At 38.0% G+C, this 843,212-nt stretch overlaps 4 protein-coding genes, 2 long non-coding RNA genes and 1 pseudogene across 31 annotated transcripts; 3 read left to right on the top strand and 4 right to left on the bottom strand.

The window, feature by feature from the left end:
* Nucleotides 1-2,148: 2,148 nt before the first annotated feature.
* Nucleotides 2,149-49,582, top strand: SLC45A1 (solute carrier family 45 member 1). 7 transcript variants are annotated; one of them, XM_056795849.1, is made up of 10 exons: nucleotides 2,182-2,755; nucleotides 9,824-10,058; nucleotides 13,302-13,729; nucleotides 19,461-19,553; nucleotides 20,039-20,263; nucleotides 33,268-34,007; nucleotides 39,607-39,760; nucleotides 43,457-43,633; nucleotides 45,527-45,732; nucleotides 49,112-49,582. In XM_056795849.1, the coding sequence occupies exons 3-10, from the start codon at nucleotides 13,330-13,332 to the stop codon at nucleotides 49,376-49,378; spliced, it is 2,262 nt and encodes a 753-aa protein (XP_056651827.1). In that variant the 5' UTR covers nucleotides 2,182-2,755; nucleotides 9,824-10,058; nucleotides 13,302-13,329; the 3' UTR covers nucleotides 49,379-49,582. The 7 variants fall into 7 exon arrangements, with proteins under 7 accessions (XP_056651828.1, XP_056651827.1, XP_056651830.1 ...); XM_056795850.1 differs by lacking the exon at nucleotides 9,824-10,058 and having other exon boundaries at nucleotides 2,149-2,755; XM_056795852.1 differs by lacking the exon at nucleotides 45,527-45,732 and having other exon boundaries at nucleotides 2,435-2,755.
* Nucleotides 49,583-60,481: 10,899 nt separating this feature from the next.
* On the bottom strand, nucleotides 60,482-634,829 carry RERE (arginine-glutamic acid dipeptide repeats). Of its 16 annotated transcripts, XM_056795834.1 has the most exons (25): nucleotides 613,374-615,435; nucleotides 525,706-525,766; nucleotides 471,733-471,831; nucleotides 416,638-417,106; nucleotides 360,994-361,064; nucleotides 341,579-341,704; nucleotides 286,983-287,088; nucleotides 283,459-283,555; nucleotides 271,021-271,125; nucleotides 240,425-240,473; nucleotides 236,665-236,789; nucleotides 233,723-233,822; nucleotides 203,971-204,069; nucleotides 134,561-134,641; nucleotides 77,930-78,092; nucleotides 76,948-77,040; nucleotides 76,059-76,258; nucleotides 74,188-74,349; nucleotides 72,954-73,076; nucleotides 71,010-72,361; nucleotides 70,443-70,665; nucleotides 68,858-69,581; nucleotides 65,704-65,850; nucleotides 64,202-64,382; nucleotides 60,482-63,453 (listed from the first exon to the last, which is right to left on the bottom strand). In XM_056795834.1, exons 4-25 carry the CDS (start codon nucleotides 416,960-416,962, stop codon nucleotides 63,420-63,422), a joined length of 4,686 nt encoding a protein of 1,561 aa, XP_056651812.1. In that variant the 5' UTR covers nucleotides 416,963-417,106; nucleotides 471,733-471,831; nucleotides 525,706-525,766; nucleotides 613,374-615,435; the 3' UTR covers nucleotides 60,482-63,419. The 16 variants fall into 16 exon arrangements, with proteins under 16 accessions (XP_056651812.1, XP_056651815.1, XP_007493100.1 ...); XM_056795837.1 differs by lacking the exons at nucleotides 525,706-525,766; nucleotides 613,374-615,435 and adding an exon at nucleotides 633,961-634,743; XM_007493038.3 differs by lacking the exon at nucleotides 471,733-471,831.
* LOC130453908 (uncharacterized) lies at nucleotides 80,253-95,203 on the bottom strand. Its single transcript, XR_008911574.1, has 2 exons — nucleotides 91,743-95,203; nucleotides 80,253-91,526 (listed from the first exon to the last, which is right to left on the bottom strand). It is a non-coding gene; the product is annotated as an uncharacterized LOC130453908 (long non-coding RNA).
* Nucleotides 95,303-112,396, top strand: LOC103099265 (uncharacterized). The gene is made up of 3 exons (XR_466875.3): nucleotides 95,303-95,435; nucleotides 96,548-96,826; nucleotides 110,963-112,396. It is a non-coding gene; the product is annotated as an uncharacterized LOC103099265 (long non-coding RNA).
* LOC130453907 (COMM domain-containing protein 6-like) lies at nucleotides 242,663-242,839 on the top strand (annotated as a pseudogene).
* A 78,042-nt stretch (nucleotides 634,830-712,871) lies between the features above and the next one.
* Nucleotides 712,872-731,058, bottom strand: LOC100010100 (alpha-enolase). 2 transcript variants are annotated; one of them, XM_007493035.3, is made up of 13 exons: nucleotides 730,948-731,058; nucleotides 730,223-730,401; nucleotides 726,441-726,534; nucleotides 723,880-723,975; nucleotides 721,878-721,936; nucleotides 719,430-719,499; nucleotides 717,113-717,246; nucleotides 716,495-716,717; nucleotides 715,318-715,515; nucleotides 715,018-715,219; nucleotides 714,277-714,385; nucleotides 714,083-714,141; nucleotides 712,872-713,231 (listed from the first exon to the last, which is right to left on the bottom strand). In XM_007493035.3, the coding sequence occupies exons 3-13, from the start codon at nucleotides 726,523-726,525 to the stop codon at nucleotides 713,162-713,164; spliced, it is 1,305 nt and encodes a 434-aa protein (XP_007493097.1). In that variant the 5' UTR covers nucleotides 726,526-726,534; nucleotides 730,223-730,401; nucleotides 730,948-731,058; the 3' UTR covers nucleotides 712,872-713,161. The 2 variants fall into 2 exon arrangements, with proteins under 2 accessions (XP_007493097.1, XP_001362200.1); XM_001362163.5 differs by lacking the exons at nucleotides 721,878-721,936; nucleotides 730,948-731,058 and adding an exon at nucleotides 721,501-721,559.
* A 41,125-nt stretch (nucleotides 731,059-772,183) lies between these two features.
* LOC100010766 (alpha-enolase-like) lies at nucleotides 772,184-810,406 on the bottom strand. Of its 4 annotated transcripts, none has more exons than XM_001364130.3 (13): nucleotides 810,288-810,406; nucleotides 809,893-809,933; nucleotides 801,278-801,371; nucleotides 795,165-795,260; nucleotides 788,861-788,919; nucleotides 783,793-783,862; nucleotides 780,897-781,030; nucleotides 780,390-780,612; nucleotides 779,309-779,506; nucleotides 777,428-777,629; nucleotides 776,196-776,304; nucleotides 775,811-775,869; nucleotides 772,184-772,400 (listed from the first exon to the last, which is right to left on the bottom strand). In XM_001364130.3, exons 3-13 carry the CDS (start codon nucleotides 801,360-801,362, stop codon nucleotides 772,262-772,264), a joined length of 1,374 nt encoding a protein of 457 aa, XP_001364167.1. In that variant the 5' UTR covers nucleotides 801,363-801,371; nucleotides 809,893-809,933; nucleotides 810,288-810,406; the 3' UTR covers nucleotides 772,184-772,261. The 4 variants fall into 4 exon arrangements, with proteins under 4 accessions (XP_001364167.1, XP_056651809.1, XP_007493096.1 ...); XM_056795831.1 differs by having other exon boundaries at nucleotides 810,272-810,403; XM_007493034.3 differs by lacking the exons at nucleotides 801,278-801,371; nucleotides 809,893-809,933; nucleotides 810,288-810,406 and adding an exon at nucleotides 800,933-801,203.
* Between the last annotated feature and the right edge of the window lie 32,806 nt (nucleotides 810,407-843,212).

The raw sequence follows: 843,212 nt of genomic DNA, 5'->3' as shown, positions 1-843,212 counted from the left end.
TCATTGGGAGGTAACAGAGAAAGGTTTCAAATTAAAGTCAATGTTTGCTTGTTTATTGGTCTTTAAATCCTTGGGCTGCTACACTCATACAGAGGGCAGTTTTTTGATAGTCAAATAAGAAAGTATGGGTGACTAACGTTGTTTTTGAAGCCTAGTTTATCCAGCTGTTGAAAAATATTGTAAGAGCAATCATATTGCATTTAATGCATTGCTGATTTGAGATAACGCCCCCAGGTCATTCAACTACACTTGGGTCATTGTGTAAGAATGTGAACACATAAATTGTATATTATAAAATGTATATTATAAAATTTTTTTTAAGAAAATTCAGTTTAGTCTATGCTGCTAAAATATTTTAAAGACAAAACAATGTTTTCATCGTATCATAAATGTAGGCTTCTCTTTAGGATGATATTTATTCTTTTTCAAGTAATTTCTTTGTTTTTCTTTCTTTTAAAATAAAGTGCTTTATTTTAAAATATTTTTATATTTTTTCTTTACTTGTATTTTAATAGCTACTCTATTATTTTATAATAAATCAGATATACATTTTCAAATATTTGCTATTTTATTAAATTAATAAATTGTTTTAAATTTTTCATTGCATATTTCCATTAGGCTGGAACAAATCATCATATTTTACATCTAGTTATGAATAGTACTACTGCTTCATGGAATTTATTATTTGCACTAATCAGGATCTAGCCATAAAATTAAAAATTTTTAATAAAAGGAAACTGGAAAAATATTTAGCTAGTAATTCATATACCAATATGAAGCCTCATAGTTAATATTTATGGATCTTATCCCACCCTTCCACTTTCTGATTTACAGAAAAACTACATTTTTTATCATTTTCTCCCTTAAGATAATCATTCTGTTTTTTTATACATTAATAGTTTGTAAGCTTTCTGACTCTCATTTGATCCAATTGCTGTTTTTATTCTGTTGGATTTCTTGGGATCATATTAAGGCACCTCATCCCATTCCCATATGATCTGATCTTAACCATATCACAGGCTTTGGCCAGAGCAAAAATCACATTTGATAAATTGAACAAATGCAGTCACAGTGGCAACCTTGTTATTTGTCTGGGAATTAATGTCTATTCCAGAAATATTTCTGTAAGAACATAATAAACACTTTGAAAATATTTTATTATCATTTATTTTATTATTATATTACTTATTATTTTATTAATATAATTTAATAACAAATGCTTTTCCATTAATTTTTAAAAAACTTAACTTCTTTCTTAGACTCAATACTGAGTGTCAGTTCTAAGGCAGAAGAGTAGTAAGGACTAGGCAATTGGGTTAAGTGAATTGCTCAGGATCACACAGTTAGGAAGTATCTGATTTGAACCTATGACTTCCTGTCCCTAGTCCTAGCTCACTGAGCCATGGAGCTGCCACTCCTTCATTCATTTTTAACCTATTGTGTGCTCTGAAGATATCCATAGCAGAATTCTTTACCATTTTAGTGTGTCCTAAACCCTTGGGCATTCTGGAAAAGGCATGACCCATTCTCAGAAAAAATAAAATAAAAAGCCCAAACAAACAACTTTTAAAATAAATACATGGGATTACAAAAAGAACCAACTATATTGAAATGGTTATCATTATCTCTCCATATATCCATATATAATCTATATTTATCCATTCATCCTTTTAGCTAGTCATCCCTCTCTATCCATCCATCCATTTATCCATCCATCCATCTAACTATCCATCTATCTATTTATCCATCTATCTACCCATCCATCCATCCATCTATCTATCTATCTATCTATCTATCTATCTATCTATCTATCTATCTACTATCCATCCACTCAGCCAGCCAGCCAGCCAGTCATTTATCCATCCATCCATCCATCCATCCATCTATCTATTCATTCATCTATCTATCTATCCACTATCTATCCATTTATCTGTCTATGTCTATCCATCTATCCATCCCTCTATCCATCCATCCATCTATATCTATCTATCCATCTATCCATCTATCTATCTTTCTTTCTTTCTTTCTGTCCTTTTGTCCGTCCATCTGTCTGTCCATTCGTCTACCTGTCTGTCTGGCCATCCATCTAGCCATCTGTCAGTCTCACAAAACCAGGGTCATAGACCCCCGGTTCAGCACTCTTGGCCTGTCTTTGCCCTCTTTCTCTTCTTGGAATTAGGAACATGAATCCCCCATAGGGACCTTAAGAGGATGAACCCTGTTTTTCATTGGTATTGGATGGGTTTTTATTGGGATCCAGTTCGCGGTCTGTCATGGTGACTCTTCTGCTCTCCAAACTCTGCCAAGGCTGGTGTTGCTGGGGCGTTAACTGCCTTAACTGCCTTTCTTCCCCGCAGTGAGCTTTGATTTCTGGCCGCCAGTCTCTCATCAAACACCCAGCCCCAGCTCTCCCCTCCCTTGCTGGCATCAGTATTGCCGAGGCTGTTGCCGCTGTGGCTGCCCCCAGCATAGCCAGGTTCCGTAGCTCCCTTGCCTTGCAGTTGCCCCTTTAAGGAACCAGGCCCAGACCTGCTGATGCTTCTGCAGAAGCTCCCCTGGGCCGATAAGCAGGAGGACCGGAGCAGTGATGTCATCGGCAGCCTCCCCAGCCACAACGCAGGCTCCTTGAGCCGGAGAGATGCTGCTGCTGCTGCTGCTGCTGCAGGAGAGACAGCAGCCAGAGCCTGGGCCTAGGAAGCACAGCTTGTTCTCAAGCAGTTCTTGAGAAGGGATGCTGCCCCCTGCTTCATCACAGGTACCACCATTTCCTACTGCACCCTTCGCTGCATCCCCACCCCCACCCCAAGCTCCGGGGATGCCGGGCAGAGGGGGGTGGCGATGTTGCTTCCTAGTTAGGCCCCTGAGCAGGGAAAAGCTACCCCAAAAAGGGGGGGACTCGAGGTTTGGCAGGGGGAGACCTTTGTTCTTTGTTGATTTCTACTGAATTTCATTGTCACTGGAGAGATCTCCCAGCAGCCCTCTGGGAAGAGCAGTCTTCAGCTGGGAGAGACAAGGATGCTGGGGCCGGCTAATTCTGACATCAGGAAATGAAAACCAGGGCGGAATGGAAAGGTGGTGGAGGAAGGAGCTGGGAGAGTGCAGCTTGGCCCCATTGATGGACCAAGAAGATTTCCCCCACCTCCCAGCCAGGATGTGCTGGTTTTTGAACTTTGCAACCCCAAGTCCACCCAGGATCCTCTGAGAGAAAGGCAGGCAGGCAGGCAAACCTCCCCTAGTCCCCTCCTTTTGCCGGTATCTCAGAGCTGAGCTTAGAAAATGCAAAGCAGTGTGGGTGATTCCTGGACTTACGAAGAGCAAAAGGGTTGGATTTGGGCCCAGAAAAAGAGGACGTGTGCTGGGGGTGTGGGCTGTGTGCCTCGCTGCGATTCCACGGCCACAAGGGTCTCCAAATTCAGCTTCATTTCTCTCCAGGTAGGAAGAGTATCTTGCAAATATTGGCCATTGCCAGGGCTATCTTTGTCTTCCTGTTGACCTCATTACTCAGCATTTACTGGGGAGGGAGAGGAAAAGGGTGCAAAGCGATGTTCAGGACAGAAGGAAAGAGCTCTGAACAGGAGACTCCCCAAATGGAAGCTCTGGAAGCCCTGGGGCAAGGGAGAGGGATGTCTCCAGAGGAGGGATGAGCCACTTCCCATGAGCTGGACAGCTCCGACTTCTGGAAAGCTCCCCAGCATCTGCTTTTAGGGACCAGGACAGGTCTAGGAAAGATTTCTTAGAAGAAGGAACTTTTCAGTGAGGGAGGAGACTCATGCTTCAGGGGGAAATAATTCCCTGTGGTGGAGCAGGGGGGAGCACAGGGCAGATCCCCATTGGAGAAGACAATGGAGGAAGAAATGGAGAAATGGAGGCAACATTTCCTTTCAGGGCAATCTTAAGCCCAAAAAAGAAAACTAGCACAGATGTGGCCCACTTCCATGAGTATGATTTGAGATGCTGACTTCCTCCCATTAGTCTGAAAGCATTTCCTAAGCTCAGTGGCTTCCTTACACTGGAAAAGTGTTCTCACCAAAGTCTTTGACTTCTTCGAGGCCAGAGACCTCAGTGCCTTTCCTGTTGATTGTGGAAAGGGTTGCAGAAAATTAACCAGCATTTATGGGTTTGCAAAGGGTTTGATATATGTTGACTCAGTTGATCTTTGTAAAAATCCTGTGAGATTGGGGCTGTTATTAACCCCATTTTTCAGATTGGGAAAGTGAGGTTCAAAGTTGAAATGATTTACCCAGAATCAAATTGCTAAGAGATATCCAGAGACAGCATTTGAACTCAGATCTTCCTGATGCTAATGCCTGGATTCTGGGGGTAACTTAATAAAGATGATCTGGGGGCAGTTGAGTGGCACAGTGGACAGAGCACCAGGCTTGGAGTTCAGAGGACCTGAGATCAAATCTTGCCCCAGACACTAATTACTGACTAGCTGTGTGACCCTGGGCAAGTCACTTAAACAGCACTGTCTAATCCTTAGTCCTCTTCTTCCCTAGGATCAATACATAGTATTTATTCTAAGATGGAAGGTAAAAATTTAAAAACAGACAAAAAGGTTAGCATAGCCTAGTTTTAATCTGATTCGATTTCTGGTCAGTTTCTCCTCCTACTCCAATGATCATTAACTTAGATTCAAATGTGAACAATTACAAGATTTGTACTTTTGCTTAAAGTAAACTTTCTCAAGTAAAGCTTTAGTCTGGTGAGTCACAGGATATTAGATTCATCCTATCATAATGAGTCAACTGGGTGGTACAGTGGACCTGGAGTCAGGAAGACCTGGGTTCAAATCCAGTCTCGGGCATTTATTAAGAAAGTCACTTGACCTCAGTCTCTTCATCTGTAAAATGGGGATAATAATAGCCCCTCCCTCCCAAAGTTGTTGTGAGGATGAGATAACATCATAATTGTCAAGTAGTTAGCTTGGTGCTAGTAAGAGCTATATAAATGTTAGCTAGTGTTATTAATCCCCAAGTAAGAAAAGTCACCCATAATAAAAACCTCCCCTCCCCAGAGGGTCCTAAACCCAGAGCTGGCTGGTCTGAGATCCATCCTAATTTCCTGCATTTGACAGAGGAGAAAATATGGGAGGGAGGGAGGACTCCCTGGTTCCCAACCAACCCATTCCACTTTCAATCAACATTCACTGTTAGAAAGTTCTTCCTTCTACTGAAGCAGAAACTGGCAACTCTGCCACTTCCACCCCTCTCTCCAGGCTGCAGCCCACTGTTTGGTCCTGGCTGTCTTCTAGCTCTTCAAATACTCAATTAGAATAGCTCACATTCATAATGCATTTGAAGGATTCTGAAGCACTTTGGAGAGATTATTTTCTTTGTTACTTCCAATGGCACTTACTAACATGCCCATTTTGCAGATGGGGAGATTGAGATTCCCAAAGGTTAAATGATCCGTGCAAGGTCACACAGGTGGCTAGATCCAAGCCCAAGGCTCCCTGAATACAAATTCATCCTCCCTTCTCATGTTTTCGTTTTTAAATTTGAAAGTGGCTATCATTGTCAGTGGCAAGATCTCCCAGCAGTCCTCTGTGAACCAAAATCAACAGCTAGCTCTGTGTTACACCAGGAAATCAAAGCCACGGGGTGAAAACTTTAAGATTATCTGCATTGGCCCTGGAAAGTTCTTACATTTAGATCTCCAAGTACCATTAAATATTTGGCAGGTGCTTTAAAGTTTAAAATAACTTCATAAAGAAGCAGCTAGATAGCTCAATGGATAGAGCACTGGGTTTGGGGTCGGGAGGATCTGGGTTCAAATCTGGACTCAGATCCTTCCTAGCTGTATGACTCTGGAAAAGTCACTTAATCCCAAGTTCCTACTGTTCCTCTCCCTTGGAACCACTACTGCGTATCAGTTCTAAGACAGATTGTAAGAGTGTTTGTTAGTTTTTCAAACACTACATAAATGTGATTTATTTTTATTGTCAATTTTAATTGAATGTGATGGGCATGTGCCATCTTTGTGGGAGAACTCCCAGAGAAGAAACCACCTCCACCAAAGCAGATCACCCCCTCGACTATAGTCTCACAGTTGTATGATGGCACCTAAAAGTTAAGGCAGCTAGGTGGCATCAGAGTGCGTAGAGTGCCCAGCCTGGAGGCAGGAAGACTCTGTTTTCCTAAGTTCAAATCTGGCCTCAGACACTGACTAGCTATGTGGCTTTGGGCAAGGCACTTTGCTCTATTTGCCTCAGTTTCCTCATCTGTCAAATGAGCTGGAGAAGGAAATGGCAAACCAGCATAGAATCTCTGCCAAGAAAATCCAGATGGAGGTAACAAAGATTCCAACACAAGTCACTTCATCTATTTGCCTCAGTTTCCTTATGTGTCAAATGAGCTGGAGAAGGAAATAGCAAACCACTGCAGTGTTTTTGCCAAGAAAACCCTAAATGGGGTCATGGAAGTCAGACACAACTGAAACTACTCAATAATAACTTAAAGGTTAAGGGACTTGCCTAGGGTCAAACAGCCGGTATTTATCAAGAGAGGGGACCAGGTCATCTCAAGGAAGGTCTATTTATTTATACTATACCACTTCTGTTATATAATACCATTGCCTCCCATTATGATTAACATTATAAGAATACAGTCAATATTATATTATTAATGCCAATACGATTATAATGAGATGCTTTACATGATTATATTATTGGGAGAGTGACTAAAATATTATTATATTATTAATATGATTATAATAATTGTTATTCAGGCTAATGTTGGGGTTCTTAGAAATCTGTTAGATTTGATAGTGCCAATCCTTTTTTCTTTCTTTTTTTTTTTAGGAAAAAAGGGGTAGTTATGTGGCTCAGTGGTTCTGGGTTCAAATCTGACCGCAAACACTTGATAGCTGTGTGACTCTGGACAAGTCACCAGTTGCCTTGCCCTAACCACTCTTCTGACTTGGCACCAATATTTAGTGTTATTTCCATGAAGAAAAAAAAAAAGGATTTTTAAAAATTTAATAACCAAAAAGGAAGAAGCCTTTTAAATTCACCAACTGAAAATCTGACTTAAAAATCTAAATATTGTTTGAAGAAACTAATTTCCAAATCATCTAAAGGTCCAAAAGGCTCCAAAGTCTGCCCTTTGTCCAACAAATTGGGGAAGATGAGAGAAGGAAAGAACAGGGAGCAGTTGGGATCTCAAACAGAGAGAGATGGGAACAGGGGAATGGAGAAAAGGTGGAGTCAAACTTTGCCTCCGGAGAAAGGAGAGTAGAGGCAGCTCACCCAGCTCTCCCTGCCTCTCTCCTACAAAAGCCCTTCTGTCCATTGACATGGTTTCTGAAAGGGTTCAGCAATTTGATTCCTTGGTGGTTGTTTTTCTGGCATTTGGAATTTTCTTGAAAAAGATATGAAAGTGCTTTGCCATTTTCTTCTCCAGCTCATTTTACAGAAAGGAAACTGAAACAAACAAGGTAAAATGACTTGCCCAGGGACACACAGCTAGTAAGTGTCTGAGGTCAGATTTGAATTCCAGTTTTCTGACTCCATGACCAGCACTCCATCCACTGAGCCATCCAGCTGCCCATTTTTTATTCCTCACTCACTGCCTCATTAATTCATCTGAATCAGACAAATCTCCCAGATGGTTCTGAGAATCGCTGGTGTCCGAGAATGAAACTGTCCAATGCAGAAAAAACTTTTTTGAGCATCTGTTATAGGATGCAAAGAAACCAAAGACACACCTCCTGCTCGTCAAGTTGAGAAAGGAAGGGCCATTTTGGAGGGAGAGTGGGTGCTCTTCAATCATCAGCCACCAGTTTGGGGTCAGAAGATTCAGGCTCTTTCACTTACTGTGTGGGCAAATCTCCTAACCTCCCTTAGCATCAATTTCCTCATCTTCCCCTTATAAAAGGGGTGAAAGAAACCAGTAAGTAAAACTCAAATAGAAATGGGGCCACTGAATCCTATATACCCTGCTGCTTACTGACATTGAAAACCATATACCAGGGGCAGCTAGTAACACAGTGGAAAATGTGCCTAGGTCTGGAGTCCGGACGACCTGGGTTCAAATCTGGCCTCAGATACTTCCTGGCTGTGTGACCCTGGGCAAGTCACATAATCCCATTTGCCTAGCCATTACTGCTCTTCTGCCTTAGAATTGATACTAAGACAAAAAGTAAGGGTTTAAAAAACACACACACATATTAACACTATGTTCCATTACATTTTTATTTTTGAAAATAATTCCTAATTACATTTTAATCTGGTTCAGGCTACACCAGGGGAATGTTGCTAGTGCTTTTGATACTTTTGGAATAAATAAAAATCTATGATTCAATATAACTTATCAAGCCTCCTTCCCTTAGGTCTAGTTCCATCCTTATTTTGCAAAGGGAAGGGGTTAAATGACTTATCTAAGGTGTCCAAACCCATCAGTTATAAAGCTGAGATGAGACTCTATAAGATAGCTCCTGGAGCCTTCCCTAGTTCTAATAATTTTTCTAAGTAACCTCTTTCTCTTTTTAAAAAAAGCCTTTATCTTCTATATATATCTATATCTATATCTATATCTATATAATATCAGTATTAATTCTAAGGCAGAAGAGCAGTAAAGGCTAGACAATTGGGGGTAAGTGACTTTCTCAGGGTCACGCAGCTAGGAAGTGTCTGAGACCAGATTTGAACCCAGGGCCATCCTGACTCCAGGTCTGGTGCTTTATCCACTGAGCCACCTCATCCAGACTTTAAAAGAAAAATTGTTTTAAGTCCAGTAGATGTATTAACTGTGTCAGATAATCCCTGCATGACATCTTTCTCTAAAGGGGTAGAAGAGAGAGTTTAAAGGATGACACTCTGAATAGACACAGTTTAGGTCAAAAGTGGGATTTGAACCCAGGACCTCCTTTCGGGATGTGAGGATGACAGGTAGCATTCTGATAGTACTATGTCACTTGCAAAATGTTCTGCATATACTATCTTATTTGACCTGTCCCTCCTCCTGAAGTCTTCCTGAGCTCAGTCTTAGTAGAGTTCGCATTTCTGAAGTCCTTGCTCTTCCAGTGAAATTTAAATATTGATTAAAGAGACAAGACCTTGACACCGGATGCCAGTGTGGTTGTTAGAGGAACAAGCAAATATCTCCTCATTTTCCCAGGGCTCATGATGTCTAAGGATCAGAGCACTGGGGAGCACCATCTCAGCCATTGTAGCAGTCCTTCTATATTTACCTGGCTCATTGTAATAACTTGGGGCTGCCAGCCTGGGTATGCTGGGAAATGTTTAACCACCAGCTTTGTGGATAGTTGTGCTAGTATATAGAAGACGCACTTAAGTTTACTCTTCATTATTAATATTTCTCCATCAGTGAAGTCTAGACAACTGACCAAACAATAAGGCAAACCCTGATTTGCAGCATTTGTTGATTTCAGAGGTATAAATATACACACTGAAAATTTAACAACTGGCTCACCACTCTCTATAAGTAGGTTTTCAGCAGGGAGTCAGACTGGACAATAAATGCTTCTTTACTACATGGCATTTTAATTCACATGAGGGAAGGCTTAGGATCTCAAGGGGCCGAGTGAGGATAGACCAGGACAAAGGAAATTGAATTTGGGGCAAAGAATATCATCAGGGTTCAGCTTCTGGAGTGGAGGGCTGGGGATGTGGATGAGCAGCATCATAGACTGAGAGCCCGATCATCTGGTTAAACCCCTTCCTTTTACAGTTGAAGAAACTGAGACCCAGACTCAATATCCCAAGTCTCCCAAGTCATGAGTAGCAGGGCTGGAATTTGAACACAGATCAGTTGACTCCACTTTCATTGCTCTTTTGATTACACCATTCCCTCCTCTTCAGGGAAGTCAAGACTTCTAGAATCATAGATTTAAGCGTTTATCATGGCTCTGGGAAGACGTGCCTTCCAATGTGGGACATTCAGCTTCCAACAAGCTCTCATTGCTCTTCTTGGCTGATGAATGGAGAGCTGGGATGCTCCGATCCTCCTTTACGGCCACACCTGAGCAGTTCTTCAGACTCAGGGCATGAGACTTTAAGACTTGGGTTTAAGAGGAAGGAAAGAGTTCTCATACAGGTATGTCTGATTGGTTTCACTTCTGTGATGTCACAGTCAGGGGGGCCTCGGGGATTGGTCAGTGATTATCGGGTGTCAAGTTTAGAAGTTTCCAGGTATGGAAGATTCCAGAAAAGGGCAGGAGGAAGGGGTGGGGGGGGGAGATTAGGCAGGAGAAGGGGCGTGTCTATAACCGAGAGTGCCCCCTCGCCAACAAGCCTTATGGATTTCAGAGAGGCCCAAAGAGTCAGAGAGGTTGTTTTGGAATATCCCACACAATTTTTTTTCTTAGTAGGGTCAACAGGAAATATTGCTCAAGGATCATTGGGGGTAAGTCCAACCTGTGGACCCCTTCCCATCCTGTTCCTGAGCCCCTTCCAATCCTCATTGCTCCCTCCCAGACCCCCACTTTATTCTACACTGTCACCATATTGCTCCAGAATCTCCAGATTTCTTTGTGGTGTGGGAACACATATCTTAGGGAGATGTTTAAAAGATACCACTAAGGAATTGCTTTATCAACTCCAGGAGGGGGGGCGGGAAGAGGGGAGGGGAGGGAGCCAACATGATTCATGTAACTTTGGGGAAATTATGTGTAAATGTGTTACTGCAATAAAATAAAGATTTCAAAAAAAGACACCACTAAGAGTCATGGTGGTCCCAGTTAGATTCTAATGAAATGAGCAAAGAACTTGGAATTACAGGACCTAAGGTTAATATTGGCTCGGCCTCGGTGACCTTGGGCAAATCTTTCCCTTCTCTGGGTATCTGTTTCCATCAGATGAGGGGCCTCAGCTGGATAATCTCTAAAGTGGTCCCTAGAGCTATGATCCCATAGAACTCATTTAAACACTGAAAACTTTTGTGATTTTTAACATTGAAGTGATTACTAGTTCAACATGGTTCTTCTCCTAAGATAAATGATTCAAGAAAGATTCATCACTTTGGGAAACTCTCAGTATAAGAATTCCCTCCATCAACTGGACCACAATCCATCTGTGACTTAACTCAGTCCATAGCACACAGTAGGCGCTTAATAAATGTTGATTAGTAACAGGCACACAAATAATGAAACAACCCCTGTGCCAAACTATCTCTTGGAGTTCATGCAGTTGGAAGAAGGGAGAAATGAATGTGAAATGGAATCAGCTGGAGAGATGATCTCATTGACCCTTTTGACTTGCCAGTCTTGGGTAGATACAGCGTCATCAGTAACTTTTGAAACTTCTTCTTTTTCTGGGTTCTTCTATATGCATATTCTACAGAACCATCAGTCAGGGAGAAATGAATAGATGGAAAGGACTCCAAATCAACAGAGAGTAGTGGGCCAACAAGTTCAACGTGAATCCGGGGAGACCTGGCCTCAGATCTCCTTCTGATAACTTACTAGCTGTGTAGATGTGGAGAAATCATTCCAATTCCCTGGGCCTCAGTTTCCTTACTGGGAAAATAAAGGCTTTGAGTCAGATGACCTCTGAGGTTCCTCCCAGCTTCAGGTCCAAGATCTTCTACCAGCCATCTTGCCTTCTCTGAGGCCCTCTTCCTTCCAACTCTAAATGGACAATCTCTGAATCTAACCCCTTCAAGTGTCTGAAGACTTTGTCTTTTGACATTTTTGCTGATGGGCAGTTTCAGTGGACGAAGGATGACAAAGGCCTGATTTCCTGGGAGTCACACAAAATTATAGACCCTCAGAGCAGAAAGGGATGCTGGTCCATTCAGTGTAAGCCTTAGCTGAAAGAATCCCCAAACCATCTGCTCAGTGACAATCAGATTGTACTCAAAAACATCCCAGGAGGTTTGGTTCAACATGATGCTACTCCTGATCCCTCCCAGCTGGTTTGTGATTTTGCCTTTCCTCTTTAATGTGAACAAATGAAAGGGTTTTTTTTTTCCTTTGGATGAGGGAATGAGCACTACATGGAATATTGGAAATAGAAGACAAGTTAAATTTAAAGATAAAAACAGAAGATGTTACTGCTGACATGAAGATTTTCTTAATCAAGCCACTAACAAGTATTATGTATTTGTACATAATAATAAGCAGGACACTCTCCTAGATTAATCTATGGTCGTGTTGGCAAACCTATGGCACACTGAGGGAGCATAATGGAGGGGGCTGTTCCCCTCCCCCTCTCCACATGCACCTGAAAACATTTCTCTCATCACCTAACCCTCTGCCCAATAGCCCAATGGTAGCACTTCCTCCCTCCCCTGTCTAGAGTAAGGTAGGGAGGGGTTGGGGCTCACATGCAGTGTGAGGGTTGCAGTTTGAGCACTTGGTCTCTAAAAGGTTCACCATCACTGGTCCATGGAGATGCCAACATAAAGGTAGCTAGATAGCTCAGGCCTAGAGTCAGGAAGATTCATCTTCCTGTATTCAAATCTGGTCATTTAATTCTGTTTGCCTCAATTTCCTCATCTGTAAAATGATCTGGAGAAGGAAATGGAAAACCACTCTAGTATCTTTGCCAAGAAAACCCCAAATGGGGTCACCAAGAGTCAGACATGACTGAAATGACTGAACAAAATAATAATATACAAACAGGAAAGTGAAACAAGGGAGGGAGCAACACCTTCACAGAAAAGTGAATGCAGGATTTATATAAAATAACTGCATAATGATACCATATGGGAGAATCAGGAAAGGCCTTTTGTGGGAAGCATAGGTAAGGAGGGGAAGCATTCCAGGCATGAAGGAATGAGGGATGGATGAGTAAAGGGATGAATGTGGGAAATAAGAATACTGGGTTCAGAAAGTGATCTTCCAGCCTTCGGTGTTCTCCCCCACCCCCCACCAAATTTCCTTGGGTTTACTCTGTATATATTTCGGACTGTTGATCAAGAGATGGGGGAGGAGGGAGCCTCAGAGGCTCTCTAGTTCTACCCCCTTCATTTTGTAGATGAAAATGCTGGAGCCAAGAGAGGTGAAGTTTCTTGTCTATTATCACCCAGACTGTGCCAGAGATGGATGTACCAGTTGTTCCCCACAATGGAACATGAACTCCTAGAGAGAAGGGATGACTTCACTTTTGTCTTTGTCTCCTCCACACCTAGCATAGTTTCTGGCACCAGTAGGCATTTAATAAATACTTGTGGACTGATTGAATAATGAATGGATGGATGGGTGGATGGTGAAGGCAGAGAGGAATGGATGGAGAGTGGATGGATGGATGGAGCCAGGGAGAAATGGAGGGAGGGTAGATGGATGGATGCATGGATGAATGGATGCCAACGCACACATCTGATTTCTCTTTCCCACAGGAACGTCCACTGACCTTCCTTTCCTAGGATGATCCCTCCTACGACTGGGACCCCTCCTCCAAGTGAGGTTCTCTTCCCTCCGTTGGCTTCTCAGGAATTCTGGAGGTCACAGGTCTCCGGGTACTCGGGAACTGTGACTCGGCACATCAGCCATCGAGCCAACAACTTTAAGAGACACCCTAAGAGGAGGAAACACATCCGCCCCTCTCCACCTCCACCTCCAAATACACCCTGTCCTATAGACCTGATTGACTTTGGGGACTTGCACCCTCAGAGGTCCTTCCGGGAGCTGCTGTTTAACGGCTGCATCCTCTTTGGAATTGAGTTCAGCTACGCCATGGAGACAGCATATGTGACCCCTGTACTGCTCCAGATGGGATTACCTGATGAGCTCTACAGCATGGTCTGGTTCATCAGTCCAATTCTAGGTAATCATTAATTTCCAATATTCTTCTGGCGTCTTCTGGTTTTGTACTATAATAATAGTAGTTCATAGATTTATATAGCACTTTGAAAAATAAAATTGCAAAATTCTTTGTGTAAAATAATTAATAAATCAATAAACTAATGTTTATTACATAGTGCCTACTATGTGCCAGGCACTTTGCTAAGCACTGGCAATACAAAAAGGAAAAAGAAGGGGGCAGCTGGGTAGCTCAATGGATTGAGAGTCAGACTTAGAAAAGGGAGGTCCTGGGTTCAAATCTGGCCTCAAACATTTCCCAGTTGTATGACCCTGGGCAAGTCACTTGACTCCCATTGCCTAGCCCTTACCACTCTTCTGCCTTGGAACCAATACCCAGTATTGATTCCAACATGGAAGGTAGGGGTTTTTTAAAAAGAAAAAAAAAGGAAAAAGAGAGTCCCTACCCCCAATGGGATTATAATCTAATGGGGGAGATAACATGCATATATGTCTATACATATATGTAAAGATATACAACACAGTGAGCTATATACAAGATAATTAAGAGAAGAAAGACTATAGAATTAAGAGAGGTTGAGGAAGGCTTCCAGTAAAAGATGAGATTATTATTGGCACTTGAAGGATGCTTGGGAAAATCAGTCCATGGAATAGAAGATGGAGAGTATTCCAGGCATGGGGGCTGGGGACAGCCAGAGAAAATGCCTGGAGCTGAGAGATAGAATATCTTGTAGCCAAGAGGACTGGATTGAAGAGTATGTATGTGGGAGTAAGGTTTAAGAAGACTGGAAAGGTCAGAGGGTGTGAAGGGCTTTGAATGCCAAATAGATTGGATTTTGATTCTGGAGGCAATAGGGAGCACAAGAGTTTATTGAGTACAGGAGTGACCTGAGCTTTAGGAAAATCCCTTTAGTGATTGAACAGAGAATAGATTGAAATGAGGAGAGAATTGAGGCAGGCAGACTCATTAGCATTTATTGCAATAGTCCAGGTGTGAAGCACCAACGTGGTGGCAGTGTCAGAGGAGAGAAAAGGACATACTGGAGAGATTCTGCAAAGATTAAAACAGGGGGTCTTGGCCACAGCTTGGATACTAGGACAAGGGTGGGGGAGGAGTGAGAGAGAGCAAGGAGACCAGAATGACTCCTAGGTTGTAAGCCTGGATGACCTCTTTGATTTTAACAACAACCCAGTGAAGTAGGTGCTGCTATGATCTCCATTTGATAGAAGTCAATTGAGACTGAGAGGAAATCAAGTGACTTGTCCCAAATCACATAATAAGTGTGTGACAGGATTTGAACTCATGACTTCCTCACTGCAAGGCCAATACTCTTCCCACTGGGCCACCTACCTCCATCGATATTGCGCATTGTATATATGCACATGTACACAAATAAACCTATTTTCATACATATTGATTATTGATGACCCAATGGGAAAAGGACCAGTCTTGGATGCAGAGGATATGGGTTCAAATCTCAACTCTGCTTCTTGGTATCTTGGAGACTTGAACAAGTCCCTTCCCCTCTTTGGACCTCAATTTCTTCATCTGTAAAGTGAGCAAGTTGGATCAATTGACCTTTAAAATCCTTTTAATGCCAAGTTTATTGAAGAACAAAATGGCAAACCACGCCTGCATCTCTGCCAAGGAAACTCCAAATGGGGTCACCAAGAGTTGGACATGACTGAACCCTAAGTTTTTGATGCCTAACACAAATTAATCTGGTGGTTCCAGTATCAAAGATGGAACTAGGCATGACCTTTGAGGTCATATAGTCAAGCCATCTCACTTTACAGATGAGGAAATTGAGCTCCAGAGTGATGAAGAGACGTGGCCCAGGTGACACAATGGATAGAGTGCTGGCTCTGAAGTGAGGAAGACTATGGGCAAGTAACTTTCTGCCTCAGTTTCCTCAACTATAAAATAGAAATAAAAATAACACCTGCCTCCCAGTTGTTGCGAGGACTAAATTAGATAGTGTTCCTAAAGCATGTTACAAACTTTACAATGCTATATAAATTCTAGCTATTGTCATTATTATTAGCCAAAGTCACAATGGTGCCATTTATAGGAGGCCTTAAGGTATGCCAAGCAACGTATATTGCATGATGTCATCCATATTACATACATGCATATACCATTGAAGTTATTTCCTAGCCTCTTAATAGCCCTTTGACTAGGTATTACATACATTATTATCTCCATTTTGTTGTTGTTCACTTGTGTTTGACTCTTCATGGCCCCATTTGGGATTTTCTTGGCAAAGATCCTGGAGTGGCTTGCCATTTCTTCTCTAGTTCATTAAACTAAGGCAAATAGGATCAGGTGACTTACCCAGGGTCACTCTGCTAGTAAGTGGCTGAGGCCAGATTTGAACTCAAGGAGATGAGTCTTCTTGATTCCAGAACCAGCACTCTATCCATTGTACTACCTGGGCTCAGAGATTTGAAACCACTTGTCTAGGGTCACACAGCTGGTGTCAGAGGCAGGATTTGAATCCAAGTCTTCCTGAAAAGTCTAGTATTCTTAAGCAACCTCTGAGATCTCTTCCAACTCTTTGTTCTGATTCTAGCTTTATCATCTTGAGCAGACTGGCATGTGTATGACTCTCGGTTTCCTTCCCCCTCTATAAAATGATGGGATTGGGCTAAGCATTTATTGAGGATCTACCATGTACTAGGCACTGTGCTAAGTGCTAGGAATATAAAGGGGGGAAAGAACAGTACCTGCCCCTTTGGCTTCAGACAAGTGGGAAGGGCAAGGGGGAATTCGCAGCCCTAACCTCAAGGAGCTTCCAATCTAATGAAATAGATAACCTGAAAGCAGCTTTTTTTTTCAAACCAGCTCCAGAAAGGATAAGCTTGAGCTAATCACAGAGGGAAGGAAATCCAGGGAAGTCTTCTTATAGGAGGTGGGCTTTTAGTTGGGACTAGAAGGAAACCAGAGAAGCCAGAAAGTGGAGATTTCAGTCTTTGGGAAAAGTCACTGAAAATGGCCAGCATCTGGAGATGCGGGTTCTGTGAGAGGAACAGCAAAGGATCACAGAATACACTATGGAGTGCAGAGCGGTATAACGAGCCTGGAAAGGTAGGAGGGGGAAAGGTCAAGAAGGACTTTAAAAGCCACCCAGGAGATTTTAGCCTGGATCCTGGAGGTAGTAAGGAACCATGGAGTGTGGTCAGACTTGTACTGTAGATTCCTTTGATAACTAGATGAGGGATGGACTAGAGTGGGGAGGAACTTGAGAAAGGGAAGCCAGGCATCAGCAATGAAGTCCTGCTCCCGGGTTTGATGGCAGCACCAGAGGAGAAGAGGAAGGGTGGGCAAGAACCCTTATTCCTAATATCTAGACATCTTTAGACTTGGTACCAGATCCTACATGGGTAGAGTGAGGGAGGAATCAGGGGTGACGTCTGGATTGCCAGCTGGATTGCCAGACTCGGGCAATGGAGGTCTTCTAGGGAAGCTTGGAAGAGGGGAGGGATTGGAGGAAAGGTCTGAGGTGTCCAGGGGCCATCCAAGATGGCCAAAGAGAGATGGATTGTGATTGTGAGACTGGAGATCAGGAGGGTTAGGGCTGGAGAACTAGACCTGAGAATCATCAGCACAAAAAAGTTCCTTCTGCCTAAGATTCCTTCTAGCACTGCTGTCACAGGAAACTATTGGGTGGTTTGGCTGAAGATGTAGAATCATTGGATTTGTGGATGAAAAGGACCTGATTCACCAACTAGCCTTACTATCTCATTTGCCTAAGGAGGCAACTGAGGCCCCCAGAGATCTAATGATTTGCTCAAGGTCTCATAGTAGGAGACGACCCTGAAAAAATAAAAAAGGAAAGCAACAAAGGATAGTGGAAAGAACATTAGTTTTGGCATCACAGAATCTGGGTTCAAATCCAGACTCTGCTATTCACTACCTATATGACCCAAGTTTCTCCCCTTTCAAATGAGATGATTGGTTGAGAAGGTCTCTTGCAGCCCTGTGTTTTGAGTCTCTTTTCAACTTTAAATTTATCTTGTTCTAATTAAATTTTGTTTTGTCCAGACTCGACAAGACAACTGCTATGCAACAGTCTTTTTATTTTCTTAAACCCTCACCTTCCATCTTAGAAGCAATACTGCATATTGCTTCCAAAGCAGAAGAGTGATAAGGGCTAGGTGATGGAAATTCAGTGACTTGCCCAGGGTCACACAGCTAGGAAGTGTCTGATTTGAATCCAGGACCTCCGGTCTCTAGGCCTGGCTCTCAACCCACTGAGTCACCTAGATGCCCCCAACATAGTCTTTTTGTAAAAGCACTTTAAAATTCTCAATTTAAACAAAGAAAAATGAACATTTTCGCAAAGTAGAATAGGGAAAGAAGATTGTACATAAAATTGTGAATTTATTAGGTACAGATTTCTATTTTATATAATAAGGTAACTATATTTATATAACATTTAATTATAGCATATATATAGCAAATATATAACAAATTATAGCACAATATATAATCATAGAAATCATATTAGTATATCATAAGTATTTTATAATATTATATAATTAGACATAATTTATATGATTTAATCTTATATATAATGTATTTATATATAATATTGACTTCATATGATTATATATAAATATGTATTTATATGATAAATCATATACCTTATTATATAATCAGTAATAAATTCAACATGTCACTACTAAGCTGTTCTGCTTATCTAGATTTCCTTCTGTTCTATCCTGTGTCTAAGTAGAAACTGTAAAGGAATTCTGAGCTAATCCTTCTCTTTATTCTCCTAGTTTCTCCACTGATTGACATCCTGGGCTTTTCTTTCATCCATCCTCCTAAAATGATTATAAAAATAAATAGTGCATAGGAATCAAGGCTTGCAAAGCACTTTGCAAGTAAAATTTTATTCTCACAACAATCCTGGGAGACTGGTATTATTGTTACCCTCCTCATTTTCAGATAGGGAAACTGAGGTAGATTAAGTGACTTGTCTAGGATCACACAGCTAGGAATTATCTGCGGCAGAATTATGAAATCAATTCTTTCTAACTGATGGTCCAGTGCTCTACCCACTGTACTACTTAATTGCTTAGAATTCATATGACTCTTCAAAGCATAACGCAGGTGTGACTTCTTACCCAATTCTATCCTACTCCCATTCCCCCTCCTACTGTTACTACAATCCACTTACAATTACAGTTTACTCATCTGGGTATGAATTGTTTCTCCCAGTAATGTATTTCAGAGAAGATTCTAAAATGTTTTGTTTTTTTCCCATCTCCATCTGTATCTGTCTTTCTGACTCTTTCTCTCTCTGTCTGTTAATGTCTCTTTCCCTTTCTCCCTCTCTGTCTCTGTCTCTGCCTCTCTGTTTCTCCCTGTCAGTCTGTCTCTGTCTGTCTGCATATCTTTGTGTCTTTGCCTCTGTCTCTCTGTCTGTATCTGTCTGTCTCTCTATATCTCTGTCTGGGTCTGGGTGTCTGTCTATCTGTCTCTGTCCCTGTCTCTGTCCCTGTTTTGCCTCTCTGTTTGTCTCTGATGCTCCATCTTTCTGTGTGTGTGTCTTTCTGTCAGTCTGTCTCTACCTGTCTGCATGTCTTTGTGTCTGTGCCTCTTTCTGTCTGTATCTGTCTGTCTGTCTCTATCTCTGTCTGAGTCTGTTTCTCTGTCTGTCTGTCTCTATCTCTATCATTCTCACTGGTTCTTCTGGGCGATAACCACCAAACCCTTTCCGTTGCAGGATTCCTACTGCAGCCTTTGCTGGGTGCTTGGAGCGACCGGTGCACTTCAAGGTTTGGAAGGAGACGGCCTTTCATTCTGGTGCTGGCTATAGGTTTGCAGTTTTGCTCTTTTACACCATCCTACTCCCTCAGCTTAAAGATCAGGTCCTTCATTTCAGAAAAGTCTGGACTGATGAAGAAAGCAGCTGTTCAAAGGATTCCCATCTAACTGCCTCACTTAGGGAGCAGCTCATTTGCCTTTTGTATTTTCACCTTCAGACCTTTTCTGAGCTGAGAAGGATTCCTCTTCCTCATTTATCTCATGAAAGTAGCTTTTCTCAGGGTCTCCTGCTTGACTTTGGGAAGAATTTTCTGTGACTTGGCCTCTTAGAGGCCCACGTCTCCCTCTGTAGATGGCAATTCTCACAGGAAGGAATATGGTAAATCACAGCACACTTCCAAATAGCTGACCTGGGATTCCCCAAGGGGACCCTGCTGGGCCAACAGCGGTCTGGTACTTGGGTTTTAGGACAAAGTGGCCGGTTAAGGTCTTCCCCTGGTTGACTCACTAGGGTCTTTGTTTTTCCCTGTGTCCTAGGTGCACTCCTGGGCCTTTCACTTTTACTGAATGGGAGAGACATTGGCCTAGCTCTGGCAGACACTGTCAGTAATCACAAATGGGGCATCATTCTCACTGTGTGTGGGGTGGTCCTCATGGATTTCAGTGCTGACTCAGCAGACAACCCGAGCCATGCCTACATGATGGATGTCTGCAGTCCTGTGGATCAGGACAGAGGACTCAACATCCATGCCCTCTTAGCAGGTACTGTATTATTTTTAAATGCCTAAACACGGAGATATGCAGCATGGTGCTATGGTCCTTGAAAGGGCCAGAATGTAAGGGTGCACCAATCATTGGTTTTGTTCTCTTTCCTTTTTATCCACAAATTATTGTAATTTATAAGTTCATTATGTTTATAAGATCCCTTGGGGAGACTAGTCTTCCAAAGGATCTCAGGGAGATTTGTGAAATTAGAATCTGTTCCCCTCAAAACTATATCCTTATACATCAATGGAGTCAGTTGCTGAATTTGAATTTGAATGAATGAATGAATTTGAATTATTTTCTCTTCCTAACTGTGTGATCCTGGGCAAGTCACTTAACCCATTGCCTAGCCCTTGCCTCTCTTCTGGCTTAGAATAGATGCTAAGACAAAAGGTAAGGGTTAAAAAAAAGAATTAACTTCTTATATAACAAAATCTTCTTAACCAGGAAAAGTGTCTCAAACTTGAAGGAGCAGCCTTAGGAGGTAACAAATTTCTTCTTTCCTGGAGGAGGAGGAGGGTCTTAAGCAAAGGTTAGGTTATCATTTGTTTGGGGAATGACAAAGAGCAGCCTATTTCATGTGCCTGATGGACTGACTGGCCTCTGAGTTCTTCTCTGAGATCCTGTGATTCTGCTTCAGTTGGGGATGAAAAAACAATTCTATGTAGTCTGGTGACAAGGGGTGGTGATTTGTACAAATGGAAGGAGTTGTCCTATTGTGAATCTTAAAATTTCTCAGACTTGTGAATGTTAAAAATTCTCAGACTCTACCTTAGAACACTTGGTTAAGACCATTCCCCATTTTAAACAATGAAGGTACTTGATCAGGAATGTGAGAACTCTAACATTACTCTACCCATACTTAAGCATACTTTAGGGGAAGATAAAGTTATAAACTCTTTACTGAACAATGAAAAAGCACTTAACTCGTACTTATAGTGAGGCAAAAGCCTTAAGCTAAGTCTATTTTTAGACCTAATACAAAAGGGTGCTAAGTACCTATGAAGGTCAAATTAATCACTAAAAGGTCAGGCAACTTGCAAACTTGCAAGGGACAAGCTTAACAAAAGAGGGGTGAAGTTTTAGTCTACTCAGGTGTGAACTTACTCAGAAGGTTTAGTCTACCCAGAGAAGTTGAGAACTAAAGAAGATGTAAATTAAGAATAGTCAGTCCTGTGAAAATGTCTACTGTGACTGGTAGATGTGAGAACTTAGGGGAGGTGAAATAGGAGAAAATTCTCTTTAAAAGGAGGTCAGAAAGACCTCTAAAAAGGTTCAGCTTGCCAAGGCTGAATTGGAGGGCTTGGTGGCTGAACTTAGTGGAGCTAAGGAACTAAACTGAAGGGTGTCTCTGAACACTAGAATCTTGCTGGGGACAAATCTTGTGGTGAGTGGATTACAGACTGACTGATCTCTCTCTTAAGGCTTAAGCCTAGGTTGGCCTAAGCTGGCCTTGCCCTTTTCTCATTATTTCCTCTTACTCTCTCTCTCCCTTTCATTAATTCCTTAATTTGTATTAATTAAAATCTCTATAAAACCCAGCTGACTTGGGTATATTTAATATTTGGGAATTTTCCCATGGCGACCACTATATTTTTGATTTGAAACCATATTTTCACAGTCACAGTTTAAGGCAACACTCTTTAGACAGTAATACTATGGATGAGAAAAAATGTGAATCAAATTGGGGAAACAAAGTTCTTATAGCTATTGAGTTCCACAGAATGCCCAGAACAGTGAGACCATTTGTACATCCTTAGGTTATGAGATCATGGATTTAGAGTTGGAAGAGATCTTAGATGGCGGCTAGGCCAACTGTCTCAAGAAACTGAGGGTCCAAGAGTTGTGTGACTTGCCCAAGGTCAAATGGGCAGAACCAGGATTTCAATCCAACCCTCTGACTCCAAATAGAGCATTCTTTCTTCTATGTGATATAGTGAGAAGTGCTAAAAGAGAATTAGCTACCTGGCATATTTTTTATTTTTTTTTAAACCTTTATCTTCTCTTTTAGAATCAATACTGTCTTTCCCAAGACAGAAGAACAATAAGGTCTAGGCAATTAGGGTTAAGTGACTTGCCCAAGATCACACAAGAGGTATTTGAAGTCAGATATGAACCTAGGATGTCCTGTCTCTAGGCCTGACTCTCTATCCACTGAGTCACCTTGCTGCCCTTATCTGGCATATTTTAACATCTGTAGATGTTTAATGTAGCAGAAGCGGCAGTAGGACACAGCTGATAGGGCCTCAAAGTTAGGAAGAGCTGGGCTCAGGTCCCGCCTCTCACATAGACTGCGTAGGTGACACTGGATAAGCCCTTCAATTCTAGATGTCTCCAGCCAAGTCTCTACATCTGCCAGTCACAAAGCAGGTGTCATTGTGTTTGAGGGAGGAAGTTTCCACGCAAGGAGGAAATATCAATGAAATAAAAGGTCTACATTTCCCCAAAGAGGGCCAGGTCCCAATGCCTTGTTAAAATCTTTGAAGTGAGAGAAAAAGAGGTGGGTAGCAGACTCACTTTGCATTCAGGAGGGTCTGAGTTCAAGATCTGTCTCTGATACATATAGATCAGTGAGCTTTTCAACATTGCCAGGTCCTGATAGATCTGGACCAAAAGAAAACTACTTTAAGGTGAAGAGTATCAGAAATAAAACCAAAAAAAGGAGCTAGTATGTGCAAAATAAAATCAAGGGAGTCTGGAGAAGAGGGAAGACCTCGGAAACACCCAATGGGGAAAGTGGTGCTTGAACCATACTTTGAAGGATATTCTGGATTTCCAGAGACATACAATAAGAGTGGTGATCCAGGAAGTGGGGAATTTCTGGGGAGGTTTTGTTATGGGAACAGTGAGGGAAGTGATGGAGCAATCAATGTCCTTGCCCTATCTAGAGAAACGGTCGTATTGATTTAAGGGTTGTTTTCAGAGCAAGAGATGAAAAGAGGGTACTCATAAGGCAAGGAGATGTACTCCCATGGCATTATGGGTGGTGATGTGTCCCAAGATGTCCAAGATGGCTGGCTGGAGATGAATCATGATCTAGGGCAATATATATAAATATATAATGTGTTATATACTTATTATATAACATACATTATATAATAGAACATATATGAACATAGAAATAAAATGTATATGTACAAAAGACACATATGTATATATCTTTTAGGCAAGTTGGCACAAAGAGTCAGACACAAGTGAAAATGACCAAATAGGAGCAGCAATCCCTCAGTAGCTAATCCACCTCAGCCAGAGCGGAGGTCTGAGCTAAACAGATTCCCTCACGCAGGGAATGGAAGCATGGCCTCCGGACCATATAGTAGGGGAGGGCGGCCAGTGGAAAGAGAGCATAATGCCCCCAAACATCCAGGATGCATGAATGATTATGGTAAATAAGTCTATTAAAAGCTTACATGGAAAATACTAGCAGATCCCAGAAGTTTGGGGTTGAAAGGACCCAGGAGGCCATGCTGTCTGCCTCACATCTGAAGATTTCCTTCTACTACGTACCTGACCAGTGTTAAAAGAAACGTTCAGGCCCTCGTCCGTATGCCAGGTACAACTCTGCTGCTACAACTTTCAGGTTATTCTACGTCCAAGTCATTTCTAGCTTAGAGAGAAGAATGTCCAAATTCCCCACCTCCTTCTTCTACGCCCTCCAACGTGTGTCTACCCCAAGATTACTTGAGGTAACATTTATTCCTTCCTAGGAAAAGCTATCATAATGTATTAAAGTGTACTCTGGAGTTACCATTCCAGAATAATAGTCACTACTCAGTTTCTTCGTGGACCACTGCCCCATCACAGATCAAAAGGAAAGTCCCTTTTCTGTGATCACTATCCCAATGCCTTCTGAATCACAGGGGAAGACTCTGCCCTTGAGTCAAAGAGCAGAGGGCAGTTGCTTCCAGGGATGGGCAAGGCAAGAATCTAAACAAGACAAGAGATAGGTTTGACGATGGTCCTTACTCTGTTTGAGAGGTGGTAGAGGGAATGGAATCCGCATCTATTTAGCACCAACTTTGTGACTGAGAACTTTAGAAATAGTATCTCATCTGATTCTCCCAACAACCCTGAAAGGTGGGTGCTGTTATTCTCCCCATTTTACAGTTGAAGGAACCAAGGCAAATAGCTTAAGTGACTTGCCCAGAGTTACACGACATGTCTGAGGCCAAATTTGAACTTGGATCTTCCTGACTCCATGCTCAGTGCTTTAACCGTTGTATCCCCAGGGCTCCCTTACTCTAAAGGAAAAAGTCTGGAATGGATTTTAGGCCAGAGAAAATATGATTTTTAATTACAATGCTCTCCCTTTTGTGCTTTTCAGCACAATGAGTTGAAGCACTATCTCTATTAATCGGTGGATTCTAATGAAACGAGTAGTAAGAGACCTTATTTTATTTGGTCCAAAATATGGAATTCTCTGTGTGTTGCTTTAATACATTAAATGCAGCAAAACAATGAGATGACAAGAAAATTCTAGATGCAAGGATGATTAGGGTGGGCTATTGCCCTGAATTGGGGGCAGAAATAACAGTGTCAATGGAGATAAATGCTACTTTTCAAACATACTTGAGTCCTCAGCTGATCACTAACTGGAAAGCTATGTGGCCCAATAAAGCTTCCTAACATTGTGGTGGGCCAGTTTTAACTTGGAACTTAATTCTGCTGATCAGCTGGCCAGTAGATGGTCTGATTCCCTTGGTAATAACTATTATAGAATAAATCTATCTCCTGAGTCTTCTACTATAGCTATACTTCTCCCCCAAAGAGCATCTTTACTAATAGTCAATCTAACAAAGCTTAACAAGAATTATAACTGCTTCCTCATCCCCAATTTTGTGCACCCTCTTCTTGGATGGTTGTAAAAGTCAGAAAGCTCATCAGTTCTCTGTATTATATCAAATAACTGGCATTATTCCAGGAGAACTTACTATCAATGAATTGGGCTTCTCTGGGGATCCCATCAAACACACATCACAATGGATTCCTCAGTCCCACACAAATCCTTCTCAGCATCCCTGAGTTGTTGTACATGCCCTTCCTGGAGCCATCACCATGTGAATACTTGCACTGCCTACCTGAGAACCTCCAGCAAATTCTTATAGCCATAGGTAAAAAGAGATTCTTGGGGGCAGCTGGGTAGCTCAGTGGATTAAGAGTCAGGTCTAGAGATGGGAGGTCCTAAGTTCAAATCTGGCCTCAGACACTTCCCAGCTGTGTGACCCTGGGCAAGTCACTTGACCCCCATTGCCTACCCTTACCATTCTTCTGCCTTGGAGCCAATACACAGTATTGACTCCAAGATGTAAGGTAAGGGTTTAAAAAAAAAAAAAGAGATTCTTGATTCCTTGACCTGCCCCACCAACATTGATGTATCAGATCACCACGTATGGCTCTCAGCTAGTCATTCAAGAAATTCTGGATGGGATTGCTCTGTCCACCTGGAATGTTTCGGCCTATTAAGCAATATTACTAGTGAGGACTGTAAATCTTAAAATTTCTTAGACTTGTGAATGTTGGAAATTTCACCATTGGAATGTGAACCCCATTGGCAAGGGAGGTTCCTCCTCCTCCCTTCTTAAGATTACTTTAGGACAGAAACCTTTTGCTGAACAATGGAAAGGGCTGCAGCATAGATCAAAATTTAATTATTCCAATCTCCACCCTACTCAGGGTAACAGGATTTAGGAAGGGCTGTAGCAAAGGATCAAGATTTAATTATTTGAGAATATGACCTTCAACAGACATGTGCAAAGCCACAGACCTCTGGGTGGTCCTGGGTTAAGCTAGAGCCACCATTGGCACAGGGAAGACATGGACAGTGATTGGTAGATGTGAGAACTGAGGGGAGGGAACTTGGATGGTTTCCTGAAAGATAGCAGGGTCTAAGGACTAAGGGGTGGTTGGAGAGGTTTTGCTCTGAGAGGTTGTGCTCTGAGAAGCTTGCTCTGAAGAAAGCTGGAGGTGGAGGCCCCTGAGACTGTTTCTCCATTTTGGTCATGTGAGTGATAGGGACTGATCTCTTTTCTTTGCCTCAGCTATCTAAGGGCTTGGGCCTTTTGGCCCAGCCTAAACAGAAGGGGTATTTAAGCCCGATTCCCTTCTCTCCCCTTTCTCTCTCTCTCTCTCTCTCTCTCTCTCTCTCTCTCTCTCTCTCTCTCTCATACCTTTCTTCCTCCTGTTTGTAATTAAACTCCATAAAAGGTTGACTGCTGACTTGAGTTTTCATTAAGGAATTACATAGCTGAATTCCTTGGCGACCTTAAATTAATATATATCAGTCTTTAAGTGATTTCCTTGTCACAAGACAGAGAGGTTCTCATATACACATGTCCCTTCTACATCACAACTGTCCCCATTGTGGTTTTGATATATCACAGGTTGGCTTGAGAAATTAAATGGGAATTTGGGGGGGGGGTTGCAAAAGCCACAGATGTCACATAAAAGCCAGTAGATGACACAGAAAAAGTTTAGAACCACAGAAAATGCACAAAATATATGTATAATGTTGTATAATATAATATAGTTTATCTTTTAATGCCATAAATGTATACAATTTCTTTAAGTTAAAATAAATATAAAGTTAAAAGTTTGAGAAAAATGTGAAAACCCAAACATTTTATGTAGATTCTCCAGATAGCAGAGGCACCATGCCCCTAAACCCCTGGATATGGAAGGGATACCTGTATTTTCCTTCACCTTCTGTTTAAGGGTCAGTTCTAAAACAGAAAAGAAGCAAGGGCTAGGCAATTGAAGTAAAGTGACTTTCCCAGGGTCACATAGCTAAGAAGTGTCTGAGGCCAGTTTGAACCCAGGTCCTCCTGAGTCCAGGCCTAACACTCTATCCACTATGCCACCTTGCTACCACCCATGTATTCTCCTAGTTCTGAAAAGGTTCTGAACCCTCCCAAATCCACTTTGAAACTGATACAATCAGGAGCCTGTCAAAAAGATAGTGGTTGTTCTAATTGTATCAACTAATGGTCTCTAGGTCTTTATGTGAATTCCAAACTGAAACTGCAATGTTAACTTTATTCCAATTAAATATCACTTATTGCTTCTAGTCAAGAAGACTTCTCAGTAATTAGTCTCACTGCATTCATTAGAGAGCTGTAGGTGAGACAAGAATAATGGCCAGGAATGGCTTGTTCAAGAAAGGGTCGTTGTTACAACCTCTAGAGTAACTTTTGCAACCTTTTACCTCTTTCCCAATTTTAGATTCTGCAATAAGATAACAATATGGTTCTGCTCTCACTCAGATCATGAGTACCAGGAACCATGTTTATGATTTGCATCTATAACAATGTAACAGAGATATCAATGGTAATACTTTATACAATGATCCCTGCAGACATTTTTTACATCAGTGGGCACCCTGTACAAATACCTTCATGAAGAATACATTTGTGGCCACTGAGATAGGGAGGGGCAGATGAAGATACATGCATCCCATTGTTTCCTACATCTCTCATTCCCAACGAAACCTTTTACTGTTTCTTCTAGTAGTTAACAGCATCTTTTGTCCTGGAGATAACAGATATTCTACCTTGAGGCACAGTTTCTTTACTCTGTAGTAAAGCATCCTCTTCTTTGGACAGGAGGTAAATTAGCCTGCCCTTCTGCCTCAGATGCCATAGGAACAAAAGTTCATTTGTAGGGGAATACATAAATCAAGTATTTTTTTTAATGTTTAATTGTCAATTCCAAATTCTTTCCCTCCCTCTACATTCTAGTGGAAGAAATATAATACTCTTTATACAGGTAAAGCCATACAAAACTCAGGGTTGAAGAGTGTGGTTTCCAGTGGTTGTTGGGTTACTTTTTTTAAACCCTTACCTTCCATTCTTGAGGTCAATACTGTGTATTGGCTCCAAGGCAGAAGGGTGGTCAGGACTAGGCAATGGGGGGTCAAGTGACTTGCCCAGGGTCACACTGCTGGATGTTGGGTTTCTGACACTGATGTGATCACAACAGAAGGACCTGAATTCAAGGTTGGTCTCAGATACTCCCTAGCTGTGTGACCCTGGGTAAGTCACTTAACCCTCATTGCTTAGCCCTGACCACTCTTCTGTCTTGGAACTGATAGGTATCAATTTTAAAACATAAAGTTAGGGTTTTTTAACCCTAATTTAATTTTCTTTGTGCATCTACCTTAGCTGTAGGGCTAAGTTCATTTCATCCTAAAACAAAACTAAATAAAAGCAACAACCAAATATTCCATAACAAGAACTTATTTGTTATTAGAGCATTTGAATAAACCAATTTCCATGATAATAAAAGAAAAAGACCCATCGTGGACACTGCTCTCTTTGTCTAAATAGCACTTTACAGGGGGTGGTTGGGTGGCTCAGTGGATTGAGAGCCAGGCCTAGAGACAGGAGGTCCTGGGTTCAAATCTGACCTCGGATACTTTCCATCTGTGTGATCCTGGGCAAGTCACTTCACACCCATTGCCTAGCCCTTACCACTCCTCTGCCTTGGAACCAATACACAGTATTGACTCCAAGAGGGAAGGGAAGGGTTTATAAATAAATAAATGAATAAATAAATCTATAAACAATTCAATAAATAAACAAAGATAAATAAAATAAAAATATTTAATTTGATTTAATTTATTAATTAATTAAAAATGGGCCCCTCAAAATAATTTTATCCTTACAACAACCCTGGAAAGTAGGTGCTTTATATTATTCACATTTTATAGCTGAGGAAACTGAAGCAAACATAGACCAAGCAGCTTGCTCAAGATCACACAGCTAAGTGGCTCAGTAGATTGCCTAGTCTTTACCACTCTTCTGCCTAAGAACTAATATACAATAGTGATTCTAAGACAGCAAGTGAGGGGTAAAAAAAAAAATCACATAGCTAATAAGTATCTGAGACTGGAACTGGATTTGAACTCAGCTCTTTCTGATTCCAATCCCATGACTTGCTCTACTAGGCCACCTCATATCTCATTTTTAAAAAAAACAAGAGTGTTTCTATAAAATGATTCAAAATGAGCAACTAATAAACATAGCAATAACATAAAACTCTATCGTGGGCTTGAAAAATAAACACAAAACTAATTGCCAGTCCAATAACATTAATTTAGTAGAATGCCCTCCAAATCATCTTCTTTGACTTTGGCTTTGGTTTGGGTTTTCTGTACTAGTTATATTCAGAAGCCAATTTAGGATGGTTAACACTTTTTTGCTCTCACAACTACAGAGATATGGCACTGGTAGTTATTCAGAGAATACATCAATTATGTCACAAACAATAATTGTCTCCAATAAAATAATCAAACCATTATAAATTCAAATGTCTAAAATAAGCAAATGTAATGGTTGCACCTGGCTCTAGTTACTTTTCCAAAACTGCAAGAATACCAGTATTTGTGAAGTTAAGCTTAGAAGTCACTATAAATGTCAAATTTAACTCCCAATGTCCTCCAGGAAAAAACAAGCAGTCCTCCAAGTTGAATGCATAGGCAGAGCAATCTTGATATCTCAGTTTTCTTGTCTTAAGGAGGTTAAAAAACTTCTTTAAACTTATTTAATCATTTTCTGAAAACCTTCCTTCCTTTCTTTTTTCTTTCTCCTCTCTTCCTTCCTTCCTTTCTTTCCTTCTTTCCTTTCCTTTCTCTTCTTTCTCTTCATCTCTTCCTCTTTCCTTCCTTCCTTCCATTCTTTCTTCCTTCTTCCTTCCTCCCTCCCTTCCTCCCTCCCTCCCTCCCTCCTTTCCTCCCTCCCTCCCTCCCTCCCTCCCTCCCTCCCTCCCTCCCTCCCTCCCTCCCTTCCTTCCTTCCTTCCTTCCTTCCTTCCTTCCTTCCTTCCTTCCTTCCTTTCTTTCTTTCTTTCTTTCTTTCTTTCTTTCTTTCTTTCTTTCTTTCTTTCTTTCTTTCTTTCTTTCTTTCTTTCTTTCTTTCTTTCTTTCTTTCTTTCTTTCTTTCTTTCTTTCTTTCTTTCTTTCTTTCTTTCTTTCTTCCTCCCCCTCTCTCTTCTTTCTCTTTCTCCCTTCCTTCCTTCTTTCCTTTCTTTCACTGTTAAGAAATTAGAACCTCAAATCGTTTATCTGGGTTCTAGATGAGTGGAGTTTGAAATTATATACTTTTGAGAGTATTTTAATACATTTCTTACTGTCTTTCCATTGAACATCAAATCTATATTTTGTCCATCTAAACTATCTCCAATTTCTTTTTTCCTCCATTACTGACTCTGATAGATTCAGAATGATGTTTGCAAATAACAGAACTGAATTTATATTGATTCAATCCTTTACATTCTTTCTAAAACTGTCGAATTCTTCATTCTACACCTTTGCTCTCAAATTCTGTTTCAAATTCTGTTTTCAGATCTAGTTTCCTTTTTCTCCATAGGATCTCTTTTTAGTACATTAGCACATTTTCTTCATGTATGTCAAATTCATTGCAAAACCTTGATTTCATAGGATTGGAATGGAAAATTCCAGGTTGCAGACAATTTCTCATTTTGCTACATAAAACATTTCCAGTGTAGTTCCTTAAGAACTTAGAAACAGGGGGCAGCTAGGTGGCTCAGTGGATTGAGAGCCAGGCCCAGAGATGGGAGGTCCTGGGTTCAAATATGGTTTAGACACTTCCCAGCTGTGTGACCCTGGGCAAGTCACTTGACCCCCATTGCTCTTCTGCCTTGGAACCAATACCCAGTATTAATTCTAAGACAGAAGGTAAGGGTTAATTTTTAAAAAATAATAATTTTTAAAAAAGAACTCAGAAACACAAAGTTTAGATTGCTTCTTTGGGGGCAACTTTGCTTCTAGTTTATTAGATAATTAAATTGAATCTTTCATAAATTCACAGTGGACAGATAATCTAAGGTCTCGAAACTAAAATTTAGCTCCCTTTTTTCCCGCAAAAGAATTTTGCTCAATTTTTCAGAGGTTATTCCTCTCCTTAAGATGCTTCCCACAAGCTTCCTCTTTTCCAAGTTGAAGAGAAGAGGTTAGAGACCCATTCCTCCAGGGCATAATTCTGAAGGGTCAGAAGAGTCTGGGTGGATAGAAACTCTGCCCTGCCTTTTATGGACTTTTTCTTTCTCATTGTTTTTGCTTTTAAAAAATAAAATAGGGGGCAGCTGGGTAGCTCAGTGGATTGAGAACCAGTCCTAGAAATGGGAGGTCCTAGATTCAAATTTGGCCTCAGACACTTCCCAGCTGTGTGACCCTGGGCAAGTCACTTGACCCCCATTGCCTAGCCCTTACTGCTCTTCTGCCTTGGAGCCAATACACAGTATTGACTCCAAGACAGAAGGTAAGAGTTTAAAAAAAAGGGGGGGGGGGGGAATAAATAAAATAAAAAAGCTTACTGGAGGGAACTTTAAAACTAACTTCGGTATGACTGAGGCCTGCCACTTTTTATTGGACAGATTGCAGAGGTTCCATAAAGAGCAAACATAAACATTCTGTTGGTCATCCATTAGCTAAAACCCATCCGGGACTTGCTCCAGCAGGATTTGATCTGGTGCGTTTTCTGGAGATGTTTGGAGGGGTTTTTGTAGGGCACTCACATTTGTGAGTGATGGTGAGACCAAGCATGTGATCTCATTACATACATAAAAATAAGATCCAAATTTCTGATGTCAACTGAGAATGAGAGTAAAAGATAGCCAAGAGGCATTTATGAAGTACCTACCATGTTCCAAACCAAAACGAAAGTGTCTTCCCTCAAGAAGCTTCCGGTCTGTTGGGGGATGTAATACTGTACATATTTGTATTTGCACCAATACAACCTCATTTAAAAAGAATTCTTTGGTGGGGGATTGCATTAACCTTTTAAGGCAGGATCAGGAAGAACCTTTGGCAGAAGGGAACATCTGATACAGGAAGGTGAGTGAAGGGAGAACCTGATAGGGGATGGTCCAGGGTCCTGCCCCCTAGGAGACTGGTCTAAAAGATAGAGCCTCTGAGCACAGGGCTTCTGCCTCTGGGTATCCTTTCTGGTTAGATATACAGTGAAAGAATGGGGAACAAATCCTGTCATGCCAGACTAACATAGCTTTTTGAAAAGAAAAAGAAAAAATGAGAATTGGACTTCAATAATTTTTCAAAAGTTAAACTGCCATTTTAATGAAAATAATGCTGTTGTTTTTTAAAATTAAAATCTTACCTTCTGTCTTAGAATTGATACTAAGTTTCAGTTCCAAGTCAGGAGACCAGTAAGAGCTAGATAATTGGGGTTAAGTGACTTGCTCAGGGTCACCCAGCTAGGATCTATCTGAGGCCAGATTGGAAACCAGGGCCTCCCATCTCTGGGCCTGACTCTCTAACCCTAACCCTAACCCTATCCACTGAGCCACCCAGCTTCCTCCAAACTAATGTTTTTTGTAGATCACTGTCACTTTCCAGTAACTTCCCTTGCCCCTATTATTATAATGCATAACTAAGTCAACAGCTACATCTACCCAACAATGCCTGCACCCATAGGCCACCACCTCTGCCAACAGTTGGAGGTAAGACAATTTGCCATCAGTCCTTTGGCATTAGGCTTGGTTACTGCATCAGTCAGAGTTCTGATGTCAAATGAGATCATATTTGTAAAGTGCTTAGCACAATGCTTGGCATATGGTGGGCTCTGAGTAAATGCCTATTCCCTTTCTCTCTCCCTCCCTCCTTCCCCCCTTACTCCCTCCCTCCCTCCCTCCCTCTCTCCCCCTTTCCCCCTCCCCCCCTCCCTCTCCTCTCCCTCCCTCTCTCCTTCCCTCCCTCCCTCCCTCCTTGGTGCCTTTCAAGGTTGTTTTCCTTTACAATATGTTGGCCAATGTCCAGGTCCCTCCGCCTTTGACTTCCTGGGGAATGTAAACTCCACTCTCCCCCTCTCTGCTCCTCCCCTCTCTTCTCTCCCTATCTCTCCGCTCTTCCCCGCCCCCTCCTCTTCATCCGTCCCCTTCTCCCTTCCTCCTCCCTCCCCTCCCCTCCCCTCTCCTCCTCACTGCCCCCTCCCTTGACAAGGAAAGGGATTAAAACCTTGTTTCTCCCGTCAGGCCTCGGAGGCGGCTTCGGCTACGTTGTTGGAGGAATAAATTGGGACGAGACCAGTTTCGGCCGAGCAGTGGGTGGGCAGCTGCGAGTCATTTATGTCTTTACTTCTGTCACCTTGAGTATCACCACCGTGCTGACGCTCATCAGCATTCCCGAGAGGCCCCTACAGCCCTTTAGCAAGAAGAAAACTGTGATGAAGAGCCCGAGCCTCCCTCTCCCTCCCTCTCCCCCTGTCTTATTTGAGGAAGGCACCACAGACAACCTGGGCTCTCAGAACGCAACTCACTTCTATGCAAGCTTGACCAGCCCCATTTCTCCTCTGAGCCCTCTCACCCCCAAATATGGCAGCTTCATCAGCCGGGACAACTCGTTGACTGGGATTAATGAGTTTGCGTCCTCCTTTGGGACTTCCAATATCGACAGTGTCCTCATCGACTGCTTTACGGCAGGGCACGACAACTACCTGGCCCTCCCTGCTAGCTTACCCAGGCAGACCATCAGCGTCAGTTTCCCAAGGGCACCTGATGGCTTCTACTGTCAAGAAAATGGGATTCTGGAGAGAGGGGCGGTCTCAATGACTCACGGGCCGGAAGGAGATGCCTTAAGGGTGGGCTCTTTGGATGCACCAAAGCCTCGGTCATCTGGGATTCTGAAAAGGCCTCAGACATTGGCCATCCCAGACTCCGTGTTAGGAAGTTGTCCAGAAAGTAGCAGGAGAAGGAATGTGACCTTCAGTCAACAGGTAAGAAAAAATGAGGAGAGGGGAAGATTGGACAGCAGGTATGGGTGAATACGATGTCCTCACCACCGTTATTGGGGTGTGACTGCAGAAGAAGCATGGGTAGAATTTGAAAAGAGACAAGTTGAAAGTTGATGGCAGCAAAAAAAGTCCCCAAGAATTAGAGCTGTCCCAAAGTGGAAGGGGCTGCCCTAAGAAGTCCTGGGTTCTCCTTCACTGTGTAAAGAATTACATTTTGTGGTTGGACTAAATATATGAGATTTTTAAGATATGGTCATGGATTTAAAAATATAGCTCAAGTCAAGTTGACTTTCAATAGTTTTATTTACAGAGAGGTGGAAAAAAGTGAATGTACAGGAACGGAAAAGAGGATAGAGAAAATGTCTAGCTTATCACCCTAATGTTGCTGGGTCCTCACTTAACCCAGGGTAAGGCTCATTAACCCCTCAGCTAGAGGACTTGGTGGTAAATTAAACAAGGGTTTAACCCACATGGCCTCCTCCAAGAAGGGGAGGCCTCTCTGGAACGAATCTCTCCAGAAGCCAGGAAAGGAGGATCAACTTTTTACTCACCCAAGCCAAAGATCCAAAGGGAAAAGATCCAGGAGCAGTCTTACCAGAAGTAGTTCAAGATATAGAGTCTCAGGTCCAAGTCATAGCTCCAATCCACAGTCCCAGTCCAAGATCCTCCAACCCAAAAATTCAGGAAGAAGACCTCTTGGACAAGGAAGTTCATCACCTTATATAGTTCTTTTTTAAATGTCCCTTCCTGTCCCTTCCTCCACTTTACAGGGACCAATTGCAGTCTTTAAATTTGCTTAGCACTGCCTAGGTGGTGGTCAGTCATTTCTGAGTTATCACCCACTTTAGCAAGTGGCTTGTGAATCTCCCCTACTTAGTGTTAAGGGATGTCTATGCTTTTGGTTGATTAAATTTAAAAGTAGGCAAGGAGAGAATCAATCCAATCTTCATTATCCCCCTGTGATCCTTTGAGAGACTAGTCTCCCCAATGGATCATTTAAACAAGACTATCTTATATCTCTAAAAATCTTCTAACTAAAGGTGCATATAATATTGCACTTTCTAAGAGGAAACTACAATAGCTAGAGATAAGAGGGAAATAGAAGAGAGAGAGAGAGGGAGAAAAACCAATGTTTCCTAGGCACATTGACAAAAATCCAATTAGGGGGCAGTCCCCTTTGGCATGAGTTTACATTCAAAATAAATGTTTCAACCCCCCCACAGTTCAATCACTTACATCCCAAAGTTCATTCTGGATCTTCTGATGCAGTGGAGGTTTCTTTATGGCATTTTCTCCAAACAGTCCATTTTCTAGATTTGAGGAGTTAGCAAGCTTTTTTTCCTGAAATTTTTCCAAAAAAATTTTTTTAATCTTGGATTTTATGAAAATTATACAATTGGAGGCCTCCAGCATCAGGCACATTCTAGAGGAAATTCATTTCTCAGGTCTCTTCTAGCTCCACCATTCCATGGTTCTGTGAGAATGGCAAGGACTGCCTCAGGAGGTAGTGAGGTTCTTGTTCACTGCCAGTCCTTGAGAGAAGAAAGTTCGGCTCCTTATCTGTTCGTTGGGTATATTGGAGAGGGCAGAGCCCAAACTAGGTAAGAGTGATGGGAGAGCGCTGAAATAGGGGGAGTGGGTGAATGAAAATTGCTTTTCTTCTTCAGCAACCAAGAATAATGGAATTTAAAGCACCTAGTTATTTTTAAATTAAACATTTTTTCAATTAACAATCAACCTTCTCTCCCTCCTATCCTCTACCCACTGGAAAATCCAAACCAAACCCTGAAAACAAATCTACACTCAAAGACAACAAATTCTTGGATTGGCCCTGTACAAAAAATGCACAATGTCCCCAAAGTCTTGTCTACATCCCTATCTACACTCTTAATTGGTGAGCCCCTCGTTAGCAAGAATAGTTGGTAAAGGAAGAAACTAGTCTTTAATTCCTGATTGTGGCTCAACTGAATTTGTCTTAATACTTGTTGCATTATTTCACACTGCTTGTCCCGACACAAAAATGGCTATCATTGGCTCTGGGAGAGGGAGTTGTTGTTCCAAGGTGGTTGCACAGAAAGACCTTTGAATTCTCATCCACTTCCCAGACTCTGTGTTAGCTGCCTAATTGTAAGTAGATATTAAGTTGGTGTTCAGTCATGTCTGACTCTTCTTGATGCCATGGATAATACTGTCCATGAGCAGGGGCAGCTAGGTAGCCCAGTGGATTGAGAGCCAGACCCAGAGATGGGAGGTCTGGGTTCAAATCTAACCTCAGATCCTTCTTAGCTGTGTGATCCTGGGCAAGTCACTTAATCCTACTTGCTTCCATTTCATTATCTGTCAAATGAGCTGGAGAAGGAAATGGCAAACCATCCAGTGTCTTTGTAGAGGAAACCCCAAATGGGGTCACAAAGAGTTGGATGTGACTGAACAAAAATAACAAAGTCATGTGAGACTCCAGTAGAAGATTAGCTCTTCAAGGGTGGAGACATGAAGGCCAGGAAGTATAGTATATATATTTTTAAACCCTCCCCTTTCATCTTAGAATCAATATTGTTCATTGCTTCCAAGGCAAAAGAGAGGTAAAGACTAGGTAATGGAGGGTTAAGTGACTTGCCCAGGGTCACACAGCTAGGAAGTGTCTGAGGCCAGATTTGAACCTAGGACTTCCCATTTCTAGGACTGGTTCTCAATCTATTGAGCCACTCAGCTGCCCAGAGGTAGAGTATTTAAAGCACCAGAATGGGTTCAAATTCTGACTCTGCCACTTCCTACCTATTGTTGCTAGGGCAAGTCACTTGCCATTTTGGGGCCTCAGTTTCCTCATCAGAAAATTATATGGGTTGGATTTCAACATCTTTGAGGCTGGATGGATCTTCCTGATTCTAAGTCCAGTGTTCTGTCCACTGAGCCAGCTTGCATGGTGAAGTAAATACAAAGTAATTTTAGGGAAAATAGAGGAAGAACACTAATTATTTATGGAATCCAAGACCCCATGAAAGAGGTGGGGCTTGAAGTGAGCCTTGGAAAGGGAATATAGCTAGGTATTACAGAGGATAGAGAGCCAAGCCTGGAGTCAGGAGAACCTGGGTTCAAATGTGACTTCAGATATTTCCCAGCTGGGTAGCCCAGGGCAAGTCACTTAACTCTATTTGTCTAGCTTTTGCCATTTTTCTGTCTTAGAATTGATACTAAGACAGAAGGGTAAGGGCTTAAAAAAAAGACTTGGATTTTCGAGAGGAATGGAATGCCTGGGAGACGTCCTGAGCAAAGGCCCCGAGGTGGGAGATAGAATATTAGTATTAGGAAGAGCAGGGAGGCCCATTGTGAGATGGGGAAGAGATTGGGTGAGACAGTGGTTTCCATCTGAATTTTGATCTTCAGAGCCCTAAGTAATAAAACAAAAGTTCATGGCTCGGTATTCAATAACCCTATCATAACTGCTAAGCTCTCCCACACCAAGTAAAACAGGGTGGGGGAGGGGGCTCAAAAAGAGCCATTTAAATGGACTAAATTTGGTGTCTGGGTGCCAGTTGGAAACGTAGGCACTGCACATCCCAGTGTGGATAAAATCATTGTCCTTATGGCCAGAGGACCTGGGTTTGAAAAATTATCTCTTCCCCTAACTACAAGTAGAACCCTGAATGACCCTTCATCTCTCTGGCATTAAACAAGAGATTCTCAGTTTTCTTCTAGATCTAAATTGGATTTCATCACATCTGCTGAGATGTTATCTCTTAAGTAGCATGAGGATGTCCTGAATTCAAATCCTGCCACAGACACAAGCAAGACACTCCAATTTTGCCTTGGTTTCATCATCTGTAAAATGGGCATCATAAAAGCATCTACTCCCAGGGTTGTTTTAAAGATGAAATTAGATAGTATTTACTCAGTGATGTGTCTGGTGCATATTTGTTACGTGCCGTGTAAATGTTAGCTATCACGATCATTGTCGTCATCATCATCTCACAGTCACAAAGTTCAGATTTGGAAGGTACCTCAGTGGACCTCCTTCCCTGAAAAAGGAACCTCTCTGCCACTTTCCCAACGAGAAGTCATCCGGCTTGAGCTTGGAGCTCTCCAGTGAGGGGAAGTCACTATTTCCCAAGGCAACTCATTCCACTTTTGTTGTTGAGTCGTCTTCAGTCGTGGCTGATGTTTTATGAACCCATTTGGGGGTTTTCTTGGCAGGGACACTGGAATGTTTTGCCATTTCCTTCTCTGGCTCCTTTTACAGATGAGGAAACTGAGGCAAACAAGTTCTGCTGATGTTTTGTGAACCCATTTGGGGTTTTCTTGGCAGAGACACTGGAATGTTTTGCCATTTCCTTCTCTGGCTCCTTTTACAGATGAGGAAACTGAGGCAAACAAGTTGTGCTGACGTTTTATGAACCCATTTGGGGTTTTCTTGGCAGAGACACTGGAATGTTTTGCCATTTCCTTCTCTGGCTCCTTTTACAGATGAGGAAACTGAGGCAAACAAGTTGTGCTGACGTTTTATGAACCCATTTGGGGTTTTCTTGGCAGAGACACTGGAGTGTTTTGCCATTTCCTTCTCCGGCTCCTTTTACAAATGAGGAAACTGAGGCAAAAAGCATTAAGTGACTTACTCAAGGTCACCCAGTTAGGAAGGATCTGAGGAAGATGAGTCTTCCTGACTCCGGGAAGGCTTGGCACTTTGGCACCACCCAGCTGCGTCATTCCACTTTTAGGTAGTTCTAATTGGTAGCCAGTTTTTCTTTATATCAAAACCCTAATTTTGTTCTTTACAATTTCCCCCCAATTCTGCCTCCTAATTCTATCTTCAGAATCCAAAAAGAACATGCCTAATTCCTCTTCCCCGTCATTAATGAGAGTTGTGCTTGTCCTCCCTCACCTCCCTCCACTTCTTTCAACTGGTTATCATATGGCGCGGATACCAGTCTCTTCCCTATTATGATTACTTAAATGTCTCTCTACCCTTTGATTCTCAGGGTCACTTACCCTGAGGACCTGGGTTCAAATTTGGACTTATTTACAAGCTGTATGATCTTGAATAATTAACTCCACCACTCTAAGCCTGTTGCCTCATCTGTAAAATGAGGAGGTTGCACTGGCTGGATGGTGGAGTCCCTTCCAACTCGGAATCCTGTGATCCTAAATCTCTGTAGTCATCCAACCAGCAATGGAATACTGGGCTGGCAGCAAGAGGGCACTCCCTATGGGTCCTGAGCCATCGCTCGGCCTCCATCCCCTCATCTCCTGTCCCTTCTAGCTCTGGAACGGTAAATGGATGAACTGTCTTCATTCTGGAGATGAGTTCACAGGGCTGGAGTCTCCTGTTGACTTCTCACTCACGGGGTATGGAGGATTTGACCTGCTCTCTACTTGGGCTGGTTCATCTGGCCTTGGGTAGCCCATGGCTCTCCCCATCCTACGCTTGTCCTCCTGCAGCTCCCAAACTTGAGTGTCCAACCGACCTTCCGATTCTGGCGTGTCCTCTAGTCTTCCCCCCACTTCCTTCAAACGCACCAATCCTTTCACTGCAGTGACCGACCCTCTTGCCACCAGCTTGATTTTGTTCTTTTATCCTTCTTTACAGGTCGCTAATATTTTACTCAACGGTGTAAAATATGAGAGTGAACTGAATGGCTCTGGAGAGGTCTCCGAGCAGTCACTTTCCATCCGGCGCCTTTGTTCTACCATCTGCCATATGCCCAAAGCTCTTAGAAATCTCTGCATCAACCACTTCCTGGGTGAGTGCTTCCTGACACCATGTCTGAGGAAGAAGGGGAAGTCCTGAAAACAGAAATGGCATTCAAGGCTTCTCCCAAATCTCTGCCATGGAAAATCCTACCAATAAGGTTACTTCTTTGAGTTCATAGGATTGGGAGAGGCTTCAGGGGTCCTGCGTTCCTAGATCGAGGGCTGGAAAGGACTCAATCTCCTTTGATGGGTGGGGAATGGGAGAGTCTGAGAAATCAGTGACTTGCTCAAATGGCAAAGGGTGGAGATTTGAATTCAAGTCCTCTGATTTTGAATACAGCACTCTTTAGGCATTGCCTCTAGGTCGCCTTTCATTCATTTTAGGGAGCTAGATGGCACAGGGTGTACTGGACTTGAAAGACCTGAGAAAGATCAGAAAGACCTGAATTCCAAACCTGCCTCAGTCGCTAAACTAGCTGTGTGACTCTAGACAACTTCCACCTCTGTTTACCTCATCTATAAAATATATAAATATTATATATGCATTTATATTATATATTACATGTTTATAAATTGATATAAAATATATTAACACATGATATATAACAATAAAATTATATATTCTATATAATAATAAAATTATGTATTTTATATAATATAACAGTAAAAGTATATATTCTATATAATAATATATAACAGTGAAAGTATATATTCTATATAATAATATATAACAGTAAAAGTATATATTCTAGGGAGCAGCTGGGTAGCTCAGTGGATTGAGAGCCAGGCCTAGAGATGGGAGATCCTAGGTTCAAATCTGGCCTCAGACACTTCCCAGCTGTGTGACCCTGGGCAAGTCACTTGACCCCCATTGCCTAGCTCTTATCACTCTTCTGCCTTGGAGCCAATACACAGTATTGACTCCAAGATGGAAGGTAAGGGTTTTAAAAAAAAAAAAGTATATATTCTATATAATAAAAATATTTTTAAAACCTCATCGGTTTCCTCATCTATAAAAGCATAATAATACCTAGCTCCCAGTGTTGCTATGAAGAACAAATGATATGTATGATCAACAATAGATGTAAATCACTTCCCAAACTTAAAGACTCATGTAAATGCTAGTGGCTGCTATTATTATTATTATTATTAATTTGTCATAGGAGTTAGCTGAAACTTTGGTGTAGGGTCATGGCTGAGCAGGAGGAAGGTGAGTATGAAACAATAGAATTCTTTTTCCCACCTGCCTCTGCTCCCTCTAATTCCTTAAGAGGAAAGCGCCTCTTCTGAAGCTGATGCGTAAAAGAAGTAGGAGTCAATGCTAAATCCTTCGTTTTCACCTTTGCTTTGGGCCACCTCATCATTAAACAATTATAGCTAGGTAAGGGCACTTTCCATATGTTATCTCATTTGGATCTCACAGCAACCAGATGAGGTAGGAGCAATTATCCCCCATTTTTTAAAATGACTGTTAAGGAAACTGAGGCAGACTGGAGCAAAGTGATTTTTCCAGTGACGCAGCTAGTAAATGTCTGCGTTTGGATTTGAACTCGGGTCTTCTTAACTCCAGTCACCAGTTAACTAGATTGGAAAATTAAGAGTCCTAGCATCTCAGGGTTGGGAGGGTGTATCAAAGGCTCTCTTATCTAATCCATGGGACCCCTTCTAAATCAGCCAGGAGAAGTGGGCATGCAGACCTTGCTCAACAATTTCCCATGAGATGGACCTGTCTACCTCTTCAGACCATCCATTCCTTTTTCTGATTGCCCTCATTATTTTGAAGTTTGTTTGCTTGCTTGTTTTCTCTTGCCACCAAGCCCAAACATTTACCCCTTGTTTTGTCCACCCATTTTTCCTGTGGGGCTAATCAGAATAAACCTGAGTCCTCCTTACACATGCCTAGGAAGGAAAGGGAATGAGCATTTCTCCAGAGCCTCCTATATGCCAGGCACTGGGATAAGTGTTTTTTTGCAAGTATTATTTCATTTGACTACTCTTTATGGGCTTAAAGACAATTATCATGTTTCCTCCACCTAAACCCCTACTTTGGGCAAGTCACATGACCTCCCTGCACCTCAGTTTCCTCATGTGCAAAATAATTTCATGGACTTGATGACCTCTAAGATCCCTTCAAATTCTAAGTTTGTGTTTTCTTCATTTCTTTAGTGGTCGCCATATTTTCTCTTCTCCAGGGTAAATATTTCCAGTTGGGAAAAACAAATAAATAAATATGCAAATTGATCAATGAATAAACAACAAAATATATGTATATATACAGAAATATGTGTATGTCTATGCAAAATGCATGAAATTCAGAAGAACATATCTATTGTCTATATTTTATTACTGAAGAAATCTCTCCCACCAAGTTCATGATGTGGTTTACTGTTACCCAACAAACTATCACACTACAGAAATTATATAGGAAAAAACCTGGCTTTTAATATGTTTAAGCTCAGGTTCAGGGGCTCAAAAGATAACCCTGAATCAAGGTTAGGATTCCAGCAAGACTTTGTATAGGCAAAAATTACATTGGAGGGAGAGATCATTTTTGACATATATATACAGCTATTCCATACGCCTTCTTAGATCATAAAAGTGGAACAGAATGATAGTCTCGTCTATCTCCTAAGGAAACAGAGACCTTCTTAAAGAGACCGCAGGTAAGCTAAGTCAGGCTACAGAAAAAAATATATCAAGGGTTCACAATTGGATGATTAAAAGGAGGAGACTGGTATGTCTCAAAGATAATCAAAGGAGAATCCTACCCACAAATAGTTCTAGAAATCACTTTAGGAAGCTCAAACTCTTTTTTGGCTTCATATCGCAGGAATGTCAGAAAGTCTTCCCTTAGACAATCGTGAAAGACTGATGATGGGGAATGCTATCCTCCTCCAGAGAAAGGACCTTGGGAGTGGGATGCAGGTCAAAGCATGCTATCTCTCACATCAGTGCAGTTACAGTTTTATTTGGGGGTTTTGCTTTTGTATGACAGGATCCAAAAAAGGTCTTTCCTTACCATTATCATTCCATGAGTCTGGCTCTTAGCCAGGCAGTGTTAATATTAATAGGAGACAGGTTTCAGTTAGCCAAATGATCTCAGAGAAATGACATAATAATAAAATGGAAATGGAAATAAAGAAATTCTCCTAACAATATCTTTTGTGAAGTGCTTATACATTTGTCGAATCTCTCTTCCATGGGCCTTTCAAGTACCTGGGCCAGTGGTTTCTCTCCTCTTCTTCTTTTTTTCTTTTGGATAAACTTTCCTACTTCCTGCAGAGATTCTCATGGCCTTTCGCCACTTGCGTGTTCAGAAATGAAAATTTTGAATGAATTGGCGGTAAGGTAAGGGATATTTCCCTACAATTTTAATCCACAGATAAACATAGAAGCTCTTTGTGACAGGTAGAGGGGAAGGGAAGGGGAAAATCATTTATAAAGGACCTTCTATATGCCAAGTACTGTGCTAAGCACTTCACAAATGTTATCTCATTTGGTCCTTAGAACTACCCTGGGGGAAATAGTTTGCTATTATTATGTCCCCACCTTATAATTGAGGAAACTGAGGCAGATGGGGGTTAAAGTGACTTGCCCAAGGTCGCAGAGTAAGCATCTGAGGCCAGATTTGAACTCAGGTCTTCCTGGTTCTTGGCCCAGAGCTCTATCCACTGAGCCACCTAGTTGTAGGGTAAGAGCAGGATTCCATTACGAGAAGTTTTCTCTCCTTGTGTTTTTTCCTCTAGGGTGGCTCTCATTTGAAGGCATGCTGCTTTTCTACACTGACTTTATGGGAGAGGTGGTCTTCCAAGGGAACCCCAAAGCCCCTCACACTTCAGAAGACTATCAGAAATACAATGCCGGAGTCACCATGGGGTGCTGGGGGATGTGCATCTATGCATTCAGCGCAGCATTTTATTCAGGTATTCAATTCAATCAGTGTCTGGGGTTCCTGCTATGGGCCAGCTACTGTGCTGGGTGCTAGAGAGACCCAAGACAAGAGTAAATGAGACCCTGCCCTCAGGGAGCTTGCATTCTCTCAGGGGGGAAGCACATACACAGAGAAGTCAATAAGCAAATAGATAAAAGTGATTGGCGGGCTGAGGCAGGACCCTAATAACTGGGGGTGATGGAGGGGATCAGGAAATAACCTTTTACAGGAGGCAGCATTTGAATTGAGCCTGAAAGAGAGCAGGGAAGTCCCAAGAAGTAGAGTTGAGAAGGGGGAGTATTCCAAATAAGGGAGCCAGACTAGGTGAAGGCAGGGAGATGCTAGATGGAGAGTCAACTGAAGGATGTAAAGAGTAGCCAGTATCCCAGGTTGGAAGAAATTCCAAGTTGGAGGACAAGCATTCAGTCTAGAAACCTAAGTAAGAGCTATATTCCAAAAGGCTTTAAAATGCCAAACAGGGGCAAAATAAGGATGCTATGTCAATAGATAGAGAGATAGGTAGACAGACATCTGTTCAGAAAGAAGTAATAATAATAATGATAGCTAGCATTTAAGGTTTGCAAAGTGCTTTACAAATATTATCTCATTTGATTCTCACAACCCTGGGACTTAAGTGCTATTATTATCCCTTCTTTACAGATGGGGAAACTGAGGCAGACAGGTTAAGTGACTTGTCCAAGGGCACACAGCCAGGAATAACTGGGGCTGGATTTGAATTCAGGTCTTTTTGACTCCAGGGCTGGTGTTCTATCTACTACCCCCACTTAGCTACTTCCAAAAGTGTTGGGCTCCAGATAGCTTTGAAATTTTGCATCACGTTTAGCTGGGCACTGGGATGCTTTCATTGTCGGTATATTTTGTGCCTTTTATTAAATGTTCCAGACCACTTGGAAAAGATACAACTTCTGAAAATTCTCTTGTTAGGTAACACAATCAAACCCTGATAACATAGATGGAGGGGGAACGTCTTCTCCAAAGTTTCTTTGTAGGCGGAGAAAATGTCTAAATATAGATATGAAATCTAGCATTTGCACCCTGCATGCAAAACTGCTGGCTAGGATTCTCACCAAGGAAAGAGGAAAAGGGAACTTAACACAGGATGTTCCCATACCCTAAAATGGGCGACCCCATTGCTCCCTCACTTTCCCAAACAAAGAAGGCACAGGAGCCTTGGGCGGCACGGTCCTTTCCACATCAAGACCCCAATGGCCCATTGGGGCTGCCATTTCTGCCCTGTCAACACCCCGTGAGTGGAAGGCCAAGCTCAGTCTGAGCTGGTTTCTTTCTGAGTCTCAGCACAAAGCCTGGGGCAGCTTCAGTAGGAAGCTTGGCCCAGTAGTCGCGGCTTGCTTGGAGAAAGCTTTTCACAAGACTGCTGTCCCACTGGGCAAAGTGGGCCGCCATTGAACACCTTCACTGGGCTTCAATCTAACAAGCATTTAGTCACAATTACTTACAGGGTGTGTTCTGGTGCCAGGGAGGCAAAGGGAAAAAAGCAGACGGCTCCTGGCCTCCAGGATCTTCCCTTCTACTTGGGGGGGGAGAACTAGCGAATATATAATATAGAAGGTCATTTCAGGAGCGGGGTGGACACTAAGAACCTCGTGTAGGAAGGAGAACCTGCAAGGAAATGAGGACTGAACGAGGCAGACAGGCACGGGAGACCAGCTACACAAAAGGGTAGAAATAAGCCGTGATGTCATGTCCAGGGAATGAGTAGCAGCCAGCGTAACGGAGTCAAAATGAAATAGTCTAGGAAAGGGAAGTGGGAGCCAGGCTGTGGAGGGCTTTACATTCCAGGCTGCGAGTTCATATTCTGTTTTGTGATCTCTGTGGTGGCTCACTATCTTTCTCTGTTTTGTAGCAATGCTAGAAAAGCTAGAAGAATACTTCAGCATTCGCACCCTGTATTTCATTGCCTATCTTGCCTTTGGATTGGGGACAGGTCTTGCCACACTCTCCAGGAATATCTATGTGGTTTTATCACTATGCATAACATATGGGATATTATTTTCTACCCTCTGCACCCTCCCCTATTCTCTGTTGTGTGATTACTACCAGAGTAAAAAGGTAGGTGGTACCCCACCCCACCCCCTTCCTATTCCTGAAAATCGTAACATGGAAACTGTTTTACTTAGGCCAGTTCACTTGTTCCGACCCTTTAGGATCAACCAATAAATACAATTGAGTCCCATCTGAGGCAGACTGAGACCTGTCTGTGGCATAGTCATAGGAAGGCTGCCTGGGACTCAGAGGGGCAAACCCACTTGTCCTTAGCTGTATGGAGATTGTCCCAGCCTCTTTTCTTTCCTGATTCCAAGCCTAGCACTTTACCCATTACACCAAATGAAATAACATGCATAAAGCACTTTGTGTACTTTAAAGAGCTTTGTAAACGGTAGCTATTATTATTATTGCACCATACAACCTTTCTAGGAAAGATGCCATATTGGTTTCTCCTTTTCCTTTCCTGCTCTAGCCATTATTCCAGTTCCCTTACCAGACCCAGTGTGGTAACTTCTATATTAGAATAAAAGATTGGGTTGAGTGGGATTAGAAGAAATGTAAATCCCTCTCTCCCTTCCTTCATTCTTTCCTTCTCTCCCTCCCTCCTTCATTCCTTCCTTCCCTCCCTCCCTCCTTTGTTCCTTCCTTCCTTCCCTCCTTCCTTCCCTTCCTTCATTCCTCCCTCCCTCTCTTCCTTCATTTTTTCTTTCCTTCCCTCCCTCCCTCCTTCATTCCTTTCTTCCCTCCCTTCCTTCATTCCTTCCTTCCTTCCTTCCCTCCCTCTCTCCTTCCTTCTTTCCTTCCTTCCCTGCTTCCTTCCCTCCCCCTTCCTTCCTTCTCTTCCTTCATTCCTCCCTACCTTCCTTCATTTCTTTTTTCCTTCCTTCCCTCCCTCCCTCCTTCCTTCCCTCCCTTCATTTTTCTTTCCTTCCCTCCCCTCCTTCATTTCTTCATTCCTCCCTTCCTTCATTCCTTCCTTTCTTCCTTCCCCTCCTTCCTTCCTTCTTCCCTCCCTTCATTTTCCCTTCCATCCTTTCTTCTTTCCTTCCCTCCCTCCTTCATTCATTTGTTCCTTCCTTCCTTCCTTCATTCCTTCCTTCCCTGCTTCCTTCCCTCCCTCCCTTCCTTCGCTGCTTCCTTCCCTCCCTCTCTTCCTTCTCTGCTTCCTTCCCTCCTTCCCTTCCTTCCTTCCCTGCTTCCTTCCCTCCCTCCCCCTTCCTTCCTTCCTTCCTTCCTTCCTTCCTTCCTTCCTTCCTTCCTTCTTTCCTTCCTTCTTTCCTTCCTGTCTTCCTTCCTTTCTTCCTCCCTCCCTCCTTCCCTCCCTTCATTTTTCTTTCCTTCCCTCCTTCATTTCTTCATTCCGCCCTTCCCTCCCTTCCTTCATTCCTTCCTTCCTTTCTTCCTTCCCTCCTTCCTTCCTTCTTCCCTCCCTTCATTTTCCCTTCCATCCTTTCTTCTTTCCTTCTCTCCCTCCTTCATTCGTTTGTTCCTTCCTTCCTTCCTTCGTTCCTTCCTTCATTCCTTCCTTCCCTGCTTCCTTCCCTCCCTCTCTTCTTTCCCTGCTTCCTTCCCTCCTTCCTTTCTTCCTCTCTCCCTCCTTCCTTTTCCCTCAGGATTGTTGCCTACCTGTATTACCTATGTTCAAAGTCCTGAAGTATCCTTTTCTATGGAGCAATTTGTTATTGCCAACTGCATCAATCTGGACTGGAGCTGAGATTCCCTTGCTTAGGAAATCCTAGGTCACTCTATGCTATCAGTTAGCAGGGTTCAGTGCCAAGTGGGCAGGTTCCATTCTAACAGGCCACATGACTTCCATTAAAATGGAGACCTTTCCAAGCATTGTAGTCATCCCTCTATTGAGAAAGAATCCAAGAGCTACCCTCCTGGGCCTACCAACCTACATCATAGATGCCACCGAGGGTCCTCCGTGTCTCCCTTTTATTCACTCTGGCAGTCCTGGGTGGAGAGTAGACAAGTTAGGGTCGCCGCAGCAGAAGCGGCCACGATCTTTTCTTAGCAGGCTACTAGAATGCGTAAGTGAACCCATTCTAATCACCCTGCTCTTCTGACTTGATTTCTTCAGTGAGGCCACAATCCCATGTTGGCAACATCCAAGCACTTTCTTCCCGTTGTAATGAGCAAATTGTGCCCCGACGACAAGAGAGAGCCGGGTCATGCGAGAGGCGCTGCCCTCCTCCTGAGCATTGCCCCTAGCCCAGGTGACACTGCAGCCCCCCTCCTGTTACAGGAACCCGGCTGTCTTCGAGAGCCTCCGGCACACAGAGTAGTTGTGACTCTCCCTTGTAGTTTTAATTAATGTGAGTACCCAGAAGTCCTCTTCGCCTTATCCGTTGGAATTAGGTGGATGTGCCCAACCCTTAGCAGACCAAAAAATGTGATGGACCCCTACTAGAGTGGTAGCACCATTCTCCTGGGTTCTAGGTCCTGGGCCAGAGGGCCAATTGGTTAAAAAAAAAGGACTTTTCTAGTCAGAGTGAGGGAGATTTGGGGACTTGTTTTAAAAAATGTTGTGTGATGATTTCAAGAAAATTGGTTTTCTTTGTAATCCTACACATTTCCCTTGATGCCCATGATTCTGAGAAGGGTTCATCAGACCGATTGCCCAAGGGATCCAAGACACATCAGAAGGTTAAGAACCCAGAATCAGTGGGGAAAGAGGTTGAGTTTGCCTAGGACGTCCTCCTATATCCCAGGGTCCCGTTTACCCCAGGTTAGCCTCCCACTACTATCATCACTATCTTCCTCCCTCATTCCCCCCACAACTCTTATGCTAAAAAAAAAAATCCCCTTCCCTCCCCTCTCTATCCACAGCCTCAGTTTCTCCCTGTCACAGATCCTTGGAAGGCATCGGGAAAAACGAGCCGACTGAATTAAGTCATACCACACATATGCATGATCCTTTCCAAAAAGAGGATGCTCGGCTTGTTCTACGCTAATTCTCACTATGGAGAATGTCTCGCACAGATATTTTTCCAACAGATAGCTTCCACTTTTTTTATCTCAGTGAGGGGCAAACAAGATCCCCAAGCTCCTTTCCCCCCTTTTTTCTTTTTGGCTAGTGCTTCCATGAATGCCCACCTTTTAGACCCCGAGTCTCATCGTTTGGAAGGAGACGAGCAACCCGTGCTTCCCCGCTCTCCTTCCTCTCTCTGGCTTTTGAACCAGAGCCTTTGGGGTGTTGTCATCACTCCGAAGACAAACATTTTAGAACTCTTGGCCCGTTTTCCTGCTTGAGGCTGGTGGTAGAATATGTGAAAATGGCTTCTAGGGGCTTCCCGGTGGCCCTACCATTTGTGGTAGGAGGTGAATCAGATGTTCTTCTGTTGCTGTTGCAGGAAGGATTTTAAGCTTAAGCGTTGGTGCGATGGATGATGTACGCTAGGTTTAAGGCTTGCTTTTCTTACTCTTCCTTTTCTCTCAGTTTTCAGGGTCAACCGTGGATGGCACCAAGCGCGGAATGGGGGTGGACATCTCCCTCCTGAGCTGTCAGTACTTTCTGGCTCAGATTCTTGTGTCCATCATCATGGGACCATTGACCTCAGTGGTTGGCAGTGCCAATGGGGTAATGTACTTCTCCAGCCTTGTGTCTTTCATCGGCTGCTTGTACTCCTCCCTTTTTGTCATTTATGAAATTCCTCCGAGTGAGGAGTTAGAAGAGGAGCACCAGCCGCTTCTGCTGAACATCTAACGCCCGGAGAACCTCTGTTTTGGGACTCACACTTGTAACGCGGGCATTTGGAAAAAGGGCTAGTTAAGAGTTGACCAACAGAATGACCGGATTGCCTTGGCCAGCCTCCTCAACCGTTGTACAAGTGGAAAGATTTCCTATTGGAATGTAAATATGTGAGAAGACAATAAATGATAGCAAAAAAAAAAGCAGACAAAAATAAAACTCCTCAAGCCTATTCCTTCTAATGGTGCGCGCTCATGCTGGTAGGATTGAAAGGGGATGGAAAACCTCTATCCAGCTTGAGGTGGAGCAAGCCCCTGTATGGACTGCAGGGAAGAAAGTGGGCTGCGTGTTTCTCCTGGGATTTCATAATGCAAGAGGCATTATGGGTTCTAGCATTCAGCATTCAATATAGAAGGGATTCTTATATTGTGGAAGGCATGGGATCCCATTTCATTTTAGAGAGCTAAGGAGAGGTTAGCTAATTTCCCTTGAGATATATATTTCCTATTAAGAAAGCCTTGTTTTATTTGTAAAATTCTCATAAATATGGGGTTGAATTGGAATCCTGAACTGGAAGAGGCCAAAGAGACCACACTACTGAACCCTTCCAGTTTTTTTGTTTTTTTTTTAAACTCTTACCTTCTATCTTGGAGTCAATACTGTGTATTGGTTCCAAGGCAGAAGACCAGTAAGGGCTAGGCAATGGGGGTCAAGTGACTTGCCCAGGGTCACACAGCTGGGAAGTATCTGAGGCTAGATTTTAACCCAGAACCTCCCAATCTCTAGGCCTGGCTCTCAATCCACTGGGTTACCCAGCTGTCCCCTCAACCCTTCCATTTTATAAAAGAGGAGATTCAAGTAAGGACCAAGGCTAGAGCTGTGACCAGAACACCTTCCCAACCCTTCAGTCCAGTGTGTTCACTTTGCTTTCTAATGTCATTTTTGTAAATCATCAAAGAAATCCACATTTAGAGAGGGAAGGTGAGAGACAACTGATCAAAACTTGCATTTCCTCATCAAGTTACATGATGCAAATCAAAGGAGATGGAGGGTCAGAGGAGTCCAGGAAGAACAGTAAAGGGTCCTTTCAGTGTAGTGTAGGAGCTACATTTAAGCTCCTTCTGACTTAGGGTAAATCAAATCGCCTAATCCTGGAGATAAGAATAGGTTGTTGTTTTGTAAAAATTAATCTTTTGCTATTTTCCCATGGTTCCATGATTCACGTTCTCTTTCTCCCCTCTTCCCTCCCGCCCCCTCCTTCCCAGGGCTGAGAAGTCATTCCACTGGGTTATATGATGCTCACTTGATACCTAAGAATAGGTATTTGGGGTTTAAATATTAAAGGGTATCCTCTTCCAGGCAAGGATGAAAGCATCCAGAGATGGGGGTTTCTTCCTGGTATCCCCATCTTTTTAAATAGCCTCGAGGTTTTTAGCCAAGTCTAGAATTTCATGATACTCCCATCCCAGTTCTACCGCTGTGAGAATTAAAATTAATATACAATAACTCAAGTATTATATTTATAAGATTTATTAAAATAAAATAAAAAAACGAGTTAAAGGGAGCTAACTCACTTAAGCCCCAAGAAAAAGAGGGAGGAGTTAGAGCAAACATATCCAATCACATAACCACACAAATGAGAGGAAGCAGAGAAAGGGATGCTGGGAGCTGCAAAAGGAATTCTGGGGATCGTAGTTCAAAGGTTCAAGATTTTCCAACTATACACAGCCCAAGGTGAATCCAAGAAATGACTGAATCATTGCGATGGTGGTGACAACAGGACCTAAAGCCCTATTGGGGCTGCCAAGCAATAGCCCTCCAAAATGTCCTTCCATAATCTACAGCACCACACATCATGGATCTACATGAGTGGCTAAATCACATGCCCTGTCTGGGATGAGTGCAATAGAGTATCTCTCTCCAGAACATAGCTGCTGGTCTGCTTCTCCCTATGCCCGATCCATTTCTGAGAAAATCCTATCTTCATTGGGACAGCACTTAGCATAGTGCTTGGTGTAAAGGATAATTTTAGTGTTGTGACTTTAAATCTAAAATTTAATTGGTTGCCAGGGAAAATTCCAAATAATAAAACCCAAGTCAGCTGGAAATTTATGGTGATTTAATTAATATAGTGGAGGAGATTAAGAAGAAGGAAGAAGGAAAAAGAGTAGGATTTCTCCTGCCTGGCTAGTACCGGGCTGGAAGATTAGGAGATCTAGAAAGTAAGGTTTTGGAGTGTGAAGGAGGAAGGAATCAACCTGAACTCCAAAGGGGCTCAGCCAAGATGCCCGAACCTGAATCAGCTCAAGGGCAAACTCACTGCCAAACCCAAATAACTGCCACCACTCCAAGATGTCAGAATGCCTAGCTACGCTGCCAGCCAGAGTCATCTCTCCAGGGAAAGAGAGAGAGAGAGGAAGTGATGTGCCTTATATAGACGGTTTTACATCACTTTCCTGCGTCTCATCTGTGCCAATGATAGCTTAGCTTGACTTAGGACAGCCCAGGGGTCTGTCCAATTTTTCTGCACATGTCTGTTGAAGGCCATTTCCTCAGATAATTAAATCTTTGAGTTTGGTGCAGGCATTCTGACCTTGTTAAACTGAGTAGGGTGGAGAAATGTAGAGTTCTCAAGACTTGATTCTATTAACCCAAGTATCTCCATTGTTACTAATCAGGAAATAGCTACATCAGATCTTCTAAAGTATGGCCTGAGTAGGGTGGAATAGTTTTAAAATTCACACTGGCACATAGTAGGTCTTTGTTAACAGAGATAAATAGAATCTAAGAAGTTCCCTTGGAGAATTTTTAATAAATAGAAACAGTCAGTTCACTTATTCAGCATAGAAATGGCCAAAGGTACGTAGGAGTAAAAATGAATAAATACTCCTAGAATTTAAAAATATATAGGATTTTTAATAATAAAAATATAGGTTTTTTATAAATAAATAAAATAATAATAAATTTAATAATAAATAAAATTTAAAATAAATAATAATAAAAAGGAGAAAAGAAAAAAGGTTCTTTCACTCAAGTGAGCCAAGCAAAGAGAACTAGAGACTCCCACCTGCAGTACTTTACCAAAAGTACAAGCTCTGAAAATAAGAGCCCTGAAGCAGCATGGGTCTCTGCCAAATTTATCTCCCAAGCATCCTTATGTAAAATGAGGATGTAACTTAAAAGGATGCTGGTAATGTAGCACAGATGTGGCAAATTTTCCATCTGCACAGTTATTAAGCTGATTTGGTGTGGTTTTACAGAGCGCAGAGACTGGAGGCAGAAAGATCTGACCTCAGGCACTTCCTAGCAGAGTGATCCTGGGCAGGTCACTTAACCCTGTTTGTCTCCGTTTCCTCATCTGTAAAATGAGTTAGACAAGAAAATGGTGATTCACTCCAGTATTTTTGCCCAAAAAAACAAAAATTCCAAATGGGATGGAGTTGGATATGCCTCAAGAAAGACTGAAGGATGCTCAGGCGGAATTGGGAAAACTTCTCAAGGTATCTGTGGACTATTCCCTCTCAAGTGCTCAGTTTTATAAAATTAGGGGGTTAGACTAGACAACCAGCTCCTTTTCTGGTCCTAAATTCATGATACTATTCTAAGACTTGCTCTAACTTTAGCGAGATAGATTAGGGTTAAAGTATTTCTCACTAATCTCTAGCCAAGACCTTTCCAAATATGGTTGGTTTAATGGGAAGAATGTTTGGTTTGGAGTCCAGGGACTTGGGTTCAAATTCTGCCCTGCTTCTTACCTGTGTGATCTTGAGCAAATCTCTGGACCTCAGTTGTTTGTTTGTTTTTTAAAATCTTACCTTCTGGCTTGGAGTCAATACTGTGAATTGGTTCCAAGGCAGAAGAGTGGTAAGGGCTAGGCAATGGGGGTTAAGTGACTTGCCCAGGGTGACTCAGCTAGGAAGTGTCTGAGGCCAGAATTAAATCCAGGACTTCCCATCTCCAGGCCTGGCTCTCAATCCACTGAGTCACCCAGCTGCCCCCTGGACCCCAGTTTTGCAACCTGTAGAACTGATCTCACTCCAGTCCCTTAGTCCCCACCCGGTGGCCCTGGTTTTCCAACTTTGAGTCTAGCAGTAGATGTCACAGTAATATTCACTGAATGAGGGAAGAGAGGAAGATCCTGGCTGCCAGACTCACGCGAGTCATCTTTCAGTGGCCCAGGCGGGTCTCTAAATCAGTGCTCCTTCGTGGGGAATCCCTTCCCCAGTGAAATCACAGATCTGGTTAAGGGGCTCGGAGCCCAGCTGTTCCAGCGTAACAGACGAAGGAGGCTTTTCCTCTTGTGGTGCTGCCACCCCGTGGGATAGACGGGGATGTGCTGACTCTTGGATTCTCCTCGGCTGGAGGAGGGAGCCGAGATGGGGATCTCTGCCTCGAGGAAAGGCTCGGCGAGCAGCCCGGCTCCTCGGAGGAGGGAAGTGACAGTGCCTCCGCGTCCAGAAGGAGGCCGGCGTTTGTTTGGCTCGGGCCACTTGGTGTGTGAACAAAGCCACTTTCAAATCGGTTTGGGTTTTTTTAAAAATCGAATTGGCTCTGAAATAGCACCTGGCAGCCCTTGCCAGGCAGTTCCGAGCTGGCCGTCAGCCGGCGCCGCTGCTTCATTCAGCCTTTCGGAAGCCCTTCGGTATAAGGCTAAATCCTGGGAATATAAGGAAATGTTCTTCAGGATCTCGCGATGTCTTAGCACAGGAAACAGGAAACGAGCTCTGAGATGGAAATCATAGAGAAAGGGCGTTCCACAAAGGAGGCTTCTAGAAGGTGGGCGGTGGATATGACAGTGGGGGACAGCCAGTAAAAATTACTGGAATGAAGAGGTGGAGGTTTGGTTTGGAGGAAAAGCCAGGAGACCCATTAGGCTAGAAAAGCAGAGTGAATGGGGATGGGAGGGGCAGCGAGAGTAAGAAGTCTGGAAAGGCTGGAGGGGAAGATGTGAAGAGCTTTGAATGCCAAAGAATTTTGTATTTGATGCTGAAGGTAATAGGGAGCCATGGATGACTAGGGCAGAACTGTACTTTAGGAGGATTAATTTGAAAGCTGAGTGAGTGATGGATTGCAGAGGAAAGAGGAAAAGGGACCAAGCAGAAGACTTCTAATAGTCCATGAATGAGGTGAAGAGAGATGATGGATGGACGTGTCAGAGAAAAGAAGGAAGGAAGGCAGTGGGTGCATGAGAGAATTGACAGGCTTTGGTAATAGATTGAGCCTGCAGGTGAGAAAGTGTAGAGTAGAAGGTGATGTGTTTAAGTGGCAAACTTAGAGGTGTAGGAAGATGGTGGTACCCTTGGCAGTAATGGGAAAATTTGGATAAGAGTGTACAGGGAAAGCTAACTAGTTCAGTTCAAGATGTCTAAGGGCATGCTTTTAGAGGTATCTAATAGGCAGTTGGAGATTTGAATACAGAGATCAGAAAGAGGTTAGGGCTGGATCTGTGAATTTGAGCCAGGTACATAGAGATGATGATGAGATCCATGAGAGCTAATGAGATCCCCAAGTGAAGGAATATAGAGGGAGAAGAGAAGGGGACCAGGACATCTCATTATGTGACCTGGATGAAGTTCTGGCAAAGAAGAAATAGTCAGAACCAAGTTAGAGGAGTGTCACAGAAACCTAGAAGGAGGTGGTTATCAGGGAGAAGATAGTGACTGAGAGTGGCAAAAGCTGTAGAGGGGTCAAAGTAGGAGGAAGATTGAAAAAAAGATTTGGCAGTTAAGATGTTCATTAGTGTAGGGAGCAGTTTGAGTGAGTGGTGAGGTCAGAAAATAGACTGTATACAGAGTTAAGAGTGAGAAGAGGGGCAGTGAGGTGGTTCAGTGGATAGAGAGCCAGGCAGGAAAATGTAAGGTCTTGGGTTCAAATCAACTATTTCCAAGCTGTGTGACCCTGGGCAAATCACTTAACCCCAAATGCCTAGCTCTTGCCATTCTTCTGCCTTAAAACTGAAAATCAGTATCAATTCTGAGATAAAAGGTGAGGTTTTTGTTTTTTTTTAAGTGAAAGGAAAGGAAATAAAGGCATCAATTATAGACCACCTTCTCCAGGAGTTTAGCTACCAAAAAAAGAGAAGAGATATGGGACAACATGGGGATGGATGGGTCAGATGAGGGTTTTTTGAGGATGGGGAGATGGAGTCATGTTTGCAGGATAAATAAAGGAGTGGCCAATTGATAAGGAGAGAATGGAGAGACATGAGAGTGAGGATAATAGCACTCTGCTGAAGAAGATGAGATGGAATAGGAAATCTTGTTCATGAAAAGAGGTTTTCCTGGGTGAGAAGGATCAGCTCTTCATGTGAGACAGAGATGAAAGATAATGGGAGAAGGCATATAGATGATGTGAAATGAGAAGAGGGGAGAAGGGGCTCCTGGAGACCTCAATTTCTTCATTGAAATGACCCCAGGCTCTCAGCTTGGGGTGGGGGTGGAGAACCATGGGAGATTTGAAAAGTAATGAAGAGATTTGGAAGAATCACTATGGAGAATGGGATAATGGGTTAATTAGGAAGGTGTAAATGAGCTGCCTTGCAGCAGTGAGGGCCCAGTTTGAAGTTGTTTTTGGTGGGTCCAATTAGCAGAGTTTCATGATTTTCTGTGGTTTCATTTAGCCATATAGGAGTAGTGAAAATAGTGGATGGGGGAAGTGATCCTTGGCCAAGGCTTGGCAGGATGATTGGTGAGAGAGGAGCTCAAGAAGACAGTGTAGAGTAGAACTGATTCACTAAGGGGTCAAGATGGGGGAAAGAGCTAATGCCGGAGTGATTCATTTTGGCTACACACAAATGAGTATATGTACTCTGGCTCCTATCACTCCCTCCATGTTCAAGAATTCCAAAATCTTAACTGGCCTATCCCTCCCTCTGCCTTTCCGCTCATCTGCACTGTGAACTCCAAACCCTTGACCTTTCAGTTCTCTCCCAGGCATCATCATGTTCCTCCCATATTAACCTCTTGGTCAACTAATTCAATTCTATCCTCTTCTTGAGTCTCTGGCTCCCTTATTATTTCTCTGGTCCACGCCTCGTGGTGGAGAAAATCATAAAGCCATTCTGACTGTACTCAATAGAACTTGTTACACAACTTCACCTGGGACCTCACCGCTGCTAGGGATTCTACTCTGCCTCCCTTACCCCCCATTTCTATCCCACTCTTCATAGCAGCTCTCCCAGTTTTTGTTTTTTGATCTCTCCCCAATTCTTTCATGGCTTTCTCTTTCCCTGCCCTCTCAAATGAGAATCATGCTTCATATTTTATAGAAAAAATTAAGGGTATTGGCTGTGAGTTAAATTCTCTTTCCCCTTCTTCCTCCTGCACCACTCAGATGTCACTATCTACTCTACACAAATAGGTGACCTTCCTCCTTACTCCTCCGTCTGCCCCAATTCCACCCCATCTCTTAACAGCTTGCCTTCCCTGTCACCCTGGTCTTTTACATCTTCAGTTGCTGTCTACTGGATCCTTCCCTCCTGTCTATAAACATGCCCATTTTTCTCCATCCTGAAAAAAGCATAACTTGTTCCTTCCATGCCTGAAAATATATCGCCCTTTGTAGCACGTTCTCTCCTCTCTTCCTAACCCTTTACAACCCAGCTTCCAACCTCAACGTTCTACTGAAATGGCTCTCCAAAGCTGCACATCTCTTAGTTGCCCAATTCAGTGGGCTTTTCTCTACCGTCATTTCTCCTGACCTCTGTAGCTGACTATTCATCGAGCTCTCCTCCTTGATACTCTCTTCTCTCTGGGTTTTCAGGACGCCCCTCTCATTGGTACCTTCTCTGTGGCTCACCAGTTTCCTCCAAACCATATCCACTCCCACAGGAGCCTTGCTCTGGTTCTGGGGCTCTCTTCTCTTCTCCTTCTAAACCACTTGGTGATTTCCTCCTTTCTCATGGACTTAATTGCCATCGCTATTGATTCTCAAATCTATCCTACACTTAACTTCTCTGCTGAGCTCCAATCTTGCATCTAGACATCTTAAACTCAATGCGTCTGAAACTGAACTCCTTCCCCCCTAAGTCCTCCCTCCATTCTTCTTTTACAGTAGAGGGCAAACGCCTCTTAATCCTCAGTTTCCCAGCCATTCCTGTTGCCTGTTGCTTGTTGCCAATGCCTATTTCCTTTGTGCTCTGCAAAATAAATAAAAATAATTAATAAAATTTAAAAATAATTTAATATGGGGGCATCTGGGTAGCTCAGTGGATTGAGAGCCAGGCCCAGAGATGGGAGGTCCTGGGTTCAAATCTGACCTCAGACACTTCCCAGCTGTGTGACCCTGGGCAAGTCACTTGACCCCCATTGCCCAGCCCTTACCACTCTTCTGCCTTGGAGCCAATACACAGTATTGCCTCCAAGTCGGAAGGGTTTAAAAAAAATTTTTAATAAAAAAAATTTTAAATGTTTGGAGTTCAAAGCCCTTCACAACCCAGTCCCCACCTTTCCATTCTTTTCAAATTTCCCCTCTCAGTCTTACTTGACTCTTCTAATGACCCCGGCCTTCCGAGCTCCCCACCCCCATCCTACTCAGCCCTGGGCATTTTCTCTGGCCCTTCCCCTTGCCTGGAATGTTCTCTCCTCCTCTTCTTTTCCTCCTGGACTTCTTGACTTCTAAAATCTCATTTTTGACAGGAAGCTTTCTCACACCTCTCTTAATTCTAGCACAAGTTGATATGGCCTGTTCCTATTCAAGGGAGAACTGTTATTTGTGTTGGGAGAAAGCAACAGTGACTTGAGAAAAGTGCCAACCAAGCCTTGGCATGTGAAATTCCTTCCTTGATGACAGTATAAGAGACTTGCTTGAAGGCCTTGGGACACAAGGGCAATTGATATCAGCATTAGTCCGAGGTGGCATGGTGTGCTGGCTCAAGACTGGGTCCAAATCCCAACTGGAGCACTAGCCTGGCGATTCTGGGCAGAGCGCAGTATCTTTGTCCTCAAGGCACTTTTAGAAGACGTCTTGTCCAAGCCCCACATTTTACAGATGAGCCTATGGAAAGTCACAGACAATGCTGAGACTAGAAGGCAGGCCCACTCTCATTGCGAGTTCTGCTCAATCTGCCAAGTCAAAGTCATCTCTGGAGGCAGTTCCCATTGCTTTTTGGGTATATCTATATTCAGGAAGTCCTTTGTCCTTGGCATCCCTACATCTGAGCAAAGGGGCTTTTCTGTAATAAAAGGGGGGTGAAGGGGCACAGACTGCATTTGGTGGATGATCAAGTTCATGCCGAATCCTGAAATAGCCATTTGAGCGACGAAGTCATAGGGGAAAAAACCACACAGAAATGAAGTTAGAAACAGGCACCTTTTCAACATTCAAATGACAAGGAGTAGACACAGGCAGGCTGTACCATATTGCTTTTGTACAAAAACACTGTAAAAACAAAACAGTTGGGTTCAAGGACTTAGAGCTGGTTAGTGCAAGATCTTCTGAGATGTCTGTCACTTTTTTTTCTGGATGTACAAAATTCACATGTCCAGAGTAGGAAAACCAAGTGAATACTTTGGGGTTCTTGGCTATGATTCAGAAAATATTTTATCAAACGATGCTACTTGTTTTAAAAAACCAAACCAAACCACAGTGATCTATGAAGACAAGTGCCATCAGGTTTGGGTATCTAGTGTGCCCACTGAGGAATGGAGGGGATGTTTAGTGTGGGAAGAGGCGAGAGGGATCCGTCCGGTTCTGTCAGGGGAGTGGAGTGGGACAAAATCAGGTTCAATATGAAGAAATCCATTCTAACAGTCACCCCCATTCAAAACTAATCTGGTGCGATGTCTCGGGAGTCAAGTGAATTTCCCCTCACTTGATGCCTTGAAGTAGCGGCCAAGCTGGTCATGATGGTTCATGCTTGTCATCTGAGTTACCTGGAATCTGGAATTCTAAGAGGCCTCGGGCCAAGCTTACTGGGTGCCTGTGCGATGTATGGCATCAACAGTAGGTCCCCGGGAATAGAGACTGATGGGTTGCCAAAAGAAGGGTGAACCCGAGCAGATACCAGCTCCCTTGCCTATCAGCAGTGTGACGGACCTGGGAGGACCCACTGTAATTCCAGCCTTGGTAAAATGGCTTGAAACGACAACAATGATCACTTGTGGGAGGGCAAGGCAGGGGGTGCATCACACGGGGCAGGTGTCCCCTGCTGCCCTCCTGTGGTTGTTTTCACGTTTTTACTGGGCGACCTACTATCATTTGTATTTAGAAGGCTTCACTGGGTACAAAAAGCTGACTATGGCCCCCCTCCTCAATCCCAGGCCAAAGCTAAGGGGAAAATGCCCGTGAAAGTTAGGGAGTGGTCTGAAAGGCAGGCAGAGGAGGAGGAAAGGAGAAGAGAAAAAACAAATTTAAAAGTTGGGAGTCACAGGCTGGAATTAGTCGTGGCTTGTAAGCCTACACGATAAAGGGTAGTTTGGTGAAGTCAGGAGTCACAGTATATCTACATTTCTGGCAGAGAACCAAGTTACAGGGTCCTGAAGGGGAAAGTAGGGGCACAGCCCTGCTCTTTGCTTTATAGATCCTCAAAGTAAATCCCTCCCTGGCTCAAAGGCCCTCGAAAAACTCCCTACATCAGGCGTTCTTCACCTTCTGGGTGGTGAAACTGCCTCTTTCGGCAGCCATGGGAATTCTGGTCTCCTCAGAATAATGTTTTTAAGTGCATAAAATAACCGAGTGCTACAAGGCAAGCAATTATGCTGAAAGCTGTGAAAATATTTTTAAAAATTCTGCTCTACAGGTAAACAAGTACATGTAGATATAGTCATCAGGCGAATGTATTGGGGATAGAAATCAAGAGCTTGTTTTAAGAGAGCGGACTCTCTTTTTTTGACCAGGGACTAAAAACAGAATATGGTCCCAACCCCAAAGCTCTCCCTTCTCTCGAAGCTTTGGCTCCTGGGGTGCCTGCCGCTCTTTCCCCCCTCTCCTAAAGGAGATGGCCCCTTTCCCAAACTGAGCAGATGGAAAGCGAGCAGGTTAAAAGCAGGAATAGCAGCAGGGTGATGAGAACCACTCTGCGGAGGCAGCTTGTTTTCCCATCTCACAGCCTCCCCGACCTTTGCACAGCTCCCCACCCACCCCCAGTAAAGAGACACATTCCACTGGCCAATGCCTGGATTCTGTAGTGTAGCTTGGTTTTATTTGTCCACAAATATTTCAAAAAAATTACAAAATACTCAAATGGAGAGAACACAGAAGTCACGATTTCTGGGTTTCTACTCTGTTTACACTGTGTTATCTCATGGCAAACTACTCATATGTACATTAAGCTTCCAGATATATATAAATGTAGCAAATCAGAGTGGACACTGCATGTGAGGTCGCAAAACAAGAAGCTCGACCTTGACGACATTGAACAAGATACGTTTGAAACACAAAACAAAAACGAAACAAAAAACAAACTTCAACTGAAAAGAGGGCGAATGAATCCCAAAGGAAAGCATGTGTCTGGGTCACTGCAAAAGGGCGTCCAACACACCAAGATGGTTCCTGGAAGCCATCATCAAGAAACCATAGTTAATGAGCTGATTTATTAGAATAAATCTCAATGCTTCACCTTGGGATGCTGAGGACACAGGTTCCGACACAATTAATAAAATGCTGAATTGCAAAAGGAAAACTCATGACATCTATTAAAAAAAAAAAGATTAAAAACCACTGAACTCTCTTTTCTTTGGGAGATTGGGAAAGAGTGGATGGGGGTGGGGGTGAGGGAGCAGAATTAATTTAACAGTCACCATCTTAGATCCCAAAGGAAAAAAAGACACGTGAAATGAGGGATGGAAGAGGCGGCAGTCCAGTGTTCTTCATTCCCCCTACATTTTGAGGTGGACTTGCTCGTGCACAGCAGGACAAGACATTGTGATATCACCATCAGATTAGCTTTCAAAGGCCCTGTCCCTAACTGGCCACTTCTGAATGTGAATGAGTTAGCCAAGGAACCTCTACCATTAAGCAGCTGGGGGTTAAGGCAGGCATGGAATGAGAGAAAAGAAAAGCAAAAAACTTGTTGAACAGAAACAACCTATTAAGCCCAATTGAAATGCAGGCTTTAAACATCTGGATATAAAGAAACTGGAATTGCCCCTGATGCAGGTTTTAATCCAGAACTGAAGTGGAGGTAATAACTCTACCCAATAGCGCTACTGGTTTCTGCAACAGAACACTGGTTTCTTTTCCTGCTGGGCACAGTGGCCTAAGCACTGGGCATGTCGTGTATTCCTAAAAAGCCTGAATGATTAACTCCAAGTTCATCTACCATGGTCCAAGAGAGTCTTATGACATGACCACCACATAGAACAGTTTAAACGGCAGAGATATAGCCCTCAAGAGTTTGAGAGAAAAAGAACGGAACAAGTTTTGCACCAATGGAAAACATGGCCAACAGAAGCAAACATCCCCTGAACTTGCCCAACCCTTGACTTCAGTCAAAGTGCATTGTGTGAGCAAAATAACACAAATGGAGGGAGGTGATCCTAGATAGCTTTACTTCAGACAACTGGATCCCCTGAACATTCGATGGCCCAGTGATAAAAGATGAGCCACAAATGGCTCTCCAAGTCTGATCTGGGTAGCTGCTCTTTGAGTCAAAAATACAATGTTGCCCCCATCTATTTATCTTATTAAATCCAAGGTCCTGATCCACCCAAATGTCGTCCACACCTATGGCAATAATATTCCCAAGGAATGTGGGAGTGGCAATTTAGGTCTATCCTTTAAAATCCCAATGTCTTAGCATTTTAATTATGTACTCTTTCTTAAAAAACAAACAAATAACAAAACAAAAAACCCAGAATCAAATGCACAGCCTATCTTTCAAATATTAAGTTGTCTGAATAATACGTGTGTGTGTATATATAAAGACACACACACATATATATTTGGATTATATATGTACACACACACACACACACACACACATAGCATACACATACAAATTTTTTTTGGTACCAAATCCCACATTGTCTGAAATTTTAAGGGAAAGTCCTAGAAAAATTAGTTCATTTACCATAACAATCAAAATGTGTGCTAAGTTTTTGTACCCATATATCTTATCCCTCAAAGAAAGACAAATAACCATTAACATCAAGGCAAACAAAGTAGATTTGATTCCTGCATTTCTGTTGCAAAGGGAAGAGGTTCATTCAGTGGATGTCTGCATCATTGGCCAAGCACACTTCCAAAACAAAACAAAACAAAAACAAAATGACAATCAAGGAAAAACATGGAGAAACAGCTTGTAACGTTATCCCTGCAAACCCTGTGATGCTCACTGCTGCCATCAAATCAAATTCCAAGCTTTTTCCCTTTTTAAATTAGTAACACCCATCTCTTCCCTTTAATTAAAGGGATAATTTTATATATATATATTTTTTTTATTAAAAAATCAACTCTTGTTAATAGCTGGTAGGAATTCACGATTAGTGACGTGGCTGGAAAAAAATATATCAGAATAGTAGTTTGTGGAAGAAAAAAACGGTTGTTTCTGTTTTAAAATTATTATATTTACAGACTTAAAAAGCCATGCTGCAGAACTGAGCTCTCTGTCAAATTATGAAGATTTCCTACAATGTATTAAAATAAAAGTAGATTTTTATTATAGTTCTTGGGTTCCAAACTCATATGCTACCACCTATCTGCAATCCTGGTGTTTTCTATTTGTTTTTTGTTTTTAAAGAATATGTCTTAACTGTCTCCGCACGCACAGTGATGGGTGTGAGCTGGATCTAGCACCTACTGTGAAGTTAAGGAAGAAAAAGAAAACATGAAACCAAACGCCAAGATTGCAGGCAAGTTTTCTGAACGTTCCGCCTAGTCCAGGCCTCACTAAGCTCCCGAGGAGGCTGTCATGCAGGGAGACCTGAATCAGCCCGGAGGCATCCTCTCTACCAATGAACATTAGTATGCTGAAAAGTCTTCAGTTGCGGGTTTTTTTAAATAGATAAAGAAATCTTCAGAAGATATTCTCTTTGCTTTTGCAGCTCCTATTGTATGTAAAAAATCCCATCTCTTCCCCCATCACCTGGGGTTTCCGCTGTTACAAATAAATAACTTCTTATAACTGCTTGTCACCTTCTTTCTTCAGCCGACTAAAAGGGAAAGAGGAGAATATCTTAGCCTTTGGCCTAGGCAGGCTACATGACAACCTTACAAGAGAATGGACTTGGCCTGGAGGTGAGAGTCCCCGACTTCTTCAGCACAGAAAACCCCAGACCAGTGATGGTGAACCTTTTAGGCAGCAGAGTGCCAGACCCCACCCCACATGGGGAAGGGAGGAAGTGCTCCCATTGGCTGTTGGGCAGAGGGGGGTGGGTGAAGTGAGGAATGTCCTCAGGTACATGGAGAGGGGAGGGGAGCAGCTCCACCTAAGTCCCTCTGCCTTGGGGGGCGGAGGGGGCCCCACAGCGAGCACTCTGCATGCGTGCCAGCTTTGGCACCTGTGCCATAGGCTCACCATCACTACCCCAGACCTTTCTTGGGTGAACCTTGAAGCACTTGGCAGTGCCCATTTAACACAAGCGTAAGGTCAGGCAGACACAATCTCCCATCGGGTCAATAAGCAGCATTAATACCATGCAAGTCAATACAGTGCAGCAGGGAATGAGGGGATCCATGAATCATTTAGAAACAGAAGATCCCTTTTTAATTAAGACAACAGGAACCGAATACAGCTTAGTATAGGGCTTGGGTAGGGGAAATCCTGGGTGCTGTTCAAAGCCAGGAAAGGCGCTGGCAGCAGCATTTGGCTGGGCCAGCTCTAGGACATAGGACTGCGGGAAGCAGCCGCTTTGACATTACGGAGGTCTGTACTCCCGAGGGCCCAGTTACCTTCCTCACCTGTAATAATCTTCCTGACTTGGCAAATGCCCGCCATGCATGTGGGGGTGCCCATGCAGCCACTGCTGCTCCATCGCCAATCTCTGCAGCTCGGCAGACTGAGCGTGCATGGCCTGTAGCTGGTGGGCTGCTGACATTGGAGGCGGGATGGCACCAGGCAGGTCTCGGGGATATGGGGTACCTGCCACAGAAGGACAGTGAGTTACTTCTCTAAAAAAGAAAATCTTCCTCATTCTACATTTTTGTGCCAGCACGGTGTGTGGCTCAGTTAACAAATGCCTGTTGACTATTATCTGAGAGGTGAAATGGTCAGTGGAAATTAAACCACTGTTGCTTTAACAGTTAAGACTATTAAGGTTTTCATAACACTTACTATGTGCCAGGCATTATGCCAAGTGCTGGGGATTTTAAAAAAGGGAGGGGGATGGGAAGAGGGGGACAGACAGCAAAAAATGTCCCTGTTCTCAAAGAGCCGCAATCTAACGAGGGAGACAATAAAAACAAGTCTATACAAGAGAAATAGGAGGCAAGTACAGAGGGAAGGTATTCGCATGAAAAGGACAGCAAAGACTTATTCCAGAAGGTGGGATCTGAGCGGAGATGAGGAGGAAGCCACAGAAGACAGAAGATGTTGATAAAGAGGATGAGAATTCCAGGCACGGCTCCGGGTCACAGAGTACATGGGAAGAAGGTGTGGGAGGACTGGAAAACAAGGAAGGCAGGCGCCAGATCACGAAGGGATTTAAAACCCAAAGAGGATTTAGATTTAATATTTAATCCTAGAGGCAAAAGGGAGCCAGGGAAATGGAACAAAGAGGGCTGTGACGCGGTTAGACCTGCACTCGACACCCGTCCATTTGGAGAAGGGTTTAAGGCAAGGAGGCCCACAGTGAGACCATCCCTGAGGCGGGGAAGGTCTGTACCAGAGCGGTAGAAAGGAGGCCTAACAAGGGAGGTTAGGATGGTAGAGATGCAGGAGGAGTGAGAGAAAGTGAGGACGGGGTCAGTGACATGAAGGGGATAATTCTGGGTGGCTGGGAAGATGGTGGCCTCCTCATAACCGGGAAGTTCGGAGGAAAGGAAGGCTTGGATTGAAAGAGAATGAATTCAGGGAGAGTCAAGATCCTGACTAGTCCAAAAGGCCTGGGGGCCGGAGTAATCCGAGAATGATCTGCAGAGATGATGGGTTCCGCAGAACCGATGAGATCACGAAACGAAATGGGAGGAGCCAGGAGAGGATTTTCAAGGCTTCTTGGGAAGAGGCCAGACCACCTTCTTCAGGCCCTGCAGAAAGGCCTCGTCCAAGACCATCCCACCTCCTTACTAAGGCTGGAGGAGGGCCTTCTGGGCCCCTGCGAGATGGGGGAAGGGAGGAGCCCCAGATCAGTCCCGAGGCAGAGCGCGGGCCTCAGGTTCATCGAACGGCCCCACGTGTGCCCGGCCTATCAGGAGGGCGATCTCTGAAAGGCCCACTGCCAACGCGCACACATGAGAATTCTCACCGAAAACTGGATGGCGAAGCATCTCATGCTCATGGGGTGGCTGTCCAAGCAGAGGGTTGGGGAGGGTGCCAGGGGGATAAGGGAACCGGGCCAGATGAGGGCCAGCTGCCAGGGGATCTACCAGTGGGTGCACGGGACCTGCTGAACCTGGAAAATGGAGAAAAACCAGAAGGAAATAGGTCTTATTAGCACTGAAACTTCGCCAGCATTGGTTACAGTTACTCTTAGGAGACATGGTAACGAGAGCATCGCACCACCTAGCCTTCTGTTCCAAGCTCCAGGTAGGCCCCTCTAAAACCACTCCTGGTCCCCCCAGTTTGAAGTGACACGCTCCGCCCAACAGTCTTAACTGTTAAAGTAACAATCCCTAAGCTTTAAGTTCATTCGGAGAAGAGAATTACGTAGGAGGGCTGTGGGAGCTGCAGGAAGGCAAACAGGTTCCCCCGGGGTCCAGGCCCGTCCCGTCCTACGGAAGGGTCAAGCCCATGAGAAGCGGCCTCCAAGCGGTCAGCCCGCGCCAGCTCCCTCCCTGCTCAGGTGCTGCCTAGCCCCGGCCGGCCTCTGCCTGGCACCGCACCAGAAGGCCCCGTGGCCTCTCGTGTGAATCTCGTCTGGCTGCGCTCTTCTTCCCAGGGTACTCTACTGATGGGGACTCTGCGGCACGTGCCAGGGCCAGAATGTTCGACTTCCCAGGCCCTGACCAGCACTGACCCTGCTGCCTCTCCCCCTTTCCAGCGAACCCCGTAAAGACACACCGGAGCTCGGCAAACAGCACGGCCCCCTGCCCTGTGCCCCGCAGAGTTGCTCCTTTCGGTCCTGCGAGTCCCGGTGGGCTGGCTCTCCTGTCCCTCTTCTTCCCACCACTGTGCACTGCTCTAAGCTAAGCGCCAACGTCCTGGCACGCATTTCTAGGGGACTGTTTGGCTGAAGTTTCCCGGAGCTCAATTATCATCTACACATCCCACCTGGATCTCTGACTACTGACTCCTCCACGATACCCGACCTTGCCCTTACAGCTCCCAGTGCCATCTCCAACAGCTCCGAGCGGGGCCCAAGGGAGGCACCGGAGTCAGAGCGGGGCGACAGCCCCCTCCCAGGAACGTGGCCGCCAAGGGGACGCCGGCAGGCGGGGTCACAGGTAGCTCTGCCGGGCCTGCCAACATCTGGCTGCCACGCGGAGCTAAGAACATCTCCCTCACTGGGGCCGAGGGGTTGGAAACCCTGCAAGGCCAGGTCAGGGCACCCCCGGAGGCAGGGACAGCAGCCCAAATTTCACACTCCTCCCCATTCAGCATGAGGCCAGTTTGTGCTTGCAATCCTCTCAAACCTTCCAAATGGTCACAAGGCTCAAAGGACTATATATTCTACGGGATTCCTGGCACCAGTACTGTTGGACTGCATGGGATGATGTCTTCATTTAGATTTTCACTAAAGAAGAAGTTACGATCTGAAGGATCCCAAACTAGTCTAGCTTTTGTTCATCAGCACACGCCCTTTAATACTTCCAGCGGGGCCTCTGTTTTTCTAGAAGTTTCTTAAATTGGGGTTTTTGAACTTTAAAAAGTTGGAAGGGATTTTAGAGACATCTAATCCAGATTCATTTCACAGATAAGGAATTTCAGGATCACAAAGGTAACTCATTCAATGAGGCTGAGTGGGGGAATGCCTTAGTGCAGAGTCCTGGGCCAAAAGTCAGAAAGACCTGAGTTCAAATTTGTTCTCAAACACTTCTTAGCTATATGACTTTGGGTAAGTCATTCACCCTGTCTGCTTCAGTCTCTGGCACTTATCTCACAGTCATTTGAAGGATCTGATGACAATTTTAAAAGACTTAGCACAGTGCCTGGCACATGATAGGTGCTCTATACATGTTTATTAAATATACATGAAATTTTAAATATAAATGTTGATGCAAGTGAAGTGGTGCAAGGACCCAAAATAACCAGATTCTGAGTTTTGAGACTCTTACTCAAGACTGTCTGGTTGCAAAGGGAGCAGCAACAACAGATTTTTCCTTAAGATCAACAAGGGAGTCAAGAGGCAAAGCCCTTTTTTATATCTCTTTTTCTGTCTCAAAGGCCAAAGATTAGGAATTGGGGATAGAGAAGACTCTGCAATGACAAATTTAAGAGCACTGTAATTTAGAAAATTATATGTATGCATTCCAATCACCTATTCAGACATAATTTGTCTCCCCAAAAGACACCCCCTGAGGCTGGAGAACATGGAACCCTGGGGCTCTGTAAGTCTGTGTATTAAATAAAAAATATAGTCTTTAAAGTAAAGGTAAAAATTGGGCAATAATGCAAAACTACTAAGAAAAACGGGCAGCTAGGTAGCACAGTGGACAGAGTGCCAGGCCTAGAGTTAGGAGGACCTGGGTTCAAATTTGGCCTCATACACTTCCTACCTGTGTAACCGTGGACAAGTCACTTAACCCCCTTTGCTTAGAGTTGTTACTTAGACAGAAAGTGTTTAAATAAAAATTAGAAAAGCAGATGTCAGTGTTAAGAAAGCCTCTGCTCGTTAATATGGGCCTGTTCTCTTCAGTGTACTCCATCAAAAAAAAGGAGCTATTTCAGTGGGAAAACATCAATCCTGGCTTCACATGAGTGACCCTGGTAGGCTCTCTATCCAGCGCTTAAAGGCTCTCAGTTGAGAGGAGCTCCACAAGTCATCTTTTCTCATCAACAGCTAAAAAAGAATCCCCGTTATGTGGCTGCCACAAGTTGGCCGTCCAGCTCGTGGCCACACTGCTGGGGCAGCTTCTTCCCCTTTGGCATCACTCTTATCTTTCCCAAGGGTGGCTCTTAGACAGAGCCCCAGGGGGCTTCTTGACCACTCGCAGCCAGTGCTCCTCATTCTATTCCAAGTCTAATTTTTCTTCCATTTAACAATCCTGGAAGTGAATTCTAATATAGGTCTGTCTCCTTCTCCCTCCTCCAAGGCTTCCCTTCTGCAGGTGAAGCATCCCCAGGCCCCTAGGGGAGAGGGCGAGGGCAAAGGCCTTCAGAGCACTGGCTGCTTTCTCCTTCTAGCCCCCAGCTTCCCTGGGGAGGATGCACTGTTCCAGCAGGCCCGGCGAGGGTGAGCGCCCAAAGGCACTCTGGAGACGTGGAAGGCTTTCCCCACCCTGTGTGCCCCAGAGGCTCACCCTGATGTAAAGGATCCTGCTGATGGAGATGAAGATGTGAGTGTATGTGTGAGTGCTGGTGGTGATGGGGCGTCACATTAAACATCTGCAGCCGGGCCAGGGGATCGTTAGTCAGGGAGGCCATTCGCTCAGCATGGATTCTCTCGGCCGCCAGTCTATCAGGATAGCTCATTTCAGGCCGCAGTTGGGGACCAGCCAGGGCGAGTCTCTCCCTCTCCAGGGGGTTCAGCCCCGGGTGGAAGGAAGCAAAAGGGTGAGGTCCTGCAGTAGGAGGTATCGTGAGGGCACCGTGCCGAGCAAAGTGCTCCATAGGGTTGGTGGCTGGGTGCAGGGCATCCAGCTCGGGGGGCTTCACCTCAAAGCCCGGCTTCATCCTCTCCCGGAGCTCCCGCTCCCGGATCTCCCGCTCCCGGATCTCCCGCTCTCGGAGCTCCCGCTCCCGGATGGTGGGATCCACGTTGTAGAGGCCGGGCATGTGATAGGCCAGGAGGGGATCCGTGGGGTTGAGGGGAACAAAGAAAGGGTGGTTGCGGTTGGTGGGTGACATCACGTGGGGTCGAGCGTATTCACTAAGAGTCCGAAGTGCAGGTGTGTCGGGCCCAATGTACGGTGGGACAGCAGCAATGGTGGTCGGAGGGGGCTCAAAGGAGGGCCGCATATGGGCCGGGCCACTGAGCTGAGAGTCACTGAGCCGGCTTTCATGCGAGGAGCTGGATGCCTTCTGCTACAGGAAAAGAGAGGAAGTGAATTGACACAAAAAGGGAACGCGCACTCCATAAGGGCAACCAGGGAGCACAACGTGGCCCTCAAACCGGTGACCTCCCCTCCCTGGTGTGGGAGCTTCTCGGCAAGCCTCACAGACAGTGGGCAAGACATTTCCCAGGGGCCAGGGCAGAGCAGGGAGAACCCAAGCCTGGACCTCTGAGCCTGTCCCACTGGTGGAAAGGAGCAGGAGCGCCCCCACCCTCCCAGCCCTGGTCTTCAGAGGGCCCAGCCGGAAGCAGACGAGCAGCTCTGACCCAGGCTACTGTGCTCCTGCCACCGCCCCCAGCACCACGCTACCAACTACGGCAGAAGCCATCTGAAAGTAGCCTGGAAGCAGGTGGGACAGATGACTTCTGGGTCCTCCCCCAACAGTCCTCGGGTCTGAGAAGCACTGTCATTGAGGCACGTGGCTTAGCTGATCCCATCGAAGCTTCCCGGTACTCCTGGGTCAGAGGTGCTCCCACCTGCGATTTTCACTTAAATGGCTCGTGTCCATCACCACCTACCCAGAAGGCATCGGAAGCGGAGCTCCCTGACTGTCAGGGAATTCTGGGCACTGAGCTACCCGGGTCTGGAAGGTGGGCAGCCTCTGGGACGTGAGCCAGCCACGCTAGTAGTTATCGAACCGCAGGGAAAGAGGGGACGCCCGCCCTACGTCGAGCCCCTGGATCGGAGCTTTGGCAGCGGTGGAATCGTTCTGGTGCTGGTGGACCCGTTTCAGCTAGTGTGTGTGAAGTCAAAAGCTTCTCACGTCCGGCTGCCTGTGACGGGCCAGCCGGGGACATCTCGGCTAACGCTTCTCTGGCGGACAAAGACTTACCGAGGCTCGCTCGGCTTCTCGTTCGCGCTCCCGTTCGCGCTCTCTCTCCTTTTCTTTCTCCTTTTCTCGTTCTCTCTCTTCTCGTGCCTTCTGCTCTGCCTCTCGTTTGGCCTTTTCAATCGCCTCCTCCCTCTTCTTGGCAAGTTTGGACCCCGAGAGGGGCATGAAGTAAAGGTCAGTTCGTGCACATGAGTTGTAGCCCCGGTCCAAGTGTTTGTAGAATCTGAAAGGGACCACAGACTCCTTACTGAGAATTACAGAATCCTCTGGGAAGAGGGACCAGCTAAAAGCCCTTTCCTGGATTCGGGGCAGGATCAGATCTCATTAAGAAAGCTAATCTGCCCTCCTGGTCTCAGGCCATCTAAGGAGCCATGACATCCGTCCCTGCGGAGCGGAGCTCTGGCCGGCTCCCCGGTACCCGTCCCCTCCCAGACTGGGCTTGAGCTCAGGACGCCTACCTGGTGAGAAGAGCTGAGGTCAAAGTGATTTAAGCAAGGCTTTCCCAGTGCTGACCTTGACCTGGTCAAAAAGGCCAACAGAACCCTCCCTCCTGGCAGGCGCCCTTACCTTGCAGACTGGCTGGCGTGGCTTGGAGTATCCACTACAGTGGGTTCAGGGGAAGGGCTTCGGGGTGGGGGAGGGGGGCTTTCAGGCTCCTCAGTTTCATCGGGCGCCTCCTCCTTGATCTGGATGGGTGGGATGGCGCAGGAGGTCACTACGGGGACATTTCCACTAGAGGTCCCAGGCGTGGAACAGGAGGGCTGGGATGGAGCACTTGGCCCAGATGGCGGGGTGGAAGTGGAAGGGCAGGACGGGGGAGTGATGGGAGGAGGGCCTCCAGGCACAAAGGGGTGCTGAGGAAATGGAGGCTGGGGGGGGACCTGGTGAAGACCTGACGGGGCGTGGCTGGCCACTGGCGGGAGGCTCTGACTTTGAGTCAGAACTGGGGGCTGAGCTGGAGACGACTGCAGTGGCTGACTCTGGGGCATCAGCTGTAGAGGAGGAGGGTGGGCTGAGGGGGGGTGATGTGTGGACAGTGAACTCAGGGGTTTCAAAGCAGGAGGTGGTGGCAAATTGGAGTTCATGGAGAAAGGAGAAGGTCCTGAGAGATGAGGTGGGTGCTTGTGGGATTGGGGGGTGGGCAGCTGTGGGATAGGAGTGGTGGGAGGGGGTTTGATGTGAGGCATTGCCATGGGGGCAGGAGGAAGAGGCTGTTCTCTTGGAGGCTGAGGAGGCTGTAGGGATGGCTGAGAGGCTTGGACCTGTAAGGAGCCATGAGGATGGGCAGGAGCCTGGGTTGCTGGGAGTGGAACCTGAGACTGAGAAGACTGAGGGGCAAGAGGGAAAGGTTGTGGCGGTCCTGGATGTGGCAAGAGAGGCTGTGCCTGCAGGCTGTGAGGTCCGGGAGGTACCTGGCCATGGAGGGGGGGCTGTGGATGGGACTGGGAGGAGGCAGGAGCTTGGGGCTGGTTCTGTGCTACACTCAAGGGTTGCAAAGGTGGGTGTGGGGAGGGAAGTCTTTGTGGATGCAGAGCTGGGGCCTGCTGGATATGGGAGTGGGCTGGAGATGGAACAGGAGCCTGAGGCTGGCCAGGTGGCTGAGATACTGATGGTGAAACCTGAGGGGGTGCGGATGGAGCACTAGCTGCTGTGGGCCCTGGAGTTGGGAGCTGGGCTGCCCCTGGAGGGGTGGAGGGGGCGGTCTGGGCAGGACCGCTGGGAGCCTGCACCACTTGCTGTTGGGCAGAGGAATCTGAGTCACTCTCATTGTCCTGAGGACTGGGGATGCTGGGGGATGTGCTGCGATTGTCTTGGTCAATGTCCTTGGGGTCGCTGCTGCCTTCATCGTTAACACTGCGACTGTCTGAACTCTCTCCTTCTCCCTCACCCTCCGATGGGGAATTGGGCCGGCTGATCTCCTAGGGGGCAGAGAGACAAGGGAGAGGTGAGTGGGCTGTGCAGCTGGGTGGGAGGGAAGCAGCGATGCTCCCCATGCTGTCATGAGCTATCCAGGATCCACACGCCAAACTCTTGACCTGGCCACACATTTCCTAATCTGGCTGTCTTCTGAGGAGCATGGGCTCTTTGGCCAGTTGCAAGGCTGTTCAGCTAGAATGCTCTTCTTGAGGGTCACCCATCTTGGAGGCAATCTCCCAACCACTGATCTGCAATCCATTTTTTACCAATTAGGAAACTTTTTACTACCAAAAAAATTCCTCACTATTAACTTTGAAATGACTCTTCTTTCTCTTCCTCTACCTCGAATCCTAGTCTTTTCACTCCTTGCTCCCAGACACCTAGACCCTGAGCTGACATGCTGAGGCTGGAGACAGCAGAACTGACCAGCCGTATCCTCTGGACTAGAAAACACTGCTCCTAAATGAAAGGAAGAGATGACGTGGGGAATTTTCTGGAGGTTTCTACCAGCGAGACTCGGCTCCCAGCCTGGCTGCTCCTGCGGCAGGATTTGGGGCGAGCCAGTGCTCGCAGTTAAGGGAGAGTGGGCCTCACCTGAGGGCTGTGAGTTTTGGACTTCTTGGCATTGGTCCTCTCAGGCTCCTCGGAATCCGATGCTGCTTTTTCGCGCTGACGCTTGGTGCTCTTGAGAGGTGAAGATGCTTCCTCCTTTATCTTCTATAATAAGAACCAGGCAACAGAGGCATGTTATCAGAGTTTGAGTGACCTTCTATGCTATCATTTTTATTAATAAGTGAGAAAGTAAACCCAGAGACTGGGAGGAAGGGGGGGCTAAGGGCGAGAGTACAATGAGGTACATGTAGACCAGACAGGAGAAAGCTCTCTGAGCTCCTTCAGACACTATGGGTGGCCATAAGGAGCAGCCCATTCTCTATCTACTATCTATCTACCTACCCCCCCCCCAACTTCTAATCAAAGGCTGAAGGGCTGCTTTGGGGGTATGTTGTTGAGAGAATGACTTCAACCTTGGTTCAAACCCCCGGGGACCCTTCCTGTTCCTGTGACCCTCCTGGGGAAATCCCAGGCATGAAGACAGCCTGAGATGGGCTATACAGAGGAGGTAGAAGAAACATTCATTTTGGAGAATAGCTCATAGGCCAGGTTTAGTTGGAAATGAAGAGCAGTAATATCAAATAAGGCACAATAATCATATTAACACAAATGAAGATAGCAGCAGAGCAGAATGGCCAACAATACTGCACTGAGTCAAAAGTTAAATCTATTTAACTTAAACTTTACCACTTAAAAACTTAAGCCTGGATGGGTCAACTGAATCTCTGGGTCTTAAATTCCTCATTTCCAAAACAAAGGTATTGGACTAGATGGCTTCCAATTCCCTTCCAGTTTTTAATTTCTAATCCTATGCTCCCCCAAAAAAGGATTCTCCATGAGGATCGTTCTATTTTTTTACAGGGGATCTTAAAGGGAAGGCTGGGGAGTGCTGAATTAATCCTAGAGGCAATTCTAGAGCCACTGAAAGGTTTCTGAGTAGAGTTAGACTGGTGCATCATTTGACAGTTAGGTGGGAGCATTATGCTAGTTGTTTTTTAGCCACTGTGTGAAGACTATATTGGAGAGAAGAGAGAATGAACATACAACTGAAATAGGCCAGTTATTTCTAGTGATGGGGCCCAAAGAGGGTTAAGGGAGCGAGGCATCCGAACACAGTCAGCTTGGCAGCTTCCACTCACCACCCAAGGATCATCATCTAGAAAGAGCAAACAGGAGGGTTTGGGATTCCTGGCAGCACTCCTCGACCTACACTCACCTTGGTGGATTTCTTCACAGAATCTGTTTTACTGTCATTGCTTGAGGTACTGGCAGCACTAGGAGAGTTACGGCCACTAGAGCGGATGTCTTCATTGATAGGTGAGGCTCTACCATCCGGGCTAGCAGGTTGCTTCTTACGGCCACTACGTAGTGTAGACATCTACCATTCCCCAAAATAAACACCAAAGAAACAATTAAGTTAGAATACCCTTGCAGGCCCTGTTAGACTCATTTTATTAAACCAATCATGAAAGTCTCAGGGATTAGTCCACACAGGCAGCATTTGTTAACAGAGCAGATTACTACCTCTTTCTTCCTGGGAAATCCCTATCATCCTTGGGGAAGGAGAGAATGGTTATACCATACAGAGGCATTTTACAGATAGGAAAATATGCAGTGAGAGGCAAGTACCTAAGGGATACTTCACATAAAAATAAGAAATATAGTGCTGCCCCTTGTCTTCCTCTCCCTTTGTCTCCTTATCTTGAAATAACATTCTCCTAAGCTCATCTAAATTAAAGTTTAAAAAAATTAAAAACTAGGGGGCAATGAGTCTGTTCTGGGAGGAATGGTCATCCTGAGCTGTGATCAAAGGCATTAGGCCCCATGGATTTTACTCAGTGGAATCATGGAATTTTACTCAGTTGAAAAGGAGAATGTCAGGAAGACAATAAGCTTGCCTCCAGCTTAGAGCCACGCAAACAGCCTCATGAAGACAATGAGACATCGATCATCTAAGTGCTCCTGTCTTTTTGCTTTCAATTGTTATAGAGAAATAATAAGTCAAGTTCCTTGTGCTTTTTTCTAATTTAGTGGCTGCATAGATGTCCGGTAGTCAGGAAAGCCATGAACCCTGTTGAAGCTAGAAGGGAAACCTGACAGAGCAGCATTGACCACACCAAGACAAGGGAATGGGGAAGGGTCACGTGGAGGTGGAAGTACTCTACCTTAAAGGCAGAGGCTTTGAGGAAGGTCAAAATGAAATGATATGACAGGAAAGAAGGACCTACTATTCTCTTCCACAATCTGGACAGAGAGAGAGAGAGAGAGAGAGAGAGAGAGAGAGAGAGAGAGACAGACAGACAGACAGACAGACAGACAGACAGACAGACAGAGTGTATGTGTGCAAAAAAAAAAAAGGTGGGGGTTGGCAATTTGTCAACGTAACTAGGGAAAGAAATAGGTTTTTGGAGGTAAGGCCAGAGAAAGTACAAAGCCAGAACAACTCCAGAAAGTAGAGTGATCTGGAGAAACAGCCTGATATAGGAAGCTATGGCCAAAGCTCTTAGCTCTCTATCATTAGATATAAAATGGTCTATTCCAAGACTAGCTTCAAAGAAAGGCTGTGAGAATGCCACTCCTTCCTTTCTACAGATGTGGAAGGTGATGGGATGGAACTTGGGGATATGCTGGTGAGTTTTGTTAAACCATTTTCTTCCTCCTTCCTCCTTTATCATTGTTATAAAATGGAATTCTCTGGAAAGGGCACATTTGGAAATGAAGGACAGAGAAAAGCAAGTGTCCCTCTTACATGGATTCTGGGATTATTCCTTAGTGGTTTTTTTTGTTTGTTTTTTAAGACTTTGAGTGTCTTGACAGCATTGAAAAAGGGTAAGAAAAATGCTTAGTAAACCTTAAAGCACTCTATTAAGATGCACTCAGGAGAGAGAATGATGCATGACAAAATGGCATGTTCATATTATTGTAAATGGACAATTACCACTCCAGGGAACATGTTGCAGAGTGACAGAAGTCAAAAAGGACACATGCTTTCTAAGAGCTTTCCTGTCCAGACAGAGCCCAGGAGGAGGCCAAGGTGCTAGAGAAAGTGGGGCAGGGGCATCATAGAGCCACAATCTCAGGGCTTACCGAGCCACGACTGCGTCGGGTCCTCATGCTATGCTTTCCACTGAGTCCATCCTCTTCCTCTTTGACAGGTTTGAACATAAAGGGGGGAGGGTCCACAGGCTTCTCAATGGGAGGAAGTTCACCGTACTTCTTGAAGTGGATTCGACAGTCAGTGCACAACAAGATGTTTTCTCGGCCACCGTGGTGCCAGTCTTTGGAGGCTTCACAAAGGTTAGGAGAAAAGAATAGAACAGAAACCAGCTTACCGAAAGGGATGGCCATTGGGAAGAGTCTGCCTTGATAGCTAGTCAACCAGAACCCCCAAGTGCTGCACCTCCTGGGGCTGCAGTCTCTCACTGGGACACAATCAAACCTTCCAGGCTCTAAACTGGCCTATTTCTGGGTTTAGAAGAGACATAAGTTGTCACCAGAGCCCTTTGCCTCTTCCAGGTGTCTGACCCCCTTCAAACATATGTTGCACAAGCCTCCTTCCCTGCTCATCTCCTCCAGACCACCCCCCCCCCCCAGCCTCCATTTGCTCATGAATAAGGCAATATGATCTCAGGAACAGCCTTAGTGCTTTACCCAAAGATTGTGGGCAGTTCTCTGCCCTTGCATCTGGCATTCAGAGATCCATATTGATCTGCTAAGCAGAAAGTGATAATCATAAAGGATGTAATATAGACATGGAGTGTTTGCTGCATTCATCTTTTAACTTTCTCACTTATGCTGGAATTCATTCAGAATAAATTACTGCCCCAGCAGGCTTCAACTGTTAGATATCACATATTTCAATTCATCAAATAGTAAAATCGTAACCGCACCTGAGACCAGCCTGGGCTAGTAAACCTGGCCCACTATAGCCCAGAACAAAGCAGGGCACACACAACATCTACCACACGGCACGTACTAGTGGTGAAGCAGTGACGACAAGCGTAACCCTTCAGCTCCTGTTCACTGTCCTCGCTGTCAAAATCATCTTCACTGGCAGAACTCAAGTCCACTGAAAAAAAGCAAGCCGGGGTGGGGGAGATGACAGCACAGTTTAGGTTAGAATTTCCCCACTAGCAAAAACTAAGCAGGTTCCACTGAGACCTGAATCCTAGCTCTGCCCAGTGAGCTGAGCTCCTTTGGTTAGGACGAATGGGCTCAGTTCAGGCAGAAGCCCCACCATGAGGAAGGATATTACATGAGGTACAACCAGGAACTACTTCTCCAATGGCAGGCAGTCTTTGGAGTTCAATAGTGCCTAATTGCTGAATGTAGGGAGGGGTTAAAGGTCCCAAGATACACATGTCAACAGTGGGAAGGCTTGCCTAAGGGCTAAAGAGAGGGTCAATGGACAAAATGGCCTCTTGTCTCTCTGTGTCCCTTATAGCATCACCTGGACAAGAAGGAAGAGTGAGAAGATAGCCAGGCAGCAGCAGGCTGTGTTGGAGGGATTTAAATAGGTACTTTGCTCATGTGGGTAAAATGTCATGGCCTAGAACACAAATGTCAAGTGTGGGGGGTGTATCACACTATTGAAATGCCTCCTGGACTGTGGTCAGTCACTTCTTCTGTGGAATCAGAACAAGTTAATCAAATGATCTCACCCTAGTGTTAGCAAAAGAAGAGTGTCCTAATAAAGTGGTGAGAACTGGAAAACTGACAACAGTGGGCCCTGCAAATGCTCTTCTGACAGCTAAATTCTCCTGGACTCGGAGAACGTTGGTGCTGGAAGGGCCAATGTTATGCCCAAATGACATTCTAAACCCAATACTCCTCACATGCACTCCCCTTGTCACGGAAATGACGGAGAGGGACCCTTAACTTTGTGGGTGAGTCCAACTCTACAGCAGGACACCGCCCCCGCACCCAGCCATTGGCCAGGGACTCTAGCTTTTCCTTACAGAATTCACTGGAGGGGGGCCTTGAGGGAGTGTTGACCGGAGTAGAAGCTGTTCGAGTTTTGATCCTCCGAAACACAGCCTGTCTGCGGTGTCTGCGATGGGCCCGGGAGCTGGCAGCTTCAGGGGTTTTCTTCCAATAGTAATAAAAGGTGATTAACTCTCCCTGCAAAACACAAAAGTGATGGCCAGTTAGGACAATGGTAGAGAAAAGCCTCTGAATAGTTTCCTCTTTTTGCTAGGAGTGGAAAGTAAGGTTTAATCATGAATCTATGTCATGGCAACTGCTATCCTTATGGCAGGGATGAGCCCTAGGAGTGAGGGCTTTCTGGTCTCTAATAAAGTCTCTTAAACATCGCAGCTACACAAAAAATGTCTGATAAATACACATATGAAGGTGTGTTTCTGGAGTTTTGAGAAAAAGCCAGCCCTGTTCACCCAGGCAGCTAACAAACAAACCCTGAGGCCCAGCTACAAGTTTGCCCCCTGAGGCAGTCCTCAGGGGAATCAAAGGAAATCCAGAAGCATCCAGAAATACTTGGGGGAAAAAAAGTATGAGCTATAGGGATAAGTGGGGAGACTAGGCTGGCACTTGAACCTTAGTTTCCAAATGAATTGGTCAAATAAGAGATATATACACACTTATGAACAGGTCAGTCAGTTAATAGCATTTATGAAGAAGCTCACAGTCTAATGGGGGAGACAACAAGTAAACAAATGTGTACAGACAAGCTATATGCTGGGTAATTCAAGGGAAGATCAGAGGCTTCTGCTGGATAATGCAAGGAAAGACCAGCGGCTTCCTGTAGAAGTCAGGATGCTAGCTGGGACTTGTAGGAGTTGAGGACACAGAGAATCCCAGGCATGGGGGGGAAACCAAAGGAAACATTCAGAGCTGAGCAATGGTCTTGTTTGTGTGGGAAAGCCCAGTGTCCCTAGATCAAAGAATCAAAAATGAAACAGAGGATTTTGCATTTGATTCTGGAGGCAAGAGGAAGCCGCCAGAGTTTACTGAGTTAGGTAAGTGAAATCAACAAGTAAAGAAAAAGTGAAATCAACATACACTAGCAAAGGATTTTTTCTAGGGGGAGGGGGGAGGGGGGAAGGTGAGGAGAACACTCAGGCTAGGGACCTGAGGGACTGGAGTTGCCCTCCAAAATAACAGGGAGGTGGGGTAGGTTTAAGGGAAAAGAGAATGAGTTCAGGGTTGGACATGTTGAGTTTAAAATGTCTATTGGTCATCTAGTTTGAGATGTTTGAAATGCAGCTAAACATGCAAGACTGGAAGTCAGTAGAGGTAAGTTTGAGAATCAGCAGGGAGATGATAAAGTTTTTAAATCGGTGAGCAGATGAGATCACTAAGTTAAGTCATACAGAAGGAATGCCCAGGAGAACTCTGTGGGATGCCTATGATTATAGAGGGCATGATGTGAGGAGCCAGCCAAGAAAGTGAGAAGTCTTAGGAACCTAGAGAAGAGGGTGTTAGTGATCAACAGTGTCGAAGGCTTGCAGAGGTCAAGAAAAACTAGGACCGAGAAAAGCCTATTGGGCTTCTGTTTTGTCTAATCATTCCAGAGAATGATTCAGAACTAGGCACAAAGGGTGATACAACTGTGCATACCCATACAACTGGGTATCCCAAGAGATCAAAGAAAAATGGAAAGGGCCTATATGTATAAAAATATTTATAGCAACTCTTTTTGTGGAGGCAAAGAAAGGGAAACAGAGGGAATAACCATCAACTAGGGAATAGCTGAACAAGTTATTACACACACACACACACACACACACACACACACACACACACACACACAAGTGATGAAGTACTCTTGTGCTTAAAGAAATGACAATCAGGACGGTTTCAGAAAAACCTGGGAAGATTTGCATGAACTGATGCAAAGTGAAGTAATCAGAACCAGGAGATTATATACAGCAATATTAGCTACTCTGACCAAGACCATGATCCAAGACAGTTCCAAATGACTCAATGAAAAAAAAATGTTATCCACTTGCAAAAAGAAAATTGACAGATTGAAACATATTTTAAAAAATTTGTTTCCAGATTTTTATTTTTGAAACATGACTCATATGGAAATGTTCCATATGCCTTCACATCTACAACTAATATAGTTTTGCCTTCTCACTAGATGGTGGAAGGAGGGAGAGAATTTGGAGTTCTTTTTTTTTTTAAACAAAGGTTAAAAATAAATACAAAATTAAAATAAAATAAAATGGTTTGTAACACACATATACATGCATGTGCAAAAAGGCCATTGGATTTTACTAGATTAGTGCCAGGGAATTATGAAACATGCTACCCACCACCTTCTGACAAAGAGGTAAAGAATTCAACAGTGCATAATGAATCATGTTTTTTTTTTTTGGAAATGGAATTTGTTTTGCTTGACAATACATGTTTATAACAGGGCTTTTATTTTTCTTTTGTTTTCAATGGGGTGGAAGGAGTTGGAATAGGAAGAAGAAAAACCAAGATTTTACTGATGGAAAAAAATAAAATAAAGAAAAAGTAACACCAAAATTATATTCTTTCCATGCGTTCCTAATGAAACCAAACATTTGTGGAGTTTTGGGTTTTGCTGACAGAACATGCCTCTAGATCTTGGCTCAAACAAAGTATGAGGCAACTCAAAGCATGAAAATCTCCTAGAAGATATCTGGCTAATTTGACTTAATCTTTCAACTAAATACTTTATAGAAACAAATCACTAGGATAAGGAATATGGAGGAAATACATTAGGGCCATAAATACTGTCATTAATAAAGCGAGGAAAGTAGATCTATTAGGAAGAGGCAAATAGTTGGACTTAATGAAGAACAGTACCAGGCAATCTAACACATTTAAATTTTTCATTTTAATCAGAAAGCCAATATAAGTCAAATAGTTAAGACTTAATCTAAAAGATGACATAGGCTTGATGATCTAAAAGACAAATAAGAATCCTAGGAAATTGTGAAGAGGTGAAGACACAGAATTCTGATCCATCCTTTTTTTTTTTAAACAGTTTTCAATCTTTTTTTAATCATTCCTTTTATGTTACTCTAGAAAGGGGGACAAACCAGGCCCTTTGGATAAAACAAAAAAGAATGCAAATACATAGTTACCACAAAAAGGCAGGAATCATTTTGCAGACTGAGTAACGAGCTGGTATGTGTCTCCAGAAACAAATGGATTCACTGAAAACCAACTCACTGTGGGCTGTTTTAAATGAGAAATAGTAAATGGACTTCAGATTTTACTGGCATAGGAAGCCCAAGGTGAGGCCAATCCTATACCAATGCAGGGGAGCACCTTCTTTGCAACTTAGAATCCAAGAAAGCTGTACAGAAATAACCTGAAGCCTGGTTAAGTAATTTATGCCATAAATCTTAGATCATCAAGCCAATGTCATCTTTTAGACCAAATCTTAACTAATTTATGCCACAATCAGTATATGATAGAAGTGGAACATTTTCTTAGCTCTAAATCTAGATCTCTAAGAGATAGCTTTATTCATATGTGTGTGTGTGTATGTATATATATATGTGAAACATCTGTTTATATAAGCATCTAGAAAGATATAAACTTCAGCATAAATACACACACACAATTCAAGTACATAGATTTTTCTTTGATTTAAAAAGATGTAACTACAAACATAGTGAGAAAGGATTCCAGGGAATGTCAAAGGCAAAGGCACAGAGGAAAAAAAAAGCAGAGTATACAGGAAAAGGTGCCATGACTTGAACTAGAGCTCAAAGAATCTCTTAGAAGATTTACTTACTGATGACAATCCTAAATTAAATAAGTAAAACTATTTTATGAAGCTTCACATTAGGAGTACTAATGAATGTTTTTGTTTCAAGTTAAAAGAAGTTATCAAAATAGGAGTTTTTCTTTTTTAATAATTTTATTTTAATAACAAATTTCAATATGAGTTTTAAGAAGTTGTTCGATCCAAATTGTTTCCCTCCCTTTTTCCTTCCCTGATCCTTGAGCTTGCAAGCAATTCAATTTGGGTTATACATGTATTTTTAAGCAAAACATATCTCCATATTATTCATTTTTGTAAGTGAATAATCTCATAAAACCAAAACCCCCAAAACATATACCCAAATAAATAAATGATAAATCATATGCTTCCATCAGCATTCTTATTCCAACAGTTCTGGGAGTGGATAGCATTCTTTTCCATAAGTCCCACAGAATTGTTCAGGGTCTTGAATTGCTGGTAGTAGCATTGTTGTGATCATTTCACAATATTGCTGTTACTGTATACAGGGTTTTAAAACTTGATCTTTTCTGTACACTCTAGAATTTCAACATGAATGTGGAGGAGTTGGACTCAAAAAATGCTTCACATTTTGGTTTAAAATATGAAAAATTTTAATATTTGACAGCCTCAGGACTTCAAGTCAAGCTCATATGATAATGAAAATGTCTTACAAATTTAAGATTTTGAGATAAAAGATACTACAAAATGGTATAATATCTCATCTAGTCTTTCACTATGGGACCTTCAGCATTAGTATAGACTTAGTTACCTCACTCCCTTTTTTATATCTGAGCCTATAGGTTAACAAATAAACCAAAAAAGTACAATCCATTCCTTTATGGTCAACTAGAAAACTTTCAAATATTGGTAATGCCACAGCAAGAAAATGGCAGTGCCACCCCCCACAAGACATACTGTTGTGAATTGGTTCAACCTATCTGAAAAGCAATTTGAAAATATGCCTAGAAAATTATACATGTCTTTTATTCACTGATATCATTATAAGGGATATACCCAAAAGAGATCAAAGAAAGGAAAATGCTTTGTAGTGGGGAAAGGATTTTAATTTAAGGGAGGTACTGACTGAGGAACTACTGAAAAATTATGGTATATGAATATAATGGAATGTTATTGTCTAATAAAAAATGAGAATAAAAGACACATGAAGAGAAATCTCGTAAGACATTAAAAATGAAACAGAATGAAGTAAACAGAAGAGAACAATTTATCATATTGTAACAATAATAAAAAAATAAACAATTGAAAAATACTTTAAAAGTCTGATCAAGGCAATAATTCCAGAGGAATTGATGGTGAAGGATACTCTATACCTTTGAACAGCTAGATCATGAACTAATAAGAACAACAAAACCAATTTCTGGACATGGCTGACAATGTGGGAATTTATTTTGCTTAATTATATGTGTTTATCACAAGGACTTTGTTTTTCATAAAATTTGCTTTTTAAAGGTATCTTTAAAATATCTGGTAGCCTGCCCCCAGAACAGAATGATCTACCAGGATTCCTTTGACCCCAGTGTACTGGAAGTCCCAACCTTAGAGAAAAGTTGAAGGCAAAATCTACAATCTCATCCTACTTTTTAGTAGCCCTCTCTCTGCCCCTTGGGTAATCTCTCCATTTTATTGACATCATTACCTATCCTATCTCTGTTTCACGCTTATCTATTCACTATCTTCCTCAATGCCTTCTACTTTCATTAAATTAATATGATTTTCTAAGCGATTTGCATATATTATCACATTTGAACCTCACAACAATCCTAAGAAGTAGAAGCTACTTATTGACCCCATTTTTCCAGATGAGGAAAATAAGGCTGAGATTTGCCAGGAGGCCATAATCAGTTAGTGTCTGAGGCAAAATTTGAACTCAGGTCTTCCTAACCCCAAAGTGAATGTTCTGTGCATGGTGGTACCTCTTTCTATTCTACTTAGAGTATGATTTATCACTTAATCTTCCTAATAATATTCATGCGCGCGCACACTATTCTGACGCCTCATCAAGGCACACTGATGAGCCTGGGTTCTCAAAGGCTGTGACAGGAGAACAAAAACTCGTGAAGGTCATAGCAAGTAAGCAAGATGTCAAATACAAGCCAGGACACAGACATTATGCCTGTCATCCATGGATAGGCCTCGCCAATTCTAGACAGGTTCATCATGATACGCTGCAAGATGATGGATTTTTGGACCATAACAACTTTTAAAGGCAATCTACTTGATTATGTGGTTTGATGGGGATATGAATGGGGTTTTGATGTTAAAAGATCACTCTATTGCAAATATGCATAACATGGAAATAGGTTTTGAACAATGATACAGGTATGATCCAGTGGAGTTGCTTGTCAGCTCTGGGAGTGGGGAGGGAAAAATCATGAATCATGTAACCATGGAAAAATATTCTAAATAAATAAATTTTTAAAAAGATAAAGAAAAATAAAGACAATCTACTAAGGTGGGACAGGGGAGCTGAGCTGCATGGTGGAAGGAAGAGAGTAACGGCCTCAATGAAATCCCAGGGGGAAAGAAGTACTGAATACACAGATGGGGCAGCTGGGTGGTTCAGTGGACTGAGAGCCAGGTCCTGGATTCAAATGTGGCTTCAGACACTTCCTAGCTATGTGACTCTGGGCAAGTCACTTAACTTCACTGCCTAGCTTTTACCAACCACTCTTCTGCCCTGGATCCCAAACACGTATTGATTATAAGACAAAAAATAAGGAGTTAAAAAAAAGAGTATATAAACAGAGAGGACTACTAGTTGGTGGAGGCTGCTGTTGAGCCTATTTTCACTTTCTAGCTGTCTGCATGGGGCCTTCTAACGTGTTCTTTCACCCTATCTCCCACTGCTCAGCTGAGACATGAAACTTTGTCACAGAAGACTTTATCCTTCAAATTCTTGTATAACTTTGAATGGTTAAAAATTGCTAAAGTGAGGTGTATGTGTGTCAGGCATATATGCATATGTGCGTACATGCAGCTAGGCTTGGGTCCACAAGCCAGCTCTTTCTTCATTCCCCTTTCACCAAATGCTATTGTCACTGTCACAATTCTATTCATCCTACTAAAATGTTTAAGTTGCTTCAGGGCAGGCCTAAATGGATATTTCTAACATGTCACTGGCTACTCATGAGGAACAACTATAGACTGAAGCACCAAAGAACCTGAACATAGTAGGTACAAATAGGAAACATCTAGTTCATGATTTCCAGATTCAGAAATCAAGTGAGGAGGTGAGACAGAACAATAACTACAAAGTAACAATTTTAGGCCTTGTGAGCGATGTGTCCAAGGAGCAACACCCAGGGAGACCTCAATCCAGGCTCAATCCTGACATGTTCCTTACTCAGAGGCAGTATCAGACCAAAGAAATAGGCTGCGTTCAGCTCTGTATTGCTGTGAGCAGGAAATGTCACCTTCCTTTCGTTCGCAAGGGGGAGGCTGACTCTTCTCCGGCCTATCCCTGGCCTCAGCTCTCTGCTTTACAATCCCATGACTTGCTTTGGTGGCTCTGAGAAGTCATTTTGCCCCTCTAGGGTTCACTTCTGTTTCTTCATCTTCAAAATTCTGGGGAATGACGTGGGGCCTATTCTGCGGTCTACAATGAAGATGTGAAACATACTTTCCAAAGAGATGAAAATGGAAGGGTAAAACCTAATCTTTAGTCCCTGAAAGCAAACCTGTCTCTTCCTGGCTATTACATGTTTAGGGACATAGACATCCATATACACACACATACATGCACACTCTAAGTGCTGTGAGAGGGGATGGGTGGTCTATCAAAGGATCTCACAGTGCTGACTGCAGAACCTCTGCATCTCCTTCCTAGCACTTCCCTCCTTACCTTGGAAACTGAGGAAATGAATTAAGAGATGAAAATGTCTTTGAAGACAAATGGTAAGGAGAAATCACTCATCTCCTCTTCTATCAGAAATCACGGACCGAATGTCCTTCAGACCAGGCTACCCTCTTGAACAACCCCAATGCCTCCAAAAGAAACTGTGTCTTTCACTTACCTCAACTTCAAAAATAAACAAGTTAAAAAAAAACCCCGGAAGTACTCACTCCACTGACCACTCATCTGTGCCAGCAAAGCAAAACTTGAGTTCTTAATCCTATATTTTGAATTCTGTTCCATTAGAGAGAATAAAAAGAGCTGGCCTTCCTTTTGCTCCCTCCAACTAGAACTGCTGTCATTGGGGAAGAACTGGATTAAGCGTACAGTGCTGGGATGGAGGAGCTGAAAATCAGGTAAAGGGGTGGGCACAGCAGGGAAGAAAAATAATCACTTATATAGCACCTACTATGTGTCAGGCACTGTGCTTAGGTCCCTTTTACAGACATTATCCCATTGGATTGAAAAGGAAGGGGCATTAACTCTGGATCTGATCCTCCTTAGGTCTGTGGTGCCTGCCTATCACCTCTGTGGGCCTCCATTTCCTCCCTGCGTGGTCTTTGAAACTCCCTGGAGCACAAGACTGAGGATCCCATAAAAACAAAGAAAAAATACCACCAAGTGACTATAGGCCACAGCAAAGCAAATTGACTGTGAAGTGAGAGTCAATTACTCAAGTCACTCAATTAAAGCAGATTTTGCAGAGTTCTCTAAGGGTTTTACAACACAAATTGTATCTATAGATTATGTAAGAGAAATGCTGATGTTCAAAGACAGTTAGATAATTCATCCAAGATGATACTCTAATTTAATGGAAAAGTTCTAAGAATGAAGAAGTCCAAATCCTAAACTGCAAATGTGCCTTCTGTCCATTCAAAAAAGAACCCAAAGGAATGAAATGAGCTTACCAGCAGACAAAGGTCAATGTCATCAACATCACAGGCATAGTTTTAAAAATAGCTAACAAAGCATTCTTAGCAGATTTCACAATCTGAATACCACTGATCTTAAACTGATAAATACAGACTTTGGAAAGACCCTTCTAGGTCAAGTTTAGAATGAAAGTTGATGAGAAAGAATAACAATATAAATAAAAATTCCAGGCCAGGTTTTATTAGCTGTCTGACTTTAAATGTTGTAATGTCTACCTAAGAGATTAAACATTGGAATGGAGTGAATCTGGGAGGATTAGAAAGAGCATATTGGTGACTACATGGGTGGCAGGTCTTGAACACAAACAAAAGAACATGTTGGGAAAGCTTTGGTTCTACAAATAGGGAGCGAAAGAGCTCCTGGCCTCTCCGGGAGTAAAGTCAATTCAACTTTCATCAAACATGCATAGTGTGTGCTGCAGAGACCCATTGCACATAAATTCAGGGAACAAAAGCTGCTGCAGAAATCAATAGCCTACTGAAACATTAACACAGGCAATCATTGATCAAAAGCTCGCTTTACAAAGGCAACCTTGCAAATTAGCTTCTGCTTTTGCTCACAACTAAACACAGAGGCATAAATGCTGTCAACATGAATGGCCTGTAATGATCATTTTGTTCCTGGTGATCTCACCTCATCTCACAACAAGGTCTTCCAGTCAACACATCTTATATCTCTGGGCTATAATTGCTAACAGCATGAAGAACCAGACTGGTTTAGTGCCCAGGAAGGGGGTAGGGGGGTGGAGAGAGAAAAAGGAGGTCATTTGGAATCCCCAGTATTCTGGGGAGCAGTTCCTGTCAAGAGAAGTACTCCTTCCCAGTCTATCTTTAGCAAATATTTAAGAACACACACAAATACACATGTAGACACAGGCATACACAATGCTCAACAGTGTCAGGGTTGGATTTTTTCATCATTTTGTCCACTAAAAGTCATCAAGCAAATGAAGATATTCTGCTCATATACTGACTTATCAGTTGTCAATTCTGTAACTCTTCCCTTCACCCAACATAATCTACGCACCAAGCAATCACAATTGTAGAAATAACACAATTGCACTTTTCTGATGTTCCTTAAAAAAAAGGAAAGAAAGAAAGATGGGGGAGGGGGGAAGATAGGTGATAAAACCAAAAATACCATAAACAAAAGAGACCCACTGGGGGGAGGGCGGGGTGTCTCTCAGCTCAGCTCTCTCCCCGGTGAGAGGGGAGATGGTAGTAGTGAAGTACAGTGAAATTCAGTTAACAATAGGCTCCAGACACTGGGAGAAGTTCCAATTTCAGTTAGTTTCTGCAATCCGACATCACTGCTAACAGGCCGTATGGGATCACAGGCTGGGGGGAGTGTGCGTGGGAAGAAGGGAAGCGTTTCCTTGGCACAAGGCACCAGCTCTCCTCTGGCCCCATTTTCATTTCTCTGCCCCTCTATGTTATGCTGCAGCTCAACCAAGACTGCTAACGCCATAAAATGCCGGGTCTAGGGCAAGACATATAAACCACTCAATTCCCTGCACAACCTAGGGGAAGCAGGAGCGCTCCCGGTGTCTCTCTCACCTCCACTCCCACTGTTCATCAGTGTGGCCGTGCCTGGTTCTCTCATCTCTTTTAGCTGTTTTTCAAACATATGATACAAAAGTACATGCTGGGCCAGTGTGTGTAGCCCCTCGTTTGTCTTGCCTTGAGTAAATAAACTATCAACAGTAAGTGCCCATGTGTGTCTTGATCTGAGAGCTTCTGACAGTCCTGGTAGAAAAAGCTATATATTATTCCTGGGATGGCTATCATTCATGCTTATCAACTTACCTTAAAAGTACTGGTTAGGGTAAAACAAACATCAAAATTGCTGTTTAATTTCTCCTCAACAGTACTTCATTAGGGGAGAAGCAGTAACCTGCTCTTCCCAATGTGGGGGGGAAAATTAAGTAAAGTAAGCCACATGTCCTCCTTTTCCCTAGGCGTGCTAGGGGGAACAGAGTACATAGCATAGATTCCTTGAGAGAAATAAAGGTGGTCTTATCAAGAATGCCAGGAAGAAAAAAGCCTGGGTTAGTCTCGTAAGTCTTTCTGTGGAAGTATGTTTCCAGAATTTACCTTGTTGACCATAGCAAAAAGATTCTCTTGCTTTGGTTTCTTTATTCTAAGACCAATTTTAAGATGAATGAAATTTAGTTCAGGGAAGAGAAGGCACTAGAATCAGCTGCTTTCATGCTGGCTCACGCAGAGATCATGCATTACAATTTCCATATTAGTTCTTATTTATAACATTCTATTTTCATTATCATCCAAACAAACCATAGCACCCACAGGAAAAAGGGGGTGGGGTGGGAAGGGAAACAATGCTCCAGAATTCCCAGTGACCTAACTCTTAACATACAGGAGAGCCTCTGCAAAGAGGGGCAGCTGCTATTCAGGAATCAAGGACCCCAATCCTATGGGAATCAGCTCGCACCCCCCATCAGGAAGGATAAAGAGTAACATCTTGAAATTCTAGTGAGTTAGCAAGTTTTCTGAGGAACTAAGGACTTAATTGGAATTGTTATTTCTATTTTTACTCTCAGAAAACCTCCAGAATAGAAAGCAAAAATAAGGATAGTCTAAAGTTAAGAAAACCAGAGAACTGACAGACCCCAAACACCCAACAACATACAGCAAAACTATCTAAGTAATACAGTCCTGATTCTAGTAACTCAACCACATTCTAGAGATCTTTGTACTGAAATTCCAAGATTCCTTCTTGAAGGTATTTTTCATATTTTCATTACATACTGACAATAGCGAGGTTTAAATGAGAGAAAACAAATTCCCTGTAACGGTATTTAATAATGCCCAGATAAATTCTACACTACTATTAAGAAAATGTTCTGCAGATGGAGGGGAGGGAGGGAAATAATGTGATTATTGTAACCAAGGAATAATGTTCTAAATTGACTAAATAAACTAATTCAAATGGGGGGAAAAAAAGAAAGTGTTAATGGGCTTAATCTGACAGATTTCCTTGACCTGAATTAGACAGGGAAAGAAGAGAAGCAAGCAGTCTGTACCAACAGTTTGGTACATATTCAGCTTTTGCCTTTTTACACATTACTAGCTGCTTTTAATTTTAGCTATTTTATCCTTGTGATCCCCAAACTATACACTATTGTCAATTCTGATAAATAGGCTTATCTATGTTCTAATTAAGCAACAGGATAGGGCATACCATGTAGCAGTACTGATTAATGAGCAACACAATTTATCTACTGGTGTTCCCAAGCCACTTATCTTGGAAACCAAAGCATTTGGGGGAAATTTTGCTATTTACTTCAAAAAAAGTATCACTTGTTCCTGTGCAACAGAGCATTCTTCCAAGAATTTGTAGGTACAGACTAATTTAACAGTCAATCAATGAGCATTCATGAAATGCCTACCATGTGTAAAGCACTGTGCCAAGCTCTGAGATGAAAAGAAAAGTAACAACATGTGGAGATGCTTGGTCTCCAGAAGTTCAAATTCTAATGGCAAACAATTGTGTGTACAAGAAGGTAATATTAGGGGAGCATATCAAGCATTCGCAGGGTGGAAAGGAAACTGGGAGTGGAGAAACACCAAGAAAATTCTCCTGTAGAGAAGAAATTTTCCTGGATCAGTGCCTTGCTTGTATAGTGCTTATAGCCTCTAGGACTGCTAGGTGCATAGGAAAGGGCCAGGTTGTGAAGATCTTTAAAAGTCCCAAAGGGGGTAGATAGGTGGTTCAGTAGATACAGCATCAGGCCTGAAGTCAGGAGGACCTGGTTTCAAATCTGGCCTAAGACATTTCCTAGCTATGTGGCCTTGGGCAAGTCATCTAACCCCATTTGGCTAGCCCTTGTCTAAAACTGATACTAAGAAGGTAAGGGCTTTTGTTGTTGTTGTTGTAAGTCCAAAAGAAGATTTTCTATTTCATCCAGGAGGTGGTAGAGAGCCACTGTAGTTTACCGAGTGATGTGGGTCGGATATGGTACACGGTCAGATCCATGTTTTAAGCAGATTATTTTGGAAGCCGAGTGTGGAGGGTGGACTGGAGTGGGCAGAGACTTGAGGCAGGGAGGCCTGTTAGAAGATTAACTGACCAGGTGTGATGAAATGAGTGCCTTCACCAGAGAGGAAACTATATGAATGAGTGGAGAGGTGACATACACAAGAAAGCTTGTGAAAAGTATAAACAAGTTGTGCTAAGGAGAAACTGGCAACTGGTAGTGCCATAGGGAAGTTAGGAAGTGGTGAACTGCAAGGATGACAGGGCTGTGTAAGATAATGACTTTTATTTAGAGTACCCCGAGTCTGAAATACAGTTCCTGCGTTCAAGAAGCTTACATTCAACTAAGGACACAAAATATACAAAGATAAGTAATATTCAAAAATGTCATATTCAGAAATCTTTAGTAATTGTAATACTGTTCCTTTTTTATAAATATTCTCACTTGTAACCCCACCCCAACCTATAGAGGTTCCTCATTTGGATGCCTTTGGGAAAGTCAGTGCAGGGTAGAATGTCTTTTAACCTTGAGTTTTTCCCAGGCTAAATCCAGAAGTATGGCACTGGTTGGGTCTGTGTGCCCCACAATCTTCCTCTGCTGCTCCTCTCCACTACTCTAGGTTCCAGAGGTCTCAGCACCAGTCCCAAGAGCAGAGCTGCTAAGCTAAGCTCTCTAGTTTATTTCTAAATCTGGCAGAGTTATGCCATGGAATCATGGATATAGACTCACCTGGGCTTCCCTTGCCCCAGTCTACAGGATAGGGAGAAATATTTCCATAGGAAAGCTATCTACTCATCTAGACAAAGCAGAATCCTTAAAAGGCCAGGGACTGGGCTCAGTAGCGGAAAAGACTTCATATACTTGTAGCAGGGAGTCACTGAGTCATTTTGATGTCATCTAGACCATCCTGTACCCATAACAAGGGCACAGACGAAGCAATGAGAACTGCTTAAAATTTTGCTAGAACAAAACAAAATAAAAAACCTACCCTGGGGGGCAGCTGGGTAGCTCAGTGGATTAAGAGCCAGTCCTAGAGACGGGAGGTCCTAGGTTCAAATCTGGCCTCAGCCACTTCCTAGCTGTGTGACCCTGGGCAAGTCACTTGACCCCCATTGCCTAGCCCTTACCACTCTTCTGCCTTGGAGCCAATACACAGTATTGACTCCAAGACGGAAGGTAAGGGTTTAAAAAAAAAAAAACCTACCCTGACTAGAAGAATATCATTAATCCTAAATAATTAATTAATTAAAAATCTCACAAATATCTCTATTGGTCAGATCTTGGCCCACAACATCTGGGTTGCCCAAGCCAAGCATTATATAGTGATAAAGGCATCCCTTAGTATCGGCGCTCAGAAAACAAAGAAGCCTTTAAAAAAAAAAAGATAATTCAAACCTTGGGTTTTTTGTTTCCAATTTTTGCCATGAAGCTAAGCATACTCCTCAAGTGTTTCTATTCCCCCCTCCCCCCATCTATTGAAATCACTTTTCTTCTCCATAAGCTGAGGATTTCATTATTTCTTGAATTCATTTCATTGGAGTTCAGGAACAGGGCAAGTGGGATTTCACTATTATAAGCTTCTATCACCGTCATCATACTTTTTTTCACTGTTTTCTAGTTACTGTAACTAACCTACAATTTCACCAGTAAAGGAGAAGAGAGAAGGAAAAGAAAGAGCCATAAAGCTGTTAAAACCACCATTCTCCATCTCGTAAACATTTTTCTATTTATCTGCCCTTCATTACATGCACAATCTTATTATCTCTGCTCAGCATCAAAGTGACATCCGTCAGGGTCACCCTATAAAATATACATTGGCAATGTTACATTTAATGACAGGAGCAGGAAGAAAGATGAAGGATGGGAGAGCGCAGAATACTGCAGGACATTTTAAAGGGATCATCAGTTATATCTGTGCATTTCCCGAGGTGATAATTGAATGACAGGGGCTAGAGGGAAATCCATTTCTGAGCTCAGGAAAGAATTGTTTGGAGAAAAAGGTTTTTGTATTGGAGGCGTGTAATGGCTGCCAGGCTTCTCTTGTCAGACTGCTCCAGATACTTTATGGCTTTTATATACACATAGCAAATTATCACCATAATCAGCTCCTGAGAGTCAAATGTAAAAAGCAAGGGCAGACTCACTCATGACCAAGAATGGACTGAAAAAGCATTTAATATTGCTGCTTGCATCCCCTTCAGCTAATCCAGTACAAGATAAATGGTCATCATGGCATAAGAACACAGGCATGGCAGTACTCCAACTCAAGAGTCAGTCCGTCTTTCTGGCTATGAAATAATCTCCCTCCCCACCATTTTGACATGAAATCAATACAACTTAACTTCACAAAAGCCTGAGAGTACTGTAGGTAAAGCATTTGGGTTAACTTCTCCTGAAGGTAAAGGGGTGGGGTGGGGTGGTGGAAATGGAAGGGAGATGGAGACAAAATGTCCATAGGGCCTAGGTTAAGAATTTCTACAATAGCTTACACACAAACGGCACACTGATTTTCCTAATCTTGTGAAAAAGTGGGAAACCAGGTATTACAACTTTTAATAGACGAACTGCTGGAATGAACTATAGAGCATCTAAATGGGTCTTGCTACCAACAAATGGGGATGGAATTTTTCTAAATCCCAGTCATACACATCCCTCCAATGGAGATTGTGTATAATTAGTTCACACCCCTTTCTGGATTGATTTGAGAAAAATAAGCTAAGGAGGCGTAACACTACACATCGATTACTACCAGATAACAGGAAAAACACATAAAAAGAAGAAAGCTATAAAATGGCAGAAAAGGGTACAGTAAAAGGAAAAGAGTAGAATAACCAGCTTCCCAATAGCTTTTATATGCATTTGAGCAGTACCAAAATCTCTTGGTTCCCAAACCTTCCATGTGCTATTTAGAGGACATGTTGCAGTCTTTCTACTCCAGTTTCAAAGTTACTATTTTCAATTAATTCAAGGGAAGTGTATTTCAGTCAAATGGAGGCACTCACATGAATGAGACACACTATAGAGGTAACAGGTGACTAGTTCTGCTTCTCAGAAGATACAAAAATAATTGTTTGACTTCCTTAGGGACATAAAGATGCTTGTAGGAAGGAAGAAATGATCATAAGATAGAGAGGTAGCATCTCTACGTTATTTGGCACAAAAGGTACAACCCCTCTGGGGCTCCCTAGGAGACAACTTTTATACTTTTCTGATTTCTTCTCAAATGAACAAATAAAATGGGACAATCTGCATAAGCTTCCACACTCCAGTCTAATGCATGTATAAATGGTTTTTTAGTAAGAGTCTCGAGAGAACTTAAAAATCAAGTGGTTTAAAATCCAAGGGCCTGTGAATTGTTCTAGGTCAAGCTTGTGTGGGGACTGCCAATCTCAATGTAATTATTGGGCTAATTTAATTAGATTGTTTTGTGGAGTGAGAAAGAGCAGAAATCTCAAGCACTCAATCTCAAGGTATAGGCTCCATCAAGTGTTAAATGTCAAAAGCAAATTTATACTACCTGATAAGACCTACAAGCCTACATTTGGTATCAGGCCACCGACTTGACTGTGCAATATACAACTTCAAAAGCCAGGGCAGGTGTATGTGGCCTTCCAATGGGGACTAGGAGTAGGGGAGGGGAGGGGCAGGTCACTTGTTCTTCAGTGAGTTCATCCTGAAAGAAACCCCAAGATATTTCAGCGAAGTGGCAGCATCTTCAATTGTTTCTGGCTCCCATCCATCTTTGACAGAGGTCAGTCCCATTAAAAAGAGAATCCATCTAAGTAAGTCTATATGACATCTATGAGGCCCTTTTGCAATGAATTTTTTGGCATTTTCCCCAGCAGTATGGGACACACTTTGAAAAGAGCTGGGTAGGACGGAGTCTTCTCAGAAAGGGTAACAAAAGCAAGGATAATGTATATGTATCTGGTGGGGAGGGATCTCCAAGGGCTGCTGACTGTCTTTGGTTTTGGCTTCTTCCTTACCTGCTTCACCTTCTCAGTTTGCTAAAAGTCATAACCACATTTTTCTACTGGTCATAATGATTTTTCCATCATTATCAGTAATGTAACCTTAAACAAGCACAGAAACAGACTAATGATCATATAGTCCAACTTGTGTCAAAAAGGAAGCCCCACTATGCCTTACTTGATGAGCACTCACCCAGCCTCAAATTGAACCCTAATGAAAACACACATTCTTTATAGCAGCCCATTTTGCTTTAGGACATATACAATTGCTAGCCACTCCTACTCTACCTTTTCTTTCCTTGCCAGAAGAACTTGGTTGAATGTGTACTATTAGGAAAAGTTATGTTAAAAAAAAAAAAGGTAGCTGGAAACAGTTAATTTCTCCCCTCTGTCTTCTTTCCTTGTGACAATTCTGGTGCATATATGTATACCAACATATTTAAGATCTTTCCTCACCTCTTTTTTTTTTTTTAAACAAAATAGTTTATCCTATAGCCATATACCGCAATTAAAATGTTGCAGGATATACTGAGCTATGGTTCTCTCCAAAAGTACTATGTTTGGACACATTAATGAATTCTGCATTCTCACTGCAATTAAAAAAAAATCAGGGAAGAGGAGAGGTAAGACCTCTGGAAAAAGCCCATCAAATATAGTCTGTGTTACTGTAAAAGGACAAAAGCTCAAGAAAGTCTTAAAATCTCTTCTGCATTCAGATCTGCTATACATCAGAACTATCAGTTCTGTCAGATAATTCTGACCCTAGAATTAAGAATGCTCTCAATGTGAAGTCCAAGACAACCTATCATAAAGTGAAAGAATATGGTAAGGAGCAGTCACTACCCATCAAGGAAATCTCAACATTTTCTGCCTTTCTCACCCCAGAGATGTTTCTTCACTTAAAAGCTCCCTTCTCCAATTGGTGAGTTCTTGCCTAGACTCTTCATGTGAAGAAATGCCATCATACTCACTTCTTTGCTGGCTCAGTTATTGACTGCCCAAACTTTTACATCTTACTCTACCTCACCCTTTCTTTCAGTTCCCTTGTAAGAGTATTGGCTTTCATGATTTTTTTAAAGTCCCTACCTTCTGTCTTAATAACAACTCGAAGGCAGAAGGGCAAGGGCTAGGCAAATGGAATTAAGCAACTCATCCATGGACACAAAACTAGGAAAGATCTGGGTCAAATTTGAATCCAGGTCCTTCTAATTCAAGGCCTGGTTCTCTATCCACTGAGCTTTCCTCCATCTTCTGATACATTTTTGAGTGAAGTTATCACTCCCACTCAGAAAATCTCTAAGTTACAGAAATCATTAATGTACTGAGCAATGGTATATTTCAGCTCTGAAGAGTTTGGAGCACTCATTTGTGATGGTTTTCAAATATGGGATATACAATGGCAATCCAAAGATTAACTACTAGCACTTCAAAACTCTTTAGGATTAATAATTATTTCTGTAGGTCTTTATCTATTTATTTATGCATTAAAATAAAATTCAGGCCCCTTATTCCCACTAATCCATTTAATTAGCTCAAGTGGTTCTAAAAAGAAAATTACTTTCCCATCTCAAGAAAAGCTAGTATAAAATCAAAGCAGGAATTTCCTTGGAGGTGTTCATGTATTCATCTGCTGCTGTGTACTCTGACTTTCAGTAGACCAAATGTTTTTGTTTTCTTTAAATATCTTTGATGACCCACACAAGCTTTGGCTTGACATCATACCAGAGGCTTGGTCTTAACTTGAATCCATAAAGCTCTGAGAGATTTCCCTCAACTCAAATAGCACATACTTCTTTAGAAGCTATTTTAACCACTTCTATTTCTATAGGTAGGTGTTTCTTCATATATCATAGGAGCTCTCTGGACCAGTAACAAGTATATACAAAGTAGGATGAAAAGACAAGCCTTAAAAACCAAGAAAAAAAATCACAATAGTTTTTGGGATTAAGTGAGTGTGTGTATTGGAATTTATTTCAAAAGACTGTGAGTATGTAAAAACAGGTACCAGATTCCCACTACTTATTTCTTCTGCAGGTATTCATATGTGTGAAGATGGGATTAACTGAAGAAGCAATAAGAAGCAACTGACTGCTCCCTGGGCAGTGCTAAGAAAATTTATAGACTAAAGGAATGCACAGGAAGTGATGCAAAGAAGCATCTTTAAAAGGAGTTACAATTTCCTATGAGAGTCAGTTCTTTGTTCTTCAGAGTTCCAAGTCTGAGTTGGATGCTGGTGAAGAATCTGCTTTATGGACCTGAAACCCTGAACTTGGGGAGAATGTTCTTAAATCTCTCTCTTTGAATAACACATGGGTAAGTGAAAAGGCTGACTTCTTCCCTGATTTTCTGGAGAGGTCCCCCTCTTGGGAGAGGCTTCGTGGCTAAAACCCTTGTTTAATTTTCCTCTGGGCTCCCTTTGCTGGGGCCTCTGAAGCCCTACTTGGTTTGAGTAATAATTCCTGGCAACCACACTCTTATAAATTTAGTCCAAACCTTTTATTTTTACTCCTTACATATGCTACCAAACAGAATATGAGCAAATCATATAATCATGTTAAATGGGTCCACGATAAATTGATATTATCTAATTTCAATTGGATCTATACTCCAGTCAAGAAAATGTATTTACTCTTTCCTAGTTGATTGTTTAATTCTACTAACGACAGCTGCTGTTCTAAATCAACTCATCTTCTGAACTTCCATGTTTCTATTCAGGGCACAACATACTTTCAGTTACCTAGGTCCACAGCCACAGTGTCATAATCACCTCTTCAATGTCATTCATCCTGTAAGTCCATCAGTCAGTTGCCAAATCTTGTGGTTTCTACCTCCACGACAATTATTATACACAACATGTACAACACAATTACTGATTGGTTTCTCTAGTCTTTTGCTACTCAAATCAATACACACAAACAGTAAACATTTATAAAACGCCATGTGCCAAGTACAAGTTCTATATGCTTACTCTGTGATAAGTACAAGGGGTATGAAAATAAAGCAAAAGTGGTTTTTTTCTATACTACAGATAGTCACTATTCCTTACTCAATAAAGTACTGAGAATCTCTAGTTTTTCTAGGACCAAATATAAACTCCTCTTCCTAGAATTTAAAGCTCTTCACAACTTGGCTTCATCCTACCTTTCCAGCTTTACGAAATCATCATATACTGTGAGGTTTTTGCCAAACTCGATTTCTTCCTCTTCTTTATGTAAAATAATCTATTTCCCATTTCTATGCTTTTGCAATGACTGTGTGAATTTTAGATTTACTCCACCCTACTTAATCTTTAGAATTCTTACAACCAGGAATGTATACACCCCCACTTAAGGATTAACTGTAGGGGAGGATGGCGTATGACCGGCATGTGCTAGCAAGTGGCAACTGACTGACCACCTGGGCTGTCCCAAGTCAAGCTTAAGCCTCCATTGGTACATGTGAGACACAGGAAGTGATGTAAAGAACTCCCAATATATTTCACGTCATTTCCTTTGAGAAGCTCTCTGTCAGCAGCGTTGGGAGCTTTTGGCAGCATTTGGCATGCTGGCAGCTTTGGCGGTGGAGTTTACTGGGAGGAACTGTAGTGTGGTTTAGGTGAGGCGGTTTCCCTGAAGGACTATGGTGAGTGAGAAGGCTGACTTCTCTTTTCCTTGACTCTCTGAAGGCACTATCCTCCAAGGAGGCCCCTCATCTTGGAGGAGGCCATGTGGCTGGAAGCCAAGCTAGATTAATCTTCTGAGAAGGCCCCTTGGCTGAGGCCTCTGAACTCCCCCTGGCTTAGGCCAGGCCAGAACAGATCTTCTACCCTTTCCCTCTTCTCCTTCTTAATTCCTTCCTTCTGTTATAAATAAACCACCATAAAATCCCACACTGACTTGAGTATTTCATTGGGATTTAATTTGAATCCCTGATGACCACTAATATAATATATTCAGTCATAACCCCTAATTTTACCCCTAACAACTGTCTCCAAAGCCTAAAATGCCTTCCTTTCTTACCTCTGCTTCTCAAGAGTCTTTGGTTTGACTAAGAGACTCAGTTCAAACACAATCATTTGCTTAGTCCCTTTCTTGGCCTCAACACCTCTTACCTTGTGTCATGCATTTTGTGTTTACATGTGGACCTGTGTGTATGTGTGTGTGTGTTGTGTCTATTTTAGAATGTAAGTGCTAAGAGGGCAGATGATATTTCTCTTTGTCTTTCAAGTTCCAGCAACTAACAAAATACCAGGTATGTACTAACCATGTAATAAATATCTTTTGAATGATTTAATTGATTAATCATAAAAATTTGATTCTCCTCATATAGCCTTTCCAAAAAATAGCTCCTAAAAGTTTTCCCTAGTCCTTTCTCTCGTTTGATACAGCACCCCCTAATTAAACAGAAAAAAAATGCAAAGTCCAAACATAATCCAAATTTTTCTGCAGCATATATTGTGATGGGGAGACAATAATTAGTGTTAATTAAAGCTTATCTTCAAGATACTTTGTTTTAGACACATGACCAATTTTTAAATCTTTATCCTGAAGAATCATTATATTGAGATATACTAGTTACTGATTTTATAACCCTTTGAGCTTCACAAATCCCTTGCTAAAGATTATTTAATACGGCTTAAAATTCACCATTTTTTCTACAAGGAAACAGAAACAGAGAGGATTCATGCAATTTGTTCCATTCTCTGACTAGTCAGAGGTGGAAGTCAAGCCCAGGACTCTTTTAACTTAAGTCCAGCTTTCTTTGTATCTCAGATAATTTAGGCAAGAAATTCCAAGAGATGTTTGATTTCATCAGTACAAGGTGCTTTTTCTCTAGACACCAATCACAATCAGACTGTGCTTCTATCAATGTCTGGCATTTTAATATTAGCAGAATATGGTTATGTTCACGAGCTATTGTGCTAACCAGTGATGAGTCTTCTGAAAACTGACATTGGTCTTTAGATTGACTGCCATACCCATTCATGTTTATAAAGTCAAAATTCATGTTGCTTCATCTCCCCTCCCATGCATTAAAACATCTATAAAACCAAAATATGTTTTTCCTAAAAACAAAACGCATCCTCTATTTTACATTTCCAAATTTCCCAATATATTTCTTTCTCCATTTTCCTGAGAGAGAAATCCCTTCAACACAAACAACTAAATGTTCCAATACCCTACACCTCTGCAAAAGAGATAAAGAGGTACCTTCTCATATTGGGTTGGGGGCAGGGGGGCACTGCACACTGGAGAGCTGGGGAGAATGTTATAATGTTGGAGTATTCAATTTGCCTATTTCAAAATTGTTCTTTCCATTTATAATGTTGTACTCATTGTGAATATAGTTTTTCTAATTCTGCTTATTTTATTCCATATCAGTTCATGTCTTCCCACGAATCTTTAAATTATATTTATTATATATATATATATATATATATATATATATATATATATATATATATAATATGTATGCAATTTATTTACCTTTTTCTCCAAATGAGGCTGCCTTGTCATGTGTCATGGGGGTCATTTAGAGCTTTGCTGTTTACTGAAATGGCTGTTGGGCTAATTTCCTCTTATTTAGAGAACCCTGGGTTTCTTTGATTTGTTTTTGAAATGGACAAAATGGCAGCATCTGTGGGCCAGCTGCTACTATTGTTGTTATTCTTGCTACACACACATCAATAGCCTGGGCATGCTTCTCCTCTCCATCCACAAGTGTGTTCCTCTGGTATACCTGGACTTGCTGAAAAAAGAATGTTTCCAGGAAAAGAAGCCAGCAAAAAAGGAGGGTTGTTTTTGAAAGGGATTACTAAGAAATAGGATTTGGAGCTAGAAGGTGCCTTAGAGAACATGTAAGCTCATTCCTTTAAAATTCAAATTCTTTATAATCTAATTGATTTGACTAATCCTTTCAACAATGCAGACAGATATATTGCCATTTGTTCTATGCAACTTTTATATACATCCTACCAGAAATTCACAACAATGTTGAGTCCACCTAACATCCTAGGAAACTTCCCTCATTTCTACTGATATCTTATAAACACCAATGAAGCAAAGAGATTGTCAATTATTTTTTGCTCTATCCAAGTGAAAAGGCTACCTTTTTTTTTAATTGAAATGTTTCTATAGTGATAACATCACACCAGTTCTCCATAATTCTTTGTTTTTACTGCATTACAGTCTGCTCACAACTATTATATGGCTCTTCACTGCCCTTTGTGTGATCCTCAGTGTAAAGTATTGAGACACTACAGTGTCCCAGGTCAGCAAGAATATTGGATTAAAAAAAATGAACTCATTTCCGGGGAAAACCAGAGATCCTCACAAGAATTTTGCAGTGTCCCAAAGAATTCTCTCCTCCTGTCCAATTCTGAATCTAACTGGCTACTGATAGTGACTATCCAAGAGAAAGAGGCAGTCATATCATACTCTCAAAATTGTTACAGATAAGGAAACAGAGGCCTAGAGAGGTAACAATATGTCTGCTGTTTGTTTTAAGATTGTCTCTGATTAAATTATAAGCTCAAGGAGGCAAGGATGTGAAGCCAAGTGTTCTTACTCTAAAACCAGTATGCTTCCTATATCAACATTCTGAAGTGATGGGAATGACAATTTTCCCCCTTCTAGTTTTAAGTTTGCCTTTAGTGAGCTTTGCTAAAGTATAAAATTTCTCCACTTACTCTCTGTTCTAAGTTGGCTATGGGAATTACTGCAGTGCTAAGCCTAAAGCAAGTAAGGCAGATTGGAAAGTAGGATAGGACCAGGCTGTGAAGAGCTTTACATGCTGGGGAAAATTCGTTTACATTTGATCTTGTACTAGGAAGCCCCAGCCCCAGAAAGTACGAGGGAGTAAGAAGAAGTGATGAGGTTAGACTTGTATTCTAAGAAAAACTATTTTGCTTTCTTTTTGTATCCCTCAGTTGGTACTTAATAAATGTTTGATAGTTATGTGGAAGATGGATCAGCGCAAGAAGAGTTCTGTTTCACTAGTCTAAACAAGAGGTTGTGTACAAGAGATGCTATGGAGACAGAAATGACAAGGTCTGGCAGTTGAATGGTAGATGTACAGTGATTGAGAGTGAGGAGTTGGGGATAACACTGTGGTTTGGGACCTAGGTGACTAGCATGATGATGTCCACTGAACACACAAAAGTTGAAAAGATGAGTTAATTTTTATTTAAGGAAGATAATGAATTCTGTTTGAAACATATTGAATTAGAGATACACTGGGTCTGGATATAGAGATCTGTGGTCATGAGCTCCCATGAAACCCACTGTAGTTAAATGAGGTCACTGACTAAGAAGTATAGAGAAAAAAGACAAGAGGGACCAGATGGAGTATATATGGATATAATAAATGCATGGCCTGACATTATGAGCTAATATTGTGACATTAATTTAAAACATGTCCGACAAGCTGACTGATTTCCTTCATTTTACCCAAAATGTTTAACAATCTTTAAAAATATTAGGGTTAGAAAATTTTACAAAGATCTGTATCCTATAACAAATATTCAAACACTGGGAAATGTCAGGAAACATTATTGGGAAGTATCTCAATAATGTAATATTTAGATCTCCTATGAAGATTAAAAGTACAACAAAGAATCAGGAATAAAAATTTCCCCTTTAAGAACTTATTTTGTTTCTGAAATTTGTTATTTTCTGAAAGACCACTCAGAGGATGTGAGTATGTATACTATTCATGTACTTATTAATATTATTTTATTTTCAAGAATAAATATAGTTAGCACCAGACATGGCCAAAACATGGCAACAGTTACAACAAGCCTGACTGATTAGACAATGACCTCCTCCCCCATATCTTTAACACCTTACTTCTCTTGATACATTCTACAAACTGGGGACTTTGGCCTTCTAGCATTCCTCAAAATCTTTTCCCTCCTTATCTCTACTGCCTGGTTTCCCTGGTTTCCTTTGGGCTCAGCTTAAAGTCCTACATTCTGCAATGAATCTTTACTAGTGTTCCTTAATCTTAGTGCCTTCCCTCTAGACTACCCCATTTATTCAGTCTATCTTGTTTGGACATAGCTGTTTGTTTATTGTCTCCCCCACTAAACTGTGAACTCCTTGAGGGCAAAGACAGACTTGCTTTTTTGCATTCCCATATCTTAATCCTGTACCTGGTGCACAGTAGGTGTTTAATAAATGCTAATTGACTTAAGTAGTGACATGGAAAACCATGGAATCATTAGCTCCTTTACATGATTTGTGCTTCATAAGGGTCTGGTTCTATTCAGCAGGAAAGATGCTTTATTCTCTTTGTAATAAAATTAAAAATCTGTATTTATGTGCTCATTTCAGCAGCACATATACTAAAAATTTGTATTCATAATCCTTTTTTAGAGCAAAAGTAGATTTTTAAAAAACCAAATCCGGAGACAGGAAGACACGAGTCCAAATTCTGCACCATAAACTTACTGGTTGTGTGAATCTGGGCAAGCCAGTCAATAAGCATTTATTAAGCCCCTATTACAATGATGGTGAACTTTTTTGAGAACACATACCATGCCCCCACCCCACACTGTGTGCCATGCCCCGTCCCGCTAGAGACCAAGTGCTCCCCCTCCCCCCAGATGGGGAAGGAGAAAGGAAGAGGCATTGGCCTGATCCTCCACTCAAAGGAGGAAGTAAGTGCAGAAGAGTGGGTGGGTGGGTGGGTGCGGTGGAGAAGGGGAAGGGAGCAGCTACTCTGGAGTCCCTCTGCTTTTTTAGTAATTAACTCTGCTGGGGGCAGCTCCTATCTACCTCTGGCACACGTGCCATAGATTATTATTTTACCAGACACTGTTAAGCACTAGGGTACATAAAGAGATAAAAGACAGTGCCTACCCTCAAGGGGTTCACAATCTAATGGGGGAGACAACAAATAAGACAGGATAAATAGGAAATAATTGAGAGTAGGAAATCTAGAATAAAGAGAATTAATTAACTAGAATTAAGAGGGATCAGAAAAAGCCCTTTGTAGAATATAGAATTTTAGTTGGAACTGCAAAGAAACCAGGAAGTATATAGTGCTAGGCATGAAAAATAGTCAGAGAAATTCCCCAAACTGGGAGATGGAGAATCTAGTTTGTGAAACCATCAGGAGGCCAGTTGATTGAGATTAATTTGTAACACATATTAAGTTCTGGGTGATTTCTAATCCCCATTATTGCTCAACAGATTAAAAAACTGCTTAATCATCAGTAAAGAGAAATATAAAATGACAAGAGTAAGGAGTGAATAGACATTGAAGCACTTGTTACAATTCTAAGGGCAGTTCAGATATAGGATAACTTAATTAATTAAGGAAAGAAAATCATTTCAGAATACCTTAAACCCACACAAGAAATAAATAATCCTAAAGTGTCTCTCACTTCACACCACCTACACAGTTAGTCTTTTTATTAATACTTTTTAAATATGCCCTTCTGTCTTCTGAAGAGAACATTCAATTACAATTCAATGAGGTGATTCTATACATTGTGTAGATCAAGTAAAACCTGCAATGTCAAAGGCAATTCTTGATAGGAATACAGGAGGCATTTCATCACTACATTAGAAGAATTCGTTTCTTCAAAGTCATTTTCAAAAAACAGTATGTGTGTCCATCCAATCAGAGGACTAAAGAGAAGGGCATCAACTAAATAACACTAAGCTGGTGGAACCCTAATATCTGTAAATGGAGATATAAGTGCCATGGAACACTACAAAAATAACCACTGCTCTTGCTATGATTACTCAGTCATTTCTGGACCATCCTCACTGATTCAGAGGGGAAAATCAGGCCCAAAACACTGCTCTTGACCAATCCATTCCTCCAGAGGAATCCTCACTATAACATGGTTATCCAGCCTCTGCCTTATGATCTCTCCAAGGAGAAAGGAAACCTGAAAAGCAGAGGTTCTTAACCTGAAGTTGATGAATGTTAAGAAAACAAAACAAAAAACCCTTGATTACTATTTCAACATATTTGTGGTTTCCTTTGTAATCTTATATATTTCATTTTATGCATTTAAAAATATGATTCTGAGAATGAAGTTCACAAGCTTCACCAAAGAGCATGAGAGTCCAGGACAGAAACAGAAAGAGGCTGTCATTCCAGAGGTGGGCCGTTCTACTGTGGCATAACACATGGTTAAAATGACATCCAAGTTAAGTGAATCTTTCATTTTCTACTCATTGTTTCCAGCTTTATCCTTAGGGGTCAAATAGTACAAGACCGATCTCTCTTCCATATCAAAGTCCTTCAAAAAATCTCCTTAGGCTTCTTTTCCAAACTAAATAGTCACATTTCTTTCAACTGATCATCATATGAGTTAGTCAGTGAAGAAACATTTATTAAATGCTCACCATATGCCAGAGATGCAAAAAGAGGCAAAATATATTTCCTGCCTCTAGGGAGTTCACAGTCTAATGGGAGAGACAACAAGCAAATAAATAAATAAATAAACAAATAAATTATATATGTATAATTTATTTGTACACACACACACACACACACACACACACACACACACACACACACACACCCCACAAGTTATATTAAAGACAAATCATCAATATTAACTGAAAGAAGGCACCAGAAATAAGAGGGCATGTGCTCAAGGCCCTTCATTGACCTGGTTGCTCTCCTACTGAATGACCTCTAACTACAGAATGAAAGAAAAGTTGTAGAGATTTTGATTGAACTTGAGCAAGGAGCATTCCATATGTATACAACAAACAAGCAAAGATGGACATTAATTTGTGAAATATCCCTACATGTCCTGGAAGATGTACCACAATCCTCAAATACCTTTTGTCTACCATTAATCAATCATTTAAAAGTTCTAATTATAAACTGAAATGAAAAATTCTCTTCTGTATTCATTGTAAAAAACAACAAAATGAGTGGTTTCAGAAATACTTAACAAGACTTACTCAAATGATGCAGAATGAACAGAACCAGAAAAATTCATATTCAAGAAAAAAAAACCTGCTTGAAATGACTGCACATAATTCCAAAAGACAATGACAAAGTCTGTACCCATCTCTGTATAAAGAAGTGCAAAATGAAAAATATTGTTGCACATGGTCAATGTGGAAGCTTATTTTGCTGCTATATACATATCTTTAACAGGGGTGCAACTTTTCTTTTTTTTCTCCAATATGAGTAAGGGATGGTGTAATGGACAGAGGGTAAGATAATGTAATGTTTGTTAAATTAGGAATAAACAAGTTATTTAAAAAAAAAACAACTTTCCCCTCCAGTGGTCAGGTAGCAAAACCTACCATTACTGAATTGACACTGAAATTCCCAGTAAAAAGGAGATGAGGAGGAAGAGAAGGGAGCTGCAAAGTACTTTCAATGAATCTTACAAGTTTCTATGAAAGAAGCCTCGTCATTTCTGCATACAATATTCAATAAACTAAGGCTGCTTTCAATTTTGTGTGCAGTTCTCCATTAATTAGGCACAAAACTCAGCAGTGACAGCCAGATCCACTATCTCAAAATGCATGATCTCAAATTATTCAAGTGCAAAAGAGTCCCTGACTCCCAACAGTTCTGCTTAACCAGTCTCATAGTGGGCCCACCTGAATCCAAAGCTGCTAGCAGAATATATCCATAGCACTGCACAACTGAATTTGTCAGAACTACTACACACCAGAAGCCAGGAATGAAGGTGATGATCCCCTTTCCTTTTCTGGTGGATGTAGGGATGGTCAAGGAGAGAAGAACAAATGCCACCCAAGCAAGTCAAACCAACAAGCATTTAAAGGCTTGCTATGTGCAAGGCACTGTTCAAGAAATTGGGAATACAGAAAAGAGCAAAATACATGGTTTCTGCTCGCAGGGAGCCTACAGTTTACTGAGGGGGCATCATGCAAACAGGCTCAGGAAAGGTTGGGTTATAGATATGGCAAACTGGGAAGGCACTAAGATAAGAGGATTACAGAAAGTGGGACTTTCAGCTGAAAACAATAAGGAATTCAGGGCAATAAAGAGCTGTAGATAAGGAAGCAAAGCATTAAGAGGAGTTAGGGAGTGGGGAGTTGGGTGTTAATTCGTGACACATGGATAAGCTATTCCATCTGCTTTAATATCTGGGTGTTCATATGAGTGGTATGAATCAACTACTGGAGAAAATTTCCATTCCCTTTCTATCACTTAACCATGGATGTCAGTTGCTGTAATAATGAGGGTAAGTTCATTTTTGAACTTCAGAACTAGCACCACACTCTATCACACTTCTATCATTTTCTGAAGTTTTGAAACATATTTTAAATCCAGATAGAATCAGTATTATAGTGTTTCTCATCCATTTCTTTTTAAATGGGCAATAAATGTACTTGACAAACCAAGCAGTTTGAATCTGGCTTTTGGTAGCTATATCTGCCTGGCAGATTTCAGATTTTAGCCTCTCTGCTGTCACAAGGACAGCATTCAGTTTCATAGGAAAGGTAAAAGAATATTTTCTCTTCTATACCCACAATACACCCTCCTAACCAAATTCTTTAAAGTTTATTCCAGTCGGAAAGGGGGAGAAATGTTTAAAATATAGCATTGAAAAATGTCTTTTCCTTCTTTCCTTAAGTCCAAACAGAATATATTGCTTTTGTACAGACCTCAGTTTTATGTGCTCATTACAGAGTAACTTTCACCCCTTCAAAAAATTTATAGGAGACAAAGTTGTTCCTTTGAGTTATTCCATTCACTTCTGATTTGAAGCATTATCTCATGCCACTTCTATATTCCAGGTGTTTTTTTGGGGGGAAGAGTTAGGCAACAAGATATGGTGCTGAAAAGAAAGATTAAAGGGAGCAACTCATCCTTTCAAAGCCTGGATTCACTTTAGGAAAACTTGTTTCATTAGGAAAGCAAGAATTGAAGGTGATTTCCCAATTAGTTATATAGCCTTAGTAGTTAAAGAGAACCTTCCATTCTTATGAAAGACTTATAACAGTGTTCATATTTAACAATCCAAGGATCTATCTACAAGTTATGCTAAAAGATTTTAAATTATCTTAAAATTTTATCTATACATAGACAAGGAAATCTGTGACTTGAGAAATAGATTTGCTACTTCAATAACATTCTAATTTAGAATGTTGAAGCCTTGCATAACTTTCATCATGTGGTTAGATTTTTACTTTAATTAGACATTTGATATTTCACTTGTACAAATAGTACACAGAACTGAAATCTCATGTCCAATAAGATTTTTATTAGTCACTGGAAAACAAATTTTTCAATAACTTGTAAGAAAGAAAAAATGAACTTTCTTCTTAATACAAATGAACTCATCATAAGCACCCTAGCAATAGTGAAGGCCTTTTCCCCCTCAATGTAGCATTCTTGCTTGTTCAATAGTATCTATGAACTTTATAAGAAAAAAAACCACACCATATTATATTGTGAACTGGCATTAAAATTTCTTTAGGGTTTTGGATTATTAAAAAAAAAAAGGAAAAAGGTGCAGAATGTCTTATGTAAGGAACAATAAAGCCAGTATTCACTTGTCTTGAGTGTATGGAGGGGAATAAGGTCTAAAAAAATTGAGGGGGGGAGGAGAAAGCTTGGGGGGGGGGAGGGGTGGCACAAGCACAGCAATAGAGTGCCAGGTCTGGAGACAGGAAGTTCTGGGCTCAAATCTCATCTCATATACTTCCTACCTGAGTGACCCTGGACAAGTCACTTAATCCCAGTTGCCTAGCCCTTATCACTCTTCTGTCCTAGAACTGATACTTAGTATTAATTCTAACAGAAGACATGAGCTGAAAAAAAAAAAAGACTAGGAGGGTGGGATGGTCTACATTATGCAAGGCTTTAAAAGCCAAAGAGAGGATTTTATACTTCATCCTGGGGGTGATAGGGAACCCCTAAAGCTGACCGAATAGGGAGTTGATAAAGAGACGTGCTTTGGGAAAATCAATTTACTACCCGAGTGGAGATACGCTTGAGGAAGAGAGACCCACCAGAAAATTATGGTACTAGTCAAACAAGAAGGAATGAGGGTCTATGCCAGAGGAGAGAGGGCAGCATACACAGCAGGTGTTACAAAGGTAGAAATGATGAGTATTATGTACTGAGTAGCTACAGAGGGTGAAAAGGAGGAGGTGAGGATGACACCCAGGTGGCAGACCCTGAGGACTGGGAAGATGGCAGTATCCTGGACTGTAATAGTTAGTTAGGAGGACAGGGTTTAGGGGTAAAGATGATGAGTTCAGTTTTGGTCATATTGAGTTTAAGATGCCTGGATACCCCTATTGGAGTCGTCTTTCACATCACATTTGTGGTTTTATTTGGGGATTCTAGTTACCTATGAGTGTGCTCTTACAACAATGACCAATATGGTGCTTTGCATGAAAATAAAAATAAGATTTAAAAAAAAAAGATGTCTGGATACCCAGTTTGGGATGAACAGACTATGGGAAGTTAGGAGAAAGGTGAGGGCTGGACAAATAGATATGAGTCATGTATATGGTCAGGTACTCAAACCATGAAAGCTGATGACATCAAATGAAATGGTAGAGAGGAAGAGAGCAGAACAGAGCTTTGGGGAAACATTCCCAGTTAGTGGGTTGACTTGGATAAAAATTCAGCAAAGGTTCCCCAAATTAGGAACTAGAAGTATAGACCTCAATGGCAGGAGGGAAGGTTTGCCACTTTGCCACAACCACTTACCATCATTTCAGACTTTTAGTGTGGACAATGACAAGGCCTCTGCCTTAGGAATAATAACAATGATTTAAAAAAAAAGGAATCAAGATGAAGGTATGTGGAAGGTTATCCCAGGGAATTCCCAGCTTAGGAATAATAGCAATGATTAAAAAAAAAAAAGGAATCAAGATGAAGAAATGAGAAAGGCTGACCCAGGGAATTCCCAGCTCATTTTGGTTTTGTTTTTCCAATTTGTCATCACCTTAAAATAACACCAATGATGACATTGCCTGTCCAATAGTATATAAGATTTGAAACTTAATTCTTTGGGAATATTTGCCTTTATAGCCAGATTGCTCCACTTCAGGCTTTCCTTCTGCAAAATTAAAGAACAATAGGGATGATACAACAGGAAAGGAATTTCTTTTCTAAAGAATTTCCCTTTTCTTAACTCTAGTTGCTGTTGTCCTACATAAGGTTACCAACCAGAAGGATTCTCCAGTCTCTAAAAATAATTAAATGTACCGCTTCTGGTTCACTTATAAGCAATTAGGAAACATGACAATGCTGAAGGATGTAGCTTGTGTTTTTTGAACAACAAAAAACTACATGGGGAGTGGGTTGCTCCTGTTCTCCCTTCCCCTTCCTTTTTAGTATCTATCAGGAATATCTCTTGAATTGTATCTTGAAATGGAGTAGATAGGTGCCTAATACATGCTTGCTGACTGATTAGTTAGTAAGAGAAACAACTTCTTCATTAACATTTCTAAGAAATAGAAATGCAAGCAGATGAGAGAACAAAAATATACAAAAAAATTGTAAGAATAATTTCTCTTGGGGGCAGCTGGGTAGCTCATTGGATTGAGAGCCAGGCCTAGAGACGGGAGGTCCTAGGTTCAAATCTGGCCTCAGACACTTCCCAGCTGTGTGACCCTGGGCAAGTCACTTGACCCCCATTGCCTAGCCCTTACCACTCTTCTGCCTTGGAGCCAATACACAGTATTGACTCCAAGACAGAAGGTAAGGGTTAAAAAAAAAAAAGAAGAAGAAGAAGAAGAAGAATTTCTCTTCAAAATGCAACATATCAGGATTTAATTTCTATGGGAATAAACTATAACCTTTAAAAACTGGGGCATGAAAAATGTGTTTAGAAATCAATGTTAGTATAAGTAATAACTATTACTGAACAAATAAAATCTTCTTTAATCTGAGATGGGGGCAAAGTGGAGGACAAACACAGAAGGTTTCTGGGAAGGTATAGGGTTAGAACCCTAGATTACAGATTATAAATTACAAATAGGTGATGTTGTTAATCCTGTGGACAAAAAAAAGCCAAGCAACCCAAACCCATACACATAAAAAACTCCACACCAATACACAACACCGGTGGTTTCTGATTGAAAAGTATTTGGAAGTAAAACAGCTCCTGAGTTTGTATTTACAGCATTGCTTAGGGAAATGGGAGGAAGGAACAAGGTGGTCCTAGGCAAGCATATAAGATACAAGGCAAATGACTCATCAAAATCCTTAAATGTTACCATTTCTTCTTCAATGATCTAATACAGACAAGTGAGACTGAACTATTTAGGTGCCCCACAAGGAACAGTTATTAAAATGTGTGCGCGCGTGTGCGCACGTGCCTAAGGGTGTTAGCTCCAATTTGATTATTCTAAAAGCTCTATTTACAGATAAACAAATTTTTTTTTTTCCTGTCTGATAAAATTTTATTAGATGAAAACATCCAAATGTAAGTTAATGTTGATACTATTGCCTCTTTTCTCCCCTAACCCGATGGCTGTTTTCTTGGCTTTACAGAAACTGCCATGATGAAATAATTGATCTTCTCTGTCAACACAGGACAGCTGCTATGACTATACACAGTCTACCCCCACCCCCACCCTTCCTTTTAGTAGCTTTAATTACTGCCTGAAACAAAATATTTATAAATCTCACTAGCCATTGCATCCATTTAAAAGGGATGAGGAGGCAGTAATGAATTATGTCCAACATTTGTTAAGCCAGCACCAGGGCAAACATCTGCTACAAGGCTGTGGTGAAAAACATTTCTATCAACTCGGCCATCTTGTCTGGAAAATTACAAACCCTGGAGGGATGTTTGCTATTAAAGTTTCAGCCATTCGGAGACCAGCTCTCTTCCTGATGCAAGTGGCATACAGAGAATGACACTGCAGCAATGAATATTCTGTGCTACTTTAGGATGTATCTATCTTCAAGGATTTCTTTACCTTACAAAGCAATAAGACAATTTCAATCTTCAGTTTATAGACAAAAATGAAGTTATGATTCACCAAGGACAGGTGTTGTACCTAAAAGGAACAAGAAGCTACTAGGAAGAATATTAATGTGCTACTCCATTCAACTACAGTCTAGAAGGCTTCTTTTGATACAGGGTTGCAGAGAGAAGGTAATAGTAAATCAAAGAATTTTAGAGCTAGCAAAAACCTTAAGAGATAATCTAATCAATATCATAACTTTACAGGTAAGGAAAATGAGGCCCTGGGAGGTAAAGTCCCCTGGACAGAGCCCAGGTCTTGAGACTACAAGACAGTCGGTGTATTGTTCTTTCCACCCCTTCAACCCAAAGAAGTTCCTGACATCCTTGTCCTTATTTTCAATAGTGCTCATTTCCTGGATTTTGAAAGCTGTCACCTTTAAGGAGTACAATTTAGAGAGTATATTTTCCTTTACTTGAAAAATTTCTATTTTAACCTTAATTTAGATTTTGGGGCAATTATAACACTTTCTGTCCTTATCTCATCTCTGTGAAGTTCAGAAATATCTTCAGCAAAACTCTAAAGAACCTCCTTTCTTCCATCCCATTAAAATGAGCAAGTGTTATCCTTCTTCCCAAAAGAGTTAAGAAGAGGTCTTCCATACTTAACTGGTTTTGTACCTAGTGACCCAAGATTGGCCCATGATGTTGCACACCTGAGATTCATCAGAAAGATCCTGGCTGGAAAGGTTCTGGCTTCTATATTGGCTAAGGCATTGCATCCCTCTTGATGCCCAAATTCTTCTATTTGTAAAACAGAGCTGGTGTCTACCCTAGGAGGTCTCAGGATGTCCCGACTAGATTATTAGAAGTGCAGTAAAGGAGAGACTTAACTAAATAAAAAACATATTTAGTGGTACTTTTAGCCCTCAATTTTCCATGAAATTAGAAGCCAAATCACCAAAATGGAGACTTAATTATACAATTATGACAAATTAAAGGTTCATATGATAACAGTGAATGTGTCTCAGTGTTACAAAGAAAATCATATTAGTACAAATTATAGTCTTCTCTCTTTATTTTTAACTCACTCTTACCATTTTCCTGGTATCACTGGAAGGAAGAGTATAGGAGATGGGAAGGATATTAGAATATAAAAAGATTAGAAAGCGGGAGTTAAGAAGGGCTTTGAATGCCAAAAGATTTTGCATTTGACCCTGGAGGTTATAGGGAGCCCCTGGACTTTACTGAGTATGGAGATAATATGGTAAAATTGGTATTTTAGGAGAATCACTTTGGCAGTAAAATGGAGAATGGACTAGAATGAGAATGGGAGATGGACTTGTGGCAAGCAGATCAACCATTTGGCTATTGCAATGGTCCAGGTGTGAGGAAATACTCTTGTCTGCACTAGTGGGTAGTAGTATCAGGAGAGAAAGGAGCATATTGGAGAAATGTTGCAAAGATGAAACTGAGAGGTCTTTGAAAAGACTATATATATATATGGGATAAGAAAGTGAGGGATGGAGGATGTCACCTAAACTGAGAGACCAGAGGACTGGAAGGTTGTTGGTGCCCTTAACAGTGCTAAAGATGTTTGGAAGAGGGGGAGGGGTTTGGGGGCGAAAGATAATGATTTAGTTTGAACGTGTTGCGTTTAAAACATAATTCAACATAATGGAATTGTTTTAATCAAAAGGCATTTCTCACCATCTCCTAGCTTTACATTCTAATTCTACTAATTCTGATGCCCTACCATCTGCAAAGGTATGTGAAGTCAGTTCAGGGAAGTAACTTCAGACAGCATTGATGATATTCCATCAACACCCAATTTCCTTATTAAGCTTAGAAAAAATATTTTCAACCAGCAGACCAAATGCATTACATAGAATTCCTAATAATGTTATTTAGTAATATCAGGCTGTACTTATAATGATGCAATGTTGCTGCTAAGGTCTTCTCAGTTAAGACACTTCATAGACTTTGAAAAAAAAATGAGTCACTGAGTCTCACTTTAGGAAAGACAAATACTGCCAACCAAGCCTAGGCCCCTGTAGAACAATGACTTGAACACATCATATAAAAAAAGGCAATATATTTTAATATATATATTTAAGGCCTCTGAAATAGCCACAAAAAGCCCTGAACACAAGGAGCTAACATCAGGTCCACTTGCCCTAAAGTCCATCCCTGACTTCAGATAAGCATCTTTGATTTGATATACAAGAAAGAGGAAATCTAGGACCTCCTAGGAGGAGTTAGTGTTAAGGAACTAAAATGAAAAATAACCCAAAGAATGGGTGATTTCCTCCTTGGTCTTTGACCACATTACTGCTTGGGGAAGTCACCTTATTTCCTACACAGCTGAATAGGCATCTGAGGCCATAGGAAGTATGTGTTAGTGAGAAAAGGGGGTTGAGGAAGAAAAAGATGACAGATGGGAGGGGAGAGGACTAGTGATTCAGCAAAAGCAATATTTTTTACTTAAAACTTCAAAAAGGATGTTGTCAGAATAAATAACAGATTCTTTTTGTGGATGACATTGTAAAAATTCTCTTAATATAAAGAGCTAAATCAATTGTACAAAAAATCAAGCCATTCTCCAATTGATAAATGGGCAAGGGACATGAATAGGCAATTTTCAGTCAAAGAAATCAAAACCATTAATAAGCACATGAAAAAGTGCTCTAAATCTCTTATAATCAGAGAGATGCAAATCAAAACAACTCTGAGGTATCACCTCACACCTAGCAGATTGGCTAACATGACAGCAAAGGAAAGTAATGAATGCTGGAGGGGATATGGCAAAGTAGGGACATTAATGCATTGCTGGTGGAGTTGTGAATTGATCCAACCATTCTGGAGGGCAATTTGGAACTATGCCCAAAGGGCACTAAAAGACTGTCTGCCCTTTGACCCAGCCATAGCACTGCTGGGTTTGTACCCCAAAGAGATAATAAGGAAAAAGACCTGTACAAGAATATTCATAGCTGAGCTCTTTGTGGTGCCAAAAAATTGGAAAATGAGTGAATGCCCTTCAATTGGGGAATGGCTGAACAAATTGTGGTATCTGTTGGTGATGGAATACTATTGTGCTCAAAGGTATAATAAAGTGGAGGAACTCCATGGGAACTGGAACAACCTCCAGGAATTGATGCAGAGTGGGAGGAGCAGAACCAGGAAAACATTGTAACTGTGGTACAATCTAATGTAATGGACTTCTCCATTAGTGGCAACGCAGTGACCCTGAACAACCCAGAGGGATCTATGAGAAAGAACACTATCCACATTCAGAGGAAACACTATGGGAGTAAAAACACAGAAGAAAAACAACTGCTTGAATACATGGGCCGAGGGGGATATGATTGAGGATGTAGACTAAATGAACATCTTGGTGCAAACACCAACAACATGGAAATAGGTTTTGATCAAGGACACATGTAAATTGAAATTTCAGTCAGCTATGGGAAGGGTGGGGGGAGGGAAGGGAGAGAAAGAATATGAATCTTGTAACCAAGGAATAATGTTCTAAATTGCCTAAATAAATAACTTATCAAAAAGGCAAAACAAAACAAAAAAAAAACAACCAAAGAACAGATAACAACAACAAATAAATAAATAAATGAAAAATTCTCTTAAGTGGAAAATTTTTGGGTTTCCAACTTTTAGGGAAATTTAAAATAAGAGAATATAACACAATTCTTTGGGGCCAGGTCAGATTCCTAAGATTTACTGAATATATAAAAAGGCATTTTATGGAGAATTGCAAAGTTCAAGGAAATGGGAACATAAAGCATTAAAAATTTCTTAAGAAGAACAGTTAGTTAATCTAATTGGCAGACTAATTTCTAATTTGATAAGATTTATAGTTACTATTACTAATATAAACATACTTATTTCTATATGAGCCTGGACTTATATATACTTTTGAACCACATGTTATTGTGAACTGTTCACTTGATTTAGAAGTCAGAAGCACAAACAAGATGTGCCAAAGAAATTTAGTAGTCAAATGCCTTCAAGTAATGTTCACATTAATAAATTAACAAGTAGGAAAACACCTAAGTAGACACAATCTTCTGGTAGCAAGTAACTTTTCGCCTGTTGTCCTTCATGATCATTTCAATAAAACAAAAGAGAAATTCTGGCAGACACAGTTCTATTGCCAACTAGAAAGAGGGATGAGGAAACTGCCTCAAGAAAAGGCTACAGGACTAGAGAGCCCCTTATAAAAGGGCTTTTGGGTAGTTCTTGGTTCTTTCCAAAGTAGAATTTGGTAATGCTAATCACTATTGGAGTTAATCATAAATTATAAACTTAAAAAAAAAACACCCTTGCTTTCTGTCTTAGAAATGATACTAAGTATGAGTTTCAAGATGATTGGCAAGGGCTAGCTAAGCAACTGGGGTTAAGTGACTTGCCCAGGGTCACACAGTTAAGAAATGTCAGTAGCCAAATTTGAACCTAGACCTCCCATCTCCAGGTTTGGTTCTCAATCCACTAAGCTATCTACCTGCCCCAATGTATCCTTTTTATAAGCCAGGTAAGTACCTGAACTGTTTGTTTGTAGCTGTCACAAGACTAGACATCAACAATGTGTTGTCAAAAAACACAAATGTCCAAACTAATTTTATTTTATGGGGCAACATACATGGCTCTGACTTAGGGGATATTTTAAAAACACCACGAGAAAGGAGAGTAAATCTTAGAAGATCCCAAATGGAAATAGCACTACATCCTTTTTCTAGCCTTCCTAGTCTGACCTAGAACAATTCAGGGAGAATACAAGGAAAGAAACAACATCAAAAGACCTCTGCTTCCTTTCAGGTTTCGGAAGCATTGTAGAGATAGAGCAACATAATGAATGGATTCAGTTTAATTTTAACACTATGAAGCATCTCCCTTCTTATTTTTTTCAGTAAGAATACCTGGAAAAGTCAAAACTAAACTCAAATGACCTCAAAACAAAGCTGATAATATCCAGAATTGATACAGTATGCTTTCTGGTACATGTGGCAGTTTATTCCTGTCTTACAGATAAGGAAACATTCAAAAGACAGAGTAAGAGTAAAACTAGCACGACTACTCGGGAATGCTAAATATTAAAATCTATGATTAAATTTCCTAAGCAGACAGTACAAGGGAGTTCTATGTCCTGTACTTGAGGATATGAAAAGTTAATAAGCCATTCCCTATTACTTCATTCCTCACCATCTTCCCAGGATCCACTCCCTGGAATGTTCTCTACCTTGCCACCAAAAGCCCTTCACCCCTAGGTGCTACACCTTCCTGAGAGGTGGTGTAGAGCCGAGTCCTCTTGTGAACCTGGAGGGTCAGCAGTAGTAGGGAAGGAAATGCTGGGTGTGCACACTGGGGTCTACTGATCGCCTTTTGTGTTATCTTGTTCAAGTTCTTGAGTGTCCTAGACCATGGAGATAAAGGAAAATGATTTATCTGTTGTACATAATTCCTTATTTGTAGAGGTTTAAGAAGTCCTGAGGATCAGAGAAAATGTCTACTCTTCCAACCTGTCTGTCACGTGACCAAGGAGGAATCCTTTACTGCCTGGGTTCTTTCTGCTACTGCATTGATTAAGTATTTAAATATCCTTATTTCTCCTCCAAAGTCCTCTCCAGATGCCTCACCACGTGACCACCCTGGGTTTACGAAGGCTAAGCCTATATAGCACAAGTTCCAACAGGTCCTATAAAGTTATGAAACCTATGGGCTAGGTTGATGGGGTTTCAAGCCTGCTGAGTATGAAGAGGCTCACTGCAAGGTTAAAAACAGAGTGATGAATTTTTTGGCTATAGTATTTCTCCAAGATCATCTAAGAAAAAGTAGGACTCCAATCTTATATCAACTGATCTAATCAATATCATCAACTGGGGAGGAATGACAAAGCCTGAAAAAGAGGTGATGACTTAAGGTACAGAATGAGACATGCATTTCTGGATGTGGACAATGTGGGATTTTACTTTACTTGACTGCCTATATTGTGTATGGTTTTAAAAAAAAAATTTCCCCCATAGGGGAGGGTTTATAAGAAAAGAAAGAAAAATAACAGGTTAATTAAAGTTAAAATGTACAGAAAAGAAAAAAATTCAAAAGGAAACACAAAGCTTTTACAAGTTCCATGTTGAATTTATTATATACTTAAAAAAAAGAAAATCAAGTTGTATATAATAGATTCACAACCTCATTTAAAATTCTTTTTTTCATTCCATTTTGAATATGGAAATGCTCATTTTATTTAGTGTTTAAGAAAGATTGAACCTTACAAAAAAAAAATTAAAATCAGATACCTGAAGCCTTCAAGTTTAGTTTTTTATTATACATCTTTGGGATGTCTCCTCCTAATACGTATTAAGTTTTTCACAGGCAAGCAGATGCTTCTTTGTATCACCCATAGTATCTTGGGTATAATAGCTATTTAATGATTATTTGTACAGATAAGACTCCACTCAGAAGACCATTTTACAACAATATCATGAGTATGCACAAATCAGAGCCACTTCAAGGTTGCTCTGGGCACTGCTTCCCTGTTAACATTGGGCCTATGGAACTCAATACATATTTTAAGTGTGGTTTTCCTAGAAATAATTAGTGGTGTTATATTGGATTTGCCTGTAGTCTTCTATTTGAGATGTCCATAAAATCAATACCAAAAAAATCAATACAAACTTTCTGGTATGAGATTTTACTTACCCAATAAGTGGTACATACTGTTATATATTTTACTTATACAGTAATATAATTTGTGTGCATTCAAACTTTTACACAAAGAATGTTAAACTGTGAAAGAAAACTGAGCAGTGATTCAAGACAATTCTGAAGGACCCATAGTGAAAAATGCTCTCCGTCTACAGAGAGAAGTGAACATGTATCATTTTCCCATTTATTAAAGGCATTGGGGCAATTGACCACCAAAACACACAATTAATCTGTATCAGAACAAAGAGGGATGGCCTTGGCAACAACGATCAAAGGCCACAGATTTTTAATTGTGGTAATTATGGGTCTGGATGAACCATTCAGCCTTGTGATGAATCAGGGAATCGAGGAATAAATGTGCACACTAATGACCTAACCTTAAAATTTTATATGTGTGTGTATATATGTACACACACACACACACACACACACACACACACACACACACACACAGAGATAAAGAGAGAGAGAGAAGGTTGCTACTATTTATCAACAATTGGGGAATAATTTCTGGTCTATTAATATAAAAGAATAAAACATTTTACTTAGCAAATTGTATTATAAACATTTCATCAAAGAAACTCTAATTGAGGAGAAAAATTTGTATTTATAGAAATCAAGTGTTTTATAACTATTACTATTATCTCTACAGATTTAAAAACTGAGTAGGGATATACCATATCAGATAGTCAGGAATTATAAGTATCAGAATTGTTAAATCAACAAAAATGAGGTGGAATATAGAAGATGGAAAAGCTTTAGATGTTAGGAGTCTCTCCTCATGTCATCAAAAAGATGGCATAAGTGAAGTAAACCACGATGTACAGATGCCCATAAGCCGTTGGGATAGCCAGCTGGCATCTGATGACACAATCAACATCTGTGGAAGGTTAGCTTTTCAGAAAGTCCAAAACCCAGCATGCATGTGAGAAGACGTAGAACTTTTATGTAGTTACAGTAGTCCTTAAAATGACTATTGTTCTATTCTTAAGTCTCAGAGCTTCACAGTTCATTAAAAGAAAAGCAGAGTTGAGAAAGTAAATCAAAAGTTCCTCTGGGATATGCTTACTTGGAACATGATTTGGGGTACAAACAAGTCTTCATATTAAAAAAGGGAAGAACTTTTCAAAATAAAAGAGGAAAACAATTTTTCATTTTATTGAGTCAAGAATTTTCTTCCGGGTTTAGAGGTTAGACACAGCATATATGATGATTACATTCCGGCTATGAACTGCGGAAAAAAAGAACTCCAAGTGAGCACAAAATAAAACAAAAAAGTTGTTTGGAAACAGAAGCTAAAGGGGCAATGATATAGTTTGTGACATATTTTTCCATTACTTCAATTTAACAAACATTTACTAATTGATTACTATGGTGGATAATTGTGCCTGGTGTTGGGGGAAGACATAAATGTTGAGATAAAGCATGATGCCTGCCCTACTGGAGCACATTCTGGCTGCATACTTAATAACTGAAAATGATATTCCAGCACCAAGGGGCATCACAATTACATCTGCACTGGGACATAAGGAAAGCTAGGGAAATAGTGACTTGAATGCAAAACAGTACACATTTCTGAAGAGTAATTCAACTGTTACAGTACCAAAAGAGGGGATGTTTAGATTAGAAAATTGGAACAACACAAGCCAGCTGTGTCCAGAGCACCAGTCACAAATTGGGGGATCTAGATAACCTTCTGACCCTGCTCCTGTTTGATTCTAAAGTAAATTCTGGTCTAACACCCAAATCAATTCATCAATTACTATCCCTGGTAGGAGCTATTGATATAGAAAGTAGAGACTACAGACCTAATACGGTAACTTTCTATTAATGGGTTGTGTTTTTAAACCTTTACTTTCTGTTTTAGAATTTATACAAAGTATCGGTTCCAAGGCAGAAGAGCTGTAAGGGTTAGGCAATGGAGATTAAGTGACTTGCTGAGGGTCACACAGCTAGGAAGTGTCTGAACCCACATTTGAACCAACCTACTACCTCTAGGCGTGGTTCTATTCACTGAATTGTCGAGCTGCCCCATTAATGGTTATTTTTGAAGAGTGTTTTGAGGAATGGAATTTAAAGTAGACAGACACTGGAAATTTACACATCCCACTTTTATTCATCTCATGTTGAAATTCACTGATCCCTCCTCTAACTGCTACATATTTCCTGAGTCTGTTTAAAAGAAAAACAAAATTGCTTTAAACTACTGGTTAGAAGCCAAAGCCTCAAGCACAAATGAACACATCTGCATGCTGAATTATCTTTATTTTAATCTCAACTATAGTTATAGAAACATGTAGAAATGAATTGGGCACCAATTAGGTGCCAAGAGAATATGGATATTATTCCTGGGAAGAGTTTGGGTTAGGAGGTAGCAATTAAAGTCAACAGTGTGTTCCACAAAGAAAGAACATTTTATTTTGTTCAAGGTTATATCCCAAGCAAAAAAAGGAAAAAGTCTGGCCAGTAGCAATCTCTGCTCACTTCCACTTTGGTTGCTTGGATCTGGCTGCTGCTCCAGTTATCCTATCTGCTAAATCTTAAAATGCTACATGCTTAAACTGAGTACGTGGATCCAAAGAAGCACAAATAACTAGAACTAATTTCCACAGTGTTTGACCTAATAACATTTTATTGTCTTATATGAATGTGTTGAATGTATATGAATGAAATTAATTTTTATTAATATGCATACGGTTTTATCTCCTAACTAGATTGCCAAGTTCCTTGAGGATAGAGACCCCATTTCATTCACTTTTTAATCTCCTTCAGTGACTAGCATAGTGCTCAATAAAGGAACAAAATGAGATTCCACAAATCCAGCATAGACAAATATGTGCCACTTGCATTATTCTTTTTAAGAAAGGCCTTATATGTTTTTAAAGATAAGGATCATGAGCATAGTTTCTGATGTCTCTCATATTGCTGTCATATTATTTATGTATAGATGATGATGATCATTATTAACATATTAAAGGCAAGCTACCATAATGGATGGGCAGCAAGATGATGAATGAAGCCCAGGGCCTATGGAAGATTCATCATCTGGCTTCAGGCACTTACTAGCCATGTGACCACAGGCAAGTCACTTAATCCTGCTGGCCTCAGTTTCCTCTTTTTTCAAATGAGCTGGAAAGGGAAATGGCAAACCATTGCCAAGAAAGGCCTCTACTCGGTCATGGAGAATCAGACAAGACTGAAAACTACTGAACAACAATAATAACAATGCATAATGGAGAGGGGAGTTGCCTCATAAGCAGGAAGTCACCAGTTCAACAAGCACTCGGAGCTACCTATGCGCCAGATCTATTATGACTAGACAATATGTGCCAGGCCCTGTGCGAAGATGCTGGAAATACGGAGGGCACAGAAAGATCAATAGTATCTTAGCTACCTTAATACAGATGACCCTGACTTGTGATGATGATCAATGACTGTAGTCTTGACCTTCCTAGTGATGCTCCTGCTTCATTGTGTGAAATCATGAATCTCATGGACAGTTTACTTTTGTAAAAAGTATAACAAATTCCACATGTTACTTTCAAAGCTGTCTTGCTTCTTTGGTATACTTTTAAAAGTTTAATTTAAAAATCTTTAACAAATGAAAATTTATTATCGCTTTACTATCATACCCTCTAATAAAAAAAAAATCCTTGTAACTAATATGCATAGTCAATCAAAACAAATTTCTGAACCGATCATGTCCAAAAGTAGGAAAGCTATTTCAACTATGATTCCAGAAACATATATTTTTGCTTCCTATATCTTTGGTCATATTGTCTCTCTAGTCCAGGGGTTTGTGAACTTTTACAATGCTCAGTTCCATCAAAATTCTGACCATCTTTTAAAAAGTAGTTCAAATTTCACTTTCTCCAAGAAATTCAGCCTTCACTGATTTCTAGCTCCTGTGATTTTCTATATCATACAGGAGATTAGCACTTACTTTTTTTTCTTGCATATTTTACAATAGTTTCATTTCTTTACTGAAAATAGACTGGGTTCCTTGAGTGCAGGAAGTGTAAGCCATTCAGTTATGAAGGAAATATGGTCCACTGGATTCCTTTCATAGTCATGTGCTGGTCAGTTCAATATGAACAATCCAAGTCAACCAAAAGAACCAGAAGAAGCTGAAAAGTTCATTATGTACAAAGCTGGCGCCAAATGAATGCTTATTGGTCTTAAGAGAGAAAACCCATGTAATTTTATTGCTTAGGTGCCTTGGTAGCACTTTACCATATTTTGTTACTAGAATCTGGCATGTTGTTGAGCACAGATGGCTTAATAACAATGTGGTTTGATACCTGAGAATGAATTTCAATTAGTTCCACCTACAACACAACTAGACAAGCTTAGGCACAGAATGATTTCTAGGGCATGGACAAAAAGTGCATATACTCTACATATGTAGTCCATACTATACTAGTAAAACATAATAACTAAGAACCTAAGGATGCTGTCAAAGAATTATGTGGACTTTAATAGAGTTCATATTTCTAATGCTTCAGAATTTAATTCCAAATAACAGGGACATAATCCACTGGGCATGGATCTTCCTCCCAATAACCATTCAGGCAGAAAGTACAGACCAGTCATAGTAGTATGAATCCTCTCCATTTTACATGAGAAAAATGAGGCTCAGAGAACTTAAATGATTTGCTCGTAATCACTCAGTTAATATTGGAGTAAGGACTAGAGAAATAGACTAGCTTCCTGTACTCCTTCCATTAAATCATGCTACCACTTTAAGTTAAGGATCAAAAATAAATGCCAACTGGATTTTTGATCATCTTTTTTAAAAGAGAAATCAAATGCACAGAATCATCATCTGTCTGTGGAATTCAGAGCACTTATTATCTTGTTTGTGCCATGTGCTCCCTCTGTGCCACCATCTCATTATCAAGGAGAACAAGCCTGGCATAGGAAAGAGAAGGGAAACTGCTTTCATGGGTCAGCAGGCAGGTTTACTATTTATTCTTCCAAAGAAGAGGAAAACTGAAGTTTGATTTGTCACATTCATTAAAATCCAATCTGGAAAATTCAGGCAGATGTTAACTTTTACAACTTGATTTGCGATATTATTTATTTATACCACTTTATTCAAATCTCTGATTCACTTTGTATTTGCTATGTACAGAGTTCTGACTAATTTCAAAGCTTTTGGTCCTTTGTGGATGAATTATTTCTCTTCCAAATTCCAAAATATTATTCAAAACTATAATAGTCTCCTAAATTATGAGATCATCCAAACTCTGAAATCAATCAATCAATCAATCAGAGCCTTCTAAGTAGAAGAATTCAGAAAAGGTCATGAAGATGACAGCAATCTCACCCAGTGGAGAAAGCTCATCTGATCTTTGCCAAAGGAAGAAAGTATCAAAGTCGGTGATCAACAAGCCTCCAAAGAAAGGGCAGGAGCTTATCCTCCATACCTGCAAAATCACCTCACACTGAGAAATACAAAATCCTCAAGAAACAACAGATTTATGCAACAGTAAAGCAAAAGGCAACTTGTTATTGCTCACTGAGTTTCTTCCAAATGTCATACTGGGGGAATTAGGATGGGCCTTTGTTCAAAATAAAAGCATCCCCAGGATGTTTCCTTCTGAGGCCCAAGATTTCTCCATTGGAACTTCATTCTAACTACCCAAACAATTCCAGAAAATGCATTATCAAGATAATAAAATGGCATAGGAGGGTGAAAAGCTAACAGATGGAAAAGGAAGGAAATACTGCAGAGCCACTGAGAGGATTAAAGAGGTACCTTCTAAGACTGAATTCCGTTACATAAGTCCCCTCATATCTCCAGTGGATATTTTCTACTCTAAACATTTACTTCACTGGTTATTCTGAAGACAAGTTGCATTTGGATCCCCATTGTTGATGACAATTTTATCCTCAGGTAGATTACTAAACCTGCTGAGAACAATAAACAATGGGTCTCAATCTTCTAAGTAACCTAGAAGACAGAACGGTAGCACAAATAATGTAGCTCATTTACTACAATAAAGAGTACAGGGAAGTCTAGAGTTGGCACTGTGCACCCAGACCCTACTTCTTTCTATGGACAGTGCTGCTAACACAATTTTTCACTCCATTACTCAAGCAAGCAGGCCATCAAAGCTTCAAATCTTAAAAAAAAAAAAAAATAGCAGCTTAGCAAACTAAGTCACAGAAAAAAGACTAAACCCACAGAAAACAATAAACCAGGAGAGATTGAAGTTATATGAACCCATTCTCAGGGCTCCTAATTACACACACTATACCATCCCTCTCTCACCAGTTATTTTTATCTATCAATTTACAGAATGTTTTTATGGACATTATCACTTCATATTGACACAATTCTAGGTTAGACTTCACATTCATTTTTAGGGATGAGGCATCAGTCCTATGATGATTAAGTATCTTATTTAACCAGGGTCTCTGTTAGAGTATAGTCACTGTCAAAGTCTAGAATACAAGGTACTATTGGAAATTCAAAGACATATAAGACAGAGTCCCCTGTGTTTACCAGGACATAGATTAAAAGGGAAAGGATCTGAACCCAAAGAATTCAACTAAAGTTGAGCTCTTAAAGGACAACTATCACACAAATAAACTGAAATGGACTGGCTCAAGTCATGGCAAATTAATCTTCAAGAAAATAATACCTTTGTATCTCTTATAGAAGCATAGAATATAAAGGACAAGACCTTTAAGGTCTGAAAGTATAAAATAAACAAGTGGTCTGCAGTTCCTTTCAGTGGTAACCAGAGCTTTGGAGAACACAAAGTCAAAACTCTGACCTTAGAGTAGTGACATGTCAGATCAACTATGGAAGTCTTCCATTGGCAACATATTTCCAAAGCAGAGAAAAATAATAAGAATCTCCAGGGAAAAAGAAAGCTGGGAAGAGAAATAAACTAGGCATGACAGGGCTGCTCACTGTTCTAACCCTAGGAAAATTAGACCTCCTCTTTGGCTACTTGCAAGAGACATGGGGTTCTTCTCTTGAGGTCACAGAAATCAAGGCATGGTGACTTAGAAAAGAGGGTCAGAGAAGACCTTTTTAAAAAAAACTTCCTAAGCCACAGTAATCGGTGGCTTTCTCAACAAAATGAGTAAAATTATAATTTCAGATAAAACAATAATTGTTCAAGGATTATTATACAAGCAAGACTCATTTTAACTTTGTCTCTTCCTCAGCATTTACATGTACATGAAATTTTGTTTGAAGAATTTCAGGCAAAAAAATTTTTTAAAGCATAAGCTTCTTAAAATATATGCACATACACGTATATACCCCTTAAAAGTAACATTTTAGTCACATGTGTTTATTTTTAAAGAACTTAAAATTCGCACTTAAAATTAGAAACAGTTCTACATAGTTGAAAAAGTTGAAAATCACTTTTTTATGATATAAAATGTTGACTGAGCACTGAATGGATAAATATACTGAATAGAATGTAAGTAATCAAAAGTCTTTTTAAAGACTCTTCCATTTGTTTTACTACCCTATAAACAGGCAGTCTGCATAGGCCTAACAGCCATAAATATCTCTATCTACAAGTAATATGGGTACCCACAATTCAGTCAAATCATTATGAATGCAAGTTATTGAAGACCAACAGTAAATGAGTATCTCCTCCTTATAAACAGCTTTATGCTCAGTACTTCTTTAAAAGTCCATGGTGTTCTTCATTTGAATATCGTTTCTTTCTTTTTTTTAAGCCCTCACCTTCCATCTTGGAGTCGATACTGTGTATTGGTTCCAGGGCAGAAGAGTGGTAAGGGCTAGGCAATGGGGGTCAAGTGACTTGCCCAGGGCCACACAGCTGGGAAGTGTCTGAGGGCAGATTTGAACCTAGGACTTCCCATCTCCAGGCCTAGCTCTCAATCCACCCAGCTGCTCCCTTGAGTATTGTTTCTATAGGTGAGCGCATTTCACAAGAATAAATTACTTTCCTGCTTCACCATATCTGACACACAAAGGAAGTCTGTGAAGTTCAGAGTGAGATTTAAGGTTGTTAAGAGATCAGATATGGAGGCCCAGTCAACTAAATAAGCTATACAGTTGTAAATAAAAACCAGACTCCTCCCTCCCCCAGGTGCAGCCTCTCCCAACACCCACACTAAGTATTTCTGTTATGAAAATTGTCCACTTGGGCTGAATGTGCAAAAGAAAAAACAAACTTCTCCTCAGGTGTTTCTGCCAGTAGGCCAGTAAGTGGTCCTTTAAGATAACCAAGAATGGGTTTTAGATCATCAGATTAACAGATTTAAGTCTATCTACCATGTTGAACAGGAATAAGCCATCTATATCGTAAAGGATATAGGAGAGCTGTCCTTGCTGCCAAGAGGTTGTGCCTATTTATGTTGGCAGCTATTTGTACTTCTAATGGAAAATTTCAGCTCTGTCTGTGTCAATGTTGGACCAAATTATTAAGAAAAAAAGAAGGTATAAATACAACCTCTTAAAGTGCTCATACTGTTTCTCCAAATAATGCCAAAGAAGGAAACTAGAGCCAAGGAACTCCAGGCCAACACAAGACTGCAAGTAACAGGACAAATCAGATTTAGAGGTGAAATAGTCCAAAAATGTTCTAATACAACCCTCTTACTTTACAGGCAAAGAAATAAAGGGTCAGGAAAGGAAGTGGGGAAAGCACGGCACAATGGAAAGTCCCCTAGATCTAGAATTGGAAAGACTTGGTTGAAATCCCAATTCTGCCATGCATCACCTCAGGTCAGTTACAAACAACCCCTGGACTCCAGGTTCATCATCTGCACAATTAGGGAATTAAACCCTATGACCTCTAAGATCTATTAAAGAATTCAATCTATTTCCTGGGCTCCAGAAGACATGTAACCAAGGACTTCTGGTTTTAAATCATCTCTGATACTTATTAGTTATGTGACTGCAGCAAGTCATTTGTCATATCTGAGTATCAGTCCTCACTGTCTTTAGCACCTACCTTACAGGGTTGTTATGAGTGACCACAAGGCATAGTGGCTAATAAAGTGATGAACCTAGAGGTAGAAGATCTGGGTTCAAATCTCACCCATGACCCTGACCACCAATTATGGATGTGGGAGACACTAAACCTCAGTTTCCAAATTCATGTGTAAAATGAAGGGGTTGGACCAGAAGGTCTGAGGTCCCCTTTACCTCGAAATCTATGATCCTATAGAATCAAATACATATAAAACATGTTGCACAATGTAAAATGCTATAAAAATGTCAGTTATCACTATTGCTATGGCCACACCATCACCTTACTAGAGAAAGACCATCACTCTAAATAAATTTTTCTTTATATAAAAGAAGACAGTATTTAGCCTGGTATTAAGTCACATTATCAAGCCACCAAGTTAGAGTTCAAGATGAGGATGGTGATTTTAATGTGGAATGAAAACACTAGGGGCCAAGGAAGAGAAGAAATTGTGTCAAGAAACTCCATTGCTGACCAAGACAATTTATCTCACCAGAGTAAAGGGGAAAAAAGAATCTATTGGACTTTGCTTCTCAATGTGCTGGACTGCTTAGCAGAGCCGCAGACAGTTTTGGCAGAAGAACTGAGTCTTAAGTCCAATGACCTTCTCCAGTGCTATGGCACTGGTGTAAGACATCAGCTCTCCAAATCACCCACCTGTTCAGGAATCCCATAATGTAGATTAGGTAACATGGTATTAAGCATTACTGAAGCCAGAATTAAGACTGTTTATCTAAGACCACAACCCAAAGTTAAATAAAACTATTTGCTTGCAACCTTACACTGGAGTCAGCTTGCCTCTCAATATTAACAGAACTTGGCCGAGTTAGTCATTGGGCTCTTTCCCAATAGAATTCATTTCGTACTGAGAGAATTTGCTGCCTAAAAAAACTATTTTGCCTAAAGAAAAGAACAATGCATATTCAGTAGTTAGGTATATATTTCAGAGACTACATCCCCAGAAATGTGACTAAAACACAGGTGGCTGATTTTCATGTTCTTTCCTGAATTGAAATTTTAAATCTCAGATCTCTGGCAGTCCTTTAACCTTGATTAAAAAAAAAACACTAAAAACAGCTATCATTTCACTCAAATGCTAATAAGTAAAGCCATTTTTCTTACATTTTTAAAATAAAATTTTATTGATTTATTTTATATCTGCATCACTTCCCAATTTCTCTTATTTCTCTATTCTGCCTTCCAAATAGCCATCCCTTTTAACAAAACAAAACAAACAAAAAAACACCATTAAAATGGGGGGAAAAAACAGTTCAGACAAACTAACCAGAACGTCAACCAAGTTCTATATTATCTTTGGTGTTCCAGACTTAGTCTCCCAACACCTACAAAGAAAGAAGATGGATAGACACATTTTCATGGGGGAAAAAACAGTATGAAAGTGAGATTTATGACTTTAAAACTTATTAATTTGACCTTTCTGAAAGATTACATTCTGACTGTAGAATCTCTAACTTTGAAAACAGAAGGAATTTCTAATAGAGTTCATCTTAGGCCACAGATAACCCCATTCAAAGTACTGCTGTGCTAGGTACTACACAAATGAGAGCAAAGAGAGCAGGAGAGGTTCAAGGGCATGTCTGCTTTCTCCTCCTGAATTCTCCATAGACTTAAGAGTATCAATTTCATGACATTTCCTTACTCTAAATAAGCCAAAAGGCAGAGATATTTTGTCTTCTTTCTAAGCCTTGTTTGTTTCCAAGGCAAGGATGTGATGCCAATCCACAGAGTAAGTATTCACTGTCTAAGGTCTATTCAATCTGATCAACTAAGAATTTAACTTGCACATAAACCAGTATTTATTCTCTTTTATTTTTTAAATCCAAATGTCAGATACTGAAAACCTTAGTTTCCATAGGCATTTTTTGGAGATGAATGAATGTCATTGCCAGCTGATGGGATATATTTCATCATTTTTTGACAAACTGTAGAGCACTTCAAAGCCAAATGAAAAATGATTTTGGGATTATCTGTTCTTTTGGGTTATTCATGTAATGCTCCATTATAAAAATCCAAAAATGACAGCAGTAATAGTTCTATTTTTGTAGGAAAATAAACTAACCAATTTTAGTTGTATAAATCATATAAAGTTCAAATGTGAATCCATGGCAGAGCTTGAAACAAAACCCAAGGGATATGGTCTCTGCTCAGAAGCCCAGATCACAGGATATTTATTTTGATTTATACACATGCACTTAACATTATGGCCTCTGATGTGGTTTGGGTGTCTAGAGAGAGGGCCAGTAACTAAAGTAAACCTGGAACACTCTGCCAAGATTTCTATCATTCAACAACAACAAATTAAATGCCTTTGTCTACCTTATATAAGTATTGAGAGAGAACAAGTGAAGGAGTTTGAGAGAGAGTGAAAGAGCAAAAGAGTAAGAGACAGAAGTCAAGAGAAAGACTGAAGAAAAGGATAAGGAAAAAGACAAAAGACTGAACACCTAGGCTACATACACAACTGCAATGCTAAGGGACTATCTAAGGGGCCTACATAAAGTACTCTATGATGAAGTTAACACAATACCAACTCCACTAAAAGCTCCAGAACCATGTTGGTTTTCCTTAGTCAAGGTCAACATTCCCATTTCAGAGAGGGCATGCTAAGAACCAGGTTTAGTTCCTTTGAAACAAATACAGAAACCTAAAAAGAATAAGACAACCGGGCATGCATGTACTCCCCAGGAACCACTCAGATATCCTTGCATCAAAATGAGCTGGTAACAGTGAAGGCCACCTCACCAGAGCTTCAAGGCATCCTAACAACTTAGCATTACTCTCCAAGATATTTTTTTAAAAAAACTAAAGAGATTTTTACAAAGCAAAATGGAACCCTCAATGAAGTACCAAATTTTGAGACATGCATAGTACGTTGTGGGTGGGGAAGAGAATGAATTCAGTCCTTTTTGTAGAATGAGTTTTTATTTGTGGAGAGGTATTGTAACCTTGGAAGACCACCGAGCCCTTGTGCACACCTAGGGCCAAAGAGCTCCTGGCTCTTAGAGGAAAGCACTGTTTCCTATATTTCACATCCTGAGGACAACAACAAATGCCAGAAAAGGCACTTTGGGGAACGAAACAGTTTCTTAGCTTTTGCCAGGATCTGATCAGTCATAGACAAGGGCCTGAAGTCCATAAAGATGTCATAAAATCCTATGGTTCTCTATAAGGATAAGAATAGCACACAGGTCTGCTGACCCTAAAAGTGAAAAGGCAGGTTCTTTGGTTGTCTGTTTACATGCTTTCTATTATTTAAATCATTGGGAATAGTGATCCTAATGGAGAGGAAGAAAAGGTAGAAAGTGCAGAAAAGCCTAAAGATTTAATGCTAAAAAGGTATATGCCTTTAATAAGTAACCTTCTCAAAGAAATTTACTCATAAGCAAGTTCTTAAACAAGCAAAGCTGGCTGCCTACAAATTTCCTTCATCTTCTGTACTAGGAGAGAAATAACCTTTGTCCTCCCTCTTGTGGGCTGTGAATGATTAGCTGGGGTGTATAGACAAATAAAGAGAAAGAAAGATGGTGCCCTGAGGCCAGGATGCTTATGATTTACCACACTGCTCATCAAATCAAAGCAGAAATCCTTCAGAGGCCTACAAGAAGGGTTTTTTTGAGACCAGAGCTATGATTTCATTGACAGAGGGAACCCCTCAGAAGATATTCCCTCCAAGGAGGCACAGCAACAATGAGTTGGCTACTTAAAGACAAAGAGAGTTGCCTGGGGGTACTAAAAGGTTAAATGGCCTGACAGTCATGGGTCATGCAGGCAGTAGGTGCCAAAGCAGGACTCCAAGGTCAACCTTCTCTCTATGTTATGCTGCTTCTATGTAACATGGAACAGGAATATCTGTAAGGGACTGACAAATGTTATACAACAGCAACTCTCAAAATCTTAAGTATATTTAAAGCTATTAGAAACTGAAGACTGCAACAAGGCCCTTGTGATGCCAGGTATACACATCTCTCTCTCGTTCTCCCCTCTTCCTAATTTGTTTCTCTCTGTTTCTTTCACATGGACTTCCCCACCCTCACCCTGCTGGCCAACAACGCTTTCCTGGAAATAGTTCTTCCAAATTTATCATGTTTCTCCTTTTTCAACAACCATACCCTGGTGAAGAGATTGGAAATAGAAAGGTTGATTACTGCTGTGAGGAAAATTGAGGTAATTCTTGGGACAGTCAAAAGATGCAAGTAATAGAGAGGTTTGAAAAATTAAAAATTATCAAATTCTTGGTAAAGGAGGATGTTGAGAAGAGCTAAGAAGACAAGTTTCAGTAATGAGTTTTGTCGTCATGCATTTAGTCACTAGCAGTCTAAATGAAAATTGGAGAAAGAAAAAGACAACTTATTAAGTCACTCATCAGCCAAGAGTAGGGAATTGACAAAGCCAAAAGATTAAGTGTGGCCCAGTGGGAAAACTCCTGGATTTAGAGTCAGAGGACTGGGTTTAAAATCTAGTCCTGCTTCTTAATACCTGGTGTGACCCAAGATAAATCAGTTGCCCAGTCTGGATATCTCATAGTTTCCCTTCTGTAAAATGAGAAAGTTGCACTGTATGACCTCTAAGGCCTCTTTCCAGATCTAAATCTATGATCCTAAATAAAATTAAGCAATTTTTTCTATGTCAAAGATTATCCCATTTACACCAAAGTAGATAAAACCAGTTCCAATAACTATAATAACAGCTCTTAAAATTTTTATTAACTCAATATTAAAAACATAGTTAATACTATATATCCTGTATTGGACTGCATTGTATTTTTTTCTCAACATTTTGTAGTACCCCAGATTCCAATTCAGAAGAGTTTACCTATATGGAGTACATACTATGTGTGTGATCTCATCTACTGTGTACAGTAGAGACACAAGGACTCGGGGGCACAGGAGATCTTGGAGATCACTTAGTACCACCCCATCAATTTCACCAAGTAAGCAAATGCAAGTCCATATTGATCTCATCTTGCACATGGAAGAAGCTGAGAAACTGTTCACCTCAGTTAGGTGATATGCTCAGTCATTAGGACAGAACAAGGATTTGGACCAGGTGTTCAGATTCCTAATACAAAGCTCTCTCCAGAAGATCAAAGACCTCAATGAATGAGACCATGATGAACTTCCACTGGTGCTTCACTGTTATACTATCACTAATCATAAATATGCAGACTTCAATTCATCAATTATAACTTGTTTCAAAGTTCAAATAGCTAGAACTACCAGAAGAGACAAGTTTTGTGTTCTTTTACATATTAACTGTTGCCACTGTCCAGTAGTTCTCTTAAGATGCTAAGAATAAATCAATGGCATTGCCCCATGTAGTGGTATGATTCTAAATGAACTTTTAAACAATTCACATTTATAGATTATTTCATTTGCAAAGTACTTTACATATATTATCCCACCACTAAATTCCTGTCACAAGTTTTAAGGTAGGAAGAGCAGGTACTATTATCTCATTTTACAAATAAGGAAACTGAGGTACAAAGTTAAATAACTTGCTCCAAAACTAGAAGTAGCACTAGACTTAAGAGCTAGGGCCACACACAGACCTTGATTCTGAACCTAGTCTTTTGGGCTTGAAGTTAAGAAGTCTTTAGTTCAAATTTGACCTCCAACCAAATTGGGTGACTCTGAGCAAGTCACTTGTGTGTCTGTTTCCTGAAATGAAAAATGAAGATAATAATGGACCCTACTATGAAGGATTAAATGATCAAAAGAGAGAATATTTGTAAAAAGTACTTAGCACAAGGCCTAGAACCCAACAGGTACCACAAAAATACTTATTCCCTTCTTCCCTCAGAACATTCTACACACACACACACACACACACACACACACACACACACACACACACACACACACACACACCCCTTCAGTTTAGCAGGAGGAAGTGAGTCCTGGATAGGGAATCAGGAGCCCTGAGTTCTGATTCTGACTCACTAATTCTGTTCTGTAATTTTGGGTGTCATTAAGCTCTCTGGGTTTTAGTAGGCTCATCTGTGAAATAGTCTTTCAGATGATCCCATTGGTCTCTTAATGCTAAAATTCCATGATTTTATAATTTATCTCATGATCAATATCAAATGCCACAATGGACAACTTTAGGCTCTAAACCTCAATAAAGCATCCCTGTTCTTTTGATTATATTGTGCTGAGGTGGAGGGAACCCTTGCTCTGCTGCTTATTACCTGGATAAACTGGACAAATCATCTTTCTGGGCCCGTTTCCTAATCTATAAAATGAAGAGGTTGAACTAGATAATTCCTAAAGTCCCTTTAGTCTCTAGAGAGTCTATTTATGTTCAAAGGGGGTTCATTATATGTGGCAGGATGGAGGAGAAATGAAATGAAATGAAACAAAGTAAAATCTATGTAAAATAAAATAAAGAGTAGTCAGTAATCATATGGGTGAATTCTCATATGGAACAGATTCCTACCCCCTTCATCCCCCCACCCTGGACAACATAGGCACTAATAATTTTTAAATCGACAATGTAGAGAAAATGAGAATGGGGGAAAGATTCTGGAGGCTCAATCTTAACAAGCCCCATTCTTGTACACACACATACCCCTCAATTCCTAGGACCCTAGGACTCATAGGAAGGTCTTCCCCCCATAATGAAATACCACCTGCACAAGCTCTGAGGGAGGGCAGGCAATGATGTGTAAAACAATGCTTCATTTCTCCTGGCATTTCCTTTATGTAACTTCACTTTAAAGAAGTACAAAACATTTTTATTCCCTAACAAGACCAACTCACTGTTTGGCAAGAATGGGAAGTAAACTGGTCCTTAGCTTTGTGAAATTCTAGGGAAAAATCTGATGGGAAAAAAAATCTAAAGAGTTAAAAAAAAAACAACTCCAAACCAGGGCAGTATTTCATAGAAAAACCAGCAGGAATCAGCAGAATTCAACTTGTACTTATAATTTTATATATATAGCAAAGAGCCTCCTTTTGATTCCATTTTGCCTAGTTTTGTTTTAGGCTTTGGCCAATTACTAAATTTAAACAGTGATATAAGTGAATTATCCTACCTCATCGACTTTATTTAAAATTAGATCTGACCCTCACTAACCCTCTCCTTCCCAAAAGCCTCTTATGATTATGAAATAACTTTTATTTTCTTCTAGGATCAGAGTATTGATTTCTTTTATTAAACCACTTGCTGCCTAGGCTTATGCTATAAAATCAAAAGTTGATTTTTAAAAGGAGAATCATTATGTTCTCAAGAGCTCTCGCTTCCCAGTGGTCTGCTCTAAACCAGGCCAGGGTTAAAGTAAACCATTCCTTAGTATGCTGATTCAAGGGTAAGAGGCACAGCCACAACCCGCTTTGCTCCCCTGGCCCCCTCCCCGAATGCTGAGCAATTCCCCCAGGTCCCTGGCAGCCCCCCAGCCCCCCAGGCCATCCCTCCAACACAGTGAGCTCCCTGCCCCAAGCCCCCCTGGCACACAGGGCCGTGGCGCTCACTCACCGTTTCCTTATTGGGAAGCAGCTCCTTTCGGATCCTGAAGAAGTTCTTGCCGTACTGTCTGAGCCCCTTAATGAAGCGTTTCTGTGTTGAAAGAAACAAATGAAATGTAAAAAATAAAATAAAAATAAATAAATAAAAACAGTTTGCCGGCAAGGCAAGAATCCTTTTACTCAGCGCACAAAAAAGGCAGCAAGGTTTCAGCTAGCAAAGGCAGCTCCGTCACGGCGGGGCCGAGACGGGCAGCACCGAAAGCAGCTCAGGAAAGCCTTTCGCCAACACTAGCGATAGCACACCAACGACACCGGCCCTGGCGTAGAGGGAAGAAACTTGGAGCATTTGCAGCTCCCTACAGGCTGGCCCGTCCGGGCGGCCGGGCCGGCCACTATCTGCAGGTTCGCCTCCGTTTCTCTGCCCTAGGCGGCGGCGGCAGCGGCGGCGGCATTTCATCAAAGCAAAGCGGAAGCGAGAGGCTTCCCACGAAGAGGGGGTCCTCTACTAGGGAGAGGGAGCAGGCGGAGGTCCGGGCACATCGGCCTAGGGACTTTCCAGAGCTCAAGAGGGGCTCAGTCCAGGGCAGCTTCCCCGGGCAGCTCCTGGGCCGCCCCGAGGAGGGGCTCGGAGCTGCCCCTGGGCACCCCCTCCCAGAGCTGCCAGCTCTCGGAGGGCCCAGGCAGGGTGGGCAGGGGCTACACCTCTCCGGAGCGCTTCCCATCTTTTGCAGGCAGCAATGGGAAAGAGGGAGGGAGGACGGAAGAGAGGGAGGGATGGAAGGAGAGGGAGGAAGGAAGGCCCCACACCCCTCCCTCTGCGCCCCCCCCCCAGCCCCAGCCACAGGTAAGCCCTAGCCAGGTGCCCTACACGAGGTCTCTGGAGGTGGAGAGCAGCAGCCGCCGCCGCCGCCGTCACTGCGGTGGTAAACCAAAGCCGCTTGTCACTGGGGGCTCTGACACTACAAAGGGGAGGGAGGAAGAGGAGGAAAGGGGAGGGGGGAGAAGGAGGAGGAGGAGGCTCGGAGGTGGCGGCAGTGGCTGCTTAGCATGTGATCCCGGCTGGGCAGGGCTGGGCAGGGCTGGGCTGGGCAGGGCTGCTCCAAGACAGTCAACCAGCTCCTTGCAAAAGGTGGCCTGGATCCCCCAAGCCCCAGCCTAAGGGGAAAACTAAGCAGAGAGGTAGCTTCCCTGGGGGGAATCCTGAGAAGAAACAGAAGACATGGGAAGACTACAGTCCAGTGGCCACCAAGGAATGTGGCACTAGGAAGAGGGTCGGCCCTCCCCCTAACTCAGCCTCTTCGGTCTCCGCTTCCCCTTATGGGTGCGGGTGGGGGTGGGGAGGCCCCATCCTTCCACAGGTGCTTGCGAGTAGGATCTCTCGGTAGTGAGTGGTGGGCCTTGGGCTTTAAGTGTGGAGGTTTCCTCGCTAAAAGGAGGCGAGGGGGCTAAGAGATTCCCTCCAGCTTGGCTCCATTTGCAAGTATTCCCCAGGAGAAAAACTGTACTACTAGGACGCCCCAAGAAAACCCGGCAAGAAAACCACCTCAAAGCAACTCGAACCATGGTGTCCCATGTCTCCCAATCCCCTCCCGTGGCCGACATTGTTCAACTGAAATAACTTTGCATGTACTTTCTATTTACTTATCATGTGCATGTTTTATATTTCTCCAAAGAGATGTAAGCTTTTTGAAAGCAAAGACCTTTTCCTTTTCGGGGGGAGGGGGGGTGGCTGGGCTCCCCCAATACATACTGTCATTCCAAGGTCACCCCCCCCTTTTCCTCACGCTGGCCATTCATTCCCTTTTTACAGCTCATGTACTGAAAACTATAATCAGATAGCTGGATGTGCTGGTGAACCTACCAACCAATCCTAACCCACTATTTGCCACCCCCACCCCCACTTTCCAAGTCAGAACCCCTATCCCTAAACACCTCTTCCCAACTCCAGGTCTCCCCTTAGAACCTAAGAACTTTGAAGGCAGGAAATGTTATTTGTAGGGTGCAAGACATATAGCAAGCACTTAATGTTTTCTAACTAACTCCATTCAAGAACCCACAATTCCAAATTAGGCAAGTCTAGAGCTAAGAAAGTAGGTTGTAAAACTGATTCAACCCAGAATACAATGATCCAAAACTTTAATTTCCAGGTTGCTCCCAATTGAATTAGACTTCCACGTTCAACATAATTCAGATTTTGTGAGGAAGAGGGGTGGGGAGGGAAGGTAGGGCACTTAGCTAAGCAAGAACACAATAAAGCTGTAGAAAAAATATGAAGAAAAATTACGAAAGGGAGCAAAATCTAAAAGGACACTAACTCCCAACATTAAGACTGACTTCTAAAATCAGCAAGATTAAATTGAAAACCAATTGTATTTTTAGCCTTGTTTGGGATATAAATAAAAGATTTTCAAAGAGCTCTGCACAAACACAACTGTAGTCTTAATAGTAGTATAATTCTGAGAAACCTAGGCTCAAATTCACCTTATCTGTGATGCTGTCCTGTTCATCCACTATTCACTTTTCCAAACTGAATCAGTCACAAAGTCCTATCTATTTTTCTTTCAAAATGTCTCTGCAAACCATACTTTGCTTTTCTTTCCAACAATCAGAACCTCAATTCAGGTTCTTCCACAAGAATTCTAACAGGCTTTCTCATCTTGAGTCAGTTCTACACTGCTAACAAAGAGTATATTTTTTTAAAAGGAGACTATTTTTATTTTGTAAAACTAAAGGCATTTCCACAAATAAAATTGCAGCTAAAAAAAAAAAAGGTGTACATTTAGGGGGGAAATTTTGTACCGAATACCCATAAAGTTAGCAAAGATGGTAAAATTCAATGATGGAGGGGCTGTGAGAAAGCAGGCATGCTAACTCATTGCTAGCTGAGCTTTAATCCGTCCTAGAAAAAAATCTGGAATTATGCAAGAATAATTATTAAACTGTTCATGCCCTCTGATTCCACTATTTGGATTATTCTCTAAAGCACTTAATAATAGCAACTTCATAGAACCAGTTTTAAAGCTGGAAAGGACAAGAACATTGTCTTCATTTTATGGGGCAGCTAGTTGGCTCAGTTAATGTGTTCTGGAGATGGGAGGTCCTAGGTTCAAATCTGGCCTCAGACACTTCCTTTTTTTTTTTAATCCTTTCCTTCCTTCTTAGAATCAATACTGTGTATTGGTTCCAAGGCAGAAGAGTGGTGAGGACTAGGCAATGGGGGTTAAGTGACTTACCCAGGGTCACACAGCTGGGAAATGTCTGAGGACAGATTTGAACCCAGGACCTCCCATCTCTAGACCTGGCTCTCAATCCAGAGATACCCAGCTGCTCTCTCAGATACTTCCTAATTATGTGTCACGCCCTTACTGGTCCTCTGCCCTAGAACTGATATTTATGGATTCTAAACACAAGGTAAAGATTCTTAAAACTAACTGTGTGTGTGTGTGTGTGTGTGTCTCTCTCTCTGTGTCGTCCCCCCCCCTCTCTGTCTCTCCCTCTCCCTCTCCCTCTCCCTCTCCCTCCCTCTCTCTCTCCCTCTCCCTCCTCTCTCTCTCTCTCTCTCTCTCTCTCTCTCTCTCTCTCTCTCTCTCTCTGTCTCTGTCTCTCTCTCTCTCTCTCTCTCTCTCTCTCTCTCTCTCAAAAAAAAGTCAAGAGAGGAAGCAAAGTATGTGTCTGTTTATGCTTATATATGTATATGCATACCCAGGGGTATATATGTGTAAATGATGGGTAGCAATAGCCAGTATAGAAGGTAACACAGGTAGCAGGTGATAGGCCTAAATCTAAGTTCTCTGATTAGAACTTTATACTTTCTCCTGAAAGGAATCACAAAGAGGAAAATATTCATATTGTGATAGATATAGATATAGATGTGAAATATAGAGTATTCATTATAAAAGAGAGAAACCCAATGTGCCCAACAAGAATGGCTGAACAAACTAGCATGTGAATATAATGAAATATTAGTCACTGACAAAGAATTATGATTCTGAAGATCAGAGGTTTGAAGGAGCCTTATTTGAAAAAATACTGAATAAAACAAAATCATAAGAATATCCACAAAGTCTACAGTAAGATAATTAAAGACAACACCTAAAAAAAAACAAGAAAACATACAGCATCAGTGATAAACTTTCAAAATTAAAAGCAAATATCCTTTCTCTTAATAGTTGGTAAGATAAGGAGGAAAAAATTTTGCTAATTAATTTCAGAGGAATGAACTGGGAGGGAATATTCTGGTTGTTTCTTGAGAAATATCTTACATCAAAAAAGAAAGTATATTTAAAACACCAATTTCATCAAGTTAAATTCTCTCCAACACCCTGGCAACACAAAACTCCATAAAAATATTTATGATTGGTCCCTAGTAACTATAGAATAAAGTTCAATCTACTTTGTCATTTGAACCTATATTCTGCCCCATTCAACATAATAACAAAAACAACAGCTAATATTTACATAGGTAGACCTTTATAGTTGATAAAGCACTTTCCATGCATAATCTCATTTAATCTTCATATAGATATGTGAGGTAGATATTAATGATAAGGAAACTAAGGTACAGGAAGGTTAAATTTTCTAAGATCATGCAGTCAAAAGCTTGATGAAACATTTATTAAACTAGGCACTGTACTGAGTGCTGTGGATACAAGAAGAGATCAGAAATAGCCCTTGGCTTCAAAGGGATCACCATCATTAAAGGGATAGATAAATAGGAATTCTCACTTTCTTCATTTTGTGTAAAAAACGAGGTAGGACTTGCAATGAGGTCAACTGAGTGGAAATGCATCAAGAATGGAAATTCAGCCCTTGGCTTCATCACTCAGCCAATTAATCAATGTCAGGGCTAAGGAATAAAATGCAGCTCTCTGAACCCAGATCCAATGCTTTCCCCTATCCCTACTATAGCTGCCTTTTGACCCTATTATTCCCAATTGATCCCAGGAGCCCCACCTCACACTTCCCTTCTCCCCGGGCTGCACTACTTTGGAGCTTCTCTGATTGACTTTTCTCCAAGCCCCAGGATTCCTATTTTTAGGATAACTTCATCATCCTATAAGATCCCATCACCCTGGGGATTCCTCATCACAACCCTTGCCCAGCCTCTCAGGTGGGATCAGGAGCTTGAAATCTCCAGTTAAGGAGAAAGTTCAGCTCAGACAATGTCTCATTTCTCTCCTGGTTGAAAAATTTTTTTCAATTATCTGATTGATTTCTACATCATGCCTACAGTCTAGAACCACCTTCTCACTCTCGGTTTCCTTTGGTGTTCTGTCATCCCCCATTAGATGGTAAGCTTCTTGAGGGTAGGGACTGTCTCTTTTATCTGAATCCACAACACTTAGCACAATGCTTGGCACATAGTAGGCATTTAATAAATGCTTTCTATTGATTGATTGACATTATTCAGATGGAAGCATTTAGCCTGGAGTCAGGAAGACCAGAGTTCAAATTTGGCTTCGGGCATTTATTAGTTATGTGACCATGGACAAGTCACTTAACCTCTGTTTTTCCTCAGTCCACTAGAGAAGAAAATGGAAACGACTCTAGTATCTATCTTTGCCAAGAAAATGCCATGTATGGCCAGTGTTTGCATGGGTAGGGTCCATGAAGAGTCAGATATGACTAAACAACCGATCAACAACACCCAGAAGCTTTCTGCAACTCTTTTTTCCTCTACACCTGTCTCATATGAAGAGGTGGTCTTTGTTCTTGCCAAGGCATACTGCTCTATGTGCACAAGTGATCCCATTCTAGCCTACCTTCTCCAGATGAGTGCCCTCTCTATCATTTCTGCTTTATCATTAATATTTAATTGTTCTACTGGCTGCTTGCCTAATGCCTACAAACATGCCCATGTGACTACCACCTTCAAAAAAACTCTCACTTGATTTTTCCATCTCTACTAGCAAAGTGTTTCCAATTCCTTTTCTTTCTCTCTCAACTCTTTGCAGTTTGGCTTCTAACCTCATCATTCAAGAAAACCAATCCCATCAAAGTTACTAGCAATCTCTTTATTGCCAAAACCAGTGACCTTTTCTCAGTCTTCTCCCTTGATCTTTTTACTGCATTTGACACTGGATCCCACTCTCTTTCTGGATATACTCTTCTCTTGAGGCTTTTGAGTGTCTGTCTATTCCAACCTGGTTCTCTTCCTATCTGTCTCTTCCTTCTTCATTCACCTTTATTGGACATTCATCTACTTGACAACCTCTAATAATAGAAGATTCCCAATGCTCTGTCCTTGACCTTTCAAACTATTTCATTTGGAGATCACACCGGTTTTAGATTGACTGATTGATTGATTTGTTTTTTTCTCTAATTTTTAATTTATTTATTTATTTATTAATCTTATGCCCATGACTCAGATTTACTTGTTCAAGGCCTAATTTCTCCTTTACCTTCTATCCTCACATATCCAAATGGCCATTTGACATTTCAAAGTGAAATCTGGACTCCACTTTTTACCAAAACCCTTATACCTTCATAATTTAGGTGTCATCCTTGACACGTTATTCTTTAACTTCCACCTCCCCACTCCTGCCATATACAATTAATGGTCAACTACTTTCATTTCAATCTTTAAAACATCTTTCAGATATACCCCCTTCTTTCTTCTATTTCTACCACATTGGTACAGGTTCTGAGCACCTTAGACCTGGACTATGGCAATAGCCAGCTGGTTGTTTTCCTTGCTTCTAAAGTCTTCCTCATTTCAATTCATCCTCCATTAAATTGTCAAATGGATCTTCTTAAAGCATGTCTGACCAAATTATTGTCATATTGAGTAAACTCTAGGGGATCTCTATCACCTCTGTGATTAAATAGAAAATCCTCTGTTTGGATCTTAGGCTTTTATAACCATCCCCTACTTACTTTTCTCTCCACATACTCTGTGATCCAATGACACGTTGGTTCTTGCTGGTCTTCACTGACTCTCCCAGTACCTAGAATTCTCCTTCTTCATCTTTACCTCCTGGTTTCCCTGCCTTTCTTCAAATCTTGATTAAAGTTTCTTTTTTTTTTTAAGAAGAATGCTCAAGTCCTTCTCCCACTTTTTAAACCCTTACCTTCAATCTTAGAATCAACACTGTGTATTGGTTCCAGGGTACAAGAGCCACAGGGGATAGGCAATGAAGGCCTAGTGAAGTGTTTGGGGTCACACAGCTAGGAAGTGTCTGAGGCCTATTTTGAACCCAGGGCCTTCCATCTCTAGGTCATGAGCTACCTGGCTACTCCAAAAGTCCTTCTTAATCTTGGTGCCTTCTGATATTATCTTTAATTTATCCTGTATATAACTAGTTTTGAACCAGTTGTTTACATACTGTCTCCCTCATTAGACTGGGAGTTCTTTAAAGATGGGAACTATTGTTTAAAGACCATCCCCCCCCCCCCAGCATTCAGCAAAATACCTCATACATAGTAGGTAATTAATAATTGTTAGCTGACTGACTGACATTAAACCAAATTGAACAATGTTATTTCACGTCCACATTTTTTGCCTTTGCTTTGACTACAACATGGTCCTTCTGAAAACACTAAGAAAAACTCTGAAAAATTCTACATTCTTTATTGGTAAGAGAGAGTTGAAGGAGTAAAATAATGGTTTCATTAGTATAGGAAATGTTTGCCTTTTCCCAATGCAGATCTTGCAGTTGAGAAAGTTGCCTTGGACCAGTCAGGTGACTGGCCAAGGGTGACAAATCAAGCATACATAAAAAGCTAGACTTGAATTTAGGCTGTCTCTCCACTGTGCTATAAGACCCTTTTGGTCAATACATGGTTCAAGCCTTTATTTATTAATTTATTCAGGTGAAACTAATCTAGTCTGACCATATCACCAGCCCACCTTCCCCTTCAAGAACCTCCTACCACACCCCCTTTGTTTGGCCTTCAAAGTAATTCCTGACCTAGCCCCTACCCACACCTCTAGCCTTCTTTTAGGCAGCAGCTTTCCACCAACTCAGAGATCCAATGACAGGCCTCCTGGCTGTGGTGGATAGCAAACACTCCATATTCACACTCCAGGCATTTTTACTATCTGCCCCCAGGCCAAGAATGCTCTCTCACATCTCTGCTTTCTAGCTAAAGTTCCATATTGTGCAAGAAGCATTTCCAACTCTTTTTCTTAATGCCCTCCTTCCAACATCTTATCTCCAATTATGCAGGACATATTTTGTTTGTATGAAAAATGAATCAGGTCTGTATACTTTGTGTCTAGTTGCCTCTTCACTCTACCGTAAACTGAAAAGTTCTATATATTAGCCATCTTTTATACAGAGAGCTCACTACCTTCTGGATAACTCCATTCTACATCAACAGCTCTGCTTGGTTTGATCCCACAGAACAACTCCTCTCCCACTCCCCCCCAAGGAATACCGGCTGGCTCTTCCTTCCCCTCCCCCAAGATGTATAGCTACCTTTAATTTGTGGGGTCCTCCCCCAAGATTATAAACTCCTTGAGGGCAGAGACTCTCATTTTCTTATTGTTATCCCAAACACAGCCCAGGCTTGGCTAGAAGTAGGCTCTAAAACAAAGTTTATTGAATTGAAAGTTGGATTGTTTTTATTTGTTTGTAGTTTCCCACAAAAGGTAAAAGTCTTGAGGGCAGAGACTTACATTTCCCTTTCCTAGAATCTCTGGTACCTAAAATAGTGCCTGGCACATACTAGGCACTCAGTAAATGCTAGCTGCCTTAATATTTATTTATTTTACAAACTTCAGTAATTTATTCAGAAAATAACTTATCAAGTGAGGTTTATTTAATTTAGAGTATTTTCCCATAGTTACACAATTCATGTTCTTTCTCTCTGAACTGATGAGCAATTTCACTGGATTTTATGTGTATCATTGTTCAAAACCTATTTCCATATTATTAATATTTGTAATAGAGTGATCTTTTAAAGTCAAAATCCCCAATCGTATACCCATCGAACCACATGATCAATGATATTTTTCTTCTGCATTTCTAGTAGTTCTCTCTCTAGATGTGGAGAGCATTCTTTCTCATGCTGACGTAATATTTAAAAACAAGATTTCTCTTTTATTTGCTTCTGAAGTTTGTCTGATGATTTTCTTGGGTTTTTATTTTTAGGATGTTGTAGTACTTAGAGGATTTGGGGATGGGGGAGGGCACTAACTCTCTGGGGTTTCCCAATAATTTAAGTTCTTTTCAACAATGTTATAAGTCTTTAGTTTTGTATTGTTCTTTTCTTGTCTTACACCTAGTATTTCTAAAATTATGTCAAATAACAGGGAGGAGAGGGGGCATATTTTACTCCTCTGTTCACCTGAAAAGCTTATACCATGTTTCCACATTATGTTAGGCTTCAGCTTTAGACATACTTTATTATTAAAAATAGTCATTCTCTGTCTATAATTTGTAGCAGTTTTAGTATGAATGAGTGTTCATACATTCTTTTTTTTTGTTTTGGCACCAGAAAGAGCACAGCTATGAATATTCTTGTTCATTTATTTTTCTTATTATCTCTTTGGGGTACAAACCCTGCAGTGCTATGGCTGGATCAAAGTCTTTTTAAAGACTTTTAAAGACAGTCTTTTATCACCCTTTGGGCATAGTTCCAAATTGCCCTCCAGAATGGTTGGATCAATTCACAACTCCACCAGCAATGCATTAATGTCCCCACTTTGCCACATCCCCTCCAGCATTCATTACTTTCCTTTGCAGTCATATTAGCCAATCTAGGTGTGAGGTGATACCTCAGTTGTTTTGATTTGCATCTCTCTGATTATAAGAGATTTAGTGTACTTTTTCATGTGCTTATTAATAATTTTGATTTCTTTGACTGAAAATTGCCTGTTCATGTCCCTTGCCCATTTATCAATTGGAGAATGATTTGATTTTTTGTACAATTGATTTAGCTCTTTGTAAATTTGAATAATTAAATCTTTGTCAGAGGTTTTTCTTATGAAGATTATTTCCCAATTTGTTGCTTCCCTTCTAATTTTGAATGCATTGGTTTTGTTTGTACAAAGACTTTTTAATTTGATGTAACAAAAATTATTGATTTTACATTTTGTGACTTTTTCCTAAGTGTTGCTTAGTTTTAAAATCTTTCCTTTCCCAAAGTCTGACATGTATACTATTCTGTGTTCACCTAATTTACTTATAGTTTCCTTCTTTATGTTCAAGTCATTCACCCATACTGACTTTATCTTGGTGAAGGGTATGAGATGTTGATCCAAACCTAATCTCTCCCATACTATCATCCAATTTTCCCAGCAGTTTTTATCAAATAGTGGATTATGGTCCCAAAAGCTGGGGTCTTTGGATTTATCATAGACTGTCTTGCTGAGGTCATTTACCAAGTCTATTCCACTGATCCTCCTTTCTGTCTCTTAGCCAGTACCAAATCGTTTTGATAACCACTGTTTTATAGTATAGTTTGAGATCTGGGACTGGAAGTCCTCCTTTCCTTTGCATTTTTTTTTTCATGACTAACTACATTTATCAGTGTGTTTGATGTTGTTTTATGGATGTGGTTTGTGGCACCACAAAACAATTATAACAGTAACATTAAAGATCACTAATCATGGATTATTATCATAGATATAATAATAATGAAAAAATTTGAAATATTGCAAGAATTACCAAAATGTGACACAAGAATACAATGTGAGACATGCTGTTGAAAAAATGGTACTGGTAGGCTTGCTCCATGCCAGGCTGCCACAGACCTTCAGTTTATAAAAAATGTTATGTTTGTGAGGCACAATATAATGTATAGCTGTAAACATTTATTGAGTGGCTACTATTTGCTAGGCATTGTGCCAAGCTCCTAAAGCAAATGCGTTTTAAAGGCAGCTATGTGGCATATTGGAAAGAACACTGGACTTTCAGTCAGGAAGACCTGAGTTCAAATGTGGCCTTTTCATAGATCTTTTCAAAACTATGAGTCCCTGGGTCATTTTCTTCACCTAAAAATGGTGTTAATAATCCCACCTGACTCACATGGTTATTTTGAGAATCAGATGAGATAATATTTATAAAACACTTTGTAAACTTTAAATTGTAAATTTATAATTATTGATTTTAAAAAACCAATAAATAGACACAATGAGATTATATTCTTGAAATTTTTTGAGGGAGTTGTGTTTGAATAGAACTCTGTAAAGTTAGACTCTGTTTTGAAGAATAGTCCAAAAATCTGTTGTTTTTGTAGATATTTTCTATAAATAAGAAAGACACATAGGTTAATAGATACCAATGTCTTTCAGTCCCCTTTTTTTGGGTGGTTGTTGATAAGGAATGAAAATCTTTCATTCTCTTGGAATTTTACTGTATATAAGAGAGCTGTCAGTGCTAGAGTTACTCTAAGTTTCTCTCATGTCCAAAATGGGCACAAGTACACACACACACACACGTGTGTGTGTGTGCACATATATATCCAAACCTCTGTGTAAAGATGGGGAGGGGCAGGGCAGGTGAAGTGCACCTTTTCGCATTTTAATCTTCAGTTCTATTGCTAGATCTTCACATATTCTCAACTGAGAGTAAAAGTTGTGGGAGGAGGCGAGCTGATCTCAGTTTGAAAATGAATCAAAAAATTAGATTTTAATTTGAAAAATTAAATGAGGGTGGACTCACACAAACAAAAATATATAGCCTATGGGTGTGAGAAATGTCTGATCTGATTCTCTTTGATTTTTTAATATCCCATGTTCTTTAAGATTAAGTTTGCCTATCCATTTAAAATGTATTGTGGAATAAGTTGTATGTAGCATGTTAGGCCAAGTTTAATTTCTACCAGGTTGCTTTATGTTTTATCCAAATAAGGAATTCTTTCCTAAGTACTTGATATTTCCTGCTTTATTGAACACAAGATTATTGAGTTTCATTGTTTCTCAGTCTTCCCTTGTGTAGTCTATTCCAATGCGCACCTTCTCTATTTTTTTAATCCATACCAGGTTGTTTCAATGACTACTGGTTTTTAACATAGTTTGAACTCTGGAAATAGTATTCCTCTTTTGTCCCTACCTTCCTTTATCACTTCCTTTCACTATTCTAGATCTTTTGCTTTTCCAAATTTATTTTGTTATCATTTTATCTAATTCTATAAATTATTCCCTTGGTAATTTTATTGGTATAGTATTAAACATGTAAATTAATTTTGGTAACATCATTTTTTTTTATATTGGCATAGTCTAGCATTGAGCACTGAATATTCCTCCATTTATTTAAATGGTCCTTTATTTCTTTAAAGAGCATTTTGTAAATGAATTTGTATAAGTCTTTAGACTTATGCATCAAAGATAAATCACTTTCAGTCAAGGCCTAACTCAAACACATTCAGCAACCTCTAATCTACTACCCACCTCCAGGCTACACGAGCCAGTTATAGAAGGTAAGGGAAAGGGAATAAACATTTATATAGTGTTTACAATGTGTCAAGCACTTTACAAATAATTCATTTCCTCCCTTTAGAAATCCCAGTTTTGAGATGCTTTACTAGTTTTTATTTTATAATTTAGGAAAGTAAGGCAGATAGAATTTAAGTAAACTTGCCCAAAATTGCATAGCTAGTGAGAGTCTGGAGGTGGATCTGAAATCAGATCTTCCTTCTTCTGGGCCCAGCACTTTATCCACTGTACCACAAAGCTACCTCATCCAGACTCGTGGGCATGCAAAATTGTTTAACTTCATACTCTGACAGCCTGTCCGTCTTTGTGGTCCATGGAGAGCCAGACCCCAAACTGCAGACATTTTACTGTGACCAGGATAGCCATAGCAATAGTCTGTGCTACAACAGAGTCTAGAAGGAAAGCAAAGAAACAGAGTGAACAGGACAACATATAGAGCTGGGCTTGTAGTAGAACTCAACTCCTCACATCACCATTGCCTCAGAGAGCCAAACTCCAAATGACAGAAACTTTGCAGGCTGCAATCATAGTAGCAGCATGGCAGCAATTTGTACCACTGGGTCAGAGAATTGTGGAACAGACAGAAAAGAGCAGCATACCCTGTTGGAGCAAAGTGCATAACCCCTTGGTTACATGGTGGTGTACTATGCAAGGACCTAGAGTCTGGTGATCCATGAATTAACTAGGATGGCAAGAGACTGAGAGGCTTTGACATCTAGGCCTATAGAAACCATCATTAGTGGAGAGAGTGAGAAAATGAGTAAGAGGAAAAAATAACTCTGAAATTACCCAAAATCTCAGTATTTCCTTTGCCTGAAATCCATTCCCTCCTCACATCTAGCTTCTAAAATCCCTTCTTTTCCTTCAAGACATAGCTCAAGTACTACTTTCTATCTGATCCTCTCCAGGGCTGGTGTCCCCTGTCTTAAATGATCTGTGTTTATTCAGTCAATATTTATTGAGGTCTTAGTGCAAATATCTCAAATACCTCAGTGCATTTTAAGTTTGTATATATGTATGTGTGAACTAAGGCATGGATCCACAAATTATAGGTTTGTCTGTCTGTCTGTCTGTCTGTCTGTATCTTTGTTGTCTTTCACATTGAAATGTCAGCTTTCAGTGAATAAGGATTCCTTCACTCACTGTTTTGGTGTGCCTGTAACCCAGGACTATGTCTGTCACATTGTGTGTACTTTGTAAATACTTACTAATTTTACAAATTTTACAAGGAACAGTAGCTACAGGAGAAAAAACATCTTCCAAAACTAGTTTATTTAAAAGTGAAAGCAATGGTTCTTAATTAGTGGTCTACATATTTCAAAGGGGAGTGTGGATTCATTTCAGGATGGCCATGAACTTGGATGAGAAAAAACTGTCAAAGCATGATTTCTATTAAAAGAGTCTTTGGGGGCAACTGGATAGCTCAGTAGATTGAGAGCCTGGCCTAGAGATGGGAGGTTCTTGGTTCAAATCTAGCCTCAGACATTTCCTAGCTGTATGACCCTTGGCAAGTCACTTAACCCCAATTGCCTCTCTTCTGTCTTGGAACTTACACAGAGTATTGATTCCAGGGCAGAAGGTCAGGGTTTTAAAAAAAAAAAGTCTTTTGAGTCTTTGAGAGTCTCTAACCTGTTACTGAAATTTAGCATTTCTTTCACTTATTTACAACATGAATTCTTGGAAGGGATCCATAGGCTTTACCAGACTGCCTTCATGAGGGATCTAGGAAATTAGAAATTAGGTTAAGAACACCTGCTCTACTGCATCAAATAATTTTTACAATCAACAAAATGTAAGATTGATATTAATGATATTTTTTATTCTTTATAACTTCCAGTCAATTGTGTGATGGTAAAGCTGGGATCATCTGTTCTGGAATAATACTTGTAAAAGCCTACCCAGCCCATCCTCTTCAGAATGCCCTCACTGTACACTTTTATTGCCTTAAAATATTTATATGTTTAAAGGATGGAATTTCCCTCTCCACTCCATTTGATGTGATTCTAGAAGACAGTGTAATCACTTAGTGTAAAAATGAATTAAGTAATTTTCCTACAACCCCACAACAATGTATGAATGAGTATAAGAACATTATAGAGCTTTGGTCATTGAATGCAAAATCAACACTACAAAGGAAGCATCATATGATTGGCTTGGAAACTCAGTCTTACTCCTTGAGCTTGCATATAAAAGAAACAAGTTATTAAGAGGTTGAAAAATCCAGTCTCAGTTTTTTGTGAGGGAGGCTTTATGGAATTCCTCTGCAATAAATCCCTGCAATAAATGCTTGGATGTAATTATTTTCAAGCTGGTCTTTTTACAAATATGTTCACTAATTAGTCATGCATTTATTAAATGCTTACTTTGACAGGCATTGTGTTAGAAGCTGTCTGTACCAATACAAAGTAAGACAATCTGCTCTAAAGGAGCTTAATACAACATCTTCACAAATAGGTAATTTATTTGGGGGTGGAGGTGGGGGATGGCACCAACAACAGGATGAATCAAAAAGGAAGTTAGGTCAGGGAGCTATTAGAAGATAATTATAGAAGATAGAGGTTGGAGGGTGGCTGAAAATAAAGAATCCAGGCTGTTACCTGGGCTGTGAACTTTGTGTCAGAAATAGTGAGGTCTCGGGGGCAGCCAGGCCTAGAGATGGGGGGGGGTCCTTGGTTCAAATCTGGCCTCAGACACTTCCCAGCTGTGTGACCCTGGACAAGTCACTTAACCCCCATTGCCTAGCCCTTACCACTCTTCTGCCTTGGAACCAATGCACAGTATTGACTCCAAGACAGAAGGTAAGGGTTAAAAAAAGAAAGAAAGAAAGAAATAGTGAGGTCTCCTTCCCCATTACAGAAAGAGCACTGAGGAAAAAAATGGTTAAAATGTCTCATTTTTAAATTCCAACTCCACCAAGTGGTTCAAGGAGTACCAATGAGCGAGCCACACTTGCATTTAGCTACATGTTTCTTATGGTTTTATTTATGACTGAACATCACAGCAGATACAATTCCTTCTCATCAGTTTCTGTTTAAAGATCTCATTTAGCTAAATGAATATTTATAGATTGTATAAGAAATGTGATGGGAATGAAGGGAGAGATGAAGGAAGAAAGGAAAGAAGGAAGGGAATTATAGCACTTACTGTTGGCAGGCACTATGCTAAGCACTTCACGAATATCTCATTGAATCGTCACAACAATTTGATGAGGTAGATGCTATTATAATACTAATTTTTTCGGTTGAAAAATCCAAGGCAAACAGAAGTTAAATGGCACCCAGGTCACATAGCTACTAAGTTTCTGAAACTGAATTTGAACTTGGCTCTTCCTGATGCACATCCAGCACACTATTTACTATAGCCAATATAGCAGCCCTCTAATCTTTTTTTCACAGCTTTGTCACTGCAGCAGTAGAAAGCATTTCATAAGACTGAATGCTAATTTTACATTTTGACATTTTTTAAATGGGTTTCAATGGCCAAAGATTCTAGTGTTTAAATTAGTATTAGAATTTTAATGTAAAGACATTTTTATTATAGAGAGCTAAAACAAACATGTCTACTCACAGTGACTGTGTAGTTGGATTAACTGTCATTTGATAAAGCATCAAAATATTCTTCAGGACAAATTGAGCTATGAGGGCTCTTCACAAATCAGAGGTCACATTCAACAGACATTTATGAAGCATCTTCTTCATTTATTAAACATGTTACTAGAGATTAAAAGTCAAAAACCATACACACGTTGTCCTCTAGGATCTTATCTTCTACTGGTAGAAAAGGGGAGGGGAGGGAAGAGTATTGATTAACCTAATTAAGCATCATCATCATTATCAAAATCTAACTATCAAATTGCTCTTAATTTTTTTATGTTGGTGTTCTGACTTATGGTTCGGTATTAAAAAGTCATGAGGCTTAAAATTTTGGCATAGAAGAAAATAGTAATGACTCAAAATGCTCCTAATCAATCTTTCTACTTTAAAGATAGTTTTCAAGGTGGCATAGCCAAAATGCAGGAAATAGTACAGTGAGCTCCCCCTTCCTGCACCCCCACTACTCTTAATTCTTCCAAACAGATCTAGAAAACATACCAGATTTAATCCTGATATAAGAAAATCTAAGGAAAGCCACAGCTACTTTTTTAGCCTATGTTGGCAGTCAGAGAAACTACCTGGACAGGTCTGCGGACAGAAGTCTGACCAGAAGCAGCCCACAGAGCAGGCCAGTACAGGGAAAGGCTCCTGCAATGACCCATATTGGGGCACTGGGAAAACAACATAATGCTATCTTGATAGCTTTGCTGTCCAGAATCAATACACATTTATTAGGCACTCATTATGTACCAGGCACTATACGATGCTCATTGATAAAAAGAAAGGCAAAAGACAATCCCTGATATTGTGGAACTCACAGTCTAATAGAGGTGACAACAAGCAAACAGATATGTGCAAACAAGCGATATGTAGGATTAACGGGTAGTGTTTAACAAAGAGAAGACAGAATTAAGAGGAATTAGGAAAGGCTTCCTGTAGAAGGTGGGATTTTAGCTGCTACCTGGAGGAAGCTAGGCAAATGAGATAGAGGTGAAAGAGAGCGTTCCGAGCACAGGGTACGGCCAGAGAAACTACCTGGGGTTGGGAGAGAGAGTATCCCCTCCCCCCCCCCCAGATGGCTAATATAAGTGAATTGCATCATATTTGGTGAGGGAATATGAGTAGGGCTGTGGTGACGGTGGTGGTGTTTGGAAACAGGGTAGCATAATGTAGAAGAAGACTAGCAAACTAGACAGCAGGTGGGAAGGACTTTGACTGCCTAACCAGGATTTTGTATCTGATCATGGAGGTGACATGGGCAGACCAGCACTTACGGAAAGTCACTTCAGGACCTGAATGGAGGAGAGAGGTTTGGGGCATCACTTGGGCCATAGACTCAGAAGGGGAGCTAGAATCAAGGATGGCATTTTCAAGCAAGGAGCGATAGTGGGTCCTACACTATATATCAGAAGTGAACTGTAGAAATGTGCCTCAGACCTCAGAAGCACAATGGCATCCCAGTTTCTATTTATAGCCTGGTTTGAAGCCTTCAGAGGAATAACAAGGGATACGGTCCAAGATTGAAGGGGAGAATGAAGTTCTACTACTCCGATTCAGCTCAGATTCTCATAGGACGGCTGGTAGCTAAATCCAACAGTTATCTGCTATTGCTTTAACTATATAAAACCCAGGTCAAGAACGGGTAGAATTGAGGTATGTGGGGGGGGGGGCTATGTATTGTATGAACTTCAACCTGGATTAGACCCTGGGCTTGCAAGTCCCTCACCTGAGTTGTCCCTATGATAATGGAATAATACACTATTTAGTACCCCCTAGGAAGCTACAGTAGGACTAGTCCAAACCTTTCTTCCAGAAATGTGCAGAACCTGGCCTTAATATCAAGTTTGAAAGGCAAAAGAATGAACAAACAAAAAGACTCAAAATTATAAGAAGTTATTATGTTACCAAGAAACTCAAGGCATAAACTCAAAGCAAAATCTACAAGCCACAAAGAAAAACATATATTGGGCACAAATTCAAGTAAAATTCCTAGAAGAGGTGAACAAAAGGTTTTTGAGAAGAGTTTGAAATATCTTTGCAAATGAAATTAGAGTTTAAAGGGGCAAAAGTTTTGGAAAAGAAATGTGAGATGCGGCAGAAAAAAAAATTTTAAAATAAGCAACAAACTCTCTAAAAATCAGAATGAACTAACTGAAGCCAGTGACTCTAAGAGATGACAAACAATATTTATGTCAAAAAGATGAAAAAAAAAAGAAAATACTAGAGATTTTATAGCAAAAATAGCCCTTTTAAAAAGATGGAGAAGATAAAATGGTCAATTTTGATTATATAAAATTAAATTTTTGCACAAAGTAATGTGAATAGAATCAGAAGACCATTGTACATAGTAATAACATTATTGTAAAAATGATCAGACGAGAATTAACTATTCTTATCAATACCATAATCAGCAGCAATTTCAAAGCCTCATGATGAAAAATGCTATACATTTTCAGAGAGAACTGATGAATTTTCAGAGCAGAATGAAGCTATTTAAACTTTCTTAATTTTTTTTAAACATGGCTAGTATGGAGGTATATTTTGATGATTCCACATGTATAATGGAAGTTATTTTGATTCTTTTCTCAATGGATGGCAGAGCCTAGAAGAACTTTCAGAACTCAAAAGGATGTATAAATTTTTTAATTAAAAAATTCTTTTTGCATAAATAGATCAATTAAACTAAAATAGAAAAGAAACATATTACTGGAGGGAAATATCTTTGAAGCAAGTTTTGCTGATAAATATTTCCTATCCAAGATGTATAAGGAATTGATTCAAATTTATAAGAATAAATGCTATTACCTAAGTGTAAAAAGTATATAAATAGGCACTATCATTTAGAAGGAAATTCAAACTCTCAAATTCCACATGAAAAAATTCTCTAAATTATTACTATAGAAATAGTATGTATGTAGTATATGAAAGTTTGTAAAGCACAGTACATATGTTATCTCATTTAATCCTAATAGATTTATTTATTTATTATTTATTTTATTTTAATTTATTTATTATTTATTCATTTTGATTATATTTGACTCTGTTACCCCATTTGGAGTTTTCTTGGCAAAGATACTAAAGTGGTTCATCAGTTCCTTCTCCTGTTAATTTTATAGATGAGGAAACTGAGTAAAACAGGGTTTAGTGCCTAGCTCTGGGTCACTCAGCTAGTAAGTGTGTAAGGCTGGATTTGAACTCAGGTCTTCCTGACTGTATCCATGTGCTCTCTAGCTGCCCTCCTTGGGCAGTAGAGCTATTACTATCATCTCCATTTTAAAGAGAAAATGAGGCAGGAACAGATTGAGTTACCTGTCTGAGGTCCCATAGTAAATCTTTAGGGTGGATTTTGAACTCAGATACTTCAGATCCCAGGTCAAGTGCTCTATTCATATCACCCCTTTTCCTCTAGAAATGCATATTGAAGCAACTCTGAGGTTCCACCTCACACCAATCAGAAAGGCAAAGTTAATGAAAAAGAAAAATGTTGGACTTCAGAGAGACTATGGAAAAATAGGCACACTTTTGCACTGTGGGTACAGCTGGGAATTAGTCTAGTTGTTTTTGAAAGCTATTTGTACCTATGTTGAAAAAGTCTTTAACTGTTGATATTCTTTGATTCAGCAGTGTCTTTACTTTTAAAAGAAAATGCACAGAAGAGAATAAAAGTATGTTCAAAAAGAAACATAGATGAGCACAGTTTTGAAAGTAACATGGTGAACTTATTACATGCCTTCAGATAAAAATAAGCTAAAAGTAATAAAGATTCCCAGATGCATAAATAGCTTTTTTTCTGGTCTAATTTATATATTGAAAATGCTGCTTTTTTCCTTTTGTTTTTTAAGTAACAAATAATTTTCTAAAAAAAGTCATTGGAAACAGCATGAGAAAGAAATTTAAAAATGACTGAATTGAGTTGGCAAAAATTGGCATCTTTGACAAGAAACAAATCGGGAGGATTTGGGGGGAGTTGTACTGATGAAGATTAAGGAATAATTTTGGAACAACCAGGTGCTATGGGCAAATTTAAGACTAGAATTTAAATGAGAGATCAGGAAAAGCAGGGAAAATGTGAGTCATGCATTTTAGTAGCAGATTCACACTTTTGGGGGGGGGTGTACATTTTTAGTAGGATTGTTTAGAAACTACAAAATACATTTGTAATCGATTGAAGTGTAATAGTAGTAGTAGTACATGTCTTTGGGGCTTCTTCTTGTTGTTTTTTATGTGTGGTAGTGTCTACCATGTTTTACCTAGGGAAAGCATTGCTAAAGAAACCCAACCTTCTATTTGTTTACAGGTGAAAAGTACTGAGGCCCAAAGGAGTGAGGGTGTTTTGTTTTTGTTTTTGTTTTAAACAGAACCAGATTACTGTCTGACTGTAGGCTCAACAGTATTTCTACCATACCACACCGACATTCTTCACTTACATCAAGTTGCTTCTTTTCTCAAGGAGGCTAAATTCTCATTGGGGTATTCTTCAGCTATAGAGAAGTAGTGACTAAGGAATGGAGTTCTTTTCTAGGAAGTCACAAAGATGGCAATGGAACAAGTGAACATGTCACTGACATGCCCTATACAGAGAAATGGTGGCATTAATTTGATTAAATTTCTCAGAGCAAGGAGTGTAACTGGGAGGAAGAGGAGCTGAAGGATACAAGTACAGTGTTAGGATAAAGATGCACCAGATAGAAGATGGCAGCAGTAAAGACGAGGCTTCATGGTCCCAGAGAGCACTGAGCCAAATAGCTGTCCTCCTCCGAGTCAGTATTCTGGTGCCATAATTGTATACTATGAACATGACAGGGAAATTCATTGTTGATTTTCTAACTGTGCCTGTCCAATTAAAAATATTTTGGAGTGCATTTAATTAATTCCTCTCCTTTCCTGGTTCTTTTTTTCTCCTTAACATTCAGGGCACAGTGGAAAGGGGAGGGAGGAGGGAAAATGCATGCACAGATATTATGTGCCAGGCATTGTGCTAACTGCTGGCACTTAGTTATTTTATTTTTAAACCCTTACCCTCTGTCTTAAGATTGATACTAAGTATCAATTCCAAGGCAGAATGATTCGGGCTAGTTAGCTGAGGTTAAGTGAATTGCTCAGGGTCATACAGCTAGAGAGCTAATAGCATAGTTACTTGATTAGTATTTCATTTGATCCTCGAAACAACACCAGGTGTTTGATGCTATTATTATCTTCATGTTTGAGGAAATGGAAACAAAAATGTAGTGACTTAACCAGTCACATAAAGATAAGGTTTAAGGCTAGATTTGAACTCACTTCCTCACTCTAGACCTAGCATTCTATCTACTAAATCACCTCACTGTGGATTTCCTTATCTTCAAAATGGAGATAATATCTCTAGGGACGTAACTCCTGAATGTTGTCAGGTTCCAATGAAATGTGTATAAAGTATCCTAATAGTTGTTAATTTTGTAATAAACAGCACCTTGGATTGAAAGACAAGTCATGCTTCAGGTATTCACACAGTGGTTCCCTGGAAGGAAATAATGGTTTAAAATGAGAGGATTCTAATATGTGCTCCAGTTATATAGCTAAAATCATAGTGTATTTCATCCTTTATACCAAAATCGCTGACACATCTAATGTTTCATTTAAATCTTCTTAAGGTTTTTTCACTCTGCCATTTCCCCCCTCTTCCTATTTACTCCATTTCAGAATGACTGTTAACTAACCCTCACCTAAAATGGGGGGAAATTTCACCAAGTGTTTTCTTAGCCCCTCATCCTGTGTACAGAATACAGTCTTGGTTTGTAATTGTTGAATTGTTTTCCTCTACCACTGAGATGTATATGGGTGGGATATCATCTGTTCACAACTCTCTGGGTCATTTATGAGAAGTACTTTAGTCTTTTTCTCAATAAGTCTATAATATAGTTGAAACTTTAGGAACCATGAGCAATCAAAAAGAAAAGATTTTTAAATAGTTATTGGCCATACATTTTATCTGAATTCAGAGTAAATGAGAGATCATTGAGAGTAGTTTGTTTTTTTACTGCATCCTCTTTTCTTTTTTGCCTTCATCATTCATTTTACTGTTCTCGTTTTTTATATCTGTCAAAGACATAAAACTAAAATAAAGAATGCATAATTTATGAAACCTTATTTTTCAGTATTGGAAATAGAATTTTGGCATAACAATCTGTATGTTAAATAACAAACTGTAGTGAATATAATTATTATTTAAAAGCTGACCATACTTTCATTTCTGAATTGATGGTACTAAATTAGAATTTTTAAATCTTGTCTTTATTTGTGGAGAGTAATTTGTAGAGTAAGGTGAAATAAAAAATACTTTTCATATTTCTGCTTGTTCTACTTCTTGATTACCATATGAATGGTCTATTTGTGGTTCTAATTTGTTTTTTTAAAACATCTCTATTTTTGGTAAATCACCAGATTACACATGGTTATTGTTTTGGCTAGTCTATATGTAGGTGGCAAATCTTTATTTAGAAACATCTCAAGTTGCATAAATTTTGCCACATTTGTGAGAGTTTAACACAGTTATGTATCTCTTTTAGCAATTATACATGTATATTTATTACATGATAAGTACTCAGTACATATTTGCTTTAATCTGCTCTATCTTGGTTTGATATTGAGGAAGTTGAAACCTGGGAATTGTCCTCCTTACTTTTATTTGTGTAAATGTGATGGGAGCAAGTTGCTGGTTGGATAGAAGTTGTATCAATATAATATTTATAATATTTGGGATATAGCCCTTTTTTCTCCTCAAATGCATGGTTTGAATACCTTAACTTTACCATGATCTTAAATATTAAGCTTGAAATTAAAAAAAAAATATTGAGTTGGGATTAATGTCTTCCACATTTTATCCTCACTTTTCTAGTAGGCTCCATTAACAAACTTTTCAATTTATCCTAATGGTACCATAGTTTTCCCTGACTTGAGCTATTAGCCAATACATCAATGGAATGAAGATCTTGGTTCCAGAAAACAGGAAGATTTTGTTGTGACTTGGGTAGACAGTGCTATGTTTAAGTTACTGCAGTGGCTATAAATTATTATTGTCTATGCTGAAAATAGAGCCTTACTTTGCTCCTAGAAAAGGAGATAGAGGTCCTCATTGAATACCTTTCTAATTTTTACTATGGGGGAGTAAAATATTCCCTTAGAATCCTTCTTAGTTTTTTAAATGTAAAAACAAAAGAATAGTCCGCGTATGACATTTCAATGATGGAAAACTGTAACAGAGCAAAAATGAAATGGAGACCAATGAAGACTTTGGAGCCATAAAACACACATAATCTTCTCAGTGAGAAGAGTTCTAGATTCTTTGAGGAAGAAAGAGCTACTTATCTTCAAAGGAATTATGAAGTAGATCCATAAAACTATACAGGTAGAGATCAGAGAAATAAAAACAAGTAATTATTGGCTCCATACTAAGGACATACTAAAGTGGCTATCAACTGAATTACTATCATAGAAATTTATACTATTGTTGTGAGGCATGCTATTACTTAGAATATGAAAGACAATTTTTTGAGACTTGACAATCCTGATGACTACTAGATATTCTTAGTGAGTCACATGGGTACAAATTATATTGACTCAAGAACCTAGAAAATTATTGAAGATTGTGAAGTCTTGGGCACTGAACACCATACAAAGTTTAAGCCATTTTTTCTTCACTGCTTCCACTGAATGGAAAGAGACACAATAATTGGGGTATGATTTGGGAATTAAGCAACTGGTGGAGAGGATATGAGAGAATTGTGGTTTCTGAATCTGAATCATGTCTTTAAATATATATCAGAATGGCATTCTCCTGGCCAAAGATGGAATATACCTAACAAGAGCTAAACAAGAATATATTTGCCATTAACAGGGAAAAAATTCTTTATTGTAAACCTCAAAATTTTTTAGACTTATAAATGTTGGAAATTTCACCATTGGGAAATTTCATACTTGAAAAATTTCCTATTGATAGTGGGTCTTGGCTATTGGAATGTGAACCCCATTGGCATGAGAGTTTCCCCCTCCTCCCTTCTTAAGATTACTTTAGGACAGAAACCTTTTGCTGAACAATGGAAAGGACTTTGACCTATGCTTAAGCATAGAACAGGAATTTCTTTGAGTCATGATTGATTTTGGAATTGATACAATGGAGATATTTCGAATCAATCTCCACCCTACTCAGTCCTAACAGGATTGAGGAAGGGCTGCAGCATAGATCAAAATTTAATTATTTGAAAATATGACCTTCAACAGACATGTGCAAAGCCAGAGACCTCTGGGCGGTCCTGGGTTAAGCTAGAGCCTCCATTGGCACAGGGAAAATGATGGACAGTGATTGGTAGATGTGAGAACTGAGGGGAGGGAACTTGGATGGTTTCCTTAAAGAGAGAGGGGTCTGAAGACTTAGGGTGGGTGGTTTTAGAGGTTTGTCGGAGTGGTTGCAGTGTGCTCTGAGAAGCTTGCTCTGAAGGAAGCTGAAGGTGGGGGCTCTGAGACTGTTTCTCCATTTTGGTCACGTGAGTAATAGGGACTGATCTCCTTTCTTTGCCCCAGCTATCTAAGGGCTTGGGCCTTTTGGCCCAGCCTAAACAGAGGGGGTATTTAAGCCCTATTCCCTTCTCTCCCCTTTCTCTCTACCTCTATCTCTCTATCTCTAATTCCTTTCTTCCTCCTGTTTGTAATTAAAACTCCATAAAAGGTTGATGGCTGACTTGAGTTTTCATTTAGGAATTACATAGCTGAATTCCTTGGCGACCTTAAATTAATATATATCAGTCTTTTAAAAGTTAATTCCTTGTCACATTATTTCGCAAGAATTGTTGTGAAAACTAGAAAGCAGTTCAGTAGAAATTAGTTACGTACATATATCTTACACCAATACCACCATACCTTCAAATGAATATATGGTCTAGGTATTAAAAATCATATACTCTGAGCAATACAAAGATCCAGGACAATTCTGAGGGACTTAGGAGAAAGAATGCCATCCATCTCCAGATAAAGAAATATTGGGAGTCAGAATGCAGATGAAAGCATATGATTTTTCAATTGTGTTTTGGGATTTTGGTTTTACAAGGATACTCACAGATATGAAGAAAAATGGAAATAATAAATAAAATAAAGAGAAAAAAATCACAGCATTAATTTAAAAAAATAAGTAGAAAACTTGATAAGGTACTTTCACATATAGGAGTAGGGGATGAATTTTTAGCCAAACCAGGAATGAAGGAATCACAACTTCAGTTATATGAAGTGTTAAAAAGCTTATACACAATCAAAATCTGTATAGCTTAGATGAAAGAAGGAGGTGTCCATTGGGGTGGGGGTATGAGGTGGGGGAACTTTGTATCAGCCATCTCTGATATCGGTCATTTATCCAAGATATAGAGGGATTTTTAAAATAAGTATCTAAGACTCCAATAGGTCAAAAGTGTATAAGTAAACAGTATTTTTAAAAAATCTTTTTTTAAAAACTGTATGAAGGGGATAGCTGGGTGGCTCAGTGGATTGAGAGCCAGGCCTAGAGATGGGAGGTCCTAGGTTCAAATTTGACCTCAGACACTTCCCAGCTGTGTGACCCTGGGCAAGTCACTTGACCCCCATTGCCTAGCCCTGACCACTCTTCTGCCTTAGAACCAGTACTCAGTATTGATTCCAAGACGGAAGGTAAGAGTTTAAAAAACAAAACAAAACACAACTGTATGAAGGATTGTCCTAGGAAGCAGCTAGGTGACTCAGTGGGCTGAGATCCAGACCCAAAGTCCAGAAGTCCTGGGTTCAAATCCAGCCTCACACCCTTCCTATCTGTGTAAACCCCCATTGCCTTTTCCTTGCCTCTCTTCTGGAATCAATGCACAGTATTTATTCTAGGACAGAAAGTAAGGGATGTATGTGTGTATGTATGTTTTTTGTTGTTTTTTTCTAAGATTGTCCCAGATCACTAAGAAATGAGAAAAATTCCAATCAAAATAACCATAATGTTTAACTCAAAATTAATAATGAACTATTAATAATGGAATGGTTGTGGAAGAACTGTCCCATTAATACTTTATTAGTGGATCTTTGAAGGGACTCAACTATCTAGAAGAAAAATTCGTTAAGAAAAGGATTCTAGGAATATATTTGTCTAGAGACTTTCAAATCCAATTGAAAGGACTTTTAATAGAAGTGGTCAGGAAAGAAAACAATGTCGCTCTTTTTTATATTCATCAAAGTACTATAGATAGCAGCTACATAATAAAAAGAAAAGTAATAGTAGACTAACAAATTCACAGGACACAAAATCCAAGAAAGATGCTACACATGGTATCATATGTCTGTAAGGAAACATAAATGGGTATAGTCTCTAGAGATTGCAACACGAAAAGTCACTCAGTCTTGTTGATATAGAATCTAGGGTCGTGATATGGCTCTGAAAGGGTACTGTTACCCCAAATTCAAAAGGGATAGGGTTGGCAAAGGGGATCATTGGATGACAGAGGGTACTTGTAGAGTTGTACTATTAAGAATACATGCAGAAACTGAAGGAGGGAAGGGAGGTGAAAGCATATTAGGGTTCTGTTGACCATCAGAGGGGACAGAAGCAAGTGATATCATCATCAGAGTATATATATATATATATATATATATATATATATATATATATATATATATATATATATATATATATATATATATATATATATATATATATATATATATATATATATATATATATACTTTAGGCCTGTGTTGGCAAACCTATTGTACTCATGCTGGAGGAAACTGCTCCCCTCCCCCTCACCATGTTTGCCTGAGGACATTTCTCACATATGGTGTGAGGGTGCAATTTGGGAACTTGGTCTCTAAGGTCTTTAAGGTTTTTAAAAGGTTCACCATCACTGCTTAGGTAATTTGCACAGAAAGAGTTCAGAAAATAGATCTTAAGTCTGACCTTAGAAGCATGATGGTAGATTTTCTTTATTTATTTATTTACTAAAACTTCCTCCTTGCAACAAAAAAAAAAAGAGCAGCTAACATTTTCTTGATTTGCCCTAGTAATAATTTAGTCCTTCAGAAAGTAGAAGAAGCCAATGAGGGGGAACGTTTATTCTTGACCTATTTAGCAATAACTTTGCTGTTATTGTTAGGAAATGGGGAAAGGTGATTCTTCTATTAAAGAATTTGTGATGAAGGGGAGAAAAGGGCATATTCCCAACATGTGGTTTAGATTTTGGAAAAGTAGATTTCAAATGGTTTAGAGAAAAAAAATCATTAAGATCTGAAAGCCTAAAATTCTAAAGAGGAAGTTAGCCTAGAAGAGATGTGAAAGTCTCAAGAAAAAAAATGGAAAAATTTCTTATGAGAAAGAAAAAAGGGAGTTTTCCAAACAGACAAATGTGAACCATATGAAACTCATCCAACTGTTTAAAGACATGTCTAAAAGAATGGAAGAACAATTAATGGAGAATGAACACAAAAGAGTAACATGACCCTAATTAAAATAATGCCATAAATGCTAAACTTGGGTAGGAGCTCAGCCTGGAGAACAGAACTCAGGACAAAAGAGATTTGTTATGCTATCTTGGGAAGAAAAAAAAAAGATTTAGAGAATAAACAAGGTTTCTTGATGAGGAACCAAAAGTGATAATGGACACCAGAGAGAAGGTGCAGTGATTCCACTTTCGTCAAGAAGGATGTTCTTTGTGCCCTATTTGGTAAGCCTTAGAGGTGAGTTCTGATCCCAGTGTATCACACTCATTCCACCATGCCACTTTGCAGAGCCCAATAGTCTTAAATTACATTAATATCCATGATTTGTTTATCTATTCCCTAAATGACAGACACCCCTTAGATTCTTTTTCTTTTTAAACCCTTACCTTCCAGCTTAGAATCAATATTATGTATTTCTGTTCTAAGGCAGAAGAGTAGTAAGGACTGACAACAAAACTACCAAAATGTTACTCTTTAAGTACAGGAGTTCCTAACATATCATAGGCCTACTTTCACAGTCTGTTGAAACCTACAGACTCCTCAGAATTTTTTTAAATTCAGAACATCAAATAATAAAATTACAAAGGAAACTTATTCTATTGAAATAGCCATTAAAAAATTTTATGTTTGTAGATACCAGGTTAAGAAATCTTTCTATGAAACTAAGAAAACAAAACAAAACAACATACAGGGTAGCTAGGCTACCTCAGTGGATAGAGCACCTGGTCTGGAATCAGGAGACCTGAGTTCAAATCCAGCCTCAGATGCTTACTAGCTAGGTGACTTTGGGCAAGTTACATAACCCTGTTTACCTCAGTTTCTACAATTGTAAAATGGGACGGATAAGGAATTGGTAAACCACTTCAGTATCTTTGCCAAGAAAATTAATGGGGTTATGAAGAGTCAGACAAACACTTCATAGCCTATATAACAAGATAAGCACCGAATGGATACATAATGTAAACATTGAAAGTTACATTACAAAATAAACTAGTAAGAAGGTATTGCGCTTTTTTTTTCACCCTTACCTTCCATCTTAGAATCAATACTGTGTATTGGTTCTAGGGCGGAAGAGTGGTAAGGGCTAGGCAATGGGGGTTAAGGGACTTGCCCAGGGTCACAGAGCTAGGAAGTATCTGGAGCCATATTTGAACCCTCTGGGCCTGGCTCTCAATCCACTGAGCCACCTAGCTGCCCCCTGGAATTGCTTTTTATAACTATAGGTAGAAAAAAGTTCAATACCAAACAAGAGGATCACAGAAGATAAAGTGGACAATTTTGATGATAAAACTTAAAAAGTTTTTGCATGAACAATATCAATAAAATAAGGATGGAATTATTTTCCAATTAACAATTGTCAACGAATATGAATAAGTCATTTTTTGAGGGAAAAAGGCTAGGCTTGCAATAGCTATAATCTTTCTTTAACATCACTGTCTTTTACAATGAGTCTAATATTCTCATTATGTGGCCAAAGTATTTAAACTTCAGATTCAGTATTTAATCTTTCAAAGACTCTGAATTAATTTAAGTATCAACTGATTTGATGATCTTGTTATTCATAGCATTCTCAAGAATCATCTCAAGCACTATAGAGTCAACTCTATAGAATTCACTTTTCCTTATGTTCTAACTCTCAAAGCCTTATATTACTAATGGAAAAACCATAGCTTTGACTATATAGGACTTTGTTGGTAAGCTTTTAGTATGCTGTTTAGATTTCATATAGCTTTCCTTCCAAGGATCAAACATCTTTTAAACTCATGGCTACAGTTACCCAATACAGTGATCTCTGAGCCCCAAAATATAAAATTTGACACTGTTTCAATTTCTTCTGCCTCTCTTTGATAGGACCAGTGGGCATGGTCTTAGTTTTTATTTTTTAAATATTAAGCCTCCCCCCCCAAAAAAGCCTGCTTTTACACTCTCCTCTCAACCTCATCAAGAGACTTCTTAATTTTTCTTCATTTTGCCATCAGAATGGCATCATCTGCATATCTGAGATTATTTATATTTCACCTAGCATCCTTAATTTTGGCTTTTGATTCATTCAGCCTGATTATACTTGCTGTACTCTGCAGAAAAATTAAATAAACGAGATGACAATATACAGCCATGTCATACTTTTTTCCCAATCTTAAATCAATCAGTTGTTCTACGTTTGGTTATAAGTGTTGCTTCTTGTTCTGCTTACAGGTTCCTAAGGAGACAACCAAGATGATATGATACTCCCATCTCTTTGCCACATTTTGTTGTGATCCACACAGTCAAAGACATCAGTAGAGCCAGGAAACATAAGTGGGTGTTTTTTTCTGGAACACCCTTGCTTTCCTCAAATTCAGCTAATGTTGGCAATTGGCTCTCTAGTTTCTTTGCCTTTCTGAAAACTAGCCTGAACTTCTGAGATTTCTCAATTCACATAATACTGAAGCATAGTTTATAAAAACTTAAGAAATAATCTTGGTTTGCTTGATAATTCTTTGTACAAAGGAGGACTTGTATTTGACAATAGTAGGGGTAGCAATAAGTCGGTAATAATAGTAATGAAGAGGGGAGGAAAGAGAATAATGAAGGAAGGGGAAAAGGAAGGGAAAACAGAGAAGAGAAAGGAAGTGGAAAGAAGAGAATTGAAGATAAGAGAGGAGATGAGGGTAGAGGGGGAAGGGAGGAGAGGAGAAAGGGTTAATGAAATGATGAAAAATGAAAAGGAAATTCAGAAGGGAATACATTAAGCGTGGTAATTTTGTTACTATGGTGTTAAGCTGAATATATACTACAATTTAGCAATCTCATATATGTGCATTTCTGATTTTCTATCCTTTATATAATGAAATATTAAAGTTTGTTCTTGCATGTCAAGTTGATAATAAAAAAGAAAATTTAATTCAAGAAATGAGAAGGATCAAAGAAGCATCTGCTTCCTTTGGTCGAAAAGGTGGGGTACAATGAACACAAAATGCTGCATACACTGCCACCACGCTCAATAACCCTACTCATAAAATCCAGTGGCTTTCTACTGCTTTGTAAATCAAATATAAGCTCTTCTGCTCGACTTTCAAAGACCTCTCTGGGGAAGTTAGGTGGCTCCATGAACATAGATCCAGGCCTGATGTTAAGAGGGCCTGGCATCAAATTAGACCTCAGATACTTCCTAGCTGTGTGACCCTGAGTAAGTCTGCCTTACCCCAAGTGCCTAGCCATTACTGTTTCTCTGCTTTGGAACGGATACTATATCAATTCTAAGATAAAGGTACAGGTTTAAAAAACAAATGGGGGGGGGGTGTGATAAATTAAATATTTTACTGGAGTATTTTTTAAAAAACTGAATAGGAATTCAATAGATAATGAGGAGGGGGTATATTAGGCCTAAGGGACAAGATGTACCAAGATGCCTAGGCAGAAAGTCCCATATGGGGTTTGGGGAACAAAGACCAGTGGGGCTAAAGCACTGGGTGCACAGAAGAAATAGAAAGAAGTACCAGACCAGGGGGAGGGGGGAGGGATCTTTTAAAGAACCAGATAGCAACAGCTTAAATTAGCAGTACACAGAGATGTGACTGAGAGTCCAGACATTAGGGAAGAGGAAATAAACGTGAAGTATGTTGTGGAGGTAGAATATGACTTGGCAAATGATTGACTATACAAAGTGAAGGAAAAGAAAGCATTAAAGACTGTACTAGTGAAGTCATTTGGAGAAGTCAATTTAGGCAAAAAGAATGACTACAAGTTTGGTATGCCAAGTTTGAGGTGCCTCTGGAATGTACAGGTAGAGATTTTTGCGAGCAATTTTCGCAATAGAAGGGAAGGTTGACTCTGGCAATTACTGTGCTGGAGATCAGCCTAGAAGTAAGTGAGAAAATACACTGAAGGGACAGCTAGTAAAATCTCTTACTCCAAGCAGGCAGCACAGAAATAGGAACAGACAGCAGATGACTAGCTGTACATCTCCAAAGGAGACACGGAACTAGAATTAGTCTTAGGAGATTATATAGGTCCAAACAGGCTAATCAATCCCAGGAACAAGAACTATTTCAGTGGTCAGAATTAAAAGAGTGATGTTAGATTAAAACTAGTATCTCCAAGTTCTTATTTTCTATAAAGTTAATTAATAATCACTTGAAATAGAAAAGGGAGATCAACATAGAATTAAAGTCTCTTTCTTACTCTAAGTCTGACCACAAATAGCTCATCCTGCAGAATTCTCCATCCGTCCCATCTGCCTGCTTAGGAAAGTAGAGACCCAGGTGGAGTCCACTCACACTCTATATCTACATTCATGGACACAGCACTGGCATATAAAAAATGGGATGAATTGGGTCAGCAATCCAGAAGGGGGAGGGGATGACATTCCCCAACACAATTCGCCCTGTGATCCTTTGGGAGACTAGTCTCCCTAATGGATCATTTAAACATAACTATCTTATATGCCTAAAGATCTTCTAGCTAAATGTACATGCATTATTGCACTTTCTAAGAGGAAGCTACAATAGTTAGAGATAAGAGATAAATAAAAGAAAATAAAAAATGATTGATAGACACATTGACAAAATGCCAATTAGGAGGCAGTCCCCTTTGGCATAAGAGTTTACATTCAGAGTAAGTATGTTCAACCCCCTTCAGTTCAGTTCTTTATATCCCAAAGTTCATTCTGGACCTTTTGATGCAGTGTATGGTTTCTACGGGCATCCTTAAGGCACCTTCTCCAAAAAGATATGCTTTCTTGATTCGGGACATTGGAAAGTTTCTTTTCCTGAAATTTCTCCAAAAGATTTTACATCTTGGATTTTAGGGAAATTACACAGTGAACAGGTATTACTCAAGTGCAGCATTCTATACAATGCATAACATAGTTGCCTTAAGCAGTAATGTTTCAATAACAAATGTAAGCAAGTCAAACACAGTTTCCCTAACTGTAAAATGCAGGGACTGGACTATTTTTTTCATCTATAATTTCATCTGTAATCTTATAATCCTAAAATGCATGAGAGAAAGGCAAGGCCCTGGACAAAAAGGGTTTAACCCATAAGTAGAGGAAGAGAGATTAGGATCAGAAAGAAAGAAGAGAAAATGACTGACAAAGAAGAGCTGGTGAATGAGTAAAGAGCAGAGAGAATTCATTCTGAGAGGAGAGATCTTTTGAAATAGTTTTGAAATAGTTACTATGGGAAATAAGACAAAGCTGGCTTCAAATCTTAGGGATCCTAAATCTAGAGCTAGAAGGGACCACAGGAGTCTTCTCATCCAACTCCATTTTAGAAGAAGAAATCGAGATTCAAGCAGGGAATAAGAGTCTACCTGAGCTTAAATACTCAGACCTTGCCCCTAGGATCCTGGTTTTAAGGGATGTTTTTAGCTTATCTTGCCTGGAATGGGTCACCATAGCACTAATTGACCATTTCCTTACAATGTCACCAGGTGGGTAACCAAATCCATCACCCTGTCTAGAACGCCTTTATTATGTCATGTTACCCTATTAGTACATGGATTGGAGGAAGGGACAGTCTTGTCGGCTTTTATTCTCAGAGCTTAGCACAGTTTCTGAAACTTAGTAAATGCTAAATGAACACTTCTTAAAAAATTCATTCAGGGACAGCTGGGTAGCTCAGTGGATTGAGAGCCAGGCCTACAGATGCTTCCCAGCTGTGTGACCCTGGGCAAGTCACATTGCCTAACCCGTACCACTCTTCTGCCTTGGAACCAATACACAGTATTGATTCCATGACGGAAGGTAAGGGTTTTAGGGGGGAAAAATCATTCACACGCCATGTATAAAGAGTAAAATTAAATGTATTTCTTGTTTTTTCCTGGTTATAACAAAAATCTTGCTTAGAATATAAATGGAAAAGTCAGATGGTAGCAATAACCTAGGAATGAAGTTTCCCAGGTCATTCTAGAGTAGTAGCTGATATTCTACCAGAGTGAAAATGTGTTTATTCAAAGAAACAGGGGTAAGGGGTATGGGTTGGGGAGTGGAGGTTGGAGATGGGAAGTAATGGGAGCGAGGAGAGAAAGAAAAAACACAGAGAGAATTAACAAGTGGGGAAATACAAAAGGTCTTGGTATCTTGAAGGAAGTTAATGATTCTAAGGAAAAAGTACATTCTAGAAGTATGAACTAAACTGTGCAAAGTCATTAAAGTAGCAGACCATGAGATAATAATGAGAATGAACTAAGTGAAGGAAAAGAGAGAAAGAGAAAATGGAGAAGAAATGAATTATCAAAGGAATGGCATTAGTGCTAAAAGAGAAAAATGGAGAAGGATGAGTAGAAAGCTGTAGTGAGATGTGAGAACTTTTGAAAATCCAGTGAGTGCCTTTTAAATATTTCAAATGTAAAGCCTTGAAATTTGTAAGGATAAGCCAAAGTTGGGAGAAACCATTTGAACATTTGGAAGAAGCTATATGATGATGAAGGTGAAGAGAATTTCAAATATAACTAGATTCTTTCAGAGCCTTAAGGTCTTCAAAGGGCATTGAAGGTAAGAAAAACTTAACTCCTAAATATCCACTGATTCTGTTCTAAGCATCATAAGGAAAAAAGAAGGTGGAATATGCCAGTGTGGGAAGGAGAAAGAAGGGGATATTTAATGCAAATGAAAATAACTGTGAGATACCACTTCACATCTATCAAATTGGCCAATATGACAGAAAAGAAAAGTAATAAATATTGGAGGGGGTATGGCAAAATTGGGAGACTAATAATGCATTATAGGTGGAGTTGTGAACTGATCCAACCATTCTGGAGATCAATCTGCAACTATGCTAAAAATGCCATAAAATTGTGCATACCTTTTGATCCTATATCTCTAATGGGTCTGTATCCTAAAGAGATCATAAAAGAGCAAAAAGGACCTACTTGTACAAAAATATTGATAGTAACTTTTTTGGTGATGGCAAAGAATTGGAAATTGAGGGGATGTCCAGCAATTGACAAACAGCTGAACAAATTGTGGTATATATTAGTGATTGAATATTATTGTGCTACCAAAAATAATAAGCAGGATAATTTCAGTAAAAGCTGGAAAGATCTCCATGAACTAATGCAGAGTGAAATAAGGAAAATCAGGAGAACAGTATTGTAAGATAATCAACTGAGAAAGACTTAGCTACTCTCAGCAATGATCTGGGACAATTTTGAAGGACTTATGACAGAACATGCTATCCACCTCCAGAGAAAGAACTACTGGAATTGGATGGATGAGGATCAAAGCACACTATCTTTCACATCAGTTTATTTACAGTTTTATTTTGCTTTTGTATGAGTGTGCTTGTACAAAAATGGCCAACATGGAAGTATGTAGTGCATGACAATATATGTATGGCCCACCTCAAATTACTTACCATCTCTAAGTTTGAGTTAGAGGAGGAAGGGAGACAGTTTGGATCTCAGAATTTTGGAAAACATGTTGAAAATTATTAATAAATGTCAATAGGAAAATAACATACCTTTGAATAAAAAAAGAAGAGAATATTTCTAACAATTGAAGTAGGTCTGAAGAAGACACAGACCTAGAGAAAAGGATGGAGGGAATGAATATCAGATGACCCTTGCTCTTGTTAAGACATACACAAAAATAGTGTAGAAATAGATAAAATTCTTTTCTTTTTTAAAAAACCCTTACTTCTATCTTAGAATTGATGCTGTGTATTGGTTCCAAGACAGAAGAGCAATAAGGCATTGGGGGGGGGGGGGGGGGCGGCGCTGAAGTGATTTGCCTATTATCACATAGATAGAAAGTATCTGAGGCCAGATTTAAACCTTGGACCTCCCCATCCCTAGGCTGAGCTCTCAATCCACTGGGCCACTCAGCTGCCCCACAAATATATCAAATTAAACAGGAAAACAGGCAGGGATGGGTGGAAGTTAAGAGATAAAAGATAAGAGATAAAAAGATAAAACATAATACTAGGTAGGGAAGAGCCACAAGCAAAACAACATTGCAGCTCCAAGAAGGAGGATTAAAAAGGATCAGGAAAGAGAGGGAAGAGAACTGGAATCTAAAATCATATTGCCTATAAGATCCTTTGAGGAATGATAGAACAAATTATGGTATATATAAAATATAAGAGAATATGACTGTACTGTAAAAAATGACAGAATTTCAAATAGTCAGGTAGCATGAATTGATAAAAACTAAAGTGAGTAATATCAAACAATTTATATGAGGATGGCAACACTGTAGAGAAAAACAACTATGAATGCTTAAGAATTGTGATCAATGCCATGCCCATTTCTTTGGAAGATAAGTGATAAGATGTTACCTAACTCTTGACAGAGGTGATGGACGAAAGGTAAAAAAATATGCATTTCTGGATATAGTCAATGTGTGGATTCATATTCCTTGAACCCCACCCCAAACCCAATTTTCCTCTGGATTAGTGAGAAGGTTGGAAGAAAGAGAAACACAACACTTTTTAAAAAGGAGAAAAGGAAGTTCAGAATAAGATCAGACAAGTGGTATAGTTTTTAAAGAAACATGTAGAATTTTATATTATATATACATATATTTAAAAAACAAGTAGCATGAAATAAATGTTCATAGTTTCACTTAGAATACTCTTTTTTATGCTCTGCTGTGTATATGAAAATATTCTTTTTGGTGTTTAAAATCAATATAAAATATAAAAACAGCAAAATAATGTTCTTAGAAAAGCAAAATAACAAATTTTAAGTTAAAGGCTTAATATTAAATGAAGCTAGTTTCCCAAATAATTTAACAATGCTTTCACATGACCACATATCACATTTTCAAAGCAGGAAAATAAGGTCATCCATGCTCATTGTTCTAGTCTGACCACTGGAGAGACCTGCAAACAACTGCTCATTTTTAATCCTTTGCTCTACCACCAAAACCAATATTAATGAGAAAAATCCCATTGAGGTAGAGGGAATGCAACCATAAAAATGCCCTTTATTACTTTCCATTGCTAACTTCAAACCACATGAAATATTCAAACACAAACAGCAGTAAATGGGAATTCTTCTCTCTGATAGTAAACCTGTTCCATATAGCAGTGTACTCACATGTCAAAAGAAATTCCCTCAAGGGAGTATCACGAAATCATAGGATGTTAATAAGTCTCTCCATGGAACTTCTCTATTATTTTTTATTTCCAATAATAGTGGTCCCAAGATACCTCATCTCTAATAAAACATTGATATTAAACAAGTATGAGCATAGCTATGTTTAAATTATATATCTAGCCATTATATTTATATATTTATACAGAATACAAATACTAATAGCATATTTACATATAAAGTTAAGTAATCTAAGTCAGTATGCAAAGAGAGTTAGGGATTCAATATATTTATTTGTAATTTTTCTATAAAAGAAATATTTATCTAATGTTTTAAAGATTAATCTGTATGGCTTCCCTTCTTGTTTTGACTCTTTAAAACCACATGCAGATTATTTTCAGAGATATCCTCTCATTTGTAATCCAATGGAAGTTCAATTTATTCTGGGACATATAGCTTTTTAGGGTCTTGGTTTTGAAGAGAAAATCCAAATAGTAATTTCACTAATAAAAGGTTTTTTAGTTTGTTTGTTTGAATTAAAGGAAAAAGAAGGCAGTTCAGGCAGAAGAAACAGTAGGAAGAAATCTGTTGAAACAGAATTAAACTACAAAAATGACAGCTTCCTCCTTTCCTTCCACATTAATCTATATGCTTATTCAAGAACGTTTTATTTAAACTTATTTAAAATAGAGCAGAATATTTCAGGTAAGTTGATTCTCTCCCAAAGACTGGTTTTTTAAAAAGAGGGGAAAGCAAGAAATGTTCCATTTATTAAAGTCTTAGGACTCTGACCCTGCTCTTCTTACCTTATATTTTAAAGCCAGCTATCAGCATTTTATAATAGCTTATGCAAAATTAGTATTGGAGTAAGGAGTAGGGAAAAAGTGGGATCTATTATTGCCTTTACCATTCCATTTAACAATGTGACCTTGGGCAAATTCCTTAACTTTTCCAGCCTTCCAGGGAAGGGAAGGGAAGGGAAGGGAAGGGAAGGGAAGGGGAGGGGAGGGGAGGGGAGGGGAGGGGAGGGGAGGGGAGGGGAGGGGAGGGGAGGGGAGGGGAGGAGAAAGTCCATTTCTGCTGCTTGGGCTTGCCATGCTTATAGTCTCACCAATAAATCATCTACCAATCTGGGCTTGGAAAAGCACTGGCCACGGTTTGATTGCTCCAACTCCAGGTTGCCAAGCAACCAACACAAGAGGGAAGTCTGAGAAGTGCTGACAGAGAGCCAAGCTGCTGAAACAACAGACTTCTCTCTGTCAAAAAACGTGTTACAGAGAGCCACTTTGCCGCCTCTGCTCTCTGCTCAACACTACATGATTGTAAAATCAAAATCAAAAGGCTATTGTAATAAACATACACTTCCTGCTCAATTACTAATTGTTAAAAAGCTTTGGGGAGGCTGAGATCACACATTGTATGGCAACAGAAATGTGATCCTTTAAATGAGATAAAGTCAATTGCAGGCTAGAAATCTGATCTAAAAGCAGCTTGGTAGCTTCAAAGACAGGGATCAGGGAACAGTCTAAACTGGTCCTCATAAGAAAGTAAAAATATAAAATGTTATTATCAAAGGTTAAAAAAAAGCACCCAGCCCAAACTGCTAGAGAAGCCCTGCCCCCAACTTTTCTGTCATAATCCATGGATTATGTTTCTGCATGTGAGTTAAAGCAAAGGAAAAGGAAAGGTGTGGGTTTCCCCTTGAGGAAGCAGAAAAATGGCAAAAAGGGAGAAAAGGGAGGGCAGGCAACGCTTTCTGGAATACTGTCTCACCCCTCTCAGGATCCTCCCAGTAGAACTATAGGACTTCACACTGGTTCAAATTAGGTAGAAGTCACCAAAGTAGGGAGAAATACATAATAGACCCTTTAACAGAGCCCATACCTGCTAGATTGGAATTGTTATTTTCATTAAAAAATACTTATCATATGACTTTTACCACAGCCCAGTCCCCAACTGCTTTTCCAACCTTCCAATCATAAGGCCAGTTTTACTGAAGAATAGAATAGGCAAAGGAAAGGTTTAGGTTATGAAGCTAGTGTAGTCAGTATATCTCTTCTTGAGGCCTAAATTATCCCAGAACTTGGCCATTGATTAGCAAAGAATGAATTCCAAGTAGAAAGCATGGAAAATATTTTAAAGGCCTTTAGGTCCAAGATTAGAACACCTCCGCCTATAAAGAACAATCTTGTTCATACCCTTGACCTATTTTCACATGTAATTAAAAATTGTAGATGTTTTTATGCAATACGTTTATAAATACATTTCAAATAAGAAACTTTAATTATTATTATTTTTTATGTCCCAGGGCTTTTAAAAGGAGAGTTTAGCTGTGAGGATAAGGGAGTTAAACGCTGGATTGTATATTTGCCACCCACACAGGTCATGTTAAATCCCCTTGTAGAAATGAAGAAATGACATTAGAAGAAACCCTTCTTTTATATTATTACTCTTGTCATTATTCAGGGCTCATTATTCCATTACCAGTGATCTGCTGTGGAAGGAGTTGAGAAGAGTGGAAAAAAGTCAGAAAGAGAATGTTTTCAAGTAAGAAATAGACTAAACTCCCATCAACAACAAAACAGAAATCAACCCACAGAGATAAGTAAAAATAAAGAATGGTTAACAGAAATCATAACTGGGATACACTATATTTCCTTTGACTAACTCGTTAAATTCTGAACCAGCTGACTGACTTGAGCAGTTAATAGCCCTCAGATAGGAAACTCAGTCAGAAGTTTTGTACTGTAAACCTGCAACAAATAACAACACACAGGCAAGGTCCTGCTCTGCAGGCACAGAGTTTCTTCAACTCTGCATTAATTCACATATGTGATGAAATGCATGGAGTACTAGATCTGGAGTCAGTAAGAACTGAGTTCAAATCTGGCCTCAAGACACTCACAGTGTGCTGCTCAAGTCACTTTACTTCTATCTGCTTTGATTTACTCATGCTTATTATCATTATTTTTTAAACCCTCACCTTCCATCTTAGAATTAATACTGTGTATTGGTTCCAAGGCAGAAGAGCAATAAGGGTTGGGCAATGGGGATTAAGTGACTTGCCCAGGGTCACACAGCTGGGAAGTATCTGAGGTCATATTTGAACCCAGGACCTCCCATCTCTAGGTCTGGCTCCCCATCCACGGAGTCATCCAGCTGTCCTTTCCTCATTTTTAAAATGGGAATAATAATAAGAATCTACCTTCCAGTATTGTTGGAAGGATAAAATTAAATAACATGTAAAATGCTTTGCAAACCTTAAAGTACTATATAAATCTTAGATGTTATTATCAGTTATTAATTAACATTAAGCATCAGCTGTGTGCAGAGCACTGTTTTAGGCTGGGGACCAGGTTAGTACTTCAAATAAAAGACAATCAATGCCGTCAAGAAATTTATACTTGCTATTGTGCATAATAGTTAATAAGTAAACTCCCTCAGGGCAAGAACTGTTTTTACCCTTTTTTTTTCTTTTTTAAAATTCCTGGCTTTGCACAATGTCCTGTATAATAGGAAGTATTGATTAATTCAGATGGTAATGTGGGTTAACAAAAATAATCAACATCTGAAATAACAGAATTTGACCCAGAAAGGGCTCAAGAAATATAAGTTAATAAGTGAAAAATCCTATCATTACATTCAAAAATCCAGGTGTGGAAATCCAGGATGGAGGTTAGGACAGGGACTGGGGGGTGGGGAAAGTCATCAAAACAAACAGGAACTGTCACACTTCAGTGGTTCCATTGACAAAATAATCTTGTTATCAGAGTTTAACACCAAAAGAAAACTATACTGGGTCTATTGACAGACATCACATGTTTTAACACACAAATGGAATTCTCCCCCTAACAACTGTGATATTGAGGTTCAAGTTTAAAGAAAAAACTTCCCCCTTAATTCTTTTCATGTACAATAAAATCACAAAAACATTTTGAGATGATGTTCTTCATGTCTTTTATATTTAAAAATACTTAGTCATTAATTCCTTTTCTAAAAACTTTTAACTTTAATTTTTAAGGAAATCCTCTGAATTTCAGAGAGTATGTGAAATAATTCTAGTCCTATGGCAAAGTTCACTTCTCTCCATTCAGTCAAATTGTGTCTTATTCTAAGCTGTTAATGGATCTAGGTCCATTTGTTAGGCTTTGACTAGTTAGACCAAATACTTGACTAAGAAATGTCACCTTATGACACTTTAATTGGTTTAATTACAATTGGTTTAAAATTGTAATTACTGGGAAGATGTAGAGAAGAAAAAGCGTTATTCTCATAGAAATAACAGTGACATTATTTGCCTGGCTTTTCTTAATAAGGGTGGAGGCAGAACAACTAGGTGGCTCTGTGGATAGAGAGCCAAGATTTGGAGGGGGGATGTCCTGGGTTCAAATTTTGCCTCAGATACTTCCCAGCTGTGTGACCCTGAACCAGTCACCTAACCCTCGTTGCCTAGCCCTTACTGCTTTTCTGCCCTGGAACAAATACAGCATTGATTCTAAGATAGAAGGTAAGGGTTTTTAAAAAAAGAGTAGGAGGACCTGTTGGGAACTATATCCCCTAAGCTTTTACAAGAATGTACATGTTGAGCATAGGCTGCATCTATCCCCTCAAAAATGTTTCTGCCAGGTAATATCAAACCCAATCCTCCCTCTTCAGGGTATAATGACAGTTCCCAACTAATTGGCAAAAACATTTGAGCACCACAACATAATAGAACATCCCAAGTCAACCAACATCCAACTGTAGAAGGTATTGCTGGCTCACCAAGAAAGCTTGATTGCCCAAGTATAGAAGTCTTGGATTGCAACTTTCCTCATGCATAAATGTCTCAGAATACTTTACACATTCATATTCTTCACAAATGTGTTCAATATAAAAAGGTCAATTGAATAAAAATGAAAAAGAAATGAATGATGATGGAAAACAAGACCTCAACTAGTAAGGGAACTATTATAATGAATAAGCAAATAAAAGCAGGTTCCAAGGGTTCTAAGAGCATGCTGTGTGTGTGTGTGTGGGTGTGGGTGGGTGTGTGTGTGGGTGTGTGTGTGTGTGTCTGTGTGTGTGTCTATTTAGACAAATATACATTGAGAGATTTCCTTTCTCTGCACCCCTCCTATACCACAGGCTTCTAAAGCTGTCTGACTAGGCAGAGAAAAGACTGCTCAATTCCACACCTGAGAAATTTCATTTATAAAGCAGGTGAGGCAAAATATGCCTTACCCACCTCCACCAATTCATAACAAATGGAATGCTTGATGTGAGTGCTTGAAATTATTCCAGCTCAGTGGAGGGTAATACGATAAGATGCTTATTGACTTCTCTAACTGCATGATTCATTCCCAATGTAGCCTAAAAGCTATATAAATCCAACAGGATACTTCCAATTTTGGCAAGAGTAGACAGAGATGAAAACCAAGTGTGAACTGAACTCTAAGGCAGAGAGCTGGCAAAGGAAGGCTTGAATTATAGGGGAAGAAGTAACAAGGGACAATAACATGGCAAGTTTAGACACGGGCCCTGGATGGCCCAAAGGAACTGGATTAAAATGTTTCATAATATGACAAAATAAGACAAAAAGAACATTTCATTGACATGATTTCCACTGGAATGGAGGGTACCAAATGATCACTCAGGTTACCAAAATGTTTTTATTAGAGCAGCATATTCCTTCATGGAATGATTTTCCAAAGTGATTAGCAATCAAGGTACATAAAAATGTTCACAGTAATATGGGTCCAAAATGACCCACTAATAGTGGCATTCATTTTCAAGGCTAACAGGGAGATGGATTAATAGTCTGGGTGACCAACCAGTTCCTCCAGGCCATATTGTGAATGTTTTTCTTGAACTAAGGTTTTCTTTTTCAAATGTAAAATCTAAAACTTTTTGGCTTTACATTCTCCTAATTAATTAGAAGCCCTACATGGGCAAAACAAATGATTAATATATAGATTCTATGTATCTGAAACAGAAAAATGCTTATTAACAAATGAGTGACACTCCACATACTTAAATTAAAAATGGCTCCCAAAGAGAATTCAGAACTGCTTACAGAGTGGCAAGAAACATAAAGAGGTGCAACTAACTGTTGATGGATCAGTTTTTTCACTCATGTTGTTATAGCTTGTAATGGACAAATGATTATTTTGTTAATTTTTTTAGCAAAATATTTTGCTAACTGAATATTATTGCTCTAGTTATACACAAAGGAAGATAAAGTGATATAATTTGCTTCATTAAAATGCATTTTCATGTCCTCCAGAAGGCATTAAAAAAATTTCCTAGTACTTATGGGAAAAACTGAAAAATAAAATTGATCATTCAAAACTAGTCTAGAAGTTAATGAGTGAAACTTGGGGCCTTCATTAAGTAGGGGAAAAGTGGGAAGAACTTGTACATATTTGACAAAAATAAAGATTATATAATTATTTCATGTTTATTCTTTCTAGAACAAAATTTTTGGCTAACTTTTTACTTTTCTAAGCAGGATTGTAGAGAAGAGATGAATTATCAAAAGAACATTTATTTTAAAAATCTTGCTTAGATGCTTTCAGAAAAACCTGGAAAGACATATGGTACAAAGTGAAGTGAGCAGAATGAGGAGAAAGAACACTGTACACAACAGCAACAACAACACTACTGTTCGATGATCAACTGTGAAGGATTTATTAGCAATACAAAGATATAAGATTTTTTCAAAGGACTCATGATGAAAAATACCATCTGCCTCTAGGGAAATAACTAATTGAAATCTGAATGCAGATTGAAGCATCTTATTTTTTACTTTTTCTTTGTTTTGGGGAGGGGGTGTCTGGTTTTTTGTTGTTTTTTTTTTTATCCACACTACCAATATAGAAATGTTGTGCATGACTTTACATGTATAACCTATATCAAATTACCCACTGTCTTAGGATGGCCAGGGGGAGGGAGAGGGAAGTAGAACAGACACACAAGATGATGACTTTTTAAAAACTCAATCTTTTATAAATATTAAAAATTGTTTTAACATGCAATTGGAAAAATACTAAAAACACAAAAATATCTTGATCATTCAACTCAGTTACTATTAGTGAATATCTTGAATGGTGGGAAGTGCAATAAAACTGGCAGAGACCAAAAATTCAACTAACAACAAAGTCAAAGTACAGGCAAGCTTCTCACTTCCTGAATTAGAAAATTACCTCAGGGAACTCACTAATGTATTTCCCATGAGAATGTTTCAAAAGTTTTCATTCTGTGAGTAATGGCAAGTTCAAATAAAATTCAAAGATATGGAAGGCCCTAAATATGCCCTTTCTATGCAGGGGTCCTAAATGCTGTCCAACCTGTGGATAAGATGTCTTTCACTAAATCCTGCCAAAGATCTATGGTAACACTCAAAGGTTCAAAAGCTTTAATACATGAATGCATCTGTAATGTAGAAATCTTATTCTGGGGTTCAAAAAAATAAACTTTACAAGTGCAAACTGAGGGGGGACATCATGAGACAGTAGGGCTTTTTGTGGTCTGTAAGCTCAATATGTGTCAGGAGTATAGTTATAATAGGCAGCATTTTGAAAGCCTTTTCTGTATGTGGTCTCTGTGGGTTCTCCATCCCCTTGGGAAGTGAGGGATTACTGTTATTCCTATTGTATAAATAAGGAGACTGAAGCTGAGAGAAGGGCAGTGATTGATGCATCCTGACCTTCTGTGCCCAAGATCACAGAGTCATTCAAAGGTCTCATGCCCGACTCTAAATTCAGACCCCAAAGCCCTCCCCACTGTATCCATGGTTTCCATCATCTCTCGACTCAACTTCTCAGTATCACTTCTGTAAAGATTAAAAATTTTGGGGAAACGGAGGCAGATAGAAAGTAGTTTCCCTCTGCAAGGAGTATTATATTTTTAGAGGTTTATTGAAAATTAAAATAGAAAGAAAATACAAGTGAGAAAGGGACGTGCTAGGTGGGCCAAGAGGCCCAATTCAATTTCACTCACATCATGAGGGACGTCTGCTTGCCAGCGGAGACAGGAAGAGAAGAGAGGTCCAGAAGCCTTTCCAATCAGGTTAAATACCCCATCTTGATCTCGGCCAAGGTGAGAATTCAGTGATATTACAAAGCATTCTGGGGAAGTGGAGCAAGGACTTCTGGGGATTGAAGTCCTGGATTCAAGTCTCCATTTTTACACTTCCCTTGCATTGGTCTCCATTACCACCCCCTAGGTATACTTGCTCCAGCTCCTTCACAGGTGCTACCACCTCTATGTTCTCCCTGTTCCAAGCCATCCCTCTGCCAAATGTTCTAAGGGAAAGATCAAGTTGTACCATTTCTCACATCAAGAACCTTCAATGGCATTCTATTGATTATCCTCAGTTATAAGCTCTTTAGCCTAACAAAAACAAAACAAACAAACAAACAAACAAACAAAGGCTATCTCTAGGGATATGGCACCTGGCTTTATTTAATCTTATTCTCTTCCATGTCTGCTATACTCTAGCCAGAGTAGACTAGTAAGATTTTCCTGTGTGTCCCATGCTTTCCTGACTCTAGGTCGCTCATCACATTCTCCCTCCTACACCTTTTCTGGGTATCTGCTCAATCTCTATCTTTAAAACATACTTCAAGTGCTGCCACTTGAAATAAGGAGTTCCTAATCCACAATTTGGCAATATCTTCCTCTGATTTCATCTGGCAATTTTTTGGTGCCCTGATAATGACAGTCTGGAAACATATGCTGTATGTCAGATCAGCTTCACAGAGCAAGGCTGTGTGTTATCTAATCTTGAGTCCAGCACAGTAATCCACACAAAGTGGGCAGCTAATAAATTTGCTAAACTGAAATTTCACCCTTGGAACTACTAGTACTTAATAAAATATACCCACATTAGGCAATAACTGAAGTACATGACATGGCAGACAGAGGGGCTCTGCTGTTCCAAGTACCTCCCTGGTAGTGCTAATTCAGTTAAAAAATTGGTGGTTTGAGAAACAGACACAGCCATTTCTTGGGTCCAACCAGTTGCTCATTGGGGCTTCCTTTGCTGCATTTGTGAGATTCCCATGGCTCTTTACCTGTCTGTTATCTTTTGCATATTTATATATATTGTCTTTCAATTCCTTCATATTGCCAAGATGAGCTATACATAATCAGAAAAACTTAAGAGGTGAGGAATTCATTTCAGAAGTGATCAAATGGTAGCTTCTGTTTTGTGGTAACTAGAATGAAGCTCTAGGGAGTAGAAGTCAATCATACACAGGCAGAGCAGCACACAAGACAAAGACTTCCTCAAATCATCACTCTAGCTTGGGAAGAACGTCAAAGGCTAGGCAAATGATCTTAGACCAAGTGTCTATATTGAGAAAAAATTGTATATAGGAACTATTTTCCCTACACAGTTATATGACTGCATCCCAAATGACCACAAGCTACCTGAGTGGTCAACAAGTAGTAGAAATGCAAGGCATATAAAGATGTTTCACAGTAAGGGCTATAAAAAATGGAGACTTGAACACAGGACTCTAGTCCCCAGAAGTCCTTGCTCACTTTCCAGAATGCTTTGTAATCACACTGCATTCTCACCTGGGAGAGATCACAAATTATTATTTAAAGGAGTTCTCCGCCTACTGAGGCTCTCTTTCCTACTTCCGCTTCCCAGCAGATGCATCTCTCATGATGTAAGTGAAATTGAATGGGCCTCTCTGGGCCTAAACACGTGCTTTCTTATTCTGTATTTTCTTTAATCCTTAACCTTTAATAAACCTCATAAAATATAATACTACTTGACAGAGAGAAACTAATTTTAACGTTTACAGGGCTAGATGAGGAAAAGGGCCCAACTCATCTTTTAATATGCAGAACACAGAAAAATCCAGTGGTGTTATATTCAAACATTAAGCAGAAAGACAGAGAAAGCAAATGGTGGAGATTCTAGAGTGATTAAAAGCAAAACACTGGAATGGAGGGAAAGAGTAAAAGGAGTAAAGTTAGGATTAAAAGAGGAAATCAAGATGGAAGGGAATACGCAAATGGTAATCTTAACTGTGAATGTAAATGGGATGAAGTCACCAATAAAATGTAAGAATAGCAGAATGCATTAAAAACCAGAATCCTACCATATGTTGTTTACAAGAAACACATTTGAGGCAGGTAGACACACAAATAGTAAAGGTAAGAGGTTGGAGCAGAATCTATTGGGCTTCAACTGAGAGAAGGCAGGAGCAGTAATCGCATTTTCAGACAAATCTAGGGGGTCGCTGCTTTGAAAAATTACATGAAGAGACGAAGCTTATGAGAATGAAATTCTAAAATCAGAGCTCATGATTTCCGCTATCAGTGTGTTTTCTTTTAACATTCATCCAACACTCAATTAGCCCTTATTAAAGGAATTTAATAAAAAGACATAGCAAGATCTATAATTAAGAACATGTGAATTCTCTAATAAATACACACAGCATCTAAAGATATAGTGCAAGTAAAATTAGAACACAATAATGAAAGACACACATAAAACAACCATTTGACAAAGGCATCTCACAGTGCCTACCTAGGACTTCAGGGCAGGACAACCCTGATGCATTCTTCAGAGTCTTCACATAGATCCTTCCCTGTAGAGCCAGACCTTTGCTGGGCCAGCTACTAAACAAGCTCCAATATTTATTCTTCTCTAAAGCCCTCCTATGAGGGCTGTTGTCAAGAGATCCTGCCATGTTCTTTGGAAATGTTTCCTGGGATGTGTACTTGTTTGTACGGCATCTGCTTCTTGTCCAGTCATATCCTTTCAAAACTTCATGATGGAGGAGAATTCCCTCCTGTCTTCTTCTGCCTAGAGTCTTCTCTACTGGCAACTCTCAGTTACAATAAGTCCAACTGTGGAACTCTGCAATTTATCCAGGGTTTAGGTCCTTGTTTTCATTTTTAAGCCTTTACCTTCTATCTTAGGACTGATACAAATATCAGTTTCAAGGCAAGAGAAGTAAGAGCTAGGGAACTGGGGCTAAAATGACTTGTCCAGGATCACACAGCTAGAAAGGGACTGAAGCCAAATTTGAACCAAAGACCTTCCCCACTCCAAGCCTGATACCTTAATCACTGAGCTGTCCAGATACTCTGAAGATATAGTTGTTTAAAACCTTCAGGTGAGTGGATTATTTGTTTGTTAATTGAATCATATGATTCCCTTTCTGATTCAATCAGAAAACCCTTGGTAACTCATAAAGGGATCATAGCATAGAACTCTATAGACAGTTTAACATTTCATTGAGAATTTATGTATTAGCCAAGGGTGCATATATACATGCTTGGCAGGGGAGAGCTTACTTCCCTCATATTTTTCTCTATATTGAGATTTAATTGGACTCTCTGAAACCATCACTAATTTCTTCCTCAGAGTTAAGTAGAACAAATATTCTAGAAAACAGTCCTTCAATAAGTTATGGTTAGCTTTTCTATCTTACCTAATGTAATGGAGGGAGAGAAATGGTCTCCCACCACTGAATTTATGAACTCTGGTGTAGATGGAATGAAACCAAGAGGTGGAGAGAGTGGGGATAGATTGGTTTCCTTCTCTCTTTCCATGGTCAACCCCACTCTGGTTGTCTTCAGAATCACAGGTTCCCTCAGAGACTTGATTGAAATAAAATACAAGACAGACAGCTTCTCCATCTCTGAGGAGAGAAATGTAACTTACTCCCCCCAAACTCGAAGTCTCCTTTCTTGGATACTATGAAGCAGCTATTTAGTCTAAAGGATCATATGAAAGGTAGGGCAAGTGAGTTGTGGAATAAGGCAATAGGAAGATGGGAAATAGGAAGTCCCTAAATAACAATTGGACCCCTTTTCCCCAAATCCTGTAGGGTCAGGCTTTGCCTGCCTGACCCTCAGGGGTCAGTTGTGAGAGCTGTCCTAATTCCTTGTTGTCCTAGCTATGATATCCAATTCAAAGCTGTCTAGAGAGATTGAGAGGAAATCATGCTGTGGTGAATGGCTTTCTGGCAAAGTCCTGTTCATTCTGTTTTGTCTTTTACTGGATCCTGGGTCAGGCTTCACAGGAGACTGCTCCAGGCTCAGAGGTTCGCTCAGATCAACCTCCCTGGTGGGCTTCCAAAAGAGAAGTGAGTTCAATTGTTTGGATCTTCTCAGTTCCTCTGTTCTTTCTCTGGAATTCTCTCTCCTTCCTGCCTTTCCCCTGGTCAAGATGGTCTTCCAGCATGATGAATCTGCTTTCCTCTCTTACAAATCTCCCTTTCAGTTTTTCACAGATTTGTCAAATTGACGATTCGTGTTGCCTTGAATGCAATACTTACCTTATGTCTATTGTCTTTACTGTTCTATCTACCTATTTGCTATCCCCATTATTTCCCTCCCAAAATAAAAAATCTCTTAACCCTAACCTATGTCCTTACTCTTAACCTAATTTATCTTGGCTAATTCCTAAGCTAAGATAGGGGTTTCACGAAAGTAGTTTGAGTTTAGTGTGTGGGTACAAAGATTTGATAAAATGAAATAATTCTGGTTTTGGGATTAACGATATATCTAAACAGTATGCAACAATGCTTATAAACTCTCTAATAACAATGTCTTAGAAAATTTTAACATGAAAATTTTCCAAACTCCTTACATATCTAATACATAAAGTTTTAGCTATCACAAGTATATAACTCTTTAAGATTTTACATGCATATAATGAGGTCAGTTTATTACTGGATTATTTAAATTTCCCTTGACCACCCTAACAATTTCTGTCCCTAATTTATTAAGGGCTAAATCTGTTAGTTCATTCCTATGCTGTTAGACTGTTAGTGACTTCATGTTATGTACATGTATGCTTTAGTACAATTAAAATATATGATACATACATATTACATATGTACATAAGTTCTGCTTTGGAGTCAACTGTTGGTTGCATATACTCAAACCCTTGACAATTACTCCTCTTTCTCTCTTGCCTGTTGCTTCTATTTTTCATTCTTCTTCTCAAGGGTTAGTGTGTATGTGTGTGTGCATTTCCCTAATGTGATAATGTGTATGGTGATTCATCTTATGTGACATGCTTTAGAGTTCTTTTTTCTATACAGTTTTTGGGTATGGTTCTTTTCTGTGTGCTTTATGTCCATTTGCAGTTTGTGGTGTTTTCTGGAAGATATCTCAGGTCCCGCTCTCTTCCTTTGTGCAGCTAACCCCGTTTTGACTGTCATCTCACCTCAATTGTAGATTTTTCTTTCTATAGGAGCATGTGTAAGAGTAAATGCCATTGTGTGAGTGTGTGTAAGAGTGAATCAGAGTATGTGAGTAAAACTTTTTATGAAATGTATCTTGTTAGTATTATGTGTAAATGAATGTCTGTCATGTTCTTTTTGCATTGTGATTTAGAATGATTGAGGGTTGAGATGGAGAGTTAGATACATATTATTCCTTGTGGATTATGTCTATGTTTACTCATCATTCAATTTCAGCATCACTTTCTATGGGGCTATTTTATGTGTCCTCCTCTTGGTCACTTTCTCTTTGGGTTTGAGCATCTTGCATGTGATCTGGGGCAATAACTGGTTCAACAAGTTGAAGCAAAGTGATGTTTAACATGAGCAGCATGGAACCACAGTTCTTTCCCTATAATTTTAACTGAAGTGGGAGTAGTGATAGCAACTTGGAATGGTCCCTTCCACTTTGGCTCTGTTGGTGTGCTTCTGGTAAACTTTTTCACATACACCATATCTCCAGGGCTGATGTTGTATAGTGAAAAATCCAGTGGTACTCTTTTTATGAACGATCCCAGGCTTCTCAGTTCCTCTGTTCCTCTGGAATTCTCTCTCCTTCCTGCCCTTCCCCTGCTCAAGATGGTCTTCCAACATGATGAATCTGTTTTCCTCTCTTACACAAAATCTTTTCTTTCTCCATGCTAAATATCCCAAATTCCTTGAACTAATTACTCATATGGCAGAATCTTCAGGTCCTTGATAATTAAGACTGAAATCCTCTGCACAGATTCCAAGCTGCACCAAAAACCACAGGATAACGTGATCTTTTTAGACATGGGCACCCTGTGAATGCATCCTCTGAACATGATGGTTTTTTGGGGTTGTAATATCATACTGTCAAATCATACCAAATTTGTAACTGAGTAAAACTTCAGATCTTTTTTCAGATTCACTGATTTTCACTTGCATCCCTCCAATTGGTTTGTTGCTTTCCTATGTTATCCCCAGGACCTCAGTCTTTGCAAAATGCCTGGAGCTCAATTCTGTTTTATTTCTTGGGTGAGGTGGAAGGAATAGAGGAAATATTTTAGGAATTTTCTTCTGGATTTTTTTAAAGAACCAGGAGCAGCAATACCAACACCTCTGCCAACAGGTGAAAACCCAACAGGTGAAAACCATCCCTGAAGGTCTAAAGGTAGAGAATACTCTATCGTGTCAAATTATCTCTACTGTACATTATCTATCATCTTCCCTTTAACACAAAATTGTATTTACTGTGTACACATTTGCTGGACACATATTGAGAAGTTCTACCAAATACAGAATGCCATTTCAGTAAGTAAAACATTCAACTCTGGTTCTTCAAAGCTCTAATTTCTAAATAAAATAAATATATCAGGAAATGCCAAGTGAGGAAAAAAGTACCAAATAATACAGGTGCCTTTCCATCCTCATCTCTTGAGGCATAGTTTGTGAGATCTATCTGAGGTTGACCCCTGACACTGAAGAGCTACTTCTCCTGACCTTAGCCTTGTCTTAGGCACTGAGAGCATTGACCTCAACATGAAGTTTCATTCTGACTTGCTGAACCAGGTTCACAATAGCTTGATCAGCATGTCCTTTGTTCTGCTATCAACAGTGAGAATCAAAGACAGAAATTTCCCCTCAAAATCAATCAGACTGGTATAAGTGGTATCCATCCAAACATAAACCCTTAAGGGACCATAGAATTCTGTCTGGCCTAATTCTACTTAACATTTTTCTAAAGGATTACTATGTATGTTTGAATGAAAAAATTGAGAAAAATTGCTCAGAGTTATCAAAACAGAGAAGGTGAAGGGGCAGCTGGGTAGCTCAGTGGATTGAGAGCCAGGCCTAGAGACGGGAGGTCCTAGGTTCAAATCTGGCCTCAGACACTTCCTAGCTATGTGACCCTGGGCAAGTCACTTGACCCTCATTGCTTAGCCCTTACCACTCTTCTGCCTTGGAGCCAATACACAGTATTGACTCCAAGATGGAAGGTAAGGGTTTAAAAAAAAATAAAAACAGAGAAGATGACAAAATCCATGAGGGCAGAGAACATCTCATTTGTGTTGATTATCCACCTTGCAAAATACATGATGCTCGGCATATAGAAAATACTTAATAAACCTTGTTAAATAGAAATCTCACTTGACCCCCATTACCTTGCCCATAACATTCTTCTGACTTAAAACCAATACACAGTATTTTTTTAAACCCTTACCTTCCATCTTGGAATCCATACTATGTATTGGTTCCAAGGCAGAAGAGTGGAAAGGGCTAGGCAATGGGGGTTAAGTGACTTCCCCAGGGTCACACAGCTGGGAAGTGTCTGCGGCCAGATTTGAAACTAGGAACTCCCATCTCTAAGCCTGGCTTTCAATCCACTGAGTTACCCAGCTGCCCCAATACACAATATTGATTTCAAGATGGAAAGTAGGGTTAAAAAAATAAAAAAAATCCAAGATGTTATTGCTAGGATTTTCTTCATTCACAGACAAAGCTAATGTAGACAAATAAACAATGCCAGGAAACCAAAAATTGGAGTAGTTATTTTAAAGTAAATGTCTATTTTCAAATCACCTAAATTTCCCCTATAACTCTCCTTTCTTCCTACCCCATTTACAAGATCTATTCTTTTTAACAAAGGACTGTTATAAGGGGGAAAAAAATCAGCAAAACTAATAATCACATTAAAAAACTCTATTGTTATCTGTAATATTCTAGAACCTTAGACTTTCACCACTATAACGGAGTATATAGGGAAGGAGGAAGCATGGGTGTGCAGGTAAGAAGTATTTCCTCAAAATGGTTCACTGAAACCAACTTTTTTCATTATAATTTTGCAACACCTACTTTTGATTGTTTCATGGTTGTTATTTATTCGCTTTATATCATTATAATGTATAGAGGTGGATGGCTCAGAAAACAGAGCCTAGAGTCAAGAAGATCTGAGTTCAGACCCTTACTAATTGTGTAACCCTGGACAAATAATTTAACCTGTTGGCATTAATACAGTGGAGAAAGAAATGGTAACCCATTCTAGTATCTTTTCAAAGAAAATCATGGGGAAAATACTGTCCAGGAGGTCACAAAGAATTGGATGTGACTGAATAACTGAACAAGTCACAGTGCATATTGTTTTCCTATACTTCAGAGCAGTCTTTCCATGGTTTTTGTGTTCCTCATAATTATGATTGCTTTTTAAAGTGATTTTAAAAAATATTCTGTTTATTACATCAGCATCATTATCCCAAGTATCACTCTCCCTCCTCTTCTCAGGGAATTATCTCATATGACAAACAATTTTTCTGAGAGTAAAAATATTAGATCAATTAATCAATACATAGAAAAGGTCAGATAGCATGTGCAATGTGTAACATTGGCAGACCATTCACTTCCACTGGTTGGGGTGGGGGTGATGGCCCATATCTCTTTATTGAGCCCTACTTGATCTTAATAATTTTGTTACCTTCACATCAGATTTCTGGATGTGCCATTCTTTTCATTGTAGTTAATGTGTATGCTGATTTCAAGGTTCTTCTACATTTCCTTGTATTCATCATACATTTCTTATGCCATAGTAATATTCCATTACATTCATGGATGATAATTTGTTTAGCAACTGATTTTTACCAAATTATGAGTGTCTTCTATCTCCAATTGTTAGCCAATATAAATTATGCTTACATAAATGTATTGGAGTACATGGGGACATTCATCTGGCTGATGGCTTCCTTGGAGCAGAAATAAGCCTAGTAATGTAGTTCCTGGCTCAGGGTATGGTCATTTTACTCATTTTATCTGAATAATTCAAAATTGCTTTCCAAAATGGTCTTACCACTTCATACTCCACTAACAATGTATCAGTATGGTACTTAGAGTACATGTATGGTATTTAGGTCTATATCATTGGTTTGAAGTTCTTGAAGCAATTTCCATTTTTATCGCATTAAAGTCCCAAAAGAATGTATTAACTATTCCTACCTTTTGACATGTATTTGCAATATATTTGTGACCTAGAACATGGTCAACTTTTGCAAAAATTCCATACGGCACAAAGGAATATGTATAATCCTTTCCAGTGCTATTTAGAAGACATCATATAGCTTTAACTCTAGTTTCTCAGCAATTTTTCATATTTTCCTTTTTGTTTACCTTTTGGTTAAATTTAGTCAAAACAAGATGAGAGGTATTGAAATCTCTTTTCACTATTGTGTTACTATCTATTTCTTCTTCTCCCTCAGCTAATGTTTTCTTAATGAATTTAGAAGATAAGGTATTTATGTAGAATGTATAAGTTTATTACCGACACTGGTTTGTTGTTTATGATTTCTCTAAACACAATAGTTTCCGTTAATGCCTTTTTATTTCTGAATGCTTGTTTTTGTTGTACTAGAGAGTATGACTGCAACTCCTGCTTTTCTAAATTTGCAAGATAAATAGTAATTTTTTTCCATGCTCTCTGCTTTATTTTCTTGCTTAAAATGTGCTTCTTTGTTAAATTTGTTTTCTTTTATAATATCACTTTTTTGTTTTATTGGATTGTTTAAACTTTTCACATTTAAAGTTATCAGAATTTGGGTTGTTTTTACCTTCATCTGACTAATATTGGTTTTTAATCTCAAGTAATGATTTTCTTCTCCCTACTGCTATAAACACATTCTCTCAATTACTTTATCTTTATCTTTTAAATGTACCCCTATTTCCATTGAGTCTCTTCACCTTGATTTCCTCTTCTTGTATGTAACTCCTTTCTCATTGGGATCTTGCTTCTTAGTTGCTTTTTCTTTCCTACTTTTGTCTGCTTATGTAATTCTCCACCATTTTTCCTCTAGAGCTATAATATCCATTGGTTACCTTTCTTTGCCACAAAATCTCCTCTCCTAGGGTCAACGCTCTCTCAATCCTCCATTTGCTAGGGGCCCCTAGGAACTGGAATTCCAACTCCCTACAATCCCCCAGAATGAGCAGTCTTTTCAAACACAAAATACCCAAGGGCATACCAGATGCAAGGACCCCATCTCTCTTCAGAAACTATCTCTCTTCACTCACAATAGCATTCTCCAAAATAAGGACCCCTTCCTTTTCTTCCTTTTCAAACCTTTCTCCTCCTCCTCAGACTCTAGCTTACCCTATGGTCTTCTCTTTCAGTGATCACAGGGCTTACATTCTCCTCACAGAGAGCTCCATTTATTTTACCCCAGAATGTCACTCATTCTTCTCTATCATTGTGCTGGTCTCTCCCCTGCATGCATGTACCCATTCGCGCACGCGCGCACACACACACACACACACACACACACACACACAAAATTCAACTATGGGCAGGATGTTGCTAGGTTCTGTTACTCTTGCCTTCTTGCCTTCACCCTGTCTTCTTTGTACATTAGAAAGACATTTCATATTGGTCACTCTGCTATTACAATGCTACTATCCTTGACTGTCCCATTTATTTACTCCTTCATTTTGTTGTTTGGGGTGTTTAAGAAGTAAGCTATCTTTTTAATTCTTATTTTCATTTTTTTGGGAGGCAGAGTCAAGATGGACCCATAGAAGGAGCAAAAGTTCAGACCTCTGAAAATCTTTCCTTACCGATCACAAACTGAATGCTCCCAGGGGACGGAAAATGAAACCCAACAACAAGACAGAGCCAAGGAACCCTCCTTCTGGACTGAATTCAAAAGGTATGCCCCCCTAAAAGCTGGAATCCGAGAACACTTGGGTTTAAGGGGAAGGCAGAAGGAAGGTCCCAGGACACCCCACCCCCTCAACTAGAGCGATGGGCCTCCAGAGGCAGCGGGTAACTTTGGGCGGGCAAAGGCACTGGTCTGGAGGGTGTACCTTGTGGGCAGGGCAATGCCAAGAAGCTCGAAGAGTTGAACACAGAAGGTGGGGAAGGAGCTGGAGAGGGAGCTGGCAGCCTGGTCAGAGCCCTAGAGATCTTCCATACTGCTCCAGCCTTCCAGGAGGTTTTTGGTCTCAGAGCACACCTAGCCCAACCCAGCTGAACTTAATCCTATCAAAAGTCTTCAGAACTCAGGGAAGCCTAGACTGCAACACTGACTGCTGGACTTTAATCCAATCAAAAGCCTTCAGAGGACAGGGAAGGGCAAACTCCAACACTTCTACCCCAGAGACTGCACTGAGAGATCTCACAAAGCTCCAAGAGGGGAGACTGACAGAAAGCCCCCCCCCCCAAATAGAGGAGCAAGAGTACAGACAAATATGGGGAGAAAAGATGGGTAAATATGAGCAAAAAAACAGAAAAGGAAAGAAATTACAATTGACAGCTTCTGCACAGGCAACGAACCAAGAAGAAATAATACACAGGAGGATGCAAGTAATAAAACAGAAATCCCAGCAAATTGGACACAGGCTTTGGAAGAACTCAAAATGCAATTCAAAACACAACTAAGAGAGGCTGAAGACAACTGGGACAAGAATTTTAAAACTAACATAAGTCATCTGGAAACAGAAAATAGTGTTTTGAAAGCCAAAATCAACCAGCTGAAAATGAGGCAAAGGAGATGAAAGATGAGGAAAAGGAGATGAGAGATGAGGTAAAGAGAATGAAAGATGACCTCCAAAGAAAATCAGACCAGAAGGAGGATGACCAAAAAGCCAAGGATTAAATCCATTCTTTAAGAACCAGAATATAACAAATAGAATCAAGTGACCTCACAAGGCAGCAGGACAAAATAAAACAAAACAAAAAGAATGAAAAAATTGAGGAAAATATGAAGCATCTCATTCACAAAACAGAGCATTTAGAAAATCGTTCAAGAGATAATTTAAGAATCATTGATCTACCAGAAAACCATGACAAAAGAAAAATCCTGGACATAATACTACAGGAAATTATTCAGGAAAACTGCCCCAATATTCTGGAAAAAGAGGGAAAAGTGGAGATTGAAAGAATCCACAGATCACCTCCTGGTCTTAATCCCCAACTGATAACACCCAGAAATGTTACAGCCAAACTCAAGAACTATCAGACCAAAGAAAAGATATTACAAGCTGCCAAGAACAAGTAATTCAGATACCATGGAACCACAGTGAGGATAACACAGGATCTGGCTGCATCCACACTGAAGGACCGAAAGGCATGGAATATGATATTCCAGAAAGCAAGGGAACTAGGTCTACAACCAAGAATCAACTACCCGGCAAAACTGACTATATTCTAATAGGGGAAAGAATGGTCATTCAAAAAAATAGAAGAATTCCAAGAATTGTTGTAAAGAAAAGAGCAGACCTGAAGAGAAAATTCAATGCCCAAGCACAGGACTCAAGAGAATCATCAAAAGGTAATTAAAAAAAGAGGGTGGAAAGAAAAACAAAACAAACAAACCAAACCCCCCCTTTTTTTTATGAGACTCAATAAGTTAAAAAGTTATGTAGCCCCTATTAAAAAAAAAAGAGGTCATTGGTAACTCTTATTTTCATTTTTTAATGATTCAAACTGCTCATCATTGCTTAACATTAGATTGCAAAATCCTTGATTGTCTTTTCCTTATTTACATTCCCAGTACTTGGTACAGTGCCAGGCACATAATAAATGTTTAATAAATTTATAATTATTTTATTGAACATCCATATTTTTTAATGTGTGTATGTTAAACAAAGATTAGCAGGGTTGTTCTCTCTGGAATGCATTTTTGAGTTTCATTGCGCTTTAGAATTAATTATTCCATTTCCTCCTACATTTAATAATGAGTACAGACTTGTCTTATTTTATTTGAATATCCCTTTCTTTGTATTTCTTTTAGGTCATTAACCTGATCTCTTGCAAAAACTCAGATCTCTGAATTAAATTATTTAACTCAACCACTATATATGCCTTGGAGTTTGCATCCTTGAACGTTTTTTCTTGAGGTGATCTATGAATTATTCAATTGGAATATCATTTTCTGTATTCAAAAGTTCCAGACTTTTTTTTGCATTATATATTATAGTTTTTAATCCTGTCATATTCATTTGGGAAACCCAATATCCTTAAGTTGTCCCTATGCATTCCATTTTCAAAATCAGTATGTTTTGCTTACATAATAGTGTAAAAATGGAGACCTGAATCCAGCACTCCATTTCCCAAGAGTCCTTTGCTCACTTCCCAAAATGCCTTGTAACCTCACCTGGGCCGAGAGTGAGATGGGGTATTTAACCTGGCTGTAAAGGCTATTGGGCCTCTTTTCCTACTTCTGCTTTGGAGCAGACACGTCTTTTCGTCACGTAGGCAAAGTTGTCTAGGCCTCTCTGGGACTAGAATTTCTTATTCCATATTTTCTTTAATCCTTAACCTTTAATAAACCTCTAAAAAAAATATAATACTCCTTGCAAAGAGAAACAAATTTCTACCTGCCTCACTTTCCCCCAATTTTAACTTTTACAATAGGCATATTATTATAGCCAATATTTACATAGAACTTACTATGTTCCAGGTACTTGGCTAAGAGCTTTATAATTATTATCGCATTTGATCCTCACAACAACATTGAGTGGTGATGTTACTATTCTGATTTTACAGGTGAGGAAACTGAAGTAGACAGAAATTATCATTCAGCTAAGAAGTGACTTAAGGTCCAATTGAATTCAAATCTTCCTGCCTCTAAGCCCAGAACCCTAATCTTTGTACCACCTAGACATTTATTTTCATTTGAAGTTACTGTTTTTGGAATCTCTTTTTCTAGATTGTCCTTTCCTTACTTGCATTCCCAAGGTACTGTTCTCTCATATGTTTCTTTGGTGAGACTTTTATTACATATTTAATTATTTTTTCAATTCTGCCTATTATTTTTTCTGTGCATGTCATAAATTGTTTTTATAATTCTCATTTCTCTTTTGAACCACTCAGGAATACCATGTCAGAGGATTCCTGTTTTCACATTCCTCTGAGTCCTCTCTCTGTCTCAATGAATGATAGATCACTTTCCTTTGTTTTGAAGGATTCCATCATAGATGCTTTACGGACTAGATATGGAAGAAAGACATATTTCCTTCTGTTCTTAATGTTTTCCCCATTGATTTATCTACTCATGCTCAAAGTCTTTGAATTTTCCTTTTCCTTAGATTTTCAATGATTTCAATCTTTTTTTCTACCTTCAGATCTCTTACTATTCACTTCCTGACTCCCTCCCTTTTTATAATGATTTCCTTAGAGGCTGGTTCCCAAAGTGCCACAGTCTCCTTTCACGATGGGAAATTCACCATTTGTCAATCTATGTCTCTATCCCAAGTGACTCTGAGGTGGTCAGAAGAAGCCCCAGCCCACCTGAAGGCTAAATGCTTTTCCACAGGCTTGGTGGAGTGCTACAAAGACAACTCTCTCTTGTCACAAGATACATTTTATCCAGTCTGATATCTTTTCCTGCTCCTTCTATTCATTAGTTCTCTGGCTCCATATGAGTATTTCAGATGTTTGTTGTGTTGGTGCTCAGGGACTAATACCAGCACAGTCTATGCTAGTACAATGGAACTATCAGCACCAGTATGGACAGTTTGAAGTTTTGTAGACTAGTGCTTCAGAGATGTGATTCCCCAATAGGTTTTAATTTCTGGCCTCAGTGGCTATCTGGTGGATCTTAGGTTAACTTCTATAGTCTAGAGCTAAAGTTTCCATGGCACTATAAAGAGGGATGGTAGGTTTTAAGTACCAATTTATGTGCTGTGACCTTGGTTCTGTTAATCCAGCTTTGCTGGTGGTAACATTGAAGGTGGGGGAAAGGTGGTGAGTGAGCTCAGGATCAAGAAGTGTCAGGGTTTTGCTTTATGTTTTGTTTTTTCAGGTTAAAAAATTTTTTTTTTCTTTTGGAAAATGGGTTACCTAGATCACTGAGACAATTGCTATTGCTTTATCTTTAGCACACAGTTACTGTTTAGCGCGGTCTCAGAGGTTGGAAGGGATCTGAGAAAATGTCTAGTCCTCTAACTTCTTGCTCACGTAACCCATTATGGTCATCATTTCTTGTAGCATAGTAATATTCCATTATATTCACATACCAAAACCTATTATTGACTCCCAAAATGACAGTTAGCAACACTATTTCCAGTTTTTTGCCAGCACAAAAAGTGGTGTTATTTTTGTGGTACCTTGCTTTTAGTCATTGCCACCAATAGAACTGATGAGAACATATTCTTCACTTGTTGAAGTCTATCTGTCAATCAAGCAAAAACATGGTCCCCATCTTCAAATAACTCACATTCTAACTAGGGAGGCAACATGACAAGAAATATATGTCTACAAGATACAGTAAGTGCAAACAGAAGCAAACCTTGAAAGGAAGACACTAGCAAGAAAAGGAGATGGTCTGGGGAAAGGCCTTTTCATTAAGAATGTTAAGAATATGAAAAAGTGGGAAAATGCTGAAATTTGTAAATAAGCAGGAATGGGTCTACTAAGAAAAAGGGAAGGCGCATAAGGACTAATGACCTTCTCCTGCTTCACATTCCTATTAAAATGCTTATGAGTTGATATAGTTGGACAATTTTTAGATAAAAACATAGGAATTATCAACACAAAATCCACTTTATATGAAAACATAGAGTACTAATAATAGGCAATTCACTGATTTACCAAAAACAAACCAAAAAAGAAATTTAACAGGTTACTTAAATATGAGAAATGCTAGTCTGAAATGGACTATAATCAACAACAGATCAAAAAATATGGAACTTGATTAATGAAAGATGGTACCTCTCCTTAGATGTTACAATGTGCTCAGATAATTTTGCCACCAAGAAATAGTGAATGGACAGGCTTCTACAAACACAACATAACAAAAAGATATTCATTTGTGAAATAGAAGAGAGGTTTTTTTGTGGACACAAGAGTAAATCAAATATTCTTGGGGATTTAATGCTCTGTAGTAACCAGAAGCTTTGTGATTAAAAAGCATCTTTTTATCAAGCCTCTACTGCAATGGTGTCAAGACTTCACTATTTAACTTTCTACCATCTAAAAATACTCTGTATTGTACTGATGGGCATTCTAGAAAGTAGTAATCATACCTGCTAGAAAATCTCATCTCATTTTTTGGATTAAAAAAAAAAATCCCAAAGGAGATACATGACCTGTCCAAGGACAAGCTGCTAGTGTGAATCTTAAAACTACTCAGACTGTATTTTAGAAGATTTGCTCTAGCTATTCCCTTGTTATAACAATGGAGATACTTGGTCTAACAAGAATTAAGAATGTATTGGGAACTTTTAAAATTACTCCACCCTACTCAGACAGTGCCTTAGGGGAAGATAAAGTTGTAAACTCCTAATTGAACAATGAAGGTACTTAACTCATACCTTATAGTGAAGCTAGAACCTTAAGACAGGTCTGTTTTTAGATCTAATACAAAAAGATGTTAAGTACCTGTAAAAGTTAAATTAGTACACAAAAAGATCAAGTAACTTACAAAAGCCAAGCTTAACAAAGAGGTGTGAAGTACTCAGAAGATTGAATCTAACCAGAGAAGGCAAAAACCAAAGAAGGTGAAAACTAAGAATGGGCAATTCTGGAAAAAAATGTCTACTGTGATTAATAGATGTGAAAAATTAAGGGAGGTGACATAAGAGAAAATTTCTTTAAAAGGAAGGGGTAAAAGGTCAGGAGACAATTGAATCAGTTTGCAGAGCAATTCAGTTCGGAGTGCAGGGAGATTATGAATTGGAGTTCAGGAGATTCAGCTGAGGACTGGAGCTTGCTTGGAGATGGTCTTGTGGTAAGTAATAAGACTGATTCGCTCCCCCTTAGGCTCAGGCCATTTTGGCCTGGGCCTTTTTTCTACTGCTTGGCTCAGCCTGAGCCAGAACAGTTTAAATTAATTCATTCTCTCTCTCTCTCTCCCTCTCTCTCTCTCTCTCTCTCTCTCTCTCTCTCTCTCTCTCTCTCTCTCTCTCTCTCTCTCTCTCTCTCTCTCTCTCTCTCTCTCTCTCTCTCTCTCTCTCCCTCCCTTAATTCCTTCTTTCTTTATTAATTATTTTTTATTTATTAATTATTAATAAATTATCAATAAATCATCAATAAAAATTAATTAATTATTTATATTATTTATTTTGTATTATATATTATATAATATATTATATTATAATAATAATTAACTAATTAATTATTAATTAAATTAAATTATATAATTATGTATAATTATATAATAAAAATAAATTAAAATCTCCATAAATCCCAGCTGACTTGGGTATTTTCATATTTGGGAATTTCCCATGGCAACCACTTAATTTGGGTTTTAAGTCAAAACACTAAAAATTATCCTTACAGTTTGGGGCATTTACACTAGTCACACTACCTCTACCTCAAATCAAGGCTCCCTCCACTGATCCATATTATTTCCTATCATAACAATGAATTCTTAACGATCCCAATACCTGAGTTTCATAACCTAAAATCAACGATAAGCAGATCTAATGGGTTGCACAACTAAGCACTAAAGGATAAAGTTCTTCAGTAGAATACTGGATTTAAGAACAACTGCCAGCTAACTAATTAAAAATGGGTCAGCATTATTTAGAAAATAAGAGTTTTTAGGCTCTTGGGACCATTACTGGTTATATACATGAGAGAACCTTTGATTAAAAATGAAGCAAAGCCAAGAAAAAAGAGACTGGTGGGATGGTCTGAACTTTCTTACCCTGCATGATTGCTCTCTCTCTCTTTTATCCTTCCAAATAAATTGCAGTCTCACCTGTGAAATTTTAGAACTATACATCTAGTGCTGGCTATATATGGACAATGCCACATACACATTCAGCTTGACTTTAGCACTGTTGCTAAGAAACTATAGAAGAGAAAAGGTATTTTTCTCCTCATTTATAAAATAACCACTTTGCCTATGGGAAAACAAATACAATCTTTCAATCTCCCTTGTGTCTTATTCTTTTTAAATGAGCGCAGAAAGATGATAGAGAGCAGTTAAAAGTGGAAGCCATCTCCAATTTTTACATACTCTCAAAAATGAGATGGAATACATAGTTACAACCACCAACTGTCACAGTATTGATTAATCTTTCAAACTGTAGGTTTTTCTCCCCTTGGAAACAATGAAGAATGTACCATAAAATGACTTCCTAATTTTAAAATATTCTTGGGAACATCTAAGAATAATTTAATGCATACTGGTATTCAATTTGGATTTAGCTTCCCTGGAATTCATAGAGAAATGACCGTGTAAAGAATACCATCCAGACAATTAAAATAATTTGTATACCATTTGGACTTGAAGAGTATAGCAAACACTTAATATTGATAAATATTAAGTATAAGGCAGTAGGGATGGCGAATCAAAAAAACATTTTGGGTAAAGCAAAAAAGAAAAATCATGAAATTGTTTTAAAATAAAAAAAATTTGAGAGATTAGAACTTTGTCAGAGGTTTTTGTTACAAAGATTTTTCCCCCAATTTGGTGCTTCCCTTCTAAATTTGTTTGCATTGGTTTGTTTGTACAAAACCTTTATAATTTAATGTAATCAAAATTATTTATTTTACATTTTGTAAAATTCTCTTTCTCTTGCTTGGTCTTATATTCTTTTCCTTTCCCATAGATCTTTAAGTAATACTATTCTATATTTGCCTAATTTACTTATAATTTCCTTTTCTGAATATATCTTGGTATAGGGTGTGAGATCATGATCTAAACCTACTCCTGTACTGTTTTCCAATTTAACCATGGGGAAAAAATTCTAAATGAATTAACTGAAAAAATAAAATAAAAATATTTATTTGGCAGTTGTAAAAATATCAAAATTGAAAAAGCAATAAAATTACATGTTGAAGTCAATATAGATTTCTCCTGCAGACAATGTCTCCTGACCATTAAATGCTGAAATAATTTTTTTTTAATTGCCATGTTTTCCTACTGCTTGCCTCTATTCATTTGCTAAAGTCTTTAAAAATTTATTCTTCTTTATAGGTGGCTAAGCAATGGATTCCTTCTGCAAGTTAATAAACAAAACTGACTGTCCCAAATGAAATTTTTTGCACATATAACTGATTTTAACTCATTATCTTATTTTCAAAAGGACTTGATAATAAACTGCTTTGTTCATCATATAGAGAGCTTTAAACAATCATTTTAGATCAAAGGGAGCTAAGCAAAACACTGAAAATTAATACATATTATATGACAAATTTCACCTGAGTCTAAATTTTAGAAAATTTAAATATTCTTATTTTAGTTATGAAATGTTAAGAATATAGGATACCTATTATAGTAATTTGCTTCTGGTATACATATAATAATATATTTTAGAATATCTAAATTTGTCATGCTTCATTTATCTTAGATATTTATCAGCCTACAGGAAAATGTGCAACATCCCTCACAAGTCAAAGGGAGGGAGGCAGTTAAGTTCCGTGGATAGAGAGTCAAGTCTGGAGATGGGAGGTCCTGGGTTCAGATCTGTCCTTACACACTTCCTAGCTGTGTGACCCTAGGCAAGTCACTTAACCCCAATTTCCTAGCCCTTGTCTAGAATTGATACCAAGACAGAAGGTAAGGCTTAAAAAAAAAAGTCAATGGAAAAGGAACAGGAAGGAACAGATAAGATAATACGTCTACATTTTATCCATTGTCCAAAAAAAAAAAATCTGTTCCCTACAATTAGAAAGCAGTTATCAGGATAGAAGGTAAGTTTTCTAGGGATATTTTTATTTTTCAATAATCTACCAATTCACAATGACTTGGAAATTTTATAGTATGATTGAGTATTATGATTCAAATATGAGGTCTGGGAATTACATGGTTTTTACAATTAGTCCCTTCAAAATGAAACAGTACTGTTAGCTTCACTCATGATATGAAATTAAAAGCTAGATGTAGTATCTACCTTATTTTCCAAGAATTAAAAACCCATTTCATGATTCAAATGGAACCAGTGACTCTAAACCTCATTGAGAAAGAACTTTTTTCTGGAATCCCAACCTCTGGCCATTTTGTCCACAGCTTTCAAAATGGAAACAACCCCTGCTGTTACCAGAAATATACTTCTATTTTGCTAGGAATTCTATTTTCTACAGTTGCCACACAAATAGTAAAATAAATTCATGGTATTTTTGCCCCAGTAAGCAGCTCTGTCTTCCGGCACATCTCAGACACCTGGCTTCAAAGGAATGAACAATGATGTTTTCCTGAGCAGATATTCTAAAAAGGGGATAACAAAGGCATTTGAAGATGATGCTGGGGAGAAAGATCCATCACAATAACTGAGGTACATTTTATATAAATAATCCCTTGACCAGGCACACGGATTCTTTGAAATATAAATATTCTGAAAATTAGTTTACTATGTCAGGTCAATTTTGGAAGGGTTTTCATTTATATTTTTGATGAATTGAGTTTTAAATTGAAGTCAGGAGTTAGATGTTTTAAAATTTATTAACTTGTAAATTCATATACAAGCCCAATTAACATTTATCAAGATCAAGGATAAATAACTTTGGGATAAAAATTTAAGAGGTTATTTGAATCGAATCCATCACATTATAAGTGGTATAACATATTTAAAGGGTGGTATATTTCTTGATAAAAACTACAAATAGTCAAGAATGGAATGGCAATATCTTGCATACAAAATGAGGGGGAAAGAAAGATTTCACTTTTGGTTTAGACCTTTGCTTCTTTAGCAAAAGTTAGTTCAACAGCAAATCAATTTCAAATATCCAAAGGGACTCCAGTGAGTGGAAAGCAAAATGGAAAACTGCAATTCAGCTCAGGATCAAGAGGCAAGAATCTGGAACACAAGCCAAACTGCCAGACTTTGCAAGGAAAATATAGGCCCTGAATTTTAAAGAGATTTCAATTAGCATCACTAGTGCTTCCATAATCAACAGCTGAATGATAATTAAGACCCCAACCTCACATAGCAGCAAAGGAATCCCAGGGCAGTAGCAAGCAGCCCAGCAGCCAGGAATGCTGCCTTCAGCCTACATGCATAAACAAACAGAATGAATAACTACCCATGTGGATGGGTGACTTAATCCCTTTCCATTAGCTGCAGCTTAGCCTGGGGCCGCTGTGTTATTTAAATGTTCATCATATTTAATTAAAAAACTAATAAACTAAGACCTAAAAAAAAAAACACTTTTGGATCTAAATTATTCTCTCTTCACCGTTCCCAAGTGATATTAACACAAAGACAAGAAATTTTTTTTTAGATTATCTATTGGCGAAAGACATGTGCTTGGTAGGCAAACCTTCTACAATTAGATCTAACTTCTATTAATATTCAGGGGGAGCTTGGCAGTAGTCTGGAAAGCTGATTTTCATGTTGCTGCTGATAACTTTTATTTTCAAGAACAGCCAGGCATCACCCTCTGATGGAAACCTACACAAACCTCACTAGAATTCAGCAAAGTTCATAAAATTCCAATTCCCCAGGCAACTTTTATAGTAAGAAACTAATAAAGACTATGTTAAGGGAACTTACTGTTAACTGAAAAAAAAATAGGCTAAAAAAAAATCCTTCTTATTTTATATCAAGGGCTTCCATTTCAAAAATTACTATCTCTGATAGACCTAGAGTGGAAGAAAGGGAAGATGGAAAAGAACAAAGTTTGGAGCAAAAGTGATGCTTTTCCCCAAATTCAATGATGTATTTAACAATATGTTCCTGATGCCTATTTTATAGACTTGCAATGCTCATCCATTAAAAAGTATGTCACACTTATGAGAAAGAACGCTATCCACATCCAGAGAAAGAACTGTGGGAGTAGAAACACAGAAGAAAAACAACTGCTTGATCATATGGTTTGATGAGGATATGATTGGAGATGTAGCCTCTAAATGATCATCCTAGTGCAAATATCAATAATATGGAAATAGGTCTTCATCAATGACACACATAAAACCCAGTAGAATTGCTCATTGGCTGGGGGGAGGGGGGAGAAAAAGAACATGAATCATGGAAACATGGAAAAATATTCTAAATTAAATAAAAAAAAATTTTAAATATGTCATGCCTAGGATCTGTTCTTGCTTATAATCAACTGCTGTCAATTCCCTTTACCCCTAAATAATACTTACTAAGGAGAAAATTCAGTAACTAACACAAGAATAATCTATAATATGCCAGATCATGCTAAGTACTATATGATAAAGCAGCAAATACAAGACAAGTCCCTGATCCTAAAAAGTATACAGTCTTATTGAGTAGATAAGACAAATGTATCTAGAGATAAATAGTAGAGTTTAATGATGCAAAAAAATATCATGAGTTATTTTGGAACTGTAAAATGAGCATTAAAAGCATTGCTATGGAAACTAAAGGAGAAGAGATCATAAAGTCAGCTGGGTTAGCCTGAGAAAGATTCATGAACAAAGAGGATTGTGATTGGGTCTTACAGAGTTAGTAGGGTGGGAGAAAAAGCAGGATAAAATCTAGAAGAAGGGAGACTAGCAAGGAGCCATTGAACTCTATGTCAATAGTGGCCAAATCTATTAGGATTATATAGAATAATCTGGTTCCTCCATAACTCTACTGTTATAGAGATTTATACAGACAAGTGGAACAACCAAAATCACAAAAGTATGCAAGAGACTAGGAGAAGTACTGATTTCTCCATAAAATTAATCATAATCAGGACCAATTTCTTCTCTAAATTCCTGTGGTTCACATAAGGAGATTTTTTCCTTCCCCTGGGCAGAGCCTAGTTAAAGAAGACTTTCTTGTTATCTATTTAAAACCTCAAGGTCAGATTACATTCAAGATCTACATCGTACTCCAGACTATCAGTCACAAATACTCACTGTATCTGAAATCAATTTTTACACACCACACACACCACACACACACATGAATCATCTGATCTCTGGTTCATTAATGGATAGATGACTGCCAAAATAGTCTTCAAAAGTTGGTTGGAGTAGAACAAAAAGCAAATATGATAAAATGTGACCAAAGTGGCAAGGATTTATGGAGTTAATGATCATTTTTCTTTACTCATGATGTTCATTTTTTGGAATAATATTTCATTTTTCAATTAACCTTATAAGCATGTGTTTTGTAAGGCTCCACTTTCCATCATTTAATTCCAACTTGTAATGGTAGTGTGGTCAACATATTGCCACCACCAAAGTAAAAGCTGACAGTTATTTCAAAACATGTATCTGAGGGTGAAGAGTTTGGAGAAGAGAGTAAAGTTGGCAGGCAATGTCAAAGTAGAAGAGAAGAGGCATTTGCAATTGTACAAATCAGCCAAACAAAGGACTATTATCTCTTTTATGTTTCCTGGTAGGCAGACTCTCAGAGTAATATAATAATCCTTGGGAACTCTACATACATTTCTATACTGGAAACTCTTGGTCTTTCTTCCTTTTGTCCTGTTAAAGTCAAAGATTTTATTTAACTTCACAATCTTTTCTTCTTCTAAATTTTAAATTCTTTCTTTCAATCTTATTATTGACTAAGTATCAGTTCCAAGACAGAAGAGAGGTAAAGGCTAGGCAACTGGGATTAAGTGACTTGCCCAGGGACACAAATCTAGGAAGTGTCTGAGGCCAGATTAGAACCCAAGTGCTCCCACCTCCAGACCTGGTTTTCTATCCACTGAGCCACCTAATTACCCTCACACTATTCTCTTCTTCAGACAGCCCTTTCTTCAAATAGGTCTTGTTTGTTTTTGGAATAACTTGGTTTAATCTAAATAATCTACCTAAATGCTTATCTACTGCGATTAAAAACTTGAAGAATGGGGATTCACATAAATATGGCAATAGCAAAAAGAGCTTCAATCAATTACCCTGAACTGTGGCATAAATAATTTTCAAATGACAGAGACAATTTTCATATTCATATTGAATTGCTTACTCGAATTTCAAAGTCTTTCTTACATCACACATCACATTTTTTACATACACACACAATATTCTTTCAAATTTTCTCAATCACTACATTAATATGTTCATATAGGTTCACTACTGAGACTAGAAACGTATACAATGAAATTAAATGTTCACTTGTGTTTCTGAGCCAGCTCCATAGAAGATGGGTGCTTGAGCAAGCCTGAGGGCAAGTATCACTAAGTGATCTCTACATCTGTACCTGCCAAAGCACAACACTTCCTCAAGTCTTAACAACAAAACCCTAATGCCTCAACACCTGAGGAAAGGTGGACTTCTCTTCTTATCCATCTGCTGACTGTATGTCCCTGTGCGCTTGCAGATCTCTGTGAAGCTCTCGCTCCCCTCTGCTCACAAACCATTTCTTCCCCTTACTCTCTATTGCTACTTTGACATAGGGAATGGAATCTATTTACTCTATTCAAATGATATGTTCCCCATCTTTAATCCTTAACCCTCTGAAGTGAGAGAACTGAAAAAAGAAAAGAGAAAGAAAAGCTTCTTGTTCCAAGATAATGGGTGCCACCTCAATCTGGAATCCCAGATGTGGAGACATGGTCCCAAAGCCATTAGGGATCACAGCCCAAGGTACCCAGAAGGACACACTCTTTAAAGAGAAAAATGGCTGATTATCCCCATGAGTTTCTGTGAGTCCTCCCCTTGGGCATGAACCAGAGATGTGCCCTGTGCACTTCAGAGTCCAACCACTGACATCTTTCAGCTTGTTCAAGTGGGAGGCTTCACGGTACTTTTCCCCTCCCAGTCAAGCAGACCCTAGCTGGTTAGGATCACTGGCTTCACTTATTAGGAAATGAAATGATCCTTGTATTGTCTTCATCATCCGTTCTCCACCCCTTGCCTGTGCCGCCCCCCCCCCCCCCCCCAGTTACCCAGGCCTTCCAATCCTGACTTACCACCTCATCTTCAGTCCAGCACTTCTCAATCAGTTTGGGCACAGGTTTCTTTACCAGGCGCTGTAGAGCTTTTCCAGCATCATAGTTGCTTTCATGTAGCTAAAAAAAAGGAATCAAAATTTCGTTCAGAAATTATAAACTAATAAACCACAGGTCAATCCACAGAGCAACCCTCCTGTACGTGCTATGTCAAAGAGACTAAATAGGTGGACAAAAGTGGAGGCTGGTCTTTACAAATCTAGAGTTCCATTTACCCTCACCACTTTTACCTGTATAAACTGCTCCCTCCTTGGAGAAGCAGAAGGGTAAGAAGAAAACAGTTTTAAAAACCAGGGGATTCTTCTCATGCTCCAAAATAGCCTAACACAAAAATAAAACGCATGCTTTTAAAGATGCTAGGATTTACAGGTAAGAGGACTTGCGGAAAACATTCCACTTCAGTTTCAAATGAAGGGGTGTGACCTGCCCGTGGCTACACAGGTGGTGGAGGCAGGAACAGGTCCCAAGGGAACCCAAGCATTTCAAAGCAAAGTCTCTGTCCCTTTTATCTTGGTCCCTTTCAAATCACAGTATCAAATGCATTTCTCCTCCAAAGTCACACTCGGTTATGGAGGCTAGGCCAAAGTCATGGAAGACCAGGCCACTCAAGCGAAAATGGAAAAATTTCAAATACGAAGGTGCTGAGTGATGGCATGTTTGTTGTGTTAACTGACTACTCAGAATGCTTTGTGCAGCTCACATCAAGAAGGTCAGCTTCTAGGTCTAGTCATACATTTTTACTACAACAGCACATTCTTGAAAACTTCCCTAGTATTGGGTGAGTTGGGTGGGTTGAAGGGCGGGGTGCAGAAAACTAGCAACTTTTTACTTATTAATTTATTTCTTTAAATTTAATTATGATTATTCCAACAATTTGAGTCCAAACAAAACAAGCATTTTCATATATAAAACTTCACACAAGTGAAGTCACAAATCTCCTGTATATTTAACTTAATTTTCTTCATAATCTATACAATAGATTCCATTCACAAGTGTGTGGGTAGGGATTTTTTTAAAGGCAAACAGGGTTCAGTGACAGTAAGTAGCTAAGGCTGGATTTGACCTCAGGTTTTCCTGACTGCTAGCCCCAAACTCTCTCCAATGCACCACCTGGCTGTTCCAACTTCCCTATCATTGTAAAGGCCACCTCTTCCACGTTAAAAATGCCCTCAACTTCTCAGAATTACTGCCAGATCTTGCTGTTTCTGACCTCACAACATATGCACTCTTCTCTCTATTCATTATCTGGTCTCCCTGCCTTAAGTCTCTGTTCTACTCTAATTGTCCCATCTCCACTCAAGAGACCCAGGGGATTAAAAAACAAAACAAAACAGAACAAAAAAAAAAACAAAACCTTACCTTCTATCTTAGAATCGATTAAATATCAGTTCCAAGACAGAAGAGTGGTAAGGGCTAAGTGACTTGCCTACAGTCACGTAGTTAGGAAGTATCTGAGGTCAGATCTGAATCCAGGCCCTCTCATCTCCAGACCCGGCTTTCTATCCATTCCGCCACCAAGAAATATTTCTAAAGCTTTGGTAACACATCATTCCGTGACTCAAGATCTTGAGAAATTTATTATTACCATCAGGATCAAAAATATCCCTTTGTTTGGCATATGAAACTCTTTACAACTTGGGCTTTTAATAAAAAGTTAATAGTCACATATTTACATTAAGTTATGCAAGATGCAAATATTTTACAAGTAACACTTCATTTGGTTCTCACAAAAATCCTGGGAGGTAGGTGATTTTATTATCTCATTTTACAGATGAGAAAACTTGAAGCAGCCAGAGGTAAAATGGCCTGCCCAGAACCATAAACCTATGTCTAAGGTTAGATTTGAACTCGGGTCTTCCTGACTCTAAGTTCAACAATCTATCTACATTGCACCAACTAGCAGCCTCTCCATAAGAGCCTTTTCTCTGTCTCTCTAGCTGCTAGAACATTCCCATCTGATACTGCTTTCAGTCTACTCTTTATAAAAACTATATTTGCCTAGTTAGTTACATGACTCCCTCACTGGAACATGAACTCTTTGAGAGATGGGACTCTTTTTGTCTTTCCTCAGTAACCCCAGCACTTAACACAGTTGTGAGGATTCAAAATTGCTTACAGACTAATCAATCAAAAAAAAAATAAGCATTTAAGCACAAGGAGCTGAGGACACCAAAAAATAAAACAATCTGTACTTGCAAGAAGTTTACATTCTAATAAGAGACAAAATTCATATGTAAATATAAGAGCAGAAGTATAAAGTGAATAAACAAAAAGATATGCAATAGGAGTTAAATTAAAAGTAGTTGGTAGAGTTACTAGCAGTTTAGGTTGGTGTCTTGAATTGAAGGGCCAATTAGAAGGAAGTAAGGAGGGGAAAGCTTTCTAAGCAAGTGGGAGCCTCACCCTGTGAGAAACAAAAGAGAAGGTTAGTAAGGCAAGAACTCAAGAGTGTGGAGGAAGAAGTAACATAAATGAAGGTGGGAATATAGGTTGGGAGCCAGGCGGTATAGAACTTTAAGAGCTAAACAGAGAAACTTCTATTTTAATCAAAGAGTCCACAAGAAGTCACTAGAGTTCACTGAGCTGATTTTGACATTTACTAAGATATAGAAGATCTAAGGATATGAACATGGACAGACAAATTAAGGTCAATGGAATCACAAGGCATGAGAGTTCTTCAATATTAGGAAAATTCCACAGAAAAAAAGTACTGAGATAAAGATTCTTTAAAAAGAAAAATGTAAATTATAAATAACATGAAAAAATACTTGAATAGATTTAGAGAGAGATGAGGCAAAATATATCTATGTATGCACAGAAAAAGACAAATCACTAGAAGAAATATTTTAAGTAGAAAATTGAAACTCAAATAAAAGACATGTATTAGAAAGGGAATGTGCCTTAAGTACATCTATCTGGAATTCCATTCCTACCCCATAGAAGTCAACACACGTTTATTAAGCACTTACTATGTGATGGGCACTATGTTAATCTCTAGAAATAAAAAGAAAGGCAAAAATATAGTCTTTTCCTTCAAGAAGGTCAAGATCTAATCTGGAGTAGACAATGTGTAGATTACATACAAACAAGATATATGGAGGAAGGAAATTAGGACAAGTAGAGAGGATCAGAAAAAGTATTCCAAGCACTGAGGACAACTACTCAAAAAGCAGAGATGGAATGTCTTGTTTGAGGAATAACAAGAAAGCTGTGGATCACAGAGAATGTGTGGAGGGGAGTTAGGTGTGAGATGACTGGACAGTTAGGATCATGGAAGTAATAGGGAGGTAGCAGTAATAGGAAGTGAGTAATGGGCAACACAGTCAGTTCTATACTTTAGGAAAATCACTCTGGTATTAACATAGAGGTTGGAGTGGAAAGAGAATTTAGGTAAGAAATCTAATTGGGAGGTTATTATAGTCGTCCAGATAAGAAGTGATGAAAGCATGAACTAGAGTGTCACTTCTGTGAGTGAAGAAAAGAGGTGTTTATACAAGAGATGCTGGAAGAGAAACAAAAAGATTTGGCAACTGAATGAGCAATTTGAGAAAGAAGTCAAAAAACAACACTGAAATTTTTAACCTGGGGGACAGTGAACACAGTTATTAACAAAAAGGCACTTGGAGAAACATGCATAGAAGGAGAAAAGCCAATCTTTGGCTAAGTTTTGTTTTAGTAAATTATTATTATTTTTTATAATGTTTACCTTCCATCTTAAAATCAATACAAAGTATTGGTTCCAAGGCAAAAGAATGATATGGGCTAGGCCAGTTGGGCTTGCCAAAGGACAAGAGACAAAGCTAGGAAATGTATGAGGTAAGAAGTGTGTGAGACCAGATTTGAATCTAGGACCTCCCATTCTCAGATCTGGCTCTCTAACTATTGAACCACTTAGCTGCCCAAGTAACTAAACTCTTGATGAAGATGAAATTAACTGAACGATATATACTCTAGGCCATGTCCAAAACAGATGTTACACTTAATTTTATATTTACAGTATATGACATGGGTTCCAGCGCAGAGAAAAAGTCACATTCTTTTTGATAATGAAAATAAATTCAGTACAGAAGTGAGATGATCTTTATACTTTCTAGACATCTTAAGTGTTAATTTCCTTCTTAAAAAGACTATTCCATTAGCAGTGAAAGTGAGATTTAAGCTATTACTTCCCATGCTCACAGAGCAAATATGAGAAACTACTAGAGGAAACAATTTCTAGATCCATGGGAAAGGAATTATCACTGCATTTATGTTAATTAAAGTACCCCAACAGATAAAGCATTGGGCCTGGAGTGGGGAAGATGTGAATTCAAAACTAGCCCCAGACATTGGCTAATTATAGACTTTGGGCAAGTGATCTAACTTGTCTCTCATTTTCCTGAATTGTCCTACATTGTAAAATAGCAATACAATAATAGCACCTACCTTCCAGAGTGGTAATGTTTTAAGACATAGTAAGTGCTTAATAAATGCTTATTCCTTTCTCCTTCCACTAGCTACTCACGTATTATTCTTTTGAATTAGTCTAGATTTTTTAAAAGTGTGGCACTAGCTTGGTGACAATGTAAAGAAATTCATTTTTCATACTTTGAATTACATTATAAGAAAACAAACTGCTTTTTATAATTTCTCTAGCATAATGTTTAGATGCATAAGTATAAAGTTCCATTTTTGCAGAAGGTTAATATGAGATTTTCCTTCTCAATGAATCTGGTAAATGTTATCTTTTTGAGAACTTAAACATGCATTAATGAAAATTGTAAGATAATTATGGTTGTCTAAATCTAGATGTTTTTACTGTTAAAAAAAGACAAAAACTCTGGCATATTACTAAATTGACAATTAGATTCAGAAGCAGTTTAGTCACTGAATTATTACTTGACTAGCATTCTGAAGAGAGACCTTCACTTTCTATTCTCCTTCTCCCTTCATCTGCCCCAGGTTCACACACCTTAAACTATTCCCATCTCTAGAAACAGGTTCTTTTCTGGGTAGAACAAGGGCTCAAACTGGGACCTGGGAAATTGTTAAAGTATATTAATATCTATATTTCAACATATTGGTTTTCTTTGTAATTTGATAGATAAATAAGTAAAAAGATTTTGAGAAGAGGTCTAAAAAAGTTAGCAATTTCAAAACATATTAAAATTTTCTACTTAAAAGTAAACTAAATGTATTACCATAAATCTTACAGCAAGCCTCTATCTGTATTTCAAGATAAAAGGGAACGCAATTCATTTTAGAAGAAACAATGAAACATTAATAGAAATGCAAAGGATAATGCTTAACTTCCTAGCTCTGTGACCCTGGGCAAATCACTTAACTCTCACTGCCTAGCCCTTACCACTCTCCTGCTTTGGAATCAATACATAGTACTAATTCTAAGGTAGAAGGTAAGGATTTTTTTTAAATGAGAGGACTATTTTTTAGATGAGACAGAATACCTATTATTTTTTTATTAACTGTTATGTATTCCAGCTATATTTCTATACATTTCAGAAAGATGTGAAAGACAAAAATAATCTTAATAGAAATAGACTATCTTGCACACCATCAATCTTTCTTTCAAATCATTAACTCTTATCATTGAGAAGCTATCCTATGTGCCAAAAACGGTGCAAAAGTTCTGGGGATAAAAAGAGAAAAATAAGAAAACTTTTGCCCTTAGAGAACTCACATAAACTAGAGGAATGATAATATATGCTTGAAGTAAATGATATAGACAGATAAATGCACAGCGATTAGAGCACAGGACAAATCACACATAAGAGAATCATTGATAGGTTCTTGAAGGATGTAGTACTGGAACTGAGGGTAGAAGTGAAGAAGAAAAACATGTCGAGTATGAGTGACAGGAAATATCTGCTCTGATTACCTGAAATCTGGCTGGAGCACATGTGTGATGATATTTAAATAGAAGGAGGAAGAATAGAGCTAACTTCTGAAGGGAATTATAAAAACCAAATTAGTTTATATTTTACCTTAAAGGCAATGAAGAATCCCTGAATCTTCTTGAGCAGGAGAAAGACACGGTCAGATCTGGGCTTTAAAGTGTCACTCAGACAGACTAAAAGAGGTGTATTAAGTGAATCTAGCTGCCCTAACCTGTACAACAGAGGGATAATGCAGAAAGAAGGATAATTACGAGCACTGCCATGCTTTAACTAATGACAATAATATAGCACTTATAAGAATAACAAATAAAATATCTATTGTGGACATTTTACCTTAAAGTCAACCAGTATAGCTAATGCATGAACCAATTTACAATTGATCTATTTCTTCTTTGATATAACCGGCCAGCCACACATTATGTATCCCACTCTGCCAGACACCTCTATATTTCCCAACAAGAAAATGGCTAAGATTTGTTAGTAGTTATATATTTGCCTTATAATCCTTCTCTCCTAAGTCCTGCATGCATACAACAATCAACAAACATATGGATATGCCCATAAACCTAAAATCCTAGTTCATCAATTTATTCATTTCTCCTTTCATTGGCCATACATAGTCTTACTATCTCCATATTCAAGAACTCTGAAATTCCTTTATCTGAGCACAATCTACTTGATTTCCTCTTTTCCACATCTCAAATTCTGCGCCTTAACAACACAACGACGACGTCAGATTTTTCATCCCCTCGGTTCTCTCCCAGATTAATTGGTGAACAAATTCAATTCTACACTGTCATCTTCTCCCTCCCTCTCGTCCCCTTAATATCACATCTATTGTGTCTTGCCAAGCCTTAGCCTTGATCCCTCCTACCATCTGCTGCCTTCATTCCTATAGATACATACTGCTGAATATTCGAAGGATAAGAAAACCATGCAACAAATTTGTTATACAACCTTGACTGGGTTTCCAACTCTGCTAGGCAATTCTATTATAATTTTTATGAAATCACTAACCCATTCTCCACAGCATATCCTCCAAACTTTTTAATCAAGTCTCAAATCTCACATGGGCCTTTCCTTTTCAGCTGAGGACCTTACCTCATATTTTCAGGGTAAAAAATGAAGCCATATGCCAAGAACTCCTTCTCCCTTCCTCAAATCATATCACCCAGATGCCTTCTACCACCATCTCCTTTTTTAATTCTCATCTGATATAACAAGGTGGCCTTTCTTGCCATGAACATGTACAAGTGATCCCATTTCATCATATCTCCTCTAGCAGAATGTCTCCTTTATCATTCCAATTCTCTCACTTAATTAACTTCAACCTCTCTTTCTCTCTCCACTGACTCTTTCCCTCTCACCTACATATATGACTATATATTCCCCATCCTCAAAAGACTCTCCCTTGATCCTTCTATTATTACTAAATACCATCATGCATATTTCCTGCCTTTTCTTACTAAACTCTTCATGAAGGCTCAGAACCTCCCTACACTTCTCTCATGCTCTTAATTGGAAGGTCTGGTTTGCAACTTCAACATTCAACCAAAACCGCTCTTTCCAAAGTGACCAATTATCTCTTAGTTGCCTCATCTAATTGCCTATTTTCACTAATTCTCCTTGACTCCTCTGTTGCCTATGACAACTGTTGATCCCTCTCTTCTCCTTGATAATCTCTTCTCTCTAGGTTCCTGAGACACCACTCTCTCCTGGTTCTTATCCTACTTATCAGATTGCTTCTTCTTAGTCTCTCTTGCCAAATCCTCATCCAGGATATGGCTTCCAATGTAACTGTCCCAAAGTGCTTTCTCCGTCCTCAGCTCTCTTCGCATCATTTCACATGTAAACCATGCAACAAGCCTTGCTGGCTGAAGGCCTCAACTCAAGTCTCTCCCTACTCCAACCCATCCTTTATTTAGAGGCCCAAGTGACTTACCAAAAGTAAAGATCTATCTGTATCACAGCTCCATAACAAACTCTAGGGTCAAAAATGAAAATCCCTATTTGCTATTTAAAGTCCTTCACAATCTGGCTCCTTCCTAACTTTCCTTACACTTTAACACCCTAAAAGGTACCCTGTGATGAAGGAACCTATCTTTTTGTCTCAGAAACAATATTTCATATCTCACCTTCATGTTTTTCACTAGCTGCCTCTCTTAAAGTTCTCTAATGGCTTTGTATCCTCAGACCATAATAAAGTGCTTTGTACTTTCCTGGCTTTCTTTTCTAGGTTCACTTTCCAGATATAGAAAAGAAATTATGGAAAGGGATAATTAAAATGTTCTATTCACACTCAAACTGAGCTCAGAAAAATTAGACTAAACACGTTCTTAAAGTAGGATTGTTCCTATTTGGAGAAGATATTGAAAAAGCATTTTTACAAAATGGGAGACCTAAGTCTGGAATGTCTTTACAACATCATGTCAATTTTAAAACTATTCCATCCTAATCAGTCCATTCTTTTTTTTTTTTACTAACAGAATATTTTTATTTTCTTGACAAAATATTCCAAAACACCATATCTTGTATGTTGCTTGGGCCAATTTTCATCATGAATTTCATCATTATAGGCACTGAATCTTGGAGTGGAAAAAAAACCTGCACACTAATCAGTCCATTCTTTAGAAAATCTGATTTAATTATTTCCTGATCAGTAACAATGGAGATACTTGGAATAAGAGAATCAGGTCTTCAGGAAACTACATTTCTCCACCCTTCGTAGTTTAACAAGATTTGGAAGGTTTGCATCAAACTCAAGATTTAATTATCTAAGGAAATGGCCTTCAACAGACATGTGCAGAAAAAAGGACAGACTTCTGGGCTGTCCTAAGTCAAGCTAAGTCATCATTGGTACAGATGAGACACAGGAAAGTGATGTAAAACTGTTTATGTATGGCACGTCACTTCCTCTCTCCTCTTTCCCTTGAGAGGCCACTCTGGCTGAGAGTGTGCTAGGCATTTCAACATCTTGGAGTGTTGGTGGTGAGTCTTGCCCTTGAGCTGATTCAGGTTCGGGCATCTTAGCTGAGCCCCTTTGGAGGTCAGGCTGATTCTTCCCTCCTTCACACTCAAACCCTTACTTTCTAGATCTTCTAATCTTCCCGCCCAGTACTAGCCTCTTCCTTCTTCCTTCTTCTTAATCTCCTCCACTATATCAATTAAATCACTATAAAATTTCCAGCTGAGTTTGGGTGTTTTATTAGGATTTTATAAATAAAATCTTTGGCGGCCAAATATAATTATTACATTCAGTCTCAACCATAATTTAACCCTTACAATCAGCCACAAATCTCCAGAAATAGGCAGTAAAAAATGTATTATGGTCTGGCAACATCAATACTCCTTTGCCTGGCTATAAATCAAGAAAATACATTAACTATATCACCTAGGAAAAAGCATTGCTTTTAAATGATTCACCTTAGGTAAATTTTATAGTGTTCAAGAGGATCTTTGCTTATCCATCTACTTCCTCATCATCCTCATCAGCTTTGGGATTGTACTTCCATATCAGTGGATATAGGTCAAAACTTAGAGTTTCCAAGACTATAACAGATTCCTCAAATACAAACTCTCCTTTTCTTTTTGGGGTTTTTCCCTTAGGTCTGAGTAAGTTTCTTCCTGGTGATTTTCTTCTGGTTCCTGCTTGCTTACTAATGTATTGATAATCCCTGCTTCAGTCAGTGGAATCAGGCAAATGCAGAGCCCAGAAAGGGTCAAAGGCTGAAGGTGCCTACACCACTCAGAACTGCTTCTTTTTTTATATGTACCTCTGCTGGGCCAGAAAAATGAGTTGTTTCTTGCTAAGAATTACTATAAAGTTTATTGATATCCAATACTACTGTTTATGATCTTTAAAAAAAGAACTCTTAATGACAAAGGGAGAGAATGTCTAAAGTATTGATGGACATCTTTTTCCACTTACTTTACCCCTATACTAAGTCATCCAGAACAAACCACATTTACCTGGGAGACCTTGGAATTTTAAATGAAGCATTTAAAAAGTTAAAGAGTATGAGTACCTTCTTAGAACTCAGAAAACGTAACTTTTTTTTAAATAAATAACGGAATGGGAATTGAAAGGCATATATTTTATTCTATAGTCTATTATCTATTTATAGGTTCAAAAATTAAAACAACCATTAAAACAATTTTTGTATCAATTTTCTCATCTGTCAAATGGGAACAAGTCTTAGCTTTAATATAGGATGATTATGAAATTAAAATTAGATAGCAAAAGCACTATAGAAAGTTAAAAATACTACATAAATGTAAAGACCATTTATTATTATAATAGTCCTGACTTAGATAAAGGGACATCACCTCAGAATACAGAAACCTGAAAAGGTGAGATTAGCAAGTGATGACCTAAATACATTTACTTCCATGAAACCTTCTAACATAAGTGTCAAACCCACAGCCAAAACACTCCTGAGTACAGGCAGGACCAGATAAATATATAATTAGGAAATATTTAACTAACTAAATAAAAACAATAAGATATGTTAATGTATTATATATATGAAGTCAGAATTGTTTGTAGGGATACTTATGGATGATTTAGTTGTCCTCATTTACATCTGAGTTTGACACCACTGTTCTAAGCTGTCCATGATTAGCATGAGGAAAAGATCCCATCAAAAGAAGAAAAAACATTTCTTCATAATTGATAATATTAAATCTGTTTCTCTCCCTCTGCTTGACAGATCATTCCACTGCTTAATAATCTCAGTAATTTAATATATGTAAGTCATTTATTGGCAAGCTACTCAAAAGAATAAATAATACCTAATGATGACTGCCTACAGTTTAATTAACTCATGATTGAACTTTTCACAGTATTGCCATAAACATTAAATTATTGCCCTTCTTCAGAGCTGTCATGAAGCCATGCCATTGTGTTCATTGTTAACCTTGTAGCTGAAATAATCTGCAAGTTTGCAGACCTATAGCCATACACACAGGTATAGAAGAAATCAGCCTAACTCCTGCTTCACAAAATGGGTTATTTTTATAGCACAAGGGTTCAATTGAAATAAAAATCCAAATAAGCACATGTCCGAACACTTCATTTGTATTACAACAGTCATTAAACATCTCTAAATCTTTAGAAAATCTGATTAGCATAAACTCTGCATATTACCTTCAGGTTTCAAGTTCCTGCTCTGGCTTCTCATCTGAGCTGCCATTTTCTGACTTCGTGATGTTGCAAATAAATTTTCCTTTTGGCAAGGCTCAGCTGTCAGGCACCTCTGTTCTATAATGAACCCATGAATTACATTTCCCTGCTCTGACATTTCTGGTCTCACACATCAAAATATTGTTCTTCAATTGTAATTTATAACTTAATTTAAATGTCCCTTTGACTGTGACCTTTTTAAAACAAAATGGCATTGCATCTGGCAGTTTCAACTCTAGCAAAGCATCCTTTGGCAATTATAATTCATTAGGAAGGCTGTAGAAAAGTCTATCTGAGGTAGGCTGGGCAATTTTGAATAACTAGAGCCCATTAAGAACGTAGCTAGATTTCAGAGCCTTTCCTCAGTGCAAAATTTGCTCCCTATGCATGGGAAAGAATTGCTAAAAATTCATTTGAGTTTTCTTGGGAAAGAAAAAGAAGCAAAGTAAGAGAAAGATGCAGTTTTCTCCAAAGCTACTTAAGCTATTGTTCTTCAACCATTTTGGTGACTCTTCATGACCCCATTTTGGGGTTTTCTTGGCAAAGATACTGACTTGTCATTGTATCTTATAAGGAAGAGGTCCTCTTCGTTTCCCTTAATATACTAGTGCTCAGAAAAACATTCACCACAATCCTTATTTCAGGATCAGTAACAACACATGTTCATTTATCCCTTCATCTTGACTGTAAGGGAAAGGAGAATTCATGGGAACAAAGAAGGAGCCATCCATATTCAGAAAGGATGATGATATAAAACCAAAAGACATCCAAAAAGATCTTGTATTTAAAAAGAAAAACAATAAAGGGCTGATGGAAGAAGCCCTGACTCACTATAACCTATTTGTTTTTTTTTTTAATTATAACAATAGTTTTTTTAATTAAATACAAAAGCATCAAAATTTAAAAATTTGTGAGTGAATATTTAAACATCAAAAACACACCTCTAGAATGATATCCCTTGAGAAGTAGAAAAATAGAAGCAAATCACTTGCTTAATTACTTGGAAGGTACTAAATAGTCACTGAACATTCAATGCTATCACTTTGCTGAGCCGCTGACAGGTTTCGATGACCCTAAAAAGGCTATTTACTCTTTGTATCACCTAGTACCATCTAGTGGTACATTCTACCAGACCAAATAAACAGGTTTTCTCTCTCTAAAGATGCTTCTTTTAATGGTGGCATGAGAAAACAAGTACAACGAAGTAATGACAAACAGGCAATAATTGCATAGAAAACATGTTTTCATGTGATCTTCCATTTGACTGGGTATAAAAAGGCTCTTGCCCTTGCAAACATTCCCAAATGTAATGCAATATGATGAGGTAGCCTCTCAAAACTGGTCAATGAATCTAATTTTTAATAAAACTTAATAAATGTTTCATTCATTCACTGTTTAAGATAAAATACAATTTACCCATGCAAAATCACATTCAAATCCTGTTTTTCTAGAATCACAGAATCCTAAAGTTAATAGGATATTTTTATCACCTCATTGAGTCCCTTACCTAAAGCAAATATCTCTTTTCTAGTCACAGCCAGGTGCTACTTGAATGCTTTCATTGGCAGGGGGGTTATTATCTCACAAAAGCAAACTGATCTATTTTAAGATGTTCAAAGTAAGGGAAAGTGCTCTTCCCAAAAAAATCTAATTTATTTGTTTTATTCCTTCTATTTATTTATTTATTTGTCTGTTTGTTTATTTATTTTGGGCCCTTACCTTCTGTCTTGGAGTCAATACTGTGTATTGGTTCCAAAGCAGAAGAGTGGTAAGGGTTAGGCAATGGGGTAAGTGACTTGCCCAGGGTCACATAGCTGGGAAGTGTCTGAGACCAGATTTGAACCTAGGACCTCCTGTCTCTAGGCCTGGCCCTCAACCCACAGAGCCACCCAGCTGCCACCCCCCCCCCCAATTTTTTTCACCCTTACCTTCTGCCTTAGAATCAATACTGTGTATTGGTTCTCAGGCAGAAGAGCAGGAAAGGCTAGGCAATGGGGGTTAAGTGATTTGCCCAGGATCACAGACAATGCTTTTTTAATGGAGTTGACATAGAAGTCTGTCTCCCTTACTTCTATGTCAACTCCATTAAAAAAGCATTGTCTATCCAGTTGCAGTACTCTAGACCATGACATCCTTCTTTGATAAGAAGCTCCTAGAGGACAAAGACCAGGCCTAATTCAATAAATAGCATTTCATTACATCATAGTCCTCATTAAAATTTATCATTTACTGTACTATTTTGCATTTCCTTTGTTAGATTATAAGCAAATAACTGCAAGCCCTTGAGAAAGGTGGATAATTGTCCCTGGTACATAAACAGAATGGCCATTGGAACAAAATGTGCCAAGATTAATTTTGGGGGGAGTTGGGGAAGAAAAGTCTTTAATAAAGAGACAGGAAACAGCAAAATATATCTACTCTCAAAATTATGTTATATGGGAGAGAGAGGGGGGAGGGGGGAATCCTTCAATAAAGAAAGTTAAGAGCCAATTAGGAAACCATTGCATCATTTTCTCTCCAGCATTCTGACTTTCCTTTATTTTCATCAGGTATCAAAATGACATATCTTCCCAAGGAGTTACCTGGCATCATTCCTGCTGCATAATTCCTAGCATTGAAGGTAGTGTTTGTTAATCAATCCCAAATCCAGGCCTTTTATCATTAATCAGATCTTGTATAATCCGGTTTCACAACACCAGAACAAGTAATTGGAAATGTCAACATGCAATCTAGAAGTACCCAAACTTATAGCCCAGAAAGATTAAATGAACCCCAGTTTTATTTAGCTCCAAGGTGAATGCCTCAGGTTTGAGCCAGTTCCTGTGAGAATCCACAATCCACTTCAGATGGGGGCTAAACCCAAGCTCTTCTAGTCTGCAGAAGCCTCTCCCAGTATATATCACACCCTCCTTGGGAGGACTGAACCTTCAGCTTGGGAGACTGACTCACTGTCTACAGCACCAAAGAGTCACTGGACTTTGGCTTGGGCTTAGCCCCCATCTGAAGTGGATTGTAGATTCCAGGTTGACAGAAGGTATAGACTTGTGATTTTCTGATGAATTGCTTCCCTAGGCAGAGAGGAACCTGACCCAACTGTTTTCTTCATTTTACCAAAGAACTTAGATAAAAGCCAAATACGATTTGTTAGGCTCAATTAATCTAAAAAAGAGAGGAAAGATAATGCTAATTTCCTGTTTAAATTACATACTTTAGTAACTGGAACAAAATTATTTTAATTTCTTTGTGCTAGCCACGTGGTCACACAGTTCTCACAAAGCTGACTGGAGAGCAAAACCCAATATGAGGGTCTTGTATATTCAGTACAAGAGCTTGAAATAGGATGCCAGCTTTTTTGAGATAAATGTTAACTTGGTTTCTTTCTGGCTGAAGTCATGGCTTTGCAGTATGGTCCAAAAGTCTAGTAGAGACACTGGGGAAAAAGGGGGCAGGAGTAGAGAGTAGTATATTACTGCAATATGGACTTTATTTCTCCAAATAATTTCCCCCTCCAAAATGCCAAAGTTAGTAAGCAATGAAATATTTGAAGTTGTTTCTTCCTTCCAAGTCATATATATCTTATGTTAATGAATTATTTTTTATAAAATCTGATTGATTCAGACTACAACTTAAAAGAAGTTATCTTTATTTACTTAGGTCTTTGCATTAATCTACAACAGCCCCGCTGCCCATGTGGCTTTTTTAGAGAAAGGAGAAAAATTAAACCAGAAAATGAATACATATATTAACAGATTCCAGAATATTCAGTTAAAGATTAAGATCAGCTACAAATCTGAATTTTTTAGCCATTTAAAATCATCTCCCCATTTTATCAAAGCAATTTGTGATTGCTTCCTCACTGCTCCAAATAAACTGGGTTTTTAATGCAGGAGTTATCTTTCCCCTTGGAGATAAAATGAGCCTGAAAAGAGGAGGATAATCACATGAGCAGTCAGCCAGCATTTCAAATGCAAAAACAGGCTGATAAATACAGGAGACATTCAGACAATTCAGAATCTGTCAATAGATGCTGCCCTCTTAAGAGTATGCTATTGAGATGATGAGAGAACAAAACTGAAAGTTAACTGCTCCTCACCTTATAAACAAGGATAGGAATAAAAACATGCAGCTTTATGTAGTATTATAATTACAATGAATGTAACTGTATGTTACATTGAATGTATGTATTATACATGTAACATACATGTATGTACAATGAATACAATACACTTTGATTTTTTATTAAATTATTATGATTATCCAAAAAGTGGGGATGGGGGAGGAGTCTCTCCTTGGGAGGAAGAGAGAAAAATGTTGTAAAGTCATTCAAGACTAAAGTAACACATCTGTTTATCCTACTATGGAAACAAAGAGGGAAAATAACTTTTAGCACCCCTCAATGCCAGAAATGATCATGGTATTCAGCAATTATTACTTTTGAAATTTTCTATGGATTGGGAGATATAGGACACCAATATAGCACAACAGAGCAAGAACAAACCTGCCAGTGCTGGTGTTCCAAAACCATATTTCTCAGCAGCTTAGAATTTTTTAAAATAAACTGCTAGGCAATAACCAAATGTTCTGTTCATAAGACATCTAAATATTCCCTGTAATCAACATTTTCTTTTAAAGAAAAATAAGGGCTGTGTTATTTTCATTTTTTGCATCTGTTGAAGAAAAGACAACTCTAGAGAATACCCAGGGTATCCTAACACAGAAGTCAGTTAAAGCCTCAAGTATTCCCTTTTCAATTCTTTAAAATTAATAAAACCATTTTCTACATTCCAAGTATTAATTTAAGATTCGAAGATAATGTTTTAAGAAGCAAAAACTACTCTCAAATTCCAAAATATTTAAGCTACAAGGCCAGGAACAAATCAGTGAAAGAAACTGCAAAGAAGTAGAGAGTCAGAAGGAGATATCTGACTCTGATACTTCTATTTCTGGGACTCATCATTGTCTTTGGGTTATTTTAGGTCTTGTCCCTCTATTCTATTTTGAACATGGACTTAGAAATTAATGGATCAATGATATGAATTTCTTTTTAAGTTATACAGTGAGTGAACTATGATTTTCAGCCAATGACATTTAAGCCTTAATAGCTTAAAAAATATTGTGCAAGTATTTGGTTTTCATCGTTTAATCATTATATGGTGTAAACATTTCATATAGTGAATTAATTTTTAATCCTTATAGAGATCACAGGAATGAAAATCAATCCTGTTTTTAGTCAGAATATACTTTAAAGATGAGACTGCTGGCAAGAAAGAAGAAGGGCTGATTAAAATGATGATTTAAGAGGCTGGCAATGTCAGAGTTCTCCAGAATAAGAAAAGAAAAACTGGTCCCTGAATTGAAAAGAAGATCCTAGGCAGAAAATGTTTGGCAATCATTGAACTAGACCAAAATTTTCTACATCTGATAGCACAAAAGAATGACTCATCAAGACTGAAGTACAGGACAAGTAAAGGATGACATTAAGTCCAACCAGTATAATCAATGCAACCAGAAAGTTGGAGTAGCCCAAATATCATCATATAAAATTATGATATTAATAAATCAAGATTTTACTTACATTTCCTTTAAGAATTATGTTCATGTGCTTAAGAAAGTCATATTCAATGCAATTATCAGCATCTCAAAGTGTAGCCTGGCTTAATTAAACATTTATTATGCATTTATATATAAGGCACTACTCAGGCACAAAGATCAGCAAGATTACTCAAACACATTTCCACTTACTCTCAACAACCAAAGTCATATTTTTTTCATTCAATTCAGACAACCCAAAAGTAAGTCTCCCAATACATATTCTTTTTAGAGGGGAGGCCTGGAAAAACATGGACCCACCTAACAAGGGCAATGGCTAAGTGTTCTTTTCAATTACCTCAAGGTGGCGATACTAACTCACCGTAGGAAGGGACCCACACAACTGGAAGAATGGGACAAATAAGATACATGTATACAGACAAGTCCTTAACCACACAATATACATTCATTATAGATTCAAACTTTAACAACTTCCCATACCTTGAATTTTTTTACTCATCACGTACTTTTTAATGAATGATAAAGAACAAAAATATTTAATAAAAGTGCCCCTACACGCTATAGAGCCAAGGTATCAAATACAATGCATCACTCCCTATTTGATACTACTAATGTAGAGTAAATACCTTTTAAACCATAACTTCTGTGATTACTATAGAAATCCTAGGTGGAGGGCATAGCAACCTAGTCTTTCAGTACTGTCAAAAGCTATGACATTGATATGGGTACACCATCCAGAGTAATTTGGTTTTATCAATACCATCAAAAACTAGAACTTTTAAATTTGGCATGTTTTCTACATAAATAGCATCTGAGAGGATTATTCCCTGAAATTCTGTTCCATAATTTGGTCATAATTTTGCCAACAAGTGGCACAGGTAAGATTCCCTCTCAAATTTTTTAACTTTAGTTTCAAAGTTGCTTCTATTATAATAGGTTCTTACATGGTAATTATAATTATATAATTAAATATTCAAGTCTTCGTTGGGGAGGGAACCATGGGAATTTTTTTTATGAGAAATGAAAGCTAAGAGTCATTCATTCCCCTTCCCCTTATTTTTTTTTTAAACCCTTACCTTCCGTCTTGGAGTCAATACTGTGTATTGGCTCCAAGGCAGAAGAGTGTTAAGGGCTAGGCAATGGGGGTCAAGTGACTTGCCCAGGGTCACACACTGGGAAGTGTCTGAGGCCAGATTTGAACCTAGGACCTACCATCTCTAGGACTGGCTCTCAATCCACTGAGCTATCCAGCTGCCCCTATTTTTTTTTTTTTTGAGGTCAGAAAGACTTATTTTGTCTTGGTATGCCCAGCACATAGCATAATATCTTACTTAATGAATATTGACTTGAATGAACCAGCTTGATTCTTTGCCAAATACCCAGGCTACTCGTAGGCACCCCCAGGTCGGAGGAGGGTCAACAAGGATAAGGAGTTGGGGAGACTGCTAACTCCAAGTTCAAGCCCCAAGGGGCTAACAGTGGATGCCCAGACACAAAGGAGCCCAGTCAACCATGATTCCAGCTAGTCTGAGACCAGGAGCACTGACCAGCAGGCCCTCCTGCCTCAGTTTAGATGGGTCCCCTTGGTCTTCATCACAAAGAGCATAGCCCATGGTCCAGATGTTGTAGCAGACGAGGTTTATCCACTAGGGCCTGGAGGGCAGAGCATCAGCCTTCTTTAGTCAGAAGCGTCCCATATTCCTGCAATCAGTGTCAAAGACCCATCAAATCCCCAGGACAGGTCATGGTGTCAAAAATGGATTAGGATCTGAGTGGAGTTGGAAGCAGAGAATGTAGTCCTCCGCCATCTCCACCGCCACTGGGAAAAGTGGGTGGTCAGGCCGGCCCGGGGGGTTCTGGGCCTTGCCCTCTCTCTGCAGCTGCCTGTGAATCTGTTGGTGGATCAGCTCCTGCATGTCTTCCTTCCAGGCCTCTATCTCCTCCATCAGCTTCAGCTTCTCTGCCACCACCTCCAGCAACTGCTTCTCCAAGGCTCAGAGTTTGGCCCTGCAGATGCCCAGCTCAGCTTCTAGGCAATGGCATCGTCCCACTCCCGGGTGACCTGCTCCAGTGGGGTCTTGGGCCCGGCCTCCCCCAGGGCTCTGGCCACCAGCGGCTGTGGGCTCAGCCAGCGCCGAAGGTTCCGGCTCTCAGGGTGGGACAGGGAAATGCTTGGTCCTTGGACCCTAGCTTCCTAGTAGAGTCACGGGGACCACCTCTGCCCTGGCCTCCACCTGCCGGAGACTGGAATTCCTCTCCCCTTCCCCTTATTCATTTTCTGATGGAATATTATAGAGTTCATGAGATTTCAATGACTTCTAAATATAGTTAACACCTGACTACCCTGGGGGCTGTAGACCTAAAAGAGTTATCTATGCAAGTACAAATAGAAAATAAATTTGGTCTCCAAGCAGCTCAAAAATCACTGTCACAAAAGCTCAAGAACAGTAAATCTCTCTCCCTCCCTTCCTCCCCACCACCATCCCCCCTTGCTCAAAATGGGGGTTAAGTGACTTGCTCAGGGTCACACAGCTGGGAAGTGTCTGAGGCCACATTTGAACCTAGGAACTCCCATCTCTAGGCATAGTTCTCAATCCACTGAACATGTCATTTATTAGAGTATAATAATATTCTATTAAATTTGCATGCAGCAATTCATTTATCTATCTCCCAATTTATAAGCATTTACTTTGTTTCAAATTCTTCACTACTACAAAAAGTACAGCTATAAATATATTTATAAATATGGGGGAAACTTTTTATTAAGGAGCACATTGGGGTATAATATTAGAATTTATCTGCTGGAATCATAGTTGGTTACTGTACTGATAAGAGTTCTTAATTCTTTCAAAGTTGATTGTCACTATTACGGTCACCATATAAATTCTCGATTCAATTCGTTTCTCTTTACACACATTCATACACGTCTGCTCAGTTTTGTCTGAAATTGTCCCCTTCATAATTTCTGGCAGGATAATTCTTGTATCAAATACCTTATTCAATTTGAACCCAACCAATGCCACCTCAAAAAGAGATATAACGGTTTGTAAATCCTATGAGTTATTTTTTGCATAGAACAAACCCTTTCCTTCCTTAATCTACCCTCCCTATAAATAACTCTTTCTTCCCTTTCCACTTTTCCTCCTATTCTCCCACTGAAATACATTTCTATACCAAACTGGGTATATATTCATTTTTCCTCCTTTGACCAGTTCTGTCAACTTGTTTTTATAAACTTCTATGTACACACTCCAATTATGTGAGATTCTTTCCCTTAATCTTCCTTGCCATAACCTCCTACTCATTGAATTCCTCTTCCCTTCAAATTCTACTTTTCTTTTAAGACCCTCAAAATATAACAGAACTACTACCAGGTCCTCTAATTAGACTTCTCTATTTCTTCTAATGAAGACTAGTTCAGAGGGGACACATGTATCACCCTCTCATATTGGTATATAAGTAGTTTATTCCATTTTCTTGTCAACAACATCTCGTTTGTTTGTGACACCATCTTGGTTTTTCTTGGTAGAGATATTAGACTGGTTTCCTATTTCTTACTCCATCTCATTTTACAGAGGAGGAAACTGAGACAAACAGGGTTAAGTGATTTGCCAAGACACACGACACACATCTGGTCTCTTGAGACCAGATTTGAATGCAAGTTGAGTCTTTCTGACTCCAGGCCCAGTGCTCTATCCTACTGCTCCACTTCGCTGCTCAATATTCCTTTTGAGTATATTTTAATTGTTTTGTATTCATCATTTTATGTTTCTCTTAACTCCTATGTTGGCACTTCAGAGTTTTTACATAGTTCTAGTCTTTTCATCAGGAATTAGTAGAAATTTTCTATTTCACTAAAAATCCATTTTTGTATTGTAGGATTTTACTCAGTTTTTCAGAGTAATTTATTCTTGGATACAAGCCTACATCCTTTGTCCTTCTTTCTAGAGTAGAATCTTTTCTACTATTATCTGCTTGTATCCAAAGTCAATCTTCTTCCTACTGAGATCTTTGGTAATTACAGTATTTTTTCCTCTTAATGGTTATCTTATCACTCACTTTCTCACTCTTTCCTTTCATGGTAGATTCCCTTAACAAGTAGATTTTAGAGCACTCTCGCCCCCTTCCCCTTGCCCTTCCCTCACCCCCTCCCAAGCACACACACAAAATCATCTGCTTTCAAACACTTTCACTTCCTGGAAGAGAGAGGGTAAGGGTAGCTGGGGCAAATGGCAGGATATGGGCATGGTGTTCTAGTACAGCAGCAGCAAGGAAATTTTTAAAAAGCCTTACTTTCTATCTTAGTAACAACTCTATAAGACAGAAGGGCAAGTGCTAGGCAATAGGAGTTAAGTGACCTGTCCAGAACACAGCTAGGACCTATCTGAAGCCAAATTTAAGCCCAGGGCCTCCTGTCTAGACCTGGCTCTCAAACCACTGAACCGCCTAGCTGCTCCCTAAGTGGATCTCAGAGTAGCAACATGTGGGTCAGGTTATGGTGCTCTGCCACAGTATGCCTGCTGAATAATCACTACGCATTAGAGATTGGTCTTCTTAGATGGTAACTCATCAATCTTTCACCTCATAGAACTTGGCAGTATTTTGTTCTGCAGAGAAAGCCACAAGTTCTTTCTCTCTCATGCATAATTCTTGTCTTAGGTATGACATGGGGCTTAAGAGTATTGAAAAAAAAATGTCTAGTCCTCCATCTTGTGGAACAAATGATTTATATTTAAAAGCTGCCCTCCTCCCTCCCCAAAAGAATAAAAATTTCTGAACATTAGGGATTTAAATTTATTAATGTATTATGGCACAAGGTCTGGTATATAGCAGGGACTTAATAATTGCAAATGAAAAAGTAAGAAAAGGATGTGAATTATCTGTTACAAGAAGACCATAAAAAAGTAAAAAATACTGATTGAAAGCAAAGAAGGACACAAACAAAAGCTCAATAGCCAATTTGGTGAAGGGGCAAAGTGCACTCTATGCCTCTACAATACCACAAGGCATCACTATGTACCTCACTATATACATCACTATGTATAATCATTAGGATTCACCATTGAACAACTGGGCCAATGTTCAATTCAGTTCAGTTTAGTAGATGAATGCCTTTGAAAGCTTCCAAATCAAAGCACTTTCAATTTTATTAAAAATGCACTTAGACGGGTAAACTTGAAGTTATCTTAAAAACCCTATTAGGAAGAATATCTTAACCCCTGATTAATTCTTCATCATTAGACCCAGATGCCCCAACCATTTCTTATGTGCAGTAGAAGTCTGGATTAAGGGCAACGAGGCAAAGAAATAACACCTATTTTGTGGATCATGTACATTTCCCTTTCTTAACACTGGTTCTACAAAGAGCAACTAGGGGTAGGGAAAGGAAGTATATGAGGAGAAATGGCAGAAACCCAAGCAGAACCAGCATGATGCAGGGGAAACTGGATTGGATATCTAAACTAAAAGTGAGTATGCTGTGGAAAGCCTCATCATCTCCTTCTTTTGTAAAATTAAGAGCTTGACCTCTTTTTCCTTGAAAAGAAACAACAAAACAAAACAAAAACAAAAAACCTAACTTCAGTCCTAGAATCAACACTTGGTATTGGTTGCAGGGCAGAAATGGTAAGGTCTAAGCAATGGGGATCAAGTGACTTGCCCAAGATCATACAGCTAAGAAGTATCTGAGGCCAGGTTTGAACCCAGAACTTCTCATCTCTAGGCCTGGCTTTCTATCCATTAAGCCAATTAGTTGTATCTGAGCTTGACCACTTCTAGCTTTTCTAGCTCTAAAATTATGACCCTATGACCAGTGAGGGTGGCTGGACAAAAGAGAAAAGTCGAGTCAAAAGATAGAAGCACATGGAGGAGGAAGGTTGAGCATTGCCCAAATCTAAGAAGTGTTAGACACAAGGGAGGCCTGGTATGGAGAGATCAAAGTGGAAACAAGACATGGGAGGCAAAGGACCTGTCAATATTATGCTTATACAGGAATAACAATTGGCTTTGTAAGGTAAGTAGGGTAAATATTCATTATAGAAATAGGAATTCCATAACATTCACTGTAGAATAATCAACAGATTCTCATTCCCCCTTCACTAGTTCCAAAATTTGGGATTTAAGATGTATGGTCGGGTGTTAATATAAATACCAGAAGATATGTTATCATCAGTCATTTATGGGACCCTCTCAGTAGACTTCACAGTATCCTACATGTACTAGGTACTGAATAAATATGTTTTAAATGAATAATTAACTAAAATATGCTCTCCTTACAATTACAAATTAAGTTCCTTAAATGCTTTTCTTCATACTTGTAGTTAAGTAAAAGCTTTCTTTTAGGTGTTTAGAGGCTTAATTTCCTCAAGTGAAATTACAGAAACAGTAATTGGAAGGATATTTTTATAGCTATTTTGAATAAAACAATATTTGTCCAAATAAAATATTTCAATTCTTTCTTATGTAGGAGATTCGCCTGATGAAGAACATTAAAAATAAACTCAGGAATGAGTTTCATTGGTTTTGTTCTCTAGAGCACTTAATTACTACTCATTTAAAAAGAGAAAAGAAGGCTTGAAGTTAAACTTCAGACAAAGCTGCAAAATTGCTAACAAGAGCCCCTCCAAAATTCAAATAAACTTCAAAAAGTTTAACTTTCACTTAAAAGAAGAAAGAAGTGAGGGGAAACCTATATTATTAATATAGTGGAAAGAGGACTGGCAGAAAACTCAAGTTCAAATTTCAGACTGGCCACTTCCTGACTGTGCCATCTAAAAAGTCTCATAACTTCTCTGTGCTTCATTTTACTTGCATAGAAAATAATATTTGTACTATCTGCCATACAGAGCTGGTATGAGGAACAAAAACATAATGGTTTAATATATAAAACTATGATTAAAAGACAGATCTTTTATGAAAGAGCTTATAGCCTAAGGAAGTAAAGTATAAGAAAAAAAATTCCCACATATACCAAAATACTTATAGCAACACTTTTTATAATATCAAAGAATTTGAGAAAAAATAGATAAAATGGTCATTGACTAGGAAACACCTAAATAAGTCATGGAACATAAAATATGTATTACTTTATCTATTTTCATTACTTATTAGTAAGAGTACTGCTATACTGTAAGGAATAAAGAATATGATGAATACAGAGAAGCATCGGGAGATTGAACTGAATAATTGATGAAAAGGGAAATAAGTCCAATAAAGAAGAAAACTAAATAACTAAAACAATGCAAATGGAAAGAAATACCCTCAAAAAATTTAAATGCAACAAAATTATAAAGATAAAGCAGAACTCAAATGAAGCAATATTAAAAAATATCCCAACCACTTGTGGGGGTGAAAAATCCACAGGTGTTACAGGGTATAGGAATTTTTCTGATGTGTTGACCAATTCTTTAGATTTTTCAGCTTTTGGGAGGGCAGGGAGTGGGTTGTGTTCAACTACTATTTGTTATATGGGATGGGATGGCTACCTGGGAGGGGAAGGATGAGGGAAACTATGATGGTATAAAAATGATAACATCAATAAAGATTTAAAAATAATATTCTTTCTTGCATCCATTCCACATTTCTCCACTCACATAGCCACCCACCCTAGTTCAAGTTCCCATCAATTCTTGCTAAGTTTCATAGTTCATATTCCTGCTTCTGGTATGATAAAATAATCACTCGAAGATGCATGTCTATTCATGTCATTTGCCTGATTAAAAGTCTTTGTTGCTTCCCCATATCTGTCAGATCAAACACACTTAAAGTCATCCATGACCCAATAAATATTTATTATTCTATCCTTAGCTCAGTATTCCTGCTTGGGACTGATGGACCAAATACCCAGCTGTTCCTTGAATTTAAACACACCATCTCCCAACTTCATATAATTGCATAAGTTATCTAAAATGCTCGAAACACACACCTCTTCATCTCTGCCTCTTAGAAGCCTTAAAATTCAAGGCTCAACTAAGGATAGGAAAACATCAGTCCAAATTCTCCTTTAAATACTTAAAGCTGTGGACAAGTCATCTATCCTCTTCATCTATAAAAATGGATGAATAATAGTACCAACATCTCAAGGTGGTTGTGAAATTAAATGAGATCTAAACAGCTAAAGCTGTTTGTAAACTTTAAAGTATTACATAAATGCTATTATTATCTCTTTTCTGAAATTCTCATCATTCTTCAAGTTAAATCTTTCTTCCTTAATGTAACTGAATTAATGAAAAAGCATTTCACAAGGGCTCACTGTGAATTAAGCACTGTGCTAACCAAGGGGAATACAAATAGGAATAAATGAAATGGTCTCTGTTCTCCAAGTGGTCACACTCTCATTCGTGGAGACAACACAGAAAATGCAGTGTCATTTCAAGCGAGATAGAAGGTCTGGAAGTACAAAGTGATGTGGTGGATATCTAGGTCTAGAGGTCCTTAAATTACATAAGCAGACCAAATGGGTCTTAGCAAGCTCTGGCAGAGCTGACAGATGGTAATGTTTGGCACTTCTCCATCTCATCAGAAGGAATAGAGCATTTCCTTATCCAAGTTAGGTAAGCAGTGACTCAGCCTAGACAAGGGAAGGGGATAGGGTGTCACCTCTCAGCAGATTTCCTGGGATAGCTATCCCAAAGGAGTTCTGATACAGACACTGGAGAAAGAAGGAAAAGTATAGGGAAAGGAAAATCTGCAAATAATAGTTATATGGCAAAGTAACCCCTCACCTTCATCAAAGCTAACGTGATTACCGGCTACATAGAAAAGCATAGTATCAAGGAAAAAGGAAGATTTCGATAAGCTAATGAATATCCTGAGAATAGTTGCATTCAATTATTGAAGAGTCTCATGCCAAATGATAGTCAATTAAAAGAACTAGGGGATGTTTATTCTGGAAAAAAGAAGGTTAGAGGATAGGAGGAGGAAGGGATGTTATATGGAAGAGAAATTATGCTTGTTCTTCAGAGTCCCTGGAGGTAAAACAGTGAAGGTTTGGGTAGACATATGAAATGTTAGCCAAAATTCCATTTAAATGGGACAATTTACTAAATATCCACCCAAGAATTTCCAATGTATTCTTTTTTTAAAAAAACCTTATCCATCTTAGAATCAATACTGTGTATTGGGTCTAAGGCAGAAGAGTAGTAAGGGCTAGACAATTGCTATTAAATGACTTAACCAGAGTCACACAGCTAGGAAATGCCTGAGGCCACATTTGAACCCAGGATCTCCCATCTCTATACCTGACTCTCAATTAACTGAACCACCCAGCTACCCCTATCCCCCAAAAAGGAATTCTTTTTAATCACTTTCATCTAGATTCACTACATATCTATGCAAATATCTCTTCCACTGCTAAATAATTCATATATTTATAATCAAAATATCCACAACTTACAACCTTGCCTAGACCTTCCACTCTTTCTTACCATTAACAAAGTCCTTTTGTCCTTCATCTCTTATATAATGTAAGCACCCAGAGAATGGGAATTTTGGTTTTGTCCATTTATTCCTATTATCTGCCTCTTATTAAGGAAGTCATTTAATAAATGTTTGTTGAATTCCCTTTCAGAATGATATTTCTCAGCACTAATTGGGATTTCCTTAAGGAGATGCTACATCCATTGCCAATCTTCTAAACTTACAAGGCAAAAAACGCTGTCAGAACAGTCTTTGCTTCTTAAGTGCACTGCCAAACCTTTCCTCCACTGTTCCTCAAGTTCGCAGTATCTACTCATACTTCGTGACATCAAGAAATAACTCTATCTGTTCTTAATCCCAAACCTTATCATCCTTGGTGACTTCGAAAATTAATAAACCTTCTAAAATGTCTAACAGTTGAGTTTCCACAACTCACATGACCAGCATTTCTACTCTGTCTTTTCTGTAACATCTCCAATCCTTCAGTTATATCTTTCCTCTTACTCAATAATTCCTTTCTCTCTTCTTAGTACCAAACTGCTTAGAGATCCAGGAGAAGCCCAAGAAAATAAGCTATTTGTCTCCACAACAAAGCAATGCAACTTAACTTCAACAAGGCCCTCATTACTGAATGGCAAGTTTTCTATTGATCTGATGAATTCCCTAAAGCAAATGCTATGAACATTCTCTTTGAGCCCTTACCACCTCCCCTTCTTCCCTTCCCTCTCTATATTCCTTTCCTTCTGATCTCATCCATTACCATAGCTTCAACCCATCAGTTCTATTCATATGATTCCCAGTTCTATTTAGCCACCATTCACTACTCCCAAGAGCTCTATTTCTATTAACTGCCATCCAGACAGTTCTACCATGTATACAAAAAGCTTCTCACATTTAAAACATTTCAAACCGATCGCAGCACCTCATCCATTCCATTCCTCCTAACGTGCTCATTACTTTTAATGGCACCAACATTTTCCTACTCACCAAGGCTTGAAACCTCAGACCAAGTTTGGGTTTAATATGAGTATCAGCTAGTATTACTCAAATTGACTTACTAAATGATAAACTACTTGAAGGACTATGCTTTATTTAATCTATGGTACTAGTGCCTAGCTCAGTACTCTCTATGCAGGAAGTGCTAGGCGAACCTTTATTAATTAACTTAAGAGACACATATCCATTTATACACACACACATGCCCCAAAGAGGAAGAACAGAAATTCTCAATGAGTCAACAAAGGAGAGTTCTTCATACAGATTGTAATGAGAGATTAACTTGTTCATTGTGAATCAGAATCTGTCTTCCAGAACACAAGAAGATGGTTATATAGTGAGTCATTTCCTTTTTAGGCAAGTAGTAATGAAATAAAAAAATAAAAGACCTCTTGGAATAAAAAGTTCATGAGTTTATAAATAATAAATATCGTGTAAAAGTTTTAACATAAGCAAAACAAGAGTGAAGAAAAAATAATTTTTTCCTAATGGCAATATTTCAGATTGGGAGAAATGATTAGAATAGAGGACACAGTGGATCACTGCGAGGGCAGTGAGGAATTACTGTCAGAGAGGCAGTTGAAGAAATTAAGTCACTTTATAATAACTAAAAACAGAAATTTCAAGAGGAATTTATTTGTGAAGTACATTTAGAACAAAGTTATGTGAACTGATAAAAATCAATTAAAAGAATTCTCATAGGCACTTAGATTAAATATTTAATAACATTTATTAAAATTACTGTGTGCTATTAATACCATGTTATGCAATGGAGAAGAAAAAAGTACAGGAAACATAAGATTTCAAACCCTTATGGAGCGTATTATCTAGTAGAGGAATAAGACAACTACACAAATAATTATGGTATGATACTACATGAAAAATACAACAAAGAATAAAGTGAATGGCCCACAAAAATGAAGAATCTTCATAATAAAATAAAGAGCAGTCAATTGACTTCTTAATAAAAACCTCTAAATGAGAATTTTCTCAAAAAATTCTTTACATTAGTAAAAAAAAACAAAAACAAAAACACATGTCCATAACAGAGATTTTGCACTTATTTAGGTTTTATGTTAACTATCATTAAAGCTTTCAAGGATGTTTTTGAGATGGTAGACATTTAGTCGAATTTACTTCACCTTCCGTGTCTAAATCTTCCTATAGAGGCTCAAAGATTTCAGAAAAATGAATCTCAGGTATTATAAGAAGTAGAAATAGTCCATCACCATGAGTTAAAGTTGGGGAAGTAGATCAGAGCATTTTACAAACATTTCAATAAACAATCAATTCTAAATCACTACCACCACATAGAGATCCTAGTTAACGGAAGTTTTACTATGTCTTCTGGAATATTACCCATTATGAGCTGAATTTTCTAGGAATCATGCCCTGGTATGAACCTAATCCTGTTTTCCTTACCTTACATTTAAATAATACTTTGGGAATTTGAAAAAATGCTTTACATATAGTCCTTACCATACTTAACATATACATGTATATACTGTATACATATAAATGTAATACCAATACTACCACAATGAGACTGGCAGTACAAATGTATAAATATATCAGAAAACGAGACTGTTCCGTGACTTGTGCTACATACAGTAAAATAGCTTTGGGTGGAAGACTTGGGCTTCCTTAGGAACTTCAGTATTCCAAGTCTAGAGCTTTTTCCATTGTATGATATTGTCTCACATTTCAATTTAGGGAAGGCAATATGATACGGAGGGCAGAAACAGGGAACTAGGGCCTGAATTCTTATTCCAGCTTTTCTGATAACTTACTGTGTATAAATTATGCCATCAGCTTCTTCACTTCTAAAATTAGCAAGTTTGAGGAGCTCTGCTAGCCTTAAATGATCTTTATCATAATCTTTCAAAGAAACATGGCACAGTGAAAAGAAAAAAATATATAAAAAAATAAAAACTTACTAAAAGTGTACCTAACAGAGGAACAGTATATATGTGTGTGAGAGAGAGAAGAAAAATATCCTCTTATTTCCCATACCATTTTACTAAACTGACTTTTGTTAATAAGAACAAAAGTTAAAGGCTGAGCATTGAACAACATAGAGGTTGTAATGACAGATTAAGCACAGGGAAAATACACATAGATGAATGCACATATATATACATAGGTACAGATTTTTTTCTAAATAGTATTACAGAAGGAAACCTCTAACTCTAACTAATCACATTAAAATTATATAAATTCCACCCAGAATAAGTGCTTCTTGCACCAGTCCTCGAGATTAAAAGGAATATTGGGACTCCAGGACATTAATTAATTAATTAATTAAAAATTCCACTGCCGTATATTTGCATAGTATTGTATTTAGGGTTTTCCAAGGCCATAAACAAGCATTATCTCTTTTGATGCTCAGAAAACCCTTGAAGAACATTAGAAAGGTACATTCACAGAAACACAGACTATTAAGAGAACAATGACTGATGAGGTCACACTGGAATCTAATGAAAAGAATATAACCCAAATACCCCACTTCTAATCTTCCCACAATTTCAGAATTAAATTGCTGCTCCCAAAAATTCTACACTAGCCCAGAATAAGAAAAAATTTACTTCACTCTACAATCAACACATAGTCTCTCCCTCTTCAGATCCAAGAAAGAAATTCTCCTTCTTCTATTGGAGTTGATTTTAAGACTTACTGTGTTGAGTGCATTGAGTGTGGTGTCATCCCGAGAGGCAGCGACACAGCCATCCTCAGTAGAACCTCCATCACACATTCCCGCAAAAGCCGCCATGCTCCTTCATGGGTTAAAAAAAAAAGGAGGGGGGGGGTTGGGGGAGGGAGGAAAGAGGTTTTTAACACTTTGATCACCATACTACATTTTTAATTGTGTCAGCCAGCCTGCAACTAGATATAATTTTCATGACAAACTACAGATTTCTCAGGAATTTCTGGCTCTTTTGTAGCTACTAATCTGATAAAATATTCATGTAACCTTTCTACCACACAAAGTTCTGATCTACCCTTAAAGATCTTTTCTGATACCACATAATCCAGAGTGGCAGTTGTTCCTCCTTGTTTCTTGTCACCTTCCACTTTTGATATTTATACACTCTGCCTCTAGATAAAATCTTAACAGGACCAAGGGCACATTTCTGACTTCTTCCACTAAAAGCTAATTAACATCAGCCAAACATTCCTACTAGGCCAAATATAATAAAGATTCCCATTAGCAAAGGACCTTCCTTACAACAACACAGACATTTTAAGTCTTCATCTCATTTCCCAGCTCCCAACCAGGCCCATATACCAGTAGTCCTTCTTTTACCTTTTCTAGATCATCTGAAATATTATGCTTTCCCCTCTAGGGTACAAGATTCTTGAGGGAAAGGACTAACCCAGTTGACTTTTTTGGTATCCCTAATACATATCACTATCAAAGAAGTAAACAATAAATTCTCCCTCTCCCTCTTCCCGTCCCTTCTCCTCCTTTGTCCCTACCTGATATCCCTTCCAACCCCCTTTATTCTCCTATTAATGAATGATAAAATAGGTTTGACAAAGTGAAGCTACTAGCCTAACTCTAACTCTAACCCTTACCCTCTCTAATCAAGTCCCTTTAGAGCAAAAGCTGTGTCATATTTTATCACTGTATCCCTATAGCCAAGAAGACTTCCCTTCATACATTAAGTGCTTATATAGTGCAAATATACTTACTGAATTAAATATATTAATAATTAATGCAAGTTCTGTCAAAGTAAAGTTCATTCTTAAAATTTTGATATTAAAGATACTAACATTCAACTTATGTGTATAACAAATAAAATAGTAAAACCAAGTTTTAAAAAAAAGGAAATTCTCAAGGATAGAGGTATATAATTCAGTAAGGGCACAAGAGTAAAATGTAACTGGAAAATTTTAACAAAAATAAAAATTGAGTGAGCTAATCCCTTTTGAGTTTGATGCCACTGTTATAGCTAAGTCATCTGGGAGAATAAGCATTTTTATTTTATAATGCATTCTGCCATGTAAATTAGATTTGCCACATAACCCTGTCTGATCCAGTATGTAGGTCATGCAAGAAAACAGCAAACCAATATCAAAATGACAGTGTGCTACAATTTTGCTAACCATATTTCTTCAAGTCAATTCAAGTCATCTTTTATTTTTTCGGAATGACAATTCCATAAGCTAGAAAACTTTTGAAAAAGCAAAGAATTTTAAACAAATAATTTGTATACAATTATTCCAATTGTCTATCCATATACTGATTATTAATTTAACAACAAATATGTTACATCTACTTGTAAAAAACATTTTGCTTGACTTATATTTTATTATTATAATGTAATTTAACATAAATAATATATTTGATAAGCAAAATGGTGTGATAAATAACTAATCAGAGTTAGAAATGTCTGTGTTCAAGCCTGTCCTTATATATATACAAGTAACACATCCCTTACATCCCTTGACAAGTCACAAACTTTCTATTCCCCGACTAATTCTTTAAGATGATATGTTACAAAGCAGACATGAATTGCTTATACCACTGAAATCACAGATCCAGTCAATAGGGATTACTAAAATGAAAATGAAATAATAGAATTTTTACAATTTGATAGGGCCTTTAGGTAATAAGTAAAATTCCCTCATTTCTGGCATAAAGACTTGGACCCAGAAAGGAAAAGGACTTGCCCAAAGACATCCGGGAAGTAAGGAAAGCTTGAGCACACATCCTGAGCCATACATATCAGGGATATAATGCTTGGATCATACCATAAGTTGATACTATAAGAAGGTGTAATAAAGCTACACTAATTGCTGGTTCTCAAAAGAATATTCATGTATAGATCTGTGACCAAATAGATATTAATAGGATCACAAATTTAGAGCTAGAAAGGATCTGCATAATTATCTTTTCCAACTATTGCATTTTCAGATAATGAAGCTTGAACCAAAAAGGAACTAAATTGTCCAAGATTACAAAGAGACTAAGTGGCAGAACAGATAATCAAACCCAGAACCTCTGACTCCAAGAAAAAGACACTCTCTACAAGTTGTTTCTGTGAACTGATGAGTTCCACATTATAGATATAAACGGTTCTCTAGATAAAGCACTTTCATATTAAATCCTAATATATGATTATACCTTGGAGACAACACTCAAATTACTGCTGAGATTCCAAGGAAGGTTTAAAGAGTGAAGCAAAATACTCCAATTATTCTAGAGAATAGCAAAACTTGTAGCTCTATTTTGGAATTTCCTTTTGGACAGAACACTCTAAGATAGAATTATGGAAAAGAATCATAACAGTGAGGAGGATTCATTCAGAAAAATGCAAAAAAGGACTCAAACTCATTTGAACTTCTAGACAACAGATTGCTTCTCACTAATCTAGAATATAAGGTTCATACTGGAGGATATTTGGAAAACTTCATGTGAGAAGATCTCCAAAAACACTAAAAATCCAACATAGCAGTTGGATTTTTAGTCAGTTAGGAACTGAACTTCTAAATCTTAAATTCTCTGATTTAAATGACTCCTCTATTTAAAATGACTCCTCTATTTAAAATGCACCAGGTACTTTGTACTGAACTCAGAATAAAAAAAAAAAGAGTAAACTTAGTTGTTATTACCTTGCTGCCCTCAAGTACATAAGTAAGTCACAGTCATTAACTCCAGGCATCCAAACCAGTTCTTCATGTTGGGTCACAGGGTCACCATCTGGGGAAGGAAATGGTTGCAATTCTGGAAGTTTGGCCTAAAAAATAAGGACACAAATTTCAAAAGTAAGACACAAACTGAAGAAATATATCCCTAGGTGCTGGGAGCCATCAGGCCACAATACCATGACAAAGTCACTCGTGGTAACCAAGAGGTCACAAAGTGGCTCTTTGGCAGGATGGACTTGCCCACTCAGCCCCCTCTGTATGACTTCTCTCATTAACATCCCTTACTAATGGAATTGAGATGACTGTAATCCACTCCCTAGCCTCAGAAGGAATAATAACATAAGAGCAAAACACTTGCACTCTATTTCCCCAAAATATCGCCAAAAGATCAAAATCCAAATAGTTAACTTTTGCTCTGGTACATCATTTACAGCAAGCTAACTACAAACCAAGCCCAGAATGTCCCTACTCCTCTGGCATAGAAACTTGTTCTCCTAAAGTCAGTATAAAAATCAATCATAGAAGCCCATACAAAATGCACAGGTGCTCCAAGCTTCACCATGACTCAAGTGACTCAATTTCACTAACCAGAAACTGCCCATACACCCTGAGAAATGATCAGCCTAATAATTAATCTGAATTGTGTGCTCAATGCCTCTCTGATTTCTCAACCTCAATGTTATGATTGTTGGACTGTTCTTAGAATTTCTGATTGATTATCTCTTTTTGTGAAAAGTAGTAAGTAAGTTTTCCTTAATTGTTTGTAAGCCTAGACTCCTCAAGGGTTATAGTGAGGAAAATCAAGCCACCTGTGACAAAATCATTTGTCTTAAGTAGAACCTTTATTCATCCTGTCAGAATCTGTAATCACAATACAAGAATAAATAATGATTTCTGAATGTTAATCAAGTGATTTGTTAAAATTTAATGTATCACTTTTCCAATTATTCTTACTCAAATATGTGTGTTGAAAGATGTATCTGTGTGCCAAGAAAATGGCCAAGAATAAACACCAAGCCTGGGCAGGGTGGAGCAGCCACCAGATACAAAGCTTGCCCCCCCCCCCCCCCCCCCCCCCCCCCCCCCGCTGATTTATATGCACAGCTGTCTTCTGTTTTTTATTTTTTTCCCTAAGCGTTCATTCACCTGCTAAGAACACCTGGAGCCACAAGTGGGGATGGACCTGGCTTGTGGCACCCAGGGAAGACTTAAAAGATGTCACCATTTATATAACCTAGAGTAGTTTCTATACAGGAGTTACAGTAGCATCCAAAACCAAATGAAATGAATCTAAAGCAATATGTATATTCTAACATTTACAAATGTAACAAGTTCTTATAACTTTGCAAGATAACCTTACACAGTGACCACTTAAATGCTTGCTAATTGAAAATTCTAAATAACCTCATATTTGGTATGGCATCCCCATAAAATAGAAAAACTTTAAAAGTTCTTTGGACTGCCTACTTAATTTCTATTTAAGGGGAAATCAAGCTATTCCGACTTGCTAAAAGGAAAACTATTATTATCAATCCTGAATGAATTTATAAATGAATTCTTATAAATGGAAAACTCTGAAAGGATGAATATCTCAGGAAATGTTTCATTTGTAATGACTCAATTTTATAAAAAGCACAGTTGCAAAATATCAACTTTATAAAACATGTAAAACAAATTATCAAAACTAAAACAGATGAAACCAAAGAAATTTGCTGAAAGAAATACTGAAATAAAACAGAATAAATTAACACATACAATTATTTAAATTAAGTCACTCATAAGATCAGAAAAAGATAGTTAAAAGTATCATGGGAGGTGGGGAGAGAGCCATTAAGCCGTATTACTATCTTCCACAGTGAGGATAGAAAACATTTTTTGGCAAAAAATATATACATATTCAAGTTAACAATCACAAATCACAGGATTACTGACCATTATTTTTAATCTCTCCCTGACTACCCTTCTATTTATTTTTCTCTGAGAACACAAAATGTATTTATCACTGAAAAATATACATACTGCTTCTTCATGGAGATTGGAGGTTGCAGGGTATATTTAAGATATATATCTAAATTAATACTAATCTTCATACTAGAAATAAAATCTACATCATTAATTCTCCAAAAGGTCTTTTTGAGTAAATTACAAAGTAAAAGGCCATGTATTAAAATCCTAAATCTGATAGTAATGGTGGGAGCACAGTGCTCAGAGTTTGGGAAATAACCTTATTATTGCTTCCTTGTATCAGATAACACAAAAAAATAGTATGTTTCAAGTTAAGAATCTGCATTACAGGTGTCAAGAGGAAGGAATTAAGGATGAAGGTCCTGAGGTTGGAAGTTATGGGTTATGTAACAAGTTAATTAGACTTCTGCTTAGCTCCAGAGGGCAGAACTGAGAACAGTAATTATAAATTGAAGAATGGAAAATGTGATCTTGCTATAAGAAAAAAAATCTTATCAATTAAAACTATCAAAAAAAAGGAGAGAGCTGCTTTGTGAAATGGAGGTAGGAGGGAGATATAGGGAAGCCACTCTCAACTGGAGGACTACAAGGAAACCTGGATGAACACTTACCAAGTATATTATAGAGGATCCTTGTGAAGGCACAGGTTAGACTCAATGGTTGTTGAGTTCATTTCACTTGAGAGCTCTATAATGTCTGAGTTGACTTATTTGTAAATTGAGATAAGCAAGATTATCTCTAAACTTATATTATTCTAGCTTATTTCCAATTAATGCAACTTTAGGTTAAGTCAATTAATTTCATTTTATCTCCCTTTTTTCTATTGATAAATCTTACAACCAAAACAACAGGGAAAAAAGTAACACTGAAAACTTTATGCAACTAGTGACCTACATTGTAATTAATCAATGGTTTTCCAAAAACAAAACAAAACAAAAGCACATTCCAGTTTGTTAAAAAATTAAAATAAAATTGTCATAGTGGTATTTATTATAACTAACCAGCTACATTTTTTTAAACACTTACCTTCTGCTTAGAACCAATATAAGTATAGGTACCAAGGTAGAAGAGCAATAAGAACTAGCTAACCAGAGCAAAATGACTTGCCCAGAGTCACATGTCTAGGGCTACATTTGAACCCAGGCCATCCCAAATGCAGATTTGGCTCTCCCATCCAATGAGTTACCTAGCTTCACATAGCTACTCTTTTCTATGCAGTTTTAGAAATTGAGAGTCAGGTAAAAAATGTATTGAACAATAGGTTAGGATCTTAAAATGAAATTTAGGAGCAGTATTACAGAATCCTACTATAAAAGATCACAGAGATGGAAATAAGAAAGCTTATATTATTCTAGCTTATTTCCTATTAATGCAACTTTAGGTTAAGTCAATTAATTTCACTTTATCTCAGTTTCTCCACCTGCAAAATGGATAAAATATACGTTAACATTTAATTTCTAGAATAAAATGATGTGTCGTACTACTGGATTGAGAATGTAAGGGCCTGAATTTTTTCGTTTCTTTAAACCTCAGCTAAAGGGAGACTCTCTATAAAGGCCTTCCCTAGTCCTCTAGCTACCAGTGCCCTCTCTTCCCCAAATGTTAACTTTATATTCATTCCTCAATGTACATGTTCTTATCTCAGAAAGAAAAGAAGTTCAAAAAGGACAGATGCTGACTGCTATCACTGCATTCCTAGTACCTAGTAAATAAGTCAATATTTCACAAGTGCATGATTGGCTATCAAAATCTGTTTTACCTGATGACTGGGTCCAACACGGATTTCCCCCTGGGTGCTGTTCAGTCTCCTGTCCAAAAAAAAAAAAAGAGAGAGAGAGAGATAGTCAACAAAGGGCCAGCAATTTTAACAAAAATGTTCACATTCATCCAAATATGATGATGAAAAACTCATTATTAGTAAACCAGAAGGGATGGTTTTGGTTTATTTTTGAGTCCAGTGTCCAGAATAATTCCTTTCACCCAGTATGTATCTAATTCCTAGAATAGCTCTTTCAGGAAGAAAATAAACCATTATGGTAAAAAGTCCAAGAGAAGAGGCCCTACTGCTTATAGCACCTCACCTCCACATCTGCAGTCAAAGCTCTCAAAGATCCCCTCTGAAAACTACAAAGGATACACATGTTAATCTTAGGGTACTGGCCCTCCATCTCTATGTGTTTTGGGCAGGTTTTTTTCTTTTTTTAAATTTTGGCCTGACATATGTTCTAAGTTAATGTGTCATACCTGGTGCAATCAATCTGCAAAAACTGATATAAAAAATAATCATCCTAGATAGTTTTCCATAAAATTTTCATTTAGTTTGAGAGAGCATGTGAACTTAAAATTAAAAAAAAAAAAACAACCACCACCACCAAAATACTTGATTTCCAAGATAAGTACGAAAGACTCGGGTTGAAAATGCTATCCACAGAGAAAGAAAGAAGGAACTGTTGTAGTCAGAGTACAGATCCAAGCATTCCGTCTTCCATTTTACTTCATGAGAATTTTACTGTATATGTGATATGCGTCTTCTACCAGGATAGGACATGAGCTATATGGAAATATGGATTGCATAAAAGTAGTAGTATAACATATCAGACTAGTTACTGGGGCAGGGGGGGGGTAGAAGACCTGTCTGAATACTAGTGTCAAAAATTGTTTCTATGTGTAACTGAAAAAATAAAAAGGGGAAAAAATCTATTTGAATCAATATTATCACAAGTACAAAACAGAATCTGTAAAAGTAGATGAAAAAAATTGATCACCCAGATTGATAAAGTAAATACTTCCTGGGAATAAGCATTTTAAGTAAGGCTGAGATAGAGAGAATACATTATAGGATGGAGGTGATCCCCGAGAAGAGTGGGTGATTGGCACACACAGCATAGTAAGCAGCATAAAAACAGACTTAACGAGAGGTTCTACTTTGGGAAATGGTGTCAGATAATTTTAGAGATGAACAAGGAGAAGTTGGTATAGGAATTATACTGTCATGGGCAACAGGAAATCTTGAATTATTCAATAGGAAAGTATTATAGGAAAGTGAAAATGAAGATTATTATTAAAGATTTTATTTTTATTTTTATTATTTTATTTATTTTTATTATTGGATAAAAAAGAAAGCTGGAAAATGGAATCTAGAACTATGGTATTATTTCTGATTTTTTTTTAATAAAAAGTATTTCAAATTAAATTCCTAATTCATAAGAAAATATGAATTATATCAGAATGTATAGATTAAGGTTATCTCATTAATAAGACTCCAGGAAGGGTAAACTCCATAGTAATAACTTGTGTCTGGTCAAGTTTTTTTTGATGGCAAAAAACTCATAAATTAGATACCCTCTGATTCAGCAATTCCAATATTAACACTACTCTAATAATAAAATGAATACAAAAGGGCTTGTTTGTACAAAATATCCATATCTTTTTCACATATAATTATAAATATAACTTAAGATCATATACCCCCAATGACTGGAGAATAAGAAATCTGTAAGTGATATGAAGCAAAATCACCTCAATCAGAACAGTAAACACTACAACTATTATTTTAAAAGAAATGAAAAAATAAAATATAATGGAATTTAAGATTTAAAAAGAGATCCTGATCAAAAGATATTTGTAAAATTTTTTGCCTAAAAGTTCAAAACATGATTGCAAGAACAAACTTAGAACTATGATTACACAAGAAATATTGGTCTAAAAATTCACAATGGATAATTTAAATGGATTTTTAAAATGCCTTTTATCTAAGTAATGAAATATAATTATATGGCCAAGTCACTGAATATATATACTCATGCATATTGGTAAATACTGTTCCTCTCCAAGGAGTGCCTAGCACAGGAGGAAGTTAGACCAAGGACTCCTTCAGGAGAGAAGAGAATGAGGCTCAAAATACTGTTTTAGTGTACCACAAATAGAAAGCCAAGCTGAAGTACAGGTGAAATCTTTTGGGAATGAACACTAATATAAGGATTCTCTATCTATGGGTATGGCAGTGAGCTCAGACAGTTGTAGATCTCTTAAGTCTCTATAAGTTGCAGTGAATCTAAAAGTGATAGATGAGTAAGGCCAAAAAATGAACAAATCCTTTGAAACGACAATTCCACAATTTCAGTATTTCTATAAAAAGTTTCAAGAAATAGCTGCTATTATTGAAACTGTGTAAAAACTACTTGCTTTGTTGCCAAATCTTATCTTTGTGAGATAATGTATGTCATTTGATATAAACACAATTGCATAAAGATTAAAAGGTATTGATTAAAATGGGGGTGGGACCCAGGGAGAAGGGGGAGACCATAAGTCCCTAACATAAGAATCCCAGGATATCAAAAAGCATACCATACAAAGGCTGACTGAAGAATCTGGATCTAATTGGAGGTGGTGGGGAGAGAAATGACAGACTGAAAGGCTAGGGGCAGGAGGAGCAGGGAATCATAAAAATCATTTCTGACGTTCTAAAGTAGATGATCATATAGAAGAGAGCTTAAACTTGTTTTGATTGGATCAGAGCACAGAACTGAAAGGAAAAGTTGGAAGATACAGAAAGGTTTCATTTTCATGCAAAGAAAAAGTTCTTAGCACTTAGGAGTTATCCTAAAGTGAATGAGAACTTGTTAAGAAAAGGCTGAATAAGTCTGGATCTCAAGGGAGGCTAGAAGTACTGAATGGTTTAGGTATACCTGGCAACCCCTGCAACTCTGTTATTTTGTAATTTGGACACTCTGGATGGGCTGACCTCTATTTGGAAATGGTTAGTGATCCCAGGACACTTCATAAAACTAAACCTTTTCGACTTCACACCAATGCTGTGAGTGTTGTGTGACTAGAAATCCTAAAACACAGCATTTGCAGAATCAAAGCTAGAGGCAACCCAAAGGCCAATGGACAGATGCATGATGAACAAAGAATAGCTTGTGAAGGAAAAAAATAAACATAAGAGGGCTAAAGAATGTGTCCAACGAAAGCTTAAAAACCGAAAATGGCATGAGATATAATTTGAGCAATGCATCAGAATAGGGGGCCAGCTGTTTATCAGCACATGAATAACAGATGAAAAGGTCAAGTGTGACAATAACCACAAAATTTCAAAATATTCAGAACAAAGCATTAATCATTGGCTAAATTATGTGGTGAAGGACATAAAAGAGAACATAAGTGAGGGGAAAAGGATGAAAATATATAAATGGATGATAATCTGGACCACACTAATCATGCTAGGGGGAGATTGATTTTGCAAAGAAAACTTGAGCATGACAAGTTAGTTAAGTCATTTCCCTTTGATAACCTACCTAGGACATATATATCAGAGGAAGGACTTGAATACAAGGTCTTCCAACTCTAAGGCAAACAACACTCTTTTCACTACCACCAATGATAACACTATATTGAAATTTCGGGAAAGGATCTGATAAAGGATTTCATAATATCACTGGATATTAATAAGTTATATAACTGTATGATGAACGATTTAAGGAAAAAGATACCAAAAAATTCATTAGTAGGATGCTGTCAACCAAGAAGGAAATCTCTAACAGAATACTCTAATGATCCTTTAATCTGTGGGACTGGAATAAAAAAAAAGAGAGAGTGAGAGATGATTTCAGATATATATCCCCGAAAAGCTTATAAAAAGGCTGGACTATCATAGAATCTGAAATAGTAAAATAAGGCTCATACACCATTTTAAATCGATTATCTCATTTGATCTTTACAACAACCTTGCATGACATGTACATATCTTATGACACATATCTTATGAATCACATTTTACAGTTCAGAAAATGGAAATTCCAAGAAGGGAAGTGAGTACCTGTTTTCTATTGGCAGCCGCAGTCAAACCTTCCAGCATTAGTACTACAGGACTAACTACCTAAGAGTCAATTGTAACTGAATGTCTTTGTCTAAAACTCAACATGCTTCAGTCAAACTCAACACATTTTTCATACAACCATGTTACCTCATAAAGTGAATTATCCCTCTCCCAACTTCCTTATTTCTGTAGAAGGCACCTCCATTCTTTGAGACTCTTGGGTTCAGAATCTTGGCATTATAGTTAAGTCCTCACTCTTTCTTGTTCCATATCAAATCACAAATATGACTTCTCTATAATTTCTTACTTTGAAACTTTGCAATATTCACTTGTATTTTGTTGTGGATGTTCTTTATATTCACCTTTAGTGATTATGTACATTTTGGGATGCAACATCAACTCATGTAGCACTTTATATGCTTCTCTGTATCCATTATAAACATCACTTCTCAACAGAAGAGTAATATTCCATTATGTTCACATACAACAATTTGTGTAGCCATACCGCAGTTGAGGGACATCTATACTGTGATATCCCTTACGTGCATATTCAATCATATTATCTAACTAACTATAACTATAGTAGCTCTTTATTCCTTCTAAGAAACAGTCAATAGGCTTTTACTATGTGTCAAGTATAGTAGCACGCCCTTATCTGTGGTTTCATTTTCTGTGGTGAAGCATGGAAGTTTGCCCTCAAAACTCCAGAGGTTTTCCCCCAGCAGTGGTCTCTTCTATTTTCCATTATTTTATTTATTCCCCCCACCATCCCCAGGAGGATAGAGTAGTCTGGGGAAGGCCACAGAGCACAAAACTAAGAGGCAAGAATGGGGAGAGAGAACATATATTTGTGGGGGACAGCAGGTACTCAGTTATACCCAGGGTTTCTACCAAACATAGTAGGGCTTACATTGGCCACAGATGTAGGACCCTACTGTACTGTGTGCCCTGGGCTTCTAACAAATATTCAGAGTAAAGCAAAACAAATTCCTACTCTGGCCATTACCAAAAAGTATATTTCTCACTGTTTATATATCTTAGTCCATGAACTATTTGTCAGGAGATGAGGAAGACTCTTCATTGATCAGTCCTCTGGAACCAATGCTGGTCATGGTGCTGAGAAAAGTGCTGAAGTCATTCCAAGTTGTTTCATTTTCAATGCTGGCAATTCTAGTATAAATCATTCTCTTGATTTTCCTCCCAATTCATCAACAGTTCACATTCACATGTCATTCAACATTTCTGCGAAACCATCTCCTTTTATCAGTACTCCTTTATATTCCACAATAGATAGATGGAAGGAAACTACTATTAATCAAATGCCTATTATGTGAAAGGAATTGATGATTACCATTTTTATTTTTCAGTTCCATGTCACCACACACACACACACACACACACACACACACACACACACACACAGGCTACTAAAAATATTTTTGTGAACCTTTTTTTGTGAGTGTGTATGTATTCTGCCTTCTCACCCCCATGACCGATTTTCTTAAATTTGTATTTCTCTACTTAACAGTTACTTCTAGCATTTTTTCATTTGAATATTGAAAGTCTGGATTTCCTCCCTGCCTATTCACATCATTTGAAAATTGGTGAATGGATTTTATTCTAATAAATCCAAATCAGTTCTTTATACTACATGCCATGATCTTCACTATACATTACTTCCTTTTCCACAGTCAATGATCCACCTAAACTGGCCTTCATGCTGTGCCTCAAACATAATAATCTACTAGCATTCCTGTCCCTTTGCAGGGTCCAGTACTTGGAATTCTCTCCCTCCTTAGTTCTCCCTCAAAGTACTGTTCTACTTTGAAAATGAAGCCCAGATCCAACTTTTTAGGATACTCTTTTCCTAATGCCCACAAATGCTTAGTGCCCTTCATCTTAATAACCTTATATTTATCTTTGAAAATATTCTGTATACAGCTATATTTCAAAGTTGCCTTCCTAAAAGAATAATAGCCAGTGGGTAGAAATTGCAAATGGCATATAATAAAAGAATTAATAAATATCTACAAAATACTTTCATATTTTCCCATTAAAATAAATAAAGCAAACAAAAAACAATATGTAAAGCATATAGTAGGGAAAGTAATAGGCAGTACAAGGTTTACTATTTTCTTCTGTAGATAAAGAAACTAATGCTCTGATGACATGAACAGTCTTCTCGTTCTAGATAAAATACTTTAAAAGTCATTGTATGATAAAATGATTAAACAGTTATGAAGCAATTTATAATTCAATTCATCATACATTTATCAATCTCTTTCTACAAATAAAGCACTAGGCAATAAAAAAGGGAAAACAACATGATCTCTTGCCTTCAAAAAGATTGTAAACCAATAGAAGGGAATGATTCATACACAAATAAATTTGATACATGGCAGGATGTGGCAGAGGCAAAGAAAAGTTTACGGTAGGATATTCTGGAAATTTTTAAGAACGTGCAGGTGGTAACTGAGCTGGGTTATTAGATGAAGGAAGATTTCAAGAGACAGAGGTGAGGAAGAAATTTCTTCCAGGAATGAAGCAATGACTTCCAAGAACAAACAAGCAATGTTCTCTGTGTATGGACAGAATGCCAAAGAAGATTAAGGAATAGTTAGTCATGCTACTTGGCTGGAATACAGTGTGTGAGGGAGAAATAAACTAAAAAAAGCTAACAAATTCATAGGAACCATACTAACAAAAGAATGAATGACAGGTTAAGGAGTGCTTTATTCAGAATAAATGGGGGGAACCGAATGAAGGTGTTTGATAAGGGAAATCCACAGTCAGGCTTTCCCATTAAGGAAACTTACTTTGGGAGCTTTGTGAAATATGAGTCGTAACATTAAGTGTACTCTAGGTTGCCATCGTAATTTCCAGGGGAAACATGGTCACCTCTAAAATCCTGTTACTTTGGGATAAAGCCACAATTCCTCTTTGGTCATGAGGTTAAAAGATAGAATCTTTATTATATATGGACAGAGAAGAGAATGATATAAGCAAGAACTGTGGAGATAAAAATGATAAGATAATGTCGTATGTGGAGTGAGTCAAAGTGAGAAGTCAAAAAGGACACCAAAGTTATGAATATGGGCAAATGGGACAACAGTGGCACCATCAACAGAAAACAGGAAATTGGTTAGAAGAGCAGTGTAATGGTGGAAATAGGTAGGAAAGTAAACGTGAATTCAGAGCAGCAGGTTACTAGACATGCAACATTATAAATAAAACAGTGAAAACAAATCTTTGCAGAGTTTGGAAACTAATAAATTAAAATATAACACATTCAAAATTAATAAATGTAAGTACATAAAAGAAGCATGAGCAAATTTAGATGAAGAGAGAACAATCATTACTGGTGGGGATGAGGAGGGCTTTTACAAAAGAGGTAACAAATAGACTTTTGAGTAGGATTTTAACAGATTAAAAAGAAATGGTATCCCATTTATTAGGCACAGAGGGAGAGAATAGAGAAAATGTGGTCTAAGCTGAAAAGGCCAGGTAATATAAAATAATGAAGGGCCTAGAATGCCAGGCTAAGAAACATGAATAGTAAGAGAAATTATTCACAAATTAATGGAAGTGCAAAGTTCAGACATGAAATTAATACATTGTTTTTTACAAACGGCAGACAGGGTTTTGTAACAGTGAGTAGAAATGGGATGAGAGAAGTATATGGATGTAGGATATAGAATTTGGAAACAAGAAATGAAACTCGGTTTAGATTATGTTGAACCGGAGGTAACAGTGGAAAAGTATTACAGGCAGTTCAAGATACAGATCTAGAACTGAAGGCTAACAACATATATTTAAGCATCATCTATCTAGAAATAAGTGAAAGGAGAGTAAATGACAGAATGTTGGGAAATACTACATTAAAGGATGAAGGAAGAGTCAGTCAATAGGTTAGAGATGCTGGAGAGCTGGTTGAGAATCAGGAAAGTACTCTATCTACTTTAGAGACTGAAAGAAGTGGGGTAAGGAGTGAAAAACATCCATCAGATGGAAGAAGTTCTTTTCACCCCTGAAAAGTTTAAGTTCAGTAAATTGGTGAGGATGATAGCCAGATTAGATAAGAATAAAGAGAAAGGGTAATAGCAAAGGATCAAAGGCATTAGGTAGAGATAATTTAAAAGTTTAGTAACATAAGGAAGATAAAAGCTCCCTCAGGAACTGGAGTGGGTAAGGAGGCTAAATGGAGAAATTTTTTAATATGTTTTTGAAAGGAAAGGAGCAATGACAAAACACAAATTAAAAATAAGTGAGAAAGACTATAGTCTGAGTGAAGTGGCAAGACCCTAAATAAGTAAAGAAATACAAATTAAGAACAAAAGGGTAGGCTTTAACTTTAGGCTGGCTACTGAAACACAAAGAATAGTATGAGAACAAAGAGAATCCAAGCTGTGGAAGAAAAGGGAGAAGAGTGACTGAGGAAGGTACTTTGTGGAGGAGATTTCTGCAGCTCCATGGCTTTGAGATCTTACAAACATCTAGCTAGCTAACAGCATATAGGCTAGCTGGAACTGGAGTCTCACACAGATAATGAAAAGGAGAGTGCATACCCTAAAAACAAAGCCAAGATACAGGGTTTGAAAAATATGAAACAAGGAAAGAAAGTAGCAATCATACTATACCCTAGATCAGACTTCGTAGAATCCATTGAAAGTCCCTGTACCACTGAAAAATACAAATGACCTGGTGCTTAAAGAATGTGGTGACAAAAGGGCATGAGTGAGGACCAACAATCCCCCTGGAATCACACAGAATACGGCCAAAACACATACTTCTAATTCAGAAAGGAACACATAAGCCATTAACTCAGATAAAGTGGGTAATTCCAAAAGATCTTCAAGTAATGTTTTCCAAAAAAATCATGTTATGGTCACAAGAGCAACTAGAAATGTTGGAAGAAATGAAAATGAAGAAAAATCAAGACTTTTAAAAAATCTACTTAAAACAATATTACAAACAAAATGAGAGGAGCAAAAGAATTGTACAATAAATGGGACCTTTGGAAGAAATATTTGGAAGGAGAATTAACCATTTAGAACAAGAGTTCAAAAATACTCAAGTAACAATCTTTTAGAAAATATGAAGGGATAAAGAAGTTAATAGCTCCATACGAATGTAACAAATACTTAATAAAAGACAAAAGACTTTTTTTTTAATGAAAAGTTGCCAAATAGCAAAAACAAATGAACTAGAAAACTGGTGAGAACAAATTTAATATTCAATGAATTAATGCCATGACCTACATCACTGATCCTTTCTTCCCCAAAAGCCAGGATATGGTGTTTCTTAAAATCAATAAGAAAAACTAGGGAGATATAATAGAATCAGAGGGAAAATTGAAAATAAAAAGATGAAGTTTTATCTTCAAAAGAAATATGAAAATTAAAAAATATGAATATCATAGCGGAAAAACCACAGCTTCAAGCTCAGAAGAAAAATAATGATTAAGAAAAAGTTCAAATACTGAGAAACCACAGTCAGGATCACATACAATTAATTAGGCAGATATTACAAAAAGGGGCAAAGACTTTGGAATACTGGTACAAAAAGCAAAAAATAGTTTCACAATCAAGAAAAAATGAATATGAGCCACTGGGAGAAAACACTGACATTTAATGAAATAAAAACTTTTTAAATAATCATTCCTAATTGAAAAGACCATAAGTATTTGAAAAAAGGATTAAAAAGGCAAAAAAAAAATATATATATATAAAAATGAGCAATCAGAAGGGTTTTTACAAGAATGAAATGTTAATACTCTAAAAGGGAGTGATGACATAGGTGCTCTCACAAAACATTGTCACAACCACCTTTAGATTGTCAACTTCTTGAGTACTGAGACTGCTTTATGTCTCTTCAATATCACCAATATCAATATACTTGGCCCATAGGAATTGCATAGTTAAGTAATTAATTCATTGAGCAGTAAAAGATTTAAATATGGAGGACCTGGTAGTGAATCTCTTATTTTTTGATGATGATATAATCAGAGAGGAAAGAAAGAGAAAAAGATATAGGGGAACATATTAAATCATATAAGAGATATGAAATAGATAAATAAAAGGAAGAACAGATTTTTATGAGTTACTTAAGGGCTTTATAAGGCCTAGCCTGTCTTTTACTTTTCTTTGGATCCCCAGCATGGTTGGCCCATAGTACCTGGTATATAATGTTTAATAAAAGTTTACCAACTAAATGATTGAAAAATGAGTGGTGTGTGTAAAAGAAAATAGCAGGGGTCAATGGAATATCATTTTAGCCAGAACTAGTCAAAGTGCAGAACACACTAGGTCAAACATTCTTTGCTATAGAAATACATTAAACTCAACAGGAAAATAGAAAAGTACAAAAAAAGGAGGAGGAGAAAAAGAGGGAAAGTAAACTCAGGGAGAAATTAGTTATTAGAAAAACAAAGTGTAATCAGTGAGTGGCCAATTATGAAGACATATTTTAAGAGGGGAAAGATTCAAAACTTGTTGCTGGCATTTGAAGGGAAAAAATGATTGGTAGAGAGGAAGAAGGGTAGACAATGACCCATTGTGGAAATACTAGTCCAGAACACAGTACTTTCACACCCTGTGTTTTATTCTTTATAAAGAGAGAAATGCAGGTAGAGGGGAGAAAGGTATGAGACTATTATGAAGTGAAATACAAAAGTAATGACTAAGACCTAGACAAATCTAACAAAAGAGTAGAAGGGAAGGGGAAGTCAAAGAAATGAATAAAAAAAGTTATATGATATGATATGATATGATAGATCTCTGACAATTACTGAATGGAAAGAGAGAGGGAGTATAGGAGAGATAGAGGAGGAGAGGGAGAGAAGAGAGAGACAGAGACAGAATCAGAGAGAAATTCCCAGTGCTACATGTTAATTGGCAAATATTGACTATATATCAGAGCATGAAAACTTCACTAATACAGCCAAGCAGAAACATCATCCATTGACCACAATATAACAAAATTATATACAAAACTGAGGCACACTGTAGAATGAATTAAAAACATCAAGAATCTCAAGGAAAGGGGCTCAGCTGTGTGGCAGTGGGTCCCGAGATGATAACTGGCCTCAGACCCTTCCTACCTGTGTGACCCTGAGCAAGTCACTTAATTCCGACTGCCTAACCTTACTACTCTTCTGCCTTGGAACCATAACATAGTATTGATTACAAGATGGAAGGCAAGCATTATTAAAAAAAAAACCTCAAGGAAAATAATGAAAAAAAGTGGAAAGGAGGCTGAACAATACTAGATACCAAATTATACTATGAAGCTTTAATTGTCAATTCAGCTTAGCATTTGTTAAAAATAGAGGCTGATCAGTGGAACAGATTAAGAATGAAACATATATAAGGAAAAAGAATAAAGTGGTCTAGTGCTTAATAAACTCAAAGACCTCTGCAAAGGTAAGGCTTAAAAAAAAAGAAAAAGAAAAATTCCATGAACAATAAAAGTATGCCAGAAATTTTAAGTTTAGAATATATTCTATAACAGGATAAGCTCCAAAAGAATACATGACTTTAACAAAAAGGGTTACATCATCATAAAGAAAGGAAAAGAGCAAGAAATAAAGTGCTATTCAAATCTATGGAAGACTTTGTGGCCAAAAAGGAGGGACAAGGAGAAAAAAGCTCAAAACAGATGAAGTGGGTAATATTAAACATATAAAATTAAAATTTTATACAAACAAAATATAGGTATTGATATAGGTAAAATTGAAGTGAAAAAGATCTTTATAGAAAATTACACTAATAAAAATATCAGAATATATTGAAATGTTCAAGAATAATAGTTATCCTCAATAGATAAATGAACATATAAGATATGTCAGTCATAAACGTCTATTAAACACGTACCACAGGCTAAGCATTATACTATATGCTACAGATACAAAGAAAGGCAAAAGAGAATCCTTCCTCTCAGAAAGCTTATAGTCTAATATTGTATACAAGCAAACAATACCGTACAAATAAACTATATAGTCTATATATTAGAAATAATCAATAGACATGAGGCACTAAGATTAAAATGGGGGGATTTTAAGTTGGTCCTGAAGGAAGTCAGGGAAGTCAGGTGGCAGGGATTAAAAAAAAAAAAAAGGATACCAGGAACAGTGGAATTGGGGGGTCGGGGAGTGTTGGCATAGCACAATTAATGAAAAACAAACAGAATCAAGAGACGGAGTGTCACATGAGGAATAACAAGCAGGCAAATGTCCATTGATCTCATGTCAGTGGATCACAGACATAGAAGTAAATAAGAAGACCAGAGGTCAGGGAAGTGGCTGGCTGGTTATTAAGGTTTTGAAGGTAAATCTTGGAGATAACAGGGAGCCACTAGAGCTTTTAAATTAGGAGAGATATAGTCAAACCTGTGATTTAGGAATAACACTTTGAGAGCTGAATGAAAAGTGGACTAGAGTAAAGAAAAACATAAAGCCGGAAGCCAAATCAGTAGGCTAATACAATAGTCCAGCTGTGAGATGTGAGAGAAAGCTGAACGGAAGGGAGATAATTTTGGAGAAATCTAAGAAATATGTATGAGATGATACAGAGTAAAATGAGCAGAATTATTTTAAAAAGTTTTATACAGTAATAATTTCATAAAAACAAACTAATCAAAAATTAAAGAACTTTGATCAATGCAATAATCATTTCCTTGAAGAGGATTAAAGGTGAAGAGCACCTCCTTACAGAAATCAATGATACAAGATGCAGACATGGCCAATATGCTAATCAACATGTTATGCCTAACTATGAGTAATTCGTTACAAGGGTCTTTTTTTCCTCTCCTTAGCCACTAGGGAAATGGGTAGGAAGAAGAGAAAATAAATGTGTAGTCATTGAAAAAAACTAATTTAAAACTTGTTGAAGGTCATGTCAATGTCCAATTCATGTAAAAGGCCATAAATGCAATATCTGGCAAGCAAGGAAGCCTCGAGTTCAAATGTACTTCTGACCTTGCTCTGGTTGTTTGACCCTGAGGAAATCACTTACTCTCTGAGTAGTTCTTTAAGACTACCAGTTGCAGGAGGGGCCAAGTGTCCAAGGGGTCAAGGATAAAGCTAAATATTTTCTTATCAAAGAGTTCCCTATGTCAGTGGTATCAAATTCAAATAGAAAAGGACCCTCATAGGCACCAGAAAGACTTAGAAAAACCCAATGTTGTACTGTATTTTCATTTATTTTGTTAGACATTTACCAATTACATTTTAACCTAGTAAACAACATTCTAGAATTTGTTAGACCTTTAGTTTACAAACTCTGACCCATATCACTCTTATTTCTTCAGTAAATAATACACATGAAGAGACTTTTTTAAAACTTGTTTATTTGATGGCTGAGGCAGAAATCTTATGTCCCCAAATCCTTGCTATGGAGGCTAACATGTTTAGTATTTCCAAAAGCCAAATTATATTTGTAAAGAAGCGATTACAGTAATAATGGCAAATCGCTTTGTTTATTCAAAGTATCCCCTTCCCCAAAAGAAAAACCTTAACACCACATTTATGAAATCTGATACAAAAGAAATTGATGCAACAAAGCAGTATCCATAGCAACAACAACTTAATATTTCAGTCCTCTTCAGCTGCAGTGGATTAAATAAAATGACAAGATGTTCCCTTTGAAAAGTAACCTGTTGCCATAGAAACGTTGTAGGCTATGAAGTAAACAGGGACTGGACAGAAAGGAGCTGGAAGCCTGCAACTGAATAACAAAAAGGCAGAAGTGTCCATAGCAATATAGAAACAGAAGCACTAATCCAAGAAAGGTTTCTTATGAAGAATCTTGAGGCAGGGAATGGGATGAATGCTTGGCTATCACCCTTTCAATAAAGGACTGATAGAGGAAAAGTGTACACTGTCATCAGTTCCACCAAAGAAAAAGTAAATTGAAGAAAGAAATCAGAAATCAATTAGGTATTATCTATTGAACCTTTAATCATTGTTCACCAAGGATATTAAATAACCAAGCAGTAATAATAGAAACTACTTAAGAGAAAAGCCCCAGGCCTGATACCACAAAAGCATCATGATCAAAATTTTTTAATAACATTAAAGGTCATTTAGGGATAGATATGACCTGAAGTCATTGATTCCAACGTTCTCATTTTACAAAGAAGGATGCTAAAATCAAATTAGGTTAAGTAATATAACTAAAGCCAAGATCAGTCATAAAGTCATACACTGAGGATGCATCAGCAGAGCCAGGAGTAAAGAGCTGATCCTCCAGTTCATAATCTTTTCACCATGTCACCTGGATTCTGCAAGCGCTAAAAGGAAGTTTATTGAGAGTAAATAATGGATATAGAATAGAAGCCATTCTTCAGAATCTATAACATTTTGGCCTTTGGTTCATTCAAAAACCAAAACAGAATCCCCCCCCCCCCCAAAAAAACAGGGCAGTCACTGTAGCAGCACTAAATAAACACAAAGAGATCATACAAGTGACTACAATTAAGTCCTTACTTATCTCTGATTGTATGACAAAAGACTTTATGTGATCTTCTAGCTTTCTTCTATCTCAGATCCTTGGTTTCTTTTATTTATGTATTTTATTTAGTCAATTTAGAACATTATTCCTTGGTTACAAGAATCATATTCTATCCCTCCCTCCCCTACCCCTACCCATGCACAATTCCACTGGGTATAACATGTGTCCTTAGATACTTGGTTTTTAAGCTGCTCTGCAAGTTAGGATTTCTACTATAAGATAATGTTGGAGAAACTGCCAAACTACTAAGGTAATATCAAGAAAGCAATACTCTATAAATGCTACTGAATTATTGGAAAAAATATTTACTGAAAAGTTTGATAGATTTAATATAATGTATAACAAGTTCATTAAAAAAAGATCAACAGCAACTTTATTATAATCAGAATCTTTCAACCCAAGGAGTTTCAGGCTGGAAAACAAAAGGTTTATAATTTGGTACTCTTCATTCCATAACAGTCCTATAAGGGAGTTGAGAAGGAAAAGTATCCCTTTCAAGAAGCCACTAAGAACTTAAATGTAGCTTTTAAGCATAAAAAGAAGGAAGGAAAAGGTTAAGGAAATAGGAAATCAGGGTCAAAATTAAAATAAATTTATAATAAATCTATGACCTATTAAATATTAAATTCAAAAGTCACTTGCAATATGCACCACTGGACAAATGTTTTCTAATATATTTTTCAAACTGGCTATCTTCAGTCTTGGGTGGGTCTATCATAGCTTGGTCCTATGCTGGCAAAACATTCAAGAACCCAAGTTCACTTCCTAACACAAAAAGGCTTCAATTAAGGAACCAAGAATAGACCATCTAAATCTATTATTGGAATAAAAGCCTAATTTCAGAGACAATCATTATCAAAAATTTCATGACCAAGTGATGAATTTTTACATTCACAATATCTCATGAATATTATACACTATATCATGGAAAGATGGGTTGGGAAATGAAGAAAATACCCATATAATCAAAGGTCCTTAAATTCTGAAATAAATACACTATCCTCAATGATAGAGTTTAGATAAAAATTAATCAAGTCCCAAACTAATCCATACTACCTTAGGTTTACTGCCCATTTTTTTACTACTTTTGGTTTGTTGTTCTAATAGAACTAAACTAATATCTCTCACATAATGAATAATAAACCAAAATGGGATTTTTATTCTCACAGTGAATGAAATCAATTCCTAAGTTAATCTTTTTGCCAGAAACTTTGTAGGAGTTCTATAATTTGGAGAGGGAGAGGGGGAAGAAAGAAGAGAATAAGCATTTATGTTACACCTACAAAGTACCAGGCACTGAGTTAAGTGCTTTATCTGATATTATCTCATCTGATCCACACAATAACCCGAGGAAGTAGATTTTATTATCATCTCCATTTTATAGTTGAGGAAAAACTGAGGCAACCAGAAGTTAAAAGACTTGTTCAGGGTCACACAACTATTAGGTGTCTGGAACTGGGTTCAAACACAATTCTTACTTACAAAAGGCCCAAACTCCAAGTACAGTGAAACTAGCTACCAATATTACAACAGGACTTTACCATTTGCTGACAGATAATCCTATCTACCATGTATAACTGAAAGTCTATTTGTTCCTACTAGAAGGTCCATAGGATTGTATCTTCAAAAACCTGATTACTTTCATATTCTCTTCAGTACAATTATGTGAGGAAGGAGGGAGAAAGACACTGAATCATATGGCCATTGCTATGCAGGGAGGCATGAGGGAGAATAGCTATGTGTACATATATATGCATTATACACATGCATGCATACATGATTAAAAACATTATTCTTTCAGGATTTAAAAGAAAACTTTATCCTTGAAAATCATTTTGAAAAAAAGGTAACAATATAATACATCAGAAAAATAGAGTTAACAATTATATTTACAGTTCCCATACTTCTAAATACTGGTATCCTTTTTTATGACATCATTTATTTTTCCATTTCCCAAGGGAATTCTCTAGATATGGTTTGTCACATGATCAACTAGAGAATGTATAAGTGAAGCTTACTCTCAACCAAAAATAATTCCAGGAAAAGGCTGAAAATTTACTGTTTATTTATATAGCCTTTAAATTGTGCCAAGTAAAATAATTTGGATGACTCTGGGCTCAGATCTGAAGGATATCAAGATATATTTTATGTGAACAGATTCATGCTCCTTTTTTTCATTAATTTTTTATTTAATTTGCATACTAGTCAAAGAACCTGTTTCCTACTATGATTAAAAACTGCAAATTCAGTCGGATACAAACTCGTTTAGGGTAAGGACTGTCTCAGATACTTTGTATTATATTCCAGCATCTAGAATAGTGCCAGGTCAAACAGGTAGTACTTAATAAGTATTTATCAACTTGAAAATGACTAATTTTGGCTAATTGGTTATGATTAATTTTTAAAAAGCAACGATTTGAGGATGTCACTCCCTTGTTCAGTGAGATCCAGTGGCTCCTTATTGCTTCCAGAAATCTGCCTCAATGCCATTTTTTCAGGGTTATTCCATGGTACTCCTATTCCTGAACTTGATGTTTCCAGAACATTGGTCTATGTGCTCCTCCTGTCACAAGGCAGTCTATCATTACCCTTGCCCAAGCTGCTCTCCCCATGCCTAGAACATCCTATAAAAGAGCCTACAGCATTCTGAAGTTTTCTAACTTTTTCCAACTTACTTCCCCCACTTCCTCTCCTTCCCTCTCCCTTTCCCTCTTTATCCCCTTCCTTGAGAACCATACTATTTCATTGTTCTCTTTGTATACTCAGTGCTAAGCAATAGAAATATTCTAACTGAACCGAATGGTTAAGAGATTCCAGAAGATGTCCTTTGAGGATATAAGCTGAAAGAATTAGGAACGTCTAACTTGGAGAAGAGAAGATAGCTACCTTCAAATATTTAAAGGGGTACATGTAGAAGATGTCGCTACAATGTGTGAAAGTTGCAAAGAAGAAAAATTTAGTTCAATATAAGGAAAGACTTTTTACTAAGCACATCTATTCAAAATTAAAACAAAACAAAAAAATTCCTCGAGAAGATAATTGCCAGGTTGTTGTCCAGTCTTAGAAGATCTCTAGAGAAAACGACAGAATCAACATGTCCCCCAAGGTAGTTAGCCCACTTTAAAATAGCGGTGTTAGGAAGATTTTTCTCACACTAAGCCTTAAATATGTATCATTGAAACTTCTGACTAATGATTCTAGATTATTAGTAAAACAAAATTTGCTCTAGGCCAAAGTCAGATCAAAATATCAGGAACCATATAATATGCCCATTCTAAATAGAATCCTATGCAAAAGATTAATTTTACAATTTATTCATTGAAGCTACATTACTACTCACCTTAAAGTGAGCTTACAGTACTAAAATTAGAGTTTAAGTACTTTAGTATTTTCATTACGTCTGTATTTGCTTTGGGTATTCATTTTTTGCCATTTCTATTAGTAGTATTTTAGGTTCTGATAGATGTTGGTATAATGTATATAATGGTGAAGAGGATCAAGAAAGTACTAACTGAATATGAAAAGGGGCTAAGAGCCTGATTCTATTTGGCCTTAATCACCATGGTGAAGACACTGGTCCTCAAGTTTATAGGCAGGCAAAAAATGTGTGTGCGTGTGTGTGTGTGTGTGTGTGTGTGTGTGTGTGTGTGAATATAGTTATGGAGTATTGGAAACAATCCTCCAAAGCAAGAGGAAATTAAGCCCTTAAAACAACTCAATTGCACCACAACTCTCCTAAAATGGACAAGATTATTATGAAACAAACATCTTATAATGCCATATCATCATGTCTTTCTTAGATCCTAGCCCCAAACTATACTCTTTCAGAACTCCCACATGAGTAACTTCAAAGTTTAAGAACTAAGAACAATGCAAGTTACTACCAAAATTAAGCCTTCCTGAGGCAGTAATGGAACAGGAAAATAAAGACAGGCTTCCAGAGGGCAGGGCTACTCAAGTTTCTCTATATGGAGCTAACTCCTTTTGATGATTTTGGTTTTGTTTTGTTTGGAGAGAAGAGGCATGAAGATGAAAGGATAACAGGGGAGATCATTCTTTTTTTTAAGTGGATGTATTGTTTATTTCTTTGAATATAATTCAGGTTGAAAGAGCAATGTAATTGTGGAAAACAATCTCACCTATGCAACGATGAAAGCATGCACCTTCCGGTATTGAATAGGGGATAAGAACAGGAAGATATATACACAGCCAGACAAGGATACTGTGTAGAGATCACCTTTGGGAATAGGGAAGACATTTCCAGAAATGACAGTAAAAACAAGTTATTGTTAAAACTATTATAAACTTCCAATATGGCTTCATAATTTTTTCCTTCATTTCAAAATATTCGCCAAAGAACAGGGAAGGACTGGAAATGAGGGGAGAGAGGGAGGGAGAGAGAAAGTGGGAGAAAGGGAGAGAGAGAAATCACTAAGATATAGAGGTCCACAGATGCAAGTATTAAAAGTGACATGAAGCCTGTATCCTTTCTGACTAAATGCTAGAAATGATGAATCTGACAAAAATATTTCAGAGCTACCTTTAAAAATATGACTAATGATAATAATTAGTAATACTAATATGAAGAAGAAAACTAACTCATGTGATACTTTAAGGTTTGCAAAGCATTTTATCAATATCAATTCTAGAAAGCAAAAGAAACCCTCCTCAATTTTCTCCCATGCCAGATCTGTTTTTTTAACTTGCAGAGAATACAAAAGAAATGGCAAGATTCAACCACTATGATTAACAGGACTCACATTATCTTCTCCTATGAAGGAATGCCCACCTAGATCTTTACCATGTAAACCAATTCACATGTCTACTAATCAACACAAAGCAATTTCTTATGAACTCATGGAGTCTAGGATACTGTAGCTAAAGAACAGTGCAAAAAAATCACTGAATATGGTCTTAGAAAACATGAGCTATTGTTCCTACTCTTCTCCTCACTAGTGTATGACCTTGAGTAAGTCATTGTTCTTTTGGGGGCCTCTATTTCCTCATTCGTGAAATAAAGGACTCAGTTATTTCTAAGGTTCATTCCTCCTCTGGACTCCTATGAATGTAGAAGTATCAATCATTTTCATTCTTCTTATCTTTGCCTCCCAAAAGCTGGCACAGCACAGACACATACATGTAACATAAGAAGTTTTCCTTAAAGGAGACAATCATGAAATGACATTGCTGAAATCCTACAACTATTTGCTGCATCTAATGGTAACATGTTCGGAGCAAAATGTGCATCTGCTATCTACTTCTCTATATTTCAGAAACACATCCACAGAAACTATAATTGCCACTGAAAAACAGATAATCAAAACAAGTTTCCACCCACCTTCCAAGCAACCAATGGCTGCCTACCTACCATTTCTCCCTAAAATACTGTCCAAACAGTCTCTCAAAGGCCCAAACATTCCTTAATAGCGACAGGCAACAGAGCATCCTGCAGATTAGACCTACAGCTCCCTGAAGGCAGGCAAAAAGCCTGGACTCATGCATACAGAGCAACTGAAACTGTAACAAGGGGCAGGGGAAGGAGATGGGGGGGGTGGGGGGGATGGGGGGGTAATTGACATGGCCTTACATTCTGCATTTGCTCCATGCATCTCTGAACAGGGTCAGCTCTTTCAAGCTTGCTCTTCATGCATTCAGAAACCACCTGCATAGCTAGGCTGTATAAATTAGAGGCTCTTAGGAACATGCATTATGAATAATGAAATGATTTCATAAACATTTTCAGAAGTCAGAAAGAACAGCAAAAGCCAACCCGGTTGGGTGAGGCCAGAGTAAAGTAGCCTACCTGCAGGGGCTGAATGGATCATCCATGCCTAACAGACGCTCTTGTGGGTCTAGCTGTATTCCTGAACCTCTACTTTCTGCTAAAATTCTGCCTTTTTCTACTCTAACAACTCAAAATGGAGGCACATGCAGTCTGAGAGACCTCAGAGAGCTTTCACTGAGCTTGTGCTATGACCTAAGCCTTCACGCAGAACGCAGAAACTTCCCCCTCAGACTGACAGGACTGAGCATGTGCTGTGACCCTCCCTCATCCATACACTGTCTCTCACCGCAATCAATCTCAACCCTGCTGTTTCCGTAAATAAAGCACAGCCAGCAGACTCTGCAGCTTCTCCCTGCATACCAAGCTAGTGTGCAGGGAAGTGGGGCCGCTGTGAGGGGTTCCAAGACAGCCAACAGCATGGCGAACATTCAACCAGTCATCTAGAGACTTCCTACATTTGTTGTTTGCAGAGCAGTGGGGAGAGTGAATTGGACAGTTGTAGCAATCAGGGACACTGAAAACAAAGATTGCCCCAATTCTGCCTAATTCCACAGGAATCAGAGGTCCATCAGATCACTTTACCACAGTGTTTTCATATATTGTTCTTTTTCAACAAAACAATAAATATCATAGGACAGTTTAAAAAGGTATTTGTAGAAAATTCACCCAAAAATCCAGCCAATGTTCTTTCTGAAAGCTGTAAGACCTTATAATAATAATGATTCTAACTGACTTAGTTCTTTCAAGGCTTGCAAGGTGCTCTCCTCACCAGACAAACTAATGAAGCTAGCATGTGAATATTCTAATACTCATTTTACAAAGGAACAAAGGGAAGCTCTGTTGAGCAATTTATCCTTTATTTCAGACATTCAGCAAAGGCCACACAATTGAGGGAAAATTGTGAAATTCCTATGAAGGTCAATATATTCAATTAAACAGGGGCTAATATTAACATTCATGTAGCACAAGGAGGCCTCACAAAGCTTTTGTGGAGATCATTTGGATTGTCAAAAATGTCCAATGAGGCCATTCCTATAATTATGCGTATTATACCAATGAAGAAACTGACCACGACGTGAACATAGGGCTTCCCGACTGCCACTTCAGCAGCACTTTGCCCACTAACTCAACCCGCATGGCCTATGTGACAGTTCAAGACTACTATAGATTGAATGTGCTGGCATGCAGAATGGCTGACCTGGAACCATTTCATTTATCCCTCTGCCCTATTTCAGCTTAGTGGTTTATGGGCTCCCCTGAATCCAATCATCATTCTTATACAAATGATTCAACAACTTAGCCAGCCCCAATCTCTCTTCCAAGCCTCAGGTCTCCCAACTCCAACTGCTTATTGGACCCCTTGAAATGGATGTCAAGTAGAATCTCTGAACTCAGCACATCCAAATCTGAACTCTGATTTTTCTTTTTGCTTCGAACTCTCCCTTTACCAAATTTCCCTATTTCTGTTGAGGATGACAACACTCTCCTAGTCAACCATGCTCACAAACGGAATATCCTTTTCAACTCCTCACCCTCTCATGCTCATCCATATCTAATGTTACCAAGGTCTTTGGGTTTTACTTATCAGGCATCTTTTCAGTATACCTGCTTCTCTCCTTTGAACCACAACTAACGTGGTACAGGACGTCATCCCCTCAGACATGGAGGACTGCAAACGTCTGCTGGTTGGTTTTCTCACCAAAAGTCTGCTCACTGAAATCCACTCTCCATTCTGATGGCAAAATTATCTTCCTAAATTTCAAGATTGACCCTCTTTACCAACAAACTCCCATAGGCCACTATTTGTTACAGGACCAAACATAAAAGTCAGTCTTCATAAGCTCCACCACGTCAGGCTTTTTACATCTTAAGCACTGATCTCCCCACTGATCCTCACCACTTATATCCAGTTATAATTGGCCTCTCCTTGTTCCTCATTCTAGGGCAATTTTACTACCTGCCCTTTGTGCCTAGAATACTCTAACTTCTCATCTCTGCCCCCAGGCTTCCTTGAAACCCAACTCGAAATCTTTACCTTCTACAGGAGAAAAACTTTTGATACTCACTCTACCCTCAGTCATTAACCAGAGTGCTTTCCCATTGTACGTTATCTGTAATCGATCCAGCTTATTTGTTTGTATGTTGTCTTCCCCATTAGACTGCTGAGCTTCTTGAGAGCAAGAACAATCTTGTCTTTCTTTTAATTTCCATCATGTGGCACTGTGTCTGATATATAGTAGGCACTGACACTTCCTCGCTTACTATATATGCTCAGATTCATCACTTCTAAAAAGATTGTTAAAAATTTTTAAGTAAAGGATATCAGCTGGTTAATACTGAACAAGGGAGACTCATACTGAAGAATGGTAGTGATATAAAAACAAAAAAGCAATATTAACATTATTTTTAAGGTAAAATGCATAGGATAGAAAAATATCTACAATGTTGTTTAGCTATATATCCAAAGAAAAAATGCAATCTTATTTCCTAGGGGAAAAGATTATATGAGTAAGTGGCATAATTTTCTTTTTCTGTAAAATACAAGGTTTGGAGATGAGAGAGATCAATCATAATTGTGAATAAAGAAATTCCAGTTTATTGATGAAGCTGGAAGCAAAGTTACAAAAGTATTGGAAGAAAGTTAACAAGGAAAAGATCTGAAGGTAGCTAGTATGGATGACATTTTCAACTTTAACTGAGAAGTATAAGGAGAGATATAAGAGCACAGTTAGAGAGAATGGCAGGATAAAATGAGGGTTTTTAGGGATTTTGATTTTAACCCTTCTGTCTTAGTAACAACATTAAGAGAGAAGAGCAGGGAGGGCTGGACAGTCAAGAGTTAAGTGACTTGCCCAGGATCACACAGATAGGAAATGTCTGAAGCCATATTTGAACATCAATTTTCCCTAGGTCAGGCATTCTATCCAGTGCTATCTAACCACTTAAAAATAAGGGTTATTTAATGATGAAAGAGGTATTACCATGCTTGTAAGTACCAGAGGAGGAGTCAGAAGATAGAAGAGTACATAAAGGGAAAAAGAGTTTAAAAACGGGGAAGAGATGACTGGGAGGCAATCAGTAGGAACATATAGGCTCAATTGATTTATAGAGAGGAAATACATGAATTTACATGTCTAGGAGATAGCACTAAAAAGAAGAAAGGGTAACAATTCACACAAGACAGGAAGGAAAGAAGACATAGAGAGGAAAACGTAAGTGCTATCAGATGAGGAAGAGTGAATTCTCCTGACAAATGGTCACTATTATTGGTGAAGAATGAGAATGAGATCTCTTGTGTGTAAGAGTTTCTGACCGTGGCAACAACCATCTAGGTTCTGGCTACCAACATAAGTGACCTCTGAAACAACTTCTAGAAGAAGTTGGGTAAATAAGACCAAGCAATGTCCTGGAGTACTAGAAGAAATATATATTTTTTAATTTTTTAAACCTTTACCTTCTGTGTTAGAATCACTATTAAGTATTGGTTCCAAGGCAAAATAGCATCAAAGGCTAGGCAATGGAGGTAACTGACTTGCCTAAGATCATACAACTAGGAAGTAACCGTAGTTAGATTTGAATCTAGGACCCCTCCCATTTCTAGACCTTGCTCTCAATGAGCAGAGCTATGTAGCTGCCCTGAAAATATAAATCTTAAGTGAAATGTTTAGATAGTACAGAGCTGAAGTGATATGCCTATCCAATAAGTCCATAAAGTGTTTCCTATTATTAGGCCTTAAGTATAAAGTTCCTAAAAGAAAATGAGACTTCTGTGCTATTTGGTGACTTGTGCCAATATATACTTCTGGGTCTTTTTTTTATCTTATATATATTTCTTTTATGGTATAGGAAATATCTGTCCTATATCTAATCTACATAACATATTAACTATCTTTCAAGAAGGAACTCTATTAATAGATTTTAGGTATATTGTAAACATGGAACATCCCAAAACTGTGGGTAAAGATTCCATAAGGCATATAATAGTTGACTTGATCTAATTACTGGGGCCCATTTATGGGAGGGTGTGCCCATATTTTGACAGGGTGAGAGTCTTTGGGGGGAAAAAAATCTTATTTAAAAAAAATACAACTGTCTGCTTAACTTCTTTATAAGTCACTAAAATACATGTAATCACTTAATATTTTTTATGTTCTCAAACACACTGTTTACGAAACATTAACAAAATGAAAACATGAGTCTTTTTGTCCACAAAACTGCCTATGAAACAAAGGAAATGCCAACACACCCTGAAACAAGTTTCAACTATTTAATTCAACGGGTATTCACATGTATGCAAAAAAGTTACTACCCTTAATATCAAACAGAATTTTTCATTAGAATATTAAGAAAAGGGGGCAGCTGAGTAGCTCCAGGAATTATTGAATATATTTGTGAGATTTTTAAAGCATTAACAAATGGACAATTTTAGTGATATTGCCATGTCATTTGTGAAAAACAAAATTAACTCTCCCATGATTGTGAAAATGAAATTAATTCTCCTCTGATTATGAAGACTAAATTAACTCTTCCTTGCCAATTTTTAGATTTAATTACCAAAACTATATACACCACACTTACTTGAGTGGAGGAGGTCTTTGACCCATGTGTGCAATAGTCGGCGACAAATCAGAATCAACTGATTACCCCCTGGGAAGTCCTAAACAAAATTTTAGCTATAACTGGCACATGTGAAATGAGTCACAGGAAGTGATGCAAAATTAAATGTCATTAAAAAGGAGTTACAACTTCCTGTGAGGAGTTCTTTTTGAGTTCTGAGTTTGAGTTGGAGGCTGGTAAAGAATCTGCTTATTAGACCTAAGACTTTGGACTTGGTGTGACTGTTCTTAAATCTCTCCCTCTGAACTACAAAGTGGGTGAGTGGAAAAGGCTAACTCCTTTTGTGGATTTTCTGAAGGGATTAGCCTAAAGAAAGACCTACCCTCTTGAGAGAGGTTCCCTGTATCCTCAGGACCTCTGAATCAAGGCTGAGGCCACTCCAGCTAAGGACTAATTAGCTCTGCCTGGGCTGAGCCAGAGGTCAGAGCGAAATACTTAGTGTGTAGACTAGTTATCATACCCTATCCTCTCTCTGAATTTCTTACCTTTACTCTTTCTATATTTTATTTTAAAAATTGTTAAAATAAATCTTTTGGAATTCATTAAATTCCTGGCAACCCTCTTATTAATCTAGCCCAACCTTTTATAAAAACCCCTCATGTTTCTACGCCTAACACATTTGATATTACCCAGATCTATTATAGCTATCTTTTATAAAATTCTAATTGGGATCTTAATTTTTTAAAATAAGATTTATCTAGGATTCAAAAGAGTCATTAGATATTTGCACATTTCTTTAACTATTTCTCCCTGAAATGCATTTAAACTTTTCATTCAAAAATTAAAATGTAAGACTTTAGAAAAAAAATAAATATTATATTGCTTGTCTTTTCAATGTGAGTTGGAGGGGAACTGAAGGGGAAAGAAATAGGAACTCAAAATTTAAAAAAATAAATTTTAGAATAAAGTGTATTTATAAAAAAAGAATATTCAAAAGAATTTAAGATACTATATTATATCTACTAATATATATAGAATCAACGTTTAATTCACTGACACTAGTCTTCTTTTAATTAGATCTATTTTTTTATTACTTTGTAAAATCATGATTGCTACCCCAGCCATTTCTACTTTAGCTAAAGCATAAAAGATTTTGCTCCTATCCCTTATTTTATTTCTATATATATAATTCTATTTCAAGTTTTCTTCTGGTCAATAACATATTATTGGATTTTTGGTTTCTATTCCATTCAGCTATGTCCTCCTCTCTTTTATAGATAAGTACATCCTATTGACATTGTAACAACTAGTAATTATGTGTTGCTTTGTATTATAATCTCTCATACATATTTCTTTCTTTTCCTCTGGCTATTAAAAAAAAAAAGGCAAAATGACTCAAAATACTAAAGGCAGCCCTTTTTGCTATGAAAAAAACTAGAAACTCTGAGGATATCTATCAACTGGAATATGATCAAACAAGTTAACAGAATATAAAACTAGAACAATTAACAATTAAAATAACATTATAGAAAAAAATAAATTAGACTTTAGAACTCTGGGCAGGTAGGGAGCATAGGGATTAGAATTAGGAAGACTCATTTTCATTAGTTTAAATTTGTTCTCAGACACTTAACTAGTGACTGTGTGACCCTGGGCTAAACATGTATGATAGATATTACCTTAATTGGGCCCTGATTCAAGAAACAGAAATAAATTTGTTTTTCCAGAATTTTTACACATAAGACATTGATAGTCTATATTTCACCTAGAAATTATCATTTTTATTTGGATTTTTTTAATGTTTTAATTTCTCTGTCAATTGACTCATATACCTCATAACTCAGCAACGCATCCCTAAGTGATCCCTGTGTTTTTCAATCACCCTTTGGGGGGGAGGGGGAGGGCGCCGGTGTATAATTATTATTATTTTAAATTGAGAAGTTTAAATTCTTTTTGAGAGTAATTTTAAGTTAAGAAACATGCTACTTCTCTGAACCCAGAAAGAAAACCCTTTGGAGAAGGTACCATGACGATGCCTCCACAGACTACAGGCTGCAACAGAAGATCCAGAGTGAATATTGGGATGTGGTTATTTGAACTGTGTGGGATTAAATGCATATGTTTTGTATGTATACTCTTAAACCAAAGGGGAAGTCCCCCTGACTGGCCTTTTGTCAATGAGCCTAGTAATTATTGGTTTTGTTCTCTTTTCCTCTTATCCTAAAATTATTGTAATTTCAAAGTTGGTATGTTTACAAGACCCGTCAGAGAGACTAATCTTCCTCGACTCTCAGGGAGGCATATATAATTGAAAATCTGCTACCCTAAAAAAAGAACTACATATCCTGAGAGTACACTGACTTCTTGACATTACTTACTTCCTGTAGACAGAGGAGGGTGGGAGTTTGAGGTTCTTCCTCCTTTTTGGCATGATGAAGGAATCAGCAGTGATGGTGGTAAGACGGGGATTTTGAAATAGCTAATCTGCAATGGGCACATGGTTTTTTATTTTATAACCTCTTTATTCCTTGATTTCTAACGATCATTAAAATATAATATTTCCATTATTTGAGATTTAATTTTAAATTTTTAACACATAACTCTATTTGCCTCAATTCCTCACCTGTTTAATGTGCTAGGGAAGGAAAAGGCAAACCACTCCAGAATCTTTACCTAGACAACCCTAAATAAGGTCATAAAGGGTTAGACATGATGGAAAAATAAATAATCAACTGTGAATCTTAAAAATTACTAAGACTATACTTTAGACGATTTGATTTAGCTATTTCCTTATTGTAACAATGGAGATACTTGGTCTAACAAAAATCAGGAATGTCTTGGAAACTTTACATTACTCCACCCATACGTAGACATACTTTAGGGGAAGATAAAGTTGTAAACTCCTGATTGAACAATGAAGGTACTTAACTGATACCTTATAGTGAAGCTAGAATATGAACTTTAAGCTAAGTCTCTCTCTCTCTCTCTCTCTCTCTCTCTCTCTCTCTCTCTCTCTCTCTCTCTCTCTCTCTCTCCCCCCTTTCCTCCCTCCCCTATGACTGTCTGTCTCTCCTTCTCCCTCTCTCTCTCTCCCCTTAATTCCTTCTTTCCTTTTCTCTATATTAATTAAAATCTCCATAATTCCCAGCTGACTTTGGAATTTTGTTATTTGGGAATCATCCCTGGCAACCAATTATTTAGGTTTCAAGTCACAAGCTAAAATTATCTCACACAACAAAGATTCAAAAGACTGAGGACACTGAACCTCTTGCCAAAAAGACAGTGAACTTAAAAATGAAGAAGTGTGTTTTGAGACTGATAAAAAGTTGTTATTGTTTTTTGCTGGATTACTCACTATCTATCAAGACTTTATTTGGGGGAATTTCTTTTTAGAATATGCTCAGTAGGAGAAAGGATTGATAATGATAGGAACCAATTAATTTAAAAGACAATTTTGAAAATAAACAGTATCTTAAAAAGTGGTTTGTAGACTGTCTTTATTTTAACACAATAAAGGTATTTTTAAGTGGTTTTACATGTTTTACATGCATATGTGTTTTGATATTCTTTATTCCCTTACTAATGTTAGCAGTTTGGGTCTTTCAAGCCTTTTACCAAAAAACCAAGAGAAATAAAACATGCCAGTTCTAACATGCCCAAAGGGAGTATAATTGGTTAGGCCACAAGGTCAATATTTACTAAACACCAAAGAGAGTGCACATGACTATGCTTCATATTTAAATTTGCTTTACAACATAATGTAACAAAAGTGGAATTAAACTTCCATCTCTAAACATATTTTGTTGCAAATCCATTCAGAAAAGCAAAATTTCATTATACTGCTGCCTGAAAGGCCAGACTTGGGATACATTTTTGCAGTAACAGAGGTAAACTGAATACAAACGATATGAATGAAAAGAAAATATTTTCAAAGAAATAGTCCAAATTAATGTCTAATTAGATGAGGAGTTCAACATGGGGGATAGCATTTCACTCAAAAATCAAATTCTGCCTCAATATATTCCTGATATATTTATATATGGTTTCTTTTTTACAAAACACAGCAAAGCCCTAAGTGTTTTTAAATGGTATAACAGACATAAAAAAAGACCACTTCTTCTAGTTGAAAGGACCAAAGGAATCCATTTGAAATCTCTAAAAAGGCATGAGAAAAAAATTTTAAGCAATTACAAAGAATCACCTATTACCTACTATCCACCCCAGTGAGACAATAATAAAAGTAAAGGAAAAATACTGTCATGACTGCAGTAAGAAGAGGAAAAGTCATAGATACTTGGGCCTATCACCACAAATGCCATAAGGAACATAAGTGCTCCATACAATGTTTAAGACACTGACATAATCTGGAAGAAAAAAAAAACAACTCTGCTTGAGACATTGATTGTTTCAAGATTCCAAGACTAATTATCATTTTCATACTAACGTCAACATAAGAAGCTGGAATATTTCACTTAGAAATGCACTATTATCTATGGAGAATAAAAATATCATCTGCAAACAGGGAAGTAACTTCTAGGAATAAAATGAGGTTTGAAAAAACCTTTTCTGCCAGTATTTAGATTTAACATTAAAAAACTATTCTCTAGAGCAGAGGCATCCAAAGAAGAACAACTAACGTTTTCAGTAGAAAGTGAAAAAATGAGACCCAACTTCCTCCTAGAAAACATACAGACATTTCACCAAAGGCACTACAAAGCAAAAGGCAATACTGATTCTAAGACAGAAAGTAAGGATTGTTTTTAGAGTGCTTAAGATAGTGCTTCTTGGCACAAAATGCTATAAAATTTCAGTTATTATGATTAGCAGCAACTTAGCATTATTATTAAATAGGAAATCTTTTTATGAAGTTTCTTTTAATTCACTTACCCAATCTCAACCATTCTCTTCCAGTGACATTTAACTAATATAGAGTCCTTCATTGCCATTTATCTCCACTATAAAAACAGTTACCCAATCAGTGCCTCAGTCTTTCTGTCACTCTAATCAATTTATTTTAACAATTCACAGATACAGGCTCAAATCACTCATGCTAAAAATCATTCAATGGCTCTATATTCTAAATGAAGAAAAAAATACTTTGGCATTCGAGGCCTTCCCTAGTCAAGCACAGCCCAAATTTAAAGCCTTATCAAAAAATACTATGCTCAATTAAAAGTCTGTCCTATATGGACTCAAATCAAAATTAACAACTGTGAAAATTGTTTGGGCATGATCTTATTGCTAATATAGTTTGATACCACAAACATTATATATCTGTATGGCATTTTAAATCTAGTTCCAAAAGAGAATCTACAAAAATTTTGCCTTTAATAATTCTCCATTGCTAAATTAATGGTTTTTCATCTTGCCTTTTCCTCTCCCCTATGAACAATAATAGAGGTGAGTCATACTCACAGCAAGATTTTTTGTTCAAGATTATTTCTACATAATTTTGTATAATTTTCATTGTGTTTTCCATGTGTGCAGAGACGCAAGCAAACATCAACAAACCAAAGAAATATCCAAAAATCTTTTCCCTTCTCCAGCCCTAAGATCCCATTTCATTCCTTGGGAAGAGCCAGTAGCATCTTACATAAATTTCAACCTAAATGAGAATGTTTATTTCTGAAAACAGATTACTCTAAACGTAAATAACTTAGTTTAAAAAGGAAAAGAAAATTACTTACCTTGTCTCTGGATTATATCCCAATATATAAAAAAATGAATCCACACGAGCTTTAAACTCTCTGGCAGCAAATATGTCAGAAAAATGGGAGATATTACACTTCCCTCTGAAAATGAAGAAAAAAGGATTTCAGGTAAATTAAAACAAACAAACAAACAACAACAACAACAAAAAACACGTTAAAAGTCAAAATAATCCCAAAAACGGAGGACAAAAGGAGGAGAATATGTTAAAAAAGCAATCTATGACCCTTTCTCTCATCAGTTGTGATATCACATTTGATTTCTATCTTATACAGAGGTACAGACAGAGGAATCTAAAACTAGAAGAAATGTCAGAGGTCATGCAGTCCAACACTTATTTTCACAGAAAAGCAGGATAAGTGACCTGCCAAAAGTAACAGCAAATGAGTGGTATAGTTAAAACGCAAATTTCAGTATGGCGTAGAAGAGACAGGACAGGCATGGAGTCAAAAAACCTGGTTTCAAATTGTGACTCTATTACCCAATGAACAATTTTTTTAAAATTTTATTAATTTAATTAGTCAATTTAGTCATGTTCTTTCCCTCCCCCTCCTCGTACTCCCTCCTGTAGCTGATGCAAAATTCCACGGGGTTTTATATTTGTCTTTGATCAAAACCTATTTCCATATTATTGATGTTTGCACTAGGGTGATCATTTAGAGTCTACATCCCCAATCATATTCCGATCGACCCATGTAATCAAGCAGTTGTTTTTCTTTTGTGTCTCTACTCTAACAGTTTTTCCTCTGAATGTGAATAGTGTTCTTTCTCGTAAATCCCTCCGAGTTGTTCAGGATCACTGCATTGCTGCTAGTAAAGAAGTCTATTACATTCGATTGTACCACAGTATATCTGTCTCTATATATAATTTTCTTCTGGTTCTGCTCCTCTCACTCTGCATCACTTCCTGGAGGTTGTTCCAGACTCCATGGAATTCCTCCACTTTATTATTCCTTTGAGCACAATAGTATTCCATCACCAACATATACCACAATTTGTTCAGCCATTACTCAATCGAAGGGCATCCCCTCATTTTCCAATTTTTGGCCACCACAAAGAGTGCAGCTATGAATATTCTCGTACAGATCTTTTTCCTTATTATCTCTTTGGGGTACAAACCCAGCAGTGCTATGGCTGGATCAAAGGGCAGACAGTCTTTTAGTGCCCTTTGGACATAGTTCCAAATTGCCCTCCAGAATGGTTGGATCAAATCATGACTCCACCAGCAATGTATTAATGTCCCAAATTTGCCACATTCCCTCCAAAATTTATTACTTTCCTTTGCTGTCATGTTAGCCAATCAGCTAGGTGTGAGGTGGTACCTCAGAGTTGTGTCGATTTGCAGATCTCTGATTATAAGAGATTTAGAACACTTTTCCATGCGCTTATTAATAGTTTTGACATTTTTATCTGGAAATTGTCTATTCATGTCCCTTACCCAGTTATCAATTAGGGAATGGTTTGGTTTTTTGTACAATTGATTTAGCACTTTATAAATTTGAGTAATTAGACCTTTGTCAGAGGATTTTGTTATGAAAAGTTTTTCCCAATTTGTTGCTTTCCTTCTTATTTTGGTTACATTCATTATGTTTGTACAAAAACTTTTTAATTTGGTATAATCAAAATTATTTATTTTATATTTTGTAATTTTTTTTCCAACTCTTCCTTGGTCTTAAAATCTTTCCTTTCCAAAAGATCTGACAAGTGTACTATTCTGTGTTCACCTAATTTACTTATAGTTTCCTTCTTTATATTCAAGTCATTCACCCATTTTGAGTTTATCTTAGTGTAGAGTGTGAGGTGTTGATCCAAACCTACTCTCTCCCATAGTATCTTCAAATTTTCCCAGCAGTTTTTGTCAAATCGTGGATTTTTGTCCCAGAATCTGGGATCATTGGGTATATCATACACAGTTTTGCTGAGGTCACTTACCACAAGTCTATTCCATTGATCTTCCTTTCTGTCTCATTGCCAGTACCATATTGTTTTGATAACCACCTCTATATAGTACAGTTTGATATCTGGTACTGCAAGGCCACCTTCCTTCAAAAAATTGTTTTAATTATTTCCCTGGATATCCTTGATCTTTTGTTTTTCCAAATGAACTTTTAATGTTTTTTTTTTAATTCAATAAAAAAGTTTCTTGGTAGTTTGATGAGTATGGCATTAAATAAGTAAATAAGTTTGGGTAGGTTTGTCATTTTTTTATGTTAGTTCGTCCTACCCATGAAGAATTAATGTTTTTCAAATTATTTAGATCTAGTTTTAATTGTGTAGAACATGCTTTGTAGTTCTGTTCATGTAATTCCTTTGTTTGTCTTGGCAGATAAATTCCTATGTATTTTATATTGTCTAGCGTGATTTTAAATGGAATTTCTCTTTCTAATTCTTGCTGAGATGTGTTGGAAATACATAGAAATGCTGATGACTTATGTGGGTTTATTTTGTATCCTGCTACTTTGCTAAAGTTGTTGATTATTTCGACTAGCTTTTTGGTTGAATCTCTAGGATTCTTTAAGTAGACCATCATATCATCTGCAAACAGTGATAGCTTGGTCTCCTCACTGCCAATTTTAATACCTTCAATTTCTTTTTCTTTTCTAATTGCTAATGCTAGTGTTTCTAGTACAATGTCAAATAATAGAGGTGATAATGGGCATCCTTGTTTCATTCCTGATCTTACTGGGAAGGTTTCTAGTTTATCCCCATTGCAGATGGTTTTAGATATATTCTGATTATTATTCTTAGAAAAAGCCCTTCTATTCCCATACTTTCTAGTGTTTTCAATAAGAATGAGTGTTGTATTTTGTCAAAGGCTTTTTCTGCATCTATTGAGATAATCATGTTGATTTTTGTTGGTTTCCTTGTTGATATGGTCAATTATGTGGATGGTATTCCTAATATTTAAACATCCTTGCATTACTGGGATAATGAACACTTAAGCAGTTATTGTGATATAGCTATGCTCAGTCTTGGTATATAAAGAAAAAGTTGAATAGTCCATGCCCTCAAAGAGTGTACATTAAAGGAAGTATCCCAAAGAATGACTGAACATGGAGACCAAGAAAAGTGCAATTAATCTGAGGAAACTGAACTAGATGATGTCAAGGATCCCTTCCAAATCTAAATCTATAATCTTTGATTCCCAGAATCTACCTATGCCTCTACAACATAATGGCATCCAAATATAGTAGTTTAATATATATAACCATATCAGTGACTAATTGCCAGGTACTGTGCTAAGCTCTGGGGATCCAAAGAAAAGTGAGACAATCCATATTCTCAGAGAGCTGCCAATCTAATGGAAGAGATAGTACACAAATAGCAACTGAAAGACAAACTGTAGATAAATCAAAGGGAAGACAGATAAAACAGAATAATCAACAATGGGAAGATTTTGTAAAACAAAGGATAAACAAAGGGAAGACATAAAACAATAGAGTTTTCATATAGGTGAAATTTTAGGAGAAAAAGAAACCCAAGGGGGAAGAGGGAGAGAGGGAGAGAGAGAGAGAGAGAGAGAGAGAGAGAGAGAGAGAGAGAGAGAGAGACAGACAGACAGACAGACAAGACAGAGACAGAGAGAGACAGAGAGAGACAGGGGGGGGGGAACAGAGAGGGGGAGAGAGAGAGAGAGAGAGAGAGAGACAGAGACAGAGACAGAGACAGAGAGACAGAGAGGGGGGGGAAACAGAGAGGGAGAGAGAGAGAGAGAGAGAGAGGGAGAGGGAGAGGGAGAGGAAGAGAGAGAGAGAGAGTTAGTTAGACATGATGGACAGTGAGGAAAAGTTATCAGAATAAGGAGATAGGGCACAAACAACAATGACATCTGGGAGTGTGGAAGGTATAAAAATAGATGGATAGAATAGAAGAGGAAGGAAAGGTTATGAAGGGTTTTGATTAAGGGTTGTGTAAAACAAACATTAGATTTTATATTTAATTGTAGAGTTGTTAAGTAGCCACCAACAATATTTAGTAAGCTGTTAACAAGATCAGACCAGGGCTTTAGGCAAAAAGAATAAAGCATTTAAAAAGGGGGCCAAAATAAATAATGAGTGTCTGTCAGAAGGAGTATAAGATTACAAATGGGGGTTGAGAGGGAAGAAACAAGGATGAAACCATGGTTGTGGATATGGGTGAGTAGAAGAATGGTGACATCTTTGGCAATAATAGGGAAGTTAATAAGAGGAAGACTTTGGGGGAACAATTATGAGTTCAGTTTTGGAAAGATGGAATTTAAAATGCTATCTGCTGGCTGAATATTGACCTAGAAAAAACACAAACTCACATTACCTATGTTGAATTATATTTTTAATCATTTTTCTAAACATTTCCAAAGTACATATTAATCTGGATTGGGTCCTTCTGAAAAGTCAGATAACATACCATTCCAGGTGTTCAAGGAAATAGAAATATGACAATAAAAATCAATAAGAGGTTTAGGATATATAAGCAGATTTTTAAATCATTACATAAAGAAACACATTAGCACAGAAAGAGATAAAGAAGAGGAACCAGAACAAAGAACTATACAAAAATTCAGTGGACATGGCTTAGATTAAGACCAAGGAAAAGAAAATGAGAAGGAATGGGAAGACAAATAGGAGAACCAGAAGAGAACAGTGCACTGACAATTTATCGAAAAGAGGATAAACAATAGTGCCAAAGGCTGCAGAGAAGTCAGGAAGGATAAAGTCTAAGAAAAAGACATTAGATTTGATCATTAATAGAGAACTGGGAACTTTAGAAAGCAGTTGCAGCTGAATGATGAAGTCAAAAGTTGGACAGAAGAAAACTAAGAATGAGTGGACAGGAATTGAAGATACCTATTGTAAATAGTTTTCTCAAGGTATTAAGTTTAAAAAAAAAAAGCCAAGATAACATATGTTAGTGGTGATAGATGGGCTAAAGGAGTTTTTATTCTTTTGTTTTGTTTTTTTTTTTTTTGCAGATGCAGGAGATATGGGCAGAAAGAATGCTTAGCAGTAAACAGGAAATGAATGAATATTAGGGAAAGAATAGAAATGATGAAGAGAAGCAATTTTCTGGAGAAGATAAGTTGGAGTAAAGCAAGAGTATTTCTTAGAGCCAAGTAACCTGTTTATGTGAAACAGGTGAATCAGCAAAAGGATAAAAGGCATGGAATCCAATTAATCACTGTTCCTATTCTATCAAGAAATTTGTTTTAAGGGGAATTTTTTTGTGAGACGAGGTATTGGGTAGAATATGACAACATCCTGCCAGATTTACTAGGCTCTAAATTTTCTACCTTATAGGCCTAGTGTTTATAACTTCTTGTGACATGAAACACTTTGGTTATTTAGAGAAGTCTCAGAATCTCAGAATCATAGTTTTATGTGCAGAAAGTGAAATATATAAGACTTGGGGAAGGGGGAGGGGGGATAAAAAAAAGAAAGGGATGAGATTGAAGGCTGTTCCAGAGAGACAGTATGAAAAGAACTAAGGATTCAAAAGATTGGAAGTAACAGTCAGACCAAAGAGCTGGGTTTAGAAGTTGCAAGTCAAAGGGAAGGAAAGGTGGAATGACAACAGATTATAACAAGATACAAGAATTTTACATTTCACGATCACAGATCATGTTCCAACACTTGTAGGTGATGGAAAGATAAAAAAAAAGGGTATGAAAATCTCTGATTATAGCTATAGTGAAGAAAAGAAGTATGTCATGAAAATTTTGGAAACTGAGGAACTGGAAGCTATAAGAGAGGGAGAGTAAATATGTATGTTGAAATCTCTTGTTACGAAGGTAGATGTTTAGGAGATGACTAAGACTGTGGTTCACTGAGAAAGAGCCTAAGCACACTGAAAAATAAAGGCAGAAAATAAAGATGATCATTGTGTTTGGTTCTTAGGATACTGATTGAGTGAATGACTGACAAATATTCTTTCTCTCCTGACCATAACAATGGGTTTTTTCCATGTCTAAGATGGTCTCCTTTTTTCTCCTTTGCCTCTCAGAGTTGGCTTGATTCAAGACTCTGACTAAATATCACATTTTCTAGAATGCTGGTCCCTTCAGTAACTAACCTTTCCCTAGAGATTAATTCAAACTTTTATGTGTATTATTTGTTATTTATTTTTACACTTGTCATCTCCTGTGTTAAAACATAAGTGACTTGAGATCAGGGACTTTGTTTTTCTATTGTATCTGTAGTTCCTAGCATCAATTCAGTTTGAATGAATATTAGCTACCTGATCAAAATCAAAGACACTTGGTCTTTAATAATACTATTAATACTTTAATACTGTTAAAAGGCTCTAAAAAAAACAGATACAAAACTATTTTAAAATTTACCCATAAGAAAGGCATCGATATTTTCATTTTTTTTTGTAAAGGACAAACCCCACCTGAAATTTTATGAATTGAAAGGTTGAAAACTAATAATTGATTTACCAAGACAAAGAATATAATACATAGTGATCAAATTCTCAGCTATAGCAGCTATACTACTAAAGAAGGTAAATAAACTTTATAATTCCAATTCTATGGGAAAACATTCATCCAGATATAAATGTAGATACTAAGTACAACATACCTTCCCCTTAACAAAGTGGAGAGGGAGAATGCCAAATTGGGCTGATACTAAAAGCAACCTTTCATTCTGCAGCTACAAATTTCACCACAAGTACCACCATCATTATCATCAACATCCTCCACCTCCTCCTCCAATGAGTATTTAATTAAATGTGAATTCATGAACCATCACTGAATTAGACAGTGAGGGAGGCAATAAGGAATTATTATATTTATTAATGTAACCTGTTGGGAATATTATCATCAAACACTAACTTACTATATGCCAAGTACTGTGCTATCCAATGCTCAAAAAGCTAACTATAATTAGATACAAGGGCAGTGAATATATATTCAATCAGACAACCAACTAGCATTGATAAAGAACCTTCTATTTGCTTTTCACTATACTAAAGCTACATGGACACCCAAAAATAAATAAATGAATCAATGAACCAGTCTTTGCCTTCAATGAGCTCATAATAGAGAAAATAACATGTAAACAACTGTGTACAAACAAGATAAAGACAAAAAAAGAGAAAGGGGGGGGGCGCCATATAAGAGATGTTAAGTAGAAAGGAAATATTTCAAAATTGGTTGGATATGGGGGACATGAAAACTGCAAATAAGTATGTAATGGGAAAGTAATATAGGGAATTAGGACAACAGTAATGGGAGAGTAATAGGGAATTAAGGAGATTGGTTCAAATCTAAACTCTAATGCTTTTACTAAGTGTGTGATCACTGAAAAATTAGCACGTCTTTTTAAATTTCCTCATCTGTAAAATAAAGATAAAAATGCTGGCAATATTTACCAAACAGAGTTAATATAAAAGTACTTTGTATGAAAAGAAGTAAAGAAATTGAACTTGCTATGAATACTGTTATTAAACAATAAATGTCTGCTGTGTATAAAGCACTGAATATGCATGTATATTAAAGTAACCAGCATTACCAACTAAAATGGCCATTCTCTTAGATAAGCATCTCTTATGATTCTCACATCTACATATCCTGCCCTAAGCTCTCTACTGACCTCCATTGTTCATCTCCAACAGCATTGCAGACATGTCAAGCTATATATCCATAAGACAACTTAAAACTAAACATGTGCAAAGTAAAATTCACTATACCCCCCCCCCCCCCAACCCTCCTCTTCCTTTCAATCTTCCTGGTCCTTCTGGTTAAAAGTACAGCAAGTATCTTAGGTTCCTCACTCTCTCTCATTTCCCCAGTCCAAGGTTGTTGCCAAAATCTGTAGGTTCCACCTCTACAGCATCTCTAGAATACACCTCCTTTTCTATTCTGACATTGTCACTGTATTGGAATAAACCCGTATGAACTCACATATTGATTATTTCATTTGCTTGACAGTAACTATACAGCTGCCACAAATCCCTCCCTACTACAACCTATTCTCTTTTCAATCACTGAGGAAATTTTTCTAAACTCAGACACAATCATCCCATTTCTTTATTCAGTTAAAATCTTGCTCTCATTAGCACCTACACATACACACACACGCACGCGTGCATGCACACACACGTGCGCGCACACACACACACACACACACACACACACACACACACACACACACACAGTCTATATTAGATACTTAAAGACCTTCATGAACTAGTCTTTCCTGCCTTTCCAGGCTTCTTATAACTTACTCCTTTCCATCCCTCCCATAACCCCCCCCAAACTGCCACGTACCCTTCAGTCCAGTGGCCCTGGACTCCTGGTTATTTGACTCTCCAACGTTCAGCATCAGGCATTTTCTCTAGCTGTCCAAACCCAGAATGTTCTCCCTCCTCATCGCTACCTACTGACTTCGATGACTTCTAAGTTCCAAACACAAATCCATCTTCTACAGGAAATGTTCCAAGCCCTCAAATTCTAGTGCCTTCTCTCTATTGATTATGACCTCTTTATCCTGTAAATAGTGTGAATATGTCTATTTACTGTCTCCTCCATTAGATTGTAAGTGACGTGAGGACAGGGATTGTCTTTTGCTCTTTTTGTATAGGCAACTCTAAGCACAGTGCTAGCCACATAGTAGGCACCTAAAAGATATTGATTGATTGATTTCTCCTCTTTAATTCATCCTTTATGTATTGTTCCATTTTTTTTTCCTTCAAATCCTCAGCACCTCTCAAAGAGATTATAGATCTTGGGCAAAAAGGAGCCTTGGAGATCTCCTAGCCAAGACTTCTAATTTTACAGATTAAGAAATGGAGGCTCAGAAATATAAAGTGATTTCTTCAAGGCCACACATATAATAAGCAACAGAGTATAGCATCCTTTTAAGAAAATTTGGTTAACAGAAAAATGAAGCAAGGATTCTCTCACTGCTTATTTGATTTTCTTTACCTATGGTTTGGGGGTGGGTTGAGAGTTTGATAGACCACCTCCTAATTAGCTATTTACCAATAGGAGATAACTTGGGATATTCAAGGAAGGAGCTGAATAATGAGCTCCCAAGAAGTGTATATAGGTACCTGGTCAAGGAGAGTAAGGGTTTGGATTTTCCAGAAAATCAACAGGCCAAATTAGGATGCCTTTGATCAATCCATAAATAAAATTTAAGAAATATTGCCTCTTGAGAATTTCAATAATTATTGGATTAAAGGATTTTGGAGGCAGTGTGCTCCTTTTTCTGAGAATTATGCTTCCATCTGTTATTACTGCCTGTATGATCTTGAGCAAGTCAACTACCATGCTAGAGCCTCTTCTTCAGTGATAAGAGGCAGCTTCTCAAAAAGAACCCATCTCCAGGAACAGATAACAGAATCCTGGGATTCCATCCACATATACATATGTACATACATACACACACATATAACGCCTTGCAAACCTTTGATTTCTATGAAATATGAGCTATCAATAATTGTGATACAAGTCAGAATACTTGGATGAGTCTTGGCTCAGAAAATTACTGTATGATTTTGAGTAATTCATTTAACCCTTCTGGGCTCCACTTGACTCAACTGCAAAATGGTGATTATAGCAATCGCACTCTTATAAGATTGCTATGAGAGTTTATATAAGCAAGTGTCTTGTAGAAATGTAACCTACTATTATTTTTACGTGAAGGCAGCTAGGTGACTAAGTTGATAAAGCATACTGGGTCTGGGGTAAGAAAGACCTGAATTTAAATACAATCTTATATACTCGTTGAATGACCTTGGGCAAATTATTTAATTTCTGTTTGTTTTAATTCGGCAAAGCACTCTGATATCTTTGGCATGAAAATTTGCTCATACAGAGTCATAAAGAGTCAGATACAACTAAACAACAAAATTATTTTTACTAAAATTTAAAAGGCTCTAGGTGGATTCACACCCTCTGGTGAAATTTTTTCATCAATAAATTTTCCAAATGGCAAACTCGTAGTTAAAATTTCTAGAAAAAGGCAATTTTCCACTGAAACCAAGATTCCCAAATACTTCAAGTTTCAAGACCACTCCACTCATATACCACTCTCATGTTTCATTATGGCATGGCAGGGACCCAAGGAGCTTGAGAAATTTGCCAATGGAACCCAAGCTCTGGTACATCCTGCAAAGGTGTAGAAATTTCCAATATGATCTTGCAATAGACTAGAGTAATGCTGGATAGGCTTATCCTCAGAAAGGAATACCACTGGGCAAATAACTTCCTTTGTGATGACAGAAATAAGCCCCTGCTGTGGAATACGAGAATTCCTATCTGATCAACAGAAGGATCAGGGAGATGCTCTGCAGTTGTCCAAACAATGCTGGGGATAAAAAGCTGGAACCCTCAACAAAAAAAGAGTCTTTCAATGCAAAGAATAAACATTACATCAAACAATTAATTATTTAGTGCCTTATTTCACTGAAAATAGCAATAAGTTGTAATATTTTATAATTATCAAAATAACTTAAAAGATACATTTTATTGAAATATTTTTTTCCTAAAATAGCCAAAATGCCAATATCTTTAAACAAAATTCAGTAGATAACAATGGAAATCAAACTGTCCAATCAATGGCCTGCTCAAGGATATGGAACTCCAACAGTGATGCCATTTCAAAGCTCTAAATTTTACTGGCAAGAAGTACAATGGGAGAAGAATGACCCAGATCATGTTGAACTCTTCAACATGGTGGCTCAGTGGATTGAGAGCTAGGAGGTCCTGGGTTCAAATTTGACCTCAGATATTCCTAGTTAAATGATTCCTCACTGCCTAGCCCTTCCTGCTCTTCTGCCATAAAACCAATACACAGTAATGATTCTAAAACAGAAGGAAATGGTTTTTAAAAAAGTGAACTGAAACAACAACTAGAAAGATGATGCTCATAAACATGTTTTTTAAAAATCAAGTGAAAACTCCCCAGGAAGAATAAAATCATCAGACAATACAGATCAAATATTAATTTTAAATACTTGCAAATCAAATGTGTTCATGACCTCAGAACATTGGTCTAATCAGAACAATTATATCACATATATTTGGTTTGGTTTTTTTTTTTTAATCTCTAAATTGCTTAACTGCTTGATGCCAGAAATATATTGTAATAAGTAGAGATTAGAGTATGACGAAGGTGTAATGAGGGGAAATGAAAAAGACAATGAAGGAAAAGATGGAAAGGAAGGAAGAGTGGGCAAAAGAAAAAAGAAAAGAAGGACTTTTCAATTTCTAAGCCTATTTATTTAAAATTCTAAGTCAGTCAATTCAAGTAAATTTTCTCATTTAACTAGCTATTTTTACTACATGCAAACTTAACATTAGAAATCAAATTCATGAAGCCATGGAAAGGACATTGGTGTGTGGATGGAAAACTATCCCAAAAAATCAATAAATTTTTCTAAGTTTATCTAAAACTCTTTAGGTTCAAAGAAAGACTCTCCTGTACCTACAAAATTTCCTCCTCCAATTTGCCTTCACATAACCCTCTCAAGTTACTTTCAGAGAAGCACCATCAGAACATTTTTATTAGAGATTATTCCATTAACATATGGCAATATCCATTGCATTAATAGCCAAAAAAAAAAAGTTAACTTTTATTATAGAGTGGGGAAATTATCTTTCTCCACCTTCCACTTAAAGGGTAAAAGTACATCATTTAAATACAAAATCTACTTTTAATAAATGTTTGCTTGTTTTCTGTTGAGCATAAAACCCAAATGATAAAAAAAAAAACTCTATGAATTGCCAAATACAGCTCATATACAAGCAAGAGGCAGAATTTCATAAATAACATGTAACTAGCTGAGCTTTTTTAAAAAAAACTAAATAACAAACACAACACCTTAAAATCAATACTCTGTATTGGTTCCACAGCAGAACAGTGTTGTGGGCTAGGCAACTGGGGGGGGGGGGGGGGGGAGAGGGGAGAGGTGAGGGGGAAGGAGTGACTTGCCTAGGGTCATACAGCAGGAAAGTGTCTGAGTTCAAGTGAGCACTTTTTTTTTTAAACCCTTACCTTCTGTCTTGGAATCAGTACTGTGTATTGGTTCCAAGGCAGAAGAATTGTAATGGCTAGGCAATGAGGGTCAAGTGACTTCCCCAGGGTCACACAGCTAAGAAGTGTCTGAGGCCAGATTCTAGGACTGCCCACCTCTGGGTCTGGCTCTCAATCCACTGAGCTGCACCCAGGTGAGTATTTCTAAGGCAGTGCCAGTTAATATGGAAGAGAGGTATAAGAAATAAAGGAAATAAAGAGGGAGAGAGGGAGTACTGGTATATATAAAGGAAGAAAGAACCTCTAAAAGATGAAATGCAATAAAACACACACTAATTAATCAGGCCAGCACTGGAATGGGATTTCAGAATCAAATACTTCCAGATAAAATAATTACTTATGACAGTAAATATCTTCTATTTTATATGAGACTTTCACCTACACTCTGCCACTTACCGAAGAGCAGCAGCATGGTAAGTATCAACATAATCGGAAATGAAGAGCTCTCGATTCTTGATGACTGGATCTGTAATGACAAGTTCTCGTCCAGAATCTGTTAGAAAAAGAAGGTCATAAGATAGGAATTCTTAAAACACCCATCTTTCCTAAGACAAATTGCCTTAATTCTTGTTCCAATTCACGACCATTTTTTTTAATCACTGAAAATCTCCAAATTTATTCTGAACACACATAAGAGAACATGGGACCTGAGAGCAGATTGGGGCAGAGAAAGGAGATTCGAAGGGGAAGGTGGCGTAGATCATAATCCAGGTCTTCATTAGCATGAGAAACTCCAAAGATGTAAGCTTCTTTCAAAAATGAAAACAAACAACCTTTGTGATTTAGGGACAGAGAGAGTTACCTAAGTACTACTAAAGAGAATACCAGTTGGTCACAAAGTAGAATCTTACTTATTATGCACTTACAATGTGTTGAACATTAGGGATACAAATATAAAAAGAAACAATGATCCTTGAATTCAAAGAGTTTTCAGTATAATGGGGATAGAAAATATTTAGGTGGGGGCTTGAGGGGGTGTGCAAGAGTACTATTGCACTAAAAGCATCACAAGTATGCTAAGTAGATCTAGAGGCCTACAAATTGGGACACTGTTTACAGAAGGACAATGTCAGGAATATATGTTAATGGAAGAACCCTAATCCTGGTCTTTCGGATTCTAAGGTTGGAAACACCATCCATTCATATCAACCACGCTGCTTTTAAATGGGGATTTATGCCAACACTAGTTCAATTCACCACATTTATGAAATGTCTACTCTGTCAAAAGTCCTGTGTCAACAACTGAGGATTCAAAGATAATTTTTTTTAGACTCCCTGTCCTCAAAGTGCTTGTATTCCATTATGGGGGTTATTATATGTAAAAAAGTACATGTAAAAATATAAATGAGTAATATAAAGTAATTTCTAGAAATTGCTAACATTAGGGTAGAAGAGAAGAGGTCAAGAAAAGGCTTGATTTGGAAGGAATATTTTGGCCACACTCTAAAGAAAGCTCAAGGTTGTAATGGAGGCAGTGAGGAGAAGGGACATTCAAGGAGAGAAATGCTAGTAATATACAAACAAAAGCAAGCAAAGACATAGATGGGTGGACTTTGGAATATAAATGAGTGGTGCCACCAGGTCATTCTAACTGGAGAGAATGTATCAAGGGAAATGATATAAGACTGAAAGGAGTGATTTGAGATTTATTACAGAGGGCTTTAAATGTCATGCTGAGTAGTTTGAATTTTATCCTAGAGATAATCAGGAGGCAGAAGGGAACAGACTGTGACATTGTCACTAAAATACAATTACAAAGCCTCATGAATCTATCAGTTCCAAAGTACGGAGTCTGGTTTGTTTTTATTTCTTACAAGTAACTTTTAATTGATTAAACTGAGTGAGTTCATAATTCTCAAGCCAAGGAGTCATATAGATAATTTGATGAATGAAATGTGCCCCCAAAGTTCACAAATACTAACCCTCAAAGCTTTATAGATTTAATTGATTTTAACTTTCTATTTAAATTAAGCAAATTAGCAAACATACTTATATTTTCCATTGTAACTTCTTGGGTCTACAATTCCTATCAAATTTAATAAAATCTTAAAGCTAATTCTTCCCATTATATATCATTTTTTTTCTTTAAAATATATGGGATTTTCCCATGTTACTACAAATTTTAAGAGGCAGCTCCCTGAAAATTTCCTCTCTAGGTATTCCTCATTACTACTATTCTATTCAAAGAATCATAAGATTCCTTACAGGTTCCTCCTACAAAACCAATTAAAGGCTGAGAAAATTCACTGCTGAGAAATTAAGGGAAAAAAATATTACCAGAACAAATACACCCTAGTAGGAACTAATCTTATATCTTAAATATTATTCACATATTTACAAATTTAGTCTATTGTTTTTTAGTAAACTAAGAAATATTTTGGAAAAACTATAGCCTCAAATTTTAATAAATTATTACAATTAAATTTCACATAATAGGAGTATTCAATAGAAGAGTCAGTATCTTTCTACTTATTTATTAACCTTCATGTTTCAAAGAAGAGGTTTCTTCTAAATTTTCTTTTAATTCTTATCTGGGGATTTAAAATTTTTTTATTCTGTTTGAAGGTAGATATGCAGACAAATGTACAGTAAAGTTGTAGAACAAACTACAATACTAGATAAAAAATAACTTAAGTACACTGTTTTATAAAAGTTTTAAATTGAAGCTGGATTGGTAATCATGAAATAAGGTTAAATATGAATATTTTTCCTACGAATAGAAACAAGAAAATAAAAGAACAATATAATTCTGATTTCAAAAAATACATTCAAACATATATTCCAAGTGTTCCAAGAAAAGATCTAGATCAACAAAAATTAATATAGTAATGCATTCCAAAGAAATGTTATAATTTTTAAAATAACAGTACATTTTATTTCAAGGTTAATATATATCAATGAGTCTACAGAAGGAAATAAGTTTTATAGCTTTTTCATAATCAGGGACTGAGAAAAAAAAAGGAAAAAATAACAAAATGTAATCCAATAGGATTTGTAATATTGATAATAGGCCAAAACTGATAGAGGTAAGGTAGAGGGGTGCAGAGATTTGTCAAGTGTATAAATCATGCTACCATTTCTTAAAAAAACCTTTTGCTATCTATTCTGAACAGCAATTTACAGGAAAAGACAAATTAACAAAATATCAAGGGTAAAACATAGAGAGTCTAGGTCTATAATTATTGTGGTCTCAGATAAGAAAATTTCCTTTGTATCTGTATTGCAACTGGTGTCTTAGGTACGAACAGATTTCCCCCAAGAAAAAAAGTAGCATATATGTATGGGTCAGAGAGTCCTATCTTGAGACTCTATGTACTAGGTAAAACAATCTTTCAAGAATCTCTCTCTCTCCCTCTCTCTCTCTCTCTCTCTCTCTCTCTCTCTCTCTCTCTCTCTCTCTCTCTCTCTCTCTCTCTCTCTCTCTCTCTCTCTCCTCTCTCTCTCTCTCTCTCTCCCTCTCTCCCCCCGCCCCCCCCTTTTCTCTCCCCCCTCCTCTCTCTCTCTCTCTCTCTCTCCCTCTCCCTCTCTCTCTCACACACACACACATACACAGAGTGGACATAAGTCCTAGAACAGGCATATGAATGGCAATTAATATATCTTGATTTTGTACCTCAAATTTACTAATATTATAAAAATGACTTTATACAACACACAAAATCCTTAATGTAAATAAAAAAGAATAGATATTTTCCTTATCAATTATGCAGTTTGAGTAAATGAATAAATCTACAAATCAAATGCCCTACGCATCTCTACCTGGAATGTTCTGAGAAGTCTGATTCTAGTTGACAGAAAATTAAAGTTTTGAACAATCTAATTTTTTTATTTACTTCCTGTGCTATTATTGAATCACTTTTCTTTGGAAAGGACTCCTTTGCACATCCTAGAAGGCGCTAACAGTAGGGGGCAGTATTTACCATTTTCATTGTGCCGGTCTTGAACCAAATGCTGATAGACTGAATCAGGAACTTCAGATTGACGATAGTACCATTTGACATTCATAAGAAGATGGTCCCTCTTGCTCTGAAAAAGAAAATCTAGAGCATTACTGAAAAGAAATCCACAAAACAGGGATATATACTTTATTGTAGATTACTTAGTACTTCAGCCCTTTAGATCAAAATATAGAAAGCATAAGGTATAAGTCAAATACACATAGATCAGATCCTATCATTTGAAAATTTAAAAAAATCAAAACAAAACAAAACAAAACAAAAAAAGTCTAAAGTCTGTATAATAATTTAGAGAAAACATTAATTCAAAATGACAGTTAACCAAAACCCACCTTACTAAAGTAGAGGTATCTAGACAAACAGCTGAGCTGAATAGCCTAGTCAACCAGAAAACACTTAACATCTCATATCTTGTGACAAATTTTTACAAAATGTGTATTACACTCATCCCGTCTTATTTGATTCAAATGATCAAAAAATTACTAAGAACTAAAAGGAAAGACGATGTAGTAGAGATAATGAAGATTTAAAATATCACAGTAGTTATCTTCAAACAGCTTATGTTCAATTGGGACAGAGGAGAATATAAGGAGAAGACAACTTACATAAACAAATATAATAGAAGACAGAGTTGAAGTAAACAAAGGAGAGGATCCAAAATTATCTTGGAAAAAGTAAAAAGGGAAAGGAGAAGATTAGATACAGTATTAAAGGAAAGGACTCTGGAACCAAAGAAGGCAAAGGCCCTATGTCTGATTAACAATGACAACCAATGAGACTCACCAAGTCACAATTCACTACTCATCTGTAAAGTGAATAAGTCCCTTCTAAATCTAGATCCTATAAATAAACACTTTTAAAACTGGGTGACAGGAAAAGTTTCAAAGAAGTAATAGATTTTTATGGAGGCAAAACTGGTAAGATTTGGCAAATAAATGGATATGTGGTAGTGTCCTTGATGTAAAACAGAGTGAATTTTGAAACAAAAGATAAATTGGTTTAATTTTCAATATGTTGAGTTTAAAATCACTCTTATATACCCACTTTTATAGCATCTACAATTGGGGATGTGATGGACAAAGAAGAGACTGGGGGGGGGGGGGCTAAAAATATACAGACATGTTTATGTTTGTATGTAACTAGGTATATAGAGCTAAATATAGATATATCTATTTATAACTACATATAGATAATAGGCCATATCTCTCTATATTCAATATCCAGATATACCAATACAATATTATCTTATTATACAGGTATATACACGAAACACCATGTATGTGTGCTGATAAATGTATATATTCATATGTATACATATGTCTATAAAAAGATTAACGACAGGTATATCTATGAGTATTCAGCATAGAAATGATTAGCCACAAAGATATGTGGTACTCTTGATGAATATCCTTGGCAAAAACTTGCCTTTTTTCTCTTAATAAGCTCCATAGAGAATGAATGAACAGCAGACTGGTCACCTCACAATGAATGCTTTGGCTATGGTAATCCATGAAACAAAGAAAGATACTAAACCAATCTTAGTTAGATGTGGCCCCTTTTAATTCCCCACTGACAGCAACAGAAAGGAAAAAGCAACTGAGGTGTGAGAATTAAATTTACAAACTGATAAAATCTAACTCAATAGCTGGCATTTTAAATGAAAAATCTTTGCCGAATATCCAATTACAGATCATACTAGTAGAAGAACTGAATCATCATATCAACTTTCACTATGAATGAACTCAAAAGGGGGGAGGAGGGGAATGAAGGTTAGACCATGGGAAAAAATGAGGGTGGGGAGAGATTTGGAAGAATGGGTTTTATTAAACATCCAAGGACAGGAAACATTATTTGATATGACATTAAATGATTTTATACTGACATTAAATCATTTTATACTTGAGTGTTCTTCTGATCACTATGTGCAAAAAGTCAACCATGAAAATAAGAAGACCCTATATACCAACTTCAATTATAGAGGATGAAGAAGTAAAAAACTTCCACAAAGAACTGAAATAATCTCTGAAAATTATTTTACACTTGGTAACTTCTGTGCAAAGAAAATAATGTGAAGATGGCTAGAAATAAATTAGAAAGCATGAGTAAGGGAAAATTGAGGGACACCAAAGACTAATAGAATATGGAGATTCTTCAGTGAGTCAGAAAGTCATTAAGCATTTATTAAATAACCATGAACTGCCTGGCACTGTGATAAGTGCTGGGGATACAAAGAAAGACAAATACTTGCTTTTAAACAGTTCTTGATCTAATGAGAAAATTCATGAAAGCAAGTATGTACAAACATTATAAATTGGAAACAATCAACTGAAAGAAGGCCTTCGTGTAAGGAAAGACATTATAGAAGTTATGCTTTTAGCTAAGACTTGGAAGTAAGGCAGGAAGAACAAGAGGTAGAAGTAAAAAGAGCAAGTATTCCAGGCACGGAAAACATCGAGGAAAAATGTCAAAAGTAAAGTACTGAGTACTGGGGAAGGATATTATCGCAAGGAGAAAAGAGTCACTGAGTCACAAAATATATGAGGGAAGAAAAGTAAAAGAAAGTAAGAAAAGTCAAGGGGGAGTGAGGTGGTAAAGAGATTAGAAAGTCAAAAAGAATTTCTATTTGATTCTGGAGGCAATAGGGAGAAAGGAAGAGACATCAGGCAGGAAGAATGGTTAGAATGAATGTTATTTTACTGGTCTGGATAGGTGAAGGGAGATTGAATGAAGATTCTATCTATGATATGAGAAAGTATAGAGGTCACATGTGAAAGTAGAAATTATAATATTAATATGTCAACATATAAGTAGGGAAAAACTGAGTGATCAAGGAAACCAATGAATCTGAGGGTAACTGGGAGGATTGTAGTGTCCTCAAGAGTAGTAATAAATTTCAGAAGAGTGAACAGTTTAGAAGAAAAGATATCTCATCTATCAAATACCCACTGTGTGACCATAAACAGAAATACACATACATGGCTCTGTAAAGGCAACCATGTGTTATACCTGTCCAATGAAGATACAGAGAATGCTTGTGAAACTGACCTGACAAAGTACAAAGAGAAAAGTTATGTTGAAATGAAGGAGGAGATGTATCAGGACAAACTGGCATCTCTCAAGAGGCAAATACAACAACGGCAGAAAGGTACATTGCAGGAATATCAAAAAAGAATTCAAAAACTGGAAAAGAAGTAGAAAGAAAGGGTATGAAATACAGAAGCCCATCATGAAGAAGAAATGGTGGGGAGGTAGAAATGAACCAGATTCAGTCCCAGAGAGAAGGCTTCAACGTGTCCCTGCCGATCTGAACTACTTGATCAACAAATCATGGAGGTCCTCTGGATGCTAAAAAAGCTTAAATCACCTAAAGACCAGAATCTCCCTTCTACACCTGCAAAATCTCCTGCCCACTTCTGTTTTGGACATGTTTACTTTGGATTGTACACAGGGCAAATAACTCAAAATATCCAAGAGGCAGTTTGTGATTTGTGACTTTTAGCTCAAAAACAGACATGGGCTGAATATATAAATTCTAAGAATCATTTATTTACATAGAGATGATAACTTAACCCACAGGAGATAATGAGCTAAACAAAAGATATATACAAAAAAGTAAAGAAGGCCAATGATAAAGCATTAGAGTATATCCATGATTAGTAGACAAACACAGATTAAATAAAAAGAAAAAAAAAGGATGAAGTCAAGCAGAAGAAGGAAAGGGAGGGAGGGAGGGAGGGAGGGAGGGAGGAGGGAGGGAGGGAGGGAGGGAGGGAGGGAGGGAGGGAGGGAGGAAGGAAGGAAGGAAGGAAGGAAGGAAGGAAGGAAGGAAGGAAGGAAGGAAGGAAGGAAGGAAGGAAGGAAGGAAGGAAGGAAGGAAGGAAGGAAGGAAGGAAGGAAGGAAGGAAGGAAGGAAGGAAGGAAAGAAGGAGAGAGAGAGAGAGAGAGAGAGAGAGAGAGAGAGAGAGAGAGAGAGAGAGAGAGAGAGAGAGAGAGAGAGAGAGAGAAAGAGAGAAAGAGAGAAAGAGAGAAAGAGAGAAAGAGAGAAAGAGAGAAAGAGAGAAAGAGAGAAAGAGAGAAAGAGAGAAAGAGAGAAAGAGAGAAAGAGAGAAAGAGAGAAAGAGAGAAAGAGAGAAAGAGAGAAAGAGAGAAAGAAAGAAAGAAAGAAAGAAAGAAAGAAAGAAAGAAAGAAAGAAAGAAAGAAAGAAAGAAAGAAAGAAAGAAAAGAAAGAAAAGAAAGAAACAGGGAGAAAGTGGTTTGATGAAGAGCCAGAAGGGTGAGGGTATTGAGGTGAAGAAGGTGATTAACTATGTAAAATGCTATAGAAATGCCAAGAAGAATAAGGACTGAGAAAGGGCCATTATTGTTTGGAAATTAAGAGATTGCTGATAACATGGGAAAGTTGCCTCAGTTGAAGGATAAGGAAGAAAGCCAGGCTACAAAATTTTAGAAGAGAGTGCTAAAAAAGGAATAGGAAAAATGAATGCCAGTATGTCTAGAAAGGGAATTTTGGATTAGTGAACTAGTAAAATGGTTAGGACTATTTTAGCCACTTAATGTACATAAGTACAAATTCATCTGTGAATGATTATTCCAATTGGGGGTCAATTAATGTACTTATTTTAGCCAATTAATTTGTATAGTTATTATTCTCCTGAATTATTTGTGCTAATTCATAATTCCACCAATAATGTCTTGGTATACCGGTCTTGACAATTCCTCACAAATGATGACTACTATTACTTTTTCTATCCTTACTAATTTTCTGGCTAGGATATATAGATTTATATTTCTCTTAATATTACTTACTAGGAACATTTTCAAAATATGATTATTAACTGTTGGTAACTCACCTTTTTTTTTTTAAAAAACCCTTATCTGTGTATTGGCTCAAAGGCAAAAGAGTGGTAAGGACTAGGAAATGGGAGTCAAGTGACTTGCCCAGGGTCACACAGCTGGAAAGTGACTGAGGCCAGATTTGAACCCAGGACCTCCCATTTCTAGGCCTGGCTCTCAATCCACAGAGCTACCCCAGCTGCCTCCAGGTAACTCACCTTTTAAGAATTATTTATTCATATTATCTATTTCTCTATTGAAGGAGGACTCTTGGATTTTTATATTTGCTGTCAATATATATTTGATATCAAACAGTAACACATTTGATATGTAGATTTTTTTCTTCAATTATTTGTGATCATTTTGTTTGTGCAAGTTTTTGACTTCACTTGATGAAAATTATCTAATTTATCTTTTGCAATTCCCTCCATTCCTGGTTTGGATTGAATTCATTCTCCCTCCACTTGAAGTTGTGAAATGTAATCAGCTTCAGTTTCTATTCTTTTTTGAGGGTGTGGGGAGAAGAGTCACATTCAGAGTCTAAATCATCTCTATGACTTGAATTTATACAATAAGGTGTTAATCTGATAATCTAATCCTAAATTCTGCCAAAATTCACTCTCGTCCCAACCAGTTCTTCAAAAAAGAGGAATATTTTTCAAGGTAATTTGTGTTTAAGTGTATTGAAAACTGCTGGTGCTTGTCCATTGTGTAATCTATGTCTTTTACCTATTCCATTTTGTTTTCACCTATACCAATTGGATGTGAGGATTACTCTTTTATAAAATACTTTGGAAGTGGCATTTCCTTCCTTTATCTTTTCCCCATTATTTCTATTTAAAGTTCTATATATTTTATTCCTCAAGTAAAGTTTAACATTATTTGACCTGACTTTCAAAAGACCTATGTTTTGTGGCATGTAAATTAACTTTGGCTGTGTTATTTTTACTGTATTGGCAACATTTTTTAATATTTCTGTACCTATTTAAATTGCTCTTTATTTCTTTAAGGAGTATTTTTTATATGAATCTATATTAGCATAGAGTATGCTGTGTTATAGTAACTTGCAAATATTTTATGAATTTTGTGGTTATGAATAGTACTTACTTCATTATTATTGCCTAATTGATTTTATTACCAAATAGAAATGCCATTGATTTCTGTGGGTTTATTTTATAACCTGCATATTTTGCAGAAAGTACTAATTGTTCTCAATTAGTTGACAAAAATATATGCAATTTCTTTGAAGATTCACTAGGATTTTCATAAGAAAAGAATTAAGTTATTATTCAAAAGAATCATGGCTTAAAATTAGGAATATGAGAAAACATTCATACCCACACCCCACACATTACAGAGGTGGAAGGTTCAGAAGTGTTCCATACTGCATATGTTCTCAGATTTTTAAAAGTATTTATCAATTAAGTTGATTTTCCCCCCTCTTCCTTCTCCTTTGTCTTTTAAAATTGTTATTATATGAGAGAACTATGGGGAAGGGAGTGATGGAGAGAAATTAAAATGGTATTTTTATTTTTAAAAATCCAGCAATAAACATTTTTTTAAAAAATGAAAGGATTAGATCCTAGGATTTCCCCAAAATAAAGTCATTATTGATAAATAAAAGAATGTAAGGTTAACACAAATATATAAAACTACAAGCCATTTGTAATAGATTAAGAGGCCAAAGGCTATTAATAAATAGTTTTAATAAGAATTACAAACTATTGAAACTCATATAAATGATACAAAGCAAAACAACTGATATTCTATCTCAGACATCAAAAATTAACAAGCATAACAAAAAAATGAAAATGGTCTCAGTGTGAGAGGAGCTTTAGAAAGACAAACAGAATGCTAGTAGAGCTGTTAAGTTATAGGAAAATATTTTTTAAATAAATAAGGAATCATGCTAAGTAAATAAATAAAACACCCATAAACAATAATCCAGAAATAAGGAAGATGAGGAAGAGGAGGAGGAGGAGGAGGAGGAGGAGAAGGAAGAAGAGGAAGAGCAGGATATGGTGATTTGCAAGGCTCTTTATGTTTTCTACCCTGATCCCCAGAACAATACTATGAGAGAAATATTACCTCCATTTTACATATGACAAAACTAGGGCTGAAAGTACCAAATACAACAAAGTATATTTAAGAGGACTTTATATAGAAGCAGAGAAGATGATGATTCCTGTTGAAAGAGAATGACTTAACAAAATATAACATGAATTTAATGAAAGATTATTATAGAATAAGCAAAGATAAATATGAAGAACACAAGTATGAGAAGACATATAAACTAATTTTTAAAGATGCAAATAAATATATGCTATGCATACAAAGTAAATGCAAACAACAATAACATTTTTTAAAGAACCTTTAAGTCTTTACTTTTATTTTCAAAGGAATTTTAACAATTAGTATGACTCACTAGTTAAGCAACAAATCCGAAGTCCCCTCAAGTCCTTAACAGAAGCATAAAAGTAGATAGAACTAGAGAACTAGCAGGTTCTGGGGACAAGCCTCAAACCACTTAACTAGACTGGTCCTGAAATCAAGTGCGATAAAACCTATATCAATATCTCCATCTTCCTTACACCTCAGTTTAGACTTGTTTAACCATGGTTTCCTCAATATAAGCTTTAAGAGTTGAGTCAAATTTTGCTGAACTGAGGACCAAAGGAGGACCACAGTGGAAGATTCAGTTAGAAATCATGATACATAAAGGTAGCAGAAACACTAAAAAATCATTTCACTTCCTTGAGACTAATTTGACTCATTTGTAAAATGAAGAAATTGTCCTGGATGATATTAAAGACCTCTTCAATCTCTACTGGGCATCACATGTCTAAAGGAGAAGCAGGAAGTAAACATAGGAAAGGAAACAGACACTCAGAGATGTTAAATAATTTGCCCAAAATATAAAAATATTACATGCTGAGATCAAACTAAAAATACAGCAAGGTCTCTCACAGCAAGGTCTCTCATATTATCTTATTTTAAGCTCATGATAATCCTAAGAAGCATGTACCATAATTATTCTCTAACCAACAAAGGTTGAATTACTTGCCATGGGTCACATGGCTAGTTAAATGTCTGAAGATACAATTGGGACAACAACGCAGGGCCTCCCAACTCCTGAAACAGTTATAAACATAACCATCTGGCTGCTTCAATTACATTACACTGCAAAATAACAATTTGGATAATAAATATAAAGAATAATGGCAAGTGAAACAAATATGGTATAATTATCATGAGCAAGAAGAAATGAGGAAATGTGCTTTCTTCACTTCTTTGAGGGAGTTAGAATAGGACTTCTCATGTGGAGCACTGCATAGACTGTTAGACACAACATATAATTATAATTATTATATATTTATTTATTTATTTGTTTATTTTGTTAGTTTCTATTCCTTGTTACATAGGATAACTTTCAGAGAAGGTGTGGGAAAAGACAAAGGATAGAAAAAATACCATTAACAATAAAAATAAAATCTGAATAAGAGATTTTTCACCTCAGAAATTTTAACACTTCTGAACAGAAAAAGAGAAAATAGACTCAATTATAATTAATTTTTAATTAAGTTTTTATTATCAAAAAATCAAAAAATTAGGTTTTTAATATCAAAAGGAGACACTAAGGGAATAAAAAAAGAAAAGTTAGCATTTCATTCTTTACATTACCTTGCTTAATATTCAATGATCTCAAAAGGAACCAGGAAAGACAGAAGATTAATGAGAATAAAAATATAGAGGGCAAAGCAAGGAGAGAAACAAGGACAAGCACCAACATTGCAAGCCCAAACAGAAAAGGTTAGAGTATGGACTTTATATTGTCACAGGATCAAAATAACAAGCCACAAAACCTAAGAGTGAGCAGCTATATATACAATTGTAGGTAATTCTCAATATTTACATGAGTATTATTTTTAAACACCTTTAAATATAATACAACATTCACAGATTCGGTCTCCCAATTACAATTATGGGGCTTAAGATAACATGAGAAAATTAAAGAGAAAGAAAAGGGGGCTTTTAAATTAAATTTTAAAATAAATAAGCTAGAAGATATACTTTTAAACATGTAATAAGGAAAACGATTAAGGAAACATTTTTTAAAAGAAAAATAAAATTCATGTAAAATGCAAAGCTTTAAAAGTATACATACTTGTTTGGACATTGCAGTTATCTTATCCCAACAGCAAAACAATATTTACTTTTTAAAGAATAGTTGTACCACTCTTTTGATCTATGCTAGCCTACTCATTCAAAGCACATCAATGTAAATTAGATTTTGAAAAGTTGGACAGAAACATGCAGTACCACTAGCAAACCAGTTAGTGGCAGTATTGTGTCATACTAAAATATCTTGAGACTACAGTCGACTTTAAAACAGCTAAACTCAAATCACAAAATCTTAAGGATTTATGCTCGAATTTTATATGAATGGGCTTAAGCCATGTATTATTATTAAAGGAAACATTTCACTTCAAAGAGATGAAGTATGTTGCAGTGAAAGAAATCAGGGCTGGACTCCAAGAACTTTACCTGTTTCAAATACTGTAGGATTCTACTTTCTCATTTCAAAACGGAGATAAATCCTTAAGGTATTTTTTTGAAGTTTAAAATGTATTCATTATCTAGATTGATTTTTTAACAAGGAGAGAGAGAAGTAAAAATAGGGAAATTTGATAAAAATTTCTGCAACTGCTAAAGCCAAAAAGATACAACACTAGCTAACATTAACAATTCAAAACAAATTCATATTAATAACACTTATTAGTCTTTCTGATTAAAAAAAATAATTGCATTACTAGTTGATATATCTTCTTTCTAATTTAGTTCTTCTAAATTTCTTACTTTACTTCATATCGTGACTTCACATCACCTCAACTACCAGTGCCATACACTCTGAAATCATATTCTGATTCTGTGTGCATATGTATCACTTAGGTTCACAGATGATAATTTGTCTCTCACTTTTAAAATCAAGTCCCTTGAAAGATAAGAGTGGGGGTTTGGTGTATAAAAACCAGATAATAAATGCTTTTTAATTCTCTGTCTGAAGATATTTTTTTTCCCATTTGAATTAGCTTAGTCAATTTAGATCATTATTCCTTGGTTACAATAATCACATTATTTTCCTCGCTCCCCTCTACCCACTCTTCCAGAAGCCAAACCTCAATTTCATTGGGTGTTACTTGTGTCCTTGATCAGAACCTATTTCCATGTTGGTATTTGTACTAGGATGTTCATTCATAGTCTACATCCCCAATCATATCCCCTCAACCCATGTATTCAAGCAGTTGTTTTTCTTTGGTGTTTTTACTCCCACAGTTTTTCCTCTGAATGTGGATAGCGTTCTTTTTCATACATCTCTCCGGGTTATTCAGGATCACTGCATTGCCACTAACGGAGAAGTGAATTACATTCGATTGTACCACAGTGTATTAGTCTCTGTGTATAATGTTCTCCTGGTTCTGCTCCTCTCGCTCTGCATCACTTCCTGGAGGTCATTCCAGTTCACATGGAATTCCTCCACTTTATTATTCCTTTGAGCACAATAGTATTCCATCACCAACATATACCACAATTTGTTCAGCCATTCCCCAAGTGAAGGGCATCCCCTCATTTTCCAATATTTGGCCACCACAAAGAGTGCAGCTATGAATATTCTTGTACATGTATTTTTTCTTATTATGGCTTTGGGGTACAAACCCAGGAGTGTTATGACTGGATTAAAGGGTTCTGACTGAAGATTATAAAGATAGACATTCAAAAGGACATATGGAGGGGGCAGCTAGGTGGTAATGTGAATAGAAAAACAGGCCTAGAGACAGGTGGTCCTGGGTTAGAATTTGGGCTCAGACACTTCCTAGCTGTGAGATCATGGGTGAGTCACTTAAGTCACAATACCCAGCCCTTCTACTGTCTTGAAACAGATTCTTAGTTCTAGGACAGAAAATGAGGGCTGCTGTTTTTTTTTTTTAATCTATTCTAGTTTTCAGTTTTATCAATTCTGTATTCATCTTGTTTTCCAATTTACCTATTCTCCTATCTTCATGATTTCATCCGTGGAACTTATTTTGGGTTAATTTATTGTTGTTTTTAAAAGCCCAATAAACTACATATTCATTCCATCACTGCTCTCTTTCAGTTAAGTTAATGGATTTTTCAGAGGTATAAATTATCCTCTAAAGACTACTTTGCTGAATCCAAGAAATTATGGAATACTTCCATTACCATACCCTCTAACAAAATTATTGATTGCATATAAAGATTACCTTTCGAACCACTGATTATTCAAGATACCATTTTGGAGGTCCTTTTATTTTTGGTCCACTATTTTGTCCTGAGAATTAACTGTTATTTTATGTTGTTGTTTATGAATAAAGTTTAGAATCTGTTTTTTACATTTATTTATAATTAAGGACAAATCCTTTTACATAAAATAATATATAGTATTGCCAAATACATGTATTTTAGAGGTTTACTTCTGCAGATGCTATAAATATCTTAACTTGAAATTATTCAAAGATTTATGCGATTATTTTTCTTTTTTGTTCCTATTTTTATAGCTATGAGTGGTATATTAACATTTTCAAAAATTATTACATTATAACTTTAAGTATTTAAATATTTAGTGATGAATAAATAATTCAAAAATTATAACTTTAAGTATTTAGATTAAGTATTTAGATATTTAGTAATAAAGCATTGGAGGAAATGTATTTAGTAATGATGTTGGTTTTCATTTGAGTATGACAACTTTCTGTGAATAAATTTTTATTTTGCTTTTTCTTCTAACATGACTTGCTTGTTTATTTCTCTGATGTAACAAATTGTAACACAATCTCTCATTTCTTTAAGTCGACAACTATTAAAAGCGTTAGTGTCAAGCACAGTGTAAATAATGATAAAAAGGTAGTTAAAAACAATTTGTTTTACAAGAAGTTAAAAGTGACAGAAAGAGATTAACTAATGAGTATGAAGAAAAGATCAAAGATAAGAAGAAAAAATGGAAATGATCTCAAAAAGAAGGCAGTAAGATGAAGGAGAGAAAAGACAAGTTACTTGAAAAAGTAGAACATTAGGTTAGAACTCAAGAAAGTATGAGATGCCTGGAGATATGATCAGATCTTCAAGAGACAATGGTGTAGGAGTGAGAGAAGGTATCATAGTGATATGATATGAGGTCCTCAGCAAATGGACACAATTTTTTTCCATGAATTATGAAGCAAGGTTCTGAGTTGAATTGCCAATGGAAGGTGGAAAGATGGGAAAATTGAGGAGGAATGGGAAGGTTTCAAAAAGCAGCTATAATAAGTGGTATGGCGAATTAGTTAGGGGTTTATAAAAGCAATACCATGCAGTACTACGGATTCTTTTGAGACTATGCAACAATAATTTGTTGTAGTAGTATTGAAGAATTAAAGTAGAGTCAAGGCAAAATTTCATGATTCTCTACGTTCATTTAGTACCATGTTCATAAGACCTATCAAGTCAACAAGTGGTAAGAAAGACCCTAGAGCTGAACCTTTGCAAAGCATGAAGAGCAATACAATAACGGGAAAATAAATTTAAGGGTACAGTGAAAAGATGATTTGATTGACTAAAAGATTAAGCTGGGGAATGGAAAAGTGCATCTCAAGTAGAGGTGATGGCATAGCAGTGATGGCAAACATGTGATGGGCCCCACCCACACTCCACTGCCCAGACCAAATGCCATAACTACCCCCCACCAGAGACTGTGTGCTGGACCTCAACCTTACATCAAATGTTGAGTGCCCTACCACACCCCACACTCATACAGGGGAAGGAAGAAGAGCTGCCATTGGGTTGCTGAATGGAGGGTTTGGTGAAGTGAAAAAGGTCGTCAGTGAGTGTAGAGAGGGAGAGGGGGGATTGGGAGGGTGGCCTGAGAGCTCCACTCCCTTCCAGCTCTGACACCTGTGAAGATTGGATTTAGCTATCTCCTGATTGTACCAATGAAGATACTTAGTCTAACAAAATCAGGGATGTATAGGGAACTTTACATCACTCCACCCTATTTTGTCTAACAAAATCAGGAATGTCAATAACGATACCTAAGGATTAAGTATTTAGCAGGATGGCCTTTAATAGAGAAAAATGACAAATCAGAAACAGCTGACAGACCCTGGGCTGTCCTAAGTCAAGCTTAAGCCACCATTGGTACAGATGAGACACAGGAAAGTGATATAAAATCGTCTATATATTTCATGTCACTTCCTGCCATCTCTCTCTTTCCCTGGAGATTTGGCTCTGGCTGGCAGCATGCTAAGCATGCCGACATCTTGGCGTGGTGGCAGCTATTAGTCTGGGTTTGGGCGGAAAGGTTGCCTTTGAGATGATTCAGGTTCAGACCTCTTAGCTGAGCCCTCTTGGAGTTCAGGCTGATTCCTTCCTCCTTTACTCTTGTGAATTTCAAAACTACTCAACCATGTTCAAACCATTCTTTAGAGGATGGGATTTGGCTATTTCTTGGTCAATAACAATAGAGATACTTGGAATGACAGAATCAGGTCTTGGAAACTACAATCTCCACCCTACTCAGGGCAACAGGATTTAGGAAGGGCTGCAGCAAAGCTCAAGATTTAATTATTTGAGAATATGACCTTCAACAGACATGTGCAAAGGGGACAGAGCTCTGGGTGGTCCTGGGTGAAGCTAGAGCCACCATCGGCACAGATGAGACACAGGAAGTGAGGTAGAGGACAGCTGAGGAGTCTGGGGACTTCCTGTGTGGAGGAGAGGGAGGTGGTTGGAGCCTGGTGCTTGGAGTGGATGCTCTCAGACTGTTTCTCGATTTTGGTCACGTGAGTGATAGGGACTGATCTCTTTTCTTTGCCTCGGCTATCCAAGGCCTTGGGCCTTTGGCCCAACCTAAGCAGGGTATTTAAGCCCTATTCCCTTCTCTCCTCTCTGTCTGTCTCTGTCTCTGTCTCTGTCTGTCTGTCTGTCTCTCTCTCTCATACCTTTCTTCCTCCTGTTGGTAATTAAAAACTCCATAAAAGGTTGACTGCTGACTTGAATTTTCATTTAGGAATTACATAGCTGAATTCCTTGGCGACCTTAAATTAATATATATCAGTCTTTTAATGTGATTTCCATATCACACTCTCAGAACTTTATCTTCCTAAAAGCCTCTGGCACAGGCCAGGTGGGAGAAATTCTACACCTTTTCCCTCTCCCTTCTCCTTAATTTCATTCCACTTTATTAATTATTTATTAATTATTATTAATTATTTATTTATTATTAAATAAACTCACCATAAATTTCCAGCTGACTTGGGTATTTTATTTGGGACATCCCATGGCAACCAATAATTAATATAGGTTAGGTCACAACGCTAAAATTATCCTTTACATACCTGTGAGTCACCCTCCTTATGCCCTGTACACTCCCATTGAGATGCTGGGCAGAGAAGAAGGAGATGTGAGAAAATGTGATCAGGTATGGTGGAAAGAGGAAGAGGAGCAGCTTGGCCCAAGTTTCTCTGCCTTTCTAGAACCAAAATTTTGCAGGGAAGGGAGGCCACATGCTCACAGAGAGCTCTCCGTGTGCCATCTTTGGCACCAGTGCCACAAGTTCACCATTATTGGCATAGGAGAGAGCAGGTACTAAAGGAACTAGTCATGGGTGCAGACAAAGAAAAGTGATTGGGTTTGGAAGGAAGAGGAAGAGGCAAATGACAATATAATGTGATCAAGAAATTGCACTTTGTGAACATCGAATAATGGTGCATTTGTGGCTGCTGGTAACATAAAGGGTCTGACCACAGCAATTTTTTACTAAATAGGTCATATCAAATAAGTAAATTAAGAAATTGTAACAGCAGGGATTATTTTAAACCTTCTCTGAATCTCCAGTAGTTAATGCCAGGCATATGGTAGTTAAATACCTGTTGACGTCATGAATCCTATTGACAATCTGTTAAAAATCTTTTGCTAAATACTGTGAAAAACATTAAAAAAAAAAAGAAAACTAGTTTTCAAAAGTTTCAAAATATTTTTGAAATGCCAGACACCAGGTTATTGCTATTTGAGTTAGTACTATCTCTACTAGAAAAGCAAGTATTTGTGTATCCAATGTTATGGTTTATAAAGTATTTTTAAAATATTAACTCATGTTATCTTCACAATGAACCAGGGAGAAAGGAGCAATTACTATCCCCATTTTACAGACCAAGAAATTGAGGCAGATAGCTAGTAATTAACTATATCAAAATTTGAACCCAGATCTTCCTGAATGTAGCATTCTCTTCAATGGGGCACATAGACCTATAGAATGTTAACAAATTCATCACACGTCTCCTAATTGTTCAAAGAAATTTACTTTTTCTAGGTTTTATATTCCTGAGTTTGTATTTCAATACATTTATTTCAATCTACTCTGTTGATCAGAAATGCCCAACGATTCTATAAAATTTTATTTTTAATATTTATGGGTTAATAATTATATTTACAAGGTAAGCAATTCTTGGTTGTAAGTCTACTTTTATATTTGTAATACAGCATTTCAAGATCTCTTCAGTTAAATTGTACTACTGACAAATCCTCTGTGATCTTCACTGTAGCCCTTAGTACAAGTGGTCCCCAAACTTTTTACACAGGGGGCCAGTTCACTGTCACTCAGAACATTGGAGGGCCAAACCATAAAACAAACAAACAAAACCATGAATACCCTATGCACACTGCACATATCTTATTTTAAAGTAAAAAAAAAAGGAACAAATACAATATTTAAAATAAAGAACAATTAATTTAAAATAAAAAACTGACCAGTATTTCAAAGGGAACTATGGGCCTGCTTTTTGGTCAATGGCCTGTTCCATATTTGTCACTGCTAGCCGTAACAAGTGATGCCAGTGTGCATCAGTTAGTATAGATCTGGCTGGAGATTTCAAATGTTTCATTTTGGAAAAAGTCTGTTCACAGACATAATTGCTGCCAAAAATGGTTGCCATTTTGAGTGCATGGTTCCTGAGATTAGGATACGTCTCAGAGGGGAAACATGCATAGAAATTAGACAAGCTGCTTGACTTGAATACGTCTTCCAACGAGTCACAATTCAGCTTTGCGTCACCACCACATACAGTGCTCCTCTCACTGACCACCAATGAAAGAGGTACCCCTTCCAGAAGTGTGGTGGAGGCTGGATAAATGGCCTCAGGAGGCTGCATGTGACCCACAGGCCATAGTTTGGGGACCCCTTCCTTAGTATATAAACAAGTTCATTATGAATACTTGCATTAATTTTTTATTAATCAAACTTGAAATTTTGGTCATGCAACTTTGTTGGTTAGGGAGGAGTAGGAGGAGTGGGAAGTAATGGTATGTATGACTTTTTTTTCCTACCTCTACTTTGCCTTCTGGTTCTAAAAGATAGGGGCATTTTTACTTATTTCCTGAAAAATATGTCTAGGCTTATTTTTTAAGTCATAGTTATGAGCAAATCAAAAGGTTATTGAATTATGTCTGCACCTGTTTCCCAAGTTATTTATATCATATATCAAATCTTATATTTTCTTCTATGAATGTATTCATTTAGAAGAAAAACAGAATATTCAAGATTTACTAAGTGCACAGACCAGACTGACCAGAAGGGAGTATAGCACATTCTGAAGATAGTATAGAGAAAAAAAGACTGTGTAAGAAAAATGTGTTCATGAAGACACTCAAGTCAATATGCATTTACTGAACATGTACTATATACCCAACACTCTGCAATGCAATAAGATATTTTTTTTGAAGGGGAAGGGGGAGTCAGTACCTGCTCATAAGAAGCTCACTTTTTACTGAGGGATAAAACGTAAAAACAACTACATACAGTTAAAATTTATATACAAAATAAACCCAAAATAATCAGAGGAATAATGCTAAGATTAAGGAAAACTCAGAAAAGCTGAATGAAGAAAGTTAGACTTTAACTGAGACTTTAAGGAGGGGAGAGGCAGGGATATAGAGATAACTAAGGAAAAAGTTAAAAAATTAGAAAAGAGCCAGAGAAAATATACAGAATTGAGAGATAAAGAGTCTTATATGAAGAAGAGGTTTATGTAAGATGTAAAATTAGAAAGGTAGGAAGAGGCCATTTTAGGGAAAGCTCTGAACAAAACTGAGGATTTCATATTGATGATGAATATTAACAGAGTCCGTGGAACAGAGGAACTAAATATGATGATAAAATGATCAGTAATGAGTTTCAGGATGATCAATTTGATCAATTAAAAAAGCGTGGGTGGAAGAAGACATCTGAGATAGGGAAACAGATTTACCTGGAGGGGTACTAATCAAGGTCTGAGGTGGCATGTGTAATTATGCAAAAAAAGTTACTCACATGTCTCTGCCCTTCAAGCTGGACTTATACTATTAGGCTTACATACAAAATAAGGTCATTGATGACAAGGAAGATTGCACATAAACCAAAATATAACAAGACTTTCTGTGTTATGAAGAAATTGGCAACGTTGATCAAAAATGTTAACAAACTCGTATATGAACATAATGCAATGTTATGGTGATATAAAAAATGAATATCATGCTCAACTATCGTCAGGGAAGACTAGATCCTCCCACTCAATGATGAATACTTTCACATCTGAACTATCATATCCTTCATATCCCAATGATTCTGAAACCCTGAAGACCATCATCCAGTGCCCATTCATCACTTCCCACCAAATTCCTTATCCCCTTATAAAACCTCCTACCCATTCAACTGTGTCCTGTGGAATACTAGTTCCATACGTCACAAATTTTCCTTCCTCCAAATCTTTTATTCTCTGATTTCTTTGATCTACAGACTATTACTGAAATCTGGCTCTTTCAGATGCCACAGCCTCCCATGCCATACTTTCCAGTATTGGCTGCATCTTCTCTCATTTTCCTTAGCTCACTGATAGGAGTAGGAAAGTTGGAAAACATACTCCTTGCCTTTCATTGCCACTTCCAGGCTCTCCCTCTATCCCAAACAGGTAGAAACATTTCCCCTCCCCCCCCACTTTAACATTGATGCAATTTATATCTATTGCTCAATCAAAATCCAGAAAGCTCTTGTCTAGGAACCCATCTCCTCCCAGGTCATTCCCCTATTTCCCCAACAAATTCAGTACATTGCTGTCAATTTTCGCTCCTCTCCAATTTCTGCACTCATAATAAGAAAAAGAAAAAACCATAATCTCATAGTTCCTCAAATTACCTACACACTTCCTCAATCTTTCTAAATTCAAACATGGCCTCAGATATGTAACCCTGGGCAAATAATTACACCCAGATTGTCTCTGTTTCCTCATCTGGAAAATGAGCAAAAAAAGAAAGGGCAAGCTACCTCAATGTCTTTGCCAAGATCATGAAAATTTGAATGCATCTGAAAAACATCTAAATGACAATTTTCCTAAAGCACTGCTAATAATAATAATAAAAATAATAAACTCTAAATGTATCCATTTAACCTCCAAGACCCGAACGAAAAGCCACTATTTGGCATTTAAAGCTCTTCATCATACAACCATCACCAAAGTTCCCAGTCTTTTTACATTGTCATCTCTGCTATGTACTCTTCAATCCAAGTGACACTGATCTTCCAACTCTAGCATTTTCTCCTTCTGTCCCTTATGTCTAAAATACTCTACCTCTTCTTCTCTGCATACTGACCTCCTGGACTTTCACTAAGTCTCACTAAAAATTCAGTCTTTTAGAGGAAACCTTTCCTGACACCCTTTTAAATTCCAGCACTTTCCCTCTAATAATTCCTGTTTTTCTTATATATAGCTTTTTATTAATATATTTGTTTGCATATTGATTACATCAAGAGATTACAAGCTCCTTGAACATAGGAGCTATCATTGGCCATTTTTTGGATTCGCATTGCTTAATAGTGTCTAGTACATAGAAGGTCCTAAATGAATGTTGAATGAATGAATGAAAAAGAAGAGTAATAGAAGCCACATGAAATAGATGTAGAGTGAAGAAAACAATATTAATGAATACAATGTTAACAGGCCAAACAATCATAACAAATCAAAAGTCAATGTTACAAAATTATCAAGATCTACCATGCTTTGAAAGGAGAAATATGAGAAGACACTCATTTCTCCCTCTGCAAAGATCCAAAGGTCCCAAGTGCTTAATATTGCATATAAGTTCATTCTATGCTAATTTGTTTCTTTGCCTTTTAAAAATATAGAAAAGGGGAGAAGCAGATACTGAGAGAAACTATGATGATATATAAAAATGAACAAAATATATATCAATAAAAATTTTCTTCCTTATACACAGAGAAGTACACACTGTGGCATAATCGAATGTAATGGATTTCTCTACTAGCAGTAATGCAATGATCCAGGACAATTCTAAGGGACTTAAGAGGAAAAAAATGCTATTCATATCCAGAGAAAGAACTGTGGAAGTAGAAACACAAAAGAAAAACAACTGCTTGATCACATGGGTTGATGGGGATATGATTGGGGATGTAGACTCTTAAGAGATCATCTAGTACAAATATCAATAATATGGAAATAGGTCTTGATCAATGAAACATGTAAAATGGGGTATGGGAGGGGAGAGGGAAAGAACGAATCATGTAACGATGGAAAAATATTCTAAATTAAATACAAATTTTCTTTAGTCAGAATTAAACATAATAAGAATTAAGGAATAATATTAAAGATACTGAGAATGACACAATCAAAGTTGTTGATTTAGGATGATTTGAGTGGAGCAGGATATAGGATTGAAAAAAACAAGAAGAAATTGAACACAAATTCAAATTAATTCAGCTGGGAGGCTATTCCTTGAAAAGGATGACTTACCTCATCAGATCAATACCACAAAACTCATATATGAAATGCAAGGACACAGAATGAGATTTATATAGTATGCAGTTATGATGCAAAATTCTTTGTGTTAAAGAATTTGTGTACATTAGTCACACCCCTCCTACCCATTTATGGTTTTTCAAAGGGAAAGGGAAAGGGGAAGGAGAAGGGGAAAGGGAAAGGGAAGGAGGGAAGTTGTCTTATGGATAGCACACCACTAAGCCAAGGGGCAAGAGCAGGGACAGAGAGCACAGTACTACACAGTAAAGTTAATATGGTTGTTAAAAGTTAAAGTGAGAACTATGTGCAGTTTCCAGTATCTACTTGGGGCTCTAGGAATACCATATTACATGGAAAATGGGGGACTACCTATACTACTATACAGCAATATAAAATTTACTTTATTATTACTGTATTTAATGTTTATAACGCTTTACAATGTTTAATTCATTAATTAAACTTTATTATATACATGTATGTTATACACAGGGTCAGAAGGTATTAATTTATATAGGCAGTTCAGCCATCTATGGAGGGTCTGTATATCAGGAGAAAACTCTGGGAGTAGAAACACAAAAGGAAAACATATGATTTACCACTTGTTTATATATTACAAAAATGAATAATATGGAAATAGATAGAGTGATAATACATGTATAACCCAGTAGAATTGCTTGTCAGCTCTGGAAGTAGGGAGGGAGAAAACAGGAATCATGCAATGTTGGGAAAATACTTTTAAATAAATTAATTTTAAAAATCTTTTTTTTTATTTTTTAATGAATCACAGTAATTGGAATCAATCTTTTCCCCCCAAATAAAACTAGAAGGGAAGAGGGGTTCTTTAAATAACTAAATTCTGGACAAGTTCTGATTTGGTTGTGAGGAAGAAAACCTCTACCCCCTTATATTACAATTAGCTTTTAATGCTAGCAGGAGACATGAGATGATAATAATAATTATAATTACAAAATAGTTAAATAATGAAAGCATAAGTGATAATTTAAATAGATATTCATTGTAAGTATTATGGTTTTGAATTAAGTAAATAACTTCTTCAGCATAAGCCTTAGTGTCAGTCAGCCCCATCCTTCAATGTTTGTATATCGTTCATCCTAACTCCAGGATGTGTCACTAGGCCTGGCTCAGGTACAGAAGCAGGTACTACCCATCACCACCCACCTTTACCTTGTGCATCACTAGGCCAGGAACATCCGCTACCCCAATATCCATCAAGTGACACTTAAGTCATGGTCAAATGCTTTCTTTACCAATAAGGAACTCTTTATAGTTGACTTAACCAATAAACATTGTTTCTGAGTATCTCTTTTTGTAAAGGGATATGACTATTTTCTTGTACTATTTTTGTACTGGTATAAAAACTTGTCTGATTAGTTGGGAATAAAAGAAGTCCTCTCAGGAGATCTCAGGGTTTTCTGGTCTTGACCTTGAACAGAGGTTCAGCTTTATTGTAGGACTTGGCCCTCTTACAATAAAATCTAATTCTTTACAACTTGGAGATTTAGACTCGGTTTATCTAAATTGCATACTGGTGTTTACAAAAATCACACAACATGGTATAGTACTATTTTAAAAGGAAATATATTATTCATATTTCTTTGTGAAATGAGGGGGGAAATAGCATTTCTAGAATGTGATAATAGAATTAAGTGATGAATTATATATATTTGGAAATATATCCCAAGTCAGTTGCTAGAAATTCCTAAGAATAAAATGTATTATGAGTGAAGGAAAAGGAGAGGTTCTTTTTCACCTCTAGCATATAGAACAATTCATTTCAAAGTACACTGTAAAAATGCTACCTCATAATCTCATATAATAAAAAAAGATAAACCATGGATTAAAGTATCCATTTCAGTCTTAAAGATTCCTTTTTATACCGAATTCTGTAACTGCAAAAGGGTTGAACACCTAACAGTAAAGAGTTAAAATTAAAAGAAGAGACATTTGTATACATATAAGTTGGGGAGTGAGGGAATTGAAAAGGGAGGGAGGAAATAGTAGGTGAAGATCACCGCTCTAAAAGAAGTACAGTAGAACTAGGTTCTAACTAATATAAATGTAATATATCAGTTTCCATTTCGAAGGGAGGCTTTCCAATAGAAATTAGAGAACTATCTTTAACTAACACTGACAGAAAATTTGAGGAACAATTTGGACTGAATAAAATACAGGCAGGGAGATATCCTCAAGAATTGGAAAATAGCTTATGAACGTGAAAATACATATTGTCGGTCTACTTTTTCCTTCTAGCAGTTATATTTGCAGCATAAGACTAATTGCTACCAATAAATTTAGCCATAAAATACTTTAGGTCTTAATAAGTATTTCTATAAACTATAAGTACTGACCAGAAGTTATTCCACAAGTCCAAAAAGGAAAACTTAACTTAAGCAAGTTTTTAAAACAAAAAATGCTATGAGAAATTTTGATATAATCATAATTTCATCTCATTACATTAAAGGGAAAAAATATAATAGTTCTCATAGGGGAAAAGATCTAAAAATTAAAGAACCCTTTAAAACTATCTAGTCTAATTGCTTCTATCAGTAAAATAGGAAACTGAATTCAAGGGGTCAATTGGACCAAGCTAATAAAGGTGGTAAATTTCTGAGGCAGGATATGAACACAAATCCATGTCTACATGATCTCTATTCTTTTTCTTTTTTTTAACTCCCATTTTCTGACTCGATAACAATTAAGTGAGAAGAACAAGGACTAGCCCATGATGAGCTAGGTAGTGACAGAGGCCAGATTTGGACTCTGGACCTAATGTTTTATCTCCACTCTGCTCCCTAGCGGCCCCCAAAGACTCTACTCTTTCACTTATATCATCGAGCATAAAAATCATTTCAAAGAAATATTAAACACAATGCAAAGGAACAGAAAAGTTTTACAGAACATAACTTAGATGTTGAACTGTAGTAATATGCCATCAACCCAATATTCTTTTGGGGCTTGTGCTATATGGTATCCATCTTTGTGGAATTTGCCACAAACAACAGGGATATAGCATAAAAATAAATATATTCTTTCTCCTTCTATATATTTATGTACAACATTATTACATCCTTTTATTCTTTGGAGGTGAAAAAAATAATACTGCATATTTTATCAACATTGTATAAACAGAGGCCTCTTACACTTTGTCCTAAAACTATTCTTGACAAGTCCCCTGGAGTGCTAGATACATGCGCAAATGTAGTAGAGCTATTTATACCCTCATGTTCCCTTTCTAATGTGAAGGAATAAAGCTTGTTCATCAAAGTGTCACTACAGAATCACATTTTTGTTTCTTCATAATACAAATCAAATATAATATACAATCCTGTCAACTAGTTATTTGACATCTAAAGATTAATACATAAAGTCCAAAAGAGTGAAACTCACAGAGTTCACATCTAACTGAGGCCTTCTAACCTAAAGGGGGAAAACTGGTATTGCAACCAAATTTTAATGAGAACTAAAGAATAAAAGCAACACCAGACCACCATTTGTTTAATAATGTGTTTCTCCCCAGGAAAGTACTATTATCAAAATTAATAGCTCACATTCAAAAGAATCTATGACTTTCAATTTTGTTTAGTCTTTTCAGTTATGAAAACTCTTCATGACCCTCTTTGGGGTATTCTTCACAAACATATTGGAGTGGCTCACATTACGTTCTCCAGCTAATTCTACAGATGAGGCAAAAACCATTAAAAAACTTGCCCAACGTCATACAATTACTGTCTGCAGACAAATATGAACTTAGAAAGATAAGTTGCCCTGACTTCAAGACCAGCAATTTATCTACTATGTCACCTAGCTGCCTATATTCACATTTTAGCAGGACTCATCAGTATGTAAATCCATAGAGTATGACTGACAGTGACTAATCTAAGCAATATTTCTGAAAGTACAAAGCAGCTTACAAAAATTATATGATTTGATTCTCAAAACAACTGCATTAGATAATGGAAAGAAATAACTACACTTATTTTAAAGATATTGAACATGAAGCTCAGAAAAATTAAATGATTAGCGAAAAGGCATAGACTATGAGAAGTAGCACACATAAAATCAAAGTCTTTAACAATCATGTTACAATATTCATCTCTACATAACTGTCAATCTATGAGATGATCTTATACGGAAAAACTAGGGAATGAGGATGGAGAACAGCAAGAATACGACCAGAAAGATAACTGTATGTTTATAAACTGGATATATAAAAATAACAGATGATTTCTAAATCTCAACACAGAGGATACAACTAAAAATCTGCTGACAAATTCACTGTATGTTGCACTAATAGTTACTACATTTTGACCAATTAAAAGTAAAATGTGAAAAATAATTTCAAATAGGCAGGAAAATGGATCAACATACCAATGTCCAAATCAATCCTTTATTATTATGGAAATGACTGCAAATCAAATATTTTTTCCTATAAATGTATTCCTAAACACTCTGGACTTTGTAGAGATATTGCCTATCTACTCACAAAGAAGATATCTATGTTAATCTTAAAGCAAGTTAAGAATTTGTTACACTTTGTGTATCTTAAAAACTACTCAGACTGTACTTTAGAAGATTTGATTTAGCTATTTCCTTATTGTAACAATGGAGATACTTGGTCTAACAAGAATCAGGGAAATTTACATTACTCCACCCATACTTGGACACACTTTAGGGGAAGATAAAATTGTAAACTCCTGATTGAACAATGAAGGTACTTAACTCATACCTTATAGGGAAGCTAGAACTTAAACTATGTTGATTTTAAGATCTAATACAAAAAGGTGTTAAGTACCTGCAAAGGTTAAATTAATCACACAAAGGTCAAGTAACTCACAAAGGGTAAGCTTAACAAAGAAGTGTGAAGTATCTCAGAAGATATAATCAAACTAGAGAAGGTGAGAACTAAAGAGTGGTGAGAACAAAGAATGGGCAGTCCTGGAAAAAAGCATCTACTGTGATTGGTAGGTGTGAAAATTTAGGGGAGGTGACATAAGAGAAAATTTCTTTAAAAGGAGGGAGTAAAAAGTCAGTTCAGGGAATTCAGTTCAGAGTATTCAGAGGTTCTGAACTCAGTTCAGGAGATTGAGTTCAGTGGATAACTGGAAGCCAGCTTGGAGATGGTCTTGTGGCAAGTGATAAGACTGACTCCCTTTCCTTTAGGCTCAGGGAGGCCACTTTGGCCAAGGCCTTTAACGACTGCCTGGCTCAGCCTGAGCCAGCGCAGTTTGAATTAATTCTCTCTCTCCTTTCCTTAATTCCTTCTCTCTATATTAATTAAATCTCCATAATTCCCAGCTGACTTGGGTATTTTATTATTTGGGAATCATCCCTGGCGACCAATAATTATTTAGATTTAAGTCAAAACACTAAAATTATCATACGACTTTCAATTTCCTCATCTATACAAAGAGGAAATTAAATGAACTCATACACTTAAGATCCATTTCAACTCTGAAAATTATAATTTCTTTATGTAAAAACAAATGTTCAGGGCCAAATGAGCTCCAATAATTTCTCAAATCTCTATCTGATACTAAACTGTATATGATGACACAAGGAAATGACTATAATTTTTATAATAAGAAATAAAAATGTACTTTTAAGGTAAAAATGTGTATGTGTATATTAAAAATATTGAAAACAAATTTCTCAAAAGTATAAAAGGTAATAGAAGTATAACCTAAATTTTTCAGATTTAAAAAACTATGGCTGAAAGAATTTAAGTGGTTTATCCATGAAAACATGACAAGATAGAGACAGAGTTATAATTCAAATGTTATAGTTAGTATTGTATGATGGAAGTAGCAATGAAATTGGATTTGGAACACCTACGATTAAGCCCTAGCTTACTATTACTATCCATGTGAGCCTGGGCAAATCATTCATTTCACCAGCTTTCTAACTGGGTTATATCCTCTGTAAGACTCTAACCTCTCTAAATCATAGAATCAAAATAAATTAGTCTACTTCAATTCTTTCTTTTGTTCTTTCTTTGAAAAAAAAAAACAAACCTTACTTTCCATCTCAGAATCAATAACTGTGCATTGATTCGAAGGCAGAATTGTGGTAAGGGCTAAGCAATGGAGGTTAAGTGACTAATAGCCCCTCATATTTTTTTAAAGAATAAAATCTTTTGCTGCTGTCAAAATTACGATATATTGCCTAGGTAAATCAATGGGTTAAATGTATAATACAATTTGGTATTCATGTCAGCAAACTAGCAAGTTTAGTAAGGGCAACTTAACTAAAAATCATGGAAAATGTGAGAAATAAGTAACAATAACCAATAAGAGAACACCTATGAAAAAACTCCAAAAGATGGTACCCTAAAACTTCTATACTGGAGTTAACGTGGATACAATATGATTAAGTTACCTTCTCCCTCCCCTAAAAATAGTTTGCTTGCTATTTTCTCACAGTTTCATTTTAGCTCTTACAAATAAATATACTTATATATGTGAATTTGGTCTGGGAACTCTAAAAATGTGTAAAACAAAGGGTTATCAATGCATAAAAATATGATATATTGATAAATCACCATCAGTAGTACACTACATTGATAAAATGAAGGTTTTCTCAAGGCAGTGGAATTAATGGGTAATTGATTATTACCCCAACTCTCCTTTGGGGTGGGTTCCCATGAAGATTAATTTTGACAATTTAATCAAAGCAGTGGAATTCCGCGACATACTAGCTAGTCCCTCTAACAACTAGGAAAATTGTCAAGACCTATTCTGACAGTCTTCACAATCAAAACATTTATGAGGTACACTGGGAAAAAGCTCAGATTATGAATTTGGAACTTTTGTATAATGATTTATAGAAAATCTCAATGGATTATATAACATGAATCACAAGTGGTAGATGAGTATATTTAACAAACTACCTAGTCACAAAATGAATGTATTTACTTAAGAAACAAGAAAATTTTCATGATGCTAATTATGACACACTTTTTGGAGGCAGCAGCACTCAGCACTACCTGAGAGTATGTGCACTCTGTTGCACATGAACAGGAATTGTTAACAAGTCAGTCTGACAAAACATTCTAGGAGAGAAGCAAGTGCAACAAAGGAACACAGAATTAAGGATAGAAGGGGACTCAGTGGCCAAATAATTCAACATTTAATTTCATCCATTCCCCTATCACTTTCCACATCATCTTAAAGATGAGAAAACTGAGGTGCTAAAGGTAAAATGATTTTCCCATTGTTTCATAGGGAATATTAAGAGAGAAGATTGAAAGCAGGTCATCAGACTCTGAAGTCAGGCAAGGGCTCTTTTCCACTGTGTTCTATGACTTTTATTACAAACATACTAAAAATCTCTCCTATACTTAAACAATGTATTATCTCAGCAGCTTTCTCTCAAGGGTAGCATAGCAATAAAGGGACACCACAATGCCACTTTCTCTCCAACAAAAACAAAACATTTCTGTGGTGCTGCCAATAAGTGATTAAGAGTTAAATAATTTTAACTATCAGAGTTTGAATTTTCCACTATTACATTTGTAATTAAACAACCAAGAGGAAAAAAGTAATGGGGCTTGATCGTTGAATAATTCTTATCTCTTTGGTCTGTGGAATACAGTAAGAAGAGCTTTAGTAGAAATCTGGCCCTAATTCCTTAATAAATCTCTTTTACATCATCAACATGTAGTCAACTCTAAAAATAATGGGGGAGGGGGAGATGAGGGAATGCTGTAGTAAAATGTTGGACTTGGCAGTCAGGAAGATCTACGTTCAAATACTGTATCTGATACCACCTAGTTGTATTGCCATAAACAAGTAATTTCAATTCCTCAAAGACTGATTCCTCATCAGTAAAATGGATATAAGGTATGTAATATATACACTTAGAGGGTTGTTGTAAGGTTCAAAAGATAATGTATTTTTTTTTATTTTTTTAAACCCTTGCCTTCTGTATTGGAATCAATACTGTGTATCTCTCTCTCTCTCTCTCTCTCTCTCTCTCTCTCTCTCTCTCTCTCTCTCTCTCTCTCTCTCTCTCTCTCTCTCTCTCTCTCCCTCCCTCCCTTTTCTCTCTTCCCTTCCTCCCTCCCCCCCCCCCCATTGGGTTTGGTGGAGGTGGTGTGAGGTGAATCTACTAACGTGGCCTTATATTTTGTTAGATAATTAACTATTTATTACTTTACTTCAAGTAATTATTAATAAACCCTATGAAATAAAATAATTTGAGTACTGGATATAAATTTAATTTTTATAACTTGTTTTCTTTTAATATTTGATTCTTCGTTTCTTGACATTTCTCTTTTTTTTTTTTTGGTACTTAAATTCTTGGGCCAGCATAGTTTGTTAGGTAAATGCAAAAGGAGGATACACTAAACCACACTTTTAGGGAATTAAATGTTTGATTATATTGTCAATGTTTGAAGCCTAGATGTTTAATGAAATATTGTTAACTGGTAGGCCTCATATTTCTTGAGCTATGGAGGCAAGTTAAAAGCACTGCACTATAGTCCCAACTACATTATAATCATCTACCCATCCTCACATGTTTGCTATTTCTGTGCTATTCAATTTAAATGCATTTGGAGTCTTATAACATGAAGCTAGATAGCAAATTTTCACTTTGAATATAAAGGTAAGTTACTCAATGTTATTCTAAAATACACACTTAAATCAAAAATATATTGCTGAATTCCTACCATTTTGTACTGAAATATCATAAAAGCTGTACACATACATACATATACACATGATTCATTAATAGCCCATAATTAAAATTACCACTGTAGAAAGCAATAAGCACTATTTTTTATCACAGCTTTTTTTGTTCATGTTTGCTGCTTCCACAAGCTCTACTTTGATTACAGATTATGTTTTTCCCCCACAGAAGCAAATTTGGCAGTAAGCTGCTGACACAGTATTGAGGAACACCCTCCCTAACACACTGCCTTATTAGCATTTCTATTGCTATTCAGCACACACAGACATTCTAAATCAAATACACTCAGTGTCAGGAACAATAAGCAAACAGTTACCTAATAGCCAACAGTATTAAGAATGCATTGAACTAATCTTGGAATATATCCTCTAGGAATTAAATTGGATTCAAAAAATTTTAAACCCTTAAACCTGAAGAGAAGTAGTAGTGAAGTAGAGACCAAGCCTTCAGACTCCAAACATTTGCCATTAAATGTCATACTTATAGTACACCGTTTCCATATAATTAATTGCTGAACACAGTCACAGTATCTATCACTTATATTAAAACAAATAGTGCACTGAAGAGTGGAGATGCTTGAAGTCATCATATGGTTTAAATAGGTTTCTCCCCTTTCAAATATAAAATGGCCTTATATCCTAGAGCATTCTGAATAAGGGGTTTGGCCTTTTAACAAAGAAAGCTAACCAAGTTGAAAGAAAAAGGGAAGAAGTGCCACAAAACCCAGCAATGGCTGGGACAGGTCCCTTTTGGATTAAAATGAGGATGGGATCACAATGTTTCATGTTGAAAAATAAATACAAGAAAAAAGTACTTCTTGTCTATTATTTTGAGAGACAATGAAGAAATGCTTCAATGATTAAGCCCTAAACGTGGAGTCACATAGAACTCAGTTCAAATGTTGTTTCAGAAATTCACTGATTGTCTGACTTTGGGCAAGTTATTTAAACTGCTTGACTTAGTTTTCTTAATAATAAAATAATAATACCAGTGGATCCCTCCCAGGGTTATTTCAAAGGACTTTGTAAACCTAAAAGAGATCCTATCAATGCTAGCTATTATTAAATTGTACAGATATTCTTTTTTTATTTTTAACAGTGTTGCAAGTTGACTATACAACCCCACCAAGGTTTTATAAATGGATTAAGAACATAAATCATGTCTTTGTACTTCACAATGGAAAGTTTCCATTTTTTATAATTATTCTATGACTAGTTGAAATACATGGGCAGACCTTTCAGCTACAAGCATCAACACACTATTAATTACTATTTTTTAATTTTATTTTACTATCAATTACTTTTTTATTTTATATTATATTTATAATTTATTATATAATTTATATTATAATAAATATAATTTATAACAAAATATATTTATATTTTATATTATAATATTTTATATTTTATAAATTAATTCACTAACTGACAAAAGTCTAAGACTCAAATTACATTTTTCTGACTTAAGAACAGAGTTGTTTTCCATTTTCTAATCCAGGTTTAATGAAGTAGACTGATCCAAAGAACACTTTTTGCTTTATTCAAATACATTTCAATGCCTCTCTTCAATAGAATACTCTGTTATTTTATTTTAAAAATTTTTTTTTGAAGAACTCTAAAGATAAGGGAATTGCTAAGGGAGTAGTCTCCAAACGTTCATGACTCAACTGTATCTTCCTGTAAGTGTTCCAACCAGTAGAAGGTTTTTCAGCCAATTCAGATGTGAAGAACTGAGCCATCAGCTTCCCAAAGGATTGTTCACTATCAAGAAGAAAGGAAGTAAAAGTCTGCCCACAGGGTATCTAAAGAAAGGGCTGGGAAAGATTCTGTCATATTGCCATCAGATTCACAACATCTTGTTAAAGAGAATTCCAATCTCAAAACTACAGGGGCCAAAATGAAAGACAGACCTCAAACTACTTGCATTTGCAGATGAGGCAAATACTTCTCTCTGAAATAGTAGCCAGGGTGAAAGTGGATCTCAGGGATAAAACAAGAGGAAGATATCCTGAGAACAAAGACATCTCTCTTGGGGTTTTCACAGCAACCATTGAAAACTCTAGATTCACTGGATTGGTAGTCATTCTTATAGTGAATAGCAACACTAACTATGCTAATGTTATCAACAGGAAAAGTCATTCAGAAGTCAATTTAAACCATCGGGTACACAAAATCTTGGGAGAAAGTATGCTACCCACAGAAGAATTAATTCCCTAAGAGTGTAAATAACTTGGAACAAGTTGACTGAGGAAAGCAAGTGATGAGACTGGTTAAGGCTTTCTATTTAACGTATGAACATGAAATAGTTATATAGTACTCAGTAATGCCAAGGAGGCCTGCCTCAGGGAGGCAGAACTTATGGCTTGAGGAAATCCAGGCAGAAACAGAAGATGGCAATCTGAGGCCGGTCTTCATCAGAAAAAAGTTTCTAGAGCATTAGTGAGACCTTGGGGAGGGCCTCAGGCAAAAAAGAAATCAAGAAGTGAGTGGTATGAACTAGGGACTCTACTGGAAGTATCTGAATTGAAGAGGTCAAAGGCTGGTAACCATAATTAGGGGTGAAGCCATTCTATTTCCAACATGTCCAAAATTCAAATTCTCCAACTGGCTCCGTACTCCAAACTGCTCTATTAATATAGAGGATACCATCATCCTCTAAGTGACCTAGGCTCACAAATTAAGATATCCTCAACTCTTCACTTTCTCACCTCCCATCACTGAGCTATTGATATTAATGTTTTCTGTAGACTCCCTTCCATTGTTTTACAACGCCAACATCCAACCATAAGCACTCATCCCGTCATTTCTAGAATATTACACTGGCCAGCTGCTTAAGTCTTAACCATAGAAATCTCTCCTCTGTAGTCTGTCCTCCATTCAGCTGTCAAGAGTTATTTTCTTAAAGCACAGGCCTGGCTCAATAAATTGTGATGGCTCCCTATCAATTTCAAGATAAAATATGAAATCCTCTACTTGGTGTTCAAAACCAATCGTTTTATCTTCCTTGTCTCCTTATTTCTATATTGCTGTCCTTCCACAGTCTGATCCAGTGGCACTGACCTCCTCAATATTCCACTAACATAAGATACTCCTTCTTCTGACTAAGTATTCTTTACAGTTATTACCTCCATTCCTGGAATGCTCTAACATCCTCATTTCTACATCCTGGTTTCCCTGGACTTCCAGCTAAAATCTTCTCATAAGAATTAGCCTTTCTCACTTCCCCTTAATTTTTTTTCCTCCTTGTAACATTTTTTTGTGTGATTTGAAAATTTTTATTTATTTAAGTAATTTGAGGAATTTCTCCATGCATCCATGATTCATGTTCTTTCCCTCCCTTTCCGACTGCACCCCCTCACCCCCCCAATGAGCAATTCCACTGAGTTCTACATGTGCCATTGAACAATAATTATTTCCATATTACTGATATTTGCACTGGGGTAATTGTTTTAAGTCTACATGGCCAATCATATTCCCATCAAATCATGTGATCAAGCAGTTGTTTTGTCTTTTGTGTTATGACTTCCACAGTTCTTTCTCTGGATGTTTATAGCATTCTTTCTCATAAGTCCCTCACAATTGTTCCTTATCGTTGCCTTGCTGCTAGTAGAGAAGTCCATTACACTTGATAGTGCCACAGTGTATAGGTCTCTGTATATAAGGATCTCCTGATTCTGCTCCTTTTACTCTGTATCAATTCCTGGAGGTCATCCCAGTTCACATGGAATTCCTCTAGGTCATTATTCCTTTCAGCACAATAGTATTCCATCACCAACACATACCACAATTTGTTCAGCCATTCCCCAAATCAAATGGCATCCCCTCATTTTCCAATTTTTTTGCCACCACAAAGAGAGCAGCTATGAATATTCTTGTACAGGTCTTTTTCCTTATTGACTCTTTTGGGTATAAACCCAGCAGTGCTATGGCTGGATCAAAGGGTAGACAGTCTTTTAGTGCCCTTTGGACATAGTTCCAAATTGCCTTCCAGACTGTTTGGATCAATTGACAAGTCCACCAGCAATGAATTAATGTTCCGACTTTTCCACATTCCCTCCAGCATTCATTACTTTCCTTTGCTGTCATGTTCCCCAGTCCACTAGGTGTGAGGTGGTACCTTAGAGTCATTTTGATTTGCATTTCTCTAATTATAAGATATTTAGAATACTTTTTCATATGCTTATTAATAGTTTTGATTTCTTCATCTGAAAATTGCCTATTCATGTCCCTTGCCCATTTATCAACTGGTGAATGGCTTGATTTTTTGTACAACTTATTTAGCTCCTGATAAATCTGAGTAATTAGACCTTTGTCAGAGGTTTTTGTTGTGAAGATTTTTTACCAATTTGTTACTCCCCTTCTAATTTTGGTTGCACTGGCTTTGTTTATATAAAAATGTTTTAATTTAATCAAAATTATTTATTTTACATTTTGTGGTATTTCCTAACTCTTACTTGGTCTTAAAATCTTTCCTTTCCCAAAGATCTGACAAGTATACTATTCTATGTTCACCTAATTTACTTATAGTTTCCTTCTTTATATTTAAGTCATTCACTCATTCTGAATTTATCTTGATATAGGATGTGAAATGTTGATCTAAACCTAATCTCTCCCATACTGTTTTCCAATTTTCGCAGCACTTTTTGTCCCAAAAGCTGGGATCTTTGGGTTTATCGTATACTGTCTTGCTGAGGTTATTTAATCCAAGTCTATTCCACTGATCCTCCCTTCTGTCTCTTAGCCAGTACCATATTGTTGTGAGGACCACTGGGTTCTAGTATAGTTTAAGATCTGGTACTTCTAGGACCCCCTCCTTCATAGTTTTTTTCACTATTTCCCTTGATAATTCTTGATCTTTTGTTCTTCCAAATGAACTTTGTTATAGTTTTTTCTAATTCAGTAAAAAAGTTTCATGGTAGTTTGATAGGTATAGCACTAAATAAGTCAATCAATTTGGGTAGGACTTTAATTTTTATTATGTTAGCTCATCCTACACATGAGCAATTAATGTTTTTTCCAATTGTTAAGATTCAGTTTTAATTGTGTAAAAAGTGTTTTGTAGTTGTGTTTGTAAAATTCCTGTGTTTGTCTTGGCAGATAGATTCTTAAGTATTTTATATTGTGTTGGGTGGTTTTAAATGGAATTTCTCTTTCTAACTCCTACTGCCTGGATGTGTTGGGAATAAATAGAAATGCTAATGATTTATGTGGGTTTATTTTGTATCCTGCAATCTTGCTAAAGTTGTTGATTATTTCCACTAGTTTTTTAGTTGATTCTCTAGGATACTTTAAATAAACCATCATATCATCTGCAAAGAGTGAGCTTGGTCTCCACCTTGCCCATTTTAATACCTTCAATTTCTTTTTCTTCTCTAATTGCTACTGCTAGTGTTTCTAGTATGATGTTAAATAATAGAGGTGATAATGGGCATCCTTGTTTCACACCTGATCTTATTAGGAAGTCTTCTAATCTAATCTAAGTCTTCTATCCCCATTGCAGATAATGCTTACTGATGGTTTTAAATATATGCTATTTATGATTATTAGGAAAGGCCTTTCTATTCCTATACTTTCTAGTGCTTTCAATAGGAATTAGTATTGTATTTTGTCAAAGGCTTTTTCTTTGTCTGTTGAGATAAACATGTGATTTTTGTTGGTTTGCTTATTTATGTGGTCAAATATGGGAATGGTATTCCTAATATTAACCATCCTTGCATTCCTGGTATAAATCCCACCAGATAATAATGAATAAGCCTCGTTACCACTTCCTAGGGTCTTTTGCTAGTATTCTATTTAAGATTTTTGCATCTATGTGCATTAAGAAAACTGGTCGGTAGTTTTCATTCTCTGTTTTTGATCTACCTGGCTTTGGAATCAGTACCATATTTGTGGCATCAAAGGAATTTGGTAGAACTCCTTCTTTGCTTATAATGTCAAATAGTTTGTATAGTATTGGGATTAGTTTTTCATTAGGATTCTTTTAAACTCCCCCCCCCCCCAACCCTCACCCTCCCTTACATTATTTCCCTCCATAGCATTCTATTTGTTGCCCTTGTATTTCTCTATAGGGCATGTATCCATTCTCTACCCAAATGGATCTGACTTTTCTTCTCTCTGAGTCAATTTGAATGCACATGAGAATTAAGTATTAACTGTCTCCAACCTCTTTCTCCATTCCATTGTAATGGTTGCTCCACTGCTCCTGTCATGCGCTTCTTTATGAAATATAAATTTACTCCATTTTGTCTCTTTTTGCATTTCTCTTAGAATTATTCTCCATTAACTCTAGTTTTATATACATTCTAACATACATATATATATGTATATATATATATATATATATTTTTTTGACATTTCATCCTATACAATTTGTCACTGTTCCCTCTAAGTATACTTGTTCCAGCTACCCTGATAATAATAAGTTTTTAAGTTACCAATATCATCTTTTCTCATAGAAATAGAAATCATTTGAATTTATTCGGTCTATTTAAAAGAAGTCCCCCCCCCCCCCTCCTTAATTATCTTTTGGTGATTCTCTTGAGTTTTGTGGTTGGGCATCAAAATCTCTGTTTATGTTCGGTCTTTTCTTCATGAATGCTTGGAAGTCTTCTATTTTATTAAATAACCATACATTCTCCTGCAAGAATATAGTCAATTAGCTGGGCAATTGATTCTTAGTCTTAGATGCAGTTCCCTTACTTTCCAGAATATCATATTCCAATGCCATCTGGTCCTTCAGTGTAGATGCAGCCAGATCCTGTGTAATTCTAACTGTGGTTTCATGGTATCTGAATGACTTCTTCTAAGCAGCTTGTAATATTTTTTCTTTGTTTTGGTAGTTCTTAAATTTGGCTATAACATTCCTGGGCATTGTCAACTGGGAATTAAATGCAAGAGGTGGATTCTTTCAATTTTCTTAGATAATTTCGTGTAGAATGATGTCCAGGCTTTTTCTTTTGTCATAATTTTCTAGTAGTCCAATAATTCTTAAATTGTCTCTCCTGGACTGTTTTCATAGTCTGTGGTTTTCTCAATGAGATGCTTCATATTTTCCTCAAATTTTTCATTCTTTTGATTTTGTTTTATAGATTCCTGCTGTCTTTTAAATTCATTTGTTTCATGTTTTTGGATTCTAATTTTTAAAGACTGAAATTTCATCCCTGGGTTTTTGGTCATCCTTCTCCTGGTCAGATTTTCTTTGTAGGTCATATTAAAGCTTTTTTGCCTCATTTTCAAGCTGTTTAATTCAGACTTTCAAGAAAGTATTTTCTTGTTTTAGTTCATGTGTCCATTCCCAAATAATTTTGCTTTCAAGTTCTTTTTTTTTTTAACCCTTACCTTCTGTCTTGGAATCAATACTGGGTATTGGTTCCAAGGCAGAAGAGTGGTAAGGGCTAGGCAATGGGGGTCAAGTGACTTGCCCAGGGTCACACAGCTGGGAAGTGTCTGAGGCCAGATTTGAACCTAGGACCTCCCGTCTCTAGGCCTGGCTTTCCATCCACTGAGCTACCCAGCTGCCCCCGCTTTTCAAGTTCTTTTCCCAATTGTCTGCAATCTCTCTTGTTTTTTTAATTGTATTTTGAGTTTTCAACACCTATGAACAATTTGTTGGAATTTTTGTGTTTTTGCTTGGTGTTCCTTGGTCCTCCTCTATTCCATTTGCTCTTTGTTCATTACCTGGATAGAAGCTGTTGATTGTAATTTCTTTTTTCTTTTTCTGTTATTTATTCAGATTTTTTTTCTTTTTTTCCTCCATTTGGCTGGCTAAAATCTTGCTCCTCTGATTATTTGCTGGGTTTGGGCTATTCTATCCTTAAGGAGGTTTTCTCCGCTCTGCTGGTTGACTAGGTTAGGCTTATAGTATTAATGAGCCCTGAGGTCACATCTTCCCCAGCTGGCAGCAGAAGCTAAAGGTGTGTGATGATATGGAAGCTGAAGGGAGCTAGGCTTCCTGCCCTGTTAGTAAGATATTCTCTCATCCTTAGCCCTAAGATGTCAATAGGTAGACTCTTACAACTACTCTCAGCACACTCTATGGGGGATGGGTGTTGGAGGTTGAACTTCCCTGCCCTTTGAAGGATTACCTACCTTATTGATAAGACTGGGCTAAGGAAGGGTAAAATCTGCAGAGCTAGATGTGCTTTGAGAAGACTGGGGAAGAAAATTGGAGTGTTTTGGCTCTAACTAGGCCGCCCCCTCTACTAATTCTGCCATTAAGGTACTCCCTCCAGATTAGAGCCCTTGCCTTCCCACAGAGTCCAGCCACCTCTAGAGAGTCAGCACCTTCAGTGGGGCAGAATTCCTGGGACTTTCCTTATTCCTTTCCCTTTAAACTGAGAGTTCAAGAATTCAGGCTTTTTTTGGCATACCTTTTAAGTTGAATCTAGCAGGAGAATTCCCCAGCTCTGTCGATTATTTGATTTGCTTTTCTGTCCCCTGGAAGCACATTGTTTTTGATTGGTATAGAATGGTTTTCAGACTTTTGCTGTGTCTAAGCCATCATCTTGACTCTGCCCCCTCAACACAATATACTTTTAAATGTATATCAAACACATAAAGGACAACTCCAAACTCCTGAAAACTTACTCCATTTAAAAGTAATTTAAAAGTTATTTCACTATTTTATTTTTATTCTACAAAATGACCAAATGTGATTTGTGTCAAGAGCCTAGGCAAAAGCTTAAAAGGAACCATAACTTATGCCAACGATTTATTTGCAGGGTTATACAAATGACAAATATACTTAAAATATGCTTCAATTTCTCCTTCCTATAGATGAATCCCCATTTGTACTCTCAACTGAAATCACTAATCTCAGCGGTTACTTCCTATTTTCTCTGAAATTTGATTTGTTATTCAGATTTCTAGCAAATACTGAAAGTTGTACTATGGTGATAGTGATGTGCATATAGAAAGACAGACATACAGGGAGGTGGTATATATTAAAAGTGAAGTGGGAGATAATGACAGAGGAAAAAATAAATGATCAACTATAAGTTCACAAGAGATTTTCTGACTGTTGTGTTAAATTTAATACAAAGTTTAAAGTAACCAATATTCTGCTCAATGTTCATTCTTGAGTTCTCTGAATCAAATTGACAGTTTGGACTGAAGTGAGATAAAATTTGAGGCCAAGAGCCCAATCTGCAGGGAATTACAATAATCTAGCCATGAGGTTATAGATTAGAGCCTACATCAGAGGTAGCAGACACAAAGATGTGACAAGACATGCAATTTTAATGGTGTTACTTTTGAAAAGAGTAGGTGGTGAACAATTTGACTTAGGAAAATCTCCAGAAAAAATTAGTAATAGATTATCTTATGAAAAGTTTATTTATAAAAATAATAACCCCCAAAAATCTTTAAAAATATTCAAAAGATTTACAGTAGAAATCTGAAAAATAATATAATTCTACCAACCCGACAAGATCAAACCTAGGCAATTTAATCAAAAAGGATGAATAAAATATCAATACAACCTTACTTGGTTTTCTGTTATAAATTAATAAAAAAACAAAATTCAATTAGTCTAATGCAAAGATTATATTTCATGCCTATTTAGCTCACATTTTAATTATAAACTAAATAATTCTTATCGATAATCAAAATGATGTTTGTTTTCAAATAAATAGATTTTACACATGATGTTACTAAGATCGTTATTTTCTAGAGGACAAACTGTGGGAGTAGAAACACCGAAGAAAACAACTACATGATTACATAGGTCAAATGGGATATGATTACGGATATAGACTTTAAATAATCATCCTAGAGCAAACATCAACAACATGGAAATAGGTTCTGATCAAGGACAGAAGTAAAACTCAACAGAATTATGCATCGATACCTCTTGTGTTTTGGAATCTTTTAAGAATAAAAAAAGGGGGTGGGGATTTAAATTGAATACAAAGCCATGCCTTTGTAGTGCTCACCTGAATATTTCCTCGAAATGTTCAAAGAAATATATAAGAAAAATCGGAAAATAGAGTTTGAATATATTTCAACAGGAAAAACTATTACAATTTCCATTTACAAATAAACTGATGGACAAATTTTTTTAAAAGATAAAAATCAATACTAAATTAAATTGTTCTTTGTATCCTATATATTCTATAAACACACAAGGCAACTTTATTTACCTTTCTAAAAATCTAACATACTTGATTTCATCCCTAAATAGAAAATCACAAAATGGTGGGGAAAGTTTAAATATGGTAAGCAGGAGTTGAGTCATCCTCCAAGAATAATAAGGGAGAGAAATTATTTATGAATCTTAACAGGCTCTTAAGGTCATAGAAAAAATAAGAATTAATATGATTTAGTAAAATACACAATGCTCTACTAGAATTTCAGCTAATAATCTCATAATTTCTTTTTAACATTTGTTTCTTTGAAGGGGAGATAATATAGACAAGAGGAGGCATCTCAATACTGTGGTGCAGTGACTTGACATGCCTGATAACTTGCCTTGAAAAAACACAAAATCTAAAGCAAATGTGAAAAAGGATATTTTTCAGCACACCAGACTAAAAGCAGAACATGGCACTGATATGTAGAGTAATTCACACTGACATTTTATCTATCTAGTACAGAAAAACTATTTCCAGGGAGAAAAGAAATTTCACTAATGAATTATCTGTAGTGACTTATGAAGTCATAGCATGTATATCCTTGGAGATTTAATTCTAATACAAAAAAATTTGACAGTGTTCAAGTGCCTCCTGATGACCGGAGAAAAAATTTTGACTTCAATAATCCTAAAGGTCAAAAAACATTATTAAACATGACAGAATCCCTTGAAATGATACATGAAAGCAAAAACTGAGATTCCAGACCAAATTATATCCAACTAAAGTTTTAAAAAGAAAAAAAGTAAGAACTTAAATGTTTAATTTTGTGGTGTTCAAAAAGAGGCTATTTTTGGGACTGTCTCTGTGCATCGACTTTTCCGATTAAATCTCCTTCACACACAAGTGTCTTTGTGCACATTCATCTACATCACAGATGAAAGCGTACAAAGATAATCGTCATCCTCAGTTACCAAGAGACTACTACTATAGGCAAAATATCATAAGATTTAATTCTGTGTTTATAGAAAGAAAAAATTTATAACAAAGTTTTACTTCACCATTTTTTTAAAGGGAGGAGGAGGAGAAACTTTCCATATACTATTTTCCCCCCCAATTTACTTCCTCAGGATATGGCTGATAATGGAATGGAAGTGATATTTATGAAAATTAATCACTAGACACTTAAATTATAAGTGTACAATGAAAATAACTAAGAATCCATTTAGTGTTTTAAAGTTTGTAAAGTCCTATTTACATATTATCTCATTTGAACCTCACAACAATTATAGATAGGTGCTGTTGTTATACCCATTTTATAAATGAAAAAACTAAGGCAAGCAGGTTACATTACTGGCCCAGTGTCTCATATTTAGTAAGTATCTCAGGCCCTATTTGAACTCGGATCTTCTGACCCCCGAGTTGAGTCTTCTACCACCTACCAGCCTACTTATATGCAAGGGACTATGCTTGAGATACCAAGTTAAAAAATGTAACAACATCTTCCTTCAAAAGATGACATTATATAACAATGAAGGACATGTATATATATAATGAGGATATTTTCAAAGTATAAAATAAATACACGGCGACTAGAGGGAGAAGCACTAGCAACTTGAGGGTAAGAGAACTGGATCTCAAGGATTATTATTCCCCCTATAAAACACAAATGCCTTAAATTTGTTAAAACTAAATAAAAATAACAACTTTCTTAATAAACCTCATGTCTAGATGACTCTTTTTAACCTCAAAATTCTATGAAATTGCATTTCCCTCAAGCAGAACAGTACAAAGGAAATCACAACTTCCCAGGATCCAAGCCACTTCAAAGGACCTGAGATATCAAAGTTGAAGGCTTTCCAATGCCCATTAGTCTGTTCCAAAGTTCTCACTGGCATGCACAACCCGAGAAGGCCATCTTAGTATATTAACTGGTCCCTTCAATATATTACTAACACATACCAAATCTCTTCCTCTTCATATTCTCACACATTATCATCAGCTGTTTTATGGTAAACAGCCTTTAATTCCTAATTGAGAAATCCCTGAAGACAGTAATATCACTACTACTCTTATGCCTTATATTCTATCTATCCATTTAATTTCATCTTTATTATTGTAATAAAAGTTTTCAAAGATCAACTTTGTGTATATTTATTCCTTACCCATCTAAAAATTTAATGATAACTCATAGCTTAATGAAAAAGGTTAGGAAATTCAAATACTATTGATTACAAAGTAAAATCCAGTTGGAGAGGGGGTGGGGGGGGGGTGGGAATCTAGGAATCCCAAACTTGTGACCTAGTGGGATCTGATGAACCCCAAGTTTCAAGATTAGCTTATAGGTTGGAGACCCCAAAGTTTGTAGTTGTTTGCTTTTCCCATGGGCATCTACCCTGAAGGGGATCTCAGGCTAGCAGTTTCAGACTGAGTGCAGGACCCTCATGGGAATGACAATCCTAGTTGAGTAAGTAGTCCCTTCTCTTACACCCTAGACTCTAGCTATGGTTCCTTTCCCCAGCTTGATTGTATCCTGTCAGTGTAGTTTGAACACTCCCATTTTCTTTGTAGCTATAGTGATGTCAATCATCTTTCCTTGTCCCTGGATCCCCCAAATGGTATAGAGGTTCCCCAAATCCTTTTGTTCCTTGGAGTCATCATCGAACATTGTGGAACTCCCAGGGATAACACCCCAAGAGTCCAGGGATTATTATACCCTGAAAAAGTTGGGGAACCTGACTCTGAGTAAAGAATTAAATACTGGACTTAACCCTATCCTGATTAAAGACTTGGTTTTTCTGAATATTTTAATAGTTCTGTTTTATTTCCAAGTTAACATGGGTTAGGAAAGAAAACAACAAGTGTAGCCAGTAATCCAACATGTCCACAACCCATCCCCCATCCCCCCCAATAAGTAAGGGAAAGCTTTACATAAGTTCACTATTGAGGTTCTTCAGTACAGCAATAACCTCAGAAACTATCAGGAAACCAAAAACTCAAAGGGCTGCATTGATGCTCTCTAGAGGTTAGAAGTATCAACCCCTTCCCTTTCTCCTCTTCCAAAAGTCTACTACTTTTTCCCCATAAGTTGGAAGTAAGAAGCCATCACCTCTAATGAGTTTCAGTGCCATCAATTATTATCTAATTGCTCTATAGACTCGAACACTGTCATTGGACGTGTAGTTGAACTTTATACGTGTTCTTTCATCGGTTTATAATAGGAGCTGAAAGAATTGATAGCTCCCATTCCCTTTTCAAAAAAATCAAAAATCCTTAAACAAACTGCTTCTACTCAATAGCACCCCACGGTAAGAAATCACTTCTTCTAAGACCTGTCACCAGTAAGGGATACAAGGGCAAATTCCTTGCCCTATATCTCAAGTCCCCACTCTTGCCTTTGAATGGTAACAGATAAACATTCCAAAGTAGTACTAATCAAAAGGTGGCTCTTTTCTTTCTTCACTAAAGCAAACCTTAAAGCTGTTATTTTTCTGTAAACTGTCTGAAACTCTACTAGACACGTAACAGGGCAACCATCAATTTAGAAACCACAAAATGAGGGCAGCTCCATCCGCTGGCATAATTTCTTTTAGGAGAAACATAAAGGACAGAGTACATTATTCAATATGTCATGTTAAGGTAACATGTCAAATGGAATCGGTAATTGTTAAGCTATCCCTAAAGCACTCTGTTAAACACTTCCTCCCACTTAAGTATGCCTCCTCCCTCCCCAAAAGGAAAAGAAAACATGGAAATGGGGGAATGGGGAAAGAGGATCACAGCAAGACTTTTCATCCAAAAATCTTGGTTTTATATAAGCAAGAAAATACAAAGCCATTCAAGCAAGAGGAAATCAAGACTCTATAAAGGAAGATTTCAACAAAAAAAAAGGGGGGGGGGAGTTATCGACGCAGATTCATACAGACTGAGTAATTTTCATACAAAATGCCCAGCAAATCTCCGTGTGCTGTAGACAAATCACCAGCTGAGGCAAATCCCAGATAATGAAACACACTGTAAGAAGGGCCCTTTTTAATAATTTAGCCTCTGTCAAGCAGTTTGTATTGATTCTTGTTTTCAGCTCAGGGAGAGAATGTTATCTTCAGCCTTACAGCTCAGTGACAGCATCAGTGAATTTAATCACTGAACCACTCCTGCCAGCAATCCTTAAACTGTCACCTCTGATTCTTTGTCATTCCCTGTTCATTTCTTCATAATTCCATCCTTCCATAGATTTTCCCCCCTTCTTAGCCCTGATAACCATAGCAGAATTTCAATCTTCTCATATTAAAGGCATTTGACAAATTGAACAGGGCCTCAAATACATGTTTGAATGCATATCTTTCATAAACAAGTCAGCTCAGTATCTAAATAGCAGACTTATAAGAGGATCAGTGATGATAGTGTGCAAATCCTTGGACATTTGCTTTATTGAAGCTTTTTGTAAAATATAGTCAAAAAGTAAAGAGTAGCAAGAACAGGAATAAAACTCAATGAAAATCAAAATGCACACAAACATATATATACTTGTTTTCCCACCCATTTTAGCATAGAAAAGTCAGAAAACCCTCTAATTATCAGAGAATATTGACCAGTGAACTATTACCAGTGATGTGTGTTCTGATATCCAATTTTCATTTGAGGAAAAATGTAAACGCTATTTATTAACCTACAGTAAAGAAAAGTACAAGGTGTTAAATGATATTAAAAATAAATAAAGTAAAAAAATAAGAGAGAAAACAAAAACTAAATTTGAATCCCTGGCACCTATAATTATTATACTCAGTCTCAACCATAATTTTAACCTTAACAGTGTTTTTCTTTTTGTTTCTCAAGTAGGGATGGGAGTTGAGCCATGTCTCCATTTTTACTTCATTTGCATGATCCCTTGGAACCCAATATGTTCTCAAAGGGTCTTTAAAATCAAATCATACAATGGTTTTCTATCATGCTATTTCACAATTGTCCTTTTTATGCATTTCTGCCTTTCTATCCACAAAACAAACTGAAAGAAGAACCTCAGGCAATTCTGCTCAACCCTTCATTTAAAATAGAAGTCAAGGAAAAAGGATTTGTAATCAAGATGTTTCAATTAACTGAATAAGGCAACAGTATCATAACTGATAATGTATCTTGTTGTATGGAAAATATACTATTTTCCTAATTTTAAAAGCACTGTAAGCAACTCTGATTCTCAATTTCAAAAGTATAGCAAATCAACAATTTAAACAAGATATTAAAACAATCAAATAAAAATGGGAATATGATATATCAAATTCAGCATTTTAATGCAAAATGTGATCATGTATATAGATGTCAATATGTATATATGTATCCAATTCAATAAACATTTATATAGCACCTGCTACTTGCCAGGCGCTGTGAGAAGCAGACATGTGAATTTAAACAGTTGCCAAATGAATACAATATATAAATCTTGAGGGAAATAAGATTTGAGTCATGTTGTTGATCTTCTAATCTTAAGAACAATTTAAGTTGTGGTAATGGAATACTTACTTTTGATTTTAATTCACTGTAGTGGAGAGTGAAGAAGGGAGTGGAAAGAGAAGAACTTTTTCTTAATTAGAAACAAAGTAAATGCTTGTTGACTTAGAATGGATTTTTGCCATTCAATTAGCTTTCATTAATAACTGATAGGGAGTGTACTAAGTCATTCTAAGGAGAATCTTCTCACTAAATAGTACTATCTTAACACTATTCTTCCATACCTGCATTTTTTTGAGATAATGAAACAAAAAATGAAATTTTAAATTATTCATTTCTTTTAAATTGGCTTTTTTTTTTAAGCAGGAGAATTTGGGGACTAAAAGCAACTTTACTTTCTTTCTCAAGTGAGAGAGTGTAATATTATTTAATTATGTGATATTTTATATTTAAAGCACATTCAAATATATGGCCAACTATATGCTTTGTTTGATTTTTTTGATTCCTGTGCTTTCTTGCCAGGAAAAGGACTACCTGCCAGGATCTGGCATATCATTCATACTCTTGCAGGAATTCCAGGCAACTCCCACTGCCTGGAGTTGGCCCTTTAAACTCTGGTTACTTCAATGTCTCCATAGATTTGTAAAAGGGAAAAGTTTTTTTGAGGTGAAAGAAAAATTTGATAAACATTTTATCAGAATGTATTTCCAGAAAGTAGGCAAAATAAATTTATTTTGTAGGTTTCAAAGATGGTAGATCTGAAACATTTCTAATGCTACAGTTGCCATATTAGTAATTCTTCCAACATAAAGAAACAAGAAACTGAAAAATATGGGTGAAATACCTAAGGGGGAAGGGGGCAAATTTTAGTATACAAATACTTCTATCTATTACTATTAAATTCAATAGGGCTCTTTACCTGATCAAAATATAGCTTACAATTTATTTTTATATTTTCATGCTAATTATCATGAAAAAATCAAAAGGACATGGTTTAAATTAGTTATCAATAATAATGTAATATATTAAAATGATAGTTAATTCTTACCTGTTCACTTACTAGCTAGATCCTCTCTAATTACTGTATCACCATGATTATTAATGGGTTCAAGTATTCAAACACTACATTATTTCTGGAGGACAGTGTGTCTAATATTTAATAGATATCCTCATCCCCATACACAAACCAAGGATCTGGATGAAAATCCTGTGAATTTGAATAGTTATAAAAGATAATTTTTTATTTGATTTGAAATCAGCCTAAGCACAATGAATGAGAGGAAAATTGAGGGGACTGTTAAAAAATGTTTTCATGTCCATGGTTAAGAGAGATGCTGTTATAGCTCTGAAATGGATAAATGATCTTCTTGGAACAATGAAAGTGAGAGAAAAAGAAGGGGGGGGGGGAGAGAGAGAGAGAGAGAGAGAGAGAGAGAGAGAGAGAGAGAGAGAGAGAGAGAGAGTTCATTTTAAAGACAAAGCAAATAAAGAGGAGAAGAGCTTTAATAAATTTAAAAATAAAAACCAAAAAATCCTGATTTTGCTTAAAATATAAGGAAATGCAGCAAACAGGTTATTAAATTGCAATACATGTTTAGTAATAAGGAACTCTGAAATTCTTTTGACATTTGCAAATTTTTACTTGATACTGCTTTTCTAAAAATATAATTTTTTCCTTATATCCACTGCATCAAAAAATGTAGATGCTTCTAATACACATACTTAAACTCGAGTATTTCTAATTTAGCTACTGCGGTAGAAGAAAATTTCAAAATAGTTTTAAAGACAAAGAAATTTAGCAGGCATAAGAATCTCTGGAATGAAATATGCTAGCATTTCAAATATTTAGGTTAATTGTTGAAAGGATTTTATTTAATTTATCACACAAAATAAAAATGAAAACACTTAACAATCATATAAAAAATACTACAGGTCACTAATGAAAAGAGAAATTCAAATTAAAATAACCCTGTAGATTGGCCTCACATCCTACAAATTGGTAAAAAATTAAAAGAGGTAGAAATAGGCAATGTTGGAGGAATTAGGGAAAATTAGCACAATGATGCATGAAAGATGAAGAAGATATGAATCAATGTAACCTCCTACCAGATGTCAGAGCAGAAAACTCATCATTTCTCACCTGGTTACACACCTGGACTCTATCACAGCTTTCAGAAATTCATCTTCCTGTATGAACACATTAACTCTGAAACTTCTACCTCCTCAGGATCCCATGCCCCTTAAGCATCTCTCTTTCACTGACTGGAGAGGGTGCAGGGTTAGGACCAAAGAGCTACTATTTTTTAAAATAATTTTTTTATTTAGAATATTTTTCCATGGTTACATGATTCATTATTATAGCATCCCCTGTCCCTGAGATAACAAGCAATTTCACTGCGTTATACATGTATCATTGTTCAATATCTATTTACATATTATTCATATATGTCAGAGTGATCTTTAACACCAAAATCCCAATCATATCCCTATCAAACCATATGACTGATCATATATTTTCCTTCTGAATTTCTATGTCCACAGTTCTTTCTCTGGATGTGGATAGTGGTCTTTCTCATAAATTCTCTGGATTATAATGGGTCATTGCATTGCTGCTAGTGATTGTGCAATAATGTATCAGTCTCTGTGTACAATATTCTCCTGGTTCTGCTCCTTTTACTATGCATCAGCAGTTCCTGGACCTTCTAGCAGTTCACATAGAAGTCCTCCAGTTCATTATTCCTTTGAGCACAATAGTATTCCATCACCATCAGATACCACAATTTATTCAGCCATTCCCCAATCAAGAACACCACCTCATTTTCCAATTTTTTGCCACCATGAAGAGCGCAGCTATAAATATTTTTGTACCACTCTTTTTCCTTATTATCCCTTTGGGTATGAACCCAGCAGTGTATGGCTGGGTCAAAGGGCAAACAGTCTTTTAGCGCCCTTTGGGCATAGTTCCAAACTGCCCTCCAGAACTGTTGAATAAATTCACAACTCCACCAGCAATGCATTAATGTCCCAATTTTGCCACATTCCCTCCAACTTTTATCCCTTTGTTTTGTGAATCTACTAGGTGTAAGGTGGTACCTAGGAGTTATTTTTACATACATTTCTCTTATCAGGAAAGATTTAGAACACTTTTTTAATATTTATTATTGAAAGTTTTGATTTCTTCATCTAAAAACTGACATTTGCCCATTGGGGTATGTCTTGATTTTTTTTTTTTAATTTATGGGGTATGTCTTCATTTTTTTTAAATTTAACTTCACTTAGTTCCTTATATATTTGGGAAATTAAACTCTGTCTGACAGTTTTGTTATGAATATTTTTTTTCCTAGTTTGTTGCTTTCCTTCTACTTTTGGTTACATTGGTTTCACCTAATTTATTCATGATAATCCATTTTGAATTTATCTTGGTATAGGAAGAAGCTACTATTTAAAGAGGGAGTCCAAAGCAGACACCTAATCATTTCTAATCTGGCTGCAGGACTTCATTATGTCCCAGGTTGGAGTATCCTGGTGGAAAAATCCACCACCCAAAAAGAAGATTTATAAAGAGCAAATATGGCCCCAAAAGATATGAGAACAGACTCGATCCAACTTCTTTGGAGGGTGAGATCCACAAGCGTTTTACAATGTACATACTTTCATTTGTTCATTTATGCTCATTTTTTTCCCCCTTTCTTTTTCTGTGTCAAAAATTATTATCCATTATATCAGATGGTTCTCTGGGGAGGGATGGTGAAACAGTACTAGGGAAATCAATGACACTGTAAAAAATAAACATCAATAAAACCTATAGTTAAAAATTGCCAATTAAGGAGATTTCATTTATCAAAGTATAACTCAATCCATTTATTTATTCCTTTGTAACAATACTATAAGATCTTGAAAGGAACAGACCACTTCCTTTTTATTTTCATGTCCCTAGCATCTAGCATAATGTCTTATACACATCAGATACAAAATAAATGCTTACTGAGTTGAATTAAAATGAATTCTGTGAATCAGGCAGAGCAGCCATAAGGGAAGAATATCTTCATTACTATTCTCACTGAATATTATTAGGTAGACAGTAAGAACATCTTAATATTATTATGGATCGCACAGAGTAACATTAAAAAGGAAACACCTCCTAAGAGACTAATTAATATGTAGCTAAACAGCCAACAAGGCAAAGTACTTGCCACACTAACAACAGAAAGAAAACAGAAATACAACCGCCCTACATTTAAATTAAATCTAGAAAACTAGAAGGTGACATTTATTTATTAACTGGTTTTTTAATCATTCAAAAATATTCCAAATTTCCAATTCTTCCATGACCACACAAGACACAGTTCATCACCTTTCTCCTACAGCATACTCCTAAAGCACTAAAGTATTTTTAAAACTCACACAATGTGATATATTTTCAATAATTGTAGCTCTCATTCAAGCTCAAGATAAAGTTCAAAGTAAATTTAGTGAACTTGAAAGAAGAGAGTATTATCAAGAATCCTTAAACCAAACTCAGAGTCACTGCATCACTGTAAGACTCAAATAATTTGAAATCCTAAAAATCATTATCTAGAAAACCCAAAACCAGGAAGGAAGAATCTGCCACTTAATATGTACAAGTAACTCATAAGTTCACTAAAATTCTATTGAAAGAGTATCAGAGATGATTATTTATTCCGATCCATTGCTGGCAGAGATGAAGAAAATGATATGCAAAAAGGTGAATTAACTTTCTAGTGTAACATAAGTAGTAGTCTAAGCAATGAAGGAAAAAAGGAATGAGAATCACAGGGCCATCTGGAAAGTATTTTGGACCCAGCATTGTGTTAAACAGAAGCCTAGAGTAGGCACTCAATAAAATGCTGATGGATTGGAGCGCATCTTAAATCAATCTGGCTGTTATTTCTAAGATTCCCCAAAATAAAAGCAGATACAACTTTTAACAACCTTTAAAATAAACATGTGGTCCAAAGCACTGGGAAAGTGATGTTTTATAAAGAATGATAAAGGCAAACTCTATTGGAAAAGTGTCTCTGAACTGCAGTATCTCTAACTCCCACTCCTCCCCCAGCACTTTTGTACATCATCAGTGTATAGTGGATGCCTGAATGGTGGTCTTAAACATACTGCCAAATCTGGCAAAAAAATGGAAATTTTAAGTAATCCAACTCAAATACAAGGACAGCTTATTCACCAAATGAAGAAGAACACAGAGGCAACAAAAAATGGACTATATTTTCTTACAATGAAGCACATTCCATTAGACAGAAAATAAATATTCATTTTAAGCCAGTTTTACAAGGCTGCAAATCGTCTACATTGGAAGGAACTTCAACTGTACTACTGTATAATTTGTATTTCAACAACCAGGTATTATAGACAGCTGAAGGCAGGAGAGGGAATAATTCTCAACTCCTAAATTCAAGTGAAATCTAAGGAATTTTTTCCTTCAGTTATTTTTGTTTCTTTTTGTGTATCTGCCTTCTCACAAGCTCTACTCCCAGTCTTAACACCCCCAAAAATATCAGACTTCATAAGAAACCATTAAATTTAATGGGTTATTAGACACGAATAGAAAAGCTACTTTTACAACATTGATATATGTAAAACAAAATAGAAAAGTTAAAAATCTGTAAAGTAAAATCTGTGAGTGTATGCTATCATTAATGAGAGCAGAGGAATACCAATTTATACCTGAACATTGACAATAAAACTTGAAATTCTGATGAGATCGATGCTACATTATAAAAACCAAATTAACAAAAATAAGTCTATTAAGGAAGACATCTGGTGTATTATAGCAAGAAACGTTAATGATATTGTTTGAAACCCTGTAATCAATTTTTTCCCCTAGCAGCTCTATCATTACACTGTATTAGATCTGTATGCATGTGGAATTTATTAAATCACTCCATGCAGTAAGTTCTCTGCCAATTGGATCTGGTTCAGATCCTGCTAAAATGATATTGGTGGCATTTAGCACCTTTATAGAACAATCAATACAGTTACATTTCTGCAGCATTTTCCTGAATTTATGAAGAATAGCAATCTTACTTGAAAATTTCAAACTAAAGTATGATACTCTATGGGTAGAATACTAGCCTTATTTACATTAAGGCTCCAATAAATGTTGGGATATAGTAATTCAGGATCACCATCAGTACAACATAATGAGTACACTTCATAATCAGTACACTAAAGCAACTATATTGGTGAATAAACATCAAATTTGAAAAGAGAAAAAATAACAATATACAAATTAAATAACTAGCACAGACTAAGAAAAGCCAATCATGAAAGATAGATATTTGTGATTGTAAGAAACTTTGATAAGCCTAGTAGATTTTTATACTATACACAAAAGTAGTTATTTGGTTCCCCAAAACAAGATTATATGCATCCTACAAATGAAACCATGTGCAACTTCATCATGAGATTTTTTTAAATCCTCTTGGAGATTTGGAGAAGTTCTAAACTATAAATAAAACATTCTAGAAACCAAATAAAGTAAAGCACCAAAGATCTACAAAATCCATCATTAGCAGCTTCTAAAGAGTAAATGACCTATTCATATCAGAAGCAAAGGATTGAATATAAAACTCGACAAAATATGACCCTCAATGCCAATTTCAGATTAAAATTTAAATGAGGGATTTTTTGTTTGGTTGGTTTGATCTTAACATCTTAACATCAAAGTGTCAGAACTGAAAAGGGCCTTTGGTTCAATACTGTCATTATACAAATGAGGAATCTGAGGTCCTGAGAGAAACTGTCATTTGATTAACAAGAATAGCCAGAGCAATAATTCAATTCTTCTGACTCACAATCCACTATTTACCTCCACCTCTGCACACTTGCTAATTTGTATACTCAAAAAAGAATTAAGTAGTTTTCATTTTCCTTGGACTATGTCATTCCATTTATAAGTGAGTCCAGTTCAGTCTGTCCCTCTCTTTCCCTCTCATGCTCAAGTTTCTAATTTATACCTCAATAGCCCAAAATGTATATAGGTCTATCCCATTCTGTTGTCTCTCCTTGACGAAAGACACAAAATTTTTCTGGAAGCAAACTCATAAAATTTGTGGTTTCCACTCATACCATTCCATTTTTTGCTTTCATTCTCCTCTTAATACTGTAATTTAACACTTCCTGCTTTATTATCAGAGAATCTTGCTGCCTTTCTAGGAAGACATAAAGTGGGAAAACCTAACATGAATTTGTCCAAATTCATGGCTAAAATAAACCTCTTTCTCGTAGTCAACCACAGAAAAATGACAATGTCAAAAGAAAAGTAAAAAATATAATGTCCTAGGCAAGAAACAAGAGAATAAAAAATTGGGGATATCAACATCAAGTTAAGAAGGTAGTGTCTCGGAATGACTTTTGGATTTCTGGATCAAGGCTTGAAATAAGAAAAAGATAGGATTTGAGTAACAGAGTATGAACTAAAAAAGGGATGAGAAAATATATTTACTTGGAGTTTTCCAAATCTAATTAAGTGGGATTTAAAATAACAGAGGAAGGAAAAAGAAAAACTTCCTACATATAGCAGTCAAGATAACTACAAGGTATAAAAAAAAGCAACATGAGACAATAAAATATTTACAATAAAACACAAGAAAATGGTCAGCAAAAGAACAGAGAATCTGATATCTTATATATACAATCATAAAGTAAAGGAAATGGCAAGCTGTTAGATTCAAGGGAATAGATAGGATACATCATCTAGGCTCTAGAACTCTGATGATGAACCTATGGAACACAGAGCATTCTCTTTGGGCTTGAGAGCCATCACCCCCCCCCCAAGAATTTGTTACTAGGAAGGAAGAGGGACACAGGTGGAGCCACTCCCTTCACCCTCTCTACTATGCCCCAGGACATTTTTTCACATCACCCTTCTCTCTCCCCTAGCAGCCCAATGGTAGTGCTTACTTGCCCCCCTGTAAGGTGTAAAGTGGGAGGTTCACAGAAGGCAGAGTGAAGCATTCAGGCTTCTCCCTCTCTACAAGGCCACAGTCATGCATTCTCACTTGATGGGGGGGGGGGGGGGGGGGTGGCACCAGAATGTGAGGAGGTGGAAGGGAAGAAGAACTTCAATAGCATTCAGGGTATGCTATTGAAGAAATCTAGTGACCAGAAGGAGAAAGCACTCTGGAGAAAGCTTAAGAAAAGATGAATGGGAGAAAATATTAATTCCAGATTAAAGAATAGAAGCAATAATATTAGAGACTATGGGGACAAAAAAAAAACACCAAATGATTAGTTTGGGAAACATATCACAAGTCTAACATAGAGGAATTATATAGTAATGGGAGTGGTGGGCACACTTAGCAAAGGAAAGTTGGGGAAGCTTCAATTATTTAAACAGAAAACATAGCAAAATGTAAAAAGCAAGGATCTAGAACCAAAAGTCTTAGATTTGAATTCTGTCTCAGACATTTGAGTTGCGTAACCAAAAGCAAGGCAATAAACATCTCAGAGCCTCAATTCCCCCCATCCATAAAAGGATGAAAATAATTGCTCATACATTGTCTACTTCACAGTTATTTTGAGGAAAAATAATTCATAAACCTTAAAAAAACTATATAAAATGGGTACTCTAAGGATTTCTGATCTGACTCAAGGGCATCTACCACCAGTGTCTATTCCAACTCTTTAGTTAGCCACTAAGAAGTTACTATATATTAAACATACCTCTGTTGGAAACCTAAGAAAAATAAAGTATTTAACAACTTCTTATATTGCTCCTTCAAAAGACGGAAGAAGCAATTAGGGGAAATTATTTCCAACAGATATTTCCAACAATGGCTGAATTGGTTGTTGAAACAGACATGATAGAAATATAATGAGGGAAATGGAAAACCTCATACAATTCATGAAACAAGAGATCAGAAAAGATAGGCAACTTATAGAATGAAGCTACCTCTCAAGAGATGAAATTCAAAGGATTCAAGGAAAAGAAAGATAAATATATGCTCTCCTCCCAATGACGAATTGTATAACAGTCAGGAATGGTATATTAAGAGTACTATACATAGAGTCAAGAGGCATTGAATGCAATATCTACCTCCAAAGCTGTGGGGACCCTGGGGAAGGCTGCTTCATCTCTCTGGGCATTAATCTCCTTATTTGTAAAATGTAGTCCTTTGAATGCCACAGTCTCACAGGTCTCTTCTACTAGGAATTTATGGACTATTAAGTCAAACCAAAAGGAATAGAACACTCTCAGGAAAGAAATGTTGGTGACATAAAGAGAAATCATTCTGATGAGTAGGGGAAGAATAAAGACATCAAGAACTAACCAATGGGTAGATGGAACAATGATAACTGAACATAACAGATAGGCAAATGGGAAGGAATAGCTCTTATTTTGTATTCTCTATTAAGGAGAATAATCTTAGGACTGGAAAAGATAGAACCAAAAAATGCTAATACAGATGCTGAAATACAAAAGTAGAAAGGAATAATCAAAAAGTATCTAATTATGTTTTATATGTAATTAGAAGATTCTATCCACTCCTTTTCTAGCGCAAAATGATCTCTCCTTTCTGTAAATTCTTGCTACATTTAGTGGGTACCACTAAATGGTACTATTTGTCATGTTATTTGATAATCAAACTTTAGTCATCTTGCCACTCAGATTTTAAGCCAAATTGTAGGTATCCCAAACAAAGTCTAGCATACTGTTAAGTATATTAGCACTACAAAGACACACAAACACACTGAAAGCTACCTAAATTAACCAAGAGCAAAAGAAATGTCTACCAAACTCTTATCTCTTTGTAAAAAAAAGCAAAAGAAAATAGATTATTACCTAATACTGGTTGGGGGAGAGAGGTAGTGTAATAATACCTCCCATTTATGTGTAATGTATGATAATCATACTGTAAGAACTCAAGGCTTTTACATTCAGATCACATCTATGCCAGAGTAATAAAGAGAAGTTGCTTAACTATATCCAGTTCTGAATAAGATCTCCGACATATTGACTCAGATTTGGATTTGTGTTTTTTAATAATAAGGTAAAAGATTTAGTGCTGGAAAAGACCCTGGAGGTCAAGTCAAATACTCACATTTTACAAATGAAAAAATGGGCCATCACAAAGAAGAAGTGACTTGACTAAAGACAAACAGGATTCCAACAGGTCCTTTAAGTTGAATGGGCTGGACACTAGACTAGACTAAATCAAATCAAATAAGTAGATGACAGCTCTTTCTCAGTTACAGTAATACAGTTCCTGTCAAGTTGGCCCAGGAAAAGAGCACAAAATGTTGCCGAGACTTATGTATCATAGATCCCAATGAGTCGGGGGAAAAGCATACTCCTTTCTTGGACTCAAACTTACCCCCATCTTTCCCTACTTCAGGTGCCAACATCCATACTCGCTGCTGATTGCCAGCTCCTGCTCCTTGCAGCAGCCCAGCATGCTCTCTGCTGGTGCCATCATAACCCACTACCAAAACCCAAAAAGTCTGAAACGGTCCTAGAGGGGTAAGGCAAGTCCCGTATTTTGTTTCCTCTGTGCATGTACTTTTTAACTCCTTTAAAACCACATACAATACAGCACATTTCAAAGGGGGCTTTGGGGACAAGTCATATTCCTATTTTATACCCTATGGGATATAAAATACTGATAGCTTTTAAAAACGGGATTCTCCTTACCCCTACAGGCCCTCTCCCGGCTTCAGTAAGGTGATGTGGTGGCTGTGATGCCACCGGTAGAGAGCATGCTGGGGGGTCACACAGAGCAGGAGTTGGAGATCTGCAACAGGCCTGGGAGTTGTGAACCTAAAAAAGAAAAGAGTCTTAAGTTAACAGGCCCAATGCCCCCTTGTTTTCCTGGTTGTTAGGGGCACTCAGCAAGAAAAAAAAATTAGATATTGACAAAATTCCTTTAGCAGACCATCTTAGTGCCTCATAAGTAACTCTTTGTGAGGTTATTATTTGAACCAATATCACAAGTGGCTGTTCTGAATTAATCAAATCTATGCCTCTCCATCATTTTCATAGAAACACAACTTATATACATATATATACACACACATACATATACATACACACACAAATATACATACATAAACATATACATATATCTTTTTTTAGTGCCACAAGTTAATGATCTATTTGCCAATATGCATCGTGACTCAAACATATCCATGATGAAACAACTACCTCTGATCCAAGTCAAAAGCTGAGAATCAATAAAAGATCTCAGGTACTTAAATTAAAAAGTAACTCTAAGGACATAAAACTACACATATGGGCAGAAACTATAGAAATTATTGACACATAAACTAAGCACTGAGAGCAAAATATATGGGGATATATTCTGCATTAAAACAATGGCATACATTCAGGAAAATTAGGACACTCAAAAATAGAACAGCTTTGACCACTGTAATTCCTCTATAATTTTAATTATACTTTTTATTCATAAAATAAGAGTAGGCAATGAAAGTTTAAATACTTGGGCTTTCAACAAACTAAAGAAAGAATTTCTGCATCTGCCACCCCCACATACTAACAGATAAATTCAGTAAACAAAGTCAAGATGACAAAAACTTAGTAAAATACAATTTTATTTTGGGGATATAGCTGACATATCACACTTTTATTCTTTCAAAAGAGACACATAAATGGGGAAGCTAGGTGGCTCAATGAAAAGAAAGAGAGGCTTGGTGACAGGAGATAGGTTCAAATCTGGCCTCAAAAAATTACTAGCTATGGGACTCTGGGCAAGTGACTTAACCCAAATTGCCTAGCCCTTGTTGCTCTTCTGTCTTATAATAGATACTTTGCATCAATTTCAAAGACATAAGAAATGGGTTTTAATTTAAAAAAATTTTTTAAAACATAATACAGAGATACATTAAGTAGAAGACATACAAAATTTATGGCCTGGGTCATCTTTACTCCCATAATGATCCCTATAGTTCAGAAATAATCCCTGGGATTGAGTTTGAATATCTAATATACAAAACTTCTTTTGCATATGTAGTATGTAAAAGAGTTAGACAATAGAACAAATCAATGAAGTACAAACTGACAAGGTATTTGAAGACAATTAAAAAAATAAGAAAAATTAATCAATACAATCTGAACTTTTATTTATGGACATACATTAATCAATCAACCTAAAATCATTTTATTCAGAGCTTACAATGGCATGCCCAAGCACCTTGCTAATTAATGAGAATATTAAAAAGGTGAAGAACCAGTTCTAATAAGAATAGAACAGGTACAGAGGTACCTAGGTACCAACTAGATAAACAAATACAAAACAATTTGAAGTGGCTAAAAGGTCATTCAGAGAGGAAGGTATTAGCTGCTGAGATGAATCAGAAAGGCCTCCTGTAGAAAGCAGTGCCTGACTAAGAATTAAAGGAAATGAAGAAAATAAACACGAAAGGTTAAAAAAAATTTTATAAGTGGAATAATATTTTAAATTTACTAGAAGCTTGAAAACTACTGTGAATTTCTTGGGAAGGCAAGTAGTCCCCAAAGAATTAATCTTTTTGTAAATTCATATTACAAAACAACTCAGAGTAAAAAGGTAGGTCAAAATAAAACAAGCTTACATCAGGGATTTAGAAGTAAAAAAGAAAAGCTCCTAAGATATGTTCCAGAAGTCAATAAACTATTAGTCATTCTCCAATTACTTTACAATGTATTCAAAATGATGAAACTTATCAAAAGGAAGATTCTAGCTATCAAATAAACATACAATTATCTTCTGTGGATAACATTAATGTAAGAAAATTAACTGCTTTATTTTTTTTTAATTTTAAACAAAAAAAAAAGTATCAAGTTAACCTTCAAATTTCAAACCATTTAATTAAGCTGAACACATCATTCCAGCATTTTGGTTATTTGAGATGAAGTTCATTAGATGGTTTACTGAAAAATGATTTATGTCCATTTTAGCACAAACAAGCAGACTAACAGAATCCAGCAAAGCTTTAACAGCATTGCTGGAGTCAGGTCAATAAGTATGTCACCTACCTTGCACACTTAGTTTACAAAATCTTTGCAAAAGGTTTATGCTGCAAGACCACTTGCTCTTTCTTGTCATATAACTAATATCATTTACTGATCAGAAACACGAATTCCTAAGTTTCATGGGGTATTGTACATAACACATGGGTAAATGGATAAATATAGTAAACCAAGGCAGTTCTAAGAAATAACCAGTATATGCCACGAAAATTTTTTTTAAATCTTCAGAGTTTTCTATTCTAGTACAGAAGCCAGTTTTGATTAACGTTTTTTCTAACTCAATATGTTAATGAAATAAATAATTAGATTTTTATACCACATGACATTTTAAGCATAGTATTCAAAGCAATTATTTTATGGGGGGAAATAACCCACTCTATGTTAGATAATCAATTATTAATATTTAAATCCTATTTGGTTTTACCAAAATGGGCAGCAGTAGAGGAAGCCTGGCTGCTTGGAAGTAATATGTAGCATTTTTTTTTTTAAACACCATAGAGTAAAGCTATTTAAATCTTTTATACTCAGCATGAATATTTCCTTTTCTGCAGCAATCATGTGGTTAACCATCTCCCATTCTCAGACTATCACCACTATTCCTCAATAAAGTGTTATTTTAAAACAAAGAGAACATAATTAATATTCAGGAAAATCCTCCAATATATGCTTCCTTGGGTGGGGTTGGAGGAATTTGTGACATCATAAAGTTCCTCAGTTGTCATTATGTAAGACTGAAGCAATTATTTAATGGGGAAAAAATTAACCACTCTATGTAAGAGAAATATTAAATTATTAATATTTAAATCCCATTAGTTTTACCAAGATGGACAAGAATGAAGAGAATATACTCCTGAAGAGAACATAATTTTAACTGAAGCATATAGCAATGAGAACCATTTCTTCACTTGAAAATGTATTTCCTAAACAATTTCTCCAGAAGTATAAAAAACTAAAAGAAAAACTTAATGGAATATGAATTAGGTATCAGAGTTACCAACTCACCAAAAACACAAAATGATTTGTGTTTCTGAGCAGAAACCTGGGCAGGCTCATAGATCCAAAGAAGGGTCTGACCTTTATCAGCAAATGGAAGAATGTCATCAAGAAGTTTTTGAATCAATAAAATCACAAGTCCCTATTACTTCCTATATGAATCCCATAAGAAATAATGTCAAAGCATTCAAAATCAAAAAAGCAGTTGGTGAATTGGCCATAAACACTCCTTAACAGACATATTTCTAAGAAGAATCCAGCCTACATAGTACTGACTTTTACTTATGAAAAATTCCCACAGGAGAAAAATAAAAAATAGATTGTGAGAATATTACATATTTTCTATATTTCATTCATACTCCTAAGATAAGAAACTATCAAGATTAATGGTGTTTTAAAAAATCAGTCAATCATAATGCCAAGACTTGAAATTCTGTGATACTTATAAGTATACTAGGCTCTTAATCATCCACATTAATGATAGGGACCAGCAGCTCCCTATGATAGACAATTGGCTAAATCAATTAGAGCATTTCATTTGGGATACAGAATTGGAAATAGAAGGAAGAGAACCATTCATTAAGTATAAGAATGAAATAAAGGAGGCCAACAATCTTTGCCAATGATTAAGAGGAGGAGGTGGGAAAGTCCAGTGGTGGGGGGAAGGGTCCCACAGGTAAGTACCTCAGTAGGGTAAGAGCCAGGTCCAGAGATGGGAGGTCCTGGGACCACATCTGCCCTCAGACACTTCCTAGCAGTATGACCCTGGTCAAGTAACCTAATGCCTATTTCCTAACCCATATCAGTCTTTTACATTGGAACCAATGTACCATTTTGATTCTATGGTAAGGTTTTAAAAAAAAAAATGTAATGAACAAAAGACCCATAAGAAGAGAAAGAAAAGCAAATAAGTCACAAAATTGGCCTGTGGATGAAAGGTTAAGTGAGACATGGATAACACCAAGATTATAAAATTGAGTCATAGGAAAAAAGGTTTATCTCTTGACAGTGATAGGAAAGGTTGGAACAAGGGTAGAGACAGAAGGCTAATGAACTGTTTTACAAATATGGAACTCAAAATGACTACAAGATACACAGTTGAAAAGAAATCTCAGGACTAACCTTTAATGGGAACTCACAGTTAGTGAGCCTTATATGAATAAGATCCTGCACAAATGGGGAATGAAAATGAATCATAAAACTGGTAGGAGAACTCAGAGATACACAATACTGTCACAAATATCCAGAGAGGAAAATCAGGAGAATGTGACCAACAGTATCAAATGCTGGAAAGAGATTTCAAAGGACAAAGACTGAGAAAAGATCATGAGGTTTTACAATTAGGTAATCACAATACTGTAAAAAGGCAACCAAATTTAACAACTAAGAGATAATGTTAACTTTGAAAAAAAGAATTGTTGAAAGACAAAATCGTAGGGGGAAGCTGGGTAGCTCAGTGGATGGAGAGCCAGGCCTAGAGATGGAAGGTCCTGGGTGCAAATCTGGCCTCAGACACTTCTCAGCTGTGTGACTGGGCAAGTCACTTGACCCCCATTGCCTAGCCCTTACAACTCTTCTACCTTGGAGCCAATACACAGTATTGACTTCAAGATAGACGGTAGGGATTTAAAAAAAAAAAAGAATAATCATGAACCAAATTACAGAAAGTGAAAGGACAGGAAAAAGAGACACAAAATGCAGACATTTTCTCCCAAGGAATTCATATATGAAAAGGAGAGCAGATAGAGGATGACAGATAATGGGGGTCATAGCATCAAGCCAAGTCAATTAATAAATATTTACTAGCCTACTATAGACCTAGCCCTGTGCTAAGGGCTAGTAAAGGATTTTTATGAAGATGGGAGACCCAAGCATATTGGATACTTGCTACTGGTTTTGTTTTTTAGGAAAGTATAGACTTGAAAAGAAATCAGGGAAAGGAACTAATTTAAAAGGAGAGATTAAATGAGGGATGTTACTACAGTAAATTTGATAAGAGAAAATGAGATCAAACGAACAAAAAAAAGAATTTTTTTTTCCAAGCAAAAATGCTCCCTCTTCAGAAACTGGAATAAAAATAATGTTAAAGGAGAGAGGGAGGGAGAATTGGAGGGATGGAGGGAGGGAGGGAAACAAGTATTTATTAAGTGCCTACTATGTGCCAAACACTATGTTAAATGCTTTACAAATATCTCAGAATAAGGAATGTGGCAAGTAGTTATGTAACTTATAGTCATACTGAACTGTAAAAATCTGAAAGAGGATCATCAGGTTAGAATGTCAGGGAAGACTTGACAAGGCAAAAACTTTTGGAACAAAATTTTGATGAAGAGGATCAAGAATAATATGAGGACTGCCTGACTAAACTAAGGGTCCAATTGAGATTAGGTAACTTCAATTTGCAACAAATCCAATAAGCATAATCTCATAATCTCTAGTTCAATTCTGTAGTGCTTGCTAGCAGGAAACAAGGAAGTTGAGGGTAAAAATAAATACAGAGCAAGGGTTGGCAAAACATAAATGGCAATAAGACAATGGAGCAAAGGATAAAGAATTCTATGGAGCTGAACTGATAAACAAAGGGGTCAAGATTGTGAAGGAAAACAACCAGAGCAAGAATGATGATGACCTAGCAAACCTAAGAGTAATTAGAGGTCGTGATGAAAATGAAGAATATAAAAGGAATAAGGAAAAACAGAAAGATAAAAATTATGGTTAGTTAATGGAATTTTGGAATTGTCAAATATGAAAGTAAAACATCTGTGGATGATAGCAAGATTAAGAATGTGAATAACACTGGAAAAGTAGGTCACCTAAGCTGAATAAAATGAGAAAAAAGGTAATTAAGGCATTTGAGGAAACACCAAAAGTACTCTAAATTAAATTAATATGAAGGTAGGAATTATGACAAGGAATGAGATTGTGATTCGAAGATCAATTCGGGGGAAGGAGAGGGAGAAGGAAAAAGAATGCTAAATAGTTTTTTTTTTAATCACCAGAGTAAGTAAAAATGGTGCCCAAAATGAAAATATATTTCTTAAATAAAGTATAAGAGTTCCAGGTTCATAGTGGAATGGATGGGCAAATCGGGATATTAAAGGAATAAGACTGAGATGGAGAGGAATGAAGAAAAGGATAGCTAGGGCTAGGGCAAAGAAGGAATTTTTCTTCAGCTACCTGGGATACAATATCTTTTATAATAAAGGAATAGGAGATTGGGAGATTACAGGGTAACCAAAGAGCACTGAGTCCAGAAAGAGTGTTGTAAATGATAAGAAGGAAACTGATGAAGGCAGGTATTTTTAAGATTCATGACTGTCCTAGAACCCAAGCTCTATGTTTCTACACAGCCCACAGTTGACTGATTTCAGGGCCACAGGTGCTGCTGTGTCTAGTGGCAAATGGAAGTCCAACCAAAAGGTGGAAGAAAGGAGGAAAGGTTAGTCTGATATCCCATGATCATTACAATGCAGCTATCAATAAGATTCTTTTTTAAAAAAAACATTATTTTATTTGATCATTTCTTAACATTATTGATTGGAAATAAAGATCATTTTCTTTTCCTCCCCAATCCCCAATCCCATAGCCAGCGTGCAATTCCACTGGGTATCACATATGTTCTTCATTCCAACCCATTTCCATGTTGTTGGTATTTACATTAGAGTGTTCATTTAGAGTCTCTCCTCAGACATGTCCCCTCAACCCCTGTAGTCAAGCAGTTGCTTTTCCTCAGTGTTTTAACTCCCACAGTTTGTCCTCTGCTTGTGGAGTGTTTTTTCTCCTAGATCCCTGCAGATTGTTCAGGGACATTGCATTGACACTAATGGAGAAGTCCATTATATTCGATTGTACCACAGTGTATCAGTATCTCTGTACAGTGTTCTCCTAGTTCTGCTTGTCTCACTCTGCATCACTTCCTGGAGGTTGATCCAGTCTTCATGGAATTCCTCTACTTTATTATTCCTTTGAGCACAATAGTATTCCATCACCAACATATACCACAATTTGTTCAGCCATTCCCCAATTGAAGGGCATCCCCTCATTTTCCAATTTTTGACCACCACAAAGAATGTAGCTATGAATATCCTTGTACAAGTCTTTTTCCTCATTATGTCTTTGGGGTACAAACCCAGCAGTGCTATGGCTGGACCAAAAAGCAGACAGTCTTTTATCGCCCTTTGGGCATAGTTCCAAATTGCCCTCCAGAATGGTTATATCAACTCACAACCCAACCAGCAGTGAATTAATGTCCCTACTTTGCCACATCCCCTCCAGCATTCATTACTTTCCTTTGCTGTCATGTTAGCCAATCTGCTAGGTGTGAGGAGATACCTCAGAGTTGTTCTAATTTGCATCTCTCTGATTATCAGAGATTTAAAGCACTTATTCATGTGCGTATTAATAGTTTTGATTTCTTTATGTGAAAAACTGCCTATTCATGTCCCTTGCCCATTTATGAATTGGAGAATGGCTTGATTTGTTTTTATAATTGATTTAGCTCTTTGTAAATTTGAGTAATTAAACCTTTGTAAGAGGTTTTTATAAAGATAATTTCCCAATTTGTTGCTTCCCTTCTGATTTTGGTTACATTGGCTTTGTTTGTACAAAAATTTTTTAATTTAATGTGGTCAAAATTATTTATTTTACATTTTTGACTCTTTCTAAGTCTTGCTTGGTTTTAAAATATTTCCCTTTACAGGGAAATATACTATTCTGTGTTTGCCTAATTGACTTATAGTTTCCTTCTTTATGTTCAAGTCATTCACCCATTTTGAATTTATCTTGGTGTAGGGTGTGAGGTGTTGATCCAAACCTAATCTCTCCCACACTGTGTTAATTTTCCCAGGAGTTTTTATCGAATAGTGGATTTTTGTCCCAAAAGCTGGGATCTTTGGATTTATCATATACTACCTTGCTGAGGTCACTTGCCCAAAGTCTATTCCACTGATCCTTCATTCTGTCTCTTAGCCAGTACCAAATTGTTTGGATAACTGCTGCTTTATAATATAGTTTGAGATATGAGACTGCAAGCCCCCTTCCTTTGTATTTTTTTTTTCACTATTTCCCTAGATATCCTTGATCCTTTGTTCTTCCAAATGAACTTTATTATGGTTTTTACTAAATCAGTAAAAAAAATTTTGGGAAGTTCAATGGGTATGGCACTAAATAGATGAATAAGTTTGGATAGGATGGTCATTTTTATTATATTGGCTCGTCCTACCCTTAAGGAGTTAATGTTTTTCCAATTGCTCAAGTCTAGTTTTAGTTGTGTGGAGAGTGTTTTGTAGTTGTGTTCATAAAGTTCCTGTGTTTGTCTCGGGAGATGGATTCCTAAGTATTTTATTTTGTCTAAGGTAATTTTGAATGGGATTTCTCTTTCTAGTTCTTGATGCTGAGCTATGTTGGAAATATATAGAAATGCAACTTTGCTAAAGCTGTTGATTATTTCAATTAGCTTTTTGGTTGAATCTCTAGAATTCTTTAAATAGACCATCATGTCATCTGAAAAGAGTGATAACTTGGTCTCCTCCTTGCCTATTTTAATGCCTTCAATTTCTTTTTCTTCTCTAATTGCTACTGCTAGTGTTTCTAGTACAATGTCAGAGGTGATAATGGCCATCCTTGTTTGACTCCTAATCTTATTGGGAATGCATCTAGTTTAACCCCATTGCAGATGACATTAGCTGAGGGATTTAGATATATACTGTTTATTATTTTTAGGAATGACCCTTCTATTCCTAAGCTTTCTAGTGCTTTTAATAGGAATAGGTGTTGTATTTTATCAAAGACTTTTTCTGTGTCTATTGAAATAATCATGGGATTTTTGTTGGTTTGCTTGTTGTCAGTGAGATATTTTATGTTATTTTCTAATTCTTTAGTCTTTTGACTTTGCTTCTTTTAATTCTTGCTCTTTTGAAAGACCATTGTCTTCCAGTTGCCTGATTCTGACCTTTAAAGACTGGTTTTCCTTTTCAGTTTGGGCTGACCTGTTTTTTGAGGCTTCGAGCTTTTTCTGCACTTGCATATTTTAGTCCGTCAGATTGCTGAGTTTCTTTTGCATTGTTTCCCAATTTTCCTGCCAGAAGGTTTCCATCGTTTTGATAATTTTCAATTTGAATTCTTCAAGAGTTTGTGGAGAATTTCCATTTCCTATGGAATGTTTTGGAGCATTTGTTTGTGTTTTCTCTTCTATCTCCTCTGTATTTTGTATTTTTGCTCCATAAAATGTGTCCAGAGTCACCCCCTTCTTCTTGCTTTTCTTGGTCTTTGGAGGTTTTTGCACTTGTGTACTGTTTGCCATCTCTACGGTTACTCTTCCCCTTTCCAGTCAGAAATCTGAGTGAGGAGTACTGGCTCTTAGTGTATCTGACTGATGGTCTGAGGCTTTAGCCGGAGGCAAATGGTCCTTTCTCCTCAGCTATGCTGTCATCCCGGGGAAGCCCAGGGTCTGCCCTCCCCTGCCTGCCAGCTTTTCGGGTGTTACTGCTCTCAGTTCCCTCCAGTTGCTTATCCTCTGCCTTACTTCCATGCTCCGAGCCTGGCACAACACTGTCCACAAGGTACCTCAGTGCTCAAAGATGTTTCCTGGCCTTCTTGAGCTCTTAGGGCTCCTGATGGGATTATGTTCATCTGGGTTCATCTGGATGTGCGCCAAGGCAAAAACTTCTGGTGAGACTCCAATGGAAGGATGCAGCCAGGGAGCTACAGGCTTCCCCCATCTCTCTCAGGCTGCTTCCCTGCCATCTGTATTGAACGCCCCGAGACTGGCCGAGGTTGCTTTCAAGGTAAGCCCTTCAAAACAACACCTTTGTAGGCCCTGAGGTTCCTGTCCTTTCAGAAGCCCCTGTATTCTAAGGGGGTAGGGGAGGAGACCTGGCCTCCCTCATTTCTGAGGACTCCTGATGGGATTACATTCAGCTTGGTTGGTCTGGGTGTGCCCCGAGGCAAAAACCTCAGGTGAGACTCCAATGGAAGGACCCAGCCAGGGGTCTACAGGCTCCCCCCGTCTCTCTCAGGCTGCTTCCCTGAGATCTGTATTAAAAGGCCCAAGACTGGCCCAGGTTGCTTTCAAGGTACGCCCTTCAAAACAACAATTTTGCAGGCCCTGAGGTTCTCACTGCTGCTGCGGGCACAGCTCTCTGGGTTGGAGGGAAGGGGTCCTGGGACCTTCCTTCTGCCTTCCCCTTAGACGCGAGTGATCTAGGATTCTGGCTGCTGGGGGGCGTACCTTAAATCAAAAGGTCTAGAAGTCTAGAAGGAGGGTTCCCCAGGTCTGTCCTGTTGTTAAGTTTGAATTTCAGTCCCCTAGGAGCATTCAGTTTGTAATCAGTAAGGAAGGGTTTTCAGAGGTCTGAACTTTTGCTGCATCTAAGCCTCCATCTTGACCGGAAGTCACCCTATCAATGGGATTCTATCAAAGCAAATCACGCTAGGGATCCTAAGGAATACCTTTTACCTAAGGGAAAAGGGTTGAGTGTAGAAAGAGCAATGTCCTAAGCTCTACTCTCATGGCTCAAGCAAGTCAGACTAGTTTTTCATTCAAGGTATTAAAACTATCTATGAGGCTAAATTAGTTTAGGGGAAGAAGGCTTTAGTTCTTGACCTAGTTAACTTCTTGATCACCTAAGTATCAAACCCAGGGGCTAGATCCTTTCAAAGTCATGTCCTACAAGGTCTTTACCAAAGATTGGCAACATGAATAACATTAGGAAACTCCTTAAATGAATCAATGTCCAATTGTTACATGCATAATTGTTACAACTGCACTCTAACTCAGGTGGGATTTAAAGGACAATTTTATATTTCATGTCATCTAACATGAACAGAAATCAGAAGGGAATGGAAGGATCAACTTAAAATAAGATTCACAGCACTGGGTTTTAAAAGAGGCACTCTTGCCTACCAAATCCAAAGTATGCTTTCTAAAATCTCTGAGTGAATTATAATCACATATACGTACTTTTTCTTTTCCTTCTCAAGAAAGTAATTTTATGGCTGTTGTCTTAATTTGGAGGCAAAATATATAGAATGATGGAACATAAAAAGTCAAAGAGTTCAACTCTCACAGTATTCACTATCAGAAGACGTCCAGGTATTAATTAAAATCCTGGATCTAAATAATTCCTCCAACCTCAACTTGGACCTCAGGACTCCAATCACTCATTCCCTAACTGGATTTTTCTCTCCAAACTATGCAATTATGTGGTCCTAATGGAGAAAAATCAATTTTTCCTGTTGTATGCTAAGTACTTAATAAGAACAAAGAATATTTCCTACTGAAGAAATTAAGAGATGAATTATAATTATTAGGATAAATTTCCTCTGAAGAAAGAACTGTTAATGAACAAGGGGGGAGAAAGGGAAAGAGGGGAGAAGCATTTAGAACCATGTAAAGTCAAATGCTATTATCCCCATTTTACAGTTGATGAAACAGAAGCAAAGGAGAGGTTAAGTGACTTGCCAAAGGGGTCACACAGCTAGTATTAAGGTTATATTTGAATTTGAGTCTTCCTGGCTCTCGGCCCATATTCTTGATGTCACAAGAAACCCCAGAAGGGTGAATAGGAAAATACCCTTTTAGAAAATAATATGTCTTACTATATTTAAAAGCTCATAGACTATAAATACAGCAAATAAGTTTAGGGCAAAAATCAAAATATAATTTAATTGTGTAATCAAAAGGCAAAGGGAAAACCTAAGGCAATGAAAACTTCCTTTTTAGCAACTCTCTTCAGTTAAGATGGACCAATGTAACAGTATGACAAGTTTGTCTCCCCAACAACAAGAAATTATAAATTTCTTGAGAGCCAAGTACTGTACTTAGTTTAATGTAAATTGACTTCAAGACAGCAAATAGCATCCCAATAATATGAAAGAAGTGACTTTCTTCCTTTTTTGTGTTAGCATCTAAACTTCTCAAGTCCTAATTAAATGGCAGACATCCGGCAAGTAATTTTGACTCTCTCGGTTGGAGCTTCCTCAAGTATAAATGACCTCTAAATTTCTTTTCAAATTTACATCTATAGTATGATTTAAATAGTGATGGTTCAACAAAATGCTTTTCTATTTACCAAAATTCTCAAAAGTACTTGAACAAAAAGGGGGAATGAAATCTATTTAACAAAGAATCCTACAAGAGGTCTTAATCACTTCTCCCTCAATTACTCCAATAGACTCCTAACACTTTTCCCTTCTCAAGTCTCCAGTCTTCCTTCTACATAGCTAACAAAGTGACGTTCCTAAAGCATAGGTCTGCTTCATGGCTTAGTTCTATTTAACAAACACTAGTCTCTCTCCTAAACCCTTTATGATGAAATATGAATTCTTCTTAGAAGTACCTTCCTTTCCAAACCTATTATTCTTCTCTTCCCACATTCTCTAGTACAAACTAGACTCCCAGCTCCCTAGTGCCATTTCCAAACTCTTTCATCAACCATCATCACTAAGCAAAATCTTCTTTAATGACCAGTATCCAATCAAATCTGGGTGGTGTTTTATTACCACCAATTCACTTAGCCATACTCCCTCCTTTTTCAATGAGTTCAATACTAGTTTCACAGATTCCCTCTTTAAGCCAACTCCTATCTTCAAATTAGAAGACTTCAAAATAAATGTTGCTGTAACTTTAAGCACTTTTCCTGTTTAGCCTCTCAATCTATTCAATTCCATTTTGACCTCTCTGCTACCTTTGATGCCAAAACCAGCTTTACCTGTATACTCTTGCTCCTCTGCTTCCGTGACAGTCCCTAATACAAGTTCTAGCCCCTTGGCTGATTTTTTATACAAGGCACACCTACTATCCAGACTATCCTCCAAGGCTTTATTCTCCCTTCTTATTATTTTGTTTTCTGATCTTATCAGTTCCTCTAGTTCAAAGGTGATTTCTATGCAGATAATTGCCAAATCTATATATCTAGCCTAATCTCCCTCCTGATCAGTCATAAATCACTGACTTTTAGACATTTCTAAATGGAGAACTCATATGTATCTCAATTTTGGTATACTTTCCTATCCTGAATCTCTTTTTTTGGCACATCCATTTCTCTAGTGAGGGAATTCAGTATTCGGGTCTATATTTTACACCATTTATCTTTCAATTTACTCAGACTCACAGTCTTTCTCACAGTGCCATTCCCCATTTCTCCTACACATAATCCCATATATCCAATCTCTTGTCAAGTTTTCAGTTCAAGAGAGTTTCTCTCTCTTGAATCACATTGCTACCACTTCAACTGAGATCCTCCTCACTTGTCACATGGTTAACTGCAATAGCCTTGAAAATTCTAATGTTCTATCACCCTAATTATTGATGATCCAACCTCAAATCTCTCCCCAAATCAATCCATTGTGCTCACAGCTGACATCCAAGTGATTTTCTAAAAAGAAAGCTCTAACCATCTAACCCTCAATTCTTCAATGGATCTCTATTATCACCTACAAGACTGAATAGAAATTATTCTTTTTGACATTAAGGCCTCTTTGCAACCTGACTCCTCTGTCTCTCTTTCCAGGGGTATTTGATACACATCTTTACCCTGCAGTCAAATAGTTGTACATGCAGTTCTTAATGCAAAATCCTACAGACCTCCAGACTGTGCTTTTGCCCTGGCTGGCTGTTTCTCAAGCCTGGAATGTTTTCCCTACCCTCTAACTCTTATCATCCCCTAGCTTCCTTCAAGACAGCTGAAATGCCAACAATGACTGGAGGATTTTTCTGCTGCAATAGATGCTGGGGCCTCCCCCTCTAAAGTTCCTTCTATATACTTTTACATTTATCTTTGTTGTGCCAGTAGAGATGTGTCGTTTCCTCCAAGATACAGTTTAGTCCTTAAGGGCTGAAACTTTGCTGCTTTTTTTGCAAACCAAGAGCTCAGTACTGACCCTGGAACATAATAGGCCTTTATTAAATATTTTTCAGTTCTGATTGTTCCTCTAACATGATATTACACAGTATATATGTCTCACAGGCATAAAATGAACTCCCTCTTCAACTCAGCCTCTCTTTAGGATCCCTAATTTTCCTTAACACTAAACTCAAAAGCCATCTAAAATCAAGGCTTCATTTAAGAAAGTGAAAGAGAGAATATTAATACAAAATAAGCTTAAAAGATCAAAGGCACATAACTTCCAATTCCTTTTCCTTCCCTCCCTCCAAAGTCAGTTGCCAAACAATTTCCAGCACACCACACTGACTTGAACCCCTTCTAAAGGCTTCAACTTCTAGCCATAATTAAAAATCCAGATTCTTTACAGGGGACAGTTTTCTTTTGTTCTCTCTAAGGAAGGATAACTCAGTATGAGAAATTTGTTTTAACTCCATGGAAAATGGAATTTTTTTCTTTTCTAATAAAGTACCCTCTAGTTTGCTGAGAGTCCATAAAAGGAGATGATTATTATATTCAATTTTTATCAACTTGAAGTGAGAAAAAGTAGGTTGTATTAAAGTATTCAATAATTAGCTATTGAATTAATAAATTACTTAATGCCTACCTCAACTCCTTAAGATATTAAATATCCTTGGGTCTCCAAAAAGAACAGTGATGATGCTCCACATACTTGGGCTTCTCAATTCCATCTTCTGACAAATACAGTTCTAGTACTATCTTTCATTATTTAAAAGCACAGTTTCTGCCATCACTCGTTGCTATTCTTCAAATGTCATTTTAAAACTGAAATAGATCTATTTTTTGTTAGACCTGATTAATGTACCTGTCATGCCCCCATTTTAACAAGTTTTAAAGCCCTGATTATATACTTTTTTTTAATATTACATTATATACCATTCTCTGCAACCCAGACATTTCACTATTTACATGATGGACAAGCCATCTTCCTTCATCAACTAGGTGCATATATATATATATATATATATATATATATATATATATATATATATATATATATATATATATATATATATATATATATAAAATTACAAAGGAACTCTCCTTTCCAACACTAGTGTTCGATGAAAATTTCCTCCAATTATCTCTACTAACTTCAATAACTAGGTCTGAAGTCACCAGGAAAATGCATGCTCTTGGTATGAATGGATAAATACAAACCAAGCACTACTCTTAGGAAGCAAATTCATTTCCTATTGACAGTGACGTTCATGAGGACCTTCATGAATAAAGAAAAAACTACTCTTTTCAAACCAGCACTTTTATCTATTCATCTCTATCCCTGAGTAAGAACTGTCATTTGACATTAAATTCATCTACTCTGCTCGAGGAGGACAGGACTATAGTCACCACACCAGTCATAAGTAGCAAAGCTAGGGTCACATACTCTGTAGTGGTGCTCTAATTCTACTCAAGGACAAAGATGGAAGGCGGCTTCTCTCCCCTTAATTTAACCCACCTGTCTCCTAAGGAACTTTCTACTAATACTTACCTATTTATTGTATTATTATTTTACTCAACCCTGATTCAAAGCAAAATGGAAACTCTCTCTTACTACCAGGTAGAGAACTGAAGATTGCTGGGTCAAACTACCCAAGATAGAAACTCGAACCCAAGGCTCTCAGTTTCATAACCCTGCCCTGTCTCCTAAAGCCTCACAAACCACAAATCATGTGAAAGGTCTGTGTGAAAAAGCCATGTTTGTCATCTTCCGTGGTTTATAGGTCATAAAAAACTGATACCAAATATATTCTGTGATCCTATAATCACACACACATCAGAATACAAATCAAATGATGAAATATCATACTCTGGGCAAAGATATTCTACTCTTAATCCCTAAGATTATTATACATGAAACTCCTCATTCTTATTATGCATAAAATCAAATTATTGTCATGCCAATTTCCACAACATCTCTCAAAAACATACTATTATCCCGAAGCACACAGCAACAATGCTAGTTCAGGTCTCATCACCTCTTGCCTAAGATTATTGCAATACCTCTTCTACCCCACTCTAATCTATCATACACACAGGTAGCAAAGTGACCAAAAGCACTGGTTAGACTATATAATGTTTCTACTCACTAAAAAACAAAAAATATCTTCTCTTTTTCTATTCGATAAAATATAAACTCCTATATTTAACAATCAAAGCTCATCAAAAGGAAGCCCATTTCTACCTCTCTGCCTTCATATACTCAAATCCCTTCCACGAACAATAGTAATCAACCTTAATAATTTGCTGACTCTCACAGAGGGCACTGGATGCTTCCCACACACACACACAAGCCTAGAACTCGCTTTTTTTTATCCTCCACCTCTTGGAATTGCTAAACTCATATTGAAGGCTTTCCTCCAATTCCCTCAGGTACTAGTACCCACCCTCCAGAAACTAAAAGTTCTCTGCCACAAACCAATACAAACATGTCCCAAAATACTAAGGAAATTTAGATTAATATCGAAATATCAAAATCAGTACTGACAAAATGAGCCATGAGGGAAATGGTGTGTATACGTGTACACACACACACACACACACACACACACACACACACACACACACACACACTATTTTCTCACCTACAGAAATTTTAAGGCACCTCAAATATATTAAAATATGCCTGAATGGTGCTTTGGTAACCTTGAATACCCATATCACCAGCACAGAAAAATACTATGATTAGAGGATACATTGGTTATCAGACACTACAATCCTCACATCACACAAATAAAGGAAAACTGAGGCTCAAAAATAATATCTGACCAATCAGTAGCTGAGACCTAGAACCTAGGTATCTTGTTTCCTAGTATCATGTTCACTCTATAATAGTATCCCACTTATTTCTCTAAAAAAACTTCAACAAAAAGTAAACATTGCATCTCTCTTTGAATATAATAAATACCAGAGTATATGACATGAAATAGAGGAGTGGATGTCTAATTTTTTATTCCTGGTCTTTTCTTAAATTGTTGAAATATCTTTTAAAGTGTTTCCAAAACTAAATAAATGTACACAGATAAGGGGTCTTTCTGCTAGATAATTAAAATAATTTCCAAGATAGCTAATAATATTAACCCAGAAGTGAGTATATTGTAACCAGCATTCTAAAATGGTTAATTCTAATTTCAAAAAAGGATTCACAGCTGCGCCTCCCAACCAACTTCAGCATTATAACTAAAACGATAATGTACTTAATTAGTCAGTGACATTTCAAAGCAGTTGGTTTTTTTTCCTTGCTCCACTTGACATGTTTTGCTGATGGCAAAACCAAAATGCAATTCTTTTTAACCTAGAAGAGAAATTATCTATTATCATTCCCAACCGATCCTTCCCAATACCATCTCCTGGCCCAAGTGAAAACTGAAGTAAATCTGGTAAACAGAAGGCCAATCATCTTTCAAAAATCCTTCAACATCATCTTTTGTTAATCACATTCTTCGTGGGGGAAGAAACTCATTCCTAAAATAATCTATTTCAGGAAAAATTCCCTTAATGTTAACAAGAATCAAAATTTTTTAAAAAATGAAGACAGAAAAAACATGATTTCTTCTTAAAGCAGAAATCAACACTGTGGCTGCTCTTACACAGCAAAGCAAAATGTGTGATGAATGCAGGACTAAAAATAATAACCTAAGAAATAGCACTATAAGGTTTAAAAAGGTGTCGAAACATATAGCCCCCTACTCCACACATTGTTTCTGCAGCCAGATTTAATGTGTTCCTCTAGACCGATGCTGACAACAGATACTTCCACTTTTATTGCTGTTAATAACCTGAGCAATTAGAGGGCTCAGCAGCACCTTCTTGCTTAGAATGGCCATGATCACATTGTAATCTGGCATGTCATGGGGGATTCTGTTTAAACATAAAGATACCTGTTAATGGGCAAAATCTGTATAAATGGAGCTTAGTGGAAACTGGAGGGGAAAAAAAAAGAGTCATTACAATTTTATTCCATAGTAGAGCTTTTTCAAAACATACTGGTACTGACTTGGTGACAATCACAGACATGAAAATGAACGTGGAAACAAGGAGAAAAAAGTAACACCAAAAGAAAATTGCCCCCAAAATAGAGGTTGAATACTTGTATTCTGAAGCATGAGGGCAGCAGAAATATAACTGGGAAAAAAAGATACTGTGAATAACAAATTCTACAAAAAGGAAATTCAATTCTACATATATCATATTTTTTAAATCATTTAAAACAAAAGAGGACATTCAACTAAATTGAAGTTCTAAAGAATTAAAGCAAAGAAATCCTATGGGTAAAAAAAGGTAAACAAGTTTCTGTCCTCCTCCCCCCCCCCCCACTCTTCTATTTTGTTTTGGTATTCCACCTCATTTTAAGAGCATAGACCAACAAAAATACTCTTCTGCAGTGCCATTCCAAACTAAAATCCTTCATATTAACTATTTCACAATGTTTAGACGACCATCATCACACTATGAAATTAATTGGAGCCTTGAATATTATTACTGGACTATATTGTGTCTAAAATTCAGAATCCAAAATGTTATATTTAAGTTCTTTCTGGTACAGAAAATAAGGCTGAAAAACTAGAGCAGTGCTATTCAAAGGAAGACTAACGTTCCATTTCCATATGGTCTTAAATAATGAGTCTAACAACAGCACCAAAGAATATTATTTTAGTATTCATGAATACTCTAAAATGGATTTCTATAGGAAAAGGATATATTCCAAAAATGCCTAATGACTTTTAGTAACTTACTATGGATCTATTACTTAAAACCAATGCCACACATATTTTATTCCTATAACATTTAGAAGCCTTCCTACTTAACAAATACCTAAAGTCACTTTATATCAGGTTCTGAAGAATAGTCAAGCAAAGAAACTAAGAAGCTACAAAGATATGATCATTTAAAAAATAAAACAATAAATGCCTACATATGCATTAAAAAGCAAAGAATTCAATAAATGCAGAAGCCCAATACCAAGGTACATAATGGAATTATCTCATCCACCCATCAATCAGTATACAGAGCTTCACAGATTAAAATAACAATAGTAAAAGGAAGCAACTGAAGAATAAGTTGAACCACACACACACACACACACACACACACACACACACACACACACACACACACACACACACACACACACACACACGGTTAAAAGGGATGGAGTGAAATTAAGAAAATAGTAATGCTTACCAGTTTGAAGTCTTGAATACTACAGATGAAATAAGGAGTGTTTGGCCGACGACTCTCAATATACACACAGTCTTAAAAAGAAAAAAAAATTGACAATGTAATTTGTCTCTAGGAGAATAAAAAAGGGAATGTGCATTAAAACCATTGAATAAAACAAAACACATATATGTGCATAACCACGTAAATAACATCTGGAACTGGTTGTTAAAAATAATATGTAACTTTATTAATTATCCAAGAAAAAGTTACAAGAAATGTCATTTTTAAGGACACATTTCTTAGCATTAACAGAGAATTTTTAAAACATATCACAGAATTCCTTTTTAAAAGATCTTGCTATGATATTCAGAGAAATTACTGTCAAAAGAATATGAAATATACATGTCCAAAGCTAAAACATCATTTCTTACACTAGAATTGAAATCACCCAAGACGACATTTTTCCAGCAAGTCCAAATATTCATGACCCCTCTTAGACTTTTCTTGGAAAATATAGTAAAAAGATTTGCCAATTTCCTTCACCAGCTCATTTTATAAATGAAGAGTTTAGGAGAAAATGACTTGTCTGAGCTCACACAACTAGTACACCTATGAGGGCAGATTTTAACTCTTTGATTGTAAGGTCGAGTACTCTATCCATTTGGCCATTTATCCCCTACACCATCCAGTGCACCTATAAAGAAGAGCAATATTTGCCTTCTTGAAAGTAGTATTCATCTCATTTGAATGGGCATTCTATAAGTACATAAAGAACGCAAAGATGATTCCATTGAACTTGACCAATAAGATGACTGATATTAAAGGCAAGACAAGAAATAAAATGTATCTAATCTCTTATGGTATATTTATTATTAAAACTTGAAGCAGACACACTGTCTTTTCTAACTGTAAAGAAAAATAAGGTAACCCATTATAGCTAAAAAGAAGTAAACCAAATTAGATTTTCCTGTGGAAAGAGAGCTTTCTCAAATTACACTTGACATGGCAGAGGTAAGATAATTATTTCTATAGCTTTCAACAACTGGGCTCTGAACAACTTCACTAAAATAGGTTCCATTTTAATATGAATACTCTCATAATAAAAATAACAAAAGTAATAGTTGAAAAGCAACAAACAACTATCCACATTAAAACACAAGAATAGCTGCTTCTTACCGATGAAGCTCAAAGAGAAGGACTTATGGACTAGTTATTGTAAAACTAGGCTTCCCAAGGTTAAAGCAAATCTTCTGCAGATAGTCGCTGGGCCCTTCTCCCCATAACATCAAATTCTTGAGTAAACTATACTCATTCATTGTTTTTTGGACTCTTAATGAAACTCCTTAGCAGGTGAATCTTAGAACAACTCAGGTGCTAGACAATAAAACAAGCCTCTTTCCCATATTTGTTATACTAAAAAACAAAGTCCAAGAGGGAAGAAGAATGCATTAAAATCTTCCCCCCAGATGAACTTACACTAAGTAAATTAAGCACTACTACTAACTGTTAGGAAAGACAAGGAGAAAATTACAGTATTCCAATAACCTCCTAATTAATTTCCAGACTTTAATTTACTTCCACTATTTAATCCGTTATACACAAAACTTATAAATTCTAATATCAGCACCCAAATCTTTCTCAAAGTAAAAACCTAGAAAAAGACAGACAGAAAATCCATTTTTATAAAAAAATATAATGAAGCAAAACTAAAGCTATAAAATGGAAAGTCTAAAAAATGTCTGGAATCAATGATGGCTCAGTCAGGAGGTAGGTAAAATGTTTCATCATAAACAACTTAAAATATGGTTGGTCATAGCTCTGAGGTATCACCTCACACCTAGCAGATGGGCTAACATGACAGCAAAGGAAAGTAATGAATGCTGGAGGGGATGCGGCAAACTAGGGACACTAATTCATTGCTGGTGGAGTTGTGAATTGATCCAACCATTCTGGAGGGCAATTTGGAACTATGCCCAGAGGGCGATAAAAGTCGGTCTGCCTTTTGATCCAGCCATAGCACTGCTGGGTTTGTACCCCAAAGAGATAATAAGGAAAAAGACTTGTACAAGAATATTCAAAGCTGCACTCTTTGTGGTGGTCAAAAATTGGAAAATGAGGGGATGCCCTTCAATTGGGGAATGGCTGAGCAAATTGTGGTATATGTTGGTTGATGGAATACTATTGTGCTCCAAGGAATAATAAAGTAGAGGAAATTCATGGAGACTGGAACAACCTCCAGGAAGTGATGCAGAGCGAGAGGAGGAGAACCAGGAAAACATTATACACAGAGACTGATACACTGTGGTACAATCAAATGTAATGGACTTCTCCATTGGTGGCAAGGCAGTGATCCTGAACAACTTGGAGAGATCTTTGAGAAAGAACACTATCCACATCGAGAGGAAAAACTATGGGAGTAAAAACACCAAAGGAAAACAACTGTTTGAATACATGGGTTGATAGGGACATGATTGGGGATGTAGACTCTAAGTGAACATCCTAGTGCAATTACCAACAACATGGAAATAAGTTCTGATTGAGGACACAAGTAATAAATACCCTATGAAATTGCGTGTTGTAAAGATTAAAATTTAGGAATATAGGGAGACTGAAGCAGGTAGGAATTAGTTTCTCTCTGCAAGGAGTATTATATTTTTTTAGAGGTTTATTGAAGATTAAGGATTAAAGAAAAGACAGGATAAGAAACAGGTGCCTAGGCCAGAGTGGCCTAGACAAGATAATCTCACATCATGGAAGAGACGCCTCTGCTCCAAAACGGAAGCCCAAAAAGAGGCCAAAAGCCTTTGCCATCAGCTTAAATCCTTCCTCGATCTCAGCCCACCTCAGAATTGTGAGAGATTACAAAGCATTCTAGGAAAGTGGAGTGTGGGGACTGAAGTCCAGAGTTGAAATCTCAATTTTACAGCGTCAGCTGCTGGAAAGGTGGGTGGAAAATAATTTAATTATTGTAACCAAGGAATAAGGTTCTAAATTGACTAAATAAATTAATTCCAAAAAAAATATGGTTGGTTACCACATTGATCAAAGTCCTTAAGTCATTCAAAAATTGTTTCTTAACAATGTTCATATAAGAAGTACTTGACAATACATTCTCTCTCCTCCGGCCCCCAAATCACTGGGTCTTCAGGAGTTTCTCTGGTATCTTAGTGGAAGCTAGCAGGGAATCTAGATATGACACTGTTACTAACTTAAGACAACTCTAACTGGGGCTTTCACAGTACCTACTCTGAGAGTGTACCCAATCATTCTGGGGCTGGGCTTTCTCAGAAGATCCCTTCTTTCCAACAAACCAGAGCCTCAAATGCTACTTATGTATGTTATCTATATCTGATTCTTTGCTGGGACAAATGTTGGCTTTGCTAATAAGCCCAATTATTATTCAGTCTGGTGTGAATTTGATATTTTTGCTGAATTAGGTAGCTGGGAGCTGGGCAATCAGACTTCATTCAATCTTGTTGGCCTGAAGCTCAACCACATTTCTAATCCTCACTGTTAGACCCGGCTCCTTGAGCACAGAAGGAATACAGACATGATGTTTATTGAATTCAATGCTAGCAATGAAACATGCTCCAAAAGCCTGTATGCCAAAACATCTTCATGACTTCATTTAATTAACTACTTAAATCAAAACATTTCAATGAAATCTTCCATGAAGTAGTGCATTCGTCCTCCATAAATATAAAACTTTTAAGATTCTTAATACTCAATTTCCTAAAAGTTACACAATTTCTTAGTATGTAGTAATATTACAGTATAGTCCATTACTTGTTCCTTCGTCACATGACCCGTTCTGCCTAACATCATTTTCATCATTATTGGATTAATTCAGAAAGAGGATTATGTCTGATTCTAAAGAATGCAATACTGTTTTATGCAGTTTCACAAACAAAAATGTCTAGTAATTTTATAGATCCTTAAGATTTGCAAAGTACTTTATAAATATATCATTTCATCCTCTCAGCAAAAGTATTTATTATTATTGACATGTTACAAATAATGAAAGAGATGTAAAAAGTTTTGTTTTGTTTTTTAAAGAGGTTGTGACTTGCACAGAGGTAGTAAGTGTTTGAGACAGGATTTGAATTCACGTCTTCCAACATTCAGGTCCAGGACTCTCTTCAATATTCTACCTCTTGGCATTTTGATACAGAATGAAACTCAAAATACACCAGACTAGACCAGATTAGACCAAACCATCCATAACAGTATTTTTGTGGTAGCCCCCAAAAGGGGAAACAAAATGTCCATCTACTTAATAATTAGTTGTGGTATATTAATGGAATGGAATATTATGGTATCAAAGCAAACAATGAGTGTAAAGAATTCAGAAAGCATAGGAAGCTGATAGTTTTAGATCATGCCTCACAAAGTAAATGTAAAAAAACAAAAAACGAAATTTACCCCTGCACAAATATAATGACTAATGGCAGGGAGTGGGGATGGGTTGTATTTTTTGTTTTTTCTATACATAACAGGAAGGAACTATATAGATGGGATATTTAAGATGTCAGAAAGTCAACATTATGGTTAGTTTTCCTGAATTTGTCTTTTGAAATCCTTGCTAAAAGGTAAAAAATATGCTAAAATTAAGAAATAAAGGTTAAGTAAAAAGAAAAAATGAGAACACTTAAGTGACTTGCTGATAAATAGAATTAGTTTTTTTTTAATTTCCAATCCTCAACTCTTCAAACTTAATATATTAAAAAAGAAAGCAGGGGGCAGCTGGGTGGCTCAGTGGATTGAGAGCTACGCCTAGAGATGGGAGGTTCTAGGTTCAAATCTGGCCTCAGATACTTCCCAGTGGTGTGACCCTGGGCAAGTCACTTAACCCTCATTGCCTAGCCCTTACCACTCTTCTGCCTTAGAACCAATACACAGTATTGACTACAAGACAGAAGGTATGGAGTTTATAAAAAATTCAAACAAAACAAAACAAAAGGGCAGCTTAAAATGTCATACAAATGAAATAAAATTTGTCATCTCTAGAAATATGTATTTTTTCATATTGGAAACCTCTTCAGCAAATTCACATGGAAAAATAACTACACTTCAATATAAACCAAATATTTTGGGGAATAAGTTAAAGAAAATGTCTAATAAGCTAGAGGCAGACATCAACAACTCTATCAACAAAAAATTGAATTGGAATTTAGAAGTGGTAGCCAGTTAATCAACTGGGGAAGAAGGGGGGGAGGGAGACACAGGGGACTGGGATATAGGTCTGAACACAATTTCCTCTGATTGATACTGTTTTGAGGGACAAACCCAGGCTTAGTTTGGCAGATTATCAACCCTGGAGTGAGAGGTAATCCATTCATTTCAATGGTAATGCCTTGTCACTGGACCAAAAGCCACTACCTACTGAGTGTTTATAAAGTTACCATAGCAACCTGAAAGATCCAAATCCTTAAGTCAACTTCTAACTGAGTACTCTTATTTGTAGAACAGGGTACTCTATCAAGTAGTCTCTTACTCATCAGTACTTCAGTGGATAATCATCTGAAGGAAAGATTTTGATGTCAGTTAAGCACAGTGTAATTTTTTTTAAACTGATGAAACTCACTACTCATGTAAAATAATACCATAAAGAGCAGAAACAGTAAATACATAAATTCATGACTGCATTGCTTTCTCACAAATTTGTCTAATGACATGAGAATGAGAAAATCCTTAATAAGGATCTAAATTTTGAAGATAAATGCTGAGAATATTATAACAGATAATGACAATTAAGTCAATAATCTCTAAATAACCCACTTTCTCCAATTTGAACTAAAAATAAAAAATACCTCCAAGAATATAATATAACTCAATATTTTAAGTTTCAACATAAAAAGTTCATTTTTTATTATTTTTCTTAATGATGTTCAAAAGCTCCATCTGAGTTTAAAATGAACATATTTGAGGAAGAATGAGGAGATCAATATAGAAGGAAGGATAGGTGGTTGAGGAATAACGTAAAAGAAGACTGAATAGTACGAAGGAACTAGTTTATAAAGGACTTTGCATGGCAAGCAAAAGGATTTTGTATCTGATCTCTATATAATGAATTAATTGATTGATGGAATTGACAAATTCAGAACTGCACTTTAGAAAAAATATTTCAGTGGCTGAATTGAGGACATCACAATGGAAAGAGACTTAAGGTAAAAAGACCAAGCAGCAGACTATTATAAAAGTACAGGTTTGAGGTTATGAGAGACTGCAACAGAATGGTGGCAATAACAAAGGAAATAATGGGATGGCTTCCAGATGTTGCAAAGGTAAAATAACTAGGGCTAGACAAAAAACTGTTTAGAAAGGGGGTATGAGGTAGGTTTCCAGAGATACTGAGGAAATCAAGATGAATCCTACTATAAGAAACATCTTACATGATACCCAATGTGGAAGTGACATACTCCTATCTTTATTCTCTTTTTGTATTCTCTTTTGTAAGGTAGCTAAGTTCATAGAGCACCAAACACAGAATTAAACATTTCCATAGGAATTTGCTAAGTCAAAGTTTCAGTCAAAGTTTCATTATATATAAATGGAAACAACAAACTATAGACCGAATAAGTAATATATAGATGAAACAATTGACATTATTTTGAACATATATACAATGGTGTGTAAGTTCCTTGAGGGCAGGAAATGATTCATGCATTTATGAACTTAACCATCTCCCAAGATCTAACATACTAACTGCCTGGTGCAAAGTATGTGCTTCGTAAATGAATAATGAAAATGGATTAGAAAAAAAATATAAAAAGTTCTATGTATCACAATTCTACTGGAAATTGACATTTATATAAAGAAGGAAAAGTTTACTTTTTTTTTTGCAAAGTAAACGACAATCTAAAACCAGTGGTGGTTTGTTTTTAATACATCACAATGAACTTGGTAGCATCCAATTCCTAGGAAAGCTGGGTGCCTCAGTGGATTGAGAGTCAGGCCTAGAGACTGGAGGTCCTGGGTTCAAATCTAACCTCAGACACTTCCTGGTTGTGTGACCATGAACAAGTCACTTAACCCCCACTGACTAGCCGTTATTGCTCTTCTGCCTTAGAACCAATACACAGTATGGATTCCAAAATAGAAGGTATGGGTTTTTTTTTTTTAAGTACAACACCATGGGCTTTTTCAAAATATATATTTTCATATCTCTCATTTATGTTATCTTCAAATGACAAAAAAATATAAATTATGAATATAAAAATGACACGGAATTGAACCACAAAGAAAGGAAGGATAGAGCCTTTTTCCATCACATTTTTTTTTGGCAGGATGGGGACATCAAAATAATTTCAGTGCTTACGTTTCTTGCTCTTGTTCTTCCAAGATACATTATTATACTCACTCTATAAATTCCTTTCCTGCTTCTGGTTGCTCACTATCTCTCAGTTCATGATTTTCTGTATTAGAATTGTAATTTCCTATTTCAAAGTCAATGACCCTGAGACACCCCAAACTCACAAAGTCCAAAAGAAAAGCCTCTTATACCTCCTAGTATTAAAAATTTCCTATTTGTGATGGTTACCACTATCCTTACAATTTTCAGATATAGAGACACACAAACACACACATACACACATACACACTCAGCATTCTCCTAAACTCTCCCTCACCCTACATTAATCTAGTCAGTTGCCAAATCTATTCATTTCTACATACAAAACATTTCTCATATCTGACTCTTTGAACTCACAAAGCGAACACTCAAATAACCCTCCTAATCAATTCTTCTCTACAAGATTGTAAGAGAAAACAGAACAAGAAATTATAGAACATCAGAAGAGAAACAAAATCCACTAGGAAAAAACCCTTAAAAATAAAGTCCAGAACGTAGTCCTTGATATACAAACAAAAATCAAATAACCAAAAACAATAATGAGACTGAATATAAAATTAATGCCATGGAAGTTATTGCAAAGAACTGAAAAAGAGTGTATAAGGGCTTTAAAATATACAAATTTTGAAGCAGGAGAAAGTCAAGCAAGATGTAAAGATAAATTTAGTGATTTGACTTAAATCTAAATAGTTGGTGGCCAGGGAAAATTCCCAAATAATAAAATAACCCAATTCAGCTGGGAATTATGGTGATTTTAATTAATATAAACGAAGGAATGAAGGAAAAGTACAGAGAACGATAGCGAGAGATTAATTTAAACTGATCTGGTTCAGGCTGAGCCAGGCAGTAGTTAAAGGCCTTTGCCAAAGTGGCCTCCCTGAGCCTAAGGGAAAAGGAGTCAGTCTTATCACTCAGCACAAGACCATCTTCAAGCTGGGTTCCAGTCCTCCACTGAACTCAATCTCCTGAACTGAGTTCAGAACCTCTGAATACTCTGAATTGAATTCCCTGAACTGACTTTTTACCCCCTCCTTTTAAAGAAATTTTCTCTTATGTCACCTCCCCTAAATTTTCACACCAACCAATCACAGTAGACGATTTCTCCAGGACTGCCCATTCTTAGTTCTCACCACTCTTTAGTTCTCACCTACTCTGGTTAGATTATATCTTCTAAGTACTTCACACTTCTTTGTTAAGCTTACCCTTTGTGAGTTACTTGACCTTTGTGTGATTAATTTAACCTTTACAGGTACTTAACACCTTTTAGTATAAAATACATCTAAAAATACATTAAAATAAGTCTAATACTATACTTAGCTTAAGGTTCTAGCTTCACTATAAGTTATGAGTTAAGTACATTCATTGATCAATCCGGAGTTTACAATTTTATCTTCCCCTAAAGTATGTCTAAGTATGGGTGGAGTAATGTAAAGTTCCCAATACATTCCTGATTCTTGTTAGACCAAGAATCTCCATTGTTACAATAAGGAAATAGCTAAATAAAATCTTCTAAAGTACAGTCTGAGTAGTTTTTAAGATTCACAAAGAGACACAGAAAGTAATAATGTTAAACGAATAACTGATCTCTACAAAATCAGTCATTGATCTGAAATATAAGATATATAGGTATGTATACATATATGTATATATACACACACAAAGAACTTAAGAATCATATATGTTTGAAAAGAACATGACAAAAAATGTAAAAGAACATTAGAATAAAAGAAATAATACAAGCTAAATGACCAGAATTTCTGGAAGTAGTAAACAAAGTATCAATCAAAAGAAAGTATGGTGGAAAGAAACTCCAACTCCAAGACACATAAAAACTAAATTAAACAATTTACAAGAACACAAAAATAAAAAAAAATTAAAAATTAAAAAAAAATAAAATAAAAAAAAATATATATATATATATATTCATTCCAGGGATTAGGGGAAAAACATTCAAATAGAGTAGAAAGAAAAGGAAATTGGGGGGGAACCAATGCATAAGAAACTATAGGAGGAAATGGAGATACATAGTGTAAAAAGCCAAGTAATTCAATTTACAAAGCGAAATGACTTACCCACATAAACAAATTTAAGACTTATCATTAAAAAAAGTTGGAACTTTAAACACAATAGGAGCATCTGAGTCATTAAAACAAAAAGAAAAAATGTATGAGAATATTCAGTTTATACCACAAAAGAAATTTTTAAGAAAGATAAATGAGTTCAATTACCATAGAAATGATGATAAATCAACTGGTATGTCTTGTTTAACATTTTTTTAAACTTTTTTTCCCTTTTTAATCTGTCCTCATTACTTCCCACCCAAATCACCACTGAACAAACACATACCCAAAAAAAGGTTAAACATAAAAAAGAAAATGACACACACCTCACAACTATCAGTAGCTAATATGAATAAAAATTATGAAAGGTGAAGGGGATATGGAAAAATTGAAACCCTAACTATGATACAAAACTGAAGAACAAAATGAAACTATACCCAAAGGATCTTAAAATTGTGTGTGTGTGTATGTGTATATAGAGAGAGATATAGAAATAGATATATAAATATCTTTCACATAGCAATAACACTTCTGAGTCTGCAGACAAAAAAGTTCAGATAGAAGAAAAGGAACTACAAAATATTTTTAAACATTATTTTATTTGGCCATTTATCTTTTTCTTTTTCTCCCCCCCCCCCAACCACCCCTCCCAATGGTGATGCGTGATTCCTCTGGGTATCACGTGCCCTCAGTCCAAACTCTTTTCCATGTTGTTGGTATTTTCATTAAGGTGTTCATTTAGTGAACAAAATATTTTAAGCAGTTCTCGTGATAGTGATAAAAGATTGGACACTGAAGCGATGTTCATCAATTGAGGAATTCATAAACAAGCTGTGATATATGACTGTAATGGAAATCTATGTGCCATGAAAAATGATGAACAGGATCAGTTTAGGAAAACCAAAAGGGATCTAAACCTAAAATATGTAAGAAAGCAATTGTCAATAGATTCTAAAAGTAATGGAAAATAAAATTCAATTAAAAGAGAAAATATATATAAATATAGCAAAAGAATATATATTTCCAAATTTGTTAAAATGAAAAATGCTAGTATCCTATTTAAGATTTTTACATCTACATTCATAGGAGGGAAATTGGTCTATAATTTTCTTTCTCTTTTTTTGGCCTACCTGGCTTTGGGATCAGTACCATGTTTGTGTCAGGAAAGGAATTTGGTAGAATTCCCTCTTTGCTTATTATGTCAAATAGTTTGTATAGTATTGGGGTTAACTGTTCTTTGAATGTTTGATAGAATTCACTGGTGAATCCATCAGGCCCTGGGGATTTTTTCTCAGGAAGTTCTTTGATGGCCTGTTGGATTTCTTTTTCTGATATGGGATTATTTAAGAAATCTATTTCTTCTTCGTTAGTCTAGGCAATTTATATTTTTGTAAATATTCATCCATATCACCTAGGTTGGTATATTTATTGCCATATAGTTGGGCAAAGTAGTTTTTAATGATTGCCTTAATTTCCTCTTCATTGGAGGTGAGGTCCCCCATTTCATCCTTGATGCTGTTAATTTGCCTTTCTTCTTTCCTTTTTTTAATTAGATTTACCATTACTTTGACTTTTTTGTCTGTTTTTTTCAAAGTACCAGCTTCTAGTCTTGTTTATTAGTGCACTAGTTATATCACTTTCGATTTTATTAATTTCTCCCTTAATTTTTAGGATCTCTAGTTTGGTTTTCTTCTGGGGGGTTTGAATTTGTTCGTTCTCTGACAAAGGTTTACTCAAATTTACAAAGAGCTAAATCAATTATACAAAAAATCAAGCCATTATACAATTGATAAATGGGCAAGGGACATGAACAGGCAGTTCTTAGTTAAAGAAATCAAAACTATTAATACGCACATGAAAAAGTGCTCTACATTTCTTATAATCAGAGAGATGCAAATCAAAACAACTCTGAGGTATCACCTCACACCTAGCAGACTGGGCTAACATGACAGCTATGGAAAGTAATGAATGCTGGAGGGGATGCGGCAAAGTAGGGACACTAACTCATTGCTGGTGGAGTTGTGAATTAATCCAACCATTCTGGAGGGCAATTTGGAACTATGCCCAAAGGGCAATAAAAGACTGTCTGCCCTTTGATCCAGATATAGCACTACTGGGCTTGTACCCCAAAGAGATAATAAGGAAAAAGACTGGTAGAAGAATATTCATAACTGCACTCTTTGTGGTGGCCAAAAATGGGAAAATGAGGGGATGCCTTTCAATTGGGGAATGGCTGAACAAACTGTGGTATATGTTGGTAATGGAATACTATTGTGCTCCAAGGAATAATAAACTGAAGGAATTTCATGGAGACAGGAACAACCTCCAGGAAGTGATGCAGAGCAAAAGAGCAGAACCAGGAAAACATTATTCACAGAGACTGATACACTATGATACAATCGAAAGTAATGGACTTGTCCATTAGGGACAATGCAATGTCCCTGAACTATCGACAAGCAGAGGATAAACTGTGGGAGTAAAAACACCTAGGAAAAGCAACTGCTAGACTACAGGGGTGGAGGGATATGACTGAGGAGAGACTCTAAATGAACACTCTAATGCAAATACCAACAACACGGAAATTGGTTCGAGTCAAGAACACATGTGATACCCAGTGGTATCATGCGATAGCTATGGGAGAGGTGGGAGAAGGGGGGGGGGGATTATTTTTGTTTCCAATGAATAATGTTTGGAAATGACGAAATTACATAATGTTTAAAAAAATAAAAAATCAAATCAAAAATGAAAAATGCATGTCCTTTTTGACATTTTAATTTAAGCACATCACTGGCAGCAGGAATGTAGTGTTTTATCTCTTCATTTTTTGGACTACTGATTTTTCATTAAATTAACTGGAGTCCTAATAACTAATAATTTGTTTTATAATAATAACTAATAAGTTCTTTTTCTCTATATAATTTTGTGATCATTTTACAAATAGATCTTATAATTCTATTCCCTTTGCTGTGCAACAGTTCAAAAAGGCATTTCCAACTTCCTCTGAAACACAATTGTGTGATTTCTTAAAGCACAATAATATTGCACTATATTCTTACTCCATGATTTGCTGCTTAATCACTCTCAAATATAAGGAAACCTCATTTGTTTATAATTTTTAGATAAAAGGAAAAGAAATATTTTAAATATAAAATTTCATTGAAGTGATTAATTTTAGAATCCAGATGACTTGTCAGCAAGTATTCACAGCTGCACAAATAGTAAATAAATATCTAAGTTTTCCCACAATCAGATCATTTTTATCTTTTCTTTTATTAACCAATCTGATAAGTAAGTGATTTAGAATATTTTCTCTATGTTGGTTTTGATAACTTAGATTTCTACTTTTCAAAATATCCTACTAATATCCTAGGACTATGTAGCTATTGGTTCTTAGTCTCATAAATATCAATAAGTTCCTTATGTACCTTGAATATAAGACCTGAAACAGAGGAATATACTACTGAGATGTTTTTCAATTTTTAAAAAAAAATTTTAACTACATACACCTTGTTTATAAAATAAAGTTTAAATTTTATATAATCAAAATCATTCATTTTATCTTGGGTGACCCAGAGAATTCAAGCTAATAATGAACTCTTCTACTCACCAAAGTACAAAAAAGAAATGTGTTCTTTGTTACTCTAATTTGTTTATCATGGGACCGTATATTTCTGTCATATAAAAATATAAATAATTTTACCGTGGTATCTGATACGAGCTGTTGGTTTTTGCCTAATTTCCACCAAACTGTTGGTGCCAACATTTCCCAGGAGTTTTTCTCAAGTAGTCAATTAATTCCTCTATTAACTAGTCTTTGGGTCTTTTGAATATTATGCTACTATATAGGCTTACTATATAAGAATTTTGTGAATCTAATTCACTTCATGAATCGAGTTATCTTTTTTAAAACTTTATCAAATAGTTTTAGTAATTATCTACATCAATGAAGTAATTTAGGGAGTTTTAACATTTTAATGACATTGATTCAAACTATCAATGAGCAATTAATATTTCTTGAATTGTTTGTTTTTTATTATTCAAATAATGTGCTTTTTATTGAATTCAGATAGTTCCTAGGTGAATCTCAATTTAAGTACAATGTGAATTTTGTTCATGATATATAAGAATAAAGTTAGTTTATGTTGACGTATTTTATCCTGCTGAAGTCATTAATTTGTCCAACTAATTTTAAGTGACTCAGCAGGGTTTTCTAAAAAAACTATTTAACGATCTTTAAAATACAATGCAATTAATTTCCACTTCATTGGAGGTGAGGACGCCCTTTTTATCTATGATACTGTTATTTTGGTTTCCTTCTTTCCTTTTTTTTATTAGATTGACCAGTACTTTGTCTAATTTTTTGTTTTTTCCAAATACCGTCTTTTAGTCTTGTTTATTTAGTTCAATAGTTCTTTCACTTTCCATTTTATTAATTTCTCCCTTAATATTTAGGATCTCTAATTTAGTTTTGATTTGGGGATTTTTAATTTGTTTGTCTGCAAGTTTTATAATTTGCATTTCCAATTCATTGACTTCTGCCCTCCCTAATTTGTTAATATATGAACTCAAGGATAAAAATTTTATCCTGAGTACTGCTTTGGCTTAATCCCATAGATTTTTAAAGGATGTCTCATCATTGTCATTTTATTCAATAAAATGATTAATTGTTTCTATGATTTGTTCTCTAACAAACTGATTTTGGAGAATCATATTATTTAATTTCCAATTAATTTCTGATTTGGCTCTCCATCTACCCTTAGGTTCCAATCTTGAGCTCTTCCATATAGTACCAGAACTATCTTGGCAAATCACTTAATGGATAAAAATGTCCTCAACTGGTAAAACATGTGGATTGCACTAAACTGAAGCCCTTTCATAGAGTCTCTGGGTGCATTCTGAACTTGAAAATCCACATTTCTTCATTACATCTGCCCAAAAAGTTAACTGATAAAAAAATATAACTGATGTTCCAAAAAAAAAAATCTAGAGACTTCCGGTCAAGATGGTGGCTTAGAGAAAGCTAAAGTTCAGATCTCCTGAAAACCTTCCTTACCGATCTCAAACCAAAATTCAAAACGATCAACAGCATAGATCCCGGGAATCCTCCTCCTGGACCCCTGGAACTGGATCAAAAGGTACGCGACCCCCCCCCCCAAGCCAGAACCCGAGACCACTCAAACCGAAGGGGTAGGCAGAAGGAAGGTCCTAGGACCCATCCACCACCAACACAGAATCCGAATCCGAGGCAGCAGAAGCAACCTCAGATGCCCCTCGGCCTGCTATTCTGAAGGCCACATCCTGAAAACAACCTTACCCAGTCGAGGGGGCACCCAGACAGCAGGGAAACAGAGAGAGAAGGGGGAGCTCATAACCCCCTGGGAGGAGCCCTCGGAGCTCCGGGAAGCTCCGGCCCCTCCCCCCCCCCCCCCCCCTGGCTGGCTAAGGCACAGGAACAAGGGCCAAGCTAGGCTTAGACCATGGAAGTAAGGCAACGGAGAAGCATCAGGAGGGTGCCAAGGAGAGGAGGGCAGTAACAGGGACACACCAGCAACTCCTGGCTTCCCGGGAAGACAGAACAACAACTGCATAGAACGGACAATATGCCTAGGGCTAAAACCTCTGAACGCCAGACAGAGATAAGAAAATCTAGCCCCCCACACACACTCAGATAGAGATAGCAAACTCCACAGAAGCACAAAAGTCTCAAAATTAAAAAAAAAAAAACAAGAAGAAGGGGGTGACTTTCGACACATTTTATGGAATAAAAATACAAAAAACAGAAGAGATAGAAGAGGAAACACAAGAAAATGCTCCGAAACCTTCCAAAGGAAATGGAAACTCTCCACAAACCCATGAAGAATTTGAATCTGAAATGAACAAAAAGATGGAAGCCTTCTGGGAGGAAAAGTGGGAAATAATGCAAAAGAAATTTACGTATCTACAAAACCAGTTTGACCAAAGTGAAAAGGAAAACCAGGCTTTAAAGCAAGAACTAATAAAGCAAAGCCAAAAGACCAAGAAATTAGAAGAGAACATAAAATATCTCACTGACAAAATGACAGATTTGGAAAATAGAGGGAGAAGAGATAATTTAAGAATAATTGGACTTCCAGAAAAGCCAGAAATAAACAGTAAATTCGACATCGCAATACAAGAGATAATCAAAGAAAATTGCCCAGAGAACAAGGGGGCAATACAGCCACTGACAGAGCTCTCAGAACACCCTCTACACTAAATGCCCAAAAGACAATTCCCAGGAATGTAATTGCCAAATTCCAAAACTCTCAAACAAAAGAAAAAAATCCTATAAGAAGCCAGAAAAAGACAATTTAGATATAAAGGAATGCCAATCAGGGTCACACAAGACCTTGCAAGTTCTACTCTAAATGATCGTAAGGTATGGAACATGATCTTCAGAAAGGCAAGAGAGCTGGGTCTTCAACCAAGAATCAGCTATCCAGCAAAACTGACTATATACTTCCAAGGGAAAGTATGGGCATTCAACAAAATAGAAGATTTCCAACTTTTTGCAATGAAAAGACCAGAGCTCTGTGGAAAGTTTGATATCGAAAATCAAAGAGCATGGAATACCGGAAAAGTTAATATGAAGGAAAGGGAAAAGGAGAAAAATGCTATCTTCTTCTCTTACTCAAACTCTCTTCTATAAGGAGTACATTTATATCAATCTATGTATACTAACATGTGGGGAAAATGTAATGTGTAAATAGGGGGAAAAGAAAGACAAAATAGAATAATCATTCTCACACAAAGATTCACATGGGAAGGGGAGGGGAAGAAAACTCCTATAAGAAGGAGATAAAGAGAGTTTTTACTTAAACCTTACTCTCAGGGAAATCAACTCTGAGAGGGGAAAAACATCCAGATCCATTGGGATCCTGAATTCTATCTTACCCAACAAGGGTAGGAAGAAGGGAAAACCAAGGGGGGGAGGTGGGAGAGGAAAAACAAAAGGGGAGGGAAAGAGGGGGGAAAGGGGAAGGAACAAAAAGGGAGGGACTAAAAAGGGAAACATATCAAGGGAGGGTACAAGGGGGACTGATTCAAAGTAAATCACTGGACTAAAAGGTAGAGCCGAAGAAGAAAAGGTTAGAACCAGGGAAGGATATCAAAATCCCAGGGAGTCCACAAATGACAGTCATAACTTTGAACGTGAATGGGATGAACTCACCCATAAAATGTAGACGAATAGCAAAATGGATTAGAATCCAAAACCCTACCATATGTTGTCTTCAAGAAACATACATAAGGCAGGTTGACACCCACAAGGTCAGAATTAAAGGATGGAGTAAGACCTTCTGGGCCTCAACTGACAGAAAGAAGGCAGGAGTGGTAATCATGATATCTGATAAAGCCAAAGCAAAAATAGACCTGATCAAAAGGGATAGGGAAGGTAATTATATTTTGTTAAAAGGGACTTTAGATAATGAGGAAATATCACTAATCAACATGTATGCACCAAATAATATAGCACCCAAATTTCTAATGGAGAAACTAGGAGAATTGAAGGAAGAAATAGACAGTAAAACCATATTAGTGGGAGACTTAAACCAACCATTATCAAATTTAGATAAATCAAACCAAAAAATAAATAAGAAAAAGGTGAAAGAAGTGAATGAAATCTTAGAAAAATTAGAATTAATAGACATATGAAGAAAAATAAATAGGGATAAAAAGGAATACACCCTTCTTCTCAGCACCACACGGCACATTCACAAAAATTAACCATACATTAGATCACAGAAATATAGCACACAAATGCAGAAAAGCAGAAATAATAAATGCAGCCTTCTCAGATCACAAGGCAATAAAAATAATGATCAGTAAAGGTACATGGAAAACCAAATCAAAAACTAATTGGAAATTAAACAATATAATAATCCAAAATTGTTTAGTTAGAGAAGAAATCATAGAAACAATAATTTTATCGAGGAAAATGAGAATGGCGAGACATCCCTTCAAACCTATTGGGATGCAGCCAAACCGGTAATAAGAGGTAAATTCATATTCCTGAGTGCATATATCAACAAACTAGGGAGAGCAGAGATCAATCAATTGGAAATGCAAATCAAAAAACTTGAAAGTGATCAAATTAAAACCCCCAAGCAGAAAACCAAACTAGAAATACTAAAAATTAAGGTAGAAATTAATAAAATCGAAAGTGATAGAACTATTGATTTAATAAATAAGACAAGAAGCTGGTACTTTGAAAAAACAAACAAAACAGACAAAGTACTGGTCAATCTAATTAAAAAAAGGAAGGAAGAAAAGCAAATTACACAGCATCAAAGCTGAAAAGGGGAACAGCACCTCCGATGAAGAGGAAATTAAGGTAATCATTAGAAATAACTTTGCCCAATTATATGGCAATAAATACACCAATTTAGGTGATATGGATGAATATTTACAAAAATACAAACTGCCTAGACTAACAGAAGAGGAAATAGAATTCTAAAATAATCCCATATCAGAAAATGAAATCCAACAAGCCATCAAAGAACTTCCTAAGAAAAAATCCCCAGGGCCTGATGGATTTCACCAGTGAATTCTATCAAACATTCAGAGAACAGTTAATCCCAATACTATACAAACGATTTGACATAATAAGCAAAGAGGGAGTTCTACCACTCCTTTTATGACACAAACATGGTACTGATTCCAAAACCAGGCAGGTCAAAAACAGAGAAAGAAAATTATAGGCCAATCTCCCTAATGAATATAGATGCAAAAATCGTAAATAGGATACTAGCAAAACGACTCCAGCAAGTGATCAGAAGGGTCATCCACCATGATCAAGTAGGATTTATATATATATATAGGGATGCAGGGCTGGTTCAATATTAGGAAAACCATCCACATAATTGACCACATCAACAAACAAACCAACAAGAATCACATGATTATCTCAATAGACGCAGAAAAAGCCTTTGATAAAATACAACAACCATTCCTACTAAAAACACTAGAAAGCATAGGAATAGAAGGGTCTTTCCTAAAAATAATAAACAGTATATATCTAAAACCATCAGCTAATATCACTTGCAATGGGGATAAACTAGATGCATTCCCAATAAGATCAGGAGTGAAACAAGGATGCCCATTATCACCTCTACTATTTGACATTGTACTAGAAACACTAGCAATAGCAATTAGAGAAGAAAAAGAAATTGAAGGCATCAAAATAGGCAAGGAGGAGACCAAGTTATCACTCTTTGCAGATGACATGATGGTCTACTTAAGGAATCCTAGAGATTCAACCAAAAAGCTAATTGAAATAATCAACAACTTTAGCAAAGTTGCAGGATACAAAATAAACCCACATAAGTCATCAGCTTTTCTATATATCTCCAACACAGCTCAGCAGCAAAAACTAGAAAGAGAAATCCCATTCAAAATCACCTTAGACAAAATAAAATACCTAGGAATCTATCTACCGAGACAAACACAGGAACTTTATAAACACAACTACAAAACACTCTCCACACAACTAAACTAGACTTGAACAATTGGAAAAACATTAACTGCTCATGGATAGGACGAGCCAATATAATAAAAATGACCATCCTACCCAAACTTATTTATCTATTTAGTGCCATACCCAATGAACTCCCAAAATATTTCTTTACTGATTTTGAAAAAAACACAACAAAATTCATTTGGAATAACAAAAGATCAAGGATATCCAGGGAAATAATGAAAAAAAAACACATACGATGGGGGCCTTGCAGTCCGAGACCATAAACTATATTACAATGCAACAGTCATCAAAACAATTTGGTACTGGCTAAGAGACAGAAAGGAAGATCAGTGGAATAGACTGGGGTAAAGCGACCTCAGTAAGACAGTATAAGATAAACCCAAAGATCCCAGCTTTGGAGACAAAAATCCACTATTCAATAAAAACTGTTGGGAAAATTGGAAGACAGTATGGGAGAGATTAGGAATAGTAAACACCTCACACCCTACACCAAGATAAATTCAAAATGGGTGAATGACTTAAACATAAAGAAGGAAACCATAAATAAATTGAGTAAACACAGAATAGTATACATGTCAGACCTTTGGGAGGGGAAAGGCTTTAAAACCAAGCAAGATATAGAAAGAATCACAAAATGTAAAATAAATAATTTTGACTACATCAAATTAAAAAGCTTTGGTACAAACAAAACCAATGTAACTAAAATCAGAAGGGAACCAACAAATTGGGAAAAAATCTTCATAGAAACCTCTGACAAAGGTTTAATAACTCAAATTTATAAAGAGCTAAATCAATTGTACAAAAAATCAAGCCATTCTCCAATTGATAAATGGGCAAGGGACATGGATAGGCAGTTCTCAGATAAAGAAATCAAAACTATTAATAAGTGCATGAAGAAGTGTTCTAAATTTCTTATAATCAGAGAGATGCAAATCAAAACAACTCTGAGGTATCACCTCACACCAAGCAGACTGGCTAGCATGATAGCAAAGGAAAGTAATGAATGCTGGAGAGGATGTGGAAAAGTAGGGACATTAATTCATTGCTGGTGGAGTTATGAACTGATCCAACCATTCCGGAGGGCAATTTGGAACTATGCCCAAAGGGCGACAAAAGACTGTCTGCCCTTTGATCCAGCCATAGCACTGCTGGGTCTGTACCCCAAAGAGACAATGGACAAAAAGACTTGTACAAGAATATTCATAGCTGCGCTCTTTGTGGTGGCCAAAAACTGGAAAACGAGGGGATGCCCATCAATTGGGGAATGGATGAGCAAATTGTGGTATATGTTGGTGATGGAATACTATTGTGCAAAAAGGAATAATAAAGTGGAGGAATTGCATGGAGACTGGAACAACCTCCAGGAAGTGATGCAGAGCGAGAGGAGCAGAACCAGGAGAACATTGTACATAGAGACTAATACACTGTGGTATAATCGAACGTAATGGACTTCTCCATTAGTGGCGGTGTAATGTCCCTGAACAATTTGCAGGGATCTAGGAGAAAAAACACTATTCATAAGCAAAGGATAAACTATGGGAGTGGAAACACCGAGGAAAAGCAACTGCCTGACTACAGCGGTTGAGGGGACATGACAGAGGAGAGACTCTAAACGAAACTCTAATGCAAATATTGACAACATGGAAATGGGTTCGAATCAAGAACACATGTGATACCCAGTGGAATCACGCGTCGGCTATGGGGGGTGGGGGGTGGGGGGAAAGAAAATGATCTTTTTAATGAATAATGCTTGGAAATGATCAAATAAAATATATTTTTTTTTTAAATCTAAAAAACTAATTTTCATTTCCCAACCTCAAGCAGTATGTTAAATATCGATGAAGTTCCAGAACATCAAGTTAAATCAAAAACAACAACCTTAATCTACAACAATAGGGATTCAGTAGTCCTCTATATAACCCATCCTCCCCTTTTTCTTTCCCACTAATTAGAAAAAAGAAAACCAAGATGCAAGACATGGTAGTAGAAATTTGTGGGGATATCTTCCATATTTATTCAACTAGTTTTCTTCTAGGTCAATTTTGCCAAAATTGTTCAGAATGTGGGAGTGGAGGACTGATCATTTATGGGTAGAGGTCAGGAAGCCAACTAATTAAAAACTGCTTATTTCTATTGCTTTAAAGATAATTTACTTTCAAATAAATAAATTCTGATCTATTTGCACAATACTGAAATTGGGTGTCCAAAAAAACCAACATTCTGTACACAGAATAAGAAAAGACATGGCCAAACTATATTTGATAAGAAAAAAAAAAACTGGGTTCTTGTAGTAGTTGTTTTAGTGGATTATGGATGTGGTATAAGAAAAGACAAAGTCATCATGAAACAATGCAGAAAAATAAAACAAAACCTAATTCAGTATCAGACTAGAATGAAGGTAGGGATATCCAGGGATAGGGATGTAATAGTCAAGCCCTTAGCAAAACATATATAACTTAAGCAATAAATAGTTAATATAAAAGCAATGAACATTAAGTAAGCACCTGTTGGGCACTGTACTATATACTAAGGACACAAAAAGTGGTAAAAGATAGTTCTAGACCTTAAGGAGATTATAATCTAATGGGGGAAACAACATGCAAATAAATGCACATGAGGCAAATTATACACATAGGATATAACTAAAAAAAAGAAAGGCACTAAGCATAGGACTTGGGGAAAGATTCCAGTTGAAAATGAAATTTTACTTGGGCCTAAACTAAAGTCAAGAAGCAAGGAAAATCAGTATTATTTTGTTCGATTTAGGAACCAAGTGCAGACAAAGATCTTCAAATTCATACTATAGTAAAAAGAGGGCACTGGAAGGTTTATGAAATGCTATTCTTAGGTTATTTTTTTCTCTTCACATCAATCCTAAAATAGATGCTCTTATTACTCTCATTTTAATACATAAAAAAAAATGAAGCCAAGAAACAATAAGTCACTTGTCCAGGGTTGCATAGTTAAGTATCTAATGATATGAACTAAGTCTTCCTAATGTTGAGTACTATATTCACTATACCATATCAAAATAACCTGGGAGTGGGAATGGCTTAGATCAATGTCTTCCCATAAGTGAAGGATAGACACCTGGGAAAAGTCATTACAAACATTCCATGAGCACTAAAGGCCAGAATTAGGAGCAATAGATGGGGAAAATCAGAAATAATGTTGTTTCAAATATAAGAAAGTAACTCCTTTTTTTATTGACTTTACTGACTTTTTTTTGGTCAACTACATTTCATATTCTATTCTTTCTCCTTTCAGAGAACATCTGTAGCCATGAAAACTAAGTTCAAGTCCTACCTATGATATGTAACTACATAAATGAAGTGAGAAAATCACTAAATATCTTTCAACATTGGGATTTTCCTCAGATGTAAAATGAAAAAAGTAAATGATTTCAAAGTCCCCTTCCATTTCTAAACTACTTTGGAATATTCATTTCATAAATGAAAGCATGCTGAGGGAACATAAACTTAGACAAAGCTGGAAAGAGATCTTTGAAGACTCAAAACACCAGGGAATGAATTGTTCAAATCAGTGAATAAGAATGTACACATAATAAAAATGCAAATATACATTAATAATTGCTAGTATTTATATATATATTACTCAGTTTTATAAATCACACTTGATATCCTGTGATCCTTGTAACAGCAATGAGAAAGTTATTACATGTATTCTTATTATTTCCATTTTACAAATGAGGAAACAAATTCAAATAAGAAAAAAGTAACTCATACATAAAGCCTTATTTCCATACTAGACCCTATTAAAAATTAAGCAAATATTTCCCAAGTTGATTAGGCAAAAAGTGTTCCAAAATATTTATAGTAACTCTCTTTGTGGTGGCAAAGAAATGAAAACTGAGGGCATGTCTATCAATTGGAAATGGCTAAACAAATTGTGGTAAATGACAGTGATGGAGTACAATTGAATTATAAGAAACAATGAACAAACTCATTTTGTTAAAACCTGGAAAGAACTATACAAGGTAACGAACAGTGAAATGAATAGAATCAGGAGAATATTATACACTACTACACAACTAATACTGAGAGAATAAACTGAAGATATTACCTCCACTAAGTGAACAGAAAGATAAAATGTGAAGATTTAATTTAAATGACAATATCCTATGTGATGCCAGGGGATACCGGAGAATTTGGAACACTTGTGGATAGGACCTATTATGCAGATATCAAGAAAAGCAAGTTATATATAGGAGACTTGTGATTCATTTGTGAAATATCTTCTATTTCCTTATTTATGGAAATGTTTTTATGTATAAATATTATGTATAAATATTTGGAATAATTTTTTAAATTTTAATTTAAAACAAAAATCAGTTATACACAAATCCTCTGAGAATTTAACATTTTTTCCTATTCGTAATGTCTATAGGGCATTAAAATCTATAAATCAAGCAGTACTACAAAAATATCTTAAGATATAGACTTCTAAATGGTAACACTGACATACTTCCAGCTCAAAAAATAATAATTGAATTAGGCTAAAATGACCAAAAAAAAAAAAAACACCTTTGAAAATAACAGAAAAGAAGCACTGGGAATGCTGTGTACAAATTTTCAAGGAAAAAGGGCTCCCTTGACAAGCAGGGTGGGAGGCCTAATCTCTGCCCAGATGGCTGACAACAAACAAATGGTTCCTCCAATAACTTAGGGTAGCATCCCACAGAGCACATTTCAAGCAACACTGCTTTCTCCCTTCCAGAAAACAAGACACAGAAGCCTCCCTTTTACAATAGGCAGTTCAACTGCTTTATAGCTTTCTATTGAAATACACAAGAGTATTCAGGATGCCGAGGCTATAGAACATATTTAGCAAATTATTTTATTATAAACTAGTATCACAGTGAAACTATTTTCTTTAAAGGGTTTCTGTGCCTGTTTAATGGACTGTCAGTATAATTTAGATTTCACTATTTAAACTCACTCAAGCCTGGCTCCTGATTAAACAGTAAAGGGAACATAATTCTATTCAACAAAATTAATAACAGTTAATTGTAGTCTGCAGTTGCGATTTCATAAAAGCAAGTGCTCAGTTCAGAAATCAAGCTACATGATTTCCCACAAAAATTATTTTTTCCTGCATTTTCTATGCATTGTGTAATATATGACTTCCTTGCAAGGCAAAACATGAATATATTCATTTTTCTTTTCTTTCCCAACTCTTAATTTCTACTGAAAAAAGCTGGTCTATACCTTCCAACAAAAGATGGCAAAATTGTTATTTGACCAAAATGCAAATGACCTGCTATCATTATTGGTAAAAATGAAATATCTGAAAAGTAATATTATTTTATTTACTCTGGGACCATTTTATGAAATTATTTCAAAATATTTATATTTCAATATTTAGGGAGAGAAATATCTTTAATTTGGCCATAAATGCTGAGCAAAATAGTTAAATTTGGTGGCAAAATGGATAGTAGGCACAATATAAATAATTCTAAATAAATGAATAGTTTTTCTATTTTATTTTCTGGAAAGACTCAACTAGCTGTGTGACCTTAGACTAGACATTTAGTTTCTATTTTCCTTAGTATCCTCATCTGTAAAATGGAGTTAATAGTAGCACATACTACACCCAAGGTTGTTTTAAAGTAAAAGAAGACAGTTATCACTTAAATGACCACTATAAGATTTGCAAAGTGCTTTAAATGCTAGATGATATTACGAGCCATGTGTCAAGTCATGAGATATATTTATGAGAAAAAAATTTTTTAAAACAAGACATTCATTTAATCATTGAGGTTTATAAGAGCATAGATATAAACAATGAAACAGAATTTGTTTTGAGGGTAGAACTTAACATTTCCTTCAAATTTTTCAGTCTTTTAATTTTGTTCCATTTTTTCCTGTTTGAGGCCGCATTTAAACCCAGGACCTCCTGTCTCTAGGCCTAGCTCTTTATCCACTGGCCTGCCCAGCTGCCACCTAATTCAAGGTTTTTAAATAGAGTAAGACTAAGTGATATACTTGTCCACAGTCACACAGATAATTAAGTGGTCAAGCCAGAATAAGAATGCAAATGCTCTGAAACACTTCATCTTCTGGTCCTCAAGAATCCTGATAAGTCTGTGTTTCTTCTACTATTTCCAGTCCTGGCATCACATTTAAACATGTAGTACTACAATTAGTAATTAGATCAGGGAATTAAGAGAACTCTTGAGCACCATTATAGCTTCTACTACTACCTTCATTATGTATTCTCTTCTGATTTGAAGTACATCTCAATATCTTATCAAACAATCCTGATCCTTTTAGCTATTATTTATAAACTAGAGGAAATTCTATATTCATTGAGTTCAGCACCTGAATATGGTATTTTCCTTTATCTCATAACTCAACTCATCCAAGGAGATATTAATAAATACAAACTAATTGATAATTCTCAATTATCCTACCTTTTACTTATCTAAAAATCCTAAATTCTGACATTCTAATCCTCTGATTCACCTGAAATACTCATTCTTGATCTTACCAAAACACTTGTGTTTCTTTTCCCCTTTTAACTAAATGTGAAATTCCTTTATCTGATTATAATCTCTTATCACTACATTTTTCTCCATGCCTTCAATCTCTAATCTATTGGTATTGTCAATTCTTGACATTCCGCTCTGGAAAAAATGGAGATTTGAACCACATACCCCAATCCCCAGAAGTCCTTGGTACTTCCAAATCCCCTATAATCTCACCTGAGGAGATCCCTACCTGGGCCGAGATCACAATTTATATTTAAACTTCATAGTAATACCTACTTGGCTCTTCTTCCTCTTCTAAGAACATGCATCTCTCTACCTGGCATGCAAGATATAGAGCAAGTGGCTGTGAATGGGCTAATGTGCCCTAGGCATGTGCTTTTCTTATTTTGTATTTTCTTATTTCCTTGATTTTTAATAATCTTAATAAAACCTCATAAAATATAATGCTTTTAGTAGAGAAACTAATTTAAACGTTACAACTCATTACCATAGCATTGACCCACACAGAGAACCAATTTACTATCTTCAATACCAAAACTTCATGCTCCATTGTCCTCTTCCGTTTAAAACTACAGGCACATTAAGTCAAATGGAACAAGAAGAAATAATCAAATTATACTATCAAGTCCACAACATTTTTATATAATATAGCCCCAACTGAGTCTTGATTACATCAAGTCAAACATGTCATTCTTCTCTAATCAATTCCAAATGTCAATAGAAGATATTTCTAAAATTTCCAGGATCATAGGATCAAAGAGTCCATGTTGAGTAGTAAGAAGTAAAAAGACTAGAAATGTAGACAGAGGCAAGGTTATGAAGAGTTTTGAGTGCCAAACAGAGCATTTTTTATTTTAATCTAGAGGCAAAAGGGGAGAGGAGTGGTGTAAACCTTAAAATTTCTTAGACATGAATGTTGGAAATTTCCTATTTGGAAATTTCATACTGGAAAAAATTTCCTACTGATAGTAAGAACTCTATTGGAATGTGAAACCCCTTGTCATGGGAGGATCCTTCTCCTCCCTACTTAAGACTACTTTAGGACAGAAACCTTTTGCTAAACAATGGAAAGGGTTTTGACCTATGCTTAAGCATAGAACAGGAAGTTCTTTGAGTCATGATTGATTTTAGAATTGATACAATAGAGATACTTGGAATGACAAAAACAGGTCTTGGAAAATACAATCTCCACCCTACTTAAGAGTAACAGGATTTAGGAAGGGCTGCAGCATAGATCAAGATTTAATTATTTGAGAATATGACCTACAACAGACATGTGCAAAGGAAACAGACCTCTGGGCAGTCCTGGGTTAAGCTAGAGCCACCATTGGCACAGGGGAGACATCAACAGTGATTGGCAGATGTAAGAACTGAGGGGAGGGGACTTAGATGGTTTCCTTAAAGATAGCAGGGTCTGAGGAGAGGAGGAGGAGGTTTTGCTCTGAGCGAGGTGGCTCTGAAGGAGGACTGAGGAAGTTGCTCTGTTGGAGGACCAGGAGAGAAGGCTGGCTCTGAAGGAGGAGAATTCTCTGGAAACATTTCTTGAAAGGAGGCTCTCTTGAAGGTGGAGCCTGAGGTTGGCATGAGAAGCCTTACCTAGAGAGATCTTAGGTGAGTGATAAAACCAACTGACTGATTTATTCATTCTTATTCCTTTCTTACTTTCTCTCTTTTTCTATTGATTAATCAGTGTATTATAAATTAAATTTTTCCATAAAACCCAGTTGGCTTGGGCATATTCATAAATTGGGAATATATTCCCTGGTGACCATCTTATATTTATATAAGACCAAGACACAGTAGAAAACCTATTTCAGCGGTCATAATTGATATATATATTTCCCTTGCTCCCAAACATTTTAATTATCACAGTTTATGGCTCCCACTCTCTTATCTACAACTATTTAACACTCAAAACTATTTTAAATCTAACAGTAGTATGTTCCGAAAAAAGGATATAACATGAATGGATTTGAGCTTTAGAAAAATTACCTTAGTATCTGACTGGAGAATGGATTTGAAAAGTAAGAGACTTAAGGAATGCAGATTCAACAGCAAGCAATTACAAGAATTCAAAGACAGACAAAAAACAGTTCTTGCCAACAGAGCTTACAATCTAATAGTTGAGACAACATAATTCAATCAATAAACATTCATTTAGCACCAACTATGTGCCAAGAACTGTGCTAACAAATATATAAAAAAGCAAGCTATAACCAATATAAGCAGGACTATGAAGAGAAAAAGTGCAAGAATTTTGTTTGGATCCTATTTACAAATTACATGAACTGGAGAAAAAGTGATGGTAGTATGTAAAAAAAGTTGAAGTAAAAAAAGGGACCAACAAGTATCCCAATTTTCTGACCTCAATAAGTGAATTGAAGCAAGTAAGTGAGGGTGCAGTTGGTATAAGAAATAGACGAGAAGGACATGTCATGAGGGGGAACCAGGTTTTCCATAGTATCAAATAGATGGGTTCAAAATTTAAAAGATTAAATGGGAGGAAAGATACAGAAAGATAGCTAGCCGAAATAGTAGGATAAATTGTGGGTTTTAAAAGGATGCAGGATAAATATGTTTGTATAAAGCAAAGAAGCAAAGAAGGAGCCAGGGGATATCAATAGATAAAATGTTTTATAAAAGCTATAGCAAAAACTTTGTATAAGTTTGTTAGCACAGTGCCTAGCATATGGTAAGTACTTAATTAATGTTTATTGAATGATTGATGTTTCCCTTCTATTAAGCTCTTTGAGGGTAGGAACAGTCTTTTGACACTTTTGTGTTAATATTTTAGTGTCTTCTATGAAATCTGATTGTACCATTAGCCTGTTCTTGGCAATGCCAGTCTGTAGTCTCTCATGACTTCAAACTCATTAATGAATTACATGAACAAATAATGAAAGGATTCCATCAGATTTAGCTATTTGAAATCTCTTCTCTGCTATACACAGTGATTTTTCTAAGGTATAGAAATGTCCAGGCCATTTCTCTACTCAACATAATGGCAATGATTCTTTACTAACCTCGTGATCAAATATAAAGTTTTCCATAATACATCTAAAGAGCATCATAACCTAGAATCCTATCTTTCCAGTCTAGTTATTTTATTTTATTTTATTTCATGTCTTCAATAATCGAATACAATAGTCTACTTGTAGCGAATAAAAAACGGCACGCTATTTTTATGTCTCCATGACTTTATATGGATGTACACCCTGGATAGAAAAAAACAGCAGGAATGACCAAGAGGATGTTCAGAAATCATTTGACTTTCAGGAATTTATTGTTATTATTATTAAAGGAAAAATATAAAAACATTTCAAAAAACATCTAAATACTTTTTAAGAAAACAATATAAAATAAAAAGCAAAAAAATTTTCTATACAAACAATATCAGATTCTCAATGGATTTCCAAAATTAATCCAAATAAGTACTGAAACTTATTTTTCAATCACTACACATTTTTACCAGTGAATCATTTGAAATGCAGTAATTTGCCTTTTAAAACAATGGAAACTTTTTCAGTCTCCAAATTTTTTTATGATGGAAAAAAGATTTGTAATAAACCTGTCATTTTTGCCTGTCTCACATGTCTAGTAAGGTAGTATCTGTCCACCTGCCACTTTTATAATCAGTAGATTGCTTCTGAACAAGATACTGGTATTTAAGGGCATTAAACAGCTCTTATTTTCTAAAATGCAAGGCAAGATTTTATTTGTTTTAATCATAAAGACTTTGAGAAGCGTTCTATACAAAATCATATTCAAATTCAAACTACTCTACAAATTAGCACAGATGTTTTAGCACAGATCTAACAGTAAGAGAAGTTTTGCTTTAAAATATTCACTTTTTATTCCATATAATAACAACTGTAACACCTGTCTGGAATTTTTATGAAGAAGATAAAAGATGTAAAACTTTTTAAAAGTGGTCTTCTAAGGATTACAATAATACTGGTAAGTAAGGTATGCATACACACATACTAAATGTAAAAAGTCTATATTACAGAAGAAGTAGAACTCAAAAAACAAATCCTCAAGCCAAGAGTGAACAAACCCATGGAGGAATCATGATTTCATATTTGAAGACAGAATACTTGTGTTCCAAACCCAGCTCTAGCATTTACTACTTCTATGATCATGACAATATTACTTCATATGGACATACATATATTCCATTTTCCACACTCGTAAAGTGGAGTAGTATTTGATCAAATCAATGAATAAACAAGTATTTCGCAAGTACCTAATAATATGTACTAGGCACTGTGGTTACAAATGAAAAGAATAAATGACCCTACTCACAAAGATCTTCTATTATAATATGATATAAAAAATATATATATATAAGAATATAGCGAGTATACATGTTTGTACATTTACAAACAAGTTAAATATACAACAGTGGGATGAAGAAGGGTGTTAACAGTTGAGGGGATCAAAAAAGGATTTGTTCAGAATATTATGTCTAAAAAATGATATTGAAGGGAAAAAAGGAAGGCTATGTAGTAGAGGTAAGGAGTCAATTCCAGGTGATAGAGATACTAAGAACAAAGGCAAGGAAAACGATGAGTCTGTGCCTTATATAAGACGCAGACAAAATGGCAAGTTGGGCTGGAAGAGTGTAAGAAGATGAGTAATGTCCACTGAAGCTGGAAAGAAAAGCTGAAGATACATGGTTATATAGAGACTTAAAAGTTAAATAAAAGAATTTATAGTTGATTAATGAGGTAACAAGAAGTCAAGTGTATGGAATTGGACAAATAGAGGAATGACAGAGCTGCACTTGAAAAAATACTTTGGCATCAATGTATAAAATGGGCGCAAGTGGTGAGACACGATAAGCAAGAAGGCTATAAAGGGGAGGTTTTTGCAATAGGTGATAGAGATCATTAGTTCTTGAACTCAAGTGTTGGTTTTATGAAAGAAGAGAGAAAGGATCAGAAATAAGGGATTTGATAAAGTTAGAAATGGCAAGATTTGGCAACTAAATGGATATGTGGATCAAGAGTGAGGAATTCTGGAAAATGTCAAGATTGTGAATCCAAGACAAGGGAAGAACGCTTACAAAAGAAATAGGTGATTTCAAAGAGGATATATTTTGAAGAGAAAGATAATAAATTAAATTTTAGACATGTTCAGTTTCTTGTGGAAACTTTACTATGCAAGAACCCTCTTCCCCTAACACTCCCTCCTACAAAGACTCAGTTACTCCTACAACCACCATTTAAAGAAAGTCACGGGTCAGCCATTATTCCTTCATTCCTCCTGAAGGACCACATTCCACTTTGTCCAGTTGCAAGATTCTTCAGCCAATATACCTCAAGCAACCTACATATATAGATGGAAGATTATTCCCTCCTGGCAACATTCTTCCTCTGACCCATCAGTTGTTCCACCCAGATTCTCCATTTTAACTAAATTATTAGCATTGCTTCGTTCTTCTTGAAGTTCCATTTCAGACTATGCAGATTTTTCTCCTCCATATTAAAGCAAATGATTTACTAGAGAAGATGCCTTCTGCATGTTATTTCATCAACCTTCTCACCATGCAAGAGACCTCTTAATTTAAGGGCATCTATCTGTCACATCAGTCACTTCCTCAAGTGAACTCCATTTTTAAGTTAGAACAAAACTAACTATATTTGCTACCACATTCCTCTCTGGGGTTTTCACTGGACTTCCTTCTTTACAATCCCTTGGGAGCATTCTTGATCCTTCTTCTTCTAAAGATATTTCATATGATTAAATCAATTCTTCCTAGAACCTCTATTTTTAAAAAGAGCCATCAGCATTGGGAAAATTGGAAACCATATTAGGTATAGATCAACATCTCACACCCTACGCAAAGATAAACTCAGAATGGGTGAATGACTTGAATATAAAGAAGGGAATTATAAGTAAATTAGGTGAATATGGAATAGTATACCTGTCAGATCTTTCTAAAAGGAAAGATTTCAAGACCAAGAGTTAGAAAAAATTACAAAATGTAAAATAAATAATTTGACTACATTAAAATAAAAAGCTTTTCTACAAACAAAACCAACGTGACCAAAATTAGGAAGGAAGCAACAAATTGGGAAAAAACCTGTATATCCAAAACATCTGACAAAGGTCTAATTACTCAAATAAATAAGGAACAAATGCAATTGTATTAAAAAAGAAGCCATTTTTCAATTGATAAATGGGAAAGGGACATGAATAGGAAATTTTCAGATGAAGAAATCAAAACTATCAATAAGCATATGAAAAAATGTTCTAAATCATTTATAATTAGAGAAATGCAAATCAAAATAATGCTGAAGTACCAACTTCACACCTAGCAGATTGGCAAACATGGCAATAAAAGAAAATAATAAATGTTGGTAGCAATGTGGCAAAATTGGGACAGTACTGCATTGCTGGTGGAGTTGTCAATAGATCCAACCATTCTGGAAGGCAATTCAGAACTATACCCAAAGAGCTTTAAAAGACTGCCTGCCTTTGATCCAGCCACAGCACTGCTGGTTTTATACCACAGATAGATAATAAGGAAAAAGAATTGCACAAAAATATTGCTGATGGTTTTACATATATACTGTTGATTATTTCTAGGAAAGGCGGTTCTATTCCTATATTTTCTACTGTTTTCAATAGGAATGAGTGTTGTATTTTGTCAAATGCTTTTTCTGTATCTATTGAGATAAATGTGTGATTATGTGAATGGTTTTCCTAATATTGAACCATCCCTGCATTCCTAGTATGAATCTCACAGGATCATAATGAATAACCCTTGTGATCATTTTCCTGGAGTCTTTTTGCTAGTATTCTACTTAAGATTTTTACATCTATGTTCATTAAGGAGATTGGTCTGTAGTTTTCTTTCTCTGTTTTTGAACTGCCTGGCTTTGGAAGCAGTACCATATGTGATATAAAAGGAATTTGGTAGAATTGCTTCTTTGCTTATTAAGTCAAAAAGCTTATATAGGATTGAGATAAGTTTTTCTTTGAATGTCTGATAGAATTCACTTGTGAAACCATCAGGCCCTGGGGATTTTTTCTTAGGGAGTTCTTTGATGGCTTGTTCAATTACTTTTTCTGCTATAGGATTATTTAAGTATTCTATTTCTTTTTCTGTTAATCTAGGCAATTTACACTTTTGTAAATATTCATATACATAGATTGTCATATTTAATGCCATATAATTGGGCAAATATATATTTTAATAATTGCCTTAATTTCCTCTTCATTAGACATGAGGTCTCCCTTTTCAACTTGGATACTGTTCATTTGATTTTCTTCTTTCTTTTTTTATTAGTATGACCAGTACTTTGTCTATTTTATTTCTTATTTCAAAATACCAGCTTCTAGTCTTATTTATTAATTTAATAGTTTTTTTACTTTCAATTTTATTAATTTGTCCTTCAATTTTTAGAACCTCTAATTTATTTTCAATTGGGGATTTTTAATTTGTTCACTTTGAAGTTTTTTAATTTGATAGCCCAATTCATTGACCTCTGCTCTCTCTAATTTATTGATATATGCACTCAAGGATATAAATTTCCCACTGAGTACTGCTTAGGTTGCAATCCCATTGATTACGATATTATATCTCATCATCGTCATTATCTTAATAATTTTGATGACATTAAATTAATATGAGAGCAAAGAAAAGTATTATGTGTTGTTTGAGATGTGGCAAAATTAGAACATTAATACAGTGCTGGTGGAATTGTGAATTGATCATCCTAATGCAAATATTAATAATATGGAAATATGGCTTGATCAATGACATATATAAAACCCAGTGGAAGTGATCTTTGGCTATAGGCTAAAGGGGAAGGAGGGGAAGGAAAGAACACGAATCATGTAACCATGGGGAAAATACTCTAAATTAATTGATTAAATCAATTTTTTTCCCAAAAAATGGTACTAAAAGTACCAAAAGATTTCAGAAAGAAGAAAAAGACTTTGAACATAATGAGATAAATCAACAGAAAACACATCAACAACAGAGGGAAATATGTTCTCAAAATCTAATAAATGAGATCAGGCATTAAGTAATACTTCAGAATATGTAAAATGGTCCAACATTTGATAAGACAGAAGATCTGGGGAAATTTGAGAAGAACATGGAACCACAACATTCAATTTATAAATACTTTAAAAGAGGAACACGAATCATTAAAGCAGATCTGGTGACCTATATAACAAAAACTATGATCAAATCAAAGAGATCAGAATCTTCAATAACACATTTCACCAAAATAAGAAAAGACAGAATAAGAGACTGGCAATGCAAAAACACAGAAGTAAAAGACAAGTCAGAAAAGAAACCCAAAAAAATGCTAAAAGAAATTATGAAGAAAGGTAGAACTGGAATGAGGGAGGAATGAGGGAGGGAGGGAGGGAGGGAGGGAGGAAGGGAGGAAGGGAGGAAGGGAGGAAGGGAGGAAGGAAGGAAGGAAGGAACGGAGGGAGGGAGGAAGGGAGGGAGGGAGGGAGGGAGGGAGGGAGGGAGGGAGGGAGGGAGGGAGGGAGGGAGGGAGGGAGGGAGGGAGGGAGGAAGGAAGGAAGGAAGGAAGGAAGGAAGGAAGGAAGGAAGGAAGGAAGGAAGGAAGGAAGGAAGGAAGGAAGGAAGGAAGGAAGGAAGGAAGGAAGGAAGGAAGGAAGGAAGGAAGGAAGGAAGGAAGGAAGGAAGGAAGGAAGGAAGGAAGGAAGGAAGGAAGGAAGGAAAGAAGGAAAATAAGAGAATCATAAATTTGCCAGAACAACATGACAGGATAAAAAAATTCACACACACACACACACACACACACACACACACACACACACGCAACAGAGAACTTTTTGAACATTCAGAACATAGAAAATAAAAAATTCTATTTGAAAGAATCCATCAATTGCCAGGGATAAAACCGTGATGGGGCCTCCTTAGCAGCAAATTGTAAGACATATCCTGAGACCTTAATGGGTTGGGTGCTTGAAAAGTCTATTTGTCCTGGGACTAGGGAACTAGAATCCCCCAGGACAACTGGGACCTACCTAAAGGAAGAAACGGTCTACATTCCTCTATGAGCACCAAAAGAGGGAAGAGATCAGTAGTGCAGAAAGGGACCTAATATGGGGCAGTGTCCTCTCTTTCACTTGCAATACAACAAATAGCATGGTTCTCAAAGTGAGGGAAAAAGGAAAATGAGAATCTATGAAATAACCCCTACAAGGCCATGGCAAAAATGAACATGAGGGAATAGCCTATAATGAACACCTAGGAATCTTTGACTATATAAAGAATACAAAGGACACAGACTAGATAATTTTAAGGTGGGTGAATAAAGAGAGTAAAGGTGGAGTATAAAAAGAAAGAGAAGAAAAAAAACAAGAAAAAAAAGAAAGAGAAGAAGGAAAATGAAAAGGGTGAAAAATTCTTTTCAACAAATGACACACAAAAAATTAAATTTGAAAAAAAATGAATATAACTAGCTTAAGGGAAGGAAAGGAAAGGATATCTACCTATCAGAGAAGAATAATAAATACAGGAGGTGGAGTCAAGATGGCAGCTTACCAAACAGCAAAAGTTCAGATCTCGTGGAAGACCCTTCCTTAACAGATACAGACTGAATACTCCTAGGGCACAGAAATTCAATCGGAACAACAGGACAGAAGAGGGGAACCTTCCTTCTGGACTCAAAGCAAAAGGTACGCCCCCCAAAAGCCAGAATCCGAGAATACACAGGGCTAAGGGGAAGGCAGAGTGTAGGTCCCAGGACCCATCCCCCACAACCCAGAGGGCTGAGGCCCCAGCAGCAGTGGTTATGTCTGAACGGGAAAAGGTGCTGGTTTGCAGGGTCTACCTTGAGAGCAGAGGGACTCCAGGCTCAGAGCATCCAGAGAGGAGGAAGCCAGGGAGAAAAGGGCCTTGGCTGGGTCCCTCCATAGGGCTCCACTCTCACCATTGCCTCGGGGCACATCCAGACCAATCCAGTTAAATCTAATCCCATCAGAAATCCTCAGAGTTTATAGAGGAGTGAAGAACCAGCTGGAGAGAACTGGAGAGAGTCTGGGCGGCCCAGCCTTCCAGGAGTCTTCAGAGCCTAAGAGCTTCATACCACATACCACATAATGCCCAGCCCAGTTGAACTCAATCCAATCAAAAGCCTCCAGAGGACAGGGAAGCTAACATTCCTCCCCTAGGGACTGTACCAAGAGATCTGACAAAGCTCCAAGAGGGGAGATTGACAGCCCCAAAACCAAAACAAAATGAGAGGAGCAAGAGCACAGCCAAATACGGGGAGCAAAGAAGGGGTAGTAGTAGTAGTCTCTCGGTAACAGAGGATGGCGATTTATTTGTGTATTAGAAAATATTTTAGATAAAAAATTTTGGACTGATTTGGGGGAAAAAAAATTACACTGAAACTTCTCCTAAATCCAGAAACCAGATCTGTCTATTTTTAAAAATTAAGTTATTGACATCTTGCTAATGTGAGAATCTAATATATTTTCAATACTCATGGAATTATCAGATGGGTATATTTTATTGCCCCCCACAACGACCTGGTTTCTGGATTTAGGAGAAGTTTCAGTGTAATTTTTTTTCCCCTAAATCAGTCCTCAAAATTTTTTTCTAAAATATTTTCTAATACACAAAAATAAAATTCTTTCTCACAAAAAGAAGGGGTAAATTCGAGCAAACAACAGAAAAAGGAGAAAGAAATTACAATAGACAGCTTCTGCACAGGTGATGAGCAAAGAGCGAATGAAACAGAGGGGGAGGACCCAGCAAATCTTCATAAAAACCTCTGACAAAGGTTTAATTACTCAAATTTATATGAGCGAAATCAATTGTACAAAAAATCAAGCCATTCTCCAATTGATAAATGGGCAAGGGACATGAACAGGCAGTTCTCAGCCAAAGAAATCAAAACTATTAATAAGCACAAGAAAAAAGTGTTCTACATCTCTTATAATCAGAGAGATGCAAATCAAAACAACTCTGAGGTATCACCTCACACCTAGCAGAGTGGCTAACATAACAGCTATGGAAAGTAATAAATGCAGGAGGAGATGTGGCAAAGTAGGGACATTAATGCATTGCTGGTGGAGTTGTGAATTAATCCAGGTAATGGACTTCTCCATTAGTGGCAATGCAATGTCCCTGAACAACTTGCAGGGATCTAAAAATCACTATCCACAAGCAGAAGATAAACTGTGGGAGTAAAAACACCGATGAAAAAAGCAACTGCTTGACTACAGGGGTTGAGGGGATATGACTGAGGAGAGACTCTAAATGAACACTCTAATGCAAATACCAACAACATGGAAATGGGTTTGAATCAAGAACACATGTGATACCCAGTGGAATTGTGTGTGGGCTATTGGGGGGGGGGGGGGGAGGGAAGAAAAGAAAATGATCTTTGTTTCCAATGAATAATGTTTGGAAATGACCAAATAAAATTTTTTTTAAAAATTAAAAAAAAAAAGTCATAAATACATAAACTGATGAAAGCAGGGGAGAAAAAAGAGACTCAGACATAAGGAAAAGGAAAGGAAAGGGATAGCAAGCAAGAAGAGTAAATCAGAGAACAGGGCAATCTTTAAAAAAAAGATTAAAGAAACTTAAGGAACATATTAATGTGTTTACAGCAGGAATTGGAGGAAGACTGGGAATCATACTTTTTTTTTTAAAGTAAAGAAAGGAGAAAAATGTAAACTAAATTTATCCTGTTAAATGTGAATAGAGAGACAGCTAGGTGAGGTAGTGGATAGAGAACCAGACCTGGAGAATCTAGGATCAAATCTGACCTCCTAGCTGTGTTACCGTGAACAAGTCACTTAACCTCAATTTCCCAGCCGTTTACACTCTTCAATTCAAAGACAGAAGAGTTTTGAGGGGAAAAATGTGAGTGGACAAAACAGTGCACTAAACCAAAAACTTGGCAGACTGGATAAGAAAATAAAACCCTACAATCTGTTGCTTACAAGAAAAATATTTAGGAAAAAAATAAGGCATACGTATGACCATAATATTAAAGTTCATATTAAAGAAACACAACACATACATTTCATTCGTGGATAGGCAATTACTAAAGATAAACTAGATAACATAGATTACTTGAAAATGAAAAGCTTCTGCACTTAAAATTAATGTACCTAGGAATAGAAAGGAGGTGACCGAACATGGAAACAGTCTTTGTATCAATCTTCTCTGATAAGGGTATGTAATCCAAGGTATAAAAGCAGTAAGTATATATGACTAATATATACTTCCTGTCAAATGGTCTAAATAAAGTGTTTAAAGAACTGTGAAGTATTTACTACACCCCAAAAGTGCAAACTACTAATAAACAAAAAAATGCAAATAAAAGCCCCAATTTTTTACCTCACACCCTGAAAACTGGTCAAAATTACCAAAAAAAAAATGGCAAGAGTCAACTTTAGAAGGGTAGTAAAAAAAATACGAAAATTAATATATTGCTGATGAAGCTATAGAATGGCATAATCATTTTGGAAAACAACTTGGAATTATGAAAAAAATTATAAAAATATTCATAGTCTTTAAACCAGAGAGACTAAAATATTAGGGTTTATATCACAAAGGAGCCATAGGGAAGAAAAAAGCTCCCATAAACTCAAAAATATTTATAACAGCATTTTTTGTGACAGCTAAGAATTTGGGGGTAGAATAGATGCCCATAAAGTGGAAAATGGCTAAATCAACTGAGGTTTATTAATATAATGTATTACTACTGTACTGTAATAACTGGTGTTATAAGAAAATAGATGAATGGGGAAATCTACATTAACTGATACTTGAAGACAGCAGATCCAAGAAAACTATATACCCAATGACTAACATAATGTAAATGGAAGAGAAACTAAACACTAAAAAAATCAAAAGGAATTTAGCAAAATTATGAAGATTAAGAAGTTTCTCAGAGGAAGGGAATTATATCAATATCATCCTTCTTAAAACCAGTAAGTGATCAAATTCTCTCCCATGACTAACACCACTCCTATTGTGAATTATAAAACTATTCCACCCTACTCAGACCATACTTTAGAAGATCTGATTTAGCTATCTCCTGATAAGAAACAATGGAGATACTTGGGTTAACAGAATCAAGTCTTGGGAACTCTACATTTCTCCACCCTACTTAGTTTAAAATGGTCAGAAATGGAATGTCTGTGGCATACTCAAAGATTTAATTATCTAAGAAGATGCCTTAAACAGACATGAGCAAAAACAGCAGACAGAGCCCTGGGCTGTCCTAAGTCAAGCTAAGCTAACATTGGTAGAGATGAGACGCAAGAAAGTGACGTAAAACCATCTATATAGGGCATATCACTTCCTCTCTTGGACTCTTTCCCCTGAGAGGCAACTCTGGCGAGCAGTGTGCTAAGCATTCTGAGATCTTGGAGTGGTGGCAGCTATTTGTCTGGGTTTTGGCAGTGAGTTTGTCCTTGAGCTAATTCAGGTTCAGGTGTTGAGGAGGATGGCCTATGACCAACATGTGCTAGCAAGTGACAAATAAGAAACAACTGACAGACCCCCTAGGTTGTCCTAAATCAAGCTTAAGCTACCATTGGTACATGTGAGACATAGGAAGTGATGTAAAGAAAGGTCTATATATTTCGCATCACTTCCTCTCAGCTTTCTCTCTCACTCAGAGGTTGGGAACTCCTGGCAGCAGTTTGGCTAGTGCAGCTTGCCAGTGAGTGACTGGGAGAAGCTCTGTAGCATGGGTTAGGTGAGGTGTCTTCCCTGAGCAACGTTGGTGAGGTGACTGATTCCTCCTTTCCTTAACTTCCACCAATCCCTATCTGGCTTGCCACAGAAGTCCAATTCCTTTTCCTCTCTCTCTTCTTAACTTTTTCCTACTATTGTAATTAAACCACCATGAAAATCCCAAACTGTCTTGAGTATTTTAATGGGATTGAATTTTCATCTCTGGCGACCATTAGTATAATATATTCAGTCAACAACCCTAATTTTACCATTATAGTCACAAGTTAGGTAACAGAGGAGGATCTGAAACTCATCAGATTATCAATAATCTCTTCCTTTGACAAATGAATGAAATAAGTCATTGCTAGCATCTGTGTATTAAGAAATCTTAATAGGAAAAGGCAATTGGCCGATGAAAAAATGTTTATAGCACTAGTTATTCATGAAGTTAATAATATGAAAAGATTTGAGTTCATTTGTAAAAAAGCATGTATGGATAGTATAAGAAAATGCTTTTAAGTTCCATTTTAACAATTTAAAATTTAACATTTTAAGTTGAATTATGTTGATTCTCTGATACTTATATCAGGACAATCAAAAACCTTTCGAATTATAACAAAGAAGCCATGGAAACACAAGGAGCTTATTAGAGTTCAATCAGCACAAGGACCTGCATTTAAGTCCTCCCTCTTACACCTACATATAGTCTCTCCACTGCTCAATACTCTGGCCAAGTATCTATCTCTCAGAAAGTCACAGAGAAGGTGCTGAAATGCATTTGTTAGAGAGTGCTTTTGGACCACAATGAAATCACTGGTACAGCCCATATCCTATTTTGTGAAAACAGAGAACTCTCTCATTACATAAATATATGTGGCTATTTCCCAAGAAGCATAATTTTCCTATATGTGACTGCTACAAAAATATTCCTCATGTAATATGTGAATTCCATTGTATCTATACACCATTAGTATATAATAATTAATGACTGCTTTTCAATTAAACTATTTTTAATACATACATATCAGGTGAAGCCCTTGTATGTTAATTCCATCCCACATATAATTCTTAGCTAAATGATAAAAACCATCCATCAAACTGAACAGCTTATTTTATTTGTATTTATTTACTAATCAATAATTAACTAATAGTAGATAATTTATTATAATTTATAGATGTGGCAAAAATAAAAAAACAGAAAGTGGCAATGTGAGTGCTTATACCAATGAGAATTCTATATTTTTACAAGGTTTTTAAAATGTAACATTAATCAAAAAATGTTTTCTTTAAAGCAGTTATAATAAAACCCAATTTCTCCATTACCACAACTACCACCAATTTTTACTTAAAAATACCTTGAAGGGCCAGGTAAATATTGCCTCCCCACAAGACCAACCTTTATTAATCAACCAGTTTTAAGTGACATGCTAATATTCCACCTGTCAATTATTAACAATTTCCCAATATATAAAGACAGAACAATGGCTGCCACAAACACAATAATATAGAAACACACCATTAACTTGTAAAAAAAACTGATAACAACCAACACTATGGCATTATGGAAATAATATTCCTTGAAAATACAATATGATATAGTATTACGAAAATTTAAATACCTATGAAAACCTGAAGATATGATGCTTATGTGTGACAAAAATCAACTCGGTAAAATGAAAAAATGTAATGGACAATTTCTTTAATATATAACATTACATTCCAAATTTTATGCATATTACTAGCTATCTATATTTGAAGTTTTTAACATTTCTAATAGTGAGATAATATGAAAAATAATTTCAAATACAAGGTATTAATAAACAAAAAAATAAAATTCAGGCTCTTTAGATAGGAAATGCATCTAAGATTCAGGTGCTTTAAGCATTCTTAAAACAACAAACTCTTCTATTCCACTTTTACTATATTTTCTTGCTAACTAAAATTGCTATTGCAAAGTTTATGAGCATACAAATTTAACAAAATAGGGTAGAAAAAGAGAGAAATGGGTCACGAGAAAAAAGATGTCAGTCAACTAGTAATTATGAAATGTTTGCCAAGCAAAGCCAAAATATAATTATTATCAGTAAGGAGCTCATATCAACAAAGGGAAACAAGATGCAAATAACTGAATACACATGTACAATGATATCTGTGCATGTGTAAAATTTTTATTATGTGTTTATATTTTAAATAGTAATAAGCCTTTGCATGATTTTATCTATATTGTATATTTATAAAATTTCTGCTATGAAATATTTATAATTCTAAATTTTACACATTATATGAAGGTACATACAAAATGTAAATAGAAAGCAAGAATATTTTTGTGTCATTATAAATATTCAAGTTACTTGAGACTTTTCCTACACAAAATCTTCAAGATAATTTATTTGTATTTTTAGAACATTTGAATTTAATATAAAGAAATTACTTTGTATACACATGGGAAAGCAATTTTCCAAGTACAAAACATTGCTTCATCTCAAATTCCCTAGAAAATATTTTTAATTCTGGCAAGTCTAGTTTTCTCAGCTGGTAAAGTTGTCAGAATAAATAGAGGGCAGTAACTGGAAGGATGACAAACACAAGGGTCAAAGTCAAATACAAGCCAATCTCTGTCAAGGTAAGAGCCAAATTCCTGCATTTCAATTTAACTCAAATACCACCATACCACTTCAAATGAAAACTGTTCTCTCTTTAAAAAAGGAGTTTTTGTAAAACTTTAAGTGAATAACAGATTAAACAACTTTTTCAGCAATTTGCTCAGTTGCTACAATTCAAAGGCATCAATGTATAATTATTATAATGGAACATTTAACAATTAATTGAGCCAGCAAAAGCTAAACCTCAGGAGCTTAGGAGTTCAAATGCTTACTCAATAAGCAAAAGGGCAGCAGATTTTAACATAACTGCTGGAAATCTCAGTCCAATTAGACTCTAGGTAAACATAAATCTTGTTCCACTGTGACTGGAATTCTATTCTTCACACTCCACTACACTGATTTTAGTAGCAAGCTCAGAAAGTTAACAAATGCTGACCCAGCACCTTCTATTTTTTGCACATGTTTCTGCACTAATTCAGCACCCTAATATACATGCAAGCAGGAATGGATGACAGACAATTTTAAAACTTCTATTTACTATGACTTCTTTTTTTACTCATTTTCTAATTTAATTTCTCTCGTTTTTTCAATCAATGTACAGATGCTGATCAGAAATAAACTTTCTCAAACAGTAATCAGGCTCAGAAAACTCATAATCTCAATTATCTTCACTTAGAATTATAAATACCACAAAGGAATACATACTACTACTGTACCAAGCTAAACCAATTATAGCCAAGTAAAGGAGATATAAGACTGATTATTAAGTATCAGAGAAGATGAGATAAAAACTGAAAGATGATGGAGCTGTGACATCCTCAGTGTAAAGTCTTCAAGTGACAGGAAACTTGCTCTCTCAATAAAGTCCATTAAAACTCTTGAACAATAATGACTTTAAAAAAATGTGTAATCATATGGAAGGAAATATACTTCCCTAATATTTCAACCTATTGTTCCTACTTATGTCACATTGGGTCAAAAACACAACAGAGTATGGCGAAAGAAAATTGTATTTCAAACCAGAAAACCTGGGTTCAAATCCTGATTGTGCCATTTAAAACCAGTGAGCTCTGAGTCAACTTACTGAACTACTCTGGGTCAATAAATCAAATAAAAAGATTGGACTACATTACCTATAAGGTCCTTTTTCAAAAGAAAACTTTGATTCTATGGTGCTATGATCTTTTTCGATATAGCAATCATCCAAATACTTAAAGACTTGTGGCCATCATTGTCACCTTCCCTTCCCAACAGATTAGTTTTTTCCATGTTAAAGTATCTACCTCTTGAGCCAGGCCTAAAGACAGGAGGTCCTGGGTTCAAATCTGACCTCAGACACTTCCCAGCTATGTGACCCTGGGCAAGTCACTTGACCCCCATTGCCTAGCCCTTACCTCTCTTCTGCCTTGGATACAATACACAGTATTGACTCCAAGATGGAAGGTAGGGGTTTAAAAAAAAAAAATCTACCTTTTAACACTCACATACTGCACATTTTCTATGTCCTCAATATCCTGTTCAGCCCTGTCTAAGCAAAATGCATGTAATCAATTACCCTTATAACCTATGATTGCCTTCAAAGATTAATCATTTAGCAGAGTGTAGTGAAAAGCACACTGAATCAAGAGTCAGGAGCTCTAAATACAATTACAATCTGCTAATGTTTGTGTTAACCTAAGAACATTTTTGGTCTGACTATTGCACAGTTACTTCAACTGTAAAACACTGAGGTAGGAACAAAGGACTTCCAAGATGTCTTCAATCCAAGATCTCTCTGCTAATACAATTCCACTGGAAAAGAGAATCACTTCCTTGATAAGTAACTCATATATCCAAAAGCTCTCAAAAGAAAGCATTCTTTTCTCATGAATATCTATGACTTTTGCCATCAACTCATGTAGATAAGAATATGTGCTTATTACCAAATCAATGAGTTATACTAGTTCATCAGAAATTCTTCAAATCCTTGCTGATCTAAACTGTTCCAGATGAGAAGTGAAAGATTTACTCCCCCAGTGTTAGAAAGACTTATACTTGGGTACATAAAAATGTTTAGTTTGTTGTTTTCATTCACTTGTCCTGGAATCTGCTTAAAGTACCCGACACATTTTAAGCTGTGCCAATGATTCTTGTATATCAGTTTGTTTATATGTTATGGAGTCCTGATGTTTAGATTGCATATATTTCTCCCTCCTGAAAATGTTGTCAGTTAATTTAACTGCAACCAAAAGGATCCCAAGATGACATATTATTCCTAGGATCTTTAGGGTGACATAGAAACTTGCAGAACTATACCACCATTCCAGAAGGGGAGGATAAGAAGACAGCAAAAAAAAGCGAGGAGGGGATATAGGGAGGTTAAAAAAAAAGGGGGGGGGGGGAATAAAGGGAGTTTGATTCAAAAGGAGGTTAAACATTGAATGAAAACAAGGTTTATCTGAGAAACTGAGCCAGATTTATCTATAAACTAGACCTTTAAAATACTGTAGTTCACCCAACTCAATTTACATATGAGGAAGATAAAGGTTAATATAACTAGCCCAAGATCTTGGATTTTTTTTTTAATTGGTATAGAATTGAATACATTGTTTTAATTCACTTTTGTTATGTTACATCTACCTAAATGAGTAATTAATGCTTCATCAATGATTTATATATTCCTACGTGCATCTTAGTGTGTTACAGTTTCTGTAGTTATTTTGGATGGCTTTTCTCTTTCTCTTTCTGCTCAGTTTTGTTGTATTGATGATTTATGTGGACTATTTACATTCTACAGCTTTACCAAATTTGTTCATTGTTTCCATTCCATTTTTTTTGGTTGACTCTTCAAGATATTCTAAGTAAATCATCATATCATCTACAATAAGGGATAATTTTGTTTATTCTTTCCCTGTGCTTATTCCCTTAATTTCTCTTTCTTGACTTATTGATATAGAGAGAGCATGCCTAGCTCAGTGTTTTCCAGAGCTTTCTATGTGGAGTCTCCTGATCCTCCAGTTGCCAGTGCCTTCACTCCTCTCCCACTGCACACTAAATTAATTTGTATATTTTTGGGGTATTTTCTTGTTTGTATTATACTGTCTCTCTCAATAGAATGTAAGTTTGTTGAGGGTAGAGACAGTTTCCATTTTTTTGGCTGTTTCTGTGTTCCTAGACCTTGCTCAGTGCTGGGCAGATAGCAGATACTGGATTAATGTTTGTTGATGAAGTACCACAGCCCAAGATCTTGGATTTAAAGGCTAAATCTCACTGGTTCCCTCAAGTAACTGACTAAATAAAGATAAGCATTTTCAAAGAATCATTCCTATAACAATTCAAAACAAATATTCCAAGAGCAATATTTCTTACGAAAGAATTAAGAGATGTAACCATAGGGCTTGTTGATTAAAATGAGTATAGGTAAAAGAGATAATTCATTCCTAAGAGGAAGGGGGAAAGAATATATGTTCAAATGAAGAGAAAGTATGAAATGAAAAGTATTAACAAAAAAAGTCAATATAAAATGGAAATATGTGGTGGCCATTTGTTTGATAAGAATGTGAACCAAAGGAAATATTAGGAAATGCTATTGTTTTGCTTTCATTTGGTTCAAAATTTTTAGAAAATATTTAAACATACTGGTTGAGGTTTAACTCTTACTGGTTCATAAGTAGAGGTAGAAAAGAGATATGGGCAACTTGTACCCATTGGCAATCCTATTCCACTCTCAAATCAATTCACTAAGCCCCATCCATCCCAAGATAGGAGATGATTTTGATTCACATTTTAACCCACACCTCCCCAAAAGAGTATTTGCTGAGAACTCCCTCTTTTTCCTTCTTTATTTTATCTCATAATAAAAATGTTGTCCCATGGCTGCCCCATTCATTTATCTCAAGTGAAGAGGTGGCAATAAGTATCCTGATCCCGTTTAACCATATATTCTATAAGGAACTGACCACCATCCTTTCCATTTTCCCCCCTCCCTAGACTTTTTTCTGATGATCTGTTTTCTATCACTCTATATCTCTCTTTGCCTTCTGAGCTAAATTCCTAAAGAGAGCTGTTTACTCTAGATCCCTTTACGTTAACTCCTCTAAATTATTTATAAAATTACTACAAGATAGTACATTGTTTTTCAGTCATTTCAATTGCTTTCAATTCTTCATTACCACATTTGAGGTATTCTTGATAAAAACACTGTAATAATTTACCATTTCCTTCTTCAATTCATTTTGAAGATGAGAAAACTGAGAGAAAACTAGATTAAGTAACTTAGCTGGGTTCATATAGCTAGTAAATGTCTGAGAAGCAAATATGAACTCAGGATTTCCTGAACTCAAGGGCTGTCACTCAATCCACTGAGCCATTTAGCTGCATGTTGCATGTATCACATCATCAAACAGAAACTGCTCTCTACAAGCTAATAATCTTTCAACTGCCAAATTTGATGGCTTTTTCTTGGTCCTCATCTTAGACTCCTCTGAAGCAAAACTGCTGATTATCCACATCTCCGGTCAAAGTTTTCATGATACTACTTAAACACAAAAGGCTGAAATTGATACAAAAACCAAAACAATTTAAAGAGACCAAGGAGTTCCAATCACCCCACACAAAAGTACATGAGTGAATTCTAGGGGAAAAAGTATCAATTATAGAACTAAATTGAAGGAGATAGTTTTTTAAAACCATAAGCATAAAGATAATTAAAAATCTAACTTGATGACTACTTCAAGCAGAGACTGTTAAAAAAGAAAAAAAAATAGATTTCCCAAGACAGTTAAAAACAAAAAGGAAGAGTTTAAATATAATGAAAGAACAAAATGAAGAATAATAGTTTTCAGGAAAAAAAGGGGGGGGGTAGTAAATGTAAAGAAAAGGGGAAACAACTCAAGGAAAGAAAATTTAAAAATCATAAAACTTCATAAAAACTAGGAACAGGGAGGAAAAAAATCCCTGTAAACTCTTAAGGAAATCATAGATTAAAAACTGAATAGATTATTCTGTAAACAAGTGTCTTCTGGAAAATCTTCATTTACCAGTTTATTCTCTTCAAAATGTCATGTCCAATATAGCCTGGAGAAATGAGAGGGGGAAAATATTTAAATAAGGTGTCCAATATAAGATGGTAGCTGATGAGGAGAAACTTACATGAGCAAAAACAAAAGGAGTTAGTATTAAGTATTAGGAATAGTGGTGGTAAAAAGAAAATACGGAAAAATTTTTCCCTCAAAGCAGCCATGCAAATCTGTTTGACTCTCCTGAGAAATGAGTCTTACCTCCAAAAGTTTACTTCAACAATCACTGAGTATATACCATGTGTAAGCACTGGCTGCACTGGACAAGATAGGAATTTACGTAATGGTTCCATGGATATTTAGTCTAATGAAGTATATAGGACCCATGCAAATATCAGGAGTTTAAAATAAGACTGAGAGTTACCAAAGAGGTTTATTCTAAGGATTTCAACAATTCTATATCCAATCTTTCAAAAGTGATGGACTAGAGATCTCTCCATCTTCCTTGAATGTTCATCCACAACTCCAAACTTCATTATAAAATTAAGAAATGAATGTGTTTGTGTTTACATTTGTACACTGAGACTGATTAAATTTCTTAGTTAATAATTTTCTGGTTTTGGTTGTGGTTCTGCCTCTAAATAAATCTTTGAAAACTGGAAAAAAAAACTGAATAGATCTGTCATTGTCATAGGGGTAGGGGGAAGATTTGTGAACAACTGATCAGCAACTGAAAGACAACATGAAGGTAAAATTCCCAGGAATATCCAAGGCCAAAATCCAATGTCCTTGACGTTGAATTTAAAAATACTACAAACAACTAAAAGAAGCAGGTTAAATATCAAAGAACCACAGCAAACATTATTGATCTTGAAAAACAATTTTACAAATGGCAAACTATATAAGTTATTGAGTAAGAATAACTTACCCTGGAAATATATAATATTACAAAAGAGAAAATACACATTTAATGGAAAGAGGACCGTTATGTTATTACTGATGAAAATATCAGAGGTGAGTAGGAAGCTGAAATATCAACAGAAGAACAGGGAGAAACCTAGAAAGATGAATTTACTTCAGGAAGCAGAAATAGATTTAAAATGATCATGTGCTAAAGTTCTAATGGAGGAAAAAAATAAGTGCTCCAACAGAACCCAAATCATTTCAAAGGTTATTGAAGAAATTAAGTAAGAAAAATAAAAGGCTTGGAGGTTGATTAATTCTGTGGATTTTGAGTGGAAAAATAAAAATGGGAATAATAGAATGAGCATATATGCAGATTGGAGGAAAAGCAGGTAAAAGATTACTCCTAATAAATGGAGTATATGAGAAAAATACATACAAAAATGGAGAAAAGTGCAGGAAAATTATCTTAAAATGACAAAGAAATATTAAAGACATACATGTACAAATGTATACAAAATGTTTGGGGACATCATACCAAAATGAAAACATCATGGAAGAAGACAAAGAGAGTATTCATAAGGATAATACTAGAAAGGACAGACTTGCCATTAATGCTTCCAGATCAGTCAACCTGGTATTCAATAAATACTTAGTGCCAGGCACTTTGATAAGCATTGGGGATACAAAGAATGATGGAGTTAAAGGAAGAGATGTGGACAACAAAAGTAATTAAAATGTAATGAGCTGCTTTTGATTACCTCAGACAACCATGAAACAATTGAAGAAATACTTGTATATGATGAGTAAGACTGAAACACAATAAGGAAAGAAAATTTCAGAGAATCATGGTAGTATGAATTGCTGCAAAATGAAACAGACAACAAGGATAGCAATTTATTCAATGAAGAAAAAAAAATTTTTAATTAGGGGTGGGGAGAGACATGGGACCTTACAACTCTGTTCAGATCAATGAACAACTATGTCCCTGTATGAGTCACAAAGTTTATTAACCATATCTGGATATAAGATGAAAACTATTTTTGGTTATGGCAATTGTGTGGATTCATTTTACTTGACCATGCTACTTTGTTTTTACGAGAATATATTTACCCTTCTTTCTCTCAAATAATTGACAAAGTGGAGGGATATTAGAAGAAATGATGGGAATGGAAATGAAAAGTTATAAATACATATCCCACTCCAAAAGAGGGTCAATGAGAACATAAGTAGAAAAGTTTTGAAACATGCAACAAACAAAACACTTTTTATAAGCAAGCAGTGTGAAGAATCCTCTTTCTATGTTATATTGTATTTAGAGAAATGCTCTGTTTGGTATTTATGTTCAGAATAATTTTTTTTCCTAACCAAAAAAACTATACTACTTGGTGAAAGCCCATGCAACACACTTGTTTAAGAACACATACATTTCCAAAATTGAAACAAGAAACAAATAATAAAATCAATATGAATAAATAAATAATAGAAATTACTTTCTATGAATCCTAAAATTGTGATGCCCCATTCTACTTATCGTATTTCTTTCATTTTTTAGATTATTTCTACATGCTTAAAGGGGCAAAGAATAAAACTTCCAAAAAGCTAACAAAATACAAGAGAATGAAATTAATTTACAATTCTAACCATGCTAACACTAGAAATCAATACCCTATGCTGAAGAAATCTGTAAGCAAATCTGGCTACACATTTTCTGTGCAATAAATCAATTTGTTGCCATGACAAAGGCATCTCATCAAGAGCAAGGTAATAGTTGGCAGACAAAGAGGGGTTGGAACAGACAGAGAGAATATTCAACTGGATCCAAAGAAATTGGGGGGTGGAGGGGAATATTAACCATTAAAGAGATTATTTTCACTTCACTTGTACACAGAAAACACCAAACTGTATTCCTGAAAGTAATATTCTAACCTAGACATTAACCAAGGGAAGTTTTTTCCCCTCAAAATCCCCCCCAAAGTGATGTGAAGGTGACATCTAAGATTAGTGATGAACAGTGCAATGAGAAAATAATGGATTTATTCAAAATAGTTTATTAAGAGCATATATTTCCTTTGCAGGACTTGCAAGTTTTCATTAACCAAATTTGTTTCTTAAAGTCCTGAAGATACTTTGTTAAATAATGTTTTGTCTTCAGCATTTAAGTGCTTGCCTTGTTTACGAGGAATAACTTTTTGAGGTTTGAATTTTGGAAATAACCATTTAAATATAATTTATATTTTTCTACAAAAAAAGTATCAAATAGAAAGATAATGCACAATTCATAACTGACCTACTTTTGAGTATGTATGTGTGTGTTAGGGGCTAGGGAATTTCTTTGAGTATTTTTAAAGCATCTGTTCTACTATTTAAAAAAAAATTTATCAATCAAGTCCTAACAATCACCTAAAAAAAAGTATAGGAAATGCTCAACATGTACAACTTTAAGAATAGCCATTGAAATAATGCATTTATTACTATTATTATATAACACAGCTTGTTAGAGAGTAAGTGCACAATTCGTCTGTGAAGAGAAAGTAATTGTTCTTATCACTAACTGTCATTTGGGTTATTTATACAATAAAAAAAAGGCAAGAAAAAAGGAAAACGGAAACAAAATTATGAAGTATCACACAGTGTCTACTATTTACACTACTGTAACAATTAGCACAATCAGTTAAATGTAACAAATATGCTAGTGGATCTATAATCTAATTAATATGGGTTCTTGTGCACATCATAAAAGTCATATCAATTTATCAAATTTAAGTTTGGTCTGTGTCCTCACATCCCAAGGGGTCCACCAAATGTGCTGCCGGGCTTACTTAAATTCTCCTGACATTCCAAGGATATCAGAGGAACACACTGAGGATGAACCAGTAATCCCTCACATTCCCCAAGCAACTAGATAATCTTCTTTTTCCAGCCTAAGATTCTCTGATTTACATTATTTATAAATCCTTGTTTATAATATGTTATGGGTTGGTTATACTCCTATGGACATCTGAGGTAACTTTTGGAGATAGAGTATCCTCTGCTCCAATTTTTTTAAGCCGTTGTACCAAACAATGATCCATAATCATGTGGGGAAATAAAAACTAAAGCAATTCATCCTGCTTTCCATCACCCTTTCAATTGTCTGATTTAATGATATGAATTAAGAAAAATACATCAAAGGATTAGCACTATAATTTGGCATACAAATGCATATCATAATCTAAGACAATAGACATTCCTAATCTCTGTGCTTTTCTTCAATCAATAATTAGGTCAAATACTTTTCAAAACTATGAATCTCATTCAGCACGCACATCAATGTTCATTGGTTTTATGTAATCAATCCAATTTCATACCCAAACATGACCATTTGGAAACAATCTGGGAGATGGGCCTAACATCAGGACGACCTGTGTTCAAATGTGACCTCGGGCCCTGACTAGTTCTAAAACCCTGGGAAAGTTACTTAATTAGTTTACTGCGGTAAATCTCATATGAAGATTAGTAATAACAATATCACATAATTCCCAAGGTTGATGAGACTATCAAATGAAATAATAATTGCAACACCCTTTGCACAATGCTTGACATAAAATAAGTGCTATAGAAATAGTAGCTACTATTATTGTTAATTGCTACTAATATTATTGTTGTTGTTGTTATATTAGAGAATATCTCTTTCTCTTAAGTTCACTACTTCCTACCCTTGTTTTTCCCTTTTATGATTTTACTGACATTAATGTTCAAACCATCATCAAATAATATCTCTGTTAAGGAATCTAATAACTTGGACATGTGCATGATAAATCTTGTAGAAGGAGACTTTGATGTGAAAATTCATTATTAAACACCAAAAGTTTTTTCCCATAAACAGTAACTACAGTGGGATTTTGTATTCTCTATGCATTTCCTTTGTTTTGGGGTAAAGATCGGGTCTAATGAGAGATGAAACTGCTTTAAGATAGTTTTGACAGATCTTTCTCACCAAGAAATGCAACACTGCAAATATTTTCTAATTTTTTTTAATCCACTGGTTTTCCAGATAAGTTTTTTACTCTTAAATTCTCTTTTTCTTTGTTTCTTTCAAAAATATTTTGATGTCTATTAGAGGCAGATAGGTGGCTTCAGGGAGAGCACTGGGCCTAGAGTAAATTAGACCTGAGTTCAAATTTGCCCTGGGATAATTATTATCTATATGACCACAGGAAAATCACTTAACTATGTTTACTTCAGTTCCACATCTATAAAGAAAGAGCTCCAGAAAAAAACAGCAAACCACTCTGATCCAAGAAAACCTCAAATGGCACCACAAACCTCAAAAGTACAAGCACAACAAATGAACAACAACAAAGCTATTTAGTAGGTAGAATTTAGAAGAATACAGAGAAAATTATTGGCAATGCAGAAACAAACCATCAATTAAAAAAAGTTTTTAAATAATTGTGATAACTTCCCTGATATAAGATTCCTAAAGGTCAATAAATTGATGTTCTAACTCTTTCACTAAATCTAATATTAGCTCATGCTCTTCACTAGTGAAATATTACATCATCAGTCTTTGAACCATTCAGCATACACTGGATAACCTGACACTGTTCTTTCACCTGACCAACTGTCTCTCGGAAGCCCAGATTCTCCTCACAGCACACTCTGTCATATCCTAAAAGAAACATGCCCAAAGTTTCCCGAGTTGTCAATTCAATCCTATATATACCCAATATACAAGAAAATAGTTTCCCTCAAACACTGTCCCCTATATTAACTTGATATCCATTTTGTATAGATAACACCTATATATCTATTTACATCTATATGATATTCATCACCACTGCAGCAATATAAAATCCTTAAGGAAAAGAATTGCTTTGTTTTGAGGTATAGACATGGTAAACATTAAGTTTAGCACAAAATTTGGACTTATAAAAAAGGATTGTTAAATTGGATTTAACTATAAGCCAAAACGCTGCATGTGTGTTAAGACGATGAATACAAGAACATTTAGAAAAATATACATTTGTTCATTCTCTATAGTCACAACTTTCACCACATAACTGTCCAAATGTTTATAATTTGAAGGTCAAATACAAAAGAAAGCTGTAAGGTAAACAGTGTGTGATAGAAGTAATTCTGGACAATCAATCAGGAAAGATTAGTGTACAACTACAGCTTGACAAAGAATAGCTGTATGATTATGTACAAGGCACATTCCTTCTTGGCACCACTTCCATGTTTAGGAAATGAAGATGAAATTGCAAATTCGCCTTGTTCAGAATAGAGCGCTCTGTCATTGCTAAAGTATTATATAAATGCAAACTGATAATAAAAATGAGAATTAATAATTTCTAAATCCAATCCTTATTTGGATAGTTGCTTCAAAACACTGTATTATTGACACTGTATTAGAAACACTAGCAGTAGCAATTAGAGAAGAAAAAGAAATTGAAGGCATTATAATAGGCAAGGAGACCAAGTTATCGCTCTTTGCAGATGACATGATGGTCTACTTAAAGAATCCTAGAGATTCAACCAAAAAGCTAATCGAAATAATCAACAACTTTAGCAAAGTTGCAGGATTCAAAATAAACCCACATAAGTCATCAGCTTTTCTATATAATTCCAAAACAGCTCAGCAGCAAGAACTAGAAAGAGAAATCCCATTCAAAATTACCTTAGACAAAATAAAATACTTAGGAATCTATCTCCCCGAGACAAACACAGGAACTATATGAATACAACTACAAAACACTCTCCACACAACTAAAACTAGACTTGAACAATTGGAAGAACATTAACTGCTCATGGGTAGGACGAGCCAATATAATAAAAATGACCATCCTACCCAAACTCATCTATCTATTTAGTGCCATACCCATGGAACTTCCAAAAAAATTTTTTACTGATTTTGAAAAAACCATAACAAAGTTCATTTGGAAGAACAAAAGATCAAGGATATCCAGGGAAATAATGAAAAAAAAAATACAAAGGAAGGGGGTCTTGCAGTCCCAGATCTCAGACTATATTATAAAGCACCGGTCATCAAAACAATTTGGTACTGGCTAAGAGACAGAAAGGAGGATCAGTGGAATAAACTGGGGGCAAGTGACCTCAGCAAGACAGTATATGACAAACCCAAAGATTCCAGCTTTTGGGACAAAAACCCACTATTTGATAAAAACTGCTGGGGAAATTAGAGGACAGTGTGGGAAAGATTAGGTTTAGATCAACACCTCATACCTTACACCAAGATAAATTCAAAATGGGTGAATGACTTGAACATAAAGAAGGAAACTATAAGAAAATTAGGGGAACACAGAATAGCATACATGTCAGACCTCTGGGAAGGGAAAGACTTCAAAACCAAGCAAGAATTAGAAAGAGTTACAAAATGCAAAATAAATAATCTGGAATACACCAAATTAAAAAGGTTTTGTACAAACAAAACCAATGTAACCAAAATCAGAAGGGTAGCAACAAATTGGGAAACAATCTTCATAAAAACCTCTGGCAAAGGTTTAATTACTCAAATTTATAAAGAACTAAATCAATTGTACAAAAAATCAAGCCATTCTCCAATTGACAAATGGGCAAGGGACATGAAGAGGCAGTTCGCAGCCAAAGAAATCAAAACTATTAATAAGCACATGAAAAAGTGCTCTACATCTCTTATAATCAGAGAGATGCAAATCAAAATAACTCTGAGGTATCACCTCACACCTAGCAGATTGGCTAACATGACAGCTTTGGAAAGTAATGAATGCTGGAGGGGATGCGGCAAAGTAGGGACACTAATTCATTGCTGGTGGAGTTGTGAATTGATCCAGCCATTCTGGACGGCAATTTGGAACTATGCCCAAAGGGTGATAAAAGACTGTCTGCCCTTTGATCCAGCTATAGCACTGCTGGGTTTGTACCCCAAAGAGATAATGGACAAAAAGACTTGTACAAGAATATTCATAGCTGCGCTCTTTGTGGTGGCCAAAAATTGGAAAACGAGGGGATGCCCTTCAATTGGGGAATGGCTGACCAAATTGTGGTATATGTTGGTGATGGAATACTATTGTGCTAAAAGGAATAATAAAGTGGAGGAATTCCATGGAGACTGGAACAACCTCCAGGAAGTGAGGCAGAGCGAGAGGAGCAGAACCAGGAAAACATTGTACACAGAGACTATTACATTGTGGTACAATCGAAGGTGATGGACTTCTCCATTGTGTCAATGCAATGTCCCTGAACAATCTGCAGGGATCTAAAAAACACTATCCACAAGCAGAGGATAAACTGTGGGAGTAAAAACACCGATGAAAAGCAACTGCTTGAATACAGGGGTTGAGGAGATATGACTGAGGAGAGACTAAATGAACACTCTAATGCAAATACCAACAACAGGGAAATGGGTTCAAGTCAAGAATACATGTGATAACCAGTGGAATCGTGCGTTGGCTATGGGAGAGGGAAAGGTGGTGGGAGGGGGGGAGGGGAGGAAAAGAAAATGATCTTTGTTTCCAGTGAATAATGTTTGGAAATGACCAAATAAAATAATGTTTAAAATTAAAAAAAAAGAAAAAAAAGAAAAAGGACCACCCCCTCCCCCCCACCAAAGAATGCTGAGCTTCAATGCTCTGCAGGGTCACTTTTTGAAGTTTCTTATCTAATGATTTGTTGTTAAAATTCCTCTAGCTACTTAGTCAGTATACCCCCTCCCCAAATCAAAATCACTACCAATTTGAAATTTAATGATGTGAATTCGAATCCTAACTTATAATTCATCACATGCCGTTTATAATTTTGTACCCAGTTTCCTCAAATATAAAATAAAGTAGTAGGACAAGATGAATTTTGAGGTCCCTTAGAGCTCTGAAATTTCTGAGATATCTAAAAATTTGGAGAAGTTAAATATACTGAGTTTCTGAACTGCAAGTTTTGGATAAAAACAAAACTATGTGAAGTTTCCTCAAGTTTCCTTACACTAAGACCATTGTTATATGATCTTTACCTAAAATGAATACCTAAAAACATATGGGAGATGAAAATACAATATTTCTTACCTCCCGGTCTATAGACAACATCATCTTCAGTAATAAATGATGTTATCTCCCCAGTATCTGTCCTTTCATAACGAGATTTCTTTTTAGGAGGCTTCTTTTTGTTCTTCTTTGCAGATTCCTCTGTGGTGGCACTGTTATTGTCATTGTCCTCATCTTCACTGTGATCACTTTCTGCATAATTCTTGGCTCCACCTTCCAAAGTGCAGCTTCGCCTAGGTCTGGAGTTTTCACTCTCTCTTGCTTTGTCCCTCTTTTCTCTTTCACGGTCCCTATCACGGTCCCGGTCCTTTTCTTTGTCTTTATCCTTCTCTTTGTCAGCTGTCATGATTCGCCACGTGCCTTCTTCTGTCCTCTCACGGCTGGGCCTCCGTGAAAGGTAGACAGTGAGCCTGGGCTTCAGTCTTCTGAATTTCTCACTCAATTCCAGGAAAAATCCAACCACTCCAACAACCCCACTGTTTCAAAAAATCTGTGAAGAAAATAAAAACAAAGCAGTTAATACTATACTTTGACTTTAACAACTAAATTCATCTTAAAAATTTTATGAAGAGACAAAAGGAAAAGCTACATGAAATTAGCAACAAGGAAAGTGGAACACAAAAGCTTATTAAAAGAACTTTCTGAAACAAAATTTTAAATTGTTTTGACTCCTAAAATTTCTAAAGATGATACTAAGTGTGAAAAATAATGCAACCATCTAACGAAAATTTCATGATTTTCCTTCTATAGTTATTACCAGAAAGCACCAAATATAAATGCCACCTACTATCATTGCTAATAGTAATAATTCTCAAAAATATACATATTGCTATGACATCATTCTCCAAAGCAACTGTGAAAGGAAGGCAGTAACTATAAAATTAAGGCATGTGATAAGATAAAGGGAAACTTCGACTTCAGCAATAGCTACATTTTTAATTAAAAAGTAAAAATATATAACTTTGATTTTTACAATACATAATAACTATATAAAGAAAAAGGAGAAAGGGGAAGGTTTATGGTTCAAGTTTTCATTCAGGAAGAATGTATCTTATACCCCAGATTTGTAAAGATAGTAATGATTTTAAAAAATCTTGATATAGCTCACCAGCACTAGAAAACTCGAGATACTTCTCCCTCAAGAGTCTCATATACCATTCACTTGAAATATCACTACAATTCAACCCATTTTTCTTTTTACTATAAGCAGAGAGCTAATGAAGAAAAAGTCTAAAAGAAGAGCTAAATTTGATCAATTAAATAAAGAAAATATGAGGAAGATTAAAACAAGCATGAAACAATTTTTCAAAGTATCTCAAAGTGGTGGAAAGATAAGAAAGGGAGCAAAAAAAGAAACTATTTTTATGCCAAAAAGGCAACCAATACAAACAAAACAACAATTAATTGAATGACTGATTTCTCTTTTAAAAGAAAATTTTATAAGAATATAAATGGAAAAAAATACACACAATGAATGCTACAAAATTCCAAAGGTCCAGGTATGGCTTGAAAGATATGAAAGGCCCCTCTGAACCCATCCTTTTGGAGAAATGGGAGGTGCCAAAGTGTTAACACATTGTACTTTTTTTTGCCATGGTACTGATCACTTATGCTTACTTTTTTCATCCTCTTTTCTTTTAAAAAATACTATTTTGTGGGGAAACTATGTGTCTCAGTACATAGAGAGTCATGCCTAGAGACAGGAGGTCCTAGATTCAAATCTGACCTCAGACACTTCCTAGTTGTGTGACCAAGGGCAATTTATTTAACCACTATTTTGCATAGTCTATTGCTCTTCTAACTTGGAACCAATACATAGTATTGATTCTAAGGCAGAAAGTAAAGGTTAAACAATAACAATGTGCCACAACTAACATAAAAGCAGAGTATTTACTTTTCCTTTTTGGCAGACTTTGAGATTAGACACTTCAATTTTCTGAACATAATTCGAGCATGGAATTTTTTACTCTCAATGAATCATCTCTTAAACAGGTAGTAGTAATAGTCAAGTCTCTATGGGCCACTAGTCTTAGCAATTGAAAATACACAAAGTGACATAACGTTCCCTACTGAGATTTATTCTCAAGCACATACATTTTCTTACACAGGTGAAAAAATAGTATCAACTATTTGTAAAACCACTCTCATTGACACTAAAAACCTATAAACAGCCACAGTGAGTCCATGAAGGAGAACATGGTTTTAGAGATGAAAATGCCAGGGAATTCCCTCAATGATTTAATTCAAAAAAATAAAAATATATAAATTCATAAATATATAAATAAAAATATATAAGGAGGGAGAAGAAAGAAACTGGTTACTAAATGATTTGAAAGAACACTAAAAAACATTATTTTGACAAAAATGAAAAGAGTTAGAGGCAGGTAGATGACTCAGTGGATAGAGAGTCAGGCCTGAAGACAGGAGGAACTAGGTTTAAATCTGGCCTCACACTTCCTATCTGTATGACCCTGGGCACTAAACCCTTATTGCTCTTCAGTCTTTGAACTAATACTTAGTATCAACACTAAGACAGAAGGTATGAGTTTTAAAAAAATACAATTAAATAAGGAGGAAAATACAAATTCAGTCTGTTCTTCTACCCTGTCCACTCTGAAATCACATTCTGTTTATGTCTAAATATGGGAATAGCAAGCTAATTTCTGTCATGAATGTTTAAGGAAATGAAAAAAAATAAAAACAAAAAGATAGGATTTAAAAAAAATAAGAATTCACATTCATGTGTAAGCCTTAATGCACATCAATCTTATAACACAGACAATACATAGCAAATGAGGAAATTCAAACACAAAAACTGTGACTTATTTCATATCAGGTAATAAAGAAGAAATCTAAAATAAGAATTCAAAACCTAGCACTATTAGCACTGCACACAAGAAGGCCCATATATGCCAGAGTCAGATAAACAAGAATTAAAAGGCATTTTCTATTTACTATCTAAATCCCAAAGGAAAGAAAATCCAAATCCTAGTTGGCTTCAATATATTGGTCAAGTACAACTTTCAACATATTTACTGCCTTAATTATGCTTTGCTAAGCCTCTATTTAATGTTTATTCCTTGTGCACACACAAACTAGTAGCAGAAAATGACTAAAGCAGTGTGCTAAGTTACCTTGAGATTTTCTAATGACAATTTACAATAAGACTATCCCAAACTATGGAAAATCAAAAGGTGAATATTACTGCTATACATGATTTCTAGACAACGCTTGCTCCTGAATATGTCCACTGAATTAAATGCACTGAACTCTGGAATTGAATTTTAGTAAAACCTTTTAGTAGAAATTTAGACCCTTCGTATCATTAATACATCCAAAACAGCTAGGAGTTCACAGAAAGGTACTATTTTAACAAAAACTGAATGAGGAAAAAGTTAACATTTGAAATCCTCTAGGAAACGACTTCATTTCCAGCTACCTTGAAAATCCATGGCTTCTACACTTAACTCTTTAAGTTAACCTGTCTAGACCTGATTTTTCTCTCTTGTAAAAATGAGGTGAATGAAAAACATCATCCTTATGGTCTCTCTTGGCTCTCTAAATGACATGATCCTTTAAAGCAGTGGTTCTCAACCTTTCTAATGCCGTGACCCCACAATACAGTTCCTCATGTTGCAGTGACCCCAAACCAAAAAATTATTTTGGTGGCCACTTCAAAACTGTACTTTTGCTACAGTTATGATTTGGAATGTAAATACCTGATATGCATTCTGTATTCTCATTGCTACAAATTGAGAGATTTAGAGCCACTGCTTTACAGGCACAAAAATTCAAAATTTCACTACAATGGTATATACTCCTTCTGCCATACACCAAGATAAATAATTTATTGATTACAAGCCAAGTGTCATATGATAAAACTGTTTAAGAATTCCAATGAAAAATCCATACATAACCATTAGGGAATAATCTAAAAGGGACATAGTGAAGGACAATTCCAGAAAGTAGGGAATAAAATAAACTACATCTTTTTGACTTAACACTAACTGACAAGACATTAATGCATATTGTGCAACTGAACCAAAGAAAAAGGTCAGTGAATAACCACTCTTGCTCTCCCCCAAGGTAATTATTATCCTCTGCTTCCCACAAGGATGACAAATTGATATTGTATGTTGTTTAACACAATTCCTCATAGAATATGAACTTTTTTATGGCAGGAATGAAATTTTGCAAATATTTCTATTAATCTAGCATACGCTTATTTCTGGGATGAAGTAGGAAAAATTTTCTCTTCATTCCAAGGAGCATTTACCCAATTCCCTACTACATGATAAACAGTTTGTTATAATAAAAAGTTTCTGCCTTCAAAGAATTTGCATTATCCTGAAGGAAAAAAATTCACAGAGAAATAATTATAAAACCTAGCATTAGGGTTAGGCTGAGAGGGTAAGTCCTAACAATGGAGTAATTAAGAAACATCTAGTAGAGAAGGTAGCCACAGAGCTAAGCCCTGACACTGTCTAGAAAGACACCATTTCAAGAAGCTCATAGACTAGTTAATAACAAACAGATCCAATTTGTAAAACCTTTTAAAAACAACCATATTCTAAACCATAAAACACCAATTATGTTCACAAGTGGAGTTCAGAAAAGGGAAAGAAAATATGTACGGCCCGATGGAGAAGATGAAATAGTTCTAACGAATCTGAATGGATAATAAAAGGATAAAACAGAAAAGAGTTCAACATTCTCCCCAGATTCAGAATGCACCACATGTGATAGAAAATGGAGAAGCAACCAGTCTAACTGACAAGAAAAGTCATGTATTAAGGAAAAATAAGAAAATATTAAGTACCCACACACCCTAAAATCTAACATGAAAAATGAACAATGTGGCACTAAAGAAGAGATATGAAGGCTACTTGTGTTGCATTTATACCTATTTTCATCCTTTTTCAATATACTGATTAGCTGTACTTTTGTTTTCTGCCTTTTTTTAATCTTTAAAAAAATACTATTTGCTATATGGGAAGGATAAAGAAAAGGAAAGGAATAAGTAGATACTGTTTACTATGTGCCAGGTACTATGCTAAGCCTTAGCTTTATAAATATTATCACATTTAATCCTCACAACAACCCTATTGAGAAAACCTGAGGTAAAGTTCAAGTAATTTGTGCAGGGTAACACAACTAGTAATGGTCTGCAGTCACATTTCAACTCAGCTTTTCAGAATTCCAGACCTCTATCTAATATATCACCTAACTATAAGATGGGTCTATGGTGCTGGGAGGAATACTAGAAAAAGCTATAAAGTTGTTTAAAATATGTAACTTTCAAAGCAAACATTCACTCTAGGTCTGGTCCCTCCCCCGCCCCCCTCCAGTGCGCATTGATAAGGCATAAGTAAAAACACCACAGTAGAAATGGATTTTACATAAATGACAAAATTAGCATAAAAAGCGGGCAGCTGGGTAGCTCAGTAGAGAGCCAGGCCTAGAGATGGGAGGTCCTGGATTCAAATCTGGCCTCAGATACTTCCCAGTTGTGAGACCCTGGGCAAGTCACTTGACCCCCATTGCCTAGTCCTTACCACTCTTCTGCCCTGGAACCAATACACAGTATTGATTCCAAGATGGAAGGTAAGAGTTAAAAAAAAAAAGTAGTATAAAAAATACATTAATTGCTTTCTTAGAAGAAAATTTAGTTGGAATATCATAAATTACATTTTGGTGACAATAATTGAACATACCTTTAAACTTGGGAAGGTGGTAAAAAAGTTGTCTAAATGCAAGGACTTCTAAAGCACAAGAGAGAGAGACAGAGAGAGAGAGAAAGGGAGAGAGAGAGAGAGAGAGAGACAGACAGACAGACAGACAGACAGACAGAGTGAGAAACTAGAGCTGTGTGAGACAGAAATGAAAATAAATCATCAAAAAAATTTATTAATAAAAAAATTTTTAAAGGAGAAAGGGAGAATAATCAGTGTGATGAGATCATGGAGGGTGGAGGGTCTTGAAAGCCAATTGAAAGAGTTTGAACTTAAAATTGTAGAACGGAGGCAGCTGGGTGGCTCAGTGGGCGGTCCTGGGTTCAAATATGATTTCAGATACTTGACCCCCAATTGCCTAACCCAGGGGTCCCCAAACTGCAGCCCCCTGAGGCCATTTATCTGGCCCCCACAGCACTTCCCAAAGGGGCACCTCTTTCATTGGTGGTGAGAGAAGCACTGTATGGGGTGTCCCTCAAATACAGTACTACTTCCGGGGTCATAATACTCTGTGTGTGGCCTTAGAATGAGGCATGCAAAGGATTATGTGGCTGCACAATACTCAGCATGGTGAGCGGTGATCTGGGGGAGGGGATTCCGCACTGTGTTCACTGCTGCCCGGTTAGGGTTGGGGTTAGGTTTAGGTTTTTAGAGTCCGGCGCTCCAATGGTCTGAGGGACAGTTAACTGGTCCCCTGTGTAAAAAGTTTGGGGACCCCTGCCCTAGCCCTTACCACTCTACTGCCTTAGAACCAATACACAGTATTGATTCCGTCTTTATCAATTATATGACTCTATTACTGTGTTAATAATTAAACACATTAACACAATATAAATGTTAAGAGGATAAAATAAAGATGAAATGACATTGATTTGATATTAAATAAGAAACTGCTAAGGTTTTTGTAGGAAAGTGACTCATTCAGACCTGTGCTTTCAGAAATCCCCATTAACAGCTATGTGGAGGATAGCTTAGAGAAGAGATGGGCTTGAGGTAGGGATCCATTGAGGAAGCTACTGCACTGAAGTCAATGTAAGAGGTAAATAAGAGCCTAAGCTAGGATGGTGGATGTGTTAGTAGAAAGAAGAGAACAGATGTGAGTGAATTCAAGGTAGAACCAAGAAGATCTTTGGTCAGGATATGTGTGATGAAGGAATGTGAGGAATCAAAGATGACACCAAAGTTCTACTGAAGTGATGGCGAAGCACTGGGTTTTAAGGAAAGAAGAGAATATAATGAAACAGATACAATAAATCTGTGCCTGGTACCCTGTGTCACTGTCTCCCATGCAAAATGGAAAAAGGAAAAAATAAAGCTCTTGCTAATAGGTCATTGCCACTGAGGGAAGACATCAAAGGAAGATATCTGCCACAGTCACATGATCTGGATAGCAGGGGATAGGAAACAATGTTCCCAATGGAATATTCACTGCTGCCTCTCTAAGTTCCATTATCCTAAGGAAACTTTACTCTGGCTCACAAAGGATATTGCTAGGAGCCTACAGTAGGCTGGGGATCAGGCCACAAGCCCAGATTGACTATTGGGTGAGTACTAAAGAGGGAAATTAACATGTCAAAAGCAATTGGTATTTTTCCAAAAGTATATGAGGCATGGGTAGTTTCAGTAAAAATTTGATGATGAAAAAAGGCCAGAGCAACAGAAATGCTTCTGATCTGCATTTCTTCATATAGCAGGTCTGCATTGAAATGCTTCTATTCTAATTCATCTTTAAAAGCCCTGTGAATGTGAAACTACAAGTGTACTTCCTGCAAAAAGGTTGAAGTGAATTACTGAGTGATAGGATTTGTGTCATTAGTACCAGCTATAGTTGTAATGCTCCAACTCCACCCTTAAGACTCTTTGCAGCATGAATATCTGAACTCAGACTCATTTAGGCATAAAGAAGAAATGATCACATCAAAAAATGATCAAACAAAAAATACTTCTTAAGAGCCTGAGTGCCAGTCTCTTTCTGAATGAGAAATGAGATCTCCTAATTTTCTAAGGAGGGAACACCTAAACATTCAAAAAGGTTACTGTAGCTTGAGAAAAAAAAAACACAAACCCAACAGTACATTTCTAGGAACAAATGATGAGTTGAAAAGTTATTTTCAAAAATTAGAATAATTATATTACACTGACTCAAATATGCCATTTTAGAAATCATGTTTTATAAACAAAGGGAATTGATTAATGAATTTTTTCACACCTGACAAGATAAAATCAGCTGAACAAATGATTTAATTAAGCTCTCAAATTGGGCTCCCAAAATAAGTATCTGTACCAAAAGATGAAACTGGAAAAGTCATTCTGTGTTTTAACTAATACCCTATAAGCAAGACTGGATTGAAGAAGGAAACCTGATAATTTTGATCCAATACATGAATCCTTAAACCAAAGAGAGAACTTCTGTTTTATCAAAACATAAGAAGTTAGATGTTAAAATATAAATGGTACTTCATACTTTTCCACCAGTATCTCAAGCTTACTAGTCTCCTTGCTGTGAATGAATCAGAATATGCAAATTGTAAGGTTTAAAACTAGCCAAAAAATGTCTTCTTTTTTCCTCAAGAAATTGCAATTTAACTGTACCCAAATCTCATGCAGAAGGAAGATTTAAGGTGAAACTAAAATACTAGATGTGAAATTAAAGAAAAAGGGACAAATCAAAGAGAGAAGGTTAGAAATTAAGCATTAGTCCAGAGAACTGCGACTGTAGGGGTCACCAAAAAAAATTGAACAATCCTAACTGCTTAGCTCCTTCACATTACTGTGCTGGGCATTCCATATTTTGTTTACTTTTAAAAGAAAAGTAATGAAGCAAAAGAGTGCATTTTAAAACATATATATACAAGTATGATAAATTTTATCTTTATATTTATTATACCTTAGCACCATCCTCTAAGACTGAGGGTTTTTTTTTCAATTAAATTTATTTAATTGAGTATTTTTCCATGGTTACACAATTCATATTCTTTCTCTCCCCTCCTCCCACCGCCTCAAACAGTCAATGAGCAAGCCCACTAGGTTTTACATGTGTAAGACTTGAGTTGTTTTAAGCAGTGTGTTCAGTGAAATTTACCAATCCTGGAAAATGTTATTATTCATCTATCACAGCTGTTTTAATGAGTTACGTATTTTTATCACTTTATACATAATTATACTTCATTGAAATGAAATCCATAAAGTAAGGAATACTGCAAAAATATAGTGTTTTAGTTTTCTAAAATAAACTGTGCTAACATGTCAAAGATATTGCCCAAACCATAATTATACAGATGTTTAAAGCTGGATCAGAATAGAATTAATTCCATTTAAAATCCGAGTATTATTGGGAAACCCTAGGGCTTGAGTTTCAGTAACAATATTACTCACTGGTGGTTAGACTGAACTAGCCACACAACATGTAATGGGACTTGTAAAAAGCTTTTATATCACAAAATTTTAAAAATCCGGATGCTTACACTTCCACAAAATGAAAGAAATTAATTTCCTAAGAAAACAAGTCCCTACCATACTACTGGGGATTTCCTGGGATCACCCTGACAAAGAACATAGCAGTAAATGATATTAAAAATCTAAATTAAAAATCAAACACCAGTATTTACGCAAATAAGATACTGAGGCTCTTTCTGAGAAATCTTTTATCTTTTCTACATCCAACAACAAAAGAGCATATAGAAACCAAATTCTGATTAGCAATACTTGTGCCATTGTATTCCTAGAAAATGTTCTATATTTACAATAGCAAGATTCTCTTGATAAGAAAAAAAGGTTTTTACTTCAGGTTCTGTATCTGTTTCAGAAGAAATTTTCTTTAATAGTCAAGAATTCTATTCACATCCAGAGAAAGAACTGTGGGAGCAGTAACGCAGAAGAAAAACACATAAGCGATCATGTGGTTCAATGGGTACTGGGGATTTTGACTTAAAATGATTATTCTATTGCAAATATCAATAATATTGAAATGGGTTTTGAACAATCATACATGTAAAACCCAGTGGAATTGCTCTTCAGCTCAGGGAAAGGAGAGAGATAGAACATGAATCATGTAACCATGGAAAAACATTCTAAAAAAGAAAAAAATTAAAAAGAATTCAAGTGAAACATTTGTTCAATACACAACAAGGCTAAATGCAGGTAATTTAGTCACTTTATTTCAATTTGGAGAGAGTTCCAAGCTTCAGATTAACCTGAAATAATGGTATCCAAGCTAACATCTTCAAAAGGGAAAACTGAGGAAGCCATTGTATATAAACACTTTTTACCACAGTTGAATCAAAATTTATTTATTTATTCGTTTGTTTATTTTGAGCCTGTACAGCTCACTCTCAACCTAAGGGTTCATATTACCATACCAGAGAAAAAGAGAAAAAGTCAGTAAATTTACCCGAGTACTTCTAATTTTTATGTAAAAAGGATACATATTTTAAAATTTTTTGAAATTTGGTTTGCAATCTAAATGGATTTAGAACATACATCTCAGTCTCAAACAAAATCTGCCATTTTTCCATGCCTTACAAGGCATCACTGCATTGATCAAAACCAGTACACTACACTGTTAAAATTGTCATGCAAATGTGAAGACCCATAAAATATGGCTAATATGGATATCAAACAGATGGAAAACAGAGAAAGCTAAGAATGTATATCCCAAAAACCACACAAAAAAATTTTAGACCATTCTGCGAAGCCTCCAAAAAAAATTTTTTTTTAATTTCTAATATGTTCGTTTCCAATTATCTCTCACCTCTACTCAAGGACTTAGCCCTTATGTTACAAGGGTTCCCCATTCACCTACCTACGTATTCTGACCCCTTATTTAAATAAGAGTTCAGCAAAAGCATCCCAAAATTCACAGGACCTCAAAATATTTACACTATTCCATACTCACAATATCTCCACACAAAGAAAAAATGTTTTTCTCAACACTTCATCAGTTGAGGTGTTCACAAAATCCAAATACTGTTGCTAGAGATATTATTCACCCATCAAATGATTGTCTAACAAAAATTAGAAGGTACCCTTATCCTTCACTCTCTTTGTTATAAATAATATTATTAAAACTTAGAAAAAGTCAATCTCAGCATTTCTCTGGCAAGAAGATTAAATACTAAAGCAAATTAACAAAAGTTTCTTGAAAACATTAAGGAATAAAAACTAATATTGCTATGCAGAAAAAATAAAATCCTACATTCTGAAAATCAGAAAGGTTTAAACATTGACAACATAATGGGATCTAAGAGTGGTCTTTAGAGTTGCTGAAAATTTGACCCTTCTTTTTCCATAAAGATTTCAACTCTATAGCAATAGAACTCTCTTAATATATGGCAAAGCTCTATATTAATACAGTAATTTTAAACATCTTCATAGCTTTGCTGTCACAGAACAACCTATAAAAAGAAAAACTTTAGTCCTTACAGTCCGTACAAACTCCTGATATTAAAGCACATGCTTTCAAGAAGCACATGCAAAGACCAAAATCAAGATTTTTAAAGGGGAAAGAGGGGACATATTCAGTTAATTAAAAGCTGATTAACTACTCTAAGAAAAAAAAAAAGATGGACGAACTGCTATCCTCATATTTAAAAAATCATTTACGGTAGGCTTCATCTTAACAGCAAAAATAAATCTTCAAATTGGCAGTGTTAGAAGGTTACATGTTCAAGACATTCAGGTAACTGATCAAAAATTCTTCTCTAGATACCTCGTCCTATTCCTCCTACCAACTCCACTGTGAAAAAGAAAAATAAGACAGAACAAGAGCATCAAACTGATAAATACTAACTAGAAGAAAATTTAGGAGAAGGGAGAGAACAGGAAAATAGGTATCTATACTGACTTTTGATATATTACGTTATGATTAACATTTCAAAAATTATTTTAATTTAATTTCCCTCAACCAACGTTTGGGATTTATAAATAGAGGTAACCTCAGTCTTTAACATTCAAAAAGGAAAGGATAATGGAAACTTGGAGATTTGGTCCCCAGAAATTCCCTATATTAAACTTTCTTTTAAGAAAATAACTGGGAATCACTTCTACCTTTGAAGGGGAAAAGGTCATTCTCACCAGCACTCTTTAATCATAACACAGCTGTACAAGATGGTTTCAAAGAAACAATGTACATATATAGCAAACAAAATGAAATCTATCTAAAATCCTTCAATATGGAACTGAAATTGGGGTAGCTGGGCAGCTCACTTGATTGAGAGTCGGGCCTATAGATGGGAGGCCCTGGGTTCAAATCTAAATTCAGACATTTCCTAGTTCTGTGATCCTGAGCAAGCCACTTAACCCCTGTTGCCTAGTCCTTACCACTCTTCTGCCTTAGAACATAGCACTGATTCTACGGTAAAAGGTAAGTAAGGGTTGGTATATATAAAAACTCAAATAACGAAAAAACATTTGTGAGCTTATCAATTGAGGAATTCCTAGCAACAATGTAAATGTACAGCTTATCGATTCCCTGTCTTTTCGTCCTATGAGGTTGCCCTTCATGTTCTCCCCAAAAATAAAATTCTACAAAAGATCATCAAACGTGGAAGTCGTCCTTGCTTTCTTCTAAAATACTGAGGTTACCAGTGGAGCACTCTGGTGAATCCACATTTCATCCCTCATTCTCACTAGGTTAACTAGCCCACACTCTCCTTCTGAAATAAAATTCTTTTATGGCATCATTCACTCTTTCAGAATTTCTCATTAAGTTATAAGTTTGAATCTGCTAACATGCATTATTCATTTTTCCACTACCCAGGTATAATATTCATATTTGATTTTACATTGGTAGTGATATTCCATGTCTCATTGCCATACAGAAACTGAAGTACATGCAAAATATTTCCACTGAAAAGATGAGATTTTGCCATTAAGTGAAGCCTGGGATGAGAAAAATTGCTCTGAAATACATCTGGATACAATCCAGACCACTTAATAGAATTTGGCATAAACTCAGAAAAAGAGGCAGATATTGAGACAGACAAGACAGTTGGAAAAGTGCTTTCGAATACTAATTTGGGTTTATGTTGAAATCTAGGCAACTGACATCTTAAATCCATTTGGTACTATTCTTCAACTTCTTATACTGGAATTATACATCTCCAAAAAGATCTGCAGTATCTTGTGGCACAAAACACCTATATTAACATTCCACTTTAAAAAAAATAGGAAAATTTGGAGGACCTTTCTATTTACATTAATAATGCCTTCTGGACCTGGAATCTGTTGGATTTCCCTCAGAGTGTTGAATATTTTGGGATGAAAATGTCCTCTCGTTAATACCTCACCAATTGGCTAACTTCAGTCGCTAATTAGCATTACTGTATATAATCTTCAAAGGAAACAAATGATCTTGATATATGGATGGGGAATACTTATGGTAGAGCCTGTAAGGTCATGCTTTGTTCTGCTAATAAAAATGGAGTTTTGCAATCCATAAACAGAAATGCAATAGAATCTTATATTTTCTATAATCCACCATTAATTGGCAAAAATGTGGTCCAGTGAATATCATTTTTGAAAGCCTACTTGTTCCCTCATATCATTTTTGCCCACAAATCAGAGATGACCCATCAAAGTTTTGAATTTGTGAGAGGGAATGAGTTCTTAATGTTTCTTCAATAACCCTTTGATTTTTAAGTAAGACTGAGATTTTCCACATACTGGTGTGCTCTCCTCCTTTAAGATACCTTAAGAAGCAGTCCCTCACTGTTCCCAGGTGTATCAAGAGCATGGACTTTGTTTTTATGAATTTAATCTAATCCCACTCCTTTTACTCTCTTTGATCTCTTTAGGGCAACTTCTACTTCAGTCATCAGAGGCTGTGATCCTATGTTCCAAATGCAGTGATTCCACTATAATTGATGGAGAAAATTCTATAATAACATTTGCAAACATTCCCCTAATTAATTCTATAAAGGATTCTTCATCCCTGAATGTCCTTAGAATGACTTGCTTAGTTGAATATCTTGCCAAGATTTCTTTAGTGCATTTTTACCTTCCTTTGTTTTTTTTCCCTGAAACCCTATTACTTATAATCATCTAGCAATATTTTACACTTACATTTTACCTCAATATTAAAGCATCTTTTTTACTATTTGGAAGTTCATCTACTGAATAAGACACAATCTTTGAATCTTCTGGTCTTGTAACAATATATATTCACTGGTGTAATTTCTGAATAAAATTAAAATGTTTAAAAGTTGATGTTATTTCCATTTTCCATTCTATTTTATTATCAAAGGTTTTTGTAAATAATATAAGATCAAATTAAATTCAATGAAAAAAAGTATTTATTAAAAGACTATTATGTACTGGGTATTAGACTAAGAATTCGATGGAAATCAGTGCCACTAACTCTTTTCTTTGTCTCCCCCAAAAGGATCATCTACAAGGCAACCATCCATTTAGATGCAATTTCCTTCCCTCCCATAGTTTTATAAATACCAATGGTTCTTAACCTTAGTTTCAAGAAGTAGATTTTTAAAAAATATTTTGGTAATGAGATGTTAGTTTCCTTTGCAATCCTATAGTTTCAGTTTTATACATTTAAAAATGTTATTCTGAGAAAGGCTCAGAAGAAAGGATAAAAGTGAATTTATTTAAAGAAAACATGCCAATACAGATAAAATTCAATTCCTTTGGTGAAGTCCATTCAGTGGTCACTGGAAGGGAATCACAAACCTTCAAAGTACCAACACTCAAATGAAACTTTCTCCGACTTTAAGTACTGTGTGACTCCTGGCACCTTCTGCCTGTTTTACAACATTTTTTGCCATTTCATGAAGGAACAAAAAGGGGTTCACGGAGAATAGAGGGCACCTTTTGCCTGTTCTATATTCTATTTTTTTATTGTTCTACTCTTAATCCAACTGTTGCCATGAATTGAGTTGTAGGCAAACAGTGCTGGGCCTTAATTCAAATATGAACTCAAGACCATGTACAAGCTTTGTGAACATGAGCAAGTCATTTAAACTTGTTTCCTTTACTTTACTGACCTGTAAAATGAACTGGAAAAGGAAATGGCAAACCATTCCAGTATCTTTGCCAAGAAAACACCATTAAGATCAGGAAGAGTCAGAATTAAAATAACGAAACAATGATGACATATTTCTTGAGCCATTCATAACCAGTAGGACATCATAATGTTCTCTTCATCCTCCACGATTTTCACATTTTCTGTCCCCCATTAGATTATGAGTTCAGGTCAATGATTATCTTAACCCTTTTTTTTTGAAGGGGGGGGGGGGGGGTCGCAGCGCACAAGCATTCATGTGTCAGTTTTTGTTCTAAGCAATTAATGAAATTTTTCTCCGCGACAGAGTAGGTAAATCACATAGAAACTAGAGCAGCATCTATAGTTCCTATTGCCTCAGCATAATCAAGGTACATGACAAGGCAAAGCTATAATGCTTACAAAACAGAAAGCAATCCAAATTTTGCAACTTATTTTTTTGGTATATTTTATATTTTCAACTAAGATACTAGATTACTCTATTATTTGGGGGATGGGGTGGCAGAATTTGGTTTGAAATCTGACTCTCAGTAGAAGTTTTTTGGCTAAAGGCAAGTGACTTAATCCCTATGAACTTGAATCTTCATCAATAAAATGGGGTTGATAATATCTGTAGTACCTATATTTATAGATCTGTGATGATCAGATTAAATAATAAATTTAAATTAGTTGGAAACCTTATAAGTTTAATTAAGAACAAATCATTTATCCTGAACCTTCAGTTAGGCATGGAGGTGACTATTAACAAATACAATTCTGAAGAAATAGATCTGCCTCCTACTACTGCTAAAATTACCTTGTATTTATTTTGTATATATTTTAATTGAAAAAAATATATTTTATGAAAACATGAAAACCTTAACTGATTACACATTCACTGAAATGTTTATTTTATACTTTTTTTTAATGTTTTAAATTCTGAACTTAAAACACAAGAATATTTAAATAGACACAGGCACAACACCCAAAAAAGCATTCTTTGAGACTAGCTATACCTTATTATGTACACATTATAAAAATAAAGTAAATATTTTTTTAAGCCTTTACATTCCATCTTAGAATCAATACTGTGTATTGGTTCTAAGGTAGAAGAGTGGTATGGGCTAGGCAATGGAGGTGGTGACTTGCCCAGGGTCACATGGCTAGGAAATGTCAAGAGGCCAGGTTTGAAACCCAGGACCTCCCACCTCTAGGCCTGGATCTCAATCCACTGAGCCATCCACTGCCCCAATAATGAATTTTGCAGGTTACTTTCTTCCCTTTTCGTTTAATTAACTTGTATGTCTGTAGTTCCTCCTGAACTCCACTTTATATGTGCAATTTTTAAATGTTTCATGGTCCTCTTATTTTTGGCAATATGATTCTACTTGCTCATCTACTTACTTAACTCAATCAATTGACACTGTCCAGGATTTTTTTTAATGGTTTAATATCATTGTATTATATTTATGAATAACAATTTTTCGGCCATTATTCAATTGACTAGGTCATGTAAGTCACTCACTTTCAAGTACAAAAGAACTTTCAAGTTATTTTACCTTTTAATCCTACCCAGAAAAATCTGAAAATTTTGCTTTGCTTATAACTATTCTCTCTCTAACATTAATTAGCTCCTTTGCTACCCTTCTTGACCCTCCTCCGATTTCTCCATCTTATTTTCCTATTGAGTTTGATGCAAAAAAGAAAACAAACTTTGTGTTTATGTACAAGCCTCATTTCTGTTTCAAAAAAGAATATGATTTGTATGACATCGACTTCCCCCATACCTTCTTCTGCATTTGCATGCTTTTTTTCTCAAGCACTGCAATTAAGAAAAAGCCAAATTCTGTCAACTTCTTCCTCCATTCTATATTAATGTAATTCCTAAGTACTCCTTCTGCCATCCCGTATGTTTTCCCTTCTTAGAATTCTTAGAAAAGAACCAATGAACCCGAGGAAATTCATTTTTCTTAATGTCCTCAATACTCTGAGGATACTAGAGTTCTAAAAGGATATTTGGTTGTTCTCCTTTTATTAGAATGTCAGCACTATATCATCCTACAGTTCCTTCCAAAGTCCTATTAAGAAGTAGTCTTATCTCAGAAATATTTGAAATTTCTGTTTCAATAAAGGCCGGTGCTCCCTGTGGGATTATAGTTGGGTTTCCAGGGTAGATTATACCTGATTGTTAGCCTAAATCGATTGTCTTTACAAATAATGTGTTCCATGTCTGCTTCTCCTGTAGCTGCTAGGAATTATGTGACTCCAACAGGATCCTTTCAAATTTTAACTCCTTTTTTCCTGGAGGTTTCAAGTACAAGCCCTGGATTCTGACTATGACACTCCTAGGGCATTTTATTTCAGGATTTCATCCAATAGGTGATCCATGAATTCTACATTCACTTTATTTTCTAGGCCTAATAAATCTAGGCATTTGTCATCTATCAGTTCATAAATAGTATCTAAACGTTTTTTAAATAATGACTTTTAACAATGAGCTTGATGATTGCTAACCTAACTCTCCTTGATCTGTTTAGGACAGGTTCCCCCCCCCTCCCCATCACATACCTCTTAGCTTCTTCAATTATTTCACTCTATTGTTCTAACAATTATCACTCACAGAGTCACTAATCTCTATTTTGTATATTTTGATATTCAAGAAGTACATTTCAAAAAAAATCTGCTACTTTCTCCTATATTCTATTTATTCTCCTAGCAATTCTTTTCTCCTAGGTTTTTATATGATTGTTTTAATCTCTTGCATTCTCTTGTCTTCAAATAATCCCCAGAGTATGTTTTCTTAAAGCATTTTTTTTCTCTTGAATCTAAACTTGTAGTAGTTAATTGTTTCATAAAAATCTCTAAATTTCCAATCATTTCTTGAATGGGAGGGCTTTCTACATTTGTTGTGGTCACTACTGTTTTTAAATTTCTTTATCTTTCCAGCTTTAGTTACTAAAATGGGGGTGTATACCAGGACTAGGCACCACCCTCTTCTCTGCTTTGGGGTGGGAGAGGGGAAGACAAAGGAGAATTACCATCTCCCTAACCACCTAACACTTTCAATGACCTCTGTCTCCCAGGATAAAATCCCTAGATCTTTGAAGTTGATAGCACAGTATCTTCACGCCTGCTTTAGTGCCTTAGGAGAGACTGTTGTGGGCATCATGGTTTCTGGATACCTCCACACATAGAATTTTCTAAGTAGCATGTGTCTCAGACTAAATTCTGGATTGGGGGAACAATGGGCTCATGCTATTTTTTGCAGTGCCATTAACTTTCCTATTTCCCGAAATATTCTGATTTAATCAATTCTTAAGTGGAAAAAAGTCAGTTACTATAGTTATTCATTAGGTTTCTGTGTTATTAGTTGGGCTGGTGCAAATTTCAAAGTTTAGTTGATCAAGGAGAAGATAAGAGTCAGCTTCCCAAGCAAACATGTATACATTATAGCAAGAAGCCACCCCCTTTCTTCTATATTTCATGAATAATTTTATGAATGTGCTACTACTACCAAAAGAATGCAAGCTCCGAAAAAGGAAAGGGAAAGCGAAAGGGAAGGGATAGGGCATGTTATTCTTTTTTTTTAAATCTTTATCTCCTGTCATACAATTAATATGTTGTACTGGTTCCAAGGAAGAACAATGCAGCATCGGTGAAGGTTTCCAAGTTTGTGTGCCCAAACTGCAATTTCAAGCTGCCTGTGAGCCCCTTACCAAGATATCAGAGGAAGGAATTACTCTCTTTGGGCTACTGGCCAGAACAGTGGGTCATGTAAAAAATGTCCTTGGGTGCTGGAAAAAGGGGGATGGAGCAACTCCCCAGAGCCAGCTCAGCATGAATGACAATACTTTACCAAATCTAGCCTAGGTAATTGGGGCTAAGTGACTTACCCAGAGTCATACTGTTAGGACATGTCTTTTCAGATAAGGAAACAGAATGGAGGCTGAATGACTTGCTCACAATCACAATTGAGCCATAGCAATTCTGACTCCAAAATCTACTGCTGTTTCCACTGATCTGTATGTACAGTTGAAATGGGGGAAAAGCAAGACTGGCATAAAAAGGAATATTTTTGCCTGCATTCCTACAATCTGACCTCATCAGAAATAATGACAATTGGACCCTTAGTACTTCACAGTATTCAATCAAATTTGAGAAGATGTGGCAACAGCCCTTAAGTTCAGGATAGTCAAGGAGTGGCTCTAATAAATACAAAAAGGCATGATAAGGTGATAATTTCAAAGGCATTCAAGGATAACATTACAAAGCCTAGAAAATTTCAAAATACTGGGGCTTGGATGTATCACAGAAAATAGAGTACCCTACACCACAGGCTTTGGGAAAAAATGAAAAAACGTCAACAACTATCAGTCCCTTTGGTTACTTCTCAATCTCAATAAAATCTTTATTCAATTACATATGTATTTCTGTGGCCTATGTAGACATCCAGGGTAACTCAATTAAATTTCTCTGAAGATTTTATATCAGACCACATCTTGTCTCGGAATTAAATGAAAGATATAGAGAATATAAGAGTCCTCTGTGTATGTTTTATTTATTCATAAAACAGCATTTAATTTGGTAAAGCAAAATACAGTTCCAAAGGTTCTCTTCATATAAACTGTATATTTTTTTTAAATATTTTTAACATATTCTCATGAACAAAATTTCTGTACAATTATCTTCACATATTAAAATCAATATACATTTACAAAACTGTCACTCCACTGATCAATAAACTCCAAATGGCCATTTATTATTGCTGGTTTCAAATGCAATCTCCTCTGTTTGGCATACGAAGTTTGCTCCAACCTGCCAGCAACCTACTTTTCCAAGCTTCTAATATGTTACTTCCGTCTGGTTACAGACCAGAAAAACTAGCCTTCTTCATCTCTCAACCTTTTGGTTTCTTCCAATGCTAAATCACTTCCTGATTTCCCCTACCCTTCCCATGCTATTGCTATTGCCTCTACCACAAAATTGACTTTTATTTTTCTTATGTATGGATTTATATACATATATGTTGTTTCTCCTATAGCAGTAAGAGGGACCTGGAACATGTAATTTTTGTCTTTGAATCCCCTGAACCAATCACAGTAACAAGCAGTTTAATAAACACATAAATACTGGCTGAAAGATGCTTCAGAATCAAAAAAGAAGCATTCCACAGGGCTGGCAAGGTTTCTCCAGATATTCCTATGTGTGGATGGCATCAGATGATTATATGAAAACTCAATATAGCATAACACCTCCTCAGTAAGAGCTATGGTCAGTCAAGAAACCTCAGCTGGGCCATTTCCATTGGGGAAAAAGGTGCATTAATAACTAAAGGTCTGTAGTCTAAATTATTACAGGCCAATTTAACTAAAGGTAAGCCATGCATGTATGTGTACATATGTAGACAACACCTACTGGAGAGGAAGAGAGGTGTCCTAATTGAGACCAAGCACATCCCACAAAGCCGCCATCAGGGACTGAGAAGCAAACAGGAAGAAATTGAGCCATGCTGTATACAGAACTTTCACTGATCACAAGACACTAAAGAACAGACTTGAGCATAAAAAGCAGCACACACACACACACACACAAAAAAAAATCATAAAGGAAAGGTCTGATCCTAAAGTTAGCAGTAATAGATAACCAATACAGTCAGAGTGCTTCCAGAGATATCCACAACTTATTAAAATAACAAGAGTACCTCAAGGTCATTAATTCCTCTTTGGAAAAAGTACTAGAAGATATAAATAAGAATCACACAAGACAAGAAAGCTCAGATAAAAGTTACCAATATTCCCTTATACTGATATATTTTTTATTTTATATGAATATAAAATATATTTATATTTATACATTGTAATATGTATGTCTTTATAGTCATATAAGGCTTTCAGGTTTATGAATACATAAGAAATAATGTTGACCAGAAAGCTCATTTTTAAATTATATTCATAAACATAAATATGGCAAACACTACTAGTGATAATCTTTGACAAATAATATCATTCAAGAATAGCAATGTAGGGGCAACTGGGTAGCTCAGTAGATTGAGAGCCAGGCCTAGAGATGGGAGATCCTGGGTTCAAATTTAGCCTCAGACATTTCCCAGCTGTGTGACCCTGGGCAAGTCACTTCACCCCCATTATCTAGCCCTTACCATTCTTCTGCCTTGGAACAGATACACAGTATTTATTCTACACAGTACTGATTCTAAGATGGAAGGTAAGGGTTTTTAAAAAGAATAACAAGATGCCATACATAAGAAACAAGGTGATTACCTGTAATAAACATATTTTACATACATATGCACACAGATATATAATCACAAAATTTTAGAACCAGATATAATCTTCTCCAAAGCCTCAAGGTAGATGGTTTTTTCTATGATAATGTAATACTCCTCCTAGTTCTCACTTGTACAGATATCTATTTTGCTTGTCTCAAGTCAGAGCAAAACCCTTTTAATATTTTATTATGAAATTTAAAATCAAGAATCTAACTTTAAAGAGCTGGTGTATCAAACTTCATATAGTGACCATTTTCCAATAAGTATAAAAGGAAAGAAAATACCTTCTATCCCAGGTGGTTTTCATTCTCTAGACACACCTATCCTTCAACTAGCCAATCTATCATGGCTATAGTATAAGTCAAACAACTTTTCAAAAAAGCTTTCCTAAGTCCAGGGGTCCTGGAAATTCACAGGAAGAAGACAATAGGGCAAAGTCCACAATAAAATTACTTTTTGCTATCCTAGAAGTTTATTGCCCTCTACTTGATTATAACTTCATACAAGGCTGACCTTAAACATAAGAGGCTCCCAGATCTCAAAAATTCAGCCTCACTGCTGCATACTGCTATTATAATTCTGTTGGCTGTGGAAGGATGTTATTCAAGGACAATATAGATATAAAGATATAGATATGCATTAACTATAGCAGTTCTTAAAGGGAAATTAATACCAGTGTTATTAAAAAAGAAAAAGTATGGAGATGCAGGATCAGGCTAAGGATGGAAATGGAGATGAAGATATACACTAGGATAAGCTTGGAGATAGACAGGGATAGGGGTCTGTGATTTATTATCACAGAGAATTCTTAAGGAAGGAAACCACTTCAAAAAGACTAGTGATTCAAGCTTTCTCTAAAAATGAATTCATGGGGCAACAGAACCAGATTAAAATGTGAGAAATGTTTAACAAAATAAACAAAAGTACAATAAAATATAGCTAATGTTAGTAAGTGATTTCCTAAGACAATATGAAAACCATTGAGATTCAAGTATGGTTGAGTGACCCTCACTTCTACTTGAGTTTGTTTGACGTCAATGGCCTAACATTGAGATGTTATGTGACTTTTCCAGAGTCACAGTCATGTGTCAAAGACTTGTATTAAATCACAAAGTCCCTTAAAATAACAACAAATACACACAAACTAATAATTTTTAAGAGGAGAAACATTTATATATATAAAATGTATGTAACCACAGGAATTCCACTCCCCACAAAATCCTAATGGTGAAACAGTGATAAAATTTTCCTTTCTTTACTTTTTTGTAAGTTAACTAGCAATAAAACAAAAATACCTGAGAAAAGATTTTTCTGGTACTAAAAATAATTTCCCAGACATTTATCCATCCAATAGGATAGGGAGGATAAGTATTTATCAATGTTAAAAGAGAGAATACTAAAGATAATGTCCATTCTAAAAGAAATAGTCACGCCTGACCTAAATATCACTCACCATTCTCATGTTGTTTGTTAACTCATAACCCAGCTTACTGTTTGTATCAGGTTTGTAAAAAGAACTTCATAAGACAACGATTACAACAGTCCTGCTAAGCACTGATCCATATCTAATGGAAACAGCTCCATCTCATCCTTCAGTCATAACTCAACAGATGAACTCAACAAAAAGAACAATCAAATAAACTTTGACCACAAAATGAATCTTTTCTAAAATCATATTTTCATTAACATCAAGTCTTGTTTTCCCCAGGGAATGTGTCTTCAGAATGAGAGATTATATAAAAAGATAATTAACATTAAACTATGTGAGGTAAACAAGAAAGAAAGCCAGAAGAGTTGAGCAACAAAGAAGGAAAGTGAGTGTTTTGTTTATGGAATGGGAAAAATAAAAAAAGTAAGGAAAGCTTAACTTTTATCCTTTTGAACCCAAACCTAAAACTCTGGGGAAATTCTGTAGTGCTACAGCTATCAGTGCCACCTTCTGTTCAATAAACTGAGAATGACCTATTTGATACCAAATATTTAAAAAAATAATGTACAAGCATCAGTGATGCCAATAGAGCTCTTGTGGCTATTTGACCTTGTAAACCTCAAAATTTCTTAGACTTGTGAATGTTGGAAATTTCACCATTGGAATGTGAACCCCATTGGCAAGGGAGGTTCCTCCTCCTCCCTTCTTAAGATTACTTTAGGACAGAAACCTTTTGCTGAACAATGGAAGGGGCTGCAGCATAGATCAAAATTTAATTATTCCAAACTCCACCCTACTCAGGGTAACAGGATTTAGGAAGGGCTGCAGCAAAGGATCAAGATTTAATTATTTCAGAATATGACCTTCAACAGACATGTGCAAAGCCACAGACCTCTGGGCGGTCCTGGGTTAAGGTAGAGACACCATTGGCACAGGGAAGACATGGACAGTGATTGGTAGATGTGAGAACTGAGGGGAGGGAACTTGGATGGTTTCCCTAAAGATAGCGGGGTCTGAGGAGAGAGGGGGTTGGTTGGAGAGGTGGTTGGTCTGAGAGGTGGTGCTCTGAGAAGCTTGCTCTGAAGGAAGCTGGAGGTGGAGGCCCCTGAGACTGTTTCTCCATTTTGGTCACGTGAGTGATAGGGACTGATCTCTTTTCTTTGCCTCAGCTATCTAAGGGCTTGGGCCTTTTGGCCCAGCCTAAACAGAAGGGGTATTTAAGCCCTATTCCCTTCTCTCCCCTTTCTCTCTCACTCTCTCTCTCTATCTCTAATACCTTTCTTCTTCCTGTTTGTAATTAAACTCCATAAAAGGTTTACTGCTGACTTGAGTTTTCATTTAGGAATTACTTAGCTGAATTCCTTGGCGACCTTAAATTAATATATATCAGTCTTTTAAAGTGATTTCCTTGTCACAACCTTTGTAGCTGGAAATTATTATCCTAAAGATATAGTAAAAAATATCATCTCTTCTTAAACTAATATTAGCTAAAAAACTTCAATGGTTACCCAGCTAAGTTTTAAAAGAGGAAAGAAACCCAACAGAACCCCTGCAAATGTAAATATATTAAAACAATAATGCCAAGAATTACTGAAAAAAATATTTAGAAGTCCCCATGGTTTTTGCTCCAGAAAACTAGACTGTTAAATCTTTTAACAAGATTTGTACTGGTCATGTGTTAGCAGTTTTAATCAACACAATGGGGACATTCTTCTACAAGCTTTGGTTTGACATTGCAAGATAAGACGGCACTATAGAACAAATGCTGAATTAAAGCAGGTATATATTTAAAATGCTCAAACTCAAGTTCCCTCAAAAAATTCCCCTAATTGTGTCAAGGAAAACATTAGCCTATAAAAAGCAAGGTATATGCTTATGCTTTAATAAATGGAGAGAAGGGGAAAATCAGGTGCAGCTCTGTTTATTAGAAGATTTAAGTAATTATTTAAAAGCTATAGTCTCTAATAACTATAAAATTCAAGCAACACTAGGGAAAATAAATCCCAAGAGCAACTGGCAGATACAGCCTAGAGGCTAATTTGTAACTATGGCATCAGGATAGAGTTGCATTTTCAACAGACATTCTTTGTTTCCAGCACACAAAGTTCTTGTGAACAGCTTTCACTGGAAAATTTCCATTTAGGTTACGAAGTTTATTTATTCAATTTCCCAAGGACCTATTATATATATATATATATATATATATATATATATAATATTCTTCTCAGTTTAATCCTGCAATTTGGAACTCTGCATTATGTCAATACAACACTTGATAGCCTAACCTAAACTCTTTTTATAAACCCTTACTTTCCATCTTAGAATCAATACTATATATTGGTTCTAAGGTAGAAGAGTGGTAAGGGCTAGGCAAGAGGGTTAAGTGACTTGCCCAGGGTCATACAACAAAGAAGTGTCTGATGTCAGATTTGAATTTAGGATCTCCCATCTCTGGGCCTAGTTCTCAATCCACTGAGCCACCCAGTTGCCCCCTTCTAAAATCTTATAAAATCAGAAGTATGATCATTTTTTGAAGAAAGATTATCATCTTTGACTTTCTGAGTAACAACTATTGAAACTAATTTGCATCCATACTAATAGCAACAACAGAAAGACTAAGAATAATTTTGGAAAATATTGTCTATTTAAAAAAGGCAAGTGAAAACATCACAAGAAAGGTAATTCATTCAACAACAGAAGAGAAACGATACAAGGGAACACAACAAGAGAGTCTACCATCTGATTCTTATCTTAGTCTACACACTTCAGATTTCCCCCACCCCATACACACACTTTTAAAAGAGTCAAATCACCATTCCCCCATCTCCCAATTCTGAAGCCTCCTAAACTCTTACAATACAAGAGAACAGGAATGAGAGAGGCACAAAATATTATACAATTCTGAATCCAATCCTAAGAGTTTTGCCTCTCCACAACTCTGCCAGATTAATGGATCAATGATAATTTAAAAGTGGATGAATTACTTTAGACAAGAAAGAATTTTGATATTTCTTTCCCTAAGAGCAATTCGTAATATGTTTTTGTTACTTCTAAATGAGAGACTGACTTTAAAACAGCTAATTGAAACAAGAATCCCTACTTTTTTGTTACTTCTCTGTCAAACAAGTCCAAAACATTGTAGACAGAACATGTATTTCACTGCTCTTTATGGTGACTTTAGTTTCTGGGGTTTTAAGAATACTCCAAAGAAATTTGAAAAATAAAGGTAATTCTTAAAAAGAACTTTTCAGTAACTACTACATATTGATGAGGTTACCAGAGTTGTAAAGTCAAGCATTTCAAAAACCAATCAAGCACATAATGAACCAGACTTATAGAACTAAAAGATATGCTATAAGAATTTTGCTCCCCAGGACTCTAAATCCCAACTTCCCATATTACTTTCTCACATTACGTACTAATATAGGGAAGGTGTAAGTTTTGTGTAGTTCCACCATTGCACTTTTTTCCCCCAGGGGAAAGGGCTTGAGGAGGTGAGGTGGGAACCAGGGAAGAAAATTTTACTCAGGTGGTTTTACTCAGGTTTTTTATACTTTTCTTTCTTCTACTCCAAGTGATTTCTAATAAATCTTATTAAATATAATACTTGTAGTTAGTGGATATTAATTTAAATCTAACAAAAAAAATCTATTTTAATTAAAGCAGAATATAGACAGGGCATTCATTGAGCCTAGAAACTTCAGATTGGAAAAGGAGACCAAGTATATATTTTCTTCCTAGCACAAAGCATAGTGCCTACCCACATACAAAGGTACTTAAAAGTTGACTGGTTGGTTCATAGATGGAGAGACCAAAGATTGGCAAATATCTAACATCCATTGCCAGAAAGATTTCAAAAGGATGTTTTGTCAAAGCCTGATTAAAGGCACTCAATTGAAGACATTAAGTTAAAATGGTTTTATACAAACACAACTACATAGCAAAAATTAGAAGGGAAGTTGGAGGGAAAATTTTTATACTTTCTCAGAGAGAGGTCATATCTAAAATATATGGAGAACTTTGTGAAATTTCTACAAATAGAAGTCATTTGTCAAAAGATATGAAAAGAGTTTTTGGATGAAGAAATCAAAGCTGCACATAAATATGTGGAAAATGTTCTAAATCATTACTGATTCTCTAATCAAATACAAATCAAAATTAACTGAGATATCATCTCATACCTATCAAATAGGCTAAAATGCTAAAAGGACAAAAATGAAATGTTGGAGAGCATGTGGAAAAATATGAGCACTAATAAACTATTGGTAGAACTGCAAACCAATCTAACCATTTTTGAGAACAATCTATAACTATACCCAAAGAGTAAAAAAAGTGTGAATATCTTTTGACCAGCAACACCACTGTTAGGTTTATTTCTTAAAACTGATCAGGGAAAAGGGGGAAAAAATGCATGTTCTAAAATATTTATAGTAGCTCTCTTTATGAATTTAAGAAAAAAAGAATTTAAAACCAAAGGGATACCCATCAATTGGGGAATGGCTAAAGTAGTTGTGGCAAATGGTTTTGATGGAATACTATGGTACCATAAGAAATGATGCACAGGTTAATTTTTTTTTTTAACAATGGTAAGACCTACACGAACTACTGAAGAGTAAAAGGAACAGTCAGTAACTATTATATAGCAGAGGCAAGATAACATTATATACACCAACAGAAATAAAGGTAAAAAATGACTTGGGAATGTCTACCTCTAGTGAAAGAACTGATAAATAGAAATAATCAAGACATAGCTTTATATTTACTTGCATATGTCCTTTTTGTCAAAGATGTCTTCTATAATAAGGGAGGAGTTGCCTGGGTGTTTTAATGTAACACATAAATAAATTAAAATTTTAAAAAGAAAGCCCTGGCCAAATGACTTCAGGACAAGGTGCTATATAGGTTTAGAGCAATTTGGAACTCTGGTTGATTAAAGAATTCTGCAACTTCAGTGGTTTGGATGAAAAAACAAAAAACATAGACCTTTGGCTAAAGGAGATCTTAGAGGCCACCTAGTCCAGCCTACTAATTTATACCTTAAAAAACTGAGACCAAGAGAGATGAAGTGATTTGTCCAAAGTCTGAAAGCTATAACCATTCCAGAGATGACACCCTCTCCTAATTCTAGATCTCTTTCTACAAGACCTTCTATCTAATAGCACCAAAAGTTTCTTAAGTCATAGTTACAACTGCTGATCACGACAGAAATTGTCATGTCTCCACATACACAATATAGGAAATCATGATGAAAGTCTAAGCAATAGGACTTTGTGGTAAATATTTCCAATGTTAACATGAAAGCATCCTTGGCATTGTTCACTTTTTTCTGTTTTTCATGTCTAAATTTTACCTCCAAGAGGAAAAAAAAAAAACCTTTATTTCTCAATTGTTTATTAAGTAAAAAGCCTCCTAAATAGGTTACTTTGTAAACCTTTGGCACAGAAAATAATTACTCGCATTTCTACAGCGCTTAAGTGTTCACAAAGTGTTATCTTGACAGCACCCTGTGCAGTAATACAAGTAGCATAACTCATTTTACAGAATAAGCAACAAGTACAAAAAACTTAAAAGATCTGTCCAGTACACTATTAATGTACACTCTGAAATTACTTCAAAAATGTCTGAACTAGAAACACAAATTCATATGTTGTATCATCAACGGATTCCTCACAAAAAAAAAAAATCTATTATTAAATTGAATAATCTATTAGCAAACATTATCCTCTCTTAGAGATTAAATAAATGAATGAAAAGAAGGAACAAAATGTATATTCACCCAAACCTCTTTCCCAGAAGAAAGAAAGCTTTCTTTCAGGCTGTAAAATTCTTATCTCCTGCCTCCAGTCTAGACTCCATAAACTGAACCAGTAAGAGGAAGGAAAAATCTTTCCCTGGTTCCCTCTCTTTTACTTTGGCGCCAAAAAATGGATTGGAGGGTTGGGGTGGGGGTGTTGAAGGAGGGAAGAGATGGCATTTGATTTTGTTCTGTGTTGTTTGCCTCAGTTTTAGGTACCCAAATGCTGAGGTCAATTCAAGCAAATCTTGGAGACATATAACTGCAGAGGAAATAGTACAAGTCAGTCAACCTTTTAAGTCCTATGGATTTTGGACCTCAACTAGCCTCTGGGAACTGAGCTGAACTATCAACATAATCTCCCTTCCTTTTCTTCCCACTCCCTAGACAGAGGTGGTGCAAGAAGTGGGAAAAGGTATAGGACTTTGCTACCTAAATGCTGGAGAGGAGTGTATTAGCATTTTTTTTACAATCTTATGGAGAAGTGGAAGGGGGAGGAGGGGAAGAGAGGGTTTCCTGGCTCTTTTTTTTTTTTAAACAATGACTATCCCTGACTAGTAATTTATTTAAGGATACATAGTATTTCTCCTATATCATCTAAACAATGTTAACATTTGAATTATATTATCTCAGAGAAATATAGCAAAACATGTTTTAGAATACCTATCACAACAACCTTAATTGTAACATCAGCATTATAAATTTTTAAATATTCAATTCATCATAAATTAACTGTTCTTGGGGAGAAGCTGGGACTTTGGGTTGGGGGCAATATCTTAAAGTCCCTCTCCAAGAAAGTTAAGCTATTTCTTGAGTTTTAACTGGCCCAGTGGGCTAAAGTCAATACTACTGGTAATAGATTTTTTTAACCCTTTCCTTCTATCTTAGAATATATACTAAGTATCGATTCCCAGGAAGAACAGTAAGAGTTAAACAACTGGGTTTAAAAGTGATTTCCCCAGGGTCAGACAGCTAGGAAGTGTCTGAGGCCAAATTTGGACCCAGGATCTACTGAATATCCTAGTGGCCTCTATTGGTGTTAGTTTCAGATCAGGACTTTACAAAATATGGATAACTATGGGAACTAAGAATCAGGAAAACTAGGCTCAGCAGAACCAATATGGTGTCTCATTGTTTATACTTGATGAAATGTTCTTCTTATAATGGGTGAGTTTTTTTAAAACTGTGAGATCTTTAAGTGTTTAATTCCAAAATTGAATCTAAACTACCATGGGGCATTCTTACAGACTGCTTTCTCTAAAAAGACATCACAAGTTTTGCTTTAAAGTAAATATAGAGTCTAAAAATTTATAGGTAATGGTGAATTCCAACATGCTCATTTAATATAGAAGGAATTTAAACCCAAGAGAGGGAAGGGGATTTGTTCAATTTTTAATTTTACCATGATACAAAGTAATAGAAAATAGGGCTCATGTCTCTAACCCACTTATATGATAAGTCATAGAAGAAATTGGAGAATAATGGAGCCCTGAAATAAAAAAGATGATAGGAACACCAATCATCAAATGACACTGGTAAAATATGAGACTAAAAATCTCACTTCAATTCTACCTTGGTTCAAATACAATGTCCATCTCAAATTCTTCACCTATTCTGTTTCCTTTTTTCATTTTTCTAATGAAAATCAGTCAAATTACATAAAATAATTAAGGTATTAAATTCAGATGGGGGGGGGGGGTTCAGGGAATATTTCAATGAAACTATTCAAAGAGTCGCTCCAAAAGGGAACAGTGCTCCAAGGCTTTTACCAGTTGGTAATATGATTTTTTTTTAATTTATCCCACAGCTCTGCTATTGTCTTATTACTCCAATATACCTTCACTAAAAATATTAGAACACTACATAATAGCAAAGCAACTATTTCATTTACTCCACAAGTCTTCACTATACAAGTTAAACAAATAGAAATGAAAGTAATCTTTGTCAGAAATAGGGACAAAATCAAAGACAATTTCCAGGTAATCCTCAATTTAATATTACTAATGGTAATGACTAACATGACAATGACAACTCACCAACAAAATCAAATACTCTTGGAAAATTCCAAATTGAATCTACTTGAGATTAGATTCAAGAGGCACACCCTAGCAAGCAATTCAAAGCTGATGATGAATGATGGTTCATTTTCTAGTTTAATGGAATATTTATCAGCACGCTATATATCAATGAATAATAATCCTGTCTAAGCAATGGAAATACACCATTTACCTCAATAGTAAAAGTGTATGAGGAATTCACAGCAAAATTAAAAGAATCCTTGATATCAGGATTGATATTGCTTCTCTTGAAGCAAATCAAAGTCCTACCTATCTTAGATTCAGATGGTGAAAAAAAATTCATCATTTCTTGGCCAAATTTGTGGTTATTAGACAACAATTATAGCCCACCGCAAATTCTATTCTAAAAGTTTTTACAGTTTGTTAGGCTCTTCCAGAATACAGGTTCTTCTGTTATGGCACTGAAGCAACCAGTAACTCAACTCTAAAGTGAGATATGGTAATAAACCTTTAGTGGAGGCTGAAACTAATCTATCTGTCCTGTTAATCCTCAATCTCTTTTGCTGGATCCTCATCCAGGTTACCTGACTATAGTAGGTCCTTTGCTCTTCTACCTCTATAATACTATACTTGGTGATCTCACCAGCTCCCAAAGATTTAATTATCATTTCTATATTAATGAATCTCAAGTCTACCTATCCTACCCTAAATTCTCTGTACCTACAATCTTGCATCTCCAACTGCTTTTCTAAAACCAGATGTCCAATAGAAATCTGAAAAACTAAACATGTCTAAAATAGAACTCATAGTTCTCCCTAAACCCTCCACCTCTTCTAACATAACATATTCTTATGGAAGGTACCATCATCTTCCCAGTTTAATATGCCACACCTCTGACCTAGGTGTCATCCAATATTCCACACACACTTATAAACCCTGTATCCAATCTTTTGCCAAAGCCTATCAATTTCAACTGTGCAAACTCTCAAAGCCCTTATAAACATAACCAATTCACTCCATATCTATCTACCAATCTTCTTATACTTTACTATCTTCAATGGATTGCTTAAACCAATGACATAGGATTGCTTTTACCAATTTACTTATTTTTATGGAATGAAAAATAAGATATTCTCTCTAATCTTAGGAAGTCCCCACCCACCCACCCACCAAAGCCAGGAATCCTTTCCTCCTCATCACTGTCTCCAGGTTTCATTCAAAACCCAATTAAAATCTCTCTAAGGAAGATCTTTCTTAATCCTTCTTGATTCTAGTGTCTCCCTTTTTTTCTAGTTTATTTTAATATATACCGTGTTTGCACAGATTTGGTAGTTGTTTCCTCTATCAGAATGTAAACTCTTGAAGGGCAAGGTGTCCTTTTTTGGTATACTCATGGATTTATCAGACAGTGTGAAACCTAGCAGAGGATTAATAAATACTTTTGGACTGATTAAATATTTTTAAAAGAAGAATGACAAGGCATAAATCTAAGCTTTTAAACATATATCTTTACCTACATTAGGGCTTCTATTGTTTAAAAATAAAATTCCAGTTCCACATTTCATTCATTATACATTTATATCTCTCTCTTAAAGGGATGAAAGAAAGCAAAGTGAAAAGCAAATGCTAAAGCTTCAAAATCCCTACAACAAAAGAATGAAACAGACTTTCCCCTCCCCCCAAGTTATTCTAAATTATATACTCATGTGCATCTTTTACCGATATTTCTACATGAAATTATGTGCACACAATAAAAAAATCAAGTATCAATCCCTTTATTTCTAATGAAACCTGAAAACTTCAAATAGAAGAACCACAGTAAAGGGGAACCCATAGAGCCTTCATACCAATAACTCTAAGGTAACAGACTATATATACTTATAAAGAATATGGTGAGGTTTTCTCATTGCAAGCTCAGTCTTCGTTCTAGTAACTTATAAAATTTGAAGACAGAAAAAGTAAGGAAGCATTTGTCTAATTAACCAACATTTTAATCTAACTCAATTCTACCTGCAAGGTTTTAAAATCAAATAATCCAACAAAAACAGTATTTTCCTTTGCAAATTTCACATTCCACACAGAACACATTTGAAAAAAGATATTATGTTATGATTATAAAATCAGGATTGAGGTCTGCTGACAAATGCCTCCATGTTATAATAGTTTAGATAAAATCATTTATGTCTATTCCCTCTCAGAGGAATTTCTAACTATCTCCATTTGGTATGCCAGTATGAGAAAAGCTACACATTTTTCTTCATAATAAAACAAAACCCCAATTTTTGCAGAACTGATGTTACCTCCATATTTATAACACAAGTTAATAGGCAGTATTCTGTATTTTTGCAGAATGGGAGCTTTTAGAAGCATGTGTTTTCAATCACTTATTCCTTAAGGATGTTTGAAATATCTTCAAGCATTTTCTGAGTACTTTGCCAGTTTCATCCTCCACTTGTACTGATTATCAGAGTTTGCTTATGTGGGAAAAGATAAAAAATGGAGAAAGGAAGAAAAGATGGGGCATGTGTATCTGTCCATCTGTCTGTTTGTCTATCTGTCTGTGCAGAACCAATTTCATGATTTTAGGATATTCAGAAATATTTTTCTTCAGCACTTGTACTTCAAAGTAAAACAAAGTGTGTCTCTGAAAACTGACCATTATGTACCAACAGAAAGAAGGCTTCTCACTACTTTTGACATTGTTTTCTATCTCTTAGAGGATAAGGAAGAGAGGGAGGAAGGATAAGGGAAATGAAAAACAGGTTTAGAAGTAAACTAAAGATATAAATAAAATCAAATGTCACATTTTCCCTATACTTATTATGGTGTATATATATATATATATATATATATATATATATATATATATATATATATATATATATATATAAAGGCAGTCAATTCAGTTATAGGAATCATTTAGTCCCAATATGATAAGTTTAAAAACAAGGTACCATGTAATACTATACATAATGCTACAATAAACCTACACACACGGGGGACTGGTTCCCAGAGTGATTTACAAAGGGCTAGTATGATCACAAGACTAATTCTTCAAGAGATGTGGGAAGCCATCAAGTCCATGCTGTCTGACATGATCACACGTGAGTTCCAGAGTTGCAAAGTGACTTTCTGAAAAAATAAGGTACCCATGGAACCCCCCTCTATGTGACTTCTCTCTCTAATGAAATTGTTATTATTATTGTTCCCTCCCCAATACAGGAGAAATAATATGAGAGCAAAGACTTATACAGTTAAAGACTTATACACACATACATCCCACTTTAATTCCCCCAAATTATTACCCTAAAAGATTATATTCACAGAAATAAAACCTAAAGATCATTAACCCTTACCCTCCTCCTTTCCCTCTCCAAAGTTACATTTACTCTCATTACAAGCCAAGCAAGCCAAGAACATCAATCCCCTTCAAGACACACTCCACTGAATTCTGTTTATGGATAGAAACCAGTTAACATTGCCAGGTGCTTTAAAGTAACAACAAAATAAAAATTAAAAAAAAAATGGAACTTGTAAATTGAGGAAAACCCCAAATCTGGTCTGTCTCAAATTACCTTCTAACCTCGTACCTAGCTATGAAATGTTTTGTTATCCATCTCCTAAGTAATTGTGATTGATTGTGAAAGCTGACCAAAAGTAACAATGATTCTCCTTAGGTCAGGGTGTAAAATGGAGATTTGAACCCTAGACTTCAATAACCAGAAGTCCTTGGTATTTCCCAGAATTCCCTTTAATCTCACCTGAGTCTCCACCTGGGTGAGATCACAATGAATATTTAACTGGCTCTCTGCCTCATTCTCTTCCGTTGCAATGTGATATAGTGGGTAATCTAAGAACGGGGGTTTTGAATGGGCTAATCAGCCCTAGGCATGTGGTTTTCTGATTTGTATTTTCTTTATTCCTTAATTTCTAATAATCTTTAATGAACCTCATAAAATATAATATTTCTATTACTAGAGACTAATTTAATTTTTACAAGGGAGAACTAACCTCTAGATCACCCTGTGTTTCATTGACTATCTCTTTAGGCTATGTGTCTGTTGTTACATACTATGGAAACATATGTAGAAAATTGATTGTGTGCCAAAGAAGTATGTAATCACCAGCCTATATAATAAATGAACCTTGTGCTATGGCAGAACACTGTGTGATGCCTATGCATGTGGGCCTGATCACACAGTGTCTCTCATCTCCATAATTTGACTGGATTGTCACATCTAGATGAAGCAAGCCCATACCTTCACAGAGACAGCTGGATATCTCTCAAAGAAGAAGCATCATGGAATGTGACACAGAATAAAGTCAACCTTATAATACTGACATTCAAAATAACCAACTTAAGAAATATAAATGAATATGGGGACGAAGAAAACAAGAGAGAATCAAGCATTTGTTATGTTCAGGGGCTTGATTTTGTATATATTGTTTCAATTGTAAAAGGAATAGGAATTTCTTCCTCTAAATCAGAATGCTTATTCATAGAAGAAGGAGCATTTATAGAACAGTCTTAATCATACATTCCTGTAGAACTTCTTAGTTTCAAAGTGTCCTCAGAGAGGAAACAAGAAACAAGCCATCAAGGTTGGGTGGGGACTATGATATGGCATCTATTAAGGGGATGGGGAATCACCCAACTGATCAGAAAAAGTGGTACCACAAATTCATAATGAGGGCCAGTGTCCACTACAACAAGGAGCCCTGAAAAAATATTCACTGTCTAAAACATAAGTTCTTCGATCCTAAATAGGAACTGTAAGGAATACTATAGAAACAAGGGCTAAAATAGTTAAAAAAAAAAAAAAAGGCAGATTTGGGCCTGGTCTTTGAGACAGAAGAATTTGAAGAAACTTGTGAGGAGGAAGAAGAAAAGGAAGGAGGAGAGATGAGGGAGGAAGGAGGAGGAAGAGAGAAAGGTGAACTATGGAACCAAAGCAAATGCTTAAGTAGTGCTTGGAATTAAAGATATCACTGCCCAAAGAAGTAAGTAAAAGAAAAAAATAAACATACCAGATAGAAGCTAATGTGAAAACATCTGCAATTTCAAAAGAAGAGAGTATCCTTTTTGACCTAGTCACCATAAGTAATTATTAAGGACAAATAGTGAAATTTCTCCTCAAGGAAAAAGAGGAACATAGATAAGGGAGGGAGGAGGATGGAGACTGTTTCACATGAATATGGCTAAATTTCCCTAATATATATAAAGAAAATCTTATCAACTTCTAAGTAAATGCCATTCTAGTCCTACTATCTAGGTAGACAGCCTGATAGGGAAATCAGTGGGGAAAAAAATTGAGATGAAAGATTCAGTGGAAATTTCTAACTTAAAACCAGCAAGAGATAGAAATATTAGCTGTGAAGAGGAATATCGATGCACTCCAAATTCAGAACCCTTTTCTGAATTTTCATGAATATGCTTTAGGAACATATTGTCTGGAAAAATATTTAAAACTTCTGAGTTAAGAAAAGCTGTCAAATCAACCTGAGAGGACTAAGGTTAAAAAAAAGAATATCAGAGAAACCAACAACAGATTTTAAGAACCAAAACTGTTTTATATATCAGAGGCCACTATACACTTAAGTTATTTTGAGGAACTGGAAATAGTTTTCACACTTGTTTAGGTAAAGATTATGTCAAAATGAGCTGATTTGATTGACTGATTAATTAGGAAGATGGAGGAGAAGGTACATGGGTTTATCAGATCCAAACAACATTGATATAATACCTAAAAACAAATTCTGTAGTGGCAGAACTCATAAAAGGACAGGGTGAAACAATTTTATAACCCAAGATAATTTAAAAGGTTGGCCCAAAAACCCTATCACACAGAGGTAAAAGTGGAGCAGAGATAAGCATGCCAGGGCAGATGCCACTTTGGTAGACCAACTCAGAACTTGGGAGGCTAAATCAATTGCAACAGCTTCCAGAGACCTCAGGCACAGATGGTTAAAGGGTCAACAACTAGTCAAAAGGAGATTATAGAGGTCCCTTTGACAGTTTGTGGTACAGGATTCTGTTACATTTCCCATACTAAGATCCAGGTAAAAGTCCCAAAGATAAAGGGAACAGTAACACACAACAGCACTTATATAGCCACTGAGGAGCAGGTCATAGTTCCAGGGTGGAAAAGAGTGCTTGTGGTTACTCAGGGATCAGAGCACAGGAAGGAAGCGTATTAAGCATCACTCTCTTTAGATCATATCATCTTGAAAGAACTGAAGCCATTTAGTTCCCCAGATAAAGCTCAAAAGGCAGTTGCACAAAAAACCTGAAGCTTAGAGTAATGTCTCCTTCATTACAGAAACAGAGTCTATCTTTAACAGTTGTATTTTTAGTTAAAAGACAAAAAAAGACTGAAATAAGCAAACAACAAAATAAGAAATTCCTCATAGAAAATTATTTGAGTGACAAAGAAGAACAAACTCAGAAGGAAATAACAAAGTTAATAATCCTGCATCTAAAGTCATTAAGAAAAATATTAATTGGTCTCAAATCCAAAAAGAATTACTGGAGGAACTCAAAAATAAAATAAAAGAGGTAGAAGAAATCATTGAGAAAAGAGAGTGGTGTAGAAAATCATGGGGAAAAAAAGTTGACAATTTAATAAAAGTGAAAAAAAATTTTTTTAAAGAATAGGCCAATAAGTAAAAAAAAGTGGCACAAAAATTGGCTGAAAAGAACAACTTCTTTAAAAAGGCAAAACTGACCATATTGGAAGAGACTTACAAAAATTTACTGAGGGAGAATCTTCTTAAAAAGTAGAACAGGACTAAGAGAAATAGAGGTAGAAAAATTCACTCAAGAAAATCATGTCTTAAAAATTCTAATTGTGTAAGTAGAAGTTAATGACACGTCACATCAAGAAACAACGTCAAAAGAATATAAAAGTTTTAGTTATCTCATAAGGAAAACAACTGAATTGGAAAATAGATTCATGAGAAATAATTAGGAATTATTAAACTAACTGAAAGCCAGGGTCAAAAAACAAGGTCACATCTCACCTTGCAAGCTATTATCAAGGAAAACAACCCTGATATTTTGGAACCTGGGGGTAAAATAAAAATAAAATCCATAAATCATCCCTAAAAGAGATCCCAAAACTGAAACTCCCAGGAACATACTAACCAAATCCCAGGAATCCAAGCACAGGGGTGAAATATTACAAGCAGTCAAAAAGATACAATTTAAATATTGTGGAGCCACAGTCAGGACAATACAAGACGTAGCAGCTTCTAATGTAAAGGATCAGAGAGCTTGGCATAGGATATTCCAGAGGGCAAAGGAACTAGAAATACAACTAAGAATTGCCTATCCAGCAAAACTGAGTATAATCCTTCAAAGGAAAAAATTAGCATTCAAAGAAATAGGGAAGTTTCAGGCATTCCTGAGGGAAAAAAACAGAGCAATATATATACAAAATCTGACTCTCTCAAATACAAGACACAAGGGAAGCATAAAAAGGTTAACAGGAAAAGAGAAATCATGAGATAATCAATAATGTTAAACTATAACATACCCATATGGGAAGATAGTGCATGAGAAGAACTTTATCCATATTAAGGCAGTTAGGAGGAAACAGAGGGCAAGTATGTGAGTTGAATATGATGGGATGATATAAAAAATAATTAAGTTAAGGGTAAAAAAATACATTGGGAGAAGGGGAAATGAGATATTTATACGGGATATTTAATCTCAAAATAAAAGAGGTGGGAAAGTTTTTACAATGGAGGAGAATATGGGGGAGTGGAGTGGGAGGGAGGATAGTGAAATTAGTGCTTAAAACTCTCTTCAGAATTAAAAACTCTCTTCAGAATTGGCTCGGAGAGAATAGCATACCCACTCAACTGAGTATAGCTGTGTTCATATGATTCCTGAGTTTGTCTTGGCAGATGGATTCCCAAATATTTTATATTGCGTAGAGTGATTTTAAATGGAATTTCTCTAACTCGTGCTGCTAATTTGTACTGGAAATAAATAGAAATGCTGAGGATTTCTGTGGATTTATTTTGTATCCTGCAACTTTGCTAAAATTATTGATTATTTCTACTAACATTTTAGTTGATTTTCTCTGGTTCGCTAAGCATACCATGATATCATCTGCAAAGAGTGATAGTTTAGTTTCCTCACTGCCTACTTTAATCCACTCAACTGAATATAAAACTCTATCTCAAGACACAAGAAAGTAGGAGGGCTAGTAGAAATAACAACTTTAGCAATGATCACTCTATTGCAAATATTAACAATATAGAAATAGGTCTTAATCAATAAAGCATGTAAAACCCAGTGGAATTACTTGGTGGCTGTGGGAAGAGGGTGGAGGAGGGGAAGGAAAGAACATGAATCATGTAACCATGGAAAATATTCTAAATTAATAAGGCGTGGCTCTCAATCCCCTGAGCTACCCAGCTGCCCCCCCCATCCATAAATGTTAACACAGATTGGGTGAGCAAAATTAAAATACATATACAGTAAAATCATCTCTACTAATCACTATATATCTTTAAGGCTCTCCATACAGTATCTCATATAAAATTCGCAACTCAAGATACTTTGCTCAATTTACTCAGCAATCTCTTTTGTTTTTCTGAAAAATAGCCTCTTTTTCTTTTTCTCTTCTTCCCTTCACTTTTCCCCTTTACAATTACATATAATCATTAGATTAAGTGCGACTTTCTGAATAAAATGAGGATTTGGTCCTTTTCTAGACCTTGGAGCTGCCTAGATCTCAATATTCTTAATAATGTAATGATAACCAATGTGTTGTTACATTATCATTTCTATTGTTTATGAAATTTGGTGTCATAAGTACAAGAAATATACTAAAACCTTGTTATAAGCATAAACAAATATTGAATTCTGTGATTAAGCTACATAACCAGTTTTTGCTCCAAGGCTCTACAAAAAAACATTCTGCAAAGCATGTAGGTTTCTTTCTTTTTTAAAGTGAAACTGTCCCAAGTACTAGATTTATATTCAACATTAAAACCCCCTTTGTAATCTGTCTAGTAGGATTACATACCACACACTTTCCCTGGGAGGTACTACAGCCATCAGTTATTAATGGACTCCCTTTCCTGGCTTTCATGAGTCACAATCATCCACCATGCAATGAAACTAAGTCAAACTTATAAAAATTCACATTTTTAAAATCTCCTTTCCATAACAACTTACTAAGTGTATAGAATGAAAATTGTTGTATTGAGGAATTAGAGCTCGGGTGAAAAAAAGAAACATTGAAAAGAAGTTGATTTCAATCATATCAACTATGGAAAGATTTTCAGTTACAAAAACAAAACAAAACAAAAAGCACATTCTAAAATCAATCAATACATATTTAATAAGCGACAGTGCTAAAAGTTGTGAATACAAAAGTCAGGCCCTGACCGTACAATCTAATGGTGTCAAAAACATGCAAACCAACATATACAAAACAAATTATATACAGAATAGAAAGGAAATAACTCAAAGATGGTCAAGTACTAGAAATGAAGGGTTGGGGAAGGTTTCTTGCTGAAGATGGGATTTTGGTTGGGACTCTCCCTGGAAATCGGGGAAGTCAGTAATCAGAGTAGAAGAGGGAAAGCATTGCAGGCACAGGGGAGAGCAAGAGAGAATGCAAAAACCCATGAGATAGGGTGTCTTGTTCATGGGACAAAGGGCCAGAGTCACTAAATAGTAGGTTATGTATAGGGTAATAAGGTGTAAAAAGACTGGAAAGGTAGGAAGAAAATAAGTTATGATGGGTCTTGAATACCAAAGCATTTTGCATTTAGTCTTAGAAGCAACAGGAAACCACTATAGCTGATGTAGAGAAATGTGAGACTTCACCATATCTGATTTTTAAAATTTTTTAAATTTTAAAATGAATACTAGCACATGCTACTACTATTTTTTTACTGATGAAAAAAATATTAAAAGAAATTTTATCACAAAAAGATTTAAACAAAAAGTAGCTTCTTTTAACCACATTTCTTTCACTCTCCCTCTTTCCACCCCTCCTCATTATTTTCTCTGCTCAATTTATAATTTTCTCCACTAATACAAATTATAACTTATTTATTGGGCTTTCATGGTTACTAACCGTTCCTGCAGAGTACCATTTTTTCCTACTGATTGGCCTCTACCTTCTGAAAGTGGCCACATTCTAAGCTGTCCAGTTTCTCTGGCTATGTCAAAGTTGGTATCCTAATGGCATACATCTGGGGAACCCAGGAGAACTCAGAAGGTTTCTCCAGTAAGAACTCAGCAGAAGACTGTCTGCAACATTTAGCTATTTATCTATTGCCCCTTTTCCTGGGACATCATAAACTCCTTTAAAGGAAGGACCACGTGGTAGACATCTCATGTCCAAGTGACACAAGGCCCCTACAAAAGAGAAATTCTACAAAGATCCTGTGAATGAATGAATTATTATGTTATAATGAATGTGTAGGAATGAAATGCCATACTGATCACAGGATCATCAATTTAAAACTGGAAGAAACCTAAAAAGTTATCAAATTCAACGCTGTTCATTTTATAGAAAAGGAAATTGAGAAAAAGGTAGACTTAACTGACATGCCCAAGGACAAAAAAGTTGTAATTCTTAAATTTAAACCCAAGTCTCCTGATTCCAAAGCCAGCATTCTTTCAACTGTAATCCTGCTAAGTCAAAGAATAAACTAATGGTTTCCTTATATCACCTTAAATATCTGCTACCCGGTTGGCCTTTAACACTGATTCAAAGCTACATTTCAAGACTAATTTACCTCATAATGTCCCTGAATAAAATATAAAGTCACCGAAGTCAGGAACTAGGTATTCAACTCCATTACATCCTACAATATGTGTCTGCTACCTGGCATTGGAGCACAGCACAGGGTGCCTCATCCCAGGATAATGGACATGGCACTTTCCTTGAGGTCAAGAAAGCTAGGTCTGTAATCAAAGGCTGACACTAGTTATGTACCATAGGACAGTCATTGTCCTTTACTCGTTATGTACCATAGGACAGTCATTGTCCTTTACTAGGCCTCCATTTCTCCCCTTTGCTGAAAATAAAACTGGCACAGAAACAAAGCTCCAGAGCTACTTTATGAATGGTTCTCAGGACATGCTTTAAACTAAAAAGTCCTAGAGAAATTATAATTTTAAATTCTTAAAAGTACTCAATAAGAATTCTTGTTGACTAAATTCAGCACATGATTTACGTATGAAAAGTCCACTGAATTACACATGTAACAGGAAAACTAATCATGGGAAAAAGAAAAACTGTCTAAACAGAACTGGAAAAATCTGTCAATTGATTTTCAAATGTATCCCTGAAGCTTTGTGCCCAAGTCTAACAATTGGTAAAATTTAAGATGTGAAATTGGCAGCAAAAATAAGAAGCCAAACGATCTTTCACAAAAAGGCTTTTGCTCTACCATTCTAGTACTTACTTCATTGGTAAATTCCCTGGGAAATTACAGTATAAGAAAATCTTTTTGGACCACACAAAGATATCAAAAAGCAACAACTTCAATGTGTGTTGCAAGTCTTAATCTTTAATAAAGATTGTCTGTGTTTCTTACCAAACTGTGCATAAAATTTACACTGAATTACATATTTTTGCTTGTTTCTTCCCAGATACAACAATAAAACTGCCGCTTGCTCCAAGGTCACTGCAATAAGCATTTTTATAGGTAAGTTCTGCCATCACTGTGTAGGTCTCTGCAAGATAAAGGAAAGCTGTATAGCCCAATTCCTCAAGCTACACTTAACCTTAATACTATTAACAGTTATAACAAATACATTTGAGAAATCTCCTGAGGCATTGCACCTTAGGCCATAAAGTATCACAAGACCACCAAACTATAAAGGTTTAAAAAAAAAAAGTTCAAGTCAAAAGATATAAGGCATAGTGAAATTTCTATAATATAGGAATTTGAAAAATGTCCTACATATATCATCTTGGCTAGAGTCTCATACTCATCCAGAGAAGTCAGGTACCAAAAATGTTATTATCCTCATTTTACAGAGAAAGAAACTGATGAGCAATTAGGTAGAATAGAGGATAGTGTAAAAAATAGACTCGAATACAGGACTACAATCCCCACGAGCCTTTGCTCCACTTCCCCAGAATGCCTTGTAATGCCTGGGCCAAGATCGAGAAGGTATTTAAGCTGATTCAAAGGCTCTCTTGGGGGTTGGACTTTCGTTTTGGGGCAGGCCTGGCTTTTTTTCATAATGTAGGTGAGGTTGTGTCTAGGCCTCTCTATGGCCTGGACACGTGTCTCTTATCCTGTATTTTCTTTAATCCTTAATCTTCAATAAACCTCTAAAAAATATAATACTCCTTGCAGAGAGAAACTAATTTCTACCTGCCTCAGTCTCCCCAGTCTCCCCTAAATTTTAACTGTTACAATAGAGACCAAGCCTGGAAACAGAAATACTTGGGTTCAAATATGGGCTCAGACATGTCCAAACTGTGTGATCCTAAACAAAACATTAACCCTGATTGACAAATCCTTGCCATTCTTCTATCTTAGAAGTGATACTAAGAAAGAAGGTAAGAAAGAAGGGGAAAGAGGAGAAAAAGAAACTGCTCCAGAGCTAAACCTGTTTCTTTTTTCTCCAAATACAACACTGTCTACCATGTAAGGCTCCTTTCAAAAAAATCAAGTATTCACTCTAATTCAATGGAAAAAATATTTACTTATTAAGGTTCCAAGGTACTAGATATTCCTTAGGATTCAAAGGCTAAAATAAACATTCCTAGCTCTCAAGGATTCAGTATAGAAAAAGGTATGGAAGACATGACTTGTCTCAAATGTTAAGCTTTGATTCATTAAGTTCTGGGTTCAAAACCTGCTTGAGATACAATAGTAATTGACAAGCCATCTAACATTTACAAGGCTCTATTTCTCTTAACTAAAATGAGGATTAACATCACCAACATTTAGGGTTGATGTGAAAAATATTTGATATAATTCATGTATTTTGCAAACCTTAAAGCACTCATTAAATATCAGCTACTGCTGTTGATGTTAAGTGATAAATTCTGAGGGGTGTTGTCCAAGATCAATGATGGTGAACCTACGGTATATGTGTGCCAAAAGAGAACACCTGTAGTCGACTAACAGAATTAGTTACTAGAAAGCCAGAGGGACTCAGGGCAGAGCTGTTCCCTACACCCTCTGCATGGGCCTGAGGACTTTCCTCACTAATCGCTCCCATCTGCCAGCACAATGGGAGAACTTCAGTACGTGTGTGTGTGTGTGTGTGTGTGTGTGTGTGTGTGTTGGGGAGGGGGGGGAGAGGAGGGGGCCAACAGGCACTCCCTCTCCCCCCCTCACTCTACTAGACTGACCTCTTTTACCAATTGATACATTCTATAGTTCCATAAAGCTTAATTTTCATAAGATTAAAGTGATCAAAATAATCTAGAGAAAGTCATTTAAAAGGCAGCATTTCTGACATCAGAGGATCCAGAAAGAACAATTCTTCCACTCACTACATATAGGTTTCACAGCAGTTAATCTAAGTGTTTCACAGAAAGGTTGATTGGGGGGGGGGGGGGCACCTTCTGGCAGGACCTTGGCAATTCTTTCCTTCTAATTCTAATCCTAAACCTCTGGAACTGAGATCTGTATTCAAATCTGAGGTTGACCACTTAATAGAGTTCTTAAGAAAAGTATGTAAAAAATCTGAAAGTCAAAGTAAAATGTAAAAATCATTATTAATTTAACAATCCAATTCAACAAACAGTTACTGAACACCTATTCCATGTAGGACACTGGGAGTTAGGCACTAGAAATGCAAAGGAGAAAAAAAAATACATATATATATATATATATGGGGGGGGGGGGCAATTATAGACTAGTGGTAGAAGAAAAGTCAACTAGCAGTACTGAAGTCATTTATCACACCAAGCTAATATACCCCCCAAAAAATGGAAATCTTTCATAAAAAATTATTGTACTCAACAGTAACACACAAATCTACATTCCTTACATCACATGGACCTTTGATGGAACAAGACTGTGAAAGACTTATAAAAGGATTAATATTATTAAACTCATATATAAGCCTTGACTGGATACCTTCTGAGTCTAATGAGCATAAAGAAGCATATAATATCAATTTCCTACAACCAGAAATAAGAAGCAGCAATCATGTTCAATCATTTTCAAAATAAAAATTTGGGACATATGAAGCTCCTAGTGCAAAACACAGACAAAGCACAAATTCCTGCAATCCTTCCTGTTAGGACATTCAACATATCCTGATTCATGTTCTAACAATCAAAATCTATAACCCAAATGAGTGGAAATACAGCATCCAACTGCACAATAGCCAACAAGTCATTCAGTCTCCCAAAGTTCATCTGCTAATTCTACTGTAAGCATTTCAAAAGATAGTTCATAAACTGACAAGTTAAAAATCTCTACTAGTAATATGGGCTAATTGCTACATCATGGCTTTCCCCCTTACATATTGAAAAATTTACAAACAAAAATTTACCCATATGACATTAATCTTATGCTCTCGATTTTCAATTATATGTATTCATAGTTGGCCAAACTTGCCTTTTTTCTTCCCTGCCCCACCCCCTCAAGATAACTTCTCATTTTAAAGTTTAAAAGTTGACAAATGATTTTGTTACACAGTGAGGTAGTTACTATGGGGTTCTAGTATCTAAATTTTACAAATAAAGAAACTGAGGCTCAAAGAAATTAATAACTTAACTCACCCAGCTAATAGTCTAACACCAAAATTCAAAGTCTCCTGCTTGTAGTGCTATTAACACTACACCAGATGCTGTAACTATCCAAAGGTCTCACTGAGATGTACTTTTTGCTATTTAATATTTAAAGAAAGAAAACCTAGGAAAATCTATTCAAGGAAGAGAGAACTGTCCTCCAAACAAGAATTTCTAGAAAAGTGGTTTTTAAGAAAGCTGAAGTTAATGAAAGAGTACTGAATACCACATGGAATATGGAAACATAATTAAAAATGTTCACTATTGGTCTGTAATACAGAAAAAGGAAGTAGAAGGCAACAGAAAGCAAGTAAACCCAATCAGATCTAAATCCCATGACCATGTTTGGCTTTGTTCAAGTCAACTGCATTGAAACAACACCCAGAGAAAACAGTGTAACAACTAAAGAAAGCAGGCTTCAATTAACATGCAGGAAATAGATGATTTATAAAGGCTATTTACAAATTAATTTGATAAAAGCAAAAACATCCTGTTGTGCTATCTAAATAGCACTTTTTATTAACTTAAGTACAAATATTCGATACTAAAATTGATAGAGAAGGTGCAATGTGCTAACAGATTGTTTCTAGTCCTTTATTCAAACTGTAGTTTCTAATTCATTAGGCTTATGATAGCCTGAGAACTTTCTAAATGAATATGAACTTAATAACTTGATCCTTTTATAATTTAACAAGCAATCAGCATATATTTCCAAAGTTTCCTTTAAAAACCTAGCCAAAATTTCTCAGTATACCTTGTAAGGATCTCTAAAACTCATCTCCCGACACAAAAATAAAATAAGCATTAAGTGTTTAATAAGGATATATTATATGTCAGGCACTGTGCTAGGTTCTAGGTATATATAGATAAAAAATGAAATAATCTCTACCAAAAAAGAACAATTACTAATGTGGGAGAAAACAAATATGTACATGTGTGCAACAAAAATATAAAAGTTAATAAATACCAATATATAACAAGCATTAGATACAAAATATATGAATAGAATACATGAAAAAGGAAAGGGGACCAAGCAAGTAAGACATCAGACAAAAATTGGTGCATGAGATGCATGTTAAAAAAAGGCACTCTATGATGTAGAGGTTAAAAAAATAAAAAAGAATACATTCCTGACCTGGGATACGAGAGAGGAAGGGGTGTCTGTCAGTGTAAAAGTCAGGAGATCAGTCCTGTGTGAGGGACAGTGAGACAGTTATTTTGGCTGGAAATTAGAATAAAAGAAGATGACTATTGTCCAATGAGTCTAGAAAGTGTAACACATTAGGGGCTAGACAGTAGGGTTTTAAAAGCTGAAAAGCAGAGTTTATATTTGATTCTGGAGCTAGCTGAATTGGGACAAATCAAAAGGTCAGATAGACATTTAAGGTGAATTACTGGGATCAGCTAAGTAGCTCAGTAGATAGCCAGGTCTTTAAAGGACCTGGATTGAAATCTGTCCTCAGATATTTTCCTAGCTCTGTGACTTTGAACAAGTCATTTAACCCTATTTGCCTAGCCTTTGCCCAGCTATCATAGAGTTTTTTCTAGAAGAGAAAATTAGGAATTTTTTAAAAATTGACATTCCTCTGCAAAGTCTGTTAGTTACAATAACATTAAGAATATACAATGCCTCATGCCTGGCACAGTGCTTTTCAAATATTATTTCATTTTATCAGCCCAACAGTTGAGGTAGGTATTTTTACAACCCCTCCATCTTACAGATAAGGAAACTAAGAAAGAGTTTAAGTGACTTAAGGTCATGCAGCTAGTAAATATCTAGATTTGAACTTAGGTTAAACTCATGAGAAAAAAAAATTTTTAAATACTCATTGTATAAAAGCTCTGTAAAGGAAAGCAGATTTTACTCTAAAGCTATGGTTATAGAAATGCAAATAAAATTAAGTGAAAATGCAATTTTTGAAAAACCTGTTGCCAAAATAGGTACTTCAAATGATGTCTTTTCTACAAAGAATTGAGTGGCCTTCCTCCTTAATTAAGCTTGTATTTACCTTCCATTTATTTTTATTTATTTCCTTTTTTTACTTAACTCTGTATGCACATTCTTAGACAAGTACTTGTTTTTTAAATTCTGTAAACTCATGAGCATTTTCTCATTCTCTGTATTTGTAGGTTCAGTGTCTAGATGACTTTAGTCATTTAAATGCTTTTTAACTAAACTGTTGAAACCTAAAGAGCCATTTGTAAGCAGCACCACCACTGTTAGAGCATGTATTCTCTGCTTTTTATCCTGCATTTTTACAGGAAGTTATCATTACTGAAATGATTCTAGGTAAATATCTTAATGAAAATGTAAGCATACTATGTCAAAAAAGGCCAACTGTATAAGAGTACCATCACTTTTTTTAAAGACCATCACAATTCAGTTAGAATATAGTTAAAAAATGTTAAAAGTTTATAAATTATGAAGTTATTTATTTTTATATTAATATATTTACTATATTAACATATTTTTGAAAAGTTATAAAATGTCAGTAATCCTAGTATGTTTATTTCTCTTCTTTTTAAAGGTAACCAAAAAGCCCATTTATAAGGTCTAAATGTTTTTTTTGTTTCAGTAATATATAGTAATGGACTGGCTCCAATCAACATACAGTAAAATTAAAACTAGATGAATGTAAATGACACATACAATTTACAAAATGGCATAGTATTTAACCATCCGTTTTAATTTTTTTTATTTAACTACAAAGGAGGACCCAGATAAAACCAATTTTTTAAATCTAAGTATTTCTACAGTCATTCTAGGTTGTAAAGTTTGTCCTTCAAATGCAATAGCGCTCAAATCAAATATCCTAATGTTAAATAAGAACATGAGACTTAATTCATAGGTGAGTTCCATTTAAAGAGCATCTTCCAGGGGCGGTTGGGTATCTCAGTGGATTGAGAATCAGACCTAGAGATGGGAGGTCCTAGGTTCAAATCTAACCTCAGACACTTCCCAGCTGTGGGACCCTGGGCAAGTCACTTGACTCCCATTGTCTAGCCCTTACCTCTCTTTTGCCTTGAAGCCAATACACAGTATTGACTCCAAGACGGAAGATAAGGGTTTAAAAATGAAATCAAATAAGATAAATAAAGAGTATCTTCCTAATAATTAGGACTAGACAAAAAAAAAAAAAGACGGATAGGTCAACTTAAAATGGAGTAAGCTCCACCCCATACTCAGCAGTAGTTTAGCTAAATGGGATTTGAAGGGACAATTCCTGTACAATTGAACTAGATGATTCAACTGAGGTCATTTCCACCTCTCAGATCACTCCATGAGTATTTGTACCTCTTCCATGTTTGACAAGCTCTTGCATCATCATTACACTTCTAAGTCTGCATTCCAACGTTCTATTCTAGCCATAAGTATCATCATAGATATCTATGTTCAATGGCAAATATTTTCAAAGATACTCTTGAGAACACATTTTTTTAAAAAACCTAAAAGATACAATTTGAACTTTGACTAAATTATCAGTAAGAATGGATACCATCTGAAGTAGATGATCCTCAAAAATTAACAATAATAATGTCTACTGCATTTCTATAATTATAGTGTGCCCACTTTATAATAAAATTGTTCATTTCCTTGCAAACCACACTGACAAACCAATAGTTGAATTTTTTTTTTAACCCTTACCTTCCATCTTAGAATCAATCCTGTATACTGGTTCTAAGGCTGCAGAGTGGAAAGGGCTGGGCAATGGGGGTCAATTGACTTGCCCAGGGTCACACAGCTAAGAAGTGTCTGAGGCAAGATTTAAACCTAGGAACTGACCTAGGCTCTAGGCCTGGCAATCTGGCAATATTACCACTGAGTCACCCAGCTGCCCCTTTGAGAAATTAAATTTAGATTTTATGCTAAATATGAAAATTATAAAGTATTATCATGGTTGCTGATTTAAAAATAATACAGTTTAAGTCAAAATGACTTTTAGCAGTCTCATGTGAAAGTGGAGAAAATGTAGATAAAGAGACAAAGTGGTGCCTAGCTAAAAAATACCCAGAGTTTAATTCTAATTTCTCCAGACCACAAATGCTAATCCAAAAGCAAATCTCATCAGAATCCAAAGATCTAATAGGGAAGAGCCAGAAGACACTGAAGAATCTGCCAAGAACCTTCAGGCTAAGGCTGCCAAGAAGGGAGTGTCCTGCAGAAGGGCCAACTAGCAGAGAGGGTCTCCTCACCAAAGAACCAAGGAAATAATCATTCCACTCACCACCTCACACTGAAGCAGGATAGAGGGAAAAGGTCTCCTCCTCTAGCAGCTCACCAAGACAAGGAGAAAGACTGAATCCTTCAGCTGGCCTATTTAAATGGTTCTCTCAAGGTCACTTCCTGTCACTCCCCACTTTATGAGAACCAATCATAGTCTTTCAATTTACCTAGCACTGCCCAAGGGGCAGGACAGTGACCTTGGAGTTGTTACCCATCTAGCAAGTGACTGGTAAGGTACTAAGTAGGGGTACTTAAGTTTTTGATTGATTAACTTGAAAGTTGCTGATTGATAGACATAGAGAGTTTGATTCACTCTTCACACCCCCAATAGTTGAATCTTGCTTCACTGGACTTGTGATAATGAGGTCTTAATCTAAAAACAGTCTCTAAAGAACACCAAGAATGATTATCTTCCTATTAACAAAGTAAACTAGAATTGTCTGCCTTTAACCAGTGACCACCCTCAAAAACCTTCTCATCAACCTTCTCAAGATGCTTTCCTCTTTTCTATCCATACCCTAGAGACATAGACTAACTCTCCAATATTCTCTAAGCAGAATTTTTCACTCAATGGCTCAAAGGAATTATTGAGTCCTAGAAGTGCACTAAGTGAGAACACTGATAATAACAATCTGCTGATCAGATTTCCCCTTAGGGGAAGGGGAAGAAAAAAACAGTAATTTCATGGTGTAGAGGACCACTCCACAGACACAAATTAGCAGCTTATCTGCAACTTATATTAGTAGAAAACTGCCAGGAACATTGAGAGTTTAAACAACTTAATTGCCTGAAGACACAGCCAACATATAAAAGAGGAAGGACCTGAAGCCAACTAGTGGCAACTCCAAGGCAGACCAGTTTATCCACCAGATGAAGCTGCCTCTCAACTTCCTCTAGGGAAGCTTAATTTAAAATTTCTTTGATGACAATGGAATGAGTTTAAGGCAGAGAAAATATTACCTGGAGGAATCTACTTTAGAAAAATCTACATAAAAAAAATTATTTCCATGTATTTAGGGGGAGGGGGCATTTTTGATATGTATAATGCTAAATGGGAAAAGGAAACCAATAGCCAATATCTTTACAAAAACAATAATGAGGAAAGAAATTGAAGCCAGTTTTCAAATAATATTCATAATTACTTTATTGCCCCAAGTCTCAACTCTTTTATATACCTTTTTTTTTTCCTTTCTATGCACCTCAGGCTATAAACAAAACCTGGGCTTCACTGCCTTAAGCAAATCATAATATTCTAATAATAAACATACCATTTAGCAATACTCTTCCTTCACAAGAATGCTAAACTTACACACAAAAGATTATCTAAGAGCATTCAATTAATCAGCAGGAACTGCTATATAAAAATCTATTCCAAGCTCTATTCTCAAAGGAATAGTTTTATTATCAGGAAGTGGAAATCTGATTTTGGGGCTTCTTTGTTGAGATTTCAATAGAAAATGGAGCAAATACAGTATGTTTTGACTGCTAGTAAAAAGTAAATTCTACAGGGATTTGTTACTGTGTCAGATTCAAGGATAGGTTTGGGATTGTAGAGGAGGCTTTTTTTTGTCTTTTCTTTTTTAACTGAAGTTTTATAGCTTCTTGCATTCTTCTTCAATCATTTTGATACTTTCATTGTATCTCAGCCTGCTGCTAGGCACATCAATCCCTCAGCAATGACTAAAATGAAAAATTATCTCCCAGCTCTAAATAACTGAAAATAAAAGAGCTCTCACAATCTATATGTGGGAAATTGCAACATTTGAATGGAGAAACTCTCCAGCAATAGTAACCAAAATAAAATCAAATCTAGAAGCAGGATAAAGGTAAGAAGCTTTTAAGGAGGGATAATTCAGGCAAAGATTTACTGAAGTTAGGGTTTTTTCAGAGAAAAAATTTAAAAACCTGAATAGATCTTAGTAGCCTTCTAGTCCAACTCATACTTATGCAAGAATCCTAGATACAACAAAGTCTACCAACACTCATTCAGCCTTTCCATTCATGAAGACTGGAATGGTGAGGGAGCTACAAAATACTTAGGATGGATGATTGCAGGATGAATTGGAGATACTTATTTTAGCCTGGAGAAGAATCGGGAAAGGGGGCCTGGAAGATGAAACAGAGAAAAAGGATGCAACTATATAAGTATTTAAAGGGCTTGTCTTGTAGAAGAGATTAGACTTGCTCTGTTTACCCATACAGAGAAAACTACAAGTAATAGGTAGAAATTAAAAGGGGGTGGCAAATCTGGACTTGATGTTAGGGGAAAAAAAAAACTTCCTAACAAATCAAAGCTTCTCAAAAGTGGAAGACAATGCATGAGGAAGCTGTGAGTTGTTGCTAACTTAAACTTTCCAAGTGAAGGTTGGAAGATCATTTCCTGTGACTGTAGAGATGGTATTCATGTGGATGGAGTAAGGATTCATGTAGACATAACAGTTATAAGAAATTACTTTTAAGTTGCCTTTCAGTGCTGAAACTTGTGATTCTGTAAACACTGGATCTGGAGTCATAAAGACTTGGAACCCAGAATCTGCCTTAGTACTTCCAAGTTCTAATGTTGTATAAACTATCTAACCACACTGAGCCTCAGTTTCCTCATCTGTTAAATGGGGGCTAAATCTGTAGTTTGTTTCTCGCAAAGACATGAGAAAGGATGTCACCTCTCCTGTAAACATTAAGGTACCATATAAATAACATTTAGTACTATGACAGAAATATAAAATCTGAAAAGAAACTTAAGAGATGATCTAGTTCAACACCCACTATTTTATAGATGAGGAAGCCCAGGACCTTGTAGAGAAAGTTATTTATCCAGTCAAAGCAGAGATTACAAAAAAGACTTCATGCCCCACCCCCAATCCACTCCTTGCCTTTTTAATCAATCAATGGAGCAAAGGGATATTCCCAGACATTTAAAGCAATTATGCAGCAATATTTTTTAACAAAAAAAGGTAAGAGAATCAGTAGCAATTAAAAACATTTAAGAGCTACAAGCTTTCCAGGTGTTATTCTTAAGAGAAAAAGAGAGACTGGATTACTCCTTGAATTGCCTAAGAGAATGCACTTCTACAGGCAGGCTAAAAAGACTTGATACAGCTGGATGGGGAGTCGCATCAGTAAGGCCCTCATTACATATTTCTTGGAGAGGACTGGACAGTGATCCAGAAGGCCAGAGAGAAGAGAGGATAGGCTGAATTCCTTTGGGAAACTGAACACCATTTCAGTGCTTCTAAACTGCTCTCCAATTAGAAAAAATATACAGAATCTTTTAAACACCAATATTCTTCCAGAAAAGCCATATGGCTGTAAATTATAAGACAAAAATCTCTGAAGAATCAAAATTCCCACTGAGCCAAAAGGCAATAGACATTTGCAAGATGAGTGTCAATGTGGCAGACAGCATCCCATCAAAGGTGACTCGCACAAAAAGAAATGGTGACATAAAAGATTTCACTAGGACAGTGAATGGAAAAAAGCAGTAGCAGACAGACGCAACCTGTGTGTTTCACTGGTGCCCAAGTTAAAAGAAAAAGCCTCTGCTGAGTTGAGGAAATCCTCTGGGGAAAATTCATGGACAAGAATCAGGATGGGCTACAATTTGCACTGGAAGGGCCTTCTACGTCCACATAAAAAAACTCAATAACGTTATGAATCTATTAGAGTATTTAAAAGGCTCATTGACAGACCTTTAAGTTTTTCCCCCTTACAATAAAAACTAATAAACTATCTCCTCTTCCTTATCTTCTTGTTTCTTAAGCAAAACCAGGAAAGGAAAATGACACTGCTCTAAAAAATAATAACACTAAATTTTTTATTTACTACAAGACTGATACTGTTGCATCTGAATTATGCCCATTTTCACAAAAGAGCTTAATCACACTGAATCATTCCTTTGAAGTTTGCACTGTTCCCTCTGGAGGAAATCAGCAGCAGTGCTACTAATGTAAAATTTACAGCCTTCTCCCCCCTACACCAGAGGAAACAGTAGAGGAAGCCAGAATTCTAATCCAGCTGTCAAATCAGAAATGTGAGGTTGGAATATAAGTACAAAATTCATTACAATAAAATATTATTCTTTCAATGAATGTTTATTCCTAAAGAAGACATTTCTTCATTATTTACAATTTTTTCAATACTATGTCTCTCCATTCAAAAGTCAAAATTCAAAAAGCTTCCTCCAACCATACTCAGGATTGCATGTTTATTGTCAGAATTCTCTCAAAGTAAATTTAACTTTATTATTGTTCAACCTTTGTTGTTATTTTAAGAGGTGAACATACACTCGGTGAACATATATTACCCCAAAGGAGGATTTATACTGTGAAGAAATCATATTACTATGAAAATATGATACCTACAGAGGTAAGAAATTAGATGAAATTAAATTTAAATTTAATTACTCTTTCTTTGGTTCCATATTTTTTCAAATTATCAGCAAACTAAACAAAAAGTTTATTCTTATTCATTATTATTCAAATAAGAAAACCCAGTGATAAAGACCATTTTTAGTTCTTCAATGCCCAATTTAGAATTTTAGCTATAAATACATTATTAATAGCTACATATGCCATTTGCTCAAAAATAATGAAGAGCAATGCCAATAGACTATGGTACATTTATTTTCATAACTGTCTTAAACTATTCACAAATAACTGAGACAACTTCAGTGTTTATATGCATCTTGCAGAACTAATTAAATTTTAATAATATAAGATATCCCACTACTACTAAATATCTGCAAAGTATTACTATGTGTGTTTGTGTGCTTTGACAATAATTTTAATAAAAACTAAATAATAGAGTGAGGTCTATAACCACAGAAGAAGTCATTTCAAATACATCTAATATGGCCTTTTCAGATACCAGTTAATTACAAGTAAAATAAGATGATAATGTTCAGGATGTTCACAAGGGAGTAGGATGAATGGCTAAGATTTCTAAGGCAAGAACAGAGTTCAGGCTTGATGTGAGGACAAGCTTCCCAACAGCTACAGTTAGCTAAAGTGGCCCAGGCAGCCTTACAAGGTAATGATTACTTTCCCCCTCCTTGAAGATTTTTCAACAAAGGCTGACTATTTGTCAGGGTATTTTGCAATTGGAGGTTTCTTTTATATATGAGATGAATTAGGTACTTTTCGCTGGTATGATAATTTCATATCCATCTACCTCCCTCCGCAAAATGGGGTTTTTTCCCTTTAGCAAATAAGCAAATACCTAAAGATTTTTGCAAAGCACAAATGTGACCCAACCCTGATATCTTGAATACAGTCTTAATACTGCATTAAAATGATTTAAAGTCATTTCAATGGAATTTTACTGAAAAGCATACAGAAAAATGAACTATTTCTATTGTAGTTCAAAACCAGCAGAGACCTGAACATACCACTGTTCCTAACCAGCTATTTAAAAATTATTAGTAGATAATCTGGTGAGGAAGTGGTAAATACAGCTGTGAACACAGCAGCACACACCATCTGGAGGCTTTTGACTTAAGTAATTTTTCAAATGGCATAAGCTACTCATTGAATTGTGTTCTTTCTATGGCATAAAACTCTTATAGAAATTAGCCCTAACTTAAGGATAGTGGCAAAAAGTTATTCACACCGTGAAAAATAAAGGTGGGTAAGAGATCTAATTGGTAATCCTTCCTACATACTGTCCATTTCAAACCTATAATGGTAAGAAACACCTAAAAGCAATGAGAATTCCATCACTCACTTTATGTGTTCTAAAAGTTCTCACAATAAATCTGGGTAATAATCCCTTACATTTATAAAACATTTTATACTTTTTTCAAATGCTTTCATATATCTATTATTTCATTTGATCCTGTACAAAACTGGTGGATAATTTTTTTTTTTGTACCATGGGGAGAAAATACAATGATTTCCAGTACCTAGATTCTGATACCAATTCCATTCAACAATCACTTAAAGCTCTATCTCCAACACTAACTGTGACCTTAGGCAAGTGGCTTGAGTCTCAGTTTCCTTATCTGTAAAAAAAAAATAAATAAATTAAATAAAACAATAATATAATAATACTACCAGCCTTTAATAAAAGAAGCATGTATCAATCTAAATTTTGCAAACAGCTTTACTTATATTATCTCCTGAACTTCACAACAACACTGTGAGGTAAGTGGTCCAGGTTTTATTATCTTCATTTTATAGAGGAAGATAGTAAACCTCGGCAAGCCTACGAGACAAGTTAGTCAACTAAGATAGCACATAATACGTATAAAGAACCTTCTACATTTAAGACTTTAAATATTTGTTCAATTGAACTGAAACTGAAAATGTTTTTAAAGTACTACTTCAATGTTACCTTTTAAAAAAACTAATATTATTCCCTGATCAAAAATATCTAATGGACAAATAAGCCAAAACAGTTCTGAAGGATTTATAAAAAAAGAATGTTATCCACCTCCAGGGAAAAACTATTAAGAGTAGGAATGTAGATGAAAGCATATTATTTATCACTTGTTTATTTGGGTATATGTTTTGGGGTTTGGGTTTTATGAGACTATTCACTTACAAAACTGAATAATATGGAAATATATGATAATATATGTATAACCCAGATTGAACTGCTTGCCAGCTCAAGGAGGGAAGGGAGGGGGAAAAATGGGCAACAATTGGATAATATAATGTTGGAAAACTTATGTGGAAATTTTTCATTAAAAATTTCAAACAAGAATAAATGAAATCTTCTGAAAAAAATATCTAATGGCCCCCTAGTGACTGCCCAAAGTCCTTACTCTGACATTCATGACTGGGCTACACTCTGGCCCCAAATTGCCTTGTTTTTCTAATAAGCTACCTAGGCTAATGTGTTACTTTTGACCATACCATTATATTGAATGGAAATCCTCTCAACTATAATCTCCTACTATTCAAATCCAATCCATTTTTGAAGACCCTTTAATTTACTTTAATTATCTTCTCTTTTCAATTTATCACTGTCCTCTGACTCTCCCATGAAGACTTCAGGTACTCTCTGTAAGCTTTCGGGTTACCTTTAGACAAAGAACTCCCAAATAAATCTCTCCTTCCTTCTCTCAGGGAAGCCTAGGCTTACTTGTCTTTCTACTACACATTTCCATTTAAATGTCCCGCCAGCACTTCAAACTCATTATGACTAAAGACTTTTCACCCAGTACCATTCTTTGGTTATAACCACAATTCTAAAATTGGTGATGAGAATACTTTTTTAGGCCCCATGACTTTCAGCTCTAGAATGCAAGCTGCCTTTTGTTTGTTGGAGGTAAATGAATAAAGTCTGCATTTTAGTTCCATATTTAGTCCCTGCAAGTATCGACATAAACAAATTGGTATATTCCTTGTCAACAACACTGAATGTGACAAGGCTTGGAGGGCAGCTCAACAGCAGAAAAGGTAGCAGTCAGATACAAAATACTGGAAGATTCTATTCCCAATTCTGCCCTTTATATAAATTTGGACAAGTTACACACCTGTAAGATTCAACTTTTTCATTAAAAAAAAAAAAGGCTAATACCTACCTGACTTATCCACCTCATGAAGTTATCATAAGGATCAAATATAGTATAAATACATAATGTAAACATTAAGTATTCATATCATCATTATCCTCATGGTAAAGACTGAGGCAACACAGTAAGTCAGTTCACAATGGGCTTTTCTAAATCTTCAGTTAGTGTACCATGAATTTTTAGTAACATGTTTTATTTCTAAGGAAGGAAAAAAGCATTTATTAAATGCCTACTATGTGCTCATTTGATCCTCAAAACAATCTTGAGAGGTAGTTACTATTACTATTATTATCATCCCCCTTTTACAGTTAAGTAAAATGAGGCAGAAAAGGATTACATAATTATTCCCAGGTCACAAAACTAGGAAGTGTCTGAGATTAGATTTGACCTGGAGTCCAGGCTCAGTGTTTTAGCCACCTACCTGTCTTCTATAACACATACTGGATATAAACTTTTTAGAATTGTTGTTTCTCACTTTAGTTATTCTATAGCTTCACATACTTGTTCAGATTTTGGCTCTCTCTGGTCACAGTGCCTTCTCTGTTTTAATAATCTCTACTTTTGTATATAGCTTGTTTCTACACATTTGTTTGCTTCTTGTCTCCCCATTAGATGTAAGCTTCTTAAGGGCAAGGGCAATCATTTTTTGTCTTTTCCTATCCCTACCACTTGGCACAGTGCAAGGAACATAAGTAGACACTTCAATTCACTAGCTGCTCTGCTTGATTTGAACAGAGTACTTCACAAAAGAGCAAATAAAAGATCTAGAGTACTCTCTTCAACCATTTGTTCTCTTTTCTATCAAAAAGTCATCAAGTTTGCCTAGCACAATTTGATCTAATAAAGCCAACTTAATGATTGGGCATGGTTCACATGTCTTTAAACACGTTACCTAATTTTTAAGGCATTATTTTGTTAACTAGTTATAAAGATAAGACTTAAAGAATGTCAATTTTGGGGGCAGCTGGGTAGCTCAGTGGATTGAGAGCTAGGCCTAGAGATGGGAGGTCCTAGGTTCAAATCTGGCCTCAGACACTTCCCAATTGTGTGACCCTGGGCAAGTCCCTTGACCCCCATTGCCTAGCCCTTACCACTCTTCTGCCTTGGAGCCAATACGCAGTATTGACTCTAAGAAGGAAGGTAAGGGTTAAAAAAAAAGAATATCAATTTCAAAGGCTACTCTTCCTTATTTTATTTTTTAATATCTTAGGTCTACTTTTTTCTTAACTCCAGGTATCCCAACGTGTCTATGTGATTATAGTACATAAGACAGCCCTAGTCTTTCACAAAATTGTTTGCTACTTTCACAAAATTATATGTTCCTTTTTTAAATACTTTTTTCACTGAAAATGAAATTCTACCAGAGATCAACTTCTATATCTTTTAGATTCATCTTTAATGTACCCTTTTGAAAGTCATGTTAAATAGGCTGAAGCTTTAGATTCTCAAAGATTCATGACTTTGACTACTACATTCCCATTCATAGTAAAGAAAACTCTTAAAATTCTCAGTTTTACTTTCAAATCTGATAAACTATTAATCAGTCACTTTCCTTACTACAAATATTTAAGCTCTTTCTATTAATAGTGCTTAGCACTAATGCTTGGTACATAGTAGGCATAAATAAATACTGAATGACTGACCTTTAGAGGGGTGGTAAAGTTTATGCCCAAAACCCTCTCACCATCAATATAGGAGAGAAAATGAGAAATGACAGGAATGGAAGTAGTAATGGCTACATCTGACCCCTTATGCAGTAACCTAATAGTTCTCAGGAATAAAAAGCTCCTTTAATAGCTGAAACTATTCAAGGTATTAAGAGAAATCAGAAGGAATACTGCCAAGTATCACAGAACATAAGGGTTCTAGAGGGAGGGATAGGAAAGATGAAGTTGAACACAAGTAACAGAGGTCACTTTTTCAGGATTTACTAAATAAAGTCATCATCACTCAGCATCCAACTTTGGTATGATGAGTATGTAGGTTTTAAGGCAATTACTTATCTAGTTATAAACTTGCTCTTCAGATAACAGACAGAATCTTAACTGGAGACAAAAAAAATGTTTCAGAGGTCAAACTTCAAGATATCATAGCAGGAAAGATTGATAAAGAACTGAAAAAGATCACAGATGATACCATTATTTTTAAAAGGCAACAAAGAATCTATAAGCAACTGCCAAATCATACGCCAACACCTATCTATAAAATCTTTAAGGGCAAGACCAGTGCACATGAAGGGTATTTGGAAGAAAATAATAAAATGGGATTGGAAAGATTTTCAGAGATTGATTTTATGCAGACACTCATTTCTTCAAAGTCATAGAGAATGTAAAATGTGGCTATATCTATTGTTAGTTTGATGACAAAAAAAAAGTAATTGATTCACTACTGGCTTCAATCAAGAGAGCTCAAATTCCACCTTCAGCAAAAGGCCCTTCCCAATCCCCTCCCTAGTACCTCCCTTCTGAAATTACCTCCCACTTACCCTGTATGATGTATTATTTGGACACAGTTGTTTGCATGTTGTTTCCCCCAAGGCAAGGCCAATGTTTTCCCTTTTGTTTTGGGGAGAGACAAGTCTCTATCACAGTTCCTGGCATTTAAGTGCCAACTGACTGACTTAGCTTTTCCAGAAAGCATGGTCTCAACCATGATAGATTTAGCCCATATGCCCAATTCAATACATAGCAGATAAGTTGCCACTCTTTCGAGAGTTACACAAAGTGCACAATTAGCTCAAAGCAAAGGAAATTAAAACATCATCTCCATCTATTTAGGGTGCACTTTCCCACAAATACACATGGTATTGATGGGAAGAAAGTCAGGAAGCAAATATGGAAAACATGCAACAAGGGCACATGCAAGGATGGGCAATTTGCATATCTAATACAGTCATGCATCTGTGGAGGGAGTGTACACACGAATTAATGTAGATCCACTGAAGTACTGAATTGTAATATGAGCTGTTCATCAATATTTGTCAGTCCTCAGTAGTGAATTTTTCAACTCCAAAACCCAGACAACACAACATAAAAAGGAGAAATGCCGACATCATGTTCCAGTGTAAATTGTCCTGCTTCAGGTTGCTTCTCCCACTCTGTCAGAAAAGGAATCTGGCAGCAGAAACCAGGGCATGGCAGGATCATATTACAGGCTGAAACTCAGAACATATCTGAGCTGTTCTAGGTAACAGCTAGATTATTTTGGATGTGGTAGGTAAGTAGACAGGAACTTTCTCTTTCCCACCATCTTACTTTTTTTTACCCAGCTCAGTGGAAGACTGAACACTTTCCATCTACTTCTTCCACTCCTTCCTAAATCCCTTACAATCACAGGTCAATTAATTCTAATTCAGGCAATCTCCTTCTCAAACTTACTCAAGTCTCTCTTGGAAATTCCAATCCCACATAATCAACTGCCTACTAGAGATAGGCGCCAGACCTCTAAAAATCAACATGTCCTAAACAGAAATAATGATCTTTCCTTCAAAAACTACCTCTCCTCCTCAACCTTCTTATTACTACTGAGGGCATCACCATCACTACCCAAGTTCGCAACTCAAAACTCAGTCTTTGTGGCAGGTAGGGGGCTCCAGGGATAGAAAGCCAGGCATGGAATCTAGAGGACCCAAGTTCAAATTTGATCCTCAGATGCTTCCTGGCTGTGTGATCCTGGGCAAGTACCCTCATCCCAACTTGCCTAGCCCTTAACCCTTTCCTGCCGGGGAACATATAGACAGAAGATAAAGGTTTGAAAAAAAAAATCCACTCTCTACCCTTCATTGTTCCTCATCCCAAGAATCTTAATCACTTGCTAAGTCATATTGATATCACCTCTACATATCTCCTCTAATCATCCCCTTATCTCAATTCATATGACAACCATCCTAGGATCTCAGGCTCTCAGGACCTCTCCCACGGATTATAATAGCATATAAAAGCATTACAATAGTATCAATGGGCTCCTTGAGTCTTCCAACCTTAAGTCTTCTCTCTCTAATCTATTCTCCAGAACTACCAAAGTAGTATCCTTAAAATTCCATTATTCTCCTGTTCAAAGAGTTCCAGTGGCACCTCTTATTGTCTCTACAATCAAATATGAACTTTTCTGTTTAGTATTTAGAGGCCTTCACAATTTGCTTCCAATCTACCTTTGCAGGCTTATAGTGCATTACTCTCCCACAGTCTATGATCCAATCAAATTGAATTCCAAAAGAACTATGGTACAGTAGAGAGAACTATGGAGTTTGAGGGCCTGAATTCAAATTTCAACTGGATCATTACTACTTGTGTGGTGTCTTAATCTATAAAATAAGGGCTTTGGAGTAGGGCAAAGATGTGGAACACATGCCCCAGAGGAAGAGGTTGCACTTTCCCCCTCTCCACCAGGCCTGAGGACATTTTTGCATGCCCTGCCCCTCTCCCCAATAGCCAATGCAGGCACTTCCTTCCTCCACACTCAGAGGTAATGAGAAGGATCACAGGTGGCTTAAAGGTGCAGTTTGGGCATGTGGTCTCGTTCACCAACTCTGGAGTAGACAATTTTCAAGATCCCTTCCAGTTCTATATCTATGACTCTATGACCTTAATAAACTAAACTAATGCTGTTCCCTTCACATGAAAATCCATCTACTATCTCAGGCCTTGGCATAAAGTCTGTCCAATTCTTGCAATGCTCTCTGTCTCACCCTATCTAGCTTCCTACAAGCTCAAGGGGAAAAGTCATTGTTTACCTTCCTTCAAATTACTTTTCTTTTTGTTTATGTTGTATTTAATTACATGTGTATATGCTATTTCCCTTAACAGAGGTTATTTTTATCTTTATATCCCCATTTTCTAGCAGTGCTTAGCTCATAAAATAGGCGTAATAACTATTTTATTATTCATTTATTAATAAAAGCTTATTGATTGCTAGGGGAAGTTAGGTAGTTCAATGAATAGAGAATAGGGCCTGGAATCATAAAGACTTGAGTTCAAATCCAGCCTCAAACACTTACATACTTCATAATCCTAAGCAATTTACTTAACTTCTGTTTACCTTAATCCACTGAAGGAAATGATAAATCATATCAATATAGTTGGCAAGAAAACCCCATACACTGGTCCATCAAGTCACTACTAAACAATAATTGATTTGTTTTGTTTTACAAATATTGTCTTTAGCCTCTCTTCCCCCATCCAAAATCTTTTATAGCAAAATAATGACAATCATAGCTGATAAATATATGAATTGCTAATAATGCATCTATATCAATGAAAAAAAATTTTTTATCAAGTCTTAATGTGAAATTTTAAAAATAAGCTAATAAAACTCTACTGTTCTTAAAAGCTCACTTGAACATCTACAAATCCCTCTCCCTCTCTTTCTCAGCAAGGGCTAAGCAATACAAACCCCACATGCCAAGAATCATACAGGTAGGAAGTGTCTGCAGTCACACTTGAACCCAGGATTTCCTGACTCCAAGCTTGGCCATAAAACCACTGAGCCACCTAGTAAACCCGCTTTTTCTCTCTTAAAACTATTTTTCTTCCAGTACCAGCATTCAAGATTAAAAATAACAAAAAAACTTAATTCTTCCCTTTTTAAAAATTAATATTTATCAGTATTTGAACAACACTTTACTATAAACAAGAGTACTTTACATATTACTGGCTGGAAACTAATTGTATAGCTTTGCCTGGGAATCTTAACCACCGTAAGCAAATGTCTCTCAATCTAAATGAATTTGGAAATACAACTCATTTATGAGTTAGGAACTTACCTTTGGTGTTTATTATTTTAAGCAATTTCTCTAAGTGCTACAAGATATGTTAACATATAAATTATAAACTACTCTTTATGTTTATAGTACGTTTCATTATGTCACATTTTCTAGAAAATAACCTATTCTCTTAAAGATTCTGCCAGTTCTCCAAAGAACACCCAAAAGTGCCTTCTCACTCAACCAATCTTTTCCTCCTGCCACCCTGACCCTGACTTCAATCAGTTAATTGGTTTTCAAATAAAGACAACATATTAGCCATATGCATTAAACAGATTTCAAGCATTTTTGCTTTTGTTTTTTGTGCCTTTAAAAAAATGCTAGTCTACATAATATTGTCAATACCAATCAGTTTCTTGAGCTTGAAGAATATTCTTCTCAATACAAAAGTAAATATGTAAGAAATGACCGGACCATTAAAAAGTGGAAAAGGTTACTGCTGATATATTTTATGGCTCAGTCATAGGCCTATGTTGAATACAAATTATATTAGATGGACTGGATAGGACAAAACATGAGAGAGAGGTAGAATGATAAGAAGATATCAACAAACATTCAGATTTTATTGAATTAGGAAATTTACTTTTACAAAATTAAGGCTGGCTACGAAGGTACTATAAATCTGTCTAAATAAATTTCTGAGACATAGTATTAACCACCCTTAATGAAATATTGGGGGGGGGGGGGGTTGGGGAGAGGATGTTCCACTGTCTGCTTTAAAGCTTAGCAGCTGTGTGGTATAAGTTTAAATAAACAGGGATAAGGATTGTACACTTAATATTGATTTTGGGTGGGGAGGTAGGGTGTGTGAGATCAGTTTTATAATAGTTTTATAATTGCTTATTTCATAGGGCAAATGAAATTACTTGCTAGGTCATTATAAAATGGTTAATTTCTTTGCCTAATCTTAAGCTACACAATAGCTAGCAAAAACCCTCTGACCTTAGAACAAGCTGGTTTGTGCAAAGTCTATTAATAAATTACTCGGTTTCCCTTTCCCCCTTCAAAACCACAAATAAAAACTCTTATAAATTAAATACTGGCATGAGTATATAAATGCAAATCTTCTATCCCATAAAAAAGAAGCAATAAGTGTAATGGAAGGAGAAAGATTAAGCATTTGCCCAGCACTTTCAAAAACCATCCAGTGTTGAATAAAACTACACTGAAGAAAGAAGCCAATGCACTATGACCTAACAGTTGTATACATAGTAGCAATAATTAAAATAAGAAGCTAGTCTGCAAACAGAAGAATTTTAGAGAACCTTTATAACAAATTTAAGGAGTTCTGTCCTCCTTCACATGTACTTTTCTACCACCCCCAAACTGTAAGGTATAAGAAGGTGTCACTGAAGACACCTAAAAATATATTTTTATATTTATGACATATAGTATGTATGTGAGCACTGAGAAATAATCACAAATGCCTAAATAGGAATTCACCACAAACCATAAAATATAAGCATACAACACCCCTCACACACACATATACATTCTTAAAATTGGAACTCAATACAAACCATAAAATATAAACAACACACACACACACAGGAAGTGGCCCAGATATATTACATCAGCTTTTGCCTCAATTCATAAATGCAAAACCACAAAATAAGACAAAAATCTAAACAGCCTTTCTCTGGAAACCTGCTTAGAGTGAATGCATGCAGTTTAAGTCTTTAAATATGTTGCTGAACAGCACACGTTGGTGCACCACATTCAACAGCCACAGGGAAAGAAATGGTGTAATCCTAGTCAATTCTATCGTGCAGCCAGATCAAATAACATTTCAAGCATTGCCTGCCAAGCACCAGGCCCAGCCAGAGTACAATAAGCACTCAAGTACTCTGGACTCAAAACCACCTTTCACTGATCCCAGAGATCTTTATAAAATAGTTTAAACACAACTAAATTACAGGGTTGGAAAAAAAAATAAAAGGTTCTAAATGTTGCTCCCACACAATTCTGAACTTGCTGTTAAACATCTAAAATGTCTGCCTTATGTTATTTACTAAGCAATGTTAATATTAAAAAATGCTCTTTCCTGAAAGACCCACAAATAAAAATATTGAGTTGACTCCATCTAGAAACAACTGCTTCACACTGGGATATTATTCCACACTGCAAATTTTAGATAGTGCTTACTTTACATACAAGCTCCAAGCAAATATTTCCAGAAACCAGTGTTTGAATTTCAACACCAGATTTTGAGTCTCTGACAACTCTGTTCTCAACTTTTAATTATTTTCTAAGCCTAAAACTAACAAGCCTCTCCCCACAAAAGCCCACAATTACAAGGGGGAAAATTAGTCTCCTAGTCCACCGCCATTTTCATTCACATGCCATTAAAAAAATTTCCATATGGCTGAAAGGAGGCCTTCTAGGCAAACAATGCCCCATGGAGAGCAGTGCCACATGTGCTCAGGAGAAGCCTAAAAGCTGGTTGTAAAACAAAGTGGAGCTGGTTTCTTTCTCAACAAACAGAAAGTGGTCAAGCAGGTCTCCAGTCACTTCAACTGAGAACAAGATTTGAGTAAACATTGTTTTAAGCCACCACCTAACACCAAAAGATTGTACCAATTAAAACTTAAAAGAATCTCCCTCTAGGATATTCCTGCATTTTAGCTACTGCAGGAAAAGGTATTCAAGTTTATACTGGAAAAGTAAATTGTATTTCTAACCTCCATAGCACAAAAGTGCTTTCTTTATAAGAATATTTAACAAATGAGCATAAGTAATTCTTTTTAATTTTTCAGCCAACAGCAGGCAAAGCAAAAAGTGCTACTGAAGTAACCGTCTTAGCTCATCTAAACAATCAATCCAACTTTTCTTGCTTAGAGAGAAAACTAAACACACAGTAGTGTATTTTCTCTGCCCAAATCTTGTAGGTTATTTACACTGAGTTTCTGAGGTTTCAGCAATTAAAAAATTAAACCAGAAGTGTCTAAGTAGATATACAGTAAACAGGCAGTACTCCTTGCCTATTCCTGGAAAGACACTACCACATTTGATCCTTCAAGAACATGTGAGGTCAACTTCCACATTGAGCACTCCTTTTTAGCAGCTGGGCATAAACAACTTTGGAGCATTACAGATTTTAGTCTATATAGCAAGATGCAAATCCCAGACCTTTGAAATCCTCAAACTCACTGGAACTCATTTCCAGGCCTACAACTGGAAAGCTTTCCCACCCTTCCTAAACAACTCTCATTCACAATCCCGAGGGAATGCCAAGGTCCTGCCCCAATTCTTCCTGGATCAGACCCTGGCCACTTGCATGGCCCTCGCTTCACCCACTCTGCCGGTCTTGGGTTTTAATCTCGCCAATTCTTGGCAGGGGATGGGCCAACGCCACTTGCCTGCAGTCTCAGCAGCTGTTACAAGCTGACCCCAGCAGAACTCCTCCTCCTCCTCCTCCTCCGGAGCCAGCAGCAGGGCTGCAGGGCTGCTTCCAACCTCATAGGGGACCTGATACTAAGTCGGGGCCCCAAAGCAGGGGATGAGAAGAAAGCAGGAAGGTGGGGAGAGAAGGAAGGAGCAGGGCAGGGAGAGGAGGGGGGAGGGGAATGAGATGCACTTGCTAAACAAAAGGAGGCCCCCTCAGCTTCTCAGCGGCGCAGCGCTGCTCCGGGGCCGGCTGGGAAGTGAAGAGCATTGCCCGACTTGGAGCCTCCCTCCCGGCGGCGCTCGCCCGAGTGCAGAGCTCCCCAGAAGCTGCCTGGGGTGCTGGGGTCCCCCACTCTCAGGCAGGCGCCCAGTCCGTGGTCACTGCGGCTGCTTGTAGCAGCCACAATCCAGGCACCACCGGCGGCCGCGGAGGTTCGGCTCACTCCAGCCTCAGCTGCGGGGCAGACAGTTCCACATGCCTGTGACCCAGGCTCTTGTCTTTTACCCAGACACCAGAGGAGAGAAAGAACAGCCTCCGAGAGACAGGAGGCGGCGGCGAGGAAAACCCGGCGTGGAGCCCGGGGAGCCACGCTTGCCAAGCTCTCCCCTCTGCTGAGCTTTGCTCGGTTGGGCTGGGCTTGATTCCCGCCCCCCTCCTCTTTTCTCCCCCCTCCCCCTGCCTCGCCGGCCAGGCACTCACACTACGCTTCCTCCCGCTGTTGCTTTATCCCCTGCTTTCTCTAGACTCCCTTCTCTACAGTCCTCTCTCTCTCTCCCTCTCCCTTCCCCCCTCCCCAGCAGCCGGAACCGAGAGGCTGCGTGATTGATGGCAGCTCTTAATAGCGTGGTCAGCTAGAAAATGCATCTGCAAGCAAGATATTAAAGAGGCAGCGCATCCCCGAGAGTGATCAGCAGTTCACACATTCTAGAGGTGCTGCTGCTGCTGCTGCTGCTGCTGCTGCAGCCACCGCTGCCGCTGCCGCTGCCGCCGCCGCCGAAGCTGCCACTGCCAGGAATATTAATGCAAACCACCTACTGACGTCTCACAAATGTAGATGAAAAAATAACAGTAATAGGAAAGGACACACAAAGCATTTGTTCAAAAGATGCACAAGAGAAAGATGGATTTCTTGATGTCAGGAGTATTTCTGATCTCAATATTAGTTGCAGTTTTCAAATACCATGAAAGCCATTTTGTTAAAAATCAACCTCTCCCACCCCTTTTCCACAGCAGAATAAAGATCCATTTGCTAAGCGAGGCATGGTTTTAAATTGGGTTTGATTGAAATTCGTCTAATGATGAAGCAATAAATGCACATTCCTTAACATGTGACTTTAAATGCATATACATGAAATGGCTACCAGATTACAGCCTCCTTCATTAATTCATTCTATATGGATCTAAACAAAATTACCAACTGTCAATTTCAAATTAGTCTCTTCCCCACAAGCACTGGAAAAACTGATATATTCTATTAAAATTAATTTTATATTAAATTTATGCAATTCATCCCTTGATAGCAACAAGATAATTTATTTTAATGAGTCCTCATACAACAGCAGCCTAGCATTTTACCATAAAAACTGGGTACCCTAAAAAATAAGGATCAACTCCATGTCAACCAAAAATAAATAGAAAAGTTAGCAAATTCCAAAGATAAACTTCAGGTGTCAATAATACTACCTTTAATCTTCAGGACAGCCCTTTCACAAGAATCAGAAATCGACCTTATAACTATTAAGTCTTTAAACATCCCAGAATTTTGCTAAATTATTAAGTCTTGTTTGACAATAGGCACCTGAAATATAAAGATATAAAGACAATAATTTCCCTGGTGTTTTTGGTGACAAAACAAATGCAACAAAGCAAGGTGGCAAAACAGCATAAGAGTTTAGAATAGAACCCAAGGATTCCCAGACATAAATTGGGATGAAACTGAAATACTTTTCTTGTTTCCATATTATTTTTGCTGGACTCATTTGATCCTCAACTTAATGAAAATTCAAGTCATTCAATGTTGGATAAAAATATCAACCTAAAACTACTCACACAGCAAATGCACAGATAGCTGATGAAGTAGAACACCCTGCTACCTGAAAAGGCTCCTTTGATCAATACAAATTGAAGGTAGTACAGACTGCCATAGAGTGCAAGTCTGGCTCTGCTGCAAAATGCACTGTACATTAATGTCTCAATAAAAGAATAACCTGAGGGAAATGTGCTGCCTGAAAATAAACGTCATATCTAAGTGGCTCAGTGATAGCACCATACCTGTCAAAGTCAACCTACAGCTCCTGTATTTGCCCAACCATGCTTTCTGTTTTCTAATTCATGAAAGCCAAAAACATAAAAGAACCTCAAAAGGTACTTTTCACCTTTCAATCAGCCTAGGAAATCCAGATTTGTCATGGATTAGAGAGTGCTAGTGAGAAAAAGCAACACTCAATACCAAATTTAAATGGTACACATTCAATAATCCTGCCATATCTGAAAGGTATTTTGATTTTGAGTCTAAAAAAGGAAATAGATTTATTATTACTTTATAGTCACTGGTACTTTAAAAAAACAACTTGGATATGGAAACTCAGTGATGCCACAGGATTCACTGACCAGCTCTATTCACTAGAGAACCATTTTTAGAGCTAAATTCTTCATATGCTGCAAATTAAGCAATATGCCAACAACAGGTAAAAATAACATTGAATTTTGCTCAAATACACACATGCAACAAAGGTTACAATATAGGTTTGCAGTTTTGAAGCTTTTCTGACAAGTATAAATTTTACTAAATCCTTTACTATGAATGGAAAGGAGAAAAGTATCTTCAACTTTTAGCACTAAACATTCTTTTTATTTAATTTATTTGAAGTCTGTGCTTTATAGAAATGAAATGTTCCTGCTAGCTATTAGAATAGCATAACAGCTTCTCAAAAAGCGGGGAAAAGATGTAAAAAGTGATAGATCTGCTTCTTTTTAAAAAGATCATTAGGAGAAAGTTCTCATGTATTTTAAACAATACAATGTGTGAACACATTATATCTCTGACCTATGTATATCATTTCTCCTAGTTGTCTTCAACTCCAATCCAACACAAATCCAGTTCCTGATTTCACAACAAACTCCATTTATCAAAACAACCCTGTCATGTTGAGTACCATTAACAGATAATGAAAGGAGACAACGGATGCAGTTACAAGCAAAGCACTCAGTATTCTACAGGCCTAAGCATGCAGCCTAGTGAGCTGACATCTGACTTTATCCTAACAATTATAATTAAGTAAAAAACCCAGTTAAAGTAACACTAGGGCTATGACCCAGAAATCTGAAATTTCCAGGCATCCTAGCAGTCAGACCTAATGCTTATGATATTGCTGGATACAATAATAATCCAGAAGGCCCTTTTTTCTGTCTTCCACTTAATCTTTGCTCTTCAATTTCTGAAGAAAGAACAAAGTGAGGAAGACTATGTTTCAATCTCCCACAGGCTGCAGGCTGAAGAAGCAGACCAATCCTCCCTTTGGAAGGGAGTGGGGCTGAAGGGCAAGGGAAGACAGCTATACATCAAAGGGCAAATAACACTTACCCAGAGAGAATCCTGATAGGGTTCATTAAAATTTTTAAACTGTCAGAAAGCCAGAGAAAGAGTTGTTCAAATCTTTCCAGGGAAAAAAACCCATTAAGCAAACTGAGTGAACAAATCAAAGAAACTTTGACATTATTATTACACTGGTGTAATAACGGAAACACAGACAGTCAACAACTGATATTTGCTGTAGGACTTTTTTCTCTAAAAGAATATTCAGAAGGAACTTTAAGCCCCAAAACTTTTCCTTTCACCAACTCATCAAAACAGATCTTCCAATTAAGCATATGCCTACTAAAGCACTAAAGTTGCTTAAGTGAAAGATAGGGGGGAAATGTTAATTATTAAAAAGATACCTATACCACAGACCTACACTGATAAACTTCAATGGGGTATGGGGATAATTCTGACTTCTCATTATTTATGTCAGTAAAGCACAAGCTTTAATGGATCCTATCAAAATGGAAAGGCTTCAAGTACTGGCCTAGCAACAAAAAGGCATACAAACATCTGCCTACATTCAGCTACTTGATGACCAGACAATTTTTTGGCCATAGCAGCTCATAAAGACTATCTCAGACATGGAGAGGTTGTGATCCATGCAGATACAGCATCCTAAGGATGAAAATTACATATCAGTTAAAGCCATTTTTCAAATTGCAAATTGATAAAGATCATTCTTTCAACTTATTTCAAGTTAAGCAATAAGGTCCACACATTATCACCTAGACAAAGAGCTAAATTTGTTGTAGTTCAGACAATATAAATATCTGAATATGGCTACATATTCTAGCTGAACATTTCCTTGGTCTACACAAAGGAAGCTACACTTCAGACATCTTGTATTCTATCAATCATTTCTAAGACCCAAAATATTTACTGCATCTTAATTTCATTCCTATCAAAAATTTGATGGTTTATTTTACAAACCTCTAAATTTTCTTGAATTAATTCTTTTGTTAATTTTTACTAATTACTAATAAGCAGCTAATAATAAACTTATGTTACAAAAATATACAACAGATACAGATTTCTAAGGACAAATCTATATTAAAATCGTTGATTTAAACCATTAGTAATTATCTCTTTAAAAGGAAGAAAGGAATTGCCCTAAAATGTAATTGGCATGAAGAGCAGCAGTTAAATAAATATTATAACAATTGAAAATTGTCAAATTATTCCAAAACATCCCTTAGCATTTCCCTCTGGGGGAAATTCAGTCATGGGGATTTGTTTTATTTTATTTTTTAAATGAGTATTTCTTCACTTATTTATAGATTTGAAATCTATAAATTCTATTACTTAAAGGTCAGTTATAGGTTATAGCCACAGAGTAGAATGAAATTTTTTTAAGAATTGTATTAACCATTGGACAATTAGATTATCAAATCAGTTTTCATACTCAGTATACACACATTTACAAAATTTTTCTTCATATATGAGGTCATTTTGCTTCCTTTTTATGTTGCCAATCTTGCAATTTATGTGTTTGCATGTCATATTTTCCCTCTAAAACATTTTCTGCAATTGATACCAGTGCCTTGTACAAAGTCATTTCCAAATATAAGTCTGTTCAAATGAATTAGAGGCAAGGGCAAAATTTCAGATTATATGTGGCCTAAAGAAAAACTATGGACAGGATTAGTAAGAGGCAGCAATTTTTAAAAATCACAAAGTTGATTTGGGATATATCTAAAGAGTAATACTTATACAACAAGCAATAATAATGTCATAGCTATCTGTAGGATTCTGAAATCAGAGAGAGTAATAAAGTGCTACAGTACTTGGAGTTCAGCATTGGATACACAAGTAAGTATAATCCCATTCATGTTAGATACTAAATATTTTCTTTTTTGGACTTGGCAATATATCTAATTAGTAAGAATTAAATTCAATGTCAACAAAATGGCACCAAAATCTACACTATGTACACTTTTGAAAAGAGCCAAAAATAACATTAGAAGCCACATTTAGAAGAGGCTGACCATTGCAAACAGCACACACACCCCAAACCTGAGAGAAAAGGAAGCAGAAGGGGTAGTGGAAAGATCATAGTATTTAAAGAGTTGGAAAAAACCTTCACTTTCATCTAGTCTCACTCCATTTTCATAAGAGCTATCTATCTACTCACTAGTAAACTCAGCTACTACATTAACTGTGTTAATTTCAGCAAGTCACAAAGGCTTGTTATGCAGAAAGTATTTCAAGATAACATTTTACATTAATTATTCCATTTCTTCTTCATAATTCTGTGAGGTAGGTTCTACATATCTAATCCCCACCTTATAAAGTAAATATCAATGCCAGAATTTAAAATCAAATCTCCCCAGACTCAAGTCTCAGTAATTTTTTAAAAAATAATTTTTCTACTACAAAATACTCCCACATTCACTCTTTCTGATTCTTAGTTTCCTCATCTTATTTCTGAGGTCTTTTCCCAATAATCTATAATACCTATGTATAGATAAAAATTATGGTCAGACTCAAAGTTCACAGTTCTTAGATTCAAAATAAATTCATTTATATACGGGTTAAAATGAACATAAAAACATGGTTTGTATTTACTGTATCTTTCAAACAAAACACTATTGAATGTTAATAAACACTTTAAAATACACACAAAACCCAATTTTTTCTGTTTCTTCATCAGTAATAAAACTAGCAATTTTGATAAAAACTCTCCCAGAAAACTATATAGTCCCAGTCTATGTATTTCCCATCCATGGAGCCAACGCTTCCAATGGAAGGGAGGCTTAAATCAGCACCATCTTTGGGTGAGAACCCACTACAGATATGTTAGGTTATTCAGGATTCATCAACAGTCCTCTATATGCATAGGCATACAACCCTGATTTCAGGATGTATAATCCTGATCAATGATATAAGAATAAAAAAATAAATAAATAAGAAACAGGGGAATGGAAGTTTGAGCAAGGTGATGAACATATATTAAGCATTTACTATGTACCAGACAGTGTGTTAAGCTTAGCCTTGAAGCAGGTAAAATTAAAGGCAAATGCTTTAAACATTTTTAATAGCATTTTCTCTTACATGTCAAAATTTACTGGCAATCAGATTGAACAAACAAAGCTACACCATTACAAAGACAATTGTCTCTTGAAAAGACAAAAAATATTGAGGTATAGAGATCTCTCATTCAGTGAAAGAGTTATGGTCAAAAAGACAACAGAGTCATATAGATGAACGAGCTGAGGAACTGAGAGACCTGGCAGGATGTTTAAGATGAGATCCCTTATGCACTTAGATATCTACTAAATGTAATACATTCAGTTGTAGGATCCAGCCAAGTTGCTAGGAAGCAAGTTATGAGAAAAGGCTTAACTCAAAAACACAGCAGGAATCTTCACAGCAAGAAATCAAAACATAAGCCAGGCCAGATATTTCAGCAAATACTATAATGTCTACTAATCAGAAACATTAACTTGGCTATTATTTTTTCTTCTGATTCGTTTCCCCTATTATTTAATACCTAGTAAGAAAGGTTAAGCATTTTCCTTTCCAGTAAAAAAAATAAAATAAAATAAATAAATACCCTATTCCAAGCATGTATCATAAAAATGAAAAATAGAAACTACAGATTGAAAATAAAAAGAATATCATTTCCCAGATTAAAACAAAAAGCAGAAAAGTATACCCATTTGGCAATTCACTGGTCCAAAACCAGGTACTTCGGTCTGGAAATGGGCTTTTATTTCAGGAGATAGCAATTTTAAAATATACATTCCCTTAAAAATTACACACTTGCTAAGACAAAATTATATGCCAAATTTGCACGAATTTTCAACCAAGAAGTAGAGGTTTACGTTTTGTTATGAAGTAAAAAAACATGATCATAAAGATCCACATCTGGGAGAAACTGGATATAATTTTCCGGACAAAGCAAACATTTGAACAGGCAGAAAACACAGCTTAGTACAAAGGAAGACTCAGGATTCCCTTTTAACATGTATATTATTTGAGTAATTCTAACAATAAAACAAAACACTGATCTTCCCCACAAATCTTGGGAGCTTGTTAACTTTACAAAGGAAAATATGATACCCCTATCAGCAGGCTCTGGTATGCTTACTATTCTAATGTAAAGCATGCTCATTCTCACAAGTGAAAGGAAGTGACTGCCAAAAGCTTCCTTTACAATCTCTTCAAAATAGGGCAAATCCTTTAATGTGAGATTTTCCTGACATTCCAAATGTAGTCTACACTGAACAAACAAAAATGCATTAAGCACTGCCCTGCTTGTATTATCTTTTATTGAAGGCCAAGCAGAGATCAGAAATAAGACCAAGTTATTTACATTTGGGGAGTATTAATCACTTTAACATTCTAGAGTTTTAAAAAAATTCAGTACACTTTCTAAATGACAATAACCACAGAATGTATCCATGGCTATATTAGTCTTTTTCTCAATAGAGCAAGATAAGCTTTTAAAAAACGGAAGTTTGTATAGTTGAAAAATGTGTAACTGTAAAAAGATTCATGATTATAGTTAGATGCTATGGTGGCATGGAGTTTATTTCTGCCAAGCATGGCTTCACATTTGAAAAAATTACTCAAAAATGCCCCAAAAAATAAAAGAGAAAAATCTCTGAAAACAAGACTTAAAAAAAATAGAATTCTAAATTATAGTCTGGATAAACACAGTAAGACTAGAACTAATCATAGATGAGATCCCAGAGATCATCTAGTCCAATCCTCTATCCAATGCTATGAACAATATTCCTAAGAATCATAATTTTTGAGTAGGAAGGAATAGAAGTCATCCATCTCAATTCACACATGTTGTTCACCTAAACCTTGAACACCTTCAAGGAAGGGGAATCCACCACCTTTCCAGGCACATCATTCAACTTTTGGAAAGCTTTTCCTAAGAAAGTCTAAATTGACCTCTTTTCACTTTCCACCCATGATCCTGGTTCTGCCCTCCAAGGCAAAACAAGGTAAGTCTAATCCCTCTTCAACATGACAATACTTCAAATATTTGAACACAGTTCTCTCTACCCTGAATTTTCTTTTCTAGAGGCTACATATGACCAGTTCCTTTAGTAGTTCACCCAACATCATGAGTCATGAACTTAAGGATCTTCATCATCCTAGTTGCATTTTCAGGACATATTACAGCAGTTTGTCAATATTTTTAATAAATATGATGTCCAGAAAGCACAACAGTCGACATGAGATCTAACAAGGGCATTGAAGGCATGACCCTCAAAATGATGTCCAAGTCCAAATTGGCTTTTTTTGGACTGCCATGTTACATACTAATAAATCATATTTCTGTCAAATGGTCATCTAAACAAGTGCCCTCCAAACGGTTTTCATCACACATAACTATCAGTCAAAAAATGTCTCAAAGCAAAAAATCTATCTAAATAAGGAGGGAATCTAGGATTTGGGTGTGGAAGACAAGGGGGAAATTTGGGAGCTTGTACTGCAGAGAAAGAGGAAGAATCTTGGAGTAGGATTCATCATACTGAAAAAAGAGGGGCAGTTAGGAGGCACAGTGTTTTGAGAACCAGTCAGGCCAAAAGACAGGAGGTACTGGTTTCAAATGTAGCCTCAGACACTTACTTCCTAGCTGTGTCCTAGCCCAATTTCCTAGCCCTTCCTACTCAAACTCCTGGAACCATTATCTATACCCCTCTGATGTGATGTCACCATCCCCACTTAGGAAATCAGTTAAGCTATTAGAGATGAAAGAAATGTTACTACTTTATAATGCATCCTGTTTCATGTTATTCCATGTTAATATTAAGCAAAACTCTATCTCTCATTTCTTTCCAGCCACCTGTCCTAATTCCAATGTCTGGAGCCCCATAAAATAAATCTAAAACCTCCAAATTTAATCTAGTTGCATAAGAGTAGAAAGAAAAAAAGAGATTGCAGGTATCTATGGTAGCATCAAGTTGTAGCCTTTGAGCAACAGTTACCAATGGTTTTAAGGAGTGATACTTGTCCATTTATACAAATTTTCTATTGAATTAATACTCTTTTTAAGTCACTATGCTAACATGAAATTACTGGATCCAAATGTTAAATTAGCAATCATCCCTCCTGCAAGGCAAATTCTGCACTGAAAATCTGAGGCAATTCAGATTATCAAACAAACCTTTTATCCCTAGCCTATTTTGCTTTGAAGAGCACTGTAAAGAGATTATGTTAAAACTGTATCATTCAGAGTACAACACACTCTTAGCCAACAGACAAGGTAGCATTTTGCTTACAAAATTCCATTTGATACTTCAATTTTTTTATCATCTTCCTATTTTTGAAAGCCAATGAATTTATGCTTACAACTACAAATCAGATTTGTCATTACTAAAATCCATTTTAAAGTAAGTTAAATTTTATATGTTACCAGAACCATCAAACAACCAACCTTCCTAAAACCCAGATCATGTCCATTTATCATCCATCTGGTCTCTGAAAGCAACACTTGGTAAATTATATTTGATAGCCTGTATTGTAAAGATGAGGTTAAAAAAAAAAACCAACACAAAAGAGCTTTTATCTAATCAAAGGTTTGCTTGTTTACTTCATGGATGTGTCAGGAGGAAAACAACTTAAATGGATTCACAATTTTGATCAAAATCATAATTTATTAAGTGTTTTTAATAAACCATTTATCCAACCAGTAGTCTTATAGATTATTTTTGCCACTGTCCTAAAAATATTCATGCAAAATTGTATCAATTTAGAGTAACTTTGCTTCCTTCTGACTCTTCAGAATGAGTAATACAGTTAGCACAAATCATCTCAACAAATGTAATGCTTGGAAGAAAACAAATTTCCCCTTACTCCCAACCCCAAACTCCACAGAAACCTTACTTTGGGTCACTGTAAGAAGATCTAGTTTTTTAAAGTTTTTCTTGGTATTCAATTTCCCCCTCTTTAGGATAGAAAAATAAAAGGAAACAAATATCACAACTCTTAGTAGTTTTCCTGCAACTATGCAGTACTAAATGGTCCATATCCATAGGATAACAAGAGCATATTCATACTAATGAAAAATAGGAAAAAAAAAAAGTAGTTAGACATGGAATCTCACTTGTTTAACCATTATGTAAGTTTAAATACTTTGAAATATTAGAATACGCTTTTCTAATAAGGGAACAAAAAAGAAAAAAGGAAACTAATAATCTAAAATTTCAAATTACAACTTGATCACTTAAACATAGATTAAGCAGACTACTAAAATCAATTCCATCTGGATGTTCTCTTAATCCAAAATGAACAACCTAGTATACATACTAAAAATCTGGAAAAAATTTCAATCAATATATCAAATTACCATAATATAAGAGAGAAGAAAGGCTGTGAGGGCAGAGGCAAGTTAATGTAGTAAAAACTAAAGGAAATGTATGATATACGGAAATGATTCTTACCTTGTGGGTAAGAGTTAAACTCTATTACATACTAATTTTGTGATCCTGGACCTTTCTTTCATCCTCAGTTTCCTCATCTACAAAACTATGGGGATGGTCCTTTTCAAATAAAACAACTTCTAATAGCTGAACATTCAGCCATTCATTTAGTAATTTTATCCTCATTTTACATCTTAGGAAACTGAGACAGACAGAAACTAGTGACTTTATCAAGATCATACAGGTAGTAAGAGTATGAGACTCGATTTGAATTCCGGTCTTCCTGACTACAGATATATACACCTTGATGCCACCAATCAACCAAACAAAAAAGCATCTATTAAACTTTTATATATTTCAACCACTCTGCTAGGTGCTTATATACAAATAAAAAAGCAAAAACAATCCCTGTCCACAAGAAGTTTACATTCTAATGGGGGGAAGCAACATGAACATACAACAGGTATATATGTATATAGCATATGTGCAAGGTAACTTAAGAGGTAAAGGGATCCAGCAACTAGATATACCAGGAAAAGCCTCCTGCAGAAAGGGGAATAGAAGCTAAATCCTTTGAAAGAGTCCAAGTATTCTAAGAGGTAGAAGGTGAGGAGAAGAGAGAGCATTCCTGACAAAAGAAATAGTTGGTGCAAGTGCATGCAGACAGAAAATGGCAGATGGAACACTGTATGCTAAGAGCAGCAAGTAAGTCAGACTGAAGAATGTATGAAGGGGAGGAACATCTAAAAGCTAAAAAGAAAGCTTTAAAATAATTTTCAATATCCAACAAAAGAGTTTCAATTTGAAACCAAAACTCTAAGAAACTCCTGAAGTTTAATGAGTAGGAGAGTGAAGTGGTCAGATTCAACACTTCAAGAAAATCACTCTGGAAACTGAAATGAAGTTGGATTACAGTGGGGAGACCATTTAGAAGGCTATTAAAAGACTCCAGGAAAAAGATGAATCCAACCTGAACCAAAGGAGCTACTATGTGATCGGGGAATAGAGGACATATGCTAGAGAATCTGGAAAAATAGAAATAAAAATATCTGGCAAATGACTAGATATTTGGAGTGAGAAAATAGAGAGCTGAGGATGACAACAAGTTTAGAGAACTGAATGACTAAAAGGATATGATTTCCATGAAACAGAAGTTCAGAACTGTGGGATCCAGGGAAACCTGGAGTCATACAGTGAACTCATAGTGATAAAGGGGATAAATGTCTTAAGATAAAGTAAGATAAGGGTCAACAGGATTAGGATAGGGAAATAAATCTGGATAGAGTGAACTTTAAAAGAAAGGAGGCTACTGAAAAATGACAGTAGAAGGTAAGATTATAAGTGATCATGGAAAACAAGGAATATTCTGAGCCTCCCGAGAGAATCTGTGAATCAAGGGATATAAGAGAAGGTATAATTGGTAACAGAAAGAATGGTCATAGATAATAAGCCAAACAAAGGAAGTTACATCTCAAAGAACATCAGATGTTGGAAGAAACAGGAGAGGAAAAGACTAATATTTTGTTAATTTTAGAGCCAGCATTCCAGAGGGCACAATGAAAGTAATCAAAAGATATGGAATGTGATGCTAGGAAATTATGGTTGAGGCAAATGCATAGAAGGCATTTAAAAGACGATTGACTTGGCAGGAAGGGGGGAGTTCAGTATCACTTGAATTCGGAGAATGAGAGGTGAGAAATAACCTAGACCCTAAAGATGAAACTACAGCACAGAAAGATGTTACACAGAGCCCTCTGCCCTACCTCCCCACCAGAGTTGATTACCACAAAGGCAGAGGGACTTGAGTGGAGCTGCTCCCCTCCCCCTCACCACAGTCTGGAGACAATTTTTCCTATCTCCTACTTGGAACAGCCCAGTGGGAGCCCACAGGGGGTACAATGGGCAGCTCATAGGCAGCAGAGCTGTAAGGGAGCAGAACACTCCAGCCACTCCCCTACCCATCTCTATACTAGCTGAGGACATTCCTCACTTCACCCACCCCTTCACCAAGCAGCCCAAAGGGAACACTTTCTCCCTCCCCAGTGTGGAGTAAGAGGGGATGGAATTCACCTAGCACTGGGTGGGAGGAGGGACACCAAACTTGGTCTAGGGAGTGGAATGGGGGCTATTAAAAGTTCACATCCCTGCCCTAGGGAATGAAGGTAGGCAGAGTATCATTGGACCATTAGAGCCATACTGATAAAGGAAGGTGATTAGAAGGCTCATCAGAACCCTTGAGGTTAACTGAAGATGCTGCTATGTCTCAGGGGCATTTCTAATCAGAACAAGGAGGGAGGCAGTGTTGCCTCTTACTGAGTGAAGATTACCAAGAGACATAGATCAAAATAATAACTTAGGAGTGCCTGTAATAGTATAGGACATAAGAACAGAGGTTAAGGAAGAAATGTTAAGTTAAAAGCAAAAAAAGATTAGTTTCGTTTTAGATTTGTTCAATTTGAAGCCATAATAGAGAAAAATAAAATCCTTTTCCTAACCACATTTTATCCCCTTTACAGACTGTGATATTCTAAATAGATATTCTATATCAGGAGTTTATCAAATGCTAATCTGTGGAATTCAAAGAATCACAGAATTAGAAGATAAAAAGAGACTTAAGAGATAAGCTTTCATAGTTTGAGAATAGAACTCAAGAGATCATATAGCCCAACACTAAGAATCCCCTTTAAAATATCCCCAACCACAGGCAGGTTTTACTTAAAGATCTACAATAAGAAGAAGCAACTAACAGCTTACTCAAACATGGTAAGATAACTCGAATCATTATTTTCCCTTAAAACCAGCCTAAAACAAATCCTGTCTCTACTACTATTCTGCCATACTACCTGTATAACAATATGAGTCATTTAGCTCCTAGAAGATTTACTTTCCTAATCTGTAAAATAAAGGGGCTGATCTATCCAAGGTCTTTAAGGTTATTTCCAGATCCAAATCAATGAACCTCTGAAATGACTCCCCATCCTCCTTGAATATTACCTTTGAACAAAGAAAAACAAATATTCAATACAGTGACCATGTCTAACAAAGCACACACCATTCTGCACTGAGAGTCTGATCCAGCCCCTCAAGATCAGCAAATTAACAACTCTATTCCCATGTCCAACCCCACACTCTTTGAAAGGGTGTTGACAAGAGCAATGGAAGAATGAAAAAGGAGTTCTTAGGCATTTACCATAGATCAAGAACATGTTGAATGCAAAGAATATTAATACATGAAAGCAAAATAGACTCTTCAATTAAGAAATTTACACTGGTGATGTAGATTCTAAATGATCATCCTAGGGCAAACATCAAAACATGGAAATAGATTCTGATCAAGGACACATGTAAAACCCAGTGAAATTGCACATTGGCTATGAGAAGGGGGCGGGGGGAGGAAAGGAAAGAATATGATTCTTGAAACCAAGGAATAATGTTCTAAATTGACTAAAATTTTCAAAAAAAAATTTACAGTCTGTAAATAACATAACAACATAACAAATAAAAGGGAGCTATTATTGGAAAGAGAGAGGATCACAAAGTGGAGGCATTTGTTTGGAAATAATCCAGATCCTAACATGAAAAATGAGTTTTATTTTATAAGTTTATTTTCAAAGGCCATGTGGTAAGAGCAAAGTCAAAATTCCAAAGAGGGTGGAAAGAAGAGAGGAGATAAAATACAAGCTGTAAGGTTTTGGTAATAGCCAGGAACTGAAAACCAAATTATGGAAAATTATTACCAACAAAAAGTTTACGTTTATGTTCTTTTGTGGTAGGAAGCTACTGGAAATGCAAAGATATCCTTGAACTTATCCTAAACAATTCCATAGTCCTGCAGAGGAAAAGGATGGTTTGTTTACCACCATGAACAAAACTTTGCTCCAATGCTCTAGGAACTTTCCCAGAATTACAAAAATTGTATGAAAAAAGATCCATGATGCTTTGTATTCAAAAGCATCAAGAAACTTAAAACAAAGTAGCATCAAAATCTGAAATTACAAGTAAAAACTCAGTAATTAATGAAAAATCAAAGTAGTAGTATCAGAAGCAATCATTACATCTATGATCAAGAATATTAAAATATATATATAAATGCAATGATGAGATTTGAATCTACAGAGAGCCAGTATTTAAAGTTTGTTTGAATTCATTCTATAATATCTGAACAAATTACTGCTGAGGTATTTTCAAATAAAATTAAAATGACAGCTTGAGGCTATAGATGGGAGGAGCTGGAAGGGAAAAGAGATGTGTCCAAATTCAAAAGATTCAAACTAGATCCAAAGTTAGTATATCCATTATCGTTTTTTAATACAATCAATTGGTATAGAATCTAAGTTGGTGAGCTAAATGAAGAAAATATGAAAAGTTAAAGGAAGACAGATGAAACTTTAAACAGATTATTTCAGCACACCCTAGCATATCACCAATTGTACCTCCCCTATAGGATAGGGACAGGAATAAAAACAAAAAGAAAATGTGTCTTGAAGGAGGTGAAAATCTAATAGAGGAGAAACATTTGAGGAAGAATTAATGGACTATGGAGGCACAGTTAAGAATATGAATCATTTAGAGGAAAGGAAAGTAAATGTTAATATACCTGATGAAAAAGAATAGAAATATTTCTAAATAAATTTATATAATACTTTAAAGTTTACAAAGAATTTTACATGTTACTTCATTTGATCTTCACACTAACCCTAGGAGGTAGGATTTATTATTTGCCTCATTTCATAGATGAAGAAACTGAGGTTGAGAAAGATTAAATGATTTGCCCAAAGTCATATGGCGAAGTAAATGTGTTGAGTATAATTTGAATTCAGACCTTTCAGACTTGAAGTCTAGTACCACCCATGTGTTTCAAGTAATTACTATCATTGTTTTAAAAAAAACAAAACTGAGTCATTATTTCAGGAGAAGCTTGGGGGGTAAATAAAAGCACTGAGCAATTTTCTAAAGTTAATAATTCATGATATTCTGTTCCTTCAGTTGATTCTTGCCCAGATCATTGTCTATCTTCATACTCAACCCAAGATGTTTCCAGCTCTCTAGTTTATCTATCCAAATGCACTGTCTAGAGAATCGGCATTCTTCATCTTCTTAGATAATTCAGTACTATGTGGCTAGAACAAAGAAAAACTTGAAAACTTTTGATCATGTTTATGAGGCTCTGAAATGTTTCAGGGACTGATACAAACAACACAATATTTTCCACAAAGAGGAACATCTGGAAGACTTCATAATCTACACAGAATTCTTCTTCCAATGGATTCTCTAGAGTAGACACACTAGGTTATAATGGAAAACAGTTTTGATGAATGTTTTTTCTATTTTAGGACAATCTAGATATAAAAGTTTCTTAAGTCTTTAAAAGAATTTTACGGTTCTGATATATACATAGGGAACAAATTATTAAGAGAAGAATCTATAATATAAGGCTGTACTTTCTATACAAAATCAAATACTTTAATTATAATCAAACAATAATCAGAGTTGGATTTACACATTCTCTATCTTTTTCAGGCTATTTGTTACTGTAATGATGTGATCAGCTGTAAAAAAAAAATTGAAAAACTTGACATTTCTTTTTTCAGGCCTGCCAAAATATTCACTTTTTATCTAAATACATTCTTTAAAATACATATGCCTTTTAGAAAAGCAAATAACCTTTATAGGTGACAATCTGAAAAAATAAATGGAAACAAGTGAAATAATTAAAGGCTAACACATGGCCAAATGCAAATATGTTTTAAAATATCTTAAGATAATTGCAGACTTATAAACTTAAGCAATAAACCTGAACAGTGAATAAATGGAATAAATTTCTACTATGTTTTACTGGCCAACTTGTTCTCACAGAAATCATGTGTGTGGGAGACAGGAGAAATTCATATCATAATCCATAATACTTTTTTACATAGTACTAGAAAATATTATTTTATCAAAAAAGTTCAGTCTAATGAAAAAAACCTCAGTTCTTCAGGACCATTAAGTTGCCCCACCTCCCAAAATCATGTTATCCTATAAATTCAGAAGCCAGTTAGTTTAAAAAAAAAATAGTGATAACCTTTACTAGCTGAGAGGATGTGACCTATTTCAACTTTTACAATGATTCTGTAGATGTATGAGCTGAATATTGCCACCTTCTGGCAGAATTCTTCAAAGACTGCTGTAATGAAACAGAACTAATCCCAAATTAAATCTGTCATGTCAAAAAGAGAAAGGGAAAAAAAAATACAAAAGCAGTCACATATAAGCCAAACCCAGTGATATGACAGCAGGCCCTAATCACTATGATTTTTTTTCTCTAGATAAATGATAAACATATCATTGCCTAAAGTACCATCTATTAAGAGATAAATGTCATAAAACAAAGGTATAAATATTTAACCACTGTTGAATTTACCTTAGATATTTTTAACTGCCTACAACATTTAATCAGATTAATAATACACATGCTACTAAGCATAACAATTTTAGGAATCAGAGAATAGCCTTTAAAAAAAGACATGGAGGGGCAAGTTCTAAGGGTTATTTCCAACTACTTTAAGCAAAACTGAAAGATAACCTTTGTCTAAGAGTTGCATTTTTGAATGTCATTTGAACACAATGCCTAAATTTTGTTTGGGATATTGACAAACTGTTGAATTCTAATGCAAGTGTTTTATCAATGAAGTGTTCCTGTGTTTTTCACAAGTCCATTAATAATTTAAGAACACTTAAAGCTTGGTGAGCAGCTTCCACATGCAACAAAATCTACTTATTCTGGTTTGTGAGAGCTAATTGTGCCAAGTGTGGCAAATTAAGATGTAAAATTATATTTTAAAGTTTAAACTTTGAAAGTATCAATGACTCAAAAAAAGTATATCATCAAGCAAAGGCAAAACAAACAATGCAATACTTATTTGAGTATATTTTAACTTACACTTTTATCAAGTTTCAGATATAACTTTACAAAGACCACAGAAAGAAAAAGAAAGAAACATTAAAGGGAAAAAGATAGTCTCCCCTATATCCAATAGAAACCACCTAAAATGGACACTTTTCAGAATAAAATTTGGGGAGGACTAATAATATTAAACAAAAAGAAATGCAACCAGTGTGCTAATTGTGTGTGGCTTACATAGGAAGGCTGACATGCATATTGCAAGTAGTGACTGAAGGGTCAGTTAAATAGTGAGAGAGTGCTTAATGGAAAAAGTTAAAAATATAAAGAATCCATTTACAGGAGAACAATACAATAAAAACTGGTCAAAGTATAATCAAAGTCTATATTTCCAGCTTCAACCATAAACACAGTTGAGAGTGGTTAACACAGAAGACTTAACTGCATGCAATTTCAAGCAAGTAACATCTGTCTTACCTTGTTAAATCCTCCCTGGATTTATCCTCTGGGATGAGGGAGAAAAGAATAATGGGGGGCTTTGGGGGGGGGGGGTGCACATGCACACAGCAGGGTTGGAATAACACTGTCCAAGGTGAACAGAATAATTAAGCTCTATTCCCCCACAACTGGGTTACAAATTCATTAAGAGCTCTATCTACAGCACTGAAATTTTCCAAAGGATAAGGTCCATCAGTCTAAAGCAATGAATTAACACCTACTGTGTTCCATGCACATTACTAAGTGCTGAGAATACAAAAAAAGGCAAAAACATGGTTACTGTCCTAGAATTCTCCAAGGGTGGTGGGGGTAGAGGGTTGAAGGAGAGGAGATAGTGACAACAAGGAAACAACTATGTAATTAGAGGATCAATGGAAGGTAATCTCAGAGAGGCACTAAATGTAAGTGATGATACCTTTAAGGAAAAGTATCTTGGGGAAACAGTATGGCAAAAATTAGATTTACGTCAATATCTCACACCCTATAATAATATAAGGTCAAAATAGGAAAATTGAAACTATATGCAAAGGGCTTTAAAAGCCTGCCTACCCTTTGATCCAGCCATAGCACTGCTGGGTTTGTACTCCAAAGAGATAATAAGGAAAAAGACATGTACAAGAATATTCATAGCTGTGCTATTTGTGGTAGCAAGAAACTGGAAAATGAGGGGATGCCCTTCACTTGGGGAATGGCTGAACAAATTGTGGTATATGTTGGTGATGGAATACTATTGTGCTAAAAGGAATAATAAAGTGGAGGAGTTCCATGGAGTCTGGAAAGACCTCCAGGAATTGATACATTGTAGCACAATCGAATGTAATAGACTTTTCTACAAGCAGCAATGCAATGACCCAGGATAATCCAGGGGAATTTTACGAGAAAGAATGCTATCCACATCGAGAAAAAAAAGTGTTAGAGTAGAAACACAGAAGAAAAACATGATCAATCACATGGATTGATGGGGATATGATTGGGGTTCTGATGTTTAAAGATCACTCTATTGAAAATATCAATAATATGTAAATAGGTTTTGAATAATGATACATATGTAACCCAGTGGAATTGCTCCTCAGCTCTGGGAGGGAGGAAAGAAGAGAGGAGGGGAAAATCATGAATCATGTAAGCCATGGAAATATATTCTACATAAGGGGGGGCATATGATTTAAACATAAAGACTGAAATTATAAGTAAATTAGAGTAACATGGAACCCTTTACATTTCAGATCTATGGAGAATTGATGACCAAAAGAGAACATTACATGATGTAAAATGAATAATTTTAATTATATTAAATTTAAAAGGTTTTATATAAACAAAACCAAATGCAACCAAGATTAGAAGGTAAACAACAAACTAGAAGGAAATTTTATAACTAATTTCTCTGATAGTTCTTTATATGTTTGAGAAATAAGACCTCTTAAGTAAAATTTAAAATAATTCAAGGCATTTACCCAAATGATAAATGGTCAAAGGATATGAATAGTCAGTTTTCAGATGAAGAAATCAAAGTAATAAAAAATCACATGAAAAAATGTTCTAAATTCCTCTTGAATAGAGAAATGCAAATTAAAACAACTCTGAGGTACAAACTCATATATCTATCAGATTAGTCAATATGATAGTAAAGGAAATAATAAATTTTGGAGGGAATGTGGCAAAATTGGGCATTGCTGGTATAGTTGTGAATTGATCCAACCATTCGGCAGGTCAATTTGGAATTATGCTCAAAGGGCTACAAAAACTAGAAAAAAATGCATACCTTTTAATCCAGTAATACCACGACTAAGTCTGTATCCCAAAGAGATTTTTTAAAAATGGGAAAGGACCTATTGGTACAAAATATTTATAACTGCTGTTTTTATGGTGGCAAAGAATTCAAAGGTAAAAGGATGTCCCTCAATTGGGGAATGGCTGAAAAAATTGTAGTACATGATGGTGATGAAATACTATTGTGCTATGAGGAAAGATGAACAGGATTACTTCAGAAAGAACTAGAAAGATCTACATGAACTGATACAGACTGAAAGAAGCAGAACTGGGAGAATATTATACACAGTAATTAAAATACTGTGGAATGATCAAATGTGATAGACTCTGCTACTAATAGCAATAAAACAGTCCAGGAAAATTCTGAAGGACTTATGAAAAACAATGCTATCCACCTCCAGAGAAAGCAGTGTTAGAATATAAACACAGATAAAAACATAAAGAAAAGAAAAAGAAAGATATCTAGCAGAAGGCAGAAGATGAGCCAAGTCCTACAAGAGCAAGAAAAGCCATGAGGAAGAGGTGAGGAGGCAAGACTGTCTACCCATGGAGGCCAACAAGCAAAAACTCAAGAGATTCAAATAGGCCACTGTTCTTAAAACAGAATAAGTGGGAGTTTTTGTATGAGTTTAAAATGCTAATAGGTCTAGTTTGAGGGATCCAAGAGGCAATTGGAGATAAGGAACTGAAGCTCTCAAAATTGATGAAGATAAGAGATGAAGATATTTGGAGATAACACAGAGATAACTGAAAAATTAAATAGTGGAGAGAAGATTACTTAGGACAAGGTCTTGTGGGTCCATTCATAGGTAGTGGGAGTGATATAAAGACTGAATTAACTCTGAAATTCAGTTCCCAATACCCTTAACCCTGAGTTTCCTTACTACCTCTGGAGAAGATCAACATTAGACAGTTCCTCCCAGATCGTATATTTAATAAGGAGACCAGTACAGCCATACAATCATCTCTTCACCCTGCTCTCCTATTTTCCCTACCCTATTATTTTCAGATGTTTTATATATTGTCTTCCACCATTATATTATGAGGTCCTTGTTTTCTGCCTTTCTTTATATCCCCAAGTATAGTAGAATATCTGACATGAAATAAGTGCATAATAAAAGTTTACTAAGTGAATGAATGAATGAATGAATGGATGGATAGATGGATGAATGATGATGATGATGATGATGATGAAAATAAACTGAGAGCAAAAAAAGGAGAACCAAAAAAGAGTAGGGTCATGAAAAACTCAAAAAGCAATACTATCAGGGAGAAGTGCATGATCAAGAATATCACAGGAAGCAGAGAAGTTAAGGATGAACTTCTTACAAACATCTAAACAAAAGTCTTTAGATTTGGCAATTAAGAGAACTCACTTTGCAATTTCAGTTGAAGGGTAAGAGGGAAATCAGAATGCAAACGAATATGGAAGAGATTGAGAAAGGAGTAAGAAGAAGTATGAAAAGTGACCCATTTTCTCAGACGCTAGCAAAGAAGGAGAGGAAATAGAAGATGATTATTGGTAGAGACAGTAGGTTCATGTTGTTGTTTGTCCTTCATTTAAAAAAAAAAGAAGCAAGGAAGAAGATAGGTACATGTTCGAGGCAAGGCAAGAGGGCTAACAGAGAGGATCAGATTGAAAACTAGAGAGAGGATGACAGGATGAACAAACTGCTGGGAGAAGACAGAAGAGGATAGGATGAAGGGGATGTATCAATTTTTCAAGGAGACAAGAAGGAAGTGATATTAAGTGTAGTAAGTAGTAAAACTATATAAGTGATTTCTGATGAGAAGAGAAGCTCATAACAAATTGGCTGAGGAATTAATTCATGCCCAGACGAGTTGTGTGCTACCACCTTAGCCAATAAATCTGCTTATTTCTTCCACGGTTAAAAGGAGAATAAAAGGAAAGACAAAATGCTTCCATTTTAATGAAAATTTTAATACTAGTTTGAACCATCTCTGATCCAATCGGAACATAAATTAAATAGAGGAGCAGACAGAGTCTTTAAATTCCTAGAACCAAAGCAACTTTATTAACTTCTTTGCAAATAATGATCATGTTTTCTTCATAATTCTTCTTAGAAGATTTGCAAGGAGTAATATCAGTCAATAAACAACAAAAGCTCCTAAAGCTCCATTTAAGAAAGTCATTTCTTTATTTCCAGCCTGGGCACACCATCCTTGGGATTATCATCAATTTTTCCTGCCAGGAATCTCTCCTCTCCCTCCTGTAGATTCCCTTAATTATTTATTTATCTTATGCTACATATCCCTTATATAACTTGTTATATGTTTGTTTGTCTCCTCTACTTGATTATGAGTTCCCTGGAGCCAGAGACTGTCTTTTGCCTTTCTTTGTAATCCCAGCACTTAGTACAGTACCTGCTACAGAGTCATTTATACCTGATTTTTGCCCCTTTTTGTATCTCCAGTGCTTACATACTGCATGACACAAAGTAAGCATTTAAAAAATGTATGTTTTCTAAACATGACTGTTCAGCTGAGATCTGGAGTGAGCTCATTTGATTTCTAGCCCTACATGTTAACTTGCGACACAATTTCTAAATAGAGAATAATAAAGATAAAAGTATATTAATATATATTCTTTTCCTAAAAGGAGGAAGTAGGTTGTAGTGAAAAGTCCACTATATTGTTTTTTGTTTTTTGTTTTTAATTTATTTCATTCAGGGAAGAGAGGAATGAAAGGAGGGAAGAGTAATAAACAAAATAAGTACATGTTACATGAATTTTGGTGAGGGGTTTTTAAGTGAAAAGAAACCTTATAAAATAAACTGAAAATCCACACTTTCAAGGTTATATACATCTTAATCCATATAACATTAAGTAAAGTTAATTAATCTCTAAAGACCTCATTACACTCACCTTCAAAATAAGGGTTTAGGACTAAATGACTATAATGTTCACTCTAAATCTATCCATAAGAAATTCTTAGGAACCTAGTTTCCCATATGTATTCTGAACTTAGGAACAATTTTAGAATATGGTTTTAGTCAATTAAGATGTGTTTTCTGTTTATTTCAGAATCAGTTACATAAAGAATCTTGATAATTGACAAGGGGATTGACTCTCCCCTTGCCTATTTTTAAATTTATTCAACCAGGGGCAGTTGGGTGGCTCAGTGGATTGAGAGCCAGGCCTAGAGACAGGAGGTCCTCCATTCAAATCTGGCCTCAGACACTTCCCAGCTGTGTGACTCTGAGCAAGTCAATTAATCCCCATTGACTAGCCTGTATCACTGTTCTGCACTGGAACCAACACACAGTATTGATTCTAAGATGAAAAGTTTGAGGTTTCGTTTTTTGGTTTGTTTGTTTGTTTTTTTAATTTAAAAAAAAGTGAGTAAATTTTGGCATAAACAGCCCAAAATTTTTTCCCTGTCTAATTCTGTTTTATAATGGCCTGAAAGATATTTAAGAGGGTTCAATGTTGATGAAATCACTTTTACAGCCAGAAATTGAATTCTATTAGTTCAAACTATGTTGTATGCAGACTATGTTGTATGATTTTTACCATAATCAATAATATCATCCAATTAGTCACAGTATTAAGAAAAATCGGGCAGTCATGAAAAGTATGTGGCAAAAGCAGTATTCACTGCCAACAAAAGCTAACAAATGGACCAGCTATACTTTAAACTTTAAGTAGGGGGTGGGAAGAAGATAATCTCAACAGCAGACAGTCTGACTCTTGCTGATGTTTCAGATAAGCTGTGATGCTAAGAAAGGTTTAAAATTAGAGACAAACTACCTTCCAGCTCTGAATTACCATCATTACATTTCACAAATCATTAGGTTGGGGCAGTGTACAACAAAATAGGAATCTAATGCTAAAATAACCTACCAGGCAGATGTGGCCCTCAAATGAAGCCTTTACATCAAACAGATTCATACAGTGCTCATATTATATAGCCTCTCACCAAGTTTGCTATAAATGATTTTGTTCCAGGGCCCTTGGCAATTTCTCACATATAACATCTAAGAGACAAGTTGTAATCTTTCAAGAGATAGAAACAATTATCTCTAGAATCCCTCTTAAATTAGCATTAACTTTATTCAGTTTACATGTTTAACATATGTAGAAGGACATTTTATATTTACAAATGAAAGATGTATGCATTTATCAAACAATTAATGTACATCTATTATTTGCAAGGTCCAATGCCAAACAAAGACACTATGGGGGACACAAGAAAAAATAAAATGTGCCCCCACATAGCTTACAATCTACAAATAAATTGTTAGCATTCATTGAAAATTTCAGTGGCATTAAAATTTCCATAAACCTCTCTTAAAAACATAATACTCTCTAAATATTCTTACTTGGCTAAGCAATTCTTCTCTGCCTCCTCTTGCTCCTCATTCTCTTCCTGAGCCCTTTAATATAAGCATTCCCCATATCCTTGACCCTTTCCCTATTTCTTACTACACAAGGAGTTATTAGGATTTTTACCCAATAAAGATCATGAGGCCTATCTACAAGAATAGTACTATTTACTACTGGTGACATGTAAATCTCATTAACAAAGAATGGATCCCTTTTCCCAGCCACCAGCTGAGATAAAGAGACAAAAAGTATCCTGCCCCAGATTAAGGGAGTTGTGTTCTTTTTATAACTGGCCTGACAGCTGGACCTTAGGATCTCCCTTGGCAGTTCCTATTGGTTGATGTTTCAAAATAGGAGGTAGATTTAGAGACTTCAACTCCTCCTTAATTACTTCATCACAAGAGAAATGTATTCCTACTAGGAACTTGCTGGGAAAGCTAGCACAAGCTTTTGCCAGCCACATGGCCAGACCACTATCACAATTCAATATTAATTTTCCACAGTGCTTAACCTAGAGGTCCATGAATTTAAATAAGGAAAAATTACCTTTTTTTCACTCATCTATATTAGCGAAAACTTAACACTGATTTCTTCTTTCCTTCCTTCTTTCCTTCCTTTCTTTTTTAAATGCTTAACTTCCATTCTTAGAATCAATACTATGTATTGGATCCAAGGCAGAAGAATGGTAAGGGCTAGGCAATGGGGGTTAAGTGACTTGCCCAAGGTCACAAAGCTAGAAAGTGTATAAGGCCACATTTGAAACTAGGGCTTCCCATCTCTAGGACTACCTCTCAATCCACTGAGCAACCCAGCTGCCCCATTAACAATTCTTTCAAATGTTAATGTTTTTAAAACTTTCAAGACTTAGCAGAGCATCTAAAAGATAACAACAAAGACATCGAAGAGGGTCCATATCTTGGAATAAAGGAACTGTAGGGATTAAATTTGTGGTTGGACTAAATATAAGAGAATGTGGTGGCCAATTTAAAAATAATTAATAGAGCTCAAGTCAAAATTACTTTTAGCAGCTTTATTTATAAAAAGAGAGGGAAAGAGTGAAAGTAGAGAAATGTATTAAAGGGTAGAGTAAGATCTCTAACCTAATAGACTAAATATTTGCTCCAGTTCACATGGCTGAACCTAGGCAGGGCCAGTTAGCCCTCAGTAAGTGGGCTCGGTAGTGAATACAACAAGGGTTCCACCCATGCAGGTTCCTCCAAGAAGAGGAGGTCTCTCTGGAAAGTAACCTCTCCAGAAGCCAGGAAAGGAGTCAGCTTTTCACCCATAGCTCCACATTGCAGCAGTCTTAGGCCAAGATACTTCAAGAGGTCAAAGAGCTCGCAAAGACCTTCTGACTGGAAGTTTAGGCCTTTTTTAAAGGCCTTTTTTTACATCATGTCCTATCCCTTCCTACACATTACAGGGATCAATTGCAGTCTCTGAATTTGCTTAACAGTTGCTTCTGGAGATGTGAACCACTTTAGTAGGAGTGTCTTTGCTTTTGTTATGTATTTTAATTCAAAATCTAAGAATTTTGATTTTTGGGGTTTTTTTTTTGTTTGAGATTGTATTTCTATAAAAATCCAAGATTTTGATTTTTGTTTGAGAAAAGATCTTCAAGGAAGAAGCTTGATAACTCCTAAATCCAGAGAATGAATTATTGCTGAAAGATGCAGAAAACCCACACTACATCAAGAAGATCAGGAATGAACTTTGGATATGGTTGATTGAACTGAAGTTTGATTGAATATTTATTGTAAATGTACACATTTATGCCAAAAGGGACTGCCCCTTGTAAACCTCAAAATTCCTTAAACTTATAAATGTTGGAAATTTCACCATTGGGATATTTCATACTTGGAAAATTTCTTACTGATAGTCTATTGGAATGGGAACCCCATTGGCATGGGAGGTTCCTTCTCTTCCCTTCTTAAGATTACTTTAGGACAGAAACCTTTTGCTGAACAATGGAAAGGACTTTGACCTATGCTTAAGCATAGAACAGGAATTTCTTTGAGTCATGATTGATTTTAGAATTGATACAATGGAGATACTTGGAATCAATCTCCACCCTATTCAGTCCTAACAGGATTGAGTAAGGGCTGCAGCCTAGATCAAAATTTAATTATTCCAATCTCTACCCTACTCAGGTTAACAGGATTTAGAAAGGGCTGTAGCAAAGGAGCAAAGATTTAATCATGACTCAAAGAAATTTAGAATTGATACAATGGAGATACTTGGAATCAATCATGACTCAAAGAAATTCCTGTTCTATGCTTAAGCATAGGTCAAAGTCCTTTCTATTGTTCAGCAAAAGGTTTCTGTCCTAAAGTAATCTTAAGAAGGGAAGAGAAGGAACCTCCCATGCCAATGGGGTTCCCATTCCAATAGACTATCAGTAAGAAATTTTCCAAGTATGAAATATCCCAATGGTGAAATTTCCAACATTTATAAGTTTAAGGAATTTTGAGGTTTACACCCTAATTTGGCTTTCTGTCAATGCGCCTAGCAAAACATTGGTTTTGCTTTCTTTCTTTCTATTCCTCCCTCACTACTCTAATTTCCTCTTAGAAAATTGAATATTGTATGCATGTGTAGTTAGAAGTACATTTAGGATTACAAGATGATTATGTTAAATGATCAATGTGGAGACTAGTCTCCCAATGATCATCAGGGGGGATTGTGAACCTTAAAAATTCTCAGACCCTACTTCATAAGGTTTGGTTAAGACCATTCCCCATTTAAACAATGAAGGAACTTAGATCAGGAATGTGAGCATTCCTACTTAAGCATGCTTGAGGGGAAGAAACTCCTTGCTGAACAATGAAAAATACTTAAACCCATACTTATAGTAAGGCAAAAGTTCTTAAGCTGTGCCTATTTTTAGATCTAAAGCAAAAGGGTGCTAAATACCTATAAAGGTCAGGCAACTTGTGAATTTACAAGGAACAAAGAGGTGAGAACTTACTCAGAGTTTTTCTGGTGTGAACTTAATCAAAAATTTAAGCCTTCTTAGGTGTGAATTAAGAATGCTCTGTCCTTTGGAAAATGTCTACTGTGATTGGTAGATGTGAGAACTTAGGGGAGGTGACATAGGAGAAAATTCCCTTTAAAAGGAGAGGCTCAAGACAGTCTCAGGACTGTCGGAAGAATCTCTCTCTGGAGATGGAGCTGGCTGAACTGGTGTCTCTCTGAACACTAGAATCTTTGCTTGGACAAAATCTTGTGGTGAGTGGATAAAGGACTGACTGATCTTTCTCTTAGGGCTTGGGCCTGGGCCGGCCTATCCTTTTCTCGTTATTTCCTTTTTCTCTCTCTCTCCCTTTCTTTAATTCCTCATTTGTATTAATTAAAATCTCTATAAAACCCAGCTGACTTGGGTATATTTAATAATTGGGAATTTTCCCCTGGCAACCACTTTATTTTTAATATAAAAAACATATCTTTGCGGTCACAATTTAAGCAACCACTCTATTATCTGCCATAGTTTATGTCTTCCACTATTTTAATTATTACAGTTAATTAACTCTTTTTTTTTTTAACTCTTACTTTCCATCTTGGAATCAATACTGTGTATTGGTTCCAAGGCACAAGAGTGGTAAGGGCTAGGCAATGGAGGTTAGGTGACTTTCCCAGGGTCACAAAGCTAGGAAGTATCTGAAGCCAGATTTGAACAGAGGACCTCCTGTCTCTAGAACTGGCTCTCAATCCACTGCGCCACCCAACTGCCCCTGATTGAATAAATTTAAAAATAGGCAAGGGGAGAGTCAATCCCATCTTCACAGAACCAAGTAAAGTTACTCGAGATGTAAAATCTGAAAACCAGAAATCTTAGAAATCTTTCTAAATAATGAATCTTTGGCATCTGAAAGGCTGATTAACCAACTATTCCTTGTTTCCGAAGAGCTTGTCCCACCCTCCTTTCCATTGGTCAGTTGCAGTTTCACTCCCCATCCTCATGCCCATATCTCATCAGGTACCAATTCTTTACTATATTCCTCCCATCTGTCCCCTTCTCATCATACACAGGGCTGTTATTCTAGGGTCAAGTTCTCATTCTCTTCCACCCAAATTAATTCAGTACTTGCTACAAAGTCCCCCTGATTCCAGTCTCTCTCTTCTCATATTCATCCTCTGCACACAGTTGCCAAAATTTTCTCCCTTCAATCCAGATCTGAGTATGTCATTCCCTCACTCCAAAATCTTCAGAGGCTTCCTACTACTCTAAGTATAAAATATCGAGAAGGCAGAGTTCTCAATTGTTACTTTATTTCTGCTTTCTCTATTAAGGATAATGATCTTTGAGTGGGAAAGGAAACAAAAAACAAAAAACAAACAAAAACAGAAACAGCTAACAATTTGGATCCTCAAGAAAAGGAGAAATACTGCATCTTCAATAAGACGAAATACAAATTCAGGTGCCAAAATAACTTACAGGTGTGATTTCTGAGCCACTGCCAGTGTTATTTGAAAGACTGGAGAAGAAGATACTATATACAGACATGGACAAGGGAAACTGTCCTTGTTTTGTTTGTTTTAAAGGAAGAAGAAAAAATTTCAATTCCTGGGAAATATGAAAATATACTATTAAAGAGATGGTTAGTGAGCATTAAGAAAAGAAATGAATCACAAAGAGCCATTATTGCTTTATAAAGACTATCTCACACCAGACTGACCTTAGTTCTTCCTTTGGGGTAAACAGTATTATTAAACTGAAAGACTGGTCAGGGAAGCAGAGAGAGAAGAAAAGAAGAGGAGGGGTAGGTGACAGGGAAGGGAGGAGGAGTAGGAAGAAGAGAAGAAAGGGAAAGAAAAAGATAATGCTTCATCTGTTAGATCTAGAAAGTCAACACCTGCCAAATGGGCACTTAATAAATGCCTTATTTAATTGATCTCTTTTTGGGTAACAGGTTGAATATGCAAAGAGTTAAATGTAGCCTAGATGACAGGAAACACTTCCTAGTCATGAGAGCTATCCAAAAGTGGAATGGGTTGCCTTAGGAAATACTAGGAACTCCCTTCTTAGAAGTCTTCAAGCACGGACTAGATATTTAACATGTCAGGTTCCTGGTCCTATGGATTTTTGTATGAATTTCTGAATTTCTGTTGGAATTTAGTGAGATCTATGATAGATTTCGGGGTGTCCTTGAACTTGGAAGCAAAATAATTAGGTTCCTTTGTAATGCTATGTATGTTGTTTTATGGTTCTGAGAAGATCCAAAAGTAGTTCAGGATAAAAAAAAAAAGGCTCAGAACCCCTGGACAGATACACTGAGATCTCTTTCAAATCATTTTCTTGTTACATTCTATGACTCAGTGAAACTAGGCAACTCTCTGGCCCCCAAATACTTCCTCCATGCCTACATTTGGGCTGGTCAATTTGCTCGATATGTTCTCTATCTCAATCTTTACTATTAGAATTCAATCTATTCTTTATAGATCAACTCAAAGCTTCTACCTCATCCTTTAGAAAACTTTCCTTACCACCTCCAGAAACATTTTAATAAGGATCTCCTGCTTCAAATAGCACTTTGTTTTATAACTAATTCTCTAATCCTAGAATACTGTATCTTATATCTAAGCATTTTAAATAGTTTTTTTCCCACTAGAATAAAAGAACTCCAAGCTCAACTTTCTCAATCTCCTAGAACCTAGCACAGAGCATTTTTAGTAGTTACTGAATATTTGCCAGATAAGTTAAAATGAGTTGCAAGGAATAAGGTATAGCAATTTAATAAGTAAAAAAGTTATCGAAAAAATTATGCATGCTCTAATGCAGAGGTGTCAAACTCAAATAAAAACAATCCTGGGGGCAGCTAAGTGGCTCAGTAGATTGAGAGACATGCACAGAGATGGAAGGTCCTAGGTTCAAATTTCACCTCAGACTCTTACTAGCTATATGACTTGACCTCCATTGCCTAGCCCTTACCACTCTTCTGCCTTGGAACCGAAACATAGTAGTAATTTCAAGAAAAAAGATAAGGGAGAAAGAAAACAACAAATTAACATCATCTATATGATAATGTATATTTATGTATTTTGTTAACCATTTCTAAATCATACTTCAACCTGGTTAGAACACTAAGGAGTTTTATACGTAGCTTGCCACATCAGTGTTTGGAACCTCTGCTCTAATGATTAAATCTAGAGTTATGGAACAAATTCCTGGCTCTTAGTAGGCATGTTGCACACAAGATCCCTCTACTATCTGAGCTCTCAATTCAAAATGGCATATAATATATGCCAAGTGGTTTGAAAGCCTCAATGGTTGTATGAAAAAAAAAGTATCACATATACAAAACTTAAAAGGTTTATGTGGACTAACAAAAGAAGACCTTTCATTTACCTAGTCTTTGAGAAACTTGACTCTTCTCAAACAGAAACAAAGGAGTTACTGTTTCCAATGATTAGAAATGTGTAGACAGGACTTAAAAGTCCATAACCAAAATCACCTATAACCACAAAACTCAAGAAATTAACAGGAAATTGAGTGGAAAGGAAATTGTTGAAGGTTAACTAAAATTCAGGTTTTACACATCATTTATTTAAACATAGGATATTAACAGATGTCTGATGTTGGTGGTTATTTAAATTCCAAATGAAACACAAAACAAAAATAATTATTCTCCAAAATGCTTCAATGTATTAAGGGGTTATACTTTTTCTCTCTTTTATAATTTGATTACCTTTTATATCAGAGAATAAGGTAATGGGAACCCCTCATTCTCTAGAAGTCTCCTCACATTATTACTGGAAAGAAAAACTAAGATCCTGTGAGATTCATTCAAATTTATATGCACAGACAATGCTAAAGAGAAGATGAAAACCAACCTTTCTGTCAAGATTTTCCAACTTAACTCCCTCACTGTCCAGTACGATGCAATTGCCATAAATGTTAGATTTACTCAGTGTCATAAATTCCATTTCTATCTTATACCAAATGAAATCTGGGCATGGCAAGGTCATTTGTTTTCTATAACTATAGGATAAAGTAAAAATAAAACAATCACATCAGTAGAGTAAAACAAAAAGACAAAAATGTTACTGGGATACATTCCCTCATCATTTTAAGCAATTGTGAACAAATATGAGAACTAGAATAGTTCTGGTGTTGTCAGGTTTTTTCCAACAATAACCTAATAGAGGGGGCAGTTTATTAGAATTGGATAAAGTGCTAGGTCTAGAGTGAGGAGGATCTGGGTTCAAATCCGCCCTAAAACAATTGCTTCCGAAGTGATTAAGGAAATCACTTAATGTCACTTGCATAGCCCTTGCCAATTTTCTGTCTTAGAACTGATACTAGTACAAAAAGTACGGGTTTAAAAATAAAAAACTATTAACTCTTACCCTGAGAACACCTTTATGTAATAAAAAGAAATTTAGGGTTAGGATTAATTTCATTAACATATGAGAGTCTTGAACAGCTGAAGTATGAAGTTATTCAAAATGTCCTATTCAGAAATAAAGGCAAAAGTTTCAGTTCCCCATTCAATGCCTTAATTTCTAATTATACTCCTTCTCACTTGGTAATGACCACCAGAAAAAGAGAATATAATGTATTTGTAATTACTCAATTTCAGCTTTAAACTTAACTCCAAAACTTTAAAGAGTCTGGTTGGTATTTAACATTGGTAAAATAAAGAGGGGGGGGGGGGGTTTCAAGATGTCTCCCAAACTTCTCTGACATCAAACAATACTTTCAAAACTACATTTTTATGACGTGTGTAAATGAATCAGAAACTTACCAATTAGATTTCCCTAAATACCCAGGATTTTAAAATTAAGGGAAAAAGTGATTGGCAAAATGTGTTTTGGGTTGTGGTGAATGAAAAACATTTTAAAAATTGTTTCAAAATGTTCATTCAGCATAGACATAGAAATTCACTAACCAATCATTTAGCTACTTTAATGCACTTTCACTTCAGTGATATTCAAAGGGAGCAGTTGGGTGGCTCAGAGAATTGAAAGGTAGGTCTAGACATGGGAGGTCCTAGGTTCAAATGTGGCCTGAGGTACTTCCCAGCTCTTTGAGCTTGGGTAAGTCAATTAACTTCCATTGCCTAGCCACTCTTTTGCCTCGGAACCAATACATAGAATTGATTCTAAGATGGAATATAAGGATTTTAAAAAACTGATATTCAAAAATGTCAGAGGCAAGCCAAACATTATCAGAACATTTACAATGTTTCCTAAACAAAATAAGTAAATAAAATTTTAAATCCAGAAAACAAAAAATTAGATATATCTCTCTTTCTTTTTTCTCAAGTTCCTCAAAAGGTTGAAAAATAAACCCAGTAACTACTTCAATTAGATGAATAAAAAAGCTCAAGCATGTTACAGTTTCAAATTGTGTTTAACCTTATAAAGGAATTCCCTAGGCCAAAAAAAATTTTTTTTAACCATCTAGAATAGCTTTGACTTTCCAAGCCAAACCAGAGCATTTCTTTCCAAAACTCAATTTTATACCAAATTGGAATACCATGTGGTAGGGAAAGTATTCAGATATTTTAATTGGTTCAACAAAATGAAATGTAAACTTCACAGACTATCTATACCTGCTGAATTACGATGCCCTCTAGAGTTTCCTTTTAGTGTCTAAGCAGCCTGAAATGATTAAACATCAATCTATGAAATGTGCTTCTAATAATAAGTATAGTAAGATTTCAAAGTTCTTCCATTACAAGCTGTAATATTTTGTTAATGGATTATCATTAGATATAGAAGCCTACAACATTCATGCTTCTTAGGGGGTTGCACGTACTTTCCCACATGTCAGGTAAATATCCATAAGGAAAATGTCACAAACATAGATGAATTCCAAAAGGAAAAAGCAAATATAACAAACATAAATGTGACAAATTCTAAGTACTTCAGAGGGTGGGAACCTGGCAATGACCCTCAGAATTTTTCAATCTGTACAGCTTGGTAAATAAACCTCTGCCTCCAACCTGGCCAGTCTTCTATCAAAATCTATCCCCTGCTATTTTCATCCAGTTCTCCACCCTGCAACAATTCTGCTCTGCTGTCCCCTTCATTTTTATCAGAGAGCAAAACTTTTGCAATGGGCTCAAGAAGCCACAATAGGAGCCTTGGTCAGGATTGTTTCTGATTACCATATATGACACACCCTAACCACATCTCTTGTGTGCCTGAGGGGATTAAAAATATATCAAACTATTACCAAGGTATGAAAATCCTAGGTCCTATAAGCTGAAAATAAAATTTAAAAATAAGCACACAACTCTATTTAGCAAAGATAACAACAAAGGTTTCCTTAATGATTTGTATTTTTGTGTGGTTTTAGTGGTAGAAGAACTTAATCTAATGAAATTCTCTCTTCCAGGTAAGTTAGACAGTTACCAAAGTGCAACTTCCAGTTTCAGAGAGTGGCCCAGAGCACTGAGACATTATGTGACCTAAAGCCAAGTCATCTTAATTCTCAGGCCTTCTCCCAAACCACTACAACATGATGCTTTTCTAATGGTTTGTACCTTTTTATTGTGCAAATGTATGTATGTTTTATATACATGGAAGTACAGTTTTCTACACTTGTCATATTATATAGAAATTTGTTACAAACATACTATATAGAAATCTCCACCAAACTTGACTGGAGAGAGGGCATGAATGAAAGAATCAACACTGCCTTCAGTATCATAAATAGTATATCTCAATAAAGGAACAATATTCAAATGACAGCATTCTCCCCAGAAACACTTGCCTTAGGAATCTCACTTGGCCAGCTACACAGGATTCTTGCAATTAATTCTTTGAGAGGTGGTAAGCTATCATTCCAAGTTAGGGGAGCAATTTATCTGCTTAATTCTGATATTGGACATGCTAACTTGTCTGACACCCCAGAAAAAAGTTTTCTCCCTAACTCCAACCAGAGACATAACAAGGGTAGAGTAGCCAAGAGCTTAGTGTTATGGATCTGAAAACACCTGCACTCTCTAAACAGATAGAAACCACTAAACTTGAAACATAGCAAGAATAATCAGTAAAGATAGAAATATATCAAGTAGTAAGCGACTTGCTTTTTCTTAGCTCAGACCTACACATCATTGTGTAGGGCATTCTAGAGCATCTTAAAGTCTTTCCCCTGAAGTGCCTTGTATTCTGAGGCCTCTCACAATTTCAACTGAATCTGTGGATTATTATTTCTCCTTACCCTGGGGTACATTGTGGTGTTTGCTCCAGGTACCAGAATTATTAAAACTTTCCCTCTACATGAAGTGATTTTCCTTGAGCATTCTGTTTGGATTTCTTCTCTGCATTAGATTTGCATGTGTCATAGCTTCTCACCGCCCCCCTCCCACCCTAAAGGATACGTTTCTTCAGAGCAGAAGTAGTTTGATTTTTACTTCTAAAACTCCCAATGCTCAATGAGATACTAGCATTTATATATCATCTACTATATGTCATGCATTGGATTAAGTGTTTTACAAATAATATTTAATCTTTTCAGCTACAATTTATCCATTTTACAATTGGGGAAACGGAGGCAAACTGTCTTAAGATCAGACAACTGGCAACTGTTCAAGGTCACATTAGAACTCAAATCTTCCTGACTCCACGGTGCCACCTAGCTGTGAGTTTATGAAACTCCAGCATTTATCTTACTCTGATCTATTAAATAAAAGCAACTGCATTCTTTTGAGTGAAAGGGTGAACTTGGATTTCCATATGTTCTAAACAAAAACTGGGCTAAAAGGATCATAGAATTCAAAAGCTGGAAAAATAAGAGCAGTAGAAGAATTAAAAATCCATGAGACAATGACAAAGAACAAGTAGTATTCACGAACTCTGATCCTTGTCTCTCCAAGAGGATAATCTTCAGAGTAGGAGGTATGAAATAAAAATGTTAATAGGGGATTGAAATCCCAAATAAATAACAAGAAAGCAAGAAAGCACCTAGTTGCCTGTAATGGATTCAAGTCCTTAACCCTAAATGAAGGATTTGTATCCAAGGGCACTAAAAGATCTTGCAAATGTGACTCCTCAATATTTGTCAGAGAGATCAAATTCTTAGCATCAACAACACAAAGTAATCACAGAGGTGGGGGTTGGGGGAGGGAGGAACGAGGAAGAAACCAGAGAAGGCTTATTACAAAAGATCTGAGCCAAATCTTAAAAGAAATTGGGAAGGGGGTAGGGATGGGGAATGTTAAGCTACTAGGTGGCTTGGTGGAAAGAAAGCCAGGTCTGAAGAAGGAAGATACTGTGTTCAAATCTGACCTCAGACATTTCTGAGCTGTGTGACCCTTACTGCTCTTCAGTTTTGGAAATGATACTATCAATTCCAAGACAAAAAGTAACTGTTTTGTTTGTTTGTTTGTTTTTAAGTGTATTTGGAGGGGGCAGCTGGGTAGTTCAGTGGATTGAGAGCCAGGCCTAGAGAGATGGGAGGTCCTGGGTTCAAATCTATGCTCAGACACTTCCCAGCTGTGTGACCCTGGGCAAGTCACTTAACCCCCATTGCCTTAAAAAAAAAAAAAAGCGTATTTGGAGACTGGATTTCTGGTCCATTATGAGGCTTAAAATCAAAAAGGAAAACATAACAATCATGCACCAAGTATTTTGATAGTCAATATTTATACTGTTCAGAGATTCATAATGTAAATTACTTCTGCAATATTTCTGAGGTGTCCAAAAGCAATTAGCAGCTAAATTATTGAATTAATTAGTACCCAAGAGTAGTTTTATACTGTATTCCCTGAGAACTCTTATTTTTAAATTAATTTTTATAATACCTTTTGATTTAACAAAGACATTTCCTGAGCACTACATCTTCTACCAATACTCATTAACTTCACTGTCCCTCTATTACTTCTACAGGAAAATGTAAACTCTCATGTTTGATATTAAAAGCACTTTACATTTTTTGGCCCATTCCCTGTCTTTCCAGCCTTATTACACATTATTTCACTTCACAAAACATTAGACTACAATCATACTAACCTTCTTAACATTCCTCACATAAAACGCCCCATCTTTTATCTCCATGTCTTTTCATTTCTAGAGTGTCCCTTATACTGATAATCCTATCCCTCCTTAAGTGCTATTAAATGACCTTCCCTCCAAGAACTGTATCTGACTTCTACAAAAAACCTACAAAATAGCATGTTGTCTCCCTGTTACAAAGTAAGCTACTTGAAGGCAAAGCTTTTGTCTTTAAATGCCCCAATGCCCAGGCTAATTCCTGGCTTGGTACATATTTGTATATTAATAAGTCCTTGATGGACTGGCTGATGCAAGCCAACTATTTTATAGCATTCGCTCTTTGAAAAAAGTGAATGATCTATTATTTACAAAAAGGAAGGGCATATCCTTTAACTTTAGCCATATGATAGTAACAATAACAATTGTGTCTGACCAGTTTTGATATTCTCTGTGTATAATTGTTCTTTTGTCTCTGGGTTCTATATCACTTCATACAAGCCTTGCCTTTCTAACTTTACAACTCTGAATAAATAATACTTGTTTATAGTTAAACAAGTTTATACTGTTTCGAAGAAGGGGTGAGAACTAAGAAAGAGGAAAGAAAGTAGGGCTTCAAAAAGGTCCATTTTTTAAAATTATATTTCTTAGCTGCTTTCAGTTATAGCTCACAAGAGATCTACCTGACAAAGAAAGGTTTTATCTATGTTCCTAAAAATCAATGATTATCCTTCTAATCTTTCTTTGAAGAGTATATTCATTCATCCTCTAAAGGGACTCAGAAGCACAATCAGAAGATGTTCAGGGCGTACATAGTGCCATTCCAAGACATAAGAGACATGGGAATAGGCTAGAATAGCCTTTTTCCTTTAAAATAAGGAAGTGAAAAATTAAATTAGGGTTTTTTTGTTAACTGGGTAGTCTATTCCTTGAGATTCTTTAGCTAGAGCATACCCACTGAAGTACCGTCATCTTGGAACAGAATTAACTACCACAGAAATATCTAGGATTTTCAGAAATAGTCCAAAAGTCTAATCATTCTGAAAAACAACTGAAACTAAATACCACTGGTCTACAGAAGAAATAATAATTTTTAAGTATTAAACCTGAATCATTCCTGTAAAACAAAAGAGTCCATAATTATTTGGATCAAAAAATACTATTAAAAAGTAAGAAGTTTTTAAATAAAAAAACTTTAATCTGAATTTATATGCTATACATTAGAATAAAAACTTGTCTGAATTTATATAATTTATATAATCACAGAAATAAACATTTAGAAAGGACCTCTGCAGTCATCTAGTCCAACTCTTACATCAAAGTAAGCCCCACTCTAATATTCCTGATAGAAATGGGGTGGGAAGTAGGGAGAATCCATCCCCTCTGCAAACACTCAATTTCACTTTGGTACATATCACTTTGAGTGTTATTTAATCAACTGTTCTCACTGTCAAGCCTCAGATGAATTCTTTCTACCTTTCCACATACATCCCCTTTCATTTCTGCCCTCACAGTCAAAAGGAAAAAGTCTAATCCCTCCTCTCTATAACAAGCCTTCAAATCCTTGGAGAGAACTGTCAGATCATTTCCCCTTCCTCACCAACCACTACCATCCACTAGTCCCCAACCCAATGCAACCATTACTCTGGATCAAACATATTTAGTTCTTCTACTAATCCTCCAGTATCATGAATTCAAAGCTTTTCACCTTCCTGGTGTCCCTCTTCTAGACATAATCAAGTTTACTACCAATGTCCAGAATTGTGGCGCATTGAACATAAAACAATACTTCAGATGAGATCTGATGTGAAAGGATTGTAGCAGGACCATCATCTCATATCCCTAATGATAGAAGCTAGACCCCTCTTAAGGCAACTCAAGGCAAACTTTAGTCATAATAATCATAATCATAATAATGGTTAATATCAAGGATAGAGTCCACTAAAATCCAAGATTCTCTTCAGAACAATTGACATCTGTCCATCAAATAATTGTAAGGTCCATATTTGGAACTGAAGGGAAAGATTACATTTATATCACCTGAAAATGATCAGAAATCCTATTTTGTAGGGTGGTGGTGAACCTATGGCATACGTGCCAAAAAGAGCATGCAAAGTCTTCTTTGTGGTGTGAATCTTAAAACTGCTCAGACTCTACTTCAGAAGATTTGATTAAGCTATTCCCTGTTTTCTACAATGGAGGTACTTAGTCAGGAATGTATTGAGAACTTTAAAATTACTCCACCTTGCTCAGACAGTGCCTTAGGGGAAGATAAAGTTGTAAAATTCTTGATTGAACAATGAAAAGTCCCCAACTCATACTTATAGTGAAGCAAAAACCCTAAGGTAGGTGGTCTATTTTAGATCTAATATAAAAAGGTGATAAGTACCTATAAAGGTTAAATTAATCATTAAAAGGTCAAGCAACTTACAAGGGCAAGCTTAGCAAAGAGATGTGAAATACTCAGAAGATATAATCTAATCCTAGAAAGTGATAACAAAAGAAGATGTGAACTAAGAATGGACAGTCTTGGGGGAAAGTGTCTACTGTGATTGGTAAATGTGAAAATTTAGGGGAGGTGACATGAGAGAAAATTCTCTTTAAAAGGAGGTCAGGAGTTCAGAGGAGCTGGTTCTCTGAACTTAGTTGGAGTTTGGTGTTAGTTTGGAGGAGCTGGGTCTCTGAACTGAGTTCAGGAGTTGAGGATTTCAGGGAAGGACTGGAGTTTTGCTTTAGGACGATCTTGTGGTGAGTGATAAAAGACTGACTAGTCTCTCTTAAGGTTCAGGCCTAGGCCATTTGGCCTAGGCCCTTCCTACTATTTTCTCTTTCTCTCTCTCTCTCCCTTCCCTTAATTCCTTCATTTGTATTAGTTAAAATCTCCATAAAACCCAGCTGACTTGGGCATTTTCATATTTGGGAATTTTCCCATGGCGACCACTTATTTTTTAATTTAAATCAAGACACTAAAAATTATAGTTACAGTTTGGCCAAAACCTTTACAGTTTTGGCAATTCACAGTCTTGACAGCCACATTTTTCACGGTTACAGTGGGCATATCTGCAGTTACTGGTCAGAGTCTGTTACTAGAAAGCTCAAGGGACTTGGGGTCTAAATCAGATCTAATCATTTTCTCTATAAGAACAGTAGTTTATAACAACTAGCATTTATATAGCACTTGGTGCTTTGCAAAGGATTTTGCAATATCTCACAACATTCCAATAAAGAAGGCACTACTATTATTAGCAATGGAAAAATAAGGGAACGGAGGCTGAAAGAATTTACATTAAAAACCCCTGGTCATACAGACACTAAGTATTTGGGTCAAGATTCAAACTCAGGCCATTCTGACTCCAAAGGTCAACATTAACCAAAAGAATTGCTAAATTATCAGTAAACTAAATCCACAGTATTTGTATCATCCATGAGATTAGTAATACTGTTTAAAAAAAAAAGTCATGAGATTACTCTTGCATGACCTACTCTTAACAAAACCACGATGGCTCTTTGTAATCGGTTTCCCTTTCTAGAGGTTGATCACCATCAAAGATCTACTCTAAACTATTCTCAGGAATTGAAGTAAAGCTCGATAGTCTATAGTTTGCAAACTGTTGTTTTCTCTTTTATAAAAATAAATGGGACAATATTCTTCCAAATCTTGAGTTAATTATCCCATTTTTATGAACTTTCAAATATCATGAGTAATGGTGGTTCAACAATCACATCAATCAGGTTTTTCAGGAATTGGGGATGCTGATCATCTGATCCAGATTAAGGAATTTCTCAAGCTCAGCAAAATGCTCCAGTGTTACCTCCTTATTTGTCTTATGTATCAACCCCATGTTGGTCATTTATTTTTATTGTGTCCTACATCTTTCAAAGAAAAAACAGACATAAAACAATGTGACTGGAAGATAGGCTTTCTCTCCACTCTCCCTGAAGAAATCCTATTTGTCTGGAGCAAAGATGCTATACCTTTCTTAGTCCTTTAGCTGCCAATACAGCTTTTAAAAAAAAACCTCGGATGCTACCCTTAGCAACACTAAATACTCAGCTCCCTCAGTCCTATTTATTCTATTATAGGGTAGGCCACACTCTTGCATTCATCCTGTTACCCAATGGATAATTTCACTAGACAGTCATATCAGTTGACTCAGGAAAATCTAACTTTTCCAATTCAATTGTAATTGTTTTACTTTTTGTCCTCAGAATCTCATTCTTGAGAATTTCCTTGGACTGAATCCCCAAAAGCATATTCATCTGTGAGATGCAAACAATCTTTCCTCTGAATTCTTTGCAATTTGATTTTCCAGAACCTAGAACTTGACAACCACATACAGGTTTTCTCCCTAATAGAGTTGGGTGTGAAGCCAAGTAGAATGGATTTCAAAGTCATTTCACTGACTCTCAGCACTACTTTAAGTTGCAGAGAAGATTCCTCATCTTGGAGTTCCTTACATTATTATATTGTAAGAAATAATATATATTGTATATTATAGTATAAGAAATAAGATTAGGACTCTGGTACTTATATTTCATAAAGTTTATTAGTTACTTGGATACAGATAGAGAGAAAAAAAGCCTATTTTAGCTAGTCAGGTAGGTGGTCTCAGCCTGGCCATGATAGTAGCTCCCCCAGCAACATCACCTGAGATAAAAAGTGAACACTTCCTGGATCGTTGCTGTTATTCCTCCTTTTACATCTGGATCAAGTTTAGAATCATATCTAGGATGAAGTGTGTAGGTCATACTCCTGTGACACATGCTAAGTGATGCAAAATTACACAGACTGACACAGACACATGTAGACCATACCAGCTGTATGTATGTACCCAGAAAGGTAGAAATTTCCCCACACAATGCCCCCTTTGATTCTTTAGGAGACCAGCATGTAAAAACCAACTTACTTGAGTTTTCTACAAGATTAACATGCCAAGCCTCCCCAGTGAATCATTCCACATATGTAGATTATACCTCTAAAGATTCTCTTATTAGAGGTGGATAAAATATTGCACATTACACACAGAGGGAATTACAACCATTTTGGGGAATAAGAGAGAAAGAAAAGAAAAAGGAGGAAGAAAACAAACAAACAAAAAAGATTGATAGACACATTGACAAAAAGCCAATTGGGGGACTCCCCTTTGGCGTAAGAGTTTATAATTCAGAATAAATAACAGGTTCAATCCCCTTCAGTTCAGTTCATCATATGCCAAAGTTCACTCTGGATCTTTTGATATAGTGTGTGGTTTCTGTAATCATCCTTATGGCATCTTTTCAGGAAGATCCACGTTCTTGATTCAGGATGCTGGCAATTTTCTTTTCCTAAAATTGCTTTAAAAGATCTTAAACCTTGGATTTTAGGATAATTATACAATCCCCCCTTAGGAGGGGATTGACCAACACTAGAATCACCCTGGGGTACATGGCTGTGTTGAGATATATAAACCTATTTTCAAAAGAAAAACAAAAATGAAAAAAACAACTAGAAGAGAAAAAATTAAATTCTGGATGAAAATATATATCAAAATACTATGTGTATAAAATTATGAATAAAAAAAAGAAAACCAAAACAGTTGCTTGAATCCCCAGCAAAGCCCAATTAAAATGGCTTATGTACTACAACAATGCAGGACAATTGCAGCAATATTTCATTCATCAGCAGCTAGGACTGTAGAAAATTGCCATACTATAATTAGAAGGGAACAAAAATCTGAGGTAAAAGGGAAGTATGATTCCCTGGTGTGATTTTACAATCAATCTCAGGGAGAGGAGAGCCAAAATGAAAGCCAAACAAAGGTATTGTAGAAATCTGGCATAGGGAAGTCCAACTTCTGAATTTGTCAAACAGTCACTTCCTCGAACCTCAAAACAAGTCCTCTCCCTTGGTGATAATCCTCATCAATCCCACAGGGATTAAAGATCTCCCTGACCTTGTGCTTCATTGCATTGTGCAGTGACTCCTTAGTAATCCCTTCTTCTGAAATCAGACAAAATTATTAAAGTTTCATAATACTTAAGAATCAAAAGCAGGCTTCCATAGTCTAAAACTTTTGGGTATGCATTGATATGAGGGATAATAGATACTGTAAACATTCACAAAAATCAAAACCATTAATACTAATTCCATGTACCCAAGTCCAAAAAATGAGAAAAGGAAAAATAATTTAAATCCTATTGAAAACATTAAGAAAATGATTTTTTTTAAATCAGGAACTCATATTTAATGTATTTGACAATGGGTCAGGTGTAGAGGCATAACAAAAGGATTCTCACTCAAATGTGAGCTCTATTTCCTCTCTAACTTGGCCATGATCCATGGTGTGAGTGTATATAATTTTTTTCACCAGGTAAAAGCTTGTTATAAATAGTAATAGCTTTCTATCTCAGGTGATGGCACTGGGGGAAGCTACTACAGTGACCAGGCTGAGACTACCACATGACTAGCTAGAACACGCTTTTTTCCTTTCTATCTCTATCCAAGTAACTAATAACCTTTATGAAAAATAAGGACCAGAGACCTAATTTTATTACTTACAATAAAACAAATTCAGATGCTAGTCCCTTTATCATAAACTATAAGATATTGCCTCTCCTCAAGGTTCCTTTTTCTTCCATTCTTTTATATTTTTAAACATGAGGTAAAGTTAATAAATATGATAAATTTCAGAAATTTTTCAAAATACTTTATTTCAAAAATACAGAAAAATACTTCAAGATTTATATAGAAGCTTTGAATACTAGTACAAATTCAGACATAGTAAAGAGAGCAATTACTAATATGTATAAAAATTAAAGTTTACTTACTGACTATGCTTTCCATGAGGGAGATTCTTACTTTTCCAGTCTATTTCTGAAGTTGTTTAACCTAAAAGCAGTGATACTATAACATTAATTTTTCCTTAATTTTAAGAGCCAGCCCTAATTAGGGAGTTTAATCAATTAATATCTTTAAGTTTGAGTCCTGAAAAGAATACCAGATAATCATTATTTATGCCCATAATTTCTTGAAAACCCAGGATTATACGATCTAAAGTATTTCATTACAATGCAGAATTTTATTTTTTCATTATGAAAAGATATAACCATTCCTCTAGTAACCTAGTTTTGCAATCTCAAGAGTCATCCTCAGTTTCTCACACTCCCCCTCCTATACACATATACCATCATCACTAGCCAATTCTTCTCAATTCTACCCGACATCTCGTCTAAGCCTTTTCTTCACTCATATAGACATCAACCTAATCCAACATTCTCATTTGGACTATTGCAATATCCATCTAAGTGAGCTCTCTACCTTAAATCTTTCCTCTCTCCAAAGTGATTTCTTAAAGCACAATTCTCACCATGTCATTGTTTTTTTCAATACACAACAATGAGGAGTATTAGAAAGACCAATATTAAATTACTCTATCATTTTATCACCAACACTACTACAACTCCACCAAAGAGATCTAAAAAATACAAGAGACTGAATCTATGGAGGAAATCCACTCATTATTGTCCAGGGTTATTTTCACTTGTCCCTAATATAATATTAGCATGTCTCCTTATTCAATTACTCACTTTAAAAACATATGCAAAGTGTCTATATCTAAGAAACTGTGTTAGACAGAAAAGAATTAATGACTCTCCCTAATGCCAGCTTTGAGAAAGGAATAGGAAATGTTCCTTCCTGCTTTGGGGTTTTACTCCAACTACTCCCTTTTCTCCTCTAATCCCCACCTTCTCACAACCGTCACTTCCTCCATTAATACTCCCATCTTTTCATGAAGCCGTCTTTGCTTAACAGCAATAAATTCTTTTACAGCATTCTCCTCAGGACTTCAATAACAACTTTCCACTATATTACCTACCTATGCTTTTTTCCACTCAACACTTTGAAGTGTGCATGAAATCATATTAAAGATTCCTAATGCCATACTTCTAAGAGAATACTATTAGGTTTGCTGTCAGTTGTTTATCTGGGGGAGGGGGGGGCTTGCACCTGCTATTTTATTTGTTTTTTTTTAATTACTACAAATATTCATTATATTTATTACTATAAATGCTCATTATTGTTTTTATTAGTTATAAACTTATCTAATAAGTATATACTATATTCCAGTTACTGCCAAGTACTAGAGAGAAAAGTTAAAAGAAAGAAATACATCCTACATACAATGCACTTATATTCAGGAATAAACACTGAGATACTGAAACAAATGCAGGATGCATTAACTCTTCTATCTTCTGCTAAGAATTAAAAAAATTTTTTTTAAATAGGAGGTTGCTGGGGCAGCTGGGTAGCTCAGTGGATTGAGAGCCAAGCCTAGAGACAGGAGGTCCTGGGTTGAAATCTGGCCTCAGATACATCCTAGCTGTGTGACCCTGAGCAAGTCACTTAACCACCATTGCCTAGCCATTACTGCTCTTCTGCCTTGGAACCAATACATATTATTACTTCTGAGTCAGAAGGTAAAAGCTTTTAAAAAAAATTTTTTAATGTACAGAGGCCCAAATTACAACTCTTTAATAAGGGCCCTGCACAGTACTAGCTAGTCTCAAAACACACTAACAGTACTAATTAGAACTGTTCAAACCATCCAAAGAGGGAAAAGCACAAGAAAAAGGTGTAATTACAAATCAACCAAAAAATAAGAGACGAGGATTTTAATTTTGAGTCTCAGAACTATGAAAAATGAGGTTAGTTTCATCTTACAATAGCAATATATAGCACTTTGCAAAACTTAAAGCTAAAATATTAATTTTAGTTAGTATTGATGTTATTATTACTATCACTTTGTTATAGTAAACCACACATTAAAGAAATTTGTAAAAATAAGTAAAATAATGTGATTCATCTCACTAATTCAATTTTGGAAAATTGCTATTTTTCACTTAAATTTTTTTATGTTAAGATAGTAGGATTATTATTGCTTTATAAATGGATTCGTATTTTAAATTTTTAGCCATTTAAATTTCTGATACAGTAAATACTGACTGATACAACCCAGATGAACAGAAGCTCTCTCTATGGTCTTTCATAATTTTTAAGAGTACAAAGGGGGTGGGGAATGATTGAACAAACTATGACATAAGACTGTGATAGAATACTACTGCCTTATAAGAAATGATGAGCAGATTAATTTGAAAAAATGATAAGACCTACATAAAATTATGAAAAGGAAAATGAGAACCAACGGAACATTTTAAACAGCTATAGAATTAATATTTGAAAAATATCTTTTGAATGTCCACTTCCAGGGAAAGAATTGATGAGTATAAACATGAAAGACTTATATATACTTTTGGGTGTGTGTGTTATCTGATGCCTTCTCTAACATAGGAAGGGGGAAAAGGAAGATACTTGGGAATTTTGATGTAAACTAACAACAGTTTTCTAAAAGAGAAAGGAGGGTACAGAAGGGTTAGAAGCTAAAAAAGTTTGAAAACTGTTGCTCTAGGATAAACTCTAGTGTACTTTCCATTACTAGTGAGGTCTTTATAAAAAGCTAGATAACATCTTGGTCAGATACATTGTTGAAGGGATTCTAGTTCAGGTATAGTTTGGATTAATTGGCCTCTAAGGTATCATCTACTTCTGAGATTTGTAATTGCATGATTCTCTGCAATGATGAAGAAAAACCTTCATTCTTTTCTGCAGCACTTTATTTCAGACAAAACAATTAGGGAAATACAGCATTTAAAAAGCTACTCATCATAGAAAAACCAAGAAGCTGATGTTACAAATTTTAATTACCACACTGACTTATGATAAACAAAAAAATTATACTTCTTTTCAAGGTGAACAGTGAGATCCTAATGTACCAAGTACATGAAAGGATAGCAGTTTATTTACCAGCAATAATGAAAGTCAAATATTACAGCATGATATTCCATATAGCAAACCATGTTACCTCACTGTTAAAAACCAGTAAATTATCTTCCTTTGCATCAACTTGTTTACCTAGCCTTAGATCCAGAATTATTATCCATTATAAACAATCTTGTCAAGCACTGTCACCATCTTAAGTAAAAAAAAAAAACCCAGTGTGACACACTAAAACTCTATGTCTTGTTTGCTTACTAGCCAGAACTTTGTTGAGCTCTGCAGAAAACTAAGACACATAGGTGAACTGACATCTGTAATTACTAAACTAGTCTGTAAAAATCTATAGCAAGGTTGACAATGCTGAGAAGCTATTTTGTTCACTCAGTGAGCAGGGTTCTTTTCAAATCAAAGCTTCTTGAAATCATTTTTTCCTTCAAAATAAAACCATACATAAAAAACATTCCTATCTCTGTTCAGTCTATCACCTTAAAAATGTTTGAATCTAGTAGCTGTCCATTCTTCATTGTAATAGATTCAACAACTAAATTCTACTAACACACAATAAAGTGATACTACTTTCAAGATCACTACCATTTTACATTAGTTCTTTAATCTTCCTAACCCAATACTGGTCATTACTTTAAGTTCTGTCACTTAGTTGTATTTACATTGAAACAGAATACTGGCTATTTTCCTTATCTATAAATTATGAGGTGGTTTTCACTGTATTCTTTACGTAAAGATAAGCCATCTTTCCATAGCAAAATATGAAAAAAAGGTATTAAATGGTAATACAATAATCTTTCCTATTACACAGTTAACAATTAACTATCAAGAATCTATCATTCACACATTAGATCACTGTTTACACATTTACACGTAAGACTCACCTCTTTTGACAATAATCAAGTTTGACTGATAAAGCATAGCCTACTAAAATTGAAAGTGTACACTTTCAATATACACATTACACCCAGAAGCAACCATTCTTTGTCGTAATGTTTTATCAACTATATACATATACTCCTATCCAGTCTTCACTTCATTCCACTTAGCTATAATCCACCAAAACACAGCACTGCATCTGTGTCCACACTCTACAAGAGCCACTCCTCATGCCTAGAGGGCTCTCATTTCGCCTCTGCCTTTAGGTTTCATTCAAAACAGGACTCAAGACCTACCTTCTACAAGAGATCTTTCTTCCACCACCCAAGGTTACCTTCCATCTATTCTGTAAACATCTTGTGCACCTAGTTTTCTTTATGTCATATCCTCCATTAGATTATCAGCTCATTGAAGGCAGGGGTTATTTTTGTCTTTCTTTCTACCTGCACTTAGAATAGTTTTTGGGACCTCATTATCATCATCATTAGCATTTATATAATACTATTAAAGTTTGCAAAAGTGTTTTACAGATAAAATTTTGCATATTATTATCACAATGGAGGTGCTATCATCATCCCCATTTTACAGATGAGGCTGAAAGGGATTAAGTGACTTTCCAAGGGTGATATAGTTAATTAGAGTCTAAGTGGATTGGAACTCCTGTTTATTATGATACCAACTCGAAACACTTTATCCACTATACCATTCAATTAATGTCGGGCGACTGATAGATAGACCAGAACACAGCAAAATTTAACCAGCTATCTTCCTTGTCCTCTTAATATAACCCGAGTTTGAGCTCCACCAAGTCCTCAAATATATTTTCTAGAAAAATAATTCACCATCTTAAGTAGAAAACACTACATGTATCACTATTATGTTTAATCTCTTATATCTGGCCCAACATCCTAGACTACAAAAATCTTTGTGAGTCCTAAATCTATCATTCCACCAGCTAGGAAACCATCCCACACTCATGGCATCTTCAAATATCTGTTACCAATATAACTGACAAAAATTCTAAGCCACACAGTATTAAGCACAGATCCTTGAAGCACTTTACTAGAAACTACATATAGCACCTCATTTCTGTATCCCCATCTCGTGCTCTAAATAATGATTACATAGGAATTGATGGTTTGTCTTCCAGTTATGTTTTTCTACAAGGTGTACACAGCTTGCCACTGCTTCAAACTCAAACCTTCTTCTTCTACCAGTAAACAAAAAACCATCTGGTTATAAGCATGAAACCACAAAAAAGTTCTTTGCCTTCCTGCCCCCTGTAAATTAAAAAACAAACCAAAAAAACCCTATTAAGTAGTTTCAATTATGGCAAAAATCAATTTCTGTCATTTTTGTATCTATATAGTCAACATCTAATTTGCATAAGTTAACAGGCAAAATGTATTTCAAGAACAACATTATTGGGGGCAACTGGGTAGCTCAGTGGATTGAGAGCCAGGCCTAGAGATGGGAGGTCCTAGGTTCAAATCTGGCCTCAGACACTTCCCAGCTGTGTGACCCTGGACAAGTCACTTGACCTCCATTGCCTAGCCCTTACCACTCTTCTGCCTTGGAGCCAATACACAGTATTGACTCCAAGATGGAAGGTGAGGGTTTTAGGGGGAAAAAAATTATTCCAGGAAAGGTCTTGGGAATAAGCTTGTGAAAACAAAAGGAAAATTTTCCACATGGGAGTGGACAAATATTATGGAGAGGTGCCGAAAGTAGATGAAATTGTGGATTTTACCACTTTATTGCTTAGTATCCCAAAGAGTTTCACAATTTTAAGTGGACGTCCAAACTACAGAATGGGAACAATTCCCAACAGTTGAAATGAAGGATTGTAACTCTTCAAGTGTAATGTTACACAGAGGCAAAAAACATAGAATCATATGTCCCACTGAAATATGAGGCAAAAGTAAACGAAAAAAAAGCGGCAGAAACTGGGAACAATAGGGTGCTATGGTTATTATTTCTAAATCCTAATGCATGAAAAGATTTATGCTGGTTATAGGCATTAGATGGTCTGATGTCTTCTTTTAAGACATTTCACTTCACATAAAACCTTTTTAAATACTTCATGTCTCGAAATCTATGCTGAGATTACTAAGGCCAAGAAGGTCTTAAGTCTTTTTTTTTTTAACCCTTACCTTCTGTGTTAGAATCAATAATATGTATTAGCGAAAAGGCAGAAGAGTGGTAAGGGCTAGGCAATGGGGGTCAAGGGACTTGCCCAGGGTCACACAGCTAGGAAGTGTCTGAGGTCACATAGAAACCTAGGACCACCCATCTCTAGACCTGACTTTCAATCCACTGAGTTACCCAGCTGGCCCCAGGGTTTAGTCTTAAACATGACCTCCTAAACACAATGCAGGTCAAGGTATAATAAAAGGGATATTAATGATGAACAAACAATGCCAGCTATGTGTACCATCTGGAGATCCCAACAAAAATTTAATAAGACATTCCAGTTTCACATAACTCAACTGATCAAATATAGATATATTACCTAGAACAAAGAATGGTATCAAATTTGAGGATGCTCCCCTTTCTCCAGCAGCCCCAAAACAAAAAGACACAAAAAGCTGAAGAGTGAAGTCAGTCGAGAAATTATTTAGCATATAGGGATAGCATTGTACTTAGGCTTGTAGTAAGAAGTAGAAAGTGTAATAAATGGTCTCTACTCCAAAATGTATGGTCATTGGAGAGGCAAAGTATAGCTTGGAAATAGTTGGAAAAGTACCAAAATGCAGTACACAAGCAAGCAAAAAAATGACATGAGTATACTAAGTAAATATATATGTTCAGGTATAATTAAGGAAAACTATCTGGAAGGCCTCTGATCTGATCCAAGTCCTAAAAGAAGGGAGTTGGTTTGGCAGAGAAAATTTAAAGTAATATGAACAGGATAAGCAAAGGCATTGAGGGAAGTCTTGTGTAGCAAGTAGCAGCAAACTGACCTAGAAGTTAGTCTAGGATTACGTTAGGGAATAATAAAAGAAAAGGTTAGAAAGGGTTAAGGGAATCAATGGATGGAGGCTTTGAATACTAGGCTTGGAAACTGTTACCAGAACAGGAAACTACTACTGATTTAATAGGAAAAGAGTAACATAATGAAAAATGACAACATTCTAGCAGATATATGTACATAGCATTATCTTTTCATCAATTCCCAAATTATTTTTATTTTTTTTTATTTTGTCCTTATACTGAGTATATAAAATCAAAACTCATCTGGAAAAAAACAAACAACCCTTTGATGATAAAATAGTACCAGCATACAATTCTCTTGAGATTATCTGAACATTAATGGATGATGGGGTAGATATGGGTCTCGTATTAATAATGTGAGAATATTTTAAATCTGCAGTCAACATGTTTGGTCAAATCAAAATTAATTATTAAGAACAGCACAGTCAGAAGATCTGTTTACAAAGAAACCGTATTCAAAACTACCTTGGGCAAGAAACTTTACCTCCTTAGGCCTAAGTATCTTCAACTGTAAAATGAAGGAATTTGACTAGATTATTCTTGAGGCCCTTTAGAGCTCTAAACATAAGTATTTTTTTATTGTAAAAGTTCTCAGAAAGTCATACAGTGATTCAATTACAAATCTGTAAGTAGGGCCTAGACTTTCTGATTCATAACCCAGTGTTAATGCCCATAAGCATGATACATCTCCAGAAAGGAAATATTTCAGGAAAATAGCTGGAACCTAATAAAAAGAAAAATCCTTAAAGATTTTATTTTAATAGATAAAATGAAGATATCCAGATTTACAATGGTAGATTCACAATAAATGAGATCTTAAGTTACACAGAATTCTATAGAGAAAAGATGTCATAAACTTTATCAGAATTAAACTTGAAAATTAACATGTGATTGTATTCATTTTCTCAAAATTTAACATTTAAAAAGCTCCTTTAAAAATATATCAAATGGAAGATAAATCTAAAAGTATGAATTTTATAGTTTCAAGTCAAGAAAACATGAAATAATTTTTAGGATACTCTACTTATTTATTAAATCATAAAACATACTTTAACATCCAAACTACTAAATCTGTCAAAACTGACCACTTTTCTCCTCTAACCCTGCCATCACTCTAGCATAAACCCTTATCATCTAGCCTGAACCGCTTCCCTAGACTTCCCTATCTTAGTAGATAGCCTGATGGTGGGTCTTCCAGTCTCAAGTCTCTCCCCTCTCCAGTCCATTGTCCAATCAACCATTAAAGTGATTTTCCTAAAGTCATCCCCATGTCACTCCCCATATTCAATCAATCAACTACTGTGGCTCCCTATTGCCTCCAAGATCAAATAAAAAAGGCTCTGTGAAGGACTAAAAGCCCTTCAATAACCTTCTTACTTACTCCCTATCATGTGTTCTTCTGTCCATCACATCATCTGACTGCTCCACACACAAAAAATGTTCTATCTGTTCAATCTGGGACATTTTTCCAGACAGTTCCCTATGCCAGGAATCCTTTCCCTATTCAACACTGCATCCTGGTTTCCCTTGGGTTTTTTTTTCCCTTTAATTCCTGAATAAAATCTTATCTTTTACAGGAATCTTTTCCCAAACCCCCTAAATTCTTCTTTCTTCCTTCTGTTAATAATATCCTATTGATCCTGCTTGCTCTGTATATATTTGGTTAAACATTGCTTGCCTCATTAAATTGTAAACTCCTTGAGGACAGAGACTTGTCTTTTCTCTCTTCTATCCTTGACACCTGGGACAGTAAGCACTCAATAAATGTTTTAATCATGAACTGACTTTCTATGGAAATACAATAGAATGGACCCCTAAGTAGAGAATTGGAGGATGAAAGTAGACTCTATTGCACATAAGAAAAAAGACAGGCCTTTCTATAATCTCCTGACACAAAAATACATATTTTAATGGAATTAATGTCCTAATAACACTATCTGGCTTTGAATCTGAGACCCAAGAAATCTTATAGAAAGCAATATATGGATCCTCTATGGAAGATTTTGCAAAGACAAAGTCAGAAATGAGGATCTACTGAGTATATGAAATCAAAGTATACAGAAGTAATGTGGGCATGGTGGATAGAACACAGGAGATAGGGTCAAATGAACTTGGGCTGAAAATCTGCCTCAGACATGAGCTATAAAATTGTGAACAACTCACTTAACTCTTCAAAGCCTTAGCTTTCTCACCTATAAAAGATATAATAATACTTACTCTCAACTGACAGGATTTTGTGAAGTAAAATTAAATGGCATATGTAAAAAGCATTATAAGAACTTTAAAATGCTATGTAAACATTAATTATTACTATTAAAACAACTCCCTGATCCCTCGGTAACCAGAATCTGGAAGGAAAATCATTAATAAAAATTGTCCCTTCCATGCTCTCATGAATTTCAGTGATATCACCAATGATACAAATCTACACTGACCCAGACAAAAGTGTGTAAAATTAGTAACTGGCATTTATATAGTTTGCTATGGTTTCCAAAGTACTTGCATAAATTTAACGCACATAATTTCAACTTCACAAATCAGTAAACTGAGACTCAAAGACATCAGGTGATTTGCCTCTATTCACATAACTAATATTAAAAAAGCAGGACTTGAATTAAATCTATAAATTCAATAAAGGGAACTGAGAAGTCAGTGATTAGTCTCTGATCTTATGAAGCAGGAACAGAAGGGAGCCAGAATCCAAAGTTAGAACCATAATCATAACTCCTAACCTAGCATCAGACCAGCATTCTTCTCTACTACACAAACACCTAATCATTACCCTGAGTACAGAGTTTCTGAAACTCCTAATACTTTCCTAGGTTAATTTTTAAATGCTATATTCTATGTATCATGGTTTTAAAAAATCAATATCACCATCCAAAAAATAGCTGAATGACCTTAAGTGTCAATGTGTGAAAATTAAGGTTTACTATGGAAAAGGTAATGAAACAGAAAATGATTTTACTGTTTCAATCAACTGTGACAAGGATACCTCAAAATGGTTGTCACCAATCCTACATAGCAATGAATATTACCCGTTGGACCATGTTTTGGTCCAAAGAAAGGAAATTAAATGACTTTCAGATTTAAATTCCTGTAGCTCAAATTATGATCCCCTATTTTGAAGTGTTTGGAGTCTGCTCTTCCTCTTCTATTTCTCTGACATGCTCTTTGATCCTGAAAACACTATTTTATACTATATCTCAAGATATTAATCTACAAAGAGAGATCGGTGTATGTTTGGACTACAAGAATTACAATTTGAGATGCCTGAACATTCTTGGATAACTCAATGCAATAAAAACATACCTAGAATGCGGGGGGGGGGGGGGGGGGGGGCCGCAGGATTCATCTTAATTTTGTAACTGTAAAATTAAGAATTATTATAGCCTTCATTTTAGAGGCATTTTCCTGTATGAAGATTTTATTATAAAATATGGGCAATAATTGAACAAAATAAAGAGTATACAAAGTAGTTATGATCTATTTCAAAGAAGAAAGAGGCATGAAAATGAGCCCATGGAATAGTCAGTCAACATTTTTTTTAAACAGTGATGTTCCATACTGTAAAAAAGTGAAATTAAATGGAAAATGGTATTGTAGTTTCTCTATTCTAAAACCAATAAATCAGAAGCTTCTTACATTACTTTGGACCAAAAGATGGAACACATGTAGGCACAGGAAGGAGAAAAATCAGCATAATTTGGAACAGTACAGAAGCATTTTTATCTAGAAAAGTGCAGTTTCAGAGCTGAGACTTACAAAAAAATGCCACTAATTCCAAGATCTATTTCCCTTGTATCAAGGAGAAACTCCTGAAAACATCCTGTTTGAATCTCAAATACAGCAAAAGGAAATGTTCGTGGCAATCAAATATATGTTATAATACTTGAGTAACATATAGGTAAATGTTCACAGAAGGGATAATTCAAAACTAGCAAAATCATAACCAAACTATCTCATTTTTCTACACCTAACATGGGCATACTTAATTTCTAATAGAAATTCATAAGAGCACTTTACTGAGAAATTTAAACTCTCAAGAGTCATTAAGATAGCCAGACTTGGACTTGACTTGAGCAAAATAGTTTAGAGTCAACCTTCCTGATGATGTTCTCAAGTGCAATTTGGTTAATTTAAAGGAACATTTATTAGCAAACTTCATAGTTTTTCAGTGTACTTTCCATTTCATTATATACTTTACAAGTATAAAGAGTGAACTTGTCTACAAAAATTTTTTAAAGAAATCATTGTCCCTAAAAAGGGCTATATTCTCCTATACCCTGTCTATTTTAAGATTAATACTCTCCAATGTGCTGCCTCTCCAATGCTCCCCCTTGAAGATAAAAAATTTTTTTTTCACTCAAACTGATCTATTACCAATTATTTTATTTTATTTTATTTTATTTCATTTTTAAACCCTTTCCTTCCCTCTTGGAATCAATCCTATGTATTGGTTCCAAGGCAGAAGACTGGTAAGGGCTTGGCAATGGGGGTTAAGTGACTTGCCCTGGGTCACACAGCTAGGAAGTAGCTGAGGTCAAATTTGAACCCAAGACATCCCGTCTCTGGGCCTGGCTCTCAATCCATTGAGCTACCCAGCTGCCCCATTACCAATTATTTTATATTCATCTACTTCATCACACCTTACTCTAACCTTTTAAAAATAAATCATCATTTACTTCCTTTCCTAGTAAATTTTTGGATGGATAATATAATTTTAAATTGATAATGCTATATTTCTATTATTAGGACCCATTCTGCAAAGAAGAGTACATAATGTCATAATGAAGATATGGTGGTAGTATATTTTCTATAGTTTTATCAACTCTCCTAATGTGTTAATGGTACTTAAAATGGAACAAGTAATACATATCAATCAATAAGTATGGATTAAATGCTATATTATGAAAGAGTGAAGTAATCTTACCTACAAGGAGCTTATATCTACCCTGGATCATTCAGATAGTGAAACTACTCAAGCAGATCACAGTCCAGTGGAGGAGACAACACAAAAACAACTCTGTGCAAACATGATGAACTGATAAGCTCAGAAGGAAGGTATGAAAATTAAAGAAGTGAGGAACAGGCTTCCTGCAGACAGTGGAACTTCATCTAAATCTTAAAGGAAGCCAAGAAAACCATGAGGCAAAAATGAGCAGGAAGAACATTCTAGGCCTAAGAAACAGCCAATGAAAATATCCAGAAACAACAAGGAAGGTAAAGTCACTGGACCATTGAGAAAGTGAGGCAAAGCAAAAAATGAGAAAATGAGAAAGGTAGAAAGGGGCTAGGTCATGGATGACTTCAAAAGTCAAAGAAATTATTTTATATTTGATCTTGTAAGCAATAAGAAGTCACTGGTGTTTAATGAATAGGAGATTACATGGTCAGACCTATCTTTTGGAAATTTTATTTTGACAATTAGACAGAAGATAGACTGGAGTAAAAAGTGACTTGAGACAAGAAGGCCAATGAGTAAGTAGGCTAGTGAAACTATCCAAGTGTTAAGAGCCTGCACTATCAGAAAACAATATGTGCAAATATAAGTACATGCAAAATGTATATAAAATATATGCAAAATCTGTAAACTCATTTGATCTCCTAACTCTGTTAGTTAAATACTATTATTTTCCCCATCTTAAGCATGAGACAGGCTGATTTGCTCTCTGTCACAGATAATAAGTGTCTGGGGTAGGATTTGAACTTAGAGATCTTCCTGACCATCTAAATCCAACCCTCTATTCTAGTTTCTAGCTACCTATAAAATTGGGAGTTATTGGGTGGGGTGGAATAGGGTAGGGTAGGGTAGGGTAGAATGGAAGGTAAAGCACTAACACCTGGGGAACCAAGAAAGGCTTCACTGAGAAACAAAGGAAGGAGAAGAGAGTATGCAATCATTTAGTGCATTCATATTACTGACCAAAAAAAATCTGAACTAGAAGGGGAAGAACCTTGAAAATCATATAGTTCAATATGTGCACTTTTTAAATAAACAACATGAAGCCCAATAAAAAGATTATGTGACTTATCCAATTCTCACAGGCACTAAGGACAGAATGATATAATGAAAAGAATACTGCATTTGGAAATAGGAGAGACCTGGGTTCATACTGCAACTATATAATGTGTAACAGTAGAGTCTTTGTCACAAATGTAAACCCATCCAATCTCAGTTTCATCATTACTAAACACAGAATAGTAGAGATAATCAAAATAAGTTTCATTCCATCAAGCTATCCACTAGACACTAGAGCCTAACCAGGATAGGCATTTTACAGTTTGCCTTGCTACTCTATCTATACCAGGGGTCCCCAAACTATGGCCCACAGGCCACATGCGGCCCCCACTGCACTTCCGGAAGGGGCACCTCTTTCATTGGTGGTCAGTGAAAGGAGCAATGTATGTGGTGGCTCCTCAAAGCGTGGCGACACTCACTTACAGTACTACTTCAGGTGACATAATCCTCTGCATGGACCCTTGTTCTGCAAGTAACTGAATGAGGAGGAGCCCAGCAAAGGATTATGGGGCTGCACAATGGAAGACTTCAGCATGGTGAGCGGCGATCTGGGGGAGGGGATTCCACACTGTGTGTACTGCTGCCCAGTATACTGGTGGTGGTGATGGGCCTGTGCAAGGTGTGACAGGCCCATCAAAGCCAGCACTGCAGCCTCTGCTATTCCAGACAGCAGTATACAATGTCACAGGCCCTGCGCCACCTCCAGTACTATATACAGGCATCGGATAGTGGTGATCTGGTCTGTGACATCAGTGATGGGACTCTACTGTGAGAAGCCCACCACTGCCCCTGTTTTGGGGGGGGTCAAATTAATATAAGACTGTCTTATTTTCTGGGAAACACGGTAGTACAATGGCCCTCATACTCTGCTAGATGCACAATATACCCCTATTATAGGGGCCATTATGTTGTGCATCTGGAGGAGTATGCACCATTGCACTATGTGGGGGAAGTGAGGCATGTGTTTTTTGTATTACAGTCTATAATTACAGATCCATAAATACAGACCACAAGAGGATACACACTAGTGTCATGCCTTCTTTTTTCCTGCTGTGGAATCTGATCACATGAGTCTTACTCATGTGATCAGATTCCTATGTGAGTTCACAGATCACAGTGCAGTTCGCACAGGGTAGTGTGAACTGGAAAGGTAGAGGAGGAACTAGCTCTGTAATCGTGTTGGTTGCCACACCTCACCAGTGTGAGCCTGAGGTAAAAGTGGAGTTCCACCAATATGGCCACTGGTGAGGCTGAAATGATGTGGACCGGGAAGGCTGCATTGATGGACAAAGATCAAACTGCATTAATAGGCAGTGCAATCTGTATGTCTCTGTGTGGGCAAAATTATTATTGGTTTATTGTTTTTGTAGGGATATATATACACATATATATGTGTGTGTGTATGTATGTATGCATTTTACTAATAGCAATTTGAAATCTCTAGGAAACGATATCAAGAAAGAGAAAAATTGACTCAAAGTGTAGAATATTCAAAGAACAGTAGACTTAGGATTATTTTTTTCATGCAGTACAAGGAAAGAGCTGTGTGTTTGCTATGCCAGAATATAGTGTCTGTGTTCAAAGAACACAATTTGCATCGACACTATCAAACTCAGCATAAAGATAAATATGATTGTTTGGTTGGAGATGTGAGAAAAGATGAAATGTTAAAACCGAAAAATACATTGACAACTCAGCAAAATACTTTTGGGAAGCAGAAGCAGCTAAATATTTCATTACTGTGAGAAAGTTTTCAAGTGGCCAAGCTAATAGTGTGAACTGGTAGACCATTTGAGGAGGGAGAATTTGTAAGAGTGCCTTCTTTCTGTTGCCAAAGAGATGTATCTACAAAAGGCAGACTTATTTAGTACAGTTAGTCTTTCAGGATCTACAATTACACGAAGGACTGAAGAAATGGGAGACAATTTGCATCAGCATTTGCAAAACTCCGCAAGAAAACCTTCCTATTTTTCCTTGGCACTCAACAAGAGCAATGATGTTTGTGATTCTGCACAACTTCTAATTTTTATTCGTGGAACGAATGACAATTTCAAAGTCACAGAAGAGCTTGCTGCACTGTAAAGCATCAAAGGAACAGGAGAGGATATCAATGAAAAGGTTCCCCAAACTGTGAAGGATTTGGAGCTGGACTGGGCTAAACTAGCCAGTGTGACAACTGATGGTGTTCCTACCATGGTGAGGTCTAAGAAAGGAGTAATTGCTCGCATTAACCAAGACATGGACAAATGTTAACCATTCTCATCCGATAGCCATACACTGCCCTCATCCACCAACAAGCGGGGCTATGTAGTAAATCACTGAAGTGGGACTCTGTTATGAAAATTATGGTATCTTGTGTAAACTTCATTAGAGCTAATGCACTAAACCACAGACAATTTCAGGAATTTCTGTCTGAGCTAAATGTTGCCTACGAAGATGTTCTATACCACACAGAAGTCAAATTGGCTGAGTCGAGGGAAAGTTTTGAGACATTTCTATGACTTACTTCCACAGATTACAGCTTTTATGCTTTCAAAAAACAAAGAAGTACCAGAGCTCAATGATGCAGAATGGAAATGGCACCTTGTCTTTCTGACAGATGTAACAGAGCTACTCAACAGTTTCAATGTGCAACTTCAAGGAAAAGGGAAGCTCATCTGTGATATTCAATCACATGTAAAAGCATCTGAAGTAAAATTAGGCTTCCTTGTCAAACAAGTGAAGGAAGAAAATTTCTGCCATCTTCCCTTAACTCAAAATCTGTTAGTGGAAAAAGCCTTGATTGCATTCCCAGAAGAAATATGTGTGGATTCACTGGAAAACGTTGCAAAAGGAGTTCCAATTCAGATTTAAAGAGCTTCATCTCCATGAATAGGACATACAGCTTTTCCATAACCCATTTTCTATTGATATTGAAAATGTGGATACTATTTACCAAATGGAACTGGCTGAACTGCAATTGTGACACTCTGAAAGATGCATTCAAGTCAAGCAGCGTGCCTAATTTCTATGCATCTCTGAAACATATCCTAATCTCAGGAACCATGCATTCAAAATGGCAACCATCTTTGGCAGCACTTATGTCTGTGAACAGACTTTTTCCAGAATGAAACATCTGAAATCTCCAACCAGATCTAGACTAACTGATGCACACTTGCATCACTTGTTAGGACCAGTAGTGACAAATATGGAACTGGACATTGACCATCTCATTAGCCCATAGTTCCCCTTAAAATATTGATCAGTTTGTTGTTTTAATTTATTTGTTCTTTATTTTAAATATTGTATTTGTTCCCATTGTTTTGTTTTGTTTTTTACTTTAAAATAAGATATGTGCAGTGTTCATGGGGATTTGTTCGTAGTTTTTTTTTATAGTTTGGCCCTCCAAAGGTCTGAGGGACAGTGAACTGGCCCCTGTGCAAAAAGTTTGAGGACCCTTGATCTATACTATCATGGTCTCCTCCCAGTTTTACCTTTCATTTAGTAAATAATTATCAAATCATTATTCTTTTTTTTTAACACCCTCACCTTGCACCATGGAATCAATACTATTGATTCCAAGGCAAATGAGTGGTAAGGGCTAAGCAATGGGGGTCAAGTAACTTGCCCAGGGGTCACATAGCTAGGAAGTGTCAGAGGCCATATTTGAACCTAGGACCTCCAGTCTCTAGGCCTGGCTCTCTACCCACTGAGTTACTTAGCTGCCCCTACAAATCAATATTCTAACTGCACAAAGGAAAGGGAATAATGCTCTAAGGTCCTATCCCTAGGCATACTTAAATGAAAGATCCCCACCCTTTACCCCCTTGGCCTGGTGGCCATTCTCTGGTATGTGCAGTATCCTCACTTCAAAGACTGAAAGAGAAATGCAAATAAGTGAAGCACAATCTGAAAGAAGAGAAGTAAAAAGACAATTACTTAAAAGAAAACTTCCCATAGGAGCATAACATAATGATCTTAAAGACAGCCTGCATAGGGACAACTTAATGATTACAGCTCTCCCAAAAGACCATGCTAAATCAAAAAACACCATAATGCAAAAAAATAAAACTGCTCAGAATTTACAAAAACAGAAAACAATGTGCCAAAATAAAAAGAATTCACAGATCACCTCTACAAAAAAAAATTCCAAGGCTGTAAACTCAAGATACAGAGTGCTTAAATTTAACAATTCTCATGAGAGAGAACAAATTCAGCAAGCACCCAGGAAAAAGCTATTGAAATATAATAGAAAGGAAATTCAAATAATACATGGCTATTCTAAAGCCTTCAGAAAACAAAGGAAGGTATGAAATGTTCCTAAGAGCAATGGAGTACAAGATTCTGCCCAAGATAGCCTAATCTACAAAACTGAAGCTAAACATAAATTGCAGGGAGGGAAGGAATGTTTGAAATATTTATAGAAAGAAAGCCAAACCTTAAAATACTATTTGCTCTTCAAATACCACAGACTATAGAAATATAAGAAGGGTAAACAAATACAGCAACTAAGGACTAGATAAAGAGGCAGACAGACAGATAGATGAACCAATAGAACAACTATTAAATAATGAGATTTCTTTCTCTTACAGAAGAAAACATAAGTCAAATCAAAATGATGATCAAAAAACAGGACTAAAACATCATAAACTAATCCTCACAGCACCTCACAAACAGGTAAAATATTTTTTATGGATTAAATTACAAAATGGGAGGGCACAAAAATGTGAGACAGGTAGGAAAAAGATAAGAGAGGAATATGTAATGTTAAAAATGAAAAGAACTCCTTTATTCTAACAGGAAAAGAATCTATTAAAAAAGGGGGGAAGGGATAAAAGAGAAGCATTGAAAAGGGGGAAAAAAGAAAGTAGAAAACTTGTTTCAATGGTGGAAGGGCATACCATTTATGAATGTATCTATGAGTGAAGAGAGATATTCTATATAAAGACATAGAGACCTTAAAATAGGTATTATCTATAGGGATTTGATGCTAAGAAGGTCTACTCATCTTGCCTAAAAAGGGAAATCAGAGCACCTGCAGATAATTGGAGATCCCTACCATAAAATCTTAAACCAGGAGACTTCACTAAAGCATAAAGGACTTATCTTAACCCTAGCACTTTACAAGAAATGCTAGTTAATCCATATGAATTTTAAACTGCTAGAATGCTAGAACAAGTGGACCCTAACTTAAATATCTTTCTGACTCCACAGTCACAATCCATCCAAAACTACCATTTTGCTTAGGTCTGCCATGGAATAAAATGCAGTTAATTTGGCTATAATATTTGTCTTGAAAATTTTAATTTGTTCCAACACTGTTGATATTATTTGAGCATAACACAAGTTTTGTGTTTGCTTATGCCCAATTTATTCTAGGAAAAGCACAGAAAATTCAGAAAACAACACCTTTTCACAGTAACTCAAAAGCTAATATAGCCTTCTCATAATAACTTTCCACAAGAATAATTCAGGTTTTTTTCCAAGGTAAAGTGCCACATTTATTGTATATCTATTGATATAGATATACAGTATCTATATCAGTAACACCTGTGGGCAGAAAAGGGCTATTTGAACCCTATTCTTTCCCCAACTCCTAGTTGTAACTCAAGCCCAGGAACTTGACTACCTCTCCACTTTCTCATCCCTCCTATTCCCCCTACCCTATTCCTAGTGGCAGGGGAAAGTGAAGCTGCAGCGGGCACAGTCACATTATTTATTACAATTTTCATTGATTTCTTAAACAATTAGCATGTACAAAACTGTGCTATTTTTATTATGTTCCAATATTTTTCTTTAATGTGTCACTAATTAAGTATTTGAAAGTTGTGTCCCTAGCCTCATTTTCCCATAATATCTTGTGATTATTACTAATTGTTTAAGTACAAATAATAACTAGCATTCAAGAAGTGTCTATTATGTACAAGGCAAAAGTGTTTTACAAATTTCTCATTTGATCCTCTCAACAACCCAGAGAGGTATTATTATCCCTATGTTGCAGATAAACAAATTGAGTCAAATTGAGGTTAAATGATTTGCAAAGGATCACCCTACCAGTAAGAGTCTGAAATCAAATTTGGACTGCAGTCTTCCTGTCTGCAGGACCAGAACTATGTGCACTGGACCACCTAGCTTCCTTTATTTTGTATAGTATGAGAATTCTTAAGATGTATATCTAGTTACAGTCTAACTTGATATGGAAATCAACATTACACCTGCCAACCAACAACTCCCAAAATATATATTATCTTAACAAATGACTCCATAGGAGTTAGTTATAAGGGAAGAACAGGTTAGGAAAAAACTATTTGAAACTACTTATGTTATACAATAGAATTTAGTCCTCCACTTTAGTCATTACTAAGCCAAAGTTTTGTACAGTTGGGAAATTTTGACTACACTACCCAAATTCTTTTTCATTACCCAGTGTCCCTTTCCCTTCATCCTCACATTCACATTGTTAGGGGTATATAGATTAGAGGCACCACTCTCTCGCTCTCTTCTCTTGCAATAGTGGCTGAGTTTTCTCTAGCTTTTTTATTTGATTTATTTTAATAAATCTTATTAAATATAACATTTGGGGTTGTTGTATATTCATTTTAATTTTCACAGTTTAAATCCAACCTCAGACACTTGGGCAAGTCACACAATTTGTTTGCCTCCATTTCCTCAAATGTAGAAAGAGGATACTCTTAAAGCACCTACCTCTCAGGGTCATTGTGAGAACCAAATGAGTTAATGTTTGTAAACACACTTAGCACATTGTTCTGCATATAGTAAACATTTATTAAATTCTTATTCCCTTTCCTTTCCCTTTCCTTCTCCCCTCCTGCCTCTGACAGAATTAATCAACATATTAGGAGTTTCTACTCAATGATAATAAAGGAAGTCTCAGCAAAGTCCTTTAGGAAATATAAATTATATCTGTTCATCTATCATTCCCCCTCCTCCCAGCTGCTAACTTCAACAAAGACAGAAACACAGTTCATCCTCATAAAAGCTGTTCTAGTTTGTCTTAATCCTATTCTAATCCCTCCAGTGTATTAATATCTTACCTTCAGTAATTCTCTACCAATCTGCTGGTAAAGCTATTAATCAGTATACTAATTTCTAAGATTACTTCTAAGAACGGGCAGAATGTTAGTCTTCTCAAGAATAACCATTATACTATAAACCACGAGCATTTTCATTCCCCTTGATAAAATGTTCTTTTCTTCATTTTTTTGCATATTCATTAAATGTGTCCACTGGATCCACTATTTTGCCAAAATTTGTATTCTTAAGTTCCTTCCAGAAATAAGTTATTTCCTCCCTCAAAAAGCAAAATGGAGAGAGGAAAGTTTCTAGCATGTTTTAATAAAAATGAATTAAAGATAGGGTCTCAAAAAAGGACATAACCCGTATACCTGTGGTTCTAAATATCAGTATCATTCTTCCAATTTACACTTTTTTCTCTGAAATCATTTTTATCAAAAAAAAAGTTGGGGGCAGCTGGGTAGCTCAGTGGATGGTGACCCTGGGCAAGTCACTTAACCCCCATTGCCTAGCCCTTACCACTCTCTTCTGCCTTGAAACCAATACACAGTATTGGTTCCAAGACAAAAGGTAAGGATTAAAAAAAAAAAGTAACAATTTTTTGGAAATAAAAGGAATACTGTTTGTGCCAATAACTACTACAAATTAAAATTAAATCATTTCAAAAACATCAACAGTGCTACTGAAAAAAAAAGATGTAGAATGAAAATGTCTTGTACCAATTGCAGGTATCTTTGTTTCAGATGCTTTGAGATGCCTTGAATAAACATTGGTGCTAGGCACAGCATCTATAATCTTTTCATCTACCATGACAGCTGAGAATATGCTGGTACCAAATACACAGTAAACACAAAAAGTATTCCTTTTAATAAACTGCCATAGAAAAAGTATAAAAAAATGTTTCAAGCTGAGGATATATTGATGGTTATAGAAATCCTCCAGGCTTTATGCAGCTCACAGAAGTACACTGATCAGGATTACCACAGCAACCAGTATCTATCAAAGACAATCACCCCAAGGAACCTCCTATGAGGACTGAATTTCTATGAATATATTCAAAAACTACTAACGACAGCAAATGGGCAGAAAGGAAGAGGAAATATTGAGAAAATGTCATATCAAACGACCAGCAGTCTTTCCTTACCTACCTTTGCAATAAATTTATCAAAATGCTATCAAAAAGGAAAATGCTTTGAATTACCACAATGTATGTAATGACAAATCTTAACATACTGGCACATCCAGAAAATGAAAGGCCACATAAATTAAAATCCTTTTGGTTGCTAACAGAGTTGATTATTTCTTCTCTACTATGATCAGATGAGAGTATTAGTATTTTTAATAGTTAAAAAGATAAAACAATAGCTCAAATTTATAGCTTTTTTATGGTTTTGAATTTAAGGTTTAAAAAGCAATTGACATACATTTCCATTTAATCCTCACAAGTCTGTGAAATGGATGCCATTGTTATGCTCATTTTCTAGATGAGCAAACTGAATAGAATTGAGTGACTTGCCCAAGGTCATAAGTGTAAAAGAAGAATTTGAATCCAGATCTTCCTGACTTGAGGTCTAATGCTTCTCAACTAAAGAAAGCACAAAAAAGGAGAGTGGACAGGAAAACAGACCAATTTATTTTTCCACTTAAGTTTCTTCCAAATGATTGTGCTGAGCTGGGGAGAGAAGAGAATCACAAAAAATGATGTCCATTTGTAGAAAACTGTATTTGGAGAACTAAGTTGTCATTTAATCTTTTGTTTGAATACCATCTATATACAAGATCCATCTGCACTTACCTGTTCACTATTAAATTAAACTATCTTCTTTACCATTTTGGGGAATGGTTCCAGGTTCATATAATTTTTAAGTTCCTATTTCTCTTTTGATGGCTTCAGATTGTACTACATGAATATTCACTTCAAAACTTATTATCAAGTCTTAAATTTACCACTGTGAAAAGTTCCAAAGTATTCACAACCTAACTTTTAACCAGCCAAGATAATAAAAAAAAGAAAATGACAAATAGTGGAGGTGATATGGAAAAATAGGGACACTGATACAGTGCTGTTGAAATTGTGAACTGGAGAACAATTTGGAGCTAAGCCCTAAGGATTATAAAAACTGTACATGCCCTTTGACCCAAAAATACCACTACTAGGTGTGAATCCCAAAGAAGTCAAAATGGTTGGACCAGTTCATATACCAACAGTGTATTAGTGTTCCTATTTTTCCACATTCCCTCTAATATCTGTCATTTTCCTCTTCTGTCATCTTAGACAATAACATATGTGACATAGTACCTGAGAGTTGTTTTAATTTGCATTTCTCTAATCAAGTGATTTATAGTATTTTTATATGACTATTGACAGTTTATTTTTTTTTCTTCTGAAAGCTGCCTGTTCATATTCTTTCACTATTTACCAATTGGGGAATGGCTCTTTTTTTAATTGACTCAGTTCTCTATATATTTGAGAAATGAAAAAGAAAAATCTGCCACAATTTTTTCCCCTGGGTTTCCTTTTTTCCATCTAATTTTGGCTGCATTCATTAGTTTTGTTTGTGCAAAAGCTTTTTAATTTCATGTAATCAAAATTATCCATTTTATTTCCTATGATCCTCTATATCTCATTTAGTCATAAATACTCCCTTTATTCATAGACCTGACAGGCAAACCACTCCTATACTTCTTGACTTGGCTCTTATGGATGCACAGGAAAAATTTTTCTTCTCTAATTAGTTCTCTGTAGAAATGCTTATAAGCAGCTGTTCCAAACCTTTTCTCTTCAAGCTACCTATCTTCTCCTCTTAACAGAAAACGTCACCTTATACTTTACTGAAAAATGTGTGTTCAAATGTAACAAGCTCCCTTCTCCCTCCCAATTCAACACTTCACTTGGCATCCTCTCTCATATCCACATTACAAGGAAGGAAATATGTCCAGGGAAGCAGACATGGGGGAAATTCCTAGGCTTGTGTGTAGATAGAATTTCACAGAAAAGGTTCCTGGACTATTAAGCAGACTGAGCTATAAACCCCTGAGGGTCAGGAGGTACAGATAAACAGTAGCACCCTCTATTCTCTACCACAGATAGCTAGAACATAAAGATCTATTTCACAAATAACTAAAGATTGCACACTAATGACAGTATCTAGTAACCGTCTAATCTCCATATATAAAACTGTTCTACAATGGAATCCTGGTATTTTTACAAACTACAGTTTTATCACACAATTTAAGCATCATCTCTTGTGGGAAAAAGGGGGAGACAAGACAAAATCTTGGCACCCCACTGAACCAAAAACAAAAGCAGCAACATGTTCAATTGCTCTGAATGCAACATCTATATATCCTTATAAGCAAAGCAAATTATTCTTTTAAAAGCTTACTTTCTTGTGCCAGATCAAACATTTGTGCTATCTGTAGGTCTAGGCTTAAAACTTTCAAGGCTCCCATCACACAAAGCAAACAAAGGACACCACTTAATGGTGTCCTTGTTCTCATCCCATCCCACCTCCTCCAGCAATTTAGCCCTTTGATTACTCCCCCTCTCTCTTAAGTTTCAACTTCTATTTACTAGTTTCTTCCCAGATTCCTTCAAATATCCCTAAATCCTCTCTATTCTTTAAAAAAAAAAGGCACAACCATATTATTTATATATATATAAAAATATATATATATCTTATCTTTTCATAGCCAAACCTATAGAAAGTCATCTCTACTCACTGTTTCCACTTTCACCCAATCATTCTTCAACACCTAAAAAGCTGAGATTACATTCCCACCTATGACTACTCTGACCAAGACAAAAAATGACATCTAAAATCAATAGTCTGTCAGTCCTCATCCTTCTAGACCTCAAGGAAGTATCTGACCCAATTCAACTGATTCAACTTCCTCATCCCCCTTATTAATGCTTTCTTCTCTGGGTTTTGGTGACGCTGCTGTTAAGTTCTTCCTACCTGTTTAGACCAAACCTCATCAGCTTCCTTTTTAGGATGTGCTGTCCCCTAATGTGCTGGGGACTCTTTGGAGGGTTTTGTCTTACTTTTTTTTACAATCTCTCTAAAATACTCTATTTCTCTTTTCAAGTCACTCTACATCTAGTAACTCTGGACATTTTTATTAGTTGTCAATTATCCCACTGAATGCTTTCCCTTTTTATCTATACCTGAGGGATTACCTAGCTTTCTCCCATTTCAATTCCTCTTTATTCTAGTGTTTTCCCCCGATTGATAGGGACTGATTTTTAACCCCCCCACCCCATTTTTAAGTACCTCTAGAACAATAATGGTAAATCTGTTAGAGATGGAGAGTTGGGCCCCACTCCTACCCCACCACCTCCATTTCATGTAACACCACACATCTCCACCCAGAAACTGAGTACATCTCCCAGCATTCCCCACCTTACCCACACATGTACACTACCTCCCTTACCCCAGACAAGGGAGGAGAGGAAACACCCCCACTGGTTACAGTGTTCTTAGATATCAAGAGATAGAAGAGAATGTAATTGACACTATAGATGGGTCTAGGCTACTGCAGAGGGAGGGTGATGAGAGGTGCTTGTAGAGAGGAGGAGAGTGGTACAAGTGCTCCACTCCCCTCCAGCTCTGTACCACATGCTTATAAGCTATGCTCCCCTTACACCTAGTTCCTCTCCAACCCCACCATAGAAACATCACCTTCACCACAATAGGCTTCACTTCAATAGGCTGCCATCTGTGCCACACTCTCCTGCATCATGTGAGCCCTGTCACCCCCCAGCACCTTACCCCAGATAGGGGAGGGAGGAAACACTCCCATTTGGCTACTGTGCAGTGGGGCCTGTGAAGTGAGGAAGTGAGGAATGACCTCAGGTGCATAGAAAGGGCAAAGCTCCTTTCCACGTCCCTTTAGATTTCTAGTAATGAACTATGGCAGGTGATTGCAGGCATGCCCATAGAGAGGGCTCTGCATGCCCTTTTTTGTATGTATACCACAGGTTCACCATCACTGCTCTAGAGTATAACAGCATGCCTGGCACATGGTTGGAACCTACTAAAAATTTAATACTAGATCTATAGTGTCAATTACATTCCCTTCTATCTCTTCATATCTAAGAATACTGTAACCACCCTACAAAGGCCCTCATCATCTTTCACCTAAACTATGTTATTATAATATCCTCTAAATTGGTCTCCCTGTATCCTGTCTCTCCCATGTTTAAATCTACTGTCTATGAACCTAGAAATTGATATTCCTAAAATACAAGTCTGCCCACATCCAACCCCTATTCAAGAAGCTTCAATGCTTTCCCATAATCCTTAGGAAAAAAACCCAGACGCTTAGCTTTTAAAAACCCTACCAATCTGGTTCTAACCTCTCCATCCAAGTTTACTACATCTCAGTTTCCCTCACATATTCAAAGCTATGGTCAAATTGGACTTGGTGTGCTGGTTCTATAGATAAAAATTCCATCTCCCACTGGCAAGTTCTTCATGGATTAATCCCCATTTACATAATATTCTCCTCTTCCCTCTTAGAACCAAATCCCAGGTCCCTTCAAGTCTCAGCTCCTTTGCAACCTCAACACCATAATTCTTCCCCAGTTGTTTGTCCCCCAGCCACTCTACTTTTATTTTCTGTAATTACTGTATTTACTTATCTAAGAATATGTTGTGTTCTATCCCCATAAAAGTTAAGACCCTAAAAAGCAGGTACCATCTTCTTTTTTTATTTGTATCCCTCCATCTAGCCTGGTGCTTTGCACAATTATGTACTGAATAGATCCTCTTCCCCCAACCCCCAGAAAGGAGGTGATAGTTCCATGGTATTCTGTCCTGAACAAATCCACTATATAATATGTGGTCTCATTTCAGAAGGCACACTGTAAGAAAGACATCTAAAGGCAAATCATGAAAACAAGGAGACTTAAGACTATGCCACACCAGTAAACAGGAAGTGAAATTATCACTATATTCAAAGTATTTAAAGGGCAGCCATATAGAAGCAATATTAATCCTTGGATTGAGAAAAAAGAAATAAAAATAAATAGTTGAAGTAAGAGATAGATTGAGAAACTATAAGGAAAGACTTCCTACCAAGAGGTATTCAAAAAGTAGAATGCACTGGTTCAGGAGGAAATGAGTTCTCCTTCACTGGAAATCCTTGAGCAAAGGCTAGAAGACCACCTGTTACCTATGTTGTAGAAGGGAATCCTGCTCAAGAACAAATTTTACTAACTGTGCTCTGAAGTCCCTTCTGATTTTGAATCATATGGACTTAAATGGAAATTTTTTTCTTGCTCTCCTCTAGCAATCCTCTAACAAATTGTGCTGCAGCTACCATGGAGAAATAGGAAAATAAGAACAAATGGAACTACAAATACCTCATAAGTCAAGGGATCTGCAAAAATCACATTGTTATGCTGTTTTATCAAAGCAGCAGGGGACTCTTCACTGAGCAAGCCTTCCCTCCTGAGGAGATACCACCTCAGTGTTTCAGAAAATTAATAACCTAGCATTTCAAGAGTAATCATGAAAATTTACTCTGACTACATTTAATTTAATAAAGGAAGAAATAAAAAAATCAAATGTTCCTTATTTTCTCCAAATGAAACACATAGGTATGGAGAGTAAGTGTTGAGACAGAATTATTTCTCTCATTTCCAATTCACACAAATTTTCATAAGGTATCCCTTGCTTCTTCCAAGATTGATGAAAAGGACACATAAATCTGATGCTACAAAGGTTACTTTTACTCCATAATATTATTAATATTAACAACTGTCCAAAAAAGGTTAAATAGTAAATCTGGGAAGAAAGTCTGCTATTGAAAGGTCTTCACTCACATGGTAAAATACCACCCCCTTTTTAGATGCAAGTGTGTCAAATGATGTCACAGTGATAGTTAAAATATTTTCAACATCCCACAAGGTGATAGTTAAAATATTTTCAACATCCCACAATTTCAGAGTTAGAAAAGTGGAGAATGATGCCAATCTACACTTGAAGATTCCTTCTAAAATATACCTGACAAGTAACAAAGCCTTATTTTAAAATTCTAATCTTAAGAGATACCAAATAAAATTAGCATTTCTAGATATAAAGTAGAACAGAAAAAGAGAACTGATTGTATAACATTGTAAATCTCTATTCCAATCAGAATCCATTTCCATGTAAGTATTTAAATAAATTTCATGTGGAATTTTCAATGCTGTTCTACTTGTCTTTGTTTCTTCCTGATCTTCCTTATGTTCTTTTCTGTGCATTTTTAAAAGATGTTTTAATATGACCTTATTTCTTACTTTTCATTACATTTTGGAATAGCTCTGAACATTAGGAAATTCTTCCTTACATGTAGTTGAAATCTTCCTTTCTACGATTTTCCTCTCTGACCTCTGTAGCTTTCACACGAAAGCCTTTCAAAAACTTGTGCAGACTTTGTTACCCTTAAGTCTCCAGCTCTCCTTGACTGCTAAATATTCATCATCCATTCCACTGATGATCTCGTATTTATTTTTTCATGAAAGACTGAAAAAACCTCACTCAGGTTTTAAAAAAGCAGAAAGCAAACATCAATTCAATTCAACAAATATTGATAAAGAAACTCACCAAGTGATCCTTACAAACAATGAAATCATAAGTCCCAGGCACTCTCCCTTTATATTCAGCAAAACACTGTGCTAGGTCAAAAGGAAAGGCAAAAGGAGAAGCTGCCATTAAAGAGTTTCAATCCTACATGAAATTAACAAAGCTTTGCACCTTTGATCAGAGGCATGACATGAGATTATGCAACATAAAATGGAAGAAAAAATAAAAGTTTTTATTTGGTGCTTCTTTAGGATACAAGTCATCCTTATTCTGCTATTTCCTAGCAGTGTGGTTCTAGCAATCACTTAATATCTATGAGCCTCAGTTTCCTCCCCTTCAAAATTAGAATAATATCTCTGTTCTCTACCTCAAGATAGTCTGACAAAAGTCCGTTCTGAATTTTAAAACATTAGATAAATAATTATCATCTACAGTTTGGATTTGCAAAGGAACTACTTCTACTTCTTTGGGGATAGAGAATCTGAACTACAAAACAATACCAACACATTCACTTTAAACCTTTTGTTTATGATCCTTTTTCATTTATAAAAAAATTATAACTAATGGTATAGCCATCTAACATAAAAACAAGGCATATCATGACATGACAAAATCCAGATACATATAAATGCATCATAAAATTTTTCTTTTCAGAAAATGGAGGTGTCTACAAATAAAACAACCATTTTGTAGTGAAAAATAGGAAATAAATAAAGCTTTTTGTTGTTTGTTTGTTTTTAAAACCCTTACCTTCCCTCTTAGAATCAAAACTGTGTATTGGTTCCAAAGAAGAAGCACAGTAAGGACTAGGCAATTGGGGTTAAGTGACTTGCCCAGGGTCACACAGTTAAGAAGTATCTAGGGTCACATTTGAACTTTGGACCCCCTGACTCTAGGCCTGGATTTCTCAATCCACTGAATCACCAAATTACTCCCAGCTAAAGTTTTAAACAGTATTAAAAGTTATCCATTAAAGATATTGATTCAGGGGGCAGCTGAGTGCCTCAGTGGATTGAGAGTCAGGCCCAAAGACTGGAAGTCCTGGGTTCAAATTTGACCTCAGACACTTCCTACCTGTGTCACTTGGCCCCCATTGGATAGCCCTTAACCTCTCTTCTGCCTTTGAATCAATACACAGAATTGATTCTAAGATGGAAGGTAAGGGTTTAAATAAAAAGATATTGTTTCAAAAAATTAAAATATTTTTAGAAAATATTTCTAAGAAATACCAAGACACTATATGAAACAAGCTTTTTGCCAACACCATGTTGAGACATATATATATATATATGTATATATATATATATATATCCTTTACTTAAAGAACTTATTTTTTAGAATAATCTACCCTGTAACTATTTGAAAGAGAAAAAAACCTGTTTTAATAGTTCTAAATGAAAAAGGATCAATATTATTTTAATTTTTAAAGGTCTGTTTATGAAATGTAATCATCTTTCATTAAAAATGCAAGCTGTACTTCAGTGAGAGGTTAGTGTAAATGATTCATAGTTTGATATCTCTCCAGTATAATCTCCCTCTCCTGGGAGCCTCCATCGGATGCTTCATCACACTATTCAAGCTATTATTAAAAATGCTTCCTCTGATAAAAAGAATCTTAACACAGAGATCCACACCCTTAGTTACCATCATCACTCCATATTTGAATGAATTTTCTGCAGCTAAAAATGATTCCCAACATTTTGACAATCAACTTTATGTTTTAATTGGCATTTTCAATTGGCATTTCACAGCAGTCAAAAATGATCAATTAAGTTTTTTTTTTTAACCCTTAATTTATTTATGTGTGATATTTTGTCATGGATGCTGCTACATCTCACTCAGAAACTAAATAAAATCTACTAATTCTTTACTACATTGGAAAAACATCTCAAATACTGAGGTCCCCAGTCATGATTACTCAACTTAAAACTCAATTCTATTCTACTTTAAAATCTAATGGAAGTGGCTGCTTCAATATAGCAGCATCTGGCTCATTATCACAATCAGTTTAAAATAATAAATCCTTAATTCTCAAACTCTAAGTTTTCAATTTCTCTCAGATAGATAAAGTAGGTTCACATTACTACAATTATAAAAACCTTGATTTGGTTACAACTAACTCTTTTTTTCCCTGTGATACCTCACCAACTATTACAATATGAAGTCAAGCACATAATAAGCATATATTTATAAGTTTCCAGAGGATCTTGTACAGAGATATAGCATTTGCTAGATAATAAATGCTTTACTCTGCTGGCTATTCAAGAATAATGCAGAATAATCTGACTGTTGTCATTCTTGACCACTTTTTTCCCCAGTGTCAAGAGTGCTATATAAATGCTGTTACTATGACTATTAAATTTAATGTAATCACAAAATTTAACATAATTGTAGTGCTACAGAACAGATTCAATCCCTATCTGATTTGGTATATTTTAGAAAGAGATATTGAACACATTTATTTCACAATGAAATGCCCACTAAAGGCAGATCTCCCAGAGAGTATACTTGGATTTAGACTTTGCCAGTGATTTTTTTTTCCTACTTCTGTCCCCTACCCTCCAATCTTTGTCTCCTCTTTTTAATCAGCAACGTCGACAGTAAGGACTGAATATTTTACAATGGAGTTGCAGAGTATGTGTGTTCAATCCTTTGGTTTCCCAGAAGATTCATTACAGTTACATTAGAAAGTCAAATCAGGCAATTCTGCAGTCTGGTGAAAGCTAGCATATGAAAGAAGGTTAATACAAAAGAATTTCATTTTAAATAGAGGACATTTAGGACTTTTAAAAGAAACATTATGATAAAAATTTCAGGCTGTTTGTTCTGGTTTTAGTACATGCTTTTCAAGTCCAATTTCAGAGATGTCTAGATGATTTTCCAGGGAGGGAAAAGAATATGTATATAGGGATGGAAAATTGTTGGATATGAAAGATTTGCCATATTTATGATACTTGTGCTTCCCCATGGCTTGAAGACTCAAATTGCAGACTATTTACCCTCACTCATGGGTACAAGGTTCACATTAGTCAATTACTCTGATAAAACAAGAGTAAAAAAAAAAAGATGCATTCATGTAATTCATTTCAAAGGTTTGAGGTACTTTCAACAAAGAAGTTTTAAATGTAAGAAAATTAAATTCTTTTCTGGCTGTCAGACAATAATAATACATGTACATGAAATAATGACAAGATCAGTAATCCAATTATAATATTTAGGGTTAGTGGTTCATTTTTGCAAAACCTCCTCTGCTAGCAAACAAATATATGTTATGACTAGTTTACTAAGGTTTCCCTTCAATCTAAATAATCTCATTTTTTATTTGTCTCCACTTATTTCTAGTTAGCTAAGAATAAAGACCACCTCTTTCTGGAATGCCAAGAAACCTCTTCAAAAATATAAGATATGACCTAAATGGCCTATTACAGTGCACAGATTCAAGTTCTTCTAGCAAATGCCCAATCCAAGTATCAGAATCACAGAAAGAGAGCGGTTAACTGTGTTAAGGGACACCACCAAAAGAAGCTGCTTTTGGTGCCAGCGCTGGCTCTGATACAAATGAACTCTGTTGGCCTTTGGCTATGTGTAATTTAATAGGAAGCTAAAAGCAGTCAAAGCATCTGTACCATTGTTGATTGTGATCATGCTAATTATAATCAACATCACAAGGAACTCATTAAATATTCAATTTATAGAAGGCATCCCAAAAAAGTCTCAATACAGTTTCATCTATTAAAAAAATTAAGTCTTAAAGCATTATAAGGAATGATGAACTGCTTGATTTCTATATGAACTAAAAAGGTCTCCATGAACTGATGCAGAGTAAAATAAGCAGAACCAGGAGACATTATACACAATAACTGAAACATTATGGGTCAATCAAAAGTAATTGACTTTGCTACTAATAGCAATGTAATGATTCAGGACAATCCTGAGGGAAGACTTATGAGAAAGAATGCTATCCACATCAAGAGAATGAATTGTGGGAGTAGAAATGCAGAAGAAAAACATCATATCTATCACTTGTTTATATGATTTTGGGTTTTGTTTTAAAAGATTACTCTATTACAAAAATGAATAATATGGAAATAGATTAGGGAACTGTTTGTCAGCTCTGGGAGGGGAAAAGGAAAAGGGAAAGGAGAGAACAAGAATCAAGTAATCATGGAAAGTTCCTTTAAAGAAATTTTTTTTAAGTCTTTAAGCTTTTAATAATTTTCAACTACACTAAAACTTTTGGAACACTCAGTATTCTCCATTTTACCTAAACCAAAGCCAAAAGCCAAGAAAGCCCAAAGCTCCAGATTTCCTTTTGTCTTGTACAATATCTATAAAACCATGAACTTTACAGATGATTAAAGTTGTTTCTCCAAGAAGAGGAGAAAAATAGCCATGTAAAACAAATAAAATTAAACAATACCAAGAATGATCCAATTTTTTTTTAATCAAGAAATTTACTGTAACCTTGAAATTGAGCATAAAAGAAATTACTAACTGAATTCCTGCTACCCATTTATGGAATTACTTTATAATTTATATAAAATTAAGTAAATCTTAGAGAACTTTTTTAGTAAAAAGATCATACAAGGGGAGCTAGGTGGCTCATTGGATTGAGAGCCAGGCCCAGAGACAGAGGGTCCTGGGTTCAAATTTGACCTCAGGCTAGGTGACCCTGGACAAATAACATAACCCCCATTCCCTAGCCCTTCCCACTCTTCTGCCTTGGAACCAATACACTCTATTGATTCCAAGATGGAAGGTAAGTGTTTAAAAAAAAAAAGGTGATACATTCAGTTTCTTTTTTCCAAACCTAAATCCCAAAATGATCCTCAATGAATATTCTTGGCCAACTCTCTCTTCCAAATCTCCCCTGAGCAACACAGTCCAAAATAATGTGACCAGTAACACTTTCAATAAATCCAGACAGAGCTGTATAAATGAAGATTTTGGGGAAATTCTAAAGGACTTCTGGGAGATGAAGTCCAAAGGTTCAAAATCTCCATTTATACAGAGCAAACCTCACATCCTCACATGCCTAAATCCAATTCCAGATTTCCCCTCATTTGGAAACTGAGAGGAAAAAGAAAATGTAACATGAAGAGTTCAGATGCTTCAAGTTCTCATTAATATGGCAGATGATGAGAAGATAATCATTATTGTAAATAAATATCACAGAGAAATGGAATACTGGAAATAGAATGGAATATAATAAAGAAATAGAATATTCAAATTAACCTTCAAAAATATCTGCAAAACAGGCAAAACTGTGCTTAGCCAAATGGAACACCAGAAAATATTCAAATATTCTTGATCATAGAAGTACCTTATAGACCATTAGTAACCAAAAGGGACATGTTCTAATGTATAGCATTCAAATTATTGGATTTCTCTACTGAACTGCTCTGAATGACATTGAGTGAGCAAAGTTTTTTACCTATATCTTGTACAAGTGCTATGCAAAATTAACTTCACTCACAATCTTTTAAAAAGGAAGGTCCTATTCAGCCCTATTCTGGAATGTATTAGGGAAGATGGCTCTCCATATCAAAGACATAATAAATTCAGTACAATCAAAATGAGAACCATATTTCTGTTTAACTTTTCACATCTTGGCTCAAGAGCTATAAAAAAAAGGTATTAAAATTAATGCATCAAATGACCATAATTCTGTCCTTTTTATTACTGGTAATATTCTTTCTAAAATATTAGTGAGCCTTGCTATACCACTATATCTCTATGAAAGTTCCTGCTGAAGATCATATTAAAGAGAAAAAAAACTATAATTATAATAATTTGATGCAGAAAAGATATCCCCTTTAATTTTACAGGATTTGAAACTTTACAGATTATTGTTTCATTTAGAAAGCCATCTGTTTTTCCTCACTGCATCCAATACTACTTATTACTGAAAACAAGAGAGCCATTTGAACTTTAGAAAAGCTATTTTTAAGACGTCACATGACAAAGACAACTTTTTCATATTCCCTGTTAACAAAATTATTCACTAAAATTCTTACTGTCTAGTATGAACACTCTTAAACCTAAATGCTTCATTTCCCTTTGCTAACTAAGCAAATACTTAGAAGCAGGTAGGTGTGAGTTCCCTATCAATGAAATCACAGGTCCAGGTTCTATCCCTCAGTACTCAATAACTAAAAGAAATCCACTGCTAGCAACTCTTGCACTACCAACAACTAAATGAACGAACTTCAAGACTCAGAAAAACTAATCTCAGTGCTGCAAAGGAACACGCAAAGATCCCAAAATTTGACCCTCAATCTTCTCAAATCCCAATCTTGACCCTTGATCTTCTCAAAGAAAAGGGAATTTAAGAAAAAAGGGGCCAAAAAAGGAAAACCAAGTATTTCTAGATGAGGATGAGGGGAAATCTTCTTCTTTGCAACTCTATAGTTCACCAAAATTTCTATATAAGAAATTTTAAAATTAATATTTATACATAATATTATACATTTCATAATGTCTAAATCACTAAAATGACCTTTGATTATCCACCCAACCAAAATGCCACTGGCCTAACACTCATATATGCATATTGAAGAACAAGTCTGTTCATTCAAGTCATAGATCTTCCCTCAAAATAAGCAAGTTTAATGGACATTTTATTAAGATCAAGCAACAGGGGGACTTGATAAAAGGAGTCAATCAATATTTCTCATAAAGGGAAAGAAGTATAATTACAATCATTCGATATAGAAATTTTCTGAAATCTATTTTTTAAAATTCAGTTCAATGAAAAGGGAAGTCAATCGTTTAAATGGCATTTTTTGTATTCAATCAAATTTTAAAATTTGTTCTTTTTGTGTCACGTATTATTTCTCTCCTGCCATTTAAGTTTAGAACCCTGGTAAGGGGAGAGAGAGAAAGCCAGTTTTTAACTAAATCATACTGTCCACTTAGGAGTATCACTTACTGTGTGAGGTGGAAAAGGGCAGCCTCCTTTGAACAGGAAAGGCTGAAGAACAGATTCAACTTTGAGAATGAAAAAGATCAAAAGCACACAAATGAAACAAGCCAGGGCTCCTCAGGCCTTTGTTTGCAATGGCTTAAACTGCAGGAATAAATTTCAAAGGGGGGAAAGAAAGATTTTGCAGTTATCAAGCAAGGCAGTTAACAGACATTTTCAAAGAAGCCTCTAGCCAAGGTAAAAGATACAACAATCAAAAATAGGACAGGGACACCATTATCCTTTTCTCTTCCTTTCTGAAAGCATCATCTGGTAGAGTTAAGAGTAAAAAGTGCTGGGTTCTAATCCCAATTTAGCAACTGACTCCTTGGTGTGACTGGCTTTCTGGCTAGCTTCTGCTTAGCAGCAATAAAACACAACCTAACTAATGAGAACCATATTCGTGATCTCTATAAACTATCATAGATGTTCAAAAAGGTCACTCAGTTAAAAGACATTATATCATGGACCTACAAATTGTATTCAAAATTTAAAGTACACTCACTCATCTGATTAAAATATTTTGCATTTGAATGAACAAAGGAACATAAGGGCATGTGTTATACTCAGGGTGCAGGTGTTTTGTGGGTTTATAGTTGGCTTAGAGGAGTTGATGGGAAGTAGAAAGGAGAATCAAGGGCTACAGAGCAAAGGAAAGGTAGAAGATTTTACTTCATAACTAAGGAAGAAGGAAGCATGGCACACAGAGCAAACAAAATCAATCAAGTTGAGCTACGAGTACATAGCACTGTCACTTTATTGGATAAATCTCTCATCATGAGTTCAAAGAAAAATACCATAATGACCTTAACCCTTCTTTTCTCATTTAAGAAAATGTATTTCTGGGTAAAGCCTCAGGAGGTCTCTAGACAATGCAATGAGAGACATGAAACATGAACTGAACAACAGTAACTGACGTGCTATTTACAAACATACTCCTTCCTGCAATGAGCTACTTCCCAAATACTTGAAATTTCTGCCAAGATATAGATAGAATAAAAAAATTATCTAAATACTAATGGTTAGTAACTAACCTGATCTTCATACATAGTCAGGAAGACAATAAGTCATAAAATGTATTGATATTAGTTTTAACAAAATTACTATCATGCAAGTGAGTTTAAAAATGCCATCTGTGTTGCTATTATGGGGGAAAGGGTAGAAGAGTTAAGAAAAGATTCTGTTAGAGTAGCACTAAATTGGGAGGAAAACTGTCCTGGTTTTCCAAACCTAACTCTTATTACTACACCTATATGAATGTTAAAAAAAAGAAAGGATTCAGTTTCCTTATTTATAAAATTAGGGGATTAGACTAGAATATTTCTCAAATTCCTTCCACTTCAACAGATATTAAAACAAATACTATGAGAAGTACTAGAAATATGAAACAATGAATTCCTGCCTTCAAGCAGCTGATATTCTAATGGAAAATAATTATTAGAGGCATACTTTTAAGTTTAACAAGGTAATCTAAAGAGGAAGAAAACAGATATAAAAGATCATTTAAGGAAAGAGAAAGCACAGGAACCAAGTTTCAAAAACGGCATCAGAAAATGACCTGGTAGTACTCAAGGAGGCCATATATTCCACTATGGCCTATGTGAATGCATGTGTGAAAAAAAGGAAATATCAGACAGGTAGGTAGTAGCTCAGTGGATAGAGAGCTAAACCTAGAGTCAGAAGATTCTAGCATCAAAATCCAGCCTCACACATTTCCTAGCTGTGTGATCCTCTCCAAATCACTTAATCCAAACTGCCTAGCCCTTATTGTTCTGACTTAGAATTGATATTTAGTATCAATTCTAAAAAAAAAAAAAAGAAATTAACATGTTTTTCCTTTGTATGTTTGGGTTTTGTTTGTTTGGGGGGAGGGGCGTGATGAAAATACCAAGTCTAATGAGTAACTAGAAATCCAGTGTGGCTGAAATAAAGAATATAGAATGGAATAATGTTAAATACTAAAAAGATGAGGTTACGAGATTTGGAAATCCTGCCAAGTTCAAATTTATTTTTTATTGAAGAAGAAATAGAAGCAACAAAAGGTTTCTGAGCAGGAATGAGATAGAACTAAAATTTACAAAGATTATTTTAGCAACTAAAATTAGATAAGAGAAAAAAGGATAAAATGGAGGCCAGAGGACAAATTAGGGAACAGGTAGTAGGGAACTGAATTGGGGTGGTACCTGTGCATGTACAAGTATACTTCAGAGATGCTGAGGGATTTGATGTCAGATCACCACAAAAAAAGCAATTATACCAAAAAAATAAGACACAAAATTCTTGGTGTCCCAATAAATACAAAAGCAATATTTACAAAACGTTGTTGTCTATTAAGTATCCAGTAGTATTACATCTTTTAAAAAGTACACATTTTAACTTTAAAATATTTTATTGCTAAAAAATGAATATAATCATCTGAGCCTTCAGAGAGGCTTAATCATTTTGCTGGCACATAATCATAACCCAGTGTTGATAAATGCTGTCAGAGTGGTGGCTATTGTAGGTTAGGGTGACCATGGGAATTTCTTAAATAAGATTACAACAAAGTTGCTCTATGATTGCCTCTTCCTTTCACTTCAACACTTAGAAATCATTATAGGGTTTATTAACAGGCCCAATTTCAAGGTCTCAGGGGGAGGCCCAAAAGGGAGATGAGAAATGGCCATTGACTGCATAAGTCAAAACATACATAATATTTATTAATGTAATTTACCATCTTATATGGGTGTAATTCATGGCAACCCAAAACAATTACACTAGTAGCATCAAAGATCAATGATCACAGATCAGTATAACAGATATAATAATGAAAAATTTTGAAATATTGCAAGAACTATAAAAATGTGATACAGAGCCTTTATATGAGCACATGTTGATGGAAAGATGGCACCAATAAATTTGTGAAATGCAGGGTTAGCACAAGTCTTCAATGTCAAAAAATTAACCATATCTGTTAAGTACAATAAAACAAACTATACCTACAGAAAGAGAAAAGATATGAAAGATCGTAGAACTAGAAGAAAAAGAACTCTACAGCTACCTAGATATTAATAATGAAGACAAGAAAGTTTGGATCAATGAATGGCTTAGGTTACAAACCTGTACATGAGAAGGATAAATATTGACCTCAAAAAACAAAGTCTTGAAAAGATGGCAGGGGAAGAAATATTGATTTTGTTTTGAAGATATCAATCAATAAAAATTTATTAAGTACCTACTATGTGTTAGGCACTATACTAAGCACTAGAGATACAAAAAGAGACTAAAAACAATCCCTCCCCTCAGTAGAGATTAAGGGATATTCATTTAAGTTCGTTTAAGGGGCTGCAAAAAAAAAGGAGCACACTGCAAAGGAGAAAATGCAAACTTTTAGTATCTTTATGGAGATCAATATGGCACCATATATACTTCCAAAAATAATTATAACCTTTAACACAGTAAATCTAATATTGGGGTTAGAAACTGAAATTATTTTTTTTAACCCTTAATTTCCACCTTAGAATCAATTTTGTATAAAGGCTAGGCAATGAGGGTTAAGTGACTTGCCCAGGGTCACACAGCTAGGAAAGGTCTGAGACCAGATTTGAAGTCCCTAGGCCTGGCTCTCAATCCACTAAGCCACCTACCTGCCCCTTGAAATTATTTCTATTCAAAGATTTTTTTAAAGATTATTACATCCAACTGCCAAGAACAAAAAGGAACTTAAATATCCAATAGTGGGGCAATGGTTAAATTAACTATGGTGCATTAAGTCCAATCAAATAAATACAATAACATTCAGAAAATCCTTTTTTTAAATAATATAATCCACACCTGTGATTCCATTGATGGGGGAAACTGAAATTTAGGGGGTTTAAGGGGTGGGGGAATAGATGCAGTAAGCACACAAGTGAGAAGAAGCCCCCCAAAAAACAAATATATAATAAGTCTGACCACAGTAAAAGGAAAAGTGGATATGAAATAGTGGAAAAACAAAATATCTTGAGGCATATTTCAAGGGAGTGAATAAAACTTACTAAACAAGGTTAGTTGGTTATACTGATGTTTGACTTAAAATCTAATAGGTATGAGGGTGTTTGTGTATGTGCCTTCATGTGCCTTCATGATTTTAAAAGATAAAAAGATACAGACACAATATTTTAGGAAAGACATCAGTAAATGGTAAACTGAGTAGAATCCTGAGGAAAGATAAGATGCTGAAAAGTTTGGAGATTGCTATGAAACTCAAAAGAAAAAAAAAAACAGGGAAATGTTTAGCCTAGAAAAGGGTGTAGGTGGAAGGAGCAAGTCAAGATAGCTACTTTCAAGTGTTTGAAGAGAATATATGAAAAATAACACTGCATGGCAACAAAGGCAGAGCTAAAAAGGATTAGAAGAAGGTACATAAAATTAGATTCAATGTAAAGAGAAAAAGTAACTAACAATTACAGCTATTTAAAGTTATCAAATTAGAATCACTGAAACAAAAAATCAGCAATTACTTATTAAGGGAACAGATAAGTGATTGAGAGGATCTGAGCCATACCTGTAGATGAGAGGTACTGGGTTCAAATTTGACAAATACTTCCTAGCTGTATTATCCTGGGCAAGTCATTTAACCACCATTGCCTAGTCCCATGATGGCGACCAATGACATGTGTGTCAGCACTAACACATGTAGACATTTTCTATGACACTCAACTGGACCAGGGCTCAGCGTGCCTCGGGGCCCGGGAGTGGAGGGGGGCCCCCAAGTGGGGTGAGAAGAAAGACCACACTGGTGTGGGCAGGAAGGCTAGCAGGTAGCTGTTGCTCTGGTGGTGCCCCCAGGTCAGCTGGCTGGGGAGGGGTAGGGCCCACAGAAGACCGGGAGGGGCACTGGCCCACATGCAACAGAGGAGTGCCTGGAACCCATTACCAAACACTTTTAGCACCCTGAAAAATATAGCAATGCTTTACTCACAATTTTTCTCTCTATGTACTTTTGTGAGACCTTAGTCTCAGCCTTAAATAATATCAAAACCAACAAAAAAAACAGATTGACAGATGAACTTAGTAATGCTTGCTTGGACTTGAAGTGTACAAAATACCAACCTTCAATTGAAGATTTAGCCAATGAAATTCAGCAACAAAAAAGTCACTAATAGGCAGGTTAAAGAATTCCCCCTCCCCCCTCACTTATCTTAGTTCACAGCACCCCACACAAGTTAAATAACATCAAGACCAACAAAAGAAACCAACTGACAGATGAAGAAAGAAGTCACTAAGCAGGTAAGTTAAATAATTAGTTTCTGGTTTATTAAATACTGTTATATATTACAATTATACATTTTTTTTACTTAAACTATATCATGAAATTATGGCTTTTTTTCCCTCGAAATGACACAGCACCTGAGTTATGCTTAGTTTTTTTGTGCCCATCACTGGCCTAGTCCTTACCACTCTGCTGCCTTGAAACCAATACACAGAATTGATTCTAAAGTGAAAGGAAAGATTAAAAAAAAAAAGCAGTTAATAAGCATCTACTATTTGCCAGGCACTAAAGCTAGTTCCTAAGGATATGAAGTTGTAAATCAAACAGAAGAAGAAATGAAAGTTATCTCTAGTCATAAGATAAAATGCTCAATCATTATTGATTACAGAAATACAAATTAACAACTATGAGATACTACCTCACACCTATCAGACTGGCTAATATAATAGAAAAGGAAAATAACAAATGTTGGAAGGGATGAGGAAAAATGGGAACAATCATGACCCTTGTGGAAATATGAACTGATCCAACCATTTTGGAAAACAATTTGGAACCACGCAAAAAGGGCTATAAAACTGAATAACCTTTGATCCAAAAATAACACTACTAGGTCTTAACCCAAAGAGATTTTTTTTTTTAAGAAAATGGATCTATATGTACAAAAATATTTAGAGCAGTTCTTTTTGTGGTAGCAAAGAAATTAAATGGAGGGCATGCTCATCAACTGGGGAATGGCTGAACAAGTTGTAGATGATTATGATGGAATACTACTATGATGGAAGAAATGGTGGAGGGGGGGAGCAGCTATGTAGCTCACTGGATAACAGTTCCAGACCTAAGGCCAGGAGGTCCTAGGTTCAAATTTGACCTCATATACTTCCTAATTCTATAACCCTGGATGAGCTACTTAACCCTCACTGCACAACCCTTATCAATCTTCTGACTTGGAACCAATACTTAGGTTTGATTCTAACATGGAAATAATTGGAAAGAAAGGAAAGGAAGGGAGGGAAGTAGGGATGAGGAGCAAGATGCTTTCAGAAAAATCAGGGAAGACATGAACTAATGCAAAGGGAAGTGAGCAAATCCATCATTGTATAAAATAACAACATTATTGTACAAAGATCTACAGTGAATGAGTTAGCTATTCTCAGCATTACAATGATTCAAGCCAATTACAAAAGACTTGTGATGAAAAATTCTATCTACTTCCAGAGAAAGAACTGGTGGGAGTCTGAATGCAAATCAAAGTATTCTTTTTTTCCCTTGCTTTATTTTTCTTGGGTGTTTTTCCTTTTTACTTTCTGTATTCTTTTCTGCAACATGGCTAATATGAAAATATATATTTACATTACTACATATTTATAATCTATACTAAAGTGTTTGCCTTCTCAAGGATTGGGGAGAGAAGGAATTTCAAACTTAAATTATTTTCAAAATGCATGTTAAAAATAATTTTATATTTGACTGAGAAAAGCAGCATTATGAAGATGGTACTTAAGTTGAACTTTGAAAGAATCTGGAAATTTTAGGAGACACAAATGAAGACAAAAAGGTAATATATTCTACACACAGGAAATCCAGTAAAAAACACAAAGATGCAAGTGGACTGTTATGGATAACCATGGTTGGACCATTGAGGGGCAAGAAGAGAATAATATACACAAGGCTGAAAAAGGTTGTAAAAAGCATTAAAAGTCTTCTACTTAATGAAAAGTACTTCAGCAACTGTGTGGAGGATGAACTAGAGAAGAAAGAGGCTAATTAGACTAATTAAATGGCTATATCAATAACGTAGGCAAGAAGGGAGGAGGGCATGAATTATAATGATATCTATTTGAAAACATGTAATAGATGCAAAATTGTTATGGGAAGGGAAATTATAAAGTGGATTAAGAAAAAGTAAAGAACAGTGGGAACAAGGTTTAATAACTTTTATGAAAACAAAATAGGGAAGTTCAAAAGGCAGTTTGGTTATGTGTAAACAGAATTTTGTATCCTTGAACTACATTTCCCAGAATCCTTTTTCCCTTCATCCCCACATTGTTCTTACGTTGTATCAATAAAGTTGTGTGTAACTTCGCCTCTCTTAATCTTACAGTTAGTATAAAGTGAATAACGTTTCTGGACAGACTAAATTTGGAATGACCTACTTGAACAGTTGGTTCTCTCTTCACAAGTGAATGGTCAAGTAAAGCCTAGATGAACATTTGTAAAAGTTGTTTTAGAAGAGAGTCATATTCAGATATGGGTTAGACCAGATAGCTTCTGAGGTCCTATCTACCTCAGATTATGTGAGGTTAGCTTAAGAGAAAGATTGGAGCAAAATATTAGGGATTCCACTGCATAAAAATGATAGCTGAATCTGTGAAAAATGGAAAATGTCATTAAGAGAAAGAAAAGCAAGGGAAAAAAAGAAGCACAATAAAAAACCTTAGGGGATACTAAAGTTTAGGGGGTGAAAGGTGATAGAGCTTTTTAAAAAGCCTCTGAAATAGTGAAAAAGGAAGAAAACTGGGAAAAGGAAGTCACAAAGAAAGAAAGAGGAAGTATCAAGAAGTAACTGGTGAAAGTAATTATCAGTACCAAAATTATAAAAGGTCAAGGAAAGTAAGAACCAAGAAAAGATTAACAGATTAATTGATGAAAGTGATCATCAGGGCTGAAAATTATAAAAAGTCAAGACAATGAGGACCAAGAAAAGATTACCAGTTTAAGAGATGACACTGGAAATGTCTGAGAGGAATCAAATGGTTGGGGTCAGAAGTCAGGACACAGGAAGTTGAAAAATGAATTGTATGAAAGTAGAGACAATGAGTTTAGACTATTCTTTCCAGGAGTTTGGCAGTAAAAGGCAAAAAATGTATAGGATGATGGGTTAAGGGGATTGAAAGGTTTCTGGTTTGGAATTTTTAAAAAAGATTTCCTATGCCCTAAATATGTTTGTTTTTTAACAGTGAAGAAGTCAGTAAATAATGAAAGACAGAAGATGAAAAAGAAAGTCACCAACAGGACTAGATTTAGGTGGAGATCCCTGAAGGGGAAGGGATCAAGAGCACAAGTAGAGTGAGCCGTGACAAGAAGGAATCCCACTTCTATCTAGGGAATAAGGAACGAGAAAGAACAAGTGAAAATAGGAGAGTGATGAGTGGAGAGGAGGCATTTGTTCTATGAGAAATGATGATGGGCATGGTTTCTACAAAATCTGGATAAGAATTGTATGAACTGATACAAAGTGAAGTAAGCATGACCAGGAAAACAAATTATACAATAACAATATTGTAAAGATTATCAACTTTGATCACCAGAACAACCAAGCAGAAATCCAAAGGACACAGGATGAAACAGGCTATTCACCTCCAGAGAAAGATCTGATAAAGGAATCTCAGAATATAGATCAATTCATATTTTATTTTTTCTTTTTCTTTTTTTTATACATACCTAATGCAGTAATTTGTTTAATAAGTTTATGCAGATTTGCAATAAATTATGTTTTTTCTTGTCTTCTCAATATATTGGTAAGGGGAAAGGAGAGAGAGAATTCAAAACTGAAAAATAAAACAAATTTTACAAAAGAAAAAAAAAGATTATTGTTCAGTGATATGGATCCAAATGAGATTAAATAAAATGAATTTGTAACGGTCCTAATCTGCAATTTTGTCATTTTCTCTAGCAAAATTCAGTAACACATTCAGTAAGTAGTTACAGCCAAAAAAAAGGTGAAAGGTGGGATTAACCCATCTCAACAAAGGGTTGGCAAAGCATATACCACATTAGAAAACACCTTGGTTGAGATTTGACAAGGTATGAATGGCAGTAGGTCAAAGGGACAAAGATTCTAGGACAGAGGATAATTCATAGTTCAAAAGGTTTTATGTAGCCTTTTGTACATGTATGGCCTATATGTAGGGCCAAAATTATGAAAAGAGAATAATAAGATCAGAGCAGAAGTGATGAAGTAGAATAACAGAGAAATGGAAAGATCAGAGTTTATAGAGAGGAAAAAACAAAAGTTTAGTAGCAGTCAGACAGGAAAAAACATTGAAGAACCTTGACGAACCAGGACTAAAAAGGGTTGCAAAGGATGAGGAGATTTCTCAAAAAATCTGGGGGTCTTGAATGTCTTTAGCTAGGAAAAGTGTAAAAAGAATTTATGATAGAAAAAAGAAATAGAATAATAGAAATACAAAACAAGAAAAACAAAAATAGAAAAACAATAGAAAAAGTGACAAATGGCACAATGGAAAAAGAAGAGGATGACAGAGAGCATGGAATGGTAGAACTGACCTGGGTAGGAATTAAAACTGCAAATACAGAGAGCCATATGGATTTAGGGGAACAGGAGATAGAAGTCAAAGTAGTCAAAGGACAAAGGAAATATTAACTGACTGGAGTTTTTAATTAATCAGAGGATGATACGAGATGCTAAATGGCAGTGGCTGCTGGGATGGTCAAGTAATAAAGAAGAGTGATGGGAATGATAGCCAGGAGGAGCATGAAACAAAATGAAACCTCCAAGAAAATCTATACTAAGAGGAAGTGGTACTTCTCTCCAGTTTCACTGATCCTCACATTCCCTTGTTATAGTGGTGAAGGAAGACCAAAATCCTATTATCTTAAGATAATGGGGGGGAAATAAACATTATCTGGGGAGTTTAACAGTCCACATCCTACAGTGAAATCGTAAAGAGATTTGACTTTTACTGTCCCTTGGACTCAATAGATCAAAAAGACATCTCTATATACAAACATCATGGATAAAACCCCAATCACAGTACTAAATTCCAAGATCTCTTTTAATTGCTGAGTAATTTATTTTGATAAGGAAAAGAACCATAGATTCCTTGAAAGAGAAGAGTCTTACTTCCAAGAATACAAGTCAGAATTCTTCCAAACTTTAGGAAATAGTCTTTAATAGGTACTTCAGTCAATAGGTAGAAATAAACCCAAGATAATTTGAGGAAGGGGGAAAAAAAGAACTAAAAATAGGGAAATCAGGAAAGCCTTCCTGAAAGAGGTAGCCTTTGAGTTGAACCTTGAAGGAAGCCAGGTGCCTCTACTCAATATGGAACTGATGAGTGAATGTACTTTCTGCAGGCACTGAAGCAGCCTGTCAAATTTAAAGATACAGAGATGGGATGTTGAACTTGGCTAGACTATAGAGTACACAAAAATAAATATTAAATAAGTATGGAAATACAGATGAATACAGATGGGAACAAAACTGTGGAGAGGTTCCTGTAAGGGATGAAAAGGGAAAAAGAGAAGTTAGAGATTCTAAGAAAGGAAATATAGGAAAACAGTCCTCAAGGTTTTATTTTATTTTAAACACTTGCTTTCCATCTTAGAATCAACACTGTGTTGGTTCCAAGGCAGAAGAGTGGTAAGAGCTAGGCAATGGGGGTCAAGTGACTTGCCCAGGGTCACACAGCTGGGAAGTGTCTGAGGCCAGATTTGAACCTAGGACCTCCCATCTCTAGGCCTGGCTCTCAATCCACTGAGCCACCTAGCTGCCCCTACCTCCTCAAGCTTTTATGATGAAGTTCCTTTAGTACAGACAGGTACTAGGGATGCAAAAATAAGAATGAAAAAGTATATGCCATCAAGAAGCTTTCATTCTACCTAGGAAACAACATGATACATGTATATACAGATTAAATATATGAACATTTTTTACAGTCTTACTAAGTGCCAGACATTATACACAAAGATACAGGCAATGGAGATACAAAGAAAGGCAAAAGCCCTGTCTACATTGGGCTTACATTCTAATATAATATACACTCCCACCTATTTAAAAAAAAGACAATTTGGAGAGAACACTAGCATAAGGAAAAACCAACTTGGGAGGTAAGCTCTAGTGGAGGCAGAAGTGAAAAGAAAGAATGTTTCAAAACTAGAGAATAGGCCATGAAAAGGCATAAAAGAGAGAGATGGAGTATTATATATGTGGAGCAACAAGAAAGCCAGTTCAGAGGATAGCTAAGTCATTGGATAAATTGTGTAGTGAGTAAAATAGTGGAAGATATAAATTGTAGTAGATAGAAGAGTGGGTGAGTAAATTGTGACCACAGAAAATATGTTTTCACTACAGTGTCTTGTTCTAAATCAAATATAAGGTGGTCGCCAGGGAATTTAATTAATAATACAATGAGGAATCAGAGAGAGAGAGAGAGAGAGAGAGAGAGAGAGAGAGAGAGAGAGAGAGAGAGAGAGAGAGAGAGAGAGAGAGAGAGAGAGAGAGAGAGAAAGGAAATAAGTGAGAAAAGAATAGGCTGGACCAGGCAGCCCTGGCCAACCCAGGCCTAAGCCCTAAAAGAAAAGATCAGTCAGTCCTTAATCACTCACCACAAGATCTGTTCAAGCGAGGATTCAGGGGGACAGAGTCTCTCCAGAGTCAGCCTCCCTTGAGAGACCTCCTTAGAGATTGTCCTTCTCTCAACAACCTCCTTAGAGCCTGTCTCTTTAGAGACTGTTTCTCAAGAGACTCTCCAGAGAGCTCCAGAGATCTTCTTTTTCAGCTTTTCCTTTCCTTATAAAGGGAAATTTTCCTTTGTCACTAAATTCTTACATCTACCAATCACAGTAGACATTTTTCAAAGGACAGACCATTCTTAGTCCACACCTAAGAAGGTGTGGATTTTTGAGTAATTCACACCAGGAAAGCTCTGAGTAAGTTTCCCAGTTCTTTGTTCCTTGTAAATTCACAAGTTGCCTGACCTTTATAGGTACTTAGCACCCCTCTGTATTAATTCTAAAAATAGGCATGGCTTAAGTATGGGTTTAAGTACTTTTCATTGTTCAGCAAGGAGTTTTCTCCCCTAAAGCAGGCTTAAGTATGGGTGGAGTAGAGGTCTTCACATTTCTGATCTAAGTAGCTTCACTGCCCAAATGGGGAATGGTCCCAATGGGGAATTTTTAAGGTTCACAATCCTAACCTTATGAAGTAGGGTCTGAGAATGTTTAAGGTTCACAATCCCCCCTGATGATCATTGGGAGACTAGTCTCCCCATTGATCATTTAACATAATCATCTTGTAGTCCTAAATGCACTTCTAACTATATATATGTACAATATTCAATTTTCTAAGAGGAAATTAGAGTAGTGAGGGAGGAATAGAAAAGAAAGAAAAACCAATGTTTTGCTAGACGCATTGACAGAAAGCCAAATTAGGGGCAGTCCTTTTTGGCATAAATGTATACATTTACAATAAATGTTCAATCAAAGTTCAGTTCAATCAACCATATCCAAAGTTCATTTTTGATGAAGTGTAGGTTTTCTGGCATCTTTCTGCAACAATTCATTCTCTGGATTTAGAAGTTTCAAGCTTCTTTCTTGAAGATCTTTTCTCGAACAAAATCAAAATCTTGGATTTTTATAAAAATATGATCTCAAACAAAAAATCAAAAATTCCTGGATTTTAAATTAAAATACAATTGAGAACCAGGCCTAGACAGGAGGTCCTGTATTCAAATTTTACCTCAGGCATATCCTACCTGAATGACACTGAGCAAGTCACTTAACCCTAGTTGCCTAGTCCTAACAGCTCTTCTGCCTTAGAAACAATACATAGTTTTGATTCAAGGAAGGAAAAGAAGAAGGGAGGGAGGGAGCCATTTTAGTTTGACAACAGAATATATAAACAGTAGTAATCAGATTGGAAAGATAGGTTGGAGCCAAATTGTAAAGGCTTGAAATGCCAAGTAGAATATTTGGACTAAATCCTATAATAGAAAGCCTTGTAAAGTTTCCTATTAAAAAGGGATGTGATCTGGTTGATACTGAAGGTGTGAGCCTGAGTGAGATAGAAAATGAGAAATTTGGAAGAGAATGGGTTTAAGGAAGAAAGAATTCTATTTTAGATATGCTTAGTTAGCACTGGCTACAGGACATCCAGTTCAAAATGTCTAGCATGCAGTTGGTGATTCAGGAACAAATTTCAGGAAAGCAACTCAGCCTGGATATATATAGAGAGAGGAGATAGTATCTAGGAAAAGAGGGTAGTCAACAGAGTAAGCTGCTTCAGAGAGGTCAAGGATAAAGACAGAGAAAAGGATTTCAAATTAAGAGATCATCAGTACCAGAACAGTTTCAGTTTAGTGAACAGGTAGGAAATCAGACAAATAAGGAGTTGAACAATGGGTGAAGTTGAGGTAATGAGTGGAACAGTTTGTTTCCTAGGAGTTTGGCTGTGAAAGGCACAAAAAATACAGGGAAATATATAGACTGAGGGATCAAGTGAGGGTTTTTTTAAGGATTAAGATGTAGGTAAGTTTAAGCAGCAGGGAACAAGCCAAGGAAGGACCCAATACTTACCAAAGTATTTTTAATTCTGGGGAAATAAGTGACAAATGGGGGTGAAACTGAACAAGAAATGTATAGAAAATATACACCTACTCAGTCCCAAGTCCTGTTTGGATTACAGGATAGAATAACGGGTCTCAGAAAGATTTCTTTAAAAAGCTAGATGCATGAAAACCAACTAATTCTCCAACAATAACTCTACTGTATTTAGATAGGGGAAAAGTAAAATATTTCTAGGACTCACAAGTTCTGTTAACAAAAGGGTGAAATAGGAAGAAAACAAAAACAAATCTCCTATGCAGCACTTTGTGGTGTCTTAGCAACATCTTTCTATTTTAGAGTAAGTCTGAATGGCTTAGTTACTTTTTTTGTACTTCAAGGATCTGTGTCAAATACACGGGAAGGGGTGGAGGGAATAGGGCAAGCTGAAGGGAAAGGAGGTAAATTTTTTTGTTTCAGATTAAATATTTAGTTTTCAGAGAATTTTAATTTTGGTCTATAACTGTCTAATGATGGTGGAACTGTACAATTATTTTGGAAAGCAATTAGTAATTATGAATAAAAAGGGACCACAATGCCTTTATTCATGGATCCAGAGATTCCACTACTAGGCTTAAATCCCAATAAGATCATTGAAAAGAAGAATGCCCTTATATACATCAAAATATTATTGTAGCATTTTTTAAAATTTACTTTATGTCTTAAAATCAATCAACTGAGCCACCTAGCTGCCTCCAGCACAGTTTTTTTTTTTTAATAAAAAGAATAGGATACAAAGTAGAGGCTTATTGAGTAGGAAACCACTTAACAAATTATGTTAAATAAATGTAATAGAATATTGCCAAGCTATAAGAAGAAACAAATATAAGTTTGGAGAAAAATGAAAAATTTTTCATGATTTGATACAGAGCAATCAGTCAAGAAAAACAACTAACACAAAAGAAAATTATCACAAAACAAATTTTAAAGTATGAATAAATAAAAATAAAAACAGGAATAAAAGAAAAAATTTGGAAGTCCATGGATATGATACACATTGGATAGATTTTCAGGTTTTTTTTCTGTATTAATCAGTTTGGGTAATTTATTTTCTTTTTCTTTAAAATTTGTTATATGAGATGACTTAGGAAGAATACTAAAAGAAATGTTGATAATACTAAAAAACCACAAGATTTCAACAAAAACTTATTTTTAAGAATAATTTTCTCATGGGAAGTTTTAAAATCTTTCTGAGTCATATATTCATTCTAGCCTCCTTCACTAAAGCAAGGAAATAATTCTAAGCTGAAAATACTCTTTTCTGAAGAGTGGGAAAAAGGAAGGAGAGTAGTATTTTTCTACTTCAGACTTAAAAACCTGGCCTATTTCTTCACATATAATTATATCAAGAATTTTAAATACCATAAAACAAGCATTTGAGCTCATCAAATTTGTTTTTAAAGAATTTTTAAACATTTAAATTTTAGAAATGTCACTACTACTTGACATCTTAACTTAAAGATTCATAAGACAAATGTCAATTCTAAAGTTCAATTCAAGTATACAAAATATTCCAGCCTTTGAAATGTTATATTAACAGTTTGAAAATTATATTAAATCTTGTCCAGATGGCAAGTCTTCCTTAAGCAGTCTTATGCAAAGAAAATAGTTGCCAGAAATAAGTTTGCAATTTTTCTGCAACTTAACTGTTAATTAGCAGCAAGGGCAAGTATATAGTCAACATTAAAAAACAGAAGCAAAATTTCCACAGAAATACTACAACAAATAATTCCCATTCACACTTTAAGAACTGAGTAATGTTTTTACATATAATATAGATCTTTGGGCGTGTTTTTAATCTCCTATTGGAAATCACAACAATTTTATAATTTTGTCATTAATGTAATGAAAATGTAATATGGTTATCAGTTTTTTCTTTGTTACTTCTTACACAAAATAGTTGCTCATCCTCACCAGAGTCTTTCAAAAGCATTCAAACTATACCCAAAAATAATCTCCACTATAATATAACCAACCCTAGCTCAACAGCTACCTGAATTATTTCCAAGAAGGGAAAGCCCACACTTCCAAAGGCACCTCATTGAATTTATGTACACCTCTAATAATTATTAATTTCTTCCTGAAGTAAAACCTTAATGGCATCTATATAATTTCCACCCAAAAATCATATTGCCTGCATTCTCAATGGAGAGGCAAAAATTGCAGGAAGGGAATTTGGAACACAAAATGTTTTTCAATTACTATTTTTAAAAGGCTTTTATTTTGGGGTTTGGGCTTCATATGAGTGTGCTCTTGCAGTAACAACAAATATGGAAGCATGTTTTTAAATGATAATACATGTATGGCCCAGGTCAAATTGCTTAACATATCTGAATGGAGGAGGGAAGGGAAGGAGACAATTTGGAACTCATTCTTTTAGGAAATGTATGTTGAAAATTATTATTACATGCAATTGGGAAAAAAAAGTGACTAACTCTAGTATCTTTTTCAAGAAAAACCCTAAATGGGGTCATGAAGAATCAGACACAACAGAAACCAAACAATAGGCACCTAATAAATTTTTGTTGAATTGAGGGGAAAAAAGTGAATGCTTTTTACAAAAATAACATTTCTACATATAAGGGAAAGAAGAGGATACTCTGTGAAACCAAGGACAATATATATATATATATATATATATATAGCTTTATTAATATATATTAAATATAAAGTGGTAGTGCCAAAAAAAGACAAAGTAAAATTCAGAATGTAAAAGAAACAAATCACCATTTTGTTACCATGTTATTAAATTTAATAAATATTCTTTAAAGGCAAAATGTTACATTAAGAAAAATCAATGGGGGGGCTCAGTGGATTGAGAGCCAGGCCTAGATATGGGAGGTCCTGGGTTCAAATCTAGCCTCAGATACTTCCCAGCTGTGTGACCCTGGACAAGTTACTTAAACCCCATTGCCTAGCCCTTACCACTCTTCAGCTTTGGAACCAATATACAGTATTGATTCCAAGATGGAAGGGTTTAAAAACAAAAAAACCCGTGGTTCTTAAATTTTTTTTTTAAACCTTCTATTTAACACTCTAAAGCCTCACAGAACAAACCTAATCCTCATGTTCACAGGCCATATGGCAGCCTTTCAAATACTTGATACAATTATGTTCTTATCCCCCTCACTCCTCTTCAAAATAAATATGCCCAATTCCTTCCACTACTCCTCATATGGCATGGATTTATGACCTATCACCATCCTAATTATACTCTACTGAAATTCTCTAGTTTATCAGTGCCCTTTAACTGTGGTGCCAAAAATACTGTAAATGAAGTATGACAGGGTGGAGTATAGTAAGACTATCATCTCCCTATCCCAAGAAATGTTTTATCACTTAACATACAACCCAAGACCTTACATCTAGAACTATTTACTATCCATTTCTCCCAGGTTATATTTGTGAGATTGATTTTTCTATATCCAAGTGTAAGATTTCACATTTATTTGTATTGAATTTCATCTTATTAGACTGAGACTAAAGCTCTAGATTTGCAAGATCTTTTTGGAATTTAAATGTTGTTCAATGTGTTAACTATCCTCCCTTCCAGTTTTATGTTACTTGCAAATGTGCTGAGTATTCTAATGCCATTTGTGTTGTTCAAGTCCCTCATAAAAACTTTCCACAGCAACGGGCCAAGCACAGACCCCTGGAGTAGTCCACTGGAGACCTAATCCTACATTGAATTTGAGATTGAATTGTTTGGAAATCTGTCTAACTGCACTGTCTAACCCACACTTCTCCATCTTATCCACAGGAATAGTATAGAAAATTTTATCAAAAGATTTCCTAATATCTGGGTAAACTACATTCAAAACATTCCTTTCTACTAAGTTACTAATCCTGTCAATAAAGGAAACAAGGTTATAGTCTAGTGTGTTGGCTCTTTATAATAACCAATTCTCTTTATAGATATTTGCCAACATTACAAAGAAAAACAATTAGGTAATCTGAGTTGTCTTACAATGTACATGATACTTTGCACCTCAATGATATCTCCCACAAACATCTATAGCAAGAGAGGGGAAATATATGAGCATCTGTCCTGTGGAGTCTGCATTTGTTACTATATTTAAGCCTTTTCAGTCTGTTTTCATTTTACATTACTATAGTCATTGTTCATTTGTACTCTATAAGATACTTTTCAATTCCACTAAATTCAACAAAAGAAAATACAATTCTATGTGATTTATAGTCTTTTAAAAATATTCCTGCAAAACTGTTTTTGCCTTTAAAAAAACTTACTAGTAGGTCAGCTAGGTGGCTCAATGCATAAAGAGTCTGCCTGGCCTAGAGATGGGAGGTCCTGGAATTGAATTTGGCCTCAAACACCTAGCTGTGTGATCCTGGGCAAGTCATTTAACTACACTTGCCTAGCCAATACTGCTCTTCTGCCCTGGAACCAATATTTAATATTGATTCTAAGACAGAGTGTCAGAATTTTAAAAAACATAAAAAATAAAAAGCTTGTTTTCTAATCCTAATTTTAAAGTTAAGAAAGTAATGGCAGGGAGAGCCAAGATGGCTCTCTTCTCAAACCAACCTTAAAATAGTTCCTCAAAATGAATGCTAGGGTCACAAAACCAACAGAGGGACAGAGTGAAGTAACATTCCTGCAGAAAACAACTTGAAAGGTAGGCAAAAAAGGTGAGAGCGGAACCAGAACTAAAACTGCAAACTGAGAAGTGCAAGCCACCCCACCCCCCATCACATCAGGTTTTGAATATAAGCACAAACCAACTGCCCAACCCCATAAACCTTGCCTAAGTCAAAAGCAGAGCACCCCCATACCCACCCCTTGAAGTCCCAAACCCTGGCACAAGCCTGCAGTGAGGCCTCAAGTCCATGAGTCCATGGTGCTTGGCCTGTTTAAGCCTGTACTGAAGCCCATAGCACCATGGCAAAGTAGCTCACAGTGCTCTGAGCCTTGAAACCCATCAGGAAACAGTCCCTAGAGGAGACTGAATTAGCAACAGGAGCTGGCTTCCATAGCTCTCAGGCCACAAACCATAATACACCATCTTAGAAGAACTAAAACCTGCAATAATCCAGAACTAGAGCTTATGGGTAGCAGCAAAGAAAAACTGAAGTTTAAGAGAGTTCACCCTCTAACCTGAAAATAGCCTACCTTTAAGATAAAAGTAAAAGGGGGATGGGGGAGTCTGGAGAAAATGAGCAAACAGCAAAAGAAACAAGTAACTATAGGAAACTTTTATAAAGACAAAGAGCACAGGCTCAGTATGGGACAGTGTGTAATCAAAGCAGCCATATGAAAAACTGCAAAGAAAAATGTGAATTTGCTAAAGAGCTCAAAAAGAAATTCAAAACTAAAAGAAGCAGAAAAAATGGGAAAAAGAAATTAAAGCAATGCAAAAAGAAAATAAAAAGCTTGCTCTCTCTGAGAAGCTGGCAGGTTGACAGGACCCTAAAGATCTCTGTCTCTTGTGTGTTTGTTTTATCTAAGTTGTTCCTCCCTTAATCTTTAAACCTTCCCCCCATAGTCTCCCAGCTCTTGGCTTCTCTTCTAGGTGATTAAACCCAATGGAGAATTTTGCGGAGAGTCTGGAACTCTTCACAAGTCATTCCCCAGTTGACAAATGGTCAAAGGATATGAATAAAGAGCTTTCAAATGAAGAAATCAAATATATCAATAATCATATAAAAATTTTCTAAATCCCTCCCTCTTGATTAGAGAAATGAAAATGATAATTGAAATATCTATTGCATGATAATTGTAAACCTTAAAATTTCTTAGACTTATGAATGTTGGAAATTTCCCCTTTGGGAAATTTCATACTGGAAAAAAATTTCCTACTGATAGTAAGAACTCTATTAAATGTGAAACCCTAGGCATGGGCGGGTCCTTCTCCTCCCTACCTAAGACTACTTTAGGACAGAAACCTTTTGCTAAACAATGGAAAGGGCTTTGACCTATGCTTAAACATAGAACAGGAAGTTCTTTGAGTCATGATTGATTTTAGATTTGATACAATAGAGATACTTGGAATGACAGAATCAGGTCTTGGAAAATACAATCTCCACCCTACTCAGAGTAAATGGATTTAGGAAGGGCTGCAGCAAGGATCAAGATTTAATTATTTGAGAATATGACCTTCAACAGACATGTGCAAAGGGGCAGACCTCTGGGCGGTCCTGGGTTAAACTAGAGCCACCATTGGCACAGGGGAGACATCAACAGTGATTGGTAGATGTGAGAACTGAGGGGAGGGAACTTAGACGGTTTCCTTAAAGATAGCAGGGTCTAAGGACTAAGAGGAGGTTGGAGAGGTTTTGCTCTGAGAGGTTGTGCTCTGAGAAGTTTTGGAGGCCCCTGAGACTGTTTCTCCATTTTGGTCACGTGAGTGATAGGGACTTATCTCTTTTCTTTGCCTCAGCTATCTAAGGGCTTGGGCCTTTTGGCCCAGCCTAAACAGAGGGGATATTTAAGCCCCTATTCCCTTCTCTCCCCTTTCTCTCTCTCTCTCTCTCTCTCTCTCTCTCTCTCTCTCTCTCTCTCTCTCTCTCTCTCTCTCTCATACCTTTCTTCCTCCTGTTTGTAATTAAAAACTCCATAAAAGGTTGACTGCTGACTTGCGTTTTCATTTAGGAATTACATAGCTGAATTCCTTGGCGACCTTAAATTAATATATATCAGTCTTTTAAAGTGATTTCCTTGTCACATAATACATGTATAATCCAGATCAAAATAATTGCCAGCTCAGGGAAGGGAAAGAAAAGGGAGGGAGGAATACAATTTGGATCACATGACTTTGAAAAATGTATGTGAAAACTTGTTATTATATGTAATTGATAAATATATGTATATATATTTATAATAAAGAGTTGAATCAAAGGGGAAAAAAGTATTTTAGGGCTCTTGACCAGTCTTACCTTTCTATTAACAAACAAAAATTATTCGGTTTGAGATTTTTCTGAGGTTTATTTCTAAGAAATAAACCTGAAACATCAGAATCACAATCTATCACTATCATCCATTACAGTCCATCAGATAGATGATTTTTTTAAATAATAAGTTTGCATTACTGTTGTATTCTTCTTAGTTTCTTGTCAGCTACCCAAAATAATGACCTAAGTCTACTATCCAATTATTACAAAGATGCTTTTAAACTTGACCATGATAAAGCAATAACATCTGAGCTTAATAACATCTTTACAATCACACTTTTAAAGGTCTCAAGCTATAGAATATGAAAGATACAATTAAAGGAGTAATGAATTTAGTTATTTCAGAGTGCAAGATCATTTTCTAGGTAAATGATTTTAACCTAAATACTCTGAAAAATATATATTATATAACCAACAGCACTCTATACAAAACATCAAGCATATTTTGTTTCATCAGTTTGTTTTCCACTACAAGTAAATGGATGATTTGATAAATGTCATGAAAATGCCAACTTTCTTGATTGTTTAATAAAAAACATACAAATGACCCATTTAATCTTTTTCACTGATAACAATATTCAGCATAGAATATCTTAACATAAAAAAGAAAAAGTATCAAATAACTAATATGGATGCCTATGATATGACTCTCTAGTTCAATATAATGTGTGGCTCCAATCTCATGTGTGGTCAACTTTCACTATATCCATCTAAACATCCATCTTTGAATATGCATCCAAAGAGTTAATCAATCTATTTTCCATACTGAATTCAGTTTAAAGAAAAATTAATAAATGCACCACTGTACAACCTGACAGTTGGTCCTAACAAAAGTTAAGAGTCAAATGTACAATATCATCTAAATTCAGCTTTCCTTTAAACAAATAAGTACCATTTCAGTTAAATCAACTCTGCAAACAAGAAGAATTTTATTTAAACTATCTATGTAACAAATGATGCAGTGATAAATCTGACTAAGAACGCTAAAGTTAGGGTGATAGGATTTTAAAATGTGAGGTCCTTTAGAACTTTTAGAATCCCAAACTGGGCTTTTCCCATCTTACATTAGAGAGTCTTTCTAGAGTAGATCAACTATTTTGACTGACTTGATGAAGTTAAATAAGCACCTAGCCACAAAGCATTTGTTGATACTATGAAAAAAGCACTGAAGTTATTTCTACAAATGAGAAACTAATTTTGCTGAATTAACAACAGCTATTAAAAAAACTAAATGTATGTAGTATTGGTACAACATTCTGCTTGAAGGGCTGTCATCTGTAAAATATTGGAAACAATTATGATACAGAATTCTAGATAGAGAGTCCAAAGATTTAAGTTCAAATAATGGCATGACTATCTGATATCTATGGGATGTTAGGGAAATTATAACTTTTCCAGATCTTAAGTTTTCACTTCTGTAAAATGTAGTGGCCATTGATGACCTATTTCCTTTCCAAAATCTATAATCTTGTGAACTAATTATTTTTCCATTTAAAAAAAAACACAAACTTTTCAAATTATGGGTTTTAAGTATTTTATGGGCAGAAAGAATTCAGTCAGAAAACATTTATTATAAGTACCAAGGTACCATGGTAAACACTAGGGATACAGAAAGGCAAAAAAGCATGAACCCTCGCCCTCAGAGAATTTATATCATAATGTGGGAGGGCAACATGCAAATACCTTTATACAAACAAGCTTAGTAAAAGAAATCTCAGAAAGAAGGCACTATCTTTGAGGAGGGTCAGGAAAGGCCTCCTTAAGATGGTATTTGATCTGAGTCTTTAAGGACCAAGAATATTCCAGACCTGAGGAACAGCTAAAAGCATGGAATAGGTAAATGGGATCCAATGAGAAACACAAGTAAGGCTAGTGTCAGTGGATCACAGAATATACAAAGAATAACTTTAAGCCTAGAAAAGTAGGGTAGGACCAGGTTGTAGAGAGCTTTAAGTGGAAAATAGTCAGCCAATAAACATTAATTCAACCCTTACTGTGTCAAGCACTGTGTTAAGCATCGGAGATAGAAAGGTAAAAGACATTAAGTCTGTCTATGAGGAGCTCACAAACTGAAAGAGAAGACAACATACAAACATAAGAAGCTGGAATTTTAGATGGGTCTTGAAGAAAGCCAAAGAAAGGGGGTAGGGGGAAGGACACTAAGGGGAAGATGTAAAGGGAAAACATTCCATGCATGAAGGACAGCCAAGAAAAAATGATCAGAGTAAGGAAATAGCATCTTATTGGAGTAATAGCAAAAAAAAAAAGAAAGAAAGAAAGAAAGCCAGTGTCATTGGACCTCAGCGTACATGGGGAGTAAAAACATTAAAACAGTGAACTCCTTGAGGATAGGGAAAGCATTTTGCTGAATAACTAAATGCCTGACTCTTTACTAGAAAAAAAAATTAAAAGTGCATACAACATACTGGTATGTAAGACTAAAGGCATCATCAAAATTATGACTGATTTATTCTTCTCACCAATTAAATTAAGGTTTTTTACAAACACTAAAGTCCAGGCTCAGTCTTCTCAGTTTCTTAAAATAATAGATAACTTTTAAAGAGTTTCTCTCAAAAATGAGAATCAAAGCCTATTTTCTAGTACTCTAGATCAACTTTATATGGTTTATATTTCACATCCGCGAACTGATTTCAACATATGGTTCAAGTAAACATCAGATTGTTACATAGTTTTCATACCAAATGCAATAATCCTAGAGTTAGCAACATCTGTTTTTGATTCATGATATAATTATACTTTTATTTTCAATCCCACAAATTGACCCCTTATATAAATTTTCTTGATCTTGGATCTCACTTTAAAGAGCCTCGGGACTTTCTAAATTTTCTCATTCAGATGAAGTTCTTTTTCAAGTATTTTTGACCCCATAATTTTCTTTTGTTCTACTATAAACAAATATAGGTAATTTGTGTCCCATTAGCACTAACCATTAGTATTAAGTTTTTACATAAATACTTTATCCTTTAACTACTGATCAAGTCATCTCACAACCATAAGTTAGATCTCCCTCTTCCTGAGACACGAGACAAGAATGCTTAAGGAGATGTTTCAAATGGAACAACAAAGAAAGTTATCAATATTTAATCTACTAACATTTGTAATTAAATCTAATCAAATGAGTACAGTATACAGCTGTTTCTATTTCTAAAAGCTTTGTTTTATCTAAGAATCCAGATTTATTCTTTGCCTTTATGAACTGCCAAACATACCCAAACATTTTAAGTGTTACTTGTTATCTTTTTTAGGTTATTATAGAATTAATCATACCATAATTTACAAATAAGAAAACAAGTTTCTAGATTCAATTTCTAATATCTCATGCAAAAGACAGCATAATTACAATACTGTTTGTTGTCTACACAGGACTTTTATGCGATTCTAACAAGATTCACAACATTTCTTATATTCATCTCTTTTTCTCCATTTATACAGTCACTACTCCAGACACTTATGACTGATTTTTAACCCAGACCATTCTAATAACCTTCTAATTGGTCTCCTAGCTCTTATATTCTCCAAACTAACCTCCTCACAGTTGCAAAATTTACATTTTAAAAAACACATCTTTCATATCACTACTCCTCTGAGAAAGACTTCACTTCTACCTAATTTGGCTCCAAACATATTTCCTATTACCATCTTTTAGGATCACAATCAACTTTCAAGTCAAAATGGCCTAAAATTGTTTCGTGAATTTCACATTTCATCCCCTAGCACCACATTTCACAAGTTACCCCTATGTCTAGAAGGTATTTTCTCCATATCTTTAATTCTTTTTTTTAACCTTCACACATTCAGGCTTAGAATCAATACTATGTAGTGGTTCTAAGGCCTAGCTGCTCCTCATGCCTTTAATTCTTAATGTTCTTCAAGGCTAAGCTCCTACCTGAGGCCTTTCCTAATATCCTCCCTGACTTCCCCAGGTAGTACTTCACAAGTTATATTGAATTTACTTATCTGTGTACATATTAAATCTCCTAGTAGAATGCAAGTTTCTTAAAGGCAGACTGTTTCTTGTCATCCAGGAATCCCCAGTGCCTGGATAACAGCAGATTACAGAGGGAAAGCTAAATTACTTAGTAAGTGCTTACTAAGTGCCAGGGATACAAATGCATACAAATAAAACAACCCCTCAAGGAAATTATATTCTAATTAGGGGGTAACCTATGGGCAGCTGAGAAGACCTAAGAAGGGAAAGGGGAAGTTATCCTGAGGAAGAGTAAAGTTGAGCAAGCACTAGGACCCTCCTGAAATAGTGGTTTGCCAGGTAGTCACCAATTAGTCCTAAGGGCAGAGATTTCTCCAAGGTGAAGAGTCAGCTAGTGAAATGTCAGTCAACTAACATTTATTAAGTATTCACTATGTGCCAAGATTAGTGATAAGAAGTGAGAATAGGGGGCAGCTGGGTGGCTCAGTGGATTGAGAGTCAGGCCTAGAGATGGGAGGTCCTGGGTTCAAATATGACCTCAGATACTTCCTAGCTGTGTGACCCTGGGCAAGTCACTGAACCCCCATTGCCTAGCTCTGACCACTCTTCTGCCTTGGAGCCAATACACAGTATTAACTCCTAGATGGAAGGTGAGGGTTTAAAAAATAAAAAAGAAGAATACAAAGAATACAATAGAATGGTATAAAGTCCCTGATATCAAGAAGCTCACAGTATAAATAATCGGTTCTCAACCTCTCAATTTGTAGCAATGAGAATACATAATGCATATCAGGTATTTACATTCCGAATCATAACTGTAGCAGAATGACAGTTATGAAGTAGCCACCAAAATAATTTTTTGGTTTGGGGTCACTGCAACATGAGGAACTATATTGCGGGGTCACGGCATTAGAAAGGTTGAGAACCACTGCTCTAAAAAGAGGAGGCCACAAAGAAAGCAACATACACTCAAGACAGAAAGTCAGAGGGAAGAAGCATTAAAGGGAAAGTGTCTTGCAAAAGGTGAGATTTGTGCTGGGACTTGAAGGGAGTATTCTAGGCTTGGGAGTCACTCAAGTGAAAATGCCAAGAACAAGGAAAAAAAGTGTCTTGTGCAAGGAACTGGCAGGAAAAAGAAAAGTAGTCCAAAGGGTTCTGTTATGATTAAGAAATGTCTTAAATTAAATCCTGAGAGGGAGTCAGAAGAAGTAAAATAAGTCATTCATACAAGGCCACAATTAGTAAATGGGAAGGTACTGCAAACTCACAATTTTTGACTCTTAGGCTGGCTTTCATTACATTCATTAGAACAAGAGGAATGGGGGGGGGGGGGCAGTGAAGATGGGATTAACTCTCCCTTATTCATTTTTTAGATTAAATCACCAAAAGCATATACAACCCACTTATCCTTAAAGGGGGAAGGTCTGTGACCCATGTGTGTGAAAGTGGGTGATGAATCAGAACCCCTTAACTGCCTCCTGGGCTGTCCTAAGAAAATTTATAGACTATAATTGGTCTAGGTGAAGTGGGGGAAGGCACAGGAAGTGATGAAAGGGATGGTCTTTAAAAGTGGAAAGAACTTCCTGTGACAAGGTCTTTCATCTTCAACTTGATCCTGGAGGAGCTCTAGCTGAGGACCTGGGGCTGCTTCTATTTTCCCTTTGAACTACCATGTGGGTGAGTGAAAAAAACCGACTCCTTTCCTTGGCTTTCCTAGAGGTACTAACCTAGGGCTAAAACCCTTGCTTTACCTCTGGGTAAACCAGGCCAGAGTAAATATCTACTCTCTCCGATTTTTTCACTTTCATATTTTCTCTTTTTGTAAATAGATTACCATAAAAAATAATTTGGAATTGAGTAATAATTCCTGGCAACCACATTCTTAAATATCTTATCCACCCCTTTAATTTGAACCCCTTATAATCTGGCCCTTGGGAAGGAAAGAGAGAGAGGGAAGCATCATAACATATGGAAAATGAAAACCTAAATGAGGAACCAAGTTGTGTGGCATGAGAAACTTTCAACCAGGACTAAATGTTCACTTTTTGGAAGACTGTAGAGGTATTCAGCTTCAAGTAGAGGTTGATGACTTAAGGTCCCTTTTTTAACACTATGATTCCATCATCAGGGTGCCAACTCTGCAATCAATTGGCCACTGAGTTTTTATTATATGCCTAGCACATGAACTTCCTGCACCTGGGCTTTTACACAGAATCATAAAAGGCCCAAGCTAGAAAGAATGTCAGAGATCATATGAGGCAATTTCCTCACTTTATAAATTTGGTAACTGAAGTCCAAGAGCAGGAATGGTTTAACACAATATCATACAGCTAAAAGCTGCAGAATTGGATCTCAAACCAGAGTTTTAATAATCCAATATCCTCTTGGAGAAATCTTTCTATTATGCCACAGAATATCACAGAATAATATACAGAGCTTGAAGATCACCAAAGTCCTTTGTAATAAATAAAAATTAATCTGTAGGTTTATTACCAAATTTATAAGCATTTATTAGTTTTTAAAAAAGAGACTGATAGAGATAGAAAGAGAGAGCGAGATCTTAGCCTTTCAAATATAGGGATAGATCTGATTCTCCATTTAGCTGGCTTAGGCTGAAGCCTACCAGAAATGGCCTGATGAGATAAGGAGCAACTTAAAAGAGAAACATAAGCCCAGAGACAGGTATTGAAGAAAAGGTGACTCAAATTTCTGCCTTCAGTTTTCAACCCTGTCACTCCACCACCCTATCCTTGATCAATGAGTTTCAAACATCATGCAGCCTGCCCTTCCGTGGTTCTGGCACATTCACACTGGTTCTGGCACATTCACACTGATGCTGGCTTCATGGGGACACAGCAGAGAGGGCATCAGACACATATGTGACTGTACGGCACCTATGTTCCACTGTTGAGGTACTTGTTATCAAAGTCCTCTAAATAATTTACTCCACACAGCTTCACCTTTAGTATCTTTTGCTCCCTCCACATACAGTCACAGAGGTACTATAATTATCCTCATTTTACAGAAGAGGAAAGTGAGGCTAAAAGATTAAGTAATTTGCCCTGAGTAACATAGTGTCTGAGGAGTTCCAACCCAAGACTTTCTAATTGCAAATGATTGCTTTATCCACTATATCACAAAGGACTTTTTTCCTTATCCAATAAAATTAAACAAAAGAAGGGGTTGCCAAGTTGCTCTGTAAACAAAAGATTAAATGTTTCTTAAAGATGACAATCTTTTTGACTTTTTTAATCCTCAGACAGCCTTCACTTAGCAAAGTCAGTTATTAACTGATTTTCCTTATATTAGCTTTAAACTCATCCTATCCATGCATTGCTTGACTAGATGGCCGGTGTCAAAATTAGTGCCAACCATGGACACACTGCACAAGCTATTATCTTCAAGGGCTACTCTAAATAGATCAGTTCATTAAGATCCATCTACTGTGACCATCTATTTATGTAAAGAAAGTTAGGGGGTGGCAGAGTTGCTTGAAAATCCTTTTAACTTGAATTTGGGTTTAATCTTTCCAAAAAATTTCTACCATCCTACATTACTAGACACCATAAAACTATCATTTTAATGAAAGAAACCAGCTTTAGATACAAAGAAAAATTTCTGTCATAAGCACCTAAATCATCTATTTTCTTATGGTTTCTATAACTTTCTATAGAATTTCCCCAAAATGGGAACTCAAAGGGAAAATCATTTCTGTCAAGGGGATCAGAAACTACCTCTCAGTACTAAAAACCAAAATATGACCTCTATATAGGTTTAAAGTCTAAAGTAACACTAAATTTTGATTGAGTGATCTTGGTGAAGCAAGAAATGACAAGCATTGTGTTACATTTTCATCTGTCAAATAAAGTCATTAACCAAATCCTTTTATTATAAAGAGTTGATGACACTTGAAATTCTCTTTCTAGGGTGTCAATTTATTTCTGTTTTTGCTATTAATTATATGTGGTTGGCAAAGATTATAGTTTTTACTTCCAAAGAAAATGCTACAGTAGCATGCATGGTACAGAGAACATTGAATTTAAAGTTAGAACCTAAATTCTAGTCCTGACTTTGCCACTAACTTACTATGCAGACTTGCATACTTTGTCTGAATACTGACAAGAAATAAAGTTCTGTATTATGTTAAGATAATGTTAGCCATTTGTTTCCAAAGAGTCACAAAGCAAGAGTTCTGAACTCCCATATAATGGCAAGTTATTTTCCAAAATGGAGTATAAGGATCTTTGAAATTTTATCCTTAGAGCTTTTGTACCAAAAATATACAACAAGAAATAGAGAATGAAGAAGACCAAGGCTAATCAAAGACTTAAACCAAAGCCACAGTCACCAAGCTCAGCCTCTTGAGATTCTCAATCAATAGAGAATCAATGCATCACCCTAGGAAAAGTGGAAAATAAAAAAATCTATGCCTCTTCCTTCATGGAGCCTGTAAACCAACTAGAAAGAGAAAACTAAAAGAGATGAAGTCATCCACAAAGTTACTAAAAATAACAATTCAGATAAAGTGTAGGCTAGAGTAATAAGATAAACTAGGCTTTGTAAGATGGGTCAAACTGCATTAGCAGGAGGAAATTCTAGTTAGAGAGAACAGGAAAAATGATAGAAACTTATCTATAAGAGCATGTGTTAAGGAGGAGTAGGAAATGCAGGTGGACAATCAAAATTATAAAGGGTTTTTAAAGTAATGCAGAAAATAAAATGGAAATCTTAGCCAAACAACTCTCATACAAGAGAACAGGATGGCTTTTCTCTGCCTACAGAAATGCAGCTTGATCCATACACTTGGAATGAAAAATTTATTATATTGCTTATAACTTGTTCTGTACCATTAGATATTACCAGAAATAAATTCATAGTGAGAATATCCTTCTAGTCATGCCCTTTCCACATAAAGACCTCAAAGTGCTCTACCAGCATCCTTCATTTATTCAATAAATATATCAAGGGGGCAGCTGGGTGGTTCAGTGGATTGAGAGTCACACCCAGAGATGTGAGATCCTGGGTTCAAATCTGGCCTCAGACACTTCCTAGCTGCCTGACTCTGGGCAAGTCACTTAACACCCATTGCCAACCCCTTACCACTCTTCTGCCTTAGAACCAGTACCCAGTATTGATTCTAAGATGGAAGGTAAGGGTTTAAAAATAAAAAAAGAAATATATCAAAACTGTATGTATAGTATACAATTGAGGCTACTACTAAGAGTAATAACAAGATAACACAGCCCCTTCACTCCTTGAGTCTCTGTCCAATCTACTGGGAAGAGATAATATTTGTGCCAATAAATGCAAAACAAATTAGAAAATGATAAATATAAAGAGAGGCTGGGCATGGAAACGCTAGCCCTGGACTGTGTCACACTTACTAGTTATGTAACCAACCAATCACTTAACCTTTCAGTGCCCAAACAATCCTAAGACTCTTAAAATTGTGGAAGGAGTTTCTGCACAAGGGCTTCTTACACTGATGATATCACAGAACCAGTCAAAACCAATATACAGACTGCTAAGATCAGATGAGAAAAAAATCACTTCCAGCAACCTTATACTTTAAAAGATCACAAGAGACTTCTCAAAGGCTTTTATCTTACCTGTAAAAAAGGGATAATACTCATAATTCATTAACTTGAATAGTACTTTCAAAGACAAAATGGAAAAATACATGTACAGTTACAAACAGTACTACAGGAATGTTAGTTTTTTTCTTTGTCATTATTTCATGACACCCTAAGAACAACTGTGGTACTTATGTAAGCTAACCTAGATTTATAACTAGATGAAGGTTCATCATCAAAATTTTTCACACAGCCAGTCTAACTCTGTAATATAACCTAAGCAAATTAGGAAATGCTTTTCTTTCCCAAACTAAAAACCCTGACCTCTTTAAAAGAGAAAGAAAAACAAAACAAATCTATAAGCTGCCCAGTAACCATTATTAAAAGGTAAATAAGTGTTTACTTAAAATGTAACAACACTGTTTGGAAGGTCTTTTAGAAACTGTTTTATCAGCAGAGAATGGATGTCATTTATTTACAATGCTTTAGTATGAACCATAAAACATAACAATGAAAGGCATTCAAGCACAGCAAAACTTGTTAATGGATTCTGATAACAGCAGAAAGTCATCCACTGAATTCCTTATTACTGTTTCAACATATTTCACAGTTAATGCTAAACAGAACTAGTTGAATACAATGATACTGAATACCAGAATTCAGCCCATTAGTTACATAAACATATATTCTTCTGGCACTCCTTTTATGTTAAGTAAATGACCATTCCAAATGAGAATTTGTAGGTCTACTGTTATGGAACCTACCCTTTTTCAACAGTAGCTATTGAATAATACAACCAGGAGTGAACTTTGTAAGTTCTTTTGTCTAATTCCACCTACATTTTACTAATGTTAAGCAGGTAAGCCCCAAAAGCGGCTTTTTTCCTCTTGGTGAGGGGAGAAAAAGAGAGGAATCTATAAATATTGGTTAACAGATGACATTACTAAACAAAGAGTTAGGTAGTATGAATTTTTTCCCCAAAAGTGGTGACAAATTTGCACTGATCCAATCACAAACTCTTGATTCAGTCAGCTCCCTTTGTAACCAATTACATATTTTTTGAAAGAAGGACTAGAATCAATAGTCTGGTCTAAGGCCATGCAACACAATGAAACTAAGTGGGCTCAAGAAGAGATCATTACCATTTAGAATATATATATATGTATTTATATTCAGCAAGTGTAATCCAAGCAAATGAAAAAGATTGTTATCCAGTAGATAACATTATTGCTTTGTTTGAAACTATTTTGATAATATTTATTTCATTAATAATGATGTATACTATTTAATTATGAATTTTTAATAACTGAGTCTATATTAGTGCTCATAAGTACATAAATGATAAGTGATATCACATGATTTTACAGACAGAAAAACTCATCCAAAAAAGACAGAATAGCCATTTGATAGATGCATTCTGCAAACTAGAGTCAAAACTTGTGTCAGGGGCACCTAGGTGACTCAGTGGATAGAGAGCCAGACCTGGAAAGGGGAGGTCCTGAGTGTTATGGGGTTCAGATGTGTACCCCTGGGGTTCAGGAAGGATACCTTTTGCAAGAATGCAAGACTCCAAAACTTAGCTTAAAAACAAAAAGAGAAATTTATTAATTTAGGAAAGTAATGTTGAGAATGGCCAGGCGGATAGCAAGGTGGAACAGCAAGATGGAAGGCTGCTCCCAGAACCCATCAATTCTGGGGATTTTATACTCTTGCAACAAATGCTGTGTCATAGTGTGAACGTGACTCTAGAGTGGTCTTCACTCAGGCATTTGGTGGGGTGGGTTGCTCATCTGACTGGGGTCTGCCTGGAGACATAGGGAATGACCCTCATAAAGGTTCCTTAGTTTTAGGGAACAGACAGATGTCTGAGATGTAGCCTGATAGGATCGAGGTGTAGCCTAGAGGTGCATCTCTGTCCATCTTAAATCTAAAGGATGATCAAAGGAGGACAATCATGTCAGGGTCCTATAGGGGTCATTGGATGTTTTAGGCTAGGAGTCATGAGGATGTAAGGGAGCAAAGGAATTTCCCTGATAATAGTTTGCCTGAGCTTCTGGAGGTACAGTGTCCATGTCACAGAGTTCAAATTTGATCTCAGACATTTCCCAGCTATGTGACCCTTGGCAAGACAATTAATCCCAATTGCCTATGCCTCACTGTTGTGCCTTGGAACCAGTTTCAACTCTAAGACAGAAAGTAAGAATTTAAAAAAAAAAGCATATGTCAACTAAAAGATGTTTAACACATTCAATTTTAAAAACATTTATTTTTAAGAATACTAAAATCCACTAAGTTCATATATTCCTTGAATTATATTTCTCACCAACAAAATAAAGCTAATGAACTCACCTCAAGAGATTTCATGAAACATACTTAAGGTAATTTACCAAGGTCTCCCTTTCCCCACACCTCAACAATAGCACATCATTCAGCCAAATCTCCTCCCAACCTACTCTTGTCTCATATGAAGAGGCAGCCAATCTCTTTGACAAGGCAAAAGCCCTCTTCACGCATGGATGATCTCATTCCACCCTCTCCAGCAGATTGCCCCCCCCCATTCTCACTTTCATCCCTGCTCTCACTTGTCATCAATTTATCCCTATTAGCTCTTTCCTTCCTGTCTACAAACACACATCTCTACCATCCTTTCAAAAAAAAAAAAGCCCTCTCTTGATCCATCCATTTCTAATTGTAAAATCTCTCCTCAAGAAAATAATTTACAACAGGGACTTTCATTTCCTTTCCTCACACTCTCACTCACCTAACCTTTGTCTTATCACTGAACTTCCATGACTGCAAGAGAGAATAAGGCTAACAGACTTTGCAACTTTGCCTCAGTTTAAGCCAATTCATGATCATGTCAAAATATCAACCTATGATGTCACAGGTCCTCCTCAAAAAACAAAAAGCCTGGGACCTACTTGTACAAAAATATTTATAGCTGCTCTTTTTGTAGTGGCAAAGAATGGGAAAACTGAGCGGATGTCCATCAACTGGAGAATGGCTGAACAAATTGTGGAATATGATGGCAATGGAATACTATTGTGCCATAAGGAATGATGAAAAGAATGATTTCAGAAAAATCTGGAAAGGCCTTCACAAACTAATGCAAAATGAATTAAGCAGAACCAGAAAAATACTGTACACAGTAACAGCAAAACTGGAATGATTAACTGTGATAGACCTATTATCAGCAAATATAATGGGCTATCAACAAAATGTTCTCCACCTCCAGAGAAAAAACTGTTGGAGTCAGAATGCTGATGAAAGCATACAATATTTCAATTGTTTATTTGGTTTTATATTTTGGGGTTTTGGTTTTATAAGACTACTCACAAAAATTAACAATATGGAAATATGTTTTGCATATATAACCAAGATCAAATTGCCTGCCAGAATAGGAAGGGGAAGAGAAGCTAAGTTTGATCATACAACTTAGGGAAACTTGTGTAGAAATTTGTTATTACATGTAATTATTAAAAATATACATATTTTTCAAAAACTGACTAGAATAAGAATAAAAAGCAACAATAAGATTATTTAAAACAAAAATTTCTTAAGCTTTCCCAAAAAGTAAGGAGTGAAATAAGGATGCTCATTCTTGTCACTACTATCGAATATTGTACTAAAAATGCTAGTTTTAGCAATAAAAGGAAAAGAAATTGAAGGAATTAAATAGGTAATAAAGAAATAAAGCTATAGCACTTTGCAGATCATATAATGAAATATACCCAGAGAATCAATGAAAAAACTTATCAAAACAATTAACTTCAAAAAAATTGCAGGTCATATGAACATAAATCATCAGCATTTCTCTAGACTACCAATAAAGTCCAACATTAAGAGAAAGAAAGAAAAATCCCATTTAAAATAACTGTAGAAGGGCAGCTAGGTGGATACTTCCTAGCTATGTGACTTTAACAAATCATTTAACCCAAAATGCCTAATCTTTAAAACTCTTCTGTTTTGGAACTGATTTGAAGACAGAAGGTAATGATTTTTTAAAATAACTCTAGATGATAAAATATACCTGGAAGTCTACTTGCCAAGACAAACCCAAGAACTTTATGATCACAACTACAAAACACTATGCACACAAATAAAGTAAAATCTAGACAGATGGAAAAAATTAATTTCTCAAGAATAAACTAAGATATAACAACAAAAATGACAATTCTTTCTAAATTAATTTTTTCAACGCCATGTCAACCAAACTATTTAAAAATTATTTCATAGAACTAGAAAAAAACAACAAAATTCATCTTAAGAACAAAAGACCAAGAATAATAAGGAAATTAATTTTTAAAATATGAAGGAATATAGCTTAGCTGAATTGGCTCAAAAAACTATATCAGAAAAAGGTAACCATCAAAACATACTGATACTGATGGAATAGATTAGGCCCATCATGGTGAACCTATGGCACACATGCCAAAGGCAGCACACAGAGACCTCTCTGTGGTTACACCAGGCCATCCAGTACAAAATTGCTTCCTTCCCCCTCTCCACCATGCTTCCTCACCCCTCTATACTTACTCCCTCTCCTGAGAAGAGTGCTCAGGCCACACTCCTCCCTTTTTCCTGCCCCTAACTGGGTTTAGGGGCTATAAGGGAGCAGAGGGGGTCTCCTCTCCCATTACTAGGGCCAGTTCCACTCCCGGAAAGAATTCCACTTTCTTCTTTCCCTGCCAGCCACCAGGGAGGTGACCCCCACCACCCAAATACTAACTAAGCTCCCTCTGCACCCAAGATTCCACCCCCACATGGGGTCACAGCCCAATAGGCAGGTGGGGCTGGATGCTGGGGCAGGTCCTATGGCTGCAGGAGGCAGCTTCCCCTGGTATGCCTGCTGGGAGCTGGACCCAACCCCAAAGGGAGAGTAAGGGATGTTGGGTCTCTGAGCTGCCTACCCCCTAGCCTTGCGCTACTACCAACCCATCAAAGCCCAGCAGCAGCCCCCTCACTCAGCCAGGCCCTGGGGTAGCTGGATGAAGGGGCAGGTCCCCATGGCTAGAGCAGACTAGGAGCCAGCCCCCACCCCCATCCAATGCAAGAGAACAGGGCACTGCATGCAGTGGGGGTGGGGCAATACAGGGGACAGGGCATTGCACACAGTGGGGTGGGGAACACAAGCAGGCAGTCTTGGGGGTGGGGCTGGACATGGGGTCCCTAAAAGGTTCTAAAAGGTTCACAATCACTGGATTGAACATTCAACACAAAATAGTAAATGACCATAATACCACCACTAGGCCTGTATCCCAAAAAAATTAAAGAGAGGGGAAAATCTATTTCCCAATTGACAAATGGTCAAAGTATATGAACAAGCAGTTTTTAGATAAATAAATCAAAGCTATCAATAAGCATTTGAAAAAATGTTCTAAATCACTCTTGATTAGAGAAATGCAAATTTAAAAAACTCTGAGATACCACCTCATAACTATCAGATTGACCAATGACAGAAATGATGCAAAGCGAAAGAAGCAGAATCAGGATAATACTGTACACAGTAACAGCAATATTTTATGGTGATCAACTGTGAAAATTTGACTACTCTCAGCAATGCAATGATCTAGGCCAATGATGAAAGACTTATGAATGGGAATGCTATTCACCTCCAGAGAAAGACTTTTTGAAGTCAGATGGATGTAGGTCAAAGCATACTATCTTTCATATCACTATATTTGCAGTTTCATTTTGGGATTTTGGTTTTATAAGAGTATTCTCTTACAACAATGACCAACATAGAAGTATGTTTTGCATGATAATTCAAAAAATAAAAAATAATAAAAAACATTTCTAGCAGAAGATGAATTGCGAAATATCAGAAGATGAATATTAAAAATTGTATCAAGCAAAGAGATCATAAAAAGGGAGAAAGAGCTTCCTTGTACCAAAAATATTCATAGCAACTCTTTTTGTGGTGGCAAAGAATTGAAAACTGAGGGGCTATCAATCAAATTGGGAATGACTGAACAAAATGTGGTTTGTAATGGAATACTATCGTGCCATAAGAAATGACATGATAATCAAAAAATTTCAAAAACCTTACATGAAGTGATACAAAGTGAAATGAGGAGAACCAGGAGAATACTGTATACAATAACAACAATAATGTATGATGATCAACTGTGAATGACTTTACTATTATCAACAAGGCCAAGGGACAAACACCAAGGGACTCATGAAAAAGGATTTCAACCTCCCCAGAAGGAATAGTCTCAAGACAGAATGAAACATATCATTCTTCAGTAAATTTCCTCTATGAATTTTTCTCTAGTGAAAGCAATGTGTCTTGTTTCACAACATGACCAACATGAAAATATGTATTATATGATAATATATGTACAACCTGTATCACATTACTTGCATTCTTAAAGAGGGAAAAGACTGAGAGAAGCGGAGAGAAGATGGATTACAAAATGACAGAAAACTGAATATTAAAAATTATACCACCAAACAGATCATAAAAAAAGTAGAAAGGACCTACTTTTACAAAAAATATTTATAGCAGCTCTTTTTTGTGATGACAAAGGATTGGAAATTGAGGGGAATGACAAACAAATTGTGGTGATGGCATACTATTATGCTATAAGAAATGGTAACAATCTGATTTTGGGAAAAGCTGGAAAGATCTACATGAACTGATGCAGAGTGAAATTAGCAGAATCAGGAGGACACTGTACCCAGTAATGGCAATACCATACAATGATCAACTGTGAAAGACTTTCAGCAAATCTGGGACAATTATGAAAGACTTATGACAAAGAATGCTATTGCCCTCAAGAAAAAGAACTGGTGGAGTCACATGCAGATCAATACATATTATGTTTGATATTAGTTTATTTAAAATTTTATTTTGGGGTTTTGGTTTTATATGAGTATTCTCTTACAACAATGACCAATAAAGAGGTATGTTTTGCATAATACATGTATAGTCTTGACCAAATGACTTACCATGTCTGAAAATTGAGAGGAAAGGGAGGGAGACAATTTGGAGCTTATAATTTGAGAAAACATTATGTGTAAAATTGTTATTGCATATATCTGGGAAATTAAAATATCTTTTTTTAATAAGTGTGTACCAACCTGTAATCTTGGAGAAAAACAAACAAACAATAACAAAAGATAAGGAAAAACACTGAAATGTGTGTGGCTTTCAACTTCATCTTTCAACTGAAAATCTCTCCAAAAGTACAATACCAAGATAAACTCAAAATGGGTGAATAACTTAAATATAAAGAGGGAAACTATTAAGTAAATTAGGTGAACACAGAATCTGTGTCCGATATTTGGGAAAGGAAAGATTTTAAGACTAAACAAGAGTTAGAAAAAAAAATCACAAAATGTCAAATAAATAATTTTGATTACATTAAATTAAGGGTTTTGTAAAAAATAGACTCGAATACAGGACTACAATCCCCACTCGAATACAGGACTACAATCCCCACAAGCCTTTGCTCCACTTCCCCAAAATGCTTTGTAATCTCATGGGAATTCTGAGGTGGACCGAGATCGAGGAAGGATTTAAGCTGGTGGCAAAGGTTTTTGGGTCTCTTTTGGACTTCCGTTTTGGAGCCGAGGCATCTCTTCCATGATGTGAGGTTATTTTGTGGCCTAGGCACATGTTTCTTACTTGTATATTCTTTAATCCTTAATCCTTAATAAACCTCTAAAAAATATAATACTCCTTGCAGAGAGAAACTAATTTCTACCTGCCTCAGTCTCCCCATATTCCTAAATCTTAACTGTTACAGTATGTACAAACAAAACCAATGCAACCAAAATTAGAAGGGAAGCAACAAATTGAGAAAAAATCTTCATAACAAAAACCTTTGACAAAGGTTTTATTACTCAAATTTATAAAGAGCTAAATCAATTGTACAAAAAATCAAGTCATTACCCAATTGATAAATGGGCAAGGGACATGAATAAGCAATTTTCAGACAAAGAAATCAAAACTATTAATAAGCACATGAAAAAGTGTTCTAAATCTCTTATAATCAAAGAGATGAAATCAAAACAACTCTGAGTTATCACCTCAAACCTAGCAGATTGGCTAACATGACAGCAAAGGAAAGTAATGAATGCTGGAGGGGATGTGGCAAAGTCGGGACATTAATGCATTATTGGTGAATTGATCCAACCATTCTGGAAGGCAAGTAACTGCTGGGTTTGTACCCCAAAGAGATAATATGGAAAAAGACTTGTACAAGAATATTCATAGCTGCTCTCTTTGGGTGGAAAAAAATTGGAAAATGAGGGGATGCCCTCCAATTGGGGAATGGCTGAACAAACTGTGGTATATGTTGGTGATGGAATACTATTGTGCTCAAAGGAATAATAAAGTGGAGGAATTCCATGTGAACTGGAATGACCTCCAGGAATTGATGCCGAGTGAGAGGAGCAGAACCAAGAGAACATTATACACAGAGACTGAGACACTGTGGTACAATTGAGTGTAATGGACTTCTCCATTAGTGGCAATGCAGTGATCCTGAACAACTCAGTGGGATCCACAAGAAAGAACACTATCCACATTCAGAGGAAAAACTGTGGGAACAGAAACACAGAAGAAGAACTGCTTGATTACATGGGTCAAGGGGGATATGATAGAGGATATAGACTCCAAATGATCATGCTAGTGCAAACATCAACAACATGAAAACAGGTTTTAATCAAGGACACATGTAAAATTCAGTGGAATTGTGTGTCAACTATGGGAAGGCGTGGGGGGGGGGGGAAGAATATGATTCTTGTAACCAAGGAATAATGTTCTAAATTGGCTAATTAAATAAAATTTTTTTAAAAAATACAATGAAATCAACTGCCAACTTAATCCTTCTTCTTAATCCTTGCCCTCTATGTAACATTCAATACCATCTATTTACCCTCTCATCTTGAATACTCTTCTTTCTAGATTTCTATGACATTGTTCTCTCCTATGTCACCTCCTATTTGAGTGCTCCTTTTTTCAACTCCTTTGCTGAATTACAGGTAATCTTAATGCTGTGTCTTGAGCCCCCTTCTTACACTATATTATTTCAAATGGTAATCCTACCAAGTCCCTTAAATTCATCAATAATCTCTATGGAGAGAATTTCCAGATCTATTTATCCATCCCTAATCTATCCTGAGGTTCCAGTCTCCCATTACCCATTCGAAAAATCACAAAGCGAATATGCTGTAAATATTTCAAATGCACTATGTCCAAACCAGAACTCACTATTCTTCCCCTCAAACTTTCCCTTCTTTCCTACTGCTAGAGAAGACATCACTAGCTACAAACCCTTAATGTGTCTTTTGTACTCATTCTACATATCAGCTACATCTCAGTACTGTTATAATAGGAATTTGGTGAGGAATAAACATCCTTTCCCTATCACAGTACAGAGTGAAATCAGAAAAAGACCTGAGTTCAAATCCAGCCTCAGACAATTAATAGCTGGGTGGCCCTGAGCAAGTCACATCTCCCTGTTTCCCTCAGTTTCTCATCCATAAAATGAGCTAGAAGGAAATAGCAAACTACTCTAGTATCTTTCCCATGAAAACCCCAGAGTCTGACACAACTGAACAACAATTACATATCAATTACATATCTACTGCCAAGTCTGATATTTTCACCTTCCCAATTTCTCTCATATTATTTCCACTTATCTCCATTCACACAGCTATTTCCCTGGTACAGCCTGTTATCACCTCTTATATTCTGGTTTTTTTCCCTCGCTCAAAACTCCAATCCATTCTCCATTTGAATAATTGAAAATATGTTACCCTAAAAAAAGAACTTCATTTCCTGGAAGCCCACTGACTTCCTGTCATTACATACTTCCTGTAGACAAAGGATAAAGTCAGTGGGAGTTGAGGCTCTTTCTCTTCCTTTGGCATGCAGCCAGCGGTGATGGTGAGTGGGGATTTTGAAATGTCTAATCAGCCATGGGGGCATGGTTTTTACTTTGTATCCTCTTTATTCCTTGATTTCTAATGATCATTTAATAAACCTCTTAAAATATAATATTTTTATTATTAACATTTAATTTTAAATTTTATAGTTGGCAACCAGAAGGGATGAGAAAAACTCTCAATTTTTTTTTTTTTAAAGATAGCCTAGATTAAAAAAATATTTTTTTTAGGCCATGTTTTTCCTGCCAAGGCTTTTCACCCACCCACCCACACTCACAAACTTCGAGAGAACTCAAAACTCTCTCCCAGAGCTGCCGCCTTTTTCTTTACCTTCTTTTGCCTGGTAGCTCTCCCTACTGGCTGGGCTATTTTTAGCAGAGGGAACTGGCCCAACTGCTTGAGCTCATGTTCCTCAGTTCTTCGCTGATGACTCTGGCACTGCTGATACTGCTTCCTCCAGCCCCTGACAACGATCGCCAGGCCCCAGCCCCAGGACCCCTGCAACTCTGCTCCTGATGTTAGGCCTCTAACCCAGATCACTTATCCAGCCCCAGCCCCAGGTTGCAGTCTGCTGGTAGCTGCCAGTGTGTCTTCAGGATCACAAACCAACTGGTAAAAACTGTGGTGTTCTTTCCTTAGGCAACAATTAGCATCCACGCGTAGGGGACCTCAGTGGAGGGAAGGGAAGAAGGAAGTTACTCTTCTAAACAGAAAGTTAATTACAAGCATGGCTTACTCTATGGAGGAGAAGTACCTTGCCAATTTCAGTTTCTACCATTCATGAGTGCACTGATCCTTTTATTTATCTTGCCCAAGATTCAGGGTAGAAATTCATCTCCCTGCAACTCTTTGCCATTTGGGCCCACCCAGTTTGAGATTCCTAAAACCCATGTTCTCCCTCACTATGGAAGATCCAAGAGTGCTGGCAATAGGAATCTGAATGGATAAAAAGAAGAACTTTAAAGGGTCTGGAGGTAAAATTTTAAGCCCTTTCAGACTCCATTTTTTTTAATGGCTCTATCTTATTGTATTTTGCTCATTGTTTTGTTTAAGATTTTATTTTGTTTTAAGTTCATATAGTAATATATTCAATACTATTCTGTTACACTGAATCATTTTAATCTACTGGGTTTTAACTATTGTTATATTCTGTTGCTTTTCCCCTATGACCACTGAAGAAAATATAAATTATAAGTCCATATAGAAACAGGTTTGGTTTTTTTTTCTATTTTGGCTTTGTAAATTGTCACACAGATGATGGATGGACTCCATCAACCTGGTTAACAACCTTTGGTAAATTTAATGAGCTAAATATCTCAAATTGATTTTAAGAGGTCTTCAAACATGAATTTTAGATTTTTTTTCTCAACTCTGATCATTTTGCCTGCCTCTTAGTTATTTGTAACAAGAGGTAAGGTCTATTTTAGTAACTGAAGTGAAGTACAATTGTGATCCCCACCTTCCTTCCACATTTGTAAAAATGTGACTGGATGGGACATTACAGTCTCATACCAAAGGAGCAGGGAAGTTGATCCCAGGGCATGGTACCCTGGATGGCTCCCAAAAGAGGGGCATCTCTCATTTGTAACTCCTCAGCTCACTTTACCCTTTCACCAGAATGATCTAGATTCTTGGTGATATTTTTAGACCCAACATCAACAGTACAGAGGTTTGGCTTTTTCTAGACTCCTTTGCCACATTTTTGTAATGATGGCAGTAATAGAGTTTTTAAAATATCTCAGCCAAGGTCGAAACATTGCTATACCTGAAACACTTGTGACAAGTATCCATTAGCTTCTAATGTTTTTTTTTTCTTTAAATGTCATACAGCAGACTCATGTAAAATATGATAGTGGGTTTGTTTGCTATTGTTATTAAATGGACTATTATAATTTGGGAATTTTGATACTTTTTGAATGTGCATTGCATACTGTACTACTGTACTTTATAAAATACTGTTACTTTGTGAAAATCATTTGCCTGCATTCACAGTGGATCATAACCAAGTTTGAAGAGGAAATGGATCTCATTTTGGTGAGAAACCTTTGAATTCTACCTTTCCTTAGCTGACACAGTGCGTCAATGATTATAAGCTATATATTTTTTATTTTTAAAACTTTTAGTATTGTTTTTGCTTGCATGTGCAATACACTATTTCAGTTTTTTTCTCTCCTTTTTGTAATTGAAGCACATGTCACCAGTATTGAGATTTTCTTTAACTTTTTTGATTTTGCAGTAAGTTTAAAATATATTTGCTATAATGCCAATGCATGCCCAAAAAGCTTTAAACTATAAAAATGATGCCATTGATTGTTTTTAAAAAATTTATGGGACTTTGCTTAATGATTCTGTCTGATTCCAAGAGAAGAAAATACAAAAAGAGCCACTGAACAGTGCCAAAGAAGCACAAAGCTACTTGCATAGTCCTAAAGAACACAAGGTCAAAGAAACTAAACCAATCCTACATGGACTGATGGCATTCTGTGCAGAGGACTTGATCATGTGTGAGACTCGAGGTTATGGCTGTTTAACATGTGTTAAATGCAGGACTTCCTTGTAACACATACTCTATATCACATACATAACATCAATTGTTCTGGCTCCAGTATCCCTGAGAAAAATATGTAAAATCAGACCAGGGAATAATACTTCCCTAGTAGTCCTTTTTTCTCTCTTGGCTGCAAATGGGTAAGTGAAATATTACTATATTTTGTCCTACAGACTTGTGGGACAGAAATCACTTTAATTGAGCCCTGATTCAAGGATCTGTTATAGGTTTATTTTCCTTTACTTAAAATTTTTACACATGACTTTTTTATTTTTATTTTCTTTTGTTTTTGATTTCTCTTGCCAATTGAGTCATACACCTCATTACTCAGCCATGCATTCCTAAGAGATCCCTGTGTTTTTCAGCTAAGTACTTAATTTATTTAAGCATTTAATAAATGCTTGCTTACTAACTTGATACATTCCCGATCTCTCTCTCCTTTCTAGACTTCCTTTATATATTCTCCCATTCCAATATAAACTCTTTGTGGGTAGGGATTATCTCATCTGCTGATATTTGTATCTCCCATCCTTAGTCCAGTGCCATATAAGCACTTAATAAATGCTCTATCATTCATTTATACATCAAGTTCTTATTCCTATAATATATTTGCCTAAGAAACCACATCTTTAACATTTATTCTCATTAACCATTAGTGAACCTTTTATAAGCTTAATTTTGAAGGAAGAAACACAAGATAAACACAGAATAGGCTGAGAGTACACAGAGTTATACTGGATACCAGGAAAACTACTCACTATATTACTAATTATTTCATGCTAAAATAAAATGTAATGAATGTCAAATTGAAGAACACTAGTAATGAGCTATAGAATAAATAACCATTTATTAATTGCCTACTATGAAACACAAAGAATAAAATAATGGCAATGAAGCAATGAAGACTGAAGAGGAAAGAGCTTCAAGGAACAGGGGTCTGTTTTGATACTGAGGGCTTAACGGGAATCATTAGAATGAGATATCCAGAAAACACTGAAATCTACCTTGATGACAGCTAGATCAAAGGCATAAATTTCTAGGAATCATAAATCACTGCAGTAAGCATATCAACAGCATGTGGTACTCAGCAAGTGCTTTGACACCTGAACATGAACATTTCCATCTTCTACTGAAGGCAGCCTTCACAAAGGCAGACCGATTTCAGCCAGCTGGCAGTCAGCAACCTAGAAAACTGGAAAAAGAAAGGCAAGAAAGATTTTTGGGATTCCAGAAAGTATGTTATCTTCGCCCCATTCTTCCAAAATGGTGAGGAAAGCATGAACACTTCCTTCTGCATCTAATTGTTAAATATCCACCTCAGAACTTTAAGTATAATAATTCACAATAGCATGTTATAGAAACAGCTGAGCATAATTTCACTATTTCCTTCATGCTTTAAAAAAAATGCTATCTCAACCAAACCATTTTATCCCAAATAGTTTTTACGAAAATAAAAAAACAAAGAAGCCTTACAGTTTTCCTCTCTGAAAGATGATGATAGAGTAATGAAAGAATTCCATAAAACAGTATATGACTTCAGGGACTACAAGTCACCTTCAACTCTGTAGGAATTCCAATAAATAGCCCTGAGCTATGGGACAGGTGAGAAAATTCTTTCACTTCACTAAGACAAACTGTTAAGAGAACAATTCTCATTGAATTCTCAGGCACCAAAAAAATGGTATTGATGAAGCAAAGACCCAGATTTCTGAGAATGAGAACCCCTAAAAAAGGAATTACTGATGTAAAGGGGAAAGTCTAAATTAATAGCTGTCTTTACATTATAGGATCACAAAACTTAAAAAATCATTTGTTCACTTACAGAAAAGAAAGGGAATTAAGAAAATTGCTTAAGGTCATGCAGGAATCTATAGCAGGGCCAGAATGCAAACCAATGCCTGGTCCTCCAGGTCAGCCAGGACATCATCCATATAGCATGTTGTTTCTCATAGGCATTACTTCCTTTTTAGGAATCCCTTTGACCCAAATAATAAGAATCTTAATGACAAGGAGCCAAGTACAAAGAGAGCCACATTAACTAAAAGTCAGTTAGAAAGACTGAAACAAAAACATTTAGAAACATATTTGCATGAAGTGTTTGTATCAAGTGGGACCCCAAGACAATCCCTTTTCACTCACCTCTCAAATCTCAACCTTTGAACATTTTGACCTTTGCTCCTTAATATTTATCGCTGAACAAAGCTGGAAAAAAATTATAAAACTATACTAACTGGGTTCATTACAAATTTATGCTTTGTCACCTCATCAGGGGCCTTACTTCTGCAAGGTAATCTGTTGACTCATTATCCCATTCACCACAGTAGTTATTCTAAAACTTTTCATCCCTCCTCACATCTCCCATGCTTTACCCCAAGCTCTCAGCTGGGAACCTGGAGTCTCATTTTTTACTTGAAAAAAATTGAGGCTATTTACTGGGAGCTCCCTGCTATACTCTCACAGTACCCAGAGGTCTTTGTCACTATCCCCTCTCACATAATCATTTGCATGGTTTACTTTGACAAATCAAGTCCTTACATGCACAAGTGTTCCAAGTCATCCTGTCTTCCCACGCTAGTATTCCCACTTTCTCAATATTTTCAAAATCCCTCCCTTTTGCCTAGGCACAAATGTGCCCATGTCTTCCTCCATCCTCAGAAAGGCATTCACTAGATCCAGTCATTCCAAAAGTTGTAATTATATCCTCTCTCCTCTTATGGCTAAACTGGGAAAGGCTGTCCATATTGGATACCTTCACTTCCTTTCCTCTCACTCTGTTCATAATTCTTTACAGTTTGCTTTTCAACCTTGTCATTCAACCAAACTTTCATTTTTTATTTCCATATGATTTAAATCAAAACCCTAAAACATAGACCAAAATAAACAAGTGAAAAATCATATGCTTTCATCTGCATTCCTACTCCAACAGCTCTTTCTCTGGTGGAGAACATTCTTCATAAGTTCCTCAGAATTGTCCTGGATCATTGTATTGCTGAGAGTAGCTAAGTCTATCACAGTTGATAGTATCACTATCACTTCTGCTGTGTACAATATTTTCCTGGTTCTACTTATTTCAACCTGCAACAGTTCATGTAGATCTTTCCAATTCTTTCCAAAACCATCCTGTTCATCATTCCTTACAGTAAAATAGTATTCCCTCACCATCATATACCACAATTTGTTCAGCCATTCCCCAAATGATGGACATCCCTTCAATTTCCAATGCTTTGCCACCACAAAAAGAATAGCTATAAACATTTTTGTACAAGCAGGTCCTTTTCCATTTTTAAAAAATCTCTTTGAGATACAGACCTAGTAGTGTAAACCAAACCTTTAACTGCCAAATCTAACAGCCTTTTCTCAATATTCATTCTTCTTGAATTCTCTGAAACCTCTGATTACTATCAATCACCCTATTCTCCTTGATATAGTCTTCTTCCTAGGTTTTCATTAAATTTCTCTCTCCTGGTTCTCTTCCAACCTATCTCACCCTTCCTAGGTCTCCTTTATTGGATCTTCAACGAGATCATGTTTGAGCCTCTCTTCCTCTATACTATTTTTCTCCTGGTGATCTCATTAACTACTATAGATTTCATCATCATCTCTCTGCTGATGATTCTCAACTCTAGGAATCTAGACAGCTTCTCTGATGACCTCCAAATTGAATATCCCAAAGACATCCTACACTCAGGTCCAAAATTAAATTTAGCATTCCCAGTTCCAAGCCATCCTCTTCAGAAAAATCCCATTACTGTTGAAGGCAACCCAAGTATCATCCTCAGTTCTTCATTCTCTCTCAACCTCTATGTCCAATGTGTTCCCAAGACCTGTCAGTTTTGCCTTTCTAAAATCTTTTGTATAAACTCCCTTCTTTCCTCTGGTACTGCCACAAATGTGGTACAAGCCTTTATCACCTGATGCCAGGCCTCTTACATTAGTTTCTCTGTCTCAAGTCTCTCCCCACTACAATTCATCCTCCATTCAGCTGCCAAATGATCTTACAGCACAGCTCCCTATCACCTCCAGGGTCAAATATAAAAACCTGTTTGGCATACAAAGGCCTACATAACCTGCCTCCCCACCCTGACCTTTCCAGTCTTTTTGTTTTTTTTAACCTTAACCGCCCAAGTTCATACTGCTAGGACATGTCTGAGGCCAAATTTGAACCTACGACTTCCCATCTCTAGGTCTGGCTCTCAATTCACTCAGCCACCTAGGTGCCCCCAAACTTTCCAGTGTTCTTTCACCAAACACACCCAATCTCCCTAATTTGTGATTCAGTGATATTGATCTCTTTGCTTTTCCTCAAGTAAGTCACTCTGATCTCCCAATTCTAGTCATTTCCAGTGGCTATTCTCCTAAGCTTGGAATGCTCTCCCACATCATCTATGCTTCCTGGCTTCCATTCAGTCCCAGGTAAAACCCAACCTTTCTTTGGAAATCTTTCCTAATCCCTTAATTCTAGTAGTTACCCTCTGTTGATTATTTCCAATTTATTCTTGAATAAAGCTTATTTATACATAGTTGTTTAAATGTTATCTCCTCCATTGGACTGTGAACTCCTTGACAACAAGGAATGTCTTTAACCTTGTTTTGTATCCTCATCCCTTAGTCCAGTGCCTGTCACATAAAAGGAGCTTAATAAATGTTTACTGACATTAAAAATAATTACTATTATAACCTATTTGTACAAAAATATTTATAGCTGTGCTTTTTGTGGTGGCAAAAAAATGGAAACTATGGGAATGTCCCTCAATTGGGGAATGGTTGAACAAATCATGGTATATGATAGTGATGAAATGCTTGTACTATAAGGAATGGTGAACAGAATGATTTCAAAAAGAACTGGAAAGACCTACAAGAACTGATGCATAGTGAAATAAGCAGAAACAGGAGAACATCATACACAGTAACAGAAACATTGTGGGATGATCAAATATAACAGACCTTGCTAGTAACAAGAATACAATGATCCAGGACAATTCTGAGGGTCTTATGAAAAGGAATGCTATCCACATTTAAAGAACTATTGGAGTAGAAATGCAGAAGAAAACATGATTTATTACTGGTTTATTTGGGTATATGCTTTAAGATTTTGGTCTTATAACCTAATTTGTAATATCTATAATGAGGGAATATGATGTCAGTTAGATATAGCTTTCTTAGTTGTCAAAACTAAGACAGTGATATGAGGCAGTAAGGCAGATATTAATACCTACTTTCAAACCAAAAGATTAAATCTCTAGTAGCAAACAAAAATATAAACAACAACTAATGAAAAATGCCAGTGGCACTGGTGTAACAGTTTAACAATTCATTATCCCCTTGGTGTTATGGATGCAGCAGGATCCATGAGAGTGAAAACTATTAGATTCACTAGACCTTAATACAAATGTACTTAATTAAATTGAATTATTCCTAGTCTTCAATTACAATTAACTTTAACTAAACTTCTTAACTTAGTTTCTAAAATCCTGGCATTTTGCATTTAGCTAATCAAATTACAGACTGTTAGCTAAATGTTACCTTCAGGTAGTAAAAAGGCATTTCCTCTTAACAGGCCTAGTAACTTAGAAGAATGTTGACATCCATCCAATTGTCCAAAAAACAGCTTCAAATGATATTTAATATTAAAGGAGTTTGGAGGAAACTTTTTGAAAAGCAATTTGGCAATATATAGTGGTCTCTAAATTAATAAATATCCCAGCCTCAGAGGGTTATTAAAAGGAAGTATGCAAAAGTTATATACAGTATAATCAAGATTTTCCTTTTCTTTTTTCACCTTCCTATAACAGTTTACTTTCAATTTTCAAATAACAAGTTCTACTGTTTTAATAACATCCTTTCCCATACTATCCTCATTAAGCAATTATTTTTTAAATCCTGAAAAACAAATACCAATAGCTACATAGTCCAGCAAAAAAATTACCACATTAGTTATGTCAATTTTTTAATAGTAGCCATGTCTCTTCAAGCATTTTAAGTTCATCTCTTTATAAGGTGAGTGATGTGCTTTGTCTTTTTTTTTTGGACCCATCTGTTATTGTTGTTCAAATTTCTTATGTTATCATATTAATTGTTCCAGTTTCATTCACTTAACTGCATCAATTCATAAAGGTCTTCTCAGTTTTCTCTTTAATTGTCCATCTCATCATTTATGACATAATATTTCATTACATTAATATACCACAATTTGTTTAGCTATTCCCCAACAGGAAGACACCTTCTTAGCTTCCAATGTTTGCCAGCTATGAAAAGAATTTCTATAAATGTTTTTTCTACATATATTTTTCATCTTTTTTTTTTATTTCTTTGGAATATATAGTCCTAGTAGCATTATTGTCAGGTCAAAGGGTATATACAGTTGGATAACTTTGTGGACATAGCTCCAAACTGCTTTCCAGAATTTGTGGACAAATTCACATATCCTCCAACCATGCACTAATATATTCTTGTATCTGTTTTTCCACAGCCCCTCCAACATCTGTCATTTTCCTCTTTTGTCATCTTTGCACGGTTGATAAAGATGTATGTATAGTAGACCCTTAAACTCACCAATGGAATTGAGGCCTGAAAGTTACGGTCAACTGGTCTACAAGCCACTTTACTGACACAATTTAGTTTCTTGGAGCCACTAAGTAATAAATGATAAAAAGAGCTGAGTGATAAATGGACAACAAAATGAGCAGCCCTGAAAAGGGTTCGGCAAACCCTCACATCTATCAGAGGTGCTGCTCTTCCCTTAATCCATCACCTCATGTTATTTTTGGTCCTTCATTTTTTTTACCAACAAAATAGCCTTAATTTGCATTTCACAAATAATGATTTAGAGCATTCTATTGATTGCTGATAGCTTGGATTTCTTCCTTTAAAAAATACCTTTTTATATACTTTGACCATTTATTTACTGGGGAAGATTTTCTCAATGTATTTTGCTAATATCTTTTTTCTTTCTTTTTCTTAAAAAAATTTTTTTTCCATTATGAGAGAAGGCTCTCTGGGAAAAATATAACACAATGGACAGAGTGCTGAACCAGAATCAGGAAGAACTGAGTTCAACTCCAGCCTCATTTACTTGCTAGCTGTGTGACTCCTAGACAAGTCACTTCACCTTTATGCTTCAGTTTCCTAAACTGTCAAATGGAGACAAAACTAGTACTTACCTTGCAAGACTGTTATGAGGATAAAATAAGATATTTCTTTAAAGTACTTAGAATAATGCCTGACACACAATATCCACTATATTAAGTGCTTATTTCTTTCCTTCCCCTTCTTCAAGAAAAGGAGGGGAAAGAAGAGATAATTTAGAAAATGTGAGAATGAAAGATATCAATAAAAATTTATTTTTTAGTTATGTGCTGCATGAAAACAATAACTGCTTTATCTGTAATAATGAAAAATTAAGGGGGCAGCTGGGTGGCTCAGTGGATTGAGAGCCAGGCCTAGAGATGGGAGGTCCTGGGTTCAAATCTGGCCTCAGACACTTCCCAGCTGTGTGACCCTGGGCAAGTCACTTGACTCCCATTGTCTATCCCTTACCACTCTTCTGCCTTGGAGTCAATAAACAGTATTGACTCCAAGATGGAAGGGTTTAAAAAAAAATAATGAAAAATTAAAAACAATCTTTCTGTACAATTGGGGAATGGCTAAATTACCTGAAGTATACAACTAAGTTAAGCAACATTTATTAATAAGTACTCAGCAGATATCAAATATTAGGCTCAGTATTGATACAAGGACAAGAAAAGCAATCTCTGCACTCAAGGACCTTACATTCTACTGAGGGGGAAAGCAAAACTTACAAATAGAAGTAAATATAAAACAAACTAACAACTGAATTTATAAGAGGTAGCACTTGAGCTTGAAGAGGAATAGGGATGGCAAGATAGAGAAGAGGAAGAACGCCTGGTAACAACTTGTGCAAGTCAGGGTAATAGAATGTCAGAAATGAGGAACATCAACTAGGCAAGTTTGCATGTAATGCACAGTTCATGAGATGTAAAGTGTACTGGGAAGGTAGGTTTGAACCAATCATCATAAGTTTTAAATGTCAAAAGAGTATATTTTATTATAGAGGCAACAGGTAAAACCACTGAAGCTTCTTTAGCTAGAGAGTAATTGATGGGACCAAACCTATGCATTAGGAATATCTACTTGGCAGCCATGCAGTACTGGCATAGTAAGGTGGTCTGAATGCTAGACTAGGAGTCAGGTGCTCCAAGGTAAAGTTACTACACACAGCTCTATATCTAAATTTCCTCATCTGTAAACTGGGACAATGGTATCTACTTAACAGAGTTGTTATCAGGATCAAGATAGTAATAAACCAATTACTGCACTACTGAAAAACTGTAGAGATGGAAAACAATAAAATATGGTGGTATGGTATTAAGAGCACTGTCTCTAGAATAAAAGGACCTGGGGGATCAATCCTGCCGAGATTCCTTCCAGCTCTAGATCTCGATGTCTTTGGGGAAAACATGTATAACATTATAAAAAACAAATATAGAATTAAAAGAATATATCTATGAATAACAAATGCTTTAAAAAGAACAACAAAACTTAAATAAGAGATGAAAAGAGAACACAACAAATAATTATTTTTATTAAATTTGCTTTTTTTTCCCCTTTGAAATTAAGAAACTCTGAAGAACATTTTATTCAATGTTCTGCTTTTTTTGTACTTAGCAGAATGTAAATTCCTTGAGAGCAGAGATTGCTTTTCTTGTCTTCATTTCTTTAACACCTGGCCTAATATTTTACATCTTTTGGTGTTATTTATAATATAGGGAGATGAGGAAAGAAAATGTCTAATAGTGAAAATATTCATTTATCAATGTAAACATAGAGTTCATTCTATTTTATATTTTTGTAATGCTTTTATAACGCCTTCACATCTATTATCTCAGTTAATGCTAAAAAAGGAAGGAAGGAAGAAAAGAGACAGGGGCAGAGGGAGGGAAGAAGGGAGGAAGGGAGAAAGGAAAGAAGGAAGGAAGCTGAAACACATAAAAGTTAAGATGACCCAAATCTGTGGTAAGTCCAGGACCAGAACTCCTGGCTCCTAATCCAGGATTCTTTTACCTATACTACAACAATGTTTTTGCAGAACAATAAGGTATCACATACAAAAATTTTATTCATAATGTGTATGAGAAAATTATTAATAAATGTTTTTAGTGATTAAAAAAAAACCTTAAGTGACCTAGCAAAGTTCTATGCAGTTGATTAGTTTAAAAGTTATTCCTGGGGGCAGCTGGATTGAGAGTCAGGTCTAGAAATTGGAGGTCCTAGGTTCAAATGTGACACTTCCCAGCTGTGTGACCCTGGGCAAGTCACTTAATCTCCATTGCCTAGCCCTTACCACACTTCTGCCTTAGAGCTAATACCCAGTACTGACTCCAAGACTTAGGTAGGTAAAGGTTTTAAAAAGAAAAAGTTGTTTCCCTACAGTTATATCTCTCAGACCAAATCAATACCAAATTTTCTGGTACAATATTGTTTCAAGAGGTATAAAGTTCCTCCATTATTGTTCTCCTCAACAAGTCTTGTCCAAACACATGCATACCTAAAAAGAAGTTCTGTAATTTTTTTTTCAAAGGTTCCCCAAGCCAATACACTTCAAATGAAAATGAAGCAGCAGCTAATAACCAAGGAAGAGGAAATCCTCACTCAACCTGCTAAATGTCCACAATGGTAACATTCCAAGCAGTCATGCTGCTTATCCAGGTTGTCAGCATCATATTTCATCCCTCCCTCCCTAAGAGTAAAACCATTTTTTTTAAAAACAGGAAAAATTTTAATGAAAAACCAGATATCAAAAAACAAGAAACTTTAAGGTAGGACATATAAGACATGAAAAACGAATAATAGAGAAAAGAAATGTGAGAACAGACATTTTAATGTAAATGAAAAGACTAAGTCAAAAATCAATGAAAAATCCATTCACAAACAGGCAAGAAAACTTCAAGAGGTGAGAATTATTTTTTAAAAATTAAACAGAGAACTAAAAGTTTTAGGACTATTACATTAGTGTGTGTTGGGGGGGGGGGCACCTTGAGAATCAACAATGTAAAAGCTTAGGTATCCCCTTCAAAATAGCAAGACTGAAAGTAACAATACAAGAGGAGAAACAAACAAACAAAAAAAAAACACTGAAAGACTAAGGTAGAGAAGGTCAATGATACTCCACCCAGGTAAGGCAGCCACACTGGACCCACATTCAAATTTTGTAAAGCAGTGTTTTCTTCTGACCAAAAGTAAATATTTGCTGTTAAGTCAAAAGAAGTAAACAGCTTACTCCAAAAGGTGCCTAACAATGAACTACAACAAACTATCCCTTAGTTTATCAACACAGATTATTCTCATTAGCTTTCCTAGAGAAACCAAAAGGAGTTAAAAGGTCAAAGCCTATTTATTAATTCAAAACCATAAAAAATTTGAAATAATCCACCCTCTCCTATCAGTCAAAACATTAATTTCTAATTAATTTCAAATGTGCTTTCCACCAACTATGATAGCTATAGGAATCCCCAAATCAATTTCAGCCCTAATTATATCTTCTCTTAAGTTGAGATAACTAGTTAAGAATTAATTGTGTATTATTAATTATAAAAGACATCACTAGCAGATATTAAGAACAAAAAACAACAAAAACTCTGAAAATATCTACAGTAGATCTAATCCAGAAATATTTCACTAAGGAATTTCAACCATCCCAAAAAGAAAATAAAAAGATTTACTAGTTTATAATACTTACCATATAAAAGTCAACTTTCTACCTCAGAAACCTAACTAACTTAAGATTTCTGAGTTTAAAACTGTTTTCAAAAAACAGTTGGAACACACTGTGCATCCATATTGAACAGTTGGAAATCAGTTTCCACTAACAAAGTTATTTAAAAGAAATCTCTCTCTTCTTCAGACTGAAGCGCTAAAATTCTAAAGCAGTTGTCAGGCACAGTTCTATTTTAGAATACAGTTAAAGCCAGCTCAATTAGACTACCAGTTAAGAGAGTCCTAAAAACTCAAGAAATAATGTATACATTTCTTTCCCATTTCCAAAACCTTACCCTCCTACTATATGTAATTATTTGGGGAACAGGTGTGAGTTTCTAGTTAGAAAAATTTGCATTGTTTCCACTTAATTCCAAGAACAATTAATAATTTCTTTAATAGCAAGAATAAAGTACTTATTGGCCAAGTTTCTTTTCAAAATATCTTGTACCAAGACAGCTAGTTGGCTCAGTGGATAGAGTGCCAGCATGGAGATGGGATGTCCTGCTTTCAGATCCAACCTTTGACACTTCCTCACTGTGTGATCCTGGGCAAGTCACTTAACCCCACTTGTTTAGCCCTTACCACAATTCTGCTTTGGAACCAATACTTAGTATCAGTTCTAAGATAGAAGGTAAGGTTTTTTTTTTAAATCAAAATAATATAAAATACATAGTGCCCAAAAGGAAGTATTTGAGAAAATATACATCATGGCAAATAAACTGAGTCCAAAAAACATCTGTATTTTAGAAATTTATTTTATTTGCAAGTACATGAAAAATTACAAATGAAGGTCATGTGGCTAGTTAAGAATCCAGAATATCCCAGTGGTTCAAGTCCTGCCTTTGATGAGATGGCAAAAATCATTTGAAGGTCTTTATCCTTTTTGGCCCATTAATTATTTCCTAATAAATCTGTGTGCCCCTCTCTACTAAATAAAAATAATATCTTCCTTTAAAAATGGGTTAGCAAAACTTACAACAACTTCAACTGACTGCACATGTAACTTTTCATTCTCATAAGAGATATTCAGATTAAAACAAATATTTGCTGAGTGCTTATTACTGCTAAAGTTCATATAATCTCTAACAAGAAATCACTGCTCATTACCAAAGATTGTAGAATGCTTCTAGTAAACATATTTTTTAAAAGTTAAAAAAGACTTCATGAAGACTTTTTCATTCTCATCAACTAATCATGGAAAGAGGCTATCTGATCATAAAGGATATACTAAAGAAGTGCAAAGAGTCATTTGCCAGTGTTAGATTGGAAAAACAAGTTACACAAATGAAATATGTCTCAACACAAGAATTCTCAAAGCAAAAAAGGCCTAAGATATGTGTTACTTTCTTCAAAATTCAAAAGGACTAGAAGTTCTGAGGAAGAATCTGGTCAAATGATAAGGGGCCTAGAACCTCAGGACTTGGTCATGTTATTATAACAATGAAGCACATGACTGAACCAAAAATAGAGTCAAAAAAAAAACCAACCCTGTGTTGTAAAGATGAGTGTTTTTAAAATTAAAGGATCAAACTTTTAACAAGTTGATACAGTAACAAATGATGCTCTGAGGTCACCAATCACTAGGTTCAGATATACTTCTGTGTAAATGCAACATATTACATACTTTAAAAGTAGGATCTTAGTTATTAAAGACAAAAATAATGCTTTTATGGACGAGCACCAGAAAAGGCTGATGATGGCACATGGATAGAGAACCAGGCCTGGAGTCAAGAAGATTCATCTTCCTGAGTTCAAATCTGATTTCAGATGCTTACTAGATATGTCACCCTGAGCAAGTCACTTCACCTTGTTTGCCTCAGTTTCCTCATCTGTAAAATGAGCTGGAGTAAGAAAAGGTAAACCACTGTAGTATTGTTGCCAACAAAACCCCAAATGGGATCATGAAATGTCAAGACAAACTAAAAAAAGATTGAAGAAAAAAAAGGACAAGGTGTATTTTCCACATCAGCTATATCACAGAGAAAGAGCAACAAACTAAATTTGATACAGAGTTATCTTTAATATTGATGTAAGAAATCTACTTTTGAAAAAGTTAATTTATACAAAGCATCAAACAGCCAGAAAAAGCTAAAACAAAATTATTTGTAGGCATATTGTCTTCATAGAATATAAAAGCAAAAAGAGCTAAGTTTTTATTTTTATTAAAATGTTTTCTACATGTATCATAACCTAATACAAGAATTTCAATTCAATCATTTATTATTTATTAAGCACTTCCTATGTACAAAGCACTATGCCAAGTGCTGAAGATCCAAAAGTGGAAAGTAAAGTCCTTGTCCTCAAGGAATTTATATCTAACTGGGTAAAGGAAAAAACCAAACTTTTTTTTTAATCTGAGAAGAGATTTGTCAGGGGAGGGGGGTGAAATCAGGAAAGGCTTCATGGACAAAGTGGCACCTGAGATGGATCCTAACGTATTTCAACTAATTGAAGCAAATAAACTCAAAGAAAGTTACTTTTGAATAAATAATGTTACATTTGCTAAAGTGTCAGACAGGTAACAAGCATTTATTAAGGCTCTTCTATGCTCCAGAAACTTGTGTTAAGTTGTCAGGATGCAAAGAACAGCCAAAGACTTTCAAGGACCATCCAGGCTAATAGGACAATGTGTAAAAAGTTATGGACAAACAAGCTACATCAGAATAAACTGGAGATAATCAACAAAGAAAAAAACACAAGAAATAAAAAGAATTATACTAAAAGCTTTCTGTAGAAGGTGGTATTTTAGCTAAAGCTTGAAAGAAGACATAGAAAACAGAAGGTGGAGATGAGGAGGAATTCCAGCATGGAGGTTGCCATTTAGTTCTTTTCAGTCAGGTAAGACTCTTTATGACCTCATTTAGGGTTTTCTTGGCAAAGATACTGGAGTAGCTTGACACTTCCTTCTCCACATTTTACAGAGGAGGAAATTAAGGCAAACAGGGTTAATGACATGCCCAGAGTCACAAAGCTGAGGCTAGATTTGAATTCAGGAAGATGAGTCTTCCTGGCCTAAGGCCTAGCAGTCTATCCACTTAGACATCTAGCTGTCACATATCATAGGAGACAGCCACTGAAAATGTCCAGGGAGGTAGCATGGAATATCATGTTTGAGAAGACAAAGACAGAGGGAGATCAGGTTATGACAAGCTCTAAATGCCAAACAGAGAATTTTATATTTGCTCTGAGGGGTGTCAAGAAACTACGGAAGTTGATTGAGTACGAAGTGTGACGTGGTCAAACCTGTCTTTAGGAAAATCCTTTTGACAACTGAGTGGAGAACAGACTACAGTAGGGAAAGATTTTAAACAGAGACAATAATCAGGAGGTGACTAATGATTATGAAGTGATGAGGGTATGTGTACTAGGGTGGTAGAAGTAATAAAAAGAAAAGAGGCATGCTTGAAAGAAATTGTAAAGGTAGAAAAAGACTGACAGGGGGAAGAGAAAGAGACATGCCACCTTCTGCCCAGCCAAAGATGACACCCAGGTTGAAAGCCTGAAAAACTGGGAGGGTGATGGTGCCCTCAGCAATAACAGAAAAATTCCAAAGGGAGGGTGATTGGGGGTGGGGGAAAGATAATAAGTTCAGTTTTAGACACATCTCGTTTATGATGTCTACAGGACAGTCAGTTCCAGAAATCCAAAATGCAAATTGGAACTGTGTGTCTGAAAATTAGGAGAGGTTAAAGCTAGATAAACAGATATGAGAATCATCATCAGGCAGATGACAGTTGAATCCAAATTTGATGAGGTAACCAAATGAAATAGTACAGAGAAAGAGACACCCATGTTCAGCATTAGTGAATTGGACAAAGCTATAGCACAGGTAAAGGAAAGGTCAGATACATAGGAAGAGAACCAGAAGAGAAAAGTATGTCATGAACACTTAGAGAAAAGAGTATCAAAGAGAAGAGAGTGATCAATAGTATCAAAGGCTGTAAAAAGATCAAGAAGGATGAGTCCTGGCCATGAGACCTAGCAATTAAAAGACCATTTGGTAACTCTGGAGAGAAAAGTTTCAGTTAAATGAAGAGGCTGGAAGCCAAATTGTGGCAAGTAGAGGAATGTAGAGGCACTAACTATAGATAGCCTTCACCAAGAGCTTAGCCACAAAGGGAAGGTGAGATAGCAAATGATATCTTCAGTGTTAAATCTACTTTATTACGTTATCACTTCTAAAACTGATAATCTCAGTATTAAATACAAGGTTACAATATTTAGTGAATCAGAACATCTCATTCCCTAATCAGAACAAATAAACAAATTCATTGTGTCAAGTAACATTTATGGAGGACTATTCTTAGATACAGATTAAAATTTGTTCAAATAATTATTTGGGGCAATTTCATTTCTTCCAATCAGAATGGTAAACTAATACTACTTTTTATCTATTTTCATATTCTTCCCCATAATCATTATCTGTGTATGTAAATCTCCAAAAAACTATAAACTCCAAGAGAAAAGGGATAGTACCTTCTTTGTATCCCCCAAGTACCTTAAACATAGGCAGAAATTCAATAAATGTTTGCTAAATGAAAATTTACATCTTTGGCTGACAGACTAGAAAGAATACAGGTTATGAAGAAGAGGGCACAATTTCCAACAATACTTCTAAGATGCAAGACTGGTGCAAATCCATTCACCTCTCTGGGCCTATTGCTTCATGTATAAAACTGACTAGATTGAAATAACCTTTTAAGGTTCCTTTCACCTCTAGAGCTCATGATCTGATGCCTATTTTGGTGAAATATCATTACAATGAATACAAAGAAGCATTCTCATCACACACACACACACACACATACACCACCATCAACACCACCATTCCCCTCTCCTTTATATTCACATATTCTGCTCAGAAGTTTCGGGGTTCCTAGAGTTTGTATTAAGAATTCCAGATATTTCATAATATTTCATAATAACTTTCAGACACCACAGTTAAAAAAGACATTGTAGAAATCACAATCCTAGTTTCCTGGATTTGAATCAGGACTATCATATCTTTGTATGGCAAATTATCAACTTAAAGATGCTCTGCCTATGGTATAAGAGATTATGCATATCTCAACCATACTTTCCTTTCATCCATTTTCTGCACCACTTGTGTTTGACTTTCCTGAGCAACTTGAGAATTTATATGATTTCCTGTTCCAAAAAACTAATAAAGTAGCATGAAATTCAAACATTTTCTGGTGTCCTTTCCATCCAGCCCTTTATGACAATTTCAACCCAGCCTAAAAAAGTACAGGGGTCTTTAATGAAGCTTTTGCAGACTGTCACTGTGTCTCTGCTCCCTGCTTCTATACTAATTACTCAAACCAGCTGTTTTCAGATGTCATAACCTAAAGACCCCCAGGCCAGTCTTACTTGGGATCAGCTCTCATCAAAGTGAAGAGGAATAAAAGAAGATGAGACTAAGACCAGAGCAGCTTGAAGAGAAAGTTTCTTTCCTTGATGTACTTTCATTCTCACTCTATGTCTTTCTCACCCCCTCTTTCCTTCCCTCCCACCCTCCTGTTCTTTGCCTACCATGCTTTCATAGTTTTTGGTTCTTGACTATCTACATGCCAGATTGCCAAACTTTATTTACCCCTCTATATCACAATAATAGAGCAATCAATCTGGAGATAGAGGACCAAGGTTCCAATTTCATCTCTGTTATTACCCTGTGCAGCTTTGGCCAACTCCCTTCCCTATTCTGAATCTGTTTCCTCACCTGCAAAAAATGGAGTTTGAGTTTTGACTAAGCAATCTCAAAGATCCCTCATAGTGCTAAATCCCAGGTTCAGTAGACTGTGGATTACCTAACTCCACTGATGCTCTGGTCTGCTGGTTTTTCATGTTTTGTCTCTTCCAGTTCAGCTTCAGGTCCAGACCCTTTAACCTACTGCTATATATTACACAGTGAAACAGGGATTATTCCAGCCCATAATGATTATTTTCCATTTCTGAATGCATAACACTCATCATATTTCTACCACTTAATCATGTACTGTCTTGTATTCAGAGAATTTTATAGCTGGAAGGGACCTTCAAGAATACTTATAGAAATGCCTCATTTATTATATTTATTATAGAGATGTCTAAAATAAGATTGCCTTTGCAGATCTCCCAGTTATTACATTGAGCTAAATAAATAATTAGTTATTACACCAAAACCAATGTGCCTCTTCAGAAATCAAGTCTAAACCCCACAGTCACCAAGAATTTCCAATGACTTAGTAATTAACTATGTGGTTTATTTTGATTCCCTCAAGGGTGGGCATTCGCTGAATTTAGGGTAAGAAAACCTGAGTTCAAATCTTGTCTCTGTCATTATCATCTGTGTGATATTGGAAAAAATCACTTAACATCAATAGGTACAGGGGAAAGCACAATACCCCCAGAGGCCAAGGACCTGGGTGCAAATCCCATCTCTCCTGGTGTGGCCTTGACCAACTCAATCACTTTGATCTTTAATTTTCTTCACTTTGAAATAAAGAGTTGGACTAAAAATCCTCTAAAGTCTCTGTCAGATCTAAATCTATGATTCTACAAATATCTCAAGAAATGTTTTTTGCCTACTGTTTGAAAATAACTATGTTGGGTGCTAGCATATTAAAAAATCAGATAGATATGACACAAAGTATTAATAAACACAAAGGACTAGTCCAAAGTCAAATCAACTAGCACCTACTATGTGCTAGGGAAAGGCAGCTAGGTGACTCAGTGTATGCTATAGATCCAGACCTGAAGTGAGGAAGAGATTCTTTTTTTTTTTTTAATGAAATTCAATTCCTCATCCTGATACCTCTCTGTATGCTTTTGGTTTTGTTTGTTGTTTTTTTGGTCATTGATCAAGACCTATTTCCATATTATTGATATTTACACTAGGGTGATCATTTAGAGTCTATAGAAGAAGAGATTCTGAATCTCTTGAGTTCAAATCTTTCTGAATTCAAATCTAGTCTTAGATACCTACTAGCTGTGTGACGCTAAACAAGTCACTTAACTCCGTTTCCCTCAGTTCCTTCATTTGTAAAATGATCAAGAGAATAAAATGGCAAACCATTGTAGTACCTTTGTCAAAAAACCCCAAATCACAAAGAGTCAGATATAACTGAACAGCAATGTGCCAGGCTTAATAAGAATAATAAGGTAAGAAGTGTTGGTAATATAAGAAATGATTATAACATGAACATCTTTTAGTTCACAGGCCAAAATCATCTAGATAAATGACATTTTACAATAGATGTTCCCACATAGGCAAAAGAGATGCACATATTGGTCTGACAAAAATAATGACCCCTAAGCTGAATCATTTTTATTGTACAGTCTCGGTATTTAGAACTAGAAAAGTCCAATGTTTATTTTACTAATGAGAATAAAGACCTAGATGGGTCAAATGACTTAAAAATGGAGCACCCAATATCAGAGCTGGTTAAATTTCAAGTTATATAACTCTAAAAGAATACTCTTTTTCTACCACATCATGCTTCCTTTTTAGCTTGACCCTCTATTTCTGGGCCAAATCTTCATCAATCAGAAGGCATCCTTACAATTATAAGAGAAATAAATATAAGTGAGCCACATTGTTTGTTCATTGAACACTGCTTAATTTAGATTTGCAGCTTCAAGCTTTATATATGCAAATGTATAATGTTTTCTACCTTATCTAGTTCCTATTTTTTAAAGAAATCTAAACATAGATGTCTACTTCCTCACTACCCTTTCTTTCCTTGACCCCTTGTAATTAAGACTTTTTACTTCCCCATCAGTTACTGAATCTGCTTTTTCAAATAACCTGTTATTCATGAAATTCAGTAGTCTTTTTCAGTCACCATGCTCCTTGACTTTTTTCTTCCCAATTCCATCCAACAGATAATTCTTTCTTTCCTTACCTTCAAATATACCAGTCTCTGTCTGCCTTTTGATCCAGCCATACCAGTACTGGGTTAATACCCCAAAGAGATAATAAGGAAAAAGACTTGTACAAGAATATTCATAGCTGCGCTCTTTGTGGTGGCAAAAAATTGGAAAAAGAGGGGATGCCCTTTGATTGTGAAATGGCTGAACAAATCATAATCTCTGTTGGTGATGTAATACTATTGTGCTGAAGGGAATAATGAACTGGAGGAATTCAATGTGAACTGGAATGACCTCCAGGAATTGATGCAGAGTGAAAGAAGCAGAACCAGGAGAACCTTATACACAGAGATGGATACACTGTGGCACAATTGAATGTAATGGACTTCTCCACTAGCAGCAATGCATTGACCCAGGACAGTTCTGAGGGACTTATGAGAAAGAGCGCTATTCACATCCAGAGAAAGAACTGTGGAAGTAGAAACACAGAAGAAAAACAACTGCTTGATCACATGGGTCAATGGGGTTATAGGATGTAGACTCTAAGCAATCACCCTAATGCAAATATTAATAATATGGAAATAGGTCTTGATCATTGACACATGTAAAACCCAGTGGAGTTGTTCATTGGCCTTGGGACAGGGGTGGGAGGAGAGGAGGAAAAGAACATGTATCATACAACCATGGAAAAATATTCTAAATTAATTAATTAAAGATTTTCATATTGAAAAACCAGTCTCTTCTGGTTCTCCTACCACCTCTTCTAACTCAGGTGTTCTCAGCTTTTTCAGTGCCATTGATGACTTTTTAAGTCTGGTGAAGTCCCTGGAGCTCTTCTCAGGATCAAATTTTAAATGCATAGGATTATAAAGGAAACCAATTATATTTTAAAAATTTTTTAATATTTTAAAATCCCAAGATGAGAACCTTTGTTATTGTCTTCTTTGTAGCCATTTCATGTCACTATTCCCCCTAGGATCTGTCTTTAGCCCTTTTTCCTCTTAATCATTGTTACTTACATTGTTCCAACTACAATCTCTCTACTCAAATCTCTATCTCAAATCCTAAATTCTCTTCAAATATCCAATCCAGATTCCCTAAATGTCTACTTCAATAGGACATCTCTGAGTGTCATACTAGCAACTGAAACTCAGCATATTAAAAATAAAACTTAGTATCTTTCCTCCTAAAACTGCACACCCTTCTAACCACAATTTCTTTTAGCACCATTATTCACAGGGTCATAAACTTAAAAGTTATGTGAATTAAAACAGCACTTATTAACTGCTAACTAGGTGCCAATCTTTGACTATTCCCTCTCCTCCACATCTCATATTTATAACCTCCTTTCTATTCCAACTATTCCACCCTCGTACAAGACCTCAATTCTAGTCTATTAGGATGGTCTCCTAACAGATCTTTCCCATCCCTTCCCCATCCTTGTCTCCCAATCCTTAGTTCAGACTTCTATCAGAATCTCTATCTTATGTATGGATCTAAAAATAACATTTCTATTTAAAACAAAACAAAAAAACTATAGTGATTTCCTCCCAAATACTAACTTCAAATTGCTCTGCTTAACAGTTAAAGCTCACCATGATCTAGTACTGCCTTCCCTTTTCACTGTTATTTAATATTATTCCTCTATACCATGCATGACTCAACTGTCACTGGCCCATCCCTATTAAAAAAAAAATTAAATCCTGTGTTTTGCTTTTAATTCTTATCTTCTATCTTTAGTATCAATTCTAAGAAGAGCAGTAAGGACTGGGCAATTGGAGTTAAATGACTTGCCTAGAGTCACATAGCTAGAAAGTGTATGAGGCCACATTTGAACCCAGGTCCTCCCAACTCCAGGCCTGGCACTCTTTCTACTGTACTACCTAGCCATCCCTAAACCTTGGGTTCTCTCATCTTATACAGTTCTGAGGCATGGACTAGTCTCCTTCTGCCTCTTTGTCTTCTAAATTCTTCCTAATCTTTTAAAGACCAACTCAAATATCTACTAAATAATAATTCTTCCCTTTAAATCTCATACAGAATCTTTATAACTCTCTAATGCACAAATTATGTAATATTGTATGTTAGTTATCCCTGTCATTTAATCTTCTATCAGAATATTAGTTCCATGAAGTTCAGATTGATTTATCTTCAGGTTCCCCAGCACCTAGCAAATGATACATACTTTTGAAGTTTTTAATATTTGTGGAAAGAAATGTTTAATGTTTATCACTAAAATTCATTATTGAGTTGCTTTAAGCTATACTTTTCATGGAATTATACTTATGAGTTACATATATAATTTACAACAGATTGGAGGCCATTTTATAATCAATGTACAAAGTACATTTCTACCCCTTTTATAGAATTTTATTTTGATTTTAGTATTTTAAAGTATTTATGAGGTTCATGGTTATACTTTTGCTTTTATCTTACATTATCTATGATTTGAAGCAATCTTCAGTCAAGAACACAATCCCCAATTACATTGTTCTTGTGGGAAAATAAAAACTGCATTCTGATCCAGTTTGAGGTATGGTTTATAGAAATAAATTGTGGCAAAAACTGAGGAAAATTTGTACATATTTTCTCTTATTAATAATAATACTGGCTAGCCTTTATATTGTGTGTGCAAAGTGCCTTACAAATAGTACAGTAAATGCTAGAATAAAGCACTTTACAAACCTTAAAGCCTTACATAAAATACTAGCTAGTGTTATCTTCACAACTAGGGTAAACAGTTGCTATTATATTATTATTCTCACTTCACAGATGAGGCAACTGAATTTCAGTTACTCCTCCATGGTCACCCTGCTAGTGGGTATCAAAGGCCAAATTTTAATTCTGGTCTTTTTGATGTCAGACCCAAGGCTCTGTTCACTGTAGCACCACCCAAAACCATAACCTCTTAGGAAGCTACCTAATTCATCAAGTACAAGTATACTTGCTATATTGATGACAATACTCATCTCTCTCACATTTGCAACCTCAATATTATTTTTCTTCGCCCCAAGCCCCATACCATTCGATTGTCAAATTTTGTTTCTAGTTCCACACCAACTTTAACATCTAACTTCTGATTCCTCACAGAGCTATCACCTTAGTCTGGAACCTCACAACAGTCTAACCTAGGCTATACAAACAGTATTCTGACTGGTCTTCTTGCCTTGTCTTTCCCCATTCATTCAATCATCCAGATACTAAAAATGATTTTCCTTAAACATAAGGATCTAGCCAATACACTCCAGTGATTCCCTTATTGCCTCTATGATACATTCCTCATTTTGGCATTTAAAGTCCTTTACAACCTGACCCCTACCTACTTTTCTATACATCAATCTTCTTCATAAATTCTACAAACTGCCAAATTTGCCTGTGGTTTGGACCTCATAATGTAAAAATGGAGATTTGACCCTAGGACTCCAACCCCCAGAAATAGGTGTAAAAAAAACATCCAGTTCAGCTCAGGATGCAATGTTGAGTTATGGGGGTATATGAGTCAATTATCAAAAGAAGAGAAAAAATAACCAAAAACATAAGGAAAAAAAATTCAAAATAGGCCCTTGTATAGGTCCAACTTAAAGTAATTTCTATCCCACAAGTCTGTAGGACAGAATGCAGTAATATTTCATTTACCCATTTGCAGCCAAGACTACAGGAAGTTGCCATAACATAAGAAGGAAAAGGAACTAGAATTCTATTTTGATAGGGAAGTGTCATCCCCTCATCTAATTTTTTGACATTCTCAGGGATATAGGGAGCCAGCATGATAGTCAAATTTTGGTACTTGTCTGAGTACTTCACAAAGAGTGTAGATACAAGGAAGTCCTACGACTTAACATATGTCAAGTGTCGCAACCTCGAGTCCACATTAATTTCAACTCCTTCCACATTGCTGTAGAAGTTCATCAATCCCACATGGATTGGTTTCATTTTGACCTGTAAGCCCTTTTTTTTTTTTGCACTATTCAGGTTAAGTCTGTGCTCCTTGTTTTTATCCCATTTTCTGGAATCAGACACAAACATTAATCACAGTCCCATAACATTTTATCAATAAATGGCAAGTTCCCATAGTTTAAAGCTTTTGGGTATGCATTGATATTATAACAAGAATATGAATATATATATATATATATATATTAAACTTGTATTATTGCAGAAAAATAATATTAATTATATGTACCTTTAGTACAAGAAATGAGAAAAAAGGGGAAAAAATCAATTATTCTAATCAACATAAAAGAAAAGCAATAATAAAAATAAGGATAAAACCAGGAAGTCAATGTGTCTTTGAAAAACAGCATCCACTTGTCAATGGATTATTATCTCCAATGTATATGATAGGGTACAGTCAATCAGTCTCAGCAGAAAGATGCTTTCTTCACATGTGAACAATGAATCCAAGAGTCCTTTTCTCCAACCTTTATAGATGTTGGAATAGTTAACAATATTTGGAATGGTCCTTCCCAGGAAGGCTGAGTTGCAAGTAGCTGAACTGAAATACAAATTAACCCCCAACTCCCGCATTTCTAAAAATGTGACTGGAAGTTGGGCAGTTAATCTCAGGACATTTGTATTCCTAAAAAGCCTCCAGACCACAAGCTGCACAAGAAGATCAAGAATTGAACTTTGGGTATAATTGATTGTACATTTATTTGTATGTATACTTTCATGCCAAAGGGGACTGCCCCCTAACTGGCTTTTTGTCAATGTGTCCAACAATTATTGGTTTTGTTCTTTTTTTCCTCTTATCCTCAAATTATTATAATCTTTAGGTTGATTATGCTTTCATGATCCTTTGGGAAAAACCCTTTTTCCCAGAGGATCAAACAGAGAAATGTAAAAATGGAGATTTTAACCTAGGACTCCAACCCCCAGAAGTCCTTGCTCCACTTCCCAGGATGCTTTGTAACCTCACTGAATTCTCACCTGGACCGAGAGCAAATTATTATTTAAAGAGTCTCTGCCTACGGCTGGGTCTCTTCCTGTTTTCCACTTGCAAGCAGATGGGTCTTTCATGATGTAGGTGAGGTTGAATGGGCCTCTCAGCCCTCCTTCACACGTGCTTTTCTTACTTGTATATTCTTAAATTCTTAATCCTTAATAAACCTCATAAAATATAATACTTTTAAGAGAGAAACTAATTTTAACTGTTACAATACTAGACAATCCATTTCCATCTTCTCTGACTCTTATCTGGCTTTCTTCCATGTCTGGAATACATTCTCTTCACACTTCCACTTTTAAGATCTCTTAACTAAGATTCAACATAATCACCACCTGAGCCTTTTCCCCAACTACCAATGCCCTTCTTCCCAAAATTAACTTGTATTTATTTTGCAGATATTTTGTGTATACTTACATGTAAATTTTCTCGCCTGATAAATAATCTTAAGAATAAGAATTGTTTCATTTTTGTCTTTTTATCACCAGGGCTTAACATTAGATCTGGCACCTTCTCTTCTTTACTTCCCCAGGACTCACAGGGAAGTAGGGGGCTTGGCATCTCTAAAATAAACACATACATACATAGCACTTGATAGCAATTAAAAAACTATAGCTGGAGTCAGGATCTAAGGTACCTGGAAGTTATGGGGTATGAGGAAGAGTTTGACAGGGCACCAACAAAATTTGAGTTATATTTCTGTCTTTTGGCACACCTTTTGTGTACCATAGCCTTAACAAATTTACCAGCTAATGTAAAGAAGACCAATACAATAATAGCTGTCTAGATTTGAGATGATTAAAGTCAGGATTAGAGGTTAACTATATAAAAGGGAAGGAAAAGACTGAAGAAATAAGGGGGAATATTCACGTGAATTAACAATATGAGGAATGAAGGAAGTAGAAGTCCAAGAATTCAAGCCATTTCATTAGAAAAGAAGATAAAGGATTGTCTAGGCAGAGTCCAGGCAACTCAAGTTAAAAGGTTCAGCCATCTTATCACTCCAAAGACTTCCTTAAAAAGTCAAGAACCATGAGCATAATACCATAATACCATCATCATGACACAAACTCACTGAAGTACTAAGAACCTACTTAGTGAGTTCTATGGGCCTGGAAGTGTAAAAAAAGGAATAGATGCTGTAAAATTATATAGAAACAACAAAATTATTATAACCTAAAAAAGTCAGGCTATGTTTATTAGGTAGTCTTCTAAAGTTATATTAGCAGGTATAACTGAATAAGAGAGCAAGAAAAACAACTGCACTAGAAAATATCTGTAAGTATTAAAAGGAGAAAAATGTTAGCCTATGAGCTAACAGATTATGAAACAAATCTTTAAGCCAAGTGAAAAATCAGCTTATGGTTGGACATTTCCCATACTTCTTCTTGTCTGATGTGGATATATTCTTAAAGAGTGTCTTCTAAAATACCTCGTGTTCTTTTACAAAGGCAAAACTTTGAAAAATGTATCACTTTCAATTCTATAATTTTACCAGAAGTAAAAAAAATGAACATGAGGCCTTTGAGTTCCTTTTAGAACAGCATATATCACTATTGGATCCAAAATATTGTATGTTAGCATAAACATCAAATTGCAAAAAGTACTAAGACATTCCCAGTTGTTTTTTTTTTAAACCCTTACTTTTCCTCTTGGAATCAATACTGTGTATTGGCTCCAAGGCAGAAGAGCAGTAAGGGCTGGGCAATGGGGGTTAAGTGACTTGCCCAGGGTCACACAGCTGGGAAGTGTCTGAGGCCAAATTTGAAAATAGGACCTCCTGTCTCTAGGTCTGGCTCTCAATCCACTGAGCTACCCATCTGCCCCTGACATTCCCAGTTTTTTAAACTATTTAGGTCTCCATTATCAGCTGGGGTATTCGCCTGATTTACTTATGAAATGTAAAATGCTTCAGCATAACAACAATTATGTTAAAATCATCATTTCAACCAAGATGCCAAGATGGGTGTTATAAACAGTAAAAATTTACTAATTATGAAATCTTAATGGTAAATAACAAGTGCTTGTGATCAACTATTAAGTTAAAAGGCTTAGACTGAGAAACTAGTTTTTCTGAACATCTGGCTAAATATTCAGCTTATTTTTTACTTAAACTTTAGAAAGATTAAAACACAACTATTCTGTTGATAGAACTATGAATTTGTCTATTCTAGAAAACAATTTGAAATTATGATTTTTAAAGAGACTAAAATGCCCATACTTTTGGTCTTACTGCTAGGCAGTCACCCCAAGGAAGGATATGTCTTTGACAGAAAGGTCCCATATATATCAAAATATTCATAGTAGCATTTGTTAGAAAAGAGGTAGGAAAAAAGTAAAAACACATCAAATTGGGAATAAATTTGTAAATTGTGGTTTATTAACTTAATGTAGTAGTATTATACTACATGAAACAACAAAATATGAAGAATCTAGAGAAGTATGGAAAGATCTCTATGAAATGATACAAAATACCATCAAGAAAACAATTTCCAGATTAACTCTAACAAAGTAAATAGAAATAACAATAAAATGAAACTGAAATGTATAATTATAATAGCCAAATTATGACTAAGCTCAGCCCCAAAGAAGAGTTGACCAATATGTACCTCTTTCCCTTCACTGAAAAGATATTCAGTGCTCTGGGGGTAGATTATCATCTAATCAGATATGGTTGATATGTTGGTTGGTTTTGCTGAATTTGTTTCTCCCTTATCCCTTTTTTAATTTTTTATTAAAATAGTTGGCTTGCTGGGGAGTAAAGAGAAGGGATATATTTGGAAATTAATGTGATTTCATAGCAAAATATAGCAATAAAAATGAAAAATTATTAAATTCAAAGCACTAGAAATAATTTAATATTTGTTTTCTTTCTTAAGAACAAAAGATTTTTTTCAATATTCTTTGAATTGTATTTAATGAAGTACGCAGAACCAGGAAAACAATGCATACAAGTACAACACAAGTGTAAAGAACACTAAACTGAATGCGGTTAAATAGATAGAAATGACCAAAAAGAAAAGTTAAGAGTATGAACTTCCCTTTCTTCTTTTCAGAGGTGGAGGATTCTCAGGTACACAGGATTTAGTTAGTAAGTGGTTAAAATTGATCCAGGAGAAATTTCTAATCATAGGAAAAACCTTTTGATCAACTGGAACATAGTGCCATTAGATATTTATTATACAAGACAATGGCATACTGTTTCCGAGTTGTTGTTTTTTAATGAAGTTCATTACCAGACTACATGAATGACTAAAATTTTCTACTATCTTAATCTCTAAAAATAAATCAAAAAAAGAAAACACAACCAAAAGCAGTTAATAGAACTTGCTATCTCTCAAAAAATATAGTACAAGTTATTTTATTCCTTAAAATGTTTTTTGACTAGTCAATAAAGATGTTAATGATTCAAAATGAATTTTTAAATTAATAAATATTTTTAAACCAATACAATATATAATCACCTTTTTAAAAAGTGAAAGCCTAATGAGAGAATGTCCCTCAATTTGGGAATGGCTGAACAAATTGTGGTATATGAGGGTGATAGTATACTACTGTGCTATAAGGAATGATGAATTGATGGATGTCTATAAGAATTGGAAAGACCAACAGGGAACTGATGAGGAGTGAAATAAGCAGAACCAGGAAAACATTATACACAGTAACTACAATATTGTAAAACAATCGAATGCAATTGTCTTTGCTATGAAAAGCAATGCAATGATCCAGGACAATTCTGAGGGACTCATGAGAAAGAATGCTTTTCACATCTAGAGAAAGAACTGTGGGAGTAGAAACCCTAATCCAGAAGAAAATATATTATTTATTTCTTGTTTGTATGGGTATATGATTTGGGGTTTTGGCTTTAAAAGATTACTTTATTACAAAAATAAGTAATATGAAAATAGGTTTTGAGTGATAATATATGTATAACCCAGTGAAATTGCTTGTCAACTCTGGGAAGGGGGTAGAAAAGACAATGAGAATCATGTAACCATGGAAAATTTTTTTTAAATAAAATTAAAAATTTTTAAACAGGAAAAGCCTATTTTTTGGAGCACTAGTCTTAACACTTCATAAATGCTGAATATTAAAAATGGTTATTACAGAGAAAGCCAAACTGATCAAAATTTCACTTTCTTCTGGTAAACTTAAAATTCTAGAGACACTGAATTGAAGTTGAAAACTAAACAAATGATTCACTGATTTAAACTATCTTTTACTTGTCTTGTTCTTAGTTAATTGGATTTCCTTGCAATTTAAGAAATACTTAAAATGTAGGATTTTACATCAAACAAATTTATGATTACCTGATAATATTCCAAATTGGGTAACAAAATAATCAACTGGTCCTACTTTATTATCATTTTAATTGAAAATGCTTTGTAGTATTAGATTTTTATCTTCTGTATGTTTTGTTCTGAAAGCAAACCTAATCAAAGTAAATTTTCAAGCACAGTGAATTGAGAAAGGAAAAGTTTGCCATATATACTCAAGGCGTTTTACCCTTTTAATACTCTCTCTCTACTCTGTTCATTTCTTTAAAAGATACAATAAAAGGCATGATACATTTGTTTAAAGTTAGTAAAAAAAATCCTCCAGTATGTTTCTCTAGTCTGAGTTTTCCTGGTTTACATTTTATTAGCTCAATAACTATTTTAGTTTGAAAAAGTTTAGCTTTCAGTGCTTAGATTGGAAAAAGAGAAAACTGAAGGAAGCTTGGGATTCAGGAATGATCACTAGCTTCCAATATTTGAAGAGTTTTAAGGTGAAAGACAAGTGCTTAGCCTTCAGAGGGCAGAACCATAACAGAGAGATAGAGGCTGACTTCGAAAGGAAAAATTTCCTAATAATTAAAGCTCTTCAATAGTGAAATGAGTTATCTCCTAAAATAGTGACAACCCTTCCCCATTACTATGGGCCTTCAAGCAGGGACAGAATGATTACTGTTCCAGATCATACAGGGAAGATCCAGACTTCTGGGATACACAGGAAGTATTTCTCCTAATGCTAAGCACCTTACTATCAACACTCAGCATTTCACACATTACCATTACCAACTCTGCAACTCAAATTTCTGTTTAATTCATAGAATCAGCAACACTATAAGAATTACATTAATTTTCCTTTTGGGTAGCAATGCTCTCTCTTATTGACCTTCCCAACCAAAGACATGAGATTTCCATTTGGATTTATACCATTTTGTATCTTCATACCCAACCCCAAACACATTTGAGCAAAATCACATCATTCAGCATTCAAACTGATTTTTCAATAGGATAAATCTCTTCAACTCATGTAGTAATAAACTGAACCTAAAGGGCACTATTATTACTAGAAAGATGTCCATTCAATTTGTTGTTTACTTCTACAACCCAGAATTTGAATAACTAATTTCATTATTTAGGGATTTCCCCCCCAAGTGCCTCAACTTCTTATAAAGTGGGATAGACATCAAGTCAAAGCTGACCTTGAACAGTCACAATGTGTAAACAGAACAAACTCTTTTGTCAGTGGATAGACAGTACTGTAATAAGATCTTTATGACCAGTCTATATTGGCAGACTAGGCAGGTAGCATTTGCAGAGCATTCAAAATAAAATTAAGCCACAGCCATTTTTCCCTTCCGCCATCCTTTTCATCTACATACTTCAAAGACATCACCAGCTGAAGATGCTACCCATACCAAACCAACCCTGAGGAAAGGGCAATGTAAGCCCAGATGGTCTTTCTAAAGTACAGTTTCAGCACAACTTCCAAGGTGGCCTTTTATACCAGTCCCATAATCATAGGCTTAGATCTTTACTTCCAACTGCTGTTTACAAAAACTGGCATTTAAACAGCAAACATACAAATGTACATAACAAACCTAGGGTTCAAATCTCACACACACACCCTTTCTTACCAAAGATTAACCCGAAGTCTGGTTTTAACTGTGCACTGCAAAACAATCAAGAAAACTCTTCTCACCTAAAAAACAACTGCAAAAATTTGTCTAAGTGACTTGACATTCCTGTCCCCAAAAAAGTCAGGGGCAACTGAGAGAAGAGGCCAAGGGCAGTGAAAAACTACTGAATGTACCCAACATAAAGTGCCTGATCCTGTCTTCAAAGAAACAGCAGCAAAAAATAGAACTAAGAAGGGGAGGCAGAAGGTGGAAGTGAAGAAGTCTGCATCTTTTTTTCCTGTCCTTTAGTTTCTGATTTACTCTTTGACCTTTTTGATGACTATAGAAAAGGCCACAGGAGAGGGGTAAAAGATGTGCTTAAGACAAATAGAACCCTCCCCTGTCCCATTTTTCCTCTTCTTTCTCCCCCAAAAGAGCTGTTTGTCTGTGTGAGTCTAGTCCCAAATATGGAAGAGAGAATGTGTGTGGAAGAACAATGAGCCCTCAGCCTGGGTATTGTGTGTATGTGTGTGAGTGTGTCTGTGTGTATATGTCTTCCCTTGAACCTCAACAACAAGGAAATCTGCAAGCCAGCTCTCCACCTAACCTCAGAAACCAAAACAAAAACTGGTTTATAATTTACAGTAGAATAAACTCAATGAGCAAATCCAAGGAAAGAAATATTTACTAAGAGATCCAAAGATTTTTTATTATCACACAGATCTATTCTCTCTTCCCTCTTTACCAACAGTCTGAAAATGAAGAAGCCAATGTACAGAACACAAAAAGTCTTCATTTTAAATTGAAAATAATTATTAAAGTAGCTGTACATCTAAACATAAAATACAATGATTTGTATAATACTGATCTGTTGTGCAAACCACAAAGTTTCCTTTTCACTAGTTATCTTTCTTTAATAACAAAACAAAAATGCTTTGGATAAGGCTATTTCAGGATTCTTTCTTTCTAAAGAACTTTCTAAAATGTACCTTAAAAATAGCAACACATACTGAAACATTTAAAGCACCCAGGCCCTCAAGGACACATATTTTGCCTGTCAATGTTATAAGTTTGTAATCCAGAAAAAATGCAAGCAAATCTTGGGGAAAAAAGGCAGAGGAAAATGACAATTCAACAATGAATCATTTTTGTTTTCTTCTCAACAACTTCTTAAACAACCAATTTCAAATGAAACCTGAAACGTTTTTCTCCCACCCAATATTACCAAGAAGTACTCATGTTCTACTCATATCCTTTCTTTAAAAAACAAACTAGAAGATGCCACCTCCAAAAAGAGAGCAAAACTGAAATGTGACAGCAAGGTTTTTATTTAGATGTAAGTAACTGTCGATTCTGTATTATGTACAAATCACACAAAGCAGACTAAAAATGTAAAGACACAGTACAAAGGGCAAAGTGTCCCCTGATGGGAGGATGATAGTCAAGTTCCTCTCCACTACCCCAGGCTCTCCACATTTCATTCAAGATATTCCCAGGCTGAATCATTTGGTTCCTTTTCCTCCCACAGGTCACAGTGATTCATTCAGTCACAGAAAATAATTCAACCACCGACAACTAAAACAAGAACAAGAATAAAGGAGCAAAAGGAGGGAAAAGGAAGCGAGTGGCATAGATACATAGTTACCTTCCCTTAGATTAGGCCAGATGAAGCCCTTTGCCCTTCTATTCCTCACAATGGGTCGATCCCTGTACCCTTCCTCACTTTCTCCAATTTACACTGGTCATTATCACAACCCACCAATCTTAGGTTCCCACAGTCCAAGTGATTTACTCCTAAGTCCCTTTATCCCCCGCCCAAGAACCCCTTCCCAGTTCCTTGGGGGATGGGAGGGCCAAAAACCAGGAGTCGGCAAGTTAGGGACTTACCTTTCCCTAATGTCCTACACCATCAATAAGGATTTTTTGGTGTGGCTCAGCTGCCTCTGAAAGTTGAAGGGGGGTGAGGAGTGGGGGGCAGTGATGTCTTGTTCAGGGACAGCTATAGGGGCAGAGCTGGTAGGCTAGGAAAAGGGAATGAAGAGGTTTGTCGGGGGTGAGAGGAAGGGAAGAGAATGATGGGGTACAGCCTCCCCTTCTCTTGATCTTTAATGAGGTTTTTAACTAAGCCCCCTTCTCTCTCTCTCTCTCTCTCTCTCTCTCTCTCTCTCTCTCTCTCTCTCTCTGGGCTTAGGCAGCCCAAAGGAATGGATGCTTCAGAGGCAGGTCTCCAGGAGCATGTCTTGTGGTTGGTTTCCTGGGGAAGAGGGGACACGGGGGTGGGGGATGCTTCCCAAGAGGATGCAGAGTGTGTATGTGTGTGGATGGGGGGGAATGATGGGAGGGATTTTTGTGAGGGGAGGGGGCTTTTTCTTTCTTATTCTTTCTTAGACCAGGACGGGAAATGAGGCAGAGACAATGTAGGAGAGAAGAGGAAGAAGAGGAGGAAAAGGAGGAGGAGCTGGAGGGAGGAAGGAAGGAGGTGGGGGCTACTGAGGGAACCACACTGAGGGCGAGTGTCCTCGCGCGCGCGCGCGCGTGGAACAGAGGGCGAGCGGGGCGTGCGTGGGCGCGAGCGTGTGCGGCCGGCGGGCAGACGGCGGCGGCTGGAGCTGCGGCGGCTCGGGTGGCTGGGGCGGCTGGGGCGGCCGGGGCTGAAGCGGCTAAAGCGGCGGCGGCGGCGGCGGCGGCGGCGGCGGCGGCTGCTGCGGCGGCGGCGGCGGCGGCGGCAGCGGCTGAGGCAGCACCAGACCCTCCCCTCCCCCCGCCCCCCAGCGCGCGTCTGCCCAGGACCGGCCCACCTCCCAGTATCGAGCCTCTGCATTGGTCCAACCTGGGCCCATGACCCGCGAGGAGGCTGGGCCAGTGGAAGGAGGAGGGGACGCGGAGCACGGGATGGGACGGGACGGGATGGCCGTGGTGGTGGTGGTGGCGGTGGCGGCTCTTCTCATGAAAAAAGAGGATAGAAACCGAGCAAGATGAAAAAAGACAGAGAGAAGAGAGAGGAGAACGGGCAGAGCCAGAGACTCCGGGGCGCATGCTCGCAGAATGGAGCGAGGGAGCGCGCGCGCTGCCGCGGGAGCCCTGAAGCTGTCTCCCAGGGAGGGGGGCCCTCCCTCTCGGCTCCTCTGTTCCATTCCCCCCCCCCCTCTCCTCGGGAGGGGCGGGGCTGACCCCGTGCACTCGCCTCTTTAAGCAATTCTTCCCCCCCCCCCCCCCCACTCCTCGCCTCCCTAGTAGACAGCCGAATCTTCTCCCTGCGGGCGCCTCACACAACTACCCCCTTCGTGACCCACCGCTCCTCTGCCTCTTGGAGGGATGCGTCCTTCGATTCCCAGCCTCCCAGGAAAAAACCCACTCTCTCCACAGAGTGTAATTCAGAACCGGAGAGATCTGTGGACTGCCCCCTAACTCAGTGGAGGATAGACTGTTATTAATTAGGGCAGGTTGGGGGGAGGGGAGGTCGCTGTGTGATAAGGTCTATGGAAAAGCAACACCCCCCCCCCAAAAAAAAAAAACAAAGAAATGAAATTTCTGGATTTCTTCCCTACCCAGGACTTTATGTAGTGTGGGAGTAGAAAAGATCCATTCCCCCTTGTCCCCCTCAAAAAAAAAAAAAACATTTCTTTATTTCCGCTCCCACTTACCGGTGAGGAGTGGGTTTTGACCTTTTTTGGGAGGGGGAGAAAACATGTTGAAAATCTAGGGTCAGAAGAAATTCTCCAAAAACACCCTCCCAGAAAACCTTTGGAGATTCCCCCCCCCCCCGCCCCCGTCCAGAAACGGGAGGAGTGGAATGAATTTGTTTTATTAGAGTAAATGGGATGGAATGAGTTAAAAAACTAGGAGCAACGCTTCCTCTTTTTCCTCCTAAAAAAAAAAAACTAAGGAAATTCAACCTTTGAGATTCCTTGATTAAAGGATGGGTTTTGTTTGGGAAAGAATGTAGGTAAATTAACTACTACCCTAATAAAGGCTACCTCAACACGTTAAATAACCACACACACCCAAAAAAAGCAGAACTCAGAAGATGGGAAGATTTGGTTTTTGTCTTCACCTCGGGAGTGAAAGATGGATTTTGTCTCTTATTTGTGCAATTGGAGGAGGGTAGTGAAAAGTTCTATTGAAATCATTGTTGGAGTGGAAGCTCCCTCAAAATATAGCTTGCAGACCTAAAAATCAACACCCCCTCAAAAAAAAAAAAAGAAAGAAAGAAAGAAAAGAAAAAGCAACGAATAAAGTCAAACTCAAAAGATAAATGTGTTGCCCTCTCCCCGGGCTTTAAGTGATGGATGTCTTCTGTTTTCAACAGGGAAACGTGTGTTGAAATATGGGGGGGCAACCCCCCCAAAAAAAAACTATACCAGAAAGAGAAAAACTCAGGAGATGAGAATATCCCCTGATTTTCACTGAAGAGGAACTAGGGAGGGAGTGTGTTTTGTAGGTATGTGAGAAAGTCTATTGAAAAACTGGAAGGAAATACTCCCTACCAAAAAAAGAACACATTCAGGAGGTAGTTGTAGATTCATTTATTGTGCTCCATAACTAAGAGTAAGGAGTTGGTTTTGTTTTTATTAGGGGAAAGGTCTTTTGAGAAAGAAACACCCTCAAAAAGCTGTCCCCATCCCCCAAAGCAGGAAAAACCAACACAAAGCACAACTCAGAAGATAGGAAAATCGTTCCCACTGAAAGGACTGAGGAGTGAGTTTTGTTAACTGGTATAGGAAGTGGGGTTTAGGAAGAGATTCTGTTGAAAAATCCACAATAAAAAGAACCACACAGAAAAATTCAGATGCGAAAATCAATCTACACTGAGAAATGTGGGCTGGATTTTGTTTCTATTAGGAAGGGTTATAGGAGAAAAGTCTATTGAAAACCTGAGGTGGGATGATTCCTCCAAAAAAAATGCAGAGAAAAAGTCAGGAAATGGGAGACCCATGGCCCATTGAAAGGAGTGAAGGTTTTGTTTTTAATTAGACAATTTGAAGAGAAGTCTCTTTAAAAAGATGGCAGGTAAAATTCCCTTTTAAAGCTCAGGAGAAGAAATCTTAGGAGGTGAGCAATTCTTTGCTCCTTTCAGAGGACTGAAGTATGGATTTTGTTTTGATTTGGAGAAGATATGTAGAAAATCATAAGAGGGGATCCATGCTTCAAAACAGCCTTTTTCTAACAACCACACCACAGACTTGGAACTTAGCTGCTTAAAGGAGTTGGGCGAAGGGGAGCAGTGACTTCAGATGAAAAGCTGGGGCATGTCTCCAAAAATACCCCTTGAAAACCAGCACACTGGGTAAAATCCAAGAGATAAGAAATTCCTTGGTCACACACACACACATATGGACAAGTTCTGTTTTGATGGGGGAATGAGATCTATGAAGAAAATGGGGGAGGGATACAAAAACAGCACACAGGAGAACTCAAAAAGTGATGGGATGTCTACTGAAAGGAGAAAAGGTGGGTTTTATTTTTCACAGGGGAAGATTGTTTTTTAAAGGGGAAACTCAAAAACTGTAGACCTTTGCCTTGGGGTAAGGAGCCAACCAATAAACCTCTCATCTGAATTTTACCTGTTGTGGGCTATTTTAGAATAGGTACCCAGACTTCATGAGAACTCACTTCAATAAAAACAGAAAATATACCCCTCACTCCTTTCAGAAGCTTTTTCCCATCTAAGTTTTGTTGGGAGAAGGCTGTTTTAAAAAGTAGGTGTCCTCTTACATTTTCCACATACTTTTTCCCTGAGGCGAGCAATCAAAGAATTGTCCATCTTCTTAAATTATCTGTGCAACTTTTGGGGGAGCATTTTACCTGCCAACTTTTAAAGAAACCTCCCCTCAAACTCTCTGCCTAATAAAGATGGTCAACGGGTCTCCTATCTCTTTCCCTCCTTAAGGGAGGCAGTGTTTATATTAGGTGAATGTAGGGGAAAAAAAAGATTATTGAAAAGCTAAGGTGCTACCCAAAACAACTCCTCCCAAAACCATTAAACTGCAAAACGCAGGTGTGAATTTCACCAACAGAAAGGAACTGAATAGCTGGGGGAGGGGAGGAAAAGCATCCCTCAAAAATGTACACTGTAAGACTAAATAGCTTCGAGATTCACTGAGAGGAGTGAAAGATGGGTTTTGGTTTTATTTGAAAGAGTGAAAGGCCTTTTGAAAATTCCAGGGGAAAACTTATCCCTTCCAAAAAACTGACTGTCATGCAGACCAAAACACAGAAGACCTAAGATCTGTTGCCCTCTGGGAAGTCAGAGATGAGCTGTGTTTTTATTGGGGGGAGAAAGAGGTATTTTTGAAAATCTGAGATTCACCCTCCCCCCTCCAAAAAAAGATCATTCTCTAAATCTCAAGTGAAATCCACTAGAAGAAATGAGAGTTTTGTTTTTATTGGGATAATGGTAAAGAAAGGTATTTTGGAAGGGGAGGGTAGAGAATAGTATACTCTGCAGCTAAGATCCTCCTTCCCTTCTGAGCTACCTCTTCTTATAGTCTCAGAAACAACCCAAGTGGGAGGAGTGGGAAAAGCTTTCTCATAGAGAGGTGAAAGAGGGATTTCAGGTTTGGTGGTTTGGGGGAATTTGGTTGTTTATTTTACAACCTAAGGAAACACATCCTTGTGTGAGGCCAGCCCTTCCTTTCTTTGCCTAGTGCTTCTTTCTGTTCTCAAATAGACTTTCTGAAAAGGGTGTGTAAATCTTGAGGACAAGAGAGCTGGGCAGCCCAAGCAGCAAGGCGCCAAAGGCTCTGTCCTGGACTCCTGAAATCTAACAAACATTTGTTCAAAGGCCAGTCAGTAAGCAGGTATTATGGAAAGAAGCCTTTCACTTCAGAAGCTTCCTGGTAAAAAGGACAAGTCTAGCCTCTAGCTTTGACAGAGGCTGACTAGACAGTGTACAAGAGCAAAACTGACTACTTTGGATTTTATTTCTAAATAGAAGGGAAAGATCAAAAGCAGTTCTACCACCAACTAAGTACCTAGGTGATTTTGGGCCAGTCCCTTTCCACCTCCATGCCAGGACTCCTGCAGAAACAAAGAAAATAAAATTTGGCATTTTTTTCATCATTTTCTTTTAATCTTTGAAGAACTCTATTCCTAGCCCCATTTCATCAAGGACCATACTAAGTTCCTCTAGTTATCTAGAGGTGTGTCAAAAATTCTCAACTAATTTTACTTAAATGTCTTAAAGCCTTAATTTATACTATAAGATGCTTTTTTGAAGGGGGTAGGGAAGTTTCAGTGATTTTTAAAAGAAGTCTACCATCTCCAAAAAAAAAGTGCAATAACCATTTCATGGTGTATTTAAAAATATACAAAAAGATTTTCTAAATTTTCACATGTCATATGCTATATTTTATAGCCATTGAAAGGTTTTTAATTAAAAACAAAATTCCATTGAATAGGATTTGAAATCTAGTTCACTGATTTAACAAAATATATATTGAATACTTAGTAAATTCAAGGTTCTGGGAAAAGTTCAGTGTAAATTAGCCTATTATTGATTGAAAATGTGCAGGTAAGCCTTTATTAGGTGTGTTTTGGTTGCTATACAATGCATTTTTATTTTAGTACTTGTAAGCTTTATATAACAGGCTGATTCAATGAAAGCACTTATTTTTAAAAATGCTCTGTTCATTTATTTCTAATCAAAATGTTAATTTGCTCTTTGGCAGCACTGGCTCAGGTTATAATTTCCACATTCAACAGCTTCTAACTTTCAAGAAACAATTTAGCCTAATAGATCATTGGACAATGGACCGGGAGATCTAGAAATAAGTCAATTTTACCACTAAGCTTTCTGAGAGACTTCCAGCAAATAACCTCTCTGCTGCAATTTCCTCAGCTATAAAGTGGGAACACTAATACATGTTCTTTACATAGCTCACAGTGTTCATATAAGAACTGAATTTAAAGAAAATAATAAAATCAATAAAATGCTTTGAGCATCCCGGATTTAGGTGGAACTATTTAACATCCATTTGAAAATAATAAAGTAAAAAGAGCATCAGTCTAATCATTCTAATTACAATAGTATTTGCTGTAAAAGGATCATTCTTTCTTTTTTTTTTTAAACCCTGACCTTCTGTCTTGGAGCCAATACTCAGTATTGGCTCCAAGGCAGAAGAGTGGTAAGGACTCTAGGCAGTGGGGTTTAAGTGACTTGCCCAGGGTCACACAGCTGGGAAGTAGACACTGGGAAGTAGAGGCCTGATTTGAACCCAGGACCTCCCATCTCTAGGCCTGGCTCTCAATCCACTGAGCCACCCAGCTGCCCCCAGGATCACTATTTCTAATAAAAGTTAAACTATGTAATTCTAGAAGGGATATTGCTCTATGGGATGCCTTTGGAGTAGACATTATCTATGTGTTATCATTCAGGTAAGAAGTTTCCATTTCAGTACTGATGAGATAACTACTTTGGGAAGAACTTAGAGCAAATATCCTTAATGATTAATACTGATTTTGCTCATTTGTAAATTTATGGCAATAGAAGTATCTGAAGTTGAGACATCTCACAACTAATTGCCAAATATAGCCAGAAGACACCATGGACATGCACACAACACCTTATTAATTACACATAAGAACTTTGCCCAGTGAAATACCACAAAGTCAAGAGGCCACAATTATACATCCTCTTCTAGGATCTAAGAGCTCCCTGCCCCTATTAAGTTGGGTGGGCTTGCTCCACTCTATTACATTCAGCTAAAAAAAACATTTATTGTCTCCTATTGGCAAGGCACTATACAAAGCCCATAATCTAATAGACTTTACCCTCAAGAAGTTTATATTCTACTGGGAGAATTACAGCTGCCTAGATAATATATGACAGGACTTTGTTGTATATGTACAGATCATCTTGGGGGAAGTACCTATATAGTAGATGGCAGGGATCCACTTCTGGAAGAAGACATTCTGCATTGCCTACCCTGTGGATGGCAATAGACACTTTCTATTGGTTACCTATTCCAAACAGGCTTCAACAACTTCAATACTACTGGACCAAAAGAGTCTCATTTTCTTTCCGGCAGCATCCAAGGGCTGAAGGTCCTGTTCACCCACAGCATGGACTCCATGAACTAAACTGAGGGAAGATAGTCAATCTTCTACCCTTTAGGCTTTCGGCACAGAGAAACAGACTTAATGTTTTGGTCTGTTTTCTTTGTTCCTTTCAGTTCTAGGCACAGGTGATAGACAGGGACCTGGGAGCAGCATTCCAGACTAGAGGTTGCTAGCAGCCCAGCAGAAAGTCCTTGAGAAGCTAGGGTGCCATGGTGTAAGAACAGAAGGGATTTGGAATAAGGCCATGCTCTATAGGAACTGAGTTTAGCTGGCAAACTATTCCTCCTCCCCTCCCTAGAGATTGAGGTGGCAAAAAAATGTATGCCCCGCAAGTATTGGAGTGAAGGTTTGAATTTTTATTCTTCTATATCTTTAAAGTAAATATTCCTTTGTAAAAGTAAAGCTGGCTGTTAGGTGGCTAAATGAAATTGGGATACAATCGACTCCTAAATGAGGGAGAATAAAATCTTTGGGGTTTTTGAGCCTATGACAGTGGAACTAGACATTCTCCAACTATCTGTTGCATACTGGAGAACCCTGGAAGTGGAGAAGGTTGCAATGTAACTGGGAGTGGAGAAGGTTGCAATGTAACACAACTGGACTTCAGGCAGTAGAGACCAGAGTACAGACCATTAAAAACAAAGGTCATCTAAAAAGGCCTCCTGTATGTCAAAATTGGCATGTGAGCTTTGAAGGAAGCTAGAGATTCTTCTTAGAGGTGAGAAGGAAGTGCATTCCAGCCAAGGGGGCAAAGAGTAATCTGGAGAAAGAATGTTAGGCAGAGGAAACTAGTAGCCTCTATTCTCAACAAGCTTTAGAAAACAGGAGTTGCTTTGTTGATTCTAAAAACATAAGAAGGTACATTTGAGACTTTTTAAAAGTTTATATACTACATTACAGGAGCAAAATGGGAGATAGCTTCCCTGTACAGAGGGACACAAGTGGATATCATATCTGCACCCCAGAGGTGTCAGCTTTTGTGAACATATGGATTATTATACCCTGGTAACTTCTTAATAATTCTCCAAAAGAATTTAAGCTTTAAAATAAGTGAATTAGTCTTGCCTTGAGTGCCTCAAGCAGACATAGTGTACCCTAATAACCCCTATAATATACATCAGCCTTCATGAATTTCCTGTTCCTGTGCATTTTCCCTGAAAATAATTTCCAAATTTCTGTGGTGCAAATATGGACCAATAATGAGCTTCAACGCACCTTCAATTACATTTATTCAGGTTGAACGACTTGAGCAGCTTCCATCCTTTCTCAGTGCTCTCCTGGTGATCATGCCACTGCCAGCTCTCACTATGCATTTACTAACAATGTATTTGCGCTTTATAATTTGTTGTAAAACAGAATTGTTCCCGTCTCCAACCTTTTCCCTCCGGGCAGATAAGTAACATCTGGATAGCGTTCGGAAGTTCGTGCAGTGAGCTGGAATGGAGAAATGGGTGATTATTGGGTTTGTTAGAGAAGATGTGTGCGTGTGCATGCACAGAGATGAAACAACTTTTCAAAAAAAGGACCAAAATGTAAAGCCTTTTTTTTTTTTGGCTTGAATATGATTCTGGTTATGGGCAGTGATAAATGCATCTATGCAGCTCTCATCCAATGTAAAATTGGGTCTGGCTAACATGTTACATACAGATCTCTAAGGAAAACTCTGTTACTGCTAAAATTGGCATCAGTGATTCAGTGGAACTGACACTCTTCCCTTTTGAGTCAATGCTTAGCAAATGCCACAACATGTTGTCTGAGGGCATTGGGCTGTTGTCTTTCACATGAAATCTAAACCCAACATCTGACTCCTGACCACTTGCGGTTATTAAAAAAAAAATCTCAAAGGACTTTGCATAAGAATGGAGGTGTGGAGGTGGGATGTCCTGGCCAAATTCCAACTTTGATAATTAACAGTCATCCTCTTTAGTCTTCCTGCCACTTCAATGAGATGTAATATTCCACAGTTCCTGTTATAAACAGCTGTGTACTGTTAACTGTGTACTGCCAAATAGCTAGTGAATTCCACCCTAGAGGAAGTTGCATTTCAAAATGGATATCGTCTCCCACATATTTATAAATCACTTAGGTATACTTTACCAGAAAGGTATTGTTTTCTAAATATATTAGAAGCATAATAGGTAGGGACCTATAAATTATCTACAAGTCTTGTTTTATAGATGTAAATGCCATCTGAGAAGAATATTAATCATATTACAGCTTAAGAAAGGGGGGAGACTCTTTTTTTGTACAGATAAATTTATTTTGCAATTAAAGAATAAGGAAACAATTTCTAACATTTTTGCTCTAAGACTCATAATTAGTTGCCTTTCCAAATCTGGTTCATGGATAGGCATGGCAAGAAAAACAGATTTGAGAAAAAAAGGAGCTGGACCAGTTATGCATTGAGAGTGAAGAATAACAGATGGACAGCTTGAACGCTGCCCTGGGATCCACCGAATGTGAAAAGGACTTGAGAAAGGCCCACAGCATATTGGGTGAATCCTCTATGAACAATTTAGGAAAAGCTATAAACAAGAGTCTCACAAGGTGAGTTGTGATTTGCATGAGCAAAGTGCCTGCATCAGTGAGGTCACAAATTTCATGCTTTAAAAATCTTTCCGTTGGGGGCAGCTGGGTGGCTCAGTGGTTGAGAGCCAGGCCTAGAGATGGGAGGTCCTAGGTTCAAATGTGGCCTCAGAACTTCCCAACTGTGTGGCCCTGGTCAAGTCACTTGACCCCTATTGGAGTACACAATACACCATATTGACTCCAAGACTTAGAAGGTAAGGGTTTAAAAAAAAAATAAATCTTTCTGCTGGTTTTCTTTAAAAGCTGTAGGGATAGTCCTTCAATTTGGTAGCTTTATTCCAAAGAATGCTCACCTTTTTAAAAGAATAAAATATATTAAAGTTTCTGTATTGCCTACATTACATGTATCCATGTAGGTTGTCTAAATCCAACTCTTGTGGAGGCATAGATCTATCTACCCCTAGAATCTTGCTCACCTTTTCCCAGGGGAGACTGGGGTTCCTGTCTTGAGTGGAGTAGGAAAAGGGACCAAAAGATTTGCCATTCTGTTCTTTTCAAAAGATTGGGGGGATTGAGGGGCTGGGAGGGGATGAATTGTATCTCTCTGCCCTGCACTAAATATTACTGGTTCAGGGAGATTTTTACACTCAAAAGCAAAAAAAATCTTTTTAAATCCCTTAAAGGATATGAGTACCTACCCTAAGCTGACACTTTCAGGCTCAATTTTTTCCTATTGAAAGCTAGTTACACAAAAGACCATCACAAATAATGAATACATTCATTTTTCCAATTAGATAGCAAACAGAAATTGGAGTTCTACAATTTGAATATGTAAAAAAATACATGAGTAAACAAGCTCTCTAGATGAAAGCAAGATGAGATCTGACTGAGCAAAGAGAGAGCTCTCAATCTCACCCAAGAGGAAATTCCACAAAGTCTCCAGGGAAGGAAATTGGAAATGAGGAACATATTGAGGAGCCATCTTCAATTTCATGTCTGCTTTTCAAAGTCCATATCTAGCTTATTTGGACATATTTGTTAGATTGTGAGTTCCTTGAAGGCAAAAATTGTCTTTTGCCTTTCCTTGTATCCCAAGCACTTAGTTCAGTACCTGGCAAATAGGGTGCTTAATATATATTTATTGTCAGTTTCAAAGAGTCTGGAATTACATATGTCCTCCTTCAAATCAAGAATGAAGAATTGATCTCCAAATCGTTCTACTAGGCTCATCCAGGTGGCACAGTGCACAGAGCCTGGAGTTGGGAAGGCTTGGGTTTAAATTTGGCCTCAGACACTTCCTAGCACTGTGACCCTGAGCAAGTCACTTAACCTCATTTGCCTAGTTCTTGCCCTTCTTAGAATTGTTACTAAGACAGAAAGGAAAGGTTAAAAAATATCTCTACCAATTCCACTGCACGTACAGTCACTCAGGATCTGGTTGTCATTCTCTCCATTAACCCAGAATCATATTCCACAGGCAACATGCAGCAGAATTTTACCTCTCCCAACTCAACTTGGTTGGAAATTGGATTACATATATCATTATCTATATCGTAAAATTAAAATGAATATCCAATACTCCAAGTATTATATTTTTATAAGATTTATTAATAATCACTTGAAGTAGAGGAAATAAAAAGAACAAAATTAAAAACCTGAATAGAGAGAAGTTTTCCAGACCACATTCACAGGAGAAGAGCACAAGAGTTACAAGGGGTTACAGAAACTTTATCTACAAAACTTAAGGACATAATGTGAGGATGAAAGTAGCATTCTGGGAAATGGAGTCCTGGGGTACAAAATTCTAATTACATAATCCCCCCTGTGATTCCAATGGAAAATAAGCATGTTGAAACCTCCCAGATTTATATGCTTAGTTTCCCCATGGAATCAGTACACATGACCAACTTACATCTCAAAAGATCTTGATCTAGAGGTACATACAATATTGTTCTTTCTAAGGGGACATTACAATTATTTGGGGATTAAAAGGAAATAAAAAAGAAAGAGAACAAAACCAATGATTGCTAGGCTCATTGACAAAAGCTAATTTGGGGGCAGTCATCTTTGGCATAAGAGTATATATTCAAAATAAATGTGTTCAACCCCACACAGTTCAATTCATCACATTCCAAAGTTCACCCTGGATCTTTTGGTGCAGTGTGTGGTTTCTGCAGGCATCTCCATGACGCCTTCTCCAAACAATTCACTTTCTGGATTCGGGGAGGTAGCAAGTTTCTTATCCCAAAGTTACTCTCAAAAGAATTTAAACTTTGCATTATAGGATAATAATACAATATATGTTACCTTTCCTATAGGGAATATAAATTCCCTAGCTAGATCTAGAGAAGTAAAGTCCTGGGTTCAAATATGACCCTAAAGATAGACTACTTATGTGACTCTAGGCAAATCACTTAACCCCAATTACCTAACCCTTACCTCTCTTCTCTCTTGGAACCAATATTTAGTATAGATTCTAAGATAGAAGATAAAGCTTTCAAAAAAGAATATAAGATCCTTGAGAGCAAAGTATGGCTTTGTATCTAAGCATAGGGCCTGGAGAAAAAAAAGATACTTAATAAATGCTTTTAATCAATTTAATCAATTGATTCAAGTCAAGATGCAGATAGACAATTATCTTTATAATTAAAAATAAATAGAGAAGTCAAACTTTTCCATCAAACTATCAGCAAAATAGTTGCTACATATTTCACTGGATTGTAATACATTGCCCTTCTCAACTGAGAGTGGAATAAGCATTTATATAGTACCTACTATGTGCTAGGCACTATACTAAACATTCTTTACCAATATTACCTCATTTGATCCTTACACCAATTCTTAGAGGTAGGTGCTATTATCATCCTCATTTTACAGTTGAGCAAATGAGGCAAACAGAAGTTAAGTGATCACACAGCTAGTAAATGTCTGAGATCAGATATGAACTCAGGTCTTCCTGTCTCTGGACCTAGTGCTATATCCACCATCTCCGGTGAAAAAAGTCTCCAACTTAGTCTATTGAAAAAGCTTCCTAATTGGTCTTCTTGCTTCTAATCTCTCTTCTCCAACCTCTATGTAGCTGCCAAAATAATCTTTCTAAAGCACACAGGCTGATGATGTTGCTTCAGAATCTTCAGTGATTTCCTATTTACACTAAGATAAAATACAAATTCATCTGTCATGTCATTCTGCTTCCCATCTACCTTTCTAGACTTATTTTCACATTTCTTTCCTTCATATTCTTGCCAATTTAACCAACTTGTTCCTCTATATATCTCCTACCTACATGACTAGGTGTTGGTGCACTGGTATACCTGAAATGCTCTCCCTCCTAACTTCCTAGAAGAATCAATTGATATGTCACCTCCTACAGAAAGTCTTTATTGATCCTCCAGTTTGCTAATACTTCCTCCCTCTTCAAATGATCTTATATATATTTAACTTTTTTCTATTTTATTATCCCTCAGTAGAATATAAAAAATTCCTTGAGGGTAGAGGTTGTTATTTATTTTTGTCTTTGTATTCCCAGCATCTTTAATTCTGGAGTGGGTGCTAGAGCTACAAAGACAAAAGGGAAAATAGTTCCTACCCTCACTGAGTTTGTATCTTAATGATTCTCTATTAAGGGGGACATTCTCTAGAAGAATTTGTTTACAATTGATTTGTTAATTTCATTGAGTCTTGGAACATTATAGAACCTCCTAGAAGAAATCTGCCATTAGTTAAAGGAGTTTGGTATGAGTATACACACAAGATCAAGTAGTTGAAGATTGCTTATTTCCTAGATTGCAACATGCATCTGGACACACAACCTATAGAGCTTGTCGATGAATAGATATACCTGGCATGTTGTTGTATTATTTCAGTCATGACCCCACTTGGTATTTTCATTGTAAAGATCCTAGGGTGATTTGTCTTTTTCTTCTCCAGCCTATTTTATGGATGAGGAAAGTGAGGAAAATAAGGTGAAATGATTTGCTGAGGTCACATAGCTATTAAGTATCTGAGACTAGATTTGAACTCAGGAAGATGAGTCTTTTGGACTCCAGACCCACTCTTATCCACTGTGCCACCTTGCCACCAATATGCCTGAGAAAAATGGTTCAGATAGAAAATGAGCAGGATCTAGCATTGAGCAGGAGAGTGGGCTAAATTACCTTCAGAAAGCTGTAAATCTCCTTTAATACCCTAAGCTTCCTGGGAAATCAAAGGTCCATCTCTTTAATACTATTCCTACTAGTAATGATAAAAATAGATAACATTTATATAAAACCTTTAGTTTTACAAAGTGCTTTACATATTACTTCTTTTTATGCTCACAACTCTTTGAGGTAAGTACCACTGTTATCTTCATTTTACAGAAGAGGAAACTGATGCACAGATAATCTAAGTGTTTTGTCCAGAGTTACATAGCTATTAAATTTATGAGGCAAGACTTGAACTCAAGGCTTCCTAACTCTGAGACCCACACTCTAACCATTGTGCCACCTACCAAGAGCCTACCAATGTTTATGTAAAGCAATGCCACAAGGAACACAACAGTGTCCAAGAATAAAGTATTAATATCTCAAAGAGGGCAATGGAAAGATGCATGGTAGGGGGAACAGATTGTAATATAACCAATAAGGCATACCATAGAATAATCAGAATTAAGAATATCATCAAGAAATTGCATTATAGGGGGCAGCTGTGAGGAAGAGATTATAACACCAGTGACATTGGCAAAGAAATGCAAGGAAATGGAAGCTTGAAGGAACTGTCAATCAGGGAGAGAAGGACTGAAGATTCCAAAGAAGAATCTGGTCAGGGAGGCAGTTAAGAAAGCCAGCATCTGAAACTGGTCACTTTTTCTTCTTCTCTTGGACTCTGGAGAAGGAACCAGCAGACAACCTGCTCTGGATTCTAGTGACTTAAGATTGAAAAGATTGGAACATAGCTCTGAAGAACCTTTTCAGTTATCAACAATATCCCCTCAGAGACAAATTAATTTTATTTCCCTGTATTGAATTTTATAGGAGATTAGGGAGACCCATAAATTCCCTCTTTCCTTCTTCTATCTCCCTAACTTCCCTGGCAAAAGAGCCATAGTGTGAAAGTAGTCTTTTTGAAATTTCTGATAACTCACCACATTAAGAAGAGTCATTAGGACCAACTGAGAGAGAGACAGGAAGTGGGGTGGGGGGAAGGAGTGAGAATCCTAGCTTTCCCTCTAACCTATTTCCTGGTGTCATTGCTCTAGCACTTCTCTGATACTTTAAACATCCTAGTGAGGAGCATCTATTATACTGGGTAGCTCAATGGATTGAGAGTCAGGCCTAGAGATGGGAGGTCCTGGGTTCAAATCGGACCTCAGACACTTCATAGCTGGATGACCCTGGGCAAATCACTTGACCCCCATTGCCTAGCCCTTACCACTCTTCTGCCTTGGAACCAATACACAGTATTGACTCCAAGACAGAAAGTAAGGGTTTTAAAAAAAGAAATTGCATTATAAGTAGGAATATGGGCTATTCATATGCCAAAGACTACACTGGTACCTTTGCAATGTCAAAAAGAAAAGACCTTCAATCCTGTGGAAGAGGAAAAGTTACATAGCAAGGACAGACATGAATGGGTTATTGTCTGTTCCTTGGAAGCGATTGGTAAATCAATGAAATCAAGGATCTATTTGAGAGTTCCAAGCACTTCATACAGAACCATGCTTAAATGAATTTAAATTTTTTTTAAACCCTTACCTTCTGTCTTAGAATCAGTACTGTGTATTGGTTCCAAGGCAGAAGAGTGGTAAGGGCTAGGCAATGGGGGTCAAGTGACTTGCCCAGGGTCACATAGCTGGGAAGTGTCTGAGGCCAGACTTGAACCCAGAACTTGGCCTACTCTCTAGGACTGGCTCTAGATCCACCGAGCCACCCAGCTGCCCCCAATTGAATTGAATTGAATTTTGATGTCACATATATGTCCGTGGCACTGATCATTAATGTTGTTTCTTTATTTTGTCCCACAATCAAAGTTTCTTTTTTCAGAATGGTCTCCAAACTTGGTTCCTCTTATTTCCAAATGTCCCCACTAAAAATTAAATATCCAGAGAGTGGGCACAGCCAAGATGATGGAAAAAAGGCAGAAACTTGCCCAAGCTCTTCCAAATTTCCCCTACAAATAACTTTAAAATAACGTGACAAAAAATGTTTTATATTGTCAGAACCAATAAGAGGATGGTGTAAAACAATTTTCTATCTCAAGAAAACTTGGAGAGTCAGCAGGAAAAGTCTGTTTCACTGGGGTGAGAATGGAACACAGTTCAAAACATGCCTGCCACACCAAGTCAGAAGCATGCCTTGAGGGCAGCTAAATCAACTTCTCAACTTCTCAACTTCTGGAGCTCTCAGTCCACAGATAGTAAGGTGGTCAGGAAACTGGTCAGAAGGAAATTACAAGGGATCCTTTACTGGCATTGGGTGCAGTTGTTGTATTGCCCAAAATCAGTTCCCACCCTTGCAGTCCTAGGGAGAGGAAGAATAGCACACTAGAGCCTGTAGTCACCATGAAGCAGGAATCTTGGTCACATTTCCAGGGCATAAAAGTGTGATTGTAGGGGACTTCCGGTTAAGATGGCGGCTTAGAGAAAGCTGAAGTTCAGATCTCCGGAAAACCCTTCCCGACCGATCTCAAACTAGAAGCTCCTAAGGCGCCGAAATTCAAAACGATCAACAGCACAGACCCTGGGAACCCTCCTCCTGGACCTGGACCCGGTTCAAAAGGTACGGCTCCCCTTAAAAGCCAGAACCCGAGATCCCTCGGACCTCAGGGGTAGGAGCGCAGAGTCCAAGGCTCCCGGAAGCGGCAGCCGCGCCGGGCTCAGAGAGCAGGGTCTGAGGAACAACAACCCTCAGGGTCTTCTACCCAAGTCCCAGTCCGGGTGAAAGTTACTGCCTGGGGCTTCCACTGCAGAGAGCCTGTCGGTCGGATGAAAGTTACTGCCTGGGGCCTCCACTGCAGAGAGCTGGTCAAAACAACAGCAACCCTCAGGGCGGGCAAGACAGCCTCACGGGCTGGATCCTGCTATCCAAGTCTCAGTGAAAGTCTGTGCTCTCGGAGCTTGGGGAAGCGGCAGCCCATCCCCCCGCAGGCCAACGAAACAGCCTCACAGCCAGGGATTCTGAAGGCAACTTCCGGAAATCGAGCCAGGGGGAGAGTGTGGCCTCGTGGTCCGACCCTTCCATTCCAGTTCCAGTGAGGCATATTCAGTTTAACCCAGGGAACGCTCATAGAACCAACATCTGCCCAGGACTAAAGCCTCTGATCACCAGACAAAGACAAGAAAAGCCAATCCTCCACGTTCAGAGATGACAAACTCCACAGAAGCACAGAAGCCCCAAAATACCAAGAAAAATAAGAAGAAAGGGGCGACTCTGGACACATTCTATGGAGCCAAAATACAAAATACAGAGCAGATAGAAGAAGATATACAAGAAAATTCTCCAAAATCTTCCAAAGGAAATAGAAACTCCCCACAAACCCATGAAGAATTTGAATCAGAAAGGACCAAAAAGATGGAAGCCCTCTGGGAGGAAAAGTGGGAAATGATGCAAAAGAAATTCACGCATCTACAAAACCAGTTTGACCAAACTGTAAAAGAAAACCAGGCTTTAAAGCAAGAACTAATAAAGCAAAGCCAAAACACCAAGAAATTAGAAGAGAACATAAAATATCTCACCGACAAGGTGATAGATCTGGAAAACAGGGGGAGAAGAGAAAATTTAAGAATAATTGGACTCCCAGAAAAGCCAGAAATAAACACCAAACTGGACATGGTGATACAAGATATAATCAAAGAAAATTGCCCAGAGATTCTAGAACAAGGGGGCAATACATCCACTGACAGAGCTCACAGAACACCTTCTACACTAAACCCCCAAAAGACAACTCCCAGGAATGTAATTGCCAAATTCCAAAGCTATCAAACAAAAGAAAAAATCCTACAGGAAGCCAGGAAAAGACAATTTAGATATAAAGGAATGCCAATCAGGGTCACACAAGACCTTGCAAGTTCTACGCTGAATGATCGTAAGGCATGGAACATGATCTTCAGAAAGGCAAGAGAGCTGGGTCTCCAACCAAGAATCAGCTACCCAGCAAAACTGACTATATACTTCCAAGGGAAAGTATGGGCATTCAACAAAATAGAAGACTTCCAACTTTTTGCAAAGAAAAGACCAGAGCTCTGTGGAAAGTTTGATACCGAAAATCAAAGAGCAAGGAATACCTGAAAAGGTAAATATTAAGGAAAGGGGAAAAATGTTATCTTCTTTTACTCAAACTCTCTTCTATAAGGACTACATTTATATCAACCTATGTATACTAATATGTGGGGAAAATGTAATGTATAAATAGGGGGTAAAGAAAGACCAAATAGAATAATGGTTCTCACACAAAGATTCACAGGGGAAGGGGAGGGGAAGAAAACTCCTATAAGAAGGAGAGGAAGAGAGGGGGGGGGGTTTACTTAAACCTCAATCTCAGGGAAATCAACTCTGAGAGGGAAAAACACCCAGATCCATTGGGATCTTGAATTCTATCTTACCCAACAAGGGTAAGGAGAAGGGAAAACCAAGGGGGGGAGGGGGAGAGGGAGAACAAAAAGGGAGGGAAAGAGAGGGGGGAGGGGGAGGGAACAAAAAGGGAGGGACTAAAAAGGGAAACATCAAGGGAGGGGACAAGGGGGACTGATTCAAAGTAAATCACTGGACTAAAAGGTAGAGCCGAAGAAGAAAAGGTTAGAATTAAGGAAGGCAATCAAAATGCCAGGGAGTCCACAAATGACAATCATAACTTTGAACGTGAATGGGATGAACTCACCCATAAAACGTAGACGAATAGCAGAATGGATTAGAATCCAAAACCCTACCATATGTTGTCTTCAAGAAACACACATGAGGCGGGTTGACACCCACAAGGTCAGAATTAAAGGATGGAGTAAGACCTTCTGGGCCTCAACTGATAGAAAGAAGGCAGGAGTGGTAATCATGATATCTGATAAAGCCAATGCAAAAATAGACCTGATCAAAAGGGATAGGGAAGGTAATTATATTTTGTTAAAAGGGACTCTAGACAATGAGGAAATATCATTAATCAACATGTATGCACCAAATAATATAGCACCCAAATTTCTAATGGAGAAACTAGGAGAATTGAAGGAAGAAATAGACAATAAAACCATACTAGTGGGAGACTTAAACCAACCATTATCAAATTTAGATAAATCAAATCAAAAAATAAATAAGAAAGAGGTAAAAGAAGTGAATGAAATCTTAGAAAAATTAGAATTAATAGACATATGGAGAAAAATAAATAGGGATAAAAAGGAATACACCTTCTTCTCAGCACCACATGGCACATTCACAAAAATTGACCATACATTAGGTCACAGAAACATAGCACACAAATGCAAAAAAGCAGAAATAATGAATGCAGCCTTCTCAGATCACAAGGCAATAAAAATAATGATTAGTAATGGTACATGGAAAACCAAATCTAAAACCAATTGGAAATTAAACAATATGATACTCCAAAACCGTTTAGCTAAAGAAGAAATCATAGAAACAATTAATAATTTCATCAAGGAAAATGACAATGGCGAAACATCCTTTCAAACCTTTTGGGATGCAGCCAAAGCGGTAATCAGAGGCAAATTCATATCCCTGAAAGCTCATATTAACAAACAAGGGAGAGCAGAGATCAATCAATTGGAAATGCAATTGAAAAAACTCGAAAGCGATCAAATTAAAAACCCCCAGCAGAAAACCAAATTAGAAATCCTAAAAATTAAGGGAGAAATTAATAAAATCGAAAGTGATAGAACTATTGATTTAATAAATAAGACAAGAAGCTGGTACTTTGAAAAAACAAACAAAATAGACAAAGTACTGGTCAATCTAATTAAAAAAAGGAAGGAAGAAAAGCAAATTCACAGCATTAAAGATGAAAAGGGGGACAGCACCTCCAATGAGGAGGAAATTAAGGCAATCATTAGAAATTACTTTGCCCAATTATATGGCAATAAATACACCAATTTAGGAGAAATGGATGAATATATACAAAAATACAAACTGCCTAGACTAACAGAAGAGGAAATAGAATTCTTAAATAATCCCATATCAGAAATTGAAATCCATCAAGCCATCAAAGAACTTCCTAAGAAAAAATCCCCAGGGCCTGATGGATTCACCTGTGAATTCTATCAAACATTCAGAGAACAGTTAACCCCAATACTATACAAACTATTTGACATAATAAGCAAAGAGGGAGTTCTACCAAACTCCTTTTACGACACAAACATGGTACTGATTCCAAAACCAGGCAGGTCAAAAACAGAGAAAGAAAACTATAGACCAATCTCCCTAATGAATATAGATGCAAAAATTTTAAATAGGATACTAGCAAAAAGACTCCAGCAAGTGATCAGAAGGATCATTCACCATGATCAAGTAGGATTCATACCAGGGATGCAGGGCTGGTTCAACATTAGGAAAACCATCCACATAATTGACCACATCAACAAGCAAACTAGCAAGAACCACATGATTATCTCAATAGATGCAGAAAAAGCCTTTGATAAAATACAACACCCATTCCTATTAAAAACACTAGAAAGCATAGGAATAGAAGGGTCATTCCTAAAAATAATAAACAGTATATATCTAAAACCAACAGCTAATATCATCTGCAATGGGGATAAACTAGATGCATTCCCAATAAGATCAGGAGTGAAACAAGGATGCCCATTATCACCTCTACTATTTGACATTGTACTAGAAACACTAGCAGTAGCAATTAGAGAAGATAAAGAAATTGAAGGCATCAGAATAGGCAAGGAGGAGACCAAGTTATCACTCTTTGCGGATGACATGATGGTCTACTTAAAGAATCCTAGAGATTCAACCAAAAAGCTAATTGAAATAATCAACAACTTTAGCAAAGTTGCAGGATACAAAATAAACCCACATAAATCATCAGCTTTTCTATATATCTCCAACACAGCTCAGCAGCAAGAACTAGAAAGAGAAATCCCATTCAAAATCACCTTAGACAAAATAAAATACCTAGGAATCTATCTCCCAAGACAAACACAGGAACTATATGAACACAACTACAAAACACTCGCCACACAACTAAAACTAGACTTGAACAATTGGAAAAACATTAACTGCTCATGGATAGGACGAGCCAATATAATAAAAATGACCATCCTACCCAAACTTATTTATCTATTTAGTGCCATACCCATTGAACTACCAAAATACTTCTTCACTGATTTAGAAAAAACCATAACAAAGTTCATTTGGAAGAACAAAAGATCAAGGATATCCAGGGAAATAATGAAAAAAAACACATATGATGGGGGCCTTGCAGTCCCAGACCTCAAACTATATTACAAAGCAGCAGTCATCAAAACAATTTGGTACTGGCTAAGAAACAGAAAGGAAGATCAGTGGAATAGACTGGGGGAAAACGACCTCAGCAAGACAGTATACGATAAACCCAAAGATCCCAGCTTTTGGGACAAAAATCCACTATTCGATAAAAACTGCTGGGAAAATTGGAAGACAGTGTGGGAGAGACTAGGAATAGATCAACACCTCACACCCTACACCAAGATAAATTCAAAATGGGTGAGTGACTTAAACATAAAGAAGGAAACCATAAGTAAATTGGGTAAACACAGAATAGTATACATGTCAGACCTTTGGGAGGGGAAAGGCTTTAAAACCAAGCAAGATATAGAAAGAATCACAAAATGTAAAATAAATAATTTTGACTACATCAAACTAAAAAGCTTTTGTACAAACAAAACCAATATAACTAAAATCAGAAGGGAAACAACAAATTGGGAAAAAATCTTCATAGAAACCTCTGACAAAGGTTTAATTACTCATATTTATAATGAGCTAAATCAATTGTACAAAAAATCAAGCCATTCTCCAATTGATAAATGGGCAAGGGAAATGGATAGGCAGTTCTCAGATAAAGAAATCAAAACTATTAACAAGCACATGAAGAAGTGTTCTACATCTCTTATAATCAGAGAGATGCAAATCAAAACAACTCTGAGGTATCACCTCACACCTAGCAGATTGGCTAACATAACAGCAAAGGAAAGTAATGAATGCAGGAGGGGATGTGGCAAAGTAGGGACATTAATTCATTGCTGGTGGAGTTGTGAACTGATCCAACCATTCTGGAGGGCAATTTGGAACTATGCCCAAAGGGCGACAAAAGAATATCTACCCTTTGACCCAGCCATAGCACTGCTGGGTCTGTACCCCAAAGAGATAATGGACACAAAGACTTGTACAAAAATATTCATAGCTGCGCTCTTTGTGGTGGCCCAAAACTGGAAAACGAGGGGATGCCCATCAATTGGGGAATGGCTGAACAAACTGTGGTATATGTTGGTGATGGAATACTATTGTGCTCAAAGGAATAATAAAGTGGAGAAGTTCCATGGAGACTGGAACAACCTCCAGGAAGTGATGCAGAGCGAGAGGAGCAGAACCAGGAGAACATTGTACACAGAGACTAATACACTGTGGTATAATCGAACGTAATGGACTTCTCCATTAGGGGCGGTGTAATGTCCCTGAACAACTTTCAGGGATCCAGGAGAAAAAAGCACCATTCATAAGCAAAGGATAAACTATGGGAGTGGAAACACCGAGAAAAAGCAACTGCCTGAATACAGAGGTTGAGGGGACATGACAGAGGATAGACTTTAAATGAACACTCTAATGCAAATACTATCAACAAAGCAATGGGTTCAAATCAAGAAAACATCTAATGCCCAGTGGACTTACGCATCGGCTATGGGGGGTGGGGAGGAGGAAAAGAAAATGATCTATGTCTTTAACGAATAATGCTTGGAAATGATCAAATAAAATATATAAAAAAAAAAAAGTGTGATTGTAGTCAAGGACCACAGCATAGTCCCGTAGAACAATGATCACACTATTCCTTAGATCATACCATCTTAAAAGAACTGAAAACTTACAGACCCCCAAAACTAGATCTGAAAGTACCTGCCCAAAAACCTGAAGTTTAGGATAGTGCCCCTTCTATCCCAGGAGTAGAGTCTAACTTTAATATGAGGTTAAAAGTCAAGAAATAGGCTGGGGAAATTAACAACAACAAAAAAAGAACCTGACCATAAAAAAAAAATTACTGTGGTGATAGGGAAGATCAAGACACAAACTCAAAGTAAATAAAGTTAAAACTTCTAACTCCGAAGTCTCTAAGAAAAATGAAAATTAGTCTCAGGTCCAAAATAATTTCTGGAAGAGCTCAAAAAAGGATTTTTTAAAAAGTTAAATAGAAATAGAAGAGAAAATGGGAAAAGAAATGAATGATGCAAGAAGATAATGGGGGGAAGAGTCAATAGCTTGGTAAAGGAGGAACAAGAAACACAGAAGAAAATGAAGAAAATAACAGCTTTAGAAACAGAATAGGTCAAAGAGTACCACTGAAAGAAGAAATCATTTGAAAGCAGAATTGGTCAAATGGAAAAAGAGGTACAAAAATTCACTGAATAAAATACTTTTAAAAAAAGTAGAATTGGTCAAATGTAAAAGGAAATATAAATATAAAATAAAAGGAAATATAAATATAAAAGTTCACTGAAAAAATAATTCCATAAAAATTAGACTAGGGAAAGCTAATAACTCCATGAGACATCAAAAAAAAAAAAGAGATAATTTTAAAAATAGAAGAAAATGTGAAAATATCTCATTGCAAACAAAACTGACCAAGAAAAAAGAAAGAGGAGAAATAATTTAAGGGCCTACATAAAAACAATGGCCCAAAAAGAGTCAACTTCATATTTCAAGAAATTATCAAGGAAAACTATCCCAATACCTTAGTACTAGAGGGGAAAAGTCAAAATTGAAAGAATCCATCAACCACCTCCTGAAAAAGATCCCAAAATAAAAACTCCCAGGAATATTATAGTCAAATTCCAGCTCTCCCAGATCAAGGAGAAAATATGACAAACAGCCAAAAAGAAGCAATTTAAATATTGTGGAACCCTAGTCAAGACAACACAAGATTTAGCAGTTTCTACATTAAAGTATTAGAGGGCTTGGAATATGATATTCCAAGGGGTAAAGGAGCTAGGATGACAATCAAGAATCATCTACCCACAAAAAATTGAATATAATCCTTCAAGGGGAAAAATGGATAATGAATGAAATAGAGGACTTTCAAGCATTCCTGATGTAAAGATCAGAGCTAAAAGAAAATTTGACTTTAAGAATTGCATTTCATAAAATCCAAGATTTAAATTTTGTTCAAGATAGATCTTCAGAGAAGAAGCTTGCTAACTAACTGAATCCAGAGATTGAACTGTTTGCAGAAAGATATCTAAATCTTTTCACTACAGGAAGATCCAGAATGAACCTTGGGGTGTGGTTGATTGAACATTTTTTTGAATGTACACTCTTATGCCAAAGGGGACTGCCCCCTAACTGGCTTTTGTCAATGTGCCCAGCAAAACATTGGTTTGCTGTCTTTCTCTCTCCTCTATTTCCCCATATCTACAACTATTATAGTTTTCCTCTTAGTGGGTAAAAATTTTATATACACTTACAGTTAGAATTTTTTGGGGTGTAGTACGCTTATGTTTAGTGATCAATTGGGGAGACTAGTCCCCCAATCATCATCAGGAGGGATTGTGAATTTTAAAATCTCTATCTGGCTTGGTCTAGCACCCAAAATTGTGCACACTCACACTACACGGGCATGTGCTAGTCAATGACAAATCAGAAATAACTAACTGCCCACCTGGGCTGTCCTAAGCCAAGCTTGAGCCACCATTGGGACTTGTGAGGCACAGGAAGTGACAGAGAGAGCAGCCTCCGGAATTCGCTCACTTCCTGTGGACAGGGCTAGACGCCAGTTCGTGCTAGAAGCTTGAGCAGGGTAGAGGCCTGCAGACAGCTTCCCTTCAGATCGGTAACATGAGTCAAGGACTGTTTCCTTCTCTACCTTGGCCTTTTGGGGCTAACTCCTTCTGGCTCCCTGCCAGAGGTTGAGTAAACCCTTTCCCTTTTCTCCTCTCTACTTATCTCCCTCTCCCTTTTCTTACTCCCATTGTGAATACCCACCATAAATTCCATTCTGACTTGAGTGTTTCATTTTAGTAATTTCATAAGTAAATTCCTTGGCGGCCACAGTTTTAATATAACAATCTTAAAAGGTGAAATTTTCACTACAACAGAATCAAGACTCAAGAGAAGCATAAAAAGATAAAGTGGGGGAGCAGTAGCTGGGTAGCTCAGTGGATTGAAAGCCAGGCCTAGAGATGGGAGGTCCTAGGTTCAAATCTAGACTCATATATTTCCTAGCTATGTGACCCTACGCAAGTCACTTAACCTCCATTGCCTAACCCTTAACAAGGCAGAAGATAAGGGTGTTGTTCTTTTATTTTTATTTTATTTTATTTAGTCAATTTAGAACATTATTCCTTGGTTACGAGAATCATCTATCCCTCCCTCCCCTTTCCCCACCCTTCCTGTAGCCGATGCACAATTACACTGGGTATTACACGTGTCCTTGATCAGAACCTATTTCCATTTTGTTGATGTTTGCAGTAGGATGATCATTTAGTATCTACATCCCCAATCATATACCCCTCAACCCATGTAATCAAGCAGTTGTTTTTCTTCCATGTTTCTGCTCCCACAGTTTTTCCTCTGAATGTAGATAGTGTTCTTTCTTGTAAATCTCTCTGAGTTGTTCAGGATCACTGCATTGCCACTAATGGAGAAGTCCATTACATTCAATTGTACCACAGTGTATCCATCTCTGAATACAATGTTTTCCTGGTTCTGCTCCCTTCACTCTGTATCAATTCCTGGAGGTCTTTCCAGTTCACATGGAATTCCTCCAGTTCATTATTCCTTTGGGCACAATAATATTCCATCACCAACATATACCACAGTTTTTTCAGCCATTCCCCAATTGAAGGGCATCCCCCATTTTCCAATTTTTTGTCACCACAAAGAGCGCAGCTATGAATATTCTTGTACATGTATTTTTCCTTATTATCTCTTTGGAGTACAAACCCAGCAGTGCTATGGCTGGATCAAAGGGCAGACAGTCTTTTAGCGCCCTTTGAGCATAGTTCCAAATTGCCCTCCAGAATGGTTGGATCAATTCCCAGCTCCACCAATAATGCATTAATGTCCTGACTTTGCCACATCCCCTCCAGCATTCATTACTTTCCTTTGCTGTCATGCTAGCCAATCTGCTAGGTGTGAGGTGATACCTCAGAGTTGTTTTGATTTGCATTTCTCTGATTATAAGAGATTTAGAGCACTTTTTCATGTGCTTATTAATAGTTTTGATTTCTTTAACTGAAAATTTCCTATTCATGTCCCTTGCCCATTTATCAGTTGGAGGGGTGTTGTTCTTTTAAAAGGTAAACAGGAAAGATAAATCATAAGGGATTCAATAAAGTTAAATGGTTTATATTCCTATATGAGAAGATGTTATTTGTAAGTCTTAACTCATCACTATTGGACAGTAAGGAGAAGTATACATAGACAACATCAGTGTGAGTTGAATAAGATGGACTGAAAACTAAAAAAATAAAATTAAGGAGTAAGAAAGAAAGACTCACTAGGAAGGGGAAGGGAGAGATAAAATGGAGTAAATCATCTCATAAAAAAGAGGCACAAATGAACTCTTAACACTGTAGGGGGAAGGTGGAAAGGGGTATGGTAGATAATTCTTGAACCTTACTCTCTCATCAGAACTGACCCAAAGAGGGAATAATACACACACTCAATTAGAAAACAGAAATCTACTTCCTGTATAGTGAAGTAGGAGGAGAAGAGGGGAAGGGGAAGGGTCACACTCATAGAAGGGAGGCTGGTTTGGGGGAAGTGGTGATCAGAAGCAAAACGGTTTTGAGGAAGGACAGGGTGGAAGAAAAGATAAGGATAAACAAAAGGAAAATAGAATGGGAGGAAATAGGATGGAAGTAATCATAATGATAAAAAAAATTTACAGCAAGTTTCTCTGAGAAAGACCTCATTTTTTCAAATATATAGAGAACTGAGTCAAATATATAAGAATACAAATTATTCCTCAATTGAAAAATGGTCAAAAGATATAAATGGTCAGTTTTCAGATGAAATAAATAACGTTATCTATAATTATATAGAAAAATGCCCTAAATCTACTATTAATTAGAGAAATGAAAATTGAAGAAACTCTGAGGTACCACCCCACACCTATAAGATTGGCTATTATGATAAAAAGGGAAATGACAAAAATTAGAATAGATGTTAGGAAATTGGGATAGTAAAACACCATTGGTGGAGCTGTGAATTGATACAAACATTCTGGAGAGCAATTGCAATTATACAAACTGGCTATAAAATTGTGCATACCCTTTGACCCAACAATACCTCCAATAGGTCTGTATCCCAAAGAGATCAGATGAAAAAAGCATCTATGTGTACAGAATTGGAAATTGAAGGGATACCCATCAACTGGAGAATGGTTGAACAAGTTGTGGTGTGTGATCGTACTGGAATACTATTGTGCTGTAAGAAATGATGAACAGGATGCTTTCAGAAAAACCTGGGAAGACTCAAGTTGGACTCATACAAAGTAAAATGAGCAGAGCTTGGAGAACATTGTACCTAGTAGGAACAATATTGTAACCACAATGAACTAAATGATTTAGCTATTCTCAGCAATGCATTGATCCAAGATAATTCCAAAGGAATTGCAATAAAAATGTTATACACCTCCAGAGAAAGGACTGATGGACTCTGAAGGCAGATTGAAGCATCCTTTTAAATTTTCTTTATTTTTCTTGTTTGGGTTTTTTTTGGGGGGGGTGGAATCTGTGTTTTCTTTTATAACATGACTCATATGGAAATATGTTTTGTATGACTGCATACAGATAACCTATTTCAAATTACTTACTTTCTCAATAAGGGGGAAATATAGGGACAGTTAACTGGCATAATAGTTAGAGCACCAGACCTGGAGCAAGGAGTATTTGTGTTTAAATCTGGCCTCAGACAGTTCCTAGCTGTGTGACCCTGGGCAAGTCACTTGACCCCCATTGCCTAGCCCTTACCACTCTTCTGCCTTGGAGCCAATACACAGTATTGACTCCAAGATGGAAGGTAAGGGTTTAAAAAAAAAAAAGAAATGCAATGGCAAAGCCAAATAAAATTATATTTGCTCTAATCTTAAATGGTGGCTTATGACCTAAAATAAGTTCAGAGCTCATGGTATCTAGAGCTATAAAAGACTTCCCATGTTCAGTGAAACTTCCTCATTTTACAGAGAAGGAAACTGAGACCCAGAAAAATTAAAAAAATTAGGGGATAGCTGGGTAGCTCAGTGGATTGACAGTCAGGCCTAGAGACAGGAGGTCCTAGGTTCAAATCTGGCCTCACATAATTCCTAGCTGAATGACCCTGGACAAGTCACTTAAACCCCATGGCTTAACCCTGACCACTCTTTTGCCTTAGAACCAATGGTTCTAAGACAGAAGGTAAAGAAAAAGAAAGAAAGTATGGTCTGATTTTAGCCTTAGATTGGAAAAAAATAGCTTCACTATGGTGAATTGGATAGGTCAGACAGCATCACTTTTTTTTCCGAGGACATAAAATCTTGGGGAAAGAAAGATACCACAAATAAAAGAGGTTATATTCGATCTTTCTAATTAACAATAAAATAGATGAATACCAGAAACCATTAGAAACAGCAGAATCCTGAATTCTTGCCATGAAAGGCAAAGAAGGCAAACTGCCTGAGAGATTGCACACCTACAAGGTGAACCAGTGTTAAAGATTTAGAAAATCAAAGCTGACAGCTACCCAATTGTGCTTTATAAGATTCTCAGATAGATTAAAAGAAACAACTCTCTTCCTTGGAGCCCGTAATAAAATACTAATGGGAAACATTAGAGACAAGTCTTTATGACAGCAGAAAAACACTCTGATCTTCCATTTCTGTCCAGATCATACTGAATCTCAGAGCTGGGCAGGAATTCGAGGCCATCTAGACTGACTTGCATTGCCTGAAAAGCTCCTCAACAAGACCCACAACCAAAGTAGTCATCCTAAAGCTGAGACAAAAATTCTCATCTTGACTTATGAAGAAAGCAAGCCAGTAGAGAGATTTATTGTTTTCATCAGAATTAGACAATTGACTGACACCCTCTGCTCAATGTTGCCATTGTCTTCTAGAGGGCATCCACATTCTAGGAACACAGTTTAACTAGATCTAGGGAATAACTCAAGTACAGGATTCACAAGGCACTTTCCCTCCAATCCCATTGTTCAATAAAACTTCCAGAAAACATTTAGGCTAGCCATTACCTTTGTGTGTCTTACTGGTGAAGTCATCTTTCTCAGGCTGCTGACCAGCTTAGTTACATAGTCTGGTTCACAGCTGATCATTTCTGTTAAATCAATCCAAAGGCTGCAGATAGCTGGTTTCCTAGGATACTTCAATGTAAACATAAACAAATTAAGTGTCAAGGAAATCAATGAAGTCACATTCAGTTAAGAAAACAAATGGTAGAGAGAAACACAGCCTGTGTATGGTCCCAGCAGCCATTACCTATAAGGAAAGTGAAACAATAGAGGATCCTTTGTGCTTTGCAAACCTTAAGCTCTCTCTCTCTCTCTCTCCCTTCCTCCCCTACCCCTTCTCTCTTCCATCCTCTCTCATTTCTCTCTCTCCTTCTCTCCCTCCCTCCATCTCTCTTCTTTCTCCTCTCTCTCCTGCCCTCTCCCTCTCTATCTCTGTCTCTCTGTCTCTTCCTTCTACTCCCCCCCCCCCAAGTAATTATTAGCATATGGGGCACTGCTCCTAGGGGTGAAAGATTAATCTAAAAAGACCAGTCTGGAAAAGAGGCAACTATTATTCCTGTCAGTGATGGGGTCCTCCTGGTTTTTCAAGGTTATTAGAACTCTTCTAAACACAGGATACTGTCTAACAAACAAGTATCTTTGAATACAAAGGAGATAATGATCCAAGGTTAACAAACACCAGGCGGTTCAAATTCTCTAGGGTTTATCATAGAAAAAAGCAACTAGTACTTATAGAATGTAGCTAGATTTAGTTACTGTTACCTGACATTTAGCCTTGACGTATGTAAGATTTCATTCATCTGTAAATAAGAGACAAAATAGCATTTTAGCCTTTATCTTACTCCTTTCCAAGTTCTCTGGGTTCTGGTCACACTGAAATCTCTCAGTCCATGCCCTATGCTTTCCTACCTTCACACCTTTAATCAAACTGTTTCCTATCCCTGGAATGGCTTTTCTTTTTCCTCTTTCTTTTTAAACTCTTACCTTCTGTCTTGCAAGGCAGAAGAGTGGTAAGGGCTAGGCAATGGGGGTCAAGTGACTTGCCCAGGGTCACCCAGCTGGGAAGTGTCTGAGGCCAAATTTTAACCTAGGACCTCCTGTCTCTGAGAGGCCTGACTCTCAATCCACTGAGCTTACCCCGCTGTCCCCTCTTTTTCTTCTTTCTTGAGATACCCATCCAAAAAGTATTTATTAAACACTTATTATGTAGAAAGAAAATATTAAAAAGTCCCTTTCCTTAAGGGGAGGGCCTGTTTTATTGGAATGACAACATTTAAATGGTCATCATTGGAGAAGCTTAAAGGCATGATCATTTGAGAAGCGAGAGAAAACTAATAACTAATATAAATTGGGAGATGCTTCCCATAGCATAGGAGAGGGCACATGGACTGAGTCTTAAGAAAGCTAGAGATTCTATTAAGTGGAGATGAGGAGGAAGTCATTCAAGGTATGGATGACTGCCTAACTCAGATGCAAAATGGAAGACATGGGAGATAGAATGTTTGGGAACTAACAAGGTTGAATTAGCTGGTGCATAAACTACATACTGTAAGGATAATTTAGGTTTGTGACCTAATCTAAGTTTGATTTTTGGTCACCAGGGGATATCCCAAATAAAATATCCAAGTCAGTTTGGAAATCTATGGTGGTTTAATTAATATAGAGGGAAGAAATCAAGGAGAAGATAGAGGGAAAGGGTATAGGATTTCACCTGACTGGCCTGTGCCAGGGGGAGTTCAAGGTCCTCTGCCACAAGATTTCTGAAGAAGATTAGAGCTTTCTAAGAGGATAGTGTTTGGAAGGTAAAGGAGGAAAAATCAGCCTAAACTCTGAGAGAGTTTAGAGAAGACTCCTCACCTGAACTAGGTTACTAGGCTTCCTCCAGTATGGTATCGAGGGAAACTCTCCACTAAATTGGACAATAGCTGCCGCCACATCAAGATGCCAAGAGGCTCAGCAAGCTGCAGCCAGCCACCTCTCCACCACAAAAGAGGCTGGAGAGAGGAAGTGATGCGAAATATATAGATGAGTTTACATCACCTTCCTGCATCTCACCTGTACCAATGGTAGCTTAACCTTGACTTAGGACAGCCCAGGGATCTGTCAGCTGTTTCTGATTTGTCATTTGCTAACACATGTCTGTCATAGGCCATCCTCCTAAATACTTAATCTTTAAGTATGGGTGTAGAAATTCCTGATTTTGTTAGACTAAGTAGGGCGGAGTAATCTAAAGTTCACAATACCAGAAAATAAAGTACAATAAGCTTTAAAAGGCAAGCTACAACTAAATTATGTAGCTAGGTGGCACAATGAATAGAGTACTTGATTGATCCATTGAAGGAAACCAAGGATTTGGGCAGATATGTGAAGGGGGAAACTAAGGAATGGTTAGAAGACCTAAGTAGTAATAGTCAAACAAATAAGAGAAGTCCTAGGGGAGAATAGTTAACATAAAAATTATGCAGGAGAGAATATTGAGGAAGAGGGTATAGTCAATAGGGTCATATGTTCCAGAGAAGTTAAGGATGAGAACCTAAAAGAAATCAGGATAGTTGTGGGCTCAAGGAGAGCAAGTTCATTTTTTCCTGAACATGACAGCCCTTGAAATACCCAAATAGTCATCACTGTGATCCTCACCCCTCCCTAACTTTTCTCCTCTGAATGCTTAATATCCCCAAGTTCCTTGATTGATCTTCATATAGACTGAGCTTGAAACTTCTCACTCTCTTTCTTGTCTTCTTCTGGACATTTCACAACTTACTGATATCTTTACTAAAATATGATGCCCAGTGGAGCTACAGAGCAACTACCGTATCATTGTAGAGCAACTATAAATATATGAGGAGCAGATGAGGAGCAGAACTTTCTTCTCTTTTCATAGCATTCTTGTAATACGTAACTCCTAGTGAAATCACTTAATCATTTGGTAAAATCAGCTTTTTAAACTCTGTTTATAGATGGCCTCACCCCAAAAGTGAACCAATTCAGCTTCATCAACAATGGAATAGAGTGTTTTCTCACAACTCCATTAAAACAGAATTGTATTATTTTAAGCTAATCATAGTAATTGAAGGAATCTTAGGGGTCTAATGCTACATTTCCAGCCACCTGGGCATATACAACTAAGTAGAAGGGAAAATATTAATCAGAGACCATAATAGACCCAAGGACTGGCAAGGGTAGCCATCACCCCTGATACTGGTCCTCCAGTCTGGCATGTGTCCCCAAGCTAAGGAGGATATGGGCAGTATATTCTGATCCAAAGCTATCACTCATCTTGGTGCTGAGGGAAAGTGAGCCTTAGAAAGCGAGTGACCACCATAAACAACTTCAAGAAAAGTGAATGGTTTGGAATCAAAGGAAGGGAGAAAAGAGGGCCACTTCTTTCTAAGGTGGCACATTTCCCTTTTGTTCTGATCTCATCCCCCTCAACTAATACAGGATTATAGCTTACCCCACTCAACTAATACAGGATTATAGCTTACCCCACTCATCCACCCCCTGAATGTCAGGACCCTGAGGTAGAACACATCTGACAACAGATGCCTCTTTTACTCAGCCTTCAACAAATAAGATCAATCAAAAAAGAGAAACAGATCTTTTCCACAGTTAGAAAAATTATCAGTTAACTGACCCCTGGTTTTGAGACTTTGAAATCAAGATACTTATCCCTTTTCTTGTAAACAAGTTTGGCTTTAGTAATTGCTTTACACTGAAGTATGAATGGGAACCTCTTTTAGTCTTAGACCTTTTTTTTCTACCTGTCTACTGACACAAGAACATAAAGGCATGGAATAACCAATTCATTAAGACATCATAGAAAGAAGGCAGCTACATGGTTCAGTGGATAGAGGGCCAGGTGTAAAGATTAAAATTTAGGGAATATGGGGAGACTGAGGCATCTGGGGCAGGTAGAAATTAGTTTCTCTCTGCAAGAAGTATTATATTTTTTAGAGGTTTATTAAAGGTTAAAGATTAAAGAATATACAAGTAAGAAACATGTGCCTAGGCCAGAGGCCTAGACAAAATAACCTCACATCACGCAAGAGTAGCGCCTGCTCCAAAACGGAAGTCCAAAAAGAGCCGAGAGAGAGAGCCCCTCAAAAGCCTTTGAATCAGTTTAAATACCTTCTCGATCTCGGCCCAGGTGAGATTACAAGGAATTCTGGGGAAGTGGAGCAAAGGCTCATGGGGATTGTAGTCCTGTATTCGAGTCTATTTTTTACACAGGCCAGGAGATGAGGAGATCTGGGTTCAAATCTGATTTTAGATACTTCCTAGCCATATGACCCTGGGCAAGACACCACCCCAATTGCCAAGCCCTTATTGCGCTTCTTTCTTAGATTCAGTGCTTAATCTTGATTTTAAGACAGAAGGCAAGGGATTTTTGAAAAAGAAGTCATAAGGAGAATTACCGTGGCCCAACATAGTACCTGATAAATAGAATAATGAAAGACAGGAAAAGAAGGAAAAAAAGAATAGGTAGATTTCTTGCTTCCTCTTTACTATGTCTGGTTTCATGCAGACAATGTTTTCAAACAAGTCTAATATCTGTGCATTCTCCTGTTATTAGTGAAGTATCAAGAAATTCAGAGAGAGACTGAGTTGATCCTCTATCTTCCTAAAAGGAGAGAGGTCATGGACCAGTGCCCTGTAGGCTGAGAAGCAATCTGCATTACCATCTAAAAAGTGCACACAGAAACCCATACAATTCTAAATATGATATGCTTTGTAAATTTTGTAACATAAATCCTGACTGACCAAATTTGGCCATAGATTGTCAAAGTAAGATTTTCCCAAATGGAACTGAATTTTAAAAAATAAATAAATTTTGGTATAACATTGTTTTTATTCTCCTCTTAAAGTTCAACTCCACAATAATCCATTATAGTTGTCTATTTATAGTCACACGTATTTATTAGCTATATATTTCCTACAATAATTTTCTTTTGTTAAGGATTGCAAGTAATAAAAATTAGCAGAGGCTGATTTATCAAAGCCCAAGTACCATATGAAGTATCAAAAGAAAAAAAGGTGCTTTAATTAAACAGCAGCTCAAAACAACCTATCATTTATTTTTGTGCATTTGCTGTACACTGTAAGAAGATAGAATGTCCATCTGTGGCACAGAAAATTGATCTTACAAGGGATTTCTTTGTACAAGTGCTGAAGCTACAAATGACTAATGAAGGGTTTTTTTTCCCCCTGAGTGGGATGAATTGCACATCCCCACAGATGCCTATTTATGCATTCTGTTTATACCCTGGGGGAGTAAAAAGTAGCTCATTCTTGTTTTTTGATCTGGTAAAATATCACAGTTTAATTAAACAATTTTGGTCTTAGTCCAAAAGAGCATCTTCACAATATCACAAAAGTTATGATATTTGTGAATGATGTCAAGGTTATTAAGAAAATAAATTGTGAACATTATACATATTCATATTTTATATTCTCATATGCTTTCTATTTCATTGCTGAACTACATTTTTCTTTAAAAAACAAATCCAAACAAACCAAAAAAACCCTTTACCTTCTATCTTAGAATCAATACTGTGTATTCATTCCCAGGCAGAAGAGCAGTAAGGGCTGGGTGATGGGGGTTAAGTGACTTGTCCAGGGTCACACAGCTAGGAAGTGCTTGAGGTCAGATTTGAACCAAGAATCTTCTGTCTCTAGGCCCAACTCTCAGTCTACTGAGCCATCTAGATATCCCCCCTAAATTTGTCTTAAAGTATTTGTTTTAAAGATTAACTACATGAGTTTGGCTACCTTCTAACATTACTTATATTAATTCTCATAACAATCAGAAATTACATCCAGTTTCTCTCTTATAAACCTGTGAAACTTCTCCTTTGAGGCCTCATCTAGACAGAGGTTACCCTGCTTTCTGGAAAGTTATGACAGCAGAATGCAAGCTTCAAAGGGTCCCATCGGATTTTCAGAAGGGTTTTGAGTATAGGTCAAAGAATGACTTCTGTGGCTATTGCCCAGAGAAGTTCATCTCCAGGAAATGAATGGTAGGAGGGGGTGGGAGTGGGGGAGGGGGAGTGGGGGGGGGGGCTGGGGTGTGTGTGTCAATATACAGCAATTCATTAGTTTGCCTAAAATGTGGAAAAGGCCTGCCATATGCACTGATGAACTCCTAAATCCTCAAAGTGTTGAGTTCTTTGCCAACTGGCTACAGTAGTACTTGGGGCTGAAGGAAAGTCCCAGATGACAGATCCTTGATGACATGCCAGCTTTGCTCTTGCTCAAGAGCCACCCATCCATTATTACCAAACTCATCTTGTCAAAATAAAAGTAGTAGGTATTAAAAGACAATAGTCTGATTTTTAAAAAAGGAGAAATCTTCGTTTCCCTTTCTTGTTAAATCACAGATATCAGTATTTTTGAATGGATAATAATAGCAAGGTCCATTGGTATCAAAGATGAATCCCAAAGAATTTATCCCAAAGATGGGATAAAAAAAAGAAACAATGTTAGAAAGTTAATGTGAATAAGATATTTTGTCTTGCCTAGTTAAACTGATTGGAAGCACAGAAGTAAACTCCAAAAGGATTATCATTATTATTACAAAAAAGAAATATATATAACTTTTATAGGGCAGCTAATTGTCCCCTAGAGAAAATCTGAGTATTTAGTAGTTTGGTGCTTATAGCCAACTCTCTGAAATATTGGCCAAGAATAAAGTCATCACCCAGGCAGTTTTGAAGCCAGAAAGAGAAAGGATTTGTTTTTTAAAGCTATCAATCCAGAGATTCATTCATTCAAATCTAAATCACTCAAAACACAGTTCTGCATCTATACCTAAAGAAATAGGGACAGCTATGGTTCTGTGGACTGAGAGCCAGGCCTAGAGATAGGTGGTCCTGGGTTCAAATTTGACATCAAATACTTCCTAGCTGTGTGATCCTGAGCAAGTCACTTAATCCCCATTGAGTAGTCCTTATTGCTCTTTTGCCTTAGAACCAATAGACAGTATTAAATCTAAGAGAGAAGGCAAGGGTTTAAAAAAAGATGATAAGGAGTTCAAGGGCAGTGAGATTGCTCAGTCCTGGAGATGATGGAAAATAAATCTGACCTCAAACACTTCTTAGCTATGTGACCCTGGGAAAGTCATTTTTTAAAAACCCTCACCTTCTGTCTTGGAGTCAATTCTGTGTATTGGCTCCAAGGCAGAAGAGTGGTAAGGGCTAGGCAATGGAGGTTAAGTGACTTGCCCAGGGTCACACAGCTGGGAAATGTCTAAGGTCACATTTGAACCCAGGACCTCCTGTCTCTAGGCCTGGCTCTCCATCCACTGATGGAAAGTCATTTAATCTCAATTGCCTAGCCCTAGTCAGTCTTCTACCTTGGGACTTATACTTAGTAGTCATCCTAAGACAGAAAGGAAAGGTTAAAAAAAGAAAAAAGATAAGGAGTTTAAAGCCATCTATAACATCAGACCACTACTCCTCTGCTTCTTGGATCTTAGGCAAGGCTTTATTATCAGAACAAAACCTTGAAGTTCATGTATGTCAGAGAAGAGTATCACTTTGAATTTAGCAAGGACCTTTGAGGACCCCACAATGCTTTTACATATCATTAATTCAGACAACATTCCTTTGGGGTTGGCAAGTAACCTATGCTGCATTAAGCGAGACCTTATTTGAACGGGTCACCTTGGATTAATGCAGTACGATACTTGCATTTTGCCAGAGAGACACAGATGTGATATGCAGTTAATCAGTCAGTGTCAGGCAAGGGACTGGACTTGGTGACTGTAAACAATACCGAGCAGACAAGAGATCTTCCTAAAACAACCTTTCAAAAACATTAGCCAGTCTGCAGACTCAACACGGTTCCTGCAATGGAAGACACGCACTCACGTGGCATGTGATTCCTGATACTTCTTTGGTACTTGAGGGATGGGTGGTTTCATCCGGACGCCTTTCAATCAGACCTTTCACTGCTATGATCCAATCATTAATCATCCTGTAGCCCACCCGGTGGTGGTGGCCGTCTTCTGACACAGAGGATGCTCTGGACTTAGACGGTAGATGGGGTACCTCCACATCAGCTCAGAGCTGTGCAATAACAAGGATTTTTAGCATCTAAGCATAAACTTTGACCCATGTTGATCCCAGGCTCATTTCTATATATTCAATGAGTACCTGCCTTTTGAAGGAGGCAAAATAGTGGCAGGATGGATAGAGAGCGAGGCCAGAAGATGGGAGGACCTGGCTTCAACGCTGTCCTCAGACACTTCCTACGTGTGTGATCCTGGACAAGTCACTTAACCCTGTTTGCCTCACTCTTGCCCTTCTGTCTTACAGCTGTTACTAAGACAGAAAGTAACAGTTTAAAAAAAAGAGGCAAAATGGAAAGAATAGAATGATGGAAGTGGAGACAGCAAAATTAGCACAATAAGGCAACCCTTCAACATTTCCTGAGCCTGGGTTTGAGCATCTGCAAAGTGAACCTGATGATAGCAAAGCTGTGTGAGCTTCAAATCAGATATAATATGCAAATCTCTTTGCAAACCTTTAAGTGCTAGAGATATCAGTTAATTTTTTAAAAATTATAAGTCATTTTATTATTTTCTTACTATAACACTGATATGACTGATTTAGCAACTGCTGAGGACTGTGCTGTGCACCCTGTGGGCTCACAATAAGTACTTATTGACTGACTCATCAAGCAGAAGGTTGGTGGGAGGAAACAGATGAAATGACAAAGATTTCTTTTTCAGTAAGATGACCATCGCAAGTGGTTAGAGACCCAAAATGGAGCCCTTTGGTGGGGGAACTTGGAGCATCAGAGGCCCAGAGAGCCCGAGAGAAGAAGTCCTAAAAGATACTCCTTTATGGTCAGAGAAAATGGTAACCAGGACACACATAAATGTGATCATAAATATTCACTATTTCCCAGCAGAATTACTCTCTTCAAGTTATCTTTTCCAACTTGAATCATCACTCCTTTAATTTTGACTAAATGGGATCAAGGCCACATTTTGTCTAATTTAGACAACTCTGTGAAATGATAATATAATGACAACTGGATTGTTACTTAACTTGAAGTTACATAATCAAAAATGGAGTTTATTACAGAAATAACTGTCTGGAGAGAAGTAGAGGAGGTGTATAGGCTTTGGTCTTTCTATGAAGGAAAATACATGTCTTCAAGTGGACACATACACACACACAGCAAGAATATCAATCAGTCAACAGGTATTTATTAAGAGTCTATTATGAGGGGGCAGCTGGGTGGCTCAGTGGATTGAGTCAGGCCCAGAGACAGGAGGTCCTGGGTTACAATCTGGCCTCAGACACTTCCTAGCTGGGTGACCCTGAGCAAGTCACTTAACCCCCACTGCCTAGCCCTTACCACTTTTCTGCCTTGGAACCAATACATGGTATTGATTCTTAGATGGAAGTGAGGGTTAAAAAAAAAAAAGAGTCTATTATGTAGCCAAGACAACGCCTAGGGACTCAATGATGAAAAATACTGTCCACCACCATAGAAGGAACTGGTGGCATCTGAATACAGATCAAAGCGTACCATGTTTCACTTTATTCTCTTTGTGATTTTTTTCTTGAGTGTGCAATATGTGTCTTCTTTTACAGGATAAATAGGAAAAGATGTAGTGCATGATAGCACATGGATAACTGATATCAGAATGCTTGATCTCTCAGGGAGAGAAGAGAGGTAGGGAAGAAGAGAATTTGGATGACAAATGCCAGTAAACCAATGGCAAAAATCGTTTCTACATGCAATTGGGAAAAAAATAAAACATAATATTACTTGGGGATGAGGGAAGAGCCTACTACTTGCCAAGAACCAGGCACTATTCTAAAGGTGTTAAAGAACAAAGCCATCCCTACTCATTAGGAGTCCAGTGGGGGAAAGATAACAAGTAAAGATAAAAATAAGGATAGGAGAAATAAAAAGTTAATAAAGGCAAATATTTAGAAAGTAATTAAATACTGGATGAATCCATTTGGTTTGGAGAGAGGGCTCTAGTATTGGGGAGATCAGGAAAGGTTTTACATAGAAAATAGTGTCTGAGCTGCATTTTTAAGGAAGAGATAAGGGTAAGGAGGGAGTGCATTCCAGGCATGAGGGAAGACTAGTACAAAAGCCCAGAGACTTCTGTTGTTTTGTCTTTTCACTCCATACCCACAGGTGTAAAATACTCAGTAAAGAGTCAGGTAGATCACTTGCAAACATGTCTTTATGAAAAGCAATCCAGAAAAGAGGTTGAGTAAACTTCAGTTTCCAAGGACTATCAAGACTATAGGGAAACGCTTGTTTCCTCTTAAAGCAGTTGTTAGATATCCTTCTTCCCTCTGCAATTTGGGTAGCTTATTCTGATCTCTTTTAGAAGTGGAGGATAGGGGGCAGCTGGGTAGCTCAGTGGATTGAGAGCCAGGCCTAGAGATGGGAGGCCCTGGGTTCAAATATGACCTCAGACACGTCCTAGCTGTGTGACCCTGGACAAGTCACTTAACCTCCATTGCCTAGCCTTTACCACTCTTCTGCCTTAGAGCCAATACCCAGTACCCAGTGTTTAAAAAAAAAAACCAAAAAACTAAGAGAGGGAACTCCCTGTGATTATACACAGTATTGATTCCAAGACAGAAAGGGTTTTTTAAAAAAAATGTATAAACACCATCATATACCACAATTTGATGAACACAATTATGATCCAGAACCTGGGACAAGAGAAGTGTTTGGAGAAAGAACTAGGCACTGAGCAAAGTCTGTGCTGCAGATCAAATATGAGTTGAGAAGAAAGTCAGTGACAACCCTTTTTACTTCCTCCCTTCCCTCTCTCTCACCCTCACTCCAGGGAAAAGAGTTTCCCAAGGTCTAGCTAATCCCTTCACATTCAGTTCCCTATTGTCCTGTTTGGTTGTTTGAAAAGAGCAGCAGAGGATTTGAGAGCACTGTTCTCCTGACTGTTCAGCTTTACTGCAGAGCTTTTAAAATATAATCAAACCTGTTGGCTAACAAACCATAAACTGTAATTGGTTTTTACTTAATGTGGATGTATATAAATATACACATATAATATATAATGTGGATGTATATAAATATATATATTCCCTTTTGTAATTTTTTAAGTTTTGTGGATATATAGATATATAAACATATGTCTACATCACTTTTCATAATTTTGCAGTTTTTGTGACTACACAAACACACATGAATGAGAGTTCTCTTTTAGGAGATTGACATTTTGTCCAATTAAGAGTGCCTTGGGGCTGGAACAGAGAGAAAAAAGCATAGGGATTGGCCTTAGGTGTTCATAAACTCAAAGAAATAGTTAGGATCAAATAAAGATAAATATTCTGCAACCTGGATCCTTTTGTGAAAGAAATCCCCAACTCAGGAAGTCAATGGCCTGAGAGTAAATATATTTTTATTCTGAGAAACTTGGGAGACTTGTCTCTTTAGCAGGCTTGCCAAAACCCTTCAATAGGGAAAGAGATGAGGAGAAAGTAAAGGTGTCCTGCCTGAGTAAAGAAAGCTCCAACTGAATATAACTGGCAAAGGAACACTAACAACAAGAATATCAAGACCTACATGTCCCAGGAGTTCTCCCTGCCCCAAGGTAATTAAACACCTTTTTCCTGTTCAGAAAACAGAGCGGTGCTCAGCAAATCAGATCTGTATTCTGGTCCAAGAGTAAGTGATTGCATGAATGAACACAGTCTCCTCTTCCCAGAAACTATCAAACAACGATTAATAGCGGCCTTTGGGGAAGAAGCACACATGCTTGCACACACCTTTTTGAATACAGTTCAACAACAGGAGAATCGATAATGGACATTCCCAGTCCAAAGATGGCGACAGCTAGGACAATGATCGAGATCCTGCAGGAACACTTGGTAAAAATCAATATTTATGATTACCCACATGGGTCAAAAGAGGAGTTCCTGAATCCCAGTTTCCTGTATGGAGGATTTCCTAAGCAATGAGATCTCGGAATCTAGACTTCTAACTAGGAAAGAAAAATGGTTTTGATGGTGCTATCCTTGAAAGGATAGAGAAAAACAAAATTTAAGTGCTAGAGTCTGGCCTTCTAGACATTGCCTTATATGAAATTGATACTTAATAATACAAAATCAAGATGAATTTTCCTTGATAGAGGGAACAAAGCATAATAGGAATTAGACAGAGGGGTCCTTTGAACCAAAGGAAGTTGTGATTATAAACTGTTTTGTTTATTATATTTATAAACCACTTGGATGTTATTCAAATAAATGACTCTCTAGGGGCAGCTGGGTGGCTCAGTAGACTGAGAGTCAGGCCCAGAGACAGTTGGTCCTAAATTCAGACCTAGCCTCAGATCCTTCCAACTGTGTGCCCCTGGGCAAGTCACTTAACCCCCATTGCCTAGCCCTTACTGGTCTTCTGCTTTGGAACCAATTGATTCTAAAACAGAAGATAAGCCTTTTGTTTTTTATTTAATGCATCTCTAACTCTCTAGGTTATCAAAGGGAATGGAAGCATTCCTTTTAAAAACAATTACTGGGGGCAGCTGGGTAGCTCAGTGGATTGAGAACCAGGCCTAGAGATGGGAGGTATCCTAGGTTCAAATTTGGCCTCAGACAGCATTGATTCCAAGATGGAAAGGAAGGTAAAGGCTTATAAAAATAATAAAATAAAAATAATTACAGAAGAACTTGAATGTGAGAAAATAAAACTAAGAAAGAAGGGATCTGAAGAGATAGAGGAGAATCTTAACTTTTGTCAGGTGGTTAGAAGGTGAAAGATGTCACACATAGGAGAAAGGAAAGAAGGATTAAGGGAAAGGGGCTGACATTCTACAGAGCAACTAGGTGGTGCAGTGGATAGAGTGTCAGGAGTCAGGAAGACAAGTTCAAATCTAACTTCAGATGCTAGCTACATAATCCTGGGCAAATCACAACCCTGTTTGCCTCAATTTCCTTATCTGAAAAATGACAAACCATGTTAAGATCTTAGCTGTGAGACCCTGAGCAAGTCATTTAATCCTGTTTGCCTCAGTGTTCTTGTCTGTAAAATGAGCTGGAGAAGGAAATGGCAAACCACTCCAGTATCTTTGCCAAGAAAACCCCAAATAGGGTTATAAAAACTCAAAAATGACTGAAACTACTGAATAACACTTTGAAAGGTAGGAATTCAAAGGAGAAAGGTAAATTCAAGAAACCACTGAAATCTCTCTGAAAATAAGATTTGGCCTTCTAGACCATAGCTTCAAATATAGGAATCATAGATTCCTGGCTAGAGATAAAGTTTGCCTAACCAGAACTGGTAAGAATGTATTTGTTTAAAGTCTTGGAAATATAATCAAAAGAACTTCAAGATGAAAAAGAGCACGGGAAGTAGAAAATTGCCTCTATATGTCAGCCAGGTAATATAATAGAGTAACTATGATGTGGGAAGAAGAGCAATAGAGATACAGAGATAGAAATTCAGAGGAGGCAAAATGCAAATTTAGCATTAAATTTAGTATTAAGTTAAAAACAAATTTAGTATTAAAATCCACAAGCTCAAATGTGGAACTATGCCTAAAGGACCATCAAACTGCTCATCGCCTTTGACTCAGCAATACCACTACTAGGTCTGTATCCCAAAGAGAAAAGACATAAAAAGGAAACGGATCCATTTGTTATAGCTGCTCTTTTTGTGGTAGCAAAGAATAGAAAACTGAGGGGATGCTCATCAATTGGGAAATGGCTGAACAAGTTCCCCAGTATATGAATGTACCAGAATACTATTATGCTATGAGAAATGATAAGCAGGAGGATTTCAGAAATACCTGGAAAGATTTACATAAACTGATGCAGAGGGAATTGAGCAGATTCTGGAGAACATTGTACATAGGAATAGCAATATTATACAATGAGCAACTATGAATGACTTAGCTGTTCTCAGCAATACAATGATCTAAGATAATCCCAAAGGTCTCATGATGAAAAATGCTCTCCAGTCTCCAGAGAAAGAACTGATAGAGACCAAAACAAACAACATTTCACTTACTTTCTTCATCTTTTTGTTTTCATTTGAATTTTCTTCCACAAAAGGACTCTTTTACGTGATTGCACATGTAAGATCTATATCAGATTGCTTACCATCTCAGGGAGTGGGGAAAGAAGGGAGGGAGAGAATTCTAGACTCAACATTGAAAAAAAAGGTTAAAATTTGTTTTCAAATGTAATTAAGGGGAAATATATATGTATGTATTTAAATCCACTTATACAAATATGCACATCCTATGGGTTATAAGCAAGACACAAAAGAAATCCTAAAAAAAAAGGAAATTTGACCTCTTCATTATCACCAAGATTTAGTGGAATGAGGCTATAGAAAATGGTTTTCTCTTCCCTGCTTCTTCATCCCTCCCTTTCAGAGGCTGGGAGGCTGGCCCACTCCAGGAATTCTTGATTGCCAACTAGCTGACCCAAGTCCCAGAGGGGGTGAATTCTTTCAACCAATAGAATACAATTCCTGCCTTCCAGTCTAACTAATAGATTTCATTGATTGGTTGTGTGACTCAATCAAAGAAGCATTTCTTACCTGATAAAGGCCTCTGGGTATTGTTAGTTATTTTTAGTGGTACTGGTGCATGGATTCTGTTTCAATTGATTTCCCCCCACCTCCCACATCTTATTCAAAAGAAACAGGATAGACCTTCCTCCCATGCTGCCAAGCCTCACTTTGGCATCCAAGTCTTTGAGAAGAGATCAATTTTGGAAGGACAGAGGAAGAATGAAGTTGAAATTATACCAAATAGGAGAGGAGTCTGTCATTTTCAAAATTTCAAAATATTGAGAGATTATATAAGGAGGCTTAAACAGACCAAGAGAGGTCAAGAAACCCTCCTCATAGTAATTGTCAATCGGTCAATATTATTAAGTACTTTCTATGTTCCAGGCACTGTGCTAAGGATACAAAAAGAGGTAAAAGACAGTCAGTCTCTAAGAATTTACAATGAATAGGGGATACAATATGCAAACACAAAATGAGCTCTATGCAAATAAATAGAAAATAATTTACAGGGAAAGCTCTAGAATTAAGAAGGGTTGGGGAAGGCTTCATGTAGAAGGTGGGAGTTTAGTTGGGACTCAAAGAAAGCCAGGAAACTAACCTCTGGCACACCCCAGGTAGATCTCCTTTGCCTTTTATCCAGGCCATGAGGGGAACCTGTAGGACATCAGTTGTCCTTAGGCACCACTGGCCAGCACTTTAGCCCTAAACATGAAGTTTGAATGGTGAGTATGTATGTGTGCATGTGTTCTTTTCCTGGATGCCTCATTAAGTTGAGACAATGGTGTATATTTGGCCCCATCCTCTTCTGATGAAAGCTTCATTGGACATTTACCAATCAATGAAACCATTAAACCATGAAACCATTAAAAAAAAAAGAAGCAAGACAGGTGAAAGTGGTATCTGGAGGGTGACGTGGGGAATGAAGACAAAGAAGTATTACAGATTAAGGAGATATGTGAAGAAGTCCAGGTAGAGCATATTTAGATGAAAATAGAGGGAAAAACCAAATAGATGTTGTCTCTGGAGTCACCCCACAGCCAGGAAAAAGAAATTGGCTTAGCGTAGGAGACTTCAAGACTCTGACTCTGTCTTGGTTTGCCTTAATAATAATCTCATCATAAAAAAGGTAGAAAATCTAACAAGAAGAAATTCTATTCTGGGCCTCATTCTTGCCAGCAAGGAAAAACTGATCATTGGAACTGAAATCATGAAACTCTGTGAGCCTATTTAAAATCTCATTTATTATAAAACTGAAATATTAAGAAGTAATACTTTTTTAATAACTATTCCCAAGGATCCTGGGAAAAGACTTGTAAAGGCAGATAATAAGTAGAGGAGGATATATGGGGTATTCCAGGAGGACTAGGACCTCCAGTGTGGAGGCTTGCCAAGCCTGTTCAGGATCAATTAATCTGTCTGCCTCAATTTCCTCATCTGTAAAATGGGAATAACAATGGCATCTACCCTCTAGATTGTTGTGAGTATAAAATACATTAATACTGTCATCCCTTGCTATTGTGCTTTTAATCTAGAAATGATGTGGCAATTAAAAAAGATTGTCAATTAATCTGTCTTCCTCAATTTCCTCATTTGTAAAATGGGAATAATAATGACATCTACCCTCAAGATTGTTGTGAGTATAAAACACATTAATACTGTCATCCCTTGCTATTGTGCTTTTAATCTAGAAATGATATGGCAATTAAAAAAGATTGTCAATTAATCTGTCTGCCTCAATTTCCTCACTTGTAAAATGGGAATAAAGTTGTGAGGATAATACACAATAATACAATCATCCCTCACTCTAGTGCTTTTAAACCAGAATGCTGTAGCAATGAAAAAAGATCAATATTTATTAAGTAGGTAAATTGTTCATCTACCTTTGGTGTCTGAGAAGCTGTAGCATGTGAAGCAGCCACATCCTGGTAAAACATCTGGCAGAGGAGCAAAAACAGGTTGAGGGAAACCAACAGGCCTCAAACCCACCAGTGACTTAGGGGAATGTTTACCCCAAGCCCTTTCCCTGGCAGAAAAGGCAGAAGAAAATAATTTGTTCTAAGAGCTTTGAGGGTGGGTGAAATAGACACTGTGGAGCATCTACAGCTTGGTTAGACATTGAGACATTGAAGAAGCCCAAATCATTTACTGTGTCCTGAGCTATTGGCACTCTGACAGAAGTCTTGCCACTGGACTTTGAAGAAGAGAGAGCGAAGCTGATGACTTTGTGCAATTCGGCCTCACTTAAATCCAATTCTGCAGAAGTCAATCACCCAATGACATCTTTGGTCTTCTTTGGGAAAAGGTCAAATAACAATAAGTAGAGAATAAAAAGATTTTCCATAGGGAAGTGGATTAAGGCTAGTACTCTTTTAAGCCAGAGTAACTCTAACCTAGTTCCTATCTTTGCCTCTCCACACACCTGAAGGTCCTACAACCATCCTTATCCATTAAAAAAGGATTAAGAGATCTATGAAATAGATAAACAAATTTCTTCTAAGAATGAGGGGAGTGGTCTAAATGACTTGGTTACTAGTCTTGAATATTAACCCAGAATAAATTTTAAGATATCACATCCTTGTTCAAGATTCCTAAAGTATCTGAAATCATTAAAGTATTTTATCATGTCCTAGGGCATAGGGGACTATGCCACTATGCCAAATTAATCCTCTCTCTCTTTTTCTTCCTTCCCTTCCTCCCTCTTTCCCTCCTAGTAATAGCTGGTGTATTAAATTAATGATCAATTAAATAAAATTGCTTCTAGCAGGTTAGTGCATAATATTAATGTTTTTTTTTTCTTTTAGAGAACCTTGGGGGAAATGACCATCCCATCATAGCATTTATGATAGAGGAAAGAAAACCTATACATAATTTGACATGCATCCCCGATTTAAGGAAAGCAGAATGCAAATATTTCAGAGACAGGATAGACAGAATAATGTATTGAAACTAAAAATGCACAAAAGAAGTCAGGCAAAGAAGAATGAGAACCTTTTGAAAATAAAGTCCCATGGTTCAGGGGAACTCCACCTTAGGACTCTGTGGTGCTTACTGAGCCACTATCATATATAGGCAAAGAGCCACATACTACATAGGCATTAATGTGGAGAGAGAGAGATGAGCCTCCGAATTGGAGAAGGGCAAATGTCTTGATTTTTTTTTCAAAAGGGCCAAGAACAGAGGCTGCAAAAACCTTTATTATTGACAACACTCTAGAACGCATGACTGAAGATGTAGTTAGTAAACATCTTCAGAAAGAAGCAGGGTAAACAACAAGCCAACATGGTTGAACTGGAACAACTTCTAGGAAGTGATGCAGAGTGAAAGGAGCAGAACCAAAAGAATATTATACACAGAGATGGATACACTGTGGCACAATTGAATGTAATGGACTTCTCTACTGGCAGCAATGCAATGATCCAGGACAATTCTGAGGGACTCATGAGAAAGAACACTATCCACATCCAGAGAAAGAACTGTGGGAGAGGAAACACAGGAGAAAAACAACTGCTTGATCACTTGGGTCCATGCGGATATGATTGGGGATGTAGACTCTAAATGATCACTCTATTGCAAATATTAAGAATAAGGAAATGGGTCTTGATCAATGACACATGAAAAAACCCAGTGGAATTGCTTGTTGGCTATGGGAGGGGGGTGAGGGCAAGAGAGGGAAAGAATATGAATCATGTAACCATGGGAAAATATTCTAAATTAATTAATTAAAGTTAATTTTTAAAAGTTAAAATTAAATTTTTTTTTAAAAAACCAACATGGTTTCTTCATTAAGAATAGGTCAGGCCAGGTTAGAATGTGATTTTTTTAAAAATTCTGAACTTAATAATTGTAAACAAACATGAACTTTCAATATAGCATCTTAATGGTACAGTGGGTAAAATATTGACCTTGGAGAGAGAAAAACTTGAGTTCAAATTCCACCTCATATACTAGTTATGTGACCTTGGGCAAGTCACTTAATCTCTGTTGACTTCAATTTTCTCATTCATAAAATGAGAATAATAAGATCATCTATCTTCCTGGGTCATTGTGAAGACAAAATGAGATAATATTTATGAAGTACTTTGCAAACCTTAAAGTCCTATAAATGCTAACTATTATTATTTTAAAAATAGAAACGTTGTGGCAATGAAAAATATAATAATCTGTTTAATAGGTAATTTGTTCAAAGTTTATTGCAAATAGCAGCAGCTAGGGAGTATGCTTTCCTTTCCAACAATTAGCACAATGCCTACCCATAGTAGGTGCTTCATGTCAAATCTGTATCAAATTTCTTGCCTCCTCAATGAGAGGGAGGGGAAGCAGGGGGAGATAGAATTTGGAACGCAAAAGTACAAAAAAAAGGTTAAAACTATTTTTACATGTAATTGAAAAAAATGAAATATTAAAATTAAAATAGTAGGTACTTAATAAATGCTGGATGACTTAAAATAACTTTCAGAGAAGTGGATCTACATGCACCAGTCAATACGATGGTATATACATGTAGCATGTATTCTTAAGGCATTTATCTCAACTCTCACTCACATTTATGAACTATGTCCTTATAGCTTAGCTCCTACTTCTCTTAAAGACTTTAAGAACAGGTCATGACTTCTCCCTGTGGAATTAAGAAGGCATATTTTCTAGTGCTATAGTTCATGGGCATTGGGCAGTTGGTAACACAGTAGATAAAGTGTTGTCCCTGGAATCAAGAAGACTCATCTTCCTGAGTTCAAATCTGGCTTTAGTACTTACTAGTTGTGTGACCCTGAGCAAGTCACTTAATCCTACTTGCTTCAGTTTTCCTCATCTATAAAATGAGCTGGAGAAGGAAAAGGCAAATCATTCTATAATATCTTTGCTAAAACAAAAACAAAAACAAAAAAACAAACAAACCCTAAATGAGGTTACTAAGAGCCAGACACAACTGAAAAATGAATAAACAACAATAGATCATGAGCCCCCACCAGTATCACTTGAGAATCAATTTAATCAGCCAGCTTTAAGTAACTTTTATTAAAGGTATTTGCTTAAGTAGTTCAGTAAGAACAGTTGTTACTAAACATTTCCCCTGCCAAAAGCCCATGATGTAGTCTTACACAAGTATATACAAAGTCTATGAGAGACTGAACTTAAGCTTAGAGAGAACATGTGGCAAAGGGGAAACATGTTAGTTGCTGGAAGTCCTTTTTTCCCCTGGAGGAGGCCTCAAGAAATTGCCATTAGGCATAGTATAGCTCCTTTGATGGGTTCCTGATATAACCATGAATTCGTGTCCAATGGATTTCCCTAGCATCGAATACAGCCACTGCTATCACCTGATTTAGGCCTACCACTAAGATGCTGATGGGAAGATATAAAGTCCAAAGTCTACCTTGACCAAAGGAGTGAGGGTGAGGAAGAGATTTAGGCCAAGGGCGCAGCATATTTGCTCTTATCTCTGGAATAATGTTGATGTCAACTAGTTTGATATTTTGTATGATATTTTATAGATGACCCCTAAAACATGACCAAGTTTTCATAATCAATCCAAATGTATAAGATTCCTTGTAACTTCCTAAATGCCTAGGGACTTTTCACACATGAACTAAAACCTATGACTGAGTGGTTGATGTAAACTGAGATCTATGACTGAGACTAATTGCTTGTTTTTCCCTGGATAAGGTACCCTGGCCTCTCCTCACTTACTTTAAGCATGATAGGGTGACTCCCCTGAGTTAGTCAATCAATCCTATCCTTAGGTATGGCTATACATTCATGGAAGCTGTGTCAGAGATGGAAAGTTAGAAGACTTCAAAGAAATCAGAAGTAGAAAGATAAGAAGTTGCAAGGACACATTTAGCCTCTCAGAATATACAATCTCGAAACTGGTTTTAGGGAGGATATCTTAGGACAAGATAAGATAAAGCCATTGCCTAAAGCTATGTATTTTGGTTAAATGTATGGCTGATTGTATGAGAGCTGATCCTGTAGGCAGCATTATTCATGTTTGGTGAGGACAGGATTTCATTTCTTGGTAGAGAACATCTTGGGATGCCAAGGTAAAAATTGTGGTCTTAGAGATATGAAAAACTATCTTTATAGGTGTGCAAAGTATACACATAATCAGAGATATTTTTTCTTTAGCAAAAAACAAGTAAAACAAGCCAACAGGCCTTTCTCATTCTTTTCACAGAAAAAAGGTCCATGAGCATTGAATTTTAATATGGTCAGTGTATAGAACATAAAATGATAACTAGTGGATTAGGTGGATTTTAGCTACAGATTGAAGATGTTTCCATAGCATGAAGAACAGAAAATAGGATTCTTATTTCCTTTTTGTATGGTAGATAAGAAATGCTATAGATATAATTTACCTAAATATCTCATCCTTCTCCTATGGAAAATATAGTGGGCTAGATGACAGTACAGTTAGGCAAATTCAGAAATGTTTGAATGGCCAAGCCCAAAGAGAAGTCATTAGTATTTTGAAAATGGCACAGAAAGGGGGCAATTGGGTGGCTCAGTGAATTGAGAGTCAGGCCTAGAGACAGGAGGTCCCAGGTTCAAATCTGACCTCAGACACTTCCTAGCTGTGTGACCCTGGGCAAGTCACTTGACCCCCATTGCCTAGCCCTCACCACTCTTCTGCCTTAGAGCCAATACACAGTATTGACTCCAAGATGGAAGGTAAGGGTTTAAAAAAAAAAAGAATTTCCAGAAAGACCGCATTTAATGTTCATAACTGCTTGTTTATAGATTTTTGTAATTTAATGTGACATAGTGATGATCTACAAAGAGGCTTAGTCATCCTTTTAAGGTTACGGTTTGCCACTGGGATGTGAATAAAACCCAGTTTTTTCAGAAGTTTACAACCTCTTTTACTTGTATAACCCTGAACATTCAAATCGAAAGCATCTTTCCTTTTCTTAGTGGTATTGTGATGTACCTTGATGGACAATGATCCCTTGTACCACTTGATAAAAACCCCTTTCAAGTACACAGTATTGACTCCAAGATGTAAGGTAAGGGTTTTAACAACAACAAAAAAAGAAAATGGCACAGAAAGATGACTTGAATAGCACATCTAAGGAATCTGTGCTTAGCTCTATGCTGTTTAATAGCTTTATTAACATCTTAGATAAATATGTAGGTGGAATGCTTTTTAAATATGCTGAAGCTACAAAACTGTTAGAGATATGTAACTCAGTGGGTAAGAGTGAAAATTCCACCAGATCTTAATAGACTGGTATTTGGGGGTTGAATCTATTAAGACAAAATAGAATAGAGAGAAATGTAGTCTGACAACTAGGTTCCAAAAATTAACTTCACAAATACAATTTGGAAGAAGTGTGGCTGGACAGTAGCTCATCTGAAAAAGATCTGTGGACTGAAAGTAAAATATGAGTTGACACTTCTACTTGGAGGCCATAAAAGCTAATGCCATCTTAGGCTGCATTAAGGAAAATTTAGAATTCAGGACCAGGGAGAGTTCTTCTGCATTGTAACCTGGTCAGAATTCATCTGGAGTATTACATACAATTCTGGGTACCATATTTTGGGAAGGACAGTGATAAGGCAGAGTAACAAGAGAAAGGTGATCAAGATGGTGAAAGGCCTCAAATTAAAAAAGAATTGGTCAAAAGAACTAAGAATACTTAATCTGTGAAAAAGAAGACTTGGGAGAGAGGAGGCCATGATAACTCCCTCCAAGTGCTTAAAGGTTTGTAGGGACTTGAATTCTACACTAAGGAGTTTTTATCTTCTTTGAACAATGCTTATTCCTACTAATGGCACTCAGGGATAAATATTTAGGAGTTCTAGAGTAAGACTTCTTAGTTGAAAGAATCAAGATTCTCAACTGAATGAATCATAACCAAAATCTGTTTCATGTTGTAAATATATAATAGATAAATCTAATAGTATACTTTCCTTATTGGTGCATTAAGAGCAATAAACTTTAAAAAAATAGTACAATTTACTTGAATAGACTACAGTCTTGATAATTCTGCTAAAGTCTTTCTCTAATGCCTTGTTATAGCATGGAGGAAGCTTTGAGTTCTGGAAGGCTCTGATAATAGAACAAAGGTTCTGAAAGGTCTTATCAAGATGAAAAAGCTTTGAATTAGTTAGGCTGTATGGGAGAGAGAGATGAGGAGGAATGGAGAGGGGAGAGAGAAGGGGAATAGGAGAGGAAAAGAAGGGCAAGGGAGAGGAAGAGAGAAGCAGAGAGGAGTAGAGAGGAGAAGAAGATAAAGAGAGGAGGAGCAGAGAGGAGTAGGAGAGGAAAAAGGAATTTATTAAGCACTTACAAGGTAGCAAGAATAATGTAGGAGAGCATGCTCCCTCTGATTCTTACCAATCATGTGATAATGGGCAAGCCACTTACCCTCTCTGAACCTCAATTTCCTTATCTACAAAGATAGGATAATAATAACTCTAGAATATACATCAAGTAAGCATAGCTCTTGGGTGGAGGGGCATGATGTAGTACTTTTCAGGGGCAGTTCCTATTGGACAACTTCACCAACCACACTCTGGTCCTGATGTGTCTCATTTTGTCTCTCTCCATGTTTGACCATTTCTTAAAATATTCTTGAAAATCCAAAGTGGCAGATACTGTCTCTAGCCCCCATTCTGGAATAAAATCAGGGAACTCTCTTCTCCTTTCCTTTTCTCAGCATTAAACCATTAATGTATAGGCTTAGAAAAAATCACTGCCAATGACCATGGAATTCATTTGCTGCATCGAGTAATATAAAAATGGAGATAAACATTATGTAGATTAAAAATTAATACCCAAAATTTCCAAGTATTATATTTAATATGATTTATTAATAATACCTTGAAGCAAAAAGGAAAATAAAAGGCTAGAGAAAGAGAGAGCTCACCGAGCCTTGCGCATGGAAAAAGAGAAAGAGAGGGCAAGGAAAAACATCCCACTATAATCACAGACAACAAACATAACATGAAGACAGAAGGGAAAGGGATGCTGGGAGATGAAGTCCAGGGGTACAAGATTTTCTAATTACACAACATTCAAACACCAATCTAGCTATTCTGAGGGACTTTCCTAGAGAAAAAAAAAAGATTGAAATTTAAAACCTAGTAAAATCAGTGGTAGGAAAAAAGCTGTTGACTTGTTTTCACCCTCACCAACTATCACATCTTCCATAACTTCCAGGTACCCTCCTATCTCCTCCTTCCTATCTATGCTTGTCATGGGCTAGTCTTTCCTCTTGGTCTCTTGTCTGCAAATTCATTTATTCCCATCTCACCCTTCCTTCACTCCCCCTTATGACTCCTTGAAACTTGGAAAAAAGTCTTTTCTTCAAGGTCATTGGAATCCCCAAAGAACTCAGCTCTCTAGTATACCTTTGAACAGGATCCTCTATCCAAAGATCTTCTATCTTCTCAGGAAGGTTCTAAGAAGAAAGGCTCTATTATCCTGGGCAGGTCTAGCGAAATCTTTTAGATTTTGCTACATGAGTATAAAATGAGATAGAGTTTGGAAAAAGCATTTGTAATTCTTAAAGTCCTATGTAAATGTCAGGTCTCATTATCAGCTATTATTTTTATTTTAAACCAAGACAATTCTCAAAGATTATTATCTGAATCATAGGGGAGTTAAGATCATTTTGTTGGAGAGAGTATATACACCTGGGAAATCTCAGATTTCCCAAAGGGAGATACTGTTAGGCTTTAACCATCATATAATAATAGAACATATTTATATAATATTTTAAGCCTTATAAAATGTTGTCTATATCTATCTATCTATTTGACCTTCCCAACAATCCTGTGAGGAAGATGTTTTATTCTCACCCCCTATGAAATGTGTCTAGGAGAGTTTTATTTTTTTTAATTGCTCATGGTGACAGAATTAGCAAGGCTGGATTTGAATATAGGATTCCTAATTCCAAGTTCTACACTCCTGCTACATTCCACTCCATTGTATGATTGTTCTCCTACCTTGGAAGCCACCTTCATAGATGACAAGGTGCCATAGGCTATGAATGAGGTAAAAATCCACAACTCTAGTCCCTCTGATGAAATGGGAAACCACCAGACTTTGCCACCTGCCCTTCAAAGATTGTCCCCAAATTAGAATCCACCATTTTTCTTTTTCCTGTGGTCCCTAGGCACTGTTATCTTAACTACTTAACTAATCTAAAGACCTCTGAACCTTGCCATCTGCCATGCGGCACAACTTTCTTGTATGTATTATCTCTCCCAATTAGAGTGTGAACCCATTGAGAATAGGAATTGTCTAGCCTTTTCTATTTTTATCCCCAGCTGTTGCTTGGTACACAGTAAAGCACTTAATTAATACTTCTTTTTCTTTCATCCATCCATCCATCCATCCATCCATCTGCCCATCCGCCCATCCATCCTTCCAACAATCCCTTTAACTAGCGAAGGAAGATATTATTTCCACTACGGATAAGGGCCTTGTGATTCCATTGATATAGGAAACTTCCAGGTGAGGAAATGCCTTCTATCAGTGAAGTAAGCATCTCCTTAGCAACTTAGACACAGAGATTTGCCTGGGGCACAGAGAGGTTAAGGGATTTGTCCAGTGTCACACAAAACATTGGGTGTCAGTGATGCTACATCACTCCAAGAAACAGACCTGGGAAGCTTAAGTGACTTATTGAAGGTGACACAATTAGCAAGTGGCTGAATCAGGACTAGAACCCTGGTTTCCTACCTCCCAGATTTGTCTCACTTTACCAAGCTGCTCCTTACTGAACTCTGAGCCTGGAGTCCCAGGGTGCCCAGAACTGATTAGTTCTGGATGAAAAATCTCTGACTTCTTTTCAAAAGTTTCTTTTGGGGAAAGGACAGAAATTTAAAACTTATCTTTCTTTCTTTCTTTCTTTCTTTCTTTCTTTCTTTCTTTCTTTCTTTCTTTCTTTCTTTCTTTCTTTCTTTCTTTCTTTCTTTCTTTCTTTCTTTCGACCCTTACCTTCAGTCTTAGAAAATACTAAATATCAATTCCAAGGCAGAAGAGCAGTCAGGGCGAGGTAACTGGGGTTAAGTGACTTGCCAAAGGTAACACAGCTAGGAAGTGGCTGAGATGTTATAACAGGAATTTTGGTGAGGAAAGAACAAGAGGGAACATTTTTTAAAAATCAGATTTATTGGTTGGGAAGGGCAAAGCGCTCATTCTTTATCACAGAGATATCACAGAGACCAGATTTGAACCTAGGATTTCCCGTTTCTAGGCCTGGCTCTCCATCCACTGAGTCACCTAGCTGGCTTAAAACTTCAGCATGTATGTATGTATGTATGTATGTATATTCATTTGGAGATATTTCTTTAACACATATTATTCATTTGTCATTACAACAAGTATTGCAAAATAACAACCCCAATGACAGCAATAACAGGAATAATAGCATTTCACATTTCTAGAGGGAAGAGAAGCAGCAAGATTAAACATCCTACAATGTGCTAGGCTCTAACTATACTTAGCAGTTTTACAAATACTATCTCACTTGATCGTCACACCAATCCTACCAGGTGTCTGAGGCTAGATTTGAACTCAGATCTTCCTGGCTCCAAGTCCAGTGTTCCACATGACTGCCAAGCACCTTCTTCCCAACCACCCTGAGAAGTAGGTAGAACAAGTACCATTCCCATTTTACATATAGAGAAATTGATGCTTGGTAATTTTCTGTTGGACTGAATATTTAATTGGTCACCAGGGATTTAATTTCTAAATCCCAAAAATTAATTACTAAAGTAAAATGGAATTTATGGTAGTTTATTTTATAATAGAGGGAAGATATTAAGGAAGAGAGAAAAGGGGAGAGAGAGAGAAAGAAAGAGAGAGCTCCAGCTTCCTTTGAGCCAGGAAGAAATTCTAAGGGGAAAGGAGTCTCAAGACGATGGGCCTTTCCTAGAGGCTCATGCCTTCATAAAGGGCAAGGAAGGAAATCAGCCTTTACACTCACCACGTTGTCAGTTCAATCAGCAGATTCTTTTATCAGCCTCAACTCCAGCAGGCTCCACTCCAAGTGTGTCTCTTTCAAACTCCAAGTGTCCCTCTTCACTCCAAGTCTCTCTTCAAGTCTGTCTTCACTCTAAGTCCAAGTGTATGTCCTCTATGTGTCTCTGTTTCCACTTTTAAAGACCTTTTTCTCTTGTGTCACTTCCCCTAAATTTTTAAGTCTACCTATCACAGCTGATGTTCCACTCCAGGACTGCCCACTCTTTCACATGTGGGTCACAGACCTCCCACTCAATGTATGAAATGGGTGTTCACACCTTTTTGTGGTAAAAATCCAAAATGAGTAGATCTCCATACTCAGCTTTAAGTACTGCGCTTTACACTTTGGGGATTGAAATCTAAAAATAGACAAGGGATTATGACAATCTTCACAATCAAGGAAGAGCTAAGTACCCTCATTGTTACTGTCAGAGGAGAGCCAAATCCAATCTTCACAGGCTCAAAAAGAGTAAAGGAATCATCTAAATGCCTCCCTCCCAGGATCCTTGTGAGAATCAAATGAGATAATAATTATAAATGGCTTTGCACAGTACCTGGCACACAATAAACCCTATATCAATGTTAGTGATGATATTACAGCCAGGATAGGAACTAATCCTTTACAACAGAACCTAAATCACTAGCTATAATCTCAGTGATACAAAGCTGCTCAAGATCCTGTCCTTGTGGGTAGGAAGCAAACCCACCAAAATTTCCTTGTGATACAATTTAGGAAAGCTAACCAATTCCTCCCCCTTCCCAGGAAGATGCTCTAAATGTTCCTTTTTGCTGCTGAATGACTCCAGGAAAAAGAGGAAAGGGCCATCCCAGAAAGTCCAAGAAGCTTTTTGCAATTGTTCCTACGTTCTGGTCAGATTCCCCTTGGGCTGCTTTCAACCTTCAAAGTCTAAGGCAATTAAAATGATGCACTGAAGGAGCCTGGCTGATTCTGTATCGACATCTAGCAGTGTCCTTTGATTTTCAAATGCAGCCACTCCACTGCCAGACTTGTGATTGACACTCCTTTGGCAAGGGCTGGATGTGGGCATTATTAATGATTTTCCGTGATATTTTTGTTCAGTATCATCTTCTATTGCCCAAATGCCACACATGAGGAGGGCATTCTCTTCTTCCTCAAATACAGCCCCATCAAAACCAATTCAGTTCAATACAATAAGCATTTCTCAAATACAGTGGTTGGGTGTCGTTCTCTGCACTTGAAGGGGACTGAAATGACATCTCTGGTGATGTCTTTTTATTCATACATAAATTGGATTTAAGTGAGGCCGAGCTGCACAAAGCCTTGCTCCCTGAGTCATCCAAGGCCAGTGGGGCAAGACAAAATTCGAGACAAAGGGGGATGGCCCAGGGTGCAATGGATGACTTTGGCTTCTTCCGTTTCTTTCTTTTTCTTTTTCTTTTTTTTTAAACCCTAACCTTCTGTCTTGGAATCAGAAGAGTGGTAAGGGCTAGACAGTGGGGAATGTCTGAGGCCAGATTTGAACCTAGGACCTCCTGTCTCTAGGTCTGGCTATCAATCCACTAAGTTACCCAGCTGCCCCCATTTCTTTGGTTTCTAACCAAGCTCTAGGTACTCCATAGCACCGGTCTCCACTACCCTCGTGACTTTTGGAACAAATGGTTCTCTTCTGCCCCAGCTCCCCCAACTCACCTAGGGAAGTCTTCATACATCTGGGTTAGAGCTCCTTCTAATGCAGTTACCTCAGCCTGGGTTAGCCTGCCTGCCAAAGCAATTTAGTGAGCTGTGGCCCCTGTGGATGCTACAGCTTCTTGGAGCCAGGTGAGAGCAGGGTGGTAGGTAGACACCACAAGAGGAAAGCAGTGCTGAAGAGTTCTGCAAACCCTCACACCAGAGGTACTAGTCTTCCCTAAACACCCCATACATTTGTGTCCATCAAATACCAACTATGGGGGCAGCTGGGTATCTCAGTGGATGGAGAGTCAGGCCTAGAGACAGGGGGATCCTGGGTTCAAAACTGGCCTCAGACACTTCTCAGCTGTGTGACCCTGGGCAAGTCACTTGACCCCCATTGCCTAGCCCTTACCACTCTTCTGCCTTAGAACCAATACACAGTGTTGATTCCAAGATGGAAGGTAAAGGTCTAGGGAAAAAAGTATCAACTGTATGCCTGGAACACAATTCCTACCCTCAGGGAGGAGGGGAGGAATGCAACATGTGTATAAGTAAGTAAATGCAAAGTCATTTCTAGAGGAAAGAAGGTTCCAATAAAGGGGCTGAGCAGCTCAGAACATGACTCCCTTGAGACGGCTCTTCCTCTGGGCTTTGAAGGAAAGCAGGGATTCTATAAAGCAGACTTGGGGGAACCACTTGTGCAAAGGTACAGAGGGGGAAACTGGCACAGGAAGAACCAGCCGGCCAACATTACAAAAGAAGACTAGGGACAGGTAGGTGACTTAGTGGATAGAGTCAGGCCTGGAGTTGGGAAGACCTGGGTTCAAATCCAGCCTCTGCCACTTAGTAGCTGTGTGACCCAGGGGAAGTCGCTTAACCCCAGTTGTCTACCTTTGCAGCTCTCATGTCTTAGAACTGACACTAAAACAGAATGTCAGGGTTAAAAAAAAAAGCATATATGGTAATGGGGCAGCTGGATGGAACAATAGAAAGAGTATTAAGCTTGGGATCAGGAAGAAATGTGTGCAGATCCAACCTCAGCTGCTTAGTATGAAAACCTAGAAAAGTCACTTAACCCTGTTTGCTTAAAAAAAAAAAAAGGTATATCCTTCTCAGGAGCAGCTAGGTGGCTCAGGGGATAGAGAACCAGGACTAGAGTCAGGAAGTCCTAGATTTAAACCTGGCCTCACCCTAGCTGTGTGACCCTGGGCAAGTCCCTTAACCCCAATCACCAAGCTCTTACTGGAAGAACCAGCCGGCCAACATTACAAAAGAAGACTAGGGACAGGTAGGTGCCTTGGAACTGATAATATTGATTCTAAGTGAAGGTAAAAGTTTGAAAAAGAAAGAAGACTAAGCAAGGAGATGGGAGATTGAGGAGAATTTTACATGTCAGGATCAGAAGTCTAGGTTTAATCCAGGAGGAGAATATTAGACATTTTTAGTATCAGATGAGGAGGGGTAGCAACACGGTCAGATCTGTGTTTTAGGAATATCATTTGGCAACCACAGAGAGGGGAGAAAAAAGAAGTGGGAAAACCCATTTGAAAGTTATTGCAAGGGTTCAGGTGAGGGTCAAGAGGTTGTGAAATAGAGTTGAAGTGGTAGGAGCGTCGAGAAGTCAATGGGGGTGAGAGATGTTGGAGAAGTGGAATCAATACCACCTGGCAGCAGAGTGGAAGGAGCCAAGGATGACATCAAGCTTGTCAAAAATGTGACTGACTGGACAAATAGCAATACTGTCAACAGAAATAGATAAGTCAGGAGAAGGGATGGCTTAGCGGAAAACAGTCCCGAATTCCATGGTGGACATGTGGAATTGGGGCTTGGGATATCCAGGTGGAGCTGCCATTGGCCCCCCACTTCCTAGTTAGTTGGATTTCCAAGGAAAACCACTTCTAATAATAGCTGATAATATTTCAAGAGAACCTTAAGGTTTAAACAAAGGCTTCGGGTCCTTTGTTTTACTGTATACCCTTTGAGGTAAATGAGTCTCAGCGATTTGACCAGGGTCAGATGGCTGGTGAGTCCCAGGGCAGGATTAGAACCAGCTTCTTGCTTCCCATGCTCTCTCCGCTCCAAAATGCTGCCTCTCTCTCCTAAGACCTAGCTTGGCCCTGGTGCATGGGATACAGTAGAAGCAGGAGCAGGTAAACATCCCTATCAGGCTTCTCTTATGGAAATCTTAATTATGCATCCATCAGTTGGCTAATCTTACCCAGTGGTTTTCAGACAGGAGGAAATGGGCCATAGGAAACTCATTCAGTGTCCACAACAATCCCCAGTTCTTCCAGAGCCCAGAGCATAACAAGGCGAGCCCCAGGCTCTGTTGTTGCTGCGGGAAGACTATTTATACAGTGCTCATGATTCCTGGGCTCACACAGGCACAATACAAAGATTTACAAGAGCCGTCTTGCACAGCAGACCTCTTTCCACCAACCAGCACTTCCCCTTCTCTCTAGAGGGTGGCTGATTGATTAGATGCTGGCGGATGAGATGAGGCTGAACATTCTGTTAAAGGGGGAAGAAAAAAGAACCCCCAAACCCCCAGAGCAGCAGGAGAGGGAAGCTAAGTGCTTAAGACTCCCCCAGAGCTACCATTTCTCAGGCTGGGGCTCAGCCCCAAGGCCCAGGGACCAGGCTCCTTTGTCCAGCTGTTGTCACTGACAGGACGGGAGGAAATCAGGGAGACGGTGGCCTGTGCAGAGAGCTAGCTGGGAACACCAGCAGCCCAGCCCCAGGGATCACTTACCCACAGACTCCCCTGGACACAGCTACACTGACTGGAGCCCAGCCCTGGAGGCTTGGACAGGATCCAAATCTAAGCTCAGGGGAGCCCTAATTTGGATTTCAGCAATGTCTGGTGGATAATCAACCAGGCAAACCTGGCTCCTTGTGCTTCTCTGATCTCTTTGGTCCAGGCAAGTCTTTTTTCTGCTCATGAACACTAGACCAGTCCCAGGAAACCCACCTTTGTGTAGTAGCTGCAAGGACCCAACAGTTGCCGTTGAAAGGGCCACAACCAGCTAAGTCCTGTTCCTTTGGTTTCCTTCTGCCAAATTCAGGAAGCAGGTCAAGGTGGAACTCTCTAGGCAATTCATCTGGCCTTCCTCACAATTTGGCCCGCTTCCTTTGGAGAAAAACTCCAGGAGAGGCTTTCTGTTCCGGAATCAGTATCCTGGGATTCCGGGGGGGCTCAGCATGGGATCAAGGAGGGTGGGTGATGGTGGGAAAAGGCACTTTAGCAGGGCTCTATCTCTGACCCACTGAGAGGGCACCAGGCCTCCTTCATCCCTGCTCAGATGAGGCCTAGTCAGGGGAATCTGACTCTCAGTCACTGCCAGGAAATTCATTGACTCTGGTTCCTTGTCAACGGTCGCTCATTCATTCCCACCCAGGTGTTCATGAACACTAGTGCTGAGGCTCACTGCTTCTGTGCAGGTTGGGGGCAGGGACTCCCCTGCTAATGGAGGAAAGGGAACAAGGGAGGCCCTGGGCCCGGCTTAGGCCAAAACCCTCCTTTTACTCCCTTTTATCTACAAAGAACAGAAACACACACACACACACACACACACACACACACACACACACACACACACACAAGAAGCTATTAAACTTGCATTCCTGGAGCAACTAGGTTTTCTTTCTTTCCTAGGCTGGAATGAGAAGGCCAAGGGAAGGGTTATTCTTTTCTTTAGCTAGATTTGATAGCTAACTGAAGGCTAGAAAGAATGAATAATTTGTCCATTTGCTCCTCCAGGTGTGAGAACCTTGTCCTGGTCTCATTCCTAAACAAGGTTTCCCTCTGCTGATCCCCACCTTTTGGACAGGAGTAGAATCCAGGAGGCTTTGGCTGAAGGCAGATGAGACAGACTATTCAGGGACAGCTACATTAGGAAAGCTGTGTTGCCCCAAGGGCTAAGAGTTGGCATCAAAGGACCTGATTGAACAAGAGCAATCCTTTTCTCTTTTCCAGGACTCAGTTTCTTGATCTGTAAAATGAGAGATGTAATGGGGGAAAGGGGCTTAATTTTTAAAGGGTTGGACTTGATTATTTAAGAGTGTAGTGGCCAGATATTTAATTAATTCCAGAGATGTTTATTTACAATTTATTTACAAAATGTAGAAAGAGTGAAGCAAGAAATCAGAGAGAGGATAAGGTAAGATATCTAGCCTGAGTACTAAGTAATTTACTCCCAGTCCCTCCAGGCAGGGAAAATTAGTTTCAACCAGCCTCAGCAATGCTGAGCAACTGTTTCTCAAGAGGGTAGGTCTTTCCTGAGGCTGGTCTCTTCAGAGAAAAGTCAGCAGTTAAGAGTCAGTTTTTTCACTCACCATGTGTCAGTCCAGTCAGCAGATCCTTCTGCCCCTCTTCACTAGCCTCAACTCAAAAGCATGAAGACTTGAATTCTCACAGGAAGTAACAGCTCCTTTTAAACATATTTTCTTTTGTATCACTTCCTGTGTCTTCCTCTGATTCTACGTCTACCAATCACAGTTGAAGTCCTGTTCTAGGACTGCCCAGAAGGCAGTTAGTCGATTCTCATTCATCATCCACTATCACACATGTGGGTCACAGACCTTCCCCACCCAATGTGTGAAATGGGGTGTTTGCACCTTTGGTGATTAAATCTAAAAATGGGTAGATCTCCATACTTAACTTTTAAGTTTAAGTACCATGTTCTAAAGATAGACAGGGGTTACAATTTAATCTTCACAATCAGGGGAGAGTTACATATTTTCATTGTTATAATCCGGGGAGAGTTCATTTTAATCTTCATAGAGAATACGACAATATGACCTCTAAGGTACCTTCTAGCCCTCAAATCTTATATGTCAACAGGGAAAAGGGGTTTACTTTACAAAGAAGGGAGCAGTACAAGGGAGTTCTATATCTAAACCCCATTAGTACTCTTATCTTTTACTGGGTGGAATTGCAGCAAAGATCATGAAGAGCTAGCCACTGCCCCATAACTCACAAAAGATCACACAATCTCAAATTTGGAAGGGATTTCAGAGGCCAACCCATAATTGAACAAGAATCTGCTCTATATCATCCCACAAGAGTTCACCCAGTTTCTGTTCAAAGCCCCCCACAAAAGAAAAGCCCATACTACCCTCCAAGGTAGCCTCTTCCACTTTGCATAAATCTATTTGGCTGGGAGTTTTTCTTAAACTATATGCAAATCATTCTTTGCAAATTCTTTTCATTGCTCCAGAGCCAGCTCTCCTGGGTAAAACTCATGCAGGGATAACCAATATATACCTTGAAGCATCCCTACAAATGGAAGTTTCACATCCAATTCTAGCCCCTTGCCTAGAGTGTACATAGGATGACAGGATATGCAAGGATATAGACTTGCAAGGCTCAGGTAGTCCCCCATTTTACAGATGAGGAGGCTGAGGTCCAGAAAGGTCAGCAGAGATCTATGGGCTCAGCCAAGTTTCCTTGGTTCACCATTGACATTGTCTGAATAGACCTGAGGCTCAGTGTCAGCCTTCCAGGCTTTCATATTTAACTTAGGAAACAGGTCTGACATCTCTGACCATAGCCCTAGAAGTTCTCTATTTACCTGCAACAATGAAGTGTCAAGGACAGGGATAAGAAGACCAAAACAATGCAGCATGTATCCAGAGTAGGCCAGTAGGGTTCATCTTCATAAGTCCTTGTCTTTGACTTTGCTAAGTCAAATTTCTTTCTATCCAAGGGGAAGTTGGATTCATTTGCTATTTGCAGCTCATTCCCTGGGGTTCCTGCTTACCTTCAGGGAGCCAGCCGAGCAGTCCCAGGCAGTCTCTTCTCCTCACGTCCCTATCTTGCTAAATAGGAGGTCTTCTGGGGACATGGAGTAAGAGGAAGATGGGAATGATGAGGATCTCGGCAGACAAGAAGAAAAGAAAGTTGTATGAGCAGAGAAAATACACCATTAAGACTGACTGCCATGATTCATGAAGTGGCTGTGTCCGAGGAACTAAACTTCTTTATATTAAGCAGAAAGAGCCCTGGATTTGAAGTAAGAAGTCCTGGAAATTAATCCTAGCTCAGTCCTTTAGTAGATGTGTGACCCTGAGCAAAACACTTCCCTCCTCCAAGACTCAATTCTATCCTCTGTAAAATAATAATAATAATAATAATAATAATAATAATAATAATAATGTTCAACTCAGGGCAAGTAGGTGATTCAGTGGATAGAACACCAGACCAGAAAAGAATTAAAATCTGCCCTCAGATACTTCCTAGCTGTGTGACCCAGACAAGTCACTTAACCTTCCTTGCCTAGCCCATCCCATACTTTTGCAATATTCAGTATTGATTCCAAGATAAAAGGTAAAGGTTTAAAAGAATAATAGTAATAATTTTATTTTCATGAAAGCCCTGTGAGGTAGGGGCTATTATTATCATCATTTTACAGATGTGGAAGCTGAGGTTTAGAGAGAGACTAAGCCAGGATCACACAGCTAGAGAGCCTCTGAGGCAGGATTTGAATTCAAGTTTTTTCCTAGCTCCAGATCATATACTCTACCCATTGCCCAACCTAGCTGGGTTGGTTTAGATTCATGGTGGTAAACCTATGGCACATGTGCCAGAGAGGGCATGTAGAGCCCTCTCTATGGGCACACACTGTCATCTGTCAGAGTTCATTACTAGAAAGCCAAATGGACTTGGGTGAGCTACTCCCTTCCCCCTCTTCACTATACCTGAGGACATTTTTTTTACTTCACCCACCCCTCTGCCCAGCAGCCCAATGGGAGTGCTTCCTCCCTCCCCTGTCTGGGGTAAGAGGGGTGGGGCACAACATTCAGTCTCTATCTCTAAAAGGTTTGCCATCACTGGGTTAAATCACCTCCAAAGTGCCTTTCATTTCTAAATTGTACGATAGACTCGGTATATGATAGATTTCTTCAATATCTCAAAGTCACTGGAAATAGTTTAACTCACTTACAGTGACCCACCCTCTAAATTTCCCTTAGGCAATAAATAGAGTGATACCCTTAAAGTCGAAAGGACTTGAGTTCAAATTCTGCCTTAGACATTTACTAGATGTATGACGGTGGGCAAATCTTAACCTCTTTCAGCATTAGTTCCCTCATTTATAAAAAGAGACTTATAACAGTACCAACTTCCCAGGATTGTTGTAGGGATCAGATGAGATAATATTTGTAAGCAAACCTTAAAGCACAATGCAAAGGCTAACTATTATTCCCAGGGCTTTGCCCCAAAAGGGATGATTTCAGGTGATTGCTGTCTTAAAGAATACTATTCAGGGGGCAGCTGGGTAGCTCAGTGGCTTGAGAGCCAAGCCTAGAGACGGGAGGTCCTAGGTTCAAATCTGGCCTCAGACACATCCTAGCTGTGTGACCCTGGGCAAGTCACTTGACCCCCATTGCCTAGCCCTTACCACTCTTCTGCCTTGGAACCAATACACAGTATTGACTCCAAGATGGAAGGTAAGGGTTTAAAAAAAAATACTATTCAAGAAATGTCACCCAGGTGGCCCCTCCAGCTTCCATCCACAAACATTTTAACAAGCTGATACTGCAAAACCAACAAACTTGTTTATTCCCTTCTAGCCTAGGGCACCCCAGACCTCAGTAATGAGCAGAACCAACAGATGGACAGAAGCCGCCAGCATGAGGGGCTGCTTGCCAGGTGCACAGAATCACTCTGGGCAGGGTGTAAGGAAATCAGTGAGACAGAACAGCCTCCGGGGGCCTGAAGGAACAATGGAAGGACAATTGCAAAAGGGGAGGAAGAAGAGAGCCTTTCATTTCCCCACTATCTGATTCCTCCTGGATGAATCCCAAAGCTCAAGGGTCTCTGTTCTCCTCGAATGCCAAGTTCAGCCAGAATATAGGAGAGTGGCTTACCACCACGCTGGGGGAAAGGGGAAGAAAGGTTGCCTCTTCAGTTGCTTCGGATGTATCTGTCCCTCTGGGTCAGTTGTTCAATGCCAATGCATAAAACTGGGATACCCACTGGGGTCACATCAACTCTTCTGAGAAAGGAGATTTTTTTAATGTCTCCTTACCATGCCACAGTCTTTGACTCAAAGCATAAAAGTAGTCTAGAGGTCATTTAAGACTAACCCTTGGGGGCAGCTAGGTGGCTCAGTGGATTGAGAACCAGGCCTAGAGATGGGAGATCCTGGGTTCAAATCTAGCCTCAGACACTTCCTAGCTGGGTGACCCTGGGCAAGTCACTTGATCCCCATTGCCTAGACCTTACTACTCTTCTGCCTTGGAGCCAATACACAGTATGGATTCCAAGACAGAAGGTAAGAGTTTTTTTTTTTTTTAATGACTAACCCTTTCATTTTATAAATAAGGAGACTGAGTCCCATAGAGCTGAGGTGATTTGCCCAAAAAATCATAGGTATTAGGTGATGGAATTAGGATTTGAACACAGGTCTGCTGACTCCTTTCCTCTGCACCATGTAGCTTCCATTGGGGGTCCTCTTCTTCCATTGGTCTTGGACTTTCTGTTTTTAATTTTCCAAAAGACTCACCAATATTCATTGATGTTACTGTAACCTTGGACCTTGTTAGAGGTTTTCTTGGTAAGATCCTGGCCACATGGAAGATATTTCCTTTGTATATATTTTAGGCTTATTTGGGTTCAGAGGATCATAGATTTAGAGCTCAGAACTAAAGATCTGTCCAACTTTCCTCATTTTAAAGATGAGGAAACTGAGACTCAGTAATTTGTCCAAAACTCCATAGCCAATAAGTGGCAGTCTAGATTTGAACCCAAGTCTTCTAGCTCCAAGGCCTCTCTTATCTCTGTACTTGTATTTATTGTTTCTCTCCAGGAAAAAGCAAACTCCTTAAAGGCAGGGACTATTTAGCTTTCATCAGGGTCAATCCCAATGCTAGGAACTTCATGACTTAAAAACCCTTACCTATCAGTCGCAAGGCTGAAGAACAATAAGGACTATGCAGTTGGGGTTAATTGACTTGCCCCCGGGTCATAGAGATACAAGTATCTGAGGCCAGATTTGAACCCAGGAGCTCCCATCTCCAGGCCTGGCTCTCTATACACTGGACTACCCAGCTGCCCCTCAGAAGGAGATCCTCTTTTTTTTTTTAAACCAGAGTTAAGTGACTTGCCCAGGGTCACACAGCTAGTAAGTGGTTGGGGCAAGATGTGAATTCAGGCCTTCTTCACTCAAAGTCTAGTAATCTATCCACTGTGCCACCTTAGCTGCCTTACTATTATATACCTCCCTCTCTTTAAAAAAAGAAAAAGAAAAACACTTATTTTGTATTATATAAGTAGCAAGGGCTAGGCAATTAAGGTAAAGTGACTTGCCCAGGGCCATACAGCAAGGAAGTATATGAGGCTAGATTTGAACCCAGGTCCTCCCAAATCTAAGCTTGGGATTCCATCCACTGTGCTACCTAGCTGTCCCTCTGACTGACATCTCATGATCCTATAGACTATTATTGTTCACTGGAATGGGTTACCATTTCCTTCTCTAGTGGATTAAGACAGAGATGAAGAGCTTGCCCAGGGTCACATAGTTAAGGCAGGAATTTAAACTCAGATCTTTCTGACTCTAGGCACATTGCTCTATCCACTAAGCTATATAACTATACTTACTCCAGTAACACGAGTGGGGTGAGGCATGGGCTCCCAATACCCAGAGACTTCCAATCAGTCAAGTGTGTTTAAAATGAAATTGAAACAATTCTAAGGTTTCACATCACAATCTCCAAATTGGAGAAGAGGACAAAGTATGGTGACAATAGTCAATGTTGGAGGCAGAGAGGAACACTACTGCATAGTTGGTGGAGCTATGAACCAGTACCACCATTTTGGAAAACCATTTGGAATTATGCAAATAAAGGGATTAAAATGTCCATATCCTTTGACCCAGAGGCTTTGCTATTAGGTCTTTCCCCAAAGGGACCATTGATAAGAAGAAAGTCCCCAAGATACAGCAAGATATTTGTAGTAGCATTTTTTGTGATAACAAGATTTGGAAACAAAGTAGATGCCCACCAATTGGGGAATGGTTAAACAAATTGGGCTACATGAATATAGTAGAATATGATTGTGCTGTCAGAAGTGATAAATATGATGAATACAGAGAAGCATGGAAAGACTTCTATGAACTGATGCCAAAGGAAGTAAACAAAGACAAGAAAATAGGATACATAATGTTCATTGAAAACAATGTAAATGGAAAGAAACAACAAAAATGCAAAAGTGGATATAATAAAATTAAAAAAAACAAACACGAGAAGATATTTTTACCTCATTGCTTTGCAGAAGCAGAAGATCCTCAAGTGTGGTCCATTGTCTATATCCTCAGACTTATTCAAAGTATTGATCAATTGGGCTGATTTTTTCCCTTCCCCCCCCTTACCTTTTCTTTTCTTCCCTTTTTTTCCCTTTTCTTTTGTCTATAAAATATTATTTCTTATATGGGATAGCTTCCAGGGAAAGGAATACTGAGGGAAACCACTGTGATGTAAAAGACTAAAAGACATGAATGATCATTAAAAAAAAAGTCCTATATGGTATTTATTTGGTTATCTGGTCTGTGAACATCTGGGGACCTTCCCATTGTGTTATTATTTTACTCAGAATGAAGAGCCATTACTATTAGTCACTCTTACAGGACGAATCATAGAAGGGCAGCAACTCTATAAATGAAAATTTGGGATGCTTGAAGGCTCAAGAATGATGTCAGATACTTGGGGTTGACAAATTCTATGGGAAAAGGAAGTGGCAAGAAAAAAGCCAAGAGGAACATTTCTTGAGGGAAAGCATCATGCCCTCTGCAGAATTAAAGATGTCAAATAGCTATAGAAAGAATACATTTTTTAAAAGGGGGGGGAGGATAAAAATGAAACCAGAATGTCATTATACTCTATTTAGTTTGGGCAAGAAATAGAATGACCTCTCCTTATGACAGATCCTCTTCCTTTCCTTTCCTTTCCTTTCCTTTCCTTTCCTTTCCTTTCCTTTCCTTTCCTTTCCTTTCCTTTCCTTTCCTTTCCTTTCCTTTCCTTTCCTTTCCTTTCCTTTCCTTTCCTTTCCTTTCCTTTTCTTTCCTTTCCTTTCCTTTCCTTCTTTCCTCTCTCCTATTGTCTTAAAAAACATCATTCTGAGCTCACTTGAATCAGGATGCCCACCTAGACCAAAATAGAGTCGGCTTAGAAATCTCCACCCAGAGGTAGACAGAGAGCTTTGTGGAAAAAGGAGGGACCTCTCTGTGGATGAGGCAACTGGCTGAGTGCCGACTGCCCAGTGACATGGATGTGGGGCTTAGGGTTAGTTCCACACTGGACTTGGAAGCGATACCCTGAGCAGTGGTCACTTGCAGATGTGTTCATTTCACTGGCCACAGAGATGTGAAGACCTTGCAAGCAGATGACACTGTCTGAGAAGCAAACCTATGCCTTCTGCCCAGCTGAACTTTATTGGAACTCAAATAGCCAAACAAACTAGACTGGCAGGATTTGGCTGCCATCTTCCTGTCTCAGATGTATTCAATTAAGAAAAAATGACCAGGGATTTGGGTTTTTTCCACAGTTTCTTTTCTCAGGGTCCCTTGGCTGCTTTGCACATTGTCTCCCTGAAAAGCCAGCTTCCAGCCCTGTCTGATCCCCATCAACCACCCAATTCAATTACTAAAGGCTTTACAATGATTTCCGCTCTGATGTCAGAGATCCAGGAATAGTGAGGTCAGAAGCCAACCACAGACAATGAGGAAAAATATGCACATACAGTGGAAAGGGTTTGCAACGTGAATTATTAAATCAGGGAAGGATGAAAAACACCATAAAGCATGGCCCCAGGGACTAATAAAACATGCTTAGAGACCTGCATGAGATAGCCCCAGTCTTTCCCTTCCAAAATAGAATACTTGCTACATTACTGGTAAACGATAGGGAACTTCAAACATGTGAATTCCATTTAAAGAAGACAATATAATGTCTGTCTTTTTATAGTCTCTTCCTATCGTTAATGTTCAACTTAGCATAACTTCCAAGAAATCGTGAACGAATTTTTCCTGTTAGCTTCAGTCTCCCTACTAAGGGGTCTCTTTCTTAGGCAACAAAAGAACAATTGGTTTCTCAGTTCTATAGCCTAAACCTGAATGCCATTTGCAGACATACTTACCTCTTCTGCTATATTACAAAAACAGGTCACCCAACTAATACACTTTTTCTTGGACTTTTTTTTTCTCCAAAGTTGAAGTCAACATGAATACCCAGGACAGAGCATCACGCCAAGCCACCCTTTTCTGGGGCATAAGGAAAGCACTTTGGATCTATTGATGATCATGGGCATGCTTTTGTTGCTCAGGGGCTACCTATAAGGATGTGGCTGACCCAAAAAAGATGTAGCAAGAACATGGGGAAGGTAGAAAAACAAGCTGGCCTTCAGGGGGAATAGCAAAAGGCAGGGATCTCAGGTTGAAGGTAGGAAGAGAAGGATAAGAATGTTTTCAATTCTCTTTGCCCTTCCCACTCTTCAGGCTTTTTCCTGGTGGCTGGGTCTCTGAGCTTGTTTAGAGAAAATGGGCTCCATCCACTCAGGCTAGAGAACAATATGGTGGAACTGAGATGAGTTTTTCATTTTTCTTTCCAAAGGATAATGGATTGCTTCCAGGATTAGGGGCCTTTTCTTTCTTTCTTCACCCCCCCCCCCCTTTGAATTAGTTTATTTAGTCAATTTGGAATATTATCCTTGGTTACAATAATCACATTATTTTCCTCCCTCCTCGCCACTCACCCTTCCCATAGCCAATGAACAATTTCATTGGGTATTACATGTGTCCTTGATCAGAATCCATTTCCATGTTGTTGGTGTTTGCACTAGGATGTTCATTCAGAGTCTACATCCCCAACCATATCCCTTCCATCCATGTATTCGAGCAATTGTTTTTCTTAGGTGTTTTTACTCCCACAGTTTTCCCTCTGAATGTGGAGAGTGTTCTTTCTCATACATCCCTCCAGGTTGTTCAGGATCACTGCATTGCCACTAATGGAGAAGTCTATTACTTCTCTTTGATTGTCCCACAGTGTATCAGTCTCTGTGTACAATGTTCTCCTGGTTCTGCTCCTCTCGCTCTGCATCACTTCCTGGAGGTTCTTCCAGTTCACATGGAATCCCTCCAGTTCATCATTCCTTTGAACACAATAGTATTCCATCACCAACATATACTGCAATTTGTTCAGCCATTCCCCAATTGAAGGGCATCCCCTCATTTTCCAATTTTTTGTGGGGGCCTTTTCAACAAATAGATCCACAAGCATTTATTAAGCACCTTCCATATGTCATGAACCATTTAAGATATGGGGGATATAAAGACAAAAGATGAAAGTCCTTGATCTCAAGAAGCTGACATTCTAATGGGGAGGATAATATGTTTATATATAGGTATAAGCAAAACAGTCACATGCTAACCTTGTATGGGAAGACAGAACAGGGTACTTGAACAAAGTCTTGGAGGAAACTAGGGATGGTAAGAAGTAGAATTGAGAAGGAAAAGTAATCTAGACATGGCGGACAGGGTGTCATGGATGAGGAATAGCAAGGCCAGTTTGGCTGGCCAATAGAAATAGAGGGAAACAGTGTGTATTAAGTTTGTAAGGCAAAAATGGGGAAAGGTTGTGAATAGTTTTAAATACCAGGAGTTTAGAGTTATCTTGAAAGTAATTAGAAATTAAAAAAAAAAAGAATAATTAGGAGCTGCTACAGTTTGATGAATCAATGAAAAGCATTGGTTAAATACCTCCTATGTGCAGGCACTGTGCTAAATATTGGAACTGCAAATACAACACCAAGATAGTCTCTGCCCTCCAAAATCTTACATTTTAATAAGGGGAGAGAGCAGATATAGGGAGGAGAGTGGCGGCAGCTGGATATGTCTTAATTTGGAAAGTCTCAGCAATAATGAATGGAGACCTAAGGAAGCTGATTGATATGGTCTTTCTTGAAGCAATAACAATATATTACAGTTCTTCACTATCCACATCCAGAGGGAAATCTGTGGGAGTAGAAACACAGAAGAAAAACAACTGCTTGATTACTTGGGTTGAGGGGATATGACTGGGGATGTAGACTCTAAACAATCACCCTGGTGCAAACATCAATAATATGGAAATGGGTCTTGATCAGCGACACATGTAAAACCCAGTGGAGTTGTTCGTTGGCCTTGGGAGGGGGGTGGGAGAGGAGGAGGGAAAGAACATGAATCACATAGCCATGGAAAAACATTCTAAATAATTAAATAAAAATTTCCAAAACTTGAAAAAAATGTAAAAACCTCCAACATATTACAGTTCTTAAAGCAAGAGACAGAAAGTGGGAAGGAAGGAATGGTGGCAAGATGACAGCTGGATAGGATATGACACATGGTGTGGTTTGGGGTCAGTTCAATTGAGTGAGTAAGGTGAATTGGCACTCACTGACTCACCAATCTGGGCAACATGGTTCCAGGGTGGGAGATCCAAAACTCAGTGGATTGAGCTCCTCAGAACATGGTCTTAGGAGGGTCTGGTGGTTTGGCAGGTTGTCAGGACAGGTGGCAAGGAGATAACCAGAGGGGCTGAATAGGCTGTGAAGCGTTATTCAGCAGATGAGGTAATAAGTAACACCAGCATTTAGGAAAATCACTTAAGCATTTGTCATGGTATGGAGGGTGAGAGTGTGTAGAGTTGTATGGAGTGAGGAGAGATTAGGGGCAGGGAGGCCAGTTAGGAGGCTTTGGCAATAATAGCTCAGGCAAGAAGTGATGTCCAAGTGAGTGACGAGAGGTCATTTAAGCAAGAGGTATTGTGGAGTTAAACTGACTTGGAAGCTAACAGGATGTGTGTAAAGAGTGAAGATTGGTTGGAAGCTTAGAGAGTCAAGATGGAGGTACTCTTGTATTTATTTAGTGGAAGTTGAGGGAACCTTGGAAATATCAAAGTCTACTTTCTTTAACCACTATTAAAAAATACAACCACTAAAATATAATGTTTTATTGAGAGAGTGGGAGAGAAATGAGGGCACTGCCTCCAGTCATTGACCCAAGATCACAGCCCAAAAATTCACAGAAAAATCCCTTCCTTATCGGAGAATCCTGATTCAATCAAGACTTCCAGAAGGGTTTATAACAGTTTTACAGTGGTTGAAGTGTTGAATAGCTTTACAATGGCTTTACAATGAACATATTCAAGCTAATTAGCATCTTCAAGAAATTGGAGAATAGCTTTACAGTGGCTAAACTCAAGCATTTTAACATTCTAAAGAAATGATCTGCAGTTGGAGTTAGATAAAAAGAGAAGAGTTCAAAGACTAGCCTTTCTGGGAGGGGCTGATATGAGGATCATCCCAGCCATTGGGCTTGACCTCCTAGAAGAAGCTTCAGATACCATAGTAGTAGTAGTCTCTCGGTAACCAAGGATGACGATTGACTTTGTGTGTTTTTGTGCACAAAGACACTTGTGCATGAAGATTTAAGTGGAAAAGTTGATGCACAGAGACAGTTCCACTCTCTCGGCGTTGGAAGCCTGGGTCATTGGATAGCCGTGTCTTTTGTGCTCCAACACGCCCTAAGCACTCCACAGTGCTTTGCTGCATCGCCATCTCAGCTGTTGAACCTTCTTATTGGTTTCTTCCGTCTGTTCAGCCGAAGCAGTCTTCACATGCTGGGTGAGCAAAGCCCTAGTTCACCAGGGGTCCACGATGACCCGATGGCTACCCTCACAAGGTTTAGCTGGCCTGTCAAAGCCCTTGCCTGGGGTGTGGCCGCTGCCAAATGCTAGCAGCTACTAGGAGCCACAAGTGAGAGCTGGGTGTCAGGTGAGGGTCAGAGGCTGGAGAGCTGCCCTAGGAGGGCACGACAAGCTCTCCATACCAAGGTGCTACCCCTCCCTGAGCACCCCATACACCCCAGATACCATAGGAGAGATTATAGACTATAAGGACTGGCACTCCTACCCCAGGCAAATTCCCAAACAAACTCCAAAAGACCCAACCCAAATTTGTCCTGCAGAAGGGGGCACCTTGTAAGAGAAATGGAAGGGGGGACCAGCTTTTAGGTATTAAAAACTCTTAATAACTTGAGAATATTAACACACTAATTTCTCAATCCACACACTCTCAAAAATAAGGAAGTTCAGAAAAGGGGATGATGTGAAGAAAAAAGTGAGTTCTGTTTTGGATGTGTATAGGATATCTAGTTCAAAATAGCAGGTAGTGATATAGACCTGGAACTCAGGACAGAGACAAGAGGCTGAATAAGAAGATACAGGCATTATCTACACAAAGAACTGTATAACTGGCATCTGCTCTCCAGGACTCTAACTCCCAGCTTCCCATGTTCCTTCTCACAGTACATCCTTATTCCATGTGAACTGGAAGAACCTCCAGGAAGTGATGCAGAGTGAAAGAAGCAGAACCAGGAGAACACTTTACAGAGACTGATACACTGTGGTACAATCAAACGTAATGGACTTCTCTACTAGCAGCAGTGCAATGATCCAAGACAATTCTGAGGGACTCATGAGAAAGATGCTATCCACATCCAAAGGAAGAACTGTGGGAGCAGAAATACGGAAGAAAAACAACTGCTTGATCACATGGGTCAATGGGGATAGGATTGGGGATATTTTTTATTCAGGATTTTATTTTTGTCCTTTTATTTCTTTTACATCAAGTGATGATTATTAAATCTTATAAAATATAATACTTGGAGTTATTGGATATCAGTTTTAATCTTACAGAACATAATCAAGAGGCAGTAGGTGGCTTAATGATTAGGTCTGGAGATAGGAGGTCCTATGTTCAAACCTAACATCAGGTTCTTTCTACCTGGGTGACCTTGGGCAAGTCACTTACCCCCAGTTGCTTCTTCTGTCTTAGAATTGGTATAGTATTTATTTTATTTTATTTTTTAAACCCTTACCTTCTGTCTTAGAATCAATACTGTGTATTGGTTCCAAGGCAGAAGAGTGATAAGGGCTAGACAATGGAGGTGAAGTGAAGCAGCAAACAGGAAGAAATTAAAGATGAGCAAAGAAGTTGGAATGCCCAGAGGGACAATCTGCTGGAGATAGGAGGGTGCCTGGTGAGAAAAGGGGTCACCTTTTCATCAGAGACTGGAGTCAAGGAGCGAAGACAAAGGCTTGTAGAGGAGAAGGGGAGAAGGAATTCCTGGTGAATAACCTGGATTTTTCAGCCCTGTATCAAAGGAGGTCTTCCCATGACCTTTTGTTTCCAGGTAAAAGGCCTTCAAAGGCCAGTAAACAGAAGCAGCTTTTCTGAGCAGCCAGAGTTCATTTTCAACAAAACCTTGAACTGCCCTCTGAATTTCTGTGGGCTCTCCTAGGCACCCTCTCTACTCTCTTAGGAATGTTTATTGTCTTTATCTGCCAGACATCATAAAAGAGGAAGCTGCAGAAAAATGTGACTGGGATGGAGCAGATGTTTCAGCATTTTTAGAAAAGGGAAAAATGAACAAAATGCTAACACTCCTGAAAACTCAGCCCTTTGTCTAAACCAGAGGAAGACAAGTTATACCTGTTTTTGCTGGGCCCCACCCCACCCTGGGGCCCCGGCGGGGTCACCTCTTTTCAAATAGAAGCTCCTGTCCCAGCAATCCGGGAGCACATCCACAAGAGGTCAGCCTATTCCCCATGGCTGCATTTCCTTCTGCTCAGGTCAGTTATAAAGGACTGGCTGTGGAATGGGGGTGGATGAAAGGAGGAGTAGCATCTCCAGGTCATAAGAGAAAAGTACTCTTGTCCTAACTTCCCAAAGCATTTTTGACCGCAGCAAAACTCCACGGCAATAAGAAACAGGGAGCAGATTGTGGCCACCCACTTCCTCCTCCCTCATCATTGAATATTTGGTGCTAAAGTCCTAGAAGTTCTCAAGTCCTGGATTCTACCATACGTGAGCTGACATTTCAGTGATGGATCAAAGCCAAGCTTTCTGGCAAAGCTTTATCCTCCCCCTCCTTCTCCCCTCCAATATCTCTTATTGGCCATTTTCCTGGCCTGGCCGAAGAAGTCCTGAGCGATGCAGAGAATGAATCCATCTTCAGAGGCCACACAAAACTGGGGTAGGGAAGGACCCTGTTGGCTCCTGGAGATTATCCTAGCTTCGGGGGGCCCTTTGAGAGGCTGCTTCCTAAGGCTGCTTCTGATGTTTGATTTGCACCATTAGCTTCCCTCTCAGGACACTGTCAGGTTTGGCGATCACGGAATTTAAAAGTTTAAGAAAAAAGGATACAGATATGTCTAAGCAAGCCCGTGGAGATTAGACACACGCCGCTCTTAAAGCCACTTAATCTGCCTGTTGAATAGTGCTCTCTATTTTACCCAGTCTTGAGGGCTTAGTTTAATAGTCTTACTTGGCTTCCAGGCCCAATCCAACCACTGCCATCTTGGGAAATGAAGTATTTGCTAACTTAAAATAGCAGCATCTATCTATTGCTGTCATCTAGCTCACACTGTGTTCAAACCAAGCCTGCCTTACGGAGGGGTCATTCAGACCTTATATTCCCACTTCTTCTTCTTCCTTTGGCTAAAACGTCCCTTTAAGAAGACGGCCCTCTCTTCTTCTCCCTCCAGACTCTCTGGGTAAACTTGTACACTCCCCTGGGTTTATAGATCACATCTGGGCAGAAGAACCCCAAATCCTCCAGCCTTTGAGCTTCAGTCCCACACCACCAATTACTCATAGGGTATTTCACGCTGCATGTTCCAGAGATATCCCAACACGTGTGAAACTGACCTTGTTAGCTTTTCCCCTAAAACCTCCTTTCCTCCAAACTTCCTCATCCCTGTCAAAAGCTCCGCCATCTTTGCAGCCTCCCAGCTTCAGAATCAGAGCTCTGTCACTCTACAGATTCAGTATCTGTCCATTCTTGCTCTTTCTATCTTCATGTCTTCTCTCCACTCACAAAGCTAGTTTGTTCATGGAGGGACTCCATGCGAACTGGAACAACCTCCAGGAAGTGATGCAGAGTGAAAGGAGCTGAATCAGGAGAACATTGTACACAGAGACGGGTATACACTGTGGCACAATTGAACATAATGGACTTCTCTACTGTCAGAAATGCAATGATCCAGGACAATTGTGAGGGACTTATGAGAAAGAACACTATCCGCATCCAGAGGAAGAACTGTGGGAGCGGAAACACAGAAGAAAAACAACTGCCTGAATGAGAATGTAGACTGTAAAGGATCACTCTAGTGCAAATAGAAATAATATGGAAATGGGTCTTGATCAATGACACATGTAAAACCCAGTGGAATTGCTCTTGGCTATGGGAGGGAGGGGGAGGTGAAGGAAAGAACATGAATCTTGTAACCATGGAAAAATATTCTAAATTAATCAAATAAAAATTTCCAAATTAAAAACAAAACAAAGCTAGTTAGTTCAGACTCACTTCTCACTTGGATCTCAACCATCTCCTAATTAGTCCCCTTGGCCATTCTGTGGCCCCCCCCCCCCCCCCATCTCATGCTGTTTCTAAAGAAATTTTCTCTTAAAACACAGATCTGACCATGTGATTCGATTTCAGCTAATTTCAGTAGCTTCCTCTTGCCTCTACATCAATATAAGCTCCTGTTTAGCTTGTAGAGAGCCCGACATGATGGGGCCTTCAGGAATCTTTGCAACTTCAGATATTCGTCCCCTCTTCCTACTCTGAGACAGTCAGAACACGCCATCTTCCATCTTCAAGCCTTTGTCCTGGACATCTCCCAGTCTTCCTTTGAGATGCAGTTCAGGCATCATTTTTTTAAATGAAGACTTTCCAGAGTCTTCTCCATCTGTTAGTTATTTTTCCTTTTACTTTATATTGAACTTTCTATGACTTTCTATTTATGCTCTTCTTAAGCTGTATGTTTTCCCTATGGATGGAGTGGAAACTGAGGGAACCTTGAAAATTTCAGGGTACACTCTTTAACCACTTAAAAAGTAACATGGGGAAACCATAACTTAGAATAGAATGCTTTATTGAGAGAGAAAAAGAAATGGAGGGGCCAACGTCTCGAGCCATGGACCAGACAACTGCTCAAAATTGCACAAACATTTCTGATTTATAGGTGAATCCTAAAGCAATCAAGCTTCCCAGAAGGGTTCATTTCATTTTTACCTTGGTTGGAATCAGAATGTAGAATAGTGTTACCAAGGCTTAACAATGAACATATTCAAGCTAATTCACCTCTTCCAGAATTTGGAAAATAGTTTTACAAGGGGGCATATTCAAGCATTTGAACATTTTAGAGATGATCAAGGGTTGGAGACAAAGGTTTTAATCTAGAAATAAAGGGCCCGATTAGTATATACAAAGAGAGGTCAGGACTGGATTATCTGTGTGGGACTGATGTCAAGCCATTAAGTTTGACTACCAGGAAGAAGCTTTGACAAAAAGGAAGACAACTTCTATAACAAAAGGGAGCTCAAGATCTGATCATTGAGTACTTTTAGGATCTAAGATCATCAACCCCAGGGAAAAATGCTTAAGGCTTTATGGGGATGGAGGAGCAGCTTTGGGAGATATTAATAACCATTAATAACTTGAGAATAACACACTAATTTCTCACTCCACACACCTACTAGAATGTGAACCATGTGCAAGATGGATGATTTCATTTTGTTTGGATCACATAGTAGGTGCTTAAAAAAAACACCACTTATCTTCCATCTTGGAATCAATACTATGTATGGGTTTCAAGGTAGGTAATGGGGTTAAGTGACTTACCCAGGGTCATACTAAGTGCCTGAGCTCAGATTTGTACCCAGGATCTCCAGTCTATAAGGTCTGGCTCTCAATCCACTGAGCCACTTGGTTGTCCCAAATTAAACATTTAATATTTAATGGAAACAATTTTGCCAAGCCACCTCAAGTTTTTTTATAAAGCAATTCATTTCTGTCTCTAAAAGCAGGAGCTGTGTCCTTCTCATTGGTACAGGGTTTGGGAATATGTAAATTACCATCAGGGACTCTCCTTCCCAAACTCACCCCCAAACCTCATCTTGACAATCTTCTTGACCCAACCCATCCTTCTGGGATTATTCAGTTTTGTTCCTTTTTCAATCATGAGATTTTCTTGGAAAAGATCCTGGTTTGTCATTTCCTTCTCTGGTTCCTTTTACAGAGGAGGAACTGAGGCAAATAGGAATAAGTGACCTGCCCAGGGTGACACAGCCAGGAATTCCAAGCCCAGAGTACCATGGGCTGGACCATCTTTTAGGCCCCAGATGAGGTCACATCTACAGAAATTACTGGTGGATGGCCACTTGGGCTAAAGCGGGCAGTTCCCATTTCCAACCAGGCACCAAAGCTCATTCCTGCTGTCTTGGGGGACTCATCTTCTTCCATTGTTTACTTCTTTTTTCCTGGCCTTTTGTCTTATATTTCATGGGCATCAGCAGCTCTCCAGATCCATTCACACAATAGCCTGAACAACACTTGACCCCCACACTTACCAGCTCCTCTCCCAGTCTTAATTCACATTCCTCACCCTCACTGGAGCTCTATCCAGTCTCAGCCCTGTCCAATTCCAGACCCTGAAGAACCCCCTCCCCCTCCCCCGGCCCCAGGGACTCTCTGGTTTGGTCTGTGCCCAGCACCGGCAGCATACATATGCTTACAAAAGGCAGAGCCATTCTGAAATATTAACCCCTCCCCAGAAGAAAACCAGACACATCTTTCACCGGGTTACTGAATACTTTTATTCTGCACATAAAATCCACTAAGGAACTGGCCCGCAATGACAAGGATGTGGCTCCACACGTGGCCACAAAGGGTGGGGGTGTCACAAGTGAGGTGTTCCAGCGGCGCTGGGTGATCAGCCTGACAGGACAGTTCTAAGGAAGCAGGGACAACATCGGAGGGGACGGGAGGGGGCACACTAAGCAGCACAAGCCCTGGTCTGGTGCTCGGAGCACTGGGGTGATGGGTGCCCGCCAGCTCTGGGCCCTCCTCAGCACCCAGCAGCCTATTGGGCCTTGGGGTTTCTGAAGTTTCTTCCAGCGAACTTCGCCTTGCCGCCCAGCTCTTCCTCAATTCTGTGGGGAACAGAAACACCCAGTGTAAGCGTGAAGGCCAATGCAATATCCTTAGCACCAACACATCTGTAATCTGCAGATGCTCCACACTTGCAGCAATGGAGGCCCCCTCCACCAGAACAGCCTCCAGAGTTCCTAGCTTCTTGACCCTTCTAGAAACTGGCCATGGACAACACAGTGATTTTTTACCCCTCAAAGTCTGAGGGAAAACTCATACAAAGGACTCTCTAGAAGATAAATTCTGAGTAATAGTTAATCTTCTGGAGAAGGAATACATAGAATTTCAAAGCCTTATGGAGTTCAGGGAACAATAAGGAAAACAGTGGAACAGAAATGTACAATTAGTGTATGTCCTCATCTTAAGAGTGAGTTAGAGGCCTCACACATTTGCTGGCTGGTGACCCTGGACAAGTCCCCTTAATCCTCACTGCCTAGCCTTTGTTCATTCTCCAAATGACCAGCAGTAATTTAGAGGGGAAGGGAGGGGGAGGGACTTCTAAGAATCTCATTTAAAAGAATTAAAGGCTTTGTTGGGAGTTAATGTAAAAGGAAAGCTGTTCTTTGCTACAGAACTTTATCACCAAAGAAAACAATATGCAAAGACAGGTAACACTGACTTGGGATTAGTATTTTCTCAAAAGCATCTCTTTGGGGCAGCTGGAAGACTCAGTGCATTTAGTGTCTGGAGGAGGTCCTGGGTTCAAATCTAAATTCAGACCCTTCCTGGCTGCATAACCTCTTAAGCCTAATTGTCTTGCTCTGCCTTGGAAGGGATGATCAGTATCACCAATTCTAAGACAGAAGGTAAGGGTAATAAAGCAAAAGCCAAGCTAAGCCAAGCATATCCTCACCTGAGAATCTGATTATACTTGGCCAGACGCTCAGATCGGCAGGGGGCACCAGTCTTGATCTGGAAGAAAAACCAAGTCAAGAGAAACATGTAAACTTGGGTTTGGAGAACCAGACAGGGACTCCCTAAGTCAGCGCAAAGTACAGTCAGATAGGGCTGACTTCTGCAGGACTCCCTCTAGGCACCACTACTTACCTGTCCAGTGCACAGACCCACCACCAGGTCTGCAATGAAGGTGTCCTCAGTCTCCCCAGAACGATGGGAGACCATGACTCCCCACCCATTGGACTGGGCCAGCTTGCACCTAGAAATCACACCCACACACACAAGGTCAACAATCATTTTCAATGTCTGAGACCCCTCCCACTCTGAACTTCATTCAGAACAATTAGACAAGGAGCACCAACAAGACAATATGTGACTAATTTTAGCACTGCCACTCCGGGACCCTCAGCAGGTCGCTTAGAACTTTGTCTCCTCATCTTTGAAAGGACAAAACGCCATTCTTGGACCCCCATCATGAAATTCATTAACACATACAACGGTCCGTCACTAGACCGAGATGTGATCATTACAGCGTCAAGGCACAGTTCCATAAATCGCCGAATGAATCACCAATTTACGGCTGGGAAAGTTTTAGCAATCAACTATTGAGTGATATTCTAGGGCCAGCTCTAGCCTGGCAATGGACCAGGCTGGATTTAGAACAAAACACCTAGCTGGGCCCTGGGCAAATTCTTGATACCAAAAGCAAAGATTCCTTGAAGATGGCTACTTCAAACTCATTCAAAACAAGTTTTGAAGGAAAAACTCGGGCCAAGAGCTGCCCTTCATAACTGCAGTGTATATATACACAACCTCAAAACAGCTCTGGGAAATTGGTGAACACAGCCACGAAGTTCCATCAAAAGATGAGGAAAGGGCCTCAGAACTTACGCCTGGAGAGATTCAGTCACGGTGCCGATCTGGTTCACTTTGAGCAGAAGGCAGTTGCAGGCTTTGACATCGACGGCCTTTTCAATGCGCTTGGGATTGGTCACAGTGAGGTCATCTCCCACCACCTGGATGCCTGCGGTGGCGGTGAAATTTGTCCAAGCTTCCCAATCATCCTGGTCAAAGGGATCTTCAATGGACACCACTAAGGAAAAAGAAAAGGCAAGACCCATGTCTCATTGCATGTGGATTCACATAACGTCCCTTTCCCAACGTCCCCTCTGGATCCCAGAGGCCTCCTACCTGGATAATCCTTGATGAAGCCCTTGTAGAGGTCCCCAAGAGCCTCAGAGGAGATGTGCCTGCTGGGGTCATCAGGGGACTTGAAGTCCAAGTCGTATTTCCCAGATCGGTAGAATTCGGAGGCAGCAACATCCATGCCAATGACCACCTTATCGGTATAGCCAGCTTTACTAATAGCAGTCGTTAGCAGCTCCAGGGCTGGAAGAGATGGCAGCAGCAGCAAAGGAGGTAAGAAAACACTGGCAGGTGAAAACAGGAATTTCACTTCAATAGGTATCAAGCAGGGAGTTTAACAGGGAGGGCAAGAGACACTCTCTCTCCATCGAACTTCTCTGGTTCCTAGTTGCAGTTACCTTTGCTCTCCCTGCCTTGGTAATGAGAAGCTGTTTCTAACTAAGGGTAGCATGGCCCTTAGAAGGTCACACAGCAGGAAATTAGGCATGGTCTTGAAGAAACAGTCTTCCCCATCGACAGCTGGCCCAGATTTATAGCTCAGGAGCAGCTGCATTCACCAAGCTACAGTTACAGTAAGCAGCTGAGATCAGCCCTTTCAAAAGCTGCAGAGTTTAAATGGAATCAGAAGCTGGAAATCTAAGAACAAATACAAGCACTATGGAAGTGGAGGCCTCAATGCCATGTGCCCAGCTCTATTAGAAGGCCCAGAAAAATGTTTCTTCTGACACAGGAGCATGAACGTGACAGCAGAGCAAGATGTCCAGAGGTCTGGAGGGGGTGATCTGATGACTTTCCCTAAAGATAAGCCCTCAGGATTCTTCCCCTTTGCCCCAATCCCACCTACTTCCAGCCTCCCAATACAAAATCATTCTCAATGAAGAAACCTATCATTCAAGCTTTTCAGCCAAATAGCTCTTAAGGAACAAAACGGAAGAAAAGGAACCCTATTTATTACAATTTTCTCCCCTACTAGGATCAAGCAGATAAATATCCAATCACTGAAATGACAAAATGACAAACCCAGAGAACCGAAGAAACACTATTACTTCCAGCCAGGGAGGAAACGAACTTGAATGAAACAATACATTTTTGGACATATCCAAGTGGGAAATGGTTTTGCTGAGCATTTGTTCTGAGGGCTTAAATGACAAAGGATCATGGTAAACTGAAAGGCTTGCCCCCAATACTGAAGTCAGTTCATTCCAACGGAAGATTCCTTTACCTTCTTTATTCTCCAGAATGTTAGGAGCGAAGCCGCCCTCATCTCCTACATTGGTGGCATCCTGTCCATATTTCTGCTTAATCACATTCTTCAGGTTGTGGTAGACCTCAGCTCCAATGCGCATGGCCTCCTTGAAGTTTGCTGCCCCAACAGGGAGGATCATGAACTCCTGCATGGCCAGCTTGTTACCAGCGTGGGAGCCACCGTTGATCACGTTGAAGGCCTATTGAAATAGATGCACACTTGATCCATCAAGTGATCTAACTATTCTAGGATTTATGAAAGACAAATACCCTCAAGGAGAGCCTGAATACAGAGCCCACAGACCATGCTAACATGACAGGGAAATATAACCCACCATATTAACTAAGGTCTGGGTCCATTTCCATTAAGACCTTCAAAACAAGGAGTCATTTGTGCTGGGCTTATCCTCCAGAAGCACTAAAACATGCACTTGTGCTCTTTTAGTGATATTGAATTTTATGTACCCAACAAGAGCCCAGAAAATCAAAGCATTCACTCTCATCTATGGCTTCATGGTTTGGGGGGCTGGAGGGGGGGGTGGTAGGAGAAAAGTTTTATAATATGTTCTGGCCCATAGACAAATAAGCAACTTACTGGAACTGGCAGGACAACTTCTTCATTGCCTGCAAGGTCAGCAATGTGGCGGTACAGGGAGACACATTTCTCTGCGGCTCCAGCCTTACAAACAGCTAGAGATACTCCCAGGATGGCATTGGCACCAAATTTAGCTAAAAGAGCAGACAGATGATTTGTTAAATAAAGTTTATTTCCTGAAGTTACCCCTATTACCAAACTTCTTCAGACTGCCTGTTGAGGTTAATATATAGTCTATGACAGTTATACTAAAAAACATTTTGTAGAGAGCATAGGAACTTTATAATAGGAACCATTCTAGTTTCCCTTTAGTAACCTTTGCTAAATAAATGTCTAAACCCATCCCATTTATCTGGTCACAATCCCCATGTCCTATTTTCTTATTGTCTCTGTTACCATCAATTCCTCTAGCCCTTCCCTTCCCTATATCTCAACCATTTAACCCAAGTTTCCCCTATTTACTACTCTCAAAATTTCTTGTCCCTTCATCTTGATCACATCTTAGGAGAATTCTTCCCTCCTTTTCTTCTACTTAAAATGGCTGGCTGGACTCAGCCCAAAGTAAGGTTATCTATTCCACCTTTTAATACTGTCCATGTTCCTCATCAATTTTCAGCCCCTTGCAGTCTCAACAGCACCCTTTCTCCCACTTTCAGCTAACCATACTTCCTTCACACTATAACCAAGAGACAACTGGATTGGCAGGAGCTCTCTTCTTCCCTACCCTTCATCTCACATGCCTTAAGGCCTTCTACTTTCCTGAAAGCTAACCTCAATTAAGTATCAAGAGGTCCCTTGATCTGTCCCCCTTCCACCTTCTCTCACCAATTGTCCCTACTGACACCCCCATATTCTGTCCTCTTCTCTTCATGGCTAAACACTATGTGAAGAACCCTACATATACATACTCATCTGGGGGTATGTTTTCTTTCACAACATGGACAATATGGGAATGTTTTGCCTAATTGCACATATATAATCAATATCAAATTGCTAGCCTTCTTCAAGGAGTGGCCTAGGAGAGGGAAGCAATTTGGAACTAAAATTTTTTTAAAAGCTGAATGCTAAAAAACTTGTTTCCATGTATAATCGAGAAAAAAGAAAATATCTGTATTTCTTGACTCCACTCCTTTCTAATTGTTATCTGGTGTGTCTGACCTCATCACTAGAGTAAAACTGCCTTACCAAAATGAGCAATTATCTCTAAATTGCCAAATCAAATGGACTTTTCTTGATCCTCATCCCTGTCCTCTCTGCAACATCTGCCCTTGACCACATCTCTCCTCTCTGGGATTTCCTTATTTTACCCTAGTTATTCAACTTGTTTGTTCACTAAGCTCAATCTTGTCCTTAAGATCTTCATCCAAACCATGCCCAATAATTGTGGCTCTCTGTCACAGGCTCCTCTTTTCTCCCACTACCTTTATCTCATCATCTCTAGTAGTACCTCATTGTAATATTCCCTTATCTACATAAGGGCCTGTCTTTATCTTTCTTGCATCTTTAAACTGGATGTCTTCTCTCTCACTTCCCTGCTCAAAACACACTCAATGACTCAGGATTCCAGCTTCCTTGTAAGATGTCTTTCTTCACCTTTACCAATACCTGTGTATTGGTTCCAAGGCAGAAGAGTGGTGAGGGCCAGGCATGTTGTCTTTTAAAGCATTTTAAACTTCATTCTCTGGCCTTGTCTTCCCATTATGGTTACATTTTATTCCCTTCCTTCCTGTGGTTTCTTGCATTTGACACTCCATTCTCCATGCCTACAAAACTGTCCTTGCTGCAACCTGAATACCTTTCATTGTTACACATCACATCTTGTTATCCACTCACTTGAATTATATTCAAAGATTCCCATCATCTGAGTTGCCCTTCTCTTTCTGATATGGACATAGTCTAGCTCTATATAAGTTGTTATTTTTTCTTTATCTGCCAGGGGATTTGGCTCTAGATGGGAGCTTTAGCAACACTAAAAACAATCCTTTGAAACATATCCTTGCTGTCTGCCTGAACTAAGCTCCTCTACAGTGCTTTGGCACTGGGACCCACCAGTGAACAAGCACATTGCTGTGGACAACTTCAGGGTGACCAGACACCAGAAATTCCCTGGACTCTAAACAACTCAGCTCACTGATGGAATCTGGCCAACACTGCCCTTCTGGCTGACCAAAGTCACCTAAATCAGTCCAAATCTATGAAGGACTAACTGGGCAAATGTTCTCCATAGAAGACAATGACACATTGCTTGCTTTTGTCTTCTGATGTAAAATTCCATTCCCTTTTGGATCAAGGGCATCCATCAGTATAAGCAACTCACATTTATTATCAGTGCCGTCCATTTCTAGCATCAATTTGTCAATCTTCTCTTGCTCCACAACATTCAGTTTCTGCAACATAAAAAGAGAAAATAACTTGCCAGAAAGGAAGGTCATTTGCTATTTGACCAGTGGCTTCTGAGGCCTGAGAACTTTAAAGCAATTGCAAGCAAGGGATAGAGGTCTGACAGGATCACAAAAATGCAAGAAACCTGGTAACTTCTCTTACTTTTAGAAATAAGGAGACCAAAAGCCTGAAATGTGACTCGTCCAAAACCACCACGTAACTTTGGGCCCTGACTACCAAGAACCATGTATACTTCTAAGCACAATCTCCTGTTTTGTAGGAGCTATAACACCAGTTATGAACAGACACATTCATGTCTTCTGTGCATAGACATGATCTCGGAGAAATAGAGGATTTCCAAAGTGAACACTAAGAGATTCAGTGATCTGCTCAGGATCACACCACTAGATTATTAAAGGACTTAAATTCAGGTCGTCCTGGCTTTGAGGCCATCTCTCTATACACTAGACCACATTGTCTTTAATATGGTGTTAATAATATGATAGCTCAAAGAGACAGGCCATCTCTAGTCTTTGTTATAACTGTCCACCTTGCTAAGAAATAAACCAGATTCTTAGAAATGTGCCTTATAATCTTATTATAGGTGAAATAGTTAAAAGGCTAGCCAATGCCTTCAAAAAGCAGAGTCTAGCTAGAAATATTAACATTTATGAGATAATTAAAAAGTCAATTTAGGAAAATGGTACTGACTAAATGAAGAAACAATCCAAGTAGATGACTGATTTTAAAGAAATCAGAATTTATACATTTTACCTTCAAATTCCTTACTCTGGGAAGCTTTATGCTTATTCCAATATTCCTATTTCCCATTTATTTCAAGGGAACTTGGAATTGCCTGCAAAGTCTTTACTCTTTTTCAAATTTCCTTACTTCTGCCATAACAGTGTCATTTTAGGATAGACAATTTCTGCAAAGAATCAAGTCACTTGGAAGCCCATCTGACTTATAGTCAAGATGGGTGCAAATGGTTTGGGTTGGAGGTGGAGGGGAAGTATCAAAGTCACCATAGAGCAATATGTTTGATTTTCTTGCAAATTATGAAACCTGGAAATTTGCTAAAAATGCAATCCCCAGAGGATTCTTACCCTCTTCTGAGCAATAGAAACATACCCAGATGATGTACATATGGCGCTTCAGAGGACTACATTGAAAGACAAGATTCATCTAGATGAAAGGTTCTACCATGCTTGTTAAAAAAAATCAAGTTTAATTTCTCTACAGGTATCAAGAGTGGGCTGACATAAAGGCAACATGATGGGAACGGGGACTGGACAGTTAGTATTAAAGGGAAGGGAATGCATGCATGTCAAAAGACAGAAAATTTGCAATCCAAGGCAGAGATGAAAACATGATATCTGAGGAGGATGTTAAAAAGACCTGGCTGGTATGGGAGGTGCACATTGGGGAAATAATATAGTGAGGCCAGGAGGGAGGACTAATATTTCAAAGCACTTGTAAACAAATAGGGGGGTAATGATTTTAGAATTACCATCCACAGGAAGAATTATTGGAGTGGGGACATATAATTAAGAAAGAGGTTAGGACTAGGGAAAATGTAATGGGAATGGAAAGAGAAACAAAAACAAAATATATCTTAAAGATTGAAGAATTAGCTAAAGATAATAAAACCATGAAGCGAACAAAAAGTTAAAGATGAGCCTGAGATTTCTAGCATAGGACAATGGTACTACTAACAATATCAAGAGGAGAGCTGGGAAGGAGAGCCAGTTCTTTAAGGTGACCAATTGCTTTCAGGGCTCATTTAGAGTTAAGGACATAGGGTACAGACACAGATCCTGGAATAAGTAGGCTTTCTGAACTAAGGCTCAGGAGTTTAGATATTAAGGTGAAGGAAATTTTTTCAAGTTGTGTATTCACTACACTGGATAGAAAATGTCACAGGGTGGTTTCTCCAGTTTTTGACACAAGAAAAAAAGGCCACTGAAATTGGGAATATGTATTAGTTAAAATGAGGAGGATCCTACCTTGCTAACCAGGCACGGGGCAATAGTTTTATTGATGTGCTCAACCGCTTTTGAGACACCTGGAAGGAACAAGCAAATCAAATCACTGACATTAATACACAGGCCAAGCAGGCATTGCTAGATGATTACCAACAACTAATAGTCAAAGAGATTGAGTTCACCATATGACTTTTAAAAATATCTTCTCTTAGAATCCTCATTTCTCTTTCCATTAGCTTTCTTGCCTAAATCTTAGTTATTTTCATCCAGGATCCCAAAGAGTTAAAAAATCAGAGCGGCACCATCTAAGAATACCTGCCAGCAGGTTAATTGAAAGACCATGCATTGGAAATACCATCTGCAGACAGACCACAGTCAAAGCTTTACCAGTCCATTACCTGGGTACACAAGGCTGTTGCCAGGAACTCATTAATATATTTAACAGGTCTGGAGACACCTGACCAGTAGTAACAGTAACAAAGGAGAAAAAAGGAAAAAACAAAACACTCAGACAAGATCAGACTGTATAGGACACAAAAGTAATGAAAACAGAACACAAAAAAAAGAGAAAGACTCAGGATCCTCAAGTGTTATCCTCCCCTCTCCAGATCTGGCTCTATCCACTGAACCACCCACTTGCCCCCTGATTGTAGTTTAAATTGCCCCTATTCAGACTGATACTAAGGCACATTAAAAGCGATTTTAAATATTCAACTAGAAAACAACTTGATATTCCTTTGTGTGCTTTTCTGACTTCTTTTCAGTGATATAATGTCAAAACAAAGATAATAGTAGTTGACATTTCTGTCATGTTATATCTGTTTATGAAGGACATCCTCAACATAAACTCCATAAGATGAGCAATATGGACAAATATTAGTGATGCTAACACAGTGCACATCAGGCAAGAGACCAAACTTAAAATTAAGATGAGGGCTCTTCCCACTGCACTCCTAACAAAGGGAGAGATTACTTTAATGAGGGAGTTTCATTTGCTCTGGGAGCTATTCCCTACCTGAAACCTTAATCCTCAGTAGACTTGTTGCTAGGGAAATGGTGCAATTTCACAAACATGAGAATTAAGACTTTAGTATGGAATAACAGAACCTTGTATAGAAACCATTTTTAAGAAGATTTCTTAAAACAGAAGGGAAATACAGTAATAATCTTAACTCTCATTGTATTATGCCTCCCTTTGAAAAAATTACAGAAAATTGATTTCCCTAAAAGATTTAGTTTCATGAACACAGTTTCAATTTCCAAAATAAATTCAGTTGTCTTTGGAAACTTAGAAGATCACAGCCTCTTCACAGCCTTGACCACCCCAGTCTCCCATCCATTCTACCCAAAGAGAACAAAATATCTGGACTGCTGGAATGGAAATAAATGTTATATGCATTATTGTCTGTTAACAAAATATGCATGTTCACAGTAGGTGCACCTTACACAATACTGGTAATTCCACAAAAAATGCAAGGACAGATGCCCAATCCAAGTGGAAAAACTAAAGTTGGTTATGGGTCAGGAGAAAATGAATAAACATAATTCAAGGGCAAGGAGCTGAGTACTCTAGCTCTGAGATGAGAAGTGAAGAATTGCCCAAGTGGCCCAAGAGAAGTCCCAGAAGAGGTAAATTACAACAGTGGGCAGTATGGGGAGGGGGTACTATGAAATTATTTTGATGCTAAATTCTAGCTACCACAACTAAATATGAAGTCCAACTCCAATGCTTTAACTTGTAGAGAGTAAAAGAGGGTGATTACTTTAACTAAGTCAAGATCTTACAACCGATTTCTATAGTCAAAAATGAATTATTGGTTGAAAAAAATGCCATTTTGAAGTCTGTTGTAAATTTCTAAGGTTAGGAAATAACAAATTTTAGTGTACTACTTTGTCATATTTCCTAGGATTAGAAAAATGGATTTGCTAATGGAACTCAGGTAGACAATTTTGGTTTTCCTTTAAAGAGTGGCTAAATCAAAACTAACAAGTCTCTTTTTCATGTTGTTCAGTTATGTTTTACTCTTCATGATTCTAGTAGACAACCAAAAGTCAAGTGACTCATTCAGGGTCACAAAGCTAGGTCTTGAATTGAACAGGTTTTTTGACCTCAGGGCCAGTTGTCCCTAATTTCAATAGTCTAACCACAAATCAATTGTTTTTTGGGGAATGTCACTGACCAGTAACTATAAAGTAGGACATGTTATATGGTAAGAGACACAATAATGATGATAAATGCAATGTCCCCCAGTTGATTCAATATACAGATAGTCATCATTCATGTAAGTGCCTGGTTAAAGGCTCATTCTTAAAATATGTGGAAAAGGAGGAAGAGTAAGTAGCTAGCAGCTGTTGTGGCTTAGGTGACTCCCAAGGATATTCTCAGCAGAGTTCTCTTACCTTTCCCCATGTAGCGGGTTTTGTCATTGTCTCGGAGCTCCAGGGCTTCATGGACACCAGTAGAGGCACCACTGGGTACAGCAGCTCGGAAGAGACCTGGGTAGTTTTTTGGTTTTGTTTGCAGGGAAAGGGATGGGGAGGGGGAAAGCAGAGGGAGAAGGTGGAAGGAAAAGAAAACAGTAATAAGTAATTAACTATGTGTAAATCAAAAGGCCATTCAAATAAATAGTTACCTCTCCCATTACCAGATGGCAGGAATGACAAGCCAACAGAATGCTCCTTCCACGTCCCTCTATCAAATGAGAAGGCTCACCTACATTAAGTCTGTTTCCACTAAGCACTCCTAATACGTATCCTTCTTAGGTCCAAGTATTGCATCATTCTACAAAGCTGTAGACTTGACAGTAATAGGTTTGGAGAAGAGCCTGGGAGGGAGCACGGTGGGTCTAGTGCTCTTAAATCAAGCTGAACCAGGCAGCCAGTTCTCAGTCCTGAGGTTGGCTCAAACATTCATCAAGCATGTTCATTCAACCATTCAGGAAGCAAAATCAGCTCAGCTGGGCCAGAGAACAAAGTCTATTGTGATTGCTTATTGCATTAAGTCCTTGAACAATAGGAGGTCTGAAAAACTGAGATGGAACACCACCAAGAAGCACAGCAGACAAGAAAAGACACAAAGCTTGGAAGTAAAAAACACTTAGAAGAATCTGAACTATGCAATTCTACAGATACAGAAAGCCACTAGTCTAGGCTCATGCCTGCAGTGGACCAGGAAAACAGGGTACTAGCAGATCACATTTTAACATTTTGGGGGGTAGTTAGGTAGCTCAATGGATTGAGAACCAGGGCCAGAGAAGGGAGGTGGTAGATTCAAATCTGACCTCAGACATATCACTTAATCCCATCTGCCTAGCCCTTACTGCTCTTCTGGATTGAAACCAATACATAGTATTGATTCTAAGACAAGATAAGGCTCATAAAAAAATTGCAAAGATCTGGGTATAAACCTGAAAGCAGGTGGATTTTATTTTTATAGGCAATCACTGGGTATAAGCAACTAAGATTTTCCCTCAAACATATGCCAAACTAGTGGGTGTCTGGGCTGTAAGGAGTAGAAATTTAAAAATGACCCAGCAGAGAAATAATCAAATCTTAACATTAACTATTACCATTTCAGTCTTAATAACACAATGAGGAGATACCAGATGGGGGTATATATGTAGATAGCAATAATTTTAGATAGGCTAATTAAAGAAACACAGATGAAACTCAAATAAATGATTTGTAAAAACCACCACTGTACACTCTTTCCCTAATATAAATGTCACCCTTGAGATTTTAGGGAGACATTTGTTATTAAACTCAGGTCTGCTATTAAAAGAGTTCCTTTATAACTGCCTAAAGGTATGGGTTTTTTTTTTCTTTAAAAGTCAACTTATTCCTTTGGCTCCAAACTATTTATCACTGAGTAAACAGAACAGCTCACATCATGAAGGGATGCCTAGGCAATGTGACAGGAAACACATTGGACCCATTCACTAAGCCTGTCTACCTCAGAGGCTGGTTTGGCTTAAAACTACAAAAAGCAGCACAGTGAGCTTCCCCATAAAGGAAGAGGCAAACCATGTCAATGAAAAGTGGTAGATTAAATGGCACTTTTTTTTAGCAAGGGGGTAGGGGAAAGAGTGAAATTTCTTTGGCCCTGTTATGACTCACAAGGGGGGGGGGGGGGGGTGCCAGCGCCTCAGTTCTCACTAGCCAGCAATTCGCTAAATAATCCCAAGGTGATTCAATTTAATCTCACTTCTCACTTCCCTCAAGCCCCTTCACCTTTCAAAAATAGAGGTAGGGGAAGGGGAGAAAATAATCTTTTTTAAGGGCTATTAAAGAGCTCCTACTCATTCTCTATTGAATCCCAATTCTTCCACTTACTGTGGAGAGCAAGAGGCACGTGAATCAGGACCCAGCACTAAGAAGGTTTCCATGTGGCCTCTGCCATCTTATTTCTCTGTCCCTACTTTGGTTACAAAATAATTAAGAGCTACATTTTAAACGGGCAAACACTTTGGCCTCTTTTCTGTCTCGACCAACAAATACAAATCCAGTTGTTGCCTATGGAACAACTTCAGCCCCAGCTCATCTGCTGGGAATTGTGGAGGGAAGGTGCCCTGGTTCTATTTTTGCTTCCTCTTCTGCTTCCTTGTTTTAGCCTTGCTTCATATTGGCTTGTCTTGAAAAAGAGATAGGGACAAGTTGAGGACACTGCACCATGTAATGTTCTATGTGTGCCCCACCCCATTAGTCATTCCCAAACCAGAGCTTACTCCTATGTGCCTAAGACTATAAAGATTTTTTTTTTTACATATAAGGAAAGAAGCATTTATTATGTGCCTACTATGTGCCAGGTCTGTGTTAGCTGACTTACAAATATCTCCCCTGCAATTATAAGGCTTGGCTTATATTTTAAAAACAGACTTATGTTTTAACATGGTGGAAAAGTAGTCAGTGTGCATAACAGTAATGGAAGAAAACAGTGGGGTCCAGACAGGTAAATGAGGCACCTTTTGAAGTGCAGAGATCAACTTCAACAGTGGGGTTTCCGCGAGAGTCAAAGATCTCTCTTGCGTGCAGCTTGAGAATAGACATCTTGAGGTTCTGTGGGGAACAAAGTTCAAACAATTATGAGGTCACCTTTCAGCTTTAGTTTTAATAGATCTCTACAAAAAGCATTTACCATAGCCTTGTAAGGACCAAAGGTCTTCACTCTCAAAGTGATCTAGCATGATCTAGAAAGCAGGCCATAATACACATATATATTTACAATTCAAGGTAGCAAGTTATAGTTGGGGAGATCATTTAAAATTGATCTAGATGAAGGAGGCAACTCAGTGGATTGAGAGCCAGGCCTAGAGATGGGAGGTCCTAGGTTGAAATCTGACCTCAGACACTTCCCAGCTGTGTGACCCTGGACAAGTCACTTGACCCCCATTGCTTAGCCCTTAGCACTCTTCTGCCTTGGAACCAATATAGTAAGGGTTTTCTAAAAAAATTGATCTTGAAGGATAGGCAAAATTTCAATAATGGATGAGGGGAACAAATTCCAAAAGGTAAAGTACACAGGTAAACAGCAGCAATAAACTATAAAAATGAGATAAATAGTGGGAGATAAAGTAAAAAGTAAATTGGGGGCAGCCTAGGAAAGGACCTTAAATGCCTAGCAAAAGCCTTTGACCATTTTAGTAGGGTTGCCTTTGTAAGCCTGCAGGCTGGGGAAGAAACACAATGAAAGCAGTTTTTAGGAAATCAAGAATAAACTTAATTATTTTCATTATCTTAAAGAGCAAGTCTTTAGGGTGAGGAGTATAGACACTAATGCTTTTTAGTTAGGTATCACAACAGCTTGGAATAAAAAGCACTTTATTTGAGTAGCAGTAGCAATGAGGAAAACTGCAGTGATTTAAGATACCAAAGTCTGAATGAGGGCTTGGGAAAAGAGAAAGATAGTGGGGTGAGGTGATTATCAGGAAGCCCTGGGTTCCAGTCATGACTATCAAGAATTTCTAAGTCACTTAAAGGTGTTGGACTAAACTGAAAGTCCTTAACTTCAATGAAATTGCATTCAACAAATGTCCAATAGAAAATCATGGAGGCTCAGGACAGGGTTTAGAGTGCTTATACTGTAATTTCCCCACACCAGTTCTGTAATAATAGTCTAATGGTCTGAGTGTCGGTTTCTGAACTTTCCATTTCCCCCACATCTTGGGGGATTTAACAAATGAGTCAGATAACCTTGATTCTAGGTCTGAATTCTACATCCTGGCTGGGGATACCCACCTTAATCTCCAAGCAACTCTTTTAATTTGATAACTTGCTGGGAAGGTGCCAATGTGTATCAAGAGTGAGTTTCCTCATCAGAAACTCCCTGGACCAGGTCTAGTATCCCCTCTTCCCTTGGAACTGAGAAACTCATTGCATCTTGTAAATGGGAATTACATCTTGGGAATGACATAACCATGACACATTGGAATGTTTATGGGAAAAAAGGCTCTTCTTAAAAATTGGGGAGACAGAAGAAATCTAAACTGAACCAGAATTGACGCACAACCTTCTCCTACTAGAAAAGGGAGGTGGGAAACATTAGGGAGGGACCAGGCTCAGCAACTCCTCTAGGGAGCTCATGTTGCCATTTGTTCCTAGTCTTCTCCATGGTATGCAACAAATGTAACAACTTATGGAACTAAAGAAGGGCTGGGATTATCAAACTGGCCTGTCTTCTTTGGAATGTAAAGCAACAAATGGGATAGCAAATGTAGACACTAAGCTACTTGCTTAACCTTTTGTCTATAGAGCCAAAAATAAATTATTCACGAGCAAAGGAAAGCGCCTAAGCTAACTGCATACCATTTCTGTTCATTTTTAAATTCATCCCTTAATATTTTACACTAAATAGATTGTAATATAATATAAATCCAACTTTGGTTTCAATAATTACAATCTGGTCATTTAGTGAAAATACTCTTTAAAATGACACCACACTAACTCCCATTTCATTTTTTCTAGTCTCACTGCTCATTTCACTCTATTTTGGTGGATTTGTTCTAAGACAACTGGCACAGTTGTCCTAAGCTAGCTGGAGAGTGCTCAGCCTGTGGGCAAGACCCTAGTTCAAATGTGAACTCACTAGTTGTCACTTAACTGCCTCAGTTTCCTCAGCCGTAAAATTAACTGGAGTAGGAAATGGCAAATCACTATCTTCGCCAAGAAAACCCCAGACGGGGTCACCAACAACTAAAATAACAGTTGTCTTAGGCACCGTGGGGAGGGGGGGGGGGGGAGGGAGGATGCACACAATATTTACTGTCTCACTAAAATGATTTACTGGATCAAAAACCATTCTAGAACATGATTCTAGTTATCTGCTTTTTTATCTCTAGATTGAATCACATGCCTGAGGCTAAAGGAGTGTCCTAGGCAAAGCCATGGCCTATAGTGAGCCAGGTTAGAAAGCTTGCCAATAAGACTAAACAAGAACTTATTTTGTAGGAAACAGTGACCAGGATGCTCTGGGCATTTTAAAGAGGTCCTTTTCTGGCAGATGAGAGAATGGCATTACAAGAATGGAATAAATAAAAAGGTCCTCCCAATGTGAGTTGCAAACTCTATGCTACCAATAGGAGGCACTCTGGCTGGTGTAACTTGGTCAAAAATAAGCATCATTCATTTCAGTTATTCTAAGTTACAATTCGTTACAAAGGAATTTGACTAGACACCAAGTCACTCAACTGCCATCACTGAGCCAGCTCTAATCACTGATAACACTTTGGACTAAGAAGCTATTAGGAGAAATACATCTTACCAACAGCCCCTTCCTCCATTTTAGGAAAGGGCCTGGTTTTACAGACCACGAGGCAACCAAAAAAACGTGCACCTGAAAAGATGGGTTTCAGTTAAAGAAATATAACGGGATGTGTGGAAGGAAAAAAGGCCTCCACTATTTTTTTCCAGCCTCCATTTCAATTTGGTCACTGGGCCTTAGTTTCCTTATTTGTAAAGTGAGGGAAGTGAACTATTCCATTACAGGTCCAAAGGGTTGTGATCTATATTTAGAAAAGGTCACACCCCTTACCTCCCCCCCAAGGATGGGCACTTGCTACTGATAAATAAGCACATTTATCTTAAGCGCTCGATAATAACTACTCATTTATTCCTTTTCATTGAGTCCCATTCAAGTGTTGTCCTCTTTAACTACACTCAGGAATTAGGACTAGCCTAAGGAATTATTCCATTCAAAATCCTACAGATATTAAAAAGAAATCATTTTTCATTAGAGTTCACCTTCCCAAGAGGAATAAATCGCATGCCTTGGAGATAAGAAAGCAGAGATTTGCATCTCCTCCCCCAAACTGCAAGGGAACTCCCCCAAACTGCAAGGGAAATGTCTTTATTCCCGCAAGCATCTTATCTACTTCTCACCCACTTATCTACTTACCCACATCCCCGCTAAGTCACCCTATTAGTCTCTCCCCCGGCATTCCCCCGATCTGGGTGACCTTGAGTGAGGCACAGCAACCCAGTGGGCCGTAATCTTATAGTTGCTAAAAAAGGGGAAGAGGTGGGCTCCAATGACCTCTAAAGTCCTCTCTTGAGGCAAAAAGTTGTCGACTCCAAGGACTGCAGGACCCATAGGGAGCGGCTCTTGGGACTGGGCATTGAGAACCACAGTGGTTCACGGGGATTAAGACCGGGCCCGTATAAGCGGGGAACCTCTTTCACTGCCACCCCACAATGCTGAGATCCTTGGTAGTTTGCGGATGCGGGCCCACGAGGGGAAAACTCCCTTTACCTGAATACGGTTTCCACCGACGAACTCAGAGAAGAGAGGCCGAGGGGTCTGCCTACGCCAGGAGGGAGCGTTAAATGGGCGAGCTCACCCCAGGGAACCCCTCCTCCTCCTCTCGTGGCTCCTCCTCCTCTTCTTCGCTCAGTCCGGACAGCACCTCCCCCTCCCTCCAGACTTCCGCTCTAGGTTGGAGGGAAAGGGAAGGGCTCAGGGACCGCCTCCCCATTCGCCCATTCGCCTCTCCCATAGCGCCACTGGATGCGTGCGGGCTCCCCCATTGGCGGAACGCTCAGTCCCTCTCGCCGCAGGCCTCCTTATAGGGTGGGAGGACCCGACGGGGAGGAGCTGCGACAGGAGCTGGACCTACATGGAGCCTCTTCCCTCCCACCAGGGCTGAGGTGGGGGGAGGGGAATTAGGGGTCGGTTTTGGAGCTCACGTACGTAGCGTCCAGCACGCTTTTGGTCTCTGGTCAGGCCCTTTTGTTAGGGATTAGCATCACTCCAGCCCCTGGTCCTCTTTCCCGCCCCTCCACTCCCCCCAATCCATATCACGCCTCCAACAGGTGGTGTCTGCGCCTGCGCAACCGTCAACCCGTTAGGCCGCCTAGCTCTCGCGCCGGCCCCTGGCCTTAATCCTATTTCTCTCCCTCCCAAGCTCCAAACCCACATTCTCTGGGGGGAGCTCTACCCACATAGCCCTCCAAGCAAGGGCTGGAGAAAGAACTGACCGCTCAGTCCTGCAGCCTTCTTAGTGTGGAATCATTGACCTTCCCCAAGAGCCTACCAGGTTGTCACAAGCAATGGAAAAACCCCCAGCCCCTTAGGTCAGCTCCTCCCAAGCAGCTGCGCGCGCAAGCGCACTCGCCATGGAAGAGAGCTGCAGTGCTGCGTGACTGGGAAAACGTAGCAACTAGCAAGGGCTCGCCCTCGCGCTCGCGCTCCCAGATCTGGGAGGGGCGGTAAGAGAATTGCGCGAGCTCAGGGTGATGAATGCAGGAAGGCGATGCCGGCATCTCAGTGGCCCGCCACCATCGGGCGTAAAGCGAATCAGAGAGCTCACCTTATAACCACCCTCCTCCCACCCACTGCCCTGGGCCTGGCCCTGGAGTTCGTGGAACCCCTTTGCAGCTCGTGACAAAAATTTTAAGTTGAGTAGGGCCTCAGTGTCCTCTAAGTCCAGTCCGTATTGGTACGAGATTCAGCACTCCTACTCCCCCAGCCCCCCAGTAATCATCCAGCCTCCACCAGAAGACTAGGCTGCCTCCCACCTTCAGACTCTGAGCTCCCAGAGGGCAAGGACTGTCTTTTTTTTTTTTAACCCTTACCTTTCCTCTTAGAATCAATACTGTGCATTCGTTCCAAGGCAGAAGAGTGGTAAGGGCTAGGCAATGAGGGTTAAGTGACTTGCCCAGGGTCACACAGCTGGGAAGTGTCTGAGGCCAGATTTGAACCTAGGACCTCCCATCTCTAGGCCTGGCTCTCAATCTACTGAGCCACCCAGCTGCCCCCAAGGGCCTGTCTTTTGTGGTTCTTTGTATCCCCAGCTTTTAGCACTTGTACTTGGCGTGTAATAAACTTTAATAAGTGCTTATTGATTGGCCAACTGACATTCAGCCTTTGCACTGTTTTAATTGTTAAGTTTCCATTTACAGCAAACCTAAATTTGCCCTTTTTTACAACTTGTTGAATGCATGACTCCAGTGGGCCCCAAGATTACAAATCTAAACCCCCTTTCAAATGTATACGTGAAGACAGTTTTTCTCTTTCCCTCCCTCCCTTTTCTCCATGTTAAACACCCCATTTTCTTCAAAATGATTCTCTGAGTTCAAGATTTCAACAACCTGACTGCTGCCCTGGGCACAATCTTCAGATTATCTGTAGGGATTGTTTCACTGGAATGAGGAACTCCAGGGTGAGGAAACTCCATCTACCAATGCAGATTGACACTTTCTTTGTAATATAAGAATAGCTGCCTAGCCAGAGCCCTGTGAAGTTGTAACTTGCTCAGGGTCACACAACAGTATGTTTCAGAAGGGGGAGGCCAGCTCCACTTATCCTCTATGGCCTAGTGCCTCATTTAAAAATTTATTTTTATTTCAAGTTTCTTTTTTTTTTTTACTAACTACATGTAATAACAAATTTCCACACAAGTTTTCCTGAGATTGAATTTTTTATCTTTCTCTGTCGCTTCTCCCCCTTCAAGGGATCTGGGTTTTACATATATTATCATACAAAATATTACCATACTCTTCATTTTTGTAAGTGAGAAATCTTATAAAACCCAAACCCCAAAACATAAATCCAAATAAACTGAAAAATCATATGCTGTCATCTTCATTCTGACTCCAACAATTCTTTCTCTGGAACATTCTTTGTCATAAGTCACACAGAATTGTCCTAGATCAATTTATTGCCAATAATAACTAAGTCTATCACAATTGATCATTCCACAATATTGCTGTTACTGTGTACAATGTTTTCCTGATTCTGCTTATTTCACTGCATCAGTCCATGAAAGTCTTACTAGCTATTTCTGAGATCATCCTTTTCATCATTCCTTATTTAGCACAATAGTATCATCACCATCATATACCACAATTTGTTCAGCCTTTTCCTAATTAATAGACATCCCTTTTATTTCCAATTCTTTCCCACCACAAAAAGAGTAACTATATATATATATATATACATATATATATATTTATATATATATATATTTGTACAAGTGGATCTTTTCCCTTTTCACACTGCTCCTTTTTTAAACAAGCATAAAATGGGGGGAAATGGAGAGAATTCAACAAATTAAATATATGTACGTACTCCTTCCCTCTATGGTGTTAATATTATGGCTCAGGGAGAAAAAGATGGAGCTCATTTCTACTCTTTACTATGACAGTCCTTGTTAAGAAGTATGTGTCCAAGAGACAACTTAAACTTAGTGGGCCTTCTGGACTTTCTGCTACCTTCTCTTATCAACATCCTTGCTAAAAATGAACATAATACTTTGGCAGTAGTTTAACTAAATCAGGGGACAGCAGAACCAGCTAACCTGTCAATCTCATTCAGCAAACCTTTATGAAGTACCTAGTACTGATAAGACTGTGTTCAGCAAAGAGGAAAGGATTCATAAAGGTGAAAAGCAGCACAATCTCCATGCTGGCTCTTGCAATGCAATAGTGGAGATCTGACATGTCCATAGATAAGTGTGGTATGAGATACCATGAGATGGAAAGGACAAAGAGGACAAGTCTCCGAGATTGTGAGGCCCAGGAGGATCAGAAATTTAGAGTTAGAATCTTATCTACCATCCTCATTTTTTACAGAAGAAAACTGAACTTTAGAGAGCATTAGTGACTTGCTCTAGCTTAGGCAGGAAAAGGAACTCTGGTCTTCTGACTCCAGAATGCATGTTCCTTCTAATAAGTAGTACCATACCACTTATTTGGAAGAGATTTCAAGGAACAGAAGGGAACTAGGAGAAGTGACAGTGCTGAGTGCTAGGGAAGTCAAGAAAAGAGATGTTTGTCTTCATGGACATTTTCAAAAGAACGGGGATGAGCAAAGGAGTATAGATTTTGAGCTGGAAGGGATCTAAGAGGTCACTAAGTCTGATGCCTGCATTTTGTAGATGAGGAAATTGAGGTCTAAAGAAGAAGAGCCTAAGGGCTTCTAGACCACAAGTTCATTATCAGTTTCAACAAATTGCTTCTCAAAAAGGAAGGAGATTAAGAAAGCGATTACTTAATCTAGAAAGGGTGGATGGAGTTCCTTTCCTCCCCAATCCCTAAAGACCTAGATCAAAGGCATCATCAGTAAAGCATAACTTTTTAAAAGGAGAAGAAAGAAAATTGTGTGGCAGCTTGGAACAAGTGTGGACTCTTGGTAGTCAGTGACAAAGAAGGGAAGGGAGGGGAGGGACTCTCTTCTAAACTTTGTTTCATGTCCTGAATCAGGCCATCCAGTGCTCTGCAGATAGTAATGATGATAGCCCACAAGTCTGTAATTGTCTGAGGTTTAGAGCATGTCTCTCCTCCCCACCTTCCCTCCCAAATACAATGCTCTGGGTTAAATAGTTCTAGTGTTATCCTGTTTTATAATGAAGAAACTGGGTTTCAGAGGCAAAATGGCTCACCCAAGGTCACAGAGTCTGGAGGTGAATCCAATTCAGGTCCCTCCTCTCAATCCACTGCTCCTGTTCAACCATGCTTCAACTTAGAGACTTCTATGTTTGCTGCTTTCCTGAATCTGCCTTTGAGGGTGGTGGAGAACAGAATCATACCCATTTCCTGTTACTCTGTAGCTGGTGTAGGCCATTCTGCTACTACGCACTTTCTATGATACTTCAGATAAATGATTTCCTCTTTCTCTGACTCAGTTTCCTTTTCTCAAAGATGAGCAAATCAGATTAGATGTTCTCAAGTCCCTCAGCTTTAAAACTCTAGGAGTCTCTAAATGGTCAACAACATAGAAACAGGTTCTGATCAAGGACACATGTAAAACCCAGTGGAATTGGAGTGGAATTGGAAAAGGAGTGGGGGGAGGGGAGGGAAAGAATATGATTCTTGTAACCAAGGAATAATGTTCTAAATTGACTAAACAAACAAACAAACAAAAAAACAAAAACAACAACTCTATGAGTCTGTGACTTCATGAACTAGGGTCAACCTCAGTTTCCTATTCCTAAAAACCTCCATGAAATGAATCTTATAGGAAGATTAATCAGCTTTATGAGAAATAAGGTCTGGAAACGGAATGGTTTCTCTGTAGAATTTACCCATTCAAAGCCATGGGCACATTGAAATGCAGGCCTAAAATGTCCCTGGTCAATCTGGCAAATAAAATAATCTGCTAGTTTTCCCTTCCAGCCTGAGATGCAGGACATCAGAAAGATCAAGACATTCAAAACAAATAAATGCTTTTTGCATTTAACAAAGGCCAGAAAGGTTACCCAAGCTGGTTTTTTAAAAAAGCAGAATTTGTGGTTTTACCAGCACGATGCTGAAATGTCTGCTCCTGTTCAAAGCTAACATCCTAGCCCGGTGACTCAGCAAGTCATCTTTGCTGCCGCCTGGATGCCTTGCTCACTGGGGCTTTAGGAAACTGAAGACTTATTATTTCTCCCATGCTCAAAGTAAGCCCTAGGGGCCCATGCTGAGATAGTTTCAAATCCTCCTTTCTCCTTTTATTGTACGTTGGAAAAGAAGAAGAAGAAAAAGAGAGAGAGCAAGGAAAAAAAGGGAGACATCAAGGTAGGGTACAAGGAAGCCCTTCCTAGCAGAACCAGTTAATTCTAGCAGGAAACAGTACTGAACAAGGTGAGTTGGAGACAGCTACTGTTGCAAGGTTCTTAGATACTTCTACCCACGCTTGGAGCCCTAACAAACTTTACACGTCAAACTATCACTCTCTGTCTGGCTCTCTCTTGTTAATGATTAGAGGAGATGCCCTCAAATCTTGTCTAAAACCCAGAGGGTGCCACATACTCTTGCTATCTCCCCAGGAATCTGTGTGCAGAGGCACAAACCTCAGCTAGTGGCTGAGAGAGGAACACACCCCACTCTGAAGAACAGAATTGATTCATCCTGGGCCTCAAAGGAGGGGGGGAAGCTCAGATCAGATTAAAGGAAGAATGGCCTTTTGGCAATAACTAAATGGAATTCCTCTTCTCCACTACAAAAACATTTTGGACAGTGATTTAATCTGCAGTCTGTGGTTTTGTTTTTCATTTTTTCAAAAATATTTTAATAAAAAATATTTTGATAAATGTATTTCAAGAAAATTGGTTTCCTTTGCAGTCTGATGTATTTTATTTTATGTACTTGAAAACATTCTGAAAAGGAGTTCAAAGACTGCCAAAGGGGTCCATGACCCCAAACATTAAAAAATCCTTATCTTCCATTTTAGAATGGATACTAGATAGGGGTTCCAAGGCAGCAAGGGTTTAGGCGATTAGGATTAAGTGACTTGCCCAGGGTCACACAGCTAGGAAATATCTGAGACCAGATTTGAAACTAGTCAGTCCTCCTGACTCCAGGCCTGGCTCTCTACCCACTGACCCCAGACATTTTACCAATCCTTGATTTAGAATCATAGATCTGAAGCCAGAAGGGGCTCTAAAGGTCAGCTAGTCCAAACATCTTGTTTTTGAGAGCAGAAAACTCAGTCAGGGACAGGTGAAAGTCTTGGTCCAGGTTCATCCAGGTCTTAGAGGACCACAGATATAGAATAAAATAGACCTCTGGAAACTGAGTCTCAGGAAAGTGATTGGCAGAGCCTGCCTGACTCTAAAGCTTTCTCCTTCTTCCATGGCATTTTGGTAAGACATTGACAATCCTCAGTTCAATAGTTTTTCAGCTGTCAATGAACAGAATCCAATTTGACACCCAATTTAATAATCTCTACAACCTTTTTATGCACAAGATTACATTTGAGATCACAGACTTAGAACCAGAAGGAACCTTCTAGATTTCTCCCCTTTTCCCCCCCCTTTTTTACTCTTTTTCTTTTTTTAAATCCTTGCCTTCTCTCTTGGAATCAATACCGTGTATCAATTTCAATGCAGAAGAGTAGTAAGGGCTAGGCATTGGAGGTTAAGTGACTTGCCCAGGGTCACACATCTAGTCAATATATGAGGCCAAATTTGAACCCAGGACCTCCCATCTCTGAGACTGGCTTTCAATCCACTGACCAACCTACCTTGCCCCCTTTTTTTCCTCTTTAAAAAATATTTGTTATATGTGATGGCTCTGTAGAAATTTAATACTAGCCCATATCCCTTTCTTTGGCAGCCCAAGACAGTCTTTGGATTTTAAAGGGAAAAAAGTTTAATCTTAAGATTAAAGCTACAACTTGCTTCTTCCCTTACACTGTCATTGGATAAAAGAGGAGAAGAAGCCCTTTGCTTATCTGTAAATGTCTCTTAAGATAGAGTTTTTCTAAAGGTCTCATGACTTCTGGCATGTGGAAGACCTGCCTCTTGTCCAGAGCGATGGTGACCTCCTGTTCAGAGAGCCTCGGGAAGGGGACCTCACAATGAGCATAAACTGGAGTACTAGGAAGAAGTCGGGGCCTTTTTCCAGGGAATCCAGAATGGGCAGGCATGTATCAGCCTGGCTCTTGGAAGGAAAGGAAAGGCAGTTGGCTATACATGGCTACTGCCTTTTAACTTGGCCCACTTTTTATTATTTAATGAATAATTAGAAAGTAAGATAAGACTCCAGAGAATTGTAATCACAACAACTCTTTAAGAGGGGAAGGGATAGGAAAAATTATGGGAATGTTAAAAAAAGATATCATTAAATACTCTTTTTTTTTTAGCTCTTAGCTTCGGTCTTAGTGTCAATTCTAAGAGTGGCAAGGGCTAGGGAATTGGGATTAAGTGACTTGTCCAGAGTCATACAGCTAACAAGTGTCTGAGCACAGATTTGAACTCAGGTCCTCCCCACTCCAGGTCTGGCAACTCTATTCACTTTAGTATCTAGCTGCTCCAATAAACACTTATTTTTATTTTATTTTATTTTTAAACCCTTACCTTCAATACTATGTATTGGCTCCAAGGCAGAAGAGTGGTAAGGACTGAGCAGTGGGGGTTAAGGGACTTGCCCAGGGTCACATAGCTAGGACGTGTCTGAGGTCAGATTTGAACCCAGGACTTCCCATCTCTAGGCCTGGCTCTCCATCCCCTAAGGTACCCAGCTGCCCCCAAACATTTATTTTTAAAAAACCCAAATGCTTTGCAGAGATTTTTGGAGCCTGTGTATAGACATTCTCTAACTGATTCAGCATCTTTAATTGGTTCAATAGCTGGAATTTGGGACACCTTCAAAAGAGCAGAGTTCAGCTGTTGTCAAATGCCCTCTCTTGGATCTCAGCTCTCGGTTTTGACTTTTTTCCTGACCAGGATCGGGTGAGAGGCCTTAAACCTCCTCACTGTGAGCCCCATAAAAACAGACTCAATCGGTTCTTTTATTTTAAGTGAAGTTTGGGAGACTGCAATCTCTCCAGTTTGAAAAGGTCAGGAAAAGGAGGAATGAGGGAGTCCATAAATCAGATCCATGCCAGCTTTTGTAGTCAGCTCAACAGTGAAGCTGGGATAAGCAAGTGACCTTCAGACCTGGCCAGAGGTGGCTGAGCTAGGACCCATCCAGCAGCAAAGCCACATTTGAACATGAACCCGGTGGGACCAATACAATGTACAAACTGTGCTAAGTCTTGGGAGGGACCCACTCCCCTAGTGTTTCGGGGAAGTGTATATATTTATTTTCTTTCTATATCTTTGAAATATGGAAGGTCAGAGTTTAAATTTAAAAAAAAAAAGCTTTTTCAAAAGAAGGAAAGAAACTAACATTTAGGAAGCACCTACTATGCGCCCAGCACTGGGCTAAGTACTTTACAAATATTATCTCATTTAATACAGCAACCCTGGAAAGTAGGCACTATTATTATTCCCATTTGACAGTTGAGGAAATCGAAATAAAGAAAGGTTGAGTGACTTGTCCAGGATCACAAAACTACCCAGAGTATGGGGTAGTATTTGAACTGAGGTCTTATTGACTTCAGGCTCATGGAGCTACGCTCTGAGCCACCCGTTGCCTCTGTGAACCTATGTCTCGGGCTAATTGGTAAGAATTCAAGAAGGTGAGCCATTTAGCTACAACTTCGTTTCCTCTTTGGGTTTCATTTTTAGAGAGAAAGTCAAGGTTGATGCTATTGTCTCCCAGTATTCCGTCAACTTGTCCATACTGGTATAGGTATTCAAAGAGGAAGAGCACCTCTGCTGGGAGGACTCACCAAGTCCTTTTCGGAGCTTCTTTCTTCCTTTGGCGAACACCTGGCACTCAACGGCTCCAAGAAGATGTAGCGTGCCATATCTTGGCAGATGGGCTAAACCAGGGTCAGGATAACTTCCTGGATTCCTACCCTCAGAATGGACCAATGAGAACAATTTGTTCCAACAGCTATGAAAGTAACTCAAGCAGGTACTGTGAGGCTCTTGGAAGTTGGTCAGCCATTGAAGATGTGAAGGTCATCATCAACATCTCAGGCCATCGCCGGTCATCCTGACTTTTGTCTTGCCAGTGGACTTGGATGACTCTGGAAGAGACAGCGAAGCCAATGACTCTGGGAAACTTTGGCTCGCTTAAATCCAATTCATGAACAAGTCAAGATAGAACCTGGTAAAGTCGATGGTCCTCTTCCAGAACGAAGGACAGACAAGAAGTTTGTGTTTATACACAATCTAAAAATGATGGCACTCTTAGGATTTCCATCCCTGCCAGCATCACAAGAGGAATGGAAAGTGGCCACATAGAACTGAGGACCCTTTTATATTTTTTCTTTGTTTCAGTAGTTGTTGTACACAGAGTATTCATCGCCAGGCAGCCAGTGTCCTGGGTATGAGCCTCGGTGCACTTAACTAGGTTGGCCTTGGAAAACAGCCAAAGACTGTGACCAGGGGCAAGACTGGAAGCCTTTCCAGCTCCTTAGAACCTGCCAGAGCTCATGCAACAGAGCCACAGCCTTGTGTGAGTCAGTAACTCAGGGAAGATGAATAGGAGAACAAATAGAAGTGGTTTTTCAGTGGAGTAGGCTATGGGTCACCTGGACAGCAAGAGGAAGTGGATGAAGAGTTCAGGAAAGAGATTACAAGCCTGGCACAGTCATATAATATAGTAATTACAAGGGTCTTCAATTATCCATACATCTGCTGGCACTCTGTCTCTGCCAAAAGCAGAGCAGTTAATAACTCGGCATTGCCTTAATGAGAATTTCATTGTGATTAGGGGCTGGCGAATATGTACAGTATCCTTGGCTTATGTAGTCTCCACATGGAAGAAGCTACTTCTGGAAAGACATTGTGATTTACTAGAAATTAAGATTACTAGCTCTGCTAGTAATCAAAAATGGGAGATGGTTTTTATTCTGCTAACCACATGATGCAGAGATGAACTGTTGATTACCTGTGTCCATTGGGTTTTGGGGAGCCCCAAGTTTGCCCCTGGCCCTTGGGAACTTACTTTAAGGGAAGCCCCAGATTAACCTTGTTTTAGACTGAAAAATAGACCTTAAAGTATGCAATCATCCCAGTTTATGTGGGATTAGTAGACATAATCAAAATGTTATAAAAATTAAAATTAGTGTCAATAAATAAAATATTAGATTTAGGAGGTTTATTAAATGATCATTAGAAATCAAGGAATAAAGAGGATACAAAATAAAGACTACATGCCCAGGGCTGATTAGTCATTTTCAAAATCCCCACTCACCACCATCATCATGCTGGCTACATGCCAAAGAGAGGGAGAGCCTCAACGCCCACTGACTTTTTCCTCTGTCTACAGGAAGTACATAATGACAGGAAGTCAGTGGGTTCCCAGGAAATGTAGTTCTTTTTTAGGGTAACAGATTTTCAATTATACAATGTTACATACCTTTTTGTCTTAGAGTTTCTCCCATTGTATCAGAGACCTCTTCCAGGTAGCCCAGCCCTTGGCTAGACTCTTCCTTTTGTATCCATTGTAAGGCATCAGCCTCTCCCTGATAGTCCAACCCTGGACTCCTCATTTCCTTATAGCCATTATAAAGCCAATTAGTCATACTTCCTTGTCTTTAGTTCTCCAAAAGGTATACAAGATCCCTATGTTCTATTGTTCTTTGGAGAATCATCTTTGGTGGTCATTCTCTCAGAGACACTTTCCCCAAATTCCCCGGAGTTTTTACTCTGTACAATATTTAGCGCTGGGCTCTGTGTGGCGGACTGGTCTCTCTTTCTGATTAAAGAATTGGTTTTATGACCACTTTATGACACACTTCTGTGTTTTTCCAAGTTGACACCTGCATAGCAAGAACTGGGGTATACTAACAGCCAAATGAAGTCCAGCCTTCTTCTTGCCTGGTTTAGTGAGGAGGCAAGAACAGCTAAAATGTTCTCTGTGGAGAGAAAGATTTCTTGGACCTCTTTCCTTTTTGGAGTCACCACCAAGCATCCTCTGCTATTGCTTTTGTCTCTATGGCATGCTTTATCTCCTCTTTTAGTTTGATTGAATGATTAGAATGAATTAGATAGATAGATAGATAGATAGATAGATAGATAGATAGATAGATAGATAGAATTAGATTAGAATGATTGAATGATTGAATTGAAAGTCAGGAATGACTTTATGAGCTTCAAGTGATCAGAGAGATGAACCCCCAGTTGAGTGGGAGCCAGAGTCTGTGCCCAGTTTTGTGGCCAGCTAGCCTAATAGCTTTGCTTCAAAGAATGACTTGTAGGACTCAACCCAGCACCAAGGCTCTAAGGAATAAGCTGAGGAACTTAGCCCAGCAGTAGCTAGGATAAGGACTCATCCAGAGGCTATATATGCTGCGTTTAGAAGTGAATTTGGTGGAACCGATGCCATGTGGAAACTGCTTTAAGTTTGAATCCACTCTCCCCAGGGACTGAGGCATTCAAGGGGGCAGTGTGCCTCCAGGTACTTGAGGAAGATAATTGTACTTCTGCTCTTACTGTAGCAAATATTCCTTTGTAAAAATTAACTGGCGTGAGATGGTTAAAGTAGAATCAGGGGACCAATTAGTTGTTGTGTCAGATTTTGTGACCCCATAGACCATAGCACACCAGCCAAACTGTCCCGAGGGTTTTCTTGGCAGATACTGGAGTGGTTTGCCATTTTCTTCTCCAATGGACCAGCTTTTGTCAGAACTTTCTGCAATGATCTGTCCATCCTATATAGCCTAGCTCAGTTTCATTGAACTCGTTACGCTCCTTTGCAAAACAAGGCAGTGATCTAGGAGGGAGAAGGGGCCGATAGTCATGGTTTAAAATGAGGGTAACACAGCAGAATGTGTACTTGAGCAAACAGCATTAGAGAAAGCCAGTCTTCTTCTGGAAGAGTGAATCCAGAGTCCCTAATCCTTCCAAAGCAAGAGGAGAGTCTCTCATGGATCTGATTCTCACTAACTAGGAGGAATTGCTGGCTGGGCTAGAAATGATGGGAAAATAACCGCTCTTTCCTGGAGGAGAAGCAATCTGGGTATATATCCTAGAGATTTCGAAGCATTCCCAAGGATAGGTAAGATCCCATGGACTCAAATTCTACAGTGGAAGTCAGCCTAGAAGGAAACTCTCAAGAATGCAATTCTGAACACACAAAGGGAAACAATTTCTATGTGGATGAAAAGTGGAGGACGAGGAGATATCTGATGAGAATGATGGGAATGGATGGAGCATGAAGGGTCTAAATTAAAAAAGAATATGGACCCCAAGACAGGTAACAATGGACGAATACCTACAATGTGGCATAATCCTGTAAGAATAGTGACTGGGGAGTTAAGAGACAGAACTGGGTAAGGAAATCTAAGTGTAACATAACCCTTGGACTCCATCTCCCAGAATCCTTTCCCCTTCATTCACTTTTGAGTCCTTACATTATTGTTTTTAAGTTGTGTGTAACTCCTCCCTTGTTCTCTGTTTCTCTAGCCTTTTATTTTCCTTTTTGCTTCAAGTTATTTTCAATAAATCTTAGTAAACATAATACTTGGAGTATTTTGGATATTAATTTTACTTCTTACAAACATTACATGTTTGTGTGGAATCTGAGGGGATCTAGTCCTCCTTCACTGTCCCCTCTCTTCAGGTAAAATGAGCTATAGTAATAGTAGCCTCTAGGAGCAATCATGACCTCAGCAGCGCCAAGGCTTCTAATAATGCATTTAAAAAAAAATAAACTCTTACCTTCTGTCTTGGAGTCAATACTGTGTATTGGCTCCAAGGCAGAAGAGAGGTAAGGGCTAGGCAATGGGGGTCAAGTGACTTGCCCAGGGTCACACAGCTGGGAAGTGTCTGAGGTCATATTTGAACCCAGGACCTCCCATCTCTAGACCTGGCTCTCCATCCACTGAGCCACCCAGCTGCCCCCCTAATAGTGCATTCTTCCAAGAGTCAGGGAGGGAGGGAGGGAAGAAGCATTGATTCAGCACCTATTATGTGTTAGGTACTATGCTGAGCACTTTACAAATACTATCTCATTTGATCCTCACACTATATAGAAACTATTATTTTCCCCTTTTATGGTTAAGGAAACTGAGGCAGAAAGAGATTAAATGACTTACCCAAGGTCCTATATGTAACTAAGAAGGGTCATTTGCATAACTGAATTGGAGCAGCAATGGATAGAGAGCTGATTTTGGAATCAGGAAGATTTGTCTTCAAGAAATCAAATCCAGGGGGCAGCTGGGTGGTTCAGTGGATTCAGAGCCAGGCCTAGAGATGGGAGGTCCTGGGTTCAAATGTGGCCTCAGACACTTCCCAGCTGTGTGACCCTGGGCAAGTCACTTGACCCCCATTGCCTAGCCTTTACCACTCCTGCCAATACACAGTATTGACTCCAAGACAGAAGGTGAGGGTTTAAAAAAAAAGAAAAGAAAAAGAAAAAAAGAAATCAAATCCAGCCTCAGACACTTACAAACTGTTGTGTGACCCTCAGCAAGTTACTTAACCCTAACTGCCTCAGTTTCTTACTTGTAAAATGAGCCAGAGAAGGAAATGGCAAACCATTCCAGTATGTTTGCCAAGAAAACCCCAGAGTCTGCTGTAACTGGAAAATGACTGAAGAACAACAAAAATAACTGAGCTGTGTCTTGGTAGCCTGCCAGAAAAGCTCCCAGTCCAAAACTGGAAAGTGCTAGTGTAGACAATCTATGAATTCCAAAAATCCCCTAAGGGCCATCCCTCCTGCACACTCTAATCTCAAGATAAACATGCCCCCCAACAAAAGACAGACTCATTTGTAGAAAGAGAATCAGGCTTACAAGCTACCAGGTACAGTGGGGAATAGCAAAAAGAGAACATGGTGGAAGGTTTTCATCTCCACTAAAAAGAGAAAGATCAAAGTGGGTATCAGATCACCGCTAGAGGTTGATAGCACAATGATAACTAACAATAAAGAAAAAGCAGACTTGCTTTGTTCTTACTATACTTCTGTCCCAGGGAATGACCTTTGGGAGGGAAAGACAAAATAAAAATGGTCAAAGGGAGTCAATAGCCAAGATAAGTAGGGAGATAATAAGAGAGCAGAGCCTAGAGAGCCTCCATCCCCTTAATGAATTCAAGCCTCCTGGTCCAGAGGAGCAGTGACCTTGGATGCTGAAAGAAAGCTGGTGGCTGTGATTTTTGAGCCACTAAAGGTGGATGTAGGAGAATGGCAGAAAAACTGACGGATCAAAGAAGGACAAATGTTTTCCCAGTTAAAAAAGGAAAAAGGAAGAGTAATATCTGCAAACTCCAGATCAGCGGGCTTGACTTCGATTCCTCTCCAAATTCTGGAGTGGATTATTAAAGAGATGGTTAGAGGCTGGAAGTAGTTATCAGAAGAGCCTGCTAAGCTTCACCAAGTACGAGTCATGCCAGGCTAAGCTCACTATTACTTAGTTACTTTTCTGACAGGGTTACTGGAGTGATAGAGCATTTTTCTTTTCTTTCTTTTTTTTTTGGCTAAAGATATGATACATGAATAACCCAGTGGAATTGCTTGTCAGTTCTGGGAGGGGGGAGGAAAGAGCAGGGGGAGGGTGGAATCATGAATCATGTGACCATGGAAAATTATTCCAAATTAATTAATTAAAAAGATATTCTTAGATTTGGAATAACGAATCATGTGACCATGGAAAATTATTCCAAATAAATTAATTAATAAAAAAGATATTCTTAGATTTGGAATCATGAATCATGTGACCATGGAAAATTATTCCAAATAAATTAATTAATAAAAAAGATATTCTTAGATTTGGAATCCTGAATCATGTGACCATGGAAAATTATTCCAAATAAATGAATTAATAAAAAAAACATTCTTAGATTTGGAATCGTGAATCATGTGACCATGGAAAATTATTCCAAGTAAATGAATTAATAAAAAAGATATACTTAGATCTGGAATCATGAATCATGTGACCATGGAAAATTATTCCAAATAAATGAATTAATAAAAAAGATATTCTTAGATTTAGAATCATAAATCATGTGACCATGGAAAATTATTCCAAATTAATTAATAAAAAAGATATACTTAGATTTGGAATCATGAATCATGTGACCATGGAAAATTATTCCAAATAAATGAATTAATAAAAAAGACATGTTATACTTAGATTTGATTTTATTTCTTCTCTTTTCAAAATGGCTTTCTCTATCTGGTCCAGGCTGGAAATACGGAGGGAGACAGGCTGTTCATTCTGGCTGTCTGTGACTTTCAAACCTGTCCTCTCCTCTCTTCTCTTCTCCGTCAGTCTGCTAGAAAGCATTTGATAAAGTATCTCGTGCCATCTTTGCGGGCTCAGTGGACAAATAGGGACTCTGCACAAGTAGATGGCCTTGAAATGTTTGGATCATCAGAGCCAAGTAGCACTTGTTAATCGTTAAATGTCAGCTTGGCAGGAGGTCTCCAGGAAAGCGCCCCAGCCTAATGGGCTTTGCCCTGTGCTGTTTTCACAGTGTTGCCAATGACCCGGATAAAGGCATAAGTCAAACCCTTCTCCAATCTGCTGATGATACAAAGCTGGGAAGGATAGCTAAAGATGAAGAAGATAGCCAGGATCCCCATAGATCTTCCCGAGCTGGAACACTGGGCAGAATCCAACAAGATGAGATTGAACAGCCCTACATGGAAAGTCTTCCAATTGGGTTCAAAAAAGCAGTCCTCCATGGTAAGACGAGAGTGTGGTTCAGTGGGCAGAAATCCGGATTTGGAACCACAGAGCCTGCATTTGGATCTTGGACAAAATATTCGAGCTGCTGGGGCTGCAGTATTGTCCTCTGTAAAATCAGTTACATTGGAGGGTCCTTCTAGTGATCATAAATACAGGCGGGAGGAGGCTCAGTCAGATAATAGCTTTTTTTTTTTTTTAAAGGCAATGTGGGTGAGTGACTTGCCCAGGGTCACCTAGCTAGGAAGTATCTCAAACCCAGGACCTCCCATCTGGCTCTCCATTCACTGAGCTACCCAGCTGCCCCCATAACAGCTTTTCTGAAAAAGATCTAATACACGGCAAGCTCAATCTGAATCAACAATGTGACAGGGCAGCTCCTAAAGCTAGTGCCATTTGGGGCTGTATTAAGCAAGGCAGGAATAAGGAGGGGGGAGCATCCCTCTACTCTGCCCCTGCTGCACTACTACATTTTATTGTGGGCTTGTGGGCGCTGTGCCTGGGCCAGAGCAGGAGAGCCCACAGGAGAGGGCAGCCTCCACAGGGAGGTTCTCAAACCCCTGCTGTCTGTGTGGTGACAGTTCAAGCACTGGACATTGTGAGCCTGGACAGGCCTGGGCAGGGCGGGGCAGACAGAGGCCTTCTGGTATTTGGCAGGAAGATTAGACTCCCTTTGCTTGGACCCAGAGGGCAGAGCCAGGAGCACTCCAGGTGGAGAGGAGCAGAGGAAAAGTTTGGTTGGAGGTCATGATGCCGTCATTTGTCACTGCCTTCTCCGGCTCACTTGACAGAAGAAGAAGCTGAGGCAAACAGGGTTAAATAACTTGCCCAGGATCACACAACTAGTGCATATCTGAGACCTGGTTTGACTGCACTTTAAGGGCTCACCCTCCATCTCCAGAGAATTAGAGCCCTCCACAAGGAGAGTAGACCGCCCGGGGAGCTCATGTGGTCCCCACCCTCTGGAGGTTTTCAAGCAGAGTGCCAAGGCTTGGGGTTGTTGTAGAAAAGGCTCTTGGGAAGTGTAAGTTAGACTGGAGAGTCTCAAGAGTCCCTAATGTATAATACTTCATCTCCTGTCTCCCTGGTCTTGCAATGTCTTATCTCCCACACCTGGAATGTACTCCCTCTTTACCTAGGCCCCATAGAATCTCTGTCTTTTTGAAGATGCAGCTCAAGTACTATCTTCTACATGAAGTCTTTCTTTCTCTCTTTCTTTCTTTCTTCCTTCCTTTCTTCCTTCTTCCTTCCTTTCTTCCTTCCTTTCCTTCCTTCCTTCCTTTTTTCTTTCTTTTTTCTTCCTTCCTTCCTTCCTTCATTTCTTCTTCCTTCCTTCCTTCCTTCCTTCCTTCCTTCCTTCCTTCCTTCCTTCCTTCCTTCCTTCCTTCCTTCCTTCCTTCCTTCCTTCCTTTCTTCCTTCCTTCCTTTCTTTCTTTCTTTCTTTCTTTCTTTCTTTCTTTCTTTCTTTCTTTCTTTCTTTCTTTCTTTCTTTCTTTCTTTCTTTCTTTCTTTCTTTCTTTCTTTCTTTCTTTCTTTCTTTCTTTCTTTCTTTCTTTCTTTCTTTCTTTCTTTCTTTCTTTCCTTCTTTCCTTCCTTCCTTCCTTCCTTCCTTCCTTCCTTCCTTCCTTCCTTCCTTCCTTCCTTCTCTCTTCCCTCCTTGTATTTAACTGTATTTAGTTATTTATATGTTTATACTTATTCACTTTAAACATGTTATATATATTTCACATGTACTTGTTATTTCTCCTTATTTTAAACAGGGATTATTTTATTTCCTATTTCTCAGCATGGTGCATTGCTGGCACACAGTAGGGGGTTTAATAGATACTTATGGACTGACTGATTCCAACACTCAGAGTCTGTAATTCTATGTCCCGGGGTGACCTCCAGGCTGTGATGAGGCATCAGCATAGGACTTTTCTTCTGACACAATAGGAATATTTCTTTACTTGGAGCAGTCATAGCTTACTTGGCCATTCTCCAATTTCTTGTTTCCAACCGTTTGCTGTAGCCAATAATGCTGCCATGAACGTGTTTGTACCAATTCATCTTCTAAGAGGCAGCTCTTAAATGAAGTTTTCCCTGACTAAATCCAGGCTTCATGGATTCCTCTCTCCTCTAAGCTCCTATTGTACTCAGTCACTGCTGTACAGTTAGCAATTAATTGTTCTTCTGATTGTTTCCTGTGTTCCTCTCATGCCCTTAACTAGATTATATATTACTTGGGCAGAGGAGCCTCTCTTACATTTCTTTCAGCTCTCTAACATCTTCCCCTCCTCCCCGCAAGGAGTTGGCTGGGGATATTACCATCAATCAATAAAAATTAGAATTCAAAAAGCCTAGCACTAAGATCCAGGAAAATTCAACCACATTATGGCATGGCTCGGGGGTGACCCTGGCTGTGCCAGCACTCTGAATGTTGGCTCTGGCGTGTTAGTGCTACCCACGCTTTGAGGATGAGCTCAGGCATCTATTATCCGAGGATTGTTGTTCAGTCATGTCTGACTCTTTGTGACCTCACGTTTGGGGTTTTCTTGGGAAGATTGTGCAGTAGTTTGCTATTTTCTTCCTGGCTCATTTTACAAAGGAGGAAACTGAGGCCAACAAGGTCACAACTAGTGTTTGAGGCAAGATTTGAACTCAGGAAGATTCATCTTCCTGTCATCAGGTGCAGTACTCTAAACACTGCACTCCTTTGCTACCCAACCCAGGGCTGGCCTCAATAAGTTCACAGAGCTTTATCACCAGAGGGTTGGCTGCCCAGTAGCCACTACCCATCAGGGTTGGGGGTTTTAACCTTTCCGTGTATGTGATGGACCCCTGGAGCAGTCAGGTGAAGCCTATAGACTTCTTGGAATTATGTTCTTAAGTATACAAAATATGAATAGAAAGGAAATTACAGTTAACAAAAAATATATATTTCTAAAAACCAAGTTTGTCTATGCCCAAAGGGCGCTAAAAGACTGCCTGCTCTTCGACCCAGCCATAGCACTGCTGGGTTTATACCCCAAAGAGACTATAAGGGAAAAGACTTGTACAAGAACATTCATAGCTGCGCTCTTTGTGGTGGCCAAAAATTGGAAAATGAGGGGATGCCCTTCAATTGGGGAATGGCTGAACAAACTGTGGTATATGTTGGTGATGGAATACTATTGTGCTGAAAGGAATGATGAACTGGAGGGATTCCACGTGAACTGGAAGAACCTCCAGGAAGTGATGCAGAGTGAAAGGAGCAGAACCAGGAGAACATTGTACACAGAGACTGATATACTGTGGCACAATTGTACAGAATGGACTTCTCTACTAGCAGCAATGCAATGATCCAGGACAATTCTGAGGGACTTATGAGAAAGAATGAAGCCTCTCCCAGTATATCACACCCTCCTTCAACTTACAAGACTGATATGCTGCCTACTGAGCTGAAGAGTCACTAGGCTTGGGCTTAGCCTCCACCTCATTTGGATTGTCTTTACTTCAGGGTCCATCATTCAGTCTGAAATTGCTAGGCTGAGATTCCCTTCAGGGTGAATTCTCACAGGAACAGAGAACAAGGACAGACTTTGGGGTCTCCAACTTAAGCTAGTCCTAAAACTTGGTGTTCATCAGATCTTATGAGGCTACAAGTGTGGAGCTTCTAGATTCCACGTCAACACACAAGGTAGGGAAGTAGCATGGGGGCAGCTAGGTGGCCCAGTAATTAAAGTGACAGGCCTGGAATCAGGAAGACCTGAGTTCAGATTAAACCTCAATTGCTTGCTAGCTGTATGTTGAGCAAGTCACTCTTCGCCCTGTTTGCTTCAGTTTCCTCATCTGTAAAATGAGCCAGAGAAGGAAATGGCAAACCATTCTAGTATCCTTGCCAAGAAAATCCCAAATGGGGCCATGAAAAGTCAGATATAATCGAAAACAACTAAATAATAAAAACCACTATGGTTCCAGTTTGCCTTAGTTTCCTCATCTGTAAAACAAGCTGGAGAAGGAAATGGCAGTCTATTTTAGTATCTTGGCCAAGAAAATCCCAAATGGGGTCCCAAAGAGTTGGACATGACTGAAAAGGACTGAAAAGGTAGCAATAGGGGAAAGAACACTGAATTTGGGGTCAAAGAACTTGATTCAAGGAGTGGAAGGGAAGACAATGAACACTGATTAAGCACCTACCAGGTGTCAGGAACTGTGGTTTAAAATATCCTCTCCTTTGATCCTAATTGATTCTCCTAACACCCTCCAGGGATGCAGATGCTCATTCAAGCCCTGACTTGGCCATTTGCTAGTTCTGGAGCTGGGTCACTTCCCTTAGCCTCTCCAGTAGATTCAGTTTTTCCATCTGTAAGTTGGGGATAATAATTTCCACCAGAACTACAAATTCCTTTTTCCCTTTCACCCTCCTCTCCAGGGTGTCTGCATTAGAATGACCCAGTGCCATTCCACAATTTTTTTTTCTAAAGGTCTCAGGAAGCAATCCAGGGTAATTTGAATAAGCTGATCTAGATGGCCTGGGGGAAAACAAGACCTGGGAAGGACAATTTGGTAGGGAGGTGGGGATAATTCCTCAGAACTCCTCCTGCCAGCTAGCAGATCTCACCCTAGGCACTGCTAGAGAAGGAAGACCAATGAATGGTTATGAGTCACTGAGTCTACAGAAGGGTTGGGACATGGAAACTTCCTTGGGTGAAGTCTGAGGCTGTGTGGAAAGTGAGCCATAGAAGGGCTCAGAATCATTGAGGTGTGTATTTTTGACTTGTAAATACATTCAGGGTTTCCTCCCCAATGGACCTGTGTTTAGACAGCTGGCCTTTGGGGCAAGGCAATTAGTGCCATCTGCTGGAGGATGGGGTGAATGGTAGGACTATGGTGTACCATGAGGGGATCCCACAGGCATACTACCATCTGTGGGGAGCTTAGGAGAGTTGCCTGGAGCAAGGACTGTGGGAGGCAGGGGATGGAACTTGGGGATGATCACCACCTGCCAGGTGAGAAAATCTACTTTAGAACTATGGAGGATGGTGATAAGGGAGCTGCCAGGGAGACATCTGCCCAGAGCAGTGGGAGCTGAGACTGTCAGGCAACCATCAATATCACCGAGAGAAGTCTCAAATAGGACTGCTTCAGTGCAAGAACAAACCTAGATTGACCATGGCTGAAGCCCAGCAATATAAATCATGGAAATTATACAAGTGTTTAGGAAGAGGGTTATTCACTTGGGGGGGGGGGGGAGATAGTATTTTCTATGGCTTTGTTCATAAATTCTGTGTGTATTACTTTATAAATAAAGCTTGTTCATGTTATAAGCCTTGTGAGTCCAAGTGCTTATAAGGGGAATTGGTGATTTCTTTTGAATTTGGTGTCATATTTTTTTAAATCTGGTTTCTGCTCTCCTTATTTTATTACTTTTATTTTAAAGTAAATTTATTTATTTAACTAATTTAGAGTAGTTTTCCATGGTTACATGATTCATGTTCTTTTTCTCTCCTTCCTCCTCCCCCTCCCAGAATCAATAAGCAATTCCACTGGGTTTTACATATATCATTGTTCAAAAGAATTTGGTTTCATATTGAAGTTCTTTGATCATTTGTGTAGAGGCAAATACATCAGAGAAGCAAGAAGCTTTCCAAAGTGTACCCAGGCCCTTCATATCAGGAAAGAGCTTCTGATAGAAAGCTTACATAATGAAGGGGTCACTTAGATTTTTTTCTGGCCATCATTTAGTCTTTACTTGGGCTTCTATTCTCACACTTTTTTAAAATTTTGCAATAATACGATGATGTAAGCTTGCCAGTAATACTGATAGACTGATCAGTCAGGATTGTCAAATTTAGCACCTTGGTGTCTAAAAAGGGGAACAGGATGTTGGATTTGGATTTTGGAGACAAGTTTAAATATTGGTCTTGAGACTTAATAGATATGTAAACTTACCCTCTCTGAACCTCAGAATTAGAGCCAATAATGCCAACTCCTTCTATCTTATAAGGAAAATGCTCATTCCTTCTTGAAATTACTTCATATTACTTTTTAGAAAGAAAGGCAGAATTATAGAGAGAAAGTTGGTCTTGGAGCCAGGAAGACCTAGATTCAAGTTCATTTCTCTAGGACTGAGTTGGCATGAATCCTAGAAGGAGGCTGTTCCCTTCTCCTTCTCCACAGATGCCCAAGGACATTTCTCACACGACCCACTCCTCTTGTCTATCAACCCAATGGGAACACTTCTTCCCTCCTCTGTCTGGGGTAAGGAGGGGTTGCTCATATGTGATGTGAAGGTTGCAGTTTGGGCACTCAGTCTCTAAAAGGTTTGCCATCACTGCTCTAGGAGCTCTACTCCTGACTCTACCTATTTTTTCCATGTCATAGCTTTTTTCATCCTGGAAATTTCAATGCCCTGGGAGTCTGCTTACATGTGAAGTTCATAGCCTTGGGCTATTATCTTTCAGACTGGTGGTCCCTTACTCTTATCAATTGGTTTCTCCCAGAATCTCCATTCTAGGGAAAATGCCTAGGTCAGCCATGTCTTCATTCATCTTTGGGTTCTATTTTTGGCTCACTAAATCCCTTTCAGCTTTCTCTTATGTGTTGTCTTCCTTCATTAGAATGTAAGTTCTTTGAGGGCAGAGACTATTTTTCTTTCTGACTGTATCTGACACTTAGTATAGGTCTTGGCATATGTTGAATACTTAATAAATGATTATTGGTTTGTTCCAGTCCCACTTCTGATATGTATATATATATATATATATATATATACATATATATATATATATGTGTGTGTGTGTGTGTGTATATATATATATACACACATATATAATTCTAGATAACTCTAAGATTCTAACTTGTAGCGAGGTGCCATTTTGTATTAGAAGAGGAGGGAATTTCTCATCTGGGCATTCTTTGTATCAGTGAAATCACAGGTCCTTCTTGTCATTCAGTTATGTTTAACTCTTTGTAACTCCAATTGGGGTTTCCTTGGTTTTCCATTACTTTCTCCAGGGTTGTGACTTGCCCAGAGTCACACAGTTAGTAAGAGTCTCAGGCCAGATTTGAATTTAGGAAGATGATTCTCCCTGACTCCCCACTTCATTTCACGTACTATGGCACTGATTAGCTGCTTTTCTATTTACCTATCTTTGCATAGGTTTTTATTCAGGCTTTAGAGTGTAAACTCCTTGAAGGCAGGGAAAATTCTAGTTTTCACCTTTGTCTCTCCAGCCTGCACAGTCCCTGGCACATAGTGGATGCTTAAGATGTATTAAATTGGAAACTGAAAAGCACTATGTCAACATGAATTTTTATTAACCTGAACTTAGTCTTTTTGTTTCAACTGGTACAAACTGGGATTGAAGTAGGGACAGGGAAGGAGTCCCCTAGCCAAGAGCAAGGGTGTATTGGAACCTCCTTTATAGGCTCATAAAAGCAGATTGTTAAATTTTCAGGGGGGGCATCTATGCTTCAGAAATTGACAAACTCTAAATGAAGGCTTGATTTACTTATGTTTTTGCTGTTGATTGTGCACACTTTAAACAGTGGAGGAAATGTTAATAATGGAGATTAAACTTCAAAAGTGTGTCAAAGGCACATTTCTTTCTTCCCCAGATCCCACCTGACCAGGGGTTCTGGTTTAAGCAGAAAAGGGCAGAAATACACCAAAGAATGAACAAAAGAATGAACAAACAAGATGAGGAGAGAAACAGAACACACTAGAGAAGAAAGGGACAAAATGACAAAAGATAAGGATCAGAGCTAGTTTTAGCTTGACTCACTATTTGGACATCTCTTTCTAGGCACTGCCACATAAAAGAGTGATATAGGAATAGCTAAGTGGTTCAGTGGATAGACAACCAAGTCTGGAGATGGGAAGTTCTGGATTCAAATCTGACCTCAGACATTTCCCAGCTATGTGACCCTAATTGCCCTAGCCCTAACTACACTTCTACCTTGACCACCCCCCCCCTTTCTGTTGTTTCTAAGACAGAGGGTAAGAGATTAAAAAAAAAAGAGTGATGTGGTCATTTTTTTTCATCATGGAATTTTATAGCATACCACCCACCTGATCTGAGAAGCTTTTATTCAGTGTTCCAATGTCATTCAAATAACCATCATTCTACTTTAATGAGAACAGTTACATCATCAGGTTATTTCATAAACATTGACTAATGATGGCTCCCACCATCTGTGAGGCAATTAAATATTATTTTCTTTCTATGGTGAAATGGAAGTTGGAAGGCTAGTTTGCAGAATGGAAAAGAGAAAGGAAAGCTTAAATTTTTTTTTAATTATTCATTTTTGTAACAGAAAGCTTTTTAATTGTGCAGGTTTCCAAATCTGATTTCACCAGCCTTGGGACCTTCCAGTGTGGAAACTTCATTTTAGATCACCAGCTCTTCAGTAATTTAGTCTTGGGGAGCTGCCTGGGAGAACTGAGAACTTGTGATTTGCTCAGTCCCACAGCTCTTCTGGAGCAGAGGCAGGACACCATACTATGCTGTCTATCATGAGAAGTATACCAGAGAGTAAATATTCATCCATCTCAATATCCAATTCAGAAAAACCTTGGTTCTGGCACTTAACAGAAAGGCATTTTACTATAGGGGATGGTCCAACTCTGGGGATATCCTGTGCACCTTAAAGGAGAGCAGGTCTCCCAATTTTTCCTGACTTGGAGCTTCTCTTGATTTCTTTTCAAGTCTCTTTAGAGAGAATGAAAGAGTTCAGTTATGGCGTTGAATATAGTCCTGTCAACTGGGTTTTTGGGAACCCCAAGTTTGTCCCTATCCCTGGGAAACTTACCTTAAGGGGCCTCCCAGACTGACTTTGTTTCAGACTGAAAAATAGATCTTAAAGTATTTAATGATCCCAGTTTAGATGGGACTAGTAGACATAATGAAATGTCTTAGAAATTTCTTGCATTGTATTGAAATCTCCCAGGAAGCCTAGTCCTTGGCTAGATTCTTTCTTTGGTATCCATTGTAAAGCATCAACCCCCCCCCCCCCCCATCCCGTCTTGGACTTCTCATTTCCTTGTAGCCATTATAATGCCAATCAATCATACTTTCCTGTCCTTAGTTCCCCAAAAGGTGTATAAGATCCCTATGTTCTATTGTTCTTTGGAGAATCATCTAGTGTGGCAATTCTCTCAGAGACACTGTCCCCAGAGCCCCCAGGGTTTCTTTTGACACTGTGTAGCATTTAGTGCTTGGCTCTGATTAGCAGTGAATTATTAAGGACATGTCTCTTTCCTGATCAAATATCTGGTTCTATGACTACTTTAGTGGTTCTATGTTTTTCCAGTTCTTCAGGCCAAATGAAAGGTTGGGGGTGGTGCTGACCATTCTCAAAACCCCCATACCTTGGAAACTCTTAAGGTCCTTGAAGAAAAGTAATGGCGGCAGCAATGAGAATTATATAGAATCACAGAATATCAGAGTAAAGGGAAGAGACTTCAGAGATCCTGGAGTTACCTATACCTGAATATGGATCCTCTCTACAATTTTTCCAAGTGGTTGGTTATTCAGCTTTTGTTTAATGAGCTGAATGGCTCAGTGGATTGAGAGCCAGGCCTGCAATCCAGAGGATCTGGGTTCAAATTTGGACTCTGATACTTCCTGGCTATGTGACCCTATACAAGTCACTTAACCCCAATTGCCTACTCCTTGCTGCTCTTCTTGCTTAGTTGATTTTAAAGCTGGAAGGGTGAAGGGTTAAAAAAAGGCCCATATGCAAAAAGAACCCATTCATCATAATAAATCATATTTCTATAGCACTTTAGGCTTGGCAAAGCATTTTCCTCAACATTGCCACATGAATTAGGTATTAACTGGTGTTACTATCCCATGGGGAAAAGGATGTGTCTTGTCAAGGAATAATCCTTGCTATTCTTTTCAGGAGACTCTCTTCCTCCTAACTGTGCATCTTCTCTGGAATTCTCTCCTTCCTCATCTCTGCCTCATGATTGCCGTGACTTTTTTCAAGTCCCAGATAAAATTCCACCTTCTGCAAGAAGCCTTAATGCTAATTGATTATCCTCCAACTTGTTTTGTCTGCATCTTGTTTATACCAGGTTGTTTGCATATTGTCTCCCCCATTAGACTGTGTGTTCCTTGAGAGCAGTGGCTGATTCTTGATTTTCTTTGTTTTCCCAACCCTTAGCAAAGTGTCTGGCACATAGTAGGCAATTTAATAAGTGCTTGAGGATTTGAGAAGTCGAATGGCTTGTCCAAAGGCACACAGTCAGCCTGACTCAGAGCTGGCATCTGAACTCAGGTCCTCCTGATCCAAGTTCTTTCCTTTGTACCATATTTCCTCCCTGAGCAGTTCATTCCACTGGGGAGAGCTTTAGTCCTTAGGAAAATTTCCTTCAGGTTAGTCTAAATCAACTTTTCTGCAGCCTTCACTGGTTTGCTCTTTTTTCTGTCCTCTGGATCTAAGCAGAAAAATTCAAATTCTGGTAGGGACCTGCTCATAACCCTTTGAACACATGAAAACAATTCTAGGACTTATGGGAGCTGTCTTCTGTTAGTCCTTGGATTGGACCTCTGAGATCCAGAAGCAAGAGGAATAGGAGACCTGAAGAAAGGTAGATGGGCTTCAGATGCCATTCCATTCCCTGAGAATCAATAGTGTCTTCTAGAGGTTGGGTTGGGGTGGATGGGATGACAAGTACACGGATAGTAAATATAAAATACTATTTGTATGTGAATCCATCCATCCATCCATCCATCCATCCACCCATCCATATGTCTGTCTCTCCCCCTCTCTTTCTCTCTGTCTCTTTCTATCTCTCACTTCCTCCCTCTCTTTGTCTCTCTCCTCTCTCTTTGTCTGTCTCTCTCTCCCTGTCTCCCTCTCTTTGTCTCTCCTCTCTCTCTCTTTCTCCCCTCTCTTTGTCTGTCTCTTTCTCCTCTGTCTTTCTAACTCTCTCTCTCTCTCCCCCTCCCTTTCTCTCTGTCTCTTTCTATCTCCTCTCTGTCTCTTACTTCCTTTCTCTCTTTCTCCCCCTCTTTGTCTCTCTCTCTCCTCTGTCTCTCTCTTCCTCTGTCTCCCTCTCTTTGTCTCTCCTCTCTGTCTCTCTCTCTTTCTCCCCTCTCTTTGTCTGTCTCTTTCTCCTCTGTCTCTCTTTCTAACTCTCTCTCTCCGTGTCTCTCTCCCTCTCTCTTTCTCTCTGTCTCTCTCCACCCATACATACACACAGGTAGCTCGGGTATCTCTTCCACTTTGTGGGGGTTAGGGGTTCAGCAGCACGGCCAGGATCTGGAAAATCTGCTTCTGATTTTTGGCTCTTCTTTTGTACAGAGAAGCCTGAGATTTCCCTTTCTCTTTTAAGGGGTGTTTACAGCAAGTGCCCTATTGTAAAATCCGGGTTAAGTACTTGGGCACCGGCGATGTGGTACATTTCTGAGTTTCTGAAACTTATTCTGTCTAGCCTGAGACTGGCAAAATTCCTCCACATTCCCATTTATTTTCTTATGCCTCCTGGCTATATAACGGGAAAGCCAATATGTGGAAGGGAGACACACACAGACACATGCGCACATATATATGCATTCACACATGTACCTACAGTGTTAATTTCAAGAGCAGCCAGGTGGCCCAGTGGATAGAGCTTCATGAGTTCAAATTTGACCCCCGATGCTTACTAGCTTTGGGGCTTTAGGCAAGTCTTGTCCCTCTGTTTGCCTCAGGCTCCTCATCTGTAAAAAATGAGCCAAGAAGGAAATGACAAGCCGCTGCTGTGTCTCTGCCAAGTAAACCTCCAATTGGGTCATGAAGAGTCGGACACGACTGAAATGACTCAACAACAACAAATTTCAGAGAGCGGCGATGAAGTGGGGGCAGGAAAGGCAGGAAACGGGAGATGGCATTGAACTGAGCCATCAAAGGGAACCAGGGATTCCGAGATCCCGAAAGGAAGAGCACGAGGAGGCTAGATAGGGGAGATGGCTAAGTGGGAAGGGGGGAAGGGAGAGTGGGGGAGGAGCAGCTGGGAGCTTAGAGAGCCGGGCAAATCTGGCCCCTGTCATTTCCTAGCCGTGTGATCCTGGGGCAATTCCCTCCCCCCAGCCCCCTCATGGCCTAGTCCTGGCTGCCGTTCAGCCTCGGAACCAATATACTGTATCGATTCCAAGACGGAAGGTAAAGGTTAAACAAAAAAATGGGGAATGGCATGTGCAAAAGCCTGGAAAAGAGAGACAGAAAATTGCACGTGAGAAGAGCAAAGAGATTGCTTTGGCTGTAACCTAGTGCGTATGAGGTGATTGCGAAGTGCTTTAAATGACGAATGGAGGAGTATGTATTTGATCCTGGAGGATAGAGAGAGCCGCCGAAGCTTGAAGAGGAGAGCGACATGGTACTGACTGGTGTTTTAGGAATATCAATTAGTTAGCTCGGAGAATGGATGGCGGGGAGGGGAGAAAGGGAGACTTCTTTGTTGATTCTTTTTTGCTCCAGGGCTCCCCCTAGAGGGGAAACGACTCCTTAGCTTTTTCCCCCCAGTTGGAGTTTATTTTGAAAATGCAGATATTTTCTTGCTTTTTTTGGGGTGTGGGGGGGGGGGGTTGGTGATGCTCTTAAATGCACCCCGCTTTCTATTTAAAAGGTAACACCAACAGAAAACAAAGAAATCATTTGCATACCAGATTGAGCATCTTGCATCTTCAATGCAAATTATAATTAAAATGAATTAGGTGGCAAATGTGTGTAGAAGTCCGTATTAGGACTGAAACAGAAAGAGGATTGTAGGTCATAAGAGGTTTAAGTAGCCATATAAACCACGTTTACTTGAAACCAGAATTAGGGGTAAATCTCGAATGAAAAAACAATATTTCTTTTAAAGTCCTCGGATTTCAGTGGGACCGGGAGAAAGTCCCACACGGAGGAATATTCATGGCCCCTTACCGAAGGAAATGTGACCTTGAGAATAAGTCGGTATCTCGGCGAGAATAGAGGGGAGGGCTTCAAAATGAAATGGAAGATAAAAGAACCCGGGACCCTCCCGCCTGTGAGGGAAAAAGCAAAACCAAAGCAGATATTATCTCGGGGACTGTTTCCAAACTGTTTTCGAGGCACTTTACCAACGTTATCTCGTTTAACCTTTAAAACAATCCAGAAAAGCAAACGCAGTGATTATCTTCAATTTACCCCTGAGGAAATTGAGGCAGACCCAGGCGAAGTGACTTGCCTGGAATCACCTAGCTAGTGGGCCTAGAACAAGCTTGGAATTGCCCTGGCGCTCCATCCACTGAATAACCTCTAACTAGCTGCCTTTTAAAGAGGAGGAATCTACAGATGCGGAATTCGGTCCCGGCTGTCAGAGGAGTCGCCATCAATTGTCTTTCTTAAATGTTATCCTTTGTTACAAGGAGAGATTCTGCGCGAGGGAGGGGCAATGGGGAGATGACTCGTGTGAATACAAATGGCTTTGTGTAAAATCAATGGCCCCGCTGTTTGCCGTCTTCACGTCTTTTTCAGTACGTGCCAGGTAGCTCGTAGGGAATGGGTCTTGGCGTACGTGTCAGGCCGCTCATAGGGCAGGGAGGAAATGAGAACCGGCACAAGCCCGTCCCCTGGAGGAATGTGAACCTATTGGGATTGTCTTTGTCCTTACGACAGCTCGGCTATAAAAGCAGCGGGCCATTTGAATCCGTCCCCCGGTCGCATACTACGCTCTTTTGTTTCCAAGCATTCCCCCTCCCCCATTTTCCCGGGGCTTTAGGACGGAATCCTAACCAAGATTTCCTTTCAGCAGCATCCGTAAATGAAGTTTGAGTTTCAGGGCGATCGAAGCGATTCTTCTTAATGAGATGATGGGGGATGGGGGAGAGGCTGTCTGCCTCCTTTTGGGATTCATTCAAATGGTGTGAGTGCTCGGCAGTTCGCAGCCTGCAGTACTTAAAAAAAAAAAAAAAAGATTTACGCTGTTTAAAATGGCTTCTGCTCCATTGTAGCCCTCTCCCCATTCATTGCGTCACATTGCTAATTTAGGGTTAGGCATCTCCCGGCGAGGCGATCGATAAATGAGTCAATAAGGAAAGCAGCAGTTTTCCTTTCGCTTTGTGAATCTGCTGCCTATTTTCTTGGCTCTCACAAAGGCTAGGACAGGAAAGCGGGGAATTGAGGGTGATGACTATAGCAGCTTTGCTTTTACATTCAAAGATTATGCTTCTGGCAGCAATTACTACTTGTGCGAAATGTGTTGGCTGAAAAGGTGGATTTCTAAGCATTTCTTCCCCACACTGTGCATTTATTGGGACTGTTCTTTGTTCTGCAACCCTGACTGACCTGCTGTGGCCCCCTTGTTCAAAAGAGAGGCGGTCCATTTCCCATCGACACAGCGCAGGTTAGGATTGCTAATGTTGTTTCTCTAGGAAGAATAGTACAAAAGTCAATAATCCCCGGGTCGATAGATGCCAGGGGCTAGTAGGAGACCCGGGGCTCGGTTCTGGGGCTCTTGGAATGTGAGCTCGCCTCCTTTTAATGGACCAGATGGAATAATGGCTAATTTCCCATGGGCAGGAAGTCACCACCACAAGTCTTAAATATTTTCTGCTTTGTGATTCCAGATTTGTTTTTTCAGATGAATTACTTCTCTTGGAATGAGGGAGCTTCCTTTCTTTGCCATTTGGTGCCTAGATTCTGGCTCTCTCACAATAAGCTGTATCCCTGAATGCTGAATTCAAATTCTGGAAGAATCTTGTGGGTTCAGTTCTCTTCTTTTTTATTACAAACAAAAGCCAGCATTGCACTCTTGGTGCAAAGAAACAAGTGAGGCTGATGTCTCTTTCCCTCTCCTCTCCCTCTCTCCCCCCTTCTTCCTCTCCCCCCTGTTTCTCCACCCCCTTTCTTTCTGTTTCCCTCCCTTCCTCTTTTTCTCTCTTCATCTCTCCTCCTCCCTCCCCCTCTACTTCTCCCCCTTTTTTCTCTCCCTCCCTCTTCATCTTCTTCCCTCCCCCTCTTTCTCTCTCTCCTTCTCTCTCCCCTGTTTCTTCACCCCCTTTCTTTTTCTCTCCCTCCCTTCCTCTTTTTTCTCTCTTCATCTCTCCTCCCTCCCTCTCTCTCCCACTCTATTTCTCCCCTTTCTCCTTCCCTCTCCCTCTTTCCCTCCCTTCCTCCCCCCTCCCTCTCTCTCTCTCACACACACACACACACACACACACACACACACACACACACACACACACACACACGAGATTAAAAATCGAATCTGAAAGAGACCTTCAACATCATCCCCTTCAACCCCCTTAGGTACAAATGTGGGAAATGGAAGCCCAGAGAAGTCTAAACATTACAAAGGAAAGGTACTAAATGGGAAAGATAGGATTTGAATTTAGGTTCTTTGACTCTAAATCCAGCAGTCTTTCTACTGTACTATGCTGCCGTTTTTTCTGGTTTAACTATTTTACAGAGGAAACTGAGGCCCATGGGAATTAAACAAGTTAACTTGTCCCACTAGAAAGGGACCACCAGGCTTACAAATGGCAACCTGAGACACACTTCTGACATTTTCTCTGGATGGTGGCTGAATATTGAGCTCCATCTCTTTCCTGATTAAAGACTGGGTTTTCTTGACTACTTTAGTGCTTCTATGATTTTTCCAGGCTGACACTACCATACACCAGCTACTCCACTGAACACTGGGGGATACAAAGAAATGAAATAACTAGTCCAGGAGCTCACAGTCTAATGGGGCAGACAGTGTACAAACAAGAAGCTTTGGGATAGTCTCAGAAAATTTAAGGCACAAGGTGGGACTTTAGCTGAGTCTTGAAGGAAGCCAGGGAAGCTGGGAAGCAGAGATGGGGAGGGATTGTGTTCTAGGCTTGGGGGACAGAGAGAATGCACGGGGATCAGGAGATGGAGTATCTTATGTAAAGAACAGCAAGGAGGCCAGCCCCACTGGATTATTGAGGAGAGTTAGGTGTAAGAAGACTGGAAAAGGTAGGAGGGGACCAGGTTGTCAAAGGCTTTGAATGCTAAACACAACATTCTGTATTTAATCCTGTAGGTAATAGGGAGTCACTGGAATTTATTGTATAGTCTTCAAGTATTTGCAGGTGCTTAGCACAGTTCCTGGCACATAGCAGGCACTTAATAAATGTTTATTGATTGACGGAAAGACTGTGCTGAGGAAAAGGGATTCAGGCGTTCTTTTGGCTCATTGGGTTTCTTTTTTGGCTCAGGGGGTAGAATCAGAAGCAATTTGAGATTTGATTTAAGGAAAAAAACATTAATAAGCTCGAGCAATTCCCCAATGGAATGAGTTGTTTTAGAATGAGGAAAGGCATGAACACTTATGAGACATGTTGTTCTGGTATAGATCAGCCTAGGTGGCTGTTGAGGTTCCTGCCAACTCCACAATTCTGGGAAATCGTGACTCCCTGGAAAGAAACAGTCAAGCTGTTATGTCAGCCTGAGCTGAAAATGAAGTTCAAACAGGGTGAATTTCATCTCCTCTGGGGGCTGATTTGTTTCTGACTGCGCCTATGTGGGGTTAGTTTATACCTAAATGAAAAGGCCTGGTTTCTCAGAGAAAAGAAGGAAAACCTTATGTGGACTACACTGACCTGGATCCAGGTTAACAACAGGATCAAAACCATTAGACTCAACGTTGCTTTTTGGTTCCAAGGCAGAAGAGCAGTAAGGGCTAGGCGATGGGGGTGAAGTGACTTGCCCAGGGTCACACAGTTAGGAATGTCTGAGGTCTTTTTTGAACTCAGGACCTCCTGTCTTTAGGCCTGGCTCTCCATCCACTGAGTTAGGCAGCTGCCTCCTCAGGTCAGCTTCCAAGGGGAGTTCAAACAGCTTTGGTCTTTGCTAAGGAACTGAGGACTTCTGAGAAACTCCGTTTTGTTGAGCACCTAAGAATTTATTTCCCTGCTGTGATGGATCTGTTATCTCAGGTAGGAGGGTCCTCCTTTCTACCAGCTCACTTCCTGATTCTTCTATTCCTCATCATTCTCTTCCATTTTAAAAAATAACCTTTACCTCCTGTCTTAGAATATTGGTTCAAAGGCAGAGCAGCAGGAAGGGCCAGGCAATGGGGCTCAAGTGACTTGCCTAGGGTCACACAGCTGAGAAGTGCCAGAGACCAGATTTGAGCCCAGAACCTCCCATCTCTAGGCCTGGCTCTCCATCCACTGAACCCTCCCAGCAGCCCCTGACTCTTGATCCCTTCCTAGATACTTCCCAGATGGGAAGGGGAAGGGAGGGATCGAGGCAGACAATTTGGATTATATAACTTCAGAAAACTTATGTGAAAATTTATTACATGTAATTGTTTAAAAAAACTATGCTTTTCTTAGAGGGTCTACCCAGTGTTCTTGTTCTGCTAGTATTTTGGCAGTATCCATGCATTATGGCATAACTTCTATATTGTCACTAGTCTTGCCATGAGACCGTCCAAACTAGCCGGCCTTGAACATCAAGTAGCCAGCAACTCTCCAGGCATCTTCCCTTCTCCCATTATCTTGAATCAGCCCCAGTTCCCAGGTCCAGTTCCCTCGTACGCTTCCCTCAATGCCTAGTCCTCCTGGACCCAGAGGAGAATCCACAGTGGTAATAGACGGCATCTTATGTCATCCATGAATAATTTTTATTGCCCTTCGGGTTCACTTTCGATTTTGATACCTCTAATATTGGGCTGCCCCATAATTTGAAGCCATTGAGGCTAACTCAGATTACCGGTGTTAAGTTTTGCCTTTATGGCAGTGGACATTGGAATCTGTCTCCCAGCTGTCGTCCAACCCCATCTCTTCCAAGTCAATTCTTATCCCAGTTCACTTGTTATCTGAAGTGCCTGAACAAGAGCCACCCTCTCTCCTTTCTCCAATTTTTTTAGATTATTTTGTCTTCTGGTTCTCGTTTGAGGTCTTACCTTGTATTGTAGGTGGCATAATGGGTCTGAAATCCAGAAGACGAGTTCAAATCTGGTCTGGGGCATTTCCTAGCTATGTGACCCTAAGCAAACCACTTTACCTCTGTCTGGCTCAGTTTCCTCAGCTATAAAATAGGGATAACAGCACCTACCTCTTTGAGAAGATCAAGTGATATTTATAAGATGCTTAGACAGTGCCCGACATAGTATATGCTTTGTAAATGCTCATTTTCTTCCTTTTTTTTTTTGCAGTACAATGTAAGCTTCTTGAGAATCAAGACTATTATTTTTTATTTTTATTTTTTGTATCTAACAAATGGTGCTAACGATATTTGTTGAATCTGATTGGGTTTGGTAATCCTGGGCAATATGCTCTTTATCCAGGTCAATCTTGTTGAAATGTCTTTAGAGTTCATGGTAGAGGCTTCGTTGTATTCCAGGGCTCAGTTTAATTAGCTATCTCTGAAGAGGAGCATTTTGAGCATCAGTGAAAGGGGATCCTTTTCTTGGAATTCTGCACAGGAGAGTCTCCCATCCTGGGAAACACAAGGCAAGCTTATGTTTCTCTGCTGGCTGTCCCACTTGAGGATAGAGATGAGAAGTTACCTCTACGGTTGCACTTGTTACAGAAACTTCTATGATTTTAACATGAGACTGTCAAAGGGAGCGTCAGTCCTACCAAAGTACATATGAAATATTGAATTGATGTTGTCCTAAATCCAGTGCTTTAAATCAGCACATGATACCTGTACTTCTTTGTGTCTTCTCCATCTCTCAGGAGAAAGGTGTAACGACTCTATAGCCTCTCCACCTGCTAAACAAAGGAGTCTCAGGAAAAGCTGAAGAACTGGAGCCTTTCTGAGCTCCCTCGTCAGGAAGATTGTAGAAACGAGCCGGCTATGAACATCAAGTGGTCAGCAATTCTTCAGTCGTCTGTCTTCCCTTCTCCCATTGGCATGAATCAGCCCCAGTTCCCAGGTCCAGTTTCCTTGACACTTCCCTCAATGCTGAGTCCTACTGGACCCAAAGGAGAACCTTTAAAAATCCCTTGAGTTTATTTGGGTTTGGGAGACAGTGTTCCATTCCCTCCAGGACCCTGTGGGGTATCCGAACATCGGCAGATTGCCTTGTGTCCATCCACTCTGTCTGCCCCTTCCTAAGGGGAGTTCAGTTCAATGGTTTTTCAGTTGGGTCCAACAATTCACGACTCCATTATGGTTCTTATTGGCAAAGATGAAGTGGTTCACCTTTTCCTTCTCCAGCTCATTTTACAGATGAAGAACTGAGGCCAACAAAGTTAGTTACTTGCTCAGGGTCACACAGCTGGTAAGTGTGTGAGGCTGGACTTGACTGCAGAAAGAAGAATCTTCCTGACTGCAGGTCTGTCCCTCTATCCACTGCCCCACCTAGCTGCACCTCATTTTAGAACTACCTTCAAGAAAGCTGGTTTGCTTTATGTCTTGTGGTACATTCCAAATGTCTTTGTACCAGGTATTCCAAACCTTCCTTAAGTTTGTATTAAGACTAAAGGGCAGGGGGGCAGCTGGGTAGCTCAGTAGATTGAGAGCCAGGCCTAGAGACGGGAGGTCCTAGGTTCAAATCTGACCTCAGACACTTCCCAGCTGTATGACCCTGGGCAAGTCACTTGACCCCCATTGCTTAGCCCTTACCACTCTTCTGCCTTGGAGCCAATATACAATATTGATTCCAAGATGGAAGGTAAGGGTTAAAAAAAAAAGTTAGCAGCTTAAAAAAAACTGGCTTTCTTGTTCTTCTAACTTTAAGGTTATGATCTCTCCAGAGGAATTGATATAACTCCTCCAGCCTCCAGGTCACTCAGAAGGGCTACACTTATTTTCTGAGGATTACTCTATTTCACAGAGATGTTCAGTTCATGGCATTCTTATTTTTTTTAAAGCCATATTTTCCTTTCTACTTTGGCATAACTGATCTCATTTTATTGTTGGCATGAATGATCCTTGAAACATTTGGCCTACCTTCACCAAAAGCTGCTACAACATCTCAGTCATCAAAATGTGCTGTTTAAGAACCACAACTTTTGCACATTTTCTTGGAGTAATGTCTGTTCTTAAAGACCATGAACTAAAAAAAGCATGGCAAAAGAGAGCAATGAAATGAGTTTATGGCCCAAGGGGCAGCACTCAACCGACCGAGAACTAACTAAAGGTGGGGAAACTAGCTCAATTCAATTTCACTTGGTCAAGGTTGGATGTTCTCAGTCAAGCTGGTGTCAGCAGAGGCAAAAATGCATGGCCCTTGCCATTGCAAAATGAAAGCATGTCAAAATGGTTGCTTCCCCCAAATAATTCATATACTACTGTGGCTCTAAATCAGTGATGGCAAACCATTTAGAGAGGGTGATGCTATGCCCCACCCCACCAGACACTAAGTCCCTCCTTGCCCCCCCCAGACAGGGGAGGGAGAAGAGGAGAAATGGAAGGGAGTTGTCTGAGCAGAGGCAGCATGGAGAGGGGGAGTAAGCACTTCCATTGGGCTGTTGGGCTGAGGGGAGGGGAGGTGTGGTGAAGAGGGGGAAGGGAGCAGCCTTGCCCAAGTCCCTCTGTCTTTCTAGTAACTAACTCTGGCTGGTGATGGCATGTGTGTCCACAGAGAAGTCTCTGTGTGCCATCTTTGGCATGTGTGCCTTAGGTCTGCCATCACGGCTCTAAATTCTCTGATCAAATAACTAAAGATATAATCTGATAGAGGAAATCATCTATGAATGCCTGTTGCTTCCCTAATTTTCAGTGAGGATAATATGCACATGGATACCACATTCTTATAAGGATCTTATAAATCAACAAAGTCCAGCAGCAAGAGTTAGAAAGAGTGATTTAAAATAATTCTAGACTATATAAAATACTTGGGAATCTGTTTGTCAAGACAAACATGAGAATGATATGAACACAATTACAAAAAGCTTTTCACACAAGCAAAGAGATTTAAACAACTGGAAAAACATTAATTGCTCATGAGTAGGCTGAGCTAATATAATAAAAATGACAAATTGGGGGCAGCCGGGGGGGGGGGTCAGTGGTTTGAGAGCCAAGCCTAGAGATGGGAGGTCCTAGGTTCAAATCTGTCCTCAGACACTTCCCAGCTGTGTGACCCTGGGCAAGTCACTTAACCCCCATTGCCTAGCCCTTACCACTCTTCTGGAAGATGGAAGGCAAGGTTTAAAAAAAAAAGACAATTTAACCTAAATTAATTTACTTATTCAGTGCCATACTAATCTACCAAAAAACTATTTTATAGAACTAGAAAAAAATAATAAAATTCTTCTGTAAGAACAAAAGATCAAGAACATCAAGGGAATTAATGGGAAAAAATGTGAAGGATGGTAGCCTAGTAGCACCAAATCTTAAACTGTACTAAAAAAGTCATCATCAAAACAGTCTGATACTGATTAAGAAATAAAATGGTAGAATACTGGAATAGATTAGGGGTAAATGACCTCAGCAATCTAGTGTTTGAGAAACCCAAAGATCCCAGTTTTGGGGATAAGAAGTAACTATCAAAAACTGCTGGGAAAACTGGAAAATTAATATCTCACACCCTATAACAAGATAAGGTCAAAATTGGTATATGATTTAGACATAAAGGGTGATACTATAAGTAAATTAGCAAACACAAAATAGTTTTACCTGGCAGCTCTATGGAGAAGGGAAGAACTTATGATAAAACAAGATAGAGAACATTACAAGATGTAAAATGAATAATTTTGACTATGTTAAAGTTTTTATACAAACAAAACCAATGTAACCAAGATAAGAAGGGAAACAACTGGGGAAATTTTTTATAATAAATTTCTCTAATAAAGATCTCATTTCTCAAATATGTAGAGAACTAAGTCAAATTTATAAGAATACAAGTCATTTCCTAATTGAAAAATAGTTAAAGGCTTAGAATAAGCAGTTTTCAGATGAAGAAATCAAAACTATCAATAATCATATGAAAAATGTTCTCACTCTTGATTAAAAAAATGCAAATTGAAACCATCTTATACCTATAAGATTGGCCAATATGACAGTAAAGATAAGTGATAAATGTTGCAGGGGATGTGGCAAAATTGGGACACTAATGCATTGCTGGTGGAATTGTGAACTGATCCAACTGTTCTGGAGGACAATTTGGAAGGCTATAAAACAGGGCATACCTTTTGATCCAGTAATACTACTACTAGGTCTGTATCCCAAGGAGATAAAAAAAGCCTGGGTAGATGGTGGAAGGACCTACTTGTAAAAAAATATTTATATATATGGGAGCCCTTTTTGTAGTGGCAAAGAATTGGGGAATGACCAAACAAATTGTGGCATATGATAGTGATAGAATAATATTGTGCTATAAGGAATGGTAAACGGGATGATTTTAGAAAGAGCTGGAAAGATTTATATGAACTGATGCAGAGTGAAATAAGCAGACCCGAAAAAACATTGTACACAGCAACAGCAGTATTGTGGAATGATCACCTGTGATAGACTTTGCTACTCTCAGTGATACAATGCAATACAATGATCCAGGACAATTATGAGGGACTTATGTACGGCAAAGAATGCTCTCCAGAGAAAGAAGTGTTGAGAGTTGGAATACAGATGTGCAAATTTTCACTTTAGTTTATTTGGATTTTTGTTTTGGGGTTTTGGTTTTATATGATTATTCTACTTACAAAAAGATCAATATGGGAATATTTTGCATAATACATATATAACCCAGACAGAATTGCTTGTCAGCTCCAGGAAGGGGGGAGGAAAGGGAAGGAGATGATTTGGATCATATAATTGGAAAATTTGTCAAAATTTATTTCATGTAATTAGTAAAGCAAAATGTCTTTATAATTAAAATAATAAGAATCTTATAGAGATATAAAATGGGTCTTTTGGTTGGTGGCTGATGTTTTCTAAAGTGACTTTTTTTGGATTAAAAGTATGAAGTGTGGTCTTTTCTATTTTTTAAAAAATCCTTACCTTCTTTCTTAGAATCAATAGTAACAATTCCAAAGTAGAAGAATAGTAAGGGCTAGGAAATTGGGGTAAATGACTTGCCCAGGATCCACAGCTAGGTAGTGGCCGAGGTCAAACTTGAACTCAGGACCCTGGCTCCAGGTATAGTACTCCATCCATTGAGCCACCTGGCTACCCTTCTTTCTCATTCTTTTAGAATCTTCTCCCATATCTTGGAAATTAATTCCTGAATGCATCCAGCACAGCTTCCCTCCACTTTTGGTCTGTCCCAAGTTCATTTCCTTAAATGCCAAGGTAATGTCTTCATATTAGGCCACAGGGCATTGAGGCAGTCAGTTTTAGGTACAGGATATCAATATTGTCATTGATGAAAACTGATCACTGGAGATACCTAGCAGAGCAGTTTCCCTTTATATGTTAGGTGAACACCTCATGTAACTGACCGAGATTCTTAGATTGATCTACTCTAGCTGGTTCTCACGATAAACTCTGCAGGCTATTTTTTGGATTGGCTATTTGTCATCTTTATTTTAAGGACATAGTCCTCAATCTTCTGTCATATTCTTTTCTGATGTTATGCAAGGGAATTTGTACTCTAATATGGTGTTCTCTCTCCTACTGGCAAGATGGCATTTTTCCTGGCTGAGGCATTTTCTGACCAAAATTCTCATTTATGGCTAGAATATCAATGTGGATATGGTTCATTTCCTCCAATAGAGAGCTAAAGAAGTGTGGTTCTTAGCACCCAATTCCTTTCTGTCATCAGGACGGGAGAAATGGAAAGGGATTGTTCATGGGTCTCATGGGTTGCCAGGACTTGGCACAGCCTTCATGAAGCCCAAGATACCACTTTGGCCTAATGAAGCAGCAGAGGACGACTTTAGATAAGGATTTTATGTGTGCACTTTTATTAGAAATGGTCGTAAGTCCACATACAGGTAAAGCTCCTCCCTTCCCCCCCAAGTATTGGCCCCAATTTCATTAAACTCCCAGGGAGATTGTAACTTCAATCACATGTGTTGGGGGCAGGGAAGGAATTTAGGAAGTCATTCATTCTGGCCAACAATCGGAGGAGGATTTTAAAATGTGTTTAGACATTGACAAAAATAGAACACTGGACAAATTTTGAACAATCAGTTAACTGTGTAGATGAACTGTATGGATGAACCATAAACATTTGAACTTGGATTTCTTAACATAATTCTTTAGAAAAATAGCACTAGTCATACAGATGAACTTCTTTTAGCCCTCTAGTGGGAATCTGGGATGCCAAGAAATTTAGGACAGCTTTTTCTATAAAGATGGAGAGGTCCTAGGTCAAGGACTTCATGGGGTTAGAGACTTAGAGCTGGGATTTTAAGAGGTCATCCATTCTGACCTCTTAATTTTACAGATGAGGAAAGGGAGGCCTGGAGAAGTGACTTGCCTAGCATTCCATAGGCCATGGGGAACAGAGCTGGGATTTGGACAGAGTTCCTCAGATCCAGCACTTTTCCCACTACTGATGCTACTTAAGACTGGAAGTTAGATGAACTTTCTGATTCAGTCAACCTATATTCTTTAATTAGGGAATATTTTTGTGTTGTTTCTCAATATGTGTTCTTATTTTCTTAAAACATTTTTTTTCAGTTACACACAATTTTTGACAGTTGTGTTTTCTGGCATTTTATGGTTCAGATTTTCCTCCACTTCTCCAAGGTGGTAAACAGTCTGATGTAGGTTCTACCAGTGCTTTTATACAATATATACTTCCATATTTCCCATGTGTGACAGAAGACGCTTATCAAATACACAATGAAAAACTCATGAAGGAAATATAGTAGAAGATGGTAGGCTTTGGTCTCCATTTGGACAGTTCCTTCTTTGGCTGTAGGTAGTATCTTCATCATGTGTCCCTTGTGTTATCTTTGGAGACTTGCTTTGTTGATAATGGTTTAGTCCTTCACAGTTCGTCATTATATAACATTTTTGTTACTGTATGCATTGTTTCCTGGTTCTGCTATTTCACTTTTCATCAGTTCAGATAGGTCTTTCAAGGTTTTTCTGAACTCATCCTATTTTTCATTTCTATGGCCCAATAATTTCCCATTACAACCACATACCACAACTTGTTCAGCCATTCTCCAATAGATGGGCATCCCCTTGGTTTCTAATTCTTTGCCACTACAAAGAGAGCTGCTAAAAATATTTTGGTCCAGATAGGACCTTTTTCCTTATTTCTGATCTCTTTGGGATACAGACCCAGTAGAGGTATTTCTGGGTCAAGTGTTTGCACTTATTATGTTATGACCTTTTGGGCATGGTTCCATGTTGCTCTCTAGAACACTATTATAGTGAAATCCAGAACTTCCAGGCTGAGGAAAAAGCACTACAAGCAGCCAGAAGGAAATAATTCAAATACTGTTGAGCCATAGTTAGGATTACACAGGACCTAGCAATTTCTACATTAAAAGTCTAGAAGGTTATATGTATTTATAAAGATGGGCTTTGATGCTATTAAATCACTTAACTCTGCATGTATTATAGATGAAGGTGGGTGGTGAAGAAGATAATTTCTATGTCTCCTTCTATCTTTCCAATTCTTTGCAGTTCTTCCACTTTTTCTCCAACCCCTTCAAAGGTCCTCATGGTAGTTTTATTTTTGATGATATTGTCAGAAGACTTAATAACAACAACTTGGCTTCTAGACAAAGTCCAAAACCACTAATCATCTTAGGAAACTCTACTATTTCCTATTTCTATTTGTAATGGAATGGAAGCCTTTTGAAGATAGGCTATTTCAACTTTGTAATCCTGGCATAGTGTCTGACACATAGTCGGTGCTTAATAATTGAACAAAATTGAAATGGTTTCCTATATTCAAGTCCTTTTTTTTTTTTAAACCTTTACCTTCCGTCTTGGAGTCAATACTGTGTATTGGCTCCAAGGCAGAAGAGTGGTAAGGGCTGGGCAATGGGGGTCAAGTGAATTGCCTAGGGTCACCCAGCTGGGAAGTGTCTGAGGCCAGATTTGAACCTAGGACCTCCTGTCTCTAGGCCTGACTCTCAATCCACTGAGCCACCCATCTGCCCCCTATTCAAGTCCTTTTAATTGTAGTAGTAGCTTCCTAAACTCCAAACAACACTTTTCTGTTACAGCCACTCTTGTGGATCACTCCTCCCTAGCTCTGGAACTAGGCTCGCACCCAATACGATTGGTTAACCTTCAACCCTTGAACACAATCCCTGAACTCATTTCTCTCCACCTGCAATTCTACATATGTGATATCAAGTATCTTTTTTTTTTAAACCTTTACCTTCCATCTTGGAATGATAAGTATTGGTTCCAAGGCAGAAGAGTGGTAGAGACTAGGCAATTGGGGTTAAGTGACTTGCCCCGGGACACACAGCTAGGAAAATATCAAGCATTAATGAGCACTCAGAACAGTTTTTGAATGACAAAGGGGTAGGAAGATGATTTATTAGCTTTGTCCCTCCAGAGGTGCAGCCAAGTTTTTCCTGTGGGTTATCGAGAGCGTTTGACATGGCACATAAAAATTGCTAAGGTGGTGATTTTGGGAGAGCTACCCTTCTGGCAAATTACACCGGGGTTTCTGAAGTTCTTACCAGCGAATTTAGCCTTGCAGCCCAGCTGTTCTTCAATTCTGTGGAGAACAGAAATAGTCAAACACATTAAGTGTCAAATTCCAAGGCCATAAAATTCCTTGCTTAGGGCAGGCGGAGAGTGAGAAGGAAAAAGGAGAGACTACTACTACCTTCCCTGCCTCCCCCGAGGGGGCTGGGGCACAGCAGATGGTTTGCAAACCTTAAAACCGTAAAGGAAATGTTAGTGGTTCTCCTAATTGCCCCCAACCTAGCTGGGTTCAGAATGGCCGGATGCTACATCCCTCCCAGCACGTGGTGTGCCTGAAAGCCCTCCTACCACTGGTTGAGTTTTTGTCCTTCTCTGCTCAGAGTTCCCATCAGCTTCCTTTATCACACACTCCTGTAATTTTTTTTCTGATATATGACACCTCATGCTCCCACCTCCCTCTGCGGCCTTGGCTCTGGCTTTCCCAACATCCGGTGACACCACACCGTCCAGGCTGTTGCTGTCCTCTTGGGCCTGTGTGGTCACCGTCCCTCCTTTCTCCTTCTTTCCTCTGCCCTTCCAAGTGATCGACCTACTCCTGCCACTATATTTCCATCCCACTCACAGGCTCAGCTGTGTCTCAGAATTTACCAGGTCCCTAAACTCTCACCATAATTTCCTTCTCTTCTCACTAAGTCTCCTCAGGCTTTGGTTCCTCAGGCCATTACTATTTTTCTAGTCCAACATAATCTTTCTAACAGACAGGTCTGACTATGCCACTCTCCTGCATAAACCCCCCCAAGTGGCAGACTATTGCCAACAGCTCTTAAGCACTGAGGCCTCCACCATGGGACTCCAGCCTCTTCGATACTCTCCTTTTATGTCCTCTATGTTCAAGACAAACCAGACTGCTAGCTGTTTCCTGAACTTGATATATTAGTACAGTTGATGGCACCAGAGTGCGGAGAACGCTAGGCCTGGAGGCAGGAACTCTTCCTGAATTCCAATGTGACTTCAAATACTTCCTAGCCGAGTGACCCTGGACAAGTCACTCTACCCTGTTTGCCTCTATTTCCTCATTTGTAAAATGAGCTGGAGAAGGAAATGGCAAACTATTCCAGTATCTCTGCCAAGAAAACCCCCAAGGGGGGGTTCCCAACCGTCAGACACAACTGAAAACAACTGACCAACAACAAGCACAGAGCCTTGAACACAGTTTGGATGAATAAATGGTTGGCATGGCTGCTTGGAGGTGAGCATTTCCAAGCTCGACAAAACAAAGGAAAATGCTATTTGTATTTTTTGGGGTGCCTAAGACAAAGCATGGAATCCAGAATCTGAATTCTTAGGGTAGAGTCCCAAGTTTGCTCCTTCCCACAGGATTCTGACCAAGTGCTTCATTAGTCCCTCTGAGATGGGATTTCTTCTTCATCAAATGTGTGTAATAATATTTATGACAACCTACTTCACTGAGCAGTTGTGAGGGGCAAAGTGCCTGGAGAGAGCTTGACAACTAGAAAAGGGCTACGCTGTACAAATAGGAACACTTTCAACAGCAGGTAAGTACTGTCACTTGTTGGAGACGGGCATGGGAGCTGTGAGAGAAGATCCCAGCATGAAAAAATGGGAGGATTATTGTTTAACATAATGTTTTCAAAATTGGAGTTAGGGGGAATAAGAGAATGGGCATCTCCTAAGGCATAGTACTATGCCTTATGCTATGAATATCCTCTCATTGGATCCTCACAATGACCCTGTGAGGCAGGTGCTGCTATTATCTCCATTGTATAGATGTGGAAACTGAGGCAAATGGAGGGAAAGTGACTTGGCCCAGGTCTCAAGTAGTATCTGAGACTGCATTTGAACACTTGTCTTCCTGACTCCAGGTCTGCTGCTCTGTGCACTGAGGTGCCCTCTTGCTGCACAGTTCCTCTCGGGGCAGAAGACAAAAAATTAAACACCAAAAACTAATTAAGATATGAAATTTAGTTGTGTCAAAGGCAATCTCTGGCAGATTGAAGATTCTGCCTGGGCAGGAAGACAGAAAGTGCAAGTAAACTAAATTAGAGGAAATTCACTGGGCATCCAAGAGCCACAAGCACAACGAAGTCCAAGCACGCCCCTCGCCAGGAGGGCTCCCCCCACTGCACCCCAGCCACAACCTTCTCTCTGCATGACTTTGGGAGACACACTCACCTTTTCTGGGTTTCAGTCTCGTTTGTGAAGGTAAGTAAATAATGCTAAAAGAACACAATCATAAGGGTCAGGGAGGGCACAACAATTGGATTTAGGACAGGAAAGGGAACTTTGGGCCAGGGCTCGCCCCCACCCCATGCCTAGTGATAAAGGCACATTTCAGAGAAGCCTTTCAATAAAACCCTACAATGTAGAGCTGGGAGGATTTGGAGACCAGCCAGGCCACCTTCCCTCACTTTACAGATATGGTAACTGAGGCACTGAGAGACTAAGGGGCTTCCCCACATTTTCTCAGCTAGGAAGTAGCAGAGCAAACCCAATCTCTTTCTACTTTTGGTTCTGTTTCCCCTGCATCATGGTACCTTGTTCACTTAAGTGGACAAGATTTTGGGAAATTCCTTTGTTCTGGAAAGGAAGGGCCTGATGCAGAGTGAAAGGAGCAGAACCAGGACAACATTATACAAAGAGACAGATACACTGTGGTACAACTGTGGGAGTGGAAATCCAGAAGAAAAACAACTGCCTGATCACATGGTTGGATGGGGATATGATTGATGATGTAGACTCTAAGTGATCACCCTAATGCAAATATCAATAATATGGAAATCATGTAAAACCCAGTGGATTGTTCGTTGGATATGGGAGGAGGGAAAGAACATGAATCATGTAACCATGGAAAAATATTCTAAATCAATCAATTAATTAAATAATTTTTTAAAAAAGGAGAGGCTGCCAGGGCTAGATTGTTTTTGGTAAAATGCATGTTGTTTTTATTTTTTATTTATTAAAAAAAAAAACCTTACTTGTCTTAGAATTGGTTCTAAGCTAGACTGGTAAAGGCAGTAGGCTGTGGGGGTTCAGTGACTTGCCCAGGAAGTGTCTGAGGCCAGATTTGAACCTAGGACTTCCCATCTCTAGACCTGGTTCTTAAATCACTGAGCCACCCAGCTGCCCCCTAGATGTTCTTAATGAAACAATGGTTTTACAAGCTTTCCCTATTTGTTCAATGCTGCAGGCTGCATTCCCTCAGAGGCCTCCTGAGTCCCTGGAAGAAAGCCACACTCTCCACTGCAACGTCAAGGGCTGATAAGAAGCCTGGCTTTCCCCACAACCTTGAGAGCACTGATGGGAAGATGGACAAGAGGCTCCCACAGGAGCACAGGGGTAGGTAGGGGCTGTATCACTGGAGGCAGTACCTCAATGGGTGAGGTCATGGACTTAACTACTTAAGTACTAAAGTAATAAGAACTTCACAGATTTTCCCTCAAAAGCCCCAAAACATCTCACCTGAGAAGCTGATTATACTTGGCCAGGCGCTCAGATCGGCAAGGGGCACCAGTCTTAATCTAGAGGAAAAATGAAATCAAGAGGAATCTTTGTAGCTGATCACAAGGTGGAATGCTCTGTAGGTGGGATATGTGACTAAGGAAATGGCAGAGAAAAGTCAATCAGGGCCTTAAAAGATAAGTCTGGGCCTGGATGGGGCCTTTATAATGACATGTTGGAAAGAAGTCGGGAAATCCTGACCTTCAGGTAGATCACAGCTGGGTTTACAGCAAGACATATTCTCTCTTTGGTTAAATGTAATTAATATTGCAGGAAGGTGTCTGGGATTTCTCCTAACCTAGCTATCCTGAAGTTTGGGGATGATGGGATGCAAAGAGCTCCTCACCTGGCCAGTGCTGAGACCCACCACCAGGTCTGCAATGAAGGAGTCTTCTGTCTCCCCAGAACGATGGGAAACCATTACACCCCACCCATTAGCCTGGGCCATCTTGCACCTAGATGCCCCCCAAAAGACAGAAAAAGCACATATGACGATCCTCACACAGTAGGATGGACAGCTCCGTTAGGACAAATGAGTAACCTATAGCTACTTCACTGTCCCCTCAATGCAGCAAACACATCTTAAGCTAGTCAGTTCCTCTGTCCAGAGCCTTTAGGCCCAGAACCAAGGGAGGCAAAGTAGGGATGAGAGCTGCTCCTTTGTCTCAAGGGGGAGGTGACACAACAGCTGTGAACAGGTTATAAGGTGAGTTCATAAGAAGGCTCCAAAGTTCTAGGTCCCTGCTGAGTGGACATAAGTAGTGGTACATATCAAGCAAGGCTTTGAGGAAGGCCTGGGGGAAGTGAGCACACTTTAGAAGTTGAGAACAATGACCAAGAGCCCAGAGTCCCAGGAGCAGAGCAGAAATCCAACAAAAAAAGTCAGGCAAATGGCCCCAGTCCACACTTAGGCTAAGCAATTGCAGCTTTGTTTGAGGGTTACAGGAAGCTACTGGAGGATCCGGATGGGCAGGGTGACATCACCTGGTCTCTTTCTAGTTTGCTATCTGTGTGAAGAATGGACTGGAGAGGGCAGGGAGTGGAAAAGGCTCCTGAATGAGTCTAGGGCCAGTGCCTAGGGAGAGGCAGTAAGAATGGAATGATGAAGGGAGAATTCACAGGGCTTGCTTGGAAAGGGGCAAGAAAAGAGACAAAAGAACTAGGGAATGATGTGTGTTGGTACATGATGATGGATACTCTGGGGAGCATACACTCCCCAGTTTCAAATTCTAAGTTCAATTCATTGAGAGAGAATATTCCTGACCATTCGGACATCAGACTATTTATCATACCTTCACCAGGATCACAGAGAAGTCATCCTGAGAAAGGCAGTGAGTTAATGATCCTAATTACTTGTTACCAAAGCCGCTGCCATGTTCTCTATCACTTTAATGGCCACCATTGTTTCCTTAAATCTGACCCTCAGTTGAATGGCCAGGATCCTGAGGGTCTAAAAAAACCCCTTATCTCCTGTGGGGCCTGGGATGAGGACTGACTGAAGCTGGGTTCATTATATTTAGATTCAGGGTTGCATGGAGCCCATTCTGAGGAGGCTCAAGCTGTTGCCAGAAGACTTACGCCTTAATGGCCTCGGTAACAGTGCCGATCTGGTTCACTTTGAGCAGGAGGCAGTTGCACGATTTTTCCTGTATGGCCTTTTTGATGCGTGAAGGATTGGTCACTGTAAGGTCATCCCCCACCACCTGGATGCCTGCATCAGCGGTGAAAGTTGTCCAAGGTTCCCAATCATCCTGGTCAAAAGGATCTTCAATAGACACCACTAAGGAAAGGAAAAGGTAAAATGTGTGGCTTAGAGAATGAGGTACACTGAGGCTGCTAAATTCCAATACATGCTTGACACAGACCCTCACAAACAACTTTTCTTCAAAGTATAGGTCAATAAACCCAAGTTTCTCTGATGATCCAGTCCTTTATTAGGACATAAAAGGCAATCTGGAGTTTTAGGACCAGAAACCTTTAAAAGTAAATAGTGATCCAGGGCAGCAGGGTTGCTCAGTAGATTGAGAGCCAGGCCTGTAGACAGGTCATCTTGGGTGTGAATAAAGCCTCAGGTGCTTCCTAGCTGTATGACCCTGGGTGAGTCACTTAACCTCCATTGCCTAGCCCTAGCTGCTCTTCTGCTTTGGAACCAATATACAGTATTAATTTTAAATACAGAAGGTAAGGATTTAAAAAAAATAGTAACCAATCTAGACTGCTTTCAGTAATAGGAGAAATGAAGGAAAAAGAAGAGAGAAGGGAAAGGAATAAGCATTTATATGCTTAGTGCTTACTGTGTGCTGGGTGCTATGCTAATAAGAACAATTTATAGCTATTATCTCATTTGAGCCTCAAAACATCTCTACAAGATAGGGGTTATTATCATGTCCATTTTAAAAACAATTAAATGGAGGCAAACAGGGGTCAAGTGACTTGCCCAGGATTCCCACAGCTAGGAAGTGTCTGAGGCCAAATTTGAACTCAGGTCTTCCTGATTCCTGGTACTGTCTGCCCAATTGCCTCTATATACTTAAAGGAAGTTGGAATAAATAAGAATGTTACTGCTTCTGAGATCCCTGGCATCTCAGGTTTTAAGGAGAGTGCCTCAAAGAATCACTCTTGCCACTTCATGGCACTTGTGCATATACCAGTCATGCCAGGTACTCAAAGCCTTCTATTGCATAGCACTCATTACTACTGGCCGAGTTACTATTTTTTTTAAACCCTTACCTTCCATCAATTGATCAATACAAGTATTGGTTCCATGGCAGAAGAGCAGTAAGGCCTAGACCAGGGGTCCCCAAACTAGGGCCTTCGGGCCACATGCGGTCCTCACTTTCGGAAGGGGCACCTCTTTCAATAGTGGTCAGTGTGGTGGTGCCGCAAAGCACGGTGTCGCTCATGTACAGTACTACTTCCAGTGACGTAATCCTTTGTGTGGCGCCTTGTTCTCAGAACACGCAAAGGATTATGTGGCTGCATAATGGAAGACATCAGCATGGTGAGTGGCGATCTGGGGGAGGGGATTCCGCACTGTGTCTACTGCTGCCCAGTATAGTGGTGGCGGAGATGGGCCTGTCCAAGGTGTGACAGGCCCATCACAGCCAGCGCTGCAGCCTCCGCTATCCCAGACGGCGGTTTACAGATTTGTTCATAGTTTTTTTATAGTCCGGCCCTTCAATGGTCTGAAGGACAGTGAACTGGCCCCCTGTGTAAAAAGTTTGGGGACCCTTGGCCTAGACAATGGGGGTTAAGTGACTTGCCCAGGGTGACATAGCTAGAAAGAATTTGAGGTCAGATTTTAACTCAGAATCTCCCATCTCTAGACCTGGCTCTCTGTCCACTGAGCCACCCTGCTGCCTCTCCAAATTACTACTGAAGAAACTTGAGATCTGGATTCTCCAGTTCTAACCTGCACTCTCAGAAGTGAGTCGCTGGGATCTCAACCAAGGGCCTCACCTGGGTAGTCCTTGATAAAAGACTTGTACATGTCCATCAGGTCCTTAGCAGTGACGTATCTGCTGGGATCATCGGGAGACTTGAAGTCCAGGTCGTACTTCCCATCTCGGCGAAACTCTGAGGCAGCGATGTCCATGCCAATGACCACTTCATCTGTGTAGCCAGCCTTGCTGATTGCTTCTTTCAGCAGATCGAGAGCTGGAAGACAGTAGCCACAGAAGTAAGTCAATAGCAGGGACATAAACTAAGCTGGAGGAATGGGAAGAAATTTCCTTCCACTAGAACCAAGCAGGGCTAGGAAGAGATGATCTTTCCATAACTGGTTTGGTTCTAAGCTCCAATGACCTTTGCAAGGCCCCTGGAGCTGGGGCATGCAATGGGAAGCGTGGTCCAGTCATTAAAGAGGGGGTCTTCCCACCAACAACTGGCTCAGATTTAAGGCCCACAGCAGCTCCACCTGCCAACAGGCAATTACTCTGAGAGAAGGCCTTTCAGACAAGCAAAATTTAAATAGAAACAGACAAATCTAAGCACTTTGGACACAGAGGCCTTAACTGGAAGGGTCTTTAGCTTCGGCCATCTAAGATAGAAGTCACAGAAATCTGTGCCTTCTACAGGAAAGTCTCTGATTAGGGGAGACTGTCAAGGGAGCCTCATTTAGTTGTTCTTAGCTTGTTCAGTGCAAAGAACTCACAGTTCTGAACTATGACCCTCTACCTGAACAGTATTGATTTCAGACCTTTACAGGTAAAAAGGGCTCAAAGCACCCAGTCAGCCTCACCTATGGAAATAATTAGACTCATCAGTATACAGGGGAGACTACTTTTTTGAGGACAAAGTAAGAAAATAAAATATATTAGGATTCATTTCTTTTTCATTTTTGTAAAAGGAAGGGACTAGCTACAGAGTAGTAGCATCAAGGCCCAGTCCACTACAGCACATACATTTAAAAGGCCAGAAAGAATACCGTGAAGCAGGAAAAAAGTGAGATGCTGACTTTAAAAACTCTTTTGGAAAAATGCTCAGGGCCACCAAGGATCTAAGTACACTGAAGTTAGCTTGTTACACCCAATGTTTTCACCTTCTTTATTCTCCAGGATGTTAGGAGCAAAGCCGCCCTCATCCCCTACACTGGTGGCAATCTGTCCATACTTCTCCTTAATCACATTCTTCAGGTTGTGGTAGACCTCAGTTCCAATGCGCATGGCCTCCTTGAAGCTGGGTGCCCCAATAGGGAGGATCATGAACTCCTGCATGGCCAGCTTGTTACCAGCGTGGGAGCCACCGTTGATCACGTTGAAGGCCTAGGGAGGAAGAGGGACAGCGACCTCAGTGAGTGACCACAGATAATATTGTAAGCTCAGCAGGGGAGGCTTGTCTGGGAGCATTATTTCTCTGCTCTGTTGCTCATAAGGTCCTGGTTCAGTTCCACTAAGGCAGAGACAGTCTAAAGGACTATCTCTCACCTATTCTAGGCCTCTCCTAGATTACCCTTTTCAAGTGACCTCTGGAGGAGGTCTTAGGTTCCTAAAGCCCAGATAGAATCTAGAGGCCCTAGAGAAGACAAAGGTCTAAACAAGAAACCTACTGGTACAGGTAGAATGAGATCCTCTTTGCAAGCAAGGTCAGCAATGTGGCGGTACAGAGGGATACATCTCTCAGCAGCTCCAGCCTTGCAAACAGCTAGAGACACTCCCAAAATGGCATTGGCACCAAATTTACCTGAAATAAGACATGAAATCTGTTAAAATAAGAGATTTCTTTAAAGATCGCCCAGGGGAAGCTCCGAGGCTCTCTGGATTGAGAGTCAGGCCTAGAGGTGGGAGGTCCTGGATTCAAATATGATTTCAGACCCTTCCCAGCTCTGTGACCCCAGACTAGTCACTTAACCTCCATTGCCTAGCCTTTACCACTCCTCTGCCTTACAACTGATACTTAGTATTGGTTCTAAGACAGAAGGTAAGGATTTTTAAAAAAAGGATCCTCCATCTGATTCCCTTTTTTTTCTGCTTCTTCTTTTAAACTTAGGAGATACAATACTGTAACAATAAAGGCCTATTCAGCATGTAGTCTCTAAATAGTGACACTAAAAAATGTTCTAAGAAGGAATAGAATAATTCTTTCCCCAAAAATCTTTATTAAAAAACAAACAACTAGTGCTATATTCTACTTTTATATCACCTTCGTTCCCAAATCTGTCTTGCCTGTTTCCTTCCCTCCCTTCCCAGTGAGCCAATTCCTTGTAACACAGGATAAAAAAGGAAAAACAAGCCATTTGGCCCAATTAACCAATATATCAACTGAGTTTGACAGTCTAAGTAATGGGCTAGCCCCTACCCCAGCCCCTGCAAAGAATGTCCTTCTCCTATGGGCCAAGGCTGGCCATTCTAATTCATTATATAGTGTTCATATTGGGTTTTGTTTTCCATTAGTAGTCAGTTCTGCATGTTGTATTTCTGGTTTTGCTTACTAAACTTTTCTGCATCAGTTCAAATGACCTGGTTTTTCTTTTCTCCTTCCTTCCTTTTTTCCTCTCTCCCTTTCTCTCTCCTTCTCTCTTTCTCCCCACCTCCCTTCCTCTCCCCCTTACCTTCCATCCTAGTAACAACTCTAAGATAGAAGGGCAAGAGCTAGAAAAATGAAGTTAAGTGATTTACTCAGGGACACACAGCCTTTAAGATGTGTCTCAGATCAGATCTGAATCTAGGATTTAAGGCCTAGAGTTCTAACCACTGTGTTACCTAGCTGTCCCTGAAATGTGCCTATGTTTTTTTGTACTTTTCATAGTTATTATTTTTTTAAAACAGTGAAACTATTTGATTCCATTCTCCTATCACAATTGATCTATTCCCCAATCAACAGGCATCTCTTTACTCTGAACCCAATTCTATGCTCCCACAAAGAATGTTGCTATTAATACTTGGGTATATGTGGGGTCTTTCTTTCCTTATAGTATATACCTTCCAATGGCATTTTATGTCAAAGGTCTTTTTTTGGAGCCTAATTCAAAATAGAGAATAAAAATGTGCAAATTGCTAACAATTTCCCTCTGCAGAGCACAGTATAAGCCAAGAGACATTTACTAACTGGTTACTCTGGTAGACAGCATTTGCTATGTGTCTACTTGGCTGGGAGAAGACAGGATTTATACAGCATCCCTGTCCTCAAGACACTTAGTCTAGGAAGGGCCCGACATCAACACAAACAGTGGTAACAGACACTGTGACACGATAAGTACATTCGAGAGAGACAAAGTGCTGTGAAGTCTGAAGGCAAAGGTTGTTACCAATCTGGTGGATCAGAAAAGGATTCCAGGAGGAAGTGATGTTTAAACTGAGCTTTAAAGGATAAGAGAGGGATTCAACCTGGAGAAGAAAGGGAATAGATGCATTTCTTGCATAAGGCACAGTAAAAAAAATGTGCAGAGGCTTGGGAGGTTGCAGCTTAAAAATCCCTAATTCTCTATGAGATATAAGTGTTTGGAGGTGAAATCTTTTATTTTTAAAAATCAATTCAGGGAGGGACAGTTAGGTGGCTCGGTAGATAGAGCCAGGCCTAGAGGCAGGAGGATCTGGGTTCAATCTGGCCTTAGATGCTTCCTAGCTATGTGACCCTGGGTAAGTCACTTACCCCCAAACTGCCTAACCTGGCTTGGAACTGATATTTAGTATTCTTTTTTTCCTTTTTCCCTAAAGCCCTTACCTTCTGACTTAGAATCATTGATTGATTCCAAGGCAGAAAAGCAGTAAGGGCTAGGCAATGGCAATTAAATGAATTGACCAGGGTCACACAGCTAAAAAGTATCTGAGAGCAGATTTGAACTCAGGAATTCCTGACTCCAGGCAGATGCACTACCCTCCTGTGTCACCTAGCTGTCAGGTCCCAAAAATGATTTGACAAAACCCCCAGATTTCTGTATGACTAATGCTGGATAGGAACAATAGATAGCCCATTGCCCTTTCAGGCACAATAGAATTAGAATAGTTTTTCCTGGTAACACAGGAAAACTAGAAGGAAACTTTAGAAGGCACCTTATTCACCTTCAGAGAGAATGATGCAAATACTTTTCTCTCCCCAAAGACGCTCATCATTTTCTTAAGAGATTCCACAACCTTCTCTGGCTCCTTGCTGCCATCTCCAAACCTGGGGAAGGCCTTTGTCTGGCTATCCCCCAGTCCTGGAATGCTCTCCCTCCTGGCTGCCCTGGCTGTCTTCCAGTCAGTTTACATCCCACCTTCTGCCAGAAGCCTTTCCTGATCCTTTTTAATGCTAGTGCCTTCCCTTTGTCCAAGATTCTCTCCCATTTATACTTCCTAAATCTTGTGTGTACACAGCTGTTTTCTCCCCCTCCCTAGATTATGAGTTACTTGAGGGGAAGAGTGGTCTTTTGCTTTTCTTTATATCCTCAGAGTTCAGCACATCAAATGCCTGGCACACAGTAGGTGTTGACCTGATGCCTCATTTCTGTAAAATTAGTGACTCACTTTTATTCTCAGTGCCATCCAGCTCTATCATGAATTTGTCAATATGGTCTTGCTCCACAACATTCATTTTCTGCAAGAGAGAAGGGAGGTGAGTGATTGGGAAGACACGCTCAAGCTATGGGGCTCTCAGTGGAGCCTCAGTGTGGTGAGAGCATTTTTGGCAGGGCTCTCTTTGGAGCTGTTAATCAGTGATCAGCTGACATATTTGTCTAATTGGCTCAAGGATAAATATCTGAGAGGAATTAAGAAATCAACTAATTAATTAATTGAATTATTTTATGTAGATCTCTAGCATAGAAGATGCAGTGTATTCCTGTTGCTGATTTTGCCATTATGGCCCAGGATGATAAAGATGTATCTAGGGGACAGCGAGGTGGTGCCATGGTGCATAGAGCCTGGGCCTGGAGCCAGGAAGACTCATCTTCCTGAGTTTAAATCCAACCTAGGGCAAATCACTTAACACTGTTGGCCTCAGTTACCTCATCTGTAAAATGAGCTGGAGAAGGAAATGGCAAATTACTTCAGCATCTTTGCCAAGAAAACTCCAAATGGGGCCAGAAAGAGACAAACATGACTGAAAAAAACAAAACAAAACTAAACCATAAAGGCTTGCTAAAGGGGAAGTTAGATTATCAGTATTACTGGATGAAACTTTGTCCTTGAGGAATAAGGGAAAAGGGAAAATGTCTTTCCTGGTGTAAATCTTGAAATTTCTCAGACTTGTGAATGTTAAAAATTTCCACATTGAGGAATCCTCCATTGGAACAAATTCCCTACTGGGAAACATTCCCCATTTTGATGTGAGAACTCTCCAGGATCAGAAATGGGACTCCACCTGTACTTAAGACTGCTTTAGGGAAGAAAACTCCTTGCTAAACAATGAAAGTACTTGGACCCATGCTTATAATAAGGCAAGGAGTTCTTTGAGCCAGGCCTGTTTTTTAGAATTGATACAATGAGATGCTAGGTACCTAAAAGGGTCGGGCAAGTTTTCTCTTAGTGAGATTAGCTGACTCAGCTGTGTTTTCTCTAGTTCAGACTTACTGAGGAGATTGGTCGACTTAGCAGGAATTCAGATGGGCAGTCCTTTGGAAAACATCTACAGTGATTGGTAGATATAAGGACTTAGGGGAGGTGACATAGGAGAAAAACCCCTATATAAGAAAAAGCAGAATCTCTTGAGAAAAAAAAAATCCTTTTGGATGAGCTCTGATGAGGATTGCTTGGGAAGAATCTCTTGAGAGAGGCTCTGGAGAAGGGAAGCTCTTGGAGGACAATCTCTAAGGAGGTCTTGCTGGAGCTCCTCTGAGGGGACTCTGTCCCTCTGGAGGATCTGGAGAGAGGCCCTTTGGAACAGTCTCTGGCTGGAAGGCTCTTTAAGGAGGACTCTGGCTGGAACTCTCTCTGGTGAAGTCAGCTGAGATGGAGCTGGCCTGGTGTCACTAGAATCCTTGCTTAGACAGACCTTGTGGTGAGTGTTAAAAGACTGACTGACTGACTGATCTCTTTCTCTTAAGACTCAGGTCTAGGCCATGTTGGCTTAAGGCCCTTCATACTTATTTCCTTTTTCTCTCTTTCTCTCTTTTCTTTAATTCCACATTTGTATTAATTAAAATCTCTATAAAACCCAGTTGACTTGGGTATTTGAATAATTGGGAATATTTCCCTGGTGACCACCTTATATTTGATTTAAAAACCAAGACACTGTAGTGAAACATATTTTCTGTGGTCAAATTTACTCACCCTCTCTTATATCTATCACAATTTATATCTTCCACCATTTTAACTCACTATAGTTTACAACATCACTCTTTTAACTGTTACAGTTTAAGGCCTTCAACCATTTTAAATCTAACACTGGGCACAAATAGGAATTCCTCAGAATTTTTTCACTTTGATTTTTTTAATTAAAAAAATTTTAAAATATAAAAACCCTTATCTTCCATCTTGGAATCAATACTGTGTTTTGGCTCCAAGGCAGAAGAGTGGTAAGGACTAGGCAATGGGGGTCAAGTGACTTGCCCAGGGTAACACAGGTGGGACGTGTCTGATGCCAGATTTGAACCCAGGATATCCCATCTCTGGGTCTGACTCTCAATCTACTGAGCCACCCAGCTGCCCCCCTCTTCAATCTTTTAAAAGTTCTAAAATGGTAAATAATTCTACAGTTCAGAGAACATAGCAGGAATATAGACTCCCCGAGGTGCCACCTACCTAAACTACCACCATGTGGACCAGTGTTCCTAGAGCCCTTCCCTGATGTGTCCAGGACGGCTCTCTGGAAGCAGCCTCATTCTGCTGTTAGGCAGTCTTCCTGGTGCCAAGCCTCAAATGATCTCTTTGCAACTTCTACCCATCCAGTCAGCTGTAAGCTCTTTGAGGGTAGAAACTGTTTCCCTTCTCCCTTTGTACCTCTGCATCTAGCCTAGAATGATACCTGGATAATGCTTGTTGGACTGAGTTGAATTGTCTGCTGGAGCCAAACAGAAAAAATGAACGCGATAGCTTTTCCAAATACTCCAAGATAGACCATCAGGTCCCTGGAAGCTTTCCCTCCTCCAGGTTAAACATCTGAAGGTGTCTTCAATTCATTCTCACATGACATTAACTCCAGGTTCTTCCCTGCTTCCCTGCCCTGGCTTCTCTCCTCTACACTTTCTTCAGCATAATCACTCTATGCCCTTCCTAACCCCCACTGCCTAGAACTGAATGCAGTGTGCTAGCTGCACACACTCAACAGGGCAGAGTACAGAAGGAAAGAGCGTTAGAATCAGAGGAGCTGGGTTCAAATGCTGCCTTTTTCACTCTCTGGGTGTGGTCATAGTCATGACACTTAACCTCCCTGGGTCTCATCTTTAAAATGATTTGTGATTATTGTTGTTTAGTCATGTCTGACACTTCATAACCCCTTTGGGGGTTTTTGTGACAAAGATACTGGAACGGTTTTACATTTTCTTCTCCAGATCATTTGAGAGATGAGGAAACCAAGGCAAACAGGGTTAAGTGACTTGTCCGGAGTCACAAAGCTAGTAAGTGGCTGGGACTGGATTTGAAATCAGGAAGAGGAGCCTTCCTGACTCTGGGCTGAGCACTGGATCCACTGTACCACCTAGCTGTTCCCTGTTAAAAAAAAGTTAGGGTTGGACTTAAATGATCTTTAAGGTCCCTCCCATGATGTTCTCCTTAGAGGCTGGGTCTCTCAGTGCCAGCCAAACCTGACCAAGCAAACATTTCTTAAATATAAGCTGTATGTCAGGCATCTATGTGCTGGATGCCGAAGAAACAAAAAAGAAATAAAATAAAATACTTCCTCTCCCATGAAGGAGTTTGTAGTCGACTGAGAAAACCTATAGATATAAATGTCTACACAAAATCTTCTCAAAAGTGGGGTGCTGCTAGGTGGTTCAGTGGATAGAACACCAGGCCTGGAGATGGGAGGTCCTGGATTCAAATTTGGCCTCAGATATTTTCCATCTGAGTGACCCTAGGCAAGTCACTTAACCCCGATCGTCTAGTCCTTACTTCTCTTCTGCCTTAGAACTAATGCACAGTATTGACTCCAAGACGGAAAGTAAGGGTTTTTATTTAAAAAAAATTAAAAATTAAAAAAAATCGAAGGTAAGAGTTAAAAAACAAATCTCAAAGTGGTTTCAATGGTGGAAACACTAGCAGCCAAAAGCCTCCTGTAGGGTATGAACCCTCAGGAAGCTCTGGAGGAAGCTGGGATCCTGGGAGGGGGAGGGGGCTGCACTCTAAGCATGGGGAGAACATGCATAGAGGTCAGAGAAAGGTGAAAGGATTCCAGCTTCTTTGCTACTTGTCATATCACACAGATGACTCACACTGAGCTTGTAGGTAACCCCAAACTCTCAAGATCTTTTCCAGGCAAATTTGTCCTATTATTCCTCCTCCATCTTGAGGTCTGAACCCAACTTTACATTTATCCCTATTAAATTAAATTAAATTTGGTCAGTCCAATGGTCAAATGGTGTCAAAATCAAATCCACACATAAGGATCTCTATGGGCTCTACATAGTGACTTAGTTTTACAATGATCTTATGTATATCATTTTGTTAAATATTTCCTAATTACAGTTGGAAAAAAGCTTTTACTTTCTGTCATATCAATTCTAAGACAGAACAGTGGCAAGGGTTAGGCAACTAGGGATAAGTGACTTGCCCAGGGTCATAAAGCTAGGAAGTAGCTGAGGCTAGTTACGAAATTCAGGTCCTCTAAGGTTCCAGGTCTGGCTCTACTCATTGCTACCTAGCTGCCCTCTGATTACATTAAAAAAAAAAAAGCCCTTATTTTCTAGCTTAGAATCAAAACTAAGTATCAGTTCCATGGCAGAAAAGCAGTTAGGGCTAGGAAATAGGGGTTAAGTGATTTGCCCAGAGCTGTACAGTAAGGAAGTATATGAGGCTAGATTTGAAGCCAGGACCTCCCAACTCTAGGCGTGGGGCTCTCTCCACTGTGTTACCTACCTTTCCTTCCTCCTAATTATATTTTAATCTGGTTTGGGCTGAGTGTTGCAGACTACATGTGTGACATCTCTGATCTAGCCTGTTCAGATATATGTGTGTGCATCTATATCTATATATTTATATGCTATCATACAGTATGTGAGCCAGCCTTAGTCATCTACAAATTTGAAAAGGATGTGATCTATACCATTCCTCATCCAATTCATTGATAAAAATGTCAAAGGAACCATTCCTCCTTCACTTCACTTAAACAGACAGACAGATAGATAGATGGAGAGATGATAGATAGGAGTTTTAGAGCCCTTTCCCCTCCTCTGTATAATTTCAACTGATGCTCAAAGTCTTGGGAGGGAAGAGAGACACTGGTCACTCAGACACCAGGATCGGCATTTTCAGGACTCTTCCCATCTCGCCTATTAAAAGGAGCTCACAAGTCAAAGTAGACTAAATCATTCTCAGGGATTCCAACCTGACTTCTCTAGCTCTTAAGAATTTTTTAATAAGGAAAAAAACCTACTGGGATTTGGAACTCCTCCAGTTAATTATATTAATATGTATTAGTTAAAATAAGAAAGGTTTCTACCTTTTCAATCAGGGCTGGGGCGATGGTATCATTGATATTTGCAACAGCTTTTGAAACACCTGAAAAGAACAAGGAAACAAAATCACTGACATTAATATAAAGTATTCATAAGGCGAGTTCTACAGTTAAGGTGAACACAAGGATGCAAGGTATTTAACATCTTGAAATTGCCACCTGTCTTTCCTACTTTCAGGCTTTCCTGCCTAATCTGAGTACTTTCACTTAAGGATGCTAAGGAGTTAAAATAAAAGGGATATAGGAATGCCTTTTGGCAGCTTCTTTTCTTCTCTCTTCCCTTCTATTTTAGAATAAATACTGAGTATTAGTTAGTTCTAAGGCAGAAAAGCTGTAAGGGCTAGGCAGTGGGGGTTAAGTGACTTGCCCAAGGTCACACAGCTAGGGGGTAAGTTAGTTTCCCAAAACACTTCCTACAAACACCATGTACACATAAACTACAAAGACTACTCCATAAGCTAGGTACAAGCTGATGTCAGGAACTCTTTATTGTATTTAATGATTTTAGAGACATCAGATCAGAGTGGATGCTGCCAGAGAAGGAGAAAAGGAGAAAGAGGGAAAGAAATCTTGCTCAGAAAACATTTTGTAGGGTCCAGAGTGATGGAGAAACAGAAGAAAAGAGAAGCTAGCTTCAAGGGCCTAAGGGTTAATATTCATTCTAGCCCCAAGAAGCCTAAACACAGTTACCATTTGGAGATGATATACTTTCAAACTCCAGGGGCTGGTCCAGAAGTGTCCAATGCACAATCAGACTATTATTCTGGGATGAGCAAGGAGAGGACATACCTGAGACAGAGTTCAATCTGGACCAGCAGACCAAACCCCTAAGTCCCCATTAATCCAGGTGCCTGGCCAGGGCTCGTAGCTACCCTTCCTCTTGTGATTCAGAATCACAGCTGCAAAGGCAAAAATCCCTTCTCTGGGTTATTGTGCTCATCCCTACCCATGTTGTCTCTGTCTCTGCTCTGTTCTAGTGAGTCCAGTTTGGAGAAAGATGAGGATAAAGAGCCATGACACCTGTCCTCAAGTATCCGAAAGGCTATTATGTAAAAGAGAAGTGAGCGTAGTTTTGGCTGGGCCCAGAGTGCAGAATGACGAGAGGCAAATTTAGGTGGGAGGGTAACTTCAGGCCAAGGCTAGATCAGCGAGCTCCATATGCCCCGACTCTTTCCCTTAATCAACAGTTTGCTTTTTACCCTGGGCAGAGTTACCCTGTTAGCAAAGGCTAACAAATATAGCCAGGATGCCTACCTTTTGTTTCATTTTTGTCACACAACTAGCTTCTGGTAATAAGCTACACAGCCTTTTTATGTCCTCCCCTGTATTTGGGGTCACTTTTGATTCCGATTCTTTGGAAACCATGGTGTTCCATGACTTATAGTTACCCAGTATCACTGGAAGAGGGATGGCATTGAACTTGCCCAACCAATTGCCAGTCATAGTCTGAACAACAGGCATTCTTCATCTATGTAGTTTTCCCAGTGTGGCCTGTTAGGCTGATTTCTCTGGAAAGCTGCTCATTTCTCTGGGGGATGTGCAGTAGTACTGAAGGCATCTCTGGCTTTGGGGTTTAGGGTTTTGTTTTTGGTGATGGAGGGTCTAATTCTAGCCATGCCCCTTTCTCCTGCCTGCCACTTCTTCCCTTTTCTTAGCTCTTTAGTACCCTTTACCTTCTGTGCTAGCAAATTCTAGCTTCCTAGTCAATCAGCTGAGATCTTGTCCCATCACATAAAACTCTTAGCCCACCTCTGAGTCCCTGAGATACCCTGAAGCACAGACTGACGGTGGACTTCTGAGAACTTTTAAAGAGAGCACTGAGGCTTAAAAAACTGTTGTAGAAAGTGATGATTAAAGGTGGGCAGATAGGTGGCACAGTGGAGAGAGGAGGACTTATCATCATGGGTTCCAGTTCAGTTTCTGACTCTTACTAGTTCGGTGACCCTGAAAGCTAACTTAACCCTGTTTGCCTCAGTTTCCTCATCTGTAGAGTGAGCTGAAGAAGGAAACGGCAAATCACTCTAGGATTTCTGCCAAAAAACCCCAAGTGGAGTCACAAAGAGTGGGACACAACTTTAAAAAAAACTGAATGACAACAATCTTAGAGCATACAACCCACATTAGGTTTGCTCAAATATTCAACTAGGCCTTGGTCTACCTTTATTGAATGACAGCTAAAGCTCTGTGAAAAGCAGGACTTCCCAATTATTCACAATATAATTTACCAAAATGACAAACAGGAAAGAGCTGTCAGAAGAAAGGTAAATTATCCAAGAAGGCCCCTGGTGCCAGCATATCAAGTCCTGGGGGCTAGTGTGAAGGATAATTTGGCTAAATTAGACTTAAGTCCTGAAGGCTGCATTCCAGGGTGCTGTTCAGTTTCCTGCTTCTTCTGGACCTGGGGAGGCTCAAGCTGAAGGACATCAGCTATCAGAGCTGTCTACTAAGGAAACTTACTAGGAGGCGGAAGTTGTTCTTCTGTGGGCAGCATGGGCACAATTTCTTTTTTAGGATTTTTTTCTAGGGTAGCTTCTATATAGCTAGTTCTGTTTCTTTCTTTCTGTAGGTGACTCTATTCTATAATCATATTTTGTATTCTAGGTAACCTGCCGAGGGCTTTTCTTCGTCTCTGAGCAAAGAGGCTCTTGGGTTCAAAAGTTCAGCCTCCCTCTCTAAGGCTGGATGTCTAGTTACAGCTCTTCCATAATCACTGTTGCAGAAAGAGAAATGGAGCTTGGCTTTAGAAACCCAATTCTAAATGTTATCTCAGCAACACCTGCAAATCCTTCCTGCCAAGGGAAGCTCTCTATTTCCTATCACTTTAGTCTCTGAGAAACTGAATGATATCTGTGACTAGCCCTGAGAACTGGACTAACTGACCTCATCCCAACTCATGGCCCCATCTTTATAAACTTCAGGTGGCTTTACCTTATATGCCCAGGTGCCTCAGAGTCTGGTGTTCCTGTCTGATATCAATGACCGTGAGAGGCAGCTGGCCTCCATTAAATTCATCAAAGAATTCCTTAGTGACAGAGAGAGGTGGGCATGCTCTCCCCATGTACTGTGTGCCCCCCCCCTTTTTAAATCCTCACCTTCCATCTTAGAATCACTACTGTGTATTTGGTTCCAAGGCAAAAGAGTGGTAAGGGCTAGGCAATGGGGGTCAAGTGGGAAATGTCTTAGGCCAGATTTGAAACTAGGACCTCCCATCTCTAGGCCTGGCTCTCAATCCACTGAGCTACCCAGCTGCCCCTGTTTCTTAATATGGCCAGTCACAAACCCCAAATCCCATGATATCGACAATTCCATAATTTCTGTTCTGTTTTTAAAAATGTATTGTGCTCTTGATTTGGGGCCTTTTGGCTGTTCAAAGGGCCAAGAGACCTGTTTTACTGATGGGCAGTGCCACTTACCAATAATCTATAACTTCACTTGGTCAAGCCTGCCTTGATTGGCTTTAGACATCACGTGGTAGTGAAGTCCTCTCTGCTAAAGTGGTTGGAGAGTGCTGACCTCTAGAGGTCCAAGAGGAAGAGCTTCCTGAGAAAAGAGCCATTCTGTTTGTGTATTTCAGGGGCCTACCATGTGCTAAATAAAAATGTGTGTTATTGTTTTTCTGAGCATCTCAGTGGGAAGTTGTTACTGACCCTGAAAAAGCAGAAGCACTTAGTAATTGGTCACATCCAAAGGTGGTGCAGTGGTTGGAGCACTGGATCTACAGGCAAGAAGACCTAAATGCAAAGGCTGCCTTGAATGCTCATTAGCAGGTTACTTAATCATTCGGCCTTCCTTTCAAAGGCAAAATAGGGATAATAGCAACAGTTACATTTTGAGAAAAATGAGAAAAAAAATATTTGTAAAGCACTTTATGAAGCTTAAAGTGTTATATAAATGCTGGTTATGATTACTGTTACCTGAATCCAGTTTTGGCACTGGTATTCTGAAAATTTGTGAAAGACTGTGCCAATAACAACTAGCCTGTCAATGACCCTGCCTATGGATATCCTGTCAGAAGAAAAAATAAGAAGAAGAGTGTTGCAGAAGTTCAGAAACACTGTTCTGGACAAAGGAAACAACAGAGACTTGATTCCTCAGTCTCCTTTGGAGATTGCCGAAATGAAAAATGTGATCAGATCTTCCAGAATCTAATTAACTGGCTCACAAACACACACACCTGTGTTGCCTTTGTTGATTCAAGGAAGCTTTTGCCAAGTAAGCACAGATGCCAGCCTGGAGAGCCCGGGGGCAGTTTTGTACAAGGAAAATGGTGACTACCAGGAACCAAGGCCATTTACCAGCTGGGAACTCATTAATAGTGAGACCTATTATATGTTATATTTTTGAGTTTGGGGCCTTCCAATAGGCTACCACTACAGAGATTAAGGCCGTTTTTGGGGAGCACTTTCTCGGGCTGGGTAGGCTGGAAACTGCTGCCCTATACTATGGGTACCAAGCTGAATGCTCCCAGCCAGAGGCAGAAGGATTGGCAGACAGCTGTCCTGGTCAACCACGAGTGTCATCAAATCCTTGAAATACCGTCAGTTCATGATAACTCTTTGGATGTGGCCAGCACATAGCAGAGCCGAAAAAGCACAGTGAATACAAATATCCCATAACCTAATTCTAAGCACCAGAAACCACAGAGATTACTAGAGAGGATCTGAAGGTGATGGGACTTGAAGGGAGACTTCTGACCTAGCAAAGGGCAGCAGTCTTGGGATTGCTTCAGAAACGTTTGTGGAATTAAACCACATAGCTTTGAGCCAACCCTCTATACCCAGGTATAAAAGGGATGACAGGTTGCAGGACAGTGATGGCCAAAAGGAAAAGCTACGAACGCCAGAGAACTAGACCTAGATGACCTAAGGTCTTCAAGCTATTCTTCTGAAAATAGCAGAAATGGGAATTTCTCATTGTCACACTGTCATGTCAAACAGTATGAGACTTCACATGAAGTACACTAAGGCAGTCAGTGCGTTTGAAAGTCCTATAGAATGTGGGCTGTTGCATGCCTTCAGGATCCTCTGCTCTAATTCATACTGGAATAGGAATTCTCTCTAGGACATACCCAGTATGTAGAATCCATCCAGTGTTTGTTGAAAGATTTCTAGTGAAGAGAAACCTGTTTCTTGGCCACTGTGTGAGGTGGCCACTCAGGGCGTTATTCTCCCTGCTCCCCCAGCTCCAGTTGAAATGACTTGCTAGTAATCCTGGAGTTAGGAAGTGCAAGGGTAAGTAAGTAAGCCCTGTCCAACGCTGGCTTCTCCTGACTCTAAGCCTAGCCTCCTTTCCTCTGATGCCCTACTGCCTTTGATGGTGGCTACTAAGTCAAATTAATAGGCCCCAAGTCCTCAGTCTTGACTGTCTAACCCAGCATCTCTACTGGGTTGGAAATTCTACATAAACTACTCAATTTGTCAGTACTTTACAAGGTATGTGGCACTTTTCTTAAAGCAATTCTGTAAATTCAAGGACTAGCAGAGAACTCTACTGCACTCATCTTGTACCATCTGTGGGAACTGGGTCAGGCTGTGCCAAAGCTGGGATTTGAACCCTAAGCTTGTCTCCTGACACCACATCCTGCACTCCTTGCTCCTTAGGTGCCATAAACCATAACAGTAATGAACTTCAAAACACTCTGAAATTCTAAGCAAAGGGAAGCATGAAAAGCTGAGAAATGCCATTTTTCTAGAAAGTATAATAATCTGTATATGTTTATCAAGAGTAAATGGGGGAGGGGGCAGCTGGGTAGCTCAGTGGATTGAGAGCCAGGCCTAGAGATGGGAGGTCCTAGGTTCAAATCTGGCCTCAGCCACTTTCTAGCTGGGTGACTCTGGGCAAGTCACTTGACCCTCAATGCCTAGCCCTTATCACTCTTCTGCCTTGGAACCAATATACAATATTGAGTTTAAGATGGAAGATAAGGGTTTTATTTAAAAAAAAAAAGTAAATGCTGGGGGCAGCTAGCTGACTCAGTGGATAGAGAGCCAGGCCTGGAGACGGGAGGTCCTGGGTTTAAATATGTCCTTAGATACTTTCTAGCAGTGTGACCCTGGGCAAGTCACTTAACCCCCATTGCCTAGCCCTGACCACTCTTCTGCCTTGGAACCAGTATACAGTATTGATTCTAAGAAAGAAAGTAAGGGTTAAAAAATTTAAAAAAGCGTAAGTACCTTCTCAAACACAACCACAAATCAATAATAGGTAGAAAACTACAGAAGCTAGAACACCAGATGTTATAGGTTAGGAAGCCTCTGGCAAGGAGAAAGGGTGCGGCCAACTCTTTTACCTTTGCCCAAGAAGCAGCTTTCATCTCCATCTCGGAGTTCCAAGGCTTCATAGATGCCAGTAGACGCTCCACTAGGTACAGAAGCTCGGAAGATACCTGGATGATAAGGAAAAGCACAGAACAGAGTAATGATTAAAGCCTTACGGTCAGCTAGTGTGGTCATCAAAGCCCCACACAGGTGGTTTTCTCTTCCACTCATAGAGCAACAGCATAAAGGATGGTGAGAGGACTCGAAGCCGTGCCCTATAATAAGCAACGGAAATAATTAGATATCTGGTCTAGAGAAGATTTAGGGAAAGGCAAGGTTTCAAGGCTTTGAAGGACTGACACACAGAGGAGGGAATGGAGGGTTCTTTGGAGTTCTGGAGGGCAGCACAAGTTTGAGAGGCAGATTTCATGGATTCCAAGACCTAGAAGGGACCTCAGAGATCCTCTGTTCCCACCAATCTGAACAAGAATTCCTCCTCCAATGTTACGATGGCCAAAGTAAGCTGGCTAAGGTCTGGAATCTGGTCTGGGCAAGAACTGGCTCAGGTCCAAGGACAAAATCGAATAAGGTCTGTGGCGGTTTAAGGGGAGCTTTGAGGTTCCTCACTCCTGCTTGGCTTCTAGTCTAAGGCTCTACTCTGTCAGAGCTGGTCTAGAAAAGAGACAAAGAAGAGACAGTCATCAGGAAGGGCAGCCATGGCTAAAGCTCGAAGAGAAGCAGATCCCAGACCCCAGTGCGATGTGTTTAGCATCCCCACGAAGCTGACTTTGGAAGAGAGAGGGGAAGAGGTGGGGCAATGCAATGCATTGCATGTGGATTACTAGAGAACAAGGATGTACAATAATTAAGGTGAGATATCCAGGAGGGTCCACTGAGTGACTTTTGGGAATGGAGAGGAGAATATAAAGTGAATATACTGTCTGGCCTTCAGCTGCTAATGGGAGGACTCAGGACTATAGATGCAAAATAATCCTATCTTCTATATGTTTTAACCAGAGCTTGTGGCCTGAATAAAGGACTCAAAACCAAATTCCGGTTTAAGTTACTCCATTACTTTGGGAATGGAGTGGGAAGTTGGGTAACAAAACGCTATAAACAGTAAGCGGCCAACTAGTCTCTGTTGGAAGCCCTCTAGTGAGAAATAACACATTATTTCCCCGGGCAGTCCATTCCCATTCCCCATCTGGGAAAGCTCTCATTGGTAGGAAGTGTGTTTGTCCTTACACCAAGCTGAACGCTGCCCCTTGTGGAGCTAGTTCTAAAACGCATCAGAGTCAAGCAGAACAAATCACTTTCCTCCCTTCCACATGCCAGCATTTCAAATATTTGACTTTAGTATCACAGTCCCCCCAGTTTTCTTCTCCTTTGGCTAAACATCCATAGGTCCCCTTAGCTGATACTCTAATTGTGGGTTCTATAGTTTTCTCATTACTCTGGCAATCCTCTTCCGGATGGGGTCCAATTTTTCTAAAATTTTCTTTTCTTTTTATTTTTAAACCCTTGCCCTCTCTCTTCAAATCAATGATAAGTATCAATGCTAAGGTAGAAGTGCAGTAAGAGCTAACCAATAGGGGGTTAAGTGACTTGCCCAGGGTCACATGGCTAAGAAGTATCTGATTTGAACCCAGGTCCTGGCTCTATTTATTGTGCCAGGTAGCTGCCTCTTAACAAGCACTTAATCACCTACTAACATTACTATTATTACTGCTTCTACTTGATAGTGCTTCAAAGTTGGTAGGCTTTATAGATGTTAAGGCACTTGATGCCAAGGACTGTGCCAAACACTGAAGATGTGTCTCTCAACATAAAAGAACATTAGGGTTTTTTTTGGATGCCATGTCACATTGCTAACTCACTTGGGCTTGATATAAGGACAAGGTGGGTGCTGCAGGCTAAAGATCACTGGGTTTAGAGTTGGAGGACCTGGCTCTGCTCCTTGTTGTTTGTGTGACCCCAACCAGGCAAGTCACTAAACTCTGTGGGCTTCTGTTTCTCCCACTGCAAATTGAAGGAATGGGCTGAATGATCTCTATATTAACTCTCAGCTGTAAATCTATGAACATCCGAATGGGATGATGCAGAATTTCCCAGGGAAGACTGGATGGCAACTGGTTGGGATGATTATAGAAGGGATTCCCATTCCTGTTCTTGGGCTGAAAAGTGAACAGACTGATAAAATAGTATCTAAAAAAGGGATTTGGCTTTCTGGATCACAGTTTGAAACATAGAAACGACATGTTCCTAGAAGGGAGTGGAATACACTTGAAGGCTGGTAAAAATATATTTGTGCAGAGTTGTATACATCTAATTTTAAAAAGGCTTCAAATGAAAAGGAATAGGGAGGGAGTTAAATTGCTTATAAAAACCCACTATAGAAGGAGATACAATGTAAGAAGAACAGCAACAGACACTTGGAAATTACAGGAGACAAAAATCTCAGAAGGGGGGCAGTTGGGTAGCTCAGTGGATTGAGAGCCAGGCTCAGAGATGGGAGGTCCTGGGTTTGAATCTGGCCTCAGACACTTCCCAGAAGTGTGACCCTGGGCAAGTCACTTGACCCCCATTGCCTAACCCTTGCCACTTTTCTGCCTTGTAACCAATTCACAGTATTGATTCTAAGACAGAAGGCAAGGGTTTAAAAAAAAAAATCTCAGAAGGAAGCCTTCAGGGGCAGCTAAGTGGCTCTGAAGCTAAAGTTAGGCCTGGAGATGGGAGTCCTGGGTTCAAATCTAGCCATAGACCCTTTCTAGCTGTGTGATCCTGGGCAAGTCACTTAACCCTCACTGCCTAGCCCTTACCATTCTTCTGCCTTGGAACTAATACAGAAGGTAAGGGTTTAAAACAAAACAAAACACCATGGCTCCAGTTGTTTATATACAAATATACAAAGTATAGGTCAGTGATGGTGAACTTTTTGGAACCTTTTAGGGACTTTGTGCCCTGCCCTCCCAGAATGTGTGCAGTGCCCTACCTCCCTGCATTGGGAGGTGGGAGCTGGGTTCCCAGCCAGTTGTCAGGCCGGGGACAGGGTGTGGAAAGGAGGGAGAACTGTCTTCTTCAGCCAAGGGGACCTGTGCCCCTACACCCAATTGCACTGGGGGTAGGAAGGTGAGGGAGCTGTATCTAAGCCTGTTTGGGAAGGTGGGGAAGCCTGGGCAGTGAGATGGCTCAGAGACCCAATGCCTCATCTCCTGTGTTGGCAGGGTGGGGTGGTGATGGGTATGCCCACAGAGAGGTCTCTGCATGCACATGTACCATAGGTTCACCATCACAAGTATAGGTGTTAAGTTAGGTGAACCATAAACCATGATAAATAGAGGCAAATTTGACTTCATAGGCATTACTGAGCTTTGGTAGGATGAGATCTATGACTTGCATTAGTTCTGAAAGTGGACACCTTATTCAAACGAAATAATATAGGTAAAAAGGAGTGAGGATAGAATAAATTAAAAGGATACATGGAGAAATCCAGTAATAAATGGGGAGGGTGGAATCTGGGGGAGATCATTTGGAAGGACTAGAGGCAAAGAGAAACAATAAACATCACAGTATATTTCAGACCACTTTGACAGAAGAAATACATGAGGAACTTAGGAAACTGATTGTAAACCTAGCATGGAGGGATGATATATTAAGTGGTGGTCCAGATTTCTGTTGCATGCTCTCTTTGACCACAGCAGGGCAGCTAATGATGACTTCTTTAATTACTTTAATGACAATTATCTTCAAAGAGTAGAGGAACCGAGAAAGGAAACTTCTATTTTGGATATGATTCTCACTAATGAGGAAAAACTGTTTCTTGGAGTAGAAATGATGGGAAACTTGGGAGGAAATGAACATTACATTTTGGGAACATGTGGTAGGGAAAACCTGGACATAAATCTGTCACACTCTCTAGATTTTGTGAGAACAGATTTTGAAGGGCTTGTAGAAAACAGGCATAGGAATCCATGGCTTAAAATCTATAGTGGATGTCAGTTTAGGTCTGGGAGAAATAGGAAGTTCTGAAGAGATGACATTCTGAAGATACAAAAGGGAAATAATTCCAATGAGGAGGGAAAAGAGTTGTTTAGAGGGACAAATGTGAATATACAAGAGGGGAAATTCTTGTTCAAGTATGGGTTTGACTAGATGGCCTCTGAGTTCCTTTCCAAATATAGAGTCTATGAGTTGTATATGACCTAACCTATTATAAGGAAAAAGAAACCGAATGGGGAACATAACAACATTGTCCCACCTCAGATTGTTGTGAGGATCCAACAAGATAATATTTGTAAAATGCTGAGCACAGGTATTGGCACACAGAAAGTGCTTAATAAATGCAGGTTTTCTTCCTTTCACCCAGGCTTTGCTTGGATACTTTCATGACCATAAACTAACAAAGCAGTGGCCTGGCTTTGTGGTTTCTTCCTCTGTTATATTCACATTTATGATATATGCTCTTGGGAAAAGAGCTTGGGTTTACTTTATATTTTGAAAATTCTAATTAGAGAACAATTGTTTTCTTCTTTGATTTACACCAAAAAGACTTTGTTAGTGAAGGCAACACTTGGCAATGGCAACTCCCTCTCCAGACAGAAAGCATGGAGACTCCTCCACTTGCCTGGGGACAATGAGAGCCACAGTCACATAGCAATGGCCAACATAATTAATAGAATTAAAGGAGGAAGACTTTATAGATATCATTCCTGCATGAGTCTAACCCAATTTTAAAAAAATTTCTGTCCCCTCTTACTTCTATATTTAGATCTCTCAGTTTATTAAAAAAGAATTCCATATATTTCTGATAGGCAAGTTTCACACTCTGACCAACAGCAGAGCCTCACATGATGAAAGGAAGTTCCCAACTCCCCCAGAGAAGGGATATAAAGCATGTACGCAAAAGGAATTACTCTTTGAGAGTACCTCATTTAGGAAGCAATCATATAAAGGACTGGAAGAATACACACTCTCAACGTCAGGACTCTTTCTTGGTAAGCAGGAGAGAAAGGGAGGAAGAAGAAAGGGAGGCTAATAGAATCTCAAAGTTGGAAAGACATTTAGTCCATCCCCACCATCTGATTCATGAATTCCCTCTATATCATCTCTGACAGGCTAACGGGTTTTACTAGCCAAGTTAGAATTCACAGTGGGACAGCTTCGGTTCTCCCCAGGAAGCAGAATACTCAATATCACTAGTATCATTCAGGTTGGAGACCATTTCATTTAATTTTTTATTGTATAAAACAGTCAGTTCATGAGGCTGCTATAAACTAAGACACAGGGGATTACAAAAAAGGAGAAATCTCTTCAAATTAACAAAAGGGGTATCTTTAAGAATCCCCCACCCCATTGTTTATCAGAAACAACACAAATACCTCCTCTCCTGCTTCGTGAAAAGAATGGTAGTAGGCATACACGGTTTCCAGAGGAGTTGTTTTGTCTTATCTGTATGTCCTTATCCACTGGTTACAAAGGGATCAGATCTACTCTAAGTCTTCACACTGAACCAAAGGGAATCTCGGTTTCTCAAAGGCTACACCAGCTGTTCAAAGTATAAACAAGCTGGGAAGGCTTTGAGTCAGGGCCAGAAGCAGATAGACAAAGCACACAGAAGGTGAGAAGCTTCTTGCCACAAGGACAGTATGGAGTAATTGAATTTTTGGGGGCACAGCAACTCATGAATACCATCTACTATGGATTATGATCTGCCTCAGTGAAGGGGGTATTCATGCCAATAAAATCAGATCTAAGAAAAGATAGAAGTGAATATATACTACACATTTGGTCTTGTACTCACCCAGGCTTTTCCTTCTTTCCTGCTTGTCAGATAAAGCACACTCCAGCTGGCATTCTCACAACTTCTGTCCACATCTAGCTACTTTGAATAAAAGGGTTTCTCCACAGTTTCCAGAACACTTGCTTGTTTGATCACTGGGGAACACCAGGTTATCTACCAACCAAGCAAATGAAGGTCCCCACTGGGCAGCAAATAAATGGATTTGCATCCTGGAGACATTTTTTAGATAGGAGATCTTGATTTGATCTTTCCTCCTCACCTCCTTGTCCTTAGGAGTCATCCTGTGCCAAATTTAACATACCTGGAAGAGGGCCTGGGGATCAGGAAGGCAAAGGGGGCATGCACCTTTATGAGTGTGGAGATCAACCTCAACTGTGGGGTTTCCACGAGAGTCGAAGATCTCCCTGGCATGGATCTTGAGAATAGACATGGTGAGATTCTGTGAGGAATAAGGATAAATGTTTTAGAATATGCCAGCTGCATTTATTCATTTGTCCAACAAATATCTGAGTGTTTACTGTAATTAAGGCATTATGTGAGGCACTATAGGGGTTACAAATTTATTTAAGATATAGTTCCTATTTACTATAAAAGAGTATAGAGGAAACAAAACACATACACAAGTATCTCGGATATGGGGCTGGCTAAGGTGAATCCACGAGTAAGACAAACCAAGGACTATACAGAATACCCACTTATTATCTTCCCCTAGCTGTTTCACAGGAATCTCAATTTTATCTTCAAAACCCAACTCATAATTAACTTTTGGCCTAAACCCACCCCTCCCCCAACTTCTCTTGTTAAGGGTCAAGAAGTCAGTCAGTCAACTATCAATGTCCTAAGGATGCAAAAAAAGGCAAAAGTCAGTCCCTCTCCTCAAGAAGTTCACAATCTAATGGGGGGGGGGGGGGAGACAACATGTAATCAACTATGGACAAATAAATTACATACCAGATAAAGAGAAGTTCAGAAGGCTCTACCACAGGTGGGGCACAAATAGTCCATTAAAACATCTGGGATAGAGCCGTCTCTAGATTTGTGCACCTCACACTTCCTTCTTGCTTCTGGGATGCTTTGCTCATGGAGCACAGTGTCTTTTTGGATTCAAGCATGCCATGAAGGATAGTCCTGTGCCACAGTCTTCTACGGTTCACAATCCCTACCAAAGTTCTTCAGAGAGACATTGAGCATTTCCTTGTGTTGCTTCTTTTGACCTCTGTATGAGTGCCTGCCTTAGTTCTCCATAAAATAGTCTTTTAGATAAACATATGTTTGGCATTTGGGCTACATGACCAGCTCATCAGAGTCTCTGAAGTAGAGACTGAATGCTTGGCAGTTCAGCTTAAAATAGGACCTCAAGTGTATGCTACGTTATCCTGCCAGGTAATCTTCAGGGTCTTCCTAAGCTAATTCAAATGGGAACGATCCAATTTCCTGGCACGGTATTAGTATATAGTGTCCTGTTATATTAGTATATCCTTTCATAGGCATATAACAATGAGGTTAACACAACAGCTCTGTAGTCTTTCAATTTGGTAGGCAGCCTAAAACTTCTTTCTCACACTTTTCTTTGGGAGCTTTCCATATGCTGAGCTAGTTCTGGCAATGTGTTCATCAACCTCATCATCTATGTAGATATCCCTGGAAAGTTACTGCCAAGATAAGAGAGCTTATCTCTCGCATTCAAAATTTCTCCATTTACTGTAACCAATGGTTCCATTTATGGATGGTACAGTGTTAGCTGGTGAAGAATCTCTCTTTTCTTGGTGTTGATTGTCAGGCCAAAATTAGTACAAGCAGCAGAGAACCAATCTGCTTCATCTCAGCTTCAGAGGTGAATTGAGTACTTATTCATCTGTGAGTCAACAGTCTTGAGCCAACTCTCCCACCATTTTAGTCTTGGCTTGCAGTCTTTTCAAGTTAAATAGTTTATCATTAGTGTAGTAAGTTGAGCTTGATGCCATTTTCATCCTCATTGAGGTATCTGACAAGATTTCAGAAAACAGAATGATAAAAAGAATGGGAGCAAGCACACAGCCCTACTTCATTGCATTAATGAGTGGGAAAATGTAAGAGCATTGTCCTTCATCTAGAACTCATGAAAGTATGCCATTGTGAAACTGGTTTACAATCCTGATGAACTTCCTGGCAAATCAAATTTTGTCATGAACTTCCACAAGCCCTCATCACTAATAGTATCAGAGGCCTTGGTCAGATGCATGAATGTTGTATACAGACCTCTGTTTTGTTCTTGGCATATCACCTGGAGGGGTCAGGAAGTAAACACCATGCCGGCCATTCCTACAGCCTTTTTGAAGTCACACTGGTTCTCAAGTATAGATGACCACCTTCCAGGCAAAGGATTTGCTAATTAAGGAGGACTCTGGCAAAAAAAAACTTGCCAACAGTGAAAGAGAGATCCTCCTGTGATTGTTACAGGATAGCCTGTTTCCTTTTCCTTTCTAGAGATGGATAATAGAGGCAAATTTGATTTCCTGAGGAATAAGGCCTCATGCTATATAAACCAGATTTTAATCAGCATTTGTATGAGCAGGGGATTGCCTGCCTTGTAGATCTCTGCTGGGATGGAATTAGTGCCAGGAGCTTTTCCACATATAAGCAGCCTAATGGCATTCAAATCCTCTTCTTCATTTGGAAGTTCAGTTAGAGAGGGATTGTCTTAAAGTTGAGGTGTATGGTCAATGGCTTCAGTTTGTTGAGAATGCCATGGAAGCCCACTCTCCAGGTTCATGTCCTTATCACCAACTAGTTAGTGTAGCTCTATCATCACTGAGTATCTGAGATGCACCAGAGAAGCATTTTGGACTGTTGCTACTGGTGTAAAACAGAATCTCATCTGCCTTCTTACTGAGTTAAGAATCCTTTATCTCTTTAAGATTCACTTGAACTTTATTTTTGATAGAGTTAAACACTGCCTTCTTAGAGATAGCCAAATTGTCCTGTCCGCAAACCTCGTCGAGTTCTCATTTTTCATTTAACAGCTGTTGAACTTTCCCATCTCATCAAATCAATCCTGATGTTTGTGAGTATTCGGAAAGTCTCTGGAAGTGGCTCATTCCTTTTTCTGTGCCACTGTTGCCAACTGTATTTTGGCTTAGCTTTTCTTTCAAGTCAGCGACAAACTATTCACACATAGAGAAGTACTCTAAATTGCTGACCTTAAATCTTCTGAAAAGGGCTCAGTAAGCCCTTTCACCAGAGGTGCTTAGTCCTCTCTGAACATCCCATATATCCCACTTGTAGAAGACATAGCAAGGCTGATATCATTGGATTGTAGGGGACATGGGAAAAAGTGATTTAAGTTGTAAGAAGACGGGAAAGGTAGGTAGGGGCCAAGTAGAGAGTACCCCATTCTTCAGTCATCCGGGATCAAAACTTGGGAGTAATCTTCAATTCCTCCCTCCAACCTATTCAATATCCAAACCTCATCTCTTCCAACACAGCCAATCACTTGATAATAAGCCTGGTCAGTTTCTCCAACTCAACATCACCTTCTCTTTACCTCTACATTCACTCATTGGTTCTTGCCTATGAGGTTTTGTAATTTTACTGTTTCATAATTGATCTCTTTGTACCTAGTTTTTCCTACCTCCAAGCTACACGGCTGTCAAACTGGAAACCCTAAAGTACAAGTCTGAAGAGGTCACCCTTCTGTTCAGTAGATGCCAATCACTTCCCAATACTTCTGGGATTAAATACAAACTCCTCTCTTGGACACTGAAAGCCTCTCACAAGCTGGCTCCAAACTACTGCCAGCCTCATTATGCATTCCTCCCCTTCACCCTAAGATCCTGTTAGACTTCTGTAGGTGTTTCTCTTTCAAAATAGTCTATATCCTGTTTCTGCTTTTGAGCAGGTCATTCTGGTAGGCCCAGAATGAATGAACATTTACTAAGCAGTCTGGGTAGGTTAAGCTATGCTAAGTACTGGGCATGTTAGCAGAAGCAAGAAAGACAGTGCCTGAGCTTAAGAGGCTTCTATTCAAATAAACCAGTCATGGTGGGGAAGAAGTGCTGTGGTCAAGGAAGTCACAGAGAATAGTGAACATAAGGCATTTGATTGAGATACCCTTGCAAGGAATGATAGTGTTGATTTGATTACAGTGATAACTTGGTATTCATTGATGTTGATTAACCTTGGTTTTGTCTCAATTCTTGTGACCTTGCCACTAATTTTGTGAAAACAAAGGAACACCCAGGGGTTCTCTTGCTCAGTGTGGCATTGTTTCTCCTCCTGTGAGCATTACCCTGTGTGTCAAGCCAAACAATGCCATTGTTTTCAAGTGTTTTTGTATTTTTTTATTGATTGTGAGTGCTAAATCTACAATTACATACTGCATATACAGTATTCGGTTTAATGTGTTTATTTTGCATTTTTCCGTTTCAAAATGTATATGACGCATGTAAGATAAAAATCACATGTGCTCAAATCTCATTGTCCCTGTTAAGTGTTTCCCTTGCTAATAACCCTTTCCTTTTAGCTCTATCATGGAACCAAAGAAAGTTTCCAGATAGTGCCTTGATACCCAAGGTCCTTATGGAGGGGGATTCCCCTTCCAAACAGTAACCTCTCTCTCCCCTTCTCACAGTCTTCCATATGCCAAGAAGACTCTTCAGAAAGGTAAATACCATGTTAAATGTTCATTTATTCTTTACATTAGTCTTTTATATTCATTTCTTATTGTTTTTAGTATTAAACACTATATTTATTATCTATAAAATGTGTTTTTGGTATGTATTTTGGAGTGTCTAGAATGAATTAATTGTACTCATATGCAAATAATTGCCTCTATTTTCATTGGTTTTGGATTTCTCTGATTGTTTTCAGATGAATTATCAACGAAGACTGAGGTATCATTGTAATTTCCTAGAGTTTTTCAGGAAACAAAGGTCTATCTTTTCAATATCAAAATTCTACCAGTTATATCAAGCCCTAGAACAAATACAAGGAGGAGAAATTGAACCAGTCAGTTTCGGAGTGAGGAAGACTTGGGTTCAAGTATGCCTGAGAAATATTGGGTGACCCTAGCAAATCATAGAACTTCTTGGTGCCTCAAGATGCCAATTTGCATTGGTAGAAGTTTTCTTTCCAGGAATTCTTTATACTAATAAAATTAAAGGTCCAGTCTGAAAGCAAACTCTATCAATGTTTGGTCCATGTCTTTCAGTATTTTCTTTCTTTTTTTTTGAACCCTTACCTTCCATCTTGAAGTCAATAATATGTATTGGTTCCAAGGCAGAAGAGTGTTAAGGGCTAGGCAATGGGGGTTAAGTGACTTGCCCAAGGTCACACAGTTGGGAAGTATCTGAGGCCATATTTGAACCTAGGACCTCCCATCTCTAGGCCTGGCTCTCAATCCACTGAGTTACCCAGCTGCCCCCTTTCAGTATCTTTTCCATAGCACAATGGAAAGGTGGGTTTGAGCAGGCTGCAACAACCAATGAGGAACTTTGATGAACAGGAATAAAAGATGTCATCACAGACTACAGGTTGAAGGTGAGGGATTACAGGTGAATAGTTCACTTATATCCTCTCAATATCAGATTAAGGTCTCCAAAATGTTGAGTTGACCATGTGGCAAAGTGACCGGAGTTCTTGGTCAGATATTGCCCAGAGAAGTAATGATAGGGTTGAGATCTACATTATTTAAAAAACATCTTAATTAATGAAGTTACAGATCCATTTGGGTATCTGAGTATATTTCAGCACCTAGCACAGTGGCTTGAGCATGGTAGGAATTTAATAGATGCTTGTTCATTAGATAATCCTGTATTTATTTAAAATAATACGTGTTATCTCTCCCAACCCCAGTAGAATATAAATTCCTTGATGGCAAAGGGAAGTGTCTGAGACCAAATTTGAACCCAGGACCTCCCATCTCTAGGCCTGGCTCTTAATCCACTGAGCTACCCAGCTGACCCCTTTATTTATCTTTTATACCTAGAACATGATAAGTTTTTAACAAATGATTGTTGATTAACTGAGAACAGAGAGGGGCAGCTAGGTGGTTCAGTGGATAGAGAGCCAGGCCTCAAGAAGGTCCTGGGTCCAAATCTGACCTCAGATACTTTCTAGCTATGTGACTCAGGGCAAGTCACTTAACTCCAACTGCCTAGCCCTTACTGCTCTTTGGCCTTGGGGGAAAAATATCAAGTATTAATTCCAAGACAGAAGGCAATGATTAAAAAAAAGAGAGAGAACAGAGAGAAGGATAATTTCCTGTAAAGGTGATTAGGGAAGACACCAAGGTATAGGTAGCATTTAAATAACTTGAAGGATCTAGGATTTCAATAGGTAAAGATGAGAGAGGACAGCATTCCAAATACAAATGGAGGAAAATTTGATATATTTGTGAATGGACAAATAGATTATCTTATTTGTAATATCCAGTTCTTTGAAGGGAAAAGTGGGAGATTAGGTCATCCCTTTGGAGTAAAAACATTCTACTTAAAATGAAATCCTTAAAGCAATAACAATAGTAGACATAAAGCTAACTTTGGAATTAGAGAAACTGGGTTTGAATCCTAGCCCTCTCATTTCTAATTGATATGTGGGTAAATCACTTTACTGGGTCTCAGTATTCTCATCTATAAAATGAGGTGTTTAGAGTAAATCTTGCCCATTGTCTCTTCGACCTCTGAATCTACAAATACGTGATTTTTTAAACATTCTGGCTTCAGTTTCTTTGGGAAAGAATTTGGGCTTAGACTCAGGACCCCTAACCTACCTTCCAATTCCAAATCAAATGAGATAAAAATGTAAAGTGCTTTGTAAACTGTGAAAGGGAATTTAAAATTCCCTTTGTTTAATTTAACTTGGATTAAATCAATCAAGAACTTGGAGTGCCCCTCCTTTCACACTTGGTCAGTCAGACACTTGAAGATCCTTTTACAAGAAAGTTCTAACCCTCAAGAGACAGGAAGTGGATCCCATAAGCACTGCGCCCTGGAAGTGCCAAGCAAATTAAGAAACTATGATTGGTTCCTGAGATGTGATAGACCAGCCCACAGTGAAAGGAAGTAGACACCAGAGAGACAGGAAGTGAAATGGGAAAAGGGCTTATAAAAGGCAAGACTGAAGAGCTGAGCATGCACTCTTCATTGGATTCATTCTGGGTTGGAAATTCTGCGTTGGTCCATTCAGCATTGGACGTTCTTGCTAAAAGAGGGATTCTGCATTGATGGCTGGAGGAGTTTGTATTCAGTGACTCACTGACTTTTCAGCTTTTCTCCTGTCGTTGATGCGACACTCTCGTCCATGAGACTCTCTTTGGCAGCATCAGACTCTATTTTGGTTGGTTAGACACTTCTCATAGGCTGGTGATATTCAGAGGTCTGGAGGCACTTGGATCTGGACTTAGGGTATTTAGTTAGGCAATATTTTCTACCTCCTTCCTACATTTCTCTCTTTATTATTTCTACTTTTGCTGTAATAAAGCTACTAAAAGCTACTAACACACTTATAGTTTAATTTTTAATTATTTTAAATGGCGACTACAACTTTTTATAACTCTTAATTTGACCTAAACAAATTTTAACTATTATAATTTTGACAACACCCATTTTTTAACTCTTCTAAAACCTTAACAATGTTTTATAAATATGAGTTATTATTACTGGGAGGCAGCATGGCTTGTTGGATCAAGAGCTATCTTCTAAGTCAAGTCAACATGGGTTCAAGGCTGATCTCTGATACATACTGGCTATGATCTGGGGGGAAGACACTTAACCTCAGTTCTCCAGACCAATGGTGTCAAACTCAAATAGAAAAAGATCTCTATGCGTTACACATTGACTTAAAATCCACAAATTAACATTACCTATGTTTTCCATTTTTGTTTATTTTGTTTAACATTTTCTAATTACATTTTTTCTAAAACTTGTACTTTCAGTCTTAGTAACAACTCTAAAATGTAAAGGCAAAGGGTAGACTAAACAGTTAAGTGACTTGCCTCAGGTCACACAGCTAGGAAACATCTTGAGCCCAGGTTTGAACCCAGATCCTCTTGACTCCAGGGCTGGTACTTCATTTGCTGTGCTTCCTAGCTGCCCCCTAATTACATTAAAATTTTTTTTATTTAATTGATTTAGCCTAATTATATTTTAATCTGCTTCTAGAACCTTGAGTTTTGACTTCTCTATTCTAGCAAACACTCTCTGACTAAGTTTTAGGTGCCAACTTGCAAGGGAGAAGATCTCTTCTACCAGTGAAACCCACAGGTTTCCCTGTCCTGGAAGAAACTACAAAGTTCAAATTCTACTGGGTCATAGAAATGGGAGGATGTTGGAGGCCAACAGAATCATGTGGAAAGGATGCTGGGTCTGGAATTGGAAGACTAGTGTCTGAATCCTGGCTCTGCCCTTTGCAAGTTGTTCCCTACTCTGATCTTTCAGATCCCTTATCTGTAAAATAAGGAGGTTGGAAGAGATGAATGCCAAGATTGGAATGCAACCTCAGACAATTCCCATTTCTTTTCTGGACTTCGCTGCCTTCTCTGTAAAACATGGAGGTTGGGCTGGATGAACTCTGAGGTTGTTGGGTAACTCTGGGCAATTCACATCCTTTTCTGTAAAATGTGGAGGTTGAACCAGATGGAATTTTTGAGATTGCTAGGTGATTATGGGTAAATCATACAGGGCCCAAAGGCCCTGGTTACCGTGTCTGTAAAAGGAGAATGTTGGGCCATAAGGTCTCTTTGGCCCCTTTCTGACCTAATATTTGTTATCGGTCTACATCAGCTATGAAGTCCTTTGTAGCACTCCTACAATGGGCATACTCTGTATGGGCCTGGGTATTGTGGAGGCGGGCTTTCTGTTTAGACTGGAAGCTCCCTGAGGACGGATGGTTTTAGTTTTTTTGTTTTGCTTTGCACGCCTAGCGCCTGGCACACAGTTGATGCTTAATAAAGGCTTGCCTCTGGCTGAAGCCGCCTTCCTTACCTGGTCTTGAGGCTTCTTCGGCTTCACACAAAGGAAAGGGGCTGTGGATAGGGTTGACAGTAACCGGAAGCATTAACTACTGAGTCATTCTCCCAAAACTTTCTCTCTCTCCCCAAAACCAGACCCAGCCAGCCCCTTTCTCTCGCCATCCTTCCTGAATAACGCCTCCTGCCCGCAAGCTCCTCCCTCTCCCTCTCCTTTCTCCCTCCCACTGCCCTACTCGTCCTCTTCATTTCCGGTCTAGGATTTGGGGGAGGTGCGGCGCCTTTTAAAACACCGCCCCCAACGCCTATTTGCCAGTCCTACGGCACCACCCTCTGCGTCCTCCCTCCCCATTGGCGGAAGAGGTCCTCTTGCCCCGCCTCCTAAGTGAACGGGCCTTTTGGTTCACGTACTCGGGGATTGACTGGCCTTCCTGGGGTTAAATGTTGTTTTGGTCCAAAAGTTCTCCTACGAGACCCCAGCCCTCTTCCCTCTACCCTACTTCCCGCCCCCACCCCCCCACCCCCCACCCCCCCAGCCCCGGCCCCGGCCCCTGCCCCTGCCCCACTGGCCTGCCCTCTTTGCCCTCCCCTCAGCTACCCCTCCCGCGGCCCCGATTTCCGTTCAACCGGTTCGGGGCCGCGCGCTAGTAGGGAGGAGGAGGGGCGGTGGCTAAGACGCATGCGCTCCGCATCCCTCCTGGGGCGGGGCTGTGGGTTTTGATGGAGAATTTGTCCCACTTTGGCTCCCAGCCAGGGCTAGGTAGACTGTAAACGTGTATTTAGCGCCTACTATGGGCTAAGCCCCAGAAATAGAAAGAAAAGCAAAAGACAGCTCCTGCTTTCTAGGAACTCACTGTGACAACATGCAAACCCTTTGTACAAACAAAATTTGGAGAGGATAAATGGGAAATTCTCAAAAGAAGGAAGGCACTATAATTAAAAGGGATTGACAGAATATGATAGTAAAGGAAAATAATAAATGTTGGAGGGGATGTGGCAAAATTGGAACACTAATGCATTGCTGGTGGAGTTGTGAAGTGACCCAACCATTCTGGAAGGCAATTTGGAATTATGCTCAAAGGGCTTTAAAAGAATGCATATCCTTTAGTCCAGCAATACCATTACTAGGTTTGTAACCCAAGGAGATAAAAAAGAGGAAAGGATCTGTCTGTACAAAAATATTTATAGCTACGCTTTTTGTGGTGGAAAAAAATCGAAAAATGAGGGGATGTCCCTCATTTGGGGAATGGCTGAATAAATTGTGGTCTATAATGGTGATGAAATACTATTGTGCTGTAAGGAATGGTGAATTGCTTGATTTCTATAAGAACTGGAAGGACCTACACAAAATGATTCCGTGTGAAATGAGCAGAACCAGGAGAACATTATATACAGAAACTGTAACATTGTGGAACAATCAAATGTAATAGACTTTGCTACTAATTCAGTGCTTCAGGACAATCCTGAGGGTCTTATGAGAAAGAATGCTATCCACATCTAGAGAAAGAACTATGGGAGTAGAAATGCAGAAGAAAAACATATGACTTATCATTTGTTTATATGGCTATATGACTTGGGGGTTTGGTTTTAAAATATGCCTCTTTTACAAAAATGAATTTGGAAATAGTTTTGAATAATATAATACAGCTATAACCCAGTGAATTGCTTGTCAGCTCCAGGTGTGGGGAGGGAAGAGGAGAGAACATGAATCATGTAACCATGGAAAATATTTAAAAAGTAAAATTATATTTTTTAAAAAGTGGGATTGCCAGGTCTGGAAAGGGGGAGGCCCTGGGTTCAAATCTAGCTAAAGATAATTTTTAGCTGTGTGATGCTGGGTACTAAATCCCAATTGTCTAGTCCTCCCCTCTTTTCTATCTTAGAATTGATGCTTAGACAGAAGATAAGGGTTCAAAAAAGAAAAACAGGTTTTAGGAACAGCTTCCTTTAGAAAATGGGATTTTATTTGGGACTTAAAGGAAGCCAGGGGAGCCAGGAGAGAGGCAGAGATGAGCAGGAAGATGGAATGCAGTGGGGTCTGGGGCACATGATTTAGAGATGTCAATGGTTAGTATTTATGGAACTGTTTAAGGGTTTAGGAATGTACCATTTGATCCTCACAACCACCCTGGAAGGTAGATGCCATTATTCCCACTTTAATAGATGAAGAAATTGATGCAGACAGCAGTTAAATGATTTGTCTAAGGTCATACAACTAGTAAGTATTGGAGGGATAATCTGAAGTCAGATATTCCTGACTTGAGAGGCAGCTAGGTGACTCAGTGGATAGAGCCTGGGCCTGGAGTCAGGAAGAGGTGAGTTGAAATCAGTCCTCAGACTATATAATCCTGGGCAAATACAGTACTTTAAGTTATGTTTGCCTTAATTCCCTGGAGAAGCAAATGGCAAACTATTCCTGTAATTTTGTCAAGAAAACCCCATGGACAGTATTGGTGGAATCATGAAGAGTAAGACAGGGCTGAACAACAATTTCTGACTAGTCCAGAGCTATCTCTACTATACCATGTAATTCAGAAGGCACAACATTTAACATGTATTAGGAAACATTTAGCACCTAGCTACTGAGATTAGCATTAGAAAGAACAGGCTTGTTAAATGATGCAAATTTAAAAATAATCTTACTATAATTTCTTCTATCTGTGCAAATCGATGTTAATTATAAATAATTACAAGCATGTAATTATACTTTGTAATTTTTACTTTACTAAAATTACTTTGTAATTTTACTTTGAAATAAAATGTTTCATATTATTTCTATCTTCTTTGCCTTATGGATAAAATAATGCACTGGATCAACTGAGGCAGCTTGGTCCTTCAAGGCTTTATTAAATTCTGACCTTTTTTTAAGGACTAGGCCTAGACCCTTGTTGAGAAGACAGAGGGGGCTGCTAGTTTCAGTCTCCACAGCACCTGAGGACATTTTTCACATGTCCCACCCCTCCACCCAGCAGCCCAATTGGAACACTTCCTTCCTCTCCTTGGCTGTATGGGGTAAAGGTAGGGGGGCAGCTCACAGGCAAATTGTAGGTGTGGATTCGGCACACAATCTCTAAAAGGTTTGCCAAAGCTGGCCTAGACCTTGATCTCACTGGTATAAGGTACTCCCAGGTGAGGAAACTTCCTCTACTAATAAAGGTTGGAATCTTTTCAGCAATTTATGATCTTAGGGAGTTGCTTAGAATGTGGAGAGGACAAACAATAATAATGATAGCAATAGGGGGCAGCTGAGTGGCTCAGTGGAAGAAGAGCCTGCCCTAGAGGCGGGAGGTCCTGGGTTCAAATCTGACCTCAGATACTTCCCAGTTGGGTGACCCTGGGCAAGTCACTTAACCCCCATTGCCTAGCCCTTACCACTCTTCTGCCTTGGAACTAATACACCGTATTGATTCCAAGATGGAAGGTGAGGGTTTAAAAAAATAATGATAGCAATAATAACTAGCATTTATCTAACCTATTATGGTTTATAAAAAAGCATTATAAACATCATCACAAAAATCTTGTGAGGTGGTTATTACTGTTATGCCAATTTTATAAATGAGAAAACTGAGGCAGAAAGAGGTTAAATGACATGCTCAGAGTCACATAGCTAGTAAATGTCCAAGGGAGGATTTGAACTCAGTTCTTCCCAACTCTGAGTCTAGATACAACAGTCCTGAACCCAGTTGCCTAGGACCCTACTCCCAGCAGGTGTTAGAGGCTGGACTCGAATTCAGATTTTCCTGTTTTTTTTTCTAGCCACAATATTACTTTTTTTTGGGAAAATTTTATTTAATTAGATGACTTAGAATATTTTTCCATGGTTACAAGACTCATGTTCTTCCCCTCCCCTCCATCTTCTCCCCTCCTGTATCTGACGCACAATTCCACTGGTTTAGCGTGTGTCACACAATATTACTTTAAAAAAACATTAAAAATAATTTCGAATCCTGAATTCTCCCCCTCCCTTGCCTCTCCCCTTGCTGAGACAGTAAGCAATCTGACTTACAAGTAAAATCATGTAACAGACTTTACATGTGAAATCATGTAAAACATTTTCCAAGTTAATCCTTTTGTAGAAGAAAAAGAGCCCCCAAAATGAAGAAAGAAAGTGAAACAGAGTATGCACAATTCCATGTTTGCCTGTCAGGCAGAAGGAACAAAGTGGAATAGGAAACTCCCAGATTAGGAAGGGTTAACACAAGGTTATAGTAATTAATTGCCCACTCAACTGAATCTAGCTTAATCATTCCTTGCATTATTTTCCCATCACGAATCGTGAAGTTGATTGGAGGGCACTTCATGCTGCCTGCACTGGAGGTGATGGAAAAGTTGCTAATGACTGCTCTGATCTTCAGCACAGAGCTTATTGTTTTACATGGAAGAGATGGGCAAGAAATGTCAATTGCACCCTCAAGCCTGGATGACCACTTATAGGTGATGTTACGGAAGGGACTGTTGGTCAGGTGTGAGTTGGATTAGATGACCACAGTGAGCTGTTCAGACTTTGAGCCTGTCAATTCTGTCCTTGCTTAATGACCTTAGGTGAGAGGGGAACGCAAGGCCTCCCAAGGCAGCTCATTCTGCGTTCAGAGAAACAAATAGTGTTAGTCTAGTTGTCCTTGCACGAAGCTTACATCTGCTCTCTCCAACTTTCCCTGCTTTCATTCATTACTCTTCCTCCTGCTCTCAGTGCCAAACAGAACATGTCTAATCCCTGTTCCGTGACAGCCCTTCAAATATCTGTAGACAGTTCCGATGACCTCCACAACGATCTTCTCTGAGATAAATATCCCTGCTTCCTCAGTCTTGGCATCGTGTGATCTCAAGGCCCCTTCCCATCATTGCTTCCAAGAAGCTGATTATTCTGGTGATGAGAAACCAGCTGGATGCATTTCTCCTACATCTTTTCATCCTGCCTTCCTTTTCTCTCATTTTTCCTTCTCCCTGACTATGCCTTCACCTTGTCAGCTCTACTGGCAATCACTACCCATCCCTGCTGGTGGCAGCCAGGACTACAAAGAGAGCGGGTCCTTAGCTTGGTGTCTTGGTGCCATTACTTTAAGGTTAGATCATTACTCTCAGACTTAGTCTGTAATATTCCTTGAGGTAGGGATGCTGGAGGAAGATTTAATTTGAAAAAGACAAAGGACCTTCCAGAGAAGGAGCACTCAGAAGGCAGGAGAAAGACAAAGAATTAAAAAAAACAAGGATCAGAGTTCTCCCTTTTGACCTGATTTCACCATATGCCATTTTCATGCTGTCAAGATTAGACTAATCAGAATTTTCCACGGTGGCTATGCGTGAGAAGCATGAAAAATTAGGGAAATGTAAGTCATTCTTTTTAAAATGGAATTCCATTGCACGGAGAGCAGTATACCAAATTTGGTCCAAGCAGCAACCTTTCACTTCAAATTGCCCCCAACATGCAAATAATCATAATTAGAATTTAATGAGAATAGTTCTACCATCCGGGTGCTTAGTAAACATTAATTAATTCTGGTTCCCACCACCTCTGTGAGGCAGCTAAACGTTACATCCTTCTCACAATGAAATTGAGGTTGGAAGGTTAAGCAGTTTTTATGATTTAAAAGGAGGATCCATGCAGCACAGGTAAATCAGAGCATGGGCTGAAATTAATTTTTGAAATTCCATAAGTTCAAGAGCTTTTGGCTTGAGTCGTTACATAATGAAGGGCTGTATGAGCCTTTTACAATTGAGCCTGTGCTTTTGTTTGCAGTGTGGAACTCCACCAAACACAAATACAAATAGGGAAAAGATTTGGGATTTCAACAGGGTGGAGAACTCCCAAGATGGAAATTCTCTCCATCGTGAAACCTGAGGTCAGTTAGTACATAGTCAGAAGTAGAATTTGAACCAGAGTTCCTGATGCCTCTTCACTCTTTCCGTTATGATACACTACCTCAAAATGATGGACCTCAGATTTAATTTTCTTGCTCTTTAAAATACATCTTCTGATACCACCTCACATCTATCAGATTGGCTAATATGACAGTAAAGTAAAGCTGTTGTAGGAAATATGGCAAAATTGGGACACTAATGTATTTTTTTAAACCCTCACCTTCTGTCTTAGAATTAATACTATGTATTGGTTACAAGGCAAAAGAGAGATACGGGCTAGGCAGCTGGGTTAATGACTTGTCCAGGGTCATAGAGCTAGTAAGTGTCAGAGGTCAAATTTGAACCCAGGACCTCCCATCTCTAGTTCTGGCTCTCAATCCACTGGGCCACCTATCTATATCCACCCCCTCCCCCCCATTCCCTCCTCCCACTAATGCTTTGTTGACAGTGTTGTGAACTGATACAACCATTCTGGATGGTAGTTAAAATTATTTTATTTTTATTGTTATGCAAAACACTTCCATACTGGCCATTGTTGTAAGAGCACATTCATACATAACGGAAACCATAGATGTGAAAGATGATTCCAACAGTTTCTCTGGAGGTGGGTAACTTTCTCTGTCATAAGTCTCTCAGGATTGTCCCAGATCATTGCATCCAAGTTTTCACAGATAATCATCGTACAATACTGCTGCTACTGTGTATAATGTTCTCCCGGGTCCACTTATTTCGCTCTGTATCAGTTCCTGCAGATAGTTCCAGCTTTTTTTTTCCCCTGAAATCATCCTGCTTATTTCTTATAGCACGATAGCGTTCCATCACCAGCATGGACCACAATTTATTCATCTATTCCCTGACTGAGGGACATCCCCTTGGCAGGCAATTTGGAACTACGCCCAAAGGGCTATAAAACTGTGCATATTCTTTGATCCAGTAATACTGCTACTAGTTCCATATCCTAAATAATGGGGGGGGGGAAGGGAAAAGGACTTATCTGTACAAAAATATTTATAGCTGCTCTTTTTTTTTGTGGTGACAAAGAATTAGAAATTAAAGGGATGTCCCTCCATTGGTGAATAGCTGAACAAATTGTGGTCCATGATAGTGATGGAATACTGTTGTGCTATAAGGAATGATGAACAGGAGGATCTCAGAAAGAGCTGGAAAGACCTACCTGAATTGATGCAGAGTGAAATAAGCAGAACCAGGAGATCAGTGTATATACAGTGACAACAATATGGTGCCACGATCAACTGAAACACTTAACTATTCACAGCAATACAATGATTGAGGACAGTTCTGAAGGAATTATGACAAAAAATGATATTCATCTCCAGAGAAAGAACTAATGGAGTCTGAATGCAGATCAAAGCATATAATTTTTCATTTTATTTTTTTTGTGTGTTTTTATTTTGGGGTTTTGGTTTTATATGAGTATTTTTTAATAATCTGACCAATATAGAAATATGTTTTGCATGATTTTACATGTATAACTCAGATCAAATTGTTTACCATTACAGGGAAGATGGAGAGAAGAGGAGGGAGACAATCTGGATCTTATAATTTCAGAAAATGTATTTTTAAAATTGTTTTTACATGTAAAGGAGAAAATAAAATCTTCTTCTTATTATTTTTTTAACCCCTCACCTTCCATCTTGGAATCAACACTGTGTATTGGTTCCAAGGCAGAAGAGTGGTAAGGGCTAGGCAATGGGGGTTAAGTGACTTGCCCAGGGTCGCACAGCTAGGAAACGTCTGAGGCCAGATTTGAACCTAGACCTGGCTCTCAATCCACTGAGCCACCCAGTTGCCCTTGAAAATAAAATATTTTTAAAAATATCTCTTCTAAGCCTCAAAAAGAGGCTTCCCATGTTTTCCTTGGTTCAACCCTGAGACATGATTGCGATCTATTTGCGTAGTCTCATCAGCTTTGAGGAGGGCAGGAATTGGGTCAGGACAAGGGAAATAGTAAAGAATAAAGGGTCATGATCAATTTTATCCCTTGGTTGTGGCCCTAGGGAGGCCCAGGCTTCTAGGAGAGCAAACGTCCACGTTGTCCTGAGGCTCAATTACAGAGCTCTGATCTTAGCAGCACTATTTCAGTGGAGGCTCCTGGGATCCCTGGCGCCCATGCCGGCACTGGCTCTTCCCTGTCTCTTGGAGTCTTGGGGTCTGGAAACACTAGAAAAACAGCGCGGAGGGGGCAGCTGGGTGGCTCAGTGGATTGAGAGTCAGGCCTAGAGATGGGAGGTCTTAGGTTCAAATCTGGCCTCAGACACTTCCAAGCTGTGTGACCCTGGACAAGTCACTTGACCCCCATTGCCTAGCCCTTACCACTCTTCTGCCTTGGAGCCAATACACAGTATTGATTCCAAGATGGAAGGTGAGGGTTTAAAAAAAAAACCCAAAAACAAAACAGCGGGGTCAGTTTGGGTCTGTCTGGGTTTTCTCTGGCTTAGCAGGGGCATTCCAGAAAGCAGAGCTTTGTATGCAGTCCTACATCCCTTTCACTTGGGTTTCTAATGGAGCCGTAACTAGGCATTCTTTCTCCTAGGGCAAAAGCAGTTGCCCTTTGGGGGAGGGGCGGGATTGCGGCTGGGGTCACTCGAGGCGGACTCGTCTCTTTCATCATGCAGGGAATCTCCCCGTCACTCCTTGGAAAGGAAACTGCTCCTGATGTCTCCGAGGCGGCACCCAGGGACGCTCGTTACGGCTCCGCTTCCGAAGCCAGAGACGGTAGCTAATGGTACAGCGAGTCCCGCATCCCTGTAGTTGCCGGGGAGAGCCGGGGCTGTTAGCCATCAGCCAGTTCTGTCACACTCTTCCCAGAGCCACGTGGTTAACATGCCAGAAGGCATCTCTTTCTTGTTAACACGTACTTATGGTGAGCTTGCAGGATGTAGAATTGAAGCTGGCATCCTTTCAAGAAGGCTCAGTTGGAATTTATGGAGTGCCTGTGAGGGCGGATCTGTGTCGGAAAAAGGCCAGACGAAGCTCCGGGTTCAAAGAACAGGACGGCAGAACCCAGGGTTGCCCCCGGGATTCCGCATACTTTTACTTAGGCAACCCAGAGTCCAAAACTACATGGCTTAACAGAGAAGTAGAAAACGGAATGAAGAAAGCCACTGTGCCCTTGGGGGGACTGGCAGAGAGCCTAAGGTCAAACCCACAAAACCTATTCACTCCTGGTTCCCCTGGTTATGTCTGACTCTTCGTGATCCCATTTATTTTTCTTTTTTAAACCTTCTCCTTCCATCTTGGAGTCAAGTATTGTATATTGGTTCCAAGGCAGAAGAGTGGCAAGGGCTAGGCAATGGGGGTCAAGTGACTTGCCCAGGGTCACACAGCTGGGAAGTGTCTGAGGCCAGATTTGAACCCAGGATTCTCCCATCTCTGGGCCTGACTCTCAATCCACTGAACTACCCAGCTGCCCCCTGCCATTTGTTGGCAAAATATTATAGGGGTTTGCCATTTCCTTTTTCCAGCTCATTTTACAGAAGAGGAAACGGAGGCCAATTGAGTAAAGTGACTTGGCCAGGGTCACACAGCCAGTAAATGTCTTAGGCCAGATTTGGACTCAGGAAGGTGAATCTTCTTGACTCCAGGCCCAGCACTTTATTTCACTGAACCACTCAGCTGCCCATAAATCAAGATTTAGAGGTCATCTAAAATAAGTCCCTGCCTTTACAGAAGGGGAAACTGAAACCTCTGGTCACACAAGCAGAGATCAAACCCAGAGCCCGCTGTTTCCAGCATCCTGCCACTTTACCCCAACTGGCTTCCTAGCCTAAAGCACCAGCACATTTTTCCCCATTTCATAAGCATGCTCATGTGCAAGTTAGTCGATCTGGAAACAGGGAAAGCGATTACATTTCGAGGCTTCTATAAAGTTAGGAGCCAAAAGAAAACACCATCTAGGTGTTTCCAGCACACATAGAAAACAAGACTTAGGAAGCCTCCAAGCTGTGAAGATTTTTTCATTGCCATAAAAACCCCCAAATCCTTACCTTCCATCTTAGATCCAATAAAATGTATTGGTTCTAAGGCAAAAGAGCCAAAAAAGTGGCAGCTGGGTGGCTCAGTGGATTGAGATCCAGGCCTAGAGATGGGAGGTCCTGGGTTCAAATCTGACCTCAGGCACTTTCTAGCTGTGTGTGTGACCATGAGTAAGTCACTTGACCCCCATTGCCTAACCCTTACTGTTCTTCTGCCTTGAAACCAATACACAGTATTGATTCTAACATGGAAGGTGAGGATTAAAAAAAAAAAAAAGAGCCCTAAAGGCTACAGAATGGAGGGGGTGGTGGTTAAATGACTTGTTCAAGGTCATACAGCTAGGAAGTGTTTGAGTCCAAATTTGAACCCAGGATTTCCTGTCTCCATGCCTGTTTTTCTTTTTCACTGAACCACCTAGCTGCCCCTCCTGTTGCCATTTTTGATGAGAAAACTTTATCTTAGGGTTGACCTGATTCTTATTAAGCTTTGCCTTCAGAGCCAGCTTAAGATAAAAGGACTGAGATGGAAAGGCTAAAAAGGAAATGGAGAGAAGGTGGGCTGAGGATCAAAGCCAACATAAAAGGGAAGGAAACAGGGAGGGAAATAGCCACCTCATCTCTAACATGAGTTTTCCTCACCTTGTCATTGCTTTGGCTCCTCTCTGTTGATTTAACACTTTTGGGGTATGGATCCCACAGAATGATGGTGGAGCTGCCAAAGTGTGGAATTTCCTACTCAGAGAGTCCTCCACTCCTCTGTTCTCCTAGTTCCTGGTGGCCTCTCTTATAGATGGCTTTTCAGATCCAGGCTTTTCCCAGCCCAGTTTTTCCCCAGATCCATGAATGCTCAGAGATAAGGTGTCCCATTGGATGTTGGAGGCAGCATTGTCTTTCTTTTGAAGATGGCATCCTGCTTGAACTCCCATTTTCTCCCCTTCTCCCCTAGTGATCTTTGTCATAAGCTTCCAGCAGAATGTAGGCTCCTTGAGGGCAAGGACTGTTTTCTTTTTGTCTTCTGTGTTCCAGTACCCAACACTATGCCTACAAGTAGCTGCTTACTTTGTTCAGTTGTTTTTCAGCTATGTCTCCATTTGGGGTTTTGTTGGCAAAGATAATTGTGTGGTTTGCCATTTCCTTCTCCATGGAGCTCAGATGCAGGCAAATAGAGTTAAGTGACTTACCCATGGTCATACAACCAGACTTGAACTCAGGAATATACTTTGCAAATCTTAAAGTGATATAAAAATACTAGCTATTTTCATGATCGTTATTTGCAAACTGAGAGGGTTCATGACCTTTAAGGGTGTAATAATTAAAATTATGAGGCTTTTAGTAGCTTAATAACTTTAATAAATCAAAGTAGTAATAGTACAGAGAGGGAAAGGTAGGAAAGAGGTAGAGAGGTACTTAGCTTCCTAATCTATTGGCTGCCATGATGGATTGAAACTAACCTCTGACAAGGGTTCCTCAGCTCTTCACGATCAAGCCAGAAGACCCCAAAGACCACCTGGTCACCCCTTATAAAGCTCTTTTCTCTGCCCACTAGCTCTCATAGGTCACATCTCAGGAACCAATCATAGTTTCTTAATTTGCCTGGATTGCCGGAGGGGCAGTGCCTGTGGAATCAGTTTCCTGTCTCGTTGGATCCTTGGTTCTTTAACTTCCTTTCTATGAGGGCTTGTCTACAGCTGAATTTATTCAGTGGTCTTTGACCTCCAGGTCGCTGAGAAATGATATTAAAAAAAGGTGGCATAATGGGAGAGAGATTTGCTTCCAACAAGGGTCTAACTCTAAATCTATGCTTAGTTCCTTGTTGAATTGAATTGGACTGACAAAGGCCATCAATGAGGCACTGATGTTCTCATAAAATGCTGAAACCAGTTGAGAAACTCTTTCATATATTCATTAAAAAAAACTAATTTAGGGGGCAGCTGGGTGGCTCAGTGGATTAAGAGCCAGGCCTAGAGATGGGAGGTCCTAGGTTCAAAACTGGCCTCAGATACTTCCTAGCTGTATGACCTTGGACAAGTCACTTGACCCCCATTGCCTAGCCCTTACCACTCTTCTGCCTTTGGAACCAATACACAGTATTGATTCCAAGATGGAAGGTAAGGGTTTAAAAAAATAAAATAAAAAGTAGGCAATGCAATAGAATTCAGATGAGGGAGTCTCTACTCTAATTTTTGTTGGAATCTGACCAAAAGCAATATATGTTTTCTGTAGAGAAACTGTAGCCATTAATATCATCCTTCTACTGAACAGGTTGTTAACCCTTCATTCTGTTTTCTTTACATTTGTAGAGCAGAGTAATAGGATGCAGTTTAATGTAGAGGACCTGGATTGAAATCCTTTTTTTATACATTTCCTAGCTGTGTGACCCTGGGGAAGTCACTTACATGTCTGTACCTCAATTTGTGCACTGTAAAATTAGAGACTTCCAATTAGTAGCCTCTCAGGTCCTTGGCAGTTCTAAACCTCTGATCTTAAGTTAGAAGTATATGAAAAATGGACCACAAATCCAAAACCACCAATTTATCCACGTCTTTGAAAAATGTGGTCCTGCCTCTGGACATTCTAATGTCGATCATTGCTTCAAGGGCTCGAAAATTCGGTGACCAGGATGTTCAGTGGATCTGGGGAACAGGAAGACAAAGCTTTCCTCCATCACCAACCTCCCATCCAACTTAAGAATTCATTTTCCATTTCCCAAAGACTCGCTCCATTTGATGTCTCGGGCTTTTGCCCATCTATAAAAATAGATTTCTCCAGTGTGGGTTTACTGCCTGAACTCGCTTTGACATCGCAGCAGGGAGATGGGAGGGGGAGGAAAGCCAGTGTGAGCCTTGGGCTTCAGGCTCCAGCATTCTCTTTTCCCTCCGGCTCACTCAAAGCCCAATCCTCAGAGCCTCCCGATCTCTTTATCTGCTGCTTGGCTGCAGAGTAAATGTTTGCAATAACTTGCTGAGATAGTCTTTGTATGCAACCAAAGAAATAATTGCACTGTGTTTTCCCCCGGCTGCTGGATGTGATAACTGTACAATGGATGCTCCAGCCAGCAAAGTGCTTACCAGAGATTGGCGGCTTCCATAGCCCAAGTGATGATGGCTCAGCTGGTAACTGACTGCTCAGTGGAGGCAGCGGAGGGGATGATCAAAGTGCTTTTATTGATTTCCACAATGAGCCTCTTGACAAGTTGTTTTCCCTAAGTTTTGCAATGAGGGGAAATGATGGGCTATTGAAGAAATGAAAGCATATGATGCTGGCTCCCGGCTTTGGCTTTTCCAGAAGCATTCAATAGGCGACTCCTTAGAAGAACAAAACAAAATGATCCCCCAATATGTCTGTCCTGAGAGTTTGGAAGAATGGAGAGACTGTCTCAGATACTGACTAAGCTGGGCCACTCTGGGTATGTTACTTAATGTCTCTGTGCCTTAGACACCAGGAGGAGGAGGACTGAGAAGAGACCCTTAAATCTGACAGGTAATTTCCCCCAGCAGTGGATAGAAAGCCAGACTTGTAGATGGGAGGTCCTGGGTTCAAATTTGGTCTTATATACTTCCCAGCTATGTGACCCTGGGCAAGTCACTTAACCCCAGTTGACTAGCTCTTATTGATAGATCCTGGGACCCAAACCCCTTTTCTTCTTCCTCATCCCCACCGAGACTGATAGCTCCTGGACCCCAGCACCTGTCCAGATAGTGAGACAAAGCCCCAGGAAAACCTGGCAGGACTTTGCTGTCAGCCCTAGACAAATGACCTCCTGCATCACTGACCACCATGCCTGGGAACTTCCCACCCCCAGAGACTGAGGTTCCCAACAGCCTTAGGGCCATCCAATCAACTGAACACAAGTACCCCAACTCTGACCAATAAGAGGCAAGACAGGTTATTTCATCCCAGACCCCCACCCTCTAAGTGACTGTCCCCTTCTCCACCCAGGGGGAGACCCCTAGCCATCTGCAGGTTGGGGACTCCCTCCTTGCTCTCCCTTCCTCTCCCCCCTCCCATCTGACCCCCATCAGCCAGATCTGACACTTATTATTCTTCTGCCTTAGAACAAAGACTTAGTATCCATTCTAAGATGGAAGGTAAGAGTTAAAAAAAAATCACCAATGGCTTTAGAGAAGGGTTTCAGTAATATAGCACAAGAACCAGAATGTAAGGAGTTGAAGAATAAGGGGTGAGGAAGAATAAACATCACTGGTTTTATGTATTTATTTTTTTAACCCCTCACCTTCTATCTAATAATCAACACTGTGTATTCACTCCAAGGCAGAAGAGCGGCAAGGGCTAGGCAATGGGGGTTAAGTGACTTGTCCAGGGTCACACAGCTGGGAAGTGTCTGAATCCAGATTTGAACCCAGGACCTTCCTTCTCTGGGTCTGACTCTCAATCCACTGAGCTACCCAGCTGCCCCCAGGGGTTTTCTTGGCAAAGATCCTGGAGTAGTTTGCCATTTCCTTCTCCAGCTCATTTGACAGATGAGGAAACTGAGGCCCCCAATAAACATCACTGGTTTTATTGAAGTTTAGTAATGAAGGAGAGTCAAGAGGTAGAGCAGTGGATAGAGTGCTGTATTTCGAACAACATAGCTAAAAATGATGTAAATTCCTCCTTTCCCCCCTTTTTTTTGGCTTATTGAATATCATTTATTCAGTATGAAATCTTTATACTATGTGTTAAGAATAAATGTACATTAAATCTTGCTTGGAAGCAGGAAAGATCATCTTCACGAGTTTAAATCTGACTTTAGACACATCAGCTGTGTGACCCTGAGCAAGCCACTTAATCCTCAGTTTCCTCATCTGTCAAATGAGCTGGAGAAGGAAATGGCAAACTACTCCAGTTTCCTTGCCCAGAAATTTTGTCTTGGAGAGTTGGAAAGGATAACAAGCATAAAGAAAGGAGAGGAAATAAGGAAGAATTAAGAGTGTGGAAATTCAGCGCTCATCTACACCCTTCTTTTGGTGCCCCAAGACAACCTTTGGATTTTAAAGCAAAGGATCTCACTTCTGAACTCTGTGTCTCTCTGAGGCGATGGGTGGACTCCTCCCTTACCATGCTCTACCCTGTGGTCATCCCACAGCCCAGCGTGGGGACTCCTGGCTTCCTTGTCCAGACTGAGGTTGGAGAGACACCACAGAGAGCCCAGATTGGAAGAGGGGCTTCTTCCCTTGGAGTCTTGGGAGCTGGTGCGCCTGCCTTGTGGCTGCATAGCTGGGAATGACTGGCCACTGGTGCCTGGTGCCTTTTCGGTTTAATAAATCATTAGAAATTAAGAGTCAGTTTCCAGAAGATGTGAATGTTAACGAGAGCCTACTATATGCCAGCTACTGTGCCAGCAAATGAAAACATGATCTTATTTGATCTTTATAATCGCCTGGTGAGGTAGGTGTTGTTATCATCTCATGTTACAGTTAAGGAAACTGATTATGGCCAAGCATGCCATCCACCTCCAGAGAAAGAACTGCTGGAGCAGAAATGCAGAGGAAAACATAGGATTTATCGCTTGTTTATTTGGGTACATGTTTTGGGGTTCTGGTTTTATTAGATTATTCACTTACAAAAACAAACAATAAGGAAATATGTTGTGTGTGTTAATCTATGTATCTATGTATCCCAGGGGAAAAAAATAATCAGTGATGATTAAAAAAAAGAGTTCTGAGTGGCTCAGTGGATGGAGAGCCAGGCCTAGAGACAGGATGTCCTGGGTTCAAATTTGACCTCAGATACTTCTTAGCTGTGTGACCCTGGACAAGTCACTTAACCCCTATTGCCCAGTCTTTACCATTCTTCTGCCTTGGAATTGATACATAGCATTGATTCCAAGACAGAAGGTAGATGTTAAAAAAAAAGAGTTCCAAAGAGGAAATTCAGTGGCAAAGGAGAGAGTTCTAGACCTGTAATAAGGAAGTTCAAATCCAATCTGAGATATGTATTAGTTGGGTGACCCTGGAATAATCAATTCACCCCTGTCTGCCTCAGTTTCCTCATCTGTATAATGAGGATAATAATAGCACCTACCTCCCAAGGTTGTTGTGAAGATTATATGAGATGATATTTGTAAAGTACTTAGCACAGAGCCTGGCACATAGTAGGCATTTAATAGATACTTGTCTCCCATCTTCCTTCCTTTTTAAGTCAGTTGCTGATTGCCCTGAAGGATAACTTCAGAGAAAAGATTAAACAGACATGGCTGGCCAGAAGATCTGGAGGTGTGAGTTGCATGGACTGTGCAGATCTGAGGTGAATGAAAATTTACCTCCTGGGGAGGGCATAGTACCTATGATTGGATATTGCTTAAGTTTGAAGAGTTTGTTAATGTTTTCTGATGAGTTTTCTATGTTTTAAGCATTTTTAAAAAAGCCCTTACATTCTGTCTTAGAATTGATACTAAATACTGGTTTCAAGGCAGAAGAAGGACAAGGGAAGTTGGGGTTAAGTGACTTGCCCAGGGTCACATAGCTAGGAAGTGTCTGAGGCCAGATTTGAACCCAGCACCTCCCTTCCCCAGGTCTGGCTCTCTCTGCCCCTTAAGCATTTCTGTTATAGAAGAAATAAACAGATGTCCTATCTATTTTATACTTTGAATCTCTTTTCTTGAAGCTACTCAACTCATCTCTTTTAGGGGAGACTCTAGGCATAAGTTATATGCAAGCTTTGTTTAAGAGATTTCCCCAAGAACTTTGGGGTGGAGGGGAAAAAGAGTCTGTGAATGCAAGATTTCCTACAATTTAGAGAGAAGAAAAAGGGCATTCAATGGATTGTAATTTCGATTTAACAAACATGGTAGCAGAGATGACTATGAAATTTAAGCATATCATGTGAAATTTAGATGCCTTTAGCTGTAAAATCTGCATTGAAGGCATCAGAATCTTGGAGTTTGGATGAAGATGGATCTCATGATGGAGATGATAACAATGGGATAGGAAGACAGTGAAGTAACCTTTCCACCTTAGATGTTGTGCTTAATAACTCAAACAGATCTAATTGTTAATGTTTGTGACTTGAAGTTCTCCAAAGATCAAGTTGATCTTTTAGTTTCTATTTAAAATAATGGAATCTCCAAAAGGGGCATTAAAATGTGTTCAAAATGGAATATTTCTCTTGATAGGGCTAATACTCCCTCTAGGTTGCTTCCCAAACTTGGGTTGGGTCTCCCAGAGGACAGATGCTGTCTTGGATCTTGGAGTACTCTGTGGGGGGTTCCTTCTGTTACCTCCTGTTCCCCCCTGTTCCCCCCCACATTGCTTTATGTAACTTTATTGAAGAAAAAGAAATCAATTACTAGCAAAGCTATTAGTTGATCATGCATCCATTGACAACTTGCATCATTTATTCAGGGCTATATTAAACAGTCTATTAGAAGATAGATGAACTAATAGCTCCAAGCCTCCTAACAAACTTTAAATGAAATTACAAAGATGTTCAAGACCCTATTTTGGAATACAAGGGAAGGGGTGTTTGACTTCCAATTTCTAGTCTCTGTAGAACACTCCCATGAGTGTGCTTTTCATTAATGAGCAGTCAGTAGATACTATTGGCTTTTATATGGGAGCTTTTGCTTCATTTTGTCTGAATCTAGACATCTATATCGTGAAAATGGAATTCTTTGTTCTCTTTGTCTATTCTGAGTTTACACTTATGAAAAGGGAATCCTTTATTCTCTCTGGAGCTAACACTTTGGACAATAACTCTTTGGACAAGTACCCCTACTCATTACCTTACTAGATTCTGAAGACAGGATTAACTCTCCTTTGTCTACCTTTTGATTGAATCAACACAAGTTTGAACTAGGTGGAGGAGCTGCAAACCACTTAGAGAATTCACACCCTCAGAAACTCAATCAGCCAGAAATCTGCAAACTCTTTTGATGAGAATTCACAACTCCAGAAGGTAAGAAGTGGATCCCACAGACACTGCCCCCTCTATCCCCAGCAGTACTGGGCAATTTTGGAAGCTGTGATTGACCCTTGTGAAGAAGGGAAGGGATATGAAGTCACTATAAAAGGTTCTGAATTTCTGGGGCTGGGGAGGTTAGCTTCAAGAAAAGCTTGGCTTCAAGAAGCTAGTCAGCTTCAAGAAGAAAGTCAGCTTAAGGACGAAAGTCAACCTCAGGAGTCACCTTTAGCTTGAGTCATCATCTTGACCTGCCTCTTGGAGGGAACTTGGATGAGTGGACAGCTGGCTTTCCCTTCCTGTCTTCTGGAGAGAGTTGAATTCCAGTTGAAGGTCAACAAATCTTGGCTGAGTAGAGCACTGGAGCAATATGTAGTTAGACAGGCTAATGTCTTCCTCACCCTTTTGTATTTCTCTACTTTCACTCTTTTCACCTCTTTTGTAAATAAAAGCTATTAAAGATCATTTCAACTTTGAGTAATAATACTTTGAATCAATGACTGCCATATTATTTATAATTTTCATATATTTTAGTCAAACCATTAATTTTTAATTCCTACAATATCATTTCATGCTATTTCTAAGCCATGTCATACCTTTGTATGGATAAAGTTCTTCCTTCTTTAAGCCTTAGAAAGACAGTTTGCCACTATATTAAGTATCCAATGAAGCAATTTAACTAGCTGAGTGCAATATTTGAGTTGCCCACCAGATGGCGAGGAATTTGAGTTATTAATTCAGCCTTTGTCACTTTCCTAAGAGGCTGTAGTATCCTCTCTGGCCACCAGATAGCGCAATCTCTAAATGCCTAGGCTCTTTCCCCTAACTCCAAGTCCACATTGAGGTGGCTGTGGAGGCAGCTTTTATTTACCCCTTTCTGCTCAGGTCTGAATTTACTCTAGGGGATAAAATGGAATATTTGGTTGGTTGCAAACAGAATACAGTCACGGGGAAATTAGAGCAAACACTCTCAGTTAAAAGCAGTTTCCACCAATCATCTCTTTGTCCTCTTCCCATTTCCCTCTCAGATATCTCTCTCTCTCCCTCTCTCTCTCTGTCCCTCCCTCCCTCTCTCTCTCTGTATCTGTCTCTCTCTTCCCCCCTCTCCCCCTCTCCCCCTCTCTCTCCCTCTCACTGCCTCTGTCTGTCTGTCTCTGTCTGTCTCTGTCCCTCCCTACCTCTCTCTCTCTCAACTCATACTTTCTAGCTTAGAATCAATACTCTGTTTTGGTTCCAAGGCAGAAGAATGGTAAGGTTAGGCAAAGGGGGTCGAGTGACTTGTCCACGGTCACACACATAGCTGGGAAGTGTCTGAGGCCATATTTGAACCCAGAACCTCCCGTCTCTAAGCCTGGCTCTCAATCCACTGAGCTACCCAGCTGCCCCATCTCCCAGATCTCTTGAGGAAGATGGAACAGACTCCAAACTTCACACTCTCCTTGTTTCAGACTTGGACTAAAAATGGGAAAAGATAAGATGACAAGAAACTTTTCTTCCTAGTCTCAGACTCATGGACTTAAAGGGAAAGCAGCTTCCTCAAACTCACCCAGTGAGTGAGATTCTCAATAGCCTCAGAAATCTTGGATTTTTTTCTCCTTAAAACTTCTGGGTGTTGTCTTCTGTAGGTTTGGAAGCTCTCTGGGCTGCTTTGGGTTTCCCTGAGACTTTATCCTCCTCATGGTGCTCTGGCTTCTGGTTGGTGTCAGTGGTGATACCCAAACCACTCTATAGAATTCAGAATCACTTCTGCTCCTCTCAGTCAGAATGACAAGATCAGAGGAAGCAAGAAAGGAGGTGAAAAAAAAGTAAACTGCAAAATACAGACACTATGCCTTTTGTCTTGTTGTCTGGCTCCCGGTCACAAAAGAGGTCAGTCAGAACAGGATAGCTTCTGTTGTCCCTTTTTGTCCTGGAGATGGGGCACTCCCATTTCAGGTGATGATGAGTGATTTGGTTCCATTTATCTCTATCTGTCCAAAGATCTGCTCCATCTCCATCACTTCTCTTCTATTTTTAAAACAATTTTTATTATTTTTTAAATCCTTACCATTTGTCTTGGAATCAATACTGTCTATTGGTTCCAAGACAGAAGAGTGATAAGGGCTAGGCAATGGGGGTCAAGTGACTTGCCCAGGGTCACACAGCTGGGAAGTGGCTGAGGCCAGATTTGAACCTAGGACTTCCTGTCTCTAGGCCTGGCTCTCCATCCACTGAGCTACCCAGTTGCCCAATCTCCATCACTTCTTAACCTTCTTTTCACCATACTCATGCCTGTGACAAGGAAATCACTTTAAAAGACTGATATATATTAATTTAAGGTCACCAAGGAATTCAGCTATGTAATTCCTAAATGAATACTCAAGTCAGCAGTCAACCTTTTATGGAGTTTAATTACAAACAGGAGGAAGAAAGGTATTAGAGATAGAAAGAGAGAGGGAGAGAGAAAGGGGAGAGAAGGGAATAGGGCTTAAATACCCCTTATGTTTAGGCTGGGCCAAAAGGCCCAAGCCCTTAGATAGCTGAGGCAAAGAAAAGAGATCAGTCCCTATCACTCACGTGACCAAAATGGAGAAACAGTCTCAGGGGCCTCCACCTCCAGCTTCCTTCAGAGCAAGCTTCTCAGAGCACAACCTCTCAGAGCAAAACCTCTCCAACCAACCCCCCATCAGTCCTCAGACCCCTGCTATCTTTAAGGAAAACATCCAAGTTCCCTCCCCTCAGTTCTCACATCTACCAATCACTGTCCATGTCTTCCCTGTGCCAATGGTGGCTCTAGCTTAACCCAGGACCGCCCAGAGGTCTGTGGCTTTGCACATGTCTGTTGAAGGTCATATTCTTAAATAATTAAATCTTGATCCTTTGCTGCAGCCCTTCCTAAATCCTGTTACCCTGAGTAGGGTGGAGATTGGAATAATTAAATATTGATCTATGCTGCAGCCCTTTCCATTGTTCAGCAAAAGGTTTATGTCCTAAAGTAATCTTAAGAAGGGAGGAGGAGGAACCTCCCTTGCCAATGGGGTTCACATTCCAATAGAGTTCCCACTATCAGTATGAAATTCCCTACAAGCATGAAATTTCCCAATGGTGAAATTTCCAACATTTATAAGTCTAAGAAATTTTAAGGTTTACAATCCCCCCTGATGATCATTGGGAGACTAGTCTCCCCATTGATCATTTAACATAATCATTTTGTAGTTCTAAATGCACTTCTAAGTATAGATATACACAATATTCAATTTTCTAAGAGAAATTAGAATAGTGAGAGAGGAAATAGAAAAGAAAAGAAAGCAAAACCAATGTTTTGCTAGGCGCATTGACAGAAAGCCAAATTAGGGGCAGTCCCTTTTGGCATAAATGTGTGCAATTACAATAAATGTTCAATCAAAAGTTCAGTCCAATCAATTACATCCAAAGTTCATTCTTGATCTTCTTGATGAAGTGTAGGTTTTCGGCATCTTTCTGCAACAGTTCATTCTCTGGATATAAAAGTTTCAAGCTTCTTTCTTGAAGATCTTTTCTCAAACAGAATCAAAATCTTTGATTTTTTTATAACATGCCATCATCTTCATCTCTTCCTCATCATAAATTTATACTCTGCCCTGATGAGTTTTACCATATCTTGCCTGGAACCAGGTCTTCATGTCACTTCCCAGCCATCTCTTCCTTCATTGGTCTTCCCTGCCCTGACCTCATCCTTTACCATCCTCAACTTCATCCTTATCTCTCCCCTTTGGAGGCCTGGCTCCCATAGGTGACCAGGTTTCCCTACAAGTTCCCGATGCCTTTTTGCTCCATCTGTTATGTGTATCTTCCTCCTTCTGCCTTTTTTTCTTTGAAAAGCCATTCTGTGTTCTCCTAAAGTGATTTATAAACAGAGTCTGTTCCTGCTTTGTTGTTCACAGATCCTCTCCCAACCCCAGCCAGTTTCTCTTCTCCCCCAGAGTAGGGGTGGGCAATTGTCAGCAGTGCCATGACTGTGAATGGGGTGGGGGTGGAGGGAAAGAAGGAGCAGGGCAGAATTCTAGCTCTGAGTGAAGGAGGGTAAGAGCCAGAACTGAAATCCTTTGTTCCCACTAACTCTCTTTCATCACCAGAGCTTGGCATCAACCAGAATTATTTTCCTGGTGCCAGAATCTTCCCAAGTGCATCTCACCAGGCCATCTTCTCAAGAGCCATCTCTTTCCTCTTCCTTCTTTCCCTTTTTCTGCCCCACCCCTAGATAGCTGTTAAGGGACTGTCCTGGTTGGAGATGAAGAGGATTTGGGTTGAGGCAGTGCAAGATGGTCCCTTATTCATTTGGGAGACTGCTCCATCCCAACTCTGACTGACCCCCAAATGCCTGGGCATGAAGTAGTGGCTAGAGCTTGGGGCGGAGGCTCTTCTCAAGTGTCTAAAACAGAAGTGTCAAACAACACATGTCCTGATGTCCTCATGCTGCAAAGTGCTGTCCCAATCAGAGTAAAATATAATTGGGAAATATTTAATTAAATGAGTTAAAAATACAATAAAACTTAGATAATGCTACAACTTAAAACCATGCCAAAATTCTGCCTGTATTTCTATTAAAGTTTGATTAATTGTTGTTTTTGAGTGGTGTTGGAGTCTCATTTGGGGGTTTTCTGGCCAGTGACATTTCTTGACATTTCCTTCTCCAGCTCAATTTACAGATGAGGAACTGAGGTAAATAGGGTGAAACTTGTCTAGGGTCACAGAGCTGGTAAGTGATTTGAACTTGAGAAGCTGATACCAAGCCAGGTGCCACCTAGCTGCCCTTGAATTTGATACCATTAGTCTAGAAAATATGATGGGGCTGGCTTAATATGGAAATAGGTCTTGATCAATGACATGTAAAACCCAATGGAATTGTTTGTTAGCTATGGGAGGGGGGTGGGAGGAGGGGAGGGAAAGAACATGAATCATGTAACCATGGAAAAATATTCTAAGTTAATTAATTAAATGAAAATTTTCAAAAGAAAGAAAAGAAAAGCTAAGGCTAGTGCTTCTATTTGTCTGTGAGAGGTTAGCTCAAAGCCCCAAGATTTATTTGCATAGAAGCAATAATTGAATTCAGGGAAACTGAGATCAACAAGTGAAATAGTAAAGAACAGGACCCAAGACAGAGCCTTGGGGAACACTCACAGTTAGTAGGCATGACCTAGATCCATGATGGTGAACCTATAGCATGCATGCCAGTGACGGCACACAGAAACCTCTCTGTGGGCACACATGGCAAGGACCCAGTGCCCCAAGGATCCAGTGCACCAGAGTTCCTAACTAGAAAGTCAGAGGGAGGTGCAGTTGGGCTGCTCCCCTCCTCTTTTCCCTAAGCCTGGCTCCATTACCTGCCCCCCTGCCTAGCATTTCAATAGGAGTGCTTCCTTCCTCTCCTGGGTGGAGTAAGGTGCATCCGTCACAATGCAGAGTCTGTGAGTCTATGGTAAAGCTGATTCCCATCCTGGGGTTGGAGAGGAGCTAGGATTGAGGGGATTATAACTCACAGGGGGCACATAACTAGAGGGGAGCAGAGTGCTTGCACCCATCATCTCCCCTCTCCCCAAGCTTGACTATATCATCCACCCTCTTGTCCAGCAATCTGATGGGAGTACTTCCTCCCTCCCTTAGGTGGAGTAATGGGAGGAAATGGGGTGCACCAGGTACTCAGTGGGGGGAAGGGCATAGAATGTGGTCTTTTGGGGAGCATGGGCATGGCACTAAGTCTGGGGAGTGGGGTAGGGGGCACTCCATCTCTAAAAGGTTCACCATCACTGACCTAGATGAAAATCCAGCAAAGGAAACCGAAAGGGAGAGGTCAGATAGGCAGAAGGAGAACCAAGAACCTAGAGAGGAAAGAGTATCAAGGAAAAGAGAATGATTAACAGTGTCAAATGCTTAAGAAAGGTTAAGAAGAATGAGGATGGAGAAAGGGCCACTGATCACCAGTAATGCTGGAGAGGGCAGTTTTGGTTTAATGATGAGATCAGAAACCAGACTATAGAGAATCTCATTAAGATGAGAATGAGAGAAAGAGAAGTGGAGACACCTATCATAGATAGCCTTCTCCAGAAAGCAGACTTTCCAAGTTCTCCAGGAGAAAGAAGCACTTCTCCATGTGTTCCTGACCCAGACTCCTCTTCGAGTGTGATTGATGGAGCAGCAACAGATGGAGATTTGGAAAAAGGTCTTTGACACTTTCAAGAGATGGGAAGAGACATTATGCTTTTTCAGTACAAGCTAAAGTACTGTAAAAGCATCCAGAAGGAATCTGTTTGGATTGCCATAAACCATCCCTATCTCCTAGGCCAAACCTAAAAAAGTCTTTGAGAAAGAAGCCTCACATAGAATCAAAGCTAAAGTATTCAAGGGCTTTGGAGCTGCAAAGGCTGGGTGCCTCCTTCTGCTTTGCACCAGATGCTCAGGCTTCCTGAGTCAATTAGCCTTCTATGGCTGGTCACCAGTTGAGAGTTCTCCCAGTACTTATACCGGTGTACTATAAGGCTCAATACTGAATTTACTCAGCTTCTATTTACCCATGCAACCCCACTCCAATAATTGCTACCCATTCACTCCTCTACTCCAGTGGCACTTGAGGACTTTTTCTTCTATTCTAATTACACCAGTCAGAACCCTTATCCTTACTTATCCTACTCAATGTCACCCATGGGACCTTTATCCATATTAAACTTGGAATTTCCCACAAGGCAACCCTCAAGGCTGGCAAAATCCACTCTCATATCTCTCGTCTTGAGCCCCTTGTGATCACATGCCCAGTACTGCCAGGTATCTATTCAGTCTTATGGTGCCTTAGCTGCCAATATATCTGTGGGCATGGCAAGTCCATTCTCGGAAACTCTAGTTCCTAATCTGTGCTCATAAAAGGAATCAAAAATGGAACAAAAAATGGCCAGAAAGTGGATCAAGTCCGAGAACTCGGGCTACCTAAGCTAACATACACTGCTTGCCATGCTTTTCCTGGGGAACGATGGACAGGGAGAATTTACTTCGTTATACACTTCTCTGAAAGTCAAAGCAAAGAAAGCAAAGTAGGAAAAAGAAGATTTCACAGCTTGCTTTTGGAGTCTATGGGGAAGGGTCAGTTGTTCGAATCAAGGCATATTGCCTGCCCCCTCCTGCATCCACTTCTTCTTGGAAGAAGCTCCAGCCAATAGGAACCAATCAAAAGGTTTCTCCGAGTCCTGTCAGCAAACTCCTAGGATCTACACCTAATTCTGTGGCATATTCCTTTCAAGCAAAGGTCCATGTCCTGAAACTTCATCAAGTTGGTTGTATGGTCCTCTGATGAACTCCTTTTTATATCTGAAAAAAAGATGATCAGGGTTTTTAGGGGTGTTAGGAACCAACAGTTTGATCTAGCTGCCAAAGGTTAGTGCCATCTTAGTCTATATGAAGAAAAACACAGTTTTCAGCTGTATTCTGCCCTAGTAAGTTCACATCTAGGTGTTCAGTTTGGGGCATCATGTTTTAGGAAAGACACTGATAAGCTGGAGAATATCCAAAGCAGGGCAACCTGAATTAAATATAGAGACCCCCTTTCTTCCCCCTTAGCCTGTCCCAACTTCATTGCTCACCCCACCCCAACAGAGGCTGAACGGAAAGTTTCTTTCATTTATTCTAAAAGGGAACATCATCAGGATTCAGCAGGTAGGGGAGATACCCTATAAGGATCATATTAAAAATTAAGTCTTTTTATATTAGTTTAGAGAAAAGAAGTAGAGAAGCTGGTATTAAAAAGAATTGGAGTTTGAAGCAGATATGAGACAAGGTGTCAGTTTCAAATGTTGACAGTTTAATGGTTTTTCTGTGGCAGTTAGTCTCTCTGGGTGTGGGTGTTACTCTGAGGGAGTTAAAAGTTAGTCTCTCAGAGTTTTGGGAGCAAGTGACATCATTTTTCTCTTTTCTCACTGTCTAAAGTAGAAGGAAAGGTGGGGAAAACCTGAAGGGGCTAAGTGATTTTCCTTTTCCAACTTGGGAAACACTAGTGAATGCATATTGCTGTTTCATAAATTGTTTTTATATCTGAGAAGACCAAACAAAGGCCTGGTCTTTGGACTCTGAGTCTGTTAAGGCTCAGAGTCCTAACATGGTTCTTTCTGAGGCTCAACCAGCTAGCCTTTGTTATTTTTATAACTTGGAGACAAAGTTAAGAATTATAAGGATAATGGTGTTAGTTTATTGTAGAATAGTGAAAATTTGGGTTAATCAGATTCGGAAGGATCAGTGTAGACTGTGGAAACAGGAGAATTGGTTCCTTGTAGACCCAGGGAGTTTTATTTGGTTGGAGTTAGAATCCCTTAGAGTTGGAAATCCTTTTTTATCCTTATATTTTCAATAAATAGTTTATTTTTATATAACAAGAGTCTCCTTAGCGTCCTTGTGCCTGATCCTGAAGAGAAGTTCACTTATAAGCTTCACTTCACTGATATAAACTGAAGAACCACAGTAAGCAGAGTATCTAATCAGTTTATAATCAATAATCAATTCAGTGCTTGTTATTTTTACAACCCCCAGGGCAAGAGATAATGACTTAAGGGCATTGAATACATGGTAGGGAGAAGGAGATGATCCTCTGAAGCTGGAAGGACCTCCACATGCAAGAAGAGGTTTTACCTAAAAAATATTCTGGGAGTGATTGGATTTCCTGGCACCATCCTAGGCTTCTAGAAATCCAGGATGCCCAGCCATCCATGTGATCAAGGAAATGTCTTCCTTCTGTGTTTCTACTCCCACAGTTCTTTCTCTGGATGTGGATATTGTTCTTTCTCATAAGTCCTCAGAATTGTCCTGGATCATTGCATTGCTGCTAGTAGAGAAGTCCATTACATTCGATTGTACCATAGTGTATCAGTCTCTGTGTACAATGTTCTCCTGGTTCTGCTCCTCTCACTCTGCACCACTTCCTGGAGGTCGTTTCAGTTCACATGGAATCCCTCTAGTTTATTATTCCTTTGAGCACAATAGTATTCCATCACCAACATATACCACAGTTTGTTCAGTCATTCCCTAATCGAAGGGCATCTCTTCATTTTCCAATTTTTGGCCACCACAAAGAGTGCAGATATGAATATTCTTGTACAAGTCTTTTTCCTTATTATCTCTTTGGGGTACAAACCTAGGAGCAGTGCTATGGCTGGATCAAAGGGCAGACAGTCTTTTAGCGCCCATTGGGCATAGTTCCAAATTGCCTTCCAGAGTGGTTGGATCAATTCACAACTCTATCAGCAATCCATTAATGTCCCAATTTTGCCACATCCCCTCCAACATCTATTACTTTCCTTTAGCCTTAGCTTTTCAAACTCGCCAACTTCATCAGTCACTTCTCAATAGTTTCTGGAAATCCCATCAGTTCTGATCATCACCATCCTGAAATAGCAGCCCTCAAGATTTCTGGTAGAATGGGGTTGTGAGGAACAGGGAAGGCCATTCCATGCTAGGGTGAGTCCTTCTACCAGTACAACGTGGCTTGTGTTTCTTCAATATGGCCTTCAAGATGGATTCTTTCCCTGTCTCTCCTACCCAGAAGCCTCTTGAAACAAAAAGTTCAAAATGTTACCAAACTGGTAAGTTCTGAGAGTCTGTTCAGCTATTTTGGGAGTCTGATGGCAACACTCACAGAGTAGGGTCCAAGGTTGGGAGTTCTGAAGTTTGAGTGTTCCCAAGAGAATTGAAAGTTTTTGAATTGAACGGTTTGGGCACCAGCCCAATTTTCTCCTAGAGGGAGAAAAGATATCCTCAGAAGCTTCTTGGAGAAGTCTGAGAACTACCAACAGAGGATGCCCTGCAGGTGAAGGACTGAAGCCTTGGCGCAGTGGGACAAGAGATCTGGATCTTGCCAGTTCTCTTAATCGTGAGAGAGTTGAGTTAGTGAAGGCTCCATGTGTGAAGGGGAATTGCTTCTTTATCAAGATCTCAAAGTCCTGGGACCTATTTGATTGCTTTAGGTTTCTGCATTTATGTGTGGCCTCCAGTGAGTCCTTTGCATGTTAAGCATTTTCTGTGGTGGGTAAAATAAAATCTGGCCCATATATAACCATACTGGACCTTGAGTGCCTGTGCAAGAGTTGGGGACTCAATAACTGCACTGGAGGAAATCTAGACAGGAACCCTAGCTAAGCTTTATCTGGAAGATTTCCCTGGAGCAACTCTGTGGTAGAGGGTATGTGTCAAAGATGAAACAGGCTCCCAGGATTTGACCAGTCTGTGGGAGTCCAGAGTTCTTGGGGCATCAGTGAGAGAGGAAACAGCTGTCTGATCATGCCATCTCCCATTCTGAATCTGTAAAATGGACTTTCGATCAGGAAAGGAAGGGGAAGGGAGACAATTGGCCAAGCTGGATACCTCAGGGGGCAGTCACCCCAAAGGAAGGCTAGCCCAGAAATTCGTAGGAGGAAAATCCAAGAAAGGAACACGTAGTAAATCCTGTGGCTTCAGACATCCACACAGAAATGGACAAATGAGGGAAATACAGACAAACAATGCAAAAGGCAGAATCTGATCTCATCATTAGGCATTACAGCCCAACATGAATCAGCTGTCATAGAGGGCCATTTACTGAGAAGATAGCGCAAAAACAGTGTCACGAAGCATTTTCCCATCACTGTAACACAGGAGAGTGGCTGGCCCCAGCGTTGGACCACCAAGATCGCTTCCAAATGTAGCATAAAAGGAGAATGAAGATTGAGCTGAGGATTTCCCTTTCCCATATTTTTCTGTTTGTCCTCCCTCTTCCTTTCTAGTCCAGGTTCCGGTTTGTCCAGTGCATCACAACTTGTGGTTCCTCAGTCGCCTCTTGGGATTTTTGGTGCATTAGCTGAAAATCCGCCTGGTTCTGCCTTGGAGCTCAGGTCTGGAAGCAGTCATCACGCACTCAGGGCTCTGAGCTCTTCTTGGCAGCCTGGCCATAAAGTTAGGTCTGCTGTCTATATTCGGAGCGCAAGTCAAGACATCACTCGTGGAGATGTCATTGGTCACTGGAGATGAAGTGAGGGAGGAATTGCCTGCCCTGACTAGCGCAGCACCATAAATGGAAGCCGAGTGGCTCGTCTTTGTCCTTGTTCCATGTACTCTCTTTTCTCAAGAACAGCTCTGGCTGCTGAGTCATCTTTGTTCCTTTCCATAAAAGGGGACTGAGGTTGAAATCTTCAGGGACACAAGCCTTGACTAGGCTCCTCTTTAACACACTTCACTGAATCTGTAGGGGAAAAAGTATCGACTAGTTGTTAACAGCATGAAAGCATCAAGAATAGAATGGCGGCTCTTTCTAGGGCAGTATTTGAACTCTGCTGTGTGGCAGATCTTAGAAAAGAAGGCGCAGGAATGATTGGGGTGGAAGCAATATTCACTATAAAAACAAGAGGTTTGCCTTGAGAGCTTTTGTTTTACGTCCCATAGTTTGCCTCCTATATTTGTCCCCTTCCCCCTTCCCATAGAGGACCATCCCTTATAAAAACACAGTTTAGGGCATTAATAGAAGGAAAAGACATGGCAAAGCTGAATAATACTTTGGAAAGAATGCCTCAACCCTGGCACTTTGCCTCTGCAAGGGACTGGTGTGGGGATGGGGGCCGGTGCTGTCACATATTGCTTCTTTGAGGCCAGACTTATCACGACATTCACTTCTTTATTAGATTAATTTGATTTTTTAATTATTTATTATTAATTTATTTTTTAAGCAACAAAAAATCTGCCTTCTCTTCCTTCTATCTTTTTTCTCTCATTCCCCCTCTCCAGCTCTCCTTACCACCCACCATTCACTAATGAAGGTAGACCTTTAAACAGTTGAAGTGTGGGTTAATTCGAGAAGCAGTGTAGCTTAATCCAAACATGGGAGTTGACATGTAAATCATTGCTTTTCTAGGACAGTGCTTCTTGGAGTGTGTCTGGGTATCCTGGGGTCCCGTGAGCTATTTTCAAGGACAGGTAAGTTGGATACGAAGAACAGTGTGGGACCAGGAAGACCTGGTTCAAATCTGAACTCAGACATTTACTACCTGTGTGACCTTGGGTAAGCCAACCCACCGCTTCTGCCTCAGTTTCCTCAACTGTAAAATGATATGGAGAGGCAGTTAGATGACTCAGTGGATAGAGCGGCTGGCTGGAGACAGGCAGTCCTGAGTTTCCTCAACTGTAAGATGAGATGGAGAGGCAGTTAGATGACTCAGTGGATAGAGTGCCTATTTGGAGACAAGAGATCCTGAGTTCAAATTTGTCCTCAGATACTTCCTAGTTGGGCAAGTCGATCACAATTGCCTAGCCCTCACCCCTCTTCTGTCTTGGAATTAATGCTTAATATTAACTCTAAGTCAAAAGGGCAGGTTTTTTTTTAAATGAATAGGAAAAGGAAATAGCAAGCCATTTGAGTATCTTTGCTAAGAAAACCCCAAAAGGAGTCATGACATGATTGTCAACATGACTGAACAAACACGACTGAACAACAACAAAAGAACTCAATCTAAAAGAAAAAGTTGATGTAAATCATTGTTTTTCTAGGACAGCGATTCTTTAAAATAAAATTTTAAATTTTCTTTATTTTGTTTTAGTACCAAATTTCCACATACATTTTTCAAAGTTATATGATTCATGGGGTCTCCCTTCCTTCTTCCCTGCCCCCTTCTGGAGTTGACAAGCAATTCAGTCTGGGTTGTACATGTATTATCAAACAAAACACAATTCCATATTACTCACTTTTGTAAGTGACTAATCTTATAAAACCCAAATCCCAAGTCATATACCCAATAGTCATGTGATAAATCACATGTTATAATCTGCATTTAACTCCAACGGTAGAACAGTGATTCTTGAAGTGTGATCTGGGAACCTCGAAGGGGTCCCTGAAGCCCTTTCAGGGATAGCAAGGTGAGGCACAGTGCTGGGCTTACAAAAGAGTAGGACGGGGTCGTTGCCTCACATTTTTTCTTTGGGGCCATGTTTATTCTTTGTTGATTTTGCAACATTCACTTTGAAATGTTTATGGTTGTTTTTTCCTTTAACTTTGTTGTGGCCATTGTGTATATTATTTTCTTGGTTCTGGTTTCTTCACTTTGCATCAGATCATATAGGTCTTCCCATGCTTCTCCGTATTCAATATGTTCACATTTCTTTTATACTATAGTAATATTCTATTCTACACATGCACCATACTTTGTTGAGCCATTCCCCTATCAATGGGCTTCTTCTCTGTTTCTACTTCTTTCCTACTACAGTATTTAAGTGCTAGTTATAATTCTTTGTTCTGCTATACGTGCTTCTAAAGATACTTTGATGAATATGGACACTTTCTTTTTACCAATGACATCCTTGGGGCATATACCTAGTAGTGGAAACTTTTAGTCACTTCATTTATATGATTCAAAATTGTTTTCCAGAATGGTTCTACTGATTTATTGCACCATGAACACCAATCAGTAACATGCCTATCTTCCCACAGTCCCCCCCCCCAACATTAACTATCAATCAATCAATCAGTTAATCAAACGATAAAAGTTATTAAGGGTCTGCTATGTGCCAGCCACTGGGCTAAACTCTAGGGATAGAAAAAGAGACAAAAGACAGTCCCTGCCCTCCAGGAGCTTACTATTGAATTGGAGAGACAATATGCAGATAAATATATTCAAAATAAGCCATACATAGGATAAAGAGGACAATTAAAAGAGAGAAGGTACTAGAATTCAGAAGGATTAGGAGGGCAGCTGGTAGCTCAGTAGATAGAGTCAGCCCTAGAGATGGGAGGTCCTGGGTTCAAATTTGACCTCAGACACTTCCTAGCTGTATGGCCCTGGGCAAGTCACTGAACCCCCATTGCCAGCCCTTACCACTCTTCTGCCTTGGAACCAATACACAGTATTGATTCTAAGAAGTATTGATCCTAAGAAGGAAGGTGAGGGTTATAAATAAAAAATAAAAGCTTTCCTCAATCCTCATTCTCCTTGCCCTCTCTGCACCTTTTGACACCATTGATCATTGTTTCCTCCCTGAAACTCTCTTTTCTATAGAATTTCAGGATACCATCTTCTCCATCATTCTCTCCTTCCTGTCTGACCAGTCCTTCTCTGTCTCCTTTATTTGATCCTCCTCCAGATCATGCCCTACAATTGTAACTGTTCTTCAGGGTTCTGTCCTAGACCCCCTCTGCTTCTCCTGGGCTATTTCACTTGGTGATCTCATCAGCTTCCATGGATTTAATTTGCCATCTTTATGCTAATGATTTTCAGATCTACTTTTCCTGACCTAAGTAATCTCTCTGAGGATCTCCAACCGACTTTCAGACATCTCTGACTGGCTGTCTGGTGAATCTCTTAAATTCAATATGCCCCAAACAGAACTCATTAGCTTTCCCTTAACCTCACCTTCTGCCTTCCCTATTACTCCACCACACCATCCTACCAGGCTCGCAATGGAGACATCATTCTAGAATCCTCTCTCTCTTACACTCGCTCTCTTACACTCTCCACACAGCTCATCTGTTATCCTTGCATGTGTCTCAAATAGGGCTCTTCTCCTCCAAAAATGTCCTTCTCTCCTCTGAGATTATGCCCCCTAGTGTATACCCTTCTCCCCTTGGACCTGGATTACCACAATAGCTTCTGGTGGGTCGCCTGCCTAAGTCTCTCCCCACTCCAATCCATCATCCACTCATGATTTTCCTGAAGTGCAGGTCCAATTGTATCACCTCCCCACTCAACAAACTCTTGTAGCTTCTTCCTATTGTCTTCAGGAGCAAAGACAAAATGTTCTGTTCGACTCTGAAAGCCCTCTTAACCTAACCTCCTCCTCCCTTTCTATTTGTCTTACACATGACTACCCACCATGGACTCTTCAATCCAGTGATGCTGGACCCCTGGTAGTCCCATGAAGAAAGCCTTTTGTCTCTTGGCTCTTGACGTTGGCTCTAGCTGTCTCCCATGTCCAGAATGCTGTTCCTCCTCCGCTTCCACTATTGACCTCTCTGGCTTCCTTTAAATCCCAATTAAAATCCCACCTTCACAGAAATGGAATGATCTGGGGCAATCCTGAAAGACTTATGACGGGGGATGCTATCCACCTCCAGAGAGAGAACTGTTGGAGTCAGAAGGATGTGGATCAAAGCCGACTATCTTTCACAGCAGTGAATTTATGTTTTTATTTGGGGTTTTTTGTTTTGTTTGAGTATTCTCTTACAATAATGACCCATATGGAAGTGTCTTTTACATGATACTAAAATAAGATTTAAAAACGTAGTGTTGGAGAGAGCAGAGTCAGTAGAATGATAAGGCTAGAAACCAGATTGTAAGAGAATAAGAGTGAAAGAAAAGAAAATGGAAGCATCTATTAGAGTCAGCCTTTTTGAAGAATTTAGCTACAAAGAGCAGAGAAATAGGAGAATAGTTAGCAGGCAAAGAAGGATCAGGCTAGGGCTTTTTCAGGATAGAATGTTTGTAGGCAGTAGGAAATGAACTGGTAAAGAGGGAGAAATTGAAAAAAAACATCTGGGGATGACAGAGAGAGCAATCTGCTGGAGGAGATGGGATGGAGAGATCACTTAAACAAGCAGAGGAGTTTTCATCAAGTAGAGGAAGCCACTTCAATGTGT

This window comes from Monodelphis domestica, chromosome 4 (genome assembly GCF_027887165.1).
Source record: "Monodelphis domestica isolate mMonDom1 chromosome 4, mMonDom1.pri, whole genome shotgun sequence".
Classification (NCBI taxonomy): domain Eukaryota; kingdom Metazoa; phylum Chordata; class Mammalia; order Didelphimorphia; family Didelphidae; genus Monodelphis; species Monodelphis domestica.
Note: the sequence above shows the minus strand (reverse complement) of the source record. Positions and strands in the feature narration are given on the sequence as shown.

Coding starts and splice junctions, on each gene's coding strand:
- LOC100010100 (XM_007493035.3), bottom strand. CDS start 726,525: ATGTCTATTCTCAAGCTGCACGCAAGAGAGATCTTTGACTCTCGCGGA. Junction 715,220..715,317: donor CTTCATCAAGGATTATCCAG/GTAGGAGGCCTC, acceptor CTTTTTCCTTAG/TGGTGTCCATTGAAGATCCC. Junction 713,232..714,082: donor AAGTATAATCAGATTCTCAG/GTGAGGATATGC, acceptor TGTTCCCCACAG/AATTGAGGAAGAGCTGGGCG.
- SLC45A1 (XM_056795850.1), top strand. CDS start 13,330: ATGATCCCTCCTACGACTGGGACCCCTCCTCCAAGTGAGGTTCTCTTC. Junction 34,008..39,606: donor ATGTGACCTTCAGTCAACAG/GTAAGAAAAAAT, acceptor CCTTCTTTACAG/GTCGCTAATATTTTACTCAA. Junction 43,634..45,526: donor CAGCGCAGCATTTTATTCAG/GTATTCAATTCA, acceptor TCTGTTTTGTAG/CAATGCTAGAAAAGCTAGAA.
- RERE (XM_007493036.3), bottom strand. CDS start 416,962: ATGACAGCTGACAAAGAGAAGGATAAAGACAAAGAAAAGGACCGGGAC. Junction 341,705..360,993: donor GTATTCAAGACTTCAAACTG/GTAAGCATTACT, acceptor TTTCTTTTTTAG/GTTCACAACTCCCAGGCCTG. Junction 74,350..76,058: donor CCCGACGCAGTCGTGGCTCG/GTAAGCCCTGAG, acceptor GGGGAATGGTAG/ATGTCTACACTACGTAGTGG.
- LOC100010766 (XM_001364130.3), bottom strand. CDS start 801,362: ATGTCTATTCTCAAGATCCATGCCAGGGAGATCTTCGACTCTCGTGGA. Junction 788,920..795,164: donor AAGCTGCTTCTTGGGCAAAG/GTAAAAGAGTTG, acceptor TGTTCTTTTCAG/GTGTTTCAAAAGCTGTTGCA. Junction 779,507..780,389: donor CATCCTGGAGAATAAAGAAG/GTGAAAACATTG, acceptor ACTGTCTTCCAG/CTCTCGATCTGCTGAAAGAA.